This window comes from Diabrotica virgifera, chromosome 5 (genome assembly GCF_917563875.1).
Source record: "Diabrotica virgifera virgifera chromosome 5, PGI_DIABVI_V3a".
Taxonomy (NCBI): Eukaryota; Metazoa; Arthropoda; class Insecta; order Coleoptera; family Chrysomelidae; genus Diabrotica; species Diabrotica virgifera.
The window spans coordinates 114,056,013-115,113,814 of NC_065447.1; the positions used below are offsets into that span (position 1 = coordinate 114,056,013).

Genomic DNA, 1,057,802 nt, shown 5'->3' on the forward strand with positions numbered 1-1,057,802 from the left:
TGCTTTACAGAAAAAAAACCTACACATTTTTTCTTTAAAATATTGTTTAGTAGAGGTAATTAGGATTTATAATTTTCAAAATATGATTTTTCAAACTTCTCAACTCACAGCAATTTTGGTCAATTTTCCTTGTTATTTCGCAAATATTGTTCTGTAACTTTTTTCTACGTAACTTTAGGTATATGCAATGGTACACGTAATAGGAATAGAAATCAATTACCTTTAAAATGGTCTACTGTATAACGGTATACGACTTTTTTTTAAAGAGATTATGGTTTTTCAAGGTTTTATACTTTTAACGATTTTTTATAATATAATATAATATAAAACTAAAATAATATTATTATACATATAATATATTATATATTATATTATATATAGTATATATAATATAATATTAAAATATAGTATATATGATATATATCATATATTATATAATACCTAATATAAAAAAAATATTATTTTGTACATTTTTTACGATTATTTTTGAATAAGATATTATTCTTCAAAAGTACTTCCAACGATTTTTGATTTTAGGGTTATTTTTTAAATTTCTAATTATAACTTTTTTTTCTTGTACATGAATATACTACCTATATATTGCTCAATAAAGAGGGCTTACTTTCTGTTCTTTAAAATGGTGTATCATCTGTATTTCAAAAAGTTGAGTGTTAAAAGTTGGTGTGAACACAAGTTGATTTGCTCTCTGGTGAAAAAAGTTGTTTTAGTACGGAAGTAAACATTGGTTTTTGGTGAAATTTTCACAAAGTGTGTGGTGAATTCAACATTTCAACTGTAAGTCATCTTTTTGTTAATTTGATGCACCTAAGAGAGGAGATTTGCAATAATATTATACAGAACAAAATTTTTTTTAAGTTACAAATACAACAAACATTGAATATAACAAAAACGTGTATAATTAAACATTAATGAATATTTAATTACTGAAAGCCATAAATAAATTAGCAAACAGAAGTACGGCCAAATATTCTGCGACGTTGCCGGCGTGTGCAAAATATCTGAGACCTTACCAAAACGTAATTAAAAATAAGAAGATAATAATAATAATAATTACTATTAGACACAGGTTACATTTTCCTATTTTTTGTGTATATTATAAGCTTTAAGTGAACTAAAAATATATTTTTCTCGCATTATATTGATAAAGATTTTCAGTCTAGAAAACAAACAACAAGAGAAATAGATGAACAACGAAGAAAATAAAACAGAAGGAAAAAGACACAAACCGGAGCACGACAGCTCGATTGAAGAAGACAAAGAAGAGCAACATAAAAGCAAAAAAGCTCCAGACACGCGCATAAAAAAAGTAAGTACAATATTAACGGACATGGAGGAGATTAAGATATTGCTGAGCCAGATGAGGCAAGAAATTAAAGAAGATATTCTGGAAAGCAAAACAGAGATTAAAGATGAAATCAAGGATATGAAAAACGAACTGGAAGATATTAAGCAGAAGCTTAAGCAAAACAAAGCAGAAACAGAAAATTTAAAAAGAGAAGTAGAAAAAAAGGAACAAAAATGGGAGAAAGAAAACGAAGAACTCAAAAAAGCGTTAACACTCATGGAGAATAGATTAGAGAACATCGATAAAGAAAAAATATGCAATAAATTAATCATAACAGAAATTCAGGTAGATCTGGAAGATCAAGTTAGACTAAGAGAAAACATACAAAAAATGATGGAAACAGAGCTGCAACTGAAAATAGAAGTTAAAAGTGCGTTTAAGATAGGATACAAGAAATGTATAATAGAAACGAAGAGCTGGGAAGACAAACAGAAAATACTGCAAGAAAAAGGTAAACTCAAATACACAAGAGACTGTAGAGAAATATACATAGATGCAGCGCTGACGTTCAAGGAAGCAAAGATACAAAAAGAAATCAGAGACATAGCAAAACAACAGAGAAGCAAAGGAGCAAAAGTAAAAATCAGATACGAGAAATTAGAAATAAACGACAAAGTGCTAAAATGGAATGCAAGAGAAAATAAACTTATAGAAATTGAAAATGTCCCAAAGAACTAGACAAAAGAGAACGGGTGGATGAAAAGGAAACAGACAATGCAAACGAAGAGGTAAATGAGTCACGGTATATTCAAAATAATAAGAAAAATACAAAAAAAAGGAAGAGAATTAAAAAAATGACAAAAAAAATTGGAACATGGAACGTCAGGACACTGCTAGAAGAAGGAAAAATGGAAGAGCTAGCGACACAGTTGAAACAATACAATATAGATATTGCAGGAATTCAAGAAACCAGGTGGGGGGACATGGAAAAATCGAAAAAGAAAATTATACAGTATGGTATGCTGGAGAAGAAAAACAAGGATATGGAGGAACTGCTTTTATTGTGTTAGGGGAAATGAGGCATAAAGTTATGGAATTTAAACCCATAAGTCAAAGATTATCATACATAAGAGTAAACAGCAAACCGAACAAGTTGTCCATAATAAATGTCTATGCACCCACAGAAAACAGTGATGACTTAATAAAACAACAGTTCTATGAAACACTAGAAGAAAATGCCGAAAAAATCCCGGGAGAAGATATATTAATTATTATAGGCGATTTCAACGCACAAATAGGTAAAGAAAAATGCTTTAGGGAGGTTGCAGGGGAAAACTCATTACATAGCACAACAAACAATAATGGAGAAAGATTGTGTAATTTAGCAGCGGCATTAAACATGGACATAAGTAGCACGAGATACAAACACAAAAACATACACAAGATAACATGGATGAGACCAGGCAGTCTGGAGGGGAATCAAATAGACCATGTACTTATTAAAAAGTCACACAAACAGTCGATAAATGACGTGAGATCTCACAGAGGGGCAAACATCGATTCGGACCATATGCTAGTGATTGCAAAATGTAAAATAAAAACAACAAAGAATGGAAGAAGAAAAGCACAGGGAAGATGGGACGTAGATAAATTGAAAGATAAAGGAGTAAAAAGAAGATTTGTAAAAGAAGTAAATGTAGAGATGCAGTTCAAGGAGGAACAAGAAATGGAGGAGCAGTGGAAAAAAATCAAACAAGGACTAAACACTGCAGCAGAGAAAGTAGTTGGAAAAATGCAAAAAGAAAGAAGAAACAATTGGTTTGACGAAGAGTGCAAACTAGCAGTGGACGAAAAGAATAAAACAAGATTGAAATGGCTAAGCAAAGGTAAAGAAGAGGAACGAGAAAAATACCAAGATCAAAGGAAAAAGACAAAGAAATTGTTTAAATCAAAGAAAAATAAAAAAGTAGACGAAATTATGAACGAGATCGAAACAGAAAATAAGAGACACAATTCAAAACCACTGTACCAATACTTAAAGCTAGGTAGTAGAAAACGGACAGCTAATGTAGCCATAGAAGCAGAAACATGGCAGAAGTATTTCGAAGAAATGTATCAAGAAACGGATGTAGAACAAGAAAGAGAAACAATAATGAACCCGGAACAAGGTGAAGAAGAAGAATTGACCTATACAGAAGTAAAAGATACAATATGCAAACTGAAAACGGGAAAATAGCGGGAGACGACGGAATATGTGCAGAACTTATAAAATACGGGGGTGAAGCACTATACAGAAAGATTTATGAACTAATACAGAATATATGGAATAAGGAAACAATGCCCGAAGAATGGAAGAAAGGAATTATTGTGACAATCCCAAAACAAGGAGACCACAGGATATGTAAAAACTACCGAGCAATTAATTTACTGAATGTAACATATAAAGTACTGACTGGTATAATTAGAGACAGACTAACAATATACACAGAACAAAGCATAGGAGACTACCAGTACGGTTTCAGAAAAGGAAGATCCACGATAGATGGTATCCATACACTAAAACAAGCGATAGAGAAAACATACGAGTACGACGGAGAAGCACATATACTTTTTCTAGACTTTAAACAGGCTTTTGACAAACTAAGTAGAAGAAAAATGATCCAAGACTTACAAGAGAGCAAAATACCAAATAAAATTATAAGAATGATAGAAATGACAATGCGAGATTCCCAAGCAACAATAGACACCGGAAGAGAGAGAACAGAAATAATAAAAATTAAAAATGGAGTAAGACAAGGAGATGCGCTCTCAACTGTACTATTTATTCTATCATTAGATAAGATAATAAAAAAGTTGTCAAACGCAGGAACTATAAATAAAAATACAGTACAAATAATTGGATATGCGGACGATATAACCATAGTAGCAACAGATAAAAAGGCATTAAAGAAAACCTTTCAAGAAATAGAAAACGAATCCAAACTAAGAGGACTGGAAATAAATGAAAATAAAACAAAATACATGAATGTAAGTAAAAAAAAGAAGACGCAACTGACAGAAATGACAATAGACGCACACAGCTTCGAAGAGGTTGAAACATTCAAATATTTGGGAGTATTAGTCAACAGAAGAAATGAAAGTGTAGATATGAAAAGAAGAATTCAAGCAGGAAACAAAGCATTCTACAGAAATAAAAAAATTTTCAAAGATAAGAAGATAAGCCGAAATACAAAAATGAAAATCTAAAAAACGACCATAAGACCAATAGTGCTATATGCTTTGGAGACATTCACATTAACAGCAAGAGAAGAAGAGCAGCTGAAAGTTTTTGAGAGAAAAATTATGAGAAAAATTCTGGGACCAAAGAGGGAAAACGAAGAGGATGCAAGGCAATGGATGAACCACGAAATACAAGAATGGATGGGTCAAGAGAATATAGTAAGAGCAACAAAAGCACAGAGAATTAGATGGTATGGACACATAATGAGAAGAGAGAAGAACAATCCGTTAAGAGATATAACCGAATGGATACCACCAGGTACAAGAACCAGAGGCAGGCCTAAACTCAGATGGAGACAACAAGTGGAAGAAGACTTAAGAAGTATGGAAATTAGAAATATTGGAAGCAAAATCAGAGAGAGAGCGAAGAATGGAGAAAGGTAGTGGAAACAGCGAAGTCACACCAGCAATTGTAAAAACAAAGTCAGAATGGGATGATCCCCCACAAAAAGGATCTTCAAGTGAAAACAGCTTCAGCTTCCTCGGGAGCGTACAGCTTGTATATATATATATTGTTGTGATCTTGATTATTGATATGAGATAATATTCTTATATGTCATTTAATTTAATCAATGTATTAATAATAATCTAATTAATTTACCAGATCACATATCAATATGTTTTCAATCTCAGGGCGAATTATAAAATTAATTACTTACTCTCGTGGCTTCTAAGTATTTCTCAATGGTTCCTAATCGGGATAGGGAAGAAAAGAGTAAAATAATACACATATATGGGTTACAATTATAATCAAAATATTGTTTATTTTATTTAAATGACAATCACTGCTTAATATTTGCTAGATCTTATTTTTCTTAAACATAACATTTACAAATGGGAATCTTATTTCCTTTTGGTTTCCAATTGAAGGTTTTTATTAACATTTAACTATTAGGATTTATTAGCAACAATTCTATTTAAGTTTGATGAAGCTTTTCTGATATTATTTATTATGTTCTTCAATTTATAATGTGGTATTTAATACGAAAAACCCATACATTCATGTCCAAACAAATGAGACTGACCTTTTTCTGGTGAACTGAGAATGTCTTCACACAAGACCCGTTTCCTGCTATCCTTGGCTGCGATCAAAACCTCGTCCTGGCTTTCAGTAATGTTCTCCTTTGAAAACTAGCTCGTATAGCTCTCGTACCTGCTTCTGTCGTGATGCTGTATTCTACCTTTTTCGAAACTGCAATCAGCTACCGGACACTCTTGGCTCAAGGAGGTTCTTTTACTCTCAACCTGGCCTACCTCTCGTTCCACGATAGATCTTCACACTCACGGAACTACACCGGCTTTCTCACTCTCCGTACACTACCGTCTACTACTGGACTTCACTTCTCCACAGCTCAAAACATTCTGATCTCTATTTGTCATTCATTTCCCTACTTTCTAAATATCCCTTCCAGATTCACAAATCAAACTTCCACCACCAACTCTCATTCGCAGTATTCCTCAAAACCAATTTTTAATCTTTCTAAATATGCTTAATGGATTTCAAAAGAAAAATAGTTAATTCCCATTCTAAAATTACTTTCTACTAATTACAAAATTTAATGATCTATTATCTACTTCAACTGAGTCTTATTTAGCATAAGCTAATGATCGAACCTTCCGCGAACTACGATAATGACCTATTATCGATTTCACTTGAGTTTTATTTAGCATAGGCTAATGATCGAACCTTCCGCGAACAACGATAATGGTACGCGCAATTCACTTTGTTTTTTCTAAGCGCATTGTCCCGTGTTCCGTAAGCTTTTTCTAATCACTTCTTAAAATTAAATATAACAATTTGTTGTATACAGGTTGTTCTAAATTTATATGCCCGTGGTTGAGAAAATTGAAAATCTTTTATATTAAATTGAATTCTGTTTATAATTATCAAAATTTAATTTTCATATCAAATAGAAATATAACAAATCCCCGCCTTGTATTCGATAAAATTTATCTGCAATTTTAAATAAATTTTCTCGAGGCAAAACCAACTCCCTGTATATTTCCTTACTTTAATCTACGTCTTATACCCCTTCTTCTTGTATTGCTCTAATTAGTCCCACCTGTAGAGTAATTGTTTCCTTATTTTCAGTGTCCTCATCCTGTGTTAGAGTGTCGGCTATTATGTTGTCTTTCCCTTTTTCCCATATCAATCTTCTGTCTTTTTCCTCAGATTTTTCACTTACTTTTACCGTGCATTCTGCATCCTCGTTTTTATATGCCTCCTCTTCAAATGCCACTGTTTCGATTATATCTTTTTCGCTTTCATTTCTTAGCTTTATTTCTTCTTCTCCTGAGCTCATCTCTTCTTTTGAGGACTCCCAGTTTTCTTTTGCTTTTGATACTCTCAATTTTTCTTCTTCTGGGCTCAACTCTTCTTTTGAGGAGCCACAGGTTTCATTTTCTTTTGTCTTTTTCTGACTTTTTCTCCCTTTTCTTCTTTGTCCTTGCTTCGTTGCCAAATTCATTTCCACTGTTTGTTCTTTACCTGATTCGTCCGTATTTTGTTTCTCCTGTTCCTTGTCCTGTTCTTCTTCTTTTTCTTCTGTTAGATTCATCGTATTATTTTTAAAATCTATCACTACATGTTTTTCTGCCAATTCGTCAACTCCTACTATCATGTCATGTGACATGTTTGGCATTATTACACATTGTAGTGCATACATCTTCTTACCCAGTCGTACCATTACTCGTATGCCTTCATTTATAGTTGCCAATGTCCGTTTGTTTGCGCCCACTAAATTTACCCTAGGTATTTTGTAAATTAAATTTGTTAAGTTAACTTCTTCTATTAGTTTTCTGTTGACCAATGTTATTTCAGATCCAGTGTCTATCATAATTTTAATTGGTTTCTCGTTGATAAATCCATCCACAAATTTTAAATTAACTCCATTTTTCTTTTCGTTGTTTCTTGCCAATTTAATAAACTCCTTGGGGTTACAAAAGATTCCTGTTTGATTTTTGGTTTTTAGTGAGCGCCGTCGTGAAAAAACGCCGGTTGCTCATCGTTGTTTATATTTTCGTCATAATGTCTCTCTCCGTCATATTCATCTGTCTGGGTATTATTTACTTCTCTTCTATTTTCTCTTGGTCTGTCGGATCTGTTTCGGTTTTCTCGATATCCCTGTTCATTTTGTCTACCATTATTTCTGTTTTCTTGATTTGAGCGTGTGGTGTTTCTATTCTGGTATTCTCGATTTCTGTCCTCATTCCATTGCCTATTTCTTTGTTCATAATTTCCTCTTCCGTTGTCTCTATTTTCGTTTTCCCTTCTGGGATTAAAATCTCGTCTTGTATAGTCCCTCCTATTTTGATTTCTATCTCTGTAATCCTGTGTTTCTCGGGGCCTGTAATCTTCTCGCGACCTTCTTGATTTTCTTTCTCTTAAACGTGATTCTCTTATTTGTAGGAATTGGCATAAACTATCTATGTCTTTGTAGTTTTGCAATGTGATATGGTCTTCCAGCGTTTCTTCGAAATGTCTTGCAATCAGTTCGACTAATTGTTCCGATGAGTAATTATATTGTAAATGTTTTGCGTTATAGTAAATTTGTAATGCATATGTCCTTTCTGATATACCCATCCTATCATTGTATTTCCCATTTTGCAATTCCTTGTTAATTTCCAATTGTTGGACTTTTCCCCAGAAATAATTCAAAAATTTTTGTTCAAATTGTTGCCAACTGTCAAATTCTTCTTCTTTGCAATCGAACCATAGGCTTGCTTCATATTTTAGATGGTTTCTGATAGTTTCTTTTGCTGTTTCGAAATTTCCGATGTGTTGTATTTTCTTTTTCAGGCTATTTATGAACGGCACTGGGTGTAATCTTCTTACATCCCCGCCAAACCTTATCTTCACGTCATCTGTGCTATGTATAACCATTTCTCTTCTTTCTCCTACATTTTGTTGCGTCCGGTTTTCGGTGACTTTGTTTTTCTATTTCTGTGATTCTTTTTTCCACTTCTTCTCTATCTACTTGAATAGCATTTTCCAACTTATTTTCCAAATTTTCTAGTTCCTTTTTCTGGCCATTCGTTAACTCCTTTATTTTATCTTGAATTTTCATTTCATACTTTTCTATGCGTTCCTCCATTTTCTTGTTGTTCTCTTCTACGGCTTGTTTTGTTTCCTTCTGATTTTCTTGCATTATTCTTTTTGTTTCATCCATTTTTTGATCCAATTTTTGTTGTGTTTCATCCATTTTTTGTTGTGTTTCATCCATTTTTTGTTGTGTTTCATCCATTTTTTGATCCACTTTATCCATTTTCTTTGATGTTTCTTCCTGATTTTTATCCATTGTCCTTTTTGCTTCATCCATTGCTTGTTTTGTTTCTCTTTGATTGTCAGGGCCGTCTTAACCATACACGGCGCCGGGGTGCAAGACTCATCTTTGCGCCCCCTTTTGTCAGCAGAATATATAGGTTATAGGTACGCTAAAATTAAAACTAATTATTTTTGCTTTCTTTATTTATACAGGGTGGCCAAAGAAAACAGTCCACCTCGATATTTGGCAGTAGTTATTAGATTTTAAGGAAATGCCGAAACAGGTCAATTTTTATTTTTAAATTACAATTTTTTGATATATATTTCATACTAGTGACGTCATCCATGTGGGCGTGATGACGAAATCGATGATTTTTTTAAATGGTAATAGGGGTCGTGTGTGGTAGTTCATTTGAAAGGATGTTCAATTCTCTATTCAGCAATATAAACATTAATATCTTTATTTATACAGGGTTGGACAAAAAAATAATTTTTGAATTAAATTAATTGGCAGAAAAAGAAGAATCTATGTAATTTATTTAACTTAAAATACATTCTATTGCTGTCAGAAAATAGAAAATCATGTTTATTTGGCAAAATAAACATGGTTTTTCGCTTAAATTAAAGGTTCAAACTGTCAATTTAGGTGGGAAGCTGTTTGTGATTTCATTTAAGCGAAAAGAAATGTTTATTTGTGAAATAAACATTTTTTTCTATTTTCTGACAGCAGTACAATGTATTTTGAGTTAAATAAATTACATATATTCTTCTTTTTGCGTCAATTAATTTAATTCAAAAATTATTTTTTTGGCCACCCTGTATAAATAATGATATTAATCTTTATATTACTGAATAGGGAATTTAATACTCTTTCAAATGAGCTACGCATGACCCACTATTCCCATTTTAAAAAATGATCGATTACGTCATCACGCTCAGATGGATGACGTCACCAGTATGAAGTATATGCCAAAAAATTGCAATATAAAAATAAAAATCGAAATGCTTCTGATTTTTCTTAAAATCTAATAACTACTGCCAAATATCGAGGTGGACTGTTTCCTTTGGCCCACCTTGTATATTAAAAAACATGGTTTCAGTATTTAAAAAAGATCAATCTTATAAACTATAGGTACCATATTTTTTCAAAGTATACCAAAGTCAACTTTTCTAGCTTTTAAGTTGGCAAAAGTTTTTATTGCTTCGGTGATATCTATTTTTTCTATGGATGCTATACAATGTGCAACTTCTCTCACTACATACATTCAAAATGAACAATTTCACAGCAGTGAGAAAAGTCGGTCATTGCAGTGAGAAATATTTTTTCTCACGGGTTCTCCTACGGATTCATACATATGATCGCCGTTTCCATGGTAACATGCACAATACAAACACAATTTTATTAATGTTGTCAAGCAAAATGTGTTACCAGTAATTACCTTTCAAAATTGTTCAAAAATAACAACTTAATTAGAATGTTAAATAAATAAGGTATATAAATTATAAGAATATTAAATACCTACATGTAAGCATATGTAAATTATTTTAATTTATGCATATAATATACCTAAAAGCACCTGAATGATTTAATTTGGAAATTTGAATTTGAACTCTTGGCAACACCGCATCCATAGAAAATCCAATGTACAACACATGAGAAAATGACATATTTCTCCCTCGCTTGATTTGCGGAACTCGACTCGTACCAACAAACTTCTGCTCTCGTGAAATATATATCTTTTTTCTCACTTGTTGTACAATGTACTATTTACTTACTTTTCTATAGGTACCTACTTATTAAAGCCAATTATTTTTGATCAATTTAAGTTTAGAAAAAGACCTTTGTCCTTCAGCTATTTATCTGGAATTGTTAAATATAATATACTTAGAATGTAGAAATATTTGGGAAAACGGAGAGTAAATTATTTTAGAATATATATAACTTAGATATCGAGTGGAGTTGTGTCTATATTTTTAAAAAATATTGGTAACAATTCTAACTCATGGAATAGATATTCACCATCTATATCAGATCTACTTCCAAGCGCTAGTTTTTTTTTGTAAATTTAAACATTGTGTTGTTTTTTAAGTTTTCTTAGGAGTTTCTACAAAACAATATATATACTTTCCATGAAAGAAAAATTATAATTATGTTCCCTCAACATTTCAAATCTTACAAGACGGTGATTCATTGTCACTCGATATTCAATATTGGTCAAAATAGTATAGGCGTCACCTTTTTGAAATTATTGTCGGAATAATCTAAATGGGTTTCATATTTCATTTCCATATCGTAGGTGTAGTAAGAATTAATAGCCTTTGTAAAAAATATCGAAAGTGCACTTGTATGTTTTTGTTATTTGTAGTTTTTTTAAGGACAAAAAGCGCAAGTTTGAGCCTAGCAAGTTTTCAGTTTGCGCCCCTTGGACTTGGCGCCCGGGTGCCTCGCACCCCTTGCACCCCCGGGTTAAGACGGCCCTGTTGATTGTCATCCAGTTTTTGTTGTGTTTCATCCATTTTCTGTTCCATTCTTTGTGACTGGAGTTGCATCATTTGTAATAATTTATCTATTCCTGATAATTCTTGCTGTTCTGATGCCATGATTGTCGTGTCTAAAATATCTTCTTGGTCTGAATTATTCTCTTGATTTGAATGTTCTTTTTGTTTTTTGTTGTCTTTGCTTTGGCTTCTTGTCACAGACATTTGTTTTCAAGAAGTACTGTCCCCGCCAAATATGAAATTTTACTAGTATGTTACCAAGACGACTTTTTTTCACCCAAATATTATAAATTGTCAATAAATATATCAAATGTAAATATCGTAAAAATAAAATATTAAATCAGTTATGTAAAATTTGTACCTAAAGAGATCTAAAATTTTATGTTATCAAATGTAAGTATCTCACTTTTTACCACAGGCATATAAATTTTCAAATACCGGCTTTACTCTTTCTATCCTTCAAATTTGCCACTAGAAATACTTTACAATGCTTTCCACGTTGGACGACAGTTGTTGTGGTCTTGATTATTGATATGAGATAATATTCTTATATGTCATTTAATTTAATCAATGTATTAATAATAATCTAATTAATTTACCAGATCACATATCAATATGTTTTCAATCTCAGGGCGAATTATAAAATTAATTACTTACTCTCGTGGCTTCTAAGTATTTCTCAATGGTTCCTAATCGGGATACGGAAGAAAAGAGTAAAATAATACACATATATGGGTTACAATTATAATCAAAATATTGTTTATTTTATTTAAATGACAATCACTGCTTAATATTTGCTAGATCTTATTTTTCTTAAACATAACATTTACAAATGGGAATCTTATTTCCTTTTGGTTTCCAATTGAAGGTTTTTATTAACATTTAACTATTAGGATTTATTAGCAACAATTCTATTTAAGTTTGATGAAGCTTTTCTGATATTATTTATTATGTTCTTCAATTTATAATGTGGTATTTAATACGAAAAACCCATACATTCATGTCCAAACAAATGAGACTGACCTTTTTCTGGTGAACTGAGAATGTCTTCACACAAGACCCGTTTCCTGCTATCCTTGGCTGCGATCAAAACCTCGTCCTGGCTTTCAGTAATGTTCTCCTTTGAAAACTAGCTCGTATAGCTCTCGTACCTGCTTCTGTCGTGATGCTGTATTCTACCTTTTTCGAAACTGCAATCAGCTACCGGACACTCTTGGCTCAAGGAGGTTCTTTTACTCTCAACCTGGCCTACCTCTCGTTCCACGATAGATCTTCACACTCACGGAACTACACCGGCTTTCTCACTCTCCGTACACTACCGTCTACTACTGGACTTCACTTCTCCACAGCTCAAAACATTCTGATCTCTATTTGTCATTCATTTCCCTACTTTCTAAATATCCCTTCCAGATTCACAAATCAAACTTCCACCACCAACTCTCATTCGCAGTATTCCTCAAAACCAATTTTTAATCTTTCTAAATATGCTTAATGGATTTCAAAAGAAAAATAGTTAATTCCCATTCTAAAATTACTTTCTACTAATTACAAAATTTAATGATCTATTATCTACTTCAACTGAGTCTTATTTAGCATAAGCTAATGATCGAACCTTCCGCGAACTACGATAATGACCTATTATCGATTTCACTTGAGTTTTATTTAGCATAGGCTAATGATCGAACCTTCCGCGAACAACGATAATGGTACGCGCAATTCACTTTGTTTTTTCTAAGCGCATTGTCCCGTGTTCCGTAAGCTTTTTCTAATCACTTCTTAAAATTAAATATAACAATTTGTTGTATACAGGTTGTTCTAAATTTATATGCCCGTGGTTGAGAAAATTGAAAATCTTTTAAATTAAATTGAATTCTGTTTATAATTATCAAAATTTAGTTTTCATATCAAATAGAAATATAACAATATATATCATCTATATTTAAATAATGGAAACCGAGTGATTCTTTGATAGTTTTTTAGCTGTATTATTTAAAATTATTTCTTTTACAAAAACTACATAAACATCAGTCTTAGAAAACATCTTTTTAGTTAAAATTATTTAAACGTTGACATTTAAAAAATTTTCAAAATCAAATCCATCTCTTCGTTAGCATTATCTTCAACATCTTCCTTTGACACCTCAGTTATCTTAGAGTTCCCACAATTAGTACCCATGCACATGCACCCTTTGCAGAATGTTGAACAACTAATTCCTATCTTCCTACAACCGCAGTTTTTTGTACATTCTTTGGTACATTTACATGCTATTTTTTCAAGCAGAGCTTGTGGTGCAGGAGCTTTGACAGTAAATATTGGAATTAGTCCATATTTCGAAGCTTGCCTGGCCGAGTCAAGTGGATCCAAAGTATTACCTATAAAAAATAAGATTCAATCATAACATACAATCACATAAAAAAGTTATAATGGGAAATTTAAAAAATAATCCTAAAATCAAAAATCGTTGCAAGTACTTATTACATTTTGAAAAAGCATATCTTATTCAAAAATATTCCTAGAATTTTTTATAATACACCATTTTAAAGTAAACATAATAATCTTTCTTTTTTATTATAATATAATATATACCTGAATGTAGAAAAAAAGTTATAATGGGAAATTTAAAAAATAATCGTAAAAAATATAAAAACTCATTAAAAGTATAAAATCTTAAAAAAGGTAACCTTTTTAAAAGAAGTTGTACAACATTATACAGTAGAACATTTTAAAGGTAATTGATTTCTATTCCTCTTACGTGTACCATTGCATATGACTAAAGTTACGTACAAAAAAGTTACAGAACAACATTTGCGAAATAACAAGGAAAATTGCCCAAAATTGCTGTGAGTGGCGAATTTTGAAAAATCATATTTCGAAAACTGTAAATCCTAATGACCTCTGCCAAACAAAGTTTTAAAGAGAAAATATGAAGTTTTTTTCCTGCGAAGCAATGTCTATACCTATATCCCCGTGGACAAAAGTTATGGGACAAAAAACAAAATTTCTTTCTTTTGGGTTTCTTTGTGCTTTTTCTTTTGAATATATTTTTGTAAAAAAAAAGTATCTTTGACTTTAAAAAGTTATATTTTGATAGGAAATTTAACCAGGAACAATTTTTATGTAGACGTGTTTGTACCAAAAGTGCATAGAACTCACCCTAATGTAACCTGTGCCCAGGGACTAATTCACCCATTTCTCAAAAACGCACTCCTTTAAATGGTAGCACTTCGCGGTTTTTTCATATATAGAGATTCATTGACCATATGAAACAATAAAAACCCGTTAACGTTGTAGTTCCTTTCTATAGTACATAAACAATAGCCTAAAGTCAAACTCAAGTCATTCCTTGTGACAAATCATTTGAAACATCGGTAGTTCGTTTTGGCTATGTATTTCTGCAATTTTGGTGTTGTAGGAAGCGAAAGGGTTGTTCTCCAAAATTGCAGCAGTTCTGGGAAGGTCCGTACCTCACTCTGAAGAAGATTAACGACGTTATCTACCTAATAATAACGGCGCACATGGATTCGCTCCCAACCCCTATAAAACCACTTTTATTGTACACGAGTTGGCTCCGAAACTCATACCCGAACGTTAAGTTATGACCGAAGGGTTAGGTCTTCCTACCTGAACCCGGGAGCGAATCCATGTGCAGCCAATAATAAACTAGGCATTTCTTAAAGGGCTATTACATCTTCCTAAATTCAGGACCGATATTCAGGATACGATTTAGGACACTAAATTCAATCACTGTAGCTCGCTATTACACCATCCTAAATTTAGGATGCTAAATAGCACAAAGACAGAGTCTGAAAACCAAGAAGTGTTAAAACCACAGGGGTTCGGTTTAGGGCAGTCATTGAGAGCAAGACTATGTTATTATCTCCGAATTCTATCCTACTGCATGGATTTTAATCAAATTTTAGGAATAGGCTCAACTTATCTCCTTTTTCAAAGTCTACCCTATGCCGATGTGTGCTTTTGTCTTGGGGGCGGTTCCCACCCCTTCTCGGGGGTGGAAAACTTTTGCTTAAATAACTACGGAAGTTGCTAGAGAACCTAATTCTAATTCTTTTTGAGTTATTCCGTGGTTGAAAATTGGCCATTTTCATTGAAACATAACACCTTTTCAAACGATTTTTTGCGAATACCTTAAAAACAATGCATCTAACTAAAAAAACTATATCAAACTTTTTTGTAGCCTATAAAAAAAACAAAGAGATTCGTTTCTTCATAAATCTTCTAGTTATAACACAAAAAGAGTAAGAGAATTTGTTTTTTGGTGCAATCTCGAATCAGTGTATTCAACTTGAAATAACAAAGAAACGGTCGATTTTAGGTGTATAGTGCTACGAATACCTATTGTTGTGATTGAAACGTTCTTTCAAATAAGCAATATTAAATGTCGATTACATTCAAACTAAGCGAGATATGCTGCAAAAAATTGATGACTAACGAATTTTAAGAAAAAAATGAGAAGTATATTTAACCCCTCATCCACAAGAATTTAAATGCATCGTTTTCCTTCTACAATACATTTTATTATAGTATTATTTATATATTCAAAAAGTTGAGCGTCTTTAAAATGAATGGTTTTTGAAAAAAATAAAATCAAATTATAGAGCGCATATTTAAATGTTCTTAAAAATCTTCCTTTTTCTCCATATAACTTGAAAATGATAAGAAATACGGTTATGAAAAATAAAATTAAAATGTTTATCTAAAAGAAACCTACATTTTTGTATGGCATTTAAGTTACATGTTACATGGAGGAACAGGAAGATTTTTAAGAAAATTTAAAAATGCGCTCAATAATTTGATCTTATTTTTTTCAAAAACCACTCATGTTAAACCCGCCCAACTATTTGAACATAAAAATAACACTATAGTAAAATGTATTGTAGAAGGAAAACGATGCATTTAACTTCTTGTGGATGAGGGGTTAAATATTCTTCTCTTTTTTTTTCTTAAAATACGTAAGTCATCAAATTTTTTGCAGTTTATCTCGCTTAGTTGGACTGTAATCGACATTTAATATTGCTTATTTTAAAGGTCTTTTCAAGCAAAACCAAAATTATTGGTCGACACCTAAAATCGACCGTTTCTCTGTTATTTCAAGTTGAATACACTGATTTGAGCATGCACTAAGAAAACAAACTCTTTTCACTCACTATATATCTTTTTGTGTTGTAACTAGAAGATTCATAAAGGAAACAATCTCTGTTATTTTATGAGCTACAAAAATATTTTATATAGTTTTTTTAGTTAGATGCATAGTTTTTAAGGTATTCGCAAAAACCGTTTGAAAAGGTGTTATGATTCAATGAAAATAACCAATTTTCAACCACGAATAACTCAAAAACTATCGAGTTTTCGAAAAAAAATATAGAACAGTTTTTGCTTAGAATTGGGTTCTCTAGCAACTTCCGTAGTTATTTAACCAAAAAATTTTCCACCCCCGAGAAGGGGTGGGAACCGCCCCCAAGACAAAAGCACACATCGGCATAGGGTAGACTTTGTTTCTTGAGCTGTTCCCTAGTTATTGTAAAAATATCAAGTAAATCGATATAGTAGGATAGAATTCGGAGTTCCATACCCTCATTGACTGCCCTAATTTAACCAGGTTAAACTTTTAAAAGCAGGTAAAACAGGTACGCTCTTCAAAGGGCTCGAAAGGTAATTATGATTGATTACCTTTCAGTCAGCATCGTGATATGTTTATCGTTTTGGGTACATTCAGTGACATTTTTATTATTTTGGGTGCCTAGAAAATGGTACAGGATTGTACACATGTACATCCATCCGATTTACTAGAGATGGCATGGTGGAATTGGAGCAGGTACCTCTTATAACACACAACTTTGGAGAGATTAGAACTATGTATGCTTACTGCGTTAGATGCCGCCTGTAAGAAAGTTTGTTTAAACATAAATTTTGGAAAGACACAAAACATGACAAACCTGGTAATACCAAGCGAAAATCCAAAAGCTGACTTCAATGAAATACCATTTGGTCCATAAATATAAATATTTAGGGATGAACTCCAAATTGCCAGACAACCAAACTGCCGAGCTACAAAGAAGGATCACCTCAGCATGGGTCGCATACGGAGCTCTATCAGACATCTTCAAGAGGAACATGCCAAATTATCTGAAAAAGAAGACGTCCGACTAATGTGCGCTTCCAAACATGACTTACGGCGCCAAAACATTATCGTTAACCCAGACCACAACAACCAAACTTGAGTGCCCCAAAGAAGAATGAAACGGTCTAGAGATGGCATGATGGAACTGGAGCAGGTACCTCGGAATAGGTCCCAATCGTCTATTCCACGCACCAGTGACCAAAAAGTCGACGGTATCGGTTTCGATTTCAACGGCGCCGCATCGACCGCAATCCGCAATTTACAATAAACTCGGAACTGGATTCTCGCTCGGAATAGGTTTTAGCACAGCCACATCGAAAGAGCCACCATAGGGTTAGTAGGGAACACATCGGCGACGTTCGTTTCGATTAGGGATGGCACGCTGGAACTGGAGCGGGTACGTCGGAATATGTTTCAATCGACTATTCCACGTATTACACGTGACAAAACTTTGACGGCATCGGTTTCGATTCCAGCGCCGGTCGTACACATTTCGGAACGACCGGGCAAGAGATTTGAAATGAAATAGGTACGGAATAGGTACCATAGAGAAACGCATCGGCGGCGTCTGTTTCGATTCCAACATGTCACATCTGTTTAATGTGATGGGTTCAAAAGAATTTCAGGTCGATACGGCTGTAACAGATTTCTAATTTATGGCAGATATAGTTGTCATTTAAAACTGTTAAAATTTTGCCTCTTTCGCATTTTGTTTTTATTTATATGACTATAATCTAATCGATCCTATCTTCTATAATAACTTAGTGTCTTCATTTTCCATTTGTCTCGACTTTAGGTAATTTAAAAACCCATAATAATTACATGTAAGAAAAATTTGTTTAGTTGTGATATAGATTTACGAATTGGAGGAAAAGCATGGTAAGAAATATAAATATAAATATATTTAAAAACCAAATTAAATACATGTCATCCTCTAGATCACGGGATCCCAACCTTTTAGTAACTTCGTACCACCTGAAATATTTTGAAGATTTTGGCGTACCACCAAACATTTGGGGGTAGGGGGTCATGGAATGGAAGAATGCCCCCGATCATATTGTTTTTAGAAACATGTTTACTATCAGAAACATGTCCATTGGCTTGTTTTATAGACACAATTCTGGTGTCTAATTTTAATTTTAAAATATATACCATAGTCCAGTACTTAAAACCAGTCTTACACGAGTAATTAGTGACAAATGGCATCAAAAACAGCATAGCTTGTCAGAAGAGCATTGGATACTCGGATTTTAACTCAATCCAGAAGTCAACTAAGGATTTCTCTTTAAAGCTGTGTTTCACAGAACTATTTTCTATTAGATCGATGAATGTTTCCTGCAATTATAACTCATTTGGTGAGATTCCTGCAAAAGGATTTCTGATCGAGTCAAGTTTGGAATAATCTTCAGAGAAATATTTATTAAAACTTTCTTGAAGAGATTCCAAGTGAAGAATTATGAATTATGTCAAACACTACATCTGGTATTTGAGATATTTCGAGGAATACTGTATTCTGCCACATCCGCAGACAGAGGCCCAGCGTAACAACTTGTTTCACCCACGCGACGCGTACCACCTGAAATCGTCCCACGTACCACCAGTGGTACGCGTACAACTGGTTGAGAACCTCTGCTCTAGATTAAAAATACAAAATTATTGGTACCTACCAACTAGGTTGATCGTTTGAATGTGATGCATAGGGCTAAAACATTAACTTGTAACTGGCTGAATCACTAATGTGTATGCCAATAACAAAAAAAATATTACCGAAAAATACTATTGTGTTCCATCTCTACGATTTAGCCACTTAGGAAGTCGAAAAATCTTCCTAATTAGGATGCTAACTGACTAAATGCGATTACACTATCCTGAATTCAGAACGTTCTAAATATCGGACACTAAATTTAGGAAGATGTAATAGCCCTTTACGAAGTTGAAAAAATTCGCCGAATATTGGAAGTGAAGAAAGGTACATAGTCCGATCTGGAGGGACTACTCTATTATAGGGTGACTTAAGAGGAGCTCATAAGGGACGGACTTGAAAATCGCCAATATTTATACATGAGTTTATAGCGATATTAGACTGCGAAATCAGGCATCCGAAAAACAAAAATCTGTACCAGTCGGGACGGACGGGAGCCTTGGCGCTTGGTTGGCTTGCGTCACATGACTACGTAAAGATCAGTAAAATTAACCAATCAGTGAGCGTTCCCCCACCACTTATAAAACTATAAATACCGTCAGAGTTTTCAGCAACACATCATATGTCGAGAATCAGTAAGGCATAACGTTTGCAATTATCGAAGCTCTTAGTAATATGGTTAACATACTGAATGAAGATATGGAAAATTTTACAAAGGAGGAAATCATTATGTATTTTAATGTACTTAAAGAAAGATATCTATCAAAACAACGAGAAAACTTGGAACAGCAAGAATACATTACATTACTTGAACTTATAAACGATAACCACATACAACGCTACAGAAACGAAATACAAAGGAGAGACACTAAGATTGTTAAGCTTGAAGGTGACATTGCAAAGCTACGAAGCGAGAACAAGAAGTTAACGAAAGAGCAACAAGCAAATCAAGAGATGAATAAATTCCTTATCGAAGAGTGCGATGACTTAAGGACCACGTTTTTAAGTTTAGTCCAAAAGGTTCGAGAAGTGACATCTCTTATTGAAAGTCTTCGTCACCGAGTAAGAAAAGCTCAGAACAACTTGAACCAATTCAAAAAAGAAGAGGTTACCAGATAGTAACAATTAATTGCATTGCATTGACTTCATTTATGAAAAGAACGGCCCTTTTTAGGGCCAACAATTTTTGAAAATGTAAGAATTTATTTAAAATAATAACGAAATCTGTATTAAGTTTGTTGAACTACTTAGTATAGGTGACTCCAAAGGAGCTCGTGAATGATTCACATGGCTTGAGCTAAAAATCGTTACCATTTATACATTTACAGGGATCTTAAACTACGGAATAAGGCATCCGAATGATTAGGAATGGTTCCGTACCGATCGGGTTGGACGGGAGCCTTAGCGCTTAGTCGCAGTTAATTTAATTAATAGTAACTAGTGATGTTGATTATAGTTACTTTCGAGTATTCGTTACAAATCGTTACTTTTGTATAAAGTAATCATTTACAGTATTCGTTACTTTGATTACTATGATTACTTTTGTTACTTTTGTATGTGAGTACCAGTAATCATATCGAGAATCGTATTTCTCAGTAAGTAGGTATTTTGTATAGGTATTCCGTCACACCCTTAAAACGCTTCATACCGATAACGATATTCGATAACACTAGATATATTATGATAACGTAAAATGTCCCGTCCGTTACTCGCTGGGATACGATTGGTATTTTTTTTATAGAAAGTAATCAAGTGTACTGGTTGTAGATTCAATAGTCGTTATTCGCTCTGATACGATTGGTACGAAGTAACGAAATAATCAGAGTAATCAAAATAATCAAAGTAGCTACAATAGTCGTTACTCGCTTTGATACGATTGGTACGAAGTAACGAAGTAATCAGAGTAATCAAAGTAATCAAAGTAACGATTTGCCTCTCTGTATAGTAATCGTTACGTTCGGTATTCGTAAGGAACGAGTACTTTGTAACGAATAGTTTTTCAACATCACTAATAGTAACTAATTTCACTGGTGTCATTTTTAAACCAAAACGACCCCTTAGAGCAAACAGTTTCTGTAAATGTAGGAATTTATTACAATTATGCACACATATTTTAAATTTTGTTGTAGTTCAATTTTTAGGCAATGGTTACACTTTGGCTAGTCACATCGGGACGGACGGGAGCCTAGGCGCTCGGTTGGCCTGCGTCAAATGATAATAAGTGCGTTTCACAAGTTTCAGTTGGAATTTTGAATTTGACTTAAATTTAAGTAAACCTCCTGTCAGTCCTTCTGACAAATAATTCAAGTAAAGTCAAACTGGGGATTGGATAAATTTTGGTGTAGTTCAATTTTGGGCAATATGTAGTTACAGTCTGGTTAGTCATATCGGGACGGACGAAAGCCTAGGCGATCGGATGGCCTGCGTCAAATGGTACTTAGCGTTGAAAATTAAAAATACAATGAGTCACATATAAAAGTAACTTAATACGGGAGCGATTCAAGTTACAAGAGACTCGTAGGATCAAGAAAATAATTTATTACGCGTAAAATTGCTTACTGCAAGATTCGTTTCATCGGTTTTCGGTGCGAAGTATCTTCATTTGAAACATGTGTAGTTTGTTTTGACAATTGATTTTTGCAATTTTGGTCTTGTACAAAGACTAGCTATTTCTTACATTACAAATACGAATAACGAAGTTGAAAAAGGTTAGCCAAATACTGGATGTGAAGAAAGGAGCAGAGTCCAAGCTGGATGGGCTACTATATTGTAGGTGACTTAAGAAGAGCTCGTGACAGACTGACTTGAAAATCGCCAATAGTGACACAGGAATTTATGGCGATATTAGACTGCGGATTAAGACATACGAAAATTGAAAATGCGTCCCTAGCGATCGGAACGAACAGGAGTCTTAGCGCTGCAGATTATTAATAAATTCTTACATTTTTACAAATTTTTGGCCTTAAAAATGCCGTTATATTGGAGAAATAAAATTAACTTTCTTAATTATTATAAGTTGTTTGGTTAGGACAAATCCCTTTGTATTCGTGTTTTCTTTTAAAATTTGTGGATTCTGGTTCTTTATATTTTCTCTGGTTCTTTAAATTATATTTTTTATATGCCCTTCTTTATTTTTTTTGTGTATTTTGAGTTTGGATACGCTTTTTTTGAATTTGTTCATTCTAGTGTCGGTGCTGTTTTGTCTTCTAAGAACGATGCTACCCATCATTTCTATTGCTTTGTCCATCATTCTGCATAAATCCTTATGTTTTGTTTGTATATTATCATACGTTTGTTTGAGATATTTATATTTGTTGTTGCACCTCTGCTTTTGAATTTTTAGATTTATATTTTCGGTATGTAATTTCCTAAGTTCAATCAATAAAATCTATCTTTCTTCGCGTTCTGATTTTGTTATTGTCTTACTTGTTCTTCCCCTTATTGACGCCAAGTATTTGTCTCCTTGAGTATTAAATTCAGAGCTCTTTCTAAAATTTTCCATATCGTGATTTGGAATGACATTCATATTCAAACTATATGTTTCAAATTATTACTCCAAACTATGCTAGTGTTTTTACCTACTTTCTTCTTGCAATCTAGTAGTAATATTTGTTACTGGTCGGATACACTCACTCACTCACACTCGCCGATCATCCCACCCCCTAGGAACATGTGTGTACCGCTGCTAGTCAACGGGACCCACATGTCCGAAAATCAGACCGGTCACGCTCCAAAAGAGCAAGTCATTTTGGATCGGTACCTATCTGACCCCCAGGTTTTTCCTCCACCCCTCCCCAACGTGTGACATACGCGGGGAGGCTATGATCTTTGCGTCGGGTGATTTGGGAAAAGGAAGCACCCTTCGCTTTAGCATGGTTGTGGTTAGGCCACCTCACTGTAGGGGTAGCTGTGTAGCTTTTCTCCCTATTTACTTTACTGATTCTACTTTGGTATTGACATGAGTTTGGACTGAAGTCCCTAAGAGTGTGTTTCCTCGCGGAGGGACATCAACCTAGATTGATGTCACTCAGCGGGGAAACCGTGTAGTGAGCTCGGTCACTCAGCTGCCGATTTGGCAAAATAAATTTTGTTCTCCTCGGCAGCTGGGCACCCGATGAGTCTGGCCATCGAGCCCATGGTTATCGCCCATGGTCTCGATGCTCAGAGTTTCGCGATGGTTAGGTCTCTCATTCGACCTGCCTTAAGGGCCTGAAGCCTAAGTGGCTTGTACAAGGTGACCTGATGGGTCCCTTGTACCCTTAATGTTGAGTATGAGCCGAGTGGGTACGGTCAGTGTTCACTAATCTTCAAAGTATACTTAATGTTAACTTGATTGCGACAATAAAGGGTGTTTTGTTAGTTTTATATATTTTTTTGTGGGTTAGTGTATTTTATGTATTTTTTTGGTGAGCACGATCTGGCGTCCAATCATCTAACATCGATTGGGCCCCAGAGCATGATTTTTTTTTTTCTACCTATATTGCTCGGTGTGGTTTGACTACTCTGTAACTATCTCAGACATCATGTTCTTCTGCTGGGACCAGTCTATATCCCAAAAGTTGTTGTTTAGGCCGTCTATGTACCGTTCTAACGTTTTCGTCATAATCTGTTAATTACCTTAGCCACCTGTTGGGGTGATTTCTCACATTGGTGAAGATGTCATACGCTTTTTCGTCCATGGTCCTTAGGATTTTTTTCTGGTCTGTGTCCCGGTATATGTACCGCAGTTCTACATATCTGGGCACGTTTAGGGCTTCTCTGATTATATAGTTTTGGCAGACTTGTAATTTCTTCCTGTTGGACTTGCACGTGTGTCCCCAGGCTGCTGATGCGTATGTTAGGGTTGGCAGAATTATGCTATTGGCTGTTCTGAGTTTTGTCTTGATGTTTAATTTGCTTCTCCTCCCTATTATTGGGGCTAGTTGCTTCCTTAGTGCTTTTGCTTTATTTACCGTTAGCTTTATGTGTTGTGTGAATGTTAATTTTCTATCTAACGTTACGCCTAGGTATTTAGCTTCGTTTTCCCATTCTATTTGGTTATTATCCAAGCTTAATTCTGTGTTCGGTGTTCCCCATCTTTTACGGAACATGACGGCCTGAGTTTTATCTGGATTTAGTGCAATCTTCCATTTTATGCACCATCGTAATAGTCGGTTTAGTTCTCCTTGTACATGTCTTGCTGCCAGGTCTGGGTCTCTACTGCATGCTGCTATAGCAGTGTCATCTGCGTATAGGCTTAGGATCGTTCTGTTGCTTTTAGGTGTGTCTGCGGTGTATATGGTGTACAGGTAAGGCGACAGCACGGCTCCCTGCGGCACACCCGCCTCCAGGGTCCCGACCCCGGACAGGGTTTCCCCTATCCGAACTCTGAACCTCCTGTTGGCCAAGTATGAAGCCAGAAGACATGTCATCGCCCCACTGTATCCATAATCGTTCATTTTGTAGATTAGGCCCTCGTGCCAGACTCTATCAAATGCCTTACTGACATCGAGAAATGCAACTGCTGTGTACATTTTCTCGTTGAAGCCTTTCGTGATGTACTCTGTCAGTCTTAGTACTTGGAGTTCGCAAGAATGTTCTGATCTAAATCCGAATTGCGCTTCGGGGAGTATTCCTAGCCTTTCGGTTTCCTCTTGGAGTCTTTTGAGTATTACTCTTTCAGCTATTTTGCTTATCGATGATAGCAGGCTTATTGGCCTGTAGTTTTGAGGAAAGCTCCCGTTTTTCCGATCATTATTACGTGAGCTTCTTTCCATCTATCTGGAAAGTATCTTAGTCTCAGTACTGCGTTGATGATATTTGTGATGTACACTATTAATTTGGTCGGTAAGTTATCTTTATCCACTGTATCCATAATCGTTCATTTTGTAGATTAGGCCCTCGTGCCAGACTCTATCAAATGCCTTACTGACATCGAGAAATGCAACTGCTGTGTACATTTTCTCGTTGAAGCCTTTCGTGATGTACTCTGTCAGTCTTAGTACTTGGAGTTCGCAAGAATGTTCTGATCTAAATCCGAATTGCGCTTCGGGGAGTATTCCTAGCCTTTCGGTTTCCTCTTGGAGTCTTTTGAGTATTACTCTTTCAGCTATTTTGCTTATCGATGATAGCAGGCTTATTGGCCTGTAGTTTTGAGGAAAGCTCCCGTTTTTCCGATCATTATTACGTGAGCTTCTTTCCATCTATCTGGAAAGTATCTTAGTCTCAGTACTGCGTTGATGATATTTGTGATGTACACTATTAATTTGGTCGGTAAGTTTTTAATTGCCCTATTTGTGATGTTGTCTGGGCCTGGTGCTTTTTTCGCCTTAGCCCTTTTGATTATATTTCTTATTTCTTCTGGGGTGGTGTGTTCAAGGCCTATTCTGCCTTTTCTTCTTTTTATTCTTCTTGCACTATTTTCGACTTCTGCGGTGAAGTCTAGGTCTTCCCTTTGATGGAAATTTTTCTCACAATTTTTTTCTAGTGTATCTTTCATGGCTTCTGCTTTGTCTTCGTCTGTATATACGATTCCTGTTTCTCCGTGTAGAGGTGGAATCGGTTTTCTATCGTTTCTAAGTACTGCTGATACTTTCCAGAATGCAGATTTATTCGGATTTAAGCTTTGGATATATTGGTCCCAGCATTCGCTTCGGTGCTCTTGTAACTGTTTTTTGACCTCCCTGTCTAATTCATTTGCAATTCTTTTAACTTCTCTGTTTCGAGTTCGTTGTGCTCTTCTTCTTCTTCTGTTCTTTTCTCTTATCAATTCTTTTAATTCGATTGATATTTCTCTGAATCTTCCTCTTTGTGTAGCTATGTTTTCGGTTCTTGTGCTGACTTCCATTGCATTTTGTATTGTTTGTTCTAGTTTTATTATGCTTTCTTCCAGTTCATTTATGTTATTTGTTGTTGGTATTGCACCAATGTTCTCACTCATCACTCTTCTGAAGTTTTGCCAGTTTATTGTCTTCTTTTTACGTGGTTCTACTTGGTTCAAATCTATTGCCCCAAGTGTCATAATTATTACGTTATGTGTGGAGTCTCCCTCGTTTGCCGTTATTATCTCGTGTTGTAATCCCACCTGGTGAAGAATTGCAATGTCTATGAATGTTGGGATATTATCTCCCTGAAAGCATGTTGGGTCTGTAGGTCCAGTTACAATAGTGTTATGTTTGTTTTCGAGATAGTTACAGAGCCGTCTGCCATTACAGTTGGTTAGTCTGTCGAACCAGTTGGGCGACCTCGCGTTTAAGTCACCGATAATCACAGTGGGCTCGTCTGAGTCCAGGATGAGATCAAGATCCTCTCCCAGTACTGGATCCAGCGGCCTCACATATACCGAAGCAATTTTCAGTGTATGGTTGGCCGCAGTGATCCGCACCAAGGTAGCCTCCATGGTGACCAGGCCATCTGGTGTTGGAATATGTTGGTGTTGTATTCCTTTTTTCACCATAATGGCCGTGCCACCAGATCTCCCTGTCCGGTCAGTTCTATAGATGTCATAGCCCGGGAACTTGGTTTTCACTTTTTCGGTGAGTTTAGTTTCTTGCAGTGCCATGACATCTATATCGAGTCTGTTGGAAAACTCGTCTAGTGTGTTTAGTTTCGAACGAAGCCCGCCCGAGTTCCATGGCCCAATTTTAAGTTCGTCCAATTGGTTGTTCAACATTACGCGGTGTTGTTAAATTGTTTCATCATATCGAAAGCTGCAACCATTTTTTGCATCATGTTGGCGAAGTTCTGCATAGCTGCATTCATTTCGCACATTTCATTTTGGTCTAGGGGAGCGCTTGTGCTGGGAACGTTACCTTTTGCCGCATTGGCATAGCTAACGTTAGGTCTAGTAGGTGCACTAGGTGTACTTCTGCTCTTTGGTGGTGTTGGAGCTTTGGACCTTTTTTGGGGTGCTTTTTTGCATCCCCTGTAGCTTGCTGTGTGAGCTTCGCCACAGTTAGCGCATTTCGCTGCGGTTTCCCGGTCTTTCTCGCAATCAGATGTTTTATGATTTTCACCACATTTCACACAACGCGCTTCGCAATGACATGCCCTAGAGCCGTGATAGAAGTTCTGGCAATTAAAGCATTGCAGAACGTCTTTCTTAATTCTGAACTCGTCTTCTATTGTTACCTTCATGTAGGAGAGGTTACTGATTTGGGCCATTTTCTTTTCGTCTTCTTCACCGATGGTTACGATGTATAGAGGTAGCTCTTTTTTATCCGGTTTCTTTGAAATCATCCGTTCGATTTTTCGAACTTCGATTCCTTCTTTTTCGATCTCTGCGCCTAAAGCTTTCAGGTTTAATCCTGTGTTTCCATCTTTCTCTTTGCCCTGTTTGTTTCAGCGTCGATCGGGTATGCAATGAATTCCACTTTTGGTGTGTGGTCTTCAAGGAGTTTTAACATCCCGAGGTAACCTTCTCTGTCGTTTGTTTGGATAACTATAGACCTGCCTGACTTCGCGAATTTATTCACGGAGCCAATGCCATTCGTCGCAGCTTTACTTAAAATCCGTTGGCTTTCACTAACAGATTTTAAGATAATGGCTGGTGGTTTTGTTTTTCTTGTGGAGGTCTTAGTCTCTGCCACTGCATTACTTGTTGAAGCCTTGCTGGCTTCTACTGCTGTTTTCTTCTTGTTTTTTCTGTTTTGTCTTTCTTGAAGATTATCCTTTGCTTTTTGTTCTTCATCATCAGAGAGCTGATGGATAATCACTTGAGCTACTTCAGCAGGCTTGGTGTTTTTAACAGTGGCAGGCTGAGTTCGTCGTTTTTTGCTGTTATTTGACTCATGATCCTTTTCGGCATCGCTTGCCTCTGAAAGGATCTCGGACATGTCATTGTTACGCGCGTTCTGCGAGATCTGGCTGGTTGTCTTTTTGTTTTTCCTCTTACGATATTTAGGAAACTCATAGACACCGTCATTTCCAGATTCAGTACCTTCTTCCGTTTCCATAACAACTTCTATGGGTACTTCATCTGAGGGAGTTGGGGTTTGGTCTTACTTTTCAGCAGTTAGTCTCATCAGCTGATCGACTAACTCCTGGTTTCTTAGATCTTTTTGCTCGATCGTGGCCCTTAGCTGTTTTAGCTCGGCCATCATCTCGGCTGTTTCTCTACCATGTCTCTCTCTTTCCCTCTGTCTTATGGCTTCCGAGTTCTGGAGATTCATGATGAGCTCCTCGATCTTCGCGTTCGTAGATGCTATATCGTGGGTGGGTTCAGGGGAAGCTTTTGGTCCTTGCGTAAGACTCATCAACCTTGAGACTAGCCCTCGGTTTTCCTCGTCTTTCTGAGCGTTAATGGCATTGAGCTTTTGTAGCTCTGCCATTAATCGATCAATTTGCTGGTCATAGGCTTTTTGGTCTTGCTTTCTGGCAATTTCGGACTGATGCAGCCGAGCGATCATTTCGTCGATCGATCGTTGCATCGCATCTAAATCTTTGGCTTTTTTCAGCTCAGGATTTTGGGTAGGGCTTGAGGGGTTACGAGGCCTTTTATTTGCCTGTTTTTTCTCGGAGCGTCGGTTGCAGCTATTCGAAGTGTCGAATTCTACACGGGCTTGGGGTTTTTCTGAGACCTGAGGGGTTTCAGAGTCGCAAGTTTCGTTTTCTGAAGAAACCTGAGGGGTTTCTTCGAGGTCTTCGTAAGCTACTCTGACCTCTTCATCGGAGAACTTATTTTCTGGCATTTGTTCATCTTCAGAACTAGAGTACTCTTCCTCCATCTCCGACTTGGGGGAAGAGGCTCTAGGGGCGGATTCGTCGCCAGAAGCATCGTCGTCAGACGACTCATGCTCTGACTTCGAGAAGGATTCGGGTTGGGTGGGTTCATCAGCATTTTGAGCGGAATTGCTCGGTGAAAGCTCTGTGCTTTCAGAAGACGACATTATTTCACTTAAAAGACTCTGTTTTTTTCGGTTGGATGAACCGCTGTTCATCCAATTTCTGGGTGCCGTCCCAGGGACCTACGCGGCTGTTCACGCCCTAACTTGCGCTAGGGAGGGTTCCACTTGCGTTTTCTCAGCTATCAGGCCCAGGTGTCCGGGTCTGTCCGATGTGAAGTACAAAAATATCCACACCTTACATTGTCCTTCCTACGGAGGCACAGATAGCTCCCGACAGGCACAAGGCCCGCTCGCTTCTTCACTGGCTAGTCCTGGATTGTGACCTCCCAGAGAACTCAATGAAAGATGAAATTCCCTCGGTTAATCACATCCAAAGATGTCGCTTTTGCCTCTCGGTTTTTGCCTAAGCGCGTGGATTTCTCTTCCCGCTTACCGTGTCTTACTCACGGCGATCTGAAAAGATCAGCAAGGTTGAGTCGTCCCCACTACTTCGGCTTCTCCTCGGTACTACAGCTCCGTACGCGTCTGCACTGTTCAGCGTCTGACGCTCAACTCTACTGATCTACTACTACTACCGGTCGGATACATTTATGACGTCCTTTGGAAAAGGTTCTTGTCTATTTATTATACTTATTACAATAGTCGTCCAGGTGGGTGGGGCACTTGTACATTTGATTGGTTATAGACATTAAGCAAAAGCAATTGGCCGATCTAGCTCTGACCAATTGGGTGACGGTTCTCGATGGGTCACTTTAGTACCCCCACCACTTTTAAGACTAATAAATAAAATCAAATTTTTCAGAAAAAGGTCACAAATTGATCAGTCGAAGAGCAGCTTAATTATCAGTACAGCAGCAGAAACAGTATACAAGCTCCTAGTAATATGGATAAAATACTGTGTGAAGATTTGGAAAATTTTAGGAGAGATTTGGAGAGATATGTAAAGACTTCAGAAGCAAATTTCTACGTATAACCAAGAAGACAAAGAAACATATTGAAAATATTCGTCACCTGGCGAAAAAACCTATTATTGAAGATTTTAAAGAAGACAAAACAAGCCGATTCTAGTAATTAATCTCTTTGCTGTCATTTTTAAAACAAAACGTCCCTTTTTAGGGCCAACAGTAATTACTACAAATGTAAGAATTTAAAACAACTATGCACATCCGTCTTAAATTTTGTTGCAGTTCTATTTTTATTCAATATAATACATAATACATTTAGGCAATACATTCTAAAAAGTCAGATGGGGATAGACGGGAGCCTTGGCGCTCGGATGGCGAGCGTCAAATAACTCCATTGAGATCAACGCAACAGATGGTAAATGCGATTATTTAATACACATACGATAGAAAGGACTTCGAACGTATCAGGCGAAGTGTCTTCATTTGAAGCATAGGTAGTTCGTTTTGGCAATATTTCTGCAATTTTGACAAAACAATTATTTTTTACACTACAAATAAAAATAACGAATTTGAAAAACATTCGAAAAACATTTGGCAAGCGATGCCAAAAAGGATTCCGAGTCAGGGAAGGAGAACAAATACGTGTTCTCTGAGAATCAACGCAAAAAGATGAAAATAACAAATGCTACCACTGATAAAAGTGGCATAACTAAGCCTGCTGAAGTAGCTCCAGTCGTGATCCACGCCCTTTCCGACGAAGAAACAAAAGCAGCAAATGATCGCTTAAGATCACGAAAGGCAAAAAAGATCCAGCAGAGGTAGCCAGTATGGCTACGACCAGCGAAGCAGTGTTAGCATCTATGACCACCACAAAACAACCGAAACCGCCAGCGATCATCCTAAAATCCGTAGGCGAAAGCTAAAACATTTTAGGAAGGGCAGCAAGAAAAGGCATTGGCTCCGAAATCAAAGTCCTTGAAGAATACAGACCGAAAGTGACATTGCATACCCGGTCGACAAGGAAACCAACAGATCCAAAAGAAAGATCATTCGAGGCCTAAACCTAAAAAGATTAGGTCTAGAAATACAAGAGGCGGCAGGAATCGAACATCGAAAGAATGATTTTTAGGAAACCCGATAAAAAGGAACTACCCCTTTACATCATTACTATTGGAGAAGAAGACGACGCAAAGCTGGCAAAAGTTAATAACCTCTCTTACATGAAAAAAATTACCATAGAAGATGAAATCAGAATTAAACGAGACGTCCTACAATGTCTATTTTATTGCATAAGTGCCTTCTTATATATAAAGGGTGTTTTAGAAAAAGGTAACACGATCTCTAATAGTATAGGTGAAACATTGAAAAATAATTGGGGTTTGCTTACTAATTCATTTTTGTAACGGCATGGTTTTTCACGAGACAGGGCGTTGAAGAACAAAAAGTTTTACACATTTTTTTCACTATTGTTCCGAAACTACTGGCAACATCGTATATTATTCGTTATACAAATACTCTTACTAAGCAAAATAAAATGTTGAAATAATACATATGTTATTTTATTTTAAGCTTTTATTAAAGAAGATAAAATAGAAAAATGCATGAGAAAAACAATAAAGGATGAAGCCAAAAATGTATGTAAGGATGGGGCCAAGTAGGGAAAATGTAAATGTAAAATTAGTAATAAAAGATTATTATTGTAAGTTTTGGACATACTTCATGTCATGGGATATGAAATTACGATTAGCAGTGATAACCAGACACATGAACTAAATAGAAGGATCGTTCTTGGGTGGGCAGCATTTGGAAAACTAAGGGAAACTTTTAAAAGTAAGTTGTCCACATGCCTAACGAGAAAGGTATTTGATCAGTGCGTCCTCCCAGTCTTGATGTACGGATCAGAAACACTTACCTTAACTAAAGCCTCGGCTACCAAACTAAGAGTAACGGAGAGAAGAATGGAGCGGTCAGCGGACGACGTAAGAAAGCTAAATAAAAACTGGATGAGAGCGGCGCAGGATAGACGTGGTTGGAAACGAGGGGAGGAAGCCTATGTTTAGCAGTGGACATTTGAGGCTGGACGATGATTGTAAGTTTTTATTATTACCTCAAATGAGATTAAAATAATAACAAAATTCTTTTACCGAGTTTCCGGTACTTTTCGCAACCTAGATTTCCATTTAGGTTCAAATGGTCACTTGGGTGTTACGTAACGTTTAGGTAGGGGGAGGGGGTACAGAAAAACGTTACTGTGCATTACGTGTAGAGTTTCACGATATTCGATATTCGATATTCACGATATTCGATAAAAATATCGATATTGTATTGATATCGTATCGAAAATTAATAAGATACCGATACGATACTCATTATCTGAAATCAATACAATACTCTTGTATTGTCGATACGCTTGCCTCGATATTATTGAAAATATCGATATCGAGAAAAAAAATAAAACGCCACAGTTGTTTGATTATATTTTGTGTAATAGGTATTTAGATCATAATTATTTATAACATAAAAGTATAAGTGATCTGCAACCCAAGCATCAGCTGTTATAATGTTTTACACTTGAGTGCCTGAACTTGAAACTTTTGAGAATAAGTAAATCACTGTTATGATTACACTGACTTTTTCCTGTGGCATTTGTGGCAATATTATGGCAGTGAGGGATGATGACTCAAAAATATTTTTTAACGATACTGAATTGCGATTTTTTCCGAATCTCCGGGGATTTGCCTATATTTTCAAAAGTAGTTTTAAACAATACAGAATTTAAGTGAGTATTTGTCGACTTTCAAAGAAACATTCAGCCATTTCAATCTTTATAAGAATATACATATAAGTTATAAGAAATATTCGTATTATTTTTAGAATATTGTCCATTTGCCAGCATGCCAAAGTGGGCATAAAGAGCCTACACATCTCAGATGTATAATCCTTTTTATGTCGATATTTTATCGAGTATTTTATCGATATCGTATCGAAATTAATATCAATACGATATTTTTTAAGAAAGTATTGCCGATATCTTTACTCGATACGATACTTCATTGGCATAACCAATACAATACTAAATACTTAAAAAGTATCGATATTGTATCGTATCGTGAAACTCTAGTTACGTGGGGGGGAAGGGGGGTCAAAAATCTTCAAAAAAATCGTTACGTAATACTTGAATGCTCCCTAAACTATGCGTCACAAATAATAAAAAAAACACTGAAATATTAACATCTTACCAATTTAGATTAAATAATGAAATTTCCACTAAAATGAAGTCGCATTTTAATTTTTTCTACTTAGAGTTCTCGCATATCCCCATCTCGCAAGTTCAGAATTCAAATTCAAATTTTTACCAGAAAAATCATTTTGCGAAAATTCAAAGTATAGGTACCACTAAATTTAGTTTTCCATCCTCTTATGAAATCCAGAATCCATTTTAAAAAAATTTATTGTACAGGGTGTTTTTCTTTGCGTCGGAACATTTTTAAAATATTTTTTAATGCGGACCTGCATTTTGTATAATTGTAAATACATTAATTGATTAGACACCTTAAAGAATATTCGCGTGTTAAATATAAAACAAATAATATACATAACAGTGTGGTTAACAAGTTGTAACTCGTATTTCAATTTTTTTTCTACTTAGGGTTCTTGAATATCACAGAATTTCAGAATTCAAATTCAAAATTTTACCAGAAAAATCATTTTGCCGAAAATTCAAAGTATACCACTAAATTTAGTTTTTCATCCTCTTTTTAAATGCACAATCCGTTTTAGAAATATTTAATGTATAGGGTGTTTTTTTTGGTTCGGAATAATTTTCCAATATTTTTTAATTCGTACCTTGATTTTTTATAAGTTTAAATACATAAATTGATTGTATCCCTCAAATAATATTTGCGTGCCAAATATAAAATAACTATACAGTGTGGTTAAAAGTTATGAATCAAATAAGAAAATAGCAAAATAAATAAAACAACCAGTATATTTGTTATTAATGAAGTAAGACCCATTAAGTAAGGTATATATGAAACCGCCTAATTGTCCTCTTTCTACATTTAACGTATGTTATTTCCCAATTAAACACCCTGTATAAAAATGCAATATACCTATTTTAGATACTTTACAGTATTGAGATAGGATTATTTTAGCGGCCTCGGGATTGTTTTAAAATTATAAACAATTTTTGGGCTTATAAACAAATATAATATTTAGGCAACAATTGCTATTTAATTAATAGCTACTATTAAATAGTTACTATTAAGCGAAATGAATTTCGACTCAATTCAAGCTTTCTGCTTAACCTAGGTATAAACATACCAAAAGGCACCGCCAGGAAAACATTCCACTTTGCGGTTCAGAGAGCCCATATGAAACGAGTCTTTGTACTCTATGCAGAATATGGCATTAACAAAATAAGAAAATCTACGGTTTCGTTTTGATTAAAACCTGTCTTCCTCCATCCCCCGATAGTACTATTTCTAGGTCTACCTGTTGTCAAGGAGGCTCTAAAGAAGACAGATTTTTACCACTCCGACCGTAGATTGTCGATATAAATTAAAACAATTTATATCGCAGTATGGATAGAACGCCCTCTAACGGGGAATAAGTGAAATGAATTTCGACTCAATTCAAGCTTTTTGCTTAACCCAGGTATAAACATACCAAAAGGCACCGCCAGGTAAACATTCCACTTTGCGGTTCAGAGAGACCATATGAAACGAGTGTTTGTACTCTATGCAGAGTATGGCATTAACAAAATAAGAAAATCTACGGTTTCGTTTTGATTAAAATCTGTCTTCCTCATTCCCCCGATAGTAATATTTCTAGGTCTACCTGTTGTCAAGGAGGCTCTAAGGAAGACAGATTTTTACCATTCCGACCGTAGATTGTCGATATAAATTAAAACAATTTATATCGCAGTGTAATAATAATAATAATAATAATAATAAGCCCATCAGTGTCTGGATACATTAAAACAAAAGCTCTCCGTCTATTCAGGACGACTAAGGAGGTATAAAGTTAGTAACAACCGCAAAAGCGACAATGTTCTTTTTGAAAGTTCTGAAAAGGCGTTCTATCGAAAACTCAATTCCACTGTAGAACGTGTCGATAAGACTTACCCAAGCCAAGAAGAAATTCATGAGTTTTGGGGAAATCAACTTTCCACGCCAGCTGCTCTTAACAGCAATGCTGGATGGATAGAAGATACGACACAGAACTGCCAACACTACATTACCACCCTTTACGAACCCTTCACTACTGAAGAAGTCTCAAATACCATCAAAGAGCTTCATAACTGGAAATCTCCTGGACCAGACGGAGTTCAAAACTTTTGGCTCAAGAAGTTTTGGAGTGTTCATGAATGCTTATCAACACTAATTAATCATGTAATTTCTAATCCGCAGGATATACCATCATTCCTAACTCAGGGAACCACTTATTTAATTCCGAAGGATCAAAATAACACCCAAGATCCAGCCAAATACCGCCCAATTACTTGTCTTCCAACTTTGTATAAATTGGTCACATCCTGTGTAGCCCAAGGGCGGTCATAAGGGGGGGGGGGGCATGGGGCCATGCCCCCCCCCCCAAAGGTGGCAATGCACCTTAAATAAACTTGTCTAGTAACACAGGATACTGTTATGTTAATATATTTTAAATTATTTACTCTGTAAATTAATTATTTTGAATGGATTCACATACGGATTTTGAAATACCTAGATACTGCAATCTGTAATAATGATAATTAATCATAATGCCTGTCTCTTCAACTCTGGTTACGCCAATGCAAGTGCATCGCCTCCCGCGCGAATCCCGACACCGGCGACGTCCAGCGTAGAAACAGAAACATAAGAATGCCTATGTACATATTTTTTTATGGAAGTTATATCGTTGTGTATTGTGTAGAAATTTGAACGTTCTGAAGTATCTATCGTCTACCCGATATACACTATCGTATCGTAGTTATAGAGGTGACATAGGTGCAGCGCACTATATATATTCCCGGATTGTAATCATCATTTTATTCCAGGGTGACAGGTGAGTAAAAATCCATAGATAGGTTAGGAATAATTTTCTGTTTGCTAACGGAACGAATACATCAGCAATGAGTAAATAATACTCTGCAGTTTTCTCTCGTCCAGCGCAGATGTTCGCTATATAGGATGCTATTTCGAAATACAAAAGTTAATAGATTCCGATTTGAACGAAAAGTGACTGCAAATTATTATTAGGCTCAAATTAAAAAACCTGGGCATATCCATCTCTCGTTTGGCCGGAATCACAAATGTTCTTTTTTTTTTCAGAAAATGAAGAGGGCAAACAATACGAATACGTTGAATTCGTATTTTTCTGTTGTTCCGAAGAAAGTAATTAAAGATGTGGGTGATAATGGGTCATCCCGGTCATCTTCCTCATCGTCTTCTCAACAGAATCTCGTAGTGCCAGAACGACTTACAACAGTATCAACATTACAAACATCAGTTAATAATGAAAATGCTCTAAAGCAAGTCGCTGTAGAAAAGTCCAATGAAGTTAGTAACTACGACATTGGTCGAGTTGTTGATGGTTTGAGTGGTTTGGGAGACTTTCAAAAATATAATTATTTGAAAAATACGTGGGTTCCGGAAAAAAACTACTCATTTCCATTTTCTGAACATAACAAAAATAACAAGTTAGTTAAGCGGTACTTGAGATACGATCATCTCCAAAAATATAACTGGATTGCGTTTTCGGACTTGAAGAAAGGACTTTTTTGTAAGCACTGTGCTATCTTCGCAAATTCAGGTGGTAAAAATAAAGCAACAAGTTTGCAAAGTTTGGTTACCACACCAGTTACAAAATTTGCAAAATTATTTGGAATGGATGGTGTGCTAGATAAACATAATACAAATCGATATCACATTGAAGCGGTTTTATCGAGCGATAATTTTATAAAATGTTACGAAAACCGATCTTTAGATATAAGAAATTTGATAGATTGTGCTCGAGCCAGGCAGATATAGGATAATCGAAATCGGCTCAAACCAATCATTCGATCTATAATTTTTTTAGCCAAACAATGTATACCTTTCCGTGGCCATAGAGATGACGGGCCATTGTTAGAAGAAAGCAATGTGACAAATAATGAGGGAAACTTCCGAGAGCTTCTTCGATTCAGAATCGAAGCAGGAGACAAAACTTTAGAAGAGCATTTAAGAAACACGTCGTCACGTGCCACATATATTAGCAAAAGAACGCAAAATGAGTTGACTGAATGTTGTAAAGACGAAATTTTGTCTGTTATCGTGAAAAAAATTAGTGATGCTAAATATTACAGCATTATGTTTGACGAAACTACTGACATAGCACATGTTTCCCAAATGTCGATTGTTATTAGATACTTAGAAGGTAACAACGTGCGGGAGGATTTTGTGTCATTCATAGATTGTCATTCTGAGAACTATGAGCTCAGTCCCGATACGTTGGAACCGGTTTTGAATGGTACTATTTTAGGAAAATCAGTGATAAAACAAGTTCAAAAATTTCGTTTACCATTGGAAAATTGTGTAGGAATTTGTACAGACGGATGCAGCGTAATGACATCAAAACAACAAGGAGCCGTCCAAGAAATTCAAAAAGAAATGAATATAGCTGTACGATATCCATGTTTCAATCATGCTTTAAATTTGAGTTTGTCGAAATCATCAAACGTTCAATGTGTGAGAAATGCTGTAGGGGTAATGAAGGAAATAATATCTTTTTTCAAAGCCTCTTCTAAACGCAATTATGTCCTCAAACAAACATTGGGTGATCAGCTCTCTGGATTGTGTGAAACGCGATAGGTAGAACGGCACGACTCCGTTCTGCAGTTTAAAGCATCGATTGAAAAAATTTTGCAAGCTTTGAATTTGATTTCCGAATGGAACGAAAGAGAATCTTCCAGTAAAGCTAGGACGCATATACTTGCGATCTCATCAAATTGCAGCTTTATTATCACTTTGTTTTGTCTAAATGAAGTACTCGCAATAACGTTACCTCTGAGCAAATTATTGCAAACAAAAAATTTGGCTATAAGCTCTACACAGAATGCTGTTCTAAATACGCTGCTTGTTTTGAAAGACAAACGCAACAATGCAGAAACAAATTTCAATGCTTTGCTTAAAGAAATAATGCCATGTCTAAAAAATTTGAATATAGATTTATGTATTCCAAGAGTGAATAAATTCATGAAAAATCGACCTAATCCAGATATTCATTCCTCCACAGAATACTTTCGAATAACGATATATATTCCTTTACTTGAAAGTATCATTTCCGACATTGAGTGTCGTTTCCAGCAAGAAACCATGGATGTACTTAATCTGCAAATATGTGTTCCTACTATATTAATTCATTCAAATGAAGATGACATCCATTCCGCCGTAGAAATTTTGATTGCAAAATATGGAAGTTTGTTTGAGACAGTTAGAGACGTGCTGAAGTCAACTTTTATTGCAGAGCTACATTTATGGAAAATGAGATGGAAACACAGCAAAGAATCGGAAATTCCGAGCGATGATCTAAATGCTCTCATACAATGTGATGAAATGATGTATCCAATCATTAATAAAATTTTAAAAATATTGTGTACTCTTCCAGTAAGTGTTGCATCTGCAGAGAGGAGTTTTTCAGGACTGAGAAGACTTAAGAGTTGGCTGAGGGCCAATATGGGTGAAGAACGGTTAACTGGCCTTGCACTAATGCATGTCCACAAGGACATTGTTATTAACGAAGACAATATAATAAAACGTTTCGCTAAAAGTGGAGTGAGCCGAAACATAGAGTTCGTCATGTAGAGTATTAGTTTTTTGTTTATAATTTCATTTCATTCGAGTTATTGTTATTTTCTCTTTTCAATATATAAAACATCCCATTCTGCGTTTTGTGTCTGTATTGAAATTGAGAGCTAATATCTAATTGTACAAAATGCCCCCCCCCCTGAATTAAGATATATGACCGCCCTTGGTGTAGCCTGGCGCATCTACCAACATTGTGCTCTGAACAATATCATAGAGCCTCAACAGAAAGGATGCGCTAAGAATTCCATGGGTTGCAAAGAACAACTCATCATCGACTCAATGATTTCTAACCAGGCATATTCCAAAAAGAGGAATCTTTTTACTGCCTTCATTGATTACAAGAAGGCCTTTGATTCAGTGCCGCATGAATGGCTTATAGATATATTGAGAATATATAAGGTCGATGATAATATAGTGACCTTTTTAGAGCATATAATGACGGAGTGGAAGACTAGAATTCACCTTCAAATACCTGGTGAAAATAACATCGAAACTGAAAATATCGCAATCAGCCGGGGCCTGTTTCAAGGGGATTCGTTGAGTCCACTGTGGTTCTGTCTAGCTATGAACCCACTATCTCAGCTATTGAACTCCACAGACGCAGGTTTTAGCATCAAAAATAACAACAATGTGGTGGCGAAGCTTAATCATTTATTGTATATGGATGATTTGAAATTAATGGCTTCCACTCGAAACCAACTCGATGAGATGCTAAAAACTGTAGAAACTTTTTCTAATGATATTAGCATGCACTTCGGACTAGACAAGTGCCGTATTTTAAATATAGTCAAAGGAAAAGTACAACCCGGAGGATTCGATATGCAAAATGGCCAGAACATCGAGGCCATGGGTGAAAACGATATGTATAAATATCTTGGAGTAAAGCAAGCGCGGAGAATTGACCATAAACAAATGAAAACAGAGATAACTACTGAGTTTATACGAAGGATAAAACAGCTGCTTCGCTCACACCTTAATAGTAGAAATTTGTTTAAGGCACTAAATACCTACGCGTGTTCCGCGCTTAGCTATTCATTTGGCATTGTTAAGTGGACAAAAACGGACATAGAAAATCTTCAGCGAAAAGTAAGAACGCACCTCACAAAGTCACAAAAACACCATCCAAAAAGTGCTGTAGAAAGAACGACATTACCACGCAATTTAGGAGGAAGAGGACTTATGGATATAGGTGAGCAATTAGACAAACAAATTGCTAATTTAAGATCTTATTTTCAGATGCAGGCTGAAACATCTACTCTACATCGCGCTATCTGCGCAGTAGATGACACAACCCCTATAAAACAAAGGGAAGCAGAACTGCGCATAAACCACCTTACTAAGGACGAAAAAGTGCGCGCCTGGATGGGTAAACCTCTGCACGGGCGACATCCCAATGAGGTCAGCCAAGACTATGTCGACAATATAGCGTCGAACTACTGGTTGACATCAGGAAAGATGTTCCCTGAAACGAAGGGTTCATTACTGGCCATTCAGGATCAGGTTATACCAACCAGAAATTACCTGAAATATATCATCAAAGACCCTCATGTTCAAAACGACAGATGCCGATATGGATGTCAAGCCCAAGAAACCATCCAACATCTTACAGGGGGCTGCCAGGCATTTGCTGCAACTGAGTACAAGGAACGGCATGACGCAGTGGGAAAAATCCTTCATCAGGAGATAGCTATCAAGCTGGGACTTCTTCAAACCGACCATCTCCCATATTATCAATACGTCCCTGAGAGTATGCTTGAGGATGGCAACTACAAGCTGTGTTGGGATACAGAACATCTCAGTAAACATAGACAGACGTTCAGATGTTCAAACTCTTTAATAATTAAATGCCCGTGGTAAAAACAAATATGTTTGTTTTTAATAAATACGATTAACCTAGATTACCACATCGATACATGCTAGTATTTGATACAAGGTCAAGTTGCAATAATATTCAAGGTATGTTTGTTAGCAGTCAGCATTTTTAATCACTCTCACTTTTGCTTACCAAAAACATAAAACAAAACAATCGACCCTTAATTATACCTTCACGGGGAACAGATAAATCAATTAGTAGTTGAGATTCCAGCGAGTAACATCACATTAAGCAAATAATATACCACCAGCTACTTACCGTTAAATACTCCACGTATAAATAAATGTATTAACAGTAAGAGTTATTTACTACATCAACCCTTATGGTCGGGGGTAACCAACCCCTAATTATCTAAGGTGGATCAGAAGATAGGAACCACCATATGGCGATCCAAGACCAGGGAAGAAAGACTGGAAGAACTCAGGACTGGTAAACTGGGACGAGTATGGAGAAACACGTCAATGTTCTTGCACCTCGACCACCCTAGAAAACAGTGTGGTATGCAGAAAAGGATGGAGACATCAAGCCCGAGACGGAGATGATTATGGTATGGAAATGGAACTTCGTCTGGACAATGGACAATGGACAATGCTATGGGACGTCAGCAAAGACTTTTTGGTGATACGAACACAGAACGTTTAAAGTGGTAAGTCCATATTAGCTATTTTTATGTTATTTCCTGATTCGTATAATATAAAGTATAAAGTATAAAGTAATATTAACGTAATTGTAATTTAAGATGCACCTAACCTTTTAAGTTTTACCTATTTTTATTTAACTATTCTATTTTTAATTACCTTATTGGTATTATAAGGAATTTTTTTTAACCCTGATATTAGTTATTATAGGACGCAATGATACAACTTTTATTTGATTTTTATATATTTACCAACATATATTTTTATCTTTATTGACGTTTATCCATTTATTATTTTACCTACTGATTTTTACTACATTTTTATTGGTCTACTCATTTTTATAGTGATTTATATTGATTGATATAATGATTTTTTTTATGGCAATTTACTATATCTTTACTATTTTTGACATATTATTTTACATACATATATATATTTACTATACCTCGTAAGACTGTCAAATTTATGCGTTCGTTACGGGTACAGGAATAAGGAAAATGAATATTACAGGAATAAATGAATTATGAATAAATGAGTAGCAACAAAGTTACTTGGGAAGATTTCATCAAAATAGTTGAGGAGATTACGCAAGAAGTAACAAGACAAAGTAGAAGGGTCTTGAAGAAGAAAGTACCTAAATCTAAGGATATACAAGAAGAAGTAACGACACAGTTAATTAAATTATATAACAAATTCACACATTTAACGAAGAAAAATTGGGAAGCGCTATCGGACAAACAAAGAGAAGCGTGCAACAAATATTTCGGAAAAATAAGAGACAAAGTTATACGCTCATTTCAAGCTGTAAACTTAAGAACAGTAGTTCCAAGCTCAATACACCAACCAATCGACAAGGAAATAGAGGAAGAACAAAGCGACGAAGAAGTAGAAGAGGAAAAAAGTGACGAGGAGATAGAGGAAAAAATTGACGAGGAAATAAAAGAGGGAAAAAGCGACATAAAACAAGATATAAAAATATTAAACATGGCTCTGACAATCAACGAATTTTTGAATATTGCAAGCAAGGTATTGCCCAACGAGTTTGATGGAAGCGCAGGGAAATTACAACCATTTTTAGACGCATTAGAGTTACTTGGAAAAATAGCAGAAGGACATGAAGAAGCAGCGATAACATTAATAAAAACAAGATTGACTAATAAGACTAGAAACCTGATAACCACAGAGGATACGATCCCACTCATAGCAGCGGCACTGAAGAAAGAATTAAGAGGCGACAATCCGAAAACGATAATAGACAAGTTAGCAAAGAAAAGGCAAGGAAACAAAGCTGCAGCAGTGTACGCATCCGAAGTAGAGGAATTAGCGGAACAGTTGAAGGTAGCATACATAGCGGAAGGAATGCCATTGGAGCTAGCGAAAAAATACACAACGGAAACAGTTGTAGCAACTATGAAACGAAATGTTAATACGGATAGAGCTAAGTTAATACTGGAGGCAGGTAATTTCACGACACCGCAGGAAGTAGTATCTAAATTTTTATCGATTGATACGACAGAGGAGAACACACAGGGAAGAGTGTTCAATTATAGGACGAACTATGAAAATAGGAGAGGACAACAGCAATACCGAAGAGGATACCATAACAAATACGACAGAGGAAGAAGAAATAACTTCAGACAACGGAACGAAGGAGAAGAAACAGGAAACCAACGGAATTATTCCAACAGAGGATATAGACAATTCAACAACCAAACGTACAGAGGAAACCAGAGAGGAGGACGAAACAGAGACGTAAGGCTACTTGAGTTAGAAGACAGCCAAGAGGAAACAGAAAACCAGCAGTTGGGGTTTTGAATGAACGAAACAAGGAAGGTACACAGTCAGAAGTGGAATATAATATTTACAACTTCGATTTAAACCTAACGAATTTTGTACGAATGAAAACAGGAATCCTAGAAAACACAAATACCTTTATCATAGACACAGGAGCTGATATTTCAATACTGAAATGTTCACAAGATTTTATGAAGGAACATGTGAAACCAAACAAAAAAGCGAAAATAAAAGGAGTAACTAAAGGAGAATTACAAACAATGGGAGAAGTTGAAACAACACTAGAAGTAAAAGGATCTCGATTTAAGCATATCTTTCAGTTAGTGGAACCTAGCTTTCCTATTCCAACCGACGGAATCATTGGGAGAGACTTTATTTCAAACTTTCAATGCATACTGACTACGCTAACCTTAAAATGCACATTAAAGAGGACAACGATTGTTACATTAGTACAAACATTCTGGATAATATAGATAATGGCACGATAATAATACCGCCTAGATGTAAAATTTACAGAGTCGTAAAAATTTTTCAAACGCTGAAGAACGACAGGATAGTAGAACAACAAGAAATACAACCAGGAATATTCATAGCGAGAGCAATTATTTCAAGTAATAATCCGTACATCAAAATTTTGAACACAACCTACGAAACAGTAAAAGTAGAGACAAACGCAATCAAAACATTAGACATTAAATTATTCAACATATATAGACTGATCAACGACAGCAAGGATAGGAAAAAGGAATTACGGGAATCATTGAAGTTAGACATTCCAGAATACATACGCGATAAGTTAGTATCTTTATGTGAAGATTATTCAGATATATTCGCCCTAAGGCATGACATGCTAACATGTAACAACTTCTACGAGCAGAAACTGAGAGTTAAAGACCAAACTCCGGTATACATTAAAAACTATAGGACACCTCATGCACAAACAGGGGAATTAAACCGACAAGTACAAAAACTGAGAGACGAAGGAACAATAGAACCGTCTACATCAGAATACAACAGCCCAGTAGTACTGGTACCGAAAAAGGCGATAGATGGAAATAAAGCATGGAGATTATGCATATATTTTAGACAACTGAACAAGAAAATAGTCACAGACAAATTTCCTTTACCAAGGATAGACTCGATACTAGATCAACTAGGAAGAGCAAAATGGTTTTCAGTTATAGACTTAATGTCAGGTTTTCACCAGATACCATTAGAAAAATCATCGAGAAAATACACATCGTTTAGCACAGAAAATGGAGCATTTCAATTTACCAGATTACCTTTTGGATTAAATGTAAGCCCAAATAGCTTTTCAAGGATGATGTCAATAGCATTTTCGGGATTAACACCGGACAAAGCATTTCTTTACATGGACCATATACAGTGCGTCCATAAAGTAACGCATAAATTCATTATTTCGTAAACCGGCGACTTTACGGAAAAATCCCGACACAGGTCGATTTTTATTTTTAATTTCCGATTTTTTGGCATATATATCATACTAGTGACGCCATCCAGCTGGGCGTGATGACGTAATCGATGATTTTTTTAAATAAGAATAAGGATCATGTGATAGCTCATTTGAAAGGGTATTCAATTCTCTATTCCATAATATAAACATTAACATAATTATTTGTACAAGGTGTTCAAAAAAACATTAAAATAATTGAGACAAAAAGAAGAATGTATGTAATTTATCTAATTCAAAACACGTTTTAATGTTGTCAGAAAACAGGAAAAAAATTTTTATTTGACAAATAAATATTGTTTTCGCTTAAATTCAATGTTAAAGCTGCCACCCACCTGTCTATTGCCAGTTTGAACATTTCGTTTAAGCGAAAATCAATGTTCATTTGTCAAATAAAATTTTTTTCTGTTTTCGGACAGTAGTAAAACGCATTTTGAATTAAATAAATTACATACATTCTTTTATTTGTCTCAATTATTTTAATTAAAAAAATATTTTTTTGAACACCCTGTATAAATAATTATGTTAATATTTACATTAGTGAATAGAGAATTCAATACCCTTTCAAATAAGCTATCACATGACCCCTATTCTCATTTAAAAAAATCATCGATTACGTCATCACACCTAGACGGATGACGTCACTAGTATGATATATATTCCAAAAAATCGTAATTTAAAAATAAAAATCGACCTATTTCGGGATTTTTCCTTAAAGTCGTCGGTTTACGAAATATCGAATTTATGCGTTACTTTATGGACGCACTGTAGTAGTAATAGGAATATCCGAAAAACATCACCTAGACAACCTGAAAAAGACATTCGAGACATGTCGAAAATTCAATTTGAAACTAAACCCAGGAAAATGTCAATTTTTTAGAAGAGAAGTAACATATTTAGGACATGATCTTTCTCAGGAAGGAGTATCGCCAGACAAAGCGAAATATGCAACGATTGAACAATACCCGACACCTAAGACAGCGGAAGAAACAAAAAGATTCGTAGCATTTTGTAACTATTATAGACGTTTTATTCAAAATTTTGCTGAAATATGCAGACCACTCAACAGACTATCAAGAAAAGGAGTAGAATTTTTTTGGACAGAAGAATGTGAAAAAGCATTCAATAAGCTTAAATCATCTCTGATGAAGCCACCGATCCTAAAATATCCGGATTTCGATAAACAATTCATCCTAACAACAGACGCATCCAACGAGAGTTGTTCAGCAATTTTAAGTCAAGATTATAACGGAATAGACCTACCAATAGCATACGCATCAAGAAGTTTTAATAAAGGAGAATGTAATAAACCTATAATCGTTAAGGAATTACTAGCGATTCATTGGGGAATCAATCATTTCAAATGTTATTTATATGGAGCACCAACATTTTTAGTCAAAACGGATCATAAACCACTAACACATTTATTCGCAATGAAAGAACCAACTTCGAAACTTACAAGAATCAGATTAGATTTAGAGGAATACGATTTCGAAATAGAATACATAACAGGGAAAAATAACTACGCAGACAGCCTTTCAAGAATAACATTACATCAACTAAAGAACCTATACATAGACAATACCCATATATTAGCTATAACACGAGCTCAAGCAAGGGAAAAGAAGAAGGAAGCAAGGCAAACGAAGGCAGAAAGTGAACTCGCACTACAGCCAGAAGCCCCCAAACAAACAGTAAGAAAAGTACTAAATAATTTAGAGGCGCATAGGCTACCAATTTTGTCTTTTGGAGCAGAACTAATCTCACCAAGACTGAGCATTAGGGTCAAAAACAAAATAAAGTGCAGCAAGAGCATAGCCACAGGATTCAATCATTTTGATTTAAACCAAATGTTGGCACAGCTTGATAAGCTGGCGGTAGAGAATGCAGTACGTAAAGTAAAAATATACGTAAACGATATTATTTTTAAAGTGTGCACAATTGAGGAATTTATTAAACAAGGAAACAAAATATTGAAGAATGTAGAAATATACATATGTGAAGTACCAGAAACAATAGAAGATGACAAAGAAAAACACAGGTTAATAGAAGAATATCATAATCATCCGATGTTTGGAGGACACGTAGGAAATAACAGACTCATAAAGAAGCTAAAAGCAAGATTTAGATGGAAAAATTTGGAAAAAGACTTCAAGAAAATACATTAAACAATGTCATAAATGTCAAATTAACAAACCGAAAAGAACACATGTCGAGGAATTCGTGATATCGGACACTTCTTCCAAACCATGGGACATAGTATACATAGATACGATAGGTCCATTCACTGAAAGTAACGAAGGTAATAGATACTGTATAACAATGTTATGTGAGCTTACGAAATACGCGGTCAGTATACCCGTGTACAATAAAGAAGCAGAGACAATAGCCCGAGGAATTTTTGATCATTTCATACCAACATACGGACTCATGAAGCAAATAAGAACAGACCAAGGCACAGAATATAAAAATGAAGTAATGCAGGAACTAACAAAGCTACTAAAGATAGAGCACAAATTCCCAACGGTATACCATCCACAGTCCATTGGAAGTTGCGAAAAACTACACAGAACATTAAACGAGTACGTAAGAGCATTCATAGATGAAGACAGAGAAAATTGGGATGTGTGTTGCAGGATGTTCACATACTGCTAAAATACAACCCCTAACGCGTATCATGGTTACACACCGTTTGAACTGACCTTTGAAGACCTTAAACGGGAGATTCAGCCATGTTACAATATAGATGCTTACTACAATGAGTTACGCTACAAACTACAAAGCGCACACGAGAGAGCTAGAACCTTCTTACTAAAGCACAAAAAAGAGCGACAAGAAAAGAATAAGCTCAAAGCAACACCACAACACTTTAAAATAGGAGACCTAGTCCTGGTAAAAAGGGAAGAGAATGGTAAGTTTGATAGTCTTTATGTAGGCCCCTTCACAATAACAGAGATAAATAATGTTTATTGTAAGATCAGAGTGGAAAACAATAAAATCAGGGAAATACATAAGAATAGATTATATGCTTACAATCCGAGAACACAGTGAGTGACAAGTGAAACGGGAACAATGTTGATAACGAACATTTTCACTTTTATTTTTTTGTATTTGATTATTATTTATAGGAAATAAAAAAAATGTATATATTTTATTTATTAAAACGCAGTAAGCAGGTGGTGGTACTAATAGAAAAAATTTTCTTCCTTTTCCGTAGTCAGAAAATTTTCGGAAGGAAAGGAAGATGTGTTGAGATACACAGCATCTCAGTAAACATCTTCTTCAGACAAACTCTTTAATAATTAAATGCCCGTGGTAAAAACAAATATGTTTGTTTTTAATAAATACGATTAACCTAGATTACCACATCGATACATGCTAGTATTTGATACAAGGTCATGTTGCAATAATATTCAAGGTATGTTTGTTAGCAGTCAGCATTTTTAATCACTCTCACTTTTGCTTACCAAAAACATAAAACAAAACAATCGACCCTTAATTATACCTTCACGGGGAACAGATAAATCAATTAGTAGTTGAGATTCCAGCGAGTAACATCACATTAAGCAAATAATATACCACCAGCTACTTACCGTTAAATACTCCACGTATAAATAAATGTATTAACAGTAAGAGTTATTTACTACATCAACCCTTATGGTCGGGGGTAACCAACCCCTAATTATCTAAGGTGGATCAGAAGATAGGAACCACCATAAAGCTATACTGGGACCGCACTGTTCTCACAGACCAAACAGTGGCGCATAATAGACCAGATCTCGTATTAGTCAATAAATTAACGAGACAAACAACCCTCATTGATGTGGCGATTCCTAACAACAATAATCTACGTACTAAATTTACTGAAAAGATCGCCAAGTACAGAGATCTGGAAATTCAAATACGGAGACAATGGAGAATGCAAAGTACCCAGATGATACCGATTATTATGTCTACTACTGGAGTCATTCCGAAGACCCTCCTCGAAAGCATAAAAAAGCTGGGTCTTAATGAACATCTTTATAAGACCATGCAGAAAGCAGTACTACTCGCAACGGCCAGATGTGTACGAAAATTTTTGGGAGGTACACCTCCATACCAAGTCACCTAGGGCTCGATAACACGGAAAGAGTCCCACCAGAGCTCAATCCTTTTGACACCGTAGGTATCTGGGATGAGTCAATTTTCCCCTTAGAGGGAGTGTGAGCCGTATGGCTAAATCTGGGAATAATAATAATAATGATTACTAGAAGGCCTTTGATTCAGTGCCGCATGAATGGCTTATAGATATATTGAGAATATATAAAGTCGATGATAATATAGTGACCTTTTTAGAGCATATAATGACGGAGTGGAAGACTAGATTCACCTTCAAATACCTGGTGAAAAGAACATCGAAACTGAAAATATCGCAATCAGCCGGGGCCTGTTTCAAGGAGATTCGTTGAGTCCACTGTGGTTCTGTCTAGCTATGAACCCACTATCTCAGCTATTGAACTCCACAGACGCAGGTTTTAGCATCAAAAATAACAACAATGTGGTGGCGAAGCTTAATCATTTATTGTATATGGATGATTTGAAATTAATGGCTTCCACCCGAAACCAACTCGATGAGATGCTAAAAACTGTAGAAACTTTTTCTAATGATATTAGCATGCACTTCGGACTAGACAAGTCCCGTATTTTAAATATAGTCAGAGGAAAAGTACAGCCCGGAGGATTCGATATGCAAAATGGCCAGAACATCGTGGCCATGGGTGAAAACGATATGTATAAATATCTTGGAGTAAAGCAAGCGCGGAGAATTGACCATAAACAAATGAAAACAGAGATAACTACTGAGTTTATACGAAAGGTAAAACAGCTGCTTCGCTCACACCTTAATAGTAGAAATTTGTTTAAGGCACTAAACACCTACGCATGTTCCACGCTTAGCTATTCATTTGGCATTGTTAAGTGGACAAAAACGGACATAGAAAATCTTCAGCGAAAAGTAAGAACGCACCTCACAAAGTCACAAAAACACCATCCAAAAAGTGCTGTAGAAAGAACGACATTAACACGCAATTTAGGAGGAAGAGGACTTTGGATATAGGTGAGCAATTAGACAAACAAATTGCTAATTTAAGATCTTATTTTCAGATGCAGGCTGAAACATCTACTCTACATCGCGCTATCTGCGCAGTAGATGACACAACCCCCATAAAACTGAGGGAAGCAGAACTGCGCATAAACCACCTTACTAAGGACGAAAAAGTGCGCGCCTGGATGGGTAAACCTCTGCACGGGCGACATCCCAATGAGGTCAGCCAAGACTATGTCGACAATATAGCGTCGAACTACTGGTTGACATCAGGAAAGATGGTCCCTGAAACGAAGGGTTCATTACTGGCCATTCAGGATCAGGTTATACCAACCAGAAATTACCTGAAATATATCATCAAAGACCCTCATGTTCAAAACGACAGATGCTGATATGGATGTCAAGCCCAAGAAACCATCCAACATCTTACAGGGGGCTGCCAGGCATTTGCTGCAACTGAGTACAAGGAACGGCATGACGCAGTGGGAAAAATACTTCATCAGGAGATAGCTATTAAGCTGGGACTTCTCCAAACCGACCATCTCCCATATTATCAATACGTCCCTGAGAGTATGCTTGAGGATGGCAACTACAAGCTATACTGGGACCGCACTGTGCTCACAGACCAAACAGTGGCGCATAATAGACCAGATCTCGTATTAGTCAATAAATTAACGAGACAAACAACCCTCATTGATGTGGCGATTCCTAACAACAATAATCTACGTACTAAATTTACTGAAAAGATCGCTAAGTACAGAGATCTGGAAACTCAAATACGGAGACAATGGAGAACGCAAAGTACCCAGACGATACCGATTATTATGTCTACTACTGGAGTCATTCCGAAGACCCTCCTCGAAAGCATAAAAAGGCTGGGTCTTAATGAACATGTTTATAAGACCATGCAGAAAGCAGTACTACTCGCAACGGCCAGATGTGTACGAAAATTTCTGGGAGATACACCTGCATACCAAGTCACCTAGGGCTCGAAAACACGGAAAGAGTCCCACCAGAGCTCAATCCTTTTGATACCGTAGGTATCTGGGATGAGTCAATTTTCCCCTTAGAGGGAGTGTGAGCCGTATGGCTAAATCTGGATAATAATAATTTATTCAGCAATAACAGGTACAATCTTTTTAGATATTTACATAGAAAGTGAATAAATCACGAAGGTCTCCGAGAGGTGTGGATACACCTCTTTCGGTAAATAGGATATAAAACAATAAATAATAACATACTAACGTAAATAACATAAATAGCAACATAATACAATATAATATAATACAATAAATAGGTAGGTACTTTTTTTTTGTAAATACACAGTTATGTTTTAGTAAATATGATACGTAGAATAAATAATATAATGAAAACAATAAATAAATACTTAGTTTAACAATAAAGCACGAATAATTAATTTTTTTTTAATAATTATGTATGGCTCAATTAGTTAGTAATATTTTTGAAGAATGGTGTATATAGGCTATTGATTATGTTCAAAATAAGAGAGCTAAAAGGAACTACAACGTTAACGGGATTTTATTGTCTCATATGGTCAACGGACCTCTATATTCGAAAAAACCGCGGAGTGCTACCATTTAAATTGGTGCGTTTTTGAGAAAGGGGTGAATTAGTCTCTAGGCACAGGGTGAATTAGGGTGAGTTTCATTCACTTTTGGTACAAACACTTCTACAGGAAAATTATTCCAGGATAAATTTACTATCGAAATATCATATTTTAAAGTCAAAAGTATTTTTTTTAGAAAAATACATTCAAAAGAAAAGCAAGAAAAAAACACGAAAGAAAGTAATTTTGTTTGTTGCCCCAATATTTTTTTCCACAAGGATATAGGTATAGGCATTGCTTTAACGAAAAATAACTTCCGTCCTTCCTCTTTAAAATGACGTTTAGTAGAAGTCTCTGGGATTTATAGTTTCCGAAATAGGATTTTTCAAAATTTTCCATTCACAGAATTCTTGAGCCATTTTCCCCATTATTTCGCAAACATTGTTCTATAACTTTTTTCTACGCATTTCTAGGTATATGCAAGGGTACATTTAGTAGAAAGATAAGTCAATTACCTTTAAAAGGTCTACTGTATAAGGTCGTACGACTATTTTTAAACAAGTTATGCTTTTTCAAGGTTTTGTACTTTTAATGATTTTTGATATTTTTTATGATTATTTTTTAAATTTCTCATTATGACTTTTTTTCTTGTACATTTAGGTATCTACATTCTGGAATAAAAAAAGCTTATTTTCTTTACTTTAAAATGGTGTATTGCAATCACCTCTAGGATTATTTTTAAACAAGATATTCGTAGGATATCCAAGCGTATCCGTAATTTGAGAAAAATTTTAAAATTTTTAGTTTTTTTCAATTAGAAGAATATAATTGCATATTGTAACATAATTTTTAATTCCAAATAACTTTTCTTAATAACACTTTTCGATATTGTGAAATATAAATGTACTTTACTTTTGAGCGAAATTCATATTTTTTAACATACCTCGTACACTATTGATAAAATTTTATATCTGGTGATTACACCTTAGATTTTAGACTATGCAGAGCATTTTATTAAGAATAACTTTTTTTATCAAGTTAATAATAAAAGTTTTCCATATGGTTCCAACTTAGTGGGACCTATTGCATGTGTATATGTCAAACTTTGAAAAAGCATATCTTGTTTAAAAATAGACCTAGAATTTTTGACAATACGCCATTTTAAAGTCAAGAAAATAAGCTTTTCTTTTTGTTGCACAATGTATATACCTAAATATACAATAAAAAAGTTATAATGAGAAATTTAAAAATAATCGTAAAATATATCAAAAATCATTAAAAGTATATTATTTTGAAAAACCATATCTTACTTAAAAATAGTCATACAGCCTTCTACGATAGACCATTTTAAAGGTAATTAACGTTTATTCCTACTAAATGTAACATTGGATATACCTAAAGCTGCGTAAAAAAAAGTTACAGAACAATGTTTGCGAAGTAACAAGGAAAATGGCCCAAAATTGTTGTGAGTGGCGAAATATGAAAAATCATATTTTGGAAACTGTAAATTACACGCACTTACACTAAACGTCATTTTAAAGAGGAATGATGGAAGTTTTTTTTCTGTAAAGCAATGCCTATACCTATATCCCCGTGGAAAAAAGTTATAGGTCAAGAAACAAAAATGCTACTTTTCTTGTTTTTTTCTTGCTAATCTTTTGAATATATTTTTGTAAAAAAAAATATTTTTGACTTAAAAATGTGATATTTCGATAGTAAATTTAACCTGGAAAATTTTTCCTGTAGACGTGTTTGTACCAAACGTGCATAGAACTCACCCTAATTCGCCCTGTGCCTAGGGACTAATTCAACCCTTTCTCAAAAACGCACCCCTTTAGATGGTAGTACTCCGCGGTTTTTTCATATCTATAGGTCCATTGACTATATGAATCAATAAAACCCCGTTAACGTTGTAGTTCCTTTCTAAAATACATAACCAACCGCCTAATATATGCATGTTTTATTAAATATGATAAAAATAATAAGCAAAATAAATCAGTTTAAAACAATATAAAATTTGAAATATAGGTATAAAAATTGGTAGTGACTCTAGAGTTTCATTTATTTTTTTTTGTTTTTTTTTTGTTTTGTTTTTTTTGTTTTGTTTTTTTTTTGTTTGTTGGATAGAACGCCCTCTAACGGGGAATAAGCGAAATGAATTTCGACTCAATTCAAGCTTTCTGCTTAACCCAGGTATAAACATACCAAAAGGCACCGCCAGGAAAACATTCCACTTTGCGGTTCAGAGAGCCCATATGAAACGAGTTTTTGTACTCTATGCAGAGTATGGCATTGACAAAATAAGAAAATCTACGGTTTCGTTTTGATTAAAATCTGTCTTCCTCCATCCCCCGATAGTACTATTTCTAGGTCTACCTGTTGTCAAGGAGGCTCTAAAGAAGACAGATTTTTACCATTCCGACCGTAGATTGTTCTCTCTCTGAATTCATTTCGCTTATTCCCCGTTAGAGGGCGTTCTATCCATACTGCGATATAAATTGTTTTAATTTATATCGACAATCTATGGTCGGAATGGTAAAAATCTGTCTTCCTTAGAGCCTCCTTGACAACAGGTAGACCTAGAAATAGTACTATCGGGGGATGGAGGAAGACAGATTTTAATCAAAACGAAACCGTAGATTTTCTTATTTTGTTAATGCCATACTCTGCATAGAGTACAAAGACTCGTTTCATATGGGCTCTCTGAACCGCAAAGTGGAATGTTTTCCTGGCGGTGCCTTTTGGTATGTTTATACCTGGGTTAAGCAGAAAGCTTGAATTGAGTCGAAATTCATTTCGCTTATTCCCCGCTAGAGGGCGTTCTATCCATACTGCGATATAAATTGTTTTAATTTATATCGACAATCTACGGTCAGAATGGTAAAAATCTGTCTTCCTTAGAGCCTCCTTGACAACAGGTAGACCTAGAAATAGTGCTATCGGGGGATGGGGGAAGACAGATTTTAATCAAAACGAAACCGTAAATTTTCTTATTTAGTTACTATTAAATTAAATTTAATCAAGAAAACGGTATTCGCAGTGCCGGATTTAGGGTACTTGCGGCCCTAGGCCAAATTACCCCGAGCGGCCCACGATAACTTCACGATTATGTAATTAAAGCATAAAGCACATGATAATAATACATAACATTTATTTTAATTTTACTTTTGAAAATTGATACCTTGGTACTACAAAAAGTACACCGGTAAATCACATTGAACATTTTGACAGGCGACATTTTGCGCCTCTGCCCTTAATTGTTAAAATTAAATAGCATTTGTTTCATCCGGGGGAAAAGTAGATACAGGTGACAGCAAAAGACTAAAAAAAGCCGAGTTGAAAAGACTTTATTTTATAAGTAAAAGAACAAGCAAAATAATATGAACTGTATAACAGTAAAAGGCTACGGTACTGAAAAATAAAAATATTAAGAATACCACAAATAAACTTTTAGATCGTTAAATTCTCGCATTATTCTCTTATACTGAAAAACGTCAATGTCATGTTCTTAATTGGGATAAAGTTGGATTAGTGATCAACATTGACACTCGCTCCACTCCATACTCATAATAAATCTCATATCTAAACTCTAAACACTCACTTTTCTGGCTTTTTTTGCTGCAAAATCTTTAATCAAATCGTTAGGGGATGGGTACGTAGTATCGGCTCTAATGGTATTTAAATAGGATTCATTCTTTCAAATCCTGAGAAAACTAATAAGTATTTTTTAAAAATTTAAACGCAGAATGAAAGATCTTCGTTCTTACCGAGTTCTTCTCTCTTCGACGTTCTCTCTTCTCTCTTCGACGTTCTTACCGAGGGCCGAAAGTCCCTGAAAACTTCTGTAATGTTTATTTTAATAAGCTACAGCGGTGAAAAACTAAGAGAAAATGTAGTGTAATTTTTAATTTCAAATATCTCGTTCCAAAATACTTTTTATTTATTTTAAGGGACTTTCGGCCCTCGATAATAATTTAGTCTTTCATTATGCGTTAAAAAATTTTAAAAATATTGATTAGTTTTTCAGAATTTAAAAAAAAAATTGACTCCATATCCGTGGTCATATTTTCCAAATCGAACATTCGCTATCTTTGTCATACAACGCACTAAGTCAAATAGAATATGATTACAAGAGAGTGAGAATTTTAAATATTTGACATGGCATCGGGAATATTTTGAGTTGATTAAATAATATTGATAGTGTATTTGATAAATACTTGATTTAAGTCGTGAACTTAATAAAAAGTGAATTGTTTGTTATTTATGGACGATCCAAGAAGAGAATTGACCAGGATATATTCTGTGATCAAAGTATTTTGTTGTTAAAGATGTTCAAAATTTTAAGCGTTCCATAGTAACAATATATTATTAAAAAATAACTTTAACACTTTTTCTCTTTTCTCGATTAAGTATTATTTTTTGTTGTACAGTATATAAATTATTACGATCACTGAATGCATGATTAGTGAAAAATAATCATATTTATTAACTGAATTAATAATTTGCAATTATACAATTAGCAGTTATCCAAGAATATTCAAAAGCCATCTCTTTAAAGTCAATGATGACATTGTCAAGTAATAATATTTACATATCCATACCAGTGAGAATTTTACTACAAGTAATTTGCCGTGTAAAGACAGAATAGCCGTAAAAATAGGGATAGCCGTAAAATATTTGCGTATTATGTACCGATGGCCTTAAAGTCTAAGGCTTGAAAAAGCTCTTAGCATTTGAAACAAAACTAACCAAACTAGACAATCTAAAATCTTCGTCAATTTTTGTGTCTTTTCAACACGCTGAATATCTTTCTACAGATGCATTATAATATGTCGTCATGCATAGTAGAATGCGCAAAGCCGTGTCCATATTCGGACAAGGCTTTTTTACACATTTTTTTTACCAAAAATTTTTTTTTACTAAACGCTGCGGCCCCCTTTTGCTTGCGGCCCTAGGCCGCGGCCTAGTCGGTCTAATGGTAAATCCGGCACTGGGTATTCGAAAGAAAGCGGCAGGACGCTTCTTTTAAAAGAAAAAACGTTTAATTGCTATTAGTGCTTGCTGAGATACAACCGGTCAAAATTTACCGGCATTTGCGACGAAGCTATAAACAATAGGAACGTAATTTTTAAACCACTACCTTTTTACTTTGGTGCTCTTTCTACATCAAATTTCTCATATCTTCAAGAGACTCATAAAATAATTAATAAGATCGATATTACACGTAAAAAATACAAGAAATAGCAAAATCTCAATAAAAAACTAGGTTGAAGAGAATAAAATCTCAAAGTTCAAAATCGATATAAGTTAAAAAATATATTATATTGTAAAGTGAGAAAAAAGACATATTTCTCACGAGGGCAGAAGGCATATTATGCCGCAAATGAAGTGAGAAAGAAATATGTCATTTTCTCACGTGTTTTACCCTGTACTTTTTCTATGGATGCGTTGTTTTCAAGAGTTCAACCTTCAAAATTAAATAATTTAGGTGCTTTTAGGTATATTATATGCCTAAATTGAAATAAAATGCATATGTATGTAGTTATTTAATATTCTTAATATTTATATATTTTACTTATTTAAAATTATAATTAACATTTATATCTGAACTGTTCTGAAAGGTAATTGTTGGTAAGATTTGCTTTAACATATTTTAAGTTTTTGGGTCGGCGTAGCTAAGTGGTAGTGTGCTTGGCTCGCGTGCCGGTGGTCCGGAGTTCAAATCCTACCGCTGGCAAAAACAACTAGTCATTTTTTAAAATGTTTATATGCCCCAGGTCGACTCAGCCTGAATAAAATCAGTACCTTGGGTAAAACCAAGGGTAATAATAGGCGGTTGAAGCGTAGCACTGGCCCTGTTACCTTCCTTGTATACCGTAGGCCCTAGATATAGCAGACTACCCTGCTATACTCCCAAAGCCACAGCGGTATAAAACGGGAGACTATTATTATATATTTTAAGTGACTATTATTATTAGGGAGCGGATTTATATGCGATCAATTTTGATGAAATATGCGCATATATATGCGCAGTAAAAAATTACGATATATGCGCAAGATATGCACAAAAATTAAGAAAAATGCGCATTTCGAGAAACCAAAAATTTTCTATTTTATTCTATTCTAGGGGATTCTTTTATAGGGGGGCAATCTTATTTATTATCTTTCAAATAAAATAATTATTTTTTATATATTCACATTTTTCACATTTATATATTCACATATTTATTCACATTTTTTACAAAAACTGATACCAGTAGTTACCTATTTAAAATAAAACAACAATATCACTATATATATATATATATATATATATATATATATATATATATATATATATATATATATATATATATATATATATATCTTTTTTTATAATTATAATTCCCTACAAAGTGTTTTTCCAAATTTTTGGGGAAAAAAGAGATACCGGAGAAAGTTAAAACGTTAGTCGTTAGATCAGTAGTTAGACCAACAATCATATATAGCAGCGAGACATGGACATTGACGGGGAGACAAAAATCCAGAGTCAATGCTATGGAAATGAGATTCCTGAGGAAAATAGCAAACAGAAAGAGGACAGACAAAGTACAAAACGAAACAATTAGACAAAAACCTAAAACTAGAACCAATCAATGAAATAATAATAGATGGACAATTTAGATAGTTCGGGCACGTGTGTAGAATGTCGAACGTGAGACTAACAAAACGAATATTCGAAAAGAGAGTGCAGAGGAAAAACACAAGATCGGTTAACTTGGAGGCTACAATGCCAAATTCAACTCCACCAGCTTTAAAGATAGAAAGACTAAGTAAGTAAGTAAGTAAACTTTAATGAGTTAGGCAAATATTAGGCATTTATTAAAGAAAAAAGAGGAAGAAAGCAATCTTAAAACTCACCATTTTACTACATGCTTTGCAAAATAAGTTTCCATTGCTGTAATGAAGCTCGGGATAGGGGTTCTGATCCAGTAATAAACCAGACTAGATTCTTTCGACATATTGATAGGGGAGCCCAAGCGGGGATTTTTGCAGTTACTCGAGCGCGTCAGATTATCATATGGGGAGAAACCTGGTACCCTGCAGGTATACCTCTACCATATATTGGCTCTTAACACAGGGGAGTTCGTTAAGGGGGGCCCGAAAAAAAAATATATCCTTAAAAAAACTCGAAATTGTCAGATTAAGATAAGGTACGTTAAGTACATGCAAAAGAGTGTATATTTAAAAAAATCTGACCATTTGAGCCGGGCGTAAGGAAATGGTTGAGTCCCAAAATTTCACAAGAAAAAAGCGAATATTTCGCGAAATGAATGACAGATCGAAAAACTAAAAAGTATGTACTCAATATTTTTTAAAAATCTATCGAATGATATCAAACATGACTTCCCACGGAGAGGGGTGGGGGGTAAATTTAATATTTTAAATACGAATCCCGCGATATTTCGCGAAATGAACATCAGATCGAAAAACTGTAAAATACACTTATTCAATATTTTTGAAAAATCTATCGAATGGCACCAAACACAAACACCCACGGAGGTGGAGTGGGGGGTTACTTTAAAATCTTAAATAGGAGCCCTCATTTTTTATTGCAGATTTGGATTCCTTACGTAAAAATAAGTAACTTTTATTCGAAACATTTTTTCGAATTATGGATAGATGACGTTATAATCGGAAAAAACGATTGTCGGAAATGGAAAATTAAATTAGAAAATGGCAAGCGCCCACTAAAATGGAAAACTTTACTTAACTTTTTTTGGTTTTAGGACCTACTCTTCACAACCCAAGAGGTCCCCAAAGCGCTCGAGTGACTGCACATTTAGCATACTTTGCTCCCCTACCATATTGCACTATTCACAAACAGAAGTATTAAACAAAAATTAAACATTCGCATTTGCCAACAAAAGGTAAATAATTTTACTGATTTACGGGATCTGATCTAAAGCATGAATATTTCAATTTCCGTTAGAAAATTGTAAAACTCTGGTTAAAGGTGTAAATTCTCTTAACAATAGGGGATTTAAAAGAATCACCAGAATTATAGGTACCTACTAAATATAATAAAAGTAAATGAAATTCGGATTTCCCGGTTAACCATCCTTCATCATTTTAACATCCTACAATCATTTTATAACGGCGTACTATAAGCACTATAAGTACTTTGTGTAAAGATCGGGTATTTTCTAAGAAAAAACGAAAAGGCAGTGAATGATCCGCCTCTCTTCAGGTAGTTCTCGAATTAGTAGATACGACAGCTTGTGCGAGGAAATATTCTGTGTGGAATTAAAAAATTAATTTTTTTTTGGACGTAAATGTTTTTAAATAGTCACAAAATATGCATGTTTCTTTAAAAATATGCAAAATTTAGTAAAGTTTTCAAATATGCGAAATATGCATGCAATATGCATTTAGCATAAAATCCGCTCCCTAATTATTATATATTAATATATTTATATATTATTATAAATTTAGACCACTAAGGATCTGTTTTTAGGTGGATGTGAGAGGTGGCATTCAGATTTTTGCGGATAAAGTTAGGTGATAACTTCGTTAATAATAATTGATTTATGTCCCTTCTCAAATACGCCCGGAACATTAATAAAAAAATAAAATATTTAAAAATTTCAAAAAATTTCGTTTCTTTTCTACTTTTTTTGCTTATAAGTAACTCAAGAACTATTCATTTTAGAACAAAGTCCTGTAGGAATAAAACGAATATAATTAAATTTTCTATCAGATGCGATTGGTTAAAAATGTCTTAATTTATCACCCTTGCTTCAAAATAGCAATAAATATAAAATAAGGGGGCAAAACAAGCCTGCCCTTATTCAATGATTTTACATCATTTAGGTTACACTTGGAACCTTCCTAATTCGGTTAGAAAAGTTTTGTAATGTGCTAAAACCGTACAGAAAATTTTATTAAAATTGACTTACTAGATTTTGCATAATAATTTTGCAATCTAAACTTTTTTAAAAAGTTTATTTAGATGGACTTACCTAAGTTTTTTTATGTATTTTGACCCGTAGAACACGAATTTTTTGGGTAACAGTTGATCCGGATGTCGATAAGATTGTTATAAACAAAGAACTTGAGGAATTACATAAAATCAATTTTTCGCAAAATAAGACGTTTGTTTGTATTTCTTGGGTAATTCTAAGCAAAAAATGTTCCTACGTTTTTTCGTAGGATGCATAGTTTTCGAGATAAACGCGGTGGAACTTTCAAAAAATCGAGAAATTGCAATTTTTAAACGCAAATAATGTTTGATTAAGAAATAAAATAGCAATTCTGCTGACAGCATTTGAAAGTTTAAGTCAAATTATACCGGTTTTAATTATTTGCATTGTCAAAAATTAATTTTTTTATTATTAAAAAAAGCCATTTTTTTATAAGCCAAAAAATTGTTTATAAATTTAAAACATTGCTGGGGCCCCTTAAATAATCCGATTTTAATTATGTAAAGTGTATTAGATAGGTATAGCACCTCTTTATATATAAAAAAATTAGCCAACTTCTAAATAGTCTACTTTTTGTTCAAAAAGATTTTAAAAAATTTGAAATTTTTTAAAAACATTTATATTGCAAATTTATTATGCAAAATTTATTAGGTCGATTTTAATGAAATTTGGTACACGATTTAAGTATGTTACAAAGAATTTCCTAAGCGAATTACTAAGGTTCTAAGTGCCACCAAAGTGGTTAAAATATATTGAATAACAACAGACTTATTTTGCCCCCTTATTTTGTATTTATTGCTATATTGCAGAAAAGGTAATACCTTAAGACATTTTTACCAGTCGTATGTCATACAAAATTCAATTATCTTTATTTTATTTCTCTACGACTTTGTTCCAAAACGAATCGTTTTACAGTTATAAGCAAAGAAAGCAGAAAAAAATCGATGTTTTTCGAAATTTTTAAATATTTTAATTTTTTTATTAATGTTCCGAGCATATTTGAGAAGGAGCATAAGTCAATTATTATTTCTAAAGGTGTCACCTAACTTTATCTGCAAAAATCCGAATGCCACCTCTCACATCCAAAAATAGACGTTTTTTCGCAAATCCTTACTGGTCTAATTGTACTCCGCAGCATGGAGTACTGGGACCATAATGTTTTAATTTTCTTGTAAACTCTTCGAAGTACACAAGCAAGATATTTTCAGAAAATGAACTAACTTTCTTTTGTTTAGTAGGTACGAAATAATTTTAAAAAATATTAATTTATTATATGTTGAACACGCTGGAAAAGTTGACAACAATAATAATTGTGTTTGTATTGTGCATGTTTGATGCTTACATCAAACAACAACAAACTTGTCAGCAAACTTCAGCGCTTGTGAGAAATATGTATTTTTTCTCACCTGTTATATTCTCGGCTCCCCATGGAGCAATTTTCTTCATTTTCTTTTATTCCCAAGTAACTCGAGTAGAGCCACCTAACTAACGCACTACTAAATGCCAAAGAGGCTTTAGTTTTATTATCATAAATTAATTTTTTTATTATTTTGTTAACTCACAATTTAATTGTTACTAAACTATTCATTAAATTTCCACCATCTTCTGGAAATATAATCTATACTAAAAAAGCTTTTATGTCTCCAAGTGATTTAATTATTAATAAATAATTACTAACCCAAAATTTAGTTAAACATTAAAGATTTTGTTGGAAAAACCGCATTTTCCTAGGAAAATTTGCGTCGAAGCAAATCGGGAAAGCATGTCTCTATGCAGAATTTAGTTACAGTGACTTTATATTTGAGTGTTTTTGGTGTAAAGCTAAAATCTTCGGAGTTATAGAGCAATAATCGAAAAAAAAACAAGATTTGGGGGCGACATTTTCTTTATAAAAAAAAACACACTATCTGCGGACTTTGCGTATCTATATTAACAATACAATATATACAATAATAAAATTCGATTCCAGCAACAAAATTGCTGGTAAGTAACTTTTCCCAAAAATGGCCTATTCTCCGATAATCTGCCCAGACGATTTTGCCGCTAAATGTTAATATAATTTTCCAAATCACACAGTTGTAGTAATTTGCACAGGGTACAGAAGAACCGTTATTGCGCATATATGCAAGTGTAAAACATACTGAAATGATTGCAATTTTTCAGCAGGTGAGTATTGATAATAATAACATACGCATTATTAAAAATCTTTACTGGCGTCAACGTGCAAACATCATGATTGGCCGGAACATTTCTGAAGAGCTTCAAATATGAAGAGGAGTTAGGGAGGACTGCATTTTATCCCTACTAATATTTAACATCTATTCTGAGTTCGTTTTCAATAAAGCAGTCGATAATGTTCAATGTGATATCAAAATGGATGGCGTCAATATTATTAATTTAAAATACGCCGATGACACGGCGTTAATTGCAAACAATTACGAAAGAGCTTAAACATCTGACTAATATAATTACCACAACGTCTGATGAATATGAACCAAGCTAAACACCGCAAAGACAAAGATGGCGGTTGCCAGTAAATCGCCAATACAACCGGAAGTGGTAACAGCTTATGGTGAACAACTCTAGAGAACTAACAGTATCACCTACCTTGGTTGTAATCTAAATGAGAACTGGGACATGAGGAAAGAAATTAGAATACGTATAGAGAAGACTAGAGCTTCATTCTTTAAGATAAAGAAACTGGTATGTGGAAACAATATTACTTTGAGACTGCACATTAGATTGATCTATACTGTAATTGACATGTGTTCTGTACTCTTTTGTATGGTGTCGAAGATTGGAATTTAACACATAATATACTTTTCAAGAAACTGGAAGCCTTTGAAATCTAAGTATAACGGATACGAATAAGTTGGATGGATAGAGTTCGTGACGAAGTTGTTTTACATCGGATGGGAAAAGTTACGGAAGTCGTCAAAATAGTTAAAAATCGAAATCTTGAGTATTTTGGCCATGTTGTGCGACATCCAGAGAGCTATAATATACTACATTTAATAATACAAGGCAAGGTAGACCGAAGAAGGAGCCAGGTCGAAGAAGCACGTGATAGCTTAGAAAACTACTGAGGGAATAGCTTAACAGATCCTCTACATTTTCCGAGCTGCCGTCAACAAAATTACTATAACGAATTTAATAGCCAACGCTCGATAATCGAGCACGGCACATGACGTAGAGCCTTAAGTTAATCATCTACAATATAGCCAGGTTTGGGATCTGGCCATCCAACTATAATTTACATCTTAGTAATTTTGCTATTATGACCATATATTTTGTCTTTTTTGGGAAACTAATAACATGTTAAATTTTCTGGCGGTTGTATCAAATCGATTAAGCATACGTTGTATATCACCTTCCCAGATAGCACAAGTACGTTTTATGAACATCCAATGGACGTACATCTGTGTACATTGGAATGTCCAATGGACGTCCCGCTAAGGTACAATGGACATCCGATGAACGTCCAACGAACGTCCAGAGTTCACAAAATTGGACGTCCATAGAACGTCCGCTACAAACGTACAGTGTACGTTGTTGAAGCTTTCAGTGTACATCTTATGTACATTCAATGTACATCTGATGTACATTGAATGTACGTCTTATGGACATTTTTGTAGGGCACTTTTCAGAAAGCAATCTAGTGTCCATAATTTTTTGAATACATGCATAGCAAAAAGCCTTTAGGTATAGGAAATAGTTCCTATAATACTAAACTTATGCTTTAAAATATTACACAAAATACCTTTTTTATTTCTCTTTATTATAACTTTATTATAGGAAGTTGATTAATGCACGACTTCACTTGCACGATAAACAGCAAATACAAAAGATATTACAGGATGTATTATATTGTATGTAATAACTTAATAAAGACAAAAGTCAGATAATGGCGCCCTATGAAGCATGCACATTAAAAAGGGTTTATTTCTGTTCTGTTCTGAATGTTCTGTTTCCGGGTGTTTCCTTCCAAACATTATTTCTTAGAACTTTAGGGTCAGTACGGTTGTATATTGCAAGCGGGTTTGCCATTCTGTGAATTATCATAAATAAATCATCCTTCAGTATTCCACAACAATTAACAGCGATAATCCCCTAAAAGTACCTGCCTAATACTACCTTTTACGACCGATAGCGTGAAGAGCGACAACGTTGTCAAGAAGATTCTCATTTAGTTTGGCGGGAAATTTAACAGTTACAAAATGCACATTTAAGATTTAAATTGGTAGTGTCTAATTATTGTAAGTTCTATAATTACCGATGCGCGATGTAGCTCCGTTATGCTGAAAAAGTTTACCATCGTTTTATCATCATCTAATATTATATAGGTTTAATTAAAATAATTTTAGTGGTTCAGTGTTTTATTTCGATGATGAAAAAATATGTGACTACATTTATTAGAAGCTTCTTGTATTCTACTAATAATATTGCTTTGATTAAAACAAGAAGCTATATATAATTACTGATAATAATAGTCGCGTTTTGTGTAAAATCTCCATGGACCACAAATCGATGTCCAATGTACGTTGAAATCAAACGTCCAATGGACGTCGCGTAATGGATGTACATAACTTCGTTTGGACTTTAAATGTACGTTATATGGACGTATATCTGACGTTGTGTGCTATATGGGTTAACTTGAAAAGATTAGTAGGTATTGCATCGTATGCATAACAGATTATTTTAAGTTGTTTTTCTCCCATTTGGTAACCTTTGTTGGTTATTAGGTACTTTTTTTTATTTTTTTTAAATCAAACCAAGGTCAAATTAATAAAACAAAACATCTAAGTTTTTATTAAATTCGTTCATAATTAAGTTTAATTAAATCTGATGCCTTCTCCCCAATCATGTAACAAATTGCATTAATGTGACTTGAGGTAGACAATGGAATAACACTAGCATCTGCTATACGGAGTTTTTTAATACCGTGAACCTTGAGTTGATCATCTACAACATGGCCAAGTTTAGGATCTGGCCCCATCTTACACGTACCGACTGGGTGGTTATTATGAGTCACAATATATCTACTAGCACAATACCAGTATTCTCTGCTCAGAAATTGGTACTGACTGCATTGCTTGATAGGTTGTAGTTCCAGTTTGGCATTTATTTTCTTAAAAGGCTCTTGTTGAATAAGATTTAATGCCAACTGAACACCAACATAAACACTTTCTAAATCGTATCCTTCTAGATCTGATAAAATATTCGGGTTTATAGCAGGATATTCTAGAGGATTGGAACTCTTTAATCTAACGGTGCCTAAGGATTTAGTATGTAACGGAGTCACACACACTTGAAAAGAACAAGCAGTTTTGTCACCGCTTATTGCTTTCCATATATCCTTTTTCCAATGTATATACCTTCCAGCTGCTTCAGCCGTTGAATTAGTGTCTACGAAACTTAATTCCATATCTGGATAATTGTCGATGAGTTCTAAATGAGTTTTGTAAAAACCTATTGCCTCTGTAGGAAGTGGCTTAGCTAAATAACCTGTTCCACATGTAAACAACTCCTTAATAGATTCCCTTAATGTTTGTACAGGCTCTGTTAGGTTACTAGAGAAAACCAATCCAAAAACTTGTAAGTGGTCAGAAAGGGCACTGCCAACCTCGAGGTCTACTATTGGAGCTATATCTAAAATCAAAAGGAAAAAGATGCTTTAAATCAAAATAAAATAGTTATTGATTATTCAAGTTTAGATAAAATCAAGGAAAAGATAATATAAACAAAATATAAAAGAAAAAAAGTTATACAGAGTGTTTAATTAGGAAACGGAAATACTTCAATGGTTAATACAGGTCACTGGGCGGTTCTACATGTACTACACTTTTTGCCCCACCGATTTTTATAACCGAGCTATAGTGTGTTTTATCGATTTTGGGTATTTCATTCTGAATTCGTGACTTAGAAACCACCTTTTCTAAATTTTTTATAATATTTGCTACACATGTGTCTTATTTAAAACTTAAACGACCCAACTACTAATCACAAGAAAAATCCTGGTCCAGATTAACAAAAAATATAAAGTACGTGTAACCTTGAAACAACACTGCATATGTAAATTTTAAAATCTGTCCGCCAATTAGAAAAGGGCACACAAACTTATGCCTGTATTTATAACCGAGTCTCAAGACTTCATCGAGTCTCGAGACCAACCTTGAATATAATTTGTGTTTAGTTTACACACAAATTTTATTCAAGGTCGGTCTTGAGACTCGATGAAGTCTTGAGATTCAACTATAAATACGGGCATTAGGCTCGCTGCTAACTAAAGTTAACAATCTGCCCTGTGATGGATGACCGAAGTTATCGTTAACGTAAAGTTATCCTGTAGTTATGTTATAACCATCGAATTGGTGTGATGTATCATACTTAACTTAACTATTTGCGTTATTTCTTGACAGTTCTTGAGTTATCTAGTCACTTTATAACGCGACGTTAAACCTCAAGTTATGAGATAACTCTGTAGTTATGCAAGGTTAGGTTCATCTTTTGACTTGTTTTTAGACAGAAATCAAGTGAATTTAGAAGCTAGTAATTTAATAATTAAGAATAGAAGGGTAATACAATTTTAAAAATTATACAAAAATCAAATCGAGCGATATAAGTTGAAATTTTATTTTAAGTACCTACTGAGCTTTCTATCCAGAGTTGCCAGATGATATTTTATAAATCCCCCACTTAGAAACTGAAATTCCCTGAAATTGAAGCTCAAATACCCCAAAGTCCCCAAATTTAAATTGTTGCCGCATTTTAATAAATTATTAGTCAAATGAAGAGAACAGTAAAGCAAAATTCATACTACAATATCAACGAGGGCCATGGAAATAATTCATAGTTCCTATCGTCTTCGATTATATGGGAGTATAATATACAGTTCTATGTACATTCGCAAATTTAATTTACCATGACCCCTTAAAATCATCCATAATTTTCCGCCCCCAAAAAATCCCACTACAATTTCTGCTTAGAAAAATTTCAATAGACGCTTTCAAATTAACCCAAAATTTTGGGAAAATACACCAATTTGGCAACCCTGTTTCTATCTACCGTTTGAAAGCAACTTAGAAACACCAAGGAACCCACACAGCTGTTTGCTGTTCGGTCATCGGCAGTAGCCGACGACGGGTATGTTCGGAACAATCTCTCGCGCTCACTCCAACTTGTACTAGTTGTACATAAGGTTCTCTTTGTTACTTCAAAATTTGTTCCTCAAAACTTCTTTCTAATATAACGTTGATGATATAACTATTTCATAACTGGGAGCGATACATCACACCAAATTTTACCTATACAGTTATGAGCACGTTATTCCTGAGAGTTATCTTAACTTTAACTCAAACGTTAAACTTAACTTCGGTCATCCATCACACGACTGAATGTCAGTGAAGAAATTAAAAGAAGAACAGTGCTCTCCAATAAGTGTTACTATGGCTTAAGAAGACAGATGGCCTCAAAAATTCCTAAAAAAATTAAATTGACTGTCTACAAAACACTAATAAGACCAGTGCTAAATGGTTCAGAAACTTGATCACTGACACAGAATGACCAAGAATTGCTCAAACATTTTGGGCGAAAAATCCTAAGAAAAATATGGAGGGATAAAAGAACAAGGTTTGTGGCGCAGGCGTTACAACTTTGAGTTGTATAGAAGTTTTGGAGAACCTGACGTTGTAAAATTTATTGAGGTAGCACGCCTTAGATAAATAGGGTACGTAACCAGGCGAGAGGAAGATGCCATAGTCAGAAAAGTTTTTGACCGAAGAGGGCCGATAGGACAACGAGCAAGAGGAAGACCGAGACTTAGGTACCATGACAACTTAGAGAACTATTTAAAATATATTGGAATTAGAGCACGGAGAAGAGTTTGTCAGAGAGAGGAGCAAATGGACTATTGTTCTGAAGATGGCTTTGGCTCATAAAGAGCTGTACGCCACTGATGATGATAAAACTTTAACTAAAAATAAAAAATAATATTTTTCGGTATAACCATGTATACCAAGTGTTAGTCATTTGAAACATACAAATCAAAAATCGATACAAATTAAACTTTATTCTATAAGACGATGAACTTGTTTATAATTGATTTAAAAAAAAAAAAAACTCAAAACACTCGTAAACTAAAAACTGGATAAAGCTAAATATAGCAAACTAAAAACTGGATAAATGTTCTGATTGGATAGAGAGTGCACTACGAACTAAACAGTGATCTCCTGCATGATACACAGAAAGTATCTCTTGTGTTCAAAATGTATCCCACTTTTCATGGTAATATTCCTCTCCGCTGTCAAATTAAACCATCCAAGTTATTTGAAGAATTTTACATTATTTAAAATGTCAATTATTAAAAATAATATGACATCTGAGTAAACAAAAAGCTACTAAAATAAATATATAGGCAACAAAACACTTGAATCAATAATACATAAATATATACAATAGGGAAACTTGCACATTTTTTATTACATAATAATTTTCAGTTTTGTTTAAAAATTAGATTTCCTCCAAAATTTGACGCTTCAAAAACTCATAATAACTTAGAAGTACAAATTTAAAATCTTCTGTGCACTTTAAATAGTTCAAACGACCCGTGACGTCACCTAATTATATTTTATTTATGTTTATGTTTATGGTTATATTTGTATTTTAACCCGGGAGTAGTCGCGCTCACTTGTGTTACGTGAATACTTGCGTGTTAGATTCACAATATCTCACAATACGAATTTAAAAACGAATTTACAGCAAATTTTTATTTTATAGTATTTTTATTTACATGTTTAGAAATATTATTTCTAACAATTATTAAAGCTAATTGGCTCTCCCCAAAGCCATAAATTCCACAAAAAGAAGAAGAAGAAGAAGAAAAGAAATAAAAAAAAAATAAAAAAAATTCCTACGCATTACTACACCCTTCCTCGAGGCACTTACGAAATTTTTTCAAAATTGCAAAATGTTTCATCAAGTTATCGCGAAAAGGATAAAATGTCAGATTCTATCTAATAAACGGCTCGAGTACTCGCGGGTTAATGACATTTATCGTATGTCATTGTAATAATATAGGTATACAGTATTTCTCATTATCATCTTTCAGTGCGTCACAGTTTTTCGATTTCTTTCTAACGCATTAAATTGTATGTGACAGAAAAAAAGGCACGTCGGTGATTACATTTCGTCGGTGACATTTTTATAACATTTATTCTAGTTATTCTAGTTGTCGATAGATGGCGCCATAATAAAAAAATAATTTTTTTTAAATAAATAATAATATTACAAATATAATCTGTATAATTTATAAGACTATACAAATCAAAGAAAATACCATTTTATAAATGCAAGAAACACATTTGATTTGTTTTTATTCCAAATTGAAAATAAAATGTGACAACTGTCAGATTTAACTAAAATGTCATGTTAGAATAAATGTCATAAATGTGTATTATCACGGACTTACCCTTTTTCCTATTATTTGTTACGCACTGAAAAATGATCATGAAACGGACAATACCAGTTTGTTGAGATTGGAAAATTTATCAAAATATTTGAGAGCGCCTTTTGGGCTGGCTGCTATAATTTGAATTTTTTATCGTCTTGAGGGGCCAAACGAAAGACAAAAAAACCTTTTTTTATATATGTTTTAAAATATGTTCTGTTGTAATTTATGACATTTTTTTCGAATTTAAAATTTTATACAAGTTCCCTTTTATTTTCCATAATTAAGTCTTAAAATTCCCTTCTTAGTCGAGGAAATGAAGCTGGAAAAATGGCAAAACCTCGCAATTTTTTCGTCCAGCATCGATTTGTACAAAAATTTGGGATTAGGCTCATTTCACCCTCTAGTTCATTTTCTATATTGAGCCGTTGTACGCTTTTGGTTTTTTAAGGGTGAAAACTACCCCTAAAAAAACTACTTGTAAAAAATTATAAAACAACATTTTAAACTTTAATATTGTCAACATTTGATTCTTATTAGTTACATAATGATTGTTTTATACTTTAAGATATACTATCATAATATGTTAACCCTTAAAACCACCCTTGTTGGAGCTATATATAAAAACTTACTTATCCTAAAAGAATAATTTCGGTTGCATCGATTTACATAAAAATTTGGGATTAGGATTATATCACACTGTACTTCATATTCTATAACATGCTCAAGGGCGTCGATTATCTTTAGGGGTGTAAACTACCCCTGATCGTCAAAAATTATATAAAAAACGTTGTAAACTTTAATATGGGTAAAATTTGGTTTTGATTGGTTAAAAATAATGATTGTTTTATGCTTTAGGATATAATATCATAATATTTCAACCCTTAAAAACCACCCTTAAGAACAATGTAATTTTTATAATTAGATAATTTAATAGATCAATACAGAAAAAAAGTATTTTAACTATTTAGAATGGGAAATAAGCCACAATATTATTAAAAAATGATTTTTATTATAAAAAGTAGAATTATAGAAAAAAAGTAGAATTATAGAATTACAAAAACATTTATTTACACCAAAATACAAATTTACAAATATGTAGAAGTACAAATACACATAGTTTTTAAGTCATCTTCTAGTATACGAACCAGTTCTGTGATATTATACATGCATTGAAAATGTTCCATAATCGGACTATTCGAATATTTCGAAAAAAAAACGCATTTTATAAACATAGCTCCTTCATTTTTGGCGATAAAAAGTTTTTTCAAAAATTATTTTGTAGGATTTTTTAGAGCTATAAGACTGTGTAAATTAAATTCCGTTAGATCCCTAACTTTTTAATTGGGGTGGGTTTTAAGGGCTCGAATTAGAGGGTGTTTGCTCGTAAATAGAGGTTTTAAACAGCTATATCTCGCTAACTGTTCACTGTAATGAAAATTTATGCACAATATAATTTTAGTTATTAAAGAAGCTACAATTTAGTAGTCTATCATTTTTTTCGTATCTCCAGTATTTTCGGAGATATTTGGAAGTAAAACGTGAAAAATACGAAAGTGCAAAATATCAATTTTTTTTAAACTCCAATTTTTCTAAAAGTTGGCCTTTTAGATAGGGTGTAAACTTTTTGGGTGTATTGACAATATAAATGTACAAGGGAATGCAAAAAGGTGAAGATCAATTTTTAATTAGGAGGGTAGTTAGGGGGTTATTTTCACTGATTTTTTGGTAGAGAAAAGCAGGTACCCACATTTTTTTTATCATAAATCGCTCTATTTTTATGATATAAATTTTTTATTATTATTCCTTGTAAGGTTTAATTTTATACTTGAAAATAGATAACTTAAGTTTTCCTAGAAAATGCAAAGTTTTCCCGTTATTTGGCTTTGAATATTTCAAATTATGCATTTGACGAGAAAAGCTAACTTTTAACATGCCGTATCTCGGTTTGTGTTGGTCTTAAAGATATTATAGAAAAACAGTTTAGTTTGTCTTACTAAAGGATACAATTTTGTTATCTGCAGTTTTTTTGATTAAGTGCATATTTTTCGAGGTATTCTCAAAAAACCCTCTAAAAAGTCGATTTTTTCGACGAAAAACTGTTACTTTCAAGCGCGAATAACTCGAAAAATATTAGTTTTACGAAGAAAATGTAAAAAACATTTTTTTCTTAGAATTACTTTTTACATCGATTTACATGGTTAAAATGTAATAAAAAATTCCCACCCCCGAGATGGGGTGGCAACCACCCCCAATTTTTTAGCGTACAGCGGCATGATATAGAAAATGATCCTTGGACTATTTCCTACCTTCTGTGAAAATTTCAAGTAAATCCATGCTGGACGAAAAAATTGCGAGCCAAAATGCTTCATTTCCTCGACTATCTGTACTCTTTTATTTATTACCTTCAATGTAATCTGTCACGAAATTTCATTCTGTACTTATCAACCTAGGCGCAACGTAGGTAGTAGAAAAATGTCCTGGCTGAGAAATCTCAGAGAATGGTTTGGATGCAGCTCAACTGAACTCTTTCGGGCTGTAGTGTCAAAAGTTAGAATAGCAATGATGATTGCCAACCTTCGTCGCGGAGATTGCACGTAAAGAAGAAGACTTATCTACTTACGATGCATATTAAAATACGGAAGTTTATTATTTAAACATAAAGGGGTATTTAAAAAAATAAAAGTTAGTTCTACTTACTATGTTCTAGAAGATGGTTTTTAGGACCAATTCCCGAAAGCATAAGAAGTTGGGGACTGTTGATCGCTCCAGCGCATACAATAACTTCTTTTTTAGCTCTAGCTCGATAAAATATTCCATCCCTGAGAAATAACACGCCATCTACTTGTTTTTCATAAATTATAATCTTAACTACCAATGAACCGGTTAGTATCTGTAAGTTTGGTCTATCTAGTACTGGTACTATAAAAGCAGTACCACTATCTTGACGTATTCCATATTTGGTGTTTATTTGAAATGGCATTACTCCAATTTGCTGTCTACCATTAAGATCTACTATAGGATACCCCATTCTTTCGTTTGCTTCCAGAAAAACCTAGTAACGAATAATAAATATAAAATAAGTAAAGACAGCTTTCGATTAAATTCACCCGTGTTGAGCTGCCCCCCCCCCCCTCACTTGCCAAAATTAAAAAACCAATAGCCCTGATTTATGAGCTATTTATGAGCTTTCATATTCCGCAAATTAAAAATTTTGAGCTCATTCCACTGAGCAGGAATTTAATATTTTAGTGGCGGGGGCTGACTCAGCCCCCCCCCCTACTGGAAAATAGGGATATTGAATTGATTTTTGCGGCAGAATTACGAGCTATTTATGAGCTCTTGAAATGATATAGTTTAAATTTTTAAGCTCATCCCCTTCACCCCCAAACAACCCTTTAATTGATTTTACTTAAGAGAAACAAGCTGAAAAAAATTAAAATATATCGTATCACGGATATTATTCCAATAGCTTATATATTCTAAGAATAAACTCTTAAATGATGCGCATTTCGATTATTGAGCTACAACCCCTTCGCAAGAAAACCGCCCCATTTTCCAGGCTTAAGAAAGAGTTGTACTTAAAATGCATTAAATTAATTATTTGGCGACTAAATATCGTTTAATAATTATTTATGAGCTCCAAAAATACGCGCCATTAGGTCATTAAATTGCAATTTCTTTGGTATAGTGCAGTCACTGAAGGTAAAATTCAACTATTACCTTCAATTTCGTTGAACCTTCATCGATTTTCACGAAAATTGGTGAGCGGTTAGAGGATACCCCAAGAAACAAAGGTGAGATGGTGCCACCTTGCGCCTTTATCCTGGGGGTGGATACCACCCCTTCTCGGGGGTGAAAATTATTTTATTAAAAATAACTCCACAAATCGATAGAAGGACAAATTATAAGCAGAATTTGTTATATAAAGTTATTAAAATAAATCAATACTTTTTGAGTTATTAAAGATCAAACAGTTTAATTGTTCTTGAAAAAAAAATGCATAGTTTATAGCGGTTTTTCGTAAATCACTGAAAAACTGTAAGTTTTTAAAAAAAAGTTAATAGAAGTTAAATTCGTAGAGCTTATATTCTAAGAATAAACTCTTAAATCACGCGCATTTTCATTATTGAGCTACAACCCCTTCGCAAGAAAACCACCCTATCTTCCCGCCTTAAGGCTATGGGTACATAATTCGCAAATATTTTACGTGTATCCCTACTTTTTCTGTCTTTACACGGCAAATTACGTGTAGTAAAATTCACACTGGTGTGGATATGTAAACATTACTAGAATGTCATTCTACTTGAAAATGTCATAATTAATTTAAAGAGATGGCTTTTGAATGTTCTTGGATAACTGTTATTTTTATAATTGCAAATTATTAATTCAGTTAATAAATGTGATAATTTTTTCACTAACTATGTTTTCAGTGATTGTAATACTTTATTTGTACAACAAAAACTAATAATCAATCGAGAAAAGAGGAAAAGTGTTAAAGTGATTTTTTAATAATATGTTGTTATTTTGGAACGCTTACAATTTTGAACATCTCTAACAACAAAATACTTGGATCACAGGATATATCAATCTGATGTATTCTCTGCTTGGATCTTCCACAAATAATACACAATAAATAACTTTTTATTAAGTTCACGTCTTAAATCAATTATTTATCAAATACACTATATATCAATAATATTTAATCAATTTCTCAAAATATTCCCGATGCAATGTCAAATATTTAAAATTGTCACTGATTGTCAGTGTCTGACTGACAATATATGCTGACAATATTATATTCGGTTGAGTGCGTTGTAAGACAAAGACAGATTTGGAAAATATTACCACGGCATTGTGTTCATTTTTTTCAAATCCTGAAAAAACCAATAAATATTTTTGAAAAATTTAAGCGCAGAATGAAAGACTAAATTATTACCCTTAGAAAGTCCCTTAGAATAAATAAAAAGTTTATTTTGAATGAGATATTTGAAATTAAAAATCACACTAAATTTTCTCTTAGTTTTTTCACCCCTGTAACTTATTAAAATAAACATTATAGAAGTTCTCAGGGACTTTCGGCCCTCGCTAATAACGTAATCTTTCATTCTGCGTTTAAATTTTTTAAAAATACTTATCAGTTTTCTCAGGATTTGAAAAAAATGAATCCCCATTTGAATAGCATTGCAGCCGAAAATACGTACCGATCCTCTTAAGAGAGAATTTTACTTAAAATGAATTAAATTAATTATTTGGCGACTACATATCGTTTAATAATTTATGAGCTCGCAAAATACACGCATTTCAATTATTGAATTGCAATTTTCTTTCTATAGTGCAGTCACTGAAGGTAAAAATCAACTATGTATGACCTTCGATTTCGGTGAACCTCCATTCATTTTCACGAAAATTGGTGAGTGTATAGCAGGGGTGGGCAAAGTGCGGTCTTCGGGCCGCATGCGGCCCTTTATAAATTTTTTTGCGGCCCGCGGAAAAAAAAGTGGATTATTTTCTTTTAAAGATTTTTTTTAAATAGTTAAATTTAGTTTAGTTAAAAGTTTAAATTTTCAACATAACGCGGGCAATTATTTGGGTTTCTGGCAGATTTTTGTCGGTTCCCTGAATGAAATCCACGAAATGGAAACGATATTTTTGAAGTAGTCTGGAACTGTTTGGAAAACTTTAAATTACCGATGTAACCTAGTAAATGTAACAACTGACGGAGCACCAAATTTAAGAGGAGCAAATATTGTAATGTTAAGAAAACTTAAAGAATACGTCCATGAACAATTTTCAGAACATTATTTTTGACTGCGTAATCCATGAGCAGGTATTGTGCAAAAATGTTTTGCAAGTAGTCAACGCCAACGTCATTTCAATTATAACTAATATTTTTAATTATTCGTTCAATAGGATTAAATCATCGTGCATATTTTTATATTATTTAATACTTTCACGTGTACTCACCGGAGCCGGAGGGACCGCAGACGTTCGGATAAAATTAGCGTCTCTTTGCAAAGACAATGACGTCGACTTTGTAAAGTAACAAGACACTTACTCAACACACACACTACACATTACCTGAGTTAATGATAAGTTCTACAGTTACGTGGCTTAGGACCAGTTGTTCAATCAATGGTTAACTCATGGATTAAGTAAACCATGATTAAATTGAATTCGAAGATTATCTCTAATTAAGTTGTGAAATGCAGGTTAACTTTCGGATTTATTAAACCCAAATACGAAAGCAGTGACAATGTTGCCAGTTATTAATTAACGGCTTGGAACAAATTTTATCATGAAAATTGTACCGAAAAATGTGTTCTGTGGTATAAACGATGGTGTTCATGACTTTTGACGCAGTCACGCCCCCATGTCAGTGATTATTTTCGTGTTATTAATTTAAATTTAAAAAAATGGAATAAAAATATTAAAAGAAAGAGAACTACAAGCTTTACGGCTGATAAAGACGAAATATTAATATCTTTTGTTAAAGAATATAAACATAATCTCGAGAATAAGAAAATGATGCAGTTACAAATTACGAGAAAATGAAAATCTGGGAAAAAGTAGCCCAATAGGCCAAACTAGTTTGTCCTAAAATCGGGTTTGGCCGGTAATTTTATATATTTTTAATTAAATATTATAAATAGTTTACCTATTTGTAGGATGAGCTATCCTGTCTCTTATACAATCATCATCATCATCATCATTCTCTTTGAATTATCCCTATGCGGGGTCGGCTTCCCTAATTGCATTTCTCCACATAATTCTATCTTGGGTCATATCAATGTTAATCCCCTTTACCAACAAGTCCTGCCTTATCGTCTCCCCCCAGGTCTTCTTTGGTCTTCCTCTCCTACTCTTTCCAGGAATCTGCACTTCAGCTATTCTTCGTATTGGCTGATTAATGTCTCGACGTTGAACATGACCAAACCATCTTAACCTATGCTCTCTCATTTTGGCAACAATTGGTGCCACACCTAGACTTCCCCTAATATACTCATTTCTAAGTTTATCCTTCTTTGTCACTCCACTCATCCATCTAAGCATTCTCATTTCAGCCACATGCATTCGTTGTTCCTCTTTCTTTTTCACTGCCCAACATTCAGTTCCGTGCATCATAGCCGTTCTTATGGCTGTTTTATAGAATTTTCCCTTCAGCTTCATTGGAATTTTTCTGTCACACAACACACCACTCGCTTCTTTCCACTTCATCCATCCAGCCCTAATTCTACTGCATGCATCTCCATCTATTTCTCCATTACTCTGTAATACCGATCCTAGGTACTTAAAACTTTTGCTTTTCACAATCTTTTCACCATCCATAGATACCATTTTATTTGTAGTAACTCCATCTTTAAATGAACATTCCAAATACTCTGTTTTTGTCCTACTAAGTTTTAAACCTTTTTCCTCCAGGCTTTGTCTCCACTGTTCCAGTTTTTGTTCTAAGTCTCTTTCACTATTTCCTATTAACATATATTTCCTATTAACACTACATCATCAGCATACATTAGGCATCATGGAATACTACCCTGTAGTTTCGCTGTTTTCTGGTCCAAAACTAATGAAAATAAATAAGGACTAAGCATCGAGCCTTGGTCCAATCCTACTTTCACCTGAAATTTTTCAGTCTGTCCAACACCTGTTTTAACACTAGTTGTTACTCCCTCATACATATCTCTCACAATCTTTACGTATTCGCCAGGGACTCCTTTATTATTGAGTGACCACCACAAGATTCTCTCGAGGAACTCTATCATATGCTTTCTCAAGATCAATGAATACCATATGAGTGTTGGTCTCTTTATTCCTGTATTTTTCCATCGGTCGCCTTACAATGAAAATTGCATCTGTTGTTGATCTGCCCTGCATAAAGCCAAATTGATTATCGGATATTTCGGTTTCTTCACGTATCCGTCTATCAATTACTCTCTCCCATATTTTTATGGTGTCGCTAAGTAGTTTTATAGCCCTGTAGTTTGTGCATTGTTGTATGTCTCCCTTGTTTTTGTATACAGATACTAATATACTGCTTCTCCATTCGTCTGGCATTTGTCCAACTTCCATAATTCTATTAAATAGACCTACTAGCCAAGTTATTCCTGTCTCTCCTAGTGCTCTCCATACTTCCGCAGGAATATCATCTGGTCCGACTGCTTTTCCTTTCTTTATTTTTTGAAGCGCTTGAGCCACTTCCTTGTTTGTTATTCTGGTAACCATTGCTGTTACTGTCTCCGTTAACTCCACAGGCTCTCTGTCAAATTCTTCATTTAATAAACTGTCAAAATACTTTCTCCATCTCGTTTTGACATCCTTTTCGTGAATTAGTATTTTATTATTTTCATCTCGGATACATCTAATCTGATTAAAATTTCTTGCTTTCTTTGCTCTCTGTTTGGCTATTTTATATATCTTTGCTTCGCCTTCCCTGGTATCAAGTTGATCGTATAGGTTTGAATACGCTTCTGCTTTAGCTTTTGCTACTGCTACTTTCGCTTCCTTTTTGGCGACCATATAGTTTTGAAGATCTATGTTCGATCTGGCTTCTTGCCAATTTTTATATAATTTTCCCTTCTCTTTTATTTTTCCTTGTACTTCATTTGACCACCACCAAGTCTCTTTATCCTCAAACTTCTTTCCTGACGTTTTCCCAAGTATTTCAATAGCCATCTCTTTAATAATATTGGCCATTTTTCTCCAAATTGTGTTGGGGCTTCCTTTCATGTTCCAACATATTTTTTCTACTATTCTTTCCCTGAATAGACCTTCCTTCTAATCTTTTAGCGTCCACCACTTGATTTTTTGTGGTCCTTTCCGATATTTTTGTTTAGTTTCGCTTTTTACTTCGATGTCCAGAACAAGCAGCTTATGTTGTTGGGTTACTGTCTCACTAACTATTACCTTGCAGTCCTTGCATTCACGTATATCTTCTTTCCTTATCATGAAGTAGTCTATCTGGGATTGATGTTGTGCACTTTTGTAGGTAATAAGCTGAGTTTCTCTCTGTTTAAAGAATGTGTTAACAATCGCCATATCCAATGCTGTTGCTAATTCTAGCATGCCATCTCCAGCTTCATTTCTAGTTCCAAAGCCTAATCCCCATGTATTGTTTCATATACTGTCTTGGCTTGGCCCATATGTGCATTGAAATCACCTCCTATTATAACTTTCTCCTCTGCTGGAATATCACATATCACTCAGTGCGTCTCCTAATTGGTCATAGAAAGCTCTTCTTTCATTCTCACCTAGACCTGTTTGAGGAGCATACACACACACACAACATTCAATACCTCTTTATAGTTAACACCGTTAATCCTTCGTTTTTGGGGGATTGAGATAACCTCTGGTTAACAGATGGTTAAGTGTTAAACTTGCATTGAACAACGCAATATTACGTTTAATTGAAGATTATTTTTAATCTGAAGATAATCTCCAATTGAACAATCGGGCCTTAAGGTTCTAGTTAACCAAGGCCAGAATCAGAGAAAAAAAAACTTTCACAGAAAACAAAAACAAGGAAGGGAAACAAAGATTTTTCAAATTTATAACTTTGTTTATTTTGATTTAAATGACGCGTGTTGCATATTACGTATGATGCGTGTTTGCATCTATTAAAGCACGGAATTTCGGAAAATAATAGCAATGTGAAAATAGAATTCACTATTTTATTTGGGAATAAGCCACAATTTAAGTTTGAAATTAAATTTATTTTACGTTTCCATTTTCACTTCGGAAATCGTTATCAAAATACAGAACATTAATAAATTAAACTAATTAAATAAATGCTTAATTTATTAACGTTTTGTATTTTGATAACGATTTCCGAAGTGGAAATCGAAACGTCAAATAAATTTAATTTCAAACTTAAATTGCAGCTTATTCCCAAATAAAATAGTAAATTGCATAAGATGTCAAAAGGAAATAGCTTCAGAACCATATTGGGGAAAAAGAAATAGGTTCAGAGATAAAATAAAAATAAATAAATATATAGATACACATATATTTTAGGGGCCAATATTATACCATGCTTAATTAAGTGCGAATGCTGTTAGTGGGGAGGGGTACGGTTTAAAAAATGTTTTTGTTTGTAATTTTTGATTTTTTTATTATTTTAAATGAAAGTACATAAATAAATAAATAAATAAACTTCAAGAATACTCTCTAAAATTTTCAGCTTGACCGAAGTAAAATTACCGGAAGTAAAGCATGTTTAATATCCCTACCTTCGACTCGCTTTGCAGTAGCTTGAGCGTAGTGAGAAACGTTCAACAGCTGTTCCTATCTCTTTTGTAAATTAATACTACGATTTGACAGACAAAAAACAAATTGAAATAAAAGTTGTCAAACCAAACGCGTTTTTATCAAAACTGCTTTTTTCAAAGGCAGTGGACATTGTAACTCAAAAACTACCTACTTGACAGATCTACCTGAAATTTTTTATAGATTTTCTTTGGACATTTCGTGAGGTACCTCTGTCGAGATATGTTTTGGTTAACAATAATAAGTATGTTGATTTTCACCCTTTTTTACAAAAATTTCCTTATTTTGACTGGTATTTTGAGTGATATCAAAAACTCAAAAATCGCTCAAACTAAAAAACCCAACATCGTCAACACCTCGAGAAAGTCATGAGCTAATAAAATATATTTTTGAATTTTTTGTTTAATATGATCCATTGACGAGTTCTACTGCAAAATCCATTTTTTCTTGGAGCTGCCTGTAAAAATTTGCCACCGTTGGCTTATTTTTCAATATTTGGTCTTGAATTTTTTTTGAATAATCTTTGAATTGTACTGTACTGAATATGTTTATTTAATTTAACTATGCCCCCCCCCCTAACCGTAAACAAAATTAGTAAAAAGTTAAAAAATCGAACATGTTAAGGTAACAAATATTGCGGAATAGGACAGAAATATTTTGTGGCCCTTACTAAAAAAAGTTTGCCCACCCCTGAGTATAGAGGATACCTCAACAAACAAAAGTAATATGGTACCAACTTGCGGTTTTAGCCTGAGGTAGACATCACCCCTCATCGGGGGTGAAAATTGCTTTATTCAAAATAACCCCACAAATCGATAGAGGGACAAATTTTAAGCAAAATTTGTTATATATTGTTATTAAAATAAATCAATACTTTTTGAGTTATTAAAGATCAAATATTTTAATTTTTGTAAAAAAAAATGCATGTTTTAAAGCCATTTTTCATAAATAACTCAGAAATTGTAAGTTTTTACGAAAAAGTTTTCATCACTAATATTGAAGCTAATAAAAAATATAATAAATTCCTCACTTAAAAAACCATTTAATGTTACTTAATTTAAAGTAAGTTATACGTAATTGAATGTATGTATATTTTTTTTTTCTGTGAGTATTCAAATCTAAGGATCCAAGCTTAAATAACGGGAAAGCGACGCATTTTATAACACTTACTAAATACTTGTCAAAGTACTTAGAAACACCTATCAAATGAGCTCCGGAAGAAGTTGATAGCATCAAAATTTATACTCCAAAAATTTTTCCAAAAAAATGATTTTGTTATTTTTTGGAATATCTGTTAATTTTTATATCAGGCACATCCAACTATTTGAAGCTAATTTCAAGAGCTATAAAACTGTAATTACATTTAATCTTTCAAGTACTTTATTTTTTTAAGATAATAGGTTTAAAGGCCCAGTTACATTGTTCTCGCAGTAAAATTTAGGCTTAAACGTTTCTATCTTGGTTATTTTGATTCATACAGAAATCAAAAGACAAGTAAAATCTTTGCTAATAAAAAAACTCAATTTTCGTTACCTATCTAGAATTTTTTACGTGTAGCGAGTAGTGTTGGAGTTATTATCAAAAGCAAATAATTTACGAAAAGTTGAGAAATTTTGATTTTTTTAAATGATACATATATAATTCTTTTAAAATATGAATTCTAAATCGGTAAAAATGTTTAAGGTCATTACTTATGCTAAAGTAAAGAAAGTCTTATAGGGATTACTAAAGATTTTAATTTTTGTGGAAATGGCGTTCGTTTTATTTTTCACTTTTTACTAGAAATTTGAAAGGGTCCTATTATTTTCATGTTCACTTGTTTAATTTTGATGATATCCACTTCTTTCGGTGCTCATTTAATAGGTATTTCTGAGTACTTTGACAAATATATATTCAGTATATTTTATAAAATGCACAGTTTTCCTGTTAATTAGGCTTGAATAATTAGATTTGAGTACTCGCCGAAACAAAAAATACTTTTAATTATATACCTATAAGTCACTATGAATTAATAATAAATGGTTTTTCAAAGCTTTAATTTTGGTAATGATAACTTTTTTATAAAAACTTACAATTTTTAAGTGATTTGCGAAAAACCTCTTTAACCCTGCTGTCCCGTTCGAGTCAACTACACAAATGTACTGTTCGGGTCAATATGACCCAACTATGGTTTAAGCTCCTTAATCGAAATAAAATAAGCTAATGGTGATAAATAAAACTTTATTAACAAGAAATTATGGTTAATTAAACAAAAATTATGTTGTTAATGTAAATTAACCTTATTAACAAAAACAAAATGCATTTTTTCTTTCAAAAAAGCCTAGTAAAAAATATCTACAAAAGTTTAATTCAGTTTACAACTGGGACATTAATAAAAAGAATGTATTTTACAAATATGTTTGTGATATAATCCAACAAAATAATTTGTCTTGTTATCGTTTTTACGGCAAGTTTACAGCGTGTTCGTTTAGCAGGCGGAGTTAGATTGTACATAGACGGTTCACTAGCATTTCCATATTGTCTACTTGTTCCTGCTCGTGTCCTTTTTGCCAGTTCGTAAGAGCCTTTAGTTATTGGTATATTTTTTCTGGAAATGATGACTGGTTTCATTAGTTTTTTCCGAATTCCTCAAGAAAAATTCGCCGTTTTCCCAATTGATTGGTATTCCATTGGATATTTATTGATGCCCATAACACGAACGCGTTGTAGGCAGAAATGTCCAGTAGATTATAAAAAACAATCATTGGCGAGCGATTTATCTTTTCTCACATGTATACGTGCCAACAAGCTAATGTAGAATATCCACTGCTCCCTTATTAGAATTGTAATCTAAAATAATTTGGGGCTTTTTCATTTGATGAAAGTGATGCATGATACAACCATTCATGATGCAAAGTACTCAAAAGAAAAACTTTTTATTATTTTTGGGAATAGTGTCAAATCTTTCATGAAGCAAAAAAGACGAGCTATGAACTTTTTTATTCGCGATTTTTGCTGAAAACTCCGGTTTATTTTACTTATAATACCCGGCATTGTATCTACTTTGTTTTAGAAGAAATTTTCCTAAATTTTACGATGTAAAAAAGTTATTATACACGTAATATTGTGGCATTCCAAATCACTATTCAAGTAACACATCACACGCATTTCTGTATAGATCTGCAATTTTAGAGCATAAGAAGATTTACTGTTCATAATTATATAAACCCAAAAGTTTTGTGCCATATTTCTCTGGCTTGCTGGAATGTACCATTTGAAGGGAGAACGGCCTCTAAAGGCAACTAGTTGTTTATCGACGGTAACATTTTCATCAGGGTTAAAAGTTCTTTTTACATTTTCTATCCATATTTCATAAATTTCACGTATTGCCGCAAGTTTATCAAAACGTCTTCTATCCTGTCTAGTAGTTTTGTTATCAAAACCTATTACTTGTAAACTTTTTGTAAATATATCAAGCGACATTGTTGATCTAAATATAGTACGACCCGTTTCTTCATTCCATAAACTTTTAGTTGATTCACCATGGGACTTATAAACTCGAGCTAAAAATAAAAGACCAATGTATGCTTGGAAACCAACTTTATTCATACCTTTCCAGTTGGTTCCAAATACATGCTGTCTGTCCATGTTGGTCATATTTATAATTTGGTTTGCAATATCGTCCAGCTATACTACAGTTTATTTTACAAGTTTTAGCTTGCAGAAACCTGTTTTTATTTAGAGACGTATCCGGCTGACAAACACACAGGTACTGCTAATATAGAACACTGCCAACTAAACACACATACACAGGTAATTTTTAGCGGTTTAAGTACGCGGGTCACATTGACCCGAACGTACTCTAGGTAACAATTTCATTTTAATAAAAAAAATCAGGAAGTAGAATGTTTATCTCATATGCAATTGAAAGACCTCATATTAGGTAATAAAGTCACCAAACACCAAATCGCTACGCCGCGTAATAATTTGTAAAATAAGAAATAAATTATTTTTTGGGTCAAATAGACCCGAACAGGACAGCAGGGTTAAAGCATGCATTTTTTCACGAAAAATTAAAATTTTTGATCTTTAATAATTCAAAAAGTATTGATTTATTTTAGTAACTTTATATAACAAATTCTTCTTATAATTTGTCCTTCTATCGATTTGTAGAGTTATTTTTAATAAAATAATTTTCACCCCCGAGAAGGGGTGGTCAATACCCTCATGGTAAAAGCGCAAGGTGGCACCATGTCACCTTTGTTTGTTGGGGTATCCTCTAACTACTCACCAATTTTCGTGAAAATCGATGAAGGTTCACCGAAATTGAAGGTATTAGTTGATTTTTACCTTCAGTGACTGCACTATACAAAAGAAATTGCAATTTAATGACCTAAGTATTTTGGGAGCTCATAAATTATTAAACGATATTTAGTCGCCAAATAATTAATTTAATGCATTTTAAGTACAACTCTCTCTTAAGCCTGGAAAATGGGGTGGTTTTCTTGCGAAGGGGTTGTAGCTCAATAATCGAAATGCGCATGATTTAAGAGTTTATTCTTAGAATATATAAGCTATTGGAATAATATCCGTGATACGATATATTTTAATTTTTTTCAGCATGTTTCTCTTAATCAATTAAAGGGTTGTTTGGGGGTGAAGGGGATGACCTCAAAAATCGAAACTCTATCATTTCAAGAGCTCATAAATAGCTCCTAATTCTGCCGCAAAAATCGATTCAATATCCCTATTTTTCAGTAGTGGGGGGGCTGAGTCAGCCCCCCCCACTAAAATATTAAATTCCTGCTCAGTGGAACGAGCTCAAAATTTTTAATTTGCGGCTAATGAAAGCTCATAAATAGCTCATAAATCAGGGCTATTTGTTTTTTAATTTTTGCAAGTGGGGGGGGGCAGCACAACATGGGTATTAAATTCGATTCAGGGTCCACCATTATCGGTCGACATGTACCAACTGAACTACACTGAAACAGACGACTTGTGAGAAAATCAGAAGTCGTCTGAAGATGTAGCAAAATTGTGTTGGATGCTTCTTCTTCTTCACGAGCCATATCAAAATTATCCGACGTTGGCGATCATAATTGCGAAGGTTTCTCGATCTTCTGTAATTTGCAATAATCGTCCTGCATTTTATATCTGAGTCCATTCACGAATATTTTTTAACCAAGAAACTTGTTTTCTTCCTATACCTCTACTCTACGGCCCTCTATTTTGTCTTTAAGTATCAGTTGTAATATTTTATGTCTATTTCCCCTCACTGTATTATGTCCTCACTATATTATGTCAGATAGAATCTTTAAGGAAGCGCTGCATAATTTGGAATGGGGTGTAAAAGTTAATGGAATTCTGATAAATACAATCAGATATGCAGAAGATACAGTTATTTTAAGTGATGATATGAATGGATTACAACACCTTTTAAATGCTATTGGCACAGTGGGAAGAGAGTTTGGAATAAACATAAACTGTTCAAAAACAAAATATATGGTATTTAGCCGTTTGGCCCATCAAGATGCACGGTTATATGTTGATGGTCATATAATTCAAAGAGTACCCACTTTTAAATATCTTGGTTGCCGTATTACTGAACAACTAGATCCAGATAAAGAGATAAAATGTAGAATCGAGATAGCCCGTACGACATTTTTAAAAATGAGGTCATTCTTCTGTAATGATAACTTGCAACTTCAACTTAGAAAGCGCATGATTAAATGTTACATTTGGTCAGTCCTCTTGTATGGTGTCGAAGCGCGGACATTAAAAATATCCACCATTAATCGTTTGGAGGCCTTTGAAATGTGGCTGCACAGACGTACACTGAAAATACCATGGACGGTTATGCTGACAAATGTGGCAGTCCTTAAGAGAGCAAATGCTGCCCGCGAGCTGCTTAATAACATCGAATATAGAAAGATGGCCTATTTTGGACACGTAGTAAGGGGAGACCGGTATAATATTCTTCAACTTATTATGATGGGTAAAATCGAAGGACGCAGAGGAATTGGTAGAAAGCAAGCCCCTTGGTTGAGGAATATCCGGGAGTGGACAGGAATAAAGAAAGCAAAACAACTATTTAGAATAGCTCGAGGCAGAGACAGTTTCGCCATGTTAATCGCCAACGTCAAGGGGACTTGATAGGGCACGTTAAGAAGAAGAAGATATTATGTCCCAGATAAGACATTTTCCGGTGTTTAACAGTCTTTAGCAGTTTTCTATCTTTGTTAACCATCCTTAGTACTTCTTCATTAGTTTTTCTTGCTGTCCAAGGTATCTTCAGTATCCGTCTATGAATCCACATAATCCGGTTAACTTATACATCAAAATAGTTGGTCAATAACAAAAATTGCCGAAGGGACAAATTTTGGTGGAGAGCTAGAGTTTACCATAACAAATAAAGTTTTAAAAGTCGCCATCGATCCCATGTGTGCAACAAAAGTTATTCTGGGTCAAAGGTCAAAATTTGAGATTTTTTGGATTTTTCTCGAAAACGGTAAGTTTTATCAAAAAAAAAAAATCAAACCAAAGTAGTAGATCTTAAGATTCTCTACAAAAATAGTTCTTACAATTTTTTTCCTAAGAGTAACCATTCCTAAGATATCGCGATTTTAAAAGTTACTTTATACATTATTTGCACATATAAGCCATATATGTATAATATATAAATATGTATAATATATAATATATATGTATAGTGCCACATTATGTATATTATACATAATGTGGCACTTAAGCCAAGTATAAATGCCTATTTTTTGTCTCTTTTATATATTATATTATATTCTGAAAATAATTCTTTAAAAGATAATCAGTCCCAAACTGAATTTCCTCTATCCACGTGGCGTGGCCTTGAAAAACATTTTGCTATCGGCTATACCATTGTTTAAAAAAGAACAGATTGTCTATTGTAAACAATGGCTACAGTATTGTCCGTAGGTCTTGTTCATATTATCTGTTTCTTTTAGTGCTAAAGGTTCAGTTCAAGTGAATATTAGTACTTATTACAAGCGTCTACTATTTAGCAGACATTACGGGCTTACAGTGACAGTGGTATTTGACGGCTACAGTGACTCGACAAAGAATATTAAAGCTGCAGAACAACCTCGTCGGACTACAAAAACATCATCGGCTTCCGAGATTATCTTCGATGAAGCTATAACAGTTCTAGCAAATCAACAACAATTTTCCGCTAACATTAATAATAAATGTCGTTTCATTTTCATGTTAACTGACAAATTAACAGCTGCGAAAATTGAAGTGAAACAAGCTAAAAATGACGCAGATAATTGAGACAGCAATTGAAAAATTTAAGGCAACAAACACAACAACTGTAGTTGGTGAAGATGTTGATTTGTTAGTACTGTTTACTGCAAGGACTCCAGTAGATAAAGTTATTTATTTTCTGAAACCTGGAAGGGCTCAACAGCGAACAGAGATATATTCTTCGAAAAGTTTATCGGCTTATCCCAAATGCCAAAAGTACATTTTATTTTTACATGCGATAACCGGCTGCGACACTACGTCAGCAATGTACAGAAGGGGCAAAACGTCAGTACTTAAATTATTCGAAAAAAAAAATATTTAACTGACTGCTGTAAAGTTTTTACAGAACTTGATTCCACACCGCAAACAAGAATTACGGAAGGAATTCGCTTTCTTCTCGTAGTTTATGGAGCTCCAAAAAAAAATTAGTTGTCTTGATAAATACTGTAACGTTTACGTTTTCTGGTCCCCATTTCACGCTTTTATCTTAAGTGATTAGATCTTCCCTATCGGCGTGTTTTTCTTAGAAACACATATGTGCTATCGATAGAGTCGAATGTTAGACTTTAATAGCTTTCTGGTGAATGATATCGGCCTTGCATCCCATAACTCATTTTAAGTATTAGGCTTGCTAAGCCTTTTATGGGTGTTAATAGGGCCCTTTTTGCATTTCTGTGACGACCGTTGACAAGTCGCGTACCCCAAGCCGTCAGTCTTATTTAAGCAGAAACCTGAGACATCTTGGCATTGGTGAGTTAAACTTTGTGGCAGTAAGTTCAGCCGTGTCAGTCATGTAGGGAACGTTAGTTGTTTTGTGATGGACCAGCCTAAAATTTTCTTGTGGAAGTCTTTACAAAACCCTTTTCTTTATAGAACACTCGCTGTGAATACTTAATTTTGTTCACAGGGCTAGTCCCTGGCCCAAGTCCCAGTTACCACCTATCGCTGGATAGGAGAAGCAAAGATTATTAAAATTATTTGAGGAAGTATCGACTGACGAGGAAACGTATGAAAATGATTATTAACAAAGTAACTTTTTGTTAAACTAATATAATGTTGACACAAACGCATATTTACACAATTATATGATCATATATTCATTAAATAATATAATTGTACAAAATTTTGCAAAAAATTTTTTTTTTCAAATATTGCTGATCCATATTTTTGGACCCGGTCTTCTGCACCGTGCGCGAGTATTCGATCACAAAAAGTTGGCGCGAGTAACGGAAGGTTAATAAATGTTTTATTAAAGTGTACGATGTGATATTTTATTTAATTTTATTTACAGCTCAAGACTAAGAACAATGTTGTTTTGTCGTAGCAGTGTTGCTAATTTTTCTTTTGTAGCATTAAGTGTCGTAGCAGAGTTACTAATTCCTTTGTTGCGTTACATATCGTTAATCGTTCCTTTGTAAATATAAAACGGTTAAAATTTAATGGCGCCCAATATTTTCGTTTGTGTATTCAGTATTTACGTTTTCTTAGAGTCCATGAGTCAAACCATCAGTTAATGTTATCTATTTACCTTTTGTCTATCGTCGTTTCATTAGCTCTATTCGCATATCACCATTTATTCATTTAACATCTTTCATTGTAACAGAAGCCCAACCCAAAGAACCACGCCCACATCTCTTCCGACTGAGCAACGTGGCCTTTGTTTCGTCAATGTAAACGATCTTTCCATCTTCGGTCATTCCTTATTCCATCTAAGGATAATATCGTCCTGATCCTTCTGGTTCAGCCTTCATGACCTCCTGTCCATCCGATCGTTATAATACCGATACTTAACTTTTGTAAAAAATACGCGAAAGAAGAAACAAGTACAACTCTCATGTCTTCCTCCAACATCAGCATCTGCTTTTCAACATTTGTATCGAGTATATTATCAAGTTCAAACATGGCTAGGCAGTGAACTGAATCCAGAAGACTGGGGTTGGAAATTAATAGATAATACTCTGGAACCGATTAAAACCTTACTCCCACCTGCTCCAGAAAAACTCCTTAACACTATTTTTTGCAATTGCAAAAAATGTTGTAGTACCAAATGTGGATGTAAAAAAGTCGGGTTGCTGTGTTCTCTAGCGTGTACCAACTGCCAAAGTCAGTCTTGCTCAAATGTCCAGTTTAGTACAACAGAGGAAGACTCCTGTGATTTTAATGAAGAGACCAATGACTTAGTCACATTTGAACAATTTTTGAACAGGAAGAATCGAGGAAGCCTTGACTGTTGAAGTAGACGTTCAAGAATATTAATCTGATTAAAATATGTAAAGAAATCCAAACAATAGTTAACCTAATAATCAATAGCAATATCTATATCAATAATAAGGTAATATCTAGAAATTGACCGGTATTGTTTCCTTAAATTATCCTAAAACTGTCAAAACAGTTAGTGGAGTAGGCCTACAGGGGAAACCACGGTAAAAAAAAACGCTACCTCACAGGTGGTGTGGAAACGTGTGCATATCATGTATAATGTGACTCTTAGAATCGCGATATCTCAGGAATGGCAACTCTTAGGAAAAAAAATAGCAAGGACCATTTTTGTAGAGAATTTTAAAATATACAACTTTGGTTTAAGGTTCTTTTTTGATAAAACTTACCATTTTCGAAAAAAAATCCAGAAAATCTCAAATTTTGACTTTTGACCCCGAATAACTTTTATAATAATAATAATAAAGGCCTTTATTCATTCTATAGTATTATTTACATAATGAATGTTAGAAAAAAAAAGCTCCAGATGAGTTTCAGTTCAGGAGATGTATAATGCGGGGCAGAATACTGCCGTCCTTAGGAAAAACACCGCATATGCAAAAATTATGAAAATTGAGTTAGGCGCGAAAATTTGATCTAGAGGGTTGACATTACATGATTATTTAATAAAAGTACAATATTTACAACCCCAACTATATATTCTGAAAGAAATAATAAACCTAGCATCTACAAAAACGTGCGTCGAACTAAGGAGAATCCCCGCAACTACAAAATTACTTAGGTAAAACCCCGCATATACTTGTCGGAACCTGCAGTTACTGTGTTTATTCTAGGCAATGCCCAATTGCGGTGTTTTTGCTACGTAATTCGCGCGATTTGTCAATTTATTTAGTTTCTTCTTAACTTGTGTATGGTGCGGTTGTGCTGTGTGTGCCAGGACACACCTTCATGTCCGCCGATAGCTTCCACCATCAGGTGGAACTATCTTAAAAAAAAAAACAAAAAAAAACCTACGATTTGAATGATTTTGTGACAGCTGTTGGAAATGCAAATTCAAAAAGGTTACAATAAAAACAATGAAGTATACAGATTTTTTTAAGTGGCAAGATTTCGCGTCACAAGCAAAAATTAAAAAAATAGGGTCACGTCCTTACTTGGCGAAATTAACAGAAATTGTTGCCAACAGGGGATCATTTTCTCTAAAGTACAAGTTAACAAATAAATCTGATGGTATGTTTGAAATGAATTTTCTTCAAAATAAAGTTTTAAATAAGAAACTTCCCAGCCCTCAGACATTTACATCTCCTTGTGGAGTATCAAAAAATAAAAAAGAAACCCTTATTAAAAATCTCAAAACCATAATGCCTTCAAATAGATTACAATTTTGGCAAAACCTTGAGTAAGATAAGAATTAATAAAATAATTTCTTTGTATATTTAATTTTTTTGCTTTTGTATTAAATTTTGTTTGTTACGGTTTATTCGGTATAATAAATGTGGTTTTTTATTAAATATGTAGATTTAATAAATTATTCAAAAACTCATTTTGTTGTTTAATTATACCTATTTTCTGTAACATTATGCTAAGAAAAAACACCGCATATACATAACATTCGTAGATGCTGTAGTTTTACTTAGCAATTTCTAATATTATTTACAATTTTTTCCCAGTATCTGCCATAGTAGGCATACAATTAGAATAAATTACTGCTTCTTTTTTTAAAACATAGTTTACTTACAGACTTATTGATATAAAGTAAAATCGTTTCTAACCGCATTGTTGTAACAATTATAGCACCTTTTAAAAGTTGCATATTCTTTGAAGTCCATTTACTCATTTTTATAAATACTGCAGATGCGGTGGTTTTCCTTAGGAGGGCAGAATACATGTCCTGTCTGTTCAGCTAATCTGGGCAAAACAAATAATAAAAAATATCTAGGATTATGTATAATGGGTTACCTACTAATATTTACATAAAAATAAATCAAAATAACATTAATTTACTTTAGTTTACCAATATGCGCTTTGAATGTAAGCTCTACTCATACCATGTCAGCCAACTCTACCTATGCAATATTTCCCAATTTTTCAATAACGAAACTTTTAAATTTGTTTTGAGTAAAATTAGTACCAGTAGTATATTTATTCATAACTTGGGCTATTTGATATGTATGTTATAGTCAAAGCCCGAATTTCAGGCACTCCTAGGTTTGACTAGGCAATCCTCAGGTCTGACTGACGGTCTTAGTCAAAGCCCGAAATAAATTACAATTTCGGCTTTTGACTAGTCAAACCTAGGAGAGACTAAGTTGATCAGGCAAAGGTCGAAATTTAATTTTATGAAATCGGGGTTTGACTAGTCAAACCCCGATCAGCTATTAAAATGTAATTTGTTAGATTAGGTTTAATAAAACGTAATTTTTTAATTTTAATGTTTATTATTTTTATATTGTCGTAATTAAAATAAAAAAATTAGTGTTTATTCTCACATGTTGAGGCGTTATGGCATTTATCCCTGGTTGTACCAACATATTTTAAGCTTAAGGTGTGCCTTAAGCTCAACTTTTGAAATATACTCGTTGCAGCATTTAGTTTTGGATCAATTTTCAGCTTGTCACAATGGATTGCCAGGTGGAATGGATCGATAAGAATAAAAAATTATGGTGCAACGTAAGAGATACTTAAGTCAGCCCTACCCACAAGTTAAACTTAGCTAAGCTGGAGTAAGATTTGTTGGTGCAACCAGGCATTAGAGTTGCACAATACGTTAGACCTTTTACACTTACGTTAGCTTTTTATAAATCTTTGTCATCCAAATTTAGAATCTTTTGTACTAATTTCTCTTAGAAATAGAGACAGCTTAACGTCTGGAACATCTTCGAAATTAGGAATTTCTCTTTGCATTCTCTTATTTGATTTCTTGAAAAAAGTCTGTTTATTGTTCCATATTTCGTACCAACTCTATATAAACCGTGAATTGTTTTATCTTGTATGCTACTCAAAATATCTCGAGCATCCTCTTTCGCTCTATCAAAGCTGGGGATAGGTATTGTTACAGTTTTTCCGATCGAAATTGGAGGACATTTTTTTTTCACTTAATTGTTTTATAGCATTAGCCTGGGCATGAAGACCTTCAATCGAATTTCCTTTATTTATTTTAATCTTTTCTGTCTGTGCACAACGCATGCTCGAACGCGTGCCAAGGAGATACTCGAAATATTTTGGGTATCATACAAGATAAAACAATAATTGACGGTTTATGTAGAGTTGGTACGAAATACGGAACAATAAACACACTTTTTCAATATATAAAATAAGATATTGCAAAGAGAATTTTCCAAATTTCGAAGATGTTCCAGACGATAAGCTGTCTCTAAGAGAAATTAGTACAAAAGATTCTAAATTTGGAGGCCAAGGATTTATAAAATATCACTGCAATAATAAGTGCTCTTCAAAACCATGTAAGTGTAAAAGGTCTAACGAATAGTGCAACTCTAAATGCCATAATACCTCAACATGCGAGAATAAACACTATTTTTTTATTTTAATTACGACGTTATAAAAATAATAAACATTACAATTAAAAAATGACGTTCTATTAAACCTAATCTAGCAAATAACGACATTTTAATAACTGATCGGGGTTTGACTAGTCAAACCCAGACAACTAGTAAAATCACAGACAACTCTAGTATCAGGGCAATCAGTATTTAAAAAATTAACATTGAAGTCACCAGTACAATAAAATGTTTCAATCAACGGCAGAACATCAGATAGAATATTCTCAAACTCGTCAAAAAAATGTCGGACATTAAATTTAGGTGGTTTGTATACAACACAGAATCCATACGATTTATTACTTACGAACAATTCACAAAATGATTCATTTCATACTCCACGTTCATCTTACATATTCAAGGTACTTACTTAAATGTAATTATAGCCACAACTTTGTTGACGTTTGTTATTACTATGTTAATTTTCATTAAATATTTTACTAACAATTAGTTGGCTGTCGTAATACAGGGTAAATTCCACGTCACGTTGTCCATCTATCTTTTGACACCTTTCAGAAACATCACTCATTTCGCATTCAGTTGCCATTAAGTCATTGAAATGTGATCAACTCAATTTGGATCCCACGTGTTGGGAAACCTGTATCCTGTATACTTTACCTTAGGGCATTATCCTGTTTGCCATGTGACCATCACTATATTTATTAAGCGCAACAGGCCTTGTAGGCCTAGGGCTAAAATGTTTACATTTCTGATTACATAATTAATATAGTAAATAACTTAATATATCTTACATAACTTATAAATTTTATTTAAATACACTTCAGTCTTTTTATACACTCCTTCACAACCTCTCTCCATCTCCTTCTGTCCAATGCTAGTTCTTTCCATCTCGCAATGTTACTTTTCTTCAAGTCTTCATATACACTGTCCTTCCATCTTTTCCTTGGCCTGCCTTTCCTCCTCTTTTGTATTGGTCTTCGTGAAAGTACCATTTTTGGCATTCGTTTACTTCCCATTCTCTCTATGTGCCCCAAGTATCGTATTCTCTGTGCTTTGATCGTCGTCGTAATCGTTGGCTCTTGATATAGTTCTTCCAATTCTTTATTGGTTCTTCTTCTCCACTGACCTTCTATTTTCACACCTCCATATATTGCTCTTTGCATTTTTCTCTCCCATCTTTCTAACAGGTCTGTTTCTGACTTTTTGAGCACCCATGTTTCGCTTGCGTATGTTACTGTAGGTCTGATAACAGTCTTATAAATTCTTATTTTTGTTTTTCTTGATACGTATTTGGATTTCAATAATGTGCGTAATGCTCCATATTTTTTATTTCCTTTAGCTATTCTTGCCTTTATCTCCCCTTCTTCATGACCATTTTCATCTATTTTGGCTCCCAGGTAAATAATTTCTTTGGCTCTATTAAACGAGTATGTTTTTTCTCCACCTATTTGTACTATGATGTTATTCTCTTTTTCTTTTTGGATCTCTCCCATTATCATATACTTTGTCTTTTCTTCATTTATTTTAAGTCCGAATTTTTTGGCTTCTGTTATTATGTTTTTCATTAACTTTTGTAGTTCTTTTTTGCTTGTTGCTAATAGCGTCAGATCATCTGCAAATGCTACGCATTGGTGGCCGTTTTTAAATATCGTTTCTTGCATGTTTATTCTGCTTTTCCTGATTATCCCTTCCAATGTTAGATTGAATGCCATTGTTGATAGTGGGTCTCCTTGTCGTAATCCTTCCTTGGTTTCAAACTTTTTGGATGTATACCCTTTCCAAGCTATTTCGTTTGTTGTGTTTTCAATCGTCATCTTTATCCTGACAATTTTACTTGGTATCCCCAATTCTTTCATCAGTTCGTACATCTGCTGTCTATTTACTGTGTCATAAGCCTGCTTAAAGTCTATGAACAAAGCATATAGTACTGTTTTATGTTCGTAACAGGTAGTCTGTATTTCTTTCAAGGCAAATATTTGGTCAGTCGTTGATCTGTTGTTTCTAAAACCTGCCTGGTATTCCCCCAGTATTTTTTCCGAATAATGACTTAGCCTTTTACTTATACTTTGTGCCAAGATTTTGTAAACTTTTTTTAATAGTGCGATGCCTCTGTAGTTTTCGCATAGCATTCTATCACCTTTTTTATGTATAGGGCATATTCTTGCTATGGTCCACTCTTCTGGCATTTTTTCTACTTCCCATATTCTTTTTATCAGACCATATATCTCTTTCTGTAGTCTTTTCCCTCCTGATTTTATCATTTCGGCCGATATTTCTGTTATTCCTGGGCTTTTGTTATTTTTCAAGCTCTTTATTTCGTTCTTTATTTCTTGTTCTGTGGGTATTTCTATTGCTATCTGATCATCTTCAATTTCATGGTTTGTTTCCTTTTGTACTTCGCTCTTATTTAGCAGTTCTGTGAAATAGTTTTGCCAGTTTTCCATTATTTTTTCAGGCTCATTTAGCAACATCCCTTTATCATCTCTCATATATGGGTTGTTTTTTTGATATCCTCTTTCCATTTTTTTTGCTTCCTGGTAGAATGATCTTATTTCTTTTTTTTGAAATTTTTCTTCTATTTCTTTCAGTTTGTTCTCGTTGTATTTTCTCTTTTTGCTTCTACATTTTCTTTTCATGATTTTTCTCAATTCTCTGTATTCTTCTCTAGTGCTTTCTTCGTCATTTGTGAGATTTTTGAGTCTTACTTTTCTTATTGCTTCTGCTATTTCTTGACATTCTTCATCATACCAATCTTTTGTTTTGTGTTTTCTTTTGGTTTTCGCTAGGATTGCTTTACTTGTGTCCAAGATTGCTTCTTTGATATTTTGCCATTGTTTGTCTGGGCTTGACGTTTCTTGTTCCCTGATTAGTCTGTTGGTTATTCCCTGTTCATACTTCTTCTGTGTGTTGTTATCTTTTAGTAGTCCTATGTTAAATTGTTTTCCAATTTTTTCTGTTGTTTTATTGTTTCGCTTTATGTTATGCTCGATTTTATATTCTGCTCTCACCAGGTAGTGGTCAGAGTTACAGTCCGCTCCTCTCATGCTCTTTACATTTATTACATTGTTTGCATGCTTCTTCTCTATTAAAATATGGTCTATCTGATTTACTGTCTTCTTATCAGGGGAAATTCACGTTCCTTTATATATATCTTTTCGGCGTAATTGTGTGCTTCGTATCACCATTTGCCTTTCTGTTGCAAAGCCTATTATTCTTTGGCCATTATCGTTCGACACCTCATGCTTACTATATTTCCCTATTATGTGTTCGTATATATTCTCTCTTCCTACTTTGGCGTTGCAGTCTCCCATTATTATTTTGATGTCAAACCCTGGTAATTTATCATATTCTCTTTCCAATTGCTCGTAGAATTCATCTTTTTCTTCTTCGGTGGCATCTTCAATCGGTGCGTGTACATTTATTATACTTATGTTTCGTTTGTCCCCTTTTAATCTTATTGTGCATAGTCTATCTGATATTGGTTGGAATGCCATTACTCTTTCCTTCCATTTTCGCTATATTATAAAACCTGTTCCTAACCTTCTGGTTTCTCCCCCGCTTTTAAAAAATACCACGTCTTCTATTTCTACTATTTCTGTTTCCAATTGTTTTGTCTCTTGTAAAGCTATTATTTCTACATTATATCTTTTAATTTCTCTAATTAATTCTTTGAGTTTTCCTGTTTCGTATGTGCCTCTTACATTCCATGTACCCAAGTTGACTTTAGTTTTCTTTTTGTTATCTTTACTTATTGCCTTGTCCATTGCCTGCGTCGTTTCTTTCTTATTTATCCCTGTTGCAAACTGTATCTTGTCATTTTTCGGCTTTTCTTTTTTATTGCTGTCTTGATTTGTTCTATTTCCATAGTTCGTAATCCTATTCTTTGCATTTTTCGTCGTCATTTGTTTCCTTTCATTGCTATTGCTTAGTTTTTTGCTTTGGTCTCTACCACCAGCGTTTGGTTCATTCCATCCCAGCGCCATATTTCATGATCGGCATATATTTTCTTATACCCTACTTTCACTTTTCTCCCTTCCTTTCTTAGTTCTTGCGCTTTTTGTCTGACATGTTTCTGTACAATTCTGTCGTTCTTTGATAGGTCATCGTTGATATAAACTAGACCTTCTTCTCGATTTTTCAATTTGGTTTTGTTTCGCATGATTTTTCTTATATCTTCTTCCTTTTCAAGCTCAACCAGACAAACTGTTTCTCCTAACTTCAGAGCCTTCTCTATTTGTACATCTACTTTTAATTCTGTCTGCATAAAATTTTTCATTGCATGTTTTAGGATATCTGGCCCATTTGTATATATGTTCAATCCCTGTATAATTATATTTTTCCGCCTTTTTTGATTTTCTAAACTTTCAAGCCGTTCTTCTATTTGATAAACTGCCTGTTTTAGTTTCGTGTTTTCTTCTCTTAATGTTACATTCTCCTGGCGTAGCTCTCTTATTTCATCTCTATATTCTTTCTGCTCTCTACGCATCTCGCTAAGTTTTCTTGATTGTTCCTCGATTTTTAGACTTACTCCTGCCATCATTTCCATAATTTTTTGTATATTCTCCTCCATTTTCTCCTTTCTGTAGGAGGGAGATCTGCTTATTTTTCGACTTTTGTTAAAAGCCCGTTCCAATTCTTCCTCTTTTCTCTTCTTGTCGTTTTCGTCTGTCGTGGTACCGTCACTTTCTGTTCGAAATAATAGCTCTTCGTATTTTTTATCTTCTCTGCTCATTACAACTGGTTCGTTTTACTGCGATAAAGGTCTCGTTCGGACTATCTCCGCGGAAACTTAACCTTTCTCAGTGTAGCGTCTTACTTTTTTTCTTTTTTTTTTTGATAAAATTATATTGAGCAGTATATACTATTTCGCTCCTCCCTACTTACAGGACTTCCCTGTCGACTTGGCAACACCGCGTTCCAATCAAACAAGAATCCACTTCGAATATCGTAATATCGATGACGTTTTATTTGTTTATGTGTTACGCTTACCTTTGATTTTTGCCAATTTGGAGCACAATTTCAATATTTATTTTATTATTTTTCGTTCAGCGCGAAGATTACTCACTTAACTTCACACTTTAGCGTTTGCTGTAATTGATTTACTCTGCATTTCGCGAAAAACGGGTTTAATGCAGGAGCAAAATACAATTAATATTTACACACTCAGCGCAACGTTGCCAATCAGACTCTAGTATCAGGGCAATCAGTATTTAAAAAATTAACATTGAAGTCACCAGTACAATAAAATGTTTCAATCAACGGCAGAACATCAGATAGAATATTCTCAAACTCGTCAAAAAAATGTCGGACATTAAATTTAGGTGGTTTGTATACAACACAGAATCCATACGATTTATTACTTACGAACAATTCACAAAATGATTCATTTCATACTCCACATTCATCTTACATATTCAAGGTACTTACTTAAATGTAATTATAGCCACAACTTTGTTGATGTTTGTTATTACTATGTTAATTTTCATTAAATATTTTACTAACAATTAGTTGGCTGTCGTAATACAGGGTAAATTCCACGTCACGTTGTCCATCTGTCTTTTGACACCTTTCAGAAACATCACTCATTTCGCATTCAGTTGCCATTAAGTCATTGAAATGTGATCAACTCAATTTGGATCCCACGTGTTGGGAAACCTGTATCCTGTATACTTTACCTTAGGGCATTATCCTGTTTGCCATGTGACCATCACAGGCCTTTTTATTGAAGTATGCACTTTTAAGGCATCTATATTTTATTTAAAGGGTTTTTACCCAGATATTTTCTTTTGTGGCTCAGCTAGCATCCAGTTTGTAAGTATAACCAACTTGCTCTAACCTTTGTCAAAATTTAAATACTAACTTTATATTCATTAAATCGGTTATACTTATTTTTAGATCGAACACTGATGATGACTTTTTATAAAAATCGAAAACGTTTTGTTGTGATGTAGCCCTTTTAAGGGATTTTTAATAAAAAAATTTTATACCTTTTACAAAGGATTTCTTTCCAATTTTGTGATTGATGGTATACAGCCAACTACAAGAAAACTTTTTCTTTTCCTTGTGGATTTAGAAACAAGTAATTAATGGGAAAACAAACAAAAAAAACTAGGACCCTACGTAAAGTTTGTGTTTTTGATTGTCAAAATGGCACATAGTTGGCCCCACAACTTAACTTTTTGTTAATAGCAATAAATCAACAAATAATTTTTTTTACTCACGGGTTAAATTATGATTTAGTCTCCCATATCCAAACTCGTAATTTGTTTCTTTTCACCACTGACACTTGCAAAAATTTGGCCTTTCCACGACCAACAGCACTTATAGCCGAACTTGTCACACGCGTATTTATAAAGAGCTTGATTTTCTCTTGTGAGGGGTTCCATCATAACAAGTCCACTGCCCTTCAATTTTGATTTGTTTGTGAACACTAGATCACGCTTCCACTTGTTTATAAACATAACGCCGTTGGTCGAGGTTTTCTTTGACTGACTGCTCGTTCTTTTTTTTGCCAATTCGATAGCAAAAATTAATATCGTTTTCGGATATTTGTATGTTTAATTTATTACTAATGATTTTTGCTACCTGTTGATGTAGTTGTTCTTCACTCTCTGGAATATTGTTAAACACAATGCCGTTTAGCAAGTAGTTCTGATGTTGGTATTCCATCCTTTTTTAGACGAATTAGACGTGTCTCTTAGTTTTCCTATCTCGCTTTTGATACTGTTAAGGGATCTATTAAAATTATCTTCCAGCATTTTAATTCTTTTTAAGATATTCTTACTAGTGGAATTAGATTTGGAACTCTCGTCCATATTTTGTTCTCCTATAAGCGATTTTAGTTCCTCAATGCCACCTTTCACGTCAGATTCTAGTCGTTTAACCTGACTTTCAAGTTGCTGTTGCTCCTTCTGTTGTTGACGGGATTTTCTTATATTTCCGGTCATAATTACTTGATGAAGAACAAATATCATAAATTTTAACTATTAACAAATAATAACAACTACTTTTCACAATTATATACAGGAGCCAACCTAGCACAACCTACACTTACAGCGCCATCTTGAATGATGAGCGCCACCTTTTGTTGCACACATGGGATCGATGATGACTTTTAAAATTTTATTTGTTATGGTATACCCTAGCTCTCCACCAAAATTTGGCTCTCCGGCAATTTTTGTTATTTCAAATGTCTATATAGACCGGGTTAACATTTCCAGTTGGCTGCTATTGTAAGAATATCTGGTGTATCAAATAAATAGTAAAGTTATGCTATACAGATGTACCTGCAGGAGCAAATAAAGTGACAGATCTATAAATATTAAGTCTGACATTAAAGGAACGTGATTCAAATCTAATTAACTTCATGTCTTTTTGAAACCGTCTAGCAGGATGCACAAAAGGACAATATCGGACTTTGTAAAACGAAGAAATATAACTACTGGTGCGAACGAATGGGTCTAAAATTTTCGACAGTTTTTATACATAAACCTTCAAAGGAAATATCCAAATATTTATTAGGTATGAATAGGAATTATCAGTGAATTATCGTAAGTTACTTAACAGAACACTGTTCTCTCAACGTGCACTGATATCACAGGAAAGTGCGGATTGCAGATTTTGTCAGCCTGAAGACGGCGGAATAAGTTCTGTGTAACTGCTCAGTTTGGCGTTAGCTGTTGTTTGTTGTATTTTTGGTCACCATACGAGTGATGAATATGTGACCATAGGCCTAATACTCATTTACATTCCTATTAATTCCATTGCATATCATTTGCCACATACCTTGTGATGAGCAGAGCGTGGCATGAGTTGCTCCACCCATAAAGGTCCCCAATAATTATGATACGGATAATCAATTGGCGCGGAAGGATCCGTATGATGCAAATTCTCTGACTTTAAGAAATAGGGCAAAACATCATTATAACACCATCCTTTGTTTCCCATGCTACACCAGAGGTCAAAATCTTTTCTGTTTCCTCGCGTGTAGATCAAAGCATTAAATATACTTGATCCACCTACAGCCTTTCCTCTCATATGAGGACATCTATTGTCCTCATAACCTAAAAGATAAATAACCAAATTAAAATAATTATATGTAGTCCAGAAAGCCACTGCGCATCCGCTAGGAAAAATATTCTGATTCGAATTTTTTGCACAATCTTACTCAAAAAGGTCTCCTTTAACAAATTTGCATGTTGCCAGGACCAAAAGGTGGTCAAACATTTTTAACGTTTTTTTTTGTTTTTTTCCTAAAATTATTTTTCTTGCATGGAAAAAAGTTTTTTTTAGGTTTTTTGGATGATTACAAACAGAAAATATCTTTAGTGACTTTTCTCTAAAAATACATGTTTTTGAAATATAAGCGATTAAAAATTGAAAAATTGCGAAATCGGCCATTTTTAACCCTCAAAAACTATGTGAAAAACTGAACATTTGAATGTTGTCAAGGTAGCTGCATATTCTTTAAATATCGATTGATGCAATTCCGAAGAGTTTTTTGCAATACAATATTCAAAACTCCTTTGTTTTTTAATTGCTAATCGAGCGTGCGCGACACTATTTTCCACCGACCGTATGGTGCAAATGAAAGGAATAACGAATAATAACGAATTTAATTCGTTGTTTCGTAAACCGGCGACTTTAAGGAAAAATCCCGAAACCGGCCGATTTTTATTTTTAAGTTATGATATTGTGGCATATATGGTATACTAGTGACGTCATCCGTCTGGGCGTGATGACGTAATCGATGATTTTTTTAAATAAGAATAGGGGTCGTGTGGTAGCTCATTTGAAAGGTTCTTCAATTCTCTATTCAGTAATGTAAACATTTACATAATTATTTATACAGGGTGTCCTTCTACTTCTTTTGTTGTCAAATAATTTAATTTAATAAAAATTTTTTGGACACCCTGTATAAACAATTATGTAAATGTTTATACTACTGAATAGAGAATTGAAGAACCTTTCAAATGAGCTAGCAGACGACCCCTATTCTTATTTAAAAAAATCATCGATTACGTCATCACGTCCAGATGGAAGACGTCACTAGTATACCATATATGCCACAATATCATAACTTAAAAATAAAAATCGACATTTTTCGGGATTTTTCCTTAAAGTCGCCGGTTTACGAAATAACAAATTTATTCCTTTCATTTGCACCATACTGTCGGAGGAAAATAGTGTCGCACACGCTTGATTAACAATTAAAAAACAAAGGAGTTTTGAACATTGTATTGCAAAAAACTCTTCGGGATTTTATCAATCGATGTTTAAAGAATATCCACCTACCTTGGAAGCATTCAAATTTTCAGTTTTTCACATAGTTTTTGAGGGTTAAAAGTGGCCGATTTCGGAATTTTTCAATTTTTAATCGCTTATATGTCAAAAACTATCCTTTTTAGAGAAAAGTCACTAAAGACCTTTTCTCTTTGGAATGATCCAAAAAACCTAAAAAAACTTTTTCCCATGCAAAAAAAATAATTTTAGGAAAAAAACAAAAAAAAAACGTTTAAAAAATTTTTGACCACCTTTTGGTCCTGGCAACATGCAAATTTGTTAAAAGGAGTCCTTTTTGAGTAAGATTGTGCAAAAAATCCGAATCAGAATATTTTTTCTAGCGGATGCGCAGTGGCTTTCTGGACTAATGGGTATTGATATAGAGAAAAATTAATCCAAGTTTCCACGTTATCACTCAAATTATTTTAGAATCAAAACAGAAAATGTATTCGCACCCTTAGTAATATAGAGGTAAAATTCAAAAAAGGAGATTTTTGAGAAATCGCGTTTAAAGATTCTGGTTTCCAACATTACAGCTATTTTTTCAAATAACATGCTTAATACTTAAGTTATAAATTTGAAATTTTTCAGATTTTTTATTTGATAATTGCACTATAAGTAGCAAGGATAAAAAATAATAATATAAATAAAGTCCATTAATTACATCATGTAAGGAAAAAATACGTTCAAGTTAGTCCCATATAGTACAAAAACATAATAGAAATAAAGAACTGTTTAAGTTTCATCCCTTATATTATTAATGCCCTGTCCCCTGTCACTGTTTATGCAAAATAGCAATCTGTTAAAAATTATACTAAATTTAAAATCAAGATGCAATAGAAATAAACAAACCAGGACACGTTAAAAGCTACTAGGAGCACTCCTGAATCATAATTTATAATGTATAAACTTTGGAAATCATGATTTGGGATTTACAATGTATATACATTGTAAATTATAATTCGCATTTAACGTGTCTTAGTTTGTCTATTTCTACTTCATATTGGTTGTAAATTTAGTATAGACCCATTTATTTATTATATTTTGCATAATATAGGTAACGGCTCAACTAAAAACTGTTCTGTATAATATGAAATGTTAAAACACGAACTCACCAGGACTTTTGTCATAGAAAGAAATGTTACTGATTGCTACCTTGTAGCAGTACAAACGAGAGGTGGGCGGGAAGAGTGGGAGAGAGGCACAAAAATATAGTTACCGAACAATTAGTGTTCTTTTTATCTCTCTGTCAGCGCTAACCGGTAGAGAATTTCATTTTGTGCCCTTATCATTTAAAATCACAGTTAACACAAATTTTGAGTGGATCCCTTATATTACTTAGGGTGCGAATAATGATTATTAAAATATCGAATATCTGTGCCTACCTAAACAACAATTCTTTTGTGGTTCGCTGTAGTAACCCCAATTATAATCGCTCATCATAGTATATTTGCAACCCATTCTAGAAATGGACGTGACATTATTACCAAATTCACCAGCTTCTAATACCAAAATTCTCCAATCAAATATTTCAGACAAACGTCTTGCTAGTACCGATCCTGTCGATCCTGATCCTACGATAATGAAGTCGTATTCACCTATATCTAAAAATAAATAAAATTTAATAAATTTTTAAAAATAAATTTTGATATTTTGTTTATTAAAAGAAAGCTAGAATAAAAAAATAAGTTTTTTTTTATTTATTTAAATTAATAATGCACCCAATCCTAAGACTAACCAGTAACCAGCATTCTACATTTAACTCAATCTATTACTCTGTACTGTCCTAGGTATTCCCAACGGTTCACCTTAGAATTTAATAATTATTCTTGCACACATCACTGTTGTGGCTAGGTTCACTGCCCGAATTTAAACTGACACTGACATTTATAGTTTATCACTATCACACAATTTCAAAAGGTTTGGTGTGTTTGAGCCTGCGGACTAGGTCTTGATTATATAAAAGTTCTAACACTTCCCCCTTTGTATAGTTGTGGTCGACTTTCGTGACCCTTGACAATCTTCTTTATTTCTTCTTTGATTGTTGCTATAATACGAAGTTCCCGATGTAGGTCTTTGTTGCGGATATACCATGGAGCGTTGACGATGTTTCGTAGTATTCGATTTTGGACTCTTTGAAGGCAAGCATAGTTACTCTCACTAGTAGAGCCCCATAACTGTAAACCATAGGACCATACTGGTTGGATGATTTGTTTGTAAACCAATACTTTGTTTTTGATTGTAAGTTGTAAGCTTCTACCTAATAACTAATATAACTTCTTGTACTTCAGTTTTAGTTCTTCAGTTTTCTTTCTGATGTGTTCCTATCACTTTAATTTGCTATCCAAATGTAGCCCTAGATATTTAACTGTTTTTAACTATTTATTTTTTTGTAAGTGAAATCGATATGGGCAGATTTCCCTTCATTGATTTTTATGCGCCATTTATTATTCCAAGTGTTTCTTTTGTTCACTGCATTTTGGAGGTGTCTAGTTGTTTCTTCGAATATGTTTCACCAACTGCTAGTATTGCAGTGTCATCTGCAAATGTTGCCAGTTTAATATGTTCTGTAACAGGGATGTCACAAGTATATAAAAAATATAGTATGGGTCCCAGAACACTGCCGCCCTGTGGGATTCCTGCTTTAATTGGTCGCATTTCTGAATATTCGCCTTCCTGTTTAAATCTAAAAGTTCTGTCTTACAAATATGATTGTATTAACAAAATAGCTGAGCATATTTTATTCTCTTCTAGAGATCTCTCTATAATATCTGTTATGCGATGTATTTGGTCTATTGTTGAATGGTTATCGCGAAAGCCAAATTGGCGGAAAGGAATAATTTCTTTGAGGTCGAGTATTGGTTGTATTCTTGCTAGCAATATCGTCTCAAATAATTTGGATATACTTTGTAGCAACGATATTGATCTGTACGACTCTACGGTTTTCCTGGTTTGTGAATCATGATTAACCCTCCGTTAGTTGCGCGGTCTACAATCGTAGACCACTCTCCTTTAAGTGGTCGCCAATTGCAGAAAACTGCACATACGCCCCATCGCGCTTAGTAGCTGTCACTAATACTTACTTACTCTTCAGTTTGCTAAACGCCGCGGATCTGTTTGCATTATTTTTTTACAATTATTCAAAGAGCACTGGTCTACAACCGTAGACCGCGCGACTAAGCGCGTCCCAGTTTTTAGTTGTATATATAAAGCTAACATGTAGCCTGCTATGTATATAAAGCTAATAACATAAATGAAAATGTTTCAAGAAGCGACTTCATTGAAATTTTAGCATGGGAACTAATCAAACCGCAAATTGAATATGGATCAACATTAACTACGTTGGGCGCGCGGTTATTGCTGACGAGCTTAGTCGCGCGGTCTACGATTGTAGACCAATAGTTTTTTGTCGTATAATACCGGATTTTGACAAAATTAACAAATTAATGGTTAATAATATGTATATTTATATCCGTACTTTGATATTAGATATGTTTTGTTCCTTGGCTTTTCTCATTTTGGCAGTGGTAAAATTAAAAACGAGGTCATGATTTTTTGGGTCTTCATTCGCAAGTAAATAAAAATGGTCACAAAAATAAGCTTAATTTACTAAAAAACACAAATATTTTTTATCTTTGAACTTACTGAATGACCAATATATATATAATATAGCTCAACAGGCCTTAAAGGCCCATGGCTTGGAATTTCTCCACGGTTTTTCTCCATTTTCTCCTGTCCATGGCCGCAGTTCTCCAATTTGATATCCCGATTGTTTGCAGGTCTTCCTTACATGCTTCTAGCCACTTTTTCCTGGGTCGTCCTCTTCTCCTCTTTCCTTCCCCTCTCAGCAGCGAGTCCTTTGCCCACCTTCCGTCAGCCATTCTCGCAAGATGACCTAACCAACTTAGTCTCTTTGTTCTGACCATCTGGCTTATTTCTGGTTTCCGGTACAGCTCTCTGATCTCTGCATTTGTTCGTCTCCTCCAAATGTCTTCATCGTTTTTTACTCCCCCGAATATCTTCCTTAGGACACTCCGCTCCCAGATGTTCAGCATATTTTCTTGGTTTTTGTTCATGACCCATGTTTCGCTCCCTTAAAGAACTGTGGGCTGGATCACTGTTCGATAAAGTCTTAATTTTGCCTCTCTGGAGATGTTTTTGGCTCTTAGTAGTTTGTGTAGGGCTCCGACTGTCTTTCTTCCTCTCGAGATTCATTTTTCGATTTCCTGGCTTTCTTCCCCTTTACTTGTTAGCGTTACTCCTAGATACTCAAACTCCGTCACCTTTTTGAAGCAATACTCTTTATTCTCATTGTTTGTGGTAGTTTTCAGTTGTGTGTCTTCATTTGAGGTCTGCCCCATTTCCATATACTTTGTTTTTTGCTCATTAATTCTCAGTCCATACTGCTTAGCCTTTACTTCAAAGAGTTTGAAAATCCTCAGCAGTTCCCTTTCCGTTCTTGCCATTAGCACTATATCGTCCGCAAAGGCCAGAACCTGGTTTCTGTTGTCAAAGATCATACCTTTCGTTCGTATTCCACTCTCTCTCAATATTGCCTCCAACAAGAAATTGAAAAGTACTGTGGACAGCGGATCTCCCTGCTTTAATCCCCTTTTAACTTCAAATTTTCCTGATAGGCTTCCTTCTATCCTTACTCTGTTGTCGGTCTTCACTAAGGTCATTTTTACGAGTCTGATCATCTTTTCCGGAATTCCAAGTACTCTTAGGGCCTGGTACAAACGCCTTCTTATCACAGAATCGTAAGCTTGTTTGAAATCTATAGAGGAGGTTTAACTTTAACTGTTGCTCGTATGTACTGCTTTGAATCATTTTCAATACGAATATTTGATCAATGGTGGATCTGCCCTTTTTGAATCCTCCCTGGTATTTACCAACCTGCTCGTTTAAGTGCCTTTCCAGTCTGCTTCTTACGACTCTGGCGAGTACCTCTACCAACAGTGATACAGGTAAACGTGTTTGGAAATAGCTGCGTGATTTCACTCAATTTTTGGGCTGTCACAAGCAAATTTCAAATTCAGTGGTGTCTAGTGAAAACAGGTGGCCGCAGTGCATAGAAAGAGACAAAAAATTAAGGATTCGTAATTATATTACTGTAAGTAGACTTACAATATCATTACGCTTAACCTATACAGTTAAAATCCAAATTAGCGTAAAAACTGGAACTGATAATTTGGTCTTTTGAAATATAGAGGTGGGACTTAACGTTCCAAAATAATAGGGAATTAATAAAAATTTATTTTTTAATTTAAAACGGTAAATTTCAACAACACTGAGAGAGGTCACGTCTCTGAAGGGTCGACCGGGACGGGGCACTTAGCGCGGTGTATGTATAACGCACAATTCAAAAAGAACTGGTATTGATAGGTGGATAAGGGTTTCGTCTCTGAGCGGACGAAGCAGAATATACTTTCTACGCTAGTTTCGATAAACGACTTATTACTGGGGGGAAGCGGAGCAAAAATAAAAAATTTCGTCCGACGAACTGAAGGACGAGGGCAAGAGAATGCGAAAAGGAGATGAAGAGGGGGAGAAAGGGGTCGTGAAGAAAAGTAGACAGATGGATACAACTACAAGAAAAGGAAACGGAGTCGAAAGAGAAGATGAGATGATGGAAATACTAAAACAATTGGCCTTGGATGTGAAGGATATTAAAAGTGAGCAAAGAATGACCAATAGGGATGAATAATAAAGAATAGGACTAAAAAGTAAAAAAAGAACAAATCTATTAAATGGTTAAAATGGCACAATTTTAGTTCGTCAAACATTAAGTGCAAATATCCCCAAAATGATCCTTGAATGTAAATTTGTCACATCTTTGGCATTCCCTTCTTGTTGACATTCATTCATTCATTGGTGCAAATTCGTGCACAAATACAATATCGTCCCACGTAATTTGGGATAATTTAATGGAATATTAGGGGGGGGGGTACGACTTCTTGAACACCGAGCAGTACGCGATCTCGTCGCCTAAGTTCTCTTAGCAGGGAAAGTATAGTAACTACACCCCCATCGAAGGAGCGTACTGTTCGGAGTTCAAGAAGTCGTACCCCCCTTAATATTCCAACAAATTACGTGGGATGATGTTGTATTTGTGCACGAATTTGCAATATGTCAACAAGAAGGGAATGCCAAAGATGTGACTAATTTGCATTCAAGGATCATTTTGGGGATATTTGCACTTAATGTTTGACGAACTAAAATTGTGCCAATTTGACCATTTAATAGATTTGTTCTTTTTTTACTTTTTAGTCCTATTCTTTATTATTCATCCCTATTGGTCATTCAGTAAGTTCAAAGATAAAAAGTATTTGTGTTTTTTACTAAATTAAGCTTATTTTTGTGACCATTTTTATTTACTTGCGAATGAAGACCCAAAAAGATCATGACCTTGTTTTTAATTTTACCACTGCCAAAATGAGAAAAGCCAACGAACAAAACATATCTAATATCAAAGTACGGACATAAATAAACATATTATTTACCATTAATTTGTTAATTTTTTCAAAATCCGCTATTATACGACAAAAAATTATTAGTCTACAATCGTAGACCGCGCGACTAAGCTTGTCAGCAATAACCGCTCGCCTAACGTAGTTAATTCAGATGTTTTCCACGTTATTGGTACATACTGCAACCTGTGGCCTTTCTAGGTAATTTTTGTAGTATTTGTCCTGTTATTGAGTCAAATCCTGGAGCCTTTTTGGGATTGATACTGATTTTGATTACGTTCGTTACTTCTGTAGGAGTAGTAGGCTTTATTATGCCTTGATCAGTATTGTTCACATCAATTTCAGTACTCTCGTCATCATCGTTTTCGGCTTGATTATTATTTCTCATTTCGTTATTTTGAAATACATTATCCAAGTGTAAAGCGAAAAGATTTGCTTTTTGTTTTCCGCCTCTTGCCCTTGTTCCATTTTCTTTTCTAATCGGCGGAGTCTGTTGCGTTGGTCTATTTATTCTTTTTGTACATTTCCACAACGAGTAGTCGGTGGTTTGGTGATCTGCCAGATTGTTTAAGTATTGGTTTATTGATTCATTTTTGATTAAATCTATTTCCCTTCTCAACGGTTGGGTGAGACTGTTTAATACATTTTATTTTCTGCAGTGCTGCTTTTTTGCCATGTCTTCCTGGCTTTTCTTTTTCTTTGTACCAGTTCTCGAATTTCGTGGTTAATTTCTGGGTTAATTTTGTCCTTTGATTTTTGTTATAATTTGTAATTTGTTTGGTATTATTTCAGGCTGATTGTTGTATGTTTATGGTTAGTGTTTCTGTTTCTTCATCAAGTTGTTCATTAGTTTTGATTGGTACATTAAGCTCAATTCTGTCACTTAGCTCCTGTCTACGGCTAGCCCAGTCCGTTCTGATATTATTTAATGTAGGGTTATTTTCTCTTAGTATTATATGCTCACTGATTGTGAGTTGTATTAGAGAGTGATCAGAACTGGGACCATCAACTTCTTCTATTTCCATAAAATTTGTTGCAACTTTTTTTGAAATCAAGTATATTCAAATGGGAAATAAGCCACAATTTTACCTAAAAATGATTTTATTAACGTTTCTAATTTTTTACTAAGCAACAACATTTTTATTTATTTAGTATTATTTTGTATTTTGACAACGACACCCGACTTGGGCGTCGAAACGTTAATAAAATCATTTTTAGGTAAAATTGTGGCTTATTTCCCATTTGAATATACTTGATTATAAAAATGCCAGAAGAAAATAGCTTCAGAACAACATTTTTTTGAAATGAAATAGTCAATTAAGTCGGGTGTTTTATTTTGATCAGTAGGCCAATATGTTGGTTTTCCAGTTGAGTGCGATTTGCCGTTTACCTTTTCCATTGCTGCATGTAATTCTCTACCCTTTATATTGGTTAACCTTGAACCCCACACAGTGTTTTTAGCATTAAAATCTGCACCAATAATAAATTTTTCTCCAAGCGTGTTAAACAAATGGACATATTTTCTTTTTTGAGATTATGTTTTGGTGGAAAATAATATGCAGCTGCTATTGTTACTTCATATTTTTTGGTTTTGATACTTATATTAGCTGCCTGGATGGCTCCGGTCTCTATATTTTCTCTTTCGAAATCGATTTTTTACGATTATGCTGCTCCTCCACTAGCTGTGTTTCTAGGGTGAAGAGCTTGATATATTTGGTGTACTCTTAGTTTAATATATGTATATAATACTGTTTAATATATAATGTTTAATATATATGTATATGTTTGTTTTGTGAAGTGTGTCTCTGATATTAAACATATATCGATTTTTTGGTTGTTTAAGGAAACAGCATCTCCTGCTAATGTTGCAAGAGGCCATTTGCTTTCCAATTTAATATTCTTAACTCTTCCGCCATTTTCTCGTCTACTAGTTTCTATGCTATTTAATCTTTCTAGGATTTTTTTATTGAATTCTTATTGATTGTTCATGCGTTCTATTAGTATGTGTAACATGTTTGATATCGAATTGAGATCTTTCTCTACTAGTTGTTTTGGCTCATTGGAGGCTATTTGGGCATATGTTTGGTTTTGGTTAACCTCTCTTGGATGGTTTTGCATTGGATTCTCCATGTCTGATGTCTTGTTTTGTAGTTTGGTTGTAGGTCTCTGTTTGTTCCGTAATTTTTGAAGAGCTATAGCAGTGGTGCAACCTACATAACTAGATGGGTGCGCACAGTGTACACATTTAGGTTCTTTATTTTGTGGCTTCTCGCAATCTTTTATTAAATGTTTTCCGATGCATTTTAAGCATCTCGGTTCTCTTCTGCAATAATTTTGTGTATCTCCGTACTCTTGACACCGTTTACATTGTGGAATCAAATTCGGTTTTCTGAAAGCTTCTATAGTCACTTTCATGTTTAAAATTTCATACACTTTTTTTTTGTAAAAAACATGAAGAGAAGTATCCATTCTCAAATGTGGTCTCGAGTCAAAGAACTACCACAAAATATATATATATATATATATATATATATATATATATATATATATATATATATATATATATATTAATAAAATGGTCGTATAAGGACGCGTTTCGGCTCTTCACGAGCTATCATCAGCTTAAAAATACAGGAGCAAAGACAAAACTGACCAGACCAGGAAGGAGGAAGAATCTACTAGTTTACATTTTTATCGTTCTATAGACTTCATTATTAAAGTATTTATTTTTTATACGTTGTATTAACATTTAGTTAATTTGAACGTAAAAATTTGTAAAAGATTCTTTAAAACTTCCACGTTGGGAGGAAACATCTTGCGAACTATCTTGGTTCGCAAGATGGCTGATAATGGCTCGTGAAGAGCCTTAACGCGTCCCTATTTGACCAATATATACATTTTGTAGTACTTCTTTGAGTTTTGTACTTCCTTACTTTTTTTGTATTTTCCTCTATACTAACAGTAAGTGCTAAAAGTGGCAGTGGTGATTTGTCCTTTCCTCTTAGTAATTGGGTTACGTTTTCTATTTTATATACCTTATTTTTTAGGTCTCCCTTTGTGTTCTTAACTTGGCAAGTTTGATGCAGTTTTCTTGCAACCACTTTTAGAGGTCTATTTTGTTTATCTTCAAACGAATACCATTCGAGATTTGGGTCATTTAGAGTCTTTGTGAGATTTCTGTAGCTATTTTCGTCTTTTACATTAATTTTTATATTTCCACCTGCAAACATTCTAGTTTGATAAGATATTTGCTTACCTCATAATTGGATGAGTAGGGTGTCGTATTTTTCCAATTTTTTCATAATGACTGGTGGTGGTTTACGTGCCGTTTATATCTTTTTTGGTTTACTTCTCTGTTGGTGGGGGTTGGGGCTGTACTTCCTTAGGGGAGTTGCTTACTTTCTTTTTTTGCATTTCGGACTCGAATCCATTTCGTTTCTTTACTTAGTTCTTCGTCGTCGGTGCGATATTCTACACTGGAGAGCAAAATAATCGACTTACTTGCAGAATTGTACACGTAAAAAGTCTGGAATTTCCTAAACCTGTTGTTCGATGTGAGTGATTTTTTTAGTATGTTATAGCCTTATTATTTAAGAAAATCGATGTAATATTATTGTTGATAGACAGGTTAAGGTCATTTTATACCGGGTATAACAATCGTATTGTGTTTTTTTCTTAAAGTTTGGAACACCCTGTGTAATATTTTAGCATATAAAAAATATTTAAATTAAAACTCAATTGTAGCCTTAGCTTTTCTTAATTTCTTGTTTTTTGATTAATTCGCTTATGTTCGATAATAAAAAAGATTATGTACTTTTATATTACAAATAAGGTATGCTATTTCGTCTTGATCAATATCATTCCAAATCTCGAGAGCTACTGTTTCTACCTCTTGTAAGGTTCTAGGAGGTGGCAAACGCTGTCGTAGTCTTCTGCCAATTATGTCCCACAAATGTTCGATCCGGTTAAGATCTGGACTGTGCGATGGCCAATGCGAAGCCCGAAGATTTACCTGTTGTAAATATTCGGTTACAGTTCGTGAACGTGAGGTCTTGCATTATCGTGCATTAGCAAAAAATTGTTACCAAAATAAGGAGCCGATAGCATGGTAGCTAAGTCCTTCGCTATGTAAGATCACTGCTTGAACACACTCATCGCGAGTCAAATAACAAAAATAACTACGGACTTAATTGAAACTTTAAATAATAAATCTACTAATTTTCACAACAAACCAGACACTTTTTGACTGTTGACCATTTGACATCCATTAAATTGTTAAGTTCTCAGAGCCTACTTTAGGCTTGTTTATTAAACTAAGCAGAAAATGATGATTTATTGATGAAAAACATCGCTAGTTGTTAACGTACTTACCTATTTTATTATCCAACATAAGCAAGTAAATTAAAAAAGAAAATGTTGGTAAAGCCTACGGCTACAATTAAGTTTTAATTTAAATATTTTTTCAAAAATCAATAACCATTTTCAATTTCGTTGCAAAACGAAAATACAGCCGAACCATATTCCAGTCCAATCAGAGAGTGCTGCAAGCACCTCTACCGGTTTCCAAACTTATTAGTCTCTCATCAGGAGGCACATATGCTGCTCTCCCCGATCCAACCAAAACAAACCCCAGCGTGCAGTCCCGAATTGCAACGAACGAAATGGCATAGATGCCCTAGCGGCAACTGCTAGCAAAAGACTAAGTTTTCACTCTAATGGCATATAACATATCCCACCAGAATGAAAACAATGGGAACCTTCTCTGGTTACACCTCCGAGGCTTCTACAATTTGCAAGCCATACGGATGCTGAGACTAAGGAAGATGAGGGAATTCTACAATTTACAATTCACGTCACATCTGCTCAGCGCGGTAAAGTTCCAACGAGACTGGTTCCCTTCATACTCCACACAGAGTAAATGTAAATCAAAAATGAATAACCATTTTCAATTTCGTTGCAAAACGAAAATACAGCCGAACCATATTCCAGTCCAATCAGAGAGTGCTGCAAGCACCTCTACCGGTTTCGAAACTTATTAGTCTCTCATCAGGAGGCACATATGCTGCTCTCCCCGATCCAACCAAAACAAACCCCAGCGTGCAGTCCCGAATTGCAACGAACGAAATGGCATAGATGCCCTAGCGGCAACTGCTAGCAAAAGACTAAGTTTTCACTCTAATGGCATATAACATTTCCCACCAGAATGAAAACAATGGGAACCTTCTCTGGTTACACCTCCGAGGCTTCTACAATTTGCAAGCCATACGGATGCTGAGACTAAGGAAGATGAGGGAATTCTACAATTTACAATTCACGTCACATCTGCTCAGCGCGGTAAAGTTCCAACGAGACTGGTTCCCTTCATACTCCACACAGAGAAATGTAAATCAAAAATGAATAACCATTTTCAATTTCGTTGCAAAACGAAAATACAGCCGAACCATATTCCAGTCCAATCAGAGAGTGCTGCAAGCACCTCTACCGGTTTCGAAACTTATTAGTCTCTCATCAGGAGGCACATATGCTGCTCTCCCCGATCCAACCAAAACAAACCCCAGCGTGCAGTCCCGAATTGCAACGAACGAAATGGCATAGATGCCCTAGCGGCAACTGCTAGCAAAAGACTAAGTTTTCACTCTAATGGCATATAACATATCCCACCAGAATGAAAACAATGGGAACCTTCTCTGGTTACACCTCCGAGGCTTCTACAATTTGCAAGCCATACGGATGCTGAGACTAAGGAAGATGAGGGAATTCTACAATTTACAATTCACGTCACATCTGCTCAGCGCGGTAAAGTTCCAACGAGACTGGTTCCCTTCATACTCCACACAGAGAAATGTAAATCAAAAATGAATAACCATTTTCAATTTCGTTGCAAAACGAAAATACAGCCGAACCATATTCCAGTCCAATCAGAGAGTGCTGCAAGCACCTCTACCGGTTTCGAAACTTATTAGTCTCTCATCAGGAGGCACATATGCTGCTCTCCCCGATCCAACCAAAACAAACCCCAGCGTGCAGTCCCGAATTGCAACGAACGAAATGGCATAGATGCCCTAGCGGCAACTGCTAGCAAAAGACTAAGTTTTCACTCTAATGGCATATAACATATCCCACCAGAATGAAAACAATGGGAACCTTCTCTGGTTACACCTCCGAGGCTTCTACAATTTGCAAGCCATACGGATGCTGAGACTAAGGAAGATGAGGGAATTCTACAATTTACAATTCACGTCACATCTGCTCAGCGCGGTAAAGTTCCAACGAGACTGGTTCCCTTCATACTCCACACAGAGTAAATGTAAATCAAAAATGAATAACCATTTTCAATTTCGTTGCAAAACGAAAATACAGCCGAACCATATTCCAGTCTGTACAATAATTCATCTGTACTCAGTAGATATATCTTAAAAACACCCTGTAATTATCTACGATAATTACTTTCAGTTATTTATGTCATCATAACAATATTACAACCTTCATTCGATTATATAAATATTGTTATCCTAGATCACGATTCACTAATAATTGCAGAGTCAATTATAAACACTTTTCATGGTCGATGCTGAATAGGCATTTCTTAATATATAAACAGCAAAACTATAACAAGGGAATTCATATTATTATATGAGACATTCGTCATTCTATTTTGGTGATCAGACGTAATATTTCCACATTAAAGATAGTGTCTCTTTCTACACGAGATGTTCTTTGGGTGCGGTGCTACCAGCTTATGCTCATGTGAGTGTAAATAAAACAACTCAACATGTAAAAGCGTATCAATTATTCCACCCCTCGGATAAGGGATAACCACCCTCACCGGGAGTAGATAGCCTTAGTGCCCAGGGCTGTCATATGGCGATCCAAGACCAGGCGAGAACTCAGAACTAGCAGTCTAGAACGAGAAATGAGAAAACACGTCAATGTTCAGGCACCTAGACCACCTTAGACAACAGTGTGGTATGTAAAATGGATGGAGACATCAGGCCGACGCGGAGCTGAAAATGGAATAGTATGGAGATGGAACATCGTGGGACAATGGACAATGGACAATGCTATGGAACGTGCAGCGAGGACTTGTGATACGAACAAAGACGTGTAAAAGTGGTAAGTCCATATTAGCTATTTTTATGGTATTTCCTGATTAATATAAAGTCTAAAGTATAAACATTATGTGCTACCTTAATTACATTAATATATGTTTCAAGTTTACCTATTTTTACTTAATTATTCTATTCTATTACCAATATTTATCAATATACAAAGATTTTTTTTACCCTCATATTAAGTTATTATAGGACGCAATGATACAATTTTATATGATTTTTACATGTTTATCAACGTATACCTTATCCTTGCTGACTTTTATTCATTTATTATTTGACTACTGATTTTTAGTACATTTTTGCAATTTTTTATGATTTTAATATTTGCTATCGTAAATATACCTATCAAAATAAATATACGATATAACAAATATACGCTATATGCATAATACATTTAAATTATTATTCTAACTACTTATTTACAAGGGTTAATATAACGTTATTTATTTTGAATTTTTTATTACCACTGCAATTTTTACATATTTTTACCATATATTGACGTATTATTTTATCTCTATATTTTTTACTATATATCTATATACTACATATCTATATACACCGTAAGACTATCGAATTTATATTTTCGCTAAGAAGTGCAGAAGCTGGAAAAAAGAAAAAAAAATATGTATAAATGAGTAGCAACAAAGTTACTTGGGAAGATTTTGTCAAAATAGTTGAGGAAGTTGCACAAGAAATAGACAGGCAAAGCAGAAGAGTCTTAAAGAAAAAAGTTCCGAAATCTAAGGACATAAAGGAAGAAGTAACGACACAGCTAATTAAAGCTTATAACAAGTTCACACAATTGACTAGGAAAAACTGGGAAGCACTTTCGGACAAACAAAGGGAATCGTGCAACAAATATTTTGGAAAAATCAGAGACAAAGTTATACGATCATTTCAAGCAGTAAATGTGAGAACAGTGGTTCCAAGTTCAATACATCAACCAATCGACAAGGAAGTTGAAGAGGAACAAAGCGATGAGGAAATAGAAGAAGGAAAAAGCGACGAGGAAGGAGAAGAAGAAATAATTAACGACGGAATAAAAGAGGAAAAAGGTGACATAAAACAAGATATAACAATATTAAACATGGCTTTGACAATCAATGAATTTTTGAATATCGCAAGCAAGATATTGCCCAACGAGTTCGAAGGAAGCGCAGGGAAATTACAACCATTTTTAGACGCATTAGAACTACTTGGAAAATTGGCAGAAGGTCATGAAGACACAGCTGTAACGCTAATAAAAACGCGACTCACCAATAAGGCTAGGAACCTAATAACCACAGAAGATACGATTCCACGGATAGCTGAAGCACTAAAGAAAGAATTAAAAGGTGATAATCCGAAGAATTTAATAGCCAAATTAGCAAAAAAAAGGCAAGGGCATAGAGATGCAGCAGTGTAGCATCTGAAGTGGAAGAGTTAGCAGAACAATTAAAAGTAGCATACATAGCGGAAGGAATGCCACTTGACTTAGCAAAGAAATATACGACGGAAGCAGTAGTAACAACAATGAAACGAAACGCTAATGCAGAGAAAGCTAAGCTAATACTGGAAGCAGGTAACTTTACATCACCGCAGGAAGTAGTATCTAAATTTTTGTCGATCGATACGACTGAAGAAAATGCACAAGGAAGAGTCTTAAATTATAGGACAAACTACGAGAATAGGAGAGGACAGCAGCAATACAGAAGAGGATACCATAACAAGTATGATAGAGGAAGAAGAAATAACTTCGGACAACGGAACGAAGGAGAAGCAACGGACAATCAACGAAATTATTCGAACAGAGGATACAGACAATTTAACAATCAAACATACAGAGGAAACCAGAGAGGCGGACGTAACAGGAACGTAAGGTTACTAGAAATAGAGGACAGTCAAGAAGAGCAAGAAAACCAGCAGTTGGGGTTTTGAATGAACAAGAAGTTGGAAGCACACAGGCAGAAATAAAATATAACATTTACAACTTCGACCTAAACCTAACGAACTTTGTACGAATGAAAACAGGAATTCTTGAAAACACAAGCACTTTTATCATAGACACAGGAGCTGACATTTCAATACTAAAATGTTCACAAGATTTTATGAAGGAACAGGTGAAACCAAACACAAAGGCAAAAATAAAAGGAGTCACTAAAGGAGAGTTGCAAACAATGGGAGAAGTTGAGACAACACTCGAAGTAAAAGGAACTCGATTCGAACACATCTTTCAATTGGTAGAACCTAACTTTCCAATTCCAACAGACGGAAGCATTGGGAGAGACTTTATTTCTAACTTTCAATGTATACTAGATTACGCAAACCTTAAAATGCACATTAAAGAGGACAACGATTGTTACATTAGTACGAAAATTCTGGATAATATAGACAATGACACCATAATAATACCGCCTAGATGTGAAATTTACAGAATCGTAAAAATTTTTCAAACGTTAAAGAAAGACAGGATAGTGGAACAGCAAGAAATACAACCAGGAATATTCATAGCAAGAGCAATTATTTCAAGTAATAATCCGTACATCAAAATTTTGAACACAACGTACGAAACAGTAAATGTAGACGCAAGCACAATCAGGACGTTGGATATTAAACTATTCAATATATATAGGCTAGTCAACGACAGCAAGGACAGAAAAAAAGAATTACGAGAATCACTGAAATTAGACATACCAGAATACATACGAGACAACTTAGTATCGTTATGCGAGGAATATTCAGACATATTCGCCCTAAGGCATGATATGTTAACCTGTAACAATTTCTACGAACAAAAACTAAGAGTTAAAGACCAAACTCCGGTATATATCAAGAATTATAGGACACCTCATGCGCAAACAGAGGAATTAAATCGACAAGTACAAAACCTAAGAGACCAAGGAATCATAGAACCATCTACATCCGAGTACAACAGCCCAGTAGTACTGGTACCGAAAAAAGCTATAGATGGAGGAAAAGCATGGAGATTATGCATAGATTTTAGACAACTGAACAAGAAGATAGTTACAGACAAATTTCCATTACCAAGAATAGATTCGATATTAGATCAACTAGGAAGAGCAAAATGGTTTTCAGTTATAGACTTAATGTCAGGCTTTCACCAGATACCATTAGAAAAATCATCGAGAAAATACACATCGTTCAGCACAGAAAATGGAGCATTTCAATTTACCAGATTACCTTTTGGATTAAATGTAAGCCCAAATAGCTTTTCAAGAATTATGTCAATAGCATTTTCAGGATTAACACCAGACAAAGCATTTCTTTACATGGACGATATCGTAGTAATTGGAATATCCGAAAAACATCACTTAGACAACCTGAAAAAGACATTTGAGACATGTCGAAAATTCAATTTGAAACTTAACCCAGGAAAATGTCAATTCTTTAGAAGGGAAGTAACATATTTAGGACATGATCTTTCTCAAGAGGGAGTATCACCAGACAAAGCGAAGTATGCAGCAATTGAACAATATCCGACACCTAAGACAGCGGAAGAAACAAAGAGATTTGTAGCATTTTGCAACTATTACAGACGTTTTATTAAAAATTTTGCGGAAATATGCAGACCACTCAACAAATTATCGAGGAAAGGAGTAGAATTTTCGTGGACCGAGGAGTGTGAAAAAGCATTCAAAAAGCTTAAAGCATCTCTGACGAAACCACCAATTTTAAAATATCCCGATTTCAACAAACAGTTTATCTTAACAACAGACGCATCCAATGAGAGTTGTTCAGCAATCCTAAGTCAAGATTATAACGGAATTGACCTACCTATAGCATATGCATCAAGAAGTTTTAGTAAAGGAGAATGTAATAAACCTATAATCGTTAAGGAATTACTAGCGATTCATTGGGGAATTAATTATTTTAAATGTTATCTATATGGAGCACCAACATTCAAAGTAAAAACAGACCATAAACCTTTGACACACCTATTTGCAATGAAAGAACCAACCTCAAAACTCACGAGGATCAGATTAGACCTAGAAGAATATGACTTCGAAATAGAGTATATAACAGGGAAAAGTAACTACGCAGACAGCCTTTCAAGAATAACATTGCATCAACTAAAAAACCTATACATAGACAACGCCCATATACTAGCTATAACAAGAGCTCAAGCAAAAGAAAAGGAGAAAGAAGCAAGACAAACAAAGGCTGAAAGTGAACTCGCACTACAGCCAGAAGCCACCAAACAGACAGTAAGGAAGGTACTAAATAATTTAGAGGCGCATAGACTACCAATTTTGTCCTTTGGAGCAGAACTAATCTCATCAAGACTGAGCATTAGGGCCAAAAACAAAATAAAATGCAGCAAAAGCATAGCCACAGGATTGAATCATTTCGATTTAAACCAAGCGTTGGTACAGCTTGATAAGCTGGCGGTAGAGAATGCAGTACGTAAAGTAAAAATATACGTAAATGATATTATTTTTAAAATGTGCACAATTGATGAATTTATTAAAGAAGGAAATAAAAAATTGAAGAATATAGAAATATACATATGTGAAGTACCAGAAACAATAAAAGATGACAAAGAAAAACACAGATTAATAGGAGAATACCATAATCACCCGATGTTCGGAGGACACGTAGGGAATAACAGACTAATTAAGAAGCTAAAGGCAAGATTCCGATGGAAAAATTTGGAAAAAGACGTAAGAAAATACGTAAAACAATGCCACAAATGTCAAATTAACAAACCGAAAAGAACACATGTCGAAGAGTTCGTGACATCGGACACATCTTCCAAACCATGGGACATAGTATACATAGATACAATAGGTCCATTCACGAGAAGTAATGAAGGTAATAAATACTGTATCACAATGTTGTGTGAACTGACAAAATACGCGGTCAGCATACCAGTGTGCAATAAAGAAGCAGAGACAATAGCAAGAGGAATCTTTGATCATTTCATACCAACATACGGACTCATGAAGCAAATAAGAACAGACCAAGGCACAGAGTATAAGAACGAAGTAATGCAGGAATTAACAAAGCTATTAAAAATAGAACACAACTTTTCAACGGCATACCACCCACAGTCCATTGGAAGTTGCGAAAAACTACACAGAACGTTGAACGAGTACGTAAGAGCATTCATAGACGAAGACAGAGAAAATTGGGATGTGTGTTGCAGAATGTTCACATACTGCTACAATACAACCCCTAACGCGTATCATGGATACACACCGTTCGAACTGTTATATGGCAGGAAGGTTAACCTACCGGAAGACCTTACACATGAGATTCAACCATGTTACAATATAGATGCCTACTACAATGAGTTACGATACAAACTACAAAGCGCACACGAGAGAGCCAGAACCTTCTTATTAAAACACAAAAAAGAGCGGCAAGAAAAAAATAAGCTCACAGCAACACCACAACACTTTAAAATAGGAGACCTAGTCCTTGTAAAAAGGGAAGAGAATGGTAAGTTTGATAGTCTTTATGTAGGTCCTTTCACGATAACAGAAGTAAATAACGTTAATTGTAAAATCAGAATAGAAAACAATAAAATCAAGGAAATACATAAGAATAGATTATATGCTTACAATCCGAAAACACAGTGAGTGACAAGTGTTACGAAACAATGTTGTTAAACGAACATTTTATATTATTTATGTATTTGCGTAGGCTTAGGAAGTTTGTATATAAAATAAATTTTTTTGTATTGATTACAACACAGTATGGGTTGGTAGCACGACTTGCAAATTTCCCTCCCCGTAGTCGGAAAATTCCTAAAAAAGGGAAGGCGTACAAGAATTCATCTGTACTCAGTAGATATATCTTAAAAACACCCTGTAATTATCTACGATAATTACTTTCAGTTATTTATGTCATCATAACAATATTACAACCTTCATTCGATTATATAAATATTGTTATCCTAGATCACGATTCACTAATAATTGCAGAGTCAATTATAAACACTTTTCATGGTCGATGCTGAATAGGCATTTCTTAATATATAAACAGCAAAACTATAACAAGGGAATTCATATTATTATATGAGACATTCGTCATTCTATTTTGGTGATCAGACGTAATATTTCCACATTAAAGATAGTGTCTCTTTCTACACGAGATGTTCTTTGGGTGCGGTGCTACCAGCTTATGCTCATGTGAGTGTAAATAAAACAACTCAACAAGTAAAAGCGTATCAATTATTCCACCCCTCGGATAAGGGATAACCACCCTCACCGGGAGTAGATAGCCTTAGTGCCCAGGGCTGTCATAAGTCCAATCAGAGAGTGTTGCAAGCACCTCCACCGGTTTCGAAACTTATTAGTCTCTCATCAGGAGGCACATATGCTGCTCTCCCCGATCCAACCAAAACAAACCCCAGCGTGCAGTCCCGAATTGCAACGAACGAAATGGCATAGATGCCCTAGCGGCAACTGCTAGCAAAAGACTAAGTTTTCACTCTAATGGCATATAACATATCCCACCAGAATGAAAACAATGGGAACCTTCTCTGGTTACACCTCCGAGGCTTCTACAATTTGCAAGCCATACGGATGCTGAGACTAAGGAAGATGAGGGAATTCTACAATTTACAATTCACGTCACATCTGCTCAGCGCGGTAAAGTTCCAACGAGACTGGTTCCCTTCATACTCCACACAGAGTAAATGTAAATCAAAAATGAATAACCATTTTCAATTTCGTTGCAAAACGAAAATACAGCCGAACCATATTCCAGTCCAATCAGAGAGTGCTGCAAGCACCTCTACCGGTTTCGAAATTTATTAGTCTCTCATCAGGAGGCACATATGCTGCTCTCCCCGATCCAACCAAAACAAACCCCAGCGTGCAGTCCCGAATTGCAACGAACGAAATGGCATAGATGCCCTAGCGGCAACTGCTAGCAAAATACTAAGTTTTCACTCTAATGGCATATAACATATCCCACCAGAATGAAAACAATGGGAACCTTCTCTGGTTACACCTCCGAGGCTTCTACAATTTGCAAGCCATACGGATGCTGAGACTAAGGAAGATGAGGGAATTCTACAATTTACAATTCACGTCACATCTGCTCAGCGCGGTAAAGTTCCAACGAGACTGGTTCCCTTCATACTCCACACAGAGTAAATGTAAATCAAAAATGAATAACCATTTTCAATTTCGTTGCAAAACGAAAATACAGCCGAACCATATTCCAGTCCAATCAGAGAGTGCTGCAAGCACCTCTACCGGTTTCGAAACTTATTAGTCTCTCATCAGGAGGCACATATGCTGCTCTCCCCGATCCAACCAAAACAAACCCCAGCGTGCAGTCCCGAATTGCAACGAACGAAATGGCATAGATTGAATTGAAAATGGTTATTCATTTTTGATTTACATTTACTCTGTGTGGAGTATGAAGGGAACCAGTCTCGTTGGAACTTTACCGCGCTGAGCAGATGTGACGTGAATTGTAAATTGTAGAATTCCCTCATCTTCCTTAGTCTCAGCATCCGTATGGCTTGCAAATTGTAGAAGCCTCGGAGGTGTAACCAGAGAAGGTTCCCATTGTTTTCATTCTGGTGGGATATGTTATATGCCATTAGAGTGAAAACTTAGTCTTTTGCTAGCAGTTGCCGCTAGGGCATCTATGCCATTTCGTTCGTTGCACTTCGGGACTGCACGCTGGGGTTTGTTTTGGTTGGATCGGGGAGAGCAGCATATGTGCCTCCTGATGAGAGGCTAATAAGTTTCGAAACCGGTAGAGGTGCTTGCAGCACTCTCTCATTGGACTGGAATATGGTTCGGCTGTATTTTCGTTTTGCAACGAAATTGAAAATGGTTATTCATTTTTGATTTACATTTACTCTGTGTGGAGTATGAAGGGAACCAGTCTCGTTGGAACTTTACCGCGCTGAGCAGATGTGACGTGAATTGTAAATTGTAGAATTCCCTCATCTTCCTTAGTCTCAGCATCCGCATGGCTTGCAAATTGTAGAAGCCTCGGAGGTGTAACCAGAGAAGGTTCCCATTGTTTTCATTCTGGTGGGATATGTTATATGCCATTAGAGTGAAAACTTAGTCTTTTGCTAGCAGTTGCCGCTAGGGCATCTATGCCATTTCGTTCGTTGCAATTCGGGACTGCACGCTGGGGTTTGTTTTGGTTGGATCGGGGAGAGCAGCATATGTGCCTCCTGATGAGAGACTAATAAGTTTCGAAACCGGTAGAGGTGCTTGCAGCACTCTCTGATTGGACTGGAATATGGTTCGGCTGTATTTTCGTTTTGCAACGAAATTGAAAATGGTTATTCATTTTTGATTTACATTTACTCTGTGTGGAGTATGAAGGGAACCAGTCTCGTTGGAACTTTACCGCGCTGAGCAGATGTGACGTGAATTGTAAATTGTAGAATTCCCTCGTCTTCCTTAGTCTCAGCATCCGTATGGCTTGCAAATTGTAGAAGCCTCGGAGGTGTAACCAGAGAAGGTTCCCATTGTTTTCATTCTGGTGGGATATGTTATATGCCATTAGAGTGAAAACTTAGTCTTTTGCTAGCAGTTGCCGCTAGGGCATCTATGCCATTTCGTTCGTTGCACTTCGGGACTGCACGCTGGGGTTTGTTTTGGTTGGATCGGGGAGAGCAGCATATGTGCCTCCTGATGAGAGGCTAATAAGTTTCGAAACCGGTAGAGGTGCTTGCAGCACTCTCTCATTGGACTGGAATATGGTTCGGCTGTATTTTCGTTTTGCAACGAAATTGAAAATGGTTATTCATTTTTGATTTATATTTACTCTGTGTGGAGTATGAAGGGAACCAGTCTCGTTGGAACTTTACCGCGCTGAGCAGATGTGACGTGAATTGTAAATTGTAGAATTCCCTCATCTTCCTTAGTCTCAGCATCCGTATGGCTTGCAAATTGTAGAAGCCTCGGAGGTGTAACCAGAGAAGGTTCCCATTGTTTTCATTCTGGTGGGATATGTTATATGCCATTAGAGTGAAAACTTAGTCTTTTGCTAGCAGTTGCCGCTAGGGCATCTATGCCATTTCGTTCGTTGCAATTCGGGACTGCACGCTGGGGTTTGTTTTGGTTGGATCGGGGAGAGCAGCATATGTGCCTCCTGATGAGAGACTAATAAGTTTCGAAACCGGTAGAGGTGCTTGCAGCACTCTCTGATTGGACTGGAATATGGTTCGGCTGTATTTTTGTTTTGCAACGAAATTGAAAATGGTTATTCATTTTTGATTTACATTTACTCTGTGTGGAGTATGAAGGGAACCAGTCTCGTTGGAACTTTACCGCGCTGAGCAGATGTGACGTGAATTGTAAATTGTAGAATTCCCTCATCTTCCTTAGTCTCAGCATCCGTATGGCTTGCAAATTGTAGAAGCCTCGGAGGTGTAACCAGAGAAGGTTCCCATTGTTTTCATTCTGGTGGGATATGTTATATGCCATTAGAGTGAAAACTTAGTCTTTAGTCTTTTAAATATTTTTTATTTGCCGGAATATTACACAGGATGTTCCGAACTTTAAGAAAAAATACAGTACGATTGTTACACCCGATATAAAATGACCTTTATCTGTCTATCAACAATAATATTACATCGATTTTCCATAATAAGGCTATAACATACTAAAAAATCACTCAAATCGGAAAACAGGTTTAGGAAATTCGAGACTTCTAACGTGTCCATTTCAGCAAGTGAGTCGATTATGTATTTTGCTTTCAAGTGTACTATATCTTCATTGTGCTGTTGTTTTTCTTCGCCTATTTTCTTTTGTAGGGTATCTATTTGTATTTTCATTTGTTTTATGATCACATGTAGATTTTCTCTTTCTTGTTTATCCTGTAACCAGGCGTTGTATAACATCTGCTCATTTTGACTTCTTGCTTGATTCTCAGTAAAGAGCGCTTGATTTTGTTGAAAAAGTAATGTTTCACTTGAAAATCTATGAAAATATATTGAAAAGTAAGGTTTCACGTGAAAAAATATGTGAACAACTCTAGTAATATGTATCATGTAAATCCTCTTAGCCGTTAGATACGCAAATACATTGGCTGACAAGGTAGTCCTTATATTATAAAACCTGGTATGCATTAAAATTTATTTTTTTGGAATTTTGTCCCATGTTTTTAGCACATCAAATCAACTGGATGTCAATTAATAACAATTTTTTTTTTATTGTTTATTGTATTTTTGCAAATAACAAATTTCCAAAATAATTAATATAGCATGCTCAAATTCTAAAAAAAACCTATTTTTTGATATTTTTCCATGCTATTAGTAAATAATCTTAACTGCATGTGAATGAAGAAAGATGTTTCATCTATTTATTAATCTTTTTTCTAATAGCATGGTCTCTTGGTCACTTTCATACCGAAACATATTCTAAATTCGAAAAACTGCATTTCTTGGTAATTTTTTTATATCTTGAGCACATAATCTCATTTAAAAGTGTCGAAGAACGATTTTTGTTTTCCCACTTCATCCCTCCCCCCCCCTTCAATCGAGTGGTGATTATCCATTAAATAATAGAATTTATGAATTAAAGTTTCTGCTAGTCTAACAACTTTTTACTTAAACCTTGAGGTGCTTAGATACTAAATTATTGTGGCATTGTGAGAACAGGACCCTACAGTTCTTAATCTATTGGCAAAGTCACAAAATACTGCTTTGCTCAATTATTGAATTTGATTTGAATTCGACATAACCTGTGTAGTTATACTATTTATGTGTCTTGACCTAATTAAAACTTTATTGATATATCCTAATATATTCCAAATTGATATTATCATTGTCGTCCATCAGCTCGGCTAAGTAGCAAATGCCTTGACCTGCCTAATGGCTTCGTCTCAAAACTGAGATGGGTTGTCAGGCTATCCACAGCATTCTTAGCAGAATGTAAAAGCTCCTTCACCAGCAATTGTACAATAAACTCATAATCATAACAAAAGCTGATTTATATGCTACGACTTGATGACACTTTTGATATACGCTTAAATAGTAATGGAGATGACGATGGGTTGCAGGAGATAATAAGTCGACGAACATTGGACTCAAAATCGAACTAAAATACGCTTTGGAATCTGAGTGAGCTAAATAGTCCAGGCAGCCCACTATTGCGGTAAAACTAACTACTCAAGAACTTGAAGATTTTTCAGATATGACTAAAAGGGACCTCAAATTATTATTTTATGGGACCTATTAGTTAGGTCAAGCCATTTGCTACTTAGCCGAGCTGATAAATGACAATGTTAATATCAATTGGGAGTATGTTAGGATAACACACAAAGACACAAAAATCATTAAATTTTTAATTAGATTCAGACACACAAATAGTAAGACCTGCAAATGTTATGTCAAAACCAAACCTAATTCAATTGGGTAGAGCGATATTTTGCACCACGCTTGTGACTGTGCTAATGGATTAAGAATTGTAGGGGTAGGGTCCTGTTCTCACCTTGCCGCAATTATTTATTATCTTAGCAATGCAAGTTATAGGTAAGTCAAAAATTATTAGACCAACAAAAATAATTTCGCACAAACAATCATTATGACCTATTATTGTAATGTGATTTTGTAGACTTATTATTATTTTGTAATTTTATAAAATTTTAATGTAATTGTATGAAATAAATTTATTATTAAATATAACTGTTTTATTAATTTAATCCATACATGATCGTAGTTAAATGATTATATCATTCAGAGAGATTTTGACCACGAGGACGAAAATTTCGCAAAAGGAGTAAGGAGAAATATAACCGCAACCACAGTACTGAATCCTTTTCCAAGAGGCCTACTTTCAAATTCAAAATTTCAGCGATTATTTCATTGATAGGAGAGTTTGATCAATAGAAAGCTACAGAAATAAAAATTACGGCGAGTATTTCATTCATAGGAGATTCTAACTAATAGAAAGCTACAGTAATAAAAATTACAGCGATATTTTTTGATAATATCCCGTCGTCAAGCATTACGTCAAACACCCTTCGTTACTACGGAAAAATCAACATTCAGTGACAATAATGAAAACTAATGTTTTACAAACCCCATTTAAGGGTTGGCAGGCTGGGGGACATTCCTGGGGCCCCCAGAAAGCCCCAAAGTTAAAAAAATTAGCACATTATTCACATATTATAATAATTTTTGTCAATAAATTAACTGTGATAATTCGTTACATGGAAGGTTTCACTCCTGTTGAAAGGTTTCTCACATGTTTTCCAAATCACGGTCATAAAGAAGAAGATATATTTAATGCTCCAATGACATTCTAGCAATAAGATGATATAGATTTGAAAAACTGCAGAGGACAACGTGTCAGTTATGAGTGGAAAATAGAATGGTGTTCAAGCTAAAATAAGATAAAATAATAGCTTGGCGTTGTGGATTCCGTGTCTCTAAATTTAGTTGCAAAAGCTGCAGGTGAGTGTTGTCCTACTGCCATAGCATTCTTTTATTTCTTGAAAGGATAATATGAACTATATGTATTTTTTACTTCCTTTACATATAGATACAACGTGTTAATCGAATGTTTGAAAGAGGCGTCTTTAAGCGAGAGCAACGGCGACCTCGGCAGAAATTGTTACTAGAAGAGTAAATACTACTAGATGGTTATCTAGAAGTGACGCCGCAAAAACACTAGTTAAAGGTTTATCAGATTAAAAGAGCATTATAAATAATTTCAGAAGACGATGAGCAACAATTTGAAACTCGTAGTCGTGCAAATGGTTTTTATAATCAAACGTGTTTACTGGAAACAGGAATATTTTCAATATTTTGGAATGAAATCTTAGAGAGGGCAAACAGCATAAGTCGTATTCTCCAAGATGCTAATATTGACTTTAAATTCAGGAGAGGTGGCACTTAGATCACTTAAAGAACTTTTATTCTTTTAAGGAATATTTCAGAGACTGAAATGACAACACCTGGGAAATTTAGGAATCAAAAATTTAATCGTTAATATAGATCACTTCATTATTCAAGGCAGAGGCTATCTGCATATAAATCCATTTATTAAAATTTTATGTCGTGTATTATTCATTATTTGGAAAATTTACCTCCCAATGAAATTGAAGCTCACTTACTAAAGGTGACCGACATTTATAGCAATGATTTAGATCAAAACCTAGGTGTCGGACTGGTAAAATTGTAGAATTTTTCAATTGATCTAAAGAGGAAATTGGCTCATCAAATATAAGTAAAAAACTTCAAATGTACCGACTGCTAAAAGAAAAGAATGTGAATGATGAGTTTCCAAATGTTGTGGTGACACTTCGTTTATATTTAGTTCTGATTCTAGCTAACTACAGTGGAGAGAGATCATTCTCAAAACTTAAGTTAATTAAAAATAGACTTCGGTCTATGATGGGCCAAGAGGGTTTGAATCATCTCTCTATAAGGACCATTAAACACGATTAAAGCAACTAGACATGTCCGACATAATCAAGGAATTTTCAATTAAAAAATCTCGAAAGGTACCCGGACATTAACCATATATATTTTACTAATTTTATTTTGAATATTTTACTGTAACAAGATAAATACTCCAGGCTGTGGGTGAAAAAACGTGATATAATTCAGGAATTTTTGAAACCTATCAGGTGTTTTAAAGGACGATGCCAGGAATAACTTATACTAAAATGTAACCAAAAATTTTGTGCGGTTTTTTATTTATGACGATTTTCATTTGTTAAATTTACAATTTTTAATTTTGCTGCTTAGGATATTCATTTTAGAGAAAAACTTTTAAACAGAAAATTGTAGTAAGTTCAAAAACCTACAATTTGAGCTATTACTCTGGACTAATTAGCAAAATTCATGGAAAAGTTATTTACCAGCTATTTAATTGCTGAAATCGAATTATAAGATCCTCCATATTAATAATATAGGTATGCAAAGTCCGCAGATAGTATGCTACTTTTTTTATAAACAAAATGGCGCCGACAAATCGTATTTTTTTCAATTATTGCTCTATAACTCCGAAGATTTTAATTTTACCACAAAAACACTCAAATAAAAATTCACCGTGATTAAATTCTGCATAGAGATATGTTTTTCACGATTTGCTCCGACGAAAATTTTCCTCGGAAAATGCGGGTTTTCCTAACAAAAACTCTAATTTTCAAATAAAGTTTTAGGTAAGTAATTATTAATCAATAATTATATAACTTAGTGACATCAAAGCTTTCTTGGTATGTATTGTAATTCCAGAAGCCCGTGAAAATTAAACGAATATTTTAGCAACAATTCAATTGTTAATTAACAACTTATGATCGCAATAAAAACCAAAATAATCATGATGCATTGATCAAACTTATAAAGATTATAAAGATGAGATGCTTATTTAATATTTTATTGACCAAATATAAATTTTTCTTTTTTTTGCATAATGTTTAAATTAAAAAAAAATAGTTATAATACGCTGGTCTAATTAGTAAAGTACAAAGAAAGGTTATTTACCAGCAATTTTATTGCTGGAATCGAATTATAAGATCCTATATAATATAGGTATGCAAAGTCCGCAGATAGTGTGCTACTTTTTTTTAAACAAAATGGCTCCGACAAATCGTATTTTTTTCAGTTATTGCTCTATAACTCCGAAGATTTTAACTTTACACCAAAAACACTCAAATAAAAATTCACCCCAATTTAATTCTACATAGAGGCATGTTTTTCCCGATTGGCTGCGACGAAAATTTTCCTCGAAAAATGTGGGTTTTCCCAACAAAATCTCGAATTTTCAAATAATTTTTTTGGGCCAGTAATTATTTATCAATAATTATATAGCTTAGTGAAATAAAAGCTTTCTTGGTATAGATTAAAAATTCAGAAGCCGGTGAAAATGAAACGAATATTTTAGCAACAATTCAATTGTTAATTAAAAATTTACAGTCGCAATAACAACCAAAATAATCATGAGACATTGATCAAACTTAGAGAGATTATAAAGGTGTGATGCCTATTTAATATTTTGTCGACAAAATATAAATTTTTCATTTTTTGCATAATCTTTAAATGTTTAAAAAAATTGTTATAAACAAATTAACATTTCTCAGAAATTCTTTATTATATTCTAATTTTTAAAAATACTTAAAATGCGTATTTCATAGGTCTTGAAAATGAATGCTTTAAAAAATGTTTCCAACCATTTGCAAAAATGTTATGAAACAGCAAAGTAAATATACGATAGCTCCGTTGTTTATAATTTGTTTTAATTGTTTCAAAGCTTAAAAGTAAGTCTATGGTACAATCTAATTACTCACAAAGAATGTCAAAAATTAGTGCAATGGTTATATTTTAATCAAATATTAAAAATACTTTTTTTTCTAATTTTTAGCGAAAAAGTAGGCCTGATAGAGAGTCGGAGCTAAAATGTTCACTTGAAGCGACTGACACGCAGCATACATTATTTATTAAAAGTGTACGCGGCCGCCGTTCGTCGCTTCGAGTGAAAATTTAAGCTACAGTACTGTATTATTCTACTTTCGCGCGTGCAAATTACAAAAAAATATATATATAATCTTTAATTAAAATATAACCATTAAACTTGTAATCGATATTTTTTTGTAAATAATTAGCTTGTACTTCAAACTCACTTCTATGCTTTGAAAGAATTAAAAAAAAAATTATAAACACCATAGTAATCGTATATTTATTTTGCTGTTTCATAACTTTTTTACAAATGGTTGCAAAAAAGTTTTAAAGCATTCATTTTCAAGATATTTAAAATGCGCATTTTAGCTATTTTTTAAAATTATAATATAATAAAAACTTTCTGAGAAACGTTAATTTGTTTATAACTATTTTTTTTTTAACATTTAAAGATTATGCAAAAAAATTAAAAATTTATATTTTGTTGAGAAAATCTTAAATAAGCATCTCATCTTTATAAGATTTCAAAGTTTGATCAGTGTATCATAATTATTTTGGTTCTTATTTCGACCGTAAATTATTAATTAACAACTGAATTGTTGCTAAAATATTAGTTCAATTTTCACCAGCTTCTGGAATTATAATCTAAACCAAGAAGGCTTTTAAGTCACCGAATTGTTTAATTATTGGTAGATAACTACTTATCTAAAACTTTATTTGAAAATTAAATTTTTTTTTGGGAAAACCCGCCTTTTCCAAAGAAAATTTTGGTCTAAGCAGATCGGGAAAAACACATCTCTATGCAGAATTTAATCGCGGTGAATTTTTATTTGAGTGTTTTTGTTGTAAAGTTAAAATCTTCGGAGTTATAGAGCAATAATTGAAAAAAAAACACGATTTTCGTGCGCCATTTTGTTTATAAAAAAAGTAGCACACTATCTGAGGACTTTGCAATCCTATATTATTAATATATAGGATCTTATAATTCGATTCCAGTAATAAAATTGCTGGTAAATAACTTTTCCCAAAAATGGCCTATTCTCGGATAATCAGCTCAGACTATATGGCAAGTTTAATGTCGTTAATACGTTATTGCAAAACAGCCTGCGAAAGCTCCAAAATGGCCGTTTTTTGCAATTGCCTTATTTATTGTAAAAATAACTTTTATGTATATTTTAAGGCTTTAAAATGAAGATCTTTCAATACTAAACATAAAAAAAATTGTAGTGCCCGATTGGTGAACTTGTTGTTTGGATATTATAATTTGTTTATTCCAAGAGATCAAATGTCCAAGGCTATAACTTTTTGAAAAAAAAAATCGTACAGAGTTAATCCAAGATCCACTCTCCTTTTAAAGACTTATATTTTCATATTCTAATGTAAATAAATGCGTATAACATTTTTCAACATATTATTTCGGGTTTGAAAATAAGGGGCCAAATTTCGTTATAAACATTTAGAACTGAAGCCGCCCCTGTACATCCTATGAGTTTTTAACTTGCTGAAGACAAAATAAAGACTCAAAACTAAATAAAAATTTTCTATGACCTACTGAAGCCGAGATAATTGTTTTTGTTTTCTTAAAGCGTAGCGACTTTATTTACAACAATTAAGAAATTATTTCAGAGTCATTGACTAAATAAAGACTTATATTATCTTAAAATAAAAATTATTTTAACCGAAAATTACATTTAATTATTAAAAATGATTTTTAAAGTGTAATAGAGATTTATTTTTCGTAACGACTATGATTTATTGTGTCGGTTGCCCTTAGCAACGGCTAGCAACTTATAATACATTGTATCACGGATTTTGCTTTAAATCTCAAAGCACTGCTTGGATTGACATGAAATTTGGCAAACACATAGATAACATGTTAAAGAATAAAAATGATATTGGGCCTCTGTGTGCTTTTGTCCTGGGGGTGAGTTTCACCCCTTATGAGGGGTGAAAAAATATAGATTCAAAATAAGTTCGGAAATGGATAAAACGTTTAATTCTAAGCACTTTTCGTTCTATAGCATTTTTCACCAAGTTAATACCTTTCGGGTTATTTTAGAGTAAATACCTTAATTTTCCAACAACAAAAAAATACGTTATTACGCGATTTTTGACAAATAACTCAAAAAATATGTGTTTTATTTAAAAAACGGGTTTTAAAAAAAATATAGCAAATTAAAAATTAAAAAAAATGATGTATGCATGAAATCTCTAGACCCAGTATAAACAAGATTCTAGCTAATGAAAAATAGGTTTATATCCGTCAAATTTCAAAGTGAATTATTTCAACGTGAAATAATCAAAACATCATGCACATTTTGGAGAAAAATCATTTTTTAAAGTATTTAAAAAAATATGTATATCTGTTTTTAAAAAAAGTTACTCTGAAAATAAAGTTGATCTCTTTTTTTTTTGTCAAAAATCTCGAAAGTCAATCCCCAATAAATTGGCATCTTAAATCAAATTAATCATTACCGCTTCACAAAGTTACTTTGCTCATGTATTATTTATATGATCTGTAAGTATCATCGGTTCAAAGGACTTATTTAAAAAAATTGGTTTTAAAGTAAATCTGTTTTAATTTTTAATTAAAAAAAAATGTTTTTTTCTAAATAACTTAAAATTTATTAATGTGACCAAAAATCAAAAAGAGTAAAAAAATTTAGTTTTTCTGTTATGAATATTTTGGATTTTTTGCTTTTTTTTGGAAGGCAAAAATTTGTTAAGATATGGCTGTTCTAAATTTTAATACACTCGTGATTATTGACTAGTTCAAGTCCTTTTAACTACTGCCTCTTTAAAAATAAGCACTTTGAACCGATGAAACTTACAGACATAAACGACACATATACGGGTAAAATAACATTGAAGTAAAATTGATTATAATTTCATTTTTGATGCTAATTAGGGGGTGACTTTCCCAAGTTTTTTGACCAAAGAAAAAGAGATCAACTTTATTTTCAGCGTAACTTGCTTACTTTTGATGCTATAAACTTTTTTTTAAAACAGGTATACATATTTTTTTAAACACTTTGTACCTACACTAAAAAAGTTGTAATGATTTTTCTCCAAAAAGTGCATGATTTTTCGGTTATTTCACGTTGAAATAATTCACTTTGAAATTTGACGGATATGAACCTCTTTTTCATTAGCTAGAACTTTGTTTCTACTGGGTCTAGAGATTTCACGCGTACACCATTTTTTTAAATTTTTAATTTGCTATATTTTTGTTAAAATTCTTTTTTTCAATAAAATACTTACTTTTTGAGTTATTTGTCAAAAACCGCACAAAAACGTGTTTTTTTTGTTGTTGAAAAATGAAGGTATTTACTCGAAAAAACTCGAAAGGTATTAACTTGGTGAAAAAATGCTATTGAACAAAAGGTGCTTAGAATTAGACGTTTTATCCATTTCCAAACTTATTTTGAACATATATTTTTTCACCCTTTATAAGGGGTGAAACTCACCCAATATCATTTTTATTCTTTAACATATTATCTATCTGTTTGCCCAATGTCATGTCAATACAAGCGGTGCTTTAAAATTTAAAGCGAAAACCGTAATTCAATGTATTATAAGTTGCTAGCCGTTGCTAAGGGCAACCGACACAATAAATCACAGTCGAAACGAAAAATAAATCTCCACTACATTTTAAAAATCATTTTTAATAATTAAATGTAACTTTCGGTCAAAATAATTTTTATGTTAAGATAATATCAGTCTTTATTTAGTCAATGAGTGTGAAATAATTTCTTGATTGTTATAAATAAAGTCACTACGATTTAAGAAAACACAAACAATTATCTCGGCTTCAGTTGGTCGTAGAATATTTTTATTTGGTTTTGACTCTTTACTTTAGCTTCAGAAACAATAATCTGCAAGTTAGAAACTCAAAGGATGTACAGGGGCGGCTTCAGTTCTAAATGTTTATAACGAAATTTGCCCCCTTACTTTCAAACCCGAAATAAGAGGTTGAAAGATGTTATACGCATTAATTTACATCATCTTGTGAAAATATAAGTCTTTAGAAGGAGAGTGGATTTTGGATTAACTCTGTACGATTTTTTTTTCAAAAAGTTATAGCCTTGGATATTTGACCTCTTGGGATAAACAAATTATAATATCTAAGCAACAAGTTCACAAATCGGGCACTAGAATTTTTTTTATGTTTAGTATTGAAAGATCTTTATTTTAAAGCCTTAAAAATACAAATAAGTTATTTTTACAATAAATAACGCAATTGCAAAAAACGGCCATTTTGGACTTTTCGCAGGCTGTTTTGCAATAACCTATTAACGAAATGAAACTTGCAATAGCTCAAATTGTAGGTTTTTTAATTTACTACAATTTTCTATTTAAAACTTTTTCTCTAAAATGAATATCCTAAGCTGCAAAATTAAAAATCTTTAAAAATGGCAAATTTAACAAATGAAAATCGTCATAAATAAAAAACCGCACAAAATTTTTGGTTACATTTTAGTATAAGTTATTCCTGGCATCGTCCTTTACAACACCTGATAGGTTTCAAAAATTCCTGAATTATATCCTGAAACGACCTATTTTTCACCCACAGCTTGGACTAAATGCTTTTGTATTTTTTTATTATTTAAAAATATATTTATAAAAGAAGATCAATATTTTTTCAATTTCTAAAAGGGAAAACCCTGTAGTTGGCTGTATACCATAGTTATAACAACATTTTTTAATGGTAGAAGGTAGTGCCCTACACCAATTCTGCCCAGGGGCCCCCACTGCCTTAAATCCGCCTCTGCAGAGAAAACCAAGCAATAGCTTTAGCAAATATTCAGGTAAAGATATCAATAAAATATTACTTAAAATGGTTTAAGAAGGCAGTTTTATTCATGAAATAATCTATGAAATGAAATGAAATAATCTCGGCGAATTACACTCGATCTCTAAAATTATTATCGACTTGTTGCACTCGGTAACACTTTGACATAATTTCACTCCCCTTCGTGTCGTCAAATTAAAACTGTCAAAGTGTCACTCGGGAAACAAATCGATAATTTTAGAGTTCTCGTTCAATTACTACTGAAAATTACACTCGCCCATTTATCTACTCGACAATTATCGCTTTATTACAGCGATTATTTTTTAATGATTTTAACTTCCAATTATATAGTAAGATTTTTGATCACGTGTTTAATTCTGTCCAGTCAGATTAAAATTATACTGGGAATAATCTACTGTAGAAAATTACCGTTACAATTTTTTTAAGTAGATTGTTTTTGTTTAATTGCAACCAGTTTCCTACTTTTGACAACTGCCACATTTAAGAAAATATCCATAATATACTTTTAGTTCTGCATCTAATGTCAAATTGTCACGACGAGAACACAAATAGGCACACTTAAGCGCTTGATTTACTTCGGTAAGATTATTTCATAAATAGGACTCTATTTATAAATAAATTAACTAATATTTTATTAATATCTTCATTTAAATATTTGTTAAACTGTGCTTTTCACTTTGACAAATTGAAAAATGTGTGACACATTAACTGGGAACAATGTCACTGACTGTTTTTATACAAAGACTTGATTTTTATATGAAAGTATTAAAAAATAATCTTGAAATGTCAAAGTTGAATGATATACTTATATCAGAGTTCTCTGAAAAAGCCGTTTAGTTGAGACAGAAAAAGTAATACTGCAATAATTTTTGTCACGTAGCTGCAAGAACTATATTCCGAAGTTAATTCTGAGAAAATTTGGATAAAAATAGCTAATAATTTGGAATTTAAAGTTTGATTGATTTTTTGACAAGGTAGTGGTGTCAGAATTTGAATTGCTGTCGGCTTTTGAAAGTCAGGTATTTTAATAAAATCTTTTATAAATTATAATTCTAATAGCCTAAATTAAAATACTTTAATAGAATAATTAAAAAAAATTAAATAAATAAAGCAAACTAGTTTTAAAAATGGGGGACACGTCTGGGGGTGATAGGCCCCCAGATTTAAATTTAGTCGAAAAAAATGATAACTTTGATGTTCCAATGACTACAAATACGAGTTATATAGGCAATCTAAGTAATAATAATAATTTAAGAGATAACAAAAAACAAATAATTGTGACTGATAAAAAAGAAAGTATAAATTTAAATAACATCCCATCTAGATATGATATTTATGATAAAGGTCCGTTTGAAGTCTATACAGAATCCAATAATGAAAATTTGAATATCGGGAAATATAACTATTTGGCCATAGCTAGAGAAATCTATGATCTAAAATTAAACGAAATCTTTAAAACTCATAAAAAGGGGATAAATAGAATTAGTGTGGAATTTAAAAACAGAAAAGCGGCAAATGATTTTTTGGATTCAAATACGTTAAAAGATAAAGGATATGACTTGTTCATCCCTAATAAGAATGTAACCTGTAAAGGTATTGTAAAATTTATCAATAGAGACTTCACAGAGGATACCCTGTTGAAATACTCAGAACCCAATACAAAAAATTGTAAAATTATTCATGTCAAACGTTTTAATAGAAGAATTAAGCAAAAAATGGATGAGATATCTCAACAGGGCAGCCAAAGTGAGGAGGTGGTTACACTTCTCCCAACTGGAACTGTTTGTTATACCTTTACAGGGACTACTTTACCGATGGGAGTATTGATCTGCGGTATAGAACATAGAGTCTTGCCATATATAATGCCAGTGATACAGTGTTATAACTGCTTAAATTATGGGCACACCAAAAATCTGTGCAAAACAAAAAATAGTAAATGCATTAATTGCACTAAAATACATGAACCAAATGAAACGTGTGTTATGAAATGTGTTCACTGTAACAGTATTGAGCATAATAGCACAAGCCATCAATGTCCCGAATTTATGAGACAAAAAAAAATTAGAGAGATGATGTCTTTAGAAAATCTATCTTTTTTTGAGGCTTCTGAAAAAATTCCAAAAACAAAAAACAATAATTTCATTAACCATCCGAGTGATTTCCCTGCCTTTCAAGGCACTAAAAACCTGGAACCACAAAGTATCCCATTAAACTCTAGACGAACGACACACGTCAGTAATCAACAAAAATCCAGCACTTATAGGGTCACACTTAAAGGAAATAAAAGGCGAGCACAAGATAATGGGACATACGATAAAGATCTACACAACGAGAATATATTAAACCCCAATGGTAGGTTGCCATCTACTTCCTCCATGGCATATAGTACCCCAAATTCACCAAATTTTAATAAAACCAATAATCAAACCTCTCAAAACGTTTTCAGAGAAAGCTCTCAGTCCCTTCAAGATATTATGAATATGGCTAGTAAATTAAATAATTCAGACAGAGAACATGTTCTCAATTTTATTGCACAAATTTGTAATTTTAAAAGCATAGGCTCACCTACGTTTGACACAGGCTATTTAGATATTAACTCATCACCCCCATCATTTTATGGATCAAAATAAAAATAAAAAATTCCAAATGAAAGGCTGTTTCACTCTCATGCAGTGGAACATTAGAAGTATTAAACCAAATTATGAAAATTTAAAAATCTTCATTAAAGAACTTAAACCAGATGTAATCTTATTAAATGAAACATGGACGAATAACACGTATATATTAAATATAAAAAACTATTTCATATACAGGGAAGATAGATATGATGGATATGGTGGCATTGTGATCCTAATTAAAGATAGTTTTGAACACACTAGTATACGAGTGAGCAACTCTGACAGAACATCAAATATGCAGGTGATAGGTATAAACTTACCAAAATTTGACCTAAATATAATTAATATCTACAACCCTTCAGGTCAGCAAATAAAACAATTAACATGGAATAATATTAAAAAAGATTTTCACAAACCTTATATAATCATGGGAGACTTAAATGCACATGATCAGGTATGGGGATGTGCTGGTAACAACCATAATGGGAAAATAATAATGGAATTCGTTGATGAAGAACAATTAGTTATAATGAATGATGGTACCTCCACCAGAATGGTACAACCAGGGCAGAATCCATCAGCAGTTGATCTTACCATAGTAACTCAAGATTTAGCATCTAAGTGTCATTGGTGGGTACACCCAGATAGTGGACAAAGTGACCATTTCCCAACTATATGTGAAATTATCCAAACACAATCCTCAAATGGAGGCAGCATATTAGGTACCAGAAGAAATTTCAAAAAAGCAAATTGGCCAAAATACATGGGCACTATAGAAACTAAGCTGTCTGATCGACATGACGTGGATTATAATGAATGGCATAATATTGTCAATTCTAGTGCAGAAGATAATATCCCTTACATAACAGTTAGAGATAAAACTAAGGGGGCACCATGGTGGGACAACGAATGCGATGAGTTAATAAAAAATAGACGAAAAGCAATCAAAACCTATGTAGATAACCAAACCGTGGAAAATTACATAAACTGTAATATAATTAAAGCTTTCGTTAAAAAACAATTACAAATTAAAAAAAAATCTAGTTTTAGACGATTTTGTGGATCACTTACGAGGGAAACTCCAGTTAAAAAAATTTGGAACACAATTAAAAAATTTAAAACTCATTTTTCTAATAGCCATGTAACTTTTCCCAATAACGAAACCTCGATAAAAATTCTAAATAATTTAACTTCATGCAATGTAGATCCCTGGTTTAAACTTCTGAGCCCTAGCAATGAAACTGTTGAGGAAATAACCTACACTGAGTACACTAATATAATATACTCAAAAAAAGATAAGGCCACTGGTATGGATAAGGTATCTTATTCGATGTTATAAAACATACCCACAATAGCAGAATCCCATTTGATAAAAATTTTCAATAATATATTAAAAACAAGTAAGATACCATGGCAGTGGAAACAAACACTAATATTACCTTTCCTAAAACCTACTAAATGTCCAAACAGTCCAGAAAGTTACCGACCAATCGCCTTAACGTCATGTGTAGGTAAAATTTTAGAAAACATAATTAAAAATAGAATAGAATGGTTCGTAGAGCATAATAGTATTTTGCCCAGCTATCAGCTGGGCTTTCGCAAAGAAAGTGGATGTAGTAATGCGCATGTAGCGCTTTCCCACATAGTACTTAATGCTTTTACTGAGAGAAAAGCGGTTTTAACGGTCTTCCTTGATCTAAAAGCTGCTTATGATAATATAGATATCTACCTTTTATATAGAAAAATGGCAGATTTAAAAATACCATATACATATAATAACCTAATTTTTGAATACTTAAATAACAGAAATATTTATATCCGAGATAGGGAATACCAAATAATTGGACCCAACATCACTGATAAAGGGCTGGCTCAGGGATCGCCCCTGAGCCCACTACTATTCAACATATATACCAAAGCGCTACATGACATTATTCCATCTAATTTCAGGCTAATTCAATATGCAGATGATCTAGCCCTCATAACAGTTGGTGAAGATATAAATAATCTTATAAGATTAACTAATATATGTCTTACTCACATAACTCAATGGTTAACAGAAAATAAACTACCCTTGTCCCATGGTAAATCCTCTGCAGTAATCTTTAACAAAAAGAAAAACATCACCAATAATATTCCGTTAAAAATAGAGGAAGAGATAATTCCTATTAGAGAATCAATTAAATATTTAGGGACAATATTCAATAATCGACTTAACTGGATTGAAAATATTAAACGTATCGAAACACAAGCTCAAAAAGGTTTGAATATAATGAGGGCAATATGTGGAACCTGGTGGGGAGCAAACCCCCATACAGTCTCATTAATTTATAAAGGAATCGTAAGACCCCATTTGGATTATTCATGTGCAATATTAAAACCCTGTAGTAAGTCCCCACTCTTAATATTAGATAAAATTCAGTTTAAAGCTTTACGAATCATCACGGGCTGTATGAGATCTACCACCACTAATGCTTTGTTAGCAGAAAGTGGAGAAATTTCATTAGATGCAAGAAGGAAAATACTGTGCGCTAAGTTCTATCTGAAAATCCTAGCTGATCTGAAAAATCCACTGAACGAAATCCTGTCAGAGTTGGGAACCAAAGTAAATTATAAAATAGGATTTTGGAAATCACAAGAGCCACCATATTTGATTGAAATCAAAAATAATTTTGACAAATACCTCATTAATCTATATAAAGAGAATATTAAATCCTGCTTTCAGATCGAACTGAATCATCTTACGGGAACATTTCAGACAATTTTCTCAACCCATAAAAAAATGGAAATCTATACTCATCAGGAATTTTCAGCTTCATATGGAAATTATACATGGGTATTTACAGATGGTTCTTTAGATCCCGAGTCTAGGACAGTAGGTTTTGGGGTACACATACCTTCAATCAATTATAACTATGCATCCAGATTACATGAGCACACTCAAATATGCACTGCAGAAATTATTGCAATTAACAAGGCAGTATCTGTTTGTATTGAAAAAAATATTAAAAAAGCAATAATTTTTTCAGATGCTAAAAGTGCTATCCAAAAATTACATAACACCACCTGGGGGACAAACAACCATATTGTAAACCTAACTAAAAGACTTATTATTGAGTCAATGGAAGCAGGATTTAATATAATCTTAGCTTGGATTCCAGGCCATACTGGAGTAAAGGGGAATACAGAGGCTGATAAATTGGCAAATATAGGCAAGACTTTAAATGTTCCTGCAGACATTAAAATAGATAAATTTGACTTTTTGCCTTTTATTAAACAAAAAATTGTAAACGAGTTTAAAGTTGAATGGACAAAGCAGTTTAAAACTAAAGGGAAATGGTATCAACAATGCCAAAGTGATTTTTCTATAAACCCTTGGTTCCACAAATTCACATTTGTGGATCGAAGGCACTTGACATCTATTATTAGAATGCGAACGGGCCATTGTCACACACCAGACCATTTGTTTAAAATTAATTGTAGTGATACTCCTTTTTGTGAATGTGGACAGATAGGAAGTATAACTCATATGTTACTTGAATGCCCAATTAACAAAACAAATCAATTTGACCTGTATCAGGAACTAGTTAATATAGGAAGTCCAACCCCCATTTCATTACAAAATATCTTACATAATATTAATGACCAAACCTTAAAAAAGATCAATCAATTTTTAACAATATTTCAAATTAAAATATAAAATAAAAATAGTTATTTGAAAATCATATCACAATGAATTTAAAGAAGGGAATATGGAAAAATCCAGACCCTTTGAAAAGAGGATTCCCTTCCAGTTAGTCTAAATACTAGGACTGGCCAAGTACCTAAGAGGTGGAGGCCATGAAACTACAAGGAGAACAAGAAGAAAAAATAATCTTACAAATATCACACGATAGTAAGAATAAAAAATAAGAAAATAATGCTTCTTTTTTTCTCAAACTTGTTGTCATTGGGCAATAGCCACTCGAGCCCTGCGGGCTCTCGTGTCTATTGCCAGACAACAAATTTTCGAAAAACGTCGAAAAAATGTTTTTAATGTTTGAATTTGACAACCACATGCTAGCAATATCTTTGTTTATTTAATATGTCAGTTTGGCATTTGCAAAAATTTTTCTATAAAAATATCTCGTTTTGGCAGAGAATCTGTAGAGTCAATTAAAGAAGCTATTAATAAAACTAAGCCAAAAAATATAATCAGTAACAACAGTACGTTTGGAGTCAATTTACGCAGTTTTATGTTGAGAGAAACTACACTTTTAACGAAGAGACCCAAATTGGTAAGTTTGCGGACATTCTTCAAGATTGGGCATTTAATAAAAAAACTAATAATCATTAACGCAGTTATAATAATTGTTTATATTATTTCCGGATTTATTTGGATGTGGATTTTAATTTTTGGAACAACTAGGTTGGGACTCTGTTGTATTAGTTCTCATTTATTGAATGATCATCTCATGGTGTTCCTGGTCCATCTGCAGGTAGGAAGATGAAAATTTTGTGTTGGAATGCCCGGTTATTTTTATGAGTTGCTATTCCTCAAGTACTTCCTTTACCAGGTTTATAACAGCGGTCGCACGTAAAAAATGATTGGTATTCTTGTTATTTAAACTAGTTTTTTGTATTGTTAAGTAAATTGTTTAGAAAATTATTATTTCTTCATTGGATAGTTTCAGTTTCTTCGGGTAATTTTCTCCCTAAATTACACTCGTGCATCAACATAATCAGATAATTTAGCTTTCAAGTGTATTGCCTTTTAAAAACTACTCTCGTTCATTTTAACATTTTGGCGAAAGAGCCATCCTCCTTCGGAGCCGGGTTCTTTTGCCAAAATATGAAAATTAACTCTAGTAGTTTTTAGGCAATAGGCTTTCAAGTAAAATTATCAATAATTAAGCATTACGTCAGATGCCCTTCTTTACTACGCAAAAATAAACATTCAGTGACATTAACGACAATTCATGATTTACAACTTGTCACAGAGAACACCAAGAAACAGGTTTAGCAAATATTCAAGTGCAGATATTAATAAAATATTAGTTAAAATTATTTAAAAAACAGTTGTTTTCATGAAATAATATCAGCGAATTACACTCGATATCTAAAATTATTATCGACTTATTGCCATGTCACACTTTGACATAATTTCACGACCCGAAGGGAAGTATCTCTGTCAAAGTATCACTTTGGAAACAAATCGATAATTTTAGAGCTCTCGTGCAATTACTACTGATATAATTTTTGATGATTACCATGCCATGCAAAAATGGCAAAAAACTGAGTTTTTTTCGAATTTTCATGATTTTCCGGAGAGAAAATGGCGAATATTACCACATCATTAAAAAGAACGAAAAAAATACACGAAAAATAGTTTACCTAATCTACATTTTTTTTTGAAAAGTTCAAATATTTTTCCTGAGTTTAATTTTGAACAAAAAAATCTGAAAAAATCAGACTATTTGTGGCAATGAAGATATATGTTCTTGAATTTTTTCAGATGTTTAAGGTGAAGGATAGCTCAGGGAATCTAGTTTTGAAGAAACACATTTTTAAGATATAATACCCCTAGGTCACTTAGGGAACTAAAAAGTTGCTTAAGGGGTTCTTATATATTTACCTTTGTGTGTAAGCACAAATAAATCCAGTTCAGTGCAGATTTTTTACCATCTTATTCCGCTATAGCCTTTAGCAAAAAACGAACAAAAACTACATGCTTTCTTTAACAAAATTTGTTACATCCACTTTGTTTATATGAACCTCATTTCATTAATACAGAGAAGAGAAATATACTACGTAAAATGTACTATGTATATAGGGTGAGGCAGATAAAGGGCCTATTAGAAATATCTCGAGAACTAAAGACAATTGAATTATGAAAATTGGAATAAGGGGGTTTTGAAGACTGATCTATTTAATGAAAATATTTTCATCTACTTGGTACTTCCGGTTATACCGGAAGTTGCTTATAACTTCGTTTTTTTTAAATGAGACACCCTGTATATTTTTACATTTTTGGATTCCCCTCGATTTCTTCTTTCTTAAAATATAAGGTTTTGTAATAATATACAGGGTAGGTTAAAAGATAATTACGTTTTCTTATTAATTTCGTAGCACTATTCCCACTCTGTAGGATTGTAGTAGTTTGACATAATAAACTCTATTTATGTTCAAATGGTTTTTAATATAGTCTACTATTGTTAACAGTTATTAGTGTAACTAAATTTTTAATTTTAGTATACAGGGTGGGTCGAAACTCGGAATGAGTATTTTCTGAGTTTTCTTAAATGGACCACCCTACATTTTAGTATTGTAATGAAATGATATTTCATGGTACTTTTTACTTCTTAAGCAATCCCTATACCTAACTGCTTTAGTTTGTGCTTAATTGTTAATCGCACCAACAACCTTAACTTCGATGGTATTTTGATACCTCAACCACTATTGGCAATTTTAAGTATCAATATAGATTAATATGTATTTATTTCCAAAAAATTATTTGTGACTGAATATTTTCACGGCCAACCTAATACAATTTCACCTATTTTGTGTTGCAATTAATGTTTGGATCTAATCACCAATAACTCACAAATTAAAGAAGTTAGGTATAGGGAATGCTTAAGAAATTAAAAAGTACCATAAAATAGAATTTCATTACAATACTAAAATACAGGGTGTTCCATTTAAGAAAACTCAGAAAATACTCATTCCGAGTTTCGACCAACCCTGTATACTAAAATGAAAAGTTTAACTATACCAATAAGTCTTAACAATAGTAGACTAAATTAAAAATCATTTGAACATTAATAGAGTTTATTATACCAATTTACTACAATCCTACAGGGTGTTAATATTGCTACGAAATTAATAAGAAAACGTAATTATCTTTTAAACTACCCTGTATAATACTACAAAACCTTATATTTTAAGAAAGAAGAAATCGAGTAAAATCAAAAAATGTAAAAATATACATTCTCATTAAAAAAACGAAGTTACAATCAACTTCCGGTATAACCGGAAGTAGCAAAGAGAAGAAAATATTTTCATTAAATAGTTTATACCTCAAAACCCCTGTATTTCAATTTTCAAGATTCTCTTAGCTTTAGTTCTCGAGATATTTCTAATAGGCCCTTTATCTGCCTCACCCTGTACTATGTAAAATCTTTGTATATATTTCAACTTTTAATTTTTTATACATAATAATTTGAAAAATGTGTTATAGATTAAAATAGTACAAAATACATTTAATTTAAAAATATTGGCGTATAAAAACCGTCACCTACTTCAAAAACCTACCTTCAGGATAATGTTGATTTCTTATAGGTTTGTATTTTATAGAACTGGTTGGCAGCTCATAATTTTGAGCTTTCTCAATTGCATCATTTATTAGTTTTTCATACGCATCGATGATATTTTCTGAAAGAGAAATCGTTTGCTGGACTGCACTAAATAAACATAATAAATAAACGAGTAACATATTAGATGTAATGATTTTAAATGTGAATAATATGTTATAGTAGGTAAAACATGACTGAATTACGTTCAACATCATTGAAACGTTTTCTCATTTTGGCAATTTTAGATAAGAAAAGATCATTAAAGCATGTATCTACAGTAAAGCTAGAAGTTAAATGACTCAAGATAATATTTTACAAAAACGTGGCCGATATAAACATTTAAAAGTAGGTATGTGTGTAATGTATAATATAATTAAATCTACGTAATCGAGATAAGCAGGCGGACATAATGCTTCGTCATTTAAATCACCACAAATTTATAATATTTTGAACTATTTTTTAATTAATTTGTTTGTTGTTGATTATACTAATAAATATACCTAATATATTTCTGTATTTCATCATCATCATTATGTGTTTTAACACCCAGAGGCGTAGCTACCGCCGTATCAGCCGTATCAATTATACGGGGCCCCCGACATTCAGGGGCCCCAGTGCGGCATGTCGACAAAAAATTCCATTCAAAAAATTGAACAAAATATTGTACAATAATTATTTCACTATTAAAACGCTTTGAACAGTGTATATTGTTTGAAATTGATACTTTATCTATATAAACTATATTTATGTAGAGGTACCTATCTATTTTCTGCCTCTCGCCTTTCTATAACTACAGAGCTTTTTTGTTTTCAAGCTACTTTTTATTGTCCATTCACCGTTGGTTATATGTGAGACATTGTATAATGTATAATGCCAAATTGCAATATTTGTAATCGCTTTACCTTTGAATATTTGAAACATTGAAACACTGTGTATTGTTTGCGTATATTTTCGTGAAATATGTTCTTTGTAAGTATTTGCAGGTCGCTATGTTCGCAGTTCAAATTTGTTATCAATATAACAAGGATTAAATATTACATACAAAAAATATAAAAATTTTCCCATTTGTCAATGCGCTGATTTAGGAGTCTCTAAAAAAAATTATTTTGTTCTTCTGAAAAGTAGCACTTTTCACATTCGATAGTTGGAAATAGCAGGGACGATATATGATAGCCGTTTCCATGGCAACATTCACAATACAAACAAAATTATTGTTGTTAAACAAAATGTGTTAAAGCAAAACTTACCAGGAATTACGTTTCAAAACTGTTCAAATATAACTGTGTTAATTATAATTTTTAATAAATAAAGCATATAAATATTAAGAATATTAAATATGTGTATATGTATTTTAACTTAGGCATATAATATACCTAAAAGCACCTAAATTCTTTAATTTTGAAATTTGAACTCTTGACAAAAACGCATCCATAGAAAAAGTATAGTGTACAACACGGGAGAAAATGACATATTTCTCCCTCGCTTGATTTGCGGAGAAGTCAACACACTTCTGCGCTCCTAGCGACATTTTCTATGTCCATTTACCCTTGGCTTGAAAACACTAACAGCCGGTTTCCGAAACGTTATTCAAATCTCCGATCATCTAATCGGCTGTTAGATTTGATCAACTGTTAACCTGTGATGGGTTTCTCAAACGCCAATTATTGTAAAATTGCATGATCATAGATCATGTAATCGATGATCTGACATACAATTTGGTAGCGATACTGTCACAATTGGCTGTTATCCTTCAAAATTTCAATTATATTAACCTCTAAATCCAAACTTGTATCTTTAGATTCTAAAGGTGCATTCTCTCTTACGTACTGTCACTTTTGTTTGGAACAAGAATTGAACGAGAGCATTATAAAAATGAGGCTAGGTAATGTGACGAGAGTTGGAGATATAAAACAGTTTATTTATAATCTATAATATTTTATAATCGTATTTTTATTGTTGGTCTATATATTTACTTTTTATATTTATTTTTAATTTATTTACCGGCTGTTTTATTGTCTTCAAAGTTAGCTGCTATAATTTCTCACACGTTTTCCCTCTTATTTACATCGCTATAATCATTATGTTCTGCTTTTTAGAGCTCTGGCCTCTCAAAAAATAGCTCTATGAGTCTAGCATCCTTGTTATCTTACATTTTTAAAAGAAAAAAAAATATAAATTATATAATCAAATATAAAAAATGTCCGAGATATCCATGTTCTGCAAGTTAAATAAATATTTTAAATTATTTCTTCCATAAAAAAATCTTATTTTTATTGAATAATATGATTTATATCATTTATATATGTGTTATTTGACAATTTTTTCCCGGTATTTGTTAATTACAGTAATTAAAAAACTAAAAAAAACTCTTAACAGCCCGTTAATCGACGGATAGTCGCAGATTAGGTAATAGTCCATTTTTACCGCCGTTTGACAAGCGAAACTGGTTAATCGACCTTTCGGAAACTCAAAACACTCATGATCGGCTGTTAACTAACGATTAATCTTTTGCCAGGTGATCGACTGTTGTTAAACCTAGTTTGGTTGACGTTTCTGACGCATTTAATCTATTGTTAATAGTAGATTACATAATTTTTGAGATGATCATCATTTCGGAAACCGGGAGTAAATGTTTTAAAACGAGTCTCAACAATTCAAATCTATTTTTCGACTTTGGTTTATTAGAGTTTAGTAGGTTTATTATTATTATCTATATTTGAGTTTTATACGCAGAACTTATTAGTTTTTAAGGTAGTATTATGCAATTTGCAATTTATTTCAATTTTGAAATATACAGAGTATTTTATTAAGAGTTGGAAATAATTTAGCTGTTGATTCCTGGGCTCAAAATATTAAGATTTAACCCAAAAACAAAAAACGAAAACTAGTATCTACGTTTATTCCAGAGGTAAATCGATTTCATCAATTTCGAATTTGTAGTACCGATCATATGCGTCCGTTTTGGGTAGGTCAACTGATATTTTGTCGCATTATTTTTTGTGTGTTTAATTTTGAAGCATTTTTGACACTAGATTATTAAATTATGAAGTTTTCTAGTACTAAAAGTTACTTTTGCTTTTAGGTAAAATACTCCGGTTTTTTTTTTGAAAATTTTTTTGAAATTTTGTTCAAATTCAAAAAACGAAACATTTTCAAATCGATTTTTCTAGAAGACGGTGTATCCTACCGACTAAAAATGCTTAAAAGTCAAAGACAAAAAAGTTATGCGATAAAATAACCGTTGTCCTACCCAAAGAGGACGCATATGACCGGTACTAGAAATTCACAATTTATTATATCGATTTATCTCTGGAAGATAAATAGACGTACCAGTTTTCGTTTTTCTAAATAGAAGTGTTCTAGAGGTATTTAAAAAAACTGATTGAAAGTCACCATCTTCAAAGAATTGCAGCTCCCTTAGAAGTCAGACATTTACATTTTCGGAGTAGGTGATTTGGGTTAATCCTCAATATTTTGAGCTCAGGAATCTACAGTTAAATATTTCTAATTTTTAATGAAACACCCTAATATTGTTTTGTTTTATTTCGTTATCTTTTATTTTGTAATAATATTGACGATTTTTGTAATTTCAGTAACTGTATTTGTTATTGTTTTTTCCTAATCTTTCTAGCTTTTTCTATAAATTGTAAAACTTTCAGTGAGAATAAAGCATATTTCTATTCTATTATATACAAGCGTTTTTGCTTCTTTTGTTGAAAATTATTTTAGCACTATGCCATATCATTGGCGGAAAAGGGCACCGCGACAAACTTTGACACGGGGCCCCTAAGGGGCTAGCTACGCCACTGGTTAAACCACTCCAAAGTTGTCCATATATTGTTTTGAACTCTTATACACTCATTTTGAACTTATTAAGTGCTTTGAATTCATAAACATACGTAAATTTATATTATGTTTTTCATCATGAACCATATAATATATGTTTACAAAGTAAATTATTATTCATTGCCTTTCCACATCCCTTTGATTCAGGATCGTTTCTCTTCTTATCCGTAATAATTTATTGTGATTTATTTCTTCAGCCTGACAATACCTTTGGAACTATTTCTCGGTAAATGTGGTACATCTATCAGATATTAAGGCCGCGCCCACTTATACGGAACAGCCCGCTACGGAACGGACCGCGACCAGGGCCGGACTGGCACATAAAAAAGGCGCCAACCCAAATCCTAAAAAAGGCGCCAGACCCCTCCCCACCCCCCTTCTTCACATCAAACTTTTTTCAAATCCTAACGCATATATTTTCAAGTAACGCTATAAATATTACTTGCGATTTTTTAAGTTTATTTTAATTTAAATCCATAAAGTAATTTACTATTTTTATTGGAAATAGTAAATTAAATTAAGATGCCATAAAAATATAGCTTCAGTTTCCCAGTATCCCTTTTACTCCGTTACATTTTTTGGTGATCTCTGGAGATTTAAAACAAATTTTTGAAAAGTTTGAGTAATTTTTCAACTGCTTCTACAGAGGAATCTACCGGTTCAAAAACAATTAACAAAAATCATGATTGATGTTCAATATAAGTCACTTTTTGAATTTTTTCAAATTTTTAGAGCGCTCTAACACTCCATATAATAGAACAGTAAACCTAGATAAAATATCCGCAACCACACGGTGTCAGGCGATCCGTGCCTGAGTGGTGAATGACCTAGATCAGACAGCCGCAAACAGAGCCCTCGGAGAACTGACTAAACCCTTTGAAATTTGAAATTCAAGCCTTAACGTGGGTAATGGCGCACTGCCTCGCCGGACAGTATAATTCGCCCCTACTCATGGGAACTATATGGATAATTATTTAATCACGCAGGAAAAAACAAAACGAAGGGACAATAGAGCGAGTCACCGGTGGTGATGCAAGCTGGAACAAGCTATGAATGAGATGATAATATCGTGTTCATCGGTAGTGAAGGAAACAAAGGGAAAGTACTCAGCGAAGAAGAAAAGAGGAAGGCGGCTTCGGAAAAAGGGGATCTGTTGGAAGAATTCCGGTCAGGGGTAGGGACCTGAACAAAATGGAGCTTCCAGCGGAGACAACCTTGCAAAGGAGCTCCTCACTTAGGGAGAAAAGATCTAGAGAGAAGGAGTAGAGTTCCGAAATAACGGCTATGGTAAGAGCAATGAATAAACTTACCAGAGTTACAAATAATTTAGTGAAACTAATGTCCGACCATAAGAACACGAAAGTCGAAATCAAGAATGAGGTAAAAAACCTTAAAAGAGTCACCAAAGACATCTTCTTCTTTTTGTATAGACATGACTGTCTGTTTTTTCAATGTGCCTCTAGTAAGTTGTCGTTTTCGACCGTCTCGCGCTGTCCTTAAACTATCGAAGACCACTGTACACCGAAGACATGGAGGGCACTTTCAGAGAAGTCGCCCTTGGCAGCATTGATAACCGAAATATAATAGTGGAGAAAAGCGGTGAGGAAGAAACGACTAAGAGGCGGCAAGCGTGTCCACACAAATGGACTTCGAAGAGTTCTTTCCCGAATAACTTAGTGAAAAAAAGATACAAATGATCGCAACGTTCCTGAACTCAAGGGAAAGAGGCTTTGAAAAAATTAACATTATAAATTTGAATAGGAAGATCACTTTACTTTACAGTCGTCAAACCGGGAAGAGGAAATAAACCTCCAGGCGACTTAGCAATGGTCTTGGAACCTGGACTTCTATGTGAAGGGGAAAGGTCCAACGACCTGACCAGGAAAAACCGAAACTGGTAGTAAGTGCAGTAGGTACATACAGACCAAGAGACCTCCCACTTAATTCTATGATAACAATTACAAGGTAGAGTCAGGAAGAAGAGAACCGGGGAAATAGTCAGCCTATTTTCATGATCCCTGTAGAGAAAGGGGTGACGGAAATGGAAGGGGACAAGAGACTACTGGCAATTATCTCTAAATTATTGAGAGAAGCCATAGAGACACTGGAGACCAGAGAGGCGTCCCTAAGAGTATAGGGGAGGCTACAGAGGTAGGAACCTCAGGAAGCTTCTCGAAGTCACCTTTATGGGTATGGACCTCCACCTCGCGCTGCAGGAGTATGAACGTGGTGACGCAGAAGGTGATCGTGAAGGGAGGTGGAAAATCCTACGCCGAGTTGCTAAAGCTAAACAAAGGCAGTGCAGACACGACGAAAAGTCAAATTGATGTCAAAAGCGCTAAGAAGATTAGGTACAGGGACCTAAAGCTCGAAGTGGCATGGAAAGAACAGGCCGAACACCTGAAGAAGATAAGCGTGGCCCGCACGGAGGAAAACGTAGTAGAGAACGTCCGGGAATATCAGGACCAGGTGGATATATTTAATATAGACAGTGATGTCAAAAAGGAAGAAATCCTGAGAGAGGTTCGCAGATATACCGGCAGCAGAAAATCTAACACATCAAACTCGCGTCTATAAGGGAAAATAGAGAAGGCAACACAAACGTCACAGTCAGACTGACGCGCATCGCAGCCAAAAAAGCACTGGAAAAAGAACATATTGGCTATAACTCGTGCAAGATACGAAAGAGAGACTGCATGTTCAGCGATGCTTCAGATACCTACAGTTCGGTCATGGTAAAACCGACTGCAAGGGAGAAAACAGAGCGACTCCTGCTACAGATGTGGCAAGGGAGGCCATCAGGCACGAGAGTTCAGTAATGAGGCGACTTTTTGCCTCACTTCAGTGCCCCGAGTATAAATGGGATGTAAATGATTAATGGGATATTACAATATCGGCAAGCTCTTATTTTTAAAGGATGCATATAGAATTTCTTAAACATTTTTACCAAACATTAAAATGGCCACTTTTTGCGCATTCTGACGAAGTTTAGTTTCTACTACGCCCACGGGCTTCACTATGTAGGATTCTAGGGCGCAACAATCCTACATGTATAATGTAGTTATGGAGCTCTGAAGACTGCACTCATATATTTTAGGCCAATTGTAAGATGTAACACTCTTATAAATATTATAATAGAAAGAGCGGATATTGATACCTACGAAAGGCGCCTGAATCGTAAAATTGGTCTTCGAGGGCGCCGCGAGTCGCATCTAAGCCATTTGATTATCTAATACCTGATACAAGTTGACAATTTGTATTTTGTTGTACCCAATGGCTTCATTATTTAGGATTCTGGGGCGCAACAATCTAATACCTGATAAAAGTTGACAAGTTGTATTTTGTTGTACCCAATGGCTTCATTATTTAGGATTCAGGGGCGCAACAATCCTATATGTATGATATAGTTATGGAGAGCAGAAAACTACACCTGTATATTATAGGCCAATTGTGGGATGTAACACTGTTTGTATCAAGTATCAGATAAATAATGGCTTAGATGCAACGCGCAGCTCCCTCGAAGACTATTTTTATAATAGAAACAGCGGAAATTGATACCTACGAAAGGCGCCCGAATCGTAAAAATTATCTTCGAGGGCGTTGCGCGTCGTATCTAAGCTATTTACCTATTATAATAGAAACAGCGGATATTGATACAAAAGGCGCCAGAATCTAAAAATGATCTTCGAGGGCGCCGCGCGTCGTGTCTGAGCTATTTATTATAATATAAACAGCGGATATTGATACCTACAAAAGGCGCCAGAATCTAAAAATGGTCTTCGAGGGCACCGCGCGTCGTATCTAAGCTATTTATTATAATAGAGACAGTGGATATTGATGCCTACAAAAGAAAAAGGAATCTAAAAATGGTCTTCAAGGGCGCCGCGAGTCGTATCTAAGCTATTTATTATAACAGAAACAGCGGAAATTGATACCCACGGAAGGCGGCCGAATCGTAAAAATTATCTTCGAGGGCGGCGCGTGTCGTATCTAAGCTTTTTATTATAACAGAAACAGCGAAAATGATTGATACCTACGAAAGGCGCCCGAATCGTAAAAATTATCTTCGAGGGCGCCGCGCGTCGTATCGAAGCTATTTATTATAATAGAGACAGCGGATATTGATACCTACAAAAGGCAAAGGAATCTAAAAATGGTCTTCAAGGGCGCCGCGAGTCGTATCTAAGCTATTTATTATAACAGAAACAGCGAAAATTATTGATACCTACGAAAGGCGTCCGAATCGTAAAAAGTATCTTCGAGGGCGCTACGTGTCGTATCGAAGCTATTTATTATAATAGAAACAGCGGATATTGATACCTACAAAAGGCAAAGGAATCTAAAAATGGTCTTTAAGGGCGCCGCGAGTCGTATCTAAGCTATTTACTGTAACAGAAACAGCGAAAATTATTGATACCTACGAAAGGCGCCCGAATCGTAAAAATTGTCTTTGAGGGCGCCGCGCGTCGAATCTAAGCTACCTATGTATTATAATAGAAACACCGGATATTGATACCTACGAAAGGCGCCCGAATCGTAAAAATGGTTTCGAGGGCGCCGCGCGTCGTATCTGTGCTATTTGATTATCTGATTCCTGGTAAAAGTTATACTTTGTTATACCCACTCGCTTCATTATATAGGTTTCTATAGCAGTTTCTGTTTTTTCATTAAGTAAAAACAGTTTTAGGGGAATGGTTGCCACCTAGTCTTTGTGTAAAGGTTAAAAAATTTTTCAGCGTTTAATTTTTTTAATTGATATACTAACGAAGGCAAAAGGCGCACCGGCCCGCGGGCCGGTGGGCCGGCGGCCCAGTCCGGGCCTGACCGCGACGATGAGCGCATTTTAATATTTTTGTATATTCAAATGGCTCAGCGCCTCCTTTACGGAATCGTAGCACATCGCGCTGAGCCATTACCAAAGAACGGTAGTTCTCGCCAGTGACGCACATCCACACTCCCCTACACGCGACACTATATCCTACACGAAATTTTCGATTTTCTAAATCTGACTGAATTGAAAATTGGGCCAACTCCCACCTTAATGTTCAGGAAAAGACATATGTCAACCATCCATTTTGGTCCACGGGTGTGGATTTTACGGCCCTTCCTATTTAGGGTCGTTCTCGTCCCCAAAACCAAGCATGTCTAATTTTGAAAATCGGTTATACCATTCAAAAGTTACCGAGCTCATAAATATGACTTAATTTTTATTTAAAAAAGGGAAAATGTTTATCGATGTGTATGTATGTATGTATGTATGTATATATGTATATATGTGGAAAAGTTAAACCGATCTGAATTTTTTTTCTGTGTTTGAAGAGGGGACCAGGGCCGATTCAGAACCGATGTAGTTTGTGACTTTTGACTACCCATAAGCCAGCTATAGGACTTGGTAGGTACAAAACGGCATATTTTTTTGGGGTATATATCTTCGGTTTAAGAAGAGACAGGAGAACCGCAGATGCACCAAATCAATAGTATTGAGTTAAGCTTTCAAATGGTGTCTAAATCGCCAGGATCAGACATACACACGGCTCAGTATAACCGAAAAACTGAAAAACTAAACTTTGAAAATTTTGGTTTTTCGACAATTACTCAAAATTAACTGAGCGTTTGTAGAAGGACTTTAGGCGAATTTAACGGTGTATACCTCATATCCGGTAAAATTCGAATTTTTAAGTTAGAGGCTTCATAAGTATGATCAAATCTATTTTTTATGGGAAAAACGGTTTTTCAAGCTCAATAATTCCTGTAATAGCTTCAGTTATCATTCTTGACCTTAGATTCATCAGATACTACTTGTCAATGCCTTCCAAACTCATGTTTAGTGATCAAAATCGGTTAAGCCGTTTAGAAGTTATTAGTATAATCCAATTAATGATTATTCTCTAAATAGTTTATGTAGTTGTAGTGGTTACGACGCTAAATTTGATCTGGCAACGGACAATTCGAGTTCATTTACCGGCCATCCCAATATTTTTTTCAATCTATTTCAAATAGAAAAAAAAATCTAGTGTACATTTGATGGACACTAGATCATTTGGGAGATAATGCGACAAAGGCTACTATTTATAAAGCTTAACGTGTAATCGAGAAACATTGCATTTAACTTCATACATTTAATTTATAAATAACTTTTAAAAACTCCTGATACAAGAATAAAATACCGCTAAACGCCGTAAAAATGAGTGGCGCATACAATATTCCAGCTGCAAAAGATCTGATATGAATACTACGTGGCGTGAATATGTATTTTCATTTTGATGCAAAACAAAATTCTAGTTTTACTTTAAAAGATTTTTCCAAAATATTTGCTAAATTTGAAGTAAAACGCACCACAAACGGGTAAATTTGATACAGTTTGAATTTTGAAACTCTTTTGTGGCGGGTTTACTTCAAATTTAGCAAACATTATGGAAAAATCTTTTAAAAGAAAACTAGAATTTTGTTTTGCATCAAAATGAAAATACATTTTTGCGCCACGTAATATTTATATCAGATATTTTGTAGCTGGAATATTGTATGCGCCACTCATTTTTACGGCGTTTAGAGGTTTTTTATTCTTGTTTGAATACAAGCAAATATTAAAATGCCGATCGTCGCGGCCTTTACTCTTAGTAGTTTTTTGAAATCCTATTGTTGTCTCTTCATAAGTTATATAACTTCTTTCGCCATCATTGATTTTTAGGCCAAATCCATGCAAATTTCGAAAAATCGTCGATAATCACCCGAATGTGGCTATACCTTTTGTTAGTCGTAGCTAAGTCCTAAATTATTATCAGTAGTAATTGCACAAGAGCTCTGAAATTATTGAATTTTTCCCGAGTGACACTTTGACAGTTTTAATTTCACGAGCCGAAGGCGAGTGAAATTATGTCAAAGTGTCACGAGAGCAAAAATTCTATATTAATTTCAGAGGTCGAGTGCAATTTGTTGCGATTATTTCATGAATAAAACTATTCAAAACCAAAATTTTATTGTAATTTATTTATGTAAGTACCATTAAGCACACAGTTTTTATAAATATTTGACGATTGAAAGTCATCACTTTTATAATGTTTAAAACATTAATTGTCATTAATGTCACTGAATGTATTTTTTCGTAGCAACCAAGGGCATCTGACGTAATATACTTAACGACGGGAGATTATCAAAAATTATCGATTTAATTCAGATTTGTGTAGCTTTCTATTGGTCAGAGTCTCCTATGAATGAATTAATCAGTAATAATTGCACAAGAGCTCTGAAATTATTGAATTTTTCCCGAGTGACACTTTGACAGTTTTAAATTCACGAGCCGAAGGCTAGTGAAATTATGTCAAAGTTTCACGAGAGCAAAAATTCTATATTAATTTCAGAGGTCGAGTGCAATTTGTTGCGATTATTTCATGAATAAAACTGTTCAAAACCAAAATTTGATTGTAATTTATTTATGTAAGTACCATTAAACACACAGTTTTATAAATATTTGACGATTGAAAGTCATCACTTTTATAATTTTTAAAACATTAATTGTCATAAATATTGGCATAAACGCAACTCATAAATATTGGCAATATCATTTTAAAGTCTTCTACTTTAAAATGTATAATATATGTCTGAATTGCCAATATAAATGAGTGAGATTAATTGTCATTAATGTCACTGAATGTATTTTGTCGTAGCAACGAAGGGCATCTGACGTAATATACTTAACGACGGGAGATTATCAAAAATTATCGATTTAATTCAGATTTCTGTAGCTTTCTATTGGTCAGAATCTCCTATGAATGAAATAATCATGGAAATTTGTGAAATTCCATCGATTTTTAATATCGGGTATAACTAACCCCCCTTTTTTGCTTTTTTACTTCCAAGTATACATTTAACACAATGTCTTATGCACTGTTCGACTTTTTCTTTAAGGTTTGAAATACATTTTCTCTTAAGGCTATGGGTACATAATTCGCAAATATTTTACGGCTATCCCTACTTTTTCTGTCTTTACACGGCAAAAACGTGTAGTAAAATTCTCACTGGTATGGAAACTGCAGATGTAAACATTAGGTTGACAGTGACATTGTTATTAGAAAGGTAGAGATGGCTATTTCGGTTTCGTTCAGTTTTCGAATGTTCTTGGATAACCTTTACTTGTATAAATGATAGGATATTTTTTTCACTAATTATGTATTCAGTGGTTACCATTATTTATATACTATACAAATACAGTCGAACCCGCTTATTGGAATAGCATTCGTGCCAAGCAAAATTATTTTTATTACCGGGATATTCTAATAAAAGATCATTGGTGGCTAGTAGAAACGTTTCGGAACCTCAAATTTCTATTCCTTAAAGCGGGATATTCCTATAAGAGGTATTCTATTAAGCGGGTTCGACTGTAGTCGAAAAAGAAAAAAGTTGTAAAGTTATTTTAATAATGTCCTGTTACCATGGAAAGCTTAGATAAGGCTTGAACATGTGAAGAACTGCGTTGTATAAATGTAGTATTACTTAATTAATTTATAAAGACTTTATTTATTTCTTTATTTGCACAAATTAAAATATGGGACGTTGTTACAAGAAATGTGTTACTGAAAAGCGAAAAAATAGACGGTTAGCTCAATTGAAGTAAGTACTTTTTTACATAAATCAAATTAATTACTTTTGTATTTTTCAAATTAATTTTAAATTTATAGTGATTATTTCATTCATAGGATTCATTCATAGGATTCTGACCAATAGAGAGCTACAGAAATCTAAATTAAATTGATAATTTTTGATAATTTCCCGTCGTCAAATATATTACGTCAGATGCCCTTCGTTGTTACGGAAAAATACATTCAGTGACATTAATGGCAATTAATGTTTTAAAAATTATAAAAGTGATGACTTTCAACCGTGAAATATTTATACCTGTGTGTTTAATTGTACTAATTTTGTACTTACATAAATAAATTACAATAAAGTAAATACGCGAGGATAAAAATGAACAATTGTTATTTGTTAATCTTCTTCACAATTTTAAATTTTATTTGATAAAAGAATGACCCCAAAAATTAAGAACCTTCTTCTTAGTTTGTAAGTTTTTCTATGACACACATTCATAAATGCTGCCATATTGTAACAAAAAAATACCTACGCCGAAGACGTCCACCCACCAACTTCACTTAAACTAAAGCAAAATACTACTAAACAAGCACATAATTCAAAAGCGTAGTACATTCTTCTATGTAGACTGGTAAATAGTAGCAAATACTACGGAGAAAAGCAAATGCTTTTTAAGTGTAGTGAAATCTTCAAAAATGTAGTACGTACTTGAATCATTAGCATTTACTACATTTTATGCCACCATGGGCACTTTACTTTATAGCTAAACTCGTACCTATTTACGGTTATCGGAACAGACTCTTATAAAATAATACTTTTATTTGAACTTTAATGACTTGAAATACTTGGATTTTCCATAAATAATATATAAACAATAAATAACTTTTTATTAATTGTACGCCTTAAATCAATTATTATTTATCAAATACACTATCAATACTATTTAATAAACAACTGTTTGATTGATTTTATTATCATCGTAAAAGCGTTAAAAAGCAGTAGCAGAATGAACTGCTATATCAAAATAGCGGGTCGGACACATCTCTACTTGTCACTGTCTTGAGTCTTGTCATAATATTATATATTATATTCGAATGAGTGCGTTGTATGACAAAGATAGCGAATGTTCGATTTCCACGGACATGGTGTCTATGTTTTTCGAATCCTGAAAAAACTGATAAATATTTTTAAAAAATTTAAACACAAAATGAAAGACTAAATTACACAAGCCTACATTTTTATTTCCATGAAAAAGTGTTTTAAGTTTGATTGGTGTCCTATAGTAAATGGGATGTGCTGATCACGAATCTGTGTTTGAAAGATGTGTTTGAAAGAAAAATATTACGTAGGATACTGGGCCCAGTAAGTGAAAATAACAACTGGCGAATTAGGTGTAATAGATAAATATACGAGCAATATAGGGAACCAACTCTAGCACAATACACTAAACTGCAGAGATTACGGTGGGCAGGGCACGTGGTCCGCATGCATGAGAATAGAATCCCCAGAAAATTGCTAAATGCAAGAATGCAGGGAAAAAGACCTGTTGGAAGACCTAAAAAGAGATGGGAAGACGAAGTCGATGAGGATGCCAGGAACTTCCTGGGAACGCGTTCATGGAAAAGAACAGCGGTAAATCGAAATGATTGGAGAAGCTTGTTGAAGGAGGCCAAGGCTCGATATGGGCTTGTAGTGCCATTGGATTTATGGATGGATGGTATATATTATTACAATTACATACGGTAAATGTCATTAGAATATAAATATTTTTCCACTATTCCGCGACGTTGAGCTGGCCAAATACCCAAGTAGAATATACCTAAATATAACCATAAACATAGCCATATAGTAAAACTATGTGACGTCACGAGTCGTCTAAACTATTTTAAATCACAGAAGATTTTAAATTGGTATTTCTAAGTTATTATGAATTTTTGAAGCGTGAAATTTTGGAAATCTCATTTTTAAGCAAAACTGAACATTATTATGTAATAAAAAAAATATTCAAGTTCCCTATTAAGACATGTACCTACATACAGTGTTAATTTGAAAAGGTACCATCCTCTAGAATTTGGTGCCTATAGAAAATCTAAAAGTATGGAAAAACTCGTCAAATTTATTTGTGAGGGAGACATTTTGTAGAACAGTTTTCAACTAAATTACTTCAACTCTCTAGCGAGGGCGGACACAACCCCCAACATCTTTAATGGAAAGAGGGTTGAGTGATACCACATTCACTATATATTTCTTTTCAGTACTTTTGGAAAAATCTTGGACTCAATATGCCAAAAAAAATTCGGAGTTCTGAACTCATTACTGAATATATTTACAATTTTACTTAATTTTTACAAAAATACTCCAAAAAATATTTAAAATACTCCAATACTCCAAAAAAAAATTAATTTGGAGTTCTGAACTTAATATCTTTACGGTTTCATTTATTTTTCCAAAAGTACTAAAAAATATATATAATGTATGTGGTATTTCTGAAAAGTTGGTTGATCGACCTTTAAAGTGAGGTATCACTCAACCCCCTTTCCATTACAGGTTTTGAGAGTTGTGTCCGCTCCCGCCAGATAGGGTGGCGGTAGAAATTATATAGGGTGGCGCCCTCTATTTTTACAATAATTAACACGATACTTAATATCTGTACTCTTTTACTTGATTTTTTTTCAAAAATACTCCAAAAAATACTCCAATACTAAAAAAAGGATCCATTTGGAGTTCAGTACTCTAGAAAAAAATGGAGTTCTGAACTCGATACTTAATATATGTACGGTTTTACTTGATTTTTCCAAAATTACTGAACAGAAATAAATATAATGTATGTAGTATTTTTGAAAGGATTGTTGAATGACTTTTAAAATGAGGTATCACTGATACTGGGGATTTTTTCCGTTCCCGCTAGAGGGTTGATGTAATGTATGAAAACTGGTTTACAAAATATCACCTCACAAATAAATTTGAAGTGTTTTTGCATATTTTTAGATTTTCTATAGGGACAAAATTATAGAGGCTGCTACATTTTTAAATTGACACACGTTTTATGAAATCCTTAATATAATTTTAGCGTTTTGTGGACAATATTAGGTTTTGCTGGTTCAAATGGAAATTAGAAAGGCATTATGATATAAAGACTACTTTAGTCAACTGCTAGAAAAACGTTCTGCTAGAAATCTAGAAACTCACATGGTATTTGTAGACTTAAAAAAAGCATACGATACCGTTCCCAGAGAAAAAAATGTTTGAAGTGTTACAACAAACTTCTTCAAATAGAAAATATATCCAAACAATAAAATATCTATGTTAATGCAACAACAGCAATTTTAAAATTGGAACGAAACTTTCAAATACCTTTGAAACTTCGAAAGGCCTTTTGCAGGGATGCTGTCTGTCGCCCACTTTATTTAAAATTTACCTTGCATATGTGTTAAAATATTGGATAGGAAATGTCAAACAATGGGGATACCAGTATTAGATTCTTATTTGTATACGTTGCTCTTTGCTGACGCACAAGTTTTGATTGATTGTTACTGATAAAGATGACGCCAGTTACATGATTAGAAAATTGAAAGAGGAGTACCGAAAATGGTGTTTAGAAATGAGCATGGAGAAAACTGAATACCTTGTAGTCGGAGGTAATACTGAAGACTTAGATTTGAAGGGGAATACATAAAGGGAAGTGATGAATTTAAATATCTAGGTTCTATTTTTGACAAAAACTCCACATGCGATCAAGATATAGAATATTGAATAAGTCAAGGAAGAAAAGCTATAAAACTGCTGAATGGCATTTGGTGGAGTACAGGACTGCAAAATCAGTCAAAGAAAAAAATCTACCAAACTATCTTGGAAGGAATTGTCCTGTATAACTCGGAAGTGTGGGAAGTGTAAAAGACCGACAAAATAAAAGACTTCAAGCTTTAGAAATGGAAGCGCTTAGAAGAAGCTGCAGAATAAACTGCTCGTCAAAAGTTAGGGATATAGAAAATTCTGCTGAATTTTTATAGTAGATTTTTTCGTGAACAGATTAACGGATTCCGCTAATTTTTTTTTATTATTTTACACTTTTCTTTGGTATTTACACAGTTATGCAAAGGTTTACTCAAACTTTTTTTTTGTACTTATACCGGGTGGAAGAAAAGAAATGTTTTTTATGTTAAGTTTGAGACGCCCTGTAGGGAGGACGAGGAACAAATGGGAGTATATATGGAAATTGTATTGTAGTCTTATGTTTTGTGAGCATTTTGTTTTTTGAATGTCCCTGATATCTTTAGAAATAAAAACAATAGACGGTTTTGTAATTTAACATGTGTTTTAACCGAAACAAAAGTTTGAGACACCTTGTAGGGAGAAAAAGGCACAAAGGTAAGTATACCTCGATATTTTGTTGTAGTCTCATATTTTTTGAATATTCTATTTTTTTAATTTCTGCGATATCTTTAATAACAAAGAAACTAGACGATATTACTCTTTAATATGTGTTTTAACTGACGACATTCGTTACATCACATATGTGAAACGTAGAAAAATATATTAAAGAGTAATACCGTCTAGTTTCTTTGTTATTAAAGATATCAGAAAAATTAAAAAAACAAAATATTCAAAATATATGAGACTACAACATAATATCGGGGTATACTCACCTTTGTGCCTTTTTCTCCCTACAAGGTGTCTCAATCTTTTGTTTCGGTTAAAACACATGTTAAATTACAAAACCGTCTATTTTTTTGTTTCTAAAGATATCAAGGACATTCAAACAACAGCATGTTCACAAAACATAAGACTACAATCCTATTCTAATGCATACTCACACAAGTCTCAAACTTAACACAAGAAAAACATATTTCTTTCTTCCACCCGGTATAAGTACAAAAAATAAGTTTGAGTAAACCTTTGCACAACTGTGTAAATACTAAAGAAAAGGCTAAAATAAAAAAATGGCGGAATCCGACTGTTCGCAAAAAAATCAACTATGAAAATCAGCATAATTTTCTATATCCCTAATTTTTGACGAGCAGTTTATTTAAACTACTTACAGCATATCCCAAACGAATAAATAAAAGAAATAATGGAAGCAGAAAAGAATATTATAGACAGAATAGAACAAGAAAGATTAATATGGTACGGACATATCCAGAGAATGGGATCAACAAGATGGCCCAAGAAAATGATCCAGTATGCACCACCCGAAAGAAGAAAAAGAGGCAGACCAAAGAGAACATGGATACAAGATTTAGAGAAAGCAATGAACAGTAGACAACTCAACGAGGAAGATATTCGTGGCCGAAAAGCATGGCGAATAGGATGCGGGAAACGACCGATGCTGTCGGCGGGAAACACCCGATGTATATGTTACAGTTCAAGTTGATTATCCAGTTGGAGTTGACTCCAACTAGTTGGAGTCAACTCTAATGGCTGGTTTCAGTAAAAGTTGATTATAGATATAAAATGAAGATTTATATTCAACATTTACTAGTAAAAGTAGACTCCAACTAGGAAAAGTATACTCTTCCCAATGCCATTTAGTAAAAGTTGATTCTGATTCACACTAACAGCCGATTCTAGAAATTAAATGTTACTTAATATTTTTCGAATTTTTTGCACAAACTTACTCAAAAAGAGGTCCTTATAACAAATCTACTGGGTGCCAGGCAGTACCTTGATCGATAAATTGTTTAAACAATTTTTTTTAGACAAATTCACAAAAATAATTTTTTCACTTCGAACAATTTTTTTTTTAGATCATTTGGGTTATTCTGAGCAAAAATAGTTATTTTCCTAACATGTGCAGAAAGTCATACGTGTGCGGAAAAGAGACTTTCTGCAAGCGTTAGGAACAATATTTTTTCTACGAGTCTTTAAAAAATTAACACGCGTGCGGAGAAGTAAAACGCGTGCGGAAAAGTAACACGCGTGCGGAAAAGTAAAACTTTCTAAACTAAAACGCATTCGCGAAAGTAGACATTTTTGCACGCTCGTAGAGAAAAGGTATTTTGTGATTTTTCTCTAAAATTGATTGTTGTCGAGTTATACGCGATTTAAAATTTGAAAAATGCGAAAATAGCCATTTTCAAGGCTTAATAACTCGGTTAAAATCCATTATTATGAAAGTCGGAAAGTGACCAGATCGGGTGGGTTGTGATTGCGCTCAGCGGTCAAATACCTCCTGGGGTACTCTACACTCTAATACCCGAAAGTTAGGTTTGGACCGAAGGGTTAGATCTTCCTCCTTCCTGACCGCTGCGCGCAATTGCAATCTGCAATCTCAAAAATAGTTTATAGCCCCCTCTACAAGATCCAGCAGAAATTTTTGTCACTATTTTATTACTAAGTTTTATCTTTAATTATTAACAATGAGCGCTAATGGTGGGTGCTAAAGAGATGCACCATTCCAGCCGTCCAATGGTGAATCTCACTCGCACTCACATTGACGGCCGTCTCAATACACGGTTAGCGCTCATTGTTGATAATTAAAAATACTATCTTATTAATGAAATAATGACAAAAATTTCTTCAGGATCTTATAGAGGTGGCTTTAATCTTTGATTTTTTTTAGTTTCTGACTTTCGTAATATATAATATCGTATGGCATTTTTGTATTTCGGACAGTTCCGGCGCCAATTACATCTTTAACCCTGTTTCAAGTAACTAGTGTCGATGTACACTAGCCCAAGGGGACCGACGGCTTAAGATGCTCTCCGAGGCACGGTGAGACGGCTCGTGTCATTATTGGAAATGAAAATGGTTTGTCTTTAGCAGGGCTCGAATTCACGTGCACTGGCGTATGAGGCCAGCGATTATGCCGTTACTCCACGGCCGCTCGCTCGACTTTCACAATAATTATCTTTAACCGAGTTATTAAACCTTGAAAATGGTTATTTTGGCGTTTTTCAAATTTTAAGACGCTAATAACTCGACAACAGTCAATTTTAGAGAAAAAGAGGCCCAAAGGATCTAAAAAAAAATTGTACGAAGTGAAAAAATTAATTTTTGCGAATTTGTTTAAAATCGCCAAACGTCACTAAAATCATTCATTTTGTACTCATTTGCCCTCATTTTCGGCAGTATTGTACCTACTCATTTGCCCTCACTTTGTTGTATTGAAAGAAGAATGTTACTTTATGTTATTAAGAAGAGATTGAATGTAAGTGGTCAATGGCAGCAATCGATTATTTATTTGAGTGAAATTAAAATATATTTACTTTAATTATTAAAAATATTGTACAAAATTTATCTTATTATTAATAAAATTTATGTCAAAAAGTAAAATTCTGTAGTGTTTCGCAATTATATTCATACAAAATAAATCAAAACCTTAGAGATTTAGTAATTAGGTAGGTACAGTCGGAAAAATGAAAGAATACCCATGAACGAACATATAAAACACGCTGTATTTTCCTGTCACCGTGTCACAAAGAAAATTGTCCAGTACAAATAAATGTAACAATAATTATTACATGTACTTGCGCTGGCTAATTTTTTGTGTGACACGGTGACAGGAAAATACAGCGTGTTTTATATGTTCGTTCATGGGTATTCTTTCATTTTTCCTACTGTATACAATATTGATAACTATCGATTAAACATCAAAACCGGCCATCATGCAAAAGTCATCTGTCATTACTGTCATTCGAATTTTTTATTTCGTCTAAAATTAAAAAAAATTCGTCAAAGTTGTAAGTAAGTGTTAATGTTTTTTATGATTGACGATACAATTTTGTACGCACCACCCCAATACTCTTTATCGAACGCGTCTGTTCCTCTGCTCGTAATATCAGACTCGTTCGATAAAGAGTCACTTTACTGACTGACTTTACTGAAATTGGTTAAACAATTTTTCGACCGGCGGTACCGCGGGACACCCTATGTATTTGTTATAAGGATTGTTATACGGATGTATTTCTTTGAGTAAGTTTGTGCAAAAGATCGAATCAGAATAATTTACCTAACGGGGGCGACGTTACAGACTATACTAATAAGTAGTTGAAACGGCCAAAACAAAGAAACGCACACTCATTAAAAATACACTTGAGATTCTCGTATAATCAACATTTACTGAATCGATCCAGCAAGAGTCAACTCCAACCGGTAAAAGTTGATTTAAATTTTTAAAATCAACTTTTACTGCTCGTTTCAGTTGGAGTTGACTCCAACTAGTTGGAGTCAACTCTAACTGAGAATCAACTTGAACTGTAAAATATATATTATAATAAAGACAATATTATAAGTTTATAAAAAATCTTACCCAAAGTCATTGTTCACTCGCTTATATCTATCAACGTCACAAATGCTGGTTTCATTCGCGGTTGCTTCTCGTACGAGATATAATTGTTTTTAGCGGACTAGTTGTTTGTTTATATCGAATTAGCATCTTATATTACACAGAGAAAAAGCGATTGTTCTGCGATAGACGAACCCAGAGAAAGGCTAGCGTATTGAGAAAGCATGTGTTAGCTTTTTTCGACAGCTAACACAAGAGAGTCTGTACGGATTTTACCTTCAAGCAGAGAAGGCAGTGAAAAGAACTGTCGCTAGAGTTGGTCCACACAAGAGAGGTAAAATGTTCGTTTGCAGTTCACAAAATATCTCAAGAAATTTACTGTATTTGAATAGGTATGAAACTAAAGGGGTTGGCTTATTAAGGATTGTAGTTATGGGGTTAATACAGTAAAAAATATAAGACTATTTTTTTTATGTGAAAAATTGAACATCGATTTTTGTAAAAGAGATGCTCTCAATTCTCAATTCCTAAGGCAGGTTGATTTATCAGCAATAATTATTCTTTAAGTTTTAAAAATGCTATCCTTATTTTGCTTCAAAATCAAAATTTTTATTTTTTTCTGTAGATAATAATAATAATAATAATAATAATAATAATAATAACCACAACCACAACCACAAGCGAGCCAAACAACAACAAGAGCTCCACCCGCCGAAGGTGCTGCGCTGGATCATCAGCCGGCGCTCACTCAAGCGGGACGACCGAGGCAGCGCATGAAATGGACTGTGTCCATTAATGAAAACATTTTGCGCTTCTACTACAAGGTGACAAACCTCGGTCAAGAAACAATCGGCTACCGTCAACAGCTGTATGCCGAATTTTGCAGGACATACCCAGATATTCAAGTATCGGAGCAACGAGTATCGGACCAATACCGGGTAATTATAAGAAACAACCTTATCCCAGAGACTAGACGCAATACCATCAGAAGCGAAGTCGAACGGGAGATTCAGAACGATGTTGTAATTGAAGATCAAATCCCTGTTGAAGTTCATGAGCAGATTTCTGAGCTTGCCATACAAGAAACTCAACCTGACAATACTGAGCAGGAAAATAACGAGTTACGTGATAACCTAGTAAGCGAAATGGCACGTGCGGTACAGGAGTTTAATGGAACAAACCCACTTAGCAGACCACCGCTACCACGAATAAACTCTTGTAAGAAACTAGGTGCGCTGTTACAAATTGTGAACACTGAAGTCCTACCCAATTATGTCGCAGAAGCCCACACATTAGAATATTTGCACATGCTAATCTACTGTGCAGCAACAGCAATTGCTAATGTAATGGGCGTTAAGATCAGAACACGACGAGGTACTAATAACGAAAGAACTGGTAACAGAATTGCACCTTGGGAAAAAAGACTGCTCGGAAAGATTGAATTGCTGCGTAGGGATATTGGTCAAGTCACAGAATACATACGAGGTGTAAGAAGTACAAGAGTCATCAGGAGAGCTGAAGAAATAATGCTGAGTACCGCAAGACACTCAAGATATGATCCAGAAAACAACACAGCCCATCAGTGTCTGGATACATTAAAACAAAAACTCTCCGTTTATTCAGGGCGACTAAGGAGGTACAAAGTTAGTAACAACCGCAAAAGCGACAATGCTCTTTTTGAGAGTTCTGAGAAGGCGTTCTATCGAAAACTCAATTCCACTGTAGAACGTGTCGATAAGACTTACCCAAGCCAAGAAGAAATTCATGAGTTTTGGGGAAATCAACTTTCCACACCAGCTGTTCTTAACAACAATGCTAGATGGATAGAAGATACGACACAGAACGGCCAACACTACATTACTACCCTTTACGAACCCTTCACTACTGAAGAAGTCTCAAATATCATCAAAGAGCTTCATAACTGGAAATCTCCTGGACCAGATGGAGTTCAAAACTTTTGGCTCAAGAAGTTTTGGAGTGTTCATGAATGCTTATCAACATTAATTAATCATGTTATTTCTAATCCGCAGGATATACCAGCATTCCTAACTCAGGGTACCACTTATCTAATACCGAAGGATCAAAATAACACCCAAGATCCAGCCAAATACCGCCCAATTACTTGTCTTCCAACTTTGTATAAATTGGTCACATCCTGTGTAGCCCGGCGTATCTATCAACACTGTGCTCTGAACAATATCATAGAGCCTCAACAGAAAGGATGCGCTAAGGGTTCCATGGGATGCAAAGAACAACTCATCATCGACTCAGTCATTTCTAACCAGGCATATTCCAAAAAGAGGAATCTTTTTACTGCCTTCATTGATTACAAGAAGGCCTTTGATTCAGTGCCGCATGAATGGCTTATAGATATATTGAGAATATATAGAGTCGATGATAATATAGTGACCTTTTTAGAGCAAATAATGACAGAGTGGAAAACTAGAATTCACCTTCAAATACCTGGTGAAGTTAACATCGAAACTGAAAATATCGTAATCAGCCGGGGCCTGTTTCAAGGAGATTCGTTGAGTCCTCTGTGGTTCTGTCTAGCTATGAACCCACTATCTCAGCTATTGAACTCCTCAGATGCAGGTTTTAGCATCAAAAATAACAACAACGTGGTGGCGAAGCTTAATCATTTATTGTACATGGATGATTTGAAATTAATGGCTTCCACTCGAAACCAACTCGACGAGATGCTAAAAACTGTAGAAACTTTCTCTAATGATATTAGTATGCACTTTGGACTAGATAAGTGCCGTATTTTAAATATAGTCCGAGGAAAAGTACAGCCCGGAGGATTCGATATGCAAAATGGCCAGAACATCGAGGCCATGGGTGAAAACGATATGTATAAATATCTTGGAGTAAAGCAAGCGCGGAAAATTGACCATAAACAAATGAAAACAGAGATAACTACTGAGTTTACACGAAGGGTAAAACAGCTGCTTCGCTCACACCTTAACAGTACAAATTTGTTTAAGGCACTAAACACCTACGCATGTTCCGCACTTAGCTACTCATTTGGTATTATTAAGTGGACAAAAACAGATATAGAAGCTCTTCAGCGAAAAGTACGAACACACCTCACAAAGGCACAAAAACACCATCCTAAAAGTGCAGTAGAAAGAACAACATTACCACGGAATCTAGGAGGAAGAGGACTTATGGATATAGGTGAGCAATTAGATAAACAAATTGCTAATTTAAGAACTTATTTTCAGATGCAGGCTGAAACATCTACTCTACATCGCGCTATCTGCGCAGTAGATGACACAACACCGATAAAACTGGGGGAAGCAGAACTGCGCATAAACCACCTTACTAAGGACGAAAAAGTGCGCGCCTGGATGGGTAAACCTCTGCACGGGCGACATCCCAATGAGGTCAGCCAAGATTATGTCGACAATATAGCGTCGAACTACTGGTTGACATCAGGAAAGATGTTCCCTGAAACGGAGGGTTCATTACTGGCCATTCAGGATCAGGTTATACCAACCAGAAATTACCTGAAATATATCATCAAAGACCCCCATGTTCAAAACGACAGATGCCGATATGGATGTCAAGCCCAAGAAACCATCCAACATCTTACAGGGGGCTGCCAGGCATTTGCTGCAACTGAGTACAAGGAACGGCATGACGCAGTGGGAAAAATCCTTCATCAGGAGATAGCTATCAAGCTGGGACTTCTCCAAACCGACCATCTCCCATATTATCAATACGTCCCTGAGAGTATGCTTGAGGATGGCAACTACAAGCTATACTGGGACCGCACTGTGCTCACAGACCAAACAGTGGCGCATAATAGACCAGATCTCGTATTAGTCAATAAATTAACGAGACAAACAACCCTCATTGATGTGGCGATTCCTAACAACAATAATCTACGTACTAAATTTACTGAAAAAATCGCCAAGTACAGAGATCTGGAAATTCAAATACGGAGACAATGGAGAATGCAAAGTACCCAGACGATACCGATTATTATGTCTACTACTGGAGTCATTCCGAAGACCCTCCTCGAAAGCATAAAAAAGCTGGGTCTTAATGAACATCTTTATAAGACCATGCAGAAAGCAGTACTACTCGCAACGGCCAGATGTGTACGAAAATTTCTGGGAGATACACCTGCATACCAAGTCACCTAGGGCTCGAAAACACGGAAAGAGTCCCACCAGAGCTCAATCCTTTTGATACCGTAGGTATCTGGGATGAGTCAATTTTCCCCTTAGAGGGAGTGTGAGCCGTATGGCTAAATCTGATAATAATAATAATAATAAGTAGATGACACAACACCGATCAAACTGAGGGAACCAGAAATGCGCATAAACCACCTCACTAAAGACGAAAAAATGCGCGCCTGGATGGGTAAACCTCTGCACGGGCGACATCCCAATGAGGTCAGCCAAGACTATGTCGACAATACAGCGTCGAACTATTGGTTGACAGCAGGAAAGATGTTCCCTGAAACGGAGGGTTCATTACTGGCCATTCAGGATCAGGTTATACCAACCAGAAATTACCTGAAATATATCATTAAAGACCCTCAGGTTCAAAACGACAGATGCCGATATGGATGTCAAGCCCAAGAAACCATCCAACATCTTACAGGGGGCTGCCAGGCATTTGCTGCAACTGAATACAAGGAACGGCATGACGCAGTTGGAAAAATGCTTCATCAAGAGATAGCTATCAAGCTGGGACTTCTCCAAACGGACCATCTCCCGTATTATCAATACGTCCCCGAGAGTATGCTTGAGGATGGCAACTACAAGCTATACTGGGACCGCACAGACCAAACAGTGGCACATAATAGACCAGATCTCGTACTAGTTAATAAATTAACAAGACAAACAACACTAATTGATGTGGCGATACCTAACAACAATAACCTACGTAGTAAATTTACTGAAAAGATCGCCAAGTACAGAGATCTGGAAATTCAAATACGAAGACAATGGAGAATGCAAAGTACCCAGACGATACCTATTATTATGTCTACTACTGGAGTCATTCCGAAGAACCTCCTCGAAAGCATAAAAAGGCTGGGTCTAAATGAACATATTTACAAGACCATGCAGAAAGCTGTACTACTCGCAACGGCCAGATGTGTACGAAAATTTCTGGGAGATACACCTGCATACCAAGTCACCTAGGGCTCGATAACACGGAAAGAGTCCCACCAGAGCTCAATCCTTTTGATACCGTAGGTATCTGGGATGAGTCAATTTTCCCCTTAGAGGGAGTGTGAGCCGTATGGCTAAATCTGGATAATAATAATAAGGTATAAAGTTAGTAACAACCGAAAATGTGACAATGCACTTTTTGAGAACTCTGAGAAGGCGTTCTACCGAAAACTCAATTCCACCGTAGAAAGTGTCGACAAGTCTTACCCAAGCCAAGAAGAGATTCATGAGTTTTGGGGAAATCAACTCTCCACACCAGCTGCTCTTAACAACAATGCTGGCTGGATAGAAGATACGACGCACAACTGTCGCCACTATGTCACAGCTAACTACGAACCATTCACTACCGATGAGGTCTCAAATATCATCAAAGAGCTTCATAACTGGAAATCTCCTGGACCAGACGGAGTTCAGAACTTCTGGCTTAAGAAGTTTTGGAGTATTCATGAGTGCTTGTCAACATTAATTAATCATGTTATTTCTAACCCGCAGGAAATACCATCATTTCTAACTCAGGGAACCACTTATTTAATACCGAAGGATCAAAATAACACCCAAGATCCAGCCAAGTACCGCCCAATTACTTGTCTTCCAACTTTGTATAAATTGGTCACATCCTGTATAACCCGGCGTATCTACCAACACTGTGCTCTAAACAATATCATAGAGCCTCAACAGAAAGAATGCGCTAAGGGTTCTATGGGTTGCAAAGAACAACTGATCATCGACTCAGTCATTTCTAACCAGGCATTCACCAAAAAAAGGAACCTCTTTACTGCCTTTATTGACTATAAAAAGGCCTTTGATTCAGTGCCGCATGAGTGGCTTATAGATATATTGAGAATATACAAAGTCGATGATAACATAGTGACTTTTTTAAGGCATATAATGACAAGTTGGAAGACTAAAATTCACCTCCAAATACCTGGTGAAAACAATATCGAAACGGAAAATATCGCAATCAACCGGGGCCTGTTTCAAGGAGACTCGCTGAGTCCATTGTGGTTCTGTTTGGCTATGAACCCTCTATCACAGCTATTAAATTCCACTGACTCAGGTTTTAGCATTAAAAACAACAATACTGTAGTAGCGAAGCTTAATCATCTGTTGTATATGGATGATTTGAAATTAATGGCTTCTACTCGAGACAATCTAGAAGAAATGCTAAAAACAGTAGAAACATTCTCTAATGATATTAATATGCACTTTGGACTAGACAAGTGCCGCGTTTTAAATATAGTCAGAGGAAAGATACAGCCCGGTGGATTCGATATGCAAAATGGCCAGAACATCGAGGCCATGGGTGAAAACGATATATACAAATATCTAGGAGTAAAGCAGGCGCGGAAAATTGACCATAAGCAAATGAAAACTGAGATAACTACTGAGTTTATACGAAGGATAAAACAGCTGCTTCGTTCACAGCTTAACAGTAAAAATTTGTTTAAGGCACTAAACACCTACGCTTGTTCCGCGCTTAGCTATTCATTTGGTATTGTTAAGTGGACAAAAACAGATATAGAAAATCTTCAGCGAAAAGTACGAACACACCTCACAAAGGCACAAAAACACCATCCTAAAAGTGCAGTAGAAAGAACGACATTACCACGGAATCTAGGAGGAAGAGGACTTATGGATATAGGTGAGCAATTAGATAAACAAATTGCTAATTTAAGATCTTATTTTCAGATGCAAGCTGAGACATCTACTCTACATCGCGCTATTTGCGCAGTAGATGACACAACACCGATCAAACTGAGGGAACCAGAAATGCGCATAAACCATCTCACTAAAGACGAAAAAATGCGCGCCTGGATGGGTAAACCTCTGCACGGGCGACATCCCAATGAGGTCAGCCAAGACTATGTCGACAATACAGCGTCGAACTATTGGTTGACAGCAGGAAAGATGTTCCCTGAAACGGAGGGTTCATTACTGGCTATTCAGGATCAGGTTATACCAACCAGAAATTACCTGAAATATATCATCAAAGACCCTCAGGTTCAAAACGAGAGATGCCGATATGGATGTCAAGCCCAAGAAACCATCCAACATCTTACAGGGGGCTGCCAGGCATTTGCTGCAACTGAATACAAGGAACGGCATGACGCAGTAGGAAAAATACTTCATCAAGAGATAGCTATCAAGTTGGGACTTCTCCAAACGGACCATCTCCCGTATTATCAATACGTCCCCGAGAGTATGCTTGAGGATGGCAACTACAAGCTATACTGGGACCGCACTGTGCTCACAGACCAAACAGTGGCACATAATAGACCAGATCTCGTACTAGTTAATAAATTAACAAGACAAACAACACTAATTGATGTGGCGATACCTAACAACAATAATCTACGTAGTAAATTTACTGAAAAGATCGCCAAGTACAGAGATCTGGAAATTCAAATACGAAGGCAATGGAGAATGCAAAGTACCCAGACGATACCGATTATTATGTCTACTACTGGAGTCATTCCGAAGACCCTCCTCGAAAGCATAAAAAAGCTGGGTCTAAATGAACACCTTTATAAGACCATGCAGAAAGCTGTACTACTCGCGACGGCCAGATGCGTACGAAAATTTCTGGGAGAAACTCCAGCATACCAAGTCACCTAGGGCTCGATAACACGGAAAGAGTCCCACCAGAGCTCAATCCTTTTGATACCGTAGGTATCTGGGATGAGTCAATTTCCCCCTTAGAGGGAGTGTGAGCCGTATGGCTAAATCTGGATAATAATAATAAGGCAGGGTGTTGAGGAGGCGGGCCCCTGCCATACAATCAGCTACAGCCCAACCACAACCACAAGCGAGCCAAATAACAACAAGAGCTCCACCTGCCGAAGGTGCTGCGCTGGATCATCAGCCGGCGCTCACTCAAGCGGGACGACCGAGGCAGCGCATGAAATGGACTGTGTCCATCAACGAAAGCATTTTGCGCTTCTATTATAAGGTGACAAACCTCGGTCAAGAAACGATCGGCTACAGACAACAGCTGTATGCCGAATTTTGCAGGGAGTACCCAGATATTCAAGTATCGGAGCAAAGAGTATCAGATCAATACCGGGTAATCATAAGAAATAATCTTATCCCAGAGACTAGACGCGATGCCATCAAAAGCGAAGTCGAACGGGAGATTAATAACCAAGAGCTAGTTTTAGATCAAGTCCCTAATGAAATCCTTGAGGAGCAGGTTCCTGAGATTCCCATACCAGAAACTCAACCTGACAATACACAGCAGGAAAACAACGAGTTGCGCCATAGTCTAGAAAACGAAATGGCTCGTGCCGTACAAGAGTTTAATGGAACAAATCCACTTAGCAGACCACCGCTACCACGAATAAACTCTTGTAAGAAACTAGGTGCGCTGTTACAAATTGTGAACACTGAAGTCCTACCCAATTATGTCGTAGAAGCCCACACATTGGAATATCTGCATATGCTAATCTACTGTGCAGCAACAGCAATTGCCAATGTAATGGGCGTTAAGATCAGAACACGACGGGGTACTAATAACGGAAAGACTGGTAACAGAATTGCACCATGGGAAAAAAGACTTCTCGGAAAAATTGAATTACTGCGTAGGGATATTGGTCAAGTCACAGAATATATAAGAGGTGTAACAAGTAGAAAAGTCATTAAGAGAGCTGAAGAAATAATGCGGAGCACTTCAGGACACTCGAGATACAATCCAGAAATTAACACAGCCCAACAGTGTCTGGATACATTAAAACAAAAACTCTCCGTCTATTCAGGACGATTAAGAAGGTATAAAGTTAGCAACAACCAAAAATGTGACAATGCACTTTTTGAGAACTCTGAGAAGGCGTTTTACCGAAAACTCAATTCCACCGTAGAAAGTGTCGACAAGTCTTACCCAAGCCAAGAAGAAATTCATGAGTTTTGGGGAAATCAACTTTCCACGCCAGCTGCTTTTAACAACAATGCTGGCTGGATAGAAGATACGACGCACAACTGTCACCACTACGTCACTGCTAACTACGAACCATTCACGACTGAAGAAGTCTCAAATGTCATCAAAGAGCTTCATAACTGGAAATCTCCTGGACCAGACGGAGTTCAGAACTTCTGGCTTAAAAAGTTTTGGAGTATTCATGAGTGCTTATCAACATTAATTAATCATGTTATTTCTAATCCGCAGGAATTACCATCATTTCTAACTCAGGGAACTACTTATTTAATACCCAAGGATCAAAATAACACCCAAGATCCATCCAAGTACCGCCCAATTACTTGTCTTCCAACTTTGTATAAATTGGTCACATCCTGTGTAACCCGGCGTATCTACCAACACTGTGCTCTAAACGATATCATAGAGCCTCAACAGAAAGGATGCGCTAAGGGTTCCATGGGTTGCAAAGAACAGCTTATCATCGATTCAGTCATTTCTAACAAGGCATTCACTAAAAAAAGGAACCTTTTTACTGCTTTTATTGACTATAAAAAGGCCTTTGATTCAGTACCGCATGAATGGCTAATAGATATTTTGAAAATATACAAAGTCGATGATAACATAGTGACCTTTTTAAGGCATATAATGAGAGATTGGAAGACTAAAATTCACCTCCAAATACCTGGTGAAAAAAATATTGAAACCGAAAATATCGCAATCAACCGGGGCCTGTTTCAAGGAGACTCGTTGAGTCCACTGTGGTTCTGTTTAGCTTTGAACCCCCTTTCCCAGCTATTAAACTCCACTGATTCAGGTTTTAGCATTAAAAGCAATAATAATGTGGTAGCGAAGCTCAATCATCTGTTGTATATGGATGATTTGAAATTAATGGCTTCCACTCGAGAACACCTAGAAGAGATGCTAAAAACTGTAGAAACATTCTCTAATGATATTAGTATGCAGTTCGGTCTAGACAAGTGCCGTGTTTTGAATATAGTCAGAGGAAAGGTACAGCCCGGTGGATTCGATATGCAAAATGGCCAGAACATCGAGGCCATGGGCGAAAACGATATGTATAAATATCTTGGAGTAAAACAGGCGCGGAAAATTGACCATAAGCAAATGAAAACTGAGATAACTACTGAGTTTATAAGAAGGGTAAAACAGCTGCTTCGTTCACAGCTTAACAGTAAAAATTTGTTTAAGGCACTAAACACCTACGCTTGTTCTGCGCTTAGCTATTCATTTGGTATTGTTAAGTGGACAAAAACGGATATAGAAAATCTTCAGCGAAAAGTACGAACACACCTCACAAAGGCACAAAAACACCACCCTAAAAGTGCAGTAGAACGAACAACATTACCCCGGTATTTAGGAGGAAGAGGACTTATGGATATAGGTGAGCAATTAGATAAACAAATTGCTAATTTAAGAACTTATTTTCAGATGCAGGCTGAGACATCTACTCTACACCGCGCAATTTGCGCATTAGATGACACAACACCGATCAAACTGAGGGAACCAGAAATGCGCATAAACCACCTTACTAAGGACGAAAAACTGCGCACCTGGATGGGTAAACCTCTGCACGGGCGACATCCCAATGAGGTCAGCCAAGACTATGTCGACAATACAGCGTCGAACTATTGGTTGACATCAGGAAAGATGTTCCCTGAGACGGAGGGTTCATTACTGGTCATTCAAGATCAGGTTATACCAACCAGAAATTACCTGAAATATATCGTCAAAGACCCTCAGGTTCAAAACGACAGATGCCGATATGGATGTCAAGCCCAAGAAACCATCCAACATATTACAGGGGGCTGCCAGGCATTTGCTGCAACTGAATACAAGGAACGGCATGACGCAGTGGGAAAAATCCTTCATCAAGAGATAGCTAACAAGCTGGGACTTCTCCAAACGGACCATCTCCCATATTATCAATACGTTCCTGAGAGTATGCTTGAGGATGGCAACTACAAGCTATACTGGGACCGCAGTGTGCTCACTGACCAAACAGTGGCACATAATAGACCAGATCTCGTACTAGTTAATAAATTAACAAGACAAACAACACTAATTGATGTGGCGATACCTAACAACAATAATCTACGTAGTAAATTTACTGAAAAAGTCGCCAAGTATAGAGATCTGGAAATTCAAATACGGAGACAATGGAGAATGCAAAGTACCCAGACGATACCTATTGTTATGTCTACTACTGGAGTCATTCCGAAGACCCTCCTCGAAAGCATAAAAAAGCTGGGTCTCAATGAACATATTTATAAGACCATGCAGAAAGCTGTACTACTTGCGACGGCCAGAAGTGTAAGAAAATTTTTGGGAGATACACCTGCATTCCAAGTCATCTAGGGCTCGATAACACGGAAAGAGTCCCACCAGAGCTCAATCCTTTTGATACCGTAGGTATCTGGGATGAGTCAATTTTCCCCTCAGCGGGAGTGTGAGCCGTATGGCTAAATCTGGATAATAATAATACCTACGCTTGTTCCGCGCTTAGCTATTCATTTGGTATTGTTAAGTGGACAAAAACAGATATAGAAAATCTTCAGCGTAAAGTAAGAACGCACCTCACAAAAGCACAAAAACACCATCCAAAAAGTGCAGTAGAAAGAACGACATTACCACGGAATTTAGGAGGAAGACGACTTATGGATATAAGTGAGCAATTAGACAAACAAATTGCTAATTTAAGCAGATGCAGGCTGAAACATCTACTCTACATCGTGCTATCTGCGCAGTAGATGACACAACACCGATAAAACTAAGGGAAGCAGAACTACGCATAAACCACCTTACTAAGGATAAAAAAGTGCGCGTCTGGATGGGTAAACCTCTGCACGGGCGACATCCCAATGAGGTCAGCCAAGATTATGTCGATAATATAGCGTCGAACTACTGGTTGACTTCAGGAAAGATGTTCCCTGAAACGGAGGGCTCATTACTGGCCATTCAGGATCAGGTTATACCAACCAGAAATTACCTGAAATATATCATCAAATACCCTCATGTTCAAAACGACAGATGCCGATATGGATGTCAAGCCCAAGAAACCATCCAACATCTTACAGGGGGCTGCCAGGCATTTGCTGCAACTGAGTACAAGGAACGGCATGACGCAGTGGGAAAAATCATTTATCAGGAGATAGCTATCAAGCTTGGACTTTTCCAAACCGACCATCTCCCATATTATCAATACGTCCCTGAGAGTATGCTTGAGGATGGCAACTACAAGCTATACTGGGACCGCACTGTGCTCACAGACCAAACAGTGGCGCATAATAGACCAGATCTCGTATTAGTCAATAAATTAACGAGACAAACAACCCTCATTAATGTGGCGATTCCTAACAACAATAATCTACGTACTAAATTTACTGAAAAGATCGCCAAGTACAGAGATCTGGAAATTCAAATAAAGAGACAACGGAGAATGCAAAGTACCCAGACGATACCGATTATTATGTCTACTACTGGAGTCATTCCGAAGACCCTCCTCGAAAGCATAAAAAAGCTGGGTCTTAATGAACATCTTTATAAGACCATACAGAAAGCAGTGCTACTCGCAACGGCCAGATGTGTACGAAAATTTTTGGGAGATACACCTGCATACCAAGTCACCTAGGGTTCGATAACACGGAAAGAGTCCCACCAGAGCTCAATCCTTTTGATACCGTAGGTATCTGTGATGAGTCAATTTTCCCCTTAGAGGGAGTGTTAGCCGTATGGCTAAATATGGATAATAATAAAGGACTTTATTTAAGGGAAAAAAATTACAATCAGTTACAATAATAAAAAAAATGTTCCCTATCATGTCCTGGTTTGGCGCAAGTCTAGCTCAAGGCTACTCAACTGAACTAAACCAGAACCCTAATACATTTCTATTTTTTGTCACTTACAAGATATGTTACACAAAGGCTTTTATGTTAATTTATTCTGATAAAAGAAAATTACGGATTGACAATTAATAATAACATTGAATAAATATTTTATTTGGTCTACAAATTAGCTAATAAATTAAAATTTAATAATTTAGTTGGTTTTTTAAGATTCAAGAACTGTTTACTTATTATGACACATTTAACAGGTATTTTTTATATTTTACTTTAAAGGTATTTATATTTAATGGGAGGAAATGATTAGGAATAGAATTAAAAATTTTAACAGCATTATATGAGAAAGATCTCTGAAATATAGCGGTTCTATGTTGTGGCATTGTTAGTTTAATCCTGTTTCTGCTGTTAAGGTTATGTATATCGTTACGAAATATAAGGCCTTCCTTAAGCGTAGTTGGTGAAGCAGGATTATTTATTATATTTAATAAAAAGGTAGCAAAATGAAGAGTACTTCGGTCATTCATTTTAAGCCAATTAAACAAGCATGATACACGCATTCTGGACTTTCTGTATACTGTCACTGTCTAAACAAAAACCATAAATAAAATCACAGTAATTAAAATTAGATAAGACGAGAGCTTCACATAAATTTTTTCTTAATTTTTTGTTTAGGACATGTCTATTATTATACCGGGTGTCCACTTATATTTTCCCCCATTTTAACTGCCTATAACTTCTGAACGGCTAAAGATAGAAATATGGGGTTTTCGCTGAAATGTTTCATTTTAGTAAAAGTTTTGTCTGAATGGATTGAATTTTTTATGTCGCTTTTAAATACGAAAAGAAAAATGGCGGATTTTTGAAAAAAACGTTGTTGAATTTTTTTTAATGGAATACCCAGTATATTTTTTTGTAAATTGAAAGAAAGGTCATTCACCTGTCCAGCGATATAAACTGTTTCAAAATCGGTTGGCAAATCACTGAGTAATTATTTTTTAAGGTGAGCGGTGCAACGTGGATATCACATACCTAAATAACATAACTAAGCAAAATGATATTATTTTATTTGGTTTCCACATTGCATCTCTCATTTTAAAAATTATTTGCTCAGTCATTTGACAACCGATTTTTAAAAATTTTGTTTCGCTGGATAGGCAAATGACCGTTTCTTCAAGCTGCAAAAAATATACTGGGTGTTTCAATACAAAAAGTCAACAACGTTTTTTTATTCAAAAATCCACCATTTTTTATTTAAAAGTGATATAAAAAATGGTCATTTACCCAAAAACTTGAAAAAACGGTCATTTACCTATCCAACGATATAAAAATTTTTAAAATCGGTTGTCAAATGACTGAGCAATTAATTTTTAAAGTGAGAGATGCAATGTGGAAATCACATACATAATATCAATTTGCTTAGTTATGTTATTTAGGTATGTTATATCCACATTGCACCTCTCATTTTAAAAATTAATTACTCAGTGATTTGACAACCGATTTTGAAAAACTTTATATCGCTGGATAGGTGAATGACCATTCTTTCAACTTGCAAAAAAATATACTGGGTGTTCCATTAAAAAAAAGTCAACAACGTTTTTTTCAAAAATCCGCCATTTTTCTTTTCGTATTTGAAAGTGATATAAAAAATTCAATCCATTCAGACAAAACTTTTACTAAAATAAAACATTTCAGCGAAAACCGCATATTTCTATCTTGAGCCGTTTAGAAGTTATAGGTAGTTAAAATGGGGGAAAATAATATTTTCAGAGAACAAAATGATTTTTGAACTAATTTTTTTACATGTTCTTTAAATCTAAGCTGTTCATCTAAAATAACGCCCAGGTTTTTGTTTTTCTCTACAAAGTTTAGTTTGGAATTATTAATCAAAATACTTAAATTTTTTTTAAGAAACTCTGTTTTACTCTGATTACCAAAAATCATAACACACGATTTGTCAGTATTTAGCTTTAAATTATGATCCAAAGAAAGCTGATAAATCGTCTGAAGATCCTGATTAAGGCACTCCTGAATTTTTTTATAGTGCTCTAATTCAAAACATACATAAATCTGGATATCGTCAGCAAACGCTTGCAGTTTACAAAATTTTATAAGTTTCAATATATCAGACGTGTAAATAATAAATAACAAAAGACCCAATATCGAACCCTGAGAAACGCCAGCAAGTATTTCTGCTTTATTAGAATACTTATTATTAGAGAAAATTGACTGAAATCTATTGCTTAAATAAGATGCAATAAGCAAAAATGATTCTTCGCAAAATCCATAGTATTTAAATTTAGCTATCAGCAACTCATGGTTAATAGTATCAAACGCTTTAGAAAAATCCAAAAGTACCAAAGCAGAACACATTTTATTGTCATATATGCTCTAAAGATATCATCCAAAACATTCGTTAGTGCTACTGATGTTCCAAAACCTTTACGAAAACCACATTGTGAGTTTGGAATTATGTTGTTCATAGTAAAATAGTCATACATTTGTTCATAAAGTACCTTCTCAAATATTTTTGACAGAGCAGGGAGAATATTTATAAGTCTAATGTCATTATAAATTGTTGGGTTGGAAGACTTTGGGAGTGGCCTTCCTACAGAAATTTTCCATTGGTCTGGAAAATAACTTATCTCGATGCAACAGTTTATAATATGTGTTATGTATTTATCAATGAACGGACTACAGTATTTTAACATAAGAGGTGAAATTTCACCTATAGCGGTTGCATTGCTTTGTATTGAATTAAGAACTTTATTAACTTTATGTACATTCACCATTTTAAATGAAAATTTTAAATTGTCTTCATAAGTATTATTGTCATAAAAGTTAATTTTTTCAGTACAGTTGGATTTTTGTTGTAAGAACGTCGCAAAAAACTGGTTGATGTCATTAGGTTCAGATAAACTAGAAGGTATTTCATTATTTTTATTGGGACATATGCTAAGATTTTTTAGAGCTTTCCACTGCTGCTTTGTATTACCCGTAAAAGAGTCTATGTACTTCGTCTTTTCTCGTCTGACTGCGGCAACTGCCAAATTTCTCAAACGCTTGTACTCTATCCAGTCCAATTGAAGTTTGGAGTTTTTAAATTTTTGCAGTGCTCGATCTTTTTGTTTTAAAATCATTTTATGTTTTCCGTTAGTCATAGAGCTTTGAGTTTGGTTACTAATGAGTCTTTAAAAGGTGCATGAACATCAAATAAACTTATAATTAAATTGTTAAAAATTTCAACTTTTTTTTCAATATTATTTTCATAAATTATATCATCCCATGGCAATTGTTGTAAATCGAGTAAAAAGTTGTCCAGTCTAAAGTGCTTAAAATAACGATGTTTTATAATTTTGGGTGTTTTAGTTACTTTATGCAAGCTTATGTCACAATAGGTTAGTTTATGATCAGACATAATATCTGCCTGAAATACTCCAGATTTAACGACTAACGATTTATTGGTTACGAAAATTGGATCTAACAGTGTGCTCACTGTTCCAGAGATGCGTGTAGGTTCATCAATGATCTGCTCAAAATTATAATTTTCAAAAAGAGGTATCAATGGATTTTGAAGATTGAAGAGATTAATATTGAAATCACCTAAACAAAAAATGTCGTCAACAATTGGATAAAGATATGCAAAAATGTTATCAAAATCAGGAATTAAACTATTAAAATTAAGCTTAGGTGGCTTGTAAAACAGAATAGAGACCGATGGAAGGAGTTGGGAGAGGCCTATGTCCAAACGTGGACGATAGAAGGCTAAGAAGAAGAAGAAGAAGGCTTGTAAAACACACATATTCCATAAGTTTTATTCAATATTTTTAATTTAAATACCAAAAACCCAAGTTGCGCATTAATAGAAAAATCGAAATTTAGAATTTCCACGGAATACTGTGTTTTAATGTAGATCACTTAATGGTTTAGCTATCGTAGCGGATTAGGTATTGACGGTACAAACTTCAGAACGACAAAAGAATCCGGATAGACATTTAACTTACTGAATCTGCTTCGAATTCTTTGATTCCTGAAATTTCTTTATGGCAATTACTTTATCATTTGAAAGTTTGGTTATATTATTCTCATAGCTCATCTAGGTTATATTATTCCTAAATAATATTATCCTTAAAAAGTAACTTTTTTCTGTAAAAATGAGCACCCTTTTTCTTTATCTTTAAGCCGTAGTCCCTAGCTACTTCATGCATCCTTTATCCTGCGATTCAGATGATCCCTCCCTTTGACCCTTGCGCATTTTCTTATCGGAAGACCACTTATGTACCTATCGCCTATCCTTTAATTATTATTAATGTAATTATTGTGTATTCTTTAAATAAAATTCTTTCATTTCATACACAGATTTGATTTCATCAACCAGCGCGTTATTTAAGTGCACATCAAGTTACACGATACTTGGTTTGGATATATTTTGTTCAATAAAGTCTTTAATCGATACGCAATTATCGAAGATAAATTGATATGTTTCCGTATAAGTGAACTCCAAATTTTCCGGCTAAGTATGAAAGTTACCAATACTGACACCGTTTGGTTGACTTTAGGTCGCCATTTCTTATAATATGCTTAAAATATAATTAGACCATAGAACAATAAGAGTGAACAGATAAATAGATAATATCTAATATATAATATATCTGGTGAGTTTTCATTAGATGATGAGAATGTATCTGTATTATAATATGCGAAAGTTGCAATCATGGTATTCTGCGTTTGTATACGTATTGTGAAGATAACACAAAGTAGTAGTTCCTGGTCGCTGCCTTTTAGAATAAATAACTTATTGGGTTAAATATTTGATTTAACGTTAGTAATAGTCTAATATCCGAATATAGGTCGATCTACACCCATCTGCATTCCGGAAGAAACATTTTTTATTAAATTTTATACATAGACAAATATTTCTAGCATGGGTTGCCTATCAAAATCGTGTCATAGCTATCCTTAAGGGGGGCGTAGGGGTGGAAATCAATATTTCAAGCACATTTTATTTTGAATGTATGGTAGAATTATTTTATGTTAAAAATTAAATAGGCGTATTCAGTACAATTCATAGATTATTCAAGGAAAAATCAAGGAAAAATATTAAAAAATAAGCCAACGGTGACAAATTTTTGAAGACACCTTAAAATATGATTTTTGCGGTGGACATCAGAACTCAGCATTGGATCACGGTAGACAAAAAATTCAAAGACAGTTTATTAGCTCATGAGGTTTTCGAGGTAACGCTGTCAAGTTTTTTTGTTTTATCGACTTTTGACTCTATAGAAATCAAATGTAGGATAAAAAAAGCAAGATCTGTATTTCAAAAATGACAAAGTTGTTCAAATGTCGTGATTTGTCGATACCCAGAAAATTCAGATTACTACGATGTTATATCTTCCCTATACTGTTGTACGGAGTTGAGTCGTGGACTCTCACAGACGCCACCTGCAAGAAAATTGAGACTTTTGAGATGTGGTTGTATCGTCGAATCCTGAAGATATCTTATACCGACCACATTACTAATGAGGGTGTTTTGCTGAGAATGCAAAAAGAAAAAGAGCTGTTAATCAAAATAAAAACTGCCAAAATCGAATACCTCGGTCACATCATGAGGAACAGTGAAAGATATGGACTGCTGCAACTGGTCTTACAGGGAAAAGTAGAGGGAAAGCGAGGACCAGGAAGGCGAAGGATTTCGTGGCTGAAAAATCTACGTACGTGGTTCAATACAACCACTACAAATCTTTTCAGAGCAGCAGTGTGCAAAGTACAGATTGCCATGATGGTCGCCAACATCCGAAACGGATAGACACTACAAGAAGAAGAAGACTTTTGACTTTTTGAAATCACTCAGAAGTCAAGAAAACAATTTTTTTGCAAAAAGGGTGAAAATTAACATATTTATTACTGTTAAACAAAAAATAAGCATAAAATAAAAAATATTTAGACAGCGTTACCTCAAGGAATATCTAAAGAAAATAAATACAAAATTACAGGTGGGTCTGTCAAGTCTGTTTGAGCTACAATGTCTACAGCCTCTTAAAAAAGCAGTTTTGAGTGAAAAGCGTTAAAAGGATTGTCAACTTTTATTTTCAATTTTTTTGTCTGTCACATCGTAAAATAATACACACCGGACTATCTTTTTGAATCGCGTCGAAGGTAGGGATATTCAACACTATCTGCCTACTTCCATACCTTTGACTCGCTTTGCATCAATTTTGCGCCAGCGCGCTTGAGTGTAGTGAGAAACGATCAACAGCTGCTCTTATTTTCTTTTGTAAATTACTCCGCGATTCAAAAACATATTCCGGTGTCCATCACTTTACGATTTGACAGACAAAAAGGAAATTGAAAATAAAAGTTGACAATACTTTAATACGTTTTTCTCAAAACTGCTTTTTTCAAAGGCTGTAGACATTGTATCTCAAAATCTACTTTTTTCAACCCACCTGGAATTTTGTATATATTTTTTTGACATTCCTTGAGGTAACGCTGTCGAGATATTTTTTTGTTTTATGCTTATTTTTTGTTTAACAATAATAAATATGTTGATTTTCACCCTGTTTTGCAAAAAAAATTCGTTGTTTTGAATTCTGAATGATGTCAAAACGTCAAACTAAAAAACTCGACAGCATTACCTCGAGAAACTCATTAGCTAATATCTTTCTGCATTTTTTTGTTTACCATGATCCAATGGTTCTGTTGTCCACCGCAAAATTCATTGTTTTTTTTAGGTGCCTTTAAAAATTTGCCACCGTTAGCTTATTTTTCAATATGTTTGCTTGAATTTTTTCTTGAATATATGGATTGTAATGAATATGCCTATTTAATTTAAAAATAAAATAATTCTACCTTACTTTCGGTGTAGGTTCTGTGCATAGTCCTTATTTATTCTCATTAGTTTTGGACCAGATAACACCGAAACTACAGGGTTACATTCCATGGTGCTTAATGTATGCTGATGATGTAGTGTTAATAGGAAATAGTGAAAGAGACAGAACAAAAACTGGAACAGAGGAGACAAGGTCTGGCGGAAAAAGTTTATAACGTAGGAGGACAAAAACAGAGTATTTGTAATCTTCATTTAAAATGGAGTTACTACAAACAAAATGGTATCTTTTGATGGCGAAATGATTGTGAAAAGCAATACTTTTAAGTACTTATGATCGGTATTAAAAAGTAATGGAGAAATAGATGGAGATGCATGCAGTAGAAATAGGGCTGGATGGATGAAGTGGAAGGAAGCGAGTGGTGTGTTGTGTGACAGAAAAATTCCAATGAATCTGAAGGTAATATTCTATAAAACAGCCATAAGACCGGCTATAATGTGCGGAACTAAATGTTGGGCAGTGAAAAAGAAAGAGAAACAACGGCGGAAATGAGAATGCTTAGATGGATGAGTGGAGTGATAAAAAAGGATAAAATTAGAAATTAATATATTAGGGAAAATCTAGGTGTGACACCAATTGGTGCCAAAATGAGAACATATGTTAAGATGGTTTGGTCATGTTCAACGTCGAGACGTTAATCACCCAATACGAAGAATAGCTGAAGTGAAGATTCCTGGAAGGAGAAGCAGAGGAAGACCAAAGAAGACCTAGGGGAAGACGATAAGGCAGGACATGTTGATAAAGGCAATTAACATTGAGGCCAAGATAGAATTGTGTGGAGAAACGCAATTAGGAAAGTCGACCGCGCATAGGGATAAGGCAAAGAGAATGCTGATAATAGTGATAATGATGATGATGATGGCTCATTTGCAGGATGATGCGGTCAAACCAAGAAATTTAATAAAAAAGTAGCAATTTTTTACTATTCATAAACTTTATTTGTAAAAAATGAATATATAACTACGTCAATTTAATTGACATAATAGAGCAACACTTCTTTTTATCCAGTGTGATGCTGGTAGATCTGTATCTAACAGAACAGGCAGTACGTAATTAGTTGAATGTCCAGTCGTTGATAGTAGTCCTTTTCGTTCTGATGTTTTATAGATTGGACATACGTACCTTCCACCTGAAATTATAAAAATCTTAAAAATGGTAGTTGTAAAAGGGTCATTGCACATTATATATTCAAATATATTGGCTATTTATGCTTAATATAATCGCTATATAACGCCAATATCATTAAAATAATGTCAAGACTGAGTGAAGACACAAGTACTGGTATGTTTAAAACAATTATTACTTAACAAACTGTTAAGCTCAGTACGATTTAATTTTAGATTCACTGCGTAATACCATCCCTGCTTGGGGGGTGGAAAATGTTTTGGTCAAAATAACCACGGAAAACTAATTCTAAGTAAAAACTCCTCTACCTATATATTTTTTTAAACTCAATAGTTTTTGAGCTATTCCTGGTTGAAATTTGCCATTTTGATTGAAAAAGTTACATTTTGGGACAGTTTTATGGACATTCCTTAAAAATTATGCATCTAACGCAAAAACCTATGTATATAAAACATTTTTGTAGCTTATGAACAAACCAAGAGATTTGTTTCTTCATAAATCTTCTAGGTATAATACAAAAATAGATATGGTAGGTGAAAATAGATTTTTTTTGGTTTATGCTCAAATCGGTGTGTTCAACTTAAAATAACGATGAAATAGAAATGGACGATTTTAGGTGTATAATGCTACTAATACCTTTTGTAGTGCTTAAAAAATCTTTAAAATGAGCTATCTCAAATGTCGATTACATTATGTCGATTAATAAGCGAGATAAATATGCTGAAAAAAATGATAACTAATGTATTTTAAGAAAAAATGAGAAATATATTTATCTCTTAATCCACCAGAATTTAAATGCATCGCTTTCCTTCTACAATACCTTTTACTATAGTATTGTTTCTATACAGTGATGAGCGCGCTAATAACCGGCAAAATAGCTCAAAAGATGGAAAATGTATTAAGTTTTGAGATAAAAAGAAATGAAACTACTGGAGGTGGGATTCTATCGGTATTAACTTATAATTTACATTACCATTATGGATAGTTTCCACCTTTATACTTTTAAACGTCAGCTAGTTAACTTCGGTCATAATTCTAATTCTACGTATGATGTTCCTTCAAACCAGGAATTACGTACACTCGATACGCATCGTATCCGCCATGTTTTCCCATAGCGCCTTACGGGAAAACATGGCGGATACGATGCGTATCGAGTGTACGTAATCCCTATGCAGCTTCAAACTCAGTTTTATCAGGTTATGTATGTCTTCTACTTCTTTGGTTTATTAGCCTCTACCTGCATGGATATTTTGGCCAGCTCATCCTATCAGAATAAAGGAAAAAATCCCTTAATAATCTACAATTTAGAGTTAATAACTCAATAATTTCAAATTTTAATATTTAATTATTGCAAAAAATCACAAATGTGGGATTTGAAACAACCTTCGACAGTTCTGTAGTGACATGAGTGAATGCGAGACGTCTAAAATCATGATAGAAATTAAGTTAATTTTAGAATAAAAGGTTACTAGGTACTAATTAAACTGTTTTTATTTTGCATTATTGTCTTCAATTGATTTTTACTTTATGCGAAATCAAAAAAATTGTTAATGTCATGTTGACGTCATACGTAGTTATGAGGAAAGAAAAATATTGAAAATGGATGGATAAAATAATAAATAATTTGAACAATATGTAAGAAATTACATACGACTAGATAATTCAAATCTGGGTAAAATACCAATACAATATTTTGTAATAATAACAGTCTGTAATCATCTGGGTTCTTCACTTCAGCTAACCGAGGCCACATTACGCAATCTTGTAATGATCTTCTTTTTCTTCTTCCTTTATTGGGTTATATCCCTTGGGATAATTCGCCCAGCTTACACCAGGGAAATCTTGTAATGATCGGCAGTTGTCCCTGTGTTAGAAAGGCTTTTTGCCTTTGTTGTATTTGTCGCATGACAATTCAAAATTGCCAATTAACTAAAGAACGAGAAGAAGAAGTAGAAGCAGATTGTGTAATGGTCGGCAGTTATCCCTGTACGAGAAAAATTTTTACCTTTGTTGTATTTGTCCGATATCAACTCTAAATTGTAGATGAATAAGGGATTATTCCTTTATTCCAAGACGATGGACTAGCCAAATACCCATGCAGGTAGAGGCCAATAAACAAAAGAAGAAGAAGCCATACATAACTTATTAAAACTATTTTTATAGGTTTGAAAGAACGTCATACGTAAAATTATGACCGAAGTTAACTAACTGACGTTTAAAGGTGGAAACTATCCATAATGGTAATGTAAATTATAAGTTACTACCGATAAAATCCCACCTCCACTAGTCGCATTTCTTTTTATCTCACAATTTAATAGATTTTCCATCTTTTAAGCTATTTTGCCGGTTATTAGCGCGCTCATCACTGTATTAAAAAAATTGGACGTATTTAGAATGACTAGTTTTTGAAAAAAAAAAAAATAAGATCAAATCATTAAATTTTCTTCAAAATCTTCTTTTTCGCCATGTACTTGGAAAACGATAAGAGATACGAAAAAAGTATCATACAAAAATGTAGGGTATTTTCAGATAAACATCTTGTTTTAATTTTTACTATTGAATCTCTTATCATTTTAAAGTTACATGGAAAAAAAGGAAGATTTTTTAGAAAATTTAAAAATACGCTCTATAATTTGATCTTATTTTTTTCAAAAATCGTTCATTTGAAACTCGTACAACTTTTTAAACATAGAAATAATACTATAATAAAAGGTACTGTAGAAGAAAAACGATGCATTTAAATTCTGGTGGATGAGCGGGTAAATATACTTCTCATTTTATCTTAAAATGCATTAGTCATAATTTTTTTTAGCATATCTCGCTTAGTTTTAAAGTAATCGGCATTTAGTATTACTCATTGAAGTTTTTCAAGCACTACAGAAGATATTGGTAGCACTTAACACCTAAAATCGACCGTTACTCTGTTATTTCAAGTTGAATACACCGATTTGAGCATGCTCCAAAAAAACAAACTCTTTTTACCTACCACATCCCTTTTTGTATTATCCTAGAAGATTTTTGAAGGAACAAATCTCTTTAGTGCAGCCGATATTTGAAACAATTGTGCATTTAATGAGAGAAGTATATAATTGGGACCACATATAATGCAGATATAAAGGTTCAAATTTAGATGGGAGGCCATCTCAGATTTTGCCTTTTACAAAAATTTGCGGGGGACAAAAATTTTTTTGGGGGGATTCAAAATGGCGACTATACATATGTGACTAATAGCACGATAACTTTTGAACGAGACTTCAGATTTCAACCAAATTTGGTGTATAGTTTCTTTTTTTGATGTAAAAAATCGAGGTCTTGAACCGGAAGAATAGGTTTACCAGAAGTTGTGTTTTTCCTGGTTTTTATGTAAAAATATGTTTTTTTTTTTTCAATTCTTTCACCCTGTCTGTATTAATTTTTTAAAAAGTTAATACGGCCATTAAAAAGAGCGTATAAATATTTTTTAGGAAATATTTTTAACTTTTTAGTTATGTTAATTACCATTTAATAAATAATGTACATGTACCTATATGCGGCAGATTCGTGCCAATAATAATATAAGAATTATTGTGTATTTAATGGTAGAAGCATATAATTTGGATCACATATCATTTTACAGTTGGACATAGTACATTGGACAGTACATTGGACAGTTATATCATTTTCACCGATTGTAGAAGCATTGTGGACAAACTCACTTCTATCCAATCGACAAAAAACCTAAACCACATTGAGATAGAAATTAAGAGTCTATATTATGATATTCCTTCCTCGGGCAGTTCAGTTATTATTTGTTGGGTTAGAGGACATTCTGGAATATCAGAAAATGAAGAAGTCGACAAATTAGCTAAAATCTGCAGCATTAACCAAACGAAACATAAACAGCATACTTCTACCCGTAACCGATATAGATAATATCAGTAAAAACAATTGCAAACAAAATTGGCAACGTGTATATAACCAAAGTACAACGGGAATAAATTTTAGAAATTGCCAACCACTAATTTCCAATGAGAGATGGTTTAAACAAGAATCAAATAGGCTATTTATCTAAAAACAATAAACAGAATGAGGTCAAATCACGCACTAACCCCAGCATACAAACACAGCATAGGTATCAGTGATAACCCATATTGCGCCTGTGGTGGAATGGGAGATCTACAGCACCTCATATTGGAGTGTGGACAGTACAGACAAAATATTAAAGTAATGTATGAAAAGTTAATTGATCTAAATTGTCCTTTACCTGTCAATTTAAACGAAATTCTTTTTCCAAAAAATAAGCAGACGTTACAATGTCTTTACGAATATGTAACGTCCTGTAAATTTAAATTTTAAATAGGCTCAGATAATAAAATTAAAAATTTTAAAAATGTCACACAAAATAATTGAAAAATGTATCCTGTAAATTTAGATAATAAGTAGGCTTAGATATTAACTTAAAATTGTTATTGTATTACCATAAAAAAACAAATAGTCTGGCTAATTGGCTATGTCAAAGCCATTAATAAAAAAAAAAGAATGTGTGTGTACTTTGTACGCAAGCAAGAAGTTATACTTCTATTATAATATAATTTCAACGAAATAAATATACCTACTTAACAGTTACAATACAAAAAATTAACAATAATTACCAAAAATGAACCAAAACTTAACAATGCCAAATATTAAAAAAAAAGAAAAAAATATGAATCGTCCGGGATTTGAACCCGCAATCTCGCGATTTTTTGATCTCTGGTCCAATGCTCTACCAACAAGGCCATCAAGCCGCATGCAACTTACCTTTCAGATATACATAATTATACATCACGGTGACAAGTGAAATATAAAAATAGATGTTTTATTATTTTACGCCCAAGGAAGACAAATCAAAAGACACAAAATTATAATAAAAAACCTTTTAAACCACCTTTTTCAAATTGCGCAAGTTGTATTATTAATATTAATGTTAATAAATGAAATATAAATATTTTGACGTTTCACAATTTGACAATTCACTTTTAACTGCAGTGCCTTAAAATTTTTTAAGCACTAGTGCCTTAAAGTAGCATTTTTAACGCTCCTATGGAGTCCTAAAAATTGCATTTTTAACACGTTTGTAGAACAATATATATAAAAACACTAATATATTCTTTCCACAACTTTTCTGGACTGATACATACATAAATTAAAACATTTTGAAGGATAACTTCAAAAATATAATATGAAAACTATTTAAAAAGGCAGTATAACTATTAACTAACCTTTGTTGTTTCTCTTCCCACAAATTTTAAAATGCAACAACCATACATAACCAAACCGTCAACATCAACAGCTGCCATATTGGATAATTTTTGACATGCCATTTGAACATCCAATCAGAACAAAGTTATAATGCGCATGCGCCGGGATCGTAGGTTTTTAACATATAAAAATTCACCCTCATAGCGCGCGTAAAGAAGTATAACTTCAAAAAGTATTTGGAGCAAAACTAATTTTTTAACACACGAAAAATCATGACTTGATGCAAAACTCGCTTTATGCATTGATGCGTGCGATGCAAAACTCTCTTTATGTAAGGCGTCCAATCACAGCATCGGATTTTACTCACGTGTTTACTGGTGTGATTCGACCGTTTGAATCAGTTGCGTTTTAGCGCCATTTAGCGGTGTTCTGAATTGTTTGTTTAACTTTGGGCTGCAGTGGTTTAAAACCTTGCGACATTAATCTACAAATTTAATGTAATATTATAAGTACAGTATTTCTCATGATCATTTTTCAGTGCGTAGCAAATGATAGGAAAAAGGGTAAGTCCGTGATAATACACATTATGACATTTATTCTAACATGACATTTTAGTTAAATCTGACAGTTGTCACATTTTATTTTCAATTTGGAATAAAAACAAATCAAAAGTGTTTCTTGCATTTTTAAAATGGTATTTTCTTTGATTTGTATAGTCTTATAAATTATACAGATTATATTTGTTATATTATTATCTAATTAAAGAAAAATATTTTTTTATTATGGCGCCATCTATCGACAACTAGAATAACTAGAATAACTGTTATAAAAATGTCACCGACGAAATGTAATCACCGACGTGCCTTTTTTTCTGTCACATACAATTTAATGCGTTAGAAAGAAATCGAAAAACTGTGACGCACTGAAAGATGATCATGAGAAATACTGTAACTGTTTAATTGCTTTGTGAATAAAAATTTTTCCAAACAATTTCTGTATCATTTTTTTGGTGCAAAACTCGCTAAATGCTTTCTTTTTTCTTAATTTTTTTAAAAAATATACACTATTTTTTTAATATATGTTAAAATTATTAGAGATATATATGTTCTAAAGGAACGCTAACAGTATTAATTGATTGTTAACAAATATAATGCAAAAAACGTTTTTTGCACTTTTCTCAAATTGCCTTTACAAGCATAAGTACTCTGCCGCACATAGGTACGTACATGTGAAGATACGTTATGCATTTATTAAATGGTAATTAATATAACTAAAGAGTTCAAAATATTTACTAAAAAATATTTTTACGCTCTTTTCAACGCCGGTATTAAATTTTTGAAAAATTAGTATATACAGGTTGAAAGAATTGAAAAAGTCACAACATATTTTTACATAAAAAACAGTAAAAACATAAATTCTGGTAAACCGATTTTTCCGGTTCAAGACCTCGATATTATTCATCAAAAAAAGGAACTATGTACAAAATTTGGTTGAAATCTGACATCTCGTTCGAAAGTTATCGTGCTATTAGTCCCATATGTATATTCGCCATTTTGAATGCCCGCCATTTTTGTAAAAGGAACAAAAACTGAGATGACCTCGTATCTAAATTTGAACCTCTATATGTGTAGTAGGTATATGTGGTCCAAATTAAATATGATGAACAATAATTCTTATAATATTTGCACGAATCTGCCGCATATAGGTACATGTGAAGATACGTTTTGCATTTATTAAATGGTAATTATTAGTCCTGTCGCCAGGGGGGGTACAACGGCCTCCTGTATTCAGATGGACTTACCCAAGTTTTTTTTATGTATTTTGACTTGTAGAACACGAATTTTTTGGGTAACAGTTGATCCGGATGTCGATAAGATTGTTATAAACCAAGAAGTTGAGGAATCACATAACAGCGATTTCTCGCAAAACAAAACATTTTTTTGTATTTTTTGGGCCATTCTAACCAAAAAATGTTCCTACAATTTTTTTCGTAGGATGCATAGTTTTCGAGATAAACGGGGTTGAACTTTCAAAAAATCGAAAAATTGCAATTTTTGAACCCGAATAACTTTTGATTAAAAAATAAAATAGCAATTCTGCTTACCGCATTTGAAAGTTCAAGTCAAATTATATCGGTTTTAATTATTTGTATTGCTAAAAATTTATTATTTTATTGTTAAAACAAAGCTATAAACACCTAGTGCTTGAGTGATGTTTTCAATGATTTCTCATTTAAAATCAAACGAGTAGGTAGAGGAGATAAGAGTGCAAGCAGGGCTATTTCTACGTAGCATGCATTAAAACGCATGTATTAGGCACGGGAAACACTAAGGGTTTATAGCTTTTTTTAACAATCAAAAAATAAATTTGTAGCAATGCAAATATTCAAAACAGATATAATTTGACTCAAACTTTTAAAGCTGGTAAGCAGAATTGCTATTTTATTTTTTATTCAAAGGTTATTCGGGTTCAAAAATTGTAATTTTTCGATTTTTTGAAAGTTCAGCCGCGTTTATCTCGAAAACTATGCATCCTACGAAAAAACTTGTAGGAACATTTTTTGGTTAGAATGACCCAAAAAATACAAAAAAATGTTTCGTTTTGCGAGAAATCGCTGTCATGTAATTCCTCAACTTCTTTGTTTATAACAATCTTATCGACATCCGGATCAACTGTTACCCAAAAAATTCGTATTCTACGGGCCAAAATACATAAAAAAAACTTGGGTAAGTCCATCTGAATTAAGAAGGCCGTTGTACCCCCCCTGGCGACAGGACTATATTATATTATTTATTTATTAAGCGCAACAGGCCTTGTAGGCCTAGGGCTAAAATGTTTACATTTGTGATTACATAAATAATATAATAAATAACTTAGTATAACTTACATAACTTATAAAACTTGTAAATTTTATTTAAATACACTTCAGTCTTTTTATACACTCCTTCACCACCTCTCTCCATCTCCTTCTGTCCAATGCTAGTTCTTTCCATCTCTCAATGTTACTTTTCTTCAAGTCTTCATATACACTGTCCTTCCGTCTTTTCCTTGGCCTGCCTTTCCTCCTCTTTTGTATTGGTCTTCGTGAGAGTACCATTTTTGGCATTCGTTTACTTCCCATTCTCTCTATGTGCCCAAGTATCGTATTCTCTGTGCTTTGATCGTCGTCGTAATCGTTGGCTCTTGATATAGTTCTTCCAATTCTTTATTGGTTCTTCTTCTCCACTGACCTTCTATTTTCACACCTCCATATATTGCTCTTTGCATTTTTCTCTCCCATCTTTCTAATAGGTCTGTTTCTGACTTTTTGAGCACCCATGTTTCACTTGCGTATGTTACTGTAGGTCTGATAACAGTCTTATAAATTCTTATTTTTGTTTTTCTTGATGCGTATTTGGATTTCAATAATGTGCGTAATGCTCCATATTTTTTTATTCCTTTAGCTATTCTTGCCTTTATCTCCCCTTTTTCATGACCATTTTCATCTATTTTGGCTCCCAGGTAAATAATTTCTTTGTCTCTTTTGAACGAGTATGTTTTTTCTCCATCTATTTGTACTATGATGTTATTCTCTTTTTCTTTTTGGATCTCTCCCATTATCATATACTTTGTCTTTTCTTCATTTATTTTAAGTCCGAATTTTTTGGCTTCCGTTATTGTTATGTTTTTCGTTAACTTTTGTAGTTCTTTTTTGCTTGTTGCTAATAGCGTCAGATCATCTGCAAATGCTATTGTGGTGTTTTTTAAATATCGTTTCTTGCATGTTTATTCTGCTTTTCCTGATTATTCCTTCCAATGTTAGATTGAATGCCATTGTTGATAGTGGGTCTCCTTGTCGTAGTCCTTCCTTGGTTTCAAACTTTTTGAATGTATACCCTTTCCAAGCTATTTCGTTTGTTGTGTTTTCCATCGTCATCTTTATCATCCTAACAATTTTACTTGGTATCCCCAGTTCTTTCATCAGTTCGTACATCTGCTGTCTATTTACTGTGTCGTAAGCCTGCTTAAAGTCTATGAACAAAGCACATAGTACTGTTTTATGTTCGTAACAGGTAGTCTGTATTTTTTTAAGGCAAATATTTGGTCAGTCGTTGATCTGTTGTTTCTAAAACCTGCCTGGTATTCCCCCAGTATTTTTTCCGAATAATGACTTAGCCTTTTTCTTATACTTTTTGCCAAGATTTTGTAAACTGTTTCTAATAGTGCGATGCCTCTGTAGTTTTCGCATAGCATTCTATCACCTTTTTTATGTATAGGGCATATTCTTGCTATGGTCCACTCTTCTGGCATTTTTTCTACTTCCCATATTCTTTTTATCAGGTCATATATCTCTTTCTGTAGTCTTTTCCCTCCTGATTTTATCATTTCGGCCGATATTTCTGTTATTCCTGGGCTTTTGATATTTTTCAAGCTCTTTATTTCGTTCTTTATTTCTTGTTCTGTGGGTATTTCTATTGCTATCTGATCATCTTCAATTTCATGGCTTGTTTCCTTTTGTACTTCGCTCTTATTTAGCAGTTCTGTGAAATAGTTTTGCCAGTTTTCCATTATTTTTTCCGGCTCATTTAGTAACATCCCTTTATCATCTCTCATATATGGGTTGTTTTTTTGATATCCTCTTTCCATTTTTTTGCTTCCTGGTAGAATGATCTTATTTTTTTTTGAAATTTTTCTTCTATTTCTTTCAGTTTGTTCTCGTTGTATTTTCTCTTTTTGCTTCTACATTTTCTTTTCATGATTTTTCTCAATTCTCTGTATTCTTCTCTAGTGCTTTCTTCGTCATTTGTGAGATTTTTGAGTCTTACTTCTCTTATTGCTTCTGCTACTTCTTGACATTCTTCATCATACCAATCTTTTGTTTTGTGTTTTCTTTTGGTTTTCGCTAGGATTGCTTTACTTGTGTTCAAGATTGCTTCTTTGATATTTTGCCATTGTTTGTCTGGGCTTGACGTTTCTTGTTCCCCGATTAGTCGTCCCTGTTGGTTATTCCCTGTTCATACTTCTTCTGTGTGTTGTTATCTTTTAGTAGTCCTATGTTGAATTGTTTTCCAATTTTTTCCGTTGTTTTATTGTTTCGCTTTATGTTATGCTCGATTTTGTATTCTGCTCTCACCAAGTAGTGGTCAGAGTTACAGTCCGCTCCTCTCATGCTCTTTACATTCATTACATTGTTTGCATGCTTCTTCTCTATTAAAATATGGTCTATCTGATTTACTGTCTTCTTATCAGGGGAAATCCACGTTCCTTTATATATATCTTTTCGGCGTAATTGTGTGCTTCTTATCACCATTTGCCTTTCTGTTGCAAAGCCTATTATTCTTTGGCCATTATCGTTCGACACCTCATGCTTACTATATTTCCCTATTATGTGTTCGTATATATTCTCTCTTCCGACTTTGGCGTTGCAGTCTCTCATTATTATTTTGATGTCAAACCCTGGTAATTTATCATATTCTCTTTCCAATTGCTCGTAGAATTCATCTTTTTCTTCTTCTGTGGCATCTTCAATCGGTGCGTGTACATTTATTATACTTATGTTTCGTTTGTCCCCTTTTAATCTTATTGTGCATAATCTATCTGATATTGGTTGGAATGCCATTACTCTTTCCTTCCATTTTCGCTGTATTATAAAACCTGTTCCTAACCTTCTGGTTTCTCCCCCGCTTTTAAAAAATACCACGTCTTCTATTTCTACTATTTCTGTCTCCGATTGTTTTGTCTCTTGTAAAGCTATTATTTCTACATTATATCTTCTAATTTCTCTAATTAATTTTTTGAGTTTCCTGTTTCGTATGTGCCTCTTACATTCCATGTACCCAAGTTGACTTAATTTTTCTTTTTGTTATCTTTACTTATTTCCTTGTCCATTGCCTGCGTCGTTTCCGTCTTATTTATCTCTGTTGCAAACTGTATCTTGTCATTTTTCGGCTTTTCTTTTTTATTGCTGTCTTGATTTGTTTTATTTCCATAGTTCGTAATTCTCTTCTTTGCATTTTTCGTCGTAATTTGTTTCATTTCATTGCTATTGCTTAGTTTTTTGCTTTGGTCTCTACCACCAACCTTTGGTTCATTCCATCTCAGCGCCATATTTCATGATCGGCATATATTTTCTTATACCCTACTTTCACTTTTCTCCCTTCCTTTCTTAGTTCTTACGCTTTTTGTCTGACACGTTTCTGTACAATTCTGTCGTTCTTTGATAGGTCATCGTTGATATAAACTGGACCTTCTTCTCGATTTCTCAATTTGATTTTGTTTCGCATGATTTTTCTTTTATCTTCTTCCTTTTCAAGCTCAACCAAACAAACTTTTTCTCCTAACTTCAGAGCCTTCTCTATTTGTACATCTACTTCTAATTCTGTCTGCATAAAATTTTTCATTGCATGTTTTAGGATATCTGGGCCATTTGTATCTATGTTCAAACCCTGTATAATTATATTTTTCCGCCTGTTTTGATTTTCTAAACTTTCAAGCCGTTCTTCTATTTGATAAACTGCCTGTTTTAGTTTCGTGTTTTCTGCTCTTAATGTTGTATTCTCCTGGCGTAGCTCTCTTATTTCATCTCTATATTCTTTCTGCTCTCTACGCATCTCGCTAAGTTCTCTTGATTGTTCCTCAATTTTTAAACTTACTCCTGCCATCATTTCCATAATTTTTTGTACATTATCTTCCATTTTCTCCTTTCTGTAGGAGGGAGATCTGCTTATTTTTCGACTTTTGTTAAAAGCCCGTTCCAATTCTTCCTCTTTTCTCTTCTTGTCGTTTTCGTCTGTCGTGGTACTGTCACTTTCTATTCGAAATAGCTCTTCGTATTTTTTATCTTCTCTGCTCTTACAACTGGTTCGTTTTATTGCGTTAAAGGTCTCGTTCGGACTATCTCCTCGGAAACATAACCTTTCTCAATGTAAGGTCTTACTTTTTTTCTTTGATAAAATTATATTGAGCAGTATATACTATTTCGCTCCTCCCTAGTTACAGGACTTCCCTGTCGACTTGGCAACACCGCGTTCCAATCGAACAAGAGTCCACTTCGAATATCGTAATATCGATGCCGTTTTATTTGTTTATGTATTAGGCTTACCTTTGATTTTTGCCAATTTGGAGCACAATTTCAATATTTAGTATTATTTAGTATTATTTTTCGTTCTGCGCGAAGATTACTCACTTAACTTCACACGTTATGCGTTTGCTGTAATTGTTTTACTCTGCATTTCGCGAAAAAACGGGTTTAATGCAGGAGCAAAATACAATTAATATTCACACACTTAGCGCAACGTTGCCACCTCCACACCAAATGGTAATTAACATAACTAAAAAGCTAAAAAATTTTCCTAAAAAATATTGATACGCTCTTTTCAATGGCGGTATTAACTTTTTGAAAAATTAATATATACAGGGTGAAAGAATTGAAAAAAAAAACATATTTATACATAAAAACCAGGAAAAACACAACTTCTGGTAAACCTATTCTTCCGGTTCGAGACCTCGATCTTTTACATCAAAAAAAGAACCTACATACCAAATTTGGTTGAAATCTGAAGTCTCTTTCAAAAGTTATCGTGCTATTAGTCACATATGTATAGTCGCCATTTTGAATCCCCGCCATTTTTGTAAAAGGCAAAATCTGAGATGACCTCCCATCTAAAGTTGAACTTTTATATGTGTAGTATATGTGGTCCAAATTATATGCTTCTATCGTTAAATGCACAATTCTTATAATATTTGCACGAATCTGCCGCAATGCTTTGTTTTTTATTAGCTATAAATATGTTTTATACACAAATATGTTTTTTAAAAATTTATTTCGTGGAAACGATGACGGTCGTGAAATCGATTCTTTTTCCTCATCCAAAAATAGATGTTATACATATTATATTATATACGCGTTTTAGGCCTTCTACATTATTTATATATATAGATACAAAATTTATTTCGCCGAAACGAAGACGGTCACTAAATCAATCCTTTTTCCCCACCAAAAAATAGGTATTACATTTATTTTACATTTAAATAGTTCTACATAACAGTGGCGGATATAGGAAAATATTTTGGGGGGGGCCCAATAACCGGGAATCCGGGGGGGGGGGGTATGGAATAAGCAGAGGGGGGTTCGGGTATACTCCCACAAAAAAAAATTTAAAGAATTGGTATATTTTTATTTTAATTTAATATTTTAAGTTTACAACTTTATTACAACTTTTATATTTTAAGTTTACAACACAAAATCAAGGTTTCTTGGTACACTCGCAAACTTGTCAAGAACTTCTTCATTGCTTATTGCAAAGTCTCTGTGGATTGAAAGCAACGCTAGCCCATTAAGCCTATTTTCCGAAGTGCTATTTCTCAAGTATGTTTTTAGCCTTCTTAAACTTGAGAACGATCTTTCCACGGTTGCCACAGAAACAGGCAGAACTGCTAGCAGTTTTAATAGAACATAAATGTTTGGGAAGAAATCTTGGTCACATTTTTCAAGAGAGCTTACGGCTGACTTGGGAAGATTTTCATACTTCTCTTGGCTCCACCTTTCTTTCCACAGCATGAACTCGCTTTCCACAACCTCTTTATGGGACAAATCCTCTTCATAGGAATTGAAAGCAGGTTCCAATGCACAGAAATCAGTTTTGATACAAAATTCTGGAAGGATGTTTTGTAAGGATGCAACTGTTTCCTTGTGAGACTCAAAGCGTTCCTTCAGCGAATTGCAAAAATCGTCTAGGTAAGGTAAATAAACAGCTCGGCGATAGTACTCTTCTTGGGTACTGTATGGAACGTTGTTGCGGGCTGTTTGAAGGCGGCAAATTCTAGGAACCTCCTCTTTAATCTTAAGTTTGTCAGCCCGCTCCTGTATTTGACTATACAGGACTTTAAAGTTGTTATCGGCATTTTCCCTTTCTTTTGAAAGCAGATCTAAGACATTCGAAACATTTTTCACAGCCTGTGTGAGATCTAAGTTCTTTTTTTGAAGATTCTCAGATAAGTTATGTGTTTTAGACAGCATATGGCTCAAAACAAAAGTATTTACAAGAAATTGAAATTGAGTGATAGAACTACCTAGAGCGTGTGCCTTAGGCGCTGAGTCACTTGATTCTTCTTCAATTTTCAAAAGGGAAAGACTGACGGGTTCCAATAGTTCCTTAAATAAAAGCACCGAGTCATACCTCTCCACCCATCTTGTTTCACATAAAGAAATAAGTTTCTTTTTCTTTTGTTCAGGACAACATTCAGTAATGGTTAATTTTAATACTTCAGTTCTTTTGGCTGACTTATGGAAGAATGCGCAGACTTCTTTAATAACGCCCATGCAATTTTTTATACAAGGTATGTTACTTGCATCTGATAAACATAAGTTTAGGGTATGTGAAGAACAGTGTGTGTACAACGCTAGAGGCAGTTTCTGTTTGATGCACGCTTGCACCCCTCTGAAGGGCCCTCTCATCGTGGAAGCACCATCGTACCCTTGGCCTCTGAATTTGTTCAGGTCAAGCCCTAAGCTTGACAAGGTATCCAAAACTGTGTTAGCTAATGCTGCCCCAGTAACGTCATACACTGGAACAAAAGTCAGGAAATCTTCTCTGATTTTATATGATGAGTCGTCGACATACCGTACACAAAGAGAAAACTGTTCAACTTGACTAATGTCAGTTGTTTCGTCTGCCAAAACAGAGTAAAAAATAGATTTTCTGACATTTGTGACAATCTGACTTTGAATCAAATGACCAAACGTGCTAATCAGTTCATTTTGAATAAAAGAACTTGTGTACATACTCTTACCACCACTGCTCAATAATTGAAGTTTTAGATCATTGTCTCCACTGTTAGCCCTGTATCTGAGCAAAGATCGGAAATTTCCATCATTTTTTTCTGGCTCTTCTAAGCCTATTCGTCCACTGTCACGGTGGCCTCTTAGTGCTATTTGTTGCCTCCCGCAAAATCTTATACTTTCTATTATAGGAATAAGCTTTTTCCTGTTTTCTTTAATATCTATTATTCTTTGAGCATTTAGTTGATTGATAACACTCTCCGATTTTTTAGTTACAACAGATTTTGTATTTTGAGCTACCAAAATTGATCGTTTGTGATATGTACATTTTTCGTGTTTACCAAATACTTCTTTTGCCTTTTTCAAATTAGTGAAAGCCTTATTTACCAATGCCCCTGACATTTGGTGGTCTCCTTTTCCTACAGTTTCGGAGTGAGAAAATATTACGCAGTATTTACAAAATGACCCAGATTTTTCCTCGGAATATGCTAACCACTTAAATTCTTCTAGCCATTTCATTTGAAAAGATCTAGCATGGTTTGAACTAGAAATAGTAGGAAATTTATATCCAATCGGAGGTTTCCAAACATTTTCTAACAGTGAATTTTTTTCTTCATTTGTTAAGCTTTGAGTAGAGTTGATTTGACAATAGTGTCCAATATCATATTTGTTTGCTCTTACTTGTAATAAGCCTAACTGGTTACGGTCCTCTGCTACTGGAAATGGATCGGTGCTCGTAGTAGCAACAACAGAAGACGCAGCATCATTGCTAACGGCACAGTTAACTTCACTAGGTTCACTTACGTTTAGCCTTTTCGTAAAAAAGGTTTCAATTGAAGCTTGTCTCTTCATAACGAAATGAGCTGAACTATATAACAACGGATAACAACAAACGAATAACAAATAAAGCAAACTCAACACCACTTAATTGCAGTTTGTAACTGACGCTTCTCTGAAAACAATCAACACAGCATGCGCCGAGAACGTTCCGCACAGCGTTGCCATATCGCTAAAATTAAAGCGGTAGTAAGTAAAATGTACTGGCTCCGTTAAGAACGACTCTGAGCAAAGTTGCCGTTTAGGGAGATCCCAAAAAAGGAAGGGGAGAATAATGCACGGACGTAAGTGAGGGGTTACCATAATTAGCACCTACTTCCGAGTCCGAGCTTTTTCCCCTTTTTCTTGTTTAATGTCTTAACAATTTTTCTATTACATATTTTTCAAAAATTTTGGAATTCATTTGACAATGATAATCTCCACTATAAAATAGTAGTGTAGGCTCTATAAACCAGTTATGCTCCTTGGATAAATCCTTCCGAACAGCCGCATGCACAACAAACAGTATATATCAATCTCCATAAAATCAATCAATCTCCATCCACTTCAATATTTTGTGTTAACTTGTATTTTTTAACTTCATCAACCATTTTTCATTTATTTATTTTTATTTCGGGAGGGGCCCGGGCCCCCTCGGCCCCCCCTTATATTCGCCCTTGCTACATAATCTATATATACATACACAATACACATGTATAGTTATTTTAGTTAGATGCATAGTTTTGAAGGTATTCGCAAAAAACCGTCCGACATTTTTCAATGAAAACTGACAATTTTCAATTAGGAATAACTCAAGAAATATTGAGTTTAAAAAAATTGTAGAACTGTTTTTGCTTAGAATTAGGTTTTCTAGCCACTTACGTGGTTATTTCCACCAAAAAAATTTCATAAGTAAAACAGTATAAATTACTGCTTATGGAGATGATGTAACTGTAATTAGTAGAAGCTATCAACGACTAGGTTCAAGGAAATTGATCTTGCATACGTCCCAGTGCAAGAGAAATACGAGATCGGTTGAGAATCAGGAGAATATACGAAATTAATGAATTAAACGAAGGTTACGATATTGTGAGATTTGTCTAAGTTTTGCATTGTGTTCAGGGTGATGTCAGGAAAAAAGTCTACAATAGAAAAATGGGTGGAAATGCCTTATTAATAATTGCTTTTTAAAGTTCTCAACATGCATTAAAAAGTGCATAAACATGTCAAAATAACCATATTAAGGGCCAAGATTTGTTACTCGCGGGGTTTTTGACGTCACTGAACATGACTACGCTATCAGAACCTACCCCCGGACCACCTGGTGCCCAGGGTCACTGCTAGGGCACGTCATCTGGTGGTTCGCGGTCTAATTGCCCTAAATTGATGCAATCAGTTTACTTGGAGGTTTGTGGGGTCGCTGAATACGATTATGCCATCAGAACCGACCCCCGTAGCCCCTGGTGCCCAGTGTCACTGCTGTAGCATGTCATCATCTGGTAAACTCGAGGGATTTTGGTACTAAATTAATGAAAACGGATTATACCGGGATTTGGGTGCTGCTGAACACGAATACTCCATCAGAACCGACTTCCGTAGCACCTTGTGCCCGTGGTCACTTGTCAGGCAAGTCATCCTCTGGGGTTTTTAAGGTTTTTGGCACTGAATGTATGCAAATAGATTAAGTAGGCGGTTTTTGGGGTCGCTGAATACGAATACGTCATCAGTACTGACCCCCCGACTACCTAGTACAAAATGCTAAGGCATGTTATTTTCAGGAGTTTGGAGGGTTTTTGGGGATCAGGTGCAACAGGGGGTCGGTTTTGATGGCGTATTTTTGCTCAGCTACCCCAAAAACTCCCGAGTAATCTGTTTGCATAAATTTAGTGCCGAAAACCCTCTAAATTCTAGATGACGTGCCTTAGCACTGAACCTGGACACCAGGTGCCCCGATGGTCAGTTCTGATGGCGTATTCGTCCTCAGCGACCCAAAAACCCCCGAGTAACAAAATCTGGCCCTAATACACTTATTTTGACACGTTTATGCACTTTTGGATGCATATCATGCACTTTAAAATGCAACTATGCATTTCTAGCCATTTTTCTAATATTGACTTTTTTACTGGTGTCATCCTGAACACAATGAAAAAAGTTGTAACTTTCTACGTGCTGTATTAAAATATCGATTTATTTTTTCCTAAATGTCCTGGTCTATTTATTAGTAATCACACCACTGATTCATTTGTCAAGGTCGTTAAGCCAAATGTTTACGCTCGCGTACTTGTAAATTGTACACGTCGTGTGAGTACCCTGTTTGTCATTGCAATCGCATACTCGTATACTTTCCAAGTAGGCGAATAATTCTGTACTTGCGAAGTACACGAGTCGTTTGAGGCCGGCTTTACAATGTAATTCAATAGGAATATGAAAGAAAAAACACTCAGAACGAGATAGTTGGATAGCGTGGAAGACGACCTCATAACTATGAATATAAGATAATGGAGGAGAAGGGCAAAAAGGAGGTCTAAATGGAAAGACATAACCAGAGAGGTAAAGACCCATCTAGGGTTATGATGTCAAAAAAAGAAGAATTTGTCCTAATTCCTTAAGGCATTGATGAAATTAATAACTAAATAGACAATATTTTAAAATGTTCCTATTTTTTAATAGATTTAATATATTTTTGTAATAATTTGTAATAACGTTAAAAAATCAAAAGCCTAAGTATTTACCTACCTGGTAAATATTTTTCGGCGAGAAGCGGAATAATCCAGATAACCGGCATATTATCGTACAATATTTTTGGCAACAACTCAGCTAATATATTTTTCTGTCGATCCCATCTGGCGCCATCTGTGAACAGTCCATAAATATATGCACCATCGTTTGGTGCTGTTTTCATCGAAGTCGCATTAAGTACTTCAAAATCAAAGGTTAGTTTGTCAATGGCGATGGTGTATTTTCTAGCAAAATTTTGCTTAACGCCAGTTAGAAAGGCTTGTGTGAAGAAAAATCCAGAGATCCAGTAACTAGGAGGTTTACCTACAATAAGATATAAAGTGAGGACGTTTAGGCTGGAATAAGTTCGTTTGGTCGGGAATGAGAAATCCTGAAAAATGTTGATTTTCATTTTTAAATTATATTTTGGCATATAGTATATATACATACAGTGTCCCAAAAATAGTGGAACGGTCGAGTATTTCGCGAACTAAACATCGGATCGAAAAACTGAAAAATACGTTTTCAATAATTTTCAAAAATCTATTTAATTACACCAAACACCAACCCCCACTACACCCCCTGGAGGTGGGGTGGGGGTAACTTTAAAATCTTAAATAGCAACTTCCACTTTTTATTACAGATTCGGATCCGCCACGAAAAATTAAGCAACATTTATTCGAAACATTTTTAGAATTGTTAATAGATGGCGCTTTGATTGGAAAAATACGATTTATTAGCGCCATCTATCAGAAATTTTAAAAAATGTTTCGAATAAATGTTGCTTAATTTTTTATGGCGAATCCGAATCTATAATAAAAAGTAGGGGTTGCTATTTAAGATTATAAAGTTACCACCCACCCCACCTCCAGGGGGTGGGTTGGAGGGTAATGTTTGGTGTTATTCGATAGGTTTTCGAAAAATATTAAAAATCTGTTTTTTGGTTTCTCATTTGGAAGTATGTTTCGTGAGATATTAGACCGTTTCTATAATTTACCTATGGTATCAGGATAAATCGTTTTTCCGGTAATCCGGTCCTGAAATTTCAGGTAGAAAAGTCGAAATACTTTGAGCTCCACAACTTTTATAGTTTTGAGAAGAAACATTGTAATTTTAAATAATAAACCAAAATATTTAGAAGCAGTGTACAGTGATCTGTTAATAGCTGTAAAGTTTACAAATTTGCAGTAGTTTGATTACAAGCATTGTTTTTATATAAATACGAAGAACATTATTTATATTTCGTATTTATTAATTATTTAAAAACTAGTTTCAACTGTTTACTGACTATTTACTTTTCAATAAACAGAGTCGGACCTACCCAAATTAAAATTATTGAAATGAAAGTTCGATTTAAATTTAAAAAAAGATAGATCAAATTTGACAAAATGGAAGGTGGTACTTCTGACTACAGGGGTCCATCAAATATTCCCGATCAGCATAAAATTACTTATTCTACCATAACTAAACAACAACCATTAACAAAATTCCCAACAAAAAATCAGGCCATAATTTTACCGGCAGTAGACGGAATAAGAACAGAAGAGTACACGATTGCAGTAGGGACTGTAGTCCATCCCAAAAATGTACTGTTCTCATCCAAAATGTCAAACGGAAGAATATGCATCTACCTTTCCAGCATACAAGTCGTAGACGGTTTTCTAAGTCAACATGGTGAAATTAAAATTTTTCTTTCCGATAAACTCACTTGTTACAAATGCCACCAAACTGGTCACGTTTCCTCGGACTGTGCCTCAAATCCCTCTTATCCACAAAATACTCAAAAGCCCCAAATGGAGGAAAATTTTCTTCCACAAATACCATCTACTAGCCCCGAACAAAATCAAATTACACAAGGTAATGACGAATCTCGAGAAGAAATGGAGGCTCAAGTCAGCACTGATACCGATAATAAAAATAAACGATCTCACTCGGAAGTGTCATGCCCAACTTGCTCCACTCCTACAGAAATTATACCAACAGAATTCACGAAACCAAAACCAGTGCAAATTAAAAAGAAGAAGAAAATGACGAAATTAGACAAATCCACTTCAGAAACTGCTAATATTGAATCATTATTACAACCAGTCAAACAATTTATTCAGGATGCATCACCACTATATGTACTAAATTACACCCAATTACTAGCATTCTTAGAAGACGTTCACGGTTCTTCCACCCCAGCAGAAGTGGCCCTAGAATACACACAGGATATACACGGGTTGGGACATATGCTAACTGAAATATATCCCATGTTGAACGAAAGAACAATTAAATCTAGAATTAAAGAATCAAGAAAAAACTACTTAGTAAAATAAGCCAAGATTTTAGTATTCAGGATGACACCTCTGAAGATACTGACGCATCAGAGGAAAATACTTCTTCCAACGATAAATAAAAAAAAACAAAATTTAACAAAATGGCTATTATTCAGTGGAACATTCAATCCGTATTCACACATATAGAAATGCTACAGCGTTTAATTAAAGAAACACATCCACAAGTTATCTGCTTACAAGAGACAAATTTCACAACAAACAAAAAATACTCATTAAAACAATATGAGGCCTACCATAAAATTAGAACAAATACTGGTAAAGATTAGTGGCGGCGTATCCATTTATGTTAATTCACATTTGGAATCAGAGGAAATCCCTATACAATCAGAATTAGAGGTTGTAGCAGTTAAAATAAAATCTTCAACACAATATTCTATATGCAATGTATATATTCCATCAGATACCAAAATCACTGCCAAACAACTCGAAATGTTAATTGAACAAATTCCAAAACCCAGAATAATAGTAGGAGACTTTAATGCACATAGTACAACATGGGGATGTCTATCTACAGATAAAAGAGGTGATACTATAGAAAGATTTTTAAGCTTAACCGACTTTGTCTTGCTTAACTCAGGGGAAAAAACTCGCTTTAACTCAATTACTGGTAAGCATTCCGCTATCGATCTCTCTATATGCGAAAGCTCGCTAGCTCCAAATTTAAACTGGGAAGTACTACATCATACTTATGATAGCGATCACTGGCCTATATTATTAACAAACTACGCATCAGACAAAAATACTGAAATATCCTTTTCAGAAAAGTGGAAAATCAATAATGCAGATTGGGAAAGTTATCAAAATTTTATCAAAAACTCTATACCCCACTTAGGACCATTGGAAACTGACAGTGGCGGCGCCTGGTACAAAATATTGGGGGTGCACACATAATGTTAACATATAAAAAGACCTTGAGACCCCATTTCCGTAGGTAAAATTTTTTGAGTGTCTTCAAATTATAAAAATCAGAGGACCTTATTAAAAATTACAATAAATAATGTATTTTATTGACATAAAATTATAATTTAGTGTTTAAATGTTACAAGCAAGTTGTAACGAAAGTCAGTCGCCTGTTATTTTTTAGAAAAATTGTTCACAAACAAACTCAGTAAAATTTGGAATTTCTTGAATCATTTTTTTAAATTGAAAACATTGCGAGTGCAGTTAATCGATTCTGGCCCATATCTATTCTAAGGAAGGTTTTGATACGTTTCAATGCAGAGAGACATCGTTCTGTTTCTGCAGTTGTCACTGGCATCGTAACAAGTACATAATTGGAGAATTCAAATTATTTCAGAAAAATCGTCTTGTAAATTATTTTCAATCAAAAATTTAGTTAAGTGGACTGCGCCGGATAGTTAAAATCGTATCTTCTATTTTATTCATTATGCTTCCTCTTCTCCAAATATGAGCTACACAATTTGTAAGTTTTTACACAAATCTCCATTTTAAATAATCATTTATAATCCCGACGTTTGCACTTTGGTACATTCTTAATTAACAAATTAGACTAGTAAGGATCTGTTTTTAGGTGGATGTGAGAGGTGGCATTCAGATTTTTGCGGATAAAGTTAGGTGATAACTTCGTTAATAATAATTGATTTATGCTCCTTATCAAATATGCCCGGAACATTAATAAAAAAATAAAATATTTAAAAATTTCGTTTTTTTTTCTACTTTTTTTGCTTATAACTTAAAAACTGTTCATTTTAAAACAAAGTCGTATAAGAATAAAACAAAGATAATTAAATTTTCTATCAGATGCGATTGGTTAAAAATGTCTTAATTTATCACCCTTACTTCAAAATAGCAATAAATATAAAATAAGGGGGCAAAACAAGCCTGTCTTATTCAATGATTTTCGATCACTTAGGTTACACTTGGAACTTCCTAATTCGCTTAGAAAATTTTTGTAATGTGCTAAAACCGTACACCAAATTTCATTAAAATTAACTTACTAGATTTTGCATAATAATTTTGAAATCTAAACTTTTTTTAAAATCTTGCACAACAAAAACTAGAACATACAAAGATTTGTCAATTTTTTCACATATAAAGAAGTACTCCACCTATCTAATGCACTTTAAAAAATTGAAATCGGATTATTTAAGCAGCCTCGGCAATGTTTTAAAATTATAAACAATTTTTTGGCTTATAAACAAATTAGTGCTGTGGCCAGGAGGGGGTGCTACGGGCTCCTTTATTTAGATGCACTTACCCAAGTTTTTTATGTATTTTGACCCGTAGAACACGAATTTTTTGGGTAACAGTTGATCCGGATGTCGATAAGATTGTTATAAACAAAGAACTTGAGGAATTACATAACATCGATTTTTCGCAAAATAAAACATTTTTTTTTGTATTTCTTGGGTAATTCTAAGCAAACAATGTTCTTACAAGTTTTTTCGTAGGATACATAGTTTTCGAGATAAACGCGGTGGAACTTTCAAAAAATCGAGAAATTGCAATTTTTGAACGCGAATAACGTTTGATTAAAAAATAAAAATAGCAATTCTGCTGACAGCATTTGAAAGTTTAAGTTAAATTAAACCGGTTTTAATTATTTGCATTGCTAAAAATTAATTTTTTTATTTTTAAACAAAGCTATTTGTTTATAAGCTAAAAAATTATTTCTAAATTTAAAACATTGCTGAGGCCCCTTAAATAATCCGATTTTAATTCTGTAAAGTGTATTAGATAGGTAGAGCACCTCTTTATATGTAAAAAAATTAGCCAACTTCTAAATGGTCTACTTTTTGTTCAGAAAGATTTTAAAAAATTTTAACTTTTTTAAAAACATTTAGATTGCAAATTTATTATGCAAAATTTATTAGATCGATTTTTATAAAATTTGGTACACGATTTAAGGATGTTACAAAGAATTTCCTAAGCGAATTAAGTGCCACCAAACTGGTTAAAAAATATTGAATAACAACAGACTTATTTTGCGCCCTTATTTTGTATTTATTGCTATATTGCAGAAAAGGTAATACCTTAAGACATTTTTTACCAGTCGCGTGTCATACAAAATTCAATTATCTTTATTTTATTTCTCTACGACTTTGTTCCAAAACGAATCGTTTTAAAGTTATAAGCAAAGAAAGCAGAAAAAAATCGATGTTTTTCGAAATTTTTAAATATTTTAATTTTTTTATTAATGTTCCGGGCATATTTGAGAAGGAGCATAAGTCAATTATTATTACTGAAGGTGTCACCTAACTTTATCTGCAAAAATCCGAATGCCACCTCTCACATCCAAAAATAGACGTTTTTTCGCAGATCCTTACTGGTCTAAATTTGGTTTCGGCATTTTTAATTTTTCTTCTAAATATAATGAAGAAAATTTAATTGATTTTAAATATTCCACGCTAACATTTACATCCACAAATCCTTCCATTCTTAATATAGTTCCGAAATTCGAACTTCACGAAAGCAAAATTTAAACATACGTGTGCCGTGCACGTTGAAAACATCATAAGATCGTGCCATAAGATCACATCCAACTTGTGATCCTATGGCCATCTAAACTTTTGGGCTATAGCGGGTAGCGGGGTGGGTGGTGAGTTGTATTTTGCGGTATGAAAAGTCATTGGTATAGGAACCACCTTGAGAGCGGTGAACGCGGGGTTCTGTCTAAGGCCTCGCATCCGTGAAGTTTCTCCTTTGAAATAGAATAAAAATAATTAAATGTTAGTACCTATTAGATACTTATAAACTACTTGAATCTGTTATTTCGAATTATTTCAATTACTGTATAGTTAGATTAAAATGTTATTTATAGCATGATAAATATTACATAATATATGAATGTTGATATGAAAATAATTAACATCTGTTTTATTAAAAAATGATTATCCTTTATCGTTTATAAATAAGGAATTGTCAAGATTGGATCGAATGGAACAGAACAACATAGAACGGGATCCTACAACATTCACAAGAAATAATACGAGGAAAATATCAATACCATACATAAAAGGACTATCCGAGAAACTTAAAACAATAGGAAATAAATTCAACATTTCAACAACATTCAAAACAACCAACACATTGAGATCTATTCTATCTAAAACTAAACCTAACAATGAACAAGAAAGGACAAAGAATTGTATTTATAAAATACCTTGTGAATGCGAACAGTTTTATATAGGTGAAACATCAAGACCATTAAACGTTAGAATAAGTGAACATCAATATTATATTAAAAATAGAGAATTTTATAGATCTCAAATATGTCAACATGCATGGGATAATGAACATAGAGTTCAGTGGAGAGATTCAAGTATAGTCCTGAAAGAAACAGATAGTAAAAAGAAAAAAATCAAAGAAGCGGCTCTAATTATGCTAAACGAAACCAATTGTGTCGCAAATTCCTCGGTGGAATGCAGTAGGATGTGGATACCCATACTGAAAGAGGAAGTCAATAGAAAGAAAATACCACAATTAGTAAGTCAATAGTCGAGTTAGTACATATTTTATATTTTAGTATTACTTATATACCCATGTATTATTGATATTATTTATAATTTAAACAAAATTATAGTAAAGTCAGAATTTGGTATTAATTTTGAGAATAAATTAAATGTAAGACCAAATACTTACGATGTCGGGATAGTATCACGAGGTTTTTCCTGGTTTTCCCTCGTGATTTACTATGAGATCTCTAACGCGAGAATTTTAATGTCACCGTTGCATGTGTGGTTGTCTTTTTAAAGGCAGATCGCATGCTATGATTTTTTTTTTTTTTTTTTTTGTTTTGTGACGGATATTCTTGAGTTGGGGTTGATTTCATGTAATCGAATGAACTATCTTTCAGTAAAGTCGTCCCAGGAACGCAACTCATAAATATTGGCAATATCATTTTAAAGTCTTCTACTTTAAAATGTATCATATGTATCTGAATTGCCGATATAAATGAGTCAAATTAAATAAATTATTAGAAGATTTTTTTTACTAAGCAACAACATTTTTGTTTATATTAATAGTATTTTGTATTTTGACAACGGCACCCGATTTGGGCGTCGAAACGTTAATAAAAATCATTTTTTAATAATATTGTGGCTTATTTCCCATTCTAAATAGTTAAAAATGAAAATAATTTTGGGGGTTCACGTGCACATGTGCACTTATGGAGAAACCGCCACTGGAAACTGATATTCATTTCATCGTTGATAAATTCACTACAATGATTATAAAAGCTGCAGAACAAACTATAGGTAAAACAAGCAGGCCAAAACGTAAACAGACGGTCCCATGGTGGAATGCTGAATGTCAAGATTCACTGAAACTCAGTAAGAGAACTTAGTTAATTTTAAAAAACATAGAGCTAAGGCGAGATATATAATCAAAAAGAACAAGCGTGAGTCATGGAAACAATATGTATCCTCAATTACCGATGATACCCCCACATCTGAAGTGTGGAACAAGATCCGCAGAATTAAAGGTATTCCATATACTTACAAGATAAACTCTCTTAATGTGAACAGAAATCAAATAACTGATGAAGCACAAATAACAAATGCCTTAGCAGTTTCGTTTCAAACATACAGCAATGGCTTTATGTATGACCCTATATTTATTGAATATAACAGAAACTCAGAACACGAAATAATCATTACCAATAACAATCATCCACTGAACTCATTACTAAGTATAAATGAACTAAATGAAGCACTTCAGGGTGTTAAAAATTCTAGCCCAGGACCTGACGAAATATCTTATGCGTTCCTTAAAAACCTTCCAGCAAATGCTAAACAATATCTTCTGGATATCTATAACCTGTTATTCTATACGAAACAATTCCCAAAATCTTGGAAATCAGCAATTGTAATTCCTATTTTAAAACCTAATAAAATAAAGACGGATCCAAATTCGTATCGACCTATATCTTTAACATCCACGTTGTGCAAACTAATAGAAAAAATACTTAACAAACGTCTGCAGTACTTCCTGGAATCCAATAATTTAATATGCAAACAACAAAGCGGATTTAGGAAAAACAGATGTACAACGGACAACTTGATTAAACTAGAATCGGTCATATACGAGGCATTTGCAAGTAATCGTCAAGTACTGGCCGTTTTCTTTGATATAGTAAAAGCCTACGATACTGTGTGGAACTATGATGTCCTAAAAAGATTAAAGCAATGGGGCGTGGACGGAAATCTTCTAGCTTTTGTCAAAAATTTTGTTTATGATAGAAATTTTAGAGTTAAACTTACTGATCACTTTTAAAGTTCCTATACCCAAGATAATGGAACTCCCCAAGGATCAACACTTAGTGTAACACTTTTCTTGATTGCAATGAATGAAGTTGTTGATAACATTAATACTCCTGTCCAAATTGGTTTATATGCAGATGACCTTGTTCTTTATGTAAGCAATAAAAATAGCCGGATAGCCGCAACTATTCTGCAAGCGTCCATCAAATCTTTAGAAAAGTGGTCAGAGAGAACAGGTCTTCGTTTTTCTACAAACAAAACAAAAGCAATATGTTTTTCAAGAAACAAACAAACAAGTTGGCCAAAATGAACACTATATAATCAAAATTTGCAGTATGTAGAAGAACATCGATTTTTGGGAATGATATTAGATACAAAACTCACTTGAAAATCCCACATTCAACAACTTAAAAAATCTTGCATGCAAAATATGAACATTCTCAAAGTATTAGCCAATCATAATTGGGGAGATGATACCACACAATTACTAAATATATATAAAACACAGATTCGTAGCACGCTAGAATATGGATCAATAGTCTACAGTTCAGCTAAAGATAGTTTATTAAAGCAATTGGACATCATACAAAATACCGCATTAAGGCTTGCATTTGGAGCCTACAGGACCAGTCCAGTAGAGAGTCTGTATGTAGAAGCTGATGAACCACCTCTTTCAATTAGAAGACACAGACTAAACCTACAATATGCAGCTAAAATTGGATCAAACTCTAATAACCCTGCTTACTCCTACACATTTTCTGACAATTTTCATTTAATTTTTGAACAAAAACCCTTTCTTTCTCCATCATTTAGTAAAAGAATCACAGGTTTCAATTTTCCGAAAATTATTTCCGATGAAATAAACTACCCGCCTCCTTGGACCATAAAACTCCCCAAATGTAATACAAATCTTCTACAGTATCCTAAATCTGATACTTCATCACACATAATTCTACAACGGTTTCAAGAGATTAAAGACAAGTTCAACAGGTATTACCAAATATATACAGATGCGTCAAAAACTTCTGAAACGGAAACGGTAGGCGCAACTTTCGTTGACGAAACAATTAAACATCAGTTCCAGCTACCTAAGGACTACGCCATATATTCCGCCGAATTGTATGCCATATCTAAAGCCCTACAACATATATCAAAGCAGCCCAAATTGGAAGGAGTCATTTTCACAGATTCTTTAAGCGCAGTACAAGGAATATTAAGGGTTTACCCAAACCACCCAATACTATGCCAAATTAAAATTGATCTAGAAAAACTTTACAGTAAGAATAAACGGGTAGACTTTGTTTGGGTTCCATCTCATGCAGACATAATAGGTAATGAAAAAGCTGATCGGGAAGCTAAGGAAGCCTGCTATACAAATAGAACAGATAAAGGCCTCCTAGAAATTCCTCATTCCGACATTCAAAACACGATCAAAGAATTTTAAATGAGAATATGGCTCGAAAGATGGAAAAACTTGACGACAACAAACTACAACGCATCAACCCAAATTTGTCACCAAAAGGGATAATGCCACAAAAACGACGAGATCAAGTCATACAACACCGCTTGAGAATAGAACATACCAGGTTAACCCACGAGTACCTAATGAAGAAAGAACAACAAAAACTGTGCTATGTTTGTGATATTCCTCTGACAATCGAACATATTATTGTTAGTTGCACTCTCTATCACCTGGAACGACTTCAAAGTGATTTACCAAGTGATCTGAAAAGTGCTCTGAACTATAGTAAATGTGATAAAGTGACTAAGTTTCTAAAACTAACTAAATTGTACAATCTAATATAAAAATAAGCTTAAGTTCTCAATTGTAATTAGTTGTCATAAGCAAACATCTGATTTTATGTACAACTGTTCCCGCCAATAACCTTTCACAGTTGACGCGGTTTACTTAATAAAAAAAAATCGTTTTTCCCAATTATAGCGCCATCTATCCACAGTTCAAAAAATGTCTTGAATAAAAGTTGCCTACTTTTACGTAAAGAATCCAAATTTGCAAGAAAAACTGGGGGTTTCCATTTGAGATTTTAAAGTTACCCCCCACCCCAGCTCCAGGGGGTGTAGTGGGGATTGGTGTTGGTGTTATTGGATAAATTTTTTAAAATTATTGAACAAGTATTTTTCAGTTTTTTGATCCGATGTTTAGTTCGCGAAATATTTGGCCGCTCCCCTACTTTTCGGACACCCGATATAATGTTGATATGATATATTAGTAACCTCATACATTTGGTTGTGTTGTGATGACGTAATCGATAACTTTTTTAAATGAGAGTAGGGGTCGTGTGATGGCTCATGTGAAAGGTTATTTAATTCTCTATTCAGTAATATAAACGTTAGCATAATTATTTATACAGGTTGTCCAACAAAATTTTGTTTTAATTAATTTAATTGAGACAAAAAAAATAATGTGTGTAATTCATTTAATTCAAAATACATTTTAGTGCTGTCAGAAAACAGAAAGAAATATTTATTTGACAAGTAAATATTGTTTTTTGCTTAAATTTAATGTTAAAGCTGCCACTCTCCTGTCTGTTAGTAGTTTGAACATTGAACTTAAGCGAAAAGTAATGTTTATTTGTGAAAAAAACATTTTTATCTGTTTTTTCACACCAGTTAAATGTATTTTGAATTAAGTGAATTATTTACATTCTTATTTTTGCGTCAATTAATTTAGCCAAAAAATATTGTTTTTGCACACCCTGTATAAATAATTATGTTAATGTTTATATTACTGAATAGAGAACTGAATACCCTTTCAAATGAGCTAGGACACGACTCCTATTTGCTCATTCTCGAGAAAATTAATTTATTCCAACCTAAACGTCTCCACTGTATAATTATTACATAAAGTAAAATATTTTGTATTTTATTTAAACTGAAGTTTTACCAGCTCTATAAAATATCTATTTTGCTCACGCGTCAGAGCAACAACATAAACATATTATTGTCCATAAACATCTGAACAAATCTGTAACTTGTTATGAAGTAGTTGTCACAAAATAAAAAAGATGGGCAGTGGACTATTTCCATCTTCTATATTAATCACTTATTCTAAAATTGAAGGACCACTGACATAAAGTACTGGAATAATATACCTACCTACCTACACCTATTGTTATAAAGCTTGTAAAATGTTATGTGAAACATAAATTATTGTACCAAGAAAATAGATGTTATGTTTTTTTAATAAATTTTTAATTTTAATTCAGTATTACTTTGTTAATTGTTTAACATAAAAATTTGTTTTAATACTGTTTTTTTTTTGGTTAGCTTTGGTGCCAAGATTTATTTGCCACAACATAAGAGAAAAAAATTTAAAACTAAATTTTTTATAACAAATTAATGAATATTAATTGCAAATATATTCACGCAGATATTATAATTTTTATATGGCACCCCAAATTAAAAAAAACATTGAAATTGGTCTATGTATTATTAACGAATATTATTATCAACACTCCTACACCACTTTTCTGGCTAGTAGTTTTCACTTAAGGTCGCTACGAAAATCCCCATTTTTCAAAATATTCTACAATTTTTACTATAATAAATGGCATTGTAGTAGGATTTGTACATGTAGGTACTAGGCAGTTCTAAATATTATTATTGATAAATAAACAAATTATTCATTTTTAAACTTGAAAAAGCCATTTTGTCAGAAAATAGTCCTAGAAAAACTTTTTTAAATAAAATAGTTATTTTCCTAACAAGTGCAGAAAGTCATACTTTTCCGCACGCGACTGCAGTTTGCCGAACGACGCGAAGCGGGAGTTCGGCAAGCAGTCGAGTGCGGAAAAGAGACTTTCTGCAAAAGTTAGGAACAATATTTTTTCTAAGAGTCTTTAAAAAATTACCAAATCTTAATCAATTAATTTAATTAATATGAAAATACATACACAAATTAATTCTTTGACAAGGTTGTCAAAACCAAACTTTCAATATAATTAATTAGCATGACGACGACGCATCTTGGTTTCCATGACGATGATTCAAAACGACTGTTATTGTCTACCGATTTGACTTTCGAATATTATGTCAAAATAATTTTATTTCAGCGAATTGTCGCGTTAATTTCATTAAAACAGGAACACAATAAGATACATTTGAAATAAAATAGTAAATAATATCTAAATATTAGTTTATTGCATGTATTATTATTATTTTAATGCCATATTAAAATATCTAAACGCGTGCGGAAAAGTAAAACGCGTGCGGAAAAGTAAAACTTTCTAAACTAAAACGCGTGCGCAAAAGTAGACATTTTTGCACGCTCGTAGAAAAAAAAATTGTAAGGAACATCGAATACCGAAACAGAATTTCAAAATGTTTAATCTCCGCGACGATATTAAAAAAATAAGTTATAAATAAATTACAATTTTCAAACTCCAGTTTGGAGGGGAGTTTAAATTAAATTTTGATTTCTCACTGCGTTTATCGAAAGTATGCCTAAAACCAAAAAACGAGACTTTTAAAATTGTATCGGAAACAACCGCATTTTTATATAACAGTCTTTTAAAATAGTAAATTGTTTAAAGGGTTTTTATAACATAAAATAGTAATTCATACAGTATTGAAAATTTTTTAACCAATTTTTTTTCCTTTATACTGGTAACATAACGCAACTTCTCCTGGACCGGCAAATGAAGCATTTTGACTCGCAATTTTTTCGTCCAGCATGGATTTACTTGAAATTTTCGCAGAAGGTAGGAAATAATCCAGGATCATTTTCTATATCATGCCGCTGTACGCTATAACCTTGGGGGTGGTTGCCACCCCATGTCGGGGGTGAGAATTTTTTATTAAATTTTAGCCATGTAAATCGATATAAAAAGTAATGCTAAGAAAAAAATCTGTTTTACATTTTCTTCGTAAAACTAATACAGTGGAACCCCGATAAGTCGGCCCCGATAACCCGGAAGTCCGGCTAACCCGGACCGATTTTTATCAGACAAACATTTCAATAATGAAAATGTATGTAATATAATATTTGAGAGATAATAGGTATTTGTGTAATTTGAACTACATATACGATAGTAAAAATGATTCATTGCACACGACGTTCATTGTCGTGTTATCGGAAACAACAGGCACCTGTAGTATCCTTTATTTATTTCAAACTGTTTTGGCATTGTTTAAAAAAGACTAAAAGACTATTAAAAATTATTTTTTAAACAATGGTCTTTGGGACGGTTGTTCGAACGCTAATCAAAAATGCTCATTTTCAAATATTTAATTACTGTCACAACTGTCAATGTCAACTTTGATTGGGTTGCTAAAAACATAATTATTGCTTACAATTATGAAATTAGTTAATCAATTATGTTAATAATTGTTATGGTAATTGATTAACTAATCTCATAATAATTATAATCAATTATGTTTTCAGCAATCCAACCAAAGTTGATATTGACAGTTGTGACAGTAATTAAATATTTGATAGTGATTATTGATGATTAGCGTTCGAACAACCGGCCCTAAGTCTTCACTGTTATTAAACCTGAACTAAAGCGATTAAGTTAAAAAACTGGTAAACTGTAATGAGGTATTTATTTATTTTTAATTTCTACTTGTCTATTATGCGATAAGAAATTTATATGTTCGAAAATGTATGATTTTATGTCGGATATAAAATTATCATAATTATTAATTTGGAAGAAATTAAGGAATCTTTTTTACTTACTTATTCTTAATTTTTATGCAGCACTATTATTATTTTATTTAGGTTTATAGTATAGAAAATTGTATCTATTTTTGGGTAAAGCCGAATGTTAGTTATGGGTTATTAGTGTTTCGATTCGGGTTGTTGAGTTGGTTTTGTTTGTGAATATATTTTTATGTTTAGGCTATTACTAGGGAGCGGATTTATATGTGATTAATTTTGATGAAATATGCGCATATATATGCAGTAAAAAATTACGAAATATGCGCAAGGTATGCATAAAAATTCAAAAAATGCGCATATCGAGAAACCACAATTTTATGTTCTATTCTATTCTAGGGGTTTCTTTTAAAAGAAGGGTAGGCAATTTTATTTATTATCTTTCAAATAAAATAATTATTTTTTTATATATGCAATTTATTCACATTTTTTACAAAAACTGATACCAATATTTAAAATAAAACAACAATATCAGTATTATATCTTCGATTATAATTCACTGCAATGTGTTTTTTCAAATTTTTTACGAGAAAACATTTTCTTTGATCAGATAAAATATTTTTATAACTAGAAAAACTCCTTTCAACATCAACAGAAGTAATTGGGGCGTATTTAAAATAACTTATTAAAGCCGAAAATTCTACACCAAACAATTTCAAAATTTCCTTGAAAAATTTCGCATATTATGTCCTTCAAAGTTTTAAAGCCGTTTAAAGACGGGATCTGATCTAAAGCATGAATATTTAAATTTCCGTTAGAAAATCGTAAAACTATTGGTAAAGGTGTAAATTCTCTTAACAATAGGGGATTTAAAAGAATCACCAGAATTATAGCTATATAATTGGGATACAAATTGTACTAAATACTTAGTATAAAAGTAAATAAAATTCGGATTTCCCGGTAAACCATCCTTCATCATTTTAACATCCTACAGTCATTTTATAACGGCGCACTATAAGCTCTATAGGTACTTTGTGTAAAGATCGGGCATTTTCTAAGAAAAAATGAAAAGGCAGTGAATGAGCCGTCTCTCTTCAGGTAGTTCTCGAATTAATAGATAGGACAGCCAGTGCGGGGAAATATTTTGTATCGAATTAAAATTTAAATTAAAATTTTTTTTGGACTTAAATGTTTTTAAATAGGCACAAAATATGCATGTTTCTTTAAAAATATGCAAAATTTAGTAAAGTTCTCAAAAATGCGAAATATGCATGCAATATGCATTTAACATAAAATCCGCTCCCTAGTTATAACCGTGTAATTTTCTATCTTTGTAAAATTCATACTCCTTTTTCTTAATCTTGTCGTTAGTATCTTAGTTCAGAGAAATAAGGGGAAAAAATATCGTGTTGGTGACACAACCCCCTTCAGGGGTCCTATTTTCGAATTCATTCGAGCATATTTCGCATACGAAATTAGAAGAATTTCGCTTGAAATCCGGTGTCTTGTATTTTCGAATACTTCGTGTACGAATTTTTTCGTATACGACAACTCGAATGGGTATGAACCATTCGAATCGTGATGCTCGTATACGAATTATTGTTGTCATTTCAAGGTCATTTCAGCTGTCATGATAGTTTTAGCTGATAATGTTAATTGTGTTGTTGTCTACAATATTTTTACATTGAAATTTATTTTCAATGGCTGGTTTAAATAATTCTTTAATAGAAAAAAAGGACATGTTGTACTATTATACCTTGAAAATATAACCTAACTTAACTTTAGGTACGCATCTTAGCATTGGATCTAAGCTCCAAACTTGACATATGACACCGTTGCCATATCCTCAATTTTTTCATACTATCACATTATATAAAGGTGCATTTAAAATAATCGCTTTGAAGTAAAGTTTTGAAAAATAAATAGTAAAATTTCAGTGTAAATACTGGATACAAAAATAATATTAAACAAAATAGCACACTTTCTATTCTGCGGACTTTGCAAATCGATATTACTAATATTCCTATGCACTCTTAAGATTCGATTGCACTTAAAATAACTGCTAAACAACTTTTCCCAAAAATGGCATTTTTTATAATTTGTTCAGACCATAAGTCATTATCTTTATACATTAAACGTTCTTATACAATCTTATTCTTGTACATTATACCCCAGTATATATAACAAATATAACATTTTGTTTTTAATACTGCGATTATACCATATTGAAATTATGCAAGAAATATACAAAAAAAGTATGGCAGCATTGCGACTCTTCAGATGACAAATACGTTCAATGTTATTCGAATTTGCAGTGTTGCCGGTGCAAATTCTGCTCGTATACGTATAACATTTCGAAGGACGTTCAAAAATACACATTCACGTTGGTATACGAAATTTTTCATTCGAGTTAACTCGTATGCGAAAATATTCGATTGAATTCGAAAATACGACCCCAGGCCGAAACCAAATTTTTCGAGTAATATGGTCATCTAAATATAATAATAACCTATATGTTTCCTGCAGCCGATTTTGATGATATACATAGTTATAAACAAATGAAGATCAAAAAACGGTAAATTTTCGCTTTTTTCGTCTATTACTAAAAAATTGGGCATTTTAAACAAATTTGGGAGTAAATAAACTCATAAACCGTATAAAAAACTTCAATATGGCGTTCGCTGAATATGTCTATCCTTATTGGTTATTTAGAAAATTGCCAAATAAATCATAAATTTTGAGTTTTTATAAATATTTATAACTTATGTAAAAATTAACTTAGAACCTTCTTATTACACGGAATGCTGAGACTTATGGTGCTTAAATCATACCCTAAATTTCAAAGCAATTGGTCAATTAGTTTAAAGGTTATTTAATTTGTTTATCCAAAATTAATTTTTTTTGCAACACTGCAAGTCAGAAAATGATGAAGTTATAGTAATATATTCGATAGTTTATGAAAGAAGAAAATTTACAGTATTTATTTAATTAAAAAAAATGACAAAAAATAATTATAAATATTGCAAAATAATTTTGCAAAAACATGTGAATTAAAAAATGGGGGGGGGGCTAACTTTGTCCCTAAATGTCCTAGAACAGTTGTTTTTCTTTCTAAATGTGTATAAAAATTCAGTCTTTCTAAATGTGAAAAAATAATTTTTCTACGGGTAACGGTTAAAAAGTTATTCTAATTGTTTATAAGTAAGCAAAAAATCGACATGTTTTTGCAAAATAATTTTACACTGTTTAAAATTATTTCTTGTCATTTATTTTGATTAAGGTAATAGTAAAAATGTTCTTCTTTCATAAACTGTCTGAAGTATTATTGTATCCTCGTAATTTTCTGACTTATAGTGTTGCAAAAAAAAATGAATTTGGAATAAACAAATTAAATAACTTTTAAACTATTTGACCAATTGCTTTGAAATTTAAAATATAATTTAAGTACAAGAAGTCTCGGCATTCCGTGTAATAAGAAGATTCTAAGTTAATTTTTACCTAAGTTATGAATATTTATAAAAACTCAAAATTTATGATTTATTTTGCAATTTTCTGAGCAACCAATAAGGATGGACATATTTAGCGAATGCCATATTGAAGTTTTTTATACGATTTATGAGTTTCTTACTCTCAAATTTGTTTAAAGTGCTTAACTTTTTGGTAATAGACGAAAAAAGCGATAATTTACCGTTTTTCGATCTTCATTTGTTTATAACTATGTATATCATCAAAATCGGCTGCAGGAAACATATAGGTTAAAATATTGATGTCCATACTACTCAAAAAATTTGGTTTCGGCCTGGAGGGGGATGTATCACGAGAAAAATCTTATTTCTCTGGACTATCTCGCCTTATTTCTATTTAAAGAAAATATAATTCATATTTATTACATCAGTTAAACTTTATGATTAAGAGCTCGTGATGTAAAACACTTACGATATCCACCCTTAATATATATTATCAAAACTGCCGAGCACTGAACACTAAATTAAGCGATTTTTTCAGTAGTTGCTTGAATGACAACTATGATGTTATTATTGCTGTCGAAACATGGCTACAGGATAGAGTAATGGATGGTGAAGTAGTAGATACTTCAATTTTTAACTTAATAAGATCAGACGGGAACCTTCAGTTGACCAGAAAATCCACAAGTGGTGGAGTTTTTATTGCACTTAGAAAAAATTATAAAATTTAAAATGTAATAAAATATCACTTTAGTGTAACACTTTATTTGAAGCTGTTATAGTTAACTTTAAGGTCAATAGTTGCAAGTACATCTTTTGTTCTATATATATATATATATATATATATATATATATATATATATATATATATATATATATATATATATATATATGTATATATATATATATATATATATATATATATATATATATATATATATATATATATATACCTTCGGGAAGCGGGGTAATGTGTATGAGACCGCATTTGAATGTTTACAATCTCATATAATGGATGAAGAAAACATATATGTACCTTTTTGGGGATTTTAATATACCCAGTGTAACTGGTATGCATATTGACAATAACATCTCTAATGACATTTTTGAAAAATTACAAGACTTTCTTGATTACAATGGATTTAAACTCTATAATAATATTAAAAATTTGCAAGGTAGGACATTAGATTTGGTAATTAGCTCGGATAGTAACTGGAGCAATTGTACAGTCAGTAGAGATTTTCTCCCATTTGTTAAAGAAGATTTATACCATCCTGCCCTGGATATTGTAATTAAAATTAAATCGAAGCCAAAACTAAGTAATCAGCATATAACAGAAATTCAGTACAATTACAGTGTATTACATAATGTAATTACATAGTGACAGCTTTGTAATAAAATTCATAACCGAAGCTGAGTACAAAAATGGAGTAAAAAAGATAAAACCTAAAAAAGTAGCTGGGACTGATGGAATTCCGCCGTATATTCTTAAAGCTTGTGGTGAATGGTTAGAAAAACCATTGCTTCATATATTTAATTTAATAGCTTCTCTAATAGCTATCCTGTAGTATGGAAAACTGGTATTGTAACTCCTATATTCAAAGCAGGTAATAAAATGAATGTAGAAAATTATAGACCGATATCGATAATGTGTGCACCAGCTAAACTATTCGAACAAATTATTTATTCTAGTCTATATCATTATGTCGAAAAGTTTTTAGTATCTCAGCAACATGGTTTTGTAGCCTATTAGTTCAAACTTATTTATTTATATAAATCGAGCATATGAAACTTTAGAATCAAAATCCCAATTAGATACTGTATAGGGGAAAGGCGGCCAAAATAAGGTTGAAAGATCAATACAAAAAAAATTTGTATATTTACAATAACATCATATGATTTTATTAATAAAAGCATATCTGGACATCCAAAAAAAACATAAATTATTCCTAGCAAAAAACAAATACAACAAGAAAACAATAAAAAATTAAGAAAAGTCCTTTTACCCCGTTTTACCCGTCAGGTAGGGTAAAATGGGGTAGGATCAAAATAAGGCAAAATAACCCAATAAACACGTAAACTACCTATTTGCAGAGTTCATAAACAAAAATCTCTTCGTCATCTTCTTCAATCCCAGCGCATGACATATGCGCCCAACGAATGCACCTGGAACATGAAGCTCATCCTTCAGAGGATGTAGAATAAAGATCTCCACAATAAAGGCACTCTGCGTCACTAGCACATGATTCACTATCACTTGAAGAATCACACTTTTTAGAAACTTTTACTTTTTTCGTGATAGTTTTCCCTTTAATACCCTCGGTTTGTTTGATGGTTCCTATTTTTCTTTTTACTACCCCAAGCATTGGCATTCTTTTCGGCTTATTTTTTTTTTCTAAAGCGTCTTCCAGCTCTTTCTTGTAAGGAGTAGAAGTCAAAATAGCAGTTTTTCCCTTTCTGTTTGAACTCCGTTTAGTTGCAGCACTGGCTTGCGGAATAGGCATAAAAACGGTTGGTGATACTATCGGAAAAGCTGAATCATTGGAACTAGAGGTACCTGGCTTCGCATTGCTGATTGGTGTTGTATTCTTTTCAGGGGTTCTTTCGCCGAATGGAACAGTAGCTCTTGATGTGTCTGTTTGTTTGCTAACGGTGGATATCATTTTCTTTCTTGGTGTTATTTCTTCGAATTGAGTAATAGCTTTTGAAGTTGATGGCACTGCATCAGAAAACGTCGGATTATTATTTGTTTGCTGGTTTGGCTTACTGCTAGTTCGATAGACCTCACAATTTTGTTCATGAGTTCTCTCTCTTTTTTCAATCTCAGTTGTTGCAGATGGCAAAAAATCTGCGTCAGAAAAAACACCTAAGTCTACAGGCCACACCCTAGTTTTTTAAACCCATTTATAGCAGTTGTCATTGTAGCCGCCCTTATAAAAGCAGCACTAAATAATGATGAGAGTTGGTGAGATGTCACTACTCCACCTGGATTGGTTCTCAGCCATTTTCTCACTTCGTCATCGTAATAAGTGCTTAGCGGCTTCATGAATGAGATGTCAAGAGCTTGCAGCCGATGAGTTGTGTGAGGAGGGTAACATAAGAGAATTACACCATTATCTCTTGCAAAATTTATTAATTATAAATTCTTTGTATGGGAAGAGTGGCCGTCCAATAAAAGAAGCACCGGTGCTTCTTCTGATGCTTTAGAAAATTTTACGAATTTATTAAACCATTTAAAAAAGAGTTCCATGCCTATCCACCCTTTTTGATTCAACTCCACCCAACCACCAGGCACCAGTTCATCCATGAACCCTTGCTGCATTCTTTTGCGAGGAAAAATCAACATAGGAGGCATGTAAGCACCTGCTGCTGAAAAACATATCTCCGCAGTTACTAACTCTCCGCGTTCTCCGGATGTTAAGTTCCCCACCTGCCGTTTACCCTTCGTAGCTATAACTTTGGAACTTCCCTTTGGATTCACTGTAATTCCGGTTTCGTCGACGTTATATATTTTTTCGGCTGAAAAATTATACTTTTCAGCTACTTCTACCAGTAGTGTAAAAAACTGTGAAACAGCAACTTTATTGAATCCTCTAGCTCTCATTCCAGACGTAGCCTCAGGTTTTCTTATCGACAGCTCCGCATGTCTCTTTAAGAAGCTTTGCATCCAAGCTTTTCCAGCCATTCGAGTTCTTTTGTTGAATGGATGATCAACACCATTTAATTCAGCTAACTGAAAGGCGAGACCTCTGCATTTTTCCATCGTAAACTCAAATAATCGTTCTTCCATGTTTTTTAGATAACCAGCGATTTTCTGTTCCTGCGTCTGTGTAAAAACTGGCTTGTAATTTCCCATAGTTTTTGAAATAGGCACATCTGGATCGTTTTTTCGTTTTTTCACATAAAGTTCGAGTGTGGTTTGTGGGACATTAAACTGAACCGATGCACGGTAATGTCCCATTTCGCCGTTGATTACAGCTCTGACCACCCCTTCCATAGCCTGTGTAGACCAACTCTGCCTCTGGGTGACGTTTGTATTTAAACACCATCTGAAACAAAGTACCTAATTTAAGGAAGGGCAAAATGGGGTACCCCATTTTACCCTACCCTACTCTACCCCGTTTAGCCTGCTTTGCACTACTTTTAGGTTGTGTTAAAAAATTCTTAAAACATTGTTTATTTGAACAACCGCTACGACATATTACGCTCAAAATAGTACATGTTTAGCTGAAATAAAAAAAAAATAATGTGCAAATAACCTAACAGTACTTACCTTAGTTTAAATCGCTCTTAACAATTACAACTACTACTCGTCCGTTAGTCACACAATACACTTCAGTCGCCTACAACGGTATTGTTTGCACTACCGGTTTAAAACTCGATCAAATTACAGAGGCTCGTATCCTGCAAGTATCTGTGACAGTACAAAGTAGATGTAGATAGAGTTGGGGATTTTTACAGTTAAACACAATGGGAACACGTCAGGTAAATTTAAAGCTAATTCGGGAGTGCCACAAAGTTCTAATCTGGGACCTCTTTTATTTGTACTTTTTGACTTACCATCAGTATTGAAACATTCAGAATGTCTTCTATTTGCTGACGATTTAAAACTCTACAAACGCATACAAACTGTTAGAGACTCTGTATTATTACAAAAAGATCTAAATAATTTACTTGAATGGAGCTATTGCAACAAGTTATACTTTAATGTGAAAAAATGCTGTATATTTACCGTAACACGTTTAAAAGATCCTATTATATTTGAATATCAAATGCAAACCGATTACTAGGGTTTATAATTAGACAAACCTTTAATTTTAGAAATATAGCAACTCTTAAAATTTTATACTATACTTTAGTAAGGGCAAAATTAGAATTTGGAGCTCATATTTGGTTTGGTGAGTATCAAACTGGATTATATACACTGGAAAAAATTCAAAATAAATTTTTAAGGTATATTTATTTTAAAAAATATCACATACGTCCAGATTATACTGAAGTTAGAACCACTCGCCTTAGAAATGAGTTTAAAATATTATCATTAGAAGACAGACGGAAACTTACAGCTTTGATATTTTTACATAAAATAATTAACAATAAAATTAATCCACCTGAAATTCTAGCTTTGATCAGGTTCAATGTACCATTAAGATTAACTCGCAATATGGTAATGTTTAATATTCCACTATTATCTACTACCACCAGCGCTCCTCTGGTGACCATGTTTCGACTAGCTAATAACATTAATACTCTAACTGATTTAGATTGGGCAGTCTCACAAAATGTATTGCGGGGAATAGTGTTACGACAAATTATTAATTTATCGGCATAGGATTAGTAAGTGTAGTCTTATGGATAGTATATAACAGGGGTGGCCAAACTGTGGCTCGCGAGCCACATGTGGCTCTTTGAGGGATTATTTGTGGCTCTCAATAAATGTCCCTGAATTACTTTTAATTCTTGTTTCAAAATGTGGCAACAAGTATAAAAAGCTAAGCGTAACGTGAGGACTTAGCCAAGGAGACCCCTTATTACTGTTCCTATTCAGTTTGGCCTTAGAATATCTAATAAGTAAAATATCATCTGAGCTGACAGGAGGATTTGCGAATCGAGAATCAAAATTATTGTTAGCCTTTGCTGATGATATAGGTGCAGTCGATCATTCTACAAGAGACGTGAGTGAGGTGTTTTCACAACTCGAGGAAGAAACAGGTAGTCTGTAGTCTGTGCCTTCGAATAAATGAAGAGAACACGAAATACATGCTAGTAACCAAAAATCTAAGATGAAGAGGTAGGCAGAACATAACTATTAACGACCACAACTTCGAAGTAGTAAAAGAGTTTAAATATCTAGGAACGGTAATCACAGATGACAATCATATTACAAAAAGAGGTCTTAGCAAGGATAGCTGCGTGGAATAGATCATTATACTCCCTATCATCAATACTAAGATCTAAGTTGCTAACAAAACAATCTAAATTAAGACTATACAGCCAATTATTCGCCAATTGTTAAATATGGAAGTGAAACTTGGATTCTACATCAGTGGGAAATAAATCTTCTTTAGATGCAAAACTCTCTATTTCTTGCAAAATGTATCAGATACTCATTGTCGTTAATTCCTGTCCATTGCCTTATGTTTCGGAGTCAGGACATTTTCTTGCGTCCCATTCCGCTCTTGCCTTAAATTTTACCCTCGATTATAAGTTGGATTAACTGGTATTTTTCATTTCGCATAGTGTGACCTTGATACACAGTTGTCCTTTTTTTATGGTTTGGAAAAGTTGGCGTTCTTGGTTGATTCTTTTAAGGACATCTACATTTGTGACTTTCGCTGTCCATGGTATCTTTAGGGTATGGCGATAAAGCCACATTTCGAAAGCTTCTAATCTGTTTATATCCCTCGTGTTGAGTGTTCAGCCCTCTACGCCAGATAGCAGCACCGACCATACGTAGCACTTAGTAAACCTTAGTCTCAGTTGAAGATCGAACTCTGAACAGGTCAGTACCTTCCTGATGATACCTTTTACTTCCCTGTCCGATGATCAGTCTTCAAGAAGCCACGTTCCCAGGTATTTCAATTTGCTCACTTTTTTAATGGACTTGGTATTCAGTTTTATGGTGAAGTTTTAAGGTGGATCCATGTTTCTGGAAATGATCATGAATTTGGTCTTTTTGGTATTAATCTCTAATCCCATTCTCTTACTGTGTTCTCCGATTATAGTGACAAGTTGTTGAAGATCGGCTATGTTGTCACAAATTAAATAAATAAGCTACTGGGAAATAATAATAGCTGCTGGTATTTGAAAGCAAAGTCCTCGGAACGATATTTGGTCCTCAAAGGAATGAATTGACAGGAGAATGATCTGAGTGATACTGAAAACATCGTCAGACATACAAAAGCTAAAATAAGATGGGCAGGCCATGTGGTAGATCAGAGCAAGACTGCATATTTGAAACAGCGATGTGAACCATTTTATTACACGTTAAAATTCGTGAACTCCAAGCGTTAATAGAAAAATTTAATACCTTTTATACACTTTTTAGATAATTATTGTTTAATTGCGGCTCGCGAAAAATTTCAAATTTTAAAAAATGGCTCGGACTGTCAAGGAGCTTGGCCACCCCTGGTATATAAGAATGGTTTGTATTATCTGATATGTTAGACCTACAGTTTATTGTGTTTTTTTTGTTATTTTTATTTTTTATATTATTGCATATTTATTTTAGAAAAATTATTGTATTTTATCCCTGTAATTAGACTTTACAGGTCTGTTAGGATAATAAATAAATAAATAAATAAATAAATAAATAAATAAATAAATAAATAAATAAATAAATAAATAAATAAATAAATAAATAAATAAATAAATAAATAAATAAATAAATAAATAAATAAATAAATAAATAAATAAATAAATAAATAAATAAATAAATAAATAAATAAATAAATAAATAAATAAATAAATCAATAAATAAATAAATAAATAAATAAATAAATAAATAAATAAATAAATACCATAACATCGTTGCGATTGAGACCGTATTGTGCGTTGTACAGTCGTATTGTTCGCTTCCGTTGTGTAATCGTTCGTAACTCTATTTAGATTTTGTGTTTGCGTGTTTTTTGTCTACGTAATAGCGACAAAACGTAAAAATGTTGTAGTGACAATGGAAAAGAAACTAGAAGCATTAGGTAGAATTGATAAAGGCGTAATTGATACGTAATTACGTAATTAAGATGTGTACTGTGCATATATATTTCATGTTATTTTAATTATACCGGAGTTTATCTGAAATATACGGTATTTTATTAATTTTTACCATTTTAGGTTAGTAAAGTATAACAAGTATAGGATTAGACCTTTCAAAAAAAAATAATAAAAAGTTTCTAGCATAAAAATTGAGAGAATTATCATTAAAAAAAGGTCGGTACCTGCTTTTCTCTACGAAAAAATCAGTGAAAACAACCCCCTAACTACCCTCCTAATTAAAAATTGGTCTTCACCTTTCTGTAATTACCTATATTTGTATTATTAGTACATTCAAGAAGTTTGATTTATTTGAGGCCTAATTTTAGAAAAATTGCAGATTAAAGAAAAATTGATTTTTTGCAATTTCTTATTTTTCACATTTTTTGGAGATACCAAAAAAATGATAGACTACTAAATTGTAGATTTTTTAATATCTAAAATTTACTTTTACATAGATTTTCATTGCAGTGAACAGTTAGCGAGATATAGCTGTTTACAACAACTATTTACGAGCAAACACCCCCTTATTCGAGCCTTTAAAGCCACCCTAAATAAAAACTAAGGGATCTTACGGAATTTAATTTAAATAATATTATAGCTCTTCAAAAATCCTACAAAATAATTTTTTAAAATACTTTTTATCGCGAAAAATTAAGAAGCTATGTTTATAAAACGATTTTTTTTTTTCGAAAAATTCGAATAATCTGCTTATGGAGCATTTTCAATGAATACAATACCACAGAACCGGTTGGTATACTGGAAGATTACTAAAAAAGGTAAAAACGTAAATGTTTTTGTAATTATTTAATTCTACTTTTTTTTTCTGTATAAATTTTTAATATTAAATTATCTTTTTACCTCGACACCGTAAGGTAAAAGAGGACGGCTTAAGTAAGTAAGTAAGTAAGTAAGTAAGTAAATTATCTACTTATAAAAATTGCAATGTTATTAAGGATGGTTTTTAAGGGTTGAAATATTGCGATATTATATCCTAAAGCATAAAACAATTATTATTTAACCAATCAAAAACCAAATTTTACCCATATTCAAGTTTACAATGTTTTTATATAATTTTTGACAATAAGGGGTAGTTCCCCTCCCCTCAAAAATAAACAACGCCCTTAAGCATGACATAGAATATGAAGTACAGGATGAGATGATCCTAGTCCCAAATTTTTATGTAAATCGATGCAAGCCGAAATTAGTCTTTGAGGATAAGTAAATTTATTATATACCGGGTGGACCAAAAGTCAGTTAACGCTATCAAAAAAAGTCACGCGCAAGTTTGCGGCGTCTCCACGAAAATGTATCATCCACAGTAATACAAGGTATTCGATATTTTCAGCAATATTTTGTCGTTTCACAATTTGATAATTCACTTTTAACTGCAGTGCCTTAAAATTTTTAAAGCACTAGTGCTTTAAAGTAGCATTTTTAACGCTCCTATGGAGTGATAAAAATTGCATTTTTAACACGGTTGTAGAAAAAATATATTATTACCTGTCTCGAACCACTTGTACAGAAAACTCATCCTGGCTATAAAGTCGTTTACATAGTTTGGAAGATTCTTTAAACTAGGATAAGAAACACCAACCCACTTTACGGGTATCTTTGCCATTAACAGTGAAGATGCAAATGTTTCTGTTGCAGGTGACATAGCCACGAGTCCTGTAATGGATAAACGTATTTAATATTAACATATATATATTTTCTACACTTTCTAATATTTGTCACCACAGCATTATTACATGATTTTAATCTAGATAGGTAATCAGCAGGCACGTTAGAGTAGGTTAATTTAATTCAAGACGCTGTTTATTGCTGACAGATATAAAGCTAGAAGCAAAGTAAACCTTTCAGGAATGCCTTCTTCCTGGATTGGTTTAAATGATTCCGTGAAACTTATTTCTTTTTCTTTATTACATTTTCTTTTTTAGTTGTGAGCGGTCCTTACTTATCTTCGCCACTTATTTCTGTCCATCGTATCTACTTTAAGTAAACCTTTCTATATTAATTCTCTGCCACACAGTCCTTCCATCTTCTCCTCGAATATCCTAAGAGCCAAACCAAACCGACCACTCTGCAGATCACACAGCTACGCTGTGGATTCACACAGTGGCTGACGATGATTTACCGTGGGTTCTTATGTAGAGTGGCCGTCACTCCCCAGACGAGCGAGTGTAGCCGGCCACAGTGGCTCGCATAAGAACCCACGGTAAACTACTTTTGTGGATCCACAGAGTGGCCGGCCACAATCGCCCGTCTGTCAACATCGGCGTACTTCTCCGTCTATCAACATCTAACAGATCTATCCTTCTTTCCGCATAGTTTTCATTTCTACGTCTAACGTGACCAAACCACTACAGTCTTTGTTCTCGGATCTTTTCTGAAACTGTAGTCACCCCGGTTCTTTTCCTGATCATATCGTTCCTAGTCCTAATCATATCCCTTCTAGTCTTACTAATCATTCACCGTAATATTTTCATTTCAGCTACATTTTCATCTTCTGTTCCTGAATTTTTTTTATAGGCTACACTTAACCGGCGTAAAACAACGCAGGTCTAAACACACTCTTGTATATCTTGCGTTTTAGCCATTTCCCGATTTTTCGAGAGAGTCTCCCACTCATTTGCTTCTAGTTATACCAACCAGCCTGTACCCTGTGGGAAATTTAAGTCCTTTAACTCCTCGATTGACTACGAAAAGGCATTTGAGAGAGTTCAACACCAAAAGATGACTAACATTTTAAAAGAAGCAGACTTGGATGACAAAGACCTCAGAAAAATTTCAGAACTCTACTGGACTCAGACCGCATATATGAAAATTAACGGAGAAGAAACAGATCACATAAAAATACTACGTGGAGTTAGACAAGAATGTATCCTATCGCCGTTGATATTTAATATGTACTGAGAGCGAATTTTAACGAGGCTCTATATGGAGTAGCCGAAGGCATCCTTCTAAATGGAGAAGGAGTAAACAATATTAAATTTACAGGCGACACCATGGTAATAGCAGATAGTTTACAGGGACTTCAGAGGCTAATAGACAGAATTAACGAGTATAGTCAACAGTACGGACTAAATATTAACACACAAAAAAAACGAAACAAGTAATAATTATCAGCAAGGAGAATATAAACCGGGCTCATCTATACAGGGTGTAATAAAAATAGAGGTCATAAATGAAATTACATATTCTGGGACTAAAAATAGTTCGATTGAACCTAGTTTACCTTAGTACAAATACGCACATAAAAAAAGTTATAGCCCCTTGAATTTACAAAATAAAAATCGATTTTTTTCCAATATGTTGAAAACTATTAGAGATTTTTTTATTTAAAATGGACATGTGGCATTCTTATGGCACGAACATCTTAAAAAAATAAAAGTGAAAGGGTACCCCCCGTTAAGATATGCAAAATGCCCTCACTCCCAGAATTCAATTTTTTAAATTTTTTTACGTTCTATGAAACTAAAAAATGAGATAACGCGGATTTTTAGCTCGCCACCCCCATTACCCCTCCCCCCACAGCCAAAAACGTAGATTATTAGATTTAATTTTTTTTAGTTGAGTTGCAATTGATATAAAAATTTCAAAAAATTCACACATGTAGCTGAGGCTTTTACAAAACATGTCCATTTTTTATGGACCCATAGGTCGAGTGTACATAACCTCAAAATTTTTTTTAACTTTTTTAAAGCTTATAACTTTTTTTGGAGGGGGCTGCAGGTCCAATTTTTTTGCATTTTGTGTAATTTATCAAAATCTATCTCTGTGATTTTTTTCAGATTTTTCCGTCAGGTGCGCCATCTTGAAAAATCAGGAAAACTGTTTTTTAGGGGGTTTTTGGGGATTTTCTCCATTTTATAGACTGCAACATGGGTCAACTCAAGGTTTTGTTAATAGATTATATATAATTTGAAATAACTGAGTATTTTAGCACCACCACCCCGCCCCACCACCCCCTCCCATTGCCCCCACAAAAACGTCATTTTTTCAGTTTTTTTTTTGTTTAGTTAAGTTGCAATTAATTTTAAAAAATTATGAGGCTTCTACAAAACCTATCTATTTTTTATAGACCCTTTGGTCGGGTGTACAATACATATAACCTCAAAATTCCTTTTTTATTTTTTTAAAACGTATTTTTGACTTCCAATCGATATTTTTTTATAACGTCCAATAAATTGTACATCTCTCTCGCGGACGGCCGCTTAAATACGTGTTTAGCGCTCATTATTAATTAAAATAATAGTTAATAATAAAGCAGGGTCAAAAATTTATTCAGGCTATTGCAGGGGGGAGGGCTTTAAATTTTGAGTTGGTCACTTTATGACTTTCATAATAATAATCGAGGTATTAAGCCTTGAACATGGCCATTTTCGCGTTTTTCAAATTTTAAATTAAATGTAACTCGACAACAGTCAATTTTATAGAAAAATCACAAGAGACCTTTTTTGCTCAGGTTGATCCAAAGAATCTAAAATAAATTTGTCCGATGTAAAAAAATTCATTTTTTGAATTCGTTTAAAAAATTGTTTAAGCAATTTTGCGACCGCGGTACTGCCTGGCACCTTGTAGATTTGTTATAAGGACCTGTTTTTGAGTAAGTTTGTGCACAAAAATGAATCGGAATAATTTACCTAACGGGACAAGCATACAGCGTGGACTATTTGCATTATTATGAGCCAAACTTAGATGGTTTGGAAAACAAAACATTAAACGATAGATACTGTTGTAGATGCAAGTTGCGCAAACGGCAACATAACCATAGGCTGTTGTACGCATGTAGCTGCCATAATATAATATTTATCGCATGGAAGATATTTTACAAAAATCATCAAGCCAGCAGAATATCTTACAAAACTCTTTGACAATACAGATGTTATACCTATAGGTACCTGTAATAGACGAAGACAGCGATGAAGACTTTAGAACTGTAAAGTGTAATACCAACGAATATACTCTCCGAATACTCTACGAGTATATGGAGTTATATATTCTTTGGTAATAATTTCTTTATTCTTTTCATGGTGTTTTACGTGGCAGTAAATGTGAAGCAAAATGACAGTATAGGCAGAAATATAGGTTATGTAGATAGTACAAGCCAGTGATGTGGTAGGGAGGTTGTTTTTAAGTTTATTCAATAGCAAACTTTATATAATATAGGAAAAAATGTTTGTCCGACAAATATGTTGGGCATTTTAATAAGTCCGCATGTCAAATGACAGGAATTATATTGGTGGTAAATAGTGGTTTGATTTTTGCATGAGAGTTTAATGAAAGGCTAACAAATCAATTGGATGTTCTGTCCGACAAAATACATGGGACGTTTTCGTAATCTGACGTTCGAAACTTGTAACCTGTTCAACAATTAAAACTTCCCCTGTTTCAGTGTTCCGGTACATCATATTTTGTCCGACTAGACACTGTTAAGCTAGGAACAAATTTTCAGTTTGCTATTAATAAACTTGTTTTTGAAACACAGTATCCAGGCCTGTATGAGTAACCGCTCAAAAACCTTTAAAAACATAGTTTTTGGGGGGTTTTAGAGGTGTTTTGCACAATTTTTGAATATCCCCGAAAACTCAGTTATTTCAAATTACAGTGGAACCCCGATAAGTCGGCCCCCGATAACCCGGAAGTCCGGCTAACCCGGACCGATTTTTATCAGACAAACATTACAACAATAAAAATGTGTCCTTTATGCCGGATTTACCAATTTCTTTTCAACATCTTAAAATATTTTCTTTTATCTTTCCTTATAAACATATTGTTCGAATACTATAATATCTTATATTTTTCAGGCTAATTTTATTTATCATAATAAACTTTCTTCGTAAAAATTTGTCGCTTTAGCGAATTCCTATGTAGTCCATTCGTTTCAATTTTCAATGTCAAACACATTATACAATGAGAGATAATGCGTATTTGTGTAATTTGATACATAATATACCTTAGTAAAAATGACTCATGGCATGGCAGACAGCGCTCATTGTCGTATTATCGAAACCAACAGGCATCTGTAGTATCCTTTATTTACTTGAAACTGTCTTAGCATTGTTTAGAAAAGACTATTAAAAAATTATTTTTCAAACAATGGTCTTAGTCTTCACTCTTATTAAATAACATAAGTTCGTTCTCGTTGCGAGACGGTATTGTGTGTAGTAAAGTCGCATTGTTCGTTCCGTTCTGTAATCGTTCGTAAATGTATTCAGATTTTGTGTTTGCGTGATTTTTTGTCTACGTAATGGCAATAAAACTTAAAATGTTGTTTTTGTTTCAAAATGATAACAAAAGACAGTTTGGACAATCGGTGCAAAGCTAAGAAAGCTAAAAATGAGACTCTCGACGACGCTTTGTATGTGTGGAACGCGAACGTGGTTTACAAGTGTCTGTGTACCAATTATAACTGAGTTTATCTGTAAGCATACCATATTTTAACAATTTTTACCATTTTCTCCGGCTAACCCGAATTTTCGATAACCCGGATCGGCCGCGGTCCCGATTAATCCGAGTTAACGGGGTTCCACTGTATACCTACATAACTTATAAAAAACCTTGAGTTAATCTATTTTAAAGTCTATAAAATGGAGAAAATCCCTAAAAACCACCGAAAAAACCAGTTTTGCGGATTTTTAAAGATGGCGCACCTTACGGAAAAATCTGAAAAAAGTCAGAAATATACTTTTTGATAAAATACACAAAACACAAAAAAATTAGACATGCAGCCATCACTAAAAAAAGTTATACGTACCTATTAAAAAACAAAAAAATTAGGTTATAATATGTTGTACACTCGACCTTTGGTTCCATAAAAATAGATGTTCTGTAAAAGCCTCAATGTGCGTGTGAATTTTTTGTAATTTATAATTTAATAAATTATTAACTATTCTAAATGGGAAATAAGCCACAATTTAACTAAAAAAATGATTTTATTAACGTTTCGACGTCCTCACGGACGTCGTTGTCAAAATACAAAATATTAATAAATTAAACAAAAATGTTGTTGCTTGGTAAAAAAATCTTCTAATAATTTAATTTAATCTGACTTATTTATATAGATCGTCCCAAACCCTTTTTTCAGTGCGTCAACAGATTATCTAATTCTCTCTTTCGGATTACAGATGAAAAATAAAATCATTTTTTAGTTAAATTGTGGCTTATTTCCCATTTAGAATAGCTAATTACAAAAATTCCACAAAGAAATAGCTTCAGAACAACATTTATAACTTATTTGCAAACCGACTTAAAAAAGGAGGTGAAAAGGAGGTGGGGGAGGGGAATGGGGGAAGTGGGCTAAAATTGCAGTGAGTCCCAATTTTTTAAAATCATATAGAACGTAAAAAAATAAAAAATAAATATTCAGGCTCTATCCACCTCAAAAAATATAATTAGACCCGCAAAAACCCTTACAAAACTTAAAAAAAAACATGGTTTTTGGGGGGTTTAAAAGTGTTTCGCCCAATTTTTGAATACCATAATATACTCAGTTATTTTAAATTATACATAATCTATTAACAAAACCTTGAGTTGACCTATGTTGCAGTCTATAAAATGGAGAAAATCCCCAAAAACCCCCTAAAAAAACAGTTTTTCTGATTTTTCAAGATGGCGCACCTGACGGAAAAATCTGAAAAAAATCACAGAGATAGCTTTTGATAAATTACACAAAATGCAAAAAAAATTGGACCTGCAGCCCCCTCCAAAAAAAAGTTATAAGCTTTAAAAAAGTTAAAAAAAAATTTGAGGTTATGTACACTCTACCTATGGGTCCATAAAAAATAGACATGTTTTGTAAAAGTCTCAGCTATACGTGTGTATTTTTTGAAATTTTTATATCAATTGTAACCCAACTAAAAAAAATTAAATCTAAAAATTTACGTTTTTGGCTGTGGGGGGAGGGGTAAGGGGGATGGCGAGCTAAAAATCCGCGTTATCTCATTTTTTAATTGCATAGAACGTAAAAAAATTAAAAAAGTTGAATTCTGGGAGTGAGGGCATTTTGCCTATCTTAACGGGGGGTACCCTTTGTGCACCCCATTAAAATTTTATGGATTAACCATTACTTGAATAAAACGTTTTTAAAACTTTTTTGTCTCTTTGTAATTTTTCGATAAGTCAGTTTTTATCGAGATATTTTGAACATTTGTAAAATCCATCACTAATTTTTACATGGTTTGTAAGATTATGGAGACCTGGTAATAATATGAAAATTTATTGTGAATATACATTTAAAACATATTAATACCTCGATAAAAAGTTGTTTATCCAAAAAGTACTAAGAGGCAAAAAAGTCTTAAAAACCTTTTGTTTAACTAATGGTACCACAATAATAAGTTAATTGGAACATACACAAACATTTGGGGCGTTTAAGGGAACAAAACCCCCATAAAATTATTATGTAACATATTAAAAAAAAAGCCGCATCTCGATAAAAACTGCTTTATCGAAAAAATACTAAGAGGAAAAATTTTTCTAAAAACATTGTGTTTAAATAACGTTACCGCAGTAATCATTTAATTGGAACGTAAACAAAAGTTTGGGGGGTTTAAAGAAACAAAACCCCCATAAAGTTTTTATGGGATGTACAAATTTCACTATTATTATTTTTTTGAAATGTCCCTACCATAAGAATAGCATACGTTAATTTTCAATAAAAAATCTCTAATAGTTTTCGATGTATTGGAAAAAATTGATTTTCATTTTGTAACTTCAAAGGGCTGCAACTTTTTTTATGTGCACATTTCTACTAAGGTAAGTTAGGTTCAATCGAAATATTTTTGGTCCCAGAATATGTGGTTTAATTTATAACCTGCATTTTTGTTACACCCTGTATATTAATGGAACGCAGATAGAATGCGCAAAAACAGTATTGTTACCTAGTGACTATTATAAATGAGCAGTGGAGCAATGCACAGGAAATAAAATGCCAAATAGGAAAGGCAAGAACGTCTTTAACAAAATGAGCGCGATCTTTAAAAGCCACAACATATTCCTAGATACAAAAATGAGACATTGAGACGTTATTTTTTCTCTGTATTATTGTACGGAGCGGAGGCAGGGACGCTTACAGACACCGCTATTGCGGTGTCTGTAAGCTGTCTATAATGCCGAGAATATCATCGAAAGCAAGGATCACGAACAAGAAAGTTTTAGAAAGAATAAGGAAGGAACCGTACGTTTGGGTTTACCATCAAAGGCATAAAATTGCAGTATCTGGGACACGTTATGAGAAATTAGCACCGTTACTTCTGGCTGCAGTCCGTAAAGTCAAAGGTAAGCGTGGACCCGGCAGAAGAAGGATATCATGAAATTTGAGATTATGGTTTAAGGAAACCTCTAAGGAAATGTTTCAAGCCGCAGCGAGCAAGATTGTGATTGCCAATATGCCTTCTCCAACCCTTCAACTTCTCCTTCAACATTTTTCTTTGCTCTCCTCAAGTAACACGATATCATCAACATATCAACGTTCAATGGTTTTGCATTGACCAAGGAGCCTCCTCCCTTACCTTCTCTGTCAATACATCCATAACAAGATTAATAGTATGGTATAACTAGACCCAAACCCAGACATCCAAAGTGAAAGAGTTATCCTTCAATACCAAATTGTTCTATATGGTCCACATAATGTTCAGAAAAAAGCCACACCATTTTGAGCGTCGGGTTTTGGGGGGAATTCGTAGTTTTTTACGTTTTTCGTCAATATTTCTAAAACTATGCGGTTTAGCATGAATAATCTTCTATACAAAAATTTTCTACATTAAATTTGAAATAAAAAAGGCCTTATGCATAATCCTTTTAAAATGAAAGGTTCCAAAGTTACGGAGGTAATATAGTATAATTGGTCCAAAAAAATGCCTAACGCAGACATACAAAGTAAAAGTTTTCCTTCAACACCAAATTGTTCTATATCGTTCACATATTGTTCAGTAATAGTTGAGGCATCGAAGCACAAGCCTTACTGTTGATTTTAATGCAGTTTGGTGCGTTGGATTCGTGAGAATGGCAGGAAATTTTGTGAACTAATGTAATGAATCAGAAGTCTCAAATTGCGTTTGTGCATAAGAAAAATGCATTTCAAAAATGCATTTCGGTAAGTAGTGGAAAAAATTGACTCAATTTACTTACTCGGGGGATTTTGGGGTCGCTGAAAACGAATATGAGGTCGGCGAGAGTGTGAAAACTACCTGGTGCCTGCAGCGGGTGTAATAAACGTCTTCCTCTGGAGTATTGTGGTAATTTATCATATAATTGGCTTAAACTCATTACTCGGGGGATTTTTGGGGTCGCTGAAAATGAATATGAGGTCGGCGAGAGTGCGCAAACTACTGCGGCAACTCATGCGGGTGCAGGAAGCATGGATTAGTTTGTAATTTAGCCTGCAAAAATTGTGCAGGCACTGATTGCACAAATATTGCATTGGACTCGAGAGTGGAAGGCAATAATGAAGAATATGATAATGGTGAAGAAAATGAATTTTAAAGATAAATTACGATAAATTTTGTATAATGAACTTTTTTAACCATAAACATATTATAATAATAAAAATTTATGTTTATTAATAATAAAAATACCACCCTTTTCGATCACTATAGTTACATCGAAGGAAACATATTACCCTAATAAACCCCGAGTAACGAGTTTAAACTAATTATATGATAAATTACCATAATACTCCAGAGGAAGACATTTATTACACCCGCTGCAGGCACCAGGTAGTTTGCACACTCTCGCCGACCTAATATTCGTTTTCAGCGACCCTAAAAACACCCCGAGTAAGAAAATTGAATCAAATTTTTCATACTATTTACCGAAATGCATTTTTGAAATGCATTTTTCTTATGCACAAATGCAATTTGAAATTTCTTATTCATTACCTACATTAGTTCACAAAATTTCCTGACATTCTCACGAATCCAACGCACCAATCCGCGTTAAAATCCGTCTTAAAAACAAATCGACGCTTCAATCCTTCAATTCCTCGACTATAAAAAGTTACACCATTTTGAGTGTCGGGTTTGGGGGGTGATGGAGGGGAAAAGTCGGCAAATTAGTAGTTTTTTACGTTTTTCCGCAATATTTCTAAACCTAAGCGGTTTAGCGTGAACAATATTCTATACAAAAATGTTCTACATTAAATTTGAAACGAAAATTGTACTATTGGAAAGATATTCATGCGATATTGTCCATAACAAGTTCAGATTCGGTTTCTCCGTACCAGATATTTATATGGCCTAGGCCTGTAAAAGACACTTGATGAGGTTGATGTTTCTTCAAGGGCTTATCAGTAACATACCACCGGCCAATGAAATAGCAAATTATTATATTTAGAAAACAAAACCCTATTAAAAAAAATAGTTTCTTCCGTAATAATGTTATAATTTGTCCAAACAGTGCAAAAAATATGGACAACCTGCACCTGCAGTGTATGCAAAGTCCACAGATGGTGTGCTACTTTTTTATAAACAAAATGGCGGCCGAAATTCGTGTTTTTTTCCAATTTTTGCTCTATAACTACAAAGACTTACACCAAAAACACTCAAATAAAAATTCACCGTAATTAAATTCTGCATAAAGACGTGTTTTTCCCGATTTACTTCGACGAAAATTTTCCCCGAAAAATGCCGGTTTTTCCAACAAAATCTTTAATTTTCAACTAAAATTTTAGATAAGTTTTTGTTTATCAATAATTAAATAACTTGGTAAAATAAAGATCTTTTCGTATAAATTATATTTCTAGCAGCCGATGGAAATTGAATAAACAGTTTAACAACAATTGAATTGTGAACTAAAAATTTACGTTCGCTATAATAACCACAATAATTATGATACATAAGAATAACTATGATTTTTGTAAAAAAGACGCTGTACCTATCTAATGACTTTACAGAATTAAAATTGGACTATTCAAGCGGTCTCAGGAACATTTTAAAATTATAAACAATTTTTTGGCTTATAAACAAATATATTATCTCGGAAAATATTAAATTGAATTAAATCATTAAAACAGTATTGGAAAAAAAGCGGCAGAACGTTTCCTTTAAAAGAAAAAACGTTTAATTTTGTTCAGTGGTTCCTGAGATACAAACGGTCAAAATTGACCGGCATTTACAGCAAAAATATAAAAAATAGGATCATAATTTTCGAACCATCACCTTTATAGTTTTGTCGTCTTTCTTCACACCAATTTTCATATCTTTAAAATACTCATAACATATATTATTATAATAAGAACTATCGATATTAGGAGTGAAAATTGACAAAAATAGCAAAATTCCAATAAAAAAATTAGGTTGGAGAAAATGTTTTCTTAAAGTTCAAAATCGCTATACGTTAAAAAATGCATTTTCTCGGCTTTCCATGGAGCAATTTTCTTCATTCTTTTTATATTCCCCAGTAACTCGAGTAGCCATTCCACTAACGCATTATTAGATGTCAAACTTGCTTTTGTTTTGTTATAATAGATTATTTTTTTATAAAATAATTTTTTGTAGAAAATAAAACTACATAGTTTTTCCAGTTGTAAACTTTTTTTTAGATAAACTTACTACAAGTGTACCTTTTAACTTTAAAAACACAAATATTCTCATTTGAAAGCTGTATAATTATTTAAACAACCTTTATTTAAACAAATTAAACATTTTTGTTATAATAAATAAATTAATTTATAATAACAAAACAAAAGTAAGTTTTGCATTTAATAATATGGTAGTTAGATGACTCTACTCGAGTTACTTGGGAACAAAAAAAAAGAATGAAGAAAATTGCTCCATGGGAAGCCGAGAAAATGCATTTTTTTAATGTGTACCGATTTTGAACTTTGAGATTACATTAACTCCAACCTAATTTTTGATTGGAATTTTGCTATTTTTGGCAATTTTCACTCGTAATATCGATAGTTTTTATTATAATAATATATATTATGACTAATATAAAGATATGAAAATTGGTGTCGAGAAAGAGGACAAACATAAAAGGTGAAGGTTTAAAAATTATGATCCTATTGTTTATATCTTTGCCGTAAATGCCGGTTAACTTTGACCGGTTGTAGCTCAGGAACCACTCATAAACATTAAACGTTTTTTTCTTTTAAAAGAGGCTTCCTTCCGCTTTTTTTCCAATACCGTTTGCAGGATTGAATACAGTTTAATAGTTCCCGAGATATTATATTTGTTTATAAGCCAAAAAACTGTTATAAGTTTAAAATATTCCTGAGGCCGCTTAAATATTCTAATTTCAATTCTGTAACATACATTAGATAGGTAAAGTATCTTTTTATAGAAAAATAATAGTTATTTTTATGTATTATAATTATTGTGGTTACTATAGCGACCGTAAATTTTTAATTCACAATTCAATTGTTGCTAAACTGTTTATTCAATTTCCATCGGCTCTGCTAGAATTTTAATCTATATGAAAAGAGCTTTTATACTGCCAAGTTATTTAGTTATCGATAAACAATTACTTATCTAAAATTTTTGTTAAAAATTAAAGATTTTGTTGGAAAACCCCGCATTTTTCGGGGGCAATTTTCGTAAATCGGGAAAGTAATCGGGACAGTAAATCGGGAAAAACACGTCTCTATGCAGAATTTAATTATGGTGAATTTTTATTTGAGTACTTTTGGTGTAAAGTTAAAATCTTCGGAGTTATAGAGCAAAAATTAAAAAAAAAAACAAGATTTTCGGCCGCCATTTTGTTTATAAAAAAAAGTAGCACACTATCTGCGGACTTTGCATACCTATATTATTAATATATTGATGTGATCTTGATTATTGATATGAGATAATATTCTTATATGTCATTTAATTCAATCAATGTATTAATAATAATCTAATTAATTTACCAGATCACATATCAATATGTTTTCAATCTCAGGGCGAATTATAAAATTAATTACTTACTCTCGTGGCTTCTAAGTATTTCTCAATGGTTCCTAATCGGGATAGGGAAGAAAAGAGTAAAATAATACACATATATGGGTTACAATTATAATCAAAATATTGTTTATTTTATTTAAATGGCAATCACTGCTTAATATTTGCTAGATCTTATTTTTCTTAAACATAACATTTACAAATGGGAATCTTATTATTTCCTTTTGGTTTCCAATTGAAAGTTTTTATTAACATTTAACTATTAGGATTTATTAGCAACTATTCTATTTAAGTTTGATGAAGCTTTTCTGATATTATTTATTATGTTCTTCAATTTATAATGTGGTATTTAATACGAAAAACCCATACATTCATGTCCAAACAAATGAGACTGACCTTTTTCTGGTGAACTGAGAATGTCTTCACACAAGACCCGTTTCCTGCTATCCTTGGCTGCGACCAAAACCTCGTCCTGGCTTTCAGTAATGTTCTCCTTTGAAAACTAGCTCGTATAGCTCTCGTACCTGCTTCTGTCGTGATGCTGTATTCTACCTTTTTCGAAACTGCAATCAGCTACCGGAACACTCTTGGCTCAAGGAGGTTCTTTTACTCTCAACCTGGCCTACCTCTCGTTCCACGATAGATACTCCACACTCACGGAACTACACCGGCTTTCTCACTCTCCGTACACTACCGTGTACTACTCGACTTCACTTCTCGACAGCTCAAAACATTCTGATCTCTCTTTGTCATTCATTCCCCTACTTTCTAAATATCCCTTTCAGATTCACAAATCAAACTTCCACCACCAACTCTCATTCGCAGTCTTCCTCAAAACCAATTTTTAATCTTTCTAAATATGCTTAATGGATTTCAAAAGAAAAATAGTTAATTCCCATTCTAAAATTACTTTCTACTATTTACAAAATTTAATGATCTATTATCTACTTCAACTGAGTCTTATTTAGCATAGGCTAATGATCGAACCTTCCGCGAACAACGATAATGGTACGCGCTATTCACTTTGTTTATTCTAAGCGCATTGTCCCGTGTTCCGTAAGCTTTTTCTAATCACTTCTTAAAATTAAATATAACAATTTGTTGTATACAGGTTGTTCTAAATTTATATGCCCGTGGTTGAGAAAATTTAAAATATTTTATATTAAATTGAATTTTGTTTATAATTATCAAATTTTAATTTTCATATCAAATAGAAATATAACAATATACAATCATAAGATTCGATTCCAGCAAAAAATTGCTGGTAAATAACTATTTTCTTCAAACGTCAAATAATGATGACATTACTTATCTAACTTGATCCTGTCAAAGTTTGATGTCTCCGCCGGCAGCAGTTTTTTTTCCCATTTCTTTACGGCGGAGGGAAAGATGTTGTCATGGCAACAATATGAAACATGTCACAAAGCAACAATACAAATGTCATTAACAACAATTAAACATCATTTTTATTTATAGTAATATTAAAAGTACAATTAGTTAATGAGGCATTTTCAAAATTGAAACCGTGCAAAATGTTCCCGACTCTTGATACGCATTGGTAATTGTTGATGATACTGATGGTCGAGCACAACTTTCAGCAATCATTCCCGATGTTGGCGAATCATGAGGGTTTATCCCACCGACGACTTAATTATTTTAATTTCTAACATCTAGACGACTTTGATAGTTGTCACAGTTAATTTCGAGTAAAAATAGCGTATGAATTATACTATTTATGGTTGAAAATTGCTACGTTTGAAGAAAAAATAGTATACTTTATTCGGCAAAGAAGCGACTTTTCTTGACTTGCCCTCTATTACGCGCCTCACTTCGTTCGGCGCATAATATCGGGCGCGTCAAGAAAAGTCATGCTTCTCCGCCTCATAAAGTAATAGACTATTCCTTGGATTTTGCTAATTAGCCCAGAGAAATTACACTCTCTGTAACTCCGGAACCGTTGATTTTAGAACAATTACGCTTAGGATCTTTTTCGTTTCAAAAATGTAGAACATTTTTGTAATATAATATTTTTCACGCTAAACCTCTTAGGTTTAGAAATATTGACGAAAAATCTAAAAAACTACTAATTTACCGACTTTTCCCCTCCCCTCCACCACAAACCCGATGCTCAAAATTGTGTAACTTTTTACTGGACAATATGTGGACCATATAGAACAATTTGGTGTTAAAGTAAAACTTTAATTTGGAATAATGGGGTTAGGACTTTTTTGAAGCAATTATAATATACTACCTCCGTAATTTTGGAACCGTTTATTTTAGGAGGATTATACATAGGATCTTTTTTGTTTAAAATTAAATGTAGAATATTTTTGTATAAAACACTGTTTACGCTAAACCGTATAGTTTTAGAAATATTGACGAAAAACCTAAAAAACTCCTAATTTACCGACTTCTCAACACCCACCCCCCAAACCCGATGCTCAAAATGGTGTGACTTTTTACTGAACAATATGTGGACCATATAGAACAATTCGGTGTTGGATATCTGTAGAATAACTTTCACTTTAGATGTCTGGGTTGTGCCGTTTTTTGGATCAACTGTATCATACTATAAACAGATAGTGACAGGGTGAAGAGCGTTGATGCAAACCAACTGGTACAGTAAAATTTTCGGTCACTCCGTCACAGGACCTTATTTGGTGTACGCTCGCTCATATATCCTTCACGAGCCTTAAGTACTTCTAAGTAATCAATCTCTCTCTAATAAATCTCCATAGCTCTAATCTAGAAACCGTGTGGGTCGCCTTCTCAAGATCTATTAATACCAAATGTAACTAACTTTCTTTTCTTCTTGCCGTATTTCTCTGTCAACTGTCTCATAGCAAACAAGATATCTGTTGTCCTCCTTTCTGGAATAAACCCAAGCTGTATTCTTATCGATGTCTCTTTCCTTAACCACTCTCCACACTCCACAGTTATCTCCAAAATTTTCATTGTGTTGGACATTAACTTTATTCCTGTATAGTTCTTTTAGTCCCAAAAAATGTTCCCTTCATCTTCAACCAATGATGCCATCATATTGTGCATCCTTTTTCCTTATACATCCTACTCATCATTTGCTACACTATATCAACTATTCCTTCCCTAGAGCGAGCCTTCCAAACCGCCACAGGTAATATTTCACGTCTTATTGCCTTACCATTTCTCATCCTATTTAACTTTATAAAGCACTCATACCACCTTTGCTTTATTTCAACATCGGTCTTTAACACTCTTCCATCCACACTCTTAATGTGCCGTACATTAATCAAGTCCTTTGATAACTTGTCCCTTGCTTTATAAATGCTATATAACCTTTTCAGCCCCTCAGGTGTTACCACCTCTTCCTAGAGCTGTGCAGACAACCTTCCTTAGTAGTAGCTACAACGCGCCTTACTTCCCTCTTTGATACCATCTATATCTCCTTATCTTCCTTTGTTTTAGACTATCTGTCCTACATGAATTCTGTCCTTTGATATCTTATCCTTTGATTTAGCAATGCTATATAACCTTTTCATCCCCTCGGGTGTTCCAACTCTTCTAACAGCTGTGCAGACGATCTTGCCTTTGCTTCCCTCTTTGGTACCATGTATATCTCCTTGTATTTCTCTGTTTTAAACTTATCGTACCTTTTCCTAGCCTATTTTCTAACATTCTGTTGCACTTCAGCATTCCACCACCAAGCTTCTTTGTTCCCTTTACCAAATGTTTATCCTTTACTTCCTCTTCCATTCGTACTACAACTTTGCTGTTGGCTTCCCACCATTCATTGACCGTATTTTTTTTCTCAAGCTCTAGTCTTAAAAACCCTTATCAAATCCTGTTATTTTAACTTCCACCACTTTATTTTCTGGTGTCCCTCTTGCTTTCTTTTCCGCCTCACCTTTATCTCCATATCGACTATTACCAGTCAGTGTTGAGTATAGCTACACACTATTCCTTTATCACTTTACAGTTGCGCGTTACAACTTAGCTATTATCGCTATCTGTTGACCAGTCCCTTAATGAATCAACTCTTTCCAAACCTTTTGTAAACTACCACTAAAATAACAGGTTTAAAAATAGTGGATCTATTACCTTGAATTGCCTTCTGCATGGTGACTAGGGTAGCTACAATAACTTTTAACAACCTATTAAATCGTTCCATTTCTTGTACAAGCACTGTATTCATAGATTCCGAGTAAGTTACAGGGAATTTGATATAAGCAGCTTCAATGTTAAATATTTTGGGTAATTTATTTAATATATCGGTGCAAAGCGTCATCAAATGTTTATCTGTTTCTCCCATTCCTCCGGCAGCTATATCTCCATATGCTTTCAGCACCGATCCAAGAAGCAGATTGGAGTTCTGAAGATCTCTGGTTATTCCTTAAATAAATAAAACTTTAATCAGACGATGGAACTAAGTTATGAATATAAACTATGGTATGTTGGTAAAAGCAATACTAGAAACGAAAGTGGTAGAATTCCGGACATGAAAACTGAAACAGTTCCTACCTATAAGTTATATAAGAATGGACCATAGGATTAGGTATATTAGAAAAATTTCTACTCAATTTACTATCTAATTTGTTATTTTTATTGCGAATAAGCCACAATTTCATGTTAAAATAAGTTTATTTTGACGATTCCATTTCCAATTCAGAAATATTTCTCAAAATATGAAAGATTTTATTTCGTTTCCGTAAGTTTCACTTTTCCGAACGGCGTGCGGGAAAGAAGAATACCTTGTAATATGGCAGTATAACGTATTATAATACGTGCAATAAACTAATAGTTAGATATTATTTATTAATTTATTTACAATATATCTTACATTGTTCATGTTTTAATGAAATTAATGCGATTATTTCATTCATAGGAGATTCTGACCAATGGAAAGCTAGAGAAATCTAAATTAAATCGATTATTTTTTGGTGATTTTAACTTCCAATCATATAGTAAGATATTTGATCACGTGTTTAATTGTCTACAATCTGATTAGAATACTGAGAATTATCTACTGTAGAAAATTCCCGATAGAATTTTTTAAGTAGATTGTTTCTGTTTAATGGCAACCAGTTTCTTAGTTTTGACAACTGTCACATTTAAGAAAATATCCATAATATACGTATTAAAAAATAATCTAACGAATATCACACGACAGTAAGAATAAATAAGAAAATAATGCTTCATTTTTACTCAAATTTGGTTGTCATTGGGCAATAGCCACTCGAGCCTTGCGGGCTCTCGTGTCTATTGGCAGACAACAAATTTTCGAAAAACTGTCGCATTATTTTCAATTTATTCTCACTTTCTTGTGATATTATACGCTCTGAGCTTCGCTGGTGTCGCTCCTAGCGGACTACTAATTCAACTTTCACCGGTAATTTTTAAATTTTTTATTTAATTGTTATCGCTTAATATTTACAACGCAAAAAACTAATTAAATTGTAATCGATTTTTTTAAGATTTTGCTAATCATTTTGACGTTCTATTGATAAAATATGAATTTCTTACTTCGGATACTTTCACAATTATCGTGTGCCTAGATGGCGCTAAGAATAATAGATTAATTTATAATTATATATTACGGAACATTAAAAAAACTTAAATTTAGTATTTAAAACGTAAGTATATTTAAGGTAAAAATATATACCACAGCTTTGACCAACTAATATTTTTTATAATTAATGTTTTTAATTTTAATTTTAAATTAATCACATTGACATTTATGTCAAATTTCCGGTGAAGGTTCACAGACTTGTCACTACTGGCGCTCGCGAATTTGTAAATATCCCCTCTACGTACGAGCTCACAGCGTATACCCGATAATTTTTGATAATTTCCCGTCGTCAAGTATATTACGTCAGATGCCCTTCGTTGCTACGAAAAAACTCATTCAGTGACATTAATGACAATTAATGTTTTAAAAATTATAAAAGTGATGACTTTCAACCGTCAAATTAATATTTATAACAATTGTTTGTTTAATTGTACTAATTTGTACTTACATAAATAAATTACAATAAAATTTTGGTTTTGAACAGTTTTATTCATGAAATAATCGCAACAAATTGCACTCGATCTCTAAAATTAATATAGAATGTTTGGCCTCGTGACACTTTGACATAATTTCACTCGCCTTCGGCTCGTGAAATTAAAGCTGTTAAAGTGCCTCTCGGGAAAAATTCAATAATTTTAGAGCTCTTGTGCAATTACTACTGATAATTCGTTGAAATAGAATTATTTTAACATAATATGAAAAAGTCAAATCAGTAGACAATAACAATGGTTTTGAATCGTCGTCATGGAAACCAATATCGTTGTCGTGGTAACCTATTATTTTGAAAGTTTGGTTTTGACAACCTTGTCAAAGAATTAATTTGTGTATTTTCACTTCTAAATAAAAATTGATCTAACTCTATTTGTTGTGGCTTTTTTCCAAACGTACTGCCCTAGAAAAAATATTGTTCCTAACTCAGGCGGAAAGTGTCTTCCCCGCACTCGACTGCTTGCCCAATCTCCGCTATCGCGTCGTTCGGGTCAACAGCAGTCTCGTGCGTGAAAGTATCACGTATCACTTTCCGCACTACATAGTTAGGAAAATAACTATTATTTATAAAATACTATGTTCTTTATTTTGATAAATAGCTACAGGAAGAAAATATAGAAATAAAAGGGAAGTTGTAAAATCCACTAAAACAAGCAATGAAGAAAAGTGAATTTGGTAAAACGAACGGAAGACAATATAGGTACGTTGCCATATTGGTGGAACCAAAAAATATACACCTTAAAAAATGCATACAAACAAGAAAAAGGTACCAATATGTCAGTCAAGAAGCAAAGAGATGAATAAAAAGAGAATATTCTAAAAAGTTCTAAAGAAGAAAATACACAAGAACAAAAAGGAATGCTGGAAAACTTTATGCTAAGCACTAGAACAAGACATCTGTGACGGCGCTTATAAAATAGTCGTAAAAACAATAAAGACGGAAATGCCCTATAGATTGGAGGAAAATAGAAGAGGGGAAGTGGCAATAAATCTGTTTCCTTATCAGAACAAAGTGGAACTAAAACACACCACACTAGAAGAGACACCAATAGATTTCACAATGGAGGAACTAAGAGGCAGGGGGAGCTTTAAAGCCCAAAAAGGCACCGGGTCTCGATAGGATGCCACTGGAGTTAACAAAAATAGTAATTAAACATAAACTAGAAGAAGTTTCATTGTATATCTGTAACAATTTGCTAAGCAGACAAAAATTTCAAGATGAACTAAAAGTAGCCAACCTGCTACTATTATTAAAACTTGAAAGATCGATGGAGGAGATAAATTTGTTAGCCCATTCGCTGCCTATCTAAAATAATGGGACTCAGCTAGGAGCCATTCTGTTAAACAGCACCTGACTGAAGTGATCATATTACTCGCTGGCACGTTAACGGCACCTGACTGAAGTAACCAAATCACGCGCATGATCGGCAGCGCATAAAAACAGATTACGTAATATGTTGAATGAAGGTGAACGAAACAACAATTTGGATTTCAAAAGGGAAAATCAGCAGTTGGCGCGATAAAATGCGTAACAGAACAAGTCAAAAACAGCAAAAGAAAATGAGGAGTTACAGCAATGTTAGAGATTAAAAATGCCTTTACTTTAATACAGCAAATGAAGCCATGATAATCGAAAGAATCAAATACATGAATATTCCTACATATCTAAAAAACATAATAGGTGACTATCTATCAAACAGAAAAATAAAATAAAAATGTATACCATTTTTATTCAACTACTTCGTCAGAAAAATAAAAGTATCCAGTAAAAAATATTTGAACACGTGGGGAATTCCTCAGGGATGGATGTTAGGACCGATACTGTGGAACATCATGTACAACGGAATATTGGAGTTAAGTTTGGGGAAGGGGTGATATCAGTCGCTTTTATATAAGATCTAACCATCATAGTGGAAGATAATACAAATTGGGTGATCGTAGAAAAGGGAAATAAGGCTATGAACAAAGTATCCACATGGGTAAAAAGAATATATTGGTATTATGGTATTAGCAGGGGAGAAGACAGAGGTCATCATATTAAAAGGAAAAGAGAGTGGCTTTAGGAAGTTCAACCTAGAAGGAGTTGAAATGATACCGAAAAAGGATGCGAGGTACCTGGGGGTTCAACTTGATGACCGATTTGGTTTCTCAAAACCTGTAGAGAGGGTTGCCAAGAGCTGAGCAGGAGACTGCTGCTTTAACAAAGATATTGACAAATATAGGGACGCCTAATTTATACAGACGAAATATGTATTTAGAAGTAGTAGGTACACTCTACAGTTCTATATACGGTCCCAGTCTGGGAAGAAATATTAAAGAAAAAAAAATTCATTGAGATTATGATAAGGGCCTAAAGTTACCACTACTAAGGGTGGTAAGTGCATATATAAAATCCCCAACAAGTTCTGTACAAGTGATAGCAGGAGTTGCACCAATCCAGTTAATGGTAAGGGAGAAGGTAACTATGTACAAAAAGAGAAAGGGTATATAAAGAAACTCGGGGGGGGGGGGGAAGCAGAAAAAATAGTGTGTGGCAGTGGCAGAGCGAGTGGTCCAAAGAAAGAACTAAAGTAAATTGGAAGCGGATGCTCATTCCTAAAATAGAGCCGTGGGTCAACTGCAAATTTTCACAGGTCTTTTAGGGCCTACACTTAAACAATTAAAAAAACAAATGATGATCGATGCGTAATATGTGGGATGGAGGATGATGCAGACCGTTGGATTTTTCCATGAAATCAATTCAGTCAGAAAAGGGAAGAGATTTTAAAAAAATGGGAATGTTCACACCAGAAAACATAACCGTAACTATCAAAGAATACTTTCAATATAAAGGTAAAGACTATCACGGAAATTATAAAAAATTAAGTAGAATATGACAGGATGTTACAAAATAGGCAAAACTAAAATAATAAAATGACAGAGGCAAAAGCGACATACTCGAAGTTGCACTCGATAATAGTAGTTCCGGGTATGTCATAAAAGATAGAGGTGTTTAGTAAGTAATGTCAGGTTTTGCGTACCTGAAGTCCTATACTACCATAGAGTGAAAGAACAGGCGCTGGGGTGTGCTTAAGCGTCACCTCTTATAAAATTGTGACCCTTTCCCAATAAAATTAGTAAATTGTATTAAAATGCTACAAGAAAATAAATTTAGAAGAAAGTGTTTTATAAAGAACATATTTCTAAATAATTCTTGTAAAGGAAAAGTAAAAAATAAGGAATGCACGAAATTTTCCCTTTTCCCTTTGTTGCCATATTCTAAAGATGAAAGAAATTATAGGGAATAATCAGATTTTTTGACATGCCATTCCTATTATAGCGAGAATTTCACTGGCTAGAATTGGTGACGAGTGTATTTGACGGCATTATTACATTAACGAGATTGGAAATTTTAACTGACTTCTGTCATATTCTTGGTGGTTAAATATAATGTCAAATAATTGTTTTCAATTATAATCTGGTGAATATTGAATTCTTACTTTCATATCAAAAAATGTACAATAACTACGTCTTAAAACCCAACAACTGTCATTTGCAGATCTCAACCGGTTTTAAAGCAACAAATATATCTTCAATTTGTAAGAAAAATTTCAACACCCCCTATCTCGGAAACGAAGCATTTGCGGAAATACCGTTTATAAAGCAAATTGTCATTATTTTTTCATGCAGAATTACCAATTAAAGTTTGCCATACGTATTTAGAAACACCCTTTATTGATGAAAAACATGGCTAGTTGTTAAAGTACGTTACTTTTTTATGGTCTAATGTTACCCAATGAATCAAAAAACACAATGAATCAAAAAACAAACATGAGGCTATAGTTGGATTTTAATTTCAGTATTTTATAAATGCTAGGATATTCCACAGGGTGATGCGAACTGTGAGAAAAAATACAATTTGATTGGTAGGTACACCCGATATACAATGAAAATTTAAATGAGTAGCAACAACGCTACTACAGTGATATTGTTAAAGAATAACTAGAATTAATTTAAAAAATCAGTTAAATCGGACATGTTTAGGAAATTCGGGACATCAAAAATGAACCATTTTTAAGGTGTCCGGTTAATTTTGCACCCCAGTGTATTAAATATGTATTATTGTAATATTAATACATATACAGTATTAGGTACTTAATACAATTCAATTAAAATATCCAACAATTTGAATCAAAATCAAATCGACAAACTAAAGCAACAGGATTTATCACGTAGACAGTTTTATAAGACAGTTTATATTTAAACCAACTTCACATTATAAACAAAAATCTTACATATCCTTCTAGAGGGCTTTTCATCGATTGTCATTTTTGTTTAGAGCTTCTATCATATGTTGTATAATCTGTGTACCTCTATATTAATATACACGAATTATACGACATATGACAGAAGCTCGAAACAAATGACTGTGAATGAAAAGCCATATAGGACAAGATTGAGTTTGACACTTTGTACAGATAGTTATCTTTGTTTCACACTCTTGAAGACAAAAAGAAACAGTATAGCCGGCAGCTGCTCTGGTAAATAAATAAATGTTTTTTATTTGGCAACAGCTCTTTCCTGTTAAACTTTACAGTAGGGAAAAAACTAATATATGTAAGAGGAACAATGTATTGAATTTCTTTGCCGTCAAGTTTGTATCATTGAGTTATGATGTGATGAAGTAAGTGCGTAATATTTACCAGCGTTGGTGTGCAAACCAAAAACTTCGGGAGGATGCAGAGCTGGCATGGCATTAATATGGTTTATATAAATCTGATAGTCAGATCTTTCAGGAAGGCCATAGCATTTTCCTGCGCCACTAAAAGTATACCGTTTATCAGCTACTACTAGGGGATTAATATAATCGGCTAATATAGTCACAATCAATCTTCGATCCCAATCATCAGTTACTCTTCCTCCGTAATTGCATTCACCAATTAAGTAAGTTAGTGCCTCATAAGGATCATCGCTTTCATTTATAAACATTTGTAGTTGCTGTACTGATATGTCAAAATCCGAGTCGTTAAATCCTAAAATACAGGAAAGAAACATAATTTAATTTAAAAAATTGGGGAAATAAATAATTGTTTCTGTGAATATATCAACATAAAGTAAAAGGAAATTTTAAGAAGAAAACTGGAAAACTATTCTATTTCAGAGGAAAAAAAAAGACGGATTTTGCTCGCTGTTGATTCAGAGGGATGCACAATCCCTGGACAGCTCTTTCTGTCTTACAGACTTCCTCAGCAGAGCTGGCGTGCACACCTCTGAAGCAAAACCAAGCCAACCCATCTATTTATGTAAAATTTCAAAGATAATTTGAAATCAACATTGGGACGCAATCAGCGACATCTCTTAATTTAACTGAAAAGTCTCAAATACAGAATCCAACATTATAATAAAAATTAAAATGGTAAATAATTATTTAAATCTGAAACTTTTTTGTTGGAAATTATTTCTGGTACATCCTTAATCTGCGACTTTTACAATTTATAGGACAAGAGACTACGAATATAGAAAACAAAAAATACGCTACTATATGCAGTCATATTTCGTTTTCATTCGTCTAGGAAAAGGACAGAAAGAAATTTCCATGTACTCAAATCTGAATAAAGATAGAAAAGAAAAAGACGGTTTTTGCTTGCTTTCGATTCAGACGAATGCACAATCCCTGGAAAGCTGTTTCTATCTTACAGACTTCCTTAGCAGAGCAATCGTGCACACCTTTGAAGCAAAACCAAGCCAACCCATTTATTTATGTGAAATTTCAAAAATCATTTGAAATCCACATTTGGACGCAATCAGCGACATCTCTTAAATTAACTGAAAAGTCTAAGATACAGAATTCACCATTATAATAAAATTATATTTATAATATATTATATTTCAATCTTTTAAGTATGTACCTATCTAAATTAGCCGAAGTATGAATCTTATATAGTCTAAGTGCTAGTGAACCCTGCGACCAACGGTCGTCCTGTAAGGCTAGAAATTTGTATAGTGATAATTCATAGCACACCAAGGCTAAAAACCATGACCTGGCAGGCATCAGCCGTGCACGTGTATCTACCAGGTGAATCGAAAAGTGCAAATTTAGGGGTTAAAATAAACTTTCTCCTGTAAAGTTTAAATTTAAGTATGTGTTTGAGTAAGTCATTTAGAAGAAATGTGTACAATAACAGGCGATTCTGAAGAGAAGAGGACCTTGCCAGGCGAGGGGAAAGATTAGGGGTTTTCCCTAAAATTATCTTTTTTGCATCGAACAAAGTTTTTTTTAGGTTTTTTGAATCATTCCAAACAGAAAATGTCTTTAGTGGCTTTTCTCTTAGGTTAATAGTTTGTGTTATACATATAAGCGATTAAAAATTTTGAAAATTGCGAAATAGGCCATTTTTAACCTTAAATCGGACATTTAACTAAAAATTTCAATGTTGCCAAGGTAGGTAGATATTCTTTAAACATTGATTGATGAAATCCCGAAGAGTTTTTTGCAATACAATATCGAAAACCCCCTTTTTTTTTTAATTGCTAATCGAGCGGGCGCGACACTGTAGTATAAATGAGGACGTTTGAATTTGCATAAATTCATTATCTCGAGAATGGGCAAATTTAAAGAGAAATCCTTAGACAGGTCGATTTTTATTTTTAAATTAGGACTTTTTGGCATAATATATAATACTAGTGACGTTATCCATCTGGGCGTGATGACGTAATCGATGATTTTTTTTAAATGAGAGTAGGGGTTGTGTGATTGCTCATTTGAAAGGTTATTTAATTCTCTATTCAGTAATATAAACCTTAACATAATTATTTATACAGGGTGTACAAACAATTTTTTTCTTCTTTTTGTCTAAATTAATTTAATAAAAAAAAATTTTTTGTACATCCTGTATAAATAATTATGTTAATGTCTATATTACTGAATAGAAAATTAAATAACCTTCCAAATGAGCTTTCACACGACCTCTACTCTCATAAAAAAAAATCATCGATTATGATCACGCCCAGACGGATGACGTCTTAATTTATGAATAAAAATCGACCTGTCTGAGGATTTCTCTTTAAATTTGCCCTTTCTCGAGATAATGAATTTATGCAAACTCAAACGTCCTCACTTATACTACAGTGTCGCGCCTGCTTGATTAGCAATTAAAAAACATAAAGGTTTTCGATATTGTTTTGCAAAAAACTCTTCAGAATTTCATCAGTCAATGTTTAAAGAATATCTACCTACCTTGGCAACATTGAAATTTTTAGTTAAATGTCCGATTTAGGGTTAAAAATGGCCGATTTCGCAATTTTCAAAATTTTTAATTGCTTATATAACAAAAACTATTAACTTAAGAGAAAAATCACCAAAGACGTTTTCTGTTTGGAATGATTCAAGAAACCTAAAAAACTTTTTTCGATGAAAAAAAAAATAATTATAGGAAAAACCCATAATCTTTCCCCTCGCCTGGCAAGGTCTTATGCTCTTCAGAATCGCCTGTCGCTGTACACATTTCTTCTAAATGACTTACAATTGGACAAGCGAGACCTGGCGCGTGACCTTGCCGTATTGTGCATTTATCGCTGTGTATTTTCAGGCAAGGTCAGCCGCCAGGTCTCATTCGTCGAATTGTACTCAAACACATACTTAAATTTAAACTTTACAGGAGAAAATTTATTTTACCCCCTAAATTTGTACTTTTCGATTCACCTGGTAGATACACGTGCACGGCTGATGCCTGCCAGGTCATAGTTTTTAGCCTTGGTGTGCTATGAATTATCACTAGACAAATTTCTAGCCTTACAGGACGTCCGTTAGTCGGAGGGTTCACTAACTCTTAGACTAACAATCATATTTTAGTTTTATCTGTTGGAATTTATATCTTCATTCTTTTCTACAATTATTTCAGGATTATTGGTATTCTTCTATAGTTATGATAATGAGCAAGCAACTGTCTTCTATTATACAGTGTGGAAAGCACATACGGAATAAAATTATTCTGTCTTTGTTTAAAAAAATTATAAAAAACGCTGAGTCCCATCGATTTTTTTGTGTTTTTGAAAATAATAAAAACGCTGAAACACGGCAACTTTTACACTTAAATGTGCTCTTTTCAAACAAATCTAAATGTACAGGGTGATTCGTATAAGTCTAGCATAGCCCATAAGCTTTATTTTTAATGGAACACCTTGTATATTTTAATGTTTTTAAAAGCTCCTTAACAACGTGGCCTCAACAAACCTGGCCTAAATTTTATAAAATAAGGACATAAACCATTTTATTCCATAAGTGCTTTACATAGTTTATAATTTTAAAACTTCACCCTGTATTATTCATAATACAACCTACATGATACAGTTCGTTGAAATCAGGTAGTTAAGCAGCTTTTAAAGATTTAAAAATATACAGGGTGTTCCATTGAAAATAAAGCCTATGTACTATTCTAGGCTTGTGTGAATCACCGTACCCTGTACATTTACATTTATATTTACAAAGCCCAAATTTATATCTTAAATTCGACGTGTTTCAGGGTTTTATATATGTATATGTTAATATACAGTATGGTGCACATGTTTGGAATAGATTCGTTATTTCGTAAGCCAGCGACTTAAAGGAAAAATTTTGAAATACATATGTCGATTTTTATTTTTATTTATGATTTTTTGACATATACTCGTATATCATACTAGGGATGTCATCCATCTGGGCATGATGACGTAATCGATGTTTTTTTAAACAAGAATAGGGGTCATGTGCTAGCTCGCTTGAAAGGTTATTTAATTCTCTATTCAGTAATATAAACATTAACATAATTATTTATACAGGGTGTCTAAGAATTTTTTTTTAAATTAAATTAATTGACACAAAGGGAAGGATGTATATAATTTATTTAACTCAAAATAATTTTTACTGCTATCAGAAAATAGAAGAAAATATTTTTTATAAATAAACACTACTTTTCGCTTAATTTCATTGTTCAAGCTACCCCCGATCTGCTGCCTGTTGGCAGTTAGATTATTGAATTTAAGCGAAAAGCAATGTTTATTTATAAAATAAACGTTATTCTCTGTTTTCTGACAGCAGTAGAATGTATTTTGAATGAGCTAGTACACGACCCCTAATCTCATTTAAAAAAATAATTGATTACGTCATCACGCCCAGAGGGATGACGTCACTAGTATGATATATATGTCAGAAAATTATAATTTAAAATGAAAAATCGACCTGTTTCAGGATTTTTCCTTAAAGTCGCTGGCTTACGAGATAACAAATTTATTCCAAACATTTGCATCATACTGTATGTATGACATGTACATAAGTATGTATAAGTTGGGTAGAAGAGGTAGAACAGAAAATAAAAATTATCACTATTTAAATAACGCTTTTTTTTGTTATTACATACCGTACTGGATATTCCAACCAAGTGGCCCAAAAGTGCGCCTTTCTTGAATACAAGCATGGAAGAATGCCAATCCATACAAAAGCCTTACGAACATTTCATGATGATCCGGACTACCTAAGTAAAACTCAGGATTTCTAACTGGGTCACTTATATAAGATTTTAACAGGTTATTTTGTAATCCTGTTGGAGGCTCATTGGTCATTTTAACTCCTTTTTGAAGTAAAGTAACGGGAAACTTGTCAGATGGATAACTTGTTAGCCACAGTCTAAACTCAGGATGTGTATCATAGTCAAGACTATCAAAAATTTTTTCTAGAGTTGGCATCCAGGAGGTCGCCAAGTGACAATTTTGAAGACAGACCCATGTTCCAATTTCCGATCCTTCCATTATCATTGCCTGAGCAACTGGTCCTTGTCCTAAAATTAGCCTTATTTATCAATCATTTTAAAACCTTTTAAAGGAATAGACAAAGGAAAAACAGTATATTTACAGTGTAACTGCTCAGTGAAAAATATCTTAATGAAAATGTACTGTTTTTATTTATTTTTTCATGTGTTTCTACCAGCAATCAGCAGCAGAATTTACAGAAAGCTGAATGATGAAATTAGTGATAACCAATTAGGGTTTAGAAATGGCATGGAAACTAAGAAAGTATTATTCGGTATAAATGTGCTCACGCAAAGAACTCTAGACAGGAACCAAGACACGTGAGAAGATCCAGCACGATAAACTCATTAATATCTTAAAACTGAAAAACATTGACAGCCGCGACATCGGAGTAATTGCAAACCTCTACTGGAACCAAAAAGTCAAAATGAGAATTGAGGATCAAATGGCGGTAGAAATAGAAATTTGATCCACTGCTTTATATCGTCCCCACTGTTGTTTAGTATACTTAAACACATCAAAATAATCTAGGTGACAAAAACAAAATGCGAGATTACAGAAGGATTTTAAATAGGTATTTAAAAAATAAGTTATAAACAAGTGTCCCCAATATAAAATTAACATTTTTTTCTTAGAATTATCGCAATAACTCCCTAAGTAAAAAAATGGTAAAATAAAAAAAAACTAATTTGTTGCCCCTCAACTTCCAACAAAGTAGTCTTTAGGTTAAGTTAGTATAGTGTATGACCTCCACGGTTGTTGATTACTGCCCTACATCTGTTAGGCTAACTCATGATTAGATAGTCAGTGTCTTGCTGCGGAATTCTCTTCAACTCCATTAAAAGGCCATCAAACAGTTGCTGTTTTGTATTGAACGCAATGTTTTGTTGTAAAACGCGTCTGCCAAATATGTGATATACAGGGTGTTAGTAAATAAGTATGAGAAACTTTAAGAGGTGATTCTACATGCAAAAATAATGCCGGTTTGTTCTATAAACATATGTCCGCAAATGCTTCGTTTCCGAGATAAGGGGTGTTGAAATTTTTATATCAAACTGCCAATTTATTTATTGCTCTAAGACCAGTTGAGCTATGCAAATGAAATTTGGTGAGTTTTAGGAGGTTGTTATTGCGAATTTTTTGACATACAATTAAGAATTTTGTATTCATTATTGGCGCGCATACGGGTAATAGTCTGAATTCTTTTAAAGAAGAAAATAGTACGCCACTGAGATATTTCAAATTAAAAATTATTTTTGAATTCCACGTTTAATTTTTGATAAAATACCTTTCTTGTCTTTTTTCATATGGTGCACCGTTTTTATGCAGAAAAATAAAACATCTTGACGCGTATTTTTCATTTCTTAATACATTATCAAGAACTATACAACATAATAATACTAAACTAAAGCAATAACAGAAAATATTACTAATAAGATTTTAACTGGGTGCAAAGCTGCAAGAAATGTTTAAAATGATCTCCTTTATACATGTAACAGAAGAATTTTATATTCATCATTGGCGCGCGTACGGGTAATGGCTTGATTTTTTTTTAAGAAAACAATAGTACGCCACTGAGATATGTCAAACTAAAAATCATTTTTAAATTCCTCGTTCAATTTACCACAAACAATCTTTCTTGCCTTATTTCATACGAGGCGCCGTTTTAACACAAAAAAATAAAACATCTTAACGCTTACAAAGTATTTGAGGTAGTTTCCATATAGAAACTTAGTTAAAATACTTTGTAAACGTTAACATGTCTTAATTTTTGCATAAAAACGGCACCGCATATGAAAAAAAGGCAAGAAAGATTTTAGGTCGTAAACTGAAGCAGCAATTCAAAAATAATTTTTAATTTGACATGTCTCAGTGGCGTACTATTTTTTTCCTAAAAAAAATTCAGACCATTACTCGTACGCGCGCCAATGATGAATATAAAATTCTTCTGTAACCTATAAAGGAGGTCATTTTTAACATTTGTTGCAGCTCTGCACCTAGTTAAAATCTTATTAGTAATATTTTCTATTATTGTTCTAGTTTAGTATTATTTAATATTTCTTGATAATGTATTAAAAAATAAAAAATACGCGTCAAGATGTTTTATTTTTCTACATAAAAACAGTGCACCTTATGAAAAAAATGCAAGAATGGTGTTTTATCATAAATTAGACGTGGAATTTAAAAATAATTTTTAATTTTAAATATCTCAGTGGCGTACTATTTTTTAAAAAATTCAGACAATTACCAGTACGCGCCAATAATGAATACAAAATTCTTAATTGTATGTCAAAAAATGCGAAATAACTACCTCCTTGAACTCACCAAATTTCATTTTCATAGCTCAACTGGTCTTAGAGCAATAAATAAATTGGCTGTTTGAATTAAAAATTTCAACACCCCGTATCTCGGAAACGAAGCATTTGCGGACATATATTTATAGAACAAACCGGCATTATTTTTGCATGTATAATTAGCCCTTAAAGTTTTCCATACTTATTTACTAACACACTGTATATGCTCAATTAGGTGTATATCTGGCGATTGTGCAGGCCATGATAAAACCTCAATTTCATAATCTTCGAGGAATGTTTGCAAGACTTTAGCAGTATGTGGACGTGCATTGTCATGCATTAATTGAAATTGAGAACCAGCTTGTTATGCAAAGGGTAGAAAATCGGTTAGAGAATAATATCGCGGTAGTCTGTTGCATTTAGAAACCGTTCCAGACAAACAAGATTGGTTCTTCCACCAAGAGTGATGCCACCCCATACCATTATACTCCCCCTTGCTGTTTCTGAACCTCCTGCACGATGCCCAATCGTTCAGCATTACTAGATCGTCACCAAATTCTTTCCGTCTCGTATTTGGTGCAAATCCAAATCGCAACTTATCTGTGAAAAAAGTAGAGGCCCACTCACGTCTAACACGATTTGCGTGCTCTTGTCCCACTGAAGTTGTTGAGCGTGATATATTCTGCATAACACAGGCATTCCCACAGATCTACGAGGATTTAAACCTACTTTATTGGTATGGTATAACTAGGCCCAAACCCAGACATCCAAAGTGAAAGTTATCCTCCAACACCAAATTGTTCTATATGGTCCACATAATGTTCAGAAAAAAGTCACACCATTTTGAGCGTCGGGTTTGGGGGAAGAGGGGGGAGAAATCTGTAAATTCGTAGTTTTTTAGGTTTTTCGTGAATATTTCTAAAACTATACGATTTAGCATAAACAATGTTCTACATTAAATTTGAAATAAAAAGGCCCTATGCATAATCCTTCTATAATGAACGGTTTCAAAGTTACAGAGGTAGTATAGTATAATTGGTCCAAAAAAGGCCTAACCTAAACATCCAAAGTAAAAGTTTTCCTCCCACACCAAATTGTTCAATATAGTCCACATATTGTTCAGTAAAAAGTTACACCATTTTGAGCGTCCGGTTTGGGAGGGAGATGGGGAGAAGTCGGTAAATTAGTAGTTTTTTTAGGTTTTTCGTCAATATTTCTAAAACTATGCTTTAGCGTAAACAATTTTCTATATAAAAATGTTTTACATAAAATTTAAAACAAAAAAGGTCCTATACATAATTGTTATAAAATTAACGGTTCCAGAGTTACGGAGGGTGAATAGTGGAGGTTTTCGATACTTTTTATATTTTTTGGGCAATTTTCTACCGATTTTCTTTAACAGGATTGGGTTTTATAAATCAAATTTGCTATTTAAGTGGACGATGGTATGCTAGTGATCAATTGCTCAAAGAATATAAAAAGTATCGAAAACCTCCACTTTTCACCCTAAGTAACTCTGGAACCCTTGATTTTATAACAATTATGTATAGGACTTTTTTGTTTTAAATTTTATGTAGAATATTTTTGCATAGAATATTGTTTACGCTAAAGCATAGTTTTAGAAATATTGAAGAGAAACTTAAAAAACTACTAATTTACCGACTTCTCCCCCATCTTCCCCCAAACCGGACGCTCAAAATGGTGTAACTTTTTACTGAACCATATGTGGCCCATATAGAACAATTTGGTGTTGGAGGAATACTTTTATTTTTGATGTCTGGGTTAGGCCTTTTTTTGGACCAATTATACTATACTACCTCTGTAACTTTGGAACCGTTCATTTTAGAAGGATTATGCATTAGACCTTTTTTATTTCAAATTTAATGTAGAACATTTTTGTATAGAAGGTTGTTCATGCTAAACCGCATAGTTTTAGACATATTGGCGAAAAACGCAAAAAACTACGAATTTACCGATTTCTCCCCCTTTCCCCCCAAACCCGACGCTCAAAATGGTGTGACTTTTTCTGAACATTATGTGGACCATATAGAACAATTTGGTGTTGGACGAGAACTTTCACTTTGGATGTCTGGGTTATGCCATCTGTTGGATCAATCTAATCATACTATATGTAGTTTATTTTTAATAGTTTCGCAACTTACAAACACCTGATGGGTCTCTTGTAGCCACATTTTTAATTGTGATGCAGTTATAGTGAGATCTCGCAAAGCCTGCAACCTAAGAAAACGGTCTTTAATCTGGTTATTTATCCTTTTAAGGTCTGTATGAAGTTCGGCAACGTCACCAGTTTCATTAAACCTTAACCACGAGCAATTATTGACATTTCTGTTCGTGTGGAGTACCTCAGGAACGTCTCTTTGATTTTTGTCGGGTCTAAACATCCCTATAACACGCCACTGCATTTAGCGATTTAAATTATGTCTCTCCATTATTGGCAATTGCAAGACTAAATAAAAATCCACATACTCATTGAATATCAGGTCTTGTTAATTTTTTTGCCATTCTTTTCAGCATCACCGTCCAGGTTGGTACAATGATCGCAAAAACAGCAAAAAATATTAAAATCATAAATTTACTTGTGTATCTGCAGCTAACATTTATTTAAAGCTATTAATACAAGTGCCCCCTCGATTATTTTGTTGTGTGTATATAGCGAAGCCATCTTCCAAAAAGCTTTTGGAAAGTGTAAGGATGGGATGATCATAAATCGCGAAATCCTTATATTAGATATGCCCATGACACTGTCATATTTACTTCAGCTCTAGAAACTCTGACAAACATAGGTATTGTATAGGAACATTGATTATTCATAACGAAGAACAAATACAAGAGATTAAAAGCTGCATATAAATAGCAAGGGCCATATTTGTGAAAATTAAACATCTATTATTATGTAGTAGAGACCTACTAAGTACTAATGGATCTAAGGATAAGGTTGTTGCGCTGCTCAATTTTTACAACTTTGCTCTACGGATCTGAGGCTTGGACATTGAAGCAAATAGAGATTAAAAAGTTGATGCTAAGCTAACCATTTGAGCGTTGGTGTTATCGAAGAATGCTACGAATATCATGGGTAGACAAAATTAGCAATATTGAAGTCCTTGGTAGGGTTAATAATAGGGAAGAAATTATAGACAATTAAGAAGCGCAAGCTTGAATATTATGGTCATATAGTAAGAGGTCCTCATTATAGTCTGTTGCGTGTTAATATAGAGAGCAAAATAAAAGATGAAAGAGATGTAGGAAGAAGACGAACCTCCTGGTTACGAAATCTAGAGAATTGGTTTAGTCTAAACTGTAAGCAACCATCTCGAGCTGCTATAAGTGAAATAAGAATAAGAATTATTGAAATAAGAATAGGAATTGCCATGTTGATATCCAACCTTCGACAGGAGATGGAACCTTAAGCAGAAGGGTCTATAGAAGTTTTCATTACTATACAACACTTTCGTTGATTACCTTGTCCAAGAGATATTGATTTAAACTTATCAGACATTTTTTTTCCTGCTGCAAACTTTACTAACGCACTCATTGGATCAACTCCTGGAGATAAAATGAAAATTAATGGGCACAAGTTATAGGAATCGTCGTAAGAAACTGATATATTAAATGGGGGCGGTTTTATGAATTTTTCATCCATCTCGTTCTTAACGAAATTTGTAATGGAACTGATTAGCTTGTCAGCCCTGAACACCCTTATCATTATCAGTCTTCTAAAACTCGTAATCTGGTTTTCCCAATCGGAAGGTACTACGAAGTCCTCTGTAAAATCATCGTACATTTCTTTCCAGATTTCTTCATCTCGTGAAATTGTACTAGAAAATCTACGAAAAGAGAAAAATAAATAAATAAAAATAAAACAGAAAGTTAAATATGTACCTATAATATGTACCGGGTGTCCCAATAAGAATGGCTCTCGGCCATATCTCAGGAACCGTTTATACTACAGCTTTGGGAAAAAAATTTTTATAACAAAAGTTTCCCCGAGAAAAGCCTGGAAATTATTTTCATAATTGTAAGTCCACCGTTAGAGGGCGTAATTGAATATCAAAAATTAAAAAATCGAAATTTCACAAAATTTGCCTAATGAAAGGGCACTGGAAATCCAATCATCGTATTCTTCTTACAATTCTGTGCATATTTTATTTCAGAAGTTTAAGTCTACCTGTGCAAATAAGAGGTGGTGGTGAGTGGGAACCTTGTTATGAAAAAATCGCTGTAAGTCCGGTTCTGCTTAATCGATTTTTCAAACTTGGTCTTGTTGAAAACAGCTCTTTTTCATCAATGTAATAGTAATAATTTGGAAACAGCCTATTACGTAATATGCCGGCTAGAAGGCGCTATTTATTTTTTTTAGAAATCTAGTTTTCGTTGGAAAATATTAAATACAAGTATGTATTTTTTTTCCTGTGTTACAAAATTAGACCAAATTAGCAACAGAATACCGAAAACCGCATGTCGATACCTTTTTTCTATCTCGAGATATCTTAAGAAACGTGTAAATTTTAAACATAACTGTTGCTGTCATATAAGTGGAAATATATAGAAGGACGTAGTGTGCTATGGAATAAAAACAAAGGAACAAAGGAACATTGTCCAGATGTCACCGTATATAATGAATCAAAACAACAATAAGACAAATAGCACTATAAAATATAACAAAAAAAGAGTGTGTGTACTTTGTACACGAGTAAGAAGTTATACTTCTATTATTATGATTTTAACGAAATAAATATATTTTAAACAGTTTAATTTTATTTTTATTTAAATATTACACTAGTTTTAATACTTAAAATAATACTAAAAAAAAGCGCTAATATGTAAATTTTTATGAATTGTTGCCTTCGCACATTTGCTTTTCTCTCGATGAATCGTAGAAAATGTAAAAACGTCAGATTTTCTACACAAATTTTTAATTTTTATTTTATTATATTTTAATATCAATTATCCTAGTCCCAACTAAGATAAATACATAACTGTTATTGTCACCGGTAAAATAAGTTAAGGAAGTCAAAGTGGAAACAAGTAGTGTGCTATGAAAAAAAAATAGAACTATTAGAAGTATTAACTTCAAAAAGTCATCATGTGTCAAATTATGTGTCAAATCAGTAAAACATAAACATTTGTTCATTGATGGTTTGTTGCGGTTGGTTTCTATTACATTTTATATAAAATTTATACAGAGTGAAATTCAAGATGATTCTTACAAACGAAGAAGCATTTGACATGCTAGCCACATTCTTTGAATGCATAAGAAATGCAACTGTTGCGGCTAGAATATATACAATGAAATATCCCCAAAGACGTCACCCCAGTAGTAGAGTTTTTCATATTTTGTTTTGATTTATTATATACGGTGACATCTGGAAAATGTTTCTTTGTTTGTTTTCCATAGCACACTACTTGCTTCTATATATTTCCACTTATATGACAGCAACAGTTATGTTTAAAATTTACACGTTTCTTAAGATATCTCGAGATAAAAAAAAAGGTATCGACATGCGGTTTTAAGTATTCTGTTGCTAATTTGGTCTAATTTTGTAATACAGGAAAAAAATACATACTTGTATTTAATATTTTCCAAAGAAAACTAGAATTCTAAAAAGAAAATAAATAGCGCCTCCTAGCTGGCATATTACGTAATAGGCTGTTTCCAAATTATAACTATTACATTGATGAAAAAGAGCTCTTTTCAACAAGACCAAGTTTGCAAAAATCGATTAAGCAGAACCGGACTTACAGCGATTTTTTTATCACAAGGTTCCCACTCACCCCCACCTCTTATTTGCGCAGGTAGACTTAAAATTATAAAATAAAATATGCGCAGAATTTTATGAAGAATACAATAATCGGATTTCCAGTGCCCTTTCATTAGGCAAATTTTGTAAAATTTCGATTTTTAAATTTTTGATATTCAATTACGCCCTCTAGCGGTGGACTTACAATTCTGAAAATAATTTCCAGGCTTTTCTCGAGGCAACTTTTGTTATAAATTTTTTTTTCTCAAAGCTGTACTATTGGGACCGTGCAAGTTCGGCAAAGCGACCCCTATTTCTACGCTCTATACTAAAATTCGCACTTTTAATTATATTGGCCAATTATATTAGTCCTGGTTACTGGATAATTGTCAAGGCCATAGTCCAAAAAAATAATAAGAAGAAAAAATAAGATTCAGGTTATGTTATGAAAACGTCAACAATTGTATGTAGTAAATAAAATTAGTTATTAAAATGCAGTACTGCAAGCAAAATAAAATTAATTAAAGTTACCTCTATATAATAATTGCATATCATATCAATATTGTGGAGCAATATATAATTTTTCTGCTTCATTGACAGAAGGTATGAAATATACGTCAGTTTGACAATTTCAATTGACAATATGAATTATTTAAGATAGTTGCAATATTTCTCCGCGACTCGCGCAGGGTCGTTTCTGGTTTCCCCTTCCAAGTACACCTGGTTCCAAAAAAAACTGATACGACTCTTGAAGCGTGTTTTGTAGAAAATTGAGCAGTGTATTTTGAAGGATAAATACTTAATATTTACATACTGTCAATGTCACTGCCAAATCTTAAAATTTGTCAGATAGCTTATTCTGTTCGACCCATACGAACTGTCAGTATTGACAGTTCTGGTTCAACCTCAAAAAATGGCTCCACACGCTAGCAAAGAACTAAAAGCAAGAATTGTAACGAAATTAGAAGATGGTTGGCCACTATCTGCCGTAGCAAACCATTTTAACGTAAGCAGAACAACAGTTTTTAATATTAATAAAAGATGGAGAGAACAAGAAACTCTTGAAAGAAAGCAAGGTTCTGGAAGACTAAAAATATCTACCGCTCATGAAGATCGTACGCTTTTGGATAGATTAGAAGAGAATCCTTTTGAAGATGCGAAAACTGCAAGAATTATGTCACAGTTTCCGGGAAGAAAGACAACTTGGCGCAGAATTAAAGCATCGAGTCTTAGGTACCGAACTGCAGCAAAAAAACAAGCTTTTACACCAGAACAGAAGCAGTCAAGACTTTTACAATTATTGCTTCAATATATTGTTGAGTTAAGTCGTTTGTTTTATTCTAATAATAATAAAAAAAAGAATGTGTGTGTACTTTGTACGCACGTAAGAAGTTATTCGCGGTGTGCAAGTACTTGGAAAGGGAAACGAGAAACGACCGTGCGCGAGTCGCGGAGAAATATTGCAACTATCTTAAATAATTCATATTGTCAATTGAAATTGTCAAATTGACGTATATTTCATACCTTCTGTCATTGACTTAGAAAAATTATATATTGCTCCACAATATTGATATGATATGCAATTATTATATAAAGGTAAATTTAATTAATTGTATTTTGCTTGCAATACTGCATTTTAATAACGGATTTTATTTACTACATACAATTGTTTACGTTTGCTAAACATAACCTGCATCTTATTTTTTTCTTCTTATTATTTTTTTGGACTATGGTCTTGACAATTATCCAGCAACCAGGACTAATATAATTGGCCAATATAATTAAAAGTGCGAATAAAAGTACAGAGCGTAGAAATAGAGGTCGCTTTGCCGAACTTGCACGGTCCCAATACTTCTATTATATGATTTCTTAAAAATAAATATACTTTAAACAGTTTGTTTTAATTTTTTTAAACACGAAACTAATTTTGTGCTTACCGGTTTCAAAAAAATAAAAAAAAGTATAGGATTGCTCCGGATTCAAAGATCCTCTACTATAAAAATATAAATTGCACCTAATTTTATCACGACTTTGAAATATCCAGGTATCTGACAACTTTTTTAGTTGTTATTGTTATCGGCTTCTCCCAAGAGTTCGGAGCCGTTTTTTAATAATTATTAACAATGCAGTGCAAAAACGCTTGCACTTGCACTACAAATCTTAAAAGATTATAACTTAATACTTGTTCTCTATTTCTTAAGTTTTTATTTATTTACATTGAATATTAATTTGTTTTGTTGTATAATCCACGTTTACAATAATTATGTGATCTATTTGATGTAAAAACTATCATATTTATACTCTTTATAAAATACAGGAATCCAAAATAATATAAACATTTAGACCTTAATAATTAGTACAATTTATGAATTAACATAATATGTAATCAGTTGTTTGTTTATTTTATTATTTGTCTGTCATAATAAATATAATGTCAGATCAATCAAATACACTGCTCAACATGATCAAATCTTAGTAAGAGTCGTATCAGTTTTTTTAGGAACCGGCTGTACTTGCACACCGCGAATAAACGGTTCCTGAGATATGGCCGAGCGCCATTCTTACTGGGACACCCGGTACATACCTAAATTACCGAATTTTGTATATTTTTTTAGAATATTCAATTGAATATTCAAAAGCAGAAAACGTTAATATTTACCGTGAGTCACTTTTTGCCATGAGTAAAAATAAGGAAAAAATTGTTAAAAGGTAGAGCGTTATCTGATTAAATTAAAATGAAAATAATAGTTTTAGTAGGGGAGCCTTGGATGCTAAATTTGCAGTTACTAAAGCGTCATGGGAACCTATTAAGTTGTGAAGATTGGGTATAAAAACAAAAAACGAAGTTAAGTTTTCCATTTTAATGGATATTCTCCATTTTTTAATTCGGTTTTCTCTCTCCTCAATCCTGACCCCTCGGAGGGAGTGTAGTAGTCGACGTGATGTCGTGTATTGTCCGTCTCCAAAGATTTTTGTCTCTGGTCATTTCTTTTAACTCATGCATAGGTCTTTTACATATTCCTGTAATTTGATCGATCCATCTTGTTGGGGATCTTCCTCGTGATCTTCGGTCTTCCACCTTTTCTTGTATAATGAGTCTTTCCATGTTTTCTGTGTTGGCTCTCATAACATGTCCAAAGTATTTTAATTGTTGGAGATGGACTTTACTGGAGAGCAGTTGGCTAACTTTTAGCTCTCTTAAAATCGAATTATGTATTCTATGGTCGGTCCAAGGAATTCGTAGCATTCATCTCCAACAGAACATTTCAGTGGCGTCTATCTTTCTTCTTTCCGAATTTCTCAGGGTCCAAGATTCACATCCGTAAGTCAGTATTGGGAATATTAAGCAGTTGATCAACCTCATCTTTAACGCTCTTGAAATTTGACAGTCCTTCCATATTGTGGTCATTTTTGATGTGGCGACTTTTGCTAGATCACATCTGCGTTTTATTTCTTTCAATCAATTGTGGTTATATGTAGATGATTGTTATGTAGTCTATCCACTATCATGATCTTTGCCTTTAATATGTTTAATTGCAGACCAAATATTTGACTTTCGTTTTCAACCAGTCGTATAAGATCAATCAGCTCTGCTTGACTATTTGCAAGAAGAGCTGTGTCACCTGCGAAACGTAGGTTGTTTATTTTATGACCATATATTGAGATGCCTTTTTCCCATCCTTCAACTGCTCTTCCAATAATATGCTCTCCATATATATTGAATAATTGTGGAGATAGTATACATCCCTGTCTGACACCCCATTCTGGATGAAATTCGTTTGAAAGTGTGTCAAGCACTTTAACTGATCCATTAGTGTGTTCGTATAGTTCAGTTATAAGCGAAATAAGGTGTTGGGGTACGCCTACTTCTTTTAGTATTTGCCATAAGTGGAATTGTGGAATTTCTCTTCGAAGGAATGTTTTTAGTCTCTCGTTGATTATATGTAGCATTATTTTACTGGCATGTGATATAAGAGAAATAGTTCTATAATTGTCGCATTTATGGAAGCTGACTTTTTTATGAATTGTGGTTATTGTAGATTTTGTCCAGTCTTCAGGCCATTGTTTTGAATGCCATATTTGGTTACATAGTAGATGAAGTAATTTAACGCCAGTTTCTTCTGTGGCTTTGAGCATTTCTGCTGTTATCATATCTGGACCTGGTGCTTTATTATATTTGAGCTAACTGATCGCGAGTCTTACTTCATTTTCAATTATATCAGGTTCTTCTTCCACTTCGTCAGAGATTTGGTTAACAGGTTCTTGGCGTTGATCATCTTTATATAGGTCCCTGCAATACGATCTCTATGTCTCTGCTATATCTTCTCTGTTTGTTCTCAGAGTTCCAGTGTTGTCTTCAATGGCCCAAGTTCTGGCTTTAAAGTCTCTTGTTAAGTAGCGTATTTTTCTAAATAGATCTCTCGGCTGATTATTCTGATCATGTCTCTCGATTTCTTTGCATATACCCTGGTAGTACTGGTTTTTGTCTGTCTTGCATCTTCGTTTTATTTCTCTATTGAGGTTTCTTAAACTAGCTTTTTCCCTTTCACCATGCACGCCACTTTGACAAAGATTTCTTCTATTCTCAATAATTTGAAAGGTTTCATCTCTTATCCAGTGTTTCCATTTCACAGGATTATTTATCTTTGAATGATCAATTGGTGTTGTTACACAATGTTTAAAAGTCTCCCATATTTCTTGTGATGTTCCGTTACGAATAGAGGGAATTATTTTATGTACTTCCTGGAGAAGGTCGTCCTTCTTTCTTAGTTATGTCCTATTTGTCTCTTTTCGTTTGTTGGGCGCTTTAAGGTACTAGTACACTTTAGAAGACCAAAAATAAGCATTTTTTCAAGATTTTTTTTCTCAGAACCTTTATTAAAAGTGAACATAAAGCTTTTTACATATTAATATATAACTCTTAGAGAATACAAAAAATATATCTTTTTTTATTTATGCACGTACACTAATATTATAGAGGGCGCCAAAGTCGAGGCCTCGAAAAAAAGTAGTTCCGATGGCGGACAGTTAATCTCATGATTGGGATCTCTAAAACAAAAAACTCGTACGGCATTTGAAAAAGGAAGGTTTCTTACGTGACAATTTGCTACTCATAGTGAAAAATTCCGCAAAAAAAAGATTTTACGGAAATTTGAAAAAAATTTGTGAAAAAATTGCCTGTTTTTCTTCAGTTTTTCATGGTTAAAAAATATTTATTTTTTATTTTTTGATCAAATTGTGGTAAATTGTCACGTAATAAACCTTCCTTTTTCAAATACAGTACGATTTTTTTATTTCAGATATCCCAATCCTGAGATTAACTGTCCGCCATCATTTTTTGAGGCATCGACTTTTGCGCCCTCTACAATATTAGTGTACCTACGTGCATAAATGAAAAAAGATATATTTTTTGTACTCTATAAGAGTTAGATATTAAAATGAAAAAAGTTTTATGTTCATTTTTAATAAAGGTTCTGAGAAAAACAATTCTTGAAAAAAATTATTATTTTTGGTCTTCTAAAGTGTACTAGTACCTTAAGTTTAAGCTTTACTTTAGCTACGAGTAGAGTATGATCGGATCCGCATATCGCCCCTGGATATGATCTGACTGTTTGAATTGACGATCTCCAGCGAATATTGATAAGGATGTAATCTATTTGATTTCTAGACCTATCTCCAGGATTTTCCAAGTATAAAGTCGACGTACATGGTGTTTAAATCGAGTATTCATGATAGAATAATTGTTTGTGATAGCAAACTCGATTAAACGGTCACCTCTTTCGTTTCTCTGGCCTATACCGAACTTCCCCAGTACATTCTTTACCCCAGTACATTCTTTAGGTCGTCATTCTGTATAGTGTTGCCAACTTTTGCATTGAAGTCGCCACATATTAAAGTAAGCCCTTTATTTGGTATGTTGGCGATTGTCGTTTCCAGTTTTTCGTAAAACTCCTCGATCTTTATGTCATCTGATGTGCTGGTTGGCGCATAAACTTGTATGATATTAAGTTTATGTGGTTTGCCTTCCAGTTTAAGGAGAACTATCCTATCGCTCACAGCTTTAAATTCGACGACAGACTTTTGTCATCTTGGTGAGATCAGAATGGCAACACCGGTATAGTTCTGGGTCTCAGCACCAGAGAAGTAAATATAATTGCCATTATGTGTTCTGAAATGGCCCTCTCCTAACCAATGAGCTTCAGCTAGTCCAGAGATTTCTATATTGTATCTTGCTAGCTCGTTTTCAATAATTGCTAGCTTACCTGTGATCGTCTTTAGTCCTTGTACGTTCCATGTACCGACCTTCAATATCTGTCTGAGTTTCAGTTTTTCTTTTTGCAGACCAGTAGCTGAATTTCCACACGATGCCTGGTCATTAACATTTGCGTGGCCGGTGGCCAATTTTGCACTACTTGACCCGGACTCAAGGTAGCGCCGGTCGTCAACCAGGCTGCGTGACAACATCCGAGGCATTTCATTCGACGACATCAAGCATAATTTTCTTGGGAATGATTTTGCAATGGTCTCCCCTGCCCTATTGCATCGCAGTATCACAACCTTTCTGCTGGTACAGCTCCGCTTGTGAAAATCCAATGATAAGTCGGTTCAGGATAATTTCATATACGTCTTAACTTGGTACTGGCGGTCGCTGCTGCCCTCCGACAGGAACGTTTATCGACCTTCCGGTCAAAGTTTGAGGAATTTAGGAGTGTGTGAATGAAGAGAGGCGCAAGTTACGCAGTTTGTTGTGTTGTGCGGGTGCGCGACATGTATATGCCACACACACACCCCGCGCAAAATGGACCCCATCCACTCAAACACGGTTAAAAGGACTCATCCAACACTCGGGGTGTGGTTGAGATAGGTTTTAGGTAAATAGGTAGGTAAAGGACGAGATGGAATTTTAAGTAGGGACAACGGTCAGTTGCTCCTGCAGTCGCTTCTTACGACAAGGAGGAGATCCTGTGGGTGTATTCTACTTAGTGGCCCGCATCCCACACGGGGAATTCGGTTTTACATTTTCAAAAATCGTTTTTTTTTCGATTATAGCGCCATCTATCCATAATTAAAAAAAATGTCTCGAAAAAAAGTTACTTATTTGTAACTACGAAGGAATCCAAATCTGCAATAAAAAGGGGGTTCATGTTTGAGATTTTAAAATAATCCCGACTCTACCTCCGTGAGGGGTCGTGATTAGTATCATTCGATAGATTTTTGAAAAATATTAAACTAATATTGTTCAAACTCTCGATCTGATGTTCATTTCGCGAAATATTCGCTATTTTTGTGAAACTTTGTGACTCACCCATTATAGGTTATAATATAATACACCCTACTCATTTAAGTTTGAGAGTTTGGGCAAAGAATATAAACGTTAATAGAAGGGTACTGCCCTGTAATGGTAAAGTTTCAGCATAGGATTTTGTGCACCTACTGAGTAGGTGCATGTGGCCCGACAATGACTACGGTATTTTCAAGGGACAAATAAACGTGACCATTGACCATCTGTTCCATTCAAACGCTTATTCTAGGAGAGTATATTATATTCTTTGGTTTGGGAGCTGTCTGTCCTGGTGTTCTCTGGCTAGTACGTGTTTCGTACAAAGGCAAAGTCAGCAGTTCAGTTGACCTTGTCAAATTCAAAATAATTCACGGAATGAGTCCCAGTAACCCAACTTTACAAGTTAAATGTACCCCGAAAACTTTGATATCTCGCAGCGGATATCTTTGGAGTAGATATCGAAGACACACCTGCACCACTGCTAATCCAAAATATATCTAAAAAGAAGATATATCTAAAAATGGAAGTCAAGGGCAAAATTTACAATACGATAACAACAGTAGTACCTACCAATACGCAAGAAAAACTGAACAATTCATAAAAAACATAAATCAAAAATCAACCCAATCGAAATGCAACTTTTGAGAAAAATCTGCGGGAAGACAAAATGGTATAGGATAATAAAAGAAAATATCAGACAAATGAAAAAGCAGAAACATATTACTGAGTAGGTACATTAAACAGAAGCAAATGTTTTGGTTCGGGCATACTATCTAATAGAATGAAACCAGAACGAATTACAAGAAAAATATTACAATTGTAAAAGAAAAAAGAGAAACTGAAGACCCAGAAGGAAAAAAATAGATCAGATCAAAGAAATAAGAAGAAATAAAGGGAAAAGAATTCAAGGATTAAAGATTGTGGCCAAAAATATAAATGCATGGAAAATATGGGTAAAGGAAAAACCGGAATCTCAATCCGACGCCTGAGAGGAAAAAGGGATATGAGAGAAAGAATTTTTATCTTTTTTGATTTTTTTTAAGTTTTTCTTTGATTGACACATTGTATATCAAGACAGCAAGCTGAAAATTTGCTAATAGCTTAACGGTGTCTATTCGGACAAACTTTGATAGGTATATGGGAACACTGGAACAGGGGAAGTTTTAATTGTGGAACGTGATTTTAATTGTGGAACTTGTCATCCTGACACGTTTATGATTGTGAAAACTAGCAGGTTGTTTTCAACTTTATTCAATAGAAAACTTTATATAATTATAAAAAAATGTTTGTCAGACAAATATTTTGGGTATTTTAATAAGTCTGACACGTAGAACATGTCAAATGGCAGGAATTATGTTGGTGATAGATAGCAAGATAACAGTCTGATTTTTGCATAAGAGTTTAATAAAAGGGTAACAAATCAATTGGCAGTTCTGTCCGACAAAGTACATGGGACATACATTTATAAATAAGTTAAATCAGCGGTTCTCAACCTTTTTGAGTGATGTACCACCTACAGTTATTTTTATTATTTTTGGTACCACATATATTTTTAAATTGTATTATCAATACTTACTAAGTACTACTATTTTAATTTTTTCTGTGTTTTGTGTACCACCGCCAATAATGATATGTACCACCAGTGGTACATGTACCACAGATTGAGAACCTCTGAGTTAAATAATTACAATCCGACGCCTGAGAGGAGAGAAGGATATGAGAGAAAGAATTGTTATCTTTTTTGATTTTTTTAAGTTTTTCTTTGATTGACACATTGTATATCAAGACAGCAAGCTGAAAATTTGCTAATAGCTTAATGGTGTCTATTTGGACAAACTTTGATAGGTATATGGGAACACTGGAACAGGGGAAGTTTTAATTGTGGAACGTGATTTTAATTGTGGAACTTGTCATCCTGACACGTTTATGATTGTGAAAACTAGCAGGTTGTTTTCAACTTCATTCAATAGAAAACTTTATATAATTATAAAAAAATGTTTGTCAGACAAATATTTTGGGTATTTTAATAAGCCTGACACGTAGAACATGTCAAATGGCAGGAATTATGTTGGTGATAGATAGCAAGATAGCAGTCTGATTTTTGCATAAGAGTTTAATGAAAGGGTAACAAATCAATTGGCAGTTCTGTCCGACAAAGTACATGGGACATACATTTATAAATAAGTTAAATAATTACAAACAAACCTCTAGGGGTACGGAGATAAAACGCTTAAATAAAAAATAGAAAAAATAAAACCTTGGATGACGGTGAGGTAGATATCTTTAATCCAACGACGAGATTTTCTTAAAAAGAAATTAATAAAGCAATTTTCGGCAACACTTCGGGATAGGCGCAAATTTCGGCTCTAATGTATTTTAAATGCATTCATTTTTTTTTTCGAATCCTGAGAAAACTAAAGGCATTTTTTAAAAATTAAACGCAGAATGAAAGATTACGTTATTACCGAAAGTCCCTGAAAACTTTTATAATGTTTATTTTAATAAGTTGAAGGGTGAAAATAAAAAGAGAAAATTGAGTGTGATTTTTAATTTCAAACATCTCATTCAAAAGAAACTTTTTATTTATTCTAATGGATTTTCGGCCCTCGGTAATAAGCTGGCGGTAATAAGATAGCCGGTGGTATCCAATAGACGCCGTACAGCGTATATTGGAGACCACAACCTTAGATCACGGTCTTAGCTCTTAAATGTTTCAAACTGTAACTGTACGGATTAAACTTACTAACTGCAGTGACTGCTTCTACACATGAAGGGCGAAAGTTCTGATACGTACCTGTAAGTTCGGTTGTCCTCATTTTTGTCTATATTTAGAATTTAATTTCAGTTATTTTTTAAGGATTACCTAAAAGTAGGTAAAAGCTGAAGAATTAAGGTGCTATAAATACAAATAAAAGGAGCATCTAGCGTCGAATTTATTTTCTTGGGATTATTTTTATAACCCCCCATATAAAACTTACATATTTAATATCTTAATTTCCAAATTTCTACAACTTTGTAGCTTACAACAACTATTAATGGATCGTGCTGATATAAACACAAGTGTTTGGGTTAGTAGGTACAGGCGGTTATTCTTTAAACAAGTGTTGAAACCAGGGCTTCGAATTAAGCAGATAAAAAGAGTATAGAACCTGACAAAAGCGTTCCCTATGTTTCCTAATAAATTTTGTTTTCAAATTCTTTGATAAAAATATGTATTATTCGTTTTTATTTATAATTACCTACACAAAAAAAATTATTAAGCAGTTAAATTTCCTAGTGTGTACTTGTGTAGTTCAAAATATCCCCATCAAATTATAAAAAAAACAAAAAGCGTATTGGAGCGCGCCCCTGCGGGGCCCGGGCCCTGATTCCGCGGAACCCGCGGAACCATGCTCAGTACGCCACTGCCAAATACTTATGTTCATTAAAATCATATTTCTTGGTATTCCTTGTACTTAAAACGCCCAACCTATTTGTATTAATCTACATACGTTTATTGGAAAAATTTGATTGCATAAGTGTAATAAAAAAGTGACACTTTTAAAATAAAGAGATGATGTAATAGATATTTTTCGTATATACCCTGTATTTTTGTGGTATTTTGTATTTCTAGCATCATCGTTATCAATCAGCCAATCGCGTCCACTGCTCTGGCCTCCCTCAGTTCTTTCCAGTGTTTTTACAGTGGACCGCTTGTAACCAGTTTCCGGATACTCTTTTTATAACATTGGTCCATCTAGTCGGTGGTCGTCCTCGGCTTCTTTTATAGTTTCTGGGTCTCCATTTCATGATTCGTCTTGTCCACCGTCCATCTTGTGTTCTAGCTAAGTGCCCTGTCCAATTCCACTTAGGCGTCTTAGCTATTTCGATGACGTCTTGAGCTCCTGATCTTTGCCTGATTTGTTGGTTTGTTATGTGATCTAGAAGGCTCACGTTCAGCATTGCACATTAGGTAGGTACATCGTTGTGTAACTCTGAGTTTATTCGCGGATTCTTGCGTCAGTGCTAAAGTTTGTGCTCCATAAGTTTGTACAGGCAAAACACATTGCCTATAAACCTTTCGCTTGAGCAGAGCCCCCGTAAGGGGTACTGGCGCCTGTGTGCAAAAAAAGATTTTGGCGTCCCTTCGTGCAAAAAAAATAAATAAAAAACATGATCAAAAAAAGGCATTTTGGATCATGTTTTTATTTATTTTTTGAAGGTAGGTAGGTGCTTGAAATAAACCAGAAAACTGAACTTTAGAATGTGAGTTTCACCCCTTCTCGGGGGTGAAAAACATACGTGCAAAGAAGTCCGGAATTGGATAAACAGACTAATTTTAAATAACTTTTCTTCTATAAAGACTTTTCTCTGTCAAATCTTTTCAATAGTTTTCGTTAGTTTCGTTTTCAATAGTTATTTGCGAGTAAATTTATGTTCATTTTTCAACAACAAAAAAATAAGTTTTTAGACAGATTTTCGCAAATAACTTAAAAAGTAAGTATTTTATCAAAAAAATATAGCTTATAAAAAAGTGAAAAAAAATGGTGTAAGTACCTATATATGAAGTCTGCAGACACAGTAGAAGCAGAATTGTAACTGATGAAAAGGAGGTTCTTATTCGTCAAATTACAAATCAAATAATGTAAACTACCTACGGAAGTTTAAACGTAAAATAACTAAAAAATCAAGCACTTATCAGGGAAAACTCATTACAACTTTTTTAAAGTGTTTAAAAGAAGCTATATTTTTTAACATCAAAAGTAAGTAAGTTAAAAATAATGTTGGTCCTTTTTTTGGTAAAAAAAATCATGTAAACCACCCCCTAATTAGCATCCCAAATGGAATTAATCGTTACCGCTCACCACAAGTTACTTTACTTATGTACCTATTGTTTATATGATCTGAAGTTTCATCGGTTCAAAGTGCTTATTTTTGAAAAGGCTGTATTTAAAAGGGCGAAAGGGCTGAACGAGTCACTAATTATGAGTTTATGCAAAATTTGAACAGGGATTTGATATGGAACCATATCTTCCAATTTTTGTCTTACGGGAAAACAAAACATCCAAAATATTCAGAAAAGCATAATCTACATTTTTTTACTGCTTGAGATTTTTGGTATCACTAATTAATTTTAAAGTTATTTGGAAAAAGAAATTTTTTCAAGATTGAAAAAAAATTACTTTAAAACCAATTTTTTTTTTCAAAAATGAGCACTTTAAACAGATGAAACTTACAGATCATATAAATAAAGCTTTTCATAAACATTTTAAAGAAGTTGAAATGAGTTTTCCCAGAAAAGTGCTTAATTTTTTGGTTATTTTACATTGAAATATTCCATTTGGAATTTGACGAACAAGAACCTACTTTTCATTAGCTACAACTCTGCTTTCTACTGGGTTTTGCAGATTTCATCATAAATTAATTAGTTTTAATTGCGATAAACCGTCTAAAAACGGGTTTTTTTTGTTGAAAAATGAACATACTCACTCGCAAATAACTCGAAAAGAATTGACTTAGTGAAAATCTCTATATAACAAAAGTTGCTTAGAATTAGTCAGTTTATCCAATTCCTGACTTATTTTGAACGAATGTTTTCTCACCCTAGAGAATGCCCCCAGGTATTCTCGGGCGTATTCCCCTGAGAATACCCCTTTTACCCCCAGAGTAAAAGCACACATCCGCACAGTAGGTATCACTTATTTTCTTGTTAGCTATGTGTATGAAAAATTGTATGTCAATCCAAGCGGTTCTTTAAAATTTACAATAAAAACCGTGAGTAAATGGACTATTATTAGTACGCTAAATATCAAAATGAAACAAACAGACTAAAAACATAACAAAATAAATTAAAATGCCTGACTTCTGACATGTTCTCGCAAATGGGAATCAGCAATAACTGGATGATATACTAATCAAATTTAGTGTGTGTTTAAACTGTTTAGTTTCTCAACTTTTATTTTAAAAGTAATTTTTATTTTTTGTTTTTTGACCCCGGGTTTTGGCGCCCCTAAAGGATGACGCCCGTGTGCATTGCACACTTTGCACATATGGTAGCGGTAGCCCTGCGCTTCAGACACATGGGAAATGAACATTTTAGAATGTGGCTTACTTTGCCAAATTCTGCCCATGTCAGACTCTGTGTTTCATGTGTTTGATTGTAATGTGATTATAATGTGATTTCATCTGTTAGCTTTCTATCATATCAGTATATTAAAAAAAAGAACAAAAATATTGACGTACCCCTTAAATGCAGGAATGTCTTCTAATCTGCATATCTCATTCCACGATCTATCTAATAGCCAAGTAGGACACGGATTCGGCGTTGTAGTTTCACCACCAACGCCCCCTAAAATTCAATATTTGTAGTTTAATTTTAATTTGTTTTTGTGTAAAAAAATGATTATTGTATGTATAACCACAAAATTTTTTAATATCTAGTAAACATTTTTAAAGGAGATAAATAAAGATGAAGACGATTTTTAATTTTTGAACACAATTTTTCCTCAAATCATCGTAAAATACCAAAAATGAATATTTTCGTCTTATATATGCAGGGTGTTTCAATGGGAAACGAAAATACTTGAATGTTGGATACAGGTCACTGAGGCGGTTCTAGATACACTACATTTGTTGGCCCACAGATTTCTATAACGAAGATTCAAGATGTTTTATCACAACCTGTATACTTTTTTCATGATTTGATACACATATGTCTCATTTAGAACCCAAAAGACCCAACTACTAATCACAAGAAAAATACAGGTCCGGATTAACAAAAAATATAAAGTCAATGTGACCTTGAAATAACACCCTCCCGTTTGCATATTTGAAAAGAGCACAAAAACTGAGTTTATAGGTTCCCTGGGCACATAATGAGAAACGAAAATACCGCCTCGCGCAACTGTTCATCCAGGGTAAGATTGAAGGAAAACGGGTCCCCGGTAGGCGCCAGATTACATGGCTTAGAAATATCAGAGACTGGACCGGCCTTGATTCAACTTCTTTGTTTAGAGCCGCATTGGATAGAGACAGATTTGCCAGTGTAGTCGATAACTTCCACTAAAGGAGAAAACACCACAAGAAGAAGATGGGTTCCCTCCTTTTTTGCGCAGACAATTCAATGACTTTAATTTTGAAATTATTTTAAAATTGTTAAAAACTTAGATTAAAAAATAGTTGTTACTAACTTTTAATAATAAATTATTAAATTTAAGAGGCTACAGTAGCGATCAACATGTAGCAACAAACGCGTTCCAATATTGCGGCTCTAATTTTGAATATTTTGTCGAGATATTTGGCACACATATTCGTAATATAATAAAGAATGGCGGTACAGAGCCCAATTTGAGAAATATGCTAGTACGTGGAAATTACTCTATAACTAACTAAAATATTGAAAAAAGGAGCCTGTACCGCCATTAAGAAGAAAAAAAAACTTTCTTCCAATAAACTTTTTTTTCTACGACCGTTTAATAACATGCTCATTATTCGCTATTTTTTCATAGTTAATAGCACCCATTACTGTACCCGTGAGTAATAATTCATTACTCACGGGCTGAAGTTACTCACGGGTCATTACTCACGGGCTGAAGTTAGATTCAAGTGACGCATGCCACTTTTAATATTAATCGTATATAAACTGCAAATAAAATTACTTCAAGTTGTTTATTTAATACAATATTTATTGTAATTTATATCAATAATCAACTTAGAAAAATTTTTAAACGAATTTTAACTGTAACAATGTCAGTATATTTTTTACGTTTATATCTTGTTTACTAAAAATTTTGACGTTTATAATTTATTTTAGTGACAGTGACATTAGCTCATTTTGTTTATTTTAATTAGAATTTATAACTAATATTGTGTTTATTTTTCAAGTTATATTGTGTTAAATATGTTATAACATATTATGTATAGTTATATTATTATATTATATATAGTTAAATGTAAATATACATTATAACTATTGAAATACGTCTACCGACAACAGACATTTCTTATTTATTAGATTAATTGACAGTAGGTACATTAAGCTTATATTTTTTCGGAAACGAATAGAACTTATATTGACTATTTCTAGTTGTATTTTTACAATAAATAATAATTTGGTAATAGTAGGCAACCAATTATTCAGCCACGTACTAGGGGTAAATAGCATTTAGGTATTCTTGTAAATTATTATAATTTAAATCTCGAGTAGTTGATAATTACATTTTTTACTAATTAAAATAAAATAAAAAAAAAGGTCGTAGAAAAAGTATAGTATTCTACTCGCATGTAATGGCTATTACTCACTCTGATGAATTACGACACTCGCCTACGGCTCGTGTCGCAAACTTCATCATCGTGAGTAATAGCCATCATTACATGCTCGTTGAGTAATATACTATTATCCCATGCCTAGATTTTGTGTAACCTTGGAACTACTAAAATTTTTTATTTCTAAGAAGAAATCGAACACATTATAACTAAATAACTAATTAGGCAACATAGAGAAATTATCACTGTCATTTTGACAAACCTGCTGCGGGAGCACGCCAAATACAATTCTATTTTAGTGACGTCACGTTGCCTAGCAACCGTCGATTCTCCTATTATGAAATTCTATTTTGTGACGTCAGCAAAATATAATTCAATTTGGCGTGCTCTGGTGCGGGAGCACGCCAAATAGAATTCTATTTTAGTGACGTCACGTTGCCTATCAGCCGTCGATTCTCCCATTATGAAATTCTATTTTGTGACGTCAGCAAAATAGAATTCTATTTGGCGTGCTCTCGGCTCTGGGGCCCACCGTCAGATTTTCTCTAATCTGTTCTGTCATTTTCTATTCTATCGATATCTGTTCAGTGCAGTAGTGTGTTAATTTAAGAATTCGTTTTTGTTGTTTCAGAGGAAAGTAGTGTGTATTGATAGTTAATTTATTACATTATATTTGTTGTTGTTATATAAGTTGTTGGCCTCTTTGAAAGAATAGATTGTTGTTAATTGTGAGTTTTAGTTATGTATATGTAGGTAGGCAAGTATATTTTACGTAAAAATATTTCGAATTCTAATGCGGGTATATAAAGTTTTAGGAGGATTTTTTATTCTAAAAATATTATCAATAGTTTAACAAAATGGAAAAAGTAAATCAAACGAAAAATAAAATGAAACCTTCCAAGAAAAAGTCCATTAAAAACCGTGCCAAAATTATGCGAAAATCGAAATTTGTTTCGCTTCACCACAAAAAATGATTATTTATTATTGTTTTATTATTAGATATTTCATGCAAATACCTTTCTAAATACCTATCTTAACATAAAATTTTCACCCATTTTGGTTTATTTCTATAAATATCTATTTATTAATAATAAAATCGTTTTCTATTACTTCCATTTAGCGCGACTATGATATTGTCAAAATATTAATCTTAGATAATGTCAAAGATTAGCACTGTTGCCAAAGTTTACGATACTATCTCCCGAAGTTATATTTTGTTGCTACCTGTTGATCGCTACTGTTTACTCTTAATGAATAAATACTAGTTTTAAAAATAATCAATACTTATTTTCTACATGGAAACTACCCACTTACTAATCACAAGAAAAATTCAGCTCCGTATTAACAAAAAATTATATAAAGGAATTATGACCTTCAAACAACACCCTGTATATTAAAGTTTTACAAAATACGTTTACACATTTGAAAAGAGCACAAAAACTAATAGGTCTGGATCCCACGTATGAAAAAAAAGTTGATTAATAGCAAGCTGAAAATTTGTTAATAACTTAAGAGTGTCCAGTCGGACAAACTTTGATATATGGGAACACTGGAACAGGGAAAGTTTTAATTGTGGAACAGGTTAAATATTTGGAACGGTCAGACCACGAAAACGGCACATGTATTTTGTCCGACAGAACAGACCTAAACTCTCCGAACAGAGATTAAACTCTCATGCAAAAATCAGACTGCTGATTCAATAAAATTGTGTTTTGACTAGGAAAGTTTTGGGGTAGTTCTGATTTTTTCATTATATATGGATTTTGGGCTGCTGAATCCGAATAAGAGGTTTGCGGACAAAATTTCTTGCCGGAACATTGAAAAAATCGCGAAAAAAGCGAAAAATTTCAGCTTTTTTCCGCTTTTTTGCACAAATCTCGAAAACTATTAACTTTTAGTAAATGGTCTGTTAACAGAAATTAAAGCACTTAAAATTATCTACAAATATCACTATTTACTTTTCTTTTTCAGACGAACCGTTCGGTCTAAAGTACAAGTTGAAAATTGCCAATTTTTAACGGTTTCGGCAAAACCCACTTTTTACATTCCAAAACTTAATTTTTTATTGTCATGCTGTCATTTGATAAGTTTCTCCTAGTTGTACAAATAATAAATGGTAGTTCATAGGTATCGTATGTCTCTTGTGACAGCTTCCATGAGTCCATTCCGTCTTAAGTGGCCGAGAATGTCTCTGCATTTCCCTTAAAGCCACAGAAGATCAGGCACAGATGGAGTCACAGTTTCAGTTAGTGTGAACATTTCCTTCGGTCTGTTATCTTGATTTCTGAATCCTTTTAAAATGAATTAGTTGAACAGCTCCCTGACTTCCATAAACCTCAGGCGCGGGTTTCTTTTTTATCGGAGGAATGGATTGCTTAGGACCTACTGCATGTTTGGTGCAATACAAGAAATGCCACATATGACGTGAAAAGTGTGGTATTCGTCGATTGTATGTACGTTAAAATCAGCGTTATCGTACACCTGCTGTGTAAAGCACGGCAGGTCAATTTTCTGCGGATCGCCTACGAATGCTGACACTTCCAGGCGAACAGCTTCTGTATAGGATGAACAAAACCCCAAAGAGGAAACTACATCAACCTATTTTCTTGAGCCGTACTTTTTGTAGTGAAAACGGCCAACCCTTCCAGGAATGGTGAGACCAACTATCTGGGCCTTACTGTCGCTACAAGACTTTGAGCAAGCGCGTTGCTTATCTGGGAGTGTCAGCAATCGCAGGCGATCCGCAGAAAATTGACCAGCCGTGCTTTACACAACAGGTGTTCGAAAACGCTGATTTTAACCCTTTCTATGCCAGGCCTTAATTTGCATGTTGGTCCCTCAACCCCAAAGGTTTTTTCATGCTTACGAGTCCCATTGCCTTATATATACGTCGCATATAAACAAACAAATAAATGACCAAAACATGTTTTTAATGAGTTTTTTTAACCAACTTAAACTTGAAAAAATGTAACTAACTTAAAAAAAATAATGTAATGTAAATTAACGTTAAAAGTTTTCTTTTGTGTGGTACTCCTCAAAACAAGACACTACACAAAGGCCGACTCCGCATCTTGCACACATGTATCTCGATTCGCTTATTTTTTTCCTGGTCTTTTCTGTGGCTACAGACGCTTCAACTCCTAGCAGCTACCTATAAGCGTTGCCACCAGTGCTACAATATAGCATATATATCTTAAATATGTGAACAAATATATACGGCAATGGGTCCGCATGACCTGTCTTAGGTGGAAACATTTTGAGGCTTTGGGACACCAATGAGTCTAAAATTTTATAAGCAACGCATATTTTCGGCTTTGGTAAATTGAGACCATAACACCTTGAACGTATATATACGGCGGCTGGGAATACAGACCCACTTTTTCAAAAACATATATATGCAGCGTTGGGACAGAAAGGGTTAACGTACAATGGACGGATACCACACTTTTTACGTCATGGGTGGCATTTCTTTTATTGCACCTAAACATGCAATAGCACCTAACCAATCCATTCCTCGGCTAAAAACTAAACCCGCACCTGAGGTTTATGGAAGTCAGAGAGCTGTTCAACTAATACATTTTGAAAGGACAAAACCTTAAGGTTTATCAGAAATCAAGATCCGAAGGGAATGTTCACACCAACTGAAAATGTGACTCCATCTGTGCCTGATCTTCTGTGGCTCTAAGGGAAAAGCAGACACATTATCGGTATTTTAGGATGGAATGGATTCATGGAAGCTGTGAGAAGAGACATACCATATTCATATTATGAACTATCATTTATTATTTGTACAGAAAACTAGAAAAAATTTATCAAATGACAGCATACTAATAAAAACTAAAGTTTTGGAATGTAAAAAGTGGGTTTTGCCAAGACCGTTAAAAATTGGCAATTTTCAACTTGCACTTTAGACCGAACGGTTCGTCTAAATAAAAAGTAAATAGTGAGATTTGTAGATAATTTTAAGTATTTTAATTCCTATTAACAGACCAGTTACTAAAAGTTAATAGTTTTCGAGATATGAGCAAACAATCGGAAAAAAGATGAAATTTTTCGATTCTCTCGCTATTTTTTCAATGTTCCGGCAAGAAATTTTGTCCGCAAACCTTATATTCGGATTCGGCAGCCCAAAATCCATATATAATGAAAGATATCATAACTACCCCAAAACTTTCCCACTAGGGAGCTTGTTGGGTACAAATTCACTGAATCATGCTATTTATCACCAAATGGGAGTTTCAATGAGTGGAACATGTAGAACTATGACAGGTAATAAATAGCAGTCTGATTTTTGCATGAGAGTTGAATCTCTGTCCGGAGAGTTTAAGTCTGTTCTGTCGGACAAAATAAATGTGCCGTTTTCGTGGTCTGACCGTTCCAAATTTTTAACCTGTTCCACAATTAAAACTGTCCCTGTTCCAGTGTTCCCATATATCATAGTTTATCCGACTAGACACCATTAAGCTATTAACAAATTTTCAGCTTGCCGTTAATTAATTTTTTTTCATACGCGGGATCCAGACCTATAACTAAAAGAAGTAATTCGCTTCCATTCGGAGACAATTTAATGACATTAATTTTATTTGAAATTATATCGAAATTTTTGTTAGGGTTCTTAGAGCTCTTAAACATTTCGCCACAATTACTTTATAATTACTTTATAATGTTTTATTTTTTCAAATATGCAAACGGATTTGGGTGTTGTTTTAAGGTCACCATTACTTTATAATGTTCTGTTAATCTGGACTCGAGTTTTCCTTGTGATTAGTAAGTGGATCGTTCCAATGAAGTAAATAAATATTAATTGTTTTTAAAATGAGTATTTATTCATTAACTTTAATAATTTATTGTTAAACAATGAATTTATTAACGTTTCGAAGCCCAAATCGGGTTTCGTTGTCAAAATACAAAATACTATTAAAATAAAACAAACATGTTGCTGCTAAGTAAAAAAATTCTTCTAATCTAATAATTTATTTAATCTGACTCATTTATATTGGCAATTCAGACGTATATTATACATTTTAAAGTAGAAGACTTTAAAATGATATCGCCAATATTTATGAGTTGCGTTCCTGGGACGACTTTACTAAAAGATAGTTCATTCGATTACATGAAATCAATCCCAACTCAAGAATATCCGTCGCAAAAAAATCATAGCATGTGATCTGTCTTTAAAAAGACAACCAAATGCAACGATGACAGTAAAATTCTCGCGTTAGAGATTCCATAGTAAAATTTTTTAGTAAAATTGTGGCTTATTTCCCATAAAAAATACATAATTATAAAAATGCCACAAGGAAATAGCTTCAGAACAACATTATTGTTAAACGTTAAAAGTAGCTGCTTTTTAATATCAGAATTTTTTAAAATTTCAATATTTAGTTTCAAAATTAAAATCATTAAATTTTCTGCGCAAAAAATTAAAACAAACCTATAAGCTCAGTTTTGTATGCTGTTTTCAAATATGCAAGCGGATTTTCAAAATTTCAATATACAGGGTGTTGTTTTGAGCGTCACAATTATTGTAAATTTTTTTTGGTAATCCGGACCTGGATTTTTTTTGTGATAACTAATTGGGTCGATCCAATATTGTAAATAATGCTTATTTTTAAAATGGGTATTTAGTTATTAACTTTAATAATTTATCAAAGGCCATTAACTTTAATAATTTATGTCAGGCCCACCTGACTCGGCAGTTTGAGCAAAACAACTTAAATGTCAATATCAAATTGTTGGCCACTTCGGCCAGAACATTTGTTGCAGTTCAGAATTCTCTTCAGATACTGGACCATTAACTAGGGACTTATATACAGCAATTACTTATGCAATATAAAAATGTGTCTTTTTTTCCCTTAATTTTGTACGGCCCAACGTACAAGACGTGATAACGGTCCAAGATACAACACTCGGTCGAAAATAAAACAAATGTCTAAGCCTAATATGTATTGTAGCTAAATGTATTTAGCCTAATAAAATAGTATATTGTACAACAAGTGAAAAAAAAAAAGACATATTTCTCACGAGCGCAGAAGTTTGTTGGAAATCAAGCGAGGGAAAAATATGTCATTTTCTCACGTGTTGTACACTGTACTTTTTCTGTAGATGCGTTGAATGAGTTTAAACTTTAAAATTAAATAATTTAGGTATTTAATTTAGGTATATTATACTCATAAATTGAAATAAAAACATATAAATAATATATTAGCCCAATAAATGATCGTTTTGACGTGTAATTTTCAGGGGCAACTCCGAATTGCACGAAAATTTGGATTTAGCTTCTACTCACCCTCCACTTCAAAGTTGAATTTGTGCCGTTGGTTGCTTTTACTTGGGGTGTGACAGTCAGCCCTTCTCGGCGAGTGAAAAACGCGTATTTAAAATAAGCCCGGAAATGTATAAATTAACAGAAGTAACTTTCGTTCTATTAAGTTTTTTTAGCAAGTCAATACTTTTCGAGTTATTCGCTATTGAAAATGTTGATTTTTCGACAAAAAACTACGTTTTCAGACGGTTTTTTGCAAATAACTCAAAAAGTAAATATTTTATCGAAAACATTATTCTTAGCAAAAGTGTAGCCTACAAAAAAAAACGAAAAAATGGTGTATCAGTAAAGTATATAAATTCAGTAAAAGCAAAGTTGTAGCTCATGAAAAATACGTTATTATTCGTCTAATTCCAAATCGAATAATTCAACGCGACATCACCGAAAAATTAAGCACTTTTCGGGAAAAGCTTATTAACATGTTTAAAGTATCTAAAAAGAACTTTATTTTGTTTTTTACAAAAGTTTCTAGTATCAAAAGTAAACGAGTTGCACTAAAAAAAAGTTGGCCCCTTTTTTGGTAAAAAAAATCGTGAAAACCTCCCTCTATTTAGCACTCTAAATAAAATTAATCGTTACCGTTTTACCATTTATTTTAACTGTATGTGTATTGGTTATAATATGATCTGTAAGTTTGATTGGTTTAAAGTGCTTATTTTAAAAAAAAATTGGTTTTATATAAAAAAAAAATTTCTTAAATTTTTTGAAAAATTTCCTTTTTTCAAAATAACTTATGAAGTATTAGTGATAAGAAAAATCTTACACAGTAAAAAATGTAGGTTTTGCTACTATAAATATGCTAGTTTCATTTTGTTTTTCCGTAAGACAAAAATTGGTTAAGATATGGCTGTTCATAATTTGCATACACTCGTGATCAGTAACCCGTTCAAGCTTTTTCAACTATAAACCTTTTAAAAATAAGCACTTTAAACCGGTGAGACTGACAGATCATATAAAAAATAGATAAGTTAGTAAATTGTAAAGCGGTAGCGATTAATTTCATTTGGGGACTATTGGGGAGCTAAGCACGGGGAGATTTTCATGATTTTTTTACCAAAAAAAAAAGAGGGTCAACTTTATTTTGAGCGTAACTCGCTTATTTTTATTGCTAGACACTTTTATACACAATAAAAATAAAGCTTTTTATAAACACTTTAAAAAAGTTTGAATGTGTTTTTCCCGACAAGGGCTTAATTTTTTGGTGATTTCACATTAAAATATTTTATTTGGAATTAGACGAATAAGAACGTATTTTTTATGAGCTACAACTTTGTTTTTACTCGATTTATAGACTTTACTGATACATCATTTTTTTTCTGTTTTTTATAAGCTACACTTTTACTAATAATATTTTTTTCGATCAAATATTTACTTTTTGAGTTATTTGCGAAAAACCGTCTAAAAACGTAGTTTTTTGTCGAAAAATAAACATTTTCAATTGCAAATAACTTGAAAAGTACTGACTTACATAAAAAACTCTATAGAACAAAAGTTGCTTAACATCAGTCAATTTATCCATTTCCGGTCTTATCTTGAACGTATGTTTTTCACCCCCGAGAAGGGGTGACTGCCAAGTAAAAGCAACCAACGGCACAAGTTCAACTTTGAAGTGGAGGGTAAGTAGAACCTAAATCCAAATTTTCATGCAATTCGGAGTTGCCCCTGAAAATTACACGGTATCGGCGTATTTCCCGTTCATTCACTGGGCTATATGTAGGTACTTAATATTCGGCTCGTTCCAACAATCTTCTGCGCTTGTTTGCAATATAATATATTTTTTTCTCACTTGCTGAACAATATACTATTGTTTATTACGTTATATTTCTCACTATTTTGTTTAACTACCTGTTAGTATAGGCATACACAATACACACCATATGATTTAATTTACGATATCTGTTAACAAAAAAATTGGAAAAGAAAATTAACTATCCTATACAGTTACTTTTCACAAAATAATGTAGGTACTATATTGTTACGATAGCAGCTAACGATTTCTAATCACGTTCAATAACTAACCACAGAATGACGATGAATGTAGAAGAACTTGAGATAAGAAACAAAGACAGTTAGCGAGAAAGATAAAAGAAAATTGGGGTGGCCCATGGTACAAGCTGGCCCAAGGTACAAGTCTCTCCCCTATACAATTTTGTCTGACTCACTTTAGAACCTTATATTCTTCTGTAGCCTTCCTATTAATACAAATGGTCGCTGTTTAACGCCATTCTTGATTTATCCTGACGTCGTGGCTATCAACTTTTTTGCCTCGTAATATTTTGAATAATTTGTCATGATGTACTATATCGAATGCCTTTTCATAATCAATAAAAACGGTAATTATATATTTACGTTGATCTCGATGTAGCAAAACATTAAATTCAAAAAGTGTATCTCTAGTTACTAACCTGTCTCTAAAAACAAGCTGAGTTTTGTCTTGATCATGAGCATAGCCATCATTATTTCCAACCCATGTAGAAGAAATAGCACGTAAATAATTGCTCTTGTGACGGAGCTGACCTGTAATATCTTTGACAAATCTCAGGTCTAATCAATTACTGCCGGTGTAGATAATTTGACTTTTAATAGAGCTCTGGATAGTACCACGAGTTCACTTATTTTTATAAAATTACGCCTATATGCCTATATACCCATCCGGTAGGAATCTACGGAGTGAGTCAACCGAGCTGCATGTCGCAATCTCTTGCCATACTGTCCATCCATAGATCAATCCGACCCACCAGCGGATTCTCTGGCTACTCAGTTGCCTCAAATATACTTTACATAAGTTAAATTTGCATTACAGTAGATTTATTAAAACCATTAGAATCTTACCTGTTAGTAGAAATAAAAATTCATTTTCCTCTAGCTTTTTCTGTGCAATCATAATTTTGGAGCATAAGAGGAAAGAAAACAATAATTTATCTTTTTCGAAGAGAGATCTAGTAATGTTGTTATATAAATCAAAAGTAAATGCGTTTATTAGGCAAGTGCATCGTTTTTCAATAATTTTAAATTTCTCAGCTTTCTGTATAGATCCAATATAGAGATTGATAAACCAATCTAAGGAATACTGATACATAGGGTCGACGTTAGCCAAATCTGATATGCAGTAGTAAAGAACGGATGAATGTGCCGAGACAATCTTGTATTTTTCTCTAAATTCCTCAATGGATTGTTCGATGATTATAGATCTCTTTTGCTTTTCCATAATTTCGGTAGACAAAACTTTTGATTCGTCCAAGATTTGGATTGCTTTTTCGTCTTCCAAAATATCACCTTTTGTTTCAGACAATGTTTTGAGGATGTTATCTTCGGTGTCTTTTAGAGCCTTCTTATTATCAGCCTTTTGAATTGTTAGTTCTTCCTTAAGCTGTTGTAGATCTGGTTTTTCAACTGCTACTACAATACCTTAAAATAAAAAAAAATAAATATAAACAAGTTTCTTCATGTCATAAATTATAATAATAATTTATTTAACTAGTTCATCAAAATGCATTTTTAGCCCAGTAAATAACAGTTTTGGAGTGTAATTTTCAGGGTCCACTTCGAATTGCATGAAAATTTGGATTTAGGTTTTACCAATACTTTAAGAGGATGGGTACGTAATTTCGGCTGCAATGCTATTCAAATGGGGATTCATTTTTTTTTCGAATCCTAACAAAACTAATAAATATTTTAAAAAAAATTTAAACGCAGAATGAAAGATTATGTTATTAGTGGGGGCCGAAAATCCCTGAGAACTTCTATAATGTTTATTTTAATAAGTGACAGAAGTGAAAAATTAAGAGAAAATTTAGTGTGATTTTTAATTTCAACTATCTCATTCAAAATAAACTTTTTATTTATTCTAAGGAACTTTTGGCCCTCGGTAATAATTTAGTCTTTCATTCTGCGTTTAAATTTTTTAAAAGTATATATTATTTTCTTCAGGATTAGAAAAAAATGGACACCATGTCCGTGGTAATATTTTCCAAATCTATCTTTGTCTTACAACGCAGTCAGTCGAATAGAATATTGTCAGCATATTGTCAGTCAGACATTGACAATCAATGACAATTTTAAATATTTGACATGGCATCGGGAATATTTTGAGTTGTTGATTAAATAATATTGATAATATAGTGTATTTGATAAATATTTGATTTAAGACGTTAACTTAATAAAAAGTTATTTATTGTGTATTATTCGTGGAAGATCCAAGCAGAGAATTCATCAGGATACTATATTCTGTGATCCAAGTATTTTGTTGTTAAAGATGTTCAAAATTGTCAGCGTTCCGTTTATTAAAAAAGTTTCCGTTAAAAGTTAAAAGTTATTCCGTTAATTAAAAAATCACTTGAACACTTTCCCTCTTTTCTCGATTGAGTATTAGTTTTTGTTGTAGGTATATATAAATTATTACAATCACTGAATATATAGCTAGTGAAAAAATTATCACATTTATTAACTGAATTAATAATTTGCAAATATAAAAAAATAACAGTTATCCAAGAACATTCAAAAGCCATCTCTTTAAGCTAGTTAAGACATTGTCAAGTAGAATGACATTCTAGTAATATGCACATATCCATACCAGTGTGAATTTTACTACACGCAATTTGCCATGTAAAGACAGAAAAGGTAGGGATAGCCGTAAAATATTTGCGAATTATGTACCCATGGCCTTAAGAGGATGGGTACGTAATTTCGTCTGCAATGCTATTCAAATGTGGATTTGAATTGTTGCCTGCCACCTCTCATAACAGAATGACCTAGTTACCTTTTGACCCACTTACAACGTGTGGGAGTCATATGTTGCCATAGGGCCTTATCATTAGGAATTTTATCCATCCTTTGGATTTTGCGATGTTATCTTTTATATAAGACTTTTGTCTGTTTTTTGAAAGGCTTTGACCTTTGTATTTTTTGGTTGGCTCACCATGTTCTTGTAACACTGATGATGCTCTTGTTACAGAGAGAAAACGTTTTGTTCATATGTTTGTAGCCCTTTAGGGCTTTTTAAACTAATATACCTTTTACCAAGAAGAAATTTTTTTATTAAATTTCACATACAAATAACAGTTATCCAAGAACATTCAAAAGCCATCTCTTTAAGTTAATGCATGACATTTTTAAGTATAATGACATTCTAGTAATGTTTACATATCCATACCAGTGTAAATTTTACTTCACGTAATTTGCCGTGTAAAGACAGAAAAAGTAGGGATAGCCGTGAAATATTTGCGAATTATGTACCCACGGCCTTAAAGTTGAACTTGTGCCGTTGGTTGCTTTTACTTGGGGGGTGGCAGCGACTTTTATAATTATTATAAAAGCACTCTCCAAGAAATTTAAGACAATAGGAAATAAATTCAACATTTCAACAACACTCAAAGTAGCAAACATATATATTTTATGGTATTGCTATTTTCTTCGTATTATTTCTTGTGAATGTATAAAAAATAATATTTAAAGACAGACCCCATGCTATGATTTTCTTATGATGGATATTCTTGAGTTAAAGTTGATTTTATGTAATCGAATGGATTATCTTTCAATAAAGTGGTCCCAGAAACGCAACTCATAAATATTGACAATATCATTTTAAAGTCTTCTACTTTAAAATGTATAAATATGTCTGAATTGCCGATATAATTGAGTCAGACTAAATTAAATTATTTGAAGAATTCTTTACTAAGCAACAGCATTTTTGTTTAATTTATTAATATTTTGTATTTTTACAGCGACGTCCGATGTAGAAGTCGAAACGTTAATAAAATTATTTTTTCAAGATAAATTGTGGCTTATTTCCCAGTTAGAATAGTTTATTATAAAAATTAAATTATTGAATTAACTATCTGATAATTATTATTGTATACTTTTTAATTATCTGATAACATTTTAAATATTTTTAACATAAATCTTTGGACACTCTTGTAACTTTTTAAACATTTACCTAGCAATTGGTCTTGTAGTCCCTCCAGAGTAAGAGCAAAGTTAATAATTGTTACTTTATTAAAAACTTCGGGAAGGTAATGAGGATTTCTTAATTTTGATGAAAGATACAGTTTAAAATTGCTGTTATACTCAATTACGTTTTCACCAAGGGCGATTACCCAAACTCCTGCTTGCTTGAACATTTGTTTGTACAGAAGAGGGTCTAACGGGGCTTCCAGAACTTCTTCAATACTTTCTATTAGTACAGGATATCCGTTTTGAATGCTAGTTTCTATTTTTTTCATGTAATCGGGAAAGGAAAATTTTAAGACTTGCAAGTTGTTCTTCCTTTCCATTTTTTTAATCCAATTCGCGGCCTGGACTTGTGGATCTATAAATAGGGACCAACGTCTTGAGTTATCCATGATAATTCCTAGAAGTAAATGATTATGTAAAATAATTTAATACGAGAAATCATGGAAATGATAATGCAATCTAAACAAAATGCAATGCAGCTATACAGTTTAATATATTCATGAAAATACAGTCCGCTGCAATAAGTGTTAGCCCTACCCATTAACTTATTTATTTTTAAAACATAACCAAAACGCTCGAATAGGTCGATTTTTAAAATCATCTTAGTATGTGTTTTAAAATCATCATAGTTCCATAGCATTAGTGTTTCGAAAGTGACGCGATCCCTCTTCAGGTGACAGTCTTATGTTTGATTTTTTTAATGGGAAAGTACAACATGTGACAATACATTATGTGACACCTCATTTAAAAGCTTTTGAAATACTGATTTCAAAAATATCTAATACTTGAGCAAAATTTCGGTCCAATGTTTTTTAAATGCATTCATTTTTTTTTTCAAATCGTGAGAACTACTCTACATTTACACTCAAGATGCAGTAGAAGTAAACAAACCGAGACACGTTAACTGTTACAAGGGGCACTCCTGAATCATGATTTAAAATGTGTATACATTGTAAATCACATGATGATTTACAAGTTTTATACATTGTAAATCATGATTCAGGAGTGCTCCTTGTAACAGTTAACGTGTCTCGGTTTGTTTACTTCTACTGCATCTTGATTATGAATGTAGAATAATGAGTATTTTTGAAAAATTTAAACGCATAATGAAAGAGTACATTATTACAGAGGGCCAAAAGTCCCTAAAATAAATAAGTTAATAGGGAGGGGTAACACTTATTCCAGCGCACTGTATAATAGTCTCCCGTTTTTTGCCGCTAACTCGGCTTTGGGATGATAGTGGGGTAGTTCGCTATATTTAGGGCATTCCGTACCACAGAGGTAGTCATATATCCAAAAATTAGTTAAACTTTATAGACTGGAAGATACCAATCTTTAACCAACCAGTACAAACACATCAGGTGCCTAAATTTAATCAGAGTTAAATAAAATGTTGGGAATATTTTATGAGAACCCCAAAACCATTATTATAAAAAACAAACTTTATTTAAAAAGAAATCTACAGAACAGTGTCATCAACCTACGGAATAGAATTAATTATGCATCATATTAGACGTAAATATCTATGAATAAAATAAATATAAAATAAAATAACTATAAACAAGAATCCCGAATAACCTCCTAGTGGCGGATACGGGCAACAATACATTGACTTATATAGGGATCCTGGCCTATACAGAAAAAAGCAGGCGGGTGTGGGGTAATACTGCACTTTGGTTGCATTGGTGGTGTATTGGCTAAACGTGCAGAGCAGGGTATGGTGTTGATAGAAAAGGCATTCAGGCATCAAATATCCAAAAATCTTTTCAGGCCATAATAATAAAAAGACCTTCTCCAAACGCAATAAAAACTTAAACTGAAATGATGGCATCTCCTGAGGTAAAATGTTCCGGAAGTAAAATGAGCCTCCGTTCGGATCTCCGGGTGAGGACTATCTCAGGGGGAACACCATTACAGGTTAGAAAAATCAGGATAGGGTCTTGGAATCTTGGTAATCTTACAGGTAAGAGTCTGGAGTTAGTGGATGCGCTCAAACGAAGAAGAGTTCAAATTGCTTGTATTCAAGAAACTAGGTGGAAAGGACAAAGGGCGAAAGAACTAGGTGATGGATATAAATTGTGGTATGTAGGGAGTAGTAACACCAGAAATGGAGTAGGTATAATTGCTGATAGTGAAATGAAAGATAACGTAGTAGAAGTTGTAAGAACGAGTGATAGAATGATGTCAGTGAAATTTGTAATTGATAAAGAGGTATTGAATGTTGTGTGTGTATGCTCCTCAAACAGGTCTGGGTGAGAATGAAAGAAGAGCTTTCTATGACCAATTAGGAGATGTACTGAGTGATATTCCAGCAGAGGAGAAAGTTATAATAGGAGGTAATTTCAATGCACATGTGGGCCAAGCCAAGACAGGATATGAAACAATACATGGGGATTAGGCTTTGGAACTAGAAATGAAGCTGGAGATGACATGCTAGAATTAGCAACAGCATTGGATATAGTGATTGTTAACACATTCTTTAAAAAGAGAGAAACTCAACTTATTACCTACAAAAGTGGACAACATCAATCCCAAATAGACTACTTTATGATAAGGAAAGAAGACATACGTGAATGCAAGGACTGCAAAGTAATAGTTACTGAGACAGTAAGCTAACAACATAAGCTGCTTGTTCTGGACATTGAAGTAAAAAGTGAAACTAAACAAAAATATCGGAGAGGACCACAAAAAATCAAGTGGTGGGTGCTAAAAGATGAGAAGGAAGGTCTATTCAGGGAAAGAATAGTAGAAAAAATATGTTGGAACATGAAAGGAAGCAATAACACAATTTGGAGAAAAATGGCCAATATTATTAGAGAGATGGCTATTGAAATACTTGAGAAAACGTCAGGAAAGAAGTTTGAGGATAAAGAGACTTGGTGGTGGTCAAATGAAGTACAAGGAAAAATAAAAGGGAAGGGAGAATTATATAAAAAGTGGCGAGAAACCAGATCGGACATAGATCTTCAAAACTATATGGTCGCCAAAAAGTAGCAGTAGCAAAAGCTAAAGCAGAAGCGTATTCAAACCTATATGATCAACTTGATACCAGGAAAGTCGAAGCAAAGATATTAGGTCTGGATCCCGCGTATGAAAAAAAAGTTGATTAATAGCAAGCTGAAAATTTGTTAATAGCTTAAGGGTGTCTAGTCGGAAAATTTTTGATATATGGGAACACTGTAACAGGGGCAGTTTTAATTGTGGAACAGATTAAAAATTTGGAACGGTCAGACCACGAAAACGGCACATTTATTTTGTCCGACAGAACAGACTTAAACTCTCCGAACAGAGATTAAACTCTCATGCAAAAATCAGACTGCTATTTATCACCTGTCATAATTCCTGTCATTTGACACATTCTACATGTTCCACTCATTAAAACGCCCATTTGGTGATAAATAGCAGTCTGATTTTTGCATGAGAGTTTAATCTCTGTTCGGAGAGTTTAAGTCTATTCTGTCGGACAAAATACATGTGCCGTTTTCGTGGTCTGACCGTTCCAAATTTTTAACCTGTTCCACAATTAAAACTTCCCCTGTTCCAGTGTTCCCATATATCAAAGTTTGTCTGACTAGACACCCTTAAGCTATTAACAAATTTTCAGCTTGCTATTAATCAACTTTTTTTTCATACGCAGGATCCAGACCTATATATAAAATAGCCAAACAGAGAGCAAAGAAAGCAAGAGATTTTAATCAGATTAGATGTATCCGAGGTGAAAATAATAAAATACTAATTCACGTAAAGGATGTCGAAAAGAGATGGAGAAATTATTTTGACAGTCTATTAAATGAAGAATTTGACAGACAGCCTGTGGAGTTAACGGAGACAGTAACAGCAATGGTTACCAGAATAACAAACGAGGAAGTGGCTCAAGCGCTTCAAAAAATAAAGAAAGGAAAAGCAGTCGGACCAGATGATATTCCTGGGGAAGCATGGAGAGCATTGGGAGAGGCAGGAACAAGTTGGCTAGCAGGTCTATTTAATAGAATTATGGAAGTTGGACAAATGCCAGACAAATGGAGAAGCAGTATATTAGTACCTGTCTACAAAAACAAGGGAGAAATACAACAATGCACAAACTACAGGGCTATAAAACTACTTAGCCGCTCCATGAAAATATGGGAGAGAGTAATTGATAGTGAACGTATACATGAAGAAACCGAAATATCCGATAATCAATTTGGCTTTATGCAGGGCAGATCAACAACAGATGCAATTTTCATTGTAAGGCAACTGATGGAAAAATACAGGAATAAAGAGACCAACGCTCATATGGTATTCATTGATCTTGAGAAAGCATATGATAGAGTTCCTCGAGAGGTTCTGTGGTGGGCACTCAATAAGAAAGGAGTCCCTGGCGAATATGTAAAGATTGTGAGAGATATGCATGAGGAAGTAACAACTAGTGTTAGGACAGGTGTGGGAGAAACTGATAAATTTCAGGTGAAAGTAGAATTGCACCAAGGCTCGGTGCTTAGTCCTTATTTATTCTCATTAGTTTTGGACCACATAACAGCGAAACTACAGGGTAGTATTCCATGGTGCCTAATGTATGCTGATGATGTAGTGTTAATAGGAAATAGTGAAAGAGATTTAGAACAAAAACTGGAATAGTGGAGACAAGCTCTGGAGGAAAAAGGTTTAAAACTTAGTAGGACAAAAACAGAGTATTTGGAATGTTCATTTAAAGATGGAGTTACTACAAATAAAATGGTATCTTTGGATGGTGAAATGATTGTGAAAAGTAATAGTTTTAAGTACCTAGGATCGGTATTACAGAGTAATGGAGAAATAGATGGAGATGCATGCACTAGAATTAGGGCTGGATGGATGAAGTGAAAAGAAGCGAGTGGTGTGTTGTGTGACAGAAAAATTCCAATGAAGCTGAAGGGAAAATTCTATAAAACAGCCATAAGACCGGCTATGATGCACGGAACTGAATGTTGGGCAGTGAAAAAGAAAGAGGAACAATGAATGCATGTGGCGGAAATGAGAATGCTTAGATGGATGAGTGGAGTGACAAAGAAGGATAAATTAGAAATGAGTATATTAGGGGAAGTCTAGGTGTGGCACCAATTGATGCCAAAATAAGAGAGCATAGGTGAAGATGGTTTGGTCATGTTCAACGTCGGGACGTTAATCACCCAATACGAAGAATAGCTGAAGTGCAGATTCCTGGAAGGAGTAGGAGAGGAAGACCAAAGAAGACCTGGGGGGAGACGATAAGTCAGGACATGTTGGTAAAGGGGATTAACATTGATATGACCCAAGATAGAATTGTCTGGAGAAATGCAATTAAGGAAGCCGACCCCGCATAGGGATAAGGCAAAGAGAATGATGATGATGATGATGATGATGATGATGATGATGATGATGATTAGACATAAATAATTGCAAGTGCTATAAAGGTTGAAAACATGAGGGTAAACGTGAAAAGGTTGATATTTTATGTGCTTTTCTTATGAATATACAAAGTGGGCCAAAGAAAACAGTCCACCTCGATATTTGGTAGTATTTATTAGATTTGAAAAAAATTGCGAAACAGGTCGATTTTTGATCTAAAAGGGACATATTCTTACGGTACTTACATCTTTCATTTGTCACACCCTCTTTTCCACTTCCCCTTCCCTTATTTTTAAATAAGGAATAGGGGTCACGTGGTAGCTCATTTGGAAGGTTATTTAATTTTCTATTCAGTAATATAAACATTAGCATAATTATTGATACAGGGTGTCAAAGAAAAAATATTTTAATTAAACTAATTGGAACAAAGAGAAGAATGTATATAATTTATTTACCTCAAAATACATTCTACTGCTGTCACAAAAGAGAAAAAAAATGTTTTTTTTTTTTAATAAACATTGTTTGCGCTTAATTTGAATGCTCTAGCTACCACTTAAATGCCTCTTGGTAGCTTGAATATTGAATTTAAGCAGCAAACAGCGTTTATTTATGAAATAAACATTTTTTTATGTTTCCTGTCAGCAGTAGAATGTATTTTAAGTTGAATAAATTGCGTACATTCTTCTTTTTGTGTGAATTAATTTAATTCAAAATAACAGTTCTTGGACACTCTGTATAAATAATTATGTTAATGTTCACATTACTGAATGGAGAATTGAATAACCTTTCAAATGAGCTAGCACACGACCCCTATTCCCTATCTAAAATTAGTGGTGGTGGAAATGGAAGGGAAGGGGTTCACAAATGACAGATGTATGTACTGTAAAAATGTGTCCCCTGTCCCCCTTAGATCAAAAATCGACCTGTTTCTTAATTTTCTTAAAATCCAATAAATACTGCCAAATATCGAGGTGGGCTGTTTTCTTTGACCCACTCTGTATATTTTTTAAATATCTCATGTATAAAAATCTTTAACATACCGTCCTTAAAATTTAAACAATTCTTTTGTTTTTTTATTTCCCATAAAAAATACGTAATTCTTTTGTTGAAAATTACTTAAATCTAATATTGTTTAGCCTGTTAAAGCCGAACATAGAACATTTATTTCTATTGTCTGGATTATTAAAAACTAAAACTAATAATTACTTTATAATTACGAAAAGCACCAGATACAAAGTTTACTACTTTTTAAACAATTAGAATAATTGAAATAAAAATATAATAAACAATATTTTAAATCTAAGATTTTTCGCTAATAAACTGCTTTTTGCCTAAAATAGGAGAAAGCAAATAGAGGACACTTAGGCCACGCATTTACCTTCTCTTCGTCTAGGAAAAGGACCGAAAGACAGTTTCTAAATACTCAAAAACTGAGTAAAATGAAAAAGATTAAAAAGGGTTCAAGGCAGGTTTTGTTTATAATCGATTCAGAGTTGGACTACCATCTCCATATAGCAACTATTTCAGCATCCTTATGCATCATCAGTGAAGTTTATGCAGTCACAACTCTGAAGGGAATATAAACATTCTGCCTCTTTTAAGGCAAACCATCGCGATGCAATGAACCCACCTTTTGAGACGCAATCCAGCGACATCTCTCGTATTACGAGGAAAACAACGAAAAGCCCCAGATACAAAGTTTACTACTTTTTAAACAATTAGAATAATTGAAATAAAAATATAATAAACAATATTTTAAATCTAAGACTTTTCGCTAATAAACTGCTTTCTGGCTGCATCCCATATCTCCGGATTTTACAATATATAATCACGTAGAGACAACGAAAATAGGAGAAAGCAAATAGAGGACACTTAGGCCACGCATTTACCTTCTCTTCGTCTAGGAAAAGGACCGAAAGACAGTTTCTAAATACTCAAAAACTGAGTAAAATGAAAAAGATTAAAAAGGGTTCAAGGCAGGTTTTGTTTATATTCGATTCAGAGTTGGACTACCATCTCCATATAGCAACTATTTCAGCATCCTTATGCATCATCAGTGAAGTTTATGCAGTCAGTGAAGTTTATGCTTAAACTTCACTGATGATGCATAAGGATGCTGAAATAGTTGCTATATGGAGATGGTAGTCCAACTCTGAATCGAATATAAACAAAACCTGCCTTGAACCCTTTTTAATACTTTATAATTCTTACTTACCATTTTCTGTTGAAAACATATCCCTTGGTAGCCCATTGATATTCCAATTCTGAATAGTGACGTCTGACCCTAAGACTGTCGCCATGTCAAAAATTTCAGCAGTTGGTATACCTAATGATTTTACATATTGATGCCAAGCTTTCATTAACATTACTCTAAAAGCACTATTAAACGGTGAGAGATATGATATAATTCCACAAGATAACAAAATATCTCCAGCTAAACCATCATACTGTACTTGGAGTACTTCAGCTGCTGTAGTCCATCTATCTTTTTCACCTCCCAGTCCCCCTAAAATTTACATTTATTTTATAATTATGTTTTTAAGTAATAGAGATATAGCCTTATATAAAAAATCTGTAACTATAAATTGAAAATAGTTAATCAATTAATCAAAAAAACAATAAAAAAAGTTAAAATTTTCCAATATTTAAAATGAAATGTATAAAAAAAATATTATTAATTTAAAAATGTCTTCTTTTGATGGGTCTGCATATCATGACCTATGCTAATAATAAGAAAAACTAATACTGTGTTAAATGTATAAATAAAATTCATAAAAAATATTATAATAACATAGGATTATTATTTCCAAGCATCTTTCTTATCGTTGCGTTAGCTCTAGCGTTCTCCATATGAGGAGGTTTAAAAAGCAAAACCGAATAAATCCACTAAAAAACGATTTTTGGAAAAATAGGATTTTTCTGGGACGCAAAAAGTAATTATGTTTTTGTTTACCTTGTTCGCAAATACTATTAGATAAGTCAAAATAAAAATTTTCCTACAATATAAATTTAAAAAAGTGATACTTAGTACAAAAGAAAATTAAAAAAATTGGATTTATTTGGTTTTGCTTGAAATTACTGGATTTATTTCATTTTGCTCACAACTTTATTAGCAAGAATTAACAGAATTACTATTTTTATTACTAATACATAAATCAAAAGCATAATATGGCGTTTAGTAGACTAACAGCACATCAAATAGTGCATTTAAAAATGAAGTGCAAACTCTTCTTCTACACAGTCACACTCATTTCTTAGCCCATCTTCTTCCTCTAAGGTACTTCTACTACTAAAGGTTTAACTTTATTATTTTCACATAAAAGATTCGTGTACCACAAAAAGTTTCGTCACTTTTCCACTCTTTTCCAAACTGTTTTTCCATAAGTTGTTGAACACTTTTTGGTGGAATGGCAATTCGCAGGTTGACTCTGGATAGCAAAATTTTTTAAAGCCTTTCCCTTTTTGTAAATTGCGCTTAATAGGGGAGTGCATATAGATTTTCACTTCGGAAAAAATCAAACAAGGTAGAACTTTGTGTAATTTCATTAAGAAATGTTTAATAAACAACATATAAAAAAGTTCTACTCGAGAAGTGGGTGCTTCATTTTTTATTAAACAAATGAACTACGAAATTAGATGTTTTTTTAAATAACTCCGAAAATATAAATTTTAGAGAAAAACTGACTTGACCATTGAAAAATTCAGAAAATGTTACAAACAAAACCTTATATATAGAATTTTCTAAACTTAAATCTGTATCTTCTATAATTTTTTATTTATAACGCTAAAGTCACCCTTCTCACAAACATTGGCGCACTGTAAACTAACGTACGGCGAAGTGCACGGTTGAGTTATTTTAATGTAATTCTTTAATTAATTGATCAAATAAAATTTTACAAACTGAGCATGGAAGAAGAATAATTATGCTATCTTATGGTTATAATAGAAAGAAATAAAATTTATGGGCATAAGTACGGTGTGGGCGGAAAATGAGCCTTAGAAGAATTTTGTTTAAAAATGATTTAAAAATGTGTACTAATAATTGTAAAACATACAATTTTTCTTATAAAACTTTCAATTTTTCACAACTTACTTTTCCAGCATCTTACTAAATAATATTTCATTCAAAAAAAATCTCAAAAATTTAATTCAAATGATATGACGTCTCAAAAATTGTAATTTTTGAAATCTTCGTAGTTTTATAGAATTACCACCACTTTAAGACGGTATTTCTCATTAACAGATCTCTTACAGCTTTGTAAGTGCTTTTTTTTAAGATTAGGATGTAATCTTTAAGATGCACTAAGTTATTTTACTTTAGAAATAAGATAAACTATTTTTTTTAAGAAAATTAAGAAAGATAACAAAAATGTAATACAAAAACCGAAAATTACCTGCTAAAAAAATGTTTATACATCATCATCATCATTCTCTTTGCCTTATCCCTATGCGGGGTCGGCTTCCCTAATTGCATTTCTCCACACAATTCTGTCTTGGGTCATATCAATGTTAATCCCCTTTACCAACATGTCCTGCCTTATCGCCTCCCCCCAGGTCTTCTTTGGTCTTCCTCTCCTACTCCTTCCAGGAATCTGCACTTCAGCTATTCTTCGTATTGGGTGATTAACGTCTCGACGTTGAACATGACCGAACCATCTTAACCTATGCTCTCTCATTTTGGCATCAATTGGTGCCACACCTAGACTTTCCCTAATATACTCATTTCTAATTTTATCCTTCTTTGTCACTCCACTCATCCATCTAAGCATTCTCATTTCCGCCACATGCATTCGTTGTTCCTCTTTCTTTTTCACTGCCCAACATTCAGTCCCGTACATCATAGCCGGTCTTATGGCTGTTTTATAGAATTTTCCCTTCAGCTTCATTGGAATTTTTCTGTCACACAACACACCACTCGCTTCTTTCCACTTCATCCATCCAGCCCTAATTCTACTGCATGCATCTCCATCTATTTCTCCATTACTCTGTAATACCGATCCTAGGTACTTAAAACTATTGCTTTTCACAATCATTTCACCATCCAAAGATACCATTTTATTTGTAGTAGCTCCATCTTTAAATGAACATTCCAAATACTCTGTTTTTGTCCTACTAAGTTTTAAACCTTTTTCCTCCAGAGCTTGTCTCCACTGTTCCAGTTTTTGTTCTAAGTCTCTTTCACTATTTCCTACTAACACGACATCATCAGCATACATTAAGCACCATGGAATGTTACCCTGTAGTTTCGCTGTTATCTGGTCCAAAACTAATGAGAATAAATACGGACTAAGCACAGAGCCTTGGTGCAATCCTACTTTCACATGAAATTTATCAGTCTCTCCCACACCTGTCCTAACACTAGTCGTTACTCCCTCATACATATCCCTCACAATCTTTACATATTCACCAGGGACTCCTTTCTTATTGAGTGCCCACCACAGAATCTCTCGAGGAACTCTATCATATGCTTTCTCAAGATCAATGAATACCATATGAGCGTTTGTTTCTTTACTCCTGTATTTTTCCATCAACTGCCTTATAATGAAAATTGCATCTGTTGTTGATCTACCCTGCATAAAGCCAAATTGATTCTCGGATATTTCGGTCTCTTCACGTATCCGTCTGTCAATTACTCTTTCCCATATTTTCATGGTGTGGCTAAGCAGTTTTATAGCCCTGTAGTTTGTACATTGTTGTATATCTCCCTTGTTTTTGTAAACAGGTACCAGTATACTGCTTCTCCATTCGTCTGGCATTTGTCCGACTTCCATAATTCTATTAAATAGACCTGCTAGCCACCTTGTTCCTGTCTCTCCCAATGCTCTCCATACTTCCCCAGGAATATCATCTGGTCCTACCGCTTTTCCTTTCTTTATTTTTTGAAGCGCTTGAGCCACTTCCTCGTTGGTTATTTTGGTGACCATTGCTGCTACTGTCTCCGTTGACTCTACAGGCTGTCTGTCAAATTCTTCATTTAATAAGCTGTCAAAGTACTTTCTCCATCGCTTTTTGACTTCCCTTTCGTGAACTAGTATTTTATTATTTTCATCTCGGATACATCTAATCTGATTAAAATCTTTTGCTTTCCTTGCTCTCTGTTTGGCTATTTTATATATCTTCGTTTCGCCTTCCCTGGTATCAAGTTGATCATATAGGTTTGAATACGCTTCTGCTTTGGCTTTTGCTACTGCTCCTTTCGCTTCCTTTTTCGCCACCATATAGTTTTGAAGATCTGTGTCGGATCTGGGGCGGGATTACGAACACTCGATGCGAGATCGCAAAACGAACCGTAGGCAAACTCGATGTGAATACGCATCGAAGCCAAAAAGTGATTACGAACTGGGTTCGAGTAGACTGTCAGAAAATGATCGGCTATTATCGTATTTTTGAACCTACGGGATAATATTTCGAACAAATGGAATGATTTTTTCTGCACCTGACATGCCAAGGAATTTCTGTCATTAACCTCAATAATTATTACAATAGAATATAAAATAAAGTTTTTATTACATATTTAATTATTATAAACGTTTATTTTATATTCTAAGGATGATACAGTGATAACGTGTACCTAGATATATACCTAAATAGGTATATGATTTTCGAACTTGAGTAGAATTTGAGATTAATTATGATTTTTTACCGTTATTAAAGATTAAATGGCCAGGGAAAGATGCGTGACGTTATATAAAAATATTACTAAAGGTCGTAATGGTCTAAATGGTCACTGCTAACTACCTATTCCCTTCATCGAATTCTGTCTCAGAGTATTCCTTATCTTACCTTTTCGCCATTAAATCTTACTCTGCAAATATTACAAGGATAAAAATTTTAACCATGGACGTTTCCTTCACATCTTTTTAAAATAGGAATAAGTATTAGAGAACTTCTGTCAGTGTAATGAGTGTAATAACACCTCACTGGAAGATTTAAACAATATATTTTTTTAATGTTCAAAACATGAGAATTATTATCAAAATCGTATAATCTAAATATCGTTTGATTAACGATTTACATTATTTTTAAATTGAAGAAATCAAAGTAAGAAGTAAGTAGGTTATGTCGTTATGTATTCACTTTTCTTAATTTTTATACTTGGACCGACAAGAGAGAAAGTATTATAGGAGATCAGAGATCTATCAGAGTGAGATAGATAGTCCGAGTTGGCAACTCGACAGGGTCGTCGGTATCGAGCAGTGCCTTCGAGTTGACTCGCATCGACAACGTAGGGAAAGAGGTTTCGTAATCACTCCCTACGGTAAAACATGGCGGATACGATGCGTATCGAGTGTACGTAATCCGGGCCCTGGTTTCTTGCCACTTTTTATATAATTTTCTCTTCTCTTTTATTTTTCCTTGTACTTCGTTTGACCACCACCAAGTCTCTTTATCCTCAAACTTTTTTCCTGACGTTTTCCCAAGTATTTCAATAGCAGTCTCTCTTATACTACTGGCCATTTTTCTCCAAATTGTATTAGGGCTTCCTTTCATGTTCCAACATATTTTTTCTACTATTCTTCTCCTGAATAGACCTTCTTTCTCATCTTTCAGCAGCCACCATTTGATTTTTTGTGGTCCTCTCCGATATTTTTTTTTAGTTTCGCTTTTTACTTCGATGTCCAGAACAAGCAGCTTATGTTGTTGGCTTACTGTCTCACTCACTATTACCTTGCAGTCCTTGCATTCACGTATGTCTTCTTTCCTTATCATGAAGTAGTCTATTTGGGGTTGATGTTGTCCACTTTTGTAGGTAATAAGTTGAGTTTCTCTCTTTTTAAAGAATGTGTTAACAATCGCCATATCCAATGCTGTTGCTAATTCAAGCATGTCATCTCCAGCTTCATTTCTAGTTCCAAAGCCTAATCCCCCATGTATTGTTTCATATCCTGTCTTGGTTTGGCCCACATGTGCATTGAAATCACCTCCTATTATAACTTTCTCCTCTGCTGAAATATCACTCAGTACGTCTCCTAATTGATCATAGAAAGCTCTTCTTTCATTCTCACCCAGACCTGTTTGGGGAGCATACACACAAACAACATTCAATACCTCTTTATCAATTACAAATTTCACTGACATAATTCTATCACTCGTTCTTACAACTTCTACTACGTTATCTTTCATTTCACTATCAGCAATTATACCAACTCCATTTCTAGTGTTACTACTCCCTACTAGAAATGGAGTTGGTATAATTGCTGATAGTGAAATGAAAGATAACGTAGTAGAAGTTGTAAGAACGAGTGATAGAATGATGTCAGTGAAATTTGTAATTGATAAAGAGGTATTGAATGTTGTTTGTGTGTATGCTCCCCAAACAGGTCTGGGTGAGAATGAAAGAAGAGCTTTCTATGTTTATACAAAGTGATCAAAACTTTTTTCTGTAAAACTTACCTGAAATACATTTAATAATAAGCTTCAACAATAATAAATGTTAGGCAAAAACATTTTTTTTAGCTCTTATACAGTATGTTTGCGCAACTGGGAACCTATTGATACCTTTTTTATTATCAGTTTTGCGAAAAAAAGTTATTCTTTATAAAATACTCTACATCGTATATAATTTAAGATGCAATCATAAAATATCAAATTTAATTAATTTTATACGAGGTTTGTCAAAAAATGTGACTTTCACTCAAGAGTAAAGTACCTTTACATTTTACGATATCGAAAATTGTTATTAAGAAAAGCTGTTTGGAATTAAAAAATTTGTTTTAGTGTTCAATTACATCCTTGTAATTAAAATATTGTGAATAGTAAAGGCACTTAACTCTTAAGAAAAATTCATATTTTTTACATACCTCGTATGAATTTAAAAAAGTTTGATATCTGATGATTGTATCTTTATTTTAAACCAGGGAGAGCATTTTATGAAGAATAACTTTTTTTCGTAAAAGTGAAAATAAAATAGTTATCATAATTGTAATAAAATGATGATGAGTATCCGTAATTTGAGAAAACATTGAAGTTTTTTTTTCGATTAGAATGATGTAATTGTATATTTAGACAGTTTCTAATTTCAAACAACTTTTCATAATAGCATTTTTTTATATTCCGGAATATAAAGGTACTTTACTCTTTAACGAAATTCATATTTTTGACATAACTCGTATAAAATTGATAAAATTTGATATCTGATGGTTGAATTTTATATTTTGGACTATCCAGAGCATTTTATTAAGAATAACTTTTTTTCGTAAAATTGATAATAATAAAGTTTTCCATGTGGTTCCTATCTACGCAGACATACTGTATAAGAGCTTCTGTATACGAATTTTCAAACTGCAATGCCATATTCGGATTGAGCATAATCAAAAACAAAATAGAAACATATTTGATGAAAGTAAAATAATGAATTTATCGATATTTTTAAAATTATTTATACAAAAAAATTGTTATTGTTTAAACAATTAATAACCAATTAGCGGCCAAATCTGCGAGTAGAACTTTTTACTTTAACATGTATATAAACCAACAAAAAAAGTTTTAGAAAAATATAAGCTTGTTTGAATTTTTCCGAAACAATGCATGTTTTCGTTATAATTGCACTCCCCTATAAGTTTAGATTGGGCTTCAAATCGGAAAGCATAAAATTAAAATTTTAATTTCTTTAGTTTTTTGAATTTGTGTCTTTTCCAAACAGATTCTTTTTAAGTCTGATATTCCAAGAATCTTGTTAAGGTAATTTTGCAGAGGCGAATCAATCAACGACAAAATATCTGACCACCCATATTACATCGTCATATCTCTAATAACTCCCTAGTACCATCTATTGGTCGCATGAAATATTTGCATAAGAAGAAAAAGTAAAAAATGCGTATTTTTGGATTTATTTGGTTTTGAACAAAAAGTGGATTTATTCGGTTTTGCATGAAAACATTAATATCACCATTAAAATATCACCATAACGAATCTACTGTCGTTTTTTGCACATATATATTTTTATATGTGGTGTAATTTAACAACATGGATTTATTCGGTTTTGCTTGAAACCTTCTCATACTCAGTGTACTCGTAAGCATCATTTATTCACTTTCCTGTCAGCATTACATTGTTTCTTCCTGTTCATCTTCGTTTGTCCTGTCCAACTCCGCCTGGAATGACTGTTGGGTGGATCGAGTAGCTTAACAGTCATTCGTGATGGTTCCACGCCCGGATAAAGGAGAAGGGTTAAGCGGAAGGCCAACAACCTGCCCTTGTAAAAAACAGACTGTTATGAAAAGTGCAAATGTCTCGGAATCGAACAGATACATATGGAAAACGACAATCGCAATGGGCAAGGACTTTAAATGTTGGAACGTGGAACGTTCTAAGTTGGTACCGGACGGGAGCATCTATACACGTAATAAAACAGTTAGAAAAGTAGGAATGGACATTACGGCAATACAAGAACTTAGGTGGCTGGACACTGGAAACATAAAAATAGGCTTCTTCTTCTTCTTCTTTTTATATAGACATTACTCTGTCTGTTTTTCAATGTGCCTCCAGTAAGTTGTCATTCCATCTTTTTCGTGGTTTTCCCACTGATCGTCTTCCTATTGTGGAACCGTCTCTCGCCGTCCTTACTACTCTATTTGTTGTCATTCGGCTTATGTGGTCGTTCCATTCTACTCTTCTGCTTTTCACCCAGTTATTAATGTTGTCCACCTTGCATCTCCTTCGTATATCTGCACTTCTAGCTCTATCCCACAGCGTCTTACCATCGATTTTTCGCAATGTTTTCATCTCTGCTGTTTCTAGCATTCTTTTTGTCCTTTCTGTATCAGGTCGTGTTTCTGCCGCGTACGTCATTATTGGTCTGATTTGTAAAATTTGTTTTGTAAATTCTGCCTTTCACTTCTTTTCCGATGTTTTTATTTCTCCATATTGTTTCATTCAGGCAACCTGCGGCTCTGTTTGCTTTATTCACCTGATCTTCCACTTCTGTTTCGAGCTTTCCGTAGCTGCATAGTGTGATGCCTAGATATTTAAACTCCATGACTTTTTCTATTATTTGACCCTCCAGCTTTAATTTACAGCTTATTAGATCTGCTGTTATAACCACGCATTTAGTCTTTTTTGGGGAAATTAAGATGTTAAATTTTCTAGTGGTTATATTAGATTCGTGCAGCATACGTTGTAAATCATCCTCTTTTTGAGAGATTAGTATTGCGTCGTCTGCATAGCAGATTATTTTGTTATTTTTCTCCCATTTGGTATCCTTTTTTAGTTCTTACTTTTTTTATTATTTCCTCCATGATCAGGTTGAACAACAGAGGACTGAGAGGATTCAGGGAATCTTCCTGTCTTATCCCATTGCCAGCTTCAATTGGGTCAGTTAGTTCTTCATTTACTTTTAATTTTATTGTGTTGTTCTGGTAGATATTTTCGATCGTTTTAATTATTCCTAGAGGTACCTCTCTTGCGTATCATAAATGGATATCGTCCTTTAATTTGACCTTGTCAAATTCCTTCTTAAGGTTCACGAAACATAAGTATGCCGGTTTGTTGTATTCTAACGATTTTTCTAGAATCTGCCTCACTATAAATATAGGGTCGGTGCATGATCTTCCCGACCTAAAACCTTGTTGTTCTTCTGCTAATGTTGTAATTTTATTCAGTTTCTTTGTTATCACTTTGGTCGTTAATTTTAGTGTTGTGTTTAATAAATTAATTCCTTTGTAATTCTCTGGGTCCGATTTTTCTCCCTTTTTGAAAAGAGGTATTAGGATTCTTGATCTCCATTCTTGTGGTATTCTGTTTTGTTCTATTATAAAAATAAAACAGGTTGTCATTTTCTACAGTGGAAACCAGACAGGAAAATACGAATTAGGCACAGGTTTCTTGGTCCGAGAAGAATACCTGAACCGTGTTATAAATTTTACGCTCACTAGTGAGAGACTGTGTTATATTAGACTGAAAGAAAAATGGTACAATATCTCAATTAATAATCACCACAGATGAGATGGGTAGATGATCTAAAACACCAAGCCGACTCAAAATGGATACACATGTCTCAGGATAGAGAAATGTGGAGGAGCGAAGGTGAGGCCTATGTCCAATATTGGATGTTGCAAGGCTGATAGAATAGAAAAGAATCTCAAATATATCCACACATGCTCCGACAGAAGATAAAGACCAACATATTAAAGATGAATTATATAAACAACTCGATAGAACGCTTGAGAAAATCCCCAAACAAGACATGCAGATAATATGTGGGGACTTTAACGCAAAAATTGGCAAAGAACCTAACCTAAGACCGACAATAGGACAACACAGCCTCCACGATATATCAAACGATAATGGACAAAGACTCGTATGGACATCGGCTAACAACATGCTTGTAAAGTATACTATGTTTCAACCTAAAAACATCCATAAACAGACTTGGATTTCTAATGACAACCCCAAGCGGATCCAAATTGGCCACATAATTATCGATGCTAGACATGGAAGTAAGGTGCTAGATGTAAGAAGCCTCGAGGCTTCAGAACTAGATGCGTGTCTGTACTCTGAAAAAATGATGAATTAATAATCAACAAATAGGAACTGCTCCAAACATGGCAAGAATATTTCAATAATTTACTAAACATACATCAAGAGGAAGAACATGGAGAAGATGTATATCTTGCGGTGGACCTACCGGTAGAAGACCCAGACGTAGCCGAAACATTGCAAGCAATTAACAAATTAAAGAACGCAAAAGCTCCAGGCTCCGACAACATACCGTCTGAATTCCTTAAGTACGGAAGAGAAACTTTACATAGATAAATTCACAAACTAATAACACTTATATACGAACAAAATGGCATGAAAGTGTAATAATCCTCATTCATAAAAAGGGATACAAAACAAAGTGCACTAATTATAGAGGCATCTCCTTACTTAATACAGCGTATAAAATCTTATCGAACATCCTATTAAGTAGGCCGTAAACACCGTTTGTAGAAGATTTCATAGGGGAATACCAAGCCGGCTTCAGAAAAAATAGATCGATGATAGATCAGATTTTTACTCTAAGACAGCTGCTTGAAAATGATGGGAATTGAATAGAACTATCGATAATCTCTTCATAGATTTCCGACAAGCGTACACTAGAATTAAAAGGGATTAGATGTGGAATGCAATGGCAGAACTTCCAGTTCCAAAAAAACTTATCCAGCTTATTAAGATATGCGTAAGCGGCTGTAAAGATTTCAGAATCGTTCGAAATAAGCAGTGGCCTGAAACAAGGAGATGCGCTGTCACCTCTCCTTTTTAATATAATCTTGGAGAAAGCAGTAAGGACAGCACAAATTAGAGCAGAATTACTGACAGTAGATGGACCAAAATTACATAAAATTCATAAGGAAAAATTTTCCTGTAGCTGACTGTATAGCATTAATTACAAAAATTGAAGAAAAAGATCTTCTGTGTAAAAGGTATATTAGTTTGAAAACCCCAATAAAGGGCTACATTAAAATACAGAATGTTTTCGCTCTAAAGAGAGCATCATAAGTGTTCTAAGCCTAAAATAAGTATAACCATAATTAGTGAAGACAAGAGTAAAACATTTTTTAAAGGATGACCAAGATAAAAAAAAAGGTTATACTTACAAGCTCTACATGCTAAGCCACCAAAAATACATGGGTTAAAACCCTTAAAATGCCGACCAAAGGTCTTACATTGGCATATTATTTATTAACCCTGGCGATGGGTGAAATTTAAAAGGTATACCTCAAGGCACCATAATATGACTATACGTGATTGAGTTGATTTCTCTGTCTTCACAAAGAGAAAGGTAAAAGCCAACTGACTACAGGTGACAGGTGTGAAAGCGTTTCTGACTAATGACAGTAGAGACAGATAGTGTAACATGAACTGATAGTGTGAACTGATATGTAGTTTGGTACCCTAGCCAAAAATTTATAAAATTTATTTGTGGTAAAATTCAATAATAACAACTAACATCGTGTGTCAGGACTTCATGTGGAATAATTCCAGTGATGTAATATAATATAATATATGATAAATAATTCCACTTAATGTGGAATACTTGTAGTCCTAGCACACGATGTTGGTTGTTATTATTGAATTTTACCACAAATAAATTTTATAAATTTTTGGCTAGTGTACCAAACTACATATCAGTTCACACAACTTCATGTTACACTGTCTGTCTCTACTGTCATTAGTTAGAAATGCTTTCACACCTGTCACCTGTAATCAGTTGGCTTTCACCTTTCTCTTTGTGAAGACAGAGAAATCAACTCAACCAGCCACATGCTTGTGGTATAGTCATATGGTGCCTTGAGGTATACCGTTTAAATTTCACCCATCGCCAGGGTTTAATAAATAATATGCCTATTTAAGACCTCTGGTCGGCATTTTAAGGGTTTTAACCCATGTATTTTGGTGGCTTAGCATGTAGAGCTTGTAAGTATAACCTAATTTTTTATCTTGGTCATCCTCTAAAAAATTTTTTACTCTTGTCTTCACTAATTATGGTTATACATACTTATTTTAGGCTTAGAAGACTGATGATGTTCTCTTTAGAGGGAAAACGTTCTGTATTTTAATGTAGCCCTTTATTGGGGTTTTCAAACTAATATACCTTTTACACAGAAGATCTTCAATTTTTCAAAATTACATACGCGGATGACATTGACATTGTGGGAAACACGCCAATGAGAAGGAAGTCGCCAATGAGAAGGAAACTTTCAATAAATTGGACGTAGGGGCAAAGAAAACTGGTTTAAGAGTAAATGAAGAGAAAACCAAATACATGTGCATCAACAGACAAAAGAGACGAGATAGAATAAGGCAAAATGTTACGATAGACCCATATAAATTTAAGTATAGCTATACCTTTGAAAGAGTGGAGAGTTTTAAATACCTCGGAGCAAGAATCGCTGCAGATAATATATGTGTGTGTTCACAAAGAGGGGATGGCATTAGATAAACTTTTTGCCACAGACATTTGAAAGTTGAAGATTGGAGATGTCATATTAAATATTTATTTTAGAATCTTTAAGAAATTGTATGAAAATATCATTAATAGTTTTGGTATTGAAGCTTAGTAGATGTGAAATATTCAGCGGTAAACTTACATTCCGCTCCTGAAGTCTAGCAATTAGTGCTTTCGTATGGTTTTTATTAAGTTCACAATTAAAGATTATATGATTTAAATCTGCAGTAGAGTAGTTATCACATGAACAGAGAGAGTTGATACGCATTCCTATTTTAGCTAAATGTGCAGGAAAATTGCCATGGTTTAATCTTAAGCGACTTAGGGATGTGGAATAAAATCGAGTAACGTGATAATCAAATATATGTGGGATATTTTGAGGAAGTTGTGGGTGTATGTAAGTGTATGGATTCCTCGAAGTTTGTACAAACTTAAGCCAAATAGTTTCCCATTTCTTTCTTAATTTTTTATGCAATTCTGGAATGTAATCGCTGGAGATTGTTAAATCTACTATTTCATTTAAAGTTGCTGAATTCTTTGCCATTTCATCCACTATCACATTTTCTTTGATTCCGGCATGTCCTTTTCCCAGATAAAGACCAAGTCACTGCTATTATTTTTAAATCGAGCGATTGTCTTTCTAATATGGCATAACAACTCATTGTTTTGTTTTTTGGTTATTGGTTGTGATATTGCGTCAAGAGCAGATAAAGAATCTGATAGTATAACCGTGTCTCCAAAGTTCTGTTCAACCGCGTAAGTTAGGGCTCTTTCAATAGCATAAAGTTCGGCAGTGAAGATAGATGTACATTTAGATAGTCTAAAAGAATTACCACTTTTTATATTCGAAACATAATAAGCGCTACCTACACTATTACATGTTTTTGAACCATCTGTATAGATGTATTTATAATTAGAAAATTCAGATAAGATTAATTTTATAATTTTATTGTTTTGGCATGGTAAGTTTCTGTATGTAGGTTTTATGATCTTTGGAAAGATTGCGATTTCCTCAATAGAAAGGTTATATATGGGTAATATTTGTTTAGTGTTAATGCTATACTTGTTAGTTTCTAGATAGCATATAAAACAGTGATTAGACCGGTGCTTATGTATGGGTGTGAGACGTGGACTCTGACCAAAGCAATATATATATATTGATGTGATCTTTATTATTGATATGAGATAATATTCTTATATGTCATATACTTTAATCAATGCATTAATCATAATCTAATTAATTTACCAGATCACATATCAATATGTTTTCAATCTCAGGGCGAATTATAAAATTAATTACTTACTCTCGTGGCTTCTAAGTATTTCTCAATGGTTCCTAATCGGGATAGGAAAGAAAAGAGTAAAATAATACACACATATGGGTTACAATTATAATCAAAATATTGTTTATTTTATTTAAATGGCAATCACTGCTTAATATTTGCTAGATCTTATTATTCTTAAACTTAACATTTACAAATGGGAATCTTATTTCCTTTTGGTTGCCAATTGAAAGTTTTTATTAACATTTAACTATTAGGATTTATTAGCAACAATTCTATTTAAGTTTGATGAAGCTTTTCTGATATTATTTATTATGTTCTTCAATTTATAATGTGGTATTTAATACGAAAAACCCATACATTCATGTCCAAACAAATGAGACTGACCTTTTTCTGGTGAACTGAGAATGTCTTCACACAAGACCCGTTTCCTGCTATCCTTGGCTGCGATCAAAACCTCGTCCTGGCTTTCAGTAATGTTCTCCTTTGAAAACTAGCTCGTATAGCTCTCGTTCCTGCTTCTGTCGTGATGCTGTATTCTACCTTTTTCGAAACTGCAATCAGCTACCGGGACACTCTTGGCTCAAGGAGGTTCTTTTACTCTCAACCTGGCCTACCTCTCGTTCCACGATAGATACTCCACACTCACGGAACTACACCGGCTTTCTCACTCTCCGTACACTACCGTCTACTACTGGACTTCACTTCTCGACAGCTCAAAACATTCTGATCTCTCTTTTCAGTAATTCACCTACTTTCTAAATATCCCTTCCAGATTCACAAATCAACCTTCCACCACCAACTCTCATTCGCAGTATTCCTCAAAACCAATTTTTAATCTTTCTAAATATGCTTAATGGTTTTCAAAAAAGAAATAGTTAATTCCCATTCTAAAATTACTTTCTACTATTTACAAAATTTAATGACCTATTATCTACTTCAAATGAGTCTTATTTAGCATAGGCTAATGATCGAACCTTCAACGAACAACGATAATGACCTATTATCGATTTCACTTGAGTTTTATTTAGCATAGGCTAATGATCGAACCTTCCGCGAACAACGATAATGGTACGCGCCATTCACTTTGTTTATTCTAAGCGCATTGTACCGAGTTTCGTTTAATCACTTCTTAAAATTAAATATAACAATTTGTTGTATACAGGTTGTTCTAAATTTATATGCCCGTGGTTGAGAAAATTGAAAATATTTTATATTAAATTGAATTCTGCTTATAATTATCAAAATTTAATTTTCAGATCAAATAGAAATATAACAATATATATATATATATATATATATATATATACATCCTACTATCAATTTGGCATCGATACATTATGCATTTACCATCGATTTGGCATCGTCTTGCAAAGTGGCATCTGTATATCGATGCCACTTTACACTACCTTAATAACTTTATTCCTGTACTTGCTACCAGAAGTCTAATCAGCTCGGTAGTTAGAGATTTGATTCCTTGATGTTACTTTAATATATCAGCTTTCCTTGTTTACCTCTTACTAAGTTATATAAGTTTATTCCATAAAATGTTTGAGTCCAAAATGATCGTACAGTGAAAATATTATATACATTTAGTTCAGTGTTTTACCGTTTTGTCGCTGCCGTTATATACATGAAAACGTATATCCCACTTTCATTATCAATCATTTTGGCATCAGAAATTTGGCATCACTGTTGAATACAATATTATTCACAACGAAAAATAGACAATTTGAGAATGTATATATTATTTTCATAAAGAAATCAGTCTGGCATCATGTTTTATTGTTTTCACCCAATTTTGAAAAAATGTGAAAACTTTGTATTATCCACGTCCGTCTGTCCGTCTGTCTGTAACCACAACTCCTCCGTCAATATACCAGCTAGAATGACAAATGAGGTATCAAATGAAAGCTGATAATCCAAGGATGGTACTAAAGGTGAGATATTTGACCTTGGCGGTCTGTCCGTCGGTCTTTACGACCGCGAATATAACTCCTCCATCATTATACCAGGTAGAATGACAAATGAGGTGTCAAATGAAAGCATATAATCCAAGGATGGTACTAACGGTGAGATATTTGACCTAGGCTGTCTTTCCGTCGGTCCCTCCGACCGCAAATATAACTCCTCCGTCATTATACCAGGTAGAATGACAAATGAGGTGTCAAAAGAAAGCTTATAATACAAGGATGGTACTAAAGGTGAGATATTTGACTTAGGCGGTCTGTGACTCGGTCCCTCCGACCGCGAATATAACTTATCCGTCATTATACCAGGTAGAATGACAAATGAGGTGTCAAATGAAAGCTGATAATCCTAGGATGGTACTAAAGGTGAGATATTTGACCTAGGCTGTCTTTCCGTCGGTCCCTCCGACCGCGAATATAACTCCTCCGTCATTATACCAGGTAGAATGACAAATGAGGTGTCAAAAGAAAGCTTATAATACAAGGATGGTACTAAAGGTGAGATATTTAACTTAGGCGATCTGTGCGCCGGTCCCTCCGACCGCCAATATAACTCCTCCATCATTATACCAGGTAGAATGACAAATGAGGTGTCAAATGAAAGCTTATATTCCAAGGATGGTAATAAAGGTGAGATATTTGACCTAGGCTGTCTTTCCGACGGTCCGTACGACCGGGAATATAACTCCTCCGTCATTATACCATGTAGAATGAGAAATGAGGTGTCAAATGAAGGCTGATATTCCAAGGATGGTAATAAAGGTGAGATATTTGACCTACATGGTCTGTCCGTCGGTCCGTCCGACCGCGAGTATAACTCCTCAATCATTATACCAGGTAGAATGATAAATGAGGTGTCAAATGAAAGCTTATAATCCAAGGATGGTACTAAAGGTGAGATATTTGGCCTAGGCAATCTTTCTGTCGGTCCGTACGACCGCGAATATAACTTCTCCGTCATTATACCAGGTAGAATGACAAATGAGGTGTCAAATGAAAGCTTATATTCCAAGGATGGTACTAAAGGTGAGATATTTGACCCAGGCTGTCTTTCCGTCGGTCCGTACGACCGCGCATATAACCCCTCCGTCGTTATACCAGGTAGAATGACAAATGAGGTGTCAAATGAAAGCTGATAATCCAATGATAGTACTACAGGTGAGCGATTTGACCTAGGCTGTCTTTCCGCCGGTCCGTACGACCGCGACTATAACTTCTGCGTCTTTATACCAAGTAGAATGACAAATGAGGTGTCAAATGAAAGCTGATAATCCAATGATGGTACTACAGGTGAGCGATTTGACCTAAGCTGTCTTTCCGCCGGTCCGTACGACCGCGACTATAACTTCTGCGTCTTTATACCAAGTAGAATGATAAATAAGGTGTCAAATGAAAGCTTATAATCCAAGGATGGTACCAAAAATTGAGATATTTGGCCTAGACAATCTTTCTGTCGGTCCGTACCACCGCGAATATAACTTCTCCGTCATTATACCAGGTAGAATGACAAATAAGGTGTCCAATGTAAGCTGGTAATACAAGGATGGTACTAAAGGTGAGATATTTGACCTAGGCGGTCTGTCGGTGGGTCCGTCCGACCGCGAATGTAACTCCTCTATCATTATACCAGCTATAATAATAAATGAGGTGTCAAATGAAAGCTTATAATCCAAGGATGGTACTAAAGGTGAGATATTTGAGCTGGGTACTCTTTCTGTCGGTCCGTACGACCACCAATATAACTCCTCCGCCATTATACCGGGTAGAATGACAAATGAGGTGTCAAATAAAAGCTTGTGGGTGAAAACCTAGGACTTACGAAGTCCAATTTAAAAATAGGGCATATCAGAGATATGCCTTAGACATCAGCAGAGTATGGGTCGGTTGGGCGTGGGAAAATTTTGACAGCGTGGGAAAATTTTTATCTGCCACGCCCAAGCCACGCCCACGCCACGCCCACCACAAAGCCACGCCCACCACAAAGCCACGCCCACCACAAAGACACGCCCACCACAAAGCCACGCCCACCGACCAATGATCGGCCACCACAAAGCCACGCCCACCGACCAATGATCGCCCACCACAAAGCCACGCCCACCGACCAATGGAAACAAAGCCACGCCCACTTACCAAAGGAAACAAAGCCACCGACCAATGAGAACTTAGTCCCGCCCCTCGACCAATGAGAACTTAGTCCCGCCCATCGACCAAGGACCAATGAGATGAGCACTTACCGAACAATGAGAACGTCACAAAGGTCTCATCTAGCCTGTCTCTTCTTATAACACGGATGTAGTCCAGAAAGCCAAATAAGACACTTATCCATCGGTCTACCCGATCCATGTAGCACCTATCTGCCATCTGCGCTGTTAATCCATATCTGCAAAGTATGTTGTCAGCTTGGGTTAGTATATACAGTGCATTCCGTATGTTTTATAAACATGATCAGGGGAAATTGTTGCCTGATGGTTATTAAAGAACCGTCTACGACCAATATACCTTTTTTATCAAAGATGCTTAATATCAACCTGTAAAAACATAATATTATCTGAATTGCCGTAGAAAAAATATTGTATGCAACTATTCAGTCAATTACATAAAAATAATACGCGTTTTTCTGAAAAGACTTGTACATGAGATGTTTGCTGGTTTGGCCACAGCGTAAGAATGGTATATGTTCATTGTAGGAATGTATGATTGGAGGGAGATCAAGGATGTTTGTTGGTCATACTGTAAGTATGGTATACGTTCTTCTAGATGGCTTGGGCATAGTTACGTGTTGCAGCCGACAGGTGGCGATTTGTATGACGAGATTATCAACTGTGATCGGATGTTTGATGGTTTGGTCATACTGTAAGAATGGTATACGTTCTTCTAGAGGGCTTGGACATAGTTACATGTTGCAGCCGACAGGTGGCATGATAAGATGAAGAACTGTGATAGGACTAATATATCACCGTTTTGGCAGTGTTGCCATGTTTCTCCTTCCCTTCGATGTCTGTTGCGCTAAAATTAATAGCAACGAAGATATAGTGTCGTTTTGTCATTGCTGACATCTTTGTTTTTATGTTAACATATTCAATATCCCCTCTTTTTCCCAACGAGACCATATTCACACGAATTGGACCAATAGACACGAAGATATGATATAGGGCCGTTTTGTCATTGCTGACATCTTTGTTTATATGGTAACATATTCCTTCCGCTTTCCAACAATATATAATCAGTCAGGTCGGAGACATGCTACAATGCTCTTTTGCTAATGTCTTTGTGATTGCTGCTCTTTTGCTAATGTCTTACATGTAATAAACGAACCAATAACAGCGCAGATGGCAGATAGGTGCTACATGGATCGGGTAGACCGATGGATAAGTGTCTTATTTGGCTTTCTGGACTACATCCGTGTTATAAGAAGAGACAGGCTAGATGAGACCTTTGTGACGTTCTCATTGTTCGGTAAGTGCTCATCTCATTGGTCCTTGGTCGATGGGCGGGACTAAGTTCTCATTGGTCGAGTGGCGGGACTAAGTTCTCATTGGTCGGTGGCTTTGTTTCCTTTGGTAAGTGGGCGTGGCTTTGTTTCCATTGGTCGGTGAGCGTGGCTTTGTGGTGGGCGATCATTGGTCGGTGGGCGTGGCTTTGGGGTGGGCGATCATTGGTCGGTGGGCGTGGCTTTGTTCCCATTGGCCGGTGGGCGTGGCTTTGGTCGATGGGCGTGGCTTTGTGGTGGGCGGGGCTTACAGTGCTATTGAGATACGAAATTTTCCCACGCCCAACCGACCCATACTCTGCTGACATCATAGAAGACAATGACACAGAAAAATCAAACAAGCAATATGTCAAAAGGGCCTTAGTTATGTATCTTCGGTCCTGTTGGTCCAATCGTGATGTATAGCACCTCAAATGATAGGATTTGACAAACAGAATACAATGAGAGAAAAATCAAATACAACCTCATGTCAAAAGGGCCTTAGTCGCGTATCTTCGGACCTATAAGACCAATCGTGACGTACGGCATCTCAAATAATAGGACTTGACAAATAAAATACAATGACACAGAAAAATCAAATACAGCAACAAGTCAAAAGGGCCCTAGTTATGTATATCTAGTCCTATTGGTCCAATTGTGACGTACAGCAGCTCAAATGGTAGGGTTTAATGAACAGAATACAATGACACAGAAAAATCAAATACAGCAATATGCCAAAAGGGCCTTATTTACGTATCTTCGCTCCTATTGGTCCAATCGTGGCGTACAGCACCTAAAATAACTGGATTTGACTAATATAATACAATGACGTATGAAAATCAATTACAGCATCATGTCAAAAGGGCCTTAGTCTTGTATCTACGGTTCTATTGGTTCAATCGTGACGTACAGCGTCTGAAATGATGGGATTTAACTGGCAGAATAAGATGGTGTAGACAAATGAAAATGACGGCATGTAATAACACTTTAAAATTGTAGAAATAAAATGGATTAACACACATGGTATGACATATTAGGCGAGAGTATTTAACAAATAGAATACGATTACATACGTCCAGTTTTTGACAAGCGACTTCTCTACATATGATAAACGCGAAAGGGCCCCAACGTTCACTGCTCGACATAGGCCTCCCGTTCACTGCATATACCCACTGCTTTCTGACGCTGTGACTTGAGAGGATAGGATTTAACGAATAGAACGACAAAGAAGACTAAACAAGGCAGCTCACGGGAAAAACACAACTGTCCGTTTTATACTCTACAGGGAAGCATCAAATATTCAACGTAAGAATATATTAGAGTATAACGGTATGATAAATCTTTTTCTTCTTTTTTTCATTTAGTGCATTCCGTACGTTTTTTAAACATAATCAGGAGAAGTTGTTGAATTTCTGAAGTCTATAAAAGAATTTCTTAACAAACCTTTTTTTAATTGTGTTATGGATTATTTTTAAGAATGTGTTTAAAAGGCAGTTCGCAGGCTTATTGTTCAATGGTCTTATCACTTTCAAGCGCCTGTCTTTTTTGTAGGACTATTAATTGTTACTTGTGATTTCAACCATTCTAGCGGGGCAATGCCTTTTCTATAACTGAAATGAATATTGTTATCCATTTAATTTTTTTCCTCAATTAATTGAATGCCTCCTACTGGTGTTTGGTCTAAGCTTACCGCTTTTCCCCATTTAAGCTAAACTGCTCGTCAAAAGTTAGGGATATAGAAAATTATGCTCATTTTCATAGCTAATTTTTTCGAGAACAGATTAACGGATTCCACTATTTTTTTTTAATATTTTAGATTTTTCTTTAGTTTTTACACAGTTGTGCAAAGGTTTACACAAACTTCTTTTTTGTACTTATACCGAGTGGTAGGTATAAGTACAGAAAAGAAGTTTGAGTAAACCTCTTGATAGGTATTAGTTACGTATCTTCACTCCCATTGGTCCCAACGTGTCGTACGGCGGCTCAAATCATTGGAATCAGCCAACAGAATACAATGACTAGGGAGCGGATTTATATGCGATCAATTTTGATGAAATATTCGCATATATATGCGGTAAAAAATTACGAAATATGCGCAAGATATGCACAAAAATTCAAAAAATGCGCATTTCGGGAAACCACAAATTTTCTGTCTTATTTAGTAATCTTATTTATTATTTTTCAAATAAAATCATTTTTTATATATGCAATTTATTCACAGTTTTTACAAAAACTGCTACCATAAGTTACCTATTTAAAATAAAACAACAATATCACTATAAATATATCTTCGATTATAATTCACTACAATGTGTTTTTCCAAATTCTTTACGAGGAAACATATTCTTTGATCAGACAAAATATTTTTATAACTTGAAAAACTCCTTTCAACATCGATAATTGGTGCGTATTTAAAATAACTTGTTAATTTCCGTTAGAAAATCGTAAAACTTTGGCTAAAGGTGTAAATTCTCTTAACAATAGAGGATTTAAAAAATCACCAGAATTATAGGTAGGTACCTACCCTAATAGCACAAGGACGTCCAATGGACGTCCTTCACGGACTTTAGGGACGTCCATTGGACGTCCGTTTTCGTCCGAGGAACGTCCTTTATACGTCCCTATTTTGGTCCAAATGTCGCGCTACCGAACGTCCATTGGACGTCCATCTAATGTCCGAGGGGACATATATTGGATCTTAATCGGACGTAAATTGGAGCTTAATCGGACGTCCTAGGGGACGTAAATTGGACCCTAATCGGACGTAAATTGGACCTTAATCGGACGTAAATTGAACCTTAATCGGACGTAAATTGGACCTTAATCGGACGTAAAGTGAACCTTAATGGGACGTAAATTGGACTTTAATCGGACGTAAATTGGACCTTAATCGGACGTAAATGGGACCTTAATTGGACGTAAATTGGACCTTAATCGGAGTAAATTGGATCTTAATCGGACGTCTTAGGGGACGTGAATTGGACCTTAACAGGACGTCCAATTTTGGTCCAAATTCCACGTTGCCAAACGCCCAATGGAGGTCCACCTAACGTCCGAAGGGACGTTCGGTGGACGTCAATTGGGCCTTCATAGGACGTCCCAGTTTGGTCCAATGTATTGCTGCCGATCATCCATCTAACGTCCTGGGAGGACGTTCGGTGGACGTCTAGAGACGATATTTATACCTGTGGAGAATGTATTGTGGGAAATAAAAAATATATTTTTTAAGGAACTTATATTACATCTTATATTAATTTACAATTATTGGATATTAGATTATTTACATTAAATTATAATTACATTTCTCCAAGAAATTAACGCACCACCTTAAAAATGGGCCATTTTTGATGTCTCGAATTTCCTAAAGCCATTGTCCCATCTAAGTGATTTTTTTAATAATATTATAGCCTAGGCTATATGGGCTACCTCCATAAGCTTGTCATGCACGGGGAGCTATACTGTAATAATATTATATCACATCGCTGAGGGAACTCTACATTACATATACTTTTCGAATCAAAACTTTTATTCTCTTAATATTATTACTTAAAAAATATATACTACATTCGTCTCGCTAAACTCGAAAAATAACTTATAAACCATAAAAATCTCCAAAAATATAAATGACATAAATGAGAATTGGCACAATTATTATTATGGTTTTAAGTTGATTTTTCGGATTTAACTACAATATTATGCAAAAAATTATGTTATATCGCAGATTTAAAATGGGTTTATCTCGAAAACAGTTATATTAAGTTTAGCGAGATGATTGTAGTACACTTTTTTTAAGTAAAAATATTAAGAGAATAAAAGTAGACTGGTACGCAGTCTGATTTTTGCATAAGAGTTTAATGAAATGGTAACAAATCAATTGGAAGTTCTGTCCGACAAAATACATGGAACGTTTTCGGTAGTCTGATGTTCCAAGTTTTTAACCTGTTCCACAATTAAAACTTCCCCGGTTCCAGTATTCCCGTACATCAAAGTTTGTCCGACTAGACACCGTGAAGCTATTAACAAATTTTCAGCTTGCTGTTAATCAACTTTTTTTATTACGCGGGATCCAGGTCTATAAATGAATACAATAAATAACTAGGTAGGTACATATTATACACTTATTTATACGAGTACAATTAATAGTAGAGCTGGTTTTTGGGATGTTACAAGCAGCATTTGCATTTCCACAGAGATACTTATGACAGAAATAATAAAATACCGAGACGGACTATTATTATAATAATTTACAATAGGACCCGACGGCCGACGCTATAGGGGCAGGTAAAATTTATGACTGAACAATGCACCGAGCATCGATACAAGCAATATGTACCGGTCGAAGGTTATATTTTATTGTGCCAAATGGACGTATATAGTACCTACCTTTAAAAATCGAATACACAAATTAAAAGATATTTAACAACCATAAAGATTTGTCAAACTCTATCACCGACTTCATGAAAACAAGTATTACTACATTCTTTGATGGTTTTTGCTGTAAATTTTAAAGGATTGACATGAAATTTGGCATACGCATAGCTAACATGCCAAAGAAAAAAAGTGATATTGTGCCAATGTGTGCTATTGCCCTGGGATGAGTTTCACTCTTTCTCTGGGGTGAAAAACGTTCAAAATAAGTCCGGACTTCGATAAACTGATTAATATTAAGCAACCTTTATTCCATACTTACAAAGTATGTGTACTTACAAATTAGTATGTGAATTTGGGGGGTGAGTTTCACCCCGAGGAGGGGTGATATACAAAATATAGATAGATACACAAAAGATATACAAAAATGTTTCAAAACATCGAAAAAATGTGGTAAAATGCAAATATACATATCATATTATGATAAAATTGCGATTTTGGCGATTTGCCTTTTTGGATAGAATGATGATGATGTTGATTAGGATAAAACTGCGAAGAATTTTTTTATCGAAATATAGTAAAAAATATGAAAAATATACCAAAAAGCTTGAAAAAATATGTAAGTATGTAAGGAAAAACATAAATAATTAAATAAACTTTTGACAACACAACACAAAAGTTTGAAACACTCACTATTTGGATTGGTTGTCCTGGCTTGTGATTTTCTTCTTTGCAGATGACGCTCACGGATCGATGTCAATGTCCAACGGACGTCCGAGCACGGACGTCCAATGGACGTCCAAAGGACGTTCATATTTATTCAACACGTAAGTACGTCCAACGTCGGACGTCCGAAGGACGTTCATTTATAGTCCATCCGCATTAGGACTAAAACTGGACCTATTTTGGGCACACGTACGCTCAACTTCAAAAAGATGCTCTCAATATTCATCTGTAGTAAGGATACATTGATAAAAATTATATTTTTGCTTATTAGAATTAACCACCAAACTTCTATCATCTTGGTAACGGGAATAATAAAACATTATAAAGTCCACTTTACATCAACAATAATTGAACAAGAAATTGACGACAAGTTATTCAAGGTCAAATTTGGCTTATACAAAACACAATTCTACTTCCAATTTTGCCGTGAATAAACAGAAAATAAAGAAATTTGACAAAATAAAACATATCCAATTGTTCTATTTCATCAAATTCCTTCATTTTCTTTTACAAATCATACATTTTGTACTCGTCAAATTTGGCCTTGAATAACTTAGTCAATTTCTTGTTCAATTTATTGTTGATGTAGAGTGGACATAACGAATAATTTACCGATCAGATTTTCACACTTTACATAAAAACAAAAACATGTATTAGATATTAAACTACATATACAGTTTTGAATTAAATATGATTTATAATCTTTTCCATTTAAACTATTTTATTAACATAATTAAGTTAATATTTTATTAAATAATTTTGCTGTTTAATCCCCTTATTGGTAGAATATGTCCAATATGGACGATTGGAAAAGGTCCGTATTTCGTCCGAGTACGGACGTCCAAAGGACGTTCATATTTATTCCACCCGAAGGACGTCCAACACTGGACGTCCGAAGGACGTACATATTTAGTCCACCCGAATTACGTCCAACGCCGGACGTCCAAAGGACGTACATATTTAGTCCACCTGAAGGACGTCCAACGCCGGACGTCCAAAGGACGTACATATTTAGTACACCCGAAGTACGTTCAGCGTCGGACGTCCAAAGGACGTCCGTTTATGGTCCATGGACGTTAGGACCAAAAATTGACCTATTTTGGACGTCCAAAGGACGTCGTGTGCTATTAGGGTATTAAATATAACAAAAGTATATAAAATTCGGATTTCCGGGTAAAACATCCTTCGTCATTTTAACATCCTACAATCATTTCATAACGGCGGCGTATTATCCTATAAGTACTTTGTGTAGAGATCGTTTATTTTCTAAGAAAAAATGAAAGGCGGTTAATGAGCTGTCTCTCTTGGTTCTCGAATTAATACAGACCACAGCCTGTGCGTGGAAATATTTTGTCGAATTAAAAAATTTAAATTTTGTTTTGGACTAATGAAATAAAACATTTTAGTAGTTCCAAAATGGCACAAAATCTAGGCATCGGATAAAAAAGTTTATTTGAAGAAAGTGTATTTTTTTGTTCTTCTTAATGGCGGTACAGGCTCGTTTTTTTAATATTGTATTTAATTACAGAATAATTTTCAAATATTACCTAATATATTTTTCAAATTGGGCTCTGTACCGCCATTCTTTATTATATTACGGATACGTGTGCCAAATATCTTGAAAAAATATTCAAAATTACAGCCGCAATCTTGGAACGCGTTTTGGCTACCTGTTGATCGCTACTGTATCACTTTAAACAATTTTTTAAACAAATTCACAAAAATAATTTTTTCATTACGAACGATTTTTTAGATAAGTTGGGTTATTCTGAGCAAAAAAGGTATCTTGAGATTTTTCTCTAAAATTGATTTTTGTCGAGTTATATGGCCATTTTCGCATTTTTCAGGATTTAAATCGCGTATAACTCGACAACAATCAATTTTAGAGAAAATTGACAAGAGACCTTTTTTGTTCAGAATGTCCAAAATTATCTAAAAAAAAATTGTTCAAAGTGAAAAAATTATTTTTGTGGATTTGTTTAAAAAATTGTTTAAACAATTTTTCGACCACGGCACCTTGTGAATATGTTATAAGGACCTCTTTTTGAGTAAGTTTGTGCAAAAAAATCGAATCGGAATAATTTCACTAACAGGGGCGACGATAAATCCGGGACTATAGCGCTAATTATTAATAATTAAAAATAACAGCTTTGTAATAAAATAATGACAAAAATCTCTTAAGGACCTTGAAGCAAGGGTTTGAAACTTGATCTGCTCACTTTTTAATTTCATAATAATAACTTTTAATCGAGTTATTAAGACTTAAAAATGGCCATTTTCGCATTTTTCAAATTTTTAATCGCATATAACTCGACAACAATCAATTTTAAACAAAAATGGCAAGACACCTTTTTTGCCCAGAATGACACAAGTTATCTAAAAAAAATTGTTCGAAATGAAAAAATTGTTTTTGTGAATTTGTTTCAAAAAAATTTTTTAAACAATTTTTCGACCAATGCACCGCCCGGCACCCTTTGGATATGTTATAAGGACCTCTTTTTGAGTAAGTTTGTGCAAAAAAATCGAATCGGAATAATTTCGCTAGCGGGGGCGACGATACTGCCCGGTCTACTTTTGATGCTGATGGTGATAGAATAGATACTTTTTATATAACAAAAATAAAACTTTTTTTAAACTCTTTAAAAAATTTGTGGCGGGTTTTCCCCGAAAAGTGCGTTATTTTTTGGACATTTTACGTTGAACTAGTCGATTTGGAATTTGACGAATAAGAACCAACTTTTGATTAGCTCCAACTCTGTTTTTATTGTGTGTCCAGACTTCATACATACATCATTTTTTTTACTGTTTTATAAGCTTTATATTTGCTAGGAATAGTTTTTCGATCAAATACTTACTTTTTGATTTATTTGCGAAAAACCATCTAAAAACAAAAGTTACAAGGAATTTAATTAGTTTATCCACTTACGGACTTATTTGGACCTATATTTTTTCACACTCGAGAAGGGGGTGGTACTCATCCCCAGAAAAAAAGCACACACTGGCACTCTGATGTTCATTTCGCGAAATATCGCAGGGTTCGTATTTAAAATTTTTAATTTACTCCTCACCCCTTTCCGTGGGGGTTCGTTTTTGGTATCATTCGATAGACTTTTGAAAAATATTGAACACGCATTTTTTAGTTTTTCGATCTGACGTTCATTTCGCGAAATATTCGCTTTTTTGTGAAACTTTGTGACTCGCCCATCATTTCTTCAGATTTGGGAACACTTAATAATCGGAGGGGGCCAAGTCAGGAGAGTAAGCCGCATGAGAAAGTAATTAGAACCCCAACTCGAATTTTTGCTACTGTCACAACGCTCTTGTGAGTCGATGTATTGTCTTAGGTCTTGAGAACACTTTTTTCTTCTGCTTATGGAGTCGTTTTTCATTCATCACATACCGGAACTCACCACATAAATTTTGAAGACCCTGACATCAAAACTGTATTAAATTATATGTGATCTAAGTAAGTTAATGAAAAGTCAGAATAGATAGAGTAGAACACTTATAAAAAAAATTGTAACAAGCAATTGGACATCGTAAGTTCTAATTTTTCACAAAAAGTGACCGGAAGTTGAACCGGCAGTCGATATTTGAACCCTTCGTGTAACTTTTTGTCAGCTGATATGACGGATGAATTTTGTTCACCTACAGATATGGACGAACAGACAGGCATGAAACCGGAAGTATGTATTTGTTCTGGTCTTTCTTAGTCGTGTTGACCAATAGTTTGTACTATTTCGACGAATTTAAAACAGTACTTTCGGTTGCAACTCTGGAACAGGCAGTCCGAGGTCAAACTTCTCACATGTAATATCATATTTTGGTTATAGGCTTTCATTTGACACCTTATTTGTCATTCTTTCTGTCCTACTAATAGACGAGTTGTGTTTATTGACGGACAGACATGGATAATTCTAGGTTTTCACATTTAATGATAAAAACAATAATTATACAATTCAGTTAACCTGACTATATCATTGTGATAATGACTTCTTATCTAAAAGTGACAACGGCAATAATTGCCGTTGTAATAATTATTATTCCATTCACTCACGATAAAATATCGCAAAACCTCCAGATTTTAAAGAACCGCTTGGATTGACATAAAATTTGGCACACACGTAGATAAAATGCCAAAGAAAAAAGTGAGATTATGCCGATATGTTCTCTTGTCCTGGATGTGACTTTCACCCCTTCTTGGAGGTGAAAAAACATACGTGCAAAATAAGTCCGGAAGTGGATAAACTGACTAATTCTAATTCTAAGCAAATTTTGTTCTATAAAAGTTTTAGGTCAATACTTTTCGAGGTATGTGCGAGTGAATATGTTTATTTTTCATAGAAAAACACGTTTTGGACGGATTTTCGCAAATAACTCAAAAAGTAAGTATGTACATATTTTATCGAAGAAAATATTCCTAGCAATAATATAGCTTATGAAAAAGAGGTGTCAGTATAAGGTCTGTAGACCCAGTAGAAGCAGGGTTGCAGCTAATGAAAAATAGGTTCTTATTCGTCAAATACCAAATCGAATATTTCAACGTAAAATAACCAAAAAAATAAAGCACTTTTCGGGAAACACTCATCATAACTCTTTTAAAGTGTTTAAAAAAAATTTTTTTTGGTGTTTTTAAAACAGTTTCTAGCGTGAAAAGTAAGCAAGTTACGCTGAAAATAAAATCGTTCCCTTTTTTTGGCAAAAGAAAGTCATGAAAATTAATTGTTACCGCTTCACACGTTACTTTAGATAAATGTATTGTTTATACAGGGTGTCTCCGAAAATAGTGCGTTCCTTTAAGGTGTGGATATAATACACAATTTAGAACAAAAAGGTGTTGTAACATTTTTTCCTAAAGTTAACCGTTTCAACAAAAATTACGTTGTTCTCCATAAGAGTAAATTTTTATTTTCATAAATTTATATGACCTGGCAACATGGCGTAGAAGAACCTGTGACTGTGAAATTTAATCTAATGGGACCCCTTGTTTATTTACTAATTGAGTATCAATTTGCATATCAAAATGTATTTTCGTTTTTTGGTCAAACGGCTGAATTTAGAATAAAATGTTATAAGACTTTTTTGCTCTACATTGTGCTTTCTATCTATACCTTTAAGGAACGCACTATTTTCGGGGAAACCCTGTATATGATCTGTAAGTTGCATTGGTTCAAAATGCTTATTTTTGAAAGGGGCTTTGTTGAAAGGCCTCGAACGAATCACTAGTCACGAGTATGTATATGCAAATTTTGAACAGCCATATCTTAACCAATTTTTGTCTTCCAGAAAATCAAAAAATTCCAAATATTTAAAAAAGCAACACCTACATTTTTTACTCTTTAAGATATTTGGTATCACTAATAATTTTTAAGTTATTTTGACAAAAGTCTTTTTTTCAAAATTAAAGATTTAAAAAATTTACTTTAGAACCAAATTTTTCCACAAATAAGCACTTTGAACTGATGAAACTTACAAACACAAACAATACATAAAGTTACTTGTGAAGTGGTAACGATTAATTCCATTTGGGCTGTTAATTAGAGGGAGTTTTTAGAATATTTTTAACCAAAAAAAAAGGAACAACTGTATTTTGAGCGTAACCTGCTTACTCTTGCTGCTGGAAACTTTAAAAAAAAATAAAAATAAACGTTTTCTTAAACACTTTAAGAAAGTTGTAATAAGTTTTCCCAGAAAAGTGTTTCATTTTTGTTATTTCACGTTAAAATATTCGATTTGGAATTTGAGATATAAGAGCTTATTTTTCACTATAGTCTGTTTTTAAACAAGAGGAGTCATTCAAATTTCCCGCGCCGTACACCTTGTTTGTAATTGGTACAACCTCAGGCAATTTTACTCATATCAAATTTTGACACTATTGGCATTTCATAGGTTAGTTTATTTATTTTATCAGCAATTTTTGTATTTTCTGCGTTCTTCCTTTTATTTTTAGATTTTTAGTCAAGATTACCGTCAAAGGCCGATATGATCAACCAAAAAAGAAGATTTATCTGATGATATTTCTAGTGACTTTCTTGGGTGTGAATCTGCCATTTAGTTTACCTACTCCTCTTGGTTTTAAAACAAAGCTTAGCAATAACTCTGCTTCTACTGGGTCTACAGACCTGACACATATACCATTTTTTCACTTTTTTATAAGCTATATTTACTATTTGCTAATTTTTTTTCAATAAAGTACCTACTTTTTGAGTTATTTGCGAAAAACCGTATAAAAACGTTTTTTTTTTTGTTGAAAAATGAACATATTCACTCGCAAATATCTCTAAAAGTATTGACTTAGTGAAAAACGCTATAAAATAGAAGTTGCTTAGAATTAGTCAGTTTATCCAATTCCGGACTTATTTGAACGTATTTGTTTTCATACCCTATAACCGACGAAACTCACCTCCAGATCAAAAGCACATATCGGCACAATATCACTTTTTTTCTTTAACATATTAGCTATAGGTACGTGTCCCAAATTTTATGTCAAACCAAGCGTTTCTTCAAAATTCTGACCAAAAACCCTAAGTAAATTAAACGAAAATATAAAATGAATTTTTCAAACAAATATTTTAAGTCGGTATGAGAAATTTTAATTTAACAGATGAAATCAAATAAACACAATTCAACTCGTAAAATATTTAGACCCTTGCTTGGTAATCCAGCTGAACAGGTAAAGAACCTACTTACCTTTTATGTAGTTTATAATCTGAGAGGATGGAATATTTTACCAAAATATTCCATCCTCTAAGTTTACAATAGACCTTTTCTACCTGTCCTCAAAAGATCGGTATTTTTAACTCGTGGCAACGTCGAAAAGCGGCAAAATGATGGGAAATACACATTTTTATGTGGTGGAAGTCAAAATGGTTATGAAGTGTAAAAATTTTTGTATATAATTTAAATTTTTAAAATTAAAATTTTAGAAAACTGAGAACGATACAGGGCGTTAAAAAATGCGCTCAACAAACATACACGAATTAAAATTCGAAAATGATAGTATTTCTTGGTGATGCCAAATGACTGCAACATGAAAAGATGACATAATGATAGCGGGATGTATATATATATATATATTGAGAGGTTGAAGAGGGCGAAACACATTTCTAAGAACTAGTGTTTGGATTTTTAATTCTATTCAAAAAATTTTCCCAACCCAAAATGGTGGATGTGTGAATTATTCGTAAGGGGATTTCTCCACATTCTCTATTTCATTTGATTTATATATATATATATATATATATATATATATATATATATATATATATATAGTTATTTTTTTTTTTTATTTTTTATATCTTATCGACCGTTTAATGAGTAAAAAAGGTGTTATTTATCAGGTTATGCGGTCACAAAATGAAAACGATTCTATTTTCTTGAAAACTCTATATTTCGCCAATGGTTATTGGCTTCCTCAGGAGTACACTAAAATTTTAATTAAAAATAATAAATTATAATCGGTATTAATTTTATATTAATTATATATTAATTTATATATATATATATATATATATATATATATATATATATATATATATATGTCTGAATTGCCGATATAAATGAGTCAGATTAAATTAAATTATTACAAAAATTTTTTACTGAGCAACAACATTTTTTGCCGAATTATCAGCTTTATTACTTGCGTTAAAATATATAGCTTCTGTTGGTATGGACAATTATATCATTTTCACCGATTGTAGAAGTATTGTGGACAAACTCACTTCTATCCAATCGACAAAAAATCTAAACCACATTGAGATAGAGATTAAGAGTCTATATTATGATTTTACTTCCTCGGGCAGTTCAATTATTATTTGTTGGGTGAAAGGATATTCTGGAATATTAGGAAATGAAGAAGTCGACAAATTAGCCAAATCTGCAGCTTTAACCAAACAAAACATAAGCAACATACTTCTACCAGTAACCGATATAGATAATATCAGTAAACACCATTGCAAACAAAATTTGCAACGTGTATATAACCAAAGTACAACGGGAATAAATTTTAGAAATTGCCAGCCACTAATTCCCAATGAGAGATGGTTTAAACAAGAATCAAATAGGTTATTTATAAAAACAATAAACAGAATGAGGTCAAATCACGCACTAACCCCAGCATGCAAACACAGCATAGGTATCAGTGATAACCCATATTGCGCCTGTGAGCACCTCATATTGGAGTGTGGACTGTACAGACAAAATATTAAAGTAATGTATGAAAAGTTAATTGATCTAAATTGTCCTTTACCTGTCAATTTAAACGAAATTCTTTTTCCAAAAAATAAGCAGACGTTACAATGTCTTTACGAATATGTAACGTCCTGTAAATTTAAATTTTAAATAGGCTTAGATAATAAAATTATAAAATTGTAAAAATATCACACAAAATTGAAAAATGTATCCATTAAGATAGTATAACACTCTGTAAATTTAGATAATAAGTAGGCTTAGGTATTAACTTAAAATTGTTATTGTAATAACATACAAAAAAACACAAATAGTCTGGCTAATTGGCTCTGTCAAAGCCATTAATAAAAAAAAAATAAAAAAAAAAACATTTTTTGTTTAATTTATTAATATTGTATATTTTGACAACGATATCCAATTTAGACGCCGAACATTAATAAAATCATTTTTTTAGTTAAATTGTGGCTTATCTCCCATTTAGAAGAGTTGACTACAAAATGCCACAAGATCAATGCCTTCAGATCAATATTTGGAAAAGGTAAAATGTAGTAGGTAATGCTTCGATTTACACAATTTTATTTCCAACAAATATATTTTGTTGTATTTTAATATTTTAATTCCACAAAAATCAAACTAATTTTGATTAATGTGTCTAATTGGCTGCATTTTAATGCAGCTTAATTCAAAACCTAATGATCGTAATATACACGGGTTCAATCTCCAATGCAAATTTTTATTTTTTAAATTTTTTTATACATTTTATGATTATATAATTTTTTTTCAGAAAATACGTATTTAGTTAAAATGTTTGCCAGCAATTGTTCAGAAATCATTTTTTTGTGGCATTTTTCAATGTGTTTGTGTTTGTTTTATTCTTTTATTTTTTAGTATTGTTTAATTAAAAATTTTTGGAAAGTAGTGAGTATTAAAATTAGTTTAATATTTAAATAAAATATAAATAAACTGTTTAAAGTATATTGACTTCGTTGAAATCATATAATAGAAGTATAACTTCTTACGTATTATACGTACAAAGGACACACATTTTTTTTATTATTTCTGTAATAGACCAGGGTAACGAAGGCAATTGTTTTAATTCTACAATTTTTAGCTTTATTAATCTGAGGCAAATAAACATAAGCAAAAACAAAATTATTAGGCATAAAGTTTGTATACATACGGCAGTTAATTTAATTAAATGTAATCAACTACTGACTTCTAGATTTTTAAAAGCGCATCATTAGCCACACATGCGCTGTAGTGTTGTCAAAAATACCGAAGTTATCCTGTATCTACGTATTATAAATGTAGAGAAAAGTAGAGCAAAGTATGGACAAGTGTGGACAAGCGTGGAACAAGTATATTTTTATATAAATGATTGCTCGTATATTTTACAGAATTTAAAGGCAGCTTGAAACGGATATCAAAAATAAAGTTTGGTTTGGTTTAAATATAGAGAATAACTAACACATATTTATAAATTTACGCCAAGATTTAAATCTACAACTATCTTACCGATCAGTTTTTTGGCTCGTAATAACTTATTATTACATAAGTCAACTTCAGCCTGTAATTCTTGTTGCTTTTTTTGAGCTATATCTAACTGTTCCTTCAGAATAGCCAATTGCTCTTCCAATTTCTTTACCTGAGCCCTCTTCTCAAGTAGCATTGTCATCATGGCGGTAAATTCGTCTTCTGCAGCTTTAAGTTTGGCCTTTTTTGGAGCTACTACCTATTAACATAAAATTTTAAATACATATACATATGTCTATGGTCTATATTATGAAACTGGTTTGTGGCGCCGAAAATATAACTTTGAATTATACCAGCTATACACAGATCCAGATATAATGTAATTTATTAAAGTGCAGAGACCAAGATGGACTGGAAAAATTGCTAGGATGTCAGAATGAGTACACGAAGATATTGGCATTCTCAAACACAGAGATCAATATCGTGTTCTTCTGTTGTTGGTGACAACATAAAAGATGGTATTTTTTATATTTTTACGTACAATTTACGTACATTTTTTATACATAATATATGGTATTTTATCCACGGGTTTATTAAAACTACTTTCACGCTTTCATGAGATGTGCAATATTGGAAAACTGAAGGAGTTGTTTATTTTTGTATTCTACGCCATTTTCTAAATTCTATTTTAATTAAAATTTTTTTACTTCTTTAATACTTTCTACGGAAATAAGGTACTTTTGTTTTGTAACGATAATAGTATATTGTACAACAAGTGAGAAAAAAGACAAAATATGTCTTTACGTCTCTACACCGTTGAAATAGCACGTGTATACTAAATAGAGCTTCTTGTACCCACTGCATTCCGAAAACCAAACTGTGTATGGCTGATTTTTTTTCGCACAGGCTATATAATATCCTTTGATGTATAATTTTCAGACATCATTTTAAAATATGGCTCATTAAGCTGGTGGTTCGGAAATCACTGCAGGATACGGATTTTGTTTTCTTTGGTAAAGCAATAAACTTGGACTTCAGCCATGTTCTTGGTATTACTTCGCTTAAATATATGTCATTAAAACGCATTTTTAGAGAGAGAAAACGTTCTGTTGTACTTGCAGCCCTTTTTAAAGAGTTTTTATATAAATATACCTTTTATAAAGAAAAATTTTTTATCAATTTTTTTTTGTAATTAATGGTATACAGCCAGCTACAGGAAATTCTTCCTTGTGAATTGTTATGCTTAATAAATTAATTCCTCTGTAATTTTTCGGATCCGATTGGTTTCCCTTTTGAAGAGAGTTATTAGGATGCTCGGTTTCTATTCTTGGGGTATTCTCTTTTGGTCTATTATTTTTTGGATTGGTTTCAATATTTATTTAGTCAGATCTTGTCTTCCGCACTATATGAGTTCATTTGATATTCTGTCCTCCCCTGGCAATTTTTTATTTTTTAATTTCCTTAATGCTTCCTTTACCTCTCACTTTTCTCAATGTTTGTTTCTTCGTTTGTCACCACTTTATTCGTTTACAGTTATATGACTGTCGTGTTTGTTTTATTATGTATTGTAAAAAGCTTTCTTATTTTCTTTACATTTCATCTTTACTTCCTCTCTAAACCACAGGGTTCTCTTTTTTGATATGTTAGTATTCGTATCTTTTCTCTTTTCCGTTGATTCTGTTGTTGCGTTAATTACGTTATCTTTGAATTCTTCCCAGCTTTCGTCGATATTATCGATTTGTAATATTTCATTTCCAGCAATCTGTTTTGATATTATTTTTCTGTATAAGTATTAACATTAACAATAAATTTTTTATACCTACTAAAATAAAACATCAGCTCTCTGATAAAAGAGCAATATTTTGACTAACTGATCGTCATCCTTTGATATCAGATCTGTGCAGTTATACATAACAAGTGCAAAATATGTATATATTTTTATATTAATAAGCATACCTACATGTACATATACATACTTATATATACAATTTACCTTATATACTTTTTCATACATATCCATAGCTATGATCCATTTGCATAATCCCTCAGCTGCACTTGAGGCTTTTGCTACTACAGCCGGTTTAAAATCTTTGTGAGGTATATATTCCTTTCTCAATTTGGCGATAACGTCCGGCTTGATATTGTCTTTGTCAAAATCTTTAAGTGTTTGTAAAAAATTGATATCACCCAAGACTCTGTAAATAAAAAATAATTGAATGAACGTGAGCAAAATCTTTTTACATTTATAGTATAAAAGTTCAAGTATGTCATAAACATGACATACCTAAGAGAAAGAAAAACCGTGAAAGTATGGATATTCTTAAAACTTTATGAACTTTAAATATAATTAAAACTAATTTAGACACTATTATTGATAATCAGTGGCAAGTGGCAACAATATATTAGTAACTTTCTCACAAACTAAAGGCAAACTAAAAATAGGTGAAATAATCAAACATGTAAACTTCTTCTTTGAGTACCGTGCCGAAACTTTAGGCGTGGGCAGCTTCCATGAAAATTTGCCGATATTGTTCTCGGTCTTGCGCGTCATGTAAGATTCAGCTCATCTGCTGATAAGCCAGTCCATTGACAAAGATTTCCGTTGTGTATTATCTGCAGTATCCAGTATAAATCTGCTACCTCACAATATATTCCTCAGTGTACTTATATATTCAAATAATTAGAAATAAGACATTAGAAATAAGACAGGTGCTGGTTTTATATAAAAAGTTAAAAAGTGTTAAATTAAAATTACTCAATCAATTGAATGGTACGTATGTACGGTACCTTGAATACTGTCATTCTTTTTCATCTTCCTAGTACTAGGCTGGGCTGCGGTTTGCAACTATATAAAACCTGTGTTGACTATGTTCACTGAAAGCTTATATATATCTGAAGAATGCACGTATTTGGATGGCAAGCCAAGCTCTCTCTTAAGTGCTTTGAGCTTGAGGTAGTGCATACAGGACCGTATTGGTACTTGATTAAAGCATACACACAAGACAAAAACAAAATAAAAAATGAATAATGATAAAAACTTATGCTATTAATTACTAATTAAATATAAAAAAAATATGTGGAGGGACGGAACATTTCCACCCATCAAAATGATTATTTGCATTTTTAGAGGTCGTAGCTTCACTAAAGGTCGCCTAAGTTCACCTTTCGCGGTTTGTACGATAGCGACGCGATCAATACTATCTTTGCCAAAAATTAACTTTTTAACTCGACCCATTTGCCAATTTAACGGAGGCTTGGTCTCATTACGAATTAATACGAGTGTACCTATATCAGGATTACCCTCATTTTTATGCCACTTTGTGCGTTAATGAAGAGTATGTAAATATTCTCTACTCCATCTTCGCCAAAAGTCTGCATGTAATCGTGGCAGTAATTTCCAACGATTTAATCGATTTAAGTTAACATCACTGTAATAGCGATCGGGAATGATCTTTAAAGGTTCTAATCTCGGAAAATGCCCAGGTCTCAACACTGAAAAATCATTTGGATCATTGCTGACAGGACATAATGGACGACTATTTAAGACAGCCTCTATTTGAATGAGTAACGTATTAGATTCTTCATACTTTAAAACTTGTTCGCCTGTGACCATATACAAATGAGTTTTTGCTCTTTTTATACCTGCTTCAAACAATCAACCAAAATGGGAAGTTGCAGGGGGATTTAAATGCCATGTAATGACGTTGTCTTTATCAAACTGTGACTTAATGTCCTCTAGATAGGATTTTGCTTGTACAAAATTTGTTCCGCAATCTGAATATACAACAAAGCATCGTCCCCGACGTGCTATAAAACGTCTGAATCAGGCTAGAAATGCCTCTGTGCTAAGCTCAGATATCAATTCTAAGTGCAAAAGCCTTAGTAACAAATCATACAAAGAGACAAATATAGGCTTTGGTGCGTTTAGCATTTGTGAGCTTATTGGTCCGTATCAGAAAAGGTCCGCCAAAATCGACCCCAATGCAACCTTGGATACTTGTAGGTCGGGAAGAGCCCCCATAGGTGGCTGATAATTTAAAGGTTTTAATCTCCAACAGGAGAGACGTTTTGAAAGGACACTACGAATAACACGTTTGGACGAAATTATCCAAAAGTTTTGTAACAAGGCGAAGTGTGTACTTTGAATGCCTGCATGAAGATGTATAACATGAATTTCTGAGATAAGTAGTTTGATAAAGTTACTTTTGGAAGGTAAAAGAAGAAGAAAGCACTTGTAATATGCTAATTCTTATTGTCTAAGTCTTCCACCCACTCTTAGAAGATCATGTGAGTCAAAGAAAGGATTTAATTTTTTCAAATATTTGAATTTGACAGCATTACCTTTAACCTGTTCTATTTCCTCCTTCAGATATCTTTGTTGCACTAATTTAATTAATTTATTAGTGGCATTTCTTTGCTATTGAAGAGTAAGCATTCCAACGGTTCGTTGATTGGCTGATTTTAGATTACCAATGAATCTGAGAATATATGCAAAAATGCGTTTCAATTTTGAAAATGAAGAAAATCGGTTACAGAGATTATCGACGAATTCATCTGTTGGAAAAGATAAAAGACAACTTTTCGGTTTTAATTCCACATCATGTTCGGTAGAATCGGTTAAAGAGAATGACGAATTATTTTCAGTAGTGCGAAGGAACTCCGGAAACACCCACCAAGCAGGAGTATTTAAGAAATCTTCAGGGAAAAGTCCACGGGATCCGTGATCCGCACTATTTAATGACGAGGAATATATCGCCAGTATTTAGAAGCAACCCTATCCAGAATATAAGAAATTCTGTTACTTACGAAAGTTTTCTATATATATGGTTGTGAATTAATCCAATAAAGGACGACAGTCCTTTAAACGAGACTTTATACGAGATAGTAAGAGTTTGCAGTAAATAAGACATTAATTTACTAAGAATCACGTTGCATTGAGCCCAAGGCGAGGAATAGTTTTACCTCTGGTAGGAGACAACTTTTTTCGAGATAAGAGAAAATAGTTTTTGACGACTCCTGTATCATAACAAACACGAAAGTATGTAACAGCAGAAGATCTACGTAAAGAAGCGTCGCAGAACCCATGAAGCTCACAGAACACAATTCCATTTAACGGAATATAGCGAGGTAAAATAAAAAATAAAATAAAAAATAAAAAATAAAAAATAAAAAATAAAAAATAAAATAGAAAACTTTGAGAGTAAAGGCAATTGAATTTTAAATGGCTCCAACTTTGAAGTAATTTCCAAAGCTGGAGTTGCGTCCCAGTCTAAATTAAGTAACCAAAGACGCCGAATAATAGTTTACACTATCAAAGTGACAGGATTAAGAATCCCATAAGGATCGAATATGCGCGCTATTTGGTTTAAGAGGTTTCGTTTTGTACAGGAAGCTTGGAGAGGTAGAATTTTGTAAAAGAAATTATCAGTTGTTGGATTCCATCTAAGCCCTAATACCTTCAACGACAATTGATCTAAGTCGAATGAAAAAGACTGCTGCAGAATACTATCCAAAGGGATATCAGCAAGAGTGAATAATTATTTAGGAGCAGTACTTGCCATTTGTGTAGCTCAAATAGATAGCTCATCAGAAACACTGATGGTTTCAAAGAATTGAATAGACAAATAATAAAGAAGGGAGTAATGGAAGTCTGAAGGATTTTCAATGAAAATAAGGTAGAAACATTTTTAGAAAAGAACCGAGGCCTGACGTACTTAAGACTAAACCTAGGAAAGCCTCTAATAATCGCATTGAAGAATAAAGATGAAAAACAAATGAGAAAAGAACGAAATCATAATAGTCACTTAATTATTTTACCGTGATTTATGTTTCTCAAACAAAGATCCAGATAACACTGCAAAGAAAAATCTGAAGTGAATGATAATAAATGTCAACTCAGAAGTACTTCCTAATATAGAAGCTTCGAAATAAAACCAGCAATGATACACCTAAAGAAAAATAAGTCTCCCTAAATAATAAGAATGCCAATGAATATCACTTGAACTTATATATTTTCTACGTTGATTATGAAAAGGCATTCGACTCCATAGAATTTTGGGCAATAGAGAGAGAGCTATGAACAACTTCAGGATAGATTCCCCGTAGAGAATGCTCAGACATAATATTTATAAGAAAGCTGCAATGAAAATACAAACAGATGATAAAACCAAAGCTATAATAATGAACAGAGGGGTTCGCCAGGGAGACGTTATCTCACCGAAGCTATTTGCACTGGGACTGGAAGACGTGTTCAAAGACATTAACTGGATAGATAAAGAAATAAATGTTAATGGACGAAAACTGAGTCATTTGAGATAAGCTGACGACATTGTAATATTCGCTACAAGTTTCGAAAAATTACAGACCATGATGATTCAACTATTTCAAGCTTCGGAAAAAGTAGGTCTTAAGATGAACTTGGAAAAAACAAAAATATTGACAACTACACCGAACATTATAAAGATAACGTTGAACGACATAAATTAAGAATAAGTAAGCGAATACATCTACTTGGGACAGATAATGAAAGTTAACAAAGAAAATCAAACTTCCGAAATTACCAGAAGAATAAGATTAGGGTGGGCAGGATTTGATAAACTTAGTTGAATCTTGAAAAGCACTAAAATCGAACAATATTTAAAAACCAGAATTTACAATCAGTGGATCCACCCTATACTCACGTATGGTTCACAGAGATGGACACTCACCAAGGTTAATATGGATAAAATAGTAAAAGCTCAAAGAACGATGGAAAGATCAATGCTCGAGGTGAGAGTTATAAACAAGAAAAAAAAACAAATAAATGGATTAGAAGCAAAACCAAAGTAAAAGACGCAGGAGAACATGCTGCCAAGTTAAACTGGAGCTTCGCAGGACACAATGCCCGACTAAAAGGCTATAAATGAGATGGGCTGATGACATGAAGAAGATGACATGAAAATTATGACATGTAGAAGATAGGAGGACACAACTGGAGGCAAGTGGAGCAAAGTAGAAAACACTGGATTGAATTGGGGGAGACCTGTTTCCAAAATTGGATTACTTACGGCTGAAGAAGAGAAGAGATGTTTTGAAATACATTATTTGTTGGATTTAAAAAACAAGGAGATATGGCTCTTTAAATTCTAACATTTTTGTGTTGAATTGGAAATATTAGAGAAGAAAAAAATGCGATCTTGGTTCACAACACAAGTGGTCTGCTTTGAATGACCTGAAGAAAGAAGACATGATCATTTTCAACGCTTGGAAGAGTATTCCAGACTCTGACCATCAGCTGAAAAAGATCGCGTTTGCTGTTCGGTCCCTCTTTAGTTCTACGTAAGTATATATGCAAACAATATTTTTCAAACATGAACATTATTAAGAGTAAACAAGAAAAGTCGTCTTAGCAAGAAGTAGAAGTTTGGAATCATGTCTAAGATTAAAAGCAACAACATACAAACCCGAATTACTTAAAAAAAGTGACCTGATTTTAGCTAGTGTAAAAAAGTTTACTATATAAGCAGATTCGGCTCCTATTTTTTTTCATTTATTGTAATTGTTTAATTGTTGCAATAAGCAGATTGTTGGCTCTTTTGCTAATAAGTTTGCCGATCACTGTCCTAGGTATTTAAAATGGTTAACTTTTGAAATCGGCACATTGTTGACAATTACTTGCCTAAGGCTAACGTCGTGTTTACTGATGTCAAGTAACTTTGTCTTTGATATACAGTCGAACCCGCTTATTAGAATAACGTTTATAGGAATTTCCCGGTTTAACGAATATAAATTTGAGGTCCCGAAACGTTTTTACTAGCCACCAATGATCGGTAATTAGAATATCCCAGTTATAGGAATAGTTTTGATTGGCACGAAGGCTATTCCAATAACCGGGTTTGACTGTATTTGTGCCAAGTTTGTTACTGGAGCAGTCTTTAGTAGCTCAATTCATAAAAAATTGAAGATCTTCGATAGTTTTAGCCATGATCGGTCTGTCATCTGCCTATCTGATGTTGCTAACAGTTTGTCCCCCAATTCGAGCTACACATTGCCCATTCAAGGCTTCGTTAAATATTATTTCCAAGTATATGTCAAACAAAGTTGGTGATAATACACAACCTTGCCCAACACCTCTTTGAATAATAATTTTGTCTGTTTCTTTGCCATCTACCAGAATAAAAGCTTCTTAATTCCAACATAGATGTAAAAGTCATTGATCTTTGTCATCTATTCCAGTCATTTCTATATGCTGTAGCAGTCTATCATGTTAAGCTCTATCAAACGCCTTTTCAAAATCTATAAAGCAGACGTAAATTGGTTTTGTGTATTTGCCATGATCCTTGAAGTAGTTTTAGGATTGAGCACAAAGCTTCCCTTGTTCCCAGTTCTTGTCTCAAACTAAGAAAAAAAAAAAGAATGTGTGTGTGTACTTTGTACGTACGTAAGAAGTTATAATTCTATTATATAATTTCAAAGAAATAAATATATTTAACAGGTTATTTGTATTTTATTTAAATATTAAACTAACTTTCTTACCTACCACTTTAAAAAATTTTTATTAAAACGATACCAAAAATAAAAAAAAATATGAATCGTCCGGGATTTGAACCCGGGACCTCTCGATCTCCGGTCACACGCTAGACCACTGAGCTATATTCCCTTTGCTTTGACAGGTTACACGATTTCTCATACATACTGACAAATTTAATAGACCAAGTAAAGTATACAAAAATACTTTAAATATACTTACTATTATTATAAAATATCTTATTCCCAAGGAAGACAAATCCAAAGACATAAAAATTATAATAAAATACAGTTACTAAAAACACTAATATATCCTTTTAATGACTTATTTGCGCTGACAGCGCTGATACATACATATCTTGAAAGATTAGCAACGAACTACAAATTAGACGTGTGCGCATGCGCCCGGCGTTATAAAATTTCACTCTCGATCGTAAAGAAGTATAACTTCAAAATTCAACATTCCGGAAACGAAGCATTTGCGGACATATGATTACAAAGAAAACTGTCATTAATGTAGTGGTGTGATTGATGTAGTGTGTAGTGGTGTGATGATGTCATTGGTGTGAATTATATATTTTAATGATGAAGAAGGAAGAAATCTAATGTTTATTTACCGTTTACTTGGACCCCAATAATCTTGTATCATTCTACCAGTTCCAGGTTCAGGTATTCGATCAGGCTTAATACCTTTTATTATACAAACAGCAGCCATTACTAGCTTAATGACTTCAGGAGGATTTTTCATAGATTTAACCAATCTTATATCTGCTGGTTTTAAAGTATCCAATGCGGCAATGGCCTAAAAAAGTAATTTTTATTATGTCCTCTAAATAGCTATAAAGTATTAAAGATATTAGATTATATTCAGTTATACATTATGTTACTGAAATTTAATTAATTTTCCAAACAAAATTGATCAATCTTAAGGATTAAGAATATACTTTTTTTCTAAACCATTTTTAATCAGGTAAAATCTATGTATGTTACTTTACCTCGTCTCCTTCACTCTCCACCGTATTGACTCTATCAATATAGGTACTCTACTCTTTTTTAAAACGACATATTATAGTCTCATTTCCTCCTTCCGGCTTCTTCTCAATTCACTTTTCTTTTTGATTACCCTCACAAATTATATTATAAAGTTCGAAAATTTCTGACTACAGAGGATCAATTCCACCAGGCTCTATGCCAACTCTCATCTAAGGCTAGATCACGTATCCACAAACATGGTATGTTCTGTAGTTTCATACCCCTCTTCTCAATGTACACATACGTCAGCCTCTTACTTACGAATCTGTTTTATAGTCCTGTCGCCAGGGGGGTACAACGGCCTTCTTAATTCAGATGGACTTACCCAAGTTTTTTTATGTATTTTGACCCGTAGAACACGAATTTTTTGGGTAACAGTTGGTTCGGATGTCGATAAGAATGTTATAAACAAAGAAGTTGAGGAATTACATAACAGCGATTTCTCGCAAAACAAAACATTTTTTTCTATTTTTTGGGTAATTCTAACCAAAAAATGTTCCTACAAGTTTTTTCGTAGGATGCATAGTTTTCGAGATAAACGCGGTTGAACTTTCAAAAAATCGAAAAATTGCAATTTTTGAACCCGAATAACGTTTGAATAAAAAATAAAATAGCAATTCTGCTTACCGCCTTTAAAAGTTTAAGTCAAATTATATCTGTTTTGAATATTTGCATTGCTAAAAATTTATTTTTTGATTGTTAAAAAAAGCTATAAACACATAGTGTTTCCCGTGCCTAATACATGCGTTTTAATGCATGCTACTTAGAAATAGCCCCGCTTGCACTTTTACCTCCTCTACGTACTCGTTCGATTTTAAATGAGAAATCATTGAAACATCACTCAAGCACTAGGTGTTTATAGCTTTGTTTTAACAATAAAATAATACATTTTTAGCAATACAAATAATTAAAACCGATATAATTTGACTTGAACTTTCAAATGCGGTAAGCAGAATTGCTATTTTATTTTTTAATCAAAAGTTTTTCGGGTTCAAAAATTCCAATTTTTCGATTTTTTGAAAGTTCAACCGCGTTTCTCTCGAAAACTATGCATCTTACGAAAAAATTTGTAGGAACATTTTTTGGTTAGAATGGCCCAAAAAATACAAAAAAATGTTTTGTTTTGCGAGAAATCGCTGTTATGTGATTCCTCAACTTCTTGGTTTATAACAATCTTATCCACATCCGGATCAACTGTTACCCAAAAAATTCGTGTTCTACAGGTCAAAATACACAAAAAAAACTTGGGTAAGTCCATCTGAATACAGGAGGCCGTTGTACCCCCCCTGGCGACAGGACTATTAAGTAGGAGTCGAAACAAACATGTTATGTAAATAGTACAGTGAAACCCCGATAAGTCGGCCTCCGATAACTTGGAAGTCCGGCTAACCTTGGCCGATTGTCATCAAACAGAACAAAATTTTTTCAGTTTGACTGAGTGTTTTAGCAAGAAATGAACAATACTGTATACAACTGTACGTAATTTAGATGTAGGTACTATCATAGCCACCTTTACTTAACAAGCCATGAAGTTGAAACTTGGCAACATCTATTGGTAGACCGATTAATTCTGACAGTTCTCATTGGTTTTTAAATAATTTTCACTGTATTTACAGAGAAACTGAAATATTTTACAATACTTCGTGCTCCAAATTATAAACAACATTAAAAGGTATGTTATTAAGATGATTTTAGTTCAATATATTTTTATATAAACTTGCGTGCATATAGAAATCCGTCAACTTAAAAAATTTGTCATTTTTAATGTCTCATATTTCCTAAACCTGTTGGCAGATTTAAGTGATTTTCTTAATATGTTATAGCCTAATTCTTTAACAATACCCCTGTAATAATATTGTTGCTAACCAGTTAAAATTTTATGGTGTACATAATTTTATGGTATATAAAATACTGAAATTAAAACCCAACTATAGACTCCGGTTTTCTTAACATTCTGTTTTCTTGATTAATTCGTTTATATTTAACAACTAGATTTGTTATTTATCAATTCAGGGCGTTTCTAAATGAGTCCGACAAACTTTGGGGAAAGGAACAAAATGCAAAATTTTGACGCCTGTATTTTAAATGTAATCATTTTCTTCGAATTCTGAGAAAACTAATAAGTATTTTTGAAAAATTTAAACGCAGAATAAAAGAATACTTTATTACCGAGGGCTGAAAGTCCCTTAGAGTGAATAAAAAGTTTTTTTTAATGATATATTTGAACCTAAAAATCACACTAAATGTTCTTAGTTTTTCACCCCTGTAAGTTATTAAAATAAACATAGAAGTTTTCAGGGACTTTGGGCCCTTGGTCCTAACGTAATCTTTCACTCTGTGTTTAAATTTTTGAAAAATACTTATTAGTTTTCTCAGGATTCGAAAAAAATTAATCCCGTTTATATTCTTGTTAATGGTTTTTTTTTGTATAATGAACGTTACTTACAAGGAATTACTTTTAATATTATTTTGTACAAACTTCTAATTAATAACATTTTCTTGTTCGACTCAAAAAATACTATAAATTTTACCAGAATTTGTACTTTAAAATCGTAGTTTCGAAAGCGGTAGTCCGAAAGTTAGACTACCGACGTCATCAATTGCGACGTTGCCTTTTTTTCTTCATGGCTTGTACAGTAAAGGTGGCTATGGTACTATGCATATTTATGCATTTCATGTTTTTATAATTATAATGGAATTTATCTGTAAGTATACTGTATTTTATTAATTTTTACCATATTCTCCGACTAACCCGGATTTTCTATAACCCGGATCGGCCGCGGCCCGATCAATCCGTTTTATGGAGTTTTCACTGCACTTTTGTCTAGCGGCTGACCCACTACTTTGTGCCGTGTCGTTTGGGTTGCCTATATGAACTTGAATCCGCGAAAATAAATAATAAAGGTTTGCTGTATTAACCACTTTAACATGTAAGGCATGAATGAATCAAATATGTAAGTAGTACCTTTTTGTAGATGTATTTAAAATAAAACTGAAAAGTTATTACTATAAAGAGTGATCTGTAAGGTACAGTGTCGTACGGACCTGATAAATGTCAAAGTCAAAAAATATCAAAAAGTCAATACTTGTCAAAAATTTCGCGTGTTGAAAACTAAAATAAAACGATATCAAACTCCTCAAAAAATCTTCTTTGTATGCTTTCCATTTTGTTATTTTCCATATATTTTTTATTTAGCTTAATGCCTCGACAACTAATAAGTCTGGATCCCGCGTATGAAAAAAAAATTGATTAATAGCAAGCTGAAAATTTGTTAATAGCTTAAGGGTGTCTAGTCGGATAAACTTCGATATATGGGAACACTGGAACAGGGGCAGTTTTAATTGTGAAACAGGTTAAAAATTTGGAACGGCCACACCACGAAAACGGAACATTTATTTTGTCCGACAGAACAGACTTAAACTCTCCGAACAGAGATTAAACTCTCATGCAAAAATCAGACTGCTATTTATCACCTGTCATAATTCCTGTCATTTGACATATTCTACATGTTCCACTCATTAAAACGCCTATTTGGTGATAAATAGCAGTCTGATTTTTGCATGAGAGTTTAATCTCTGTTCGAAGAGTTTAAGTCTGTTCTGTCGGACAAAATAAATGTGCCGTTTTCGTGGTGTCTCCGTTCCAAATTTTTAACCTGTTCCACAATTAAAACTGCCCCTGTTCCAGTGTTCCCATATATCAAAGTTTATCCGACTAGACACTCTTAAGCTATTAACAAATTTTCAGCTTGCTATTAATCAACTTTTTTTTCATACGCGGGATCCAGACCTATAATGGACCTTGGCATTTTTTATAAATTTTATAAAATATATTTATATTATTTTGATTTTTTAATTTTAATCAACCTATTCTAGGTACACCACTGGTAACGTCACTTTGACGTAAAAGGTGCGTTTAAACGAGGTAAAATTAAAAAAAATCGTCTCCTAGATACGTAATTCTGTAAACTATTCAATGATCCTAACTGTACCTTTAACTGTGGCTATGCTTGACTTAAGGTGATACAGTAGCGATCAACAGGTAGCAAAAACGCGTTCCAAGATTGCGGATGTAATTTTGAATATTTTTTCGAGATATTTGGCACACGTATTCGTAATATTTATTTATTTATTTTTTTATTTATTTAGTACCCAAATAACAGTACTGGACCAATTACAATCTGGGTTAGTGTATTAAGCGTATTAGTAAATTTACCGTTTACAGATCATAAACATAACAACAAAACAGTATAAAATACATAAACGCCGTTTATATGTAAGTGTGTGAAAAAACTCAAAATGAGAAAAACACACTCACATACGAACAACGACGAACAAAAACTTATAAAGTAATTAAAGAAAAACAGAAAATACATAGTATGTAAAACAATTAAATACAAAAATACAGAATAAATATATAATATAACAGCAAGATGCTAAAAAGTGACTGGTTGCAACCTAATATCGTTAGCAGTATTCTTAATGATGCGTAAATTAGAATTGAAGATATCAAAGAGATCACAGTTCGCATTGTAGTGAGCTTGCATTTGTACTAGAGGTGACTGCACCAAAATATTTGATCTGGCTCTGTTAACATAAAACGTTTGTGAAGTACGAGAAGCAACACGTGGTACGTGGAGATTAAGAAGTTGCAATAACTCAGGAGTATTTACTTGATTGTTAATAATTTTAAATAAAAAGCATAAAGATTGAGTTATTCTACGACGCTGAAGACTTTGCATCTTAAATTTATCGAGAAGTAGCTCTTCAGAAAATCCCCTAGCAGGATAAATGCCAGTGGATTTAAAGTGCATACTTTTTAAAAACCGCCTCTGTACTGATTCCAAAACAGTTGTGTGATTTTGATAAATTGGAGACCAAACTATCGATGCATAATCGAGTTTGGGGAGAACAAGAGATGAATATAAAAATTTGCAAGTGTCAATATCGGTAAGTTCTTTCGCATTTCGTAAAATGAAACCTAGAGTACTAAACGCACCCGCAACGATATTAGTGATGTGTGGAACAAATGATAGTCTGCAGTCAAATATGACCCCCAGGTCCTTAACAGAGCTGGGGCGACAAATGGAAGTATTATGTATATGATAATCGTAATGTGTTGGAGAAGGGCTTTTAGAAAAAGACATAACATTACATTTAGACGCATTTAGCTGCAAACAATTAGTGTCACACCATATACTGATTTTATTTAAATTTTCTTGAAGTCTAATGCAATCGGAGGGTGACTTAATTTCAAAAAATAATTTTAAATCGTCCGCCTAAATTAGTGAATGAACATCTAGGTCATCAACAATATCATTAACGAATATCACAAACAGTAGCGGCCCTACAATTGAACCTTGAGGTACTCCGGATAACTGAGGAAAAGGGGTTGATTTAAAACCTCTAATTTGTGTATATTGCCATCGATCTGTAAAATAAGAGTTAAATAATTGTAACAGCGTAGGTGTGATTGAAATAGAACTGAGCTTATTCAGTAGAATTTTATGACTTAAGCGGTCAAAAGCTTTGGAAAAGTCAGTGTATATGACGTCGACTTGAGCATTTCTGTCTAATGCTTCACACAGGAATTAAGTGATATTAACAAGATTTGTTAAAGTAGATTTACCACTGATAAATCCGTGCTGTTGGGGAACTATGAATGGTGAAATGTGGGTGTAAAGGTGTTTATTTATACATATCTCGAAAATTTTACTAAAGTTGGATATGATAGCAATAGGCCTATAGTTTTGGATAGAAGTTCGATTTTCTTTCTTAAACACAGGGACAATTTTAGAAACTTTCCATTGTGTGGGAAAGACCGAACTGGATAATATGCAGTTAAATAAAGTACACAGAGGAGTTGAAAATACGTGGGCACAATATTTTATGAGAAATGCAGGAATATTATCTGGTCCCATCGTCATGTTCGGCTTAATCTTCCTTATGGCCTGTTCAATTTCAGATTTTGTAAAAGCGGGAATGTGCAATTGTTCGGCAATATATGTATTTAATTTGGGAGTGATATGGTCGGGAGGAGAAATATCGGTGTATGACTTTGAAAAGAAATCGGCAAATGATGAGGCAATATCCTGTGAAGTCTCTAGCTTTATATTATTATACGACATAGTTTCAGGAATAGAACAATTTGTTGTTATATAATAATAGAATAATATAATAAAGAATGGCGGTACAGAGCCCAATTTGAAAAATATATTAATATGTGGAAATTACTCTGTAATTAAATACAATATTAAAAAAAACGAACCTGTACCGCCATTAAGAAGAACAAAGAAATATACTTTCTTTAAATAAACTTTTTTATCCGATGCCTAGATTTTGTGTCATTTTGGAACTACTAAATTTTTTTATTTCATGAGTAGTTCCAAAATGACACAAAATCTAGGCATCGGATAAAAAAGTTTATTTGAAGAAAGTGTATTTTTTTGTTCTTCTCAATGGCGGTACAGGCTCGTTTTTTTAATATTGTATTTAATTACAGAGTAATTTCCACATATTAATATATTTTTTAAATTGCGCTCTGTACCGCCATTCTTTATTATATTACGAATACGTCTGCCAAATATCTCAAAAAAATATTCAAAATTACAGCCGCAATCTTGGAACGCGTTTTCGCTACCTGTTGATCGCTACTGTTTCCTCTTAAATAAAATAATAATTAGATATAAAAAATTACAAATTTTAGTAAAGTACCCCGCACAAACCTTATGGAAACTAGGTCCCAGTGGATTTAGTTCATACTTTAGGGAAATAAAAAAAAAATTAAAAACCTTATTTTGTAACAGGTATATGTATTTAAAATCTCTAAAAAGGGCTGTATCACAAAACGTTTTCGGAATAAATATTCTATCATCAGTGTTATCACAGGTTTACATGCTTTGAGCCACCAAAATGTATGGGTAAAAACCCTTAAATTGATTTTAAACAGTTCCCAGATAGCACAAGTACGTTTTATGGACATCCAATGGACGTACATCTGTGTACATTGGAACGTCCAATGGACGTCCCGCTAAGGTACAATGGACATCCGATGGACGTCCAACGAACGTCCAGAGTTCACAAAATTGGACGTCCATAGAACGTCCGCTACAAACGTACAGTGTACGTTGTTGAAGCTTTCAATGTACATTTTATGTAAATTCAATGTACGTCTTATGGACATTTTTGTAGGGCACTTTTCAGAAAGCAATCTAGTGTCCATAATTTTTTGAATACATACATAGCAAAAAGCCTTTAGGTATAGGAAATAGTTCCTATAATACTAAACTTATACTTTAAAATATTACACAAAATACCTTTTTTATTTCTCTTTATTATAACTTTATTATGTATACTTTATTATAGGAACTTCATTAATGTACGACTGCACTTGCACGATAAACAATAAACACAAAGATATCACAGGATGTATTATATTGTATGTAATAACTTAATAAAGACAAAATTCAGATAACGGCGCCCTATGATGCATGCACATTAAAAGAGGTATATTTCTGTTCTGTTCCTTCCAAACATTTCTTAGAAAGTACGGTTGTATATTGCAAGCGGGTTTGCCATTCTGTGAATTATCATAAATAAATCCTCCTTCAGTATTCCACAACAATTAACAGCGATAATCCCCTAAAAGTACCTGCCTAGTACTACCTTTTACGACCGATAGCGTGAAGAGCGACAACGTAGTCAAGAAGATTCTCATTTAGTTTGGCGGGAAATTTAACAATTTAACAAGTTACAAAATGCACAATTATGATTTAAATTGACAGTGTCTAATTATTGTAAGTTCTATAATTACCGATGCGCGATGTAGCTCCGTTATTCTGAAAAAGTTTACCATCGTTTTATAATCATCTAATATTATATAGGTTTAATTAAAATAATTTTAGTGGTTTAGTGTTTTAATTTGATGATGAAAAAATATGTGATTACATTTATTAGAAGCTTCTTGTATTCTACTAATAATATTGCTTTGATTAAAACAAGAAGCTATATATAATTACTCATAATAATAGTCGCATTTTGTGTAAAATCTCCATGGACTACAAATGGATGTCCAATGTACGTTAAAAGCAAACGTCCAATGGACATCGCGTAATGGACGTACATAGTACGTCCGGTTTTGGTCCATGGACGTTTGGACTTTAAATGTACGTTATATGGACGTCCATCGGACATTGTGTGCTATATGGGTTGGGGTTACATTATATTATCTGATTTTGAAAGATGTTTAAAATATTTCCAGATTAACCCCTGGCATCACATGACATCAACCATATTGGTTGATGTCATGGCAATAAAATCAGATAATATAATGTAACCCCAACTGTTTAAAATCAATTTAAGGGTTTTTACCCGTACATATTGGTGGCTTAAAGCATGTAAACCTGTGATAATACTGATGATGGAATATTGATTCCGAAAACGTTTTGTGATACAGCCCTTTTTAGGGATTTTAAATACATATACCTTTTACAAAATAAGGTTTTTATTTTTTGTGATTTATGGTATACAGCCAGTACAGGAATTTTTTTCCTGGTGATATTTTTAGGAAAATACTCTTTTTGAAGCATTGTGATGAAAAGTGCTCATGGGCACAACTCGATCGTATGGAGGATTTTCAAGATATAGAGGCACAAACTCGGAAAATTATAAGATTTACTAGGTATTCCAATTCCCTGAGTTACTGGCTATCTGGCATCATGTAGAAGTTTGGATCAAAGAAAAGTAATAGTAGTGTAGGATTTTTTCCTGGCTATTCAATGGAGATCTTTAATTTTACCTTGACCTTCAACGGACGTCATCTTCTAGAGTTTCGACATTAAATTGATATAAACACATTACCGGCATTTAATTGATGCAAATGAATTACTGGAGGGACTTTTGAGGCCGCTAAACCATATGCCATATCTGGTGGCATATGAGGTCTCATATGCCACCAGAACCGACTCCCGGAGCCCCTGGTTTCCAAGGTCAATGATAGGGGCTCCTGGCGTTTCGAGGGTCTTCGGTTCTACATTAATGCAAACGGATTAGTTGTAGGTATTTGGGGTTGCTGAACACGAATACGAGATCAGCACAGACACAGGAGCATCTGTTGCCGAAGACCTGTTATCTTCTGGAGTTTCGGAGGATTCAAATCGATTACTCTTAGGTTTTTGGGGTTGCTGAACATACATTCACTATCAGATCCGACCCATGAATCTCACTGTGCCTACTAGGCCAGGGTAATAAGACAAAAATATACCCTGTTCGTGACACTTCAGCAGCCAGGGTACTGAAGCGTTTTTTCGACAAGTAATACCTATAGGAACAAATTGTAACTATTTCCTGCGTAGGATCTGGCGGCCATTTTTATTTATAAACAATTAATTTCAAAAATGGCATTTTTCCCTTTTTTTTCAAATCAACGAAAAACAGTGAAACTTATAATTTTTTTAGTACAAATATCTTCGAGATTATGGAAAAAGCTTTAAAATGACGTATTACAAAGTTTGATATACTCATTTATTGTTAATATAATTACGAAAAAAGGTCGGAATTGCAAAAAAATATTTTCTCAATAACTGTTGTAAAAATTATTGTACAGCTTTGAAATTTTTGTGAAATGAGGGTTCTTTGGTGCTTAATATGTGATAAAAATTTCAAAGCGATTCATTCAATTGTTTAAATTTTATTCAAATTGTTTATCCCAGAGAGCATTTTTTTTGCAATAACATAAGTCAGAAAAAAATGACGTTAGAACCTTTCCACAGGTGTCAAATGGAAGAGCATGAGCTATATTTTCAACTTGGTTTAGAGAAAACGAATAAAAGATGCATTTATTAGTAATAAATAATTATGCAAAAGTAGGTAAATCTTTCCTTATAAATTTTTGAAAAACTTTTTCCAAAAAAATTAACTTTTTTTACCCTGTTTTAAGTGCACAACTACCAAGTAATGTTATTTATATCATAATTGATTAAAAATTGTAATAAATATATATAATTTCTCCTTTTTTTTTCCGCACTCTTGCTTGTGCTTCTTTGTATAAAACCTTATCGGAATCTTTCTGTGTACTCATATATTTCCGGTACTTTTCTCTCTTATCGTCTATTTCGGTGGCTATTTCTAAGTCCCACCAGTATGGTTTATTTCTTATGTTGTCTTTGTACTTCCCCAATGAGGCATTGGGGGAGTACAAAGACAACATAAAAAATAAACCATACTGGTGGAACTTAGAAATAGCCACCGAAATAGACGATAAGAGAGAAAAGTACCGGAAATATATGAGTACACAGAAAGATTCCGATAAGGTTTTATACAAAGAAGCACAAGCAAGAGTGCGGAAAAAAATCACACAGAAGAAAAACGAAACGTGGACAAACAAATGCAATCAACTTAACGCCTATATAGGGGGGACAAGAAACACAGAGAGCTGGAAATTCCTTAAAACGTTGAGAACAGATACCAAAAGGGATATAATAACACCGATTACTCTGGAAAAGTGGGATGGCTATTTCAAGCAGTTACTAGTAGAAAATAGAGAAGATTTTATTAAAAACGAAGATCACGAAAGTTTCAATGTAATTGTCAGTGGCTCACCGATTCGGTTAAGACTGGAAGAAGTACGAAATGCATGCAAATCCCTAAAAAATAGAAAAGGGTCAGGGCCTGGCCACATAGCACCAGAACTGCTCAAATACGGTAGCAACACCCTGTATGAATACCTAAGAGATCTATTTAATAGATGTATGAATGGCGAAGTCATACCAAAAGAATGGCAATTGTCTGTAATTTCTACAATACACAAGAAAGGCAGTAAAAATATATGCGATAATTACCGGGGAATATCTGTCACAAGCACCATCAGCAGAGTTTACGGAAAAATTATCAAAAATAAAATAGAAGAAGAATACAAGGACTTAGAGGCCGAAGAGCAAGCCGGTTTCCGCGCTGGCAGATCCACCACTGACCACCTATATTGTGTAACACAGTTAATAGACAAACAAATAGCCTACAATCAAGAACTGCATTTAGTGTACATAGACTTAAAAAAAGCATACGATACTGTACCACAAAGTAAACTTTGGGAAGCCCTCGAAAAAACTAACATCAGCCTGAACCTCATTAAAGCTGTAAAAAATCTATACCAACATAATATAACAAAAGTTAAGCTAGGCAAGGAAATCTCGTCAGGATTTGAAGTGAATAAGGGTCTTAAACAGGGCTGCTGTCTATCGCCGACACTATTTAAAATATATTTAAAGCAAGTTTTGAAATCCTGGAAAAGGAAATGTAAGAATATGGGTATACCGCTAAATGATGATAACATGCTATACACTCTATGTTTTGCGGATGATCAGATTCTTATGGCCCAGGATTATCACGATATTGAATATATGACCCGAAAAATCATAGAAGAGTACCGGAACTGGGGTTTAGAAGTGAATACCAAGAAAACGGAATATATGTGCGTTGGAGGTATACAGCAGGATCTAGCGTTGGAAAATGAAATAACTATTAATCACTGTCAGGAATATAAATACTTGGGTCTTACAATTACACAAGATGGAACGTTGGACAAGAATATCCAAGAAAGGTGCACACAAGGAAGGAAAGCTATCGCATTATTGAACAAAATCCTATGGGACCAAAGTATCTCCAAAGAAAATAAACGTAACATCTATAACAGCATTGTTAAGAGCATTATAACATACAGCAGCGAAGTTTGGCCACTTAAAGAAAAATCCGAAAATATGCTCAGAACAACTGAAATGGACTTCTGGAGAAGATCTGCTGGTATATCAAGAATACAAAAATCAGAAATACAAGAATATTGGAGATAATGGATGTAAAGCATACAATAATGGACGATATAAAAACAAAGCAACTAAGATGGTTTGGCCACGTACAACGTATGGAAGAAGACAGATTACCCAAGCAAGTGCTACGATGGGCACCAAAAGGACGGCGGAAGAGAGGAAGACCTAGGAAAAGCTGGATAGAAGGAATCCATAGGGAAATCGGAGAAAGAGGCTTGAACGAAGACATGTGCTACGATCGAGAGAAATGGCGATTGGGAATCGGAAGACGTCGTAGAACGTTATAAACCGATTATATATATATATATATATATATATATATATATATATACATGACGAACAACATATAATCAACTATAATGAAACAAAGATCCTTGCAATGGAAAATAACCTCAACAAAAGACTCTTCCTTGAGATGGCATTTATCACCCAAACTGATTACTTGATAAATAAGAAATCAGATGTCGAGCATCTGAGTGAGATTTACGCTTATTTACTAAATCTGGAAAAACAACATAAATTAACACACATCCTAAATAAATAACTAACATAACATAAAATATAATAATAAATTTCAAAACTAAGAGACAACCGGTATAGTAAACTTCAATTAAATAAGCCTCTGTGACATTAGTGACATGGAACTAATTATTTTCTCACATAAAATAGCAACATTCGATATTTGATATTCTGGTACTTAACCTTAATGACAGTCGATTAACAAACGTTTTTGTTTTGATTTTAAAGTGTATTGTGTTCGTCCTTTTATTATTGTGATAGTAAATTATACAATATTTATAATAATTCAATGGATATAGTACCAACTAAAGCTGTAACCCACACGGTCTCATACTGCAAAGTACTTGATGTTGAAGATCATTGCCACTAACCTCAATCAAGTAAGACATAATTAACAAAGAAATTGTATTATAAAAAAAAATGTACCATGTTTAAATATTTGTAGCTCTCATCTGATGATGACAATGAAAATTGTCGAAATATAATGATTTGTTGAACAGAGTATCACTTGGCTTTCAATCAGCTGCATACCCAATAACTTCAACCCCTTCTTATATATATATATATATATATATATATATATATATATATATATATATATATAATTTCTTATATAACAAAATAAAAAGTTTATAATGAAAGATTTACGATACTTTTGCATAGTTATTTATTACTAATAAATGCACTTTTTCTTCGCTTTTTTTAAACCAAGTTGAAAATATAGCTCATGCTCTTTCATTTGACATCTGTGAAATGGTTCTAACGTCATTTTTTTCTGACTTATGTTATTGCCAAAAAAATGCTCTCTGGGATAAACAATTTGAATAAAATTTAAACAATTGAACGAATCGCTTTGAAATTTTTATCACATATTAAGCACCAAAGAACCCTTATATAACAAAAATTTCAAAGCTGTACACTAATTTTTACAATAGATATTGCGAAATTAATTTTTTTGCAATGCCGACCTTTTTTCGCAATTATATTAACAATAAATGAGTATATCGAACTTTGTAATACGTCATTTTAAAGCTTTTTCCATAATCTCAAAGATATTTGTACTAAAAAAACCATGTTTCACTGTTTTCCATTGATTTGAAAAAAAAGGGAAAATGCAATTTTTTGACACTTAATTGTTTATAAATAAAAATAGCCGCCAGATCCTACGCAGGAAATAGTTACAATTTGCTCTTATAGGTATTACCTGTCGAAAAAACGCTTCAGTACCCTGGCTGCTCGAGTGTCATGGAAAAAACCTTATTACCCTGGACTATACGGCCCGTCATCTTCTGGAATTTCGAAGGTTTTAGGCATTAAATTGATAAAAACGGATTACTTATGGCTTTTTGGGGTCGCTGAATGCTAATACGCCATCAGATCCGACCAACGGAGCACCTGGTGCCTAAGTTTATTCATCTTCTTTAGGTGCGAGAGTTTTCGGTATTAAATTGATACGAATGGATTACTCATGGCTTTTTGGAGTTGCTGAATACCAATACGCCATCAGAAGGAATCTACGTCAAAAGGACGCGGAAAAAAGGACGCGCGACAAAAGGACGCGGAAAAAAGGACGCGCGACAAAAAGACGCCTATGAAATAAGGACGCGCGACAAAAGGACGCGTATCAAAAATGTAAATGCAGCATGGATATTTATGTACTTATGTAATAGAAGAACTTAAATTCTACCGAAATCTCCCAGTTCCTTATTATATTACAGCAATAATTAGGATTTACTTTCTTCCAAGAAGGTTATAGTAAATCTTGACTCGGTCGTTTACTCGATATACAACAATAACGAGGGTATAATACATCGGGCAGACTGCAAGTGCGCGCAGCGGTCAGGGAAAGGAGGAAGACCTAACCCTTCGGTCCTAACTTAACTTTCGGGTATTAGAGTGAGAGAGGTATTTGACCACAGGTCCATTTTTGGTACGCGTCCTTTTGTCGCGCGTCCTTATTTCCTAGGCTTCTTTTTGTCACGCGTCCTTTTGTCCGCGTCCTTTTGTCGCGCGTCCTTTTTTCCGCGTCCTTTTGACGGTACACCCATCAGAATACACCGGAGCACCTATCGCCTAAGGCATGTCATCTTCTGGAGTTTCGAGAGTTTTCGGTACTAAATTGATGCAAGCGGATTGGTTCACACCGAGTACTCGGAGGTTTTCTGAGTTGCTGTTCAAAAAAAGCGTACAAATTGGTGAAATTTATTTTTTTGTACATTTGTAGATTTTTATTAAAATAACTATGTTGTGCTATTCAATTGTTTTAATTATTTATAAATATAAACTTTTATTTTAAGTTCGATTTACTATATTCTATTTTGATAGTGTTATTCATCATGGTCACTAGATACTCCAGAGTCTTTTATCTAAGTCATATTCGTGTTCAGCAATCCCAAAAACACAAGAGTAATCCGCTTGCATCAATTTAGTACCAAAAACTCTCGAAACCCCAGAAGATGACGTGCCTTAGGCACTAGGTACTCCGGTGTCTCTTCTGATGGCATATTTGTGTTCAGCAGCCCCAAAAACCCATGAGTTATACCCATCTGCATCAATTTAATGTTGAAACCTGTCGAAACTCCAGAAGAAGACCTGCCTTAGGCACCAGGTGCTCCTTGGGTCGGATCGCGTATTCATGTTCAGCAGCCCCAAAAACCTGTGAGTAATCCGTTTACATTAATTTAGTACCGAAAGCTCTCGAATCTCTAAAACATGACGTGCCTTAGACACCAGGTACTCCGATGTCTGTTCTGATGGGGTATTCGTGTTCTGCAAATCCAAAAACCTAGGAGTAATCCGTTTGCATCAATGTAGTACCAAAGGCCCTCGAAACTCCAGGAACCCCTTTCATTGACCTTGGAAACCAGGGGCTTCGGGAGTAGGTTCTGGCGGCATATTCGTGTTTAGCGACCTCAAGAAACCCTCCAGTAATTCATGTGCATTAATTAAATGCCGAAAACCATCGAAACTGTAGAAGATGACGTCCCTTGTAGTGGCTCTGGCCACGACGTGCTCCGGAGGTCAATTCTGATAGAATATTCGTGTTTAGCGATCCCAAAAACCCATGAGTAACCTGTTTATATCAATTTAATGCCGAAAACCCTCGATACTCTAGAAGATGACGTCCGTTAAAGATCAAGGTTAAAGTAAAGGTAGCCATTGGATAGCAAGAAAAAAATCCTAGTCTACTATTACTTTTCTTTGATCCAAACTTCTACATGTTGCCAGATAACCAGTAACTCAGGGAATTGGAATACCCAGTAAATCTTATAATTTTCCAAGTTTGTGCCTCTATATCTTGAAAATCCTCCATACGATCGAGTTTTGCCCAAGAGAACTTTTCGTCACAATGCTTCAAAGGGTATTTTCCCAAACTATAAACTAAATCCACTGGGACCTAATTTCCGTAAGGTTTGTGCGGGGTACTTTGGGAAAGTATCATAAATACAAATATCAATCTTGAAAAGTATTTAAATACCAAGTATTTAACACGTTGACGGACAGGACGTCTATAGACGTCTAACTTCCATTGATGTAATGTGACACAACGTCTATAGACGTTGAATGTTTTCCTATTTTACTTTGGAAAATACATATACAGGGTGAGGCAAATAAAGGGCCAATTATAAATATCTAGAGAACTAAAGGCAACAGAATCATGAAAATTGGAATAAAGGGGTTTTGAAGGATGGTCTATTAAATGAAAATATTTTCATCTCTTTGCAACTTCCGGTTATACCGGAAGTTGCTTATAACTTCGTTTTTTTAAATGGGACACCCTGTATATTTTTACATTTTTGGATTCTCTTCGATGTCTTCTTTTTTAAAATATGAGGTTTTGTAATATTATACAGGGAATTTTTAAAGATAATTACGTTTTTTTATTAATTTCGTAGCAAAATTAACACCCTGTAGAATTGTAGTAGTTTGACATCTAAAACTCTACCTACATTCAAATGCTTTTTAATATACTTTACTATTGTTAAGAATCATTAGTATAGCTAAATTTTTAATTTTAGTATACAGGGTTGGTCGAAACTTGGAATGAGTATTTTCTGAGTTTTCTTAAATGGAACACCCTGTATTTTAGTATTGTAATAAAATGATATTTTATGGTACTTTTTTATTTCTTAAGCAATCCCTATACCTAACTGCTTTAATTTGTGCTTAATTGTTAATCGCACCAACAATCTTAACTAAGTAGGTATTTCGATAGCTAAACCATTATTGGTAATTTTAAGGACCAGTCTGGATTAATATGTATTTATTTCTGAAAAATTATTTGGGATTGAGTATATTCACGGCCAACCTAATAAAATTTTACGTATTTTTTGTTGCAATTAATGTTTAGCTTGAATCACCAATAACTCACAAATTAAAGCAGTTAGGTATAGGGAATGCTTAAAAAATAAACAAGTACTATAAAATATCATTTCACTACAATACAAAAATATAGGGTGTTCTATTTAAGAAAACTCAGAAAACACTCATTCCGAGTTTCGACCAACCCTGTAAACTAAAATTAAAAATTTAGCTATACTAATGATTCTTAACAATAGTAGAGTATATTAAAAATCATTTGAAGGTAAGTAGAGTTTTAGATGTCAAACTACTACAATTCTACAGGGTGTGAATATTGCTACGAAATTAATAAAAAAACGTAATTATCTTTTAAAATACCCTGTATAATATTACAAAACCTTATATTTTAAGAAAGAAGACATAGAAGAGAATCCAAAAATGTAAAAATATACAGGGTGTCCCATTTAAAAAAACGAAGTTATAAGCAACTTCCGGTATAACCGGAAGTTGCAAAGAGATGAAAATATTTCCATTTAATAGATCATCCTTCAAAACCCTTTTATTCCAATTTTCATGATTCTGTTGCCTTTAGTTCTCGAGATATTTCTATTAGGCCAGTTATCTGCCTCACCCTATATAGTGTCACAACACTTGCTTATAAATTTGACGCAATGTCCGTCAACGTGTTAAATACTAAAAATATACCCAAGTTCTTGGGTAAATTTTCTTCTTAATCACTCACCCTTTTTGCATATTTCATATTTTTAACTTGGTATCAGAGCTAATGGACCATGTTTCAAAATTTAAATACTTATTTTTTTAAATACTTTAAACTTTAGAGCATTTAAATACCAAGTACTTATTTATAATTATATGTATAGTATTTAAATACTTAGCATTTAAATACTCTAAAGTCTAAAGTTTTAAATACTTACAAAAATGTATTTAAATTTTGAAATACTGCCCATCAGCTCTGATACCAAGTTAAAAGTATGAAATGTGGCAAAAGGGTTGAATGATTAAGAAAAAAATTACCCAAAACCTTTCCAAAATTTTAATAAAATTTGTGATTTTTTTTATATCTAATCGTTGTTTTATTTTAGTCAAGCATATAGCCACATATCACTCTTTATAGTAATAAATGGTAATAACTTTTCAGTTTCATTTTTAAATACATCTACAAAAAAGGGACTACATAATTGATTTATTTATGCCTTACAATGTGAATTTTTAAAGTGGTTAATACAGCAAAACTTTATTATTCATATGCCCATTTCGCCGACTCAAGTTCATATAGGCGACCCAAATTACACGACACAAAGTAGTGGGTCAGCCGCTAGACATAAGTGTAAATAGTTGGGTCAGATGATCCCTCTCTTTAACCCTGACCCCAAGGAGATGGAGGGACTGTAGTGGTCGACGTGATGTAAGGTATTATCCGTCTCCAAAGATCTCTGTCTCTTGTCATTTCTTTTAACTGATGCATAGGTATTTTGCATATTCCTGTAATTTGATCCATCCATCTTGTTGGGGGGTCTTCCTAGTGATCTTGGGCCTTTCACATTTTCTTGTATAATGAATCTTTCCATGTTTTCTGTGTCTGCTGCCATAACATGTCCAAAGTAGTTTAATTGTTGAAGATCGACTTTACTGGAGACTGGAGAGTCGTTGGCTAACTTTTAGCTCTTTTAAAATTGAATTATTTGTCCTACGGACGGTCAAAGGAATTCGGAGCATTCGTTTCCAACAGAACATTTCAGTAACGTCAGTCATTCTTTTTTCCGACTGTCTCAGGGTCCAAGATTTCACCAGGTCCTAGGTCAAACGATATGTTGGGTGTAAATACTACTTCATATTCAAGGCAACTCAGGGCTTAAGCTTAATGATATCCCGGTAGGTCGAATTAACCCTTCTTTTCTCCCCCTTCCCTCTCCTTTGCTATTCATACATTACTTTATGTCTACTCCCATGTTTATATCCCCCTCTGTTTCATTTTGGCTCTAACATTTACATTGTACGGTAGCTACTACAAACAATGAGATGTGTCTTTTTCTATACCGCTGTGGTTTTGTAGTTGCAATTTTCAGTCTAAAAATAATTTATATTTGCACTCAATATAAGAGTATGGATTTCGCAGAACTAGATATTTCCTTACTTTGGGTTACTTAAGCCTGCTCCTACTTTATTATAAACTCCTTCAATGAAACCATCTTAGGCAGCCAATGCACAACCAGATCATCACCGTTGCCCATAATCTTCGACCATCCTATGTTTAACAGGCACAGTGATGTTTTTTAGTTTATTTTCTATTAAATCCACGACACGACACTTCTTAAAGCATTCTAACTACCCTAGACAGTGATAAATCAATCTGTTTCTGGTGCCTTTTCCATCATCAGTCATTATTCTTTATTAGCGTCCATAACATATGGACATGACATATTTTTAAGATCTAGCGGTGCAATACAGCACAGCCATACCCCGCCAAGGTTTTGTTTCTTTCATGTTATTCTGTTTCATTGACGATCGTTCGACAGTTGACGTCGCACTGACACATATCAGTACTTTTCCCTACAGGATTTTTGTAGTATCAAGAAAGAAAAATACACTACATATACAATGACAAAATTGTTATAAGGTTTTTTTTTCAAAATCCTTTATCGACTTGGAATATGTTAGTATAAATACTAATATTTTTAGCTATGATTTTTTGGTCACAATTTAAACATAATAATATATGCAATTCTAACTACCTCTTCCAAAATGGGCATGGCTTCTGCGAGATCCGCTTCACATTCAAGTTTTAAAGCTTGAGCTTGAGCAGCTTGCTTGTTAGCTACTTTTTCATCTTGTTTTACTATTGCTGAAGCCTTTTCGACAGTTATACTTTCGAGTTCTATCTGAGCTAGCATCTCGGATGCTGCTTTATTCATCGCCTCCAGTTGAGGTTGTAGAGCTGCTAAGGAATCTTGCATTTCACCTAAAATTTAAAGTAGTGTAAAATTGTATATTGAAAGTTAAAAGATAAATAACAGCTGTTGAAAAATAAAAAAAAATGTTATGTTTATTGCACTTGTATTAATCAATCATAAAAATACCTATAAAATACCTGTGGTTGCGATGGCAGTCTGAGCTTGAATAATGAAGAAGCTCTGAATTAGGTAGAGATCACAGAACTTCGTAGATTAAAGATTTATAGGGAAACGGCCTCAATTCCAATACATCCAGTGCCGGTTTATCCACTGGGCGCTTGGGGCGGGCGCCCAGGGGCCCGTTCCTTTTAATTATAAAAACATAAAGACGCTAAATAATCTACATATTCTCCGAAAAAAATCTCATACGCAGATACGCCAATACACTGCAAAAGCCTATGTTCTATTGTTTCATCTTTTTACGCCTATACACAGTGGCTTAGCCTAGCCCCACAGGGGCCCCGTGTCAGTGTTTGTGGCGGGGCCCATTTCCAAAAACTATAGAAAGTTGTCAGATTTAGCCAGGTCTCGAATTGTATCCAAAATAATCGCATAAACGGAGTTTTTTAGTTTCTAATAATTTCATTTTGAATTATGGGGCTTAAATAATAATTTATCTCACTCTTCGGCTTTAAAATAATTTCTTTTAAAATAGGAGGAACAAAATAAGTTTTTTTAAAATAGTTAAACGAAAGACAAAAATAGATATACCGACATAAATCTAATTTATAGATAATAGTCCAGGGCCCATCTGTTTTGAGATGGACGTTGAGAGGTGACTCAAATTTTTTTGCAGAAATTGCTTGAAAATAACTCAAATAATAATATTTGAGTTATCCTCACTCTCAAAAAGGTCCGGAACATTGTTTAAATAATCAAAATGTCAAAAAATGAAGGAAAAATTCGATTTTTTTATTGGTTTTTTGATTATAACTTTAAAAGTATTCATTTCCGAGAAAAGATGTACTAACATAAAAGTTGCGTAATTAAATTTCCTAGAATATAGAATTGGCTAAAAATTTAAAAAATAGTCACCCTTGTTTCAAAATAGCAATATTTGCGAAAAAACCATTCAAAAACAAGTATTCGAATTTTACGTTTTTCAACCATGTATGCTACACTTAGGACCGTCATATTTCACCCAGAAAAACTTTATAATACAGTAAAATAATACTGTAAATTTTATTAAGATAGGTTCTATAGATTTTGCAAAATAAATTTTGCAATCCAGCTTTCGCAAAAAAAATTCATTTTTTCAAAATGTTACAGGACTGAAAATAAAGTAGATAGCAAGTTGAAATTTTTTTTGCGTATAGAAGTGTACTGTACCTTTCATTTGCAATTTTCAAAATTAAAATCGATGAACCACCACGGCGTCAGGAATTTTTTTAAATAAACATTAATTATTGGTGCTACGCGCAGGACAGCGGTGTTCGATTCACACAAGTTGATTTCCACCAAAATTTCTTCCAATCTTTATCTAATATATCATTTTCTTACTCTATATTTTGTTGTATTTTAATATTTTAATTCCACAAAAATCAAACTAATTTTATTATTGTTTGTGAAATATTATTTAAACAATTGCATATGTTTAAAAATAATAAACTTTTATTCTCCAAGTTAAAATATATGAACAAAGAAAGTTTTTGCTAAAAAAGTGTTATTTCAAAGGATAGAGTATGTGTTTTTATTTTGCAATAAACAAATTTATTTATTTATATCGAAAAATAATAAAAATTAAAATGTATCAATCATTATCAAAGGTTATTGGAATGCCCAATCAGAGCAAACTATCTGCTGTCCTGCGCGCAGCACCAATAATTAATGTTTATTTAAAAAAATTCCTGACGCCGTGGTAGTTAATCGATTTTAATTTTGCAAATTGAAAATGAAAGGTACAGTACACTTCTATATGCAAAAAAAATTAACTTGCTATCTGCTTTATTTTTAGTGCTATAACATTTTGAAAAAATGATTTTTTTTTGCGAAAGCTGGATTGCAAAATTCATTTTGCAAAATCTATTGAACCGATCTTAATGAAATTTACAGTATTGTTTTACTGCATCATAAAGTTTTTCTGGGTGAAATATGAAGGTCCTAAGTGTAGCATAAATGGTTGAGAAACGTAAAATGCGAATAATTGTTTTTGTATGTTTTTTTCGCAATTATTGCTATTTTGCAACAAGAGTGACTATTTTTTTAAATTTTAACCAATTCTATATTGTAGGAAATTTAATTACGCAACTTTTATATGAATGCAACTTTTCTCTAAAATGAATATTTTTAAAGTTATAATCAAAAAACGAAGAAAAAAATCGAATTTTTCCTTCATTTTTTGACATTTTAAATATTTAAACAATGTTCCGGACCTTTTTGAGAGGGAGGATAACTCAAGTATTATTATTTGAGTTATTTTCAAGCAATTTCTGCAAAAAAATTTGAGTCACCTCTCAACGTCCAAATGTACTAATATTTTTACAGATGCGCCCTGGTCTATAAAGAATAGATTATTTATTATTTTCGAAAATGCCAATACCCAAACAATAGGTAGGTACACACTCTTTCAAACATTCAAAAGTAAAGCGATTACAAAAATTGCAATTTGGCAATATACAGTGTCCTCTAAGGCTAGCACTCCACTTGCGATTTGCATTCGCGGCGACAAAAAAATCGGTGTCGCAGAAAATTTAGAGTCTAGAAAATTGGTCGCTGTTTTCAGAATCGAGAATTGAATGATATAAAGATGTAACATCAGCTTTTAGATGTTTTTTTACTCTAGATAAAGAAGAAGTCAAGACGTCAATTAATGCTTTATGCGAGAAACATAATAACGATGTTGATGAAACCAAAGAGAACTTGCATAATGAAATTACCCATTTTGTAACGTTATGCCAAAATTTGAATAAACATACAATTTATGAAAAATTTGATGTCATCCAGGATGTAAAGACAACTTTTCCCAATATTTTAACTTTACTGCAAATTTATTTGACGCGTCAGGAGAGCGGTCTTTTTCGGCTTTAAAAAGAATAAAGACATATTTAAGGTCAAATTTGGGTCAAGAAAATCTAGACGCATTATCACTATTGTATATAGAGAATGAAAAACTGGAGAAACTGAATTGTGATAATATTATATGGCAGTATGCGAATGCCAAGTCAAGAAAAAGAGTGATCTAATTTTTGTCTTTATGTATTTTTTAGAATATGTTTTTTTGCTTGTCACGTGTTGTTTTAAAGAACTTTCTGTTTTTTATTTGTGTTTTTAAATATTTTCTGGATAATTTTTTAAGTTTGCTATTCCTCTTGCTTGTTTAAAAAAAATACTTTATGGATTTTACAATAAACCTTTATAGTTAATGCATGTGTTTTCTTGTTAAAAAAACTAACAACGAATAGCAATGAAGGGGGCCCCTAAACCTCTAGCGCCCAGGGCCCGAAGTTAGGTTAAACCGGCACTGAATACATTGCGTCTTAATTTGTGATAAGATGCACGATAAGTGCGAATAAATTTTAACCAAATATATTTATCATAAAAAGGGGTGGAATCTCTCTAATTGGCTGCAAACCGCAATAAAAATTTCTTAAGGAGTAAAAAACCTTCCTCTGTAGATGGTATATAATTTTATTAAAAATTTGTTCTAAAAAGACCCCGGTTGGAAGCAAAGTACCTACATCACAAAGTACATCACAAACGTTTTCGGTCTTATCAGACCATCATCAGGTAAAACTCCAGATCTAAGTAGTAGAAACTAACCACAGAATTTGGTCACATGACTTTTAATTACAGTATTTGAGCCATTGGGCTTAATTAAAAGCGACACTAGGTCGATGTTTAATGATTAAAAAAATATTACAATTGTGTCTTCTTCTTTGCTTTAAACTTCATGATTAATTTGCTTGTATTGTGAGATAGCAGGAACAGACTCAAGTCTGAAAATCACCAGAGAAGACATAATATCGAATGAACTGCTAAAGTACGGTGGACCAGATCTGACCTAAAAACTATTAAAACTAATTCAAAAAATAATAGAACAAATCAGAATACCACAAGAATGGAGATCAAGCATCCTGATACCTCCCTTCAAAAACGGTGAAAAATAGGACCAGGAGAATTACAGAGGAATTAATTTATTAAACACAACACTAAAATTGATGACTAAACCCAAGTGATAAAAAACAAACTGAATAAAATTATAACATTAGCAGAAGAACAACAAGGTTTTATTATACGCAAGGTAGGTACCTTTAGGAATAATTAAATCGATCGAAAATGTCTACCAGAACAATACAATAAAAGTAAAAGTGGACGAAGGACTAACTAACGAAATTGAAGCTGGCAATGGGATAAGACAGGGAGACTCCCTTTATTGTATAACCTGTTCATAAATGAAATAAGAAAAAAAGTAATAACAAAAAAGGATACAAAATGGGAGAAAAACAACTTAAAATAATCTGTTATGCAGACCACGCACTACTAATCTCAAAGTAAAGATGATTTACAACTTATGCTGCAACAATTTAATATAACCTCTAGAAAATTTAACATATTAATTTCCCCAAAAAATACTAAATGTATGGTTATAACAGCAATATAACAGTTATATAACAGCAATATACATAATCTAATAAGGTGTAAATTAGAGCTGGAGGGTCAGATAATAGGGAACTTGCACATTTTTTTTATTACATAATAATGTTCAGTTTTGTATAAAAATAAGACTTCCAAAATTTCTTGCTTCAAAAACTCATAATAACTTGGAAGTACAAATTTAAAGTCTTCTTTATCTTAAAATAGGTCAAACGACCCGTGACGTCACAGAGTTTAACTATGTGGTTCAGCTTATAGTTATATTTACGTATATTCTTTCTCTTCTTCTTTAGTTTATTGGCCTCCACCTACTTGGGTATTTAGCCAGATTGTCGTCGGGGAATAAAGGAAAAATATTTATATTCTAATGATATTTATCGTGTGTCATTGTAATAAAATATACCAGTTTGTTGAGATTGCAGTTTGATGCAGTTTTTGAAGGAAAGGAAAGAAGGTTTACTATTGAAAATAAAACCATTTTGTAAAAGTACAATTTTTCTATGAATAGTTCAAACGATCAAAAACATTTGTAACGTCACATAACTGTATTTTCTTCTGACGTTTATATTGTCTAATTTAAAATATATATACAATAGGGAACTTGCACATTTTTTTTATTAGATAATAATGTTCAGTTTCGTTTAAAAATGAGATTTCCAAAATTTCACTCTTCAAAAACTAGTAATAACTTAGAAATACATATTTATTAAAGTCTTCGGCGGTATAAAATAGTTCAAACGGCCCGTGACGTCACATAGTTTTGCATTAGTTTTGATTATGGTTATATTTCGCTGTGTCTAGGTACACGCTAACGTGTACGCAAATAAAAAAGTTAGGTAGACGCGAATTAAACTTCATCAAGCCAGTGACGTCATTATTTAGCTTGCGCAGTGACTATACATTTTAGTACATGCTATTTTGATATGTTCAGTGTTTGTTTGATAGAAAAATATTTGTTAAGGGAAGGGAAGCAGAACTATTCAGATGTTTCAAACTTAATTGTAATAAATCAATGTATATATATAAAAGTATATATTTAGGTTAGCAAAATAATTATATGTATTTAGTTGACATGACATGTAGGTACAAAATATTGTTAAAATAATTTTTATATGTAAGTGAATTATTATAATCAACTATTCTAAATGCAAAATAAGCCACAATTTAACTAAAAAAATTATTTTATTAACGTTTCGACGTCCAAATCGGATGTCATTGTCAAAATACAAAAATTAGTCAGATTAAATAAATTACTAGAAAAAATTTTTTACTAAGCAACAACATTTTTGTTTAATTTAATAATATTTTGTATTTTGACAACGACATCAGGTTTAGACGTCGAAACGTTAATAAAATCAATTTTTTAGTTAAATTGTGGCTTAGTTCTCATTTAGAATAGTTGATTACAAAAATTCCACAAGGATAATAGCTTCAGAACAAGTTAATCATTATTGTGAAAGCTTTAGGTCTTCCTTTTATTTTAATCTTGGATGGTAGTACTGTTTCATTTATAACTAAAAAAATATATATTAATTTATAGTCTCTTATCTTTTTCGTACTGTTTTAAAATGTTCTTAAACCCGTTAAAAGAACTAAATAATTGTCCACACTCCATAGTTAATTTAAAAACAAACACTAAACAAATAAAAAATAATAAATCACTGACACTCTAACTTTTTTATTTGCGTACACGTTAACGTATACCTAAACACAATTTTATATTTAGGTATATTCTTCTTCTCCTTCTTTAGTTTATTGCCCTCCACCTACTTGGGTATTTGGCCAGCTCATCGTCGTGGAATAAGTCAAAAATATTTATATTCTAATGACATTTATCGTATGTCATTGTAATAATATATACCAGTTTGTTAAAATTGGAGTTTTATACTGTTTTTGAAGAAAAGGAACGAAGGTTTACTATTGAAAATAAAACCATTTTGTAAAAGTAAAAATTTTCTATGAATAGTTCAAACGATCAAAAATACTTGTAACGTCACATAAATGTATTTTCTACTGACGTTTATAACGTCTAATTTAAAATTCTGTTTACTTTATAGAAAAAATGTAAATGTACAACCCAGTGACGTCACGACGCATTTTTTGCCACCTGTTTTAATTTGAATTTTTAATCGTCTTTAGGGGCCAAACGAAAGACAAACAAAACTTTTTATCTTTGATACATGTTTTAAATTATGTTCTGTTGTGATTTATAACATTTTTTTCGAATTTAAAAATTTCTGCAAGTTCCCTATTGGTGTAGAATGTAAACATACAACCCCGTGACGTCACGACGCGTTTTGGGGTGGCTGGTATAAGTTAAGGTAATTTTTAGGCGTCTTTAGGGGCCAAAGGAAAGACAAACAAAACTTTTTTATTTTTGATACAGGTTCTAAATTATGTTCTATTGTGATTTATACCATTTTTTCCAATTTAAAATTTTATGCAAGTTCCCTATTGAAAAAGTCATGGAGTTTAAATATCTAGGCATTACACCATCTAGCTAGGGAAAGCTCGAAACAGAAATGGAAGATCAAGTGAATAGAGCAAACAGAGCCACAGGTTCCTTAAATGAAACAATATGGAGAAATAACAAGATCTGGGAAGGAGTGAAAGGTAGAATTGTTTACAAAACAGTCATCAGACCAATAATAACATACGCGGCAGAAACACGACCTGATACACAACGGACAAAAGTAATACTAGAAACAGTAGATATAAAAACACTTCGAACACTAAAAATTTCTAGTGAGACACTATAGCATAGAGATATAAATGCAGATATACGACGGAGATGCAAGGTGGACAATATTATTAATTAGGAAAAAGGAGAAAAGTAGAATGAAACGACCCCATAATAGTCTGGGCTGATTATCGGAGAATAGGCCATTTTTGGGAAAAGTTATTTACCAGCAATTTTATTGCTGGAATCGAATCTTATGATTGTATATATTAATAATATAGGTATGCAAAGTCCGCAGATAGTGTGCTACTTTTTATAAACAAAATGGCGTCCGAAAATCGTGTTTTTTTTTAATTTTTGCTCTATAACTCCAAAGATTTTAACTTTACACCAAAAACACTCAAATAAAAATGCAGCGCAATTAAATTCTGTATAGAGAAATGTTTTTTCCGATTTACTTCGACGAAAACTTTCCCCGGAAAAAGCGGGGTTTTCCAACAAAATCTTTAATTTTCAACTAAACTTTTAGATAAGTATTTGTTAATCAATAATTAAATAACTTGGTAACGCAAAAGCCCTTTTCGTGTAGATTGTATTTCCAGAAGCCAATAGAAATTGAATGAACAGTTTAGCAACAATTGAATTGTTAATTAAAAATTTACGGTCGCTATAATAACGACAATAATTACGATGCATAAGAATAACTATGATTTTTTCATAAAAAGTCACTATACCTATCTAGTGTACTTTACAGAATTGAAATTGGACTATTTAGGCGGCCTCAGGAATATTTTAAATTTATAAAGATTTTTTTGGCTTATAAACAAATAGAATATCTCGGGAAATATTAAACTAAATTAAATTGTGAAAACGGAATTCGTAAGACAGCGGCAGGACGCTTCTTTTAAAAGAAAAAATGTTTAATTATAATGAGTAGTTCCTGAGATACAACCGGTCAAAATTGACCGGAATTTACGGCAAAGATATAAACAATAGGATCATAATTTTCAAACCATCAGCTTTTTATTTTTGTCCTCTTTTTCCACACCAATTTTAATATCCTTAAAATACTCATATCATATATTATTATAATAAAAACTATCGATAATACGTGTGAAAATTGCCAAAAATAGCAAAATTCCAATCAAAAATTAGGTTAGAGAAAATGTAACCCTCAAGGTTCAAAATCGGCATACGTTAAAAGAATACATTTTCTCGGCTTCCCATGGAGCAATTTCCTTTATTCTTTTTTTGTTCCCAAGTAACTCGAGTAGAGGCATCGAACTAATAATGCATTATTAAATGTCAAACTTGCTTTTGTTTTGTTATAAAAAATTAATTTTTTTATTATAACACAAAATTTTAATTTGTTTAAATAAAAATTGTTTAAATAATTATACAGCTTTCAAATGAGAATATTTACGTTTTTAACTTTATAAGGTAGACTTGTAGTAAGTTTATCTAAAAAAAAAGTCTACAACTGGAAAAAATATGTAGTTTTCTGTTCTTATAAATAAATTAATCTATTATAACAAAACAAAAGCAAGTTTGACATTTAATAATACGTTAGTTCGATGGCTCTACTCGAGTTATTAGGGAACAAAAAAAGAATGAAGGAAATTGCTCCATGGGAAGCCGAGAAAATGCATTTTTTTAACGTATACCGATTTTGAACTTTGAGGGTTACATTTTCTCCAACCTAATTTTTGATTGGAATTTTGCTATTTTTGGCAATGTTCACACGTATTATCGATAGTTTTTATTATAATAATATATGTTATAAGTATTTTAAAGATATGAAAATTGCTGTGGAGAAAGAGAACAAAAATAAAAAGGTGATTGTTTAAAAATTATGATCCTATTGTTTATTCGCGGTGTGCAAGTACTTGGAAGGGAAACGAGAAACGACCGTGCGAGAGTCGCTGAGAAATATTACAACTATCTTAAATAATTCATATTGTCAATTGAAATTGTCAAATTGACGTATATTTCATACCTTCTGTCATTGAAGCAGAAAAATTATATATTGCTCCACAATATTGATATAATATGCAATTATTATATAAAGGTAAATTTAATTAATTGTATTTTGAGTGCAGTACTGCATTTTAATAACTAATTTTATTTACTACATGCAATTGTTCACGTTTTCATAACATAACCTGAATCTTATTTTTTCTTCTTTCTATTTTTTTGGACTATGGCCTTGACAATTATCCAGTAACCAGGACTAATATAATTGGCCAATATAATTAAAAGTGCGAATAAAAGTACAGAGCGAAGAAATAGGGGTCGCTTTGCCGAACTTGCACGGTCCCAATATCTTTACCGTAAATTCCGGTCAAATTTGACCGGTTGTATCTCAGGAACCACTCGTCATGATTAAACGTTTTTTCTTTTAGAAGAAGCATCCTGCCGCTGGTTTTCGAATACCGTTTTCACAATTTAATTTAATTTAATATTTCCTGAGATATTCTATTTGTTTATAAGCCAAAAAATTGCTTAGAATTTTAAAATATTCCTGAGGCCGCTTTAATAGTCCAATTTCAATTCTGTAAAGTACATTAGATAGGTATAGTGTCTTTTTATGAAAAATAATAGTTATTCTTATGCATCATAATTATTGTAGTTATTATAGCGACCGTAAATTTTTAATTAACAATTCAATTGTTGCTAAACTGTTCATTCAATTTCCATCGGCTTCTGGAATTATAATCTATATGAGAAGGGCTTTTACATTACCAAGATATTTAATTATTTATTAACAATTACTTATCTAAAATTTAAGTTGAAAATTAAGGATTTTGTTGGAAAAACCCGCATTTTCCGGGAAAAGTTTTCGTCGAAGTGAATCGGGAAAACCATGTCTCTATGCAGAATTTAATTGCGGTGAATTTTTATTTGAGTGTTTTTGGTGTAAAGTTAAAATCTTTGGAGTTATAGAGCAAAAATTGAAAAACACACGATTTTCGGGCGCCATTTTGTTTATAAAAAAAGTAGCACACTATCTGCGGACTTTAGGTCCATGTCACCAGCCCCCCTTTTTCGATTTGAGGGTCAAAAAAAGCTCATTCGTTTGTATTGCGTTAGTACTGGATTGTATCACCCTTCATTCGTTTGTACTGCCCCCACCCTTTTAAATCTGCCTGGAGGGGCTGGTGACATGCCATCCCCCCCTTTTTCGATTTGAGGGTCAAAAAAAGCTCATTCGTTTGTATTGCTTTAGTACTGGATTGTATCACCCTTCATTCGTTTGTACTGCCCCCACACTTTTAAATCTGCCTGGAGGGGCTAGTGACATACCATCCCCCCTTTTTCGATCTGGGGGTCCGGGATGGGTAAGTTCGTTTGTACTGCGTTAGTACCGGATTGTATCGCCCTTATTTTGTTTGTACTGCCCCCACCCGTCTAGATTGGCCTGGGGTGCCAGTGACATGCTACCCTCTACTCTGCACTTTTTGCCTTCTGAATGTCAAAAATAGGCTATTTCGTTTGTACTGCGTTAGTACTGGATTGTATCACCCTTCATTCTTTTGTACTGCCTCCACCCTTTTAAATCTGCCTGGAGGGGCTGGTGACATGCCACCCCGCCTTTTTCGATATGGGGGTCCGGGATGGGTATGTTCGTTTGTAATACGTTAGTATCGGATTGTATCGCCCTTATTTTGTTTGTACCGCCCCCACCCGTCTAGATTGGCCTGGGGGGGCCAGTGACATGCTACCCCTCTACTAAGGTCCATGTCACCAGCCCCCCCTTTTTCAATTTGAGGGTAAAAAAAAAGCTCATTCGTTTGTATTGCGTTAGTACTGGATTGTATCACCCTTCATTCGTTTGTACTGCCCCCACCCTTTTAAATCTGCCTGGAGGGGCTGGTGACATGCCATCCCCCCCTTTTTCGATTTGAGGGTCAAAAAAAAGCTCATTCGTTTGTATTGCGTTAGTGCTGGATTGTATCACCCTTCATTCGTTTGTACTGCCCCCACCCTTTTAAATCTGCCTGGAGGGGCTGGTGACATGCCATCCCCCCCTTTTTCGATCTGAAGGTCCGGGATGGGTATGTTCGTTTGTACTGCGTTAGTATCGGATTGTATCGTCCTTATTTTGTTTGTACTGCCCCCACCCGTCTAGATTGGCCTGGGGGGGCCAGTGACATGCTACCCTCTACTCTACACTTTTTGCCTTCTGAATGTCGAAAATAGGCTATTTCGTTTGTACTGCGTTAGTACTGGATTGTATCACCCTTCATTCTTTTGTACTGCCTCCACCCTTTTAAATCTGCCTGGAGGGGCTGGTGACATGCCATCCCCCCTTTTTCGATATGGGGGTCCGGGATGGGTATGTTCGTTTGTACTACGTTAGTATCGGATTGTATCGCCCTTATTTTGTTTGTACCGCCCCCACCCGTCTAGATTGGCCTGGGGGGCCAGTGACATGCTACCCTTCTACATTTAAAACAGGGGAGGATTAATGCTAGGAGTAAGGACACAAAATTAGCCAAAACTATTATAGTAACACCGCGGGTGTAAAATTTGGTAAATTCGTCAAAAATGTAACGAATTACATTTTGAAACTGAAAAACAGGCTTGCAAGCCACTCTCCAAGGGGAATGGAAAGTTACACCCTCAGATGGATCTCGGAGTAGTTCTACGCTACCGATTTGAAAAATGGTACATGTATTTGTTGGAGATATTTTGAACACCATTTTCGATCAGAAATCAGAGGAGCGACCTTGCCTTTTCCTACTAGGAAGAAATTTATCCATCCCCTCAATAAATTTTACAGTTTTACACGCTATCGATATGAAAATCAAAGATCTCATGCGGCGCATTCCGAAATGCACTCTTCGTTGTACAATTTCAACCTCTCTGGATAACTGATTAACTGAAACATACATACGGCAGAATTAAAATATTTTTATCTCTTTGCAACTTCCGGTTATACCGGAAGTTGCTTATAATTTTGTTTTTTTTTTAATGGGACACCCTGTATATTTTTACCTTTTTGGATTTTCCTCAATATCTTCTTTCTTAAACTATGAGGTTTTGTAATATTATACAGGGTATTTTAAAGGATATTTACGTTTTTTTATTCATTTCGTAGCAATATTCACACCCTGTAGAATTGTAACAGTTTGGCATTAAAAACTCTGCTTACATTCAAGTGATTTTTAATATAGTCTACTATTGTATAGAATTAATAGTATAGCTAATTTTGAAATTTTAGTATACAGGGTTGGTCGAAACTCGGAATGAATATTTTCTGAGTTTTCTTAAATGGAACACCCCATATTTTAGTATTGTAATGAAATGATATTTCATGGTACTTTTTTATTTTATAAGTAGTCCCTATACCTAATTGCTTTAATTTGTGAGTTATTGGTGATTCAAGCTAAACATTAATTGCAACAAAAAATACGTAAAATTTTATTAGGTTGGCCGTGAAAAAATTTAATCACAAATAATTTTTCAGAAATAAATGTATATTAATCCAGACTGATCCTTAAAATTAATAATAATGGTTTAGCTATCAAAATACCTACGTAGTTAGGATTGTTGGTGCGATTAACAATTAAGCACAAATTAAAGCAGTTAGGTATAGGGAATGCTTAAGAAATAAAAAAGTACCGTAAAATATAATTTCATTACAATACTAAAATACAGGGTGTTCCATTAAATAAAACTCAGAAAATACTCATTCCGAGTTTCGACCAAACCTGTATACTAAAATTAAAAATTTAGCTATACTAATGATTATTAACAATTTAATAGTAGACTATATTAAAAATCATTTGAACGTAAGTAGAGTTTTAGATGTCAAACTACTATAATTCTACAGGGTGTGAATGTTGCTACGAAATTATTAAATAAACGTAATTATCTTTTAAAGTACCCTGTATAACATTACAAAACCTCATACTTTAAGAAAGAAGACATCGAAGAGAATCCAAAAATGTAAAAATATACAGAGGGTCCCATTTAAAAAAGCGAAGTTATAAGCAACTTCCGGCATAACCGGAAGTAGCAAATAGATGAAAATATTTTCATTAAATAGATGACTCTTCAAAACTCCTTAATTAAAATTTTCATGATTCTGTTGCCTTTAGTTCTCGAGATATTTCTAATAGGCCCTTTATCTGCCTCACCCTGTATAGTGTCAAAAACTTGCTTATACATTTGACGCACTGTCCGTACAGATTCAGTGCCAAAACGAGACATTTTTATAGAAAAATATTTGCAAATATATGAAATGCCAAACTGACCTATTAAATAAACAATGACAGTGCAATTTTATATTTTTTTACTATGGAATTATCGCTGTATAGACCTGGGCGGATCTGTTTTGAAGTGGATGGTGGCATTCCGATTTTTGCAGATAAAATTAGGTGACAACTTCAGTAATTATAACTGGCTTATGCTCCTTCTCAAGTATGTCCGGAACATTAATAAAAACATTCAAATATTTAAAAATTTCGAAAAACATCGATTTTTTTCAACTTTTCAATCGTTTTTAAAACGATTCATTTTGGAACAAAGTCGTAGGGAAATAAAATAAAGATAATTGAATTTTTTATGATATACGACTATAAAATAAACTTAATAGATTTTGCATAATAATTTTGCAATCTAAATTTTTGTAAAAAGTTTAAAATTTTTTATAAACTTTCTGAACAAAAAGTAGACCATTATTTAAAATTTGCTAATTTTTTTACATATAAAGATACGCCATACCTATCTAATACACTTTACAGAACTTAAGTTGGTTTATTTAATCGGCCTCGGCAATGATTTAAAATTATACACAATTTTTTGGCTTATAAACAAATACAGTGAGGACGTTTGAGTTAATAAATACGAATAAATTAATTTTTCTGTTATTTATCAAATAAACATTTTTTTCTGTTTTAGGACAACAGTAAAATGTATCTCGAATTAACTAAATTAAATACTTTTTCTGTTTGTCTCAATTACTTAAAAAAAAATTGGGCACCCTGTATAAATAATTATGTAATAAATAGAGAATTGAATAATCTTTCAAATAAGCTAGCACACGACCCACATTTTCATTTAAAAAAATCGTCGATTACGTCATCACACCCAGATGGATGACGTTAGTAGTATGAGTATGATAGATATCCCAAACATTATAATTTAAATACAAAAATAGACCTGTTTAGGGATTTATCTCCAGAGTTGCCCATTCTCGAGAAAATAAATTTATTCCAACTCAAACGTCCTCACTATATTTGTTTATAAGCAAAAAATTGTTTATATCCTTAAAACAGTGCTGAGGCCGCTTAAATAATCCGATTTTAATTTTGTAAAGTGTATTGGATTGGTAAAGTACCTCTCGATATGTAAAAAAATCAGCAAACTTCTAACAGGTCCACTTTTTGTTCAGAAAGTTTTTAAAAAATTTGAACTTTTTCTAAAAAAATTTAGATTGCAAAATTATTATGCAAAATCTATTATGTCGATTTTAATGAAATTTGGTGGACGGATTGAGTATGTTGTAAGAATTTTCTAAGTAAAATACGAAGAGTTTAACCAAAGTGCTTGAAAAACATTGAATAAAAAGAGGCTTATTTTGCCCTCTTATTTTGTATTTATTGCTATTTTACAGAAAGGATAATCATTTAAGATATTTTATACCAGTTGTGTCGTATATCATACAAAATTCAATTATCTTTATTTTATTTCCCTATGACTTTGTTCCAAATGAATCGTTTTTAAGTTACAAGCAATGAAAGTTGAAAAAAATCGATGTTTTTCAAATTTTTTAAATATTTAAATTTTTTTAATAATGTTCCAAACATACTTGAGAAGGGGCATAGGTCAATTATAATTACTGAAGTTGTCACCTAATTTTATCTGCAAAAATCGGAATGCCACCTCTCACATCCACCTCAAAACAGATCCGCCCTGGTCTATACAGCGATAATTCCATAGTAGAAATCGAAAATTGCTATGTCATTGTTTATTTAATAGGTCAATTTGGCATTTAATATACTTGCAAATATTTTTCTATAAAAATGTCTCGTTTTGGCACTGAATCTGTAGAGTCAATTAACACGTTGATGGACAGTGCGTCAAATGTATAAGCAAGTTTTTGACACTATATTTATTTTACAAATGAAATACGGAAATTCTGAATCTTATTGCAGTCATAAACGAACAATACAAACCTTTCTAGAAAACAAATTACCATAACATAGCAGCGGCAATTATTGTTATCTGGTATCTGACATTAGATGGCAAGAAAGATATTGATTGTGGGAATTTTTCATTTAATGTTCCAAATACTTTTAATAATTTTCGATTCCAATGAATTCTGCCGTATGTATGTTTCAGTTAATCAGTTATCCAGAGAGGTTGAATTTGTACAACGAAGAGTGCATTTCGGAATGCGCCGCATAAGATCTTTGATTTTCATGTCGATAGCGTCTGAAACTGTAAAATGTATTGAGGGGATGGATAAATTTCTTCCTAGTAGGAAAAGACAAGGTCGCTGCTCTGATTTCTGATTGAAAATGGTGTTCAAAATACCTCCAACAAATAAATGTACCATTTTTAAAATCGCTACTACTCCGAGATCCATCTGAGGGAGTAAATTTCCATTCCCCATGGAGAGTGGAGAGTGGCTTGCAAGCCTGTTTTTTTTAGTTTCAAAATGTAATTCGTTACATTTTTGACGAATTTACCAAATTTTACACCCGCGGTGTTACTATAAAAGTTTTGGCTGATTTTGTGTCCTTACTCCTAGCACCAATCTTTCTCTGTTTTAAATGTAGAAGGGTAGGGGTAGTACAAACAAAATAAGGACGGTACAATCCAGTACTAACGCAGTACAAACGAAATAGCCTATTTTTGACATTCAGATGGCAAAGAATGCATAGTAGAGGGGTAGCATGTCACTGGCCCCCCAGGCCAATCTAGACGGGTGGGGGCGGTACAAACAAAATAAGGGCGATACAATCCGATACTAACGCAGTACAAACGAACATACCCATCCCGGACCCCCAGAACGAAAAAGGGGGGGATGGCGTGTCACCAGCCCCTCCAGGCAGATTTAAAAGGGTGGGGGCAGTACAAACGAATGAAGGGTGATACAATCCAGTACTAACGCAGTACAAACGAAATAGCGTATTTTCGACATTCAGAAGGCAAAAAGTGCAGAGTAGAGGGTAGCATGTCACTGGCCCCCCCAGGCCAATCTAGACGGGTGGGGGCAGTACAAACAAAATAAGGGCGATACAATCCGATACTAACGCAGTACAAACGAACATACCCATCCCGGACCCCCAGATCGAAAAAGGGGGGGATGGCATGTCACCAGCCCCTCCAGGCAGATTGAAAATGGTGGGGGCAGTACAAACGAATGAAGGGTGATACAATCCAGTACTAACGCAATACAAACGAATGAGCTTTTTTTTGACCCTCAAATCGAAAAAGGGGGGGTGGTGACATGGACCTCCTCTACTATGCATTCTTTGCCATCTGAATGTCAAAAATAGCCTATTTCGTTTGTACTGCGTTAGTACTGGATTGTACCGCCCTTATTTTGTTTGTACTATCCCTACCCTTCTACATTTAAAACAGAAAAGGATTAGTGCTAGGAGTAGGGACACAAAATCAGCCAAACCTTGCAGATAGTAACACCGCGGGTGTAAAATTTGGTAAATTCGTCAAAAATGTAACGAGTTTTTGAAACATTTGAAACTGAGAAACAGGCTTGCAAGCCACTCTCCATGGGGAATGGAAAGTTACACCCTCAGATGGATCTCGGAGTAGTTCTACGCTACCGATTTAAAAAATGGTACATGTATTTGTTGGAGATATTTTGAACACCATTTTCGATCAGAAATCAGAGGAGCGACCTTGCCTTTTCCTACTAGGAAGAAATTTATCCATCCCCTCAATAAATTTTACAGTTTTACACGCTATCGATATGAAAATCAAAGATCTCATGCGGCGCATTCCGAAATGCACTCTTCGTTGTACAATTTCAACCTCTCTGGATAACTGATTAACTGAAACATACATACGGCAGAATTCATTGGAATCGAAAATTATTAAAAGTATTTGGAACATTAAATGAAACATTCCCACAATCAATGTCTTTCCTACCATCTAATGCGAGAGACCAGATAACAATAATTGCCTTTGCTATGTTATGGTAATTTGTTTTCTAGAAAGGTTTGTATTGTTCATTTATGACTGCAATGAGATTCAGAATTTCCGTATTTCATTTGTAAAATAAATATAGTGTCAAAAACTTGCTTATACATTTGACGCACTTTCCGCCAACGTGTTACTTGACTCTACAGATTCAGTGCCAAAACGAGACATTTTTATAGAAAAATATTTGCAAGTATATTAAATGCCAAACTGACCTATGAAATAAACAATGACATTGCAATTTTCCATTTCTACTATGGAATTATCGCTGTATAGACCAGGGCGGATCTGTTTTGAGGTGGATGTGAGAGGTGGCATTCCGATTTTTGCAGATAAAATTAGGTGACAACTTCAGTAATTATAATTGACTTATGCTCCTTCTCAAATATGTTTGGAACATTATTAAAAAAAATTAAATATTTAAAAATTTCGAAAAACATCGATTTTTTTTTTAATTTTCATTGCTTGTAACTTAAAAACGATTCATTTTGGAACAAAGTCATAGGGAAATAAAATAAAGATAATTGAATTTTGTATGATATACGACACGACTGGTATAAAATATCTTAAATGATTATCCTTTCTGCAAAATAGCAATAAATACAATATAAGAGGGCAAAATAAGCCTCTTTTTATTCAATGTTTTTCAACCACTTTGGTTGCACTTAGAACCTTCGTATTTTACTTAGAAAATTCTTACAACATACTCAATCCGTCCACCGAATTTCATTAAAATCGACATAATAGATTTTGCATAATAATTTGGCAATCTAAATTTTTTTAGAAAAAGTTCAAATTTTCTAAAAACTTTCTGAACAAAAAGTAGACCTGTTAGAAGTTTGCTAATTTTTTTACATATCGAGAGGTACTTTACCAATCCAATACACTTTACAAAATTAAAATCGGATTATTTAAGCGGCCTCAGCACTGTTTTAAGGATATAAACAATTTTTTTGCTTATAAACAAATATAGTGAGGACGTTTGAGTTGGAATAAATTCATTTTCTCGAGAATGGGCAACTCTGGAGATAAATCCCTAAACAGGTCGATTTTTATATTTAAATTATAATTTTTGGGATATCTATCATACTACTAACGTCATCCATCTGGGTGTGATGACGTAATCGATGATTTTTTTAAATGAAAATGTGGGTCGTGTGCTAGCTTATTTGAAAGATTATGCAATTCTCTATTTATTACATAATTATTTATACAGGGTGCCCAAATTTTTTTTTAATTAATTGAGACAAACAGAAGAAAGTATTTAATTTAGTTAATTCGAGATACATTTTACTGTTGTCCTAAAACAGAAAAAAATGTTTATTTGATAAATAACAGAAAAATGAATTTATTCGTATTTATTAACTCAAACGTCCTCACTGTATTTGTTTATAAGCCAAAAAATTGTGTATAACTTTAAATCATTGCTGAGGCCGATTAAATAAACCAACTTAAGTTTTGTAAAGTGTATTAGATAGGTAGGGCGTATCTTTATAGGTAAAAAAATTAGCAAATTTCTAAATAATGGTCTACTTTTTGTTCAGAAAGTTTATAAAAAATTTTAACTTTTTTAAAAAAATTTAGATTGCAAAATTATTATGCAAAATCTATTATGTGTATTTTATAGTCGTATATCATAAAAAATTCAATTATCTTTATTTTATTTCCCTACGACTTTGTTCCAAAATGAATCGTTCTAAAAACGATTGAAAAGTTGAAAAAAATCGATGTTTTTCGAAATTTTTAAATATTTGAATATTTTTATTAATGTTCCGGACATATTTGAGAAGGAGCATAAACCAATTATAATTACTGAAGTTGTCACCTAATTTTATCTGCAAAAATCGGAATGCCACCTCTCACATCCACTTCAAAACAGATCCGCCCTGGTCTATACAGCGATAATTCCATAGTAAAAAAATCGAAAATTGCACTGTCATTGTTTATTTAATAGGTCAGTTTGGCATTTCATATATTTGCAAATATTTTTCTATAAAAATGTCTCGTTTTGGCACTGAATCTGTAGAGTCAATTAACACGTTGATGGACAGTGCGTCAAATGTATAAGCAAGTTTTTGACACTATATTTATTTTGCAAATAGAATACGGAAATTCTGAATCTCATTGCAGTCATAAATGAACAATACAAACCTTTCTAGAAAACAAATTACCATAACATAGCAAAGGCAATTATTGTTATTTGGTCTCTCGCATTAGATGGTAGGAAAGACATTGATTGTGGGAATGTTTCATTTAATGTTCCAAATACTTTTAATAATTTTCGATTCCAATGAATTCTGCCGTATGTATGTTTCAGTTAATCAGTTATCCAGAGAGGTTGAAATTGTACAACGAAGAGTGCATTTCGGAATGCGCCGCATGAGATCTTTGATTTTCATATCGATAGCGTGTAAAACTGTAAAATTTATTGAGGGGATGGATAAATTTCTTCCTAGTAGGAAAAGGCAAGGTCGCTCCTCTGATTTCTGATCGAAAATGGTGTTCAAAATATCTCCAACAAATACATGTACCATTTTTTAAATCGGTAGCGTAGAACTACTCCGAGATCCATCTGAGGGTGTAACTTTCCATTCCCCATGGAGAGTGGCTTGCAAGCCTGTTTCTCAGTTTCAAATGTTTCAAAAACTCGTTACATTTTTGACGAATTTACCAAATTTTACACCCGCGGTGTTACTATAATAGTTTTGGCTAATTTTGTGTCCTTACGCCTAGCATTAATCCTCCCCTGTTTTAAATGTAGAACGGTAGCATGTCACTGGCCCCCCAGGCCAATCTAGACGGGTGGGGGCGGTACAAACAAAATAAGGGCGATACAATCCGATACTAACGCAGTACAAACGAACATACCCATCCCGGACCACCATATCGAAAAAGGGGGGATGGCATGTCACCAGCCCCTCCAGACAGATTTAAAAGGGTGGAGGCAGTACAAACGAATGAAGAGTGATACAATCCAGTACTAACGCAGTACAAACGAAATAGCCTATTTTCGACGTTCAGAAGGCAAAGAGTGCAGAGTAGAGGGTAGCATGTCGCTGCCCCCCCCCCCACAGGCCAATCTAGATGGGTGGGGACGGTACAAACAAAATAAGGGCGATACAATCCGATACTAACGCAGTACAAACGAACATACACATCCCGGACCACCATATCGAAAAAGGGGGGATGGCATGTCACCAGCCCCTCCAGACAGATTTAAAAGGGTGGAGGCAGTACAAACGAATGAAGAGTGATACAATCCAGTACTAACGCAGTACAAACGAAATAGCCTATTTTCGACGTTCAGAAGGCAAAGAGTGCAGAGTAGAGGATAGCATGTCGCTGGCCTCCCCAGGCCAATCTAGACGGGTGGGGGCGGTACAAACAAAATAAGGGCGATACAATCCGATACTAACGCAGTACAAACGAACATACCCATCCCGGACCCCGTGATCGAAAAAAGGGATCCCCCTCCAGTCAGATTTAAAAGGGTGGAGCAGTACAAACGGATGAAGAGTGATAAAATCCAGTACTAACGCAGTACAAACGAAATAACGTACTTTCGACGTCAGATGGCAAAAGTGCAAATTAGAGGGGTAGCATGTCACTGGCCCCCCCAGGCCAATCTAGACGGGTGGGGGCGGTACAAACAAAATAAGGGGGATACAATCCGATACTAACGTAGTACAAACGAACATACCCATCCCGGACCCCCATATCCAAAAAGGGGGGATGGCATGTCACCAGCCCCTCCAGGCAGATTTAAAAGGGTGGAGGCAGTACAAAAGAATGAAGGGTGATACAATCCAGTACTAACGCAGTACAAACGAAATAGCCTATTTTCGACATTCAGAAGGCAAAAAGTGCAGAGTAGAGGGTAGCATGTCACTGGCCCCCCCCCAGGCCAATCTAGACGGGTGGGGGCAGTACAAACAAAATAAGGACGATACAATCCGATACTAACGCAGTACAAACGAACATACCTATCCCGGACCTTCAGATCGAAAAAGGGGGGAGTGGCATGTCACCAGCCCCTCCAGGCAGATTTAAAAGGGTGGGGGCAGTACAAACGAATAAAGGGTGATACAATCCAGTACTAACGCAATACAAACGAATGAGCTTTTTTTTTACCCTCAAATCGAAAAAGGGGGGATGGCATGTCACCAGCTCCTCCAGGCAGATTTAAAAGGGTGGGGGCAGTACAAACGAATGAAGGGTGGTACAATCCAGTACTAACGCAATACAAACGAATGAGCTTTTTTTTGACTCTCAAATTGAAAAAGGGGGGGCTGGTGACATGGACCTGCGGACTTTGCATACCTATATTATTAATACATACAATAATAAGATTCGATTCCAGCAATAAAATTGCTGGTAAATAACTTTTCCTTGTATTTTGCTAATTAGCCTAGAGTATAAGCCGAATGACAACAAATAGAGTAGTAAGGACGGCGAAAGACGTCCTTCTTATTGGGGTTCCCCAATAGGAAGACGTTCTGTGGGAAGACCACGAAAACATTGGAATGACAACTTACCGGAAGCACATTGAAAAACAGACTATCTACAGGCAGTCATGTCTACACAAAAAGAAGAAGAACAAGAAGAAGAGAAGAAAATCATATACGGGAGGTGATACTTGAAGATCAGACTTAAAATTTGAAAATAATCGATATCTCAAGACAAGATCGATATTTGAAACCGAAGCTTTTCACCTCGCAATTTTTACAGAATGAATCTATTTGCTTGAAAATTTAAGAATAAGTAGTGGATAGTCTAAGGATCAAAATATACATGATGCCGAAAGGCGCTTTTATCATGGGGGTGGTTGCCACCCCATCTCGGGGGGTGGAAATTTTTTACTATATTTTGACTGCAAAAGTTGATAAAGACATTCATTCTAAGCAAAAAGTGCTCATTTTTTTTTTGATAAAATTAATACTTTTCAATTTATTCGATATCGAAAGTGTTAGTTTTATATCGGAAAATCAATGTTTTTCGATATACTCATTTACCATTCACTCAATTTGTGCCGTAGAAAAAATTTTTTTAAACAAATTTCTTGGGAATTAAATAAGTTACAGTTTCATATAAAAACATTTTTTCGTATATCTGATGCTAATCTTTCTCTTCTGAAGAAAATGGCATTTTTTAAGAAACTACAAAAAGTCTTTATTCGCTTTTAACTCCAGTTTTTTAAAAACTAATCACTTTAAGCCAGTCAAACTTCTAGAATCTATTAATAATACATAAATAAAGAAGAATGAATAAGGCCAATGACTAAAAACACCGCTAACTTAGATTATTTTGCTTCCAATCGGATTTCTCCTTTTTTTAAAATATAGATTTTTTTAACCGTTACCTTTTTAATTTTTATCTTAGAAAGTTTGGTAAAAAAGAATTTTGTAGGTTTTTACAAGATCTATAAGGCTATTAATATTAAATCCTTTTAAAATCGTCAGTCGCAAAAAGTGGTGACTTTGAAATGGTTGGTAAAGGTGATTTTTACATGTTATTACAAGTTTTAATTTTCAATAGCTCACTCAATTTTTAATGTATAAAATATTTTTGAAAACCATGTTCTTGGGAATTAAATAAGCTACAATTTCATATTTAAATATTTTTTCGTATCTCTGACGCTAATCTTTCTATTCTGAAGTAAAGGGAATTTCTTACCAAACTCCAAAAATTTGATATTCGCTTTTGACTTCATTTTTTAAAAAAATAATCATTCTAAGCCGGTGAACCTTCTAGAACCTATTAATAATACATCAATAAAGAAGACCAAATAAGATCAATGACTAATTTTAATTAGGGTGGTGATTAGGGGTTTGCTTCCAATTACTATTCGCTGAAAAAATAGGGACTGACATTCTTTCCATTATAAGCCACTTAATTTTTGAGCTAATAGACTTTTTTTATTTCTGGAGAAAGATATTTTTAAATACTTCAAATTATTTTAAACAAGTTATCCTCGAAAAATGCATAGTTTTCCCGTCTTTTGAATTTGAAACTACAATATTTAACATATGACGAAGAAAAGCTAACATATAATAAAGTATAGCTCGATTACTATTGGTCTTAAAGATAATTAAAAAAAAAACGGTTTTGTTGATTTTTTAGATATTTTTTAGATATTTATTTATTTATCATAATAGATAATCCACAAAACAAAAACATTGCACTACACACCTGTACAAATTACATAAGAATTGACAATGCAAGGAGCGCTGTATAATTATTATAAAGTATTACAAAAATTAAATTAAAAATATGAGACTAAACAAATAAAGAAAGAAAATAAGCATTTTCAAATTAAATTAATCAGAAACATTCAATATATAAATAAAAATAGAAAAAATAAAATAAAAATAAAAACACTGGAAGTACAACAAACATTGCCAATTGGTTTCTAGGTCTTAGTTTTAATATAATGGACTGATAATCTCTTAAAGATATATTTACTCTTAAAGATAGTTGCATTATGGCTATTTTTTGTGTGATAAGGTATATTATTGAACTGTACAATTCCTTTATGAAACCAGCTTTTCATTGAACTGGACTTGTTGGTTGTTCTAACATAAAAATTTATTGAATTTGCAGCTCTAGTGCTATGCTCATGAACATTTGCTATCGGCACCAACTGACTGTTCAAATACTCAGGCAATAAATGGTTTACCATCTTAAATAAGAATGTCATAGATTGGACATACATAAAATGTTCAACTTTTAACCAATTTAAAGTTTTCAGCATATCTTGAATTCGAGTATATCGATTGCATCTCAATATTACTCGCATAGCCTTATTTTGGAGAATTTGAAGCCTGTCATAATTAGAACATCCTGTATAAATCAATGAACAACAATATAAAAAGTGAGGTAATATTAACGAATTATAAATTGTTAATTTAGTTTGAAATGTCAAAAATGGTGATACTCTTTGAAAAAAACCTATTTTTTCCCTATCTTTCTGCAAATGTAATCAACATGTTTACTAAAAGTTAGTTCCCTATCCAATATGAATCCCAAATACTTTATTTCCTGAACCATTTCAATTTTTTCATTATTTAATTTAATGTGCACATCCAAACTTAAGAATTTCCCGAAAAGAGTTATTACCAATAAACATGTATTTGGATTTTAACTCATTGACTTTCAATTTGTTTAACTTAAATCTTTCAGTTAATAAATGCAATTCACTATTCATCGTGTCCACTACATCAACAAAATCTTCCCCAAAAAAATATATTAATGTGTCATCAGCAAAAAGATGAATTTTACGTTTGCTTAATACGTTTCCCAAATCATTAATGTATAATATGAAAAGTAGAGGTCCAAGTACACTGCCTTGCGGCACACCAATATCATTTAACTGTGGATTTGACATTTCACTATTTAATTTAGTCCTTTGGTACCTATTTGACAGATAATTTTCCAGCCAATTAAAAACTGTCCCGTTAAAACCATATTTCTTTAATTTCAAAAGAAGTATATGACGATCTATTGTTTCAAATGCTCTTTTGAGATCTATAAAAACTGCGCATATACCGACCCCTGTCGTATCTAAAATACTTTTCATATCTGAGACAACTAACTATAATGCGGTCTCACATGAACGAGATTTCTAAATCCAGACTGGTAATTATACAGGATATTATTTGAAGTAATAAATTTAATCATCTGATTGTACACCTCAATTTCTAAAACTTTTTCACAAAATGGGAGCATATTTATTGGACGTAATTGATCAAGTTTATTAGTATTAGGAACTTTTGGAACAGGAACTATAGTTGATATTTTAAATTGCTTGGGCACCAGGCCCTTCTCTAAACTCATATTAATTAAATTTAATAGAGGATAACCTAACACATGAAATAGATTTTTGATAATATCCAGACCTACTTCATCCGTACTATTTTTTTTATATTGTAATTTGATTATATCATATAGTTGGTTTAGTGATATGCTCTCAAAAGTTTCAAAATTTACATCAGATGAAACAACTCTCTGCAAATTTAAATTAATATCACTATTTTGGTCAAAACTTACAATAATATCTTTAATACTATCAACATAATATTGATTTAATATGTTTGCCAAATTTACACTATATGTTACACCTTCATGTTCAAGTTTTTGAAATTGTGATATAGTTTTATTAGTTCCTACTAACTGTTTGAGATGTTTCCACATTTGTTTAGAAACCCCTATTCCTATCAATATTTGACTCATAAAATCTAATTTTAACTTGTTTTAAAATTCCAACACAGTTATTTCTTTCAATTTTATAGTTATTCCAATCTACGCAATCGTTTGTAAACAAAAATCTTTTATAATCAAGATTTTTATTCTTAACTGCCAATTTACAAGTGTTGTCAAACCATTTATTACCAAAGTTCTTAACTTCCACAGTTTTAAATGGTGACACTCTATTCAAAACATCTACGATATTATTGATGAAAGTATCAGTAACTTAATCGATGTTTACCGAAGAATATGCCCAATCTTTTTCAATCATCATGTTTACCATATTATCATATATTATTTTAGAACGAATTTGTTTTGTTTCAATGACTTCACTTTTAGTTACTTTATTATTGAGCACATGGACATTACAGTGATCAGATATTATGTAATTTTTTTTCTACATGAGCAGTTAACGTATAGTCATTACTTATGACAAGATCAATAATAGATTTTGAATCTTTAAAAATTCTTGTATATTCATTTACAAGTTGCTGCATTCCATTATTTTCTATATATTCTTTCAATTTACTTTTACCCTGACAATTTTTATCATAATGTATCTTGAAATCTCCTGCAATGACTATACTACAACTACTATGTGATTCATAATAATCGTCCATCCACTTGAAAAATGCATCAATGAATTCACTTATACTACCACTTGGCGATCTATAAATACCCACTATTCCATAATATGATCCATTAATTACAACATCCAAAGACAAAACCCACAAACTCTTTTCAATAATAAATGTTTTGATATTATTGACTTTTATGTATTCTTTCGTATAAATTAGAACTCCTCCTGTATGACGACTACTAGAATCACAACGCGCCATTACATATTCAGGGATCTGTAGCTCAGAATCTGAAAAATCGCTAGTCATACAAGTTTCCGTTAAACATAAAATGTGTGGGTCATATACCTGAACAAAAAGTTTGATTTCATCGCAATGTTTATAGTAACTTTCAGCATTAATACAAGAAAGAAGAAGATTATCTGTACACTTTTTATTTGTGCGTGTAATATTTGAAGGCGTCTTTGATGGCTAGATATTATACCCTATTCTTTCTTTGGCTTTTAATAACTGTCTTTGATAACTACTACAATTTCTATCAAAAACCTTATGGTTATAATTAACATGTTTAAGTTTAAGAGTTTCATTTGCATATTTACAGTTAACACAAGTAAAATTATCGTTAGTAATTCTGCACTCATCTTTTTTGTGTTGACCTCCACATAATGGTACATTTCAAAAGTTACATTTTTGTTAAGCAAAGTTGTTTTGATAAAACGAAAACTTTTTGAGTTATTTGCAGAAAACCGATTAAAAACATTGATTTTTTCTATATAAAACTAACACTTTCGATAGCGAATAAATCAAAAAATATTAAGTTTATCAAAAAAATGTATAGAACGTTTTTTGCTTAGACTGAAAGTTTTTACCAACTTTTGCGGTCAAAATATAAAAAAAATCCAACCCCGACATGGGGTGGTGCATCATTTAGATTTTGATCCTTAGACTATCCACTACTTATTCTCAAATTTTCAAGTAAATCGATGTAATTGAATTAATTAATTAATTCTGTAAAAATTGCGAGGTTTTGTCCTATTTTAAGCTGCATTACTTGGAGTACTATCAGTTTTCTATTTTTCCTTCATGTGTGTTAAAATTTATTGTTTATCTGAGTCGGTCTCGATAGAGGCACACGCCGTCGTCATTAGAGTAATGTAGTGTAAACGGCCATATGTTCAATTATTATCTTTAATGGGAATTAACCAAATTTTTTTCTGCTTGCCGTGATAGAACAGTTCTTACCTATACTAACGGATGCATGATATAACTTTTCCAAGCCACCAAGATATCTTCTTTTGGCTGTCATAATTTCTTCTTGCTTGCGATTGGTTAGTTCAGTAAACGATTTAATTAGTTCTAAATATGAAGCTGATGTTATATAAGTCTTTCTGCTTACTGCTTTGTAAAATTCGTCAGAGGCATTTCTTGCTTCAACGTGGAAATATTTACATGCACTCACTGAAGTACTCTTAATTTCATCTAAAAAAACAGTACATAAATAAAACACAATACTATTTATTTCAAATATATAAGAGAAGTCTACAAAGAACAAAAGTGACAGCCATCATTTTTTTTGGCTTTAGGATTAGACCATGCGGCCAGAAACAAAGTAAGAAGTACGTACATAAACATAATATATATCTTATCTAAGTTATCTAAGTTAAGGTTATCTAAGCCTGACCGACCATTTTGTTAAGAATATAATAAAAAAATGTTTTAAAGTGATTTTTTTTAATTAATATTAATAAACATTTTGCAAGGACAAGGGTCACACTTTTCTCATCCCAGGGTTTTTCTTAGCAATTTTTAATAATTATTGATTACCTATATCCCCACCACACACGGTATGGCAGGCATATATGCAATCAAAAGAAAAGACATTTAAGGTTACAAGCCTAAACTAGTGATCCTATAACTTAATTTGGTAAATACAAAAATAGTAGACCAGTCATCAGCGGTAGACAACTGTAAAGCCGTGGAATTTGAGAATCAACACCGATTTTAACGAAAATTTGGACTTAAGCTCGGTTGGCCCCCTTCTTCAAAATCTGCCCTATGCCTAACCGGTATTTTGCCCTGGGGGTGAAAACAACCCCATCTAGGGGATCAAAATTTTTTCAATCAAAATGACTATGGAACTCTGTGATGACATCGTTCAATGTGAAGCTCTCGGGTAGCAAAATAAAGTCGAAGACAAGGTTCGCTTTTTAAGACAATTTTAATTAAAATCAAAACGTACAAAAGATAAGATAATTAGCCTTAATTACTCGTTAATGTCATTCATATTTACAATCATTATGACGATATTTGATACATGAATGAATAATACCGACGATCGCGTGGAGTAGGAATTACATTTATTTATTAATATGAAATGGACGTATAAGGAGAGGACATCTCGCTCACCTCGCCAGACATGTAAGGATAAGGATAAGGTAAATGTAACCGTCAAATTCGTTCAACGGACCAAGACGGTTGGACGGTTTCGGAAAATGGTTATGATATACGTAACTCACCTCTTATACCTTGTTGTTGTTTATTATTCCCCAATCAACGCTCCGAGAATAATAATCCAACTAGGCTTCTCGTTTCGTCTTTTATACTCTCAGAGACAGTATAAAAACACGTTTTGCTTAATATATTGGCATACTCTAGACTCTAGACAATAAAGTTATATTATCGTCACACCCCTCTCTTAAAAACAATTTGAACAAAATTTTAGCTATATACCTAACTGTGGTACCTATATTATGAACCCTCTGTATAAATCATAATTTAAATATGATGTTATTAACCTTTAGGGTATTGAACATACATAAAAACAATAGCTTATAGTTTGTATCACATGTTTATTACGAGTGAACTTGAACTATATTTGTTATGGTTCAGATAGGTATAAAAACACGCTGAGCAATCAGTATGGATATAGATATACAAATAATTATTAGAAGTTAGTATGTACTTAGTAAGGCGAGGCGCTATGAATCATTAATGTTATTGTTTAGATATTGGATACCAGTGAATAAAATATAATGTATAGTAAGACGTGTTTAGTCTTTTTAATTAATTAGAACCAGAAGGCAGTAACATCACACTATTTAATACATGGCGATCCTGCAGACTAGAGGAGGTCTTCTGAAAGGAGCAGAGATGGCGGTACCAGCTTGGAAACGGAGACGGCGAAGATGGACCAGGACGAAGATGCAGAGAACCCAGGGAACAAAGACAAAGTGATAAAATGTAAGTAAGAATGTCTATCTTTATTAAAAATGCTTCCCTCGTTTTTATATTATTATTGAACATTAAATATTTATCTTTTCTGATTTTTGAATAATTTATGAAGTATCGATTTTTTTTTAAGAATATCTATAAATTTTGAAACATGAAGTGATTTTTGAATTGAATATTTTTATCAAAGTTTATTATGTATGCTATTATTGAATTTTTAGTGAATTTTGAATTTTTATTGAATTTATTTGACAAATCTCTATCCGATTTCGATTTACGGTTATTTTTAAATATTTTATCGATTTTTTTTTAATTTCTATCGAATTTTGAGATATGAACTGATTTTGAATATTTTTATCTAACTTTTGCATATGCTATTGTGAATTTTTATTGAATTTTTGTCGAATATTTATACTATTATTGAATTTTTATTAGCCAGTTGTTTTTATTATTGATATTTATTGATTCTATAGATACATTTTAATCGATTTTGTGTTAAATTTTGTATGATATGAACCTGAATTAATACTTTTTGAGTGATAAATGATATTTTTTAATAAATAATGATTAGTGATGACATACGATAAACATTGCTATAAGCAAGATATATATTTTTAACGAACCGACCTGATGCGTCGAGATAAGGAATTTGGAGAAGAACTATATAGATAAGAAGAACTAACAATATTATAAGCTAAATATTATGAGGCAACTTGAGACAATAAAAAACCCACGGCTCTTGTCAAATTAGGAAGGTACTAAGTGATTTATAGAAGCTTGAAAGCTTATTAGAGACCCACTCTGTGTTTTGAAGGGTACCTATTTTATTCATGATTATTCGTGAATAAACAACGGCCTCAAAGCAAGGGATTGAGGTTGTGATATTTTTATAAGAATTTGAACCGCATAAAATACCTATTTCATGTTTTGAGTTAACTATACCACCTTAATGGTGCGTACAGATCAGGGCGAAAATTCGGGTTAATATTGGCGGAGAACTAAGACATCCGAGTGAAACCTCTTTTATTAAGGTAAAACGAAGGTATCGGAGCTAGTATATGAAGTGATGATTATGATGTTATATGAAATGATATATGAGATAAATGATATATGATTGTTATATGAAATATGTATATGAAGATGAATTATATACACTGTAGAAGTGCTATTATATGAAGAAAAATTAATTATATGAGTTGTAGTACCAGACAAGAAGAAAAGAAATTTTTAGTAAAATATGTGGGAAAAATGAAAGAAGACACATAAAAATTGCAAGAAGAGAAGCAAAATTAAGAAGATACTAAGCAAATAAGTAGGTAGCTAATCATTGAAATATGTCTAAGAATTAAAGCTGTAAATTTTTTTCTCTAAAGTAATGTTAATTATAAATAACTTATTTTTAAATGTAGATAATGAATTCAGGTTAAATTTTCGCGGAAAATGGAAGTGTTTGAATTAAGGATAGACAATATCTTACAATAAGTGTTAGTAGATAGTAAGCAAAGGGACACAGAAAGTGAAATTTTTAGATATTCAGCAACATAGATTAAATCTTTATTATAGGTACAAGAGAGTTATTGAAAGTTTTATAGAGACATATTAGAAGTTTTTAGAGAGATTACATTTTTATTATAGGTAACATTATTTTAAAGTTAGTAAGGAGTATATAAATAAAGCAAAAGAAGACTGAAATATGAATTATTAATAAAGTAAAGGTTACATTTTTATTAACCGATTCGAGTAATATTAGCTTAGCTTAGGACTTTTAGTTAGATACGAGATTTTTAGTTAGGTAGATTAGATTATTCCCCTGCTTATAGGAGATGCATATAGGCACTAAAAGACTGTATTAAAAATCCCGATAGGTTTAGTCACTGTTTTTATGTGGACACTGTTTTGTGAATGGAGAAAAGACTAAAAAGCAAGACGGAACAGAAAGTGAATTAGTGATAATAATAAACAATTTTTAGGATTAAAAAAAAACTCTGAAACGTACCATGTTACAGTTAGTTAGCATAGTTAGGAAATTTAATTTTTGAAAATAGTATTAGGTAGCCATAAACATTTTGTAAAAGGGAAAGAGGAATATACCGTCAGATATTCTTCTCTTCTTAGGACTTTCTTTTTTAAAAACGGCGGAGATGTGGTACCTATATTATGAACCCTCTGTATAAATCATAATTTAAATATGATGTTATTAACCTTTAGGGTATTGAACATACATAAAAACAATAGCTAATAGTTTGTATCACATGTTTATTACGAGTGAACTTGAACTATATTTGTTATGGTTCAGATAGGTATAAAAACACGCTGAGCAATCAGTATGGATACAGATATACAAATAATTATTAGAAGTTAGTATGTACTTAGTAAGACGAGGCGCTATGAATCATTAATGTTATTGTTTAGATATTGGATACCAGTGAATAAAATATAATGTATAGTAAGACGTGTTTAGTCTTTTTAATTAATTAGAACCAGAAGGCAGTAACATCACACTATTTAATACATAACTATAACTTATAACTATGACAAAAGAGAAAAAAACGTCTTTCTGAAAATTAAACTAAACTTATTACGAGGAAAACGAAAAGCCCTAGATACAAAGTTTACTACTTTTTAAACAATTAGAATAATAATTGATGGATTCGACCGTTACTTGATGGAAGTTCATTTTATCTAACAATAAAACACGAAAACGTTTGTTTTCTATACTTCCACAAAATTTATTATAACTAAGTGACTACAGCTGTTTCGGCGGAGTGCCTTTCTCCGGCTGAGAAAGGCACTCCGCCGAAACAGCTCTAGTCACTTAGTTATAATAAATTTTGTGGAAGTATAGAAAACAAACGTTTTCGTGTTTTATTGTTAGAATTAGAATAATTGAAATAAAAATATAATAAACAATATTTTAAATCTAAGACTTTTCGTTAATAAACTGCTTTCTGGCTGCATCCCATATCTCCGGATTTTACAATATATAATCACATAGAGACGACGAAATAGGAGAAAGCAAATAGAGGACACTTAGGCCACGCATTTACCTTCTCTTCGTCTAGGAAAAGGACCGAAAGACAGTTTCTAAATACTCACAAATTGAGTAAAAATGAAAAAGATAAAAAAGGGTTCAAGGCAGGTTTTGTTTATATTTGATTCAGAGTTGGACTACCATCTCAATATAGTAACTATTTCAGCATCCTTATGCATCATCAGTGAAGATTATGCAGTCACAACTCTGAAGGGAATACAAACATTCTGCCTCTTTTAAAGCAAACCATCGCGATGCGATGAACCCGCCTTTTGAGACGCAATACAGCGACATCTCTCGTATTACGAGGAAAACGAAAAGCCCTAGATACAAAGTTTACTACTTTTTAAACAATTAGAATAATTGAAATAAAAATATAATAAACAATATTTTAAATCTAAGACTTTTCGTTAATAAACTGCTTTCTGGCTGCATCCCATATCTCCGGATTTTACAATATATAATCACATAGAGACGACGAAATAGGAGAAAGCAAATAGAGGCCACTTAGGCCACGCATTTACCTTCTCTTCGTCTTGGAAAAGGACCGAAAGACAGTTTCTAAATACTCACAAATTGAGTAAAAATGAAAAAGATAAAAAAGGGTTCAAGGCAGGTTTTGTTTGTTTTGTTCAAGGCATAAGGATGCTGAAATAGTTACTATATGGAGATGGTAGTCCAACTCTGAATCGAATATAAACAAAACCTGCCTTGAACCCTTTTTTATCTTTTTCATTTTTACTCAATTTGTGAGTATTTAGAAACTGTCTTTCGGTCCTTTTCCTAGACGAAGAGAAGGTAAATGCGTGGCCTAAGTGTCCTCTATTTGCTTTCTCCTATTTCGTCGTCTCTATGTGATTATATATTGTAAAATCCGGAGATATGGGATGCAGCCAGAAAGCAGTTTATTAACGAAAAGTCTTAGATTTAAAATATTGTTTATTATATTTTTATTTCAATTATTCTAGTTGTTTAAAAAGTAGTAAACTTTGTATCTAGGGCTTTTCGTTTTCCTCGTAATACGAGAGATGTCACTGTATTGCGTCTTAAAAGGTGGGTTCATCGCATCGCGATGGTTTGCTTTAAAAGAGGCAGAATGTTTGTATTCCCTTTAGAGTTGTGACTGCATAATCTTCACTGATGATGCATAAGGATGCTGAAATAGTTACTATATGGAGATGGTAGTCCAACTCTGAATCGAATATAAACAAAACCTGCCTTGAACCCTTTTGAACCCTTTTTTATCTTAAACTAAACTTGTTTTACTATGCACTGCGCCCAGATATTGCTTTAGCTAATATCACTCGTACTAGCGTCTGTACCGAATGCGTATTGTCCTGGTGGGAGTCACTCTTAGACGGTATGATCCTTTACCTCTTAGGTTAGGCGGCAGTAGCGACTGGAGTGGTATGGAAACTGGAAACTGAGTGACTCCTTTGGTATCTTTGGCTTATGCAGTTCCGTCACTCCTATCTGTGTTTCCTCATTTGATTCGCTTCGAGCCGTCGAATCTCTGAACGGCGCCCACAATATTTTCGCAATTTCGGCCAGGAGTAGGCGGCAATGTTTTTAAAGGGCTATCAGGAAGGGGGCTCATTGCTATTGGAATTCCTAGAATGTCCATGGGATATTCCATTTTACCAGTATTATAATTTCCTGTGTATAGCGGGCTTTCTAGCATACAGTCTCAACCTGGAGTGGGTGGCAGTTATCTCTCAGGGCTGTCTGGTAGCGAGCTCATTATAGTTGAAATTTTGAGGATGTCTTTCATTTTGATATGTCTGTAATACAGACATGTCGTTTCATAACTTGTGTGGTGAGTGTGAGTGTGGAGTTGGGGTTGGGTTAAGGGAGTGAATGGAATCATGTACCATCGTCGTGAGCCGGTTTCATATCTTTAATGTGAACTTTCTTAACTGTTTTTCCCGTTGCTTGCTTTAACTGGAAAATTACTTTGGAAAGTACTTTGTGAATAGTATATAGACCGGAGAATTTGGGAGCTAATTTGGCGTTCAGTTGTTTGGCGGCGTTAGAAATGTTTTTTTTTTCATGACTTTGTCTCCAATTTTCAGCGTCCACTCTCTGCGGCATAGATTATAGTAGTGGCTTTGTGATGTAAACGCTTTGGCCAAATTGGTTCTTACTAGTTCGAATGTTTCTCTTAATTAATTCCATTTGTACGTTGGTAGAATTGTGGCGGGCGGATTAGGCGGTTCTATAATTTTACTGGGTATGTCTAGTTCGTGTCCAAAATTTAAAAATGCTGGTGAGAATCCGGTGGAGTCATGTTTTGCTGAGTTGATTGCGAAAGTCAGTTCTGGGATGTATGTGTCCCATTTCTTGTGATTGTTGTCGCAGAATTGAGCAATCATTGTCTTGAATACCCTGTTTGTTCTTTATACTGGGTTATTCTGTGAGGAATTTGGCGGAACTTCGAGTTTTCCGATGTTTTCCTTTTGACCTAAATACTTCTGGTAGCGCTTTCAGTAATGCATCGTCTCGAATCCGAATAGTTCGTGTAGCCTCTGTAAAAATACTGTGGGGTCTTTGGATTCGTCAAAATGAAAGCCCCGTTTTCCAACGTTGTCCACTATTTGACTATATTCATTTTCCGTTTGTGTATCGTATATTTCCGGATCCTCAGTTCCGATATTGGTAACTGTGTGGGTCTTTTTTGAGCGTAAGTATAAGACAATTCTTGATCGAAGATCATCTAATTTGCCTGTAGTATCTAAGTTAAATTCTGCCATAACATTACTTAATTCCTCTTTTCTTAATTTATATACCCATCCTACCGTCTCATCCGCTATTTCTAAGCCTACCACACCTTCTGATTCCACCATATTTATAATATATTTGTTCAATCCGTTTAAGTGTCTTAAATCCTTTTAAAATAACTGCTCGGACGCCAATGAGATAACCTCTTTCATTGTGAAGCTCTTGGGTAACAAAATACAGTCGAAGACAAGGTTCGCTTTTTAAGATATTTTTATTAATTTAGAATATATCCTTAATTTCATTAACATTTACAATCTACGTATCGGATTTTCGATTCGGATCGATGTGACGATATTTGATTCATGAATGAATAATATCGACGATCGCGTGGATTAGGAATTACATTTATTTATTAATATAAAATGGACTTACAAGGAGAGGACATCTCGCTCACCGCGCCAGATATGTAAGGATAAGGATAAGGTAAATGCAACCGTCGAATTCGTTCAACCCATCAAGACGACGGGGGTTGGAGGGTTTCAGAAAATGGTCGGGATATACTTAACTCACCTCTTATACCTTGTTGTTGTTTATTATCCCCGATCAAAGCTCCGAGAATGATAATCCCACTAGGCTTTTTGTTCCGTCTTTTATACTGTCAGAGGCAGTATAAAAACACGTTTTGCTTAATACATATTAAGATAATAATTAGTGTTAATTACTCGTTAATTTCATTAATATTTACAATCTACGTATCGGACTTTCGATTCGGGTCGATGTGACGATATTTAATACATGGATGAATAATACCAACGGTAGCGTGGATTAGGAATTATATTTATTTATTAATATGAAATGGACGTATAAAGAGCGGACATCTCCCTCACCGCGCCAGACATGTACGGATAAGGATAAGGTTTTTTCCACCGTCGAATTCGTTCAACGCACTAAGACGACGGGGGTTGGAGGGCTTCGGAAAATGGTCAGGATATACTTAACTCACCTCTTATACCTTGTTATTGTTTTCTATCTCCGATCAACGCTTCGAGAATAATAATCAAACTAGGCTTTTCGTTCCGTCTTTTATACTGTCAGAGACAGTATAAAAACACGTTTTGCTTAATACGTTGGCGTACTATAGACGATAAAATTATATTATCGTCACAAGTCGATAGACTGATTAATTCTGGGTAAATTTTGTTCTATAATATTTTTTTTGCCAAGTTGATACTTTCCAAGTTATTAGCGATTAAAACTGTTCATTTTTCATTGAAAAAACTCACGTTATATTACCGTCTTTCATGAATAGCTAAAAAAATAGTTTCCTAGAAAAAATCATTGACCAAAATTGTAGCTAATAAAAAAACAAAAAGATTCGCGTTGAAAAGACCTATGTATAACTCAACAACGACTGAGTTATGGCTCTTTAAAGAATGGTTGTTTCGAAGATCTTCGAAATGGAGAACCTTCAATCTCAAATAACGCGAATGTGGTGCAATTTTTTGGGAAAACTTAAGAGACATCCTTTAAAATTCATTAAAGAAACCTTTCAAATGAGCTCTAATAAAAGATTTTTGCATAAGAACGGACTGACTTATGACAAAAATAAAGTCGCTCCCTGCTAATTTTTTTTATGTATAAGTATTTATAAGTATATAAATATATTAAGTATAACAACTAAACAATCATCATTACAATCCTTATAGAAATGAATAGCTTCCCACTTGAAATTAACTTTATTTAGGTATCATTAATACGATCCATGCGATTTCACCGGTTTGGAATGCTTGGTTTAGAAAAAAATAGTTGATTAAATCGAAAATGACATTTTGACAATTTAAAAATGTGCAAGTTCCTTAAATATTCCTAAATACATTCATAATACAGAAACAAAAAATATCAAAATTTTAGGTAAGAAAATCCCTATAAATTAATATATGAAAAATTGTTACCCATATTAAGCTGCACCCCCCACCATGGCGAATAAAGTTCGGACTAGGCAAAAAATTTAGTGCTATTTATGTGCTAATTAGTTGCTCTATTCCGAATTTTGTTGCTCAAACCGTTTACCAGGAAATCGCGTTAAAAGTGGGGGGGTGCAGGTTAATGTAAAGCTGCACCCACCCACACCGAAAAAAGCTCAAACTTCTTGATTTTTTTGGTGATAAATTTAGTGCTATTTATGTGCTAATTAGTTGCTCTATTCCGAATTTTGTTGCTCAAACCGTTTACCAGGAAATCGCGTTGAAAGTGGGGGGGTGCAGGTTAATGGAAAGCTGCACCCACCCACACCGAAAAAAGCTCAAAATTCTTGATTTTTTTTGGTGATAAATTTAGTGCTATTTATGTGCTAATTAGTTGCTCTATTCCAAATTTTGTTGCTCTAACCGTTTACCAGGAAATCGCATTGAAAGTGGGGGGGTGCAGGTTAATGGCAAGCTGCACCCACCCACAACGAAAAAAGCCCAAACTTCTTGATTTTTTTTGGTGATAAATTTAGTGCTATTTATGTGCTAATTAGTTGCTCTATTCCGAATGCTGTTGCTCAAACCGTTGACCAGGAAATCGCGTTCAAAGTGGGGGGTCCAGCTTAATGGCAAGCTGCACCCACTCACACCGAAAAAAGCTCAAATTTCTTGATTTTTTATGAAAAATTTAGTGCTGTTTATGTGCTAATTAGTTGCTCTATTCCGAATTTTGTTGCTCAAACCGTATACCAGGAAATCGCGTTCAAATTGGGGGGGTCAAGCTTAATGGCAAACTGCACCCACCCACACCGAAAAAACTTCAAACTTATTGACTTTTTGGTGATAAATTTAGTGCTATTTATATGCTAATTAGTTGCTCTAATCCGAATTTTGTTGCTCAAACCGTTGACCAAGAAATCGCGTTGAAAGTGGAGGGTGCAAGTTAATGGCAAGTTGCACCCACCCACACCGAAAAAAGCTCAAATTTCTTGATTTTTTTGGTGAAAATTTAGTGCTATTTATGTGCTAATTAGTGGCTCTATTCCGAATTTTGTTGCTCAAACAGTTGACCAGGAAATCGCGTTCAAAGTGGGGGGGTCCAGCTTAATGGCAAGCTGCACCCGCTCACACCGAAAAAAGTTCAAACTTATTGATTTTTTTTGGTGATAAATTTAGTGCTATTTATGTGCTAATTAGTTGCTACAATCCGAATTTTGTTGCTCAAACCGTTGACCAAGAAATCGCGTTGAAATTGGGGCGGTGCAAATTAATGGCAATTTGCACCCACCCACACTGAAAAAAGCTCAAACTTCTTGACTTTTTTGGTGAAAAATTTAGTGCTATTTATGTGCTAATTACTTGCTCTATTTCGAATTTTGTTGCTCAAACCGTTTACCAGTATATCGCGTTAAAAGTGGGGGGTCCAGCTTAATGGCAAGCTGCACCCACTCACACCGAAAAAAGCTCAAACTTCTTGATTTTTTTGGTGAAAAATTTAGTGATTTAGTGCTATTTATGTGCTAATTAGTTGCTCTAATTCGAATTTTGTTGCTCAAACCGTTGACCAAGAAATCGCGTTGAAAGTGGGGGGGTGCAAGTTAATGGCAAGCTGCACTCACTCACACCGAAGAATGCTCAAACTTCTTGATTTTTTTGGTGATAAATTTAGTGCTATTTATGTGCTAATTAGTTGCTCTATTCCGAAATTTGTTGCTCAAACCATTTACCAGGAAATCGCGTTGAAAGTGGGGGGGTGCAGGTTAGTGGCAAGCTGCACCCACCCACACCGAAAAAAGCTCAAATTTCTTGATTTTTTTTATGATAAATTTAGTGCTATTTATGTGCTAATTAGCTGCTCTATTCCGAATTTTGTTGCTCAAACCGTTGACCAGGAAATCGCGTTCAAAGTGGGGGGTCCAGCTTAATGGCAAGCTGCACCCACTCACACCGAAAAAAGCTCAAATTTCTTGATTTTTTTGATGAAAAATTAAGTGCTGTTTATGTGCTAATTAGTTGATCTATTCCAAATTTTGTTGCTCAAACCGTTGACCAGGAAATCTCGGTCAAAATGGGGGCGTCCAGCTTAATGGCAAGCTGCACCCACCCACACCCAAAAAAAGTTCAATCTTATTGATTTTTTTGTGGTGATAAATTTAGTACTATTTATGTGCTAATTAGTTGCTTTAATCCGAATTTTGTTGCTCAAACCGTTGACCAAGAAATCGCGTTGAAATTGGGGGGGTGCAGGTTAATGGCAAGCTGCACCCACCCAAACCGAAAAAAGCTCAAACTGCTTGATTTTTTTGGTGAATAATTTAGTGCTATTTATGTGCTAATTACTTGCTCTATTTCGAATTTTGTTGCTCAAACCGTTTACCTGGATATCGCGTTCAAAGTGGGGGGTCCAGCTTAATGGCAAGCTGCACCCACTCACACCGAAAAAAGCTCAAACTTCTTGATATTTTTGGTGAAAAATTTAGTGATTTAGTGCTATTTATGTGCTAATTAGTTGCTCTAATTCGAATTTTGTTGCTCAAACCGTTGACCAAGAAATCGCGTTGAAAGTGGGGGGGTGCAAGTTAATGGCAAGCTGCACTCACTCACACCGAAGAATGCTCAAACTTCTTGATTTTTTTGGTGATAAATTTAGTGCTATTTATGTGCTAATTAGTTGCTCTATTCCGAAATTTGTTGCTCAAACCATTTACCAGGAAATCGCGTTGAAAGTGGGGGGTGCAAGTTAATGGCAAGCTGCACCCACCCACACCGAAAAAAGCTTAAATTTCTTGATTTTTTTTTATGATAAATTTAGTGCTATTTATGTGCTAATTAGCTGCTCTATTCCGAATTTTGTTGCTCAAACCGTTGACCAGGAAATCGCGTTTAAAGTGGGGGGTCCAGCTTAATGGCAAGCTGCACCCACTCACACCGAAAAAAGCTCAAATTTCTTGATTTCTTTGATGAAAAATTAAGTGCTGTTTATGTGCTAATTAGTTGCTCTATTCCAAATTTTGTTGCTCAAACCGTTGACCAGGAAATCTCGGTCAAAAGGGGGGCGTCCAGCTTAATGGCAAGCTGCACCCACCCACACCGAAAAAAGTTCAATTTTATTGATTTTTTTGTGGTGATAAATTTAGTGCTATTTATGTGCTAATTAGTTGCTCTAATCCGAATTTTGTTGCTCAAACCGTTGACCAAGAAATCGCGTTGAAAGTGGGGGGGTGCAAGTTAATGGCAAACTGCACCCACCCAAACCGAAAAAAGCTCAAACTTCTTGATTTTTTTGGTGATAAATTTAGTGCTATTTATGTGCTAATTAGTTGCTCTATTCCGAAATTTGTTGCTCAAACCATTTACCAGGAAATCTCGTTGAAAGTGGGGGGGGGTGCAGGTTAATGGCAAGCTGCACCCACCCACACCGAAAAAAGCTCAAATTTCTTGATTTTTTTTATGATAAATTTAGTGCTATTTATGTGCTAATTAGTTGCTCTATTCCGAATTTTGTTGCTTAAACCGTTGACCAGGAAATCGCGTTCAAAGTGGGGGGTCCAGCTTAATGGCAAGCTGCACCCACTCACACCGAAAAATCTCAAATTTCTTGATTTTTTGATGAAAAATTTAGTGCTGTTTATGTGCTAATTAGTTGCTCTATTCCGAATTTTGTTGCTCAAACCGTTGACCAGGAAATCTCGGTCAAAATGGGGGCGTCCAGCTTAATGGCAAGCTGCACCCACCCACACCGAAAAAAGTTCAATCTTATTGATTTTTTTGTGGTGATAAATTTAGTGCTATTTATGTGCTAATTAGTTGCTCTAATCCGAATTTTGTTGCTCAAACCGTTGACCAAGAAATCGCGTTGAAAGTGGGGGGGTGCAGGTTAATGGCAAGCTGCACCCACCCAAACCGAAAAAAGCTCAAACTGCTTGATTTTTTTGGTGAAGAATTTAGTGTCATTTATGTGCTAGTTAGCTAATTAGTATTAAAACTATGGTTTACAACAATTACGTTACGACTATTGCTGATAAATGTACTTACTTGAAAACGAATTAATTCAAAATTCATTCAAATTTTTTGCATATAAAGAATATATTTAGTCGGAATGAGCGAAGCGAATTCTGAAATTCACATGAGTGCCTTAAAAATGTACTTTTTAACACGTATATCATACAATATTTTTTCTACAAACGTTATAAATATATAAAATACAATATTTTTGTTAATTGCTGAAACCGTGAAACCTATCACCCGTAAAAGATAGAACTGGTTGTCTACACTTGAGGGGAATATCTAAAAATTCTTAGAGCTAGTGGAAAAATACATATACCTTGGACACGAAATATAGATCACAAGAGACAAACAAATATGCAAACTACGAAGAAGAATAAACCTACCATAGGTAGCCTATGGAAAACTCAAAGACCTATTTAAAAGCGACATACCAATTTCTCTAAAACGTAAAACATTTGACCAATTTGTGTTGCCTATGATGACTTATGGTGCCGAAACTTTGACATTGACAGCCACAGCTTCTAAAATGCTGCAAATAGCCCAGAGGAAAATGGAAAGGTCAATGCTGAGTATGTCGCTTCGTGACCGAGTTAGAAATGAAGACTTAAGGCGAAGAACAAGAGTTACCGATGTAATTTCCCGAATTGTCACCCTGAAATGGAACTTGGCCGGACACGTCGCCCGAATCAGTGATGGGGAGTGGACGAGGAGTGCAGGCCGAGATTAGACAAAAGAAGTAGAGGAAGACCATCTACTCGTTGGACTGATGAACTCAAGAAAATGTCAAGAAATTGGATGCAAAGTGCTCAAAATAGAGAACAATGGACAAAAATGAGGGAGGCCTATGTTCAGCGGTAAACGAAAAGGGCTGTATGATGATGATAATGATACGTACTATCGAAATATATCGGTATCCGATTTTGTTGCTAACCGTAGAACTTGCAAATGCATTAGTTAATCCCTCCCGACCTGGCTCCGCGCTATACATAAGTGTCTCTGTTCTATGTTAAATAAATAAGTTACTCGTACATATTATTTGGTACTAAAATAATTTAGGGAACACGTATCATAAAATTATACTTCTATCTGATTTTATTTCTCATTGTTTTAGTGAACATACAAGTGTTTCGTTGTGCGTCTAATGAGAAGCTGGCACCGCCCCACTTTGAAAGCGATTTCCTGGTCAACGGTTTGAGCAACAAAATTTAGATTAGAGCAACTAATTAGCACATAAATAGCACTAAATTTTTCACCAAAAAAATCAAGAAGTTTGAGCTTGTTTCGGTGTGGGTGGATGCAGGCTTGCCATTAACTTGCAAGCCCCCCCCATTTTCGACGCGATTTCCTAGTCAACGGTTTGAGTAACAAAATTCGGAATAGAGCAATTAATTAGCACATAAATAGCACTAAATTTTTCACCAAAAAAATCAAGAAGTTTGAGTTTGTTTCGGTGTGGGTGGGTCAGGATTGCCATTAAACTGCACCCCCCAATTTCAACGCGATTTCCTAATCAACGGTTTGAGCAACAAAATTCGGATTAGAGCAACTAATTAGCACATAAATAGCACTAAATTTATCACCAAAAAAAATCAATAAGTATGAACTCTTTTCGGTGTGGGTGGGTGCAGCTTGCCATTAAGCTGGACCCCCCAATTTGAACGCGATTTCCTGGTCAACTGTTTGAGCAACAAAATTCGGAATAGAGCAATTAATTAGCACATAAATAGCACTAAATTTTTCACCAAAAAAAATCAAGAAGTTTGAGCTTGTTTCGGGGTGGGTGGATGCAGGCTTGCCATTAACCTGCACCCTCCAATTTCAACGCGATTTCCTAGTCAACGGTTTGAGCAACAAAATTCAGAATAGAGCAACTAATTAGCACATAAATAGCACTAAATTTATCACCAAAAAAAATCAAGAAGTTTGAGCTTTTTTCGGTGTGGGTGGGTGCAGCTTGCCATTAACCTGCACCCCCCATTTTCAACGCGATTTCCTGGTAAATGGTTTGAGCAACAAATTTCGGAATAGAGCATCTAATTAGCACATAAATAGCACTAAATTTACCACCAAAAAAATCAAGAAGTTTGAGCTTTTTTCGGTGTGAGTGGGTGCTGCTTGCCATTAACTTGCACCCCCCACTTTCAACGCGATTTCTTGGTCAACGGTTTGAGCAACAAAATTCGAATTAAAGCAACTAATTAGCACATAAATAGCACTAAATTTTTCACCAAAAAAATCAAGAAGTTTGAGCTTTTTTCGGTGTGGGTGGGTGCAACTTGCCATTAACTTGCACCGCCCCAATTTCAACGCGATTTCTTGGTCAACGGTTTGAGCAACAAAATTCGGATTGTAGCAACTAATTAGCACATAAATAGCACTAAATTTATCACAAAAAAATCAATAAGTTTGAACTTTTTTCGGTGTGAGCGGGTGCAGCTTGCTATTAAGCTGGACCCCCCCAATTTGAACGCGATTTCCTGGTCAACTGTTTGAGCAACAAAATTCGGAATAGAGCAACTAATTAGCACATAAATAGCACTAAATTTTTCACCAAAAAAATCAAGAAGTTTGAGCTTTTTTCGGTGTGGGTGGGTGCAACTTGCCATTAACTTGAACCCCCCACTTTCAACGCGATTTCTTGGTCAACGGTTTGAGCAACAAAATTCGAATTAAATCAACTAATTAGCACATAAATAGCACTAAATTTTTCACCAAAAAAATCAAGAAGTTTGAGCTTTTTTCGGTGTGGGTGGGTGCAACTTGCCATTAACTTGCACCGCCCCAATTTCAACGCGATTTCTTGGTCAACGGTTTGAGCAACAAAATTCGGATTGTAGCAACTAATTAGCACATAAATAGCACTAAATTTATCACAAAAAAAATCAATAAGTTTGAACTTTTTTCGGTGTGAGCGGGTGCAGCTTGCTATTAAGCTGGACCTCCCACTTTGAACGCGATTTCCTGGTCAACTATTTGAGCAACAAAATTCGGATTAGAGCAACTAATTAGCACATAAATAGCACTAAATTTATCACAAAAAAAATCAATAAGTTTGAAGTTTTTTCGGTGTGGGTGGGTGCAGTTTGCCATTAAGCTTGACCCCCCCAATTTGAACGCAATTTCCTGGTAAACGGTTTGAGCAACAAAATTCGGAATAGAGCAACTAATTAGTACATAAATAGCACTAAATTTATCACCAAAAAAAATCAAGAAGTTTGAGCTTTTTTCGGTGTGGGTGGGTGCAGCTTGCCATTAACCTGCACCCCCCAATTTCAACGCGATTTCCTGGTAAACGGTTTGAACAACAAAATTCGGAATAGAGCAACTAATTAGCACATAAATAGCACTAAATTTATCACCAAAAAAATCAAGAAGTTTGAGCTTTTTTCGTTGTGGGTGGGTGCAGCTTGCCATTAACCTGCACCCCCCACTTTCAACGCGATTTCCTGGTAAACGGTTTGAGCAACATAATTCGGAATAGAGCTACTAATTAGCACATAAATAGCACTAAATTTATCACCAAAAAAATCAAGAAGTTTGAGCTTTTTTCCGTGTGGGTGGGTGCAGCTTTCCATTAACCTGCACCCCCCCCCCCACTTTCAACGCGATTTCCTGGTAAACGGTTTGAGCAACAAATTTCGGAATAGAGCAACTAATTAGCACATAAATAGCACTAAATTTATCACCAACAAAAATCAAGAAATTTGAGCTTTTTTCGGTGTGGGTGGGTGCAGCTTTACATTAACCTGCACCCCCCCACTTTCAACGCGATTTCCTGGTAAACGGTTTGAGCAACAAAATTCAGAATAGAGCAACTAATTAGCACATAAATAGCACTAAATTTATCACCAAAAAAAATCAAGAAGTTTGAGCTTTTTTCGGTGTGGGTGGGTGCAGCTTTACATTAACCTGCACCCCCCCACTTTCAACGCGATTTCCTGGTAAACGGTTTGAGCAACAAAATTCGGAATAGAGCAACTAATTAGCACATAAATAGCACTAAATTTTTTGCCTAGTCCGAACTTTATTCGCGATGGTGGGGGGTGCAGCTTAATATGGGTAAAATTGTTTCATATTATAAATAATTTTAGGTTTATTTCATAAAAATGCACTTTTTTTTCATTATAAAAATGTCATTTTCGATTTAATCAACTATTTTTTCTAAACTAAGGATTCCAAACCGGTCAAATCACATGTATCGTATCAATTATACATAGATAAAGTTTCAAGTGGGAAGCTATCCATTTCTATTAAAATTGTAATAGAGAGAGGGTAAGAGGCTTTAATTGTTACATTAAAAAAACAGCAGGGAGCGACTTTATTTTTATCATAAGTCACTCAGTTCTAATGCAAAAAACTCTTATCAGAGCTCATTTGAATGGTCTTTTTAATGAATTTTAAAAGACGTCTCTTACGTTATCCCAAAAATCTGCACCACATTCGAGTTATTTGAGATTGAAAGTACTCCATTTCTAGGTTCTTCGAAAATAACCATCCTAGCAAGCCATAACTCCTTATGGGGTGTTTTCGACGCAAATCTCTTTGTTTTTTATTAGGTACAATTTTGTTTTTAATGATTTTTCTATTAAATTTAAATTTTTAAATTATTCATTAAAAACGGTTATAAAACTTGAGTTTTTCAGTGAAAAATGCATAGATTCATTCGCTAATAACTTGGGAAGTATCAACTTTGCAAAAAAATATTATAAAACAAAATTTACTCAGATTTGGTCAATCTATCGACTTCCATAGTTATTTTGATTTGAAAAATATTCATCCCATAGATGGGGATGTTTTCAAACCCAGGGCAAAGCCCGCTTCGGCGTAGGGTAGTTTCTGACATAGGTTATAAAAAATACTACCTTAAGTCCAATCTTCAGCAGTAATTGCACAAGAGCTCTAAAATTATCGAATTTTTCCCGAGTGACACTTTGACAGTTTTGTACTCAACGTACGTTGAGTCAAAGTGTCACGAGGGCAAAAATTCGATAATAATTTTAGAGATCGAGTGCAATTTGTTGCGATTATTTCATATATAAAACTGTTCAAAACCAAAATTTTATTGTAATTTATTTATGTGAGTACAAATTAGTACAATTAAACACACAGTTGTTATAAATATTTGACGGTTGAAAGTCATCACTTTTATAATTTTTAAAACATTAATTGTCATTAATGTCACTGAATGCATGTTTTCGTAGTAATGAAGGGCATCTGGCGTAATACACTTGATGACAGGATATTATCAAAAATTATCAGTTTAATTTTTATTTCTGTAGCTTTCTATTGGTCAGAATCTCCTATGAATGAAATAATCAGTAGTAATTGCACAAGAGCTCTAAAATTGTCGAATTTTTCTCGAGTGACACTTTGACAGTTTTAATTATAATTTATTAATTTTTAATGTCAAAGTGTCACGAGGGCAAAAATTCGATAATAATTTTAGAAATCGAGTGCATTTTGCTGCGATTACTTCATGAATAAAACTGTTCAAAATCAAAATTTTATTGTAATTTATTTATGTAAGTACAAATTTATACAATTAAACACACAGTTTTTATAAATATTTGACGGTTGAAAGTCATCACTTTTATAACTTTAAGGGCCGGTTGTTCGAACGCTAATCAACAATGATCACTATCAACTATTTAATTCTGTCACCAACTGTCAATGTCAACTTTGATTGGGTTGCTGAAAATATAATTGATTACAAATATGAGATTAGTTAATCAATTAACATAACAATTATTAACATAATTGATTAACTAATTTCATAATTGTAATCCATAATTATGTTTTCAGCAACCCAAACAAAGTTGACATTGACAGTTGGTGACAGTAATTAAATATTTGATAATGATCATTTTTGATTAGCGTTCGAACAACCGGCCCTAAAATTATTAATAATTGTCATTAATGTCACTGAATGTATTTTTTCGTAGCAGCGAAGGGCATCTGACGTAATATACTGACGTAATATACTGACGGGATATTATCAACAATTATCGGTTATAATATCACAAGAGAGTGAGAATAAATTGAAAATAATGCGACAGTTTTTCGAAAATTTGTTGTCTTAAAAATTTGATTAAAAATGAAGCATTATTTTCTTATTTATTCTTACTCTCGTATGATATCCGTAAGATTATTATTTTTAAATACGTATATTATGGATATTTTCTTAATGTGACAGTTGTCAAAACTAGGAAACTGATTGCCATTAAACAGAAACAATCTAAAAAAGCTTAAAAAATAGTCACCCTTGTTGCAAAATAGCAATAGTTGCGAAAAAACCATACAAAAACAAGTATTCGCATTTTACGTTTTTCAGCCATTTATGCTACACTTAGGACCTTCATATTTCACCCAGAAAAACTTTATGATACAGTAAAACAATACTGCAAATTTCATTTAGCTCAGCTCAATAGATTTTTCAAAATAAATTTTGCAATCCTGCTTTCGTAAAAAAAATTCATTTTTTCAAAATTTTACAGGAATGAAAATAAAGCAGATATCAAGTTGAAATTTTTTTTGCATATAGAAGTGTACTGTACCTTTCATTTGCAATTTTGCAAAATTAAAATCGATCAACACCACGGCGTCAGAAATTTTTTTAAATAAACATTAGTTATTGATGCTACGCGCAGGACAGCGGATAGTTTGCTCTGATTGGGCATTCCAATGACCTTTGATAATGATTGATACATTTTAATTTTTATTACATTTTGATATAAATAAATAAATTTCTTTATTGCAAAATAAAAACACATACTCTATCCTTTGAAATAACACTTTTATTAGCAAAAACTTTCTTTGTTAGGGTCAGGAATTTTTTCATTTATTATAAATTAATAAATGAAAATAGTTTCTGTTCTTGTGGGATCGGTACTCACCGGAGGGACCGCAGACGTTCGGATACAATTAGCGTCTCTTTGCAAAGACAATTACGTCGACTTTGCAAAGACAATGACGTCGACTTTGCAAAGTAACAAGACACTTACTCAACACACACACTACACATTACACCTGAGTTAGTGATAAGATATACAATTACGTGGGTAAAGGATCTAGTTCTAAACCAAGGCCAGAATCAGAGAAAAAAAAAACAAAAGAAAAACTTTCTTTGTTCATATATTTTAACTTAAACAATAATAGTTTATTATTTTTAAACATATCCAATTGTTTAAACAATATTTCACAAACAATAATAAAATTAGTTTGATTTTTGTGGAATTAAAATATTAAAATACAACAAAATATAGAGTAAGAAAATAATATATTAGATAAAGAGTGGAAGAAATTTTGGTGGAAATCAACTTGTGTGAATCGAACACCGCTGTCCTGCGCGTAGCACCAAAGTATATTGTTTATTTAAAAAATTTACTGGCGCCGTGGTAATTAATCTTTTTTAATTTTGCAAATTGCAAATGAAAAGTACAGTACACTTCTATTAGCAAAAACATTTCAACTTGCTATCTGCTTTACTTTTGGTCCTGTAACATTTTGAAGAAATGAATTTTTTTTGCGAAACCTGAATTGCAAAATTTATTTTGCAAAATCTATTAAACCGATCTTAATGAAATTTACAGTATTGTTTTACTGTATCATATAGTTTTTTAGGTGAAATATGAAGGATGATAGTTTAGCAAAAGTGGTTGAAATACGTTAAATGCGAATACTTATTTTTGTATGGTTTTTTTGCAATTATTGCTATTTTGCAACTAGGGTGACTATTTTTTAAATTTATAACTAATTCTATATTGTAGGAAATTTAATTACGCAACTTTTATGTCAGTACAACTTTTCTCGGAAATGAACACTTTTAAAGTTATAATCAAAAAAACGAAGAAAAAAATCGAATTTTTCCTTCATTTTTTGACATTTTGATTATTTAAACAATGTTCCAAATGAGAGGGAGGATAACTTAAATATTATTATTTGATTTATATTCAAGCAATTTCTGCAAAAAAATTTGAGTCACCCCTCAACGTCCATCTCAAAACAGAATATGTTCGGAACAAAATCATCCAGAGTTTTAACCAACTTAACTCAGTTGATGAGCAGAATATATCTGTATGCTCTGATTAGGATTCTGCCGATTAAACAACGAAGACCCAGACAACAAGAACAAGATGCTCTTCTTCACGATGCTTCCATTCGGTACCTCATCTGTACACGAATTGCCTCTATTTATTTAGTTCTAGTAACAATTAACATCCGAAAAAAATTACCAGATATTTTTTTTACATGAAAAGAGCTTTTACTTTTATGCATATACAGGGTGTTTGGTGAAGAATGAGCCATAGATAAACCTTAGATTCCTGAGTTTAAAACAGGTCGATTTAAGCTAACTTACCTTAGTACGAAAGTTAATAATAACCGAAATACAGGGTGTCACAGTTTTTTTTTTGAGTGAATTTGATGGCCTTGGCCGAGCCAATTAGCCAGACATTTTGTTATTTTAAAAACAAACAAATTTGATTTTTCAATCAGAGGAATTTTTTCTGTATTTCTAACTCTAAATACATAACAAACTAACACTATTATCTACAATTATTATCCAAATAATACTCTGTTTTGGTTGTTCATTTTTTTTTTGTAAATTTTTTTTTGTATTTTTTGTTGCATTTTTTTATATTGTTAATTTGTTTTTTTTATTATTTTTTTATTGTTATTTTTTATAAATTGTTTTTTTTTTACTACGCTAAGACGTAAACCCGATTCATCCTCGCGGAGGTTTACATCTTCTTAGTTTTTTTTTGTTGCTTTTTTTATTTTTTCTGTTTTTTTCTTTTCTTTTCTCTTTTTTTGTTCTTTTCTTTTTTCAATTATAATATACAATAATTACTTAAATCTACAGGGTTTAAAACAAAATAACAACAAAACAAACATGTTTGTTTTGTTTTAACAAACATGCCTGCTTTGTTTTAACAAAATTTCTTAAATACAGGGTAAATTTTATTGCTACAATCTATATTTACAGTTTTTGATATGCTCGTAAATTGTTTTTAATATATTAATATTTTCAGAAAATATCAAATTGTTCAGGTAGACGGGAAGTGGAATTTTTAATGTATTAAGATTATCATAAAATTTGTTTATATTTACTGATTGATGTGAACATTCGAGGAGAATATGTAGTAGATCACCTTCTTTTCCACACTCACAGTTAGGTGACTCTGTGAGACCCAAACTGTACATATGAAGGGGGGTAAGAGCATGATTACATCTCAATCTATTTATAACTCTTATGAAATGGCGATTTGATACAGAATGAAACCATCTTTTAATGGGAATTTCAGGCTGCATTTGTTTGTAATTACTACCAGTTCTCGTGTTTCGATAATACCTTTGCCAATTTTCTTTTTGGTGTCGTCTACTAATAATATCAATATCCGAAATGGGTAGTAAGTTCATGGGAAGTTCTTCGCCTATTTCTAGAGCGGATTTATCTAGCCTGTCTACTATTTCGTTACCCCTAATGCCTGCGTGTCCCTTTATCCATGAAATAATGATGTTTTTTCCTAAATTTGCAATTTTATTATAAAGAGTCATAATTTCCAGTTCTATATGATTGAGTTGTTGGTACTTATGTACGTTAGTTAGTCTATCAACGACACTCTTACTGTCTGTAAATATTATGCAGCTATAGGGTTCGTTACTAAATATGTGTCTTAAAGCAAAAAGTATCGCTATCATTTCAGCAGTGTATATCGATGATTCACAAGGCAATTTGAATAATTTTTTAAATCCACTTTGAATATTGATTATTGCACATCCTACTTTGTTTTGTACTTTGGATCCATCTGTATAGTAAAACTGTGTGGCCATTTATGAAGTATAAATAATTGAAAAACTGCTGGATTTAAATTAATATCCATAAAAAAAGTATTAATTTGTTTTGAGAAAATTTCTTCTAATACATGGGAATACATAGGTGAAACTTGATTTTCATAAGTATAGAAAGTACTTCGGTATTGAGATATTTTCAAGTAACTATCTACAAGAAGGGGACATTTTTTCTTTGTCCAATATTTATGAGTTAGATCTAAAATTGATAACTTATGTATATCCTGCAGATAGTTTTTATTTTTTCCTATGGTTCTAGTAATAAATGTTAAAAACTGTCGTCGAAATTCCAGGGGTGGTTCTATCGTCTCAACTTCCATTATATTAACGGGTGTAGACTTCAAATATCCAAGACAAAGTCGAAGATATTTATTTTTTTGTATTTCTAATTTATTCAAATGTGTGTTTGCGGCAGTTCCATACAGATGACAACTGTAATCGAAAATAGGACGAATCATAGTACGGTAAAATAAAAGTGCTATATTTGGATCGGCACCCCAATTAGTTCTACAAAAGGCTCTTAGAATATTCATTGCATTCTCAGACTTTTTTATGATATGATGCATGTGATCCTTCCATAGAAGTTTTCTGTCTAAATAAGTACCGAGATATTTTATACAATTTTTACATTTTATATGTAAAATTTGTTATATAATTAAAATTATATAAAATATGTAAAATATATTACATGTCACAGTTATACTTTTATTTTATTAATTCTTGAATATTTCCTAACAGGCATGGGATAATAACACGAAATTTGGTAAGCGGGGGTGTTTTGGGACCAGAAATCTAAATTCGCCACCAAAAATCATGTATTACCCACAGGGTGTCACATAGGTCTTTCAGCGTTCACTTAAATCGTTCAAATTTTTTTAAGGCGCTATATAAATTATTCAGAAAACTAAGTTTTTAATCTAGTAGCACATAAAACAACATCCAAAAATGTTATTCTACATCCTACCAGACTGAAAACAATGGGAACCTTCTCTGGTAACACCTTCGAGGCTTCTACAATTTGACAATTTGCAAGCCTTAAGGGATGCTGAGACTTAGGAAAATGAGGGAATTTTACAATTTATAATTCACTTCCCATCTGCTCAGCGCGGTAAAGTTCCAACGAGAATGGTTCCCTTCGTAGTCCAATCGGAGTAAACATGTAAATCAAAAATGAATATCCATTTTAAATTTCGTTGCAACACGAAACTACAGCCGCATCATTATTCCAATTCAATCAGAGAGTGCAGCAAGCACCTCTACCGGTTTCGAAACTTATTAGCCTCTCATCAGGAGGTACCTATGCTGCTCTCTCTGGCCCAACTAGGACAAATCCCGGCGTGCAGACACCGATTGCAACGAACGAAATGGCAGGGATGCCCTAGCGGCAACTGCTATCAAAATACTAAGTTTTCAATCTAATAGCACATAAAACAACATCCAAAAATGTTATTCTACATCCTACCGGACTGAAAACAATGGGAATCTTCTCTGGAAACACCTCCGAGGCTTCTATAATTTGCAAGCCATAACGGATGCTGAGACTAAGGAAGATGTAAAATTGTAAAATTCCCTCATCTTCCTTAGTCTCAGCATCCGTTATTACTTGCAAATTGTAGAAGCCTCGGAGGTGTTACCAGAGAAGGTTCCCATTGTTTTCAGTCTGGTAGGATGTAGAATAACATTTTTGGATGTTGTTTTATGTGCTATTAGATTGAAAACTTATTGTTTTGATAGCAGGTGCCGCTAGGGCATCCCTGCCATTTCGTTCGTTGCAATCCGTGACTGCACGCCGGGATTTATCCTAGTTGGGTCAGAGAGAGCAGCATATGTGCCTCCTGATGAGAAACTAATAAGTTTCGAAACCGGTAGAGGTGCTTGCTGCACTCTCTGATTGAACTGGAATAATGATGCGGCTGTAGTTTCGTGTTGCAACGAAATTGAAAATAGATATTCATTTTTGTAAAATTATTCACTTCTGTCGGCACTCCCCAAGTGCCACGCTCATTTTTTAATAAAATACATATGTCAAATAGATTATCTGAAGAGATATCATGTATGTTGTTATTTACGCATAACAGTGAAATAATAATGTACTTACACGTGTTGCCATTCACTCTATTTCATGGGATAAATGGCAACAAACATATTTACTCATTTTGTTGTAATATTATACAGTGCTTCCATAAAGTAACGCATAAATTCATTATTTCGTAAACCGGTGAACTTAAGAGAAAATACCGAAACAGGTCGATTTTTATTTTTAAATTTAGATTTTTTGACATATGTATCATACTAGTGACGTCGTCCATCTAGACGTGATGACGTAATCGATATTTTTTTTAAATGAGAATAGGGGTCGTGTGATAGCTCATTTGAAAGGGTATTCAATTTTCTATCCAATAATATAAACATTAGCATAATTATTTATATAGGGTGTTCAAAAAAAAATTTAAATCAAACTAATTGGGACAAAAGAAGAATGTATGTAATTTATCTAATTCAAAATACGTTTTATTGTTGTCAGAAAACAGGAAAAAAATATTTATTTGACAAATAAATATTGTTTTTCGCTTAAATTCAATGTTAAAGCTGCCACCCACCTGTCTCTTAGAAGTTACATTTCGTTTAACGAAAATCAATGTTAATATGCCAAATAAAGTTTTTTTCTGTTTTCTGACAGTAGTAAATTTTTTTTCCTGGGTTTCCCTCGTGATTTACTATGGAATCTCTAACGCGAGAATTTTACTGTCATCGTTGCATTTGGTTGTCTTTTTAAAGACAGATCACATGTTATGATTTTTTTGTGACGGATATTCTTGAGTTGGGATTGATTTCATGTAATCGAATGAACTATCTCTTAGTAAAGTCGTCCCAGGAACGCAACTCATAAATATTGGCGATATCATTTTAAAGTCTTCTACTTTAAAATGTATAATATATGTCTGAATTGCCAATATAAATGAGTCAGATTAAATAAATTATTAGAAGAATTTTTTTAATTAGCAACAACATTTTTGTTTATTTTAGTAGTATTTTGTATTTTGACAACGAAACCCGATTTGGGCTTCAAAACGTTAATCAAATTATTTTTTCAATTTAATTGTAGCTTATTTCCCATCTAAATAGTTAATCATGAAAATGCCACAAGGAAATAGCTTCAGAACAACATTAAATAAATTACATACATCCATCTTTTTGTGTCAATTAATTTAATAAAGAAAATTTGGACACCCTGTATAAAAAATTTTGCTAATGTTTATATTAGTGAATATAGAATTGAATACCCTTTTAAATGAGCTATCACATGACCCCTACTCTAATTAAAAAAAATAATCTACTACGTCATCACGCCCAGATTGACGACGTCACTAGTATGACATATATGCCAAAACAAATAAAAATCGACCTCTTCCGGGATTTTTCCTCAAAGTCGCCGATTTACGAAATAGTGAATTTATGCGTTACTTTATGGACGCACTATATAATATGTATTTGTACATGTATGACCACTAACAACACATGTTTGTTCAAACAGAGTAGCTGCGGTAATCAAAAACACAAATAACTTACTTAACATTAACGCTGTTACTGCACACACTATTTTCGGGTATACCAGCATTTTTATTATTTTAGGAGTTTCGTACCTGAAAGATTAATATCTTCCATCCAAACATGAGCTACCTCTTCCAGTGCTTGTTCAGGCCAGTCTCGAAACCAGTCGATAGTACAGCAATTTATCAGAGATGGAAACAGGCGAAGTCTATTACGGAAAGCCGATCCAACTGGACTTAAACACATAACCACGTGTAGTTTCTCTTTACAGCGTTTTGTAAAGAAAAAGAAAACTTCAAGAGGACTGATTTCTAGATTTCTATTTCCTCCTGATAAAAAAAAATAAGGTTAAATTAGCTAACAATAATATGACTCTTAAAAATCATTTTAGATAATAATTGAATATCTGAATATTTTATACAACTGAAATATTTGAACAGAAAAATAAAAGAGGCTATCGCAGCTAGAGATTGCAAACGTGTCAAATTCGAAATAAGTTACTTAATGTCTTCTTAGCCTCTTTATTCAAAGCCATGAGTCGGCAACTTGTCATTCTATTGCGCTAGCAGTGGCTCAGTATGCTGGAAAGTTTCTAGAGCTTAAAAGTCTGCACCGATATAGCGTTGATAGACATTGATTCTGCGATAATATTCTCTGCTGGCGAGTGGTCAATAACACAGGTTTACAAAAAAAATAAATTGTGGACTATTTGACGAAACCATATGACAAGGAGGTTTTTGGGGTCGCTGATCACGAATCCGGGGTCCGTTGATCTCTATCACATCAGGTTAAGGTCATTTCAACGTCAAATCAAGACAAATTGACAGTCGCTCTGAAAAAGTATATTAGGGGGTTTTTGGGGTCGCTGATCACGAATCCGCGGTTCGCTGACCTCTCTCACGTCTAGCTCAAGGTCATTTCAAGGTCGAATCAAGATGAATGGACACAATCGCTCTAAAAACGTATATTAGGGGTTTTTTGGGGTCGCTGATCACAAAACTGATTTGACCTTGAAATGACCTTTACTGACGCGGTAGAGCTCAACGGACCCCAGTTTTATGATCAGCGACCCCAAAAACCCCCTAATATACTTTTTCAAAGCGATTGTGTCGATTTATCTTGATTTGACCTCAAAAAGACCTTGAGGTAGACGTGAGAGAAGGTAGCGGACCCCGGATTCGTGATCAGCGACCCTAAAAAGCCCTAATATACTTTTTCAGAGCGATTATCAATTTATCTTGATTTGACCTTGAAATGACCTTTACCTGATGTGATAGAGATCAGCGGATCCCGGATTCGTGATCAGCGACCCCAAAAACCCCCTTGTCATATGGTTTCGTCAAATAGTCCACAGTTTATTTTTTTTTTGTAAACCTGTGTAATCAATGAATTGATTGCCACTCTTTGTCCGATGAAACTGGCTGTAAAAGCTCTTTGCAGAAGAGAGTCAACTTCGATAACGACCGACACAACAATTAGTAGAGGATACGATATATGGTCGAACTGCACCGATCTGTTTAATGGAAAAAAATTATTTTATATGTAAATTAGTATGTTCAACATTATAAAAAACAAGGAATGCCTGATATAATCCTGTTCTGACTATAATTAATTAATAATTAAAAAATGATTTTTTTTTATAAATTTGACTGACGTGTTTAACAAAAAAAATTAACACTATCGGTAAGTGCAAAGCCTATAGGATATGTAAAAATAGGGGTGCCTGTAAAAAGCCTGTTCTAAATGGGGGTTGCCTAATTTTTAAAATTTTACAGCGTCTACTTATGGATAATTAAACATGTGTAAAACTTTGTTATTACTAATTTTACGAAAAAAAGTTATTCTTTATAAAAAGTTCTGCATGATGTAAATCCTATGATTCAACCATCAGATATCAAATTTTATCAATTTAATACGAGTTATATAAAATAATGTTAATTTCGGCCAAGAGTGGCTTCGGCCTTTCGAAAATTGTTATTATAAAACGGTATTAATAATCAAAAAATATAGTTTAGTGCGGAATTACATCATTATAATTAAAAAAAAATGCAAATTTTTCTGAAATTAGATTCTAAACTTCATTTTTATTTCTTACAAGTAGGATAACTCTTTTATTATCAATTTTGCGAAAAAAAGAAATTGTTCATAAATAGCTTTGAATTGTCTAAAACCTAAGGTGCAGCTATCATCAATTTTATATATTTTATATGAGGTATATAAAAAATTTTGAATTTCGCTCCGGAGAAAAGTTATTCAGTATTAAATATATGTTGCAATATAGAAGAATATCCTTATAATTTGAAATATTCTGAAATATATAAAGGTATAAAAAATGTCTTAAACGAAATTCATTGGCAAAATCGGCCAACTTGGCAAAATTGGCAAAAAGGGAAAATCACTGCCAAAAACTCGCAATATATGTATACAGTGATGAGCGTGCTAATAACCGGCAAAATAGCGCAAAAGATGGAGAACATATTAAATTGTGAGATAAAAGGGAACAAAACTAGTAGAGTTGTTAAATTTAGGGATAGTAACTTATAGATTGACATTATATAGATTTTTTCCCACATTTAGACGTATCAGAGGAGTATGTCAACTAAAACTGTCACTGTGACAGTGGCATTTCTCAAACTCGTCCGATATGTCTAAAGGTGGAAAACAATCAATATAATGTCAATCTATAAGTTACTATCGCTAAATTTAACATCTCCACTAGGTTCATCTCTTTTTATCTTACAACTTGATATGTTTTCCATCTTTTGCGTTATTTTTCCGGTTATAACTGCGCTCATATATTATTCATTATAAATAAAGCATTTAAATATCGTTATAAATTGCAACCAGAAAGCAACACATAGTTACTTGAAACGTTTATCTTTTTCAAGGATGTAAATATAAATGAACAATGTCAGTTGTCAAAAATTTCAAATTAAAAAATAATTATTAAAGATATCTTATTCAGTACAAGAATTTTATTATTCAAAACCCTAAGTTATGGACCATGGACGTTAAAAGTGGAGACAATGAGACGACTTAACGCCTTTGAAATGTGGACCTATAGAAGAATTGTGAAGGTTTCCTGGGTAGATAGAGTTACGGACAATGAAATACTGAGAAGAATAGGTAAAGAGAAGGAAGTTGAACTTACAATTAAAGAAAGAAGGCTACAGTAAGTCGGAAATGTGATGATTTTATTTCAATTTTTGCATATAATATACCTAAAAGCACATAAACTATTAAATTTTGAAGTTTGAACTCTTGACAAAACCCCATCCATAGAAAAAGTACAGTGTACAACACATGAGAAAATTACATATTTCTCCCTCGCTTGATTTGCGGCCCTCGCCTAGTTCCTCGGCTCGTGCCAACAAATGCCTGCGCTCGTGAGAAATATGTCGTTTTTTCTTATTTGTTGTACAGTATACTATTCCTTACAGGAAATTCCTGTAAGGAAATAAGATTTCCATACAGATATTTTTCGTTTCCAGGCAAAAGCTAAATGTATGGAAATATGGAACGTTCCTTTCAAAAAAGTTGTCAAAAATGTCTAAATTCCTGACCGATTTTAGGATTTGTATTGAAAAATATATTATAATATATTTCAATATTTAATGTTTACAGTTTTTTTTTTAATTAATCTAATGTAAATATATTTCCAAATTATTGGATATTTCATAGTACTTGTAATTATATAAGTACCTACATATATTGCGAGCTTTTGCCAGTGATTTTCTTTTTTGCCAATTTTGCCAATGAATTTCCCTCAAGAGTTGTTTCATACTTTTTTATTTCAGAATATTCCAATTTTAAGGATATAATTCTATATTGCAACATACTTTAAATGCTGAATAACTTTTTTCCCGAGCGAAATTCATATTTCTTGACATACCCCGTATAAAATTTATAAAATTGATGATGGCTGCACCTTAGGTTTTAGACAATTCAAAGCTTTTTATGAACAATTGCTTTTTTTTTCGCAATATTGATAATAAAAGAGTTATCCTACTTGTAAGAAATAAAAATGAAGTTTAGAATCTAATTTCGGAAAAATTTGCAAAGTTTTTTTTTAATTACAATGATGTAATTGACCCGTGTTGAGCTGCCCCCCCCCCCCACTTGCAAAAATTAAAAAACAAGTAGCCCTGATTTATGAGCTATTTATGAGCTCTCATATTCCGCAAACTAAAAATTTTGAGCTCGTTCCACTGAGCAGGAATTTAATACCCTAGTGGGGGGGGGGCTGAGTCAGCCCCCTCCCCCCCACTACTTAAAAATAGGAATATTGAATCGGTTTTTGCGGCAGAATTACGAGCTATTTATGAGCTCTTGAAATTATATAGTTTCGATATTTGAGCTCATCCCCTTCACCACCAAACAACCCTTGAATTGATTTAACTTAAGAGAAAGATGCTAAGAAAACTTAAAATATATCGTATTGCGGATATAATTCCTATAGCTTATATACTCTAAGAATAAACTATTAAATCAAGGGCATTTCGATTATTGAGCTACAACCCCTTCGCAAGAAAACCACCCTATCTTCCCGGCTTAAGAGAAAGTTGTACTTAAAATGCGTTAAACTAATTATTTGGCGACTACATATCATTTAATAATTTATAAGCTTCCAAATTACGCGCATTTAGATCAGTAAATTGCAATTTATTTTGTATAGTGCAGTCACTGAAAGTAAAAATCAACGATTACCTTCAATTTCGGTGAACCTTCATCGATTTTCACGAAAATTGGTCAGTGGTTAGAAGATACGTCAAGAAACAAAGGTGACATGGTACCACCTTGCGCCTTTACCCTGAGGGTGGATACCGCCCCTTCTCGGGGGTGAAAATTATTTTATAAAAAATAACTGCACAAATCAATAAAAGAACAAATTAAAAGCAAAATTTATTATATAATGTTAATAAAATAAGTCAATACTTTTTAAGTTATTAAAGATCAAAACTTTTAATTATTTGTGAAAAAAATGCATGTTTTGAAGAGGTTTTTGTAAATCACTGAAAAGCTGTAAGTTTTTACAAAAAAAGTTAATAGTAGTTTAATTCGTATAGCTAATATTCTAAGAATAAACTCTAAAATCACGCACCTTTCGATTATTGAACTACAACCTCTTCGCAAGAAAACCATCCCATATTCCCGGCTTAAGAGAGGGTTGTACTTAAAATAATTTAAATTAATTATTTGTCGACTATATATTGTTTAATAATTTATGAGCTCGCAAAATATACGCATCTCATTTATTGAATTGCCATTTTCTTTCTATAGTGCAGTCACTGAAGGTAAAAATCAACTATGACCTTCGATTTCGGTAAATCTCCATTCATTTTCACGAAAATTGGTGAGCGGATTTTGATACTATCAACTTTTTCTGGATCTTATTTTTGATGGGTATTTCTAAGTACTTTGACAAGTATTTAGTACCTAAGTGTTATAAAATGCATCTTTTTCCCGTTATTTAAGCTTAACCCCTTAGATTTGAACAGTCGCGGAAAAAAATATACATTTAATTACCAATAACTTACTTTAAATTAACATTAAAGGTTTTTCAAGTAAGCAATTTATTATATTTTTTATTAGCTTCAATTTTAGTGATGAAAACTTTTTTGTAAAAACTTACAGTTTTTGAGTCATTTATGAAAAATCGCTCTAAAGCATGCATTTTCTTTCCAAAAATTAAAATATTTGATCTTTAATAACTCAAAAAGTATTGATTTATTTTAATCACATTATATAACAAATTTTGCTTACAATTTGTCCCTCTCTCGATTTGTGGGGTTATTTTTAATAAAGTAATTTTCACTCCCGAGAAGGGGTGACATATACCCCATGCTAAAACCCCAAGTTGTTATTGTCAATTCGTGAAAATAAATGGAGATTTACCGAAATCGTAGGTAATAGTTGATTTTTACCTTCAGTGACTGCACTATAGAAAGAAAATGGCAATTCAATAATTGAGATGCGTATACTTTGCAAGCTAATAAATTATTAAACGATATGTAGTCGCCAAATAATCAATTTAAATTATTTTAAGAACAACTCTCTCTTAAGCCGGGAAAATGGGGTCGTTTTCTTGCGAAGGGGTTGTAGCTATATAATCGAAAGGTGCGTGATTTAAGAGTTTATTCTTAGAATATAAGCTATACGAATTAAACTACTATTAACTTTTTTGTAAAAACTTACAGTTTTTCAGTGATTTACAAAAAACCTCTTCAAAACATGCATTTTTTTCACAAATAATTAAAATCTTTGATCTTTAATAACTTAAAAAGTATTGACTTATTTTATTAACTTTATATAATAAATTTTGCTTTTAATTTGTTCTTTTATTGATTTGTGCAGTTATTTTTTATAAAATAATTTTCACCCCCGAGAAGGGGCGGTATCCACCCTCAGGGTAAAGGCGCAAGGTGGCACCATGTCACCTTTGTTTCTTGACGTATCCTCTAACCACTGACCAATTTTCGTGAAAATCGATGAAGGTTCACCAAACTTGAAGGTAATCGTTGATTTTTACTTTCAGTGACTGCACTATACAAAATAAATTGCAATTTACTGATCTAAATGCGCGTAATTTGGAAGCTTATAAATTATTAAATGATATGTAGTCGCCAAATAATTAGTTTAACGCATTTTAAGTACAACTTTCTCTTAAGCCGGGAAGATAGGGTGGTTTTCTTGCGAAGGGGTTGTTTATTCTTAGAGTATATAAGCTATAGGAATTATATTCGCAATACGATATACTTTAAGTTTTCTCAGCATCTTTCTCTTAAGTTGAATCGATTAAAGGGCTGTTTGGGGGTGAAGGGGATGAGCTCAAAAATGGAAACTATATAATTTCAAGAGCTCATAAATAGCTCGTAATTCTGCCGCAAAAACCGATTCAATATTCCTATTTTTAAGTAGTGGGGGGCTGACTCAGCCCCCCCCCCCACTAGGGTATTAAATTCCTGCTCAGTGGAACGAGCTCAAAATTTTTAGTTTGCGGAATATGAGAGCTCATAAATAGCTCATAAATCAGGGCTATTTGTTTTTTAATTTTTGCTGGTGGGGGGGGGGGGCAGCTCAACACGGGTATGTAATTGCGCACTAATACATATTTTTTGATTATTAATACCGTTTCATAATAACAATTTTCGAAAGGTCGAAGTCACTCTTGATCGAAATTAACATTTTTTGATATAACTCGTATAAGATTGACAAAATTTGACATGTGATGGTTGAATCATAGGATTTACATCATGCAGAAGTTTTTATAAAGAATAACTTTTTTTCGTAAAATTAGTAATAACAAAGTTTTACACATGTTCAGTTATTCATAAGTAGACGCTGTAAAATTTTAAAAATTAGGCAACCCCCATTTAGAACAGGCTTTTTACAGGCACCCCTATTTTTACATATCCTATAGGCTTTGCACTTACCAATAGTGTTAATTTTTTTTGTTAAACACGTCAGTAAAATTTATAAAAAAAATCATTTTTTAATTATTAATTAATTATAGTCAGAACAGGATTATATCAGGCACCCCTTGTTTTTTATAATGTTTAACATACTGATTTACATATAAAATAAACAGATCTTCTTCTTTTTTCTATTAAACAGATGAAAAGATTAAGAGATGAAAAATTTGAGTCGTATAAATAAACAAGTGATTGTGGAACTAGTGCAAGAGGACATAATGGAAGAAGATAGGTCAACTAATTCGGAGTCCGTGACTTTTAATTTGAAACAAGATCTTGAGATTGAATTGAAACGAGAAACACTACACAAAAGTGAGTAATATTAAGATAAATAAGAGGGAGAGAGCAAGAGTATTGCGCTATCCCCCTCCCCGGCGGATGAGCAAAAGTATAAAGGACATCTGTACAGAGGATTTCTCGATATCAGAGCTGGAAGCGGCTCTCTCTGACACAAAAACGAAAAAGGCAGCAGGGATTGACGAGTTGTACCCGGAAATGCTTAAATATCTGGGAGCCGCAGCCAAAAGCACCATTCTGAACTTGATTAACCTAACATGGAATTCAAGAGTCCCAAGTCAATGGAGGAAGAGCTAGGTCATACCCACCCTAAAGAAACAAAAAGACCCGAGCCTGACTGATAGCTACCGGCCAATATCCCTCACAAGCTTCTTATGCAAAGTAGCCGAAAAAATGGTTCTTGACAGACTGAACCGAGCCATAACCCATCTAGAACTGATTGACGACGCACAAGCTGGCTCCAGGAAACACAGGAACACCATGGACCATGTAGTCGAGTTTGCTCAAAAAGTCAAGGATGCTTTCCACCGTAAGATGTCAACAGTAGCAGTGCTAGTAGACCTCAAAGCTGCATACGACACGTATGGAGAGGTTTGCTGTTACACAAGATAGCGAAATGTGGAATTGACGGTAAACTGTTCAATTGGATAAAATCTTTTCTCGGAGAAAGGTATCAGAGAGTCAAATTTCACAACCATTGTTCCAAATTCAGACTACAAAGACAAGGGCTGCCACAAGGAGCTGTCATCAGCTGTCAATTGTTCAACCTAATGATAAACGATGTGCTCGCAATGATTAGAAAGACACCTGGTGTTGAAGCCCTCCTGCTATCGGCATACAGATAACCTCCTAATATGGGCATCAAGTAGTAGTCTGAATGCGCTCGTGGGAGTAATGATCCAGACTCTCAAAAATCTAGAAAAATGGGCGGATAAAAACTGTCAGTACAACCAAAACCGTATATCAAGTACTTACCCTTTCAACAAAGCAGACTGCTGTCAAGCTTACTTACAAAGGAGTCGATCTGGAAAGAGAGGATGTAACAAAATACCTGGGGGTGTACATAGATAAGAAAAAGACGTGGAAACCTCAAATCGACGACATTTCAGAGAAAGCCACAAAGAGATATCGACTGCTCAAACATCTCACAGCAACAAAATGGGGCGCCACGCAAGATGTCTTGGTAGCAACATACAAAACCTATGTCCGGCCGATACTAGAATATGGGAGTGAAGCTACAATAACTGCGAGTACAAACACCACCTCCAAGCTTGAAGTCGCCCAGAACACTGCCCTTCGCGTCATCACCGGTGCTCCAAAATCAACACCGGTCTGGGCTTCCATTGATTACATCAATGGAAGCCCAGACCGGTATTGAACCAATACAATGCCGAAGAGAGCAACACGCGTAAACCTTCTGGGAAAGGCAAAGACGAATACTTGCACAAAAATGGGACGAATATAGACAAGCAGCCTCACGTCTTAAAACACAAACCACTCAGCTTGCAGTAGCAAATCAAATCATGGAAAAATACCACATTGACCTATCGAAAGCCGCCCCCTTTCCAGCGCAAACTACACTCGCCCGCTGTCTACCAAACACAGAATTGCGTCTTGAAAACCATAACGACCCGAAGCACTTATCGTCAGATATTTTCCTAAGGAAAGCCACCCTAGAGACGATACACACCAATTACCCAGCGCATGAGTGGCTCCACATCTACTGCGATGGCTCCTCGATGCCGGACTCGGGAAGAACAGGAGCAGGATATGTCTCAACGTTCTCCAAAGGCTCCATAGCTGTGGGTGCCCCTCTCACCTACTATGATGGCGAAATTGCTGCTATACACGAAGCCGCTAAAAGTCTCGAGAATCTCCAACACCCCCAAAAAGTTGCCTTCTTCATCGACTGCCAAGCCGCAATCCTCGCCCTGTCGACAAATCGATATACCGACTGTGCCCAAACAATATCTTGCCGCGTCCAACTATCGAACTTGCTGGACAAAGGGTGGCTGATTACTTTACAATGGATCCCTAGTCATGTCGGTGTTGAAGGGAATGAAGCGGCGGATGAACTTGCAAAAGAAGGCACTACTCTTCCACAGCCCCCTAGCTTCCAATCGTACACATCAGCAAAGTCCACCATTAAAAGAGGAATCAAAGCGAAGATAAAAGACCAGCAAATACAAGCCGGTGCTGGAAAATCTTGGGCCCACCTAATAGAGTCACCAATCCCTCACAACTTGCCGAGACCCATCAGTGTAGCCGCGTTCAGAACAACTACGGGGCACGACTACCTGGCCTCCCATTTACATCGCATCGGCGTCCGTGAAAATGACAACTGTCCACTATGTAATCAACCCCAGATGGATGCTGCTCACCTCCAAGAGTGCCCAGCCCTGATAACAGATCCACCCGAGGAGGATGAAGATCGCCTACGAGAAACGGATCGTCTATACTGTCAGCGCGCCGCCAAATGGCTAACATGCCAAGGGTGGGCGTTGGCTAGTAAGTAAGTAAGTAAGTAAGTTGTTCTATAGAGTTTTTTCAACAAATCAATACTTTTCGAGTTATTTGCAAGTGAATATTTTCATTTTTCAACAAAATAACCTCGTTTTCAGATGGTTTTTGGCAAATAACTCAAAACGTAACCATTTTGTCGAAAAATATGTTCTTAGCAAAACTGTAGCCTGTAAAAAAGTGAAAAAATGGTGTATACATTAGGTCCCTACACCTAGCAAAAGCAGAGTTATAGCTAATAAAAAATAAGTTCATATTCGAAAAATTCCAAATAGAATAATTCAATGTCAAATATCCAAATAATGAAGCATTCTTGGGGAAATCACATTACAACTTTTTAAAGTGTTAAAAAAATCTTTTTTTCTGTTTTTATAAAAAAAATTTCTAGCATCAAATGTAAGCAAGTTACGCTCAAAATAAAGTTGGTCCCTTTTGTTTTGGCAAAAAACTCAGGAAGATCCCCTCCCCCGAATTAGCAACTTAAATGAAATTAATCGTTACCGCTTCACAAGTTACTTTACTTATGTTGTGTTTATATGATCTGTAAGTTTCATCGCTTCGAAGTGCTTATTTTTGAAAAAAATCTGGTTTTAAAGTAAAATTTTTAAAAATAAATTTTGAAAAAAATGCATTTTTCTCAAAATAACTTAAAAATTGTTAGAGATACCAAAAGTCTTAAACAATAAAAAAAGTCGGCTTTATTTTTCTGAATATTTTGTATTTTTTGTTTTTCTGTAAGACAAAGATTGGTCAAGATTCGGTGTTTCTAAATTTGCATACACTCGTGATAAGTGACCCGTTCAAACCCTTTAACTACAGCTCTTTCAAAAATAAGGGCTTTGAACCGATGAAACTTACAGATCGTATGATCAATACAGACGCGAGTAAAAAACTTGTAAAGTGATAACAATTAAGTTAATTTGAAATGCTAATTAGGGGGTGATTTTCCCGATTTCGTACCAAAAAAATGGGACCAACTTTATTTTGAGCGTAACTTGTTTACTTTTGATGCTAAAAATTTTTTTAGAAAACAAAAATAAGCATTTTTTAAACACTTTAAAAAAATTAAAGTAAGTTTTCCCCAAAAAAGTTCTTCGTTTTTTGGTTATGGCACGTTAAAATATACGATTTGGAATTTGACGAATATGAACCTAATTTTCATTAGCTATAATTCTGCTTCTGCTAGATACAGTTACCTAATATATACACCAAGTTTTTCACTTTTTTACATGCTATATTTTTGTAAGAATTTTTTTTACACCAAATACTTACTTTTTGAGTTATTTGCGAAAAACCGTTTGAAAACGTAGTTATTTTGTAGAAAAATTAACATATTCTCTCGCAAGTAACTCGAAAAGTATTAACTTGCTGAAAAAACCTTATACAACAAAAGTTGCTTAGAATTACGCATTTTATCCATTTTCGGACTTATTTCGAACATATATTTTTCACCTAGGGCAAAAGCACACATCGGCACAATATCACTTTTTTTCTTTGACATGTTAGCTATGTGTATACCAAATTTTATGTCAATCCAGCGGTTCTTTAAAATTTAGAGGTTTTGCAATATTTTACCTTCAAAGAACGTACTAATGTGTAATTAACATAACTAAAAAGTTCAATATATTTCCTAAAAAATATTTTTTTGCTCTTTTCAATGCCGGTTTCACCTTTTTGAAAAATTAATATATACAGAGCGAAAGAATTGAAAAAAAAAAACAGCATATTTTTACATAAAAAATCAGGAAAAACAACTTCTGGTTAACCGATTCTTCCGGTTCAGGAACTCGCTTTTATATATCAGAAAAAGAACCCATATACCAAATGTGGTTGAAGTCGGACTTTTAGTTTAAAAGTTATCGTGCTATTAGTCACAATGTATCGTCGCCATTTTGAATACCCGCCATTTTTGTAACAGGCAAAATCTGAGATGGCCTCGTATCTAAATTTGAACCTTTATATGTGTAGTATATGTGGTCCAAATTATATGCTTCTATCATTAAATGCACAATTCTTATATTTGCACGAATCTGCCGCACTACAAAGGGATTCGAGTATTCTATAAAGCACATCTAGATATCCTTTTTCATATCTCTACACTTCTGTAGGTATTATAATACTAATACTAATACTTGCAGGCAAAACACTGCCTCCATTGTGCCCAGATCATACCTAAAACGAAATTGTGACTCATTGATTTCCGCTTCACAGTTGTTGTAGGTTCTGTTATAATATTATATGATTGTTGTGAAGACTTTGATTATATGATTAATTATGCTTATCAGTCTATGTTGGTCACACAATTTAGTGTTTGGTTTTTAGGTATGATCACAAAGTTAATTGTAACCAATTTTCGGGAATTCTGTCGCTGTCGTGTATGTATGAATATTATTAAAAATAGTAGTTAACGTTTCCAAGAATGAATTTTTCCTTTCACATAAGAGTTTTAGCACTTCAACATGAATATTGTCAGGTCCTCGAGATTTGTTTATTAACAATGAAAGGACTGATTTCGGTGATTTAGATTGAGTAAATCATTAGGGCGGTCTGAAGTAAACAACATATTGCCTTCATGCTTCTAGAATATTTGTTGGTTTTGAGATCAAAATTCCCTTGGTGTTAAGTATATCCGTTGCTGAGCTGTTGTACTTTCTTTTATTTGTCATTTCTTTTATTTACTTGTGCATGTTTTGGAAATCGTAGGTATGTTTTTTCATATTGTTAATTTTCTTTGCATTTTTCCCACAACCTTCTCTGATTTTTGTCCTTATTTTTTGTATATTTCTCGATACTTTGTTTAGTTTCTGTTTTTGTATGTACTTAGGTCGCTCTTCCATCACGTCAAGGATATCCTCAGTCACTAATTCCATTTTCTTCACTTTTTCTTGTTACAATAGCTGCGTATATAGGGTGAGGCAGATAACTGGCCTATTAGAAATATCTCGAGAACTAAAGGCAACAGAATCATGAAAATTGGAATAAAGGGGTTTTGAAGGATGATCTATTAAATGAAAATATTTTCATCTTCATATAACTTCGTTTTTTTTAATAGGACACCCTGTATATTTTTACATTTTTGGATTCTCTTCGATGTCTTCTTTCTTAAAATATGAGGTTTAGTAATATTATACAGGGTATCTTAAAAGATAATTACGTTTTTTTATTAATTTCGTAGCAATATTCACACCCTGTAGAATTGTAGTAGTTTGACATCTAAAACTCTACTTACGTTCAAATGATTTTTAATATAGTCTACTATTGTTAAGAATCATTAGTATAGCTAAATTTTAAATTTTAGTATACAGGGTTGGTCGAAACTCGGAATGAGTATTTTCTGAGGTTTCTTAAATGGAACACCCTGTATTTTTGTATTGTAATGAAATGATATTTTATAGTACTTTTTTATTTCTTAAGCATTCCCTATACCTAACTGCTTTAATTTGTGAGTTATTGGTGATTCAAGCTAAACATTAATTGTACCAAAAAATACGTAAAATTTTATTAGGTTGGCCGTGAAAATACTCAATCCCAAATAATGTTTCAGAAATAAATACATATTAATCCAGACTAATCCTTAAAATTACCAATAATGGTTTAGCTATCAAAATACCTACGTAGTTAAGATTGTTGGTGCGATTAACAATTAAGCACAAATTAAAGCAGTTAGGTATAGGGAATGCTTAAGAAATAAAAAAGTACCATAAAATATCATTTCATTACAATACTAAAATACAGGGTGTTCCATTTCAGAAAACTCAGAAAATACTCTTACCGAGTTTCGACCAACCCTGTATACTAAAATTAAAAATTTAGCTATACTAATTATTCTTAACAATAGTAGAGTATATTAAAAATCATTTGAACGTAATTAGAGCTTTAGATGTCAAACTACTACAACTCTACAGGGTGTGAATTTTGCTACGAGATTAGTAAAAAAACGTAATTATCTTTTAAAATACCCTGTATAATATTACAAAACCTCATATTTTAAGAAAGAAGACATCTAAGAGAATCCAAAAATGTAAAAATATACAGGGTGTCCCATTTAAAAAAAACGAAGTTATAAGCAACTTCCGGTATAACCGGAAGTTGCAAAGAGATGAAAATATTTTCATTTAATAGATCATCCTTCAAAACCCGTTTATTCCAATTTTCATGATTCTGTTGCCTTTAGTTCTCGAGATATTTCTAATAGGCCCTTTATTTGCCTCACCCTGTATAGACTGCATAGCTTGCTCAATATCATCCCATTTTTAATTATTTCAAATACATTTCCATTTATCCTGTTTAGTTTTTTGTTTAGGGATTCTTGCACTCAAGTTACAAATATTTGGGAACTTTAATAAACGAAACTGGAGACCATAACAATGAAATAAAAAGACGTATCGAAATTGCCAGGGCCACCTTCATAAAGATGAGAAAATTCTTCTACAACAGAGATATAAGCATCCATCTACGATTAACAGTGCTAAGAAGCTAGGTATTTAACACACTATTATACGGTGTAGAGGCCTGGACTCTCAAACAGAACAACATAAAAAATATTGAAAGTTTCGAGATGTGGTGCTACCGTCGAATGATGAAGATAAATTGGGTTGAAAGAATCACAAATCTTGAAGTAATACGAAGGATAGAAAGAGACCCAGAAATTTTGTTAACAATAAAACGAAGAAAACTCGAGTATTTGGGTCACCTGATGAGAGGTCATAAATACGCACTACTTCAAAATATAATGCAAGGAAAAATAGAAGGAAAACGGAATCCAGGCCGTAGAAGAATGTCATGTACCTTTATAAAAGGTATATTTCTTAAAATTCCCTAAAAAGGGCTACATCACAGAACTAGTTTTCGGTCGAATGACCGATCATCATCAGTGCTAACCTAAAATACGTATAACCTGATAAGATAATGCAAAGTTTTTAAATTTTGACTACGGTTTTAAGAGAGGTTATAGGTTATACTCACGTGATGCTGACATGCTAACGACCAAAATACAAAAATATAGGAAACCGACACAGACCGACCATTTCATGCCACTATCTTCTAAGGGAGCGTTCAAGTATTACGTAACGCCATTTTTGAATAATTTTGACCCCTCCCTCCGCACCCTACGTAACGCACTCTAATGGGCGCTTAACTATTGCGCAACGCAAGTATTGAAGATTTTTGACCCCCCCTCCCACCTGAGTTACGTAATACTTGAACGGCCCCTAACCACCCCATGTTACATAAATTTGCTGTCTTTCACAGTTACATACACCGTCTTAAATCCTTACCCTTAAACCCTTATCACAATCTAACTACAAAAAAGAATTAAATAATAAAATAAAAATGTATACCATTTTTATTCAGTTGCAATGCGAAGCCAAACCAATCTTAATTTTCAATTAGAATACGAAGCGCAGTCCAGTCCTCTGAATCGCGATTTTCGGCTCTTATTGGAGCCTCATCGGAGAGAACGTAGGCACTGTTCTCCATATCCTAAATGACCAGCACCGAGAGTTTTTCCCACCCATTGCAACCGAAGTGAAGGTATTAGGTGACTAGCGTCATCTGGCAATTGAAAGATGAAGTAGTTTTCAATCCTAATAGCAAAATTAATAATATTGAAAATATTAAAAACATTACTAAAAGATTTTTTAAATTGAAAACTTATTGGTACACTTTCCTGGTGACACCTCCAAGGCTTCTACAATTTGCAAGCACATGGATGCTGCAGTGAAGACAAAGGGAAGGAATTCTACACTATGCAATTCACATACCCAGTCTGCAGCTTGGTAAAGTTCCTACGGAAAATGCACCTGGTTACTCTACGGAGTAATACGACTATAAAAAAGGCTCCAATAAGAGCCGAAAATCGCGATTCAGAGGACTGGACTGCGCTCCGTATTCTAATTGAAAAGTAAGATTGTTTTGCCTTCGCATTGCAACTGAATAAAAATGGTATACATTTTTATTTTATAGTCGTATTACTCCGTAGAGTAACCAGGTGCATTTTCCGTTGGAACTTTACCAAGCTGCAGACGGGGGATGTGAATTGCATAGTGTAGAATTCCTCCCCTTTGTCTTCACTGCAGCATCCATGTGCTTGCAAATTGTAGAAGCCTTGGAGACGTCACCAGGAAAGTGTACCAATAAGTTTTCAATTTAAAAAATATTTTAGTAATGTTTTGAATATTTTCAATATTATTAATTGTGCTATTGGGATTGAAAACTAATTCATCTTTCATAATTAAATAATACTTCGTCAAATAGCCTTCAATAAGGATTACGATCCACACATCATAAACAAGATCATTCATAAAAGGCAGCTTAAGGTCTTAAGACATGCTGCGTTCCCTGGGGATTTGACAACAAACCTACTTATGCTTTTATACCTTTCCACCAAGATAGGCTATCTAAGAATAGTGCAAATATTATCACAAGATCAGTAGATAACATTCAAATTTATTTTAAAGTATCCAATAACTTAGGACAATCTCTATCCAATTCCAAAGATCTCACTACATGAATCGTAGTGATGTTTATAAACTACAATGTTCTGACTGTGCTGCTACGTATATAGAAAGAACTTGTATTCTCGCTCTCTTGAACACACCAAAAGAGAGAACACCTCTACTTTTTCCCAACATCTTAAACATAAAAATCATATTTTGGATATCCCAGATGATGTCTCTCTACTTCACAACATCCCACAGAAAGACTTCTTAAAACTGGACCTAGAAATAATCAAAACAGATCCTGCTTGCACTAATGTAAGGGAATATATAAAAAAATATGAAATTTTTTAAGAAACGCTTTTCATTAGTTACGGGTGACTAAAATTAAAAATATTATAAAAAAAATCAACTACAAAGCAAAAAATAAAAAAAAACAAGGAAGATTATTCAAGAAGAAAATTCAAGAAGGATTATTCGAAAAAAACTGTTAGACAGATTAGACAGATTAGACATTAAACAGATTAAATATACAAAGATTTTACACATTCGTTAAAAAATTAAAAAAATCTAACACATTCGTTAAATAAAAGCGTGGGACGCGAAAAGTAAAAAAGTATCTATCATCAAACCGTTTTTTCGATGAAGACGCGCCCCACGCTTTTCTTCAACGCATGTGTTAGATTTTTTCAATTTTTTAACGAATGTGTGACATTTTTGTACATTTAATCTGTCTAACAGTTTTTTTCGAATAATTAATCGAGTTTAAATTTTTTTATTTTTTGCTTTTTAGTTGATTTTTTATAATATTTTTAATTTTAGTCACTCGTAACTAAATAAACGCGTTTATTAATTTTTTTTAATTTTTTTTTTATTTTTTACTTTTAAGTCTTACACTTTTCAAACATTAAAATATATCGTCATGTTGAAAAAAATCATGTATATGATAGACACATTTTGGCATAATGAAATTTGACACGAATAAGCACCGTTGTTTATTCAGTGGAATCCGCTTATTGGAATAGCCTTTGTGCCAAGTTAAAGTATTCCTATAACCGGGATATTCTAATAACCGATCATTGGTGGCTAGAAGAAACGTAGGACCTCAAATTTTCATTCCTTAAAGCAGGATATTCCTATAAGCGGTATTCTAATAAGCGGATTCGACTGTATAAACAAAGATATGAGCGTTTAAAATCGTCGCCCTTAGGATGTTTATAAATAAATATGATGTACAAACAGTAGTATAACAGTAGTTATAAACATGAAGTAGTTGGAATCGGCAAAAAATGTGAAACTTTATTGTTTATTTATGAAGCATAACGTAAACACTTAACGTAAAAAGTAAAGTTAGTAAAGTAAAGTAAAGTGAAATTATGTATAGTTCATACAATTAGCTACAATCCGTAAAGTTTCAAGTTTATACATTGTAAAAAACAAGAGAATTTAAGCATTTTCATTTAAAATTGTTTCTTTTTATTTACACAATTAATAAACATAAAAAAATTATTGACTATTCGTGTATTATTCCCGCGAATGCATTTGTTTGCAAATTTTCATTAATTTGCATTGAAGAGAAGGCAGTCAAATTAACGTCTAAAGATTTGACCCAAACGATTGAACTAAAGAAAACCGTTTAATTAAAAAATGTGGGCTTCTCTGAGATGAGATTTTATTTAAGTAATTTTTCCAATAATTAAAACTAAAATATTATGTATGAGATAAGAACTATTTACCTTGTGCAGCTAATTTGACCATATCTAAAATCTCTTGTTTCTCATCAATTTGATATATATTAGGTACTTCACCGGAATTAAGAAGACAATCGACGTCTTCAAGAAAGCTTTCGTCTTTTATTTGACCTTCACCAATTAGGAATATGGTGTCCTTTCCTCTACCACCTGATTCCTTACAAACCTTCTTGATATCGTCTCTCCAATCCGATAATGCATAATTGTTTGTGATTTCAGCTTGGAAGAGCTTCATTCCGTATATCTCACCTGCGAGACGAGTTAGAGATTGTCTACCAGAGCCACTTATACCAACCTATTGTTAAAGAATTAAGTATATTAAGATATTATTAATGTTGTTCTGAAGCTATTTTCTTGTGGCATTTTTATAATTACTAGTTTTGATGGGAAATAAACCACAATTTTATTAAAAAAATGATTTTATTAACGTTTCGACGTCCAAATCGAATGCCGTTGTCAAAATACAAAAAATATTAATAAATTAATCAACAATGTTGTTGCTTAGTAAAAAATTCTTCCAATAATTTATTTAATCTGACTCATTTTTATCGGCAATTCAGGCATATATTATACATTTTAAAGTAGAAAACTTTAAAATGATATTGCCAATATTTATGAGTTGCGTTCCTGGGACGACTTTACTGAAAAACAGTTAATTCTATTACATGAAATCAACCCCAACTCAAGAATATTCGTCACGAAAAAATCATAACATGTGATCTGTCTTTAAAAAGACAACCACATGCAACGGTGACAGTAAAATTCTCGCGTTAGAGATTCCATAGTAAATCATGAGGGAAACACCAGGAAAAAACCTCGTGATACTATCCCGACATCGTGAGTCTTATAATATTATACTATATATAAAAGGACTATCCGAGAAACTTAAAACAATAGGAAATAAATTCAATATTTCAACAACATTCAAGACAACAAACACGTTGAGATATATTCTATCTAAAACTAAACCTAAGAGTGAACAAGAAAGAACAAAGAATTGTATTTATAAAATATCTTGTTAATAATTGATGGATTCGACCGTTACTTGATGGAAGTTCATTTTATCTAACAATAAAACACATTACTTGAGAAAGGCACTCCGCCGAAACAGCTGTAGTCACTTAGATATAATAAATTTTGTGGAAGTATAGAAAACAAACGTTTTCGTGTTTTATTGTTAGAAATATCTTGTTAATGCGAACAATTTTATTTAGGTGAAACATCACGACCGTTAAACGTTAGAATAAGTGAACATCAGTCTTATATTAAAAATAGAGAATTTGATAGATCTCAAATATGTCAACACGCATGGGATAATGAACATAGAGTTCAGTGGAGAGATTCAAGTTTACTCCTGAAAGAAACAAATATTAAAAAGAGAAAAATCAAAGACGCGGCTCTAATTATGCTAAATGAAAACAATTGTGTCGCAAGCTCCTCGGTAGAATGCAGTAGGATGTGGTTACCCATACTAAAAGAGGAAGTCAATAGAAATAAAATACCAGGATTAGTAAGTCAATAACATATCGAGCTAGTACAGATTTTAGTTATATTTTGATATTATTTATATATCTATGTATTATTAATCATCATTCTCTTTGCCTTATCCCTATGAGGGGTCGGCTTCCCTAATTGCATTTCTCCACACAATTCTATCTTGGGTCATATCAATGTTAATCCCCTTTACCAACAAGTCCTGCCTTATCGTCTCTCCCCAGGTCTTCTTTGGTCTTCCTCTCCTACTCCTTCCAGGAATCTGCACTTCAGCTATTCTTCGTATTGAGTGATTAACGTCTCGACGTTAAACATGACCAAACCATCTTAACCTATGCTCTCTCATTTTGGCATCAATTGGTGCCACACCTAGACTTCCCCTAATATACTCATTTCTAATTTTATCCTTCTTTGTCACTCCACTCATCCATCTAAGCATTCTCATTTCCGCCACATACATTCGTTGTTCCTCTTTCTTTTTCACTGCCCAACATTCAGTTCCGTGCATCATAGACGGTCTTATGGCTGTTTTATAGAATTTTCCCTTCAGCTTCATTGGAATTTTTCTGTCACACAACACACCACTCGCCTCTTTCCACTTCAACCATCCAGCCCTAATTCTACTGCATGCATCTCCATCTATTTCTCCATTACTCTGTAATACCGATCCTAGGTACTTAAAACTATTGCTTTTCACAATCATTTTACCATCCAAAGATACTATTTTATTTGTAGTAACTCCATCTTTAATTGAACATTCCAAATACTCTGTTTTTGTCCTACTAAGTTTTAAACCTTTTTCCTCCAGAGTTTGTCTCCACTGTTCCAGTTTTTGTTCTAAGTCTCTTTCTCTATTTCCTATTAACACTACATCATCAGCATACATTAGGCACCATGGAATACTACCCTGTAGTTTCGCTGTTATCTGGTCCAAAACTAATGAGAATAAATACGGACTAAGCACAGAGCCTTGGTGCAATTCTACTTTCACCTGAAATTTAGCAGTCTCTCCCACACCTGTCCTAACACTAGTCGTTACTCCCTCGTACATATCTCTCACAATCTTTACATATTCGCCAGGGACTCCTTTCTTATTGAGTGTCCACCACAGAATCTCTCGAGGAACTCTATCATATGCTTTCTCAAGATCAATGAATACCATATGAGCGTTGGTCTCTTTACTCCTGTATTTTTCCATCCACTGCCTTATAATGAAAATTGCATCTGTTGTTGATCTGCCCTGCATAAAGCCAAATTAATTATCGGATATTTCGGTCTCTTCACGTATCCGTCTATCAATTACTCTCTCCCATATTTTCATGGTGTGGCTAAGTAGTTTTATAGCCCTGTAGTTTGTGCATTGTTGTATGTCTCCCTTGTTTTTGTAGACAGGTACTAATATACTGCTTCCCCATTCGTCTGGCATTTGTCCAACTTCCATAATTCTATTAAATAGACCTGCTAGCCAACTTGTTCCTGTCTCTCCCAATGCTCTCCATACTTCCCCAGGAATATCATCTGGTCCGACTGCTTTTCCTTTCTTTATTTTTTGAAGCGCTTGAGCCACTTCCTCGTTTGTTATTCTGGTAACCATTGCTGTTACTGTCTCCGTTAATTCCACAGGCTGTCTGTCAAATTCTTCATTTAATAAACTGTCAAAATACTTTCTCCATCTCTTTTTGACATCCTTTTCGTGAATTAGTATTTTATTATGTTCATCTCGGATACATCTAATCTGATTAACATCTCTTGCTTTCTTTGCTCTCTGTTTGGCTATTTTATATATCTTTGCTTCGCCTTCCCTGGTATCAAGTTGATCGTATAGGTTTGAATACGCTTCTGCTTTAGCTTTTGCTACTGCTACTTTCGCTTCCTTTTTGGCGACCATATAGTTTTGAAGATCTATGTCCGATCTGGTTTCTTGCCACTTTTTATATAATTTTCCCTTCTCTTTTATTTTTCCTTGTACTTCATTTGACCACCACCAAGTCTCTTTATCCTCAAACTTCTTTCCTGACGTTTTCCCAAGTATTTCAATAGCTGTCTCTTTAATAATATTGGCCATTTTTCTCCAAATGGTTTTAGGGCTTCCTTTCATGTTCCAACATATTTTTTCTACTATTCTTTTTCTGAATAAACCTTCCACGTCTTCTTAAACCTTCTTTTAGCATCCACTACTGGATTTTTTGTGGTCCTCTCCGATATTTTTGTTTAGTTTCGCTTTTTTACTTCGATGTCCAGAACAAGCAGCTTATGTTGTTGGCTTACTGTCTCACTAACTATTACCTTGCAGTCCTTGCATTCACGTATGTCTTCTTTTCTTATCATGAAGTAGTCTTTTTGGGATTGATGTTGTCCACTTTTGTAGGTAATAAGTTGAGTTTCTCTATTTTTAAAGAATGTGTTAACAATCGCCATATCCAATGCTGTTGCTAATTCTAGCATGTCATCTCCAGCTTCATTTCTAGTTCCAAAGCCTAAAACCCCATGTATTGTTTCATATCCTGTCTTGGCTTGGCCCACATGTGCATTGAAATCACCTTCTATTATAACTTTCTCCTCTGCTGGAATATCACTCAGTACGACTCCTAATTGTTCATAGAAAGCTCTTCTGTCATTCCTACCCACCTGCTTGAGGAGCATACACACACACAACATTCAATACCTCTTTATCAATTACAAATTTCACTGACATCATTATGTCACTCGTTCTTACAACTTCTACTACGTTATCTTTCAATTCACTATCAGCAATTATACCAACTCCATTTCTAGTGTTACTACTCCCTACATGCCACAATTTATATCCATCACCTAGTTCTTTCGCCCTTTGTCCTTTCCACCTAGTTTCTTGAATACAAGCAATTTGAACTCTTCTTCGTTTGAGCGCATCCACTAACTCCAGACTCTTACCTGTAAGACTACCAAGATTCCAAGACCCTATCCTGATTTTTCTAACCTGTAATGGTGTTTCTCCTGAGATAGTCCTCACCCGGAGATCCGAACGGAGGCTCATTTTACTTCCGGAACATTTTACCTCAGGAGATGCCATCATTTCAGTTTAAGTTTTTATTGCGTTTGGAGAAGGTCTTTTCATTATTGTGGCCTGAAAAGATTTTTGGATATTTGATGCCTGAATGCCTTTTCTATCAGCTCCATACCCTGCACTGGTACTATGTACCAGGTACCCTATGTATTATTAATATTATTTATAATTTAAAATAACATATGTACAGCTGGTTCCAAAAAAAACTGATACGACTCTTATGCCCGATTTCACCAACGATACCTAAATATTTAAGAATTACCTAAGTGGGTTTAGGTATTTCCTAACTCTAAAACGGATTTCACCATACGATCAGAATTGCCTAAAACGCTTAAGCATTACCTAACGGTAGGATACGTTTTTCGATCTCCCTAAACTTTAGGTATTACTGACTTATCGTTGGCAGTCAGGTTATATTTTTACAATTTTGACTAATGCACTTGTGACGTTTGTCAATAATTTGCTTCTTCCTTAATTTTTCTGTTATTCTGTAATATTAGGTATATTAGTTGTAATTTTGTATTTTCCTTTATATTAATAATATATGTATAATGTATGTAATGTAATGTAATATAATGTATTGGAAAATATAGAAAATCCTTTGGAGTTTTTTACAGGTCTATTGACAAAATTATGTAGTCTACCTAGTAGGTACCTAACAAATTAAGTTTTGTGTCTCAAAAACCCATTCATGATAATATCACTAAAAGTGTGTCGTTAAAAATTAATAATAAAAAGCAATTTTTAACATATTATTTATTTTAAAATTATTTCATTAATGGCAATTCAACTAACTTTAATTTTTCGTCATATGTGAAATTTACAACTTTTTTCTTTTCCTCCATTTCACTGTGCCTATACAAATAACATACAAAACTTAACAAACTTAATTCACAAATAACCCAGCAAACAGGTTTGAGCCCAGTTACGTGATGATTACGTTAAATTTACGGCAAATTTCAACGAATACGTAACTCGGTGATTTATGACGGGAATAAAACGTATTTCAGTGCCAAATAATTCACGTATATATTAGTGCTTCCTTTATACATGTTTGACATTAAAATAATATAAAATCATAATGACGAATATAGTACATGTTTTTTTATAATAGGTGTGAATGTTGGTTACATCGCAAAGGTACGTGTATTTCACGTAATAATCACGAAACAGAAATAACTTCCTTTGGTTAAATTTTGAGAAATATTTTGGAAAACAAAATTTTACAACGATGTTGGTTAAATACGTATCGCTTGAATTTTACTCACTGTATTTTATGGACGTCGAAAAATTAGATTTATTTGGCGTAAAAGTAATGTAAATAATACCAATATTTAAACAAAAAGTTTATGATTTCGCTTTTAAAATCATTTACAGTAACTATTTCAATCCAACCTTGATTTGAAGCTATTTTTGCTATTTTTTTCTTTAAAAATATTACAGCAACTAAAATGATCTTGAGTCTAATTTTCAAATCGCGCGCGGTGATGACGTACTACCAAGCCTTTCTCCTCCTTTAAATAATATCACATGACCACGGTACGTGAATAACATAGTTGATTCGAAAACTAAATTAATCGATTTATCGAATAATAGATACGTTTCGATAGGATTATTTTTTTTATATTATTCTGGTATTGAAATAGATTTTTAGTAAGACCAATTAGTTAATAGTAGAAGAAATTTAAAAACAAAAAGAAAATACGTAATACTAATTTAAAGTAAGTAGACTAGTTTAACTGTAATTTAAAAAATAATCGATTTTTATAATCGATGATCATAACCTCTAATATCAGCTTCTCACATTTCTCACACATAACACATAACAAAAAGTGAAACGTGAAGAGTTTTATTTCTCTCGTTTTATTTTAGGCGGGTTTATTTATAATAATGTCTTTCGTATTAACGTTTACCTCACTGCTCGAGGGTTGAAGTGCCAATGATGCAATCAGAAAAAACAATAAAGTGCCGAAGTATCTTCCTCGAAATAAAAAGTGGCCTGTGTTGTGTTTTGTGTTGGCAAATTTTTTAATGTGTCTTTAATTTTTGGTTCATTATCTTGTATAATAATTATACAAGACAAATGTTTTAAAGTCTCTAAATTCTACTAAATAAATACATGGTTAATACTTTATATGCTTGTTTTATTTACACTCTGGGCCAAAATTAACGGGCCACCTTAAAAATGGGTCATTGTTCATGTCTTATATCTCCTAAACCTGTTGTCCGATTTAAGTGATTTTTTTAATATGTTATAGCCTTGTTCCTTGACAATATCGTTATAATAATATTGTTGTTAAAGAGGTACATTTTCATTGTATACCGGGTGTACGAATCAAACTGTGTTTTTTTCTTAAAGTTTGCATCACCCTGTGGAATATTCTAGTATTTTTAGAACACTTAAACTAAAACCTAACTATAGCCTCATACTTTCTCAAAATTTTATTGTTTGATTGATTCTCTTATGTTGGATAATAAAAAAGTTAGGTGCTTTAACAACTAGACATGTTTTTTATCAATAGAGGGTGTTTTTAAAAATTTTTGGAAAAGTTTAAGGGGTAATTCTGCATGAAAAATAATGACAGTTTGCTTTATAAACTTATGTCCGCAAATGCTTCGTTTCCGAGATAGGGGGTGTTGAAATTTTTCTGACAAACTGATGATTTATTTATTGCTTTAAAACCGCTTGAGATACGCAAATGAAATTTGGTTGGTTTTATGACGTAGTTATTGCATATTTTTTTATATACAATTAAGAATTTAATATTCACCATTGGCGCGCATACGGGTAATATGAGACATCATATTACCGTTATGCGCGCCAACGGTGAATATTAAATGCTTAATTGTATGCCAAAAAATGTGCAATAACTAAGTACTAAAACTCACCAAATTTCATGTGCATGTCTCAATTGGTTTTAAAGTAATAAATAAATAGTCAGTTTGTCAGAAAAATTTCAATACCCCCCATCTCGGAAACGAAGCATTTGCGGACATAAGTTTATAAAGCAAACTGTCATTATTTTTACATGCAGAATTACCCCTTAAACTTTGCCAAATTTTTTTTAAAGCACCCTGTATTGATAAAAAACATGTCTAATTGTTAAAGCACCTAACTTTTTTATTATCCAACATAAGAGAATCAATCAAACAACAAAATGTTGAGAAAGTATGAGGCTATAGTTAGGTTTTAGTTTAAGTGTTCCAAAAATACTAGAATATTCCACAGGGTGATGCAAACTTTAAGAAAAAAACACAGTTTGATTCGTACACCCGGTATACAATGAAAATGTACCTCTTTAACAACAATATTATTATAACGATATTGTCAAGGAACAAGGCTATAACATATTAAAAAAATCACTTAAATCGGACAACAGGTTTAGGAGATATAAGACATGAAAAATTACCCATTTTTAAGGTGGCCCGTTAATTTTGGCCCAGAGTGTATATCAAAATAGGAGGATAATAATTACGTGATTCATCTGTTAATTAAGGTCGAATTATTTACGTGAACCGAGGACGTATCTTTCACGTGAATACTAATATATACATTCCCTAAAAATACGTTAATCAACACGTATTTGCAACGTGAATTTCCCGAAACATTTTATTGCTATTTAAGGTAAATAACACGTCTATTGAAGACGAGTTATTCACGTAATTTAAAGACGTATTTTCAATGTGACATTCCAACCAAATTTTCACGTGAAATTCACGTAAACAATTTACGTATATTGGTGACAAATGTACCCAAAATTTCACGTAATTAACACGTCGGTCTGTTTGCTGGGAACTAACTACATACTAAATAAATAAACTATAACTGTACAAAACTGAATAAAACCAACTTGGCAAACAAACAATTAATTATTATTATGACAAATAATCGTAAAAGTAAGGTAATGTCATCTTATTCTTTTTATTTATCAAAAATAGTTCAAACGTACCCGAATTAATACCTAGGAAAGAATTTCCTAGATAGGCAGTTCTTTTAGTTGTGAAACACTATTGTTCTTAAGTATTGACTTGGAAGTTCCTATCGATAAGAATTACTTAATAAGGCAACTGTTTAGGTATCGTTGGTGAAATCGGGCATTTGTAAGATTTGATTATTTTGAGCAGTGTATGATTGGTTTGACATTATAATATTATATTTATTATGACAGACAAATAATAAAATAAACAAACAGCCATTTTTTGAGGTTGAACAGAATAAGTTATTTGACAAGTTTTAAGATTTGGCAGTGACAGTGACAGCATGTAAATAATAAATATTTATCCTTCAAAATACACTGCTCAATTTTCTACAAAATACGCTTTAAGAGTCGTATCAGTTTTTTTTTGGAACCAGCTGTACATATTAAGGTCAGAATTTGGTATTAATTTTGAGAGTAAACAAAAGTAAAACCTAATACTCACGATGTCGGGATAGTATCACGAGTTTTTTTCCCTCGTGATTTACTATGGAATCTCTAACGCTAGAATTTTACTGTCACCGTTGCATGTGGTTGTTTTTTAAAGATAGATCATATGTTATGATTTTTTTGTGACGGATATTCTTGAGTTGGAGTTGATTTCATGTAATTAAATGAACTATCTTTCAGGAAAGTCATCCCAGGAACGCAATTTATAAATATTGGCAATATTATTTTAAAGTATTCTATTTTAAAATGTATATATATGATATATGTCTGAATTACCGACATAAATGAGTCAGATTAAATAAATTATTGGAAGAATTTTTTACTAAGCAACAACATTTTTGTTTAATTCATTAATATTTTTTGTATTTTGACAACGGCATCCGATTTGGACGTCGAAACGTTAAAAAAATCATTTTTTTTTGTAAAGTTGTGGCTTATTTCCCATCAAAACTAGTAATTATAAGAATGTTGAAAAAAAACTTTCGACAGAATATTTTGTCACTAACAGCAGTTTGTATATTAAATTTTCTAAATAAAAGAAACTCCTTTTACGCAAAAATTATAGAGCTTGTTGTATGGCCCTATAGATATTGTACGTCACATTGACCGTATAATGGTAGTTTTGAGAAAAATTCGACCTCGAACTTATATGCATATTCTATTTGCATATCTACAGCGTGTCTACTTAAGTTGGAAACATATGGGAAACTTTTTAATTATTAATTTTACGAAAAAAAGTTATTCTTCATAAAAAGTTCTGCATGCTCTAAGACCTAAGATTCAATCATCAGATATTACATTTTATTAATATTATACGAGGTATGTCAAAAAATATGAATTTCGTTCAAATGTAAAGTACCTTTATTTCTCTGAATATCGAAAATTATTATTATGAAAAGTTATTTGGAATTAATAACTAAGATGAAATATGTAACTACATGCTTCTAATAAAAAAAATATTTTACAAATTTTTCTCAAATTTATGAATACCTACCCAACATCGTTTTTCTTTATTACAAATATGATAACTCTTTTTTATTATTCATTTTACGAAAAAAAGTTATTCTTCATAAAAGGGTCTGCATGGTCTAAAATCTAAGATACAACCATGATATATTAACTCTTATTAATTTTATACGAGGTGTGCCAAGAAATATGAATTTCGCTCATGAGTATAGTACCTTTATATTTCACAATATTTTAATTAAAAGGATGTAATTGCAAATTGAAACATAGTTTTTAATTCTAAACAACTTTTTGTAATAACAATTTTCAGTATTGTGAAAAATAAAGGTACTTTACTCCTGAGTGAAATTCATATTTTTTGACATACCTCGTGTAAAATTAACAAAATGTGATATCTAATGATTGTATCTTGGGTCCTAGGACATACAGAGTTTTTTATAAGGAATACGTTTTTTTGTAAAAGTAATAATAAAAGAGTTATCATATGTGTAATAAATAAAAACGAAGTTACGTACCCATAAACTTGAGAAAAATATTCTTTTTTCAATTAGAAGCATGTAATTGCATATTTGATCTTAGTTTTTAATTCCAAACAACTTTTTATAATAAGAATTTTTGATATTGAGAGAAATAAAGGTACTTTACTCGTTCACATTTTTTGACATACCTCGTATAATATTGATAAAATTTGATATCCGATGATTGAATCATAGGTTCTAGAGGATGCAGAACTTTTTATGAAAAATAACGTTTTTTCGTAAAATTAATAATAAAAAAGTTTCCCATATGTTTCCAACTAAGTAGACACGCTGTATAACTAATAAACTTTTTGCATATTTTTGCATACAACACTACAGTAATTCCCGTATTCATACGGAATGATACAATCCATTTAAATGTCTTTTTACCGAAATTTAAATGAAAATAAATTGTGATCTTAAATTTTCTTGGTATTTTGCACTGTAACAATAACAGTATAAATAATTGTCTTATGCCTGGTTGCACCAAGATATTAGGCTTGCTTTAAGCTCAGCTTACGGACATAGGCGTTGCACCATTGAGTCTCAGATGAATTTTCAGCATTCCATAATGAATTGCCTCATGGATTTTAGCTTAAACTTATCAGTTAAGATGTGCTAAAATAGATTAGTCCTATCTATAAGCTGAGCTGGGCTAAGCTGGAGCTTAAGATTTGTTGTTGCAACCAGGAATAATGACATTATGATGAAGTAATATGAATCTGTTGTTGGAAATTTTGAAGGTATAGACAATATTCGGCATTTTAGAAAGATTAGAAAATATCGATGGCTTAGCACACTTATTGTGTGTCCGTAAATGTACTTTTTGAGAAAATCGATTTTAACTGTTTAAGCTCTTGTTGCACAGCAGCGTTACATTCAATATTAAACTTTACGTATTTTTTATGATACGTCATTAAATGGTCATTGAAATGAGTGATAAAAATCAATATCTTTCCTCTCAAAAAATTAAAGAGGACCACTTTTTTCTTAAAGTATGGACATACAATAGTTGGCAATAAAAGTATGGACTTACACTAAGTGTATATCATGATTTGATTTAATGGCTGGACGTTTTATGCAAATAAAAATAATAAATAGAAGAACATCAATGTATTTTATAATTGTTAATACGAATAACATGAATATTCAATAAAGAACGGCAACAGTCTATATCACTTTCAGATTCGCTTTCTATTTGCACTCTGTCTTGGAAATTGATTTTGGTCGGTAGATAATCGCGCCTTTGTAGTCTTTGGTTATAACTCCAACATTACACAAGTATAATACATCTTTTTTTTGGCCATGGATATTGGCAGTTGCTTGTATTATTTTTTTTTTCAATGACACTTTTTCTCAGGTAGGTGATTTTTTTGTACCCCTTGTGTGGTTGACACATCCAAATAGTAGGAATCTTCGTCATGTATACAAGCTATATTTCTACTGTATGACAAATAGCTTACTTTTTTTTTCAAAACTAAGCCACTGAAATTTAATTCACTTAACAGTTTCATTGTTCACGTTCAACTTTGTATTTATAATCATGAGAGTGGTCAGAGGTTGTAAGTCAGAAATGTCCTCACAGCCTAGCCTAAATAGAACATTTGTTTTGTATGGCCCCGGTTTGATTCTCGCCATTTTGATAAGGATAGCCGATTCTCATGTATAATAAACTGATTTGTATTATATTTTCTGGCCCTCTCAATAGTATCATGAATTAAATCTGCTTTTATATACGAGTGGCTACTTTCCATGAATTTGAAATCAATTGTATCTAGATGTTGTATCGTATTTACCATATATAACATGGCGGCTGTCATATTTTTGTTGCGATTCTGACCCCGCAACTATCGGAATATGTGCTTACTTGTTTGACAGTACTAGGAAGTTTTGAAATAGGTATATTTCAACAAAAAGAATAGAATTTGATTCGCTCTTTTTCCTCCGTTTGTTTCGTCCCAGATGTAACAATGTTCGTCACTATTACAATAATCAAATATTGCAAAGTTGTATACAGAAAGTTTGCATCTGTAGTAGATTTGAGCATATCCAACATACATAAGACACAGATAAAACAACCTGCAAGTTAAATGAAACAGATTGGAATGTCACATTTTTTCATCTATTGACCGTTTCTTATCTTCACCCTTAATCTTAAGATAGTCAGTTTCTCTCTTTTTAGAAGCTTGATAGTCATTTTCTAAGGCGGACTTGTCTGTAGCATTTTTATAACTATTTCAGAGAGAACACTGATCCTTTTTTGCTTTATAAAAACTTAATGAAGGTTCGTAGCTACTGAGAAGAGATCTGTATACAGGTAAACTTGGGTTAATTACTCTCATGGCAAAATTTTTCATAGAGTCTGTACAAAGTGGAGACATTTAAATCGTACAAAGCTTCTTGTACAATAGTCTTTTCTACAATATAGTGACTTTAACTTCAGGAAAAGACGCGATGTATTTCTTTGCTTTAACAATTATATTTGCATCTGTAGCTAGGAGCCTTACAATAGGGATGGGAAAAACCTACCGGTTATAACCTAAAACCGGTTTTTTTCTTCTGCAATAATCGGTTTTTCGGGTTGTTTTTTGTCACGGTTATAACCGGTTTTTTCTTTTTAAAATAATAACCGGTAAAAATCGGCAAATGGAAAAAATACTGAATTCAGAGAAAAATGTGAAAATTTTTTGCCCACCGCGCGAAAATGAGAAATAGAAATCTTACGCTGACTGAAACCGATTTCACAACACTGATGACTGATTGCTATACTGATATTGGACTGATATCCATTCGAATTATCGCAAACTGAAGCGCAATGTAAATGTAACCTATTGGGTATTTGCTGTGACTAAAAAACCGAAAACCGGTTTTTGGAACAACCGGTTTTTTGACCGATTATAACCGGTAGGTTAAACGTAGGTTAAAGAAACGGTATAACCGAAAACCGGTGTTTTGTCAACAACCGCCATCCCTACCTTACAACCTGTTCTTTTATCTGTCCCCACATACGCTCCTGAATTGCCACGTCCAGCCAGTGCCAAATCTATAATAACTTGAAAACTTATGCTCAAAGTCTTACAGAAAAACTTAAGACTACTCTTTTTCGTTATTTTCGTCCGGAAAGTAATAATACTTTGGATACTTTTTAAGTCCTTTAGAGTTTTCTTGACGTGGACGTGCTCGTAATTATGTGGTATGCGTGTTGATAGTGACAATTATTTTGTGCACAATTATTGCACGTCCTGGGCATACAATATTCTGCCCTTACTCTTTTGATTGCTAAAAGTACATATATTGAATATGGACTTGCAACAATTGTTTCGTTCATAATACATTTTTGAGCTTAATTCACAGATTTAAAATGCCGTTTATACCACACCAAAAGCTTTTAGTACGGGATCCGAATATAGATCGATCTGTACCCATCTGCTTGCCGGATGAAACAGTGTTTTTATTAAATTTCATACATAGACAAATATTTCTAGCATGGGTTGCGTATCAAAGTCGTGTTATAGCTATGCATAAAAGTAGGGGTTAAAATCAATATTTCAAGCACATTTTTCTTTTGAAAGTTTGGTAGAATTATTTTATTTTTAAATTAAACAGGCATATTCAGTACAATTCATGGAATATTCAAGAAAAAATTCAAGGAAAAATCTTAAAAAGTAAGCCAACGGTGGCAAATTTTTAAAGACACCTCAAAAAACATTTAATTTTACGGTGATCAAAAGTCATGAAACTGGTACTTTAGAGGTAACGCTATCGATTTTTTTAGTTTTATTGAATTTTGACTTTTTGATATCACTCAGAAGTCAAAACAACGAATTTTTTTTGCAAAAAAGGGTAAAAATCAACATGTTTTTTAATTATTGTTAATCAAAAAATAAGCATAAAACAAGAAATATCTCGATAGTGTTACCTCAAGGAATATCCAAAGAAAATATATAAAAAATTTCAGGTAAGTTGGTCCAGTAGATTTGTATTACAATGTATACAGCCTTTAAAAAGAACAGTTTTGAGAAAAACGCGTTTAAAGTATTGACAACTTCTATTTTCAATATTTTTTTGTCTGTCAAATCGTAAAGTGATCCATACTGGAAATATGTTCTTGAATGGCGGAGTAATTTACAAACAAAAATGAGAACAGCTGTTGACCGTTTCTCAGTACGCTCAAGAGCGATGGCGCGAACTTGCCGCAAAGCGAGTCGAAGGTAGGGAGGTAATGAGATAGTTTTGAATATTCCTACCTTCGACTCGCTTTGCAGCAGGTTCACGCCAGCACGCTTGAACGTAGTGAACAACGGTCAACAGCTGTTCTCATTTTCTTTTATAAATTACTTCGCGATTCAAAAAGATATTCCGGTGTGCATCATTTAACGATTTGACAGACAAAAATAAAATTGAAGATAAAAGCAGACAATACTTTAAAAGCTTTTTCCTAAAAACTGCTTTTTTCAAAGACTTTAGACATTGTAACTCAAAAACTCCTTGACCGACCCACCTGGAATTTTCCATATATTTTCTTTAGATATTCCTTGAGGTAACGTTATCGAGATATTTTTGTTTTATGCTTATTTTTTGTTTAACAATATTAAATATGTTTATTTTCACCCTTTTCGCAAAAAAATTCGTTGTTTTGATTTCTGAGTGATATCAAATAGTCAAAATTCGATAAAACTAAAAAACTCGACCGAATTACCTCGAGAAACTCATAAGCTAATAAAATATTTTTGAATTTTTTGTTCACCATGATCCAATGATGAGTTCTGATGTCCACCGCAAAATTCATTATATTTTGAGGTGTCTTCAAAAATTTGCCACCGTTGGCTTATTTTTCAATATTTTTCCTTGAGTTTTTTCTTGAATAATGTATGAATTGTACTAAATATGCCTATTTAATATAAAAATAAAATAATTCTACCGTACGTTCAAAAAAATGTGCTTAGAATATTGATTTCAACCCCTACGGCCCCCTCTTAAGCATAGCTATGACACGATTTTGATAGGAAACCCATGCTAGAAATATCTACAGTTGAGTCCGCGAGTCTTTACCCATGCGTCATCATTTAAAGCATACGAAATAAGTCGGAAATCTAATTCACGCAACAACAACTGACAGAAAGTGGCTACTGTTCCGATTACGGGTTTTATTATAAAATTTGACGTTATCAAATATATAGCTTAATAAATTATTTTATTATTATTGATTAATAACTAAATAAACAATTTATAAAAAAATTCAATAACATAAATTTTATTTTTGTTATTTTATTCACTTTGACGGAAATCTAAACACAGTCATTTCTTTACCGTGTGAATGACGTTAGCTTTGTATGTGTTAAATATTAATTGCCAAAATATAATTATTTACCTTAAAATTTCAAAGCCCAATATAAAATTAGTTGTGAAAACAACTGTTTGTGTAATATAAAGAAACTTCAAAACGCAAAAATTCCACAAAAACCGCAAAAAATTGACTGACAGACACAAAATTAAACAAAGCAGAAACGTCAAACAAATTGTGCTTAAAATATGAAAACATACCTAATCGTCTTTTTTGTACCTCTCTGTTTTCAATGCACTGACTCTAGATGGTTCATAAAAATAACATGTGTTTTTACTTAATAACAAACGTCAGCAAGTCATATCATGAGTTTCATGCGTGGAAGAGAATGATGTTAGATACAAAGTATGTGTTTTATCTCGCCAGGTGTTAATGACGCACGGGTAAAGACTCGCGGACTCAACTGTATCTATGTATAAAATTTAATAAAAACAATGTTTCATCCGGCAACCAGATGGGTACAAATCGACCTATAGTCAGATCTTAAGGCGGGTTCTCACTTGTCAGTTTCGCTGACAAAAAGTATTTTTGCTGAAAGTATGAATGTACTGATCATTTAAAATGAAAATGTGTTCTCATGTTCATTATTTATTCAGTATCGCTGAATCAGTTAGACTGCGTCAGCGAAACTGACAAGTGAGAACTCGCCTTTAGACTATTTAGGACGTGCAATATCTGTGCAGGATGATATACTGTTAGGAGGTCATAGGTCATCAAGGTACAGTGCATAACTCAATAATAGAAAAAAAATGGACATACAATAAGTGTGCTCTAAGCTATCGATGTAGAGACATAGACGAGGATTACTGTGTTCGGAGTTTGTGCTTAACCTATTCGCTGCCGATCACGCGCCAGCACTTGATGTGGTTACTTCAGTTAGGCGCTGTTCACGCGCCAGCGAGTAGTACGGTTACTTCAGTTAGGTGTCGTTCAACAAACTGGCTCCCAGCCGTCCTCTATCCTTCCATCCTCCACATCTTCCATTCTCTTCGATCGGCAACGAATGGGTTAAATAATTATATTTTAAAATTCGTAAGAATTTTTTAGTCTCAGCATCCGTTATGGTTTGTAAATTTTAGAAGCCTTGGAGGTGTAACCAGAGAAGGTTCCATTGTTTTCAATCTGGTAGGATGTAGAGCAACATTTGTAAATGTTGTTTTGTGTGCTATTAGATTGAAAACGTAGTCTCTTGCTAGCAGTTGCCGCTAGGGCATCCATGCCATTTCGTTCGTTGCAAATCGTGACTGCACGCCGGAGTTTGTCCTGGTTGAGTCAGAGAGAGTAGCATATGTGCCTCTTGATGAGAGACTAATAAGTTTTGAAACCGGTAGAGGGTCTTGCAGCACTCTCTGATTGAACTAGAATATGATGCGGCTGTAGTTTCGTGTTGCAACGAAATTGAAACTGGTTATGCATTTTTGATTTACATGTTGTTCTGAAGCTATTTTCTTGTGGCATTTTTACAATTCTAATATTTATAATGGGAAATAAGCCACAATATTATTAAAAAATGATTTTTAGTAACGTTTCGACGCCCAAATCGGGGGCCGTTGTCAAAATACAAAATACTACTAACATAAACAAAAATGTTGTTGCTTAGTAAAAAATTCTTCTAATAATGTATTTAATAAATATCATTTGCAATATCATTTTAAAGTCTTCTACTTTAAAATGTATCATTTGTATCTGAATTGCCGATATAAATGAGTCAAATTAAATACATTATTAGAAGAATTTTTTTACTAAGCAACAACATTTTTGTTTATGTTAGTCGTATTTTGTATTTTGACAACGGCCCCCGATTTGGGCGTCGAAACGTTAATAGAAATCATTTTTTAATAAAATTGTGGCTTATTTCCCATTTAGGGTATTGCATTTAGATTTTCACTTCGGAAAAAATCAAACAAGATAAAACTTTTTGTAATTTCATTAAGAAATGTTTAATAAACAACATATCAAAAAGTTCTACTCGAGAAGTGGGTGCTTCATTTTTTATTAAACAAATGAACAGCGAAGTTAGATGTTTTTTTAAATAACTCCGAAAATATAATTTTTAGAAAAAAACTGACTGAGAAACTGAGAATGGGTGAAGGTAGAACTGTAAAGAGGGTATGGAAAGCGGCATCCGACAACAAACGAAGAAGAGGCAGGCCAGCAAGAACGTGGAACGTAGGTATTGGAAAGGCTTGCGTAAAAAGGAATATTGGGTGGAGAGAAGCAGAAAGACTAGCTACTGACCGAAAGGCATAGAGACGTCTGATTTCTCCACTTACCTCGACACCGTAAGGTACAAGAGGACGGCTTAAGTAAGTAAGTAAGTACTTTATTGCCATGAAAAATTTAACAATTTTATAGACAAAGATTAGAAGAGTCATAAAGAAAAACAATAACAAATACAATTTAATAAAATTGTGTATTCAGATACGCATAACCGTACTCTACTTGAATATTTATAGTTTTTTTATGATCTATTTAACACACTACGCAGCTATTTTGTCGATGGGCGATACTGGCTATCTTGACTTCGGCTCTTTTGACTTATTCCCATAAAAAATAATATAGAAAATAATGCAAATCTTACCAGTAATGCACTCCCACATTTCATTGAGAGAATTCGACAAATTTTTGACAAATGTTCTAAAGCATAGTCGAAAAGCACAATGTCCATTTTACTTTTATGTGTGGCATTGTATTCAATTAGACAATTGACTGATAGTTCTCTTAATGCTTCTGCGTCGATAACTTCTTCATAGCGTTTGTCTTCATCAGAATCCTGATCAAAGTATGTTCCAAAGAGAAGACGTTTTAATGCTTCACGAGTGACAACACCTACAAATTATATAAATAAATAAGTTAAAAATAGCCTAAGTTATTAAAAAAAAACTTGTCCTTAAATATAATATGTGTTGCAAAAGAAGTGTGGGAAAGAATTAGGCTGTAATTTAAAGGATATTGAACTCATCTAAGCCCAAGTACAGCAAAAAAAGTAAAAAAAAATAAAGATTTTAAAATATATAATGAAGAATATTACTTTCTAGCTATCAAAAATATAGCGAAAGATAACAAAAATATTTTTTACGTTTAACCCTTATCCGGCCAAGGTGGGTCCAATGGGCCCGAGATCCCAATTATATTATCATAAACTGATAAAAAAATTGTATTGAATTTTATGCATCACTGAATTTGTTTAGAAGTATGTTTCCTTCAACATAGTCATGAGCTATTTAAAATATTCATTATTATCTTTGAAATTATTGCGTCGAAAGAATTTTGTCACGTAAAGGGGCCGTTGGACCCTATTTTTATTTGTACCTAAAGTCTAAATCTTTGTTACAGAAGTTAATCAGGCAGTCAGGTAATGTTTTTGTGGATTATCTAAACGACATTTATGATTTCCAAAAATCCAATACCTATAAGTCTAAACGTGCAGCAAACAATGTAAACATCTCTATGATGTGAACATCAAAGATATGCTTACAATAGGTGTTATATCTATTCTAAATGAATTTGAAAAACTGATAATCATTGTTGGAATGCAATAGGTAGGTACCTATACCGTAAAATGGGGTGTAGTTGACCGTTTTTCAACTTCAACTAAAGATATTTTCTAGATAACAAAATAAAATGTATCATCAACAACGGGTGTTTTAAAAAACCACACTTAGAAAAAATAAATTGCTTCTTTGGTCAACTTCACCCCGAACGGAGTGAAGTTGACTGTCTATGGTTTTACTTAATAAAAATGATTTTTAGTTAACTGGAGTGAAAATAAACACAGTAAAATGATTTTAAATTATAATAAACATTTTGATCAACTTTTTATTACATAAAGAAAGTTACTTCTTTAAAATTATATGCAGACAAGTCCAAAACAAAACACAGTTCGCCTCTTTGGCAAATTTTTGGCGCATTTAATACTTTTTTATGTTACTTACAGGAACATTGTCTTCGTCAAGAATATCAGGCCATATAAATTTTCCCAATTTTGAGAGATTTAGGAAATTAACATTAGTTTCATCATCTTTAATAGGTAGCTGAAATTTGTCCTACAAAATGTTTAATATTCTTCTTATTTTGATATTCCATTACAACCCATGAATTTGCTTCTATATTATTAATGTGAAAGTATTCTGTTTCCTCAGCAATATTACTTTGAATAACTGCAAGTTCATGGTCTTCGTATTTTAATGCTTATACACCCTCTAGTCCATTAAAATGTTACATTTTTTAGGCCGTACCTTGCATTTCTTAGAGGAGTCAATTTTATTTCTTTAATGTGTAGGGGGGATCAGTAGAAGCTTAAATTCAAGTTTTTGGGGTCGCCTTCCTTGTCCCCCGGTCGCCATCTTGGAAATTGGGTGCAAAGGGGTTTCGCGCTATATCTCGTAAACTACCAACCCAACGAAAAATCTAATGAAACATAAAATGTAGCAAATTAAATTTTACACAATTTTGTTTCTATTACTTTTTATCGTCAAGTGACCAACAAAAAAGATATAACCAAAAATATGTAAATTTTTTTTAACAAGTTTTCTTTTGGATGTTATGCCTTTTTTTCAGTTCATTTTAAAATAAAATAACATTATAGCAATTTTGTAGAGGATTTTTCAGCGAACAATTTCCACTATAAAGTTGTTTAATTCTATTTATTTATATAGGTTTTACAGCGCTCCAACCTTGACCAGATTTTCGAATGCTCATAGGGATACAATAAAAACAAAAGTTAGGCTTACTTTTCTATCTATATATATTTTTTATTCATGCAATTTATTATGATTTTAACATTCCTATGCTATTATTAATCTGTTTTTGACCTTTCTTCCCACTATAAAACTTATAACTCTAAGCATATATAGAAAAGGCCGAAGAAGTTGTTTGAGGACAAATTCGCCGCTTCAGAAGAAGAATGACGCAACCGCAAAATTCAAAATTCTTAAGCAGAGCAAAAAAACGATTTTTGATATCAAAATCATAAAGTATGATAAAGATTAGCCATTCACCACACCGTGGTCAGGATCTCGAGATATAAGCGTTTTTTGGGATGTGCCGCTTGTATATGAAGTAACATAACTTTTTTTATATTATATATTTTGACTTAAAATTTTCCAAAAAACTTCTTCATGAACTATATTTTATTGTTGTGTTGGTTAAAATTATAAACTAAAAAGTTTGTCACTCAACTTTTTTAAGTAAATATGAAACTAACGAAATATGATGACAAAATGTTAATAAATTAACAACTCCTTTTTTAGTGTGTTTAAACATTTTGGACAAATTTCATTGTTATCTACGTACTTCAAAGATGACACAGTAAAATTTTTAAAAGGAAATATTTACAGCGACCAAAGATACAGCGAGGTAAATTTGAAAAATCATCAAAATTGATTTTTGGCATTTTTGTATAAAATTTATTTTTTTAACATGTTCCACCAACTCTAGATAAAAATAAACTTCATATTCGGATTCAGCGACCTCTAAAACATAAAAATAGACCAAAATTGATCATTCACCTTAAATTTGATTTTCGTGGTTGGCATAACGGTTAATGCCGCTCGTCTAATATATAGATAGAAAAGCATTATTTTTCTACGAGAATTCGAGAATCTGGTCAAGTGTGGAGCGCTGTAAAACCTAGACAATAAATAAAATTAAACAACTTTACAGTGAAAATTGTTTATTGAAAAATCCTCTACAAAATCGCTATGATGTTTTTTTATTGTGAAATGAACGTAAAAAAAGTTATACCCTCCAAAAAGAAATTTCTTACAAAATTTTCTCTTATTTTTGTTTATAACTTTTTTGTTGGTCACTTTACGATAAAAAGTAATAAATATAAAATTGTAGAAAATTTAATTATCTTCATTTTATGTGAAATTAAATTTTCTGTAGGGTAGCTAGTTTAGGAGATACAGCGCGAAAGCCCTTTGCACCCCTTTTTCCAAGATGGCGGCCGGGGACAAGGGCCTCAACCCCAAAAACTTGAACGTAAGCTTCTAATGAACCCCCCTACACATTAAAAAAATAAAATTGACTCCTCTAAGAAATGCACACTAAATGTAACATTTCAATTGACTACTCGGCATTTTACAAGTTTATTGTCGATAAGTAGGTAATTATCTTTAAAAATATTTTACGCATCAGCTCCCGTCCGCGTTTCAAACTACGAAACAACAAAGCAGCGTCGATTGAATGTAGGTCCTGAAAGTTTTTTGACCTGATAGACATCTTCACCCCGGCGGTCAACTTCGCCCCAATTTTAAGCGAAAAGTGCATAAGAAGATTGTAACGAAACTTAAAAATTCATTCAAAATTAGTAACTAGCATTTTTATCTACAGTTAATGATTCGTTGAAATATTACCAACAGTTGCCAATAATATTTTTAGTATAATGATTTTTATAATAAAGTTTAAGAATATTCATTTTCTTACAAATTAAGTTAATAATTTCGAAGCCGCCTTTTTGGTATATACAAGAAAAAAACTCTTAATTTTTATATAAAATATGTTCAACATATAGTCCATTAAAATGTTACATTTACGTTACATTTCTTAGAGGAGTCAATTTTATTTTTTTTAATGTGTAGGGGGGTTCAGTAAAAGCTTAAGTTCAAGTTTTTGGGGTCGCCACCCTTGTCCCCCGGCCGCCATATTGGAAAAAGTGGTGCAAAGGGTTTTCGCGCTGTATCTTCTAAACTAGCAATCCTACAGAAAATTTAATTACACGTAAAATGTAGCAAATTAAATTTTCTACAATTTTATATCTATTACTTTTTATCGTCAAGTGACCAACAAAAAGTTATAAATAAAAATATGAGAAAATTTTGTAAGAAGTTTCCTTTTGGAGGTTATAACTTTTTTTCCGTTCATTTCACAATAAAATAACATCATAGCGACTTTTCTATCTATTAGTCGAGCGGCAGCAATCTTTATGCCGACCACGAAAATCAAATTTAAGGTGAATGACCAATTTTGGTCTATTTTTATGTTTTCGAAGTCGCTGAATCCGAATATGAAGTTTATTTTTATCTAGATTTGGTGAAACATGTTCAAAAATCAAATTTTATAAAAAATGCCGAAAATCAATTTTGATAATTTTTCAAAGGCTATAGCGGCTAAATATGTTTTCGATAAATGATATCAAATTATGCCCTCATGCAAATTTTTAGCTTCCCAGAGGTCCTAAAACGTCTTAAATCGAAAAAAGAAAAATTTTTAGGTTTTATTTTTTTTGAGGGCAATTTTACTTTAAAAAATCTGAAAAAATTCAATAGGTTGTATCTTTCGAATATAAAACAACCTAATTTTTTTCAGATTTTTCTAATGGAAAATAAGCCCAGGAAAATTTTTTGAAATTTTCAAAAAAATTTTAGGTTATGATAATATGATTTGGCCAAGTTTTTAATAGTAGTTTTTGAGTACTTTTTGCCGTTCTTTTAAATGGCAGAGGCAGAATTTTTAATATCTGAGCGGAAAGATCAAAAAAATCGAAAAAACCGTTTTTGGCTGTCTCGAGATGCATCTCGGGACAGCCAATTTTAGGATTTAGGATCCTGACTATATAAACTGAAAAATAGCTAAAATTGTGAATTTTGTCATAAAATTTGGTATGTGGGGTTATAATAATATTTGGAACAACTTTTCCAAATAACTTTTATCGATATCTGTAACGCGAAGCAAATCGAATCGCATATCGAAAATTCACCCCGTTTGTGGATTCGCAGTAGGCCGCGTTTAAAATTTAAAGTTCAGTTGACTATTTTAAAAATTGTGAACCATCACCCTGTATGACTGTGCAAAATTTCAAAGCTGTATATATTTTTATAGCCGAAACATAGGGGTGTCTTCATCTTAAATGCGACACACTGTATCTTATTAATTTGATAATTTATTGCAACTAATATAGTCGTATTTTTTATAGATTCAAAATATACAATCAAAGTACTGACTAATTCACTAATTTTATCATAAAAAGTTCAAATTGATTGCATTGAAGTATTGAATCAATTATTAATATTAATAATTAATGTGTATTAATAATGTGTATATAATTATGTGTAATAATATAATATAATATAATATACAGAGTGAGTTTTATGTATGGAAACCCTCAATTATCTCCGAAATGGCTTGCACGATTTTTATGGATTGTGGTGGGTTGGGGTTTTCTAATGTGGCCGATATTATAGTAATACTTACATTGTTGTCAGATCTTCCGTTTTTCTGAAAATTTAATTAACTTTGTTATTTCAAATGGAACACCCTGTATATTTTTTGCGTTTTGAAGTCCTTAAGAAATACTGATTATTTTCCTTGTTTTATTCCCTCTACCTAAAGGCCATAATTTCGGAGTTATTGCTACATTTATTTAAAAAAACTTTTTAAACAAATTATAAAAATCAATTTTTTCGGCCTGTGTAGACATTATTATACGTTCTTTGGACCATTGGGACTATTGGGAACACAAAAGTTCTCTTGTAATTTTTCTCTAAAGTTAATCGTTTTAGAGTTATAAATAATTTAAAACTGAAAAGAAATCGAATAATGACGATTTTCAAGGTTCAAAAACAAAAATAAAAAACATTATTTTTGAAACTGCGGAGTACCCAAACCCTTTTTCCAGGGGCTCGCTATAAAATTTTTTGGCACGTTTTATTCTAAAACATTGCTTTTTAATAAATGTTAATGAAGTGCATATGAGAGGACGGGCCATCGGGCTGCATTAACAACTAAAAAACAATATTTTAGAATGAAACAAGCTCAAATTACTTATTGGTAACTGATAAAATAAGGCTTTAGCTTGAATTTCTATACTTGGCAGTTTCAAAAATAATATTTTTGATTTGTGTTTATTAACTTTGAAAATCGTAATTATTCGATTTCTTTTCAGTTTTAAATTATTCATAACTCTAAAACGATTAACTTTAGAGAAAAATTACAAGAGAACTTTTTTGTTCCCAATGGTCCAAAGAACGTAAAATAATGTCAACGCAGGCAGAAAAAATTGATTTTTATAATTTGTTTAAAAAGTTTTTTTAAATAAATGTAGCAATAACTCCGAAATTATGGCCTTTAAGTATAGGGAATAAAACATGTAAAATAATCAGTATCTCTTAAGGACTTCAAAACGCAAAAAATATACAGGGTGTTCCATTTGAAATAACAAAGTTAATTAGTTTTTCAGAAAAACGGAAGATCTGACAACAATGTAAGTATTACTATAATATCGGCCACATTAGAAAACCCCAACCCACCACAATCCATAAAAATCGTGCAAGCCATTTAGGAGATAATTGAGGGTTTCCATACATAAAACTCACTCTGTATATTATAATATTATAATATTATTACACATAATTATAATATACACATTATTAATACACATTAATTATTAATATTAATAATTGGTTCAATACTTAAATGCAATAAATTTGAACTTTTTATGATACAATTAGTGAATTAGTCAGTACTTTGATTGTATATTTTGAATCTATAAAAAATACGACTATATTAGTTGCAATAAATTATCAAATTGATAAGATACAGTGTGTCGCATTTAAGATAAAGGCACTCCTATGTTTCGGCTATAAAAATATATACAGATTTGAAATTTTGCACAGTTATACAGGGAGATGGTTCACAATTTTTAAAATAGTCAACTGAACTAAATTTTAAACGCGGCCTACAGCGAATCCACAAACGGGGTGAATTTTCGATATGCGATTCGATTTGCTTCGCGTTACAGATATCGATAAAAGTTATTTGGAAAAGTTGTTCCAAATATTATTATAACCCCACATACCAAATTTTATGACAAAATTCACAATTTTAGTTCTTTTTCAGTTGTTATAGTCAGGATTCTAAATCCTAAAATTGGCTGTCACGAGATGCATCTCGAGACAGCCAAAAACGGTTTTTTCGATTTTTTTTTTGGTTTTTGCGCTCAGATATTAAAAATTCTGCCTTTGGCATTTAAAATAACGGCAAAAGTACTCACTAGTAATACCACTAGAGGTCAAATTAATTCCGGAAATTTTTTTGAGATCATGAATATTTTGAAAATTTCCCGAGTCGCAGACGAGGGAAATTTTCTAAAAATATTCATGATCAAAAAAAAAATTTCCGAATATTAATTTGACTTCGCGTGGTATTCGGTAAGAAAATTCCACACCAAATTTGCATTTGAAAATCCAAAGCTGCATGAACAGATTAATAGCGCGCCATAGCTTTGTCAGCAATTATTTAGGCTTTCAAATTCGTAATTTCTACTCATTGTAGTTGCATGGGAATACCATTTCAAGATAGAAAATAGTATATTCTTCAATTTTACATAAGTTTTGAGTAACTACAAGTGATAGAAAATTATTTTTTGGCGTTTTATTTTAAATTATGTAAACAAATAAAAACCAGTCTGTCAAAAATGTTCTGTTATTGTAAACGTCAAAAAATTTCCACTATATTTCGCTGTTGGGTAACCCACGAGCAAAAAATTTCCGATAAAATACCTCCGTTGCCATGGTGATCTGTCAAAATAACGTATTTTGATTGGTTCAAAATTACAGGTGTGGAATTTTCAAAAAAATACTATTTAAAAGTTGACCAAATGATATTATCACAACCTAAAATTTTTTTGAAAATTTCAAAAATTTTTCCTGGGCTCATTTTTTATTACAAAAATTTGAAAAAAATTAGGTTGTTTTGTATTCAAAAGATACAACCTCTTGAATTTTTTCAGATTTTTTAAAGTAAAATTGCGCTTACAAAAAAATAAAACCTAAAAATTCTTCTTTTCTCGATTTAAGACGTTTTAGAAACTCTGGGAAGCTAAAAATTTACATTAGGGCATAATTTTATATCCTTTATCGAAAACATAAGTAGCGGGGCTGATCGGTGCGGGGGCATTTTTGACCATCTTATCCCGCTATTTTATCTCGCTGTATCTTTGGTCGCTCTAAACATTTCCTTTTGAAAATTTTACTGTTTAATCTCTGAAGTATGTAGATAACAATGTGATTTGTCCTAAATATTTAAACATATTAAGAAGGGAGTTGTTAGTTTTTAAACATTTTGTCATCATATTTCGTTAGTTTCATGTTTACTTAAAAAAGTTGAGTGAGAAACTTTTTAGTTTATAATTTTAACCAACACAACAATAAAATATAATTCATGAAGTTTTTTGGAAAATTTTAAGTCAAAATATACAATAGGAAAAAAGTTATGTTACTTTATAAACAAGCGGCACACCCCAAAAAACGCTTATATCTCGAGATCCTGACCACGGTGTGGTGAATGGCTAATTCTGATCATACTTTATGATTTTGAAAACAAAAATTCGTTTTTTGCTCTTCTTAAGAATTTTGAAATATGCGGTTGCGTCATTCTTCTTCTGAAATAGCGAATTTGCCCTCAAACAACTTCTTGGGCCGTTTCTATATATGCTTCGGGTTATAAGTTTTATAGTGGGGAGAAAGGTCAAAAACAGATTAATAGTAGCATGGGAATGTTAAAATCATAATAAATTGTATGAATAAAAAATATATATAAATAGAAAAGTAAGCCTAACTTTTGTTTTTATTGTATCCCTATGAGCATTCGAGAATCTGGTCAAGTTTGGAGCGCTGTAACACCTATATAAATTAATAGAATTAAACAAATTTATAGTGGAAATTGTTCGCTAAAAAACCCTCTACAAAATTGCTATATGTGATTTTATTTTAAAATGAACTGAAAAAAAGTTATACAGTCGAATCCGCTTATTAGAATACCTGTTAAAGAAATATCCCGGTTTAAGAAATATAAATTTGAGGACCCGAAACGTTTCTAGTATCCACGAGTGATCGGTTATTAGAATATTCCAGTTTTAGGAATATTTTTGCTTGGCATGAAGGCTATTCCAATAAGCGGGTTTGACTGTAACCTCCAAAAGGAATCTTGTTAAAAACTTTTTACATATTTTTGTTTATATCTTTTTTGTTGGTCACTTGACGAAAAAAGTAATAGAAATGAAATTGTAGACAATTTAATTTGCTACATTTTATGTTTAATTTGATTTTCCGTAGGGTTGGTAGTTTACGAGATATAGCGCGAAACCCCTTTGCATACCATTTTTAAGATGGCGGCCGGGGACAAGGGTGGCGACTCCAAAAACTTGAACTTAAACTTCTACTGATCCCCCCTACACATTAAAGAAATAAAATTGACTCCTCTAACAAATGCAAGGTACGGCTTAAAAAATGTAACATTTTAATGGAGTAATACATTTACAATGAACAGAATGAGCATAAAATTTACTAACATTAATAACCAAAAAAAATTAGCATGTTGGAATCATTTTCGAACTTTTCAGTCAAATTCACCCCAGCGGTCAACTACACCCCATTTTACGGTACATATTTTGCAATTAATATTGCATCTGCTATCAGTTGTTTGATATCGATGTTAGTGTCGACAACTAAGCTCCAAAAATTATATTGAATTACAGTGAAAGTAGATAGTGCAATAAAGAAAAATAAATGACTAATCTATGGTTTTTTTTATTTTTATTGTTTTTTTTAACCTAATATTTAATAATAATTTAGTTTGTCATATCAATTTGCTATTCTAGTGGGGAATAAGCTAATCTTGTGGCTTAGTCCCAAATAAAATATTAAAGTTATATGACAAAGTGTTAATTTGTAAAAGTAAAATAATAATATTCTTCTGACTTATGCGTTTTATTCATGTTGTAATGATTGTTTTTGTCGGTACTTTATACATAAGCTGCTAATTACAATAATGCCGGACATTCATAGGCGTAACCAGGATGATCCTAAGGGGGGGGTTACAACTACTGTAAGGTCTCTGAGGGCTATGGTGTTAAGCGTATAGAGCTCAAAATACATCCCAATGGGGGGGGGTTATAACCCCCAAACCCCCCCTGCTTACGCCTATGCGGACATTTGTCCGTGCTGGACAGGCAAGTAATGAGATGCAACTTGAAAGATCTCCTTCGGCCTTCTTTGCTCCGGCCGTTCGTTGGCTTGCATATTTTTAGAAGTCACGAAAGGTGTAACCAGATGATTAGTTCTGGTAAAGTTTTATTTTTAATATTGTTTATATTAAAAATAAAAATTTTGGTTAGTCTATGGCAGATGCCGCCACGGCATCCATGTCATGATAATTTTCGTTTGTGGATCGAGGCTGACGACTGAAATTTTAGTAGTTCAGAGATAATTAAATATGTGCTCTCTGAAGAAACTCTAACAAGAGTTGAAACTAGTTAGAGCACTTTCGGCACTCTCTGAATTAACTAAAGTAAGACTGCTCTTGTTTCGATTCACAACGAAATGATTATTTATTTTTTTTTTTATTATTTCTACTCCTATTCTGAGTATTGGGAACTAATTTTAATTGAAATTTTACCGTGCTGGACAGGCGAGTAGTGAGATGCAACTTGATAGATCTCCCTCAGCCTTCTTTGCTCCGGCGATTCGTTGGCTTGCAAATTTTTAGAAACCACGAATGGTGTAACCAGAATATTAGTTCTGATAAAGTTTTATTTTTAATATTGTTAATATTAAAAGTAAAATTTTCGTTAATCATGGGAGACTTTAATGCCAAAGTAGGCACCATACGGCAACATACCAAATAGAGGAATATATGGGCTAGGAATAACGAATGAAACTGGGGAACGGTTACCATTAACATATACCCTGGAGGAAAATCAACCAGAAACATACAGTAAAGGATGTATACAGGGCCGGATTAAGGCACGGGCCAACTGGGCCGCGGCCCAGGGCGGCAAAATTTTGGGGCGGCGGATTTGAGAAAAAAAAAGTGTAATTATTTTTGATTGATTATAAAGCTTTATTATCGATTATCAAGACCAGTGAACCTGAGCATTAAATATTAAAAAACTATTTTATTGTTTATTATTTATTTATAACGCGACACTCTGCGCGGTGTAATGTGTCGCAGTACACTACGCTACGCCACTCTATCCAAGTGAGTCGAAGGGGCGAGGCGGCAGTCTGTATCGTACGCTACGCACGGGAAATTTAGTTGTGGGATCGTAGTAGTTGCTAGCATTGGCTGATGGCAGGCGTCTTGTCGCCTTGCCGCTTCCCTCCCCCCACCAACTCCATCACCGCCACGCGCCATTGTCATTCGGTTGTCTGGTCTCAACTCCACGTACTGCAGTCTGTCTAACTGTTTAGGTTTAACGTTTTTGTAATTTGTTTTGAGCGGAGTAACATTTTGAAATTGTAACTTGTGAGGTAAGAAACATGTTTCATGGCAGCCCTTTGGGGAGATGTACTTCAAAAATTTAATTCAGTCAGTGAAAAGATCCAGGCTGAAAATATGACCGTGGACAGCGTTGTAATCCTGTACAACTCACTCACAGAGTATGTGATGAACATGAAAGACATGTTTACCCACTATAAGAAAGAGGGCGAAAAAAAACTGCAAATTGCGCAAGGTGAAATGAGACAGAACGATGAGCCAGAACTTCCACAAGAGACGCAGCCGCAGGTGCAGCAAGATTTTGATCGCCCAAAAAGAAAGGCGAAAAGAAAGAGGTTCTTTGATGAATCTTCAGAAGAAGATGAAGAAAGAACTTATGATGAGGATGATGACATTAGGGGAAATTGTCTTCAACAAAGTTATGACATCATCGTGGAAACACTTCAGTTTCAGTTAGACAAAAGGATCTCTGTGTACACAGACTTCGTTGCAAAGTTTTCATTTCTAACAAAATTAAAGACTCTAACTACCGAAGAAATTACTGCTAACGCGACGTCTTTGCAGAAAATCTATATTGAAGACATTGAAGAGTCAGAGTTTATATGCGAGTGCATCCATCTGAAAGGACTTCTGATCCGAGGAAACTACAAAGAAGCCGAAAAAGACTTTTCACTATCAAACTTGTACAGATTTTTGATAGAAAAAAATCTACAGGACTTGTTTCCCAACGTGGCTATTGGTTTGAAAATGTTTTTGACAACTCCTGCTACAAACTGTTCTGCTGAGAGATCGTTTTCGACCTTGAAAAGAGTAAAAAACTATCTGCGTTCAACAGTGACTCAAGAACGACTCGTCAGCCTGGCTGTTTTAGCCATAGAACATGAACTGAAAACAAAACTCGATTTCAGTGCAGTTGTTGATGATTTTTCCAATGCACGTGCAAGAAAGAAGAAGTTTTAAGTTATATTTACTTTAACAAAGCTAATTTAGTGAGTAAGTTATTTGTTTGGATATGTGATTTGTATGCTCTGAACAGTTATATTTCGATGTTGTATATATTTGTTATTATCCTATATTCAATACAGAAATTATCATTTATTTTGCAGTCTTACTCTGTACACCTTTTACTAATTTTAGCCCCTTCCTAACTGTCCTGTTTTTGCCCATAAATCGACAGCAATGACCGATTATGGCTCAAAGCCTGCGGGCACATTCACAGGTGAGCCGTCGCCGAGTAACGAAGCCGAATTTTCACTTCACTCCAAATCAATCATTCTCAGCCAAAATAGTCATAAAACTATAAAAGAATTGTTGAGTTTGGGAATTACGAGCTGCATGATGTTTCACAAAATAATATCAACAACGATTTTATTTACTATTATTGTAATCTTAAGTAATGGAATATCACGGTTGTAGAAAATGGTTTCGTAATTAACGGAGTTTTGTCAAATAGTTTATTTTAATTAATAAAACGCAATTTTAGGACATAGTTTCTTGTTTTCATCATGAGAGGTACTAAAACCATTACAATATCAAGAGACAGTTGAGCGCTGGAAAATGTCCCAAAATGCGTTATTTTGCCTTTAAATTTCAATTTTTTTCGGGGGGGGGGCCCCGGACCCCCTGTAACAAAAATAAGAAAACTTCTGTTGGAGTGAAAGTAAAAAGAAAGATATACTCCAACAGAAGTAAGGAAAAAAAAGAAGAAAAGAAAAGACTAAGGTAACTAGTTGGGGCCTCTTATGAAAATAAAAATGAAGGGGCTTCAGCGGTTGAGCCGAAGTAGGAAAAATAAAAAATACTACTTTGCAGTAGTACTGAAGAAAGGGGAATTAGAAGGGATAATAAGTAGACGTGGGAAGAGACAGAGGCAAACTGAATAGAGTTGGCTAGCTATAGATGCAAGAGAGCAACTTGACACTCAAGGATGGATACGGCTCGTTTGCATGCCTGTCGAAGAACAGTAGCTCTATGTAGATAGTAATAATGACTAAAATATGAAATAATAAAATAAGAATAATGTACAGAAGAGGAATGAAGATGAATAATTTCTAAAGACGAACAAGATAAATAAATCTAACCAATCATGGGCGCCATGAAAATGATCTTCGACCATTCTCCCAGGTATCTTATACTGCTGTCAGATATTAAATATATCAAACCTGTAATAATGAACATAAAGGAATAATAAAAATAAATGATATACAAAATAAATAAACATATTTATTAAAAATAACTACCAGATTTTTAACAATCTCTGAGTTAAGCAAGTTCATATTATGCTGTGACTCTAAAATGACATAAGTTATACAAGAAGATATATATATTTTAAAGATAACAACAATAATGTTATCTGTTACAAACTTAAATATAAGTACCTCTTACTAACATATAGGGTACAAAATTACATAAGTCTTCTACCAAATGGTTATAGTACGCCTGCTACGTACAACTAAAGGAAACCGACGAAGATGAAAATAATACAAATAAATAGGCCCAAGCCTCACTAAGAGAAAATACAATACTGAATAAAGCAAAATTAAATATACAAATGAATAAACGTTATAGAAGTGAAGTTAAGAAAAATACCGACAAAATGACCTAAATTAACCGAGCAAATGCAATGAAATAAAGTAACGACGAAGTAACCGAACAAACGAAATAAAGCGAATAAATACAATATTTGGGAAACAAGCAAGTAATGTTACAAAATAAATTTACCCGAATTACATAAACCAATATCAAAGCAATAATAAAGTATTAAAAACCTAATTTTCTCTAGGCTTATTCCTGTGCACAAGAAGTTACCGTAGATACAAAGTTTGGGAACCAAATAATCTAATATACAAATACATATGTCAAAAAAAAACAGAGGTAACCTAAATCTGGAAAAAAAACATAGTGTATTTAACAGATAGTCTGAAATATAAAAAAAACCAATAGTTACTAAAACTCCTCACTAAATGTTCCCAAACGAGGTTGCGGTTGCATCCTAGAAAGTGAGCATCACTATGATGCACCTCCATGCCCCCCCCCCGTAGGCCCAGGTGGCAGGACGAAAAGGAGCTGGAATGTCCCCCAAAAAGCTTGTTCCCAAAACATACTCCCAGTTTGACTTGGCGGTAGCTGCAATAAGGTCAAGGTGGCTTCCCTAGGTAGTCAAGGTGGGTACGACATCACATGAGGGTTAGTTTTCTTCCAAATGGCTAAAAACATATACTTCGTTTGATTTCTCATATAAACCGGTAAACAAAAGTAAAGAGAAGAAGACATAATCGAGGAAAACTTTTTAGAAGCAATAACATAAAAAAAACAACCATTAAAAATGGAACAAAAACTAATCTCAGGTAACCTTGAACTATTTTGAGTTTGAAAACATGAACAAATAATGGCATTGCATTTGAAATAGGAATATAAAATATGACTTATCTGAAATAACATGAGATTAAGATAGTAATAGCCATCTACATACATTTTATATACCTTAATGAAATGGTATTGAACCAGACAAAGATAGTTACATGACAATTTATAGATATATTGGACATGAAAATTTATAGATATATTGGATGTTCAATCGGTTTAAAACGTACAGAGAAATGGTAATTATTTCCAATATTAATTTGAGGACTTCAAAAATGTTTGGTTATGTAAAACCAAAAACCCCATTAATATAAAGATCGATATAAAGATAATATAAAGATCGAAATAATCTACATCCTTCACCTAAGGGACTGGCTAAGAACATTTAACAATGAACCAACTATTTCATATATTCAAGGTTAACTAAAAAACATTAGTAGAAAAAACGATTTACCGGTTAATTTTTTATTCCTCTTCCACTGATGGTACTCCCATCCTTACTCCAGGAAACCCGTACTCCAGGAAACAAGTGGTGGTAACTTTTTACTATACTTCCAAACTTAGTTGAAATAAAAATTAATTTCGAAGAAATTAACCGCCATTTACGGTACTAACCACCAACACCAACCTGTCAACCTCGCAGCCACCGGCCAAGTGCCTCTCATTCCTCCCACAGTCAGCGAGGAAAACGTCAAACTCTCACGGAACACGAATTAAACGACAAGGAACGGTTCAACAACTATGTTCCGTACAGTGTGACGTCACATGAGAAGTCCTTTACGATAAATTAAAGAATTTAAATGGGAGGTCAAGAGAAAATAATTATTTTTTTAAAAATAATTACAGCGCTAAAAATGATAATATAACGGGTGGACCGTTACAATCCCCTCCTACTCGGGAAAAAAATTTTTTAACCAAAAAAAATTTTTTTTTTTTTAAACTTCAAAATATTAACAACTAAATTTACAATAGTCTAACAATCCACGTTGATTCGCAAGATTACTTCTAAATATAAACTAATGGTCAAGGAAAAATAAATCAATACATGACTCAAACTCATACTAAAATGTTACTATGTTACTCTCTGCTACCAAATATTAACATATATTGCTCAAAAGTCAAAACAAAACTAAATATTGTACTTAAGTTCATAATAATAACTGAGTGTCGAATTGGGCACTAAAACCAAAATTGAACTATCCATGGACATCAGATTTATAAAGGGTATATCCAAGAACGGAACAACCAGGAAAAGGTGTGAGCCAATTCGAACCATATCAAAAGTAAATGTACCAAAGTGAATAAAAAAAATCAGTAACTAAAATAGGTAAAGAATTTAACACTTTATCCAAAACTGAACTAACAATGGACACCAGATTCATAATAGTATATCCAGAGAAGAACAATCAGGAAGATTTATGGAACAATTCTCACTAATGTCAAATAATACCAATAATAAACATACCAAAGGAATCCAAAACTCAATAACCAAAATAAATGTGGAATCGGACACTTAATCCAAAGTCGAACTATCAGTGGACACCAGATTCATAAAAGGCATATCCAAAGAAGAACGACCAGGCAAATTTATGGACCAATTCACACCAATACTAAACCACATAACAGATCAGGTCTACGTACACCCACATCCGGTAATACGAACCTATCCAACTAAATACACAAAATAAATGAAGAATCGGACACTTATCCAGAATCGGACTATCAATGGACACCAGATTTATATAGGAGTATATCCAAAGAAGAACGATCAGGCAAATTTATGGACCAATTCTTACTAATACTAAATAAACTAAATTATTGGATCCAATGGTAACTAATACTGAACAAAATAAATAAATTAGGTCTACATACACCCTCATCCGGTAATATGAACCTATCTGAACTAAGTAATCCAAAATAAGTCAGAAAAAAATTACTAACAGACTAAGTAACAGAGATGTAACCAAACTAAATCAAAGGTAAGATAAATACCTAAAGTGTATTGACTAAAGTATTCTAGAAAATACATAACTTAATTCATGCTGGTATTCGCGAACTATAGCATGTTGCTACAACAGATGTATGAGAATAACCAGACACAGATAAGGTACTAATATAAGAATAAGTAAGAAAGAAAACAGAATGAATAGTGAACTTACAAGGTCTATGGCACTATGATAAATAATAGGAAGAAAAAAAAAAAAAAAAAAAAAAATATGATAAGTGATAGGGAAAAAAATTGACGAGAACGAGCACAATTTTAAATAAAACTGCAAATTCATGCGTTCTCACATACGTACATAGAATTATTCAGGAAATATTCCAGAATCTGAATAACAAACTAATGCCTACGAAAAGAAGTGGGAATCTATTCAAATGAACAACTCATCTGTCTAAACACTCCAAATACTGACTTAACGAACCTACTATGTATAGGGATGGCCTAAGCATTGATTTATAAACAAGTGCGCAAGATATTTATCCATGTTTACTCATCAACTCAAAGTACAAACATACTATGAAGCAAAAGGCCTAATATGAACTAAATACTTCCCTATTAAATTGTAAAAAAACTGAAATAAGTAAACTGATTACAGAAAAATGTTTAGGAAATGTAATGATGAAAAGACATCTGCCTACTCTGCCATGAGGACATAGATTACGAAACCGGACAGCAGTGATCAGTTGCTGAATTTCGAACCCACGTATTCACCAACTTTGAGCATCAACAGACTAAGTAGTTTCTAAGAAGAAATATGAAAGACTCAAGAATTCATACATACTTACATCAAAATTCCAAACTAATTCCAGAATCATACTGTGTAGGATAGAAGGATATAAATTATTATAAAGTGTTTAAGATATTGGAGACAAATAATGTTAATAGAGTAACCCAATAACAAATTAAAAACCACATCTTTCCAATATGGCAAATTCAATAATAAGATATAAATACGATCAAAAAAAAAATTAGTAAGTAATCAAATATTCCAAATAATATAACACATAACCTGAGATAAGTAGTGCATAACATACAGTTCCATAATAATATCCATATTAAACAAGAGTACCTACTTGTATGAGCTTACCTGTCCAAATAAGTATATAAATATATAATAATTCAACAACCCTTCTAACTTAAGGGGTTAGGTGTGCAAAAACTAAACAAAAATACAAGTGAAGTTCTGATTAATTGTATAATCCTACTGACAGGATTAGCAATTAATAACATTGACTCATAATAATAATTACAATGCACCATGCCTAATACAAAAAAAAAGTTAAACTCATACATAAAGTACTACATAATAATTAAATTAATAAGTAATAAATTAAAAGTCATCAACAACAAAGCCAAAGATGAAATCAAGCAATGTATGTAGGTACCTGCATTATCCGATGACAAAAAAAATATCAGACTAAAATTTCTAACCATCCTAAAGATTGAGCTAAGCTAAAGACAAACAGAAGAAGAGATTAGCTTGAACAACACTGTTAAGGTAATCTTCTTCTGAAGACTGTTCTATAACTTAGTAGGAAAATAGTATCAATGTTTCCTAACTAATAAAGAATTTATATTTAAATCTCAACCTAAAGTATCTGATTTCTATGAGCATTATATTATGGTACCCACATTGATATAATATTATTATCAACAATAATAAAACTAGAAACTGAGATGGATAATGGAACTACTTTACTATACAATAATTATAATTGTTATATTTAACACTACCAATTAAAGAAAAATAGTTTGGATGACCATCTGTAACCATCCGAACCATGCGAATTCAACGTATCATGTATAGAAACTAATGTCTGGACTGATATTGCTTTGTGGTGTGTGCCTGTCTTACCAAACAACCCAAATATCAAAAATAACAAATATAAAATATAATCTAAAGTTTGTAAGACAAAGATACATATGGAGAAAATATTAGCGACACACCAACAAATCAAAATGCCAGCAAAATATATAAATAATCAAATCAATAGCGTAAATAAAATACCTAAATACTGAAAATGATTTCTAGTTATGTATAAAATATAACCATACTAGAAAAAAATGTATGCATATATTCAACGATTAATTGTACGCGCAAACGTACTACCATTGGTAGAAGGAATAAAAATTTAACTAATAGAACATAATGTCAGTTATGTATACTCAATCTAAATACATAAATAAGTTTCCAATAAAAATACAAAATCCAAACTAACATATGAGCTGTACCACTAAAACTAAAAATGAGGTATCGAAATAAACTAATCAAAACCAAAAGCAGCATAAGTCTACCTGTTTAGTATTCGTAAAGTTTTAAAGACCAAAAATAAATCAGAAGTAACATGTATACAAAGATATCAAAAAGTTAATAAAACAGAAAATTCCAATAAAAGAAAATTGAACTAAAAGAACTACTGTCTTAGAACCATAAACGGTTGGCCCCACGTTGGGCGCCAGTGTAACAAAAATAAGAAAACTTCTGTTGGAGTGAAAGTAAAAAGAAAGATATACTCCAACAGAAGTAAGGAAAAAAAAGAAGAAAAGAAAAGACTAAGGTAACTAGTTGGGGCCTCTTATGAAAATAAAAATGAAGGGGCTTCAGCGGTTGAGCCGAAGTAGGAAAAATAAAAAATACTACTTTGCAGTAGTACTGAAGAAAGGGGAATTAGAAGGGATAATAAGTAGACGTGGGAAGAGACAGAGGCAAACTGAATAGAGTTGGCTAGCTATAGATGCAAGAGAGCAACTTGACACTCAAGGATGGATACGGCTCGTTTGCATGCCTGTCGAAGAACAGTAGCTCTATGTAGATAGTAATAATGACTAAAATATGAAATAATAAAATAAGAATAATGTACAGAAGAGGAATGAAGATGAATAATTTCTAAAGACGAACAAGATAAATAAATCTAACCAATCATGGGCGCCATGAAAATGATCTTCGATCATTCTCCCAGGTATCTTATACTGCTGTCAGATATTAAATATATCAAACCTGTAATAATGAACATAAAGGAATAATAAAAATAAATGATATACAAAATAAATAAACATATTTATTAAAAATAACTACCAGATTTTTAACAATCTCTGAGTTAAGCAAGTTCATATTATGCTGTGACTCTAAAATGACATAAGTTATACAAGAAGATATATATATTTTAAAGATAACAACAATAATGTTATCTGTTACAAACTTAAATATAAGTACCTCTTACTAACATATAGGGTACAAAATTACATAAGTCTTCTACCAAATGGTTATAGTACGCCTGCTACGTACAACTAAAGGAAACCGACGAAGATGAAAATAATACAAATAAATAGGCCCAAGCCTCACTAAGAGAAAATACAATACTGAATAAAGCAAAATTAAATATACAAATGAATAAACGTTATAGAAGTGAAGTTAAGAAAAATACCGACAAAATGACCTAAATTAACCGAGCAAATGCAATGAAATAAAGTAACGACGAAGTAACCGAACAAACGAAATAAAGCGAATAAATACAATATTTGGGAAACAAGCAAGTAATGTTACAAAATAAATTTACCCGAATTACATAAACCAATATCAAAGCAATAATAAAGTATTAAAAACCTAATTTTCTCTAGGCTTATTCCTGTGCACAAGAAGTTACCGTAGATACAAAGTTTGGGAACCAAATAATCTAATATACAAATACATATGTCAAAAAAAACAGAGGTAACCTAAATCTGGAAAAAAAAACATAGTGTATTTAACAGATAGTCTGAAATATAAAAAAAACCAATAGTTACTAAAACTCCTCACTAAATGTTCCCAAACGAGGTTGCGGTTGCATCCTAGAAAGTGAGCATCACTATGATGCACCTCCATGCCCCCCCCGTAGGCCCAGGTGGCAGGACGAAAAGGAGCTGGAATGTCCCCCAAAAAGCTTGTTCCCAAAACATACTCCCAGTTTGACTTGGCGGTAGCTGCAATAAGGTCAAGGTGGCTTCCCTAGGTAGTCAAGGTGGGTACGACATCACATGAGGGTTAGTTTTCTTCCAAATGGCTAAAAACATATACTTCGTTTGATTTCTCATATAAACCGGTAAACAAAAGTAAAGAGAAGAAGACATAATCGAGGAAAACTTTTTAGAAGCAATAACATAAAAAAAACAACCATTAAAAATGGAACAAAAACTAATCTCAGGTAACCTTGAACTATTTTGAGTTTGAAAACATGAACAAATAATGGCATTGCATTTGAAATAGGAATATAAAATATGACTTATCTGAAATAACATGAGATTAAGATAGTAATAGCCATCTACATACATTTTATATACCTTAATGAAATGGTATTGAACCAGACAAAGATAGTTACATGACAATTTATAGATATATTGGACATGAAAATTTATAGATATATTGGATGTTCAATCGGTTTAAAACGTACAGAGAAATGGTAATTATTTCCAATATTAATTTGAGGACTTCAAAAATGTTTGGTTATGTAAAACCAAAAACCCCATTAATATAAAGATCGATATAAAGATAATATAAAGATCGAAATAATCTACATCCTTCACCTAAGGGACTGGCTAAGAACATTTAACAATGAACCAACTATTTCATATATTCAAGGTTAACTAAAAAACATTAGTAGAAAAAACGATTTACCGGTTAATTTTTTATTCCTCTTCCACTGATGGTACTCCCATCCTTACTCCAGGAAACCCGTACTCCAGGAAACAAGTGGTGGTAACTTTTTACTATACTTCCAAACTTAGTTGAAATAAAAATTAATTTCGAAGAAATTAACCGCCATTTACGGTACTAACCACCAACACCAACCTGTCAACCTCGCAGCCACCGGCCAAGTGCCTCTCATTCCTCCCACAGTCAGCGAGGAAAACGTCAAACTCTCACGGAACACGAATTAAACGACAAGGAACGGTTCAACAACTATGTTCCGTACAGTGTGACGTCACATGAGAAGTCCTTTACGATAAATTAAAGAATTTAAATGGGAGGTCAAGAGAAAATAATTATTTTTTTAAAAATAATTACAGCGCTAAAAATGATAATATAACGGGTGGACCGTTACACCCCCCCCCCCCCGGTGCTGCACCCCCGCTAGGGCGGCAGGCAGACCTCTGGCCCATGGGCGGCAAAAGTGTTAATCCGGCCCTGGATGTATATGTACTGAATAGATTCAGTCTCGGAAGTAAGAGCAAAAATAGTTATCAATAAAAAATTAGAAAGAAACAAATTAATTTTGTAAAGAAGAACCCCAACAACTAAAGAACTTATACAAAACAGTACCAATTACCAGAAACATCTTGAGAAAAAATCAATACAATAATTAAAAGAAAAGATAAGAACGAGTATAATCACTGCGATCAAAAAAACCCATACGACTCATAAACCGAAAAATAATAAATTAAAGATAGAAACACAAAAGATGATAAAGGACAGAAGTTGCATAGATTGAAATTCACTAGAATAAGGAACTTGATAAGGCAATAAGGACCAGAATAAGACAAGAGATCAGGGTCAACACTACCGAAAAATTTGAAAATATTATAGAGAAAATTAAGAGTATGAAAGTTTTAAAAATTCTGAATAGCAAAGGCCGACAAGACGTATATCAGATATAGTCTGTTCGCTAAACTCAGACGCAACTGGCTACATATTTTAGTCGATTATTTTTTTTGTTTTTTGCCAATTTTGCAAAAAGTGGCGAAATTACTAACTATTTATTAGTGATTATTAACTATTTGGTAATTATTTTTTGCCAATTTTACTAAAATTGACAAAATTACCGACTAAAATATCTAAAAAGTTGCGTATGAGTTTAGCGAACAGAGAAAGATAAAAATGGAATCATTATAAATGACAAAAACCAGAAAGTAGGCATGGTTGAAGATTACTATACAGAATTATACTCCTCCAGTGTAGCAAAACCTAAAACCTACGATATGGAACGAAGAATACTAAATGTAAGGATCTGAAACACTACCAGAAATTACTAACGAGGAAATTATAACTGCCTTAAAACAGATGAAAAATGGAAAAACCCCTGGAGACGGCGGAATAAAAAAGGAGATGATTAGAGCTAGAGGTCAAACAATTTTGAAGTGTCTCTATTCCAACCTCTTGTGAAAATGCGCAGGTACTTTTAATACACAAGAAGGGAGACAAACACAAACTCGAAAATTACAGACCAATAAGCCTGTTGCCACATCCGTACAAAAAGTACCAAAATAATTACTAACAGACTATCAAATAAATTCGATAGTTGCCAGCCTGTTGGACAAGCGGGATTCCGCAAAGGTTATAGTACCATAGAACACCTACAGACAATAAGGACACTTATCGAAAAGTGTAACGAATACAATGAATCTCTTCATTTGGTATTTGTGGATTACAATAAGGCATACTCCTCAAATACATACAACATAATGCAACTATGCAAATAAATGTATCATAAGGTCTAACAACAAGCAAAATAAGAACGGAGAGAGGAGTTAGATAGGGAGACACTATCTCACCAAAATAATTTACTCTTCCATTAGAAGATATGTGTGCAAGAGGTTAAATTGAGAACAACGTGAAATTAAGATCTATGGCGGATTTTTAAGTCATCTCAGATTTGCCGACGACATATTAGTCATAAAAACAATACAAAAGAACTAATCTACATGCTAAAAGAGCTTAAACAAGAATATGAAAAGGTCAGTTTAAAAATGAACTTTAATCTAACAAAAGTGATGACAAATTATCAAGATATCACAATCGACTTAGATGTAAGTGATATCAAAAGTGTTAAAGAGTATATATACCTAATTAGGTCATACGATCAAACTAGGTCAAACAATCAAACGGCAGAAATAACTAGAAGAATCCGGATGACTTGGGCAGCAGTAAGAAGACTCAGTGATGTGTTGAAAAACAAAAAGCTACTAATAAATATATTCAACAGTTGTATTATACCAGTTATGACTTATGGAATGGAGACCGTGACACTTACAGAGTTGTCAGCCAATATATTGAGAACGACACAGAGGGCGATCTAGGGCAGGGACAGAGGGCGAAGCTAGAATCTCGGGATGCCTAAAAGAAATCGTGAAATACTGAAAGCAAAGTCAAAATATATAAAACAACAATAAGACCTCCTATAACATATGCGACAGAAACAAAACCAGACACAAATAGAACGTTACAAATGATGAGAACAGTTAAAATGAGAACACTAAGAAGTATACAAGGCAAAACTAACGTGACAGAATAATAAGTGAAGACATCAAACAAAACTGTGGAATACAGGACATAGGAAGGTGGGTCAGACAGAGACGAAAATATTGGAACAAACATATATAAAGAGAAAGAAGATTAGCAGACTCGTTAAAAGCACAAAAATGAATAAATTAGTAGGAAAAATACCACAGAGTAGACCACCAAAACGATGGCGAGAATTCTGGACCTCATCGTCCGGAAAAGACTTGATGGCAATGATCAGGCAGTAGCCTTCTAGCATGATCTATCATGCTAGAAAGAAGAAATCCGACACTTTGTCGTCATACCAAAATCACATTAGAATTTAAACAAAAAGTTGGCTGTATAAAACTTTTACCTTGATCATTTTTTAAAAGTCCAAAAATCATATCGAAATTTTCTCTAAAATTATCGTTAACATATTTTTTAACCTCTTCATAAACCCATAGTCGGTCTCGTTTTTCTACTAATCTATCGTAAAATACTCTCATTACTTCATGTACCCATATTTTTGGAAATATTTTTTTGTCTTCTGCAGATTCCTTTTTTAGCATTGCACAACCTTAAATATGTAATAAAAATATATTAATATAGTTTCTTAATCATAAAGAGAAAATTCATTAATTTATTTGTTCTGAAAGCTACCGAAAACTTTTATAATATTTTACATTTATTTTTAGAACTGTTGGAAAACCAACTATAAGTTTGTAAATGTCCAAAAACTTTGTGATGGGTAGCTCTTCTAAGACGACAGACTCATTAAAACACAGGTTAAAACAAAATAAATATAACCGATCTAAATATTTACAGATAAAAACAAATAAAAATAAAATATCATTCTATTTGTCGCCGAGGCGCAGCTAAGTCCTCCTCCGGATAGACGTCTGAAAAAGAAAAGCAAAATTAACAATAATGTGAAATGTTCCTACACCTCAGCACAGTGTAAGTTTGCAAAGCAGTCACGTTATTTAAATATATAAATTTATCGGGAGCTTGCTCACCACCGTTTAATTATGAGCCGCAAATTACCTCACCACGGTACACCTTGCGGCTCGAGTTGGCCTGCCTTAGCTTGCGAGATCACTTCACCACGGTGCCTCGGTACTCAGGTCGGCCTGCCTTGCTCACCTCGCTTGGCTGGTAGTAGAGCCCAGAGCTGTCGCTTCAAGACTGGCGGATCTCTGACAGTCAGGACATGTTATGATAACCGCGTTTAGGCTTTCTCGCCTCTTCACGGAACGGGGATTCTTTTTTGGGTTTGGGTATAACATAGGAATCGTTTCACTCTGACATCCAAAGGGCAGGCCAAGCCGTGCAGAGCTCCGCCCCCACCGACAAGCTCCTCCTTCTTGTGCTGTTGCTGTTTGTTCGGTCGCTATTTCTTTCCGTTCTTCGGAAGGTAGATACCAAGCCCGCAACGAAACCCCAAGCTCGGTGTGGACAAACGGCTCTTTTCAGATTTTTGGCTTTTTTGTTTTTTTTGGTAACGCGTGGAGGTTAGCTGTGGCTAGATCCTCTCCTAGGTATAGGTATCATTGTGCAATGAAGGTAGGAAACCACAGAAAACTACCTTCCCCCTATCCTGTATTGTGTGATTCGACTCTGAAGGAGTATACGTGAACGCTCGTTTCTTCTTAGTATGTATGTACTTATGGTGTTTTGTGTGTGGTAATGTGTAGGTTTTCGGTTTTTTTTTTAATTTTATTTGGTTTGTTATGTATTAGTGGTGCGTTCTGGAGTGAATATTGTGGTATATGCATGCATGTGTGTGTTCGTGTGTAATGAATGAATGCTTTTTTTTTTTTCTTTTTTTTTTTTTAATGATAATGGTGTTAGGTGTATGTGTTAGTGTAATTTAGTTGTGTAGTGATGTGAATGATTGGGTTATTATGTTGTTGTTTGCTGTGGTGATTACTGTGTGCCCGTAGATTTGATTTGTTATTGTGTTTATGTAATGTGCTGTTTCGTTTCGTTGATCTGGGAATATGTTTAGGAGGATCATAGATGTATAGTATATTGCTTGTTTTATATCGCTGGTAAGGTTTTGTTTTGCTGTGTTGTTGGTTTGTAGTGGTTCTGCATTGTGTACGTTATTTGGCGTTACTTTTCGGTTTGGGCATTTTGATGAGAAAGCTGGGTGCTTTCCCCCGCAGTTAGGGCATTTTGGGTTGTCTGTCGTAGGGCATGCAGTCGATCTGTGCTGTTGTCCGCAGTAGGGACAGATAATGTCTGGTTGGCGGCACTCTGTGCGGAGGTGATCGTTTCTGCAGCATCTTGTGCAGTATTTAAGGAAGCTAGGAACAGTGTTGCTTGCTCTTGGAAGCTCGCAACGTAGCCGTTCCCCATCCATTCTAATACCACACCGAAGCGCTTCTGCGAACTTGGTTTCTGAGTCTGTGAAGACCCTGATGAAGGAGGTAGGTTTGTTATTGGATCGGGCGGTTATTCGTACGACTTTGCTGAACGGAAAATTTGTTGAGGTTAGGAATTCCTCAATATATTTTTGTGTTAGACTTTTGTCTACTCCGGCTATAACCATTTGATATGTTTGGGAAGGTGCAGCTGGGCTTGGCTGCGGTGGAGTTGGCTTTGTCCTTTTGGAATACGGACTATATGTGATGTTCATTGACTTATCGTTGGTTATTTTGTGGATTTTTGCCTGGAATTTGATGAGATTTATTTTTTCGGTCGTACGAATTGAGGCTGCCTTATGGGCGGGGAAGACTTTTATTGAGTCAAAATCTTGTGTTAGGAAGTTGTTGTTTATGATAAATTCATGAAATGATCGCTGCTGACAGATATTTATGGGGATATGCTCTAGTCTGTAGTTGTAGGTTGTGTCGTCTGTTTGTGTGCTGCTGTTGGGTGAATTTTGTGTGGTGTTTGGTTGTGTATTGTTGGTATCGTTTGTTGTGTGTTCTTCTGCTTGGTCCATAGGTGTATGTACAGTTATATTCAAAAAAAAAGGGTACAAGTATTAGAAAGGGAAGTTAACGTCATTATATTTGTGTACAACCGGCTGGGATTTTTGGAGGTTATCAAATGTCATAAGTGATCAAAAATGCAACTCATAGACGTCAAAGACGTTTAATTTGATAGAAGGTTTAACGTTACGTATAATAAAAAATTAATATGCCTCGTCATTTAAGTGAGATTGAAAAGGCTCAAATAATTACGAAAATGGAAGAAGGATGGTCAATTCGTGCGCTAGCAAATTTCTATAATAGAAATTTGAAAACAATCTTCAGAATTAAGCAACGATGGGTCCAACAACAATCATTAAAAAGAAAAGTTGGTTCAGGGCGTTCCAAAGTATCCACTCCTCAACAAGATGCTGTTTTAGTTCAATTCTTAAGAGATAATCCATTTTCGACGTCGAAGGATTCAAGGATTCATACGGGATTTCCTGGTGCCCAACCTACTGTAAGCAGAAGGATCAATGAATCTGAATTAAAAAACCGACCAGCTGCTAAAAAACCATTAGTAACTGTTGAACATCGGCAAGCAAGAGTATAATTTGCACTAAACTATATTTACCGCAACCCACAATTTTGGAACAACGTCATTTTTACTGATGAAAAGACTTTTCAGTCGACCTATAACGGTCAAATCCGTGTTTATCGTCCAGCCAATACTAGGTTTGAAGAACGATATATTCACTCTCATAATAAATCTGGACGTTTTTCTGTAAATGTATGGGGTTGGATTAGTATACATGGACCTGGTGTTTGTTGGCGATTAGAGGGAAGATTTACTGCCGACAATTACATTAACGTTTTGGAACACGTAATGCTCCCTTCTATTGAGCAATTGTATCCTAATAATACTTTTATATATCAACAAGATAATTGTTCAGTCAACACTGCTCATGCCGTAAGGAATTGGTTTCAAACGCAAAACCTGGAAGTATTGCCATGGCCTGCGCACAGTCCAGATATAAATCCAATTGAAAACATTTGGGGCATAATTGTTAAAAAAATATATAAAAGAAATTTTATGCCACAAAATTCAGAACAATTGTGGGATACAATCTTAGAGTGCTGGGAAGATCTTGATCCAAATATGATATCTAATATAATTCAAAGTATGCCAAATAGACTAAATAAAGTTATAGAAGCAGACGGTTCTATCACCAAATACTAAATTCTATTTGTAACAGTCATTAAAATTATTCTTTATATAATTGTTGAATAAATGGTTTCGTCTAATTAATGCTCAACGCCAATGATTTATATTTTTAATAACCTGTGACATTTGATAACCTCCAAAAATCCCAGTCGGTTTTACACAAATAGGATGACGTTAACTTCTCTTTCTAATACTTGTACCCTTTTTTTTTTGAATATAACTGTACCAAGTCGGTGTTTGTGTTCTGAACGCTCACCGCCTGCTGCGAGGTAGTGAGCGCACTGATTTGTGTATCTGTTTGGGTTTGTATAGGTGTATGTGTGAGTGTGCGTGTATGTGTATTTTCTTTGATTTTTCCATGTTCGGTTGGTTTTGTATGTTGTGGAGATAGCATTGGCCTTTGTTGTATTTGTACTTGTCTGTGCAGTTCGGGGTTGGTCTCCCGAAGAGAGGTGTCGAACGCAGACCTTATGCGCTCCCTCCACTCCTCAGGAGTCCTGGGCGTCTCGAGAGGGCTCAGGCTCCCCGAACGTGGTGTGGTAGGTGTATTTGGCGTATGTGTGGGCGATTTTAGTGTATGTGTGGGTGTTTTTGGGGTTTGTTTGTGTATGTGTATCTGGTTTTTCTATGTTTTTTTCTGCTTTGTCCCTCATTCTTTTGGAGTATAGCGTTGGGTATTCGTCTATGTAATCGAGTGGTTTGAATGAGGTTATCTGTACGCTTTCGAAGTCTGTGTTTGTGTAAAGTTCGGTTTTGCGATTTCTTAGCTGTGGTATGCGTGATTGTGTTTTGAGTGTAGCTTGTTTGTGTGGTGTAGAGACTCTTAGTGTATAAGGTATATCTTTTGTTATGTGTTCTCTTATAGCTTTGGATAGTCTGCTGTGTTTAGTGTATTTACTCGGAATTTGTGTTATATAGTATGTATATGGATGTTCTGTTTCTTGTGATGTAGTAGCGTTTGTGTTCTGTGGTGATTCTATATGTGTCGTGCTTTCATATAGTGTATTTATGATTTTTTTTGTGGTTTTTGGGTATTTCGTTATGTTGGTGGATACCACCTCGGTGAGAGCTTGCATCCACTCCTCCTGAGTCTCTATGTTCCTGCCGTCAATTAGTAGCGAAACCTGTGAGGAGTCAGAGGAGCATGATGCGCCATCATCGAAGTCGGTAGTGGCATCCGTGTCTGTGGTACTCTTGTCCATCGTGTTTTTGAAATCTATATATACAGTACCTCAAATCAAAACTATAAGTATAGTAACTTTAGTGGTTGAGTTCTATATATATAGTATCCCTGTTTTGTTGTGTGTGTATGTGACTTGGTTTCTTTAGTGAAGCAAGTCAGTGTAGAGTAGTATTGTGTTTGGTTTAGCCTAGCTTGTTCGTGTTTTAGAATTCTATATATACAGTGTTTCCCAGGAACATAAGTATATTAACTCTATCCCGTTTTGGATCCAATTATATATATATATATATATATTATTCGTGTGTGTAGTTGATATTAGCAGACTTAGCTCCTTCACGAAGCAAGTCCGCGCTGTGTGTTTTGAGATCTATATATACAGTAGGTCTCCTAGAAGCGTAAGTGTATTAACTTTGCCTCAGTGTTTGGACCCCGTACATACAGTGTCTCTGTTGTGTGGTTGGTATGTGCAGACCCGACTTCTTTACGAAGCAAGTCCGTTTTGTGTGCTTTTGAAACCTATAAATATAGTAGGTCCCCCAGAAGCATAAGTGTATTAACTCGCCTCACTGTTTGGACCCTATACCTACAGTTTCCCTGTTGTGTAGTTGGTTTGTGCAGACTTGACTTCTTTACGAAGCAAGTCCGTATTGTGTTGATTTTGAAATCTATATATACAGTAAGTCCACCAGAAGCATAAGTGTATTAACTTTGCCTCAATGTTTGGACCCTATACATACAGTATCTCTGTTATTGTGTGTAGTGCGTTTGTGTATGTTTGGTGATGTGTGGTGATAATGATATGAAGTACATACATATACCTGAGAACTGAGCACTCGTTCGCGGTCTTTTCGTTTCTGGTTCGCGGGAACGCAGAACAGCGTCAATGTCGATAGCCTGATTCTCCCGCGTATTTGGTAATACTTAGTGGAGAAGCAGTCAGTCAACCGGTTGGCGCCAAAACCGTGGAGGTTCCAAGCTTGTCTAGACCTTTTTAGTGGCCTGATCGGCTAGAACCAATGGTATCGATTCGCGGTCGCGTAACGGTTTTAGTGAGATTTCTCTCGCGTTTCGCGGCGTTTCTTCGTTTTCTTTTCCGTTCTTTCGTTGAGAACTCAACAGGACGACGGTTTCCTTCAAGTTCTGCCTCGGTGTTCCTCTTTTCAGGGTTTTGTTAGCCTTTTGAAAGGCTGTTGGGGCTACTAGCGTGGATTCGGTTTGAGATTCACGGCGGATCTCTGCTTGTGGCCTCCTTAAATATCCATCTGCATGTGTTGTTTCGGAGAAGTGGAACTTAGTGGGGCATCTGCGCGATTTGTGAAACTCGCACGGTTCTAAGTGTCGATGCGTGTTCGACGTATCGGCGTATCATTACAACTTTATGTTGTTAAATGCCACATCTCCTTGGTCTTCAAATAACTTCCAGTTCCTCAAAAAACGCACTTCCACTTACTTCCGAAAAATCACTTCCTCTTCACAAAAAGTCTCACAAGAAAGTAACGCCACGCAGTACAGCGCTGTCAGTATTTTTTTATCGTACTCAAAAGGTATAATTCTCACTCTATCTCTCTGAAATTTTGCAAGAGGAAAGTAATATTAATTAAGTAATGAATATTAAAAATGTATCAACATTTTCAATTTGGTTGCAACCGGAAAATGCAGCAGCGTTATATTCTAGTTCAATCAGAGAGTACAGGAAGAGTCTATACTGGTTTCGGGGCTTTTTTTGCCCTTTATCAGTAGACACATATCCTTTTCTCTCTGACTGAACTAGGATACTTCGACGCGTGCCGTCTCAGATTGCAACGAACGAAATGGCTGGGGTGTCATAGCGACATCTGCTAAGAAACAAACTAAGTTCTCAATCTACTAATACATAAACCGACAATAAGTATCGTTCTACATACCACCAGATTGAAAACAGTGGGAAACCTCTCTGGTTACAACCTCCGAGGCTTTTAAAAAATTATACGCCATGCGGGTGCCGAGACGATCAGAAGATGAGGGAATTTAAAAAATTTTTTAATTCACGTCCCATCTGCTCAGCGTGGTGCAGCTCCAACGAGAAGGTTTCCTAAGTACTCCAAAAAGAATAAATAAATTAAACAATAAAAATGTATAAACATTTTTAATTTCGTTGTAAGCCGAATAGGCAGCAGCATTAGGTATATTCTAGTTCAATCAGAGAATACAGGAAGAGTCTATACCGGTTTCGGGGTTTTTTTGCCCTTCATCCGTAGACACATATCCTTTTCTCTCTGACTGAACTAGGAAACTTCGACGCGTGCCGTACTAGAATATATTGCTCCTGCATTTCCGGGTTGCAAAGATATTGAAAATGTTTATACATTTTTAATGTTTAATTTATTTACTCTTTTTGGAGTACTTAGGAAACCTTCTCGTTGGAGCTGCACCACGCTGAGCAGATGGGACGTGAATTAAAAATTTTTTAAATTCCCTCATCTTCTGATCGTCTCGGCACCCGCATGGCGTATAATTTTTTAAAAGCATCGGAGGTTGTATCCAGAGAAGTTTCCCACTGTTTTCAATCTGATGGTATGTAGAACGATATTTATTGTCGGTTTATGTAAATTGAGAACTTAGTTTGTTTCTTAGCAGATGTCGCTATGACACCCCAGCCATTTCGTTCGTTGCAATCCGGGACGGCACGCGTCGAAGTATCCTAGTTCAGTCAGAGAGAAAAGGATATATGTGTCTATTGATGAAGGGCAAAAAAGCCCAGAAACCAGTATAGACTCTTCCTGCACTCTCTGATTGAACTAGAATATAATGCTGCTGCATTTTTGGGTTGCAAGGAAATTGAAAATGTTGATGTGAAATTGAAAACGTGAATTAATTTTTTTTTAATTCTCTCATCTTCTGATCGTCTCGGCACCCGCATGGCTTATAATTTTTTAAAAGCCTCGGAGGTTGTACATAATAGTGTTTTTATAGTTAATTAATAATAAATCGGTAAATTAAAGATTAGTGCAGTGTATAACTTCACCTCCACAAGAGAAGAACAGAACCAGTAACTTACACACAAAATCCTGTAAGTACACTCAAATTCGACAGGTCATCACAAGGGCTTGACACTCAAACAGAAAATTTGTGACATAAAACCCGTTTTTTTCTCTAAGAACATTATAACGATGGCATCATCAGTACTTACCGCCATCTGTCCCCCTCTCTATATGCACTACCGCTGACAATCTACCAATACCATCGATGAGTACTGGAGATGGAACACCATTAAGAATATCATCATCACACAGTCAAATTTGTCCACTGTCGGACATAGGCCTCCTTAAGATGTCTCCATCCGTCTCTGTCTTGGGCAGCTGCAATCCAGTTTGTCGCTATTCTCTTAATATCGTCGGTCCATCTGGTAGGTGGTCTTCCACGACTTCGTTTGTCCGCCCTTGGCCGCCACTCTAAGATCTTTTTTGTCCATCTGTTGTCTCTCTGTCTTGCGACGTGTCCTGACCATTTCCACTTCAACTTCGTAATGCGCTTTATGATGTCTTCCACTCCAGTTCTTCGCCGTAATTCATCATTTCGTATTCTGTCTCTCAAAGTTAGGCGAAGCATGGATCTTTCCATTTTTCGTTGTGCTACTTGTAATTTTCTTATTGATGTTTTAGTCAATGTCAGTGTTTCAGCTCCATAAGTAAGCACCGGAAGTACGCACTTGTTAAATGCTTTTCTTTTTAGCTTTATTGGAATGTTTTTCTTGAACACGTCTCTTAGTTTGCCATACGCTGCCCATCCTAAAGATATTCTTCTAGATAATTCGCATGTTTGGTTGTCTCTACTTATTTGTATTTCGTGGCCCAGATAGATGTATTTGTCAACTGTTTTCTAGTGTCAGTGGTCCACTAGGTACTAAATTGGTCATCATTTTAGTTTTCCCAAAGTTTATTTCCAACCCTACTTTTTGAGAAACTCGTTGTAGTTCTTGCAGCGTTTCGTGGGCTTTCTTTAAGTCGTCGGTTATTAAAACTATATCATCTGCAAATCGTAGGTGATTCAGCCTTTCGCCATCGACATTCAAACCTCTGTTTTCACATTCTAACATCTGGAATGTATGCTGCATTACGGCATTGAATAGTTTTGGTGGCATGTTGTCTCCTTGTTTAACTCCCCTTTTTAGTTTTATTTTTTGAGTTTGGGTATCGAGGTTTATTGCTGTTGTGGCATTTGCATTTGAATAATGTTGGAATATGGGCAGTCGATTCTACAATCTCTCAAAGCTCTTAAGATGGCTACCATTTCGATAGTGTCAAAGGCTTTTTTGTAGTCAACAAATACTAGAACTAGCGGCCGGTTGTACTCTACAGTTTTTTCGATTAGGACCTGTAGGCAAGTTAGATGGTCATTTGTACCATACCCAGGACGGAAACCTGCCTGTTCTCTCGGTTGGCATGTTTCTAGCTTGTTCTAAATTCTGGCAGTGATTATTCGACCAAACAGTTTATACAGGTGGTTTAGAAGACTAATTGGTCTATAGTTTTTAGGTCTGTTTTATCTCCTTTCTTATGTTTGAGGAGCGTTATAGAATTATTCCATTAAGAATATAAAACGCCGTAAATGAAGACAGAGAACAGAGTTCGAGCCGGAGTATTGATCTGGTAAGAGCTCCTACCCCGGTAATTTGAGTATTGATCAAAGGCCACCGCTCTTCTAGTGTATTGAACGATTGCTTTCACACCTTATCCGTGTCGGGTAATGATGGACTGGCCACCTCTAACCTAGACTAAGTATTGATTAGTCTTTCCCCGAGTTTTGGCTAATAAGCAAATATTGTCCTTTGGCTCACCCAGCCGAGTACCGGTAGCGTTAATTTTTCACAGTTATTAATCTTTGGTTCTTTATTTAAATATAGTGTGTTTAGAATAGACTGGCGTTTTTTGAATTTGGTGCATATTATATATGATGCTAATAAAGCTACCCTTCACAACATAACCTGAACAGCTAACATCAACAGTCTCATGGACAGCTTAAAGGTATGATGGAATCGATTGAATAATGTATTGAAAAGGCATATGATCCAAAATCAAGAGCAAAATAAAAATGAATTAAATACCAAATAAAGTCTTTTGGTTTTAGTATATTTTAGAAAGCATACATTTTATTCTACAGCTCGTAGTAGTAGTAATTGAAGTACACCTGGTTCCAAAAAAAACTGATACGACTCTTGAAGCGTATTTTGTAGAAAATTGAGCAGTGTATTTTGAAGGATAAATACTTAATATTTACATACTGTCAATGTCACTGACAAATCTTAAAATTTGTCAGATAGATTATTCTGTTCCACGGTTATTAGATTAATCTTTATTATTAATACTTTCTCCGCAACTGAGGGTATCTTATCAACTGTATTGTTTTTAAACAATAGATGATAAAATAAAAATATTGACAGTTCAAAAATGTGAACATATTGCATTGTGTGTGGCCTAAGTTTGGGCTGAAAACTGAAATGTATTACATTTTTACAAAATTTTGGAATATGTTTAATTACGTAGACCAATTTTAACAGTTGTTTTCAATACAGATTTCAATCCTCTACAAATAGTTTCTCATGTCATTTGATGTCAAATAATTAGGGAAGCTGGAATCAACAGTTTAGAATTTTACATTGAGTTAATGCAAAATTGTGACGCATGTCAAAATTCTCAATGTATTTTAATTGTATTCATTTTTTTTTCGAATCTTGAGAAAACTAATAAATATTTTTGAAAAATTTAAACTCAAAATGAAAGACTACATTATTATCGAGGGCTGAAAGTCCCTGAAAACTTCTATAATATTTATTTTAATAAGTTACAGGGCTGAATTGAATATTAATTTGTTTTGTTGTATAATCCACGTTTACAATAATTATGTGATCTATTTGATGTAAAAACTATCATTTATATACTCTTTATAAAATATAGGAATTCAAAATAATATAAACATTTAGACCTTAATAGTTAGTACAATTTATGAATTAACATAATATATAATCAGTTGTTTGTTGTTTGTTTATTTTATTATTTGTCTGTCATAATAAATATAATGTCAGATCAATCAAATACACTGCTCAACATGATCAAATCTTACTAAGAGTCGTATCAGTTTTTTTAGGAACCGGCTGTACATCAGTAACGGGAAATCGATCTCTGTCAGCTGTAAATCCAAAAATTCAATGTTGAACTCTGTTTATGGTAAAACGACTGTTTCAGAGAAATTAAAGTCATGCTTGAGATTGAATGCATAATCTGTTAATGTAAAACCTTCTGATTTTTTTGTATTTATGTCAATTTTGTGTGATTGGATCCTACTGTCGAATGTTTTTGTCCTATACGCTGTGAGCTCGTACGTAGAGGGGATATTTACAAATTCGCGAACGCCAGTAGTGACAAGTTTGTAAACGTTTACCGGAAATTTGACATAAATGTCAAAGTGATTAATTTAAAATTAAAATTAAAAACATTAATTATAAACAATATTAGTTGGTCAAAGCTGTGGTATATATTTTTACCTTAAATATACTTACGTTTTAAATACTGAATTTAAGTTTTTTTAATATTCCGTAATATCTAATTATAAATAATCTATTATAATCTTAGCGCCATCTACACGATTATTGTCAAAGTATCCGAAGTAAGAAATTGATATTTTATCAATAGAACGTCAAAATGATTAGAAAAATCTTTAAAAAATCGATTACAATTTAATTACTTTTTTGCGTTGTAAATATTAAGCGATAACAATTAAATAATAAATTTAAAAATTACCAGTAAAAGTTGAATTAGTAACCGCTAGGAGCGACACCAGCGAAGCTCACAGCGTATACGAACTGAACGAAGGAATTCGTACTGAAATTCGTGCTTTTTATCTTAAGGTACTAGTACACTTTAGAAGACCAAAAATAAGCATCTTTTCAAGATTTTTTTTCTAAGAACGTTTATTAAAAGTGAATATAAAACTTTTCACATATTAATATCTAACTCTTAGAGAATATAAAAAATATATCTTTTTTGATTTATGCGTGTACACTAGGGTGTATCACAAAAAAAAATTTTATTATTTAATTTTTCAAGTTGATAAAAAGTTGTTACTACCATCATAGATCTACCAAAAAAAAATCTTTTTGAATTCCAACAATATTTAAGTCTCCCGGAATGTACAAAAAGTTTATAATTTTTTGTAAAAAAATACGTTTTTGAAAAAATTATTTACACAGTTTATAAATTACAAATGATGTAATCAAGTTAAAAAATGTGTATTTTTACATTTAATTTATCCATAGTAAACATTTCGGTTCTGAGTTAAATTATTTAGGTAACCCGGAATTACCCAAAATATATCACAATTTTCATATTTAATTCAAGTTTGACATGAATCAGAAACAGTAAAAAAAAATTCTAATACAATCATTACAGTGCTGTATTTTAATGCAATGGGTCAATGAGACGGGCAGCTGCCACTGACTTGTGAGTCACCGGATGTCTGGCGTCTGGCTCCCCTCCACCACTCACTCACACCCTTTGTTTCTGTTAGTCTGACTCCACCGTTCAATCTGACAGCACGTGGTTTGCGCGTTATTACATGTATTTCAGTGTGTTTTGTTTAGTGTTTGTGGTTTATGACTTGTGAATTCCGTGTGGTTTTGTTGTTTTTCTATTATGAGTAAAAAGACAAACACTATAACAACGAGGAAATGCACTGAAGCTCCTATAGTCGGACAGCCTCTTGACATTAGTGATATTAATGTTTTACCTACTAAAAGTGACGTGCTGAGGTATTTTGAATGGGTTAGAAATCAGTTGAAATCTGAAGGATGCTACCAACCACAGAAAAAGTTAATTGCAATGCGAGTGACACATAAGTTAGAGCAAATTTGGAAAAAATCATCAATACCTGTTTCATCTACTAACAATATTGTTTTTATGATTCTACAATTGCATGAGAGGTGTGAAAAGATTAAAAAATCTTCAGGTTGTAATACAAAAAATGCCAAGAGTTTTAAAGTTGCAGTTGAAAAGTTTAGATCTGACATTGATAATAGTCTTTTTGATATTTGTTCATGCAAATGTAGTGAACTAGACAAATGTTTGTGCCCAGCTCCAAGAAAAGTACCAAAATTAGAACATGCATTCTTGACAGACCAACGGAACTTGAGGATGATGATTATCGGAGGTATTGACCAAACAGAGACTAAAAAATTGAAAAACGAAACAAACCTAAGGAAAAGTCCCTGCAATCTAAATTAAGTAGGAATGTGGAACTAACTACTCCACCTGATTTAATAAATGTGGATATTCTTAGTAGTGACTCTGATGATGAATCCATGGAAGAAGAATCAAGTAGGCCTGATGAAAAAGTTCAAGGTTCTAAAATAACTCCTCTAAGAAACAAAATTGAAAGTCCAAGCGTGAAAGTAAAACAAGGCATGCCAGTGAATCTGTCATTGTTTTCTAGGGCATGTGATCGCAGAGGCATTTCAAACAGAGCAGGTGCTCAGCTAGCAAGTGCTCTTCTACAAGATTTGAATGTCATATCACCAGAAAACCAAGCCGCAGTTATTCACAAGTCCAAGATTTTTCGTGAAAGGTTAAAGTACCGCCGAAGTATTAATTCAACTCGCACAAACTAAATAATTGCTCTTTACTTCGATGGTAGGAAGGATGAAACCATAATAAAAAAAATTGTACGTGGGAAATCTGTCCGTAAAACCATACAAGAAGAACACATATCTTTGGTCGAGGAACCAGGTTCAGCATATTTCGGTCATGTAACTCCAAACAGTGGATCTGCGTAAGATATAGTATCATCAATATTAAGTTACATGAGTGATAACTCCATTGATAACTCAAATATCAAAGCGCTTGGATGTGATGGTACGGCAACGAACACTGGAACATCGCAAGGAGCAGTTTTGTTGTTTGAATGCGCATTGAAACATCCGGTCCAAGTAGTAATATGTATGTTGCACTTAAACGAATTACCTCTGAGGAAAGTTTTTGTTGCTCTTGACGGTCCAACCACAGGACCAACATCATTCAGTGGGCCAATAGGCAAAGGTTTGACCAACTTCCAAGACTTCCCGGTTGTTAATTATGACAAAATGGATAGCACCTTCCCAGAAGTCGATAGTAAAGACTTAAATACGGACCAGAAATACCTTTGGGATATATGTCAGGCTGTAGTCAAAGGTGAATGTCCCTCTGAGTTAGCCAGTAGAAACCCCGGAAACTTGTCCCACGCCCGGTGGCTGACATTAGCAAATAGAATCTTACGTCTGTATATTTCAACTATTGAACCAACCCCACAACTAAGAAAGCTTGCTGAGTTCGTCATGAAAGTCTATGCTACTTCATGGTTTACCATAAAATGTCGTCCTAAAATTATCCACGCATCACAACACTTTTTCTTCATCGTACAGTGCACCAAGTTTTTAGACAGTGAACTGAAGGCTGTGGCTCAGTCTTCTTTGCAAAGAAACGCCTTTATGGCTCATCCTGAACACATCCTTTTAGGGATGTTGTTTGACTCTCGAAAACATATAAGAGCTTTGGCAGGCAAACGGATAGAAAAAGCTCGACAGATAGAAACAAGGGCACATCAAGTCTTCAAACCACCACAAGTTAATTTTGAGGCAGAAGACTACATCAATCTCATTGACTGGCAATCCACCACAGTTACAGAACCACCACTTATAGCTGACTTCAGCAAAGAAGAAATTTAGATGATTGTTAATTCAGGAAGCAGTGACAGAAAAGAGTTCAAAATACCACTTCACACTCAAGCGGTAGAACGAGTTGTAAAGGAAGTTACTGCAGTTTCTAAGCACGTTTGTGGCGTTCAAGAACGAGAAGGCTTTATAAGATCAAGATTATTGGACAGAAAGTAGCTTCCTAAGTTTAAAACTAAGCTACAGTACAAATCTGCTACAGCTGTATTGCAAAAATAAATTACAGGTAACATTTATTTCATACTTATTTAGGATTACATCACAGCATTCTATTTTGAATAGTAACTTAGTATTAGTACTATAATTACAATCTGACACTCGCCCTAACAAATTCCCTTGGTTCCAGATCGAAGAAGCATTACAATACCTGTGGCTTTGAAGGCTAACTGGATTTGTTTAGCCAACATCCTTCAAGATGAAATAAAGAACCATTTTAAAGATTTTTCTTTGTCAACTTTTATCTGTAATCTTTAAGTAAACGTATTTCTTTAATAAATTTCGTACCTCAATTTTTCGTTGTTACAATTGAGATTTTCATAAAGATTCCGGGTGACTTTATGCTTAGTTACAGATATTATCCTAATTTTTATTGTTCACTGTTATCACGTACTTAATATTTTTTAAGTTGACAATAAAAATATAAAATTTAATTTTCAATAAAGAAAAGATGAAAAATCGTGTTTTTGAGAAAAAATTCTAAAGTTTAAGTCGATTCCGGGAGACCTAAATATGTTTTAATTCAAACAAAACTTTTTTCCCTGAAAGACTAATGTAAGAGGCAACTTTTTATCAACTTGAAAGTTTGAATTTTTTTTAAGTTGACAATAAAAATATAAAATTTAAAAAAAGATGAAAAATCGTGTTTTTGAGAAAAAATTCTAAAGTTTAAGTCGATTCCGGGAGACCTAAATATGTTTTAATTAAAACAAAACTTTTTTTCCCTGAAAGAGTAATGTAAGAGGCAACTTTTTGTCAACTTGAAAGTTTGAATTTCGAAAATTCATTATTTGAGTATTTATTATGATACACCCTAATGTACACTAATATTGTAGAGGGTGCCAAAATCGAGGCCTCGAAAAAAGTAGTTCCGATGGCGGACAGTTAATCTCAGGATTGGGATCTCTAAAACAAAAAAAATTGTAAGGCATTTAAAGAAGGAAGGTTTCTTACGTGACAATTTACCACCATTAGTGAAAAATTTTGCAAAAGAAAGATTTTACGCAAATTTGAAAAAAATTTGTGAAAAAGTCGCCCGTTTTTCTTCAGTTTTTCATGGTTAAAAAATATTTATTTTTTTTTTGGTCAGTTTGTGGTAAATTGTCAAGTAACAAACCTTCCATTTTCAAATGCAGTATGATCTTTTTGTTTCAGATATCCCAATCCTGAGATTAACTGTCCGCCATCATTTTTCAAGGCCTCGAATTTTGCGTCCTCTACAATATTAGTGTACGTGCATAAATGAAAAAAGATATATTTTTTGTACTCTCTAAGAGCTAGATAATAATATGTAAAAAGTTTTATGTTCATTTTTAATAAAAGTTCTGAGAAAAAAATTCTTGAAAAAAAATATTATTTTTGGTCTTCTAAAATGTACTAGTAACCTTGCTCTTGAAAATTTGCTGCGATTCAAGCAGAGGTAGGTTTATTACCAAGAAGTAAGGATATCTCAATTTAAGTATCTTATAAGAGGCTACAGTAGCGCGTCATCAAAACGGTAAAGGCGTTCCAAGATTGCGGCTTTAATTTTGAATATTTTGTCGAGATTATTGGCACACATATTCGTAATATAGTAAAGAATGGCAGTACAGAGCCCAATTTGAGAAATATGTTAGTATGTGGAATTTACTCTATAATTAAATACAATATTAAAAAAAACGAGCCTGTACCGCCATTAAGAAGAACAAAAAATACCCTTTCTTCAAATAAACCCTTTTATCTCATGCCTAGAATTTGTGTCACATTGGAACTAATAAAAATTTTAATATCTAACAAAAAATCGAACATTTTATAACTAATAACTGATGAGGCAACATAGAGAAATAGCCACTGTCATTTTGACAAACCTGAGTCAAATTTCTAAGCGTAATAGCACGATTATTTTATCTGTTCTGTTATCTGTATATCTGTCCAGTGCAGTAGGACATTACATTATTTTAAAAATTCGTTAGTGTTGATCCATATAGAAGTAGTGTTTATTTATAATTAATTTATTATATTTTTGTGTAATAGAACTAAGTTGTTGGATTATTTGAAAAAATATAAATTATTGTTAATTGTGAGTTTTACTTATAGTTAAGTATATTTTACGTAAAGGTATTCTAATGGGAGTATTTAAAATTTTAGGGGGATTTTTAGTTTAGAAATATCATCAATGGTTTAAAACTTAAATTTTAAATTTAAATAAAAAAACCAAAATACAAGACAATAAAATTTTCACGTATTTTGTTTTATTTTTATAAATATTTATTTACTTATAATAAAATTGTTTTCTATTATCGTACCCTCGGAGATCGATGGGAAAATTTCCACTCAAAATAACAAAATCTAGTTTGGCAACACTGTGTGAATGTTGATAGTAACCTATCCTTTTTAAGATAAACAGAACTTTAATTTAGTCCAGATAAATTAACATATTTTTTTGCCAATAAAAATAAGATTTTTCAACCAAATAGTGTTTCAAATATGATGTGCAACATAATTTTTAATTGGGTTCTGCTAATGAGCTTGCTTTTTTTGTCATTGAATTAAATTTTTCTTTAAATTTCACTTATTAAATGATTATCGTCCAGTTATCGTCGTGATTATTTTAACTGTACTAATATCCGTCAACTAATTCTGAATGATTAATGGCTTGTTAAAACATTTTATCTGTAGCGGCTTCTGGAATGTCTCAAAAATATCGAATTTCATTGATAAAATGCGCATATCCCACCGATCTTCGCTTCGACATACTTCTATTTAGTTCGGCTATGAGTATAATGCCACAATGTTCAGCCTTCATCTTAGTTATGTCAAATAATCCCGACGCCACCCTGTTGCCAAAGTTTCGCAGAACTTTCGAAAAAAGGTGTGCTAATATCTCCCGAAGTAATATTGATGACGCGCTATTGTTGGCTCTTAAACTGTTTTTATTTAAATAATACATCCAAAACGATTTTTTCTTTTTTTTAGTTTAATACCTCAACAACTAATGGCCATTGGCATGGTGCAGTGATTTCGCAATCAGATAGTGTAATGCGTGTAATATATAGCATGTGTGTGTGTTGAGTAAATGTCTTGTTACTTAGCAAAGTCGACTTCATTGTCTTGACAAAGTGACTCTAAGGCTTCTTTCAGACGGACGACATTTTTTCGTGGTCGTGCACGACAACGATGTCGTGTATAGCAGTTAACTTATAGATTAAATGTAAGCTTTACTTTGTAAGCTACCCCGGAGAGATCACTGCGACGACATGATGTCGCGATCGTGAACGACTACAGTGGTACAAGCATGTCCATTATCGTTTTCACACTTGTCATGCGTGGGCGAAAAAATCGTAATTATTCTTGGAAGTTAACAGTGGTAGTGAATTTAGATTTAAACATAAGTATTTGTAAAATATTTGAAAATTGTAAAAAATAAATACATCTAAAGCACCCTTTACAGCTTGCAATTCTACCTGCAAGACGCAAGAAAGTAGCCTAAAGGCATGCGCAGTGTGTCGTCAGTTGATTATTGCATGCAACTTCTTGCAATTGCGCGATAATCGGTTTGGTGCCATTTTCTCTGCAAGTTTTCATGTCGGTCTAGGGGAATTTGATTTTTCAACAGTATCAAAATATCAAATGTCATTGACACGGATTCAGGATTCACGAATACATGCCGATCAGCTGTTTTCTGTTTGTGAAATATATCAACGATAACGATGGAAATGAATTAATAATGAAATGGTACTTTCTGAGATTCTATAATTATTGTAAATTGTATATTAAGCTACGGAAGCTCTCTCGTCCAGCTAAGTACCTTAGGATAATAATTTATGTTTCGCAGAAATATGTAGTATCTCGAAATATAGATTTATTTGTGATTATTTGTTCAATTTTTCCCAAGAGTTTATAAAATGTACATTCATTCCTAGAAAATTGGAGTCATTTTCATCATCTACTTGGATAAATTCTTCTGTTAGAGATACATTATTACCCCTCTTCTTGTTCAACTAAGGTCTTACCCACTATCTCCGATCTCGGCGTTCTAAATTAGTGACTAAAAGGCTGGCTGCAGCAATAATAATACTTAAAGTTGCTGCTACCGCCTTTTTCCTTTTATATTTGGCTATTTCTGATAATCTTAGCGTTTCGAAATGTACCAAGTTAAATAAACAGCAATAAAGTAATTAAAAAAAAACAAAAGTTTATAAGTTAGGTTAGGTAAACTTTCAACATCAATTGCATGCAAGCCGGGTTGCAAGCTGTAAAAGAAAATGTAATAGACTTGCATGAAAGTCTTGCATGCAAGAAATTGCAGCAAGTTTTCTTGCAAGCTGTAAAGCACCCTTAAATTTAAATGATTATTTATGAAACAGTTCGTGAAGTATGCTTTTTGCAAACGCACGTGATGTTTAGAGCACGAGCGACAGCGGAGCGACAGCGGGGTGAGTGTAAGTTCGCAAAAAGTACTTCACGCACAGTTTCATACAATATTTTATCTACGATAAACAAATTAAAAAAAAAACTGTAACTCTTCGTCACTGGAATTCATTTCTATTCTACAATTTTTAGTACTGTGACATTTAAAAATCCTAACTTCTTTCAAACCACAAAACTGTCAAAACTTTTGTTGTAATTTATTGCTCACATCTCATCACCATGATAACGCGAAAGTTAAGGATATTTGATTATATGAAAGTGTGCCAAAAACAGTGCGAGAAAGTAAATCCCATTTAAAAATACATTGTTATTTCACGCACACTTTAAATCCTTCAGGCACTGCTATCTATAATGACAGTTTATACAAACTAAAAAATTATACGTAATATGAGATATAGTAGATAAAAGAGCTATTTATCAATATTTTTAAACAGCGACCGGTGTTATGGGATAAAACTTTAGAACAGTGTAAGAACCAAAATAAGTAATTACAAGGTTGGAAAGAAATTTGCAGAATTTTAAAAGATGGATTTACTTATTTTTTCACATTTCAGGCGACAATGCCATAATTCCAACACTATTAAACGCTTTTTTTCTTTCATCCATCATACCAGACAACAGTTCACAGCACTACTACGACAGAAATTTAATGATTTGTGAAAGCAACCAAACTTTGAAAGCAACCAAATGTCTTCCGTCTGAAAGAAGCCTAATTATATCCGAACGTCTGCGGTCCCTCCGGTGAGTACCGATCAAAACTAAATTTCAAAATATAATTTAATATAAAAATGTAATTAACGACGGCATTTTGAGGTTTCCAACCCAAATATTTACACTATAGCAAAAGGCATTTAAAAAATAATAAACTATATTATCTATAATATGTAGGTACCTACCTTGAATTAATCTGAAAAAGTCCCGGAGATTAAAAATGTAGTGACTTTTAGACGGTGTTGGTCGTAGGTTTTCCTGTGCAGCTTTAAAAATACCCAAAGTTGCGTTAACTACTTGATTAACAACCATAATAATTTCCGAAGGAAAGCCATTATTTTTCCAGCCAAGTAATAAAACATTTGAATAGATCTTAGCCATACTCTCCTGACTAAATTCATTTATGGAAAATATGCTGAAGTGTCGTAGAAATCTTGGATATACATCTTGTCTACTACCTCCTACTAATCCCATTGCACCCAAAAATATTAAATCATGTAAATATAATGCTCTGGTGCTCTTGAGATCATACCTAAAATTCAATTATTATCAGTGGGGAAATAATAAATAATAGAAAAATTAAAAGGGGAAAATTCCAGTAGTGGGCTTTATACCATAGGTTTAACAAAGTACCCCGCACAAACCTTATGGAAATTAGGTCCCAGTGGATTTAGTTCATACTTTGGGAAAATGCTCTTTAAAGCATCCTGATAAAAAGTTCTCATGGGCAGATCTCGATCTGATGGTGGAATTTTAAGATATAGAGGCACAAACTCTGAAAATTTTATGATTTACCAGGTATTCCAATTTCCGGAGTTACTGGTTATCTGGCAACATATATAGATTAGAATCAAAGAGAAGTACTAGTAGTCTAGGACTTTTTCCTGGGTATCTAATGGCGACTTTTACTTTGACCTTGACTATCAAGGTCATGCCAAGGTCACGCGTTCTTATTCGAGGGGGAAGCTATGTTTCTAACTACAAAAATGAATAGAATGGATATATCTACGTTTGAATATGACCTTGAAAATTTTGGTCAAGGTTATTTTGTTAATGGGTTACATATTCCAAAGATACGTAATAGAAGTTTGAGATTTTTCCACGGCTTAACGATACCAACCTTGAATTTGACCTTTATCATGACATTCTTAATCGTATGAAGGTCATGAATTTTTATTCAAAAATGGCCATATTTTTGACTCTGAAAACGGTATAAAGGACGGGTTACAGGGGTTAGGATCAAAGTAATATCTGCACGTTTGTGTCAGTATCTATATTCGTGTTTTTTTTTTGACAAATATAGATGCTGTTCACCGGTCAGATATAAAACTTGTGTTTAGCATTACCCGCAATCAACGACGTAGACGTAACAGGTATTTGATTCCATGTTGTGAATCATGGTCAAATTCAAGGTCGGTATCGTTAAGCCGTGGAAAAATCTCAAACCCCTATTACATTACTTTGGAATCTATAACCTATTAACCCAATAACCTTGACGATGATTTTCAAGGTTATATTTAAACGTAGATATATCCATTCTATTCATTGTTGCAGTTAGAAACATGGGTTCTTGCTCAAATGAGAACGCATTACCTTGATATGACCTTGAAGGTCAAGTTCAATATCAAAGTAATCGTCGCCATTGGATAGCCAGAAAAAAGTCCTATACTACTAGTACTTTTCTCTGATCCTAACATCTACATAGTGCCAGATAACCAGTAACTCCGTTAATTATAATACCCGGTAGATCTTTTAATTTTCCGAGTTTGGTTCTCTATTTTAAAATCCTCCATCAGATCAAGATCTGCGCATGAGAACTTTTCATCAGGATGTTTGAAAGAGTATTTTCCCAAAGTATGAACTAAATCCACTGGGACCTAATTTCCATAAAGTTTGTGCAGGGCGCAGGGTACTTTACAAAGAATTAAAAACTTCACCTCTATAATGGTATATAATTTATTTAAAAACTTATAATAAAAATTCCGGAACATTTTCGGTCTTATCAGACCATTATCAGTCAAACACTATATTAGTAGTTGAAACTAGCCCACTTTCAAGTTTATAAACCTTAGTGTTACATGATTTTAATGTAATAATTAAATTTTGGAACAACACTACGTCGATGTTACAGAATTAGCATAAGAGGTTGGGTACGTATTTTCGGCTGCAATGCTATTTAAATGGGGATTCATTTTTTTTAATCCTGAGAAAACTAATGAGTATTTTTGAATAATTTAAACGCTGAAGGATAGATTACGTTATTAGCGAGGGCCGAAAGTCCCTGAGAACTTCTATAATATTTATTATAATAAGTTACAAAGGTGAAAAACTAAGGGAAAATTTAGTGTGATATTTAATTTAAAATATCTCATTCAAAATAAACTTTTTATTTATTCTAAGGGACTTTCGGCCCTCGGTAATAATATAGTCCTTCATTCTGCGTTTAAATTTTTCAAAAATATTTATTGGTTTTTTCAGGATTCGAAAAAAATGAACACAATGTCCGTGGTAATATTTCCAAATATATCTGTCATACAACGCACTCAGTCGAATAGAATATTGGCAGCATACTGTCAGTCAGCGTCAGACAGTGACAATCAGTGACAATTTTAAATATTTGACATGGCATCGGGAATATTTTGAGTTGTTGATTAAATAATACTGATATATAGTGTATTTGATAAATAATTTATTTAAGACGTGAAGTTAATAAAAAGTTATTTATTGTGTATTATTTGTGGAAGATCCAAGCAGAGAATACATCAGGATAATATATTCTGTGATCCAAGTATTTTGTTGTTAAAGATGTTCAAAATTGTAAGCGTTCCATAGTAACAATATATTATTAAAAAATCACTTTAACACTTTTCCTCTTTTCTCGATTGTGTATTAGTTTTTGTTGTACATATAAATTGTTACAATCACTGAATACATAGTTGTCAAAACATTCAAAAGCCATCTCTTTAAATTAATAATGACATTTTCAAGTTGAATGACATTCTAGTATTGTTTACATATCCATACCAGTGTGAATTTTACTACACGTAATTTGCCGTGTAAAGACAGAAAAAGTAGGCATACTCGTAAAATATATTCGAATTATGTACCGATGGCCTTAAAGGGACACATGCCCCTGCTCAAAACGTGTATTGTAATTATCTCAATGAGTGATACAGACCGACTGTATTCACATTTTAATTTCCTCTATATGACACATGCCAGCTGTCACTTTTGTAAATAAAGTTTACACACTTCAAAAATACTTTTATTTTCTCATAAGCCAAAGAGATACCAATGGCCGTTTTTTAGAAATTGGAGGGGCATTTAATAATATCACTACCACCTCTTTGATAAAGTTAATGAGTAGAGGAGGCACTTTCAGCAATGATACGCATATGACTAGGGGCTTCCCAATAGAATAGAAGAGTAATATCCACTTTGGGCAAAGCAACCATCAAAGCAAGAGCAAGTGGAGGTTGCCGACAAGGAGAAGTTCTGTCATCTCTAACTTGGGCAATCTTGGTAGATGATCTTCTCAAAAGCTTGTCCACAAAATGAATATATTGCAATGCTGAATATATTGCAATCGTTGTTAGGGGCATATCTGTCCATGTGGTGTCTGGAAGAACACAAGCATCCCTAAATATAGTTTATAGCTGGTGCAAACAAGAGATACTAATAGTCAATGCTCAAAAAACACAAATAGTCAACTTCACAAAAAAGATAGCATTACAGGGCCTAAAACACGAGATTTCATTTGCCAAAGAAACAAAAGACCTATGAATTAATTTTAATCATAGGCTTACATGGAATACTTACATACTAAAAACCACACAGAAAGCTAATATGCCGTTATGCACATGTAGAAAAATGTTCGGTAAGAATTTGGGACACAAACCCATAATAACCCTATGGCTATAGAAAAGGACTATTAGACCAATGATAACGTATGGATCTGTGACGTGGTGAACAAAGACGCAGCAAGTTAGAGCAATAAGGCTGCTGAGTAATACACAAAGGCTAGTAGGCCTGTGTATTCAGGGGCCATAAAAACAACTCCTACAGCGGCATTGAAGGCCTTGCTAAATCTACCACCACTGCACATATTTATAAAGGGTGAGGCCAGATCAGTGATGCGTAGATTAATACATAGTCAGCAATTTATAAGCCAAGCACATGTTTCTGATAACCTAGAGCTAATTGAGGAGCTTAAAGCAGATATTTTAATGAGGCAACCTAGTAATGAGGCATGAGTAGCTTGCTTAAATAGGTAAAAGAAAATCTTACCAATTTTTATGATCAAAATACTGACGTAGTAATTCCAAAGGAGGCTGCGAACCATATACATCTTTAACGGGCATGTTGACATCATCTATGAAAATAACAGCAGTTTTTCCTTTGGGAGGGCCATAATGCCCACGTTTTTTCCTATTCAGTTTAGATATGATAAGGTCCTGTGTTTGATTAGCAGTAATCTGTACCGTAAATGTTATAAAAGCTGGTTCGTATTTTTCTTTGTTTAGTCGATTTAATAAAATGTCCGTTATATAAAAAGATTTTCCAGTCCCAGTCGGACCCATGAGCATGCAGGGCTTAGCATATCTAATATGTTGCTCCACTAATAACATATATCTGAAAAGAACAAGTACTGAGGTATATACAGGTATACTGAATTGCATGGCTTCAAAGCGATATCTTATTTGAGTCCCATTGCCATTAAAAAATTTGAAGTCATTCCATCCTGGTTTGGGACTCAAAGTAAAATAATCGAAAATACCAGAAAAAACTGAGCGAGGCGCTTGTAGATTGCGGACTGAAGTGAATACTTCTCATAGCACGTTATTAGTGTAGATGTGTGTTACTGAAATTCTATGTCTGCTTATTACTGAATTATTAAGATTTATTTATAGTAGGTAACGCCACATCATTTAAGTTTTTAAAATTTTAAACACCTCAGTATTTTCTTTAAAAATCTTGTTTAACATTACTTATAGCACTTGTCAAAATGTTTTAAATATAATATACCTATAATTTATTTATCACTTACATTTTCATTATTATCTTGAGGCGGTTCTAGATATACTACATTTATGACCTCACCGATTTTTATAAGCGAGCTACAGGGTGTTAAAAAGCACAAAAACTGAATCTGTGATAAAATACTGTAATATACCTACTTCAGCCACCCTGTACAATTTTTAAAATTATTTTTAACCATTCAAATTTATAAATATCTAAGAATTCATTTTTACATAAAAAAAAGAATTAATATTCCAAGGGTTGTTAAATCCACCGATATAACGAATTAAGAAAAAATGATTTAAAAAACGGTCAAATTAACCCCACCTAAAAGAAAAATAAGTTTAACAGGCAAAAAGCATACCGGGTGGTGAATTGGAAAACGGGCCATAGGAAATTCAATGTAAAATTCTAAACTGTTGAATTCCTGCTTCCCTAACTATTTTACATCAAAACACGTAAGAAACTATTTGTAGAGGATTTAAATCTCTATTGAAAACAACTGTTAAAATTGTTCTACGAATTAAACATATTCCAAAATTTTGTAAAAATATAATACATTTTTTAGACTATGACGCCAAAGTTAGGCCACACACAATGTCATGATGTGTAACGGTTGCGTTCGGTCACAATGAAGTTATTAATATTAACAATATTTGAACTGTCAAAATTTTTATTTTATTGTTTCTTGTTTAAAAAATAATAAAGTTGATAGGATACCCTCAGTTGAGGAGAAAGTATTAATAATAAAGATGTTTTATTCAATCAATAATGTGCGCACTGTTAATTAAATAGTAAGGTGGGCGTAAATTTTACACACATACCTACTGTGGCAAATGTATCATAATTTTCAAAATTTTGGAATGTGTTTAAATCATAGAACAATTTTAACTTTTGTTTTTAATACAGATTTCAATCCTCTACAAATATTATCTCACGACTTTTGATGTAAAATAATTAGGGAAGCAGGAATTTAACAGTTTAGAATTTTACATTGAGTTTCCTATGTCCCGCTTTACGATTCACCACCCTGTATACGGTCAACTTCTCCCCAGATGGTGTGAACTTGACCAAAAGGCATTTTTTATTTTTTTTTCTAAGTCATGATTATTTTGTTGTAATTATAATATAAGCTACTGAAAGTAGACCTCCAGGCTGTGGGTGAAAAATAGGTCGATTTCAGGATATAATTCAGGAATTTTTGAAACCTATCAGGTGTTGTAAAAGACGATGGCAGGAATAACTTCTACTAAAATGTGACAAAAATATTGTGAGCTTTTTTTGTTATTGCGATTTTCATTTGTTAAATTTGCAATTTTTAAAGATTTTTAATTTTGCAGCTTAGGATATTGATTCTAGGGAAAAACTTTTTAATAGAAAGTTGTAGTAAATTAAAAAACCTACAATTTGAGCTATGGTAAGTTTAATTTCGTTTATTGGTTATTGCAAACCAGCCTGCTAAATGTCCAAAATGGCCGTTTCTTACAATTGCGTTATTTATTGTACAAATATTTTTTTTAAATTTTTTTAAAGCTTTAAAATGAAGATCTTCCAATTCCAAACATAAAACAAAATTGTAAGGCCGGATCAACGAATTTGTTGCTTAGATATTATAAATTGTTTATCCCAAGAGGTCAAATGTCGAAGGCTATAACTTTTTGAAAAAAAATTGTAGAGACTTGGTGAAACATCCAATCTCCTTCTAAAGAGTTATGTTTTCATATTCTGATATAAATAAATGGGTAAAACATTTTTAAACTTCTAATTTTTGGGTTTGAAAATAAGGGGGCAAATTTCGTTATAAACATTTACAGCTGAAGCGGCCCTGTACATCCTAGGAGTTTTTAACTTACAGATTATTGTTGCTAAAGACGAAACAAAGATTTATAAAAAAACGAAAATTTTCTACAATCAACTGAAGCCGAGATAATTGTTTATTTTTTCTTAAATCGTAGTGCCTTTATTTATAACAATTAAGAAATTATTTTACGGTCATTGACTAAAGAAAGCCTTGTATTATCTTAAATTAAAAATTTAATATAAAATATAGTTACATTTAATTATTAAAAATTATTTTTAAAATCGTTGCTTTTGCGAGCGTCCGAATTTTGCAAATCGTCCGGCTCGCTTCAAATCCGCGCGCTCGGAAAATTTTTACGTAACTTGTATTAAATTTTGACCGAAAACAATTTAATAATATTACCATTATAATATACAGTCTATTTACCACTGTATTTGTTTTTCTTGATAAACTTTTATATGTGAAATCTCATTTCTGAAGAAATAATATTACAAAAATGATATATATATATACATATATATATATATATATATATATATATATATATATATATATATATATATATATATATATATATATATATATATATATATATATATATATATATATATCAAACAAATGAATTAGAGAATGTGGAAAAATCCTCTTACGAATAATTCACACATCCACCATTTCGGTATATATATATATATGAAATATATAACTATATTTTTAATTTTTTCATTGTTATATAAATATAATCATAATAATGTTACTTCTTATTATACAATATAAAACTTTTTCTTCTTGTAGTGACTATCCGTTTGGATGTTGGCGACCATCATGGCAATCTGTACTTGCACACTAAATCGGTACTGGTGCTCTAAAAAGATTTGTAGTTGTTGTGTTGAACGACGTAAGTAAATTTTCTAGCAAGGTAATCCTTCGCCTTCCTGGTTCTCAGTTTCCAAATGGGGCTTGCCAAATTGCCATGATGGTCGCCAACATCCAAACGGATAGTCACTAAAAGAAGAAAAAGTTTTATATTGTATAATAAAAAGTAACATTATTATTATTATATTTATATAACAATGAAAAAATTAAAAATATAGTTATATATTTCATATATATGTATCATTTTTGTAATATTATTTCTTCAGAAATGAGATTTCCCATATAAAAGTTTATCAAGAAAAACAAATACAGTGGTAAATATACTGTATATTACTTATAATGGTAATATTATTAAATTGTTTTCGGTCAAAATTTAATACAAGTTAGTAAAAATTTTCCGAGCGCGCGGATTTGAAGCGAGCCGTGCGATTTGAAAAATTCGGCCGCTCGCAAAAGCACCGATTTTAAAAATAATGTTTATTAATTAAATGTAATTTAAGTTATAATAATTTTTATTTTAAGATAATATAAGTCTTTCTTTAGTCAATGACTGTAAAATAATTTCTTAATTGTTATAAATAAAGGCACTACGACTTAAGAAAAAATAAACAATTATCTCGGCTTCAGTTGGTTGTAAGTTTTTTTAATTTTTTTATAAATCTTCGCTTCGTATTCAGCAACAATAATCTGTAAGTTAGAAACTCATAGGACGTACAGGGCCGCTTCAGCTCTAAATGGTTATAACGTAATTTGCCCCCTTATTTTCAAACCCAACATTTAGCTCGGCTTCAGTTGGTCGTAGAAATTTTTTATTTTTTTATAAACCTTCGTTTTGTCTTCAGCAACAATAATCTGTAAGTTAAAACCTTATAGGATGTACTGGGCCGCTTCAGCTCTAAATGTTTATAACAAAATTTGCCCCCTTATGTTCAAACCCAAAAATTAGAGGTTTAAAAATGCTTTACGCATTTATTTACATCAGAATATGAAAATATAACTCTTTAGAAGGAGATTGGATGTTTCACCAACTCTCTACGATTTTGTTTCAAAAAGTTATAGCCTTCGACATTTGACCTCTTGGGATAAACAATTTATAATATCTAAGCAACAAATTCGTTAATCCGGCCTTACAATTTTGTTTTATGTTTGGAATTGAAAGATCTTCATTCTAAAGCTTTATAAAATAAAAAAAAAATATTTGTAGAATAAATAACGCAATTGTAAAAAACGGCCATTTTGGACCTTTCGCAGGCTGTTTTGCAATAACCAATAAACAAAATTAAACTTACCAATTAAAAATGTTTAAAAATTGCAAATTTAACAAATGAAAATCGCAATTAAAAAAAAGCTCACAATATTTTTGGTCACATTTTAGTATAAGTTATTCCTGGCATCGTCCTTTACAACACCTGATAGGTTTCAAAAATTCCTGAAATATATCACGTTTTTTCACCCACAGCCTGGGGTAATTTGCATATAAAAAAATGTAGCAAAATTTAAGATATGATTTTTATAGGATTAAAGTACAAAATCGGCCAAAGTCACCCCATTTTACGATATTTTCAAAAAAAAATTTTGATTGTTTTTCAACCTATTTTTATATAACGGACTATGGTGGTTCCTGTTTACCTGAACCATCTCAGATGATTGAGGGGTGGTCACCCCCTACCATAAGGGTTGATGAAGTAACACTACTTACTGTAAATTCATTTATTTGTACGTTGAAGTAACTACGGTAAAGAGCTGGTGGTATAATATTTATCCGCTGTGATGTTTACCCGTTGGGATCTCAAATACCAGTGAATAATCTTTACGCAATGAAATTAGAACTAAGAATGTGGATTCCCCTGTTTAATGTTTTTGTATATATAAAAGTGAGAGTGTTTGTATTAAAAATGCTGTGTCGACTTGATTATAAATAAAGGATAATATTTGCTATTGCAAGCTGACCTTGTATCGAAAACTGATACACTGATGTGGTAATATGGGTCAATCATGTTTATTATAAACAAACTTATTTGTTTTACCAAGGACATTTAAATATTAAAAAAATTTGTCTTTTACTTAATAAGATGATTACTAAGAGATGCAGTGTATCCCAATACATCTTCCCCTTCCCTCCAAAAATTTTCTTTTTTTTTCTTTTGAAGGCTTTGGCAGAGCCAATTAGCCAGACTTGTTTGTGATTGATTGCAGATTCATAGTCATAAATTTCTTATAAACATAAGTACATTCTACAATATTATTTTTATAGATACATTGGTACATTATGTAGCTTTTTTTTTTGTTTTGTTTTTTTTTAATTATTTTACTGTTTTTTTAATATATATTTTAATTTGTGCGAAACACTTTTTTTACTTCTTTTTTTTTATTCTTTTTTTATTTTTGTTTCTATTTTTTTTTCTTCTTTTTTATATATTATTTTTTTGTTATTATTTTATTATGTGTTTTTTTATATATTATTTTTTTTTTAATTTTTTCAAACCACATTAACAAATTATGCCTATTATATTACGTTTACAACTTGTATTTACATAATTTAACATTTTTATAAATGAGATGAAGAATTTCCATATCATTTGTAAATATTAAAGTATTAAGGTTTATTTGAAGTTAAGTTTTTATTTCCTATAACTAATAATTAAATACAAAAAAAAGTTCATTATCAACCTTGTTCATGTTCCACTTGTCACGCACTGTGTTCTCGGATTGTAAGCATATAATCTATTCTTATGTATTTCCTTGATTTTATTGTTTTCCATTCTGATCTTACAATTAACGTTATTTACCTCTGTTATTGTGAAATGGCCTTCATAAAGACTATCACACTTACCTTTCTCTTCCCTTTTTACCAGGACTAGGTCTCCTATTTTAAAGTGTTGTGATGTTGTTTTGGGCTTATTTTCTTCTTGCCGCTCTTTTTGTCCTCCTTGCTTTCATTGCTTCTAGTGAATTGACCTATCGTGTCTATGTATTCTGTGTCCTCTAGTTACGAAGAAGTGTCCGATATCACGACTTCTTTGACATGTGTTCTTTTCGGTTTGTTAATTTGACATTCATGGCATTGTTTAACGTATTTTCTTACGTCTTTTTCCAAATTTTTCCAAATAAATCTTGCTTTTAGCTTCTTTATTAGTCTATTATTTCCTGCGTGTTCTCCAAACATCGGATGATTATGATATTCTTCTATTAACCTGTGTTTTTCTTTGTCATCTTCTATTGTTTCTGGTACTTCGCATATGTATAGTTCTACATTATTCAATATTTTGTTTCCTTGTTTAATAAATTCATCTATTGTGCACAATTTAAAAATAATATCGTTTACGTATATCTTTACTTTACGTATTGCATTCTCTACCGCCAGCTTATCAAGCTGTGCCAACATTTGGTTTAAATCGAAATGATTGAATCCTGTGGCTATGCTCCTGCTGCATTTTATTTTGTCTTTGACCCTAATGCTCAGCCTTGGTGAGATTAGTTCTGCTCCAAAACACAAAATTGGTAGTCTATGCGCCTCTAAATTATTTAGTACCTTCCTTACTGTCTGTTTGGTGGCTTCTGGCTGTAGTGCGAGTTCACTTTCTGCCTTCGTTTGCCTTGATTATTTTTCCTTTGCTCTTGCTTGAGCTCGTGTTATAGCTAATATATGGGTTTTGTCTATGTAAAGGTTCTTTATTTTAAAGTTATTTTTCTCTGTTACATACTCTATTTCGAACTCGTATTCCTCTAAATCTAATCTGATCCTTGTAAGTTTCGAAGTTGGTTCTTTCATTGCAAATAAATGTGTTAGTGGTTTATGATCCGTTATTGACTAAAAATGTTGGTGCTCCATATAAATAACATTTGAAATGATTAATTCCCCAATGAATCGCTAGTAATTCCTTAACGATTATAGGTTTATTGCATTCTCCTTTATTGAAACTTCTTGATGCTATTGGTAGGTCTATTCCGTTATATCTTGACTTAAAATTGCTGAACAAATCTTGTTGGATGCGTCTGTGGTTAGGATGAATTGTTTATTGAAATCTGGATATTCTAGGATTGATGGCTTCATTAGAGATGATTTAAGCTTATTGAATGCCTTTTCACATTCTTCTGACCAAAAAAATTCTACTCCTTTTCTCGATAATCTGTTGAGTGGTCTGCATATTTCAGCAAAATTTTGAATAAAACGTCTATAATAGTTACAAAATGCTACGAATCTCTTTGTTTCTTCCGCTGTCTTAGGTGTTGGGTATTGTTCAATCGTTGCATATTTCGCTTTGTCTGGTGATACTCCTTCCTGAGAAAGATCATGTCCTAAATATGTTACTTCTCTTCTAAAAAATTGACATTTTCCTGGGTTAAGTTTCAAATTGAATTTTCGACATGTCTCGAATGTCTTTTTTAGGTTGTCTAGGTGATGTTTTTCAGATATTCCTATTACTACTATAATATCGTCCATGTAAAGAAATGCTTTGTCTGGTGTTAATCCTGAAAATGCTATTGACATCATTCGTGAATAGCTATTTGGGCTTACATTTAATCCAAAATGTAATCTGGTAAATTGAAATGCTCCATTTTCTGTGCTAAACGATGTGTATTTCCTAGATGATTTTTCTAATGGTATTTGGTGAAAACCTGACATTAAGTCTATAACTGAAAACCATTTTGCTCTTCCTAGTTGATCTAATATCGAGTCTATTCTTGGTAAAGGAAACTTGTCTGTGACTATTTTCTTGTTCAGTTGTCTAAAAACTATGCATAATATCCATGCTTTATTTCCATCTATCGCTTTTTTCGGTACCATCAATACTGGGCTGTTGTATTCTGATGTGGACGGTTCTATTATTCCTTGGTCTCTCAGTTTTTGTACTTTTCGGTTTAATTCCTCTGTTTGTGCATGAGGTGTCCTATAGTTTTTAATATACAGTATGTCCCTGTAAGTTGTATCCATATGGAAAACTTTTTTATTATTAATTTTACGAAAAAAAGTTATTCTTTATAAAAAGCTCTGCATGGTCCAAAACCTAAGATTTAACCATCAAATATCAAATTTTTTGAATATTATACGAGGTATGTCAAAAAGTTTGAATTTCACTCAAGAGTAAAGTAGCTTTATTTTTCGTAATATTGGAAATTGCTATTATGAAAAGTTGTTTGGAATTAAAAACTATATTCTAATATGCAATTACGTCCTTCTAATTGAAAAAAAAATTTTTTTTGAGAAATTATGGATCTCATTATTTTTTCAGTTATTTCAATTCTGATAACTCTTTTATTATTAATTTTACGAAAAAAAGTGATTCTTAATAAAAAGTTCTGGATGGTCTAAAATTTAAAATACAACCATCTTATATCAAATTTTATCAATTTTATACGAGGTATGTCAAAAAAATAAATTTTGATCAAAAGTAAAGTACCTTTATAGTTCAGAATATTTCAATTAGAAGGATGTAATTACATACTGAAACATAGTTTTTAATTCTAAATAACTTTTCATTATAACAATTTTCGATATTGTGAAAAATAAACGTATTTTACTCTTGAGCGAAATTCATATTTTTTGACATACCTCGTATAAAATTGATAAAATTTGACAAAAGATGATTGTATTTTAGATTTTCGACCATGCAGAACTTTTTATTAAGAATCACTTTTTTCGTAAAATTAATAATAAAAGAGGTATTTGAATTAAAATAACTGAAAATAATGTTAGTTACCCATAATTTTTCAAAAAAAAAATTTTTCAATTAGAAGGATGTAATTGCATACTAAAATACAGTTTTTAATTCCAAACAACTTTTCATAATAGCAATTTTCAATATTGTGAAAAATAAAGCTACTTTACTCTTGAGTGAAATTCAAACTTTTTGACATACCTCGTATAATATTCAAAAAATTTGATATTTGATGGTTAAATCTCAGGTTTTGGATCATGCAGAGCTTTTTATAAAGAATAACTTTTTTTCGTAAAATTAATAATAAAAAAGTTTTCCATATGGATACAACTTACAGGGACATACTGTATATCGGAGTTTGGTCTTTAACTCTCAGTTTCTGTTCGTAGAAGTTGTTACATGTTAGCATGTCATGCCTTAAGGCGAATATATCTGAATAATCTTCACATAAAGATACTAATTTATCACGTATGTATTCTGGAATGTCTAACTTCAATGATTCCCGTAATACCTTTTTCCTATCCTTGCTGTCGTTGATCAGTCTATATATGTTGAATAATTTAATGTCTAATGTTTTGATTGCGTTTGTCTCTACTTTTACTGTTTCGTAGGTTGTGTTCAAAATTTTGATGTATGGATTATTACTTGAAATAATTGCTCTCGCTATGAATATTCCTGGTTGTATTTCCTGTTGTTCCACTATGCTGTCGTTCTTCAGCGTTTGAAAAATTTTTACGACTCTGTAAATTTCACATCTAGGCGGTATTATTATCGTGCCATTATCTATATTATCCAAAATGTTCGTACTAATGTAACAATCATTGTCCTCTTTAATGTGCATTTTAAGGTTAGCGTTGTCTAGTATGCATTGAAAGTTTGAAATAAAGTCTCTCCCTATGATTCCGTCAGTTGGAATGGGAAAGCTAGGTTCAACTAATTGAAATATATGCTCAAATCGAGATCCTTTTACTTCTAGTGTTGTTTCAACTTCTCCCACTGTTTGTAATTCTCCTTTAGTTACTCCTTTTATTTTCGCCTTTGTGTTTGGTTTCACATGTTCCTTCAAAAAATCTTGTGAAGATTTCAGTATTGAAATATCAGCTCCTGTGTCTATGATAAACGTATTTGTGTTTTCTAGGATTCCTGTTTTCATTCGTACAAAATTCGTTAGGAAAAAGAAAGTTACATATTAGCTCAAATATTTCTCTATTGTCTAAAGAAAGTAAATGGGTGATGTTTATGGGAGTCTGAATTTTAAGATCTGTTAATTTTAAATAGAGCTGATCTGTTTCAGACTTATGTTTACCGCACTTGAAAAGAATATGGTTGATGTCACATTGTGATATATTATCACATAAGCATAACCCAGAAGGAATAATATTTAACTTAGCTAATTGAGCTGGGAATGCGCCGTGATTGGTTTTCAGACGAGTTATTGTCGCTGTAGTCTTCTTCGACATTGCGTATTTAAAAATATAGGAAATATCTTGTGGTAAGGTAGGGTGGATAGTATAATACTGATTATTTGAGTTCGCTGCTATTTTTTCCATTTTTCTTTCCATTTTATTAAAGTTGTGTTATTATAATGTAGCTGTAAGTCATCCAGTGTGAATATAGGTAAATATAATCCAGCATGGGTAGCATCCTTAGCAAGCTGGTCAACCATTACATTTCCCTTGATGCCGGTATGACTTTTTACCCAAATAACTGTAATATCTTTATAGTCTGGTAAAATAAAATTACACTACATGTAAATCAAAATGTAAATTCGTACAGGTTGAAACAAATTTTATATCAAAGTTTAGGTGGATACAAAAGATATTTTCAAGAAAGTATCCAAATCATATAAGGGGATCATTATTTAAATAATTAAAAAGGGGTCATTTTTGCAAAAAAAAATACTTTTTTAACGGCTGAGATTATTCAGTTACTAATGAAGGTCTATAGGATTGTTTTCTGCAAAGCTGAAGGGTAAATATTTCACATAAGATTTACTAAATTAAATTTGACCCCATGTTTATTTAAATAATTATACATAAAACTTTGAAAACAAATTTGCAAAAAATTATTTTTAGCGTTTTAAATAAGCACTATAAAATATATTATTTTACAAGAGAATTTGCTCTATGTTATCAGTATTAAACAAAACTAAAAATGGTCGAAAAGTATTTAATAATTTTTGAGATATTGAATTTGTTTATTAAATGTTACTCTATTTTCAAATGCAAAAACGCGGTTGTTGCCAAAGAAATATTCACCCGTATTAAATCTTATTATTTTTATTTTTATGTATATTTTCTATAAATGTATTGATAAATTAAAATTTTAATTAAACTTCCCCCTAAAATGGCATTTGAAAATTATTCAAATTTGTTTATAATTTGTTTTTTTAATAACGTCGCAAGGCATAAATATTTTGACATGCCGTTTCGATAATTCGGTTCCAAGGAATTTTTCAATAATTATCAAAATTTTTTCTTCTTTTTTCCTCTTCTTTTTTTTTTCTTGGAGTTATATTACTACGGGCCCTTTTAGGGTTAAGTTTCATTAAGAATGTCGAATCTCTAAGTTTTAGATTCTAGACCTAAAAATATTAAGATTGGTCTAAAATCACTTAAATAAAATGTGACTACTTACTGAGTTACAGGGTGTTTTATTTAAAAATTTAACAATTATTTTTACCAAGTACTTTCAAACTATTTGATGTATCCTTATCATACGTGGCAGAAAGTGTGGGTACTATACAGTCTACTAAATTGTGATAAATAAAAGTTTCTAGCTACTGCCAGAGGCGTACGACAGGGAATAGTTAATGATTGACCCTTCCCAAATTCTACGCCACTGAGGGGATTGCCATTTTAGCAAAATTTTTCGACTCTCTAATACTTTCTATGTAAATAATATACTCTTTACTGGTAACGATTAGGTCATTAGTTTTCGAGATATTGGACGTTAAAAATGAAACAGCATAGTTATTTTGATTCATCCATTCATTCATTTTAAACTTCCAATATCTCTCAAACTGATGACTTTATCGATACCAATAAAGCTATTTACATACAAAGTATCGGAGAATGGAAAAATTACGCTAAAATGTAATTCACTCAGTGGCGTAGAATTTGGGAAGGGTCAATAATTCACTATCCCCTGTCGTACGCCTCTGGCACTAGCTAGAAACGTTTATTAATCACAATTTAGTAGGGTGTATAATAGCCACACTTTCTGCCAAGTATGATAAGGATACGTCAAATAAAAAAAAGACTAAGTTTTCACTCTAATGGCATATAACATATCCCACCAGAATGAAAACAATGGGAACCTTCTCTGGTTACACCTCCGAGGCTTCTACAATTTGCAAGCCATACGGATGCTGAGACTAAGGAAGATGAGGGAATTCTACAATTTACAATTCACGTCACATCTGCTCAGCGCGGTAAAGTTCCAACGAGACTGGTTCCCTTCATACTCCACACAGAGTAAATGTAAATCAAAAATGAATAACCATTTTCAATTTCGTTGCAAAACGAAAATACAGCCGAACCATATTCCAGTCCAATCAGAGAGTGCTGCAAGCACCTCTACCGGTTTCGAAACTTATTAGTCTCTCATCAGGAGGCACATATGCTGCTCTCCCTGATCCAACCAAAACAAACTCCAGCGTGCAGTCCCGAATTGCAACGAACGAAATGGCATAGATGCCCTAGCGGCAACTGCTAGCAAAAGACTAAGTTTTCACTCTAATGGCATATAACATATCCCACCAGAATCAAAACAATGGGAACCTTCTCTGGTTACACCTCCGAGGCTTCTACAATTTGCAAGCCATACGGATGCTGAGACTAAGGAAGATGAGGGAATTCTACAATTTACAATTCACGTCACATCTGCTCAGCGCGGTAAAGTTCCAACGAGACTGGTTCCCTTCATACTCCACACAGAGTAAATGTAAATCAAAAATGAATAACCATTTTCAATTTCGTTGCAAAACGAAAATACAGCCGAACCATATTCCAGTCCAATCAGAGAGTGCTGCAAGCACCTCTACCGGTTTCGAAACTTATTAGTCTCTCATCATTAGGCACATATGCTGCTCTCCCTGATCCAACCAAAACAAACTCCAGCGTGCAGTCCCGAATTGCAACGAACGAAATGGCATAGATGCCCTAGCGGCAACTGCTAGCAAAAGACTAAGTTTTCACTCTAATGGCATATAACATATCCCACCAGAATGAAAACAATGGGAACCTTCTCTGGTTACACCTCCGAGGCTTCTACAATTCGCAAGCCATACGGATGCTGAGACTAAGGAAGATGAGGGAATTCTACAATTTACAATTCACGTCACATCTGCTCAGCGCGGTAAAGTTCCAACGAGACTGGTTCCCTTCATACTCCACACAGAGTAAATGTAAATCAAAAATGAATAACCATTTTCAATTTCGTTGCAAAACGAAAATACAGCCGAACCATATTCCAGTCCAATCAGAGAGTGCTGCAAGCACCTCTACCGGTTTCGAAACTTATTAGTCTCTCATCAGGAGGCACATATGCTGCTCTCCCTGATCCAACCAAAACAAACTCCAGCGTGCAGTCCCGAATTGCAACGAACGAAATGGCATAGATGCCCTAGCGGCAACTGCTAGCAAAAGACTAAGTTTTCACTCTAATGGCATATAACATATCCCACCAGAATGAAAACAATGGGAACCTTCTCTGGTTACACCTCCGAGGCTTCTACAATTTGCAAGCCATACGGATGCTGAGACTAAGGAAGATGAGGGAATTCTACAATTTACAATTCACGTCACATCTGCTCAGCGCGGTAAAGTTCCAACGAGACTGGTTCCCTTCATACTCCACACAGAGTAAATGTAAATCAAAAATGAATAACCATTTTCAATTTCGTTGCAAAACGAAAATACAGCCGAACCATATTCCAGTCCAATCAGAGAGTGCTGCAAGCACCTCTACCGGTTTCGAAACTTATTAGTCTCTCATCAGGAGGCACATATGCTGCTCTCCCTGATCCAACCAAAACAAACTCCAGCGTGCAGTCCCGAATTGCAACGAACGAAATGGCATAGATGCCCTAGCGGCAACTGCTAGCAAAAGACTAAGTTTTCACTCTAATGGCATATAACATATCCCACCAGAATGAAAACAATGGGAACCTTCTCTGGTTACACCTCCGAGGCTTCTACAATTTGCAAGCCATACGGATGCTGAGACTAAGGAAGATGAGGGAATTCTACAATTTACAATTCACGTCACATCTGCTCAGCGCGGTAAAGTTCCAACGAGATTATTCATTTTTGATTTACATTTACTCTGTGTGGAGTATGAAGGGAACCAGTCTCGTTGGAACTTTACCGCGCTGAGCAGATGTGACGTGAATTGTAAATTGTAGAATTCCCTCATCTTCCTTAGTCTCAGCATCCGTATGGCTTGCAAATTGTAGAAGCCTCGGAGGTGTAACCAGAGAAGGTTCCCATTGTTTTCATTCGGGTGGGATATGTTATATGCCATTAGAGTGAAAACTTAGTCTTTTGCTAGCAGTTGCCGCTAGGGCATCTATGCCATTTCGTTCGTTGCAATTCGGGACTGCACGCTGGAGTTTGTTTTGGTTGGATCAGGGAGAGCAGCATATGTGCCTCCTGATGAGAGACTAATAAGTTTCGAAACCGGTAGAGGTGCTTGCAGCACTCTCTGATTGGACTGGAATATGGTTCGGCTGTATTTTCGTTTTGCAACGAAATTGAAAATGGTTATTCATTTTTGATTTACATTTACTCTGTGTGGAGTATGAAGGGAACCAGTCTCGTTGGAACTTTACCGCGCTGAGCAGATGTGACGTGAATTGTAAATTGTAGAATTCCCTCATCTTCCTTAGTCTCAGCATCCGTATGGCTTGCAAATTGTAGAAGCCTCGGAGGTGTAACCAGAGAAGGTTCCCATTGTTTTCATTCTGGTGGGATATGTTATATGCCATTAGAGTGAAAACTTAGTCTTTTGCTAGCAGTTGCCGCTAGGGCATCTATGCCATTTCGTTCGTTGCAATTCGGGACTGCACGCTGGAGTTTGTTTTGGTTGGATCAGGGAGAGCAGCATATGTGCCTCCTGATGAGAGACTAATAAGTTTCGAAACCGGTAGAGGTGCTTGCAGCACTCTCTGATTGGACTGGAATATGGTTCGGCTGTATTTTCGTTTTGCAACGAAATTGAAAATGGTTATTCATTTTTGATTTACATTTACTCTGTGTGGAGTATGAAGGGAACCAGTCTCGTTGGAACTTTACCGCGCTGAGCAGATGTGACGTGAATTGTAAATTGTAGAATTCCCTCATCTTCCTTAGTCTCAGCATCCGTATGGCTTGCAAATTGTAGAAGCCTCGGAGGTGTAACCAGAGAAGGTTCCCATTGTTTTCATTCTGGTGGGATATGTTATATGCCATTAGAGTGAAAACTTAGTCTTTTGCTAGCAGTTGCCGCTAGGGCATCTATGCCATTTCGTTCGTTGCAATTCGGGACTGCACGCTGGAGTTTGTTTTGGTTGGATCAGGGAGAGCAGCATATGTGCCTCCTGATGAGAGACTAATAAGTTTCGAAACCGGTAGAGGTGCTTGCAGCACTCTCTGATTGGACTGGAATATGGTTCGGCTGTATTTTCGTTTTGCAACGAAATTGAAAATGGTTATTCATTTTTGATTTACATTTACTCTGTGTGGAGTATGAAGGGAACCAGTCTCGTTGGAACTTTACCGCGCTGAGCAGATGTGACGTGAATTGTAAATTGTAGAATTCCCTCATCTTCCTTAGTCTCAGCATCCGTATGGCTTGCAAATTGTAGAAGCCTCGGAGGTGTAACCAGAGAAGGTTCCCATTGTTTTGATTCTGGTGGGATATGTTATATGCCATTAGAGTGAAAACTTAGTCTTTTGCTAGCAGTTGCCGCTAGGGCATCTATGCCATTTCGTTCGTTGCAATTCGGGACTGCACGCTGGAGTTTGTTTTGGTTGGATCAGGGAGAGCAGCATATGTGCCTCCTGATGAGAGACTAATAAGTTTCGAAACCGGTAGAGGTGCTTGCAGCACTCTCTGATTGGACTGGAATATGGTTCGGCTGTATTTTCGTTTTGCAACGAAATTGAAAATGGTTATTCATTTTTGATTTACATTTACTCTGTGTGGAGTATGAAGGGAACCAGTCTCGTTGGAACTTTACCGCGCTGAGCAGATGTGACGTGAATTGTAAATTGTAGAATTCCCTCATCTTCCTTAGTCTCAGCATCCGTATGGCTTGCAAATTGTAGAAGCCTCGGAGGTGTAACCAGAGAAGGTTCCCATTGTTTTCATTCTGGTGGGATATGTTATATGCCATTAGAGTGAAAACTTAGTCTTTTGCTAGCAGTTGCCGCTAGGGCATCTATGCCATTTCGTTCGTTGCAATTCGGGACTGCACGCTGGAGTTTGTTTTGGTTGGATCAGGGAGAGCAGCATATGTGCCTCCTGATGAGAGACTAATAAGTTTCGAAACCGGTAGAGGTGCTTACAGCACTCTCTGATTGGACTGGAATATGGTTCGGCTGTATTTTCGTTTTGCAACGAAATTGAAAATGGTTATTCATTTTTGATTTACATTTACTCTGTGTGGAGTATGAAGGGAACCAGTCTCGTTGGAACTTTACCGCGCTGAGCAGATGTGACGTGAATTGTAAATTGTAGAATTCCCTCATCTTCCTTAGTCTCAGCATCCGTATGGCTTGCAAATTGTAGAAGCCTCGGAGGTGTAACCAGAGAAGGTTCCCATTGTTTTCATTCTGGTGGGATATGTTATATGCCATTAGAGTGAAAACTTAGTCTTTTGCTAGCAGTTGCCGCTAGGGCATCTATGCCATTTCGTTCGTTGCAATTCGGGACTGCACGCTGGAGTTTGTTTTGGTTGGATCAGGGAGAGCAGCATATGTGCCTCCTGATGAGAGACTAATAAGTTTCGAAACCGGTAGAGGTGCTTGCAGCACTCTCTGATTGGACTGGAATATGGTTCGGCTGTATTTTCGTTTTGCAACGAAATTGAAAATGGTTATTCATTTTTGATTTACATTTACTCTGTGTGGAGTATGAAGGGAACCAGTCTCGTTGGAACTTTACCGCGCTGAGCAGATGTGACGTGAATTGTAAATTGTAGAATTCCCTCATCTTCCTTAGTCTCAGCATCCGTATGGCTTGCAAATTGTAGAAGCCTCGGAGGTGTAACCAGAGAAGGTTCCCATTGTTTTCATTCTGGTGGGATATGTTATATGCCATTAGAGTGAAAACTTAGTCTTTTGCTAGCAGTTGCCGCTAGGGCATCTATGCCATTTCGTTCGTTGCAATTCGGGACTGCACGCTGGAGTTTGTTTTGGTTGGATCAGGGAGAGCAGCATATGTGCCTCCTGATGAGAGACTAACAAGTTTCGAAACCGGTAGAGGTGCTTGCAGCACTCTCTGATTGGACTGGAATATGGTTCGGCTGTATTTTCGTTTTGCAACGAAATTGAAAATGGTTATTCATTTTTGATTTACATTTACTCTGTGTGGAGTATGAAGGGAACCAGTCTCGTTGGAACTTTACCGCGCTGAGCAGATGTGACGTGAATTGTAAATTGTAGAATTCCCTCATCTTCCTTAGTCTCAGCATCCGTATGGCTTGCAAATTGTAGAAGCCTCGGAGGTGTAACCAGAGAAGGTTCCCATTGTTTTCATTCTGGTGGGATATGTTATATGCCATTAGAGTGAAAACTTAGTCTTTTGCTAGCAGTTGCCGCTAGGGCATCTATGCCATTTCGTTCGTTGCAATTCGGGACTGCACGCTGGAGTTTGTTTTGGTTGGATCAGGGAGAGCAGCATATGTGCCTCCTGATGAGAGACTAATAAGTTTCGAAACCGGTAGAGGTGCTTGCAGCACTCTCTGATTGGACTGGAATATGGTTCGGCTGTATTTTCGTTTTGCAACGAAATTGAAAATGGTTATTCATTTTTGATACGTCAAATAGTTTTAAAGTAGTTGGTAAAAATAATTTTTAAATTTTTAAATAAAACACCCTGTAACTCAGTAAGTAGCCACATTTTATTTAAGAGATTTTAGTTAATTCTTAATATTTTTAGGTCTAGAATCTACAACTCAGAGATTCGACATTCTTAATAAAATTTTACATTAAAAGGGCCCGTAGTAATATAACTCAAAGAAAAAAAGAAGAAGAAAAAACGACAAAAAAATTGTATTAATTAGTAAAAAATTCCCAGGAACCCAATTATCCAAACGGCATTTCAAAATACTCAATCCCCGCGACGTTATTGAAAAAACAAATTATAAACAAATTTGAGTAGTTTTCAAATGCCATTTTAGGGGGCAGTTTAATTGAAATTTGAATTTATCAATACATTTATCGAAAATATACATAAAAATAAAAATAATGGGATCTTAAGCAGGTGAATATTTCTTTGGCAACAACCACGTTTTTGCAATGGAAAATATAGTAACATTTAATAAACAAATTCAATATCTCAAAAAATATTAAATATTTTTCGACCAATTTATTTTTAATTAATACTGGTAACATAGCGCAACTTTCACCGTAAAATAAGATATTTTATAGTGCTTATTTAAAACGCTAAAAATATTTTTTTGCAAATTTGTTTTTAAAGTTTTATATACAATTATTTAAATAAATAGAGGGTCGAATTTAATTTAGTAAGTCTTATGTGAAAGATTTACCCTTCAACTTTGCAGAAAAAAATCTCATAGACCTTCATTAGTAAGTGAATTACCTCAGCAGTTAAAAAAGTATATTTTTTGCAAAAATGACCCTTTTTAATTATTTAAACAATGATCCCCTTGTATGATTTGGATACTTTCTTGAAAATATCTTTTGTACCCACCTAAAATTTGATATAAAATTTGTTTTAACCTGTACGAATTTACATTTTGGCTTTTTTTTATTTTATTAGGCTATTATTATATATTTTATTTTTGATGGCACACAGAATACTATTTCTTTTATGTTGTGTCATATTTGAGTTTAATTCTTTAATGACCGATAATGAATCTGATAATATAACTGCTTTATTTAATTTGTGTGAATTTAATCAATCTAACGCTTTTTCTATTGCTACCGCTTCAGCGGTATATATTGAGCAATGTGATGGAAGTTTAATTTTCAAGGATTCGCTTTTATGTGGAATGTAAACTGCACAGTCTGTGACACCATCCTCTTTTTTGGAACCATCAGTATACATTATAACGTGATCATTATAGTCACTCAATATGGATTTAAGTAAGACAGAATTTATTTCTGTAGATTCTGTGAACTTTGGTATAATGACTTTTGGTTTATTTAACATTACCTGAAAAACACCTCTATATATTGGTAATCTTTTTTCCCTACCATAGATGTTAGAATAATCGTAGGTTTCTAAGAAAGCATCAGCAAGTGGGGGAGAATTTTTTATGCGCCAATAATTATTTGAAAGATTTTCAGTTGATAACTCATACAGTTGTCTAAGTAGATTATTATTGTTTAATCTTAACTTCAAAATATGTTTAATTGCCATCATTTCTCGACGATTTTGAAGAGGCATTTCGTTACTTTCAGCAAGTAGAACAGGGCTAGGAGTAGAACAGGGCTAGAGTTAGACATTTGAACTGAATGCGGTCTACAGTCAATAAATTACTGGCAGCATCATACAGAATGCAACCATAGTCTACAATAGATCGCACGTAGGCTCTGTAAAACATCAGTGCAACTTTAGGGTCAGCACCTAAACTACGATTAGTGACACATTTAAGGATATTAATACCTTTTTCACTTCTGCTTTTTATATATTTAACATGTTTTGACCATAAAAGTTTCGGATCAAGAAGAATGCCAAGATATTTGTATTCTTTGACAATAGGTATATCATATCCAGACAGTTTTATTTTGTCAGGCGTGCGAATCCTATGTCTAGTGAATATCATTATGGCTGATTTGTCAGGGGAAATGGTCAGCGCATGATTTGTTACCCAATTATTAACCTTATGCATGATGAAGTCCAGAGCCTCCAGGCAATCAGTATACGAGTTACGCTCTGTATAGATGCATATGTCATCGGCGTATTGAATGCAATTAATTGAATTATCAAAAATGCCATGAATACTTGCTGAAAATATGTTGAACAATAGCGGACTTAAAACTGATCCTTGTGGTAGACCTGTATGAGCTATTCTAGGACCATGTAGTTGGTTTAAATGACCTTTAATATATATAACACGATTATTATAAAGGTGAACAATATTAGAAGCTATATTTTGAGGTAATCCCATATAGTCTAAGAGCTAGTGAACCTTTTGACTAACGGTCGTCCTGTAAGGCTAAAAATTTGTAGAGTGATAATTCATAGCACACCAAAGCTAAAAACCATGACCTGGCAGGCCTCAGCGGTGCACGTGTATCTACCAGGTGAATCGAAAAGTGCAAATTTAGGGGGTAAAATAAACTTTCTCCTGTAAGGTTTAAATTTAATTATGTGTTTGAGTAAGTCATTTAGAAGAAATGTGTACAATGACAGGCGATTCTGAAGAGCATAAGACCTTGCCAGGCGAGGGGAAAGATTAGGGGTTTTTATTAAAATTATTCTTTTTGCATCGAACAAATTTTTTTTAGGCTTTTTGAATCATTCCAAACAGAAAAGGTCCTTAGTTATTTTTCTCTTAAGTTAATAGTTTTTGTTATATAAGCGATTGAAAATTTTGAAAATTGCGAAATCGGCCATTTTTAACCCAAATCGGACATTTATCTAAAAATTTCAATATTGGCAAGGTACGCAGATATTCCTTAAACATTGATTGATGAAATCCCGAAGAGTTTTTTGCAATAAAATAACGAAAACCGCTTTGTTTTTTTAATTGCTAATCAAGCGGGCGCTACACTGTAGTATAATTGAGGACGTTTGAGCTTGCATAAATTCATTATCCCGAGAATGGGCAAATTTGAAGAGAAATCCTCAGACAGGTCGATTTTTATTTTTGAATTAGGACTTTTTGGTATATATATAATACTAGTGACGTCATCCATCTGGGCGTGATGACGTAATCGATTATTTTTTTAAATAAGAGTAGGTGTTGTGTGATAGCTCATTTGAAAGGTTATTTAATTCTCTATTCAGTAATATAAACATTAACATAATTATTTATACAGGGTGTACAAAAAAAATTTTTTCTTCTATTTGTCAAATTTAATCAAAGTTTTTTTTTTTTTTTTTTTTTTTTTTTTTTTATTTAATGTAATATTTACAATCTGTCCTCAACTGAGAACAATAGGTAAATTATTTGACAAAAATTGAAAATTTTGACCTGTAGAAGGAGATCCAGTGATCACCCTCTTTACATAAATTAAATTAAAACAAATTAAAATAAGTTTAGTTATCACAGATTATTCGAATCTTCTTGCTAGATCCACTACTTTGAATCTCTTCAGGCGTCGTACATCATTGTGGTCATCAGTAAGGTTGCTGGCTAACTCATTTGGATGAGATTCTAGTCTCTTGGAATATTTTTTGTAATATTCCGTTATTACTGTTTTTATGGATGGCACATTGAGGTCTTGCTCTATCACATAGTTTGGCACGTACCAAGGGGCATTCAGCATTGTTCTAAGGACTTTGTTCTGGAATCTCTGCAATATTTCTAGGTTAGTTTGACTGGCTGTCCCCCAAAGTTGGATACCATAGGTCCACACTGGTTTTAATATTGTTTTATATATCAGCAGTTTGTTTTCAAGTGATAGTTGAGATTTACGACCGATGATCCAGTACATTTCTCGAAATTTTATTCCTAGTTGTTTTCTTTTTGTAAAAATGTGTTTTTGCCAAGTTAATCTCCTATCAAGATGGATTCCTAGGTACTTGACAGTATCGGTTTGTGGGAGTTGAGTTTCATTTAGTGTTACAGATGGACATGTTTGTCTTCTCATGGTGAAGGTTACATGGATGGATTTACTCTCATTCGCCTTTATCTTCCATTTTTTAAGCCATATTTGTATATTATTAAGGTCTTTCTGAAGGGTTCTGGATGCTGTATTTGGATCATGGTGAGAGGCTAGTACAGCAGTGTCATCAGCAAAAGTTGCACACGTTGTTTTGTTACTTGTGGGTAGGTCAGCAGTGTAGAGCAAGTACAATATCGGTCCCAAGACACTTCCTTGTGGTACTCCGGCTTTTATTGGTCTTAGGCTTGTGTATTCATTATCCTGCTTGACTAGGAAATGTCGGTTGGAAATATAGCTTTTTAGGATTTGATAAAAAGGATGAGGAAGGTTTTTCTTTAGTTTAAAGAGCATACCAGCATTCCATACCTTGTCGAAGGCCTGACCAATGTCCAGGAATGCAGCAGAACAATACCTTTTATTTTCTAGATCACTTCTGATGTGTTTTACCAGTCTATGTACCTGTTCTATCGTTCCGTGTTGTGTTCTGAACCCAAATTGGTGTTGGGGAATTAGTTTCCTTTCTTCTATAACTGGGGATAATTGTTTAAGGAGAAGTTTTTCCAAAATTTTTGATAGAACAGGTAGCAGGCTTATTGGTCTGTATGAAGTCACCTGAGTTTTATTTTTCCCTGGCTTAGGTATGAGAATAATTTGAGCAACTTTCCATTGTTCTGGGTAGTAACCTAGCCTAAATATTGCATTAAATACTTGCGTTATCATTTTCAGACCTTTGCATGTCAATTGCTGCAGTACTTTCCCGTTGATCAGGTCATACCCTGGAGCTTTTTTTGGACTGATTTCATGCTGGATCATATTTCTAACTTCTTTAGTGGTGATTTTTTGTATAGGTAAATCCATCTGGTAGGGCGATTCCAGGAAGTCATTTATTTCTTCCTCTGTGTCACCATCTTCCATGGGATGTGGCTGGAATACATTAGTGAGGTGATTTGCAAATGCTTCGGCTTTTTCCTTATTATTTCTACACCAGTTTCCCTCTTGGTTTCGTATTGGTGGTATTTGTTGTTTCGGGTGTTTGATTTTTCTCGTGGCCTTCCAAAGGGTATATTCACTATCTGCGTTTGCTGATAAACCTGTAAGATATTCTTGTATTTTGTTATTTTTGATATTATGCAATTGTAGTTTAATTTCCTTGGTGATTTTATTTAATTTCGCCTTGTTCTCATGTGTTCTTTTTCTTCGCCACTCTTCCTTTATTTTTCTCTTTCTAGCAATCATTTCCTTTATTACAGTTGGGCAATTCTCTTTCAATTCTGTTTGGTAGCAGTCAGGGGTAGCATACCAAGCAGCTTCTTGTATAGATTTCTGAAGATTTTCTACTGCTGCGTAGATTTCACTTTCTGTTTTCAATGGGATGTTTATGTCAATTAGTTCATCTAGTTTAGTCTTGAAAATGCTCCAGTCTGTTTTGTTACTGTATAGTGATGGTTGTTTAGTACTGTTTGTTATTTGTGCATACCATGTCGCGATTACGCTAGAGTGGTCAGAGGGTAGATCGTAACAAGATTCTACTTTTGCCAATTTAACATTAATTCCTTTAACAATATAAAAGTCGAGTAGATCAGGTATTTTTGCATTGTCGGTAGGCCAGTAAGTTGGTTCCCTTGTGGTGAGGTAATTTGCATTGGTCGCATTTATAGCTTTAAGAAGTTCTCTGCCTTTTGTGGTAATAATTCTGGATCCCCAGGTAGTATGCTTAGAATTAAAATCTCCTCCTGCTATAAATCTATTTCCTAATGTTTTAAAGAAATTTTCAAACTGTTCCGTTTTGTTATTGTGCTTTGGCGGACAGTATATAGCTGATACTGTTAGTGGGCCTAGTTGATCTTCCACAACAATGCTGGTGGCTTGTAGATAGTCGCATTCATGTTTTTGTATTTCGTAGTGCTTTAGTTTATTACTAACTATTATTGCAGTGCCTCCATGTGCTTTTTCGTTGGGATGTTGCGTATGATAAGTTGTAAATCGTGGAATATTGATGTGGTTTTTGGATGTAAAATGAGTTTCTGTAATCAGCATTATGTCAATTTTTTGTGTGTTAATAAATAGTTTTAATTCTTCTACATGTTGACTTAAGCCATTGGCGTTCCATAATACTAGCTTTAGTAACTGAGTCATTTCTGGTTGAGAATCATGGTCAGGAGGTTGAGCATAGTGCTCATTTGTTCCGTCAGTTTTTTTAACATGTCTTTCAGTTCTGACATGTCTGTGTGGTTATTAGTTTGATTTGGTATATGTTGTGTAGTAGTTTGGTTGGAGGCTTGCTGGTTAACTGCTTGCGTTGCTTGTGCGTATGTTATTCCAGGTTGCACATAGTTGACTGTTGTAGTTCTATCTTGGTTTGTCCTCGCGTTGTGTCGTCTCAAGTTAGGGAATTTAATTTTTTGTAATTGTTTGTGAACTTCACACCCTCTATAATTTGCGGGGTGATTTTCACCACAGTTAGCACATTTAACATTACTGTCTCTGGTTTTCCTTGGACATTCTTTAGTGTAATGAGGTTCTGCGCATTTGACACAGCACGGTTGTTTATTGCAGAAGTTTTTTGTGTGGTTGTATTTTTGACATCTACTACATTGCGGAATTATTCTCTTGACGTTAATTTAATAAAAAAAATTTTTTTGTACACCCTGTATAAATAATTATGTTATTGTTTATATTAGTGAATAGAGAATTAAATAACCTTTCAAATGAGCTATCACACAACCCCTACTCTCATTTAAAAAAATCATCGATTACGTCATCACGCTCAGATGGATGACGTCACTAGTATTATATATATGCCAAAAAGTCCTAATTTAAAAATAAAAATCGACCTGTCTGAAGATTGCTCTTGAAATTTGCCAATTCTCGAGATAATGAATTTATGCCAACTCAAACGTCCTCACTTATACTACAGTGAAGCGTCCGCTTGATTAGCAATTAAAAAACAAAGGGGTTTCCGATATTGTATTGCAAAAAACTCTTTGGGATTTCATCAATCAATGTTTAAAGAATATCTACCTACCTTGGCAACTTTGAGATTTTTAGATAAATATCCGATTTGGGGTTAAAAATGGTCGATTTCGCAATTTTCAAAATTTTCAATCGCTTATATAACAAAAACTATTAACTTAAGAGAAAAATCACCAAAGACCTTTTCTGTTTGGAATGATTCAAAAAACTTAAAAAAAATTTGTTCGATGCAAAAAAAATAAATTTAGGAAAAACCCCTAATCTTTCCCCTCGCCTGGCAAGGTCTTATGCTCTTCAGAATCGCCTGTCATTTTACACATTTCTTTTAAATGACTTACTCAAACACATACTTAAATTTAAACCTTACAGAAGAAAGTTTATTTTACCCCCTAAATTTGCACTTTTCGATTCACCTGGTAGATACACGTGCACCGCTGAGGCCTGCCAGGTCATGGTTTTTAGCTTTGGTGTGCTATGAATTATCACTCTACAAATTTCTAGCCTTACAGGACGACCGTTAGTCAAAAGGTTCACTAGCTCTTAGACTAATATCATAAAGTTTTTTATGCAACATGGTTAAATCAACAGAATCATATGCCCCTTTTAGGTCTAAAAACAAACAAGCAAGATAGTTGTTTCTGGAAAACGTCATTTGAACGTCTGTGGCTAAATGTGATATTGCATCAAGTGTTCCAACACCAGACCTAAATCCATATTGTGTACTTGGGAGAATACTATAATGTTCTATAAGCCATTCTAACCTAGTCTTAATCAGTCTTTCGAATGTCTTACATATGCAAGACATTAATGATATCGGTCTATAAGAAGAGGAGAGTGTTTTATCTTTATTAGGTTTAAGAATTAAACAGATAACTATTTCTTTCATATGATCTACATATTTTCCATTGAAAAGCCAATCGTTGAAAACTGTTAGTAGACTTTGTTTACCTATAAGAGGTAATTCATATATAATGTTATAAGTAATTTGATCGCGCCCCGGAGCTGAGGAATTAGAAGACTTGAGTGCAGCCTCAAATTCCTCCATATCAAAACTTTTCTCGAAAATATTGTATTTATAAGTTTGACTGTTATTCTGAATAGGAAGATCAACATATGGTGGAGCAAATTTGTCGAGTAACTGTTCTATTATTTCATTTGATAGAGGATATCTTCTTGAGTGATAATTTTTATTCACTAGTTTATTAACAAAATTCCAAATTTTACTGATGGGAGTGTTTGTGTTTAAAGTATTGACAAAGTTAATCCATGAATTTTTTTGTTTGTTTGTAAACAAAAGTTTACTTTTGGCTTGAATATGTTTATATTTAATATAGTTTTCAAAATTCGATACTTTTTTGTAATTTTTGTATGCAAGTTTCCGAGAATTTATCATATCTTTACATTCATTATCCCACCAGACTAGAGTTCTAGTTTTTGGTTGAAAAGAGTTTTTGATATTCATAGAATATGAGGCAGCATCGTCAATTGTCTTTAAAAGGAAGTCAAAACGATCCTCAGAATTGATATTATCAAATATATTTTCAGCCAATATTTTTTCTATATGATATTTAAAGATATTCCAGTTTGCCGAAGACTCTTTCCATTTAGAGGAAGGAATTATTGTGCATGGTTGATATTCAAGATCAATATTGATTAGTATAGGTAAGTGAGTTGAACCCAGGGTATACCCAGGGGTTGAACCCCACCTACTGTGGTGTCCATTGAAATCCCCACCAACAAAAACCTTACCGCTAAATTGACTAAAAAGTTTTTCCCAATCTCTACAAGTAACTATTACTTTAGGAGGTTTATAAATGCAAACAACTACTAGTTTTATTTGTTCTATAAAAACTGCACACGTTTCAATACCTTTATTAAAGTTTTTAGTTACTTTAACCTCAGTAAAACAAAGATTATTTGATATGAGGATGGCTACACCATCAAAACCATCAGGTCTATCAGTTCTGACAATGTAATAACCTGTTAAAGCAAAATTTTTATTTTGAGTAAGCCATGTTTCATTAAGTAAAATGACATCAACTACATTGTTTTCAAGATAACTAAGTAAACTATGTTTATGTTTATTTATAGATTGACAGTTCCACTGAAGTATGCTAAACGTCCTATTATTCCCCATCACTTTCAGTATTTATTAGGTTGCCTAACATTTTTTTAATTTCTTCCTTTGTATTTTTTTGTAAATTAGGTAAAAATATTTTAGGGTAAATTTTCTTGATAATATTTTCTATCAAAGCTGGGATTTCATTAATTATTTTACATTCTATTTTTTCTTTGTAAGCCATAAACTCGTCCCGGTGGGGATTGGGGATTATGGGTTGGGATATGGTATTTTTAGTTTTGTGAGATCTTGGAAAAGTTGGAGGTTTCTCGGTCGCAGTAGGAGAGACAGCTTTACGCTTGTTTCCTGATCTTTGAAAAGCAGGTACATATGATTGATTTTGATTTGAGCTTTCATGGACATTGGGAGTTAAGGAGGGAAAATTTTCTATAGTATTTAAAATATCGAATCTATTATTTGTAGTTATCTTGGCGTATGCCGGATTATTAGCTATGGCTTCTGCCTCTTTAAAAGTAGTATTTTCAAAAGCCATGATTGATTTTATTTTGTATTGATGTTTAAATGTAGGACACTGTTTAGAGAGAGAGAGTTGTGTTCAGAGGAGTTGCAATGTAAACAGAATAGTGAGTTAGTACATGTTTCATTATTATCGTGTATTTGACTACAGTTTTTGCAACGATTTGTTGTTGATTTGCATTGCCGAGCAGTATGGCCGAACCGAAAGCAAAAAAAGCACTGAACAACTGGGTATATATACTGTTCAACATTAAGGGCCGGTTGTTCGAACGCTAATCAACAATGATCATTATCAAATAATTAATTACTGCCAATGTCAATTGTTAAAACATAATTAATTACAATTCTGAGACTATAATCAATTAATATAACAATAATTATTAACATAATTAATAATAAATCTCATAATTGTAATTAATTATGTTTTCAGCAACCCAAACAAAGTTGACATTGACAGTTTTGGTGACAGTAATTAAATATTTAATAATGATCATTGTTGATTAGCGTTCGAACAATCGGCCCTTAATCTAACCAAGTCTAATTTAACAGTCTTAGGAATGCTATTTCCTTCAAAAGTTAATATTACCATCTGGCGAGGAACAAGAATTGTTTCGTTATCAGAATCGATTATTTTCCTTTTCAACCCTTTTACTTCGATAACTTTTTTATCCGAAACAATATTTTCCAAAATATACTTTTCTTCCAAAAACGTATCACATTCTCTGATTATTCCCTTTTTTTGGACAAAAAATGATGGAATATACGCAACAAGTTTATTGCTCTTAATAAGCTCGTGATCGATTAGAGAATTTGCGCAAGTATAAGTTTTAAAGATTACCTTCATCTTATTTCTACCTACAGCTTTTATGTCTTGTACATCATGTTTGAAAAACTGATTCTTAAATAAATAGTGACCGACGCGGACTGCCGTTAAACGAGTCAACTGTTTATCTATCGACTCACAAAAAACATAGTAAGGGCCTGAATCATTTGGTTTATACCTATGATTTAAATTTATATATGTTTTTTCTTCCGTTTCCATTGAGGATGTATTACTCTGGGGTGGTTCAGCACCACCCCCCGTGTCACTCATAATAGTAAATATTTAGATCCTACCTTATACTTGTAGACTGGCCTATTTCTATATTTAAATAAATTACCCACAAATTTATTAATAACACTAGTCAAGGACACCGGCACACCTATCGATATCGACACACACCTGTTCACTGTCCAACGAATACTGTAAGTCGAAGTTGTAAATATTATATTCCACTTCTGACTGTGTACTTTCATTGTTTCGTTCATTCAAAACCCCAACTGCGGGTTTTCCGGTTCCTCTTGGCTGTCCTCTAACTCCAGTAGCCTTACGTTTCTCTTACGTCCTCCTCTCTAGTTCCCTCTGTACGTTTGGTTGTTAAATTGTCTATATCCTCTGTTCGAATAATTCCGTTGGTTTTCTGTTGCTTCTCCTTCGTTCCGTTGTCCGAAGTTATTTCTTCTTCCTCTATCGTATTTGTTATGGTATCCTCTTCGGTATTGTTGCTGTCCTCTCCCATTTTCATAATTCCTCCTATAATTAAACACTCTTCCCTGTGTGTTCTCCTCTATCGTATCAATCGATAAAAATTTAGATACTACTTCCTGCGGTGTTGTGAAGTTACCTGCCTCTAGTATTAACTTAGCTCTATTCATATTAACATTTCGTTTCATTGTTGCTACAACTGTTTCCGTTGTGTATTTTTTCGCTAATTCCAATGGCATTCCTTCTGGCTATGTATGCTACCTTTAACTGTTCCGCTAGTTCCTCTACTTCAGATGCGTACACTGCTGCATCTTTGTTTCCTTGCCTTTTCTTGGCTAACTTGTCTATTATCGTTTTCGGATTGTCGCCTCTTAATTCTTTCTTCAATGCCGCGGCTATACGTGGAATCGTATCTTCCGTGGTTATCAGGTTTCTAGCCTTATTGGTCAATCTTGTCTTTATTAATGTTATCGCTGTTTCTTCATGTCCTGCTATTTTTGCAAGTAGTTCGAATGCGTCTAAAAATGGTTGTAATTTACCTGCGCTTCCATCAAACTCGTTCGGCAATACCTTGCTTGCAATATTCAAAAATTCGTTAATTGTCAGAGCCACGTTTAATATTTTTATATCTTGTTTTACGTCGCCTTTTTCCTCTTCTATTTCCTCGTTAATTTTTTCCTCTATCAATTCGTCACTTTTTTCCTCTTCTACTTCTTCGTCGCTTTTTTCTTCCTCTATTTCCTTGTCGATTGGCTGGTGTATTGAACTTGGAGCTACTGTTCTTAAGTTTACAGCTTGAAATGAGCATATAACTTTGTCTCTGATTCTTCCAAAATATTAAAATATTTGTTTCACGCTCTTTGTTTGTCTGACAGTGCTTCCCAATTTTTCTTCGTTAAGTGTGTGAATTTGTTATACAATTTAATTAACTGTGTCGTTACTTCTTCTTGTATATCCTTAGATTCAGGTACTTTCTTCTTCAAGACCCTTCTACTTTGTCTTATTACTTCTTGCGTAATCTCCTCAACTATTTTGACGAAGTCTTCCCAAGTAACTTTGTTGCTACTCATTTATTCATAATTTTCCTATCCTTATTCCTGTACTTCGTAACGAACGCATAAATTTGATAGTCTTACGAGGTATAGTAAATATGTATATAAAATATTATGTCAAAAATAGTAAAAATATAGTAAATTGCAATAAAAATCATCATATATAATAAATGCTAAAAATAAATGATAAAAGTATATGCTAGTAAATATATAAAAATCGTATAAAAATGTAAAAATGTATCAATACATCCTACAGATAACCATAATATTTGAAAAGAAAAAAAAATCCCTATAATGCCAATGAGGTAATAAAAATAGAATAGGTAAATAGGTAAACCTTAGATGATGTGCATCTTACATTACAGTTATATTACTTTATTATATTATTATACGAATCAGGACTAATATCGTGAAAATACCATAAGAATAAACAATATGGACTTACCACTTTTACACGTCAATGTTCGTATCACCAAAAGTCCTCGCTGCACGTCCCATACCATTGTCCTTTTTACCACGATGTTCCATCTCCATACCATGTTCCATTCAGCTCCATGTCAGGCCTGATGTCTCCATCCTTTTCTACATACCACACTGTTTTCTAGGGTGGTCGAAGTGCAAGATCCTCAGCCATAGACGTTTTTTCCATACTCGTCCCGTTTACCAATCCTGTGTTCTTCCCTGGTCTTGGATCGCCATATGGTGGTTCCTGTTTACCTGAACCATCTCAGATGATTGAGGGTGGTTACCCCCTACCATAAGGGTTGATGAAGTAACACTACTCACTGTAAATTCATTTATTTGTACGTTGGAGTAACTACGGTAAAGAGCTGGTGGTATAATATTTATCCGCTGTGATGTTTACCCGTTGGGATCTCAAATACCAATGACTAATCTTTACGCAATGAAATTAGAACTAAGAATGTGGATTCCCCTGTTTAATGTTTTTGTATATATAAAAGTGAGAGTGTTTGTATTAGAAATGCTGTATCGACTTGATTATAAATAAAGGATAATATTTGCTATTGCAAGCTGACCTTGTATCGAAAACTGATACATTGATGTGGTAATATGGGTCAATCATGTTTATTATAAACAAACGTATTTGTTTTACCAAGGACAATTAAATATTAAAAGAATTTGTCTTGTACTTAATAAGATGATTACTAAGAGATGCAGTGTATCCCAATACAGATTTCGGCTTTAACAGACATCCCGTTCCCCCAATTAGTCCGTTATATCGAGGCTTTACTGTATTTCCTTTTACAGTAGGTACATATTATACAGGGTGTAACAAAAATACAGGTCATAAATTAAATCGGATATTATGGGACCAAAAATAGATCGATTGGACCTAACTTACCTTAATACAAATATGTGCACATAAAAATAGTTATAGCCCTTTGAAGTTATAAAATGAAAATCGATTTTTTCCAATATATCGAAAACTATTAGAAATTTTTTATTGAAAATGGACGTGTGGCATTCTTTTGGCAAGAACATTTTAAAGAAAAATTATAGTGAAATTTGTGCACCCCATAAAAATTTTATGGGGTTTTGTTCCCTTAAACCCCCCAAACTTTTGTGTACGTTCCAATTAAATTATTATTGTGGTACCATTAGCTAAACTCACTATTTTTAAAACTTTTTTGTATCTTAGTATTTTTTCGATAAGGCACCTTTTATCAAGATGTGGCTTCGTTTTTAATATGGTTCAAAATATGCCTAAAAATGTAAATAATAAATAAATTTTCATACGATTACCAAGCCTCCATAATCGTACTTAACCAATTAAAAATATGTGGTGGATTTGAGTAATATTCAGAATATCTCAATAAAAACTGACTTTTCAAAAAAGTACTAGGAGGCAAAAAAGTTTTAAAAACATTGTGTTTAACTAATGGTACCATAATAATAATTTAATTGGAACGTACACAAAACTTTGGGGGGTTTAAAAGAACAAACCCCCCATAAAATTTTTATGGGGTTTCAAAATTTTACTATAATTTTTTTGTAAGATGTTCCTGCATTAAAAGTACCACGTGTCTAGTTTCAATTAAAAATCTCTAGGAATTTTCGATATAATGGAAAAAATCGATTTTCATTTTGTAATTTCAAAGGGCTGTAACTTTTTTTATGTGCATATTTATACTAAGGTAAGTTAGGACTAATCGAACTATTTTTGGTCCCAGAATATACGATTAAATTTATGACCTGTATTTTTGTTACATCCTGTATAATTTTTTAGCTATAAGTTTTTTCTTTCTTTTTCGGTATTGTCTATGTATCTAAGCATTAAATGTTTAATTGCTTCTGAAGAAAAATGCCGTTTACAGTTAGAACAAATATTATTTTAGAACAAATAATTCTTTTACTATTTCTTTAAAACTGTAATATAATTAGTAGGTACTGACTTACCTAGCTGTATCAACAGTTGGTATCAAAGCCTGCATAATATTTTTACATTCATCTACCCGTTCATATTTTACAACATCTGGCCAATATTTCCAACCTCCTTTTAGTCTATAATTATATCCATAGTCAAAAAGAAGACCTTCAGATGGAATAGTTAAGTCAACTTTTTCTAGACATTGAGGATAGGGATGTTGTTCGTTTTCTCCTCTCCACAAAGTTTTATAAAATTCGTCAAATTTTTCTCTTGAATCTTTATCTAGGATTGAAGCTATACCCCAAACTCCTAAAATTATAAAATTATTGATTTAATGTTTAAAATAAATAATTTTTTTGTTTTAAAATACAATCTGTTACATCACAGTAAGTAGCACTAAGCATGTTTATCCAACGAAGAAAATTTTTAGTCCAATGACTATCAACTCCTAATGGGTTTATTACTAATACCTAAACTAAGTACGTCGAATTCGCTTATTGGAATAACCTTCGTGTCAAGCAAAAGTATTCTTATAACCGGGATATTCTAATAACCGATCATTGGTGGCTAGTAGAAACGTTTCGGGAGATCAAATTTCTATTCCTTAAAGCGGGATATTCCTATAACAGCTATTCTATTAAGCGGGTTCGAGCGGGTTCGACTGTATAGACACGTATTTTCTAAATGGTAAGTCAAGAGCAGTTCTAATGTTCAGTCTATTTAGTTGTGTGGAGTTGTCCAAAAAATTCACTACTAATTCGTTGGGGTGCTTTTTCAGTCGTTTGGAATATTTGTCACTGCATTATTTGCTTCACTGTCTCGATCTTCAAATCCCTGTAAATGTCTGCATTTGGAATGAACCACGGTGCATTTGTGATGGCACGAAGAACCTTGGATTGAAATCGCTCTAGTATTACTAGGTTGCTGTCTGCTACAGTTCCCAACAGTTCAATCCGTATGTCCAGATGGGCCAGATAATTTTTTTATACACTAACATTTTGTTAGATAAAGATAAGGTAGATTTTTGGCAGAGTAATCAGCAATATTTTTAGAATTTCATTCATAATATTGCTTCCTCTTCACCCAGATGTGTGTTGTCCATGTTAGCCTCCTGTCAAGATGTAATCCAAGATATTTTACAGTATTATTTTTATGAATGTTCCTGTTATGCATTAGGATATTCGGTGTTTCTTTTTGATATTTAGTGATTGTTCGTTAATTCATTTTGCTTCGTTGATCTTTATGTTGCATTTCTTAGCACATATTTCAATTAAATGTATGTTTTGTTGCAATATTTGAGCCGCATGTATGGGATCTGGGTTTTTTACCAGAATTTTAGTGTCATCCGCGAATGTTGCGATTGTAGATTCTTCTCCAGTTGGGAAATCAGCTGTAAAGATTGTGTAGCGAATTGGTCCCAAGACGCTGCATTGCTAGACCCCAGACTTTATGTTGTGGATGTTAGACACACTTTCTTCGTATTTTAATGATGTTCTGAAGCTATTTCCTTGTGGCATTTTTGTAACCAACTATTTAAAATGGGCAATAAGCCACAATTTTACTAAAAAAATTATTTTATTAACGTTTCGATGTAAAAGTCGGATGTCGTTGTCAAAATACAAAATTTTAATAAATGAAACAAAAATGTTATTTCTTAGTAAAAAATTCTTCTAATAATTTATTTAATCTGGCTCATTTATGTCTAACTCCTAAATATCAGCAATATCATTTTAAAGTCTTTTTAAAGTCTTCTACTTTAAAATGTATAATATATGTCTGAATTGCCGATATAAATGAGTCAGATTAAATAAATTATTAGAAGAATTTTTTACTAAGCAATAACATTTTTGTTTAATTTATTAATATTTTGTATTTTGACAACGGCATCCGATTTGTACGCCGAAACGTTAATAAAATCATTTTTTAGTAAAATTGTGGCTTATCTTGCATAGAATAGCCTTTCTTCGAGGTACGATTTTATTATTGAATATAGGAGTTGAGAGATTTCTTTCTTCAGTTTGAATAACAATCCTGAATGTCAGACCTTGTCAAATACTTGACTTACATCCAAGAAAATGGCATTGCCAAAGCTCTTTTCCTGGAAAGCTGATTGTATCTTTTCAACCACCCTATGCACTTTTTCAGTTGTGCCGTGGTTTTGGCGAAAACCGAACTGAAGATTTGGTATATAGTCTATTGAAATGTTGCATTTAGGGTTGCATTTCTTAGAGGAGTCAATTTTACTTTTTTAATGTGTAGGGCGGTTTAGTAGAAGCTTAAGTTCAAGTTTTTAGGGTCGCCACCCTTGTCCCCCGGCCACCATCTTGGAAAAAGGGGTGCGAAGGGTTTTCGCACTGTATTTCCTAAACTAGTAAACTTCAGAAAATTTAATTACACATAAAATGTAGCAAATTAAATTTTCTATAATTTTATATGCATTAATTTTTATGGTCAAGTGACCAACAGAAAGTTATAAACAAAAATAAGAGAAAATTTTGTAAGAAGTTTCCGTTTGGAGATTATAACTTTTTTTCGTTCATTTCATAATATAATAACATCATAGCGATTTTGTAGAGGATTTTTCAAGGAACAATTTCCACTATAAAGTTGATTATTTTTATTCATTTATCTAGGCTTTACAGCGCTCCAAACTTGACCAAATTCTCGAATTCTCATAGGAATACAATAAAAACAAAACCTTAGGCTTACTTTTCTATCTATATATTTATTTATTATGATTTTAACATTCCTATGCTATTATTAATGTGCGCTGGAGGCGCGTTTTCTGTGTGGTATCCCCAATAGGCCTAATCCACGGACAATTACTAGACAAAATATTATTATTTATTATTATATGTTGAATTTATTTTTTATTTAGCGTATGGCTTAAGTATATCACAGAACATATTTAGATTTATGCATTATACAATGCATCACAAACAGATGTCCAATTTTTTTATATATTCGATTGACCCTTCGGTTGCCATTACAAAGTCTATAGGGTCGCCTGTATATGCTCTGCGTGGGCAGTCCTGAACAATGTGACTGATCGTCTGTCTTGCAGCGCCGCAGTCACAAGAAGGCGAGGGGAGTTTACCCCATCTGTGGAGGGAGTCGGCGCATCTTCCACAGTTTGTTCGAATTCGATTAAGGGCTGCCCAAATCTTACGGGGACGTTCAAATTCGCCAGGTTTCCCTATGATGTCCGGTAGACTATGGTAATGTGGATCTGTCCTACTTTCCCAATCTTCTCTCCATCGGGTATTTAAGTCAAAGTTGGATTGCTGCAGCGCTTGATCAGATTGTAGAGGGGGTAACCTGGATCGGAGACGGTTTCCAAGAATATCGGGGATGTCGTTGTGGACTAGAAGCTGGCGACTGTCCATTATTTTGTTATATTCTTTAACCAATGCATGTTCGCGGCGTAGGTTGGGTGGTGCTATATTACTAAGGGTAGGTAGCCACATTGTAGGGGTGGGCTTAATTGTGCCTGTTATCATACGCATAGTACGGTTTAGTTGGGTGTCGACCAGGTGGGTATGCCTGCTATTTAGCCACACTGGAGCATAGTATTCTGCCACCGGATATATCAGGCCAAGAGCAGAGTATCTTAATGTTGATGCTGTGGACCCCCATGTAGTGCCGCAGAGTTTCTGTATTATATTGTTGCGTGTTTTCAATTTTGCTGCTGTTTTCGTCAGGTGTTCTCTGAATGTGAGCGTTCTGTCTAGAGTAACCCCAAGGTATTTCGGGTATTTATTGTGTTTTAACAGCTTGTTATTAAAATACACTCGCAATTCTCTGTTTGCCAACTTGTTGTTTAGATGAAAAGCTGATACTTCAGTTTTTGTAGTACTTGGCTGTAGTCTCCATTTCTTAAGGTATTCGCTGAGGATGGATAAGTCATTCGTGAGAGTGATTTCTGTAGTTTCTAAAGATTGGTGGCTTGTTGCAAGGGTCCAGTCGTCAGCTAGCATATCCAAACTTCCGAGATTCGGTTTCAGGCATGTCAGCAATATAGAGGCTGAAAAGTAAAGGGGCAAGGACAGAACCCGGTGGAAGACCATTGTTAAGTTTCATCTGTCTACTCGTCTCCTTTTCCATTATAACCTGGAAGGCTCTGTTGGTCAGCATGTTGTCAATGAGGTTAATTATCTTTCTGCAGGGGATAATGCGGGCCAGTTTATATATTAATCCCTGTCTCCAAACAGTATCATATGCTGCTGTTAGATCTATAAATACTGTTGCTGTCTTTTGTTTCTTTTGAAAACTAGCTTCTATAAAAGTTGTTAATGACAGCACTTGGTCCGTACAGCTTCGATGAGGGCGGAAGCCAGCTTGTTCAATGGGGACATTTTCTAGTATCCTGTGACTAATTCTGTTGAGGAGAAGCTTTTCTAATAGTTTATATACCATGCTGAGTAGAGCTATGGGGCGGTAGTTTTCTGGCTTATCGTTTGATTTGCCCGGTTTCGGAATTGCAATTATCTTTGTTCGCTTAAGTGAGAAAGGAATGTTACCTGACTGAAGTATATCATTAAAGAACATTGCAAGCCACTGTTTCGTGTATGCACCACTGTGTATCAAGAACTCTGGATGGATACCATCAAAGCCAGGTGCTTTACCTGATTTCATTTCTTTCAGCGCATGTGTGATTTCAGAAATAAGTATTCTTGCTGAATATATGTTGAAAAAAATCTATCGTAGTTATTATTTTTTCATTTTTTTGTGATAGTCCAGGCTGCGAGTCAAGATCTGAATCAGTAACCGAGGTGAATTTTTGTGGTATAATGAGAGTTATAGTTGGCGTCATTATCGGTAATTCATCTTCCAATTCATTTTCTTCAATTATTAATATTGATATGTCCACCATGTTGCTGGAACTTTCACCACCACAATGGAGGCACAATGCTGAACATTTGAGGTCTGCTTTTCGGGAAACACATGCACTTCCAGTTTCCATTGCATCTGAAAAAGATGAATTTAATAAGCTCGGGGTTACTGGAGGCTCGGGGGTACTAAAGTTTGGATTGGTATCCCAAAATTTTCCATGCTTTTTCCAGCCCCAATCTTCTGGATCACAATGTTTACCGAGCCATGATTGATTATGGTGATACACTCGGAGTCTGTGGAAACGGGCTGCATCTTGTGTTGGAGGAAGTGAGAAGAGATTAAATGCATTTTTGTCACTGTTTTAGCGAATCGTTTGTATCTCAGGGTTTCCAGAGAATCGTGTTTATTTCCGCCATATAAAGAGACGAAAAACGTTCGCCAACAACAGTGAGTAAAGATGGCTCGACTTTCCCACTGACAAATAATTTTCCCCAGAGGTTTCTTACAACTAAAATAACCACCACTCCTGATGCGCGCTTACAAAAAACACAAAATGCTTATCTAATCGCAAAAATATAAATTTTACCCACAAGACTCTCAATATTATTATCTATAAAACTCAAAATACTTTTCATAATTTTTAATACGACTGCACGTGGCCAAATAGATGGCACAACTGTAAGAATAAGTTAAGTAAAGGGGAACCGACTGCTGTGCTCCCTATGATAAATTATAATAATAAAAGTAATAGCAGGCAGATATTCAGTCCGGTACGGAAGAAGAATGACGTGACTGCAAATTTTGTCAATTCCCGTTTATTGCGTAATTAACTTCTAAAATACTATGTACAGATGATATAAAAATGACCGACTGTAAAAATGTGCTGAGCCACTATAGGGTAGTTGCGTCGTTACTGAAATACGTGATATGTTAGACCTTGTTTCAGATGCGTAATGACGCAACTTCAGATAGGGTTGAAAATGGAGCGATTAAATTAAGATAAGGAAATTCGAACCAATATCGATGAAAATAAAATCATCGTTGTCAAAAAACAAACGCCAGACCGATGCTCCTGGACGATTACTCTTCATTTAATCCCTATTTGAAATATTTAAAAACCGTTTTTGAAGAATTTTGCATTTTGCGGTTGCGTCATTCTTCTTCTGATCCTGCGAATTTGTCCCCAAACAACTTCTTGGGCCTTTTTTATATATGCTTAGGGTTCTAAGTTTTATAGTGGGAAGAAAGGTCAAAAATAGATTAATAATAGCATAGGAATGTTCAAATCATAATAAATTGTATGAATAAAAAAATATATAGATAGAAAAGTAAGGCTAACGTTTTGTTTTTATTGTGTCCCTATGAGCATTCGAGAATCTGGTCAAGTTTGGAGCGCTGTAAATTCTAGATAAATAAATATATATAATGGGATTTTATTGTAAAATGAACTGAAAAAAGATATAAGCTCCAAAAGGAAACCTGTTAAAAATTTTTAATTATTTTTGTTTATATCTTTTTTGTTGGTAACTTGACGATAAAAAGTAATAGAAACAAAATCATAGAAAATTTAGTTTGCTACATTATATATTTTATTCGATTTTCTGTAGGGTTGGTAGTTTACGAGATATAGCGCGAAATCCCTTTGCACCTATTTTCCAAGATAACGGCCGAGGACCCCAAAAACTTGAACTTAAGCTTCTACTGATCCCTCTACACACTAAAAAAATAAAATTGACTCCTCTAACAAATGCAATCTAGGGCCTAAATAACGTAACATTTCAATGGACTAATAATATTGTTGTTCTGTATAAATATCAATAATTAGTCTACTTGCAATGATTTTCTCTGCAACTTTAGATATATCTGGTAGGGCAACCCTGCAACTTTTAATAGGCTAATGGGTCGGTAGAATGTAATCTCATGTAGAGGTTTTCCTGGTTTTGGAATCGTAATTATTTATGCTAACTTCCATTGTGCAGAAAAGTAGCATGTTCTTAGTATTGAGTTAATGATTTGTGTTAAACTTAGGATTTCTTTTCTAGGTAGGTTACTTAATGTTGGCCGTTATCAGATCATGTCCAGGCGACTTCTTTTTATTGAGGTTTTTTATTAGACCTTTTACTTCATTAGAAGGTGCCCATTTGGGTGTTAGATTCATTTAATTGGGACTATCTAAATATTCGTAGATGTCGTCATCTTCATTGATTCTGTTTGTTAGTGGCTGAAATACCTTTTCTGGGTGTTTTGCGAAAGCGCCTGCTTTTTCCTGATCTGTCTTTAACTATTTTAATTCTTCTGATAGGTGTAATTTGGTTTTGTGGCCGCTTCAGCTTATTTGTGGCCTTCCATAATGACCTATCTGTTACTATGTTGTTTTCGTAATTATTTTATTTCTCTACCAAAAATAATTACTACTACAAAATAAATAAATACACTAAGCATCAAAATTAACGCACCACCTTAAAAATGAGACATTTTTGATGTTTTGTATTTCCTAAACCTGTTGTCCGATTTTAGTGTTTTTTTTATTATACTATAGCTTTATTCTTCAAGAATATCGACGTACTAATAGTAATGCTAAACAGTTAAGTGTCATTGTAGACCGGGTGTAACAATGATAGTGTGTTTTTTCCTCAAAGTTTGGAACACCCTGTGGAATATTCTAGCGTATATAAGATATTGAAATTAAAACTAAACTGTAGCCTTAGGCATTCTTAACATTTTGCTTTTTGATTCATTCGCTTATGTGGGATCGTAAAAAAATTAGGTGCTTTAACAACTAGTCATGTTATTCATCAATACAGGGTGTTTCTAAATAAGTGCGACAAACTGTAAGGGGTAATTCTGCATGAAAAAAAATGACCGTTTGCTTTATAAATATATATCCACAAACGCTTCGTTTCCGAAATACGGCATGTTGAATTTTTTCTTACAAACTGACGATTTATTTATTGCTCTAAAACCGGTTGAGATATGCAAATGAAATTTTGTAGGTTTTAAGAGGTAGTTATTGCGCATGTTTTGACATACAACTAAGAATTTTATATTCATCATTGGTGTGCATACGGGATGTACCTAAAATATTTATACCCTTATGCACGCCAATGGTAAATATAAAATTCTTAATTGTATGTCAAAAAATGCGCAATAACTACTTCTTAAAAACTACCAAATTTCATTTGCATATCTCAACCAGTTTTAGAGCAATAAATAAATGGTCAGTTTTTAAGAAAAAAATCCACATCCCGTATCTCGGAAACAAAGCATTTGGGGACATACCTTTATAAAGCAAACGGTCATTATTTTTTTATGCATAATTACCCCTTAAAGTTTGTCGCACTTATTTAAAAACACCCTGTATTAATGAATAACCTTGCTAGTTGTTAAAGTACCTAACTTTTTTATTATCCAACATAAGCGAATGAGACAAAAAGCAAAATGTTAAGAAAGCCTAATGCTATAGTTGAGTTTTAATTTAAATATTTTATATACGCTAGAATATTCCACAGGGTGTTCCAAACTTTGAGAAAAAAACACACTATCATTGTTACACCCGGTATACAATGACACTTACCTCTTTGGCAATAATATTATTACGTCGGTATTCTTGAAGAATATAGCTATAACACACTGAAAAATTACTCAAATCGGACAACAGGTTTAGGAAATACGAGACATCAAAATGTCCCATTTTAAAGGTGGTGCGTTAATTTTGATGCTTAGTGTAGAAGTGATAATGGTGGTCCAAATGCCAAAAGAAATAAAAAATGAAATTTCCATTACAATTAATAATATTTAACTTAGTGGTGTCACAAAAAACAGTTTCAGAACCTATTTAATATACCTGCTTGAATAAAAGCAGCCTGTGTCCAAAATTCCATATATTTTTCTTGATCCTCTTTTTTGGGATTACACTCAATTGCATCGTTCATATACATTTCAAACATATTCATCATATTCAAAACTAGACTAATATCCCCTGGATTGCAGAACATAGTACAATGTTTCTTTATAAAATTCAGTGAAGGAGGCACAATCCATTTGAACATACTATCAATAAAATCTGTTCTGCTAGAGGGACACCATAAATTATTACAAGTAGGGATCCAAGACTGAAGAAAAGGTTCCCAGCCCAATGTTACTGGTTCCATGTATACCATACCACATCTAGAAACCTTAAAATGAAAAAAACTATGATTTCATTAAATAAGAATACTTCTTTTCGGTACAAGTAACATACTGATAACTTAAGTAGACACAATATTATTACTTTATAGTCTTTATATTTAAGGATTCTTTCATTTTTTGCTATGAAGTAAACAATTTTAGAATGATTTTTTTCTACTTTCTATTCTCTGAATTATTCTAGGTTGGGTATTATCCTACTGGGCAAACTTTTCAATCTTGGCCAAAAAAGTTGGGCAATGAAATACCAAAAAAAAGTATTCGCAACAAAAGGCCTCAAACAGAGATGTGGTCTATCATCTACACTTTTTAACATATACATCGATCAGGCTTTAGGAGAAAGTGGTAGAAAATGTTGAACAATGGACGTATACCAGATACAAGAAAATATATTATATTCATTACTTTTCGAAGATAACCAAGTAATTTTTACACAAGACGGGGAGGAGCTGGAATAATATCGTTAATTGGGAAGAATAGTATGATAAGTCAAAAATGGTCCATTTTTAGTTTATATCAACAAACTACTCAGAATGAATGGATCTATTATCTATTATGGAGAAAAGTATTGTAAGTGCAGTTTAAACGACAAGCTCTAGAGAGCTCTGTGAGCAATTATGTCATCTCCCACTTCCACACAACCGGTGTGGAGAAGACTCGGACTCGGACTCGGGTAACTTAGTTGTCTACCTACACTTCGTGCTAAGCTTAGGTCATTTTTATTTAATCAATACTATTATAAGTCAAAATATTAATACTGCTTGCGTCTTATCAGTGAATATTTTTGGAGCAAGAGAATTATATTTCAAAATATCAAATATCATACTCTTCTTTAACAGGTAAGCATTTATTTTTACTATAATCTTGGTCAGTGTGATGATTACAAATAATATGATACTCTTGAATAAAATAAGTACACCTTTATCTTTATTTCATTTTGAGTTAACATAGTTTTCAATATAATTTTGCCCCAAGTATAACGTGATATTTTTAGTTAACATTGTCTTCACCATAATTTAACTCAAATCCAAGAAATTATTTCGTTTTATCATTCTATTCCTTAAAATAATTTTTTCTTACTAGATACTTAAACTAGGATTTTCGTTTCTATTAAAACTCTTTGCAGCACGAGATTTCATAGATTTATTCGATTGCACGTGGTGTTAAATGACTTCACTTTTCAAGAAACAACAAACTGATAAACATTCGAGTGTAAGTAAGCCGATATCTAAACTGTGGGAATTTCACCAATTAAAGATAACACTACTTAATAGGAACAGAGGCCATAAGTACCTCTTGCGTATGTGTAACTTGATAAAAATAGATTAGTAATGCCCGGTTGCACCAACAGATCTTAAGCTTAAGTCGAGAATATCATAAGAATTAATATAATATAATTATAATATATTACAATAAGAATACCATAATATAATAATATATATATAATTGATAATAAGGTAAGAATCTAAAATTATGGTACAACGTAAGTGGTACTCAAGGAGGCCCTATCTATAAGTAGAACTTAGCTAAGCTGGAGCTTAAAATCTGTTGGTGCAACCAGACATAAGTGGTTCAAATTTCCATCGGGTGTACAGAAAAGAGTTAATAAATATGTGCGTTGATTGCACAATTTTTTATGGACCTAATAGCTAATATGTATTTTGTTCTAGAAAATGAGTGGGAATGGGAATCGAAGTCGTATTCTACTAGACCTCGCTAGGAAAATTTGTGAAAGAGATAAAGATGAAAGTAATACCCGACATGAAAGTAAGGGTTTGTATTCTCATCTGCCATTTGTGACTATTAATGAAAGTGAAAACCATAATATTCCCATATCAATGATTCTACCACCAGCAAGTTACAAGGTACTACTTTTATAAATGAAAGTTCTAAAATTGGTTCTCCTTTAGCTGAAAAGCAATACGGACAATATTTTCATATGGCTGTTGATTTTGAAAACAAAGAAAACCAAAAAAGTCCAACTATCGACGAACCACAGGTACTGAAGATGAAATAGGACCAACGTTTACCAATAATGACGTTACAATCAGTAAGGAGCGTGAAAAGGACAGTAGCAGCTCTTCGTCTTCCATATCAACCAGTTCTTCTAGTATTTCAGTCTTTGATAACATCTCGGGCGACACAAATTATTCTTCCAGTAGCTGTTTGTCATCCTCTGATGATTCTTCTGATAAGGGGCCTCCTTCAAATGTGAACTCTAATAATGGGAACCAAAATTCAAGCAACAAAAGACGCTCTGTTAAAAACCCATGTCGTCCACCAGATAATGTAAAAAACGAAAGAGAATGATATCTCAGTGGCAAGAAAATGTTGCTAAGATGATGAGGAATAGTGGTCAAAGTTATACTTCGATAAAAATCACGAAAAAAGAAGATGTAATCTAATCCTAGTCACCTGCTATATAAAATGTCATACAAAGAACAGGAATTTAAAACCATAAACGTTCTTCAAAGCAAACGACGACTTCCATCAGCACGTGACGTTACTCTAAAACAAGCTTACAAGAAGAAAGTGGAAATAAGTGAAAAAAAAAGCTGACCTGCTCTCTCTTTTTGAAAAGAAAAAGAATGTAGCGGTTATGCCACAATAATACTATAGGGATTTTTACGCTAACTTGTAGAAACTTTCATTTTTTTTAATGGGAGCCCAAATTTTTTATTTTTTTATATTGGTATTGTACGATAACTGCGATTTTTTTCATTCATTGTTATTTAAACTCTAATAAAGCATTTAAACTGTTCCGTTTTATTGTCGCTAACCTTTAACTACCCGCGTATCAAGTTATAACATAACTACACGCGTGGCGTACTTTGTACGCCACAAGAAAATACACTTAAAAACAGCGGATTTGATTAATTTTTTTTTTAAATACACTTAGTTGTTTGTTATAAACCTTATTCGGCATCAGTGAATACTTGGAGTTTATTTTCAGTAAGCCAATTGGGATTTATAACTGGAATCATGGAATAACTGGATTCCATGATAAATAAAATTACTAATAAAAAATTTTTTAAATGTGATTTTTTACAGGGTAAAAAGTATTGTTTATAAAGATAAATATATTTTGTGCCATAGTGACTAAAAAACAATTAAAATATGTACTTATATTACGACTTATGGTAATATAATTCTGGGGTATATTGTCCACCACCGGAAACAACAAATAATAAAATGTAAATTACGATCTTTCCAGAACGCCGATTATAACGAAACTAAAACCAAATTGTAAAGCACATTCCAGTTATAGGTTAGAGAGATAAGCAAGGTCAAAAATTAAATTTTTAAATATATTTCCAGTAGAATTCTTATATCTGGCGTACAAAGTAGGCCAGCGCGTGTAGTTAGAGGCTAATAACCTTATAATTGTGAAATAGTAGATACAACATTTTTATACAGAAAAGTATTATAACTCAAAATGGGGATGAAAAATATGAGTTGGGGGTGGTAAATGGATTGGATGTAAAACCCATATTTTCAATTAATACTGTAAGTTTTAATTATTCTGATGAAAAGGATATTTAATATTGTATTGCTTAAGTAATCCGATCTCGTAACCCATCTCAATCTTTAATTGTCTTTTCTGTAAACTTAATGTTTTTGAAATATCATACTATTCTTCCCAATCAACGATATGATAAGGAAATTAAAGGAAGAGTAAGAGCTATTGGGACTCAAGATAAATATGTGTAAAACCGAATATGTATTGATCCGAGGTTGCAGATTTGAAGTTAAATATTAAGGTTCAATGATAAGCCGAGATGGTACTTGTATGAAAGTTATACAAATGAAAATAGAACGGGGAAAGCAATCCACAAAACCACTCCATAGTGTTATGTGGAACAACACTCTAACCAAAGAAGACGAAAAAAGCATCTTTCAGAGGACAGTGCTAAATACTACCCTAGCCTATATGGAGCATAAGTATGGCCAATGACAACAATACGAAATAAAATACGAACAGTTGAATTGGACTTTATGAGAAGAAGTCTACAAATTACCAGAGAAGATAGAATAAGAACAGAGGTAATATGGAACTGAATGGAAGTAGAATGCTCAAGTACAAAAAAAATTGGAAAACAAAACCCTTCAGTGGTATGGGCATGTACAAACAATTCCAGAGCACAGGTGACCGAAAATAATATTGGACTGGCACCCACCGAGAAGAATACGTAGAGGAAGACCTTCTATGAGATGGACAACTTACATAGGAAATGCTATGACAGGAGACCTCAGAGAAGGTGACTGAGAGAATAGAGTGCTGCGGAGGACGAAAACTGCGAACTCATATTTGTAAAAAGCCGAGGAAGAAGAAGAAGGATAGTTTCTTTTAAAATATTGTTTTAATAATCTACATATCGAGTGCTGTTGCCAGTTCATATATTTTATATGCAGCACTACTTTATCGAATTAACTCGTGTGTATAAGGATTCCTCTCCTATTTCTACCTTTTTCCTTGCTAAATTATCTCATAGACTATAGGAAGCTTTCTATAATCTACATTAAAACAGCATAAAGACACCACGGTACCACCACGACACCACCAGGATCCGAGATATTTTTGTATCAAATATAAATACAAATGAATACGATTTGAATATTATTTAATATTAACCTTCGTCGGGCGGCATAGGTACAATTGTAACTTTTGAGTTTTTAAATTGTGATAACTTTTTTTGTTAAAGAAATAGAGACTTGAACTTTTGTAACATCTCTACATTTATCCAGTAGATTATGTGAGCCAAATATAACAAAGAAATCTTCATTCAGTTCTCAGCAGACGGCTTAAATTTTCCTACCCCCATAAACGACGGCATAGGTACATTTGCACCTTGTATTTTTTTTCAATAAATGTTATAAAAAATCAGTACATTTTGTATTTAAATGATAGTTTATTTGAAACAAAAATCAAAAATGAATGTTACTGTGGATTTTCGCAACATATATGTCGTTTTAGACAAAGAATGTTCGTCACACACAGGTAGAAAACATGCTACACAACTTTTTTTCGTTTTAGGCTGTTTTTTCCGTTCGTTTCCACAAACATGGTAACTTCCGTTACTGAAGTAGATCCACGAATGCTGTAAGATACTTGAGGAGGAGTATCTACAGCAAGACAAAGATCTTTAGAAAGATCCTTCAAAAACTTCTTGCGTTGGTCCTTTTTTGTAATGAATTGTTGTCTCGATATTTATAATGGAGGATGCTAAGCCAGTGACATCAATCATATTACAAAAAAATGTCAAGTACCAACTCAATGTTCGACGCTTGAGCGTACATTAACCCAGCATTTTATCCATCGTATCAACATCCCTTTAGATTTATTCTAATCCTTAATCATTTCAGGCTACTTGTCCTGTCATATGCATGGAAGGGAGTAACACTACTGCTTTGTTTTTCTTTAGCAAGTAAGAACATACGGTAGCATTATGATTGTACGCCAGATTTGTGGGAAAACAGCTCTTTCCTTGCTAGCTTTCATATTGGTGAGCAAAAATCTCTTATTTTTTTTCTAAATGAGCCCACGAACGGTATGTGTCACAAATTCTAGACTTTGGCGAGTTCAAAACTGGTAAAAAGTTATCTGTGGTAACCTTTCGCCCAGAACTTTTATAAGACGTGACCATATCCAAAAACTGTTCGTTTGCCAACGTTAACTTTCCGGGAACCATATTCTGTTTTTTAAATATGAAGATGAATTTGTATGGGACAAGGTGTTTGATGTATTACAAACCCAAAATACCATGGTTAGTGTGTTTGAAAGATATATATTGTGTACGTTTTGTAGGTATGGCCTCTAAACGGAAACAATTGTTCATCTATGGTTATGCATTGGGATGATTTGTAGTCTTGTTGCACATTTTTATTCAGCATTGTCCAGATATCTCGTATGAGTACAGCCTTATCAGCTTTTTTGCGTTATTGACGGGTATTTTCGTTGTCAAATCTTATAAATATTAGCATATTGTTAAGATGATCACGAGACATAGCTGCACGTATGAGTGGCAGAGGCTCCATATTCCCCATCTCACATAAGTTTTCTTCGTTGATTCTATTTATACCTCTTTTGTCGGCATTATGGTAAACTAGATGTAGAATCATTAATAGTAATGATATGATAATTTTCAGGTATACATATATTGACAACCATCAAACAACTAAATGTGGATGAAATCTATGTTTCCAGTTGAAATACAATACTTACAATGCTACCCTTCCTAAATTTGTTTACGACCACTATTTCCAAAAGTTTAGTGTTGCAGTAATTTCAATAATTTACGAAAGATAACAAGGATCAATTACAAGCGGCGTTCAATCTTTATTTGTGAATCCATACAAGAACAAATTACCGAATATTATTATTTATTTATTGCAATGTTAAACAATTTTTTACCGGTTATTCTAGTAGTAAATAATATTATCTTAAAAATAACAAATATTACCTTTAGATTAGGTAATTTTTGAGAAAATATGTTATAGGTACAATTGTACCTATGCCGTCTGTGACCGGTGTAAAATTATGCCGTTCGACAAAGGTTAAAAACCACTGTTTGTAATTTTTTGATTAACTTTGTTATCAAATATAAATGCAAATGAATACGATTTGAATACGATGTAATATTAAAAATTATTGTTTGTAATTTTTTCATTAGATTTGTTATGATTATCATAATTACGTATTATCATTAGTCCTTTCTGTTGCTAATTTCTAACGTACCTACCTACTACTGAAACAATTTGTTACTTTGTCTGTTTTGATTATTTTAACAACTTAAGTTAGGTTCTTCATCTATATTTCCGCTTTTTTCATGACAGCTGAAAAAAATTTTACATTTTTGCCATGCCCCCTATTGCATACAGGGTGTAAGGTGTAACAAAAAGGCAAGTTATAAATTAAATCACATTATCTGGAACCAAAAATAGTTCGATTGAACACCTTAGTACAAATGTGTACGTTAAAAAAAGTTCAGCCCTTTCAGTTACAAAAAAAAGTTTCAGGTACAAAATAACCATCGATTTTTTTCAACAATTCGGAAACTACCTATTAGAAATTTTTTATTGAAAATGGACATGTGGCATTCTTATGACGGGAACACCTTAAAACAAATATGCCTGTATAATTACTGGTTTTAGTAATGAAACATATGACATTACCGTTGCAGGAGATGCTTGTTCCAAATCCATCACTTCAAATATCAGAGACATCGCATTAGTCATTGACATAACTTCACCTGACATAAGACATAACTTTCTGTTATCATCTAATACGCTATTCATATTTTCAATCCAAATTGCATCTACCGGTCCATCGAAAATCATCCATTTTCTATTAGCACTAGGGTCGGTACAGAAACTGCGAAAAGTAGTTGCTATGACTCCGTCAAACCATTCGTATGATATCGGATCAAATTGTCCATAGAGCTGACCCATTGTTATTGCTTTAGGATTTATAGTAACTATTTCAACTTTTTCTTCAGGTAAACCTAAGGTGCATTATTCAAAATATTATTATTTATCATAAGTAAGTACCTAATACATATATAAATTTTTTTTGTAAAATTGTTTCACTTTAGAAGTAACGCATATAAAAATAAAATTCACAACGAAATAAATTTCCTGTAGCTGGCTGTACACCATTAATCACAAAATTTTTTATTGAATATCCTTTACAAAATGTATAGACTTTTATTAAAATCCCTTCAAAGGCAATATTAAATCGAAGGACGTTTTCGATATAAAAATAGCTGATCAGCAACCGACGTGGTGTGGGGGAATCATGCGCTGCCTATGGGCCGTATCTTTAACAATTTTATCCATCCTTTGAAAGTAATTCATCATCATCATCAGGGCTTTTCATTCCAGGTGGAATGTTTGCCGCTCTTACTTAGAGCTCTCAGATTCGCTTATTGCGGTGAATCACTCCGCATTCCACTTGTATGTTGTCAAAGTTTGTTGGATGACTTGGCTTTCGTTACTATTTTCTTCCACTCATTTCGATATGTGCATAGTTCCCTCCAGTTTTTCACTTCCAGAATTTTGATATCTCTCATGACCTGGTCCTCCCATCTCTCTCTGGGTCTTCCTCTTGGTCTTTCAGTTGCCGGTTTCCATCTGGTGATCTTCTTAATCAGTTGGTCGTTTTTCCTTCTTTCTATGTGTCCCAGCCATCTCAGCCTCTGTGATTTAATAAATCTAACTATATCTTCTCCCTTCATTATGTCTCTTAGTTCATGGTTAATTCTTCTTCTCATTTCTCCGTTGTCCATTCTTATCGGGCCCATGATGCGTCTGAGGATTTTTCTTTCGAATATTCTCAATTTTTCTTCATCTTTTTCCGTGAGGCACATTGTCTCAGCTGCGTACGTAACTACTGGTCTGATTGCAACTCTGTATATTTTCAGTTTTGTATTTCTTGATAAGTTCTTGTCCTTCATAAGCCTATGATATCTCCAGTATGTTTTGTTGCCTGTTAGTATTCGTTCCGTTACTTCTTCACTTCTCTTGTTTTGGCCATTCACTATTACTCCCAAATATTTAAATTGTTGGACTCTTTCAAAAGTGTAGTTTTCTATTTTGATTTCTCTCATCCTGTTATCTTCTCTTCTAGAGCAGAGTAGATATTTTGTTTTTCCTTCGTTAATTTCTAGACCTCTTTTCCGTACTTCTTTTGCCAGGATTGTTACTGCTTCTTTTAATCTTTCCTTGTCTCTTCCCATAAGAACTAAATCATCTGCATATGCAATTATTTGTGTTGAGGAGTGGGCTATAGTTCCTTTAATTTTGCTGGCCTTGACTGTTCCTTCTAGTGCTATGTTGAATAATGTGGTTGACAGGGAGTCGCCTTGTCGCACTCCTGTTTCTATTGCAATTGATTTTGTGCTACCTTCTTCTGTTGTTACTTTGGCTCGAGCTCCATCCATGGTCATTTTTGTTAATCTGATTAATTTTGCTGGTATATCTTGATTTTTCATTTCAATAAATAATTTATTTCTTCCAATACAATCAAAGGCTTTTCTGAAGTCTACGAAGAGGATGTGGAGTTCTATGTTGTGTTCGTGGCATTTTTCGATTGTTTGTGTAACTATGTGGATCGCATCTGTAGTGGATCTGCCTTCTCTGAATCCTTGCTGGTAGTCCCCAATTTTTTTCTCTGTGAATTGATTGAGTTTTTGTTTGATGAGGGCTGTTAGAATTTTATATGTTGTACTCAGTAGAGATATTGCTCTATAATTGTTACAGTTTGTTACTTCTCCTGTATTAAATATTGGTATAATTCTGCCTTCTTTCCAATCCTCGGGCATTTCTTCTGCTTCCCATATTCTAACTATTAGGTTATAGATGCTTGTTACTAACTTTTCCCCTCCGTTTTTAATGAGCTCATTGGGAATTTCATCTGGACCTGGTGTTCTTTTCTGTTTCATTCTTTGAATGATGGCTAAATATTCATCATGTGTTGGCATCCCTATTTCATTATCTCTAATGTCTTCCATTGCGCCTACCTCCTCTGCCGGGCTTTCTTTGCATCTATATAGTTCTGTGAAGTGTGTTTCCCATGATCTATTGTCAATTTTAACTACTGGTCTGCCTTTTCTTTGTTGAGCTTTTAGGTATCCAAATAGTTTGGGGCTGTCTTTACTATTCATTTCTAGTTCCTTTAACAGCTCTTCGATCCACAGTTTTTTTTGTTCTTGCAACAATTATCGGCTGCTTTCTTTTTTCTTTATATTCGTTTCGATGATGCACTTCTTTAGTTGATATCCATTTATCTCTTGCTTGGTTTTTCTGTTTGATTTTGTTTTCGCATTCTGCATCAAACCACTCTTTCCTTCTTTTTATTTCCCTCTGTCCTAGCACCTCTTCAGCTGAATTCAAAATGGATTCTTTTATATTTTTCCATATGTTCTCCATTAGATTACTATGGAGAGATAATTAATGGTATAACCATTATTACTATATCATTTCTGGGTATTCTTTCATATAATTCTTCCAGTTGTTCATACAATTCAATTTTATCATTTTCTGGTGCATTTTCTGTGGGTGCATATATGTTTATGATTGTCATATTGGCTTGTTTGTTTTCTACTTTTATATACGACATTCGTCCATTTATCGCTTTAAATTCTATAACTTTGTCCCTAATCTTACTGTTAACCATGAATGCTGTACCGTTTTTCCCTTGTTTGTTTTCTCCCGAGTAGTATATTGTGTAGTTTCTTTTTTTGATATTTCCTTCTCCTTTCCATCGTACTTCTTGTAGTGCTAGTATGTCTATTCTGTATCTTTGCATTTCTCTTGCTACCTCTTCCATTTTTCCTGGTCTCAATAATGTTTGAACGTTCCAGGTTCCTACTTTTACTCTATTTTTCTTCTTGGTTTTTCTTTTTCTATCTCTTTTTCTTATGTTTGATTCGTTGTTCTTTTTCCGTGCTAGTTTCGTCTTCAGGTTTTCATCCATTTTCTTTACAGTCTCTTTAAATTCCATAAATGCGTTTTCCATATTCGTTTGCCGGTATGTTTTAGTGATTCTAGTCGTTTGTTCTTTACTATGTGCTACTTTTACATACAATCTCAGTTTTTTGGCTTTGTGCCGGAATTATTTGCAGTCTTGGTTATTTTCGCCATATTTTCTGATTCATTTTCGTCATCTCCTGGTGATCTTTCAGTATATGTTCTTCCTCTGGGTTTTCCTTGAGGTGTTTTAGTATTCATCGTTTCGCTTTGTGCCCTGTTGTATCCTAAGCTTTCCACAGTATATGTTTTGTCGTTTATTTTTAGCTTATTATAATTTAGCGATGCTTTCTGACCCCTTTCTATTGCTTCCTTTAAGTGTTGTTTCAGTATTTTTCTCTGGTCTTGTATCTCCTTGGAATAATCTTCACTTAGGTAAATGTCTGTTCCTTTTAGTCTTTTCGATTGGTTCAATATTTCAGTTCTTTTGGAACCGCTTTTAAGTTCCAGTAGTATAGGTCTCGGTAACTGTCTTAGGGGATCTCTTTGTATACCAACGCGTTTTATGTCTATTATGTCTGTGTGTTCATTTAGTGGAACTTGGATTTTAATTGCCATATTTTGTATATTTTTTATCACATCATTTTCTTGTTCACCTTCTTTCTCTGTTATACCGTATACTATAATATTTTTCTAGATCTTCTATTCTTTTTTCGTGTACTTTATTTTCTGATTTTAATGCTATATTTTCAGCTTTTAATTCTGCGATTTCCAGTTTCATGAGCTGTAAATCATTTTGCACTTCATTTAGTTTTTGTTCTATTCTTATGCCTCTATTATCCATACAATCTAATTTTTCACTCATCTTTTTCATCATTTCCTCCATCATTTTTCGACTATGGATTATTTTTCTAAATCTCTAGGCTAGCGTTAGAATCTTTCTCACTTCGACGGTTCGTAAGACTTTGCTTTTATCCAATCTCAGAGATTAGAATTTTACTATTTTGTTACGTAGCGTAAAATGAGCTACAAAATGATTGAAAGTAATTAACAATGTAAAATTAACACATTTTCATACCATTTAAAGGGTTTATACCCAAGTAATTTTGGTGGCTCAGCATATGATTAACCTGTACTAGCACTGATGATGATATTTTTATATCGAAAATATTCTGTGATTTGGTGTAATCCTTGAAGGGATGATAATAAAATTATATTCCTTTTGTAAAAGATTTTTAGGTATATAATAATACTTATTACATTTAGGGATATTTGTATAACTAAACTGGGTATATAACTAAATTATTAAAACTAAAATTAAAAATATTAAACAGAAATATAATAAACTTTCCTATAATAAGTATTAATTTGCTAAATAATAGCTCCCCTTTTATAGGTCCGACATAGCCTAAATTCTGCACTAAGGGTATAAACTATACAGTTTAGCGCAAAAAAAATCTAAGTATAAGATACAGTATTTTCAGAGGAAGGAAAAAATACCCAGTCCCTCTAGATTGTTCATTCTGGCAAATTTAATCATTTTTAACTTCTGGAGGCTTAAATTACGCCCAAAATTTAGAGGTAATTCTGTAAATACAGCCAAAGCCTGTGACATTATATACTTGACTGCTATTAAATTTGTTGTGGACTAAGATGACTACTTAGTCAACTGCATAGCTTAGGGCTTAGGATATGATGCTTGTTGTTGCTGAGTTTAGATATCACCCTATCCATGAACAGGTCCCACAAGAGATGCGATACGATTCTCCCTGTGGAGAATATGTGTCTTAAATGGTGTGCTCACTAGGGAGACCAAAGGATTGTATCCTCGCTCCGACCCTCGCTCCCTGGTATTTATATTCGTGAATTCTGGCATTTAAAATAATTTATTTATTTTACATAGCGATCGATAATAAATATAGTTTCAATCGCTATGTAAAATAAATATTTATTTGCCAGAATTTACGAATATAAATACCAGGCAGCGAGGGTCGGAGCGAGGATACAATCCTTTGGTTTCCGTAGTGAGCACACCCTTAATAACTGTATTGAGCCTCGACTATTCAGCATACACTTTATCCATCTGCAGGTCTCACTGGGAGAACTACACCAAACATCACCTTCGGGTTTCCAGGGTGGCAAAAATAACATTTTTTGGAAAAAGAAAACATTATTTTTGTTCAGATTTAAACTTGTTTATTCACTACGCAAACATACTGACTACATAAACTCGTTTGTTTGTTTCATGGACGTCGACAAGGCATTCGACCGAGATGAACACGATACACTTTTCGATTGCCTGTGGTTAGCAGAACTTGACAACTACGATACATATAAAACTGCTAAAATACTTATATCAGAATTAAGTAGTCTTTATCCAAGTTGGAGATAGTCGTACTAAAAAACTACCAGTCAAACGTGGAGCGTGGAGTACGACAGGGTTGTGTTTTGTAACCCATTCTTTTTAATCTGTACTCTGAAGAAATCTTTAGGGAGGCTTTGGATGACAGACAAGAGGGAGTAAAACTAGGAGAAGAAGTTATCAACAATATCAGATACGCGGACTATACAGCCATTCTTGCAGAAAATTTGCAAGATCTCCATACATTAGTAAACCTATTCAGTGAAGCAAGTTGTCGGAGAGGCCTTAAAATCAATATTTCAAAGGCCAAGTGGATGGCAGTTGAAAAGATTGATATACATGTATATCAATGTTGTTCTGAAGCTATTTCCTTGTGGCATTTTTATAATTACGTATTTTTTATGGGAAATAAGCCACAATTTTACTAAAAAATGAATTTATTAACGTTTCGAAGCCCAAATCGGGTTTCGTTGTCAAAATACAAAATACTATTAAAATAAAACAAACATGTTGTTGCTAAGTAAAAAAATTGTTCTAATAATTTATTTAATCTGACTCATTTATATTGGCAATTCAGACGTATTTTATACATTTTAAAGTAGAAGACTTTAAAATGATATCGCCAATATTTATGAGTTGCGTTCCTGGGACGACTTTACTAAAAGATAGTTCATTCGATTACATGAAATCAATCCCAACTCAAGAATATCCGTCGCAAAAAAATCATAGCATGTGATCTGTCTTTAAAAAGACAACCAAATGCAACGATGACAGTAAAATTCTCGCGTTAAAGATTCCATAGTAAATCACGAGGGAAAACCAGGAAAAAACCTCGTGATACTATCCCGACATCGTAAGTATTTGGTCTTACATTTAATCTACCTTCAAAAAACTAATACCAAATTCTGACTTTAATATGTTTGTTTTGGCTTATTTCCCATAAAAAATACGTAATTACATGTATATCAAGGTCTGCTTTCTCTTAATGGAGAGAAGATAAAACGGCTAAACCATTTTAAATAAGTACATTGAACAGCTGGTTAAATATAAATTCAAACTGTGATGAAGAGGTAATAACCAGGATCTAATGCCTGGTTGTAGGAAAATATTATCTTAAGCTTAAGACATGCTTTAAGCTTAGCTTACGAAACATATGCGTTGCACCATTGCAATGCAGCTTGACACAATGGATTGCCACGTGGATTGGATTGACAAAAATCGAAAATTATGGTACAGCGTAAGTGAGAATTAAAGCGGCCCTATCTATAACTTAAGCTGGACTAAGCTGGAGCTTAAAATTTGTTGGTGAAACTAGACATAAATAACACTTAAGGCTTTTATGACCTGGATACCAGTTCTATGTAACAGAAATCTGTCGATGAATATTTGCAAAAAAGTCCTGAAATATTATGTCTGATATATCTTATTGTGTGGTCGTGAGACATGGACGTTAAAACCACAATGCTAAACAAATTAGGATAATTCGAATTGTGGTGCTATCGACGCATCTAAAAAATATCGTGGGTTAAACACGGGGTACACGGCGCTTGAAGAAAAAGATTGACTACGCAATACGCAATGTTGGCAAATTATCTACGTAGGTATTTGCCTTTGATTATTTTTGAAGGTTCATCTAAAATTGTTTTATACTTGACAGAATCTATCTAGTCAACAATTTTTCAATAATACGGTGATTTCTGTTTTTACGTTTTGAAGAGTTTCATTTTAATAAGTTGTTATTTTTAGCTTTAGAAGAACGATCATAACTTTTTAGACTGCTACAAGTTTTTCAGTTTTGTAACTTTTAGCTTTTGATTTGTATTAGTGTCTGTGTGTGTGTGTGTGTTCACAAAGAGGGGATGGCATTAGATAAACTTTTTGCCACAGATATTTGAAAGTTGAAGATTGAAGATGTCATATTAAATTTTTATTTTAGAATCTTTAAGAAATTGTATGATAATATCATTAATAGTTTTGGTATTGAAGCTTAGTAGATGTGAAATATTCAGCGGTAAACTTACATTCCGCTCCTGAAGTCTAGCAATTAGTGCTTTCGTATGGTTTTTATTAAGTTCACAATTAAAGATTATATGATGTAAATCTGCAGTAGAGTAGTTATCACATGAACAGAGAGAGTTGAGTAGTGTCTGATGAATGTTGTTAATTATAATATTATTATTTATGATATACTCTACCGGTGTCGTGTAAATATTAAATTATCCGCCTATACATACTATTTGTCTCACTTGTACGGTATTCTTCAGTTTCCGCATATTTAACTGTTACGAAATATATTTATATAAAGAAACGTTTATGTTTCAAAAACCTAATAATAAAAACTAATCTCTTAAAGGTATATCTAACTCTAGGTTTGCAAATAGGTGTATTATTCCTGATAACTACATAAATCTTTACATACAGTACGTTATAAATGTATGGAATAAATTCGTTAGTTCGAAAACCGGTGACTTAAAGAAAAAATCTAGGAACAGGTCAATTTTTATTTTTAAGATATGAGTTTTTGTCATAATTTAATATATTATACTAGTGACATCCTCCATCTGAATGTGATTAAGTAATCGATGACTTCTTTAAATGAGAATAGGGGTCATGTGCTAGCTAATTTAAAAGGTTATTGAATTATCTATTCAGTAATATAAACATTAACATAATTTTTTATACAGGGTGTCCAGAATTTTTTTTTAATTAAACTAATTGACACAAAAAGAAGAATAGGTGTAATTTATTTAAGTCAAAATGTTTAAGTCAAAAAATGTTTATTTAGCAAATAATCATTGCTTTTCGCTTAAATTCAATGTTCAAGTTGCCACCCACTTGACTCTCGGCAGCTTGAACATTTAGTTTAAGCGAAAGGCAATGTTTATTCGTAAAATAAACATTTGTCTGTTTTCTAACAGCAGAATAAAATATTTTGAATTAAATAAATTCCATATACATTCTTCTTTTTGTATCAATAATTTAATTAAAAAAAATTTAGACACCCTTTACTATATAGAGAATTTAATAAACTTTCAAACGAGATAGCACACGACCCCTATCCTCATTTAACAACGATTAAGCCATCACGCCTGAAAGGCGTCCCTAGTTTGATATATATGCCAAAAAATCATAATTTAAAAATAAAAATCGACCTTTTTTTTTCTATTGGCTTTGGATTACTTGATCCATTCAGCCACGATACATACTAAATTACTGTTTGCTACAATATTCCAAATATAATAATATTACGTACATATGCGCACAAATAATACTTATGCACGCACATACATAGATAGGCAGATACTGAAGTCAATAAAAAACAAATAAACCAAAAAGGGGGGTGGAAACATTAAATTGACCGGCAGGTATACCCTTCATTCATGGCCCTAACCAACTTAAATTAATTTATAAATAACGAAATTGACAAAAAAACTAAATGCTAATACTTAATACTAATAAATATATATAGGTTTTTTTAACACAGCGCTAAGGCTTCAACCCGGTTCGACACCGCGGAGGTTTAGACCTTCTTTATGTTTTTAATCTCTTTCTCTTTTTTATTATTTTATAATTTATTATACCTTTTTATTTATTTTTTTGTTTTTTTTTGTTTTTTAATATTTTTTGTTATTTTTTTTTTGTTTTCCGTTCTCTTGTTTTTTTTTAATTTTTTGTATACATTCTTTTTTTTATTTATTTTTTAATTTTTTCAATATAAATTTTTATACAATTTTATTCTTATTATCTCCCTGTAAAATTTACTTAATAAAATTTCACAGGGAGACAATATTACAAAAGTATAAACATAAAACAAACAATAATAATTATTGCTAAACACATTCAACCGAACTCATTCAGTGCAAGTTAAATTTTCCTCTTAGTCCTTTTTAAAAACTCCCAGATGATTTGTTTAGTCGTAGAATTTCGACGAGACAAATATAAAAGAGAAGCATTATTTTGTGGGAAAGGTATTTGGTCTTGAATCAGATTGTGCATCAAATACTTAACTGCATCATCATTATGTTTGCATTCAAACAACCAATGATTAATGTCATCAACATATCCATTGCAATCGCAAAGATCCGATTCGGATAAGTTAAATCGATAGAGGTATGTCTTGACAGTGGCATGATTAAAGAGACATCTAATAAAATGGAATATATATATATATATATATATATATATATATATATATATATATATATATATATATATATATATATATATATATATATATATATATATATATATATTGCATTTGCGTCCCTCGTGGCTTCTGTATAGTTTTGACTCTTCGTGACTTCCGATCAATATACAGCGTGTATATTAACAAGAATGATTCCATACAGTTAGCGCTCGCTTTGGCATCCGTTATACTGGCAACAATGTACTTATAATATCAAGTAAAATATTTAACCTTGGTCGTGTTTACGTGAGAATTTAGTTGAAGAACCCAGACAAATTCTATTTATAACTTTTGCCAACTAGGTGGTTTGCTCGGATATACGATAAAGATTTGCTGTAAATTCTTTGTTTTCGTTTTTATACTCTTAAATCAGGTTAGAAAAACATATTTCTTGGGTGTAGTTATGAATAATGTATTTTCTAGACTTTAAAATTTTCTATTTTATTTCGATGGAAGATTATGGATTTCGGAAGATTTCGATGGAATAAGTTATAATGTAATATACCTAATACCACTATATACCCTTGACAAATGTTTTTTTTTAGTTAATAATTGTTTGATGAGCCTTTCGATAGGTTAGGTTAGGTTTACCTTAAATTTTATTTTGATAAATAATCAGTATATTTTCTCTCTCTCTCTCTCTCTCTCTTTCTCTCTCCCTCTCTCTCTCTCTCTCCCTCTCCCTGTAATACCTTCCCTTATTATGAAGTATTGGGCGCTCTTGCGTTTCTTAGCCAAAAATCAAAGATGGCTGATTTGCAGGATTAGCGCATTCTTTTCTGTTTTATTCTTTCGAAATTTGCTATACAAGTATTTTCCATTGCTCTGTTTCTCGCTCTTTGTTTGACTTCTCTTCATCTCAACGCCAATTCTTTCATGATCTCTTGTAACAGTTCTTCTCCAGCTATTAATATTTAGATTTTGGTTAACTGTGATATATCGCCTGTGTTCCAGATTTTCCTTAAGAGGAAACAGTAGCGATCAACAGGTAGCGAAAATGCGTTCCAAGATTGCGGCTGTAATTTTGAATATTTTTTCGAAATATTTGGCACACGTATTCGTAATATAATAAAGAATGGCGGTACAGAGCCCAATTTGAAAAATATATTAATATGTAGAAATTACTCTGTAATTAAATACAATATTAAAAAAACGAGCCTGTACTGCCATTACGAAGAACAAAAAAATACACTTCCTTCAAATAAACTTCTTTATCCGATACCTAAATTTTGTGTAATTTTGGAACTACTAAAATTTTTTATTTCATTAGTAGTTCCAAAATGACACAAAATCTAGGCATCGGAAAAAAAGTTTATTTGAAGAAAGTGTATTTTTTTGTTCTTCTTAATGGCGGTACAGGCTCGTTTTTTTAATATTGTATTTAATTACAGAGTAATTTCCACATATTAATATATTTTTCAAATTGGGCTCTGTACCGCCATTCTTTATTATATTACGAATACGTGTGCCAAATATCTCGAAAAAATATTCAAAATTAGAGCCGCAATCTTGGAACGCGTTTTGGCTACTTGTTGATCGCTACTGTATCACCTTAATGCATTATATGATTATATAATGAGTGCATATTGTGCCTTTACTATCCTTTTTTCTACAACTGCTCTACTAGCGCCTTTTTTCCATGATCGATCCCAGATATGTAAAGTTATCTACATACCTCCTGTATTTGTCTTCCTTTTATTTTAATTTTAGTTTCTTGGTTGCTGTTTTTTTTTAAGTTTGGTTTTTTTTTGTCTTTATCTTTAGGCCCATTATCTTGGGAGTATTTTGCAAGCTTGTCGATCTTATTTTGCTTATGGCTGCTATGTTCGATTAGGGGACAAATGTCATCTGCGAACTACAAATCGTCCAACTAGTTATGCAATTTCCATCTAATACCTGTTTTATTATCGCTTATTTTCTGCATGATTCAGTCCGCTTTTATTATAAATATTGTCGGGGATAGCACACATTTTTGTTTAACTCCGCTTTGTATAGCTATATCTACTACCATTTTTCCCGCATGTTCTAGTCTGGCTCTATATTTCCTGTAAAATAGTCTGATTAAGTTGATTTATTTTATCGGTAGTCCATATAGTTTTAGAATCTTCCACATTTGTTCTCTGTTTATACCATCGAAGGCCTTTTCAAAGTCAAAGTGAAAGTAAACATGTTTATATTTTTTTGCCATTCACCAGCTTGTTCCAAGATAATTATAGAGTACAAGAGATACAGAGGTACAGGGACAAGATACGAGGTAGGTACAGATATAATACAAATGTGGTCGATAGTGGAGCGTTTTGCGCGAAAACCTTCTTGGTTGTTTCTTAGTCTTAGTTTCTTGTCTATTTCTGGCTTCAGTCTATTCAATATGATATTTGACATTATTTTGAATGTGGCACTTAGCAGTGTTATTTCTCGCCAATTCTCGCATTTATTTAAATCGCCCTTTTTTGGTATCTTAATGGTTAAACCCACGTTCCATTTCTGTGGGAGCTCCTGGTCGGCCCATATCTTGTTAAAGAATTTGTGTAACATTTGTACTAATTCGTTTGCGTCCGCCTTTATTAAATCTATCGGTAGTTTGTCGCTTTCAGCGGCTTTGCCATTTTTTTAGTTGATTCAGTGTGTTTTGTATTTCTTCTTTGGTAATTTCAACTGTTCTAATGTTTATTTCCTGTATTATTACATTATCTCCGTCTATAGGTGGTGTTTGGAATATATTTCCTCGCAGGGTTCTTTTCATCTTTGTATTATTTTATGTTCTGATTTAATTATATTATTTCCTTGTTTATCTTTGATTTGTTTATTACTGTTTAGTGTTTTCCCTGTCAAATTTCGGATGATATTGTACTGTATTTGATGGTCGTTTTCTTGCGCAACTTTTTCTGACATTTTTACCATATGATTTACGTAGTATCTTTTGTCTTTTCTGGCTTGTTTTTAACCGCTATATTTTTCTTTGTATTTCCTTTCTACTACTTTTCCTTAAAATAAGGTTTTTGTCACGACACTTGACCAGCCAGGTAGCAAATGGTTCTTTTAGAGTTATACCTATTACATTATAAATACAACAATGCCCGTCACAGTTCGGACGAGAGTTTTAATTATTAACAAATAAGGGTCAAATATGACAATTTTTTCGTTTAAATGGCTACAGGTAAAAATAACGTAATTAAATATCTTATTTAGATTATTCATCTTTTAGTAGATAAGCAAAGGTTTAAAATGGAAGTTTTTGAGTTTTGTTCTGATTATTTGTTACTTCGGAAATTGCAAAATAAAACTAAATTTCGAAAATAAAGAAATTGCTATAACTTTTGCAAAAATGAACTTAAGACTTTGATATTGCATGAAATGTTGAGTCAAACAGTCCACATAATGCATAAAAAAATGCAAGACGATTTGTCAATTAGTTTAAATTGCATTCGATTTGTTTATCACAAAGAACTTTTTTGCAATGTTGTTGTTCAGAAAATAATAATGATACAGCAATTCTGTGGAAACCACAAAAAAGAAGAATACTTACATTTTCAACTTATTTAAAAAATCAATAAGAAGTCATTTTTACCATTCTGAAAACATTTTACGAAAGTAGAATCATTTTTGGCTTATAAACAATTTGAATAACCATATTAACATATTGACTAAATCTGCGTTGGGATTTGAAAAGCTGATATTTTGACACGAATTTAAAAAAATAAACTTTTCGCCTAGGTTAATTACGAGCAAATTAAGCCACTTTTATTACTTATTTAATTTACAGTTACTTCTATATACATAAAAGTCTCCTGTAACAGTGTTAGTTATCATATTCCTCCGAAACGGCTTGGCAGATTTTTATGAAATTTTACACATATATTCTGTAGGATTGAAAATAGATTGTAATCTATTATTTATACCCATAAGTTATAAGGGGGTTACCCTCTGCCACTTTTTTATTGTTTTAGAAAAAATTGTCTACCTTAATTTTATAGTATGTACCATTAAAAATATATATACAACCCTTAATTTTCACCCTTCTATCACCAAGACCCTATTTTTTAATAGCCATCTATTTATTTACATCTATAAAATTCTCCTGTCGTAATGTTAGTTGCCATAATCCTCCGATACCGCTTGAACGATTTTTATGAAATTATATATGTATACTCGAAGGTCTTAGAATCATAATTATCGGCCCCATAACATTTTGTATTGTTAGGTAGGTATATGTGTACATAACATACTCTACAAGACTACAAGAAATATATATAAATTTTAAAAAAATAATGATCAAAATCCATCAACTATCTCTGGAGATATAAAGAGCAACATATCTTTGAAAAATAAATTTCATTTTTTGAGTGCACGGATTTTAATAATTCCCCTCCACCGACCACGAGTCGATTTCGTTAGGGCGTTATTTTTAAAGATATATTAACCACTCTGTTCAAGTTTACTCAAACTTTTACATATAAACTATATACATACCTTGAACTTCAAACTAGCGCTAGTTAGCTTTCTTAATAAAAAAAAGTGGCTAATTTTGACCGTAATTAACCAAGGTGAATGTTTTTTTAACATTTATGTAAAAGTACACATCGAAAACAATGTGATAACTACATGGGTATTTCCTGTACACCAACAATCAGCAAAATATACGGAAGGATCTTAAAAAACCGAATAGAGACGAATACAAGAAAATGGAAGCAGAAGAACAAGCAGGATTTAGAGCCGGAAGATCTACAATTGATCACGTTTTTGCAATCGCACAAGTCATGGAAAAGGAAACAGCGATTAACCAAGAGATTCATTTCGTATATTATATTGATCTGAAAAAGGTATACGACAGTGTACCTTCGGTAAAGTTATGGAAGGCAATGGAGAATACAAATATAAACATAGAAATGTGAAAAGTGAAAATTACCCCTAACTGTAAAAAATTATAAAACAACAATTTTAACTTTAATATTGTCAACATTTGGTTTTTATTAGGTACATAATGATTGTTTTATGCTTTAAGATATACTATCATAATATTTCAACCCTTAAAACCACCCTTGTTGAAGCTATATATAAAAAAATTACTTATCCTAAAACAATCATTTCGGCTTGCATCGATTTACATAAAAATTTGGGATTAGGATCATATCACCCTGTACTTCATATTCTAGATCATGCTTAAGGGCGTTGATTATTTTAGGGGTGTAATCTACCCCTTATTGACAAAAATATATAAAAACATTGTAAATTTTAATATGGGTAAAATTTGGTTTTGATTGGTTAAATAATGATTGTTTTATACTTTAGGATAAAATATCATATTTCAACCCTTAAAAACCACCCTTAATAACATCACAATTTTTATAAGTAGATAGTTTAATAGATCTATACAGAAAAAAAGTAGAATTAAAGAATTACAAAAACATTTATTTACAAAAAAATACGAATTTACAAATATGTACAAATACAAATAGTTTTTTAGTCATCTTCCAGTATATCAACCGGTTCTGTGGTATTATACATACATTGAAAATTATCCATAAGCAGCCTATTCGATATTTAAAAAAAATCGTTTTCTAAACATGGCTCCTTCATTTTTGACGATAAAAAGTTTTTTCAAAAATAATTCTGTAGGATTTTTGAAGAGTTCTAAGACCGTGAAAACTAAATTCTGTAAGATCCCTTAGTTTTTAATTGGGGTGAGTTTAAAAGACTCGAATAAGGGGGTGTCTGCTCGTAAATAGAGGTTTCAAATAGCCATAGTCTCTCGCTATCTGTTCACTGTAATGAAAATCCATGCACAAGAGAATTTTACTTATTAAATAATAAGCTACAATTTAATAGTCCATAATTTTTTCATATCTCCAGTATTTTCGGAGATATTTTGAAGTAAAAGGTGACATAGGAAATTGCAAAAAATCAATTTTTCTAAAATTAGGCCTTTTAAATAGGTCAAACTTATTGGGTGTATTGATAATACGAATATAAAGGGAATTACAGAAAGGTGAAGACCAATTTTTAATCAGTAGGGTAGTTAGGGGGTTTTTTTCACTGATTTTTTCATAGAGAATAGCAGGTACCGACATTTTTTGATCATAAGTCGCTTAATTTTCATGCTAGGAGCTTCATATTATTATTTTTTGAAAGGTCTATCATTATACTTAAAAAGATTATTTAAGTTTAATTTAATTTGTGTTACTAAAAGATGCATTTTTGATATCTACAGTTTTTTTGATTAAATCCATATTTTTCGAGGTATTCTCAAAAAACCATCTAAAAAAGTCGATTTTTTCGTCGAAAAACTGTTACTTTCAAGCGCGAATATCTCGAAAAATACTAGTTTTACGAAGAAAATGTAAAAAACATTTTTTTCTTAGAATTCATTTTTACATCGATTTACGTGGTTAAAATATAATAAAAAATTCCCGTCCCCGAGATGGGGTGGCAACCACCCCAAGCTTTTAGCGTACAGCGGCATGATATAGAAAATGATCCTTGGACTATTCCCTACCCTCTGTGAAAATTTCAAGTAAATCCATGCTGGACGAAAAAATTGCGAGCCAAAATGCTTCATTTTCTCGACTATAGAAGAAGGAGAAACAATCAGTAAATGTAACGAATATAAATACCTGGGTATGAAAATCACGAATGATGGAACACTGGACGGAGCCATTAAAGAACGAAATACTCAGGGCAGGAAAGCAATTAGGCTCCTAAACTCAGTACTCTGGGACAAGCAGATAAACAACCAAAACAAGAAAAAATCTATAACGCCGTAGTGAAAAGCATTATAACATACAGCTGCGAAGTATGGCATATCAAGGAAAAATCAAAACAAATGTTAGATGCCACTGAAATGGATTTTTGGTGAAGAGCTGCAGGAAGATCAAGAAGAGAACATGTCACCAATGAACGGATACGAGAAATAATGAAGGTCACACATACAATAAATGACGAAATCAACGAAATAAACTACGATGGTTGGGTCACGTACAAAGAATGCATGAAGATAGAATCACAAAACAAGTGCAAAACTAGAAACCGCAAGGTAGAAGAAGAAGAGGTAGACCGAGAAAAAGTTGGCAGGCAGGAATAAACAAAGCCATGGATGAAAGAGGTCTGTAAGTAGATCAATGTGCGGACAGAGAGGAATGGCGAACGGCGAACGGGTATCGGAAGACGGAGAAGGTTATAAACCGATAATACAATAATAATGTAAAAGTACCAGCTTTTTAAATCCTAAAGTCTAGGGATGGTGCATGGCGGTTGTTGAACAAAAAACCGGGTTTCGGTTATACCGTTTTTTTTTACTTACGGTTTAACCTGGCGGTTATAACCGGTCAAATAACCGGTTGTTCCAAAAACCGGTTTTCGTTTTTTTAATCAAAAGCAAATAGGTTATAATGTTACATTTATATTGCACTTTAGTTTGCTCAATTTTCCTCCCGAAAAATTTCCCAACCAATTCAACCTATAAAAATTTTCCTAGGCGCTCTCAAATTACCATAAAAATGGGCGAAAGTACCCCAATCTCTGATTCGTCGCTCGTTGTAGACGGCTTCGGCGTATAGTGCGTTGTCAATAATTGGGATATTCTCAAAAATGATGATCCTACCCGATCTACCGAATGTCCCTTAGATCTATCAAGTTTAGAAAAATATCCAAATGACTTATATTTTACTTAAAAATAAATTCGATAAACCAATTCATTATTTACTTCTCTATTGCCATCAAAAAATTTCAGTAGGTTATATTTTTTAATACGTTTGTAATACCTACCTTTTATTTCCTAATATTTAAAAATTACATATTGGAGATTCCTAATCGTATTTCGGTATTCACATTTCATACAAGACTCTCAAGTCTCAAGTACTCAAGTATAAACAATTTTTAGATGATGGTTGGAATATCGATTTCAAGCAGATCACTTACTTTTTTACGTAACTATATTATCATCTAAAACTAAATAACTATTCCCAAAATTGTTTCATAAAAGCTGATGTGACAATTTCGTCCAGTTCTCTATTAGTAAATAAAAGTTGAATTATGGTTGTTTGGGTTAATTACTTATTACTTCGCATATTATTTATAATACATATGATTGAGATCGAAGATAGATAGAAATTTCTTCATTTTTCTCTAAATAAATTTTTTTTCCACAGGTAACTTATTCGGTTTTTCACCGGTTATTACTTTAAAAAGAAAAAACCTGTTATATCCGGGACAAAAAAAAACGGTAAAACCGATTATTTCGAATTAAAAAACCGGTTTTAGGTTATAACCGGTAGGTTTTTCCCATCCCTAAATCGATTAATTTAGTTTGCAGTCAATACTAACAAAGTTATTCAAATTGTTTATAAGCCAAAAATGACTCTACTTTACTAAAATATTTTCGGAATGATAAAAATGACTTTTTATTATTTTTTTAAAAACTTTGAAAACATAAGTATTTTTTTTTCATGCGGTTTTCACATAGCAAATTTTTTATTTTTGAAATTTAAGTTTTATTTTGCAACTTCCGAAGCAACAAATAATTGTACCAAAATTCAAAAACTGACATTTTTGACCCTTATTTGCTAATAACTAAAATTATCGTCCGAATTGTAACGGACATTTTTATATTTATAATGTAATAGGTATATAGTATCCAAAAAATCCATTTGCAACCTGGCCGGTCAAGTGTTCCGAACGTATATTTTTGCCTTATTTCCCTGGAGTACAATGTGTCTCCGGTTATCCATTTCTTTTCTCTTTTTTTTCATCCCTATAATTTCGTTTGCAGTTTTTGCATAATATCCTTGAAGTTCTTCCATATTTCTTCCACTGTTTCCTCATGTTGGGACACTGCTGTTCGGTTTAATTTCAATCTTTTTGTGAATTAGATTCTTGTGTTTATTTTCCGGTTTTTGTCTTTGGCTAATTTCATCTTTATTTTGACCCTTACTTCAAAGACGCATGTCTTTGATATGTTTAATTGCAGACCAAATATTTGATTTTCGTTTTCAACCAGTCGTGTAAGATCAATCAGCTCTGATTGACTATTTGCAAGAAGGGCTGTGTCATCTGCGAAACGTAGGTTGTCTATTTTATGATTATTTATTGAGATGACTTTTTCCCATCCTTCAAGTGCTCTTCTCATAATATGCTTTTCATATATGTTGAATAATCGTGGAGATAGTATACATCCCTGTCTGACACCCTGTTCTGGATGAAATTCCTTTGAAAGTGTGTCAAGCACTTTAACTGATCCAATAGTGTGTTCGTATAGTTCAGTTATAAGCGAAATAAGGTGTTGGGGTACGCCTACTTCTTTTAGTATTTGCCATAAGTGTCTCCACTTGACCCTGTCGAACGCCTTACGATAATCTATAAAGCATATGTACAGTGGAATATTAAATTCCCTATATTTTTCGATTATCTGTCTTATATTCAACAGGTGTTCTCGAGTACCTCTACCTTTGGTAAATCCAGTTTGCTCTTGTGGAATTTCTCTTTGAAGGAATGTTTTTAGTCTCTCATTGATTATATTTAGTATTATTTTACTGGCATGTGATATAAGAGAAATAGTTCTATAATTGTCGCATTTATGGAAGCTGCCTTTTTTATGAATTATTGTTATTGTAGATTTTGTCCAGTCTTCAGGCCATTGTTTAGAATGCCATATTTGGTTACAGAGTAGATGAAGTAATTTTACGCCAGTTTCTTCTGTGGCTTTGAGTATTTCTGCTGTTATCATATCTGGACCTGGTGCTTTATTATATTTAAGCTTAATGATCACTAGCCTTACTTTATTTTCAAGTATATCAGGTTCTCCTTCTACTTCATCAAAGATTTGGTTAACAGGTTCTTGGGGTTAATCATCTTTATATAGGTACCTGCAATACGATCTCCATGTCTCTGCTATATCTTCTCTGATTGTTCTCAGAGTTCCAGTGTTGTCTTCAATGGCCCAAGTTCTGGCTTTGAAGTATCTTGTTAAGTAGCGTATTTTTCTAAATAGATCTCTCGGCTGATTATTCTGACCATGTCTCTCAATTTCTTTACATATACTTTGATAGTACAGTTTTTTATCTGCCTTGCATCTTCGCTTTACTTTTTTAGTGAGGTTTCTTAAACTAGCTTTTTTCCTTTCACTATGCATACCACTTTGACAAAGATTTCTTCTATTCTCAATGATTTGAAAGGTTCCATCTGTTATCCAGTGTTTCCGTTTCACAGGATTAGGTGTTGTTACACAATGTTTAAAAGTCTCCCATATTTCTTGTGATGTTCCGTTACGAATAGAGGGCATTATTTTATGTAATTACTTCTTGGAGAAGTTCGTCCTGCGTTTTTAGTTCTATCTAATGATCTATCTGATTATATCTATTATACAGGTGGTGACATTATAATTGATATATTGTAGTATGAGAATAGAAAAATTATATTATTAAAAATATTGTAATAAATAATTATATCTATAAGCCAGGTTCCTATAGCCTCTGCTACTTCTCGCATTTCGACCGCTATCTTTTTCTGTCCATCCATTTGTCTTCTTTGATGGCTTTATCTCTCATGATGTACTGTACATCTTCTTCCCAGGTAACTGAAGGCCTTCCCCTTGTTCTTCTTTGTTGTGGTATGTAATTTAAAGCTTTCTTTGGCCATCTATCTTCATTCATTCGTTTGACGTGACCATACCACACTAGTTGTCTCGTTTCAATTCTATCTACACTGGAATATACAGTTTTTGTCCTCCTTCCTGATGCGATCTTTTATATACCACACGCTCTCCTTAGATAATCTATTTCTACTACCTACTTCTATTCTCTTTCTATCTTTTTTTGTGATCTGCCAAACTTCTGCTCCATAAGTCATAATAGGCTCTACCAAGGTACGATAGATTGTCGTTTTTTGTCTTATCTCTTTAGACCATAGTAGAGAGCTTAGAATGTTTACCGCTATTTTGCCCTGCTGTGTTCTGTTTTCGATGTCTCTTTTGCCTTCTTTAGATAATATAGATTCGAGACATTTATATTCTTTAAATGTATTTGTTGTTCTAATTTCTAAATCTGGATCTCCTAATAAAGAATTAAGAATTAAATTCTAACACTTCTATAATATGTTACAATTGAGCAATTAGACTACCAGTTTCGGCAACTGGTTATGATAAATTCATCAATTTTAATGAACATACTTCTTAATTGTTTTTATTCTTGCAGTAAAAAAATACACTGTTAATTATACAAAGAGAATATCATTAATCTGTCACAACAATAATTGTTTTAACATACTACAATAATCATTTATAAAAATATCCGAAGTCTAAATACCAACATTTGAGGTGGCAACAGCGTAGTAGAAGCCATGAGGACATTAACTGAAATATACGGATTCCGCGACAACCTTAAAATGAATAAATATATATTTGGACGTCATCAAAACCGTTAAAGTGATTTTAGATATACAGCAAGCGAACGTGGCGCGCCTGACGGCAACTGCCTTAAGTAATGTGTATATTATTATACAGCTAACGAGTCTGAGGACATCCGGCCAATATTTTGTTCAAGCATTGTAGGAAGTGGTACCTTTCACCTGCGATAAATTTTAGAGAAAATCCTCGTGGCAACCGTATATCGGAGTCCACGAAGACCTGGACGCCACGAGAGACTACAGTTTAACATGGGGGGACGTCATGAGATGCTAAAAATAAATATATATATATATATATATATATATATATATATATATATATATATATATATATATATATATATATATATATATATATATATATATATATATATATATATATATATATATATATATATATATATATATATATATATATATATATATATATATTGATGCACGTTAAGTTGTGACTTCCGGTATACAGAAGAGGCTGTCCGACTTCCACCTTTTCTACTAGGAATTATTTTTTAAAAATTGTGTATTTGGTAAAAGGGGGGCTTATAAAATGGGTCTACCTATTGAGGGGAAAGGATTTACTAAAATAAATTTTGTATATATATACGTATATACCGAAGCGTACAGCATACGTTATGGCTTCCATATATAGGGTAGTTCAAGGTGTGTTGTCACTTCCAGCGGTGTTGTCATATTTTGGAAGTCACAACGACTCGTCTGCTGATTTACCTCTTACTTTAAGCGTAATGTGTGATCTTTTGAAACTTTTACTGTGAATACAGTTGTGAATGCAGTTCTATGTTTTAAAGTTGTCTATTTAAATTAAAAGATTGATATTCTTTTGATTAAACAGGTTTACAAAAAAAATACATTTCGGAATATTTGACGAAACCATATGACTAGGGGGTTTTTGGGGTCGCTGGTCACGAATCCGGGGTCCGCTGACCTCTATCACGTCAGGTAATGGTAATCTCAAGGTCAAATCAAGATAAACCGACAGTCGCTCTGAAAAAGTATATTAGGGGGTTTTTGTGGTCGCTGATGACGAATTTGTGTCCGCTGACCTCTATCACGTCTAGCTCAAGGTCATTTCGAGGTCAAATCAAGATAAATGGACACGATCGCTCTGAAAAAGTATATTAGGGGGTTTTTGGGGTCGCTGATCACAAAACTGGGGTCCGTTGAGCTCAACCGCGACAGGTAAAGGTCATTTCAAGGTCAAATCAGTTTTGTGGACTTATCCTGATTTGGCCTTGAAATGGCCATTACCTTACGTGGTAGAGCTCAACGGACCGCAGTTTTCATGATCAGTGACTCCAAAACCCCTATATTTTCAGAGCGATTGTGTCGATTTATGTTGATTTGACCTTGAACTAGACGTGATAGAGGTCAGCGGACTAATGATTCGTCATCAGCGACACCAAAAACGCCCTAATATACTTTCTCAGAGCGACTGTCGATTTATCTTGATTTGACCTTTACCTGGCGTGAAAGAGGTGAGCGGACCCCGGATTCGTGATCAGCCACCCCAAAAACCCCCTTGTAACATGGTTTCGTCAAATAGTCCGAAATTTAGTTTTTTTTTGTAAACCTGTATTATTTATGATATGATTGATATTTATTTTACAAATACTAATATTTTATTATTGCTGCAAAATGGATTTTTTGGAATTAATTAAAAAAGTGTTATTAGTAAGTAATTTATTTATGAAAATTATATCAAAAATTTTAATAAATAAATTTGAACTTATAGGAAATTTTAATATTTATTATTTTTCTTGATTAAATTTTGAATTTTAGATTTTATTACAGGCACCGTCCTTTTAATTTTTGATGTACCAATAATAATGTGTAATAAGAAAATTAAATGGCTAAATACACCAGGTGGGGTTGAGCTGCTAAAAAGCTATCTAGATCCATCTTTTTAGAGCAGATTAGTCCCAGTCTGCTACTCGATACTATTGACTGTGCTTCTCCAGTTCTTTCTATCCTCTGTCTTTTTCTGCTAGTCTCTAATTCCTGCCCTATATAAATTTTCCTTTACTTCCTGTAACCATTTATTCTAGTTCCTCCGCGTCTCCTTCTAACTCCGGGTTTCCATTGTAAAATTGAGTTTATAGTTGTTACGCTACCTGCTCTCCATATATGCCGCAACCATCTAACACTGTGCTGAAATCTGAAAATCTGGAATAATATCTACCAGGGTCGAAACATTTTTTTTAATATATGAAAATAGTTATTTATCAAACAGTTCGTGAAGTATGCTTTTTACGAATGCACGTGATGTTTAGAGCACAAGCGACAACGGAGCGAGTGCTATACATCGCTTAAATTCGCAAAAAGTACTTCACGCACAGTTTCATACAATATTTTATCTACGATAAACAAATAAAAAAACTGTAACTCTTCATCACTGGAATTCATTCCTATTCTACAATTTTTAGAACTTATTTAAACATTCTAATTTCTTTCAAACCACAAAACTGTCAAATTTTTTTTTGTAATTTATTGCTCATTATGTCATCACCATGACAACGCGAAAGTTAAGGATATTTGATTATATGAAAGTGTGTCAAAAACAGTGCGAAAAAGTAAATCCCGTTTAAAATACATTGTTACTTCACGCACACGTTATCCATTAAATAGATCGATGCAGATCGGCCTTATATCGGATCCTCTACTATTAGTCCGTTCGCTGACGGTAAAATATTGCAAAACCCATAAATTTTAAAAAACCGCTTAGATCAGGGGTGGGCAATTACTTTTAAGCGCGGGCCAAAATGAAAGTTTCAAAATGTCTCTCGGGCCGGAGGACTATACCGGATATGTACGCTGTGCCCACGCGAATTTTTTTGGTGTAGTTTATTCCCTGCCCAAGAAATAAATACTATAAGTATTATTTTAAAGCATTTGGACAAAGAAATTTGACTGTTAGTAATTAGAAAATGGTAATAATAAATTGTCCTACTTGGGAATACATGCGAAAAACTTGTGCCCAGTAAAATATGTCACGTAATTGAAAAAAAAATGGTCATTATATTAAATCATAAGAAGATCCAGAAAAAGAACCAGATAAAAAATAAAGATATTGAGCAAGTGGACAAAATGAAATACTTACTTAGGAGTCTGGATTACGGAAGATTTAAATTCGAAATCATAAATTCGATCAAGAATAGAGCAATTGAGGGTAGACTTTTTGAAGATGAGGACATTTCTGAGTCACCAAAGACTCAATCTGCAAATCTGATATTAGTTGATAAAATGTTGTATATCCACTCTATTCTTTTTTATGGTGCCGAAGCTTGGATTGTTAATGCTGACTTAATGAGAAAGCCGGAAGCTTTTGAGATGTGGCTTTTTGGGAGAATTTAGAAAATACCATGGACCGATCATATACGAACAAAATGATGTTGCACGAAATGGAAAGAGACAGAGAACTTTTGACCTCCATTAAAAGGAGACAGACAGCATATTTACGGCACATGCTCAGAAATGATATGTACGAGTTGTTCGAAGGAAAAAGGGGTCCTGGTAGACGACAAATATTCTGACTGAAAACATTTGAGACTGGACCGGGTTAAACACACAGACGCTTTCAAGAAAAGCAGAAAATAGAGACGAATTTGCAATGGTGTTTTAGCCAACCTTCATTAGTGGAGTCGGCGTTAGAAGAATAATAATAAATTAATGGTAATTAAATAAATCAGTTATTGAAAGATTTTATTTTCTTATTTATTTATATTTTAACGATACAAATTAATTTATATTGATACATATTTTGTAAATATACCTAATATTAAATAAAATTATAAAAAAAAGACAAACATTAAACGTTAAAATTAATAGAATACTCATTATAAGTATAACTTCTATAATAGTTAATGCGAAACGTGAAATCGCGAATGTTCATGTGATATTATTTCTTCAAAATTGGGATCCAAATCACTTGTAGCAATCCTTAATACCGAGTGTAGATTTTCGTCAGTAATTTGTGATCGATATTTATTTTTCGTGGAAACCATCAACGAAAAAGTTCTTTCACAAATATATGTCGAACCAAATAAAACTAGGTATTTTTGAACATAGTTTAAAAAATGTTTAAAATGTTCTGTATTCAAAGCACCGTAGAAAGCACTCAATTCGTTTGATTGAACATTTTCTTTTAATAAATTATTTGCCTGTAAGTCAATTAATTCTAGCTGAATTTCGACAGGAGCTTCTTGCACATCGAAATTGAAAGGTTGACTAATTAATGACAAAGGTTTTTCAATAGCTTTGAAATCTTGAAATCTTCTTTGGAATTCAGTATGCAGGTCTTGTGTTACTGAACTATATTTAAGAAAATCAGAATTTTTCAATAATTCTCGTCGTGTTTGTAATGATGGGAAGTGGTTTAATATTTTTTTATTAAAGTTCTCAGCAAATAAGTTTAGTTTTATCATAAATGCTTTGACATTTGAGTGCATATTGAAAGCGAACTGGTTTTTCCCTTGTAAATTTACATTAAGTTCATTTAAATATTTTACAATATCTACAGAAAACGACAAATCGTTTAGCCATGCCTCATTTTGCAATTCAGGAAAATCATGTAGTTTTTCTTTTATCGACAAGAAGGATACTATTTCATCAAGCAAATATTGAAATATGTCCAAAACTTTACCGATGCTAAGCCATCTCACCTCAGTGTAGTAAGGAACAAGAATAAAAAACCGCTAAACGCCGTAAAAATGAGTGGCGCATAAAATATTCCAGCTACAAAAGATCTGATATGAATGTTACGTGGCGCGAAAATGGATTTTCATTTGATGCAAAACAAAATTCTAGTTTTATTTTAAAAGATTTTTCCATAATATTTGCTAAATTTGAAGTAAACGCGCCACAAAAGAGTAACTTTGATACAGTTTGAATTTTGAAACTCTTTTGTGGCGCGTTTACTTCAAATTTAGCAAATATTATGGAAAAATATTTTAAAATAAAACTAGAATTTTGTTTTGCATCAAATGAAAATCCATTTTCGCGCCACGTAACATTCATATCAGATCTTTTGTAGCTGGAATATTTTATGCGCCACTCATTTTTACGGCGTTTAGCGGTTTTTTATTCTTGTATCAGGAGTTTTTCAAAGTTAGTTATAAATTAAATGTATGAAGTTGAATGCAATGTTCCTTTATTACACGTCAAGCTTTATAAATGGTCACCTTTGTTGCATTATCTCCCAAATGATCTAGTGTCCATCGAATGTACACTAGATTTTTTTCTATTCGAAATAGATTGAAAAAAAATATATTGAGATGGCAGGTAAATGAAGTTGGATTGCCCGTTGCCAGATCAAATTTAGCGTCGTAACCACATAAACCCATTTAGCCTACATAAACCATTTGGGGAATAATCGTTAATTGGATTATACTTTTGTATCTTAATAACTTCTAAACGGCTTAACCGATTTTAATCAGTAAACATGAGTTTGAAACGTATTGACCAGTAGTAACTGATGGATCTAAAAAAAATTAATAAAATTTCATGTATATAATAGTGTCGCGTGTAGGGGGGTGTATTTCTACGCCACTGGCGAGAACTGCCGTTATCTGGTAATCTTTTCGATATAAAACTAACAGCTTCGATAGCTAATAAATCGAAAACTATTAATTTTATCAAAAAAATCTATAATGAACATATTTTGCTAGTAATTAATATTTTTACCAGCATTTGCGGTCAAAATATAAAAAAATTTCCACTTTCGAGATGAGGTGGCAACCACCTCATGGTAAAATCGTCTTTCGGCATCATATAGATTTTGATCCTTGGACTATCCGCTACTTATTGTCAAATTTTCAAGCAAATCTATCCATTCTGTAAAAATTGCGAAGTGAAAAATTTCAGTTCCTGGACTAATTATACTTTTGGAGCTCTATAACTTCTGAACGGCTTACCTGATATTGATCACTAAACATGAATTTGAAACGTATTGACAAGTAGTATCTGATGCATCCAAGATCGAGTATGATAACTGAACGTATTACAGGAATTATTGAGCTTGAAAAACCGTTTTTCCCATAAGAAATAGATTTGATCATACTTATGAAGCCTATAACTTAAAAATTCGAATTTTCCCAGATATAAGGTATATACCGTTAGAAGCGTCCTGAGTCCTTCTACAAACGCTCAGTTATTGGCGCAATTCGTAGGTTGAAATTTTGAGTAATTGTCGAAAAACCAAAATTTTCAAAGTTTCATTTTTCAGTTTTTTAGCTATGGTGAGCAGTGTGTATGTCTCAGCTTGATCACTTAGGCGCCATTTGAAAGCTTAACTCAATCCTATTGATTTGGTGTATTTACGGTTTTCCTGTCTTTCCTTGAACCTAAGATATATACGCCCAAAAAATATGCTATTTTGTATCTACCTAGCCCTCTAGCTGACTTACGGGTAGTCAGAAGTCAAAAATTAGACCGGTTATGAATCGGCCCTCACACCCTCTTGAAACACAGAAAAAAAATTCAGATCGGTTTAACTTTTCCACACACATACATACATACATACATACATACATACATACATATCCACAAACATTTTCCATTTTTTAAATAAAAATTGAGTCATATTTCTGAGCTCGATAACTTTTGAATGGTATAACCGATTTTCAAAATTAAACATGCGTTGGAAAGATAATGATATGTGCTATCAAAAGCCGCAAAGGTCGGGCTTAAATTTTTGAAATTTTTGGGAGTTTTGGGGACGAGAACGAAAAACAGGCTTTAAATGGGAAGGGCCGTAAAATCCACACCCTTCGACCAAAATGGAGAAGTAACATATGGATGGACGAGTCTTTTCCTAAACTTTAAGATGGGATTTGGCCCAATTTTCAATTCAGTCAGGTTTAGAAAATCGAAAATTTCGTGTATATATAGTGTCGCATGTAGGGGTGTTGTGCGCCACTGGTGAGAACTGCCGTTCTCTGTGGATTTCGTAAAAGTCACTTTCAATTTCTTTCAAAAATTCAACAAACTGTCGATGATTTAAGGCACGTTCCCGGATAAAATTTACAACTTTTGTCACAACAGTAACGACGTGATTCAATTTTAAAACTTTTCTACATAACACTTCTTGATGAATAATGCAGTGTAAAAATAATATGTCTTGTTCTGGCTGCAACTGTTTTACTTTGTCGCTGATTCGTTTTAGTAAGCCCACATTTTTCCCTGTTAAACTAGGACAGCCATCCGTAGTGATGCTTACTATTTTGTTCCAAGGTAAATTTACTTTAACTAAACACTCTTCAACAGCGTTAAAGAAGTCTTCACCGGTAGTTGTATCTTTCATTGGATGCACACTAAGAAGTTCCTCGCGAATTTCACATTTTTTGTTAATGCCCCGAATAAATATTAATAATTGACTTGTGTCAGTAATATCGCAGGACTCATCCAACGCCAGAGAACAATATGTAAAATCAGCAATTATTGTTTTTAGCTGGTCGAGTAAATTTCCTGAAATATTTTCGATCCGTCGTACTATTGTTCTCCTTGACAGGCTTAAATTTTCAAAAATATGTTTTTTTTCAGGACAACATATCTCCGACACTTCTACCATGCACTGTTTAACAAATTCTGCTTCAGAAAAAGGTTTACATAACTTAGCAATTTTGTGTGCAATAACATAACTTGCTTGTGTGGTAGATTTCTCGATGTTACTTTGTTTGCTAAAAATATTTTGTTGTTTATTTAAGTTTTTTGCTAAGTTGTCTGCAGAATTTTTAAGTTCTTCTAAAGAAAACGATGCATATTTTGGATGTTTTGATGTAAAATGCCTCTTTAAATTATATTCCTTGAAAACAGCAATGGTTTAATGGCAAACTAAACAAATTGCTTTCTTACCAATGTTCGTAAAAAGGTATTTTTCTGTCCATGCTTCATTAAAATTTCTGCATTCCAAATCAACTTTTCTTTTTTTAGATTGTATCATTTTGCAAATGCTTACAAATAAATATTTTAATACAATAAAATAAAAACAATGTTTTCAAATTTTACTTACAAAATGTCCTCCACTTTTTCAATTTATTATATATTTGCAAAATAACACACACTGTATCAAAAGAAATATGAGGAGTAATAGGAAATACGACCAGTGCTAAATCAAAATAAACTTATACGCGTCTTTCGAAGTAGTTGTAAAACTTCGGCAAAAATCGGTAACAATGAATTTTATGCTGAAGTAGGTATTCCAAACAACCATACTTAATTCAGATTTAATAAATAAAGAATCATATTATTGGGACCAAAGTGCTGAGGTATTTAGATCATAAACTGTCAGTGATATGGTTGAAATAGATACCCAAACACCGAGTGCTTGTCTTGAGACCTTGAGAGTTAAATACGATTATTAATACCGAATAAACAATTATGAATCTCCGGGGATTTCCCTATATTTTAAAAGAAATTTAAAGTAAATAGTTACAATTAAACAGTTTTTAAAAATATAGTTAGCTAAGGCTGTTCGTAATTATAATACTCTCTATTATTTATATATTTAATAATTTATGTGAACACTATGCAAACTATTACTGTTGATTTCAACAAAATCACATAAAAGGGATTAAAAAGATTAGGTACTTGCGGGGTTTTTCAACGGGCCGGACAAAGTAAGCGAAAGGGCCGGACCCGGCCCGCGGGCCGGCTTTTGCCCACCCCTGTGCTATAGCCTTATTCTTTAACTATATCGCTGTAATAACATTGTTTCTAGACAGGTAAATTATCATTGTATACTGGGCGTACCAATCAAACTGGTTTTTTTTCAATTTTCACAACACCCTGTGGAATATTCTAGCCTTTATACAATATTGAAATTAAAACCCAACTATAGCCCCAGGTTTTCTTAACGTTCTGTTTGTTATTCATTCGCTATGTTGGATAATAAAAAAGTTAGGGACTTTAAAAACTAAAGATGTTCTTTATCAATACATGGTGTTTCTAAATAAGTGCGACAAACTTTAAGGGGTAATTCTGCATGAAAAAATAATGATCGTTTACTTGATAAAGCTATGTCCGCAAATGCTTGCAAATATAAAATTCTTTTGCCAAACGATCATTATTTTTTCATGCAGAAATTACCCCTTGAAGTTTGTCGCACTTATATTTAGAAACACCTGTATCGATAAAGAACATGGCTAGTTGTTAAAGTCCTTAACTTTTTATTATCCAACGTAAGCGAATGAATAAAAAAACAGAATGTTAATAAAACCTGGAGCTATAGTTAGGCTTTTATTTAAATATTTTATAAAGGCTAGAATATTCCACAGGGTGTTGTGAAAATTGAGAAAAAAAAACCAGTTTGATTGGTACACCCGGTATACAATGAAAATTTACCTGTCTATCAACAATATTATCATAGCTATTTTGTTAAAGAATAAGGCTATAACATATTAAAAAAAATTACTTAAATCGGACAACAGGTTTGGGAGATACGAGACATCAAAAATTACCCATTTTTTTGGGGTGCCCGTTTTTCGTGCCGGTGAGTGTAGATTAAATTAGAAGTTCATTGTAAAAAAGGAAGTAAACAAAAACACGAGAAAAATGAATTTATATAAGTAAATAGGTAAGTAAATATTATAGATTAAAATAAGTACAGAAAATATATAATTATAGAGATATATAATCACTTATTGTACCTTCATTTAAGGCTAACTTTAAAAGTAAAGCAGATCTGCTATTATTCATGTTTAAAAACAAAAGGCACACAAAACACTAAGTACGATTAGGACCGCGAATCTACAACAGATAAATGTCTGGAAACCGTTACACAGGGTTGCCAAAAAACGGAAGTCACACCGAGCGGTGTGGTATACGGAAGACGCTACGCGTTGTGTACATAGCCTGTATAGTAGCACGGAAGCGACACTAGCGCTGGTGATATACCGTCGAACTAAAATCTGATCTTATGAGTATGTTAGATACGATATGACTTCCAGCGAAATTTTTAATATAAGCCTTCTGATACCATCTAGTAGCCAAATTCGTAAAAATATAGGCAAAACGTTGTGACTTCCGAAATCGGAAGTCATAACGGTATATATGAAGTAACAACGTATTACGAGAATCTACTTTGGAAGTCACATGGATACATGTATCAATATATATATATATATATATATATATATATATATATATATATATATATATATATATATATATATATATATATATATATATATATATATATATATATTTACTCCCAGCTTATGAAGTGAGCCACATATCAAAAGAAACTGCGGTTGAAGTGAGGTCCTGTACAAAGTGAGGTCCAGTATACGGACCTCACTTAGTCAATCAATGTAAGACTTTTTCGTAGACATGTACTGATAGCAAACACTGTTTTTTTTACAAAAAAAGTGGGACCTCACTTTGTATGGTCCACATCAATTTTTAGTTAAGAGATTTTCCGCATAGAGGCGCTGACTTTGGTGTATATTTTCTAACCATGTATATTCTATGCCCTGTTGAATAACTTACGATACACATAGTGAGGACCATACAACTGGCAACATCTGTTCAACCAATCTTTAAAACAGTGGATCGTCGCATAAATTCAAACAGTACAAAAATGTTTAATACTTTAATCCTTTTTGAGAGCGTAGGCGCAAAATTTCGGTTGAGTTCTTTTTAAACGCATTTATTTTTTTCGAATCCTGAGATAACTAATAGGTATTTTTAAAAAATTTAAACTCAAAATAGAAGACTACATTATTCCCGAGGGAAGATAGTCCCTTATAATGAAAAAAAAGTTTCTTTTCAATGATATATTTAAAATTAAAAATCAGACTATGTTTTTTCACCCCTGTGACTTATTAAAATAAATATTATAGAAGTTCTCAAGGACTTTCGACCATGGATAATACAGTAATATTTCTTTCTGCGTTTAAATTTTTCAAAAATACTTAAGGTTTTCTCAGTATTCGAAAAAAATGAACGCATTTAAAAATAATTCGAGCGAAATTTTTGAGCATATGCTCTCAGAAAGGCTTAAAATAATATAAATTTTTGTAATCAGTATTTCAATAGTTATTTATGATATAAGTGTTAAAAGTACACGTTTAAGGCACGCATGTGAAAGTTTGCAGAATGAGCGACAGCGAGTTCTGCAATTCACATGAGTGCCTTAAAAATGTACTTTTTAATACGCATATCATACAATATTTTTTCTACAAACGTAATTACAGGACAATATCTACAAAAACTACTAAAATTTTTTATTTCATTAGTAGTTCCAAAATGACACAAAATCTAGGCATCTGATAAAAAAGTTTATTTGAAAAAAGTGTATTTTTTTGTTCTTCTTAATGGCGGTACAGACTCGTTTTTTTAATATTGTGTTTATTTACAGAGTAATTTCCAAATATTAATATATTTTTCAAATTGGGCTCTGTACCGCCATTCTTTATTATATTACAAATACGTGTGCCAAATATCTCGAAAAAATATTCAAAATTACTGCCTCAATCTTGGAACGCGTTTTGGCTACCTGTTGATCGCTACTGTATAACCTTAAAAATAAATTCGATAAACCAATTCATCATTTATTGCCATCAAAAAATTTCAGTAGGTAGTATTTTTTAACACGTTTGTATAATACCTTTCATTTCCTAAGAATTATGTATTATTTAAAAATTACATAATGGAGATTCCTAATCGTATTTCGGTATTCACATTTCATACAAGAGTCTCAAAGTACTCAAGTATAAACAATTTTTAGATGATTTTGGGAATATCGATTTCAAGCAGATCACTTACCTTTTTATGTAAATATTCATGTGTTTCATAAAAGCTGATGTGACACTTTCGTCCAGTTCTTTATTAGTAAATAAAAGTTGAATTATGGTTTTTTGGGTTAATAATTACTTCGCATATTATTTATAATACATATAGTAGGGGAGCGAAGTATGCTAAATGTGCAGTCACTCGAGCGCTTAGGGGACCTATTGGGTTGTGATTATTAGGTTCTAAAACCAAAAAAGTTAAGTAAAATTTTCCATTTTAGTGGGGACTTTCCATATTTTAATTTAATTTTCCATTTCCAACACCCGTTTTCTCCGATTATAGCGCCACCTATCCATAATTAGAAAAAATGTTTCGAATAAAAAATGCTTATTTTTACGCAAAGAATCCAAATCTGTATTAAAAAAATAGGGGTTCTTATTTAAGAATTTAAAGTAACCCCCCCCCCCCACCTCCGTGGGGGTCGTGTTTAGTACCATTCGATAGATTTCAGAAAAAATATTCAGAAATTGTAGTGTATTACCTATAAGAAGTTACCGTTAAGCCGGGTCCAGACTATGTAACAAAACGTGTTAAATAACAAAGTTTTGTAACTTGTTACAAAATTTTAAATAAGAGTTTTAAAACATAGTGTTGTATAACATTTTTCTGGTTATATAGCATGTTTTATGTTATCTAACAGATGTCGGTAAACATCAAAGAAAGTTATAAAACCGCACCGCGACTGATCTACACCTAAAAACATGTTATTGAAACATTTCTCTGGCATAGTACGCGAGCAGCAACCGTTGGAGTCATATCGCCTTGTTCATTCTGTAGTGATTGTGCTAGATTTTTCTTTGCTCTGTTCACGTAGGGTTATTTACGCGATGAAATTGTCGAAAGAACTGACTACTCATTTAATTGAGCTATTTCGTAAGTAACGAGTATTATGGGATTGCTGTGGGATGAGCTACATTTATTGATTTAAAAAACAAATAAAAAACTCGATGAATAGACTGAAATAGAAGTGAAAATAGATACAGAAACTATAATTAAAACTAATGCACGTACGCCTATAACTCAAACCAACAAATGAAAAGCAGTACGCGGAACCTTAACAGCAAATCGGTGCAAATCAACTATAAATTTGACATAAATAATATTCTCTACAGAGCAGAGTGTTCAGACATAAAACTTTAACATTCACTTCATTCGCTACACAGATGCAGACTGCTTCATCAGCTACTCAAACAGGCACTCAATCATACAATATATCTGAGCCTTTCTATTCCGTCCACTACATCTACATCCGCTACTTCTCCAGCTACACCAATTCAAACAGACAGTGACACTCAATCATGAACAGGTGAAGAAGATAATACTGAGGAATTAAATTTTACAGAAATGTTATACTTCCTCTCTGAAACAATGAGTAAAAAGTTTAAAAAATATACTTTGCTAATAATGTAACTTTTAATCTTTCTCTTACTGGAATTGCATCTCGAAATGTCTTTCCTGCCTATTTTATGGCCGATTTCATTTATAAGAAATTCAAAATCAGAACTTTCTATTCTTAAGAAGCTTTTAAAACTGCCATCACATTTAATGTGTCCTGTCGATGGGTCTATGTTATCTCATTCCAGATCAGCTAAAAGAGCTGTACCACTACCTATATTTTGCTCGAGCTGCTAATGAAGGACACACCCAAAATATTAATTTAACACGCCCGTGTCGCCTCCACAATATTATACAAGCTGCTGTTGCTATGAAGAGATCCTCCATACTTATATGACGCAATTTTATATACTACCTAACCTACCAGCTATCCATCTAAAATGCTGCAAAATTTATGCGCGTGTTGTTGTTTTGTTTTTTGTTATATAGTCTGGATACTCATGCTATATATAACAAGTTACATAACAAAGTTGTACAACTTTGTTGTACAACTTTGTTATTAGCATGTTTTGTTACATAGTCTAGACCCGGCTTTAAAAGTTCCCCGTTTCAGGAAAAAATATTGTCTAAGAGTGACTAGTGACCTAGTGGGTAGACCTCGGATAAACTCGGATTCGTAAAGCAGAGGTTTAGATTTCAAATCCGGGGTGTGGATCTCCGATTTTTTTTATTTATTGTTACTGCATTCATGTCTATAGACAATGTTGCAATCTATGATGAGCACAATAAAAAAATATAGTAATAAAATAATAAATAAATAACCGGAGGGACCGCAGACGTTCGGAAACAATTAGCGTCTCTTTGCAAAGACAATGACGTCGACTTTGCAAAGTAACAAGACACTTACTCAACACACACACTACACATTACTCCCCTGATTTAGTAATAAGTTATACAATTACGTGGCTAAAGGTTCTAGTTCTAAACCAAAGCCAGAATCACAGAGAAAAAAAAATAAATAAATATTTCAAAAAAAAACAAGAAAAAAAATACAATCACTGGAAGCGAAACTAAACAATACGGAAGAAATATAATAGACCTAGATCCCGCGTAAGAAAAAAAAGTTGATTAATAGCAAGCTGAAAATTTGTTAATAGCTTAACGGTGTCTAGTCGGACAAACATTGATGCACGTGAACACTGAAACAGGGGAACTTTTAATGGTGGAGCATGATAAACGTGTCGTCCTGACAAGTTTATGATGGTGAAAAATAGCAAGTTGTTTTTAAGTTTATTCAATAGCCAACGTTATATAATATATGAAAAAATGTTTGTCCGACAAAAAGGTTGGGCATTTTAACGAGTCCGACACGTAGAACATGTCACATCACAGGAACTATGTTGGTGATGAATAGCAGTCTGATTTTTGCATGAGAGTTTAATGAAACGTTAAAAAAGCAATTGGAAGTTCTGTCGGACAAAATGAATGGGAAATTTTCCTAGTCGGACATTCTAAACATGTAAGATATAGACAAAAATGTTGGTGATAAATTGCAAGCTAATTTTGATTTGTTTATGTAGAAATTATATTTTGTAACGCAAAAAGTAATATGTCGGACAAAAAGTTTGGGCAAATCGAAGGAAATAAATAAAAAATATTTTTTCAGTATGACTTAGTCACATATTGATAAAGCTATTTTGGTTGTATATTATTATTTATATTCACATATTTGCATGTGCATATATATACATGCACACTCCAAAAACAGTAAGGTAAGTATCAATGCATGTATATATTGCAAAAGAATTATTTTTTTGGGTGGAGTTTGTTCTAGATATTCTCAAAATGACAATAAAAAATGTCGAAGAACATGTGAAAGCAATCTCTTAGAGTTTTCTAATTAGGCGCATCAGAAAGTACAGAAAATTTCCTACAAAAAACGTTGTATACATTTTTTTCCATACTCAAATCTTAACCCTGTAAACGACATTGAAATATGTGAAGAGTCTAAAACTTCGGTGCTTATAAGAATAGACGTAAATATGACACATTATGCTTAGAAGTATGTATTAGAAGGCTGCATTTGTCACTGTGACACTTTGTGCTATACAAAGTAGTATTTGAAGGTACATGGTCTCTGAGTTTCTGTTTGCCACGTGTGTTGGAAAATAAAATTTATATTAACTATGGAGTGTTTTTGTGTCTATTTTTGAGTGTCAACAGTTTAAATTTTAGGTCGCCAGATCGAAAGTGAAACCATTCAACGTAACATTTTTGAGTAATTTTCGAACATTTTACAAAGTTAGTAAAATACTTGGTCATCAATTCAATGAGGTTCAGTTGCCAGATAATTGTGAAAGTTCTTTTGAATATCATTCTTCGTGCTATAATGCTTTGCTTGATTGAAAAAGGGTACCTAAATAAATTATTATTAAAATTGTATAACGTAATTTTTCTCAACTTTCTACAAATGAAATAATAATGTAATTAATATGTCACATGACAAGAAATAATTTGCTGCCAAAATAAATCGATTAGTTTAAATTTGAAGTTACGATTGCAATTTATTATAAATTATTGTCAAAAGAGACAGTTTTTCTTAAATGGAAATGTATTCATAGACATAAGGGTAGACAGGGAATACAGTGCAAAAAGTCGATAGGTGGTCTATCTATCTCTTTTAACCAAGCGATCCCGCGCATGTGGCAGACAAAGATAGCTAGACCACTCAATCCATAATATAATTTGCCTGATCTACTATAAATGTATTACAGTGAGATATCTAAATGATGTTGAGATAAATCGAAAGATATCGATTGTAATTGATTGCAGGTACTTTCGACATAGAATAATCACCCCTTATTGAAATTTCAAAAATTATTTTTTTAAATTGTCCGACTACAAAATCTACCCCTTATTTTTTTCCGACAACAGTCATTCTTGGTAAGGAATAATTTACTTAATTAAATTTCATCTTTGTCGGAAAGCTATTTATCACCAGAATTTTTGTCTATATCTTACTTGTTTAGAATGTCCGACTACGAAAACTTCCCATTAATTTTGTCGGACAGAACTTCCAATTGCTTTTTTAACCTTTCATTAAACTCTCATGCAAAAATCAGACTGCTATTCATCACCAACATAATTCCTGTGATGTGACATGTTCTACGTGTCGGACTCGTTAAAATGCCCAACATTTTTGTCGGACAAAAATTTTCGCATATATAACATAACGTTGGCTATCGAATAAACTTAAAAACAACTTGCTATTTTTCACAATCATAAACTTGTCAGGACGACACGTTTATCATGCTCCACAATTAAAACTTCCCCTGTTCCAGTGTTCCCGTGCATCAAAGTTTGTCCGCTAGACACCGTTAAGCTATTAACAAATTTTCAGCTTGCTATTAATCAACTTTTCTTTCTTACGCGGGATCCAGGCCTATAACCACTGGATTCGGAACTGGATATGGAACTGGATAATATTAGAAAACTGATATTATAATATGTAAGCACTACGAGCCTAGTAGGCCCATGGCTTGATGTACTATTCTTTTCCACTCCCTTTTGTCAGTCGCTTTTCTTTCCCAGTTCCTTAAGTTAATTCTTCTCATATCTTCTCTAACTCCATTACTCCATCGTGACCTCGGTCTTCCTCTTCGTCTTTTCCCTGCCAATGCACTAGATAGTACCATTCTGGGAATTCTAGATGGAATCATCCTCTGCACATGGCCCAACCATCTAAGTCTTTGCGCCTTAATTACTGCTAGTATGTTAGGATCTTGATAGAGCTCAGTTAGTTCCTTATTTGTTCTTCTTACCCATTGTCCATTTAAGTTTTTCGCACCAAAGATTTTGTGCAGTATTTTCCTCTCCCAAACTAATAACAATTCTTGATGTTTTTTTGTTGTGACCCATGTTTCAGAAGCATACGTTACTATAGGCCTTATTACGGTCTTGTAAGTTCTTAGTTTTGCTCTTCGTGGTATATTTTTACTTCTTAACAACCCATTAAAAGCAAATATAGCGCGGTTGCCCGACATAATTCTCTTTTGTATTTCTTCTTCACAGTTAGGATCTCTTGTGAAGACAGTTCCTAAGTACTCAAATCTCTCAACTTCTTCGAATTTATACTGTGTTCCCTTCGCTGTTGTCATTGTTATGTATTGCCCCCGAACGAATTGCTTATTTGTTCATTCCATATACTTTGTTTTTGCTTCATTTATATACCATCCTTTGGTTGCTGCCCTCTCCTCGAGTTTCATGACTGTTTCTATAAGTTCTATTTTGCTCCTAGCCAAGATTACCAAATCGTCTGCGAATGCCAAGCACTAATGTTTTTTGTGGTAGATCAGACCTGTTCTATTAATGTTTGCTTCCTGTATAACCTTTTCTAGTAATATGTTAAACATTATAGACGATAATGGATCACCCTGCCGCACTCCTTATTTGACCTCAAAGCTTTCTGTTATAGTATTGTTTATCTTGACTTGACTCCGGCAGTCAACATGACAGAAGTCACACCCGATCAGATAGCCCATCATCTTCTAATGAACGGTAAGACGACATCAAGAAAGAACAAGGTGAGAGCTCAACGGAATATCGACGAAGAAAGAGATGTTCTAGGTACCTCTTTTTGTCTAGAGGAGATGAGAGGCGCGATCCATCAAATGAAAGATAATAAAGCGGCTGGCCTGGACGACATACGAACAGAGCAAATAAAGAACTTTGGACTAAAAACCGTAGAGTGGCTCGTAAAAATGATGAATTGCTGCATCCGTACATTACAAATCCCCAAAATCTGGAGAAAAGCTAGAGTGGTAGCCCTCTTAAAACCAGGGAAGGACCCGGCGGATACAAAGAATTTTAGACCTGTATCTCTCTTGTGCCACCTTTTCAAGGCCTTTGAAAGAATGATACTGAACCGGATCGCAGAATATGTGGAGACTAAAATTATTCCAGAACAAGCAGGATTCAGACCCGGAAAGTGCTGCTGCAGTCAAATTCTTAATCTCACCCAACATATTGAAGATGGTTTTGAACGGAAGGAAATAACAGGAGTAGCGTTCATAGACCTAACTGCCGCCTATGATACAGTTAACCATCAACGGCTACTCGCAAAACTCTACGAAACTACAAAGGACTTCCGACTAACAAGGTTAGTGAAATGTCTCCTCCAGAATAGACGCTTCTACGTAACGCTCCAGTCCAAGAACAGTCGGTGGAGGGACCAAAAAAATGGGCTACCACAGGGAAGTGTCCTCGCGCCGTTTCTATACAACATATACACCAACGACCAACCCATACACCAACAAACAAGGCAATTTATTTACGCTGATGATACAGCGGTGGCAGCTCAGGGAAGAACCTTCAATGAAGTCGAAGTGAAGCTGACAGATGCCCTGGGAGACTTAGCTCTATACTATGATAAAAACCATCTGAAACCCAATCCCACAAAAACCCAGGTATGTGCTTTCCACCTGAGAAACAAGCATGCCCGAAGGTCGCTGGAGGTGGAATGGCGTGGTCAGATGCTGGAACACAACAAGACGCCAAAATACCTTGGCGTCCGTCTGGATAGAACTCTGTCTTACCGATACCACTGTCAAGATGTTAAGAAGAAAGTAAGTGCCAGAAATAATATCATCCGCAAGCTAACTAATACAAAATGGGGAGCACAACCACACACTCTCCGCACTTCTGCCTTGGCATTATGTTTTTCGGCCGCGGAGTTTGGAGCACCAGTATGGGCAAACTCTGCTCACGCAAAGAACGTCGACGTGGCTCTAAATGAAACGGTCCGTATAATATCGGGTTGCCTGAAACCGACACCTATCGAAGAGGTATACCCCATTGCTGGAATTGCTCCACCACCAATCAGGAGAAAGGTCACGTCAGAGGTAGAACGGAAAAAGCAGGAGACGGACCGAAGACACCCCTTATATGACCACCAAACTCAGCCAAGCAGACTAAGATATCGGAAAAGCTTCCTGAAAACATCAAGATCCATCCCCGAAGCGCCAGAGACGCGCCGAATACACCTATGGCAAGCGTCAACTACTGCGACACATTTTCCTCCCTCGGAGGAAATGGCTGCTGGACACAATTTACCGTATCCGACTTGGAAAGCGCTAAACAGACTAAGAACCGGCGTTTCACGTTGTGCTAGTAACCTGAAAAAATGGGGATACCAGGAGGACGATACCTGCGACTGTGGCGCGGTTCAGACCAGCCGGCATCTACTATCATGCACAGAGATGAGAGAGACCTGCACAGAACAAGACTTAATTATAGCAAATGACAGGGCCATCTATGTGGCCAACCATTGGAAATACAGAATTTAAAGTTGTTGGTGTTCCGGACACGGAAAGTAAGTAAGTAAGTATCTTGACTTTATTATACTGATATATCATACTGATATTGTTTAAAAGCACTAATAATATTGATATAAAATGTTAATCAATTTTATTTATTGTTATAAGAATCAAAGGTAAATATGATTAGGCGAATGAAGCCTTAGGTTTCGCAGTCAATATCCCAACCACACACACATGTTGCAATCTATTTCAATACGGTTTATAGTACAAACTATACATTTAATATCAAAATAGTGGGATATATTTTTTTAGTTGAGGACACTTGGTCACATTGCATTGTTTCAAGATAAGGTGAAATATCTTCAATAAATGGAAAAAAGCATGTATGTCATATATTATAATACTTTCTATACTCTTAATATGTAGTCTCGTATAAATTTGTAGTGACATGATTTTAAGTATAAGAACAAGAAGCTTGCAACAATTTTCAGAGAAAATAGAAAACTAAAACTATTTTAAAATGATTATTCGAAATAAAACATATGCACATATTCACTGTATTTGCCATCTATTGGAATAACTGTAAAATTAAGTCAGTAAAAAAGGTACATTAAGTTTAATTAAATTAAGTAAATCATCTTGTATACTAAAGTTAAGGTTGGAAAATTGTCGTTTCAAAATGAAAATCGACAGGGGCAACAGTACCTATACTAAAATACACTCTGTATAGATAATTATGTCAATGTTAATAATGCTGCATAGAGAATTGAATATCCTTTCAAATGAGCTAGCACACGCCCCTATTCCCTATTTAAAAATAAGGGGTGGTGGAAATGGAAGGGAGGGGGTTGAAAAATGACAGATATGTATGTACCGTAAAAACTGTGTTCCCCTTAGATCAAAAGTCTGGCTTTTATATTTATATGTTAAGTTCAATATAAATTTCACATAACTGAACTATCACTGCATCCTCCATTTTGATTATTATTGTTCTCAACTAACGCTATTTTCAAAATTCTTGCTTTCCTATCCATCTTTAATGTAAATTATTAAAAAATATAAAATATTTCTTTATTAACGCTAGTCTCCGATAAGGCTACCGTGATTTAATGCTGAGGTACTAAAATGTTATAAAATTAACAAACAGTACGAGCAAGAACAAAGAGTCCAGATCCTTCTTATAACTACAAGTGACTGAAACATCGAAACAATAATAATTCTTACTGTGTTATACAGAAAAAGGCAGTAGAAATGATTAATCTCATATTTATCGACAACACTGTATGGTCCTCACTTGATGAGCTGTAAGGAAATATACACGTAAAGTTGTCCTCACTTTGTGCGCATAACGAAAAAGTATATACAGTCTCACTTTAATAGCTGCGTATAATGGCCTCACTTGGGTGGCAATATACTTGAACAATACGGGACACATATACGTAATTTTTTTTGTGTATACTCGTCATTTTTTAATTGCTATTTACTTGTCAAGGTCACTATGAAGAGTTGAAACGATTATGTCTACGTTTTCTACCGGTCCTCACTAAGTGCGCGTAATGTCAGGACCTCACTTTGATATCTGTGCATAAATACACTGTGTCCGTAAAGTATGGAACAAATTATTTTTTAGCTAAACAGAGCATTTTAAGAAATAATCCTGAAACACGTCGATTTTTGATTTTAATTTACCGTATTTTAAAATAATATTCTAATATACAGGGTGAATTACTTTCGAGTAATGACGTCACCGTCATTTTTTTTAAATGAAACACCCCCATTTTGTCTCAATTTTCGGATTACTCTAGCTGAGCTGATTCCAAAAATGTATCACATATTGATTCAAATAGGTACAGGGTGGACAAGAATACAATAGCTTTTTGTGTGTTCATAAAGTAACGCGTTAGTTAAATTAACAATATTATCAAAAATACTTATTGTATTTTTGATATTTTAATTAATTTTTGATTTTAATTAATTTTTGATATTGCTTAATTTAATATTTTAATTTAATATCAAAAATTAATTAAAATTTAATATTATGAGCACACACAAAACTATTGTATTTTTGTCCACCCTGTATCAATTTGAATCAACATGTGATACATTTTTGGAATCAGCTCAGCTAGAGTAATCCGAAAATTGAGAAAAAATGGGGGTGTTCCATTTAAAAAAAAATGACGGTGACGTCATTACTCGAAAGTAATTCACCCTGTATATTAGAATATTATTTTAAAATACGGTAAATTAAAATCAAAAATCGACATGTTTCAGGATTATTTCTTAAAATGCTCTGTTTAGCTAAAAAAGAATTTGTTCCATACTTTACGGACACAGTGTATATATATATATATATATATATATATATATATATATATATATATATATATATATATAAAACAAGGCTGAAATATTGGGGTAGCAGCAATCTCAAAGAAAACTCTTTATAATAGTTCCAAGCTTTCGAAAATGTTTATTTTCATCATCAGGGAAACTACAATCATAAATAGACAGTATTTAACAAATAGGCTAACTGAAATCAATAATAATTGCTATCTTTGTGTTACCAAAAATCCAGAACACCATAGTTTTTATTTATATATTAGTTTTTATTTATTTATATATATTTAACACCATAGTTTTTATTTATATTTCAGCCTTGTTTCCTAACTGTTCAGCAAATATTATATACCTGTTAACTATATATATATATATATATATATATATATATATATATATATATATATATATATATATTTTTATTGGGATAACTTCTGAGCGCAAAAGGCTCAGTAGGTAAAATAGGATTAATTTTGGTGTAGAGATTTTTGCTTCGATTGCAGAAAGCGTACCACTCAATATCGCAATTTTCTTTCAGACTTTTCTTGCGAGTAGCAGTTAGATCGCTTCTATCTGGCCAAGTTATTTCCGATCCTTTTAAGATTGCCTCTTTAGCAAAAAAATCTGCTTTCATGTTGCCGTCAATACCAATGTGTCCCTTTACCCAGACGAAAGTTACAGAAGTCTGTTTTTCCAGTAGCTTTAGTTGGTTTTCTAAAATTTTGACGACAAGGCTATTTTTAAATAAATGTTTAAGCTTTCTAGAGCTAATAACGAGGACTTTGAATCTGACATCATTACAACTTGCTGTTTCTGACATAATTAATTGTAAAAATCGACCTGTTTCGAGACTTTGTCTGAAAGTCACCAAGAAATAACGAAGTGATTCCATACATTTTTCCCAGACTGAACACACATACAAACAAACTGTTAGGCCAGACATCTGTTGACCCGTGTTGAGCTGCCCCCCCCCCCCACTTGCAAAAATTAAAAAACAAATAGCCCTGATTTATGAGCTATTTATGAGCTCTCATATTCCGCAAACTAAAAATTTTGAGCTCGTTCCACTGAGCAGGAATTTAATACCCTAGTGGGGGGGCTGAGTCAGCCCCCCCACTACTTAAAAATAGGAATATTGAATCGGTTTTTGCGGCAGAATTACGAGCTATTTATGAGCTCTTGAAATTATATAGTTTCCATTTTTGAGCTCATCCCCTTCACCCCCAAACAGCCCTTTAATCGATTCAACTTAAGAGAAAGATGCTGAGAAAACTTAAAGTATATCGTATTGCGAATATAATTCCTCTAGCTTATATACTCTAAGAATAAACTATTAAATCAAGAGCATTTCGATTATTGAGCTACAACCCCTTCGCCAGAAAACCACCCTATCTTCCCGGCTTAAGAGAAAGTTGTACTTAAAATGCGTTAAACTAATTATTTGGCGACTACATATCATTTAATAATTTATAAGCTTCCAAATTACGCGCATTTAGATCAGTAAATTGCAATTTATTTTGTATAGTGCAGTCACTGAAAGTAAAAATAAACGATTACCTTCAATTTCGGTGAACCTTCATCGATTTTCACGAAAATTGGTCAGTGGTTAGAGGATACGTCAAGAAACAAAGGTGACATGGTACCACCTTGCGCCTTTACCCTGAGGGTGGATACCGCCCCTTCTCGGGGGTGAAAATTATTTTATAAAAAATAACTGCACAAATCAATAAAAGAACAAATTAAAAGCAAAATTTATTATATAAAGTTAATAAAATAAGTAAATACTTTATAAGTTATTAAAGATCAAAGATTTTAATTATTTGTGAAAATAATGCATGTTTTGAAGAGGTTTTTTGTAAATCACTGAAAAACTGTAAGTTTTTACAAAAAAGTTAATAGTAGTTTAATTCGTATAGCTTATATTCTAAGAATAAACTCTAAAATCACGCGCCTTTCGATTATTGAACTACAACCCCTTCGCAAGAAAACCATCCCATATTCCCGGCTTAAGAGAGGGTTGTACTTAAAATAATTTAAATTAATTATTTGTCGACTATATATTGTTTAATAATTTATGAGCTCGCAAAATATACGCATCTCAATTATTGAATGGCCATTTTCTTTCTATAGTGCAGTCACTGAAGGTAAAAATCAACTATGACCTTCGATTTCGGTAAATCTACATTCATTTTCACGAAAATTGGTGAGCGGATTTTGATACTATCAACTTTTTCTGGATCTTATTTTTCATAGGTATTTCTAAGTACTTTGACAAGTATTTAGTACCTAAGTGTTATAAAATGCATCTCTTTCCCGTTATTTAAGCTTGAACCCTTAGATTTGAACAGTCGCGGAAAAAAATATACACTTAATTACCAATAACTTACTTTAAATTAACATTAAAGGGTTTTTCAAGTAAGCAATTTATTATATTTTTTATTAGCTTCAATTTTAGTGATGAAAACTTTTTTGTAAAAACTTACAGTTTTTGAGTCATTTATGAAAAATCGCTCTAAAGCATGCATTTTCTTTCCAAAAATTAAAATATTTGATCTTTAATAACTCAAAAAGTATTGATTTATTTTAATCACATTATATAACAAATTTTGCTTACAATTTGTCCCTCTCTCGATTTGTGGGGTTATTTTTAATAAAGTAATTTTCACTCCCGAGAAGGGGTGACATATACCCCAGGCTAAAACCCCAAGTTGTTATTGTCAATTCGTGAAAATAAATGGCGATTTACCGAAATCTAAGGTAATAGTTGATTTTTACCTTCAGTGACTGCACTATAGAAAGAAAATGGCAATTCAATAATTGAGATGCGTATATTTTGCAAGCTCATAAATTATTAAACGATATGTAGTCGCCAAATAATTAATTTAAATTATTTTAAGAACAACTCTCTCTCAAGCCGGGAATATGGGGTCGTTTTCTGGCGAAGGGGTTGTAGCTCTATAATCGAAAGACGCGTGATTTAAGAGTTTATTCTTAGAATATAAGCTATACGTATTAAACTACTATTAACTTTTTTGTAAAAACTTAAAGTTTTTCAGTGATTTACAAAAAACCTCTTCAAAACATGCATTTTTTTCACAAATAATTAAAATCTTTGATCTTTAATAACTTAAAAAGTATTGACTTATTTTATTAACTTTATATAATAAATTTTGCTTTTAATTTGTTCTTTTATTGATTTGTGCATTTATTTTTTATAAAATAATTTTCACCACCGAGAAGGGGCGGTATCCACCCTCAGGGTAAAGGCGCAAGGTGGTACCATGTCACCTTTGTTTCTTGACGTATCCTCTAACTACTGACCAATTTTCGTGAAAATCGATGAAGGTTCACCGAAATTGAAGGTAATCGTTGATTTTTACCTTCAGTGACTGCACTATACAAAATAAATTGCAATTTGGAAGGTTATAAATTATTAAATGATATGTAGTCGCCAAATAATTAGTTTAATGCATTTTAAGTACAACTTTCTCTTAAGCCGGGAAGATAGGGTGGTTTTCTTGCGAAGGGGTTGTAGCTCAATAATCGAAATGCTCTTGATTTAATAGTTTATTCTTAGAGTATATAAGCTATATGAATTATATCCGCAATACGATATATTTTAAGTTTTCTCAGCATCTTTCTCTTAAGTTAAATCAATTAAAGGGTTGTTTGGGGGTGAAGGGGATGAGCTCAAAAATCGAAAGTATATCATTTCAAGAGCTCAAAAATAGCTCGTAATTATGCCGCAAAAACCGATTCAATATTCCTATTTTTAAGTAGTGGGGGGGGGCTGACTCAGCCCCCCCCCCCACTAGGGTATTAAATTCCTGCTCAGGGGAACGAGCTCAAAATTTTTAGTTTGCGGAATATGAGAGCTCATAAATAGCTCATAAATCAGGGCTATTTGTTTTTTAATTTTTGCAAGTGGGGGGGGGGGGGGCAGCAAAACACGGGTCATCTGTTGTTGATTGTTTACAATCATTTACAACTACAGATTTTTGTTCCAATACAATTAACGTATATTTGCAAAGACAATGACGTCGACATTGCAAAGTAACAAGACACTTAACACACGCACACTACACGTGACACTAAGTACCTCATGTTGTGTTGTGACTGACTGAATGACATAAAGTCCATGCCAATAAATAAAAAATAACTACAGATTTTTAGAATTGAAAGAAGTATTGGAATCAAGTATGTTGTTATTAAGGTACTAGTACACTTTAGAAGACCAAAAATAAACATTTTTTCAAGATTTTTTTTCTCAGAACATTTATTAGAAATGAACATAAAACTTTTTACATATTAATATCTAACTCTTAGAGAATACAAAAAATATATCTTTTTTCATTTATGCACGTACACTAATATTGTAGAGGGCGCCAAAGTCGAGGCCTCGAAAAAAAGTAGTTCCGATGGCGGATAGTTAATCTCAGGATTGGGATCTCTGAAACAAAAAAATAGTACGGCATTTGAAAAAGGAAGGTCTCTTACGTGACAATTTACCACCGATAGTGAAAAATTCCGCAAAAAAAATATTTTACGGAAATTTGAAAAAAATTTGTGAAAAAATCGCCCGTTTTTTTCAGTTTTTCATGGTTAAAAAATATTTCCTTTTTATTTTTTGGTCAAATTGTGGTAAATTGTCACGTAAGAAACCGTCCTTTTGCAAATGCAGTACGATTTTTTTGTTTCAGATATCCCAATCCTGAGATTATCTGTCCGCCATCATTTTTCGAGGGCTCGAATTTCGCGCCCTCTACAATATTAGTGCACGTCCATAAATCAAAAAAGATATATTTTTTGTACTCTCTAAAAATTAGATATTAATACGTAAAAAGTTTTATGTTCATTTTTAATACAGGTTCTGAAAAAAAAATTCCTGAAAAAAATGATTATTTTTGGTCTTCTAAATTGTACTAGTACCTTAAAGGCGTTATTAATGGGTTTTGTTATTAATAGATTTCTTATTACAAAAATTATCATGAAAGCAAGAATTTATCGAAATAATGAGTTTTAACATAATATCTACACTTCTGTCTACTACCTTGTTTATTCATTAAAGTTAACGTGTCAGCCAAAACTTTTATTGTACTCGTTTTTCCAGCCAGGGGATAACCGACTATCATAAAACCCCACCTCACAATCATCATTTCGTAAGTTTGAATAACTTTAGTAATGACAGAATCTTTAGGTATGAGTTTCCTGTTTTCGCAACATGTCTTCATACATTCGATCAATTTCGTATAATCTGCTTCGGGTAATATAATTCCCGGAAATAGATCGGAAATAATACCATCGAATAATGGTAAATCCTGGTTTAAAAATTTCGGCAAATTGACATCTAAAATAGCTCGAAGTAACAAAATATCTTCGTCAAGATCAGGAAACTTCCTTTTGTTGTTACCTGCTGCTGATAGAACTGACTTCACTGCCCTCATACCTAAAATATAATTTGTATTATTTGATAAACAACATAAATAAAATTTTCACTAGTAATACCACTAGAGGTCAAATTATTTCCGGAAATTTTTTTGAGATCATGAATATTTTGAAAATTTCCCGAGTCGCAGACGAGGGAAATTTTCTAAAAATATTCATGATCAAAAAAAAATTTCCGGATATTAATTTGACTTCGCGTGGTATTCGGTAAGAAAATTCCACACCAAATTTGCATTTGAAAATCCAAAGCTGCATGAACAGATTAATAGCGCGCCATAGCTTTGTCAGCAATTATTTAGGCTTTCAAATTCGTAATTTCTACTCATTGTAGTTGCATGGGAATACCATTTCAAGATAGAAAATAGTATATTCTTCAATTTTACATAAGTTTTGAGTAACTACAAGTGATAGAAAATTATTTTTTGGCGTTTAATTTTAAATTATGTAAACAAATAAAAACCAGTCTGTCAAAAATGTTCTGTTATTGTAAACGTCAAAAAATTTCCACTATAATTCGCTGTTGGGTACCCCACGAGCAAAAAATTTCCGATAAAATACCTCCGTTGCCATGGTGATCTGTCAAAATAACGTATTTTGATTGGTTCAAAATTACAGGTGTGGAATTTTCTAAAAAATAATTTATCTTTGAGAAATCTAAAGAAATTTGAGATTAGCATAGGAACCTTAGAACTTACAATTAGGTAAATTTGTTTAAATTTTACTATACAACACTGGAGACCTTACGAAAGTAAACGACCGAGAGGAAGACCACATATGAGATACGTTGATGATATTAAAAGAATAGAAGAAAAAAATTGGAAATAAATATGTTGCTCAGGATAGAGACCGGTGGAAGGAGTTGGGAGAGGCATATGTTTAAACGTGGACGATAGAATGCTAAGAAGAAGAAGAAGAAGTTTAAAGTTTAATATTGTTTTTTTCAAATGATATACGTATGCTAATATAATTATTTTGAAATATAACTAAATTGTTTCGGTTTTTTCCTAAGCTAATTTTCATTAAATTTCATATTCGCGGTGTGCAAGTACTTGGAAAGGGAAACGAGAAACGACCGTGCGCGAGTCGCGGAGAAATATTGCAACTATCTTAAATAATTCATATTGTCAATTGAAATTGTCAAATTGACGTATATTTCATACCTTCTGTCATTGACGCAGAAAAATTATATATTGCTCCACAATATTGATATGATATGCAATTATTATATAAAGGTAAATTTAATTAATTTTATTTGGCTTGCAGTACTGCATTTTAATAACTGATTTTATTTACTACATACAATTGTTTACGTTTGCTAAACATAACCTGCATCTTATTTTTTCTTCTTATTATTTTTTTGGACTATGGTCTTGACAATTATCCAGCAACCAGGACTAATATAATTGGCCAATATAATTAAAAGTGCGAATAAAAGTACAGAGCGTAGAAATAGAGGTCGCTTTGCCGAACTTGCACGGTCCCAATAGCGAAAGACTTAATAGTAGGTAGTGTAAATTTAAAATCGCCACTGAATCCCAGCTCCTCATTAGAAGCCATCTTGAATTTAGAGCGCAAATGGTTTTTCTTAATTTTCAATTATGCAAACGCAATTACCTACAATATCTTTTTTAAAAATTGTTCGTACGATCTATTTATTATCCTAGTTAAGGTGGAAAATGGTGAAGAGAATTCAAACAATTTAATAATTATACTTGGTCACTACTTTTTCTCTTACAAACATTCCGGAATGGGACGTTTCATCGCCGCCGGTTCATCGCCGCCAGTTCATCGCCAGTGCCAGTCCATTTCATCGCCGTCCGTTTCATCGCCGTCCGTTTCATCGCCAGTTAGTCAGTTGATTTTGTATTATGGGAGATGACACGACACGACGTTAAATTCAGTTCAAAACTTATGACAATTAAAACGATAATAGTTATTTATGTACCAAGTCAGTAAAGTGACTCTTTATCGAACGAGTCTGATATTATGAGCCGAGCGAGCGTAGCGAGCAAGGCGAATAACAGACGAGTTTGATAAAGAGTCTTTACTGACGTGGTGCATACAAAATTTTATCGCCAATAATAAAAAACATTAACACTTACTTAACACTTACTTAATTACATCCTTCTAACGAAAAAAGAGTGTGTGTACTTTGTATGCACGTAAGAAGTACTTAAAAGAACAGCCTTTCGAAGTTGCTTTTTCCTTGTTTAGTCGTAGAAAATCTAAATAAATAGTCATATTTTGTGTAATATTTTTAATGTACAATGTATATACACACAATCTTCGGGTAGAAGGGTAGCCACTTCAAGACACTTTGACCTTTGGACCCTCGCGATACAGCATCGCGCGTGACTGCCTCTCGATACAACAGTCCGCGTGACTCCGACTTGTCGGGGTGAGGTCATTGGGGTAACTTGTCGTGACTTGTCGGGTAACGTCATTGGGCAACAGCCGGATTAATTATTTTAATTATTTTTAATCATTTTTTAAGTCCTTATAAGAGTCTAAGTATGTCAATAACCATTAATATTAAACAAAAAAGTTTTCCTTACGGGGGATTCGAACCAAGTACTGACACGTCCGTAACTAGGTACACAATACACATACCGCTAGCCTACGAAACCACTTGCTAGACACGGCCGATATTAGGAATAAAAAGAATAGGCCAGTAAAAAATGTAAAGAAAATAATTGACATCAAATGAAAAGACATTATACATAAATCATGGTAGATTCAGGGATATGAAAAAGAACTTTACGTACAATATAATATGTAATAGTAATTTTATTTTTGTTGAATTACCTTCATCATTAAATAATCGCTATCAGGTGCATTTAATAAGAAATTAAGCACTTCGCTTCTTGCGGCAGAGTTTTTGATTTTTTGGGAAGGTAATTCCTTCCTTTTTGTTTCAAAAAAGCTGTAAGTTTTTTATAATTACTTATATATATATGTCTTTATTTGTGGTCAAAGTTGCCTTTAACATTGAATAATAGGACCACATAGTCCATGGAGAATATTATTTAGACAATTCAGAGAAATATGCTAGTAAAACACTTTTACTATAATTTGTAATACTATTTTTTTCACGCCATGCTTCAAATATGTCATATTGCCTATTGTATTTTTCGATGGATTTTGCTGAGCGAAGCTCTGAAACTGCCTCTAACGATTTCTTGCGTATTTCAGGTGGCGTACCTACATCCTACATGTAATTTCTTCCATTTCCAAAGCAGCACTACTGTACGATAATTTGATACTCGTTTTAACACTTTTATTACAATAAATTTAATTTTCAATTTAAATTTTTTAAATATGACAGTGATGACAGATGACTTCTGCATGCCGCTTTCGATTTTTAATCGATAGATAGTTATCAATATTGAATAATTACTAAATCGGTAAAATTTCGATTAATTTTTTATGAATATAATTGCAAAATACTAAAAAATTTCACTTTTGGCATAAATTTAATTAACAATAACGTAAATTGTGTACAATATTTTCAATAATTAAAGTAAATCAATTTTAAATTCACTCAAATAAATAATCGATTACTGCCATCGACCACTTACATTCAATCTCGGTTAATTTGATTAATCGCGGCAAGTAAAGTGAAATTCTTCTTTCAGTACAATACAGTGTTACTTTACTGCAGCAAATGGCGTCAAATGAGTACAATAATGAATGACTTTAGTGACGGTTGACAATAAAAAATATTATTATTTTAATTTACTGTTCTATTTCTACTTCCCCTAAATTTGATACTAAATAATATTAAATTTGTAGTGTTAAATGGCCTTGTAGAAAAATATCTAGGGGAGAATGGGGGAATGGGAACCATTAACTATATTCTTTAATAAAAAATAAATTTTAGGGTATATAAAAAATCGGTCCAGGCTAAGAGCTACTTTAAAATGTTAATTATCCTTCGCTATTATTACTGCGTAAATTTATTTAGTTATGTTAAAGTTATTATGAAATTACTAAATATAGTGAATGGCTCCAATTGCCCCAATAGGTCGGGTAATAAGAACCACAATTTATTTTAAGTTTTATCTGTATTAAATTTTTAATTTTCATAACAAAAATAGTAATACATTCTTTTTAACTCATTTTGTTTAAACAAAAGTCACAGAGATAATCTTTAGCTGTGTCAACCCCCGAACAATCTGCATGTACCCATCGACCACAAGCTGTACAGCGATACCACAGTTCTGCCACTTTTCCCAGAATCATAGCAGATCAAACATAAATCTGTTTCATCTTCATTATCCGAGTTATCATCACAAAGGTCTTTATCACTGACATTTTCTTCATCCGATGAGTCCCATCTGATGACTCTTCATAATGGTTCCCATTACCCGTTTTGTTTAGAAAATTTTAACCTATGAAAAAAATTACCAAAACCAGGTGATTAAAAAAACAAATCACATGCAATTATTCTTTAGGTAGTTAAACTTACTGCATTACTGCAAAAAGTCTACTATGCTCACACAACATTCAAACAACACTGAATAAACATCTGCAACGATGTCGCTGCATCTCTGCATTGTCGGTAACGTGTCGCCAGTGTCAGCAAGTATTTAAAAGCGCGTAATTTAAATAAAACTGGGTGGCTCTCATTACCCGATGGCTCCCATTCCCCCATTCTCCCCTATATGTTCAAATTTATGTACTGTCCGGTTAAGTTAGGTTATAGGTCTGGATCCCGCGTATGAAAAAAAAGTTGATTAATAGCAATCTGAAAATTTGTTAATAGCTTAAGGGTGTCTAGTCGAATAAACTTTGATATATGGGAACATTGAAACAGGGGTAGTTTTAATTGTGTAACAGTTTAAAAATTTGGAACGGTCAGACCACGAAAACGGCACATTTATTTTGTCCGACAGAACAGACTTAAACTCTCCGAACAGAGATTAAACTCTCATGAAAAAATCAGACTGCTATTTATTACCTGTCATAATTCCTGTCATTTGACATATTCTACATGTTCCACTCATTAAAACGCCCATTTGGTGATAAATAGCAGTCTGATTTTTGCATGAGAGTTTAATCTCTGTTCGAAGAGTTTAAGTCTGTTCTGTCGGACAAAATAAATGTGCCGTTTTCGTGCTGTGACCGTTCCAAATTTTTAACCTGTTCCACAATTAAAACTACCCCTGTTCCAGTGTTCACACATATCAAAGTTTATTCGACTAGACACCCTTAAGCTATTAACAAATTTTCAGCTTGCTATTAATCAACTTTTTTTTCATACGCGGGATCCAGACCTATTAGGTCATTTCCCAGAATTCCTAATTAATATTAAAAATAAGTAATAAATATAACTGTAGAAAATTTGTCGGTTTGATAAAGAGTCTTTACTGACGTGGTTCATACAAAATTTTATCGCCAATCATAAAAAACATTAACACTTACTTGACACTTACTTAATTACATCCTTCTAATGAAAAAAGAGTGTGCGTACTTTGTATGCACGTAAGAAGTACTTAAAAGAACAGCCTTTCGAAGTTGCTTTTTCCTTGTTTAATCGTAGAAAATCTAAATAAATAGTCATATTTTGTGTAATATTTTTAGATAATTATAGAAAAGACAGAAAATACAAAATAAGTGATTGATGTGATCGTTCATGGGTATTCTTTCGTTTTTCTGACTGTATATACCCACTATAACACGAAATGTAAATTACGTTTTTAATAAATTATGTAGAAGTTGGGGATGCACAGATAGCCAAGAAATTCGAGGAAAGTCTGGAACGTAATCTAGAAACAGTACAGGTGATAAAGTTGAAGATGTTGATACAGTAAACTCTCTCTTAACGGACACCTCTCTTCGCCGGACACCTCCTCTAAACGGACGATTTTTAAAACAAAAATCATTCGGCCATATATGAAACTGTACCCTTTAACTCCCTTCGACGGACACTCTCAACAACGGACGCGGACAGTAAATGATGTGTAAATGCGGACAGTAAATGAAAAAAATTAACATTTTTTTCCAAATATTTTACAATATAAAACTATATGTATATAATACATTTATTATTTCAAATCAATGCAGATGTACACGACCTGATATTTGATACTGTTCACGTTATCAACACTACATAAGTAATTAAAATTTAATGTTTTTGTTGGTTGGTGAAAAAAAGGCGACACCAGAAAATTGTTAATTGTGTTTTGACTGGATCAAGGATTTAAGAATTTTAACCGGAATTCTGATTAAGCATATCCAATAGACGTAGTTGTATTTTTATGAGTGTTTTCCTAAAAATTTTATTTTCGGATGAAATTTCATAATCAATTTTATTTCTAGTTTTGATTTTTTTTAAGTTTGAAAGAAAAAGTTGATGTGGACATTATGGAGAGAGGCATAAGTTAAGTGTTAGACAGTTAGCTGAAAAATTTGGAATTGGAAAACCTCAAGCCAGTGAAATTTTGAAACATAAAAGGGATTTAATCCATCTGAGAACGGAAACCTGGAAGCGAAAAGAAAATTTTTGAAAACCGACGCTACTGCATTAGACCTATAAATAATAATTGTTTTCGATTGGTTTTGTGAAGTACGGTCTAAAATATTCCTGTTTCTGGTAAAATTATTCAAGAAAAGGCATTAGAAGTTGCAATGGAACTAAACGTTAATATGAAAGCTTCTGGTGGATGGCTCGAGAAATTTTGTAAGCGACACAGTATTTCTTTCAAATCTGTATGTGGCAAAGCAGCTGCTGTAGATGTATTAATAGTTTTTAACTAGAAGTAAAAACTGCTCATTTTAATGACAGTATAGGTGGGTATTCTCGCGAGACATTATTAACGCAGATGAGACGGGATTATTTTTTAGAGTTTAGAGCATTACTCAAGAAAACTTATACCATGAAAGTAGAAAGGTGCATTGAAGGCAAGGCTTCTAAAGATAGGATCACAATTCTATTTTGTACCAATATGATATTTTAATAGAAGAATGCAGAGAGAAAATCGAAAAGTTCAATAAGCAATGTTCATAGACAATGTTGCGTGGTTATCCACAAATTGTGTTATGTAATATTAAACTAGTATCTCTTTTTATATATACATACATAGAGGCACTTATTTAAAAAAAAATTAAGTTAAATTTTTTTCTCTTCAACGGACACCTCCTTTAAACGGACACTTTATGCAGAACAACTACTGTCCGTTCAAGGGAGACTTCACTGTAACTATTGGAGGTGGTGAGGATCCATATTGGAAGAGTTAGGAACTGAGGTGATTGGAAGCGTGAAAAAATAAGGTCGGACTGCTACAATGAGGAATGTGCACAAGCAATGCAAAGAAAAAACGAGTATATGCAAGTCTCCAAGCACGAACAGTGAGACACAGGATCACAATTCTGTTTTGTACCAATATAATATTTTAATAGAAGAATGTAGAAAGAAAATCTAAAAGTTCAATAATCAATGTTCATAGACAATGCTGCTTGGTCATCCACAAATTGTGTTATGTAATATTAAATTAGTATCTCTTTTTATATATACATATATACAGGCACTTATTTAAAAAAAAATAAGTTAAGTTTTTTTCTCTTCAACGGACACCTCCTTTAAACGGACACTTTATGCAGAACAACTACTGTCCGTTCAAGGGAGAGTTCACTGTAACTATTGGATGTGGTGAAGAACCATATTGGAAGAGTTAGGAACTGAGGTGATTGGAAGCGTGAAAAAATAAGGTCTGACTGCTACAATGAGGAATGTGCACAAGCAATGCAAAGAAAAAACGAGTATATGCAAGTCTCCAAACACGAACAGTGAGACACGCAAAATAAGAGTATAGACAGTTGAGAAGAGACCAAAAACGAAAAATACAAAGAAAGAAAAAGGAGCATATAGAAAACCAACTGAAAAAACTAGAGAAGTATAACACACAAATGGAAACTAGAAAAATACATTAGAAGAAGATTATCCACACCAGAAAGGAATTCAAACCTAGACTATCAATAGTTAGAAACAGAACAGGAGAAATCATGTGTGATTAGATCCAGTTACTAGAAAGGTGGGCAGAAAATTTTGAGTACAGACTGAATATAAGAAGTGAAATGAGGTTGCAAGGAGCAGCAATGCAGATCGAAGGCATGGGTGAGGAAAGAGAGAAAGATAAAACCCCATGAGAGGAAGAAATTATGAAAGCAGTACAAAAATTAAAAGAAAACAATGCTCCTGTATAAGTAGACTAGTGGATCTGATTTAGAGGCAAGTAAAACTACCAGAAGATGGAAAGTAAGTATAACTGTACCTATTCAAAAGAAAGGAAAAAAATTAGTTTGTAATAACTACAGAGGCATTATCCCGCTAAACGTGACCTGCAAAATATTGGCCTACATTCTTTACGATCGACTGTCGGAATATTAGTTCAGAGAAATAAAGAAAAAATTATCCTGTTGGTGACACTAACCCCTCCAGGCCGAAACCAAATTTTTTGAGTAGTATGGACATCTATATTAATAACCTATATGTTTCCTGTAGCCGATTTTGATGATATACATAGTTATAAACAAATGAAGATCAAAAAACGGTAAATTTTTGATTTTTTCGTCTATAACCAAAAAGTTAAGTATTTTAAACAAATTTGAGAGTGAGAAACTCATAAATCGTATAAAAAACTTCAATATGCCGTTCGCTGAATATGTCTATCCTTATTGGTTGCTTAGAAAACTGCAAAATAAATCATAAATTTTAAGTTTTTATAAATGTTCATAACTTATGTAAAAATTAACTTAGAACGTTCTTATTACACGGAATGCTGAGATTTCTGGTGCTTAAATCATACCTTAAATTTCAAAGCAATTGGTTAAATAGTTTAAAAGGTATTTAATAATTTGTGTATCCCAAATTATTTTTTTTGGAACGCTATAAGTCAGACAGTGATGAAGTTACAGTAATATTAACCAGTTAGTTTTAGTATAAGCCAGTTTGTTACAGAAAATAAAGATCAAGAGATGTAACTGAATAAATAAAATGAATATCAATATATTCCACAATATATAATACATAATTCAGTCAATCTCTCTATCTCATCTCAGGGATTTATTATGGGTGAGATACCTACTTCTTGTAAGTCTACCTGTTGAATTAATTGAGTACAATTAAGATATATAATACCCTGTAATAAAATTATTACCTTCGTATAGCGCTATGTTCCGGTGTACAACGAAGGTAACAGGAAGGACTTAGGACTGAACAAAGTAGTAGGTATAGACCCAGTATATCATAGATGGTATATATAAAGATATTTAAGGGTACTGACTTTCTCTGTCCTTGCTTACGGTCTCGTGGTGGGTGTTCCTGTGGTGGTGATTCCGGTTACACTAAATGTAGGTTACTAGGCGTTGGACAACGGACAGCCACGAGCCCCAAGTGGTGTCCTCAGGAAATTAATTTAATAAAAAAAATGACAAAGTATAATTCTAAATACATACTGCAAAATTATTTTGCAAAACATGTGAATTAATAAAAGGGCGGGCTATCTTCTTCCCTAATTGTCCTAGGACAATAATTGTTTTTCTTTCTAAATGTGTATAAAAATTCGGTCTTTCCAAATATGAAAAATTAATTTTTCTACGGGTAACGGTTAAAAATTTATTCTAATTGTTTATAAGTAAGCAAACAATCGACGTGTTTTGCAAAATAATTTTACACTGTTTAAAATTCCTTTGTGTCATTTTTTTAATTAAGTCAATAGTGTAAATGTTCTTCTTCCATAAACTGTCAGAAGACTTACTGTAACCTTATAATTTTCTGACTTATAGTGTTGCAAAGAAATGAATTTGGGATAAACAAATTAAATAACTTTTAAACTATTTGACCAATTGCTTTGAAATTTAAAATATAATTCAAGCACAAGAAGTCTCAGCAATTCGTGTAATAAGAAGGTTCTAAGTTAATTTTTACATAAGTTATGAATATATATATATATATATATATATATATATATATATATATATATATATATATATATATATATATATATATAGCATCGAGAAAAGGAGTACGACCGTTAATCCAATATAAATTAAGGATCACTCGAAGAGTGGAGGGTTTTTCGGTCAATAGGTGGAGAAATAAGACAAAGAAGGTGGCTACTTCATCTATTTATTCGAAGACGTTTCGCTCTCTGATCAAAGAGCATCATCAGTTCATCTAAAAAGAACAATATGAAAAAAACCAAACATCCATAGAGAAGTTAATATAACAGTGTTACCTCAAAAAGACATGTAGCAGTCAAAGGTATAAAAAGTAACAAAAGCTTGAAACAATGAACCATTGAATCGTTAGGTGTAGAAACAATCAATAATACTAAGTACAGTTTACAATTTAACAAAGACTTAGAACAGCAAAAGAAGTATGTGGTTATCATACATGTATAAAAAAAATTTTATGTAAAAAACTTGTATTCGCCGAGAACTAGTAAGATCACCAAGATCAACCTTCCAACAAAAGCATATTAATTTAGTTTGATTTTGACTTTGGGTAACATTATTAAAATGATTGTAAAAGTTTAAAGTTGCAAATTAATAAAAAAGTATTAAAAGTTACCACAAAAGCTTCTACACTATTCAAATTCACTCGGCAAAATGGGCATTTCTAAGAACAACGAACCATCCCGTAAAAGACAGTGACCTTGAAGTCAAAATTGACAGCAACAAGGCGAAATACCAACCGCTAATGCATTTGAGCGGTAATTTTAAAGATGTATTATAATATTGTAAAGAAAACTTGTTAGTTCGAAACATTAAAAAGAAAGTAACAGGTGGTTAACAAACACCATTTAACTTTCAAGGAATGGTTCGAATAAAAAAAAAAAAACAACCAAGTGAGGAACGATCTTTCCCAATCACCATAAGTGACTCGGTTATAGCTGGTTAGCCAGCCAAACGAAATTATAAACTCATCCAACTTCCACAGTCCAAGGTTCATCACACTATAGAACTGAGTAATTAATGAGAATTATGTAAATCCAATTAATTTAAAAATTTTTATTAAACTATTTTATCAAAAATTTTCAGCAATAAAAATTAAGTTAATAATAGTTATGGTTAAAGTAAAAAATTTTATTGAATATATTTAAGAGTGAAAATGTATACAGAAACACACCATAGGGGACCATAATAAAGTAGACACTGATAATGACTAATTCTGCAATATTAATGCATGATAAATTTGACTCAGGTTACTAATGTCCGTTCTTTTATTAAGCACCCCAATGCTCTTAATAAAAGAACGGACATTAGTAACCTGAGTCAAATTTATCATGCATTAATATTGCAGAATTAGTCATTATCAGTGTCTACTTTATTATGGTCCCCTATGGTGTGTTTCTGTATACATTTTCACTCTTAAATATATTCAATAAAATTTTTTACTTTAACCATAACTATTATTAACTTAATTTTTATTGCTGAAAATTTTTGATAAAATAGTTTAATAAAAATTTTTAAATTAATTGGATTTACATAATTCTCATTAATTACTCAGTTCTATAGTGTGATGAACCTTGGACTGTGGAAGTTGGATGAGTTTATAATTTCGTTTGGCTGGCTAACCAGCTATAACCGAGTCACTTATGGTGATTGGGAAAGATCGTTCCTCACTTGGTTGTTTTTTTTTTTTTTTTTTTTATTCGAACCATTCCTTGAAAGTTAAATGGTGTTTGTTAACCACCTGTTACTTTCTTTTTAATGTTTCGAACTAACAAGTTTTCTTTACAATATTATAATACATCTTTAAAATTACCGCTCAAATGCATTAGCGGTTGGTATTTCGCCTTGTTGCTGTCAATTTTGACTTCAAGGTCACTGTCTTTTACGGGATGGTTCGTTGTTCTTAGAAATGCCCATTTTGCCGAGTGAATTTGAATAGTGTAGAAGCTTTTGTGGTAACTTTTAATACTTTTTTATTAATTTGCAACTTTAAACTTTTACAATCATTTTAATAATGTTACCCAAAGTCAAAATCAAACTAAATTAATATGCTTTTGTTGGAAGGTTGATCTTGGTGATCTTACTAGTTCTCGGCGAATACAAGTTTTTTACATAAAATTTTTTTTATACATGTATGATAACCACATACTTCTTTTGCTGTTCTAATGCCCGGTTGCACCAACAGATCTTAAGCTTAAGTCGAGATTATCATAAGAATTAATATAATATAATTATAATATATTACAATAAGAATACCATAATATGAAAATAGATATAATTGATAATAAGGTAAGAATCTAAAATTATGGTGCAACGTAAGTGATATTCAAGGAGGCACTATCTATAAGTAGAGCTTAGCTAAGCTGGAGCTTAAGATCTGTTGGTGCAACCAGGCATAAGTCTTTGTTAAATTGTAAACTGTACTTAGTATTATTGATTGTTTCTACACCTAACGATTCAATGGTTCATTGTTTCAAGCTTTTGTTACTTTTTATACCTTTGACTGCTACATGTCTTTTTGAGGTAACACTGTTATATTAACTTCTCTATGGATGTTTGGTTTTTTTCATATTGTTCTTTTTAGATGAACTGATGATGCTCTTTGATCAGAGAGCGAAACGTCTTCGAATAAATAGATGAAGTAGCCACCTTCTTTGTCTTATTTCTCCACCTATTGACCGAAAAACCCTCCACTCTTCGAGTGATCCTTAATTTATATATATATATATATATATATATATATATATATATATATATATATATATATATATATATATAATAGTCTCCCGTTTTATACCGCACGCGGCTTTAGGAGTATAGCAGGGTAGTCTGCTATATCTGAATATATATGAATATTTATAAAAACTCAAAATTTATGATTTATTTTGCAATTTTCTAAGCAACCAATAAGGATAGCCATATTCAGCAAATGCCTTATTGAAATTTTTTAGACGATTTATGAGTTTCTTACTCTCAAATTTGTTTAAAATGCTTAACTTTTTGGTTATAGATGAAAAAAGCGAAAATTTATCGTTTTTTGATCTTCGTTTGTTGATAATTATGTATATGGTCAAAATCGGCTGCAGGAAACATAAAGTTATTTATAGATATCCATACTACTCAAAAAATTTGGTTTCGGCCTGGAGGGGGATGTGCCACGAGAAAAATCTTATTTCTCTGGATTATATTTTTAAACCATAATATGCAAATAACAATTGGGTTTCACAAATAAAGTTTATCCATAAAATATTCCTTTTAAGACAAGCTTTGGAAAAAACACGAGTATGGAGTGTAGGCACTATAATTTTGAGCTTTACTGTCCTTGATTTGTTTCATTTTAAGAAAGACAAAATTCTAACTATTTTTGACTTACCGTAATCATAGTGATTTTGAGACGATAGTTGTTCGGAACAAAGCCGATACACAGTTACAATTTTTACAGACAAATTTCTTGCGTCTTTAAATCCATAAGAATATAAAGATATTTCCCCTATCATAGCATAGTCAGGTACCATCATTGCCACAGTTCTAAACAAAACCTTAAAAAATAAGTCGAATTAAAATTATTGTTCCTTATTTTATTTATTATTATTTCTTATCATCCAGAATAATTATCCAAAAACTTTTGAAATGATTATTCGTAAAAAATTCGATTAATATACCTATTCATAAAGGAAACTAAAAATAATTTCGTTTACAGTTGATGATGTAAAAGATTGTTTCATCAATAGTTAAATAAAAAATAAAAATGTTTACCATTTTGGCTTCTAAAAATTGCAAACCGGATGGATGCTGAAGCGAAGAAGACAAGAGTGAATTCTAAAACTTGTAATTCACGAACCCGTCTGTTCAGGTTGGTAAGTTCCTTTGGAAAATGCACAATGTTGGGATTAATAGATGTTGAAAATTTGACTTAGGACAGAGATAGTAACCTATGCATTTTCTGAAGAAACTCTAAAACGAGGTGAAATCGTCGATAAGAGTGCTGGTTGCGCTCTTTGAACTAAGTAAAAATTAAGACGGTTTTGGCTTCGCATTGCAACTGAATAAAAATGGTAAACATTGTTATTTTATATAAGTATAACTTCCTTGAGTAACATAGGTCCATTTTCCGTTGCAACCTACCACGCTGAACAGACGGGGTCGTGAATTGCAAGTTTTAGACTTCCCCTTGTCTTCTTCGCTTCAGCATCCATCTGGCTTGCAATTTTTAGAAGCCATGGAGGTGTTACCAGGAAAATGGACCAATAAGTTTTCATTTAAATATCTTTTAAAAATATTTTTAAATATTTTTATTAGGTTGAAAACTTTGTCTGTCACTTAAATAGAACTTCTCAAGTACTGAGTTACTATAAAACTTTCAACAAAATGTTATCAATAATATTACTTCTTTTAAGTAAAGTTTATTAAAAAGAAAAGTTAAAAGAGGCGGAAAACTAAAATTCGGATTATTGTTCTCTGATGCCTTTTAAGATGTAAATATAAAGTAAAGTAGTCATTAGAGTGCCGAATTAGTGGACAAGGGAATCAATCTAAAATTGCATTCACGACTTGTCGTTCATAGTGACAATAATCGTTAGCGAACTAACTCCTTGATGCTCACAATAGTGAATAAAAATAAACTGAAAGTAAAGATGATTCAGATTTGATTACATCACAGGGCCTCCACTATGTGCTTTTACGTATTTGAATTTTAAGTAAGTCTGATCAGAGCACTTCTCTGGAAGCATTGAACTGGAATCAAATCTTTGTCATCTTTTCGAGGTAATTATTGAAATAATAACCAAATATGCAACTAGCACCATATATGAATGACAAGTTAAAAGAGGCAGAAAACTAACTTTTATCCACTTTTGTGGGTATAAAGGAACTAGTTCGCTAAAGATCATTGTCACGGTGAATAACAAGTCGTAAATGCAATTTTAGATTCCCTTGGTGACTAATTCATTACTGTGTTTTACTTTATATTTACACCTTAAAAGGTATCAGGCAGAGGACAGTTAGCTAAATTTTAGATTTCCGTCTCTTCATTCATAGATTGTGCTAGTTGCATCTTCAGTTCAGTGCTTCCACAGAGGTGCTCTGATCAGATTTGTTTAAAATCGAAATATTTATGTATAAGCACATAGTAGAGACATTGTACTGTTATGAAGTCTGAATCATCTTTATTTTCGTAATTGATTCGGATTGTTTTCATTGCAGAAGGCTAATTGGGGTTTCATTTTTTAGGTATATTCTAGCCAGATTGTTTAAAATTTGCATAGTTTTACACAAAGGACCCCGCAGAAACTTTATTGGAAATGGCTCTCTGTCAAATGCTCTGAAACTTTGGGTTCTGGTAGTCCTTGATGTGTAGAACAAAAGACTCAATGGGCGCATAGCTCCAAAAAATCATGTTTTCAAGATATAAGCCTCTGAAATTATAGGTACAGTGAGGACGTTTGAGTTGGAATAAATTCATTTTCTCGAGAATGGGTGACTCTGGAGATAAATTACAAATCAGGTCAATTTTTACTTTTAAATTATAATTCTTTGGCATATTATATATCATACTAGTAACAGTGACGTCATCCATCTGGGCGTGATGGCGCAATCGATGATTTTTTTAAATAAGAATAGCGGTCGTGTGATAGCTCATTTGAAAGGTTATTCAATTCAAAATAATTATTTATACATGGTGCCCAAAAATTTTTATTTAATTAAATAAATTGAGACAAAAAGAAGAATGCATATAATTTATTTAATTCGAAATACATTTTAATGTTATCCGAAAACAGGAAAAAATGTTTATTTGATAAATAAATATTGTTTTTCGCTTAAATTGAATATTAAAGTTGCTACCCTCTTAGCAGTTTGAACATTTAATTTAAGAGGATCGGTACGTATTTTCGGCTGCAATGCTATTCAAATGGGGATTTATTTTTTTCGAATCCTGAGAAAACTAATAAGTATTTTTGAAAAATTTAAACGCAGAATGAAAGATCACGTTATTAGCGAGGGCCGAAAGTCCCTGAGAACTTCTATAATGTTTATTTTAATAAGTTACAGGGGTGAAAAACTAAGAGAAAATTTAGTGTGATTTTTAATTTCAAATATATCATTCAAAATAAACTTTTTATTTATTCTAAGGGACTTTCGGCCCTCGGTAATAATTTAGTCTTTCATTCTGCGTTTAAATTTTTCAAAAATATTTATTGGTTTTTTCAGGATTCGAAAAAAATAAACACAATGCCGTGGTAATATTTTCCAAATCTATCTTTGTCTTACAACGCACTCAGCCGAATACAATATTGTCAGCATATATTGTCAGTCAGACACTGACAATCAGTGACAATTTTAAATATTTTACATTGCATCGGGAATATGTTGAGTTATTGATTAAATATTATTGAAATATAGTGTATTTGATAAATAATTGATTTAAGATGTGAACTTAATAAAAAGTTATTTATTGTGTATTATTTGTGGAAGATCCAAGCAGAGAATACATCAGGATAATATATCCTGTGATCCAAGTATTTTGTTGTTAAAGATGTTCAAAATTGTAAGCGTTCCATAACAATATATTATTAAAAAATCACTTTAACACTTTTCTCCTTTCCTCGATTGAGTATTAGTCGTTGTTGTACAAATAAATTGTTACAATCACTTAATACATAGTTAGTGAAAAAATTATCACATTTATTAACTGAATTAATAATTTCCAATTATAAAAATAACAGTTATCCAAGAACATTCAAAACCCATCTCTTTAAATTAATGATGACATTTTCAAGTAGAATGACATTCTAGTAATGTTTACATATCCATACCAGTGTGAATTTTACTACACGTAATTTGCCGTGTAAAGACAGAAAAAGTAGGAATACACTTAAAATATTTGCGAATAGGGAACTTGCACATTTTTTTATTATTAGATAATAATGTTCAGTTTTGTTTAAAAATGAGATTTCCAAAATTTCACGCTTCAAAAACTCGTAATAACTTAGAAATACATATTTAAAGTCTTCTGCGGTATAAAGTAGTTCAAACGGCCCGTGACGTCATATAGTTTTGCATTAGTTTTTATTATGGTTATATTTCGCTGTGTCTAGGTACACGATAACGTGTACGCAAATAAAAAAAGTTAGGTAGACGCGAATTAAACTTCATCAAGCCAGTGACGTCATTATTTAGCTTGCGCAGTGACTATATATTTTGGTACATGCTATTTTGATATGTTTAGTGTTTGTTTGATAGAAACATATTTGTTAAGGGAAGGTAAGCAGAACTATTCAGATGTTTCAAACTTAATTGTAATAAATCAATGTATATATAAAAGTATATATTTAGGTTAGCAAAATAATTATATGTATTTAGTTTACATGACATATAGGTACAAAATATTGTTAAAATAATTTTTATACGTAAGTGAATTATTATAATCAACTATTCTAAATGCAAAATAAGCCACAATTTAACTAAAAAAAATATTTTATTAACGTTTAGACGTCCAAATCGGACGTCATTGTCAAAATACAAAAATTAGTCAGATTAAATAAATTATTAGAAAAAATTTTTTACTAAGCAACAACATTTTTGTTTAATTTAATAATATTTTGTATTTTGACAACGACATCCGGTTTAGAAGTCGAAACGTTAATAAAATCAATTTTTTAGTTAAATTGTGGCTTAGTTCTCATTTAGAATAGTTGATTACAAAAATGCCACAAGGATAATAGCTTCAGAACAAGTTAATTATTATTATGAAAGCTTTAGGTCTTCCTTTTATTTTAATCTTTTACGGTAATACTATTTCATTTATAACTAAAAAATATATATATTAATTTATAGTCTCTTATCTTTTTCGTACTGTTTTAAAATGTTTTTAAACTCATTAAAAGAACTAAATAATTGTCCACCCAAGTAGCAATTTTTCGACGCATTGGTTGTCAGTACAAACAAATGCACTGTATACAACGTTGTCCGAGAGCATTTTCAGTTGTTTCGGCCAACGTCCCCTACCCCGACTGACATTACGATGTTACAACCTTTAGTTATACGGGCAACTAATTTATTACCATTGTGACAACTACACATCACAGTTCAGTTTTTTCAACAATCGCAACGACTTAAAAATGTTATAATGCTAAACTAATTTATGCCCTGGCCGACTCTCTAGTTGTCTGTCACGTCACGACCCTGTGTTGTTCTAGAGGTGTGACACGTTTGCGGCAACTTCCAGAGGAGAAAAAGAATTTACTTTATAACCTTATTTTTTTCTTATTATTATATATTTTGTTTTGATGGAAATTTTCGATTTATGTAACAACCTGTTTATTTGTTTTTTTAATAGCTGGTTTCCATTCCATTGTTTTATCAGTAGATTTGAGATTTGATCTTTGTATCAACTTTGGCAGACAGGGTTGCCAGGTCAGTTTTTACTCTTTCAGTAGTTTTGTTTTCACAAAATCAGTAGATTCTTTTTAGGCCATGTAAATACAGTAATACAGTGATATGCACATCCGTCCTAAATGTCCCAAGAGGAATTCCACAAAATTGGAAACCTAATTATTCCAAACCACCAGCTGGTTATTATCTACCATTTTTTAGCTAAAATCTACTAAATTAAAAACTAAAATATACTTAAGGATTTTTGGGATATATTTGGAATTTTTTATAATAAAAACAACAGCTAACTTAAGGGGGTAGGCGCAAAATGTCGTCTGTTAAAATGTTCAATGTATTTTAAATGTTTTCATTTTTTGCGAATCCTTAGAAAACTAATAAGTATTTTTGAAAAATTTAAACGCACAAAGAAAGATTACGTTATTACCGAGGACCGAAAGTCCCTGAAAACTTCTATAATGTTTATTTTAATAAGTTACAGGGGTGAAAAAAAGAAAAAATTTAGTGTGACTTTTAATTCCAAATATCTCGTTCAAAAGAAACGTTTTGGTTTTTCTAAATAATGCAGTCTTTCATTCTGCGTTTAAATTTTTCAAAAATACTTATTATAGTTTCCTCATGATTCGAAAAAAATGGATCAAATTCTGTTGAAATATACCAAAAATCTACTAAAAAATATTGCCTACTAGAATTTTTTAAAAAATATCAAAAATCTACCAAAAAAGTAGAAATCTACTAAATGTGGCAACGCTGTTAATGAGAATGATACACTTTTGACACTGGTCACATGACCTCTGTCACCCAATAAGAGGGTGCGTTCTAAAATGGTTTTGATAGTCGATTCGACCGCGTTTGGTTGGCGATTGGACTTCTAAGTTGTCTTACCCGTCTAATGTTGGTTATCGGTATTTTTTTAGTAATATTGGTAATATTGTTTAATGCGCCATTTTGGTTTTACTTGAGATTTTTATGATGTAAAGAAAATGAAAACACAGAATATACAAAATGCAGGCATTTTCTGATACCTTTAAAAGCACCATCAACACATTAAATTTATACAGAACATCTTTAACATAAATTTTGACTTTTATATTAAAATTAGATTTTTTAAATTTGCATATTTTTTGTCAAAAATGTCATAAAAAAGGAGCGCGTGTGTTTTTTAAAGGTGAAATATCCATATTTGACGGTAATCTGAGATGCGTTTATAAATTTCACATCAGGTAATAAGTCATTTATGTATTTATAAATTTAAATACCCAATACGATGTCAAAACAGTTTACTTTTTGGTTTTCGCATTCACCACACAGGTGTTAAAAATACAGGTAAAAAAACATAACTAGTCTGACTCCTTGAGCAACCATTGCATGCGCAGGTGCTTTTTATAGTCGCTTTAGTTGTCTTATGCAACGTTTACGAAACGATGTTGCTTAAACAGGAGGTTGCCTAGGCGACGTCAAGACAACTCAAAAATCGTCCTCCAAATCAGTGCAGAATAGGGTCGTCTTTTAGGCAATAACAACGTTGTAAGAAAACGTTGCCACGCGGTAGACAACGTTGTCGCGTCGACAAATTGCTGCTTGGGCACACTCCGTAGTTAATTTAAAAACAAACAATAAACAAATAAAAAATAAGAAATCACTGACACTCTAACGTTTTTTATTTGCGTACACGTTAGCGTATACCTAGACACAACCTTATATTTAGGTATATTCTTCTTCTCCTTCTTTAGTTTATTGGCCTCCACCTACTTGGGTATTTGGCAAGCTCACCGTCGTGGAATAAGTCAAAAATATTTATATTCTAATGACATTTATCGTATATCATTGTAATAATATATACCAGTTTGTTAAAATTGTAGTTTTATACTGTTTTTGAAGGAAAGGAACAAAGGTTTACTATTGAAAATAAAACCATTTTGTAAAAGTACAAATTTTCTATGAATAGGTCTAACGATCAAAAACACTTGTAACGTCACATAAATGTATTTTCTACCCTTCTACTGACGTTTATAACGTCAAATTTAAAATTCTGTTTATTGGAAAAATGTAAATGTAAAACCAAGTGACGTCACGATGCGTTTTGGACCACCTGTTTTAATTTGAATTTTTAATCGTCTTTAGGGGCCAAACGAAAGACAAACAAAACTTTTTTATCTTTGATACATGTTTTAAATTATCATGTTCTGTTGTGATTTATAACATTTTTTTCGAATTTAAAAATTTATGCAAGTTCCCTATTATGTAGCCATAGCCTTAAGCGAAAAGCAATGTTTATTTTTCCAATTAATATTTTTTCTGTTTTCTAACAGCAGTAAAATGTATTTCAAATCAAATAAATTATACACATTCTTCTTTTTGTCTCAATTAATTTAATAAAAAAAATTTTTGGGCACCCTCTATAAATAATATTGTTAATGTTTATATTATTGAATAGAGAATTGAATAACCTTACAAATGAGCTATTCTTATTTAAAAAAATCATCGATTGCGTCATCACGCCCAGATGTATGACGTCACTAGTATCATATATATGCCAAAAAATTATAATTTAAAAATAAAAATCAACATGATTTGTAATTTATCTCCAGAGTTGCCCATTCTCGAGAAAATGAATTTATTCTAACTCAAACGACCTCACTGTACCTATAACTTCAGAGGCTTATATCTTAAAATCAAGATTTTTTGGAGCTACGAGCCCAGTGAGTCTTTTGTTCTACACATCAAGGACTACCAAAACCCAAAGGTTTAGAGAATTTGACAGAAAGCCATTTCCCATAAGGTTTCTGCGGGGTCCTTTGCAACCCAAATTTAATAAAACTGTCTCTAGAAAAAGCTTTAATGACACTTTTAGAGGTCTCTATTTCTATTTACTTTAAGATGTCTTTTCACAGATCGCTAGTAAAGTTCACATCTTCCAAACTCCTATATTTTCCTATAAATTGAAAGGCCACATTAGAAACCTGTTATAGAACTCGCTGTGCTATATCCTGACACTCGAGTCACACAGTAATTTCTTTGTAATCTCTAGCAAAAGCGTTAATATTTTAGTAATTTAATTATCTTTTTCTTCGCAATATTGATATGATCAAAAAATATACTGACAAGTAAATCTTCTGTTTTTTGTAATTTGTAAGAAAATTTTTCAGGTCTAATAAAACAATAATAGTCATTGGGCAAATGAAATTGGGATATACGTACCTTTAAGTTATCTGGTAATTCTGTTCTTCCTGCATATCCAGGATTCATCGTAATACAAACATAACAGGCAGGGTTTAACTTAATTTCTGTTCCTTCGAAGTTAAACCTAGCAGCATGTGCTCTTACGGCTAGTACGATTAATAGAATTTGTTGAGCGACCACAGACAGTACTTCAATATCTATTCTATTGAACTCGTCAAAACATACCCATGCTCCACACGATGCAAGGCCTAATTATTAAAATCATACATTAGACGCTCATAAATTTAAAACTAATTCTGGTACGGAAATACCCTTCATGAAATCTAACAAGCCTGATCACATTAAACAAAAATTGGTGACACAAAGAAAACGTAACATATTCTGATTATTTCATTCATCTGGCCAATAGACACCTACCAGAATAAAAATTACAGCTAATATTTTTTAATGATTTTAACTTCCAATCGTGCAGTAAGATTTTTCATGAAGTGTTTAATTCTGTCCAATCAGATTATTATTACAATAATTTTCCACTGTACATTATTAAAGTGGGAATAATTTTAGGTAGATTGTTTCTGTTTAAGGGGTTACATAGGTCTTGCGGTTAAAAAAAGTGAATTTAAAAAAAAATTATATCTCAAAAACTAAAATTTATTTTTATTTATAATTGGAACGTGTAAAAGTATAGTCCTTAAGGTACTCTCAAAAAAAAATTCATCCAAAAATATTCATTTTTCTAGAGTTGACTGCAATTTTTCAACAACAGCCCTTTTTTGCGGTTGGCAGCATAAATAAGTCCAGTCTCAACTAAAATCAAAAAATCAAAAAGTTTCTTGTAGTTTATACCTCTGGCTAGTGAATGAACGAAGAAATTTAAAAAAGAATTAAATTTGAAGATTTTACAAAGTTTAAACACATTTTCGACCCCAATTTGTCTCATTTTTTCAAAAATTACCATTTTTAAAGTAGTTTTTTTTTAAACAAAAACGACTTTACCTAAAAAAAATCCTTCGTTCATTCACTAGCCAGAGGTATAAACTACAAGAAACTTTTTGATTTTTTGATTTTAGATGAGACTGGACTTATTTATGCTGCCCGCAAAAAAAGGGCTGTTGTTGAAAAATTGCAGTCAACTTTACAAAAATGAATATTTTTGGCTCAAAATTTTTTTGAGTGTACCTTAAGTACTATACTTTTACGTGTTCCAATTATAAATAAAAATAATTTTTAGTTTTCGAGATATAATTTTGTTAAAAAGTCACTTTTTTTACCCGCAAGACCTATGTAAGCCCTTAATTACGAGTTTCCTAGTTTTGATAACTGTCACATTTACGAAAACGAACCATACTAAACTTTTATTTCTGCATATCATGTCAAATTGTCTTGAGAACAACACAAATCTACAATTTTAAGCGCTCGAGTTTACTTCGGTAAGATTATTTCATGAATAAAACTTTATTTATAAATAATTTTAATCAATATTTTATTGATATCTTCGTCTGAATATTTACTAAACTGTGCTGTTCACTTTAACAAGTTGAAAAATATGTGTCACAATAACTGAGATAAATAATGTCACTGAATGTTTCTATACAAAGACTTGAATTTTATATGTAAGTATTAAACATTAATCTGACGAATATCACACGATGGTAAGAATAAATAAGAAAATAATACTCGAATTCTGTTCTTAAACATGTTTCCATTCGGCATGAGTCACTCAAGCCCTGCGGGCTCTCACGTCTATTGCCAGACAACAAATTTTCGAAAAACTGTCGCATTATTTTCAATTTATTCTCACTCTCTTGTGATATTATTGTTGATTATTTCATTCATAGGAGATTCTGACCAATAGAAAGCTACAGAAATCTAAATTAAATTGATTATTCTTTGATGATTTTAACTTCCTATCGTATAGTTAGATATTTGATCACGTGTTTAATTCTGTCCAATCAGATTAAAATTATACTGAGAATTATCTACTGTAGAAAATTACCGATAGAATTTTTTTAAGTGGATTGTTTCTGTTTAATGGCAACCAGTTTCCTAATTTTGACAACTGTCACATTTAAGAAAATATCCATAATATAGGCATTAAAAAATAATCTTACGAATATTACACGATAGTAAGAATAAATAAGAAAATAATGCTTCATTTTTACTCAAATTTTATGTCATTGGGCAATACCCACTCGAGCCCTGCGGGCTCTCGTGTCTATTGCCAGACAACAAATTTTCGAAAAACTGTCGCATTATTTTCAATTTATTCTCACTCTCTTGTGATATTATACCCGATAATTTTTGATAATTTCCCGTCGTCAAGTGTAATACGTCAGATGCCCTTCGTTGCTATGAAAAAATACATTCAGTGATATCAATGACAATTAATGTTTTAAAAATTATAAAAGTGATGACTTTCAACCGTCAAATATTTATAACAACTGTGTGTTTAATTGTACTAATTTGTACTTACATAAATCAATTACAATAAAATTTTGGTTATTAACAGTTTTATTCATGAAATAATCGCAACAAATTGCACTCGATCTCTAAAATTAATATAGAATTTTTGCCCTCGTGACACTTTGACATAATTTCACTCGCCTTCGGCTCGTGAAATTAAAACTGTCAAAGTGTCACTCGGGAAAAGTTCAATAATTTTAGAGCTCTTGTGCAATTACTACTGATATTTTTTTTCGATCATTTCCCGTTATGTATTACGTCATATGCCCTCATTGCTACGCAAAAATACATTCATTGATATTAATGACAGTTAATGTATTACAACTTGTCACAGAGAACACCAAGAAAGATATTTAGCAAATATTCAGGCTAAGATATCGATAAAATATTAGTTAAAATGCTTTAAAGTGACAGTTTTATTTATGAAATAATCTTACCAAATCTCGAGTTCTTAAAAATTATCGATTTGTTTGGCCCTCGTGACATAATTTAAATGTAATTAAAAAAAACTGTCAAAGTGTCACTCGGGATAAGAATAGATAATTTTAGAGCGCTCGTGTAATTACTACTGATAATTACTACGATAACTACTTTCTGATTAAAAATATCTTACACAAATAATTAACTTTCCAGGGTGTGAAAAACGAGGAAATTACTACCGAATTCCAGGCAAACACAACAAGAAAAATAAAATCATGTTTCTTCAAATTTTGGGGAATAGGCTTTTATGGCCAACTTATTACCAAGAAGAACAAAGTCTTAATTTGTTGTCCTCAGTGTCCACAAAAAATAAAATTTATTAGAAATTAAGAAACCTAAATTTGAACTACAATGCTATTAATGGATAAGTATAGAGTGATGATTAGACTTAGACAAATATGCAAATTGCATATTTTGCATATTATGCATAAAATATGCAAAAATGTCAAATTTTACATATTTCTATAAAAGTGTGCATAAAGTGCATATAACTTGAAATTTTAGGTGTATAGATATTTATCAAATAAATCAAGAGCTTGGAAATCCGAATATTTAATTTTGTTTCAATATCTCTATTATAGATACTTATTGTAGTTTTGTCCTTGAATAAGGGTTCCAAAATCTGCTAGTTTATATCTCTAGGTAAAAACTTTTATTGGGATGGTCAGTTTTAGAAATCAATTATGTTGTAAAATTGGAACCGGTAACACCTGTCTTTGTAATAATATTGTGAATTGCAATTTCAACTACCGAAAATAAACACTGCTTCAAACATGGATAAAACCTACATATAGGGATAAGGATAAAGTTTACTGCTCAATTTGTGGTAAAACTGGAAGAACTACATAATTGTGTGTTATATTATTTTATACGAGAATATTTTCTAATATGTGCTGACACAAGGCAAGTTCGCAATAAATCGATATATTTCTTATTTTCTCAGGCATTTTTTTAATTTCTTGTGATGAAAAAGTAGGATCTAAAAAATTAAAAGCATTCAATAAAGTACTGAAAAGTCGCTTAACATTGTTTTCTCGTACAATAACCTTAAGTTGTGTGCTTAGATTTAGGCTCGTAGTATTTTTTCTTAGATAAACAAACAAAAACCAAGAATCTCCTGTACATATTTGGGGGACCTTTGTGCTTTCACAGTCGTATTATCTTGATATTTTCAAGATTTCTGATTTTAATTGCAATGAATAGTTATTTTCCTAACAAGTGCAGAAAGTCATTCTTTTCCGCACGCGACTGCAGTTTGCCGAACGACGCGAAGCGGGAGTTCGGTAAGCAGTCGAGTGCGGAAAAGAGACTTTCTGCAAGAGTTAGGAACAATATTTTTTCTAAGAGTCTTTAAAAAATTACCAAATCTTAATCAATTAATTTAATTAATATGAAAATACATACACAAATTAATTCTTTGACAAGGTTGTCAAAACCAAACTTTCAATATAATTAGTTAGCATGACGACGATCTTGGTTTCGATGACGATGATTCAAAACGACTGTTATTGTCTACCGATTTGACTTTCGAATATTATGTCAAAATAATTTTATTTCATCGAATTGTCGCGTTAATTTCATTAAAACAGGAACACAATAAGATATATTTGAAATAAATTAGTAAATAATATCTAAATATTAGTTTATTGCATATATTATAATTACTTTAAGGCCATATTAACATATCTAAATTAACACCCGTGCGGAAAAGTAAAAACCGCGTGAGGAAAAGTAACACGCGTGCGGAAAATTGAAACTTTCTAAACTAAAATGCGTGTGCGAAAGTAGACATTTTTGCACGCTCTTAGAAAAAATAGTTACCAGGTCCTTTCTGAAGTACCTACTTAGTTCAAGTAGGTACTAGGTGGGACACTCTTCCGTGAGTCCGTTCCAAGATTACCGTAAATTTGAAAAATGCCCCAGTAACATCGGTTGATGTAGAAAGAAGTTTTTTCATTTAAAAAATATATTGTAATATGTACCTACTCAGAAGCCATAAATTTTTGTTAAAAAATTTTAAACAGCATTTAATCATTTAGTGTTAGCACAATTCGAAGTAATATCATTTATTTGTTAAAATACTTAAATAGTTAAATACCTAAGCTTAGTGTGCAAAATAAATAAAAAATATTAATTACTATAAATTATGAAGATATTTTAAATATGTTTGTAAATAAAACGGATAATACTTTCTGAGTTGTTTAAATATATGTACTTATATTTTTTTATTTTTATATGCATATTTTCTAGATAAACATGCATATTTTTGTATAAAATACTGCATATTTATGCGCATATATCATATGTTTTTATTTGCATATTTGCCTAAGTAGTGATGATGATGTTAATAAGCGGCAAAACAACGCAAAAGAAGGAAAATATATTAAGTTGTGAGATAAAAAGGGATGAAACTGATTGAGGTAGGAAATTTAGCGAAACGTATAAATAAGAGAATAAGAATAAACTGATAAAAAAGAAAATAAGAGAAGCTAGAAAAAGATGGCTAAGTGAACAATGCCAGGAGTTGGAAGAACTAGAGAGAAAATACGACTTTTTAAATGCACACAAAAAGATTAAAGAAATGACAGGAAGGAGAAGAATAACACAGACAGGACAGATCGGAGATACAGATGGCATACTCATAACAGATTTACAACAGAAAATGAACCGATGGATAGAACACATATCACAACTTTTTGATGACAAAGATAGACAAGAAATCTCAAACGAATACACAGATTATACAGGGCCTGATATAATCAGAGAAAAAATAGAATATGCAATCAAACAAGCGAAAAGTGGTAAGGCCCCCGGTCCTGATGAAATTCCCATAGAACTGCTCAAACTTATGGACGATGAATCTATTAAAATACTCTTCGATCTATTTAACACAATATATAGAACTGGAATAATACCTAAGGAATGGCTCTGGTCGACCTTTATACTACTTCCAAAAAAAGGAAAATACAAAGGAATGCAACAAATATCGAACGATAGCTTTGATGAGTCATGCTCTAAAACTATTCTTAATAATAATTCACAATAGGATCTACAGGAAATTAGACGTAGACATCAGTAACACTCAGATGGGATTCAGAACAGGGCTGGGTACAGGGGAAGCTCTGTTTGCAATGAACGTTCTCTCACAAAGATGCTTAGACATGAAGCAATAAATTTACACATGTTTCATTGATTTCGAAAAGGCCTTCGAGAAAGTACAGCATGAACGACTAAGGCAAGTTCTAATAAGCAAAAATATAGACAGCCGAGAGATTCGAGTTATATGCAACCAATATTGGAATAAAACAGCAAATGTGAAGGTTGAGGGTAGGCTAACAGGAGAAATTCATATCCGTCGAGGAGTCCGACAGGGATGTATCTGATAGCCACTTTTATTAATTCTGTATAAAGTAGCCATCTGTCAACAAGAATGTGGTCTGATAATAAATGGTGAGACGATCAACAATATAAGATATGCTGACGATACGGTTCTCCCATCGGGAACGCTAGTAGAACTAAAACATCTCGTTCAAAGTTTCAATATACATGGTGTTTGGTAAAGAATGGTGTGATTTATAATATTTTTTTCGAATTTTAAATTTTATGCAAGTTCCCTATTATGTTAAATAATAGTTTCTGGCTACTACCAGAGGCGTACGACAGGGGAAAGTAAATGGTTGACCCTTCCCAAATTCTACGCCACTAATGAAACTGCTATTTTAGCATAATTTTTAGATTCTCCAATACTTTCTATATAAATAATATACTCTTCATTCGTAACGATAACGTCATTCGTTTTCGAGATATTAGAAGTTAAAAATGAAAAGGCACACTTATTTTGATTAATGTATTATGTTACTTCGTGTTTAGCTTCAAATATCTTGAAAACTAATGGCTTTATCGTTACGAATAAAGATTATGTTATTTACATAGAAAGTATTGGAGAATAAAAAAATTGCACTAAAATAGAAATTCCTCCAGTGGCGTAGAATTTGGGAAGGGTCAACCATTCACGTTCCCCATAGTACGCCTCTGGTAGTAGCCAGAAACGTTTGCTTAACATAAATTAGTAGGGTGTACAGCACCAGCACCACTTAACAAATTTCGTGTTGTTGTCCCATGCCTGTCAGGAAATTTTCTAAAATAAATAAAATAAAATTTTAAATTTGACACCCTGTATTTCGGTTATTTTCAACTTTTGTGCTAAGGTAAGTTAGCTTAAATCGACCTATTTTAACCTCAGGAATCTACAGTTAAGCTATGGCCCATTCTTTACCAAACACCCTGTATACTGTAACAGTTACGGCTTGAAAATTAATTTGAAAAAAACTAAATTTATGATAATAGCGCAATCAAAGAACATCAGAGCTAATCTTGTAATAGACAATACAGCGATTGAGCGTGTGTCTTGTTATAAATATCTAGGTGCTTGGATCACAGACGATACTGATTAAACAAAAGATATTAAATGCAGAGAAATGAAAGATTTATAATATTATTATTAACGAAAGAAATTTTCTTTAACATGATTGTGTTTTGTAAATAAAATTTGCTATTTAAGTGACCGATGTTATGTTAGTGATAAGCCATTAAAAACGTCAACCTCACCACCCAAAATCATCATCAATTGCCCAAAAAAATATAAAAAGTATCAAAAACCTCCACCTTTCACCCTCCGTAACTCTGGAACCGTTGATGTTATAACAATTATTATGTATAGGAGCTTTTTTCTTTTAAATTTTACGTAGAACATTTTTGTATAGAACGTTGTTTACGCTAAAGCATAGTTTTAGAAATATTGACAAAAACGTAAAAAACTACTAATTTACCGACTTCTTCCCCATCTCTTGGTGTAACTTTTTATTGAACAATATGTGCACCATATAGAACAATTTGGTGTTGGAGGAAAACTTTTACTTTGGATGTCTGGGTTAGGCATATTTTTGGACCAATTATACTATACTACCTCCGTAACTTTGGAACAGTTTATTTTAGAAGGATTATGTATGGACCTTCTTTATTTCAAATTTAATGTAGAAATTTTTGTATAGAGGGTTGTTCATGCTAAACCGCATAGTTTCAGGAATATTGAAGAAAAACGTAGAAAACTACGAATTTACCGATTTCTCCCCCCTCTCCCCCTCAAATCGGACTCTCAAAATGGTGTGACTTTTTTATGAACATTATGTGGACCATATAGTACAATTTGGTGTTGGAGGATAACTTTCACTTTGGATGTCTGGGTTATGCCATCTTTTAGATCAATTTTATCATACTATAAATAAGATATTTAATTACCCTACTTTTAATAGTTAAAAAACTGCCATTTTGACACTTATTTGTTAATAACCAAAAGTTTCATTCGAACTGTGACGGGCATTTTTGTATTTATAATGTATTAGGTATACGCCGTGAGCTCGTAGGTAGAGGGGATAGCTGTGACAAGTTTGTAAACCTTTACTGGAAATTTGCTTTTTGACGTTCTGCATTAAGAGTTGGATATTATAGCTTTTAAATGTCTCACGAAAGTTGTTGTATTAAAGAGTGTCGAAATACTGGTAACTGTGTATTCTACAACTTTCCTGTCGCTAAGCATAAGGTGATTCAACAACAAAAATGGATTGATGCAATTAGAAAAAAGTAAGTAAACACAATTGTAATTTTAAAACGGTAGAAAAATTTGAGCTAAAGGATCAGTTAACACACTCTCGAATTTTGACGGTTTCAATTTTACAATCCAATCCTGAAACAAAAGTTGAATGCGTGAAGATAATGACCAATCACAGCAACCGTAGGATGCCGTTAACTGTCATTGTCATTCATAAGTTAATATTTAAGAAGTATTATACTATAATTATATTAAATTATTATTCGCGGTGTGCAAGTACTTGCAGGGTCGCCGAGAGGGATGAGCGGGCCCCGGTAGAAAGTGAAGGGCGGGCCCTCGGCAAAAAGTGAAGAGCGAAAAAATTGTTTAATTGTTATAGAAATTAAATTATTAATAATAAATAAGAAACATTTCAAATATAAATTTGATTTAATTTTGATTATATTTATAAAAATCCACAAGGAAAAACTTCCTGTAGTTGGCTGTATACCATTAATTACAAGTGAAATTTAATAAAAAATTTTCTTCTTGATAAAAGGCATATTAGTTTAAAAAGCCCTAAAGGGCTACAAACATATGAACAAAACGTTTTCGCTCTGTAACAAGAGCATCATCAGTGTTTCAAGAACATGGTGAGCCAACCAAAAAATACAAAGCCTTTCAAAAAACAGACAAAAGTCTTATATAAAAGATAACATCGTAAAATCCAAAGGATGGATAAAGTTCCTAAGGATATAGCCATATGGCAACATATGACTCCCACACGTTGTAAGTGGGTCAAAAGGTAACTAGGTTATTCTGGTATAAGTTCTGTTCTGTTATCAGTTGCCTGCCACCTCTTATAACAGAATGACCTAGTTACCTTTTGACCCACTTACAACGTGTGGGAGTCATATGTTGCCATAGGGCTATATCCTTAGGAACTTTATCCATCCTTTGGATTTTACGATGTTATCTTCTATTATATAAGACTTTTGTCTGTTTTTTGAAAGGCTTTGACCTTTGTATTTTTTGATTGGCTCACCATGTTCTTGTTACCCTTGTAGCCCTTGTTACAGAGCGAAAACGTTTTGTTCGTATGTTTGTAGCCCTTTAGGGCTTTTTAAACTAATATACCTTTTATCAAAAATAAAATTTTTTATTAAATTTCACTTATATTTATAAAAGTTAAAATATTTATAATACAGGTGATTTTCGAGTTTTCCGACCTGCAAAAATGTCTGTAATTTTCGAAAAATGGCATGATTTTTCCAAATCATTCTCAATTCACAAAGTTGATAGGCAGCTAACCGAACCTGTTTCATTGCAGCTATTACCTTATATGCCCATTTTATGCGAAAAAGAAAACTTTCTGCTTCTGCGACTGTCACCGGTAATGTGCAAAATATTCTTAACCCAATAACGATTCAAATTTGAGATGTTTAATTTTATTAAGCAAATCTATTGGAGAAAGTTGAGAGTCACCATTATCCGTGAATATCGCTCTCAAATAAAAAATTTCATCTATCAATTCTTCACTGATGTCTTCTTTATAAAACTCGCGCAAAATATATATACCTACCTATCAATTTTTTTTTAATATTGTCTTCATCTTCATCTCGGAATATCCATAAAATTTTAAATAGCGAATGAATTTTATTTTCAGCATTAAATCTGGTTAAATTGCTTATTATATGACACTATGAAATATTTTCCAGCGAAATATTGCGTCGGGCTCAAAATTATCAGTCGCCTCACTACTAGGCCCAGACAAATCATCAAAAATCTCACATGCTTTTTTCTTTATTTGATGTAAATACTGGATTTATTCCATAATTACTGGTAACTAATTTAGATTCTTCAACATAGATTCTTCTGATTTTTTATAAATCTTTTAGAAGCTCTGGTATATTTTTAATTTTCATATCCATACCATAGTTTTATCTGACTGCACTGTGTAGTACTTGACTCCTGTGATTTGTTGCTTTTAACATTTTAAACTAAATCGATTAAAGGTCATAATATTAAATACAACCAAGTAAAAATAATTAAACGCATTATGGGCATAAAGTGAAGAGCAAAAACGGAAAAAATTACATCTTTGGTCTGGTTGATGCCGGGCCCCGGTAAAATGTATCGGCTGTACCGCCCTCTCGACGGCCCTGAGTACTTGGAAGGGATACGTTAAACGATCGTGCGCGAATAGCGGAGAAATATTGCAACTTTCTTAAATAATTCATATTGTCAATTGAAATTGTCAAATTGACGTACATTTCATATCTACTGTCGTTGAAAAAGAAAAATTATATGTTGCTCCACAATATTGATATGATATGCAATTATTATATGAAGGTAAATTTAATTAATTGTATTTTGCTTGGAGTACTGCATTTTAATAATTAATTTCATTTACTACATACAATAATAATTGTTTACGTTTTAATAACATAACCTGAATCTTATTTTGTCTTCTCATTATTTTTTTTTTGGGCTATGGCCTTGACAATTATCCAGTAACCAGGGCTAATATAATTGGCCAATTAAAAGTGCGAATAAAGTTGCAGAGCGTAGAAGTAGGTTTCGCTTTGCCGAACTTGCACGGTCCCAATACTTTTTTGCAGAATAAATTTTTTCTAATATGAGTTGTCAACATAAACATCAAAACGATAAGCAAAATCTTAAAAATAATCATAATAAATAATAAATTCTGTACTTACTGCTATTAATTATCGATTACAATCCAATTACTTATTTACGTTGTAAATATTACACGATAAGAATTAAATAATAAGTTTGAAACAACTATTATTTGCTTTTCTACTGTCCTCTTTAAAATTCCGGCCGAAATAGTAACACTAGTCAACCGTTAGATGGCGATAGCAGCCATACCAGCGAAACTCACAGAGTATAGGCAACACTTTTTTCTTTCCAGAAAATTTCCGGTAAAAGTTATACTAGTAATCCTGTAGGTAGGTGGCGATACCAGCGAAGCTCGGAGCAGATATTGTACCCAAAAAACCCATTTTTTGTAACCTGGCTGATCAAGTGTCTCGAACATGGTATATTTTTGCCTTATTTCCCTGGCGTACTTGACGAAAATCACTTATCGGAACACTGTCGACCAAATAAGAGATTCTTAGATTTACTTGAGGCTTATTATTAAAATAAAATAACCACATCTTCTAACTTTATAACTGTCAAAACAAGAGGAAGAAAAAAGTCTTGCAAAGCGAAATCCATAAAATAATCTTACCAAATTATACTCGAGCTCTTAAAATTACCGATTTGTATTGACCTCGTAAAAATTTGACATTAATTATTTCATATTATGAAAAAATTTAAATTCAGGATTAAGAGGAAAGGTATGGTTTAAAAAATTTAATATTTTAATATTAATAAAGTACATAGTAGATGGATACTTCAGCAATACTCTAAAAATTTTAGAATTACCAGAGCAAAATTAGCGGACATACAGCATGTTGAATATCCCTACCTTCGACTCACTTTGCAGCAGCTTCACGCCAGCGCGCTTGAGCGTAGTGAGAAACGTTCAACAGCTGTTCCCCTTATCTTTTGTAAATTACTCTGCGATTCAAGAACATATTTGGGTGTGCATCATTTTACGATTTGACAGACAAAAAGAAATTAAAAATAAAAATTGTAAAAAGGTCAACGCGTTTTTTTTAACTGCTTTTTTCAATTCTTTCAGCTGCTTTTTGCATAGATTTTCTTTATACATTTCGTGAAGTAACGCTGTCGAGATATTTTTTGTTTTATTCTTATTTTTTGTTTAACAATAATAAAGATATGTTGATTTTAGCCTCATTTTTACAAAAAAAGTTCGTTATTTTCACTTCTTAGTGATGCCAAAAAACAAAAAATTCGTTAAAACTCGACAGAGTAACATCGAGAAACTCATAGGGTAATAAAATTGTTTTGGATTTTTTGTTTCACATGATCCAATGATGAGTTCTGATGTCCACCCCAAAATCCGTTTTTTGAAGATGTCTTTAAAGATTTGCTACCGTTGGCTTATTTTTCAATACTTTACCTTGAAATTTTTTTAGTATTCTTTGAATTGTACTGAATGTTCGTTTAATTAAAAAAAAAAACGCAAATTTACAAAAATTTTCCTGAAATGTTGATTACAAACCAAAATCCACCTTAACTAATAGGTCTGGATCCCGCGTATGAAAAAAAAGTTGATTAATAGCAAGCTGAAAATTTGTTAATAGGTTAAGGGTGTCTAGTCGGATAAATTTTGATATATGGGAACACTGTAACAGGGGCAGTTTTAATTGTGGAACAGGTTAAAAATTTGGAACGGTCAGACCACGAAAACGGCACATTTATTTTGTCCGACAGAACAGACTTAAACTCTCCGAACAGAGATTTAACTCTCATGCAAAAATCAGACTGCTATTTATCACCTGTCATAATTCCTGTCATTTGACATTCTACATGTTCCACTGATTAAAACGCCCATTTGGTGGTAAATAGCAATCTGATGTTTGCATGAGAGTTTAATCTCTGTTCGGAGAGATTAAGTCTGTTCTGTCGGACAAAATACATGTGCCGTTTTCGTGGTCTAACCGTTCCAAATTTTTAACCTGTTCCACAATTAAAACTTCCCCTGTTCCAGTATTCCCATATATCAAAGTTTGTCCGACTAGACACCCTTAAGCTATTAACAAATTTTCAGCTTGCTATTAATCAACTTTTTTTAATACGCGGGATCCAGACCTATAAATGAAAATAAAAACTATATTAAAATAACCGATATTGTAGACACGCAATAAGCAACCATAGTAGGTAACTATCTTGTCTATACCTTTAAAAAATTTTCCCATAGCTATGTAATCCAGACCATCAGAACAATTAAAAACCACACACTGGACCGCAAGTGCTTTAGCTAAATCTTTTGTTGTTTCCGTTTTTCCTGTACCTGCAGGACCTTCAGGTGCTCCATTTAAATGTAGATGGTATGCTCCAATGAGTGTCCGATAACACCTATCCGTCAGAGGTGTTATTACTAGTCGATCAGTATTACCTGAAATATAATAATATGGAGTAATTGAAAGCGTTTTTCTAAGAATTCTGCTATAGTCAATAAAAATCTTTGCATAAGCCATATTTTAGTAAAAAGGATAAACTAATTATTTCATAAAGCATTAGGTAAGCCTAAAAAAAATGTCGAGACTCCTCAATAATTATTGCTATTATTGTTAATGGATGTTCTGTCAAATTTTTTAAGTTGTTTTTTGCTTATAAATATTGTTGCAACCACTCAGGGTCATTATCATAACAAGATGCACAAAAGGTAATGAAACAAATATACAGACCAAAGTGCAAATACAAAATATATTTGTAGTACAGTCACTGAAGGTTTTCACCTACGATTTCGTTGAATCTCCATCGGTTTTCATGAAAATTGGTGAATAGTTAGAGGATACCTCAATGAACACAAGTGATATGGTGCCAACTTGCCCTATTACCTGATTCATTTACCCTTTACCTTCATAAATTGATAGAAGGATAAATTCTAAGCAAAATTTGCTATATAAAGTTATCAAAATTTTTTCAGTTATTTTTTTTTGGCTTGGACAATAGGGAACTTGTATAAAATTTTAAATTCGAAAAAAATGGTATAAATCACAACAGAACATAATTTAGAACCTGTATCAAAGATAACAAAGTTGTGTTTGTCTTTCGTTTGGCCCCTAAAGACAGGGCCGTGCGGTGCTATGGTGCGGTGAGGCAGTCGCATCAGGCGGCATCACAAGGGGGCGGCATAATCAGTAAAATGAAAATACATCAAAATAATCATAGGAATAAGAAAGGGTGTGCAAAACAGAACATTTGAAAAATATCCGATGGTGTGTGTCACTCGAGTTTAAGGCTAAACCAGACAAGCGATAATAGGTCTGGATCCCGCGTAGGAAAAAAAGTTGATTAATAGCAAGCTGAAAATTTGTTAATAGCTTAAGGGTGTATATTCGGATAAACTTTGATATATGGGAACACTGGAACAGGGGCAGTTTTAATTGTGGAACAGGTTGAAAATTTGGAACGGTCACACCACGAAAACGGCACATTTATTTTGTCCGACAGAACAGATTTAATCTCTCCAAACAGAGATTAAACTCTCATGCAAAAATCAGACTGCTATTTATCACCTGTCATAATTCCTGTCATTTGACATATTCTACATGTTCCACTCATTAAAACGCCCATTTAGTGATAAATAGCAGTCTGATTTTGGCATGAGAGTTTAATCTCTGTTCGGAGAGTTTAAGTCTGTTCTGTCGGACAAAATAAATGTGCCGTTTTCGTGGTGTGACCGTTCCAAATTTTCAATCGGTTCCACAATTAAAACTGCCCCTGTTCCAGTGTTCCCATATATCAAAGTTTATCCGAATATACACCCTTAAGCTATTAACAAATTTTCAGCTTGCTATTAATCAACTTTTTTTTCATACGCGGGATCCAGACCTATAATTTACGTCGCCTTAAGAGCAATAAAATGGAGCGCGAAAAATGGGTCCTATCCTATGTTGCTGCGCGATATTTTACAGCTCGTCTGGCCATCCACTACTCTCACCGTGTGACCAATTTTCGCGCTTCATTTTACTGCTCTTACGGCGCCGTAAATTATCGCTTGTCTGACCTTAGGCTGAAGCATGCCACTCTGTAAACTTAGTTTTAAAAGTAAAATCGTCTTCTTCTACAGAAACAATAACCTTTTTTTGTATTATACCAGAGCTGTACACTTTTTTCTGGTTCTACAAAGCGTTGGGAAGCTCTGAAAAAACATGTTTCACAACTAACTTTAAAACCATTAAGCGATACTAGTAGATGGTCCAGTCGAATAGATGCATTGAAACCTTTAAGATTTTGTGAAATAATATGATGCTTTATTCGAAATAATAGAAGAAGTCAACAAAGATACAGAAACTAAAGTCAAATCACTAGAATTAGCAAAAAATATTAAAAATTATAAATTTATATGCGGTGTAGTTCTTTGGCATGATATTTTATTTTTCATATAAATTCGGTCTCAGTCTTGAAGATGTTGCAACATGTAACTATAAATTTGTCAGATTGTGCAAAAAGGTTTTCAGAAACAATAAAAAAAATTAAAAGCTACAGATAATCTGGCTAGGACCAAACGAAAATTAATGCTAATGAAATTGCAGAAAATCTTGATATAAGCTCCGAATTTCCAGCGAAAAATGAAATTCGAGCCAGGAGAAAAAAGCGTCAATTTGATGACGAAAAATCTATGGATGAGCTCTTAACAGAAGAAGATATTTAAAATAATTTTTTCATCTATATTTTAGACGTTGTCATTAATTATTTGATTGTTCGATTTTCGCTTCTAGAAATTCATAAATAAATAATTTTTTGATGATATTTTTAAATTGGGGGAAATAAATGATAACACACTAAAAAAATATTGTATGAATCTTCATTCGATACTTTCAATTGAAAAAGAATCGGATATACAGGCAAATGATCTTCTAGAAGAATTGTGTGATATATCCCAAATGATAACATAGTCCGTGAAACCCTTAGAAGTTTTGAACTATTTCTGTACACCCAAATGTAGTTGTATCGCTAAGAATTTTATGAACACTCCCTGTCTAGGTAGTGAGTGGGGAAAGAAGTTTTTTAAAATTAAAAATTATTAAAAACTGTTTATAGTATGATACAATTATTGATCCAAATAATGGCATAACCCAGACATCCAAAGTGAAAGTTATCCTCCAACAACAAATTGTTCTATATGGTCCACATAATGTTCAGAAAAAAGTCACACCATTTTGAGCCGTTTTTCGTCAATATTTCTAATACTATTCGGTTTAGCATAAACAACCTTCTATACAAAAATGTTCTACATTAAATTTGAAATAAAAAAGGCACTATGCATAATCCTTATAAAATGAAAGGTTCCAAAGTTACGGAGGTAGTATAGTATAACTAGTCCAAAAAAGCCTAACCCAGACATCCAAATTAAAAGTTTTCCTCCAACACCAAATTGTTCTATATGGTCCACATATTGTTCAGTAAAAAGTTACACCATTTTAAGCGTCCGGTTTGGGGGGGAGGATGGGGGAGAAGTCGGTAAATTAGTAGTTGTTTTACGTTTTCCTTCAATATTTCTAAAACTATGCTTTAGTGTAAACAATGGGTGCGTTCACCAGACCAGTGCGCTACGTCAGCGCTTTGAAACTGTTTAAGATTTTTCGGGTGAACGTCATGTCAATTTAGGCTAAACTTCAACGTGTTGACGAAGCGGTCGCCATTTTATTGAACGTAGTATTTGTATCGCTTCAATATTGAACGTGTTTAAGAAATATATTGTAATGGCGCGATTAATTGAAAATATTTATTTTACAATGGTTTTAATTATAAAGCAATTGAAACTTAGGGTATACATAATTTTATATGCTCACGAAATTGTAAATCTGTGTATTAGGGACAATATTTTCAACATAATTCATATTTACGTGATAATTATTATTTATTTATGGTGGGTCATCCAATGGTTCTGCTCTGCCAAGTCCAGCACAGCCAGCAGCACTAAAAATTATTTCTTGTTCATTTCATTATCAAACATCAATAAAGGAGTATATTATCCACTTTTGAATTAAATTTGTTTAAGATACGTCCAATTTATCGTTGAACGATAAGTATAATAAATCAACAAAAACAACGAATCTCGTTTTAGGGTAGGTTCATAGAACAGGTGGGAACACGAAAAAAACCAACTATGAAAGTGTCAAACGGAAAAATACCATTCACCAGACTAAACGTAGTTTTAAAGCGCTGCAACACAGCTGTTTAGTTGAAACTTAAACCGATTATTTCTGGTGAACGCAGCCAATGTTCTATACAAAAATGTTCTACATCAAATTTAAAACAAAAAAGGTCCGATACATAATTGTTATAAAATCAACGGTTCCACAGTTACGGAGGGTGAAAAGTGGAGGTTTTCGATACTTTTTATATAATTTGGGCAATTGATGATGATTTTGGGTGGTGAGGTTGACCTTTCTTCAAGGGCTTATAACTAACGTACCATCGGCGACTAAAATAGCAAATTTTATTTACAAAACAAAATCCTGTTAAAGAAAATTTCTTTAATCAGTAATAATATTATAAATTGCCCAAGGAATATAAAAATTATCGAAAACCTCCATTTTTCACCCTCCGTAATTTTGGAACCGTTGATTTTATATAAAATATGTATAGGACCTTTTTGTTTTAAATTTCATGTAGAACAATTTTATGTAGAACATTGTTTACGCTAAAGCATATTTTTAGAAATATTGACGAAAAACATAAAAAAACTACTAATTTACCGATTTCTCCCCCATCTCCCCCCCCCCAAACCGGACGCTCAACATGGTGTAACTTTTTACTGAACAATATGTGGACCATATAGAACAATTTGGTGTTGAAGGAAAACTTTTACTTTGGATGTCTGGGTTAGGCCTTTTTTTGGACCAATTATACTATACTACCTCCGTAACTTTGGAACCGTTCATTTTATAAGGATTATGCATAGGGCCTTTTTTCTTTCAAATTGAATGTAGAACATTTTTGTATAGAAGGTTGTTCATGCTAAACCGCATAGTTTTAAAAATATTGACGAAAAACGTAAAAAACTACGAATTTACCGATTTCTGCCCCCTCCCCCAAACCCGACGCTCAAAATGGTGTGATTTTTTCTGACCATTATGTGGACTATATAGAACAATTTGGTGTTGGTGGATAACTTTCACTTTGGATGTCTGGGTTTGGGTGTAGTTATAACCGTGACCCGTCAAAATAGCCCGGTCAAAACAGCCCCGTCAAAAAGCCTCGTCAAAATAGCTCGGACACAAAATAGCCTCGACAAAATAGCCCGCAAACAAAATAGCCCCGACAAAATAGATCGCACACAAAATAGCCCCGGTCAAAATAGCCCCGGCTAAAATAGCCCCGGCTAAATCAGCATCTTAGAAAACACCTCTAATAAAAAGTTTTACCTTTTAACGGAGTACCATTTATTTTAAATTACTATTCCAGTTGGGAAATAAGCCACAATTTACTTAAAAAAATTATTTAATTAACGTTTCGACTACCACTTCGGACGTCGTTGTCAAAATACAAAATATTAATAAATTAAAAAAAATGTTGTTGCTCAGTAAAAAAATTCTTCTAATAATTTAATTTAATCTGATTCATTCATATCGGCAATTCAGACGTACAGTATGGTGCCAATGGAAGGAATAAATTCGTTATTTCGTAAACCCGCGACGTTAAGGAGAAATCCTGAAATAGATCGATTTTTATTTTTAAATAACGATATTCTGTTATATATGTCATACTAGTGACGTCATCCATCTGGGCGTAATGACGTAATCGATGGTTTTTTTTTAAACTGATCGTGTGCTAGCTCATTTGAAAGGTTATTTAATTCTCTATTTAGTATTAATATTTATACATAATTATTATAATAATATTATAATATAACATAATTATTTATACAAGGTGTCCAAAAACTTTTTTTAAATTTAAATTATTTGACAAAAAAAGAAGAATGTATGTAATTTATTTTTGTTTATATAATAAATAAATAAATATATTAAATCTAAATAAAATTTAGATAAAATATGTATATCAGAAATAAACATTGATTTTCGCTTAAATTAAATGTTCAGACATCCAAGAGGCAGAGAAGACAGGACTCGAGTTCTCTGTGTTCTCTGTTCTCTCATTTTTATTTAATGTGGTTAAGATAAACATCTGAATAGAGGATTATTTCATGATGAATTCTGAAGGGAGCTTTTTTGTCGGGGCTATTTTGTCTGGGCTATTTTGTCGGGGCTATTTTGTCGGCGGGCTATTATTCCGCGGCTATTTTGTCTGCAGGCTATTTTGTCGGAGCTATTTTGTGTGCGGGATATTATGTCGGGGCTATTTTGTCGGAGCTTTTTCGACGGGGCTATTTTGGCGGGGTACCAGTTATAACATACTATTACGAAGCTCCAAAGACAAACTAAACTAAAAAATTAGCACTCATTTCAATAGAGTCCTCACTGGCTGCTGCTTTAGACTACACCAATCTGATTGACGAATTTGCCAAAATTAAAGTCAGAAGGGTAAAATTGTAATTTTTGTAAGTGTTATTTAATGTTAATACGTATTTCATTTAATTTAAATTATGTATTTTTTTATTAGCAAAAATCGCATCAGCCAAATTGGCTATTAGCAAAACAATAGTGGCGAACAATAATTTTTATTACATTTGTGTATTTATATATTGTATAAAATGTTAATTGAACTTAGGAAACTCTTTAAATTTGACATATTGCACTGTAGGCCTAAAATGTCACTTAGTTTGTTTGGTATATTGTACAATATGCGCTTTGGCGTTACTGCTGCGCATTTCTCCAATAAATGTTTGACTGTTAACTTTTCTTCACAGTTGTCACATTTTGGTTCTTGTTTGTCGGAAAACACATGACTATTAGTTAATCGCGTATGACCCAATCGGAGTGGCGTTAATATTACCTGGTCTCTCCGACTTGTTGGTAATGTTGGCCAGGGTTTTATCGATTTTCTAATTTCGCGTAGCTTGGCCGATGACACTTTCCACTTTTCTTCCCACATATACCGCACTTTACGTTTGACCGCCGCTTTCACATCCGCACTCGTAAATGTTTTCGTACACTCCGCACTATCACTAGTTGCAGCTTCTTTTGCAGCGTTGTCTGCCTCTTCATTTCCTTGAATTCCAATATGGGATGGTATCCAGAGGAATATGATAATTTTTCCATTCAGCTGAGCGGTATGAACTTCTTGTTTTATTTTGATGACCAAAGGATTAGTTGGGTAGACATATTGGATTGACTGTACCGAACTTAGAGAGTCTGTGAGTATGATATATTTGGTATTACTGGATGCATTGACAGCAAGGGTGGCCTGGTATAGAGCGTATAATTCAGCAGAGTAAATAGAGTACTCTGAAGGGAGTTTGTATTTATTTGTTGATGTTGGGGTTATGACTGCAGCACCAGTGCCTTCATTTGATTTAGATGCATCGGTGTATACATGTGTATACTCCTTGTAGTTGTGGAGTATATCATTGAAGCCGGATTTGATTAACTGTGGGTTTGTTGAATGTTTATCGAAAGAAATGAGGTGTGTTAGGCACTGAGGGTTCTTTATTTGCCACGGAGGAATTGAGGACAGTTGGGAAGGAAAGCATTCCGGGAACGTGTAGTTTAATTGATTTAAGTAGCTTCTAATTCTTGCGTAGAAGGATTTGGCCGTTCTTGGTTTATTTATGAAGAGATTTGGGAACTTTTCTGTAAAACAATTTTGTATAGTAGGGTTTTTTGAGTTACACCTGATTTTTGCGGCGTATGCTACACTTAAATAAACTCTTCTGTCTTCTAAGGAGGGTTCTCCAACTTCACAATACAGACTTTCGACTGGTGTTGTGCGAAAAGCTCCAGATATTATACGTAAAGCGAGATTGTGAAGACTGTCCAGTTTTTTTAGCAGCGTCTTAGCCGCTGTAGAATACACAGTAGACCCATAATCTAATTTTGATCTGATTAATGTTCTGTATAACATTAAAAGTGTTTGGCGATACGCACCCCATTCTTTATTGGCCAGAGTTTTTAGAAGATTTAGTCGCTTGTGACAAGATAACATCAGATTTGTTATATGAAGTTTCCAGCTTAGGGTTTCTTCGAATGTCATGCTCAAGAACTTAATTGACGTTGGACGCTTTAGGTTTTCATCACATAGTCTTAGGTTGGGGATGTTTGTGACGTTTTTCTTTGAAAACAGGATGAAACGAGTTTTTTCAGCGGAAAAACAGAAACCTGTTTTTTTGTGACAAGCTTTCTAAGTCTTGTATAAAGTTCTGTGTATGACGAAATATATTTTGTATATTTTTACCTTTGCAAAAAACTACAAGATCATCTGCGTAGACTCGTGCCTTTACAGGCGATTTTAGGTTTTTGAGGATATCATTGATTGCCACTATGAAGAGGGTAGGACTTATAACCGAGCCTTAAGGAATACCATTTTCTGGATACATTATATCTGATGTTATGTTATTTGTCCTAACTCTAAAAGTTATATTTTGAAGGAAATTTGTAATAAAGAATAGGCTGTCACCTTGAATGTTCCAACTATGTAATTTTTTTATTATATAGTCGTGCCAGGCTGTATCGAAAGCTCTTGATATGTCAAAGAAAACCGCTAGACATTTACTCCCTAGTGCGAATGCTTCAGAAATGTCACTCTCCAAATCTATGATATTATCTATAGTTGACCTTTGGTCTCTAAAACCACTTTGTTCTGGAATAATCAAATCTTGTCTCTCCAAGTGCCATCTTAGTCTATTGTTAGTAATCTTTTCTAGTAACTTACACATGGCGCATGTTAAAGATATGGGTCTGATATTAAGATATTAAGTTCATGACTCTATTCTTGAGAAAACTCACTTTCAGTCTCTGATGCCTCAGTATCCGAGTAAGCCATCTGTAAATGCTTCATTAGTTTCTTTCTTATTTTTGTACATCTAACTTTAATCGATCTTTGTTTGAAATACGGGTATATTGCTGTTAGCATTTTCACTAAAGCTTCAAATTCGCTAGTGTAGTTTTTTATGATGCTGACTGGGTCCTGTGCACCATAAACATTTTCAAATAGATCGGATATTTGATCAAAATCAAGAACAAATGAATGGTTTTGCTCTGAGATGAATGCCTTGGTTGGTTCCATGAGTACGTGAGTTGGAGTCTTTCCCTTACTTTTCTTTGGTTTTTTAGCTGGAGCAACATTAGGTTTAATAAACGGTTCAAGACTTTGGTTTTCTGAATTAGCATCTTGCGCTAGAGGAGGTGTAACAATGTCATCCAAACTGCGTTTTGAGCTATTTTGTGTAGACTGGGTTGTATCTATATTGATAATGGGTTGTGAGGTTGGAGTTTTTGAGGGGTTGGTTGAAAGTATTTCGGAAGGTGTGGGTTGGGAAGATGATTGGGAGTGGGGGTTTTGGTTATAATTTTCAGAAACTGCTTCTTGGATTGTTTTGCAATTTTCTGCAGTGTGGCCTGGCCTTTTACATGAAAAACAGATCAAGGAATCTTGTGCAAAATAAATTCTATAGTTGGTGTTATCATAATTCATTAATATGGATTCAGGTATTGGGTCAAGCGGTGGTGTGATAAAAATTTGTCGTCTAAAACTATAAATGTGGTTGAATTCCGGCAAACCGGCGCTTATCTTGAGAAATGACATGGGAGACATGGATTGAAGGCCCAATTTTTCAATTTCTTGAATTAATACAGCATGCGGAATGGAGGGACAAGCGTTTGACAGAATTAGTCTTTGTGCTGGAGTGATTAGTTTGCGTGCTTGGACTTTCTGGTTATTAATTTCTATGGATCCTCCATAATTATTCATGAAATTTTCAACAACATTTTTGTTTGCAAGATACATACACACTCTGTTGTTAGAAAGCTTTGAGGAAAATAGGATATTTTTAGGCTCGATCAACTTTCCTAGTGAAATCAGGTAATCTTGAAGTTTAAGGTTTTCAATGGATGGGAATACAATGGCTTGTTCTTTCGTTAGAAATTGTTGTTCAATCAAAGCAGTAGAATATGTTTTAGTAGTGTTTTCCATTTCGGCGCTCCTGTAGTCACAAGTCCCGGCAGTTGGATTTGACATATTTTCTTTATTATTTAAAACTAAGTAAATCCTGAAATACGGACCTGTCTTACAACAGGTGATTTTATCATGTCGTTATAGATAGTCCTGTCGCCAGGGGGGGTACAACGGCCTCCTTAATTCAGATGGACTTACCCAAGTTTTTTTTATATATTTTGACCCGCAGAATACGAATTTTTTGGGTAACAGTTTATCCGGATGTCGATAAGATTGTTATAGACAAAGAACTTGAGGAATTACATAACAGCGATTTCTCGCAAAACAAAACATCTTTTTGTATTTTTTGGGTCATTTTAAGCAAAAAATATTCCTACAAGTTTTTTCGTAGAATGCATAGTTTTCGAGATAACCGCGGTTGAACTTTCAAAAAATCGAAAAATTGTAATTTTTGAACCCTAATAACTTTTGATTAAAAAATAAAGTAGCAATTCTGCTTACCGCATTTGAAAGTTTGAGTCAAATTATATCGGTTTTGATTATTTGCATTGCTAAAAATTTATTATTTTATTGTTAAACAAAGCTATAAACACCTAGTATGTGAGTGATGTTTTCTATGATTTCTCATTTAAAATCGAATGAGTAGGTAGAGTAGCTACAAGTGCAAGCGAGGCAATTTCTACGTAGCATGCGTTAAAACGTATGTATTAGGCCCAGGAAACACTATGTGTTTATAGATTAGTTTAACAATAAAAAAATTAATTTTTAGCAATGCAAATAATCAAAACCGATATAATTTGACTTAAACTTTCAAATGCGGTAAGCAGAATTGCTACTTTATTTTTATTCAAAAGTTATTCGGGTTCATAAATTGCAGTTTTTCGATTTTTTGAAAGTTCAACCGCGGTTATCTCGAAAACTCTGCATTCTACGAAAAAACTTGTAGGAATATTTTTTGCTTAAAATGACCCAAAAAATACAAAAAGATGTTTTGTTTTGCGAGAAATCGCTGTTATGTAATTCCTCAAGTTCTTTGTCTATAACAATCTTATCGACATCCGGATCAACTGTTACCCAAAAAATTCGTATTCTACGGGTCAAAATATATAAAAAAAACTTGGGTAAGTCCATCTGAATTAAGGAGGCCGTTGTACCCCCCTGGCGACAGGACTAAGATAACGAATAAACGTGTTTAGGGTTTTTTGTATCAAACCGACTTCTGATAAATAAGAAATTCCAGTGAAATGACTTGGTTTTATATAATTTTAAAGAGTACTTACGCACAATAGTTGAACGCACTATAATACACTTATATATGCGAAAATAAAATTTTTTTACTCATTAGCTACTATCTAAATAACTATTTTGTTTGGAGCGGACAAATACGCACTAACTAGTATACCTGCCATGACCGAACTCTCTAAATTATGTTTTGTTTTTAAAATAAAAGTGTGTTCATTTTGTGCAACTGCACTTAATAAAAGTAAAAGTTAAGTTATGTTTAAGGGACGGCATTTCGAAGACTTGCATCATATTGAAAAAATGTACCGCACGGCTCTGCCTAAAGCAAGCAAGCAAGCAATTTGATTCAACCCGACATGTAGGAGATGTCCACCCTATCGAAAAAGTACATTCGGGTGTAACAATTCGTTGGGGCGAGGTGTTTTGACCCGAGTACAAACAGGGATCACCCCACCTAGCTCCAATGCTCCAGGCCATCCCTTCCCCCCCCCCAATAGCACGCTGATGCGCGATGGGGGCACAACTATCGTAGCCAAATGCTCTTCACAATGGAATCCTGGGTAATAAGATTCCATGTGGTACCCTAATCGAATGCAAAAAACTAGCGTGAAGCGCTCTATGCCTTTATCTTCTTAATTACTTATCCGCGGAACTAAAATTGCTTGCTTGGGTCCCAAGTCATTGTACCGAGCCCCATTGAGCTGTGTCCAATGACTTGTTGCTCGAGTTTTTTTGGGTGTTTTTTTTTTGGTTTTTATATTTTTTGGGGGCTTACGCCTTTTTTGTATTTTATATATTTTTTTGGGGGCTTACGCCCTTCTGTATTTTTCTATTTCTGACTTACCTTAAAGGTGATCGTGGTATTGGACCTACGTGTGTTACGTTTTCTTCGGCACTTGTTTTCGAGCTACGAACCGTTCACTGTTTACACTATTTTATTTATTTATCCCCCTTTACAATATTTGTTGCTTTGGACGTTTGTGCTTCCACCGGTGGAAAGCGTCGTACCTTAGCATCTCTCGCAGTATTGGGCTTGGATGGTGTTCCTGTTCTGCAAATTTTACCCTGGCCTTGTCTGTCATCATCTCCGTGACTCTTACTTGCTGTAGTTCTCTGAAGAGGAATCGCTCGGCAACGCATTTTGAGACTTTGGCTGCTTCTCTTAGGCTGTTGTTGTGGACCGCCTGTATCTTCTTTTTTGTTGTGTTACACACGTGTCCCCATGCGAGAGATGCGTACGTTAAGGTGACACAGTAGCAATCAACAGGTAGCGAAAACGCGTTCCAAGATTGCGGCTGTAATTTTGAATATTTTTTCGAGATATTTGGCACACGTATTCGTAATATAATAAAGAATGGCGGTACAGAGCCCAATTTGAAAAATATATTAATATGTGGAAATTACTCTGTAATTAAATACAATATTAAAAAACGAGCCTGTACCGCCATTAATAAGAACAAAAAAATACACTTTCTTCAAATAAACTTTTTTATCCGATACCTAGATTTTGTGTCATTTTGGAACTACTAATGAAATAAAAAATTTTAGTAGTTCCAAAATGACACAAAATCTAGGCATCGGATAAAAAAGTTTATTTGAAGAAAGTGTATTTTTTTGTTCTTCTTAATGGCGGTACAGGCTCGTTTTTTTAATATTGTATTTAATTACAGAGTAATTTCCACATATTAATATATTTTTCAATTTGGGCTCTGTACCGCCATACTTTATTATATTACGAATAAGTGTGCCAAATATCTCGAAAAAATATTCAAAATTACAGCCGCAATCTTGGAACGCGTTTTTGCTACCTGTTGATCGCTACTGTTTCCTCTTAATATCGGAAGTATTATGCTATTTATGAGCCTTATTTTAGTCTTCAATCTTAGTTTACTTCTCTTTCCTGTTAGTCCTCTGAGTGTTGCTCTTGTTATTTTGGTTTTTTGGACTGTGGTTCTACGTGTTTCTTGAAGGTTAATCCTTTGTCCATGATGACTCCTAGATATTTGGCTTCGTCTTTCCACTCGATGGGGGTGTTCTGCACAGTCAATTGTTCTTCTGGCTGTTGTCTTCCTTTCTTATATAGTACCGCTTGCGTTTTCTCCGAGTTGATGGCTATCTTCCACTTTATGCTCCATTCTTCTATGTCTTCTAACGCTGTTTGCAGGTTGCTCACTGCTATGTCTACATTTCTATGTTTAGCCGCTATCGCTGTGTCGTCTGCGTAGAGGCTCATAATGGTACCGGAGTTCTAGGTACGTCTGCGGTATATATTGTGTACAGTACGGGTGACAGGATGGCTCCCTGCGGTACCCCAGCTTCCGGGCTCCCGAGCTCGGACAGGACTTGTCCTATCCGAACCCTGAAGCTCCGGTCGCCCAAGTACGAAGAGATCAGCCTCGTCATCGCCCCGCTGTACCCATAGCCTCGCATTTTATATATGAGTCCCTTATGCCACACTCTGTCGAAAGCCTTGCTTACGTCCAGGAATGCTGCTCCAGTGTACTGCTTATCGTTTGAAACCAGCTGCTATGTACTCAGTTAGTCTGAGTACTTGTAGCTCACTGGAGTGCTCTGCTCTGAATCCAAATTGAGCTTCTGGGATTATCTCTAGTCTGTTTGTTTCCGCTTGCAGTCTTCTGAGGATGATTCTTTCCACTATTTTGCTGATCGCTGGGAGTAAGCTGAATGCCGTTCTGCGGGAACGTATGGTTTTTGCCAGGTTTTGGGATCATGATAACATGGGCCTCTTTCCATCTGTTTGGGAATCTTTTGTATCTTAATATCGCATTCACTATGTTTGTAAAATACACTATGGCTCTTCTGGGAAGGTATTTTAGGGCTCTATTTGATATTTCGTCTAGACCAGGCGCTTTTCTCGGTGAACTGTTTCTTATATGTTCGTTTATTTCTTCCGGTGATGTTGGGGGGATGATGTCTTCTAGATCCTCTGGTCTTTCTTCTTACTCTTCGACTTCTTCTAAGAAGTCGTCGTCCTCGTCTTCATGGAAGTTTAGCCTGCATTCACTTTCGAGTGTGGACCTCATCGCCTCAGCTTTTTCTTCTATGGAGTATATCATGCCGTTTGCTCCATGTAATGGGGGGATGGGTTTTCTGTCGCTTCTTAGCATTTTCTGGAGCTTCCAGACGTTTTTCATGTTTGGGTCTGATTCTTCCATCTCTTGTACGAAGTTGTCCCATTTTTCGCTGCGGTGTAGTCGAAGAGCCGTCTTCACCTCTCTGTTTAGTGTATTTGCCCAGGTTTTAACTACTCTGTTTCTCGTTCTTCTTTTACTTCTTGTGGTATGCCTTTGAACCTTCCCGTATGGATCTCGACTTCTACCGTTGTGCTGTTTCTAATCGCTTCTTGTATGATGTTTTCTATTTGTTCTGGATCGTTTATAGTTGGCACTATGTTTATTCCTTCACTAACTAATCTTTTATAATTTGTCCAGTTTATTTTTTTTTAGTTCTCTTCCGTTGATTTGTTTTTTCCCATGTTCCTAGTTCTAATAGAATGGGGTTGTGGTCTGTGTTCCCTTCGTCTAGTGTGGTTAGTTCTGCTTGAAGTCCTAGGTTCTTTGCAACAACGATGTCTATATGTGTGGGTAGTCCATTTCCTGGGAAGTGTGTTGGATCTTCTGGGTCCATTGCCATTGTATCTTCGTTATTTTCTATGTAGCTGTTTAATAATCTTCCGTTTCGGTTCGTAGCTTTATCATTCCAGTTGGGGGATCTCGCATTTAGGTCTCCTATTATTAGTGTTGATTCGGCGATGTTTAGGAACGCCTCGAGGTCTTCATCCATTAATGGGTCTTGCGGTCTTACGTAGGCTGATGTTATTCTGACTGCGCCTTGCCTCATTTTCACTTCTATTGTTGTTGCCTCCATGTTTACTAGTGGTGGAGTCGCGAAACTTGTGTGTTTGATTCCCTTCTTGACTAGGATGGCTGTTCCTCATGATCTTCTCGTGTGGTCGTTCCTATATACATCGTATCCAGGAAACTTTAGATTAAAGTTGTTGGTAAGTTTGGTTTCCTGTATGGCTACGATGTCCATCTCGTATCTGTTGGTGATTTCGTCTAAGATGTTCTGGTTTGTTGTTATGCCACCCGGATTCCAGGAGCCTATCCTCAAGTATCCCCTTTCTGTCAGCATTACTTCTGTGCCTCCCTGGTACCCAATATCACTTCTTTGACTACCTTAGTCACTATGTTGGTGACCATTCTGACTAGGTAGTCTTCGTCTGGGATCGCTGTGGAAGAAAAACCGGCGTAGGAAACCCCGGTTGCTTGCGGTCGTCTTTGTTGTTGTGCTTGATGTTGTGGCCTCCTTGGTGGTGTTCTTCCCCATGTTGGGCACCTAGGGCATCCTCGGTAGCTGACTGGATGGCTGCCTTTGCAGTTAGCGCAGGTTGCTTTAACTTCTCTGTCCCGTTTGCACTGTTTCGTTTGGTGGTCTTCACCGCACTTCACACACTTTGGATCTTTGTGGCACGCGTTTTGGGCGTGGTGGAAGCCCTGGCAGTTAAAGCACTGCGTTGGTCCGTTAGACTTTCGTAGGTCCTCTACCACGACCTTCATGTGGCACAGGTTTGTGATTCGCTGGGCATCCTCGACGTCCTCATGGTCCAGAATCAGGACGAACATTGGAAGCTGTCTCTTTGGGCCGGCTCTGGTGGACATGTTTTTCGCTGAATGGCAGACAATATTAAATTGCGCTGCCATTTCGTTTTTTATTTCTTCTTCTGTGGTATTTGTAGGTAACCCTCTTATAACCACTCTGGGATTTCTATCCTCGTCTAACGGGAAGACTATCCATTGTAGCCTTTTGGTTTTGTCCTTGGCTTCATATGCTTTAGCATAATCTTCCACTATCTTAACCATGTTCCTATAATCTTCGGGGCTTTTAGTTTGTATTAGGGTTTCCCTACCGCTCTTGGAGATCTTGTTGATCGTTATGATCTTTTGCTTTTGGGCAATGCTGAGGATGGCCCCTGTCTCGTTCACGCTCTGTAATTTTATTACAGGCAGTTTTCGATGATGTGTTACCTGTTGTTCAGGCAACTCTGCGGTATCTTCATCTTGGTTGGTTTCCATCTGACATTCTGACTCTGAGACGTCTCGGGGCAGGCGCACCATCACCTGCGCTCGTAGCCGGATGGATTGGTTGGACTGGACCTTTTGGCAGGAGTACTTCTATTGGGGGTGACTTGGCCCTCATCGCATTATTGGCTTGACGATCCCATGTCGTCGATTCTTCATCTTTGGAGGTGGATGGCAGTACCGGGAATTCTTCTTTTTTATTCGATTTTTCAGTCTTCTTTACATCGGCGGTTGGTTTCTGCTTTTCGGTGCCATGCTTCTTGGCTTCAGTTTGTGGCTTCGGTTTGGGCAGCTTTGATGGTTGCTGTTGCTGGGATTTCTCAAGGAGCTTGCGTGTTTCCTTCAATTCCTTTAGGAGGTCATCCAATCGGTTTGACATCTTTGCCATCTCGTCTCTCTGTCGCTCGATTTCTTTATCTTTCTTCGCCATCTCTGCTTCCCTCTTCGCCGTTTCTCGGGCCATCTCTTCTTCCCTCTTCGCTGTTTCTCGGGCCATCTCTTCTTCCCTCTTTGCCATCTGGTCACTCATCTTCTTCAGCATTTCCTTCATGCTTGCTAGGTTCTCGTCCTCGCTCTCGGATTTCTCGGTCCGAGTTCTTTTCTTAGTGCCTCTGCACGCCACATCTACCTCATCCTCTTCCATGTTCTCTGTTTCGCTCTGTTTGTCTTCGCTTCTCTTCGTCTTCTTTGATTTTCTGGGCTTTTGGAATTCCCCATCTTTCTGTGACCGCTGGTCGGTCGAGTATCCGTCGGTGTCGAGGACCTGAAAAGGATTAGTACTCTCTATTCGAGAGTCCTCATGTGTCGGCGGGGTAGGCGCCTTGGAACGGGGGGGTGACCGAGATCTGACTGGGGACATCGTGGGGTTTGGGGGCGAATGGTCCTAATTTTAGACGAAGCCTTTTTGTCTGCCGACTGGCCCGGTGTCACGTCGGCTTCAGGGTTGGCTCCCTGCACCAAATCGCGGTTGTTCCCGTACCCAGACAGAACCGGGTACGGGATCCTCTTGACTTTCTCGTCCTACAGACCTAGGGGCCGGGGCTGCCCGATGTAGATTCTAAAAAACTACACCTTGCAGTATCGATACCCTTACGGAGGCACTGTAGTATCCCGTAAATGGGCTCACGTCGAGCCCGCTTTTGCTTCTTCCGCTAGCCAATCTCTAGCTGTAGCGTCTCAGAGAACTTATAAAGATAAAATTCCCTGAGTTCACCACATCCAGTAGACTGGCTTTTGCCTCTCCTTCTTGCCTAAGGCTTTGAAGTGCACGGTTTCCCTACCACGCTTACATTCGTGGTACATTCGTGGTGTGGAATGAAAATTCCTGCTAGCCGTGCTACCTCTTCCACCGTTGGCTCCTCGTCGACTGCTAGCCTTGGAGAGTGAGTATCGCTCAACTGTTATTGCGCTTACATTCGCAACTGAACTAAAAAGTTCACAGTTGGGCTACCCCCACCTCGTTCGGCTGCTCTCGCTGTTGCTTCGCTCCGCTCGTACGTGTAGCTCCTCCAGTGTCTGACACCGGACTGAAACTAACTCTCTTTGACTCTTTGGCTCTGCCTAAAGACGACTAAAAATTCAACTTATACCGGCCACCCCAAAACGCGTCGTGACGTCACAGGGTTGTATATTTACGTTCTACACCAAGTGTATATATAATTTTAAATTAGACATTATAAACGTCAGTAAAAAATACAGTTATTGACGTTAAAAGTGTTTTTGATCGTTTGAACTATTCATAGAAAATTTGGACTTTTACAAAATGGTTTTATTTTCAATAGTAAACCTTCTTTCCTTTCCTTCAAAAACTGTATCAAACTCCAATCTCAACAAACTGGTATATATTATTACGACGACATACGATAAATGTCATTAGAATATAAATATTCTTCCTTTATTCCCCGACGACGAGCTGGCCAAATACCCAAGTAGGTGGAGGCCAATAAACTAAAGAAGAAGAAGAAGAATATACGTAAATATAACCATAAACAGAACCACATAGTCAAACTCTGTGACGTCACGGGTCATTTGAACTATTTTAAGATAAGGAAGACTTTAAATTTGTACTTTTAAGTTATTATGAGTTTTTGAAGCGTGAAATTTTGTAATTCTCATTTTTATACAAGACTGAGCATTATTATGTAATAAACAAAAATGTGCAAGTTCCCTATTCAGCCAATCTTAATCAAAAGTAAATGTATTAAAGATATTGCCAATTAGTGAAACATGGATATTATAATAATATCACAATTTGTTACTTCTTATTTTACCTACAGCTAATGTACATACTATGTTAATAAATACTATAAATATATTATACTATCAAGATCACATAGTGTATACATGTGTATACATTTTTTGCAAATAAAAATCTTAATGTTAATATTTAAAATAATTGCATTCTTTTTTTTTATCACTACGATAAGATGTCAACCCGGTTCAACACCTCAGAGGTTTCAATCCTCTTAGTGATTTGTTTTTCTTTAAATTTTTTTTCTTTAATTTTTTTTATACTTTTTTGTATTGTTAGTTATTATCTTATTGAGGATAGTAGTTTTTTTAATTTAATAATTTTTTTTTTAATTTTTTTTGTTTCATTCTCTTATTTTTTTATATTTTTTTTAAATATATTTTGCAAATATAACTAATTACAATAATATTTTACTATCCGACAAGACAGATACCAAACAGTCAAAAATTTTCTTTTTATTAAGTGACAGAATAAAGAGAATATTTACAGGGAGTGGGATGTTCTGATCTATAATTCTTTTAATTAGGTGATTGGTTAGGTGTTTATGCTTCTTGCATTCAAAAAATATGTTGTTCAAGTCAATTTTAACCTCACATTCTTGAAAAATATTCGAATCTAATATGTTTATTTTAAATAAATATGCAGGATAACATGCATGTCCAAATCAAATTCTGCTGATGGTGGATATGTATTTGCGAGGGAGAGTGTAATTATTATAACAAGGTTTTTCCGGAATAATCGGTTGTATGAAACTGTATTATGTTGTTGATATGCTACAGTACCTTTCCCAGTGTGTTTTCCAGTCTTTCATCGGTTCAGTTCTTAAACAAGCAAAAGCATCTAGAATGCAGGACTGATATTTGGTTACTGTTCCATGGATGAGGAAATCTTTAGCTAATTGGTCTACATGTTCATTATGTGTAAGTCGTGAATGTGCTTTGATCCACATAAGTTGTATTTTTTGGGTGTGTTTATTAATTTCAAATAAGATTTTTTTATTAGTAAAATGTATGGATTAGAAGTACTACAAGGTAATTGATGTGTTTGAATAGCAGTAAGCACAGATAATGAATCAGATAAAATTACTGCAGAATTATAGGATGCTAATTTGAAATAAATTAAAGCCTCATATACCGCCGCAGCCTCGGCACTAAAAATGGAGAAATTTGAGAGCAATTTAAACATTTTTTTCTATAAATTTATCTGGAATATAAAAGGCACAACCAGTACCATTTGAACTTTTGAATGCACCTGTATAAATACAAACAGATTTTGACCAATTTGTAAGGTAGTTGTTTAAAACAATACTGTTTAATAAAGAGTGCTCATGATAACTGGGTTGTATTATATCTACTTGATTTAGTAACTCAAAGAAATCTTCGATATCTACCACTTTATTTGCAACTGCAAGTTCAGTAGTATTATTCGCAGTGTTTCGAAATGCTTTAGATAACGGTGGCGAGTTTTTGTGAGCCCAATATTTATTTGTTAAATCAAAATAATTTAAAGTACTAATTTCTTTATATAAACAAGTGTTGCAACATCGAATCTTAAGAATAAATTTTTGACTGAGATATTCTCTTCTGAATTTAGTGGGCGGTTCCATTTTTTCAACATGGTGGTTCAATAGGAGTAGATCTCATAATCTTTTTCTCACGGGCATCTTTCAGTGCGTCACAGTTTTTCGATTTCTTTCTAACGCATTAAATTGTATGTGACAGAAAAAAGGCATGTCCGTGATTACAGACATTTAAAAAAGTTATTCTAGTTGTCGATAGATGGCGCTATAATCGAAAAAAAAAATTACGAATTATATAATATAACTACGAATATAATCTATACAATTTATAAGACTATACAAATGAAAGAAAATACCATTTTATAAATGCAATAATCACAATTGATTTGTTTTTATGCCAAATTGCAAATAAAATGTGACAACTGTCAAATTTAATTAAAATGTCATGTTAGAATAAATGTTATAAATGTGTATCATCCCGGACTTACCTTTTTTTCTATCATTTGTGACGCACTGAAAAATGCCCATGAAAAGGACCATAGCACCTATGCAACAACGCAATACTGTCTTTAGAAAAACATCTATGCGACCTAAAATATTGTTACTAGCCGATCCATACAGTACTGAGCCGTAATCTATAATATATCTGATATATGAACGATAAAATAGGAGACATGTTTCAACATCTGCACACCACCAAGTATTTGCAATTGATTTAAGAAAATTTATTGCTTTACTGCATTTGTCAAGCATAAAATCAACTTGCAGTTTCCAGGTCAATTTGGTACCCAGTTTATTAAAGTATCCAGTTAATTTTTACAGTTATTATGTTATTAAAGATTAAAGATTTTGATTTTTCGTGGAAAAAATACCTATTGTTAAGCATTTTTTCATAATAACTCAAAAAATTTAAGTTTTTACAAAAAAATTGAAAATCCTTTCTTGACAAACCTTTTAAAGGTAATTCAAAGTTACTTATAATCGGTATTTGAATGTATGTTTTTTTTTGGCGAGTACCCAAATCTAAGAATGGAAGCTTAAATAACAGGAAAACGATGCATTTTATAAAATACGCTTACTGAACGCTTTTTAAAGTACAGAAATACCTATCAAATGAGCTCTAGAAGAAGCTGATAGCATCAAAATTAAATAAGTTATAATGTGAAAAACAGGAACCTTCCAATTTTTATAGGAAAAAGTGAAAAATACGGCTAAGCCGGATAAGTAAAGAATTTAAACTTCAGATCCACACCAGTAAAACAGAAATAATGATCGTAGACGGAAAAAATAATAATCTACCGCGCATACACCAAGGGGCAACTTTCGAAATAGTAAACAGATTTATATACTTGGGCTCCCTGATAACCAACAATGGCGATACCTATAAAAATGGCGGTAGACATGGCTCAAGCCTCGACATATAAATTAGCTAAAATAAAATAAGAAAATCAAGATAGAAGCAAGATCGGAGCCTTTAAAATATTGGTCTACAGAAGAATTTTACGCGTGTCCTGGAGAGAACCTAGAACCAACTTATCAATTCTGGAGGATCTTAGCAGAAAAGACGGGATATTAAAAAATTAAACCAATCATACCTTAATTACTTGGGCATATAGCCACAAAGGCGGATCTATGGAACTACTGGTAGTAAAAGCAAAGATAGAAGACAAGACCGAGGGGAAGATCTCTAACACGATGGGCAGACAAAATGAAGGCCCTAGTAAGAAATTTCTACATGAATCCATTTGACACAGAATCGCAGCCAATGGAATTTCTCCTCCTTCTTCTTAGCATTCTGTCTTCCATGTTTGGACATAGGCCTTTGCCAACTCCTTCCGTCGGTCTCTATCCTGAGCAACATATTTATTTCCAATTTGTTCCGGTTCTTCTTTTAATATCATCAACCTAACTCATCTTTGGACATAGGCCAAACATAGTCGTCCATGTTTGGACATAGGCCTTTCCCAACTCCTTCCACCGGTCTCTATCCTGAGCAACATATTTATTTCCAATTTTTTTCTTCTATTCTTTTAATATCATCAACGTATCTCATATGTGGTCTTCCTATTGGTCGTTTACTTTCGTAAGGTCTCCAATATTGTATTGTTGCATTCTAACGTTTGCCTTTTTGTCTAGGAATGTGGCCTGGAAAACTCCATTTAAATTTGGCAACTTTTGTTGTTATGTCCTCGACTTTTTTTATTGATCTTACCCAGTCGTTCTTCTTTTTATCTGACAGTCTTATACCTAACATTGCTCTTTCTGTTGTGGCTAGTTTATTCATATTTGTCTTGGTTGGGGTCCAGGTTTGACATCCATATGTCATGATAGGAAGGTGCACTGTTTGAACATTTTGCTCCTCTAGTGTTGGGGTATTTTGCGGTTTTTGAGTATCTAACTAAGTTTTTCAAATGCTGCCCATGCTAGTGTTGCTCCTCTAGTAATTTCCGCACTTTGGTTCTATTTACCAAGTTTCAGGGTTTGACCTAGGTAGATGTATTCCCGGACTTGTTCCATCTCACTGCCATTTATAGTTATACGTTTGGGTCATCTATATTTTGCATTAGTTTTGTTTTTATCATATTCATTTTTAGGCAGACGTATTTGGAGCTGCCTGCCAGTTTCTCCATCATTATTTGCAGTTTCTCGAATATGCTCGCTATAATCACAATGTCGTCAGCGAATAACGTGGTTTAACTTGTTGTCATTAACGTTAATGGCGTAGGCTGACTAATTTGTAGTTGTAAAGACGTCTTATAGAGTAAGGTTGAAAAGCTTTGGCGATATTACGTCTACTGGTCTCACTCCTCTCTTAATGTAGATGGGCTTTGTATTTTCATTTAATTGTGCTATAATAGTTGCATTTTCACATCTACGCCCTGACAAGGGCTCAAGGCTTGGGGAGGTTAAAAGTTTCTATGTTGTTTCCCATTTATGTGATTTTTTAGTCGCATAGCGTATTGTGTGCATTAAAATCTCCCAGTATACTTTCGAGATGTAGGAATCTTACTTAGAAGATTAGGAACATCTGCAACACATGGATCAAAATTAGGAGCTAGGTGAAGACTGTAGATATTATATTTTAAAGGACGTACTAAGGACGCCGTTACAGCTTCTAGATGGGTAATACTGAAAATCTCTAACAAAGTATTCACCAAGACTCTACATATATATTTACAAGATAATTTTGGGAAGTGTGTTCTGCTGTATGTTTTTATTTTCGATACGTGAACTACTGTCAGTTAATGCTACTGTTATAATGACCGTTGGTTATGGTAATCAAATTCAGCAAGCAATTTATATAGGTTGCTACAAAATATATGCAAGAGAAAATAGCAGGCAAACGCAGTCCAGGACAAAGAAGAACCTGATGGTTGAAGAACTTACGAAATTGGTATGGTATTGATATAAGCAAGCTATTTAGGGTAGCAGTGAATAAAATTAAGATAGCTATGATAGTAACCAACGTTCTGAAAGGAGTTGGTACATGAAAAAGAAGAATTTATATAGATAATACATGTTAAAAACTTGAATAGTTTGACATTTTTAGAGTAAAACTTATACCGAAGTAGAAATTTTTAATCACGTAGTATGTATGGATTTTAGATCCAAATTTAAAATCATCTTTCAAAAAGTTGTCCATTTACATTATAAATTTTATAATGATTACTGCACTAATGGCCGGTTTTACCAACAACAAATAAGTCGTCAATGAATAGTTATTCGTCGAATAAAATTTAGTAGACGTATATATTTATATTCTGTTTCAATATAATTTTGATAATTTAAAGTTAAACTGGCGAATTTACTTTCTGATAAATATTTACAGCGGGATTAACTTGCCAATTTGTTCAAAGAGCAATTATTTATTTGATAAATAAATAAATTAGGTCTTATTTGACGTTAGTAACGTGGAGAAATGTCAGTTTATTGGTCGAATAATTTATTCAAACAATAAACTACTATTTATCGTTGGTGAAATCGGCCATTATTCGTCAAAAATCAAAAATACTTTGCTGCGAAAAATAAAATACATACCTAAATACTCGTAAGCGTATTTAACAGTTGCATTAATCAGTCTGACAAGAGCTTCATCGTCTTCTAAGTAATACCTTAATTGAGATAACCAGTTAAATTCTCTATCATTAGCTACATTATCCTTGTATAATGCTTCCACAACATCCTTAGCATGTACATCAATAACAATTAAAGCTTTAATGGTTATTCTTGACAAATTAGTTAACGAAGTACTTCTGATTAAATTAACAATGTCTTGAAGCTGATCTTTTAATGATTCTACAAATTCCAAACTATTAAATATTTGCACTGAAAATAAATAAAAGGTAAATACCTACCTAAAAAATGTTTCAAAGTCATTTCTTGATCCCGGTTCAGTGCTAAATGTACATTATGGGTCCAATGTATTTGAGATACACACAGTACAACTTGACCAGGCCATTTTTGAACCCATTGTGTTCTAGGCGACATTATATAATTTTTAAAGCTCTTTAGTATTTGATCCCTCACGGAAATAACCATCTGTTCTTCAACCAAAACGAGCCATTTCTCTACACTACCCCCTGCCTCTTTGGTATCAACAATACTTTTTAAATTTATCTTTTCTAGTTCTTGGCTGAACATAGCCGAAATTTCCAACTTATCGTTAAATTGTAATCTATTGATAGCTTCAAAGCATTTTCGAAGATGTGGTTGTACTCTAAGCGGATCTTTTGTTTCGGAAAGAATTTCAAGCATTTCGTCGTTGGACAAGAAAAAAAATCTTGGAAAAAATAATCGTTTTCTTTCGAGGTAATCAGTAACGCCGTCGTTAATTTGTTCTAACAGTTCAATACAATACTGCATTGTTTCTAGAACACCAGGTGCGCCTGCTGTTTCATATACTCGGGGATCTCTGATAACTACATCCATATACCGCTTATAGGTATCGTTAACCTATAAATATTACAAAATAATTTAAATGTATATTATTAAATACATTTTTTTTTATTTTCATTTTTTTTTTATTAAATACATATATATCGCTCATCCGAAAGAAAATGTCACAACTCAAAAAATAACTTTTTTCAGTACAGACAAAAATGGATTTTTTAGATCTTAATTTAGCTGTAAGTTTTAAACGGTAACCGCTAAAATTTATAAATTAAAACGACTGATATACAATCACATAAGTGAATGTTTCTAGTTGTATAAGAAGCAAAACTAAAAAAGCTATCATATTGATTCAATAAAATTGTGTTTTGACCAGGAAAGTTTTGGGGTAGTTCTGATTTCTTTTATTATATACGGATTTTGGGCTGCTGAATCCGAATATGAGGCTTGCGGACAAAATTTCTTGCCGAAACATTGAAAAAATCGCGAAAAAAGCGAAAAATTTCAGCTTTTTTCCACTTTTTTGCTCAAATCTCGAAAACTATTAACTTTTACTAAATGGTCTGTTAACAGAAATAAAAGTACTTAAAATATTATCTACAAATATCACTATTTACTTTTTTTTTCAGACGAACCGTTCGGTCTAAACTTCGGTCTTCCAAAACTTTATTTTTTATTAGAATGCTGTCATTTGATAAATTTCTCCTAGTTTTCTGTACAAATAATAAATGTTAGTTCACAGCTATGGTACGTCTCTTGTGACAGCTTCCATGAGTCCATTCCGTCCTAAGAGGCCGGGAATGTCTCTGCTTTTCCCTTAGAGCCACAGAAGATCAGGCACAGTTTCAGTTAGTGTGAACATTTCCTTCGGATTTGTTATCTTTATTTCTGATAAACCTTGAGGTTTTGTCCTTTCAAAATGAATTAGTTGACTTCCATAAACTTCAGACGCTGGTTTCTTTTTTATCCGAGGAATGGATTGCTTAGGAGCTACTGCATGTTTTGGTGTAATACAAGAAATGCCACATATGACGTGAAAAGTGTGATATTCGTCGATTGTATGTACATACATTAAAATCAGCGTTATCGTACACCGTACACCTGCTATGTAAAACACGGCAGGACAATTTTCTGCGGAGCGCCTGCGAATGCTGACACTTCCAGGCGAACAGCTTCTGTATAGGATGAACAAAACCCCAAAGAGGAAACTACATCAACCTATTTTCTTGAGCCGTACATTTTGTAGAGAAAACGGACAACCCTGCAAGGAATGGTGAGACCAACACCAACTATCTGGACCTTACTGCCGCTAGAAGACTTTGAGCAAGCCCGTTGCTTATCTGGAAGTGTCAGCAATCGCAGGCGATCCGCAGAAAATTGCTTTACACAGCAGCTGTGCTTTCCACAACAGGTGTACGAAAACGCTGATTTGAACCCTTTCTATGCCAGGCCTGAATTTGCATGTTGGTCCCTTAATCCCAAAGGTTTTTTCATGCTTAGAGTCCCATTGCCTTATATATACGTCGCATATAAATAGACAAATGACCAAAACATGTTTTTTAATGAGTTTTTTTAACCAGCTTAAACGTTTTCTTTTCAAAAGTACTCATAAGAGGGCAAAACCAACTTGAAAAAATGTAACTAACTTAAAAAAAATAATGTAATGTAAATTAACATTAAAAGTTTTCTTTTGTGTGGTACTCCTCAAAACATGACACTACGCAAAGGCCGACTCCGCATCTTGCACACATCTATCTCGGTTTGCTTCTTTTTTTTTTCTGGTCTTTTCTGTGGCTACAAACGTTTCACCTTCTAGCAGCTACCTATAAGCGTTGCCACTAATGCTACAATATAGCATATTATCTAAAATATGTGAACAAATATATACGGCAATGGGTCCGCATGACCTGTCTTAGATGCCAACGTTTTGAGGCTTTGGGAAGAATAATCTAACATTTTCGGACATATTTTTACGGCATTGGGACACCAATGATTCCAAAATTTTATAAGAAACGCATATTTTCGGCTTTGGTCAATTGAGACCATAACACTTTGAACGTATGGGCCATTCCACGAACATACGCCTGTTTTGGATTACTTCGACAACGAATATTTTACTGTGCAACATAAGAAGTGCGAAAGTAAATGGCGCTAATAATTATTCCAATAAACAACAATGTAATTTGCAATTTACTTTCGTTCTTCTTATTTTGCACAGTAAAATATTCGTTGTCGAAGTAATCCAAAACAGGCGTATGTTCGTGGAATAGGGTATATATATACGGCGGCTAGGAATACAGACCCACTTTTTTAGAAACATATATATGCAGCGTTGGGACAGAAAGGGTTAATGTACATACAATCGACGGATACCACACTTTTTACGTCATGGGTGGCATTTCTTATATTGCACCAAAACATTCAATAGCTCCTAACCAATCCATTCCTCAGCTAAAAACTTAACCCGCACCTGAGGTTTATGGAAGTTAGAGAGCTGTTCAACTCATACATTTTGAAAGGACAAACCTCAAGGTTTATCAGAAATCAAGATCCGAAGGGAATGTTCACACCAATTGAAACTGTGACTTCATCTGTGCCTGATCTTCTGTGGCTCTAAGGGAAAAGCAGAGACATTCTCGGTATTTTAGGATGGAATGGATTCATGGAAGCTGTGAGAGGAGACATACCATATTCATATTATGAACTAACATTTATTATTTGTACAGATAACTAGGAGAAATTTATCAAATGACAGCATTCTGATAAAAACTAAAGTTTTGGAATGTAAAAAGTGGGTTTTGCCGAGACCGTTAAAAATTAGCCATTTTCAACTTGCACCTTAGACACCTTAGACCGAATGGTTCGTCTGAAAAAAAAAGTAAATAGTGATGTTTGTAGATAATTTTAAGTACTTTAATTTCTGTTAACAGACCATTTACTAATAGTTAGTAGTTTTCGAGATTTGAGCAAAAAAGCGGAAAAAAGCTGAAATTTTTCGCTTTTTTCGCGATTTTTTCAATGTTCCGGCAAGAAATTTTGTCCGCAAACCTCATATTCGGATTCAGCAGCCCAAAATCCGTATATAATGAAAGAAATCAGAACTACCCCAAAACTTTCCCACTACGGAGCTTGTAGAGTACACATTGGCTGAATCATATCTCACTTAACAAAGAAAAAGATAAAAATTTTGATTTATGTCACTTTTTTTGTAAAATATTGGTCACTTTTTTGCACATTACCTAACAAAAAATATCTATGACACTTCTCGAAATAAAACGGTTTTCTAAATAAAACTGGCTCTCTGTATTAGAACTTTCAAACTAAAAAGTGCTTCCCTCGTTCAGAGTACTGCTCTGAATCCAAATTGAACTTCACTTAGGTGTTCGTTTAATTTGGTGTATGTATATGTGCGAGTGGATGATTATAAGGAGTACTTTAAGTACATGGCTCATTAAACTAATTAATCTATGTCCTTTACATTTCCTAACGCTGACTTTTCTAGGAAGTACAATATTGTAGGTAGGTATCTCTTATTTGTATTACCACATTTTAATTTTTTTAAGATAGTTTTTAAACGAACAGTATTGGAAGCGTTAGTACTTCTTTCAAATTCCCAACAAAATGTATTTTATAGAGAACGTCTCAATATTCTTCCAAACCAAATAGGTTTTTCTAGTGTCTCAAATTAATAAAATCTCTTGGATGATTAATCTGAAATATTCATAATTCATACCCGAGAATTAAAAAATATTTTAAACGCCCTATATAGGGAAATAACGAAATAATGCTGCCGCAAGTAGTTAAGTTGTTATTGTATAAATTCCATTATTATCGTCGAACAAATCACAAACAATATTTTGGAAGATTGCACACATGCTGACGTTTAATGCCGTTTATCTTTTTAATATTTGGTAATAAAATAATACGCGTGGGCCTGACCCAGAAAAATTCCGCGACAAGAAAAATATACATTAATAATCATTCCTTCGAATCACTTCAAACAGTCAAGATGTGACTTTACAGCACATCATTATCATTATTATTATTCATCCTTTCATTGCCACTGATAGTAAGAGCTAGTTTATTATTTTTGTATTTCTCTCGGGTTACAAGTTTCGACTTAAATAAAGTACTATCATCGTTAATCTGGTGTTTCACTGTTGGCGATAGAAGTTGAGTTCAACCGATTCAATAAACGCGTACTATACGCTAAGCATTAAAATTTACGCACCACCTTAAAAATGTGACATTTTTGATGTCTCGTATTTCCTAAACCCGTTGTCCAATTTGAGCAATTTTTTAGTATATTATAGCTTTATTCTTCAAGAATATTGATGTAATAATATTATTGCCAAACAGGTAAGTGTCATTGTATACCGGGTGTAACAATGATAGTGTGTTTTTTCCTCAAAGTTTGGAACACCCTGTGGAATATTCTAGCGTATATAAAATATTGAAATTAAAACTTAACTGTAGCCTTAGGCTTTTTTAACATTTTTATGTTTGATTAATTCGTTTATGTTGGATAATAAAAAAGTTAGGTACTTTAACAACTAACAATATTATTCATCAATACAGGATGTTTCTAAATAAGTGCGACAAACATTAAGGAATAATTCTGCATGAAAAAAAATGACCGTTTACTTTATAAACATATGTCCGCAAATGCTTTGTTTCCGAGATACGGGATGTTGAATTTTCTCTTACAAACTGATGATTTATTTATTCTCTAAAACTGGTCGAGATATGAAAATGAAATTTGGTAGGTTTTAAGAAGTAGCTATTGCGCAGTTTTTGACATACAATTAAGAATTATATATTCACTATTGGCGTGCATACGGGTATAAACATTTTAGATACATCCCGTATGCACGTCACTGGTGAATATAAAATTCTTAGTTGTATGTAAAAAATGCGCAATAACTACCTTTTAAAACCTACCAAATTCCATTTGCATATCTCAACCGGTTTTTGAGCAATAAAAAAATCGTCAGTTTGTAAGAAAAAATTCAACATCCCGTATGTCGGAAACGAAGCATTTGTGAACATATGTTTATAAAGCAAACAGTCATTATTTTCTCATGCAGAATGACCACTTACAGTTTGTCGCACTTATTTAGAAACACCCTGTATTGATGAATAACATGGCTAGTTGTTAAAGAACCTAACTTTTTTATTATCCCACATAAGCGAATAAATCAAAAAGTAGAAAGTTAAGAAAGCCTAAGGCTATAGTTGGGTTTTAATTTTAATATTTTATATACTCTAGAATTTTCCACTGGGTGTTCCAAAGTTTGAGGAAAAAACATACTATCATTGTTACACCCGGTATACAATGACACTTACCTGTTCAGCAATAATATTATTACGTCGATATTTTTGAAGAATAAAGCTATCATATAGTAAAAAAATCATTAAAATCAGACAACAGGTTTAGGAAATACAAGACATCAAAAATGTCCCATTTTTAAGGTGGTGCGTTAATTTTGATGCTTAGTGTATTAAGCAAGTAACTAACTGCACTAATATATCTTTTTGTTACAAGAATAATAACAAATAATATCTAGTAACAAAAAAATCTGCATTGTATGAAACAATAAAATCAATACATTACCTACCTCTTTAAAGAGCTGTCCTTCTTGAGGCATTTGAGCTACTATATCTTTGGATGAAAAGATGGGCAGCAAATACAGCCACTGACTTTGAACCTTACCCCATACATCTAAAGTATTGTTAATTCTAACAAGTCTCTTATAAAACTCTTTTACTTCTGCTTCATAGGGTTTAACGAAAATGGAACCACGCATTGTCAATGCTTTCAGAATGTGATCTTCCAGTATAATTTGAATATCATCAAGAGCCGACAGTATGTTTATGCCAGTTTCTTTAAATTGACTGATTTTAAAAAGTATTTCATTCCATTCTGACTTCATTTTTTGAAGATTTCTGTATAGTTCACGTTCTTTCGTAGCTCCGGAACTAATGATGTCATATTTGTCAAGATCTTTTTCTAAACCTGATAAAATTATATTGAAGAGAGTTAGTATGAGGAGATATGAATATGAATGAGTACTCAGTGGCAAAAGTTAAAAATTAAATAGGTAGTATATACAATATACAGTACCTACAAATATAAAGAAATATTCAAAAAAGGTTTATTTTTTACTAACAGGCAAACACTAGTACATATTTGTTTCGAAATTAACTAACAGAACAAACCAAAACTACTTATGATATACATATATCTTTGTCCAAGAAAGTATGTGCAAAAAGGAGATAGAAACTACATATAAATTAAAAAAAAACACCACTTATCCCATTATTTTATTGTCTTTTAAGGACACCGGCGCAAAATGTCGCCTGTCAAAATGTTCAATGTGCTCACAAAATGTATTCATTTTTTTCGAATCCTGAGAAAACTAACCTACATATTTTTGAAAAATTTAAACACAGAATGAAAGAGTACATTATTACTGATAGCCGAAAGTCGCTAAAAACTTTTATTCGTGGTGTGCAAGTACTTGGAGGGAACACGAGAGACGATCGTGCGCGAATAGCGGAGAAATCTTGCAACTTTCTTAAATAATTCATTGTCAATTGAAATTGTCAAATTGACGTATATTTCATACCTGTTGTCATTGAAGAAGAAAAATTATATATTGCTCCACAATACTGATCTGATATGCAATTATTATATAAAGGTAAATTTTATTAATTTTATTTTGCTTGCAATACTGCATTTTAATAACTAATTTTATTTACTACATACAATTGTTTACGTTTTAATAACATAACCTAAATCTTATTTTTCTTCTTATTATTTTTTTGGACTATGGCCTTGATAATTATCTAGCAACCAGGACCCTATGATTGGCCAATATAATTAAAAATGCGTAGAAACCAGGTGTCGCTTTTCCGAACTTGCACGGTCCGAATAATGATTATTTTAATAAGTTGCAGGGTAGTATGGTATAGTTAGACCCAAACCCAGACATCCAAAGTGAAAGTTATCCTTCAACACCAAATTGTTCTATATGGTCCACATAAGGTTCAGAAAAAAGTCACACCATTTTGAGCGTCGGGTTTGGGGGTGAGAGGGGGGAGAAATCTGCAAATTCGTAGTTTTTCACATTTTTCGTCAATATTTCTAAAACTAAGCGGTTTAGCATGAACAACCTTCTACACAAAATTGTTCTACATTAAATTTGAAATAAAAAAGGCCCTATGCATAATCCTTCTAAAATCAACGGTTCCAAAGTTACGGAGGTAGTATATTATAATTGGTCCAAAAAAAGGCCTTGCCCAGACATCCAAAGTAAAAGTTTTCCTTTTACACCAAATTGTTCTACATATATGGTCCACATATTGTTCAGTAAAAAGTTACACCATTTTGAGCGTCCGGTTTGGGGGGGAGATGGGGGAGAAGTCGATAAATTAGTAGTTTTTTACGTTTTTCGTCAATATTTCTAAAACTATGCTTTAGCGTGAGGAATGTTCTATAGAAAAATGTTCTACATAAAATTTAAAATAAAAAAGGTTCTATACATAATTGTTATAAAATCAATGGTTCCAGAGTTACGGAGGGTGAAAACTGGAGGTTTTCGATACTTTTTATATTTACCGATTTCTCACCCCCCTCTCCCCCCCCCCCCAAACCCGATGCTCAATCTGGTGTGACTTTTTTCTGGATATTGTGTGGACCATATAGAATAATTTGGTGTTGGAAGATAACTTTCACTTTGGACGTATGGGTTTTCGGTATAGTTATATCATAAATATTGCCCAAAAAATATAAAAAGTATCGAAAACCTCGACTGTTCACCCTCCGTAACTCTGGAACCGTTTGATTTTATAACAATTATGTATAGAACATTTTTTGTTTTAAATTTCATGTAGAACATTTTTGTGTATAACATTGTTTACGCTAAAGCACAGTTTTAGAAATATTGACGAAAAACTTAAAAAAACTACTAATTTACCGGCTTTTCTCCCATTTCTCTCCCAAACCGGACGCTCAAAATGGTGTAACTTTTTACTGCACAATATGTGGATCATATAGAACATATTGATGTTGGAGGAAAGCTTTTACTTTGGATGTTTGGGTTGGGCCTTTTTTTGGACCAGTTCTACTATACTACCTCCGTAACTTTGGAACCATTCATTTTAGAAAGATTATGCATAGGGCCTTTTTTATTTTAAATTTAATGTAGAACAATTTTGTATAGAGGTTTATTTATTCTAAACCGCATAGTTTTAGAAATATTGGCGAAAAACTTAAAAAAACTACGAATTTACCGATTTCTCCCCCTCCCCCCCCCCCCCCCCAAACCCGACGCTCAAACTGGTGTGACTTTTTTCTGGACATTGTGTGGACCATATAGAACAATTTGGTGTTGAAGGATAACTTTCACTTTGGATGTCTGGGTTATGCCATCTTTTGGATCAACTATACTATACTAGGGGTGAAAATAAGAGAGAAGATTTAGTGTGAAGTGTGACTTTAAATGCAAATATTTCATTAATTTTTTTTTGTTTATTCTAAGAGACTTTAGACACACTGTATGTAGTAACGTAATCTTTCAATCTGCGTTAAATTGTTTTAAAAATACTTATAAGTTTTCTCAGGATTGAAAAAAAAAATGAATACATTTAAAGCACATTGAACATTTTGACATGCGACATTTTGCGTTTTTCCCCTTAAGGGGATGGGTACGTATTTTCGGCTGCAATGCTATTCAAATGGAGATTCATTTTTTTTTTCGAGTCCTGGGAAAACTAATATATAATAATAGGTCTTAGGCCCACATATAAAATTATTATTTATAACCACACCGTTGAAACTTTTTGTACTTGTTATTAGGTGGAGTCGGAAAAATTTTGAGCTTAGCGCATTATGGCAGTGGGGCGTTTGTCTGTCAAGCGGTCACGAAGTTGTCAATTATATGCAAGAAAAAAAATTTATAACCACATTGGTCATTTTATTTTAATCAATGGTTTTTATCATATGAACAGCGAAAACAATTTTGTCGGACAAAAATATTGGGGCATATGACGCGTCGGACACACTAAATATGTCAAATTTATGAAAATAAATTTATTACCACATGGATAATTTTACGGTATCTACCATAAAATCTTTTTACAATAATGTGGTAAACTTGTCGGGCAATTCTCACGGGGTATATGCGCAGTCGGATGCGCCGAAGATGTCAATTTCCTGGAATTTTTTTATTTATTACCACAGATGTTATTTTTATTTTGTACTGTTTTTTACATGTGTAATGCATATTGGATCACTTGTCGGACAAAAACAATGGGGCGTTTTGGTGCAATTTAAAAAAAAGTAATTTTTATACATTTTTGTATGCGCGCCAATGGTGAATATTAAATTCTTAACTGTAGTTAAAAAATGTGCAATAACTACCTCTTAAAACCCACCAAATTTCATTTGCATATCTCAACTGGTTTTAAAGCAATAAATAAATCGTCAGTTTGTCAGAAAAATTTCAACACCCCCTATCTCGGAAACGAAGAATTTGTGGACATACGTTTTTCTCGTAAAGCAAACTGACTTTATTTTGTCATGCAAAATTACTCCTTAAAGTTTGCCATACTTATTTAAAAACACCCTGTGTCTATGAAAAACATGGCTAGTTGTTAAAGTCCTTAACTTTTTTATTATCCAACATAAACGAATTAATGAAAAAACAGAATGTTGAGAAGACATGAGGCTATAGTTAGGTTTTAATTTTAGTATTTTATAGATGCTAGAATATTCTACAGGGTGATGCGAACTTTGAGAAAAAAACACAGTTTGATTCATACACTAGGTTTGCAATGAAAAATCATGTGTGTACCAGCAATATTATTATAGGGATATTGCTAAAGAATAAGGTGCTAATGTATTGAAAAAATCACTTAAATCGGACAAGAGGTTTATAAAATACAAGTCATCAAAGATAACCCATTTTTAAGGTGGGCGATTAATTTTGGTCCAGAGTGTACATATTTATACAGGGTGTTTGGTAGAGAATGGGCCATAGATTAATCTTAGATTCCTGATACCTTAAAACTAAACCTTAAAATAGGTCGATATAAGCTAACTTACCTTAGTACAAAAGTTGATAATAACCGAAATACAAGGTGACAAAGTTAAACTTTTACTTTATTTATTCTTGAATATTTCCTAACAGGCATGGGATAATAACACGAAATTTGATAATCAGGGGATTTTCGGCACCAGAAATTTAAATTTTCCACCAAAAATGATATATTATCCAGAGGGCGCCACATACGCCTTTCAGCGCTCATTTAATAGGTTCAATTTTTTTTTATTTCTCACTCTACATACTTTTTGAATCAACACTTTTATTCTCTTAACATTTTTACTTAAAAAAGGTCACCATATTCATCTCGCTAAACTCAACCGTTTTCGAGATAAACGCATTTTAAGTCTGCGAGGCAATATAATTTTTTGCATAATATTGTAGTTACATCCGAAAAATAACTTAAAACCATAAAAATTTTTAAAAATGTATCGCAATTTCTTCAAATGTAATTTGCGTTGCACTGACATAAATATGAAAACTGGCACAATTATTATGGTTTCAAGTTGATTTTTCGGGTGTAACTACTTAAAACGATATTATGCAAAAAATACATATATGTTGTATCGCAGATTTAAAATGCGTCTACCTCAAAAACAGTTGAGTTTAGCGAGATGAATGTAGTATACCTTTTTTAAGTAAAAATATTAAGAAAATAAAAGTTTTGATTCAAAAAGTATGTGCAGTGGGGGATAAAAAATTGAACATATTAAATTAGCTCTGAAAGACGTACGTAGCGCCCTCTGGGTAATATATCATTTTTGATAGCGAATTTTGATTTCTCATCCGAAACCCCCGCTTGCCAAATTTTGTGTCGTTATCCCATGCCTGTCAGGAAATATTCAACAATAAATAAAATAAAAGATTAACTTGTATTTCGGTTATTATCAACTTTCGTAACAAGGTAAGTTAGCTTAAATCGACCTATTTTAAGCTAAATCGATTCAAAAGTAACCGAGAAAAACTGTTTTAAAAAATTATTTGACAATACCTCCTCGTCGACAGCATACAAGAATTAAGTTTTCTGTTCGTTTGCCCCAACATTTTTGTCAGAAAATTACATTTTTTGTTTAAGAATATAATTACTTATAACCTACTACTTTTGTCGGAAAAATGGTTGTGAAGATAAGGGATGCACGATAAGGGATGCAAAGGACACTTAGATTTTTTTATTTAGAATAGAACTACTTATAACCTCCTACTTTTGTCGGATTTTTTTTTAATTCGAGAAAAAAAAAATTACAGAACGATGTTCGTCATTGTTCAAGGAGTATGTACACAAATTTTCAGATAAAAATTTTTCCAAAATTTTCCCCCTTGTCGGAAAATTTTTTTGGAAAATTTTGGGTACATATCTACGGCATGCCCTTTTAAATGTTGTACTTAGAGTGTGTACCAATTTTCAGCTAAATCGATTCTAAAATAACCGAGAAAAACTGTTTTAAAATTTTTTTTGATAATACATCCTGGTCGATAGCCTAAAGAATTAAGTTTTCTGTTCGTTTGCCCCAACATTTTTGTCAGACAATTACATTTTTTGTTTAAGAATATAATTATTTGTAAATTACTACTTTTGTCGGAAAATGGTTGTAAAGATAAGGGATGCACGAACCCAGCATAATTTAAAAGTATAGTTTATTAATAAAAATTAAATTTTTTGTCCGACTTTCGATTTGTCCCGATATTTTTGTAGGACACTTATGCCTGGTTGCATCAACAGATCTTATAAGCTCCAGCTTAGCTAAGCTCTACCTATAGATAGGGCCTCCATGAGTATCATTTACGTTGCACCATAATTTTAGATTCTTACCTTATTATCAATGATATCTATTATTATATTATGGTATTCTTATTGTAATATATTATACCTAATTATATTATATTAATTCTTATGATATTCTCGACTTAAGCTTAAGATCTGTTGGTGCAACCGGGCATTAGATTTTTTGATTTAGAATATAACTACTTATAACCTGATACTTGTGTCGGAATATTTTTATTCGAGAAAAAAAAAACTACAGAACAATGTTTGTCGTTCAAGAAGTATGTACACAAATTATCAGATCACAATTTTTCTAAAATTTTTTGGAAAAATTTTGGATACAGCTCTACGTCATACCTTTTTAAATGTTTAACTTATAGCCCAGTAAATGAACGGGAAATTCGGCGATACCGTGTAATTTTCAGGGGCAACTCCGAATTGCATGAAAATTTGGATTTAGGTTCTAATTACCATTTACTTCAAAGTTGAAATTGTACCGTTGGTTGCTTTTACTTGGGGGGTGACAGTCACCCCTTCTCGGGGGTGAAAAACATACGTTCAAGATAAGACCGGAAATGGATAAACTGACTGATTTTAAGCAACTTTTGTTCTATAGAGTTTTTTACTTAAGTCAATACGTTTCGAGTTATTTGCCATTCAAAATGTTGATTTTTCGACAAAAAAACTACGTTTTCAGACGGGTTTTTCGCAAATAACTTAAAAGTAAATATTTTATCGAAAAAAATGTCCTTAGCAAAAGTGTAGCTTATAAAAAACCCAAAAAATGGTGTATCAGTAAAGTCTATCAATCAAATAAAAACAAAGTTGTAGCTCATGAAAAATACGTTCTTATTCGTCTAATTCCAAATCAAATATTTCAAGGGGAAATCACCGAAAAAGTAAGCACTTTTCGGAAAAAAACCCATTTAAACTTTTTTAAATGTTTATAAAAAGCTTTGTTTTAATTGTTAACAAAAGTTTTAGCATTAAAAATAAGCGAGTTACGCTCAAAATAAAGTTGGCCCTCTTTTTTTTTGTAAAAAATCATGAAAATCTCGCCGTGTTTAGCTCCCCAAATGAAATTAATCGCTACCGCTTTACAAACAATTTACTTACCTATCTATTTTTTATATGATCTGTCAGTCTCACCGGTTTAAAGTGTTTATTTTTGAAAGGGTTATAATTGAGAAAACTTGAATGGGTCACTAATCACGAGTGTATGCAAATTTTGAACAGCCATATCTTAACCAATTTTTGTCTCACGGAGAAACAAAATGAAACTAGCGTATTTATAATAGCGAAACCTACATTTTTTTACTCTTTAAGATTTTTCTTATCACTAATACTTTTTAAATTATTTTGAAAAAATAAAAATTTTCAAAAATTTTTAGAAAATCTTTTTTTATTAGAAAACCAAATGTTTTTAAAAATAAACACTTCAAACCAATCGACCTTACAGATCATATAAACAATACGCATACAGTTGAAATAGATGGTAAAGCCAAACGATTAATTTCATTTAGGGTGCTAAATAGAGGGAGGTTTTCACGATTTTTTTTACCAAAAAAATGGGGCCAACTTTTTTTTTCAGTCTAACTCGTTTATTTTTGATGCTGTAAACTTTCGTAAAAAACAAATAATAAGATTTTTTTCGATACTTTAAAAATGTTAATAAGGTTTTCCCGAAAAACGCTTCTCTCTTCGGTGATTTCGCGTTGAATTATTCGATCTGGAATTAGACGAATAAAAACGTATCCTTCATGAGCTACAACTTTGCTTCTACTCAATTGGTAGACTTTACTGGTAAACAATTTTTTTCGTTTTTTTATATGCTACCCTTTTGCTAAAAATAATTTTTTCGATGAAATATTTACTTTTTGAGTTATTTGGGAAAAACGGTCTTTTTGTCGAAAAATCAACATTTTAAATCGGGAATAACTCGAAAAGTATTGACTTACGTAAAAAACTTTATGAAACAAAAGGTGCTTAAAATAAGTCAATTTATCCATTTCCGGCCTTATTTTAAACAGGCGTTTTTCACCCCCCGAGAAGGGGTAAATGTCACCCCCCAAGTAAAAGAAACCAACGGGACAAATTCAACTTTGAAGCGGAGGGTGAGTAGAACCTAAATCCAAATTTTCATGCAATTCGGAGTTGCCCCTGGAAATTACACTCCAAAACGGTCATTTATTGGGCTATTAGTGTGCGTACCAATTTTCAGCTAAATCGATTCAAAAATAACCGAGAAAAACTGTTTTAAAAATTTTTTTGATAATACCTCCTCGTCGATAGCCTAAAAGCATTAAGTTTTCTGTTCGTTTGCCCCAACATTTTTGTCAGACAATTACATCTTTTGTTTAAGAATATAATTACTTGTAACCTACTACTTTTGTCGGAAAAATGGTTGTGAAGATAAGTGATGCACGAACCCATCATAGTTTAAAAGTATAGTTTACTAATAAAAATTAAATTACCCCCTCTGTGGCTCAGTGGTAAGAGCGCCTAACCTTTGGATTGAAAGTTCCGAATGGTAGTGAGTTCGAATCTCACCAGGGTCAGGAATTTTTTCATTTATTATAAATTAATAAATGAAAATAGTTTCTGTCCTTGTGGGATCGGTACTCACCGGAGGGACCGCAGACGTTCGGATACAATTAGCGTCTCTTTGCAAAGAGAATGACGTCGACTTTGCAAAGTAACAAGACACTTACTCAACACACACACTACACATTACACCTGACTTAGTGATAAGTTATACAATTACGTGGCTAAAGGTTCTAGTTAACCAAGGCCAGAATCAGAGAAAAAAAAATTAATTTTTTGTCCGACTGTAGATTTGCCATATAATTTGCCGTGTAAAGACAGAAAAATTAGGGATAGCCGTAAAATATTTGCGAATTATGTACCGATGGGTTTAACAGATAAAAATGGCTTAGCATAATAAAAAGCAGAAGGCTATAATGGTAGATGAGACCAAGAGGGGATTTTGCGCGTTAATCTAGCGCGTCAGAAAATCATATGGCGAGAAACATTGTACCGTGTAAATTACCTCTACCACACCTTTACCATGAACTCTGAATACAGGGGCGTGCAGTCAATAAAAAAATCTATCCTTAGAAAAACTCGAAAACGTCAAATTAAGACATGGTAAGAAATAAATGAAAAACAGTGTATATTTCAAAAATCTGACGATTTTCTAAAATGGTGAGTCACAAAGTTTTACAAAAAAAGCGAATATTTCGCGAAATGAACATCAGATCAAGAACCTGAAAAATACGTGTTTAATATTTTTCACACATCTATCAAATAGTCGGAGAGATAGAAGCAGATTTCGTGCGTGATAAGTAATATGGAAAAACTATACGGAGATATGTTGAATTAGTTTTGTACATGACTTTCACCAACAGCCGGAAACCAGAGTGGGGGCCGAGGGTGGTTATATGGGGTCAAAGTCGCGGTTTTTATTATTTGGGCGAACGCTGCGTGGCCGACAAAGGTGTGGGGGTAGGAGTGAATATAAAAAATATAAAGGGTTTTTTGCGACGTTCATGATTGAGATAGTGGACCAAAATTTAGGAATAAGTAGACCATGACATTACTAAGTAAAATCCCCAGAGCCGGAAACCAGAGTGTGGGTGGAACGAGGATAGTTATAAGGGGTTAAAGTCGCGGTTTTTATTATTTTTTTTTTGTGACGCTCATGATCGAGATAGTGCACCAAAATTTAGTAATAAGTAGGTCATGACGTAACTAATTAAAATCTCCAGGGGTGGCACGTTGCGTGGCTGACAAAGGGGTGGGGCAGGGGTGAATACAAAAAATATAAGGGTATTTTTGCGACGTTCATGATTGAGAGAGTGCACCAAAATTTGGGAATAAGTAGACCATGATAGAACTAAGTAAAATCCTCAGAGCCGGAAACCTGACGTGGCGGACGAGGGTAGTTATAAGGGGTCAAATCCGCCGTTTTTATTATTTTTTTTGTGACGCTCATGATCGAGATAGTGCACCAAAATTTGGGAATAAGTAGGTCATAAGTTAACTAAGTATAATCTCCAGGGGTAGAACGCTGCATGGCCGATAAAGGGGTGGGGGTAGGTGTGAATACAAAAAATATAAGGGGTTTTTTGCGACGTTCTAGTTTGAGATAGTGCATCAAAATTTGAAAATAAGTATTCCATGACCTAGCTAAGTAAAATCCCCCTGAGACGGAAACCAGAGTTGTAGATGAGGGTAGTTTTAAGGGGTCAAAGTCGCAGTGTGTATTATTTTTTTGTGACCTGGCACAACATTTGTCCCCCACGCAGCGTTCCGCCCCTGGAGATTTTACTTAGTAAGGTCATGATCTACTTATTCCCAAATTTTGATGCACTATCTCGATCACGAACGGCAAAAAACCCCCATATATTTTTATACTCATCCCTGCCTACCACCCCTTTGTACCCCAAGCAGCGTTCCGCCCCTGGAGATTTTACTTAGTTACGTCATGACCTACTTACTCCAAAAGTTTGGTGCTCTATCTCCATCATGAGCGTCACAAAAAAAATAATAAAAATCGCGAATTTTACTCCTTATAACTACCCTTGTCCGCCACTCTGGTTTCCGCCTCTGGGGATATTACTTAGTTATGTCATGGTCTACTTATTCCCAAATTTTGATGCACTATCCCAATCACGAACGTCGCAAAAAACCCCTTACATTTTTTTATATTCACCCCTGACCCACCCTTTGTCGGCCACGCAGCGTTTCACTCCTGGAGATTTTACTTAGTTACGTCATGACCTACTTATTCCCAAATTTTGGTGCACTATCTCAATCATGAGCGGAACAAAAAAAATAATAAAAAACGGGACTTTGACCCCTTATAACTAGCTTCCTCCCCCACTCTGGTTTTCGGGTCTGGGGATTTTACTTACTTATGTCATGGTCTACTTATACCCAAATTTTGGTGCACTATCTCAGTCACGAACGTCGCAAAAAGCCCCTTATATTTTTTATATTCACCCCTACCCCCACCCCTTTGTCGGCCACGCAGCGTTGCGCCCCTAGAAATTTTACTTAGGTACAGCTGGTTCCATAAAAAACTGATACGACTCTTAAAGCGTATTTTGTAGAAAATTGAGCAGTGTATTTTGAAGGATAAATAATAATTATTATTTACATTCTGTCACTGTCACTGTCACTGTCAAATCTTAAAATTTGTCACATAACTTATTCTGTTCAACGTCAAAAAATGGCTGTTTGTTTGTTTATTTTATTATTTGTCTGTCATAATAAATATAATATAATGTCAGATCAATCATACACTGCTCAAAATGATCAAATCTTACTAAGAGTCGTATCAGTTTTTTTTAGGAACGAGCTGTACGTCATGACCTACTTATTTCCAAATTTTGGTGCACTATCTCGATCATGAGCGTCATAAAAAAAATAATAAAAACCGCGACTTTGACCCCCTTTGACCTTTGACCCTTTGCCTCCACTCTGGTTACCGACCGTTGGTGAAAGTCATGTACACAACTAATTCAATATATCCACGTATAGTTTTCCATATTACTTACACGCACAAAATCCGCTCCCAGCTCTTAGACTAAAAGGATACCAAACACGACCCATCACGGAGAGGGGTGGGGGGTAACTTCAAAATTTTAAATAGGAGCCCTGCGATATTTCGCGAAATAAACATCAGATCGAAGAACTAAAAAATACGCGTTCAATATTTTTCAAAAATTTATCGAATGATAACCAACAGAACCTGCCACATAGGCGGGGTTCCTTTAAAATCTAAAATAGGAACCATCATTATTCATTGCACATTTAGATTCCTGAAGTATACAGGGTGTTCAGAAACTCTACTGACAAACGAAGACAGGAGATTCCCCAGATAATTTTACGACAATTTAACCCAATTCACCCAGTCCGAAAATACTTCCCAAGGGAGCTTGGGGCATTTGAAAATGGCGTTTGGTAATTAGTTTTTCTTAAATACCTCCGGAACGCTTATATATAGAAAAACAAAAATTGGTATGCGTATTTATCTTCCAGAGATAAATCGATTTCATCTGTTGTGAATTTCTAGTATCGGTCATAGGCGTCCGTTTTGGGTAGGACAAAGGTTATTTTATCACATAACTTTTTTGTATTTAATTTTTAGGCATTTTGACTTTGGATTATTAAATTGTAAGGTATTCTAGTACTATTTATTTAAATTGATAGGATATACAATGCATTTTTGTACAGTAGGCTGTTTTCCTGACGTCGTCCTGAATATAATGCAAAAATTTGCAAGTATTTTTGCTAGGTGCTCTATTTAAAAATCGATTTATTCGGTTGTTTTTAGTGCTAAATTTCCTGGTCTATTGACGGAGGCATCATATACAGGGTGTCCAGAAACTCTACCGACAAACGAAGACAGGAGATTCCTCAGATAATTTTAAGACAATTTAATGCAATTCATCTAGTCCGAAAATGCTTCCTAAAGAAGCTAGAGCTATTTGAAGATGGCGTCTGGTAATTAGTTTTTCTTAAATATCTCCAGAACGCTTCTATTTATGAAACCGAAAATTGGTACAAATATTTATCTTCCAGAGATAAATCGATTACATCCATTGCAAATTTCTAGTACCGGTCATAGGCATCCGTTTTGGGTAGGGCAACAGTTATATTATCGCATAACTTTTTTGTTTTTAATTTTTATGCATTTTTGAGTATGGATTATTAAAACTTACGGTATTATGGTACTAAAAGGTACTCTTACTTTAAGACGATAGGATACACCGATTTCTAGAAAAATCGATTTGAAAATTTTTCGTTTTTTGAATATCAAAAAAAAAATTCAAAAAAAAAGCTATTTGGAAAAACGAAAACTGGTACGTTTATTTATATTCCAGAGATGAATGGATTTCATTAATTGCGAATTTCTAGTATCGGTCACATGCGTCCGTTTTGGGTAGGTCAACGGTTATTTTATCGCATAACTTTTTTGTCTTTAATTTTTAAGAATTTTTGACACTATATTATTAAATTATGAGGTATTCTAGTACTAAAAGTTACTTTTGCTTTAAGTTGGTAAAATACACCGTTTTTTTATTTTCAATTTTCTTTTTTTAAATTCAGGAAAAGAAAAATTTTCAAGTCGATTTTTCTAGAAAACGGTGTGTCCTACCGACTTAAAGTAGGAGTACCTTTTAGTACTAGAATACCTTGCAATTTAATAATCCAGTATCAAAAATGCTTAAAAGTTAAAGACAAAAAAAGTTATGCGATAAAATAACCGTTGCCCCACCCAAAACGGACGCCTATGACTGATACTAGAAATTCACAATGAATGAAATCGATTTATCTCTGGATGATAAATATGTGTACCAATTTTCGTTTTTCTAACTAGATGCATTCTGGAGGTATTTAAGAAAAACTAATTAAAAAACGCCATCTTCAAAGAGCTCTAGCTCCCTTAGGAAGCATTTTCGGACTAGGTGAATTTGGTTAAATTGTCTTAAAATTATCTGAAGAATCTCCTGTATTCGTTTGTCGGTAGAGTTTCTGGACACCCTGTATAGCAGATAAGGCCAACATAGTTTATGCAAGGTACAAAATAAACGAATTAGTTACACTATGACAGGCACCTAACATACGGCTTCTAAAGAAGAAAAAGAAAAAAATTCCTTTGAAGATGCTGTGGAGTAATAATTTTAAACTCAACATAAGATTGATGGATTCGACCGTTACTTGATGGAAGTTCATTTTATCTCACAATAAAACACTGAAAACTTTTGTTTTCTATACTTCCACAAAATTTATTATTTACAACTATGTGACTACAGCTGTTTTGGCAGAGTGCCTTTCTCAAGTGATATAATTTACAATGTGTTTGCCTTTTTAAGTCTCTAACTGAAGAGGTTGAGGAGTGGGGAGCTGTTTGTCTCGAGTTGGTCATTCAGAATTATATCTGTATTTTTCAGTTTATTAATTTCCATAGATTCTAAAAAAGATAGATTAAGGCCTTTATTTTGGATATGCAGAATTTGAAACTCTTCATTGAACGAATGATTATGATCTAGAAGGTGAAGTGCGTATGTAGAAGTGTCTGTTTTTCTATTGTTGAAAGCCCTTTTGTGTTCTGCTATCCGCTTGTCAAAAGTTCTGCCAGTTTGACGGATGTACGTTTTCGGACAGTCACCACAAGCTAGTTTGTACACACCACTCTGTAGTTGCTTTCTCTTTCGGCATTTATTGTTCTTAATATATTTGCTTAAGTTGTTAGTTCTGAAAGCTGGTATTATTCCTTTCTTTTTTATGTATCTGGCTATTTTTGTTTTTATCTTGCCAGTATATGTGAGAGAGCAGAAGGTACTGGGTTCTTTCTGTGGTGGTGGATACACTAATTTCAGGGCTTTCTTATGGAGTTTTTGATTTAAAATTTTGTTAACTCTTTGTTCGTTATAGCCGTTGTTTACTGCTATTTGTTTAATGATGTTTAGTTCTATCTCGAAGTTATTTTTTGTCATGGGAATTTCCGTCAATCTATGTATCATGCATGTTTCTATTATACATTAATTCACTTCATAGTAATATTGAGTTTACAATAGAAACAGAACAGAATAATTCCATAAACTTTCTAGATGTAACGATTACCAGACTACACAACAAACATGAGTTCTCCGTATATCATAAATCTACCCATACTGACACAACTATACACAATGCATCATCCCATCCTACACAACACAAATTAGCAGCCTACCATAGCATGATACATAGACTGACAGAAATTCCCATGACAAAAAATAACTTCGAGATAAAACTAAACATCATTAAACAAATAGCAGTAAACAACGGTTATAACGAACAAACAGTTAACAAAATTTTAAATCAAAAACTCCATAAGAAAGCCCTGAAATTAGTGTATCCACCACCACAGAAAGAACCCAGTACCTTCTGCTCTCTCACATATACTGGCAAGATAACAACAAAAATAGCCAGATACATAAAAAAGAAAGGAATAATACCAGCTTTCAGAACTAACAACTTAAGCAAATATATTAAGAACAATAAAAGCCGAAAGAGAAAGCAACTACAGAGTGGTGTGTACAAACTAGCTTGTGGTGACTGTCCGAAAACGTACATCCGTCAAACTGGCAGAACTTTTGACAAACGGATAGCAGAACACAAAAGGCCTTTCAACAATAGAAAAACAGACACTTCTACATACGCACTTTACCTTCTAGATCATAATCATTCTTTCAATGAAGAGTTTCAAATTCTGCATATCCAAAATAAAGGCCTTAAGCTATCTTTTTTAGAATATATGGAAATTAATAAACTGAAAAATACAGATATAATTCTGAATGACCAACTCGAGACATACAGCTCCCCACTCCTCAACCTCTTCAGTTAGAGACTTAAAAAGGCAAACACATTGTAAATTATATCACTTGAGAATGGCACTCTGCCAAAACAGCTGTAGTCACATAGTTGTAAATAATAAATTTTGTGGAAGTATAGAAAACAAAAGTTTTCAGTGTTTTATTGTGAGTCAAAATAAGAGGAGGAAATATAATAGGTACAGAAGGAAGAAAAGGATTTGAAGACTACTGAGGATCTTGGAAAAGATAAATATGCCTATGTTAAATCAAAGTATGAGGGTGTAGCATCTTTAGTAACCTACGTATTCTTACCCATTAACATAAATTTCCGTATGGTGGTACCAGCATTGGGAGTTAAATCAAAACCGCATATTAGGGACATTTCCTTCCAATGTCTTCTCACTATAGCATCATTGCACATAATTCTCATCATCGTCATTACAGGTCTAAAATCTTTAATCGCTTGCATTGCTAAGTAAGTTAATTTTAATGGAGATGGCCACGCATACAGATCGGGATCATCTACTGACCCAAAAAATCTTAGGGAGTCATCGTTGGTGCTAGTCCTAACCAAAAATTATATTATATATTAGACACTTTTTATCTATAACAATTAATATAAGCATTTGCTTGTACATCCACGATAGAATACATCAAATAAAGAGTTAACGAAGACAGTAAAGGTGCTGTTTGTATTATGCGACTATCTCATTCTTTTCGCACAAGCAGCAGACGCAAGCGTATAAATCAATATCAAAGATATTTCGACAGTATCTATATTAAACAAATAAATTTGATAGAAACCCAGTTAAGCTGACGAAGAGAATAAAGGTGTCTTTAGGCTAGAGCTGGTAATGTTTGAGACCAAAAAAGAGCAACAGGATGGAACCAATTGTGAAAGGAAGAAAATATAACAAAAATTAAGGAAAAAATAATTTACCGGCTATCTGAGATCGGGAAGAGAAAGAGTAGTATAATTGAAAAATGTTAAATGAGAAAAATTAAACGAAATATTCAAATTATAGAGTTTTTGGTTTTTTGTTTTAATCTTCCACAAAAAAATTATATTACGAGATTTGATGAAGACTTAAAATTATAAATTCAAAATACACTGTAATTATTTTGATTTAAACTATAGTCCGTCCCACCTTGACTTTACAGTATAAGGAACATAGGCAATGCAGTAATCGAACATTAGAGATTAAATTAAAACTGTTTTAGAAAGGCAATCTACAATTTTAGGATTTATATGCGTTTAAGTTTATTTGATATACTGCAGTCATTAGGCATATAAATCTTAAAATTGTAGACTGCCTTTCTAAAATAGTTTTAATTTAATCTCTATAATCTAATGTTCGATTAAAAATTCTTGTCGATAAAATCGACATCACCGCGCTAAAAACTCTCATAAGGACTGCATTGCCTATGTTCATTATACTGTAAAGTCAAGGTGCGACGGACTATAGTTATTTGTTCCCTAATTTTTATTTAATGTTAGAAAAATCACCCTAACTTCAATCAAAAATTCTCACGTGAAAATGTCTGTTTTTAAGAAAACTACTCAAATTGGGAAATAAGCCACAATTTAACTTTAAAAAAATAATTTTATTAACGTTTTGACATACACTTCGGATGTCGTTGTCAAAATACAAAATATTAATAAATTAATAATAATTAATAGTAGCTTCAGAACAATATTTTTAAGAAAAGTCGGTAAGCTTTTTGTTCTTTGAGACCTCTAGTTCCTGATGGTATAAAAATATTTACATTAAAATGACGCGAATGACGAATTTTCTGAGAAAATGCAAAATGTAACATTCTATAGTTATTTATGAAAATCGACAGTTTAATTACATATTCTAAAAAGTACAGTTCCATGTTATCTTGATAAACGAAAAAAATGCAAATTCATAAAACATGGAGATTGCAAAAATCATGTGAATATACTTACAGTTTGTCAAACCTAGGAACCAGTTTGACAAATTGTACCTACTTGATGTTCTAGATAACAAAGATTGAATTTAAAGAGATAAATAAATCTAAAAAATTATGACTGTTTGTTAGCCAATTAAAAAATCTCTTGTGTCAATATGGCAGGTTGACACGCACTAAGCCTCGAATTTTGATTATACGCTATGAGCTCATAGGTAGAGGGGATAATTAGAAATTCGCGAGCGCCAGTAATGACAAGTATGTAAGCCTTTACTGGAAATTTGACATAAATGTCAAAGTGATTAATTTAAAACATTGAAATTAAAAACGTTAATAGGAAATAATATTAGTTGGTCAAAGCTGTGGTGTATATTTTTACCCTAAATATACTTACGTTTTAAATACTGAATTTAAGTTTTTTTTAATACTTCGTAATATGTAATTATAAATTAATCTAAGCGCCATCTACACGATAATTGTGAAAGTATCCGAAGTAAGGAATTACTATTTCATTAATAGAACGTTAAAATAATTAGCAAAATCTTTAAAAAATCGATTACAATTTAATTACTTTTTTGCGTTGTAAATATTAAGCCATAAAAATTAAATAATAACTTTAAAAATTACCGGTGAAAGTTGCATTAGTAATCCGCTAGAAGCGACACCAGCGAAGCTCAGAGCGTATAGGTATCTTAGCAATAGCGACTTATCATACTTTAAGGGTGAATTTCAATGTAAAGCAATGTCTAACTAAAAACAAATACTAACATTAGAAAGCTATACACACAGTCAACACGAGTGCAGAATTTGGTTAACTTGAATAATACTGTAGCCTCTTAAAAAAAAGTTTTAAAACTTAGTAGGACAAAAAGAGACTGGTTGGTTGGAAAGTTGGTTTAAAGATGAGAGTTAATACAAATAAATTGGTCTGGGGATGGACGAAGAAAACGAGTGGGGTATTATGTGAAAGAAAGGTTCCAATGAAACTGAAGGGAATATACAATAAAACTGCCAAAAGTCCGGATGTGATGTACGAAAAGGAATGTTGGAAAGTAAAAAAAAAGAAAACGAACGAATGTATGTGACGGAAATAAGAATGCTTAACACTACCATCATATTGTATGAAAAACTTAAAAGAATAGAAACTAAATGCATTATTGCTAAATATTTTTAAATATGGGATGTCACAAATTTTTTCATTTGCATGAAAGTAAAGATGATTCAGATTTGATTACAGGGCCTCCACTATGTGCCTATACGTATTTTAGCTTTAACTTAGCCTCATCAGAGCACCTGTGTAGAGGGAGTAATTCACCACTTTGTTCTGCTTTATATTTTCCATAAGGAAAATGCTTTTTCCATCCTCTGCAAGTGCAGAGAATAACAATTCGAATTTTAGTTCCTGTCTCTTTTTACTAACTATTTTAATTGTCTTTGTTGTTAATTCCCAAATACAGTCGTACTTCAACAGCGTAGGTGAGAACATCGTTAAAGTATAGAACAATTATTAATAGTGTAGTAGTAATATTAATTATTATTTAATAAATATATTTAGAGTTATAAGGATATTGTGAGTTCCTAGTGCATTTATATGGAGGTGGATACTGAGGGGAAACCCCCTCCTCAACCAGATCCTGGAGAAAATATAGATCCTGTAAATCAGATAAGTGGTTCAAATAATTTAAATTTAGTTATAGATTCTCCTTTAATAAATAAACATGCAAATGAACAAAACAACAAAAATCAGTTTGTATCGAAAGAAAAGTTTGTAGATTCTAGTTTAAATCCAACACCGAGTTTATCGGTTTCTAATGACAACGATAAAAAAGATAAAACAACATTCTTTTATCAGTCTACGGACACGGCTCCTTTTCAAATTTATATTGAAAACAATACGGATAATTATACAGGGCAGTTAAATGCAATAAAAATTGGAGAAATAATATTAACATCATATCCGCAATTAGATAATAAAATAAAACAAATACAGTCTATAGGGAAAAATCGTATTCGGGTATTGTTGAAAGATTATTTAAGTGCTAATATATTAATAAAATCACACATTTTAAAAATAAAAATTTGTCTGCATACATTCCTAAATTTTTAATATTTCGTTTGGGAATTATTAGACACATTGATAAAGATTTACCAGTTGATTATTTGAAAAATAAAATTAGGGCCTATGATTTTCATCGTAAATTTGAAGTTGAATTTGTTAAAAGAATGAATCGAAAAATAAATAATTCAAATAACGAAATAGAATTAATACCCACAAGTACCATTTTGGTTTCTTTCAAAAGTCAAACTCTACCTAATTATGTAGAAATAAATAAGGTTCTTTACGAAGTAGAAGTTTATAAACAAAGGGTTGTAATGTGTAATAATTGTTATCGTTACGGACATATTGGTAAGCAACGTCGTTCTAAAATAAGATGCTTGAAATGCTCTCAGAATCATGACACAGTAACCTGCTCATCAGAAGAAGTTACAGTAAAGTGTTTTTCTTGCAATGGAAACCATTTTACAAACGATTTTAGTAGATGCCCAGAATACAATAGACAAGAAAAAATTAAACAAATTATGTCACAGTCAAATTGTTCCTTCAAGGATGCAAATAGTAGTGTTCCTAAAAAAAGTTACGCTGATATAGTATCTAAGCATTTAACTACAACCACAATTGATAATAAAATAGTTAATTCTAATCTAGAACAAAATTCATTATTAAATTCAGTTAATGTTCATGTACCGTCTACATCGTCCAAGTCATTTCCACCAATATCGTACCAGTCCAATACGCGACCCATTTCTCAACGATCAAATCCACATTCATATTCTCAAGCACAATTAAATAGCTTTCCAAAAAAAAGTAAAAGATCGTATCCTTTATCTCCCGATCCTACATTGTCAGAGCACCAGTCCATTGTTAGTTCAGTTAACCTTCCGTTTAAAAAAGGAGGAATTTTGAGCACAGAACAATATCTTTCCAATATCCAAAAAGAAAATAATTCAGAAAACGAAGGTAATTAAATTTCAAACTTAATTTTTCAGATAGTTTTATCAACCATAAATATAATAAAGAGCAAAAATAAATTCGATATACAAGAAAACGAAATTACAAATATTATTAAAGCTAGTTTAAATAACCTTTTTGAACATGGATCAGATAACTCTTTGTCAATGGAATCTTAAATCGGCAAATTCAAATAAAGAAAACTTACAATATTTGTTAAATGAGAAAAACATTGATATAGCTTGCTTGTCAGAAACTAGATTTACATCCAATAAATATTTTAATCTTCCAGGCTACAATATTGTGAGGGATGACCGTTTAGACCGCAGTGGTGGTGGAACGGCCATCCTTATTAAGTCGAAACTTTTGTATACGGAACTACCGATCTCTGTTCTCCTTCCTAATTGTAATCAAACATCCATTATTGTAAAATGTAATGATAAAAAAAATATTACTATTGTATCGCTATACGTTCCACCAAAAACTAAAATTTCTTTGCATATTTGGGATAAATTCTTCAGTTCTTTTAAGCCACCTGTAATCTTTACAGGAGATTTTAATTCGCATAATATTGCTTGGGGTGGGCCAAACACAGACTGCCACGGCATAACACTTATGAAAGCCCTAGATCGAAATGGACGGCGCTATGCAGAAAGCTACCAACCCTCAATATATCAAATATTGGGTTGGATGCATATTTGGACAACAAAATACGAGTTCTCCATTCTGTAAAAACCTACCACCTCTAGATTAATATATAACCTATAAAACTATAAAAATGCTAAGCCACATATTAAATTTATCTGATATTCTAATTTGCAGAAACCTACCAACCCACTTGGTAGCATTTTAATAAAGCGCCACTTGCATCCAAGTGGGTTGGTAGCTTTCTGCAAATATTGGGTTCTACAACTCTACAGTTATAATAACCTAACCTAATAATTTTATGTATTGTTTTGCGTGTGGTTTACTGGATTACCGGCTTGTTTAATGTGTTTTAGTAGTGGTCTAGATTGTCTAGATGTACAAGCAGGAAAAAACCAATCCCGTAAGCTTAATGTCATACAAGAACATATTCTACACGAAATTTAATTTGAAAATAAAGCCATTAAAAAAAGACACCTGCAATGTTTGCGATACTTTTAAAATGAAAATAGATAATGAACAGGATGAAGAAAAAAAAAAGAGTTCAAGCAGGAGCATACGAAGCATTTTCAAGTTGCAGAGGAGGCACAGAAAATGAGAAGAGGTGATTTTAAGATAGCGACTGAACAAACAGATCAAGAGTGTTTAAGTTTTGACTTGGAAAAAACCCTACCGCTTCCCAGAATACCTACAGGCATCGTATTTTATAAGCGTCAGTTGTGGGTGTATAATGCAGGAATACACAGTTCTAAAGAAAATGGAGGATACTGCTACGTTTGGGTAGAAGGTTCAGCTGGAAGGGGCGCCCAAGAACTAAATTAACTCCAGAAAACCTCTTACGCTTTGGTGTGATTCTTGTGGTGGGCAAAATCGAAATATTAAGTTAATACTTATGCTTAAATCAATTTTGCATGGGACACGCACAAACCTAGAAAGCATTACCGTAAAATATCTCTGTTCTGGTCATAGTTTTTTGCCCAACGACACTGATTCCAGTGATATTGGGTCGGCTCTTAAACGACAGCAAATATTATATACCCCAAATGACTATATCGAGGTAATGCGTTCTTGTAGAAAGCAGAGACCATTGGTAGTAACCCAACTGCACTTCGAAGATTTTTTAGGCGTAATAAACATTGAGAAAAAAATTACTAATCGCAAAGTGACCGAAGATATAGAAAAAATTAATTGGTTGAAGATTAGGTCAATCAAAATAGAAAAGTCTGACCCATTTCGGCTAATGATACAACACGATTTTTCACAACCGTATCAAAATATTTCATCAAAAAATCTTCTCGGGGTAGAACTGCTAACGAAGAAATTTTTAGCGATTTAATACCACTGTGGCCTAACGGAACACCTATCGCTGAGGCGAAATTACAAAATTTAAAGGAAATGATACACCTTATTCCTACTGATGCATTGACTTTTTATCAAAATTTGCAGGGTGCCAATGTAACTGAAGATGTTGAGGATTTAGATTTTGAAGTGGATGAAGCAGATTAATATTAAAATGTATTAAACTAATACGTTAAATATTCATATCCTTAACTTTTCTGTAAATAAAAATTATTTTTTCTTACTTTACTGTTGTTTTAATTTAATATTGTTGGTATTAATTTCCCACTTTGCAAAATGCAGAAACCTACCAATCCACAAAAATTTGCCATTTCTCTTTTTAATTTACGATTAAAATATTTAAACATGTAGAAAATACCAAAATATTTATTCACAGTCAAAAAAAAGTTACAAAGTACTAGCAACATATCCTACAGATTTTTTAAATCAATAAAAATTTTAAACTTGATTATCTCAGTTTGCCACTATTGAGGGTTGGTAACTTTCTGCATAACGCCGTCCAAATAATCTTGTCTATCTAAACGATGGAACAGCTACATTTATAGGAAATTATTTACAAACTCAGTCAGCTATCGATTTGACAATTTGTTCTCCTTGTATAAAACATTTACTACATTGGCAAACATTGAAGGATCTTTACGGGTCTGATCATATTCCATGCATTACACAAATATATATGTCTCCCAAAATTAATAAATCATTATCTTGTAGAAAATGGAATATTAAAAAGGCTAACTGGGATCTATATTATATGGAGTCCCATGAACAGTTTAGTAAAACAGAAGTTGGTGATTACAATTCTTTTATACAAATTGTAGAAACCACAGCAAACCTTTCTATACCTAAATTTAAATCCAATCAATGTTCAAATAAAAATAAACAATGGTGGAATGAAAAATGCCAGTATTTAGTACAGAAACGAAAAAATAGTTTTCATATATATATATATATATGAATAATCCCACATTAGATAATTTGTTAGAATATAAAAGAACTGATGCTATAGCAAAAAAAACTTTTAAGCAAACTAAAAAAGATAGCTGGATAAATTATTGTAAATCTCTCAATAGATCAGTACCCCTTAAGACTATATGGAAAAAGGTAAATAACTTTAAAAATCGCAAAATCTCTAATCAAACTCAATCAGATCAAGAAGAATGGCGAGCGGAATTTCATAACATTTTAACTCCTCCATATGTATCACCTGATCCAATCTTTCTTGACTGTCCAGGGGTGACAGAACATCATAGTAGTGTCAATTATCTCACCAATCAGTTTTCAAAACAAGAATTAGATACGGCATTTAAAAAGTCTGCCAATACAGCCCCAGGTTTTGATAATATGCATTATTCTATGTTGTTTAATCTTTCTAAACCAGGAAAAATTTTGCTTCTAAATCTACTAAACGATATTTGGTTAAATAAAATCGACATACCTTCACAATGGAAAAACTATATTTTAGTTCCCATACTTAAGCCAGGAAAACCAAAAAATCAAGCATCGTCATATAGGGCCATTTCTTTATCATCATGTGTTTTAAAAACATATGAAAGAATGATAAAGTCACGACTAGAATTTTTTTTAGAATCTAATAACCTTATTCATAGTTCTCAATTTGGGTTTCGAAAAAAAAAATCGGCATATGAAAACCTGGCCAATATTGTTACAGATATTCAACTATCACTTTCCAATGACCAGTCAACATCAGCTTTATTTTTAGACATAAAAGGGGCATATGACAACGTAAAATTAGATATATTATATTTAAAAATGTGTCAAATGGGAATTCCTCAAAGTCTAGCTAAACACGTATATATTCTATACAACAACAGAAATCTATTTTTCAGAGAAAATAACTCATTCTCTGAATGCAGACAAACATCTATGGGGCTGCCACAAGGTGGTATATTAAGTCCTATATTATATTTAATTTACTCAAGTGATTTAATTGTTGACATCCCACAAAATGTATCTATTTTGCAATATGCCGATGATATTGTTATTTACACTCGTCACAAATCCATTGAGATAGGCCATAAGCAACTTAATTATGCAGTAAAAAATTTAGACAATTGGACTTTCAATAATGGCTTATCAATTTCCGAAGAAAAATCATTATTAGTTACTTTTACAAGAAAAAGATTTCGTTGTCCTTCTCAAATAAAGTTATCAAAATATGTATTTCCTTACAAATCTTCTATTAAATTTTTAGGAGTAATTTTAGATTGTAAATTAAATTGGAAAGAACACATAAATTATGTAATCAAAAGAACAGAAAATAGTGTAAATTTATTAAAAACTTTCAGTCATTCCTCCTGGGGAGGAGATCCAAAAATAATGTTACTGTTTTATAAAACACTTGTCAGATCTATTTTAGATTATGGTTCTTTATTTTACCATTCAGCAGCGGAATCAAATCTTAAAAAAATAGATCAAATAAAAAACAAATGTCTTCGACTCAGTATTGGATACTTGGGAAGCACGCCTATAGACGTCATGGAAGCTGAAACATGTGAACCACCACTGAACCTGCGTAGAAGATTTTTGTCTGACAAATTCGTATTAAAGTTAAGTTCTCAGAAATCTAAGGTGTTGGCTAAAATATCCAGTTTAGCCAGTATGATTTTGACATCTAAATATTGGGAGAAGAAAAAAACACCGTTATTAGTTGAAAGTTTTATTACCAATGTACACAGATATAAACAACTTTATCAATCCAATGGTATCCCTTTATGGAATTATCCCTATGAAATGTTTCTATATCCAGTAAAGACTCATATTAATGTTAGATACTTGTGTCAAAACAGTGATATTATACAAAAAGAACATTATCGGGAATGTACAGTTAAGTGGAAGGAGTATGGAAAAATTTATACTGATGGATCGAAATCGGAACATGGAGTTGGTTGTGCCGTTTATTACCCTTCTAAAAATATTAAGTTAATATACAAACTACCAGAAATGTTGTCAATTTTCAGTGCAGAGCTTATTGCCATAAAACTAGCAATTAGTATGTGTTTAGAACAAGAAGATGATAAATTTGTTATATTCACAGACTCTAAAAGTTCTGTAGAAAAACTTAAAAACCTTTGTTTAAATCCTAATTTAAATTATATACTTCTTGATATTTTGGAATTTTATCACAATGTATTAAGTATGGGAAAACAAATTTATATTTCATTCAGGTATAGAAGAAAATGAAGAAGTGGATTCTTTAGCAAAAAATGGTGCTAAAAAAGGAAGAATACTCGGATCAAAAATACCAGAGTCTGACTTTATTCCAATTTTTCGAAAGGAACTAAAGGAAAATTGGCAGCTAAAATATGAATTAGGAGAGAAGGGACAGTTTTTTAAGAATATACAACCAAAAATAAGGGACAAACCATGGTTTGAGAATATATGTAATCGTTCAATTATTCGGACTATAAGTCGAATGCGCTGTAATCATGCCTTATTTCCCGTGTATAAATGTAAAATAGGTTTGTTAGATAATAATAAATGTCTTTGTGATGAAATTGCCGATTTACAACATATTATTTTAGAATGTCCTTTAAAAAAATTAGAAATTGACAAGCTTTATCAAAATTTAATATCTTACAATATGAAATTTCCAATAAATGTTTCAAATCTATTGACATTAGAGGATAATAGTATTTATAATATTATATATCAGTATGTAAAATCTACTAACATTACATTGTAAGCAGTATTGCGACAGACAAAAAAAATTTTTTCATTGTAAGCCTAAACCGAAAAAATAATTAAAAAAATAAATAAAAAAGACAAACAACAAAATAAAATATGTACTAAAAAATAAAAAAATAATAATAATAATATAAAAAAACAAAACAATAAAAAAATACATAAATCCTAATAAAACGAATAGAAATAAAAAAATTAAAAAAAACCCAAAAAAAACAAAAAAAATACATAAAAAAAATAATAAAAATATGCAAACAAAATCATTAGGCATTTACTAACATACCAATATTGTATTGTATACAAATTATTGTTACTCAATGTACCACGTATATAAATGTAAGTATAAGTAAGCAATGGTTGATAAAACTATAAGAAAACATGACTGGCCTTTTGGCTACGCCAGTGCCATTAACTTAGTTAAAAAAAAAATTCCCAAATACTCTGGGCAAAATATGAAAGAAAAGGAAAAGTTAGTTATTTTATTGCTGGAATCGAATTTTAAGATTGCATATACCTATTAGTTATATCGATTTCCAAAATCCGCAGGAAGTGTGCTATTTTGTTTATTAACAAGTTAGCCCTCCGACATCGTGTTTTTTTTTTCAATAATTATTGCTTTGTAACTCCAAAGAGTTTATCTTTAAACCAAAAACATCCGAATTAAAATTCACCATAATTTAATTCTTCGTTTCAATCAACCGATTGAACGCTACACCAAGCTCCGCTTGGTATTTGTCCCTTGTACTATATATTTCTACAAGCGACCAGACTATTGTCAAATTAATTTGTTCAATTATTTTCCGCAAATCGCCAGGAAATTTTGACATTCCTGTCAAAATTTCTTGAAGAAAAAGTCAGGACTTCCTTACTGTAAGGAAATGTCATTTCCTTACTGTAAGGAAATGATATTTCCGTACAGTTGTTAGTGTTCTACATAAATCCATAAAACGTCTGTATGCATTTTCGTACTATTCTCTTGATTTCTTTGGCTATAATTCTAATGAAGCAGTATTCACTGCCTCAACCAGCTCTGGAGGAGTCCCAGGAATGGAAATTTCATCATCACTTATCATTTTACTTTCAAGAACACCAGCAATTAAATTTATAAGCGTCAAGTTTGACAATTCAACCTCAATACGTTTCCATAGTAACCCAAGTAATTTTATTAGGAATTTCAAAGCACCATTTATTTGGGAATAAAATTATCGCGTTTTTTTTTAAATCAATCAATATCTGTCGAATTTTAAACGATTTGCGGAAAAATAGTATGTTTACCTCGTAGGAAAAGCCACATTCCTGGACTCTGTGTTGCTAAGTCTCGGCTTGCGCCTCGACTTAGCAATCTTCACAGTCGTCCAGGAATGTTAAGATTTTCCTACCCGGTAAACAATGTACTATTTAAGCAGTATACTACATTCGCTCTCGCGAGATTTTTTTTGACACTGACGTTAGTAATTTCTTTTTTGAAAAATTCAGTTGTCAGAAGTGACTGGAAATTACTACAAAACCAACGCACCTGCTCATATCCAATATTATTAATAGTAAACAGACATAAAAATAACATAAACCTTACGCCAATCAATATTTATTTATTTAAACCATTATAATGTATTGATAGCAAATGAGAAAATTATTTATTGTACAAAATAAAAATATTTTGTAGAAATAAACTTCACAAAATTTTATGAGATTAGTAGACACTCCCACTATTTCTAATAATTCTTCTTTTTTTAATGAAAGATTAAGTTGATTTGAGTTGATTTTAGCAGTTAATAGTGTGAGGTAGGAATTTTTGTGTTGTAGGTTTCCTATTCCGAATGTCTCAAAAAAAATCTCGCGAGAGCGAATGTAGTATACCAAGGTATTTATAGTCCTGTCTCCAGGGGGGGTACAACGGCCTCCTGTATTCAGATGGACTTACCCAAGTTTTTATTATGTATTTTGGCCCGTAGAACACGAATTTTTTGGGTAACAGTTGATCCGGATGTCGATAAGATTGTTATAAACAAAGAAGTTGAGGAATTACATAACAGCGATTTCTCGCAAAACAAAACCTGTTTTGGTATTTTTTGGGCCATTCTAACCAAAAAATGTTTCTACAAGTTTTTTCGTAGGATGCATAGCTTTCGAGATAAACGAGGTTGAACTTTCAAAAAATCGAAAAATTGCAATTTTTGAACCCGAATAACTTTTGATTAAAAAATAAAATAGCAATTCTGCTTACCGCATTTGAAAGTTCAAGTCAAATTCTATCGGTTTCGAATATATACATTGCTAAAAATTTATGTGTTTATTGCTAAAAAAAGCTATAAACACATAGTGTTTCCCGTGCCTAATACATGCGTTTACATGCATGCTACGTAGAAATAGCCTCGCTTGCACTTGTACCTAATCTACCTACTCGTTCGATTTTAAATGAGAAATCATTGAAAACATCACTCCAGCACTAGGTGTTTATACTTTTGTTTAATATTAAAATAATAAATTTTTAGCAATGCAAATAACTAAACTAAAACCGATATACTTTGACTTGAACTTTCAAATGCGGTAAGCAGAATTGCTATTTGATTTTTTAATCAAAAGTTATTCGGGTTCAAAAATTGCAATTTTTCGATTTTTTGAAAGTTCAACCTCGTTTATCTCGAAAGCTATGCATCCTACGAAAAAACTTGTAGAAACATTTTTTGGTTAGAATGGCCCAAAAAATACAAAAACAGGTTTTGTTTTGCGAGAAATCGCTGTTATGTAATTCCTCAACTTCTTTGTTTATAACAATCTTATCGACATCCGGATCAACTGTTACCCAAAAAATTCGTGTTCTACGGGTCAAAATACATAAAAAAAACTTGGGTAAGTCCATCTGAATACAGGAGGCCGTTGTACCCCCCTGGCGACAGGACTATTAAGCCGATAAAAATTTGTACTCGCTCTTTTTCCATTACCACGTAAATAAGCAACAATATCCGCATAAATTGTGTTTGTGCTTAGGCCGTTAGACATACGAGTAAGTTTGATTATCTAGTTTTAAGCCTCAGTTTTTTTACTGATTTCTTTTTCATAGCAGATACTTTCTTCCTTAAAATAAAGCTAAAAACTTTTCTAATTTTATTTCTTTTTATTGGTATATAATATAAATATTAGGTACTTAATTTCTTGTATATAGTCATAATATTTTATTGATATAATTTTTTCAGTTTCTATTTATTTTTGATAATGCCACGCTGCGATCAGAGATTTTGTTGAGATCTTTTTTCTTTGGATACTCAGCTTTATTTCTGATCAGGCTTTTCTTTTGGGAGAAAACTGATCTTTGTATGAATTTTTCTAGCTCCTACCTTGGGAAGAAAGCTGTAGTCAAACACTACCTGAGAAATCAAACTGTAGCCCACACTACCTTGAAGAGCAGAACTGGCTTATAACCGCCGACAGTATCCTGGGTCCAACTACTGATACATCAGAAGAATGAGTTCTACAAGATAGCCCTAGACTTCCCACAACTACCGACAGCAACAAGTTCTACAGAGATTGAAACCCTCCCTTGAGAACTATGTGACTCCTACAGGAAGATTTGAAGCTGAGTACTATTGTTTGATAATTTTTATACCGGTAACCAGCCGGGCCTCTGTCACAGTTTTGGAAAATTAATCTTGTTGCCTGTACATAATAATATAATGATTTTTGTTAATTTTTTTTATTTGAATAAATATAGTGTATACAGCATGATTTTGTAAACTATTAATTTCCTGTACCTTTCTGGGATGGGTGTAAAGGGAGAATGAACAGGGAACGAACCCAGGGCTGAGCAGTCGGGCAGAGCACCATTCAGATGGATGGAACGGTGGGCGTTTTTCTTTTGAATATCCTAAGGGATATTCGAGGAATTAATCCCCTATTTTCTCCCAGCAGTGTGGTGTTGCTTAATACCCTGGTCTTGCTACGATCAGGACGTTACAATTTTTTCCCGATTTCCTTCGACGTAAATTTTCTTCAGAAAATCCGGGTTTTATTCTTGTTCTCATGATCATTTTTCAGTGCGTCACAGTTTTTCGATTTCTCTCTTATGCATTAAGTTAGATGAGACGGAAAAAGCGGTAGCTCCGTGATTAAACACAAAAATAATGCAGCATTACAATGGTTATATCGATACACTTTTGGCAAAGTAACGTAAGTGACATTTTTGGCGAAAATCATGTTTTTCCATTAAACTAACGCTATTAGTGTTTAGAAGGTACTGTCAAAGTGTAGTAAGCCTAGAATTACTTTAAACCTTTTTTTTTTAACTATTTTAAAAACGTATGTCCAGAATTTTTTTAATCATACTATTCAGCACTATTTCCATAATAATAACGTAAGCAAACGTCGTTTACCGCCATAATAACGTAAGTACCGGTCGGTTTCTGTTACTTACGTCAGATTTTCGCAGTCAGTGTTTGGCTTACGACAGTGACAGATTCATGCTACAATCAACTAAATGATTGATTTTAGGTAAGTTATAACGAAAAACATGTTTTTGTAGTTATATTTCAAAAAACTCGAAAACCTTAACTAACATTATGAACCTGTAAAACTCCTTTTCATATTTAATTTTGTTTATTTATTACAAATTATTTTGACATAGCCTAAGAAAAAATTTGGTTGAATTGTTTGTTAAAAAATCTTTGTAAATTTTGATATGAAAATGTAAAATGTTTGTGAAAAAATAAGTTAAAAATTGTAAAATTATCAATTTCAACTCTTGTATCAAGAAAACGGTTAGAAATAAAGAAATATTGCTTGCATGTTTCTATTCTGATTTGCATATAATAGTGCAGTCACTGAAGGTTTTAACCTTCGATTTCGTTAAACCTTCATCGATTTTCATGAAAATTGGTGAGTAATTAGAAAATACCTCACGGAATAAAGGTGACAGGATGCAAACTTGCGCTTTTATCCTGGGGGTGGACCCCTTCTCGGGGGTGAAAATTATTTTATTAAAAACAATACCATAAGTCGATAGAGGGACAAATTCTTTTGAGTTATTAAATATCAAATATTTTATTTTTTCGTAAAAAAATGCCCGTTTTAAAGTTATTTTTCACGTATAACTCAAAAACTATAAGCTTTTACAAAATAGTTATTATTGACGAAATTATCAATCGTTAATATTGACGAAATCAAGATAATAAAAAAAATAAATACACCCCTTACTTAAAGAACTAAACTAATGTTAATTCAAAGTGAGTGATGGGTAATTGAGTGTATATTATTTTCGACGAATACTCAAATCTAAGTATTCAAGCTTAAATAACGAGAAAACGATGCACTTTATCAAATATACCTGTTAAGCACTTGTCAAGGTACTTCAGAATATCTATCAAATGAGCTGGAGAAGAAGTTAATAGCTTCAAAATTAAGCAAGTTATGATGAAAATAAGAGAACTCTTTCGAATTTTTTAGGAAAAAGTGAAAAATAAAACATATCCCATTTTCACAAAAATTAAACATGTATAGTAATCCTTACAAGAATTTCTTTATATTAGTATAAGTAATTATTCCAACAAGTTTAACCGGTTTAGAATGCATATTTTTGAAAATAAAAACTGTAATTTAAAAAAATCAGATTTTTTAAAATAATCGTAAGTTTCATTTTCTTTTGATAATAACTCTAAAAATACTCAATATATGTAAACAATGATATATAACTAAATTTTAGTTTTTTCCGTGTCAAATATTTTACCTTTTTTACTTAATTAATTGTTGTAACGTTATTTGGTGTTTCTTATAATAAACGATTGTTTGTAATTCTTTCCAAATTACTTTGAGTGCTACAATTTCCCGCCAAAGTAACGTATGTGTGTGCTTACGTTACATTTTTTATCAAGACTCAAGATTTTAGAACCCGTAAAATAACTTAAGTATCAATTAACCGCTAAAACTATACAAAAACTTTAAAAAATATTTTTCTTTATTAAACTGTAGACCTCAAAAAACACCCTGGTAAATTTTGTATAATTTAAATAAGTTAAGCAGGTTAAATTAAAAACATGGTTTTTCTACAAAAACGTTTTTGGTGACTTACGTTACTATGCCAAAAAGGTATCGATATACATAAGATGTCTATTCCTAACCTACCTTTGATTCGTTGATATTTAGAATGCGCGTTTTTTCTAGCCAATTAAATACACGTATTACGAACATTTGACAAAAACTTCGTCCATTTTGGCCATTTTTTTAGAAGTGTCAAAGAGTCAAGTGACGGTTATTATTCAGGTCAGTATTTTGTGTACCTGCCATTTTGAAATTTCGAATTCGACTTCACTTGTGTTTCACAACGTCTTTGTGCATTATTTTGTGTTTTGGTTTAGAATTTAGTTCGTTAAAAGTTAATCATTGGCGTGAGGAGACTAGAGACATTCGATTTGGACCGAAGAGTGCTAAATATCTCATGAGTACATAGAATAGCCAACGTGGAGGTAATGAGACTTACGCATAAGGAACGAGAACTAACAAATAAGAAGAAAACTGAGATATATGGGACATGGTGATGAGAGATGCATATCTAATACTCCAGGTCATTATGCAAGAAAAAGATCCATAGTAAGGAGACGTAACTCATGGCTGAAGAACCTTAGGAACTGGTTTGGATGTAATAACAATGAATTATTTAGAGCCGCTGTTTCAGAAATAAAGATCTCTCTGGTGATTGCTAACTTTTGAAGCGGAGACAGCACCTAGAGAAGAAGATAAAAACACAGTTTATGGACAGCTTTGTGTCATTTTTTAATGTTTCCATATTTATAAATTTAATTAACAATATTGTTTACTTTTTAATTTTATTCCCCTTTATAAAAAATACCTACATGTTAACATATTGCGTAAAAATCAAATCTACTAAATTACTAATTAGTTTAATTCCACAAGCTTTTCACCTATGGCTAAGTACGATTGTGGCATCTGTCAGATTCGTCAATAATTACATGAAATTAGTCTCGACACACCCAATACAGTATATGACGTCATAATAATTAATGACGGACTGAAAAATGATCATGAGAACAAGAATACTAACAAAATCTTTTATTTTCATCTAAAATTTAAGGAAAGTAATTATGTTTCAATAATTAAATAAATTAATGATATAGAAGCTTTTTTGTAATATATTATATTTCCAGAAACTGGAGAAAATCGAACAACTAGTTTAGTAAAAATTAAATTGTTAATTAAAAATTTACGGTCGCAATAATAACCAGAATAATAATTATGATATACCACAATAACTATGCTTTTATGTATAAAAAGGCATTATTTCCTATCTAATGTACTATACAGAATTGAAATTGGACCATTTGAGCGGCCTGGGGAATATTTTAAAGTTGTAAACAATTATTGTTTGGCTTATAAACAAATAGCATATCTCGGTAAATTTTTAATTAAATTAAGATAACGGTGTTGGAAATGACTGCAAAAAACTTCTTTTAAAAGAAAAGAAGTTGAATTACGAGGAGTGAGTCCTGAGATTCAACCGGTATTTGCGACGAAGTTATAAACAATAGGATGGTAATTTTCGAACCATTACCTTTTTATTTCGACCATTACCGAATAGAGGAAAAAAATCTTTGTGTAGAATTAAAATCCGGTGAATTTTAATTTTGGTGTTTTTGGTTTAAAGTTAAACTCTTCGTAGTTTCTTTATTGGCATGGACTTTATGTCAATCAGCCAGTCACAGCACGACTATTATATCAAGAAGAATAAATATTTAAAGACCGTAAGACTATAAGTCAAGTATAGTAAGTATATAAGTCAATAACGAAGAAAAATTAATTCAATAGCTGTTGAGACGTAATTTAAGTACTGAAATAGAAATATGGTACTAAGCTAAGGTAAGCTAATTATAGCTTCCTTTCAACATCATAGGTGTGTTCAAAAACGATCTACAAAAATTTAGTAACAATAATAATAATATAAGAATAACAATACAAGAATAATAATAAACAAAACGGTTAGGTCCTCAAAGTTCCATAGCAAGTTTTTCTTTGTATTTATCTTCCGCGGCTCCCTACTCAATTCGAAAGCTGCCTTGATATGGACTGTCCAAGTTGCTCACCACATTTTCTCTAGATACATACATACACATATACACACATATACTTTTAATACTTGACACTACAAAACTATTTTGGTACTTGACAGAAACATCATCAATGCATTATACATACTCTCTTGTCCTTTGGCTAAGATACTAAGGATATTAAACGGAGCTGGTAATATCTTAAGTCTATGTAGCTGCTGAATAAATCAATCTGTTTCATTCTTATATTTTTGGCATTCAAAAAATATATGATCTTAATCACCTTTTTATCACAATTTGTTATTCACAGTTTATAAACAAAATAGCACACTTTCTGCGGGCTTTAAAATTCGCTATTAATTTATGCAAACTTAAGATTCGATTTCAGCAATAAAATACCTCCTAGCAAACTTTCCCAAAAATGGCATTTTTTCAATAATTTATTATAGCAGAATCATTATAGCTTTATAAAAAGTCATACCTACCTACATTTTAATCTATAATATTTCTGGATTTTAAGTAACTCTTTCATATAATCATCAATAATATTTTCCGTGTGATAGAAGTCCAAGAATTCAAACTGTCCATCTAGGCAAACGTCAATGTGTCTTTGAAGGTTCACACATACCTTTAGCAAATGAAAAAATGGATAAACAAAATTCTCGACATCTTCAACGGTTTTAAATGGGGATACATTGAATCCAAGTAGCTGCTGCTCTTTATTGATCCAGATTATCTTTTGACGAAGCTCTTTTATCTTTACCAAGTGCGATTTGATTTTAAAAACATAGTCTTTACATCTAAAAAGTTATTTATTTTTACACACTATACAGGGTGAGGTAGATAAACGGCCTATTAGAAATATCTCGAGAACTAAAAACAACAGAATTATGAAAATTTGAATGAAGGGGTTTTGAAGAGTCATCTATTTAATAAAAATATTTTTATCTATTTGCTACTTTAGGTTATACGGAAGTTGCTTAGAAACTTCTTTTTTTTTAATGAAACACCCTCTATTGATTCTCCTCGATGTCTTTGTTCTTAAAATGTAAGGTTTTGTAGTGTTATACAGAGTAGTTTAAAAGATAATTACGTTTTTTTTTCTTAATTTTGTAGCAATATTCACACCCTGTAGAATTGTAGTAGTTTATCATCAAAAACTCTGTTTTATCATTTTAATAGAATCTGCTATTGTTAAGAATTGTTATTATAGCTAAATTTTTAATTTTAGTATACAGGGTTAGTCGAAACTCGGAATGAGTATTTTCTGAGGTTTCTTAAATGGAACACCCTATATTTTAGTACTGTAGTGAAATGATATTTTATGGTACTTTTTTATTTTTAAGCATTTCCTATACCTAACTGCTTTAATTTGAGAGTTATTGGTGATTCAAGCCAAACATTAATTGCAACAAAAAATAATTGAAATGTTATTAGGTTGGCTCTGAAAATATTCAATCACAAATAATTCTTCGGCAATAAATACATATTAATCTAGACTGATCCTTAAAATTGTCAATACTGGTTGAGCTATCAAAATACCTACGTAGTTAAGATTGTTGATGCGATTAACAATTAAGCACAAATTAAAGCAGTTAGGTATACTGCCCTACTAAGCGAAAAGGGGGTATCTGCAATTTTTATTTTTCGGATACTCATTTATATATTGTCTCATATATGAATGAGTTCAAAGATTCTATATATTTTTCTATTACTGTATGGTCCAATTCATTATGAGGTATATAGTTTCACAGTTTCTATGTGGGTTTGGAGCATGTATGAAGGTGTATTTAATGACTAAACAGTAGTCAGAGCTGGGCCGGGTACTGATAAATTGTACTCGAGTACAGAGTACCGGGTACTTTTCATCTTTGAGTAACGAGTACAGAATACCGAGTACATTGCTCAAAAAAAAGTACTCAGAGTACAATACTCAAAGTACAAATTACCCGAATTTCTCGGGTACTTATTTCGAGTACATTCGAATATAGGACCCGAAAAAAAGTAAGAAGGTAATAATTAGGGAGCGGATTTATATGCGATCAATTTTGATGAAATATGCGCATACATATATGCAGTAAAAAATTTTGAAATATGCACAAGATTTACACAAAAATTCAAAGAATGCACATTTCTTGAAACCACATATTTTCTGTTCTATTCAGTGATTTTTATAAAAATATTATCTTTCAAATAAAAACATTATGTTTTATATAATATAGGTAGACAACAGGTAGAATCTTGAAAGTACCTATTCAGAATAAAACACAATATGACTAACATATAAAAATTTCTTTCAACCGATTTTTTACTGTCAATGGATAACTGAACAACTTTCGATTTGCTCATCTTTTTGAATTTTGACTTTCTGTCCTGACATATTTCTGCCCTGACGTGTTGTGTGACCGAAAATTTTCGCTGAGATGGTATCTACGACAATAACACGTACTTTTTCAAACTGTTTACAACTTTGAAAGTTGAGGATGCAGTCAAATATTATTTATTAAAGAAAGAAGAAGAAAAAAAGCCACGTTGGTGTAAAGAATAAAGCAGGCTAGAGTCTTTCCGCATAATGCACTATTCACAAACAGAAGTACTTTTACACAAAAACTAAGCATTCGGATTGACCGACTAAAAGGAGCTAATTTTACTGGCTGATTTACTTTCCCCTTTAGCAAATTATTACTTATCATTAGCATTATACCCATTATTAGCAAAACCAACGGGTGTTTTCATACATTTAATAATATCCTCTTTAATAATAATAAAATAACATCCCCTCTTATCGGCTTGAAAGACTTTGCAGTCAATCGGGTGGTCAATAGATACCTACTCTCAATGGGTGGTCAATACTATTTATTGACGAACAAAACGGGACATGATTTAAATCATATTTAAATTTTCGTCAAAGAATCGTAAAAGGATGGTTAGAGATGTAAATATTCTCTTACCAATAGGGTACCTATTTAAAAGAATCGCCAAAATTATACCTACTAAGTGTAATAAAATTTAAATAACTCCGAATTTCCGGATCCTAAAGCGTCGTTTAAACACAACGATAAGTCACAGCAACTAGTTGTGATGACAAGTTGAAACACTGTTTAGACGCTGCGATTCAATGCGATACCACCTTCAACCCAACTCCAACTTTGATAAGTTGTGCGATGCACCGTTTACACACAATGATAAGTTGCAACAACTCGATTGACCTTGATAAGTTGTTTGATTTATCGCTGTGTTTAAACGATCCTTAAGGAAGGGTCGTTTAAACACAGCGATAAATCAAACAACTTATCAAGGTCAATCGAGTTGTTGCAACTTATCACTGTGTGTAAACGGTGCATCGCACAACTTATCAAAGTTGGAGTTGGGTTGAAGGTGGTATCGCATTGAATCGCAGCGTCTAAACAGCGTTTCAACTTGTCATCACAACTAGTTGCTGTGACTTATCGTTGTGTTTAAACGACGAATAATTTTATGACGGCGTACTATGCGGTCTTTGTAGGTAAAGATCGGGCGTTTTCTAAGAAAAACCGAAAAGGCGGTGAATTAGTGAATTCCCGAAAAGATACGACCGCATATTTATGTGCAAGAGAATATTTTGTATTGAATTAAAAAAATTTAGAATTTTTTTGTATGGACAGAAATGTTTTTAAATAGACACATAATATATGCATGTTTCTTTAAAAATATGCAAAATTTGGTAAAGTTCTCAAATAGGCGATATATGCAAGCAATCTGCTTTTAGCATAAAATCCGCTGCCTAGTAATAATTATTTCTGCACCTCTAATAGTTATTTATGTATTAAGAGCGAAAAGTGATACAATATTGCTTTAGAGTGAAAGTTGCGGTAATTACTCGAAAGCAATAATGCCACTTTGCGCTTGTAATACATACAACATTTTTTCTACAATCACTTAATAAAACGAAAGTATTTTTAAATCATTAACTTTATTGTAGCTATTTTATATCTGTCATTATAATGTCATAACATTAACTTTTATACCTATCAGTTTGAATGTTCAATGTGTTTGTATTGTATGGTTTACGGTTGTTACGGACAACGCGCGTAAAATGAAACTTTACGCGCTAGAGTGATAAAGTGACGGTACTCAGTAAACGTCAACTTTTCGTTGCCATTGACAAGCGAAAAAGTATTCTTTATCAAGTGATTTTAGAAAAACATATTTATACATGAGCCATGAAAACATAAAATACCGTACAATTCCAACTAAAATAAAAAAATAAGAATTTTACAAATTAATCATCGATTAATAATCAGTATAACATAACACCACTCACATTCACTGATAAATTTTATTGACTTTTAAGATAACTAATTTTTGACTGATACTGATTGCGTATCAGTATCATTTTTGCGTGTTGCTATTTTTGCTTTTCCACAAGCAGCGACAAGTTTAGACCTGCAAAAAGTACTCGGAAAATGTACTCGTACACCGAGAGAACAATTTCTTTTCTCCTAAAACACTGATTTCTTTGAGCTATCTTTCTTAAAAGTTACCATATCATATTAACTTAAACATACCGTTTTACATATAAAGAAACTAGTTTTTTAAACACAACTCAATAATTTCTTACAGATAATTTCTTCAATACTAAGAAATGCATTAATGGTTACATTTTAATTTTCTTATCCTAAAGTTTTTGTTTCTTAAATTGAAAACTACACATATTTTGCAGTATAAGAAATATATGTTAAGTTAATCCATATTTATGTTTGTGAACAAGAAATTTTCTTGCAATCAAATAAATATTTTAGACCACAAGAAATAATTCTTCAGAAATACCCTCTGTAGTAACTGTGGTTATTAAATAAAAACTTTATCATTAATGCCGAAATGCTAATTGCAAAGAGATTTTCTTTCACAAAAGAATTGCGCAGTAACCATTATTCACTATATTTGTGATTTAATCTCAGTGTTTGGCAAGATAAGATGGCATTAGTTCATTTTCATAATTGGATTTTGGATTTGTTATTTGTTGGTTTTCTTTAAAATCTAAGGGATAGTTTGAAGGTACGTACATAGGTATGAATATTGAAGGTATATAGAATTATTACTGTTTGTCTAGTTTGTATTTTTTTTTGAAAAAAAGCAATAAAGTCATTATTAATATTAATTAATTAAAGTATATAAAAGTAAATTGATTACCTAATTTAAGATGTAATAATAATATTGTTGCATATCCGAAATCCGAATATGTAGTTCTAAAAGAAACATATTAGTATCATTACCGAATATGTAGTTCTAAAAGAAACATAATAGTATCATTGTATACCTAGACCTTGTGTAGATAAACAATTATAGTATCTATCTTTATATGCATTTTAGATATCTATAGTGAGCGCCAAGAAAGCATAACAATACATGGAGAACAAATTAAAAAGGTTGAAAAATATAAATATTTGGGTACAATAATTAATGAAACTAATGAGTACACAGAAGAGATTAAAGCAAGAATAGGACAGGCAAGAAATGCTTTCAACAAACTAAAAAAAGTACTCTGTAGCAGGGACATTACAATTTCTTTAAAGAAAAGACTTCTGAGATGCTACGTGTTCTCCGTATTATTCTATGGGTTGGAGGTTTGGACATTAAAGAAGGATGTTTCGGACAGATTAGAAGCCTTCGAGTTATGGGCGTACAGAAGAATATTAAGAATAAGTTGGGTGGATAGAGTCACGAATATCGAGGTGTTGAGAAGAATGGGAAAAGATAAAGAGGTTTTAAATACAATTAAAGTCAGAAAACTGCAATATCTGGGACATGTTATGAGGGGCGAGCGTTATAACTTGTTACAATTGATAATGCAAGGAAGAATACAGGGTAGAAGGAGTCGCGGAAGAAGACGCATCTCCTGGTTAAACAATTTGAGAGCTTGGTTTAATTGCACTTCTGCTGATCTCTTTAGAGCAGCGGTATCGAAAGTGCGAATTGCCGTGATGGTTGCCAACCTTCTTAGAGGAGATGGCACATGAAGAAGAAGAAGTGATGGACAACTCTGAAAGAAAGGATCTTATTCTAACTGAAAAATAAGCCACAATTTAACTTAAAAAATGGCTTTCATTGACGTTTCGACTTCCACCTCGGAGAGAATAATAGAATATCTATAATATAAAGCTTCAGAACAATATTGAAAGGAGCTATTAACCAACTAGGGGCTTCCATAAATGGTAGAACTGTATAGTATACAGGTAAGTTCCTTTATAAAAATGTGTATACGTATGTATAAACTATAATGTTTCTTGAATGTATCGTCTTCTATATACAATCGTACAATTCAAGGTTATATCAAACATGGCGTGTGCTATACATAAAGAAATATTAGTTACTCTAAAAGAAACATCTTGACGGTTAAGAACTTTTATTGCCGAAAATCGTGAATTAGTTAATATGTATTAAATGACTTAAGATGTAACCTAATAATACTTTCCCGTAATAAAATTTCTTAATGATTAGGTTTGCTGTATCTTTTGGATTATATAAATAAATAAAATTACAATATATGTCTGCTTCAATGTTTTACATTGGTTGTATTTTTCTTATTGTTTTAGCTAAACAATGTCTATTGTGTTACTCAATATTATACAGATAAATAATTAATATTTCATATACAAAAAGAAAAAAATTAACAAAGATGGTAGGATAAATAAAGCCATGTTTGAACTAAATATGATTGATTATTATTTGTTGAAATGCCAAGAAATGTTTTTGGATTGTAGACTGGTTTACTGATACCTACCGTTCTTATGCTAAAAAATTAATAGTTTTTATGTGGGCCCGTCCCGTGTATTTGTTCTTTTTTTGTATTTCCTTTTGTCAAAATAAGTATGTAGGTACTTATATCCTTATAAAAATTTTTTTATTAAAATAAGTTTACTCTTTCTACATAACGGTTTTGTTTTAGGTAATTGCTGATATACAAAGTGCTATTAACAAAAAGAAGGAAAAATTAAGGAAGTTGGATTTGCCTCTCCATCCTTTTATTATTGTATAGAAGCCAGTGGTTTAAAAGTGGAGAAATTATTTGTATGTATTAATATCTAATGTTTTATATCCTGTTTTTATTATCTAATAAAGAATAATTTTACCTTAACAGAATGATTTATTTCGCCGTATGTAATATCACTTTATTTTTAAGAAATGTAACTTAATTCTAAATATACAATTATTTCTGCGAAATATATTTCTTAACATTAAATACATTAATTAATAGCGGTAAGATAACAATATTCCTTACTAAGAAATATTATTTCTCAGAAAGAAGAGTTTTGTAATGCCAAGAAAATATATTCTTATGACAAATATAATTTCTTTTTAACAAATGTGTTTGCAGTTTTCAAGAAAGTGATAATTCAATCATGTTTAAGATATATTTCTATATCTTTCTTAAATATTAATAAAGTTTCTTTATGTCAAGAATTTTTTTCTCTCGGTGTATAATAAACGCGGATACCGGGTATTTTACCCATACGCTACGGGTACGAGTACCGAGTACTTTATTGAAAATGTACTCGGGTACCGGGTACTGTGTACCCAAGATGTACTAAGAGTACAAAATTCGGGTACTTGTACCCGGGTATTGCCCAGCTCTGACAATAGTACCTCATTTTTTTATAAAATGTAGATACCCCCTTTTCGCTTAGTAGGGCAGTATAGATACTGCTTAAGAAATAAAAAAGTACCATAAAATATCATTTGATTAAAATACAGGGTGTTTCATTTAAAAAAAAACTCAGAAAATACTCATTCTGAGATTCGACCAACCATGTGTACTAAAATTCAACATTTAGCTATACTAATGCGTTTTAACAATAGTAGACTATATTAAAAATCATTTGAACATAAATAGAATTTATATAAACAAACTACTACAATCCTACAGGGTGTGAATATTGCTACAAATTTAAGAAAAAAATGTAATTATCTTTTAAACTACACTCTTTAACATTACAAAACCTTACATTTTAAGAACGAAGACATCGAAGAGAATCCAAAAATGTAAAAATATATAGGGTGCCCATTAAAAAAAGAAGTTATAAGCAACTTCCGGTATAACCGGAAATAGCAAAAAGATGAAAATATTTTCATAAGATAGATTACTCTTCAAAATCCCTTTATTCAAATTTTCATGATCCTCTGTTGCCTTTAATTCTCGAAATATTTCTAATAGGCCGATAATCTGCCTCACCCTATATACTACGAAAAGCCTGAAAATAAATACACTGCGCGAAGGAATTAACGCATTAATTTTAAAATTATAATTTTAGTCATAATGAAAAAAAATTATTTGTTCTTTTGTTCTTTAACCCGAGAGCAGTCGCGCTCACTTCTGTAACGTGAACAGTCGCGTGTTAGATTTTATCTCACATTACGAATTTAAATACGAATTTACAACAAATTTTTATTTTATAGTATTTTTATTTGCTCGCTATATTAGAAATATTATTTCTAACAATTATTAAAGCTAATTGGCTTTCCCCAAAGCCATAAATTCCACAAAAAGAAGAAGAACAAGAAGAAAAAAACCTACGCATTACTACACCCCCTTTCTCGAGGCACTTACGAGTGGAAAGTTATGTTGCAACATTTTTCATCAAGTTATCGCGAAAAAGGATAAAATGTTGGATTTTTTCTAACGGCGCGACTGCTCGCGGGTTAAGGTTTATTTTAGAAAATTTGAAACAAAAACTTTTCTAGTTTACTTAAATTGTACTGAAATAAAACTACTTAACACCATAAATAAATAACGGAATTAAAAATTTAAAGTTCAACAAAATTACTGGTAGCGAGTAGGTATTGCCTTCTCTGGTTATTACTAATTGACAACGATCTCTCATACTGGGAATTACCGTTCTTTTTTTATCTTGATCAATTTGATCCCTTTCAACTAATCGCAAAAACAATTGATCTAATGTGTTTGGTGCATTAGGTAGTTATTGTAGTCATCTCCCTGCGATGTCCGAAACATGTTCTATTAGGTTGAGGTCGAGATTTCTCGCAGGCTAAATCAGGAATTCCAACCTTTTGACGATCTTGCAGTACAATTCTGGCAATGTGTGGCCTGGCATTATCTCTTTTATAAGCATCAGATTATCCCCAATAAATGGTGCAAATGGCACGGCATGCTCTTCTAAAATGTCTGTAATGTACTTGTGTGATGTAAACCGCCCGTGATCTATTCCAAGTAACTCCGTACAAGCCTCCAAATTAATCCCATCCCATACCATTACTTTGGCACCATCATACTGTATAGTCTTTATAGTATTACACTGTGCGTAGCATTCCATAGGCCTTTGTTTCGCCTGTCATCAGAAAACAGATAGTACGTACCTGCATTCATTGGTGAACAATATTCTTCCCTAATCGTCATTATTCCAAACAACATATTCACGATTAGATTCAATTTGAGTGGGCACTTAACAACCCTTTCTCCCGACCTAAGAGGTGTATTGTGAGTTATTCCTAGGTTAAGTTAAAATAATAATAGTTGTTGCACAATACGTATTCCGCCTTCTCGTCATCAGCCTGACAGAATCTGTAGTTCGCACTTTCTGCCAGCCCGATTTTGTTCGTGTGCCCATTTGAGCGACAGTTACCTGTTAGGAGACTTACGATAATGTGCAGATCACTTATTTTCATATCTAGTAGTTCTTTGGATCTCTTCTAAGGTTCGTGTATAAAATCTTTTGTATATTTTAGATAATAAGATAATATAGGTGGTTAAAGGCTGGTAATGGACCTCGGAGACAGAGTGAGGTGTCGACCCTCACACTGTGATAAAACTCTGAGAAATGTCCACTGTTTTCTCGACGAATAAGTCGGGGGTTCTAGGAATATGACTCAGCTCTGCCAGCAAATCCTACTATAGCGTCCTCGAAGAGATATATCGCGTAACCACTGGGTGTGTGGCGTACAATGTACAATGGGTATGCGTTATGCTTATGCAGCTGAGTAGAGAGGATAAAAGGCAGCTTTCCGGCGCCTAAAAGCTGGAACAGGTCGGCTGGGGGAAAAAATCCCGAACAAAAATTCTGGTCCTTCAAGTATGGGGGTTGGATCGACGTGCTAGCAACTTGTCATTCGGAAAGCGTTTTAAATAATTTGCTATAAGTCTCGATAATTCGCATCGGAATATGGATGGACTAAAACGACGACGAAAATTGCAACGGAAACGGACACTGAAAATGGCTACATGGAACGTACAAAGTATCAGAAATAAACAAAAGGAAGTGTTATCAGAACTTGAAAAAATGGAAATCGATATCTGTGAACTGACAGAAACGAAGAAAAAAGGTAAAGGTAACGAAAAAGTTAGTAACTATACGCAAACTAACAACGGTGTACCAAAGAATAACAGAGCTAAACGGGGTGTAGCTGTACTCATTCACAATAAACTACTAAAATGCTCGCAAGAAGTTGACGAGCAAATTGTTATGGCAAAGATGACGAAAAAGGGCCATAATATAGTTATCATAGATGTTTTTGCCCCTAACGAAGATGCTGCGGTAGGAGGAATTTTATGAAAATCTACTGAACGTATTAGAAGGAATTAAGAAAAACCGGGAAGTATTAATTATGGGAGATTTAAATGCACGAGTAGGATGAAGAGACAACAGTCAGATTATTGGAAAGTATGAATAAACTATTTTAAATGAAAACGGTACGCGACTTTATAGCTTATGTGAGAGCTTATCTTTAAAAGTGACAAATGGATTTTAGAGTGGGTTGTGATTGCGCGCAGCGGTCAAATACCTCCTGCGGTTCTCTCACTCTAATACCCGAAAGTTAGGTTTGGACCGAAGGGTTAGGTCTTCCTCCTTTCAGACCGCTGCGCGCAATTGCAATCTGCCCGGATTTTACGCTCATAAAGATACAGCCAACAAGAGGGCTAAGGTCAATTATCGATTATATCATCATGCGCCAACAATCAAATCTAAAAGTTTTGGACGTAAGTAAGGGTGTATCGAGGAGCGGAGTGAGGATCGGGAAAATACCGGAAAATACCGGGAAAATATCAGCGACCACCAATATGAACAAACAATATCCGGAAATACGAACGTAAGCAAATATAACCTAAAAAGTCTAAAGAATGAATCCACCCAATTTTTGTACAAACTCAGATTGGCTACAAAACTACAAAATATTCGAAAAGAAAACAAGACAGTGGAAGAACTATATTGTGAAATAAAAGACTGTATCTATCATGCAGCACAAGAGGCCATAGGTTATAAGGAAGTGGTGGTCACAAGAAATAAGAGAGTTGGTAAATACCAAAAAGAAAGAATATGGAATCTGGCTACAAACATAAAATCCAGAAGACTGGAGAGCATACACTTATTGGAATAGGGAAGTTAAGAAAACTGTGTCCAAAAGAAAGAACGAAACATGGAACAAAAAATGTGAACAGATAAACAGATATATGAATGGAACTCGAGTACCTGAAGCATGGAAGTTTATAGGAAACCTCAGAAAAAAATCATCAAGGAACAGAGATATTAATCCCCATAAGTATATCTGAATGGGAAGAATATTACAAATCCCTATTGAAGAAGCGGAAACGAAATTTAAAATAAACGAGAACTTAAGGAAAGTCAAAGAAGATAGTGCGGCAACTCTGACTGTTGACCAAAAATGGGGAAAAATTCAACATGCCTTAGTATCAGTTGGAAAAGAAACACTCAAACCACTTGGAGAAAAAACAAAATCTTGGATGACAGTAGAAATTCTTGAACTTATGGAAGAACGAAGAAAACATAAAACAAAAGACCAGAATAAATACAAAGAAATTCAGAGAAACATCAGAAATAAAATTCGAGAAGCAAAAGAGAAGTGGCTCTCCGACAGATGCAAAGAAATAGAAGACCTGGATAAAAAGTATGACAGCTTTAATTTACACAAAAAAATCAAAGAAATGACAGGTTCTAGAAAAAGCACAAGAACGAATACCCTTAAAAATGATAAAGGGGATATTATTACTGACGTGAAGGAGAGATTGTGTCAATGGACCAATTACATCCAACAACTCTTTAATGATGAAAGAGGAGAACTGTCATTAGAAATCACAGAGGATACCGGACCACCAATATTAAGAGACGAAGTCATCTATGCCATTAAAAACACGAAAGAGGGTAAAGCTACTGGACCAGATGATGTGCCCATCGAATTATTAAAACTTATTGATGAAGATTGTATTGATGTAATGGTTGAACTCTTTAATCTAATCCCCAAAACAATGGCAGACTGCCACAATCCCCAAACAATGGCTGCAATCGACCTTTGTAGCAATTCCCAAAAAGTCAAGTGCAATAACCTGCTCGGATCACAGAACAATATCTTTAATGAGTCACACACTTAAAACATTTTTGAAAATAATACACAGTAGAATTGTTAAAACTCTCGAATATGAAATCAGTGACCCACAATTTGGCTTTAGAAATGGTATGCGCACACGAGATGCTTTGTTCGGCTTGAATGTGCTGGCCCAGAGATGCATGGACATGAATCAGGATATGTACTTATGTTTTGTAGACTTTGAAAAGGCATTTGATAAAGTTCAACATAAAAAGCTTGTAGATATATTAAAAAGCAAAAATATTGACAGTCGTGACATGAAAATTATATCTAATATATATTGGAATCAAACTGCCAAGATAAGAGTTGACAACCAGGACACCCAAGATATCACAATACAGAGAGGAGTCCGTCAGGGTTGCGTGCTGTCTCCACTACTTTTCAATGTCTACAGTGAAGCGGTATTTCAAGAAGCGCTCTCAAATTCAATAGAAGGTATATCTATCAATGGAGAAGTTTTGAACAACTTACGTTTTGCAGACGATACAGTAATAATGACAGATAACAACAATGATTTACAGAACGTAATGCAACGCCTTAATGAACGCTTTCATGAGTACGGACTGAAGATGAATTTAAAGAAAACTAAATGCATGATCATAACTAAATCAGCGCACGTAAACATCCAATTAACTATTGAATATACTGTGATTGAGAGTGTGGATAACTACAAATACTTAGGAACATAGATAACATCAAATGTAGACCAAACCAAAGAAATTAAGACACGTATTGAAATAGCACGTGCATCATTCATTAAACTTAAAAAGTATCTTTGTTGTCGGGATATAAGGTTAGAACTACGCCTAAGGATGCTTCGATGTTACGTGTTCTCTACTCTTCTTTATGGCTTGGAAGCGTGGACGTTGAAACAAGTCCATTTGAATAAGTTGGCCGCCTTTGAATTTTGGTGTTACAGAAGAATCCTACGAATATCATGGATTCAAAGAATGTCGAATGTGGAAGTAACTAGAAGGATAGGAAATGAACCGGAAATAATACTAACTATCAAAAGACGAAAACTTGAGTACTTGGGACATGTGATGAGAGGGCAAAAATACGCATTATTACAACTTATTATGCAAGGCAAAATCCGAGGAAAGCGAAATGTGGGAGGACGAAGAACATCCTGGCTTAAGAACTTACGGGAATGGTTCGAATGCAGTAGTGCAGAGATATTTAGAGCGGCAGTCAACAGGGTCCGCATTGCCATGATGATTTCCAACCTTCGATAGAAGATGGAACTTAAAGAAGAAGATTGAAGAAGCAAAACCACATTGCGACATAAATTACAGAGACTTAAGAACAGATCCAATAGATGAAGGAGAAGTACAGCCAATCAGTGTGGATGAGATAAGACGAACCTTAAGGAAAATGAAGAACGGGAAAGCCGCAGGACCTGGAAACATCCCCATTGAATTAATAAATTTCGGACCGTCAATACTAATAGAATTTTTAGCAGAGATCTTTAATAAATGTCTAATCAAACAAAAAAAACATTCCAGAAGATTGGAATTGGGCGTGCATAAGCTCTATCCACAAAAATGAGATAAAAATAAATGTAAAAATTACAGAGGTATAAGCGTCATTAGCTCACTGGGGAGGTTGTACGGTCAATTGATAAAAGAACGAATCAAAAACCAATATGAGAAAATAGAAGATCACAGTGGATTCCGTAATGGCAGATCTTGTGTTGATAATATATTTGTACTTCAATAAATTATAGAGAAATGAACAGCCAGAAATTTACTGACTCATTTAGTGTTCGTTGACTTTGAGAAGGCCTATGATACAGTACCCTTAAAAAAATTATGTGAAATATTCGCAAAGGCAGGCCTAAGTAATGCATATATCAACGCTATAGCGAACATGTACCGGGTGTCCCAATAAGAATGGCTCTCAGCCATATCTCAGGAACCGTTTATAGTACAGCTTTGAGAAAAAAATATTTACAACAAAAGTTGCCTCGGGAAAAGCCTGGAAATTATTTTCATAATTGTAAGTACACCGCTAGAGGGCGTAATTGAATATCAAAAATTAAAAAATCAAAATTTAACAAAATTTACATAATGAAAGGGCACTGGAAATCAAATTATCGTGTTCTTCAAAATTCTGCGCATATTTGATTTCACAAGTTCAAGTCTACCTTTGTAATTAAGAGGTGGGGGTGAGTGGGAACCTTCTTATGAAAAAATGGCTGTAAGTCCGGTTCTGCTAAATCGAATTTTGCATACTTGGTCTTGTTGAAAACAGCTCTTTTTCGTCAATGTAAGTGTGTTATTCTCGAAAGAGCCTAATAAGTAGTATATGCAAGCTAGGAGGCGTTATTTAATAATTTTCAGAAATCTAGATTTCTTTGGAAAATATTAAATACAAGTATGAATTTTTAATCTTGCATTACAAAATTAGACCAAATTAGCAACACAATACTGAAAACCGTATGTCGATACCTTTTTTCTATCTCGAGATATCTTAAGAAATGTGTAAATTCTAAACATAACTGTTACTGTCACCGGTAAACGAGGTTAAGGAAAAGTAGTTTGCTATGGAAAAAACAAATAAACATTTTCCAGATGTAAACGTATATAATTAATTAAAACATCAATAAGACAAACAACACTATAAAATATAACAAAGAAATAAATGCAACTACTTACTTAGTCTTAGTGAATACCTAAATGTTCAAATTGTTGCCCATCATTTTCGATGCAAGCATTTACACTTTCAAAAGTAGATTGAACCGCAATATATTGGACTGTTTTATACCTTTATTTATGGGGACGGATTAAAGATCTTTTTGCCGCTAGGCCCACTACTCGAGAAAACATGATCTAGAATCTAGAGAATACGAAACGCCATTCAAAGTATTGCGAAAGCAGAAATTGGGACTGCTGTTCAATCTACTCTTCAAAGAGTAAATGCTTGCATCGAAAATGATGGGAAACAATTTGAACATTTAGGTCGTCACCAAGTAAGTAGTTGCTTTTATTTCTTTGTTATATTTTATAGTGTTGTTTGTCTTATTGTTGTTTTAATTAATTATATACTTTTACATCTGGTAAATTTTTATTGATTTTTTCCACAGCACACTACTTTTCCTTAACTTCGTTTACCGGTGACATTAACAGCTGTTTAAAATTTACACGTTTCTTAAGATATCTCGAGATATAAAAAAGGTATCGACATGCGGTTTTCGGTATTATATTGCGAATTTGGTCTAATTTTGTAATACAGGATTAAAAATGCATACTTGTATTTAATATTCTCCAAAGAAAACTAGATTTCCGAAAATAAATAAATAACGCCTACTAGCTGGCATATTACTTATTCGGCTATTTCGAAAATAAGACACTTACATTGACGAAAAAGAGCTGTTTTTAACAAGACCAAGCATGCAAAATTCGATTTAGCATAACCGGACTTACAGCCATTTTTTCATAAGAAGGTTCCCACTCGGCCCCACCTCTTATTTGAAAAGGTAGACTTAAACTTGTGAAATCAAGTATGAGCAGAATTTTATAAAGACTACGATAATTGGATTTTCAGTGCCCTTTCATTGGGTAAATTTTGTAAAATTTTGATTTTTAAATTTTTGATATTTAATTACGCCCTCTAGCGGTGGACCTACAATTATGAAAATAATGTCCAGGCTTTTCCCGACGCAACTTTTTTTATAAATATTTTTTTCTCAAAGCTGTAACATACACGGTTCCTGAGATATGGCCGAGAGCCATTCTTATTGGGACACCCGGTACATAAATGCAAAAAGTGCCGTTAAAATTGAAACTAAAATCTCAGGTGCGTTTTCTGTAACAAAAGGCATAATACAAAGATGTTGTTTGTTCCCAACTCTATTTAAAATCAATATTCAGGAAGCATTAAACAACTAGAGGAGAAAATGCACAGGAATGAGAATAGAACTTGGAAACAAGTACATAACAAATCTTCGCAGACGATCAAGTGATTATGGCAAATGATGAGGAAGACATGAATTATATGGTTCGAAAGTTAACCGAAGAATACGGAAGTTTGGGACTTACAATCAATATAAACAAAACAGAATATCTTAGAATAAAGGACGAAGTAAGAGACTCACAACTCTCGATTAGAGATATAAAAATTGCGAAGAATTTAAATACCTAGGGAGAGTCATGGCGGAAGAAGGAATGTCTAAACGGGACATCCAGCAGAAAATACAACAGGGCCGAAATGTGGTACAAACACTAAACTCATAACTTTGGTCTCCTAAAATTAGTTTACAAACCAAAATGACAATCTACAAGTCGGTTATTGAACCAATTTTGACGTACAGATCTGAATGTTGGCAAATGACAATGAGTGAGAAGAAAAAACTGGAAGTAGTAGAAACGGACTATCTAAGAAGAGCGTGTCGGATATCTAGACTTGATCGCATCCCAAATGAAGAAATAAGTAAGAACAGGACGGATCTACAATACCGTAGATACTTCTTCTTCTTTGAGTGCCTCTCCTATCGGAGATTGGATATCATTAGGGCGATTCTAATTTTATTTACTGCTGTTTTGAACAATTCGTTAGTGGTACAGCCAAACCACTCTCTCAAATTTCTCATCCAGGACATCCTTCTACGGCCTGGATTTCTTCGTCTTTGGATTTTTCCATACATTATATTTTGTAGGAATGTGTACTTTTGTCCTCTCATCAGGTGACGTAAGTATTCAAGTTTTCTCTTTTTTATATTCAGTAGACTTCTGACTCGTTATTTATTCTGCGTATTACTTCTTCATTTGTAATTTTATCCACCCAACTTATTCTTAGTATACGGCGGTAGCACCACATCTCAAGCTTTCAAGATTTTTAATATTCCTCTGTTTAAGAGTCCATGACTCAACACCGTAGAGCAAAGTACTGAATACATAGCATTTTAACATTCTATTTCGTAGATGAATACTAATATCACGATTACAAAATAATTTTTTCATTTTTATAAAAGTAGACCTGGCAATTTCAATACGTCTTTTTATCTCGTGATTTTGGTCACCTGTTTTATTGATAAGGGTTCCCAAGTATTTGTATTCGTTTACTTTTTCAAGTTGGGTACCGTTTATTGTGATACTATACAGTTTATTATAGAGTTTATAGTTTTATACAGTTTATTATACAGAGTATTATACAGTTTATTATAGATACAATAGAATCCAAACAGCTTTTATGGTACGGACATGTAAAGGGAATGAATGATGAACGATGGCCAAATCAGGTTTTAAACTATGTTTCATGGAATAAAAAAGGAAAGCAAGACCAGCACTGGAATGGAGAGAAGGAATCAGACGAGTAATGAGAGATAGAGCCATAAATAAGGAAGAATGGAGCGACCGAAAAAGGTGGATATCGAAATGTGGGATGCGGCAGAGACTGTAGGACCCCCGTAGATAAAGAATATATTTAAGACCCATTTGTTCGTACCAGTAGTAACATTTCATCCGTTCCACCAAGTGTCATATTTTTCTTTTGGCTGTGCTTTTTGCTATGATAACGACAGGTTCTGGGCGAATGTCTCTTTTGCCCCTTCCTGGCAAGTAGGTACGCTTTTTCGTACTTTGTCAATACCAGTATGTTCAGGTATCCAGAGTAAAACTACTTTGTTACATTTAAGTTTTTGCAACAACTTAGCAAAATAAAAATAAATAGAGGATTAAAAAACATCTGCTTCTGGGACCAGAGTTCTGGTCCAAGACCAGGATTCGGGTTCTAGGACCAAAGTTCTGAGAAGATTATTTTATAACTTGATTTTGTAGGTTATGTTTTTCTTTTCAAACAATTGACCATTCCAGGTCACGTGACTTTCGACACCGTTGCTGGAGGGCAAAAATTGTGTTTTTGGTGTTATTTTTGCTATTTTCTCGTTTTATTATAAAAAATCTGTGGTTTTAACTACAAAAATTTAAAATATTGGATATAGGACACCCTCGTAGGGGATGCAAAAACCCGGTATAATCAGAAAATCAGTTTTCTTGGCCCATATCGTCGTTCTGTTTACAGTGTATTGTGATTATAGTGATTTAAAACATTTCGGTCTTTAAATGCGGCTGGTATTATAAAAAAACTTACTTGATCTCTTTTACCTTTACTGGAACTCTTTCAAACTGAACAAAACGCTGGTATTTTAATAATATTCTTAAATTAAACAATGGTTTTCTACACTTAACCTAGTTTCTTTACAATATTTTGCCCACCAATCGTTGTCAAATGACGTCACCCTGGAATGGTCAACAATCTGGCATAGACCTTTTCGACCATAGCAATGTGAGGTTCTAAAAATTGTCTGAAAATTATAGTATTGCCCTAGAGGTATCAAATTCTGACTGTTTTTGTGTTAATTTGTTAGTGTAATTGAAAATTAAACTAACAAATGAACAAAAACTAACACACAAAAACAGTCAGAATTTGATAACCCTAGTAGTCTAAGAGGCAGCGCTGAAAAAATTCACTGAATTTACTAAAGCTAGTTATTTCACAGTTGATTACTGTGATTGTGTAGAAAAACATAATGTGGTTGGTCAAGCGAAACGTAGAGCAGGTGGTACTGAGAGGTTGTCAAAGTTACTTACCTGCGGAGGTAATTAAATCCATTTACTAAGGCTGAAAATCAGTACACACATTCTAAATCAAATATAAATAAAAGTTATTATAGTCGGTCAGCTGTATGACGAGACAGAACCGGTCGGTCGGCCCCAATGAATGTACAGGGATCACTATATTTTGACCCCCTCTAAACTGCTTTATTTACAGAATTAGAAAAAAATGTAAAATACAAAACTTATTCAATTTTTAAATTATGATTTTTTGACATATTGTCCTTTTCATGATCATTTTTCAGTGCGTAACAAATGATAGGAAAATGGGTAAGTCCGTGATAATATACATTTATGACATTTATTCTAACATGACATTTTAGTTAAATCTGACAGTTGTCACATTTTATATTCAATTTGGAATAAAAACAAATCATATGTGTTTCTTGCATTTATAAAATGGTATTTTCTTTGATTTGTATAGTCTTATAAATTATACAGATTATATTTGTAATATTATTATCTAATTAAAAAAAATAATTTTTTTATTATGGCGCCATCTATCGACAACTAGAATAACTAGAATAAATGTTGTAAAAATGTCACCGACGAAATGTAATCACCGACGTGCCTTTTTTTCTGTCACATACAATTTAATGCGTTAGAAAGAAATCGAAAAACTGTGACGCACTGAAAGATGATCATGAGTAGGGAGCGGATTTTATGCTAAATGCATATTGCATGCATATTTCGCATATTTGGGAACTTTACTAAATTTTGCATATTTTTAAAGAAACATGCATATTTTGTGCCTATTTAAAAATATTTAAGTCCAAAAAAAATTTTTTAATTTTTTAATTCAACACAAAATATTTCCCCGCACAGGCTGTCGTATGTATATATGAAGGGCTTAATGTGAAACAATGACAAGCCATGCATGATTTCAAAACAAGTTAGTGTTATTCTTGGTTAAAGTAATAGTATCACAAATCACAAGCCACTAACAAATTATCTCAGCCCTTCGTTAATAGATGGCCCGATAAATCTGTGGTCACACTATTGCATAGGTCTAGTTTGTCTCTAGTATCTACTCGACATAATGACAAGCCACATTAAAATGGCGAACATAGGCGGAAGCAATTCGAATAATTATTGAGTTCTGATGATTCTAGCAAGAAAAATAGTAAAGTTGACTTGACATTCGATGACAGTGACCGTAACCCTGACTATGTTCAATCTAGAAGTGACTCAAATAATGAAAATACAGCGATATGTAATTTTTTCCTAAATGTGGCTTGTCACATTATTATCATTCAAGATTAATGTAGTGGCTTATGACGTGGCTTGTTATATTATTGCATTTGGTTGTAGGATAATGAACAAGGTCCGTCAATAAAAAGGACACAGCCAAACACACCCGTCACAAATTCCAACAAGTTGATGGAGACAAAGAAATAAACACTATTTAACACGTATAGGGTTGAAACCACCACGAACTCAGTCAATAATAGAAAATTCTGAATCTACATATATCTAAAATTTGGGTATTTATTATTAATGGAATAATGTAACATGCCACATTTTTTTAAAATAAATGCTGTTTTTTCTCGAGTTCTCGAGTTCTCGAGATCTAAACTAAAACAATAAAAGTTGTTACTGGATTTTTTAATATTATTTTTAACATTCAAAGTCAAATATCTCACTTTTACTTTTTTGAGGCTTGTCATTATTTCACATTAAGCCCTTCATATATATTAATTCGAGAACTGCCTGAAGAGAGACGGCTCATTCACTGCCTTTCGTTTTTTCTTAGAAAATACCCGATCTTTACACAAAGTACTTACTAGTGCTTATCGTACGCCGTTATAAAATGATTGTAGGTTGTAGTGATGAAGGATGGTTTACCCGGAAATCCGAATTTTATTTACTTTTATTATTTAGTAGGTACCTATAATTTTGGTAATTCTTTTAAATCCTCTATTGTTAAGAGAATTTTACACCTTAACCATAGTTTTACGATTTTCTAACGGAAATTAACAAGTTATTTTAAATACGCCCCAACTACTTCTATTGATGTTGAAAGGAGTTTTTCAAGTTATAAAAATATTTTATCTGGTCAAAGAATATGTTTTCTGGTAAAGAATTTGGAAAAACACATTGTAGTGAATTATAATCGAAGATAATTTATAGTGATATTGTTGTTTTATTTTAAATAGGTAACTATTGGTAGCAGTTTTTGTAAAAACTGTGAATAAATTGCATATATAAAAAAATGATTTTATTTGAAATAAATAAGATTGCCCACCCCCCCCCTATAAAAGAACCCCTAGAATAGAATAGAACAGAAATGTTTGGTTTCTCGAAATGCGCATTTTTTGAATTTTTGTGCATATCTTGCGCATATTTCGTAATTTTTTACCGCATATATATGCTCATATTTCATCAAAATTGATCGCATATAAATCCGCTCCCTAATCATGAGAAATACTGTATATATCGTACTAGTGACGCCATCTATATGGGCGTGATGACGCAATCGACTATTTTTTTAAATCAGAATAGGTGTCTTATGCTAGCTTATTTGAAAGGTTATTTAATTCCCTATTTAATAATATAAACATTAACATGATTGTTTTTACAGTGTGTACAAAAAACATTTTAATTAAATTAATTGTTTAATTAATAATTCAAAAAAAGTTTTTGGACACCCTGTATAAATAATGATCTTAATGTTTATATTACTGCATAGAGAATTGAATAACCAGATGGATGACGTCACTAGTACGATATATATGTCAAAAAACCATAATTAAAAAATCGAATACCTTTTGTATTTTACATTTTTTTTTCTAATTCTGTAAATAAAGCAGTTTACAAGGGGGTGAAAATATAGTGAATAACCTTGTACATTCATTGGGGTCGACCGACCGGCTCTGTCCCGTCATACAGCTGAACGACTATAACTTTTATTTGTATTCAATTTAGAATGTGTGTACTGATTTTCAGCCTTGGTATATATATACAAGCTATACGCTCCCGAGGAAGCTGAAGCTGTTTTCACTTAAAGATCCTTTTTGTGGGGGATCATCCCATTCTGAGCTTGGTTTTACAGTTGCTGGTGCGACTTCGCTGCTTCCACTACCTTTCTCCATTCTTCTCTCTCTTTGATTTTCCTTCCTATATTTCTAATTCCCATACTTCTTAAGTCTTCTTCCACTTGTTGTCTCCATCTGAGTTTAGGCCTGCCTCTGGTTCTTGTACCTGGTGGTATCCATTCGGTTATAACTCTTAACGGATTGTTCTGCTGTCTTCTCATTATGTGTCCATACCATCTAATTCTCTGTGCTTTTATTGCTCTAACTATGTTCTCTTGACCCATCCATTCTTGTATTTCGTGGTTCACCCATTGCCTTGTATCCTCTTCGTTTTCCCTCTTTGGTCCCAGAATTTTTCTCATAATTTTCTCTCAAAAATTTTCAGCTGCTCTTCTTCTCTTGCTGTTAATGTGAATGTCTCCAAAGCAAATATTGCTTGGTCTAAAGCAATATGCTCTAAAGTATATTGGTCTTATGGTCGTTTTGTAAATTTTCATTTTTGTATTTCGGCTTATCTTCTTATCTTTGAAAATTTTTTTATTTCTGTAGAATGCTTTGTTTCCTGCTTGAACTCTTCTTTTCATATCTACACTTTCATTTCTTCTGTTGACTAATACTCCCAAATATTTGAACGTTTCAAACTCTTCGAAGCTGTGTGCGTATATTGTCATTTCTGTCAGTTGCGTCTTCTTTTTTTTTACTTACATTTTTGTATTTTGTTTTATTTTCATTTATTTCCAGTCCTCTCAGTTTAGATTCGTTTTCTATTTCTTGGAAGGTTTTCTTTAATGCCCTTTATCTGTTGCTACTATGGTTCTATCGTCCGCATATCCAATTATTTGTACTGTATTTTTATTTATAGTTCCTGCGTTTGACAACTTTTTTATTATCTTGTCTAATGATAGAATAAATAATACCGTTGAGACCGCATCTCCTTGTGGTACTCCATTTTTTATTTTTATTATTTCTGTTCTCTCTCTTTCGGTGTCTATTGTTGCTTGGGAATCTCGCATTGTCATTTCTCTCATTCTTATAATTTTATTTGGTATTTTGCTCTCTTGTAAGTCTTGGATCATTTTTCTTCAACTTAGTTTGTCAAAAGCCTGTTTAAAGTCTAGGAAAAGTATATGTGCTTCTCCGTCGTACTCGTATGTTTTCTCTATCGCTTGTTTTAATGTATGGATAGCATCTATCGTGGATCTTCCTTTTCTGAAACCGTACTGGTAGTCTCCTATGCTCTGTTCTGTGTATATTGTTAGTCTGTCTCTAATTATACCAGTCATTACTTTATATGTTACATTCAGTAAATTAATTGCTCGGTAGTTTTTACATATCCTGTGGTCTCCTTGTTTTGGGATTGTCACAATAATTCCTTTCTTCCATTCTTCGGGCATTGTTTCCTTATTCCAGATATTCTGTATTAGTTCATAAATCTTTCTGTATAGTGCCTCACCCGGGTATTTTATAAGTTCTGCACATATTCCGTCGTCTCCCGCTGTTTTCCCGTTTTTCAGTTTGCATATTTTATTTTTTACTTCTGTATAGGTCAATTTTTCTTCTTCGCCTTGTTCCGGGTTCATTATTGTTTCTCTCTCTTCTTCTATATCCGTTTCTTGATACATTTCTTCAAAATACTTCTGCCATGTTTCTGCTTCTATGGCTACATTAGCTGTCCGTTTTCTACTACCTAGCTTTTAGTATTGGTACAGTAATTTTGAATTGTGTCTCTTATTTTCTGTTTCGATCTCGTTCATAATTTCGTCTACTTTCTTATTTTTCTTTGATTTAAACAATGTCTTTGTCTTTTTTCTTTGATCTTGGTATTTTCCTCGTTCCTCTTCTTTGCATGTGCTTAGCCATTTCAGTCTCGTTTTATTCTTTTCGTCCACTGCTAGTTTGCACTCTTCGTCAAACCAATTGTTTCTTCTTTCTTTTTGCATTTTTCAACCACTTTCTCTGCTGCTTTGTTTATTCCTTGTTTGATTTTTTTCCACTGCTCCTCCATTTCTTGTTCCTCCTTGAACTGCATCTCTGCATTTACTTCTTTTACAAATCTTCTTTTTACTTCTTTATCTTTCAATTTATCTGCGTCCCATCTTTCCTGTACTTTTCGTCTTTCATTCTTTGTTGTTTTTATTTTACATTTTTCAATCACTAGCATATGGTCAGAATCGATGTTGGCCCCTCTGTGAGATCTCACGTCATTTATCGACTGTTTGTGTGACTTTTTAATAAGTACATGGTCTATTTGATTCCCCTCCAGACTGCCTGGTCTCATCCATGTTATCTTGCCCTAGAGGTATCAAATTCTGACTGTCTTTGTGTTAATTTGTTAGTGTAATTGAAAATTCAACTAACAAATAAACAAAAACTAACACACAAAAACAGTCAGAATTTGATAACCCTAGTAGTCTAAGAGGCAGCGCTGAAAAAATTCACTGAATTTACTAAAGCTAGTTATTTCACAGTTGATTACTGTGTTTGTGTAGAAAACCATAATGTGGTTGGTCAAGCAAAACGAAGAACAGGTGGTACTGAGAAGTTGTCAAAGTTACTTACCTGCGGAGGTAATTAAATCCATTTACTAAGGCTGAAAATCAGTACACACATTCTAAATCAAATATAAATAAAAGTTATTATAGTCGGTCAGCTGTATGACGAGACAGAACCGGTCGGTCGGCCCCAATGAATGTACAGGGATATTCACTATATTTTGACCCCCCTCTAAACTGCTTTATTTACAGAATTAGAAAAAAATGTAAAATACAAAACTTATTCAATTTTTAAATTATGATTTTTTGACATATATTTATCGTACTAGTGACGCCATCCATATGAGCGTGATGACGTAATCGAGTCTTTTTTAAATGAGAATATGGGTCGTGTGCTAGCTTATTTGAAAGGTTATTTAATTCCCTATTTAGTAATATAAACATTAACATGATTGTTTTTACAGTGTGTACAAAAAAACATTTTAATTAAATTAATTGTTTAATTAATAATTCAAAAAAAAATTTGGACACCCTGTATAAATAATGATCTAAATGTTTATATTACTGCATAGAGAATTGAATAACCAGATGGATGACGTCACTAGTACGATATATATGTCAAAAAACCATAATTAAAAAATCGAATAACTTTTGCATTTTACATTTTTTTCTAATTCTGTAAATAAAGCAGTTTACAAGGGGGTGAAAATATAGTGAATTACCTTGTACATTCATTGGGGTCGACCGACCGGCTCTGTCCGGTTATACAGCTGAACGACTATAACTTTTATTTGTATTCAATTTAGAATGTGTGTACTGATTTTCAGCCTTGGTAAATGGATTTAATTACCTCCGCAGGTAAGCAACTTTGACAAGCTGTCAGTACCACCTGTTCTACGTTTCGCTTGACCGACCGCAGTATGTTTCTCTACACAATCACGGTAATCAACTGTGAAAAAACTAGCTTTAGTAAATTCAGAGAGATTTTTGGGCGCTGCCTCTCCGTCTATAGGGTAATAACATCATGTTCAAATAATGTTTTCAACCACTTTTCGATTGTTCAAAAAATCGATGCCAATTTTTCCATCGTTTGGAAAGAAATACATATCGTAAAAAAATAGGTAACTTATAAAATCTTCCCAAAATTTTTTAGAATATTTTTTTAGAACGATTTCCGCAGTAGGAATCGAAACGTCAAACATTAGTAAATTAAAAAATGTAATTTTAGTTACACCAATAATTGTGTCTCAATCTCATAGAAACATAATACTTAAATTGTATTAATAACTAAAGTCGACTTTACATTACATGATTTATCATGTGATTTGTCATATGATTTGGACATGGAGTGAAATTTACATGTTTACACTGTGTGATTTGTCATATGATTGTGCCATAAACATTGTGTTTTATCATAAGCATGTCATGCGGCTCGTCATAGGAAAAATCATATGATAAATCACGTGATAAATCATGTAGTGTAAAGTCGACTTAAGGCTGACACTTGTTTTATGTGTTTTTAAAATCTCTACCATACAGATGGTTTTTAATGAAAAAGAGCGAATTACTATTTTAATGACGAGGGGCTACGGAGAGATGGCAAAAAAATTTATAGTGAAGTATACAACTTGTTCCACGATAACACGTTAGAAAATTAGACGATGTGTAATTATTATTGTTGTATAGTATACTGTTGTACTTACTGCTTATAATCATCCATATTATCAAATATATCAAGTAAAGGTACTAAAATAAGGGTTTCTTCCTGGACATATGCGACAGTATGATGCAGTAGTTCCTCGGCATGAAATTTCAATTGCTCGTACATAGATGAGTTTTTGTCAAGTATGTCGTCTATGTTCTTCATCCATAGTACCGTCGTTGTGTTAATATTCATGTGATCTCTATCTATCGTGCCAAATTCTATGAGCTGAATTAAATTATATAACATTTTTTGTATTCGTTCTTTCAATTCGAAAAGAAGAACTGTTTTAACCCAAATCATATGTTTTCCTAAAACACATTGCATTGTATTGTATAAAGTTATTTCGGTAATATAATATGTTTTATTTGATAAATACTTGTAAGAATTTGCTGGACAAACAAGCCGTCGACTTATTATCAGTACGTTGTTAGATATTAAATAAATAACTATTACTTTAAATAACTTTAAATGATTGCTAAAGACAGAAAAGAAAAGACGCTAAAGAAAAATGTAGCAAATATAAAACAGCTTCTTTAAGACACAAACAGGGAACTTACGGAAAGTCGAAGAGTCGTAAGAAAAAATTTAAAAAATAAGAAAAGAAACGCACAAGTCGGCAAGAAAAATATAAACAGACCCCTGTGAGGCATTCACAAAAAGATTAGAATTGTAAAGACTAAAATGGTTTTGCACACTTATGACTATTATGTACAGTATGTACTGAATGAAAGAGAGAGAAGAGTATCTTTGAAGTGTGTAACATAATTAATTCCTAGCTGAGCGCTTTCTTCTCAGCGAACGCGAAGGCTATGCGAACGGCTCCACGAGCGACAAATTGACGCTAGTAGTAGCAGTAAAATTACAGCGGCAACACAGCTGTAAAATCATGGCTCCATGAGAGCGACGCATACAGCATGCATAGCGCCGCACGTGTTAATCTTACAACAAAAGGAACTTTTAGAAGTAACCATCCCTATATAAAATTTAGGTATAAAATGGTAGATTTACCCCCTGGACCTATCCGTCTGCGACATGACCTTGACGACGCCCCTTTTCCCGATCTTGAGCGACAACTTACAGCTCCATGGAGCGACCCAGTATTATCGTTGTTGATTTAATTTATTAAGCTTAATTTTACTGCTACTACTGGCATAAATTTGTCGCTCGTAGAGCCGTTCGCTAAGCCTACGGCTCCACGGGCGAGAAATTGACGCTAGCAGTAGCAGCAAAATGGACTTAAGGTTCCGCGGAACGGAATGGGAACAGCCGAACTGAACCGACTACGCACAAGTCCTGTAGTCGGTACAGTTCGGCCATTCCCATTCCGTTCCGCGGAACCTTAAGTTCACTTCACTGCTACTGCCAGCGTCAATTTCTCGCCCGTGAAGCCGTTCGCTAGGCCACACGGGCGATAATTTACGGCGCCGTAAAAGCAGTAAACCTGACGAGGCATTGGTTGACTAACCAATTGTAGATGAAATAGTTAGTCAACCAATGCCTCGTTTACTGCTCTTACGGCGCCGTAAATTATCGCCCGTGTGGCCTTTTGCTTAATAAAGGAATAAAATTTAATAAAAAAATTTTGTCCTGGTAAAAGGTAGATTAGTTTAAAAAGCCCCTATAGGGCTACAAACGTAGAAACAAAACGTTTTCGCTCTTTAACCAGAGCATCATCAGTGTTACCTAAAATAAGTATAACCGTATTAATTAAAGCAAAATGTTAAAGTTAAAATGATGACCAAGGTAAAAGCAAAGTTTGGTTATACTTACAAGAACATGGTGAGCCACCCAAAAATACTAAGGTTAAAACCTTTTAAAAATAGACTAAAAGTCTTATATAAATGTAGGTACTTCGTAAAATCCAAAGGAAGGATATAATTCCTATGGATGTGACTTTAGGGCAACATATGACTCCCACACGTGCTAAGTGGGTTAATAGGTAATAATTAATTAGGTTATTATGTTATAAGAGGTAACAGGCAACTAATAGATGAGATTTCAAAAGCGAATCTGGCTGATGTCAGGACAACAATTCGCCTTCCGGCAACGATACCGGGACAACTCAAAAAAACGTGTTTCGATAAAATCGAGTTTAAAGTTTTTGGAATTTTGCACAGCCATTTTATGCTTTCAGTTATATCCGTTTTTGACTAAAACTATGTTCTTTGTTTCAGTTGATGTCAAAGATTGCTTTTCAGTTCATTTTAACAATCTTGTGCTATCACTCGATTTAATAATTAGCAATTAATTGAAAAAAATTTGAGTTGTCCCAGTATTGTTGGAAGAATCATTTCATTATTGTGAATATTTTTGTGATCATTGTGGCATGCACACGCACACTGAGACAATTCAAAAGGTTTACTACGGATTTTAGCGTTAGACATCTCAAAAACGGCCAATTTTGAGTTGTCCCGGTAGCATCTAAACATTCCGTATATGTATTTGGACCATAGGAGTTTTCTATTGGTTCGTTGCAGCACGCGGTAATATTTTAACCAATAGGCGGCGAGGTTCCAGATGCATATACGGAATGTTAGTCGGTTCCAAATTCATATACGGAATGTTAAATATCGTAAACCTAAAAAGATAAGTTTTTTTCGAGTCTTTTAAAAGGAGATTGATTTTAAAATACTTGTTACTGTATTATTAAATAAAAATAAAACAATTATAGTATTTCGAATGTTATTTGGTGCGAAATTCATATGCGGAATGTTAATTATCCGTAGACCAAAATAAATATATAAACCAGAATAAATAATATTTAAAACACAACCGCAAACGTTATAACCAAGTTAACATTTATTTTCGTCTGATAGCACACAGCCCTAAACTTCAATAGAATTGAATTGAATAGCTGAAATAGATCTAAACTACTTAACAACACGTGCAAGTCATTAAAAAATCTGAGAAAGCGAAATCTTAGTCAAATAAAGAAATATGTCTCTCAAATCTATACCATCCCATTTATGAATTTCGCACCAAATAGGTACCTAATCATTGTTTTATTTTTCTTTAATAATACATCAATAAAATAGGTATTCTAAAATCAGTCTCCTTTGACTGAGTAATAAAAAGTCCCATTTTTGGTCTACGAATAATTAACATTCCGCATATGAATTTCGCACCAAATAACATTCGAAATACTATAATTGTTTTATTTTTATTTAATAATACAGTAACAAGTATTTTAAAATCAATCTCCTTTTAAAAAACTCTAAAAAAACTTATCTTTTTAGGTGTACGATATTTAACATTCCGTATATGAATTTGGGACCGACTAATATTCCGTATATGCATCTGGAACCTCGCCGCCTATTGGTTAAAATATTACCGCGTGCTGCAACGAACTAATAAAAAACTCCTATGGTCCAAATACATATACGGAATGTTTAGATGCGTCCCGGTATTGTTGCCGGAAGGCGAAATGTTTTACAGGAATATTTTATACATTGCATCGTTTTCCCGTTATTTAAGCTTGAATACTTAGATTTGAGGACTCGTCGAAAAAAATACACATTCAATTGCTAATAACTCACTTTGAACTAACATTAGTTTAGTTCTTTATGTGAGGAATGTATTAAATTTTTTATTATCTCCAATTTCAGTAATAATAACTTTTTTGAAAAAGTTTATATTTTTTTATTTAAACGTGAAAAACCTATTTAAAACATGCATTTTTTACGAAAAAATAAAATCTTTGGTCTTTAATACCTCAAAAAGTGTTGAGTTATTTTAATAACTTTATATAACAAATTTTGCTTATAATTTGTCCCTCTATCGACTTTGGTATTATTTTTAATAAAATAATTTGAACTCCCGAGAAGGGGTGGTATCCACCCCCAGGGTAATAGCGCAAGTTGGCATCATGTCACCTTTGTTCCTTGAGGTATCCTCTAATTACTCATTAATTTTCATGAAAATAGATGGAGGTTCAACGAAATCTGAGGTGAAAACCTTCAGTGACTGCACTATTATAGTTCTATGAATTGTTGGTTACACTAGCCACTAAAATTTAAAGTTGTTTGTTGTACCGGGTGTCCCAATAAGAATGGCTCTCGGCCATATCTCAGGAACCGTTTATAGTAGAGCTTTGAAATAAAAATGTTTTTAACAAAAGTTGCCTCAGGAAAAGCCTGGAAATTATTTTCATAATTGTGGGTCCACCGCTATAGGGCGTAATTGAATATCAAAAATAAAAAAAATCTAAATTTTACAAAATTTTCCTAATGAAGGGGCACTGGAAATCCGATTATTGTATTCTTCATCAAATTCTGCGCATATTTGATTTAACAAGTTTAACTCTACCTTTGCAAATAAGAGGTGGGGGTGAGTGGGAACTTTGTTCTGAGAAAATGGCTGTAAGTCCGGTTCTGCTAAATTAAATTTTGAAAACTGGGTCTTGTTGAATACAGATATTTTTCTTCAATGTAAGCGTGATAATTTTGAACCATCCTAAGAAGTAATAAGCCAGCTGGGAGGCGCTATTTAATTTTTTTCAGAAATCTAGTTTTCTTTGGAAATTATTAAATACAAGTGTGCATTTTTAATCATACTTTATAAAATTAGAATAAATTAGCAATAGAATAGCGAAAACCGCATGTCGATACCTTTTTTCTATCTCAAGATATCTCGAGAAACGTGTAAATTTTATACATAACTGTTACTATCACCGGTAAACTAAGTTAATGAAAAGTAGTGTGCTGTGGAAAAAAACAAAATAACATTTTCCAGATGTCAACGTATAAAAATATAATTAATTAAAACAACAATATAAAGAGAAACAATACCACAAACCATACATACTCATAGACGTTTCACGTAAATTGTCAAGGTCAAGACAGCAAATTAGTTACCATTCCAATCCAGAGATGTCGCTGTCAGTCAATTTTCTTGTCATATTTAACAACTGACAGTTGACAATTAAATTAATTTGTTATTTACTTTTTATTTTACAGTTTGTGGTTTAATTATTTTATTATAGTGGTGTTACGTTTTTAATTAGATTAATCACAATATTAATCAATTGTATTAACCATCCGTTTTTATGAGTAGAATTTTCAGTTTACATTGATCATCCCGTGTTGTGTTTCTCCACATTTAAAAAAAAACAATATAATAGATCCTGAAACAGATTATTCCAATAGACAAGTGTGTCATCAACATTTCTGGCCTATATATTTTTGGAAGTTTGTAAAAGATTATAAGGTAATATTTATCTAAACAATCATCCTACAAGATTTTTTCAAAAATTTTCATTCAACTCAATATTACACATCAGTGCTTTCACGTGACACATGGCAGTAGTGTTTAGCATTTTGAAAACAAATTGGAATATTTGAAGTTTTCAGTAAAATATTGAATAAAACATTGAATTGTCTTTCTGTTGTTTTAATTTCCTGCCAAATTTCATCAAAAATCACGCAAAATTTATAAGTTGAAATTCCCACGTAACTAAAATTTGTCAATTTAGTTCCCATTCCAATCAAGAGATGGCGTTAATTCGATCCGAAAGATTAACATGGTCGTGAAACGTCTATAAGTATATATGGTCTGTGAACAATACTATTAAAATTAAATATAACACAGAACAAAAAGAACTACTTAGTGACGACGTAAATATTCAAATTGTTTCCCATCATACACTACTCTAGAATACATTATCCAGAGAATACTAAACGCCATTCAAAGCATATCGAGAGCAGAAATTGAGACTGCTGTTCAATCTACTCTTGAAAGAGTAAATGTTTGTAACGAAAATGATGGGCAAAAATTTGAACGTTTATGTCATCACTAAATAGTTGTTTTTATTTCTTTGTAATAGGGCTTTTCAACGCTTCTCATTTGTTTCGAGCCTCTGTCATATGCCGTATAATCCGTGTATAATATTAATATACGATATATGAACGAGGCTCGAAACAAATGAGATGCGTTGAAAAGACCTAATATATTTTAACTCAGTGGTTTCCAACCTGTGGGGCGCGCCCCCCTAGGGGGGCGCGAGAGTGTTACAAGGGGGGCATGCAGCTGTTTCCAAAATATCATTTTCGAATACAAACCAAAGAAGTCGAATAGGTGTCACAAAAATTATGCTCAGTGAATCATATGCTGATCAACTTAAAATCATTCCACTTGCAGGTAATACGATGGGAAGACGAATATCTGAAGATCTCTGCGATCAATTAATAGAAAAAATAAAACTATCTATTTTCGCGTTGGAAGTAGGTGAGGCTACCGATGTTCTTAAGGATGCACACTTGTAATATAAAATATGTAAGATATGTTGTGGAAACTGATGTTAGAGAAGACATGTTATTCTGTAAACTTATTGAAGGCAATATAGGTCTGGATGCTGCGTATGAAAAAAAAGTTGATTAATACCAAGCTGAAAATTTGCTAATAGCTTAAGGGTGTCTATTCGAACAAACTTTGATATGTAGGAACACTGGAACAGGGGAAGTTTTAATTGTGGAACAGGTTAAAAATTTGGAACGGTCAGACCACGAAAACGTCACATGTACTTTGTCCGACAGAACTTCAAATTGATTTGTTACTCTTCATTAAACTCTCATGCAAAAGTCAGGCTGCTATTTATTATCGAATGGGAATTATAATGAGTGGAACACGTAGAATATGTCAAATGACATGAATTATGACAGGTGATAAATAGCAGTCTGATTTTTGCATGAGAGTTTAATGAAAGAGTAACAAATCAATTGGAAGTTCTGTCGAACAAAATACATGTGACGTTTCCGTGGTCTGACCGTTCTAAATTTTTAAACCTGTTCCACAATTAAAACTTCCCCTGTTCCAGTGTTCCCATATATCAAAGTTTGTCCGGCTAGACACCCTTAAGCCATTAACAAATTTTCAACTTGCTATTAATCAGCTTTTTTTTCATACGCGGGATCCAGGCCTAATACTACAGCAAGTGTTTAATATCATTGATTATTTCATTCATAGGAGATTCTGACCAATAGAAAGCTAAATAAATAAAAATTAAACTGATTATTTTTTGATGATTTTAACTTCCAATCGTATAGTAAGATATTTGATCACGTGTTTAATTCTGTCCAATCAGATTAAAATTATACTGAGAATTATCTACTGTAGAATATTTCCGATAGATTTTTTTATGTAGATTGTTTCTGTTTAATGGCAACCAGTTTCCTAGTTTTGACAACTGTCACATTTAAGAAAGTATCCATAATATACGTAATAAAAAATAATCTTACGAATATCGCACGACAGTAAGAATAAATAAGGAAATAATGCTTTATTTTTACTCAAATTTGTTGTCATAGGGAAATAGCCACTAGAGCCCTGCAGACTCTCGTGTCTATTGCCTGACAACAAATTTTCGAAAAACTGTTGCATTATTTTCATTTTATTCTCACTCTCTTGTGATATTATACCCGATTATTTTTTGATGATTTTAATTTCCAATGGTATAGTAAGATATTTGATCACGTGTTTAATTCTGTCCAATCAGATTAAAATTATACTGAGAATTATCTACTGTAGAAAATTACCGATAGAATTTTTTTAAGTAGATTGTTTCTGTTTAATGGCAACCAGTTTCCTAGTTTTGATAACTGTCATATTTAAGAAAATATCCATAATATACGTATTAAAAAATAATCTTACGAATATCACACGACAGTAAGAATAAATAAGAAAATAATGCTTCAGTTTTACTCAAATTTGTTGTCATTGGGCAATAGCCACTCGAGCCCTGCGGGCTCTTGTGTCTGTTGCCAGACAACAAATTTTCGAAAAACTGTCGCATTATTTTCAATTTATTCTCACTCTCTTGTGATATTATACCCGATAATTTTTCATAATTTCCCGTCGTCAAGTATATTACATCAGATGCCCTTCGTTTCTGTGAAAAATACATTCAGTGACATTAATGACAATTAATGTTTTAAAAATTATAAAAGTGATGACTTTCAATCGTCAAATATTTATAACAACTGTGGGTATAATTGTACTAATTTGTACTTACATAAATAAATTACAATAAAATTTTGGTTTTGAACAGTTTTATTCATGAAATAATCGCAACAAATTGCACTCGATCTCTAAAATTAATATAGAATTTTAGAGCTCTTGTGCAATTACTACTAATAATTTTTTTAATGAAAATTATATTTTGTGGGAGAACTGTTTGGAACTATGCACAGATGAAGCTCCATCTATGGCAAGAAAAAATGCCAGTCTACACGCACGAGTTCGAAAGTTGGCTCCTCGTGCAGTTTGTGCGCATAGCATGATTCATACACAATCGCTTGTTTTAAGAGATATGGGTGAAGATCTACTAACAGTATTTGAAGTTATTATAAGAGCTGTAAAGAGGAAGGCTCTTCGCAAAATTGTGTGATGCTATGGGTTCAGAATATAGATCACTTCTATATTATTGTGAGATACGTTGGCTTTATCGTGTCAAAGTACTTCAAGGGGTGTCTTAGCTAAAAGAAGCGATCGCCATATCTCTTACTGATAATAATAGAGAATAAGCAAACTTGTTTTATGATACGAAATTTCTCGTAAACTTGCGTGAATTTAGTTAATATTCTTCAAAGACGCAGTATTTTAAATAAATCAATGCAAGGGCTTCAAATCCGTGCAATTACGCAGAATGACAAGATTACTGCATTTATGAAAAAATTAGAACTGTGGGTAATAATAACTGTGATAATAATAATGACTGTGGATAATAATAATTTTGAAAAATTTTGACATGTTTTCCACTTTTAAAATTACCTGTCTTGCTGACCAGTCTATGGAAGCAATTCTCGTTTTACTTTAAAGATCTTGACATGTCCAAATATGAATGGATTAGAAACGCGTTTGTGATTGAAAATATGATGATTTTGGCCTTACGATAGCAGAGCAGGAAATGATAATATACATATCTAGTGACAGCAAATTTTCAAGATTGAGTTGAGAATTTATAAAATTAGATATGTTAAAAAATTAAGGGGGCGCAACAATTTTATTTTTTTAAAGGGGGCGCAGGTATAAAAAGATTGGAAACCACTGTTTAAACTATTTATAATGGGAAATAAGCCACAATATTATTAAAAAATGATTTTTATTAACGTTTCGACGCCCAAATCGGGTGCCGTTGTCAAAATACAAAATACTATTAACATTAACAAAAATGTTGTTGCTTAGTAAAAAAATTCTTCTAATAATTTATTTAATTTGACTCATTTATATCGGCAATTCAGATACATATGATACATTTTAAAGTAGAAGACTTTAAAATGATATTGCCAATATTTATGAGTTGCGTTCCTGGGACGACTTTACTGAAAGATAGTTCATTCGATTACATGAAATCAACCCCAACTCAAGAATATCCGTCACAAAAAAAAAATCGTAGCATGTGATCTGTCTTTAAAAAGACAACCACGTGCAAGGGTGACATTAAAATTCTCGCGTTAGAGATCTCATAGTAAATCATGAGGGAAAACCAGGAAAAACCTCGTGATACTATCCCGACATCGTAAGTATTTGGTCTTACATTTAATTTACTCTCAAAATTAATAAAATTAAACGAAACCAATTGTGTCGCAAATTCCTCGGTGGAATGCAGTAGGATGTGGATACCTATACTGAAAGAGGAAGTCAATAGAAAGAAAATACCACAATTAGTAAGTCAATAGTCGAGTTAGTACATATTTTATATTTTAGTATTACTTATATATCCATGTATTATTGATATAATTTATAATTTAAACAAAATTATAGTAAAGTCAGAATTTGGTATTAATTTTGAGAGTAAATTAAATGTAAGACCAAATACTTACGATGTCGGGATAGTATCACGAGGTTTTCCTGGTTTTCCCTCATGATTTACTATGAGATCTCTAACGCGAGAATTTTAATGTCACCCTTGCACGTGGTTGTCTTTTTAAAGACAGATCACATGCTACGATTTTTTTTGTGACGGATATTCTTGAGTTGGGGTTGATTTCATGTAATCGAATGAACTATCTTTCAGTAAAGTCGTCCCAGGAACGCAACTCATAAATATTGGCAATATCATTTTAAAGTCTTCTACTTTAAAATGTATCATATGTATCTGAATTGCCGATATAAATGAGTCAAATTAAATAAATTATTATAAGAATTTTTTTACTAAGCAACAAAATTTTTGTTTATGTTAATAGTATTTTGTATTTTGACAACGGCACCCGATTTGGGCGTCGAAACGTTAATAAAAATCATTTTTTAATAATATTGTGGCTTATTTCCCATTATAAATAGTTAAAATTGTAAAAATGCCACAAGGAAATAGCTTCAGAACAACAAGACCTAATATACGTTGACAGCTGGAAAATGTTTCTGTGTTGTTTCCATAGCACACTACTTTTAATGAATTTCGTTTACCGGTGACAGTAACAGTTATGTTTTTAAATTTACACGTTTTGTAAGATATCTCGAGATAGAAAAAAGGTATTAACATGCGATTTTCGCTATTCTGTTGCTAATTTTGTCTAATTTTGTAATATGGTATTAAAAATGCATGTTTGTATTTAATATTTTCCAAGGAACACTAGATTTCTGAAAAAAATTAAATAACGCCTTCTGGCTGGCATATTACTCAGTAAGTTGGTTCGAAATCATAACTTTTACATTGACGAAAAAGATCTATCTTCAACAAGACCAAGTTTGCAAAATTTGATTAAGCAGAACCGGACTCACAGCCAGTTTTTCATAACAAGGTTCCCACTCACCCCCACCTCTTATTTCCAAAGGTAGAACTAAACTTGTCGAATCAAATATGCGTAGAATTTTATGAAGAATAAGATGATCGGATTTACAGTGCCCCTTCATTAGGAAAATTTTGTAAAATTTAGATTTTTTAATTTTTGATATTCAATTACGCCCTCTAGCGGTGGTCCCACAATTATGAAAATAATTTCCAGGCTTTTCCTGAGCTAACTTTTGTTATAAAAATTTTTATTTCAAAGCTCTACTATAAACGGTTCCTGAGATATGGCCGAGAGCCATTCTTATTAGGACACCCGGTACAAGCAATGATAACAGCTAACATCAGTGTGTTGGAATTATAAAAATAAAAGAGTTAGTGAGAATAAATTATCTAAGATGTAAAAAAAGAATGTGTGTGTACTTTGTACGCACGTAAGAAGTTATACTTCTATTATATAATTTAAACGAAATTAATATACTTTTTATTTATATTTTGTTTAAATATTAAACTAATTTATACTTACTACTTCTCAAACATTTTTATTAGAACAGTGCCAAAAATTAAAATAATAAAAGAATAAAACACACACAAACACATTAAACAAGCCACAAATGATGTCTGAACATTAATTGTCGAAAATTTTTTTAACTAAATACGTATTTTCTGAAAATACAATTATATAATAAATATAATTACAATCATAAAATGTATTAAAAAAACAAAAAAGAAAGTTTCTATTGGGACTCGAACCAGCGCTGATAAGCGCGGTTGGTATTGGAATTCATTCGCCTTCAACGCTTAGCCACGGACACTATGCGTCATTATTTACGAAGATCGACTAACTAAACGGATTAAACTTGTGATATTTTGATATTTTGAAAATTGATCAAATTATTTTAATTTTGAATTGAAATGATTTAGAATTGAAAAAATACAACAAAACATAGAGTAAGAAAACAACATATTAGGTGAATATTGATAGAAATTTTGATGGTAATCAAATTATATAAATAAAAGTATTACATACTATGTATTTTGGCAGATCAAATAGGTAGGTTTATAGTCATGTTACATTAACAATTATTACGTACCTGTTGCTTTTAAAAACTATTTAAAAGTCAGTACAATATTATAAACTTTTTTGTTTCTGTCCTCACAACAATAAAACTAATATATTATACATTTGTTTACCTTTACCTTTACCTCCAAACCACAGCTGTCCTACAGCTGCCATATCGGATAATTTTTGACATGTCATTTGAACATCCAATCAGAACAAAGTTATAATGCGCATGCGCCGGGCTGATAGGTTTTAACATATAAAAATGCACCCTCTATCGCCGGTAAAGAAGTATAACTTCAAAAAGGTGGTCAATCTGAATACCCATAATCATCAATGAGGTGTACTTGAATTGATGAAGCACAGATAGGCAAACCAAAATACACAAGGTAAGTTGTGTGGGTTGTGTTGAAAATAGATAATTATTATTTGTGACCCAACACACAGCCATCAGCCATCATTTGTGTTGGGTCACAAATAATAATTATCTATTTTCAACACAACCCACACAAATTACCTTCTGATCTCACCTCATTGAGGATTATGGATATTCAAATTCACCCCGTTCTTTACATCTTAGATAATTTATTCTCACTAACTCTGGTATTTTTATAATTCCTTGTATTTTATAATAACTGATGTTAGCTGTTATCCTTGCTTGTACAATAAACAACTTTAAATTTTAGTGGCTAGTGTAACCAACATTTCATAAAACTATAAGTTTCATTGACAATTCGCCTTCCGGCAACAATAACGGGACAACTCAAAGTTGGTAGTTTTTGAGATGTCTACCCTAAAATATAGAGGATTTTAAGCTCTATAATCCGCGATGACTGGGACATTTCGAAGTGCAATACTCTCCGAGTGAGGGCGCTAGGTCCACTATTACATTCAGACTGGTAGGAGGTAAACGCAGCGCGAGTAGTGGGCTAACGCTAAGATCCATAGTAAACCTGTTGAATTGTCTCAGTGTGCATGCCACAATGATCACAAAAATATTCACAATAATGAAATGATTCTTCCAACAATACTGGGACAACTCAAATTTTTTTCAATTAATTGCTAATTATTAAATCGAGTGATAGCACAAGATTGCTAAAATGAACTGAAAAGCAATCTTTGACATCAACTGAAACAAAGAACATAGTTTTAGTCAAAAACGGATATAACTCAACGCATAAAATGGCTGTGCAAAATTCCAAAAACTTTAAACTCGATTTTACCGAAACACGTTTTTTTTGAGTTGTCCCGGTATCGTTGCCGGAAGGCGTTGTCAAAGTACTTCGAAATACCTATCAAACCAGCTTCAGAACAAGATAATAGCGTTAAAATTAAGCAAATTATAATAAAAAAAAAAGAACCGTTTCAAATTTTTTAGGAAAAAATGAAAAATAAAACATACGCCATTTCCACAAAAATTAAAATTTATAGTAATCCTTATAAGAACCTCTTTATATTAGCATAAGTAATGTTTTCAATAATTTTGACCGGTTTAGAATATTTTTGAAAAAAAGATATAATTTAAAAAAATTATAATTTTTAAAATTATTGTAATTCTCATATTCTTTTGATAATAACTCCAAAAATACTCAATAAACGTAAAAAATTGTATATTAAAAACTTTTAGTATTTTCTGTGGCAAATATTTTACCTCCTTTACTATTTCTATAGGGTAAAAAATAACAGAGATAGAAACGTTTAAATCTTAAATTTTGCTGTGGGAACAATGCAGCCGGGGTCATCTAACCTTTAATTTTTAAAAAAGTAAGGGGCTTAAAAGATTAGGTTTATCGTGCGTAAATAGCACTTGCAATTAACTTTCAAACAGATTTTAGATGAACCTAATATCGTAAACACGAACGGAGTTATTAAAAAAAAACATTTTTTGGAAAAATTTTTAGAAGATAAATTTTGAAAAAATTTTGGAGCATAAATTTTAAAGCTATTAACATGTTCGGGGGCTCATTTAATAGACATTTTTAAGTACTTTGACAAATGTTTCATAAGTTTATGTTACAAATGCATCAATTTCCCGTTATTTCAGTTTGAATACTTAGAGTTTTTTACTCGCCGAAAGAAATATACATTCAATTACCTATAACTCACTTTTAGTTAACATTAAAAGGTTTCTCTAGTAAGGGGTTTATTTCATTTTTATTAGCTTTAATTTTGATAATAATAAGTGTTTTGTAAAAACTTACACTTTTTAAGTTATTGATGAAAAATTGATTAAAAACATGCATTTTTCCCAAGAAAAATTAAAATCTTTGATCTTTAATATCTCAAAAAGTTTTGATTTATTTTAATAACTTTATATAACAAATTTTCCTTGAAATTTGTCCCTCTATCGAATTTTCACCCCCGAGAAGGGGTGGCATAAAACCCCAAGGTAAAAGCGCAAGTTGGCACCATGTCACCATTGTTCCTTGAGATATCCTCTAACCACTCACCAGTGGCGTGCGGTGACTTTTTCTAAAGGGGAAGCGATTCAATAAGGATATAAAAATATTTTCTTAAGGGTCGAGGGTCGAGCCACTTCCCACCTGATAACACTCTGATGCGCTATAGGGGCTCTCTATCAGCAAAGTGCTTATGTGAGACGTCCTGGGTACAAGGAGTCACACACTAAATCCTACCCCGATCAATGCGTGAGGCACTCTATTGCCGCTATTTCTAGTGACTATAGTGACCTATCATTGATCTGTAATAATCTGTATTGCTTGCTCGGGCCTTAAGTCCTCGCTCCGGGCTTCGTTTCCTAAAGAAGAGATCTATTTAAATGTTTTTTTTTAATTCCGATGCATTTTCCACAACACCCAACTTTCAACAATATTACACTTATTTATACTTGAGCTCTATTCTCCTATCAACTTCTGATAATTGTTGAACTCGGTCTTTTTCAATGGACTTGTAAAGTCTGTCTTCGCTTGTTGAATTTCTTGTAAAACTTTTAATGCATTTTAATACTGAAAAACTTCGTTCAACTGATGCACTTGTGACTGGGATAGCTTGTAGTAATTCGCACAACTTGGACACTTCACACAGGGACTTTTTTAAACCAGTAGTTATAAAAAATACCCAGATTTCTGAGTATATTTTTATCACTAATGTGAGTTGTTTCATAAACAACACTTATAGCCCAGTAAATGAACGGGAAATTCGGCGATACCGTGTAATTTTCAGGGGCAACTTCGAATTGCATGAAAATTTGGATTTAGGTTCTACTTACCCTCCACTTCAAAGTTGAAATTGTGCCGTTGGTTGCTTTTACTTGGGGGGTGACAGTCACCCCTTCTCGGGGTGAAAAAATATACGTTCAAGATAAGACAGGAAATGGATAAATTGATTGATTTAAGCAACTTTTGCTCTATAGAGTTTTTTACGTAAGTCAATACTTTTCGAGTTATTTGTCATTGAAAATGTTGATTTTTCGACAAAAAAAACTACGTTTTCAGACGGTTTTTCGCAAATAACTCAAAAATTAAATATTATATCAAAAAAACATATCCTTAGCAAAAGTGTAGCTTATAAAAAACCCAAAAAAATGGTTTATTAGTAAAGCCTATCAATCAAATAAAACAAAGTTGTAGCTCATGAAAAATACGTCCTTATTCGTCTAATTCCAAATCGAATATTTCAAGGTGAAATCACCGAATAATTAAGCACTTTTCGGGAAAAATCCGTTTAAACTTTTTTAAAGTGTTTATAAAAAGCGTTGTTTTAATTGCTAACAAAAGTTTTAGCATTAAAAATAAGCGAGTTACGCTCAAAATAAAGTTGGCCCTCTTCTTTTTTTGTAAAAACTCATGAAAATCTCGCCGTGTTTAGCTCCCCAAATGTAATTAATCGCTACCGCTTTACAAACAATTTACTTAGCTATCTATTTTTTATATGATCTGTCATTCTCACCGGCTTAAAGTGTTTATTTTTGAAAGGGTTATAATTGAGAAAGCTTGAATGGGTCACTAATCAGGAGTGTATGCCAATTTTGAACAGCCATATCTTAACCAATTTTTATCTTACGGAGAAACAAAATGAAACTAGCATATTTATAATAGCAAAACCTACATTTCTTTACTCTTTAAGATTTTTCTTATCACTAATACTTTTTAAGTTATTTTGAAAAAATGAAATTTTTCAAAAATTTTTAGAAAATTTTTTTTACTATAAAACCAAATGTTTTTAAAAATAAGCACTTCAAACCAATCAAACTTACAGATCATATAAACAATACACATACAGTTAAAATAGATGGTAAAGCCAAACGATTAATTTCATTTAGGGTGCTAAATAGAGGGAGGTTTTCACGATTTTTTTTTACCAAAAAAACAGGGGCCAACTTTTTTTTTCAGTCTAACTCGTTTATTTTTGATGCTGTAAACTTTTGTAAAAAACAAATAATACGTTTTTTTTCGATACTTTAAAAATGTTAATAAGGTTTTCCCGAAAAACGCTTCTTTCTTCGGTGATTTCGCGTTGAATTATTCGATTTGGAATTAGACGAATAAGAACGTATTTTTCATGAGCTACAACTTTGCTTCTACTCAATTTATAGACTTTACTGGTACACTATTTTTTTCGTTTTTTCATAGGGCTACACTTTACCAAATATATTTTTTTCGATAAAATATTTACTTTTTGAGTTATTTGGGAAAAATGGTCTGAAAACGTAGTTTTTTTGTCGAAAAATCAACATTTTCAATAGCGAATAAATCGAAAAGTATTGACTTACGTAAAAAACTTTATAGAACAAAAGGTACTTAAAATAAGTCAATTTATCCATTTCCGGCCTTATTTTAGACACGCGTTTTTCACCCCCCGAGAAGGGGTAAATGTCACCCCCCAAGTAAAAGCAACCAACGGCACAAATTCAACTTTGAAGTGGAGGGTAAGTAGAACCTAAATCCAAATTTTCATGCAATTCGGAATTGCCCCTGGAAATTACACTCCAAAACGGTCATTTATTGGGCTATTAACTTATAATGCAAAGCTGACATATCAAAATATTTTCATTATTTAATCGTAGTGAAATAAATTCCTCTGTGGGAAATTTTGATGAATTATAATTAGAAATATTAAATAAGAATATATTATATAATTCTACAAATTTTAATTCGTTAAAATTTTGAAAGCGAAAATTCATTTTTTGTAGAATGTTACCAAAAGGTCTCTCTGTTGTCGACATTATCAATCTTCATTCTTTTTCTTTCATGTTCAAACCCCATATTTTCAGTTTTATCCCAAATATTTTTAAACTGCTCTCGTTTTTTAATTACCGTATTAAGAAAGTCATCAATTTGTCTTATACAAAATGCAATGTCAATTGACTTCATCTGTAAAATGTCAAATAAAAGATCAGTAAAAGGAAAAATCTCTGCAAAAAATTTAAATCGAAATATTCTTTAAGCGAATGTATGTACCTAAGCACCCCTTAGAAGCAGTAATAGTCAGAGCATCCCACTCTTGGAAGGCGATCGAACGATCGCTTCTGCAGGGTACCAAAATTCGCGCGACTAGTGGGTGCCGTCATTGAACCCTGACCAATTTTTATACGGGACAACTGCATGACAAGCGGCGATTTTGAGATGCGCTTCTATCAGGGGTGGACCGAGTAGTTGAATTGTGTGCATAGTGCATATTGAGTTCCTTCTTATGCGATTAATTTTTAATATTTTTCAATGCCTATTGCCTAGGTAATAATATGTAGATTACTGGGATTGGGGAAAGTTTTTGATAATTAAATATTAGTTAATAATGTATTTTGTTATGTCGAAGTATATAATAGGGAAGCGGCGCTTCCCCCGCTTCCATGGACCGCACGCCTCTGCCACTCACCAACTTTCATGCAAATCGATGGATGTTCAACGAATTCGGAGGTAATAGCTCATATCCACCTTCAGTGACTCCACTATAAGTTTCATTGACAATTGTTGTCCTGACCTCAGACAGATTCGCTTTTGAAATCACATCTATTAGTTGCCTGACACCTCTTATAACATAATGACCTAATTAGTTATTACCTATTAACCCACTTACCACGTGTGGGAGTCATATGTTGGCCCTAAAGCCACATCCATAGGAATTATACCCATCCTTTGGATTTTACGATGTTTACATTTATATAGGGTGTCATAAAAGTAGCGGAACGGTCGAATATTTCGCGAACTAAACATCGGATCGAAAAACTGAAAAATAGGTGTTTAATCATTTTCAAAAATCTATCCAATGACACCAAACACCAATCCCCACTACACCCCCTGGAGGTGGGGTGGGGGTAACTTTAAAATCTTAAATGAAAACCCCCAGTTTTTCTTGCAAATTTGGATTCGTTTCGTAAAAGTAGGCAACTTTTATTCAATACATTTTTTCGAACTGTGGATAGATGGCGCTATAATTTGGAAAAACGATTTATCCTGATACCATAGGTAAAATTATCGAAACGGTCTAATATCTCACGATATACACTACCAAATGAGAAACCAAAAAACAGATTTTTATTCTTTTTCGAAAACCTATCGAGTAACACCAAATATGACCCTATAACCCACCCCCTGGAGGTGGGGTGGGGGGGTAACTTTAAAATATTAAATAGCAACCCCACTTTTTATCGCAGATTCGGATTCGTCATAAAAAATTATACAACATTTATTCGAAACATTTTTTAAAATTTCTGATAGATGGCGCTAATAAATCGTATTTTTCCAATTAAAGCGCCATCTATTAAGAATTCTAAAAAATGTTTTAAATAAATGTTGGTTAATTTTTCATGACGGATCCGAATCTGTAATAAAAAGTGGGGGTTGCTATTTAAGATTTTGAAGTTACCCCCACCCCACCTCCAGGGGGTGGGTTGAAGGGTCACGTTTGGTGTTACTGGAAAGGTTTTCGAAATAGATTAAACATCTGTTTTTTAGTTTCTCATTTGGAAGTGTATTTCATGAGATATTAGACCGTTTCTATAATTTACCTATGGTTTCAGGATAAATCGTTTTTCCCAATTATAGCGCCATCTATCCACAGTTCTAAAAAGTGTCTTGAATAAAAGTTGCTTACTTTTACGTACCGAATTAAAATCTGTAAGAAAAACTGGGGGTTTCTATTTGAGAATTTAAATTTACCTCCCACCCCATATCTAGGAGGTGTAGTGGGGGTTGGTGTTTGGTGTCATTGGATAGATTTTTGAAAATTATTGAAAACGTATTTTTCAGTTTTTCGATCCCATGTTTAGTTCGCGAAATATTCGACCGGTCCACTACTTTTGGGACACCTTGTATAAGACTTTTAGCGTATTTTTAAAAGGTTTTAACCTTAGTATTTTGGGGTAGCTTACCATGTTCTTGTAAGTACATATAACCAAACTTTGCTTTTAGCTTGGCATCAGTTTAACTTTAACATTTTGCTTTAATTAATACGGTTATAGTTATTTTAGGTAACACTGATGATGCTCTTGTTACAGAGCAAAAACGTTTTGTTTCTATGTTTGTAGCCCTATAGGGGTTTTTTAAACTAATATACCTTTTACCAAGACAAAAATTTTTTATTAAATTTTACTTGTAAATTAATGGTATACAGCCAGCTACAGGAAATTCTTCCTTGTGGATTTTTAATAAAGGAATCTTCAGAGCTATGGTCAATAATTTCAAAATACTACTATGAAGAGAGAGATGTATCCCATGTAAGATTGAAAAAAACTTTTTCTTATGCAGTTTTTTATCAATTAAAAAAACTATATGGAAAATTCTAGAGCTAAGAAACATCCTGCATAAAATAATTTTCATTATAAAGTCACTGTACACTGAGATGAAATGCAACGTGACACACAATGGGATCAACAGTGACGAATTTGACGTACTCACTGGAGTCAGACAGTGATGCGTGCTTTCTCCGTTTCTTTTTAACATACCTATAGACTATATTCGTAGGAAGCACATGTTTTCTACACAAAAAAATACATATGGGAACTTGGACCTCGCCCGATGGATTAACGAACAACCAAATTGATCATACCTATGCTCATAGATGCTAGACATTTCTCAAACTTGATGGATGTCCGGACCTATCGAGGCGCCAATATTGATTCAGATCACTTTCTAGTTGGCACAAGAATTCGAGCTAGAATCTCAAACGCGAAGAAGGAGAGAAGTACCAAAACAACGCGGCTTAATACTGAACTCCTCAAAAATCCGCAAACGGTAGAAAAGTTTCAAAACTATATCGAAACTAACTGCATAATTAATGAGAATCTAACAATCAGCGAACAATGGGAAATGTGTAAAAATAATACTAAAGACGCAGCAAATAATATTCTAGGGCCAGAGAAACCACCATCACGCAATGACTGGTTCGATGCTGAGTGTGAGGACATTACAAGAAGAAATAACGATGCATATAAACAGATGCAGCACAGGAAAACCCGAGAAAAACAACAAAAATATAAAGACCTTAGAAGAGGAGAGAAGTGCATTCATAGAAGAAAAAAGAGAACTTATGAAAATAGAATACTAGAAGAACTTGAGGCATTAAAACAGGAAAATCAAACCAGAAAATTCTATAAAACTCTGAATAATGCAAGAAAGGAATTCAAACCAAGGCTAAGACTATGTAAGGATAAGGAGGGGCACATACTCAATACAAAAGAAGAAATATTGAAAAGGTGGGTGGAACACTATAAAGAACTACTTACCATCGAAATAGAAGATCCAAATCAACCGAACCCAAGAGCAACCAACAATACACCATTAGAGCCTCCATCAATTCAAGAAGTACGGGATGTAATAAAACACCTAGGAAATAATAAATCTCCAGGAAGTGATGGTATATCCGCGGAACTTATTAAATATGGAGGTGCTACCCTGACTAATCAAATATATAAAATAATACTAAGAGCCTGGAATGAGGAACAAATCCCGGAAGAGTGGTGTCTTGGAATCATTTGCCCGCTACACAAAAAGGGTGATCAATTGGAATGTAGAAACTATAGGGGAATAACCCTCCTTAATACAGCTTACAAAATATTTTCGAGCATCTTATATGGTCGCCTAAGTGCATATTCAGAGGAGCTTCTTGGAGAATATCAAAGTGGTTTTAGGCCTGGTCGATCAACAACAGACCAGATCTTTGTGCTAAGACAAATACTGGAAAAAACCAATGAATTCAATATCGACACATACCATCTATTCGTAGATTTTAAATCGGCCTATGATAGTGTCCTAAGAAATAAATTGTATGAAGCCATGGATGAATTCCACATCCCTGACAAACTGATAAGATTGGTTAAGGCTACAATGCGTAAAGTCGTTTTCAAAGTCGAAATACAGGGCGAAAAATCACAGGCGTTTGAAACGAATATTGGGCTGCGACAGGGAGATGCGCTGGCATGTCTCCTCTTCAACATAGCTCTGGAAAAGGAGGTCAGAGATGCCCGAATAGACAACAGAGGAAATATTTTTAATAAATCATCCCAAATTTTGGCATATGCCGATGACGTGGACCTAGTTGCCCGCACAACACGCAAACTAGAAGAAATGTATACCACCTTCTCAAAGGCCTCAAAAAATATGGGCCGGACAGTAAACGAGGAGAAAACTAAGATGGTGGCATCAACACCCAACAATAGAGCCATAAACATCGGTCACCAATTCTCTGTTGATAACTCTACCTTTGAAGTGGAGGACAAATTCACATACTTAGGCTCCCTGATCACCAAGGAAAACGTCATGACAGAAGAAATCAAGCGAAGGATAATCCTAGCGAACAAATGCTATTTTGGATTGAGTAGACATATGAGAAGCAGAAACTTAAGCCAAAAAACAAAAATAACCATATACAAAACCCTTATACAACCAGTGTTGACATATGGATCGGAGACATGGACCATCTCCAAGGCAGATGAAAACCTTCTGCTTATATTTGAACGAAGGATCCTGAGAGGCATATTCGGTGGCATCTGTGAAAATGGTATTTGGAGGAGGAGGTACAACTACGAGGTATACCACAGATATAAACATATATTTGGTGGAAAAGACGTAGTATCTCTTATAAGAATAGGACGACTAAGATATGCGGGACATCTAGCAAGATCACAGCATAACAACCCTCCTAGAAGAATCCTTATGACACAACCTGTGGGAAGTAGAAATAGGGGTAGGCCCCAAAACTTAGATGGAAAGATGGTGTAGATGAGGATGGGAGAAAAATAGGCGCAGCAAACTGGCAACGGTTGGCAATGGATAGGACTGACTGGCGTAATAGACTTGGGAAGGTCGAGGCTCTTTCATAGGGCTGTAGCACCATTGATGATGATGATAGACTATATTCTCTCCAAACTAGATTCCGACACAAGAGGGATACCATGGACGTTAACCACACACCTAAGCGATCTAAAATACGTCGACGATATCTGCATATTAGGACAAAGGTTCCAAGATGTGGCTGACCAATTGGAAACAGGGCCGGCGATAACGGGCCTGCAAGGGATGCACTGCAGGCGGGCGCCCCTCTTTGGGGGGCGCCAAAATGACCTTTTTCTGTCGGTTCTATACAAAATACTAATTTAAAAGACACCGAAGGGCACCTATGCTTCTTTTGCAGGCGGGCGCTTTATACCCTAGCGCCGGTACTGATTGGAAACACTTTCCACTGAAGCCAATAAAATAGATTTCTTCTTCTTCATGTACCATGTCCTTTCAGAACGTTGGTTACCATCATAGCTATCTTAATTTTATTCACTGCCACCCTAAATAGCATGCTTGTATCAACACCATACCAATCTCGCAAGTTCTTCAACCGTGAGGTTCTTCTTCGTCCTGGACTGCGTTTGCCTGATATTTTTCCTTGCATAATATTTTGTAGCAACCTATATTTGGGACCTCTCATTACATGTCCGAAGTACTCCAGCTTTCTCTGCTTGATACTATTTATGATCTCAGTAGTCTTGTTGAGACGTTCTAGTATTGTGGAGTTTCGAATCTTCTCCACCCAGGAAACTTTTAAAATTCTTCTATAGCACCACATTTCGAAAGCCTCAATGCGATTTAGATCGATTTTATTCACAGTCCAGGACTCGACACCATAAAGTAAGACCGAGAACATGTAGTAGCGAAGTAGGCGGATCCTCAATGTCAATTTTAGGTCTCTGTTACATAACACCTTGGACATCCTTCTAAAAGCGGCTCTAGCCTGCTCTATCCTAGATCTAATTTCGCCGTGACTTTCTGCGTTACAATTTAGTTGCTGTCCAAGGTAAACGATTTTATGAACTTGCTCAAGTTTGGTATTATTTGCATATATAGACGGTTTTATATGCTGCTGTTTACTTATTACGAGTATTTTAGTTTTCCGTATGTTCAGATCCAGACCTGCCTCCCTACAACTCTCAACGACACTATCAAGTAGTGTTTGCAGATCTTCTTGACTAGAAGCTAGATTTGAAAATAAATATTAGTAAAACCAGATCCATGAGAATAAATTCAAGGAACGAAATGCTATTCAAGGAAAGTGTCATAACAGAAAACGGAGGTACAGAAGACGATATTCGTATGAGGATACGAAAACTCAACAAGCATTCAGCATGCTCAACCCTGTTTGGAGGTCTTGGAGTATTCTTTTTTTTTGCATGTACTTTAGTCATTCAGCCAGTCTCAATCAAAAGTCAATGTATTAAAGATATTGCCAATTAGTGAAACATGGTTATTATAATATTACAATTTGTTTACTTCTTATTTACCTACTTATCACAGCTAATGTACATACTATGTTAATAAAAATATTATAAATATATTATACTACTTAATGTTTATCAAGAACACATAGTATATACATTTTACAAATAAAAATATTAATGTTAATATTAAAATAAATGCATTTTTTTTAAATTTTCTTTTGGTTTGTTTTGTTTTTCTTTTGTCACAATAAGATGTCAACCCGGTTCAACCCCTCGGAGGTTTAAATCCTCTTAGCGATTTTTGTTCTTTAATTTTTTTTATTTTTTTTTTGTATTTTTTTTGTTATTGGATTATTTTAAATAATAGATTTTTTTTATTTAATAATTTTTTATTTTTTTTTATTTTTTTATTATTTTTTTTTATTTTTTTTTTCAACATTTTTTTTTAAACATATTTTACAAGGACAAAGATTCGAATATTCAAATTAAATGTCATGTCCGTTCTACTCTACGGATGTGAAACCTGGAAAGTGACAAAGACCCTTACAGACAAACTGCAGGTCTTTGTTAACAAATTTCTACCAAGAATTGTTCGTATTTTCTGGCCAAATATCATTAGAAACGAAAGTCTACTACACCTGACCTATAAAGTCCAGAAAGTGGGCTTGGATCCGTCACACACTCCGAAAAAATAATTAAAGTATTGCAAAGACTGCTCTAGAGTGGAATCCCCAAGGAAAAAGAAACAAGAGGTCGCCCAGCACAAACTTGGAGGAGATCCATCATATGGACAAGATAAGAAGTCAAGGGAAGCCTTGGAATGAGGTGAAGGCCTTAGCTCAAAATAGAATTCGATGGCGCGTTTTCACGGAAGCTCTATGCTCCACTTAGGAGTCCAATAACATTATATATACATGGGATCCCTCTCTCTTCATACATATTAGTATTTTCAAATAATTGACCATAGCTCTAGAGATGACTTTATAAGCCGAAAGCGCTCAGCTAGGAATTCAATATTTTACACACTTCAAAAGTACTATTCTCTCCCTTTAATTCGGTAAAAAGAGTCAGACTTCTATGGCAACCAATAACAAATATGAATTTCCATAAGATAATAGATAAGCAAAATAAAAAAACTTATGAACATATTAAAAAACGAGTGAATCTCCTACTTTAACAATATTTTCATTTCAAAAATAACCAGAAAGTGCATTGCAAAATATATACCAAAGACCATAATATATCGACACCTGATATGAATAACATAATAACTCTAACGGATAACTCTAAAAGATAACCTTTATTTTAGTCTTAACAACTTTCACAAGTTGCTTCATTTATGTATTGTTTATAATATAAACATAATAATCATCTGTAAGTTTCATCGGTTCAAACGGCTTATTTCTGTATTGGGACCGTGCAAGTTCGGCAAAGCGACCCCTATTTCTACGCTCTGTACTTTTATTCGCACTTTTAATTATATTGGCCAATTATATTAGTCCTGGTTACTGAATAATTGTCAAGGCCATAGTCCAAAAAAATAATAAGAAGAAAAAATAAGATGCAGGTTATGTTATGCAAAAGTAAACAATTGTATGTAGTAAATAAAATTAGTTATTAAAATGCAGTACTGCAAGCAAAATACAATTAATTAAATTTATCTTTATATAATAATTGCATATCATATCGACATTGTGGAGCAATATATACTTTTTCTGCTTCAATGACAGAAGGTATGAACTATACGTCAATTTGACAATTTTAATTGACAATATGAATTATTTAAGATAGTTGCAATATTTCTCCGCGACTCGCGCACGGTCGTTTCTCGTTTCCCTTCCAAGTACTTGCACACCACGAGAAAATTGCTTTCGAATTTTAATAAATAGAATGTAAATTTATTGGTATTTATCGTTAAATTTTCCACCTTTACAAGTTTCCTTTCTTTTTACCTCACAACTTAATATGTTTTTTATCTTTTGCATTATTTTACTGGTTATTAGCTAGCTGATATAGCTGGCTAATATAATAACGCATCAGGTCCAGATATGATAACAGCAGAAATGCTCAAAGCCACAGAAGAAACTGGCGTAAAATTACTTCATCTACCCTGTAACCAAATATGGCATTCAAGACAATGGCCTGAAGACTGGACAAAATCTATAATAACCACAATTCATAAAAAAGGTAGCTTCCATAAATGCGACAATTATAGAACTATTTCTCTTATATTACATGCCAGTAAAATAATGCTACATATAATCAACGAGAAACTAAAAACATTCCTTCAAAGAGAAATTCCACAAGAGCAAACTGAATTTACCAAAGGTAGAGGTACTCGAGAACACCTGTTGAATATAAGACACATAATCGAAAAATCTAGGGAATTCAATATTCCACTGTACATATATGCTTTATAGATTATCGTAAGGCGTTCGACAGGGTCAAGTGAAGACACTTATGGCAAATACTAAAAGAAGTAGGCGTACCCCAACACCTCATTTCGCTTATAACTGAACTATACGAACACACTACTGGATCAGTTAAAATGCTTGACACACTTTCAAACGAATTTAATCCAGAACGGGGTGTCAGACAGGGATGTATACTATCTCCACAATTATTCAATATATATGGAGAGCATATTATGAGAAGAGCACTTGAAGGATGGGAAAAAGGCATCTCAATAAATGGTTATAAAATAAACAACCTACGTTTCGCAGATGACACAGCCCTTCTTGCAAATAGTCAAGCAGAGCTGATTGATCTTATACGACTTTATTTGGTCTGCAATTAAACATATCAAAGACAAAGATCATGATATTGGATAGACTACATACCAATCATCCACATATAACCACAACTGTTCGGTTTGAGGTTGTGAGCTCATACTAATATCTGGAATCATTAATCACAAACACAGGGTCACTACAGGAAGAAATAAAACGTAGATGTGATCTAGCAAAAGTCGCCACAGCAAAAATGACCACAATATGTCAAATTTTAAGAGCGTTAAAGATGAGGTTGATCAACTGCTTAATATTCCCAATACTGACTTACGGATGTGAATCTTAGACCCTGAGAAATTCGGAAAGAAGAAAGATAGGCGCCACTGAAATGTTCTGTTGGAGACGAATGCTACGAATTCCTTGGACCGACCATAGAACAAATAATTCGATTTTAAGAGAGCTAAAAGTTAGCCAACGGCTCTCAGTAAAGTCCATCTCCAACAATTAAAATACTTTGGACATGTTATGAGAGCCAACACAGAAAACATGGAAAGACTCATTATACAAGGAAAGTTAAAAGGCCGAAGATCACGAGAAAGATCCTCAACAAGATGGATCGATCAAATTACAGGAATATGTAAAAAACCTATGCATGAGTTAAAAGAAATGACCAGAGACAGAGATCTTTGGAGACGGACAATACACGACATCACGTCGACCACTACAACACTCCCTCCGGGGGGACTGATCACTGTATACAATACAATACAGGATCTGTCCAATCTAAAGCCTTTTTAATTCCTATAAAGTTGAAATCTTGCCACCTGTACTGCTTTTTCTTTTTAAGTATAGTGTTTTTTAAGATAACTCCACCTTAATTTGGTCTTAAACTTCTATGAAATATAGTTTTAGTTAATATTCACCAAGAAAAAGTTAGGAACTTTTGTGAACCATTGTATTTTTTATAATAAAAATGGTAATGTGCTTTGCCCCGGATTGCAAATAATATAGTGAAAGAGAAATATGTAGATTCTGTGTGTTTCCAAAGGATAGATTTAAAAAGGAGAGGTGTGGATTTCATCACTAAGGTAAGAAAATATAGTGAAGAAAAAGAACTGAATTTATCGCCCGTCCCCCACGTCTTATAGTGTAGGAAACAAAGGTTGAACCTTGCAAAATGGACGCAACTCCGGTTTTATTTTTATTTCTGGTATATCAAGGGGTGCTTATTATAAGAAAAACTTTTTCTGAAAAAATTTCGCCCCGGAACCCCCCTTTTCACCCCTATAAATGGGGTAATTTGTGGTTTTTGCGGAACGTAGCCCTTTCTGTACCTTTTACAAAAAAATTCTTTTATAGAAATATGAAGAGGACTATATTTTCTATGATTTATTTCCCGACAGTATCTGTCTATCATCCACCGTTTAGCGGGGGTGGCGCCCCAAAGTTGACAAGTTTTTAAAAAAGATGTTTTAAAAAATATATATACTTTTCCCTAACTGTAACAGAAATTAAGAAGAAATCCTGCGGCAATTATTCACAAATAATTGATTAATTTTTGGTATAGGTTTCACTTAAGGGTAATTACCCTTTTTTTAATTACAGGGTGTTACATTTTAAAAAACCCCTTTTTATACCATCTGAACCGTATATTCTAGAGTAAAAAGACTTTCAGCGATTACCCATGTATGGTGCTATTTACAAATTTGTATAATGCACCCCCATTTTTCCCCGGAACCACCCAAAAAAAAAAGAAGAATTAATAAATAAAGTGATTTTTTTGGAAACCTTCACACACAATGCCCTTTATTAATATGCTTCATATATCACGTTGTGCACGTTATTATTACCCATGCATGGATATCAAAAGCGATTTCCTAGTGCAACTCCTGTAGCCAAAAAAAAAAATAAATAAATAAAATGGGGGATTGAAATTTTTTTTGTTTTTTGCTGTCTGATCCATATGGGCATATGCTTCATCAATAGTGCTTTTCAAAAATATATATGGTTATTGCAACATCCCTGCGGAAACTACCCCTATCCTTGAAAATATACTGCAGAAACTCCCCTATCCCGTGGCGAGCATGTTTTTACGATTTTCTCATTACCTATGCATTATTTTTAAACAAAACTTATACAAGATTAAATACCACTATTTACTTTAAAAATTAGGTCCTATTCATTTTTTTCATATAAGCAACCGTTACGGCACAGTGGCGCCGTAAACCTCATATATGCTTTGGCGGACTCCAGTTTTTGTTTTTTTTCCGTCATCCCTTCGTTTTATTGATAAAGTACTTATGTAAAATAAAACAACACAGTGTAACCTAAAAATTATGACTTATGCACATTTTACAATCTTTGCGCCCCAAAGCCACAGTGGTGGCCCAAAATCAATTTTTGCATATTTTCGCCACCTACATGCAATTTATTGCATTAATGCTACCTTAATAGCATAATATTTACCCTTAGGTGGTCGCTAAGCAGTGGCGGATCCAGGGAGGGATGATGGGGTGGAAAAATATTCTTTTATTTTTATAGAAATTTAGCCAATTGGCACCCCCCTCTTAACGATGCTGGATCCTCCACTGTCGTTAAAGCATAAAAAGTACGCCATTCTTATAAAAATAATAATATAATATAAGTATTTCTATAAAAATAAATAAATATTTTTATAATCTTTGAATATTATCACTTGGTTTGAGAGGGGAGGAGGTGATCACCCCCATCACCCCTCCCTGGATCCATCACTGCTTAGCGACCACTTAAGGGCAAATATTGTGCTATTAAGGTAGCAGCAATAAAATGCGTGTAGGTGGCGAAAATTTGCAAAAATTGATTTTGGGCCACCACTGTGGCTTTGGGGCGCAAAGATTGTAAAATGTGCATAGGTCATAATTTATAGGTTACACTGTGTTGTTTTATTTTACATAAGTACTTTATCAATAAAATGAACAGATGACGAAGAAAAAAACAAAAACTGGAGCCCACCAAACCATATATGAGGTTTACGGCGCCACTGTGCCGTAACGGTTGTTTATACGAAAAAAAATGAATAGGATCTAATTTTTAGAGTAAATAGTGGTCTTTAACCTTGTATAAGTTTTGTTTAAAAAGAATGCATAGGTAATGAGAAAATCGTAAAAACATCCTCGCCAAGGGATAGGGGTAGTTTCTGCAGTATATTTTCAAGGATAGGGGTGGTTTCCGCAGGGATGTTGCAATAACCATATATATTTTTGAAAAGCACTATTGATGAAGCATATGCCCATATGGATCAAAAAGCAAAAAACAAAAAACAATTTCAATCCCCCATTTTATTTATTTTTTTTTTTGGCTACTGGGGTTGCACTAGAAAATCGCTTTTAGTGTCCATGCATGGGTAATAATAACGTGCATAAAATGATATATGAAGCATACTAGCATATTAATAAAAGGCATTGTGTGTGAAGGATTCCAAGAAAATCACTTTATTTATTAATTTTTCTTTTTTTTTTGGATGGTTCCGGGGAAAAAATGGGGGTGCATTATACAAATTTGTAAATAGCACCAGTACATGGGTAATCGCTGAAAGTCTTTTTACTCTAGCATAACCGGTTCAGATGGTATAAAAAGGGGTCTTTTATAATGCAACACCCTGTAATTAAAAATAGGACAATTACCCTTAAGTGAAACCTACACCAAAAAATCAGTCACTTATTTGTGAATAATTGCCGCAGGATTTCTTCTTAAGTTCCGTTACAGTTAGGGAAAAATATATTTTTTTTAAAAACATCTTTTTTAAAAACTTGTGAACTTTGGGGCGCCATCCCCGCTAAACGGTGGATGATAGACATATGCTGTCGGAAATAAATCGTAGAAAATATAGTCCTATTAATATTTCTAAAAAAAATTTTTTGTAAAAGGTACAGGAAGGGCTACGTTCCGCAAAAACCACAAATTACCCCCTTTAAAGGGGTGAAAAGGGACGAAAAAAAAATAAAACCGGACTTGTGTCCATTTTGCAAGGTTCAACCTCTGTTTCCTACACTATTACAAATTATGCCATAATGAGAAGCGCTGTCGAAATGTCATATCCCTCCCCCTCCATGTCAACCCTCTCAACTGATACATAGTTGTTCCATTATATATTTGCAAAAACGTTATGATTCATTTGCAAACAAGTTAAATCAAAACATAAGGCCGTCCGCACATGGGGCGACGCTCGAACTACCCGACTCGATTCCAGTCACGTAGGTCTCTCCCCGCCAGTAAAGTTCCATCGTTGTGGCATTGAGCTCCGTACACGGAGCGTTTAGGATTGCTAATCTCCTCGTCTTGTACGACTCTCGTCGCTTGCGATCCGTAGTGCACGAGAAAGTTAGAGTGGGACGCACGTTTTCAGTCATGTAGGTAGTTTATTTTATTTTCCTTCGCTTTTTGTTGTTTTTTGCGCTGAATGAAATTTTACTTTTATTTAAAGATCGGTGCATGTTATCTTCGTTGATTGTAGTACTACCAACTAACTTTGTGGAAATATATTGTTTGTAATATAAAATTCTGAAAACATTGAACTTTTGTTTCTAGTTGTTTATTATAAAATTCGGTGGGGAAATAGAACCCTCAATTTATTGTATAATGCTCATTGTATACAAATGATACTAAAAATGTAACAATACCGTACTTTTTACAGATCTAAATAATCTGCGTTGGTTGATAAATAAAAAATGCGTTCTTCTTAGTTGGAAGATGTGAGCAAACTGAATCGACTAGTGTGCGGAGAGCAATCGCTTGTGCCGCAGGGTTCGTACAACACGAGGAAGACGCGCGAACTTCGAGACGGGTCTTCGATCGACCCATGTGCGGACAGCCTAAGTGAAACGTACGTCGATATGTAATATCATTGATATGTAGGTACAGGGATATTCACTATATTTTGACCCCCCTGTAAACTGCTTTATTTACAGAATTAGATAAAAATGTAAAATACAAAAGTTACACGATTGTTTATGTACTTTTCGAAAATTATAGTAGAAAAACGAAGAAGGTGCAAACAAAATGGCCACAGATGTTAACTTTGTTAATTTAAATGGAACACCCTGTATATGGTTACATATTTGAACAGAACGTTCTGTAACGAACATTTCCATATTTATTTTGATGGGCCTCTCTGGAAGAATAAGCTATATACTAGATATTATAGATATACTAGTATTATTAGATAAATATAAAAAATTGTCTTTGTTATTTTCATACAAGAATAAAAAACCGCTAAACGCCGTAAAAATGAGTGGCGCATACAATATTCCAGCTACAAAAGATCTGATATGAATATTACGTGGCGCGAAAATGTATTTTCATTTTGATGCAAAATAAAATTCTAGTTTTATTTAAAAATATTTTTTCATAATATTTGCTAAATTTGAAGTAAAACGCGCCACAAAAGAGTAACTTTGATACAATTTGAATTTTGAAACTCTTTTGTGGCGCGTTTACTTCAAACTTAGCAAATATTATGAAAAAATCTTTTAAAATAAAACTAGAATTTTATTTTGCATCAAAATGAAAATACATTTTCGCGCCACGTAATATTCATATAAGATCTTTTGTAGCTAGAATATTGTATGCGCCACTCATTTTTACGGCGTTTAGCGGTTTTTTATTCTTGTATTAGGAGTTTTTTAAAGTTATTCATAAATTAACTGTACAAAGTTGAATGCAATGTTTCTCGATTACACGTTAAGCTTTATAAATGGTCGCCTTTGTCGCAATATCTCCCAAATGATCTAGTGTCCATCGAATGTACACTAGATTTTTTTTATTCGAAATAGATTGAAAAAAATATTGGGATGGCCGGTAAATTAACTCGGATTGTCCGTTGCCAGATCAAATTATCGTCGTAACCACTACAACTACATAAACCATTTAGGAAATAATCGTTAATTGGATTATACTTTTGTAGCTTAATAACTTCTAAACGGCTTAACCGATTTTGTTCACTAAACATGAGTTTGAAACGTATTGACAAGTAGTATCTTATGCATCTAAGGTCAAGTATGAAGCTATTACAGGACTTATTGAGCTTGAAAAATCGTTTTTCCCATAAGAAATAAATTTGATAAGACTTATAAAGCCTATAGCTTAAAAAAATCGAATTTTCCCGGATATAAGGTATACACCGTTAGATTCGTTTAGAGTCCTACAAACGCTCAGTTATTGGCGTAATTCGTAGGTTGAAATTTTGAGTAATTGTCTAAAAACCAAAATTTTCAAAGTTTAGTTTTTCAGTTTTTCGGCTATACTGAGCCGTGTGTATGTCTGATTTTGACAGCTTAGACACAATTTGCCCAATCGCAAATCGTGTCTCAACGCTAACTCAACGCTATTGATTTGGTGTATTTACTGTTCTTCTGTCTCTTCTTGAACCGAAGATATATACCGCCAAAAAATATGCCATTTTGTACCTACCAAGTCCTATAGCTGGCTTATGGGTAGTCAAAACTCACAAACTACACCGGTTCTGAATCGGCCCTCACACCCTCTTCAAAAACAGAAAAAAAAATTCAGATCGGTTTAACTTTTCGACACACATACATACATACATACATACAAACATACATACATACATACATACATACATACATACATACATACATACATAAATACATGCATACATACATACCTACATACATACATACAGTTCGTCTAATTTACTTACCGTTGCACGTCATTATCTACGTTAGAGATCTAAGTTGACATTGTTGCCCAATTACAAAAAATTCTTGAATTCATTTTAAATCAAATACATCACACAATTTTTGCGGAAGTGGATTATACAGCAAAACAAATTAATATTCAATGTAAATAAATAAAAACTTTAGAAATATAAAACAATAATTAAGTTACAATCTTACGTTAAAGTACATAATAAAAACAGCAAATATAATGAAACAAATACTTAAAGTAAAGAATATAGACAAATATGAAGTGTCATCACCGCAACTGCCAAATAAATGTTACCAATTTATGCCAAAATATCACCTTCGTTCGATTATAGTTACAGTGTATTCCGAACAAATGTGCTTCATAAAAACGCTTTATAATCCATTTATACAAATTAAATTAAAAATACTATTGTGTATTTCTTTAAGTTAACCCTTTCGCTGCGGAGATACTGAGAGTATTTGCATCTCGTCACTGCGGCGCTAATAGACGTCTCCCGCAGTGAAGCAAATATTTTTGGCTTTTAGTTTACAGTTGACTTAATTGTTGGAATTCTATCATTTGTTTTACTTTATTATTTTATTTCAACTATTTATTGCAAATTCTAGAACTACTATAATATATATAATAAATAATGTAGTAAAACAAATGATAGGGTTCATTTGTTCTTATGGTTCTTCCAATTCCGCCATCGAATAATATTAACCCCTTTTTGGTGGCAGCGGCATGATGTAATAGTTATTACCAGTATTTTTTATCTCAAACAAAACGTAATAATTAGCGACAATTTCACTTTACGGTACTAACGCATTCGCAATACTAAACACTTTCTCAGTTACCACTCCTACTCATCCCGCTCGAGGCACTTTAGGTGGGCGGTTCACGCCTATTTATAAGAAAACATCTGATGACATTATATTTTATATTTTGTTTACGTTATTTTTCGTCTATCCGCAAATAATCGCTAACCGCAGCGAAGCGGTTAGCCCTGTCGCATAAATGCGTTTCCCGCACATCTCGTGCACTACTGAAATTACGCAAATATGCGGTTCCCGCAGTCAAAGGGTTAACATTAATAGAAATCTTTAAATATTATTTCTACGCGTATATAATAAAATATGTCTAGTGGCTGTAATGCCAGTGTACTCGGCAAAGTGATTCTAAAAAAGAACACACCTACCGCCTAAATATTTCGTGTTGGTATCATGTGACTTCACGAGCTATGACGCGGATGACGTGCAACGGTAAGTAAATTAGATAGAGTATACATATCCACAAACATTTTCCCTTTTTTAAATAAAAATGGACTCATATTTCTGAGCTCGGTAACTTTTGAACAGTATAACCGATTTTCAAAATTAGACATGCGTTTGAAAGATAATGATCGCTTCTATTAGAAGTCGCAAAGGTCGGAGTTAAATTTTTGAAGTTTTTGGGAGTTTTGGGAACGAGAATGAAAAGCAGATCCTAAAAAGGAAGGGCCGTAAAATCCACAGCCTTAGATCAAAATGGATGGTTGATATATAAATGGGTGAGTCTTTTCCTGAACTTGAAGATGAAGATGGGAGTTGGCCCAATTTCCTGAAGATGGGAGTTGGCCCAATTTTCAATTCAGTCAGATTTAGAAAATCGAAAATTTCGTGTATAATATAGTGTCGCGTGTAGGGGTTGTAGGTGTGCGCCACTGGCGAGAACTGCCGTTCTCTGGTATTTATAAGTTAGTGTTCCATTCCCTACAATTTATTTATTACCTATAATATTTTAAACTTTTCAGCTTCGGTGTAACCCATTCTAATTAAATATTATAAATTGTCACAAAATAACTTTGTTGTCATGATCATGATATTCCTATCACTGTAATAGCCCACCATCATGACTGAGATTTATTAAAAATATCTAGTATCTCGCTTATTTTCTAGATAGGCCCATCAAGATCAATAGAGAAATGTTCGTTACAGAACGTTTTATTCAAATGTGCAACCATATACAGGGTGTTCCATTTAAATGAACAAAGTCGACATCTGCAGCCATTTTATTTGCACCTTCTTTGTTTCTCTACTATAATTTTCGGAAACTACATAAAAAATCGTATAACTTTTGTTTTTCACATTTTTCTTTTTAATTCTGTAAATAAAGCAGTTTACAGGGGGGTCAAAATATAGTGAATAGCCCTGTACTGCCAATGTAACAATTGGGAAGTGGATATTATTCGTGGACGTAGTTTGGAACGTTATGTTGTATATTAATATTTAACTGTGCTATAATACACAATACATATAGCTTCTGTCACTGAAAATGACAAACGTCAAAATTCATAGTAAACAAGTTATCAAAGACATGACGTATTAATATGCAATTGCTTTAAGCATGACGTATTAAGCAATTGCTTATCCTTGTTTAACTTATTATGGTTTCTATGGAAAAGCGGTTTCATTTTTCCATACTAGTTTCTGTGACTAAAAAAAAGACCTAGTATAAAAAGTATTTTGTGAATGATTTCATGTGCAAAGATAAAATGGAATAACAATATTAATAATTTATTAGTTCTGCCATTGTAACTTTGCACATGCATGAAATTATTCACGAATTACTTGACAAGTAATATTTTCTAATAGGGATGGGAAAAACCTACCGGTTTAAACCTAAAACCGTTTTTTTTTAAACCGGTTTTTTTACTTCGCAATAACCGGTTTTACCGGTTGTTTTTTGTCCCGGTTATAACCGTTTTTTTTTCTTTTTAAAGTAAAAACCGGTTATTAGGTTTTTACGGTGATTAGGATTAGGTTAGGTATTATTTTGGATCCCAATCATAATTATTATTGTCAAGTAATTATTCCAAACAAAACCATAATTCAAATTTTATTTTATTTTATAAAATACAGAAGCAAACTGAAAGTGAAATCTCACATCAGCCAGAATCAATTATTAAGTTTTATTATAATATTTCTTTAAAAAGGTATTTGTAATCATAATATTTACATAAGAAGTGATCTGGTTGAATTAGACGTAAACATCATCTATTTTTCACACTTAACTCTTGACATTGAAAGTGGGTAAATGACTTTTTCTGATTACCAAAAATAATGCTCTGACTATGAATATCGAATTACTGATTACGAATACGAATCTCCAAGAATTTCGCTACGTTTTCAAAACGATACACTCATACAGGAAGTATTAAATGAGTTAAAATGTACCTATTCTACAAATATACAAACGTGTTAAAAGTAGTACATGTTCTTTCGATAGTAAACACTAATTTTGATCATATTGATATCGAGTCGAATGGAGTATCGCAAACTAAAGTGTATTGTAAATATAACTTTTTAACCTATTGGATTAAAAAAACCGAAAACCAGTTTTTTCAAAAACCGGTTTTTTGGCCGGTTATAACCGCCAGGTTAAACCGTAAGCAAAAAAAAACCGTATAACCGAAAACCGGTGTTTTGTAAAAAACCGCCATCCCTATTTTCTAACCCACACATTGTCATTACATTGAAAAATACATACCAATGATATTACATATCGACGTATGTTTCACTTAATGTTGTGATTTAACTTGTTTGCAAATGAATGATGAAGTTTGTGCAAAGATATAATACAGGGTATTTGGTAAAGAATGGGCCGTAGCTTCACCCTAGATTTCTGAGCTTAAAAAATTCAACTTACCTTAGTACGAAAGTTGATAATAACTGAAATACAGGGTGTCAAAGTTAAACTTTTATTTTATTTATTCTTGAATATTTCCTGACAGGCATGAGATATCAACACTGTTAGGCGGGAGCTTTTGGAACGAGAAATCTAAATTCGCCACCAAAACCGATGTATTGCCCAGAGGGAGCCACATACGCCTTTCAGCGCTGCTTTAATACGTTCAATTTTTTTATCCCCCACTCTACATATTTTGTGAAGCAAAACTTTTGTTTTCTTAATATCTTTACCTCAAAAAAGTATAAGTGCTACATTCATCTCGCTAAACTCAACTGTTTTTGAGATAAACGCGTTTTAAATCTACAATGTGACATAATTTTTGCATAATATCATTGTAGTTAACCCGAAAAATAAACTTGAAAAAATAAGAATTGTGCGAGTTCTTATCAATATTTATGTTATTGCATCGCAAATTCAATTTAAAGGAATTTTCAATACATTTTTGGATATTATTATGGTTTTAAGTTTTCTTTTCGGGTGTAACTACAATGATATTATGCAAAAAATTATGTTGCATCGCAGATTTGAAATGCGTTTATCTCGAGAACAGTTGAGTGTAGCGAGGTGAATGTAGTATACATTATTTAAGTAAAAATATTAAGAGAACACAACATATTTTTTCTAAAAGTATGTAGAGTGGGGGATAAAAAAAATTTAACCTCTCTGGGTAATACATTATTTTTGGTAGCGAATTTAGATTTCTCGTCTCAAAAAGCCCCAGCCTACCAAATTTCGTGTTGCTATCCCATGTTTTCCAGGACATATTCAAGAATAAATAAAATAAAAGTTAAACTTTGACACTGTGTACTTCGGTGACACTCTGTAAATCGACCTACTCTAATAACACCAAACATTTCATGTATGTTCCTAGAATGTACACACAGGACATTGAAAACATTCCTGGAATGTCCTCAAAAGCACAATAACGTCCCCTAAATGTCCCAGGAAAGTCCTCTGTTAGCATTTAAAATATTCCCTGAATGTCTTATTGGAACATTCCATGAATGTCTACGAATGTTCTTTGGATATTCACAGTATATTTTTTAGACATTCCCTGGAAATAGTCGTTGATGTGATATAATACCTCCAATTTGTTTTTTCATGAGTTTTGTAAGAGATAATAAAAACTTTTTTAACAGTCACCTCCTATTTTCACATGATATTTTTTGACATGTTTTGTAGTAAATTCAACTACTATTTACTACAAAACATGTCAAAATTTACATGTGAAAACAGGATATGACAATAAAAATGGTTTTTCGTCTCCTACAAGATTCATGAAAAAGCAGATAGGAGGTATTTTCACATCACCGACGATATACCAGAAGTATATGTGGACATACCAATTAATACATCCTTGATAAATATAAACATTTTTATTGCACAAAATCTTGTCATATTTTTTTTCCATAATCATCACTACGACGATGATTCATTGTATTGAATTGTACATTACAATTACAGTCTGGTCATAACTGACCAATGAGCAATTTTAATTTAACCTAAATTACTACTGTTCCTTAAAATGAAGAGTTTACCCCATAGCGTCTCTTATCTAACCTAACAAGATCGTGCACTATTCTAACATACACAGGCACACAAGTACCATGCTCTGCTTTTCACTATCACCTATCACTCAAACTAGTTCAAAAGGCTTTGTCCTCTTCAATCTTCTAATTTGCCCAGTAGTATCGAGGAGCTGGATTTCCTCAATAATATCGTACTTATGAAGTTGTTGCTCGTGACTTCCTGCCATCTTCTTGATGATTATATCCAGGTTCCATTCCTAGGTCCTTATGGAGTTCACTGTTTTGTCACATACCAAGGAGCATCTAAATATTTCTCAGTATTTTGTTCTGGAATCTTTGTGTAATTTTTATATTACTTGGTCCATACAGGTCTTAATATTTGTTTATAGAGTAAACTTATTAAGTATCTTAAAGTCAAAAGGCAGATATCGAGCACTGAATTTAATTAAATCTTGCCCAAGTATACTTTCGCTCACAAGAGCATCCTCAGGGGCATCTGAAATAAGTAAAGAAAACGCCATTGTAGAAGAGGAAAAAAGTTACAGACTTCGACAAAAAATCGAAGGTGATATGATAAAAAGTACAAAAACGTTTCTAGACTTACTTCGTCGATAAAAAGAAGGTATCCTCGAATGTCATTTAATTAATATAAATAATTTTGGTGGCAAACTTAAATTAATATCTAACTAAACACTGAACAAGGGACAAGACAGATAAATTAAATTGCCAGTAGGTTCTACATTTTACAATATGGAGGCAGAATGAAGAATGAAGTAATGAAGTATTACTTTTTCTTGACGTAAATGATCAAGTGATGGCTGACAGATGACAACCTGGTGAGACTATGACTGTGTAATATGTACAGTCACTACACATTTGGGCTGTACATTCAAAAAAACTGTAAACTACGATCAAAGGCCTCAAGCAAGACAAAACAGTATCAGTAGCAAACGGTGAAATGAGAGGTTGTTAGAATGTTTTGTTAAATTATTTATTTGTAGTTAAAAGTGAAAGCCAGTTACCACATTCAAACTTGTCAGAGGTGGGCTAAGATGTTGGTTGGCGACAATGTTTCTGGACATAGAGATTGGATGTGGCACTGGTTGAAATATGAAGAGTAGTGGGTTGCATACTCTGTAGTACTAATTAAGTGTCAGCTGTTGAAAAAATTAAAATTGACTTATTGAAATGGACTGAGTAAAATTGAGATTTAGAAAAATTTAATGAAATATGAAATATTATACCACTGTTGAGTCAAACTTGAAGTCAATGATCGGAATACAAGATTGAAGTGTCAAGCATAATCCAAGATCAAATGAAAACAGCGAGGGCCATCTAAATATTTATATGATGTCAATGAAATATTAAAATTCCAAAAAAGAGTATATATAAGTTTTAATTAAGTCCAGCTGTGAAACAATTGACCTCAAATGAGCTTGGCTAACATGTAATGTGTTATGGATGATACAAATTTAAAGAAATGTAAAACTATTAATGAATATAGACTCAGTTCTGGAAAACCTATACAGCCGAGCTGGGACTCCTGCGAGGTGATGCTGTAACAAAGTTTTTAAAAATTGGTTTAAATTTAGTGCAATTTAAATTGATTTGAGTGTTAAGGCAATGTGAGTTTTCATTTGATTCCCTGGTAATCTCTAAATCCTCCAACAAATCCAACTCCAAGTAGTTTTTCTTCCTACTGGTATCATGTAAAATGGACGAGCCTGTATTAATATTGAAATTATGTTTGCTGGAATCTAAGTGTTGACTGAAACTTGAAGAATTTGGTCTTTTCAAATGTTCTGTAATTCTCGTTGACAACTTACGAATGGCTCTACCTACATAGGAAGCATCACAATCATCACATCTCAATTTATATATACCACTCTTATCCAAGGTGTTCATCCTGTCTTTGGTGTTAATTAGAAAGGAGCCTAAAGTATTATGTGACTTGAAAGATATTTTGATATTTTCAATTGTGGAAGTAAAAAGTTTGGATATTTTTTTAGAAATGTCACTAATGTAAGTGAAGGAGAAATACTTGGTGTTATTACATACATAGCAAACATAATTTCAATATTAATACAGGCTCGTCCATTTTACATAATATCATTAAGAAGAAAAACTAGTTGGAGTTGGATTTGTTGGAGGATTTAGAGATTACCAGGGAATCAAAAATGAAAACTCACATTGCCTTAACACTCAAATCAATTTAAATTGCACTAAATTTAAACCAATTTTTAAAAACTTTGTTACAGCATCACCTCGCAGGAGTCCCAGCTCGGCTGTATAGGTTTTCCAGCACTGAGTCTATATTCATTAATAGGTTTACATTTCTTTAAATTTGTATCATCCATACCACATTACATGTTAGCCAAGCTCATTTGAGGTCAATTGTTTCACAGCTGGACTTAATTAAAACTTATATATACTCTTTTTTGGAATTTTAATATTTCATTGACATCATATAAATATTTAGATGGCCCTCGCTGTTTTCATTTGATCTTGGATTATGCTTGACACTTCAATCTTGTATTCCGATCATTGACTTCAAGTTTGACTCAACAGTGGTATAATATTTCATATTTCATTAAATTTTTCTAAATCTCAATTTTACTCAGTCCATTTCAATAAGTCAATTTCAATTTTTTCAACAGCTGACACTTAATTAGTACTACAGAGTATGCAACCCACTACTCTTCATATTTCAACCAGTGCCACATCCAATCTCTATGTCCAGAAACATTGTCGCCAACCAACATCTTAGCCCACCTCTGACAAGTTTGAATGTGGTTCACATTCAAACTTTCACTTTTAACTACAAATAAATAATTTAACAAAACATTCTAACAACCTCTCATTTCACCGTTTGCTACTGATACTGTTTTGTCTTGCTTGAGGCCTTTGATCGTTTACAGTTTTTTTGAATGTACAGCCCAAATGTGTATTGACTGTACATATTACACCGTCATAGTCTCAGCAGGTTGTCATCTGTCAGCCATCACTTTATCATTTACGTCAAGAAAAAGTAATACTTCATTACTTCATTCTTCATTCTGCCTCCATATTGTAAAATGTAGAACCTACTGGCAATTTAATTTATCTGTTTTGTCCCTTGTTCAGTGTTTAGTTAGATGTTAATTTAAGTTTGCCACCAAAATTATTTATATTAATTAAATGACATTCGAGGATACCTTCTTTTTATTGACGAAGTAAGTCTAGAAACGTTTTTGTACTTTTTATCATATCACCTTCGATTTTTTGTCGAAGTCTGTAACTTTTTTCCTCTTCTACAATGGCGTTTTCTTTACTTATTTCAGATGCCCCTGAGGATGCTCTTGTGAGCGAAAGTATACTTGGGCAAGATTTAATTAAATTCAGTGCTCGATATCTGCCTTTTGACTTTAAAATTCATTTATTCGAGCATTCAACCATTTCCTAATTTTATTAAGTATCGACAATGTGGAGTTTCTTTCAACTAGCCAATACACTTTTTATATCTTTCAGTTATAGACCACTTTCAGCTGATTAAAAAAAAATTAAAATGAATGGTAGTTTTTCTAGATAGATAGAGATAGATAGACATTTATTGTTTTTAAAAACTACTGTTTTATAACAATGAGTTTAGTAAGTACAGAATATAACTAACAACTAGTCTAGAACATAAATAACTATTAACAAATTTAAACAAAAGTTAAGCGCTATCACTAACTGAAATGGAGAACTTGGTTTTTTTAATAAACACCAATGAAGGAGAAACTGAAGTACAGAATATAACTAACAACTAGTCTAGAACATAAGTAACTATTAACAAATTTAAACAAAAGTTAATCGCTATTACTAACTGAAATGGAGACTTGTTTTCTTAAATAAACACCAATGAAGGAGAAACTGAAGCCTATTCATTTAAAACAAAAGATCTAAGTTTTATGATATTCCAAATATATATTGAAATTGCTTTCAGAGATATTATAGTTACATTATTAAGACAACCAATAAGGTCGGTGCAATTATTAAGGGGGGCCATATTAACCGGTTTCATTGAACTGTAAATGGGACATTCAAACAGTAAATGTTCAAGAGTTTCCAACTTGTTTGTGTTACAAATAGTACAGATTTCAGATGGTCGTATATGATATGTTATACCATTATAGGTAAATTTTAACACATGGCGATTAGATGTTCGAAGTTGCGCCATGGCACGAATGTATTTTATGGGAATTTGAAATTCCAGATATTTCTGTACTGAGGTATCTACGGATAAATGTTTGTAAATAGTTGAGAATGTTGACATGGAGACTGCTTGAATGTCTTCTTGATGAAGCATATCCATATACTTTTTTAACATGCTTTTCTTGTTTTTTAATAGCCAATCAGAGATGTTTTCATCCCAAGAAAATTCATAATCTAATATTTGAAAATATTGCTTAAACTGTGAAACCCAGTTGTATCTGTTCGTATTTATTGAATTATTTGCTGAAGAAATTTGAAGCTGACGCAGAAAACAAATAAGAGGAAGTCTTAAATCATGCATTTGCGATAGCTTGATAAGCCAATTTAAAGTTAGCTTGAAAATAGTAAAAGAAATTTTTACTCTTCCTGTCTCCAACCTAACAGCATAATCAGGTGTATTGATACTGAGATGTAAAAGTTTTTTAAAGAAAGTTATTTGTATTCTTTCTAACTGGTCAGCATATCTCATTCCCCAAACGGGCACACAGTTCATAACAAGGCTTTGAACTAGCGAATCGAAAAGTTGCACACGAGATGTCCAAGAATTCATTTTGGTTTTAGCCATTAAACCTATCACGTTACCAATTGCGTGTTTTGCTCTTTCCACTGTTGTATCGGCCATTGCTTTAAAAAGTGATGTTGTGGTTAGGGTGACTCCAAGATATACAAATTTGTTAACAACTTCTATTTTTTCATTCTTATATAGGAACTTAACGCCTTTATTGCCAATTTGACCGCTTCGGGCAAATGGAAGAATTTTGGTTTTGCCAACATTTACAGTTAGCTGGTTTTTGTCACTGTATTTTTCTAGATAACTTAAATTTTTACCGAGTTCAACTTCCGAGTCACAAAGAATGACCAAATCATCAGCATACAATAGCATTATTATTTGATTTTGGCTATCAATGGAGATACCTTGTGATCCTTGACTAATAAAAAACTGTTCTATATCCGCAATAAATAAACTAAATAATAGTGGACTCAAAGGTTCACCCTGTAAGACTCCTGTTGAAATATCAAATGGTCTTGTGTAGCCGTTTGGAGTTTTGATGTACATCCTAGCATTATCATAAATGTTTTTCAAAATGGCTATTATTTTAGAACTCACCCCAAGGCCAAATAGCTTTTGCCACAGCAAATGATGGATAATGGAGTCAAAAGCCCGCTTATAATCTACAAAGGCAGCGTACACTTTGCGTTTTTTCAGTCGTAGTTGCAGTTGTACAGCAGAAGTGAGGGTGAATACATTATCAATGCAACCCCTTGATCCCCTGAAACCCGACTGACATTCGGGAAGAACATTATTTACTTCAACCCAATCTCTGAGTCTGTTTAACAAAATATTAGTAAATATTTTTTCAACACAATTAAGTAAGGCAATACCTCTATAGTTTGCTGGATCATCTCTGTTGCCCTTTTTAAATATCATAGTAAAAATGACTTCACTCCAGTTATGCGGCGTAATGGTTGTTTCCAGTATTCTATTAAACATGCCCGTTAAATACAGTATCCAATTATTTGGAAGATTTTTAAAGAATTCATAAGAAATATGGTCAGTTCCAGGTGCTTTACGATTGGGACAGTTATTTAGGACTCTATATATTTCGTCACTGGTTATAATAGCGTCAAAAATTGGATGTCTTGCATCAAAAAAACGGGCATTATGATATAGTTTTGGGGGATATATATTCGAATAAAATTGCTCCCATACGTCTACATCGATAAAAGAAGTATTGTGATTTTTCCGAAATTTCCTAATCACTGACCAGAATGTTTTGGAGTCCCTGCTGTTTGCAAGTTGAGAATACAGGTTATGAAAATATATATGTTTTTTCTTTTTAATTATTTGTCTATAGGCTTTTTTTGATGTCAAAAAATTTGTTTTATAGGGGTCGCGGAAGTTATTTGATTTAGCTGTTTTGAGGCTTTGTTTCATGTTGTTTTTAGCTGAGGTACATTCATGATCAAACCATGGAGGACTTTGCCTGATACACGACGGGAAAGATTTTTCTTTACAAAGTTGTAATTGCGAAGCAGTTTCTTTAATTGCTGACATTAGATTATTGTATAGTTCCTGTGCATCAATATTTATAGAAAGAGACGTTTTATTCGAATGTTGCATAGAAATTTTATAGAAAAAGGCAAGGTCAGTATTCCATTGATATATAGTTTTTTTTTGTATAGGAAGTGCTTTTTTGAAACGACTTTCTCGAAAAAAGTCGGAAACGCAAGTTACCAGTATACCAAAGTGGTCAGAAGGGCTGTTATGGTTCATTACACATAAATCTTGGATAATAGGTATTGCACTGTTCTGGATAAATGCTAAGTCAATTACACTATTTCCAGCTTTGCTAATGTGAGTAAATTGTGCCGGTGTATCAGACTCAGTCCTCCCATTAAGTAGACAGAAAGAGTTGGTGTTCATGAAGTCAATAATATGGCGCCCCTTAGTATTTAAAACCATGTCATTGCTTAGACGATACTCCGATAGATTTGTGCCCTCCAGCATCTCTGGCGGAACTTCTCCAATATCTGATATTCTACTGTTAAAGTCACCGCCAATTAGAAGCGGAACATCGAAATGGTTTTCTAGAATTTCCGACAGAGATACTTGAAAAAGTTCTAGAATATACACAATATCTAAGGACGGTTTAAAATATACTGTGCAAATAATAATAGACTCTTCCGAAGGAGAAACCAGTCTGCAAAATAGCCACCACGGTGTTTTTTCTAAAATTACACAGTTGTATACATTTTTATAAAATATGTAGATACCACCGCTTGCTCTGCCCACGGATTTCTCTTTCGAAGCAGGACTACTTATAACATTATAGGATGACAAAACAATTGACAAATTATTACACTCATTAAGTAGCCATGTTTCAGTAAGACATAAAACCGAAAAATCATCGTAATCTCTAACAAATTCATCCAGATTGGCAAATCCTTGACAGTTCCAAAATACTATTTTGAATGATTGCTATTCAGGTAGAGATGAGTTTGCCCCACATAAAGCAGGCTTTGAAGTCTTGAGTCCCTTTTCACGTCTAGGTGATTCCTGTTCCTCTCTATCACGTTTGGTTGTTCCTCTTGTAGTAATTCTAGGTATTTTGTTTATGTATCTAATCGTTAAATTTTTCTCCCCATTATCTATACGACTTTGTAGCTCTGTTCGTAATTCAGCTAGATATTTTGACTGGCAAGGTGTCAGATCTTGTTTTATGTATATGTTTGAGTTTGAGTTTTGATTCAGTTTAGATTTATTTTTAAGAACAAAAAGGGCATCTTCACTGGACATCATAGTAACTTTCAGCGGCCTTGGTTTCATATCTTGGCGAGGAAAGCCAAGCCGGCGATGCGAAGCTATTTGTAAGTTAGGAGCTACCTGATTTAATATTTGTTGTGCATTAACTTCATCGGATTCTGTATTTTCTGGAACACCCATGAGCAAAACATTTTTTTCCCTTTGTTTTCTATCAGCCAGCTCTATAAGGATATTTTCGGGAGGAGAGGATTCTATTTTCTGGATTTTAATTTTTAGCTGTTCGTTTTCTCTTCTTAGAACCGCTATTTCCGAGATGCAAGCGTCAATTTTTGTCGACTGAGAATTTACTAAATTATGTAAGTCAGACATTCGAGTGTTACATGTTGCGATAGCGTTACTTAAATTAGCAAGCTGAGCCATAATTGCGTTGAAGTGCATTGTGCTAGCATCTGCTTCTGTGGTACAATTTTGACACTTCCATGTCAACAAGGTTGCAGGTGAAAAATTTAAGGGTTGAGGTTGAGCACAAACACCGTGCCATGTTGTTTTGCATCCAGAACATTCCAGTTTGCTACCATCTGTCGGTGTTATAATTTTATGGCATGCCTGACAATTTAAATCCATTATAGTAATATTAACCGTACTATTAAAGGTACCACTAATTACTTAAGTTTTTGTCTAAGGCAATACTCAAGTTTCAATTAAGTAGATCGCTGAAATGTAGATTGTATTTCTTGTTTAAAAATTGGGTTTTTCTCCTTACAGGTGTGTTTATAGTAAAAACTATTCAACTGTTCTAAGGCAATATTCTGGTTTCGATTGAGTAGAACGTTGAAATGTAAATTGTATTTCTTTTTTAAAAATTAAGTTTTTCCACTTACAGTTGTGTTTACAATAAAAACTGTTTAACTTTTAACTTATATTGGTAAAATTCACAAGCCACTGTTAAACGATGTTACCTCTACGGCTGCTAGAACTAAACTAGTTTTTCTATTCTTTACAATTAAAAATCAAAAGAAATAGGTACTATTTACAGGTAATAATATGCATAAATAATTCGTTCCATAAAGAATAAAGAAAATTGAAGGATTTTATAATACTTACATAATTGTTTTAAACAAAAGGAATCCAGCCAGAGCAGAGCCAAACTAACAGACAGAACAGCAAAAAAGCCACTAATTTCCATTTTCCAGAATTTTTTAGGTTATTATAAAATGTGATGACCACGCGACCACGCTACCCTACACAGATACACGCGCGGCAAATTTGAAAATGAACGCAAATTGAATAGTAAATGGCCTTTCTTAAAATATAGGACATTGGTTGGATGTTCATAGAATGACTTGTGGTAACATTCCACCAATAATTTAAACAGATGTTCACCGAATGTTCCTTGAATGTCCAGAACATTCAAACATTAATAGAACTTTGATAGTACATTCCTGGAATGTTTTGTGTTGTTAGGGTATTTTAAGTTCAGGAATCTAAGGTTAAGTTATGGCCCATTCTTTGCCAAACACCCTGTATATACCTACTCCTTACCTGTATTGGACATCTCTAAAGTTTTTTAACTCTAATCAATAAAAATAACCTACTATTGAATTTACCTTGAGCAATAAGTTCCTCGCTATTATTTGGCTGCATCATAGAATCTTCCTCAATGTTCTCGAATTCTTGACAAATATTTTCATTTTCCGATATGTGAATTCTACACAGCTTACCAAATATGTCCTCTATTATAACTGACAAAGATTCTTTCATTGACGAAACATATTCTGACAACACAAGTTGACCTATTGCGAAATACTCGCTTCCCAATAAAGAACTTGCTTTTGAGATGTAATTTTTAAAATGTTTAATCTGTAAACAACCGTTCTCAAATGTTTTTTCTTTATCATCAGTTACCGTAAAATCAATGAACATTTCACGAAAATCATAATCAATCTTACGCATATATTCATCAATAGGAACGAACAGCTTCATTATGTTTTCGGCAATTTGACTAAGAACAGAATCATAATAATCATCGGTTATGTTCAGGTGGATGAGAGCTTCTGGATGAGATTTTATTTTTAGGGTCTCCAAAACGGTAAAGTTGGTTCCTAGATCTACTAGCTTAGAAATAAATAGACTATATAACAAGATTACATCTTGCTGATTAGGATGCATATATAGGCTTTTATCATATTTTAAAGACAGCTGTAAATACGGAACAAGATCTTCTTTTCCAGTTACTTCAACTACGTGATTAATAGTGTTTTGGATAGAAAGGCTTATAAAAACCGATAGAAGACCAGTACATACTTTAAGAAGATTTTTCCAAGCATCGGCATCTAAAATATAGTCGCAATTTTCCACTATCTCACAAATTCTATAATAAAACTTCAATAAGGTACTTTCTGAATCTGACGTCAAATTATTAAAAGTATCATCTAATTCGTGCACCGCAAGTGGTTTTATTCTTAGATCTCTCAGGTCGAACAAAATTTCAGGCAGCATCTTGCATTCTTTATATATTCTTCGCACAAGTGGGTCATGCAGCAAAAATTTAGATTGAAATTGTTTTCGGACCCACAGGTATACATTGAAAGTTGAGCTTCTTCCTAAATATTTGTAAGGTTGGATGACAAATCGTTTCTCATCTGAATTTACTGGCCTCGTTTTTAAGCAAACCTAAATAAAACAAAAAAACATCAATATTTTAATTAAAAAAAAAAGATGGAAAATAAATTATAGGGTATTTTTTGTTTTATGCAGATTTTATACATGTTGGAAAAGTGTAATAGGTAACCATATTTCGCAGTCACGATATAATAGTATATCCCTATTATGCAGAACATGGAAGCTAACGGAAGCCCAATTAACAATCTACGAGTTTTAAACGACACAGTACTGATAGCAGAATCAAGACTTACAGAGTGGCTTTTAATTTCAATGAGAAAGCTAGTGAAGAGTAATGGTCCCGTACTAATTCTAATAGACTTTCGCCCCGTTTCCGAAAGGATAATCATCTCAAAAATTATGTAATCGACGGTTAACAATAGATTTAATGCGTCAGAAACGTCAATCAAACTAGTTTTAACAACAGTCGATCACCTGACAAACGATTGATCGTTAGTTAACAGCCGATCATTAGTGTTTTGAGTCTCCGAAAGGTCGAGTAACCAGTTTCGCTGGTCAAACGGCGGTAAAAATGGACTGTTAGCTAATCTGAGATTATCCGTCGATTAACGGACTGTTAAGAGTTTTTTTATTTTTTTAATTACTGTAATTAACCAATACCGGGAAAAAATTGTCAAATAACACATATATAAATGAGATAAATCATATTATTCAATAAAAATAAGATTTTTTTATGGAAGAAACAATTTAAAGTATTTATTTAACTTGCAGAACATGGATATCTCGGACATTTTTTTATATTTGACTATATAATTTATATTTTTTTCTTTTAAAAATGTAAGATAACAACTATGCTAGACTCATAGTGCTATTTTTTGAGAGACCAGAGCTCAAAAAAGCAGAACATAATGATTATAGCAATGTAAATAAGAGAGAAAACGTGTGAGAAATTAGAGCAGCTAACTTTAAAAACAATAAAACAGCCGGTAAATAAATTAAATATATATATAAAAAGTAAATATATAGACCAAAAATAAAAATATGAGTATAAAATATTATAGATCATAAATAAACTGTTCCATATCTCCAACTGCGTTTTGGGAAAGCGAGGACCAGGAAGGCGAAGGATTTCCTGGCTGAAAAATCTACGAACGTGGTTCAACACAACCACTACAAATCTTTTCAGAGCAGCAGTGTGCAAAGTGCAGATTGCCATGATGGTCGCCAACATCCGAAACGGATAGGCACTACAAGAAGAAGAAGATATCTCCAACTCTCATCACATAAATTTTATGCGTGTTATTTTTTTAATTATCTAGTCTCATTTTTAAAATGCTCTCGTTCGTTCAATTCTTGCTCCAAACAAAAGTGACAGTACATAAGAGAGAATGCACCTTTAGAGTTTAGAGTCTAAAGATACAAGTTTGGATTGAGAGGTTAATATAATTGAAATTTTGAAGGATAATAGCCGACTGTGACAGTATCGATACCAAACCGTATGTCAGATCATCGATTATATGATCTACGATCATGTAATTTTACAATAATTGGCGTTTGAGAAACCCATCACTGGTTAACAGTTGATCAAATCTGACAGCCGATTAGATGATCGGAGATTTGAATAACGTTTAGGAAACTGGCTGTAAGAATCGGGAAAGGTGAAATTTTCTACTCATTTTAGGCACTAAAGACATGAAGAACTTAAATAGTAGAACCTAAAAGAAAACGTGTGAGCACTATGCCGTCTTTTTTAGTGGAACATATGTCGGCAGTGGCGCATCAAACTTTCCACTTATGGACGGGGTAAATAAATTAAAAGGTACCCTCCCTCACTCCCAGAATTCAATATTTTCTATTTTTTAAGTTCTGTGTGATAACAGATAAGATTTAGTGTAATTTTAATCCACGACCATCTTCCCATTTTTTCCACCTAATGCAAGTAACATCTGTTAATATATATTTATTGTAAATCACATAGGTACTATTAAAATTGCAGCAATGTACTGTCCTTCAAAATATCAATTGGAAAAAGAAGATTATTCAGAACTAATACAAAGCTTGGGCGAAAAATTTATATTGGGCAGAGATTTTAATATTTTACTGCGAAGCGTACCTACTGGGGCTCCAGGTTGATCAGCCCTTAGGGACGTACACTATATTCTGCAGCTAGAGAGCATAACTGTAACTTTTATTCGACTGGACAGTCAACGTACTGGCGTACAGATATGGATAGGACACAGACTTATTAGATGTCTATATTGCTAGAAAAATCCCGCAAAATTATATTAGGATAGAAGAGGGATTAGACATATTATTATCAGATCACTCCTCAGTTGTAATGACAATAAGCGATAGAATAATTATGAAAGAAGAGAACCCAATGGTATCAAACAAGAACACGGATTGACTTAAGTCTTAATGAGACTTAAAAACAAAATAGAACCAAATGTCAGCTTGAAAACAATTTAAGAGCTTGAACAAGAAGCAAGGACAAGCTTGGACAAGACCTGACCAAACAATTAATAAGACTAATCCAAAAAATAATAGAACAAAACAGAATATCACAAAAATGGAGATCAAGCATCCTAATACATCTTTTAAAAAAGGGAAAAAATCGGTCCCGGAGATCTACAGGGGAATTAATCTAAAATTAACGACCAAAGTGATAACAAATAAACTGAATAAAATTATAACACTAGCAGAAGAACAACAAGGTTTTAGGTCGGGAAGATCATGCACCGACGCTATATTTATAATGAGGCAGATTCAAGAAAAATCGATAAAATATAACAAACCGGCATACTTATGTTTCGTGGACCTTAAGTAGACATTTGACAGGGTCAAATTAAAGGACGTTATCCATTTATTGTACGCAAGAAAGGTACCTCTAGGAATAATGAAAACGATCGAAAATATCTGCCAGAACAACACAATAAAAGTAAAAGTAGATGAAGAACTAACTGACCCAATTGAAATTGGCAATGGGATAAGACAGGGAGATTCCCTGAGTCCTCTGTTGTTCAACCTGATCATGGACGAAAAAATAAAAATAGTAAGAACAAAATAAGGATACCAAATGGGAGAAAAACAACTTAAAATAATCTGCTATGCAGAAGACGAAATACTAATCTCTCAAACTGAAGATGATTTACAACGTATGCTGCACGAATTTAATATAACCGCTAGAAAATTTAACATGTTAATTTCCCCAAAAAAGACAAAATGCATGGTTATAACAGCAGATTTAATAAGGTGTAAATTACAGATGGAGGGTCAAATAATAGAACAAGTCACGGAGTTTAAATATCTAGGCATCACACTGTGCAGCTACGGAAAGCTCGAAACAGAAGTGGAAGATCAGGTGAATAAAGCAAACAGAGCCGCAGGTTGCCTGAATGAAACAATATGGAGAAATAAAAACATCGGAAAAGAAGTGAAAGGCAGAATTTACAAAACAGTCATCAGACCAATAATGACATACGCGGCAGAAACACGACCTGATACAGAAAGGACAAAAAGAATTCTAGAAACAGCAGAGATGAAAACATTGCGAAAAATCGATGGTAAGATGCTGTGGGATAGAGCTAGAAGTGCAGATATACGAAGAAGATGCAAGGTGGACAACATTAATAACTGGGTGAAAAGCAGAAGAGTAGAATGGAACGACCACATAAGCCGAATGACAGCAAATACAGTAGTAAGGACGGCGAGAGACGGTTTCCCAATAGAAAGACGATCAGTGGGAAGACCACGAAAAAGATGGAATGACAACTTTCTGGAGGCACATTGAAAAACAGGCAGAGTAATGTCTATATAAAAAGAAGAAGAAAAAGAAGAAGAAGAAGAAGAAGAAGAAGAAGAAGAAAAAGAAGAAGAACAAGAAGCATAGAGTTTAACATTGACATACAGAAGGCAGTGTGAGTGAGCACTAGGCCAACTAAAAGAAGAATAAAAGGTAATAATTACCCAACCGAGATAAGTATTATGGTTGCCGAAAAAAGGCGGTTAAGAACAAAGTGGCAGCATTTTACAACATGTGAATAAGGCCAGGTTAAACCAAATGACTCAAAATATAAGGAGAGACATTAAAAAAATTTAAAACGAATCAACAAACAAATTCTTAAGGGAGCTTACATATGAAAAAGATAATGATCACTCATTATGTTGAGGTCCTACATAGAATGGGCAAGAAATGTGAGATTATTAACACAATTAAAAATCCCAAATTAGAATATCTTGGCTATTTTATGATAAATGGACAGATACGTAGTTTATTATAACTAATTCTTCAGCGTAAGCGCCAGACTCCACTTGCGATTTGTAGTCGCGCAATTGTTTTGTCGAAACGATTGAACACATTGTTTCAAATAAAAGTCAATCCATGCAGTCCTGTCGCCAGGCAGGGTGCAACATCCTCCTTTATTCAGATGGACTTACCCAAGTTTTATTTATGTATTAGTTTGACCCGTAGAACACGAATTTTGTGGGTAACAGTTGATCCGGATGTCGATAAGATTGTTATAAAAGAAGAACTTGAGGAATTAGATAACAGCGATTTTTCGCAAAACAAAACATTGTTTTGTATTTTTTTGGGTCATTCGAAGCAAAAAATGTTCTTATACAAGTTTTTTTGTAAGATGCATAATTTTCGAGATAAACGCATTTGAACTTTCTAAAAATCGAAAAATGGCAATTTTTGAACCCGAATAACTTTTGATTAAAAAATTAAATAGAAATAATGCTTGTTGCATTTGAAAGTTTTTTTTTGAAAAATGGCTTTGGCAGAGCCAATTAGCCAGCATTTGAAAGTTCAAGTCAAATTATATCGGTTTTGATTATTTGCATTGCTAAAAATTAATTTTATTATTATCAAACAAAGCTATAAACAAATTGTGTTTCCCGTGCCTAATAGGCTGTTGATTATATTCAAAATAAGATAGATAAAAGGAACTACAACGTTAATGGGTTTTTATTATTTCATATGGTCAATGGACATCTATACATGAAAAAACCGCGGAGTGCTACCATTTAAAGGGGTGCGTTTTTTAGAAATTGATGAATTAGTCCCTGGGCACAGGTTACATAAGGGTGAGTTCTATGCACATTTGGTACAAATATATCTACATAAAAATTGTTCTTGGTTAAATTTCGTATCTAATATCACTACTTAAAGTCAATGATACTTGTTTTTACAAAAATATATTCAGAATAAAAAGCACAAAGAAACCCAAAAGAAAGAAATTTTGTTTAATGTCCCATAACTTTTGTCCACGAGGGTACAGACCCTCTATACCTTAAAAAAGTTATAATGAGAAATTTCAAAAATAATCGTAAAAAATGTAAAAATATATAATATAATATTATATTATATATAATATATTATTCTATAATATACAGGGTGTTTCATTAATAATTGTCCATATAGTAACTGGAGAAACCTTAGCAGAAAATACGAAGATTTAACCTAAAACACTTAAATAAAATATGGTTCCTTACTGAGTTACAGGGTGTTTTATCTAAAAATTTAAAAACTACTTTTGCTCAGAATTTTAAAACTATTAGACGTATCCTTTTCATACTTGGCAGAAAGTGCGACTACTATACACCCTACTAAATTATGATAAACAAACGTTTCTAGCTACTACCAGTGGCGTACGACAGAGGATGGTGAATGGTTGACCCTTCTCAAATTCTACGCCACTGGAGGAATTACTATTTTAGTGCCATTTTTAGATTCTCCAATATTTTCTACGTAAATAATATACTCTTTATTGGTAACGATAAAGTCATTAGTTTTCGAGATATTTGAAGTTAAATATGAAATGACACAGTTATTTTGATTAATTTATGCTATGATTCATATGATTAAAATTTAAAAATTATTTGTACCCAGTACTTTAAAACTATTTGGCGTATCCTTTTCATACTTGGCAGAAAGTGCAGGTACTGTACACCCTACTAAATTAAGATAAATAAACGCTTCTAGCTACTACCAGAGGCGTACGACAGGGGATAGTGGCAGGTTAACCCTTCCCAAATTCTACGCCGCTGGCAAAATTGCTATTTTAGTGTAATTTTTTGATTTGCCAACATTTTTATGTAAATAATATACTCTTCATTCGTAACGATAAAATGATTAGTTTTCGAGATATTTGAAATTAAAAATGAAGGGACACAATACATTAATCAAAAATGACCGTGTCATTTCATTTTTAACTTCAAAGATCTCGAAAACTAATGACTTTATCGTTACCAATGAAGAGTATATTATTTTGATAGAAAGTATTATGGAATCCAAAAATTTAACTAAAATAGCAATTCCGCCAGTGGCGTAGAATTTGGAAAGGGTCAACCATTTACTTTCCCCCATCGTACGTCTCTGGTAATAGCTAGAAACGTTTGTTTAATATAATTTAGTAGTTTGTACATTACCTATACTTCCTGCCAAGTATGAAAAGGATACGTAAAATGGTTTTACAATGCCGAGCAAAAATAGTTTTTAAATTTTTACATAAAACACCCTGTAACTCAGTAAGGAACCACATTTTATTTAAGTGTTTTAGGTTATATCTTCATATTTTGTGCTAAGGTTTCTCCAGTTACTATATGGACAATTATTAATGAAACACCCTGTATAATATATTATATAATAATATTGTTTTATTTTTATAATATATTATAAAAAATCGTTAAAAGTATAAAATCTTGAAAACCCAGAATCTCTTTAAATAAAGTCGTACAACGTTATACTGTAGACCATTTTAAAGGTAATTGATTTCTATTCCTAATACGTGTACCATTGCATATACCTAAAGTTACGTACAAAAAAGTTACAGAACAATATTTGCAAAATAACAAGGAAAATTGCCCAAAATTGCTGTGAGTGGCGAACTTTGAAAAATCATATTTCGAAAACTATAAATCCTAATTACCTCTACTAAACAACATTTTAAAGAAGAAATGTGTAGGTTTTTTTCTGTAAAGCAATGTCTATACCTTAATGTGGACCCTCTGTACTAGGGTGGGCCGAAAATGGCAAATTTTTTAAAAGTCGCAAAAAATAAAGGGCGCTAGTTTGGAAAAGGTGCATATGGATATTACTCATGCAGGTAGAAAATTTGAATTTTTTAAAAAAATATTTAACCGAGCCCAGGGGCCACTTTAGGGGTCAAAATTTTTTTTCCAAAAAAATTAGGGGCGCTACCTTAAAATCTTTTTTATTTAATCAGTAATGTTACTAGAAAAAAATTAAAGAAAATAGAAAGCATTTTAACCGGCCCCATGAACCAAAACAAATTTTTAAAAATTCAATATATACCATAAATTAACATATTTGTATAAATGTGCAGTCTTTCGCTTGATTAGTATAATTTTTTATATAAAAATATACTAATCAACCCAGAACCCACCACGCGGAGGTATCTGCACTTTTTTTTTTTTCATCACTAGGTGGGGAATCTGCAAACAGACGTCGGAGGTAAACATTTCCAACAGTGCTGGGTTCCTGAGCTGAAACCTCATCAGTGTCACGTCGACCAGTTTGGCCCTAAATCGGACCTCCCTGCCCTCCGTAACTCCGATGTGGCCGGGACCAGCTAAACCCCACCCCTCTCATACTAGGGCATCAGGGTGGAATCGCCCGTTAGGGCATGACTTCTCCCCGATGTCCTTCTTTTGCCCGATTCTCAGTCGCTCGTCATCACGCATCAGCTTCCGTCTCTCGCAATCATCCGACCACCACGTCCCTTAATCCTATGCTATCTGCACCTGGAGTTCCTCCCAATTGGGGACCCTCCCACCCATATATTTTTAAATTTAGGTGACATTCCGTTTTTCAAAATATTGCGACTTGTTATCGAAAATGGGTAACATTTGTCGACCTTCTAACTTTAGTCGAACGTATCCGTCTCTGGACTCATCGCCACATACTTTAGTGGAGGCCTCAGTCACCAACTTCACACAGCGTTCCACTGTCTGAGTGTGACATGGGAATTTATCAAACACAAATGTGCCTTTTAAAAAATTATCTAAATCTTCATTTTTTAAAGAAACTGTCAAAGGTGGTTCTGAAATCACTGTTTTTTGCCAGTCTATTAAATCTATGTAATCCTCAGCGGCTAAGTTGATTAAAGGTACCCTAAAGACTCTCACTTCATTACTTGGGTGCATTCTGCATTTTTTTATCCTCCTTACAGCCAATTCCTTTATATGAGGCCTTGGGTCGGTTAGCATAGCTAAGAGTAAGTTTTCAGGATGAGCAAAATATCCATTGTCGGCAAAGACTTTTTTCACTATTTTGGTAACTTTAGGTGGAAAAGTTCTGGAAAGACTAATGGCTTTCCATAAATGTCGTGCTCCATCATAGATCAGTGGTCGTGTTTTAACATTAAACCAAACAGGGGCATAAACTTTCATAATAAATTCAGATAAAATAACTAGGTTTGATATGGGTTTTTCGGTGGCTACATATAGTCGTAGTATCCTGTTGGCTGTAGTAAGCCAGCGAGCATGGGATAACTTTCCAGGATCTTTATTTGCCAAACTTTCAGAAAAATGTTTATTTTTAATAGCAGAACAAATGTTGTACAGATATTGTTGGTCAGTACTTAGAATATCTGCTGTTACTTCTGGAAGCTCCGTGTCTATAATTTTAAATTTTTTACTGGCATTTGTTGGCAGTCTTTCAGTTGGGAACCCACTGGCCCTGAAAAACTATAAGGTCCCTTGGTTTCGCCATCTAAATTTTGAAGAAGATGACGTAAAGGCAATTCATTTGTATGGAGGAGACATATACTCCACTGAAGGGGTCTTCCGATATGAGTTTCCATAAGACGAATTATGCCTCCCTTCCATCCCGTATTTACATTTGTTCCATCGCAACCGATTAGAGACAAAAAACTTATATCCGTCTGATAATTATCTAAACATTTTAAAAGTTCATTTTTTATATTCACTGCAGTAGAAGCTCCTTTTGTAGATATATGTGCGAAATATATACTACCAGGTTCTTTTATAATTGAAATGTGTTCTTCTTGTTGAAGATTTTTTTTATTATTTACCATAGAAAGAGTTTGGTCCTTTCGCCCATCAAAATATAGACCTACAATAGTCTTGTTTTCCTGATTTTGTTGTAGTTTTTGTCGACTTTTACGTAATTCTCGTCTTATTTTATTTTTATCTATTACGTTCGTTTGTTCACTTGTTGAAATTAGATTAAAGTCTTCCAACACGGCATTAACAATTTTAGCTACAGCCCTGTTAGAAGTTCCAGTCTGATCTGCTATTCTGGCAGTGTTGGCTAAGCTAAGTCGCATCTGTTTGGGTTTCGACACTGATACTTGAGGATGGGATTCTTGTTTTGCTGAAACTGGACATTGGTATTCCTCCTCGCTTGAACTTTCATTAGAACTTTAGTTTATATTCATGATGTATTGCCTAGTAGTATTTACATTTGTAAGGCCACTTGTACTTGGAATTGGCTCTTCGGTTTCTTTCTTTCTTTTCAAGATGTTGTATTTTCTTTCTTCTTTTTTTTGTATCTGTTTTGTCACAAGTTGGTCAATCCCTCCAAATTGCATTTTTCTCTCAGATCTTTGGTCTTGTAAGAAGGGCCATTCTATTTTCGGAATCTTCCTATTTTTTTCGCAACAGCAAGTTTCCAAAACGAGACACTTACAAGTTGATATATCAAAAAGCTTTTTCGACTCTCCTAGAAACGTATCTAACTTAGCTTGCAAAAACTTTGAAATTTTTCCTTTTATGGGTTTAATAATGTTTTGATATTTTTTATTATAGTTCAAAATTAGTTTAATTATTCTTTCATGAGTTATTATAGGTAGAGAAGCACGTTTCCACACATGCTCTACTTTATTCGCAACAATCTTGGCAACTGTAGCACTTGGCGGTTGCTCACTACCGTCGCCTTTTAACTCTAATCGAACCTCCAAATAACATTTCATCACATCCTCGTACGTCGGAAGCTGAGATGCATTTGGCAGAATGTCTTTTGAATTGCCAAATATTGGGCACGTGGCACTAGCACGAGTTTTTACTAAAGTGTTTGGCATTATAACTTTATGTCACGTTCTAATCACAATTAGAATTTATATGTCCACAAAAACACTAAAAACGTACAAAAAACACTAAAAGTCCACAAAAACAGTCAAAACAACTACTTTTAAACGATTTGCACTCCGCAACAACAGTCCGCATTAGACAAAGACTCGCAGGGAACTAAATTAAACTTAAACCAAAGGCGTTGCGTTGGTCCGACTACGCATAGTTCAACGACCTTAAAATAATAGGCAGATCATATTAGAGGGCGGACTGATATTATCAGCTTAGAAAATTCGTCATGGGCCCGGCTTAAAATATTTTTTTTGTATAATATTTTTTTTGGGTAATAAGGAGGTTAAAACAATGGTTTTTTTCAGTAGCGCCCCTAAAAAAAATAATATTAAAAAAATAGCCCCTTGAAGGGCCCCTGGGCCCGGCTAAAAAGTTTTTTTTTACGTAAATTTTTTCTTAATTATTTTTTTTACATAAAAACGCACCTTTTTTGCTATAGCGTCTTTTAAAATAAAAAAAAAGTTTTTTCGGCCCACCCTACTCTGTACCCTCTAACTTATATATTACTCATTATAACTTTTTTTCTTCTACATTTAGGTATATATTATATTATATAATAAAAAAAAACTTATTTTGTTTACTTTAAAATGGTGTATTACAAAAAATTCTAGGATTATTTTTGAATAAGATATTATTTTCCAAAATGTAATGTACCGGGTGTCCCAATAAGAATGGCTCTCGGCCATATCTCAGGAAACGTTTATAGTACAGCTTTGAGAAAAAAATATTTTTAACAAAAGTTGCCTCGGGAGAAGCCTGGAAATTATTTTCATAATTATAGGTAAACCCCTAGAGGGCGTAATTGAATATCAAAAATTAAAAAATCAAAATATTACAAAATTTGCCTAATGAAAGGGCACTGGAAAACCGATCATCGTATTCATCATAAAATTCTGCGCATATTTGATTTCACAAGTTTAAGTCTACCTTTGCAAATAAGAGGTGGGGGTGAGTGGGAACCTTGTTATGAAAAAATGACTGTAAGTCCGGTTCTACTAAATCGAATTTTGCAAACTTGGTCTTGTTGCAAACAGCTCTTTTTCGTCAATGTTAGAGATATAATTTCGAAATAGTCTATTAAGTATTATGCCAGCTAGGAGGCGTTATTTAACTATTTTCAGAAATCTAGTTTTCTTTGGAAAATGTTAAATACAAGTATGCATTTTTAATCCTGTATTACGAAATTAGATCAAATTAGCAACAGAATAGCGAAAACCGCATGTCTATATCTTTTTTTTTGTCTCGAGATATCTTAAGAAACGTGTAAATTTTAAACCTAACCGTTACTGTCGCCGGTAAACGAAATTAAGGAAAGGTAGTGTGCTGTGAAAAAAACAAAGAAACATTTTCTAATCTCAACGTATATAATTATTTAAAACAACATTAAGACAAACAACACTATAAAATATAACAAAGAAATAAAAACAACTACTTAGTGACGACTTAAATGTTCAAATTATTGCCCATCATTTTTGATTCAAGCATTTACTCTTTCAAGAGTAGATTGAACAGCAGTCTTAATTTCTGCTCTCGAAATGCTTTGAATGGGGTTTCGTATTATCTGGATCATTTTTTTTGAATAGGCCTAGCTGCTTAAACAAGGTCTTTAATCCGTCCCCATACCTAAATAAAAGTGAAATACCAAATCGTCTCCACACCAAACAGTTAAATCTGGTGATAGTCAGATAGCTGGACCCTTTCTTTTCGATAATGCTGTTATTGGTGAACGCTATCTAATTTTTTTAAAGAATGAATTACCTCTCATTCTGGAAGATGTACCGCTAGCAGTTCGTAGGTCCATGTTGTTTCAGCACGATGGTTGTCCCGCGCATTTTTCCAGAGTAGGAAAAGATTTTTTAGATAAGTCATTCGCTGATAGATGGATAGGACGTGGAAGCCTATTTTTTGGCTAGCCAGATCACCAGATTTAACTGTTTTAGACTTTTATTTATGGGGGCGGATTAAAGACCTTATTTTTGCCGCTAGGCCCACTACTCGAGACAACATGATCCAGAGAGTAGGAAACGCCATGCAAAGCATTGCGAGAGCAGAAATTGAGACTGCTGTTCAATATACTCTTAAAGAGTAAATACTTGCATCGAAAATTATAGGCCATAATTTGAACATTTAAGTCGTCACTAAGTAGTTATTTTTATTTCTTTGTTATATTTTATAGTTTTGTTTGTCCTATTGTTGTTTTAATTAATACACGTTAACATCTAAAAAACGTTTCTTTGTTTTTTCTACAGCACACTACCTTTCCTTAACTTCGTTTACCGGCGACAGTAACGGTTAGGTTTAAAATTTACACTTTACACGTTTCTTAAGATATCTCGAGACAGAAAAAAGGTATCGACATGCGGTTTTCGATATTCTGTTGCTTATTTGATCTAATTTTGTAATACAGGATTAAAAATGCATACTTTTATTTAATATTTTCCAAAGAAAACTAGATTTCTGAAAATAATTAAATAACGTCTCCTAGCTGGCATATTACTTAATAGGCTGTTTCCAAATTATAACTTTTACATTGACGAAAAAGAGCTGTTTTCAACAAAACCAAGTTTGCAAAATTCGATTTAGCAGAACCGACCTTACAGCCATTTTTCATAACAAGGTTTCCACTCACCCCACCTCTTATTTGCAAAGGTAGATTTAAACTTGTGAAATCAAATATTCGCAGAATTTTATGAAGAATACGATGATCGGATTTGCAGTGCCCTTTCGTTAGGCAAATTATGTAAAATTTTGTTTTTTTAATTTTTGATATTCAATTACGCCCTCTAGCGGCGAACCTACAATTATGAAAATAATTTCCAGGCTTTCCCCGAGGCAACTTTTGTTCTAAATATTTTTTCTCAAAGTTGTACTATAAACGTTTCCTGAGATATGGCCGAGAGACATTCTTATTGGGACACCCGGTACTTGCAACGATTTTTAATTTTAGGATTATTTTTTAAATTTCTCATTATAACTTTTTTTTCTTGTACATGAATATACTATATATTGCTCGATAAAGGGGGCTTACTTTCTGTTTTTTTAAATGGTGTATCATCTATATTTAAATAATGGAAACCGAGTGATTCCTTGATATTTTTTTTACCTGTATTATTAAAAATTATTTTTTTTACAAAAATTACATAAACATTAGTCTTAGAAAATATCACTTTAGGTAAAATTTTTTAAACGTTGACATTTAAAAAATTTTCAACATCAAAGTCCATCTCTTCGTTAGCATTAGCTTCAATATCTTCCTCTGACATCTCAGTTATCTTAGAGTTCCCACAATTGGACGGCGTTATGCAGAAAGCTACCAACCCTCAATATATCAAATATTGGGTTGGATGCATATTTGGACAACAAAATACGAGTTCTGCATTCTGCAAAAACCTGCCACCTCTAGATTAATATATAACCTATAAAACTATAAAAATGCTAAGCCACATACTCAATTTATCTGATATTCTAATTTGCAGAAACCTACCAAGCCACTTGGTAGTATACTTTTAATTTACAGGAACCTTCCAACCCACTTGGTGTAGAATTTTAATAAAGCGCCACTTGCATCCAAGTGGGTTGGTAGCTTTCTGCAAATATTTCGCTCTTCAACTCTACAGTTATAATGACCTAACGTATTGTTTTGCGTGTGGTTTACTGGATTACCGACGTGTTTAATATGTTTTAGTAGTGGTCTAGATTGTCTAGATATACAAGCAGGAAGAAACCAATCCCGTAAGCTTAATGTCATACAAGAACATATTCTACACGAAATTTAATTTGAAAATAAAGCCATTAAAAAAAGACACCTGCAATGTTTGTGATACTTTTAAAATGAAAATAGATAATGAAAAGGACGAAGAAAAAAGAAGAAGAGTTCAAGCAGGAACATACGAAGCATCTGCAATTTGTAGAGGAGTCACAGAAAATGAGAAGAGATGATTTCAAGATAGCGACTGAACAAACAGATCAAGAGTGTTTAAGTTTTGACTTGGAAAAAACCCTACCGCTTCCCAGAATACCTACAGGCATCGTATTTTATAAGCGTCAGTTGTGGGTGTATAATGCACAGTGCTAAAGAAAATGGAGGATACTGCTACCTTTGGGTAGAAGGTTCAGCTGGAAGGGGCGCCCAAGAAATAGGCTCTTGCCTTATAAAACATGTTACAACTAAATTAACTCCAGAAAACATCTTACGCTTTGGTGTGATTCTTGCGGTGGGCACAATCGAAATATTAAGTTAATACTTATGCTTAAATCAATTTTGCATGGGACACGCACAAACCTAGAAAGCATTACCGTAAAATATCTCTGTTCTGGTCATAGTTTTTTGCCCAACGACACTGATTTCAGTGATATTGAGTCGGCTCTTAATTGACAGCAAAGATTATATACCCCAAATGACTATATCGAGGTAATGCGTTCTTGTAGAAAGCAGAGACCGTTTGTAGTAACCCAAATGCAAGTCGAAGATTTTTTAGGCGTAATAAACATTGAGAAAAAAATTATTAATCGCAAAGTGACCGAAGATATATAAAAAATTAATTGGTTGAAGATTAGGTCAATCAAAATAGAAAACTCTGACCCATTTCGGCTAATGATACAACAACACGATTTTTCACAACCGTATCAAAAAATTTCTATCAAAAAATCTTCTCGGGGTAGAACTACTAACGAAGAACTCTTTAGCGATTTAATACCACTGTGGCCTAACGGAAATCCTATCGCTGAGGCGAAATAACAAAATTTAAAGGAAATGATGCACCTTATTCCTGCTGATGCATTGACTTTTTATCAAAATTTGCAGGGTGCCAATGTAACTGAAGATGTTGAGGATTACAATGTCAATGTTGAAGATTTAGATTTTGAAGTGGATGAAGTAGATTAATATTAAAATTTATTAAATTAATACGTTAAATATTCATATCCTTAACTTTCCTGTAAATAAAAATAATTTTTCTAACTTTACTGTTGTTTTTATTTAATATTGTTGGTATTAATTTCCCACTTTGCAAAATGCAGAAACCTACCAATCCACAAAAATTTGCCATTTCTCTTTTTAATTTATAATTAAAATATTTAAACATGTAGAAAATACCAGAATATTTAACCACAGTCAAAAAACAATTACAAAGTAGTAGCAACATATCCTACAGATTTTTTAAATCAATAAAAACTTTAAACTTGATTATCTCAGTTTGCCACTATTGAGGGTTGGTAGCTTTCTGCATAACGCCGTCCAATTAGTACCCATGCACATGCAGCCTTTGTAGAGTATTGAGCAACTAATTCCTATCTTCCTACATTCGCAGTTTTTTGTACATCCTTTTGGTACATTTACATGCTATTTTTTCAAGCAAAGCTTGTGGTGCAGGAGCTTTGACAGTAAATATTGGAATTAATCCATATTTTGAAGTTTTCCCGGCCGAGTCAAGTGGATCCAAAGTATTACCTATAAAAAATCAGATTCAATCATAACACACAATCACATAAAAAAGTTATAATGAGAAATTTAAAAAATAATCCTAAAATCAAAAATCGTTGCAAGTACTTATTATATTTTGAAAAAGCATATTTTATTCAAACATAATCCTAAAATTTTTTATAATACACAATTTTAAAGTTAACCGAATAAGCTTTCTTTTTTATTATATAATATATACCTATATGTAGAAAAAAAAGTTATAATGGGAAATTAAAAAAAAAATCGTACAAAATATAAAAACTCGTTAAAAGCATAAAATCTTGAAAAAGATAACCTCTTGAAAAGAAGTCGTACAACATTATACAGTAGAACATTCTAAAGGTAATTGATTTCTATTCCTCTTACATGTACCATTACATATACCTAAAATTAGGTAGAAAATAGTTACACAACAATATTTGCGAAATAACATGGAAAATTACCCAAAATTGCTGTGAGTGGCGAACTTTGAAAAATCATATTTCGAAAACTGTAAATCCTAATGACCTCTACCAAACATCATTTTAAAGAGAAAATTTGTAAGTTTTTTTTTGTGAAGCAATATCTATACCGATATCCCCGTGGACAAAAGTTATGGGACAAAAACAAAATTTCTTTATTTTGGGTTTCTTTGTGCTTTTTCTTTTGAATATATTTTTGTAAAAAAAAGTATCTTTGACTTCAAAAAGTTATATTTAGATAGGAAATTTAACCAGGAACAATTTGTATGTAGACGTGTTTGTACCAAAAGTGCATAGAACTCACCCTAATGTAACCTGTGCTCAGGGACTAATTCACCCATTTCCCAAAAACACACCCCTTTAAATGGTAGCACTCCGCGGTTTTTTCATATATAGAGATTCATTGACCATATGAAATAATAAAACACTATGTGTGTATAGTTTTGTTTAACAATAAAAAAATTAATTTTTAGCAATGCAAGTAATCAAAACCGACAGAATTTGACTTGAACTTTCAAATGCGGTAAGCATAATTGGTGTTTTATTTTTTTAGTCAAGAGTTATTTGGGTTCAAAAATTGCAATTTTTAGATTTTTTGAAAGTTTTACTCGCGTTTGTCTCGAAAACTATGCATCCTACGAAAAAACTTGTAAGAACATGTTTTAAAAAATACAAAAAAATGTTTTGCTTTGCGAAAAATCGCTGTTATGTATGCCTCAAGTTCTTTGTTTATAATTATAACAATTTTATCGACATCCGGATCAACTGGTATCCAAAAAATTCATGTTCTACAGGTCAAAATACATAAAAAAAACTTGGATAAGTCCATCTGAATAAAGGAGGCCGTTGTACCCTGCCTGACGACATGGACGTCGCCAGGCATGGGCAGGGACGGGCAGCTGCCCCCCCTAGGAATTCGCCAAATTAAAAAATAGAAAGAATAAATAAACTACAACCAAATAGTAAATAACTAAAACAAGGTCGTTTGATAATGCCGCTAAAAACTTCATGTTAAAACAGAACGGCAACGTCGGCAACACTGTTGCGGTGGTATAGCTTGTCTCAAAATAATTACATCGTCTTGGTTTCTTCAACTTAAAAGATTTATCTGTTTACATAAGTACCTATAGCTTCCACAACGCTACAGCTACAGCTTCTTATAGGGATGGCGGTTTTTGACAAAACACCGGTTTTCGGTTATACCGGTTTTTTTGCTTACGGTTTAACCTGGCGGTTATAACCGGCCAAAAAGCCGGTTTTTGGAAAAACCGGTTTTCGGTTTTTTAATCCAATAGGTTACAAAGTTACATTTACAATACACTTTAGTTTGCGATACTCCATTCGATTCGATATCAATATGATCAAAATTAGTACTATCGAAAGGACCTGTATTACTTTTAACACGTTTGTATATTTGTAGAATAGTACATTAACTCATTTAATACTTCCTGTATGAGTGTATCGTTTTAAAAACGTAGCGAAATTCTTGGAGATTCGTATTCGTAATCAGTAATTCGATATTCATAGTCAGAGCATTATTTTTGGTAATAAGAAAAAGTCATTCACCCACTTTCAATGTCAAGAGTTAAGTGTGAAGAATAGATGATGTTTGCGTCTAATTCAACCAGATCACTTCTTATGTAAATATTATGATTACAAATACCTTTTCAAGGAAATATTATAATAAAACTTAATAATTGTTTCTGGCTGATGTGAGATTGCACTTTCAGTTTGCTTCTGTATTTTATAAAATAAAATAAAATTGGAATTATGGTTTTGTTTGGAATAATTACTTGAGAATATTAATTATGATTGGGATCGGAAATAATACCTAACCTAATCCTAATCACCGTAAAAACCTAATAACCGGTTTTTACTTTAAAAAGAAAAAACCGGTTATAACCGGGACAAAAAACAACCGGTAAAACCGGTTATTGCGAAGTAAAAAACCGGTTTTAGGTTTAAACCGGTAGTTTTTTCCCATCCCTAGCTTCTTACGTTCATTCTGACTCGTATTTTAATAGCCAAAAAATCTGCTATGATGGAACCAGTTGTAAACGTATTTCAGTCTGTAACTTTTGATGTGGTTAAGGTATCCCAGCACATTAAACGCTTATTGCAATTGATAAAACAAAACCGTGATAGGCCGGAAGAGGTCACAGATAAAATTATGAGAGATGGTGTGGAAGAGAATATGAAGTCATTACCCGGTATTGGGAGAGGGTTGCATCGAAGCAATTACTAGGCTATTGATTATGTTCAAAATAAGAGAGCTAAAAGGAACTACAACTTTAACGGGATTTTATTGTCTCATAATATGGTCAATGGACCTCTAAATTTGAAAAAAAACCGTGCGACCATTTAAATGGGTGCGGTTTTCAGAAAGGGGTGAATTAGTCCCTAGGCACAGGGTGAATTAGGGTGAGTTCTATGCACTTTTGGTACAAACAAGTCTACAGGAAAATAGTTCCAGGATATATTTACTATCAAAGTATCACATTTTAAAGTCAAAAATATTTTTTTTTACAAAAATATACTCAAAAGAAAAGCAAGAAAGAAACACGAAAGAAAGCAATTTTGTTTTTTGCCCCATAACTTTTTTCAACAGAAATATAGGTATAGGCATTGCTTCAGCGAAAAATAACATTTATCCTTTCTCTTTGAAATGACGTTTAGTAAAAGTCTCTAGAATTTGCAGTTTTTGAAATATGATTTTTCAAAGTTCGGCGCTCACAACATTTTTGGGCCATTTTCCCCATTATTTCGCAAACATTGTTCCGTAACTTTTTTTTACTTATTTCTAGGTACAGTACAACCTGCCATATCCGGACCTGTCATATCCGGACCTGCTGTTGGACAACGCACTAAAAGAAGAACTGAAAGATGGCGAAATAATGTATTATAGAATCTATAAAAGGTCTCTATCGACGAAAGTTACGTTGATTACTGGAATGTATGAAGGAGAAAACGTTTCAGAGACTAAAAGAAGTAGTGGTCTTGATATCCGGATTTTTTCATATCCGGATCGGTCTGTCGCCACATTGATCCGGATATGGCAGGTTTGACTGTATATATAATGGTACATTTAGTAGAAAGAGAAATTAATTTCTTTTAATTTAAAATGGTCCATTGTATAAGGTTGTACGACTATTTTTAAGCAAGTTATGGTTTTTCAAGATTTTATGCTTTTAGTGATTTTTGATATTGTTTATGATTATTTTTAAAATTTTTCATTCTGACTTTTTTTCTTGTACATTTAGGTATACACATTGTCAAACAAAAAAGACATATTTTCTTTATTTTAAAATGGTGTATTGCAAAAAAATTTAAAGACTATTTTGAGACAATATATCCGTAGAATATCCAAGAGTATCCGTAATTTGAGAAAAATTTTAAAATTTTTTATTTTTTCAATTAGAAAAGTATGATTGCATATTGTAACATAATTTTTAATTCCAAATAACTTTTCTTAATAACACTTTTCGATATTGTGAAATATAAAGGTACTTTACTCTTGAACGAAATTCATATTTTTTAATATGCCTCGTACACTATTGATAAAATTTTTATACCTGATGATTGAATCTTAAGTATTAGACTATGCAGAGCATTTTATAAAGAATAACTTTTTTTTATAAAGTTGATAATAAAAAAGTTTTCCATATGGTTCCAACTTAGTGGGACCTATTGCATGTGTATATGTCACATTTTGAAAAAGCATATCTCGTTTAAAAATAGTCATGGAATTTTTTACGATACACCATTTTAAAATAAATAAAATAAGCTTTCTTTTGTATTTAGCAATGTATATATCTAAATATACAATAAAAAAAGTTATAATGAGAAATTTAAAAATAATCGTAAAATATATCAAAAATCATTAAAAGTATACAATTTTGAAAATCCATATCTTGCTTAAAAATAGCCATACCGCCTTCTACAATAGACCATTTTAAGGGTAATTGACTTTTCTTCCTATTAAATGTAACAATGCATATACCTAAAGCTACGTAGAAAAAAGGTATAGAACAGTTTTTGCGAAGTAACATGGAAAATGTCCCAAAATCGCTGTGAGTGGCGAACTTTGAAAAATCATATTTTGGAAACTCTAAATCATAGGTACTTCTACGAAACGTCATTTTAAATAGGAAGGATGGAACTTTTTTTTCTGTAAAGCAATTGCTATAGCTATATCATCGTGGAAAAAAGTTATGGGGCAAAAAACAAAATTGCTATCATTCGTGTTTTTTTTCTTGCTTTTCTTTTGAATATATATTTGTAAAAAAATATTTTTTACTTTTAAATGTGATATTTCGATAGTAAATTTAACCTGGAACAATTTCCCTGTAGACGTGTTTGCACCAAAAGTGTATAGAACTCACCTTAATTCGCCCTGTGCCTAGGGACTAATTCACCCCTTTCTCAAAAACGCACCTCTTTAAATGGTAGCACTCCGCGGTTTTTTCATATGTAGAGGTCCATTTACTATATGAAACAATAAAACCCCGTTAACGTTGTAGTTCCTTTCCAAAATGCATAATCAATAGCCTATACACAGCAGAAAGCCTATCAGAATTTTGGCGGAGGTCTTTAGTAGTTCCATATTTGGACTCCATAATTAGTTCTCTTGAAATTCGTTTTTCTGAATAAAAAACCCCGTCATTTGCATTATTTAAATTGAACCCAGTTCAAATATTAACAATGCCACTAAAAGATCTCACAGAAGCTTATAATCTCTTTTCCCATCTTTACAGATAATCGAATATTAAAAATGATATTGAACTTTGGCGAAAACTAAGCCAGGATAAATCTAAGACAACAGCACAAATAGGTGTCCTAAAAGATACTGAACATTTTCCCCGAAACGAGGATAGCTTTAAAAATTTTGAGTGCCTTACCTTGCATGACGTCTACTAGGGTTGGCGGTTTTTTACAAAACACCGGTTTTCGGTTATACCGGTTTTTTTGCTTACGGTTTAACCTGGCGGTTATAACCGGCCAAAAAAAACCGGTTTTTGGAAAAACCGGTTTCCGGTTTTTTTAATCCAATAGGTTACAAAGTTACATTTACAATACACTTTAGTTTGCGATACTCCATTCGACTCGATATCAATATAATCAAAATTAGTACTATCGAAAGAACATGTATTATTTTTAACACGTTTGTATATTTGTAGAATAGGTACATTTTAACTCATTTAATACTTCCTGTATGAGTGTATCGTTTTGAAAACGTAGGGAAATTCTTGGAGATTCGTATTCGTAATCAGTAATTCGATATTCATAGTCAGAGCATTATTTTTGGTAATCAGAAAAAGTCATTCACCCACTTTCAATGTCAAGAGTTAAGTGTGAAAAATAGATGATGTTTGCGACTAATTCAACCAGATCACTTCTTATGTAAATATTATGATTACAAATACCTTTTCAAGGAAATATTATAATAAAACTTAATAATTGTTTCTGGCTGATGTCAGATTGCACTTTCAGTTTGCTTCTGTATTTTATAAAATAGAATTTGAATTATGGTTTTGTTTGGAATAATTACTTGAGAATAATAATTATGATTGGGATCCAAAATAATACCTAACCTAATCCTAATCACCGTAAAAACCTAATAACCGGTTTTTACTTTAAAAAGAAAAAACCGGTTATAACCGGGACAAAAAAACAACCGGTTAAACCGGTTATTGCGAAGTAAAAAAACCGGTGATAAGTTTAAACCGGTAGGTTTTTCCCATCCCTACGTCTACTGTTGAATGATCCTTCAGTAGCTTAAGGAGCTTAAGGAGCTTAAGTAGCTCAACCTGTTTGACAAGCACTATGGCAGAAATTTGGCTCAAAGGCCTGGCAATGATAAGCGTGCACCGAAAGTATATACTTGAAAATTCGGAAGATTTCATTTAAAGTAGTTGGCAGATTTGCAAAGAATCCGAGAAGTTTATGTTTTAAATAATTTTTATTAATTTTCATATTTGTTTTTTTTTAATTCTTTAAAATTAACACCTTTTCTATAGAAATGTAGTAAGTGTATATGAGTTAGAATATATAGTTCCATAGTTATCTGTTTTCTAATTTCCAATGTTTGTGCCAGCTTGCCCCCCCCCCCCTTATCATGCTGGCTGGCGACAGGACTAATAGTCGGAGAGATAGAAGCGGATTTTGTGCGTGATAAGTAAAATCTCCAGGGGCGGAACGCTGCGTGGCCGACAAAGGGGTGGGGGAAGGGTTGAATATAAAAATTATAATTGGGTTTTTGTGACGTTCCTGATCGAAATAGTGCACCAAAATTTGGGATTAAGTAGACCATGACATAACTAAGTAAAATCCCCAGAGCCGGAAAACAGATTGGGGGACGAGGGTAGTTATAGGAGGTTAAAGTCGCGGTTTTTATTATTTTTTTTGTTACGCTTATGATCGAGATAGTGCACCAAAATTTGGGAATTAGTAGGTCATGACGTAACTAATTTAAATCTCCAGGGGCGGAACGCTGCGTGGCCGACAATGGGGTGGGGGAGGGGTGAATATAAAAATTATAATTGAGTTTTTTGTGACGTTCCTGATCGAGATAGTGCACCAAAATTTGGGAATAAGTAGACCATGACATAACTAAGTTAAATCCTTAGAGCCGGAAACCAGAGTGGGGGACGAGGGTAGTTATAAGGGGTCAAAGTCGCGGTTTTTATTATTTTTTTTTGTGACGTTTATGATCGAGATAGTGCACCAAAATTGGGGAATAAGTAGACCATGGTGTAAAGAATGAAAATCTCCAGGGGCGGAACGCTGCGTGGCCGACAAAGGGGTGAGGACAGGGGTGAATATAAAAATTAAAAGGGGTTTTTTGTGACGTTCCTGATCAAAATAGTGCACCAAAATTTGGGAATAAATAGACCATGACCTAACTAAGTAAAATCCCCAAAGCCGAAAACCAGAGTGGGGAACGAGGGTAGTTATAAGGGGTCAAATTCGCGGTTTTTATTATTTTTTTTCTGACGCTCGTGATCGAGATAGTGCACCAAAATTTGGGAATAAGTAGGTCATGACCTAACCAATTAAAATCTCCAGGGGCGGAACGCGGCGTGGCTGACAAAGGGGTGAAGACAGGGGTGAATATAAAAATTATAAGGGGTTTTTTGTGACGCTCATGATCGAAGTAGTGCACCATAATTAGGGAATAAGTAGGTCATGACGTAACTAATTAAAATCTCCAGGGGCGGAACGCTGCGGGGCCGACAAAGGGGTGGAGACAGGGGTGAATATAAAAATTATAAGGGGTTTTTTGTGACGTTCCTGATCGAGATAGTGCACTAAAATTTGGGAATAAGTAGACCATCACATTACTAAGTACAATCCCCAGAGCCGGAAACTAGAGGGGGGACGAGGGTAGTTATAAAGGATCAAATTCGCGGCTTTTACTATTTTTTTCTGACGCTTATAATCGAGATAATGTACCAAAATTTTGGAATAACTAGTTCATGACGTAACTAAGTAAAATACCCAGGTGCAGAATGCTGCTTTTGTGGACAATGGGGTAGGGGCAGGGGCAGGGGTGAATATATAAATTATAAGGAGTTTTTTGTGACGTTCTTGATAGAAATAGTGCACCAACATTTGGGAATAAATAGGTCATGACGTAGCTAAACAAAATATATACGGGCGGAACGCTGTGTGGGGAACAAAGGGGTAAGGGCAGGAGTGTGTATTAAATTTATAAGAGGTTTTTGTGGCGTTCGTGATCGGGATAGTGCACCAAAATTTGGGAATAAGTAAATCATGACGTAACTTAGCAAAATCTCTAGAGACGTAATGCTGCATGGGGGACCAAAGGGGTCAATATGCAAAACTTTTGAGCGATGATCGTCCTCGAGAATATGTCTGCAATTTGCACAATTGATTAATTTAAATGTCTATGATCAAAATCCAGAAGGGCACAGAGCTAGGTGGGGGTTATTTTTCCTAAAAATATACCAATTTAAAAAAAATTCCAACTGGACAACATTATATTTAAATAGTTAAAGCTATATTTAAAATTTCCTACCGAAATTAAATTTTGAATTTCCTGCGTCATCATCCGCTTGGGTTAGTTCCGACACGAATCTCTTGGAGCGTTGAATTTGATATCCAAATAACGATATTTGATATCCTTGCATGTAACGCCTATGTAACGCCTGTGATTTTTGAGTGAACGGTTGTATTGTTGTATTCAAAAATGGATGAAAACGTTATTGCTTCGTGTGTTCTAAAAATTGCTTGTAACGAAAATGATAGAATTATTTTGTTCAATGAAGATTCTTTAAAATATTGCAGAGATATATTGGATATTAGAAAAGCGTGTAAACTCAAATATCAAGAAATTATTTTGCCGGATTCGGTGAATAATGTAAGTGGTCATCATGGTAATTGTAAAAAGTTTTTTACATCGATTGACAGGGCCATTGTAGAAGCTTACAACAATAAAACTGGATCTTCAGAGGAAAATTTAAATACCGGTAAGTAATTATTGGATAATATATATGCAATATGTACCTACTGCAATATACACAGTATCGAAATCAATTATACTTTCAATATAGTTGATTGATTATTTGAGATCCAAATTAATTAAAAAAATAAGGCTTGTCTTGAGAATTGTATAACTGCTGCCATTGCAGAGTTTACACTTTTTCATAAGATTAATAGCTGGTTTTTTGAATTTTTGTCTCGTTTACACGAGATTTTTACGTCAAAGTGACATTAATTAGGTACCAGTAGCAAACCCAGAATAGGTTGATTAAAATTAATAAAAGGTAAATAAATAACTCGAAAAATTATTTAAAATACATGTAAAAATGAAGGTGTAAATAAAACAGTGACCGAAGCTGTAGGTACATAAATTTATAATTTTTAGAAAAAATATAATTTCTGTTAGACATACGGAATAATTGTTTGAACAAAATTCCAAACCATTAGATTTTTTTAAGTATTCGTTTAAAACAATTATTTTGAAATCTATTGACCTGGCGGATGTTTCATAGTAGGTATAGTATATCATTTTTTCCGTGCAAATTGAGTAAATTTGTAACAATTATTACTTAGTTTTTTTTATTCATTAATAGATTCATCAATCGACTTTACAACAACCGAACATGCAACGGAAAGTCATATCGAAGAAGACGAGGGATGCTTGTTTTGCGATAAAAGAAGAAAGAGGAGTAAAAAATGTCATCGTGTACCATTACATAAGTCATCAGACCAGTCACTTCTTAATACTATTACTAATGTTGCGAAAGGATTAAATGATACTCTAATGCTTAACAAAATTAGTTCTATAGGCTCGTATTATTATTATCATTTTCAATGTAAGCAAGTGTATGTTTATCAATTTAATGGACCTACTAATGAGCGAACAGTATGGCATGACGTGAGAGATCTGCACAAAAAAGCATTTGAAAAAATATGTGATTACGTTGAAATTAATGTAATTGAAAACAAAAATTCTTATTCTTTGAAAGTGTTGACGGATAAGTATTTAACAATATTAAGTAATCTTGCAAAAGAAAATCAAGTTGACTTTGACAGTAATTTTTTTCAACATCATTTGTTAGATAAATTTATTAACCGGTTTGGTAATCAGATACAAATTATAACAATTTTCAAGAAAAAACTTATAGCTTCTCGAATGAGTTGTAACATAAATGAGAGCACTTTTGGCGAAATTACCGATTTGGAAGAACAAACTCGCGTCGGCACTAGGGTTAGAAAATCTATTTTATCTATTAACAAAAAACGTCTGCCTAGAAAATTAGAGACAAGTCACCTGATTGCCGGTGAGTGCGATATAGATGACATTCCCGAGAATTTGATTAGTCTTTTGCGATGTATAATAACTAATAATGATTCAAGAAGGCTTAAAAGCGAAAATTGTAAGAGAAAAATTTATTCTATAGCCTGCGATATAATCTATGCTGCTTCTGACGGTAAAATAAATTAAAACTTCTAAACATATAACATTAGGTATGACTTTAAAAAGCATAACTAGTAGTCGTAAAGTAGTTGACATATGTAATAGATATGGTCATTGTTGTAGTTATCACACTATTGAAGAACTAGAAACGGAAGCTACTTTTTATGCAAATGATAAGTCAGTGATATGTCCTTTAAATACAGTTTTATTACCAGACTATTGCACGGGTATAGCGTTTGATAATTATGATAGGTATGTAGAAACTCTTAATGGGAAAGATACATTGCACGATACTGTTGAAATTTTGTACCAAAATATCGAGGAAGGCCATGAGATGAATTCTGCGGCAAATAAAGGAAATTTATCTCCTTTGTGTAAGAGGCGAAGAACTTTTGATGCAATTGCTCCTGAAATTCAAAATTATAACAAAGCTCTGATTTTCAAAGATACCTTGTTACCACTAGAAAGTCCATTACGGAATATTACTTCTAGTAATGCCAACTACATGAAAAAAATTGACTTTTTATGGTTATTATCTCATTTTCTTGAAATACCAAATACACCTTTATGGGTTGGTTTTAATAGCAAAATTATTAGTGATGATAGTACCCAGCAAAGAGTAAGTTATTTAACACCCATAAATCTTTCTCCAACAAATCAATCTGTCGTATACTTAACATTAAGACAAGCTCAACAAATAGCTTCAGAGTGCAAGCAAAATTACATGCAAGTCTCCTATGATTTAGCTATTGCTAAAATGGCTTTGCAAATACAAAATATTGAAAAACCTTTATTTGACAACGTTTTCATTCGCTTGGGCGATTTTCACATTATGATGGCATATTTTCACGCTATAGGAAAATTTATAGACGAATGTGGGCTTACTACTTTGATGGTTGAAGCAGAACTTTTAGCTAGTGGCTCAGTGAACGGCTTTATCTCTGGAAAACATTTTAATAGATGTAAGCGTTTATACCCTATACTATATCTTACGTTCCATATGTTGCATTTTGATCAGTTTCTGACAGATAATGAAATAACAATTGATGATTCCATTCGTGAGTTGCTTGATACAATTTTTATTGAAAAGGTATCTCCCCTTACTTTTGAGAATGAAGATTTATCCAAACTTATTAAAAAATACATAGCGTACAAGGAGAAAACTGTGGCTGGTGACCATGGCTATACCGCTCAATTTTATATAATTTTAATGAACTTAATACAAAATTATTTAATTTTTTCGCGCAGTATTCGTACCGGAGATTTTGATACATATAAATATATAATTCCAAAATTAAATGACATCTTTTTCTGTTCAATCATCAAAATTATTCCCGCTGGCTTTGTAAATATCATGATAACTTATTAAATTTAGATAAAACCCATCCAAAACTTGCTGTAGAATTCGACAAGGGAATGTTTGGCATTAAAAGAACAAAAAATATTTTTTCGAGAATACCCGTTGACTTAACGTTAGAACAGACAGTAAATGCTGATGCTGCACGTCGTTTAACTGGAGTAACACATTTTACTAATTCTATATCAGCTAGACAGCGTTGGGCTAAAAGTAGTTGCATTCGTACAACAATCGTTTCTCACGTGTTAGATTTTACAGGTTTAAAAAAATGTCAAGATGTAACTTCTGATTTGGAAAAAAGTAAAATAATTATATCAAACAAGCAAGTTAAAGCTTCTATAAGAACTATTAACGAAAACATGAATCCCCTCAAACACACTGAAATAGACCATAAAAGTTTATTCAATATAGCAACCGGAAAAGCAACAACATGTGACGTAAGAGATTTTCTTTTAAATATCGAACTAAATGGTAAAAATTTGAGAGAAACTTTTATTAAGGAGTGTGCAACATCTGAAAGCCGATTTGAACAACCTATTGCAAAAAATAAGATTCTGAATTTTGCATCAGCTCATGTAAAAAAGAAAATTATTGTAAACAACAAGGTGCATGAAGTTAGACTTCAAAGAGACTTGTTTGGTCGGTTACTTTGCATATCGTTAACTAATAATACAGATGTAGAAAAAGCTCTGACCTATCCAATAACACCGGTTCCAATGTCTATGTGCCAAATGGATGGAACAATTTACAAGACCAAAAAATCTTTGTTAGTTGAGTGTCTACATATCTCAAATGGTACAATACCTTCCTGTTCTGAGATTGACGTAATCGACGGTTTTTATATTCTTCATTGCCTTGTCGACATACCCCAAACATTTGGTAACATAGCCAAAAAATTTTTAAAAAAAATAACCAATACTACTGCTTTAGAAATTCATTTAATCTTTGATCAATACTTTAAGCCTTCAATCAAAAATTATGAAAGAAATTTAAGGGGTACCAATGAAGCTGAGCGCAGTTTCAATATTACAGGTCCAAATCAAAAACGTCCTGTAGATTTCTTGAAAGAATTGCGTAATAATAAATTCAAAGAAGCATTGGTGAACTTTTTCTTAACATTTTGGGGAAAAAATGAGGTAGCACCCTTTATTGGACAAAAAAAACTTGTCGTTAATTTCTACGAATGCCATACATTTTTAGTTAATGCTGTTGGGAATGTTGAAAAAGTTGTGGTACCTCATTTCAGCTGTCCTGCCCACGAAGAGGCTGACACCAAAATTGTTTTTCACATTTGTCAAATTCAAAAAGATTCCAATATTACAGTAAAATGCTCAGATACTGATATACTCATAATTTTATTAAGCAATATGCATAATTTAAAAAGTAACTCAAAAATTTGGATTGAAAGTGGAGTAGCAGGAAAAAAAAAGTTCATTGATGTTTGTCAAATTTATAAACAGTATGGCGAAATATTATGCAAAGCTTTAGCAGGTTTTCACGCCCTAACAGGTTGCGATTATAACCCTAGTTTATATAGAAAAGGGAAAAAAAGGCCATTCAATGTATTAGTTAAGTCAGAAAGATACCAAAAAGCATTTTATTCCCTTGGAAATATTGATCAAGATCCAGATGAGGTTTTTAGAGTTATAGAAACTTTTATTTGTCAACTATATGGTTTAGCTCCCACAAAAAAGATTGTTGCTCGGGATGTGAATTCTATGCGATATAAATTATTCAACCGTCAATATAAGATGAATGATGTCGATGAACCATTTTGTAAGAAAAAACTTAAAAACTTTGATGCCTCAAGTTTTCCACCTTGTAAAGTTGAATTATATGAGCACTTTTTAAGAGCACAATATATAACAAATATTTGGCTAAATGCTCATAAATCAGTTCCAACAGTACTCATTCCTACTGATTATGGATGGAAACTGGCTGATGATAATTCCTATAAATTTAATTGGTTTAAAGGCCCACAGTTGCCAGAATCTATTCGAGATATTGTTATAGGGGATGATGAGTCTGAAAATGAGATGGATGATTTTGAGTGTGAAAGTGATGAAAATGATGATAATAACGAGTCTGATGATAATAATATTAGCGGTGATGATGACTAATGTAATTTATATGTATTGTATAAAGTATATCTTTAAGTAAATTTTTATATATGTTAAAAGGCTACATCAGCGCGTCATCAAGACGAAAAACGCCTTCCAAGATTGCAGCTTTTGTTTTGAATATTTTGTCGGGTTATTTGACACACATATACGTACTATATTAAAGAATAGCGGTACACAGAACAATTTGAAAAATATGTTAGTATGTGGAAATTACTCTAAGTATAATTAAATAAAAGAAAAACAAAAAATTACACTATCTTCGAATAAACTTTTTATTCCATGCCTAGATTTTGTGTCACATAGGAACTACATACTAAAATCGTTTATCTATAACAAGAAATTGAACTTAACTGACAACATTTAGCAACATAGAGAAATAGTCACCGTTATCACAATGACTAATTACAATATTGTACTTTCGTCTTTGATAGTGTCACCTACTTCCGAGGCACTGTTGCCAAAGGTTCGCAAAACTTTCGAAAAACAGTGCGGCAAAACTTTCGCTCGAATTAATATTAATTACACACTGATGTAGCCTCTTAGTACTTGTAGATGTAAATAAAATTACATTTTCCAATGAAAAACCATGAATTTTTTCTAATTTCATCATTGTTTTTATCAATTAATAATAAATTTTCGAGAACAATAATTATAATTATTTGCATAAATCAATGTTACAATGTTATTTTGAAAAATATAAAAAAATTTAGTTTTTCTCTACATTATTTATGAAAATATTGTGACACCGTTTTTAACAAAACTAGCTGACCCCACCTAGCTGTCCGCTCTTTTGGATTTTGATTCTACAATAAATGAATTGTGCAAGTTACGGACATATTCTCGTTGACGAGCATCACCCAAAAATTTTGCGTATTCACCCTTGTCCGCCCCCTGGAGATTTTATTTAGTTTTTTCATGATCTACTTATTCCCAAATTTTGGTACACTATCTCGTTAACGAAGGTCACAAAAACCCCTATATTTGTATATTCAACCGTACCCACCACCCCTTTATACCCAAGCAGCGTTCCGCCCCTGGAGATTTTAGTTAGTTATGTCATGATCTACTATTGCCAAATTTTGGCGTACCATATCCATCACGAACGTCACAAAAAAAACCCCTATAATTTTTACATTCACCTCTGCCCCCACCCATTTGTCCCCCACACAGTGTTCCGCCCCTGGAGATTTTACTTAGTTATGCCATAATCTAATTATTCCCAAATTTTGGGGCACCAACTCGATCACAAATGTCACAAAAAACCACTTATAATTTATATATTCACCCCTGCAGCCCCACCCCTTTGTCGGACACGCAGCGTTCGCCCATAGAGATTTTACTTAGTTACGTCATGAACTAGTTATCCCCAAATTTTGGTGCACTATCTCGATCATTAGCGTCAGAAAAAAAAAATAGAAAAAACCGCGACTTTGACCCCTTATAACTACCCTCGTCCCCCACTCTGGTTTCCGGCTCTAAGGATTTAACTTAGTTATGTCATGGTCTACTTATTCCCAAATTTTGGTGCACTATCTCGATCAGGAACGTCACAAAAAACTCAATTATAATTTTTATATTCACCCCTCCCCCACCCCATTGTCGGCCACGCAGCGTTCCGCCCCTGGAGATTTAAATTAGTTACGTCATGACCTACTAATTCCCAAATTTTGGTGCACTATCTCGATCATAAGCGTAACAAAAAAAATAATAAAAACCGCGACTTTAACCTCCTATAACTACCCTCGTCCCCCAATCTGTTTTCCGGCTCTGGGGATTTTACTTAGTTATGTCATGGTCTACTTAATCCCAAATTTTGGTGCACTATTTCGATCAGGAACGTCACAAAAACCCAATTATAATTTTAATATTCAACCCTTCCCCCACCCCTTTGTCGGCCACGCAGCGTTCCGCCCCTGGAGATTTAAATTAGTTACGTCATGACCTACTAATTCCCAAATTTTGGTGCACTATCTCTATCAAAAGCGTCACAAAAAAAATAATAAAAACCGGGACTTTGACCCCTTATATCTACCCTCGGCCCCAACTCTGGTTTCCGGCCGTTGGGGAGAGTAATGTACACAACTAGTTCAACATATCCCCATATAGTTTTTCCATATTACTTATCACGCACAAAATCCGCTCCCAGCTCTTAGACTATAATGATTATTTAGTCGAAAATGGATTGACTTATATTTGAAACAATGCGTTCAATCTTCGCGACAAAACAATCACGCGACTACAAATCGCAAGGCAGTCCGGCGCTAAGGTCTTTGGAAAGGGAGAACCAGATAGAAGAAGAATCTTAGCTGTAAAACCTGAGAAACTAGATCAGTACGTCGACAACCGGATTATTCCTAAGAAGTGCAAGCAAAGTTAGGATAGTCGTGCTGATCGCGAACATCCAGAACGGATAGGCACAGTAAGAAGAAGAATATGAGAATTGGAATATTTGTAGCATTAGAATTTTTCAATGTTAACTATCTAAAGAAGAAATATAATGGGTATAGTCTAGACTTACTCTACTGTTAAGACAAAATGATGACCTAGTTCAAGGGTCACCAATTGGCGGACCGCGGTCCGCTGGTCCGCATCCGGACCGTAGGCTAGTTTTGTGCGGACCTCAATTAAATTCAGTAGATAGTGTTTTGCAATTTTGAAAATTTTTGCTATGAAATTTTGTACTACGTTTGGCTCAACTTATGTATGTGTGCGAAGCCCGTTTGTCAAGAATGAACTTTATTAAAAATCGGCACAGATCTCACCTAACATAAATATATGAATATTTCAACTCCCTAACAAGAATCAGTTGTAATAAACTCAATCCAAACTTCAGACAGGTTGTAGATTTTTTTTACATAGTAAACAATTTTTTAACCTATTTAAAATTACCTCTTTGTCCCGAAAAATGTATTTGAATGCTTTTTGGGTAACTTTAAACAAAAAATGTCTCTTGTCATTTTTCTCAAAAATTGATAGTTTTCGAGTTAAATGCCATTTAAATCTAAAAAAATGCAAAAATACGCATACGCATTTTCGAGACTTGAAAACTCATGTGTAAGTTATTAATGTTCATGTTCAGGTTGACAAGTGCCTAAAATTGAAGCTCATGAATTTCAAGATTCTAACGAGTAATCGGAGCTTATTTCAATATAGACTCTTGTCTTCATCGTCGCGCGTCACACTTTATGGTGCGTCTCTGTCGCACTTATACATATTAGACGCACTTATGCGAAAAATTTATAACAAATACTTGATATTTAATAAAATAATAAAATAATAAAATTATTGACATAGTTTTTTTTAATAATTTATTTATTTATTCAATTTATTATTGCCAATGTGCTAATTAAATACGCCAATCATATAGTGCGATACGCACCATATAGTGCGACGCACGCGGCGGCTTAAGAGTCGAGTGGACGCGCATAATTAACAAATAAAAACAACTTGAATGTTCAAACTTCAATTTAAGCACTTGACAACCTCAAAAATAATAATTTACATATGAGTTTTCAAACTTCGAAAATGGTTATTTTCGCATTTTTCAGATTTTAAAGTTGCTTGAAACTCAAAATCTGTCGACTTTTAAGAAAAATGACAAAAGATCTTTTGTGTTTAAGATGGCCCAATAATGCTAAAAACATATTCTCGGGAACAAAAAGGTGATATTCTGAATTTGTTAAAAAAAATTGTTAACAGTTTCTGCCCAAAAATTTCGCCAGGTACCCTCCTGATTTGTTTATAGGGGATATTTTTAATAAGAATCTGCAAAAAAAACCGAATCAGTACAACCAAACACAGGTGTAGCATTGAATCCGAAAGGTTTTGGAAATGGACCCTCCTAGAACATAATTGGCGACCCCTGACCTAGTTTATACTTAAAATCAATATAATATACACTAATCACAAAAAGAATCGCATAATTTTTAAAACAGAAAAAAAATTAGAAGTACTTAACTTTAATTTTTAGCAGCATGTTATTATATTCATCTATGGTCCTCCTTTAAAGGTTTACAAACCAATAACATTTCAAGATGAAGCGTGTTTTTGCAAAATAAAAGTTAAACAAAACGTTGATAAGAGAAAATATTTATGTTGGACATTTGTGTTCGAGAATTATTTGATCTATGCATTATGTCTGTTTGATTTTTCCACGAGGAGGGGCATTCTTAGAAAACAATTAATAATTTGACGGCATAACAAGCAGCCCAAATCGTAACTTTAATTGGAGATGCACGATCGCAAGAATATGTTGCTGATGTTCTAGGAATCCACCAAATCAGCGTTTTGATAGTTTTCAGAAGGTATAGAGAAACTGGTAGTCACACAAGAAGACCAGTTCCAGGACGTCCAAAGTGCACGAACCCCGCAGTTGACCGTTATTTACGTCTACAGACTTTGCGTATCCATAATGTTACAGTTTGGTAACTCCAAAATGCTCTTTTCACAATCCGTAATGTTATAATAAGTGCCAATACGGTTAGAAACAGATTAAGAAAACTTGGAATTAGAGACAGAATGTCTGCTACTGCTCCACTGTTAACGAGGGCACACCGTATGGCACCTTTAAGGCCCGGCGCAAATTGAACCTAAGCGAGACACAACATTTGTTCGCTGGTCTCGCTTGGGAATGTTTGTCATCGGTGTACAGTTTTCTTGGGCCCTGGGACGCGTGACTCACCGCCAGATGTTAATTTTTACTTGTTTTTGTTTGCGAGATGGACTTATTTGAAATGAATACGGATGGTACCTAAGTACAATTTATTATGACAAATAAAAATATTAGCATAATCAACACCCCGAGTGAAAACTGCGTTGTCTTTGTCATTAAATTCTGATAACTTTTGGTAGACTAAATAAGCGGCGGCGATACGAAATTAATAATCAAAGTTATGCCTTTACAAAAACACATTATTAGAAAAATAAGGTGAAAAATTATTCATGTTACTTTAAACATGTTACTCAAATTCAACTTGTCGGCATATTACATTTTTGTTTATTACATATTACATTTTTTATGCCTAAAAATTAAAAACGAAATATGCAGATAGTGTTACTTTTTATGACCGATCAGTAGCGGAGGGATTATGAATTATGACCTGCAGTAATTGTAAATGATTTTAATCCGAGCAGTAAATTGAGGAATATGAGTAATGACCGAGCAGTAGGGGAGAGATTATTTTAAATGTGTAGGTATAATGTGCAAAAATAAAATACTCAGTGTAAGATATCTTTTTATGCACCCGCTTATGATCAAATTCGATGTTTTATAAAGTCATACCGCTACGACTATTAGGGATGTGTAAGATATTTTTAAAACGTTACTAGTTACAAGTACGGAAATACCGATTTTAAGTTGCCTACTCAATTCAGTACAAGGATCAGATACATCAGTATTTTGTAATCAGTATTTGTACTCAGTACCACTGAGAACCGGTATCAAAAGTAACCGTTACATGTCCGCACTGATTTTGCCCGTCTCTATTCGCCACGTCGATAGCCAACGGTTGGGTTGGGTTGTGTTCAATATGCGGCACGCTAGAAAAATAAATGAACGGGTCACCCGTCCCGCCGGCGCAAGTTGTGTCTGGCTTAGGTTCAACATGCGCCGAGCCTAAGGTTCGCACGAGAACGTGCCGAATGGGAAATTAACGACTGGGCTAATATTCTTTTTACCGATAAGTCAAGATTTGCACTTTGTGCGATACCGACGGACAGAGATTTGCTCAGTGTAACATAAGAGCAACCAGAAATTTTGGAGGTGGCTCGATTAGGATAAGGAGAGGTCTACTTTGTAAGTCACATAGAATTAACAGTGTTTCGTAGGGAGTTCCTGACAGCTGATCGGTATATAAAAGAGGTCCTTGAAGAAAATATCATGTCTTTTGTGCAAGGTAACGCTCGCCAGCACATTACTGGAATAACAATGAAATATCTTCAAGAGGTTGGTACTCGAGTGCTCGATTGGCCAGCAGTCAACCCAGACCTAAACCCAATTGAGTATGTTTGGGACTACCTAGAAAGACGTATAAGAGCCCAAATCGTCGCTCCATATAAACATGATAAACTGGGAAATGCTTGGACCGAAGAATGGGAAAATTTGGATTTTGAGTACATACAGTAATACAGTCTCTGATAAAAAGCATTCCACAGAGATTAAGGGACGTCATAAGAGCTATAGGTGGTAGTACCAGACAGTAAAATGTTCAGTTTGCCCTTGAAATTTCTTATTTCATAGATTTGTACTTATTTTTGTTGAATAATTGTTATTTTTTTTGGTCTGTTAGTCTTTCATTTTTTATTTCACTGGAATAAACAACTGTTAAGTAGTCCTACATTTCATTCTATGTTAATGTTCCTGTTTTGTTGAATAATTGTTATGTTATTTTTTTTTTGGTCTGTTAGTCTTTCATTTTTTATTTTGCCGGAATAAACCACTGTTTAGTGGAATAAACCACTGTTAAATATTCCTACGTTTCATTCCCTGTTATTTCCAAAAAAATTTAGGAGATATTAATCAAAACTTCTAGGCTTAATACATTTATGCGATACTTTTTGCTACGAGTGTCGTTTCGTACTAACCCACTCTCAATGTAATTGAATAGACGTGGATCCCGCGTACCAAAAAAAAGTTGATTAATAGCAAGCTGAAAATTTGTTAATAGTTTAGCGATGTCTAGCCGGACAAACTTTGATGTATGGGAACACTGGAACAGGGGAAGTTTTATTTGTGGAACAGTTTAAAAATTTGGAACGTCAGATTACGAAAATGTTCTATATATTTTGTCGGATAGAACTTCCAATTGATTTTTTAACATTTCATTAAACTCTCATGCAAAAATTAGACAGTTGTTTATCACCAACTGGACATTTTAATGAGTGGAACACGAAGAACATATCAAATGACAGGAAACATGTTGGTTAGTAATAGCAGTCTGATTTTTGCATGAGAGTTTAATGAAAGGATAACAAATCAATTGGATGTTCTGTCCGACAAAATACATGGGACGTTTTCGTAATCTCACGTTCCAAATTTTTAAACTGTTCCACAATTAAAACTTCCCCTGCTCCAGTGTTCCCATACATCAAAGTTTGTCCGACTAGACGCCGTTAAGTTATTAACAAATTTTCAGCTTGCTATTAATCAACTTTTTTTAGTACGCTAGATCCATGTCTAGAACTATTCTGTTATAATTTAAATCCTTTACACCTACAACGTATGCCCTATGCCGCATGGAGTGAGGAGGAATAAGCAAGTAAGTAAGTACACCTACAACGATGAAGGCAAACTAACATGTATAATGTAGGTATTATAACTTACCCCAGCAGAATGAGTTATTCTAATAAATTCTTCCTTGGCTTCTGCTAATATTCTCGGTACTATCAATTGGTGCTTCTTCTCCAAACCTTTGGCCGCAACCCTAGTCGTGATGCAACGTTCTTGGAACACAGACATTTTTGCTGTAGGACAAAGTTCTGCTTGGGCACGAATTTTTTTATGTGAGTCGTTCATTCGAGGTATTTCTGCATATATCGGCGTTAGACGATGTTTGTATTCTTTCAGCTTTGTTTTTCGTATAAATTCTGCCTAAAGTATACAATAGAATTAGTAATTAAAATAAATTGAAAGAAATAAAAAAAATTGAACAAAACATGAGACTTTTGGACGAATGACGTAAAATAATCACAAAAAGTCAACATGTAAATTTTTAAATCGTGTAAACAAATCCCAAAACACTTTAGATTAATGGCGTTAATATTTTTTTTAATATTAAGAACAATTGGTTGATTTATTATTTTTTGCACTCTCTTATTTTACTTCCTTCTATTCTTACATGTTCTCTACTATTTGAAATTTTAATTATTTCTTCTTCTTCTATTGTTGCCGACCCAATGTGGATGTATGCATTTTCTTTTTTAACTAAAAATCGTTGTTATTAAATAAGCAGATCGTAATTTTGGTTATTATAATATATTTCAGTAATTTGTTATATCCGTTATAGAATTCTTAATCCTATACCAGCTCGTGCAATTTTAGTAGATGAGTAAAATTTAGTTGTGGAAACACAAGAAATTTACAAGATCTTCAGACATTAGTAAATCTCTTCATTGAAGCAAGTAATCGAAAAGGCCTTAAAACTATCATTTTAGAGACCAATTAGGTGGCAGTTAGAAAGATTGATATAGATCAATGTCTGCTTTCTCAAATGTAAATTGTTACTCTGATGACAAAATAATAACTAGGATCGAAATATCACGTAAGGACTTCATAACCTGTAAACCAGTTTTATGTTCTGGCATTTTTTGTATGGTCTGTCCTATTAGATGGTTGTGAGAAATGTATATTAAAGACCACAGTACTAGAGCTCCATTTTCCCGGCCCCTTTTGATTTCCCGGGAATCGATAGTTGGTAATTTGGATTTCCCAAGAATTCCCGGGAATCGGGAAATTTAACAATAAAACGAACAAATTGTTTTTGTTCTAATTTTTCAATGCAATTAGTATAAAAAATTTGATTACAAATTAATAATGTTTAGAAAAATTCAAAAATTAAAAAGAAAATTAAAAATTTTAAAGAAAATTCCACACCTGTAATTTTGAACCAATCAAAATACGTTATTTTGACAGATCACCATGGCAACGGAGGTATTTTATCGGAAATTTTTTGCTCGTGGGGTACCCAACAGCGAATTATAGTGGAAATTTTTTGACGTTTACAATAACAGAACATTTTTGACAGACTGGTTTTTATTTGTTTACATAATTTAGTTTTGATTCATTTTCTATCACTTGTAGTTACTCAAAACTTATGTAAAATTGAAGAATATACTATTTTCTATCTTGAAATGGTATTCCCATGCAACTACAATGAGTAGAAATTACGAATTTGAAAGCCTAAATAATTGCTGACAAAGCTATGGCGCGCTATTAATCTGTTCATGCAGCTTTGGATTTTCAAATGCAAATTTGGTGTGGAATTTTCTTACCGAATACCACGCGAAGTCAAATTAATATACGGAAATTTTTTTTTGATCATGAATATTTTTAGAAAATTTTCAAAATATTCATGATCTCAAAAAAATTTCCGGAAATAATTTGACCTCTAGTGGTATTACTAGTGAAAATTTAAAAAATAGAAAAATTATAAATTTGTGTAATCTGAATTTTCGTTGTTTTATGTAGGTCTGATGCTTTTTAGTGAAGTGAGTAATTTTTTAAACTTCAGGTCAGCTGATAGAGGTTGCACTAATCTAATACCGTATTAAATTTCCTATGTGCTAATTCTTCATAAACATAATTTTAATTCAAAATAAATATTTATGTTATAATTCTGGATGCTTTAAAATGAATGCGATCGTTGCATAAACAAAAAAATGTTTATGCTGACGGATGTGATACATTCTGATTTTACCCCAAAATTGGAAGATTTAACCCGGGAGCAGTCGCGCCAAAAAATGTAACATTTTATCCTTTTCCGTGATAACTTGAAGAAAAATTTTTGTAACATAACTTTTCACTCGTAAGTGCCTCGAGGAAGGTTGTGGTAATGCGTGGGAATGTAAAAAAAATTAAGTTTTTTTTTTATTTTTTTATTTTTTTTGTGAAATTTACGGTTTTTTTAAGAACTAATTAGCTTTAACATTGTTAGAAATATATATTTTTAACGTAACAAGTCAATAAAAATATTATACAATAGTAATTTCTTTTAAATTCGCATTTAAATTTGTATTCTGAGATTTTTTCTCTACGCGCAACTACTTACGTGACAGAAGTGAGCGCGACTGCTCCCGGGTTAAAATATAATTGAAAAATAAATATTTTAAGTGTAATGATTTAAAATGTTGTTCTGAAGCTATTTTCTTGTGGCATTTTTATAATCAAGTATATTTAAATGGGAAATAAGCTGGTTTTCCCTCGTGATTTACTATGGAATCTCTAACGCGAGAATTTCAGTGCCACCGTTGCCACAGTATAAAGAGGTACAGTAGAACCACTCTCCGAAAAATTGGAAGTAAAATCTGTAGTCGCGCATGGCGACCGCGCAATGTTGGCAGTCGCTTTTGCCCCACTCTCGCATTACTAGGCGCATAGAAACGTACGGCTTTTAACAGGGAAAACCCGCATCCAACACTGGTGAATTACCAATTGCGTACTGCCGGTATTACTTCTTGAGATCAAAGCGCCGACAGAGGAGTGGTTTTACTGTGGAACCTCTATATACTGTGCCGTTGCATTTGGTTGTCTTTTTAAAGACAGATTACATGCTATGATTTTTTGTGGCGGATATTCTTGAGTTGGGATTGATTTCATGTAATCGAATGAACTATCTTTTAGTAAAGTCGTCCTAGGAACGCAACTCATCAATATTGGCAATATCATTTTAAAGTCGTCTACTTTAAAATGTATAATACGTGTCTGAATTGCCGATATAAATGAGTCAGATTAAATAAATTATTAGAAGAATTTTTTACTAAGCAACAACATTTTTATTTATTTAGTATTATTTTGTATTTTGACAACGACACCCGACTTGGGCGTCGAAACGTTAATAAAATCATTTTTAGGTAAAATTGTGGCTTATTTCCCATTTAAATATACTTGATTTAAAATGATTATTAAGCAGAGATAATAATTGTATCAGAATTATTTATTCATTGTGAGTTAGTAATATCTCCGCTCATGATTTAAAATAAAATATTTTAAAATCCCGGGAAATCTGTAAAAATTCCCGGGAGTCGAGATTTCCATTTTTTACTGATTCCCGGGAAATGTGTCCCGGGAATTTCCGGAATTTCCCGGAACTGCAGCCCTACACAGTACTAATCAATTTAAGGGCATTCAAATTGTGGTGCTGTAAACGAACTCTAAAAATATCGTGTGTTTCTATTTTTTATTAAATGTCTTAAGAATTTCTCAAACGCTCAAATATGTCAATTTTACTTAGTAAGCCATGACTGCTTAGGTTGCCATGGAATTTGTTTGACATTTATAGTTAAGTAAGTAAATTGACCAGTTCATAATGCCACTTTTAAGCAAAAAGGACAGAATAATAATTAAATATTACCGTGAAAAATACAATTATGGCGCAAGAAAAATTGTAAATGCATTTCCTAAGAAAAATTGGCATATTGGAACGATAGGAAAGTTCTTAAGACATCTAAGAGAAACCCATGGTCTATTGAACATAAAAGTGAAAAAGGGAGGAAGCGAAGCTTAAGAACTGAAGAAAATATTGCTAGAGTAAGGGTTGTATTAGGAAATTTGCAACCTGGTCAACCTGTTGGAAAAAGGAAAATTGCAAAAGAAGCTAGGATTTCTTGCACATCAGTTCAAAGAATCATTAAAGAAGATTGCCATCTTAAAGTATTTAAAAAAGTTTACTCCAACGACTTACTGCCAATGTAAGGGAAAAATGACTGTAAAGATGTAATTTGCTACTAAGAAGATTCCGTTCTCGTGAAGACATTAGAAAAATATGGTTTTCAGATAAAAAAATGGTTTATTTACGGCCTCCTAAAAATACCCAAAATAATACGGTGTATTCTGACGTACAATTTACGAGAGAAATTTCTCTAGCTCTAGAGCATCTTTTAATTGAAAAAAATCATTTCTAAAAAGGTGTAATAGTCTCCAGTATCCATGTTGGAAATATCTCGTCTGATTTTTGTTGGTGCCGGGGTAAAACTTAATTCACAAACATTACCTACCTGAAATTGAAGAAGTATGCTATGATTACAATTTCAAGCAGGATGGTGCTCCTTAGCACACTTCCCACAATACAAGGATATTCTTGAGTGAAAATTGCCCGGACTATATTTAGCCCGATATGTGGCCACGTAACAGCCCAGAATTAAATCCGGTTGAGAAATTTTTGAACAAAATTTGTATGACGAACAACAATTTGAAACCATCGAACAGCTCAAAGAATGAATGCAGTTTCTTTGGAATAATTTTGAACAGGGTGTAATAAATAAGGCTATCAATTTATGGTGCAGACGACTTCAAGAAGTGGTACACAATAATGGTGGCCACATTCATAATATTCTAATCTAAGTTTTAAAATTATTAAACTATTTTCATAAATGTGATATTTGTTAAAATGTTATATTTTCCTAATTTAATAAAAAAATGATATTTTGCGAATCCGGTAATTTTGAAAAAATTGCTTTTTACTGAAGTGTTCTGTATAGTTAACCTACTAAAAGAGCATATCCGTTTAATTTTAGCTAAGACAGTTTTCATTTGCAACGAGCTCAAATGCACCGTTACATAATTTTTTTTGTAAGTCCGACCCTGTACGTTATTTTTGCTTCAAAATTTTCAGCCATGTTGAGGACATGTTAGGCTATGAGCTCTGCAAAAAGAAATTAAATCGCCAAAAAAACAAAAAAGTTATTATCAACTAAAAAATGTACTCCTGTATTTTGGCCCACAGTGTATATAATTTAAGCATAATTAGGTCGTTACAGAAGATGTTGTTTCTACAATCACAAACAAAGCGAAGGTTGATTGACGGAGCTTGTTTGGGTAACTTCGCGTACCGCTTGGATACTCACGTACCGTTTACTTTCAAAGTGCAAATTATAGGAAGATATAAAAAGCCCGCAGAGGGGTAAAATAGAAGCAATAATGTTCATATTAAGATTAAGATCGTTACTATGCTAGTTAGCAGTCGTGCAAGATGGGTGTCTGAAAGACTACCCCGCGAAACAACATCTTCGTAATTTTACGTGTATGGATATTGTAAACTTTAAATAAAGTTATAAGTTAGAGTCAATGTTTTCCTAAGTTCCGATAGTTGGCCACCATTCCGTTCCATTGAGGATCCAACACGACAACTCGACATGACAACCCTGCAACTCGACAAAATACTGAGAGAGAATTGCTCAACTTGATTAAGGTACGAAAACTTTGATACCTGGGCCAAATTCTGAGAGGAGAAAAATTATGTAAAGCAACTAATCATACAAGGAAAGATTGAGAGCAAGAGTGGAGTAGGTCGCAAACAAATGTAATGGCTACGAACTATAAAAAAACTAGACAGGTATAAATAACACTGGCGAGCATTTGAATGCCGCAAAAACAGACGTCTGGACTTAAGATAATTCGCCAATGCACTAGAGGTGCACAGCACAATCAGTAGAAGGGCATATGAGTGGCTTAATATCAAAGACGGACATTTGTAAAAACATGAAAATTGAGTTAGAAGTGGTTTCTTATAGCATTTTTCCGCTCTTTTCAACGGTGATAATAGTTTCCTTCAAACACGGACGCAAATACGTTATTTTTAGCTTCAAAGTTGAATGTTTGTTTCAAAAACGGACTCCTGTTATGAAGGTTTATTTCAAAAACGGACATCTCCCCAACAGGCCAATGAGAATGCTGTATTGTGATCACATGACTGCGAAATCAACCAATGAACTAAAACTATAAGAAGTGATTTTCATTGTATACAGAAACCCATTTATCTCAATTCTTCTCGAATGACACATGTCCGCCTTTGATATTAGGCCACTCATGTAAACATCATATTATAGAGGATAAAAACAGAATACTTCGTCCATATAATTAGAGAACCCAGAGAACCTATACGTATACCATCTACTTCTTCTTAACATACAAGAAAAATTAAACGGAAAGAGATGAATTATTGGTCGAAAGAAACTTCCATAGCCTAAGTAATATTAGGCAATTAGCACAGCAGAAGAATTATTTCGCACAATAGCCGATAGAGAAAGATTTCAGAAAATTGTAAACATGATAACATCCAACATATGAATATGGACACTACACCTAAAGAAGTAATTATTTATAGTAGGGGAGGAAAGTGTGCTAAATTTGCAGTTACTCGAGCGTTATGGGAACCTATTGGGTTGTGATTATTAGGTCGTAAAACCAAAAACAGTTAAGTAAAGTTTTCCATAAAGTGGGGGACTTTCAATTTTTTAATTTAATTTTCCATTTGCAACAACCGGTATTTCCGATTATAGCGGTATCTATACATAATTCGAAAAAATGGCTCGATGTGTTTTCTCCCCTCTACTTTTTAATATTTACTCCGAACAAATTTTTAACCTGCACTGGATGAAGCAAACGAAGGCATAAAAATCAATGGAGAATTGACAAATAACATCAGATATGCGGACGATACAGTCGTGCTTGCCAGTAGTATCGATGAACTTCAGTACCGTATGCACAGGGTACAAAAAGCGAGTGAAGAAAGGGACTTAACCGTAACATAAATAAAACAAAATGGATGCTGGTCAGCCAAACTCAAAAACCTGCCAGATAATTGAAAATAAAAAACCAATTAATTGAACACGTTGACTCATATATATACCTTAGAACAGTCGTCAACTCGAAATGGGACCAAACAACCGAAATGCGATCTAGAATTGAAAAGGCCAAAGCAACATTTAACAACATGAGAAATATATTCACTAATTCCGACATATCTCTCCGACTAAAAATACGGCTACTAAAATACTATGTATTTTCAGTCTTGTATGGCGCAGAGGCATGGACACTAACGAAAACATTAATGAGGAAGCTGGAGTCATTCGAAATGTGGGTGTATCGACATATCCTCAAAATATCCTGGACGACTCACACCACCAACGTAGAGGTATTGCGCCGAATGAAAATTCAAATTGCTATGATGATAGCCAACGTCGTCAACGAACAAGGCACATCAAGAAGAAGAATATTTCCAACAATCGGTGTTTCCGATTATACCACCATCTATACATAATTCGAAAAAATATCTCGAATAAAAGTTGCTTATTTTTACGTAAAGAATCCAAATCTGCAATAGAAATTGGGTGCTCCTATTTACAATTTTAAAGTAACTCCCCACTACTCCTCCGTGGGGTGACGTGTTTGGTGCCATTTGATAAATTTTTCAAAAATATTGAATAAGTGTATTTTGCAGTTTTTCAATCTGATGTTCATTTCGCGAAATATGTTCTTATTTAAAATTTTAAATTTGCCCCCACCCTCTCCGTGGGGGACGAGTTTGGTATCATTCGACAGATTTTTTAAAAAATATTGAAAACATATTTTTTAGTTTTTCGATCTGAAGTTTATTTCGCGAAATATTCGCTTTTTTTGTGAAACTCTCTGACTCACCCAGTTTGTTACGCCCCACTCAAACCGTTAGGTTTTTCTAAGGATAGATCTTTTTCGGACTCCCGTTAACGAACTCCCCTGTATTAAAATCCAATATATGGTAGAGGTACATTTACAGGGTACAATGTTTCTCCCCATATGATAATCTGACGCGCTCGAGTAACTGCAAAAATCCTCGCTTGGGCTCCCCTACCATTATGTTCGTTAATGCTGTAGAAATATAAAAAGCACAACAAACAATACTGAATCACCGGCAAATAATCAAATTAAACAAATAAAAATATTTTTCTACAATCACTTGATAAAGAAGACTTTTTCGCTTGTCAATGGCAACGAAAAGTTGACGTTTACTGAGTACCGTCACTTTATCGCTCTAGCGCGTTAAGTTTGATTTTACGCGCGTTGTCCGTAGCAACCGTACAATACCATACAATACAAACACATTGAACATTCAAACTGATAGATATAAAAGTTAATGTTATGACATTATAATGACAGATATAAAATAGTTAAAATAATGTTAATGATTTAAAAATAGTTTCATTTTATTAAGTGATTGTAGAAAAAATGTTGTATGTATTACAAGCGCAAAAGTGACATTATTGCTTTCGAGTAATTAATGCTCTCCGCTATGCGTCGAGCGGTAATCATTACTCTCAAGCATAATGTATCACTTTTCGGTCTTATAGGGGAGTGCAATTAGAACGAAAAGATACAATGTTTCGGAAAAAATCAAACAAGGTTATATTTTTCTAAAACTTTTTTTGTTAGTTTATAAATATGTTAAAGTAAAAAGTTCTACTCACAAATTTCGCCGATAATTGTTTATTAATTGTTTAAACAATAACAATTGTTTTGTATAAATAATGTTAAGAATATGGGTGAATTCAACATTTTATTTTGATAAAAAATGTTTTTATTTTAGTTTTGATTATGCTGAACCAGAATCTGACATTACAATTTGCAAATTCAAAATGGCGGATTCAAAATGGCGGATGTTTTCCTAAAAATCCTTAAAAAGCAGTTGTAAAATCCGATTTTTTTTATAAAACGTGTGTGTTTACATATATGTGGATATTCTTGAGAGGTTGCTGAACCTGAATCAAATTTTGATAATTTAAGTTATAAAATGGCAGATCCAAAATGGCGGATAACTTAAAAAATAGTTGTAAAATCAAAATTTCTTTACAAAATGTATTTATTTCTACATATATTTATTTTTGAGAGCTTTGATAAACCTAACTTAAATGTTAACATTATAAACTATAAAATGGCGGATCCAAAATGCTGATTTTCTAAAAAGAACATAAAAAAGAACATTTTTCTAAAACATTTATTGTCTTTATTTTTAACAGGTTGTTGAATCTGAATTAAAGATAAAAAATTTAAATTTCAAAATGGCGGATCCAAAATGGCGGATATTTAAATGAAAAACAAGTAGAATCCAATCAAACAAATATGGAATTTCATTCTTAAAAAAAAGATAAACCAATAATTTTCACAATAATATTAAAAATTAAAATGTATTAGAAAAAAGAACAAATTATTCAAAATCTATCTCTTCAATATTCAAAAAATTGTTGCAATGGCAATGGGATCATAAATAAAAAAAGTTATTCTTAGTAAAAAGCTCTTCATATTCTAAGACTTTAAATGCAATCATAAAATATAAATTCTTATCAATTTTGTACAAGATATGTCAATAAATAAAAATTTCAGTTAGGAGTAATAAATACCTATATTTTTCATAATACTGAAAATTGTTATTATGGAAAGTTGTTAGAGATTAAAAACGATGTGTCAATATGCAATTACACTCTTCTAATCGAAATATTGTGAACTATAAAGGTACATATTTATTGCGCGAAATATAATTATTTGACATATATACCTCGTATAATATATATAAAATATAATATTTTATATTTGCATATTAAGTGTTACACCATGCACAGCTATTTATGACGAATAACTTTCTTCATAAAATTAATAATAAATCAGTTATCGTAAATAATAAGTGAAAATTTAATAATGTTGGGTAAAATTAATTTGAAACAATATTAAAAAAAATCAAATTTTCAATTAGAAGGATATAATTACGTATTGGAACATAGTTTTTAATTCAAAACAACTTTTCTTTATAAAACTTTTCGATATTGTGAAATATAAAGGTACTTTACTCTTGAGTTAAGTTCATATTTTTTGACATACCTCGTACAAAATTAACAAAATTTGATATTTGATGGTTGCATCTTATGTTATATACGATGCAAAGTATTTTATAAAGAATAACTTTTTTTGTAAAACTGATATTAAAAAAGTTATCAATAGGTTCCAAGTTACGCAGACATACTGTATAAGAGCTTAAAAAATATTTTTGTTGAACATTTATTATTGTTGAAGCTTATTATTAAATATATTTTAGGTAAGTTTTACAGAAAAAAGTTTTGATCACTCTGTATATACATTTTTTCAGCTGGTAATTTTCGGTTTTTGTATTACATCTTTGTTATCTTTCTTAGTTTTCTCAAATAGAAATTGTTTATTTCATTTTTAAACTAAAATTATTCAATGTTTTTTAAAGATTACATTCTAAGCTTTAAAAAAATATCAAAAAAATTGTATTAGATTTATTCAAACTTGAGTAATACCGTCTTAAAGTGGTGGAAATTCTGTAAAACTACGAAGTTTTTAAAAATTACATTTTTTGAGACGGCGTATTATTTGAATTAAATTTTTGAGATTTTTTTTTGAATGAAACATCGTTTAGTAAGATGATTGAGAGGTAAGTTGTGCAAATTTGAGAGTTTTTAAGTAAAATTGTATTATTTACACATTTTTAAATCATTTTTAAACAAAATTCATGTAAGGCTCACTTTTCGCCCACACCGTACTTATGTCCATACATTTTATTTCTTTTTATTACAGCCATAAGATAGCTTATTTCATCTTCTTTCATGTCCAATTTGTAAAATTTCTTTTGATCCATTAGTTAAAGAATTACATTAAAAAAACTCAACCGTGTACTTCTGCCACATTCTCGTCCCGGACGTCGAAGAGTAAGGTCACTGCTAGCACACCCCACTCTTACCGACGAACAGCGAGAAGCCTGAGAGCACCAAGTGCTGAAGAAGCGGCGCACGGTTAGCCCTAAGCGATTAGTTTGGACTCAGTGTGAAAAACCAACGACGCTTGGCCGTGTAAACCAAAAAGGTAGACGGATTGCGGGGTTTCAGAGGAATACTCTGGTCCTGGGCTCGAGCGAGTTCGCTCGCCCCGAACTCTACTTAGTGTTCACATACGGTTCCAAGAACAAGTGCGAGTAAGGGTGCCAAACTAACCGCGAAAAAGGCTTACAACGAGGGACCCACCAGCAGCAGGGTAAACTGCACCCATCAGGTAGTTATAGTCACTGTCTAACGCCGGAAAAGCACGGAGGGGTGGACAAGCCACCTTTATCCCTGGGGTTTACCCCCCAGAACACCTTGAGGCTGAGGTGCCCTCCGATCGCTAGACTTGCATCCTCCCATTTGTCATGCCTTCATCTGTAAGGTCCGTCAGTTCCACCCGGTCGCTTCGTCCTCGGACGACGACCTCGACAAGCGTTGCCACCACTACCACCACCACTACAGCCACCACTACAGCCAACCAGTTTTCTTCCTTGCAACAGGAAGGCACTGTACCCCCATCCAGAGGCTACAACCGTGTCACGGCGGAGCTGGACCTCGAGACGCTTAGCGCGGAGATGCAAATCGTCCGCGATAAGTATCGCGAGGCCTACCTCCGCATCGAGCGGGACGACGCCTCCAACCCCCTTCTGCAGCGATATGCAAACGATTTTCCGCCTCTAACACCAGCACAGGCTGGTCCTCAGCGTCAGAGCGCTCGGAATAGACATGGTGCTATACCAAAAATTCCAACCCAACCGTCAAAACAAGCACCCCAACATTCACAACAACAACCCTCTCAACAGCAACCCTCTCAACAACATGCACCCATCAGCGCTTCTAACAATCCTGAACCCAACGATTTCGTCTTCCAAAGAAGACAACTAAGACAAATGTCTTATGCCAATGCCGCAGCCAATCCACGCCCCAAAACCCAAGCCATAAACCAAAACGTCATTAACGCCATAAACGATCCTACACTGTCCGAATATCTCATCAAAGATCTCCCAAAAGATCTTTGCAACAAACGCACCTTCTTTCGGCAAATAAATGCCACCACTCTCTTAGCCAACAAAATTCATTCTTGCAAAGTACTTTTACATGGAATCGCACACCTTCGACTTTTCAATCCGATAAATGCAGGGGATATAGAAAAAGCTATCCACACAGCAACTGGCCAAACCATGGTTACGGTTCACAGCCGTAGCAGAAATGCTAACACTTCCACAAAAGAGCCCACCTACCTCCTCTGCATTATTGGTATCGACGTGGATTACTCCGAGCAGGAGGTCACCGACTTGCTCACAGAACAGCAATTCCCAGTCGAAAGACTGTGGAGAGTCAAAGCTTACAAAACAGGCAAGGACTCTAAAGTGATCAAGGTGGTGACCAAATCCTTGGAGAAATTCACGTCAGCATTGAGCCGAGGCATAACTCTAGATGGTGAAATCTACAATGGCGAACTTCCTCATGGCTCCGATCCTACAATCCCCACCCCAAAATATTGCAGCAAATGCTGCATTAACGGACACTCCATCGACGAATGCCCTCAAAAAGCATTCGTCTGCCCCCACTGCGGCGGCAACCACAAATCCAGCGCCTACACCAAACAGCAGGAACCCAAATGCCCGAATTGCGGCGGTGACCACCCCACATACTCCAACAAGTGTCCACAAAGACACACCATCCCATCCGCCCAACACGAAATACAGCCACTAACGATCGAAAGATCATTCCCCCCTTTCGAACTCCCTACAGAAACAAAGAACATCTTGTCGATTCAGACTGTTCTGTTGCTTAACTTGTTGCCCGAACTTCGTGAACATATCGCTGCAATCACGGCTAATTTGATTAGCCAAGTCTACGACCACTCGACAGTGGTCCACGGGTACGGGAGCAATGTCACGGTGACATTCCGCTCCAACCACTAAACACCCTCCCTTTATGGATTTCACCCTAGGCACAGTCAACTGTCAGGGTCTCTCCAAAAAGAGACCCCTCATCAAGAATATCCTGTCGAAGCATAATATCCAGATCCTCGCACTCACAGATACTCTGTCGAAAAACGATCCACACTTCGCAGGATATTCGATCATCCATCGAAGCCGCTGTCAGGTTTCACGTGGGAATGGTATTCTCGTGAAACACGGAATACCGCACAACACACACACATTCCCACAAAATTTTCGTCCACCTGATGTGGACTTCCTGGCAATTGACGTGCATATCCCCAATAACGAAACCCTCACGATAGTCTCTTACTACAAACACCCGGATCAACCACTCAACAGGCATTTGCTAGAGTACTTTTCGAGGCTCGGCAAAGCTGTGTTGATGGGCGATCTAAATTGTAGACACACACAGTTTGGTGATCACCGTCAAAACCCAGAAGGCATCCGCCTCACGGATTATCTACTAGACCTTCCCATTTCAAGAATCACCAACACTGAATTCACGTTTATGAACGCCAATGGGGCCTCTATTGTCGACCACATCCTAGTTACTAGTAGCATTCTGGATCGGTTCGGGGATAGATGCCACATAGGCGATTCAATAACGTCAGACCACTTACCTCTTCTTGTCGACACCGACATACTAATTCCAAAACAATCAAACCCTCCAAGATCTATAAGAGACTATCGTCACGCTAACTGGACTGAATTCCAAAACTTCATCACACAAAATCTCCCTATGTTAGGCGAACTCGATACTAACGATAGTATCGACACCAGTGCAACCGATATCGAGAACCTCATCACTGAGGCGATCACGCACGCAATTCCACTCAAACAAATAACCTATACATCACCGGCACTTCCACAATACATCATTGCCAAAATCCAACAAAAACGACGTCTTCTACGTCAATACAAGGCCAACAGAAACCCACTAATCAAAACAGAGTACAACCGGATCTGTGCCAGGATAAAGAGGGAGATATCTGTCCTAACGGCTCGCCGGTGGGAAGATGCTACCTCAAAACTGGACTACAGAGACGGAGGTAAATTCTGGCAAAAATTCAAAGTCCTAACAAAACAAAAACTATCTCAACCATCCCATCTGTTGGTCAACAATCACATAGTCAATTCCCCAGAAGGGAAAGCCGAAGCATTCAGAAATTCGCTTCAAAACAATTTTCAAACCCCAGATAACCCGAATTTTGATCGCATATTTAAACTCAACACAGAATACATTGTAAATGTTACTCTCAACCACTACATTCCAGTCTATGATCCTATCATGGACCCCCTCACAGACAGGGAAACGGAGAGCTTTTGCCAAATCGGCAAAAACAGCGCTCCCGGACCTGATGGCATCAACCGAAGGTGCCTCAAAAAACTTCCAGAGAGTATCATTCCTCTTCTAACTAAAATATTCAATGCATGTCTCAAAAACAGCCACTTTCCTACTCCTTGGAAAGTGGCCAACACCATCATGCTTTTGAAAAAAGGCAAACCCCCAACCGACGTGGAATCCTATAGACCAATTTCATTAATCAATACTCTGGGTAAAGTTCTTGAGCTAATCCTAAAAGAGAGGCTCAATGACTTTCTCGAAAACCACAATATCATACCAAAATTCCAATATGGATTCCAGTCAGGTAAATCTACTAAACATGCATTAACAGATTTCACTACCAAAGTTACTCAAACCATCAACGATGGTTCATTCGCCATAGCCACATTTCTGGATGTGCAGAAGGCTTTCGACCAGGTCTGGCACGACGGGCTTGTTCGGAAACTTCTGAACATCGGGCTACCATTGCAATTTACCAAAATTGTACACTCCTACCTCCACAACCGTACTGTCAGAGTTAAAATAGGCGATCAAAGGTCCACCCCCTTCACTCCACAAGCTGGAGTTCCCCAGGGTTCAGTCCTAGCACCGCTGTTGTACATCATCTACAACAGCGACATCACTAACCAAAATATCCCAGGTACTCGGCTGTTTCTCTATGCAGACGACACGACTCTGCTCTCAACAACCTCTCGATACAACCCAAGACTCCTATTCAGAAGAGCCCAGGCTCTGTTGGACGGCGTCGGCGAATGGTGTTGTAAGTGGAGAGTCACGCTGAACGCGAACAAAACAACAACAATTGTGTTTCGCGCCCCTTCTGTGTCAAATAGAATCATACGCAATGAAGACGACCAATATCCACTGAGACTGTTGGGAGAAAGGCTAGTTGTTAGCCCGACTGCGAACTATTTGGGAGTACTGTTTACCAGGACTCTCAACTGGGATGCAGATCTAAAGGCAACTTTAGATAGGGTAAGGAACAGGGCCAGACTTCTCAACGCTCTCTCGGGAAAAATTGGCAAGACACACAAGAAGACTCTCATTCACACTTACAAGACCTTTATTCGACCCGTCATGGAGTACAAATCATGTATCTACTCTCTTTGTTCAAGACAAAAACAAGAGAGGTTGTTGAGAACAGAACGTAGAATCTTGCGTAGATGTAACTATGAGCACTGGCGATATCCCTCAAACGAAATCCATAACATCTCGAACTCCCCCAAAATCACCGAGAGAATAAACTCTCTGAACAGGAACTTCACAATCAAAGTAATCAACGGCCCCTCTTCCGACACACAAGAATCTCTCAAATGTTCCTGTTCATCTTCCGGCCACGTACTCCACCGAAAGCCCAAATGCAAAAAGATTCATGTACCGTCCGCTCTAATGCAAACATGCATTGACGAACTCCCGGTGGAGTACGAAAACATCCTTGAGGCTACCCCGCTAGCCTACCGTACCCACCTCTAACATTTCCTCTTCCCTACCCCGAACAGGGAGAAGTTGGTTTTTTGCGGTTTCCCAACTTCATTGCACAATTATACCTGTTCGACCCAAGAAAATAGCCGCAACTATTTTCTCCACTCGAACGCACTCTGTCCACGCTGCGCTCAAAGCCACCTCCTGACCGCCGACGAGGGACGCAGGTTCGCCTGTCGTTGTACAATGGTTTCTAGGGAGACTGGTCGAGAGCAAAGCACGGACAGTACACGTAAATGTCTATGGAACCAACAACAATCCATCAAACTTTCTTCTCTGTTGACTTCTTAGCCTTCTGGACACCACCGTCCGGCATAACCCAGGATCCAAGAACACCAGGACACGGCGCTTGCCCCAGTGTGTTTTTCGGACTGTTTGCTTTTACTGCCAACACAATACATTCACCTCAAACCCTGAAGAGGACAAAATCCTAAACGGGGAAGCACATTGAACGCATTTCTTCTGAGCATTATCCAGACAAGCAAATCAAACAATGTAGTAGTAGTAGTACTTCTGCCAACGCTAGTTTACAGTGCGCCAATGTGTGTGAGAAGGGTGACTTTAACGTTATAAATAAAAAATTACAGAAGCTAGAGATTTAATTTTATAAAAATCTTTATATAAGGTTTTTTTTGTAAAATTTTCTGAATTTTTCAATGGTCAAGTCAGTTTTTTTCTAAAAGTTATGTTTTCGGAGTTATTTAAAAAAAACATCTAATTTCGCTGTTCATTTGTTTAATAAAAAATGAAGCACCCACTTCTCGAGTAGAACTTTTAGATATGTTGTTTATTAAACATTTCTTAATGAAATTACAAAAAGTTTTATCTTGTTTGATTTTTTCCGAAGTGAAAATCTAAATGCACTCCCCTATTAATACATAAATAATTACACTTTTATAAAAAAGAACTTTTTTATAATAAAACGTTTTTATTATTTATAGGAGAGAATATAAAATAATTTGAGGATATAAAATGCTTAAAATTCCAAAAATTACACTATAATAAAAAAGTACTTTTTATAATAACACGGTTTTGTTATATACAGGACACAACATGTTTCGAATTTTTAGTAGGTGTATTAACTGTTAAAATTATAATTCCAAAAATTACACTAGGTAGTATAAAAAAGTACTTTTTATAATACCACGGTTGTTTAAAATGGTATATACAATAATTAACGTATAAAATATGAATTTAAAGTATAATATCAAGTTTTATTTATTTATTAAGAAAATTAAAAAAAGATACGCAACAGCCGTGTTCGAACTAGGGAACTCTCGATCTGCAGTCTAATGCCACTGACCCACCATCAATTTGTAGATATCGATTTATTAACGTACTTTAAAATATCATTGTATTAGTCACATTTTTAAAATATGTAGTTTGAAATAAAAAAAAATCGATTTATCCATACGGGGTGATTGATTAGTGGGATCTCCGTAGATCCGTTATAGTAATAGATAGCAATAAAAGTTAATAACAAAAATTGTAGTCAACTTTGATTAACTCTGCCTGGGGTAGGGTGAGGAACGGGTGGACTGAGTAGCTCGGAAATCGCCTTACTGCAGCCGGTCCCAAGCCTGGATAAAAGAGGAGAGTTGAGCGGAGGGTTAACTACCCACCCTCGGAAAAAGAAGCTAGTTATGGAAACAGCAACTTTGCCTCGGAGCCATACGGATAAACACAAAAAACGACCAATGCAATGTAAAAGGAATATGAATATCGGAATTTGGAACGTTCAGAGTTGGTACAGGCCTGGAGCTGCCACAAATGCTGTGGAACAACTGGAGAACATAGGAATGGATATAACAGCAGTCCAAGAGATAAGATGGCTAAACGATGAAAATATACAAATAAGTAAATCCACCATCTTCTTCAGCGGTAACAAAAACGGAAGACATGAATTTGGAACGGGCTTTGTGATTAGAGACGGTCTAGTACAGAATATACTAAATTTCAAACCTATAAACGAAAGGATATGCTACATCAGAATGAAGTTAGAACGATACAACATTTTTATCACCTCAGCTCATGCACCAACAGAAGAGAAGGATGAAGATATCAAGGATGACTTCTACGACGCCCTAGAAAGATTGATAGATACGATGCCCAAACAAGGTATGCGCATACTCTGCAAAGATTTTAATGCTAAAATAGGCCAAGAGCCTAGCCTACACCCCACAATCGGTAAACATGGCCTCCACAATATATCCAACGATAACGGCTTAAGACTCACAGAAACTGCAGCAGCTAATAATATGTTAATAAGGTCAACTATGTTTCCGCATAAAGACATTCATAAGCAAACCTGGATCTCAAACGACCATATTATGCTAAACCAAATTGACCACATCATTGTAGATGCCCGACATGCGAGCAATATCATAGACGTAAGAAGCCTCAGAGGAATAGACGGAGACACAGATAATTACTTAGTCAGAGCAAAAGTCAAATCCAGAATATCTAGCCACAAATACAACAAAACAACAATGAACCCACAATGGAACATGGACGAATTGCAGAATACAGAGAAACATCAAAAATATATAGAACAACCTGAACAAACCTTGAACTCTGAAATAGTCTACAATTATATAGAAGAGCTGTGGGAAACGACTGCCGAAATAATAACCAAGACTACCGACAAGATCTTTGGAAGGACTAGGCAGAAGAGGGCAAAAACATGGTATGACGAGGAATGTCGGAAACAGCTGGAAAAAAGACAAATCCTAAGGAAGGTATGGATACAACTACAGACAGATAAAAGTGAGAAAAGGAATACGACGACTGTCGAAAAGAAACAAGAAAAATGATAAGCACAAAGAAAAGAAACTATGAACAACAAAAATATGAAAATATGGAGGGATATCGACCCAAACCAGGCTCCAGAGAATTCTATAAAGCAATTTCCACTGAGAAAAGAGGACATAGAACCAATTCTATCCATACACTGAGAGACAATCAAGGTCATATGATAATCGACGATAAAGAACTAACAGAAGAATGGAAAGGGTATTTCAAGGACCTTCTAAACATCATAAAGGAAGAACAGCACAAAGAAGAGATCTATATCACAGCGAACATGCCCGTCGAAAATACCTCTTATGAAGAAACCCAAAAGGCGTTAAATAAGCTGAAAAATCACAAAGCGCCGGGTACGGACGAGATACCAGCAGAACTTCTGAAATATGGTGGAGACGCACTACATCGCCAAATCCACCACTTAATAACACAAATATGGTTAGAAGAAAGGATACCAGCAAGATGGAAGGAAAACATCATAGTGCCCATCTACAAAAAGGGGACAAAACAAAATTCGCGAATTATAGAGGAATTTCACTCCAAAACACGGCATATAAAATCCTCTCAAACATCATTCTTAGTAGACTAACCCCCTATGCTGAAAATGTCCTAGGAGAAGATCAAGCCGGTTTTAGGGCAAACAGATCCACAATAGATCAACTATTCACGCTGAGACAGCTTCTAGAAAAGGGATGGGAGTTTAACAGACCCATACACAATCTCTTCATAGACTTTTGACAGACATATGATAGCGTAGAAAGAAGCCAAGTATGGAATGCCATGGCGCAGTGCTCAATACCAAAGAAACTCATTCGGATGACTAAAGTATGTATGGAGGGTGGAATATCAAAAGTACGTGTAAATAATAAACTGTCTCACAGCTTTGAAATCAACAGTGGACTCAAACAGGGTGATGCGTTATTTCCACTACTTTTTAACCTTATATTAGAGAAAGCCACGAGGTCGGCCGAAATAAGGACAGAACTGCTATCGGTTTAAGGTCCCAAGTTATTACTAGCTTACGCAGATGACATTGATCTCGATGGAGACTCCATCCTATCCAAAAAAGCCATTTTCAACAAGGTGGAGGAAGCAACAAGCGAAGTAGGGCTGAGGGTTAATGAAGAGAAGACGAAATATATGTGTATAAATAGAACGACACGAAGAGACAGGATAGGACAAAATGTGACGGTCAACACTATAAATAAATTCATGCGACAAACTTCAGGAGGTGATTGCTCGTATGAAATTAATATGGGTTCTTCCTATAACAAAATTTCCTCAGCCCAACCCTTAAGGGTGATATCACCCATAAAAGGTGGTAACTAAAATTGAGTTTTTATTTTTTTTTTAAATTTCAGTAAAGCTAGAAACTTGAAATTCTGTAATTTTCGTGCACTCGCAAAGGGCTAACCACGTGTATTTTTTCAATATTCCTGTTACATTATACGGGGGTGAAATTAGCAACCCTTACTTTATTTCATATCAAAACTTTTTTTTCGAGACGAAGTTGTATGAAATAAAATTTAACTTAAAATCCTTGTTTTATTTAAAACTTTTTTTTATTCTTAAATTTTTTCCCAAAACCAATAGCTGCAGAGAAAAAAAGATAAACATCATAATTTATAATTTTTTTAATAAATTGAGTGGAAAAGAGTAAAGATGTAAAATGTGATACGATTCATAATAAATGCTGGAAATGACCACCTCTACCTTAATGTTTTTAATTACAAAGTTTTAGAATAGTAGGCTGCTGTCACTTCGACATTTACCGTGTTTACTTAATGTTTATTCAAATTTTAGTAGACTGATGTCAAACACTGTTGTTGGTAGTTACCAATCGAAGTTTACTTGTAAGTTTGTAGGTTGTTATTTTTGCATTATCTGTGTATTGTTTATTTTATAACATGTATACAAACGCTGAAATGGCCGACATGCATTTTGTGTATGGTATGGCAAATGGTAATTGTCGACAAGCTAGAGGTCTTTATGCTGAAAAATATCCGCAACGAATAACGCCTCATCATTCCGTATTTGCACGTATTCACAAACGCTTATCAGAAACTGGAATGTTAAAAAGAAATTCAAACAGTACTGGTCGTTTCCGGACAGTTAGAAATGTAATGGTAGAACAAGCAATTTTAGATGAAATTGATGTACACCCGGAAACAAGCACTAGAATAACTGCCAACACCTTAAATATCAGCCATTCATCTGTGTGGCGAGTTTTAAAAGAGCAGCAGTTATATCCTTACCACATCCAACGGGTTCAAGCTCTTTTACCTAGAGATTTTCCTCAACGAGTTAGATTTTGTGAATGGTTAACACACGAAATGCGACAAAATCCTCAATTTTTAAATAATGTATTGTTTACGGACGAGGCATATTTTTCAAAAGTAGCTATCATAAATTTTCACAATAATCACGTATGGGCAGACGAGAATCCCCATGTAAATTTTGTTTATATTTTTTTTTGTAAAAATTTGTATAAATCTATACATATAACGTAGTCAGTTGATGATGATAATAAGAATATTTAATGATAAAATTGTGGCTTATTTCCCATAAAAAATACGTAATTATAAAAATGCCACAAGGAAATAGCTTCAGAACAACGATAATAAGAAAATTTTCTTCTCTTCGGGGAGGAAAAAGGAAGCACAGTACATGGCTCAGAAAATTTTCTTTTCTAAGGGGGATGATATAATGGGATTTATCTCATTATTTAGATCTTTTAGAAATCCTTAAATTAACTAAAGTATTCGTTAGATATTTATTTATAAAACAATAAATATTACGCCTATTTGTTATAATAATTTCAAAGTAGAACACCTTAGTTAAAGTCCACGTTTTGCTTACTCAACAAGGTTGTGATTATTCATTTTGACACACTAACGAGAACATATACAAACATATTTACATAACGAAGTATTTGATAAATATGGGAACACGATCAGATTTGAGTGATTAGTGGGTCAGTCGAATTAGTTAGTTAGGTTTGAGAGGTTGCTGCCGTTAGAGCAGAATAATGTCACCTATCAACTGAATACATTTATACGGTATTAGTTTAACCAAATAAAGAAGTTATGAGTACATAGTGCCTTCCTGTTAAACAAACCCCATTCCAGTATAGTAAATATCCAGCTACCACCATATGGCGATCCTGCCAGGATTGGACTTCTGAGGCAGTAGACAACAGGAAGAAATATGGCAAAAAACTGGAGGAAACGAAGAAAATTTGGGGTAAAGTACCAATCCCCATACTAATTGGTATCGTTAGATGGAATGGAGACTATATGGAGCTGGAGAGACCAACGATAAGGGAGTCCAAATGGTAGACGTCGACATGGACGAAGGTTTGGAGACATGGGACCACGCCCAAACGTCAAGAGGACAAATGGAAAGAAATGGACAATACCTAGTGAACAAATGTGTACCTAATCGTGAGTAACTTTTTAGCTATTTTTTAAATTGCATATACAGTCTCACAGATACGAATTTTTTTTATTAATATAATATAAATATAATCCTTTAAGAACAACTAGAATTATTAATTTTCACTTAAATAAAATTAAATTGGGTAAAATTTTTTTTCGTATATTATTAAGTTTTAGGAGTATTTCACTAATTTAGAAGATTTTTTTTAAGAATTACGTATATCATATATAGATAATCTTAATCGATAGTTTTATTTTAATAGAAATATAAAAATTCTTATATTTTATATCGTAAGAAATAATATAATTATTTTTAGCCACACGAGTACGTAAATAAGTTTATTTTGATTTATGTATTTCTGCTTTTTCTGCACATTTTGCATAAGGAAGTTATTTTGTTTAGAACAGTATTTACTATTTTTAAACTAAGTACTTCGAGTATAATATTATGATGATATGACGTGTTTGACATTGAAAATTGAAACGAATGAACTACATAGGAATTCGCTAAACGACAAATTTGTATGAAGAAAGTTAATTATGATAAATAAAATCAACCTGAAAATATAAGATATTAGTATTCGAACAATATGTTTATAAATAAGGAAAGATAAAAGAAAGTATTTTAAGATGATGGAGAAATTGGAAAATCCAGCATAAAGGACTTATATTGGAGACGGAAATGTCTCAATCAATGGAAATTTTTGTTGAGAAATGCACGTAAATGCAAAGATTTTTACTTATGATAAATATGACAAGACAAAGAAATATACCCAAAAAAGGAAAAATTAAAAATGACTATGGAAAAGATATTAAATTTTTTTTTAAATGAATAACCATTTTCAATTTTTATATACAAGGAGTATGATTATACCACGTACATAGGACTAATAAAATTCGTCCTCGTGAGAGAGCCCACAACTACTACCATAATGGCAGATGGAATGTTTATTGAGTAAACGAATTTAATCGTGAGAGAGTGAATTATTTTTATACAATGATTTGTGACGAAAAGAAAGTCAGTTAAGAAATGAGGATGAACTGATATAAGAAGAAAAATAAAGACAAAACAAGTTAAAAAAATACATTGAAGTAACGGAGTTATATTAAAGGAAAATTAAATCCCATTTAAGGAAAAAGACAAAAGAATTAGGAAAATTAAGACATAAAAAGTTATCTTAGAAGAAAGACAAGTATTAAGGATAATTTGAAGAAGATTAATGTCAAAAGATATGGAAAATAGAATTGAAGAGAATTTTGTACCTACAGTACAAAAAGTTACAGTACCTACAGTAAAAAGTAATATTTAAGAAGAATACTTTGTACGGCTTCAAGTAACATAATTATTAGTATAATATATAAAATAACTTTAAATTTATATAATATAGACGATATACTTACTTTATTCGAATGAGGTCATGTAAGACTGTATTTCAATTAAAGAAATAGAGATTATTTTTGTGACGTAAAAGTGACTATACGCGTGAAGAAACTGAACTTCTATTTAACTAGTAACAAAAATTTAGATTAACTATTTAGCTATTGTAGGTTTTTCTCATTAGTAGTTTTTATGTAATTATTTTAATGGACGTCCAGACTTAATATTAATTACTCAGCAATTGCAAGCTGAAATTTTCTTTATGTTTATAGGAGATTTTCATGATATTTCAGGAGATTTTCATTATTAGGAGATTTTCATTATTAGGAAATTTTCATGATATTTTTTTAACAGAATATGGTCTATTTTTATTCACACTTTCTTTCGATTTTTTTTCATAATTGAATGCTGAATTTTTTTTTGATACCGACTTTTTTTTTTATTTTTTAAATATCGGTCGAATTTTAGTATAAATATTTTATAATAAAATACAATTAAAGACAATTTAGACAATAAAAACCAACTCTTGTCAAGGAAAAGGTACAAAATGAAAATTAGAAGATATTAGCATACCCATTTCGTGTTTTGAAACTAACTGGATCTCACCTAGACTGAGTATATCAGATCAGACAGGAAGTTAGGGATGCAAGATGTAGAAGATTTATTTAAGCGCACAACTATCAATTTTGTCTTTTTGGAACTAACCTTCTCACGACTAACGACGTGCAAAAGGACCGGAAGCAAATGCAAGGATATAAAGTTGCGAAAAACTACCCACCGAGTAGGTAAGGGCTAGAAAATGAAAAATTTATAAAGTAAGTGATAAAGAAATAATGAAGAAATAAGAAGAAGAAGAAGAAGAATTATATTTAATAGTACACTATGAAGAAAGTACTAAGTATAAACAAAATGAAGAAATATGTAATTATTGTGAAGTACCAGACAAGAAGAAGAAGAAGAAGAATATGTAAAATTTGAGAACATCAAAAGATTTGTCTTAATGGTCTAGTAAAGAAGTAGAATTAACAAGTAAGTTCAAATGTAGGAGTTGTAATTTTTTTAAACCTCTGAAATCAAAGTAAAGTGTAATATACAATTTCTGAGTATAGATTTTCGCGAGTCATAAGAAAAGAAATAACTAAGAATAGACGATGTTTGATAATTAGTGAAATAAATTGTATATATTTGTAAATTTTGTTTATATTTTTTTTTGTAAAAATTTGTATAAATCTATACATATAACGTAGTCAGTTGATGATGATAATAAGAATATTTAATGATAAAATTGTGGCTTATTTCCCATAAAAAATACGTAATTATAAAAATGCCACAAGGAAATAGCTTCAGAACAACGATAATAAGAAAATTTTCTTCTCTTCGGGGAGGAAAAAGGAAGCACAGTACATGGCTCAGAAAATTTTCTTTTCTAAGGGGGATGATATAATGGGATTTATCTCATTATTTAGATCTTTTAGAAATCCTTAAATTAACTAAAGTATTCGTTAGATATTTATTTATAAAACAATAAATATTACGCCTATTTGTTATAATAATTTCAAAGTAGAACACCTTAGTTAAAGTCCACGTTTTGCTTACTCAACAAGGTTGTGATTATTCATTTTGACACACTAACGAGAATATATACAAACATATTTACATAACGAAGTATTTGATAAATATGGGAACACGATCAGATTTGAGTGATTAGTGGGTCAGTCGAATTAGTTAGTTAGGTTTGAGAGGTTGCTGCCGTTAGAGCAGAATAATGTCACCTATCAACTGAATACATTTATACGGTATTAGTTTAACCAAATAAAGAAGTTATGAGTACATAGTGCCTTCCTGTTAAACAAACCCCATTCCAGTATAGTAAATATCCAGCTACCACCATATGGCGATCCTGCCAGGATTGGACTTCTGAGGCAGTAGACAACAGGAAGAAATATGGCAAAAAACTGGAGGAAACGAAGAAAATTTGGGGTAAAGTACCAATCCCCATACTAATTGGTATCGTTAGATGGAATGGAGACTATATGGAGCTGGAGAGACCAACGATAAGGGAGTCCAAATGGTAGACGTCGACATGGACGAAGGTTTGGAGACATGGGACCACGCCCAAACGTCAAGAGGACAAATGGAAAGAAATGGACAATACCTAGTGAACAAATGTGTACCTAATCGTGAGTAACTTTTTAGCTATTTTTTAAATTGCATATACAGTCTCACAGATACGAATTTTTTTTATTAATATAATATAAATATAATCCTTTAAGAACAACTAGAATTATTAATTTTCACTTAAATAAAATTAAATTGGGTAAAATTTTTTTTCGTATATTATTAAGTTTTAGGAGTATTTCACTAATTTAGAAGATTTTTTTTAAGAATTACATATATCATATATAGATAATCTTAATCGATAGTTTTATTTTAATAGAAATATAAAAATTCTTATATTTTATATCGTAAGAAATAATATAATTATTTTTAGCCATACGAGTACGTAAATAAGTTTATTTTGATTTATGTATTTCTGCTTTTTCTGCACATTTTGCATAAGGAAGTTATTTTGTTTAGAACAGTATTTACTATTTTTAAACTAAGTACTTCGAGTATAATATTATGATGATATGACGTGTTTGACATTGAAAATTGAAACGAATGAACTACATAGGAATTCGCTAAACGACAAATTTGTATGAAGAAAGTTAATTATGATAAATAAAATCAACCTGAAAATATAAGATATTAGTATTCGAACAATATGTTTATAAATAAGGAAAGATAAAAGAAAGTATTTTAAGATGATGGAGAAATTGGAAAATCCAGCATAAAGGACTTATATTGGAGACGGAAATGTCTCAATCAATGGAAATTTTTGTTGAGAAATGCACGTAAATGCAAAGATTTTTACTTATGATAAATATGACAAGACAAAGAAATATACCCAAAAAAGGAAAAATTAAAAATGACTATGGAAAAGATATTAAATTTTTTTTTAAATGAATAACCATTTTCAATTTTTATATACAAGGAGTATGATTATACCACGTACATAGGACTAATAAAATTCGTCCTCGTGAGAGAGCCCACAACTACTACCATAATGGCAGATGGAATGTTTATTGAGTAAACGAATTTAATCGTGAGAGAGTGAATTATTTTTATACAATGATTTGTGACGAAAAGAAAGTCAGTTAAGAAATGAGGATGAACTGATATAAGAAGAAAAATAAAGACAAAACAAGTTAAAAAAATACATTGAAGTAACGGAGTTATATTAAAGGAAAATTAAATCCCATTTAAGGAAAAAGACAAAAGAATTAGGAAAATTAAGACATAAAAAGTTATCTTAGAAGAAAGACAAGTATTAAGGATAATTTGAAGAAGATTAATGTCAAAAGATATGGAAAATAGAATTGAAGAGAATTTTGTACCTACAGTACAAAAAGTTACAGTACCTACAGTAAAAAGTAATATTTAAGAAGAATACTTTGTACGGCTTCAAGTAACATAATTATTAGTATAATATATAAAATAACTTTAAATTTATATAATATAGACGATATACTTACTTTATTCGAATGAGGTCATGTAAGACTGTATTTCAATTAAAGAAATAGAGATTATTTTTGTGACGTAAAAGTGACTATACGCGTGAAGAAACTGAACTTCTATTTAACTAGTAACAAAAATTTAGATTAACTATTTAGCTATTGTAGGTTTTTCTCATTAGTAGTTTTTATGTAATTATTTTAATGGACGTCCAGACTTAATATTAATTACTCAGCAATTGCAAGCTGAAATTTTCTTTATGTTTATAGGAGATTTTCATGATATTTCAGGAGATTTTCATTATTAGGAGATTTTCATTATTAGGAAATTTTCATGATATTTTTTTAACAGAATATGGTCTATTTTTATTCACACTCTCTTTCGATTTTTTTTCATAATTGAATGCTGAATTTTTTTTTGATACCGACTTTTTTTTTTATTTTTTAAATATCGGTCGAATTTTAGTATAAATATTTTATAATAAAATACAATTAAAGACAATTTAGACAATAAAAACCAACTCTTGTCAAGGAAAAGGTACAAAATGAAAATTAGAAGATATTAGCATACCCATTTCGTGTTTTGAAACTAACTGGATCTCACCTAGACTGAGTATATCAGATCAGACAGGAAGTTAGGGATGCAAGATGTAGAAGATTTATTTAAGCGCACAACTATCAATTTTGTCTTTTTGGAACTAACCTTCTCACGACTAACGACGTGCAAAAGGACCGGAAGCAAATGCAAGGATATAAAGTTGCGAAAAACTACCCACCGAGTAGGTAAGGGCTAGAAAATGAAAAATTTATAAAGTAAGTGATAAAGAAATAATGAAGAAATAAGAAGAAGAAGAAGAAGAATTATATTTAATAGTACACTATGAAGAAAGTACTAAGTATAAACAAAATGAAGAAATATGTAATTATTGTGAAGTACCAGACAAGAAGAAGAAGAAGAAGAATATGTAAAATTTGAGAACATCAAAAGATTTGTCTTAATGGTCTAGTAAAGAAGTAGAATTAACAAGTAAGTTCAAATGTAGGAGTTGTAATTTTTTTAAACCTCTGAAATCAAAGTAAAGTGTAATATACAATTTCTGAGTATAGATTTTCGCGAGTCATAAGAAAAGAAATAACTAAGAATAGACGATGTTTGATAATTAGTGAAATAAATTGTATATATTTGTAAATTTTGTTTATATTTTTTTTTGTAAAAATTTGTATAAATCTATACATATAACGTAGTCAGTTGATGATGATAATAAGAATATTTAATGATAAAATTGTGGCTTATTTCCCATAAAAAATACGTAATTATAAAAATGCCACAAGGAAATAGCTTCAGAACAACGATAATAAGAAAATTTTCTTCTCTTCGGGGAGGAAAAAGGAAGCACAGTACATGGCTCAGAAAATTTTCTTTTCTAAGGGGGATGATATAATGGGATTTATCTCATTATTTAGATCTTTTAGAAATCCTTAAATTAACTAAAGTATTCGTTAGATATTTATTTATAAAACAATAAATATTACGCCTATTTGTTATAATAATTTCAAAGTAGAACACCTTAGTTAAAGTCCACGTTTTGCTTACTCAACAAGGTTGTGATTATTCATTTTGACACACTAACGAGAATATATACAAACATATTTACATAACGAAGTATTTGATAAATATGGGAACACGATCAGATTTGAGTGATTAGTGGGTCAGTCGAATTAGTTAGTTAGGTTTGAGAGGTTGCTGCCGTTAGAGCAGAATAATGTCACCTATCAACTGAATACATTTATACGGTATTAGTTTAACCAAATAAAGAAGTTATGAGTACATAGTGCCTTCCTGTTAAACAAACCCCATTCCAGTATAGTAAATATCCAGCTACCACCATAACACCTTCAATTTAGAAAGAGTACAACGTTTTAAGTATCTGGGGGCCGTAATCACAGGTGACAACGATGTTACTGAAGAAATAAAAGACAGAATCCAATCAGCAAATCGCTGTCTATTCGCACTGGATAAGCTTATAAAATCAAAAAATCTTACAAGAAGTTCCAAGATCAAAATTTATAAATCCATCGTCAGACCAATACTAACCTATGGATGCGAAACGTAGATCATGACCAAATCAAACGAAGAAGAAAAGCTCAGACGTTTTGAACGAAAAATACTTAGAAAAACTTTGGGACCTCACCACGACATTAACACAAACCAGTATAGGATCAGAACCAACATCGAATTAAAAGCACTTTACAATGACACCGATATTGTCCAAGAAATTAAATCACAGCGACTAAGATGGGCAAGCCACGTGCACAGACTTCATAACGAAAGACTTGTAAAACTGGTATGGGAGGAGATTCCTACAGGCAAAAGACCACTTGGATGTCCCAGAATGCGATGGAGAGATAACATCCAAGCAGATCTCTGGAAAATGAACATTCCATTTGACCCTAGGTTGATGGAAGACCGAAGAAATTGGAAGAAAGTTGTACAGTTAGCCAGGAACCACCTAGGGTTGTAGCGCTACGTGATGATGATGATGAACTTTAGTAATCGTAAATTGTCAGTTTTAGACAATTCAGTCATGGCTTGCTAAAATTTGGATAGATAGAGATTTAGACCCGGAATAACTAATAAATTTAGACATAGGGAATGTTATATTAAAACTAAAGTACGGTAATGGTACTTTTCGATAGTGATATAAAATACAGGGTGTTTCATTTAAAATTACTGAGAAAATAATGTACTTGCGTTTTGACTCACCTTGTATTCAATATATAGAAAATTAGCAATTTCGATCATTTACGAAAATTTTGACAATAAATAAAAAAATATAGCATCAATAAACCATTGCCGTTGTGCTTATTTTTATTTATACAGGGAGTTAAACTTGTTACGATTTTCGTATAAAATTGGTTATAACTTTGTAAATACCCTGTATAACATACTAAACCTTTATATTTTTCTAATGGAGAAGTTAAGAAGATTTCGAATGTAAAATAAAATACAGGGTGTTCCATTTAAAAAACATAACTCTTTGATCTGTCACTATATTATGGAACACCCTGTAACATTCTAACTAATTTTGTAATGTGAAGTTCAAAGTTGGCTACAATTTTTTTATTAACTTTTATCGCTATCCATTACTATAACGGATCTACGGAGCTTTACCCCACTAATCAATCACCCTGTATAATAGCAGTTAAATATTGCATTGTTAGCTAGTTCTAAGCTATTCTGAAAATTTCAGGTACCTAGGTACACAAGAACTATTTTTAAAATGGATTACAAAATTTGCGGAGACCGTGACAACAACCAAGCCAAGTATATAAAAACGTTTTAATAACTATTAAATTAATGTTAAAAACGAAGAAAATGATTTGGACTATATTTGCAAACTATTGTAATTTTCTACCCGAGTCATATCTAAATTTGGTAACTCCCTTTTCTTACAGTGCCTTATATTTTCCGTCTTCAGTTTTTTCAGAAAGAAAATCGTGAAATTGCCTAAGCTGTTTAAAGCCTGGTTGCTCAGCCAGCTCAGCTTAGAGATAGGTCTCACTAGCTTTAAGCTAAGCCCGCTTTAAGTCTCACTTTAAATTGCAACATAATTTTCGATTCTTATCTAAGTACGTCTTAACTGAGACGAAGTTTAAGATGCAATCTACTTAGCAATCCATTGTGGCAAGCTGAAAATTGATCTCATTGGTGCAACGCGTATATTTCGTAAGCTGAGTTTAAGGCACATCTTAAGCGATCTATTGGTGCAGCCAGGCATAAATAATTTTCTCACTTAAATGAGGAATTTTTCAAAACTCATTTCTTAAAATATATTAGTGAATGGTTTAGTAAATAATCAAAAATATACATATCTATTAAAGTTGAGGAAAAGTCGAAAGTAAAAATAAAAAAGCGTTTTTATGAAGTACCTATCACTTTTACCTGAAAATCAAGAAGCATTTCTTTTTTCTTCTTGTTAATTTTAAACTTATTCATGAGTTCTTCACTTAATTGAGTCGCTATTATTTCTTCTAATAATTGAGGTTGTCCTAAATCTCTTTCGGTTAAGCGACATTGCCGAATAAGTCGTTTAGTTTCCCTTTCGGCAGTATTTCTTTTTTTACTTTGGGACATTTCTTTTCAGTATATAATAAATATAAATTCACAAATTTATCATTGAAGTTAAATATTTTGACGCTGTCATAATTCCTCAGTATCATAGAAACTAAAATTAGGCGAGGAAATAAAGCATTAATATAGACGAGCGGAACACCCCCAAAAAAACGCCTATTTCTCGAGATACTGACCACGGAGAGGTGAATTGCCAATTTTAGTCATACTGTATGTTTTTCATGGTGCTGAAAACGAAAATGAGGTTTATTTTGAATTTCATGTAGGGGAACATTGTCAAAATCGCAATTTTACCCCAAAATTAAAAAAAAAAATCACTTTTTGTTGCGTTTACCTCGCTACAACTCTGTTCGATTTTAATATTTTTTTTGTTGAAATTTTTACAGTATATAGCTCCAACATTTATGAAGACAACGGTACCTGAATTAAGCTTTTATTCTTATCCTGATAAAGGTTATGAATTTTTCAAAGGAAAAGGTGCGGATTTGTGCATTGCAAAGTTTAATCGCAAAAGTTGTGTGAAGAAATTTAAAATTTAGCTTCTTAGTCACGTTTATGTTAAAATAGAGAGTAGGAGAAGAAGTTTTCTGGTAAGTTTTAGATCCAAATGATTTATAGAAAAAAAAAATAGTGCAACTTTTAATGTCGACATTAGAAATCCCCAATATTACGCTTATTTTTCGAGATACTGACCATGGGTGGTGACTGGCTAATTTTGGTCTTAGTGATTTTGACAGTGATGAAAACGAAAATGAAATTGATTTTAAATTTTAAGGTGGGGGAATATTGTCAAAATTGCAATTCTACCCTAAAAATAAAAAAAAAAAAGAAATCACGTTTTTTGCGTTTGGCTCGCTACAACTGTGGTCCGTTTTAATATTTTTTCTAAACTTTGTACACTATATATCGCTCACTTTTTTGAAGAAAACGGATTTGTGCATTGCAAAGTTTAATCGCAAAAGTTGTGTGACAAGTTTAATATTTAGCTTCTTATTCACATTTATGTTAAAGTAGAGAGTACAAAGAAGTTTTCTGGTAAGTTTTAGATCAAAATGTTTCATAGACAAAAAATAGTGCAACTTTTAGTGTCGACATTAGAAATCCCCAATATAACGCTTATTTTTCGAGATACTGACCATGGGTGGAGAATGGCTAATTTTGGTCTTAGATTATGTTTTTGACCGTGATGAAAACGAAAATGAAATTTATTTTAAATTTTAGGTGGAAGAATATTGTCAAAATTGCAATTGTACCCTAAAAATAAAAAAAAATTAAATCACGTTTTTTGCGTTTAGCTCGCTACAACTCAACTAGGCCGTTGAGGGTAGAACAATACAAGCATATCACATATTTATATTAGTGTAAAGTTGGGATTGAACGAAAGCGGACCGAATAAAATTAAAGTGTGTTATACAATTGAGGCATTGTTAGGTTTTCGTTTAAAACTATAGACGTGTATTATTTTGTTATTTTATAGTGGATGCTATTTCTTGAGGTAAGTGGAGTATTTCAATATACAGGGTGTTTCTAAATTCATGCGACAAACTTCAGGAGGTGATTGCTCGTATGAAATTAATATGGGTTCTTCCTATAACAAAATTTCCTCAGCCCAACCCTTAAGGGTGATATCACCCATAAAAGGTGGTAACTAAAATTGAGTTTTTATTTTTTTTTTAAATTTCAGTAAAGCTAGAAACTTGAAATTCTGTAATTTTCGTGCACTCGCAAAGGGCTAACCACGTGTATTTTTTCAATATTCCTGTTACATTATACGGGGGTGAAATTAGCAACCCTTACTTTATTTCATATCAAAACTTTTTTTTCGAGACGAAGTTGTATGAAATAAAATTTAACTTAAAATCCTTGTTTTATTTAAAACTTTTTTTTATTCTTAAATTTTTTCCCAAAACCAATAGCTGCAGAGAAAAAAAGATAAACATCATAATTTATAATTTTTTTAATAAATTGAGTGGAAAAGAGTAAAGATGTAAAATGTGATACGATTCATAATAAATGCTGGAAATGACCACCTCTACCTTAATGTTTTTAATTACAAAGTTTTAGAATAGTAGGCTGCTGTCACTTCGACATTTACCGTGTTTACTTAATGTTTATTCAAATTTTAGTAGACTGATGTCAAACACTGTTGTTGGTAGTTACCAATCGAAGTTTACTTGTAAGTTTGTAGGTTGTTATTTTTGCATTATCTGTGTATTGTTTATTTTATAACATGTATACAAACGCTGAAATGGCCGACATGCATTTTGTGTATGGTATGGCAAATGGTAATTGTCGACAAGCTAGAGGTCTTTATGCTGAAAAATATCCGCAACGAATAACGCCTCATCATTCCGTATTTGCACGTATTCACAACCGCTTATCAGAAACTGGAATGTTAAAAAGAAATTCAAACAGTACTGGTCGTTTCCGGACAGTTAGAAATGTAATGGTAGAACAAGCAATTTTAGATGAAATTGATGTACACCCGGAAACAAGCACTAGAATAACTGCCAACACCTTAAATATCAGCCATTCATCTGTGTGGCGAGTTTTAAAAGAGCAGCAGTTATATCCTTACCACATACAACGGGTTCAAGCTCTTTTACCTAGAGATTTTCCTCAACGAGTTAGATTTTGTGAATGGTTAACACACGAAATGCGACAAAATCCTCAATTTTTAAATAATGTATTGTTTACGGACGAGGCATATTTTTCAAAAGTAGCTATCATAAATTTTCACAATAATCACGTATGGGCAGACGAGAATCCCCATGAGATTATAGAGCACCATTTTCAAAATGTTTTTTCAGTGAACGTATGGATTGGTATACTAGGGGATAACTTAATTGGGCCACATTTTCTGGCTCAGCCATTAAATGGAATTTCTTACACCAGTTTCCTACAAAATGATCTCCCTGAACTACTTGAAGACATCGCACTGAATATCAGACAAAACATGTGGTTCATGCACGATGGTGCTCCAGTACACTTCTGTCGGACTGCTAGGCAACATTTAGATGTAACATATCCCAACCGTTGGATTGGCCGAGGAGGGCCCCAACATTGGCCTCCTCGATCTCCAGAGTTAAATCCTTGTGATTTCTCTGTTTTTGGGGTTACCTTAAATCATTAGTCTACACGACACCCATAGTTGATATTAACGATTTGAAGAATCGTATTCAAATAGCTTGTGACACCATAAGAAATACACCTCAAATCTTTGAACGTGTACGGCAATCCATGACACGTAGGCTACGTTCATGTATTTTGGCTAGAGGTGGTCATTTCCAGCATTTATTATGAATCGTATTACATTTTACGTCTTTACTGTTTTCCACTCAATTTATTAAAAAAATTATAAATTATGATGTTTATTTTTTTTCTCTGCAGCTATTATGAAGTTTATTTTTTTTTCTCTGCAGCTATTGGTTTTGGGAAAAAAATTTAAGAATAAAAAAAAGTTTTAAATAAAACAAGGATTTTAAGTTAAATTTTATTTCATACAACTTCGTCTCGAAAAAAAAGTTTTGATATGAAATAAAGTAAGAGTTGCTAATTTCACCCCCGTATAATGTAACAGGAATATTGAAAAAATACACGTGGTTAGTCCTTTGCGAGTGCACGAAAATTACAGAATTTCAAGTTTCTAGCTTTACTGAAATTAAAAAAAAATAATAAAAACTCAATTTTAGTTACCACCTTTTATGGGTGATATCACCCTTAAGGGTTGGGCTGAGGAAATTTTGTTATAGGAAGAACCCATATTAATTTCATACGAGCAATCACCTCCTGAAGTTTGTCGCATGAATTTAGAAACACCCTGTACTTTTTAGATTCTTTTTCCTAACATAAACCTTATTTACAACATATTTACAAAATGATGGCAAGAATCTTCAATCGTTTTCTGTTTACCAAGTTTTAAAATGGGAAAAGTAAAAAAGTCAGCTTTGGTCAGCAAATATTTTTTGCTTAATAAATAATTCAATAAGTATATTCCTCAAAACATGATCTGCAACAAGCTGCAAACTTAGCGGAATTCTTCATTTTAAAAAACTGTAACATGCTGGAGAATTTCTACATTAAGAAACTTTAATGTTATGGTCAGTTAATAAAGTAAGAACAAAATGTGAAGCGGTTGATCCAGAAAATTTACACAAGTTTTTTTTACACAAGAACCGCAGTTTTTTGTTATTTTTTGCTTTCTTCTTCTTTTTTTAATGTTTAAGTCATTTTACCTTTATATGTATGAGTCTATTTTTTTGCTTTCTTATTTTTATATTTTTTAATAATTTTGGTCGTGCGAGTCCAAAAATTTTGCCTTCTTTTAAAAATAAAATTCATAAACGATACTTTATATTAAGAAGCCAAAAACAGGTAGGTGAACGCTTAATATATCTTAATTGTTTTGTAAATGGATCCGATTAATTAAAACTATTACCTACCAATGTGTGGCTTCTTAACACAAAGTTTCGTTTATGCATTTCATTTTTTAAAAATTAAAATTTTTGGCTCACACGACCAAAATTATTAAAAATATAAAAGTAAGGAAGCAAAAACACGATTATACATAAGAGTAAAAGGACTTACAGATTAAGAAAAGAAGAAGAAATCAAAAAAATAAAAAGAACGGCGGCTCTTGTGTAAAAAAACTGTAAATTTACTGGATCAGATGCTTCATATTTTGTTCTTACTTTATTAACTGACCATATAACATTAAAGTATTTTCATGTACAAATTCTGCAGCATGATATATTTCTTTAAAATGAAAAATTCCGCTAAGGATGCATTTTTCTGCAGATGATTTTTTGAGGATTATTTATATACATTTTGAACTATTTATTAAACGAAATATCTTTGCTGAGCAAAGTAGATTTTTTTACTTTTCCCTTTTTAAAACTTGGAAAACTTAAAACGATTGAAAATTCTTGCCAATTTGCAAACATGTTTTAAATAAAGTTTATTTTACGGAGAAAAAAGTCTAAAAAGTATATTAAAATACTCCACTTACCTCCAGACATAGCATCCACTATAAACTAACAAAATAATACACGTCTATAGTTCTAAATGAAAACCAAACAATGCTCCAATATTATTTATTGTATAACACACTTAATTTTTATTTAAAACTTTATCTAAAACTTTACACTAATATAAATATACTATCTCATAGGCGCCCATGTCCATGGGCATGGTCACGGCCCCCTAACTTTTCTATTGCTTTAAACTATAATATATTGTCATCCAAAGTATACAAAATGTAATGTGCAACATATTCAATATTCACGTCTGGCCCCTCACTTAAAAAATTTTTAGATGGGCGCCCATGCATGATCTGCCTGTATTGTTCTACCCTTAACGGCCGTTCATGATTCTCAAAAATCTACAGAGCAAGGTTAATATAAAATTTCTCAGGGTTAATCCATAAACTTAGATTTTTACATTTTGGCCAGGTTTTCGGCGAAATTCACCACTGTGCAACGGTTTCTGCTTGAAGCTTTTTGTCTTATTCTAGTAAAAGTTATGAATCTTTTAAAGTACAAGAGGTGCAGATTCGTGAATTGCAAAGTTTAATCGCTAAATTTGACTGAAAAATTTTAAAATATAGATTATAAATCAAATTCAAAAATAAAACATGATTACAAAGAAGTTTTGTGGAAAGTTTTGGATCAAAATGTTTTATAGAAAACAAATGTGCAACTTTTAACATATACGTTGTAAATCCCTAAAATAACGCTGATTTTTTGAGACACTGATCATTGTTGGTGAATGACTAATCTTGGTCTTACTTTATGTTTTTGATGGTGCTGAAAACAAAAATCAAGTTTATTTTGAATTTTAGGTGGGAGAACATTGTCAAAACCGCAATTTTGCCCTAAAAATAAAAAAAATTAAACCACGTTTTTCTTAAAATTAAAAGTTGCACCATATTTTTTTCTATAACACATCTAGACTTGAAACTCCTCATAAAACTTCTTTGAACTCTATGGTTTAACATAAACGTAATCAAATAGATAAATTTTAAATTTTGTTACTTAATTTTTGCGATTTAACTTTGCAATTAACGAATCTGCACCTTTCATTTTTTAAATTCAACTTTTATAAAGATAACAGTGAAAGACTACAGTTGCTTTCATAGTCTTCACAAAGGTAAGAAATATATGCTGTAGAAATTTTACAAAAAGATATTTAAATGGAACAGTGTTGTAGCGAGTTAAACGTAAAAATGCGTGACTTCACTTTTTTTTTTCATTTTTAGGTTAAAATTCGTGACTCACATAAAATTCAAAATAAACTTTTTTTTTCATTGTCAGCACCATCGAAAACATAAAATAAGACAAAAATTAGCCATACACCGCCGATGGTCAGTATCTCGAAAAATAAGCGTTATTTTGGGGATGTATAACGTCTATATTAAAAGTGGTGCCATTTACTTTTTATTAAACATTTGTAACTAAAACTTTCCAGAAAACTTCTTTGTACTCTATATTTTGACATAAACGTGATTAATTAGATAAATTTCAAATTTTGCCACTCAACTTTTGCGATTAAACTTTGCAATTCAAAAATCTGCACCTAGTACTTTAAAAAATTTATAACTTTTACCAGAATAAGACTAAAATCTTAAAACAGATACCGTTGTCTTCGAAAAAACATATAGTGTACTGTGTAATTACGTAGGATGTAAAAGACGTGAGTAGCGATAAATACGTTTATTGATATAGACGAACACAAGGATATATTTCAATCCCGGGAGAACCGCCGAACACTGTAATTGATAAATGATACGCGATTAGCTGAAGACTGAATGAGAACTCTCTTTCTAGGCCCAAGAGCCTAGTTTTATAGAAGCTTAAATTGGGTCATAGGTGACGCTAGTCCCCCGTGATTTGTATATCTAATTAAAGTAAATAATTCTACTTTTGTCAGCAGTTTCGTGACATTTCCAAATTATATTGTTGATAATTGACCAATTTGTATCTAAACTAATTAATCTACGTGCGTGAATATAAAATAAATAAATTCGTGCGGTCTACTGGGTGATAAAATAACTGTTCAATATCGAATATGAATTCTGAATATTTATTATTGGACATACTGCCCGCCGGAAGCTGTCCCAAGTATCAGTGTTCGAGGTTTACAAGTATAACATAAATATAAAATATAACAACCATATCTCCAATATGACAACATACATAATTTATTAATAAGTAGTTTAAGAATAATCAATATTTTTCCAACTGTTAACTTAGCTTTCACCGTCCGACTCTATATTTAGATCAAAATTGGGACTACTAGATGAAAAAGTGTTGAGGCGGATGTCGGCTTTGGAAGTCGACGGGGAGGCGTCTTTCCGGTTACGAGCTAAAGAAGTTACCTCGTGGTCGGGTGTCTGCCTAAGTGCTTTGCCTGAGCGACATTTTCGTATACCAGGACAGTATCTCCACAAAATGAGCAGACCAATCACCACAATCGAAGTAATGACCCCGGTGGCCGTTAAATAAGTCCAATGTGACTCATGTATCTTTCGCCAGGGCGTATGCGCTACTTCTTGCTCCAGACTTTCTTCGTCCAATAGTATAGTACGGAATTCATCGCCTTGTGTGTTAATGTGTGTGGGTTGAATCGTATTTAACAGATGTCTTGGCATCGTCAGCAACTGCGCTACAGGAGTGATCGGAGTCTTCAGGTAGCTGGTTATCGCTGTCTCCACCCCGCTGCTAGTGGGGAGTAATGTAATGTTTTTCGTTTGGGCGATGCATCGGGGCGAGAGTTTCAGAAATGAGACTCGTTCCAGAACTCTTTCGTTCCGATTTCCATCACAGATAATGGACAGGTGTATCGGAATCGGTGTGATTATTAACCAAAGGTTGGGTGTACCCATCTTACTCCACTGAGCTTGATGTATTGCCCGGGTAACCACTGGACATGTGCTATTCTTAGATCGCTCATAAATTTCTTCCAGTATACAGTTTGGTTTGGTATCCATGTTCATTACGGCCGTTGGAGAGCACGCTATCTGTGCCCGTGCCAGCTGTAAGCATCTTGCTTTATCTTCTGCGGTCAATTCGAAGTAGTGGAGAGTGTTATAATCTACAATCAGTAGATTTCTTGGGGCGACAAACGAATGCAACACTGACCCCTCGACCTTAAGTGGTATCGCGGTGATCTTGAGCATGCTGTAATTATTTCTCCCTGTCACTATGAAGTAGCCGATGACCTTTATATACTTGTCGTCATGGCTGACTTCTGTTTCTATAATGGGTTGTCGTCGTATTTCCACTCCTTGTGGTAGTATCTTCCCCGCTCTTTCTATTAACTTGGTTATTTGACCCGGCTTTATTATATCAACGAAATGGCCGTGGTTGTAGTGAAGGTTTAATATTCCCTCGTAAAATTGAATATATTCGTTTATGAACTCCGTAACTTGTAATGCTATGGTTTGTATTCGTAACGTGCTATATTCGGTTTCTAGTCTTAATGCTTTGTCTTCTACTTCATTGAGTCCTTTTGATATTTCTTGTAGGCCTGTGAATAGTGCTTTGTTAAACTTGTTCATCTGTTCATTTATCCTCATCTCCGTGTGGTTTATTGACGTTATTGTCTCTAACATTATCTTTGCCTGATGCTGTGACCCCTTTATTAATTCTCTCTGGTTTTTGTCTAGTGTCTCAATGTCACTATAGGCTTCGTCGTTCACTCCAAATATGGAGGTTAATATTGTGCCTAATATTCCTCTTTTTTCTCTTCCTTTTATTTCTACTGTCAACGCTTCACTTATTGACTCCGCCTTCCTTTGTCCTTCCTCTAACTTCCCTATTATCTCCTTACAATTTACGATTTTTGTCTCTTGGCACAGATCCCGTATGCCTTGTATCATACTTCCTATCAGTTGATGCTCCTTTTGAACTCTTCCTTTTTCGATTAGCACTTTTATTCGGAATGTTCCTCGATCTATGTAAACCTCTCCAAGGTCTTCAGTAAATAACCCTAGTTCCGGATTATATATTTTATACAGTTCTGCATTCATGGGTTTCAATAGTGTTAAAAACATTATTGCGATTAATATTTTCTTCCATCTTGATCCTGATGAATTCTTTGGTTTTTCCTGTTTCTCTTCTTCTAATTTTATCAGCTTATGTATAGGTCTTTTTGTTATTTTCCCGTTTGCCTTTCTCACTGACACTACTCTGGTTAATCCCTCCGCTCCAGGGTGTGTTTCTATTACCCTTGCTAGTGGCCATCTACCTGGAGGTGTATCCTCTTCCTTTATTATGACTATTTCTTCTTTTTTTATGTTTGGGTGTGTTTTATGCCATTTATTCCTTTGTTGTAACTGTTGCAGGTACTCTTGCCTCCAAATCTTCCAGAAATCCCTTTTTATTTTTTCCAATATTCGCCACCTTGCTGGCATCTTCAAGTACGTCGTGAGCTCTTCTTCCCGATTCGGTGATACAATTTCTTTCCCTATAAGGAAGTGAGCTGGTGTGATTGCTATTTTTCCTTCTGGGTCTTCTGATGATTCACATAATGGTCTCGAATTCATACAGGCTTCTATTTGTGTTAGCACCGTACTCAGTTCTTCATATGTCAGTACTGTTTCCCCTATGATTCTTTTCAGATGATATTTCATTATTCGCACGGCGCTTTCCAACAATCCTCCGAAGTGTGGCGCATATGCAGGTATGACGTGCCACTGGGTGCCTAGTGCAATTAATCCTTGTTTTATCTCATCCTCTAGGTTTTGATTTTCTTTTTTTAGTAAGTTTGCCGTTCCTACGAATGTGGTTCCGTTATCACTGTAAATGTTGACGCACTGTCCTCTGCGTGCCGTAAATCTTTTGAACGCCGCAATAAATGCATCTGTAGACATATCACTCACTACCTCAAGATGTACTGCCTTTGTTGACAGACACACAAATACTGCAATGTATTCTTTATAACTCCTTTGTCCTCTGCCTTTCGTAGTACTTATTTTTATCGGCCCGGCGTAATCTATCCCTGTATTCGTGAAAGGATGACTCGGGTTCACTCTGTCCTCCGGCAGGTCTCCCATTAACTGTTGTGCTACTTGTCCTTTATACCTCCTACTCCTACACTTTATACATTTAGTTAACTGACTTTTCACGGTTCTTCTTCCGTTTATTATCCAATATTTCCTCTTTATGTATTGTAATGTCTGTTGTAGTCCGCTATGTAGATTTTTTGTATGACTGTCCGATATAATTAACTTTGTTAATGCGCTGTCCTTAGGTAAAATTTTAGGATGTTTTTCCGCGTACTGTAGCTTCGTGTGCCTTAGCCTTCCGGTGACTCTTAGAATCCCTTGTTTATCCAGGAACGGTACCAATGATGCTAATTTGTTTTTCCTGTCTAGTTGCTGTTTCTTTTCCAGTTTATTTATTTCTAGCTTGAAGTTGTTAATTTGTGTGAGTTTTATCACTTTTAACAATGTTTCCTCTAATTCTCGGACTGTAAGTTGTCCTTGAGTTTTGTCCTTCTTTCTGCAGTTGTTTGCAAATCTCATACAATATGATACCACTCTTCTCATTTTTTCTAAATTCGAGAATCTCTCGCATATGTCTTCCTTTATCGTTACCATGTGCGTCGTTACTTTCGTTTTGACTTCCTCCTCATTTGTTTCAGGTATATCCTCTGCCGGTAACCTCAGTGCTTTTTTACTCGTTAGCCAAGTTGGTCCCTTCCACCATAACTCTGCTTCTAATAACTCTGAAGCGGTACTTCCACGTGAGAGGATGTCCGCTGGGTTTTCTTTCGTATCCACTTTATGCCAATTTTCTGGCGCTATAACTCCTTTTATCTCCTCTACTCTGTTGGCGACGAACATTTTCCATCTTTTTGATGATCCCTTTATCCAAGCCAGGGTTATTGTTGAGTCCGACCATGCATATATTGCCATGTTCTCCCTGTTCAATGCTTGTAGGGTTTTCTTCATTAAATTTGCTAATAGTACCGCGGCACACAATTCCAATCTTGGTAATGTCGTTTTCCCTTTCAATGGTGCGACTTTAGATTTTGCTATCAATAGATTTGTTTTAATTTCCGGGTCTAATACCCTAGAATAAATAACCGCTCCATATCCTTTCAGAGACGCATCTGCGAATCCATGTAGTTCTACTCTGTTTGTTTTATTTAAATTGTTCCACCTGGATAATGTTATTCTCTCAAGATTTATTAATTGTGCCTGATATGCTTTCCACCGGCTTTGTTGCGTGCTAGTTAATTCTTTGTCCCAACTGGTCTTTTGCTCCCAAAGTTCTTGTATGAAAATTTTCGCCTGAATTACTACTGGTGCTATCCATCGTAATGGGTCATATAGTTTTGCTACTTCTGACAGTATGTGTCTTTTCGTTATTTTTTTTTTGTCGCCGTTATTTCTATCTTGAATCTGACTGTATCTTCTTTAGGTGACCAATGTATTCCTAACGTCTTTCGTATTTCTTCTTGCTTGAATGCTTTTGAGTCTACATTCCTCATTTCTTCCGGTACGTTCTTTAATATTTTTTCTTCGTTGCTCAACCATTTTCTAAGTGTAAATCCACCTTTCTTAAAAATTTGTATTAGTTCCGTTTGGGCTGCTTCTGCCTCTTTTAACGTCTCCGCTCCTCCTAATATATCGTCTACATACATATTTTCTTTTATTATTTTCGCTGCTGTAGGGAAATTCCCTCCTTCATCCTCTTGTAACTGTTGTATTGTCTTAATGCTAAAAATGGTGCTGCGGCCGTGCCGTATGTCACCGTCTTCAATTTATATTCTTGCACTGGATCCTTTGTGTTCTTTCTCCAGAGTATTTTTTGATACATTTGGTCTTCTTCTGCCATTCTGATCTGTCTAAACATTTTCTCCAGATCCGCTGAGTATGCTACCTTATGGGATCTCCATCTCAATAGTATATCTGTCAAATCCTGTTGTAATTTTGGCCCCGTGTGCATAATATCATTTAGGCTTACTGTTGAAGAGCTTTTACTTGATGCATCAAACACGGCTCTTATTTTTGTTGTAGTGCTGTCCTCCTTTCTCACTGGATGATGAGGTAGGTAGTAACCTCCTCCCTGGACTTCCGCTATTGCCATATGACCTTGGTTTTCATAATCTTCCATGAATTGTCTGTAATTCGTTTCTAACTGTTTGTCTTTTGTGAACGTCCTTTCAAGTTGCATCAATCTGGCGAATGCCTGCTGCTTAGATTCTCCTAACTTTGTGACGTCTTCCTTAAACGGAATTCTCACTTCGTATCTACCTTCTTCATTTCTTTTTACTGTCTGACGATACATTTCTTCACATTCTTGCTCTTCTACTGATAAACTTGTTTCTTGATTCACTTCTTCTAATTCCCAGAATTTCTTTATTTGTATGTCCATTTCTTGTCTGGATATCATACAGCATACTTCTGCTTTAGTAGTCTCCCTTTCTTTCGCTATCCCCGAAATTATCCATCCTAGTTTGGTGTTTTGACTTAGTAGTCCATTACTTCTTCTGTGCATCCCTTCTGTCAATATGTAACTATATTCTTTTACTCCTAGCAATAAGTCTATTTTTCCTACCCTGTAGTATCTTGGGTCTGCCAGTAGCACATTCTTCTCGTTGTAATCCTGTAGGACTATGTCCTGTTCCGGTAAATCCCTTGTTATTTTCGGTAGTACCAGTGCCTCTATTTCCATCTCGAAGTCACTTTGGTAATGATTTCCGATCAATAGTTTCATACTCCAGTTGGCTGTCTTTTCCCCTGACGAGCCTATTCCGGATATGGTCGCCTGTATTGGCTGCCTTTTTGTTCCTAGCGCCGTCGCCGCTTGTTCCGTTATAAATGCACATTGTGACCCTTGGTCGATCAATGCTCTCATTATGTGAGGCTCTCCATTCGCATCCCTAACGCGTACCACTGCTGTGGCTAGTAATGCTTCACCTTCCTTATGGCTTGCACAGTTAACTGAGTTCTGTCCTCTTTGCTGTGTGTTGTTGTTTCTTTGCCCATTGTTCCCTTGCGTATTGTCTCGTCTTCCGTTATTTTGTTCTCTGGCGTTGTTGGAATAATTATTTCCTCCTCTGTACCTGTCCGATTTGGACCCGTTTCTTCTACTGTTTGATTCTCTTCCATTTCTTTCCTGTATTTGTTCTCCTCTTGTTTCATTTGTGATTCTTCTGTTGCCTGTGTTTCCTGTTTCATAATGCAACGTTTGGTGGTGGTCTCCGCCACAGTGTTTGCACCTAACCTGTGAAAAGCATTGTTTCTCCTTCTTATGTGCTAGACAATTCGCACACCATTCTTTTTCTCGTATTATCCTGTTCCGGTCTTTTACCTTGAGTTCCAGAAATTCTCTGCAGTATGGTACTCCGTGATCTCCGTTGCATATCACGCAACCAATTCTTGTTTTCTTACCCGCTCCTCCTTGTTTCTCTTGTCTCTTTTCTGACTCCAGCAGTTCCAGTGTTTGGAATCGTCGCTGTAGAAACGTTTGTGTTGACTTGAACGTCGGTATCTCTCTACTGTCTGCGCTGTGGTTTTCGTATAGTCTCCTTGTCTCATTGTCCCATTTTGTTATGCTAATTCGCGCTATCAATGGGCTCCACGCTTCCGTGTCTGTTCCCAACCCTCCTATGGCTTCCAGGCACTCATGGAAGGTGTCATGTAGTGATTTCAGTGCTCTAGCGGAAGAATCCTTTACTTCCTGTGCTAGTAACATCCTGTCTATTAGTTTAAACAGTATCATCCTCGGATTCTCATATCTTTCCTTTAACATGTTCCATGCCACTTCGTAGTTGGCTTCGGATATGTGCAAGTGTTGTATCATCCTGTGGGCTTCCCCTCTTACTTGTGTTTTGAGGTACTGCATCTTCTCTGCTCTCGACAACTGTTCGTTTTCATGTATTACCTTTGTAAACAGATCGTGGAAAGTTCTCCACGTTTCATATCTTCCTTCATACACAGGGATTTTTACCTGCGGTAATGTTACTCCCTCTCTTCTCTGTGTGCTGTCTGGTCGTTGCATTGCAGGCCGCATTTTCTTTATCGTTTCCCTGACCTTCCTCCTTAGCTGATCTATCCTCTCTACTTCGTCACTGTCTATAACGTCTAGCTCATCATTTACTGTTGCTTCTATGATGAGTGTGTTTATTTTCTTCATGTGTTCTTTCAATTCTGCTTGCAGTTCTTCATCGTACTGCAACTCCTGTTCATATTCTTGTAATAATTCCTCGATTTTTTGTTTTCTTATTTGTATCTCCTTTCCTTTTGTTGTCTTTTCTCTTTTCAATATTCTTCCATATTCTTCCAATAGAGTTTTTCCCTCAATATATGTCTTAAAAACCTGCTCGTAGTATTTTGTTTCGAAGTACTTGTCTTTCGTTACTCCGCTATCTAATAATTTCTCGTGGTTATGCCCAAACCTTGTCCAATAATCCTCTAATCTATCCTGACGCTCTTTAATGTATTGTTGATTCTTGCGAGATCCAGGGTCTCTCTTAAGAGACGACACCTGTTTAGAAATCTCTCCTCCAAGCTCAGCTTGCTTGTTCTGTAACGCTTCCATGTTTAAATCCACGTACTTTCTATTTTATGCAGTAATAAATGTTTTTACCGTATTTTTTCGTGACTATTTATATTTTCAATTTACTGTGATTCACCTTTTGCTGAATCGTAAATAGTAATTCTGTAGACCTTGCTGAGGTTTGCTTATTTATCTGTAGGTCAGTGTTATATGTGGGTTAATGGCAATCAAAGTATTATGTTGCACAGTTATAAATAGAATAATAAGAATACAACCTCTGTATTACGATGAGTATTTAAAATAATGCGATCTAAAATTATGTAAATGAAATACCAAGCACTATGAAATTATTAGGGTATAATGTTTTTTCTTTATCAACTTGTAACATAAAGAAATAGGTAGGTAGTAAATATTTGTAGGGCTAACCGTTTATTATTATTATATAGTCAAAGTATAGTTAATATATAAGGCAAATATAGTTAGAATCAATAAATAAATATAGGCAAATATAGTTAACAAAAATAAAAGAGTAAATAGTTAGTAAATATTTAAATTTATTTGAATGGCAACTATTGTATAGAATGCACTAAAATTTTTGTAAATATGTATAGATCGAATAATTCGGTTTAAAATTGGAAAGAATATTGCGTTATACGATACGAAATAGTTGGAAAAATGTTAATTTGTTCAAAAACTTACGGTTTTTTTTTCTTTTTTATGTTTCTGGACTGGCTCTGCATGCGCACCTGGATATGCCCTCTGACCTGCAGTTTTCTTTCTGGATCTGCAGTAACTCTTCTGGGTACGGCTTCTGGCCTGTAGTTTTCTGGATACGGCTTCTGGCCTGTAGTTTTCTGGTTACGGCTTCTGACCTGTATTTTTCTGGATACGGCTTCTTACCTGTATTTTTCTGGATACGGCTTCTGACCTGTAGTTTTCTGGATACGGCTTCTGACCTGTATTTTTCTGGTTACGGCTTCTGACCGTTATTTTTCTGGATACGGCTTCTGACCTGTATTTTTCTGGTTCCGGCTTCTGACCGTTATTTTTCTGGATACGGCTTCTGACCTGTATTTTTCTGGTTCCGGCTTCTGCTTCGCTCTGGTTCTGTTCTCCCGGGCCTAGTGTCGTCTATTTGCTACTGATTTCGATTGGTGTGGACTGTACTTGTAGGCCTCCTTTTTTTCTCGATAAGGACCATGTGTAATTACGTAGGATGTAAAAGACGTGAGTAGCGATAAATACGTTTATTGATATAGACGAACACAAGGATATATTTCAATCCCGGGAGAACCGCCGAACACTGTAATTGATAAATGATACGCGATTAGCTGAAGACTGAATGAGAACTCTCTTTCTAGGCTCAAGAGCCTAGTTTTATAGAAGCTTAAATTGGGTCATAGGTGACGCTAGTCCCCCGTGATTTGTATATCTAATTAAAGTAAATAATTCTACTTTTGTCAGCAGTTTCGTGACATTTCCAAATTATATTGTTGATAATTGACCAATTTGTATCTAAACTAATTAATCTACGTGCGTGAATATAAAATAAATAAATTCGTGCGGTCTACTGGGTGATAAAATAATTCTGTTCAATATCGAATATGAATTCTGAATATTTATTATTGGACATGTACAAACCTTGAAAAAAAATATTGAAATCGACCAGAGTTGTTGTGAGTTAAACGCAAAAAAAACGTCATTTCACTTTTTCTTATTTCTTATTCTTATGGTAAAATTGCGATTTTAACAATATTTCCCCACCTAAAATTTAAAATAAATTTCATTTTCGTTTTCAGCACCGTCAAAAACATAATCTAAGACCAAAATTAACCATTCACCACCCATGGTCAGTACCTCGAAAAATAACCGTTATATTGGGGATTTTTAATGTCGATAATAAAAGTTGCACTATTTTTTTTTCTATAGAACATTTTGATCTAAAATTTTCCAGAAAACTTCTTTGTGCTCTCTATTTTAACACAAACGTAATTAAAAAGCAAAATTTTAAATTTCGCTACTCAACTTTTGCGATAAACTTTGTAATGCACATATCCGCACTTTTCCTTTGAAAATTTCATAACCTTTGTCAGAATAAGAATTAAAGCTTGAAGCAAATACCGTTGTCTTCAGAAATGTTAGAGCTATATAATGTATATGTATTTCAGAAAAAAATATTAAAATGGAACAGAGTTGTAGCGAAGTAAACGCAAAAAAAACGTGATTTTATTTTTATTTATTTTTAGGGTAAAATCGCGATTTTGACAATGTTGCCCCACATGAAATTCAAAATAAATCTCATTTTCGTTTTCAGCACCATCAAATACATACAGTATGTCTAAAATTGGCCATTCACCTCTCCATGGTGAGTACCTGGTCATTTTGGGGGTTTTTACCGCTAGCCTATAACTTTTTTAAAGTAAGACAGATCGTTATAAAAACTTTTGCATTCGATTCGGGAGAACTTCTGGGAAAAAGTTTACCTATTAGCATGAAGGGCAAATAAAAATTGCATTTTTGTAGTCAGACAATGCATTTTTCAAAGTGCATATCAAAGTATTTAAAAAATAAAGTTCACAACTCGGGAAATAATCATCGAAATAAGTTCGAGTTTTATATTTGGGGGTTTTTGAGGTCGCTAAACAGGAATATCGTGTCGGTGATGCTGGTGCCCGGTATCTACGCAGTCTTCTGGAGTTTTATGGAAATCCGTTATAAAAATAGTTGAAAGAAGTTTTATAAATATTCGTTACGAAAATCGTTTAAACTTGTTATCCCGAGGTTTTTAAGGCCGCTGCACACGGTTCTTAGACATTTACTTTGGAACCCGCAACACTCCTTATGGAAAAGTGATCCCGGTCAAATTTAACGAAACTTTGGTTAATGATAGTCCTTAGTGAGTAGATTAAAAAAATCCATGGCACCTAGGTCTGAAAAACTAATATTCTCTAGGTGCAGCCTTCTGAAGTTCTTAAATTCAGGTACTCGGTTTACGTTAACTGCACTAATTCACGGTCAAGTGAATGAAAATATCTATTACTGAAAGATTTTCTTCATGCATATTTGCATATTGCATATGAATTCCTGGTCAAAAACAGATGCATTGTATTTCAGTTCTCAGAAAACCACCGAAAAGTCCTCAGAAAACTGAAGAAGTGCGATAGAAAATGTGCTAGAGTGACATAACAATTACCATGTTTTCATGAATGCTTTACACTTATCCAATACCAGTATAGGTTCAGTTTCACCTTATCTTTAGAAAACTACTACACAGTGGCGAATTTAGGGGAAGAGTAGGTTGTAACACGGTCCAGAATTAAAGAAAAAATTGTTGAATCATGATTATTACACGTTGAAATATGTTAACTTACATGCAACTTACTACAGACAAATTCAACCCAATTAACTCGACAGTTAGGAAAATATAGGGAACTTATTGCACATGTTATTACCTATGTCTTTTATGTAGTTGAGGTTTATCTATTTAAATATTTTGGGGTTGGAGTTTTATTGGAAGTCGGCCCCCTCCCCCCAAAGCAAATGTTCCGCCATTCCTTCTGAAGTATCCTGACAGGTCGTTAGTTGTTAACACGAAATATGGTTCATCTAATGATTGTAATGAATATTTCGTGTTTGCCTGCTACCATGTATTTACTTTGTTTTTTCTTTTCGTATTGAGATCAAATCAATTTGATCTACTTATATCTGATATGCTGGAGATTATTCTTTGCAAATCACCTAAGCTATTTGCAAAAACTACTGCTTCGTCAGCATATCTAATGATTTTTAGAGGCACTTTATTCTGCATACGTGAAAACGTGAGATGCCTTGTTCTAATCTATCATCACTTATTGTGGTTGTTCCTCAATTTTCTGAAGGTGTTTCAGTAGCAATGGCGGAACGTTTGCCTTGGGAGAGGGGCCGACTTTCAATAAAACACAAACCCTCTAAATACATAAAATAGATCAACCCAAACTACAATACATAGATAATAATATGTGCAATAATTTTCCTTAAATTTCCTAACTGTCAAGTTAATTGGCTTGAATTTGTCTGTGTCAGTAGTAATTTTCATGTCAGCTAATAATATTTTTTATGTTTTAACAATTTTTTTCTTTAATTCTTTACCATGTTACGGAGGGAATTACCACTATTCCCCCCTAGATCCGCCGCTTTTCAGTAGTTTTCTAAAGATAAGGCGAAACTGAAGCTATGCTGGTATTGGATCAGTATGAGCCATTCATGAAAACATGATACTTCTATTAGTGTCACATGACGCTTCCTGAAGACTAAAATACGATGCATATATTTTTAACCATGAATTCATATGCAACACGCAAATATGCATGAGGAAAGTGAGTCTCTCTTCTTTCAATAATAGATATTTTTATTCACTTGACCGTGAATTAGTGCACTTAAAGTAAACCGAGTATTTGAATTTAAGAACTTCAGAAGGCTGTAGCTAGAGAATAATAGTTTTTCAGACCTAGGTGCCATGGACTTTTTTAATCTACGCACTGAGGACTACCATTGACCGATATTTGGTTAAATTTGACCGGGATCACTTTTCCATAGGGAGTGTTTTCCATAAGGAGAGTAAATACAGGGTGATTGATTAGTGTGAGGAAGCTCAGTAGATCTGTTATAGTAAAAATTACAAAAAAAAGTTATTGACAAAAATTGTAGGCAGCTTTAAACTCCACATTTTAAAATAAGTTAAAATCTTACAGGGTGTTCCATAAGATGGTGGCAGACCAAACTTATGTTTTTTTAAATGGAACACCCTGTATTTTATATTAAATTTGAAATCTGCTTCACTTCCAGATCACAACAATGTAAATTTTTATTATGTTATACCGGGTATTTAAAAAGTTATAACCAATATTACCTGAAAATCGTATCAAGTTTAACTCCCTGTATAATTAAAAAGGAGTAGAGGAACATTGATCTATTGCAACCATAGTTTTTTAATAATTGTTAAAAATTATAAAACATATTCGTTTTCATAATATTCGTTAAATCAAATACAGGGTAAGTCAAAATGCAAGTACATTATTTTCTTGGTAATTTTAAATAGAACACCCTGTATTTTATATAACTATCGAAAAGTACTAATATCGTACTTCAAATTTTATGAAGTACTCCCTATACTGCCCTCCTAAGCCAAAAGGGCGTATCTCATTTTGTCATATTTTCATAAAAGGTTTTTTAATAGGGTGTTTATATCAATACGCATCAAATTTACTAAGCAAAACAGACATATCTCGAATGAAACAGCTTCAACAACGCGAGATACGTCTGTTTCGCTTAGTAAATTTGATGCGTATTGGTATAAACACCATATTAAAAAACCTTTTACGAAAATATGGCAAAATGAGATACGCCCTTTTGGCTTAGGAAGGCAGTATACCTAAAGTTATCAGTTTTCTAGATATTTTTATTTTTCCATCTAAGTATTAATTTGGTAGATATTTTAACGTTTACCAATAATTATTATTGTAAGTTGGCCATGATTGATTTGTCAGAAACTGACAGTTTGACATTATTGTTTATTAATTCAGTATTGGGATACACCGTAAATTAGCAACAATTTAGTAATTCAGTAGTTAATTCAATTTAAATTAGGAATAATGAATTTTACTACTGATGAAATGGTAGATATGATCTGGATTTTGGGGAATGCAATAAAAATTCATTACTATCAGCTAGAATTTATCAAGAATGGTTTCCAGATAGGCGGCAACCTAGACAAGATACATTTGAAAAATTGAAAGATCGATTTAACCGCACTGGTTTAGTGAATTATGAAAAACATAAACGAACAAAAACTAGTGTGACAGAGGAAAACGAAATGAGTGTGTTGATGGCAGTTACAGAAAACCCACATACAAGTATAAGGAGTATTTCCAATGAACAAGAACTTAGTTAATACTCTGTTCAAAACATTCTATCTAAAAACAAGATGCACCCTTATATTCAAAAGCACCAAGAATTAAATAATGATGATTTTCAGAAACGAATAGTATTTTGTGAATGGGCCTTAGAAAAAATTAATGAGCAGAGGGATTTTTTTGATTATGTCCTATTGGGTGATGAAGCTACATTCCATCGAAACGGTTCTGTTAATAGGCATAACTTTCACTAATATTCAACAAGTAATCCATACCACATAGTAACACATAGTCAAACAAGATGGTCTCTAAATATGTGGGGAGGTATCATCGGTAACCATGTAATAGGACCATATTTTTTTGAAGATAACTTAAATGGTGAGATCTATTTAGATTTTATCGTAAATCAGTTACCGATATTATTAGAAGAGGTTCCACTTAATACACGTGAACAAATGTGGTTTCTACATGACGGTGCTCCTGCGCACCACAACGAACTAGTACGTGGTGAACTTAATGATCAGTTTGGTGAAAGATGGATCGGAAGGGATGGATCGGTAAAGTGGCCCTCAAGGTCACCAGATTTCAATAAAATCTTTTTTTGGGGTTACGTTAAGAACGAAGTATACAAAATACCTCCAACAACAAGGGATGATATGAAAAATAGAATCCGAATTGCATTTCAAAATATTTATTTACAAATGCTTAGTAATGTAAGCAACTCTTTCAATGACCGCTTTCAAGTATGCATATATGTTTTTGGAGGTCATTTTGAACACCTTACTTAAGTAAGATAAGTTAAAATTACTAATTAATGCCAAACTGTCAGTTTCTGACAAATCAATCATGGCCAACTCACAATAATTATTGGTAAACGTTAAAATATCTACCAAATTAATACTTTAATGGAAAAATAAAAATATCTAGAAAACTGATAACTTTAAGTATAGGGAGTGCTTCATAACATTTGAAGTACGGTATTAGTGCTTTTCGATAGTGACATAAAATACAGGGTGTTCTATTTAACATTACCAAGAAAATAATGTACTTGCATTTTGACTTACCCTGTATTTGATTTAACGAATATTATAAAAACGAATATGTTTTATAATTTTTAAGAATTATTAAAAAACTATGGTTGCAATAGATCAATGTTCCTATACTCCTTTTTAATTATACAGGGAGTTAAACTTAAGACGATTTTCAGGCAATATTGGTTATAACTTTTTAAATACCCGGTATAACATAATAAAACTTTACATTGTTGTGATGTGGAAGTGAATCAGATTTCAAATTTAAAATAAAATACAGGGTGTTCCATTTAAAAAAACATAAGTTTGGTCTGCCACCATCTTATGGAACACCCTGTAAGATTGTAACTAATTTTAAAATGTGGAGTTTAGAGCTGCCTACAATTTTTGTCAATAACTTTTTTTTGTAGTTTTTACTATAACAGATCTACTGAGCTTCCTCACACTAATCAATCACCCTGTACATATAGAGATTTTAAGCCCCTTATTTCAGCAACGGTAAACGTTATACGCTATTCTGCTCAAGCGCATTAACTGAAAAATAACGCATTACTTTATTAGCGGATAAGGTATCCCATTATTTAGGTAGAAATAAGGTTAACGTTATTAAGGGATTACGTATTTGTAAGATTGCCAAATGTCATATATCTAAATCATAGAAAAACGAAAAAAAAGTCATATGAGCTAAACCAAAGACAACTAGAATAAAAAATATAATATAAAATAAAAAATATAGTAACGATGTATAAAACTGTAATCAAAATTTGTTTTTCTTAAAAACTATCAGGTAGTAAACATGTTATACAATTGAATATAATCCGCTTGGCAACCCTGGTAGAAGAATTCTAAATTATACCATTTCTTGAGAAATCTGACACTTGATTGAATTGTCTTGTTAAACTTAGGATGGATGTTTTGTGTTCCTAAAGTAGTAAATTGTCTTTGGTGAACGTCTTACCTAATACATTTTCTTCCATTATGGCAAATTATTCAATAAAATAAGTTATAACACACAATTGATGTTTTATAGGTTACGTTTGCCAAATGTCAATTAACGACATTAACGTTAATCTGTGTGCGTATTTTCTGAAGGGTTTCAAAAACTATTTTAAGCAAACACGTTATCCCTTATTTATCACTCGGTGCGCATGACAAGTATAACGTTTTACGTTTAACGTACGTCAAAAAGTAGAGGGTCTAAAAGCTCTCTATTGTCTAAGAACCGTAGTTAGGAAGAACCATAGAGGTATATATTGACATAGAGAGAGTGTCATTCAAAGCGAAGTGACGACACCATCTCTTTTCTTTGGATTAGTGCTGTTTCACTCTTATGCATATTAAGCTGGGACAGTTGTCCTCCTCTTCTGAGCCTATATTCACACCTTAATGTCATCTTAGTTTCTTGGTACAATATGCTAGAAAGAGATAGCGCAAACCAGTCGAAGAGATCTTGTCGTCAGGACGCGCGGTGTGAAGGCTCACTCTATGTTAATATATACCTCTATGGGAAGAACATCATACGTATAATTATGACTGAAGTCAACTAGCTTTTCAGTTGTTGTCTAATGGTGGAAGCTCTAGATAGTGGTAATGTAATTTAAATTAAATTATAAGTTTCTACCGATATTTTCTCTCCTCTAGGTACTAGTTTCATCTCTTTTTATTGCACAGCGTATTGCTTTTTCCATATTTTCGATATTTTGTCGGTTATTAACGCGCTCAATACTGTACTCTATTCAGCATAAAATTGCTGGGTATCATCTTTAGCAACATAATACGCCAGTCAATGGGAGCAAGAATAGGATATTACCTCCGAATTCTATCCTACTGCATGGATTTTAATGAAATTTTGGGCCTAGCCTCTACTTATCTCCTAATTCAAAGTCTACCCTATGCCGATGTGTGCTTTTATCTTGGGGGTGGTTCCCACCCCTTCTTAGGGCCGGAAAATTTTTTGGTTAAAATTACCACGGAATTCGCTAGAGAACCTAATTCTAATCAAAAACTGTCCTATAATTTTTTTTTTGAAAACTCAATACTTTTTGATGTATTCGTGGTTGAAAATTGTCCATTTTCATTGAAACATAACACCTTTTCGAACTGTTTTTTGCGAATACCTTAAAAACTATGCATCTAACTAAAAAAACTATATTAAACGTTTCTGTAGGTTATAAAAAACAAAGAGACACTTGCCTTCATAAATCTTCTAGTTATAATACAAAAAGAGATATGGTAGGTGAAAATAGTTTGTTTTTTCTTACATTCTCAAATTGGTGTATTTAACTTGAAATAACAAAGAAATGATCAATTTTAGGTGTATAATGCTACTAATACCTTTTATAGTGCTTGAAAAGACCTTTAAAATAAGCTTTATTAAAGGTCCATTACATTAAAACTAAGTGAGATTTGGTGCAAAAAAAATTGATAACTAATGTATTTGAAGAAAAAATGAGAAGTAATTTTAACCCCCATCCACCAAAATGCAAATGCTTCCTTTTCCTTCCACAATACCTTTTATTATAGTGTTATTTCTATGTTCAAAAAGTTGGACAGGTTTAAAATGAATGGTTTTTGAAAAAAAGTTCAAATTATAAAGAGCATTTTTAAATTTTCTTAAGAATCTTCCTTTTTCTCCATGTAACTTGAAAATGATGAGAGATACATTAATAATAAATAAAAAGTAAATTTTTATCCGAAAAAGCTCTACATTTTTGTGTGGTATCTTTTTTTCGTATCTTTTATCTTTTTCGAGTTACATGGAGGAAAAGGAAGATTTTTAAGAAAATTTAAAAATGCGCTCTATAATTTAATCTTATTTGTTTCAAAAACCATTCATTTTAATCCAGTCCAACTTTTTGAACAGAAATAACATTATAATAAAAAGTATAGTAGAAGGAAAATGATGTATTTAAATTTTGATGGATGAGGGGTTAAATATACTTCTCATTCCTTTTTAAAATACATTAGTCATCAACTTTTTTGCAGCATATTTTGCTTCGTTTGAATGTAATCAACATATAGTATTGCTCATTTTAAAGGTCTTTTAAAGCGCTACAAAAGTTACTATGATCATTATACACTTAGAATCGACAGTTTCTCTGTTATTTCAAGTTGAATACACCGATTTGAGCATGCAGCAAAAAAACAAACTCTTCTTACCTACCATATCCCTCTTTGTATTTTAACTAGAAGATATATGAAGGAACGAATCTCTTTGTTGTCTTATAACCTACAGAAATATTTTATATAGTTATTTTGTTAGATGCATAGTTTTATTCGCATTATATGCATAAGGTATTCGCAAAAATCCGTCCGAAAAGGTGTCATTTTTCAATGAAAAAGGCCAATTTTCTACCACAAAGTATTGAGTTTTCAAAAAATAATTATCGAACAGTTTTTGCTTAAAATTAGGTTCTCTAGCCTCTTGCGTGGCTATTTTAACCAAAACATTTTTTACCCCCGAGAAGAGGTGGGAACCACCCCCAAGATAAAAACGCACATCGGCATAGCGTAGACTTTGTTTCTTGAGCTATTCCCTACTTACTGTGAAAATATCAAGTAAATCGATGTAGTAAGTTGGAATTCGGAGCCAAATACCCTCATTGACTGCCTATAAGGGTTGTTTAATAAAATGTAATGTTTAATAAAATTAGTCAAACTTTTGACATCTTCCAATAAATAACTATGATTTAAGGCGGGTTCTCACTTGTCAGTTTCGCTGACGCATTCTGACTGATTCATTGATCATGAAAAATAAAAAGCGACGTTTGTATTCACACGTTGCATGTTTTGCTATTACATTCAGTATGCAGTTAGTCCAAACATCGGCAAAAAATTGAGACCGGTTGTTCGCGAAGTATTTATGTTTACAATTAGTAAAGGGGATACAGAATATTCTAGTGAATCAAAAGAAAAGAAATCGTCGTAGATGGTGGGTCAGGTCCTGGATATTGCGCAGAAATAAATGGGGTGCCAGTGAAACTATATTAAAATAATTACCTTTGGAAGATTGTGATTCATATACAAAGCACTTAAGAATGAACGAAGAAAAATTTCAAGAGATTCTGCAAAAAAATGCTCCGAAAATACAAAAAGCCAATACCATCATGAGAAAATGATCAGACAAAATGATAAAAAGTAGAACTGGTTTTCACTTTAGCTGAAAGTATAAATGTACTGATCATTTAAAATGAAAATGTGTTCTCATGTTCATTATTTGTTCAGTATCACTGAATCAGTTAGACTGCGATAACTGTGAAATTGATAAGTGAGAACCCGCCTTTAGCTTGCATTGTGACAGTTTCGTTATTCTAATAATTGACGTATGCAATATATTGTATATTTATATTTATATTTTACATATAATTTTATACAAAGAAAGTATTATGAAACACTTTTAAAGGTATTATTAATTTAAATAATGATGTCAACTAAAAAATCTAATACCAGATCACAAAACAGAGGTGTGAACGTTCAGTCAGACACAGAAAACTCCCAAAGTTTAGCAACTTCAAGAGGTAAGAATTTATACAAAGACAACATGAGACAAACATCTTTTAAAACTTTATTTTTTATAAATTATGGTAAATTTATAAATTATAAATATGTACTCATATTATATCTTAATGTAGGTACGGTTTGTTTCGAAGGTTGGAGTGTTGAGAAGGTTGGTTGTACGAACAATTAAAGTATCCCCCAAACCGACGAGAAACTTTTGCGACGCGAATTTTTCATTCAAACAAGCGCAGTTCGAAACATTCGCAGGCAGAGCGGTAGCCGACCAGGCTTTTCCATATTGGCGCCAAACCTTACGCGACTCTTCGCCATACAAATACGAACAAATTATATTTTTAGGGCCGTCGTTTCACCTCCGGATAACTAATAATTATCGGGAGTACAATGTAAATAAAGGCAACCGCATTGCTGACCAGCTAGCTAGAAAGGGAGCAGACCTAAGACTCTTGTCTGGTGATCTTTTTTACTGGTCAACTACAACAATCGCGGAAATTGCGAAATGTCACTTCCACACGCAAACCGTGAAAAGATGGGAAGAAAGGCCAGGATGTAGACTTGCCAAGGTAACACTAAAGCACCAGGAAGTCAGCATCAGAAAAGTACTAGAGAATGACAAGGAAAAACCTACGCTAGGCAGTTGGTTTTTTAACTGGCCATTGTCAATTAAGCAAACACCTCCACACACTGGCGGTACTAGACACACTACTGCAATAGACTGCAGGAATTGTGAACGAGATGAGGAAGCTGTCAAGCATGTTCTATGTGGATGTCCGAAGTTATTGTCAATACGAGAGTGTATGCGTTCGGCAAGCCATGGCCTAAAATGGCAGGATGGACAATGAACTAAGAACAATAACGCCCTGGGAAGATGCACAATGGGTCAATTGTGGCCTAAGTGCTGTGGAACTTGACTCGCCCTCAGTATTCTACAGATACAGATAGTTATCCGGAGGTAAAAGACCGGTCCTTAGACGTTTATTCGTAGCTGACGGACATATTATAATGACGTCTGTTGAAGAAGAAGCTCTTCTACTATTGGCACTTGCCGAAACTGAAGAAAACAGTTATTTTTCGAAGCTGTGTATTGGGAGTAATATAAACGGTGCTCCATTTAAAAATAGGAAATCGATGTTATTATCTTTATTTCATAATCATTAATCAAATATTATTTCTGAAAATTAATGACGACTAGCTCATGAAAATCATGTATTATATTATTACTAATTTAAAATATTCATTTTAATTCAATCATTTTCTCCTCATTCTGGCCCTATACTATCCCAGATTATATATATCCTTTTTTCTTATATTTTTATAATCTGCCCTTAAATAGGTTATTTATTATAGGATATTGTTTCACAATTTCAATGAGTTTTTCTGTAACAGCCATTTTAATTCACGTGAAACTACAATGGCAGCGGAAAAAACCGTCCATGCGGCTTTTCATGAAAACAACGCTGATCTGCCGCAACCGTTGCGGATATTGCCCCAACTGGTCTGAACACGTTCATGAGTGGTCGTCCGCGATTCCGCGTAGGTTGCGGCTGCGAAAGTTTCGCGTCGGTTTGGGGGGATCCTTAAATCTCTGGCATAGCACAGACATTTACCTAGAATATTTTTTGTAGGTAATTTACAGAAGCCGGTATTTTGTCTCTCTGATTAAACCAATGTAGTGTGATTCTCCTAACTATAATTCATCTTTCAGTTCTATTTATTTTGAAAATTTTCGAAAGTCTTCCTCATTTGTATTTTTATTTAATAAAGACATTTTGGACATCTTGGGTATTAAAGCACCCTATGTAACGCACAGCCGGCACAGCTGAATGTGGCTGAATTTTTATGTACAGTGTTGCCATGCTGTTTTCTATATATTTCTTTCATAATTTCAGTCAATGTTAAATGTACCTATAAGAATAATAGAATAATAACATTTACTTCTCCGTCATTATACTAGGTAGAATGACAAATGAGGTGTCAAATTAAAGCTTATAATCCAAGGATAGTACTAAAGGTGGGAAATTAGATCTAGGTTGTCTGTCCATCTGTCTGTCTAACCGCGAATATAACTCCTCCGTCACTATAACAGGTAGAATGACAAATGAGGTGTCAAATGAAAGCTTATAATACAAGGATCGTACTAACTTTAGTACCATCTTTGGATTATAAGCTTTCATTTGACACCTCATTTGTCATTCTACCTGTTATAGTGACGGAGGAGTTATATTCGCGGTCAGACGGAGAGCAGGACAGACAGCCTATGTCAAACTTCTCACCTTTAGTACCATCCTTGGATTATAAGCTTTCATTTGACACCTCATTTGCTGTTCTACCTGGTATAGTGACGAAGGAATCATATACGCAGTCGGACAGACAGACGGACAGACAGCCTAGGTTAAATTTCCCACCTTTAGTACCATCCTTGGATAAGCTTTCATTTGACACCTCATTTGTCATTCTACCTGGTATAATGACGGAGGAGTTGAGTTTGCAAACAGACAGTCAAGACGGACGGACGGACAGACGGACGTGGACAATTCAATGTTTTCACATTTTTTCAAAATTGGTGAAAACAACAACATAATAAACTTTACTTAATTGGTGTTTCAAAACTACTTACTTTTAACGCATTACACAATATTACAAGGTTTCTAGCAAGTTAAACGTCACAATGATTTAAAATAATCAAGTAAAAACCTATATATACATAACATATTAGAACATACCTAAAATACACAAAAATGATACATTTCACACACAAATATAATATCACAAAAAATTGTAACGTGATAGTATGAAAAAATAGAGGATACGGCAACGGTGTTACATGTGACGGTCGGACCGAGTCGGATCCAATGCAAATATCTACACAGACATATTAGGGTGCTTTAATATCCAAGATGTTCGACATTTTTAACATTACATATTTGTAAAGCCGCATCTCGAAGAAATATCGTTCTCAGTGTCTTTTTAGAGTGACTGATTTGGTACATTAAAAGAATATAAGAACCGGAGAACTGTAAGAAGACTCAACAAATGCTCTCACTGGATTCTACACGCAATTATTAGGCAACATTAAGGTCAATTAAAAGTTTGCTCATATAAGAAAGAATGTTATCATAAAAAAACCACACTAATTAACCTTGGTCTAGTTTTACAACTACAAGCAGACCTAGAACAAAGGAAATAATAAAAAAAGAACAATTAATAGCAATATTTATAATAATAGAACGATCCTAGCAAGGAGAACAAGGGATCAAGAAAATATTACAAGAATCCGTAAGATGGATTTCGTAGACCTATATTATCTTCCGATGACTAAATGCACACCACCTTAGTCGGAACTTAAGCAGAGGTTCTATAGTCCAGAGAAATAAGATTTTTCTTGTGACACATTCCCCTCCAGGCCAAAACCAAATTTTAGTAGAGTAGTATGGACATCTATAATAATAACCTATATGTTTCCTGCAGCCGATTTTGATGATATACATAGGTATAAACAAATGAAGATCAAAAGACGCTACATTTTCGCTTTTTTCGTCTATTACCTAAAAGTTACGCAATCTTAGCAAATTTGAAAGTGAGAAACTCATAAATCGTATAAAAAACTTCAATATGGCCTTCGCTGAATATGTCTATCCTTATTGGTTGCTTAGAAAATTGCAAAATAAATCATAAATTTTGAGTTTTTATAAATATTCATAACTTATGCAAAAAACTAACTTAGAACCTTCTTATTACACGTAATGCTGAGACTTCTGGTGCTTAAATTATATTTTAAATTTTAAAGCAATTGGTCAAATAGTTTTAAAGTTATTTAATTTGTTTATCCCAAATTCATTTTTTGCAACACTATAAGTCAGAAAATTATGAGGTTACAGTAATACTTCGGCCAGTTTATGAAAGAAGAACATTTATACTATTAACTTAATTTAAAAAAAAAATGCCAAAATAATTTTAAACAGTGTAAAATTATTTTGCAGAAACGTAGATTTTTTGCTTACTTATAAACAATTAGAATAACTTTTTAACCGTTACCCGTAGAAAAATTATTTTTTCATATTTAGAAAGACTGAATTTTTATACACATTTAGAAAGAGAAACAATTGTACTAGGAAAATTAGGGATGACGTTAGCCCCCCCTTTTTTAATTCACATGTTATTGCAAAATAATTTTGCAATATTTAGAATTATTTTTTGTCATTTTTTTTAATTAAATTATTGTAAATCTTCTTCTTTCATAAACTATCCAAAGTATTACTGTAACTTCATCATTTTCTGACTTATAGTGTTGCAAAAAAATTAATTTGGGATAAACAAATTAAATAACTTTTAAACCATTCGACCAATTGCTGTGAAATTTATGGTATGATTTAAGCACCAGAAGTCTCAGCATTCCGTGTAATAAGAAGGTTCTAAGTTAATTTTTGCATAAGTTATGAATATTTATAAAAACTCAAAATTTATGATTTATTTTGCAATTTTCTAAGCAACCAATAAGGATAGGCATAGTTAGCGAATGCCATATTGAAGTTTTTTTATACGATTTATGAGTTTCTTACTCTCAAATTTGTTTAAAATGCTTAACTTTTTGGTAATAGACCGAAAAAGCGAAAATTTGCCGTTTTTTGATCTTTATTTGTTTATAACTATGTATATCATCAAAATCGGCTGCAGGAAACATATAGGTTATTAATATAGATGTCCATACTACTCAAAAAATTTGGTTTCGACCTAGAGGGGGTTGTGTCACCAACAGGATATTTTTTTCCTTATTTCTCTAAACTACTAAGGAATATTTGGATTCATTTAAGAGACATGAGCTGAAAGGAATTGTGTTAAACCACGTACGTAGATTTTTCAGCCAGGAAATTTTTCACCTTCTTCATCCTTGTTTTCCATCTTTTCACTATAAAATTAGTTGCAGCAGTCCATATCTAGCTATTCTTCATGAGGTGTTCGTATTCGGTGGTTTTTATTGTAATTAACAGCTCTTCTTCTTTTTGTATTCTTAATACAACACGCTCATTAGCAACGTGGAATGTATACGATATCTTTAGGATTCGACGATAAAGCCACATTTCGAAAGCCTCAATTTTTTTTGCAGGTGGCATTTGTGTGACTTTTATGGGTATTGATAAATCATGACATTTCAATGGTTTAGCTATTTTTTAGCCTACAAAGTTATACATAACATTCTCATGGAAGGTCTAAAGCGAAAAGGACTCGACAGATAATAATATTAACATGGTGAGGAATCTCTATTGGAGTTAACAGGCTGTTGTAACATTAGATGGAAATAGCACGGCTGCAAAAGAGATAAGTAGGGGAGTAAGACAAGACTGTGTATTTTCACCATTACTATTTAATATATACTCCGAAGACTTCTTTACACAAGCACTTGAAAACACCACTTCCGCCTACGGCGTCGGTCTGGTTCCAAGCAACAAGCTTTTCCAATCTGTTACGAAATTTTTTCCCACAATTATCAATGTCCTCGGGTTATTACTACTGATCATTATCGTGTTATATTTTCATTGGGCATGTTTTACTTCTATCTCTATCTCATCAGCCCTAAACATCCATCCTTGGATATAGGCCTCCTCTTCCTTCTTCCATGCCTCTCTATGTTGGGCAATTTGCATCCATTTTGACCCAGTGTGTTTCTTCAGGTCATCCCACCATCGCATCTGTGGCCTTCCCCTTTTTCGTTTGTGGTTCCACGGTCTCCAATGTATCTTAGTCCATCTTTCATCCTTCTGTCGTAGGGTGTGTCCAGCTAACTTCCATTAAAGCTTTGCTACTTGGGTAGAGACATCTTTCACTTTTGTTTTGTTACGAATCCATTTGTTTCTTTTCGTGTCTGATAGTATGTTCAGCATTTGTCTTTCCATGGATCTTTCTGTCTTTGCTATTTTTTCCATATTCTCTTTTGTAAACGTCCATGTCTGAGAGCCATATATTAGAACAGGGAGTATACATTGATTAACTACTCTTGTTTTTAGGTATTGCGGGTATTTTCTGTTCTTTAGAATATAATACAGTTTTCCGAATGATGCCCAGGCCAATCTTATTCTTCTCTTTATTTCTTCGGTTTGATTTTCTTTATGTAATCCAGTGATTTGTCCTAGATATATATACTCTTTTACTTGTTATATTCTTGTTTGTGCCACTGTAATTATTAGTTCTTGTTGATTGGTCATGGTTTTTGTTTTACTGTAATTCATATTCAGTCCTATCTTTGTCGATTCTTTATCTAGTTCTTCCATCATTCTTTGTAATTCTTCACTTCTTTCTGTAATTAACACAATATCATCAGCATATCGTAAGTGATTCAGATATTGCACGTTTATGTTTATACCAAGCCATCCCAGTGTAGTTGTTAGAACACATCTTCTAGCGCTTGGTTGAATAACTTGGGTGAGATGGTATCTCCTTGTCTTACTCCTCCGTTTATTTTAATAGGCTCCGTTTGTTTCATTAGCTTAATAGTTGTTTTTGCCGTATCATATATATTTGTAATTAAGTCGGTATATCTGTAGTCTATTCTGCTGTTTTGTAGGGAATTCTTTACCGCATTTGATAGTGTGGAACACTGGGCAGTAAAGAATGTTTTACTTACGGTACGAAATAAACATCCTTGTAAAATAAGTTATTTTTTTCTGGAAATAATATCGCGGCCCACTCAGCCCTTTCTCGATCCGCAGGTTCAAAGCCACTGACTTAAAGGATCAAATAAAGTTATTACTGTCTTTTCCTGTTAAATATAAAATATTGCAGTTTTATTCGTTTGCTGTTTAAGGTGAAGGAAATATACATTCTAATACTGACAGAGACTATGGTAAATCTATAGACAAAATTAAAAATGATGTAAAGACCGTAATTGAGTTAATGGGACCCACCAGTCCAGACATTGAAAACAGTAGTACTGTAGAATCTTACCGTAAAGCAACTGAAGAATCCAACAATTTATATAAAGAGATCTCAGAAGAAATGGTAAGACTGCCATACGTTTTGCTCTAGCCTTTTGTATGCCTTTTTGCGATATTTTTTGCAAGACTAAAAAATGTAATGTCAAAAAAGAACGAATAATAAATAGTAAATAATAAATAATAAATAATAAATAATAAATAATAAATAATAAATAATAAATAATAAATAATAAATAATAAATAATAAATAATAAATAATAAATAATAAATAATAAATAATAAATAATAAATAATAAATAATAAATAATAAATAATAAATAATAAATAATAAATAATAAATAATAAATAATAAATAATAAATAATAAATAATAAATAATAAATAATAAATAATAAATAATAAATAATAAATAATAAATAATAAATAATAAATAATAAATAATAAATAAAGTGAGATAACTACTGAGTTTATACGAAGGATAAAACAGCTGCTTCGTTCACAGCTTAACAGTAAAAATTTGTTTAAGGCACTAAACACCTACGCTTGTTCCGCGCTTAGCTATTCATTTGGTATTGTTAAGTGGACAAAAACAGATATAGAAAATCTTCAGCGAAAAGTACAAACACACCTCACAAAGGCACAAAAACACCATCCTAAAAGTGCAGTAGAAAGAACGACATTACCACGGAATCTAGAAGGAAGAGGACTTATGGATATAGGCGAGCAGTTAGATACACAAATTGCTAATTTAAGAATTTATTTTCAGATGCAAGCTGGGACATCTACTCTACATCGCGCTATTTGCGCGGTAGATGATACAACACAGATCAAACCGAGGGAACCAGAAATGCGCATAAACCACCTCACTAAAGACGAAAAAATGCGCTCCTGGATGGGTAAACCTCTGCACAAGTGACATCCCAATGAAGTAAGCCAAGACTATGTCGACAATACAGCGTCCAACTATTGGTTAACATCAGGAAAGATGTTCCATGAAACGGACGGTTCATTACTGGCCATTCAGGATCAGGTTATACCAACCAGAAATTACCTAAAATATATCATCAAAGACCCTCAGGTTCAAAACGACAGCTACCGATATGGATGTCAAGCCCAAGAAACCATCCAATATCTTACAGGGAGCTGCCAGCCATTTGCTGCAACTGAATACAAGGAAATCCTTCATCAAGAGATAGCTATCAAGATGGGACTTCTCCAAACGGCCCATCTCCCGTATTATCAATACGTTCCTGAGAGTATGCTTGAGGATGGCAACTACAAGCTATACTGGGAGCGCACTGTGCTCACAGACAAAACAGTGGCACATAATAGACCAGATCTCGTACTAGTTCATAAATTAACAAGACAAACAACACTAATTGATGTGGCGAGACCTAACAACAATAATCTGCGTAGTAAATTTACTAAAAATATCGCCAAGTACAGAGATCTGGAAATTCAAATACGGAGACAATGGAGAATGCAAAGTACTTACTTACTTACTTACTTACTAGCCAACGCCCACCCTTGGCATGTTAGCCATTTGGCGGCGCGCTGACCAGTATAGACGAGCCGTTTCTCGTAGGCGATCTTCATCCTCCTCGGGTGGGTCTGTTTTCAGGGCTGGGCACTCTGGGAGGTGAGCAGCATCCATCTGGGGCTGATTACATAGTGGACAGTTGTCATTTTCACGGACGCCGATGCGATGTAGATGGGAGGCCAGGTAGTCATGCCCCGTAGTTGTTCTGAACGCGGCTACACTGATGGGTCTCGGCAAGTTGTGAGGGATTGGTGACTCTATTAGGTGGGCCCAAGATTTTCCAGCACCGGCTTGTATTTGCTGGTCTTTTATCTTCGCTTTGATTCCTCTTTTAATGGTGGACTTTGCTGATGTGTACGATTGGGAGCTAGGGGGCTGTGGAAGAGTAGTGCCTTCTTTTGCAAGTTCATCCGCCGCTTCATTCCCTTCAACACCGACATGACTAGGGATCCATTGTAAAGTAATCAGCCACCCTTTTTCCAGCAAGTTCGATAGTTGGACGCGGCAAGATATTGTTTGGGCACAGTCGGTATATCGATTTGTCGACAGGGCGAGGATTGCGGCTTGTCAGTCGATGAAGAAGGCAACTTTTTGGGGGTGTTGGAGATTCTCGAGACTTTTAGCGGCTTCGTGTATAGCAGCAATTTCGCCATCATAGTTGGTGAGAGGGGCACCCACAGCTATGGAGCCTTTGGAGAACGTTGAGACATATCCTGCTCCTGTTCTTCCCGAGTCCGGCATCGAGGAGACATCGCAGTAGATGTGGAGCCACTCATGCGCTGGGTAATTGGTGTGTATCGTCTCTAGGGCGGCTTTCCTTAGGACAATGTCTGACGATAAGTGCTTCGGGTCGTTATGGTTTTCAAGACGCAATTCTGTGTTTGGTAGACAGCGGGCGAGTGTAGTTTGCGCTGGGAAGGGGGCGGCTTTCGACAGGTCAATGTGGTATTTTTCCATGATTTGATTTGCTACTGTAAGCGGAGTGGTTTTTGTTTTAAGACGTGAGGCTGCTTGTCTATATTCGTCCCATTTTTGTGGAAGTATTCGTCTTTGCCTTTCCCAGAAGGTTAACGCGTGTTGCTCTCTGCGGCATTGTATTGGTTCAATACCGGTCTGGGCTTCCATTGATGTAATCGGTGTTGATTTTGGAGCACCGGTGATGACGCGAAGGGCAGTGTTCTGGGCGACTTCAAGCTTGGAGGTGGTGTTTGTACTCGCAGTTATTGTAGCTTCACTCCCATATTCTAGTATCGGCCGGACATAGGTTTTGTATGTTGCTACCAAGACATCTTGCATGGCGCCCCATTTTGTTGCTGTGAGACGTTTGAGCAGTCGACATCTCTTTGTGGCTTTCTCTGCAATGTCGTCGATTTGAGGTTTCCACGTCATTTTCTTATCTATGTACACCCCCAGGTATTTTGTTACATCCTCTCTTTCCAGGTCGACTCCTTTGTATGTCAGCTTGACAGCAGTCTGCTTTGTTGAAAGGGTAAGTACTTGATATACGGTTTTGGTTGTACTGACAGTTAGGCAGTTTTTATCCGCCCATTTTTCTAGATTTTTGAGAGCCTGGTTCATTACTCCCTCGAGCGCTTTCAGACTGCTACTTGATGCCCATATTAGGAGGTCATCGGCATACAGGAGGGCATCAACACCAGGTGTCTTTCTAATCATTGCGAGCACATCGTTTATCATTAGGTTGAACAATTGACAGCTGATGACAGCTCCTTGTGGCAGCCCTTGTCTTTGTAGTCTGAATTTGGAACAATGGTTGTGAAATTTGACTCTCTGATACCTTTCACCGAGAAAAGATTTTACCCAATTGAACAGTTTACCGTCAATTTCAGACTTCGCTATCTTGTGTAACAGCAAACCTCTCCATACTGTGTCGTATGCAGTTTTGAGGTCTACTAGCACTGCAACTGTTGACATCTTACGGTGGAAAGCATCCTTGACTTTTTGAGCAAACTCGACTACATGGTCCATGGTGTTCCTGTGTTTCCTGAAGCCAGCTTGTGCGTCGTCATTCAGTTCAAGATGGGTTATGGCTCGGTTCAGTCTGTCCAGAACCATTTTTTCGGCTACTTTGCATAAGGAGCTTGTGAGGAATATTGGCCGGTAGCTATCAATCAGGCTCGGGTCTTTTTGTTTCTTTAGGGTGGGTATGACCTCGCTCTTCCTCCATTGACTTGGGACTCTTGAATTCCATGTTAGGTTAATCAAGCTCAGAATAGTGTTTTTGGCTGCGGCTCCCAGATATTTAAGTATTTCCGGGTACAACTCGTCAATCCCTGCTGCCTTTTTCGTTTTTGTGTCAGAGAGAGCCGCTTCCAGCTCCGATATCGAGAAATCTTCTGTACAGATGTCCTTTATAGTTTTGCTCATCCGCCGGGGAGGGGGATAGCGCAACAGTATTGCTCTCTCCCTCTTATTTATCTTAATATTACTCACTTTTGTGTAGTGTTTACAGAGTTCGTTTGCTATATCGGCATGTGTGGTGAGTTCTCTAGCCATGCCTCTCATTGGCATTTGCTGTTGCTTGTTTCCATCATTGTTTAGCGTAGTAACGAACCTGTGCGCTTTGACGCCGTCTTTTCGGAAGTCGAGCTTAGCAAGGAAGGATTTGAAAGCTTCTCTTTTCCCTGACTTAATGGCTTGAGTTAGGATCGCTTGTCTCTTTCGAAGCTCTACACAATCGTTCATTTGCCTGGATTTTTCAGCTTTGCCCCTGGCTTTATTTCTGGCAGCTTTCAATTTGGATAGCGTTGGGGACCAGAAAGTCGTATACCCCTTAATTTGACCTCGCGGTATGCACTCTTTTGCACATCTAAGTATGGCCTCGGTTACCTTCTTTGCTGCTTCTTCTGGTTCTTGTAGTGTTAGTTGAGTAAGGACTTCATCTGTGCATTCCCTGTACTTTTTCCAATTCTCCTTTTTAAAATTCCAGCGCGGGGCGCGATTTTGGGCTTTTTTGTCCTTTGCCAGTTTGCATGTCACTAGCAGAGCGCGGTGACCACAGCCTGCTGCGTCGTCCAGAAGGGTTACACTGGTCTTCCCTGTAATGTGTGGATGTGTTACGACAAGATCGGGCCTTGATTGACTTCCTCTAAACGATAAGAACGTAGGTGGGGTGTTCACTACATCAAGATAGTTGTTATCCAAAAAGTCCTCGAGGTGTTTCCCAACGTTGGTGGTTCTAGAGTAGCCCCATCTCGTGGATGGACTATTGAAATCTCCAATTATGATGGTACTTGGCTGGATTTGTTGCTCTACCAATTCCAATGCAGGTATATTATCTGGCGGATTGTAAAGTAAGAAAAGGGTGACATGTTTCGAGTTTTTCCAGACTTCAACCTGGAACATTTCCAGTTTATCTCTATCCTGCATTTCGTGAATTATGTTAGTCTTGCATACTAGAGGGGTTTTGATTCCGATGATAATTCCTGACGCTACTTGTCGACTCCTCTTCAGCACATGGGTTGAATAGCCAACTGTAGGGTAGAGGTGAGGTGTGTCTGTAGCAGCTCCTGCCTCTACAATGACATATATATCAACGTTCCTTTCGAGAACGCTTCGTTTGAGTTCTAAAAACTTGCTGTTGCTTAGACCTCCAGCGTTCCAGAAGATGACTTTGAGGTCTGCGTCGCTGCCCTGAGAAGGGCCGTTTCGAGTAGGGATTCGTACACTCATGGATCAGCGCGCGTAACGACGAATCGCTGCTGCTCATTTAGCGTTACCCAGGGACACGTGTGATCGTACCTTACGATAGACCACGGACGCGAGCAACTCTGTCCCCCAAGGAGAATGCAAAGTACCCAGACGATACCAATTATTATGTCTACGACTGGAGTCATTCCGAAGACCCTCCTCGAAAGCATAAAAAAGCTGGGTCTGAATGAACATCTTTATAAGGCCATGCAGAAAGCTGTACTACTCGCGACGGCCAGAAGTGTACGAAAATTTTTGGGAGATCACCTGCATACCAAGTTACCTATTGCTCGATAACATGGAAAGAGTCCCACCAGAGCTAAATCCTTTTGATACCGTAGGTATCTGGGATGAGTCAATTTTCCCCTTAGAGGGAGTGTGAGCCGTATGGCTAAATCTGAATAATAAATAATAAATAATAAATAATAAATAATAAATAGCAAATAATAAATAATAAATAATAAATAATAAATAATAAATAATAAATAATAATTAATAAATAATAAATAATAAATAATAAATAATAAATAATAAATAATAAATAATAAATAATAAATAATAAATAATAAATAATAAATAATAAATAATAAATAATAAATAATAAATAATAAATAATAAATAATAAATAATAAATAATAAATAATAAATATTAAATAATAAATAATAAATAATAAATAATAAATAATAAATAATAAATAATAAATAATAAATAATAAATAATAAATAATAAATAATAAATAATAAATAATAAATAATAAATAATAAATAATAAATAATAAATAATAAATAATAAATAATAAATATTAAATCGTAAATAATAAATAAATAATAAATAGTAAACAATAGTAAAAATAAACTGCATTTTCTGCATTTTCTCCAGTGTAGATTACAATATTTTTTGTATAAAATGAAAGTAACTTTAACATAAGAATACCCGTTAGAAAAATCATAGGAACCGAGATAAACATCCTCTCCATAGCCACGATTAGTGATTCCACGACGATTTAAAATAGCATATTTCTATTTCCTACTTCTGTCTCCTTTGCTGTTTATCACTCACTCCCTTTCCTTTATCTAACACTTTATTACGTTTTATCTCAACTTGTTCGTCCTTTCCATTCAGATCGATAGTGGTAGCTCAGCCATCACTTCAACTGCAATCGTTGTCATAGCCACAACAAATCCTGAGAAGTGCCTTTATCTATACCTACCTATCTGATTTTAAAGGCGTACTTCTTGATCTCAAAAATTTACCATCCATACTTATACTCCGTACAAGAGTATAAAGTGCAGTACTGATATAGCAATCTCCTTGACCCGAGTCTGCCAATATTCGCCACCAGGCTACCAAAACATCTAATACATCTCATGTTCTTCTATTACCTCGTTCAACGCAGCTATACTTAAGCAGCAATCATATCATTTCCTCATTCAATTTTAATCCCTCATTTGACCACCGGCAAATTGATTGAGGTCTAAATTGCATAGAACATGCCCGTTACAATGTTTGCTGCATTTTCTATGCTATATAGAAGAATACAAATTTTACAATACGTTGCCAATTTGCATAAAGCAATTATTTTTTGGAAGCTGTATAACGGACAATATTTTTTGCATTAGTTGTTTTAATTCAAAGAATTTAACATGAAATTATTAAGCATAAACTAAAATTCATCGAGTGAGTCGATTTTTTGAGTGAGTCGAATTTAACATGAAATTATTAAGCATAAACTAAAATTCATCGAGTGAGTCGATTTTTTTGCTCCTAAGTGTTTTTATAAAAATTAGTTTATACAATAAATAGTATAAAGTTATTAAAAGTGTATACCTTTAGATTCATAAAAACGTTTAAAAAATAATTTATCTTTATGGTTTTAATATCCCTAATTACTTTTTTTAGAACCAAACCATGTCTGACGATAAGTGCTTCGGGTCGTTATGGTTTTCAAGACGCAATTCTGTGTTTGGTAGACAGCGGGCGAGTGTAGTTTGCGCTGGGAAGGGGGCGGCTTTCGACAGGTCAATGTGGTATTTTTCCATGATTTGATTTGCTACTGTAAGCGGAGTGGTTTTTGTTTTAAGACGTGAGGCTGCTTGTCTATATTCGTCCCATTTTTGTGGAAGTATTCGTCTTTGCCTTTCCCAGAAGGTTAACGCGTGTTGCTCTCTGCGGCATTGTATTGGTTCAATACCGGTCTGGGCTTCCATTGATGTAATCGGTGTTGATTTTGGAGCACCGGTGATGACGCGAAGGGCAGTGTTCTGGGCGACTTCAAGCTTGGAGGTGGTGTTTGTACTCGCAGTTATTGTAGCTTCACTCCCATATTCTAGTATCGGCCGGACATAGGTTTTGTATGTTGCTACCAAGACATCTTGCATGGCGCCCCATTTTGTTGCTGTGAGACGTTTGAGCAGTCGACATCTCTTTGTGGCTTTCTCTGCAATGTCGTCGATTTGAGGTTTCCACGTCATTTTCTTATCTATGTACACCCCCAGGTATTTTGTTACATCCTCTCTTTCCAGGTCGACTCCTTTGTATGTCAGCTTGACAGCAGTCTGCTTTGTTGAAAGGGTAAGTACTTGATATACGGTTTTGGTTGTACTGACAGTTAGGCAGTTTTTATCCGCCCATTTTTCTAGATTTTTGAGAGCCTGGTTCATTACTCCCTCGAGCGCTTTCAGACTGCTACTTGATGCCCATATTAGGAGGTCATCGGCATACAGGAGGGCATCAACACCAGGTGTCTTTCTAATCATTGCGAGCACATCGTTTATCATTAGGTTGAACAATTGACAGCTGATGACAGCTCCTTGTGGCAGCCCTTGTCTTTGTAGTCTGAATTTGGAACAATGGTTGTGAAATTTGACTCTCTGATACCTTTCACCGAGAAAAGATTTTACCCAATTGAACAGTTTACCGTCAATTTCAGACTTCGCTATCTTGTGTAACAGCAAACCTCTCCATACTGTGTCGTATGCAGTTTTGAGGTCTACTAGCACTGCAACTGTTGACATCTTACGGTGGAAAGCATCCTTGACTTTTTGAGCAAACTCGACTACATGGTCCATGGTGTTCCTGTGTTTCCTGAAGCCAGCTTGTGCGTCGTCATTCAGTTCAAGATGGGTTATGGCTCGGTTCAGTCTGTCCAGAACCATTTTTTCGGCTACTTTGCATAAGGAGCTTGTGAGGGATATTGGCCGGTAGCTATCAATCAGGCTCGGGTCTTTTTGTTTCTTTAGGGTGGGTATGACCTCGCTCTTCCTCCATTGACTTGGGACTCTTGAATTCCATGTTAGGTTAATCAAGCTCAGAATAGTGTTTTTGGCTGCGGCTCCCAGATATTTAAGTATCTCCGGGTACAACTCGTCAATCCCTGCTGCCTTTTTTGTTTTTGTGTCAGAGAGAGCCGCTTCCAGCTCCGATATCGAGAAATCTTCTGTACAGATGTCCTTTATAGTTTTGCTCATCCGCCGGGGAGGGGGATAGCGCAACAGTATTGCTCTCTCCCTCTTATTTATCTTAATATTACTCACTTTTGTGTAGTGTTTACAGAGTTCGTTTGCTATATCGGCATGTGTGGTGAGTTCTCTAGCCATGCCTCTCATTGGCATTTGCTGTTGCTTGTTTCCATCATTGTTTAGCGTAGTAACGAACCTGTGCGCTTTGACGCCGTCTTTTCGGAAGTCGAGCTTAGCAAGGAAGGATTTGAAAGCTTCTCTTTTCCCTGACTTAATGGCTTGAGTTAGGATCGCTTGTCTCTTTCGAAGCTCTACACAATCGTTCATTTGCCTGGATTTTTCAGCTTTGCCCCTGGCTTTATTTCTGGCAGCTTTCAATTTGGATAGCGTTGGGAACCAGAAAGTCGTATACCCCTCAATTTGACCTCGCGGTATGCACTCTTTTGCACATCTAAGTATGGCCTCGGTTACCTTCTTTGCTGCTTCTTCTGGTTCTTGTAGTGTTAGTTGAGTAAGGACTTCATCTGTGCATTCCCTGTACTTTTTCCAATTCTCCTTTTTAAAATTCCAGCGCGGGGCGCGATTTTGGGCTTTTTTGTCCTTTGCCAGTTTGCATGTCACTCGCAGAGCGCGGTGACCACAGCCTGCTGCGTCGTCCAGAAGGGTTACACTGGTCTTCCCTGTAATGTGTGGATGTGTTACGACAAGATCGGGCCTTGATTGACTTCCTCTAAACGATAAGAACGTAGGTGGGGTGTTCACTACATCAAGATAGTTGTTATCCAAAAAGTCCTCGAGGTGTTTCCCAACGTTGGTGGTTCTAGAGTAGCCCCATCTCGTGGATGGACTATTGAAATCTCCAATTATGATGGTACTTGGCTGGATTTGTTGCTCTACCAATTCCAATGCAGGTATATTATCTGGCGGATTGTAAAGTAAGAAAAGGGTGACATGTTTCGAGTTTTTCCAGACTTCAACCTGGAACATTTCCAGTTTATCTCTATCCTGCATTTCGTGAATTATGTTAGTCTTGCATACTAGAGGGGTTTTGATTCCGATGATAATTCCTGACGCTACTTGTCGACTCCTCTTCAGCACATGGGTTGAATAGCCAACTGTAGGATAGAGGTGAGGTGTGTCTGTAGCAGCTCCTGCCTCTACAATGACATATATATCAACGTTCTTTTCGAGAACGCTTCGTTTGAGTTCTAAAAACTTGCTGTTGCTTAGACCTCCAGCGTTCCAGAAGATGACTTTGAGGTCTGCGTCGCTGCCCTGAGAAGGGCCGTTTCGAGTAGGGATTCGTACACTCATGGATCAGCGCGCGTAACGACGAATCGCTGCTGCTCATTTAGCGTTACCCAGGGACACGTGTGATCGTACCTTACGATAGACCACGGACGCGAGCAACTCTGTCCCCCAAGGAGAATGCAAAGTACCCAGACGATACCGATTATTATGTCTACGACTGGAGTCATTCCGAAGACCCTCCTCGAAAGCATAAAAAAGCTGGGTCTGAATGAACATCTTTATAAGACCATGCAGAAAGCTGTACTACTCGCGACGGCCAGAAGTGTACGAAAATTTTTGGGAGATCACCTGCATACCAAGTTACCTATTGCTCGATAACATGGAAAGAGTCCCACCAGAGCTAAATCCTTTTGATACCGTAGGTATCTGGGATGAGTCAATTTTCCCCTTAGAGGGAGTGTGAGCCGTATGGCTAAATCTGAATAATAAATAATAAATAATAAATAATAAATAGCAAATAATAAATAATAAATAATAAATAATAAATAATAAATAATAAATAATAAATAATAAATAATAAATAATAAATAATAAATAATAAATAATAAATAATAAATAATAAATAATAAATAATAAATAATAAATAATAAATAATAAATAATAAATAATAAATAATAAATAATAAATAATAAATAATAAATAATAAATAATAAATAATAAATAATAAATAATAAATAATAAATATTAAATCGTAAATAATAAATAAATAATAAATAGTAAACAATAGTAAAAATAAACTGCATTTTCTGCATTTTCTCCAGTGTAGATTACAATATTTTTTGTATAAAATGAAAGTAACTTTAACATAAGAATACCCGTTAGAAAAATCATAGGAACCGAGATAAACATCCTCTCCATAGCCACGATTAGTGATTCCACGACGATTTAAAATAGCATATTTCTATTTCCTACTTCTGTCTCCTTTGCTGTTTATCACTCACTCCCTTTCCTTTATCTAACACTTTATTACGTTTTATCTCAACTTGTTCGTCCTTTCCATTCAGATCGATAGTGGTAGCTCAGCCATCACTTCAACTGCAATCGTTGTCATAGCCACAACAAATCCTGAGAAGTGCCTTTATCTATACCTACCTATCTGATTTTAAAGGCGTACTTCTTGATCTCAAAAATTTACCATCCATACTTATACTCCGTACAAGAGTATAAAGTGCAGTACTGATATAGCAATCTCCTTGACCCGAGTCTGCCAATATTCGCCACCAGGCTACCAAAACATCTAATACATCTCATGTTCTTCTATTACCTCGTTCAACGCAGCTATACTTAAGCAGCAATCATATCATTTCCTCATTCAATTTTAATCCCTCATTTGACCACCGGCAAATTGATTGAGGTCTAAATTGCATAGAACATGCCCGTTACAATGTTTGCTGCATTTTCTATGCTATATAGAAGAATACAAATTTTACAATACGTTGCCAATTTGCATAAAGCAATTATTTTTTGGAAGCTGTATAACGGACAATATTTTTTGCATTAGTTGTTTTAATTCAAAGAATTTAACATGAAATTATTAAGCATAAACTAAAATTCATCGAGTGAGTCGATTTTTTTGCTCCTAAGTGTTTTTATAAAAATTAGTTTATACAATAAATAGTATAAAGTTATTAAAAGTGTATACCTTTAGATTCATAAAAACGTTTAAAAAATAATTTATCTTTATGGTTTTAATATCCCTAATTACTTTTTTTAGAACCAAACCATGTCTGACGATAAGTGCTTCGGGTCGTTATGGTTTTCAAGACGCAATTCTGTGTTTGGTAGACAGCGGGCGAGTGTAGTTTGCGCTGGGAAGGGGGCGGCTTTCGACAGGTCAATGTGGTATTTTTCCATGATTTGATTTGCTACTGTAAGCGGAGTGGTTTTTGTTTTAAGACGTGAGGCTGCTTGTCTATATTCGTCCCATTTTTGTGGAAGTATTCGTCTTTGCCTTTCCCAGAAGGTTAACGCGTGTTGCTCTCTGCGGCATTGTATTGGTTCAATACCGGTCTGGGCTTCCATTGATGTAATCGGTGTTGATTTTGGAGCACCGGTGATGACGCGAAGGGCAGTGTTCTGGGCGACTTCAAGCTTGGAGGTGGTGTTTGTACTCGCAGTTATTGTAGCTTCACTCCCATATTCTAGTATCGGCCGGACATAGGTTTTGTATGTTGCTACCAAGACATCTTGCATGGCGACCCATTTTGTTGCTGTGAGACGTTTGAGCAGTCGACATCTCTTTGTGGCTTTCTCTGCAATGTCGTCGATTTGAGGTTTCCACGTCATTTTCTTATCTATGTACACCCCCAGGTATTTTGTTACATCCTCTCTTTCCAGGTCGACTCCTTTGTATGTCAGCTTGACAGCAGTCTGCTTTGTTGAAAGGGTAAGTACTTGATATACGGTTTTGGTTGTACTGACAGTTAGGCAGTTTTTATCCGCCCATTTTTCTAGATTTTTGAGAGCCTGGTTCATTACTCCCTCGAGCGCTTTCAGACTGCTAATTGATGCCCATATTAGGAGGTCATCGGCATACAGGAGGGCATCAACACCAGGTGTCTTTCTAATCATTGCGAGCACATCGTTTATCATTAGGTTGAACAATTGACAGCTGATGACAGCTCCTTGTGGCAGCCCTTGTCTTTGTAGTCTGAATTTGGAACAATGGTTTTGAAATTTGACTCTCTGATACCTTTCACCGAGAAAAGATTTTACCCAATTGAACAGTTTACCGTCAATTTCAGACTTCGCTATCTTGTGTAACAGCAAACCTCTCCATACTGTGTCGTATGCAGTTTTGAGGTCTACTAGCACTGCAACTGTTGACATCTTACGGTGGAAAGCATCCTTGACTTTTTGAGCAAACTCGACTACATGGTCCATGGTGTTCCTGTGTTTCCTGAAGCCAGCTTGTGCGTCGTCATTCAGTTCAAGATGGGTTATGGCTCGGTTCAGTCTGTCCAGAACCATTTTTTCGGCTACTTTGCATAAGGAGCTTGTGAGGGATATTGGCCGGTAGCTATCAATCAGGCTCGGGTCTTTTTGTTTCTTTAGGGTGGGTATGACCTCGCTCTTCCTCCATTGACTTGGGACTCTTGAATTCCATGTTAGGTTAATCAAGCTCAGAATAGTGTTTTTGGCTGCGGCTCCCAGATATTTAAGTATTTCCGGGTACAACTCGTCAATCCCTGCTGCCTTTTTCGTTTTTGTGTCAGAGAGAGCCGCTTCCAGCTCCGATATCGAGAAATCTTCTGTACAGATGTCCTTTATAGTTTTGCTCATCCGCCGGGGAGGGGGATAGCGCAACAGTATTGCTCTCTCCCTCTTATTTATCTTAATATTACTCACTTTTGTGTAGTGTTTACAGAGTTCGTTTGCTATATCAGCATGTGTGGTGAGTTCTCTAGCCATGCCTCTCATTGGCATTTGCTGTTGCTTGTTTCCATCATTGTTTAGCGTAGTAACGAACCTGTGCGCTTTGACGCCGTCTTTTCGGAAGTCGAGCTTAGCAAGGAAGGATTTGAAAGCTTCTCTTTTCCCTGACTTAATGGCTTGAGTTAGGATCGCTTGTCTCTTTCGAAGCTCTACACAATCGTTCATTTGCCTGGATTTTTCAGCTTTGCCCCTGGCTTTATTTCTGGCAGCTTTCAATTTGGATAGCGTTGGGGACCAGAAAGTCGTATACCCCTTAATTTGACCTCGCGGTATGCACTCTTTTGCACATCTAAGTATGGCCTCGGTTACCTTCTTTGCTGCTTCTTCTGGTTCTTGTAGTGTTAGTTGAGTAAGGACTTCATCTGTGCATTCCCTGTACTTTTTCCAATTCTCCTTTTTAAAATTCCAGCGAGGGGCGCGATTTTGGGCTTTTTTGTCCTTTGCCAGTTTGCATGTCACTAGCAGAGCGCGGTGACCACAGCCTGCTGCGTCGTCCAGAAGGGTTACACTGGTCTTCCCTGTAATGTGTGGATGTGTTACGACAAGATCGGGCCTTGATTGACTTCCTCTAAACGATAAGAACGTAGGTGGGGTGTTCACTACATCAAGATAGTTGTTATCCAAAAAGTCCTCGAGGTGTTTCCCAACGTTGGTGGTTCTAGAGTAGCCCCATCTCGTGGATGGACTATTGAAATCTCCAATTATGATGGTACTTGGCTGGATTTGTTGCTCTACCAATTCCAATGCAGGTATATTATCTGGCGGATTGTAAAGTAAGAAAAGGGTGACATGTTTCGAGTTTTTCCAGACTTCAACCTGGAACATTTCCAGTTTATCTTCATCCTGCATTTCGTGAATTATGTTAGTCTTGCATACTAGAGGGGTTTTGATTCCGATGATAATTCCTGACGCTACTTGTCGACTCCTCTTCAGCACATGGGTTGAATAGCCAACTGTAGGGTAGAGGTGAGGTGTGTCTGTAGCAGCTCCTGCCTCTACAATGACATATATATCAACGTTCTTTTCGAGAACGCTTCGTTTGAGTTCTAAAAACTTGCTGTTGCTTAGACCTCCAGCGTTCCAGAAGATGACTTTGAGGTCTGCGTCGCTGCCCTGAGAAGGGCCGTTTCGAGTAGGGATTCGTACACTCATGGATCAGCGCGCGTAACGACGAATCGCTGCTGCTCATTTAGCGTTACCCAGGGACACGTGTGATCGTACCTTACGATAGACCACGGACGCGAGCAACTCTGTCCCCCAAGGAGAATGCAAAGTACCCAAACGATACCGATTATTATGTCTACGACTGGAGTCATTCCGAAGACCCTCCTCGAAAGCATAAAAAAGCTGGGTCTGAATGAACATCTTTATAAGACCATGCAGAAAGCTGTACTACTCGCGACGGCCAGAAGTGTACGAAAATTTTTGGGAGATCACCTGCATACCAAGTTACCTATTGCTCGATAACATGGAAAGAGTCCCACCAGAGCTAAATCCTTTTGATACCGTAGGTATCTGGGATGAGTCAATTTTCCCCTTAGAGGGAGTGTGAGCCGTATGGCTAAATCTGAATAATAAATAATAAATAATAAATAATAAATAGCAAATAATAAATAATAAATAATAAATAATAAATAATAAATAATAAATAATAAATAATAAATAATAAATAATAAATAATAAATAATAAATAATAAATAATAAATAATAAATAATAAATAATAAATAATAAATAATAAATAATAAATAATAAATAATAAATAATAAATAATAAATAATAAATAATAAATAATAAATAATAAATAATAAATAATAAATATTAAATCGTAAATAATAAATAAATAATAAATAGTAAACAATAGTAAAAATAAACTGCATTTTCTGCATTTTCTCCAGTGTAGATTACAATATTTTTTGTATAAAATGAAAGTAACTTTAACATAAGAATACCCGTTAGAAAAATCATAGGAACCGAGATAAACATCCTCTCCATAGCCACGATTAGTGATTCCACGACGATTTAAAATAGCATATTTCTATTTCCTACTTCTGTCTCCTTTGCTGTTTATCACTCACTCCCTTTCCTTTATCTAACACTTTATTACGTTTTATCTCAACTTGTTCGTCCTTTCCATTCAGATCGATAGTGGTAGCTCAGCCATCACTTCAACTGCAATCGTTGTCATAGCCACAACAAATCCTGAGAAGTGCCTTTATCTATACCTACCTATCTGATTTTAAAGGCGTACTTCTTGATCTCAAAAATTTACCATCCATACTTATACTCCGTACAAGAGTATAAAGTGCAGTACTGATATAGCAATCTCCTTGACCCGAGTCTGCCAATATTCGCCACCAGGCTACCAAAACATCTAATACATCTCATGTTCTTCTATTACCTCGTTCAACGCAGCTATACTTAAGCAGCAATCATATCATTTCCTCATTCAATTTTAATCCCTCATTTGACCACCGGCAAATTGATTGAGGTCTAAATTGCATAGAACATGCCCGTTACAATGTTTGCTGCATTTTCTATGCTATATAGAAGAATACAAATTTTACAATACGTTGCCAATTTGCATAAAGCAATTATTTTTTGGAAGCTGTATAACGGACAATATTTTTTGCATTAGTTGTTTTAATTCAAAGAATTTAACATGAAATTATTAAGCATAAACTAAAATTCATCGAGTGAGTCGATTTTTTTGCTCCTAAGTGTTTTTATAAAAATTAGTTTATACAATAAATAGTATAAACTTATTAAAAGTGTATACCTTTAGATTCATAAAAACGTTTAAAAAATAATTTATCTTTATGGTTTTAATATCCCTAATTACTTTTTTTAGAACCAAACATTAACTGAAGATTATCAGTTAACTACTGACTGCGATCAATCCATAATTCCCAGAGATAATGTGACTGTTCAAGATACTGATCTATTGTCAACTGTTGAAAATTGTTCTGTTACTGCAATCGAAAATGCTTCTGTACATTGTACGAACATATGTGCCCCTCCTGTGCAACCAACAAATTTTGTTTATAATTCCGAATGTATGTGTCCACAAATGGCCAATTTTATCCATAATTATGCAGCTCAAGGTACTAATTTGAAGTTATTAATGCGTATTTACCCTATTGGGACCGTGCAAGTTCGGCAAAGCGACCTCTATTTCTACGCTCTGTACTTTTATTCGCACTTTTAATTATATTGGCCAATTATATTAGTCCTGGTTGCTGGATAATTGTCAAGACCATAGTCCAAAAAAATAATAAGAAGAAAAAATAAGATGCAGGTTATGTTTAGCAAACGTAAACAATTGTATGTAGTAAATAAAATCAGTTATTAAAATGCAGTACTGCAAGCAAAATACAATTAATTAAATTTACCTTTATATAATAATTGCATAACATATCAATATTGTGGAGCAATATATAATTTTTCTGCGTCACTGACAGAAGGTATGAAATATACGTCAATTTGACAATTTCAATTGACAATATGAATTATTTAAGATAGATGCAATATTTCTCCGCGACTCGCGCACGGTCGTTTCTCGTTTCCCTTTCCAAGTACTTGCACACCGCGAATAGATATGAAGCTTTTTTTCTACATAAAGATACGATTCCGACAACGAATGTAGACGGCAGACGGCAACTGCAGACGGTAGTTGAAGTTGCTGCCGCTGCAGAATTTGCCGTCGTATTGAATTCAATGTCAGCAGCAGCGACTGCAGTTACGTGACAGCATAAAACAGTTAAGGTTGGGTATCACATACAAAAATATGGATTACGAAGCTAAAGCAAGCAAGTTTTACTGCAAGAAGAAGAAGCTAGTGATACTTTGTTATTGTTTTACTACTCTACGAGAAATTATACACAATTATTATACTTAACTAGCCACTTAATGTGAGGGTTTTTCTGTGAAATGAGGTCAAAAAAAGGGTATTTTTATTTATAAAGTTGCAAATCATAATATCAACTTTAAAAAAACATAAACAATTGGAAAACAGTAATTTCATAAAAAATTAAAAATTTAACTTTGTGTGATAAATCTTATATTTTTATATTTATTCTGAATGGATACTTTCTCGCCGGGTTGTATTTCATAGAGCAATGAAGATACGATATAGTGCTGTTTTGGCAATGTTGTCATGATTGTTTTTTCCCATGATACCCTCTAAACCCCTTTCATTCGATGTCTTTATGTTAAAATCAGACCAATACGAACAAAGATACGATATGTTGCACATTTAGTAATGTCGATATTTTTGTTTTTTATCTCAACATATTCGCTACCCTCTCCATTTCGTTCGAACGTTAAAATAGTACCCATAACAACGGAGAAACGATATAGTGTCCTTTTGACAATGCCATTGTGCTTGTTTTCTATCTGTACGTGTTCGATATCCCCTCCCCTTTCATTTAACGTCTCGTACGTAAAAATTGTATCAATAACAACGAAGATATGATATAGTGCTCTTTTGACAATACCGTTGTGTTTGAATTTTTCTCTGTTAGCTTCGATATCCCCTCTCATTTCATGTAACGCCTCAAACGTAACAAGCGGACCAATAACAATGAAGATATAATGTACTTAATGCCGTTTTGACAACACGACCATGCTTAATTTTTTACGTATTAGTATTCATCATCCAATTTCCTTTCCAGCGACCCCTCCCACGTCACGATCTGACGAGCCTGCACCACAAAAAGTGTCAAAAACCAACAGACTTGACTTTAGATTTTGGTGAATGAGCCCATGTTATTTCTTATGGGAGCATCCACCAAAGCGCAGTTTTTAGTGTACCTATAGTATATATTATTCAACCAGCATGTCGTCGTACTAAAACAATACTAAGACAACTTAAAAAATATAGTTTCGAGTAAATTGAGTTTTAAATTTCCTCCATAGAAAATATGAAATAAAAATATTTTATATAAGTTTATTGCATTGTTTCTTAAATCTTATGGTGTCCTATTTGTTCTTGAGTGTGTTTAGAGTTCAACTGAAAATTTGAAATAATAAATAATAAGAATAAACTGAGATTTTGTAACATGTCCTCCTCTTACACTTTAAAAATTTGTGATATATACAATTTATCTTTGCTAAGTGTTGAAGTTGTCCTAGTATGGTATTTATTTTTTGTAATATTCTTTAAAAATATCTTTATTTTTCTTCAGCTTATCCTAGTATTTCACCAATTCTATTGTTCAACTATTAATTTTGTTACTATTATTAGCTTTTAAAAATATCCCGCTGTTACACTATTTTTTGACGCACTTGACCACTTTGTCTTGTTTCATTGATTTTTCAAGTTTTCTTTACACAATTATTCTCAAAAAAATACAGTAGGTATTGTAATTTTTTATTTTTTACTGAAACTTCAAGAAATAGCAAACATAATATTATTACATAAATTTATAAAATGAAATCAAATATTACCAACTGTTAAATCATTTATACTAAAATTCCACTCAATAAACAATAATAAAATGAAAAAAAAACTTCCGCGAACATTTTTTAATCGCTAACTTCTTGATCTTCTTGTTGTCCTTTCTTGTACGATTTTAGATTTAAAAAAAAATCGTGATGTTCAGCAGGGATATGCAACGGCGGATCCATCAGCCTTGCAAGGAGGGGGCAATGAAATAAAAAATTTCTCGTCACTCGCGTTCGCAGGATTCTTTTTCGGAATGGGTTGTTACTTTTTTTACTTCATGTACCATGTCCTTTCAGAACGTTGGTAACTATCATAGCTATCTTAATTTTATTCACTGCCACCCTAAATCAACCACGAAGTGCTTCTTCGTCCTGGACTGCGATTTTCGCTTGCATAATATTTTTTAGCAACCTATATTTGAAATTTCTCATTACATGTCCAAAATACTCCACTTTTCTCTTATTGATGCCTTCTATAATTTCAGCAGTCCTGCTGAGACGTTCTAGTATTGAGGAGTTTTGAATCTTCTTCACCCAAGATCATATTAAAATTCTTCTATAGCATAACATTTCGAAAGCCTCAAGGCGATTTAAGTAGATCGATTTTATTCACAGTCCAAGACTCGACACCATGCAGTAAGACTGAGAACACGTACCTACTTCGGAGAAGGAATTCTGTTTTATGTTTCAGTTATTCAGTTACTAACAGGACATAAAACCCACCATTTATTTTCAATCGTAATTATCTCTTTCTTAAAAAAAAAGGCGATACCAGGCGAAGTCCCAAGGAGGGGGCAATTGACCCCATTGACCCCCCCCCCTTGGATCCGCGCCTGGGGATATGTCGGATGAAACTTAAAAGATCTTCTTTTTTTTAAAGGGAATTTTAGGGTGTTCCATATAAGCTGGAGCAATATTGTCGACTTCATTCATTCGAACGTTAATTTGTTTAAATGAATCGGTACCAAAGGTTTTCATGTAGAAAATAATATTTGGGCTTTCTTTGGTCACTCGTAATACCTTAATATTGCTCCAGAGTATTTTCTCTTCAATTGAGTTTTTAGAAAAACTTGCAAAATTCATGCTAAACTTTTTCGAATACATTTTAATAAACAGAAGACACGTGTTTTCCGAACGAATTTAAGAAACGACTTCTAGCATCCCCACTCTAGTGCAGTCGGAGAGCAACTTGAACTGACCAGTGAAAGTGAACAACTTTACTGTAACTTACCGACTCATCCACGAATTCGTAGGTGAGCGTGGGGATATACTCGGACATTTACTCAAATAATCCTTATTTTTGAAGCTTGGTTAGGGAAATACAGAGACAACTTAAAAAAACAGGTTAATTTAAAATTTTCTTTGCCACACTCGGTGAAATATTCGGACAAGTTTGCTAGTAAAATACTAAGACAACTTAAAAACACAGATATGTTAAAAAAATCATAATGCAGATGTGTGGCTAGACTAAGACATGTAGGAATATCCGGGTATTTCACCACAACTATGATTATAAAAGGCAAATATTAATCGGATAATAAAAAGGTATTTTAAGATATCTTCCTTTTAACTTAGGTATTTCCAACAAATCAATTAGTGCAATATTAGGATATTGCTCATAAACACCATAAAGCAGCCGATTGAACAAATCTTAGTTTCTCTCCAGATAGCTTATGAAATTTTACATCAGATAGAGCAGATAACTCAAAAGTCAAATATTTGAAGATATCCTAGTATTGTTCAAGTGCGACGATGTAATGAAGGATATTACTCACGATGATGAAGTTTGAAACACGAGCCGTAGGCGAGTGTCGTAATTCATCAGAGTGAGTAATAGCCATTACATGCGAGTAGAATACTATACTTTTTCTACGACCTTTTTTATTTTAATTAGTAAAAAATTTAATTATCAACTATTCGAGATTTAAATTATAATAATTTACAAAAATACCTAAATGCTATTTACTTCTAGTACGTGGCTGAATAATTGGTTGCCTACTATTACTAAGTTCTTATTTATTGTAAAAAGACAACTAGAAATAGTCAATATAAGTTCTAAAAGGGAAGTTCCCTAGGTTGGCTGTATACCATATAGTTAAAAAACTCTAACAAGAAGTAAAACCACTTCTATGTAAATTGGTATATTTATTAAAACTTAAAAAATCCCAATGGATTGAATAAAATATGTCCAATTCAGAACGTTTTCAGACCTATCGGTCCATCATCAGTGAATCTACAATAAAATAAGTAATGCCACTATTAGAATTGAAAGATGGTTGAAATTTTTAAAAAGCTAAAAAAGTGTGGTTAGATTACTTACGTGCATACTTGCTAAATAGCCCCAGAACCAAACAATGGTTGAATTTAAAATTCAATTTACATTATTTAAAAATAATATTAATCAGGCTAAACGCCGATGTTAAAGGATATCGCTTATGGGAACATGGTGAAACCCTACCAAAACCTCAATCAACCATCTTAGGCCAACTTTGACTATAAAGTGTCACAAGTGTGTAAGGAACTGTTTGAAGTGACATTGACAGTAGAGAAAAAGGTAGTCGATTTTCAAAGTTAATTAACCAAAAGGTCATGACCCACAATAAATGATAAAAAATTTTAATATCTGAAAATGTCTAACATTTTAAATCTATTGGTTTTTGAAAAGAAATTGTGATATACAAAATTAATTTAGAATATAAGATTATTTATATTGACTGTATACTATAACATTAGATTGATCAAATTGATAGAAAGAACGTTAAGCTGCTGTCAAAAATGATAAAAAGGTAAAAAATAAAAATAGATGAAGGTGAGAGAAGAGAAAGAATAAGTATTAGTTGGAATGTTATTGTACAAATGAATAAATTGGTAGGCAATTTAATCTAGTCTATATTGTATTGGTGGTTGTATATGTAAAAGGAAAATATTGTTATTTAAAAATAAATGCAAATTTTTGTAAATAATGGATTTGAGTTAGGATACAGTCAAATAATTAAAAGTGTGTAATATGTGAATGAAAAGGATTGTAGTTATTATGAGATGTTTTATTTTTTAATTATATTTCAAAAGTTTTGAGACAATTCTTGTGACAAAGTGAGGGTATGTGAAGTTAGAGATAAAGAAAAGTATGATTATAGCTGTTAGGTCCAGTTGATACAAGAATGAAATTAAAATGAAAATAATATTGAAAGTGTACTGAATAAAATAAAACCAAAGTAAGAAAAAGAATATTGATATAATTTAATTGTAATGATAATGGATCTGAATGTGAGAACTGAAACTAAGTGATGGGATGTTAGTTGTAGAGGTAAAAAATTTACCTGGAAAAGGTCAAAGACAAAAAGTAGAGGGCTGTGGTGTAAGGTATAAAGACAAGAATTTTAAGGGAAAGAGAGGGATAAAGAAAAGATGAGGTGTGGAATTAAACTGAACGAAGTAATGAAATGAAAAAAGAAGTGAAAAGATAGTAGGGTGAATTAATGAAGTGATGGTTAATAGGGTTCAGTAGTTAATAATGTTAGTCGGGTAAAGGAGTTTGGAAGCAATGAAGGAAAGAGGAAATTTTGAAAAAGAAGGGAGAGTAAGTTAAAAGAGAAAGAATGGGATAAAAAGAGGAAGTTGAAAAAATAGGAATTATGAGAATAATTGGCGGTGAATGGGGACAAAGTTGCGGTTAAGGGATGTTTGTCTATTGACACAGTTGGGACTCTTCTTCAGGTCCTTGACAATCTCCAAATCTTCGTATAAGTCTAAACGGAGTGTATTATTTTGTTGAATATTGTGTATCAACTGGACACCTTCAGGAATCTTAAGTTCATGTTTATTGACTTTTAAATGGTGTGAAAAGGCAGAAGTGGTATCTCTCTTGCTGTGTTCTGCAGATCGGGTAGAAAGGGATCTGTAAGTTCTGCCGATGTAGGTGGCATCACAATCTGAACAAGAGAGTCTGTATACCCCACTCGGGTTCATATAATGGATAGGATCTTTGGTATTAGTTAAACTTTTGCTGAGAGTGTTATTAACTTTGAAAGATATTTTTATGTTGTCACAAGAATTGGAAATGATATGTTTGACTCTTTCAGATAATTTGGAGTTATTGAATGGTAAGGAGGCATATATGGGAGTAGTTGTGGATGATGTAGAGAAAGCGGATTGTTATAGTAACTTGAGTTCTCTTTTTTGTTGAAGTTTACTGATGATGTCTGGGTCATAACCATTGTTGACTGCAATCTGTTTGATAATATTCAACTCTTTGTTGAATTCAGTTACGGATAAAGGAATAGAGTTTAATCTATGTATAAAACTGCGAAAAGCAGAGAGTTTATATGATAAAGGGTGATTAGAAGTAGAATGGATAACATGATCTGTCTGTGTTGGTTTACGGTAGATACCAAAGTTGAAGTGGTCATGTAGTCTGGTAATAGATAAATCCAGAAAGTTAATGGAGTTAATGAAGATTCTAGTTCCATGGTAAAGGTGATATTAGGATGGATTTGATTAATTTTGTGAAGTAAGTTGAGAGCTGAATCAGAGTTACCAGAAATGAGGACTAAAATGTCATCAACATAACGGAACCAGTGTAAGATCTCTGGATTTTTTATGATATAGTTGGATTCTAAGTGATCCATAAAAACATCAGCTAAGAAAGGGGATAAGCAACTACCCATTGCTAAACCGTCAGGTTGTTGATAAAAGTTGTTATTAAAAACAAAGTAATCTTGAGATAGACAAATTTTGAGAATGTTTATAATAGACGAAGTGGTGGTGGAAGTGACAGAATTATTTAAGAGGAGTGAAGTTCTATTCGTTTCCGAGAAATTATAACCTTAAATTTGTACCTACTGTCAGTGAATCTTATAAATACGAAATGGCTGTTGTCGGTGGACGTATTTCATAAATATAGTTATAATGTATACTTACATTTAACTATACATAATATAATAATACAACTATACATAATATGTTATAACATATTTAACACAATATAACTTGAAAAACAAACACAATATTAGTTATAAATTCCAATTAACATAAACAAAATGCGCTAATGTCACTGTCACTAAATTAAATGATAAACGTCAAAATTTTTAGTAAACAAGATATAAACGTAAAATACAGGGTGTCCCGAAAAGAATGGTCATAAATTATACCACACATTCTGGGGTCAAAAATAGTTCGGTTGAACCTAACTTACCTTAGTACAAATGTGCTCATAAAAAAAGTTACAGCCCTTTGAAGTTAGAAAATGAAAATGGATTTTTTTCAATATATCGAAAACTCTCAGAGATTTTTTATTGAAAACGGGCATGTATCATTATTATGGCAGGACCACCTCAAAACAAAATTATAGTAAAATTTGTCCACCCCATAAAAAATTTATGGGGATTTTGTTCCCTTAAAGCCCCCAAACTTTTGTGTACGTTCCAATTAATTCATTATTGTGGTACCATTAGTTGAACACAACGTTTTTAAAACTTTTTTTGCCTCTTAGTATTTTTTCGATAAGCCAGTTTTTATCGAGATGCCGCTTTTTTTTTACTATATTTACATACAAAATTTATGGGGGTTTTGTTCGTTTAAACCCCCCAAATGTTTGTGTACGTTCCAATTAAACTATTATTGTGGTACCATTAGTTAAACACAGTGTTTTTAAAACTTTTTTGCCTCTTAGTCTTTTTTTGATAAGTCAACTTTTATCGAGATGTGGCTTCTTTTTCAAAATATACCAAAAAATTTTAGTTATAAATAAATTTTCAGATTATTAACAGGTGTCTATAATCATACTTAACCATATACAAATATGTGGTGGATTCGACAAATATTCAAAATATCTCAATAAACATTGGCTTATCAAAAAAGTAAAGAGGCAAAACAGTTTTAAAAATATTGTGTTTAACTAATGGTGCCACAATAATAATTTAATTGGAACGTACATAAAAGTTTGGGGGGGTTTAAGGGAACAAAACCTCCATAAAATTTTTATGGGGTGCACAAATTTCACTATAATTTTTTTTTAAGATGTTGCTGCGATAATAATTCCTTATGTCCATTTTCAATAAAAAAACCTCTAGAAGTTTTCGATATATGAAAAAAAATCGATTTTCATTTTGTAACTTCAAACGGCTGTAACTTTTTTTGTGTGCACTATTGTATATAGGTAAGTGAGGTTCAATCAACCTATTTTTTACCCTAGAATCTGTGGTATAATTTATGACCAATCTTTTCGGGACACCCTGTATATACCGAAATTGTTAAAGTTAATTATTGGTATATTTATTTATTTATAGTACTATACAATTGACCTGGCCTCTTGTGACTAATCCAGGTCGTTTCCTGATGGGATTACAGTAGTTTATTACAATATTATTATTTAAGAATTTTTTGTATTTGACTAATTAACAATAGCCCTAATCTACTACTAATTATGAAAACTACAAATTGTAAACAATTCTAATAAACAAATAACAAGAACTAAACAAAAACTAATAAACAAAAGATAAATTATTACTTTTTTTTTAACATATAATTTTTATAAAAGTGCTCCCATTTCTCATTCTCAGATGAGAAATGCCAGCACTATTCATCTAAAAATAGTCACGAATAATTTTAAGTGCAGGTCTAATCGACTTTATGATATTCTCAATGGTATTTCGGTGAGCCTCAGACCATTGAGTTTTAAAATTTCAGGTTTTTAGTTTAATTTTTTTTTTGTTTGATTCATATATTTTTTTTATTTTTGATTTATTTTATTTTATTTTATATTTGATATTAATTTTTAATTATTTATTATATAAATATTTATTTAATTATTCCAATATTTTATTTTATATTTTTATATGTAATTGTAATTTTTTTTTATAATTTCTTATTCAAATTCATAGAGGTTGGATATTATTTACTTGATTTCTTCTTCGTCTAATATTATATAATTCTAATTGTTTCTTTAATATTATGTCCGCTGAATTATTTAGTGTATTAAATAATTCTTCATTTTGTATTATTTTTCTATATTTATGCCAACAAGGTCTCTTCTCATTCTTTGTAGTTCTTGTGTATTTGTTTGTCTTTCACAAATAAATACTATGTGTTCTGGTGTGCCTATTTCTCCACATTCACAATATTGATTGTCTTTTAAGTTAAATCTATGTAGGTATGTAGGGTACGGACCGTGCCTAGGGATTGCAATCCGGTATGGTTTCGAATCCGGCCGGATCCGGTCGGATTTACGATAATCCGGCCGGATCCGGTCGGATCCGACCGGATTAGCAGTATACCTGATTATATTTGCAATTTGCGGTATTGCCATTGGCACTGGCAAGATACACTAAGTAAAGTATTATATATGATTTAAAACATAAAAACATAAATAAAACATTAATTTTTGCATAAGAACATAAACTTTTTATACTTTAACTATAATTAATAAACAAAAACAAACACATAATTAAAAAAGTCAATTTGATTTTTGCATTTGAAAATATGAACGAAGGAAACATATTGTATTAATTGTGTCGTCTCCTAACCTACCTCTTAAAGAAGTACAAATATATCCTGCAGCCGAGAAGGCCCTTTCTGCCTTAACACTAGTTGGCTTAATGGTCAATAAATAGTTATATAGAAGGGTTAAATACGTTCCTTTTATTCCATCTAATTCGTAACATGTCATTTCCCTTTTAATATTTTTTCAAAATCGAGGGCTGTTTTGTAATTTGTTTGCTTGCCGTATTTGTAATCTTTCTAATATATTTCTAATATTTTCTAATTCTTCTTTTAGTGTTAAATTAGTTTTCACCAATTCGGAATCTGAATCAGAGCTGCCATCTTCTTCTTCCGAAGTTTTTACATTTTCCTCATCATTTGTTGTAAGTCTCTTTAAAATTTCTGTCATTTTATGTCGCATGAAAGTTTTCTTTGGCATGAAAAATGTATCATCAGATTGTTTTGAATATTCATTATACTTTGCTGGATTTTGTAAATAAATTAATATACCGGTCATAAAAGTCCGGCGTTGTTTTATTTTTTCACGTAATGTGTCTGCTAATTCGCCGCTGAAGGTCGTGCCTTGTTTGTTTAATTGTTCTAAAATAAATTTTAAGGTTGTATCTGCAGTCAGAACGGTAGACTCTCGTCTGCTTAATGCTTCTACAGCCAGTTTACATGGCTGCAGACTGTCAATTAAACCTTTAATTGATGACCATTCATGGTCCGTAAATTTGATACTGGATTTTATGTCAATTAAAGATTTTTCGATATACTGTTTAAGCTTATAAAATCTTTCGACCATAGCCAGAAGGCTGTTCCAGCGTGTGCGGCAATCTAAGACAAGGCATAATTCCTTACCTATTTCTTCTTTTACATACTTTTGGAGGTACGTATCATATTTGGTAGGCGATTTTTTGAACAACTTTACCACATTCCGCACTTTTTGAAGAAGATCGTTGTATCTAGGATTTATTTGAACCCGATTGCCAGGATAATTTAAATTCAATATTACTGTCATATCTGCTGCTCCTTCTTCTTCATTTAGAATGTCGTCGTCATCGTCATCCGTGCTTTCACCATCTTCAGGTAATGTAATAGATGATGCCGTTGTAGATTCAGTTTCGATTTCCAATTTCTTTTCGTACAAAACTTTGATGACGGCCAATTGAATGCCGTGTGCAAAACACAGTTGATGGTAACATGAAAGAAGTTTGCCGGCTTTAACCATGACGCTTGCACCGTCAGTAGTCATGCCAATAATATCAGTATCCAAGTCAAGTCCAAATATTTTAAGACGATCTTTTACTAAACTGATAGTATGCTCCGCAGTACATGATCCGTGAATTCTAATTAAGCCAAGATTAAAGTGTGTTTCTTTGAGATGTACATTCAGGTTTAAATATCTGTGATTTTTTTGCGATGTCCACTCATCAAATGTTAAAGCAAACTTGTGTTTTTGTTTCTTGAGAGATTCAAACTCAATCATCATGTTAGACTGCACGGAGGTTGCAAAATTTTTTACTATAGATCTAATTGTGTTTGGCGAATGTGGGAGTTCGAATCCAGTATTTGAAAATAAAAATCTCAAATCTTTAGATGTACAAAATATACTCAGCGCGAAACCATCTTTGCACACCATTCTGGACACCATGGGTTCCATTTCCATATTACTTTCCTTTTTGAAATAACTGTAAATAGGTTTAAAAGTTTTTTTTGGGTATAATATTTTGTCCACAAATAATTTCCATTGGCTCGTTCTCAGTTTTTGATGTGGACGCTTTAGGAACCAAATCGGAGTAATGACGTTTTAATTGTCTATTCTTAGAGCTTATATCGATGCAATGTTTTTTTTTCAAATGGATTTTTAAACCTTTGTAAGAACCTTTACTTATTTAAGCTTACTTGAACACAATAAACATTTCGCTTCATTTCCTTTCTCTAATTTTGTGAAATAATCCCATAAAGTTTTCAAATTATCTGCAGTGCTTTTATCATGATCATCACATGGTTTCGAAAGCGACATAGTTGAAAATTAATACCTACAATAAAAAAAATATTTTTAACGTGACCTGCCACACGTTCGTGAATAAACTCAGGGCCCCCGTAACCGGGCGTGCAACGCGTGCGGCGCACGCGGGCGTAACCCCAAAGGGGCGCCAAACCGAAGGTTTGGTAAATAAGAAATATTTATTTTAAATGAGATAATCATTTTTTATATACAATTTTAATTATTTCATGAACAGCTAGAGAAATCTCAAAAATCAAATGTTGTGTTATTACTGAAAAATGATTATTATTCGCGTCCTGAATCAATCTAAAATATATTACATTTTATTGTTCCTTCCTAATTTTTTTCTTTGAAGTATGAAGATAGATTGAATTACGCTTGCCATATGAAAATCAAACATCAAATTACACTCCTTGATGAGTAGAAACATAAATTAATACCCATAACGCAACTTTGCAGTTTTACTCCTATATTATGCAAAAAATTATGTTGTATCTCAGATTTAAAATGCGTTTATCTCGAAAACTGTTGAGGTTTGCGAGATGAATGTAGTATACCTTTTTTAAATAAATATATTAAGAAAATAAAAATGTGTATTCAATAAATATGTAGAGTGGGGGATAAAAAAATTGAACGTATTAAATGACCGCTGAAAGACTTATATGGTGCCTCGCAGATTTAAAATGCGTTTATCTCAAAAACGGTTGAGTTTAGCGAAATGAATGTAGTATACCTTTTTTAAGTAAAAATATTAAGAGAATAAAAGTTTTGATTAAAAAATTATATAGGTATAGTGGGTTTTGATTCAAAAAATTGAATCTATTAATTAAGCGCTGAAAGACGTATATGGCGAATTTAAATTTCTCGTCCCAAAAAACCCCCGCTTACCAAATGTCGTGTTATTATCCCGTGTTTGTTAGGAAATATTCAAGAATAAATAAAATAAAAGTTTAACTTTGACACCCTGTATTTCGGTTATTATCAACTTTTGTACTAAGTTAGCTTAAATCGACCTATTTTAACCTCAGAAATGTGAGGTTAAGCTATGGCCTATTCTTTACCAAACACCCTGTATAGTAGATTTAAAGGGTGCTAAAATATGTTCCGCACGCGGGCGCCAGTCAGCCTTGCGGGGGCCCTGAATAGACTCTCGGATAGGCAAATTATACATTTATTCACTTACCTTACGGCTTAAAATTACAAAAATAGTACAGTTGTTATAATTAAATATTTTTAGACAGTCGCCGAAGATTGACTAAATTACAGCACAGTGCACAGTTTATTACAGTAAGCAGTCAAAGCAGTCACAGTCACTAACAATAACGACGGACGACTAACACTGACGACGTAAGATAAGTACACGGAAAGGGTGCCAGGCAGGCGCCGGTCGGTCGCGCGATCGATATTTTAAACGAAAAACAAAAATCGCCGAGCAGACGCCAAGCAGCCACGTCTAGAGATGGCTGATAGTATAATATCATTTGGTATATGAAAATAATTTGGTATATTATTTAAATTTGGAATAAAATTATAGAGACGTCTTGCTTTAGGGGAATTATCTCATTCGTTTTGCCATTTTCTATTTAATATTTCTTCTAATTCTCTTTTTGTTCTGATTTCTATTCCCAATAATTGTATTATTTTTTCATAATTTTCTTTTCTTTGCCAATATCTACATGTACGTTTTTGTGTTTCCAAGTGCATGGGCATTACACCAGTCAATACTGTTAAAGCTGATGTTGCTGTAGTACTGAAGGCTCCTGTCATTCTAACAAGAAAACCTCTTTGTGCTTTATTCAGTTTTTTAATATTTGTATTATTTGTTAGTCTGTGTGCCCATACACTTGCACCGTACCCTACAATTGAGGCAAGTATCGTACTCAGGTATACGCGCATATGCTGGAACGGAATTCTATACTCCCTTTGTGCTAGGCTTGCAATGCAATGAATGACTTTCGCTGCCTTCTCACAGACGCTATTTATATGGTTTGTAAAGAGTCTTGGTTCATCGATTATGATACCAAGATATCTAGTTATTTTTGTTCTTTTTATTGCTTTCCCCCTTATTTGTATACTTGGATTTCTTTCAAGTCTTCCCTTTATAAGGCTATATGTTGTTTTTGTTTCTGATATAGTTAGTTTAACTTTTTTCATCCATTCATTTATATTTTCAAGTACTCCATTTGATTTTATTTCTAGTTCTCTCCTTGAATTAGCATCTATGATGATAAGCAGCAAATCATCCGCATACGCTATGCTCCCTAGAACTTCAGGATCCACAGCTAACCGTTCCAGCAGTTCTTCTAACATTATGTCCCAAAAAATAGGCCCACACACTGAACCTTGTGGACAACCTTTAGTTATATGTCTCGTCTTTTTATCCATTGGACAACTTAAGCTGGCATATCGGTCTTGACAATAGTTTCTGAAACTTCCGTACAAGTTTCTGGGGCAATGCATCTGTCGAAGTCTTTCGAATAATGCCGGCCACCATAAATTGTCAAAAGCTCCAGAAACATCTATAAAGATCATCAAAACATACTTCTTTGTGCTTCCCCCAATTATATTAAAAACTTTATTAATAGCATATTCTGTTGATTTTCCTTCCCTAAAGCCATATTGATTTGGATTAAGTCCAGTTTCGTGTCTTATTTGATTTATTCTTTTACAAAGTAATTTTTCATGTAATTTCCCCATTGTGTTTAGTAAGCATATTGGTCTATAAGATTTAGGTAAAGTTGGATCTTTATCTTCTCCTTTACTTATAATCATAACTTCAGCTTGTTTAAAGTTGTTGGGAAACTTTTGTTGTCTTAGACATTCATTATATAAAGAAGTGAGTATAGGTATTAAGTACTCTGAAAGTGCCTGAAGAATTTCTACATGAATGTTATCTGGCCCAGGAGCCTTTTTTCTTTTTATGTTTTTCATACATTCATATATTTCTTCTTCAGTAAATTCTTCTAACTGTCTTTCTTCTGGTATCTCATACTCTTGTATCATCAGTGTTCTAATACTTTTTTGTTCTATTGTTTCATTTTCTAAGTCGTCAGGAGGTAGTAATACATCTAGTAGTGTATCAGCTGAATCCTCCCAACTTTTTGTATATGAACCATCTGCTTTTTGTAAAGTAAAAAGCATTGTTGGACATTTAAGTTTTTTAGATACAATTTTGTATGGGACACCCCACATATCTAATTCTAAATGTCTTGAAACAAAAGCTTCCCAACTTCTCGCTTTCGTTATATTTATTTCTTCTTTATATTCGTTTTTTAATCTTCTATACTCTCCTAGAAGTATTTGCCTATATTGGTATAAATTACAATGGTATAAATTATTGGTATAAATTACAATGATTATTTTATTAAATAAACAAGTTTAAGTAATTTTATTTGCAGTTTATATACGATTAATATTAAAAGTGGCATGCGCCACTTGAATCTAACTTCAGCCCGTGAGTAATGACCCGTGAGTAACTTCAGCGCATGAGTAATGAATTATTACTCACGGGTACAGTAATGGGTGCTATTATCTATGAAAAAATAGCGAATAATGAACATGTTATTAAACGGTCGTAGAAAAAATATATTATTGTATGCTCGTTCGAATTAAGTGCGTGTGCCAGTGCCATACACCCGATTGCGTATAACAAAACAAATAAAACATAAACAAATACGATCACGCTGACGTGATGTTTCTTTGAATTCACGGTTTTATGCATTGTTTTTTAGTTACATATTTTATAAAGTTTATTAAGTATATTATTTTGTAAATATTTTTTATTGGTTGCTTCTGATCGCAAATTAAGTAATTTTTACTTTTAGTCTGGGCTAATTATCGGAGAATAGGCCATTTTTGGAAAAAGTTATTTACCAGCAATTTTATTGCTGGAATCGAATCATATGATTGTATATATTAATAATATAGGTATGCAAAGTCCGCAGATAGTGTGCTACTTTTTTATAAACAAAATGGCGCCCGAAAATCGTGTTTTTTTCAATTTTTGCTCTATAACTCCAAAGATTTTAACTTTACACCAAAAACACTCAAATAAAAATTAACCGCAATTAAATTCTGCATAGAGACGTGTTTTTTTCCGATTTACTTCGACGCAAACTTTCCCCGGAAAAAGCGGGTTTTTCCAACAAAATCTTTAATTTTCAACTAAGCTTTTAGATAGGTAATTGTTAATCAATAAATAAATAAGTTGGTAATATAAAAGCCCTTTTCGTATAGATTATAATTCCAGTAGCCGATGAAAGTTTAATGAACAGTTTAGCAACAATTGAATTGTTAATTAGAAATTTACGGTCGCTATAATAACGACAATAATTATGATGCATAAGAATAACTATGAGTTTTTTATAAAAAGACACTATACCTATCTAATGTACTTTACAGAATTGAAATTTGACTATTAAAGCGGCCTCAGGAATATTTTAAAATTATAAAGAATTTTTTGGCTTATAAACAAATAGAATATCTCGGGAAATATTAAACTAAATTAAATTTTAAAAACGGTATTCTGAAAACAGCGACAGGACCCTTCTTTTAAAAGAAAAAACGTTTAATTATGATGAGTAGTTCCTGAGATACAACCGGTTAAAGTTGACCGGAATTTACGGCAAAGATATAAACAATAGGATCATAATGTTCAAACCATCACCTTTTTATTTTTGTCCTCTTTCTCCACACCAATTTTCATATCCTTAAAATACTCATAACATACATTATTATAATAAAAACTATCGATAATACGTGTGAAAATTGACAAAAATAGCAAAATTCCAATCAAAAATTAGGTTGGAGAAAATGTAACCCTCAAAGTTCAAAATCGGTATACGTTAAAAAATGCATTTTCTCGGCTTCCCATGGAGCAATTTCCTTCATTCTTTTTTGTTCCCAAGTAACTCGAGTAGAGCCATCGAACTAATGCATTATTAAATGTCAGACTTGCGTTTGTTTTGTAATAATAAATTAATTGATTTATTATAACACAAAATTTTAATTTCTTTTAATAAAAATTGTTTAAATATTTATACAGCTTTCGAATGAGAATATTTATGTTTTTAAATTTAAAAGGTACACTTGTAGTAAGTTTATCTAAAAAAGCCTACAACTGGAAAAAATATGCATAAAAGCAGAAAAATTTTATGCGGGGACTTTAACGTTAATTATGTTGCTGCTTGTGCTACACAAATATCCCTAGTCAACATATTTGAATCGTATGGTCTAACAATGCACATTGATTCTCCTACAAGGATTACAAAAACTTCATCTACCATAATTGATTATATTGTCTCAGACTTCTCACCCCGTGATGTCTGCGCTACAACTGTTAATGCGGGACTATCTGATCATGAAGCGGTGTATACGAAGTTTAACATCTTTAGCAAGCACTCTTCGAAAACTCGACGTTTAGGCAGGATTTTTTCCGCTCGGAATTTTCGTAAATTCCAAAATTTATGCTTAACCTCTGAGTGGCCCTTTCCTTCTAAGAACGTCGATAATAATTTCAGTGACTTTTTGAATAAGCTTGTCTGTATCTTTAATAAAGCATTTCCTTTAATCACAATTAAGCCAAAACATCACAAACCCTGGACTACCAAAGGTGTCCGCATATCAGCCAAAAATATGCGTTCACTACTGTACATCAAGAAATTTACTACCAACGTCTCTGTTACTGAATATATCACCAAGTACAGGGCAGTCTATTTAAAACTTATAAAATCAGCTAAAAAATTGTACTATCAAAATCGCCTGAGAAGCTCTAAAAGTGTTGCAAAAGAAACTTGGTCCATAATAAACGATCTTCGTAATAAAACTCACACAGCTCAAACATTTTCCCTTCCAGACCCAGAAAATCTAAATGAATACTTTGTTAATGTGAGTAAAAATATAACATCGACTATTGTGTCACAACAAGATCCCATTTCCTATCTCCCTAATTCAGGAAAGGTCTCGAATTCATTCTTTATAAGACCGGTTGATAAATCTGAACTGATTCAGACAATCAATAATATCAAAAGCAAATCTTCCTGTAGTACCGATGGACTATCCATAAAAATTTTCTCAAATCTCCCAGACAGTGTGTTGGGAGTCCTTATCTCTCTAATTAATGATTCTTTTGAGAAAGGTAAATTTCCAGAGTGCCTAAAGACGGCCATCATTATTCCTCTTCATAAGGGTGGTGAAAAATCAAATGCCTGCAATTATAGACCTATTGCATTACTACCGGTACTCTCCAAAATTATTGAGAGACTCATAAAAGCCCGACTTATGTCCTTTCTCGTTGAAAACAATATTTTATCACAAAATCAGTTCGGCTTTTTAAATAATAAATGTACCACAGATGCCATGTTTTCTGTACTACATGAGGTTTATCAAGCATTAAACAATAATCTGCACACTGCCACTGTTTTTTGTGATTATGCCAAAGCTTTTGATTGTGTGAATCACGACATTTTGATAAAAAAAACTAGATTTCTATGGAATTCGAGGTATTTCTTAGAACTGGTTTCAATCTTACTTGGATAATAGGAAACAACTGGTTAGAGCAAATGATACAGACTCTAGTCTCAAAAATGTTGTATGTGGGGTACCACAAGGTTCAGTATTGGGTCCTCTACTTTTCCTTATCTTTATTAATGACATCACTAGCTTAAAAATCGATGGAAAAGTTTTTCTTTTTGCTGATGATACCAGTATCACTTGGAGCAACTCAAATATCGCAACTCTTCATGCTACTATAACTTCTGATCTACTTACAATAAAATCTTGGTCCGATTCAAATTTACTCTCTTTTAACGTAGATAAAACAGTAGCATTGTCCTATAAAGGAGCTCTTCAACCCTTACCTCTTCATAACAGCCAGATCAGTATCGTTGATTCTGTAAAGTTTCTTGGTATTTTTTTAGATAGCAATCTGAAATGGTCCCTTCATATTGATGTGTTAAGCAAGAAACTATCCTCAGCTTGCTTTGCAATAAGATCTGTTTCGAAGGAAATGAATTTAGCCTCTTCCAAAATAACATATTTTTCTTTGTTCGAGTCACATCTTCGATATGGTCTCCCTTTTTGGGGTTCTGGTACGGTTGCCCAAACTGACGTTATTTTTAAATTACACAAAAGAGCAATAAGATATCTGTTTGGCCTCAGAAGAACAACATATTGCAGAAGCTACTTCAAAGATCACAGGATTCTAACACTACCTTCTTTATATATTTTATAAACTGTTTGCTTAATTCGTAAACATCTACATGTCTTTCCAGCAAGACCTAGACATGACTATTCCACTAGAAATTCTACCTTTGACATCTATTTACCGATCCCGTCCAGTGAGTTAGTAAAGAAATCTATATTATATTCTGCAAAAAAACTTTACAACCATCTCCCTCTACAACTTAAATCTGCAACATCTTTCCCCAAGTTCCGTAAAATGACTAAAGCCTATTTATCTGAAAGACCATATTATTCAACAGCAGAGTTTCTTAACCAATAACTAAGAAAGTACAGTATTCTTATTTATAAGTATAATCTTAATCTATATTTGAGTGTCATATGCAGCAGCTTAACTTAACTTATTAAATTTCTTAAGGTAGAATATGCAATTTGCAAATTTTTTTTTAAATTTTGCAATATATCGTTACTGTTTTTTTTTTGTTTCTCTTCATTATTTTTATTTATATAGACGATGTATATCATTTTAGTAAATTGTATTTGTTATTTGTTATTGTTCTTATTTATGATTCTTGTAAGCTTTGTCTATAAAATTGTTAAATTTTTCATGACAATAAAGCATATTTCTATTCTATTCTATGTAGTTTTCTGTTCTTATAAATAAATTAATGTATTATAACAAAACAAAAGCAAGTCTGACATTTAATAGTGCGTTAGTTCGATGGCTCTACTCGAGTTACTTGTTAGCAAAAAAAGAATGAAGGAAATTGCTCCATGGGAAGCCGAGAAAATTCATTTTTTTTAACGTATACCGATTTTGAACTTTGAGCGCTACATTTTCTCCAACCTAATTTTTGATTGGAATTTTGCTATTTTTGGCAATTTTCACACGTATTATCGAGAGTTTTTATTATAATAATATATGTTATGAGTATTTTAAAGATATAAAAATTGGTGTGGAGAAAGAGGACAAAAATAAAAAGGTGACGTTTAAAAATTATGATCCTATTGTTTATATCTTTGCCGTAAATTCCGGCCAACTTTCACCGGTTGTATCGCAGGAACCACTCGTCGTAATTAAACGTTTTTTCTTTTAAAAGAAGCGTCCTGCCGCTGCTTTTCGAATACCGTTTTCACAATTTAATTTAGTTTAATATTTTTCGAGATGTTCTATTTGTTTATAAGCCAAAAAAGTTGTTTATAATTTTAAAATATTCCTGAGGCCGCTTAAATAGTCCAATTTCAATTCTGTAAAGTACATTAGATAGGTATATTATCTTTTTATGAAAAAATCATAGTTATTCTTATGCATCGTAATTATTGTCGTTATTATAGCGACCGTAAATTTTTAATTAACAATTCAATTGTTGCTAAACTGTCCATTAAATTTCCATTATCTTCTGGAATTATAATCTATACGAAAAGGGCTTTTACATTACCAAGTTATTTAATTATTGATTAACAATTACTTATCTAAAATTTTAGTTGAAAATTAAAGATTTTGTTGGAAAAACCCGCTTTTTCCGGGGAAATTTTTCGTCGAAGTGAATCGGGAAAAACACGTCTCTATGCAGAATTTAATTGCGGTGAATTTTTATTTGGGTGTTTTTGGTGTAAAGTTAAAATCTTTGGAGTTATAGAGCAAACATTGAAAAAAAAACACGATTTTCGGGCACCATTTTGTTTATAAAAAAAGTAGCACACTATCTGCGGACTTTGCATACCTATATTATTAATACATACAATAATAAGATTCGATTTTAGCAATAAAATTGCTGGTAAATAACTTTTCCTTGTATTTTGCTAATTAGCCCAGAGTATTTATATTTATACATCAATTTCTATATTCAACAAATTTCATTTATTTTATCTGATTTTTTTTTCAATTATTTTGCAAAATATAAATAGCGATAGTCGAGAAGACTTCAATATTGAACATTCTGAAATCGATTCAACATGTTCAGCTCTTAATTCTAGTTCCGATTAGAAGTACTAGCACTAATCGTATCTTCGTTGCTCTATGAGCTACAAACGGGCGAGAAGGTATCGCTCCAGATAAAAACATATAATAAACTTATTATTTATAGTGGCGAGAGGTACTCGGGATAGCGAAAATCACATTGGATGCGTGAGAAGGCCTCGTTCGAGATGCTTAAGTGTCTATACCGAAAAAAGGCTCTTATAAAAGTTATTCTCGTTTAAAAAGATCGGTTTAACTTTGTGATCTCAATTTGTTTCGTATGTGAATTTTTATAATTTACGTTTTTTGTAGTAGACTAAACAGATATTCAGACACTTCTTCTTCTTTTACTTCTTGGAGATCTTTCGATCTGTTTAATTCTGAAGCTACCTCTGGTTAATTTCCTGGGAGGTAAATTGCCAACTATCCCTCTATCTTTTAGGTGGTCTTCCGGGTGGTGTTAAACCGGGCTGTTTGTCTTGAACCGGGGTTGTTTTCTAGGACAATCTTTGGGAGTCTATTCTCATCCGTTCGTCTAACATGGTTGTACCACATCCTGTTGCGCTGCCTTCCCCATCTTACAATATCTGGAATTTTACATTGCTCTCTTATGTCTGTATTTCTTACTCTGTCTCTTCTTGTTTTCCCCACTATTGTTCTTAGGATTTTCATTTCGGCAACTATTAGCATCTGTTTCGTTTTGTTGGTGTATTCGCGCACTTCTATGTCATATGTCATGATCGGTCGTATGCAAGTCTTGTAGATTCTAATTTTACTATCTGTGCGCATATACGGATTTGACCAGACTATCTCCCACAGACATCCTGACAATTCGGATGCTTTGTTGATCTGACTCCTCAGGTCCTTTACTGGGTCGTGAGTGCTTGATATATCGATGCCCAGATATCTGAATTGCATCACCTGTTCTATGGGGTTGTTCTCAACCACTAACTTACATCTGAGCGGATCTTTTGCTATTGTCATACATTTAGTTTTGTTGGTAGAAATATATATATTTAGTTGGCGGCTTACTTACAAGAACTGAAAGAGCTATCTCTGAAGATCGTCTTCTGATTCAGCAATAATTGCTGCATCATCTGCGTAAGCCACCATACCAATTCTTTTGTTACCCATTCTATATCCGAGATTAAGAGATGTTACTTTGCTTATAATTTTGCCCATGAGTAGGTTAAACAAGAAGGGGCTTAAACTGTCTCCTTGTCTAATTCCTCCCGGTGTTGGAATATTTTCAGTGAACTGGTCTTCTGCTCTAACTTTGGTTACGTTGTTGTTATTTAGGTTATGGACTATCTTTGTTATGCTGGTCGCTGTTTTATTTTCTATTAATATATTTAAAATGTCTCCAAGGCGAACTCTGTCAAACGCCTTCTTCAGATCAATGAAGCAAATATACGCTGGCATGCCGAACTCTATAGCTTTTTCTTTTATTTGTTTTATTATAAATACTGCGTCTGTTGTAAATCGCCTCTTTGTAAAATCTTGTTGTTCTTCAGCATTAGTGATTTGTCTTTTAGTTTGTCCATAAGAATACCCGTGAAAAGTTTCATTGTTGTATTTACGAGGGTTATTCTTCTGTAGTTTTGTGGGCAAGTTTTTTAAATATGGGAATCGCGATGCTCTTATGCCATTCCTCTGGTGTTTCTGTTTCGTTTAAGATTTTTTTAAAGAGTTGCGATAGTTTACCTGCAAGTTCAGGGCCTCCATATTTTAAAAGTTCATTGGGTATACCATCCGTTCCAGGTGATTTTCTGTTTTTTAGCTTCTTGATGCTTGCTTCTACCTCTTCGTCATTGATTGTAGCACTTGTATCTGTTTCGTATTCATTTATATTCAGCGTTTCTTCAGCATCACATTGCTCTTTAAAATGCTGTTGCCATGTCTCTATAGGTACTTTCTTGGTCTGAACAAACTCGTTAACTGGTTTTTTCCTGTTCCGAAACATTCTTTTGGGGACCATATAGGTCGTAGTCCATGTTGCTAGTGAATTTGGCCCAATGTTCTCTTTTGATTGATTTTATTTTTGAGTTTACTTCGTTTCTTACTTAGACATATTCTGCGAGAGCTTCTTCAGATTGTGTGCTTTTATATCTCAGGTAGCATTTGCGTTTAATTCAGAGAGTTCTTTAACCTCTTGACAAAACCACGGTTTGGTGTGGTTTGTATTCTTCTTTTTGTGCCACTCCTATCGGAGATTAAAAATCATCAAGGCTACCCTGACTTTGTTTACAGCTGACCTAAAAAGTTCATTAGTGGTGCAGCCAAACCACTCTCTCAAATTCCGCATCCACGACATTCTTCTACGTCCTGGATTCCGTTTTCCTTCTATTTTTCCTTGCATTATATTTTGAAGTAATGCGTATTTATGACCTCTCATCAGGTGACCCAAATACTCGAGTTTTCTTCGTTTTATCGTTAATAAAATTTCTGGGTCTCTTCCTATCCTTCGTATTACTTCAAGATTTGTGATTCTTTTAACTTAACTTATCTTCAATCGTCAATGAGCAGCCAAAGCGAACGGTTGTCTATGTACGAAAAAGCTGTGATAAAACAAACCCGGTTTCGTTAATGAGTTATTCGAAACGACAACAAAACAAAACAATTATTTTATTGTGTCTAAAAATTCGTGAATGTATTTAAAGTTTTTAAACAAAGCAATTAGTTATTGCGGATTTTACGAGTGTTTATATTTTATTAATAACATTTTAATTTTTAACGTTAATAAGTAAAAGAACAATGGCTCATTGAAAGCTGTTAGCAGCGAGTTATCGTCAGCAATGATTCCAGTGGCGTATCAACCGAGCAGGTAACATGAACAACTTTTCAACAGGCTTTTATTCCCAACCAAATTATGAACAAAATGTAAAAACCATGGCTCCAATGATCCAAAATCCTATACAAATTCCCACTTGTTCCCAACAACCTAATGATTCACTACAAATAAACCAAACAAATGAACAAACAGCCAGTATTGAAGAACAGCAATGGAATGAGGTTACCGGAAAAAGATTAAGAAGCAGTCCAGAAATGCCTAGAAGTAACAAAAGACAAACAAAACTTGGTGAGTACTGGTTAAGTAAACCTATAACAACACAAAATCAATTTAAAGCACTAAGTTCAATAGATGAAAGTGACAATTTGGAAGACACAGTTAAAAATACAGATGCAAAACCAAAACCACCTCCAATATTTGTATCAGGCGTGCAGATCTGCAAGCCTCTTATCGATCTATTGCAACAAGTAGCAGAAAATGATTTTATCACTAAAGCTATCAACAGCGAACAAATAAAAATTCAACCAAAATCAGACAAAGCATACACCGCCATAATAAATGCTCTAAAAACAAAAAACACGGACTTCCACACTTATAAACCTAAAAGTGAAAGACACTACCGAGTGGTTCTTAAAGGCATGCACCCCACGACAAATTTAGAAGAGATAAAAGAAGATCTTAAAACCAAAAACCATAATGTTATAAATATATGGAATATACTACACAACCAAACTAAAAAATCGCTGCCTATGTTCTACATTGATCTAGAAACAAAAGATAATAACAAGGACATCTATAACATTAAACAAGTAATGCATTCCATAGTAGAATTCGAAGCACCGCATGTCAAGAGAATAATTCCGCAATGTAGTAGATGTCAAAATACAACCACACAAAAAACTTCTGCAATAAACAACCGTGCTGTGTCAAATGCGCAGAACCTCATTACACTAAAGAATGTCCAAGGAAACCAGAGACAGTAATGTTAAATGTGCTAACTGTGGTGAAAATCACCCCGCAAATTATAGAGGGTGTGAAGTTCACAAACAATTACAAAAACTTAAATTCCCTAACTTGAGACGACACAACGCGAGGACAAACCAAGATAGAACTACAACAGTCAACTATGTGCAACCTGGAATAACATACGCACAAGCAACGCAAGCAGTTAACCAGCAAGCCTCCAACCAAACTACTACACAACATATACCAAATCAAACTAATAACCACACAGACATGTCAGAACTGAAAGACATGTTAAAAAAACTGACGGAACAAATGAGCACTATGCTCAACCTCCTGACCATGATTCTCAACCAGAAATGACTCAGTTACTAAAGCTAGTATTATGGAACGCCAATGGCTTAAGTCAACATGTAGAAGAATTAAAACTATTTATTAACACACAAAAAATTGACATAATGCTGATTACAGAAACTCATTTTACATCCAAAAACCACATCAATATTCCACGATTTACAACTTATCATACGCAACATCCCAACGAAAAAGCACATGGAGGCACTGCAATAATAGTTAGTAATAAACTAAAGCACTACGAAATACAAAAACATGAATGCGACTATCTACAGGCCACCAGCATTGTTGTGGAAGATCAACTAGGCCCACTAACAGTATCAGCTATATACTGTCCGCCAAAGCACAATAACAAAACGGAACAGTTTGAAAATTTCTTTAAAACATTAGGAAATAGATTTATAGCAGGAGGAGATTTTAATTCTAAGCATACTACCTGGGGATCCAGAATTATTACCACAAAAGGCAGAGAACTTCTTAAAGCTATAAATGCGACCAATGCAAATTACCTCACCACAAGGGAACCAACTTACTGGCCTACCGACAATGCAAAAATACCTGATCTACTCGACTTTTATATTGTTAAGGGAATTAATGTTAAATTGGCAAAAGTAGAATCTTGTTACGATCTACCCTCTGACCACTCTAGCGTAATCGCGACATGGTATGCACAAATAACAAACAGTACTAAACAACCATCACTATACAGTAACAAAACAGACTGGAGCATTTTCAAGACTAAACTAGATGAACTAATTGACATAAACATCCCATTGAAAACAGAAAGTGACATCTACGCAGCAGTAGAAAATCTTCAGAAATCTATACAAGAAGCTGCTTGGTATGCTACCCCTGACTGCTACCAAACAGAATTGAAAGAGAATTGCCCAACTGTAATAAAGGAAATGATTGCTAGAAAGAGAAAAATAAAGGAAGAGTGGCGAAGAAAAAGAACACATGAGAACAAGGCGAAATTAAATAAAATCACCAAGGAAATTAAACTACAATTGCATAATATCAAAAATAACAAAATACAAGAATATCTTATAGGTTTATCAGCAAACGCAGATAGTGAATATACCCTTTGGAAGGCCACGAGAAAAATCAAACACCCGAAACAACAAATACCACCAATACGAAACCAAGAGGGAAACTGGTGTAGAAATAATAAGGAAAAAGCCGAAGCATTTGCAAATCACCTCACTAATGTATTCCAGCCACATCCCATGGAAGATGGTCACACAGAGGAAGAAATAAATGACTTCCTGGAATCGCCCTACCAGATGGATTTACCTATACAAAAAATCACCACTAAAGAAGTTAGAAATATGATCCAGCATGAAATCAGTCCAAAAAAAGCTCCAGGGTATGACCTGATCAACGGGAAAGTACTGCAGCAATTGACATGCAAAGGTCTGAAAATGATAACGCAAGTATTTAATGCAATATTTAGGCTAGGTTACTACCCAGAACAATGGAAAGTTGCTCAAATTATTCTCATACCTAAGCCAGGGAAAAATAAAACTCAGGTGACTTCATACAGACCAATAAGCCTGCTACCTGTTCTATCAAAAATTTTGGAAAAACTTCTCCTTAAACAATTATCCCCAGTTATAGAAGAAAGGAAACTAATTCCCCAACACCAATTTGGGTTCAGAACACAACACGGAACGATAGAACAGGTACATAGACTAGTAAAACACATCAGAAGTGATCTAGAAAATAAAAGGTATTGTTCTGCTGCATTCCTGGACATTGGTCAGGCCTTCGACAAGGTATGGCATGCTGGTATGCTCTTTAAACTAAAGAAAAACCTTCCTCATCCTTTTTATCAAATCCTAAAAAGCTATATTTCCAACCGACATTTCCTAGTCAAGCAGGATAATGAATACACAAGCTTAAGACCAATAAAAGCCGGAGTACCACAAGGAAGTGTCTTGGGACCGATATTGTACTTGCTCTACACTGCTGACCTACCCACAAGTAACAAAACAACGTGTGCAACTTTTGCTGATGACACTGCTGTACTAGCCTCTCACCATGATCCAAATACAGCATCCAGAACCCTTCAGAAAGACCTTAATAATATACAAATATGGCTTAAAAAATGGAAGATAAAGGCGAATGAGAGTAAATCCATCCATGTAACCTTCACCATGAGAAGACAAACATGTCCATCTGTAACACTAAATGAAACTCAACTCCCACAAACCGATACTGTCAAGTACCTAGGAATCCATCTTGATAGGAGATTAACTTGGCAAAAACACATTTTTACAAAAAGAAAACAACTAGGAATAAAATTTCGAGAAATGTACTGGATCATCGGTCGTAAATCTCAACTATCACTTGAAAACAAACTGCTGATATACAGGGTGTCCCGAAAAGAATGGTCATAAAGTATACCACAGATTCTGGGGTCAAAAATATGCTGACTGAACCTCACTTACCTATATACAATAGTGCACACAAAAAAAGTTACAGCCCTTTGAATTTACAAAATGAAAATCGATTTTTTTTCCTATATCGAAAACCCTTCGAGATTTTTTATTGAAAATGGACATGTGGCATTATTATGGGAGCAACATCTTAAAAAAAAATTAAAGTGAAATTTGTGCACCCCATAAAAATTTTAAGGGGGTTTTGTTCCTTTAAACCCCCCCAAACTTTTGTGTACGTTCTAATTAAATTATTATTGTGACACCATTAGTCAAACAAAATATTTTTAAAACTTTTTTGCCTCTTAGTACTTTTTTGATAAGCCAGTGTTTATCGACCTATTTTGAATATTTGTCGAATCCACCACATATTTGTATATGGTTAAGTACGATTATAGAGACCTGTTAATAATCTGAAAATGTATTTATAATTTACATTTTTAGGTATATTTTGAAAAAGAAGCCATATCTCGATAAAAGGTAATTTGTCAAAAAAAGACTAAGAGGCAAAAAAGTTTTAAAAACACTGTGTTTAACTAATGGTACCACAATAATAGTGTAATTGGAACGTACACTAACATTTGGGGGGTTTAAAGGAACAAAACCCCCATAAAATTTTTATGTAAATATATTAAAAAAGAAGCCGCATCTCGATAAAAACTGGCTTACTGAAAAAATACTAAGAGTCAAAAAAGTTTTTAAAACGTTGTGTTTAACTAATGATACCACAATAATGAATTAATTGGAACGTATACAAAAGTATGGGGGGGTTTAAGGGAACAAAGCCCCCATAAAATTTTTATGGGGTGGACAAACTTCACTATAATTTTGTTTTAAGATGTTACTGCCATAAGAATGATACATGTCAATTTTCAATAAAAAATCTCTAACAGTTTTCGATATATTGAAAAAAATCGATTTTCATTTTGTAACTTCAAAGGGCTGTAACTTTTTTTATGAGCACATTTGTACTAAGGTAAGTTAGGTTCAATCGAACTATTTTTGACTCCAGAATATGTGGTATAGTTTATGACCAATCTTTTCGGGACACCCTGTATAAAACTATATTAAAACCAGTGTGGACCTATGGTATCCAACTTTGGGGGACAGCCAGTCAAACTAACCTAGAAATATTGCAGAGATTCCAGAACAAAGTCCTTAGAACAATGCTGAATGCCCCTTGGTACGTGCCAAACTATGTGATAGAGCAAGACCTCAATGTGCCATCCATAAAAACAGTAATAACGGAATATTACAACAAATATTCCAAGAGACTAGAATCTCATCCAAATGAGTTAGCCAGCAACCTTACTGATGACCACAATGATGTACGACGCCTGAAGAGATTCAAAGTAGTGGATCTAGCAACAAGATTCGAATAATCTGTGATAACTAAACTTATTTTAATTTGTTTTAATTTAATTTATGTAAAGAGGGTGATCACTGGATCTCCCTCTACAGGTCAAAATTTTCAATTTTTGTCAAATAATTTACCTATTGTTCTCAGTTGAGGACAGATTGTAAATATTACAACATTAAATAAAAAAAAAAAAAAAAAAAAAAAACTTATCTTCAGCATTTGACGGTAGCACCACATCTCGAAACTTTCAATATTTTTTATGTTGTTCTGTTTGAGAGTCCAGGCCTCTACACCGTATAATAGCGTGTTAAATACGTAGCCACTTAGCATTCTTAATCGTAGAGGGATGCTTATATCTCTGTTGCAGAAGAATTTTCTCATCTTTATGAAGGTGGCCCTGGCAATTTCGATACGTCTTTTTATGTCATTGTTTTGGTCTCCAGTTTCGTTTATTAAAGTTCCCAAGTATTTATAACTTTATACTTTTTCAATTTGAATGCCGTTTATACTAATATGTGCTGGTTGTGTCATGATTTTACTGAAGACCATATACTTGGTTTTTTTGATATTAATGTTTATGCCATAATTGTTGCAAGCAATATTTATGTTTGTAAGTAATCGTTGTAATTCTTCTACTGTTCTTGCAACTAGTACAGTGTCGTCTGCGTATCGAATATTATTTACAACCTCTCCATTGATTACGATTCCTTCATTTGCTTGCAAAAGGGCTTCCTGACAGATGCTTTCACTATATACATTAAATAGCAGTGGTGACAAAATGCATCCCTGTCTTACTCCTCTACGTATTTCTATTGCTTTTGATATCTCGTTTTCTATTTTGATGTTAGCTTTCTGATTCCAATATAAGTTGAGAATTATTCGCAGATCTTTATTATCTATGTCTTTTCTTTCAAGAATGTCTCTTAGCCTATCGTGGCGCACTCTGTCAAACGCTTTTTCAAAATCGATAAAACATGCATGTACTTCTTGATTAACGTCTAGGCATCTTTGTGTAAGAACATTCAAACCGAAGAGAGCTTCTCGAGTACCTAGTCCTTTTCTGAACCCCATCTGTATATTACTAATATCTGACTCCAACTTTTGATAAACTCGGTTGTGGATGATTTTTAGAAATATCTTTAGTAGATGGCTCATGAAAGATATTATTCGATATTCTGAACATTCTTTTGCATTGGATTTCTTTGGCAGTGTAACGAATGTAGACAGCAGCCACTCTTGAGGTATAATAGTATTGTATACTGTGTTAAATAAGTGCAATATTATACCTATTGATTCATCATTCAAGAGCTTTAGTAATTCAGTAGGAACCTCATCGGGTCCATTTGCCTTTCCAGTTTTGGAATTGCTAAGTGCCATTTCTACTTCACATTTTAGGATTTCAGGTCCCGTTTCACCATTTACCTTGTCAATGTTATTTCTGTTGTCCTCAAATAATTCTCTTATGTATTCACTCCATCTATTAATTTTTTCTGTTAAGTCTACAATAATATTTCCGTCTTTGTCCTTAAGCAAACTTATTTGATGTCTTCTTTGGGTTCCTGTAAGTTCTTTTACTTTTTTATGTAAGTGTTTTTTATGTTCCTGTAAGTTCATTTCTACACATTGTTCTTTAATCCATGATTCTTTGGCCTTCTTTATTATTTGCTTTATGTTCTTATCAACCTCTCTGTATTTTTCTGAATTATTCTTCAATTTGCGTCTTTCATCCATTAGTTCTAGTATGTCTGGTGTCATCCACACCTTATGTTTCTTTGGAGATTTGGTTAGGTGTTTCTTTCCCGTAGTTCTTATTATAGTGTTTATATACTTCAGTTTTTCATCTATGTTGTCTGTTTTGCGGATTTGGTTTTCTGCTACACTGAGGTCGGTGTTGATTTCTTCGCGCACTGTTTGTCGTCGGTGTTCACTTTTAAGCTGACTTAAGTCTAACGTTGGGATGATGGTTTTTCTCATTTTCTTTGGTCTAGCTTCTAACACAGATACTACTGGATTATGATCCGAACCGATATCAGTTCCAGGGTAAGTTTTAGTAGATTTCACGGCATTACGGTATATTTTTGTCACCATTATGTAATCTATTTGGTTTCTGATTAATTTTTCTTGTGTGTGTTGAGGTGACGTCCACGTATACAGTCTCCTTGGGGGTAATTTAAAGAATGTATTAGTTATTATTAAATCTTCGCTTTGACAAAACTGAACTAAACGATCACCCCTTTCATTTCTATTACCTAAGCCGTATTCACCGACATTTTCTCCAACTTTACCCTGACCTACCTTGGCGTTCAGATCGCCCGTTACTATGTTAATGTGTTGTCTCTTTGTTGTTCTCATCACCTCTTCTAAGTTATTATAGAATTGTTCTATTTCCTCTTCGTCTTTGTCTGCTGTTTAGTGTGTACACTTGTATGATGTTTATTATGTTCTTCTTATCTTTCAGTTGTATTAACATCACGCGCTCTGAGAATGGAGTAAAATTTGCTACAGCATCTTTCCATTTTTTTGAGATGATGACTCCAACTCCATATCGATGGGTTGTGGTGTCACTTCCGGCATAATAAAACATACCATGATTAGTTGTGGGGTATTTGCCATTTCCTGGCCATTGTGTATCGCTTATGCCTAATATGTCTATACCCAAACGTTCCATTTCCAACACGGCGTTATCTAATTTTCCCGAAGAGAATAAGCTCCTCTGGTTTGTCGCTCTAGTGTTAATTTTCCGCTTTCCAATCGCTTCTTCTGCTGCTTCGTTGATGCATTTCTTATTTTTTTGCCAGGTATCTTCTACTCTCCATTCTGATTGTAAGTCGATATCTTTTAGTTTGCTGGTAATCCTGTTCTGCGAAGCTCTTAGAGCAGCTGAAGATAGAGACCAATGGAGAAACATTGTTAGGAATTTTGGAGGAAATCACGATCCTCAGTAATGGGGAAACGACAGGAGAGAGAGAATCCTGTTCTCATAAAGGAGTTTTGTACTCTCTGTTGCTAGCGACTCTATATTGTATTTTTCAATGAACATTGGGCATTTTCTGCTTCGTCGCGGACGTTCTAGTAGCATCTTATGTACATAAAATAAGGTTGTGATCGGTCCCCAGGTTAGCAGATGTAAGGGCTCTGACATCGAGTACTTGTGACGGTGTTATCACTCGATTTGTGATTATAAAATTTATCATTGATCGCTGGCCTTGATTATTGTTAAAAGTATATTAATTTATGTTGGTCTTTATGAGGAAAATATGTGTTGTTGATTCTCATTTCATTTCTAGCGCAAAAGTCTATTATTTCTTCGCCATTTTCATTAATTATTTCTTCGTTGTACTTTTGTTTGATACCTGGTATGACACCGTTTCCTATCTGTGCATTAAGATACCCGAGTGCGATAATTTTGTGTTTAGCATTTATGTTATCTACGACGTTTTATAGGTGCTGATAGAAATTTTCAATTTCTGCTGTGGGCTTAGATATGTCTGAAGCATACGTGCTTATCAGGTGTGTTGTGATGTTACGCATTTTTATAGAGATTTTTAATAACCTATCGTTGATGTATTCGATATCTTCGATACTTTGCGTGTATTTATCGTGCAGCAAAATTCCAACTCCTAAATGCTCTCTTTCTTGTTTGGGTTTTTGCGCTGTATATTAGTGTAAATTCAACGTATTTTGATGTTCCCTGGCCCTCTTTCTTTGTTTCGAAGATTTTGCAGATGTCAATATTATGCTTCTTCATTTCTATTATGATCTCCTGGTCTCTTCCGTTCCACGACGTTATGTTCCAGCAAGCGATTCGTGTGATCGGGTGTTTAGGTTTTCGTTTACCAATTCTTGTTTCCGTTGTCATAGCGTGTGTCGTCATCTGATAGTTCCGTCCGGTATCCGAGGCTGTATCTTCAGTTCGTGAGCCAGTATGGGTTTTTCTCCCAGGTAGGTGGCTAACCTCACCATAGGAACAGTCCTCCTTTATCCGGGCTTGGGACCGGCAGTGTCATCCGATGAGCTACTCGATCCACCCATCAGACGACCCAGGCGGAGTTAGACACTAAATTCGTAAAATAATAAATTTCTTTGTTTGCCAACACTTCCATATCGTCCAACTTCACGACAACGCCGACGGCACTAACGGCAGTACTGCGTTCGTCCAAGTGTATCGTCTGCCGTTGGACGGTACAACAACTCACGTTCTACCAGGCAGCAATTGCAGTAAGATATCGGAGTCAGTCTCATAAAAATTAATACTGCAAAGTAGTCACGTCTGCCGCGGAGGCAACTACGACTGCCGCCTACAGTTCCCGTCTGCAGTCGTTGTCGGGATCGTACCTTAAGAAATATCATCTTGCTGTTAAACATAGAAAGCAGGAACTGAAGAATTATTTATCGTATAGCATTTTAAGCCAAAACTATTTGTGATAGGGTTTGTTAACATTTTTTGACTCAGTGTTTGATTCAGCTTTAGGTACGTAAACCATGTCAATAGATGTACCTATCAAATATGTTGTTTATAGTAGTAAATCCAATTTAACAAGCAATTGGACTTCGTAAGTCCTAGGTTTTCACCCAACGTGAACGAAAGTAGAAGCAGAAGTCAGTAGGTATTTTAACTCTTCATGTAACTTTGCGTCCATTTATATTTATAATTTCACTAATGAGTTATTTTTGCCAAACTTCCTGTCATAACTTTTTAACCGGAACTAAATATTCGAGCTCCAATTTTCAATACACGATGATTGATATATCACATGTACTATTTCAGCGATTATAATGTGACATTTCCGGTTAGACCTTTTTAAACGGAAGTGATATAACAACATAACATATATTTATTCTCGTATTGATAAATACTTGTACTATTTAGGTGACTTTAAAACAGTATTTTCCGTTGCAACTCTGAAATCAAAAGTACTAGGTTAAATTAATTTCTCACCTATAATACCATCCTTAAGTTATAAACTCTCACTCGACGCCTTATTTGTCATTCTATCAGTTCTAATAACGTAGGAGTTATATTCGTGGACAGACAGATGGTCGGACAGACAGACATATAACCGGAAGTATATTATATTTTTTGTTTTCTTCTTGCTTAGACTCTTCGAATAATATATCGCTTGTACTATTTCGGCGACTTTAACACAGTACTTCCGGTTACAACTCTAAAATTGGAATTTTGAGATCAAATTTCTCACTTCTAATAAGATCTTTGGATTATATGCTATCATTTGGCACCTCATTTGTGATTCTATCTGTTTTAATAACGTAGGAGGTATATTCTCGGACAGACAGGCATGAAACCGAATGTATATATTTGTTCTCGTCATTCTAAGACGCGTCGAAGAATATATCGCTTGTACTATTTCGGCGACTTACAAAACAGTACTTCCTGCTGGAACTCTAAAACTGGAAGTCCATCCTTGGATTCCTTCTGTTGGTACAAGTTCTGCTGTCACTTTTAATATAATATTCCGTCATATTATGATAAAATTGCTATTTTTTTTTTCATTGCCAGCCATAGTTGTCTTATGGTACACTGCCATAAGTTTTTGTCAACTCTTTCTCTATCACTAGCTTTAGGTTAAAAATATGGTCAACACACGATCTAGTTAATCGTGTTATTTTAGTTACTGAATTATTTTACTTTTTGATTTACATTGTTTTTCTCTTTTAACATCCAATTTTGTTTTCCTGTTTAAACAGTTTTAACAGCTTAAACGATTTTTGGTAATATTTATTTTTTTTGTTATAGGGAAGAACAGAAAAACTACGAAGAAAAATTTATTTAGGTCATTTTTAACGGTTTTTCAGAATAAAAAATGCATAAATAATTCTCCTTCAAAGTCAAAATATTACAAAATCAATATACAAAAATCTCGTAAAAATATTGCTCCAACTGTAAGTATATTTTAGTTATATTAATATTTAATTTCAATAAAAATTAGAAAATACGAAAAGGGTAATGTTCGAATTTTTAATTTTTGATGATTTTTCATTTAAGCCAAGCTACGAAAGCATATAGCGTGCTCTAACTAAATTGAAGAAAATCGTGTGTAATTATGAAATCAAAAATTTGGCTTTGCTAAAAATAGGCCATGCACTAGAATTATTCAATTCAATAGTTATGCTTCCCCTCCGTTTCCATTATTTCCCCCTTAATACGGAAAATATTGATCGAATAAAAAAATTGTGCAAATCAAATTGTAGTAAATTGTATTTCCAAGAATTTTAGTTCCTACCATCTTTCTCGAAAAGTTGAAAATGGCGGAGACATTAAGCAACAAAGGTTCTCCTTTAAAACCAATGTTACTGCTAACGCAACGGCGGAATTAGTCGCGATTTTAAACTTACACTACGATTGACCTCCCCTAAAGGTTAGAATTATAAAATTTGGGGCAGCTCGGAAACAAGATTCAATTCAATAATTATGCTCCCCCAGCCCTTTTTATTATTTTCCCACTTAACTCGAGACTGCACGAAAAAAATTGTTAAATATAAATTGTAGGAAATCATATTTGGATCAACTTTATTTCTGGCCATTTTTGTCGAAAAGTTGAAAATGACGTAGATATTGAACAAAAACAATTGCTATAAAATCAATCGCTTACGCTCGAGCCTTTGCCGCATACATACTACCTTAAATATTGATTTTAGCAAAAAAAATTTAACAGACCAAAATTGTGTAAAACTTATTGTCGAAAAGCTAATAATAAACGAGATAATTCAATAAATATTAGATATACTCTGTCACTATTTCCCTAATAACGCGAAAAATATCGACCACGCGAAAAAAATTTCATTAAAAAAATTATAGAAAATCACATTTTCAACAATTTTAGTTCTTATACTTTTTATAGAAAAGTTGAAAATGGCGGAGATATTAAGCAAAAACCGTTATCGTTTAAAATCAAGGTGGCGGCTAATGCAACGGGGCGGTCAAGATTTTAAATTTACACTACTATTGACCCCCTTAAGACTAGAAAAATAAAATCAGCTCGGCATGCAAGGTTAAGCCTGTTATTCGTCTAACCGAACTGGACCACCAATAAAAATAGTAAATTAAACTTAGTTAACTTTAGGCTATTTTGCCAAATATAAAACATGTTAAGAAGAGAAATATGACTAAGAATTACTTTAAATTTGATTTTACCTTATCGTGATAAAAGTATCTTTTATTATTTTTAGCGTTTGGTATTTGACTTAGTTGACAACGTCCATACTCAAGTAAACCACGATCATGGGGATTGTCTTCCAGAAAAAAAATATATCTTGACAGAAGATCATTTTTGTTTGCAACCAGAAAATGAAACCAAATACACGAAAACCAAGGAACAGTTTATACAAACGAATAAACGAAATAGTATGACTAACTGTCAAACATGTCCCACAAAAAAGAAATTTTACAGAAAATCCCCATACACATACGTAAATGAAATTAAAAAGAACGTATACTACTTCGATCATGGCTGTTCTAGGTAAAAAAATTCAATATTTTTATCAAACAATCCTGCAAAATTCAGCGCTGTGAGGGTATAAATTTTTGCAGGATTGTTTGATAAAAATACTTACAATTTACTGTTAACGCACCAAAGTTTAGAAACATCTATATACAGGGTGATTCATTAAGAATGTCAAATCTCTGAGTTGTAGATTCTAGAACTCAAAATATTAACATTTAACCCAAATCACTCAAATAAAATGTGGCTCGTTACTGAGTTACAGGGTGTTTTATTTAAAAATTTAATAATCATTTTTGCCCAGTGCTTTAAAACTATTTGACATATCCTTGTCATATTTGACAGAAAATGTAGGTACTATACGCTGTAAGCTCGTACGTAGATGGGATATTTATAAATTCGCGAGCGCCAGTAGTGGCAAGTCTGTAAACGTTTACCGGAAATTTGACATAAATGTCAAAGTGATTAATTTAAAATTAAAATTAAAAACATTCATTATAAAAAATATTAGTTGGTCAAAGCTGTGGTATATATTTTTACCTTAAATATACTTACGTTTTAAATACTGAATTTACGTTTTTTTAATGTTCTGTAATATCTAATTATAAATTAATCCATTAATCTTAGCGCCATCTACACGATAATTGTGAAAGTATCCGAAGTAAGAAATTTATATTTTATCAATAGAACATCAAAATGATTAGCAAAATCTTAAAAAAATCTATTACAATTTAATTACTTTTTAGCGTTGTAAATATTAAACGATAACAATTGAATAATAAATTTAAAAATTGCCGGTGAAAGTTGAATTAGTAATCCGCCAGGAGCGACACCAGCGAAGCTCAGAGCGAATACAACCTACTAAATTGTGATAAATATACGTTTCTGGCTACTACCAGAGGCGTATGACAGGGGAAAGTGAATGGTTGACCCTTCCCAATTTCTACGCTACTGATGGAATTGCTATTTTAGCATAATTTTTAGATTCTCCAATACTTTCTATGTAAATAATATACTCTTTATTCGTAACGATAAAGTCATGAGTTTTCGAGATACTGGAAGTTGAAAATGAAACGGCACAGCTATTTTAATTAATGTATTGCGCTCTTTCATTTTTAACTTCAAGTACCTCGAAAACTAATGATTTTATCGTTACGAATGAAGAATATATTATTTACATAGAAAGTATTGGAGAATCTAAAAATTATGCTAAAATAACAATTCCATCAGTGGCGAAAAATTTGGGAAGGGTCAACCATTCACTTTACCCTGTTGTACGCCTCTGGTAGTAGCCATAAAGGTTTAATTAACATTAACAGAAGGGTGTACAATACGTACACTTTTTGGCAAGTCTTTTTCTTCTTCTAATGGCGCTACAACCCTTTGTGAGTCTTGGCCTGCTTAACAATGTTCTTCCATTCTGCCCTGTCGAATACTTTCCTTCGCCACTCCCTCATGTTCATTGTTTTAAGATCCCCTCTACGTCGTCTATCTATCTTTTACGCGGCCCTCCTCTTGCTCTATTTCCTTGGAGCTTGCTTTTATGGATTACTTTTACAACTCGATTATCTGACATTCTTTCTAGGTGACCGAGCCAGTTTAGTCTTTGTGACTTTACAAATCTAACAATATCTGCGCTCTGCGTTAGTTCATCCAGCTCGTGGTTCATTTTAATTCTCCACGAACCATCGCTGCATTGGGATGGTCCAAATATCTTCCTTAGTATTTTGCGCTCAAATATTCTCAGTTGATTTTTATCAATGGTTGAGCGGATCCACGTTTCACATCCATATATGACCACTGGCCTAATTACTGCTTTGTAGATTATAAGCTTAGTCTCACGTTTCAATAACTTAATTTTCATTAAGTCTGCATGCATAAAAGCACTTATTACCGCTAAGAATCCGTGCTTGTAGTTCTTGACTGATGTTGTTGTTGTGATTTATTATTGAGCCTAGGTAGGGAAAAGTGGAGGCACATTCGTAGGTATGGTTGTCTACCTTCAGATTCTCATGTTGTTTCGACTTTGTGCACTCCATATATTTTGTTTTGCTTTCATTTATATACAGGGTGAGTCATGAGGAACTGTACATACTCCTACCTCGTATGCAGGCCTCTATGGGGAATAACAAATGACCATTAAAAAGTGTCTGCTCCCATTGTTTAATAATATACAGGGCGAGTTGTTAATTTTTACAGAAATTTGTATTCGTCATAATTTTTGAACAGTAAGGTCGATGTGTCTCTTATTTTGGTCATTCGTTGCACTATTACCACCCAATCAACTGATTCATTTAAACTAGAAAAAAATCAGGTCCGGCTTTAAAAAATTAATTCGTTTTGGTCTTAGAAAAAAATTTCACCCTGTGTACGGTTTTTGAAAACTCTAATAAGAATTTTACAAATTAGACAAATAGGTAATCAAAATGGCAGTTTTATTTTTTCCCCACGCGATTACTTAATTTTTTATAAAAAAAAATAAAATTTGACTATTAATTAAAAGTTTGGTGAAGTGAACCGTAGATTTAAAAAAATTAACGTTTATTACAAAAATTTATTTTTTTTTAACAAATATTTATTATATAAATTATTTAAAAGTATATAAATGATTTATAAGTAATAATAATACCACTGCTCGTGCTATACGTTTTAAATAATACAACCTTTTTAGCCAATTTCCACAATTTTAAAAGGAACAGGTTGTTTTGAATAATACTAAAACATCATCCTCTATAAAATGTGTTTGTCAAAAAGGCGATAATCAAATAAACCTAAATTAAACAAAAACAAAAAGAAATATTTTACCGTCGTTTTTTGCATCATTACCTTCTCACCATGTATTAATACTTTGTACAATGATAATTTGACATTTTCGATGTTTGAGTACATAATTTGACTTTTCGTTCGCCATCGTTATTATTTATTTGTGTTTTCTAAACTGTTTGTACTTTTTTGCATTATCACATTTTACAAAATAGTTTGCCGAATCTACTTGCCAATGTAGCCGCCCGAGGTATGTACTTTATGTACGATGGGGCATCACCACATTATTTTTCTCATTTGTTGTTCGTCAACATGTTCATGTAACTTATGGAAATAGGTGGATAGGACGCGGAGCGTGCATGACCACCTAGATCACCTGATTTTAAGCCTGTCGACTATTCCCTATGGGGTCGATTAAAAGAAATGGTTTATCGAGAAAATATCAATACGCGACAGGAACAAAGTAATTGATAAAATTAATGATTCTTTTAGCATAATTAGAAATGATCCCTTAACTCTCAGGAGGTCTATTAGACAGTTGATGGTCCGACAAATATGGATTTCATTTCAAAAATCTGCTATAAATCTCAAAAAAAAATTGTTTTATTGCCTTATTTGTTTCTTAAGTTCTTTTATGTATCCTATGTATACAATTGTTGTACACACATACACATTGTTAAATTTACTTAAACATGCAAATAAATCCGTTTATGTTCAATGTTCTACATATGTATGTAAGTTTTCTTTAAAGACAATCGTAATAAAAGTCCGTTTGATGTTTAACAGTTTTAATTAATAAAATAGATGACTAAATTATTGATACTATTAAATTGACGAAATGTAAAAGTGTTGCGTAATTGCGACTAAAATCTTACGTGTTCTTATTCTTACAAAAAAGAAATGTATTTATAGATAATTTGCGTCTAATCAATATCTGGACCTCGAAGGTAAACTGCACTATGTCGACATGGCGTTTTTTTGAACAAGTTCTTTTAATCCACTTGTTTTATTAGTTGGATTATAGAAGTTGATTATATATTATCATTAAAATATAGACGTATTGTCTATCAAACCATTATGGCATATAACATATTTTTATTAACATTCTAAGTGCTCTAAACTTTGTTGCAAACACAAGCTAAACACAGTTGCTCGAAATGACATAGTGTAGTTTACCTCCGAGGTCCAGCTATAATACCCGTCTTAATTCGTCTTTTTACGTCTTATTAACCCTAAGAGCACGTCCGTTGCGTTTATGATGGTAAAATCGACTGAATGTATTCGTTCTCTTTCCCTACGCTAAAACAAACCCTCTTAGGCTAATCTCCTTTTTCCTGTGAAACAACCCAATTAAAATTGGTTCAAAGCATATATGTACCGACATCTTCCAATAACCCAAAACTAGAAAAATTAGTCAAGATAGCTACTTCGCTACTTGTTGATATTTAACGATCGAAAATAAACACAACGATTAGGTACGCCCACACAGCTGCCCTAAGGGACGGCCGTTCGTTTCGTATTTCTACTAATAATCAAGGAAAAATGATATACAGGGAAATTTAAAATATAAGGTAAACTATTTACAATCCTACAATCGGCCATCCTGTTCGAATTCGACCCGAATTCCGTTTAGTTACCTATCCGCGACTTCATGTACTCTGCACACGTTGAAGTGCTTTGAAATCCACCATGGTATCCAGATTTCTTTACCTCGTAACTGTCATTTGGATTCACTTGTACTACCACGTACGGTCCTAAATATTTCTTCTGCAGTTTGAGTCCTCCACCAGACTGTGTTCTCTTGATTGCCACTAAGTTCTCCTTTTTGTACATTCTCGGCCTTTTTCTTCGTAGATCATATCTGCGTCTATTTTCCTCTGGCATTTTGATTAACTGACGTCGACTCTCTTTTCTCAGCATCTCTCTATCTTCATCAAATTGTTTAATTATCTCCTGTTCTATGATCTCCTTCATCCTCAGATCTTCTTTGCTCTTCATCTTCGTTCCGAACAGTACTTCAAACGGCGTCGACTTTATGCTTCTTTGTTCACAATAGTCTTCGAATTCCTTCGCCGTAAATACGGTACCTCTGTCAGATATTATACGGAGCGGATTTCCGAAATCCTTTTGATGTCTCTTCACGCATTCTATAACTTCTTTCTTGCTTCCAAGTATACATTTAACGCAATTCCCTATGCAGTGCTCGATTTTTTCTCTAAGATTTGGAATGTAACATTCTCTTCGAATTAAATCTTGTGTTTTCGTTACAGCAAAATATCCTACCTCGTGTAAGCTTCTAATTATTTCCGTTTGCATTCTTTTCGGAATGACTAACACTTCCTTGCCGTCTTCGTATTTAAACAAAATATTGTTTTTTATAAAGAAGTCCTCGTACAGTTTAATCTTCTCTTTAAAGTCATTGAAATTTTTGGCACCATAAAGTATTACTTTATTAGCCGGGTCTTCCATAATTCCCTCAATTATTATATATTGCATTATGACTTCATTTTCGATGTTTCCTCCGCTACCGATTTCTTTTAGACATCGTTTAGCAAAAATTAGCATTTGCAAATCATTCCATCCCATTAGATTGGAAATTTCTTCAAAATCAGCGACCTTGCTTGTACTCTCCTCTACGTCTCTAAAAGTTAAGGCAAATGAATCATTCAGTCTGCCTGTCGTTATTTTGTTTGATTTTGATCTATTCCTCGTAAATAAATCCGTCGTTCTTTTATCTTCCCTATTGTCATCATGATTACTATCGTCGTCGGTAACGTCTTTACCTTCTTCTTCGTCTTCGTGATAAGCGTCTTTATCACTATTAACGTCGTTATCCTCATTATCGCCATCGTCTTCGGTAACGTCTTTACCTTCTTCTTCGTCTTCGTGATAAGTGTCTTTATCACTATTAACGTCGTTATCCTCATTATTGCCATCGTCTTCGGTAACGTCTTTACCGTTTTCCTTGTGATAAACGTCTTTATCAATGTCATCGTCGCTAGCGTCTTCGTCTTCATCGTCAGTCTCGTCTTCAAGATTGAAGTCGTTCAGAAATGAACAAATACGTTCAATATCATAGTCCTCTGAACCAGTGTAGTTCAGAACTAAAACATGGCAAACTCCTACTAAGTCCGGCATAAATAGTTTATTTTTCACGTCTTCTATTTTTGTGGAATATTCCTCGGATTCTTTATCCCACGAAAATTTTGTGAAATTCCGCAAGTTCTTTCTTGTTTGTCGCGGCAACCCTTTATCACCGTATGAAACAACATGCAAGGCCTTAACAGAACTTAATACCGAATTTCTAAGGTTTAAACTAATTTTTGTAAAATCGCTAAGAGTTTGTTTAGACTGCATTTTAAAAAGGTATATAATAATATTACATAAAAAAACAAAAATAAAAAGATAAATTATCTTTTAACTAAAAAGTTAGATTATTTTTTCCCGTGTGCAAATTGTATTTGTGAACTGTAGAATTGTAGTCGCTTTTACTCCAAAATTATCAATATCTACTACAAATAGTAAAAAAGTTATGATTTAAAATAAATAAACAAAAAGAAACAATGAAAAAAAACAAAAAGTAGTTAATCGTTAAATAATTTATGATAGTTCTTTCTCAACATTCACTGTTTATCGTCAAAGTTCCAGTTCACAGCTCCTCGAAAAAAATAATCTTTGGTCAGATTTCTAATTTCCAGACACCAAACCAAAGTGTCTTGACTACTTTTAAAATATTGGAAAAAACACACCTGATTTCTCCTTGTTAATACTGCTTGCTATGATTGCGTCTCGTCGTCGTCGTCGTCACTGCCCAAACAGCCGTCGTATTTGCCTAACAGCGTCGTCTACACTGTACTAGCCTGCTACTCCACCAACACAACAATTCACTAACAGTTTCCCAATTTGTGAAAGTCACCAATAGTTTAAAAATCCGAAAATCACCAATAATTTCCACGTTTCCCGAACAGTCATAAACAGTTTCCAAAAATTACGTCAGGTCACCTGAGCCGATTTTTTAATTACACGTCACTTTACGGTATTTCGCGAACTTTACGACGAACTTGTCTTTCTTAGATCCGCGATTGAGCCCCCAAAATGTAGGTTTTCTTTAAAGACAATCGTAATAAAAGTCCGTTTGATGTTTAACAGTTTTAATTAATAAAATAGATGACTAAATTATTGATACTATTAAATTGACGAAATGTAAAAGTGTTGTGTAATTGCGACTAAAATCTTACGTGTCCTTATTCTTACAAAAAAGAAATGTATTTATAGATGATTTGCGTCTAATCAATATAATACCCGTCTTAATTCGTCTTTTTACGTCTTATTAACCCTAAGAGCACGTCCGTCGCGTTTATGATGGTAAAATCGACTGAATGTATTCGTTCTCTTTCCCTACGCTAAAACAAACCCTCTTAGGCTAATCTCCTTTTTCCTGTGAAACAACCCAATTAAAATTGGTTCAAAGCATATACCGACATCTTCCAATAACCCAAAACTACAAAAATTAGTCAAGCTAGCTACTTCGCTACTTGTTGATCTTTAACGATCGAAAATAAACACAACGATTAGGTACGCCCATACAGCTGCCCTAAGTGACGGCCGTTCGCTTCGTATTTCTACTAATAATCAAGGAAAAATGATATACAGGGAAATTTAAAATATAAGGTAAACTATTTACAATCCTACATGTATTTTCTTTTCGTTAATTTAAAAAATAAAAATTTACTGTATCTTGCATTTCGAAATAAAACTCTGAGAATTCAATAAAACGACACTACCTATGAATCACTAAACAAATACTATACAGAGCGATGTTTTAGTATTATTCAAAACAACCTCTTCCTTTTGAAATTCTGGAAATTAGCTAAAAGGGTTTTATTATTTACAACGTATAGCACAAGCTGTGGAAGTATTAATACATATGTAAAAATTAAATATTAAAAAAAAAATAGATTGTGCACAAATTTTTTTGAAGTTATACTTCTTTACGGGCGTAATGACGGTGAAATTTTATACAGGAAAACCTAGCGACCGGGCGCATGCGCATTATAACTTTGTTCTGATTGGATGTTCAAATGACATGACAAAAATTATCCAATATGGCAGCTGTGGCACAGCTGTGGGACTGTGTTTGGTTATAATGTATGCTTGTTGCGTTTTAAAATTTGTAGGAAGAGAAACAACAAACAAAAAGTTAGTTAATGGTTATACTGCCTTTTTAAATAGTTTTCATATTATAGTTTTGGACTTATTTACATAGAAGAGATGATTGTTGCATGCCAATGTGAAAGCTCATCAAACTGTGCCTAGTATAAGTGCTGCAGATCTCGCTTATTCAAAGCTAAAGAATCTTTCACTGGTTTTATAAATAGTTGATCAAATTTTGTTATGATATTTGAACATAGCCACTTTGCACGACGCAAGTGATTGCGAAATTTATTAGTCGTTATACGGGCTCCGATACCTTCCTTGAACCTACCAAAATACATAAGTAGTATGTAATACTTTTATTTACATAATTTGATTCTTCTTACTCTATGTTTTGTTGTATTTTTTCAATTCTAAATCATTTCAATTCAAAATCAAAATAATTTGATTTACATAAGTTAAAAATGTCAAAAGATTAATCTGTTTAGTTAGACGATCTTCGCACGTAATGACAAGCTGTCTCTATGGCGAAGTTTTAATGCGGGTGAAACCCAATACAACGCAAATACCAGCCGCGTGGTAAGTTGGTTCGAATCCCAATAGAAACTTTTATTTTTTTATTTTTTTTTATACATTTTATGATTGTAAGTATATTTATTATATAATTTTATTTTCAGAAAATACGTATTTAGTTAAAATTTTTTCCGACAATTAATGTTCAGAAATCATTTGTGGCATTTTTAATGTGTTTGTGTGTGTTTTATTTTTTTATTATTTCAATTTTTGGCACTGTTTTAATAAAAATGTTTGAGAAGTAGTAAGTATAAATTAATTTAATATTTAAATAAAATATAAATAAAAAGTATATTAATTTCGTTTATAATCATATAATCATATAATCATATAATAGAAGTATAACTTCTTACGTGCGTACAAAGTACACACACATTCTTTTTTTTATCTATGGTTCACTTCACCACACTCCTCACTGGTTTTAATTCATAGTCAAATTTGATTTTTTTTTATAAAAAATTAAGTAATCGTGTGGTGAAAAATTTTAACATTTTAATTGCATATTTGTGTAATTTGTAAAATTCTTATTAGAGTTTTCAAAAACCATATACAGGGTAAAATTTTTTTTAAGACCAAAACGAACTAATTTTTTTAATCCGGGCCTGTTTTTTTTCTAGTTTGAATAAATCAGTTGATTGGATGGTAACTTATAAATTAAATATTTGTTAAAAAAAAATAAATTTTTGTAATAAAAGTTAATTTTTTTAAATCTACGGTCCACTTTACCAAACTTTTAATTCATAGTCAAATTTGATTTTTTTTATAAAAAAAACTAAGTAATCGTGTGGGGAAAAAATAAATATGCCATTTTAATAGGGAACTTGCATAAAATTTTAAATTTGAAAAAATGGTATAAATCACAACAGAACATAATTTAGAACCTGTATCAAAAATAAAAAAGTTTTGTTTGTCTTTCGTTTGGCCCCTAAAGACAACTAAAAATTCAACGTATACCAGCCACCCCAAAACGCGTCTTGACGTCACGAGGTTGTATGTTCACATTCTACACCAATTGTATATATAATTTTAAATTAGACATTATAAACGTCAGTAGAAAATACAGTTATGTGACGTTACAAATGTTTTTGATCGTTTGAACTATTCATAGAAAATTTGTACTTTTACAAAATGGTTTTATTTTCAATAGTAAACCTTCTTTCCTTTCTTTCAAAAACTATATCAAACTGCAATCTCAACAAACTGGTATATTTTGTTACAATGACACCGCTCACTGAGTTCTATAGTGGCACATTTGTAGAAAAAGGTGTTTTGTGATAACCACTACTTAAAAATCACGAAATAATTTCACTTTATAATTGAACGAAACCGACATAAAGGTAGCTTGCATAGAATCCCCTAGATAGAGTTGTACCACGTGCATATTTCTCTCCATTGCGGCAGCACTATACCGTCACATTTTTAATATGCCGTTGACTTTAGGTGTGTTTGTGTTGCTTTTACGTGGAATACCGGCATATTTTCATAAAACTAATGTTATGCCACTTTTTAATTCTTTATAACTTTCAATAAAAATATCTTATTTTTTAGTCTATACCGGCACATTAAAAGTTGTGCCAGTATGGAATTAATTTTTTGGCAAAAACATACTCTTTGTGTCACCAAAATATAAGGTTGTGTCGGTATAGAATTTACTTTATTTCAAATACTTTACTTTATGCCATGAAAGAACAAAGTTGTGTCAGTATAGGTTTACTTTTTCTTATATTTCACTTAAAATGTAAGAAGAAGAAGAATGTAAGAAGTGGATACAAAACAGAATTAAAGGCTTCCGAAACTCTGGATAATCTTATCAAATGTACAACAGACAGATAGACATTCCAGCCAGATCAATTAAAGATCCGTGTGACATCACAAAATGCAGGCAAACATGTACCGGAAATGCACAGAAAAATAGAGACGAGCGTTTTTAAGTAGACTGAGATTTGGGAGACATTTCCAAGTAGCTGAACATTACAATTGCATTGATGGAACATGTTAATGTAGCAAAGACTGGTGGAAGAACCAATAACAATGCTTTTTATTTTGTTAAACAAGGTACAAAAGTAAGGGTGTGCAAAGTTTTTTTCATTTCGACTTTATGTATTACTTTAGTTCTTTAGGGAGAAGTCTTTATTAAGTGATGTTTCAATACTGGAAGTCGAAAAGCATAATCATAGCATTTTCCTGTATAAAACTTCCTTTAACGAATATTATTTTAAAATGGTCAACTTATTCAAAGAAATTCGAACCATAAATTTTAACAAAATATTCTCCTTTAAAGACATTGAAATTAATAGGGTCTATCAAAATAAAATTCCAATTTCCAGAAAAAGGTATGAAGATCTAATGTATCTTATTCGATCTAATGCAATTAATAAAAGTCACAGTGAACTTTACATCAACTTACATTCCACGTGTTTATTCTTGCTTCTATAATAGTCGAGGAAATGAAGCATTTTGGCTCGCAATTTTTTCGTCCAGCATGGATTTACTTGAAATTTTCACAGAAAGTTAGAAATAGTCCAAGGTTCATTATCTATATCATGCCGCTGTACGCTAAAACCTTGGGGTGGTTGCCACCCCATCTCGGGGGCGGAAATTTTGTATTGCATTTTAACAATGTAAATCGATGTAAAAAGTAATTCTAAGAAAAAAATATTTTTTACATTTTCTTCGTAAAACTAATATTTTTCGAGTTATTCGCGCTTGAAAAGTAACAGTTTTTCGATGAAAAATCGACTTTTTTATAGGGTTTTTTGAGAATACATCGAAAAATATGCATTTAATCAAAAAAAACTCTAGATATCAAAATTGTATCCTTTAGTAACACAAACCAAATTCTTTTTCTGTAATATCTTTAAGACTAATTCAAACCGAGATACCGCAAGTTAAAAGTTAGCTTTTTTCGTCAAATGCATAATTTTAAATATTCAAAGTAAAATAACGGAAAAAGTTTGCATTTTTCGAGGAAAACTTAAATAATCTTTTTTCAAGTATACAGTTAGGCCTTTCAAAAAAAAATAATAAAAAGTTTCTAGCCTGAAAATTAAGTGACTTATAATCAAAAAAAGGTCGGTACCTGCTTTTTCTATGAAAAAATCAGTGAAAACAACCCCCTAACTACCCTCCTAATTAAAAATTGGTCTTCACCTTTCTGTAATTCCTTTTATATTTGTATTATCAACACATCCAAGAAGATTGACCTACTTAAAAGGCCTAATTTTAGAAAAATTGGAGTTAAAAGAAAAATTAATTTTTTGGAATTTCCCATTTTTCACCTTTTACTTCAAAATATCTCCGAAAATACTGAAAATACGAAAAAAATAATAAACTACTAAATTGTAGCTTTTTTAATAACTAAAATTTCCTTGTGCATAGATTTTCATTATAGTGAACAGTTAGTGAGATATAGCTGTTTAAACCTCTATTTACGAGCAAACACCCCCTTATTCGAGCCCTTTAAACCCACCCTAATTAAAAACTAAGGGATCTTACGGAATTTAGTTGACATATTCTTATAACTCTTTAAAAACCATACAAAGTTATTCTTGAAAAAACTTTTTATCGCCAAAAATGAAGGAGCTATGTTTATAAAACGAAATTTTTTTTCGAAAAATTCGGATAGTCCGCTTATGGATAATTTTCAATGTATGTATAATACCACAGAACCGGTTCGTATACTGGAAGATGACTAAAAAACTATTTGTATTTGTATTTGTACATATTTTTAAATTCGTATTTTTGTGTAAATAAATGTTTTTGTAATTCTTTAATGCTACTTTTTTTTCTGTATAGATATATTAAAATATCTACTTATAAAAACTGTAATGTTATTTAGGGTGGTTTTAAGGTTTAAAATATTATGATATTATATCCTAAAGTATATAACAATCATTATTTAACCAATCAAAACCAAAGTTTACCCATATTAAAGTTTACAATGCTTTTATATAATTTTTGACAATAAGGGGTAGTTTACACCACTAAAATTAATCAACGCCCTTAAGCATGATATAGAATATGAAGTACAGGGTGAGATGATCCTAATCGCAAAATTTTATGTAAATCGATGCAAGCCGAAATTATTCTTTTAGGATAGGTAAATTTTTTATATATTGCTCCAACAAGGATTTGTGCATATTTAATTGCATATTTGTGTAATTTGTAAAATTCTTATTAGAGTTTTCAAAAACCATATACAGGGTAAAATTTTTTTTAAGACCAAAACGAACTAATTTTTTTAATCCGGGCCTGTTTTTTTTCTAGTTTGAATAAATCAGTTGATTGGATGGTAACTTATAAATTAAATATTTGTTAAAAAAAAATAAATTTTTGTAATAAAAGTTAATTTTTTTAAATCTACGGTCCACTTTACCAAACTTTTAATTCATAGTCAAATTTGATTTTTTTTATAAAAAAAACTAAGTAATCGTGTGGGGAAAAAATAAATATGCCATTTTAATAGGGAACTTGCATAAAATTTTAAATTTGAAAAAATGGTATAAATCACAACAGAACATAATTTAGAACCTGTATCAAAAATAAAAAAGTTTTGTTTGTCTTTCGTTTGGCCCCTAAAGACAACTAAAAATTCAACGTATACCAGCCACCCCAAAACGCGTCTTGACGTCACGAGGTTGTATGTTCACATTCTACACCAATTGTATATATAATTTTAAATTAGACATTATAAACGTCAGTAGAAAATACAGTTATGTGACGTTACAAATGTTTTTGATCGTTTGAACTATTCATAGAAAATTTGTACTTTTACAAAATGGTTTTATTTTCAATAGTAAACCTTCTTTCCTTTCTTTCAAAAACTATATCAAACTGCAATCTCAACAAACTGGTATATTTTGTTACAATGACACCGCTCACTGAGTTCTATAGTGGCACATTTGTAGAAAAAGGTGTTTTGTGATAACCACTACTTAAAAATCACGAAATAATTTCACTTTATAATTGAACGAAACCGACATAAAGGTAGCTTGCATAGAATCCCCTAGATAGAGTTGTACCACGTGCATATTTCTCTCCATTGCGGCAGCACTATACCGTCACATTTTTAATATGCCGTTGACTTTAGGTGTGTTTGTGTTGCTTTTACGTGGAATACCGGCATATTTTCATAAAACTAATGTTATGCCACTTTTTAATTCTTTATAACTTTCAATAAAAATATCTTATTTTTTAGTCTATACCGGCACATTAAAAGTTGTGCCAGTATGGAATTAATTTTTTGGCAAAAACATACTCTTTGTGTCACCAAAATATAAGGTTGTGTCGGTATAGAATTTACTTTATTTCAAATACTTTACTTTATGCCATGAAAGAACAAAGTTGTGTCAGTATAGGTTTACTTTTTCTTATATTTCACTTAAAATGTAAGAAGAAGAAGAATGTAAGAAGTGGATACAAAACAGAATTAAAGGCTTCCGAAACTCTGGATAATCTTATCAAATGTACAACAGACAGATAGACATTCCAGCCAGATCAATTAAAGATCCGTGTGACATCACAAAATGCAGGCAAACATGTACCGGAAATGCACAGAAAAATAGAGACGAGCGTTTTTAAGTAGACTGAGATTTGGGAGACATTTCCAAGTAGCTGAACATTACAATTGCATTGATGGAACATGTTAATGTAGCAAAGACTGGTGGAAGAACCAATAACAATGCTTTTTATTTTGTTAAACAAGGTACAAAAGTAAGGGTGTGCAAAGTTTTTTTCATTTCGACTTTATGTATTACTTTAGTTCTTTAGGGAGAAGTCTTTATTAAGTGATGTTTCAATACTGGAAGTCGAAAAGCATAATCATAGCATTTTCCTGTATAAAACTTCCTTTAACGAATATTATTTTAAAATGGTCAACTTATTCAAAGAAATTCGAACCATAAATTTTAACAAAATATTCTCCTTTAAAGACATTGAAATTAATAGGGTCTATCAAAATAAAATTCCAATTTCCAGAAAAAGGTATGAAGATCTAATGTATCTTATTCGATCTAATGCAATTAATAAAAGTCACAGTGAACTTTACATCAACTTACATTCCACGTGTTTATTCTTGCTTCTATAATAGTCGAGGAAATGAAGCATTTTGGCTCGCAATTTTTTCGTCCAGCATGGATTTACTTGAAATTTTCACAGAAAGTTAGAAATAGTCCAAGGTTCATTATCTATATCATGCCGCTGTACGCTAAAACCTTGGGGTGGTTGCCACCCCATCTCGGGGGCGGAAATTTTGTATTGCATTTTAACAATGTAAATCGATGTAAAAAGTAATTCTAAGAAAAAAATATTTTTTACATTTTCTTCGTAAAACTAATATTTTTCGAGTTATTCGCGCTTGAAAAGTAACAGTTTTTCGATGAAAAATCGACTTTTTTATAGGGTTTTTTGAGAATACATCGAAAAATATGCATTTAATCAAAAAAAACTCTAGATATCAAAATTGTATCCTTTAGTAACACAAACCAAATTCTTTTTCTGTAATATCTTTAAGACTAATTCAAACCGAGATACCGCAAGTTAAAAGTTAGCTTTTTTCGTCAAATGCATAATTTTAAATATTCAAAGTAAAATAACGGAAAAAGTTTGCATTTTTCGAGGAAAACTTAAATAATCTTTTTTCAAGTATACAGTTAGGCCTTTCAAAAAAAAATAATAAAAAGTTTCTAGCCTGAAAATTAAGTGACTTATAATCAAAAAAAGGTCGGTACCTGCTTTTTCTATGAAAAAATCAGTGAAAACAACCCCCTAACTACCCTCCTAATTAAAAATTGGTCTTCACCTTTCTGTAATTCCTTTTATATTTGTATTATCAACACATCCAAGAAGATTGACCTACTTAAAAGGCCTAATTTTAGAAAAATTGGAGTTAAAAGAAAAATTAATTTTTTGGAATTTCCCATTTTTCACCTTTTACTTCAAAATATCTCCGAAAATACTGAAAATACGAAAAAAATAATAAACTACTAAATTGTAGCTTTTTTAATAACTAAAATTTCCTTGTGCATAGATTTTCATTATAGTGAACAGTTAGTGAGATATAGCTGTTTAAACCTCTATTTACGAGCAAACACCCCCTTATTCGAGCCCTTTAAACCCACCCTAATTAAAAACTAAGGGATCTTACGGAATTTAGTTGACATATTCTTATAACTCTTTAAAAACCATACAAAGTTATTCTTGAAAAAACTTTTTATCGCCAAAAATGAAGGAGCTATGTTTATAAAACGAAATTTTTTTTCGAAAAATTCGGATAGTCCGCTTATGGATAATTTTCAATGTATGTATAATACCACAGAACCGGTTCGTATACTGGAAGATGACTAAAAAACTATTTGTATTTGTATTTGTACATATTTTTAAATTCGTATTTTTGTGTAAATAAATGTTTTTGTAATTCTTTAATGCTACTTTTTTTTCTGTATAGATATATTAAAATATCTACTTATAAAAACTGTAATGTTATTTAGGGTGGTTTTAAGGTTTAAAATATTATGATATTATATCCTAAAGTATATAACAATCATTATTTAACCAATCAAAACCAAAGTTTACCCATATTAAAGTTTACAATGCTTTTATATAATTTTTGACAATAAGGGGTAGTTTACACCACTAAAATTAATCAACGCCCTTAAGCATGATATAGAATATGAAGTACAGGGTGAGATGATCCTAATCGCAAAATTTTATGTAAATCGATGCAAGCCGAAATTATTCTTTTAGGATAGGTAAATTTTTTATATATTGCTCCAACAAGGATTTGTGCATATTTAATTGCATATTTGTGTAATTTGTAAAATTCTTATTAGAGTTTTCAAAAACCATATACAGGGTAAAATTTTTTTTAAGACCAAAACGAACTAATTTTTTTAATCCGGGCCTGTTTTTTTTCTAGTTTGAATAAATCAGTTGATTGGATGGTAACTTATAAATTAAATATTTGTTAAAAAAAAATAAATTTTTGTAATAAAAGTTAATTTTTTTAAATCTACGGTCCACTTTACCAAACTTTTAATTCATAGTCAAATTTGATTTTTTTTATAAAAAAAACTAAGTAATCGTGTGGGGAAAAAATAAATATGCCATTTTAATAGGGAACTTGCATAAAATTTTAAATTTGAAAAAATGGTATAAATCACAACAGAACATAATTTAGAACCTGTATCAAAAATAAAAAAGTTTTGTTTGTCTTTCGTTTGGCCCCTAAAGACAACTAAAAATTCAACGTATACCAGCCACCCCAAAACGCGTCTTGACGTCACGAGGTTGTATGTTCACATTCTACACCAATTGTATATATAATTTTAAATTAGACATTATAAACGTCAGTAGAAAATACAGTTATGTGACGTTACAAATGTTTTTGATCGTTTGAACTATTCATAGAAAATTTGTACTTTTACAAAATGGTTTTATTTTCAATAGTAAACCTTCTTTCCTTTCTTTCAAAAACTATATCAAACTGCAATCTCAACAAACTGGTATATTTTGTTACAATGACACCGCTCACTGAGTTCTATAGTGGCACATTTGTAGAAAAAGGTGTTTTGTGATAACCACTACTTAAAAATCACGAAATAATTTCACTTTATAATTGAACGAAACCGACATAAAGGTAGCTTGCATAGAATCCCCTAGATAGAGTTGTACCACGTGCATATTTCTCTCCATTGCGGCAGCACTATACCGTCACATTTTTAATATGCCGTTGACTTTAGGTGTGTTTGTGTTGCTTTTACGTGGAATACCGGCATATTTTCATAAAACTAATGTTATGCCACTTTTTAATTCTTTATAACTTTCAATAAAAATATCTTATTTTTTAGTCTATACCGGCACATTAAAAGTTGTGCCAGTATGGAATTAATTTTTTGGCAAAAACATACTCTTTGTGTCACCAAAATATAAGGTTGTGTCGGTATAGAATTTACTTTATTTCAAATACTTTACTTTATGCCATGAAAGAACAAAGTTGTGTCAGTATAGGTTTACTTTTTCTTATATTTCACTTAAAATGTAAGAAGAAGAAGAATGTAAGAAGTGGATACAAAACAGAATTAAAGGCTTCCGAAACTCTGGATAATCTTATCAAATGTACAACAGACAGATAGACATTCCAGCCAGATCAATTAAAGATCCGTGTGACATCACAAAATGCAGGCAAACATGTACCGGAAATGCACAGAAAAATAGAGACGAGCGTTTTTAAGTAGACTGAGATTTGGGAGACATTTCCAAGTAGCTGAACATTACAATTGCATTGATGGAACATGTTAATGTAGCAAAGACTGGTGGAAGAACCAATAACAATGCTTTTTATTTTGTTAAACAAGGTACAAAAGTAAGGGTGTGCAAAGTTTTTTTCATTTCGACTTTATGTATTACTTTAGTTCTTTAGGGAGAAGTCTTTATTAAGTGATGTTTCAATACTGGAAGTCGAAAAGCATAATCATAGCATTTTCCTGTATAAAACTTCCTTTAACGAATATTATTTTAAAATGGTCAACTTATTCAAAGAAATTCGAACCATAAATTTTAACAAAATATTCTCCTTTAAAGACATTGAAATTAATAGGGTCTATCAAAATAAAATTCCAATTTCCAGAAAAAGGTATGAAGATCTAATGTATCTTATTCGATCTAATGCAATTAATAAAAGTCACAGTGAACTTTACATCAACTTACATTCCACGTGTTTATTCTTGCTTCTATAATAGTCGAGGAAATGAAGCATTTTGGCTCGCAATTTTTTCGTCCAGCATGGATTTACTTGAAATTTTCACAGAAAGTTAGAAATAGTCCAAGGTTCATTATCTATATCATGCCGCTGTACGCTAAAACCTTGGGGTGGTTGCCACCCCATCTCGGGGGCGGAAATTTTGTATTGCATTTTAACAATGTAAATCGATGTAAAAAGTAATTCTAAGAAAAAAATATTTTTTACATTTTCTTCGTAAAACTAATATTTTTCGAGTTATTCGCGCTTGAAAAGTAACAGTTTTTCGATGAAAAATCGACTTTTTTATAGGGTTTTTTGAGAATACATCGAAAAATATGCATTTAATCAAAAAAAACTCTAGATATCAAAATTGTATCCTTTAGTAACACAAACCAAATTCTTTTTCTGTAATATCTTTAAGACTAATTCAAACCGAGATACCGCAAGTTAAAAGTTAGCTTTTTTCGTCAAATGCATAATTTTAAATATTCAAAGTAAAATAACGGAAAAAGTTTGCATTTTTCGAGGAAAACTTAAATAATCTTTTTTCAAGTATACAGTTAGGCCTTTCAAAAAAAAATAATAAAAAGTTTCTAGCCTGAAAATTAAGTGACTTATAATCAAAAAAAGGTCGGTACCTGCTTTTTCTATGAAAAAATCAGTGAAAACAACCCCCTAACTACCCTCCTAATTAAAAATTGGTCTTCACCTTTCTGTAATTCCTTTTATATTTGTATTATCAACACATCCAAGAAGATTGACCTACTTAAAAGGCCTAATTTTAGAAAAATTGGAGTTAAAAGAAAAATTAATTTTTTGGAATTTCCCATTTTTCACCTTTTACTTCAAAATATCTCCGAAAATACTGAAAATACGAAAAAAATAATAAACTACTAAATTGTAGCTTTTTTAATAACTAAAATTTCCTTGTGCATAGATTTTCATTATAGTGAACAGTTAGTGAGATATAGCTGTTTAAACCTCTATTTACGAGCAAACACCCCCTTATTCGAGCCCTTTAAACCCACCCTAATTAAAAACTAAGGGATCTTACGGAATTTAGTTGACATATTCTTATAACTCTTTAAAAACCATACAAAGTTATTCTTGAAAAAACTTTTTATCGCCAAAAATGAAGGAGCTATGTTTATAAAACGAAATTTTTTTTCGAAAAATTCGGATAGTCCGCTTATGGATAATTTTCAATGTATGTATAATACCACAGAACCGGTTCGTATACTGGAAGATGACTAAAAAACTATTTGTATTTGTATTTGTACATATTTTTAAATTCGTATTTTTGTGTAAATAAATGTTTTTGTAATTCTTTAATGCTACTTTTTTTTCTGTATAGATATATTAAAATATCTACTTATAAAAACTGTAATGTTATTTAGGGTGGTTTTAAGGTTTAAAATATTATGATATTATATCCTAAAGTATATAACAATCATTATTTAACCAATCAAAACCAAAGTTTACCCATATTAAAGTTTACAATGCTTTTATATAATTTTTGACAATAAGGGGTAGTTTACACCACTAAAATTAATCAACGCCCTTAAGCATGATATAGAATATGAAGTACAGGGTGAGATGATCCTAATCGCAAAATTTTATGTAAATCGATGCAAGCCGAAATTATTCTTTTAGGATAGGTAAATTTTTTATATATTGCTCCAACAAGGATTTGTGCATATTTAATTGCATATTTGTGTAATTTGTAAAATTCTTATTAGAGTTTTCAAAAACCATATACAGGGTAAAATTTTTTTTAAGACCAAAACGAACTAATTTTTTTAATCCGGGCCTGTTTTTTTTCTAGTTTGAATAAATCAGTTGATTGGATGGTAACTTATAAATTAAATATTTGTTAAAAAAAAATAAATTTTTGTAATAAAAGTTAATTTTTTTAAATCTACGGTCCACTTTACCAAACTTTTAATTCATAGTCAAATTTGATTTTTTTTATAAAAAAAACTAAGTAATCGTGTGGGGAAAAAATAAATATGCCATTTTAATAGGGAACTTGCATAAAATTTTAAATTTGAAAAAATGGTATAAATCACAACAGAACATAATTTAGAACCTGTATCAAAAATAAAAAAGTTTTGTTTGTCTTTCGTTTGGCCCCTAAAGACAACTAAAAATTCAACGTATACCAGCCACCCCAAAACGCGTCTTGACGTCACGAGGTTGTATGTTCACATTCTACACCAATTGTATATATAATTTTAAATTAGACATTATAAACGTCAGTAGAAAATACAGTTATGTGACGTTACAAATGTTTTTGATCGTTTGAACTATTCATAGAAAATTTGTACTTTTACAAAATGGTTTTATTTTCAATAGTAAACCTTCTTTCCTTTCTTTCAAAAACTATATCAAACTGCAATCTCAACAAACTGGTATATTTTGTTACAATGACACCGCTCACTGAGTTCTATAGTGGCACATTTGTAGAAAAAGGTGTTTTGTGATAACCACTACTTAAAAATCACGAAATAATTTCACTTTATAATTGAACGAAACCGACATAAAGGTAGCTTGCATAGAATCCCCTAGATAGAGTTGTACCACGTGCATATTTCTCTCCATTGCGGCAGCACTATACCGTCACATTTTTAATATGCCGTTGACTTTAGGTGTGTTTGTGTTGCTTTTACGTGGAATACCGGCATATTTTCATAAAACTAATGTTATGCCACTTTTTAATTCTTTATAACTTTCAATAAAAATATCTTATTTTTTAGTCTATACCGGCACATTAAAAGTTGTGCCAGTATGGAATTAATTTTTTGGCAAAAACATACTCTTTGTGTCACCAAAATATAAGGTTGTGTCGGTATAGAATTTACTTTATTTCAAATACTTTACTTTATGCCATGAAAGAACAAAGTTGTGTCAGTATAGGTTTACTTTTTCTTATATTTCACTTAAAATGTAAGAAGAAGAAGAATGTAAGAAGTGGATACAAAACAGAATTAAAGGCTTCCGAAACTCTGGATAATCTTATCAAATGTACAACAGACAGATAGACATTCCAGCCAGATCAATTAAAGATCCGTGTGACATCACAAAATGCAGGCAAACATGTACCGGAAATGCACAGAAAAATAGAGACGAGCGTTTTTAAGTAGACTGAGATTTGGGAGACATTTCCAAGTAGCTGAACATTACAATTGCATTGATGGAACATGTTAATGTAGCAAAGACTGGTGGAAGAACCAATAACAATGCTTTTTATTTTGTTAAACAAGGTACAAAAGTAAGGGTGTGCAAAGTTTTTTTCATTTCGACTTTATGTATTACTTTAGTTCTTTAGGGAGAAGTCTTTATTAAGTGATGTTTCAATACTGGAAGTCGAAAAGCATAATCATAGCATTTTCCTGTATAAAACTTCCTTTAACGAATATTATTTTAAAATGGTCAACTTATTCAAAGAAATTCGAACCATAAATTTTAACAAAATATTCTCCTTTAAAGACATTGAAATTAATAGGGTCTATCAAAATAAAATTCCAATTTCCAGAAAAAGGTATGAAGATCTAATGTATCTTATTCGATCTAATGCAATTAATAAAAGTCACAGTGAACTTTACATCAACTTACATTCCACGTGTTTATTCTTGCTTCTATAATAGTCGAGGAAATGAAGCATTTTGGCTCGCAATTTTTTCGTCCAGCATGGATTTACTTGAAATTTTCACAGAAAGTTAGAAATAGTCCAAGGTTCATTATCTATATCATGCCGCTGTACGCTAAAACCTTGGGGTGGTTTCCACCCCATCTCGGGGGCGGAAATTTTGTATTGCATTTTAACAATGTAAATCGATGTAAAAAGTAATTCTAAGAAAAAAATATTTTTTACATTTTCTTCGTAAAACTAATATTTTTCGAGTTATTCGCGCTTGAAAAGTAACAGTTTTTCGATGAAAAATCGACTTTTTTATAGGGTTTTTTGAGAATACATCGAAAAATATGCATTTAATCAAAAAAAACTCTAGATATCAAAATTGTATCCTTTAGTAACACAAACCAAATTCTTTTTCTGTAATATCTTTAAGACTAATTCAAACCGAGATACCGCAAGTTAAAAGTTAGCTTTTTTCGTCAAATGCATAATTTTAAATATTCAAAGTAAAATAACGGAAAAAGTTTGCATTTTTCGAGGAAAACTTAAATAATCTTTTTTCAAGTATACAGTTAGGCCTTTCAAAAAAAAATAATAAAAAGTTTCTAGCCTGAAAATTAAGTGACTTATAATCAAAAAAAGGTCGGTACCTGCTTTTTCTATGAAAAAATCAGTGAAAACAACCCCCTAACTACCCTCCTAATTAAAAATTGGTCTTCACCTTTCTGTAATTCCTTTTATATTTGTATTATCAACACATCCAAGAAGATTGACCTACTTAAAAGGCCTAATTTTAGAAAAATTGGAGTTAAAAGAAAAATTAATTTTTTGGAATTTCCCATTTTTCACCTTTTACTTCAAAATATCTCCGAAAATACTGAAAATACGAAAAAAATAATAAACTACTAAATTGTAGCTTTTTTAATAACTAAAATTTCCTTGTGCATAGATTTTCATTATAGTGAACAGTTAGTGAGATATAGCTGTTTAAACCTCTATTTACGAGCAAACACCCCCTTATTCGAGCCCTTTAAACCCACCCTAATTAAAAACTAAGGGATCTTACGGAATTTAGTTGACATATTCTTATAACTCTTTAAAAACCATACAAAGTTATTCTTGAAAAAACTTTTTATCGCCAAAAATGAAGGAGCTATGTTTATAAAACGAAATTTTTTTTCGAAAAATTCGGATAGTCCGCTTATGGATAATTTTCAATGTATGTATAATACCACAGAACCGGTTCGTATACTGGAAGATGACTAAAAAACTATTTGTATTTGTATTTGTACATATTTTTAAATTCGTATTTTTGTGTAAATAAATGTTTTTGTAATTCTTTAATGCTACTTTTTTTTCTGTATAGATATATTAAAATATCTACTTATAAAAACTGTAATGTTATTTAGGGTGGTTTTAAGGTTTAAAATATTATGATATTATATCCTAAAGTATATAACAATCATTATTTAACCAATCAAAACCAAAGTTTACCCATATTAAAGTTTACAATGCTTTTATATAATTTTTGACAATAAGGGGTAGTTTACACCACTAAAATTAATCAACGCCCTTAAGCATGATATAGAATATGAAGTACAGGGTGAGATGATCCTAATCGCAAAATTTTATGTAAATCGATGCAAGCCGAAATTATTCTTTTAGGATAGGTAAATTTTTTATATATTGCTCCAACAAGGATGGTTTTAAGGGTTGAAATATTATGTTAGTATATCTTAAAGCATAAAATAATCATTATGTAACTAATAAGAACCAAATGTTGACAATATTAAAGTTTAAAATGTTATTTTATAATTTTTTACAATTAGGGGTAGTTTTAACTCTTAAAAAACCAAAAGCGTACAACGGCTCGATATAGAAAATTAACTAGAGGGTTCAATGAGCCTAATCCCAAATTTTTGTACAAATCGATGCTGGACGAAAAAATTGCGAGGTTTTGCCGTTTTTCAGCTTCATTTCCTCGACTATAAACAAGGTTTTTCTATAACAGATCATTTTAAAAATTTTAAAATTCTTTTTTAATTATTAGTAAAAAAATATTGTTGTGTTCATACAGTATATCTTTATTGCCAATAAAACATGATTAAAAAATTAAAATATAAAAACGTTTATTCTATGTACTTTTTATGCCACTACTTACGACCGACCAGCTTTGCCAAAACACTCTAAAACTTGAATTCAATACTGGCATATTTATATCAAAGTTCTCTAAATTCATACAATGGAAAAAAATGTAATATTTAACCCTTCATTGACAAGTATTTGATTTCTTCTGTCGACCTCTTATCCATAAATTGTAATTTTGATTGCTATTTTATGATGTCATGAAACTTCATGGTCAATTATCTCAGAACTTTATTTTTGCGGTTGTGCACTATAGAACTCACTGAGCATATTACGATAAATGTCATTAGAATATAAATATTTTTCCTTTATTCCCCGACGACGATCTGGCTAAATACCCAAGTAGGTGGAGGCCAACAAACTAAAGAAGAAGAAAAAGAAGAATATACGTAAATATAACCATAAACTGAACCACAAAGTTATACTCTGTGACGTCATGGGTAATTTGAACTATTTTAAGATAAAGAAGACTTTAAAGTACTTCTAAGTTATTATGAGTTTCTGAAGCGTGAAATTTTGGAAATCTCATTTTTATACAAAACTGAACATTATTATGTAATGAAAAAAGTTCCCTATTGCCTATTTGCCTAATTTGTAAAATTATTATTAGAGTTTTCAAAAACCGTATAAAAGGTGAAATTTTTTCAAAGACCAAAACGAACTAATTTTTTAAAGCCGGACCTGATTTTTTTCCATTTTGAATAAATCAGTTGATTGGGTGGTAATAATGTAATAATTGACCAAAATAAGCGACACATTGATCTTACCGTTCAAAAATTATGACGAATACAAATTTCTCTAAAAATTAACAACTCGCCCTGTATATTATTAAACAATGGGAGCAGACACTTTTTAATGGTCATTTGTTATTTCCCATAGGGGCCTTCATACTACGAGGTAGGAGTATGTACAGTTCTTCATGGCTCCCCCTGTATAGACCAAACGTAGCAGCTTCCTATTCCAGCTCTATAGATTTTTCGCTTAATTAGTCCGTTCTTTAACTGTACCGTAACTAAGAACCGCTTGGATTGACATGAAATTTGGCATACACATAGCTAACAAGTCAAAGAAAAAAAGTGATATTGTGCCGATATGTGCTTTTGCCCTGGGGGTGGTTTTCACCGCCTTCTGGGGGTGAAAAAATATTCGTCCAAAGAAAGTCAGGAAATGGATAAACTGGATAATTTTAAGTAACTTTTGTTCTATAGAGTTTTTCACCAAGTCAATACTTTTCGAGTTATTTGGCAGTGAATATGTTAATTTTTTCAACAAAATAACCAAGTATTTAGAAGGTTTTTCGCAAATAACTCAAATAGTAAGAATTTTGTCGAAAAAACGTTTTTAGCAAAAATATAGCCTGTAAAAAATTAAAAAAATGGTGTAAATATCCCGTCTCTACACCTAGTAGAAGCAGAGTTATAGCTAATGAAAAATAGGTTCATATTCGTCAAATTCCAAATGGAATACTTTAACGTGAAATAACCAAAAATGAAGCACATTTCGGGGAAAACTCATTGCAACTTATTTAAAGTGTTTAAAAAAAGCTTCATTTTTGTTTTATAAAAAAAATTTCTAGCATCAAAATTAAACAAATTATGCTCAAAATAAAATTAGTCCCTTTTGGTTTTGGTAAAAAAATCGAGAAAATCACCCCCTAATTAGTATCTTAAATGAACTTAATCGTTACGACTTCACAAGTTTCTTGACTCGCGTATATATTGTTTATATAATCTGTATGTTTCATCGGTTCAAAGTCCTTATTATTAAAAAGGTTGTAGTTAAAAGGGGTTGAACGAGTCACTGATCACGAATGTATGCAAATTTAGAAACACTAAATCTTAATCAATTTTTGTCTAACAGAAAAACAAAAAATACATGAGGTTCAGAAAAGCAAATCTGATTTTTTTTTTGTTTTTCGAGATTTTTGGTATCTCTAACAATTTTTAAGTTATTTTGAAAAAAAGTATATTTTTCAAAATTTAAATTTTTAAAAATTTTACTTTGAAACCAAATTTTTTCAAAAATAAGCACTTTGATTCGATGAAACTTACAGATCATATAAACACAACATAAGTAAAATCATTTGTGGAGCGGTAACGATTAATTTCATTTAAGTTGCTAATTAGGGGGTGGTCTTTCCGATTTTTTTTTTGCAAAAACAAAAGGGAACAACTTTATTTTGAGCGTAACGTGCTTAAATTTAATGCTAGGAACTTTTTGTAAAAACAGAAATAAAGCTTTTTTTAAACACTTTAAAAAAGTTATAATTGGTTTTCCCCAAAAAGTGCTTAATTTTTAGGATATTTCACGTCGAAATATTCTATTTGAAATTTGGTGAATATGAATCTATTTTTCATTGGCTATAACTCTGGTTCTACGAGATACAGAGACCTAGCGCGTACACAATTTCTTTTACTTTCTTATCTTCTTCTTCTTCTTCTTTAAGTACCGTGCCCAAATTTTTTTTAGGCGTGGGTAGCTTCCATAACCATTTGCTGATATCTTTCTCGATCTTGTGCGGCATGTAACAATTGATCTACCGATAAGCCAGTCCATTGACGAAGGTTTCGGAGCCATGAATATTTCTTTCGACCAATTCCTCTTTTTCCGTCGATCTTTCCATTGAGTATTAACTGCAGTATCCTGTATCTGCTACCTCTCATTATATGCCCCAGATATTCAAGTTTTCTCTTTTTTATCATCTTCATTAAGTCACCTTCGCCTTGACCTACTCTATTTAAGACTTCTCTGTTAGAAATGCGTTGAGGCTTTTTTATAGGCTTTTATAGACTTTTTTATAGGCTATATTTTTGCTACGAACGTTTTTTTCGACAAAATACTTACTTTTTGAGTTATTTGCAAAAAACCGTCTAAAAATGTGGTTATTTTGTTGAAAAATGAACATATTCACTCGCAAATAACTCGAAAAGTGTTGACTTGGCGAAAAAGCTCTATAGAACAAAAGTTACTTAAAATTAGTCAGTTTACCCATTTCCGGACCTATTTTGGACATACAGGGTGAGTTTTTAGTGCGGGATCGGTCGATAATTCCATTACGGTATAGAATATCGAAAAAAGGTATTTAGAAAAAATGTAGGCAATGATATTCTCCACGCTTGGAAAATATGTCCATTTCTACAGGGTGATCAATAACAGCGTGGTATATCAAACATATAATTTTTTAAATGGGACAACCTATATATTTTTTCATATTTATATTCCCCTCATAATTCTTGTTCATATAATATAGAGTTTTGCATTACTATACAGAGTATTTAACAAGTTATGACCATTTTTATTTCGAAATCCCTATGAGATTAACACCCTTTATAGAAAGAAGTAATTCGTAGACAATAATTTGTTTTATGTAATAAGATAAACAATACACTGCAGTTTTTAAATTAAGTCCAATTCTCATCATTGACGAATATTTGTATACAGGGTGAACTACAAAACCAAATTACGATTTTCTCTATTTTTTTAAATGGATCACCCTATATTTTATTTTTCAAAAATATTGTATTTATTATACTCTTTCATTTTTATATAGCATTCCCTATATCTAAACTTATTACTTTCGGAGATATTTTTAGTTTTCTTCACCTTTGGGGAATACATTCAATTTTTCTAGTAGAAATAAGTTGGTATTGAATGATAATTAAACAAAATTATTTTTATTCAATAAATAACTAACACAAAATATAAACCATAGCAATATGCAATGAATGTATCAATAAATGTGGTATTAAGGAATTATCATATTTCCCTAATATACAAGAATCATACAATTCCTACAAAAAAAATATAGGTATCTTGTGTATAATAAAATTACAAGATTATTTTTATTTAATAAACAACTCACACAAACCATAAATCAAAACAATATACAACTAATTTAATAGTTTTTAGATTATTATATCAACAGCATTCTAAGCCAAGAAGTTTTAAGTAACACATTCCTAATTGCAGATCGTGACCCGCAGTTATTAATAATATAATTTTCATATTAAATTTCATTAATATGCATCAAGAAATCCCTACTTTGTTAACACTCAAACTAGGTGATCTATAAATGTTTAAGGTGATATTGTTAGAGATTATGTGATTGGTCCACATTTTTTGACGGTTGAGGTTTTTATACGACGGTGCTCCAGTTCTTCCAAAATTGATTTTTTCAAGTGGGGCTATATAAAAAACCTTGTATATTCTTTTTCTCATGATCATCTTTCAGTGCGTCACAGTTTTTCGATTTCTTTCTAACGTATTCAATTGTATATGACAGAAAAAAAGGCACGTCGGTGATTACTTCTAGTTCTGGGATTATTCTAGTTGTCGATAGATAGCGCCATAATTAAAAAAAATAATTTTTTTTAATTAGATAATAATATTACAAATATAATCTGTATAATTTATAAGACTATACAAATCAAAGAAAATACCATTTTATAAATGCAAGAAACACATTTGATTTGTTTTTATTCTAAATTGAAAATAAAATGTGACAACTGTCAGATTTAACTAAAATGTCATATTAGAATAAATGTCATAAATGTGTATTATCACGGACTTACCCTTTTTCCTATCATTTGTGACGCACTGAAAAATGATCATGAAAAGGACAATACCAGAAGCATCCAACAACGCTTGATGATATGAAAAATAGAATAAAAGAAGCTTTTAATAATATTGACTTACAAAAATGTTAGAAATGTGGCTCGGTCATTTGAATATCGGTTACAAAATTGCATAGACTTTATACTTATATCCTTAACATCACATTAATTGGTACATTTTGTTATAGTTTATTATTTTTTTGTTAGTTATTTATTGAATGAAAATATTTGTTATATTATTACATAATACGTATTTGTTAAGTTATTTATATTTATAAGAATTGAATATATTCATGGCAAATGAAGAAAACTAAAAATATCTCAGAAACTAATAAGTTTAGGTATAGGAGATGCTATATAAAAATGAAAGAGTATCATAAATACAATATTTCAAAAAAAATATAGGGTGATCTATTAAAAAAAATTGAGAAAATCGTAATTTTTTTAAATGAATGTTCTACTAAAAAATTCTTGGCCTAGAATGCTGTTGATATGCCAATCTAAAAACTGTTACATCAGTTGTATATTGTTTTGATTTATGTTTCATGTAAGTTATTTATTGAATAAAAATAATCTTGTTATATTATTATATACAATACAAAGTTTTTTTTGGAGGAATTTTACGATTCTTGTATATTAGGGAAATATGATAATTTCTTAATATCACATTTATTGGTATATTCACTGCATATTGCTATGGTTTATATTTTGTGTTAGTTATTTATCTAATAAAAATAATTTTGTTTAATTATCACTCAATACTAACTTATTTCTGCTAGAAAAATTGAATGTATTCCCGAAATTTGAAGAAAACTAAAAATATCTCGGAAAGTAATCAGTTTAGATATAGGGAATGCTATATAAAAATGAAAGAGTATATTAAATACAATAATTTTGAAAAATAAAATATAGGGTGATCCACTTAAAAAAATAGAGAAAATCGTAATTAGGTTTTGTAGTTCACCCTGTATACAAATATTCGTCAATGATGAGAATTGGACTTAATTTAAAAACTACAGTATATTGTTTATCTTATTACATAAAACAAATTATTGTCTACGAATTACTTCTTTATATACAGGGTGTTAATCTCATAGTGATTTCGAAATAAAAATGGTCATAACTTGTTAAATACTCTGTATAGTGATGCAAAACCATATATTATATGAACAATAATTATGAGGGGAATATAAATATGAAAAAATATATAGGGTGTCCCATTTAAAAAATTATATGTTTGATATACCACGCAGTTACTGATCACCCTGTAGAAATGGACATATTTTCCAAGCGTGGAGAATATCATTGCCTACATTTTTTTTAAATAACTTTTCTCGATATTTTATACCATAATGGAGTTATCGACCGATCCCCCACTAAAAACTCACCCTGTATATTTTTTCACCCCCAAACCTGGAATCTTCTGATCCGCAGTCAGATATCTTAAAAACACCCTGTAATTATCTACGATAATTACTGTCAGTTATTTATGTCATCATAACAATATTACAACCTTCATTCGATTATATAAATATTGTTATCCTAGATCACGATTCACTAATAATTGCAGAGTCAATTATAAACACTTTTCATGGTCGATGCTGAATAGGCATTTCTAAATATATAAACAGCAAAACTATAACAAGGGAATTCTTATTATTATATTAGACATTCGTCATTCTATTTTTTGATCAGACGTAATATTTCCACATTAAAGATAGTGTCTCTCTTTCTTCACGAGACGTTCTTTGGGTGCGGTGCTACCAGCTTATGCTCATGCGAGTGTAAATAAAACAACTCAACAAGTAAAAGCGTATCAATTATTCCACCCCTCGGATAAGGGATAACCACCCTCACCGGGAGAAGATAGCCTTAATGCCAGGGCTGTCATATGGCGATCCAAGACCAGGCGAGAACTCAGAACTAGCAGTTTAGAACGAGAAATGAGAAAACACGTCAATGTTCAGGCACCTAGACCACCTTAGACAACAGTGTGGTATGTAAAATGGATGGAGACATCAGGCCGACGCGGAGCTGAAAAGGGAATAGTATGGAGATGGAACATCGTGGGACAATGGAAAATGGACAATGCTATGGAACGTGCAGCGAGGACTTGTGATACGAACAAAGACGTGTAAAAGTGGTAAGTCCATATTAGCTATTTTTATGGTATTTCCTGATTAATATAAAGTATAAAGTATAAACATTATGTGCTACCTTAATTACATTAATATATGTTTCAAGTTTACCTATTTTTACTTAATTATTCTATTCTATTACCAATATTTATCAATATACAAAGATTTTTTTACCCTCATATTAAGTTATTATAGGACGCAATGATACAATTTTATATGATTTTTTACATATTTATCAACGTATACTTTATCCTTGCTGACTTTTATTCATTTATTATTTGACTACTGATTTTTAGTACATTTTTGCAATTTTTTATGATTTTAATATTTGCTATCGTAAATATACCTATCAAAATAAATATACGATATATAACAAATATACGCTATATGCATAATACATTTAAATTATTATTCTAACTACTTATTTACAAGGGTTAATATAACGTTATTTATTTTTGAATTTTTTTATTACCACTGCAATTTTTACATATTTTTACCATATATTGACGTATTATTTTATCTCCATATTTCTTTACTATATATCTATATACTACATATCTATATACACCGTAAGACTATCGAATTTATATTTTCGCTAAGAAGTGCAGAAGCTGGAAAAAAGAAAAAAATTATGTATAAATGAGTAGCAACAAAGTTATTTGGGAAGATTTTGTCAAAATAGTTGAGGAAATTGCACAAGAAATAGACAGGCAAAGCAGAAGAGTCTTAAAGAAAAAAGTTCCGAAATCTAAGGACATAAAGGAAGAAGTGACGACACAGCTAATTAAAGCTTATAACAAGTTCACGCAATTGACTAGGAAAAACTGGGAAGCACTTTCGGACAAACAAAGGGAATCGTGCAACAAATATTTTGGAAAAATCAGAGACAAAGTTATACGATCATTTCAAGCAGTAAATGTGAGAACAGTGGTTCCAAGTTCAATACATCAACCAATCGACAAGGAAGTTGAGGAGGAACAAAGCGATGAGGAAATAGAAGAAGGAAAAAGCGACGAGGAAGGAGAAGAAGAAATAATTAACGACGGAATAAAAGAGGGAAAAGGTGACATAAAACAAGATATAACAATATTAAACATGGCTTTGACAATCAATGAATTTTTGAATATCGCAAGCAAGATATTGCCCAACGAGTTCGATGGAAGCGCAGGGAAATTACAACCATTTTTAGACGCATTAGAACTACTTGGAAAATTGGCAGAAGGTCATGAAGACACAGCTGTAACGCTAATAAAAACGCGACTCACCAATAAGGCTAGGAACCTAATGACCACAGAAGATACGATTCCACGGATAGCTGAAGCACTAAAGAAAGAATTAAAAGGTGATAATCCGAAGAATTTAATAGCCAAATTAGCCAAAAAAAGGCAAGGGCATAGAGATGCAGCAGTGTACGCATCTGAAGTGGAAGAGTTAGCAGAACAATTAAAAGTAGCATACATAGCGGAAGGAATGCCACTTGACTTAGCAAAGAAATATACGACGGAAGCAGTAGTAACAACAATGAAACGAAACGCTAATGCAGAGAAAGCTAAGCTAATACTGGAAGCAGGTAACTTTACATCACCGCAGGAAGTAGTATCTAAATTTTTGTCGATCGATACGACTGAAGAAAATGCACAAGGAAGAGTCTTAAATTATAGGACAAACTACGAGAATAGGAGAGGACAGCGCCAATACAGAAGAGGATACCATAACAAATATGACAGAGGAAGAAGAAATAACTTCGGACAACGGAACGAAGGAGAAGCAACGGACAATCAACGAAATTATTCGAACAGAGGATACAGACAATTTAACAATCAAACATACAGAGGAAACCAGAGAGGCGGACGTAACAGGAACGTAAGGTTACTAGAAATAGAGGACAGTCAAGAAGAGCAAGAAAACCAGCAGTTGGGGTTTTGAATGAACAAGAAGTGGGAAGCACACAGGCAGAAATAAAATATAATATTTACAACTTCGACCTAAACCTAACGAACTTTGTACGAATGAAAACAGGAATCTTTGAAACACAAGCACTTTTATCATAGACACAGAGCTGACATTTCAATACTAAAATGTTCACAAGATTTTATGAAGGAACAGGTGAAACCAAACACAAAGGCGAAAATAAAAGGAGTCACTAAAGGAGAGTTGCAAACAATGGGAGAAGTTGAGACAACACTCGAAGTAAAAGGAACTCGATTCGAACACATCTTTCAATTGGTAGAACTTAACTTTCCAATTCCAACAGACGGAATCATGGGAGAGACTTTATTTCTAACTTTCAATGTATACTAGATTACGCAAACCTTAAAATGCACATTAAAGAGGACAACGATTGTTACATTAGTACGAAAATTCTGGATAATATAGACAATGACACCATAATAATACCGCCTAGATGTGAAATTTACAGAATCGTAAAAATTTTTCAAACGTTAAAGAAAGACAGGATAGTGGAACAGCAAGAAATACAACCAGGAATATTCATAGCAAGAGCAATTATTTCAAGTAATAATCCATACATCAAAATTTTGAACACAACGTACGAAACAGTAAATGTAGACGCAAGCACAATCAGGACGTTGGATATTAAACTATTCAATATATATAGGCTAGTCAACGACAGCAAGGACAGGAAAAAAGAATTACGAGAATCACTGAAATTAGACATACCAGAATACATACGAGACAACTTAGTATCGTTATGCGAGGAATATTCAGACATATTCGCCCTAAGGCATGATATGTTAACCTGTAACAATTTCTACGAACAAAAACTAAGAGTTAAAGACCAAACTCCGGTATATATCAAGAATTATAGGACACCTCATGCGCAAACAGAGGAATTAAATCGACAAGTACAAAATCTAAGAGACCAAGGAATCATAGAACCATCTACATCCGAGTACAACAGCCCAGTAGTACTGGTACCGAAAAAAGCTATAGATGGAGGAAAAGCATGGAGATTATGCATAGATTTTAGACAACTGAACAAGAAGATAGTTACAGACAAATTTCCATTACCAAGAATAGATTCGATATTAGATCAACTAGGAAGAGCAAAATGGTTTTCAGTTATAGACTTAATGTCAGGCTTTCACCAGATACCATTAGAAAAATAATCGAGAAAATACACATCGTTCAGCACAGAAAATGGAGCATTTCAATTTACCAGATTACCTTTTGGATTAAATGTAAGCCCAAATAGCTTTTCAAGAATGATGTCAATAGCATTTTCAGGATTAACACCAGACAAAGCATTTCTTTACATGGACGATATCGTAGTAATTGGAATATCCGAAAAACATCACTTAGACAACCTGAAAAAGACATTCGAGACATGTCGAAAATTCAATTTGAAACTTAACCCAGGAAAATGTCAATTCTTTAGAAGGGAAGTAACATATTTAGGACATGATCTTTCTCAAGAGGGAGTATCACCAGACAAAGCGAAGTATGCAGCAATTGAACAATATCCGACACCTAAGACAGCGGCAAGAAAAGAATAAGCTCAAAGCAACACCACAACACTTTAAAATAGGAGACCTAGTCCTTGTAAAAAGAGAAGAGAATGGTAAGTTTGATAGTCTTTATGTAGGTCCTTTCACGATAACAGAAGTAAATAACGTTAATTGTAAAATCAGAATAGAAAACAATAAAATCAAGGAAATACATAAGAATAGATTATATGCTTACAATCCGAAAACACAGTGAGTGACAAGTGTTACGAAACAATGTTGTTAAACGAACATTTTATATTATTTATGTATTTGCGTAGGCTTAGGAAGTTTGTATATAAAATAAATTTTTTGTATTGATTACAACACAGTATGGGTTGGTAGCACGACTTGCAAATTTCCCTCCCCGTAGTCGGAAAATTCCTAAAAAGGGAAGGTGTACAAGAATTCATCTGTACTCAGTAGATATATCTTAAAAACACCCTGTAATTATCTACGATAATTACTTTCAGTTATTTATGTCATCATAACAATATTACAACCTTCATTCGATTATATTAATATTGTTATCCTAGATCACGATTCACTAATAATTGCAGAGTCAATTATAAACACTTTTCATGGTCGATGCTGAATAGGCATTTCTAAATATATAAACAGCAAAACTATAACAAGGGAATTCTTATTATTATATTAGACATTCGTCATTCTATTTTTTGATCAGACGTAATATTTCCACATTAAAGATAGTGTCTCTCTTTCTTCACGAGACGTTCTTTGGGTGCGGTGCTACCAGCTTATGCTCATGCGAGTGTAAATAAAACAACTCAACAAGTAAAAGCGTATCAATTATTCCACCCCTCGGATAAGGGATAACCACCCTCACCGGGAGAAGATAGCCTTAATGCCAGGGCTGTCATAAGGGGGTGAAAGTCACCCCCAGGGCAATAGCACATATCGGCACAATATCACTTGTTTTCTTTGACATGTAAGCTATACGTATGCCAAATTTCATGTCAATCCAAGCGGTTCTTTAAAATTTAGAGCAAAAACCGTGAAAGAATGGACTAAATATCCTTTTGTTGCGGCTTATTATGGTAACATCATCCGCATATGCGCATATTTTTGGCAAGTATGATAAAGATATTTCAAATACTTTTAAAGTACTGGTTACCAATAATATTTAAATCAAACATCCCTATTACATATCGTATTAACTATTTATATCCAGTACTTTAAAAGTATTTGACATACCCTTATCATACTTGGCAGAAACTGTAGGTACTGTACACCCTACTAAAATATGTTAAATAAACCTTTTGGGCTACTACCAGAAGCGTACGATAGGGGAAAGTGAATGGTTGACCCGTACTACATTCTACGCCACTGGAGCATGAAATTTTACGATTCTCCAATACTTTCTATGTAAATAATATATAGTCGAGGCATTGAAGAATTGAGGTGTCGATTTTTTTGCAGTAAGACGGATTTTAATGCGGATTGGTGCGTTGGATTCGTGAGAATGTCAGGAAACTTTGTGAACTAATTTAATGAATAAGAAATCTCAAATTGCATTTGTACGAGAAAAATGCATTTCAGAAGTGCATTTTGAAATAGGCAATTATTATAAATTTGTAACTCGGTAAATAGTAGGAAATATTGACTCAATTTTCTTAGTCGGGGGTTTTGGGGGTCGCTGAAAACGAATATGAGGTCGGCGAGAGTGTGCATACTACCTGGTGCCTGCAGCCGGTGTAATAAACGTCTTCCTCTGGAGTATTGTGGTAATTTATCATATAATTGGCTTAAACTCATTACTCGGGGGTTTTTGGGGTCGCTGAAAATGAACATGAGGTCGGCGAGAGTGTACAAAGTACCTGGTGCCTGCAGCGGGTGTAATAAATGTCTTCCTCTGGAGTATTATGGCAATTTATCATATAATTAGTTTAAACTCGTTTCTCGGGGGGTTTTTGGGGTCGCTGAAAAATAATATGAGGTCGGCGAGAGTGTGCAAAGTACCTGGTGCCTGCAGCGGGTGTAATAAACGTCTTCCTCTGGAATATTGTGGTAATTTATCATATAATTGGCTTAAACTCGTTACTCGGGGGTTTTTGGGGTCGCTGAAAATGAATATGAGGTCGGCGAGAGTGTGTAAACTACCTGGTGCCTGCAGCGGGTGTAATAGACGTCTTCCTCTGGAGTATTGTGGTAATTTATCATATAATTGGCTTAAAATCGTTACTCGGGGGGTTTTTGGGGTCGCTGAAAATGAATATGAGGTCGGTGAGAGTGGGAAAGCTACTTGGTGCCTGCAGCGGGTGTAATAAACGTCTTCCTCTGGAGTATTGTGGTAATTTATCATATAATTGGCTTAAACTCGTTACTCGGGGGTTTTTCGGGTCGCTGAAAATGAATATGAGGTCGGCGAGAATGTGTAAACTACCTGGTGCCTGCAGCGGGTGTAATAAACGTTTTCCTCTGGAGTATTGTGGTAATTTATCATATAATTGGCTTAAAATCGTTACTCGGGGGTTTTTGGGGTCGCTGAAAATGAATAAGAGGTCGGTGAGAGTGTGCAAACTACCTGGTGCCTGCTGCGGGTGTAATAAACGTCTTCCTCTGGAGCATTATGGCAATTTATCATATAATTAGTTTTAACCCGTTACTCGGAGTTTTTGGTTTATTCCATTTTCTTCGATGTAACTATAGTGATCGAAAAGGGTGGTATTTTTATTATAAATAAACATAAATTTTTATTATTATAATATATTTATGGCTAAAAAGTTAATTATACAAAATTTATCGTAATTTATCTTTAAAATTCATTTTCTTCATCATTATCATCTTCTTCTTCATTATTGCCTTCCACTCTCGAGTCCAATGCAATATTTGTGCAATCAGAACCTGCACAATTTTTGCAGGCTAAATTACAAACTAACCCATGCTTCCTCCACCCGCATGAGTTGCCGCAGTCTGACTTACAACAAAAGAAAGAAGACATCGAGCAGAATCCAAAAATGTAAAAATATACAGGGTGTCCTATTTAAAAAAACGAAGTTACAATCAACTTCCGGTATAACCGGAAGTAGCAAAGAGACCAAAATATTTTCATTAAATAGTTCATACCTCAAAACCCCTGTATTCCAATTTTCATGATTCTCTTACCTTTAGTTCTCGAGATATTTCTAATAGGCCCTTTATCTGCCTCACCCTATATATCAATCACTTTTACTTGATACGAGCAGTAATGAGATAACTGAAAAAAAATCGTAAGTTTGAATTTCAGATGAAATACGAGTTAGATCATCTATATATAAGCACCATTATTTACCTGAATTATTGATGAAAGACACACTTGAATTTATAAACACTATCATAGAAATATATTACTAAAATGATTTGTTCAAAAATATATTAATCAATATTTTTTACGAAAAAATTCGACACGAGTACCTGAGCGAGTAACACCGTTTTTGCTGTTCTTGAAAATTACCGTGTTTATAAATAGTTTTTAAACTTCTTTTACGTGTAGCCGTTATATTAGTGTATACAAACGTGTGAGAGAGAAAGGCAATAAATCCTAAATGAAATTAGTCAAGAATGTATCAATACTGCCAACATAATTTTAAGCTCCAAATTAAAGAAAATGGAGATCCTGAACAAAATAATCATGTTTTTTATAATATCCTATGAAATTAGAACTTAGTCGTCGCGATATTTATTTTCAGTGACCCCAAAGACCCCCTAGTAACAAGTGTGGGCCAATTATTTAACAAGTTACCATAATAGTCCAGAGGAAGACGTTTACTACACCCGCTGCAGGCACCAGGTAGTTTGCACACTCTCACCGACCTCATATTCATTTTCAGCGACCCCAAAAACCCTCGAGTAACGAGATTAAGCCAATTATATGATAAATTACCACAATACTCCAGTGGAAGACGTTTATTACACCCGCTGCAGGCACCAGGTAGTTTGCACACTCTCGCCGACCTCATATTCATTTTCGGCGACCCCAAAAACCCCCCGAGTAACGAGTTTAAACTAATTATATGATAAATTGCTATAATACTCCAGAAGAAGACGTTTATTACACCCGCTGCAGGCACCAGGTACTTTGCACACTCTCGCCGACCTCATATTTATTTTCAGCGACCTCAAAAACCCCCGAGTAATGAGTTTAAGCCAATTATATGATAAATTACCACAATACTCCAGAGGAAGACGTTTACTACACCCGCTGCAGGCACCAGGTAGTTTGAACACTCTCGCCGACCTCATATTCATTTTCAGCGACCCCAAAAACCCCCCGAGTAACGAGTTTAAACTAATTATATGATAAATTGCTATAATACTCCAGAAGAAGGCGTTTATTACACCCGCTGCAGGCACCATCTACTTTGCACACTCTCGCCGACCTCATATTTATTTTCAGCGACCCCAAAAACTCCCGAGTAATGAGTTTAAGCCAATTATATGATAAATTACCACAATACTCCAGAGGAAGACGTTTATTACACCCGCTGCAGGCACCAGGTAGTTTGCACACTCTCGACGACCTCATATTCGTTTTCAGCGACCCCAAAAACCCCCGAGCAAGAAAATTGGGTCAATTTTTCCTACTATTTACCGAGTTACAAATTTATAATAATTGCCTATTTCAAAATGCACTTTTGAAATGCATTTTTCTCATGTACAAATGCAATTTGAGATTTCTTATTCATTAAATTAGTTCACAAAGTTTCCTGACATTCTCACGAATCCAACGCACCAAACTGCATTAAAATCCGTCTTACTGCGGCAAAAATCGTAAGTAAGGCCTTGTTTTGTGCTTCAATGCCTCGACTACTATACTCTCCATTCGTACCGATAGAATTACTAGTTTTCGAGATATTTGGAGTTGAAAATGAAGGGGCACAATACATTACTTAATCAAAGTGCCGTTTCATTTTCAACTTCAAATATCTCAAAAAGTAACGACTTTAACGTTACGAATGAAGAGTTTTTGATTTACATAAAAAGTATTGAGCAATCAAAATGGTGCGCTAAAATAGCAATTCCGCCAGTGGCGTAGAATTCGGGAAGGGTAAACCATTCACTGTCCCCTGTCGTACGCCACTGGTAGAACCGAGAAACGTTTATTTATCATAACTTATGAGGATATACAGTACTTACATTTTCTGCCAAGTATGGCAAGGATATGTCACATAGTTTTAAAGCATTGGGTAAAAATATTTATTTAATTTTTAAATAAAAACCCTGTAATTCAGTAACGAGCCACATTTTATTTTTGGGTTAAAACTTAATATTTTTAGGTCTAGAATCTCTACTCAGAGATTTGACCTTTTTAATGAATCACCCGTATTTGCGCTTAGAGACGAAGAAGTACGTAGTACCTAATAAATATTTTTATTTAAGTGAAGGTTAAATAATAATAGTTGTCTTAAATATTTGATATTCTTATTGTGGGTTAAGTATCACTGTCATGTGCCCGTGGTGACCATATTTTTTTATATTCCCTTACTTAATTGAAGCCTTTTGTAAAAATATGCTTTACACTTGGTTTTAAATGGCAGTTTGAAGCGAGAGGTAGTGTTTCAGAAGTGATAGGGTGTTCATGAGTTAATTAAGTATGAAAAGATATGACGATGGCCCAACATCTCTAGTGGAATCAGAAGGCAGAATTAAGAATGGATCTTCAATGTTTAGTCCATTTACTCACGGTTTTTACTCCAAATTTTAATAAACCGCTTGAAAATTTACGTTCAAAATAAGTCCGGAAGTGAATAAACCGACTATTTCTAAGCAACTTTTATTCTATAGCGTTTTTTCAGAAGTCAATAGTTTTCTTATTTGCGAGTGAATATGTTCATTTTTTGACAAAAAACACGTTTTATACGTTTTTTCGCAAATAACTGAAGAAGTAATTATTTTAACAAAAAATACATCCTTAGCAAAATCTAGCTTTAAAAACTAGATGGTGTACGTATGAGGTCTCTAAACTCAGTCTAAGCAGAGTTGTAGCTAATGAAAAATATTCGTCAAATTCCAAAGCGAATATTTCAACGTCAAATAACAAAACAATGATACACCCTTTGGGAAAATCTCATTACAACTTTTTTAAATTGTTTAAAAAAGCTTTATTTTTGTATTTAAAAAAAAAATTTAGCATCAAAAGTAGGCAAGTTACGCGCAAAATAAAGTTTTTTGTAAAATCATCATTAGAATTATATCATCATTGGAATTATTGCGACAAAGTCCAATTACTTGTTTGTCGTAAGAGATACGAAAAAAAGTTATTTAGGTAAAACTTGGGGCAAACATAGTACCATAATTTAAAGATATTTTCAAATATACAGGGACGTCCGTATTGATAGGGTGACACATACTTTTTGTTTTTTTTTTAATGGAAAACCCTATATATTTTTACATTTTTGGATTCTCCTCAATGTTTCCTTTCTTAAAATATAGGATTTTGTAATATTATACGCCGTGGTTTAAAAGATAATTACGTTTTTTTGTTAATTTCGTAGCAAAATTTACTCCCTGTAAAATTGTAGTGATTCGACATCAAATTTTTATTTTATGTTCAAACAATTTTTGATACAGTCTACTAGGGTTAAACATTAACAGTATAGCAAAATGTTTAATTTTAGTATACAGGGTGGGTCGAAACTCGGAATGAGTATTTTCTGAGTTTTCTTAAATGGAATACACTGTATTTAAGTATGGTAATGAAATGATATTTTATGGTACTTTTTTATTTCTTAAGCATTCCCTATACCTTAGTGCTTTAATTTGTAAGTTATTCGTGATTCTTTAAGCCAAACATTAATTGCAACAAAAATTACGTGATATTTTATTAGGTGGCCGTGAAAAGATTCAATCAAAAATAATTTTTCCGAAAGAAAAATACATAATAATCTAGTCTGATCCTTACTTTATTAATATTGGATGAGATATCCAAATATATTCGTAGTAACGTTTGTTGGTGCTTAAAATATTAATCAAACATACAAAATTCTCCCTAGTTGGCTATGGCATAAAATTTGCTTAAAAATTTGACATTATATTATTTTTATAGTTTCAGTTGATTTGTTACCATTATATTATAATATTAATGTTTCTAATGAGGATCTGATTAAAACGGTGTTGTGTTAGGAGAGTATAACAAAAATGAGCTACTTGCAATAAAAATTTATCATCAGCAATTCCCTGATAGACGACAACCAAGAAGAGAAACTTTAAAAGTATAGTAAAACGGTCTCAACAGACTAGATACTTAGATTGTAAGAACGGTTGTACTAATATGCAGATCTTCGGTGACACTAAGGATTAAATTTAATTCCTCTTCTCTTCATTTACAACAGTTTTTGTTTTATCAGATTTATCATAATCTAAGTGTCCAGTCCGTTGAAACCGTTCTAGTATATTTTCAAACGTTTCTCTTCTTGGTTGTCGTCTATCAGGGAGTTTCTGATGAAAAATTCTTATTGCTAGTAGCACATTTTTGGTATACTCCATCAGCACAAAAATCTTATTAATCAGTTCCTCATTAGAAAAATTCATATTAGTAATGGTAACAAAGAAACTGAAACTGAAACTGAAACTGGAAAAATAGTATAATTCAAATTTTTAAGCAAATTTAGTGTATTAGCTGACTAGGTAGAATATTGTATGTTTTTATTAACATTGCGCACCAATAATCTTAACTACGAATTTATTTAAATATCTCGTCCAATAATAATAAATTAAGGATCAAGCTGGATTATCATAAATTTTTTTTTCGAAAAATTATATTTGATTGAATATATTCACGGCCACCTAATAAAATTTCACGCAATTTTTGGTGCAATTAATGTTTGGCTTAAAGAATCACGAATAACTTACAAATTAAAACACTTAGGCATAGGGAATGCTTAATAAATAAAAAGTACCATAAAATATAATTTTATTACAATATTAAAACACAGGGTGTTCTATTTAAAAAAAAAATCATAAAATACTCATTCCGAGTTTCGACCAACTCTGTATACTAAAATTAAACATTTCGCTATACTGTTAATGTTTAACAATAGTAGACTATATTAAAAATCGTCTAAACCTAAAATAAAAATTTGACGTCAAATCACTACAATTCTACAGGGTGTAAATGTTGCTACGAAATTAACAAAAAAAACGTAATTATCTTTTAAACTACCTCGTATAATATTACAAAACCCTATATTTTAAGAAAGGAAACAGTGAGGAGAATCCCCAAATGTAAAAATATACAGCGTGTTCCATTAAAAAAACATAAGTTTCTGTCACCCTGTCAATACGCACGCCCCTGTATGTTTAAAAATATTTTCAGATTATGGTCCAATCTGTGCCCCAAATTTTACCTAATAACGACAAACCTCTTACGACAAACGAGTAACTGGACTTTGTGACACTAATGCCCCACCCTGTATGATCTGTAAGTTTCATCGGTTCAAAGTGCTTATTTTTGAAAAGATTTGGTTTTGAAGTAAAAACTTTCTTAATTTTTAATTTTTTAATTTTTTTAAATGATTTTTAAAAAAATATTTCTTTTTTCAAAATAACTTAAAAATTATTAATGATACCAAAAATCTCAAACAGAAAAAAGTAGGTTTTGCTTTTCTGAAGTTTGGATTTTTTGTTTTTCTGTAAGATAAAAATTGTGTAGGACACGACTGTTCAAAATTTAGATCCACTCGTGATTATTGTCTCGGTCAAGCTCTTTCAACTACGATTCCTTTTAATAATAAGCACTTTGAACGGATGAAACTTACAAATCATATTTAAACAATACATACACGAGTAAAGCAACTTTGTGGTGCGTAAAGAGTGAAGTGGTAACGATTAATTTAATTTGGGATGCTAATTAGGGAGCAATTTTCACGATTTTTTTACCAAAAATAGGGGTATCAACTTTATTTTGAGCGTAGGTAACTTGCTAGAAACGTTTTTAAAAACCCAAAATAAAGCTTTAAAAAACGTTAGAAAAGTTGTAATGAGTTTTCCCAAAAAGTGCTTATTTTTTGGTCATTTCACGTTGAATTATTCTATTTGGAATTTGGTGAATATGAACCTATTTTTCATTAGCTACAACTCCTCTTTTATTTGGTCTAGAGATCTCATTCATACACCATTTTTTCACTTTTTTATGAGCTATATTTTTTCTAAAAATGCTTTTTCCATAAAATACTTACTTTTGAGGTATTTACGAAAAACTGTCTAAAAACATGATGTTTTGTTGAAAAATTAATGTATTTACTTACAAATAACTCGAAAAGTATTAAATTTAGTGATAAAACGCTAGAGAACAAAATTTGCTTAGAATTAGTCAGTTTATCCATTTCCGGAGTTGTTTTGAACGTATACTTTTTCACCTCCAAGAAGGGGTGAAACTTACCCCCAGAGCAAAACACACATCAGCACAATATCACTTTTTTTTGACATGTTAGCTATGCGTACGTCAATTTTCATTTCAATGAATCCAAGTCAATCTCAACTTTACAGGTCTTGCAATCGTCAGTGAACGGACTAGTTCTTTGCACAAAACAAATAGAAATAAGTAAGGACTGAGACAGCCTATTTCAAAATAGTCCAAATAAATCAGGATTTTCTCATTACACTCAAATATCCAGGTAGCTGACTACTTTTTTCGTTATTGAAGACCTATAGGAAAAAAAACATCCTGCTTCCTGCCTAGAGTTGGCGTCCGTTTTTTAATTAGTATCTAACAATTTAGTACAAAAAACGCGATTTTTTTAAATTTCTTGCACTCTATTAAAAAGCTAAGTAGTTGACATAAAATTCCAAAATTAGATTTTTTTAGAACATTAAAAAAACTTTAAAATACCAATTTTTGAATGTTAAAAGTCAATTTGTTGCTTAGCAAATTGCAAAATAAATGAAAATCGATATTTATTAATAACTTTTACTAAATGTAACTTAGTATATTAGGGTTTTACCCAAAGCTTGGTAGGTTTTGTACTTAACAAACCGTCAAAATTTTAGACTGATCCATTAATTAGTTTAAACGTTATTCTATTTGTTTATCATAGAGACCTTTGTTTTGCAATAACATAAGACAGAAAATAATGAATATAGGGCAATTCTGCGTATGCCAAATGAAAGTAGAAGACTGATAGTATCAAAATGTTTTAAAAAAAGATAAAAAAAATTAAATAATATGGTCAAAAATCCTAATGCCAATTTTTAAAATTTTGTAATTTATAAACATTCAGAATAACTTCAAAAACAAAAAAAAACCGTGGAAACAATATTTTTAAATAATCGAAAAGCTAGTATTTTAGTACGAGTTTCCAAATAAAAAAATTAGCCTGGGTTCATTTGGGACAAAGTTAGCCATGTGTTTTCTTTAATTCACAGCTAATTTGTTTATAATAATTAAGGAATCACATTGATGTCATTTTAAAGAATGGGATTTGTATTTCTTGTTAAAAAATTTGCACAAACATTGTACTTCACAGCATCCTCTACGAATTTTCAAAAATGTAATTCTAACGGTTACTAGGGGAAACCTACAAATCCACCAAGTTCAAATACCGAAAAAGCAATTTCAAACTAATACAATTTTCTGTATTTCCGGATCAACTCAACCTATTTTGATCTTTTTTTTTTAATTTGTATGGAATTTCTAATAACATTACAAATATGCAGTTTGTTTAAAAAATTTATTAATTAATAAACAGTCTAATTTGTTTAAACAATTCTTGAAAACATATTTTTCCCAAAAATTTATTTTTAAATCATAGTACCTATCACTAATGATCATAGAAAAAGTTAAAGGACACTTAAATAAATAAATTATTTTTATTATTATTTATTCAAGGTAATTTATTTATTAAAGTATACCTTAGCTTTTTCTATGATTAGTAATGATAGTATGATTGAAACATGGAATTTTGGAATAAATTATTTTTTTTTAAATTGTCTAAACAAATTAGACCGTTTATTAATTAATAAATGTCTAGACAAATTACATATTTGTAATATGCACAAAAAATACATACCAATAAAAAAAATAAAGATCAAAATCCATTGAATAGATCCCGAGATGTAGAAAATGATAGTAGTTTTAAGTTGTTTTTTCGTTTTTGAACTTGTGCATTTGTCAGCTACCAGCTTCCCCTTCACTTACCACGAATATTTAACATTTGAACTGTACTTTTAAAAATTCTTGTAAAATACCAGCTTTCCGAATATGTAAAATATTAATTTAAAATATTAATTAAAATAAAATACACCTGAAAACGATCAAAAAAATGTAAATGATTTTTCTACGGACGGTATTATTATTCTAAATGTTTATATCTACCGAAGTTATTCTCAATGTTTATAAACTACAAAATTTTAAAAAAGATTCATTAGGATTTTTGACTATATTAGATAATTTTTTATCTTTTTTTTTTAATACGTTTTGATAGTGTCACTTTTCTACTTTCATTTAGCATATGTAGAATGACTATAATCTTCATTATTTTCTGTCTTATGTTATTGCAAAATAAAGGTCTCTGGGATAAACAAATAGAATAACTTTTAAACTGATTAATGGATCGGTCTCTAACTTTGAGAGTTTGTTAAGTACCTACCCCAATATCCAACGTTGGGTGAACCACAAGCTATAATTTAGTTTTAGTATGAGTTATTAAGAAATAACAATTTTCACGTATTTTGCAGTTTGCGAAGCAACAAATTAACTTTTTACCTTTCAAAAATCGACATTTTGATGATTTTTCAATGTTCTAAAAAATTAAATTTTGTAATTTTATGTCAACTATTTAGCTTTTTAAAGGGGTGCAATAAATCGAAAAAATCGCGATTTTTGCACTAAATTGTTAATATTTAAAAAACGGACGCGAACTCTAGACAGGAAACAGGTAGGCTTTATTCATATAGGTTTACAATAACTAAAAAATTAGTCAGCTACCTGGATATTTGAGTGTCCCGAACATGGTCTATTTCTAATTTATTTTCCTGGAGTAAAATGGATGTGTCGATAATCTGAAAAAGATACCTAATCTAATACATGATTTAACAGTTTTTAGCCAAGTGAGTTATGGCAAGTGTTATATTAATAACCTATTTCGTTGTGCAGTTACGAAAGTTGGGTGGTTTTCTACGTTTAGTATGTCTAAATCATAAGTCATAACAAAGTATAGTAATGAATAATCCCTTCCATTGGCATTTCTCCCATCATCATATGGGAGGTATGTTGATCTGAGATTTCCTTTATACTTCCTCTCTCTATGGTCTGCATCTTTACCGCCGTTAAATCTCTAACAAATATTCGAAAATGGCGTTAATATAACATGTTGCTTCACTATACTGGAGGTTCCTTACTATATTTCGTTACTATACTGTTTGCCTACATCACTCTGATTAGAGCCATCAAGGCATCTTATGAGAGACTTTAAGTCTGTAATACGCCTTGAAATAAGCAACTTTTAATTATTTGCGTGAGACCTCGTTTCATACATGTGTGTAGGTACACTTCTCCAAGAAATTAACGTACCACTTTAAAAATGGGTCATTTTTGATACCTCTACATAATTTAGTAAACTTATCCGATTTAAGTGACTTTTTTAATATGGTGTAGCCATATTCTTTAACAATATCTCCGTAATAATATTGTTACTAGACAGGTAAATTGTCATTGTATGTCGGATGTACCAATCAAACCTTGATTGTTTTTAAAAGTTCGTGTCACCATGTGGAATATTCTAGCATTTATAAAAGACTGAAATTTAAACCTAACTATAGCCTCACATTTGAAAAACATTCTGTTTTTTTATTCATTCGCTTATGATGGATAATAAAAAAAGTTGGGTACTTTGACCACGAGCTTTGTTGTTCATCAATACAGGGTGTTTTTAAATAAGTACGGCAAACTTTAAGGGATGATTCTGCATGAAAAAATAATGACAGTTTGCTTTATAAACGTTTTATAAATAATTTGCTTTATAAATGTCCGCAAATGCTTCGTTTCCGAGATAGGGGCTATTGAAGTTGTTCTTAAAAACTGACGATTTATTTATTGCTCTTAAACCGGTTATGCAAATGAAATTTGGTCGGTATTAAGAGATAGTAATTGCGCATTTATTGATATAAAATTAGGAATTTAATATTCACTATTGGCGCATATAAGGTTTATATTACCCGTATGCGCGCCAATGGTGAATATTAAATTCCTAATTTTATATCAAAAAATGCCCAATTACTATCTCTTAACACCAACCATAGTTCATTTGCATATCTTATCTGGTTTAAGAGAAATAAATAAATCGTCAATTTGTAAAAAAATTTCAACACCCCCCGTTTATAAAGCAAACTGTCATTATATTTTCATGCAAAACTACACCTTAAAAATTACAACATACTTATTTAACAACATCTTGTATTGATGAAAAACAATACTAGTTGTTAAAGTACCCAACTTTTTGAAGTTATACTTCTTTACCCGCGATAGAGGGTGATTTTTTTATATGTTAAAACCTACCAGCCTGGCGCATGCGCATTATAACTTTGTTCTGATTGGATGTTCAAATGACATGTCAAAAATTATCCGATATGGCAGCTGTGGTTTGGAGGTAAAGGTAAAGGTAAACAAATGTATAATATATTAGTTTTATTGTTGTGAGGACAGAAACAAAAAAGTTTATAATATTGTAGTGACTTTTAAATAGTTTTTAAAAGCAACAGGTACGTAATAATTGTTAATGTATCATGGGTATAAACCTACCTATTTGATCTGCCAAAATACATAGTATGTAATACTTTTATTTATATAATTTGATTACCATCAAAATTTCTATCAATATTCACCTAATATATTGTTTTTTACTCTATGTTTTGTTGTATTTTTTCAATTCTAAATCATTTCAATTCAAAATTAAAATAATTTGATCAATTTTCAAAATATCAAAATATCACAAGTTTAATCCGTTTAGTTAGTCGATCTTCGTAAATAATGACACATAGTGTCCGTGGCTAAGCGGAGAAGGCGAATTAATTCCAATACCAACCGCTCTTATCAGCGCTGGTTCGAGTCCCAATAGAAACTTTCTTTTTTGTTTTTTTTAATACATTTTATGATTGTAACTATATTTATTATTTAATTGTATTTTCAGAAAATACGTATTTAGTTAAAAAAATTTTCGACAATTAATGTTCAGACATCATTTGTGGCTTGTTTAATGTGTTTGTGTGTGTTTTATTCTTTTATTATTTTAATTTTTGGCACTGTTCTAATAAAAATGTTTGAGAAGTAGTAAGTATAAATTAGTTTAATATTTAAACAAAATATAAATAAAAAGTATATTAATTTCGTTTAAATCATATAATAGAAGTATAACTTCTTACGTGCGTACAAAGTACACACACATTCTTTTTTTTATTATTCAACATAAGCGAACTAATAAAAAATCAGAATGTTAGGAACACATGAGGCTTGGTTGGGTTTTAATTTCAGTATTTTATAAATGCTAGAATATTCCACATGGTGATACGAACTTTGACAGAAAAAATCACATTGATTGATACGTCCGGTATACAATGACAATTTAGCTGTCTAGCAACAATATTATTAGATCGAATTAAGAATAAGGGTGGAACATGTTAAAAAAATCACTTAAATCAGACAACAGGTTTAGGAAATTTAGGTTGTCGTTCATTTAAGACGACAAAGGGACTACTACAGGGCTGTTCCACATCCCCTACCCTGTTCAAAGTATTCCTGGAAAAAACGCTCAAACCATGGAAAATAAAGTGTGAAGGAATGGGTTGTACTTACCAGTAAGAAACGAATATCTATGATGCTGACGACCAAATAGTGATCGCACAAGACGAAGATGACCTAAGTTTTATGATGAGGAAACTGGAACAGAAATTTACAAAGAATGGGATGGAAATAAACCTAAAGAAAACTGAATACCTAACAACGGAGAATACACAAAGTATTTTACGAAGCTATTTTGACTTTTTTTTATTTTTTTTATAGAACTATGGAATATAATATGATGTGTCTCACTGTGTACCAGTAACATGTCTCAATGTGTACCAATGTGTCTCAACATTAGTCACACGAGCCACCCACGAAATTCTCAAAATGCGTCTGTAACACCACATCTCGAATGCCTCGTGTTTCCTTAAAGAAGCTTTGGAAAGTGTACAAGCCTCTACTCCGTATAATAACGTAGAAAATACGTGGCATCTGATGATAGATATTTTGGTATTAAGTGGTAAATTGTGACTTCTGAAAAGAGACTTCATCTTCATCTCGCTTTTCCTATGCTATATTTTATTTCACTTAATTGGTCCATTGCCTGTTTATGTTGGTACCAAGGTATGTGTCCAACCTGTCAATTGGTTGTTGGTTCACCAAAAGCTGTGTATTTAATATTTCGCGCTTACTGACTACCATGTACTACTGTTTTTTTTTTCTATTGAGATCAATCCCGTGTTCTCTACTTATATCTGATATCCACGACATCATTCTTTGCAAACCATCTAGACTATCTGCAAAAACTACTGCGTCGTCGGCATATCTAATATTGTTTAGACACACTCCGTTGACTAATACGCCTTCCTGTGGTTCTCCCAGCGCTTGCTCGAAGATATATTCAGAGTATGTACACCGGGGACAGAATGCATCCTTGCCTCACTCCTCTACCTATGGAGATTGAGATTGAATCTGTCAATTGGTCCCTGTGATTGGTCAACTAGTGGCTTATAATACTTTCTAGTATCTTTCCAATTTAACTGTTAATTTGATCCCTACACTAATTATCATTTGAAGTCTGCGTTGTAGCCTAATTACAGTGATGCAAGTGTTTTCTTACTTTTATATTATAAATACAATACATTTTTTTATTTTTAGCTACTTTCAGACAACTGATAGAATGCCGATTATCACCACTGAAGATCTAGCTTTGCGAACCGAAGCTTATACGACAAAATTTTGGGCTGAACTATTTGGAAGCTTCAATATCGGTTGTTCCTTTTTTATGTCCTTCGTACTACAGTCTATAAGATTTTTGCTCTACAGTATACTTAAACCTTTGACAGTAGGAATTATTCAAATTGTATCGGATTATTTCTTCAAACCTATGCTAACTACATTGTTCAACTCTGTAATACAACCAATTCTGATACTTTTTTATAATATTCTGACATCGATAAGAGATATTTTCAAGCCAGTGGCTGAAGCAATAGGGTACTTTATTAGAGAAATAGCAGTTTTAGTTGGTGCTTTTAGAATAGTCGAAGTCAAAACGGACAAAGCAGAAAAATATAGCAAAAAAATAGATAGAAAGCATAAAATACTACTTAAAACTAAAAGTAAAGATGAAGAAGTTAACAATTTTGTTTAATCAATAAATACATCGTGATATAAGTAGATAGGTTTTGCTTAGATTTATGTATTATACTAAGTGTCAATAATATTCAATAAAGAAATTAATACATTATGGCATACTTCTTGTGTTTCCGTTGTGTTAGCATCTTAACAGTATAATTTTATTTTATCGTGATTGATAATCATAATTACGTTTTACCCATTGAGGCTCTATAATATCAAAGGGTAAAAGGTAAAAATTACTATATAAACACCAATTTGGGCTGTAAATCAGTGAATTTTTGGTGATCGGTGAAATGTAATTATGTAGTTTTGTTGAAAAAATATATTATATACTCAACCAAGATTATTACTACAGGGACAGTTGTACGCTGTTACTGTTGTTGCTACTGTTGTTGCTCTTGTGAGTGGAGCTACCTACAGTCTGTCTAATTTACTTAGGGCCGGTATTTCAATAGCTACTTAAGCTTTTGCTTAGCTAAGCCTGTGTCAAAAGTTAAGGAGAGGCTTAAGCCAAGTGCCGTATTTTCATCATTTCCTTAATTAAACTGATACTCAACTGTAAAGTTAATTGGTTTGGTACCTCTGAATACGTCAAAATGCCAAAACTAACTGTTCTGAGGTAAAAAACACTACTGTTGACGTTTAATTTTATCTTGTCATCGGTATCAATGCCATTTACTTCACTTAATTTTGTGTACATGGTGCATGTGTTGTTAGTTTATTTTACTGTCGATATTTTCTCTGGTTATATTGTTATTGTTATTTTGCATAAGCAATAGATCCGTATTTGTAATTTTGTTTATTGGATATATTCCTTAAAATGTCAAATTCGAATGTAAGTTTATTTTTGTAAAATAAATATACCTACCAAGCATTGTAGAAATAAATAATTTTCATCTACACCTTCCAAAAGTAGTAAGAATTTTAATAATCGTTATTACGATTAATAAATTAATAGATTAATAGATTATTTAATAATCTAATAATAACGTTATTACTCAAAAGTTGGTTTTCAAAATAACTCTCTAATTAATAATCTATAGAAATAACCTAAAAAAACAGAAAACAAATTTTAAGCAAAGGCTTAAACCAACTCCTGCGTGAGCTTAAAATTATTTGGTTTAAGCCTAGGCTTAAGCCTCAAATTGAAGTGGAAATACAGGCATCTAAGCTTAAGCAAAGGCTTAAAGTAAGGTTTGGCTTAAGTGAGGTTGGGAATACCGGCCCTTACCGTTGCACGTCATTATTTACGTTAGAGATCTAAGTTGACATTGTTGCCCAATTACAAAAAATTTTTGAATTCATTTTAAATCAAATACATCACACAATTTTTGCGAAAGTGGATTATACAGCAAAACAACTTAATATTCAATGTAAATAAATCAAAACTTTAGAAATAGAAAACAAGAATTAAGTTATAATCTTACGTTAAAGTACATAATAAAAACAGTAAATATAATGAAACAAATACTTATAGTAAAGAATATAAACAAATATGAAGTGTCATCACCGCAACTGTCAAATAAATGTTACCAATTTATGCCAAAATATCACATTCGTTCGATTATAGTTACAGTGTATTCCGAACAAATGTGCTTCATAAAAACGCATTATAATTCATTTATACAAATTAAATGAAACATATTATTGTGTATTTCTTTAAGTTAACCTTAACTTTCGGATGACCAAGCGGGGAAATTGTGACCCCAGCGTATATTTTTCTTTAATAAATTCAAAAATATTTTCAATTTTTAACTCATTATTTTTTTATTTGACTTTAATATCATTCTAGGTATCCTCATATTTTGAAATAAAAAAAATTCCCTATATTTTACGAATAAAATATGTGTTCTGAAGTTGATGTTTAGTAAAATACCGTCTATTATGTGTAATTCCAAGTAGTTTTACGCTAAAGACGTCGACTTTGCAAAGTAACAAGACACTTACTCAACATACACACTACACATGACACTAATACTCATGTTGTGACTGGCTGAATGACATAAAGTCCATGCCATAAAAAAAATTAAAAAAAAAACTTAATTTTTTTGTTAATTGTCATTTTTGACATTTTTGACCTGGGGTCATTTTCCCCCCCTTGGTCATCCGTGTAACAAAAAAAGGTTGGTCATCGGAAGGTTAATAGAAATCTTTAAACATTATTTCTACGCGTATATAATAAAATATGCCTAGTGGCTGTAACGCCAGTGTACTCGGCAAAGTGATTCTAAAAAAGAACACACCTACCGCCTAAATATTTTGTGTCGGTATCATGGGACGTCTCGGGCTATGATGCGGATGACGTGCAACGGTAAGTAAATTAGATGGAGTATACAAAAAAAAATGGTAATAGTCTAAGATACGATATAAGGTCGAACTTCACCTAGCTGTCTATCGGATAAAATCAATTGGATATTATGTAATTTACGATGTTAACAATTACAAAAAACAAGATTTGTCGGATCTAATGTTGTTCTAACTATTAATTAATAATTAAAAAATGACTTTTTTTGTTATTGCGATTTTGTGAATAACAATGAATTAATGAACTAAAAGAATTTCGACCCGCGCAGATATTATTTCAGATTTTTTGGATCATTCTAAACAAAAAAAGTCTTTTGTAATATTTGCGGTTACGTGGAAGAGCGCTTCTTAGCTGGTGTTTCTAGGAACATCATCTAAGAGCGAACGTCGCCTTTTGCTTTATTATAATTATTACTGTTTGTCTAGTTTGTATTTTTTTTTTGAAAAAAAGCAATAAAGTCATTATTATTATTATTATTATTCAGATTTAGCCATACGGCTCACACTCCCTCTGAGGGGAAAATTGACTCATCCCAGATACCTACGGTATCAAAAGGATTGAGCTCTGGTGAGACTCTTTCCGTGTTATCGAGCCCTAGGTGACTTGGAATGCAGGTGTATCTCCCAAAAACTTTCTTACACTTCTGGCCGTCGCAAGTAGTACAGCTTTCTGCATGGTCTTATAAATATGTTCATTGAGACCCAGCTTTTTTATGCTTTCGAGGAGGGTCTTCGGAATGACTCCAGTAGTAGACATAACAATAGGTATCGTCTGGGTACTTTGCATTCTCCATTGTCTCCGTATTTGAATTTCCAAATCTCTATACTTGGCGATCTTTTCAGTAAATTTACTACGTAGATTATTGTTGTTAGGTATCGCCACATCAATTAGTGTTGTTTGTCTTGTTAATTTATTGACTAGTACGAGATCTGGTCTATTATGTGCCACTGTTTGGTCTGTGAGCACACTGCGGTCCCAGTATAGCTTGTAGTTGCCATCCTCAAGCATACTCTCAGGAACGTATTGATAATATGGGAGATGGTCCGTTTGGAGAAGTCCCAGTTTGTTAGCTATCTCTTGATGAAGGATTTTTCCCACTGCGTCATGCCGTTCCTTGTATTCAGTTGCAGCAAATGCCTGGCAGCCCCCTGTAATATGTTGGATGGTTTCTTGGGCTTGACATCCATATCGGCATCTGTCGTTTTGAACCTGAGGGTCTTTGACGATATATTTCAGGTAATTTCTGGTTGGTATAACCTGATCCTGAATGGCCAGTAATGAACCCTCCGTTTCAGGGAACATCTTTCCTGATGTCAACCAATAGTTCGACGCTATATTGTCGACATAGTCTTGGCTAACTTCATTGGGATGTCGCCCGTGCAGAGGTTTACCCATCCAGGTGCGCAGTTTTTCGTCCTTAGTAAGGTGGTTTATGCGCATTTCTGGTTCCCTCAGTTTGATCGGTGTTGTGTCATCTACTGCGCAAATTGCGCGGTGTAGAGTAGATGTCTCAGCCTGCATCTGAAAATAAGTTCTTAAATTAGCAATCTGTTTATCTAATTGCTCACCTATATCCATAAGTCCTCTTCCTCCTAAGTACCGGGGTAATGTCGTTCGTTCTACTGCACTTTTAGGGTGGTGTTTTTGTGCCTTTGTGAGGTGTGTTCGTACTTTTCGCTGAAGATGTTCTATATCCGTTTTTGTCCACTTAACAATACCAAATGAATAGCTAAGCGCGGAACAAGCGTAGGTGTTCAGTGCCTTAAACAAATTTTTACTGTTAAGCTGTGAACGAAGCAGCTGTTTTACCCTTCTTATAAACTCAGTAGTTATCTCAGTTTTCATTTGCTTATGGTCAATTTTCCGCGCCTGCTTTACTCCAAGATATTTGTACATATCGTTATCGCCCATGGCCTCGATGTTCTGGCCATTTTGCATATCGAATCCACCGGGCTGTACCTTTCCTTTGACTATATTCAAAACACGGCACTTGTCTAGACCGAACTGCATACTAATATCATTAGAGAATGTTTCTACAGTTTTTAGCATCTCTTCTAGGTGTTCTCGAGTGGAAGCCATTAATTTCAAATCATCCATATACAACAGATGATTGAGCTTCGCTATTACAGTATTATTGCTTTTAATGCTAAAACCTGAGTCTGTGGAGTTTAATAGCTGGGAAAGGGGGTTCAAAGCTAAACAGAACCACAGTGGACTCAACGAGTCTCCTTGAAACAGGCCCCGGTTGATTGCGATATTTTCGGTTTCAATATTGTTTTCACCAGGTATTTGGAGGTGAATTTTAGTCTTCCAATCTCTCATTATATGCCTTAAAAAGGTCACTATGTTATCATCGACCTTGTATATTTTCAAAATATCTATTAGCCATTCATGCGGTACTGAATCGAAGGCCTTTTTATAGTCAATAAAAGCAGTAAAAAGGTTCCTTTTTTTAGTGAATGCCTGGTTAGAAATGACTGAGTCGATGATAAGCTGTTCTTTGCAGCCCATGGAACCCTTAGCGCATCCTTTCTGTTGAGGCTCTATGATATTGTTTAGAGCACAGTGTTGGTAGATACGCCGATACACAGTGATATTATTATTATTATTATTATTATTATTTCTCTAAAGTTGATCGTTTTCGAGTTATAGACAATTTAAAACTGACAAAAGAACGAAAGAAGACGATTTTCAAGGCTCAAAAACATAAGTAAAAATATCATTTTTGAAATTACGAAAAATCTAAATTCAAGTTCAAACCTTATTCTGTCAGCTCTTGATAAGTATTTTGGACTTACCCATTTCATTTAGAAACATTTTTTTTAGTTAATGCCCGTTTCCCCATAAGAAACCTTCCTCATTAACAATAATTAAAAAAAATATGTTTTGGAATAAAACATGGCTAAAATCTTATCGGTACCTACCTGATAGAAGAAGGTTTGAGCTTGACTTTAAGTACTCAATGATTACAAAAATGAAATTTTTTACTTGTGTTTTTGAGCTTTGAAAATCGTTATCTTTCGTTCGTTTTTCATTTTTAAATTGTTTATATCGTGAAAACGATCAACTTGTAACGGTGCGAAAATCATTTGTAACATTTTGCTTCACCCTGTATTTTAAATTCGTTAAAATCATGTTTGTGTTTCAGGGAATTGTCGAATTCTCACAAATCTATAACTTCAGAGATGAAATGTGTATTACGTAATTCGTGCTCGTATTCTCATTAGACATTCATATCTCTTTTATCTGAGGGACCTTGATATGTTTATATTAATTTGTACCGATAAAAGAATCAGAGTCGTAAATTTTTCACTAAGTGTTACTGCCGACAGTAGGACTGGTAAATGTTTATCTTATAAAGATAAAGTGGCTCTGAGTTTGATCATCAAGTCCAGTGGTGGGATCACGATGAGTAGAATTCTATTTTGCTGACGTCACGTTGCCTAGCAATCTGTCGATTATCGCCTGCAAACGTGAATTTGGTATCACGATGGCAAAAATGGTCGTTTCCAGTCGAATTTTTACCCCATTTTTGTAGAATGGAAATCGTCATCAAACTACCACTTCTTGTAGAAACCACCGTTTCTCTCTGTCTTTCTCATATTAATAAACAAAAAACGAATATGATAGTTATTTATTTTTCTTTTCCGCTTTTGCCTTCCGCCTACGTAAGGAATCTTGTTTCCCGCCTACGCTTAGACTTTAGACTTCCTGTCCTCTGTCCTCGTGCTTTTTTTATATGCTCTTCTCGTCGTAGTTTAATTCAATAAGTTTAACAGATTATTTCATTCATAGGAGATTCTGACCAATAGAAAGCTACAGAAATAAAAATTAAAGTGATAATTTTTCATAATATCCCATCGTCAAGTACCTATATTACGTCAGATGTCGTTCGTTGCTAGGAAAAATACATTCAGTGACATTAATTACAATTAATGTTTTAAAAGTTATAAAAGTGATGACTTTCAACCGTCAAATATTTATAACAACTGTGTGTTTAATTGTAGTATTGTACTCATAAATAAATTACAATAAAATTTTGTTTTGAACAGTTTTATTCATGAAATAATCGCCGCAAATTGCACTCGATCTCTAAAATTATTATCGAATTTTTGCCCTCGTGACACTTTGACATAATTTGACTCCCCTTCGGGTCGTGAAATTAAAACTGTCAAAGTGTTACTCGAGAAAAATTCGATAATTTTAGAGCTCTTGAGTCTACTCGTTCCGATAAGTAACAGTATAATTATGACACTTTATTAATTTTTGACTTTAACTAAACACCAAATGTTTAGTGTTTAGTCGTGACCCACATCCCGATGCAAAGCTTCAATTAAACGGAGTCCAAGTTGAGAAAGTTCACAAAATGACATATCTGGGAACTGTGATAACGGACCAACTAGATCCAGACATAGAAATAAAACGTAGAATAGCAATGACTAAAACCACTTTTACGAAAATGAAGTCATTTCTTTGCAATTATCATCTCAGTTTAGAACTAAGACAATGAATGGTCAAGTGCTATGTTTGGTCCGTACTTTTGTATAGTGCAGAAGTGTGGACGCTAAAAGTATCGATTATGAACAGAATTGAAGCATTGGAAATGTGGATTCATAGACGGATGCTGAAGATACCCTGGACAGCAAGAAAAACTAATGAAGAAGTACTAAGAAAGGTCAACAAAGATAGAGAACTGCTAAAGACTGTTAAACATCGAAAAATGTCTTATCTGGGACATATAGTGAGGGGAAGTCGATATAAAATATTACAACTGATCCTTAAAGGCAAAATAGAGGGCAGTAGAGGTGTAGGAAGAAAACAAGTTTCTTGGTTAAAAAACATTCGTGAATGGACTCAGATATCAAATGCAGGACAACTATTCCATATTGCAGAAGATCGAGAAGCTTTCGCAATGGTGATTGCCAACGTCGGATAATTCTGATATGGCACGTGAAGAAGAAGAAGATTAATTTTTGTCTTTTCTCAACTATTAGCAGTGCCGGATTAACCATTAGGCAAAGTAGGCAGTTGCCTAGGGGCCTCGGCCCCAAAGGGGGCCGCGTAGGACAAAAAACGAAAAAATTATAATTACGATTAAATCAAAACTATAAATCATATATGTTGAAAAACCGAAACTAAGTTAGAGTTAAAGTTAAAAGTAAATTGGGCCCAGAATTCGGAAACAAGTAGGATTATGGAATACCATAACTGAAGAAATATGGAAATTTTGGATTGGGAAAGGTTCTTCAGAATGTAAAAATCTTCTTCTTACACTTGTTGTTGATCTGTTGATCTGTTAATTTCGACGTTGAAATATTTCTTGAGAGGTAGCCTGTCAGCTCTCTCCATATTTTTGGTGGTCTCAACGGTGGACGCTTGCCAGCTGATTTTACTTCTCTAAGGGCCGGTACTTTATGTCTTGATTAACAGCCCGTTAGTTAACGGAGGTTTAATCGGGACCTCTTTAGGGTCTCTTGCGTTGTAATAAATCCAATTACAAATTACAAGTATTATTATAATTATAAATAAGTATAATAATAATTATAATTGCATTTATTACAACGCAAGAGACCCTAAACAGGTCCCGATTAAACCTCCGTTAACTAACGGGCTGTTAATCAAGACATAAAGTACCGGCCCTAAAAATCTTGATGGAAGTTTTTCAGCATCAAAAAGAAATTTTTAAGGCATTACAAGATTTTTTTAAAAATCTATGGTTTTTCGAAAATATATCAGTGTAACAAAAATTAAAAGAGATTAGCTAACGTACTCTCCCTCAAATTTTTCAAATGGAAATGTTTACTGCTTTCCATGTATTCTTTTTGGCGAACGTGGCGAAAACTCATCGACAGGCAGCGCCTTCATGGTCGAATTGACAGCTCTTTGTAAATTTAATTTAATCAAGATCGAGATTACTGAATTCAAATTCTAAAATGAGTAGTCTCTGTGGTTAAGTTTCTATCTTCTCGCGGATTAACATTTAGAAGTGATACAGAGATCCTTCGTTCACAAAATAATGGGAATTACTTAGGCATTTTAAACCTACTTGCAGAGTACTTGCTCTTTAAGCTTTCATTTAGCTAAGTATGGCAATAAGGTTACTTATGTTCAAAGATCTGGGAAGAAATAATACAAGTAATGAGAAAACACGTTTTGAATACAATTGCCAAAGAAATTAGGAAGTCAAATACTGATCCCTAAGTGTCGATTCAATACCAGATTTGTCTCATATTGACTAATTGACTGTTTATTAGGATATGCAAATCCAGCTGATGGTAAAGTGTATGAGGGGTTTCTTACATTCATACCCATAAGTAGCCATACTGGAGAACATCTTTCTTTTGTTTTTTTAATCGTTTAAAACGACTATGGCATTGATGTAAACGACATGAGGTGACAATTATTAATCAAACATGTCAGGCAAATATAATGGTATCCAGGCTCATTTGTCTAAGATTATCAAACTTGCAATTTACATTTCTTTTGCTGCACACTCGCTTAATTTAGTTGGAATAACGAGCAAGTGTTGCTGAAAGTTGCGTTGGAGCAATATCGTATTTGAAGTTTGTTCAGTCCGTGTACAACTTTTTTTCAGCCTCTACCCACCGTTGGAAAGTTATGATCAAATGCGTAAATGAAACTTCGTTAAGCGATCCCATTCGCCACGATCTCGTCATTAAAAGAATAAGCAGCATTTGATGGAGTGCAAGGGCTGACGTAACAAGAGCTTCGTCTAAAGATTACGTCTTTCAATCTGCTGTGCATTCTCTTTCCGAAAATACTAATGAAAAGGATAAGACAGTTCGAGGCTAAGTGTTTATTGAAAGAAATGTCAAAAAAAGAAACACATCAACGCTGTCAGTAAATAATTACAGAGAGAAGAGATTGAACTTAAAACTGCAGATGAAGGATGGATATGGCGGAGGCCTTAAGGGGCTTCATAGCTTGGGTTGCTTAGTTGCCTAGGGGCCTCAAGATTCTTAATCCGGGACTGACTATTAGTGTTTATTGCATAGTAAATAAATTATTGTAATCACTGAATATCGGTGCCGCCCAAAATCCCGACAGCCAAAATCCCGACAGCCAAAATCCCGACGGCCAAAACACCGACACGCCAGAATCCCGACAGGCCAAAATCCCGACATGCAACAATCCTCGCATAAGTAAAAATTCCGACTTTTGTTTAATACTTTTAATACAAAATACTTTTGTTTAGCAACAAAAAATAAAAAACAGATGGCCATAAACAAAAAACAAGAAATAAATGTAATTATATGTTAAAAAGAAACTTATCAAACCTGTCGGGATTCTGGCCTGTCGGGATTTTGGCCTGTCGGGATTCTGGCGTGTCGGGATTTTGGCCCACGGGATTGTGGATGTCGGGATTTTGGGGTAGACCCACTGAATATACAGGGTGTTTGGTAAAGAATGGGCCATAGCTTAACCTCAGGTTCCTGAGGTTAAAATAGGCCGATTTAAGCTAACTTACCTTAGTACAAAGTTTATAATAACCGAGATACAGGGTGTCAAATTTGAACTTTTTTCTATTTATTATTGAATATTTCCTGACATGTACGGGATAACAACATGAAATTTGGTATGTGGGGGTTTTTTGGGTCGAGAAAACTAAATTCCCTACCAATAATTATGTATTGCCCAGAGGGCGCCACATACGCCTTTCAGCACTCATTTATTACGTTCAATTTTTTTTTATTCCCCACTCTGTATAATTTTGACATTAAAATTTTTATTCTCCTATTAGTTTTACTTAAAAAAGGTATACTCCCTTCATTTCCCTAAACTCGACCGTTTTCGAGATAAACGTATTTTATATCTGCGATACACCATCATTTTTAGCATAATATCATTGTAGTTACACCCGAAAAATAACTTAAAACCATAATAATTGTGCCAGTTCTCAAATTTATGTCATTGCATTGCAAATTCCATTTGAAGAAGTTTGCGATACATTTTTGGATAATTTTATGGTTTTAAGTTATTTTTCTGGTGTAACTACAATGATATTATGCTAAAAATTATGTTGCACCGCAGATTTAAAATGCGTTTATCTCGAAAACGGTTGAGTTTAAGGAGATGAAAGAGGTATACCTTTTTTGAGTAAAACTAATACGGGAATAAAAATTTTAATGTCAAAATTATACGGAGTGACGGATAAAAAAAATTGAACGTATTAAATGAGTGCTGAAAGGCGTATGTGGCGCCCTCTGGGCAACACATAATTTTTGGTAGGGAATTTAGTTTTCTGGTCCCAAAAAACCCCCACATACCAAATTTCGTGTTAATATCTCATGCCTGTCAGGAAATATTCAATAATAAATAAAATAAAAGTTTAACTTTGACACCCTGTATCTCGGTTATTATAAACTTTGTACTAAGGTAAGTAGCTTAAATCGGCTTATTTTAACCTCAGGAACCTGAGGTTAAGCTATGGCCCATTCTTTACCAAACACCCTGTATAGTAAGTGAAAAAATAATCCGATTTAGAAAATTAATGGATAATACTTCATGCGTAACATGCAAGTAACAGTTCTTCAAAAATATTTAAAAACTAACCGAAATGTCTTTATTTTGCTACTGCCGACGTCGTCGGCAACTCATACAGGTTCGGACAAGATTTAGGTACGTATAATATTTCGGTATTGAAATTTTGTAATTTGAATCGATTTGTCAGTAAATTTTTAATCGTCTTTATGGTTAAAGGACAATTATTATATGTCTATGCTGTTAATGTTGAATTAGCAATTATTTGTTTTGCGATTTAAAACTATTAGGCAAATCAAGTTAGGTTTTTACTAGACATAACGGAAAAGACGAGGTTTGACAGTTGAAATGTGTAGTATGAGATATTACAAAAAGACTACCATCTTTGGATTCATCAGTTTTTTAGTGGAACATTTTTTAAATAAACAATCAAAACGTCAAACTTAGTTTTTTACTCATAACTTAAAAACTTGTTTATTTAGAAATTTGACGTCCACAGGTAACTTTCGCAGAAAAAAAAGAAAAACATCGAATGAGATACGCTAAATAAAAATCGGTTAATAAACAAAACAGTTATTGCAAAACGGATGACAAAATCACTGTTTTTGAATATAGTTAATAACAATTTTATTGTTTGTTAAAATACGTTTTAATATACCCAAAATTGAGGGCACTATGGTGTTTGAAAGGTTTGCAAAAAATGGTCCAGATCTGTTAAATAGTTTTCGTAAAATTGAATTTGTTTTTAAATTTTTTTGAAAAACGAGCTAATTTCTGAGGCTGGTCCAGTTAATATGGCTGAATGTATCTCAATAATCCGGGGCTCATTTTCTTGGTTAAGATGTATACTAACAGCTTATGAAAAAAAAAGTAAAAGAAAATTACATATACGTACACAAAATTATTTGTTAATAAATAGCAGATTTTAAGCTTATAAACAATTACAATAATTTCGTAGAAATTAGATAAAATTAAATGGCAATAAAAAATACGGAAAGCTGGTTAAAATACACAACTTTCAAAAAAAAATTTTAGGTCCTACGACCCTTGGGGTCTGAGATAGCCCCTTTTTTTGAAAAAATCACTGTTACGTTAATTAACAACAATAAGAGCTGAAATTAACCAATCTTTTATAAGAAAAGTCAAAGTTTTTAACAAAGTTTTTAGTAAGAAAAAATGTTAAAAATTGTTTAAATAGGAGTGTTATAAACACAGAGTATTTTGCGTTCCGACTAAAGTAAAAAATAGCGGGCCTAGTCGACTGACTGAATAGTGGGCGCGGTTGGCGACCGGCATGCGGCAGCAACTATTAAAATTACGTTATCCCGACCACAAAAATCCACTTTAAGGTGAATGACAAATTTTCGTCATTCCTTATGTTTTCGAGGTCTCTGAATCCGAATATGGAGTTAATTTTTTTCTAGAATTAGCGAAACATGTTCAAAAATCAAATTTTATGCAAAAATGCGAAAAATCAATTTTGATGATTTTTCAATTTTAACTCACTGTATTTTTGGTCGTTGTAAATATATCCTTTTGAAAATTTTACTGTGTTATCTTTGAAGCATTTAGATAACAATGAGATTTGTCCAAAATGACTCAACACGTTAAAAGAGAAGTTGTTAATTTTTAAACATTTTGTCGTCAGATTTCGTTAGTTTCATGTTTACTTAAAAAAGTTGAGTGACAAACTTGTTAGTTTATAATTTTAATTAACATAGAAATAAAATATAATTTATGAAGAAGTTTTCCAAAAAAATTTAATTTAAAATATGCAATAGGAAAAATGTTATGTGACTTTATAGACGAGCGGCACACCCCAAAAAAAGATTATTTCTCGAGATACTAATACTAATTTTGGTCATACTTTATATTTTTGATGGTGCTCAAAACTAAAATTAGGGTTGTTTTGAATTTTACGTGGGGGAACATTATCAAAATCGCAACTGTACCCTAAAAATAAAAAAAAAATCACTTTTTTTTGAGTTTAATTTGCTACAACTCTGTTCCATTGTAATATTTTTTTCTGATATTTTTATAGTATATATTTCTCACCTTTCTGAAGACAATGGGACCTGCTTCAATATTTCTGTCTTGCCATAAAGAAAGTTATAAATTGTTTGAAGTAAAAGGTGCAGATTCTTGAATTGCAAAGTTTAATCGCAAAAGTTGAGTAACAAAATTTGAAATTTATCTGTTTAATTAATTTTAAGTTAAAATCTAGAGGACAGAGAACAAAATGTTTTATAGAAAAAAAGTGGTGTAACTTTTAATTTTAAGAAAAACGTGATTTCATCTTTTTTTTATTTTTAGGGTAAAATTGCGATTTTGACAATGTTTCCCCATCTAAAATTCAAAATAAAACTCATTTTCGTTTTCAGCACCATAAAAAGTATAAAGTAAGACCAAAATTAGCCATTCACCACACCGTGGTTGATATCTCGAGAAATGAGCGTTTTTTTTGGGGGGGGGGTACCACGTACCACTCGTCTGTAAGGTCGCGTAACTTTTTTTCTGTTGCATATTTTGACTTTGTGGCCTTTTTATTGTTATTTTTTAAATTTATTTATTTAAAATATAATTTTACTAAATAAATGTGCAACATAATAATATTCATAAAATTCAAGTTTCTACCAAAATATATAAATATAATATTAAGCTTCAAATCCGGTATACTGTCAATGTTAAAAATGGGCTGCAACGGTCTAGCGAATGCTAGTCCGCGAATTTATTCTCATTCGGCTGCGCCCATCATTTTTTTTTACTTTAGTCGGAACGCAAAATACTCTTTCTTTATAACAATATTGTTTAAACAATTTTTAACATTTTTTCTTGCAAAAAACTTTGTTAAAAACTTTGATTTTCTTATAAAGGATTGGTTAATTTCAGATCTTAGTGTTGTTAATTAACGTAACAGTGATTTTTTCAAAAAAAGGGGCTATCTCAGACCCCAAGGGTCGTAGGACCTAAAAATTTTTTTGAAAGTTGTGTATTTTAACCAGCTTTCAGTATTTTTTATTGCCATTTAATTTGATCTAATTTCTACGAAATTATTGTAATTGTTTATAAGCTTAAAAACTGCTATTTATTAACAAATAATTTTGTGTACGTACATGTACTTTTTTTTACTTTTTTTTTTCATAGGGTATTAGTATACATCTTAGCGAAGGAAATGAGTCCCCGATTATTGAGATACATTCAGCCATATTAACTGAACCAGCCTCAGAACTTAGCTCGTTTTTCAAAAAATTTTATAAACAAATTAAATTTTGCAAAAACTATTAAACAAATCTGGACCATTTTTGGCACACCATTCAAACACCATAATGCCCTCAAGATTAGGTATATTTAAACATATTTTAATAATCAATAAAATTGTTATTAACAATATTCAAAAACAGTGATTTTGTCGTCCGTTTTGCAATAACTTTTTTGTTTATTAACCGATTTTAATTTGGTGTATCTCATTCGATGTATCTTTTTTTCTGAAAAAGTTACCTGTGGACCTCAAATTTCTAAATAAACAAGTTTTTAAGTTATGAGCAAAAAACTAAGTTTGACATTTTGATTGTTTATTTAAAAAATGTTCCACTAAAAAATTGATGAATCCCAAGATGGTAGCCTTTTTGTAATATCTCATACTACACATTTTACCTGTCAAACCTTGTCTTTTCAGTTATGTCGAAAAACGGCTTATTTTTTACTAACTTGATTGGTCTATATGTATTTAAGTACAGTGCGTCCATAAAATAACGCATAAATTCATTATTTCGTAAACAGGCCACTTTAGCGAAAAATCCCGAAACAGGTCGATTTTTATTTTTAAATTACGATTTTTTGACATATATATATATATATATATATATATATAATATATATATATATATATATATATATATATATAGTTTGTTTTATAATAAAATATATATATATATATATATATATATATATATATATATATATATATATCATACTAGTGACGTCATTCATCTGGGCGTGATGACGTTATCGATGATTTTTTTAAATGAGAATAGGGATCATGTAATAGCTCATTGGAAAGGGTATTTAATTCTCTATTCAGTAATATCAACATAAACATAATTATTTACACAGGATATCCAAACAAAAATTTTTAATTAAATTAATTGACACAAAAAGATGGATGTATGTAATTTGTTTAATTCTAAATAAATTTTACTGCTGTCAGAAAACATAAAAACGTTTTATTTAAAAAATATGCATTGATCTTCGCTTAAACGAAATGTTTAAATTTCCAAGGGGCAGGTGGTGACGGCTTTAGCATTGAATTTAAGCGAAAAGCAATATTTATTTGTCAAATAAACACGTTTTGCCTATTTTCTGACAATAGTAAAACCTATTTTGAATTAATAAATTACATACATTCTTCTTTCTGTCTCAATTAATTTAATTTAAAAAAAATTTTGAACACCCTGTATAAATAATTATGTTAATGCTTATACTAATAAATATAGAATTGAATACCCTTTCAAATGAGCTATCACATGATCCCTATTCTCATTTAAAAAATCACCGATTACGTCATCAAGCCCAGGTGGATGACGTCACTAGTATGTTATATATGCCAAAAAAAGTGTAACTTAAAAATAAAAATCGACCTGTTTCGGGATTTTTCGTTAAAGTCGCCAGTTTACGAAATAATTAATGTATGCGTTACTTTATGGACGCACTGTATATATTTTTATCTGTATAACGACCGTATCTATACGTGATTGTTGTAAACAGTAATCACGTATTTCAATAACAGTTATTAAAACCAAAAATGTCGTCCACTGATTCTGCTGATAAATTGGTTGAAAATACATGGAGTCCTCCTCGAAAACGAAGTAAAAGAAGCCCTCTTAGCGTTGAAGTCACTTTAATCATAATAAAGAAATCATTTTAAATGTGAAAGACAAGAAAATCCCGGGTTGTTGGTTGAAGACATTGGGAAGAAGTGGCCAATAAAGTTGGAGTTTGTGATAGAAGTGTGTTTACGGTGACAACTGTAGTACAAACAACTAAGTATGGTTCATTCCACCAACATACGTCTGTTTTGGATTATCGCGACAACGAGTATTTCAGTGTGCAACATAAGAAGTACGAAAGTAAATGCCTGTAATAATTATTCCAATAAACAGCAATGTAATTTGCAATTTATTTTCGTTCTTCATATTTTGCACAATAAAATTTTCGTTGTCGAAATAATCCAACACAGTCGTATATTCGTGGAATGGGGTATATATCAAAAATTAAAAATTAAACTTATATTTTTTAAAACTTTAAAAGGGTAAACCCTGTAGTTGGCTGTATACCTTTGTTAAGACAACGTAGAATGAAGTAAACACTTCTGTTATATGTAGGTTTGTATGTATATTTTTTGTACATAAGTTTGTTGGCAAAAAAATAAATTCTTGGTTTTTTCGCCCTGTATAAATGGTTCCTATTATCGGATATCAACTAAAACAATCAGGTTCTTTGTCGAGTACTTTTGCAAAATTAAAATATAAATTTCGTATTTTATAAGATAATAGGTATTTACATATTTATATTATATTCTGACTCTGACTAAACAAAAAGATAATCCTAAATGCGGTCCTGTTAGAGGCCAACACGTGGTTATGTTTACATCGCTTATTGAATAGTAGTAATAATTTTAATATTTTTTTTTCATTTTAGTTTGATATAATTAGTTAGATAGTTGTTAGTTAAGTTTGTTATTAGTCAGTTAGTTATTAATATAGTGATTATTTAGTGATATAGTGATTAGTTAGTGATATAGTGTTTAGTTTATTAGTTAGTAGGTAGTTAGTTATTGTTATTATAAGAACAACTCAAATACAATATGAGAGTTCAGGCAGATGATTGGTCCCTTTCTAACTAATAAGTTTAAGGGACCCAATGGCAAGTCGGAGCTGTTTAAAAAATGGGCTCATTTAACCATGCGCCTGAACAGCTTGGGTCATGGAGAAAAGGTCCAAGAAGAGTGGAAGAAAACAGTTACGGACTGGAAAAGCAAAACAAAAGCCAAAGCTGCAGCAACTGCAGCCTACCAAAATGGTACTGGCGGTGGACCACCTCCTACCTCATCGTTGACGATGTTTGAGGAGAGGTTATTAAAAATATAATGGGTAAAGTAGCCGTCTACGGAAATGTTGAAGTGCGGGAGGTGGAAATAACTACCATTGTTTCCACAAATAACATTAGCTGCAGTGAGAAACAGAAAGCTGAAACAGTAACAGTGAAGAGAAAGAGACGAACCAGGCCCATCAAAAAGACTTCTCCTGGAAACGCAGGATGTACCTAAGGGGCGGCACAGGCAAGATTGTTTTTATTAAGGTGCCCAGAAAGCAGTGCCAACCCTTAACAAGTAAGTACCTTACACTTTTTTATATCTCAAAAAGTGACAAACGCAGTTTATAGTATGACTGTAGTGGCTAAACACCTTAAGTGGGGTAGCGCCACATCAAGCTTTCTAGATATATTTTTTGGTATATCTTCATCTCGTGGATGCGAGAAGAAGCACTACGGAGCAGAGGACGACCACCAACCAGATGGGCTGACGATCTGAAACGTATTGTCGGCAACTGGATGCAAGCCGCACAAAACAGAGAAAGATGGAAAGAGCTGAGGGAGACCTATGTCCAGCAGTGGACGCGTACGGGTTGATGATGATGATGATGATGATATCTTCATCCAAAATTTTTTATCTTTTGTTTTTTCCTTACTTATTGACTTCAGTCCTGTGTGTATATTTCATTCAACAGTAATTTACCTTTATAGATCAGCAAGGACCCCATCCCGGCCAACCCCAACCTCCACAAGCAGCCAGCACCAGTACCAGTACCAGTGGTGTAGGTACACGTAAGTGAAACTCTTTAGATTATTTTTAAACAAATGTTTTGTTCAAGTTATAAATGTAATTTAACTGTATAGGTCAGATTATCAATCAGTCTAACAATCCATCTGAACCTTGACCTCAGCTATCTTAGTTAGCCATGCTATCACTAACATCTTACTCATCTTGATCACAGTTTATGGTATAAGTCACAAATTTTCTGAACCTAATTGTAGTAACATGTGTATATTTCATTCAACAGTAATTTAACTTATAGATCAGCAAGAACCCCATCCCGTCCAACCCCAACCCCCTCGACCAGCCAGCACCAGTACCAGTATTGTAGGTAATACACGTAAGTGAAACACTTTAGATTATTTTTACACAAATGTTCTATTCAAGTTATAAATAATGTAATTTAAATGTATATAGTCCAGAAACCGAAGCTTTTCACCTTACAATTTTTACAGAATGGATCGATTTGCTTGAAAATTTGAGAATAAGTAGTGGATAGTCCAAGGAACAAAATCTATATGATGCCGAAAGGCGCTTTTACCATGGGGGTGGTTGCCACCCCATTTCGGGGGTGGAAATTTTTTATTATATTTTTCTTAATTTTCTTTAAGACCAATAGTAATCGAAATTATAGTTTATTATACGTTAGCTCTTCGTCATATGCCAAATATTGTAGATTCAAAGTCAAAAGACGGGAAAACTATGCATTTTTCGAGGATAACCTATTCAAACAAATTTGAAGTATTTAAAAATCTCTATCTCTAGAAGTAAAACAAGGTTCTCTAGCTCAAAAATTAAGTGACTTATAATGAAAAGAATGGCAGTCCCTATTTTTTCAGCGAAATAGTGAGCGAAAGCAACTCCCTAATCACCACCCTAATTAAAATTAGTCATTTTCCTTATTTGGTCTTCTTTATTTATATATTGTTAATAGACTCTAGAAGTTTAACAGGCTTAAAATGATTAGTTTTTAAAAAAATGGAGTTAAAAGCAAATAACGAATTTTTGTAGCTTGGAAAAAATGGCTTTTTCTTCAGAATAGAAAAATTAGAATCAGAGATACAAAAAAAATGTTTAAATATGAAATTGTAGCTTATTTAAATCCCAAGAAAATGGTTTGCAAAAATATTTTCTACGGCAAAAATTGAGTGAACTATTGACAAATAAACTTGTAACAACATGCAAAAACCACTTTTACCAACCCTTTCAAAATCACCTCTTTTTGGGACTGAGGATTTTAGAAAAATTTATTATTAATAGGCTTAAAGACCATGCAAAAACCTACAAAATTATTTTGTTTACCAAACTTTCTAAGATAAAAATAAAAAAGTTACGGTTAAAAAATCAATATATTTTTTTGAAAAAAAAAATGCTAACTCCAATTGGAAGCATAATTATGTCAGTTAGCGGTGTTTTAAGTCATTGGCCTTATTTATCCTTCTTGGTTTATGTATTAGCGTTGATTGACAATATTTCAATCAACGGTATTAGTAATAGATTACAGAAGTTTGACTGGCTTAGAATGATTAGTTTTTATAAAACTGGAGTTAAAAGCGAATAACGAATTTTTGTAATTTGGTAAATTATCCATTTTCTTCAGAATAGAAAGATTAGCATCAGAGATACGAAAAAATGTTTAAATATGAAATTGTAGGTTATTTAATTTTCAAGAAGCTGGTCTGAAACATTTTTTTCTACGGCAAAAATTAAGTGAATTGTAAATGAGCCTATACCGAAAAACATTGATTTTTTCGATAAAAAACTAACACTTTCGATAGCGAATAAATCGAAAACTATTAATTTTATCAAAAAAATGTATAGAACATTTTTTGCTTAAAATGAATGTTTTATGAACTTTTGCAGTCAAAATATAATATAAAATTTCCACCCCCGAGATGGGGTGGCAACCGCCCCCATGGTAAAAGCGCCTTTTAGCATCATATAGATTTTGATCCTTGGACTATCCACTACTTGTTCTTAAATTTTCAAGCAAATCGATCCATTCTGTAAAAATTGCGAAGTTTTGTCCTATATTAAGCTTCATTACTTGGACTAATAGGTCAGATTTTCAGTCAGTCTAACAATGCATCTGAATCTTGCCCTCAGCTATCACTAACATCTTATTCAGCCACTAACTGTAATTTACTAACTAATGTAATTTTTAATTGTATAGGGTCCAGAATCCAAAATAAAGAACCCCCTCAACGAGCCAGCACCAGTACTAGTGGTGTAGGTACATGTTAGTGAAACTCCTATTATTTTTAAACAAATGTTTTGTTAAAGTGATACATGTAATTTAGCTGTATATGTCAGATTACACAGCCCAACAAAACAAAATTTTTGTCTTGCTGCCGGAAAAAAATCAACTGATTTTAGTTAATTCATCTGTGCTGATTCCAAAAATACAAACCTTTTCTTTGTATCAGCTCTAGTTTTCGAGATATAACATACTTATCAAATACTTAAATAGTCTTACATTTCTGTATATTGCACCACTATAATTACAATATGTTTATAAACAAACTTAACAAATTCTAAGACAAATGCTCAAATGAACAGAAGGGCATATTTTGGTGTTCATTTAGGAGATCAAGATAAATCCTGAGCTCCACATGTAGTGTGCAAAACTTGTATTGAAAACTTGCGACAGTGGACGAAAGGACAACGAAAATGTTTAAATTTGGTTTTCCAATGGTATGGAGGGAACCAAAAATCATTTTGACGATTGCTATTTCTGTCTTGTGAATATAAAGGGCATTAATCATACCACTCGACATACGTGAACATATCCTAACCTGGATTCAGCAATAAGACAAATTCCACATCAGCTTGAGCAGATACCCATTCCAATATTTAGCAGTCTACCTATGTTACCAGAGGATAATGCCGAAACATTATTTGACGAACTGCAGAATAATAGATTTGAGGAAGACAACAGTGATTTTGAACGGGATTTAACACGTCCTGAGCACTTTACTCAGGAAGAGCTAAGAGATCTTATCAGAAATTTGAACCTTCGAAAGGATTCTTCCAAGTTGCTTACCTCCAGACTAAAAGAAAAGAATGTTCTTCACCCAGACACCAAAACTACATAATACCGTAATATAGATAAAAGATCTTTTGCCTTTTTTTTTCTCTCAGCAAGATGATATGGTTTTTATAACAATATTAAAGGACTGATTAAAAGACTGGCTAGAGAGAGAGAAAAGGAAAAATAATATAGTGATGTCAGGAATTGAAATTGAGACAGAAAATAAAACAGAACTTAAACAATTCGTAGAGAACATAATAAAAAACACTCTACAGATAAATATTAATGTAAAAACAGCTCATAAAATAGGAAGAAAAGTATGCTTAATTGAAATAAATAATGAAGACGAAAAAGAACAAATCATGAAAAACAAATACAAATTAAAAGAACTGCAGCAGGAAAAGGTATACATAAATCATGACATGACAACAAAGGAGCGTGAGAAGAACAAGCAAATAAGAAAAATGGCAAAAGAAGAAGAATTAAAAGGAAATAAGGTGAAAATTGGATACAATAAAATAACTATAAATGGCGAGATATGGAAATGGAATAAGACTATGAAAAAACTAGAAGTAATAAATCCAAAAAACGAATAGCAGAAATTGAAAGCGACATGAAAACAAACACAACGAACCTGGCAAATAAAATGGACACGAATAAAAATATATATGAAGCTACAAATATAGCGAGGAACAAAAATGGTGAGATAGATAAAAATACGGAACATAAGGAAAATGAAAAGGAAATCATAAAAATGGCTACATGGAACGTGCGAGGTATTAACGGTAAAGAAGAGGAAATAATTGAAGAGATGAAACTACAAAATATAGACTACTTGGGAGTAACTGAAATAAAAAAGAAAGGTAGAGGAATAGTAGATCTAAATTATGGTTACCGCTTATATTGGTCAGGAGTTGACTTAAAAGAATGGGGCGCGGGAGGTGTAGGCCTAATAGTAAAAACAGAAAAGACAAATAACATAATAGGTGAAAGATATATAAACGAAAGATTATTGGTAGTGGAAGTAAAACTAGATAATACAAATATAACCAGCATAATCGTAGCATATGGGCCAAATGATAATGCCAAAAAAGAGGAAAAAGATGAATTCTTTGAAATATTACAAGCAGAGATGGACAACGAAGGAGAAAACATTATATTAATGGGAGACCTAAATGGTAGGGTGGGAAGAGACAATAAAGGGATTGAACGATACTTAGGGCAACATGGAGAAGAAATGAAAATTTATAACGGAAATAGAATCATAGATATATGTATAGCAAATGATATGGTTATAACGAATTCAAAATTTATGCACAAAGACATACACAAATATACTAGAGAAATCTCATCGAGAAAAGAAAAATCCAGAATAGACTATTTCCTAATAAAAAGAAAAGACCTAAAGATGATAAAAGACGTAAAGGTAAAAAGAGAGGCTGAAATAAGCAGTGACCATTATTTGCTTATAATGGAACTAAGGGTGTACACACATAACACAACAGAAAAAAGAAAGAAGATAACTAAAGAAAAAATAAAAAGCTACAAGTTAAGAGAAATAGATAGTAAAGAGGAATTTAACCAAACAGTTCGAGACTATAAAGGCAATTAACACAGGAATAGAAAATAAATGGAAGCAATTTAATCCGGAACAACTAAAATCACAAACATATATTCGAAGAAAATTAAATGGTGGACAGCGGAAATACAACGTAAAGTGAAAGAAAAGAAAAAAGTATGGAAAATGTATCTAAAAACCAAATCGGAGGACGATTTCGAAAAATATAAAGTGGCCAGAAACGACATTAAACAAGAAATTAAAACGGCAAAAAAGAAGTCTTGGGAAGATTTTGGATACAAAATGAATGAAAACTATTTTAATAACCAAAAATTGTTCTATGGTACATTGAAACAGCTAAGACAAAAGAAAACACATAGATTAAGAAACATAAGAGATAAAGAAGGAAATATATTAACTACAGAAAGAGAAATAATGCAAAGATGGAAGCAGTACTTTGAAGAACTAACAGAATGGAAACAATATCAACATGAAAGAGAGGAAGACATGATCGAAAATACAGAGGAAATGCAGCAAATAACAAAAGAGGAAATTGCAGAAGCCATTGACAAATTAAAATTTGGAAAATCTCCAGGCCAAGATGAAATCACAGCTGAAATGTTAAAGTACATGAGTGAAAATTCAAAAGAAAAATTCCGAGAACTACTAAATGAAATAATCACAGCAAAGGAAATACCATCTGATTGGAAAACAGATATAATAGTACCACTGTTTAAGAAAGGAGACGCAAGAAATTGCGAAAATTATAGGGGTATTACATTGACAAGCGTTCCTGCCAAAATATTCAATAGAATAATTGAAAAAAGGCTAAGGGAAAAACTAGAAATAAAACTAGAAGAATCCCAGCATGGCTTCAGAAAAGGAAGGAGTACCCAAGATCTGATATTCATATTGAGACAAATAGGAGAAAAACTATCGCTGAAAGGCAAAGAGATACACATATGCTTTATTGATCTGAAAAAAGCTTTTGATAGAATAAGAAGGGAAGATATACGGAAATGTTTAAAGAAAAATGGAATAGAAAAGGATATGATAGAAATAATTAAAGCCTTATATAAAAATAATAAAATAAAAATAAGGACTCACAATCAAGAATCTGATGAATTTCAGGCAAAGATAGGACTAAAACAAGGCTGTGTACTAAGTCCATTACTTTTCTCAATGGTACTAGATGACGCAATAAAGCAATGCAAGGAGAAATCTAAAGACATGATATTGGGAAAATGGAAAATGAACAATGTACAAATACAAGAATTACTATTTGCAGATGATATGGTATTGTTAGCTGACACGGAAGAGAAACTGCAACAAATAATAAACACTTATATAAAATAACTAAGAAAAATGAACATGGAAATAAACACAGATAAAAGTAAAACAATGGTTATGGCAACTACAAAAAAAGTGATAAAAATTAAGGTAGAAGGACAAGTTTTGGAACAAGTAAACAGCTACAACTACTTAGGTACAATTATTGAAGAAGATGGTAAAATAGACAAAGAAATAAACAATAAAATAGGAAAAGCAGGGACAATTTATAATACATTAAGAAATACGTTCTTTGGAAAGAAAGAGGTACCCAAAGAAGTCAAAACACAAGTGTACCAAAAAGTGGTTCGACCATCAATCGTCTATGGGAGTGAGTCGTGGACGCTAACAAAGAACAACAAAAGAAAAATCAAAGCTACAGAGATGAGATTCTTGAGAAAAATAGAAGGGGTCACACGAAGAGACAAAATAAGAAACGACACAATAACTCAAGCTCTAAAGATAAAACCCATAGAGACAATTATAGGGGAACGACAGTTAGGATGGTTGGGCCACATCCACAGACTAAACGACACAAGAATAACGAAAAAAGTATATGAAGTCAGAGTACAAGGGAAAAATAAAGTAGGTCGCCCAAGAATGAGATGGGAAGAACAAGTTAGACAAGAAGCAGAGAAGAGAGGACTGCAATGGAGTATGGTAAAACAATTGGCTCAAAATAGAACAGCATGGAAAAGAAGTATCAAAGAAGCACCACAAGATTAAAACATATGGACAGAAAAATGGGTCAAATAAGTAATTTATATTTATTAAAATTGTATTGTTAAAATAAAAGTTTTGTATAATTATTAAAATGTATTGAAATGTAGATATTGAACTAGTTGTAAACAGCCCAACACCGAAAGGTACGAATGGGCTTAACTGATTAAATAAATAAATAAATCAATAATTAAAGGACTGTTAGAAAAAATGGGTGTATCGGAGTATACACCAGATCACTGGCGTCTTTTTATCGACAGTTATATTTAATAAATGCTCAACAATTTTAACAAACACGGTTGTCATATGAGTATTAAAATTCATTACCTCCACAGCTACTTAGACCGTTTCCCAAAAAATCTTCACCAAGATATCAAAACGATGGAAGAGGGGTATCAGGAAGATGGGGCTATCACATGATGGCGGATTGCTGCTGGAGTCTTCAAAGGGACCGTCCTGTTAAAGCCTTTGCAAGAAAATCATATAAAAGGAAGTTTATTAGGTGACGCCGAATAACACATTTTTGTTGCGACGCTGCCGGTTAGGTTAGATGAAAAATTAAGTTTTTTTTGGCAGATATATGTGATAATTTTTGTAAGTACATGATTTTACAATAAGTATCTTACTTTTTATTCGTATTTGGTTTATTTCATGTGTAGCAGCACTACATATATGTAGGTAGTGCTGCGTTAAATTACCCTATATGTTAGAAATGTGATCTGTTGTCGTATTTTCTGAAAACGATCTGATGGAGCAAATCTGGTGGCATTTTTGGATTCAGCAGACCAAAATTACCTAGAAACAGTAAAAAAATTTCCGGCAGCAAACTGTTTGTTTACCAGTGTTATCAATCAGTTTGAACTTTAGATTGCTTTATTTATTGCTTAACTTTTTTCAAATTGCGAATAGGAAACTTCCGGCTTTAATTGCATAAGAAAATAATGCATGAAGTATACTAACACTATTTTTTTAAATACTTGATGTACATTTCACCAAGCTGCGTACATCACGAGCTAACATTATTAGCTAAACTTGCACCAAATGTTTAAAAAATAGTTTCGGTGTAATGTTTGCTTATAATACATTCATGGACAAAAATATCGAATATTTTTAAATTATCCTGTGAAGTGAAATTTTTTGTGTTGCAATCCTTAGCCCTTCTAGTGTCATTGGAATAGGATTTCTTATCCAAATACAATGTTTTAAAGTAAAGTATGATATAAATAATTAATTTTAAATAATGTTATATTCAATGACATTCAATAATATTTTAACTGGAATCTCATCAAGATACCTAAGTAGTTACTAAACTAGCCACTTTGCCAACCATATTGGTATGACAGATTCGTGTTAATGCATGATAGCGCATGTTGTGTATAACGGAACCCACCTTGCGAGTCGTGACAGATGACAGATGTCGAGGATGAAAGGCAGAAAAGCGCGCTTACTTCTTAGTTTTTAGGTTAAGAACCATGTATCTCTTGTGATCTAAAATAAAGTCAATTTCATCATAGTACGCTATTTAATTCAATACATATCATATTGGCGACGATTCGGAAAGAACGCCACGTTGGTATAAGTCAATAATTGTCATTGCAAATTTTGTGCTCAGGGCAGTAGTCAATATGCCAAAGTTCGACGAGTTTAATGCTGCGAAGGAATCGTTTGAAGCCTGGGAAGAGCGCTTGCAGCAGTATTTCATAGTGAACGACACTGAAAATGAAAAAAAGGTAGCAAATTTAATAACATTTATGGGTGCGAAAACGTATGATACGTTGAAAACATATTTATTCCCAGATACCCCTGCAATGAAAACATACGATCAGTTAGTAACGATACTTAAAGCCAGATATGCACCAGCTACAAGTGTAATCTATGAAAGATACAGATTTCATAGTAGAAACCAACAAGCAGAAGAATCGCTAGAGCAGTATGTAAAAGAAGTAAAAGCACTGTCAAAGTCTTGTAAATTTGAGAAATTCCTCGATCAAGCCCTACGAGACAGGTTAGTTTGCGGTATTAGTAATACTAATATTCGGACTAAGTTACTTAGCGAAGCTGAGACCCTAACGTTTGAAGATGCTTGTAAGAAAGCCTTAAGTCAAGAAGCAGCTGAATGTCAAAGCAAGCTTGTTCAAGGGGTGGCAGCAGTATCAGTAGGCAAACTACAAATGTCTAGTAAGCAATATCGTAGTCAGTCAAAAAGTCAGTCAGAGTCCAGGAACCAGTCAGTGTTGAAACCATGCTTTCGATGTGGAAGACGACATCAACCAGAAACATGCCCAGCAGTTAATTGGGAATGTTTTTTCTGTCAAAAAGTGGGACACACCAGTAGAGTCTGTAAAAGAAAAAAAGTTAATCAGGTAGAAGTGACCGAAGAGGAAGAGAGCAGTGAATTGTTGCAATTAGGCCATATTGCAGCCCTCACAACGGGTATGGAAAAGCCCTGGAAAGTGAATGTGCAAGTTGAAGGTGTGCCCTTAGTTATGGAAATCGATAGTGGTGCATGTAAGTCAGTCATCCACGTAAGTGATTTTTCAAAATATTTTAGTAAATGCAAGATGAACAGTACTAATGTTAAGTTAAGAGCAGTTACTGGCAATAACATTTCAGTTGTAGGTCAAATTTATGTAAATGTCTTGTATAAAAGCCAGTTAACCTTGTTGCCATTATTAGTTATTGAAAGCTCAAATAGGTTTTTGCCTTTGATAGGAAGGAATTGGCTAAATGTTTTCAATCCTTCTTGGAAGACAGCCTTGTTTAATCAGTTAACACTTGATTATAGTGTATCAAGCAGTGAAAATAATGGAAGTAAGAATAATTTAAGTTTAATGGGTATAGATCAGAATTTGTTAAAGTCAGACATGCAATCAAAACTAAATTATGTTGTAAATGATTGTAGTTATAATCAGCATAAAAGTCACCTTATATCAGAGTTGAAGTCACAGTATTCCAATGTATTTAAAGATGACCCCAACTCCCATATAAGAAATATTAAAGTTGAATTTAAACTAAAAGATAATGTACGTCCTATTTTTCATAGAGAATATGATATGCCATATGCCCTTAAGTCTAAGGTAGAGGAGGAGTTGAATCGGATGGTAGAGTCAGGAATTTTAACTAAAACTAAAATTAGTTCGTGGGCCAGTCCAGGGCCGGACTGGCTCATGAAAAAGGCGCCAACCCAAATTCTAAAAAAGGCGCCAACCTAATCTCTAAACAAAGGGGCCAGCCCCCTCCTAAGATTTTACATCAAACTTTTTATGCAAGGTAAATCAATATTACTCGTGAATTTTAGTTTAATTTTAATTTAACTCCATAAAGTAATTTACTATTTTTATTGGAAATGGTAAATTATATTAAGATGCCACAAAAATATAGCTTCAGTTTCCCAGTATCCCTTTTAGTCCGGAGACATTGGAGTGAGTCATCAGTGGTTGTGCAGCTGGAAAAAACTATGAATGAATGAGATGATATGGAACATCATCAACTAAATCTACATCAGTAGTGAAGGGAACAAAGGGCAAGAACTTAGCAAAGAGAAAAAGAAGAAGGAGGAAACTATAATCTTCGAAAGAATAGGGTCTTCGGTTAGAAGATATCCGGTCAGGGGTAGGGACCTGACCAAGACGGATCTTCCAGGGGAGGCAACCTTGCAAAGGAGCTCCTAACTTGGGGAAAAAGATCTAGAGAGGAGGAGAACTCCGACATAAGACTATGGTAAGAGCAATGTAGAAACCAGAGTTACAAATAATTTAGTGAGACTAATGTCTGACCATACAAACACGAAGGTAGAGGTCAATAATGATGTATAAACCTTAAGAGTGTCACCAAACATATGGAGAGCACTTTCATAGAAGTCACCCTCGAAGCATTGAGAAACGAGATAGAAAGTGGAGAAAATCGGCGAGGAACGAAGGACTAAGGAGACGGCAAGCGTGTCCCCACCGATGGACTTCGAAAGTTCTTCCCCGAAAAACTTAGTGAAAGAGAGATAGAAATGATCGCAACGGTCCCGAATTCAGGTGAAAGAGGCTTTGAAAAAAATAAACGACATTATAAAGTCAAATGGGAAGAAAATATCTATATGCGGTCGCCAAACCGGGAAGAGGGAATAAATCTGCAGTAGTGGTCATGGAACCAGTGATAAGGGAAAAACCGGTAGTATGTGCACAGGAGTGTCATTTGATAGGGTCAGGGGGGCATTTGCCCCCCTGATACTGAAAATGACTGAAATTTACAAAAAATACATCAATTTTCATCATTACATCATATATAATGTATTGTATACAAGGGCGGATCCAGGGAGGGGGCCATGGCCCCCTCCGAGAATTTAAAAAATATGAATTTAAATATTTGCAGTTCAAATGCAAATTTAAATATTTGCAGTCAAACACATGTATATGTATAAAATAGGAGACAAATATGTTGTCTGGACTAGAATTGAACAAAAGCAGTAACGAAAGCTTCAAGAATGACATAGGATGTTTTGCAAATCAAAATGTTGAAAGTGCCAATTTTTAGAACGACCTTGGCAGCCATCAAAATCGTATCAATTTCCATATTCTGTATACACATAGAAAAGAAATGAAGCTTTACTTGGGTCACCAGCATTTAGAACAAAGGAGCTTATTGGTAGTTTCGCACAGTCAAAAGAGATTGTTTATCAAGATTGCGTTTTATTTTTCTATCCAAAACCATGGTCACAATAAAGCGATGACAGCTCAAAGTCTTGTCACGAAACCTTTAACATGTTTAGCCAAACTCATCGTCAAAGACGGAGCCATACAAACCCATGAAAAAGCATCATACCACAAGGAGTTCGTTCAGGTTGGGCTGGATTTTCTATAAAGTTCTCGCAACCTGCAAAAGTCAGTCATTAACCAGATATACTCTCAGAGGTCTAAATAGGTACAAGAAAATAGAGAAATACTACGACTAATAGTAGAGTCTATAGTGTTCTTCAGTCGACAAAATACTCCTCTAAGGGTCGATTTCTCATACCTGCGGTAATCTATGGTTCAGTTGAACCAGTTTCACCGGTGATTTTCTGTTTTGTTTGGAATGCATTTCTCATTGCACATTCATGTTAGTGCTCGTTCTACAGCTTTCGAGAAATGCTAATAGATGGCAAAAGGTAAAAAACTGTTGCCATTTTGAACTACCTTTTTTTGTGTTGTTTTTGAATAAGGTTAAATTTAAGTATTTATAGTCAAATAGTCATTTTAATAATTATAGATAAATATTAAAAAAACAAATATAATGTTATCGTTTATCGTTAGGCTTAATATAATAAAATAGGATATATTTATATTATGACAGCGTTTCGTGTTAATACAACGCATGCGTAGTCCATGAAATCATCTGAACTGAGTTCTGAAATCTTTGAACGACCGAATTCCACCGTCAAGAATCGTTCAAGTTTAAACTGCCATCGATTGAACGTGAATTGAGAAAGACGATTTTGACTTTAAACTGACGTTTACTAGAAGTTCAGGTTAAACTGGAGTTGAACTCGATATGAGAAATTGGCCCTAAGAGGCTATCGTGATGATAGCCTTTTGCTTCTGGACGATGATGCTGGACTTAACAATGAGGGGAATTGTTAAGGTTTAAAGTCGCATCAGGAGATAAGACTCAAACAACACCTATCCACCGCATCTTCCCGAGCAACATACATTAGTAGCACCAGTCAAAATCAATGATAACATATAACATGTTGTGGTGAAGAAATAATTGAACAAATAATGAATCAGGTTCAAAGTGCAAATTATTACTCTGTCATGTGTGTGTGTGTGTGTCATCGAATTTCCTGACTGTGGACTTAATCCATTAGCCGAACTTATTTTTGCTCTACAGAAATTTATCTCACATATTACTATTAAAATAAGATTTTGTATTTTAAAGATATACCTAGATTCTATAACAATAAATGGATAATTTAATCTTTAGCTACAATCATACAATATTTCATTTATATACATATATCTATATCATAAATATATTCTAGTATTATTCAATATTATTCTTTATTATATTTTTTTTTATTATTATTTTCTTTTTTTTTTTTTTTATTTTTTTTTTTTATTTTTTATTTTTATATATATTTTTTTTCTTTCTTTTTTTTCTTTCTTTTTTTTTTCTTTCTTTTTTTTTTTTCTTTTTTTTTTATTATTATTTTTGTTTGTTTTTTTTTTTTAATTGTATTATAAGGAATGTCAACAAGGAGTACTTCTGCTCAGGGGTCTTTCAGAGCAATGCACACACACAAGACTAGACCACGGAAAGGTAGGTAGACAAATGGGATAAACACAGGTATTATAGTTTACAATTTTAATTTTATACTAAGTATGTGTTTAATTAGGATCTCATATACACGTTCGTCTAAACTAGATAATATTGTTATTAGATTAAAAGGTCTTGTAATATTGGTTTCTCTATATACTTGATTCATGAAATGATTTATTTCGATTATCTTTAGTCTACAGTTTAGTATCATGTGTTCTGCAGATCCTAACTCACCACACTCACAAAGATTACTATCACTAAGACCTATTTTAAATTTGTGTTCTGGAATTAGACAGTGTCCAAATCTAAGTCTGCATATATATGAAACAACGATTTTTTCGCCGTGATAATGATTAAACCAGGATTTAGCTGGAATATTTAATTGTATGTTTTTATAGAATAGCCCTTTTGTTGAGTTGTTATACCATTGTTGCCAGGTTTTGGTTTTATTGCTAGTAATATTAGCGTAAATATCATTTAATGTTAATTTATATTCACTTTCAATTTCTTGTTCGGTAGCCTTCTTAGCTAAAGTATCTACTATTTCATTGTGTTTAAGATTAGAGTGGGCTTTTACCCAACAAAATGATATTTGTTTGCCCTTATCCTTAAGTGCGATATATGCCTTAATAATATCAATATATATGTAGTTTGATATGTCCTTCAAATTTTCCAGTTTAAGTAAAGCACTTTTGCTGTCTGTAAGGATTAGGAATTTCTCTTCATTATTGTTTATACTGCTTATATACTGCAATGCTCTCAGTATTGCAATAAGTTCTGCTGAAAATGTTGTAAAATTTTCATTAAGTCGTATACCCTCTTTATACCTTGTCCTAGGGTCCCACACGGCAGCGGCCACCCTCGAATTCATTTTTGAGGCATCGGTATAAATTTGGTAATGTCCCGGAAATAAAGTTTCTATATCCACATTAAACATGGCATTCCTTAAGTACACTGGAAATTTCGAGTAATCTCTCATGTAGGTTGGTTGTATGTTTGGTATATTGTTTAGATTTATCTGAAACATAGATGGCAGAGTTGATGTATGTAGTTTATTTTTAAATTGTCTTAATCTATTGTAACTTTCAGCAAGTAGTAATGTTGTCTTTTTCCTCCAGTATTCTGTGGTTAGGTCATTTATACAAAGTTTGTGGCAGTTGTTACATATTATGCTTTCTTTAGTTATCATTTTAGTTATAAATTTTTCACACAGAATTTTCCTTCTTAACCATAACGGTGGTTCATTACATTCTACGCTTAGGTTTGATATTGGAGTACTCATCAAAGCTCCTATACATAATCTGAGACATTTATTTGAAAGGATGTCTATTTTTTGAAGATGGGTTTTGGCGGCTTGATTGTAAAAGTAACATCCGTAATCTAATATTGACCTTATATATGACCTATACATTAGTAATGCTATGTTGGGATCTGCTCCCCAGGTTGTATAGTTTACTGCTCGTAACGCATTGTACCCTTTGTCAGCTCTTGCTACGATATACTCAATATGATCTTTCCAAATCATTTTCCTATCCAGTATAATACCCAAATATTTAACTTTAGGTTGAACTTTAAACGAGACATTTTGCAACTCCACTACTTCTGGAATGTTTCGTTTTCGGGAGAATATACAAGCTTGTGTTTTTTTTGTTGATATGTTTAATGCTATTTGATCTAGGTCTTTTTGTAGATGTTTAAATACTGTATTTATTTTTCTACTGCCTTGTTCTATTTCCAATTGGTCTACATATATGCATATATCATCTGCGAATTGTAATATTTTACCTTGTTTGCTAGTAATTATGCTTTGACCTATATGCGCTGTATAAATAGTGTATAATATTGGACTTAAGATGCTCCCTTGGGGTAACCCGATGTTTGAAACTCTGGGTCCTATTAGTTTGTTATTGATTTGAAGATAAAGAGTTCTATTGGTGTAAAGTTGATGAAGTTTCCAGCAGAGTGTATCTGGCAGTCCTATTTCCTTCATTTTGTGGTATAGAAGTTGTAGGTTCACATTGTCATATGCGTTTTCTATGTCTATGAATGTAGCAAATACCGACTTGTTGGCGGAAAATGAGTTATATATATCCAGTATTAAGTGCGTTAAATTTTCCATCGTAGAACATGATTTTCTAAAGCCGAATTGTGTTGCAGGTATTTTAGAATTTTTTTCTAACCATAATTCTAGTCTACATTTAATCATTCTTTCCATTGTTTTTAACACACATGATGATAGTGAAATGCCTCTATACGAATCCGGACAGTTTGGTGATTTGTGTGGCTTAAGAATTGGAACTATGATGTACTCTTTCCATGCACGTGGTATATCCATACTCATCCAGATATTGTTTATTACGTTTAGTAGTTGAACTTTCTTATGTATGGGTAAATTATACAACATACTATAGTGTATACCATCTAATCCTGGAGCTGAATTATTATGTCTTTTTAGGCAGTTCTTTATTTCTTCCAGACTAAATGCTTCAGTGAGAAACATGTTGTCTTCGTTTGCTTCGTCATTGTCATGTCTATTATCCGTTGGGTTCCTGTGATTAATTTCTCCTTCTATAACCCAAGGTCTAGCAATTTTATTAAAAAATATATCTGTCCACTCATTTTCAACTATCGGATTATTGGGAGGATTATAAACGTTTTTTAATTTTCTGATTTCATTCCATATTTTGCTAATAGGTGTATTTTTATTTAAACTACTACAAAAGTTTTTCCAAGAAGCTCTTTTGCTGCCTAAAATAATTCTTTTTTTATAAGCTTCTGCTTGTTGATATTTTAAGTAATTATCGTAATTAGATAGTCTTTTAAACTGCAAAAAAGCTTCTTTTTGTTGTCTTATAGCGTCCCTACAATCATCATTCCACCATGGTTTATTAAATTTTGCATTGGGCCCTCTCTTCCTCTCTGGAATAGAGCTTTTACTAGCTAAATTGATTGAGTCACAAAATGTGGAATATTCTTGCTCTGAACCATCTGATATATTATTATTTTTTTCATTGTTTAAGAGATAGGTAAAGAAAGCCCAGTCTGCCTTTTTAATATCCCATGTAATTCTAGATCTAGATATATCATTAGTGTCAATGACAGCATTGCTATTAGTAACGTTACTATCAGTATTATGGTTAAATTCTATTACTATTGGGTAGTGATCAGAACCCAGACTCAAAGTTTCTGTGTGCCAATCAAATTTGTAATAAATATCCCTAGAGCAAATTGTTAAGTCTATAGCAGATCTATTTAAATGCATAGGTTTACGAATTAATGTTTCTGACCCATCATTTAGGAAATTAAGTCCACATTGCTCCATAGCCTCAAAAAGATAAATACCTTCTTGATCGGTGACATCACACCCCCACATTTTATTATGGCAGTTGAAATCTCCCCCTATTAAAAAAGGTTTGTGTAAACTATTGAAAAATTTAACCCATTCGTTTTTTGACACACATAATTTGGGTTTTGCATAAATGGAATATAAGTTTAAGTTTTTATTATTTATCTTAATCTGTACTGCAACGCACATGACATTATTTATTTTATAAAAATTTATATTGTTCTGAAAATTGATATTTTTTCTTAATAATATCGCTACTCCTGCATAACCATCTGATCTATCTTCACGAAAGATGTTATATTGGGAAAAGCTTATCTTTGAATTTGGTTTTAACCAAGTTTCACTTAAAAGAATAGCTAAGAATTTATTTTCGAAAATGTACTTTTCAAAATGGCCTTTATTGTTCACTATTGATCGTGAATTCCATTGTAAAATCTTATTATTTACTAGGGCCATTTAAAACTTTTTCTATATTACTTTTAATGTCGTCTAAAATTTGTTTGTTTGCTATTGGAATTAAGTTTTTGTCTAAGAAATTTTTAAATATTGTTACTATATTATCAGTAATTTGTTTACTAGTTAGTGAGTTTTGTTGGACTATTTTTGTTTGATTTTGATATAATGGGTTGTTTATAACTGGTAGCGACGGGTAAGCAGAAGCGCTTGCAGTGTCCAGTATATTTTCGTGTTCTTTTGAATAAGGATAAACTGATTTATTTTGAGCTCCTTCGCTCCATTTTCTTTTGGTTGTCACTGTGTACCTATTTCCTGTGTTTGTTGAATTTAGGACTGTTCTATAGCTACTGCTGTATTTTAATTTTGCTTCTTCAAAAGGTAAATTTTCATTTGCCATTATATATTTAATACCCTTTTGTTTTTCAAACTCAGCGCATTTGTTTCGATCTAATGCTGAATGGTTTCCAAAACATAATATACAAGTGGGATCTGTTAAATCACATACATCTGAATCATGTTCCTGTCCGCACTTGCTGCATCTTTTCTTACCACGACATTGTGACGTAACGTGCCCGTACCTAATGCAATTAAGGCATTGTATTACTCTTGGAACATAAGGTTCTACTTGGTATATCATTCGCTCAATGATTACTTGTTTTGGAATCATTTGGCCTCTGAAAGACACCACTATCGTACCCGTCTCCACCAGTTGATCATTTTCTTTTCGCTTTATTCTTTTAACGTTTATTACTTTAAAATTGCCGTATCTTGGAACAATAATACCTTTTAATTCGTTTTCTGAAATATTTTTGTCTACCCCTTTAATTACCCCACTCTTTTGAGTAAAAAAATTTGGAATATATAAATCGTAATTTCTTTCTATTAACTTTTTACATTCCACTAAAATATTAGCGCTTTTATATGTGTTACATTCAATTTTAATTTTATTTTTTCCTATAATATTAATATTAACAATATTATCTTTAATTGCAGGTACTGCACCTAAAATTAAGCGAGCTGTCGCGATACGATGCAATCGGCCGATGTTCCCTTCCTTATTCTGCATAAAAACAAAATAAGGACCTTGGTCACCTTGACTGTATTTATTTTTCACCTCTGACATTATGGACTGGCCTATATTATTATTTGTTTTATTGCTTACCTGATAATCTGGTAAAAAGTTTTTTGGATTTGTTATCGGTACCTGTTTTGATTGTGTATTAATATTAATATTTATAATTTCCTCAGACTGTTTTTGTTTTTCATTAACTTCATAATCCATATTACTAGCAACATCGTCAATCCTTCCTCTGTCAGGTGGATTTCCTCTGCCATCTGAATTTAATTCCATTTTTTGGTAAAAACAACAACAACTCTAATAATTAGCACTTCGATCACACAGAGAACTATTCGCTTCCGCTGCTACAATCGAACTGATTACTCTGTCATGTTTGACGAAATGACCGACGGATCCCACGTGGAATAGCTTTTCTCTAAATGTGAGATACATACACAATAACAACATTGGTGAAGACTTTGTCAAGTTCATTGACGCTTATGAGAACATAAAAATAATTAGTTAAAATCAGAAAGAGGGGAAGAACAAGGCCTGACAGGTGAAACACTGGAAAAAATAGTATTAAACTTGTTGAAATAACTGCACTTAGATCCGAAGAAATGTGTTCTGACTTTAATAACTATAAGTTTGGAATGTCTTTATGACATTCCAACCAGACCATCCGATACCCCTCTCAAAAAAAGTTCATGGCCCCTTCCGAAAATCTCTCCTGGATCCGCCCTTGATTGTATATATAATGCTTGCCCCCCAATCAAAATTTCAAATGACGCTCCTGTATGTGCAGGAGGTACATGCAGCCCAGGAGAGGTGAAGTACCTTTAACTTAATACTATGACCACAATTACAAGTAAGGGTCAGGAGGAAGAGAACAGGGGAAATCGTCCAGTCAGACTATTTTCAAGGTTCCTGTAGAGAAATGGGTGACGGGGATGGGATAAGAGACTACTCGCAATTCTTTTGAAATTGAGGGAAGAGATGGAGACACTGGAGATCAGAGTAATTATATTATCACAGAATGGGGGGCTGTAGAGGTAAGGCAGATTCTGAAAGTAATCTTCATGGGTATGGACATCCACCTCTCACTGAGGAGTACGAACGCGGGGACGCAGAAGTTGATTGTGAAGGGAGGTGGAAAATCCTACGCCGAGTTGCTAATCAAGGGTAGCGCAGACACGAGGAGGGATGGAATTAGTGTCAAAAGGGCTAAGAAGACTGGGGGCGGGGACCTCAACCTCGAAGTGGCAGAAAAAGAACCAGTCGAGCACCTGAAGAAGACTATCGTGGCCCGCATGGAGGGAAACACAGTACAAGATGTCCGGAGCTATCAGGACCAGGTGAAAATATTTGATATAGACGGAGATGTCACAAAGGAAGAAATCCTGAAGGTGGTTCGGAGGTATACCGGAGCAGGAAGCCTAACGACGTCAAAGTCGTCTCTATGGGAAAATGGATAAGGCAATACAACCGTTACAGTCGGAATCGCAGCCAAGAAGGCACTGGAAAGAGAGAACATATACCCATTGGCCGGAAGTCGTGCAAGATACTAGAGAGTCTGCATGTGCCTCAGCGGTACCTCAGATGCCTGCATTTCGGGCATAGTAAAACCGACTGCAAGGGAAAAAACAAATCGGACTCCTGCTACCGATAAGGCAAGGGGGCACTAGGAACGAGATTGAAGTAGTGAGGCGACTTTCTGTCTGACGTGTGAAGTCCGGTCACAGAGCCGACAGCTTACAGTTCTGGGAGTATAAAAAACTGATCCTGGAAAAGCGGGGCCTCAAAAGAGACCCTGCCACAAGGGACAAAGAAAGGGTGGATGAAAGCACCTAGGACCAGTTCCTTCAAATAAATGTGGGAAGGGCGAGGACCGCTCACGACGTTGCAGAAACACTTGCACGAAGAGAAAGTTGTGACGTGATCCTCTTTCAGGAGTCCAATGTAAAGTTGGTCTCTCGACAAAGAATCATTAAACATAGAAGATCTAATGGGAACGGGAAAAACCTATCAAAATGGATCCACGCCACGGGGATTACTTTGCTAAATGACGGTAAGGCACCTACGTTTGTGAGAGGTTAATAGTGAATCCTTTCTGAACATCTCACTGGTTTCAACGTCACTTCTAAACAGGGTCATAAGCTAGACTGTTTTGGTAGAAGAATCGCTCAGCTTACATAACTATGTGAACTTTGAAATAACGAGCAAAAGGAAGAAACAGGAAGATAGAGATATCGATCTAAAGAGACTTTTAAATGAGGAGGTTTTTATGGATGCTTTTGGCTTGATTGGTCCGAGATGCGAGGATGCAAGTTGATCGAGGGTCTAAGAGCGACATCGCAGTTGGCTTATGTGAAGTCAAACGGGAGGTATGAAAGGACACAACCATACTGGTGGAATGAGCGGCATGAATATCTAAGGACAAATTTTATTAGAGTAAGAAGGGTACAACAAAATTCAACTCCTATCAGGTATCAGATTAGCTTTAAAGGTAGCAGATTAGATAAAGAATGCCTGATACCAGTTGAACGAGTTGAATTTTGTTGTACCCACTGGCTTCATTATGTAGCACTCTAGGGTGCAACAATCTTATATGTATAATGTAGAAGTGAAAATTGTCTTCGAGGGCGCCGCTCGTTGCATCTAAGCTATTTATTAAAATAGAATCAGCGGGGATTGATACCTACGAAAGGCGCCTGAATCGCAAAAAATAGGCTTCGAGGGCGGCACGCATCGCATCTAAGCTATTTGATTATCTGATACCTGATACATGTTGACAAGTTGTATTTTGTTCATTGTCTGGCTTCATTATTTAGGATTCTGGGGCGCAAAAATCCAGTACGTATACCGTAGTTATGGAGCGCAGAAAAATACATCTGAATAATTTAGGCCAATTGTGGGATCTAACACTCTTTATATCAGATATCAGTTAATCAAATAGCTTAGATGCGAAGCGCAGTGTCCTCGACATTTTTTACAATTTGTGCGCTTTTCGTAGGTACATATAAATATCCGCTATTTCTATTATATTATATAGAAACAGCGGAAATTGGTACCTATATGTTTTCGAGGGCGTCGATAAAAATTTTCTTCGAGGGCGCCGCTCGTTGCATCTAAGCTATTTATTAAAATATAATCAGCAGAGATTGATACCTACCACAGGCGCCTGAATCGAAAAAATTGTCTTCGAGGGCGCCGCGTCTAAGCTTTTTATTATAATGGAAACAGCGGAAATTGATATCTACGAAAGGCGCCCGAATCGTAAAAATTGTCTTCGAGGGCGCCGCTCGTTGCATCCAAGCTATTTATTATAAAAAAACAGCGGATATTGATACCTACGAAAGGTGCCCGAATCGTAAAAATCGTCTTCGAGGGCGCCGCTAGTTGCATCCAAGCTATTTATTATAAAAAACAGCGGATATTGATACATACGAAAGGCGCCCGAATCGTAAAAATTGTCTTCGAAGGCACCGTCCGTCGTAGCTAAGCTATTTGATTATCTGATGCCTGATACTTACAAGTTGTCTTTTGTTATACCGACTGGCTTCATTATGTAGGATTCTGATTACTGAGGCAAGTAAAAACATTTTTTAGGGGAATGTTAGCTGCATCATCTTTGTGTAAAGGTGCAAAAAAAATTTTTCCAGTTAAATTTTTTTATGGATAGATACTAACGAATGCAAAAGGCGCACCGGCCCGACGGCCGGTGGGCCGGCGGGCCAGTCCGGGCCTAGGCCAGTCCTATAGTGGTTGTTCCAAAGAGGGAGAAAACATCTTTTAGAATATGTGTAGATTTCAAGAAAACAGTAAATCAGGTTATTGAGTCAGATCACTGTGTATTACCTCTACCAGAGGACATATTTTCAGAATTGTCGGGAAATAAATTTTTTACAGTCTTAGACTTAAAGGGAGCTTATCAGCAACTAGAAGTTAGTGAAAAATCAAGAGAATTACTTACCATCAACACACATTTAGGGTTGTTTACTTTTAATCGATTAACATATGGCATTAGTTCAGCACCTGGAATTTTCCAGACAGTAATGGAAAATATTCTTGCAGGTATACCAAACACCAAATGCTATATCGATGACATATTAATTTATGGTAAATCTCTTGAAAATTGTCATAATAATGTAATTAATGTTCTTTCACGTCTAGAAAAATTTAATGTTAAAATTAATGAAGGAAAATGTAAATTTTTTGAAACAAGTGTTGAATTTTTGGGCCATAGAATTGATGAGTCAGGGGTACACCCTACGGAAGAAAAAGTAGAGTGTATTAAGAAAGCTAAACCCCCACATAACTTAACGGAACTTAAATCATATTTAGGTCTTCTTAACTATTATTCTAAATTTCTGCCTATGCTGTCCTGTGAACTAGGTCCGTTGTACAAGTTATGTAGGTCGAATGTTTCTTTTGTATGGTCAACAGATTGTCAGAAGGTTTTTGACAGCAGTAAGGTACTGCTTTTGTCAAACCAAGTACTCACCTTATATAACCCTTTACTTCCAATATATGTCACTTGTAACAGTAGTGGTTTTGGAGTAGGAGTTGTACTGAGTCACAGAGTAGATGGGGAGGATAGGCCTGTTTGTTTTGCCTCGGGAACCTTATCATCAGCAGAACAAAAGTATTCAAATATAGAGAGGCATTAGCTATAATGTTTGCTCTTCGTAAGTTTCATAAATATTTATATGGTCGGAAGTTCACCCTTGTCAGTGATCATCAGCCTTTGCAGTACATTTTTGGAGCTAACAGAGGCATTCTAGTAACAGTCGCGTCAAGAATAACTAGATGGGCCCTTACATTGTCAGCATATGATTATACCATAGAATATAAGAAGGGAAGTTCAATTTCCAATGCAGATTCCCTTTCCCGTTTACCTTGTAAGGATAGTACTAAGGTGTCTGGTGAAATATTTTCATTTAACATGTTAAGTGAAGTCCCTTTGGACTTTGAAGATGTAGCCAAAGCAACCAAGCAGGATAATTTATTGTCCAAAGTAGTTGAGTTAACCCTATCTGGTTGGCCAAACTATGTACAGGGAGATGATTTAAAACCATATTTTAAACTTAGAAATAACTTTTCGGTTGAACGAGATTGTTTGGTTTTAGGTACTAAAGTAGTAATTCCATTCTCACTCAGGGTTAGAGTACTTAATTTGTTCCATGAACAACATACAGGCATAGTAAGACTAAAAATGTTAATGCGATCCTATTGCTGGTGGCCTGGAATGAATGAAAGTATTGAGAAGTTTGTTCAATCGTGTAATGTTTGTCAGTCTACTCAGAATTTTCCTAATAGGTCAAATGGCATACCATGGGCATTAGCACCCCATAATTTTTATAGGGTAAATGTTGATTTTTTCCAGAAGCAAAATTTTACCTTCCTTATTTTAGTGGACAATAAGTCTAAATGGATAGAAGTCAGGTTAATGGAAAATGGTACAGTAGCTAGGGAGGTCATAATGGTACTAAGGGATGTTTTCGCCATTTTTGGATTACCAGTAGAGCTAGTTTCTGATAATGGGCCTCCATTCAATTCAGCAGAGTTTGTTTCCTTCTGTCAGAGTAATGGAATAAAACCAATTAAATCCCCACCATATCATCCACAATCAAATGGACTAGCAGAGAGAGGGGTCCAAACAGTAAAGAAAGCATTAGAGCGCAATTTATTTATATGTTCAGAAAATATAACATTAACTGTTGTGAAAATTAAGTTAACTAATTTCCTCTTCACCTACCGCAATACTCCTTCTACTACAACAGGCATTTCTCCAGCTCAGTGTATGTTTAAAATCAGACCTCGAACCAGATATGATTTATTAAGACCATCTGAAAATGGTAATTTTGTAAACTCTGATCAACCAGTTCGAAATATTAAATTGTATAATACAAATGACCAAGTATATGTCAAAAATACTCGTACACATGTATGGGACTTGGGAAATGTAGTTAAAGTTTTAAGTTATTGTACTTACCTTGTGAATGTTAATAATGTTATAAAATTTGTGCATGCTGACAGCATACGTCTAGCTAAGGAAAAACCTAGAAGTGAAGTGAGTGAGAGTGCAGTGATTCAAAAAGCGCCTTTAAATGTTGATGAGAGCACATCTGCACCCACCCGCCTGCCTAATATTGATGTAAGTGATGACATGGACCTTCAGGTGGAGGAAAACAATACTGCAATTCCACATTCTAGTAATAATGACACTGTTACTAGTAGTTCACCTAGGCATAGTCAAACTGATGCAACATCTAGAAGCCCTGTTTCCCCTCTTCTAGAATCTGAGCAGACACCTTTGCCAGTGGTTACCAGATATGGGAGAGCTGTGAAACCACCCAACAAGCTTTCTTTATAGAAGGGGAGAAATGTTGTGTATAACGGAACCCACCTTGCGAGTCGTGACAGATGACAGATGTCGAGGATGAAAGGCAGAAAAGCGCGCTTACTTCTTAGTTTTTAGGTTAAGAACCATGTATCTCTTGTGATCTAAAATAAAGTCAATTTCATCATAGTACGCTATTTAATTCAATACATATCAGCGCACATCTTTATGTAGCTACAATAGTGAATATTTATCTTGATGGGATTCAATTTAAAAGATGATATTGGCCACGCTAACCCATATCAGATTTAAATCATAAGCATTTATATGACACTTAAAACATTGTATTTGAAAAATAAATCATATTCCTGTGGCACTGGGAGTGCTAACAATTGCAGAACAAAAATTTCACATCACATGATAATTACAAAATATTCAATATTTTTGTCCATGATTGAATATTATTTTGTTTCAAAAGGATTGGCAAGTCATATTTTCATTTATCAATTACAGTTATTAATAATAACTGTTAATTAATAACCATTTTTTTAGCACAAGCAAATAGACCTAGAGGCAGGCAGTCCAGAGACCCACCTATTTCAGATAGATTGGACACAATAAATACAGATGTTCTTACTGTCCTCAATGCAATCAATGCCAACATGGAAGGAATAATAGGGGTCTTAACATACTTAACTGATGCATTTATACGTTATATAAACAGGACACAATAAAATTTTTTTAATAAAAAATATTTTTTATTAACCCTTTAGTTCCCAAGCTTACAAAAAAAATGTGTTATTACGCGTGACTTCCATATATTTGTTTTATTAGCGTTAACGTACAGCCCCATACTATTTTGTATTTTAACAACGAAACCCGATTTGGGCATCGAACCGTTAATAAATTCATTTTTTAGTAAAAATGTGGCTTATTTCCCATAGAAAATACTTAATTATAAAAAATGCCACAAGGAAATAGCTTCAGAACAACTCCTAATAATAATGGTCACTCTTGCTATTTTAGATTCTCTAATAGCATTCTCTAGGGCAATGTTGGATAGAATGCATGATAGGCTATGTCTCCCTGTCGAAGTCCCTATTTGTGTCTGGAAAATTCTTGATATTCCGTTCTGCACTCTAATCTTACACTCTACTGTTGAGAGGGTCGCTTTCACCAACCTTACTAAGTGTATTGGGATTAAATTGGTTAAATTCTACCACGGCTTTGCATAGTGCGTTTCTGTCTAGACTGTCATAGGCATATCTAAAATCCACAAAAAAATGGTGAGTATCAATTCCATACTCGATGTTTTTTCCAAAGCTTGTCTTAGAAGGAATATTTAATGAATAGTAAACTTTTCTTTGCGTAACCCACAATGGTATTTGCCTATTATGCTTTCACAATATTCCGACAATCGATCGTAAAGAATACAGGTCACGTTTAGCAGGATAATGCCTCTGTGTTATTACGAACGGTTTAGTCTTCTTTCTTGTGAATAGGTACATTAATTGTATAATTATTAAAACTACGTTCCAGACTTCTGGTAGGTTCAACTGCTTCCAAATCAATTCTACCAGCTATCTTATACTACAGGCCAGATTTTATGCACCATGCTTTAAAAGTTCAGGAGGTATGCCATCTGATCCAGGAGCTTTGTTTTCTTTCAATTTTTGTATTGCTTTGATGATTTCTTCCTCTGTTGGGATGTTATCTTTAATACTCATCTATCAAGTTAATAAAAATAAAAGTCCTTAGATTTTTCATAAAAAAATATGTCTGTACACAATGATGTGATTTACCAGAAAAAAAAGTTATTAGTGTGAAATTGTTTAACTCGACTGTTTTTAAAAAGTTATTTAAATTATTTGAAGTTTATTGATCAAAATTTTTTTGATTTAATCTCTATCAAAATTTAAAATGCTTTTTCTTTTGAACACTTCGTTTATATTCTGAAAGATTATATAAAGATACTTAAGTTTAGTTAATAAAAATATATCTATAATAACTATAGACAACCTCAAGAGATCCTCAAAACTGCAAAATAAAAACCTCAAGATCCTCTTACTATTATAATTATAATTTTCAGGTTGAAATAAAAATCAATAATCGGTAAAACACAAACTTTTTTTACACTGAAGAAAATAACATAAAGACAAAAATATAATCCATAAAAGTTATAAATAACATCAGACAAATCTTCAAATGACAAAAAGTCGTAGTACTTTTCTGTTAAAATCAAAACAGTGTATCTCATAGGACTGAAATAGCACACCTATAGACAGAATTGTCTTAACATTGTTTCATAACAAGAGTAAAATGAGAACAAAAAATAAATCACAGATTAATAACGTTGTAAGCACCCCCTTGTTTGTTTTTGAGAAGTCGAAGAAAAAGTTTTAAAATTGTTATAATGGTGAGTTTATATAATTTAAGGGTGTGTAATACAGTTTGTAATTTGTATTTACAAACTGTATTACTAACCCTTAAAATGTATAAGTTTGCCATTGTTATAATTTTAAAACTTTTTTTCTATTTCTTAAAAACGAGTCATGTGCCGCTTACAACGTTATTCGGCGGACCCATTCAATTGTTAAATCATACAATTTTACTTTCTTACTAAATGAAGCTTTACAATTATTTCTAGTGCCAAAATAAAGACTATAGTATTACACTACTTAAAAAAAATATTACTAATCTTTAAATAAACATTTCTTTATGATCAATGTATTCATACAACAAACATTTTCTGTTCTAAATACTTCATAATAAATAGTTCAATAATATATATATATATATATAAAACAAAAGATGTAGATCTTTGAAACACACTCAGTGATCAAAAGATCCACAGGTACTGGTTTAACGACCACTCGTACGAAATCAAACAAATGAAATAGAGAATGTGGAAAAATCCCCTTACGAATAATTCACACATCCACCATTTCGGGCTGGGAAAAATTTTTTGAATAGAATCAAAGACCCAAACACCAGTTCTTAGAAATGTGTTTCGCTCTCTTCAACCTCCCTGGGCTCGTCGGTAAAGATGAGAGGTTGAATATCTTTAGACACATTCCAATCAAAAAACAACATCCGAGTCCTAGACATAGCAGGAGCGTAAATCTACGCCCAACCTGAAAATGTCAGTCTCAAGTTTTAATTCCCTAATTACTTTAGAGTAAGTAAGATAATGTTTATGAAAAAACAAAAGATGTAGATCTTTGAAACACACTCAGTGATCAAAAGATCCACAGGTACTGGTTTAACGACCACTCGTACGAAATCAAACAAATGAAATAGAGAATGTGGAAAAATCCCCTTACGAATAATTCACACATCCACCATTTCGGGCTGGGAAAAATTTTTTGAATAGAATCAAAGGCCCAAACACCAGTTCTTAGAAATGTGTTTCGCCCTCTTCAACCTCCCTGGGCTCGTCGGTAAAGATGACAGGTTGAATATCTTTAGACACATTCCAATCAAAAAACAACATCCGAGTCCTAGACATAGCAGGAGCGTAAATCTACGCCCAACCTGAAAATGTCAGTCTCAAGTTTTAATTCCCTAATTACTTTAGAGTAAGTAAGATAATGTTTATGAAAAAACAAAAGATGTAGATCTTTGAAACACACTCAGTGATCAAAAGATCCACAGGTACTGGTTTAACGACCACTCGTACGAAATCAAACAAATGAAATAGAGAATGTGGAAAAATCCCCTTACGAATAATTCACACATCCACCATTTCGGGCTGGGAAAATTTTTTTGAATAGAATCAAAGACCCAAACACCAGTTCTTAGAAATGTGTTTCGCCCTCTTCAACCTCCCTGGGCTCGTCGGTAAAGATGACAGGTTGAATATCTTTAGACACATTCCAATCAAAAAACAACATCCGAGTCCTAGACATAGCAGGAGCGTAAATCTACGCCCAACCTGAAAATGTCAGTCTCAAGTTTTAATTCCCTAATTACTTTAGAGTAAGTAAGATAATGTTTATGAAAAAACAAAAGATGTAGATCTTTGAAACACACTCAGTGATCAAAAGATCCACAGGTACTGGTTTAACGACCACTCGTACGAAATCAAACAAATGAAATAGAGAATGTGGAAAAATCCCCTTACGAATAATTCACACATCCACCATTTCGGGCTGGGAAAATTTTTTTGAATATAATCAAAGACCCAAACACCAGTTCTTAGAAATGTGTTTCGCCCTCTTCAACCTCCCTGGGCTCGTCGGTAAAGATGAGAGGTAAAGATTTACGCTCCTGCTATGTCTAGGACTCGGATGTTGTTTTTTGATTGGAATGTGTCTAAAGATATTCAACCTGCTTGCAACCTGCAATATAACTTACAATGCTTTACGTGATGAGCTTCCGTCAGGACACTTATTTCAACAAACTCACAACTATTCACTTATCTGCCTTACTACTTCAGGAGACTCTTAGAGATCACCACTAGTCGACTTAACGATCATTTAACAACTGACTCTTCTTCCACCCTCTAACATTTCGCTAAACTCCCATTCTTCATACCTAGCCCCTCCTTTTTCCTTCTTCACCAATCCGAGTTCCTCAATTTTATCCCCATCTACCTTTCAGATAACAAACACCAATTTTCCCTACCATTAGAAATTTCCTAAAACTAATTACATGCCAATCGGTTTTTTTTTCCTTTCTTAATATCTAAACAAAGATTACATTCATTTAAATTTCTAAATACAATTGTTCCCTCGCCGCAAAAGTCCATTTGGGAAACCCGGTCTCATTGTCCAAACACATAACCACTTTCTTATCATACTAACTGTACAAAGAAAATACTTAATCCCTATTTAAATTTTGTTTACCTACGGCCATCCAAAGATAATTGACTTTCATTTCTTCGAAATGAATTTTGGTATATTTTTATTATATGTTTTAACTTTTCTAAAATATTAAGATCGAAACCATATTACTTCAAATTTTACATATCTTAACAACTCCCCGCCATTTGATTTGCCCAAAAAATTCTGTTATTTATTTAAATGACACAAGTTTTTTTTAGGATCAAATTATTCCATTATGTTACCAAACTCTACTCATGATACTTATAAATGTCGTGAATGTTAAAAATACCCCGTATCTTGCCTGTCTCTATATGCGCTAATTCATAACTATTTACCCCATTTTCCGTATTGACCCTATATGGACCTTCAAATACCGGCATCAATTTAGCACAAATACCATTTTGTAAATTGGACACCCTCAGTGCCCTCACTAAAACTTTATCCCCTTTCTGGAATGTAACCGGCCTTCTTCTTCGGGTCCTCTCTTGCCTTTGGAGATATTTCTCTCCACTTCGTCTCAATCTTCGTTGAACCACCTCGATCACTTCTTCGTATTGTCTGGGGGCGGTGTCTTCCCACGGTCTCGTAGGCATTGTTCCTTTCATTACATATAAAGGCGTCTCCTTGGTAACCGTATTTGGTGCACAGTTCAAATACGTCTCTATTTCAAACACTTTTCTGTCCCAATGTCGATGATGTTCTTCCGCAGCAATTCTTAGAAATTTTGTGACTTCTTGTATAAAACGCTCTGATGGGTTGCTCTGTGGATGTCGGATGCTTACAAATTTTGTATTTATGCCTCTCTCTCTTAATTCCCCTTTAAAACGGTCATTCCTAAAGTATGTCGCATTGTCCAACAAAATATTGTCTGGTCTTCCCACTGTTTCGATAAAATCGTCTATCTTCCGAAGTATTTCAGCTCCTTTCGTGGTTCTACATGGGTACAGTTTTAAATACTTTGAGAAAACATCCACCATAACTAATATGTGTTTATTCCTCTGTGTTGTTGTTATTAAATCGCTCAACATATCAATGGCGACAATATCCAGTTTCTTCCGAGCTATGACGTTTTTTGTGATGTTTTCGTTTTTGAAATTCTTACTTTTACACTTTTGGCATGTCTCGCAATTTCGAGTCATCTCTTTGGCTATTGTATAGTCCTGTCGACAAATGTAGTTCTCCCTGAACATAAGCCACACCTTCCTGCTTCCAATGTGTCCGTTGTCACAGTGTAATTTTGCTAAAACTTCTTTTGCCATCTGTTCCGTGATTACATATAGTTCTTTACCATCGACCCTCTTAAAATATAAGTTATCTTCTTGTTCGGCCCTTTGCTTTTCTCTTTCATCCAGTTGTTCCTGATTTTCCCTGATCTGAGCCAAAGAAAATAAGCCTGCTTCTTCTCTCATTATGTTCATGCCAACGTGGAGAGTTTTGTGGTCCTCTTTGCGGAATTGTTCATCTCTCGTCAACGCATCAGCCAAGATATTGTCAGTTCCTTTGATATATTTAAATTCAAAATCATACTCTTGAAGTAAAAGAATGCCCCTATGAATTCTATTATTTACCAGCCTATTTTTCATTATATGTACCAAAGCTGCATGGTCTGTTTCAACGGTGAATTTTGCCCCTAGTAGGTAAAACCGTAATTTATTTACACAAAATAACACACTGGCGAACTCTAATTCAGTAACGCTGTACTTTCTCTCATATGTTTTGGTTACACGGGAGACAAAACAGATTGGCACCTCTACATCGTCTTGGATCTGTGATAACACCCCTGCGAATTTTGTTATGGAAGCATCGGTCCGGAGAATGAAAGGTTGATCATATCTTGGGTGGTGTACTCTTACAGCTGTGGAGAAAGCTCCTTTTAAATTTTTGAAAGCCATTTCTTGTTCCGTTCCCCATTTCCACCTAACATTTTTCTTAAGTAATGCTATCAACGGTATTTCTTTTGTGCTGATGTCTGGTATTAGTTTTTTGAAATAGTTTACCATTCCCAAAAATCCCCGCAATGTTTTTAAATTGGTTGGCCTAGCGTAGTTATTTATAATTTCGATTCTATCTTCTGCAAGACTAATCCCTTTTGTGTCTAATTTGAATCCTAAATACAGTATTTCCTTTTGGAAAAACTGACACTTTTGAATATTTAATTTCAATCCCGCTTGATCCAGTTCTTCTAGCACAGTGTGAATATGTCGTAGATGGCTTGTTATATCTGGTGAGAAAATTAATAAATCATCTATGTAATGTACAACAAATTCTTCATGCCTATTTAAGATTGTGTTCAATGCGCGAACCAAAGCAGCGCATGCACTCTGTAGGCCAAATGGTACCACCCTAAATCGGTATACCACTCCGTCGATCGAAAAAGCGGTATAATTTCGACATTTCTCTGCCAAAGGTATTAACCAAAAACTATGTTTCAAATCGATTTTGGAAAAAATGTGTGACCCTGTGATTCGTCCAAATATGGCTTCGATGTTCAAAGGCGCTTCGTATTGCGCGATTGTGTGTGAATTAATGTTTCTTGCATCTAAACATAATCGCAAATCACCACTCGATTTTTTAACGCATACTATCGGGTTGATATATGGAAAGTCACATCTTTCTATCACCTTGTCTTCGATCATTTTTTCAATTTCCTGTCCGACGCTTTGCCTGTATTTATACGGGATTGGATATGTCTTTGATTTAAAATTTTCTAAGTTTTTAACTTTAAAAGAATGTTCATAATTTTTAGCCACTCGGCTTTCTTCATTAATCAAATCTCCATAATTTTCTAGAATCTTCTCTACTTCCTTTTCCATGTTTTCTCCACATTTTAATTTTCTTTCATCCTCATTTTGTTCGCATGTGTTCACTGTCCATAATATTTCTTCATAAAATTCTGGATTCTCGTCCATTATTGCCATTTCTTCTCTGTCCTCATCCTTTATTCCTTCTTCTGTTTTTTTTTATCTTCAATTTCCATTTGGTATCCCGAGCACCATGTTTCTACTGCTTTCATTTCTCTTATGAGAACTTCCTTTTCTTCCTGCTTCCTTTCTGTTTTATCGTCGATTGCCGACAATTCTTCCGTATCTTCGATTTCCTGTCTTTCTCTTGTATCCACCCTGTTTTCCTTCTTTCTTTTTGAACTCTTCTTCTTTTTCTTCCTTCTTTTTTTTCTGGTTGATTTTTTTCTTGTACTTTCGGTTTTTCCTCTACAGTCATATTGATTTCTTTATGTTTTTCCTGTTCATTTATCTTTTCAACAATTATTTTCCTCTCTATTTCCGTTTCTTCTTCTATGTTGTCTGGTTCTGCTTTGATTTCCAGTTGATTCTCCGAAAAATTTATGGTGATATGTTTTTCACTCAATTCATCAATTCCCGCTATCATATCATGGTTTAAATCTTCGATCACCACATTGCATAATATAGTATTTGTCTCCCACTCTGATCCGCACTCCCAAACCTTCATTTACTGTCGTCAATTTTTTTTTGTTTGCACCCACTAAAACAACCCTAGGAATTTTATACACAAATCTGTCCAAATTTAATTCTTTTCCTAGTTTCTTATTGATTAACGATATCTCCGATCCAGAATCAATCAAAATTTTAATCGCTTTATGTTTTATAAATGCATCTAAGAATATTAAATTTGAATTAGAACTTTGTCTTTCATTTCCCGCCAACTGTATAAACTCTCTCGGATGACAAAATATACCGGAGAGTTGTTTATGTTTGTTCAGTGGATGCTTTATTGAAAATCCTGTCTGGATTCATTGCATACATCTTCTTCCTCGTTTTCTATTGTTACATGATTCATCTCCCTTCTATTTTGTCGTTGGAAATTCTGATTGTTTCTACCGTCCCTTTGTTCGTTCGTATTCCTAGTCGGAGGATTTTGTGCATCTCTGTTTCTGTTGTGATTTTCATATGTTCTATTTTTTGCGTGATTCCTGTTATCATAATTTTGTTGTCTATTGTAATTTTGGTATTCTCTCGGCCTATCTTCGTTTGTTGATTGGGCATGTCGGTTTCTCTGGTCATAATTTGATTGATACCTTCTTGCCGGTCCATTATATTGTTCATGTTGTCTTCTGTTTCGCATTTCTCTTCTTTTTGCTTCCCTTACTTGAAGGAATTGGCACAAACTATCAATATCTTGATAGTTTCTCAAAATCACGTGGTCCTCCAGCGTTTCTTCGAAATGTCTGCTTATCATTTCTACCAGTTGTTCGGTAGAGTATTTGTAGTCTAGATATTTGGAATTGTTATATATCTGCAAAGCATATCTTTCTTCCGATATTCCCATTTTCTCGTGATATCTTCCATTCTGTAGCTCTTGGTTGATTTCCCTCTGTTTAACTTTCCCCCAGAAATAGTTGAGAAATTTATTTTCGAAATCTGTCCAATTTTCAAACTCATCTTCTTTACTTTCATACCATAACGCTGCTCCTTCTTTCAGATGGTTTCTAATTGTTTCTTTGCAGTCGTCAAAATATCTAATATGTTGCAATTTGGTTTTCAAATTTTTAACAAATGGTACTGGGTGTGTTTTTCTAATATCCCCTCCAAATTGTATTTTCGCGTCGCTTGTACCAAGGATAATCATTTCCCTTCTTTCTCCACAATTCTGTTGATTCTTGAGTTCCGCAATTTGTTTTTCGTTTTGCTTAAATTTTTCTTCTATTTCTCGCCTGTCTTCTTGTATTGCATTTTCAAATTTGCTTTCTAACTGTTCTAATTCCATCTTCTGCACAGTCTTAATATTCTTCATTTTAGTTTCTATTTCTTCTCGTTGCATCTTCAGTTTCCTTTCTGTTTCTTCTCTAACTTTTTCTAAACAGGCTTTCACTTCATTTTCATATTTTTCCAAACGCTTTTCCAATTTGCCATCATTCTCTTCCAATTTCTGTTCTATTCTCTGTGATATTTCTCTTTGTGTTTCTTCCATTTTTTGTTGTGTTATTTCCATGGCTCGTTTTGCTTCCTGTTGATTTTTCTCTATTTTTTGTTGTGTTTCTTCCATGGCTCGTTTTGATTCCTGTTGATTTTCTTGCATTGTCCTTTTTGTTTCCTGTTGATTTCTATCCATTTGTTGTGATTGGAGTTGCATCAGTTGCAATAGTTTCTCTATTCCTGTTAATTCCTGTTCTTTTCTCTCCATAATCGTTGTATCTCCTTCATTATCCAATCCTTCTTCAACAATTTTTTCCTCTTCTCTGTTTTCTTGCATTTTGCTTTGCCTCCTTGTGGTCGACATGTTGTTTCTTTTCGTTACTGTTTTCTTTGTCCCCGCCAAATGTGAAATTTTACAACACTCTATAAGTTGCAGAACACGACAAATATTTCTCCCCAAATTTAATAAATTTTCTCCACAAATATCAAATATGCAATCAGTAAATTTCAAAATAAATATCAAATGTACGATTGGTAAAAAAAAATCAAATAATTCAATGGCAGTAAATATCAAATACCTACGATCAATCCATAAATCAAAATTATTTTTACACCTGGAAAAATTGTCAAATTATCTCTGGATCACCTGTAGTTATTCCTTATCTCTTTCCCTACCATCAAATGCAAAGCTGCGATATTTTTAAGCCACCACGTTCTGGGCTCCAGTTAATGTGATATTCAAAGATCGGTGTGCTCAAAGCACTTGATTAGATAATTAACTAATTAATTAAATTTAATTTTAATGATGCACTTATGATTTAATCACACTATTTAATGCTCTAATCTCAGGGTTTTATATTCTCGTGCTTCAATATCTCCTTTGCTTTACATATGATAAATAAGGTCAAAGATTAACGGAATAAAACACATATATGGTACAAAAGCATCTATTGAAATAAATTCACCCTCAAAATATCCTCTAAAAATAATGTCTCCTATTCTGATTATTGAAATAACCCTACCACTATCTAAAGTACTTATTGAAATTTGCGTTATGAATAATTCTACAAAAAAAATAAAACTGTCTCTCGGATGATGAGTTGTCCAAATTCTTGTCTCTGGTCGCCAACAATTTACTCTTAGCAGCCCCCTATGTAGTCAGCAATCTCGCAACAAATTATTGCAAGCCTATTGTCATTAATGACCCCCTACAGATGCACGTATCTTTCAAAAAACAATGCTAGCCTTTTCTCCTCTCGATAAACTGAATCTATTTCTCGTTCCGGCATGCAACGGTGACTCTTGGAATATAAGTAGAACAATATAACTTACAATGCTTTACGTGATGAGCTTCCGTCAGGACACTTATTTCAACAAACTCACAACTATTCACTTATCTGCCTTACTACTTCAGGAGACTCTTAGAGATCACCACTAGTCGACTTAACGATCATTTAACAACTGACTCTTCTTCCACCCTCTAACATTTCGCTAAACTCCCATTCTTCATACCTAGCCCCTCCTTTTTCCTTCTTCACCAATCCGAGTTCCTCAATTTTATCCCCATCTACCTTTCAGATAACAAACACCAATTTTCCCTACCATTAGAAATTTCCTAAAACTAATTACATGCCAATCGGTTTTTTTTTTCCTTTCTTAATATCTAAACAAAGATTACATTCATTTAAATTTCTAAATACAATTGTTCCCTCGCCGCAAAAGTCCATTTGGGAAACCCGGTCTCATTGTCCAAACACATAACCACTTTCTTATCATACTAACTGTACAAAGAAAATACTTAATCCCTATTTAAATTTTGTTTACCTACGGCCATCCAAAGATAATTGACTTTCATTTCTTCGAAATGAATTTTGGTATATTTTTATTATATGTTTTAACTTTTCTAAAATATTAAGATCGAAACCATATTAATTCAAATTTTACATATCTTAACAATATATATATATATATATATATATATATATATATATATATATATATATATATATATATATATAAAATAGATGAAATAGAGAATGTGGAAAAATCCCCTTACGAATATTAAATTATTAAAAATATATATATATATATATTAAAATATTAAAAATCCCCTATATATATATATATATATATATATATATATATATATATATATATATATATATATATATATTTGTACAAATATTTTCGACCGTACTGTGTTATAGTGGTTTGAAGTTTCAGCAATTCGGTCATGTGAAATAAAAGTCTATTTGTTATTTCTCAATATTTCGTCACACTTTTGTGACTTCTTCAGGAGAAAACTGTAAATTTATTAAGATTAGAAATTAACAAAAGCTAAATATTTAATTACTTACAACTATAAGAGTATTAATTTAGATTTTTTTAACATATCGTAAGGGACATTGACTTAATTTTGATTTTGACATTTATTATTTCGGAGTTATGGTAACTGCAATAAATTTTATATTCATAGAATATTGTCTGATATTTAAAATTATTTTTTTAATAATAAATAGGTCAAAGTAAACCAAAGAAAATATTAACGGAATTTTAAGGTGGAAAGGTATGATTAATAGTAGAAAAATTTTAGAAAGAGACTAGAGTATATTAAATTGATCTATAAAATGTGATGGTACATAGTGAGTTAGTATAAGGCTGATATTTTTCGAAATTAAATAAAAATTAAGATGGATTAATTATTAGGTGAATAATTGAGTAATTTGTTTGAATTTTTACACTTTTTGAAAATATTTTAAAGGTTATTTAATATTTAGAATGTTACAGTAGATATTACTCAAATGGTTAGTATCAGTCTTATAATTAATAGATTCTGGAGTTTTGATAATATGTACCATCTCAAGGAAGAGTCGTTTTTTATAGTTGTCAACTTGTTCCAAAATTTTTACATTATTAAAATCAAATTTATGTCCTGTATTTAAGTGGTGATCTACTAAGGCACAACAGTTTTTTCTGATGTTGCAGTCACTTTTATGTTGAGTGACGCGTTGCTTAAGCCACTGTTTACTTTGACCAATATAACAACCTTGACATTCAATGCAATTTATTTTGTAAATTATGTTGCTCTTTAATGTATTTGGAGTATTAGCTTTAGTTTTTGAGAACAACATTGAATTTAGAAGTGGATTGTACTTAACTAATTTGATGTTGGGAAAAATTTTGAAAAGTGGGACAATTTGGTCTGTTAAATTTTGGACATAAGGTATTTTTTTGTAAATAACTGGCTGTGGATTATTAATCAAAGGTCTATTAGATGAGTTGGTGCTATAAATAAGTTTTTTTTAAAATGTGTTTTGGGTAGCCATTGTTCAAAAACATTTCAAAAAGTTTATTAAGATCGATATCTAAGAAACTTCGATTACAAATTGTCGTTATCCGATTTTTCATGGATATGATTTTTTTTCAATATTAGACAACATTCTATTAACATAAAATATATTGCAGTTACCATAACTCCCAAATATATGTCAAAATAACATCAGTCATTTCTCAAGTCAATGTTCAATATAATATGTTAAACGAATTTAAATTATCACTCTTATAGTTGTAAGTAATGAAATGTTTTGTCTTTTGTCCATATCTAATCTTAATAAATTTACAGTTTTCTCCTGAAGAAGTCACCAAATAGTGACGAAATATTGAGACCTAGAACAAATAGAGTTTTATTTCATCTGACCGAATTGCCGTTATTCAAAAAATCACTATTTAACACAGTACGGTCGAAAATATTTGTACAAATATATATATATATATATATATATATATATATATATATATATATATATATATATATATATATACTTCTAAATACAGTCGAACCCGCTTATTGGAATAGCCTTCGTGCCAAACAAAAATATTCCTATAACCGGGATATTCTAATATCCGATCATTGATGGCTGGTAGAAATAAGGGTACTTTCTGAATAGACCTACACAATAATAGTACATTTACATTATATTTATATGGTTTTAGGTAGTTTTATGCCAATGATACAGCAGTGTAACTTATTTTATTAAAAAACCAAACTACATTTTCTGAGCATAAATCCATTAATAAGCATGAGATGTGTGCAATATGTAAACATGTATATATTGTCTTATTTAAAATGCATACGACAAAATTCCTTCTCATTTTTTTTTTTAAAATCTTTCAGTTATACAAATTAGAAAAAATTACATTGAATTGGCCCTCCAAAAATCTTCTTATAATATTACAAACGGTTAGGACTTGCCAAATTGGCAAGAAACGGATTGTTAAAATATTCAAACTCATGCCGGGTTTATGAATGGACAGGGCGGTTATTAATAAAAGAGAACATTTCTATTCTTGTCTGCCATTGTATTGTCGAAGTCAATAAACCATTAACCAATAAAATTTATAACTGCAACGAGGTAGGTCGCAATAGAAATTTTTACAAGTTTTGTGAGACAAGTTAAAGTAGGTAGTCTATGGCCTGTTGTATTTCGTAAAAGGGTCCAACTGGTGCGTAATAAAGTATTTATTATCTGAAAAATATAATAACCCAGACATAATTTTAATTTTTTTGGAAAATATGAATAAAAAGTTGTTCGTCCACTTGAATAATATTCGATTAAGCGATATTAATTAATTAAAATGTATTCCTATAAAAGGATAAATTTATTAAGGAATAAATAGAAACGTTTCGGGACCTCAAATTTCTATTCCTTAAACCGGGATATTCCTATAACCGGTACTCTAATAAGCGGGTTCGACTGTACTTCATAATAAGATATAAAGCTTCACCGTCCAGCAAAGACCACGAGGAGGTGAAAGTAATCTTTGCCAGGATGTAAATGGAAAAGGTATGTTAAACAGGATTAAATGTTATAATTAAAAATACCTACACTCAGAGAAAAAGAACTCCTCACTTTATGAGAAACTCCAAAGGTAACATAATTCTCGACTTGGATGAAAAAAAGGAAGAATGGACTAACTATATAAAAGAGCTCTTCCTGGATACGAGGCCACCACTTAACACCACAAAGTATACGAATACTGGTCCTAGTATTTTAAAAGCGGAGGTAGAGAAAGCCATCGAAACAGAGCAAAAATGGGAAATCTCCAGGCCCTGACCAAATACCATCAGACTGGCTCAAACTTCTGGATGACGATAATGTCTCACAATTAACAAACATTTATAACCATATATACGAGACTGGAATGATGCCACAGATATGGTTGGAGTCTACATTTATTCCACTCCCAAAAAAACCTAATACATCATCATGTAAAGACTATAGACTAATTAGTCTCATGAGCCACTCTCTCAAGCTACTTCTTAAGATAATTCTTAATAGAATCAAGCAGAAAGTGAAGAGACAATGGGAAACAAACAATTCGGTTTCAGAGAAGGATTGGGAACAAGGGAAGCTTTGTTCTCAATGTTAACATTACTTCAACGATCATGGGAAGTACAGAAACCAATTTACGTCTGCTTTATAGATTTTGAGAAGGCGTTTGATAGAGTTCAACATGATAGGTTGTTTGAATATCTAGAAATGATTGGAATAGATGATAAAGATCTGAGACTTTTACAACATCTATATTGGAATCAAGAAGCTTCTATTCTGGTAGACGGCAAAGAAACAGACAAAATTTGCATTCAAAGAGGTGTCAGACAGGGTTGTGTGTTATCCCCAACTTTGTTTAACGTATACTCAGAAATAATTTTTAATGAAGCCTTGGAAGGACAATGTGGAGTTCGAATCGGGGGAGAAACTATTAACAACATCAGATATGCAGACGACACCGCGATCATGGCTGAAAATATCGAAGATCTTCAATTCCTTATTGATCGAGTCACTAGAGAATGCTCCAATAACGGACTTAACATAAATGCAACAAAGACAAAGTTACTTGTGGTTAGTAAACAAGACGTCGGCCCTATGCAACTAATTGTCAGTGATGAATCAATAACAAAAGTTAACCATTTTAAATACCTAGGATGTTGGATAAACGAGACACTAAATCCGGATGAAGAAATTAAAACTCGTATAGAAATTGCAAGAGGAGCATTTATGAAACTTAGATCTATTCTGAGCAACTCTCAGCTGAATTTACAACTAAGAATCAAGTTCCTAAAATGTTATGTGTATCCTGTATTACTATATGGATGTGAAACCTGGATCATGAAGGTTAACATGATGAACAAATTAGAAGCCTTTGAGATGTGGTCGTATCGTAGAATGCTCAGAATATCTTGGGTTCAACGCATTTCAAACAGAGAAGTCTTAAACAGAGTAGGTCAAGGCGAAGGTGACTTAATGAAGATGATAAAAAAGAGAAAACTTGAATATCTGGGGCATATAATGAGAGGTAGCAGATACAGGATGCTGCAGTTAATACTCAATGGAAAGATCGACGGAAAAAGAGGAATTGGTCGAAAGAAATATTCATGGCTCCGAAACCTTCGTCAATGGACTGGCTTATCAGCAGATCAATTGTTACATGCCGCACAAGATCGAGAACGATATCGGCAAATTGTTATGGAAGCTACCCACGCCTAAAAATTTGGGCACGGTACTTAAAGAAGAAGAATACTACCTTTCACGACCGATAGCGCGAAGAGCGACAACGTTGTCAAGAAGATTCTCATTTAGTTTGTATTGGGACTTAATATAATAGTCGCGTTTTGTGTAAAATATCCATGGACCACAAATGGATGTCCAATGTACGTTGAAATCAAACGTCCAATGGACGTCCCGTAATGTACGTACATAGTACGTCCAGTTTTGGTCCATGGACGTTTGGACTTTAAATGTACGTTATATGGACGTACATCGGACGTTGTGTGCTATATGGGATTTTATTTATAGAACACAATAGTGTTACTCCTCTCCAGTTTTCGCATAGCTGCGCGTCACCTTTTTTTGGGAGATTTATTATGATTCCATTATTCCACTCTGTAGGTACGTGTTCTTTATTCCATATTTCTATCAGCAATGGTGCCAGTAACTCCACTATGTTCCCTCAATGTCAGCTTTCCACAATTCGGATGGGATACCGTCAATTCCTGCTGCTTTGTTATTCCTCAGGTGACGGATTGCTTCACCTAATTCTTTCTTCGTTGGGCTCTCTGCATTTATTTTTAAACAATTTTCAATTGGTCCTGCTGTATGGTCTTCTTGCGCAAACGGTTCGTTTTCTTGCTCTGCTATGAGTTCTTGGTAATACTCTTGCCATCTATGGGTCTGTTCTTCTGTCGTGAGAACTTGTCCTCTTTTGTCTTTTAGTGGTTTGTTATTGTTTGTGTTCCTGTTTGCCAAACGCTTGGTGTTTCTATATAATTCTCTTTGGTTATTTGTTGCTGGCACATGCATATAAAAAAGAAACCAAAGAAATTTCTAACTTTTTTTATCATTTCTGAAGAATGTCATAAATGCTGGTTCAAACCCTGCAGAGGTCGATACAAAAAAAAACTGTAGCTCTCCAATAATAAAAGATAAAAGCGGAGGAAATAACGATATGCAATAAAAATGGTTCAGTTCAATATTAATATATTACATAATAATATAAAAAATTTCATATATTTTGTATATGTATAATATACATACATAGAATAGAAATATTCTTTATTATCATGAAAAATTGTACAAATTGATCGACAAAGCTTTATAAAAATTCAAGAAAACAAAATAATAACAATTCAATTTACTAAAATTACATACATGTACAAAATATACGTACCTACATATTATTATATAACATTGTATATTCACGTAACACTATAATCTACATATAAATGTATGTATGTAAAAATAAAATATATTATTTACATCAACCTTATACTATACCACCATATTTTCAATTTAGTGGTATCATTTACGTCAGATAAAGAAAAGTTCAAAAATAATGTTAAAATTTCAATAAAAAGTAATTTAATGATTTTCGTCTACAACTTCAGTAGACATTATAAAAAGACAGTATGCGTTATCTTCCTCAAACCAAAGCGGCGTAGCAAGCAATTTAATTTAACCCAGCCTGAGAGACTTGTACACCCCTTAAAATGACGTTCGGGTGTTACTATGCATTGGAGCGAGGTGTATTATTTCGGGAAAGAACAGGAATCACTCCACCGCGCTCGAATGTTCCAGACCACCTTTTTCCCTCTATAGCACTCTGATGCGCAATAAGGGCACAATATCAGCCAAATTCTCTTCATGTGGAGGTCCCGGGTACAAGAACTCCAACATGGTTCCCTAACCGATCAATGCAATCTAGCGTGAGGCGCTTTATTCCTGCTATATTCTTGTGACTTATCCGCGAATCTGAATTGCTTGCTCGGGCCTCAAGTCTCCGCTCCGGGCTACGTACAGTTCGGGGCCTTGGTGCTCGAGTGTTTGGGCTTTTTGTGCCCGGGTTTTTTGGGGTTTGTTAATTCTTTTTTGTTGGCTTTCGCCGGTTCTTGTTAGTATTTTTTAATTTTATTGCTAGCTGAATCAATTTTGTGTGTGCTATTTATAGCATTTGTTTACACCTCGGGTTTTGTCTATTGGTCTCACTTGACATTAAAATTTTCGATGCTCTGGGGGCAAGATTTCGTATTTAGTTGCGCTTAAATTAATGTAATGTTTAAATGCAATCAATTTATAATTTAATTTTAATTTTATCACCAAAGTCAAAGTTGACTTTGATGAGACAAGCGAAAACCAATAATGGGAAACCGTTTCCAAAATGAAGGAAGAGAAAACGACTTCTATATCTTCTACAGAAACATGTGGAAGTATCAGATATAGTCCGTCCGCTATAACTTTTCCCATACGTCACGATTCATTTTCAAACAAATTAAGTCAATCAACTATTTTCAATGGGAAATAAGCCACAATTTTACAAAAAAAAAAATGATTTTATTATTAACATTTCGACACCCAAGTCCAAACGTTAATAAAATCATTTTTTTGGTAAAATTGTGGCTTATTTCCAATTGAAAATAGTAGTTGATTATAAAAATGCCACAAGGAAATAGCTTCAAAACAAAATTAAGTCAAAACATAAAGTGAAACGAACGTCGAAGTCTATATAAATTTTGTATATTGTATACTATGACTTTGGGCTAATTAGCAAAATACAAGGAAAAGTTATTTACCCGCAATTTTATTGCTGGAATCGAATCTTATGATTGTATATATTAATAATATAGGTATGCAAAAATCGCAGATAGAATGCTACTTTTTTTATAAACAAAATGGCGCCCGAAAATCGTGTTTTTTTTAATTTTTATCTATCTAACTCCAAAGATTTTAACTTTACACCAAAAACACCCAAATAACACCCAAAATTTCCCCCGGAAAATGCGGGTTTTTCCAACCAAATCTTTAATTTGCAACTAATATTTTAGATAAGTAATTGTTTATCAATAATTAAATAACTTGGTAATATAAAAGCTCTTTTCGTATAGATTATAATTCCAGAACTCGATACAAATTGAATAAACAGTTTAGCAACAATTGAATTGTTCATTAAAAATTTACGGTCGCTATAATCACCACAATAATTACGATACATAAGAATAAATATGATTTTTGTATAAAAAGACACTGTACCTATCTAATGTACTTTACAGAATTGAAATTGGACTATATAAACGGCCTCAGGAATATATTAAAATTATAAACCATTTTTAGGCTTATAAACAAATAGAATATCTCGGGAAATATTAAATTAAATTAAATCATGAAAATGGTATTGGAAAAAAAAGCGGCAGGACTTAAATCATGAAAATGGTATTGGAAAAGAAAAAACGTTTAATTGTGATAAGTGGTTCCTGAGATACAACCAGTCAAAGTTGACCGGCATTTACGGCAAAGATATAAACAATAAAATCATAATTTTCGAACGATCACTTTTTTATTTTTGGCCTCTTTCTCCACACCAATGTTTATATCTTTAAAATACTCATAACATATATTATTATAATAAAAACTATCGATATTACGAGTGAAAATTGCCAAAAATAGCAAAATTCCAATCAAAAATTAGGTTGGAGAAAATGTAATCTCCAAGTTCAAAATCGGTATACGTTAAAAAAAATGCATTTGCCCGGCTTCCCATGGAGCAATTTTCTTCATTCTTTTTTTTGTTCCCAAGTAACTCGAGTATAGCCATCTAACTAACGCATTATTAAATATCAAACTTGCTTTTGTTTTATTATAATAGATTAATTTATTTATAAGAAAGAAAACTATATATGTTTTCTAGTTGTAGACTTGTTTTAGATAAACTTACTACAAGTGTATCTTTTAACGTTAAAAACACAAACATTCTCATTTGAAAACTGTATAATTATTTAAACAATCTTTATTTAAACAAATGAAAAATTTTTGTTATAATAAATAAATTTATTATAACAAAACAAAAGCAACTTTAACATTTAATAATGCGTCAGTTAGATGGCTCTACTCGAGTTACTTGAGAACAAAAAATAATGAAGAAAATTGCTCCATGGGAAGCCGAGAAAATGCATTTTTTTAACGTATACCGATTTTGAACTTTGAGATTACATTTTTTTTTTCAATCTAATTTTTGATTGAAATTTTGCTATTTTTGTCAATTTTCACTTGTAATATCGACAGTTTTTACCAACAAAAATTCACCGCAATTAAATTCTGCATAGAGATGTGTTTCTCCCTTTTTAGTTCAACGAAAATTTTCCCCGGAAAATGCTGGTTTTTCCAACAAAATCTTTAATTTTCATCTAAAATTTTAGATAAGTAATAATTGTTCATCAATAATTAAATAACTTATATATTTGTTTCGTATAGATTATAATTCCAGAAGCCGATGGAAATTAAATGAACAGTTTAGCAACAATTTAATTGTTAATTAAAAATTTACGGTCGCTATAATAACCACAATAATTCTGATACAACCGGTCAAAGTTGCCCGGCATTTACGGCAAAGATATAAACAATGAATATGGCCGGTTTGCGCTCTTACCTGAAATCGACCGGTTTGCGCTTTGCAATTTTCATAATAGAAATATCTAACTACTATAGTTTCCTTAATCGGCCGATTTGCGCTCTCTTGCAATATAATTTTAATTTCATTCTACAATAATAGTCTGGTGAACCTACCTGACTCAAAATAAGTCCCCTTCCTTGCCTATACAGTAAAGCCACAACATTTCCTAGTATTTTTTAATACACGACGCCATTTTCTTGGCTTTACTTGGAATCACTAAGACACACGACTGAGACAACTGCACCCCGTGAAAGTTGAGTCAGAAAGAACTTAGAAAGCCCTTCTAAGAAGGGAAGGAGGAAGACCCAACCCTTCGGTCCTAACTTAACTTTCGGGTATTTCCGGCTTTTTTTGTGTTTCCACCCGTGAAAGTTAAGTCAGAAAGAACTTAGAAAGCACTTCTAAGAAGGGAAGGAGGAAGACCCAACCCTTCGGTCCTAACTTAACTTTCGGGTATTTCCAGCTTTTTTTGTGTTTCCACCTTCCAATTGCTGTGCACATCATCTAGACTATATCCATTTTTTTTCATAGTTTTATGATTTTTTAAAACTAATTTTACTAGCCTAACCGTTACCTGATCGTTATGGTAGAATAAAAGTAAACGTCGATTACAAGAGAGCGCAAAACGGTCGACATAAGAAAATAATTAGCTATACATCTCCATTAAGAAAGTTAGAGCGCAAACCGGCCGATTTCAGGTAAGGGCGCAAAACGGTCGAGCGCATACCGGCCGACACCATAAACAATAGGATCATAATTTTTGAACCATCACCTTTTTATTTCGGTCCTCTTTTTCCACACCAATTTTCATATCTTTAAAATTTTTAAAACTGTTTCTTCAATTTCCATCGTCTTCTGGAATTATAATCTATACAAAAAGAGCTTTTATATCACCAAGTTATTTAATTATTGATAAATAATTACTTATCTACAATTTTAGTTGAAAATTAAAAATTTTGATGGAAAAACCTGCAATTTCCGGGGAAAATTTTCCTCGAAGTAAATCTTGATAAACACGTCTCTATGCAGAATTTAATTACGTTGAATTTTTGTTTGAGCGCTTTTGATGTAAAGTTAAAATCTTTAGAGGTATAGAGAAAAAAATTGAAAAAACACGATCTTTGGGCGCCATTTTGTTTATAAAAAGAGTAGCACACTATCTGCGGACTTTGCATACATATATTATTAATATATGCAATCATAAGATTCGATTGCAGCAATAAAATTGCTGGTGTAAATAACTTTTCCCAAAACTGGCCAATTCCCCGATAATCTGTCCAGACTATACTACACACATCGGCGTACGTCTCACTTTATGTTTTGACTTCATTTGTTTGAAAATGAATCGTGACGCATGGGAAAAGTTATAGCGGACGAACAAAATACAGAGATCATCTGCAATCCTGTATGAAAACCTGTGTGAAATTATCAAAAAAACTTGACTCAAGTGCATCAGATTAAGAGTGCGGATGGAAGTAAAGATGATATGAGTATGTACTTCAGAAAGTTGCTACATGAAGAACACCAGAGGAGAGACAGAGATTACGGGACCCCAAATGAGTGTAATACCGGCGATAACGAAAGATGATGTTGTCGAGGCTTTAAATAGGATGAACAATGGTAAGGCATTAGGACCTGATTTAATACGTCTGGTGGTTTGGAAGGGTCTAGGTAGGAGAAGAAGTAGATGATGTGTGTCATAAATGATGAGTAGGATATGAGGAAAAAAAGATGCCCAATCCTTGGAGGGATGGTATCACTGTATATAGATAAAGGATACATTCAGGGCTGTAACAGCTATACAGAATAAATACAGGATAAATGTCGCACACAATGAAAATTTGGGAGTGAACTGTAGAGTGACGGTCAAACAGAGTGAGGCCAGAGAGTAGAGGGGAGGTCAGCTCATAGCGAAATAAGACGAGCAGAAAAAGAGCAACATTTTGTGTTTATAGATCTTGGGCAAGCGTATGACACTTCTTCTTCGTCTAGCCATTCACAACCACATCTGAACATAAGTCTCTTCAAGTCTTCCTTTCCATTGTTTTTTGTTGTACGCTACTTGTAGCCAATTTTTCCCGGCAGTTCGTTTCAGATCATCTGTCCATCTCATAGGAGGTCTGCCTGTGGGTCTTTTGTGTTGTATGGTCTCCAGGTTAGAATTGTTCTGTGCCGTCTGTGGCATATGACACAGTTCGCAGAAAATAACTATGAAGATGTATGAGAGGGAAATGGGTTCCTGAGAAGTACGTAAGGCTCGTGTGAAGGATATTTAAGGGAACGTACACCAAAGTAAGGGCATTTTTGGATCATTTTTGCAAGTTTGTATCAAGGTTCGTCACTTAGTCCTTATCTGTTTAATTTCGTTATGGACGTACTGACAGAGAAGGTAAGGGAGGGGGCCCCTTGGCCATTGCTTTTTGCGGATGATATCGTATTAGAGGAGAAGGACAAATAAATGTTGGACAAGTTGGAGGGCTGGAGAAGTGCTATTGACGAGGGAGCACTTAAGGTTAGCAAGTATAAAACGGAGCATATGTGGTTGGGAACAGAAGGAATGGTTGAGAACATCCAATTTCTTGAAGAAAAACTAAGATTGGTAGAAAAAATTAAATATCTTGGCTCCTACATAACGAAACATGGGACACTACATCGAGAAACTGCCCACAGGATACAGGCTGGTTGGTTAAACTGGAAGAGAATGAGCGGGATACTCTGAATATCCTAGTCCTAGGACTACATTTGGATAACAAATTAAAGTAACAAGAACATATCAGAAAGAAAACTGAAAAACTGAAACTAAAACACAAGTAGGTATATTGGTTATTATGTAGAAGCTTACTACTTATAATCAAAAACAAGCTATTAATTTACAAACAAATTCTTAAACCACTATGGTCCTATGATCTACAGATAAGGGGCTGTACTAATGACATAACTATGCTTGCCTTCAAAGAGTCCAAAAACCTAATACTAAGGAAAAGAAAAAAGTCAACGTTCCCTCGCACATCCTCAACAAAAACCTACATCGAGAATTCCGTATATTCATAATTTAAAGAAGAAATAAAAAATATTGCCAAGGGTTACGAAAAGCGACTCTATAACCATACAAACAAGGAAGTGTTAGAATGGCTAGATAATCAGGACCTAGTCCGCCAGGCTCAAACGCACCAAACCTTTCGAACTTGTCTGATAGTGATAGATGTGTAAGTATCAGTTGAAATTCGGGTAGTGAACGAGGCCCCAACAGTGAAGTGTGCAACAACAATTATTATTAGAGGAGTCAATATAGAAAGAAACCATTCATTGTTTAGGAAAAATTCAAATAAGCTTATATGTTTGTAAAACTTCTTTTGATAGTTTATATACATGTTAAAGTAAAAAGTTCTACCCACAGATTTTGCCGCTAATTGTTTATTAATTGTTTAAACAATAACAACTATTTTGTATAAATAATTTTAAAAATATCGTTGAATTCATCACTTTACGTTGATCAAATATGTTTCTATTTTGTTTTTGATTATGGTGAATCCCAATATGGCATTACAATTTGAGAATTCTTATACAGAAGCTCTTATACAGTATATCTGCGTAGCTAGGAACCATATGGGAAACTTTTTTCTTATCAATTTTACGAAAAAATGTTATTCTTCATAAAATGCTCTGCATAGTCTAAAATCTAAAACTCAAGCATCAGATATCAAATTTTATAAATAGTATACGAGATACCTATGTCAAAAATATGAATTTCGTTAAAGACTAAAGTACCTTTATATTCCAGAATATCAATTGTTGTTATAAAAACTATGTTTTAATATACAATTACATCCTTCTAATTAAAAAAAAAGTTTTAAATTTTTTCTCAAATTACGGATACCCATCATCATTTTATTACAATTATGATAACTATTTTATTAAAATATAAGTTTTCAATCTAATAGCACATAAAATAATAAAAATATTACTCTAGATCCCACCAGATTGAAAACAATGGAAACCTTCTCTGGTTACACCTCCGAGGCTTCTAAAATTTGCAAGCCATAACGGATGCTGAGACTAAAGATGAGGGAATTTTACAATTTATAATTCACGTCCCATCTGCAGAGCGCGGTAAAGTGTCAACGAGAATGGTTCCCTTCGTACTCCAATCAGAGTAAACATGTAAATAAAAAATGAATAAAATGAAATTTTCAATTTCGTTGCAACACTAAACTACAACCGCATTATATTCTAATTCAATCAGAGAGTGCAGCAAGCACCTCTACCGGTTTCAAAACTTATTAGTCTCTCATCAGGAGGCACATATGCTGCTCTCTCTGACCCAACCAGGACAAAACCCCGGCGTGCAGTTACGGATTGCAACGAACGAAATGGCAGGGATGCGCTAGCGGCAACTGCTAGCAAAAGACTAAGTTTTCAATCTAATAGCTTATAGCACATAAAATAATAAAAATATTACTCTACATCCCACCAGATTGAAAACAATGGGAACCTTCTCTGGTTACACCTCCGAGGCTTCTAAAATTTGCAAGCCATAACGGATGCTGAGACTAAAGAAGATGAGGGAATTTTACAATTTATAATTCACGTCCCATCTGCTCAGCGCGGTAAAGTTCCAACGAGAATGGTTCCCTTCGTACTCGAATATAAGAATATAATGCGGCTGTAATTTCGTGTTGCAACGAAATTTCAAATGGTTATTCATTTTTGATTTACATGTTTACTCTGATTGGAGTACGAAGGGAACGAATCTCGTTGGAACTTTACCACGCTGAGCAGATGGGACGTAAATTATTAAAATTCCCTCATCTTCTTTAGTCTCAGCATCCGTTATGGCTTGCAAATTTTAGAAGCCTCGGAGGTGTAACCATAGAAGGTTCCCATTGTTTTCAATCTGGTGGGATGTAGAGTTATATTTTTATTATTTTATGTGCTATTAGATTGAAAACTTAGTCTTTTGCTAGCAGTTGCCGCTAGGGCATCCCTCTCATTTCGTTCGTTGCAATCCGTAACCGCACGCCGGGGTTTGTCCTGGTCGGGTCAGAGAGAGCAGCATATCGCCACCACCTACGAAAAGTATAACTCTGAAAAATGCCGTTAAGAGTAGAACTTTCAATGAACGCCGCGAAAAATATTATTTTCGATTATATAATAATTGTGAAAATTATAATCCCTAATAAAGTGTTAGCGAAAAAATTTATTTTTTGAGGAGTATAGGAGGTTTTTAGGAGTAAAAAGTTCTCAGAAATAATTGTTTTCGTCGGCAGAAACAAAAATAATTGTTTTCGTCGGCATCTATTATGAACTAAATCTTTTCGTTATAAATATTTTGGGAGTTATAATCTTCGCGGACAAGCATATAAAAATTTTTTTATCGCCAACACTTATCAAAGAGTTATTATTTTCACTGGACATATATTAGGAATCACATTAATCATAGGTACCAGCGATATGTGCCTCCTGATGAGAGACTAATAAGTTTAGAAACCGGTAGAGGTGCTTGCCGCACTCTCTGATTGAACTAGAGCTGTAGTTTCGTGTTGCAACGAAACTGAAAACGGTTATTCATTTTTTAACTATTTTATTATCAATTTCAGAAAAAAAAATATTCTTCATAAAATGCTCTAACTGGTCTAAAATCTAAGATACAATCATCAGATATCAAGCTTTTTTAATTTTATAGTTCACAATATTTCAATTAGAACGATGTCATTGAATATTGAAACATAGTTTTTAATTTTAAACAACTTTTCTTAATATAGTCGTTTCGCTAAACTCACACACAACTGGCTAGTGATTTTAGTAGGATTTTTTTTTGTTTTTTTTTGACCAATTTTGCCAAAATTACTAACTACTTAGTAATTATTAACTATTTAGTAATTATTTTATTGCCAGTCTTACCAAATCGACAAAATTACTTACTAAAATCACTAGCCAGTTCTGTCTGAGTTTAGCGAACCGACTATAACAATTTTCGATATTGTGAATTATAAAGGTACTTTACTTTCGAGTGAAATTCATATTTTTTAACATACCTCGTATAAAATTATTAAAATTTTATATCTGATTGCTGCATCCTAGATTATATATGATGCAGAGTATTTTACAAAGAATAACTTGTTTTCGTAAAATTCATAAAAAATTATCAATAGGTTCAAAACTACGCAAACATACTATAAGAGCCCAAAAAAATTTTTTGTTGAAATTTCCAAATTATTTTTGAAGCTTATTATTAAATGTATTTTAGATAAATTTTTGCAGAAAAAGTTTTGATCACTTTGTATAAAAAATTTTTTAGCTGGCAATTTTCGGTTTTTGTATCATTTTTTGATCTTTCTTAACTTTCTCAAAAAGAAATTGTTTATTTCATTTTTAAAGTAAAATAATTAAGTGCATTTTACTTTAGAAATAAATCTATTCAAACTTGGGTAATACCTTCTTAAATGGTGGTAATTAAGTGGTGGTCAATCTGTAAAACTACGAAGTTTTCAAAAATTACATGTTTTGAGATGCCGTATCATTTGAATTAAAATTTTGAGATTTTTTTTGAAAACGTCGTTTATAAGATGTCTGAAAGGTAAGTTTTTGCAAATTTGAGAGTTTTATAGGTAAAATTGTATTATTTACACATTTTTAAATCATTTTCAAACAAAATTCATGTAAGTCTTACTTTCAGCCCACACCGTACCTATGCTCATACATTTTATTTCTTTTTATTATAACCATAAGATAGATTAATTGTTCTTCTTGCGTGTCCAATTTACAAAATTTCATTTGCTCCATTAGGTAAAGAATTATATTGAAATAACTCAACCGTACACTTCGCCCAACGCTAGTTCACAGTGCGCCAATGTTTGTGAGAAGGGTGACTTTAGCGTTATAAATAAAAAATTATAGAAGCTATAGATTTAATTTTAGAAAAATCTTTATATGTACAGGGTGTTTCATTGGGAAACGGAAATACTTTAACGGTGAATAGAGGTCACCGAGCCGGTTCTAGATATATTACATTTTTGCCCTGCCTACTTTTATAACCGAATTACAGGGTGTTTTATCGATTTTGCCCATTTCTTTCCTAAGCCATAACTTTAGAACCACACTGTCAATTTTTTTGATATTTGGTACACATATGTCTCATTCAAAACCCAAACGATCGACATACTAACTACAAGAAAAATCCAGGTCCGGATTAACAAAAAATTATAAAGTAATTGTGACCTTAAAACAACACCCTGTATATTTAAATTTTGAAAATCTATTTGCATATTTGCCCCAATGAATTGTATCACCCGAATGTCATTCTTTAGGGGTGAGCAAGTCTCTCAGGCTGGGTTAAATCACTATGCTTGCTTGCTTGCTTGCATATTTGAAAAGAGAACAAAAAAGTAAGTTTAATGGTTCGCTTTAATTTTTCGGCCAGACAATTTTATGACTTTAATTTTGAAATTATATGAATTTTTTAAGAACTCTGACATTAAAAAGCAGATATTATTAACTTTTAGTTGTAAATTATTAAAGTTAATGAATAAATACTCATTTTAAAAATAATCAATACTTATTTACCACATTGGAACGACCCAATTACTAATGACAAGAAAAATCCAGGTCCGGATTAACAAAAAAATCTAAAGTAATTGTGACCTTGAACCAACATTGTATATTGAAATTTTGAAAATTTTACTGCGCATAAAAAACTGTGATTAAAGGTTAATTTTAATTATTTCGCCGTTAATTTAATTACATCAATTTTGAAATTTTAAGAACTCCGAGATTAAAAACCAGGTGTGTATTATTAACTTTTAATAATTTAATGTTAATGAATCAATACTTATTTTAAAAATACTTAATACTTATTTACTACGCTGGCTTCATGGATTCCCCTGATTTGTAGCTGTATGCACATCATCAAAAATTAGAATTGCGAGAATTGGGATATTTTAATGATTAAGTAAAGAATTAAAAAACAGATGTATCTAATAAAAAAAATCGTTTAAACAATTCAACAATTTAACATAAATTAAAAATATTTGAACTATAACAGTTGCTCAAAATGTCCGCCATTTTGTTCGATGCATTTCCTTGCTCGTTTTAAAAGATTTCGAATCGATTTTCTAATTACATTGGGATTGTACTTCATTTTTCTGGCAGCTTCTTGTGATCTTGACAGAAATAATCAATATGATTTCAAAATTGCCGCAATTAAATTATCTGCGCAAAAATTTGACATGCACATTTTAAAGCAGTTTTTGATGCTCTTTACAAATACGCAAACAAATTTTCAAAATTTTAATATACAGGGTGTTGTTTCAAGGTCACAATTACTTTATATTTTTTTGTTAATCCGGACCTGGATTTTTCTTGTCATTAGTAATTGGGTCGTTCCAATATGGTAAATAAGTATTAATTATTTTTAAAATGAGTATTTATTCATTAACTTTAATAATTTACAACTAAAAGTTAATAATATCTGCTTTTTAATGTCAGAGTTCTTAAAAAATTCATATAATTTCAAAATTAAAGTCATAAAATTGTCTGGCCGAAAAATTAAAGCGAACCATTAAACTTACTTTTTTGTTCTCTTTTCAAATATGCAAATAGATTTTCAAAATTTGAATATACAGGGTGTTGTTTTAAGGTGACAATTACTTTATAATTTTTTGTTAATCTGGACCTGGATTTTTCTTGTTAGTCCTGTCGCCAGGGGGGGTACAACGGCCTCGTTAATTCAGATGGACTTACTCAAGTTTTTTTTTATGTATTTTGACCCGTAGAACACGAATTTTTTGGGTAACAGTTGATCCGGATGTCGATAAGATTGTTATAGACCAAGAACTTGAGGAATCAAATAACAGCGATTTTTGGCAAAACAAAACAATATTTTGTATTTTTTGGGCCATTTTAAGTAAAAAATATTTCTACAAGTTTTTTCGTGGGATGCACAGTTTTTGAGATAAACGCGGTTGAACTTTAAAAAAATCGAAAAATTGCAATTTTTGAACCCGAATAACTTTTGATTAAAAAATAAAATAGCAAGTCTGCTTACCGCATTTGAAAGTTTAAGTCAAATTATATCGGTTTTGATTATTTGCATTGGTAAAAATTTGTTTTTTTATTGTTTAACAAAGCTATAAACACGTAGGGTTTCCCGTGCTTTTACATGCGTTTTAACGCATGTAACGTAGAAATAGACTTGATTGCACTAGTACCTATTCTACCTACTCGTTCGATTTTAAATGAGAAATCATAGAAACATCACTCACGCACTAGTTGTTTGTAGCTTTGTTTAACAATAACACAATAAATTTTTAGCAATGCAAATAATCAAAACCGACATAATTTGACTTGAACTTTCAAAGGCGCTAAGCAGAATTGCTATTTTATTTTTTAATCAAAAGTTATTCGGGTTTAAAAATTGCAGTTTTTCGATTTTTTGAAAGTTCAACCGCGTTTATCTCGAAAACTGTGCATCCTACTAAAAAACTTGTAGAAATATTTTTTGCTTAAAATGACCCAAAAAATACAAAATATTGTTTTGTTTTGCCAAAAATCGCTGTTATTTGATTCCTCAAGTTCTTGGTCTATAACAATCTTATCGACATCCGGATCAACTGTTACCCAAAAAATTCGTGTTCTACGGGTCAAAATACATAAAAAAAACTTGGGTAAGTCCATCTGAATTAACGAGGCCGTTGTACCCCCCCTGGCGACAGGACTATGTAGTTAGTATGTCGATCGTTTGGGTTTTGAATGAGACATATGTGTACCAAATATCAAAAAGATATATAGGGTGGTTCTGAAGTTATGGCTTAGGAAAGAAATGGGCAAAATCGATAAAACATCATGTAACTCGGTTATAAAAGTCGGCAGGGCAAAAAATGTAGTATATCTAGAACCGGCTCGGTGACCTCTATTCATCATTAAAGTATTTCCGTTTCCCAATGAAACACCCTGTATAAGGTTTTTTTGTAACATTTTCTGAATTTTCCAACTCTGCTTTTTTCTAAGATTTATATTTTCGGAGCTATTTAAAAAACAACTAATGTTGCAGTTCATTTGTTTAATAAAAAATAAAGTACCCACTTCTGAAGTATAACTTTTTGATATGTTGTTTATTTAACATTTCTTATTTAAATTACAAAAAGTTTCATCTTGTTTGATTTTTTCCGAAGTCAAAATCTCTATTGGCTCCCTTATATTAGATTTAACCATTGGACATACCAGGTATATGTGGTTTTTCCATTATATACTTGCACATGCACGAAATTACTCACGAATTAGTTTTTATACTAGGTCTCTTTTTTCTCAGAGAAACTATTATCAAGGATCAACAATACGGCATGTTTTTGATACCTTGTTTACCATGAATTTTGACATTTTATCATTTTTAGTGACAGTGACATTAGCTCATTTGTTGTGTTTATTGGAATTTAAAACTTATATTGTGTTTATTTTATAAAGTTATATTGTGTTAAATATATTATAACATAAACAGTTATATTATGTATAGTTAAATATAAATGTATAATATAACTATAAAAATACGCCCTCCGATAATCGCCACTTACTAATCATTACATTGACAGTACATATCAATGAGATTACATATCGGCGTACGTTTCACTTGTTTTGATTTAACTTGTTTGCAAATGAATTAAGACATTTGTGCAAAAATATAATGAAACAACTAGAGCAAATAAGGTTAAATACATAAAAAATCTTGCCACACGCACCGAAATGCCAATACCGACTCCGATTACATAAGAGGGTACATAAAAGCTATAAATAATAAAATATATCCCGTATAATGTACACATTAACGAAGTACCAGGGTCAATCCAAGTCAAGTGGTCCAAAGGTGGTTGCTTGACTATTTTTAATATTTTTTATTTTTCTACCTTTTAAACTTCAGTCTATAGAGAGTACAAAATTGCATTCATTTTATTTTTAAAAAATTTGGTTTGCCGATGACAGCCATTTTTTTTAAAGTGTGTAGATCATTTTCACGGAAAACATGGCCTCGCTCTTTAGCCAATATTTTTACTGAGGTTTGTCCTAGAACGATAAATCAAAAACCAAACTTTTAGAAATGTATGCTCTAAAAAAATTGCCCAAAGCCTACCCTTAAGGCCTTAAATGAACCTCAAAGTTTGAAAAGGTAAACTGAAAAAATTCCATTTCAGCATTTTTTTAACAGCATAAGGCCAGCCGATAATGTTTGTAATTTTTTTTTTCTGAAAAAGATATACCTACATACTCTAAATAAAAAAAGTTTGAGGTTTAAGACTAGTAATTTTTTTTCAAAAAAAATCTCAAAAATTGTAATTTTTTGAAAAATCTCAAAGTTTGACCCCTTATATCCCTGATGGGCACGGATGAAAAAATTTGAAATTTGGCTGAATGTTAGCCCCTAGCAAGTAGAATAAGAAGCAAAAATTTGGAGTTGCAGACTTACGTCATACAGGAGTTACAGGCCTGAAAAAATGGTCAAAAATCAAAATGGTCAAAATTGAGCGTTTGCGGGCAGGGTAACTAAAATTCAA

At 33.5% G+C, this 1,057,802-nt stretch overlaps 6 protein-coding genes and 1 long non-coding RNA gene across 7 annotated transcripts; 3 read left to right on the plus strand and 4 right to left on the minus strand.

Moving 5' to 3' along the window:
• Positions 1 to 28,107: 28,107 nt before the first annotated feature.
• Positions 28,108 to 28,995, minus strand: LOC126885442 (uncharacterized). The gene has a single exon (XM_050652011.1). The coding sequence runs from the start codon at positions 28,993 to 28,995 to the stop codon at positions 28,108 to 28,110; it is 888 nt and encodes a 295-aa protein (XP_050507968.1).
• A 35,859-nt stretch (positions 28,996 to 64,854) lies between these two features.
• Positions 64,855 to 146,051, minus strand: LOC126885101 (glucose dehydrogenase [FAD, quinone]-like). The gene is made up of 5 exons (XM_050651528.1): positions 145,695 to 146,051; positions 103,443 to 103,661; positions 100,561 to 100,838; positions 72,218 to 72,572; positions 64,855 to 65,721 (listed from the first exon to the last, which is right to left on the minus strand). Exons 1-5 carry the CDS (start codon positions 145,948 to 145,950, stop codon positions 64,883 to 64,885), a joined length of 1,947 nt encoding a protein of 648 aa, XP_050507485.1. The 5' UTR covers positions 145,951 to 146,051; the 3' UTR covers positions 64,855 to 64,882.
• A 41,101-nt stretch (positions 146,052 to 187,152) lies between these two features.
• LOC126885102 (dynein axonemal heavy chain 12) lies at positions 187,153 to 847,400 on the minus strand. Its single transcript, XM_050651529.1, has 38 exons — positions 847,167 to 847,400; positions 816,298 to 816,564; positions 778,489 to 779,554; positions 731,266 to 731,575; positions 705,532 to 705,846; positions 686,663 to 686,916; positions 670,736 to 671,133; positions 664,583 to 665,180; positions 664,266 to 664,523; positions 640,266 to 640,484; positions 626,923 to 627,152; positions 618,707 to 618,872; positions 604,982 to 605,377; positions 556,902 to 557,230; positions 549,388 to 549,718; positions 540,740 to 541,019; positions 508,106 to 508,450; positions 504,004 to 504,350; positions 483,793 to 483,996; positions 459,182 to 459,429; positions 440,791 to 441,100; positions 422,421 to 422,657; positions 395,218 to 395,454; positions 367,486 to 367,712; positions 347,678 to 347,862; positions 340,549 to 340,750; positions 338,598 to 338,814; positions 304,366 to 304,656; positions 296,788 to 297,201; positions 293,685 to 294,260; positions 282,506 to 282,611; positions 266,723 to 267,087; positions 260,561 to 260,977; positions 255,869 to 256,198; positions 249,230 to 249,520; positions 232,773 to 232,940; positions 205,895 to 206,200; positions 187,153 to 187,366 (listed from the first exon to the last, which is right to left on the minus strand). Exons 1-38 carry the CDS (start codon positions 847,356 to 847,358, stop codon positions 187,203 to 187,205), a joined length of 11,796 nt encoding a protein of 3,931 aa, XP_050507486.1. The 5' UTR covers positions 847,359 to 847,400; the 3' UTR covers positions 187,153 to 187,202.
• Positions 699,921 to 700,719, plus strand: LOC126885103 (uncharacterized). Its single transcript, XR_007698284.1, has 2 exons — positions 699,921 to 700,002; positions 700,327 to 700,719. It is a non-coding gene; the product is annotated as an uncharacterized LOC126885103 (long non-coding RNA).
• Positions 847,401 to 873,094: 25,694 nt separating the features above from the next.
• LOC126885104 (uncharacterized) lies at positions 873,095 to 983,853 on the plus strand. The gene is made up of 6 exons (XM_050651530.1): positions 873,095 to 873,304; positions 880,102 to 880,295; positions 896,533 to 896,785; positions 931,417 to 931,562; positions 932,850 to 933,139; positions 983,258 to 983,853. The coding sequence occupies exons 1-6, from the start codon at positions 873,208 to 873,210 to the stop codon at positions 983,748 to 983,750; spliced, it is 1,473 nt and encodes a 490-aa protein (XP_050507487.1). The 5' UTR covers positions 873,095 to 873,207; the 3' UTR covers positions 983,751 to 983,853.
• LOC126885105 (uncharacterized) lies at positions 906,057 to 909,928 on the minus strand. Its single transcript, XM_050651531.1, has 2 exons — positions 909,800 to 909,928; positions 906,057 to 908,647 (listed from the first exon to the last, which is right to left on the minus strand). The coding sequence occupies exon 2, from the start codon at positions 908,272 to 908,274 to the stop codon at positions 906,811 to 906,813; it is 1,464 nt and encodes a 487-aa protein (XP_050507488.1). The 5' UTR covers positions 908,275 to 908,647; positions 909,800 to 909,928; the 3' UTR covers positions 906,057 to 906,810.
• A 16,973-nt stretch (positions 983,854 to 1,000,826) lies between the features above and the next one.
• On the plus strand, positions 1,000,827 to 1,026,295 carry LOC126885106 (uncharacterized). The gene is made up of 4 exons (XM_050651532.1): positions 1,000,827 to 1,000,932; positions 1,001,346 to 1,001,426; positions 1,001,678 to 1,001,755; positions 1,026,096 to 1,026,295. Exons 1-4 carry the CDS (start codon positions 1,000,860 to 1,000,862, stop codon positions 1,026,275 to 1,026,277), a joined length of 414 nt encoding a protein of 137 aa, XP_050507489.1. The 5' UTR covers positions 1,000,827 to 1,000,859; the 3' UTR covers positions 1,026,278 to 1,026,295.
• The last annotated feature ends 31,507 nt before the right edge of the window (positions 1,026,296 to 1,057,802 follow it).

What these genes read in the sequence shown, in the direction of transcription:
- LOC126885442 (XM_050652011.1), bottom strand. Translation starts at nt 28,995, where the DNA reads ATGTCGTCTTCTGAAAGCACAGAGCTTTCACCGAGCAATTCCGCTCAA.
- LOC126885101 (XM_050651528.1), bottom strand. Translation starts at nt 145,950, where the DNA reads ATGATGTTGAACGTAATTCAGTCATGTTTTACCTACTATAACATATTA. An exon ending in AAATCAACATTATCCTGAAG is followed by an intron (nt 103,662 to 145,694) that starts GTAGGTTTTTGA and finishes ATTTATTTTTAG; the next exon opens with ATATAGGTGAATACGACTTC. An exon ending in AAACCATCTTCTAGAACATA is followed by an intron (nt 65,722 to 72,217) that starts GTAAGTAGAACT and finishes TTTTGATTTTAG; the next exon opens with ATATAGCTCCAATAGTAGAC.
- LOC126885102 (XM_050651529.1), bottom strand. Translation starts at nt 847,358, where the DNA reads ATGTCCCAAAGTAAAAAAAGAAATACTGCCGAAAGGGAAACTAAACGA. An exon ending in TCAAAATCACTATGATTACG is followed by an intron (nt 605,378 to 618,706) that starts GTAAGTCAAAAA and finishes ATTATATTTTAG; the next exon opens with GTATGAGGGCAGTGAAGTCA. An exon ending in ACGAGCCAAAAAACTGATCG is followed by an intron (nt 304,657 to 338,597) that starts GTAAGATAGTTG and finishes TGTAAATTTTAG; the next exon opens with GGGGACTGGGAGGTGAAAAA.
- LOC126885104 (XM_050651530.1), top strand. Translation starts at nt 873,208, where the DNA reads ATGATGTCAACTAAAAAATCTAATACCAGATCACAAAACAGAGGTGTG. An exon ending in AAGAGATCTCAGAAGAAATG is followed by an intron (nt 880,296 to 896,532) that starts GTAAGACTGCCA and finishes TACTTTTTTTAG; the next exon opens with AACCAAACATTAACTGAAGA. An exon ending in GTAAAAATATTGCTCCAACT is followed by an intron (nt 931,563 to 932,849) that starts GTAAGTATATTT and finishes TATTATTTTTAG; the next exon opens with CGTTTGGTATTTGACTTAGT.
- LOC126885105 (XM_050651531.1), bottom strand. Translation starts at nt 908,274, where the DNA reads ATGGAAATGGAACCCATGGTGTCCAGAATGGTGTGCAAAGATGGTTTC.
- LOC126885106 (XM_050651532.1), top strand. Translation starts at nt 1,000,860, where the DNA reads ATGTACCTAAGGGGCGGCACAGGCAAGATTGTTTTTATTAAGGTGCCC. An exon ending in TACCAGTGGTGTAGGTACAC is followed by an intron (nt 1,001,427 to 1,001,677) that starts GTAAGTGAAACT and finishes TTTAACTTATAG; the next exon opens with ATCAGCAAGAACCCCATCCC. An exon ending in CAGTATTGTAGGTAATACAC is followed by an intron (nt 1,001,756 to 1,026,095) that starts GTAAGTGAAACA and finishes CCATTTTTTTAG; the next exon opens with CACAAGCAAATAGACCTAGA.